This window comes from Manis javanica, chromosome 10 (genome assembly GCF_040802235.1).
Source record: "Manis javanica isolate MJ-LG chromosome 10, MJ_LKY, whole genome shotgun sequence".
Classification (NCBI taxonomy): domain Eukaryota; kingdom Metazoa; phylum Chordata; class Mammalia; order Pholidota; family Manidae; genus Manis; species Manis javanica.
The window spans coordinates 46,851,265-48,004,697 of NC_133165.1; the positions used below are offsets into that span (position 1 = coordinate 46,851,265).

General features: G+C 46.2%; 10 protein-coding genes, 3 long non-coding RNA genes and 1 pseudogene across 44 annotated transcripts in view; 8 read left to right on the forward strand and 6 right to left on the reverse strand.

Annotated features, from left to right (window-relative positions):
- The window catches only part of XPO6 (exportin 6), a 118,437-nt gene extending 96,505 nt beyond the window's left edge, over window positions 1-21,932 (forward strand). For both annotated transcript variants that reach the window (XM_036992127.2, XM_073215361.1), the window contains exons 15-24: window positions 2,379-2,523; window positions 7,233-7,379; window positions 8,304-8,493; window positions 12,718-12,873; window positions 13,939-14,053; window positions 14,227-14,398; window positions 15,764-15,925; window positions 18,347-18,445; window positions 18,615-18,845; window positions 21,220-21,932. In XM_036992127.2, the coding sequence (XP_036848022.1) occupies window positions 2,379-2,523; window positions 7,233-7,379; window positions 8,304-8,493; window positions 12,718-12,873; window positions 13,939-14,053; window positions 14,227-14,398; window positions 15,764-15,925; window positions 18,347-18,445; window positions 18,615-18,845; window positions 21,220-21,321 (1,519 nt within the window). In that variant the 3' untranslated portion in view covers window positions 21,322-21,932. The remainder of the gene's footprint in view (window positions 1-2,378; window positions 2,524-7,232; window positions 7,380-8,303; window positions 8,494-12,717; window positions 12,874-13,938; window positions 14,054-14,226; window positions 14,399-15,763; window positions 15,926-18,346; window positions 18,446-18,614; window positions 18,846-21,219) is intronic.
- A 130-nt stretch (window positions 21,933-22,062) lies between these two features.
- LOC140844076 (uncharacterized) lies at window positions 22,063-32,348 on the forward strand. 2 transcript variants are annotated; one of them, XM_073215363.1, is made up of 3 exons: window positions 22,063-25,256; window positions 28,480-28,617; window positions 29,367-29,437. In XM_073215363.1, the coding sequence occupies exons 1-3, from the start codon at window positions 24,185-24,187 to the stop codon at window positions 29,369-29,371; spliced, it is 1,215 nt and encodes a 404-aa protein (XP_073071464.1). In that variant the 5' UTR covers window positions 22,063-24,184; the 3' UTR covers window positions 29,372-29,437. The 2 variants fall into 2 exon arrangements, with proteins under 2 accessions (XP_073071464.1, XP_073071463.1); XM_073215362.1 differs by having other exon boundaries at window positions 28,480-32,348.
- Window positions 32,349-40,723: 8,375 nt separating this feature from the next.
- On the forward strand, window positions 40,724-47,516 carry LOC140844077 (uncharacterized). Of its 2 annotated transcripts, XR_012122252.1 has the most exons (3): window positions 42,279-43,178; window positions 45,684-45,880; window positions 46,740-47,516. It is a non-coding gene; the product is annotated as an uncharacterized lncRNA (long non-coding RNA). The 2 variants fall into 2 exon arrangements; XR_012122251.1 differs by having other exon boundaries at window positions 40,724-45,880.
- A 9,753-nt stretch (window positions 47,517-57,269) lies between these two features.
- Window positions 57,270-281,768, forward strand: GSG1L (GSG1 like). Of its 5 annotated transcripts, XM_073215365.1 has the most exons (9): window positions 57,281-58,510; window positions 142,383-142,430; window positions 143,264-143,517; window positions 200,319-200,394; window positions 200,683-200,835; window positions 242,536-242,647; window positions 255,401-255,568; window positions 268,975-269,045; window positions 281,196-281,768. In XM_073215365.1, exons 1-9 carry the CDS (start codon window positions 58,168-58,170, stop codon window positions 281,291-281,293), a joined length of 1,323 nt encoding a protein of 440 aa, XP_073071466.1. In that variant the 5' UTR covers window positions 57,281-58,167; the 3' UTR covers window positions 281,294-281,768. The 5 variants fall into 5 exon arrangements, with proteins under 5 accessions (XP_073071467.1, XP_073071465.1, XP_073071466.1 ...); XM_073215366.1 differs by lacking the exon at window positions 255,401-255,568 and having other exon boundaries at window positions 57,270-58,510; XM_073215364.1 differs by lacking the exon at window positions 268,975-269,045 and having other exon boundaries at window positions 57,276-58,510.
- Window positions 261,841-264,827, reverse strand: LOC108405264 (uncharacterized). Of its 2 annotated transcripts, XR_005054213.2 has the most exons (4): window positions 264,539-264,792; window positions 262,891-262,932; window positions 262,338-262,552; window positions 261,844-262,196 (listed from the first exon to the last, which is right to left on the reverse strand). It is a non-coding gene; the product is annotated as an uncharacterized lncRNA (long non-coding RNA). The 2 variants fall into 2 exon arrangements; XR_001855150.3 differs by having other exon boundaries at window positions 261,841-262,196; window positions 262,338-262,932; window positions 264,539-264,827.
- Window positions 281,769-289,746: 7,978 nt separating the features above from the next.
- On the reverse strand, window positions 289,747-512,846 carry KATNIP (katanin interacting protein). Of its 10 annotated transcripts, none has more exons than XM_036992476.2 (29): window positions 512,686-512,846; window positions 470,319-470,374; window positions 442,402-442,478; window positions 424,336-424,502; window positions 422,679-422,776; window positions 411,476-411,607; window positions 407,008-407,136; window positions 374,919-375,186; window positions 370,825-370,956; window positions 355,525-355,697; window positions 354,491-354,556; window positions 352,986-353,092; window positions 351,329-351,431; window positions 347,384-347,599; window positions 337,529-337,666; window positions 323,144-324,020; window positions 316,171-316,896; window positions 315,173-315,378; window positions 312,996-313,074; window positions 306,446-306,623; window positions 302,165-302,330; window positions 298,745-298,902; window positions 297,232-297,296; window positions 295,922-296,032; window positions 295,118-295,257; window positions 293,060-293,161; window positions 292,340-292,500; window positions 292,140-292,228; window positions 289,747-291,578 (listed from the first exon to the last, which is right to left on the reverse strand). In XM_036992476.2, exons 1-29 carry the CDS (start codon window positions 512,690-512,692, stop codon window positions 291,520-291,522), a joined length of 4,986 nt encoding a protein of 1,661 aa, XP_036848371.2. In that variant the 5' UTR covers window positions 512,693-512,846; the 3' UTR covers window positions 289,747-291,519. The 10 variants fall into 10 exon arrangements, with proteins under 10 accessions (XP_036848371.2, XP_073071468.1, XP_036848370.2 ...); XM_073215367.1 differs by having other exon boundaries at window positions 347,363-347,599; XM_036992475.2 differs by lacking the exon at window positions 470,319-470,374 and having other exon boundaries at window positions 347,363-347,599.
- Window positions 512,847-512,933: 87 nt separating this feature from the next.
- Window positions 512,934-585,413, forward strand: GTF3C1 (general transcription factor IIIC subunit 1). Its single transcript, XM_017673146.3, has 37 exons — window positions 512,934-513,199; window positions 515,571-515,780; window positions 520,392-520,568; window positions 521,186-521,329; window positions 523,420-523,516; window positions 527,419-527,542; window positions 540,584-540,751; window positions 542,294-542,409; window positions 543,488-543,797; window positions 544,349-544,566; window positions 546,698-546,834; window positions 547,955-548,108; window positions 550,591-550,694; window positions 551,695-551,879; window positions 553,340-553,618; window positions 553,851-553,996; window positions 555,166-555,263; window positions 555,740-555,836; window positions 555,954-556,131; window positions 558,824-558,962; window positions 559,336-559,471; window positions 559,947-560,028; window positions 560,152-560,343; window positions 562,091-562,248; window positions 564,079-564,221; window positions 566,334-566,415; window positions 568,093-568,205; window positions 569,874-569,936; window positions 570,692-570,785; window positions 574,455-574,627; window positions 576,539-576,826; window positions 577,576-577,835; window positions 578,948-579,225; window positions 580,552-581,107; window positions 581,651-581,702; window positions 583,074-583,266; window positions 584,297-585,413. Exons 1-37 carry the CDS (start codon window positions 512,979-512,981, stop codon window positions 584,507-584,509), a joined length of 6,378 nt encoding a protein of 2,125 aa, XP_017528635.3. The 5' UTR covers window positions 512,934-512,978; the 3' UTR covers window positions 584,510-585,413.
- Window positions 585,414-591,571: 6,158 nt separating this feature from the next.
- On the reverse strand, window positions 591,572-627,138 carry IL21R (interleukin 21 receptor). 3 transcript variants are annotated; one of them, XM_017673152.3, is made up of 10 exons: window positions 627,024-627,130; window positions 626,598-626,658; window positions 604,510-604,573; window positions 601,797-601,899; window positions 599,365-599,564; window positions 598,934-599,088; window positions 597,739-597,916; window positions 597,175-597,274; window positions 596,052-596,133; window positions 591,572-594,259 (listed from the first exon to the last, which is right to left on the reverse strand). In XM_017673152.3, the coding sequence occupies exons 3-10, from the start codon at window positions 604,556-604,558 to the stop codon at window positions 593,495-593,497; spliced, it is 1,632 nt and encodes a 543-aa protein (XP_017528641.1). In that variant the 5' UTR covers window positions 604,559-604,573; window positions 626,598-626,658; window positions 627,024-627,130; the 3' UTR covers window positions 591,572-593,494. The 3 variants fall into 3 exon arrangements, with proteins under 3 accessions (XP_017528641.1, XP_036848378.1, XP_036848380.1); XM_036992483.2 differs by lacking the exon at window positions 601,797-601,899 and having other exon boundaries at window positions 626,598-627,138; XM_036992485.2 differs by lacking the exons at window positions 604,510-604,573; window positions 626,598-626,658; window positions 627,024-627,130 and having other exon boundaries at window positions 599,365-599,649.
- Window positions 627,139-662,861: 35,723 nt separating this feature from the next.
- Window positions 662,862-708,381, reverse strand: IL4R (interleukin 4 receptor). Of its 7 annotated transcripts, none has more exons than XM_073215376.1 (10): window positions 708,252-708,381; window positions 682,019-682,109; window positions 680,398-680,536; window positions 678,627-678,778; window positions 677,363-677,511; window positions 671,482-671,638; window positions 668,886-668,982; window positions 666,918-666,996; window positions 666,250-666,299; window positions 662,862-665,410 (listed from the first exon to the last, which is right to left on the reverse strand). In XM_073215376.1, the coding sequence occupies exons 2-10, from the start codon at window positions 682,086-682,088 to the stop codon at window positions 663,847-663,849; spliced, it is 2,457 nt and encodes an 818-aa protein (XP_073071477.1). In that variant the 5' UTR covers window positions 682,089-682,109; window positions 708,252-708,381; the 3' UTR covers window positions 662,862-663,846. The 7 variants fall into 7 exon arrangements, with proteins under 7 accessions (XP_073071477.1, XP_073071478.1, XP_073071476.1 ...); XM_073215377.1 differs by having other exon boundaries at window positions 682,019-682,106; window positions 708,252-708,374; XM_073215375.1 differs by lacking the exon at window positions 708,252-708,381 and adding an exon at window positions 708,045-708,245 and having other exon boundaries at window positions 682,019-682,106.
- A 39,587-nt stretch (window positions 708,382-747,968) lies between these two features.
- Window positions 747,969-781,803, forward strand: NSMCE1 (NSE1 homolog, SMC5-SMC6 complex component). 3 transcript variants are annotated; one of them, XM_017656604.3, is made up of 8 exons: window positions 747,969-748,118; window positions 754,169-754,315; window positions 772,757-772,878; window positions 773,805-773,882; window positions 775,189-775,335; window positions 780,073-780,189; window positions 780,969-781,089; window positions 781,591-781,803. In XM_017656604.3, the coding sequence occupies exons 1-8, from the start codon at window positions 747,998-748,000 to the stop codon at window positions 781,668-781,670; spliced, it is 933 nt and encodes a 310-aa protein (XP_017512093.2). In that variant the 5' UTR covers window positions 747,969-747,997; the 3' UTR covers window positions 781,671-781,803. The 3 variants fall into 3 exon arrangements, with proteins under 3 accessions (XP_017512093.2, XP_017512095.2, XP_073071480.1); XM_017656606.3 differs by having other exon boundaries at window positions 780,076-780,189; XM_073215379.1 differs by lacking the exon at window positions 754,169-754,315 and having other exon boundaries at window positions 747,983-748,118.
- A 5,673-nt stretch (window positions 781,804-787,476) lies between these two features.
- KDM8 (lysine demethylase 8) lies at window positions 787,477-811,442 on the reverse strand. Of its 5 annotated transcripts, XM_073215381.1 has the most exons (8): window positions 811,289-811,440; window positions 804,006-804,532; window positions 801,918-802,084; window positions 800,644-800,776; window positions 797,767-797,811; window positions 792,569-792,718; window positions 791,525-791,617; window positions 787,477-791,438 (listed from the first exon to the last, which is right to left on the reverse strand). In XM_073215381.1, the coding sequence occupies exons 2-8, from the start codon at window positions 804,498-804,500 to the stop codon at window positions 791,274-791,276; spliced, it is 1,248 nt and encodes a 415-aa protein (XP_073071482.1). In that variant the 5' UTR covers window positions 804,501-804,532; window positions 811,289-811,440; the 3' UTR covers window positions 787,477-791,273. The 5 variants fall into 5 exon arrangements, with proteins under 5 accessions (XP_073071482.1, XP_073071483.1, XP_073071481.1 ...); XM_073215382.1 differs by lacking the exon at window positions 792,569-792,718; XM_073215380.1 differs by lacking the exons at window positions 787,477-791,438; window positions 791,525-791,617 and having other exon boundaries at window positions 791,642-792,718; window positions 811,289-811,442.
- Window positions 811,443-869,755: 58,313 nt separating this feature from the next.
- LOC108394805 (uncharacterized) lies at window positions 869,756-923,250 on the forward strand. Its single transcript, XR_001852515.3, has 5 exons — window positions 869,756-870,445; window positions 873,011-873,102; window positions 873,706-873,876; window positions 922,857-922,976; window positions 923,105-923,250. It is a non-coding gene; the product is annotated as an uncharacterized lncRNA (long non-coding RNA).
- On the forward strand, window positions 908,293-909,483 carry LOC108394808 (proliferating cell nuclear antigen pseudogene; annotated as a pseudogene).
- Window positions 918,151-920,429, reverse strand: C10H16orf82 (chromosome 10 C16orf82 homolog). The gene is made up of 2 exons (XM_073214137.1): window positions 920,421-920,429; window positions 918,151-920,368 (listed from the first exon to the last, which is right to left on the reverse strand). Exons 1-2 carry the CDS (start codon window positions 920,427-920,429, stop codon window positions 919,772-919,774), a joined length of 606 nt encoding a protein of 201 aa, XP_073070238.1. The 3' UTR covers window positions 918,151-919,771.
- Window positions 923,251-1,153,433: the final 230,183 nt, after the last annotated feature.

The following is a 1,153,433-nucleotide window of genomic DNA, read 5'->3' on the forward strand; positions in this document are numbered from 1 at the left end:
TCTGATTTTTGCAGAAAAGGCTGACCCCTGTTCTAGAGCATTCTTGAGCTATAAATTAGATAAACGATTATAGTTTTATATATTATGGTAGTTAAAAATTTTTTTTAATAATGCTTTCCATTTTTGAGAATTTAGAGAAAGCTATAATTCTTCTCCTGAGAAAGATGATAATTTGCTCATCAACACAAGACCCTGCACACAATTTCAGGAAGTTTTAGAGCCCTTCCCTTCAGCCTCAAGGTACTCTAGATTGACTGAAATTCTTAAATCCCAGGAGCAGACTTTAATGTCCTTCCTCCTTGCTTTTGGTATTCAGAACTTTAAATGGTAATTGATCAATGAATTCTAAATATAAAACACAAAATAACTGCTTGGTCACCATGAATTTCAAACTCCCAGTATCTGTATTTTCTTACTGTAAGGTACTTAGTACTTTTTCTTACCTAACTTCTTATTCTGAAAAAGTTCAAATGGACAGAAAAAGGGAAAAATAGAATTAACAACTTAATACTCTCACACTAGATTCACTGATTCTATTTTGCCACATTGACTTTCGTTTCTTGTGCTTTCTCTGGACATGTGCATACACATACTTTTTTCAATTTGAACTATTTGGAAGTAAATTGTAGACCGCATGTTAGTCATTTCACCTATAAATCCTTCAGCATGTATGTCCTAGGAACAAGGTCATTCTCCTAAGTAATAATACCATTATCAATACTCGAAAACTTCCATGCATACAGTAATATCGTCTAATGTTTTTAAGAGTGTGTGTGTGTATTTTTTTTCCCCTCCATGGTCATATTTCCCCAGTTGTCCCAGGAATGTTTATATCTCTCTTTGGATCCAAGGTCTAATTAATCATGAATCAAACATTTTATTTATCTCCTATAATCTTGACCACTTCCCTGTTGGGCAGGAATTGGGGGCGGAAGGGAGAAGAGAGACTGACTTTTTCAAGATCAAACTTCAACTTTTTTTTAAGGAGTATCTTAAAAATCTGAATTTGTCTAGGTGTTTCTCTGCTGTATTAGATTGAGGTTAAACTTTTTTAGTAAGAATATTACATAGGTGGTGGTGTTTCTGTCCTCTTGCATCTTATCTGGAGGCCCTAGAGGTCAGTCAGTTTGCCCTATGATCACTGATGCTAAGATTGATTTATAAAGTGGTATCTGCCTGTATCCTCTTTCTGTCCACTGAAAGGTCCTAGAGGCAGTGACATCCCAGTAGTAATGCTGCCCCTAATGCCCAGGCTCTTAGCTTCTGAAAGATATTGTCCACTAAAATGAATTAAAGCTCCTTGGAGAAGTGCTCCAAGCAGGGTGATCCTGGAGAATCTTGTGTGTCAGTAAGGAAGGAAGTGCTCAATGAACATTGGGAATATAAGAAAAGGACACAGTGGCTATGTCAAAGGGTTTTCAGTGGTCACACCTGACAATTTGATCACAGGAAAGAATAAGGTTGATAATAGCTTATAACAGGTTGGATTTGAAGAATCTGTACATCCATATGATTAAAAAAAAGATGGGGGAGGAAAAACTTTTGTACAGAAAGATGCCAGCTAGTAAACATAAAAGGAAAAATAAAATTAGAAAAATCATGAGTTTGTAGCTACCAATATAATAATGATTTAGGCAAGAATCCTCAGTGGGTGCCCAAACCATAGGTATTTGTTGGGGACCTGTATATTTACAGTATATTTAAAGAGAACAGTAAATTTATGTATTACCCCACAGATAACTAATTATATCAGAAAAGGGAGAAATTACATTTATTAGAAGATATAGTGTTTTTAAGCTCTGAGGTAACTGCTTTACTTTAAGATTTATTATTTAGCATCTTTGATGAATTGTGAACTTTTATGATGTATATTTTTTTGCTTGTATGATGCAGTATAAAATTGGCAGGAATCAAACAGAGTCTTTGACATTTCACGAGTTATGCTCTAGCCAGATATAATGTATGTTGTGATGGAAGCTTAGACTTGAGAATCTTATATCAGTTTATTTATGAAGTTACAATACCTGGTAGTTTTCCACATCCTTTTTCTAGTTCCGAAGTCAACCCATTATCACTTAAGTTCTTTGATACTGTTTTTTTGTTTACCACTCTCTCAGGTGAACTCATGTGTCACGGAAAGATTGAGTAAGAGCAGATAGACGCGTACTGTATTCTGTGTTCTAGGCATTTATGACAATATTTAGATGTGTTTTAATTTTTAGGACCTAACATGAGCAAGTAAATGATTTCCATGCTGTTGCACATGTCCTGGAACAGTAAATGTAATGGATGGAATTCTTACCTCCTATGGGAAACAAGTTTAATGCTAACATATTTGACCTTAACCTTGAAAATTGTGTCTTCTCTCCTTTTCGCAGGCATGCTCAGTCCCTGGCAGCTCTGCAGGCTTACTCTCACTGGCTAGCACAGTACTGCAGTGAGGCTCACCGGCAGAACACCCAGCAGTTTGTTACGCTCATCTCCACTACCATGGATGCAGTCACACCTCTAATCAGCACCAAGGTCTTGAAACAGTGAAGGCTACACCTTTCATCTGTCCTACAACTCTCTGTCCTTCTATCCATATAGCCACTGATTGTAAAATCAAAATAGTACATAGCATTAGACCCCCAATTCTTACCACTGTGATAGAGCTGTGGGTTATTTCATATTCCTTGTTAGTCCACATAATTTTTTTAGTTCTCTGTTCCACATGAATTTATGCTGATTATGAAAAAGTAAAATATTATTGAAATGCACAGACTAAGAAGTTACGGTACTCTTTAATTCCTTCCTCCAAACAGTTTCTTTTCCAAGGTAAGCACCATCAGCAGTTCGTTGTCTGTCTTTCAGGCATTTTTCTGTTTTCACATAAAGTAGCCCTTTGTAGCTAGCTGGAGGGGTATCTTCTTTTGCTTAACAGAATGGCTTGGAGACCTTGACATGTGTAGAGCAATTTTAGTTTTCCACACTGGCCAGTGCTGTTCTGTAGTGGAAATGTATTGTAATTTTCCTACTGATGAAAATTCAAGAAAGTACGTATGTCCTTGTAGAATGGGTACTTGAAAGTGGAATTGCTGGATTGAAGGTTGTATCCTTCTAAATTCTGATAGATTCCATTAAACTGTCCTTCAAGAAGACTACCAATTTGTATTACTGGGGCATATAAGTATTCCTCCTCCTTCCTTTTTTTTTTTTCTTTTTATAGTTTTCATCATTCATGGCATTTCTATACTGCTATTGATTGATTGATTGTCATTAATCTAAAATTACATAAAGAACATTATGTTTACTAGGGTCCCCCCTTTACCAAGTCCCCCCCACAAACCCCATTACAGTACTGTCCATCAGTGTAGTAAGATGCTGTAGACTCACTACTTGTCTTCTCTGTGTTGCACAGCGCTTCCCATGCCCCCCCCCCATTATACATGCTAATCCTAATACCCCCTTTCTTTTTTCCCACCCTTATCCCTCCTTCCCTCCCATTCTCCCCAGTCCCTTTCCTTTTGGTAACTGTTAGTCCATTCTTAGGTTCTGTGATTCTGCTGCTGTTTTGTTCCTTCAGTCTTTCTTTGTTCCTATACTCCACATATGAGTGAAATCATTTGGTGTTTGTCTTTCTCCGCCTGGCTTATGTATACCCTCGAGCTCCATCCATGTTATTGCAAATGGTAGGATTTGTTTTCTTCTTATGGCTGAATAATATTCCATTGTGTATGTGTACCACATCTTCTTTATCCATTCATCTACTGATGGACACTTAGGTTGCTTCCATTTCTTGGCTATTGTAAATAGTGGTTTTTGGATGTAGAGTTCTATAGATGTCTATTAGGTCCATCTGTTCTAGTGTGTTGTTCAGTGCCTCTGTGTCCTTACTTATTTTCTGTCTGGTGGATCTATCCTTTGAAGTGAATGGCATGGTGAAGTCTCCTAAAATGAATGCATTGCATTCTCTTTCCTCCTTTAGTTCTGTTAGTATTTGTTTCACATATGTTGATGCTCCTGTGTTGGGTGCATATATATTTATAATGGTTATATCCTCTTGTTGGACTGAGCCCTTTATCATTACGTAATGTCCTTCTTCATCTTTTGTTACTTTCTTTGTTTTGAGGTCTATTTTGTCTGATTCTACTGCAACACCTGCTTTTTTCTCCCTGTTGTTTGCATGAAATATCTTTTTCCATCCCTTGGCTTTTAGTCTGTGCATGTCTTTGGGTTTGAGGTGAGTCTCTTGTAAGCAGCATATAGATAGGTCTTGCTTTTTTATCCATTCTGTTACTCTGTGTCTTTTGATTGGTGCATTCAGTCCATTTACATTTAGGGTGATTATTGAAAGATATGTACTTATTGCCATTGCAGACTTTAGATTCATGGTTACCAAAGGTTCAAGGTTATCTTCTTTAGTATCTTACTGTCTAGCTTAACTCTCTTATTGAGCTATTTTAAACACTGTCTGATGATTCTTTATTTTTCTCCCTTCTTATTTCTCCTCCTCCATTCTTTATATGTGGGTTGTTTTATTCTGTGCTCTTTTGTGTTTCCTTTAACTGCTTTTGTGGGTAGTTGATTTTATTTTTTGTCTTTAGTTAGTATTTGGTTGGTCTGCTTTCTTTGCTGTGATTTTATTTTCTCTGGTGATATCTATTTAGTCTTAGGAGTGCTCCCATCTAGAGCAGTCCCTCTAAAATACCCTGTAGAGGTGGTTTGTGGGAGGCAAATTCCCTCAACTTTTGCTTGTCTGGGAATTGTTTAATCCCTCCTTCATATTTAAATGATAATCGTGCTGGATACAGTATTGTTGGTTCAAGGCCCTTCTGTTTCATTGCATTAAATATATCATGCCACTCTCTTCTGGCCTGTAAGGTTTCTGTTGAGAAGTCTAATGATAGCCTGATGGGTTTTCCTTTGTAGGTGACCTTTTTCCTCTCTCTAGCTGCCTTTAGAACTCTGTCCTTGTACTTGATCTTTGCCATTTTAATTATTATGTGTCTTGGTGTTGTCCTCTGTGGGTCCTTTCTGTTGGGGGTTCTGTGTATTTCCGTGGTCTGTTCAATTACTTCCTCCCCCAGTTTGGGGAAGTTTTCAGCAATTATTTCTTCAAAGACACTTTCTATCCCTTTTTCTCTCTCTTCTTCTTTGGTACCCCTATAATACAGATATTGTTCCTTTTGGATTGGTCACACAGTTCTCTTAATATTGTTTCATTCCTGGAGATCCTTTTATCTCTCTCTGCATCAGCTTCTATGAGTTCCTGTTCTCTGGTTTCTATTCCATCAATGGCCTCTTGCTCTTATCCATTCTGCTTATAAATCCTTCCAGAGATTGTTTCATTTCTGTAATGTCCTTCCAGACATCATCCCTTAGCTCTTGCATATTTCTCTGCAGCTCCATCAGCATGGTTATGAGCTTTATTTTTAGTTCTTTTTCAGAGAAATTGGTTAGGTCTATCTCCTTTTCAGGGTTTGCTTCTGTGATCTTGGTCTGTATCAAATTCTTCTGCCTTTTCATGGCGATAGAGGTATTTGTGGGGAGCTGGCGTGTGCGTTGGCTAAGAGAAAGTCCCTTCTTGCTGGTTTGTGGCCTTCCTCTCCTGGGAGGACAGCGACCCCTAGCGACTTGTACTGGGTAGCTGTGTGCAGGCAGGGTTTTTAATTCTTGGCCAGCCGCTGTGGAGCTCCGTGGTTGCTGTGGGCATGGCCAGCCTCAGGCTGCTTCTCCAATATGGTGTAGCCATGTCAGAGGGGGAATGGGTGGGAGGCTGTTTATCGCCATGAGGGGCCTCCCGAGGTGCGCTGCTGCCCAGGGGGTTAGGGCACCCAGAGTTCCCTGGGATTCTCAGCTGCTGGGCTAAGTGTCCTGGGACGCTTCCGTCCAGCTGTTGCGTCCCTGTCCCTTTAAGACTTTCAAAAAGCACTCACTTTTCTTTGTCCCGGGTGCGCCAGCTGTGGGGACCCACTCACAGGTCTTACTGTCCTGTTTACCTAGTATCCAGCACGTCACACACTGTGTGTCTGTGTTCTCAGTGTGGATGGCTAGGGCTGGGTGTTTAGCAGTCCTGGGCTCCCTTTCCCTCCTGGCTCTGACTCCTCTCCTCCTGCCAGGAGCTGGGGTGAGGGGCGCTTGGGTCCCGCCGGGCTGCAGCTTGTATCTTACCCCCTTTGTGATGTGCTGGGTTCTCGCAGGTGTGGATGTAGTCTGGCTGTTGTCCTGTATCTTCTGGTCCCTCATTTAGGAATAGTTGTATTTTCAAAAATATATATGGTTTTGGGAGGAGATTTCCGCTGCTCTACTCACGCCGCCATCTTGGTTCTCCCCTCTCTATACTGCTTTTAACAGAATAGTGTATTGTTTTTCTGTAAATTTTTGTTGTATTCAGAATTAGAACTTGTAATTGATTTATGATATCCCATGAGGTGGGTGTTTGATAATTTACCTAGCCATTGCTGAACTTTTAAGTTGCCAGCATTTGAAAAAAAAGTCATTATAGATAATTCTGAAATGCATGTACTCATGAATGTAGCTTTATACTTTTAGCTAATTTTCTTGGAGTAAGAGGGATTATAGGTTTAAAGGTTAGGGATATTTTGTGGTTCTAGTAAATCAGTTATATTTGTTTCCTAATAATTCTACATGCCCCTGACTCTTTGTTGTGCTATTTTCACCATGGTCTTACCAGCATGAGGTCCTGTACATGAAGAGTTATCTCCTTGCTGATTTGGAAAGCACAGATGGTACTTGAACCACATTTTTGATTGGCAGATTGAGGTGAAGGAAACAGGAGGCCCTGGCATGCTTGATGGAGTGCAGAAAGGCAGGGTGTAGAGAGCGATCTTGGCCTGGTTGGAGCCGAGGAGTGAGATGAACAATCCCAAATTGTTTGAATGCTATGCCCAGGAATTTGCCATGTAACTTAAGGGGTGATAGGGAGCCACTGGAGATTTTGGAGCTGAGAAGTGACTGAGTTCAAAGATGCCAATAACTAAGAACTGGATGTGGTGATTCTGGCTTGTTGGCAGTGGCTGTGGACTTAGCAAAGAAGAGGATGTCTTGTTGCTGGGCATCATCATAGGAAAACTTCTTTGTGATAAGAGTCTGAGTGGTCTAATTTAACATCCAAGAACCATATTTAACTTGTGGCTGGATCATCAAAATTCTTCTAATACCAGGCTCAATACCAAAAGTTTTCTAATACCAGGAGATACAGGAGCTGATGTGTCCTCTTCCCTTTCCAGGTCCAAGACAAGTTGCAGCTATCTGCGTGCCACTTACTGGTCTCACTGGCCACCACTGTGCGGCCTGTCTTTCTGATCAGCATCCCCGCGGTGCAGAAAGTGTTCAACAGAATCACTGATGCCTCTGCCCAGCGACTTGTTGATAAGGTAATGCCCTAGAGCCTACTTTGGGGTCCCGAGAGCCATGGGGCTCGGACTCTGGGAAACTGAGGAAGAAGAGTCCGGCCTGTCTTTTTGCACTCAGAGCTTACAGGACATACCAACATTGGCAAGTTTCTTCCTGGAAGGCAGTGACACAGCCTCAGTGCTCTTGTTACATACGCCCTTCCCCGTGTAGATGGCCAGTGTGCCAACACAGACACAAAACTTCTCCCAGTAGGCACAAAGGCTACTTTGAAAGCCGCTAGTTTGGCTGTTGTGAGAGTCCTCTTTTGCATTCTTTTTGGTTTAAAAGTCTGTTTTTGTTGGTGCTATATGTTTGTTTTCTCAGGATTGAAATTCTCCAGACAAGTGTATTCTCTTAAAATCCTCCAGGAGACTTAGGCTAGAAATTTAAAAACAAACAAAATGGGTGGGGCAGAGGGGAGTCAAAACAGTTAATTCCTTAAGAGCACCTGGGATTTGAGTGTCTTGCTTCTGACCTGGTGCGGAGAGCACATGGATTGTAAGAGATTCTCTTTAACAGCCCTGTGCCTGCTAGCTCCTTAGACCATGTCAGAAGGCAGTAGCTGAGGGACAAGTTAGATTTGGTGTCCTCAGTGTCTGTGTTCTCCCCCTCTATGATGCTACAGGCACCAGATTAGAGAGGGAGTGACAGCACCAGGAATGGCCACTGAGACTGGCCCTGGAGTGTGCTAGACCCAGACTTGGTGTTCTTGTTTCAGTTGCTCTTTCCTCCTGGGATTGCCCTAGAGATGGACAAAGCCCCAGGCCAAGGTTATAAGAAAGGAACCTGGAGGCCTGAGCTCAGCATTTGCTGTGGGAGCCAAAGGCTGTGTCTGACACCACTGCTCTGCTGTTCATTCATTGTCCTTAAACCTCTGATGGATGCCTTTGGGGGGTCTCTTCCAGGCACAGGTGTTGGTGTGCCGAGCACTCTCCAATGTCCTGCTGCTTCCATGGCCAAACCTCCCAGAGAATGAGCAGCAGTGGCCTGTGCGCTCCATCAACCATGCCAGTCTCATCTCCGCACTCTCCCAGGACTATCGCAACCTGAAACCCCATGCTGTCACCCCACAGAGGAAGATGCCGCTGGATGACAGTAAGTGTCCCCTGGGCAGGGACAGACTAGGGATGTAGGTGGGGCAGGCGTTGTTCTTCCTTTGCGGTAGGTGAGATACTCGTCTCTCCGTAGTCAGTCACACAGTTGTAAGAGGAAGAGTCAGACTCAGGTGGTAGAATCCTGCTTAGCTGTGGAATTCAGTGAACACCTCAGTTGGACTTATTTCCTGAATGCATGATTATTTAAAATGTCAAAAATAAGAAAAACATCTATTAAAGGCACTACTGATGGTGACTTCTGTGGATAAAAAGGTCCTATAGTGATTATTAATCCATTTCAGATAACTTCTTTAAGCAATCAAAGAAGTTCACTTCTATACACTTTCGGAAAAAGTGAACTTAAGAACTGTCTTTTGGAACCTTTTTTAACTTTTCTCCAAGTACAAATATTTCAGGAAGAACTTGGTATCTTCACAAATGGCCCTTTACGTTTGGTTGTTTATATTAAAGAAGGAGAAAAAAGATGAATCAATAGAATTCAGTAGTTCAGATAGAAGGCATCAGATTTCTCTTAATAATCTTCCTGGAATAGCAATTACTATAGAAATATTTTAAAAATACAGTCAGTTTTCACAATAAGAAAGTAATGGAACCTTATTGGATGATGTCATTTATGGAATGTCAACAAAAACACTGAATTGTTAGAAATAATAAATACTCAACAGCCTTTTTAAAATACTACTTTTATAATCAGGAACATTAACATATGCTAAATATATAGGAATATTAGAATAGTATAAAGAAGGAAAATCTCTTAAATCTGACCAGTTTTGGTGTTTTAGAAAGTAATCATCTTAACTAGTTATTTTACTGGCTTCCTATTTTATTTTTAACTATTTTCTAGTTAATAGTTGCCTGAGAATGGATGACTTATTGAGGACATACTGTGTGCTAGGCTTTTACCTTTGCCATTTTATATCCATCATGGAATCTTTGGCAATGCCAGCATCAAACTTCAGAGTCTGGTATTTGATCCAGATTCTAAGTGATTTATATTTGTCAGTTAATTTAATTCTCACATCAGCCTTATGAGTTAAGTACTGTTAATTATCCTGACTTATCCATGAGGAAACTAAGTTATGAGAAGATTGAGAACTTGCCCAGGCGTTATATACAGCTAGTGTGGAATCATGTTTTACAAAGTTTAACAATCTTCTTTTCCCACTTTATCTTATATGCACTTAATGTCAGTCGGCATAGGCTAGGTTGTGCTATGTGGTAATGGACATTCCAAAAGCTTAATGGCTTTATGCAGGGAAAAATTCATTTCTTACTCATACTACATGTTCACCTCAGGCCAAGGGGTTAGGGAGGTCCTGCTTATTCTGGTTACTCAAGGACCCAGGTGATGGTGGCCCCAGTGCAGTATGTACTCACATTGGGACACGAACATGGTGAATTCCTTGGTGGTTCCTAAAGCTCTTGCCTATAAGCGACACTTGTCACTTCCACTCATATTTCTATGGCCAGAGTATATGGCTGTGTGGCTGCGGCCTAACTTCAGAGGGGGTGAAAAGTGTGGTGCCACCACGTGCTTGAAATACTTGCTGAATGGTGTTCATGATTTCCACGGCAAACATAATTAAAAACAGTTTGTATATTTGTTGAGTATTTGCTGTGTGCCAGGCAGTGGGCTGAGAACTTTATATATATTATTTCATTTAGTATTCCCAATAGCCCTGTGAGGTTTGTTACTATCCTCATTCTACAAGTGATGAAGTGAAAGCCTGGAAAGTTCTTCCTGTCCTAGCTTTACACTTTACATTTTCAAACCTACAGAACAGTGCAAAGATTAGGAAAATGAACAGTTGTGTATTTTCACCAGTGGTTTATGTTTGCCACACTTGTGTTCTCCCCCACCCCACATGCACTTTTTCTTTTTAACAGAGCCATTTGAAGTAACTTGCAGACATCAACACTTTATTCTTAAATACTTAACCTTTGTATCTGAGAACAAGATAACTCTCTTGCATAACCCAAACACCATTAACACAACCAAGGTGTGTCACATTGTTACAGTAATGTCATTTAACATGTAGACCACATTCAAACTTTCGCCAGTTGTTACCAAAATGTCCTGTTTTGCTTTTTAAAAAGTCAGAATACAGTCAAGGATCTTGTATTTTATTTGTCACATCTCTAGTCTCTTTTAATATAGAATGGCACTCTTGTTTTTTTTTTGTTTTTCATGAGATTGACATTTTTGAAGAGTTTATGCCTATTTTCTTGTCATGTAATCTTGTTCTGATTGTTCCAGCCATTTTTGGCAGGAATTGCCACCTATATATTGATGTGTACTTGCATCTCATCGCTTCCATTTGTGTCATTATTGGCTTTGCTCAGTGTGATCACCTGTGTCAGGCAGTGTCTGCCAGTCTCTGTTGTAAAGGTACCTTCCCCTGCAAGGCTTGGCAGGTTTAAGTTGCTTGGGATTATAGAAAAAGTGGTGGGGTCAGAAGTCAGACTTGGATCTGGATGGTTCCAGATCCTGTGCCCCTTCTTGGAAGTATTGTTTTTATTGGTTTTATAGCATCCTATCCTGTGGGAGTACCACATTTTATATATGCATTCTCCTCTTAATACATACTAAATGTGCTTTCAGTACTCTGCTTGTACATTTTTGTGATTAAATGTTAGTTCTTGTTTCAGTTTCCTTACATATCAGAGGTTAGATTTTTGTCTCTTGACTCTGTTGGCTTTTCTCCCTAAACTGCTTTCCCTGTGCCTCATGTATTGGGGAAATGTCTGCCCCATGTGCAGTGGGGCTCAGTAAAAGTCCTTGTGCTTGTAGCATTGTGAGTGAGTGGTTCCTTCAGTGGTATGGGTATCCCACCTGTTACTCACATGCCAGTGTCCCTGTGGCCAGCCTTTAGTGGACCAGGCCTGTTGTGAGCCATTACCTCCTTTCATGCTCAATCCTGTTAGTAAGGTGGTGTTATCTCTTCACAGTTTCAGATAAGGAAACAGACTCGAATCTAGTGGAGTTGGGAGTCAGTTCTGATTCTGTCCACCTCCAGAGTATGGATTCTTTCTGCTGTACCCTTCCCTGGAAGCTGCTTCAGCCCCCACAGAGGCTGGTGAGCTCAGGAGATCAGGGTGCTCCAGAGAGCACTATCAGGTACAGGCTGCCTCTCAGCCCAGCTCTGGTTCTGCCTCTGCAGCTCTGCCAGGGTTGATTCTGCCAAGCTCAGACTGAGTCATGAGGGGCTTTCTAGGGCAGTGGTTAGAAGCTCCATGTCTAAGAGGAAGGGGAAGAGCAATTGACCAGTGCTGGGGAATGATGACAGCTTCCCTGTGCTGCACCTTCTGATGCAGAAGATCCTTTGATGATATACCAGGCACTTGGCTACAAACCTCCTGAACCTCAACTCTAATCCTTACAGCAGTCCTGCAAAGGCGGGGCTGTTTGCTGACCCCGGTATCCCGACAAGGATCATGCCCTGGATGTATAGCCATGTAGTGACCATCTGTGGTTCATATCCAGGCTCCTCTGATCCTGGCCTGTGCTGTGTCCTCTGAACTCCTGCCTGTTTGCCAGCCACCGCCTCTGTTTTCCCTGTGTGCTGTATGGTGTCATCACATGAGCTCTTACATTGTGCTAGAACTACATGTTGTCAATAATGTATAATATAATACTATGTAATAACAATAATTACACTTATTGTCAGACCACGGGTCCAATAGGCCAAGGATTGATTGGGTGGTTTATCCTGTAACACAGGAGGAGCAGCAGATGTACATGACAGGTGCTTATGTGGATTGCCAGGTTAGGATCGCATCTGCAGCTGAGAAGAGTATTTGACCTGCCTGTGTCCGTTCCTGCCTGTATCTGTTACCCTGTGACACTTGCTTTCTCACCAGGCTGTTCACTATCTTAGAGTCTTGATTAAGTCCAAGACATCTAACCTGAGGGTCCTTTTCATCTTTTCTTCCTTGTGGACTTGTTTCTGGTGGATAGAGGCAAACAGAGTAGGCAGGCAGCTGGGGTCCTGACAGTAAAGAGGGAAAAAAGAATGAAAGGATATAGAAAGAGAGATATAGAGATTGTTAATTTGATCAAGAGACACTACTTATTCCTTTAGCAAGGCTTCTGTGTGATTTTTCTCTCAATATCTTTGCAAATCTCTTCCCCTTCCCCTGTGTTCCCTCTTACTCTGCTTTATCCTCAACAAGTCATAACATGAAACATAATCTTGATTTGCAGCCAAAGTGATTATCCACCAGACACTTACTGTTTTAGAAGATATCGTGGAGAGTATCTCTGGGGAATCCACCAAGTCTCGGCAGATCTGCTACCAGTCGCTGCTGGAATCCGTTCAGGTCTCCCTGGCCCTCTTTCCAGCTTTTATCCAACAGTCAGGTAGGAGCTGGCTGCAGGCCTCACTGGTGGATGGTGCTGACAAGGACCAGAGTAACTGCTTAGCTCTGTAGAGCAGACAGTGGGCAGTGCAGGCAGAGGGCAGGGATGTGTGTTTGGAGGGTCTCTGGGAGGCCCTGTGAAGCCTCACATCTGTGTCATGTGGCACTGAGTCAGTTGGGGCCTCTTGCTTAGTTTCCATTTTTAAGTCTTGCCCTCTCTCAGCATGGAACGTACATGGATGAGAGTAATAGCGATGTTACGTAGGAGAGGAAAGAGGGTTTGTTCCGATAAGCACTGCATATTTACTTACACAGCAAGGTGGGCTTTGCTGAGGTGGTTTCCCTCACCCCACTCTGTCACTGCCACTGGTACAGGCGCTCTGTAGCTCTCTGGACGTACTTAGCTGGCTCTCATGGGAGCATCTGCAGTAGTCTTGTCAGTCTTATGAGAGAAATATCAGGGTTTCTCAGTCAGCAAATATTCACTGATTGTCTTTTGTGAGCAGAGTGTGTACAGTTAGAGCCAAAACATACTGTATAAGATCATTGTTTAGATCTGAAAGTGGAACCACACTAAATGTAACTGATATTTTCTGCTATTAATCCATTTAATGGACGAGGGCCATTCAACCTGAATACAACTTCATTAGCCACTTTTGACCACTTAACCCCTGACCCAGCTGCTGGGGTTAATGGTCATAGAGAGAAATGGCTAAAGTATTCAGTTAAGGACCCGCTTGAATAGTTCATCAGGGAGAGCACAAAATGGTCCATCCGCAGTGAGAACTCTGAACATTGCTGGATGCTGGGCAGTGAGGGAGGCTTTGAGATGACCTTCCTTTCCTATAGTGAGCCATCATCAGGCAGAGGTTCACTGCACCAGAGCTGTGTACTCAGCATACCCTTAATCATTTTCCATTTTGCGTCATTGGCTGATGGCACTGGGGATGCCTCCTCCAGAGAAAGCCTTAGGCAATAGTGCACACTGCAAAAGCACATCCCTCAAGCCAGCGCTTCGTTACCCCTGTGTGTATGCCTCTGATGTTTGCTTTGTCTTTCCATTTAGATGTGACTGATGAGATGCTGAGCTTCTTCCTCACTCTGTTTCGAGGCCTTAGAGTACAGATGGGTGTACCTTTCACGGAGCAGATCATACAGACTTTCCTCAATATGTTTACCAGGTAACTGCTGGCCTGTGTCCATGGTTTTTAGACTCCCAAGTAAGAAGTTGCGGGACCTGGCTACAAAGCATGGGATTTTTTGGTCCTTTTCTTCATTTGCTACAAGCACTGATTTTCATGCCAGTCCTCAGAGAACCATTTCCTTGGCTACTTGTGCTTTCTCCTATCTACAGAGAACAGCTAGCAGAAAGCATCCTCCATGAGGGCAGCACTGGCTGCCGGGTGGTTGAAAAGTTTCTGAAGATCCTGCAGGTGGTAGTCCAGGAGCCTGGCCAGGTGTTCAAGCCCTTCCTCCCTAGCATCATCACCCTGTGCATGGAGCAGGTGTATCCCATCATCGCTGAGGTATGAGAGCTGGTTGTCCCTCTGTGCTGCCTCCTGGCCACCATGGTGCAGGGAAAGAGATGAAATACCAGGAAAATACATTGCGTTCTAAAGCTGATTTGTTAGTTACTTGATTTTTCTTGTAAAATAATTCTTTTCCAAGAGAACATGCCTTAACTTGATCTTTTTATATTGGTTGAGTTAATTAGAACTAGTCTAGTGTAAGCATAGTAGGTTAATTGTCACAAGATGGGTTGGTAAGTAAGATCACTCTCCCATGGCAAACAGTTTATAACTTTAGGTAATACTTGGTTTTTGCACCAAACATTGTAACAAATGTATTTTCCTTATTAAGAACATTTATGATCTCAAGGATATAAGACAAGTTCTTGGAACCATTCAAAGCTTTTGTTAGTAAAAGAAAGCTTTTTGTCCTTAGAAAACAGACACTCAGCATGACAAGATCCAGAATAAGTACAGATTTAACCAAATTTTATGTAATATACAACCAACATGTAAATAAGAGCTAACCTTTTTAAGTGCCCAGACTAAGGCTTAAATAAGTTCAGTTGCTTGCATCATTTACACTTGGGCTTGTAAGGATTTCTGCCATGGAAACTCATGCTCTCTGCTCTCAGTTTATAATCAAGTCTGAATTAAATATATCTGGGCCTTAAAATTTTGAATTTTTCACTGGTCATGCTCTCCAGTGACTTGGGGGAGTTTTGGTTAAATTAGAAATATTACTGAGCTTCCTCCTTCTCTCCTCTCAGAATCTGTGCTGCTAGTGAAAGAAATGGGCCCAGAGAGCAATAAGCTGCTTCCACCTAGAGGTGCTGCCTCCACTTAGAGGTCCCCTAATGCTGCTTACTGAGGTTTCTAAGCACTCCTTAAATTCCTTTTCTATGGAGGGCAGAAGCACTTTTAAGGCTTCTTATTTGTCTTTATGCCTAGAGGTTGCATAAGATGTACAGGTTAGCTGGGACAGGGCTCTTTTATCCTGGGACAAGGAACAGCACAACCAAGAAGGTGTGATAGGTCAGAGCACTTGCTTTCTAGACAGGAAATCCATATTCCTAATTGTACTTCCATTTAGTAGCCTTTTTTCCTAGCTTAAAAAGCTGAGTGCTTCTATCAGAAAAGGCCCGTTGGCACTGACCCAGGTATTCTGTCTCAGATGTGGTTCTAGCTTTGCCAACACACTCCTGGTTTGAGCTGCTGGCCCAGGGAGGTTTGATAGGGCGGGAGTGTGGGTGGCAAGCTGATGCTCTGCTTGCTGTTACCAGGCATCTCTTAGGCCTCTTTGTTGCTCAGGGTCCAGGTTGAGAGTGGCTCTCTGAGCCATAGGAAGGGAAGTTTTGAGGGTGTGTGTGTGTGTATCCACAGCGCCCCTCCCCTGATGTGAAGGCTGAGCTGTTTGAGCTCCTTTTCCGGACACTCCATCACAACTGGAGGTACTTCTTCAAGTCCACTGTCCTGGCCAGTGTTCAGAGGGGGATTGCCGAGGAGCAGATGGAGAATGAGCCTCAGTTCAGTGCCATTATGCAGGTAACGTGGAAGAGCTGGTAAGGCTGCCATGTTATCCAAGAGCAGACAGGCTTCGTTCTGGATGCCACCTGGGTTCATTGGCTGGCTGTCCCTTGGTTTGCTTCTCTAGTGTATGGTCGCACTTCTGCTAGTCTGGCCACTGAAACATCTTGAAGGCCTACAAGTTTTGGTTCTGAAGCTCAGCTATGCTTCTTAGTACCTATGAAGTTAACTAACTTTGGAGACCCCTCTTCTCTGAAGTGGGGAGAATCCTGTCTGGTGAGGGTAAGTGAGGCTGCACAGCCCAAGTCCCTGGCACGTGGGGATTCTGGGTCTGTGCCAGCCAGCTCTGCTGCTGCAGCGGTATTTCCCGGTGCAGGGAGACCGCAGCAGGACCATCTGGGAGCCTCCATAACTGGGAGCTGACTGAGTGGCATCTCCTGGGAGGGGCCCAGGGACCTGCATTTTTAAACGATAATTCTGGCTCTTGCTGTGTTGGGAGGAGTTCTACCCTGGGAGTCCATGCTTCCTTTCAGATCTAGTGTAGCTCACACCTTAAGAGAGTGAGCTCTCTGTGGGGAGCTGACCACCCTGGCGCACAGGATGGGGCTGGGCCTCGTCCTGGGGGAGGATTGCCGGGTGGTTGGGCTGCCCTCAGGTGCTCTCCCTGTGTACTCAGTTGTGTGACTTTTTTACTCCAGGCCCATAAAGTAGAGGGTTCTTTTTGGTTTTCTCAGTGCATGCTTTTCTTCATGGAGAAGCCAGAGGGATTCTGCCCTTCCTCTCTCCAGTTTCCTGCCATCATACACACACATGCACACATGCTCCCTGTGTTGGAGTCTCTCTGGAAAAGCACATGCCCTGCCCTTGGTCTCCCCACAGTCACTTTGCTGCACTTCCATCTCCAGCACCCCACTGCGGCCTTGGGGTGGGGTGTTCAAGTGTCTCCCTGCCTCCTGCCATCTTAAAACTGTCCTAAGCCACTTTGGAAAACAGTGTTACAGTTTGGCAGTATCTTAAAAAATGAAACATACGGTTACTACACGACCTAGCAATTCCACTTTAAAGTAGTCTACCTAAGATAAATGAAAACATATTCACACAATCTGTGCGCAGTTGTTTATAGTGGCTTTCTTCATAATTGTCAAAGCTGGAAACAGTTCACACATGCATGTAATGGACTGCCTCTCAGCAATCAAAAGGAACGTACCATTAAACAGACAACTTCCAGCTCCATTACGCTAGATGACATTCTAGATGAGAGAAGCCAGGTCTGAGAGGTGTGTACAATGTTCCATTCCATTATATGACATTCTGGAAAAGGCAAAGCTAGACGGATAGAGAGCAGTGGTTCCCTGGAGGTTGAAGAGAAGACTGATGACAACCAAGAGGGCCAGGGAGCTTTTTGGGGAGATAGGAATGTTCTGTGTCTCAATTGTCACAGTGATTAAGTAACTCTGTATTGGTCAGAATTACACAACGGTATAAATTTTCAAAAGGGAGGATTTCGTACTGTGTAGAGATATACTTTAGTAATCCTGACTTAAACAGATAAACCCCTGGGCATCATGAAGATCCCTTCATTGCAGCAGTGATCACAAGACCCTCTTCTCGTAGCTTCAGGGCCCAGGGACAGAATGACAGGGCAGTCATCAGCTTGTTCTGGGAGGTAGCCTGCCCTCCCCGGGTTTGCACCTCATTGGCATCCCCTGCTGGCCCACAGTCATTTTCCTGTCTCCTTTCTTTAAGTTAAATTTTATTTTTCTTATTGGAATGTAGTTGGTATACAAGAGCATGCTGGTTTCAGGAGTGCAGCACAGTGGCTGATAATTACTTGCATATGGAATATGTAGTCAGCTCCAGTCACTTCTGTTGTAGTAGGGCTCTTTGGGTTTTGGGGGATGTTTCTTTTGGCCCTTGGACTAGTAACTTAACAGCCCCAAACTGCAAAGCAGTTAAAAAATCTGCTATTGCATAACTCCAGGGCAGGGGTAGCCAGTGGTGAAGTAGCCCTTAAGGATTTGTGGCTTCTGAGACCTGGGATGCTAAGGAGAGGGCAGCTTATGTGAGTATTGGCTCAAGGGGAGGCAGACAGGTTCCAGTGTCTGCTTCAACTGCTGAGATACTCGATTAGAAGTTTAGCTTCTTGCCTTAAGGACAGAACCGTGAAGGGGTGTGGAGATTTATTACAAAGGGTGCAAAATGAGACCCAAATAAGAAGTGAGGCCCAGTGGGGAGGACTTAGGAGCTAAGACTATACAAGTACCTTCCAAAAAGCTGATCAGAAAGGCCAGAAGAGTCAGTGCAGTGAGATACTCTCACCCAGCCATCATGGTGCCACTCCTGGGGTGCTAGTTCTTTGGGCATAGCATAGGTGCCTTAGAAGGGCTGGGTCTCAGGGTATTTAAATACTGCTTATAAGATGGTGGCCCTATTTCCTAGGCTTTTGGACAGTCCTTTCTCCAGCCTGACATTCACCTGTTTAAACAAAATCTCTTCTACTTGGAGACTCTCAACACCAAGCAGAAGCTATACCACAAGGTAAGTCCCCATCTCTTAGAAAAGTTCTTTCATCAGAGCTGATGTGGTTACAGGCAAAGTCCCACCCTTCTCAGGGCAGCAGCTGGGGAGAATGACAGGAAGCAGGCTGGGACCTGGACAGCCTTCTGGGCCATCACTCACCCTGTTATGTCTGTCTGTCTGTCTGCAGAAGATCTTCCGGACCACCATGCTGTTTCAGTTTGTAAACGTGCTGCTCCAGGTCCTGGTCCACAAATCCCATGACCTTCTGCAAGAGGAGATTGGCATTGCCATCTACAACATGGCCTCTGTGGACTTTGATGGCTTTTTTGCAGCCTTCCTCCCAGAGTTCCTGACCAGCTGTGATGGCGTGGATGCTAACCAGAAAAATGTGCTGGGGCGGAATTTCAAGATGGATCGGGTGAGAGAGAGAGGCCAGGCTGAAGGGAGGGCAAGTGCAGGTTTTCAAGCATGGGGCCTGTTCAGTGAGGAGGTGGCAGGTGACCTCCAAGTATGCTTTGTAACATCCTGTGGCTCTGCAGTAGCTTGTGCAGTTCCTGGATGACTTGTGCTGTGACTGGATTTGGGGGCACATGATTTCCCCATTTGGCTTCTGCAGCTTATACGTTCTTTGTCTCAGCTGTTGGTCCCCAAAGTTCTGGCCCAGCAGTCATGTTGAGCTTGCTGACTTGCAGATGGGCTGAGAAGACTGGGGCTCGGGAGCTGAATCTCTTGCTGCCCAGGGTTAGAGATGGGACCTGGGCTCTTGCTAGGCTGCCCAGCTCAGCGTGGGTGGACCTTCTGCCCGGTCCTGGGAGGAACCCTCATAGTGCTCATGCTCTTGTGTCCCCGCCCGACTCCCACGGTCCACCTGGGGGTGGTGCAGGTGGATGGCCCAGACTGTGCAGCACCTTAACTGGGAGCTGGGGTGGTGATGGCTATGGATGCATGTGAACCAATGTGGCTGGTGTGGCTGGGTCCCACAGTGCCTGGCTTCTCCTTTCCTTTTTGGAGCTTACCTGCCCTCCTCCTTCCTATTTCAACCTGGGTCTGCTGCTTGCACCAAAGGCATTTTGGAGGATTTTTCCTGTGGAATATCTAATTTTCATCTTTCACTTAAAATGAAACCTCCCACATCCTCTTGGTGTTCCTAACTTGGCTTCTGCACCGGAGCAGCCTGCCCACGGTTCTACTTCAGTGTTCAGATTTATGCATTGCTCTTGCTGAGCACACTACTTTTTCCTTGCTTGTCTCATCTGTGATAGGTGTCAGGGTGGACTTTTCTACGACTCAGCTCCTGTTTTCTTTTTTCTTGGAATCTTTCCCAGAAATCTTCCTTGTTTTCTCCTAAGTTTCTTGAAGTTCACCCCAGCCACTTGGATATGTTTTCTTATTTTCCCAGAGGCCAAATCCTAAACCAGTTTCTAGTGATGTCATTATCAGCCAACTTCTTGTTTGAAAGCAGTGGTTTCCAAATCTAGTTTACATCAAAGCACCTGGGCTGATTAGTAAAAATATAGAAACACACTCTTCTGTTGTAGCCAAGAAATTGAATTTGGCATTGGGGAACCACTGATTGAAAAGACATCCCTTGGTCTGTTTTCTTGAGGATGAAATGATGAATAAGGAATCAGTGCCTTCATTCATTCACTCATTCACCATGCATTTGAAGTTGGCTGCTGCTTAGGCCCTGTGCCCTGTGTTGGGGCACCAGTCCCTTTTTGCCTTCAAGGAGTCTTTCTGGGGAGACAGGCAACAGAGCCCTCTGTGGACCACACTGAACCAAGCACTTGACACATCCAGGCTCTCGTAAGCAGGGACCTTTACTGTAGGTCCTATTTGTTAACCCCATTTCACAGATAAACCTAGGCTCAGAAAGGTCAGCAGTGAGTTGGCTGTTAACAGAACTTGGGAATGGTAGAGCCAGGAAGCAGGGTTCGGACCTGGCTGTTCCAGCTCCAGAGCCTGCATGCACTGTCCAGAAGCAGGGTGAGCCGAGGGTGTTGACCTAGCTGGCTGGGGCCAGGAAACGAGGTATCTGAGCAGCCTTTTTGGAAATGGAGGCTTTGAGCTGAAGTTTGAAGACAAGTAGAGGTTAGCCAGGTAAAGTGTTTGTGGATTGAAGGAGAGCTGCAAGTGCCTTCAGCTGTTTTCTGAGCCTCACCCCATCACCTGGGGTTTCAGAAAAGATCGCCTTGGCGCCACCAGCTAGGAGGCGAGCCAACTCTGTGCCAGGCACCGTTGATGGTACTTCACATTTAGACCTGCAGTCTGGCATTCAGTAATCCCAGTCTAAAGATGAGGAGGTGGACCTTGGGCGATCTCGATAGAGTCTGGGCTTTCGGCTGCAAAGGCCCCTCTCCGTTTGTGGGCTGTGGCCCCACCGGCTGTGGTGAAGAGTGGTGTGCATTGGCAACCATGTCAGTATTCATGAGTGATTCAGTCTGCACCCCTTCCATTCCTGTCGGTGTAACTTGGGGCAAGTTTTTTAATCTCTGTGTTTCACTTTCTTCATCCTTGAAGTGGTGGTGTTAACAGAACCTGTCTTGTAGGCTTGTGCTGAGGATTTTGTGGGCCATTACCTGGATTGCCTGGGAGGGAGCCTGGTACTGGTGAGCACTGGGGAAGTATTGTCTGTAGTTTTTCCCCGAGGCGCCTTTGTTAACACAATGCAAGAATGAATGGAAGTTTCCAGTTCTTTATGTTTGCAGTGCTCAAAGGCACACTCTGGGTGGGGGCAGGGTGATTTGGGGTATCAGGTGGGGCTTGGCTGCAGCTGTGCCTCTGCCTTCCAGGACCTGCCCTCGTTCACCCAGAATGTGCACAGGCTGGTCAATGACCTGCGCTACTACAGGCTCTGCAACGACAGCCTGCCCCCTGGCACTGTGAAGCTCTAAGCGTGGCCTGCGAGTTCCAAGGGACAAGGACTCCTGCCTCCTGCCACTGCTGCCTGCACCACCTCCCTCCTGCCACTGGTGTCTCCCACATGAGTTTCAGCCACTCCTTGGATTCTCATACCCTGAGCAGTGCTGCCTGCCCCCTGCCCATCCTCCACGCTCCTCTCCTGCCACCCACCCAGCAGAACTGGCTTCAGGGTGTGTCTCAGCACTGGTTCGGGTGCCCGGGGTGTTTGGAGCAGGCAGAGGGCCATATGGCCAGGTACCAGGGAGGCACTGGGAAGTCCTGTGGGGTGGCCCCTGCAGATCATGCATGTATCAGTCATGAGACAGAAACGCCAATGACAGCTTATGACAGTGCTGCCTTCTCACCATTCCACCTCCCACCACTCCCAGCCCAGCAGGCCTGGGAGAGTCATGATGTTGGAACTACTTTGGCACTTGTCAGGCCTCTCCCTCCCTCCCCCAATTGCCTTGAGGTCTCTGCTCTTTGTCAGACAGAGATTTGCAGACTCATGATTTTTTTGTTCTTGTGTTCTCATCATTCCATTGTGATACTAAGAAACGAAGAAGCCTAATGAAAAAATAAAATGCTTATGTTGTTATATAAATGCTTGGTTAGGGAGCTTTTTTTCCCACTCGGAACCTGTTCAGGGCCAGCATCCAGGTGAGGAATGGGGCAGTGGGGTATGAGGCCCAGGCTATACCCTGGAGAGCTCATTGGAGGGGATGACTTCTGCAGGGCCTGACTGCATCCCACTCTTTTCTAGGTGACATCTCTAAAGAGCATGAGAAGACAAGGTCCCCATTTCTCCTATTCAGGGAGGGTGGGGACTTGCCCTTAGAGTGAGCCTAGTGGTGGAGGTGGGTGTGTAAAGGAGTGCAGAGAGCATTAAGAGTCAGGAAAAAGAACTAATAAAACTTAGCTAAACCTTAACAGCAGACCATTCCGGAATAGTAAGAGATTCAATGTCTAAACTTAGAGAGAGACCAGATCAAAGGAAGAGAGAGCGAGAGGCCAGCCAAGGGCTATTTGAATCCTAGTTTACTAAATCCCCATGGTTTACAACCCTGATATCCACCCTGGCAGGGCCCTTGCTTATTTTTATACTGCTTCTCACTTTAGGTCCCTGTATCTTAAACCGGCTAATAGCCTTTGTTAGGGAAAGAGTGAGTGCTGTTCAGGTGCTAATGCTGAGACCGCAGTATCATTCACTCACACAGCAGGAAGAAACACACATTCCATGATTGGAATGGTCAAAGGAAAGTGGGGAAATGTAGAATCTAAGCATTAGTAAGATTAGTAAATTAGCATAAGCATAGCCATCTTAGAAACCTAGAAACCATTTTCTGAGAGTGTGACTCAGAGGAAAAAAAAAAAAAGACAAAAAAAACAAACCCTGGGCCTGGGTAAGGCCTTGAAAAACAAGTTAATCATGAGCACCGGGTGGTGGGCAGCTGTGACCCTTGGTCAGCTAACCTTGGTCAGTAAATCTTACATACCAAGCTTATCGTGCAGAACCTCCCTAACCATTGAGGAGTAGTCTTACCCTGCCCTTGCTTAACCCCAGGATATATGTCTTGCAAGAATAATGTATAGTTATAGAAAATTGCTATGAGTTAAGTGCTTTGAAATTGCTATATAAACCCTTGGCTCTGAGTGCTCGGGGTCCTTGTTGAGACCTGCTGCATCGGGCTGACTTGGACCTCAGCTAGCTAGCTGAATAAAGACTTTGCTTGAATTTACATCTCTATGCCTGTGTAGTTTGTTCTCTGGGGAAGCCTCGGAAGCCTGGACCCTAACATTTGGGGACTCGTCCGGGATTCGAGCGGCTTCCCTGAGAACAAAGGACAGCTGGAGGCAAGGTCTAATTGTCCGGACGGGGCAGTGTAATTCGAGGGTCGCCCCCTCGTGTCTGCATAAATCCATTATAAAGCGGGAGTCGCCATCCCGTGTATGGTCTCGGGTTAGTGGTCCCGAGTGAGGAAGTCCGGGCTGGTAGTCTCGGCCCCCAGGTTAGTGACCCTGGGCAAAAGTCCAGGTAACCAATCCTGGCCCTAGGGTCCGAGTGACTCGGCCTTAGGAAGGCAAATCCAATCGGCAGAAAACTGGCACCCGAGGAGGAAAAGATCGAGCTCGTCACCCTGCGGCAGTCCGAGTGGACGCCCTTCGGGAGAATTACGAGAGTTTTTGAGGACCCTGAAAGTGGTGAGTGTGGTGCGCACCAGAGTGAGAGAAGGACCGGTCCGAACGAGTGCGATCAGATGTGGTGTGTATGTTTGGTGTTATCATTGATTGTTTTACTGTGTTTTGGTTTTGGTTTATATTTCTTTTTGCACTTCTCATTTTAAGTTTCCTTGTTCTAAGGTTCTCCTGCTCTCTCCGTTCCTCCTTTCTGCCACTACATCATTCCCCGCAGGCACGGGTCGGGCAATTAAGAGCCATTAGGGCGCCCGCCGCTAGAAGACTCCCGTGACAGTATAAGGGGGTCACAGCCGCGAATCCCAGATAAATTCGCGTCCCCCGCGGAAGAAAAACTGTGCAACGACAGGCACTCGTTCACAAGCACATACAACAGTCATTTTGTTTGTCTGTTCCTCCTTTCTGCCACTACATCATTCCCTGCGGGCACGGGTCGGGCAATTAAGAGCCATTAGGGCGCCTGCCGCTAGAAGACTCCCGTGACAGGATAAGGGGGTCACAGCAGCGAATCCCAGATAAATTCGCGTCCCCCGCGGAAGAAAAACTGTGCAACGACAGGCACTCGTTTATAAGCACAAACAACAGTCATTTTGTTTGAAGTGGCATCTTCATCCTTCGCCTTTGTCTCCCTCATATTCTTTTTCCTTCTTCTTTCTCACCATGGGTCAGACTCAGGCTACTCCTAAGAGTCTGATCCTCTCCCATTTCCCCAAGGTCAAGGAACAGGCCTTAAGTATGAGCCTTGGCATCAAGAAGGGTAAGCTCGACACCTTTTGCTCAGTCGAGTGGCCTTCCTTTGGAGTAGGTTGGCCGGCCCAGGGGTCTCTTTCTTTGGACCTTATTGGCAAGATCAAAGCCATTATCTCCCGGCCAGGTCCTGAGGGCCACCCTGACCAACTTCCCTATATTCTTGTCTGGGAAAATTTGGCCGAGAATCCCCCTTCCTGGTTGGAGCCCTTTTTGGTGGAGAAACCTCATACTGGCCCACAAAAGACCTCCGTCCTAGTTGCCCAGGAAAAATCAAAGCCCTCTGATCGCAGGGCCAGAAATCCTGTGCGCCCAAGTGCGCCACCTGTCCTCCCCGACAGTTCTCCTCTTTACCCCCTCCCGCCGATTGAGCAACCACCCCCGTATGCAGAGGAGAGGGGTGAAGCTGCCGGGGGGATAGAAAATGTGGCTAGGGAACCCAGCAGGAACCAGGCGGCTGCAGCATCCCCAGATTCTTCAGCAGAGGGAGGCGGGAGGCTGGAAAGAGCTTCCTCACACTCCCCCGCCCTGGCCCCACGCTGGGCGCCAGGTAGAACTGGAGGAATGCAGCTAAGGTCTCGAGGGGCCAGGGAACAAGAAGGGGAGGCTCCCTCCTCCACCTCAGAAGGAGCAGTGCCAGTTCTGCCTGTGCGTGCCATCGGTACCGGCATTGCTCAGCAATATCAATATTGGCCCTTTTCATCTAGTGACCTTTATAATTGGAGGACTCAGAATCCTCCCTTCTCAGAGGACCCCAAGTGTCTTATAGGTTTAGTGGAGTCCATTATGTTTACCCATCGTCCCACATGGGACGACTGCCAGCAATTACTCCGCACTCTCTTCACAACGGAAGAACGAGAGCGTATCCTCAATGAAGCCAGGAAAAATGTCCTCGGAGAAAATGGAAGACCCACTACCCTCCAGCCCATCATCGACGAGGCGTTCCCACTTACGCGCCCAGATTGGGACTTCGGAACTGCAGAAGGTAGGGAGCGTCTCCGGGTCTACCGCCAGACTCTGATGACCGGTCTCCGGGCGGCCGCCAGATGGCCCACTAACTTGGCTAAGGTAAAAACTATTGTTCAGGGGGAAATGGAAAGCCCAGCCGCGTATCTGGAAAGGCTGTTTGATGCTTACCGGCAGTACACCCCCATAAACCCAGAAGCAGAGGAACACAGGTCAGCTGTAGTCCTCTCATTCATCAACCAGGCAGCCCCCGATATCCGGAGAAAACTCCACAAGCGGGAGGACCTAGGGGAGATCTCTATTAGCTGCTGCAGCCGGCAGAGAAGGTCTTCAATGCTAGAGAAACTCCGGAAGATAGAGAAGAAAGGCTGAGGAAAGAGAAATGGGTAATGCAGGAGAAAAATAGGAAGGAAGACAGAGAATTTCAGAAAAGGGAGAACAAGAAGCAGAGGGAAGAGATGGCCAGGATATTCCTGGCCGGGGTGAAGGAGGGCCCTAGGCCACCTCAAGGAACAGGACCCCGTCAATCCCGACTAGGACAAGATCAGTGCGCCCTGTGTAAGAAATATGGACATTGGAAGAGGGAGTGCCTCCAAAGGAGGGAACAAGGGAGAGGGAACCCTGTTAAGACCCTGCACCTAGGAGAGGAGGATTGACGGGGACGGGGCTCGGCACCCCTCCCCGAGTCCTGGGTAACCCTGTGCGTGGAGGGGACTCCCATTGGGTTTATGGTAGATACTGGGGCACAGTATTCAGTTCTCAACCAGGCCCACGGCCCCCTAAACCCAGGACGCACAAGTATAGTCCAGGGAGCGACAGGGTCCAGGAAATGTGCCTGGACTACTAACAGAAAAGTGGACCTAGGAAGGCATCAGGTCTCTCACTCATTCCTGGTCGTACCCGAAAGCCCTGCACCGTTGCTGGGCAGAGACTTATTAACCAAGGTTGGGGCTCGCATTCATTTTGAACCCGAAGGGATAAAAATCATGGACAAAGAAGGGCAGCCCCTACAACCGGCGCATGTATTAACTCTTTCCCTGGCCGATGAACATCGTCTGTTTCAGACGGATCAAGAAAAGGGGGGCCAGGGAGAGATAGACTCTTGGGTACAGAAGTTCCCTTCCGCATGGGCCGAGACCGGAGGAATTGATCTCGCTAAACACCTATCCCCGGTTGTTGTTCAACTCAAAGCCGCAGCTCTACCCATACGGGTCCGGCAATATCCAATGCCAGAAGAGGCTAGGAAAGGGATAGCACCCCATATCCATAGACTGTTAGAGACAGGAATCCTTAAGACCTGCCAATCTGCATGGAATACGCCTCTGCTTCCAGTGAGGAAGCCTGGCAGTAAAGATTATAGGCCAGTGCAAGACTTGCGGAAAGTCAATGAGAGGGTAGAAGACATCCATCCTACAGTGCCTAACCCTTACACCTTACTCAGCCACCTGCCACCCACGCATGTGTGGTATACTACTCTGGACCTGAAAGATGCCTTCTTTAGTATTCCACTCTCTGAAGTTAGTCAGCCTTTGTTTGCCTTTGAGTGGCAAGAGCCAGGGGGAGGAAGAAAAGGGCAGCTTACCTGGACTAGACTGCCTCAGGGCTTCAAGAACTCTCCCACCTTATTCAATGAAGCCCTAAGCCAGGACTTGGAGCCCTTTCGCAGGAGCCACCCCCACGTGACCTGCAGTATGTAGATGACCTGTTGCTGGCCACAGAAACCCGTGAAGAGTGCGAAGAAGCCACGGGGAACTTGCTGGCTGAACTAGGTGAACTGGGATATCGAGCCAGCGCCAAGAAAGCCCACATCTGTCAAAGGTCAGTAGTCTACTTGGGGTACACAATATCTAATGGGGCCAGGTGGCTAACACAGGCCATGAAGCAAACTGTCCTGGCTATCCCCATCCCTTCCTCACCCCGGGGAGTGAGAGAATTTCTTGGCTCAGCCGGGTTTTGCAGGCTCTGGATTCCAGGGTACGCAGAAATAGCCCGACCACTATATGAAGCAACCAAAGAAGGGCCGGGCTGGCAATGGATGCAGGAAGAACAAGAGGCGTTTGACAGACTAAAAGAAGCTCTCCTCCGGGCCCCCGCCCTATCTCTGCCAGACCCAGAAAAACCCTTTATCCTGTTTGTAGATGAAAAGAAGGAAGTGGCTAAAGGAGTTCTGGCTCAGCAGCTGGGCCCGTGGAAGAGACCTGTGGCTTATTTGTCCAAGCGGCTAGACCCAGTGGCCTCCGGGTGGCCACCTTGTCTGCGTATCCTAGCAGCCATCGCTCTACTGGTAAAAGAGGCAGACAAGCTGACTTTTGGCCAAAATCTGAGAATAACAGCCCCACATACCGTGGAGGGGATCCTCAAGCATCCTCCAGGAAAATGGATGACGAACGCAAGACTCACCCACTATCAAGGGCTCCTACTAGATTCTCCCCGAATGGCCTTCTCTGACCCGGTAACCCTAAATCCTGCCACCCTTCTGCCGGACCCAGATCTGACGACCCCCATCCATGACTGTAGAGATATCCTTTCTGAAATTATCCAGGTGCGAGCAGACCTGAAAGACACACCGTTACTGAACTGTGAGCTAAATTGGTATACGGATGGGAGCAGCTTTGTGCAGGAGGGGGTCAGGAGAGCAGGGGCAGCAGTAGTAACCCACGATGGGGAAGTTGTCTGGAGCACAGCTCTGCCCCCTGGCACCTCAGCACAGAAGGCGGAACTTATTGCTCTCGCTGAGGCCCTGGAAAGAGCAGAAGGAAAGCGGGCCAACATTTACACAGATAGCAGATACGCCTTTGGCACTGTCGATGTCCATGGTGCCATCTACCGAGAAAGAGGATTCCATTCCGCGTAAGGGAAGGGACTGAGGAATCTGCAAGAAGTCCAAAGACTATTAGCTGCTGTTGAAAAACCTAAAGCGGTAGCAGTTATACATGTACCGGGCCACCAATCAAAGAAGACACCCGAGGCCATCAGCAACAGCCATGCAGATGCAGAAGCTAAAAGGGCAGCCCTCTCGGACTCTCTTGTGCTTGCAGCCCTCGAAATACCCATACCTGAACTGCCCGCACTGCCGCCCAAACCTGAGTATTCCCCTCAAGATCTTGAGTGGATTAGGAAACAAGTCCCGGGGGAAGTGTTTGGAGAGGGACATTGGGGTAGGGACCAGGAGGGTAGATTGATCTTGCCAAAAGCATTAGGACAGTACCTGCTTGCTAATCTGCATAAGTCCACCCACCTAGGTGGAAAAAAACTGCTCAGCCTTTTCCAGTCTGCGCAGTTGGTGTTTCCCCACCAGAATGAGGTGACTCGCCAGATCATGAAAGAATGCAGTAGCTGTGCAATGCTAAGACCGGCCCCAAGAGGGCTGCACCCAGCAGGTACCCGGGAAAGGGGGAGGGCTCCAGGGAGGAATTGGGAAATAGACTTCACCGAAATAAAACCAGGGAAGTATGGATACAGGTATTTGCTAGTTATGGTAGATACTTTCTCTGGGTGGGTGGAGGCCTTTCCAACCAAGCATGAGACTAGCCAAGTAGTAGCAAAAAGATTAATTGAAGAAATCATCCCCAGATATGGGGTCCCTGAAGCAATAGGTTCCGATAACGGCCCGGCTTTCATTAGCAAAGTCCTGCAAGGACTAGCCCTAGCTTTGGGAGTAGATTGGAAGTTACATTGTGCTTATAACCCACAAAGCTCTGGGCAGGTAGAGAGAATGAATCGGACCTTGAAAGAGACCCTTTCTAAATTGGTATTGGAGACTGGTGGGGACTGGGTGACTCTCCTTCCCTTAGCCATCTTCCGCGCTCGGAACTCCCCCTATGTACATGGTTTAACTCCATTTGAGATAATGTATGGGGCCCCTCCACCTATAACTCGACGAGTGCAGCTTCCCGATGCAGAGGACCCGGCCCCTGACTATCTGAATGTGTTGCAAGTTCTTGCTAAAGTGCAGCAAGAAATCTGGCCCCTGATCAGAGCATATTATGAGGGCGGGAAAATTCCGAGCCCGGAACATGGCATAGTCCCAGGGGATATAGTATGGGTCAAAAGACATCAAGTGAAGACTCTCGAGCCCAGGTGGAAAGGACCTTATGTTGTATTGTTTACCACCCCCACTGCTCTCAAGGTTGATGGTATTGCTCCCTGGGTACACCACACCCACGTTCGGAAGGTCCTGCCTCATAAAGACCCAGGGGCCTGTAAGGAAAAGTGGAAGGTGCAGCAGCATCCTGCCAATCCCTTAAAACTACACCTAAGCCGAAGATGAAAGGAGCCACATCTCGTCGAGGCAATGGGACCGGCTCCTAGAAGTTGTCCATCCAGGAAGCCTATCGCCCAGAGGACCTTTCGGTACCTCATCAGTTCCGGGTGAGAGACCCTGTTTACGTGAGACGACACAGAACGGGGACCCCCGCCGGGCCCGGATTGGTGGGTAACTCAGACTAATAACCCCCTCAAGCTTCGCTTGTATAAAAAGAACCATGCTATTGGTGATTCTGATGCTCCTGCTACCTCCAACCCACCAGAACCCTAACCCCCATGTCCCCTATCAGCTCACCTGGGAAATAGAGAACTGGGAAACTCATGAAATATACAACCGCACTTCCCACACGACTCCCTTAGGCACGTGGTTCCCTAACCTGTACTTTAACCTAGATAGAGTAGCGGACTTAGAAAAGAGAGGCGGAAAAGGCAAGAGTCAGCATTTAGGCCTCCCTCTTCCCTGCGCCCCTCAGTTCTGTCCTGTTGGAATGGGAGGAGGAGACTGGCGAGAAAAGCAGCGCAGAGTCTCTGTGAGTTGAAATGGGTTTTATGCGTGCCCAGGGTTTCGAACAGGGCCAGCGAAGCAGCAGTGTGGAGGGGCTGAGGCCCGATACTGTGCATGCTGGAGTTGTGTTACCACCAATGACGGGGAGTGGAAGTGGCAAGTAACTCCCCAGCTCATCACTCTCTCATTTGTTAAACCGTGCACCCGAACTAGGTACAGCCCAGACTGTAATCTGCTCAAGCTCCAGTTCACAGAACAAGGAAAAAAAAAAACACCCAATGGCAGACAGGGTTAACCTGGGGCCTATATCTTTATCAGACCCCTCCCTTTGGAACCCTTATCCGAGTCAAATTAAAAGTTGAGCCAATAGTCAAGAAAGCCTTAGGTCCCAACCCGGTCATAAATCCTCAGAAACTTTCAATCCAAGACAAGGGCCTGAGTAAAAAGGATGAAAAAATGCTGACCAGAACGCTTGCTCCAGAGCCCATGAGAGGACCGAGTCCATCGACCTCTGGGTTATGGGCCCAGCACACCCCCTCCGGGTTAGATAATCCCATGTGGGAAATGGTGCAGGCAGTTGTAGAGACTCTTAACCACACCACTTCCTCCCTCACCGATCCCTGTTGGCTATGCTACCCAGGTTCACCCCCCTTCTATGAGGCAATCGGGATAAATAGCTCCTACACTATCAACAACTCCCATCCCACTTCCTGGGACGGGAGACCGTGGGGACTTACAATCGCTCAAGTCTCAGTCGTTGGTACGTGTGTAGGCACAGTCCCGACGACCCAGAGCCAGTTATGCTCCTCCTATAATAACACTACGTGGGAGCAGGGAAAGTGGATTATACCCTCCTCGGGCTGGTGGCTCTGCTCAAAGACAGGCCTCACTCCGGCCCTATCCACCTCTGTGTTCAATGCTAACAGTGAGTTTTGTGTGCTGGTGGCCCTTCTACCTCGCCTAATATATCATTCTCATGAATCTCTCCTTTCTTATTGGGAAGAAAGGCTGAGCCCCCACCGGAGCAAGAGGGAGGTTGTTACCGCCCTGACCATTGGAACCCTCTTCACCCTAGGGATGGCAGGGGCAAGCACGGGGGTTGCAGCCCTTGTAACTCGAGAAAAGGGGCTCACAGCCCTGAGGCTGGCAATCGACAGAGACCTAGAACAACTCCGACAGACAATATCAGACCTAGAGCAATCCCTCACCTCCTTGTCCGAGGTGGTCCTACAGAACCGAAGAGGCCTGGACCTCTTGTTCTTAAAGGAAGGTGGGTTATGCGCCGCCTTAAGAGAAGAGTGCTGTTTCTATGTAGACAAAACAGGTGCAGTCAGAGATTCCTTGGCCAAACTGAAAAAAGATTTAGAGAAGAGGCGTAAAGAATATGAAAGTAGCGAAGGCTGGTTTGAGTCTTGGTTCAAATACAAGCCTTGGTTTGCTACCCTTCTCTCGGCCGTTGCGGGGCCGCTCGTCATCCTGCTGTTGCTGTTTACGATTGGCCCGTGCATAATTAACAAGCTTGTTAAGTTTGTGCAGGAAAGAATTGACACTGTCCAACTCTTAGTCCTTCGTCAAAGGTATCAGGACCCAGATGCCGCTGTGGAAGATTCCACAGTCTAATCAAGAAAAGGGGGGAAATGTAAAGGAGTGCAGAGAGCATTAAGAGTCAGGAAAAAGAACTAATAAAACTTAGCTAAACCTTAACAGCAGACCATTCCGGAATAGTAAGAGATTCAATGTCTAAACTTAGAGAGAGACCAGATCAAAGGAAGAGAGAGCGAGAGGCCAGCCAAGGGCTATTTGAATCCTAGTTTACTAAATCCCCATGGTTTACAACCCTGATATCCACCCTGGCAGGGCCCTTGCTTATTTTTATACTGCTTCTCACTTTAGGTCCCTGTATCTTAAACCGGCTAATAGCCTTTGTTAGGGAAAGAGTGAGTGCTGTTCAGGTGCTAATGCTGAGACCGCAGTATCATTCACTCACACAGCAGGAAGAAACACACATTCCATGATTGGAATGGTCAAAGGAAAGTGGGGAAATGTAGAATCTAAGCATTAGTAAGATTAGTAAATTAGCATAAGCATAGCCATCTTAGAAACCTAGAAACCATTTTCTGAGAGTGTGACTCAGAGGAAAAAAAAAAAAAAGACAAAAAAACAAACCCTGGGCCTGGGTAAGGCCTTGAAAAACAAGTTAATCATGAGCACCGGGTGGTGGGCAGCTGTGACCCTTGGTCAGCTAACCTTGGTCAGTAAATCTTACATACCAAGCTTATCGTGCAGAACCTCCCTAACCATTGAGGAGTAGTCTTACCCTGCCCTTGCTTAACCCCAGGATATATGTCTTGCAAGAATAATGTATAGTTATAGAAAATTGCTATGAGTTAAGTGCTTTGAAATTGCTATATAAACCCTTGGCTCTGAGTGCTCGGGGTCCTTGTTGAGACCTGCTGCATCGGGCTGACTTGGACCTCAGCTAACTAGCTGAATAAAGACTTTGCTTGAATTTACATCTCTATGCCTGTGTAGTTTGTTCTCTGGGGAAGCCTCGGAAGCCTGGACCCTAATAGGTGGAGGGTACCCGTGCTGTCTGCTGCCCCTGCTCCTCAGTGTGGGCCCCCCTCCTCCACTCCCACAGAATGGATTCCTTTCCAGAGTACTCAGCCTGGAACTGTCCCTCATGGAATGAAGTCTTGCCTGAGGGCAGGAGGTGGAGGTCTCTTGATGGATTGGCTGAGAACAGTGGTGGAGAGGGGAGGGGAGGGAGGAAGGGAAAGAGGGTGTAGCCTTGTGAGGGGTGGGGAATGGGTGGGGTACGGGGTCCTTGGTGTTTCTGAGAACAGGGGTCTTGTCCAGCCATTCACATGTGGAAATCATACTTGTCCTCCAAATTTCTGGGATAACGGATCAACATTTCCTGCTTTAGGCCTTGCGATGACTGCACAGACAAGACTCAGGTAGGTTCTGCTGTGGAATACCACACCTGGCAGGAAGAGACTGTTCACCTGGAAGTGAGGGTGGGGGTCTTCGTGATGGGAGGGGAGTGTGTTGGCTTGTGGGTAGAACTGGGTTGGGTGGGAGTTGGGGGCTGATAGCTGCTTCTGAGACTTCGGGGTCTTGTAATCACTTGGCGGGTGGAGTCCTAGGCTTGTGTGCATGCACATTTGTGTGTGTGTGGTGCAGCCCCATGCTTCGTGTCAGTCACAGACTCCCAACTGCAGCTAGCCCCACTTCAGAGTTCAAAGAAAAGGAAATTGAAACTCTAGTTGCTCTTTTGCAGAAAGGAATTAGCATCTGGTTATTCCTGGGCTATAGATACCACCTCACTGGCCTGCCAGGGAAGGCCAGGAGTGCTGTGAAAGGGTCTGAATGCCTGGAGATGGAGAGGAGAGGGAGGTGGGTTTGTTGCTGGTGAGCCCCACTCCTGGCCAGAACATGAGGCAGGACTTAGGGTGGTAGAGGAAGGGCTGTGGGGAGTAAGGTGGGCTGGATGGAGGATTTCTGTTCCACAACACATGGGCCTGGCCCCAGCTGTGTGTGTTGCGGTGAGCTCCCAGTCCTTGGAAGTAGGCAAGTAGAGTCTGGGTGACTTCCAGAAAGGGTCTCCTCCCCTGATCAGAGAGATGTGTGGTTTGATTCCTCTTGTCTGCAGTGCCCCCACATAGGGCTGGGCACAGAGCAGAACTTAAGTGTGGGTGAAATTGCAACAGTTCTCAGGCCCTTCACAAGTCCAGAAGCCTTTGCCTCAGAGGGAGGGATGGGAAAGGATAGAGATGGACGAGTGTGAACCTGTAGGTCAGTCTCACAAGACGGGTGATGGTAGGGGCTCTCTAGTGAGGTGGCTGCTTTCCCTGCTGCTTTCGAGTGCGGAGAGCGTCCAGCTCCATCCTGATGCCCGAGTCCTGCTTTTCCAATGGTTTGTCATTTACATCCACCAAAGCACAGCGACTGGCTTTGAGAAGAGATTTGATGAAACATTTATCTTCTTGGCAGTTTCCAGCACTTTCCTCCTCTGCCTGCTGCTGCCCTCATGCAATGGAGGGTTGACTTTTTTTTTAATAGCCCATTTTTGCTCCTCTCTATAAAATGTAGAAGAATATGTGAAAAATGAAGAAAGATAGAAAAAAGTCATCTAGAGAAAAAAACGCTGTTAATATTTTGATGAATTTTCTAATTTCCCTATATATGTGCAAATGCATGGTTTTGAGGGTTTTCTTGTAAAATTGAGCTGTTTAGTACAGTCTTACCTTTGAACATTTCCTCATGTAATTAAATATTCTAAAACATTTGTAATGGCAGATGGTATTCTATCATATGTATATGCCATGTTTGTTTACTTTTTTTTTTTTCAATCACAAATGATGCAAGAACAACATCCTTGTGCCTAAATCCTGGTGCTTGTCTGATTATTTCCATAGAGAATTTCTACACGTGAAATCACTGGGTCATGTTTTTGAGGCTTGTGATGGGTTTTGCTAGGGCCTGATTTCTATTCTGAAGAAGGATAAGTTTCAGACTTCAGGCAAAATGTCTGAGCTGTAAGGCTCCATTGAAACCCTTTGACCAAATCAACCCCTGGTTTTGTGGATTTGGGGCCTATGAGGCCCTGGGCCTCCTGGCTGGTTAGTGAATGGACTATGAGGCTTCCTGCCTACTTCTGAGCAGCAGCATTGTTCTGCAATGACATCTCTGCTGGGCGGCTGGGACCAGGGAGAGGAAAAGAGCTGATAGTTCTAGTTGACTCTGGGCCTCGATTGGAGCCACAGTTGATGGCAATTCATTAATTTAACAAGCTGTATGTATGGAATACCTCCAAAAGTCAGGTGCTGAGCTACAAGGGAAGGATTTGGGAGATGATGAGTAAGACACAGCCTATGCCAGTGAGGAATTCATAGACAGGCAAACAGGTTGTTGCAGAGTGGTGCGCTAATAACCATCATGGGGTTAGCCGTCCAGGAGGTGAGTGGGGAAAGGGTGAAGACTAGGTGTGACAGCATCTGAAGGCTGTAAGCAGGCTGGTGCTGACTGGTGACATTTGAAGATGCCATGAAGCTTTGATGGGGAAATGAGTAGGGTGACTGATTTTTTTTTTTGCCTGAACCAAGATGTGTTGAGTCAAACATCAGTGATGATTCTGGGACAACAGAGGTAACCCGGGAGTTCTGTTCTCCTGGTCTTGGACAAGAAAGTGTCTGGCTCTGTGAGGCTTGTTGGGTCATTGATGGTGGGAGAACACAGGTCCCACTGGTGGTCTTCCAACTTCAAATGTAGCACCTGGTTCATTGGGAGGAGTCGGCTCTGAGCTGATTCTGAGCACTGAGATGAGGAGGTGACGCTGTGCAGTGAGCATTTTGGTGAATGTGGTTTAACCACTTTGGGTCCTCTCTCGGAGCAGCTCCTGGGTGAAATGGTCTTCCCTGACCCTCTCAGGCCAAGCCGGCTGCCCTGCTCCAGCTCCTCCTCAGCCCTCTTGAACTCCTCTTGCTGGGGGCTTCCTTACTGCCTCCACAGCACCTGTGTCACCATCTGTGTCTGGGTGTCCTCCCTCCAAAATGCGAACTCCTTGAAGGCTGGGGCCACGTCTGTCCCCAGGGCTTGGCTGAGAGCAAGTGTCCAAACTGTTGAGTGTGTGAGCATTTTGCAGATTTATCCAAATGGGTTGTTTCTCACAGGAGGAAGCCTGGAGTCACACTGAGGTGCCTTCTGACTAATTTTTAACATATGAAGCCACATCCTTGTAGGCTGCTCAGAACGCATGACCTTACCTTTCCAGGCTCCTTAGGGAAAAGCACTCAAGTGAACAGCTCTTCAGTGAAGGAGTTCTTTAGCTCAAGGACACCCTTTTCTACTCTTCCCTGTCTGCATCATTGGAAACATCTTTAAAAAGCCGTGTTATTAGTTGGCCGCAGCCCTTGGAGTTGGGTATGGGGCAGGGTTGATGGCAGGCCTGGGTTATGTCACTTCCCAGGTCTGGGCCGAGAGCCTTGAGCAGTGCCAGCCAGAAACTGGCTATAAGCCCCAGGGACTCTGAAAGGTGTCAGAAGTGCTTACCTGGTCTGAGTTGGGGACCAACTAGGGGTGGTGGTAGTGGTAAATAATTTAAATGAAAATATCCAAGAGCTCCACAGGCTTGACATAGACGGCATTTTTGGCAACAGGTGTATTTTCTTTGTAAAAATAAGCTGTTTTTTTCCCCTTCTGTTATAAAAATGATACATGTTCCTTGCAGATAAACAGAAGAAAAAAATCCACAGAGTCAGTTAACATCCCAGTGAGCTGCCTTCCAGACCTTCCCTTGCTTTTACATACACGTACCCGTCTACACACCACTTTCTTTCAGTGGGAGTAAGATCGTGTTACATATGTGGATGTGGCAGAGTTCTGCCCCTTAGGCCTCTCTGCATGGGCCCTGGAGATGCCAGCTGTTGGGCTGTTTCAACCTAAGTAGTGACAGCCCAACTAGGTAGAAGTGGCCTCTAGAAAGAATACTGAGGGAAGTAACTCTGGACCTTGTTGCTGTGACCCATGTTGGTGCCTGGAGTTACCCTGGGAGCTGAGGCCAGAGACACACCTACAAGTGCAGCTCCTTCTTGGAAAGCCACACAGATACCATTGGCATTCTTGGAGCCTCTGAGGAAGACATAATCCCCATTTTGCAGAGCCACAGCCTGAGGCCCGGAGACTACAATCTGCCCACGCCCCCGCATCTTTCCTGCCCAATTCCTGTGTCACCACCAGGCTGGAGCTGATGCCTGACTCCCAGGAGTCGTGGTGACCTTGCTTCCAGCTTCTGAAGGGCACTTGAGGAGAAGTGATTCAGGTTCTGGAGGAGGTTGTGCAAAGCAGGTCAACCTCCTGCTGCCAAGCTTGCCTGGGGAGGGGCTGAGAGCCCCAAGAAAGCTCTGGGGTTTTTTATTACGTTAATGATCTGTATTGTGGTGTTTCCAGAAATGGTTCCCTCCTCCACTGCAGGAGAAGACAGGCATTCACTGATACAGCCTGGGTTTGCCTTTGGAGGCACCCATCCACCACACACCATCCCCTTAAGATTCCCCTGCCTTCAGAGCAAATGCTTGCAGATGAGGAAGTTGAAGCTCAGAGAGGGTAAGTGACTTGCTAAAGGCCGCACAGCAAATCACTGGCAAAGCTGGAGGCCACTTTTAGGTCTGAATGGCTCCAGCCTGAATTCTCCTGCACCAGGGCTCGCGAAGGCCTGTGCCTCCTCTCAGCCACCCTGGGGAAACCTCTGCATGCCACAGGGCCTGGGAAGCCCCTCTGTGCTCATGTCAGTTATTCCCAGACTCTAATGAGTCATGAAGACAGGACATTTGTCACTGTTCCCATTGAACCATAAGAACACTGAGGCCCAGAGGGGTACACGGTTTGCCCAAGGTCACACAGCTGGAAAGTGGCAGGGAGGGAATTCAAATTAGGTCCATAGGATTCCAGATTCTGCTCTGTTCCTGGCCAGAGGCACTGGGACTGCTTTACTCCATGTTTTGCCTCCTGACAGACCTGAGTGGAGGCGCTTTGTGGGTGAACCTGCTGGAGGGGTTCCAGAGCCTGTACCAGCAGTGGGAAGGGCAGGAAGTTGGGAGCTCAGAGTCAGGTCCCCGTGGTCCCAGAGTCACTGTGTGTTCTGGGCCCCTTCCCTTTCCCTTGCCAGTGCCTGTGAGGAGCTTCCAGGCACACAACAGGCTCCTTCCCAAATGGTTCTGCTTCCCTTGGGGGCACTGGGAGCAGTTTGCAGAATCCAGTCTGCAGATGACCCAGGTGGGGCTGCACTTAGGAGGCCCTGAGCACTTCAGCCCCACTGAATACAAGGTTCCTTGGGGTTTCTGTGTGGACAGGGGCTGTGGAATTAAAGGCCAGCTCTGCAGGTTTCCCTTAACATGGCAATGCATGTCTGACCCACCTTCAGCTCAAAGGTGTATCGTTTATGCACCTATTCAGTCTTTCAGTCCATCACCAGACATTTACTGAGGGTCTGCTCTGTGACAGGTACTGGGTCAAGGGCTGGGAGCATGGATAACATGACTCCTGCCCTCTAGAAAGGGAGGGGAGGATCCCATTGTGTGCTAGGTGCTTAATTCACGTGTGTGTGTGTGTGCAGATGTGCACATGTGTGTAGGGTAGTGGACAAAATGTGCTCTGTGTTCTGACCTGAGATGTACACAAAATATTTTTATGTTTCTATAACCTCATTTTGCTTGGGAAAATTGGTGGCAGGAAAAAAATATTTTTAAATAATTTGTTGGTTAAACAGAACTAATTCTCTCAGATTTAAAATGGCTATTCTGGATAAAATACGTGGTTAACGTTCTAAACTTCAGACAGGTTTGGTGCAAATTACAAAAGGCACCTCTTCCTCTAAATAAGTTCAGCTCTGCACTGGGAGGGTCGAGGCAAGATTTCAACCTGCACTTGCTCCTCTCACCCAAGCATTCTTGGACAGTGTACAGCCTGCACAGCTGTCCATGGTGGGCTTGTCAGATTCTCCATTGAAACTGTCTTGTCTCAAGGGGTCTCCCCCTCCTCCGCCTTCTTTCTAAGATGACTTCAGGGGAGGCAATTTATGTATCTTTATGGGGCTGGGGGAGGGATTTCTGGCCCTTGTTTTGGACTTGGGGTCCTTAGAGCAAAAGGCTTCTATTATTAGATGGGCATGGCTGCCTCAGGGTTGAATATCCAAAGCGGACTCAGTCCCATATCTGAAGTTAACCTGTAGGCCACACCCGAAGCCTGTAACACCTGGCCTTTGCCACCTTGACACGGTAGGTGAAATATTAATTATCGTTGCTGGTGCATGACGCCTCCACCTTCTGACAGCAGAATAGAAAATCCGAGTGACTGGGCTTGAGGCTTCTGTGTTGTTTGGTGCCAAAGCAGAGGAGTGGGTGGTGGAGTAGCCCTGCAGGTCTGGGGGTGGGTGCAGTAGCCACTTCCCCTCCCCCAGTGTGACCTTTTGCCTTGGGCAGCCTGGGTCCCCCAGCTCTTGAGACTTAGCTTTCCTCTCCGTGGGAACAGGGTCGTGCTCCTCCCGCCCTGGCTTGGGTGATAGTGGCCTCCTTCCAGTCTGCCTGCACCCTGTGGGTATAGCACTGTCCTACCTTCAGCCACCCTCCAGGGGTCCAGCTCCCACTGCTCTTCCAGATAACTCCAGACAGGCCCTGGCCACTGAAAAGGGAGTTAGCAACAAGAAGTGACCTCAGGGGCAGAGCCAGAGGATGGGCTCAGATGGGCAGCAGTCTTGCTGGGTGGTCACTGGCTGGGCACTGGCTGCTGCCCATTGGAAGTCCTCAGTGGATGCCAAGAAGAAGCTTGACCAGTGTGGTTCCCGAGGGGCTGGCTGCTCACTGGCCAGTCTGTCCAGCAGCTTGGGCGTGGTGGCCAGTGAAGGTCATGGCAGCTGTTGGTCGTCAGATGCCAACGGGATCTCTTCACGTGGACCCCTCATGTTTATCTCCTCCCTCTCCTTTGATCTGTCTTCTTTCTGCCCCTCTTCCCCTCCCACCCACCAATGCCCACCAGCCTCCTAAGGGCAGTTTTGGGGGCCGTCCTGGACTCACATCCTTGAGGGACAAAGCCTTCTGGCCAGCTGCAAGTCAGGGAGAACCATGGGAATTCATTCCCTTAGAGGGAGGGGTGATTCATTAGCATATCCAAACAGACTCTCCCCTTTAGTGCTGAACTGCAGGACTTGATTACAGCATCTCACTGCTCAGTGAATCCTTAATAGGGCTTGGAGCTATATCACTAGTAACTAAACCCAACCACACTTCAGTTCTATCACCTGCTGCTAAATCTGGATGTCCTCCACCATGTACACTCTGCCTGCTACTCCAGGAGGCAGTTCCCAAAGTGGAATCCTGGAGGCATCTGATGAGGAGAGGGAGGCTGAGACATGCCTTCCCAGCTGGGGAGCCAGTACTCAAGGCTGTTTAAAAGATGGCAGGCAGCCACGTGTGCGACCTGTACCCACCAGATGGCGACACTATTTCTGGATCCCTAGGATACCTACCGTAGACTCTGCCTCAGACCCTCCCCTCAGGTTAGGGTGGGCAGTGGTGGCAGGAGTTGGCCTGGGCTTCCTGGGGACCCTGCCCCTGTCTTCTCTGGAGGTGCCGGCAGCCTCAGAGGTGGGCATCTGGGAGCTTGTGGAACTTAGTCCTCTGTCCTTGCTGAGGAGGCCTGTGTCATGAGACTCAGGCTCAGGCAGGTCTGGGTTTTCAGTTCACAGATGATGCTTCCTAACTGCTGGGTCATACCCTAAACACTGGAATGACTATAGTGGCAACCCCCCACCTCACACCCAAATAAAAACAATACTAAGTCAATTATATCTCAATCAACTGGGAGGAAAAACTAACAAAAAATCAAAAAACAATATTAAGTCATAGATTTAAAAATGCAAAGTGATATTACAGTTGTATGTTTTCTCTCTTGTGCTTCTAGGCACTCATTTGTCTTAAAAAAATATTAAAAAAGAAAAGCATAGCTACAGCCTCAGAATCCTGACTACCTGAGGCCACATCCTGGTTCCTTGCCTCCTGCTGTGTGACCTTGGGCAAGTTTATGAACCTCTCTGCCTCAGTTTCCACATCTTTAAAATGGAGATAATGCTGTTATAAAATTTTGTTTAATAAAACAATGGTATTATAGGGTTGTCAGGAAGTTTAAAAGAATCACAAAATCTAAAGCACCAGGGCTGTGGCTGGGACATAGAAAGCAGTGTATGTTAGCTGCCACATTATCATTATTTTATTTTTTTAATTTTTATTTATTTTTATTATATTTATTATTTTTATTATTCATGTAATTGTCCATTGCTGCACTCCATTCCTCAGGAAGGAGATTTTTAGCCAAGGTCCTTGGCTGCCAAGGAGGGACAAAACACCAGTGGGTGGCCTGTTACCTGAATTTTATCTTAATCTCCCCCTCTTCAGTGAGACCACACCCCCTTTACTGATGAGGGGACCAAGGTCAGCAATGGTAAATGACCAGCCCAAAGTCATAAGTGATGAATCCAGAACCCCAACTCAGGTGGTCTGACGTCAGAGCCCACACTCTTAGTCACCACATCTCGCCATGTCCTGAGGAAAAGAACCTCCACTGGGCAGGCGGCATGCGAAGCCTTCCCTGGCCACCTCGTGGAGGCTGGGTAGAGAAGGGCCCAGGCTTCTGGGAGAAACTCTTCAAGTCATCTCTCCCACTTGCCTGCCCTACTCTCCTGGAACTGTGGCTGCTGTGTTTGCATCAGGTTACTGGGTGGGGATTGGGCTTCATTTTCCAGGGGCAGATCAAGTAAAGAGATGAGCAAGTGGCTGTGCCTGCCTGCCCCCACCTTCCTTCTTCATTTTTTTTTCTGACAACATTCAGTGAGAGTCTACTGTATCCCAGGCTCTGCTCTAGGTGCAGGGGACTCAACGATGAGTGTTCTTGTGTAGCTGGCATTCTAGTGGAGGAGACAACAGATTAAATGAGCAGCTGAATTACTAACGGACTGTTTCGGGTCACGCCAAGTGAGGAGGGGACAGGACACACACCAGTCACAGGAGTGGGCACCTTGGGATGAGTGGCAGGGGGCATCCCTGAGGAGATGACTTGGGGCTGAGACTGGATGCAATGTGGGTTCTTTAGGCAGGGCAAACGTCAGTGCAAAGGCCCTGAGGCAGAACAGAAGAGAGGTCCATGGGACTAGAATTTAGAGGGTGAGGGAAAGAATGATCAGATATTGATTATTTAAATATGTATGGGTATTATTTGGATGTGGCTTTTAAACAGTGATTGAAAACCAACAATAGTACACAGTACTGCCCAGTCCGCCAGTGCTGCCCAGGTTGTAGCTGGTGGCTTGTCCCAGCGCTCCCTTTAAGCAGCCCTTGCTGAGGCCACTGTGCCCCCCACCCCAAAACGGGCACCCTGCAAACTCCTAGGCAGCTCAGTCTGCTGGCGCTGGCCGGCCTGGCATGGGTCCCACACAACAGACCTGTTGATTGCTGCCGCTGCGCCCACGGTGAAGAGTGTTTTCTGGGATCATTGACCTTGAAAGTCAAAGCAGGACAACCAGCCAGTGCCCAGCTGAGCTCCTCCAAAGCCTCCTGCTGTTTGTTTTGCAGTCTGAGTGAGGCTTAGTTCTTGTAAACCCAACAACATTCTCCCTTTTCCTTCTTCTGTTTTAAGAACGCCTGTCCCGCTTCCGTCCTGTGGAAGTGCTGTGAGGAAGCCGTGGGGTTCAGGGTCTGGAAGTAACTCCGGGGTTGCAGTTCTGCCACCTACTGGCTAAGTGACATTCCACAAGCCACCTCAGTTTACTCCTCAGAATAGTGAGGGAGAGGAGGTTAATCCTAAAAGGCCCAGGTTAGGGCTGTGTGGGGATTGCCTGAGGCGGCGAACATCAAGCTCCGCTACATCGAAAGAACTGCAGTAGGAACTGGTCCTTATTACATGGTGAAGGGCCTGGAACAAGGTGCTCCTTACCTGAACATACCCAAGATCATAAACACCTTCTCTCCCCACCTTGCTCACTCTCAGCCACTCAGCAACTCGCGACGCCTCCTACGTGCCAAACTTCTTCCTTTTGGGGCCTCTGTGCTTGCTGTTTCCTCTGCCTGATGTCCGCATGGCTTCACTGCCCTTGTGTCTGTTCAAAGGCATATAAACAGCAGCCTCCTCGGGCCTCTCCACCCTCACCCTGCTTTAGTTTTCTTCACAGCTTTTATCAACAACTCACCTTTTTTTTCATTTTTTGAAATTTTTTTTGTGGGAGGGTTGTCATTTGTCTTGCTTCAAAAGAATGGATGCTTCTGGAAGGCCAGAAGCCACTTATAGTGAGTCAAATGGTGCCCCCACCCCTAAAAGGTATTTCTGTGTCCCAGAATCCATGAATGTAACCTTATTTGGGAAAAGGGTCTTTGCAGGTATAATTAAATAAGGGCTCTTGAGATGAGACAATCCTGGATTTTTCACTGGGCCCTTAATCCAATGACAAGTGTCCTTCTGTGAGACACACAGAGAAGGCAGGAAGGAGAGATCGCCGCAATGCAGCCATAAGGGATGTCGCAGCTGCCAGAAGCTGGTGGAGCGAGGAAGGATCCTCTCCTAGAACCCCTGGAGGGAGGGTGGCCCTGCCGCCACCTTCATTTCAGGCTTTCGGCTTCTAGAACTGTAAGTGAACATGTCTGTTGTTTAAAGCCTGCGGTTGGGGTAGTTTGTTACAGCGGCCCTAGGAAGCTGAAATACCTCTGTACCACTAATACCAAGAGCAGGGACAGCAGGAAATAGCCAGATAGCAAACATTGGAGGCTCTGTGGGCTGTATGTCTCTGATGCAACAACCTAGTTCTGCCACTGGAGTGTGAAGACAGACATGGACAATATGTAAACAAATGGGTGTGGCTGTGTTCCAACAAAACTTCATTTATGGACTCTGAAATTTGAATTTCATGTGATTTTCATGTGTCACAAAATGTGATTCTTATTCTGAATTTTTTTACCCAGCCATTAAAAAATGTAAAAATCATTCTTTGCTTGGGGGTTGACCACAAACAGGGTGGGCTGGATGTGGCCCATGGGCCGTAGGCTGTTGCTTTCTGTATTAGATGCTTGATGAGTATTTGTTGAAGGATTGAAGGAACATCAGAGGCAGCTGCTGGATGCTCCAGGCAAGCAGCCCACAGACTGCAATGAGCCATTTGCAAACCGCATTTTGCAGCCCTGCAAACTGCTTACGGCAGACAACTCCTACCCCAGGATCTTCAGCCACAGACAGGAGCAAGTACATTTTGGGGCTGACAGGTTACTCAGGTCCCTGGCTGGGGCTGTTCCCAGTGCTCGTCAATGCCATGGGGGCTGAAGTGATGGAGGAGACAGAGGGAAGCTTCAACCAGTTCCTGCAACCAGTCCCTTCAACCAGATCAGATGTTGAGCTATAAATTTAGTGAGGATGAGTTCTGGGATAAAGAACTGGGTCAAGCTCTGAGAACAGTGTAGCTGAAGCTCTGACCCAGGGTGGCAAACTCCAGTGCATGCCAGGATTAGCCAGGAATAAAAATTAACAAAGTGGGTCTTGTGTAGGACAACTGGGAGTGGTGGGGACTGTGACACAGTGGGGAGACCATCTCCTATCTTAAAGCAATTACCCAGCTCCAGCTAATTCTGCCAGCTGGGAATGCAGGCCCAGTGCCAGCAGATTTTCAGATTGTTCCTGAGAAGCTGGAGAATCCAATCATTTGTATGGAATCTCCTGATTAAAAAAAAAAGTCATGCCAGGACCACATGTTAAGTGGATATAATTATATCTGTCAGAGGGTTCAGAGGGGCTAAGTTGTTTGGCCAACAGCACACAGCTACGAAATGGCCAATCTGAATATGGGTGATCTGACAGTCTTCCAAGTGGGGGCCCTGTGTGGCCCTAATCACTGGGTGAGGATGAGCAGCTCAGAAGAGCTCTCTCCAGCTGGAAAGGCTGGGTTCCTGTCCTCTTTAGTCAGAACAAGCCGAAGGGTGGTGTTTAGGCTCCTGGAGGGACAAAGCCACATGTGACCCTCTTTCTGGGTTGATGGGGAAGTGGCTGGGCACATACACTGTGTCTCCTGGCAGCAGCTGTTATCCATGTTTGTGAGGGAGAAACCTTGAGAAAATGGGTGCAGCTGCTCTGCCTGCATTCTTAGGGGCCCAGGAAAGCACTTTGCGTGCACTTAGCAGACCAGACAGCCCCTTTTGCAAATCCCCCTCCTGTCTTCTCCCTCTCATTTCACAATCCCATCAGAATGGGTGACTGCGCAAGTAGAGAAGGATTTGCTCTTAATGAGTCTGCCCAGAATTGCCTTGTTTTCTTGTCGTTGACAAACTATATCCCTTAATAAAAGTTTCATGACTCAATTTATCGAGGGAGACATGTAATCCCAGCCCCTCCTGCCTGGTCTCAAAGATTATCTCTGGAACATTACTGTGTTTGACATGAGCCCTGTCTTCAGGGGCATTGCCAGGGCATCTGTGGGCAGAGAGAGCCACCCACTCTCTGGGAAGGCCTCTCTGCAATTGCCTGCTCTTTTCCTCTTGCGGTGGCCAGTGGTCATTTTGGCTGCCCAGAATCTACTCTCCCGCATCTGTCCTATTCACCTGTGGTGGATTGTTTGCAGGCCTTCCAGCCCTTTGCCAGATGCACCTCCCATCAAGAGGTGGGGTCTCTTTTCCCTCCCCTTAGGTCAAGGCCAAGGTGCTTTGACAGTGGAATTCCTAGAAGTGACTCCATGTGGGTGCCCAGGACAGAGCTCCAGGGGTCCTGCGGCTTCTGGCTTTGCCGTGTTGGGGGGCTGACATGGAGGAGAGCTGAAGCACGCCAACCAGCACAGTGCCAATTGCCAGGTGTGTGAGTGACATCATTGACCTCCCAGCCCTGGTCGAGCCATCAGAAAACTGCAGCCCAAGGATGATGCCAGGGAGAGGAGCATGGCTTCCAGATTCCAGCCCAGAGACTCCTGAGGAAGAAAACTGCCACTTTAAGCCACAGAGATTGGCAAGCCTGTTACGCAGCAATAGATGACTTTTGCAACCACCTCTTTCTGTCTCAGCTATGGCATCTGGGTGGGGACTGACCCTAGACAGAGCTCCAGGGGTGGGTCCTGACTGGTTTAAGCTAATTGGAGCATTCCGTCCTCCTCATTCTCAGTGACATATCAGGAACCATTTGCTGGAGCCGCGAGAAACTTCCCCACTGCCTGAGAAAAAGCTGCTGTGGTGTGCGAATGTGGGGACAGGAAGCCAGGAATCAAGGCAGCTGTTTATAGCCTGGGGAGCACCTGGAGCTTCTGGGGGACTTCCATGTGGAGCCAGAGGGTGGAGGCAATGAAGCCAAAGCCACAGGAGGTAAACCTGAAAAGGACTCAAGTCCTGGACGTCATTGAGCTGCCAGACTGAGCCATAGCTCAGCAAGTCCTCCCCCTGGGCTTTTTAATTATACAAGGAAATGCTTTGAGGGCTTTGATTATACAATGAAATATCAATGAGTACTTTGAATGGTTTGAGCCAGCTCTAAATGCCACACTTTCCTCCAAGGTGTGGCAGAAGGACATCCAGGGGATGTATTTATAGATTTTTTAAAAAAGAAGTTGGGGCCTTTGTAGACAAAAGAAGTATGTTAACAGATATGCATCAGAGCATTGATTCTATTGAAAAACTAGAAATAATGTAATTGCCAAACAGATTATTTAGGTGAATAATAATTTGTGGGGCACCCATACAATCTGTACCATACTCTGTAGCTATTAGAGTACAGTAGAAGCCATCGGATCTGAAGTCCTGAACAGTACCATTTATTTTCTGTGTGACACTATGTAGTTATGTAACTGTTCTGAGCCTCAATTTCTTGCTCTGTAAAACTGGTACAATAATAGTGCCTACTCATAGGATTTCTGTGAAATTTAGGTGAAATATGTGAAGAGCTCAATATAGTGCCTGGAACATCCCTAAATATTTAATTAGTGGTTATAAACATCTAATGACACTGAGAAGTGATCATGATATGATATGAAGTGTAAAAATCCTGATACAAAACTAAGCTTATAGTGTTATTAAAATTTCATAAAATGTACATAAAAGTTTGCATACAAATACTGAGTCAGTCACCAAAATGAAGATCAAATAATTGTGGAATTATGGGGGAGCTTCAACATTTTGTATAGTTCTTTGTATTCTCTGAATTTTCACAACACATTTTCTTCATCAGCAGAAGAAAAAGCTATTAAAGAAGCAGAAGGAAAGAAGGAAAGTTGGAAGAAAGAAAGATACTTTTCAGATGGTGAAACAATTCCAAGAAAATGAAGAAGAACGTTTTCTATGGACTGGTGTTGGGCAGTTGACCAGGTGGCAGGCAGCCTCTAAGACAGCAGCTAATGATCCCAGTCTTCTGTCAGTCACACCTTTGCATAGTCCTCTCCCACCTTGGATAGTACTGACCTGTGGAACCCATTGAATATTACAGAAATGGCAGTCTATTGGCTGGATCATAAAAGACATTGCAGCTTTCACCTTGCCTTCTCTAAGATGATGCACTCTTAGAGAAGGAAGCCAGCTGCCATGTTTTGATGACATTCAAGCAGCTCTACAGAGAGAGGCCAGCATGGCAGGGATCCAATGCTTTCTGCCAACAGCCAGCATGAACTTGCTGGCCAGCCATGTAGCAAGTGGATCCTTCAGCTTTAAGATTTTAGAGATGGCAGCCCTGGCCAACGTTTTAATAGCAACCTCATGAGAGATCCTGAGCCAGGACCACCCAGCTTAGTCAATCCTAAATTCCTGACTCAGAGAAACTGTGAGCTAAAAAAAGCTTCTTGCTGTTTTAAGTGGCTGTATTTGGGGTAATTTGTTACACAGCAACGGGTTAGTTGTATACCAAAAGAGAGGAGCCCATTTTTATTGAATACTTGCATTGTTCTATGAAGAGCCAAATGTTCTTTTGTGTAATCTTAACATGAACCCCTTAATAAACACTCATGTAACATTTCTTGTGAGTCAGTTTGGTTTGAAGCATTTTATATATTACTCTTGTAATTCTCAAAGTAACTCTATGAGGCTATTATTATCCCCATTTTATAGATGAAGAAACTGAGAAACAGAAAGATTAAATGGTCAAGTTTACATAGTAATTGGTGGGAGAACCAGGATAGGAACTCACATGGTCTGACTCCAGGGTTTACACTCTTGCCACTCACGCTATTTCCTGAGAAGACGCCAAGGCTCAGCAGTTAAAGCAACTGGAATGTCCTTGTGAGTTCCCTTTTTTTCTTCCCTCTTGCTCATTGCAAATGAGTGTTTTTATAAAGATATATTTTGTCAACATCACCGGGACATGTGTTGGCCATCCTAAATATTTGTTTTCAAAGAAGCTTTGTGGGTTCTAATTGGAAGATGCCCCCCATTCACCTCTTCCCATCTTCCTGGTGACCCAGCCTTGCTGAACTGGGTGTCTGGGGTCACTAGTAATTCCCACCTGGACCTTTCCTCTTTGAGGACCTAACATGCACAGGTCAGCAGTGAGAGGACTTTGGGCCGGAAATGTGAGAGAAATGACTGGGCACAAATGTCTATTGTATCAGTTAGCTTTTTTCCCAAAATGTTATGTAACAAATGACCGCTCATGTCAGTGTCTTAAAGCAACGCTCATCTATTTGCATGGACTTATGGGCTGGTTGGTTGGCTAATCCAGGCTGGACTTGGTGAGGGAGCTCTGTTGATCTTGGCTGGGTCTGGTCACATATCTGGGAGTCATCTGAGGTCCATCAATTAAGTTCTCCTGGGGACAGTGGCCTAGCTCAGTGTGTTCTTATCATGGACATGACAGAAGTGCAAGTGGGAATGTCTGAGATCTCTTGAGGCCTAGACTGTGAACTGACCTATCAACATTTCTACTTTACACTATTGGCAAAGCAAGTCACATGGCCATGTCCAAAGTCAAGAGGCTGGGAGGTAGGCCCCACTCACAGTGGGAGGGCACCCCAAAGTTACATTGCAGAGGGTGTGGCACAGATACAGAAATAAATACCAGAGCCAGAATAAGCAGCCCAGGCAGAAAGGCCACAATAGCTTTCAAGCCCCGCTATACTTCTCCAGAGCCACTGAGAGGCAGGCTCCACCTTCTTCCAGGGCTGAGGTCCCCCTGCCCACAGCCAGGTTACGAGATGTTCAGGATGGGCTGCACTTAATCACAACCACCTATTTTCCCTACCCCCATTGATTATGACCACTGTAGAGGGAGATAAACAGGCTCGTAGTACCACATTACTGAGCATGAAGACTTACTATCTTTGGTTCACCATGCAAACCCCAGCCAAGCCCTTTCCCAGGTCAGCATCCCCTCGAGGGTGCTGGTGGGGTGGTAGGTTTCCTCTTAATAATATCTTTAACCCATGATGGAGGGTGCATCCTTCCTAGTGGGTTGGGCCCAGTGCTTGGCTCATCTCGCTCCTGGGTGGGGCAGGAATGGAGTGTCCCCCGCTCCCTGCTTCACCGACTTGACCTATTTTAATAACACCCTCTTTTAATTCAATACATTTCTCTTCTGCTCAGACTCCCAACACAGAATGGAGTTGACCACTCAGAGGGCTCCTGGGAGGCCTTTTCCAGGTCAAGGCATTCTGGGCCACTGGAATTGGAGTCACAGATCCAGGGTTGAACCTTAGCTCTGCCATTGACCTTGGGAAGGTCACTTCTCTTTCATTCTGTTTCCTCATCTATAAAATGGGGATGTAAGGGTGTCTGCCTTCTAGGACTGTTGCAAGGAATAAACAAGGCCATGTGCATAAAGCTCTGGGCCCCCTGTATGGCACCTCATATGGCACTGTACAGCAGACTAAACCAATAAAAGGTTTGTCAGGCAGGAGTGTGTGTGTGTGTGTATGTGTGTGTGTGTGTGAACATCTACACTGGGTAACGGATTGTGTGGTAAAGACATGGGCTCCTGAAGATGTGTCTTGATCAGAAACCTGAGGAACAGGCCATGCTCAGCACAGGCAAGATTCACCCTTCTCCACTGAGCTCTGTGCCCCTCACCTTCCATCAGACAGTGGGACTTGTGCTTCCTTGTGGCCTGTGCGAAAACCACGGGCCTGAACTCAAGTTTTCTAGAAGCTCATGGTGGCTCCTGGGTGCTGGGGGGAAGCTCTGGTTCTCAAGTTTGAGGGTCCCCATGTCCATACTGGGGATCTCCCTTTGCCCCATCAATGGCCTCCTCTTTCATAGTCTCATGTCACAGTCACAAGAATGTCTAAAATGCTTTCTGGTTGACCTCTCCAGTTCTGTACCTCTGTGCTTCAATTTCCTCATCTGTCCAAGAACTGGAATGGGACCTGCCTCATAGGCTTGTTTGTGGATGTACTGAGTTTATAGGTGCGAACCTGCCTATGTAGCACCTGACACGGAATCAACGTTTTCCATTATTATATTTATTACTACTAAAAATAATAAAAACAAGACTCTCCAATGATGCTTTGTTAGGAGGGTGCCCTTCAACACCTGCTGAGCCTGAAGATGAGTCTTTTTTATTTTTAAGAAAAAGACAAGTGCCCACATTCACTGACCTCTTCAGGGGTGACATGTGATTGTCAGCTGTTCGCTCCCCACAAAACAAAGCACCTAATCTGCTCCTTCAAGGGGAAGGTGATTAAACAGTGGGTGAGACTATAATTGCTTTATGAGAGAAACTCACCTGTTGGAAAGAGCATTTTGAAAGCAGATGTTTGGAACTGTTTCAATTGTTATATTGTCATGTTTCCTTTAAAAACTCTCCTAGTCTGCACACTTTAAGACTTGAATAGGAAATTCCAATCAATTTCAAAATCTTTCCACAATAGAACTTTTAGGGAGTCTCAAATCCGTTTGTGAAAAATATACAAATGCCAATTTCCTGATGTGTTTGCAAGACTAAGTGATAGACATCAAGGAAAATCGATGTGTATTAGCTAAATTTCACCAAAAACCTTTCCCAATTTAAGAATGGGACTACAATACGAGTATTGATATTTAGGAAATGAAGCCCATGAGGCACCTCCTCCCTTTGGTTTTATAAATCTTTGTATAAGTATAAATTTCAACACCGTTTTCAACTCTAATAGCCACTCAAATCAAGTATGGAAATAACGGTACATAGAACCATATTCGAATTGCTGCAGGAAAAAAAAAAACAAGCATATGCAGTTGCATTCCTAGCGGTAAAAAAAAATTCAGGATGCTTAAATGAAAGCCAAAAGGTCTGTTATGCTGTTAATAAATAAAAACATTTAAACAAGTGTTTATTTAATATTTATGTCCTTTAAATTTTTCTAGTTTTTATATATGCTTTATACTGTTCATAACGTATGTGTGCATCATAGAATTTATAAATATTTATACTTTGTTGGAGACCTCTGCTCGTAATCACTTAATTGAGTCCCTCTCCTTCAGTTCTGTCTCCTGGAAGTTTGAGCTTCTTGGTGGTGGGTGGCAGCGGGTCGGGTTGGTTTCTCCCAGGTCCAGGGAAGCAAGGCTGGTGTCCCGCTCTTGGCCCCTAGGAGGCAGCAGAGGGAAGCAAACCAAAGCTTTGAACATCAACTCAGAAAAATACTCCAAGAACTGGTCTAGAGGACACCTTAAAACGTCTGTTTTCTCACTCTTCCTCTTCATCCCTCCTCAGGACTGGAGTAAAACAAACCAGCTAAACACCCCGGGGGCTGGGGAAATCCTCACTGAATGTTGGGAACAAGGAGGGGAGTCTGACCCTTGGGTTCCTTTTGAGCTGTAGGCTGACAATTCAGACCACAGAGATGTGCCCTAGACTCTGACCCCTGCCCTGCTACTTTCTGAGCATCAGTTTCTTCTGCTGATCTAATTGTATCCCTTTGGCCAAAGTGCCTAACATGCGGTTGGTGCAAATAAATGTTTGTAGGCTGTGACTTGACCAGTGACTGTCTCTCAGCATGACACATTAATGCTCTGTCACACTGAGGTCTTCCCTGGCCTGTGGGAGCCAAGGCTGTTTTACTGGCTACTGTATATATGTGGCTTCTGAGAACACTTTTGAGTGGATGTCTTGGAGGCCGGCGTTTTTTAACCTTGTTCTTGATGAAGGCAGCTGCGTAGCAAGTTTTGGGTTCTTTCTTATCACTCAGAGAGTGGCATGGGCCAGGATGAGTCTCCTGACACTCCTTCAAGATGCCTCACTTCCCATCCACCTGCCTACCAGCCTCCTGGGCAACCTTCCAGAAACATGGCTCTGGGTGTGTCATGCTCCTGCCCTGTAGTCATCACTGGGTGCCCATTGCTGAGGGAGATCAAAACTCCTGGGCCTGCAATCATGGCCAAGGGATAGGAGATCTCCCCAACTCCTGCACTCTGAGCCACTTCTCTGTGCCCTTCGCTTCCATCAGGCATGGTGCTGGGTCACTGCTGGACTTCTGTGAGCAGCTTCAGTTTCTGCAAAACGGGAGGCAACTAATCCTCCAAGGGTGGAGAGTGATGGGGTGGAAGATGATGTGGGAAACTCCTCCGAGGTGAGGATGTGCTGATGTCCCATCCCCACCCCTCTTTACAGATGAGAAGACTGAAGTCCAGATGGGGCAGAGCCAGACCTTTCACTTGCAGTCTGGGACCTCTTCCCAGCTCCCAGCTCCCTCTCCAGCAAGGCCCCTGGTTGTTCCCTCTGGCCTCCTGTTTCTGTTTTCCAATGCATATACCACCAACTGCAATATAGAGTTTATTAGCTATTTCCTTGTTTATTATTGCCTCTTTCTCAAGAACATAGGTTCCATGGAGTCATGGAGCTGGTTTGTCTTGTTTACCGAGTGCCTGGCACAGAGCTGGGGTCCAATAAATTCTTCCTGAATACTTGCTGGAAGAGCTAAGACAGCTTCAAAGAACATGCTGATCTAAGGAAGTTGGCTCCTGTCTTCTCTGGAGAACCCACCCCCCTCGGACCTTTCTGCCTGCAGAGAGCTCCCAGGTCCCTCCCCCACCAGAACACTGGCCCTGAGCAGTAAGCAGCCTCATAAACACACTAGCACTGCGAGGCCAGCTTTGACCAAAACCCTGGCGTGGAGCCTTAACCAGGGGAGTAGAGTGAGTGTTAGGCTTAGATACTTCGGGAGTCAATATTTAAAAGCTCACTGGTAATCAGAAACTGACCAATCCTTTGTTATAGTTAGGAGGAACAGGGATGCTCTGGTCTCCCAAGTTCTATTTTGAAGGTTTAGAAAACAGGAAGTGCCTTAGGCCCAGAAGCTAACGAATGTCTCTACAGCAGCCGAAGCCAAGGAAAAATTGAAAAAGCAAAAGGCATTTGGGTCATGTCCCTTTAAAGCATATTTATATTTCTTGAAAAGTATGAATTTCATTATTAACAGCAACAATTTTTCTGGGAAATTTTGTTGAATATAAAAAGTGTTCAATTCCCAACTGTATAGCTTGATGAATTTTTATCAACTGAACACACCTGTGTGGCCAGCTCCCAAAAGCCCTCCCACTTGGCCTCTCCCAGCCATTACTCCACCTCCCAAGGATAACCGTCATCCTGACTTTTAGCACTGTCGACTGGTTTTATCAAAAATGTTTTGGGCCTTGATTCCAGGTTCTCAGAGTCAAATATTCCCAGGGGTCCCGTTAATGGTAGAAAGGCCCAGAGAGACTGTGGCCTCTTGTGCCCCCAGGACAGGGACATTTGCCAAAGGTTGCCAGGCAAAAATACAGGCCCACTGTTGGCAGATAGTCTGATCTTGAAGAGAAACTAGATATTTAGATTTTTATGTGAAATCTCATGATTATTGCATGTTGGCAACTCATGAAAATCTAACACTCTGTGGAAGCCAACTCAATCCAGGCCAAACAAAACATGCTGTGGGCCAAACTTGACTTACAGGCTACCAGTAGGGGTGACCTTCAGGGGTGTCTGTCCCTGTGGAGGAGACAGGTATGAACACAGACTCACAGCTCAGAGGAGGGGTGGGCAGGGCAGGCTTAGTAGCGGAGTGACATTTAAGCTGCACTTTGAAGGACACATGGGTAAGGAGAGCAAAGACCCTCCAGACAGAGGGAGGGAGGTTGGGAGAAGGCCAGGAGGTCTGGTCTGAGCACAGGGTGGTCAGGAACTGCAAGGTGATTTGGTGTGTGGGTGACAGTGAGAGAGGCAGGCAAAAGGGCTGGAGATGTGAGCAGAAGCCTGTCTGGAGGGAACTGGAATGCATTTAGACTTTGTCTTGGGGCAGGCAATGGAGGTTTGGAGGAGGTGAAGGGGAGGCACTGGGCTGACCTCTGCCAGTAAGTGCAAGGCTGGGGCACTGGGTGGCAGGGGCAGGGGGTCAGTTGGCCTTGGCCTATGGCAGTGGCTTAAGAAAAGGGATTCAGAGGGTTGAGCCCAGCTTTCTGGTCTCCTAAACAAAGCCCACCCACCAATCCCTGAAAAAGACTCTTCTTGACCAAACCTGAATCAGGCCCCTCTGAACCCTTTTCTCAACCAGGTCCTGACCTTTGGCACTATCCTTGGTCAGTTTAGTCTAGTTTTAGCAAGAGTCCTACTGGGTTAGTGGGACGAAATTCCCTCACTCTTGAAACCAATCTGCCACTTTTTGTATCTTAGTTTCCTAATAATTCCTTTTAGTAAGTTTCTATCTCCTGATACCCCTCCCTACCCACCTGCTCCTTGGCTATAAATCCCCTCTTTTCCTTGTTTTATTTAGAGTTGAGCCTTATTAAAAACTCCCATTGCAGTGGTCTCTTGAATAAATTCGGCCTTTAACAAGTGTCATGAATAATTTTTCTTTAACACCTGTCCACACCCAAGATAATTCCAACTGCTACACCTTTTTGAAGATATTATCCAAGGGCTAATGTGTTTGCATTCGTTTCATGGAGGGTGTAGACACATGAAGTGGCTCCCTGCAGGGCCATAATCCCTGCCTCCTGTCCTCATCTTCAGGCAAGGCCCAGCCCCACTGCAGTCACGTTCTTCCCTGGGCTCCAGATCTGCTCCCAAGGCCTTCCCTCTTGGCAAACAGCAGCACCAACCTTGCAGGGCTCCTGCCCAACACCTCAAAGTCATCGTTCACACCTTGTGTTAGATCCTTTAACAAATCCTGCTGGGTCTTCCTTTAAAAGCCATCCAAAACCTCCACTGCTATTGTTACAGCCCTGGTCCGAGTGCTGGCATTCCTGGCCTGGATTCACTCACTGGCCCCTGGCTGGTCTCCACATTTCCACCCTTCCTGACTGAGCAGCCAGAATGGTCCTGTCATATCCCAAAGTCAGATCATGTCTCTGCTCTACTCTGAAGCTCCTGAGGCTCCCACCCCACTCAGAGTGAATGCCAGCATCCTCACAGTGGCCTATGCAGCCACGACCTGTCACCCTTCCGCATCACCTCTCCAACCTTGTTTTCTACTCTCCCGCTGCCCATTAGCCCCAGCCATACTGTCCTTCGTGTAATCCCACTACCTCAGGGTCTTTGCACTGGTTACTCCCTCTTCCTGGGACCTCCTTTCCTGGTGTCTTGCCTGAGGGTTTCAGCCTTGGACAAGTTCACTGTGGTTTCAGTGAGACTGAGAAATGACAATGGGACGTTCCTGGGGTAAAAGAGTTTATATCCAGCTTTATTCTCCCTGGGTAGATCAAGCTCTAGAATCACTTCTGCATCTAGCAGCCTGCAGGTCCATAATCCACCTGCGTCCCTGCTTCTGCCCAGAGCACTGGGCAGAGCCCTTTGTATAGCGACTCAGTAATAGCTTATTGCCTAGGGTATGGAAGCAGTAGCCTAGCAGTAGGCCAATTACCTCATCAAGTCGTTTAGTGTAGGGTGAGGATCCTGGCCTAGGAACTTCCATTTTCCCCACACCTGGGATAGCCCCATGGTTTGCTTCCACCCACCTACCAGTCTTTGCTCCTAAGTCACCTTCCCAGTGAGGTCTTCTCAAAGCCCTGATTTAAAATCACAGTCTGCTCCTCTTGGTTCCGATGCCCTCCCTGTTTAATTTTTCTAGCTGGCTCTGAACACCTGCATACCCTACATTATACTTATTAATGTTATCCATGTTCTTTTTTTCTCCTCAGTGCCCAGCATCTGGTGGGTGGGTGTTCAACAAGTGGAAAAGTGTCTTAGATGGAAATTTCAAACCCCTTTGTTTTTCCTCTGGGTATTTCTTAAGAGAGGGTGGTCTCTGAGGCATGTTTCTCTTGAGCTCTTCTGGCATTGAATGCTCAGGACAGGGTTCCAAGTTCCAAGTAGGTCACCAACTCCTGCCCATATGGACACCAACATTTTCAAATGTGTGCAGATACTCCTATGATGAATATTGCATGCCCATTTATTTCTTGCAGCTGCCTGGGCCATTATATATTTTCTGTCAACCAATACACTCAATGCCACCATTATTGCATGGAGGCTCTTCTCAAAATAGTTGGGACTCCTTGCCTAGGACCAGAAAAGGGATCTAGTAAACAAGTCTGGAAGACCCTTTGCCATCCTTCATACAGGTTCCTGCTGGGGACATTGCCCATAATTACTCTTAACCCTGGCAGAGTAGCAGCAGCTGACAGTGAGCACAGGTTCACCCACCAGAGTAAGGCAATTCATAGCCCGTGAACCTTGAATTCTGCAAACCCTGCTACTCCACAAGTGGGGGTTTGTTGGAACAGTTTTCAGCTTGGGCAGAATTCAAATAAGCTCTTACAATCAGCACTCAGTTAACTGTTGCATGCCCTGGGCACCATGTGCTGTGCAGTGTAAAGGGAGTTCAGGGAACACGGCCATCTTAGAGCAGAGGTGGGGAAGGGGTGCTCACAGCTGGGCAATCCCAGTTTGTACAAGTGTCTTGCCAATGGGTTTCAGTCCTGGGCAAGTTCGCTATGGATTCAGCGTGACCAAAGAAATTGACAGCAAACGTTCTTGGGGTGAAAGGGTTATACCCAAGTTTATTTCCAGGTGGCAGTTCAGTCACAAGAATCCCGTTCACTTGGAGCAAGTCTGCAGGCAGCAAGCAGAGCGAGTCTGCAGGCAGCAAGCCGGTCTCTGCCTCTGGGCCCCTCTGTCTGCACAGCTGTCCTCTGGGCCTCTCTGCACAGTTGTCCCGCAGAGCCATCCTCTGGGCCTCTGTCCTCAATGCTGCCACCACTCCAGCCTCTGCTCTCCTGCAGCCTTGCATCCCTGCCACCATGTTGCGCCCAGAGCAGTGGGCGGAGCTCTTTTTATAGAGTCAACAGCCATGTATTGCCCACAGGTGTGCAGTGAGCTAGTTAACCATGGCCTGGTGACAATCCTGGTCACAGAAACTCTAATTTTATCCACAACAAGAAATCCCGAAAAGGCTTGTGTGGATGTAGTCAACAGATCTTGGTTCAATGTTAATTGTGGCTAGCATTTGTTGAGTACCTACTATGTGCCAGTGATTTTTACAGGCATGATCTCATTACAACAGCCTAATATTCATCCCCTTTTTGTAGATACAGAATTGAGGCTCAGAGAGCTTAAGTGATCTGTTCAAAGCCCATAGCTCCTCAACCCCTGGATTTGCTTGATCCCAAGGTCAGTATCCTTGACTTTGTATTCTGCCCCCAGCCCAATCTTGAAGATTCTGGGTTGGCATTCTCTGTGAGGCATCCCTGCCTGGCAACCAGAACAGCTTTGTGTCTGGCATGGGATCTAGTTGGGTCACGCTGCTCAGAATCTCAGGTGGGGACAGTCTGCGCTGGGAAGCCCGGTTTGTCCTACCCAACATTTGGCATCCTGTGTGGGCCATTTCCTCTTCACCACCCTTCCTGCTGTTCGATGCCTCGAAAGGGAGCCCAGGTGACTGCAGCTTCATCCTGCCAGAACCGCCCTTCCTGTTGGTTTAACTCCCAGGGGAAGCACAAACCCAGCAGTCTCTACACCTTGCATTCCTCACGGGACACAGCTTCTGACTGGTCCTGCAATTCCAGGCCCTGCATGAGGCAACCCTTCCACAGGCCTGCAGCTCCCTGGCTGGGGGAAGCCCAGCAAACTGCAGCTACGACCGTTTGGGTCTCCTTCCTGGCGCTCCCTCCTGCGGGTGCCTGTTGGTCTACATCCAGAGCCTCTCTGGGTCTTGCGTAGGATGCCCCCTCCCGGCGGATTTTGTTGCCCCACGTCGTCAGTGGAAAGCCTCTTTCTCAGAGAGCGCCTTGTCAGGCAGGCGCCTTGCTTCTCAGGCCCTCGGCTTGGGCGGTCTCTTTCCCCGCAGAGCCGTCCTCTGGGCCTCTGTCCTCAGTGCTGCCACCACTTCTCTCCCGATCTCCCGCCCGCGCCCGGCGTGGGGCGCCCCCTCTCCCGGGGAGGTCGGGCGCCAGAACAGTGTCGCCGGCTGCCTGCAGGTGTCTCCCCACGGAGGGGCGCGCGTCCCTGCGCCGTGGCTGCTGTCAGGCGCCAGCGGCTCCTCGCCGAGGTGCACCCTCGCTCCGGGCTCCGGGCGCGCCGGAGCCGCTCCGCCGCCGCCGCCCGCCCCCCGTGCCTCCTGCGTGCCCCCAGCCCGGGGGGGGCCATGGGCCCGCGCCGCGTCCGCCGCCGCCGATCGCAGGCGCCAGAGCCCCGGGGCGCGGCGAGCAGCGACCGCTGACGCGGGGCGCCGGCTGCCAACTTCGCGCGCGGAGCTCTCCGGCGGCGTGGTCCCGGTGGCGCGGGCGGCATGAAGACGAGCCGCCGCGGCCGAGCGCTCCTGGCTGTGGCCCTGAACCTGCTGGCGCTGCTCTTCGCCACCACCTCCTTCCTCACCACGCACTGGTGCCAGGGCACGCAGAGGGTGCCCAAGCCCGGCTGCGGCCAGGGCGGGCGCGCCAACTGCCCCAACTCGGGAGCCAACGCCACGGCCAACGGCACCGCCGACCCCGCCGCCGCCGCCGCCGCCGCCGCCGGGAACAACCCCCCTGGCGGCGAGCTCTACAGCTGGGAGACGGGCGACGACCGCTTCCTCTTCAGGAATTTCCACACTGGCATCTGGTACTCGTGCGAGGAGGAGCTCGGCGGGCTCGGTGAGTGAGCCGCGGCGCCGGCGGGCTAGGCTCCGGCTCCCCTGGCTGCGCAGCCCCGAGTCCCGAACCCGCGCTCCCTGCTCCGGGCCGGACGAGGGGCCCGCGCTCCGCAGAGCTGGGCCGAACGTTTGGGGCCGGGGCGCGGTGGGCAAGTCCGGGGGGATCGTGTTGGGCGTTAGGGACGCTTCGCCGTTTCACGGTTCGAGGCAGAGCTCCTTCCCCTTTCGAGCGCCAGACACCTTGGGGACATTGCCGCGCCCTGGGGAGGCGCGTCTCCCGGGCCCCCAGTCTAGCTGCGGGTCCTTTTCGAGCCAGAACTCAGCTCCCGGCTCGCCCCCGCCCCCTCTTTCTTTTACGGGTCTGTCGATCACTCCCAGCCACGCCGTCCCGCCTGGGGTGGGGGTGCGGAGACTGTTCTGAGCGGTGCCTCCTATCGCATGTCCACAGAGCCAGGAGCCTGGGATCATTCGCCTGCCCCTTTCCCCAACCTGTATTAAACCGCTCCTGGACGGGGCCTGAGAAGCATCGGAGTGGGGCAGGGGGAGTCGGGTGGGCCCTCAGCAGGGAGCCCTAGGTGTCCTGGCACCCTCCTCTCAGGGAGAGAATGGGGCAGGAGGGAGACTAGCAGTCGGGAAAGCGGGACAGCTCAGAATTGCGGGGGATGAGGTGAGGGGTGACTTTAAAACGCAGATGGAACTGCTTTGCCTCACAAGCCTTTCTGTGGCCCCCGGGAGGCAGGCAGTGAGGCTGCGCAGGGCTCAGAGGACAGCAGCCTGCCTGTGGTTGTGCCAGATGCCAGGGATGCTGGTCCACACCACCGGTTACCTTCGAGACCATGCTGCTCCAAGTCCAGGTGTGGGGATCCTTTGAGTGAATTGACCTCTTTCCCCAAGGTTAAAACTCCATGCACGCATAGCTGTTCAGTGTAGTCATGGTGCATGTGTTTGCTCCAACGCTGGCTGGGAGTGGCCAGCAACTGATATTTGACCTGAATGAGCCACTGGCCTAACTGGTTGGCCTAAGAACAGAGGGAAGAAGGTTTAGTATAAACTCAGGGGGGCTGCCCCCTCTGCCTGGAATCCCCTTCCCCACACCTTCCCTGGCCGACTCTTCCACGGCTCCGGTGGTGCTTCTCCATCTGCCTTGCCAGGCAGCATCCTATGGAGAGAAGACCTTCGGATTCCGCTTTGGTGGCAGGGTTTCCCTGGCTTGTATCTCTTCATCTTTATCTCCCTCATCACACTTGGCACAGTGCGGAGTTTCCTGGGGCTTACCTTCAGTCACTAGCTGCTTGTCCCCCTATCCCCGCAGGTTGTCACTGTGAAGGCAGGGCTTGAGGCGCCTTGGTCACAGCCGCCCCAGCCTCTGGGTAGCGTCCAGTGCATAGCAGGTCTTCAATACCTATTTGCAGGGAAGGTGTTGGATGAGGCCTTGAACAAACCAAGAGGTTTCCTGGCGTGCAGCCTGATCTTTTTTACCTCTGGGGGGTGCCCCACAGAACTTTTCTGTGACCACCTGAGTGATGCTGGCTGTTTGCCAGAGACACTGGGTGTTTGAATAGGGTCCTGCCCTCACCAGCTTCATCCCTCAGACTTGCTTCTGGTGTGCACTCAGGGCTCTTATTTTTATTCTAGATGTAATTTAAATAATTAACCTCAAAAGGCATCTTAGCTAAAATTCCCTGCTTTCCACTCAGCCCAACCCTAACCTTGTCCATGGAGGTCTCATAATGCCTTATCCTAGGGAACATCTGTGCCCTTAGGCATAGAGGTCCCCACACATCATCTCCGCCTCTCACCAAGTTTCTTCTTGGGTAGAAAAGCAGGTGCCCTGTCCCTTCCTTTTCGCACACACTTGAATACAAGGCTGCATCTCTGGAGCAAAGTTCTCCTTGCCTCCATGGAGTGTCCTGGCCCTGGCTGTCCAGTTGAGCTTCTTAATTGCTGTCAGTCTCTCCTGGCCTCTCTCTGAAGGTCAAGGCCCCAACTCTTGCACTTATTTCCTTCTAGCTAGCTCATCTATGTGGCTCATCCAGGGCTTCACATAGGATGTTTGAGCCTGAGCATTTCAAAAAAATTATTAATTGAAAAACATTCAAAAACAATGTCAGCTTATTGAGCCCTTAATGTGCACCAGGCACGTTAGAACTTCTCACCTGCCAGATCTTGCCTGCTGGCCAACACCCTTGAGGCAGTTACTTGTTGGTGCCCACTTCTCAGATGGGGCTTGGAGGCTCAGTGAGGCTTTTGTCCAGGCCTCCCAGCTGTCAAGGGGCCCCAAATTGTCTCCTGGGGCAGGAAGGAATCAGGGTGAAGTGATTAGGGAAGAGACTGGTGCAGGTGGGGTCAGAGGAGGGGGCAACTTGGGGGACTCAGCGTAAGACCCCTACCCCTAGTCCTCCTGTTAGTACAAACATGGATGGTTAGTTTGTTGGGTAAATAAAAGAAACTCAGTTTTCCTTTTTGTCTTGATCACTGTTTCTGGGAGATTGCCCCTCCCAGAAAATCACAATTTTCTTCTGTGGGAGCTTGGAAAATAGTTATCAGCTTGTCAGTGGTGGTGAGAAATTTGGGAGGTCTGAGCCAGCTTGGATGGCTCCCCTGGCTGATCCACAGTGCCCAAATCCTGCCTGTCCAGGGCTGTGGTCCTGAAAGGGTGTCAGGAAGTACCTGGCCTCAAACTTTTGTTGCTATGACAACCTTTCTTCTGGGCTTTGTGACCATTTTTTAATTCATTTTTTACTTGAAGAGGAGAAAACATCCAACTCACCCCCCCAACACAATCCTGCTCTCCACGCTCCTCACTCATCTGGCATCAAGGACGAACTTCCCTCCCTCCCGCTTCAAGAGAGGGAGGGCTTTCTTTCCTGCAGTGCATTTTAGGTTTACCCCAATGAAAATACCAACCACAAAATCCTAACCTCCATGAGAAAAAGCTGCTAAATGTTCCTTCCTTTCAAATGCCTGTTCGGTCATTTCTTTCTGTGCTCAGAAAAACCTCTCTCCACTTTGGGCAGCCACAGGGATATCTAATAAGCCCTTTTCCCACACTAAAAATCTACAGCATTCACAAAGAAAACTGCAGACTTTCCTAAACAGGCACAATTTCACCAGCCCCGGCACAAAGAAACCTTTTCTCCTTCTTCCAGGAAGGAGCATCAACCTCCTTCAACAAACAGAAAGGGAAGCGGGGCCTTGACACAGAATTACCCCAGCCCTTCCTGCAACTTGGCTTTCTCTTCTTGATCAGAGACCCAGGGGGTCCGGTGGGGCAGAGTGAAGGCCTGGAGGAGGAAGGGGCAAGGGCTCTGGGTGGGGACATGGGTGGCAGGTGGGTACTTGTGCTAACTGGGGACACAGGTGATGTTGGACCTCATCCTGTGTGTGGGTGAGCCTGAGGAAACAGGTGACTGGAGAAGAAGGGTGGGGCAGCAGGGTCTAGGAGGTGAGGCTGGCTAGAGGAAAGTGGGACAGGTGGCCAGGAAGAAGCAGGAGACAAGTCCTGGGGGCAGCAGCAGGACATTTGATGTTCTGAAATCAGTCCACTCTCTCGCCTGGAATGGATGGGCAATGCCTATTCCTCTGATGGAGGATAGAAGCTTCTCAAGTTTCTTTTTAGCAGTGTGGTTTGGGCAAGAGCCTCAGTTTGCTGTCCTGCAGAATGGGGACTGGAGCAGCCAGCACCTGTCCCAGGTGCAAGGGTTCAGTGCAATAGTGCAGGGAAAGTGCCGGGCCCTGCTGAGTGCATCTCACCACCTCCATGCTGCTGCCCTGAGCTACCCACTCCCCTGGGTTTGTGCAGTGGCCTCCCTGCTTCTGCATCGCTCCCCTAGTCTGCTCTCTGCCCAGCATCAGAGTAATCTCAGATGTTGGCTCTCCTTTGCGCAGCCCCCTCAGAGGGCCCCCCCCTCACTCAGAGTCAAAGTCCACATGGCCTACAGTCCCCGGCTCATGCTGCCTCTCTGAGCTCCTCTCCTTCTCCTCCTGCTACCCTGGTCCTCCGCACCAGGCATACTTGGCCTCTGGACCTTTGCACTGCTCCTTCCCTCTGCCTGGAATGCTCCTCTCCAGACAGCCACAAGGCTATTTCCGGAAGCTTCTGTAAGTCAGTGTGGAGCTCTTTCTGAGCACCTGATTCAAAATTGATCTCCCCATGTTTCCTGCTTGATGTTCATCCAGCACTTGCCTCCATTGACACTGCCTCCATGTTACTTGTTTGTTTTGTGTATTACCCACCAGCTCCACAAATGTGGGGAATGTGTTTACCTGTGTTCATTGCTCGGCACACTGGCACATAGTAGGTGCTCAGCAAACATTTGTGGGATGAAGGTCAGTGGTATGACTGCTGTTCTTCCCCAGGCTCTAAGTGTCTTCTCACACTGAGGGGAGGCAGGAGGCCAACCTAGGACCCTGCCCTTTCCACTGAGGCCCCCTTTACAGACCAAATGAGTGTGGGGCAGGGCTGTCCTATGCAGGAGGAGAAAGCTCCCAGCTGCCCCCACTCCTTTCTTGCTTCCTCTTCTTTCCCACAGAAACCCCAGCTCTTCTGCCTGCTCCCTTGATTATGCTGTTATATTTTCATGAGTATGAAGATGCATGTGATGTCCCCAGCCAGGAAGCTCCTGAGCCTGGGGACTTTTGCTGTAATATTAGATAGACTGTTGTAGGAGCGTCTGATAGGTGGGCATTCAGACTTTGAAAGGTGTGACTCTGAGCCCTCAAGTGTTACTTCTTGCATTACCCTAACAGCCCTGTGAAGGAGGTGCCATGCTATGCCTGTTTTCCAGATGAAGAAGTTGAGACACAGAGCAGGGAAGTGACTTGCCCAAGGTCATTCAGTTACCACGTGGCAGATCAGGACTGTGCACCCAGGCAGAAGGCTCCAGAGCCTGGCTCTTGCCTGCTGTGCTGTGCTGCACCCCCACCAACCCAATTCATTCAGGCTCCCTGGACAGCACCAACAATCATGAGCCTGGGATTTGAATCCAGACTCTAACACCAACTTGCTAAGTGACTTAGGGGAGTCACACTCCCTCTCTGGCCTTTTCTTCCCTGTGTAAAATGAAGGATGTTTTTTCTTTTTGGTTTGGTCTGGGTGATGGCAGTGGAAGAGCACCCTATGGCCACAGGCTTTGGGGGAAGACCATCCAGGCTCCAGTTCCCACACCACCACTCAACTGCTGTGTGGCCTCACTTAGGGCCTGGCCCTCTCTGGGCCTCAGTTTCCTTGGCTGGGACACAGGGATGATATCTGCCTCACAATAGCATCGTCAGGGTTAAAGCAGATAATGCAGTGCTCAGCTGGTACACAGCAAGCACTCAATGACAGCACTTGCTGTGATCTGACCCTGTGTCAGAGGCTGCTGATCCAAGGCCTGCAGGTCAAATCTCAACTGTCCATATGTTTTGTTTGGCCCTACAGTGTTTATGGTCTTTGAATAAATCGCCAACATTTGAAAATTGAGACACTTCACAGAAATGTCTGGATTTATGGCTTTTCTCAAAAAGCTGGCAGATCTGTCAGTACTGGGCCCTGGCGCCTAGGGGAGTGGCAGCTGCCCCTCTGGGGAGTCCACAGTCCATTCCACACATCCTCACTGTTGACAGGACTTGCTCAGGCCCCAAGCCCCAGAGGCCTCAGCACATCTCCTTCTGACATCCCACTTCTCATCTGCTGGTGAATCCTGCCAGCTCTTCATTCAGATCCTGCCCCAGCCAACCTCATCCCACCAGCTCTGCCCCAGCACGCCTCCCTGGACTAGGGCAGTAGCTCCTCACTGGGCTCCCTGCTCCTGCCCTCGGCCCCAGGGGTCAGTTTTCCAGTCAGCAGTTAGAGGAGTCCTGTGAAATATGAGTCAGGTTACTCCCCTCCTCTGCTCAGGACCTTCTTGTGTCTTCCATCTCACTCAGAGTCTCAGCCAAACACCTGCGATGCCTACGGCCCATGGTGATGTACCTCTGCAACCTCCTCTGTCTCTACCCCCACATCCCCCACCCCCCAGCTTCCCTGCTGGTCCTTGAAGAGGCCATGACACCCTTGTCTCAGGGCCTTTGTATTTGCTGTTCCCTCTGTCTGGGAGCTCTTCTCCCTGACGTATGCTAGGCTCCATCCCCATCTTCTTGGGCAGGTGTCTGCTCAGATGTCCTCTTCCCAGTGAGGCCTTCCTGGACTGTGCTGCCCCCCAGCTCTTCCCCCTTGCATTTATTCCCTGGCCACTCTAATCGTGGTCTTACCCAGTACATACACACTTGTTTATCATCTTTACTTTCTCCTCTACTTAGATGGTAGCTCCATGGAGGCAGGACTTGGCTCATTTCACATAATGCCACATCCCGGAACCTCAACCAGCTGGCACTTAGAAAGGGCTCAGTAACTCTGTGTGGGATGTGCTTGGGCTTCTAGGAACTCCTCAGGACGTCTGTGTGCAGTGAGAGGCTCTGGCTCTGCAGTCTGTGCCTGTTATTCCCACGGACTTGTCCGACCTTCTTCCTCCCTCCTCCCTCCCCTGTTCTGCTCCTGAGAATAGGTGCCCAGTGGGACGCTGAGAAGAGCTGAAGGGATTCACTGTGGTCACCGCCTATTTAAATTCTGGGCTACAAGACCCAGAACCATCTTGTGGGGACACAGGGGTCTTGGGCCTCTGTGCTGCCTGTGGGACTGTGCTAGGTAAGCTCTTTTGGTCTCAAACAACAGAAGCTGACTCTAGCCCAAATAAGAATGAAGGAGATTTTATTAGAAGGAGGATGCTGCCCATTGAGTCTAGGCAAAGAAGAAATCACCAGGCTTTGCAGGTAAGATCCAGGACCACATGGGCTCCTGGAGGCCAGATCTGATGGGCGCTCCTTCAGGTCCAACCACCAACTAAAATCCTCCAGGGGCCAGAACTGTGAGAGTGGTGCAGACTGTGGGGAACTGGGAACAGCTGTCATGTCTGAAGGAGCAGCAGCTGCTCAGCTCCTGAAGACCATTATCATTGCTAGGTGTGGCCTTGTGAGGCCACGTTGTCCATTTTGTCAAAACTCTAGGTTTTTGTATGAAATCTCTAGATTGCTAAAACTTGGCAACTAATTCAATTAAAAATAAGAAGCCTACTCTACAGGCTAAAAGCAAACACTTATGAGGGGTAAGCATACCCTTGTCCTGCCAGTTTGCATTTCTAGGCCAAAGCTCTGCTGGTAACGCAGTTTGATTCCCAGCCCCTGATTTCCATGCCTATTGATTCAGGTCCTGAGAGAGACTCTGATTAGATGGCATGGTGCCGATGGCCATGGCTGGTCAGTCTGCTCGGTTCTGGGCATGAGAGTGTAGGTCACACCATCCAGTCCTGCAGGTAGTGTGGAGCAGAACTTGGAGCTGGGGGAAGGGACTGAAGCTTGTGTGGACATTGCCAAAGGAGTCAGCCTGGTGGCCAGGACTCCAGGATTCACCATCAGCAAGAGAAACTCAGATAAAATGGCCCTAAGCAAAAAAGGGATTTATGGACTCTCCTAGTAGAAAGTGTCATAGTAGAGCCTGGGGTTGTGGTGTGGCTGGGAATTTGTCCCTCCAGCTGTGGCTCTGCCTTCCTTGGGGTCAGCTTCCTTTTCAGAGAATCCACTGATTCTCTCTCCGTGGCTGTCCCTGATAGCTTTGAGCTTCCTTTTTGTCCTTCCTGTAACTTCAGTGGAAAAGAGAGAGCCTCTCCCCCGAGGTTCAAACAAAATTCCCAGAACTGGGTCTCAGAGGACCCACTTGGGTTATGTCCCCACCCCTGAACCAATCAGTGTGGCCAAAGGGGGTGGGATGTGCTGATTGGCCAGGCCTTGGTGACTGTGCCCCACTGAGACAGGAGATGAGGACAGCTCCATCTGAACCATGTGGCGGGATAGTGAAAGGGGAGCATACCAGTTAGTTTGTGCTGCAGGACTGCTGTGTAACAGCAATAGCAAAACCTCAGTGGCATAAAGCTGCACATATTTACTCAGTGCAACGTTCTGCGGGTCAACAGTTTAGGTTGGGCTGGGCTGGGCTCACTCAAATGTCAGTGGTCTCTGGCTCTTGGCTGGAGCGATGGAGGCAACTGATTAGCCCCAGGCATGTGCTTACAGTGATGTCAGAGAAGAAAAAGCCAGCGCAAGCCAAATTGTGCAAGTTCTTTTCAAGCCTCTGTTTATATCACATTTGCTTACATCCCATTGGCTAAAGCAAGTCACATGGCTGAGCCCAGAGCCAGGGTTGGGGGCACTGCAGAGTTATAATGGCCAAGGGCATGGATACAGGGAGGGGAGAAGAAGTGGGGCCATTAAAGCAATCACTGTATCAATGGGGTTCCTCAAAATCAGGGGTTGGTCCTAGTAAAAGGGGCAATAGATTCTGGTCAGGTAAGAACAGATGCTTCCTACTTACACAAAGATACATCTGGGAACCAGCGGAGTTTGCAGCCATGCCCTGCATCCCCAGCCTAGTTTCTTTTAGCCAGGATGCTACAGTTGTGTTTGAGTTCAGAGATTCTTAATTGTTTGGTATGATGGGACTCTATGATGCCGGGATGAAAACATGTGCCTCCATCCTAGAGAATGCCTCCCCCTAAACACAACTTAGCCTACAATTTCCTGAGACCAGTCAACTGGAGACCACACCAGGTTGACAGTCCTGACCCACCAGTGTTTCCCAAACTTGGCCATGCTCCAGAATCATCTAGAGAACCTGTTTCCCAGGGTCTTGCCCTTGAATCTTCTTCTTGGTGGGTCTGGGGTGAGGCCCAGGAATCCGTATTTCTAACGAGTCCTCTAAACCAGGGGCTTCCAAAGCACAGGGGAATGGACACCAGTGTTCTGGGAATGAGGCAGTGGCAGGCCAGGAGCTGGCTTCTGCAGAGTGTGGGGCAGAGTGGCCTGGCCAGGGCCGTAAACCACTAGCCCACTTCTGCCTGCTGCTTTCTCCTCTTCAGGGACCACCTTACATTCGCTCTGCCCTGCCTCGCTGGCCTCCCTGCACTTCTGGCCACACCAAGCTTATTTCCAGCTTCCACTGTCTGCTCCTCCTGGTGCCTCACCCAGAATTCCCTTCCTTTGTGTATGAAAAACTGATCTTCAGGTTTCTGCTCAGCTGTCTGCAGACCTTCCCCAACCCCCAGCCCTCACTGTTATTTCCTTCCAAGGTTTCTTGTCTTCACCACCTGCAGGGAAATGACCTTGATTGTATATTTCCATGTGCATTTATGATTTGTATCTCTCATCCTCAAGTGAGCACCTCAGAGCCAATCAAAGACTGTGCTCAGCTTCTCACTGTGGTATCCCAGGACCAGAGCATGGTGGCCCTTAGGAAGTGGCAGAGAGCTTGGATCAGAGAGCCAGTGCCCAGTGTCTCACTGTCCTGGGGTGTCTGGTCATTCTACAGAATGTGCGCATTACCTTAGAAATGCTCACAATAAAATTAACCATTGAGGGCTGCCAGGAGGGCCAGGTTGTGTGTGTGTGTGTGGGTGTGCGTGGGAGGGAGAAGGTGGTGGGGCAGGATCAGATGGCCTCCCCGCTCAGGGGAGTGCGCATGGCTCCCCAGGACCTGGTTTGAGCTTGGGGCCCCTCAGTAAACTCCAAATGGAGGCCTGGGGAGGCTCCATGGATCCTGAGGAAGATGTGTTCTGGGTGGGGATGCTGGTGGAGATGGTGGTTTAGAGCAGGCAGGAGGTTTTCCTCTTCTGAATCTGCAGAGGAAAGGTGGTTCTCAGTTGCCTCATCTGAACAGTGGGGTAATAGTGGTTCTGAGCTCTTGGACTGGCTCCTTCCTGTGTTCCTGGTTGACATCTACTTCAGCTGGAAGGCCAGAATCTCTGTCTCAAAACAGTCTATTGGGTCCAAAATGAATACAGCAGAGCTGAGCCCTGCCACTGGATTCTAGTTGGGTGGTGATGTCGGTGAGGAGTGGAAGGGCACCCGGCCTCCAACTGCCCGAGCTCTTCGGATCACTTGGTCACAGGGTGTGCAGTCCTCTCCCAGGGGTTGCCTCTTCCCTGCTGGTGGGGCCCAGAGTTCCAGAGACCTGGAGCCTGGAGTTGGGGGAGTGGCTGTGGGGCCTTGCCCTGTGTCCCAGCTTCCCAGGGGGTATGTCAGGGGTGACAACTACAATGGTGAGCAGAGAAAGAGGTACAGAGACATTGCAAAGGGTGAGACCCAGGAGGGAGAGATTCCCCCAGAATCTGAGAGGGACCCAGGGAAAGGGCAGAGATCAGTCAGAGAAGCCAGAAAGGGAGTTAGTGAGGAAGGGTGAGAGACAGAGGGACAGAGAGACCGAGGGACACAGAGGGAGAGAGACACAAACATAGGAACACACACAGAGATAGAGATACACAGAGACACAGAGACACCAAGAGAAAGGGAGAGATACAGAGGGACAGACACACAGGGAGAGACAGAGGAACAGACACACAGGAGAGATGGACCAAGGAGCTGGGAGGAGAGGTGGTGAGGGGACCTAGCCAGGGGGAGAAAGAAACGAGCATTTCTGGCCCTTTCTCTGCTCTTTTCTGGGAATGGCTTTTCTGCTCTGCAGGGTCAGGCTCCTCCAGGCCTTGGCCTATGGTGACAGGCAGGTGGGGTGGGCAGGACAGCCCACCAGACCCTCCCTCAGATCTCTGGGCTACCTCTTCCCACCCTCTTGGGTGTGGTTTTGGGGGGCTCATCGCAGCTCACAAGCCCCTCTCCAAACTGTCCCAAGTTATTTTTATTAGCCATTTGAATCCGGAAAACTCAGGATGTGGGAGGCAGCTCCTCAACAAGCCAACTGGGTAGGCGTCACTGTGGCCTCTGGGCACACTGAGCAACCTCTGCTCCTCTCTGTCCATGTCTGTTTGTATTTCATTTCTTTCTCTCTGGTCCTCTCTCCACCCTGATTTTTCTATGGAGGGGCCAGTTTTGGAAGGGAGTGGGGCTCTAATCCTCGTTCCTGTCTGTCTCCCTGACACTCTGTCCTGCCAGTCTTGTCCCAGGCCACCCCCTGTGCCTGATAGATCTGGGTGGCGGTTCTGGGGGAAGCACAGAGGGAGGGAGACCATCCCCAGGACGTGGTTGCATGGGGTCAACACATGTCTCTGCTCAGTTGACATGTCCACATGGAGGTCTAAAGGGAAGGAACCAGCCCCAAAGCAGCCACTGCTCTTCTGTCCTCACCAGCTGGGATGCCCTGCGGACTGCTGCCCTGTAGGTCGAGGAGGGTTCAGACAACCACAGGGCTCTGTTCCATGCTTTCTGCATTGGGAACCCAGGTGAAAGAGGCTCGTTTCTGGGCGTCCATGGCTGCTGAGACCGGAAAGGGGGATGAGCTTCTGCCTGAAAGTGGCACATGCATATGGACTGAATTTTGTTGGCCAAAGAAAATCCCGTGGTTACATCTAAACTCCTCAGGGACCGGGGAATTGCATTCTCACATTGTGTCCAGAACGCAGAGAGCTGGGCAGACTGGTGACTACACGAATGGCTGCCACACCCGCCTGCCCTCTCAGCCTGTCTCAACAAAGCACAAAGGACAAGGCCATCTTTCCAATTTCTTGGACAAAACCTTGGAGTTATTTTTAGCTCTTCTCTCTCTCTCTCACACACACACAAACACACCCAACATTCAATCCATGAGCAAATCCTATTTGCTCCCTTTAAGAACACATCCAGAGTCCAATCATTTCTCACCCTCTCCTCTGCCACCCTGTTCTGAGACAGTACCATCTCCTGCCTGGATGACTCCTGAACACCCCTCACTGGTCTTCCTGCATCCACATGTCCCTCCAGTCTGCTAAGGGATCCAGTCGCATATCAGATAACATCCCTGCAGTGGCTCCCATCTCACTTGGGTGAAGCCAAAGCCCTCCCCATGGCTACAAGACCTGCTATAACCTGGACAGTCAGCCATCTGCCTCACCTCCCACTACACTCTTCCTGTGCTTCAGCCCCACTGTCCTTTGGGCTTTGCACAAACACCTGGGCACATTCCTGCCTCAGGACCTTTGTACTTGCCATTTCCCCAGTCTGGACACTTTTTTCCTGACTTCCACTCCCTCACTTTAATAAAATGTCCCCTTTTGTGTGTGCTCTTCCCTGGTCACCCTATTTTTTTTAATTGAATTAGGATTATTGTTTTGTAGATAAAACCAAAATGAAATAAAATCCTTTTAATTCAGAATTTACAGTCATTTCAACTTTAACCCAAACACTTTCAGTATTTAGCAGTAAGATAGGTTTGGGGTATTCAGTGTTGAGTTTTAGTCCCTATCCCTGGTCACCCTATTTAAGATTTTGACCCCTGCCCTGGCATACTGTCTTCCACCACTCAGCTTAATTTTTTTTCATAACACTTTTGCCCCCTGATATTCTCTCAGCCACTGGATCCACCTCAGTGCCCTAGTGATGTGCAGCCCATGATCTGAGAGTCACTGTCTGCTTTGACTTTTGTTTTAGGGACAACGACATTCAGGCCTCTGCAGGGAAAGGACCTCTTTGAAACCATGATCTGTTCACTTGCAGAGCCAGCACTGGAACCTAGTCTGCACCTCCTCAGCCCTGGCTTCTAGGTGCTGGTTCTTGATTATCCCTTAAGGATCTGTAAGACCCTGAAATTCAGTTCCATGACTTTTGCTCTGTCAGAAGAACAGTTATTTAAAAATGGCACTTCCTTGCCTCCCACCTCCTGAAAAGCCACATTTCCTGGGACACTTCAACAGTTGGAATTACTCTAAAAGGAAGCTTTCAAATTCTCATCCATGCTTTCATTCCTTTTCATGAGTGCTTACTATATGCTGGGTTTTGTCTAGGTGTGGGGATTATAGCAGGAAACAAGACAGATGAAGTTTTTGATCTCATGGAGTTTATTTTCTAGAGCAGAAAGAGAGACAACAAGAGGTTGTTTATACATTTGTGCATTTAACCTGGACTTATTCAGCCCCTTCTAAGATCACTGTGAATCCAACAGTGGACAAAATAAGCAAAGGCTTTGTTTTCATGGAGCTGACATTTTAGAGAGGACAGAAAATGAGAGTGGGTTTCCTGGTGGTGGTCATGGTTCATGCAGCAAAAGATGCAGGCCAGAATGGCTTTGGGATTCAGGGATCAGGGAAGCAACTGGATTCCCTGAAGGGTGAAGGCCGCTTGCTGCTTCCACATTCATTCTTGATTGCATAAGCCAGTCATATCTCTGTGACTTTACAAGCCTGCTTTTCATTTCCCCTCTCACAGTGATGGAGTACAGTTTTTTGAGACCCATCTTTCCATACATGAATTTTCACCTTCCAACCACTTTGTTCTGGACCTTCAAGTATTTTTCAGGATAGTTATTTACATTTTGAAAGATTTATCCTCTTTGTATAAGAAATTATTTGGAGGGATTTTCTGGACGCTGTGTTGTCTTCTTTGGTCTTCATTCATTTGTTCATTCATTCACTCAACACATTTACTGAGCACTTACTCTGCTCAACACCAGGAATACTTGGTGAACTTGATGAATGTGGTCCCTGCTTGCAAGGAACTCATATTCCAGTGGAGAGAAAAAAATGTTTAAAAAAAATAGATAAATACAAAATTTCAGGTAGATATAAGTGCTATGACACAGGGTTAAGAGACAGCATGGTAGTGGAGTTTTTGACAGGGTGTCGAGAAACTTCTTGGAAGGAGTGACACTTGAACTGAGACCCAAATGACCAGATGGAGGCAGCCACACATTATTTTAGGGGCAGGGAAGATTCTAGGCAGAACACGTTGATCCTTGGTGAGAGTTCAGTTGAATTTTCTACTTCTTGAATTAATTTTTAGTGAGTTGTGCTTTCTCAGAAAATTATTTCTTCATCAAGAGTTTTGAACTTATTCATAAAATTTATTTTATGTATTTTCTTATGTATTTAATAGAAAAAGTCTTTAATTAGTTTCCTTTTAGCACTCCTAATCCTGTATATTTGTGTTTTTTTTCTCTTTCTTTGAGTCTACTTGCTCAGGTCTGCTGGGGGTGATATGGGCCCTGGTGAAAATTTTCAGGCCCATCAGAAAGAGCAGACTGGCTTGAAATCTTTACATGGGATTTTTACTGAAATGTCACATCTGTAGGTTGGATGACCTGATAATTTGTCCCAGTTTCCTCACTTTTTTTCAGTCGAGGTCTTGCCAGCTTTGTTGTTGTATTGCTATTCCACTCCCATCTTTTTTTTAAAGAATCAGTTATTTTGTATTTATCAATTCTGTTTATCAATATGGCCTTGCTTTCTTTTGGCTTACTTTTACTTGTTTTGTTATAGTTTTTAAGTATTTGAGTTGAAAAGTTTGTTTCTAGAGTTAAAAAAAAATGCACTTAATGCTATGAGTTTGCCTCTGAGCCCCACTTTGGCTATACTTTGTGAGTTTCAAAATGCAGTGCCTTCTTTGAAATGATTTTCTAAAAAATTCTGAAATTTTTGTTTCTAACAATTCTGAAATTTCAGTTTTGTTTTGTTATTGGTCTAAGATAATTTAACAGGGCATTAAAAATTTTCCCTACTGTTTTCTTATTTGCTTAAATTTGTGTCATTAATTTGTGTCATATAATTCAGTTTTACTGAATGATAAAGTGGCCTATGAAATTTCTGCTTCATAATTATTTTTGGCAAAACACAGGCATATTCCTGTGTGTAGGGTAAAGCAGCTCTATAGATGGTATTATTCAAGGACTATCTTGTTATTTACTTCTTTTTGCTTTCTTGATCTGCCGAAAGCTGGATGGGGTAGGTCAAAGTATTTCCCTTCAATAGAATTCTTTCCATTTTTTACTTGTGCTTCTGATAGTTTTGTTTTTATAAAGTTTTTTTCCTAAGTTGTTCATTACAAAAAGATTCATGACAGTTATATTTTCACTGTGTAACTGTGGATTTTATCTTTTGTCAAGATAAAATGACTATTTTCTCCATTTTACTTTGAATTCTACTTTTTAATATTTTAATATTGCTATCCAAGCTTTCTTTTTTTGTGTGTCCCTTTGACATATCTCATCCTTGCCTTTCTATGTCTTTTTGTTACATGCATATCTGGAAAGAACAATATAGTCAGAATCTGTCTGTTGGTACAGATTGAGTGTTTTAACCAAATAATGTTTGATCTCAGTTCCATTTTTTTTGTTGAATGCTTTCAATTCTTTATTCCTTTTTCTTTAAATATTTTGTTTGTTTTTGTCTTTTACTATATGGATTAGATTTTGTTTCTTTTTTCACTACTAATATTTAAAAAAGTATATACACTACTCTTAATTTTGTTTTTAAATCTAATTTTAATTCTTATTAGAGAAATAGAATTATTTCTGTTAGAAGTAATTAGAAATAGTTAAAATACTAGAAATAAAATTATTTCTCTAAAAGCTATACAGAGCAATACAACATGTAGTGTATTTTTAAAAATTCAGTTTTTTACTTATATTTGTAACAAGAATTGCAACTTGATCATTTGATTAGCTAGTTTCAGTGCTAATTGTAAGTCCCTTTGGTTCATGTTCCCTCCATTTTTGTTCATATCTTGGTTGGATTTGAATGCTAGATATGATGGTGCATGTGCTGGCCACCAGTTTTGTGCCAGATCCCATGCTAGATGCTGGGATGCAGTCATGAAGAGGACAACTAGGTGGGTTCCTGCTTTCATGGAGCTTCTAGCATGTGTGTGTGTACACACCCATGTGAACTCATGTGTGGATGTGTGTCTATGTGAATAATACACAAGGAAGCAAACCCATTCCCTTCTGAGGAGGGACATCTAAATGAGACTTGAAGAGAGAGGGAATGGGCCATGGGCAGGTAGAGAAACAGCACATACAAAGGCTCTGCGTAGGGACAGGGTTTGGTGAGTGGGAAGAGTGGGGAGAAGGTGGATGTGGCTAGAGTTTAGTGAGAGTGGTGTGAGATGAAGTGGGAGAGGGAGCAGAGATAAGATCAGGGCTTTGTAGATGTGGAGGGGTGGACTTTATCCTCAATGCACTTGATCTTATGTCTGAACTCTTGTTTACTTAAAAGTAGCTTTCCATGGCCTTTGGATATGAAAGACAGCAGGGCTGGGTATAGAATCCATGGGTTTTAAACCTTTCCCCTCCACATCCTTTGGGCATCACTCCATGTTTTCTGGCATCTAGTGTTGAGAAGAGATGTCTAAAAGTCAGCCTAATTTTTCATTTTAGCCAATTTTTTCCCCCTTGAGTTCTTGTATGATTCCCCCCACCCCCATTCATCCTTGATGCAAAGAATTTCATCATGGAATATATCAGTGTTGATTTTTAAATTGGCTGAGTACCTCTTGAGATCAGCTTAGAGAGGCTTAATTGTATTATAGTTTCAATTATTTGCAGTATTCCATTTGTTCCAAGCTTTTCTTCAAGAACATTGATTACTTAAAGGATTATTTTCTGTTCTCTGACCTCTATGTCTATTATTTTCTCTCATAGTTTTAATGTCCTTTTTGTCTTACTCTTTTGGAATTTATCCTGCTTGGTATTTTCTGAGCTTCCTGGATCTGTGGTTTGGTGTCTGACTTTAATTTGGGTTATTCTCAGTTATTGTTATTTCAAATATTTCTTCTGTTCCTCTCTTTCTTCTCCTGGTATCCCCAAGACACATATGTTACAACTTTATAGTTGTCCTAGAGTCCTTGATATTCTGTTCTGTCTGTTTTTCCCTATCTTTTTTCCTCTTTGCTTTTCAGTTTTAGAGATTTCTGGTATATGTGGAGGCTACCACATAAGCCAAAATATCCTTGAGATATACTAAAACTCAGAGATTTTTTTCCTCATCCATGTCTAGTATACTGATCAGCTCAGCAAAGGCATTCTTCATTTCTGTTACAGTGTTTTTGATCTCTAGCATTTCTTTTGTTTCTTTTTTCTTAGAATTACATTTCTTTCACATTGCCCATCTTTTCTTGCACACTGTCTACTTTATCCATTAGAGATCTTAGCATATTACATCATAGTTGTTTTCAATTCCTGGTCTGATAGTTCCAATGTCCCATCTGTTTCTGAGTCTTGTTCTGACACTTGCTCTGTGTCTTCAAACTGTATTTTTTATCTTTTAGTATGCCTTGTAATTTTTTTCTTGATAGCTGTACGTAAGGTACCGGGTCAAAGGAACTGCTGTAAACAGACATTTAGTGAGGTGGTGGTGAGGTATGGAAGGATACAAATCTTCTCTGGGCCTATGGTTAGGTCTCAGTCTTTTAGAGAGCCTGTGCCTCTGAGCTGTTGAACGTCTCCTATGTTAGATGGCACTGGATGCTAGAGGGGCCTGGAGTTGGGTATTTCCCTTCCTCTAGGTGAGTTAGGCTCTGATGATGCTCCAGCAGGTTAGGCTCTGGTTAACTAGTCCTCCCTTGAGGATAGCCTTGTTAAGAAGAACAAAATGCTTTGGTGTATTTAGAAATAGTTCCTTTTCCCCTCTTGCTGCTGGAATTGTGGGAGGATTTTTCTCTGATATGTACTCTGAGAACCTGGTAGAGCTTCTAGAGGTAAAACTCACCAAAGTGCAAGGACCCCAGTGACTGGCTTCCCTGGAGTTTTCACCCATCAGACCTCCACACTGAGCCTCCAGTAATTTGTCAGTTGCAGTTCAGGATTCCTACGCACTGGTTCCCAAAGTGCTTTCTCCTGTGGTACATTGTGATTCTCTGTATCCATACGTTTCTCCAATTTGGGGGGCAGCAGTTTGCCTTATGACCTCCCTTGTCTTGGGGACTGAAGAAGAGTTGTTGATATTTCAGTTTGTTCAGCTTCTTACTTGTTGTTAGCACAAATTGGTGACTTCCAAGCTTCTTATATGCTAGACTGGAAACTGGAAGTCCTGTCTTGTCTCATTCTTTTGCATTCCAAAATAGTTTAGAAAGTTTGTTCTCCAGTTTTTGGGATCTCTGAATGGTTAAGAGAGATTACTCCAACCACCTCCCACCCCCAACCCAATCCTTCATACTTTTCTACTGTAGTGATTAAGGCGAGACTGTGCTGGACTAGCTCTATGGGTGCCTTGCTGAGGCTGCGTGGTCTCCTCACTTTCTCTCCTCTGTGCCCCAGCCCAATTCTGCTTGGCCCTCAAAGGCTGAGAAATGTGGTGTCTTCATCAAAGCTCAAGAAAGCTCAAGGCCCTAGTTTCAGTTTCAGCTCAGAGGAGCAGGGACTCAAAAGAAAGAAAAACTCTTTGCCCCTTGAATTGTGCCTCATTATGCTCCTGACTTATGTCAAAGCGTCTCACCTTGGGCAGTGGCTTAAGTTTCTAGAGCTTAGTGTCACTAACACTCTGCACTGTGGATTCAATTTTCTGTAGGGTTGAATCTGCTTTTTACTGCCTCTGATGTGTATTTTAACTCTCTTTCATCATCTTCAGCTCCTTTACAGTCCTTCCTCTCCTTGCTTGGCTCCTTTTTCACCCAGACTCCCTTCCTGGCAGCTCTCTTTAACAAGATCTTATTTTTTAATCTGCCAAGTCTTGGTTATAGAGTTTATATACTCTCTTAGGGACACGTAAATGCTTTCATGAATTAGCTTATGCTTCCTTTAGTAAGTACATTTCAAAGAGGTTCTCCTATTCTGTACCTTGAGTATGTCTTTCCCCTTTTTAGGTTATAGACTTACCCTGAGTGCCCTATTTGTGCTTATGCTCCCTATGTTTCCTCATCTTTGGGTATGGAAAAGGCTCAGACCCAGTAGTTACTCATAAATAGGATGGGTGAGTGCTCCTCGGTCCTTCTCACTTTTCACCTGGCTGCTGTTAGATTGCTCCTCACATATCTTGAGTGGTCCTGATGGTTGGCATTTATACCATGAAGCTGGTTCCTGATATTTTAGGATGTATTTACATTTTGTAGCGCTGTTACATAGAGGTAGTGTCTTCTTTGCCCACCTCTTGGTGGTTGGAGTATGGAAAAGGAATTACTTCCATGTTGCAGGAAATACTCTGTAGTTCCCTTCTTATTAGAAATGGTTGCTGTAAAACTACAATTCCCAAGGTGTTCCATTCCTACATTTCCTTTCATCTTTGCCCAGTTTTACTTTGCAACTCGATGCAATGCACTGTTGCCCATCCACTTAGGCTGTTAGCCATGCGCCCTCACTGGGAATCACAGATGCTGGAGGGATGGAAGCCGGAGGGTGAACAGTCCTGGTCTCTGCAGAAGGAGGCTCACAAGCTGCAGAGGGTGGGCACTGCATCTATCAGACCCAGTGATGTCACTGACTGAGGGTGGTGAACCCCTTCAGCCTTCCTTCTTGATTGCAAAGTTAAGTTGATTAAGAAGGAAATTCCTTCTTGGTCTAACAGAGATCATTCACAGTGGGCCTAGTTTCTAGTTCCCATGTAGCATTACACTGCTTTGTGTTATTTTGATTGAAAGGTGGATGAGGGAAGCAAATCTCACATCCCTGGCCTTCCACCAGTCTTAACCCAGAACCCCAGTATCCTTTTTTTTTTGAGAGGGCATCTCTCATATTTATTGATCAAATGGTTGTTAACAAAAATAAAATTCTGTATAGGGGACTCAATGCACAATCATTAATCAACCCCAAGCCTAATTCTCAACAGTCTACAATCTTCTGAAGCATAATGAACAAGTTCTTTCATAGTGAATAAGTTCTTACATGGTGAACAGTGCAAGGGCATTCATATCACAGAAACTTTCAGTTTTGATCACGCATCATGAACTATAAATAATCAAGTCATATGATTATTCATTTGATTTTTACACTTGATTTATATGTGAATCCCACAGTTCTCCCTTATTATTATTATTATTATTTTTAATAAAATACTGAAGTGGTAGGTAGATGCAAGATAAAGGTAGAAAACATAATTTACTGCTGTAAGACGGCAAATGTAGATGATCAGGTGTGTGCCTATAGACTAAGTATTAATCCAAGCTAGACAAGGGCAACAAAACATACACGGATGCAGAAGATTTCTCTCAAAATAGGGGGGGTGAGGTTCTAAGCCTCACCTTTCTTGATCCCCAATTTCTTACCTGATGGTCCCCCTGCGACTGTGCCTGTCTTAGGTTGTTCCTCCCTTGAGGAATCTTACCTGTCTCTGGCTAACCAGTCATCTTCTGGGGCCATACAGGGAAATGTAAAGTTGGTAAGTGAGAGAGAAGCAATATTCTTTGAAAAGGTTAGCTTTTTACTTCTTTGCAGATTTATGCCCTGTGGCTTCTATGCCCAGTATTTGTCTTGAGGTATCTTTACCACTTGGAAGAATTATGATACTTGGTAATTTTCAATATGAGGCACCGTTTCTACTAAAGGGTTGTAATTAGGAAGGAAGAAGAAAAGCTATAGAAGTAGCAGATGGAATGAAACATGGGAAGATTGATTATTTCTTTGACATATCTTCTTGTAGAGTAACATAAGCATGTATAGGTTTTAACAAACTACTAATTAAATTGTGTACACACATTGACATAATAGGAATACAGCCACATAACAAAAGCAGACATACAATTACCAGCCATATCCAGTAAAACCAAGAAAACCAGTTAGGTACCCTAGACATTTGTGAAAACTTATCAATGATATGATGGATATTGTCTAATGGAATTTGAATAGTTTGAGAAAAATCAGACAAATTAAAACAACATATTCCTGGGAACTGTTCACATCTCTTATGTTCTTTTAACAGTAGATAGTCTATAGTAGCACGATTTTGGAGCACTGCAACTTGCACTTCTCCTAATTCTTGGTTGAGTTCCGACAGTATAGATCCAGTCAAATTTGTTACTATATGCACAGGCCAGCTTGGATATCTCCTTCTTCATTCCAATGGCAAGTCCAGGAACCGGTGGGATGAATGCAGCTACAACTGCAACAGCGCCAGGATCTTTGTTGAAGTTTTTTGATGATTATCTTCAGGAATGACTCTTCCAGAGGATGTTGAAGTTGGAAGTTCTTCTTCATATTGTATCTTAATTTGTTTTCTGGGTAGCCAAATTAGGCTTTGATCCACTGTATAAACACAAACAAACCCTTTGCCCACACTTTGATATGACCTTTATACTATTGTGAAGAACCTATTGGAGACCACCACACAGGAACTGCTTTTTTTTTTAAGAGAAAGGAATATTATCAGAAAAATGTACTTCCATAGCTGATCATCTGACACCCTTTAAAAAATCAAAATTAAGGGTATGTAAAGCATGCATTAATCATTGATTTGCGGTTACTTTTATCCTATCAGGGAGTAATCCCCCTTTTCTTTCTCTTTTTTTGTTATCATTAATCTACAGTTACATGAAGAATATTATGTTTACTAGGCTCTCCCCTACACCAAGTCCCCCCCACAAACCCCATTACAGTCACTGCCCATCAGCATAGCAAAATGTTATAGAATCACTACTTGTCTTCTCTGTGTTGCACAGCCCTCCCCTTTCTCCCACCCCCCACATTATGCATGCTAATCATAATACCCCCTTTTCTTCTCCCCCCATCCCTCCCTACCCACCCATCCTCCCCAGTCCCTTTCCCTTTGGTAACTGTTAGTCCATTCGTGGGTTCTGTGATTCTGCTTCTGTTTTGTTCGTACAGTTTTTCCTTTGTTCTTATACTCCACAGATGAGTGAAATCATTTGGTATTTGTCTTTCTCTGCTTGGCTTATTTCACTGAGCATAATACCCTCTAGCTCCACCCATGTTGTTGCGAATGGTAAGATTTGTTTTATTCTTATGGCTGAATAACATTCCATTGTGTATATGTACCACATCTTCTTTATCCATTCATCTACAGATAGACACTTAGGTTGCTTCCAATTCTTGGCTATTGTAAATAGTGCAGCGATAAACATAGGGGTGCATCTGTCTTTTTCAAACTGGAGTGCTGCATTCTTAGGGTAAATTCATAGGAGTGGAATTCTTGGGTCAAATGGTAAGTCTATTTTGAGCATTTTGAGGAACCTCCATACTGCTTTCCACAGTGGTTGAACTAATTTACATTCCCACCAGCAGTGTAGGAGGGTTCCCCTTTCTCCACAACCCTGCCAACATTTGTTGTTGTTTGTCTTTTGGATGGTAGCCATCCTTACTGGTGTGAGGTGATATCTCATTGTGGTTTTAATTTGCATTTCTCTGATAACTAGCGATGTGGAGCATCTTTTCATGTGTCTGTTGACCATCTGAATTTCTTTTATGGAGAACTGTCTGTTCAGTTTCTCTGCCCATTTTTTAATTGGATTATTTGTTTTTTGTTTGTTGAGGTGGGTGAGCTCTTTATATATTTTGGATGTCAAGCCTTTATAGGATCTGTCATTTACAAATATATTCTCCCATACTGTAGGGTTCCTTTTTGTTGTGTTGATGGTGTCTTTTGCTGTACAGAAGCTTTTCAGCTTACTATAGTCCCACTTGTTCATTTTTGCTTTTGTTTTCCTTGCTCGGGGAGATACATTCAAGGAGAGGTCACTCATGTTTATGTCTTAGAGATTTTTGGGTTAATGTCTGGAGTCTCTAATCTGTTCCACTGGTCTGTGGCTCTGTTCTTGTGCCAGTACCAAATTGTCTTGATTACTATGGCTTTGTAGTAGAGCTTGAAGTTGGGGAGTGAGATCCCCCCTACTTTATTCTTCTTTCTCAGGATTGCTTTGGCTATTCGGGGTCTTTGCAGTTTCCATATGAATTTTTGAACTATTTGTTCCAGTTCATTGAAGAATGTTGCTGGTAATTTGATAGGGATTGCATCAAATCTGTATATTGCTTTGGGCAGGATGGCCATTTTGACGATATTAATTCTTCCTAGCCAAGAGTATGGGATGAGTTTCCATTTGTTAGTGTCCCCTTTAATTTCTCTTAAGAGTGACTTATAGTTTTCAGGGTATAGGTCTTTCACTTCTTTGGTTAGGTTTATTCCTAGGTATTTTATTCTTTTTGATGCAACTGTGAATGGAATTGTTTTCATGATTTCTCTTTCTATTGGTTCATTGTTAGTGTATAGGAAAGCCACAGATTTCTGTATATTAATTTTGTATCCTGCCACTTTGCTGTATTCCAATATCAGTTCTAGTAGTTTGGAGTTGAGTCTTTAGGGTTTTTTATGTACAATATCATGTCATCTGCAAATAGTGACAGTTTAACTTCTTTTTTACCAATCTGGATTCCTTGTATTTCTTTGTTTTGTCTAATTGCCGTGGCCAGGACCTCCAGTACTATGTTAAATAACAGTGGGGAGAGTGGACATCCCTGTCTTGTTCCCTATCTCAGAGGAAAAGCTTTCAGCTTCTCGCTGTTCAGTATGATGTTGGCTGTGGGTTTATCATACATGGCCTTTATTATGTTGAGGTACTTGCCCTCTATACCCATTTTGCTGAGAGTTTTTATCATGAATGGATGTTGAATTTTGTCAAATGCTTTTTCAGCATCTATGGAGATGATCGTGTGGTTTTTGTCCTTTTTGTTGATGTGGTGGATGATGTTGATGGATTTTCGAATGTTGTACCATCCTTGCATCCCTGGGATGAATCCCACTTGGTCATGGTGTATGATCCTTTTGATATGCTGTTGAATTCTGTTTGCTAATATTTTATTGAGTATTTTTGCATCTACATTGATCAGGGATATTGGTCTGTAATTTTCTTTTTTGGTGGGATCTTTGCCTGGTTTTGGTATTAGGGTGATGTTGGCTTCATAGAATGAGTTTGGGAGTATTCCCTCCTCTTCTATTTTTTGGAAAACTTTAAGGAGAATGGGTATCAGGTGTTCTCTGTATGTCTGATAAAATTCCGAGGTAAATCCGTCTGGCCTGGGGGTTTTGTTCTTGGGTAGTTTTTTTGATTACCATTTCAATTTCTTTGCTCGTAATTAGTTTGTTTAACTTTTGTGTTTCTTCCTTGGTCAGTCTTGGGAGGTTGTATTTTTCTAGGAAGTTGTCCATTTCTTCTAGGTTTTCCAGCTTGTTGGCATATAGGTTTTCATAGTAGTCTTTAATAAATCTTTGTATTTCTGTGGAGTCTGTCATGATTTTTCCATTCTCATTTCTGATTCTGTTGATTTGTGTTGATTCTCTTTTTCTCTTAATAAGTCTGGCTAGAGGCTCATCTATTTTGTTTATTTTCTCAGAGAACCAGCTCTTGGTTTCACTGATTTTTGCTATTGTTTTATTCTTCTCAATTTTGTTTATTTATTCTCTGATATTTATTATGTCCCTCCTTCTGCTGACTTTAGGCCTCATTTGTTCTTCTTTTTCCAGTTTCGATAATTGTGATGTTAGACTATTCATTTGGGATTGTTCTTCCTTATTGAAGTGTGCCTGGGCCGCTATATACTTTCCTTTTAAGACTGCTTTTGCTGCGTCCCACAGAAGTTGGGGCTTTGTGTTGTTGTTGTCATTTGTTTCTGTATATTGCTTGATCTCTATTTTAATTTGTTTGTTGATCCATTGATTATTTAGGAGCATGTTGTTAAGCCTCCATGTGTTTGTGAGCCTTTTTGTTTTCTTTGTAGAATTTATTTCAAGTTTTATACCTTTGTGGTCTGAAAAATTGGTTGGTAGAATTTCAATATTTTGGAATTTACTGAGGCTCTTTTTGTGACCTAGTATGTGGTCTATTCTGGAGAATGTTCCATGTGCCCTTGAGAAGAATGTATATCCTGTTGCTTTTGGCTGTAGAGTTCTATAGATGTCTATTAGGTCCATCTGTTCTAGTGTGTTGTTCAGTGCCTCCATGTCCTTACTTATTTTCTGCCTGGTGGATCTATCCTTTGGGGTGAGTGTTGTGTTGAAGTCTCCTAAAATGAATGCATTGCAGTCTATTTCCCCCTTTAGTTCCGTTAGTATTTGTTTCACATATGCTGGTGCTCCTGTGTTGGGTGCATATATATTTAGAATGGTTATATCCTCTTGTTGGACTGAGCCCTTTATCATTATGTAATGTCCTTCTTTATCTCTTGTTACTTTCTTTGTTTTGAAGTCTTATTTTGTCTGATACTAGTACTGCAACCCCTGCTTTCTTCTCACTGTTGTTTCCCTGAAATATGTTTTTCCATCCCTTGACTTTTAGTCTTTGCATGTCTTTGGGTGTGAGGTGAGTTTCTTGTAAGCAGCATATAGATGAGTCTTGCTTTTTTAGCCATTCAGTGAGTCTGTGTCTTTTGATTGGTGCATTCAGTCCATTTACATTTAGGGTGAGTATTGAAAGATATGTACTTATTGCCATTGCAGGCTTTAGATTCGTGGTTACCAAAGGTTCAAGGTTAGCTTCTTTAGTATCTTACTGCCTAACTTAGCTCGCTTATTGAGCTGTTATATACACTGTCTGGAGATTCTTTTCTTCTTTCCCTTCTTATTCCTCCTCCTCCATTCTTTATATGTTGGTTGCTTTATTCTGTGCTCTTTTGTGTTTCCTTTAACTGCTTTTAGTGGGTAGTTGATTTTATTTTTTGCCTTTAATTAGTATTTGGTTAGTCTGCTTTCTTTGCTGTGATTTTGTTTTCTCTGGTGACATCTGTTTAGTCTTAGGAGTGCTCCCATCTAGAATAGTCCCTCTAGAATACCCTGTAGAGGTGGTTTTTGGGAGTCAAATTCCCTCACCTTTTGCTTGTCTGGGAATTGTTTAATCCCTCCTTCATATTTAAATGATAATCGTGCTGGATACAGTATCCTTGGTTCAAGGCCCTTCTGTTTCATTGCATTAAATATATCATGCCATTCTCTTCTGGCCTGTAAGGTTTCTGTTGAGAAGTCTGATGATAGCCTTATGTGTTTTCCTTTATAGGTGAGCTTTTTCTCTCTAGCTGTCTTTAGAACTCTGTCCTTGTACTTGATCTTTGCCATTTTAATTATTATGTGTCTTGGTGTTGTCCTCCGTGGGTCCTTTCTGTTGGGGTTTCTGTGTATTTCCGTGGTCTGTTCAATTATTTCCTCCCCCAGTTTGGGGAAGTTTTCAGCAATTATTTCTTCAAAGACACTTTCTATCCCTTTTCCTCCCTCTTCTTCTTCTGGTACCCCTATAACACAGATATTGTTCCTTTTGGGTTGGTCACATAGTTATCTTAGTATTGTTTCGTTCCTGGAGATCCTTTTATCTCTCTCTATGTCAGCTTCTATGCATTCCTCTTCTCTGGTTTCTATTCCATCAATGGCCTCTTGTATCTTATCCATTCTGCTTATAAATCCTTCCAGAGTTTGTTTCACTTCTGTAATCTCCCTCCGGACTTCATCCCTTAGCTCTTGTATATTTCTCTGCATCTCCATCAGCATGTTTATGATTTTTATTTTGAATTCATTTTCAGGAAGACTGGTTAGGTCTGTCTTCTTCTCAGGTGTTGTCTCTATAATCTTTGTCTGCCTCAAATTTTGCCTTTTCATGGTGATAGAGATAGTTTGCAGAGCTGGCACGAGTGACGGCTGGAAGAACTTCCCTTCTTGTTGGTTTGTGGCCTTCCTCTCCTGGGAGAAAAGCGACCTTTAGTGGCTTTTGCTGGGCAGCTGGTGTGCAGACAGGGCTTCTGATTCTTGCCCGGCCACTATGGAGTTTATCTCTGCTGTTGCTGTGGGCATGGCCTGCCTCGGGCTGCTGCTCCGATATGGTGGAGCCATGTTGGAGGGGGAACGGTTGGGAGGCTGTTTATCTCCGTGAAAGGCCTCTGAGCTGCCCTGCTATCCAGGGGTTTAGGGTGCCCTGAGTTCCCTGCAGCTGGACTAAGTGTCCCAGGATGCTTCCATCTGGTGGTGGGGTCCCTGTCCCTTTAAGACTTCCAAAAAGCACTCACTTTTCTTTGTCCCTGGGGCGCTGGCTGCAGGGACCCACTCACAGGTCTTACTGTCCTGTTTCCGTAGTATCCAGGACCCCACACATGCACTGTGTCTGCACTCTGGTGCGGATGGCTAGGGCTGGCTATTTAGCAGTCCTGGGCTCCCTGTCCCTCCCCACTCTGACTCCTCTCCTCCCACTGGGAGCTGGGGTGAGGGGCACTCAGGTCCCGCTGGGCTGTGGCTTGTATCTTACCCCCTTCATGAAGTGCTGGGTTCTCACAGGTGTGGATGTGGTCTGGATGTTGTCCTGTGTCTTCTTGTCTCTCTTTTAGGAAGTATTGTCTTTGTTGTATTTTCAAAAATATATGTGGTTTTGGGAGGAGATTTCCGCTGCTCTACTCATGCTGCCATTTTGGCTCCACCCCCCCGAACATCCTTTTATGAGCAGAGGTTTTGAAAAAGAGGAAGGGAAAGTATAGTAGACATCTCTACTGGATTTAGAATCAAAAGGATATGAGTTGGATTGTGGCCCTTTCATTTGTTCATTTCCTCACTCATTCACTCATTTGTTACATGACTGTTTATTAAGTTATACATTAATATTATATCAGGTGCTTGATCCTGATAGGTGCTAGAGATAAAACACAGCTAGCACTGGGTCTTTCTCTTGTGAGGAATTCTCCCAACAACAGTATGTGTGATCTTGAGTAAATGACTCAACCTTGTGGTGCTTCATTTTATCCATCAATAAAATGTCCTTGAGAAACTAAACACCTAGGGGTCGTTGTGAGGTTGAGAGGATGCAACACATAGGTGAGTCTCCACCACAGCACTTGGCACATGGATGCACATGCATGTTTGCTGCTTTTGAGTCTGAGTAAAGCGCTTGGAATGCAGAGAGATGGTTTGGGATGGGAACTCAGTGGGAAGTGAGAGTCTGCTTACATCTTACCCAGTTCTAAGAGATGCTCTGGTGGCCATTCAACACTGCTGTGCTGCAGTGGGAGACCGGGAACTGTGTGCATGTCCCCAGCCTGCCTGCATGTCCACAGAGCTAGAACTCAATGAAAGAATGTTCTCGGTTCTCCTTGGTCCCAACCAACTGAAAGAGGTCTCTTCTTCAGTTGCTGGAAAGGCATCTACCCTTGAAATTTTTTTTTCTTTCCATTTATGAGAATCACTTTCATTTTAATTAGGAGAGATGACAGCTAAGCACAGTGCAGGAATTCTGACCGCTAAATGTAAACTGAAATGAAGTAAGGCATTGCTCTCATTCACCAACATGGGAAACCACGATGCTAACAGTTACTTGATTAAATGTTAATGAGGTCTGCAAAATTGACCCAACTCTTATTTTTTTTTTTTGAGAGGGCATCTCTCATATTTATTGATCAAATGGTTGTTAACAAAAATAAAATTCTGTATAGGGGAGTCAATGCTCAATGCACAATCATTAATCCACCCCAAGCCTAATTCTCATCAGTCTCCAATCTTCTGAAGCATAACGAACAAGTTCTTACATGGTGAACAAATTCTTACATAGTGAATAAGTTCTTACATGGTGAACAGTACAAGGGCAGTCATCACAGAAGTTTTCGGTTTTGATCACACATTATGAACTATAAACAATAGGTCAAATATGAATATTCATTTGATTTTTATACTTAATTTATAGGTGGATCCCACATTTCTCCCTTTATTATTATTATTATTTTTATTTTTAATAAAATGCTGAAGTGGTAGGTAGATGCAAGATAAAGGTAGAAAACATAGTTTAGTATTGTAAGAGAGCAAATGTAGATGATCAGGTGTGTGCCTGTAGACTATGTGTTAATCCAAGCTAGACAAGGGCATTAAAACATCCATGGATGCAGAAGATTTCTCTCAAAACGGGGGGGGGGGGGTGAGGTTCTAAGCCTCACTACTGTTGATCCCCAATTTCTCACCTGATGGCCCCCCTGTGACTGTGCCTGTTTTAGGTTGTTCCTCCCTTGAAGAATCTTACCTGTCTCTGGCTAACCAGTCATCTTCTGGGCTATACAGGGAGATGTAAAGTTGATAAGTAAGAGAGAAGCCATATTGTTTGAAAAGGTTAGCTTTTTACTTCTTTGCAGATTTATGCCCTGTGGCTTCTATGCCCAGCATTTGTCTTGAGGTATCTTTACCACTTGGAGGAATTATGATACTCGGTAAATTCAATATGAGGCACGAATTCTGTTTAAGGTTGTAATTACGAAGGAAGAAGAAAAGCTATAGAGGTAGCAGACGGAAGAAAACATGGGAGGATTGATTATTTCTTTGACATATCTTCTTATAGAGTAACTTAAGCATGTATAGGTTTGAAACTACTAATTAAATTGTGCACACACATTAACATAATAGGAATACAGTTACATAACAAAAGCAGATCTATAATTACCAGCCATCTCCAGTGAAGCCAAGAAAACCAGTTAGGCACCCTAGGCATTTGTGAAAATTTGTCTATGATATAATGGATATTGTCCAACTGTACTTGAACAGTCTGAGAGAAATCAGACAAATTAAAACAACCCATTCCTGGGAACTGTTCACATCCCATATGTTCTTTTAACAGTAGATAGTCTGTAGTTGTAAGATTTTGGAGTGCTACAACTTGCGCTTCTCCTAATTCTTGGTTGAGTTCCAACAGTATAGATCCAGTCAAATTTGTTTTACTGAAAGCACAGGCCAGCTTAGATATCTCCTTCTTCATTCCAATGGCAAGTCCAGGGAACTGGTGGGATGGATGCAGCTACAACTGCAGCATTGCCTGGATCTTTGTTGAGGTTTTTTGATGATCATCTTCTGGTATGAGTCTTCCAGAGAGTGCTGCTGTTGGAAGTTCTTCTCATATCGTATCTTAGTTCATTTTCTGGATAGCCAAATTAGGCTTTGATCCTCTGTATAAACACAAACAGACCCTTTGCCCACACTTTGATATGCCCTTTATACCATTGTGTAGAACTCATTGGAGGTCACCACACAGGAACTGCTTTTTTTTTTAAGAGAAAGGAATATTATCAGAAAAGTGTACCTCCATAGGCAATCATCTGACACCCTTTAAGTGATCAAAATTAAGGATATTTAAAGCATGCATTAATCATTGATTTACAGTTAGTTTTATCCTATCAAGGAGTAATCCCCCTTTTCTTTCTTTCTTTCTTTTTTATATCTTTAATCTACACTTACATGAAGAATATTATGTTTCTAGGCTCTCCCCTATACCAGGTCCCCCCTATACACCACTTTACAGTCACTGTCCATCAGCATAGCAAAATGTTGTAAAATCACTACTTGTCTTCTCTGTGTTGTACAGCCCTCCCCTTTCTCCCCCCCATGCATGCTAATCTTAATACACCCTTTCTTCTTCCCCCCACTTATCCCTACCTACCCACCCATCCTCCCCAGTCCCTTTCCCTTTGGTACCTGTTAGTCCATTTTTGGGTTCTGTAATTCCACTGCTGTTTTGTTACTTCAGTTTTTCCTTTGTTCTTATACTCCACAGATGAATGAAATCATTTGGTATTTCTCTTTCTCCGCTTGGCTTATTTCACTGAGCATAATACCCTCCAGCTTCATCCATGTTGCTGCAAATGGTAGGATTTTCCCTCTTCTTACGGCTGAGTAGTATTCCGTTGTGTATATGTACCACTTCTTCTTTATCCATTCATCTACCGATGGACATTTAGGTTGCTTCCAATTCTTGGCTATTGTAAATAGTACTGCAATAAACATAGAGGTGCATCTGTCTTTCTCAAACTTTATCGCTGTGTTCTTAGGGTAAATTCCTAGGAGTGGAATTCTTGGGTCAAATGGTAGGTCTGTTTTGAGCATTTTGATGAACCTCCATACTGCTTACCACAATGGTTGAACTAAGTTACATTCCCACCAGCAGTATAGAAGGGTTCCCCTTTCTCCACAGCCTCACCAACATGTGTTGTTGTTTGTCTTTTGGATGGTAGCAATCCTTACTGGTGTGAGGTAATATCTCATTGTAGTTTTAATTTGCATTTCTCTGATGACAAGCGATGTGGAGCATCTTTTCATGTGTCTGTTGGCCATCTGTATTTCTTTTTTAGAGAACTGTCTGTTCAGTTCCTCTGCCCATATTTTAATTGAATTATTTGTTTTTTGTTTGTTGAGGTGGGTGAGCTCTTTATATATTTTGGACGTCAAGCCTTTATCGGATCTGTCATTTACAAATATATTCTCCCATACTGTAGGGTTCCTTTTTGTTGTATTGATGGTGTGTTTTGCTGAACAGAAGCTTTTCAGCTTAATATAGTCCCACTTGTTCATTTTTGCTGTTGTTTTCCTTGCCCAGGGAGATATGTTCAAGAAGAGGTCACTCATGTTTATGTCTAAAAGGTTTTTGCCTATGTTTTTTTCTAAGAGTTTTATGGTTTCATGACTTACATTCGGGTCTTTGATCCATTTTGAATTTACTTTTGTGTATGGGGTTAGGCAATGGTCCAGTTTCATTCTCCTACATGTAGCTGTCCAGTTTTGCCAGCACCATCTGTTGAAGAGACTGTCATTTCTCCATTGTATATCCATGGCTCCTTTATCAAATATTAATTGACCATGTATGTTTGGGTTAATGCCTGGAGTCTCTAATCTGTTCTACTGGTCTGTGGCTCTGTTCTTGTGCCAGTACCAAATTGTCTTGATTACTATGGCTTTGTAGTAGAGCTTGAAGTTGGGGAGTGAGATCCCCCCTACTTTATTCTTCTTTCTCAGGATTGCTTTGGCTATTCGGGGTCTTTTCTGTTTCCATATGAATTTTTGAACTATTTGTTCCAGTTCGTTGAAGAATGTTGCTGGTAATTTGATAGGGATTGCATCAAATCTGTATATTGCTTTGGGCAGGATGGCCATTTTGACGATATTAATTCTTCCTAGCCAAGAGTATGGGATGAGTTTCCATTTGTTAGTGTCCCCTTTAATTTCTCTTAAGAGTGACTTGTAGTTTTCAGGGTATAGGTCTTTCACTTCTTTGGTTAGGTTTATTCCTAGGTATTTTATTCTTTTTGATGCAACTGTGAATGGAATTGTTTTCGTGATTTCTCTTTCTATTGGTTCATTGTTAGTGTATACGAAAGGTACAGATTTCTGTGTATTAATTTTGTATCCTGCCACTTTGCTGTATTCCAGTATCAGTTCTAGTAGTTTGGAGTTGAGTCTTTAGGGTTTTTTATGTACAATATCATGTCATCTGCAAATAGTGACAGTTTAACTTCTTTTTTACCAATCTGGATTCCTTGTATTTCTTTGTTTTGTCTAATTGCCGTGGCCAGGACCTCCAGTACTATGTTAAATAACAGTGGGGAGAGTGGACATCCCTGTCTTGTTCCCTATCTCAGAGGAAAAGCTTTCAGCTTCTCGCTGTTCAGTATGATGTTGGCTGTGGGTTTATCATACATGGCCTTTATTATGTTGAGGTACTTGCCCTCTATACCCATTTTGCTGAGAGTTTTTATCATGAATGGATGTTGAATTTTGTCAAATGCTTTTTCAGCATCTATGGAGATGATCGTGTGGTTTTTGTCCTTCTTTTTGTTGATGTGGTGGATGATGTTGATGGATTTTCGAATGTTGTACCATCCTTGCATCCCTGGGATGAATCCCACTTGGTCATGGTGTATGATCCTTTTGATATGCTGTTGAATTCTGTTTGCTAATATTTTATTGAGTATTTTTGCATCTACATTCATCAGGGATATTGGTCTGTAATTTTCTTTTTTGGTGGGATCTTTGCCTGGTTTTGGTATTAGGGTGATGTTGGCTTCATAGAATGAGTTTGGGAGTATTCCCTCCTCTTCTATTTTTTGGAAAACTTTAAGGAGAATGGGTATCAGGTGTTCTCTGTATGTCTGATAAAATTCCGAGGTAAATCCGTCTGGCCTGGGGGTTTTGTTCTTGGGTAGTTTTTTTGATTACCATTTCAATTTCTTTGCTCGTAATTAGTTTGTTTAACTTTTGTGTTTCTTCCTTGGTCAGTCTTGGGAGGTTGTATTTTTCTAGGAAGTTGTCCATTTCTTCTAGGTTTTCCAGCTTGTTGGCATATAGGTTTTCATAGTAGTCTTTAATAAATCTTTGTATTTCTGTGGAGTCTGTCATGATTTTTCCATTCTCATTTCTGATTCTGTTGATTTGTGTTGATTCTCTTTTTCTCTTAATAAGTCTGGCTAGAGGCTCATCTATTTTGTTTATTTTCTCAGAGAACCAGCTCTTGGTTTCATTGATTTTTGCTATTGTTTTATTCTTCTCAATTTTGTTTATTTATTCTCTGATATTTATTATGTCCCTCCTTCTGCTGACTTTAGGCCTCATTTGTTCTTCTTTTTCCAGTTTCGATAATTGTGATGTTAGACTATTCATTTGGGATTGTTCTTCCTTATTGAAGTGTGCCTGGGCCGCTATATACTTTCCTTTTAAGACTGCTTTTGCTGCGTCCCACAGAAGTTGGGGCTTTGTGTTGTTGTTGTCATTTGTTTCTGTATATTGCTTGGTCTCTATTTTAATTTGTTTGTTGATCCATTGATTATTTAGGAGCATGTTGTTAAGCCTCCATGTGTTTGTGAGCCTTTTTGTTTTCTTTGTAGAATTTATTTCAAGTTTTATACCTTTGTGGTCTGAAAAATTGGTTGGTAGAATTTCAATATTTTGGAATTTACTGAGGCTCTTTTTGTGACCTAGTATGTGGTCTATTCTGGAGAATGTTCCATGTGCCCTTGAGAAGAATGTATATCCTGTTGCTTTTGGCTGTAGAGTTCTATAGATGTCTATTAGGTTCAGCTGTTCTAGTGTTTTGTTCAGTACCTCTGTGGCCTTACTTATTTTCTGCCTGGTGGATCTATCCTTTGGGGTGAGTGTTGTGTTGAAGTCTCCTAAAATGAATGCATTGCCGTCTATTTCCCTCTTTAGTTCTGTTAGTATTTGTTTCACATATGCTGGTGCTCCTGTGTTGGGTGCATATATATTTAGAATGGTTATATCCTCTTATTTGACTGAGCCCTTTATCATTATGTAGTGTCCTTCTTTATCTCTTGTTACTTTCTTTGTTTTGAAGTCTATTTGGTCTGATATTAGTACTGCGGTCCCTGCTTTCTTCTCGCTGTTGTTTCCCTGAAATGTTTTTCCATCCCTTGACTTTTAGTCTTTGCATGTCTTTGGGTTTGAGGTGAGTTTCTTGCAAGCAGTATATAGATGGGTCTTGCTTTTTTATCCATTCTATTACTCTGTGTCTTTTGATTGGTGCATTAAATCCATTTACATTTAGTGTGACTATTGAGAGATATGTACTTATTGCCATTGCAGGCTTTAGATTCGTGGTTACCAAAGGTTCAAGGTTAGCTTCTTTAGTATCTAACTGCCTAACTTAGCTCATTTATTGAGCTGTTATGTACAGTGTGTGGAGATTCTTTTCTTCTCTCCCTTCTTATTCCTCCTCCTCCATTCTTCATATATTGTGTGTTTTGTTCTGTGCTCTTTTTAGGAGTGCTCCAATCTAGAGCAGTCCCTGTAAGATGCCCTGTAGAGGTGGTTTGTCGGAAGCATATTCCCTCACCTTTTGCTTGTCTGGGAATTGTTTAATCCTGCCATCATATTTAAATGATAGTCGTGCTGGATACAGTATCCTTGGTTCAAAGCCCTTATGTTTCATTGCATTAAATATATCATGCCAGTCTCTTCTGGCCTGTAGGGTTTCTGTCGAGTACTCTGATGTTAGCTTGATGGGTTTTCCTTTAAGGTGACCTTTTTCTCTCTAGCTGCCTTTAAAACTCTTTCCTTGTCCTTGATCCTTGCCATTTTAATTATTATGTGTCTTGGTGTTGTCCTCCGTGGGTCCTTTCTATTGGGGGTTCTGTGTATTTCTGTGGTCTGTTTGATTATTTCCTCCCCCAGTTTGGGGAAGTTTTCAGCAATTATTTCTTCAAAGACACTTTCTATCCCTTTTCCTCCCTCTTTTTCTTCTGGTACCCCTATAACATGGATATTGTTCCTTTTGGGTTAGTCACATAGTTCTCTTAGTATTGTCTTGTTCCTGGAGATCCTTTTATCTCTCTCTATGTCAGCTTCTATACGTTCCTGTTCTATGGTTTCTATTCCTTCAATGGCCTCTTGTATCTTATCCATTCTGCTTATAAATCTTTCCAGTGTTTGTTTCACTTCTGTGATCTCCCTCCTGACATCTGTGATCTCCCTCTGGACTTCATCCCATTGCTCTTACATTGTTCTCTGCATCTCCGTCTGCATGTTCATGATTTTTATTTTGAATTCTTTTTCAGGAAGACTGGTTAGGTCTGTCTCCTTCTCAGGTGTTGACTCTGTGATCTTTGTCTGCCTGTAGTTTTGCCTTTTCATGGTGATAGATAGTTTGCAGAGCTTGTGCGAGTGATGGCTGGAAGAGCTTTCCTTCTTGTTGGTGTGTTGCCTTCCTCTCCTGGGAGAATAGCGACCTCTAGTGGCTTGTGCTGGGCAGCTGTGCACAGACAGTGCTTCTGCTTCCTGCCCAGCTGCTATGGAGTTTATCTCCACTTTTGCTGTGGGCAGGGCCTGGCTCCAGCTGCTCCTCCAAAATGGTGGAGCCCCGTTGGAGGGGGAGCGGCCAGGAGGTTATTTATCTATGTAAGGGGCCTCTGTGCTCCCTGCTGCCCAGGGGGTTAGAGTGCCCAGAGATCCCTGTACTAAGTGTCCTGCCCTGTCCCTTTAAGACTTCCTAAAAGCACTCTCCAATCCAAAACAACAACAGCAACAACAACAAAAAAATTAAATAAATAATTAAAAAAAAGAAAAATGCACGATTTTCTTTGTCCTCAGGCCAGTCTCAGGCACCCACTCACTGGTCTTGCTGCCCTGTTTCCCTAGTATTGGGGTCCCTGTCCCTTTACGACTTCCAAAATGCACCCCCCCACACAAAAAAAAGAGGAAAAAAAATGGCCCCTCCCATTTCTTTGTTCTCTGGCGTTGGCGTCAGGCACCCACTCAGCAGTCCTGTTGCCCTGTTTCCCTAGTATCCAGGACCCCATGCATGCACTGTGTCTGCGCTCTGGTCCGGGTGGCTGGGGCTGGGTGTTCAGCAGTCCTGCGCTTCTTCTCCCTCCCTGCTGACTCCTCTCCTCCCACCGGGAGCTGAGGGGAGGGGCGCTCGGGTCCCGCCAGGCCGGGGCTTGTATCTTATCCCCTTCGTGAGGCGCCCAGTTCTCGCAGGTGTGGATGTGGTCTGGATGTTGTCCTGTGTCCTCTGGTCTCTATTTTAGGAAGAGTTGTCTTTATTATATTTTCATAGATATATGTTTTGGGAGGAGATTTCTGCTGCTCTACTCATGCCGCCATCTTGGCTCCACCCTCTACCCTTGAAATTTTATTCATTCACTTACTAGAATAAATTTTTGAGTGCATCCTGTCTGCCAAGCATTATTTTCTGTTTGTTTCTTTGGTGGGTATTTTTTGGTAATGAGGATACAGTGGTGAAAAAGACAAGGTCTCTACTCTTATGAACTTTTAATTTTCTTTTGAGGGGGAGTGGTGAGGCAACAAATAAACAAACAAATAAAATGGTTCCAGAGAGTGAGAATTACAATAAAAGAAAGAAAAAAATCATGATGAGATTGAGAGGGACTGAGGAGCCACTTTAGTTTGGGTAGTAAGGGGAGGATGGACTCTCTGGGAAGGTGACATTTTTCTTGAGACTTGAATCTCAGAAAGGAGCTCCCCAGTGAAGATCTGGAGAAGGTGCATCAGGCAGATGGAACAGCAAAGGCAAAAGTCGTGAGGTTGGAGAAGGGAACTGACTAGAGGCAGGTATTGCTGGGGGTCAATATAAGAGGCGATTGCAGTGGTCACACAAGGTGGTAGATTGGGCTGGAGTGCGTGGGTGCAAGGGAAGGGGCAGGTGCCGGGGGTCAAGGGGTGTGGAGGACAGGTGGTGGGATCAGAGGAGGGGGGTAGTGGGAATTGTTTTGCAGGAAGAACCAGCAGGACTTGATGATGAGGCCAACAAAAGAAGGAGAGGGGTCAGGGTTTTTAACTTAATAAACTGGCAGCGGTATTATTTACTGACGTAGGGAAAAATGGGGAAGAAAGGGTTTAGGGAGAAAACCAGGAATTTTGCTTTTGGGCATATTAAGATGCAGATACTCGTGTTGACACCTGACCTGCTGAAGACCAAGGACAGAAGTTCAAAGTGTGTGTGTGTGTGTGTGTGTGTGTGTGTGTGTGTGTCTGTGTCCTGCTGAGGGCTTCTCAGCCTTGGCACTCTTGACATTTTGGACTGGATCATTATTTGTTGTTTGGGGCTGTTCTGTGCATGTAGATTGTTTAGAAACCTCCACAGCCTCTACCAACTAGATGCTAGTAGCACTCGCCTCAGTGGGTGACAATCAAAATGACTCCAGGCATTACCAGATGTCCCTGGGGGAGAAAACTGCTCCTGGGTGAAAACCCACAGGAAATCTTCACAAGGATATTTATTACTGACATAGGAAGAAATGGCAAATTCATAGCACCAGTGTCAGCATGACCCCCACCCTCTCTCATGGTTGACAGCCTTCATTAATCACATTATGTTTTCCTACAAATCTCAGATAGCACCTCAGAATCCTCCTTAACACAGCTTACCAGTAGCCATTATCGATGCCTGGGATTGGTAATGAGATAAAACCCATTTGTTCTCCTTGTTTTAGGGTTAGAAATAAAACATCCCAGAGTGCTTTCTGTGGCCCACACACTGATTTGCAGTAGGATTCTTGACCACAGTCTCTGCCCCTCTGTGCCTCAGTGTCCCTGCCTGTCGGGTGAAAGCATCCTCACTGCTTTCTATGAATCTGACAGAGCCTTAAATGGGAGGATCAATGAGGTAATCTTGGTAACTCAATTTGAGGATATTACAGAAATGTTCAGTTGGGATCATTATCTCATGGGATGCTATGAAGGTGAACCTGTAAATAATTAGAAACATTTAGCTGTTATAAAGTGCCAGGTTTAATAATGGGAATAATGAAAAAGGAAGGCTCTCAGAAGTTGGCAGGCAGGCTGGAAGGCCTAGCCGTCGGCTCTCTCCGGCTATTGTCGGGAGGATGGAGTGGTGATGCTCAAGGCTAGGGTAATCTGTGTATGATGTTTTGTTCAGGTTGTGCGTAACCATGGCAACAGACTTTCCCTCTTCTTTCCATGGAGCTGATTCTGCACTCCTGCACATATGTATACACCAGGCATGCACATCCCTCTTCCCTCTCTATCCTGACTTCTTCTGGCTCAGGCAGAAGCAAGGAGTCAGAGGAGACCCTAGGGAGAGGACATTGTGAGAATCTGGACACCAGGGTTGTGAGTTTAAGTCCCTGCCTCTGCCCCTTCCTGAGTGCATGATTGTGGATAAGTTGCTCAGCCTCTGGGAGTGTCCATCTCCTAATCTGTAAAATGAAGACCAAGTACATCCCCCCATTCCCACAAGATTATGGGGGATCAAATTCCATCTCCTGACCTGCTGTCAAACTCTCAAATGGGGAAGAGCTCTGTGAAGTCTCAAGAACTCTAGGATGTGACCTCATTTGCTATATTGTTAATATGGACTTCAGGATCCCAGAATTAGAGTAATCAAATCCTTGATTAAAAACAAGCCAATGAAACCAGCAAAGCAAAACTCGTGGTTCATGATGTCCTGTCACTGTAGGTCCATGTGTGGCCTCACTGGATTTTATTTATGTATTTAATAAGAGTCCTTGAGAACTAGACCGTCTAAGAGCTAGACTATGCCTCTGGCAGCTTGCAGCTTGGAGCTGTGCCGAGTGCCGGGTTGGGCAGACTGCCTGGACGTGTGTCTCAGCTCCAGCCTTACTGGATGCGTAACCACAAGTTATTTAACTTCTCTCTGCCTCAGCTCCTCATCTGTAAAGTGGGATAATAATAGTACCTACTGCAGAGTTGCTATTACAAAGACTGATGAAATGGATTGATATTTGTAAATCTTTTAATTCAGGACCATGTCTGGCCACTTAAGTGTTAAAAGTCAGTGACCTTTAACAAGCCTGATGCTTGACATGCAGTTTTGATAGGGCTTGTTCCAAAGTCCTGGGCACCACGGGGAGAAGTGGACTAGAGGTGAGTGCACGTGGCTGGGGGGCCAGGGGTCTAGAGGGCGAGGTGAGGAACTGTCCTTGGTGCTGATGGGGACACATTTTCTCCATGACCTGCCAGAGGGAGTGGAGTGCTCTGATCAAACACACAGATATCAGACAGTTGGGGGAAGGCTCAGGGTGCAGAGAGATGGGGAGAGGCTGGTGGCTGCATCCCACTAGGGGAATTATTAAATGGAAAACAACATGTGGCACTTGGGCCCAAAGGGCAAACAAACAGGAGGATCTAGTGGGCAAGTCCAGCCACCTGGAAGAAACTTTCAAGGCTTTGGTTAACTGACTTTGAAATTAGAACAGGGCCTGGCACATAATAAAGGAGTTTTATATTATTATTATTATTAATTTTTATATTATTATTTTATATTATTTATATATTATTAATATTGCTGCTGTTGTTATTTTTGTTATTGTTATTTTGTGCCACCAGTGAAAAATGGCTTTCCAAAACAAGCATGTGGCCTTGGGTTCCATCAGTAGAAACATATATAGCATGAGGGACGTGTGGTCTCTCTCTTCTCTGCCAGAGTAGAGGCACACTTCAAGCACTTGGGTTCAGTCATGGGTGGCCTTGATTAAGAAGGACATTAACAAGGTGTCATAGGTCTTCTGGAGAGGAACCAGGAGGGTGACTTATTCTCAGGGAAATGGAGGGCATGTCTTAATCATCCATTAAAGGCTCTGAGTTCTAAGAATTAAGAAAGATACAAAGAGAAATTCTGCCCTTGTGGAGTGCCCACTCTTCTAGGCAGTATAAACCAGTCATGTGACTGTCATATGCAGTGGGAAATGCAGTGTACAGTGTGAGGGGTTTCAGCTGTGAGAGAAGCATTCTAAGCCAAGGGGAGAAGAATGAGTGTCTGGAGGCACCTGCGATCTGTCCTGCAATGTTTCAAGGGCTTCTGTGGGGAAGTGCCCTGATTCGTCCTATGAGATCCCAGAGTTGCCAGTGCTCCGGAGGCTTAATAGAAGCGAGCTTAGTGCAAACCAGCCTGAGCGGCTCAGCTACTGCCTTCGTGTGTGCCTCAGAAGCCAGCTCTGAAACAAGGGGTTGAGGGTTTTGTGCTGGCAGTTTATTTGCAGGACTTATTCCAGAAGTCCTGGCGAAGAGAGGCCATGGGCAGGGCAGGAAGGCCGTGGGTGCAGTGTGCTTTCCTGAGCAGGTCACCTGTGGGCAATGCAGAACCCCACTGAGGCTCTGGGAGACACCCCTGACACATGAGGGAGCCTGGCATGTGCTCATCAGCTGCCATTGGCATTTGGCCAGGGTCACTGATTTCCCCCTGACCATGGGGCTGGAGAAAGTGCCAGGGAGCGATGAGGGCCAGGGGCACCCGGGCAGTGTGGGGAACTGGTGGTGCTCCCTGCACTAGGCAGATGAGTGGTGTCTACATGGTGGAGAGCTGGGCGGGGCTGCCTTGGGTGGTGGGGCATCTCAGGGCATTTTGTACATGTTTCCACTAGAGAGAGGCTGTCATCCAAGATCTTGTTATCCCACAGGTGACTTGGGGAGTTTGGAGGTGGGTGCACGTGGAGGAAGAATAACTTTTCAAGCTGTTTTTTTTTTTTTTTTCTAAAACACCCACTCCCTCTTTACTCTCAGGCTAATTCCTGAGAATCCCATTCAGGCTAACACAGAATCCCATTCAGATGCTTAGCTGGTGGTCAAAAGTGCCCAATTTGCTGACCCAACCAAATCCTACGCTGATTAATGGTGTTTTCCTAAGGGAGTGTGGCCTGGTGGTAATGAGGTAGCCCAGTGAACCAGGAGAAGGAGCTCTCACCCACCTTTCTTCTTTACAAGCTCAAAGCTTTCTGACAGGCCACTCTCCCTTGCAGGGAGGGAGCTTAGATGTCCCATCTGTAAAATGAGGGTCGGATGAGGAAATCTCTAATTCTAGAGGTGACATTTTCAGTCTCTGCAAAAGCTTGAATATGATGTGAAAACAATTTATTATTTGAACTGCCATTAAACTACAAAGACCCTGTGTGGAAATCAGGGCTGTTATCATGGAATGGCAAAGTGCTTCCTAATATTTTATGAATTAATTGTGGACCCATTAAAGCCCCTTGTGAGGGAACACTTGTGTGCTATAAAACCAGACCAGTATGTGTGAGGGGTAAGTAGATGGTAAATAATGACTGTCACGGAGGTGTGCCACTGAAAGACTAGCAAATAGGGTTCCCATGAGAGAGGAATCCTCACTTATTTTATTTTAATCTAAAAGGCACCATAAAAAGTCATTTAATATACATATTCTTTAAAAAATATAGCTGTCGTTAGTGTGTACATAGGTGAGGAGACAATTTATCTATGTGCTGGGCACCTCCCCATTTCAGTCAGGAAACTGGCTGTCGGAGAAGTTCAATAATTTGCTTAGTATATGGGTTCTCAACTGGGGGTGGCACTGCCCCCCAGGGGTATGTGGCAAAGCCTGGACACCTTTGTTTTTGTCATGATTTGGGTGGGGCCTGCTCTTGGCATCCAGTGGGTAGGGGCCAGGGATGCTGCAACGTATAACAGTGTTCAGGGCAACAAAGATTCACCCAGCTCCAAATGTCAGCTGTGCTGAGGCTGAGGACCGCTGGCCTCGGGCTGGCCTGTGAAGGCCTCCTGGATCCTAACCCTGGTGTGGCTGCCCCAGTGCTCGCAGGCTCCCCGTGAGCCTCAGTCTTTGATCTCGGAGATGGGCTAATGCTTACAGTGGAGCTACCAGTGTTTCTTGCGTGGTGGACTCCCTTGAGAAGATGGTGAAAGCTGTGGGTGGTCTATCTTTGACAGTTTTCCACTTTCCACTACACTCTTCTATAGTCTGCCTCTCATTAATTATTGTCATAAATGTTTCCCCACATTTCTTCAGTCTTAATGATCATTATTAAGGGCTTTATAGTGCTCCATCCTATTCACAAAGCACTATTTTCTGAACCATTCCTGCAATGCTGGGCGTTTATTTTATTTTTTGGTTCCTCATAGTTTAATACCACAGTGATTATTTTCTTGACTAGAACATTTTTGCTTGTGGAATTACTTCCTTAGAACATTTTCCCAAGAGCCAGTCTCTCTCTCTCTCTCCTCCTCCTCCTTGTCCTTTCACCTTCTCTCTTCCCTCTTTTCCCTCTTCCTTCTTCTCTCTCTTCTCTCCTTATTTGATTTGATATAAGAATTTTAAAATAATAATATATGCACATGATTTAAAGTTCAAAGACATAAAACCATGCACAGTGACAAGTCCCAGTTCCCAGCCATCCCCCTTCCTCTCCCAGAGGCAACCACTGGTAGCATTTTCCAAGTATTTGTCTATATCCATTTTGTGTAAATGGTGTCACTCTCAGCCCATCCTTGTACTTGTGGGTGTATGTGGGAGCAGACCTCCTTTAGATAGGGGTGGGTGGCTGGTGGAGAAGGCCTCCACAAGGAGGTAATGTTTGAGTGGAAAACTGGAGGATGGTAAGAGTGAAGGGAAGAGTGGAACAAGAAGAGGCAGCAAATGCAAAGGCCCTGGGGTAGGAGTCAAGGGGTGGATTTGAAGCACTCCAAGGAGATCAGTGGGGCTGTTGTACACGAGGGATGTCAAATTGCTTGGGAGGGACCTGGTCATGCAGAGCCTTGTTGGCTGTGGTATAAAATTTGGACCTTAAAAAAAAATCCTAAGTACACTGGGATGACATTGAGGGCTTAAGCAGGGAGGTGATAGGGTATGATTTGCATTTAACAAAAGAGTATTCTGGCTGATGAGTGGAGACTATTAGTCCAGATGAGATACTGGTGGCTTGGTCTTGTGGGGAGAGGGAGAGAACTGGATGGATTCAGGATATAGTTGCAAGGTAGAGTCAATGGGATCTGTTGGCAAATTGCATGTAGAATCAGGGAAGGAGGCACTGAGGACAACGCCTAGGTTTTGTCCTCAGCAAATGATTGTATCCATTACTGTGCTGGGGAAGATTGGTGTGAGAACAATCTTGTTTTTGTTCCATTATTTAGTGGGAGGGGATGGATCTAGAGTTTAGACCAGGCTGTGTTAAGTTTTTTATGCCTGTGTGACAGCCAGAGGCAATGTCTAATAGATGGGCTGGTGGAGAGTGGGGATGGGCGGAGTAGGATGGCGGGACATGGAAGGGAGGTGCGAGCCAGGCTAGATATGCAGATTTAGCAGTCATTGCCCGGGCGGGCTGAGGCCACGTAGGGAGCACTCCTGTAGACATCAGCCTGTGACTCTGTTAGCTCCATCCTAACTACACCAGCTCTGTGCATTATCATTCTTTTTTGTTATTTGTTTTGTCATTTTCTAATTTTCCAAAGTAACCATGGCCTATAGTGACTCTAAAGACATTGTGTGGCTGCTTGTATTTAGATTCTGGGAGCTTTCAGACTAGTTTTAGTGACTTTACCTGGTCTGGAGTGCTGGATACCTAAATTAAGTAAAAAAGGCCTTTCTGTTTTTTTCTGTTGAATTCATGCATCTCCAGCCATTTCTACCCTGAAAGTCAGGGGTGCTCACTGGAGAGGAACCTTCTGGTAAAGAGCCAGAGCTGTCTCTTCTCTTCCGTGCATCTCCTGAATACCCAAGAGATGCAGCTCCCTGCTGATCTTGCTATAATGGATTCTAGTTGCTTTTTCATTATAAGTCCTAATTTTCTCTACTTAAAGATTATTTTCCTTTCCAGTGGGGTTATAACTCCCATCAAAGCTCAAGATGCTCCAGCAGGCACTTTCCCTCTCTGATGTCAAGGCATGGAATCGGGAAATGCACACTCTCCTTGCAATGGCTGCTTTTTGGAAATCGGCAGAGTCTGCCTTTAGAATCAGCGCTGTGCACATCCAGAAAGTGGATCCTGTGTTTATGTCAGCACTTACCTAGGGCAGCACTGACTGACTCGTTGGGCAGCGATTCAAGGAGCACCATCTGTGTGCTGGGGTCAAAACTGAGCTTATCCCTCAGGGCACATCAGTTTTCCACAGAGAATCTGGGATCTTAAAGTAGCAGGAAATTAAGGTCAACCCTCTGGTCAAGCCTCTCATAAATGGACAAATGGACACACCCATTTATAACTTAGAGGGGCCTCATGCTCTTACAGACCCCACTTTGGGAAAGTTAATGGATTAGCTCAAGTAATAATGTTCATAGAGTCAGCATGGCATGAGTTCAGTTACCAGAGAGGGCCAGTCTGAATCCCTTCCATCCCATCCCATCCATTGCTCAAGTCCTGAGTTCCTGGTCTGGGAGTTGGGGTACAAATATTAACAAGGCAATTTGTGTGGCTGCAAATGACAGAATCCAACTCAAACTAACTTAAGCAGAAAGATGAATTTCTATTGGCTCATGCATGGTACAAGGTATGTGGCTTCAGGCTCAGCCAGATCAAGGTGCTTGTATGATGTCAGCAGGGCACAGTGTCTCTTTTCCTCTCTGCCTCCCTTTGTCTCTCATTCTGTTTCTGCTTTTTCTCCCTCTCTGTTTCTCAGCATTCTGGTTCCTTTTTTGGTCTCACTCTCTGGCAGCCCTCTTCACATGGCAGCTCCCAAAGGTGCATGTTTATACCCCCTGTACTAGCAAACCTCCCAGGGGGCTCATTAGCCAGGTGTGGGTCACTTGCCTTCTCTCAGAATGCCATTGTGAGGAACATGGCTCTGATGGGCTAGGCCTGGGTCCCCTGCTCACCTCTGGAGCTAGGGTGGGGTCAGTCTCAACAGAATCTCAAGGACCAAGAGTGTGAGACCCTAAAGGAAGAGTGAAGAATTGGGGAGCATGGGTGTGCAGTAGGCAGAATCGTGGATGGACACCCTGCTACCTCCTTCCTCAAAGAGCTTTTTCATGCCTCTGTGCCTTTAGAAGTTGTTTCCTTTGAAATGGTCCCTGCCTGGTTCTCCTGGAAAATTCCTTCTTCCTCTTCCTTCAAGGCTGCGTGAGGCTCCCTCCGTCTATGGCCTGGCAGGCTTTGCCACACCCTGTTCAGTCTGCATAGCTCACAGAGAAGTGTGACATCATCTCTCCACCCACACTCTGCCATAATTACCTGTTTACCAGAGAACATGCAGCATGCACGTGGGCAAGACCCCTGTATTGTGGATTGTGTGCTTGGCAAGCCACTCTGAGACTTCTGGAGGTCTCTTACACATCCTTTAAGCCTTCCCTTAGAGTCAACACTGTTTCCTTGATAAACCTTGGCCCCTGTAGACATGGTTAGCCACTCCTCCTTGAGCACTGTTAGAGAGGTTAGAAATTGACTGTAAATTGGTACACCTGATGGAGAGGTGCCTTCCCTGCCCCCACCTCTGACTCAAGGGAGCCCTGAGAGAACCACAGAGAGGCAGACAAACTCTGGGACTAACCCACCATAGGCAGGTTGTCTGAAGGATGGGCCACTCCAGGTAACTCAAAATTTTGGTGACAGAGTGCTTTCATTCCCAAGCAGTCTTGAAAATCCATCTGGGATAAATCCCTGCCCTTGGGACTGTGCTGTGCTGAATAGCACAATGGATGCCTTCTTGAGGTCTTTCACCCTGACCAGCCTCCCCAGCAATCTCCTAAACACAAGCCTTCATTGCATGGATCTGGGGGTGTAGATGGGGTAGGAGATTGGGGAGAATGCTGATGCACAGAAGACATACTCCAGAAACCGTTTTAAAAGTACAGTTTCTTAAAACTTTCTTTTTTTCACAACCCACATTCTCTGCCAAATTCTCCCTGAGGACGGCACAACCAATCACACCCACACATGCTGTCCTTGCAGTCTGAGAGCTTTGGGTAGTTGGGATCCAGGATCCAGTACCAGACAGAGTAAGAGTCTGACTTGCCAAGAATCACATCCTAAGATGCATTTGGGTTTTATCATCCATACATCCTCCATCCACTTGTCCATCTATAATCCATCTGTCGCCCACCAGTCCCTGTGCTTCCCTCCAACCATCATCCATCCATTCACAAATCATCCATCCATTCATCCATCCATCCATCCATCCATCCATCCATCCACCCACCCATCCATCCAGGCACCCGTCCATCCACACATCCAGTTGTCCATCAGTGTGTCATCCATAATCCATCCACGTAACAAATATTTTTGTCCCTTCTGCTGTGCCAGGCACTGCTTTAGACAGTGAGCTCCCAAATGAATAAGAAGATCCCTCCCCTGGAAGAACAAAATACAGTTAGGGAGACAGATACAAAAACAAAGATAATGAAAAATGAAACAGATGATTCCATCTCATTGTGGTGTCATTCATTTACTTTATGCTAACAATTCCCACATACAGAATACACTTCTATGCGAACAATGGAAATGGCCACAATTCATGCTTGCTCAGTTCTTTACACAGTGCTTTCTCATGCATGGCCTCATTTGTTTCTCAGGGCTGTTTTTTGGGGGTAGCTATTGTTATTTCTATTTCTCAGATGAGGAAACTGAGGCCCAGAGATGGCAGGGTACTTCCTGTGGCCCTCACCTTGGGTGTGGTGGAGAATGTACTCAGGTACAGTCCCTTGGCTCCTGACCCCATGCTGCGAGGCAAGGTGCTGTCTGCAGCCCCACTCACCCTCCTATGGGTTGAGAATCTGTCCATCAGCTGATGCAGGTGTCACAGAAGGCTGTTGGACCCCCAGTGCCCTGCCATCCTGAAACTTACCTGAGCTGGGAACGAGAGGCTGGCTAACTCACATTTTCAGGCTCTGAGACCCCCCTGAAATCAAGGCCTTGCCTCTCTAACCACTGCGTTCTGGGCTACTGGGAGCCATAGCTCCTCTAGAGAAAGGGAATTCCCGCCTCTGCCTGGAGCGTGTAGCATGGAAGGGCCTATTAAGTCTCTTCTAGATAGTATGGTCTGTTCTGAGCCTAAGGCTGGTTCTCTTTGTGCAAATGTTAGGGAGATATTAAAGACATACCGGCACTGAGCTGAGACTTTCTCCTTGTTATTAATAAAAGAACAGGAGAAGCATTAAAAAGGGTATAATTTTCTTTCTCTGAGAGTTAAAAGCTTGGGCTCTGGAGCAAAGCTGCACAGGATTTAAATTCTTGGGCATGCAAAGAGTGATAACTCTTGTTAATATTACTCTTATCATGACCAAGGACAGAGTAGGAAAGCCACACACAGAAAAATACGATGGTAAGGAGTTTACACTCTGGAATCACATAGGCCCATCTTCCAATCCTGTCTTTTTGTCCGATTACCTTTGCCACTTGCAAGGAACTTACTGTCTGTGAACCTCAGTTTACTTACCTGCTGGATCAGGATGAAAATAATAAAAAATAATCAGCAATGGGGAGTATTTGCCACATGTCTGGCACTGTTGTAGGCAATCCACATATATCAACTTGTCCTTCACAGCCCTGTGAGTGTGGGACTGTTGTCATCCCAACTGGATTGATAAGGAAACGGAGGCAGCAAGAAGCACAGTACTTTGTCCAAAATCTCTATGGCCAGTGATTGGTGAAGGTGGGATTCGAGCTCAGGCTGTCTGATTCCTGAATTCCCCAGGGGCTTATTTGGGATGATCAGTGAGGTGACATATGCATATCTGCTGAATGTGTGGCACACAGTAGAACAACATAAATGTTGCCACTGATGATGTTAGTTTAGACTCTTTCCACTTGTAATAATGGAAACCCTACTAGCTTGAGCAAATAAAAGAAATGTATTTGCTTTTATAAACAACAAAGTCTAAGTGGCATCAGGTTCAACTGGACACAGGGCCCAAAAATGTCACAAAAGACTCTTTCATATCTTAGATAGACTCTCTCTACATTGGTTACATCCACTAGCTACATACAGCTATTAGATTAAAATGTAGATGGATTAAAAGAAAATAAAACTTAAATTAAACCCCAAATAAAATTTAAACTTCAGTAACTCATTTGTATGAGTCACACTTCACATGTTACTGGGCAGCACAGAACATTTCCATCATTCCTACCATACTGGACTGTGCTGCTCTCTGTGGAGCTCAGTGTGCTGCTTGTAAGCCCTGCACTGACTCCCTACCTTCTTTGCAACCCTAGAGGGAAGAGCGCTTCTTTTCTGATAGCTCTGGCAGAAAGGTCTCAGGGAAGGCTCTCATTGGTCTATTTATACCACATGACCACTCCTGAACCAATCACCATGGCCTGGGGATGTGAGTGGAGTACTCCAGTTGGCTGGCCTGAATCAGGTGACTATCCAGTGGTGGGATGATTAGGTCTGCTCAAACCATGTAGAATATTTTTCCAGAATGGAGGAGAGGAGATGCTGGAGAGTGAAAAATAACATACTCTGATAGATGGTATTATTTATTCACAATTATTTGTTTTCTCCAGCTTTTGCCACATGTCCCTGGAGGCTGTGTGTACTCCCCTATCCCTGTTGACTTTGGATTTAGTCACATAACTTGCTTCGGTCATTGAAATATAAGCAAATATTGCTATATCTGAGTGTGATGAGCTTCTGCCCTCCTTTAGCTTCTGCCCTGTATCATGAGAACACAGTGCTCTAGATAGTGGCTGTTTCTTCTGCGTGGGCTCAGAGGGAGAAGACACATGGAGCCAAGTGCAGCCAAGACCAGCAGAGCCCAGCTGAGCTTGGCTGAGTTGCAGCCAATCTGCTGCCCTTACATAACAAGAATAAGAAATAAATGTTTGGTACTGAGATTTCAGGACTCTTTGTTGCTGCAGCAAAAGCTGACTCATATATACCCTGATCCTTTTTTCTCAGTCCTATCCCACTTTCTGTTCTGGTCAACATTGGGCTTCTGTTGGGGCCACACAATAGTGTGTGGCAGATCGGTGGCAGAATCAAACTCCAGTGAAAAGTAAATGGGCCAGAGTAGAAGGGGCTCCTCTCCCGATTTCTCCTAAGCTTGCTACCGTTCATTCAGTCAGTAACATTTTCTGAGTTCCTACAATATGCCAGGTGCCAGAATTATAAGCTCTTGTAAGATCCAGTCCCTGCCCTTGAGGTGCTCACACCTGGAGGGGAGGGTGATCCTTGAGCAGGTTTTGGAGGTGCAGCAGGACCAGGACTTGGGCAGACCCTGGCTGTGGATGACAGGGAGCTTGGCTTGGCTGAATACCAGGCTGGCCTTGGAGCCAGGCACCATGTTTGTCTTATTAGTTTATTTAAAAACAACCCTGGAAGAAAAGTGTGGTCCTACAGTGTGGGCCGTCCAGTGAGACTGAAGGGTTCTAAAGATTCTTCTTTTTTGTAGCAAGGAGCATTCTTCCCCAAGCTCATTATCCTCCATCTAGCGCCTGCCGTGACATTTCTCTTCTTTGACTGTGGGTCATGTTTTACTCCTGTTGCAGTCCCTGGGGCCATCAGAATGACAGGCGTGTCACACCCAACTGTCAGCCTTCTCTTGTCCTAACACACTGTTTTCTGACTTCAGACCTTACTGGTCCTAATTATAAAAGCTCAGGTGGGGATGGGGGCCCTTGCTCTTTCATAGGGTCCTAGGCAAAGGCCCAGCTTTCCCTGACTCATTCATTCATTGATGTATTAGACATATCAAAAGCTAATTATGTCCAGTTGCTGGGGGTGGGGGTGGTCCAGGGCTAGTTAAGATACAGGCAGCCCTTCTAGCCTGGGAGAGGGGTTCAAGGGCCTGGAGAATCTGGGAGGGTTTTCTGGAGAAGGTGGCATTTGAGCTGGGCCTGGGAGGTTGAGTGAGATTGACAAAGCAGAGGCATTTTAAAGAAAGAGCAGCACAAGCAAATGCAGGGAGGTTGTACCTGGAATGGCCCTTTGGAGGTGGGGCTTCTGTCCTCCTCCCACTGGCCCCTGCTCACAGTAAACGTGGTGAACCATCAGGAGTTCCCATATGGGGAGTGTCAGTCTTTCCCCTCAGAGCTCCCCACCTCCTCTCTTGTGGATGTGGCTCACTGCGCCACAGGGACAAGGCACGGGACAGCAATGTCTGGCTCATGCGCCCTTACGGAGGCCCCCGCCTTTCCTACAAGGACACGTTCTGCTCAGTCCTGTGGGGTTTGCTTTCAGGGCCCCTGTGGGGGACCTTCCCGTGGTTCTGTAGAGGAGCTCCTGGCATGGGTTTGGTCAGACGGCTTGAGTCCCCAGGTGGGAAGTCAGGCTGCCATGATCATAGCACTCGTGTTTATCAAGCACTGACTGTGTGCTCAGGGTCTGTGGCTGCACAGGAGGGGCTTTGGTCAGTCTGAGAAGGCCTCCTGCTCTGAACATGGAGGAGCCTCATTCACAAGCCTCGGGTGGCCTTGTTAATGCACAACCTGAGTAGCTGTGCTTGGCGGCCCCAGGCCCTGTCTAGTTAATATCTCATTTAATCCTCATAACAGCACTAGGAGGTTCAGATATCCTGTTTTTATTCCTTGAAAACCGAGTTTTCAAGAGCTGCAGAAATTTGCTTAGGGTCAGCTATCCACAAGGGTGGGGCCTCTCCACACCCGGGCATCTCTGCAGGTCCTGCCCTCTCCCTGCCAGGCTTCACTTTCTCCTGCCACCAGCTGCTCAGGCCTCCCTTATGATGAGCTCTTAGTTGATTTTCCAATAATTCTCCCCTGCTGCTCTGGGGCCTGTTATCATTCATTATTGCATTTTGTGGCTTCATAGATTGTTTTATTTTTCACTCCCAGTGGTGAGTTGCTGGGGAGCAGCTGGAAACCTGCTGTGCTCTCTCTCTAAATGCTTCCTGTCAGATGCAAGTTTACCTAATTTACTATCATCACAGTCAGCAGCAGCACCTTGTTGATTCCATTTTGAGCTCATTTCCTCCCTGATGGTTTCCATGTAGGTGATGGTCTGCCTGCTGGCTCCGAGCTGGGCTCCACATGCATCTCACCTGGTTGTGATCCTGGGGACATCGAGCTAGGATCCTGGGGACTATATGCTATATACTTATATACTATATATACTATACTTATATACTATATTGAGCCTTCAGCCCCTCAGTGGGGGGATTCTATGGCATATTCCAGGAGTACTTGTTCTTTATGGAGCAAAACCCCAAATCTGGGCAAAGGGTTTGGGTTTGAAGGCAAGAGATCCGAATCCAAGTCCTCTTGCTGCTGCTTGTCTGGCTGTGTGGTCTCAGACAAATCACTGGTGCTCTCTGAGCCTCTGGTTCTATGTCTATAAAATGGGTAGTATGGGGCACTGTTTTCCTTTCCCAAGATAGCAAAATAATTGAACGCTGATGATATCACGAGCTGGTAAGGATGTAGGAATGTGGAGGTCTTCACATAATGGTACAACCACAGTGGACAACATTTTGACAACATTTATTAAAATGATAATGTTCATACCCTTTGCTACTGCAGTTCCACCCACTGGGGACAGAGCTAGGGAAACACATGTACTCAAAGGTGTTCACAGCAGTCTTGTTCAAATTAAAAACAAGCAGAATGCTCATTAATTGGTGATGGCTAAGTAAACTGTGGAATATTCACTCTCTGGAATATACTGCAGCTGTTAAAAAGAATGAAGTAAATCTGTATGTGATCAGTGGGTAGACTTACTGGCAAATGAGCAAAAACAGCATTTTATAAAGAGTGATCAAATTTGATATAAAACCAAAATAGAGAACACGTATTCTCTTTAAAGAAGACTTGGTGAATTATGCCTATGGAAGGACACACAAAGCAAAGATGGTCGTGATTAATGATTTATCCCAGAGCCAACCTCATGTAACCACCTTGGAGGTCAAAATAGGACATCATCACCATCCCCAGAAATTCCCCTCATGCCTCTGCAATGTAGGTAAAGGGCTATGTTTACCCTGTGAAGTACCCACTCTCCTGGCATTTATGGTGGTTGCTGCCTCAATATACTTGATAATTTTGCCACCAAAGCCTACAACCCTAAACACCATAGTCTAATTTTGCCTGTGTTTTGTATTTACACTAACGGGAGTCACATACTAATGGAGTATTTACACTAATGGAGTCTTTTGTGACTGGTGTCCTGTTCAACATTATTTTGTGAGGCTTGGACCCATAGCTGCTCTGTTATGTAGTTTTTGGGAACATAAACATGAATGTAAATGACTAGGAAAGATAGAAAGGTGCCCATCAAACTGAAGATGCCAGTTTGGGAGAGAGGCCTGGACATAGGGATGGGAGTGTTCTCAGGAGTGTAGGGAATCTTATATACTATTTGAATTTTCCTAAAGGAGGAATGAATTGGTACATTACTTGGCTAATTAAATTTTACTAGAAAGAATGAAATGGAGGGAATATTACCTGTTGCCAGGGTTGTTCGGAGAGTGAAATGAGTTAATGTAGATAAAAGCCAGAGCACCGAGTAGGCACTCAGTAAAAAAGGGCAATGGATGTGGTAAACACAAACTGAATCTCTTTGTAAGTGACCAGAGAGGTTGTGGAGTAGTTAGGTGCCTGGGCTCCAGAACAGACACCCTGGGTTCAAATCCTGGTTCCACTACTTGTCAGTTGTGTGACCTTGGGCCCATTATTTAACTTCTGTCCTCCTCCCTGAATTTTACCACCTGTACTAGCTATTGTTGCTCCTTAACAAAGCACCCCAAAGCTCAGTGGCTTAAAACAACAGTAATGGTTGATTATGTGTCATGGTTTCTGTGGGTCAGGAATTTGGGAGCAGTTTGATAGGTGGTTCTGGGTTGGGGTCTCTCATGAGGCTGCAGGAGATGTGGGTTGGGGCTGGTGTCATCTGAAGCCTTACCTGGGCTGGAGAGTCAGCCTCCAAGTTGGTTCACTCACATGGCTGCTGAGCTGGGACTGACTGGTGGGTGCCTTTCCCCATGCACGCCACCATGGCATTGCTTGAGAGCCCTTACAACATGGCCACTGGCTTCCCCCAGAGCAAACAGTCCAGAGACCAAGCCAGAAGTTGTAATGCATTTTGTGACCTGGCCTTGCAAGTCACGCACTGTCACTCCTGTAGTATTCTGTTGGCCATATAGGTCATTGTTGACTTGCTGTGAGGGGGACTGCCCAAGGGCATGAAGAGCAGGAGGGGATGCTCCTTGGGAGTCTTGTCAAAGCCAGCTACTGCCTCCCATCTGAAGTAGGGATAATAGAGCCCACTTCTTGGGGGGCTTTCTGAGGGTTAAGTGAATTAATCTGTGTAAAAGTACTTAGAACAATGGCTGGCACACGGTCATCTTCATATGAGCACTAACTAGTTACCATTATTATTTCAGAAATGCTGCCAAATGCATCCTCTTCTTGCATTTCTCTGGGTTTTATTTTCCATCCTAATATTGTAATTGTAAATTGGTTCTCAAGTTTCCTAGAATGGCACACCATGTGACAATAATCATGAAGAGTTATGCTTTGGAGTAAACGCTAGAGCCACGTTTGAGCCACTACACAAAGATGGCACCCCACATAGCCATTTTTCATGTTTGCTTCACTGCATGGACTGAGTTGCCAATGCCCAGCAAGACAGTAGGGCTGATTTTAATCTCTTTGGGAATAGGCATTGAGTCTTTGACTTCAGTCACTTACCACATCAATGCTCCAAAGCAAGTGAAGGCATTGATATGGGAGTGGACATGTCACTCTCGCCATCGGACAGGAAGCTTGACTGTCTTCAGTGCTTTAGCTCAAGGATCCAAAACTCAGGAGCCCACCAGGTCAGATAGGTGACCCAAATTTGGGAAGTGGCCAAGGGTAAGAAGAACCATGTGAGTATGATGCTAAATAGCAGCTGACCCTTGGCCCTAGTGTTGGAGAAACAGTAGGGGGTGGTGAGGACTGTGGCAAAGAGGACAATAGATGTCCTGTTTCCAGGGCCACTGTCTTTTAAGTGCCAGGCAGCCATTGTCTGTAAGACTACTGGCCAGCACTTCCTGGATTTCTGCTCAATACCTTTCAGGGCTTTGCAGTTATGGCTGGCCCACTACCACATGATCCTTTGGGCTCTCCATGCTCAAGTTTTCCGGCTGATTTGCAACCATGTGTGAAGCAGGTGGTTTCCTCCTCCAACTAGCTCCTCCCTTATCTGTAGGATGCTAGCTCTGGGATTCCATCATACACCAGAGTTCAGCCTGGCCAGTGGGGAGAATTTGCTGACTTCCTTCATCTGATAGTGTCTATTGACTGACAAAATGATGTTTATCACTCTATGTCAGGCCATGAGCTGGGGGTTGGAGATCAAAGACAATTCAGAGCATCCATCAAGGATCTCATGGAGGAAACAGACACATCTCAAAAGTTCATTTTGGGGTTGTATGGTATGGACTCCAGTTTCCATGTGAGGTGGCATCTGGGTTACTTGACAGATTTGAAGGTATCAATAGTGGCACATATGTACTTAACTTGTCTAGATGGGGGGTGGGGTTGGGATAGACATTGTAGTTTCCTGCCCAGTGGGCATTCCCTCCTCCTCCTTGTCCATCTGACAAGGAGGCTAAGCAGGGCAGATACTTTCTTAGCCTTCCCTGTGGCTAGCAGTGCTTAAATGACTCAGTTCTGGCTAGTGAGATGTAAGTGGGACTCTGCTGAAGACTCTTGGTAGATTATTTTCCCCTTGATGAAAAGATGTGGGCAAATGAGTGAAGTCTTTCTCACTGTCCTGGATGCTTCTCTGCTTCCTATATTTACAAGTGGATTGATGAAGGTGTGATGTTTGGAGTTACAGCAGCCATACTGTGCCTCTAGGAGAATTTCAGAGAATTACATTGCTGAGGCACTAGATCAACCCTGAATCACCTACTTCCAATCTTCTTGATATGAGAGATAATTGAATACCTTTACTATTGAAGCCACTGCTGGTTGAGCTTTTTGTTTCAGCCAAAAGCCACATTCCTAATGTTATAGGGAGTGTTTGAGCATGTTATCTGAGAGTATGGAGAACTGGATGCCCCTTAAATATCCAGGGGCTTTAATTTGCTCTATCCTACCCCTAGGTCATATTCTATTTTTTAAAATCTCTTGGTCTAAAAAATTGAATTGTGAAATATATCACTTATGCAAAAGAGTGCTGAAGTGTTTGTGTAAAGGATAACGATAAATAATAATAAAATACCCATATACTCACCACCTTAGAGACTTCTTATGTGCCCCTCCATTGCCCCCTTTTCCCTAAAGCTAACTACTCTCCTTAATATTATGCTAATCATTTTCTGCTGTTCTTTAGAGTTTTACCTTTTATGTGTCCCCAGAGAGTATGTTTAGTTTTGCCTGTCCTTGAATTGTATATAAACAGGAGCATACCATACATATTCCACTGCAACTTGCTGCTTTTGTCCTACATGATATGTTTTTGAGTTTTATGCATGTCGATACATGTGGTAGTGGTTTTGTCATTTTCGCTGCTATATAGGTTTTTGGTCTGATTAGCTTGCAGGTTAGGTATTTATTCTATGATTGACAGCCACTTGGGGTGCTTGCTGTTCTTTCACTGTTGCCAGTAAGGCTGCTCTGGATGTTCTTGTCCATGTCTCAGAGTACAGGTGGGCAAGAGTCACTCTGGGGCACATGCCTTTGAGTGGAGTTGCTGGGTCATAGGGATGTGAATGCCACCTCCATAGGCACCGCCAAATGGCTTTCCAAAATGGCCGCACCAGTTTATACTCTCAGCAACAGTGGCTGAATGCTCATGTTGCCTACATCCTAACCAACATTTGGTCCTGGGCACATTCTGTTCTGAATTGCCCTGTGGCCTAGCAGAGTTGACTTCTGATCTTTGAAGATGCCCTGTCCCATTTGCCATTAAATACCATCATTCAGTCTTCTTTAAATGGTCTCCCCAAAGTGACTTTGAGGGTCCTGCAATAAGCCCATTGCCTCACTCATGGCCTTTATCTTTGGGTTCTACTGATTTTGGAGTTCCCAGTAAGGGGAAAAATCAATCTGACATTCTCAGTCATCAAAACTGCATGTGATTCGATTTGCCCACATGTCAGTGGGAACTTTTCTTGACTGTTAGCATCCAATTTATCTTCTTTGTCTCTCTCTGTGTCTTTTGAATAGTCAACTCTAAAGGTGGAGGCAAGTTGTGAGATTCTCAGCTGCCATGCCGCACAGAGATGAGGATGTTGGGGATGACATGGGGCGGGCAGGAAGATATGAAAGGTGAGCCTTCTTTGGGCTCTAATTACTGACTTGGACAAGTCTCTTAATCTGCCTGAGTCTCATTGTCCCCTTCTATTAAAATGGGATGATAATACAAGGCTATTGTGGGGAGGAGTGTGTGTAGGTCACTTAGCACAATGTCAGCATGCGGTTAGTACTCAATAAATGTTAGCGGCCACTATTGGTAGTAGTTCTTATCCGCAGAGTAGTGCAGTGGGGTTGAGAAAAGTTCCAGGCATTACTGCTATCATGCCATAAATGCGCCCCTTTAAAACCTTGGGATCTGTACAATTGTGCACCAAGAAGAACAGGGCCAATGAGAAAAAATTGAGTGGGAGTAGATGTCTCAGAATCTAGAGAAGCTTGGGCCCAGAGCACTAACACAGTCGTAACAATCCAAGCAAACACTTGAGCGATGCTGACTCCCCAAGGGCCTTTGCACCCAGCCACACAGTCAACCCACTGTTTGGCCTTAAACTTGAGGCTCTCGCTGACTCCTAAGATGTAGGTCCTGGAAGGCACTGGCTTCTAATTGGGACCATTTTCGTCAACACAAAAATATGATTCAAAGTATAGCCTTTGTCATTAATCCATTGTTTTAGGAAAGGTAGGAATGGCTTCATAGCTTCTTTGCCTCAATTTGCCGTGTCCCCAGATTGCTTAATCCTATGAGAGCACAGAGGTCCTTGAAGCCACTAATCCAGTGCTATTTGTAACAAGGCAAGGCAATTCTACCGACATCCAGCTTTTTTCTTAAGTTCTTCAAATCCTGCTAAGGAGATCAATTATGCTAGTTCCTGATTATTTAAAAGTATTAATGTGCTGCAGCAAATGATGCGTGGACACAATTTCCCTGTTATTTCAATATCCTTCCCCTATCAGGTCAGGGATGGGGTTGGGTAACCTGTGTCAAAGGAACCTGCTGCAAAGCAGAACAGATGGTGTTCTCTGAGGGTCTTTTTAGCTCTGGTGTTTTCGAACAAGGATTGGCATACAACAGCCCAGGGGCCCAATCTGGCCCACTGCCCATTTTTTTTTTTTTATTAAAATTAAGAATTGTATTTTTAATTGTGGTAAAAAAACCACATAACACAAAATTTACCATCTCAACCATTTTTATAGTTTTATAGTTCAGTAGTGTTAAGTATACTCACATTGTTGTACCCAATGCCTGTTTTTGTAAATAAAGTTTTATTGGAACACAGCCATGACCATTTGCTTATATGTTATCTATGGCTGTTTTTTTGCTGCAGTGTGAGTTGGGTAATTGGGACTGGGACCAAATAGCCCACAAAGCCTAAAAAGTTTTCTGACCTGTTCTAGAACGGTGAAAATGATCAATTTCCTATGTCCATGGCCTCTTCCTGCTTGGAGTTCCCAGAGCCCAGTCTCTTTCCCAGAGCCAATATCAGTCATGGTAAAGCTCTGCTGCTGTACAAAAGAGGCTGTACAATACAGTGGGTATAAGTTCACCATGGCCACTGAGCTGCCTTCATTTCTCCTTTGTGACTGAGGACAGATCAGATCTGCAGGGCCACTGACTAAAGCAGCTGTAATTCATTGGCCACCTTTTGTGTGGCTGAGTTTCCATTTCTGAGTTACCATCCATCTCTGGTTCCACCAGAGACAAGGGACCCACCCCATGTCTGGACAGGATGCTGCCCAGGTTGCCAGTGGCTGGTCGTGTCCAGGCCCTGTGAGGTCACATTCCCTTGCTCCTGGTCCATGCAGAGATGGCAAACTTTTGTCTTTGAGAACCCACTACCCTCAGACCTAACTAACTGGACATTGATTCCCCACCATGTCCCTGCCCCACTGTTGTCTGCAGTGGTCTCTGTCCCAGATCCCTGCACTCTGAGGACTGGTAGTTAACCAAGGTCTCCTCCCAGAGCTCCTGGCTAGGCTGGGCTGGGTGGGGCCAGGCCGTGTCCGGTGAGGGCTCAGTGTGCTTCCTTTCCTGAGAGGGGAGGACAAGCATATTTCTAATGTGTTCAGAAATACAGAAAAATCTTATCATAACATGCAGGCATACCTGGTTTTATTGTGTTCTACTTTACAGTGCTTTGCAAGACACAGCGTTTTTTTGCAAATCAAAGGTTGGCAGCTACCCTGTGTTAAGCACGTCTATTGGCGCCATTCTTCCAGCAGCGTATGCTCACTTTGTGTCTCTGTGTCACGTTTTGGTAATTCTTGCAATGTTTCCAACTTTTTCATTGTTGTTGTATTTGTCATGGTGATATGTGATCAGTGGTTACGATTTGCTGAAAGCTTAGATGGTGGTTAGCATTTTTTAGCAATAAGGTATTTTTTAATTAATATGTGTACATTGTTATTTTAGACATGCCATTTCACACTTACTGAATTAGAGTACAGTGTTCCCATAACTTTTATATGCACTGGGAAACCAAAACCTTCGTGTGACTTGTTTATTGCCGTATTTGTTTATTGTGGTGGTCTGGAGCGGAACCTGTGGCATCCCCGAGGTGTTCCTACAATAGCTATTCATTGTCAAAAGATAAAATAGACCAGTAGGACAAAAAAAAAAATTAAGAAAATCTCTTTCCTTTCTCTTGTGCTCTGGCCTCACTTCTCAGTTTAGTTTCTATTTTTCCTGTTTTTTTTCCCTCCATATACAGCCAGATACTTACATAAAGCAGTGGAAGCAAGGATATATGATTTTACACTTTCTTCCCATGATGATAAAACTCAGGCATTTTCCCATGTCTGTAATATGGATCTGCCTCATTCTCTTTAATAGCTGTTTTGTAATCCTCTAATGGGGACACCTTTATTTATTCAGAATATAGACTCCCTTAGAGACTAGTGCAAATGCCATCTTCTTCCAGGGCATCTTCCTTGATTCCTGGAGCACAAAACGGCCACTTCTTCCTCCAAACTCCTAGATCCCTGTCCTTTCTCAGGTACTGTATTAGGGTGAGGTTATGCTGTTGTAACAAAGAGACCCCTCAATAAAAAGGCTTAAAGGTCAGAGAAGCAAATCCTCTCTTAGGTAACAGTCCTGGTTCTTGGGCAGATCTGTCCCTGCCAGTCACTTCAGGACCTCAGTCCTATCCAAGTCATTGCTCTGCAATCCCCTGGGACATTCCATTGTCTGCATGGTTGAAACTGCACCACCCAGAAGGCTGGAAGAGAGTGTGGAGAAGGCCTGCCTGCTATCTTCATCCTCGACCTGGAGTTTCTGCTCATGAACCATTGGCAGGAGCTTTGCATGGCTGTGCCTACTGTCCAGAGGCATGGGTGGCCTCAGTGTCATGGAAGAAGGGAAACATGTTTTGGTGGGCGATGGCTAGTCTTTGCCACAAGCTGTGATCCCTTAGCCTTGTGTTTGGCATCCACAGGTCTGTGTTTCCAAATTTGCGCTGAGAGAGTAGGATCCAGGACTGGTCTGTCTTTACATCTTGGTGCAGTACTGACATATGGTCAGTGTTTGGCAAATGCCCAGCCAGTGTGTGGTAATGTAGTTAGTCACCGATGTAGAGGGTGGTGAACTCTGAATATAATCATTCATTCACTTGGCAGATATCTATTAACATTTACTATGTGCCAAGGGCTGTTCTGGGCCCGGAGACCCAAGGACACAATTGCTCTGCCCACAAACATCATTGTCATTATCCTTTTTTGGGTTCCTGGAGAAGGAAGTTCTCTTCCTGCTTCGAGACCTTTGCACATGCTATTCCTTCTCCCCGCGGGTCTTCTCCTCACTTGCCTACCTGGCCCCTAATTTATGTCTCCTCATAAACGTCACCTCTATAGGGAAATGGTCCCTGAACCCCTTACCCAGGCTAGGTTGAATCCCCCCATGATCCACACACTGTACTTTTCCTTTGTAATTTTGTTACAACTGCTTTGAAGTAACTTTTTTGTCTAAGATTTTATTTCAAGTCAATCCCTACAGTGAGTCAGTAAGTGTCACAATGACAGGTGCATTTCTCTATGCTCAGCGCCTGGCATAAAACTCAGCATAACATTCTATCTATACTTGTTAAATGTTTAATCATATTATCACCAGTTCATGGATGAGGACATCAAGGCTCAGAGAACTTGAGATACCACCTTATGATCACACAGCTAGTGGCTCTGGACACTGAGATTTCAGCCTGTCTGCCTCTAGAGCCCTTGCTTTCACAGCTAGATGCAATCAGAATACCACATGATGTGTGCTGTCATAGGGTATTAATAGGGTGTGTTTAAGGGATTGTGGGAGGGCAGAGGAGGGTATGACTGACTCAACCTTGGGGGTGCATATGGCTGCCTGGAGGAGGCCGTGACCTTGAAGACAGAAACTGTGGGTAGTTTGGACTAGCTATAGCAACTGTGTGGGAGTGTGAAAGATGGGACCAAGTGCTGGCTGCTGTGCAGGCCCTGCCTGGGGCCATCAGGGTCGACTGGGTCGAGCTGATGGGAGCTCTCAGAGGTTCATCGCAGGCGAGTGACATGATCCAGTAGGTTCTGCTTAGAACATCACCTTAGGTCAGGGCTGCAAACTGGGGCCTGCTGGCTCAAGCAGAGCCCCCTCCTCAGCCCTGACCACAGAGGCTCGTGGCCCTGCTGTGCTGTCCCAGGAAGGGCTGAGGCTAACGCAGAGGGAGCCATCCCAGCTGGGATGCTGTCAGACGTCCTGTCACAGGCAGTTGTGGGCAGTGGGGCTGCAGATGGATCTTATAGTTGGGGCCCTGTGGAAGCTCTAGATGATGTTCTCCCCATTCCTGCTGGAGGCCAGGTACCCAGGAATGATTTCCTGTGTGGTATATTTGCCACTGTCCTTGTCCACTATTCCCAACACCAGGCCTGTGCGGCTGGGACTCTGTCATGCAGGAGGGGGATGGGTGGCTCTGCTTTCAGGGGCAGATGCGATGCATGTGCTGGAGCTGGAGCTGGTGAGCAGGGAGGCTTGCTTCCCTGGGGCTGCAGAGCCCCTGGAGACTGGAGGCCCCCGTGGGCAGGAAATGGCCTTGGACGGTGGCCCCTCCAGTCCAATAGCGCTAAAGAGTGCAAAGGCTCTCCTGCACAAGGACAAGTCTGCTCTAATTTGTTCTTCCTGAGCTTCAACTGGCTGCTTCCATGGCCCATTGAGAACCATGTACATTTGGCACAATTTCCCACAGAGCACATGGTCCCTGAGGTCCCAGCCCCATCCCTCTGACTGTTTCCAGGTTTCCCAGCAACCCCCTGTGCGTTTGGGGTTGGGGTTTCTCACAGCCAACTCTCTGCCTGGATGGGGTGAGCTCCAAGAAGAGATGCTGTTCATCCTTTGGTTTCCATGGCAGCAAACTCTCTCAAAGAGGGTGGGGGATTTGCTGACTTCACTGAAGGTCAGAGGGAGGCTACATCGCACAATGCATGGAGTCCCGCATCTGGCTGGGCCCCCTTTTTGTGCCTGGGTTTCCAAGGAGCTCCCAATGCCGCCTCTCTTCTCATACCAAGGCCCTTCACCCCGCCTGAGGCCCTCCCCGCTGCAGCCGACACAACCTCACGTGTACACCCGTGATGAGGCACTCACCTTCTGCTCAAGTGCTCATCAAAACTTCTTTCTCAACAAAGTCGTTTCTGCCCCCTGAGGAATTCCGGAACTGGCCGCTGGATGAAAGCCTCTTCAGCAGGTGATGCTGCTCACCACTGTGAAATGGGCTGAAGGAGGGCGCCTTCCCCAGTGTGCAGATGAGGAAACAGACACAGAGAGGTGGAGTGACTCATGCAGGGCCACCCAGTTGGGTGAGGTGTCCCTGGGACTCCAGTCCAGGGCCCTTTCTGTGGGACCTCTGCCTTTTAAAGCCTCCATGCTGGGGCATAGTGCTGAATTTGCCTCCCTCCTGAGCCTTCCTGGTATGACCAGAGATCAAGGGTGGGAGCAGAGCATTAGTTTACTCAGTCAGCAAATACAGAATGAGCTGGCACTCAGTGCCAGGCATGGTCCTGGGAAGTCAGTGGTGAATACGCTTCAGGGAAGCCCCTGCCCTCACAGAGCTGGGAGTCTAGTAGAAACATATGATGAGCGGGTACACAAATGTGTCTTTCCCAAGTCACATAGGAGTGCTGCTGAGGCAAACGGCAAGGTCAAGGGGCACGGGGTGCAGGGGTGGTGGGGTGCTGTCTCACAATGGGAGGCCAGGAAGGCCTCTGAGAGTGTGAGCCCCTCTGGACATCCAGGGAAAGAGGGCGAGCATGTGCAAAGGTATGAGCCTGGGGGACTGTGGGGAGCAGCATGGAAGCCACGGGATCTGGAGTACAGTGGACTAGGGGAGGGGTGGGTGGGGAGTAGGAAGGGGAATCCCACACAGGGCCCCTGTGGGCTAGGGGAGGGGTGAGTGGGGAGTAGGAAGGGGAATCCCACACAGGGCCTAGGGGCTATGTCCTGGCCACCCGTTGGAACCACCTGGAGAGTTAAACCTATTGACGCCCGGGCCCACCTCCTGGGCATACAAGTGACTCATTGTGTGCAGCAAAGGTTGCAGACCATGGGGCTAGGGCCCTGCAGGCCACTGGGAGGACTTGGGTTTTATTCTAAGTGTGATGAGAAGTCCTTGGAGGGCAGGCAGGGAAGTGATGCAATGTGATTTACTTTCCTAGACAATCTCCCTGGTGGCTGGGTTGCAACAGATGGAAGAGACTGAGATTGGAGGAAGGGAGGCCACAAGGAGACTGGTAGTCCAGGTGAGGGATGGTGCCGGGCGGTAATGAAATGGGTCTTGGCCAGGGTTTTCAAATGACTACAAACTTAGTGGCTTAAAACAATGCAAATTTGTTCTTTTATAGTTCTGGAGGTCAGAAGCCTAAAGTCAAGGTGTCCACAGGCTATGTTCCTCCCGGAGGCTTCAAGGGAGAATCCACATCCTTGCCTTTTCCAGCTTCTCTAGGCCACTTCCATCCCTTGGCTCATCCCTTCCTCCATCTTCAAAGCACATCACCTGGCCTCTGGTTCTCTCATCACATCTTTTTTTTCCCTGACTCTGAGCTCCCAGTCTCCATTTTATAAAGACCCTTGTGATTATATTGGACCCACTAGATAATTCACGCATGGTCCGCAACCTTTGCTGCACACAATGAATCACCTGTATGCCCAATACAAGATCCTTAGTTGTGTCTACAAAGTCCCTTTGTAACATTCACAGAGTCTGGAGACAAGGCGTGGACATCTTTGGGGTCTGCTGGTGGTGTGTGGGTCCCACCAGGTGGGCAGAGGGATACCCTGTGGTTGCCAGAGCTGCTCACTGGAGCTTGGGGCACTGATGTTATCCTGTTCTCCAACCTGAGGGCTTGGCTGACCAGATGACCCATTCCTATTTTATTGGTATTTTCAGAATATATTAGTTTCCTATGGCTGCTGTAATAAATCACCACAATTTTAGTGGCCTAAAACCACACAGATTTATTCTTTTACAGTTCTGGAGGTTAGAAGCACTATACAATCTCACCACCTAAAATCAAGGGGATGGGCTGTGTTCTTTTCTGGAGGCTCAAGTGGGGAACCTGTTTCTGCTTATTGTTCCTTGAGGTGGTAGAAATGAGGTCTCTTTTTCTTGACTACTGTAAACTGATGGCTGTTCTCAGCTTCCTGAGGCTGCCTTACCCCTTGGCCTATGACCCCTTCCTCCATCTTCAAGGCCAGCAGTGGTGGTGACGTCTTTTTCTGAGCATGTCCTGACACTTCTTCTGTAGGTGCACCTGTCTCTGACCACAGCTGGAAAAAGTTCCCTGCTTTTAAGAACTCAGTGTGATTATACTGGGTCCGCTTAGATAGTCTCACACAATCTCCCCTTCTCAAGATTTCCAACTATAATTATACTTGCAAAGTCCCTTTTTTCATAGAAAGGAGCTATTTACAGGCAGTGAGGATGAAGGCGAGGACATCTTTGGGGGCCATTATTTTGCCTCCACACCAAACAGCGTAAAGATTGTGGCATAGCTAATGCTTGCCCAGATTTCACCGCATGACAGGCTCTATATTTAGTGGCTCACTAAATCCTCGGAATGATCCTCTGAGGAAGGTTACTATGCCCATTTTATAGATGGGGAAACTGAGGCATGGGGAGGTTAAGTAATGGTATGGGTTGAATTATGCCCCTCACGTGTGAATTCCTATGTTGAAGTGCTACCCCTTGTATCTCAGAATATAACCTTATTTGGAGACAGGCTTTCAGAGAGGTCATCAAGTGGAAATAAGGTTGTCAGGGTGGGCACTGACCCAGTCTGACTGTTGTTATACAATGGGATTTGGAGACATGCACCACACAGGGAGAATGCCATTGTGAATATGCAGGCAGCTGCCTACAGCCAAGGAGTGAGGCCAAAACAGATTTCTTCCTCACAGCCCTGTGAAGGAACAACCCTGCCAAGACCTTGATCTTGGGTTGACAGCATCCAGAACTGTGAGGCAACAGGTTTCCGCTGTGTAAGCTGCCCAGTGAGTGGTCCTGGCTAAGTGCTGCAGGTAACTTGTATTAGCTGTGATGCCTGGCTTTGAAGTCAGGCAGTTCGCCCTCTTGGGTCATCCAACTGTCTTCCTCCTTGCTTCTGTCCCCATCTCTCTCTTTTTGGTTTCTTTGACTCTGCCTTACTCTGTCCTGAACTTTCTTTTCTTCTCACTGTCCTCCTCTACCCTCAGTCTGTCTCTCCCAGCCCCCTCCTTCCCTCCTTGCCTCCTCCTGGCCCTGCAGACTAGAGGGGACCCCTCCCCTGCTCCTGCCTCCTAGTGCCCCCATCTCCTGAAAGCCACCGTTTCTTCCAGAGCACCCCTCTGTAACTGCACCCTGGCAGATGGAGCCCAGACATGTGAGGCCGGGGCGCTGGCACCAGCTGCACTTCAGGGTTGCAGCTGCAGTGGCTCTCAGCTGGGTGCAGAGGCTTCCCTATCTGGCAGAGGAGGCCCCTGAGCTGCAAGAGGAGCCCAGCTGAGCCCTGCACCCTGCATGCTCCCGGTGTTCCTCATGGGCTCTGTTTCCTTCTGACTCTGCTGTGAGCCCGGGAGCTGGAGACCCAGCTGGGGTTCTGGCAGTCACCCTGGCCCTGCCTCACTGAGTCTTGTTTTCTGCCCCTGGTTCCTGGTTCCAGGGTCTGCATAGCAGTCTCCCTCCCCACCATATCCCAGGCCTTTAGGATTTGGCCTACCCTTTCTGGTGCCCCTGATTCTGGGGTTCCCTGTGCTCTGAGTGGGCAGTTCCCCACTTCCTAAGCTCTAGGGAATTCTGGTGATCTGGCCAGCCTGAGCTCTCCTGTAGAGTTGGGTGTGGAGATGGAGATGGAGACAGAAAGGGGGAAGTCCAAGGAAGGTGGCCAAAGGGGATTCTGGGGAATGGCTGAGCAGAGGTGCTTTGGAGGTGTCTGCCCAGGGCTGTCCTCCTCCTTGGAGAATTTCCTCACTACAGTCATGGCCGCTGCTGGTGGTCATATTTCCCTGGGTGGCCTTGCCCTTCCCTGGGCATGCTGACTGGTGACTTTGCTGGGCACCTGGCCTGAGCCGGGCCAGTCAGCTTCTCTGTCCTGGGAATTTGGAGGACTCTGGGAGACAGGTCAGGCTCTACAGGACTGGATGCAGGGCGAGGGCCAGAGTACTTGCATCGGGCCTGTTTCGAGAAGGAAAGGGGGGCTGAGAAGAGGGACTGTGGAGCCAAGACAGCCAGAGAGGGAGGATGCCCTGGCTGGGATGGCTCCCTCACCTGGGAGTTCCCCCTGGGCTCAGCGAGACACTTCAGTATCCTTCCATGTTAACAAGCTTCCATGCTTAAGCTTATGAGTGGGCTTTGTCTTTTTACAACACATCCTCCAGATAGACCTTTTAAAAATGCAAATCAGATCACAGTGCTCTTCTGCTTGGATCCTCCATTGGCTTCCCAGAGCCCCAGCACAGCTCCTCATGCCTGCCCTGCCCACGAGCCTGCCCATCCACTCCTCCAGCATCCCCTCCTTCTATTAACCCAGCACCCACTTCATCTTGGGCCCTTTTGCCTCTCTGCTGCTCCTCCAGCACTCCAGGCAAATTCCTGCCCCAAGGCCTTTGCACTTGCTATGCTTCTCCTGGCATGCTCTCCCCCTGGATTCTTACATGGCTGGCTTGTCCTCATCAGATTGTAGCTGGAATGTTCTCCTACCAGAGAGAAGGCCCTGTTACCCTGTCAAAGAAGCCTTGCCCACCCTAGTCACTCCTTGAAAGCACCCTGTTTTATCTTATTCAGAGTGCACGTCAACATTTGTTCTTTACTTGTTTGGTTGTTTATAGTCTATTTCCTCTGTGGGAACTTTATGTCTTGTTCACCACTGAATTTTCAGTGCTTTGAACAGTGCCTGACACATAGTAGGTGCTTAATGAAGACCTGTTCGTTGAATGCAAAAAATGGTAAAAGGGCTATCACTTGGTGCTCAGCTGGAACCCAGTTCATTCCCCTGCACAGGACCTCTCCTCTTGCTCATTAGCTGCTCTGGCCCCGCAGATGACAGTTCTACAGTTCTGGGAAGCAGGTGGAGACCAGGCCGCTGGTCTGCACAGAGGTGGTGAGTGCAGTGCACGGGCTCAGTTCCTCCTAGCTGACAAAAGACCTCTGCTGGGCTTCTGTGCACTCTGTCCACTGGACCAGTGTCTATTCTTTCTCCTGTGGACTCTGGAGGGTTCCCTGTTTTTCTGAGTCCTTCAGGAAGGGTGCATGGTTCAGATTCTCCAAGACTGGGGGCTTTGGCCTGGGGAACAAGCCCTTTCTTGGGTAAGCTGGCCAAGGAGAAGCATGTCAAATGAACATGAGTTGCCTTCTGCCTGTCTCTCTTTACTTCGCTTTTTAAAATTCATGGTATTTATTAGATATGCCATTACACAGTGATGCCTTGACATGTTTCATGCTGTAAAGAGTCAGGTCTGTGATTAAGCTGAGACACCTCAGGTTGGTGGGAGCAGCCTTGAGGATGGAAGATCCAGGCTAGTGCTGGCCGTGGCTCTCCTCTGCATTCTGGAAAAATGTTGGTAAACCCTCAATTCTCTATGCAAATGGAGGAGAGGCAGCAGGAGCAGATGAGCCCAGAGTCCCAGTTGCCTTCCTGCTGAACAGAAGTGGTGGACCAGCAACTGGTCTTGATGGACGGGAGGAGCAACCTTCCTTTTGCTTCCTTGCCTGCTGATGGAGATGCCACTGAGCAATGCCACTGAGAGCAGAGGAGGCAAGGGGCCCGAATAATCAGCCCTGAATAGTGGAGAACTGACTCATAATTGCAGTTGTCTCAGCCTGAAGACGCTGGTGCTGGAAGACAAGGAATAGGCAGACAAGAATGACAGGGTCTGGAGAGAGGGTGCAGGATCTGGGACTGATGCTGGGCAGAGCAACAAGGGGTTAGGGGAAATTTTTTTATTACAATTTTAAACTGCAAGGGCAAAGGGCTAACTCCATGAGGGCAGGTTTTGGAGAGGAGAGAGAAACATGTACAAGAAGGAGCAATCTTTCTTCTCAGACAGTAAACAACTGCCAAATAAACCCCAAGAATGACACTCCGAGAGCATCTGTGGGAAGCTTAGCGAGCTGCTCGTCCTGAAAGAGTTATTGGTTTTGTTCAAGCTTCATCTGATGCTCGCTTAAAAAAAATAGATTTTGTTTCCCCTCTTGCAACAGTCTGGAGGGGAAAATCAAGCACATAACAGCTGCCTCATGTCATCATTTAGATTCTTATGAATAAACTGACACTGGCAGAGGTAAGCAAATAGATGGTGGAATGCCACCCAGCCAACTCCCGATTATCCGCTGTGGGGATCGTCTGGAGAAAATGTCCCATCCCAGGGTGAGGTCCTTCCTGCCACCTAGTAATTCCCAGGCTTTTACCTTGTGCAGTGGTCTAATTTTAAGCACACAGGGTGTATAAATGTGAATAGGCAATGATTAGGAGCATGGTCTGTGCAGGCAGATAGACCCTGGGGTTGAATTGGTCTACACTAGCTGCAAGCAAGATCTTGGGGCCATGTCTCAATTCCTCAGGATCTCTGTTGCTTCAACTGTAAGATGAGGAAGGTAATAATTGTGGCAGTGACCGCTATGCTTATCAATACCCATGAGCTCCCTGCATTTCCAAGCTACCTTTGTAGTTGGATTAGCCATGTGACTGGTGTGGCCAATAGGGTATGAGTGGGAGTGATGAATGTCCATCTGGGTGGAGGTAAGTAAATATACAGCATTCCCTCCACTTACCTTTTCTCCCTCGTCTGTGGTGCAGCGAAAGCATGGAAAGATCCTGGGTCCCTGAGTCACCACATGGATGGGAGTCATGCAGGAGAGGCAGCTGAGAAAGAAGAATAAGATTTTGAGGTGTTTGTAACAGCAGCTATTATTAACTATCCAAGTGAATATGGTAGTACTCCTTTGAGAGTTACTGTGGAAAAATTGAATGAGTTAATAAGAGTTTAGCAAAGCTCCTGGCATATAGAAAATGTTCAATAAATATTTAGTATGTGTATTAATTTATTTACTCAGCAAATATTTATTCAGCTCCTATCATGTTCCAAGCATGTGGAATAATCATAACAATAGGAACTTAAAATCGTTTTTGGATTACATATTGTGTAGTGCATTGCACAGTAAAATAAAAAGGACTTGGTTGTTTATTCCTTCGGTGTTTGCTAACCCTACTATGTGTCAGGCATCATGCTGAATGGGGGGTATGTGTGGTTGAAAAAGTCAGTTTCACTGTTAAGATGCTTGCAGGCTGCTAAGATATGCACATGTAGGCTAATAATTCAAATGCCAAGTGACAAGTGTCATACAGAGTGGTCTTTTCAAAGTGCTAAGAGTGTCCCTCATTCTGTCTGGAGGAATCTGGGAGGCCTTCACAGAGGAGGGGATTTATTAGTTCAGCCTTGAAAATTTGAGTAGAAATCGGACAAAGGTAAAAACATTTTTGGCAGGGGGCAGGTATATCGTCATGAGGTCTGTGATGAGATGTGATGAGTGCCTGCCTTCGGGTGGCTGGACCCCAAGCCCAGGGTGTCCATGGCAGGCAGAACAATGTCCCCTCCCCCAAATGTTCACATCACAATCCCCATAACCTGTGACTATACTATCTTAAATGGTGAAAGGGGTTTTTCAGCTGTGGCTCAATTACAGATTTTGAGTTGGAGAGATTATCCTGGTTTTCCCCGAGGGGCCCAAGTTAATCACATTAGTCCTTAAAAGTGGGGAATGTTTCCAAGTTGTGCTCAGAGAGGGAGGAATGTCTATGAGAGAAGAGAGAGTCCACTTGGCTGACTTTGCAGATGAGGAAGGGGACTTGAGGCAAGGGACGTGGGTGGCCGCGAGAAGCCAGAAAAGGCAAGGAAAAGGAGTCTCTGCTGGAGTCACCGCGGGGGCGTTGCCCTGCCCACACCTTCCTTTCAGACCAGGGGGCCACACATTGGACTTCTGGTCTACAGAATTATAAGACAGAAATTTCATATTGGGTTATCTAGTAAGTCTGTGGTATTTGTTAGAGCAGCAATAGGAAACTAATACAGTGTCTTCTGGAGAATGTCAGGAGACCACATTGGATAGAAGAAGGGGCAGGAGGAGTTTAGATTTATTCTATGTTAGCAGAGGGTCTCAAACTTCAGTGGGGTACCCACTTCTTCATGTAACATTGATATTCTGTATTGATATTAGTTCATATTAACAGACTGTGTTAATATTCTTAGAGAGAGAAAGGGAGAGCTGACTTGTTTGTTTTAATGGGTGTGAGTTTTCCATAATCTGAATGTATATTTCTTATTGAATTAATGGAGACAGGTTATTTTTAGCCCTTGTTGTTAGAATAATTCTATAGTAAGTTATCTTGACCTTGTGTTATTTTGTACAGTGTAAGTATGTTTGTAAGATGAATTCCAAGAAATGAAACTGTTGGGTCACAGAGAATATGCATTTTTAGGAGTCTGCATTTCTAATAAATGTCTGAGGGCATGGTGATTCTGCTGAGAACTGAAATTAAGTGGAGGTTCCTGAACAGAATTCAGATCTGGGTGCCATAAGCGTCCCTGTGGCTGAGAGTGTGGAGGCAGGGAGGCCATGGTGTGTGTGTGTGTGTGTGTGTGTGTGTGTGTGTGTGTGTGTGTAAGAAGAGAGAGAGAGAGAGAGAGAGAGAGAGAGCAAGAGAGAGAGAGAGGGGGAAATGGCCTCGCATGGTGAGTGATTTTTTTGTTGTTGTTTTTTCAGCTTGGGAAATTCCTAGGACGAGAGGCTCTTTCTCTCTCAATGGCCCTGGGTCAGAGAGCCATGTTGGGGCTGGCATCCCTGAGGCCCACTTGTGTGTTCAAATATCAGGCTGAATTCTAATGTCCCTTCCCTTCTGTGTGGTCATTTTAACCCTGCAAAGGTAATTACCTTTGTGATTTGGGAGGGAGGGGTAATGTGTCATTTCAGCCTTTATACAAGGTGTTTCCAATATTAGACCCCCTCTGAGAAACCCGAGAGCTCTAATGTCCTCACTGCTGCTGACCTCTAGAGTTTTGAGGTTCATAGGATTTATATAGTATCAGCATTGCAACCATGCTATCTCTAATCGTTTCATTTTGGCCATGGATTTATGTAGATTTATTGCTTACTTTGGTGTTTTTACTGTGAATTCTCCATTCTGGGGTTAACTTTGATTCTTCCCTGGGTAGGCCGGTGCTCAGTGTCACCTCGTTTTTGCAAGAATGACTCATGGACACTCTATTCTCCAAGTGTTTTCATGTCTGAAAACGTCTTCAATGTGCAGCTCCCTTGCTATTTATCTTCCTGAAGACTTCCCCCAAGAGAGCAGTGTCTTTCTTCCATTCTTGCTCCTGAGGATGGGCTGGGTGTAGCTCTGCTTGCGTGGCCTGGTGCCCCCGAGCCTGGGTTACTGTAGGAGGACCAGAAAGTGCCATAATTTGGAATGAGGAAGTTTGGCTGCCAATTTCAGGGCAGCTGAACAGAAGATTATTCCCCTTCCCTCCTGTGTTTGGGATATTTGTTACTCTAAAAATATCCATGGCTGCTGGGTATAGCCATGTAGGCCTTGTGCCCTGCACGACTCCAAGGAATGTCATTCTCACAAACCATGATGTGAACCGTGCCCCCCGGGGTTGTGTTGGGTGGTGGCCCTGTAAGTCTTGGCCTGGCGGGGGCCTAGAAGTGTGGAATTCTTATATCTGAGCGCTCCCCAGACTGGTCATCCACATATCAGCTTTATGGATTTGTTCTTAGGCTCATTCCCCTGATCTACTATGATTTTCTTGTGTGTGCTCTAAATTGGCTCACATTTTCCTTACATAAATGAATTTAAAAGGGCAGCTTTATATTACAATTGGAAAGAGAAAACCAGCATAAGTGGCCAGAAATAGAAAAAATATGTGTGTGAGTGTGAGTGCATAAAACAAAACAACGCTATCAAATTCTAGCTGGATGCTTTTGCCTTGTCTCTCTTTTTTAAAATAGAAGATTAGCAAGTATTAGAGCAATGTTAAGGACAAGCAAGCACAACACTGAAATTTCCTCCTGGCAGTGATCTGGAGGGGTGGAAGGGGCTGGGAAGGGTGATTGTTCCTCATGACGTGATTCAGCATGTTTTAGCATTACCTTCTGCCACGATGGACCCACCGTGGGACATGTGAGGACACACTGGCCCTGTCTGATGCTCTACCCACCCCAGGCCTCCTGAATCTCTTGTCAACACCTCCACGTGGTGGCCCAAGCCTTTCTTATATCCTTTCACCACTGGGAAGTTTCATGCCCCCTCGGAGGGGCCTTTTTTGCAGCTAATCCTTCTTTGGTGTGTCAGACAGACTCCTGCTCCTTGGGCCCCTTGGGTTTAGCTCTGCCCCCTGGCATCAAGTGCAAAAAAAAGCAAATCCTTCCTACAAGATTCATCCCTCCAAACGCATTTAAAAGTGGGTCCTCTGGAGTTGGCATGCTCTGGGTGGAATCCTGGATCCACCACGTACTATCTCTATGCCTCTGGGTAAGGTATTTAACCTCACTGGGCCTCAATGTCTTCATCTGATAAGTGGGAACAATAGTAGCACCTCTTTCATATGACAAGTTAGTGCATGTGGAGATTGAGAGCAGTGTCTGGCCCATAGGAAGTGCTCCCAAGTGTCAGCTCTTGTTATTCCCTGTAGCCAGGGTCTGCAGGGCCCTTGTCCTTGCATACCTTCTTCTGGGTTGGAAGGCAGAGGACTTGAGTTCCAGCTTCAGCTCACTATCTGACTGATGTTGACAACTTAAGTGGCTCATAACTGGGTCTTGGTTTCCACATCCAGGAACTGAGGGGTTGGGGGGGTGGGATCCCTGGTTCCCAAGTCCCTGCCCCCATCTCTAGCCAAGTTGGATGATTCTGTGCCAAGGAAGGAGAGAGGGAATCCCAGGACACAGATGACTGTGGGCCACAGTCTCCTGGGTTAGCCCCAGTGGGCCACAGACACCTGCCCAGGCTCCCTCTCTCTTTTGTAATTTCTCTTTCAAAACATGATTTGGGGGGTGAGACAGGACAACTCATGAAGGATTCCTGATAGTATTGAAAAAAAGGGCAGACGTAAGACCAAGGCATTGGGAAAAGCAGATTTGCCTTGCTTTAACCAAATGCAACATATGGGATGGCACCAAAAGAAAAAGAAAAAAAATCACAATATCCTCTATTTGTCAAGCTCCCTTGAAAACTATGATAATTATAATTGTGAACACTTACTGAGTCCTTGTCTGCCCCAGGTGTCTCACATATGTGGTCGTATTTGATCCCCAACTATGTATAAGGCAGCACCAGCTGCTGTAACAAATAAACCCCAGAATGTCAGTGGATTAGCACTGTAGCTGTTTATTTCTTGCTTGTTACCCTAGAGTACAGGTCACCCTGGCGGGGGCTGGTCTCTACAAGTGATCTAGGGAGCAGGGAACTTCCTCTGCATCTAGGTGGAAGAGCAAAGAGAAAGCATGCCATTCCTTCCTCAGGACATGCCCCACATAACTCACAATCACATTCTGTAGGGGAGAACCAGTCATGTGACCCCACTAAGATGCAGGGGGTTCTGGGAAATATTGTGCCTGGGTGGGCGGCACTTCCTCGCAATAACTCCACACTACAGAAGGAGAAGCACATTTATTTGGTGGGTAGCCAGCAGTTTTTGTCACACCGTATGTGGTAGAGATGACAATTATACACATTTTACAGTTGAGGAAACTAAGACTCAGAGAGTCTGGCCTAGGTCACAGAACCTGTAAGTGGCAGAGCTGGAACTTCAGCTCAAGACTCCGAGTTCTGAGCTGTTACACTGAACCACTATAATGTTAACTTTCAGTAGGCATTTAGGTTCTTCTAGTTGTAAAATTCTTTAGAACAAATTCTTTTCTTCCATTTCCCCATAGTGGCTAAAAGGCCTGAGCAAGGTGCGTCTGGAGGCCATGGTGACACAGTCACAATGCCAGGCAGGATTTTAGTCTTCACTATTTCATCCACTTGGAGAAATGATTATCCCCAGAAAGTTTACTCACATTTTGGACTCCTGCCAGAAATCAAGGCCTGGTACCATCTGTAAGAGATAAATAAATCAAAATATCATCAGCAGATAAGTGTGTGCCATCTGCTGCCCTGTCAGTTGAACTGGCAGAGGCCTCCGGAGGATTCCGAGGAAGCTCTTTGCCAAGGCTCTGTCGCCAGCCTGGATGGCGAGAGGAGGAGCTGCATGCAAGATCTGCTGGTGTTTTTCTTTACTCCCCCCTCTTGGTGCTGGATTCCTTGAATCCAGCCTGCAAAGGTGTGTGCACTTTTGCCAGATAGAACCCTTTCTTGTCGGCCACATTTGATAGGGTCTGGGACCAATTCTCTGCCTTCCCAGCAAACTACAAGTACCCACTGCAGAGAAAACCACCCAGGTGCTTGCCCAGAGGTTAGTCTCCATGGATTTGAGATCTCAGAACCAGAGTTGACTCAGAAGTAGCCATGTTTGGGACCCCTTGGCTGGGCATCTTGAAATGTAACCGCATCCTGATAGCTGCTAATTTCTCCTGCCACATGTGGAGTCCTCTTTGGAGGGCATCTGGGACTGAGAAATAATGGATTTTTCTAGAACCTACTTACTCTTAAGAGGCTGTACAGAATAGTGACCAAAGGCAAAGGTTCTGTGTTGGGCTGTCTCAGTGTGAATCTTGGCTTGGCTCCCTCACTGGCTGTGTGACCTCAGACAAGTTATTCAGTCTTCCTGTGCCTCAGTTTCTTAATCTGTAAAATGGTGGTGGTAGTTAGTAAAGCACTTTGGGTCTGGCACACAATGCATAAAACATGCATAATATATGATAGCAAATATTATTTGTCAGCTGGCTTTCTTAGATCAGTGGTACTGCCTCTGTGTTGTCCCTACCTTCCCCAGCCCCTCACCACGGGTCTCCTGATACCCTCTCTCTGCCCCACACTCCACAAAAATCTCAACTACCATCTGGTGGGGTATAAAATTAAGTCATGATCCTCATACCCAGGATCTGGGGACACAGCCAAGGATGCTAGGCTCCCCAGGGCCCCTCCCTCTTGCTGCCCATCTTCCCACTGCCAGCCAGACCTGGGCTTCTGTTCATGCCAAGGGCAACTTGGCCAACCATCAATGCTTCGCACACCTTCTGCCAGCCTTCAGCATCTGCCTCTGGCCACCTCCCTGGATTCTGCCTTGGCCCTGCCAGGTTCCCTCCATCTGCTCAGGCTGGGCTGCACAGTTCCAGCCTCCTGCTTCTGGCTGGGGAAGACTTCCTGGCTCTCCGTGAGAGGAGGGCAAATGTGCCTCTGACCAAGGATCCAGGGAAGGAATCAAAAATAGCTCGTATTATGGAGACAAGCATGGATAGGCGTTTTCATGCACTTTCTTCTGTTTCTGCCCTTTTTGCCATCCTGGGAGGCAGGTGCTCCATGACTTCCGTTTGGCAGGTAAGGGAAAGCTCAGACCGGTGAAGCACTCTCTGAGGTCGCGTAGCGAGAATGAGCAGAGGAGGGATTTGAACTCATGTTTTGTGGCTTCTGAGCCCAGACACCTCCATGTGCCTTGAGAGTACACCCTTTTAAGGAAGGGAGCCTTGAGAACTGTGATAAGTGACAGTGGGGGTGTGGGTGTCAGCACATCAAACGGATCCCTTTGCACATGCTGCCTGATCTAATTCCAACTGAAGAAGACTTGTTTTATACCCATTACCTCATTTAGCTCCCAGCTACCCCATGAGGCTGGGATGATCATACCTTATTGGCAAAAATACCCCAAGCAAACAAATGGGAACAGTTGCTCTCGCATGGTCCCACAGCCAGCAGATGGCAGAGCTGGGATTTGAACTCAGGTCCGTGTGAGCCCAGGCTTTTCACCAGGAAGCACACTCTGCCTGGCCTCCACTGACCCTGGAGCACCCTCTTCCCCTTGATACTTTCACACATAAGCATCTTTCTCAAGTAGATGGGAGATGGGACCTGGAGGAGGGGCCTCAAGGTAAGATCCCTGGAATCGGGTATGAGTGGTGATCCAGAGTGGTGGCAGCTGTGACCCAGCTGGTCGCATCTGGGGTAGATTCCTGGAAGCATTCCTGCTGAGGGCCTGTGCTAGGCATTCCCTTTGGTGGCAGAATAAATGTGTCTGCTGACAAGCTCAAGCCGCTGCCTTGAGGGCAGTTTCCAAGGGCTCCCCACCTCTGCCCTTAGCCCAGCCAGGTCCCTGCACACAGTGGGTCAGAAGGGGTCAGTGGCAAGAGCAGGTCAGAGTCTCTGGGTTGTGTATTCTATAAACAACAGTGCAAACAGTCAACAGCCCCATAAGGTGATGCCATGTGGTCTAGGAAGAAAGGACCTTCCATTTGTCTTTCCTGAGCAAGGGAGCAAACCCTTTAAAAAGAGCTTTGGATACAATTTCTGGGGCTGAATTCAAGATAACCCCATGGTGGTGGTGGCAGCTGGTGTAGGCAAGACTGGCCGTGGGGTGACAGTTATGGAAGCTGGGACTGGGGCCACAAAACTCTTTGTACTAGTCTCTCTCTCTGCTTTTGCAAAGGATGGAAATTTCTCATAATAAAATGTTTGAGAAAGATATTTCAGAGACATGGTTGATTTGCCTGAGGCCAAACCAGCTGTTCTGGCCATGGAATCTCCTGGGTCTCTGCCCTACTTCTGGACAAAGCAGTTACTTGCATGATGGGAAAAACTTTGGAAAAACACAGCTCTGGGTCCACATCCTGATTCTACCACTTCCTGGCTGTGTAACTTTGAGTAGGTCACTTTGCCTGTGAGCCTCAGTTTCCTTGTCTATGAAATGGGGATGGACACTGACCTCATACAGTTGTGATATGTCAAGTTCTTAGCAAGGAGCTTGCCCTGGGCTTTCCTTGGGTCTCTGGATTCTGGATCTCAGGCAACATGACAAACTCTAGCTTCCACCTGCTGGTGGGCAAATGTGCCATTTACAGCCCAAAGGGGTCCAAGCCAGAGGGCCCAAGCCATGGCCAAGGTAAAATGTGACAATATAATGACATATATCTTGATAAAATGCTGGAAATTCAGAGTAGGGAGACATATCTTTGGAGAGGGGTAGGTAGTTGGTAAACAAGGCAGGCTTTTCGAGGACTAGGGTAAGCATTTGAGCTGGGTCTTAAAGGCTGGGGATAGTTCAGACATGGAGAAATGGGAAGGAGAGATGTCAGGACTGAGAGGGGGGAAAAGGTAGGGATGTAAATCTGAACCAGTGGCACAAAGCAGCAGAAAAGGAGGGCCTGGGCTGAAAGACAGTGTTCAAAAAATCATGTCCAAGGGGATCTCTAGGTCTCCATGACCTCCTTATCATGGCAGGCGTGGGGCTTGGTATGGCTGCCCACTAGGGCCACCTCCTCTTCCCGTAGTGAGGACACCCTGTTTCAGTTTGCCTCCTTCCTCCCAAATAGGCCCTGAGACACTCTGGTGCTCAGTTGAGTCTTACAGGTGTGGTGGCCATACCCTTATGATTCTACAGGGTAGAATCCCACCTTTGGTGTAATTCCTGGTAAAGGCAGTTTTTTAAATGTTCTTCATTTATTTGCACCACTGTCATGTCTAGAGCACCTGTTACTGTCCCAGGTTTGAGGACGCAGCAGCAAATGAGACACATGGTCATGGAGCTTCTGTTTGCTGCAGAGACACATTGGGCATTATTTAGAAGAGCAGGGGAATGTCCTCCTTTGGTGCAAGGATTTCGAGTGGCTGGTACATAGACTAGAATATTAGAATGGAAGCTCCACAGTGGCAGGGACTTATCCATTGGTTCACTGCTGTACCCCTAGCACCCGGCAGATAGTAGGTGCTCAGTAGATGGTTGAATACAATTGCATCAATACTGAACTCTGATATTGGGAACCTAAGAGAAGTATATTTTTAAGGATCAAAACTAATTCAAACACACCCCAAAATCACTGCTTGATGTTGTGATTTGGATTCCTAGGAAAGAGAGACAGAGAGAGGCAGAGAGACAGAGAGAGGCAGAGAAAGAGAGGCAGAGAGAGAGAATTTAGTACTGTTGCATTATTTCAGGGCATGTAGCTTCCAGCCTGGTTTGGAATGTGGTCAAGCTCACAGTCCACACATATCTACATGTAAATAGAACTCACAGTGGAGAAAAAGTCCATGACCTATCCCATAGAGGCCACAGATTATAGATGAGTAAATAAACGCACACGCAAGATCATGTCAGACAGAGATTGTGGTAAGTACCATGGAAGAGACATGAATGCTGGTGAGGGGCTGAGAGTGATGGGTGAGGAAGGGGGAGGGCACTGTGGGTGGGGCAGAGGCTGCTCGTTGGAGTTCACCCTCCACGTCTGTCCTCCGTCCCCTCTGTGCCATGGGTGTCTGCCCTGTGCAGATGGAGTGGCCCCAACTCCTGTGTTGATGGGAGGCACCAGTAGGAAATCAGAGAGTGGAAGGAGCAGCATGAGCAGCCTCTGGGAACTTGTTAAAAATGCAGAGCCTTGGGCCCCAACCCAGAATTTCTCATTCTGATGCTTGCTTCAGTGTGATGAAGTTCCTAGTAGCAGTTCCTCCTCTGTGGCTTCACCTCTCACATGCTCCTTTCCCTCCCCTGCCCCTTTGGGCCGGGGGAGGTGAGGGCTCCCCACTGTTGCTAGCCCCTCACCCCCTGTCCACACTTCTGTCAATAGCCCCTCTGCTCGGCAGTCTTCAGAGAGCTTCCTCTAGGGTGCCATTTGCTTCCTGCCGGGACCCTGACAGCCCAGATGGCCAGGATATCAGTTCCTATTCCTCGGGACAGGGCACGACCTCATGAGTCAGCCACCCTTGTGCTAGGGCTAGGTATCAAGTCCCATCTGTTGGCCACTGGCCGCAGGGCATGTGCAACGATGAGGACTCCCACACAGAATGTGTGAATCTTCGAGGTTGTGGTGGGTATGAATATGGATGCTCACTTCTTACAGGCAAGGAATGTTCCATGACTCTACTTCCCTAGTCTAATGGGACTGAGCTTCCATTCTCCAGGGTAATGAGAAATTCAGACCTCATATAACCGAGGTTCCTTCCCAGCCCCTGGGTCCTGTGAAGTTTTCAGAACTTTTGGGAGAGACCTCTGGTCTTCTCCTGCCCCTCTTCTCCCTACTGCTGGTGGTTTCATGGTCTCACAGGGGTGATAGAACCCTCATTAGGGTGCAGGAATTTCACTAAGCCTGTGACATCTAACCCCATATTCCTGGAAGATCCTGACATTTCCTTAGGGGGCTGTGGAGGTCCTGCAGCTCATGGATCCCCTAAACTCTTCTCCAGCTCCACTCTCCTCCTGTACATCCCCCTCCTCCATCCCCTTCCTGAATTGGGGCAGCATTACCCTCCACTAAGTCTCTCGGGACATAGTGGGTCCTTAGGAAAACTCCTTGATCACAGTGGGTCAGAGGGAAGCAGAGCAGGAGTGAGTGATGGGACAAAGGGCAATGTCCACGGATTTGGGGGAGACAATGGAAGGTACAGGGCCACGCCCCAGGCATGGGTCCATAGGGAGCCTATGCATTTCCTGCAGCTGCCCCTTGGCAGTTTGGATTCCTGCCCACTGAGCTGGCCCAGCTGCACCAACTGGTAGTTATGCCAAGCCCTACTGACACACCCTATTATAAGCACCATAGAAACACTGGAGTTGGTGATTTTCACTTTTTATAGGTAGAGAAACTGAGGCACCCGAAGGCTAATGCTCGTGTCACACATCTAGCAAGTGATGGAGCCAGGCTGAACCCAGGCAGGTCGGTCTCTACAGCCGCTGCTCTGAACCCCACATCACCTCACCCCCCGTGATGGAGGTCTGTGCCTCATTCCTGTCTCCCATCCATTGGACTGCAGAGGACCATGCCCTGTGTTTCCTCTGCCTGTGTGTGGGAGATAATGATGACAATGAGAGCCACCATCTCCTAAGCACCCATTCTGTTCCAGGCATTGTGTCCAAGCTCTTTGCCTATGTTGAGTCTCATGGAACCCCTGCAGGTACTGTACCCATTTTACAGTCAGGGGAATCAAGGAACAGAAAGACTGGGGTTTCATGAGGCAAAGTGATAGGATTTGAACCCAGTTCTCCTGATTCCAGAGCTCAGGCCCTTGCCCACTCTGCTATCCTGCCCCACAAGTACTGTCACTTGAAGGAGTGTCTACTGAGATAGCATGAGACATCACTAAAATGACTTACTATTGTTTTTCCCCAATACTGAAAAAAGATTTTTTTTTAACAAGTCAGATTGGAGTGTGAATCTCACCCAGGTGCATGTTGGAATCACCTGGGGAGCTTGGCAAACCCCACTGATGTTTAAGCTCCATACTGACCAATTAAATTGGGGTTTCAGTAGGTGGGACCTGGGCTCACCAGAGCTGAGAACCACCTAAATAAGATGACCGTTAGGATCCTTCCTAGCTGTCAAGTTCCAAGGTTCACTGAAGGTATGCTGGCATCAGGTGGCATAACATGCCACATCTTCATGATCTAAGTGACCAGTCTCCGTCTGAAGAGATAAGTGCACTTAACTTTAGTTTTAACAATCCCTTAGTTAAACATAAACTTAATAATAATTAACAAAGATGTTAACATTTTAAGGACCACTTCTAAAACCAATAATCCAATAAGGAACAATTTGGTATCTTACTCACAAGTTAGTTTATCTGTATCATGGAAACCAAGGATTTGAGATAAAAATCCCTTCTGTGTTTGGATTTCAGTTATTTTTCTTGTTGACAGACAATGACCAGTGTTGACAATAATATGGAGATACTGGAACCCTCATACATTGCTGGCAGGAATGTAAAATGGTACAACTTCTTTGGAAAATAGTCTAGTAGATCCCAAAAAGTTGAACATAGAGTTACCATATAACCCAGAATTTCCACTCCTAGGTGTGTACCCAAGACAGATGAAAACTTCTACACACAAAAACTTGTATGTGAATATTCACAATAGTCAAAAAGTGGAAACAAACCCAAATGCCCATCAACTAATGAATGGATGAATAAAAGGTGGTATATGCATACAATGGGATATTATTCTGCAATAAAAAGGAATGAAGTACTGACACATGCTACAACATTGATGAACCTTAAAAACACCATGTTAAGTGAAGTCAGTCACAAAAGGCCATATATTGTATGATTTCATTTATGCAAAATGTCCAGAACAGGCAAATCTGCAGAGAAGGAAAATAGATTAGTGGCTGCCTAGTGGTGGGAGAATTGGAGGAAATGGGGCTGACTGCTCCTTTGGAGGTCTGATGTTTCTTTTTGGGTGATGAAAATATTCTAAAGTTGATTGTGATGAATGATCACACAACCTTGTGAATATATTAAGAATACACTAAAAACTTTTGCATTGTATAAATATGTGAATTGCATGGCATGGGAGTTATATCTCAATAAAATAAACTAGCAACAATCACATGAGGCCAGCAAGTGCTTTCCCCTTTAGACAGGCACGTGCTTGCTGATCTGCCACAGTCCCCACTACTCCCCACTGCTTTACTACTTGCCTCACTTAAACCAACCAGCTGGCCCCTTAGACACTAGATTGGATGACTTTAGGGTGAAGAAAGAAAAAGGGAAGGCAAAATGCTTAGCATATAAACCTTAAATATTATTTAGGAGCCCAGCTGGTGGGGGCAAGACATTGATGTGGTATCTTGGGGCCAGCTTCTCCCTTGGGCCCTGGGGACACAGAGCCAAGGGCCCATAATGCTTTCATGGGTCCACAAAAATGTTTAACTTTTTTTAAAATCAGAAGAAAAAAATGAACTTTTTTTTAGGTGATGAACATTTTAATATATTATGTAAATATATTCACCTATAACCAATGCAGTTGTAAATATAATTAAAAAAAAATTTTTTAGGAAGGGATCTAAAAGGCAAAAGTGCCTGGAGTCCACAAAATTTGATGTGACTCTAGGTGCTGGTCCCAATTTGACTGTTAAAGTTTACCTCTCCAGATTTTGATAAAACAATATAACATTAAAGAAAGTTTAAAACAACTCATCAAAATCCATTCATTCCAGCACATCACCTATTCTCATTTTTTAAACTTTCCTTCTAGTTCTTGGCTGTCAGCAAACACCTCTCTCAGTGAGCTATAATCTTGGCACCAGTAATGTGCTCTGTGGCTCCTACTGGTAACTTGGTGGCCCTGGGCCTTATTTGCTTCATCTGTAAAGGGAGGTGAGGGTCTGACATTTTAGTATAGAGCCTGGGGAGGAAGCGAGATGACGGAACTATAGGAGCAGCATCTAGCCACTTGGGGCCTCATGATTCTTTGGAAGGGATGACATAAATAAGAGAGGAGTCCACTCCTTAGCTTGGCACTTAAGACCTTTTGTGATCTGGCCCCTGCCTTCCTCCTCAGCCCCATTTCCTTCCCCCAACTTCCTTTTGCCTTTGCATTTATATGGTGCTGGGAGGAAGTTCAGGATCCCAAAGGGGCTTAAACAGAACTTAGAGAAGAATTTAAGAAGCTTCAAACAGACACAAGAATTGAAATTGCTGGAAGCTTCCAGGTTTTTCTACCTCCCAACTCACATTGGTTCCATTTTGACCCCAAATCTATCTCCTTGCTGAGATCAGCATAAAATTCTTAGACCAGGAGTTGCATGCTCACCCTAAAGTCATCCAATCTCGTGTCTAAGGGGCCAGCTGGGTGGTTTAAGTGAGGCTAGTGGTAAAGCAGTGGGGAGTAGTGGGGACTGTGGCAGATCAGCAAGCATGTGCCTGTCTGAAGAGGGCAGCACTTGCTGGCCTCATGTGATTGTTGCTGTGGGACTTGGAGTTGTGAGCCCAGCATGTGGCCAGATCTTCTGATTCTTCGGGGAAAATCAGAAATCTGATTTGTAGGCAACATTTTCCCTATTTTTAGGATCTTGTGTGTTTGTGAGCAGGGTTCCTGCAGGAGCTCCCTTTATGAGAAAGGGTCTGGAGCCTGGGGCATATCTTGCTCATTGCTGCATCCTTGGTGGTCAGCTTAGCACCTGGTGTCAATGAGACCCTGGAAGAAAGACCAGCAAGTTGAATTTCTTAGGGGCATGAAGTTTGGGTAGAAGGCATTAATTAATTAATTAATTAATCAATCAATTAATTAATTCATTCATTCATTCATATACTCCTTCAATAAATATTTATTGAGTATTCACTATGAATCAGACACTGTTCTAGGTGCTAGGGAACAGGCAGGAAGAGAGATGGGCAGTGTCAAAGGAGGGACCTTTGGAATGTTAAATAGGCAAGTTAGAGAAGCCTCCCTCAGAAGGTAACATTCGAGAAAAGTGATAGAGGAAGGGTACACCATTCAGCTAGCAGAAGGAAGAATGCTCCAGGCAGAAGTAGCAGCATGTGCAAAGGCCAAGGGAGGAGAAGGCCCTGAGGAGGCACATTTATGGATCAGCAAAGAGTCTAATGTGGCTGGGTGGAGCGAGTGAGGGGGAAGCTAGTAGGAGATGAGCTCAGGAGGTGATGGGGGACCTCGTAGGCCATGCATGGTGAGGACTTGGGTTCTGACCTCATTGAATTGGGAACCATGGGAGGGTTTTGAGCAGAGAGCACCTAATCCATCTCCGGCTGTGCCAGGACCCTTTGGTCACCATGTGGCTGAGGGAAGAAGCGGGGGCGCCCATGCAGCGGCTGCCACAGTAATTCTGGTGGAGGTGATGGTGGCTGGACAAGCGGCGGTTCAGAAGTGGTGGGTTCTAGATACACCGCAAAGCTTGAGCCACAGATCAGTGGCCTGAGCACCCAGAGGCTGGAATTGCCATTTACTGAGCTGGGGGTGCATTGAGGTTGGGGTTTAGGGCCACCAAGTTACCAGTGGGGCTCACAGCCTGTGGCTATCTGTCTAAGAATCACACACAAAAGGTAGAATTATAAGGTGGCTGGGTGCCCTGTAGAGGCCAAGAGGCCATGAGGGTTTGTAGTCAGGGGAAGCATGTTCCTGGCAGGGAACAGCACCTGTGAAGACCTTGTGGTGGGAGGGAACACCAGGAACATAGGAGCAGAGAGGAGCGGACAGGAGGTGCAGCTGGTTGTGGGTGGAGGGGCTCGGGGAGGCCAGTCCTGGGTCCACGTGCAAGAATTTGGGCTTTGCCCTTTCAGAGGTCATCTGAGGTTTTGAGCAGGCGTGTGTACCTGTGTGTGCTTGTTCACATGCATGCATGTGTGTGTGTGTGTGCACACATGCACATGTGTGTGTTTGATGTGAACAGAGCCGTGTGTTTTGAAAATACTCCTCTGGCTGCAGTGTGGAGAATGTATTGGAAGGAGGCCTGGCGGCCCTGTGCTGGTGGGCCTGGATGGGGAGCTGTGGAAAGGGGCTGAGGGCTGTGAGGAGGTGACAGTGGCAGGCCTAGATCAGATCGGGTGGTGAAAACATTGTGGTGCTGCTCAGCTGATTTGGCAGGCTCACCATCCGCATTCCTCAGGGACACTGGCTTTCTGGAAATAAGGGTTAGAGAAAGATGTCACTTGGTTGGAGATGCTCAGGCCTTGGGCCCCATGCTCCACTTGGGGTCAGGGCTCTTGGAAGGGGGAGATACGAAAGGCTGACATTCTCATGCCCTTTCACATTCTGAAAATCTTTCTTTTCCTTTCAAAGGTGAAAAGTGTCGCAGCTTCATTGACCTGGCACCGGCATCGGAGAAGGGTAAGGTGTGCAAGCCTCACCCTCTTGAGAGACACTGCCCTCATCCCCGTGGGAGCCTGTTCTTCAGCAGCCCTGGGCCACGGTGCCCTAGGAGCCAGAATCCTGGTGCAAAGCTCCAATTCTGGAGCAGCCAATGAAGTGGGGGAGGTGGTTGGAGGAAGAGCATCCTGTCCTCTCCCCCAAGTGGGGGCAGTCCTGAGAATCATTACACTTTGTTACTGGCAGTGCACGCTGGGACTCTAAGGGAGATAGGATGAATGTGCGAAGTTGGGGTCAGGCAAGACCAGTGTTGGAAGCATTGCCTCCAGCTGTAGGATTTGACCTTGGGGGAGGGAAGCCACATGTCCTGTCTCTGTCATCTTGAAGGTGTATGTTGGGGGGGTCCAGCCTGCTGGGATGCTGCTATGCAGAGAGGGCTTATGATGCCCAGGGCCAGTAACAGAGATTCTGACCCACAGTGATGCTTGGACAGAGTGATTAGGAGCAGGCTGAGCTTGCATGGGGGGCACAACACTCAGGATTAGGTTTAGCTGCAAGAAATGGTGACCCCAAATAACTGGCTTCAATGGATAAACTAATTTATTGCTTTTATAAAAGTTTAAAAGTAGGCAATCCAGGGTGGCTCTGCACCATGAAGTCCTCAGGATCCAGGCCCCTGCTGCCTCTCTCTGTCATTCCTATGGCCTTTGTCTTCATGGTCTAAGATGGTGGCTAGAGCTCTAGCTGTCACATCTGCATTCCTGGCACAGGATGGAGGAAGGGCAAAGCTTGTATGTTGACTCTAAGGTTTCCAGAAGTTGCCCCACAACACCTGCTCTTTTCTCCTTGGCCAGAACTTGATCACAGAGCCAACTTGATCACTCAGCTGCAAGGAAGCTGGAAAATGAGGTCTTCATCCTGGCAGCTATATGCTCAACTAGAAGTCCAGGGTTTTATCATGGAAAAACAGGAGGAAACTGTTGGGTACTCGAGGATACACTGCTACAGGAGCATAGGGTGTGGCTGCCTCCCTGCCTGCCTATCCCCTGCCACCAAGAACAGCAACCGAGAGAGAACAGATGTTCAGGACTCTTCAAACAGCCTGGAGGTCAGGAGAGGGTTTTGGTCCTGGGAATTCAGGTGGGGAAACTGAGGCAGAAGTCCAGTTCTATAAACTGTCCCAACATGGGGGGCTTTGGCATGTGTGGCTCTGGAAAATCTGCAGTCCAGGACATGTGGCCACCCATGCCCCCGGCTGGTGGGGCTGAGCTTGTGGTTTCCCAGCAGTGTCGGGAGGCCCAGGGATCTGGAGAGTCACCTCTCTGACCTGGGAGGTATTGGCAGAGGGGGGAGGGCAAGGAAGCCATGGTCATGGAGACTGGTGACATTCCTGTCTCACAGACACTGTCTCCTTGGAGAGTTCTAGCCAAGTGGTGGCTGGTGGGACCGAGGGGCATGTGACAGGGAACCCCCAGGGTCCTCAGGCCCAAGAGGAGGCCAGGCTGTCCTGTGACAGAACTCTAGGCAGTGCGATGGCCGTTCCAATGACTGTGCTCTGGTTAGTTGCTACATGTGGCCACCCCTGAGGTTTTGGGCTGAGCAACTCAGGCCACAGCTTCCAAACTGAGGTGTTCAGGGAACAGTACGCAAAGGACTGATGGTACCAGCCACTGCTGACTAAGCTCTTACTGTGTGCCAGACACTGTGTCAGCTCCCTCTGTGTATTAGGTGAGAAGCTTCCCCTCAAGCTTGGGAGGAGGGGATTGATGGTCTCACCTTACTTGACAGATGAGGAAGCTGAGGCTTAGTGGCATTAAGTCACTGAGACTCACATTTCATAAGGGATAGAGGTCAGAGGTCACATACCAGGTCCTCTGTTGTCCTGCATCTTAGCAGCTGATACCTGGAGGCAGCCCTCTGGGACCCATATTCCCCAAGGCCTTGGAGTTCCTGGGTCAGCTCTGTTTCAAATCTGGCTGCCAGGAAGCAGGCCTATGTGCGCAAATGTGATGTGTATGCATGTCTGGTTGAGGGTTAGTGTATGCGTGCATGAGCAGGTGTTCCTGTGAGAGTGTGTGCACACTGGTGGGTGTGGAGGTATGCACATGTGTGTACATGTGTGAGAGTGCACATGCATGTGTATCTATGGGAGCAAGCACAAAATGTGTGTCCAAGTGTGAACACACATGGGGTATGTGTGCACCTGTGAGCATGTGTGGATGTGTGTACACATGTGTGTTTCCATGTACAGGGGCAGGCAGGTTGCTCATGCCTCCTCTTGGGAGGCATCAGACCTTTAGTCTTGCTTCTTTTATGAGGACTGAGGGTCCCAGAGAGGTTGTATCTTTGTGCTTTACTGGCTGCATGATTTTACTCTCAGGGCTTGGCGACCACGCTGAGGACCTTCTGGCTGTGTATATAAAAATGTTTATAAGGAGGCTGAGTGGGCTGGCTTTGCCGCCAAGCTGCAGAGCAGTTTGCATGTACTTGCTGCCTCTCAAACCCTTCAGCCCTCCCCTGGGGTCTGCAGGGTTTGATCCTGGCAGTACTGGTAGCCTCTCCCCTCCCAGGGTCCCAGACTGCCCTCCCAGAGGCGCCTGCGGGAAGGTGGCAGTCATAGGTCCTTCCATTTGCTCTTCGTGCCCTGTCCACGCTGCCTGTGCATTTCATAGACGAGGATCCCAAGTTGTAGAGATGGGGTGTCTTGTTCAGGGCCACACAGGGACTCTACAGCTGATGTTGAGCTGAGGTGTCTTCTCTTCCAAAGAACACTCTTCTCCCAGATTTTTGCTCCTGCACCTTCTCCCTCTGTACTTCCCTTCAGTTTGGCAAAATATGATAAAAATCATGACCCTCACACTAACTGGCTTTCATGTAGTGCTTTGAATGTGCAATGTTCTGAGAACTTTATGCACATTGGCTCATTTAATCCCCATTTTGCAGATGAGGAAACTGAGGCATAGTTAATTGACTTGCCCAAGGTTATCTAGTTAAAACCCTAAGATTTGAACCTGAGCAGTCTGACTCTTAATTGCCTGGTTCTTCTGCTGGAAAGCTAGGCCTTCTGAGACTGTGTGTATGTGTGTGTATATTGGTGTGGTGTAGTTGAGGGTTGGTGCATGTATGTGGGAGCAGGTGCTACTGTGAGTGTGTGCATGCGTATCTCATGTGTACATGCTTGCATGCTGGTGGGCAAGTGCATGTGAGCGTGGGGGTGCACACATGTGAGTGTGCATGCATGTGCATACATGTGTGGCCAAGTGTGAGCATGCATGCATGTGAGTGTGTATGTGGGCATGCATGTGCTCTGGGTGACACTCTTCCTTCCTTCTTCACCAGGACCTCTGAGCTGAGGCCAGGTGGTTCTCAGGCTCATGTTCCCCGCCTTCCTCCACCCCCATCCACTTGGCAAACCACAGTCATGCTTTCAAGGCCCTTCTCAAACGGCACCCCCTCTTTGCCATTTTCTCCGATATCCTCCTGCCCCTTGCTCCCCCCATCCTCCCTGGCAAAATATTCATCTGTCCTCAGTGGTTTTGCCATAGCACACATTTTTCTTAGTTTGCCTGACCATTCTTATTTTGCGTTTCGCATGGGAAATTCTTTCCACTTTCCACTAGTGTAAGCCACAGCCATTTTTCATCTGGAATCCTGTCATAAACTCTTAACTGGTTACTTCCTTCCATTTTGCCCCCTGATTCATTTGTAGCCAGAATGATCTTTTTAAGGCATAAATCATCTCATGTATCTCCCTCTTTAAAACCATCCCTGGGCTCCTGTCTCACTCAGAGTAAAACTCAGTGCCCTCATCTTGGCCTCAAAGGTCTGTGGCATCTGGTCCTGTACCTCATTTCCTGCAATACCACCTCCCTTGCCACACTCCACCTCCCCCAAATCCTTACTGTCCTTGGGTCAGCCAAGCTAGTGTGTGCCCCAGGACCTTTGCATTCGCTGTTCCCTGCTCCTGGAACACTGTTCTCTCGGCTCTCTGCACAGCTGGTCATTTCGGTTCAGATGTCACATCTTCAGGGAAGGCTTTGTGTAATCTTTGCTCCTCTCCACTCCTTCTCTGTGTAGTTGTCCTCATATCACTTATTATCACCTGAAATGTATTCAGTATTTGATTAACGGTGGTCTCCCCGAGTTGACCTTCAGTTCCAAGAGGGGATTTTGTCTTGTTTGGGACTCACTGTATCCCCAGTGTCCAGAGCAATGCCTAGCACTGATAGGTACCCCAAAAAACTGGAATGAATGAAAAATGAACATTGATTTTAAACAGCATATAATTTTGCTATAAAAATTAAAGCAATTCTTAAATGTGTAAATGAGAAATGAGTCTCTTATCAGCCCACCCTTAGTGGTAGTTTGTAGTATTAGTTCTTGAAGATAGATGGATAGATAGATAAACAGATAGATAGATAGATAGATAGATAGATAGATAGATAGATAGATAGAGACACATACACATGTATATATAAAATCATGGATTGCTTTTCATATCAATATGTACAACTCACCCTTATCTTTTGAAACAACTGTATAATAATTCATCACATCGAGACAGTTTATTTAACCAAGCCGTATTGTTGGCCACTCTGAGCATCCTGTATCATAGTTGAATAATAGTTACTTGTACACATATCTTTCTCTCTTACAAGACTGGGACCCTCTGAGGGTGGCAATGGTTTCTTATTTACCTCCGGGCCTCCAGGGTGCAGCCTAGCACTGCAGTGCCACTGACAGAGCAGCATAGAAAGTGCTCTAACAAAGATCTGCCCAGGGCCCAGGGGAGGCAGAGGAGCTGGAAGGAATTAAAGATGCCCAGGCAGTTTATGAAGATGAGATGTGCAAATGCAGGTGAACAGCAATGTCTGTGTGCAGTGAACTTGATACTAAAAATGCAGAGGGAAAGCTCCTTATACTTCCTTGACTTCTTCTAGGCTATCTACTCTCCAAATCCCAGTCTCTAAGTCACTGGGATGAGATTCTCCTACCAAATACTTGTGATCAACTGGGTAATCTTCAAACCTAGTGTAGTGGTCAGCAATATATACAATAACGCTGTCTAATAAGCCATCCCCAAATGCAGTGGCATTTGGGATTGTTTTTTGCATGACCCCCACCTCAGGTCCCTGTGAGGCATCCATGAAGATGTTTAGATTTCCCTCCCCTTGTTGTAGTAATAGGACTCCCTAATAAAGACTGCTCCCGAGTCATTTGTCAAGGTGTGCAGTGAGCAAGGTTCCCTGTTCCTAAATCTTGGGTTGGAGCTCACCCTCACAGGTAAGAGGGTCCTCACTGTGAATGAATGAATGAATGAATGAATGAATGAAAGAGTGAGTGAGTGAACGGAGCCTCTCATGATTCATGTTTGCCATCACAGCTGTACCAGCAACTCCTAACTGCTCTTCCTCAGCACCCATCCGCACACACAGTGGGCTACTCCACAGCATTGAGAGGGAACAGCCTCCAGCTGCCCACAGCAGCATGGACTATTGAACAAAGGAAGCCAGGTTGAAAAGAATTCATACCATGATTCCATTTATATAAAACTGAAAAACAGGCAAAACAAATCTGAGCTGTTGGAAGTCAGGACAGTGGCTGCCCTTGAAGACTGGAAGGGAGCATGTAGAGGGCTCTGCAGCAGGTGATGTTCCATTTCTTAATCTGGGTGCTAATTACACAGTTGTGTAATGAACTTATCAAGCTGTACACTGGTGATATACACACTTTCTGTATGTAAACAGAGGTCCTTCAATAAAAAATAAGACAAAAATTTCCCCCACTGAATTCTAAATTATCTTTCCAAAGTAAGAATCTACCTGTATCAGGCGCCTGTTTAAAACCCTCTCCCGGCTCCCAAACTCACACAGCTCATGTTAGCATGGCAGCCATGGTTCTCCATGATCTGGTGCTTGCTTGCCCTTCCCACTGCACCCAGTACAATCCCTGACATGGGCCCGTGCTCCAGCCCTGCCTCCCTGCTTGAGTACCTTTCCCCCAAACTCTCATCTTTCATGCTTCCATGTCTTTGCATATGCTCTTCCCTCTGCCTGACCTGCCTTTACCACCTCTTATTTGCCTTGAAAACGTCTATTTTATCCTTCAAAACCCAGCTTTGACATGACTTCTGAAAAGCAACTCTGAACCCCAGATATACCTGTGGAAACTGGTCCTCTTAGCATCTGTCATACTGAGTTATGTCCATCTCCTCCACCAGACTGGGCACTCCGTGAGGACAGGCCCCGGATCTTGTCCTTCTTGATCTCCTGTGTCCCATGTGCAGTTGGCACATAGCTAGAATTTGGTGAATTCTGACCCACTTGGGCTGAGTCATCACTGCTCCCTGCCCTGTTTCCCAGGGGGTGGGGTTTCTGGCAGCCACCAGCAGGCAATTTTTGTGAAACAATCTCCAAAGCTTGTAGGTTTCATTTGTTTAATATTTCAGGGATGCGTAGCAATGTGGTAGCTCTATGGCCACAGTTCTGAGCCTTGTGAGAGTCATTCCTCATTTCAGTTCCTATAATAGTCTCTTGTTGGTTCCCTCAACCTCTCTGTTCTCAGTCTGAAATAGATTTACAATTCTGTTGCTCACTTAATTTATTTAGTGCATTTTATTGATTTATGTCATAGAGCTGAAATGTGCACAGATCAGAACATGCTGGGCAGGGGAAGGAGAGGGGAACCAACTTCCACAGCTGCCCAAACCCTGATATCAGAACTACACACAGGCCAGCCTGTTGGCTGCAGCCTGAGCACGCTGGGTGGCCAGGGCCTGCCTGTGCCTGTGTATTAATCCTGAGTGATCTTGTCATCCCGCCTCCCTGGGGAGCTCTCTATCAACCCTCACGAGCTAACCCAAGGGTCCTGCCTCTACGAAGTCCTTCCCCAGACTGAGTCAGTTACTCCTGCTCTGTGCTTCCACATCACTAAGTGCATACCTGTGGTCCAGGGCCTGGCAAAATGGGAGCTCTGAGTCTTTTATTCCAATGCAGACACATTAGGACACAAAGAGGCAGGAGACTGGCTGCAGCGGTCCACATGTTCATTATTCCCTCTCACCTGCCATTCTTGAACAATAGAGAGGTAATTCTGGTAGCCCTCTGGCCAAGGGTGGGCATCCTCAATTATCTGTGTGGCCTTGTCCTGTCTGGGGAGGCAGCAGGGCTCCGGGGTCCTTCTGCTGAAGGAGATCATTTCCTGGCCATTCTCAATAAACTCACAACACAGGCCACCTCGCCTGGTGCTGCTGAGTCCTTGGCGGCAGAGCAGACTACAGCCTTGCTTCCAGGAGTAGGCTCTAGTGACCTTTGTCCACCTGGCCTCAGGCCAGGGGTCAGCATCCCTTGGCACCAGGCATTGTGTCAGAAGCTGGGTCAGTGAGGAGAATCGCACCCAGCTCCTGCTCTTGAAAAGCCTGAGACAGACAAGGAGGAAAAGAGTCACAGCTGTGGATCGGGGGTCCGGTTGGGGTGCACAGAGGGCTGCAGAATGGATGTGACAGTCCAGGAAGGCTGCATGGAGGGGTACCATGGGAGAGGGTCCTGGAGGATGAATGCCATTCCTTCTAGTTCATAAAGTGTATCAGGGGAGCTCATTCCTGGTTGAATGAATGGCATGTGCAAAAGAGTGAGACCAAGTGCCCTTGGTGCCATGCACATGGTAGATTCTTAATAGATGTTTGCTGAATGACTAAAGACTAGAAGGGAAGTAGAGTCCAGGGAGGTTAAGTGCCTTGCTCAAGGTCAAACAGCAAATTTAGGTCTGAGTCAGGCTCACCCTCCTGGCTCCTGCAGCACCGTGCCCACCCTGCCACCCCCTTCCCATCTCATCCCATCCTTCCTTCCCACCCATCCCCCTGGCCCATGCTCTTTGGCGTGCACATGGTCCTCCCACCCCCACTCATCCTCAAGTGCTGGTTCTGTTACTTTTTGTTCTGAAATTCTGGATTCCTCTAATTACATGCTCTTATTAAAGGTGATTAAATCCCTGTGCCTGGTGGAGGACTGCTCCCGGAGATCACAACATCTAATAATTGCTTTAGTTGCTCTAATTCCAATTATTCAAGATTATCTTTCCAGGCAATTAGGTGTCTGGGTAGTCTCCTGCTCACTTTCTCAGAGAGCATCATATTAACCTCAAACGGTGACCAGCTTTCATGTTTCATAATTGGAAACACTTTCTCCATGGTGAGAAGATTCTGTTAAGTGTAAACAGTGGTAATTTAAATTTCTAAATGACTCCCAGGCCTTACCTTACTCTGGTGTGAGAAATCACCTCGCATGGTTTAATCCAGCCCTTGGCACATGTGAGCAGAGGTAGGTGTTAGTAGTGTTGGGGAACAGGGCTTGCTGAGCTGTATAGGGTCTGAGGAATTTAAAGGATGGCCACTTTCCGCATTCCAGGAAAGTCTTTCCATGGGCTGGCTCCTCCTGGATCTCTCCCTGGAATGCAATTTCTAACAAGACCGTACCATTTGGCCCCGGCCTTGCATTCACAAAGAGCCTCCACTTTATACACAGGATGATTCCCTCCAGTGAAGTTAGACGTACAGCTAGAAATCAGGGCCACCAGTCCAGTTGTGCAGGTCATATATTGTGCAATGCTGGGGGTCATGATTCATATTGTGTTCTCTGTGGATGGCATAGGGTTGGACAGTGCACATCTTGTACAACTGTATGCAGGGGCCAGGAATACACAGAATTAAAAGCATTCATTATATAAGTTGATGTAGGCACCTCACTGCTGGACCTGGGAATTTGTAACCTTATTTATTTTGTTACACTTCTTTGTTTAAATTGATACAATTTCATTGGTGCAATTTACAAACAAAATGCACAGGTTTTAAAAATACAATTCAATGAGTTTCAAGAAACACATACATCTGTATAACCATTCCTGTAGAAACAGGGCCCATTTTGTGGGCATGTAACCTGTAGAGTCACCTAGAATCTGTACACAGAAAGACCCAATGTTCGCTTAATGCTCTACCATAATCATCTTGAAATTCTTAATAATTTTTTAAACAAGGGGCCCTGCATTTTCATTTTGTAGTGCCTTCTCAGTTTGGGCTGTGTACTGCATCCCCTCCCATATCGTTATTCACTTACTGTTTCCCTTTATGTTGATTCACTTAGAAAGTCTAAGTATTTTAGACTCATCCTGAGCAATGACACCTGTCAACTCATATTTTTAGTGTGTCAGGCTCTTTTTTCCAAGATACTTTTATAAATAAGTTAATAATAATAATAATAATATCAAAAACTTATCTCTGTCTGGCCAACATGCCAGGTCCAGCTGATCCCACAATAACCTGATGAGGTTTGTGCTGTTGTCACACCATGTTATGGGTGGGGAAACTGAGGCCCAGAGGGGCTAAGTCATCTTGCCCAAGACCACCTGGGTTGTGATGGCAGAACTGGGTTGGCACCTGGGCAGGAAGGCTGCAGAGTCCTTGTGCTTCACCATTCCACTTTCTACCTTGAAATGAGCTATTAAACTAGAAAAGAATCCCAAAGCTAGCTGCACCTGGGAAAGAACTGAAATCTAGTGAAAGGAAAGGAAAAGGAGAATGTTGGCTGGGGTGGGGGAGGGGCCTGGGAGGAAGAAAGGGCCACCACACCACATGGGGTGACACTTGCGGTTCTCCAGGGCTCTTGCACCTCACACACCTTCTTCTGCTTCCTTCTTATAATGCCTCCACTTCCAGGAAAGGCGTCTGACTCCCATGCACAGACTCTCCATGTTGGGAGGACTCAGACTACCGACCTCACCTGCCCCATTGTGCAGACAAGGAAACTGAGGTCCCAGGAAAAATACTCTTTGTGGCTGCCATGGGCTGAGTATAGTGAGTATGATTACCAGCCCCTACGAAATGGGGTCCCCACTCTGGGGTAACCTTCCCTAGCCCTGGTGATACAGCAAGCACTCATTGAGCACCTGCGGCATATCAGTCCCATTCAGACATGTTATCCCATTAAACCTCTCAAGAGTTCACAAAGTAGAAATTATTATTACCCCTCTTTTTTTTTTGTTTACATTTATTGGTTTATTCTAAAGGATATAACTCAGGAACGGCCAAATGGAAGAGTTGCATGGGGCAGGGTATGGGGTGGGGGGATGCAGGGCTTCCAATGCCCAGTCTGGGTGCGCCACCCTCCAAGCACCTCAGTGTGTTCACTAACTGGAAGCTCTCTGAGTCCCATGACATAGGCATGACTGATTAAATCATTGGCCATTGGTGATTAGCTCAATCTCCAGCTCCTCTTCCTGGGAGTTGGAGGCAGAGGTGGGACTGAACATTGCTAACCCTGTAACTGCTTGGTCTTTCTAGTATCTAGTCCCCACCACCTAGCTCTCTAGGGCCGCTGGCACCAGTCAGAGCATACAAAAGACACTCTTAACACTGGAGTTTGCAAGGGTTTTAGGACTTGTGTGCCAGGAACTAGGAATAAAGATCAAATGTATATTTCTTATTGCATCACAGTCGGTGACTTACCAGGGTCACACAGGGAGTCAATAGTAAACTGGGGGAAGAACCTGCTTTTATGACTCCTACATGTCTTTCTACTTCCTCAGAGCCCTTGCCAGTCATTGTACTACCCCTCATTTTTAAGGTCAGGAAGGTGAAGCTCAGACAGGTTAAGAGACTTGCTCCAAGTAGTGGCAGAGCTGGGATTTTAACCCAGAGCTTCTGAATGCAGTGTTCACACAGAGCATGGGCTCTGGATTCAAATCCTACTCTGCCTTCCTAGCTGTGGGGCCTTGAGCATGCTACCCATCTCTTTTATGGACCACTTTCTTCATCTGTAAAATGGGAATAATACCATGTACTTTGTGAAAGTCTCCTGAGGATCAAGAGAAGAATCCATGTGAGGAGTCAGGCTCGAGCATCGCCAGCTTGACTATTCCACTGTATTTCCCCCATCTCCTCAGTTTGGCTCAGGCAACCAGAAAGTTAACTTGGGAAATAACTCAGTTTGCAGTTATTTTTACTCAACATTCAACTAACCTTTATTGAATAATGCACAGAATTCCATTCACTGCTAGGTATTTTCACACCCCTTGTTTCATATAATTCTTTTAATAACCCTTTGAAGGAGGCATTACTATCTCTGGTTTGCATCCAAGGAAACAGACTCAAGAAGTTGAGCAACTTGCCTGGGGTCGTAGAGCAAAGGAATGAATCCCTTCAATCCTGTGCACCTCACAGATCTTTCCACCCTGCCTGGTACCTCCTGGCCCCTCTTGTGCTCCTCACAACCAAAGGTTCTTAGCTCTGCTTTGCTGTGTGTTCTGACCTGGTAGGGCGAACCCCCCTGGCTCACAGCTGTCAAAGGCTGTGTGGAGCAGGGGGAGGTGGGGGACTCTGGGCTGCTTCTGCTCCCAGCATCCTCTGCTCCTAACCCATTCCATCTGCCCGGGCTCTCTGGAGGCCCTGTGAAGGTTTGGGATGTAACATAGGAACCCCCATACATGCTGGCTTTACCTGTATGAGGAGCAGAGGGGTTCAAGCCCCTGAGAAGCCACCAGGAACTACAAACCCAAGAAAGAGGCCCTTTCAGAAGCAATGTTCCTAGAGTGTGAAAGACCCTGCCCCAGTTTGCTCCCCAGGAATTGGCTCCTGCAGGGTGGTGCAGGTTCCTGGAGACAGTCTGACTCCCAAAGCCTTTGCTTCCCTTAGGCTTTCACCTGAAATTTCATCTTCAGTTTAAAAAGTCCTGCATCTCTTGGTGGGCACGCCCTGGCCCCTGTTTGTCCACAGCATCTCTGGCCTCCTGACCTTCTGGTTTTCAGCACATGTTTTGTAAAAAGAAGAGAAAGGCCTGATGTGGAGGACAGTGATGGTGGGGCTTCTGGAGCCAGAAGGAAGGACAGATGGTTTCTCCAAAGCAGGAGCCAATCTGGTTGGTTTTACCGTGCATGTCCCTTTCCTGGCCCATCCCTGGTGGCGATGTCACTGATTTTATTTGTTAGCTTAAATTTTTGTTGTATTTTTTTGATAACAGCTTTACTGAGATACAACTACTTGTCATATAATTTGCTTGCATAGAGTGTACAGTTCAGTGGGCTTTGATATATTCATAGAGTTGTGCAACTATCACCACAATTATAGGACATTTGCATCACCACATAAAGAACCTCTATTTCTTTCAGCCATCAACCCTCAACCCTCCATCCCCCACAGCCCTAACCAACCACCCATCTCCTTTCTGCCTGTGTAAATTCTCCAATTCTGGACACATATAAATGGAATCATATAATATGAGGACTTAGTGACTGGTTTCGTCCACTTAACATAATTTCTCAAGATCCATCCATCTTGCAGCATGTGTCGATACTGTTTGTTGTTATTGTCAAATAATATTTCATGGTGTGGATATACCATATTTTGTTCACTTGCTCATCATTTATTTACTTATTAAACCTCTTAAAAATTTGGGAAGTACAGTATAATTTAAAAAGTACATAAAAATATAAATATGTAGCTTAACAAATTATTGTAAAGCAGAACTTTATGACCACTGAGGTCAAGAAAGAAATCATCGCTGGCCCCCCATGTGCCACTTCCCGAGCACTACCAACTCCCCTTCCCAGAGGAGAGTAATCACTGCCTTGCTTAAGTGTACAGAGGGGCCAGCAAAGCAAGGCCTGCTGCTTGTTTTTGTAAATAAAGTTTTATTGGAATCCAGCCATGCCCATTCCCTTATGTATGTCCATGTCTGCTTTTGTGCTACGATGGCAGAGTTGAGTGGTTGTGACAGAGACCATATGGCCTCTGGTTCATAGAAGCCCTCTTCTCACTGTTTCCTCACCTGGCGGAAGAGGTGAGGGAGCTCTCTGAGGCCCCTTTTACAAGAGTACTAATCCCATTCATGAGGATTATACTGTCACGTCCTCATCACGTCCCAAAGGCCTCTCCTCCAGATACCAAATTGGGAGTTAGAATTTCAACATATAAATTTGGAGGGGAACACAAACAGTCTATAGCAATCATGTAGCTGTGGTTTGTTCATTTTTCATTGCTGTGTAATATTCTGTTGTAAGATGCTACCACCTTTTGTTTGTTCATTCTACTCTTAATGGATATTTGGGTTATTTTCAGTTTTTATTATGAATAATGCTATTGGTTCTTTAAGTGTGGTTCCTGGGCAGCAGAAGCCTCACCTGGGAGCTTGTTAAAAATGTAAATTCTCAGGCCCTGCCACAGACCTCCTGAACAAGAAATTTTGGGTTTGGCGCCAGCAATCTGTGCTTGACAAGCCCTCTGGGTGACTCAGAAGCACATTCCAGTGTGAGAATCACTTTCTAGGTTTACCTAGACACAGAATTGCTAGGTCAGTTTTGTGTATCTTCAGTTTTTCTAAGTAAAGCCATCCTGCTTTCCAAAGGAGTGTATCAGTTTACATCCCCACTAACGGAGTATGAGAATTCCCATCTCTCTATCCTTGACAATACTTAGGTTTATCAGATTTTTAAATTTTGCCAAGCTTATGGATGATAAATAGTATCTTATTGTGGTTTTCAATTCACATTCCTCTGGTTGCTAATGGGGTTGAGCATCTTCTCATGTTAAGGCTAATTGGATTTTCTTTTGCACAAAGTGCCCATTCACCTCATTGCCTATGTTTCTATTAGATTGTCTTTTGGTTACTGATTTGTATGAGTTTTAAAAAACATATTTTAATTCTTTGTTACTTATAGGTATTACAAATTCTTTTTCTCACTTTGTGCCTTACCTTTTCACAGGTGTCTTTTGATGAACAGAAGTTCTTAAATTTTTTATTGTGGTAAAATATACATAACATAAAATTTGCCATTTTAACTGTTTCTAAGTATACCGTTCAGTGGCATTAAGTACATTTGTATTGTTAATGCAGCCATCACCACCGCCTATCTCCAGGGCTTTTTCATCTTTCCAAACTGAAACTCTATACCCATTTAAGCACTAACTCCTCACTCCTCCTCCCCTGGCCCCTGGTAACCACCATTCCCTTTGTGTGAATTTGACTGCTTTAGGGACCTCCCAAAGTGGGATCATGCAATATTGGTCCTTTTGTGTCTGTCTTATTTCGCTTAGCATAGTGTCTTCAAAGTCCATGTAGCATGGGTACAGCAAAGCATGTACCTGCTGCCTGTTTTTGTAAATAAAGAAACAAAATGTTTTATATGGTCTGGTATGTATACACATTTTATTTATCCACCTGCTGGGGGACATTTGGGTTGTTTCTACCTTTCGGCTAATGTGAATAATACTGCTGTGATCATGTGTATACAAATTTCTGTTCAAGTTCCTGCTTTCAGTTCTTTTGGGTAGATCCCCAAACATGAAAGTGCTGGATCATATGATAATTATATAATTAAATAATTTAATTTTTTGAGGAACTGCCATACTGTTTTCTAAAGCAACTACACCATTTTACACTCACAGTGCACAAGTATTCCCGTCTCTCTACATCTTTGACAACATTTGTTATTTTTTGTTTTGATAATAGTCATCCTAATGGGTGTGATATGGTATTTCACTGTGGTTTTTATTTGCTTTTCCCTAACGACATGATGTTGAGCACCTTGTCATGTGCTTTTTGGCCACTTGTATATCTTCTTTGGAAAATGTCTATTCAAATCCTTTGTCCATTTTTTAATTGTTTTTTTAATTGTTGAGTTGTAGGCATTCTTAATATGTTCTAGATATCGTTCTTTACCAGATATAGGATATGCATACATTTTCTCCCATTTTATGGGTTGCCTTTTCACTCTGTTGATTATGTCCTTTGATGCACAGAAGCTTTTAATTTTGATGAATCCAATTTTTTTGGTTTTTCTTTTATTGGCTGTGCTTTTGGTGTCATATCTAAGAGATCATTGCCAAATCTGGTGTCATGAAGTTTCACCCATATTTTCTTCTAAGAGCACGAACATGCCAGAACTTATTCACCCATCCATCCATCCACCCACCCACCCACCCATCCAACCATCCATCCAGTAAACACTTGTTGATCTTCTAACATGTGCAGCCATTGGGGATCTATGTGTTGAACTGTGCAGGTTCTACTTGGTCCTTCTTGGTCTGACCTCAAAGGCCTGTTAGTTCTGCTGATTCTCCAGCTGTGTCCATAACACTTTTGGTTTCATGAAAAACCCTCCAAGGCTGTTCCAGGTCCACCTGTCTAGAAACTCCCTGCAAGCATTCATTTGCTCCTGCCCTGTGCTGGATGCAGGATACTCCTGAATCTTGTTAGTCTCCTTGGGAGGTGGTGTAATTTTCTCTGCTTTAAGATTTTGAAAGTCTGTTATTCTCTACATTACAGGATGGCGCACACGTGCGTGTGTGTGTGTGAAAGAGAGAGGGTGTGAGGGTGTGTGTGTGATGGGGGAAGGTACAGGGGCCCACTTTTGTGGTCCATTCCAGCATCTATGCTTTCCTTGCATCCCTAGTATTAGTCACGCTAGCTGCTGTAACAAAGAAACCCCAAATTCTGGGTTGCTTTCCATGATAAAACTTGGTTTTCTGCTCCCATGTGCAGGGGTTTCTGTGGCAGGTGTCTTCCACACGTTTACCCTGAGGTCCAGGCTTGCAGGGCTTTGGAGCTTTCTCCGTTTAGCCAGAGGTTGGGGGAAAGAGAGAGAGAAGATGATGGGGGAGGTGCCAGTGGGCCGGGCTTGGAAGTGCTCACTCCATTTCTGCCCACATTCCTTGGGCCACAACTCAGTTACATGGCTGCCCTCAACTACAAGTGATATAGGGCAATTTAGTTCAACTGTGTGCCCATGAGGAAGAGGAAATGGGCTTTAGTGACACCCTCTGTCATACCCTCTGGCTTCCCTCCTCTCTCCTCCAAACCACGGAAGCTTTTTAAGCATGGGATGTGGGGGAGAGGGGACAGGAGAGGGGAGGTAGCTCACACCTTCTTCTCTTCTTCTAAATATATTATTTACAGTACAAACTGTGACTTTGGAATGCAAAAGTCCAGAATTTTGCAGCTCAACAGCCTTATTCTTGTGGCCTAGGAGCTGGCCCTGCTTCTCTCTGTACCACTTTCCCCTGCAGTACTGAATGTAGATGGGGAAGGACACGAGGTTCAGGAGGGCTTTGGAAAACCTCATGTGATGCCTCAAAATGTTATCCCACCATGCTTAACCCAAGAAGCTGGCTCAATGTCTACCACCCTATAGTTTGCAGATTCTGGTTTTCTAGCTCTTTTTGAAATCAGGATGCTTTGCGGGGACCAATTCCTCACTGGTTCCCCAGGATACCCCACTGCACATCAACAAAGGACATGCCAACCCCATGTGCAGGGGCCTGGTGCTGCGGGCTCTGTTTGTGCGCGTTGGGAGGCTGGGACAAATTCGGAAAGCTCAGGACATCTCATCCATTTGGACTTGTATCCTGCCTTGCCAGCACTCACTCTACCTTTTTTCACTGTAAACGATCTTCTTTCTTGCCAGAGAAATCAGAGACAAAGCAGAATTTGGGGGAGTTTGGCTCACTTGCTGTTATGATTTGACATTGCTTCATACCTTTGGCTCAAGCAACCTGTTCATCTCTGCCTTGTTTTTCTTACTCTGAACAGGACCGAAGAGCCCTTTTTAGTTCTTGCCAACATCTTTCGCCTGCTCAACCCCTGGTGGTGGGTGCTTGCCCATCCCGACAGGATCCTGAGTGCGTTTGCGTCTCTAGCACCCATCCTCAAGGCATGCCTGCACAGCCTTTGAGAGCTCCGTCCTCCGTAGGGCTTCTGCTCCCAGCCCTGCCAGGACTCCAATGGTGTGTGGAGGCACACTGCCTCATGGGAGCCTGTGGGGATTAGAATTTTGGACTCTTGGAAAGTCAGTGGTCACCCTGTGGACCCCTCTGCCTTCCCACGAACCCGTCTCCCTTGTTGACAGGGAGTCAGCAAAAGGGCAATCATTCACCTCCAGATCATTCTCCCAGTGAGACATACTGGGGTGTGACTCAGTGCCTCCTAAGTCCTTGGCACCACTGTTGGATTGGGGACTGGTGGGGTTTTTCAAGAAGAAAGATTGGCTGCAAGGGCCAGAAGGCTGCTCAGACTACCAAGGGTCTGTAGAGGACGCCCACAGGGCCAGTTGAGGAGGAGCAGAAGCCCAGAATTTAGAGCAGGAAAAGGGGACTGACCAGGGTTCTTACCTCTATTCCTGCTTTCTTTTCTTGTGGCAACCCCTGTATGATGATCACAGCCCCATAGTAGCCTATTGACCTTCTCATACTTACCCAAACCTCTGGGTCCCAACAGCTCAGGTCCACTCTGCTGAGGCAGGGGGTGGAATCACAGCACAGCTCCAGGGCTAAGTCAGTTTCAGGAAGAAGGGGGTGTGGTCAGGCAGGTGATGATTGGCAGGGCCACTATGCCTGGGGGATGCAGAGCGGACCATTTTTTGGCTTAGTAGAAAGATGACTTTGAGACTTTAGATGACTTTGGGCCAGAGCAACCTAAATCTGGGTTCAGATCCCAACTCTGATTGCAAGTTGGGTGACCTTACCTGCTCTGAGCCCCAGTTCCCTTTTTTCTAAAGCAAGCAGGCTCATATCCCAGTAGAGGTTCTCTGAATATTAGCACCTCCTATTCCCTTACCTGGGCTGCTATGTGAAATCCTTAGTGTCCTGGGCGAGCTGTGATAAGGTCGGGGAGGTCCTGAGGGAGTGGGGTTGATTCCCTGGGTTCTGGGATTGAGGGGTTTTAGATTATGGTGCAGTTGCTTTGGGGTCCCAGAGCTGTACCTGACCACCACTGGGGTAAAGATCAGGTTATCAGGCAGGGGTCACTGACTGGTATCATCTCAATGCATCTCTCAGGCTGAGCGGTCAAGGTAGGGAAAGGCATTCTAAGTGGGAGGAATAGCACATGCAAATTTGAGAAGAATGGGTGCCAGCGGCCTGTCCCATCTGCAGCAGCTAATGGCTCTAGCTGGACACTGAGGGGCAGGGAGTAGTGAGGAGCCAGTCTGGAGGCGTCAGCAGGGATAGTCTGCAACAAGCCTCAGAGGTCAAGAGCCTTGGTCTGTATCCTGGAGGCCACCCAGAGAAGTGGTGGGATCAGCAGTGGCATGATCTGATCTGCACTCTGCTGCCCCCAGGCATATGGGCAGCATCGCTGCAGAGGAGCAGCCCTCAGAACTTGGAGGGAGCATGTGGAGGGCCTGAGAGGCAGTCCTCCTTGTGTTTGTAGCTGAGAGCCTGGCGCTGGGTAAGTGCTCTGCTGAGATTTGATTACATGTCCCACAAACTCAGGGTGTAAGGAGCCCAAGTCAGAGCCTGTGTCATAGACTCCAGTTGGCACTGGCAATAAAAACCCAAGTAGAGGCCCAGTTGGTGACTCCGAAGCTCTTCTTTTCCCCCATCAGAGTGTGACAAGGAGCTGAGAAGGGGGGCCAAGGATGCTCTCAGAGGCCTGGGGACCTTTCTCAGCAGGCATCCTGGCTTCCCCCTCAGCTGTCTGCTGGTGGATGTGGGGGCTCTTCCTGCAGCTCATTTGCATCAACCCTTCCCATAAAGGGCCCTTCTCAGCTTCAGGTCCCACCTCAAGTCACCTCCTGGAGAAGACTTTCTTCTCATCCTGTCTAAAATAGACAATCTCATTTCCCTGCTTTACCCTTCTGCAAATCCCAGAAATGACCTTATATTCATTTCTTTGTTTTTTGTCTTCTTTTCACAAGACTGTGAGCTCCATGAAGGCACTGCCTTGCCTACTTAATTCAGTGTTGATCCCAGCACAACACTAGGCACCCAGTAGGTGCTCAGCAAACATCTGAGTTATGTTATGGAGCCTCCTCTCTGAATCAGGCGCTGGTCATAGACCATCTCATTGGATTCTACCAACAGCCCATCAAATAGGGGCTATTTTTGTCCCCATTATACACAAGGAAAACTGAGGCTCAGAGAAGCTAAGCACCTTACTTGCTCTCACCCAGCTGCAAAGTGATGGAGTCTGGACTCCAGCCAGGGCTCTGTGGTGGGACTGGTGCTGTTTGCTCTAGGTTTTGTCCATTTATGTTTCTCTTCCACATCCTAGTTTCCTTGGAGATGAAATCCATAGCTCACTTTTTAAGCCTTTCTTCCTTCCTGGACCTCAATGGCTTTCCTCCCCTGGAGGTTTGTTTAGAATTCAGTGAGCTGGAGGGCAGTGTGAGAGGAGGAGTGGGGCTCACAAAGGGGAGGGGGCCCGCTGTGCTCTGGGACAGCTGCCTGCCTTTTGGCTGGGCACACCTAGCCCTGTGTTGTCATGTTATTTCCTGTGGAGTTCTCATCGGTGTCCCTTTAGGACTGAAGGTGACAAATAAACTGGCTGAGATGGTGAAGAGGATTTAATTTAGTTCAACTGCGTGCCCTTGGTCTTCCTGCACTGCAGCCATTGGAGGGAGCATGGTGGCCCTTGTTCAAAATAGGGGCTTGTGTCCAGCAGATCTGGAGGGGTCACAGGCCCCAGCACCTAGCATCTGGGGGGTCTCTGAGACCTTGTGAGGTAAAGATGACCAAGACACCCTCTAGGCAATTGGGGTTTGTATTCTGACAATACAATGTAAAACTGCCTTCCAGGAGGGAGGTTCTGGTTTCTGAGAGTTCAAAGGCGGCTTCGGATTTTTGACATTAAGTCATTGGTTCAACAAGTACTTATTAAGCACCAATGATGAACTTCCCAGGACTATTCTAGTCCCCTGCCCTTATGGACATATTTTTGGTGAGGCAGGAGCTCAGGGAGAGAGAGTGAACTGATATTAATGCTCATAGCAGGCAGGTATCATTAGTTATCCACACAGGTCTTCAAATGATTGATTTATTGGAGGCTTTATCCCCCATTCCATCTTCCCACCCCCTTTTCTTTTATGTTTGTATGTGTTCTTATAGATGTGTCACATTTTGTGCATTTAAAATTTATATCAATGCTTCGTGTATTAGTCAGCTATTTCTGCAATAAGGTTGTGTAACAAATCACTCCCAAACTCAGTGGCTTAAAAAAGCAAGCATTATTTGTCTTGCTCCTGGCTCTGGGGGTTGGGTGGGGTTATTGCTGGGAATGTGGGCTGACTGGGCTGGGTTCCAGGCTGTGGGTTGGGCTCAGGTCTGTCCTGTGCATCTCCCATCCTTTCGGAGCCTGCACTTACCTGGAGAATATTCTTCTGTCAATGGCAGATATGTAAGAGGGGTGAGGGAAACCTGTGATGCCTCTGAAGCCTCAGCTGGGGAACAGAACACCATCAATTCTGCCCGTATTCCAGGGGGCAAAGCAAGTCACACAGCCAAAGCTAGGAGGAAGGTGACATATAGTTCACCCAAAGAGAGAGGGGTGTGAGTGTTTGCTGAGCGATAATCTGGTCGATTGCAGCATGTGTTACAGAAGTCACTCTGCTTCTTGAGTTTCCTTGGAGCATTACATTTTTCAGATGCATCCTGGTGGCTGTGCCCACCTATCCACCCCCTGCCTGAGGCTCCATGGGGAACGTCTCCTCCATGTGCTGTCTGCTCTCCTAGAGATGGACACCAAGGTTGTTCCCCACTCTTTGCCACCCACAGATGCTGCTGCAAAGGACACCCTCAGGCCTAAACTCCTGACTTGTGTGGGATTGTCACCTCAGGAGCAGAATTTTGGGGTCCCAGGGTAGGACATACTTATTTCCAAAATCAGCATGAACACGGCCCCACACCCCCATGTCTGGGCCAACGCTGGGCCTTGTCCGGCTTGCCCGTAGCTGCCTGTCTAGTCAGCATAAAGCATAGAGGGGTGTCTCCTGCCTTACTTTGCATTTCTCTGATGAGGGGTGCATTTAAGTGTCTCTTCACATGCCCCCCAGGTTTGGGTGTCTGCTTCTGGACACTGCCTGTTCACATCCTTCACACTGTGGGCTGCCACGAGGCTACAGGCCTGGAGGGTGGGCCTGAGGGCTGGGCTGGGTTCCGCAGAATGGAGGCTATCTGCTTGGCATGTTGGGCTGAGGTCAGAGCAGGGCACTCACGTGCCTGTGTCTTCGGTGGGCACAGGCAGGGGATTGCAGGCTCATCGGCTCTGTCCTGGCAGTAATTAAATAACCTTCACCAGCAGCTCTGAGGTGGGAAGCTTGTCCCTTGGTTGGCCCCATGAAGAACCCAGATGAAGCAGCAGATGTTAAAGTGTTTCTTGCATTCTGAGCGACCTGAGATGGCGACCTGATGAGGAGCCCTGGAGCCTTCCTTTCTCAGGTTGCTGTGAAAATCAAGAAGAGAACATTTCTGAACCACATTAGTCAAGGACCTATACTGTGCTAGGGGCCTCCTACATGGTGTGTTCTCAGGGATAATGGTATCACCTCGGGGATATGAGGGCCTGCCTCACTGGGCACTTGTGAGGACTGGCTCATTCGTTTAGTCAACAAAATTTACTTGAACACCTACTGTGTGCTGGGCCCTGGGACACAGCAGTGAATACAAGGAACACAGTCTTGCTTCTGGAGCTCACATTTCAGTGTGGGGACTAAGACTAGAAATGCATATGTGATACACACGGCACTTAGATGGTGCCAGGTACTAAGGAGGAAGATGGGGCAGGGTGGTGGCAATTGTAAATAGGGCATTGGAGGGGTTCCTCTCTGGGAAGGTGTCATTTGAATGAAGACCCAAAGAAGGTGAGGGGGCCAGTCCTGTGGCATCAGCGAAGCATTACAGAGAAGCAATTAGAGCAGCTCCTGACACCTAGTAGGCACTCTGTAAAACTATTATAGTTTATACATGAGGATGGGGAGGCTCAGAGGGATCAAATTGCAGGCTGGGACTAGAATGAGGGACATAGAGTGTGCAAATTTAGGAGACCCTCATTCTCAGAGGCATGTGTGTCCCGGCCCTGGTGAAGAGGTGCGGCTGGGCTCAACCCCAGATTTCTCACACACACAGAGTGAGGCACCCAGTAAGTGCCGTATGTGTGAGGCATGCAGCCGGCTGTACAGTGGCTTGGCTACTGCTTCCTCACAGAGGGTCTTCTCTGGGGTATAATCTGAGCTGTATGAGACCCATAAGAGCAGGAAAGAAAGCAGGTGTGGTGGAGGAGAGCAAAGAGCTGGGATGCAGCTCACCCACTGTTCTACTGGGGGCCCTGGGGCAGGTGGCGTGGAATCTGGCCCACAGCCTCACCTCATCAAGCTCCCCATGGAGCAGATGTACCAATCACAAATGCAGCAGTCAGCACTTTAAAAAGCCACACATAACAGACACACAACTCAGGCTGGAAAGCAAAAGGGAATTTATGGGCCCAAGTGACTGAAACCATCATCAGGCATGGCTGGATCCAGGACTCACATGACTACACTGGAATCTGTGTCTCCAGCTGTTGGCTTTGCAGTTCCTCTATCTGGCTTCATTCTTTAACTGGTTCTTTCCAGGAGGTGGCAGATGACTGCTGGAGTGTCCATACATAGCAATTTCAGAGGGAAGAGAGCTTTTCTTCCTCAGCAGCACCCACAAAAGCCCCAGGCTGATTCTCACTGGGATGACTTGGGTTACTGGCCCTGCCTGGGTCAGTCACTGCCATTAGGGAGATACAAAGCTCTGACTGGCTGGGCCTAGGTCATGTGACCACCCTGGGCTAGGAGTTGGATCTCCCAAAGCACAGGCCTGAGGGCAGAGAGGGGTGATTCCCTAAGGGAAATGAGGCAGCTATTACAGAAGGGAGGATGGACTGTGTGATTCTATCCCCACACTATGATCTCACTCTCCGTCACCTCTAAGGAGCCATTTATCCTCTAGGGCTGTGCTTCTCGCGTCTGGCTGTACATTAGAACAACCTTGGGGAGATGGGGAAGAAAGACAGGTGCTTAGGCCCCATCTCAACAGATTCAGATGCAATAGATCTGGGGTAGGACCCCGGCACCATTACTTTTCAAATGTTCCTCCCACAGTCAGGTCTGAGGGCCACTGCTCTCCTGGGTCCCCACCCCTAATTCACTCCATGTGTTATCATTTTATGATAAGGAAAGATTTTTCAGCCTTTTGCTTCATAAGGAGGAAAGCTAAGGGGGACAGAAATCCATAATGAGACTCCAAACCCCTTAGCCAGCCTCTGGCTTGTGTTAAAATGAGCTCTGAGCTGGTGTCGGGTCTCCTGGGATGAAGGTCAGGACTGCCCTCGGCATCATGCCTGCTAAGGGGCAGCAAAGCTGCTGGGGTTCAACTCCCACTACCAGGGCTGTGGGCCACTTCAAGCACCCTTGGACCCAGCCCTTCGCTGTGCCCTGCTCCACCAGCCCAGTGTCAGCAGGAAGCTTGCAGTCTGCTGAACAGAATCCAATTAGAGGCCTCTCCCTGGTGCGAGGTGGGCCTGAGACACACTGAGCCCTGGTTTTTATTTTGTTTTCTCTCAGCTCACCAGGGTTTTGTTTTCTTTAGAACTGGGCTCAGGGCAGAAGACAGGGAAGGATCAGGTCAAACACATAATGGGAGACTCCCTCAGAGGAGGCAGCTTCAAAGATGATACTTTTTACCGTGTCTTGAGGAGATGGGCAGAGTTGGGCAGGGAGAAAGTTCTAGAGTCAGATGGACCAGAGCTGAAATCTACTTCTGGGACTTGCTTCCCTTTATCATGTTGATCCTGACTTTCTGAACTTCCATGTCCCCATCTGCCAAATGGGGCTAATAAGAATTACTACTGATAGGGCTTTGTGAGAATGAGTAAGTGCACATAAAGGCCACAGGCCTCGCACATGCTGGCTGTGACAGTTATCCTAATTTTCCGAAGACGTGTTTATTGTGTGCCTCTTTTTGAGAACTGTGGGAAGTACTAGGGGAAGCTCTCTGCCCTCATAGAGCTTAGTCTAGGGGAGGAGACAGACATGAAAAGAATAATCCTAGGAATGGTTTATGATAAGACACAGATTCTTCACTGTGGCTGCACCCTGGAGTCACCTGGAGGAGGTCTTAAGAAATATGGGTATCCAGCGCCTCCACTCCTTAGAGATTCTCATTCCCTGGACCTGAGCTGGGGTCTGGGCATCAGTGTTCATAAACTCTCCCTAGGTGATTCTAATGTGTGGCTAGGGTGGAGAATCACAGTCCAATGGAAGGATGATTGATAACTGAACAACAAAGGAAACTTTCCTACACTGGACAGTCAGGGAGGGTGTCCTGGGAGAGATACCTATCAGGCTGAGAACTGAGGGATGAGTGTGAGCCAAGTAGGGTAGTGTTTAGTGTGGAACAAAGGTGGGGAAAATAGTTCCAGTTAGGGAAAAGCATGTGCAAAGGCCCTGTGGTATGAAGGAGGATGGCATTGAGGAAGGGTCTGAGTGAAGGCCAGTGTGGCTGGAGCACAGAGAGCATGTGTGGAGACTTGGGAGGGACCAGACAGCACAAGGCCGTGAGGTCCACAGTGAGTTGTCTTTCCTCCATCAGAACAGTTAGGGGAGCCACTGAAGGATTCTGGCAGGAGGTTATAAGGTAAGATTCACATTTTTCAAATGATCCACTGGCTGCTATGTGCATGGTAGATTGAGATGGGATCTGAGCGGACATGGACACCCAGCAAGAAGCTACATAGATGAGCAAAGATAAGGAGCTGGACGACGCAGGTGGCTTGGTATAGAGATCAAGAGCTTGGGTTTGGCACCAGTCTGAACATGTTCCTTAACTCTTCTGGACCTGTTTCCTCATCTGAAAAGGGACAACAGTAGTAATACCAAACTTGCAGTGTTGTTGTGATAATTAAACGGGAGATAATTAACTGCCTACATCCCAGTATGCACTTCCTCACTGATGTCAACCTTCTGTGCTACTTCGGCCTAGGCAACTCTTAACCTTTGTTCCTCATCCTGGATGTCACATCTTCCATCTCATTGCTTCTCTGCTGGGATTCCTTGTCAAAGCATTTTATCAGCCATATTGCACTGTGTCACATCCTCCAGTGGACTGGCCATATGCTCTGCAAGGGCAGGGGCTGTAACTATTTTGATCATTGCTCTGTTTCTAGCTCAGTGCCTGACACATAGCAGACACTTAATAAGTGGGGACAGGTGAATGAATACATGAAAAAATAAATAAATGGGTAACTTCTCCTGCATTTGATAAAGCCAGGACTGAGTCCAGACTGACTAGTGGTCAGGTAGTTGTGGAATCCTTCAGTGAAGGCTTCCTGCATGTACAATCCAATTCCCACTGTCTTTCCTTGAACAAGATGGGACAGTAACAGTAGTGAGGCTTTGTCACTCCTTTTCTCTGTCTCGTATTCATGAAGCCTGTTACTGAAGTCCAGTTAGAAGACTCAATTCAATTAATGTACAAAAGCTTTTAGAAGCATGCCTCCCAAACTAACAACATTTTGTTCAGCTAATTTTTCTCTTCCCCTCTGATGTTGATATAAATGCATTTTTGGTTTGGACCTTCTGGGCTGCTCTCTGCTGTCACCATCCAGGGTGCTGGCACCTTGCCTGAAAACCCAGAATTCTACACATGATGCAGGTGGGGCCGTATTCCTGGTACATCCTTTGTCTCTGCTTCTTTGCTGGCATGATTAATGACTCCATCATTCACCTTGTCACCCCCTGCCCCATGGCCCCTGTCCTAACATGAAAGCACTGCTGGTCCTGTGCATCCCAATGCCCCGGATAGGTGGGCTCTCTCACCTCCTTCCCAGGAGCACTGCCATGGGGTACTCTGTGGTATTGCCCTCAACAATTGTGATCTGTTCCTAACTGGTCTACCTTTGCCCACCTCTCACCTACTAGGCATCCTCTATTCACACCCAGGTTTTTTTTCCCCCAAAGTTCAGATTTTCTGTGTCTCTTTTCTCTGAAATCTTTAGTGGCTTCCCACGGTCCCCAAATTCTCAGTCCAGCTTCCTTCAATCAGCATTTAAACATTTCCCCCAATCTAGCCTTACATTCCACCCCTCCTGACTCCCACCACTCAATACCCCATCTTCCCAGGGACACTCATTCTTCCTGGAAAATGTTCTACAATTGACTGCTCCTCTGGCTCTACTCATGCTGGAACTTCAGCCTGAAATGTTGGTCCCTCCTGTTGGCATTTACAATCTTTCAAAGTCCAGATCAAATGCCATCTCCCTTAAGAATTTTAATCCTTCTCCTCAGACTTAATTGCTCCTGCAAGTTGGGTGTAAGTGGAATGTCCAGATGAGGAACAAGACAGATAGTGTCAGGTGTTTCCCCAGTACCTGTCCACCCCACCCTCCTCCTTCCAAAATGAATTTGTTTTTGTTCAACTATTCACACGTATCCACTCTTGGGAAATGTAACCCTATATCCATAGCCCAGGACTGCATCCTGATTGGTCTACATCAACAAGGTTATCCTGTCCCCTTGACAGTGATTGACTTAGGGATGTGACCCAGTTTTGCTGGGAGGCTGTGGGAATCTTTGCTTACTCTTAGGAGGAGATGTAAGAGTCAGTCTCTTCTTACATTTCAGCATGGATTGCTGACGGCATATTATGATTTTAAGGGTCAAAATTAGGACAGTCCAAAATCCATCATCTTCAGGAAGGTAGAGAACAAATATGGAAAGGGTTTTGTGATGACATTAAGCTGCTAAATTAACCAGCGCCAGAGATGCTTTTCTTCCAAATTTGCTTTTATATGGGATAAGAAAATTCCTTATTGTTTAAGGTAGTTGAATAAGGGCTTCCTGTCACTTAAATCCTAAAGCACCCCAGCGGATACAAGGGCAATAGGTAATTTGATTCAGGCCTATCTGCTCATTGGGATATTATACAGCCATTAAGAAAGGACTCTCAGGATGTATAATCACATGAAACAACATTTATGATGTCATTTATGCAAGACATTCAAGGCACAAAACTGTTGGTCTAGCATGATGGAAAAATGTATGCAAATGAAAAAAGATCAGAAGAAAATAATTCAAAAAATGATAATAGCTATGTTAGGGCAATAAATTTGTTAATTTCTTCTGTCCCTTTTTGTAACCTTTAGTAATGTGTGTTCAAACACACACACATATATACATATATATATACATATTCAATATACTAAATATTCTGTATGTAGTATATAGTATACTATAATGATATATAATATTTACTACATAGTTCAGTAAGTATATATATATTACATACTAAATATATACTATGTATAATGATACATGTTTTTATAGTTGTGTGTATTTATAATTATATGTCTATTTATATATGGATTTATATATGCTTGTATATAAGAAATTTTGCTTTTAGTGATTTAAGCACTTTGTAAATATGAATATTAAATATTCATACATATTAAACTGAGTTGATCCTCATAAAACTTCTGAGGAAGGTACTATTATTCCCATTTTATTTTAAGGCAACTGAGGGCCAGAGAGGTTAGATAACTTGTGCAAGGTCACAGAGCTGGTATGTGGGGAGCCAACATTCAAACATAGGCAATTGGGCTCCAGAGCTTGTTTTGCTCTTAATCACCATGATACACTCTCCCTCTGTCCCTAAAAAAGTGGCTCCCACAGTACTATTTGGAACTGCTCCTCTGCATGCTGTGCACCATGGATTTCCTTCATGGTGAAGTCTCTCCCTTTGTTATAGGGAAGGGGATTGGCAGAATGTGTCCCATGGGTGTGGGAGTGGGAGGAATTCCTCATCCTGGCTGGAAGGAGGAGGTCTAGAGCTTCCTGGGAGGACAGGCACAGAGGCACCAACACAGCAACAGGTACCCAGAGAGCTGTGGTGTGCTGAGGGCCACATGAAGGCTGGACCCTGGTCAGGGAAACAGAGCAAAGCTTGATGATCATGTCCAGCCCATTGTATCAGGCTTTGCTCAGCCAGTAAAAACTGGTTCAATTTGTCAAATCTGTATATGTAAATAGTATGTTTAAATGATATGTTAAAGCAGTTGAGGAGGCTGAAGGGGATGAGGAGGTTAATGAGCACCAGCATGGATGCCTCTAACTGTTTATGTTTGGGGAAAAAGCTGTTCTGTAGGATTGAGTGCCATCCCCAGTTGGACTGGAACACTGGGCAAATGGTACTGGGGAGCTGTCCAGCAGCAGTGCTGAAAGTTTGGGTCATGAAAGAAAGCAGACTGCAGAGTTAACTAACGGAAAGGAGATGGGGAGGGAGTCACAGGGACTTTGAATCCAGGTCAGCATCTGCATTAGAGAATCTCATCTTCCCCTAGAGGTGATTGGTATTATCGATCAGGGGGCCAATCTACTGTAATTGAGTAGGGAAACTTATTAGGTTAAGTAATAAGCATAAAAGATATATTTGGTTATAGGTATGTGACAGAAGAAGTATAATTATTTGGCCATGCATGTTGGGAGAAATAGAATATATTGGATCAATGGAATTAGACAAACATCTTGTGCAGCAAGGTACTTGGAGACACAGGCTTGATAAAGAGGAGAAAACTGCAGTTTTGACATTTGTGTGGTCACAAGAGAATTGGAGGAACCAGAGCAGTACATAGAAGAGCTAAATTAGTCATTTTCAGGGTGGAAAGGATGGGTAATGGATAAAGGACATGCATGCAGGCATGGTCACTACAAGGGTAAATAAATGGATGTTGATGGATGAATATGTTCATTATGTTCTGATTAGAGGACATAGTGGACTGGGGGAAGACAGGAGATACTCTTTTTGTGGGCTGGCTTGAGTTAGTAGATATTTTGCCTCAGTTTCCCTCCCTGTCTCTCACTGCTGTCAAAAGGGGCAAGTGACAGGTACAGTCAAGGCAGAGACTTCATCTTAGGAGGGGGCTACAATCTGAGACACATCACTAAGACAGGAACTTGGAAAAGAAACCCAGACAAAGATCTGGTTATAGAGAGGGCAGTGTCCAAGCTGTCAAACCAGGACTCCCACTGGGAAGGAAGTCCACTTACATAAACTGGGGCACAAATGAAAAAGCTTTTGAAGGATGAATAGGAGTTTTGGAGGAAAGAGGAGGAAGAAGGAAATCCAGGTAGGGAGAATGTGCCTTGTATAGGGGAATTCATGGAGCTGGGGTTCTTAGTGGTTGTATTGTGGGAGGTGAAGCTGGAATAGTTAATAGAGGCAAGAATTAGAAAGGATATGCAAGATGAAATGCAGAAGGACTTTAAATAGTGTTAAGAGTGATATTCAAAATCTTTTAACAACTGACAGGCACCAATAGTAAGGTCAGATGCTAGCCATGGTGCTGGAGAAAGTCTTGGAATGGAAACCTAAGGGTCTTGGACATGGATGGGAGCAGTGTGTGTGGGTGGGGGAAAGTGGGGCTCAACATAGCAACTATTTATTGGTATGAACTGATATGATAGTATTTCAATATCTGAATGATCAGAGTGGCTGTGCTGGTGCATATCAGCTGACCATCAAGCTTGTGTTAGTAGCAGGGGAGTGATACAATTGGATTTATGCTTTGAAAAGTGGCTCTGGTCACAGCAAATGTTTGTTCACCAGGTAGATTGATGGGTAATAGAATTTTAGAATGGGTAGAGACCTGAGCTAATTTCTTCCCATCTGACAGCATGTAAAAGTTTCCAGTCCTTCTCAGCCTGGGCCTGGTCAGAAAGCACCTGCTTCCATCTGGCCCCTCATTCCCTGCGACTAAACATATCCCTAGCTCCCCATGTTGTCTGCTCTTGGCCACTGCAGCCTGAACTGCCTCTCCCTGGCTGGTTGTCTCTACTCAGCCCTGTCTGGACACGCCTGCTGTGCCTTGCTCTTTTCTCCCCTTGCCAGCAGGAGAATTGGCAATCTTCTGAGATTTAATTACAGGTTCCCTGAGGGCCTTTCAGCCCATCACAGGGCTCCTGCAGGCTGCCGCTGGGAGGGTGACAGGAGTGTGCAGTGATGAACAGCGGCTTCCCAGCATGGTGGCTGTACCCAGTGGCCGGCCCACGCTCCTTGGGCTGCTGTGCATTTTCCTGAGCAAAACATGTCTCATTCCCATTTTGCAAGATCAGATAGCAAATGGGGAAAACACTTGCAGCAGGAGAGATGATAAAAGAGAAAGGGCCATGCAGCCAGGGTAGGGGACAGAAAGCACAGCAGTTCCCCTGGAGGTGGTGCCTGCTTCCAACAACTCCTGGACACTCTTCAAATCAGTTAAATAATGACTTGGTAATTCTGCTTATTTTAATTAAGTCAGCCTGGTGTGCTGACAACTCAGGTGCAGGTGGGGATTTTTTTGGCCTTAGGCAGCCACAGTAGAGTCCAAGAAAGTCCTTAGACTAGGATCAGCAAATACATAGCACATACCACTGTTGCCCACTCTTCCACTTAATGCAGACATTGCTAATTGAGCATGGCATCACTAAGCCTGAGTGTTATAAGACCCTGGATGTGAGAACTGGCTGTGCAGGGATTGCATGTAGCTTAAAATAAGACAATGACAGATCTTTTTTTGCCTCTTGAAGTACAAGGCAATGTGGGGCTTCAAGTATGCCTCAAAGGAGGACATTCTGACCATGTCATAAGAGGTTCCTTCCCCCCAGTCAAAATTTCTCAATATTTCCCCAGTTCAGCTCCATTTGAAATGCCTTTTCATGCAGAATAGAATGGACACTCCTCAAGAAAAATGGGATAAATCAACTCACCTCTATACCCTTTGTTCTTGACCCTGGGACATAAATAAGCATCTAAATGCCCTGTCTCACATGTCCCTCCTTCCAAGTAAAACCCAAATGCTATAGACTCTATGTTATCAACTAGAGTGTAATGTGGAACCTGTTCCCCTTTCCCTTGCTAATATATTGTAATTTCTCCATGGGGAACCACCTGTCCATCACTTTTGGTCTGTGTAGTCGGGATGAGGCTGACTCTGTTCTCTGGGGGTGGGCATGAGATCCAGCCTGCCAGTTAGAGTTTCCATCTTCTTGGCTGCCATGATGGGTCCTGGATTCTAGTAGGCTAATGGGACCAGGCCTGGAGGTTTTGTGGCACTCGCTGAGAAAGTGAAGCTTTCCTGCTGGGCTTGCAGGCTAAACTGGAGGAGATTAGCTGGGAGCTGCTGGCGAATGTCTTAGTCACCCCTTGGAGAAACCTGCAGAAACCCTGGTGGGACTGCGCTAAACTTGTTTTGAGGAGCAAAGACAGACTGGTGAGGGGTGAGTGGCAGGAGATGAAGTCAGAGAGGAAGGCAGGGGCCAGATTATGGAAAGCCTTGAAGGCCATAGTAGTGAATCTGTAGTTTATCCTCACAGCAGCTGGAAGCATCCCCCTCACCCTTGTACCTTTTTTGCTCCCGACTCATCCCTCTATTGAGTTGTCTTGGATATTACTAGGTTTTATTGAGAGGTGGGAGATTTGGGGCATCGCCCAGCTCTGTTGATATCTTGCTCAGTGAAATGGGCCAATTGTGCCCCTTTCTGGGCCTGTTTCTGTTCTGGCTTATGATGGAATTGGACTAGTTCAAGGATGACAAAATAGCTCATCTTCATCCCTTTTCTGTTCACTTAGTAGTACCTGCCTAGACAGCTGTATGGAGAAGGATTGTGAGCAATTCCACAGCTGCATGGGAGAGGGCCGTGATCAATTAGCAATGTCTGCTGTGGGTAAAGAGAAGGGAGTTGTGAATCACTAATCTCAAGACCACATGCTCTGGAGGCATTTCTTGTAGCATTTTATGGGACTTTATGTCAGATATATCAGTAGCTTGGAGCATTAACCAGGAATAAAAATGTCCAGCAAGTTAGGGAACAGAGGTTCCCACTTTTCTCATCCCATTTTTTATTTACTTCCCATTTCTTCATCCAACCCTAACAATCTGTTGTGTTTGCTACCTGTCCAGCATTCCTTTTCCTGGTAACCATACCAGCTTTTTTTCTTGGGCATCAACCCCTTCCTACACTCAGGCCATATGCTTTGGGGCCCAGGATGGAGCATGCAGCCTAGGCCCACACCGTCGTAGCCCTCTGGTCATGAGATGTGTTGAGAGCTGGATCCATGACCATACAGAGGTCATGAGATGCAGTGAAATGTTTGCTGCAACCTTTGGGAAGGCGATTGTGCCCCGTGGATTTGAAGGTAGTAGGATATAGGCCTTGGGGAATTGGAGCTCTTTCCTCTGGCCTTAAAGGCTGATTTTGCACATGTCTTCTCAAACTTGACATTCAGTGACCTCACATTGGTAGCTCAAAATCAGCATAATAGAAGTATTTGCTATAAATCAGGGATTTTTTTCCCCTGAGAGCTGGCTTGTCAGCACTCATGGCCCAGGGGCTTCCAGCAGCCTTCTCGTCACTGCAAGGAACCTGAGATCCAAGCCACAAAGTTGAGGGTAGGGCCAACAGGCAGAGGACTGAGTCCTGAATCCAGCTATGCCTGAAGCTAGACCTGCCTTTACACTTTTCAGCTGATAAAATCATTCTTCTGTTTAAGCCTGTTTGGGTCAAATTTTCTCTCCCTTACAACTAAAAGATGACTGATATAAATTTTATATTCAATATGCAACAAGCAGATGGCTTAAGACTCATTATAAACTTTGCGAATGGTTCTCCACTGCCTTGGGAGGAATGTTCAGTTTCTTACCTGGAACTCAAGATTCCCACAATCTGGCTCCACCTTCTCTCTCCGGCCTTAGATTAAGACATCCTGTGCTGTAGGTTAATTGACTACTACTACTAATGGCCTTTGCCCATTCCATTCCCTCTTCCTGGAACACTCCCTCTCTCTTCACATCTACATTCCTGTCATTGTGAAAGGTCTAGTACATCTCTACCCACCTAGGCTCCTGCAGGTTGCACTTGACTGTCTTTACTTCCTAGATTGTACAGTATTGATACCAGGCTCAAGTTCTCTTCTGAATTTGAGCCCCTTGAGGTCGGATACATCTTTGAATCTTTCAAAATATTTGACATCCTGCCATGCATAAAACAGGTCATGAGGAAATAGTTGTTAAGCCAATAAATCCATTCTTTATTTTTTAAATTTTTATTAAGCTATTATTGCCAATGAATTCATTCTTAATCCATCAGCCAGAGTGAGCTGCATATGTAAGTCAAAATAGTCTATACCCTTACTAAAACCCTCGGAGCTTCCAGCCACACTGGCCTTTCTGTATATAGGAACAAAGTGCAAAGCAAAATGTTCCTACCTCTGGGCCTTTGCACTTGCTGTGCATGGATTTCTTTTTATCCAGCTCTTCACTTAGCTGACTCCTTCCCATCACTCAGAATTTAACCCAAATGTCACTTCCTTATAGATTCCTTTATTTGGACTCTCTTAAATAATGTATCCCCTTAGAAACATTTTGGCATTAAACAGTTTTATTTTTTCATTAATAATTATGAATACTTAAATAGTATTTATAATGTGCTGTTCAAAGCATGTATAAAAATGTGTTAATCTTTTCATGGTAATCACTTCACAATATATACATATATCAGATCATCGTGTTGTACACCTTAAACTTATACAATGTGATACGTCAATTGTATCTTAATAAAGCTGGGGGAAAAAGAAAAATATATTAGCTCATTTAATCTTCAACGACAATCCCATGAGAGATGTTATTATTGTCCCCATTTAACCGAATGAAGAACGAGTGCCTTAAGCTGAGCTTCCCAGAAACGGTGTGTCAGATGAAGATTCTGGTGCCTGTGACTTTTGGGGAGTTGCTCTCAGGAGAAGGGTGGTGGAGGAAGCCAGATGCAGCAGGGAAGGTCCAAGCAGGCTCATGGTTTCTTCTGCTTGCTCTGGAGCATCTGAGTTGCACCATAGAACTGATCCTGCCTTCAGCCAAAGGGGTGGGCCTTTTCTTCTCATTGGCTGCTTCAGGGGTTAGAGGGAACGAACTTCATCCTCCAGGTGAGGTGGCTCTTGTTCAGCCAAGGGCAGTTTTCTGTAGAAGGGGGCCGCATAGTGGCCCACAGTCAGGGAACCACTGCAAAGGGATCTGGGCAGGGCACCAGCAGCATTCACTACAAAGATGTTAAGTGACTTGGGCATGATCCCACCCAGGAAGTGTCAGGGCTGGGATTTGAAATCAGGCTGTTTGGCTTTAGAGTCTGTGCCCTCAACCACTCTCAAAGGATCTCATTCACTTCTTAGTTTATTTCCAATCTCTGCAAGGGATCAGAGTCTTGATTTCATTCAGAGCTATGTCCTCAGCATCTTGAACAGTGCGAGGCCGTGCTCAGTCAGTGTTTGCGGAGTGAGTGAGGACTGGTTGGGCCTGTGAGCCCAGGAAGCTGGGCTGCCTCTCCACTGTGGCTTGCTCACTCCCCTGCCTGGATGCCCAATCCTTATTTATGGCCCCACAAGGCCTTCTGCTGTTCATGGATTTCTTTGCTTTCAAATATTTCTTCTATAACTAAAATAGAAGCCTGGCAAACTCCCCCTAAATCACCACACTTCCTTGGCAGCATGCCATGTGGTCAGACCCCACCTTGCCCCTCTCTCTCTACTTTGTTTTTAAAACCAACTTTGTGTGTGACCATGTTCATGTGTGTGCATGTGAGCATGCAGTTGTGTACATGTATACATACACACACTCATCCTCTGTCCCCATCAATAGTTGGACTTGCCTCAGCTCTGATCAATATCTGTGTGTAGTGGCTTAGATATGTATGCGATCAGGAGCCATTTGCTCTTTTCTTGGTTGCAGGGAGATTCTCATCAAAGCCCACTAGAGATCACAACCAGATGACATGGGAACAACAATAACAGAGCTGCAAAGTTGAGCCAGAAGAGTGCCGCCTGCCACCTGCCACTTTGCTGGGGCCCCTTCGTGATACTTGTTATTTTTCTTTAGAAAAGTTACTTTTCTTTAGGTGGTTATAGTCAGGGGCGAGCTTCAAATTATTTAGCAGCTGGTAAGATGCCCAACTGACCTCTCAGCCTGGTTGTATCCTTGTTCCTCCATTTACATATTATTATTATTTAAAATAATACAGAAGATACAACATAGAGGATACAACCTACAGTCAGGTTGATTGGCACTGGATGCTTTAATAACATCATCTTCTTTAATCCTCCCCAAAAACCTCTTTGAGACACTACCCCCATTTTGCAGGTCAGGAAACTGAGGCTTGGGAAGATAGCCATTTTTCCATTCTTCATGATCATCACACTTAAGAGCTACAGAATATTGCATCTAATGATGTACCAAGTTCATATAATGATTCTCCTACTGCCAGGCCATTCATATTGTTCCTAGTCTTTTTGCTGGTATAAATAATGCAGCCATGACAGTCTCTGCATCATTAGAATTCCTTGAAGAATTCATTTTGGATGACTATATAATATTTCATATTGTCACCAAAAATGTGTGTACGAGGATACTAATTGCATCATTACTTATAATAGTAAAAATTGAATGTAATTAAGCCACACAGAAAAATGCTCCTGAGATGAAATTAAGTGAAAACAGTAGGGTACAGAATTGCATAATCAGCGTGCTCCTGGTTATTGAGGGGGGAAATTATAGCTGCATAAAACAAAAGGAAGGGAATATCCCCAGATCTTACCAGTGATTATTGCTGGGTGGTGATCTTATATGGAAAATTATTATTTTTCATATTTCTCTATTGTATAAATTCTTCATGATGAGCATTTACTACTTTTAAATTTAAAAAATTACTTAAAAGCAGTAAGTTCAGTCTGTGAGTTTGGCTCATTGCTCTAGCCTAGGGTTCAGCAAGCTTTTTATAAAAAGGACCAGACAGCAAATGACTGGATAGTAAATGTTGGCTTTGTAGGCCATGTGGTCTCTGTTGCTATCACTCAACTCTGCCATTGTAGCATGAAGGCAGCCAGAGATGATTCATAGACAAATGGATGTGGCTGTGTTTCAATAAAACTTTATCTACAAAAGTAAGGGGTGGGCCAGATTTGGCCCATGGGCCATAGTTTGCCAACCCCTATTATAGCCTACCCTAATTATTGTTTTCTTTAAAAATCTAACTTTATTAAGTATTACAATAGATACATTTCATTATTTGAGAACACGGAAAAATATTTATAAGAATAAGTTCAAAATACCAATAATAAAAATACAGCAAACATCCATGTACCGATAACCAATTTAAGCAGCATTGCTATTGGTGCTGAAGCCCTGGGCTCCCCAACCCCAGATCCTAGCCCCTTTTTTCAAAGGGAACCTCTTTTCTGACTTCTGTATTTAATATTCCCTTGCATTTGTTCATAGTTTTACCACAAGTTTGTACCTCTAAATACATTGTATGGTTTTGCTTATTTTTGAACTTCACATCAGTTACTTCATGGCAAATGTATTATCCTATAATTTGTTTGCATTTTGTTCTTAAAATTCATTCATGTTGATGTATATAGCCATAATCCATTTCTTTGTACTGCTGCATAATATTCCACAGTGTGAACACACCACAATTTGCTTATCCACTCTACTGTTGATGATCATTTGGTAGTTTCCAATTTTTTTCCTTAATTTCAAATTGTGCTGTTATGAACATTCTTGAACCTGTGTTATGGTACAAGAATTTCTTTAAGGTGCCCAACAAGATGGGTTGCTAAGTCATAGGGTAGGAAAGCTAAACTGTTCTGCAAAGTGGTTGTATCAATCCATACTCCCTTCACCAGGGGGAAGTCCCCATTGCTCCACATTCTCACCAACACTTGCTATCTTTATACTCTAATAATTTTAAATCTTAACATTGTTATTGAGTGTATTACCTTACACACCAAAGCTTTGTGAAGTCTGAAAACATGACAACTAGACCTTTAGGCTTAATGTTAATTGTCTTACCTTGGGTGGGCCTAGACCTCAGGCATGCTGGGAGCTTGGGTGCACAGATGGGGGAAAATGGTGGAAGACATGCCTTCCTAGAGTTTGTGGGAACTGACCAAGTCCCGTCCTGACTTCCCAAGCAGTAGTTAGTGGTCTTATAGTACCACTTAATACGTAATACAGCTTAAATTCAAAGCTGATATGCTAATCATTTAGTTATTTGACAAATATTGAATGCTTACCATGTTCAAGGCATGGGTCAAAATGCTAGGCTACAGCAGTGTATAAATGGGACAAAAATCCCACTCTTAAAGAGAGAAACAAACATTAAAAAAAAAAGATTGTTCATTAAAAGGTGTTATTAGATGGCAGTAAGTGTGGAAGAAAGTAAAGGGACAGGGGGGTGCAGAGAGTGGGTATTGGCATTTGAGGCAGAATGGCCGGAGCAGACCTCACCAACGTGACATCTGAGCAAAGATCTGAAGGAGCTGGAGGAACAAGGCATGAAGATAGCTGAGGGAAGAATGTCCTCAGCAGCAGGAACCACAGGTGCAAAGGCCCTGAGGCAGGAGAATGCTCAGTCTGTTCAAAGAACAGCCAAGCAGCAAAGAGGCTAGTATGCCTGAAGTTAAGGGAGAAAGGAGGAGAGAAAGAGGAGATGAGGCTGGAAGGAAGTGGCCAGACTGTGCTGGTGACACAAACGGTGGGCTTGATCCTGGCTGCCAAGAAGCTCAGAGAGAGCGCCTCCAGCTGGTGGGGGTGGCAGAGTCTGGGCAGTACCTAGACAGAGTGGCAGGGCCCTAGTCCTTGTGTGGAGCTCTGTGCAGGGAACTGGGGTGTTTGAGGGGGCAGAGGTAGGCTCTCACTGTGTAGAGTAGGTTGACAAGGCATGTGTACCTGTACAATATGTGTGTTTGGGCATCTCTGATGGGAAGACTGGAGATCGTTAGTATGCATTCCATAATCTGGGGCCACAAGACTACTGCTAGAACTCACAGGCTGGTGGGGCTCAGGCAGGGGGTGGTTGAGCCTGGAGTGAGAGCTAGGGTGGCCAGGCTGAGCTTAGAACAGGGCACGAGCCACAGGCTGACATGGTACTCAGATACTCTGCCAACCCCCTGGATCCTATCCTCCATGAAAGCCCTTCAGCCTCAAGGCCCAGAAATCGCCATGGCACCAGGCACCTTGTTCAAATTCCAGCTCTGACATTCACCAGCTGTGTGACTTTGATCAAGTCAATGAATCTTCTGTGCTTTGGTTTCCTAGACTACAAAAAGGGGATAATCATAGTACACACCTCATAGAGGTTTTTGTAAAGATTAAATTAACTGAAATAAGTCAACTGATTAGAGCAGCACCAGTAATATAGTAAATGCTTTATAATATTAGTTATTGTTATTTTTTTTTCCCTGAAGAGTCATAGTTCTCTTGGCTATCACCGTGTTTATCCTTGTCCCAAATATGGGCCAGAGCAGGAGGGGCATGGCAGGTGTGCAGCACTTAATTGCTCTGTGATCCTGTGCAATTTACATTCCTTCTATGAACCTTGGTTTTCTTAGCAATGAAGTGGGACTATCAAAGGCCTCTTGAGAGAACCAGCAGAGCCAGGGCATGCAGAGCTGGGTGCAGTGCGGGGTTGTGGTGGGTATGGGTCAGCCCCTTTACTTCTCCATTGTTCCACAAAATTGGCCTTTCTGGGTGGGGCCACAAACATACAGTGGGGAGCAGGGTGTGGGTCCTGACTTCTAGGGCCCCAAGTCTCATGAGTGAGGCAGATAACTGCACTGTGGTAGGTGAGTGGCACATCAGCTAGATGCATGGCACACTCACCGTGTGCGAGATGCTGTGCTCAGTCATTTCCATGGAGTATCTGTGAAGTAGGTGCTATTACCATCATCCCCATTTCCAGGGAGGAAACTGAGGCTTAGAAAGATGAAACGAGGGGCCCAATGCCTCCAAACCTAGTGAGTGATGGCCCCAGGACTTTATGCGCACTGTCTGACTCCAGCCTGTTCAAATGGAGCTTGGCTGCACAGCCACAGAGAAGTGAGCTATGGACCACTGGGGTGGGGCAGGAGGAGGAGGTTGCCAAAGGCTCCCATTGGATGAGACACTGGAATTGGATATTGAAGGATGTGTAGGAGTTGGCCAGCCAGGCCAGAATGGAGACGGCAAGGGCCTGTCAGGCAGATGGGCTCATACTTACAAAGGTGTGAGGTGTGTGGGGAAATGAATGTGGCGGTTTTCTTGCCACAGTAACAGCGCACACACACTACAGCCCTCGGGGGCATGCAGGAGTGTGGGCAGCCTAGGCATGGGGGAGGTTGACCAGGTGTCCTGCTGATCCCGGCTGGCTTGCTCGCATGTGTCGGCTGACCTGAGCTGGCCTCAGTGGGGATGATTAGGACTCAGCCCTGCTCTGCGGGTTCCCATCCTCCAGCAGACTAGCCTGGGCATGACCTTGTGGCAACAATGGAGGGGCAGGCCAGAGGCACGGGCAGGTGTGCCATGGGCTTGTGTCCCATCTGCCAGCCCCCTGTTGGCTTCAGTAAGTCACATGGCTGAGCCCAAAGTCTGAGTGGGGGCTAGTGCAGAGGGGCAAGGCACAAGGAAGGGTGCAGAACTGGGGCCACGTCTGCATCTCCCACGCAAGGAGTTTGGGGGCTGAGGGGCTGGGTGTGGTCGAGTAGCAGGTGAGGTAGCAGAGGTCACTGGGGATGAGTTTGGGGAGAATGGCCTGCAGGGTCCACCGGAAGTGGGGAGGAGGTAGGAGCCTGTTGCCACCACAGGAAAGGACACAGGCCTGGACCAGGGCACCAGTAGTGGGGACGGAGAGATTGATCATGTCACTTTTGTCCTATAAAAACCAAGGCAGTCAGGCTGAGGCACTTGGTCTGTTACACAGATGTCACATATGGCCTCTGGGATATAACTGGCCTTGGCCTCTGTAGAAAGGTTAATTGCTCAGATCGCATAGCCTGAAGCTTCTAGAAGTGACAGAATAGCTCCCAATTAAGGACATGGAGCTGCTGACCTTCCTGGCTGCTGTGGTCACTTGGCCAGCGCTGTGGGGGGCAGTGCAGGGGGGCGGGAGGCCTGACTCCCTGGGGCCTTGGGGAGTTCATAGCCCAGGCAGGACATGACCTATAAGCAAACATTCGGGGGCCTGTGACAGGCAGCCAATCAAGGCTGAAGGCTGGTTTGCCAGCAAGAGACAGAAAACTCATTCCAACAGCAAAAGGAGGAATTGAGCCAGAGGAGGAATCTGTGGGCTCAGGTAACTCAGCAGTTCAGGGATAGAGCTCAGTCCTGCACAGCTGAACTGACATGCTCTTCAGAGGTGGCCTCTGTCTCAGCACGACGTTCCTGTGTCAGCCTCATTTTCAGGGGGGCTCAGGGGACAGAGATGCCTGCAAAGGCTCCAGGTTTCCATCCTCCCAGTTCAGCAACCCCCAGGGGAAAGAGAACACAGAAGCTGGCTCTGATGGGCTCAGCCTGAGTTGCCTGTGCATTGCTGAACCAATCACTATGGCCTGGCTCACAGCCTTGCTGGAACTGGGAGGAGGTCTGCCCCACCGCACCTCAAAGGCTGAGCAAGAGAATGGGAGTGGTGGTCCCTGGAAGGAAAAGCAGGTTTGATTCCCAAAAGGGATACTGGGTAGGTACAGCACATAGGAGTGGGCATGGTGGCAGATATGAGGTGTCAGGACCTACAGCATCATGTCAGAGAGGGAAGGACTCTCAGGAATTGTTGAGTCCAACTGCCCATTTCACAGATGAGGAGACTGAACCAAAAATATGATCATTTCAAAATGGGAAATCTACTAGGAAGACAAACAAGATGAGAGAGTGGGGTGGGTCTGGGGGAGGAAGGTTGGATTGACTGATGGATTGGGACCTTTCTGGATCCTGTCTGAGAAGTTGACATTTCAGTTGAGAGCTAAATGGAGAAAAGGAGTTAACCATGTGATGACAGAAGGAAAAAACATTCCAGAGGGAGCAGCTAGGTGCAGAGGACCAGAGATGGAAGCAAACTTGGTCTCTTAATGACCTAGGCTGATGGATACACCAACAGCTCAAAATGTGGCCTTCCTGGAGTCCCACTAGCAGGGGAGAGAGCTGCAGAGGCCACATGCCACCTTTTCTCTGCATTTACTCAAAAGTGATGCATATTTCTGCTCAGTGCCAGATGGCCATGACAAGTCACACTGCCCTTCCTATCTGCAAAAAAGCTTAGGAAAGGCAGGGAATGGCATGGCTATGGAGGGAGAAGTAATTGTATTTGCAGGGAAACCTACTTTCCCTTCACCATCTTCTACTAGGAACTCCTATTTGAAAAATCTTTGCTCAGTAATGCTATCTCATGAATGTTATAATTTAAACTTTATTGCTAGTGAGGCTGAATCTATTTTTCCAAATGATTTTAACACTTTTTTTTGGTGAATTATCTGGAAACATAACCTCTTGGGCCTCCTTAAAAAAAAACCTTTTTTCAACATAGGCAAAAATCTATTAGACATAAACATGAGTGACCACTTCTTGAACATATTTCCCCATGCAAGGGAAACAAATGCAAAAATGAACAAATGGGACTATATCAAGCTGAAAAGCTTCTGTACAGCAAAGGACACCATTAATAGAACAAAAAGGTATCCTACAGTATGAGAGAATATATTCATAAATGACAGATCCAATAAAGGGTTGACATCCAAAATATATAAAGAGCTCACACACCTCAACAAACAAAAAGCAAATAGTCCAATTAAAAAATGGGCAGAGGAGCTGAATAGACAGTTCTCTAAAGAAGAAATTCAGATGGCCAACAGACACATGAAAAGATGCTCCACATCGCTTGTCATCAGAGAAATGCAAATTAAAACCACAATGAGACATCATCTCACACCAGTAAGGATGGCTACCATCCAAAAGACAAACAACAACAAATGTTGACGAGGTTGTGGAGAAAGGGGAACCCTCCTACACTGCTGGTGGGAATGTAAATTAGTTCAACCACTGTGGAAAGCAATATGGAGGTTCCTCAAAAAGCTCAAAATAGAAATACCATTTGACCCAGGAATTCTACTTCTAGGAATTTACCCCAAGAATGCAGCACTCCAGTTTGAAAAAGACAGATGCACCCTTATGTTTATCGCTGCACTATTTACAATAGCCAAGATATGGAAGCAACCTTAATGTCCATCAGTAGATGAATGGATAAAGAAGATGTGGTACATATATACAGTGGAATATTACTCAGCCATAAGAAAAAAACAGATCCTACCATTCGCAACAACATGGAAGGAGCTAGAGGGTGTTATGCTCAGTGAAATAAGCCAGGCGAAGAAGGACAAGTACCAAATGATTTCACTCATATGTGGAGTATAAGAACAAAAGAAAACTGAAGGAACAAAACAGGAGCAGAAGCACAGAACCCAAGAATGGACTAATAGTTACCAAAGGGAAAGGGACTGGGGAGGACGGGTGGGAAGGGAGGGATAAGGGTGGGAAAAAAAGAAAGGGGGCATTACAATTAGCATGTATAGTGTGGGTGGGTGGCACAGGGAGGGCTGTGCAACACAGAGAAGACAAGTAGTGATTTTACAGCATCTTACTATGCAGATGGACAGTGACTGTGAACGGGGATGTGAGGGGGACTTGGTGAAGGGGGGAGCCTAGTAAACATAATGTCCTTCATGTAATTGTAGATTAATGATACCAAAATAAAATTTAAAAAAAAAACCTTTTTTCTTAATGTGAAACATAAGGCATTTGGGAGCTGTGATCTCAAAGGCTTCGTCCAGCTTGCATATTCTCTTGGATTCTCTGATCTTTAAAAATACCAAAGGAAATGCCATTTATATTGGCAAAAGCTCTGTGGGTGCCTCCCTGATGAGAGAAGAGACTCTTGTAGTTGGTGAGTCTAGATATTTTTAGACTCTCTGGCTAGACTGATAAAACCAGGATCCTTTTGACTGAGGTAGTAGGGGGGAAGAGGGAGGGCAAAAGAAAAGATGCTGTCTGGCTTCAGGGCTCTAAAACAGAGATTTGGAGTACAAGGGAGGCTCTGGGCAGAAGTCATTACTTTTTCCCCTGCCAAGGTGAATGCTGTGCTCAGTGAGAAGAAGTCTATCCTTCATGCACCCTTGTAGATAGCCCTAAAAGATTTCTGCCCACAAACATTTTTGTCCTTACCTGGTCCATGACTTAAAGATGCTGACATGAACGTGAATGGCGTTTTCCCCTTTGTGTGGTCTAGCCTGGTACATAATAGGGGTTAAGGAAATGTCTGTTGTTAAGAACCAGAAGTCCTGGGTTGGAACCTAATGTGCTGCTAGAAGCTGCGTGACCTTGTTCAATTCTTATTCCCATTCTGGGGTGAATTTTTGCCCTCTGAAAAATGTGGTGGGGTGGACTCAGTTACATTAGGTTTCTGAGTTCTGCCTAAGGTTGTACATTGGTGTCCCAGGGCCCCACCACCACTCGGCTGTGTTTATTGGCTCATGTGGTGTTCAAAACATTAGAATTCGTTGCTGATGTTTTAACATGGTGAGATTTCACATAGAAATCAGAATTTCTGGCTTCTTTTGAAAAGTTGGGCGATCTGACAACCCTGGTTGTGCACTGCTGCCAGCCAGCCAGAGTCCAGCTTCAGCCTCTCCCTTCATCCTGGGTGGGGGCCCTCTGGAAGGGGTGGTGGCCACCACATACTGTTGTCTTCCTGACATGGGAGCAGAGTGTCAGTTCCCATTTCTTATTGGGCCTGTGCTTTTCCTTAGGAGGAAAGTAAGAGATTTCTTGTGCTTGTTTTTTCTTTCAAAGGTAGAGGAAAGTATGTGCAAAGGTCCTGATGTAGGAGTGAGTTTTGCACATTTATGGATGGAAAAGAGGCTCAAAGAGGAAGGGAGATAAGGCTGGACAGGTGGGTGTTGGGGGACAGATCACTTGGGGTCCTGAAAGGAACTTGGACTTTATTTTGAACGTGATGGGAAACACTGGAGCATTGAAGAGCTTAAAGGAGGGAGATTTTATACACATTCTAGAAAAATACTTTAAGCTGTTGAATGGTGATAAATGTTAGGAAAAAAATGAAAAGGGAAGGGGGCTGGGGAGTACTGGGGAGGAGCATTGGCAACTTTAAATAGTGGGATGGGGAAGATACTTATGCAAAACTTAGAGGAGTGGAGGGAGAACCAGCGGAAGAGCATTTCAGGCAGGGGGAATGGTAAGTGGTCCTGAGGTGAGAGTGTGCCAGGCACATTTCAGGTCAGCAGGCAGGCCACTTTGACTAGAAGGAAGTGAGCAAGGTGCAGGAGGGTAGGAGGTGAGGAGATCAGGAGGTGAGAAGGAGTTAAAGCCATTTTATGGGTAGCTGCTGACTGTCAGGTGAGTGAGTGCTGAGCCAGCTGGAAGGCACACTTAGAGGGGCTTTGTGGGGACCTCAGAAGGTCCCTGTCCTTCTGGGGGACAGCCTTCCTGGGGCTGGGGCTCCCAAACGTGGGAGTAGGGGGAGAAGGGTCTGTGCTGTGGTCTGTCCACTGAGCCTTGAACTCCTGCCTGCTCTGTAGGAGCTGGTCCCCTGTGGCTCATTCTGGCTGTGAGGCTCCTCTCCCTCCACAGCTGGCAAGGGATGTGGTCAGCAGCTGAAGTCCCCTCCCCTACTCACTGTGAATAGGCTCCACCTGACCATCAGTATGATGGAGGGGCAGGAAAAAGGGCTGACGGAGTCGGGCGGCAGTTTGGCAGCCACCTTAGGTACTTGTCCTTGGGGAACTTGTGTCAGACCAACCTGACCTTGGAGTCCTCCAGGGCTGAGCTCTCTGCCCCTGCCTCCGCCATGGTTCCCACCCGTGCCCCCTGGGCCCCTGCAATAGTCTCCCCATGGGTCAGCATTGACTCCAGGCCCGCCCCTTCCTCCTCTCTCTGCAGGGCAGCCAGCATGAACTTTCAGGTGCCCCGGTTTGATCACTTTCCTGGCTGGAGGCCCCCACAACTCCCATTGCCCTGGGATAAGTAACCTTGTCTGCCCAGGTCCAGCCCAGCACCACAGGGTCTCTGTGGTCCAGCCATGCCTGCAGTCCTAACTCCTGTTCCTTGGTTTGGCTGGTCTTTCCTGGACCCCTCTCATCCTTCAAGACCTATTGGAGGCAGCACATCTCCCAGAAGCTCTGGACACTCCCCACCCTGGCCCAGGCTGGTCCCTTCTTGGTACCCCCAGCCCTGAGCAAGCTCATGAATGGGCCTCACTGCGTTGCTCATCTGTCTCTTTGGCTCCCAGGTATACACTGCAGGGCCTTGCAGGTCAGTCCTCCAGCTCCAGCATGCAACTAGGAAATACAGGTTTATACCTGCTGGGCGCTCACTGGGTACCAGACCCTGTTTCCACATGGCTCACTGAATCCTCACTGCGATCCTCAGTGTGGGCATTGTTGGCATTCTGTTTTACAGATGAGGAAACTGAGGCCCAGCAAGATTTAAATGACTTGCCCCCTACCACACAGCTGGTAGACAGTGGAGGTAGGATCTGAACCCACTCTGCCGGGCTCCAGCATTTGGCTCTTGTGCCCCCTTGTCCCTCTCCACTGAAATGAATAATGAGTGAGTCATTGATGCATACAGATGATCAAGTTCCCAAACCAGCTGCCTGCCCCTCTTTGTGCCTCCTCTGCACTGAACTGGTTCTCATTATCAGTACCCATGAGGTCTACAGCACCAGCCTCACCACCCCACTCCGGAAGTCAGATTCCCCATGGCATCTGCCCCTCTGAAGAATCTGCCTCCCTCCCCTGAAATGTCACCAGAGGATCCAAATCTCCAAAGCCTATGGCTTTTTCTCAGGGCTCTCCCCGCACTCCCCTTGACCTTTGGGTGGCATTTACAGCAGCGACTCCTTCCTCCTTGGAGCAGTTTCCTCCCTTCTTTGCTGCTGAAGGAGTCTGGCTGTCTCCTCCTCCTCTTGGCTTGTATCATTTCTTCATTCATTCATTCAACAAATATTTGCTGAGCAACTCCTATGCCAGCGCCAGACACTGTGCTCAGAGAAAGTGCTGAAGCAGCCAGGTGCAGGCCCTGCCTGTGCAGAGCACTCTTTATGGAGGTGAGCAGAGTACACACAAGGAAAGCGGTGGTGACATCGTTTCAAAACATGATAAGACCGGATGATGCTAGAAAGTGACTATGTGTGTTGGGGGTAGTGGCTACTTTAGATGGAGTAGGAAGCAGTCAACCAAGCTGGGGAAGAAGCCCTCTGGACAGAGGGCACAGCAAGTGCAAAGGCCCTGAGGAGGCTGGAGTGTGGTGGGGGGAGTGGGAAACAAAGGTATAACAGTGGCTTGGACACCCTAATGGGGCCTCAAAAACCAAGTGGAGAGTTGGGGTTTATTCCCAGTGCAGTAGGAAACCTCCTGAAACTTGCAATGAGGGAGAGACTTGATGGTACTTACATTTGTTGATGTAAGTACCTCTTTCTCAAAATATGGCCCATGCATGTGAACAATCTGGGTGCTTTATTCAAAATGCAGTTCCCAGCCTTTTCCCCCATCTATGGCATCAGCTTCCCTGGGAGCCAGCACAGGAAGATACATTTTAACAAGCTCTTATGAATTTGAGAACCACTATCTCAGACAAATTCTTAACCTGGAAATTCCCAAGGCGTCAATGGACAGATTCAGGATTCCAAGAACTTGGGTGGCAAAATGTTACCTCACTAGCCTCTAACTGGCAGTTAGCATTTCCCTCCATGATGCATCGAGTCCTAGCCCCACTTGGCACTTGGCTGCCAATCAGAATCACAGAATTTTCATAACACATTACAGTGTTTGCAGAGATCTTGAAAATAACACTTCCTTCCTCTCTCCTTGGAAGTTATGGAAATTAATAGACTTGCACTTGATCCTGTTATTTCACGCATTAATAAAGAAGCATGTAAGTTAATGTTATATATCTGGTTTTTAAAAACTGTCTTGACAGCTCCATTTCAATACAATTAGCTTCCTTTGCAATCCTGTGTATGTTTGTTTTAAGCATTTAGAAACATTATTCAGAAAAAGGGTCCTTAGGCTTCATCAGATGCCATGGGTGGCCATGGCCCAGAAGGGGTGCAGAACCCTTGCAGAGAGCTGGAGGGAGACTCAGATCTGGGCTCCTGACTCCCTTGCCAATGCTGTGGGACCTTGGAAAAATCGCTTTCCCCCTCTGTCTCAGTGTCCTCACCTGTAACATGAAAGCTGTAGTGCCAGTCTCAAGAGCTTGCTGGAAGGAACCCACCAGGCCCCCCAAGAGCAGCGGGCAGTTGCTTTCCTTCCATTACAACGTGGTGACTTGATGCCAGTCATGCAGGGGAAGTTGGGCTGGCTGGCCTTTGAATCCCAGCTCTGCCACTTACTATCTATGACCCTGGTCTGGGTAATTAACCTCTCTGTGCCTCAGTTTTCTCTCATTCATAACTTGGAGAAACTAACAGCACGAAAGTTGTAGGGTGGTATGGAGATGACATGAGTTTCTATTTGCCGAGGCCCCGTGTGGTGCTTAGCACTTCTTGGGTGATGCATACGTGGTCGTCATTATGGGGTGTGTGTCTCACCCCTCAGGTTTAATTTTGGGTTCCTGGATGGCTAGATCCAAGTTCTGTTCTCCTCTGCATCCCTCTCAATACTTGACACAGAGTCTGGGCTTGGGAAATTTGTTTGGTGCAGTGACCACTACTTTTCAGGTGAGGTTAGGGGAGGAGGGACACTTACTTTAGAGGTCAGGATCCAGAAGGGCAAGTCAGGATGTCATCAGGGCCACAGTGGACCCTGAGTTCAGCAGGGGACCACAAGGAGGCATAGGGCGGAAGGCTGGAGTGCACCTCGTCTGGCAGTCCTGAGGACATGTTGAATCCAGATCACCCACTTGACTGTATCTTCTCACCACCCACCAGCCAGGCTCTGTTGTGCTGGAGATGATGAGTTCTTTCTTCGGCTTCTTTCCAAGCCTCCATGTTCCCATCTGTTAAATGGGCACAACTAGTATGTGTTGAGGTTTATCATGAGCTTGAGCCTGGGTTATGCCTCTGTCATGTTTCATTTAATTCTCATAACCACCCTCTGAGGAAACTGAGGCTCAGAGAGTAAAGTAATTTGTTCAGCCACACAGCAGGTCAGTAGCAGAGCTGGGGTGTGCCTGGGTCTGGCTCCCAGGCTGTGCCTGTAACTGCTGGGCACACTACTACCTCACACAGCAGGTAAGGTTTTCCTTTCCTTTGTTCTGCAGCGACCAGCTGCATTTTATGTTTGCAGATATGTTTTTGAGGGTACCACCTGTCCACTGTGGCAGCTGGAGTAGGAACTAGCAGGTGTCTGGGAGATTCTCTGGCAGTGTGCCCTTCCCAGCATCCCATGCCGCCTCTACCCCAAGACCTGCCCTTCTCTGTCCACTGACTGCACACTGCCTGGCTTTTTCTTCCCTCTTACCTCCTCCCTCTTATTGTACAGAACCTGCCCACATTCCTTGGGTTGTAGCGCAGCCTCCATGGCAGGAAATTGCGGGAGTGGGGGAAGCGGGGACTGTGGCAAACTGGGGAGCACCACCTGCCCACACTTGCAGGGAGCGGCTGCTGCCAGCTCCAGCCATGGTCTTCAAGTGGGAATGTGGCCCTGGTCTGCTATATTTCCAAGAGAGTCTCAATTTTCTTGTGATTTTTCTAATTCAAGAATTTTAAAGTACCATAGATACCAAGAGAGAGAGACAGAGAGGCGGAGAGCAAGAGAAAGAGAGAGAACAAGGAAACAGAAAACATCTCAGAAATGTGTCTCCAGGCCAGTTTGCAAGTTCTGACCCACTTTGTCCTACCTGTCAGGGGTCACAGTGGCCCCAATACCCCATTTTAGAGATGGGAGAAGGGGAGGCCCAGAGATGTGAGCGGACTTGCCCCAGATGGTGGGGGCCGGTATGGGGCTGGGGCCAGGACTCAACTTTGGATGTCTAAGTTCTTCCCACTGTGCTCCTCATACAGCCTCCTCCTGAGGTGCCAGCCTGTGTGAGCCAGAGCTTATTTTCAAGGCCAACTTCTGGATCCTAAAGAGAAAGAAAAATCATGTTGCCTGATGCTAAAGGCCAACGTCACCATGACATATCTCAAATGCTCACTGACTGTCCTCAGATTCCAACAGAGCCACTTCTAAAGGGCATGTCTGCCAGACTCATTTGGAAATTGACAAGGACTGGAAGCTTGTGGAACTCTGGGGGCAATAAGGCATTGTCAAAATCCATTCCAATGATAAACTAGTTTGTCCATTTGTGAGCTTGGAGGAGAGGCACTCATTTCTCTGGGCCCAGCTTGTCAGTTTGATACCCCACCATTTAATGAGGTCCTACAATGTGCCAGGATCTAGACTGGGGGATTTTACAGCTATGATCTTGTTTAACTTGCCCAGAAAGCATGTGAGATTGGTGGTATTGACTCCATTTTATAGCCACGGAGACTGAGGCTCAGAGGTTAGGAAGGGTGAAGGTCAAATCCAGATTGTCTTGACCCCCAAGTCCAGGTTCTTTCCACTTCAGTGAGGCATCTACTTGGAAGGGTGGAGAAGCTTTCTTTGCTGAAGTCTGTCTGGGGTCCACAGCAGGGGTTGGGGTGGTCAAAAAAGGTTTCTTGGAGGAGGTGATCTTGAATGAAGAAATAAGGCATATTGGTTTCTTATCGCTGCTGTAACGAATTAGCACAAACTCAATGGCTTAAAGCAATGTGGATTTATTATCTTACAGTTCTGGGGATCAGAATCCTGACATGAGCCTTATGGGGCTAAAATCAAAGTGTTGGCAGGAATGTGTTCTTTTCTGGAAGCTCCCAGGGAGAACCTGTTTCCTTGCCTTTTCTAGCTTCTAGAGGCTGCCTGCATTCCTTGGCTTATGGCCCCATATCTGACCTCTGCTTCCATTGTCACATCTCCTATTCCTGACTCTGACCCTCCTGCCTCCTTCTAATAAGGACCTTTGTGATTACATTGGGACCATCCAAATAGTCCAGGATAGTGTCTTCATCTGAAGATCACAATCACACCTGCTAGGTCCCTCTGCCATATCAGGTAATACGTTGATAGGGTCTGGAGGTTAGGACATGGCTATTTTCTCAGAGGCTGTTATTCAGCTGCCCCCAGAAGAGGACACACAATATGCCAAGGGCTGGGGCCTTGCTGAGGACGCACGCAGCCGGGGCTGAGGGTGGAGTGTGCAGGGCTGCATGGGACCCACTTGTCAAGGGCACCAAATGCCGCCCAAAGGCATTTGAACTTCATCCTCTCCAGCAGTGCTACTCCTACTTGGACATGCATCCAGACCAACTGGGGACCTGGGTAAAATACAGATCAGTGGGCCTGAGATTCTGCATTTCCCATAGGCTCCCAAGGGCTGTGACTGCTGGCTTGTGGACCCTGCTTTGAATAGTGAGGCTCTTAGAAAAGGATAGCTCTAGAAAAGATGTTGACATAGGAAAGAGGCCCATCCAGGACCTGGGTTTCCGGAGCAGCACACTGATTGGCATTTGAGTGGCATTCTCTTCCCAAGCCCTCTGTTACCCAACAGTTTGGCACATCCCACAAAAGTGGCCACTGATGGCATCCACCTTGAAACCCAGTCAAAGCATAAATGGTTCTGTCTGGCTCATTAAAAGAACAATCCCAGTGTCATGACCTTGGGCAACACAATGGCCCTTTCAGGTCTCTCAGAAAGGATGTGGGGCTTGGGTGGACAAGACGACTCTTGGGAATAGCTCTCAGATCCATGCTCTTGGCTTAGTTAAATCAATCTGAGCATATTTTTAGAGCTGAATGCCATTCTTTTTCATCTAACTCTGAAAATTGGCACCCCCATGTGAGGGGTAATGTGGTGTTTGCTAGAACCTTCCTAGCTCCCCTGTCCCTGAGAAAGCTGCGTAACAGTGTGCTGGATATTCTACTCCTACATGTAGGTACCAGGGAGCACCCCACAGGGTCTTAAAATGCTGCATCGCTGCCTAGTGTCAGGGATAGAAATGACATCAGACATCATCATATGGAGGGCTGCACAGCAGAGCTAGGCAGGAACCACGAAGGGGTGAAGGGGAACAGGTGGGGTCTGCACTGACCCAGAAGTACATGCCCTGTTTGAACGGAGCAGTTCCAGCTCAGCCCCACACTCATTGTGTGGGGATGTGGGTCCAGTACTGTTACATTCACTCGTTTTGCCAACGAATCCAGAAATTTGGATTTTTATGTAAAGTCTCCTATTTTTAAATGTTGATAATGAATTCAGATATTTTTAAAATACTGTGTGGGCCAAACAAGACATTTTTGTGGGTTGGATTTGGCCTGTTGGCAGCTTTTTTGAGAACCCACTTGTTTTACCAGGAGGGAAACTGAGGCCGACAGAGGCACAAGGGCCTTCCAGAGGTCCCAGAGTGTCAGGGCTGGAACTCAGGGCTGGGCTGCTGGCATGCAGTACAGCCAGAACCTGTCCATTTTACTGCAGCTCCTCTTCAAGGCAGCCCCTGTACCCAAAACCTCAGTGCCTGTGCCTTGGATAGAACCACCCCACTTACCAGGAATGCGACAACAGGCAACCTGCTAGTAGAAGGCCCGGCCCCTGCCCTCCACCTGCTTTGTGACATAGCACATCTTAATTCCTCTCCAGGCTAACTTCTCCTCTGCAGATGAAGGGCTGGGGGCTCAGTGAGCCCTGAGTTCCCTCCCTATGGTTCTCTGAGGTCTCTGGCCTTCTCCTCCCAGATCCACTGCATCGCTGCTGCTGAGTTTCCAGTATTGACATTTTGCAAACAGCAGCTGTCACAGAATCTTCCAGCCTCAGAGGTCCCTGCCCGCGTCATTTACATGATTTAACATACTGGGTTTCAGGGGACCTGTCACCAATTGCATATCTGGTGGCCACTACACCATGACTTATTGATTTGACATATCAAACTGACGGATGTGTGGGGGGGAATGTTTTCTTTTGAAATATTTCATCTTGGGATTTCATGTGATTTTGCAACAATTCCCCTCTGCTCCCCATAAGGGTTTTATTTGTCCAGTGGCTGCGATATACTTGTTACAGGCTGCCTACTCCTTGGCTACATCCCCTGGGAATAACAATGACAAGAATAATAGTAACAGCTAAAGCTTATGTAACATTTGCTATGTGCCAGGCAGTGCCCTGAGCACTTTACTCATCAGTAACTCACTTTCTCCTCATTACAATCTGTGAAGCAGGTTCTGTGTCTATCCCTGACGCACAAGCAAGAAAACAGGTGCAAAAGGAGCATATTGCTGACAGAGTTTCCTAGCTACTACCTGGCAGAGCTAAGTGTCAGCCTAGGTGGCCTGGCCCAGGTCTGTACTTGTCACCCATACTCCTCACCACCTTTTATAATTATTCTAATTGCTCATAATTATTCTTATTAGGAAATAATAATAATACTTAGCTGTCTTGACTACTTTGTGTCAGGCTTGCGTGACATCTAGATATTGTCCCATTTAATGTTCATGACAAGTCTATTATGTCCATTTTTCAAGTGAGGGAACCAGGGAATGGAAGGGTGAGGCCCCCAGACAAGGTCACATATTCAAGACAGTTCCCACCCATGGTTTTCCACCCAGCCAGGATGGTGGCCCTGGAAACTGTCTTTGCAAGGGAGGGATCTAGGGTGAAAGGGAAATCATTCTTGCAAACCCAACAATTCCATCGATGGAGGGTCAGAGTTGGCATCACGAACTGTTCTTAAAAAAAAGGCAAAAAATACAGCTAACAGGATTAGCTGTCACCCTACAGGCCCCTCACCTGATGAGAAATCATTTCATTTCTTCTGCCCCAGGAGGTCACCAGTTCTCCACTGCAAATCTAGCCATTAGTGGCAAGTTTCAGAGACTCGGAACAATCATCTCCATGATTGTCTTCTTTCCTGGAGGTACCAAGGCAAGACTCTTCTGTCCTCCCTGCACCACCCCCACCCCGAGGCTGCCAGCCCACTGTCCTTTCCAATTTCCTTTATGCGCACATGTGTGTATTCCATAACACTAATAATAATAATGACACTGATGGTAGGCGGACATTATGCAATGATTCCTAATTGTGTCATTATTCCCATTCCACCTTCTCTCTATTTGCCACATGGCAACATCTGCCAACTAGCGTGGACACAGTTTTTGCTGAAGTCAACTCTCTTTTTTTAAACATACATTTAAAAAGGAACTTTAGATCAGCATTGCTCACATTTGAGTGTGCATCAGTGTCACCTGGAGGGCCCGTTAAGACATAGGTGGGTCCCACTCTTGGAGTTTCTGACTCAGTAAGTCTGGGGTGAGGTCCAAGTGGGAAGCAGAGGTTCCCAAGTGCTGACACTGGTCAGGGGCTGCACGGAGACCACTGGCTTAAGTCACAACTCTAATTGGATCCTTGCCATAAAAAGTGATGTGTTGGGGTTTCCTGTAGGATACAGAATCCCCCAAATGTTTCCAGTGAGGGCACTTTAATGAACTCCTTACCAAGGCATAGGAAGGGCTGAGAAAATCTGAGGTCCTCAAAGGCTGGTAGCAGAGGGGAGCTGTTACCAGCTTTGAGTGGGAAGACGAAAGGGTGGGAATAGTGTTCTGGAGCATGTAAGAGCTGCCTCTGTGGCAATGAACTTCAGGAGCTGTAGTCATGAGCAAGAAGATGAAGCTGCTGCCAGAGAAGTGGCTCAAGACAAAGGGAGGAGGGAATTTAGCGCCTCCCCCCCCCACCCGTTTCCAGCTGGTGTTCCCCATTGCTGACCTGGAGGGCCATGGAGACAGTGATGCGGTTCTAAGGAGCCAGGCCCCTGGGGCACAGGACAGGGCAGAGCAGGACAGAGAGCAATGGCCTGGGAAGGGGAGGGGTTGGGGCAACAGCGAATCACCAGCACAGAAGGTGACTTAAAATGTTCTTCAAGTCCGCCTAGATCTGTTGAAGTTTCTGAGCCCTCTCACTGTTTTAAACAATTAACACATGTTAGAAAGGTGTTAAGGATACATTAGCACCAAACAGAGACTCTTTTGATTGATGGGTAAGAATTTTAAAAATAATGGAAAAGTGAATAGCTTTTTCACTCTTTGATTCAGACAATTTAATGTTGTGGTTTGACACACGTAGCATGATGTGGAGATAGTATCCACCAGTGTTACCCCAGTACTTACTCCTCACCAGCTCACATCAGGCACTGGTTGAGGGCTGCTGCAGGGCTCAAGGGCAGGGTGGTGTCAATCCCCAGCAGTCCAATGGCAGCAGAAGTGAGTGAAGGTCAGGGGTGGGCTCTGGTGGCAAGGCCTAGCACCAGGGCAGACAGGAGCAGGTGCTGGCAGGTGGCAGTGTGCACAAAGTGCTGTGGGCAGGGTGGGTGAGATATGCAGTCACTCCACCTTCACAGCTCCTCCCCTTCCATCTCCCACCCTTTTCTCTTTAGTTCCACATGCTTTTTACACCATCTCATCTGCTTCCATGCCTCCGGCTACCATCTCTTGGACAATCATAGCAAGTATTTGGTGAGTGCCTATGCCTTGCCAGTGCCCACATCTGTGTCTGAGCTCTAGCTGCTGCCTGGGTATCCCCACTGGAGGCCCTGCATCTAGGGGAGACTCCTCAAGTGCAGGAGTGGCCTCGCCACCTTCCTGCCTTGGCATCAGCCCATTCTCACTGAAGAGCGTCACCATCTGCTCAGTTGCTCAAGCTGGAAATGGCCTCACTCTGGACTCCTCCCTCTCCTCTGCCACCACACTCATGGGTCAGCAGTCCACTGAGCCCACCCCTCAGGAGTTATCCAGTTCCCCACTGGTCCTCACCCCCACCATTGCCACAGCTCAGGCCACCGTCATCTCTTGCACGGAGTGCAGCGAAAGCCTCAGGCAGGCCCCCATCCACGTGTGCTCTCAGCGCGGGCCTCCTGGCACACTGCTTTCCCCCGCTAAGACCTTCAGGACCACACTCACGTCCGCAGCCCAGGTCAAGCCCACCTTATCCAGTCTGGTTTTCAGCATCCTCAAGACCCATCTGCTCTTCCCTGTGACCTCCTTCCCACGGCACCTGGGGGCCAGCTGGCCTCGGGGATGCTGAGAACCAAAGGCTCCCCATCCCTCTTGTGGCCATCCTCTTGGAGGGATTCTCATTCAGGAATTGTTTAGGGTGTTGGAGAATGTGTCGATCAGAGCCGTGGTCAGGGAAACCTACGCCTCCACATGCAGAGGGGCTCCTATGACCAGCCCATGAGGGGCGCATGATATGATTTCAGAGTGGCCACTCTATCCTGCCAGCTTACAACTTCCCTGCCCATGATGGTTCCTACAGTCAGAGAGGTCTGGGTTCCAACCCAGAATATACCACTGTTTAGCTGTATAGACCAATTGCTTAATCCCTCCAAACCTACATTTGCTCATGTGTAAAATGCATGTGACATTGCTACCTTGCAAAGTTATTAGGAGAAATTAGGGAGATAATGTGAAACTAGTGTCTGAGGTCAGATTCCCTACAAGTAGACCCTGATATGAGGATTCACGTGCAAGTCTTATATAATGGAAATGTGCCAGGAGAGAGTGGAGGGGGAACTGGGGGAAGCTGGGTGGGAAGGGAAGAAGGTGAACTGGGAAAAATGTCAGGCCAGGGCCAGCTTCAGCCATGAACCTGCAGGGGCTTTGCAGGTGGATCACATCCCAGGGTTGTCTCAGCCAGAGCCATAAGGCAGGACCACTGCCACTGGTTGAGGACAGTGCAGAGAGGGAAATGGAAGTTCCCGGGCACTTTCTGAATGAAGACGGGTAGAACAGAGTCCATTTGCCCAAGGACAATCCTACAAAGACAGAGTGGCTAACAAGAGATGCCAGGAGAGTGGGTGGAGCATCAACTTGGCCAGCGTGGCTGGGCTCACGATGAGCACCTAATAATGGTTGGCCCTTGTTGTGACAGTTTGTCATTTACTATTATGTAACAACACCAACAATTCCTTTTCTCCTTACTGTTCTTAATTTCCATGGCTTGGGTGGGCTGAGACTTTCAGACAGATGCTTTGGGCTTAGAGGGAATACAGGGAAATAAATCTGGCAAGAAGAAGAAGCCTAAGTCACCCCAGTTAGGTGGCAGAGATACCAGAGACTTGTTTCTCCATGGCTAGCTTACTTCTGGAGCGTCCTGACTCCCCATGCCCTATCCCCTCTCCCATCTGAAGGGGCACATCTAGGTCCTCCTCAGGGTGGGGGCTGGTGGGTGGAAACCTGGCCCTGAGCCCACGTGGACAGGGATAAGAGCATCCCCAGAGGAGTGGGGGTGGTGCCGGGGGCGGGGGAGCAGCTGAGTCAGTAAGCCTCACATGGTGAGGGGCAGCCTCCGCCTACCAGCAGGGCAACAGCAGCTGGAGGTGAAGGCTGCTGGGAGGGAGGCCAGGCCTCCCTGGGGGCAGCCACCCTGCTAGCATGGCCCAGCTTACCCCTCCTCCCTGCTGCCTGGTGGGCCTTGGGCCAGTGGAAGGCCTTGGAGGCTACGAGTATGTGGTGCCAGGGGATGTTTTAACAACATGCAGCCTGCCAAGAGCACATTATTCTCTTATAGAAATCCATGGGGATTGCCCAGGAGATGTTATATTTTTGTACCAAAAAAGAAAAAATTCTTTACAGCTCTAAAAGCCCATTGTGCTATGAATGATAGTGGGTGTTTCAGAATATGGATACTTTGTCAGGAAGCAGATAGGTACTCAAAGTTTATGTTGGATGTCCTTAGGACATTCCAGGTGGATGGAACAATTTGTGTAAAGGCAGAGAAGTAGGAAGGGCACGTCTGACAGCTTCAGAGAACAGAACGCTAACGGTTGTAAGTGATAGAAATTACACCACAAATTGGTCTAGGCAAACACAAGGAATTAATTGGTTCATGTGATTGAAAGAACGAGTAACTTTCAGCTTCGGGCATGGCTGGATCTAGGGGCTCAAACAATGTCTCTACCTTCCTGGCATTGGCTCTGCTCTTGGAAGGCCCTTGGTACTTGGTGACTTAGTCAGTTCCATTCTCCCATCCTCTCAACCTCAGACCCTAATTATTCCAGCAAAAGTCCCGTGGCTGACTTGGGTCATACATCTATCTCTGGCTGGCCAGGCCTGGTCCAGAGTCCCTTCTCTAAATTGTGGGCCTTTCTCAAACCCTATGGTTAATGTGGTTTGGGAGGTAAATCTCATGGATGTGTTACATGTTTTACTCTCCATCCTTTTTTTCAGAAATCTTACCTGCTTCCACAATTTCATTTCTCACCCCTGAGTGTCTCTAGCCTTGCTCTCTCTCAAGGGCCCCTGGGCTCCATTTCCAGTGCCCACAATGTTCTCCCCAATGAAAATAATGCAGATGAATTGAGTTCTTACTAAATGCTAAGCACAAGCTCTTTACATTGCTGTGTAATTGAATCCTCACCAGGGCAACAATACTACAAGATAGGCATTATTATTATCTCCATTGTATAGGTGAAGAAACTGAGGCATAGAGTTTATAGGTCGGACTCTAATCCTGACCAAATGACTAGACTCAAGGGCACATGGGATGGAACACTGATTGGCCAGATATGAGTCATGTTTCCGATATGGAGCCAGGCTGTGGGTCAGCTGCAATTGAACTGCATAGGTTGAGAGAGGGAAGGGGCTCTCCAAATAAAAGGCATCTAAGAAGAAGGGGGAATAATAAGAGGGGAGAAACAGAAGATGCCACCTAAATTAGGTGGCAACTGTTGGCAACCCACTTTGGACACATTTGGGGTAAAAGGGAGCTGTGCTATCCCAGGGAATACAAAGAAGATTTGAACAGTCAAAACACTGGAAGGGCAGGCTGCAGGGGGCCTTCAGGAACAACTGGAACCAGGTGCTCACACTGCCAGAATGCTCGGACCTTCATCTGAGCCTCTCTTCCTGTCTGCTTAAGTGGTTCCAAACACAGCTTCCTAAGAAGGGCTTGGATTGGCCAATTCTAGGTCACATGATCATATTTGCCCAATCAGCTGTGCCCTGGAGGAGAGGCCCACACCAGAACAAGGCAGCTCCTGGGAGTACCATGAGGTTGAAGTTGTGGTGGTTTCTAGTAGAAGTAGAGTAGGGTATAGGGCAGATAAAAATGTAGGTGTCCCTTGAGAGCCCGCAGGATATGTGTATGAACTGGGAAGCTCATAGCTGCAGGAAACAGAGAATGTCACACTGACCAGCTTAACCATAGGAAATTTATCTCATCTAAAAAGTCCAGAATAGGCTACCTCAGGGACCTAATGATGTCACCTTTCCGTTGCTTTGTTCAGCAGCTACGGCGTCAGCTCCATCCAAAGCAGGTGTCCCCCAGCCATAAAGTGGCCCCCAGTAGCAGCCGCCACAAGGGTGAGAAAAAGCCTCCTATCCAGCCATAAGATAGAAGTTCTTCCCTCTCATCTGAATGGGCCCACCTAGCAGTTGCCTAGACCAGTAACTGCCCCCTGGAGTGGCTCACTGTTTCCTGAGCCAGTCCTAGGTGGCCATGATCACCTCACTTAGTCAGGACCCACCCCAGAACTGAGATCTTCTCTAAAACCACTTGACCCCTCAACCAAAGGGTAGGGGGTAGAGTGCACACAGGGGGTCTACCCTGCTGCTCCCTTGTCTCACGGCCTCTCTGCCTCTGTCACGCAGGGGTCCTATGGCTGTCAGTGGTCTCCGAGGTGCTCTATATCCTGCTGCTGGTGGTTGGCTTCAGCCTCATGTGTCTCGAGCTCTTCCATTCCAGCAATGTCATCGACGGGCTCAAGCTCAACGCATTTGCAGCCATCTTCACGGTGCTTTCCGGTAAGGCAGAGGGCCTCAGGCGGTGAGGCAAGATGCACCATTACCAACCCTGCTTAGAGCAGAGGGAATGTGGGTGCCGGAGCCACCCAGGGGCTAAGTCCCGGCTGGGTGACCTTGGTAAATCACTTCTCTGAGCCTCAGTGTTACAATTTGTAAAGTGGAATCTGTCCGTTTACTCATTGACTCATTCATCATGTGTTTCTTTCACATGCTGGGCGCTGTGCTAATAAGTACTGGGGCGTTGTAGTGAACAGAAGCAGCCGGTTCCAGCCCTCATGGAGCTTTGCAGTGTGGGAGAGTGGTGGATTAGCTTGGGGTGGATTCCAGAGATGGACTCCCTACAGCTGGTGGATTGGATTTGCAGCACCAGGGAGAGGGAAGTGGTTATAAGAATGGGTGGACAGTGTGTCTCTCACAAGGATACCAAAGGGGAGACTATTTGTGATGGCGACATCACTCATCTGCTTTGAGACATCCATGTGGAGAGACCCAGCAAGAAACTGGATGAACAAAGACATCTGGAAGCTTGGGGGCGAGTGTGGGGTGGATAGAGATTGTGGGCAAAGGTCACGGAGCCAAGGATTTTGAGTGTTTTATGAAGAATGGGATGGCCAGCCGCATCATATGACTCAGGGAGGTGGACACAGAGGACTCCAAGACAAGGCCATCAGAGTACATGGCCAGGTGCCCAGAGTAGTTCCAACAGATGTGGGTCTTACAGGGTTAGGCAGGGAGTGTGCCAAAAGGGAGGAAAGGGAGCCCGTAAACTATAACTTCAGGCAGCCTGACAGATAGAGTGGTGGCTTGGCTGCGTAAGACATCTGTTCCTAAAAAGCCAAATGTAAATTGAATTTCTATAAATCTAATCCCATTCTTCACACATTGGAAGAACTCTCTATTTAATGAAACCGAGGCAAGGAGCCTTTTGGTAAAGGAAATAATCACCCCCTAATTGAGGTATGTATATATAACGGGGAATCCCTCAAAGACTAGAGAGCTGAATTCAAAAAATTACAGCACGCTCCGTTAACCACAATAGGCATGACTTATCATTCCCAGGAAGTGGGAAATCTAACCTTAGTAGTAAAGGAAAGAATAGAAACAGATGGTGATCGTCATAGCACAGTGTCAGTTTTGGCTCCCACTGACCCCATTCCCAGCTATTCTGGACCAAGAGCCTATTTTATTCTTTTTCTTTTTCTTTCATCTTTTATGCATTTACTTAACCAACATCCATTGAAGGCCCGCAGGCATCAGGCACTGATGGTTTGCGTAAGACACAGACAAAACAACTTGGTCTTTGCCTTTCTGAGGTTCGCAGTTATGTGAGAGACAGACTCATCAAATAATATAAAATGGTGAGTTGGCCTCTGTGTACCTAGTACAGTGAGAGTCCTGCAGGCGGAGCACCCACGTTTGACCAGGGATGGGGGTGCATAGGGCAGAGCATGGGGAAGGAATCATTTGAGCTGAGACTTGGCAAAAAAATGAGTTTGCTTGATGGACAATTTGGCGAGGGCATTCTGAGTGGAAGGAACAGCCTGGGCAAAGGTCTAGAGGGGTGGCATATTCTTCTGGAATACTCTTTTGGAAACTTCAAGGGTGGGAAGGTGGAGAGTTAAGGAGATTCGAAGTACTGAGAGATGAGGTGGAGCTGGATGAGGGTTTAGTGCTTTTCAGTGGTCTTGAGATTTTACCATACAGGAAATAGGGAGTCATTAAATTCAGAGCAAAGGGTGATATGGTCAGGTTTGCATTTTGGGATGAGGGTTCAGGGTGTAGTACAGAGGAAATGAAGCAAGATTGGAGATGAAGAGGTGGCCAGGAAGTGAGAAAGGATGGGGCTCCACCCCAGTGCAGGGCAGTGGGAATGAGGGATGCAGGGAACACGCCCTCAACTAGAAGTGAAGTCAACAGGGCTCGTGGACCAACTAGATGAGGTGGCTGCTAGGGGGTAGGCATGGAAACCAGAGAATCTAGGTCAAGGATTCCTGGTTTGGAGTCCACAAAATTTAAGGGGCCCATGAACCCATGTGGGAAAGTCACATCTTTATTTCTCCAACTTGTAACTGACATTTAGCATGACCTTCAAATATGAATGGGGGCAACAAGCAAGGTAGCGAGTGGGGCAAGGAGCCTGTGGCATCGTCACCAGCAGCAAACCTCAGTTTTCATATCATGCTACAGTGGTTGCAGAAATCTTGAAATGCACTCCTTCAACAGTGCAATATTTAGGGGGGCTTCCATTGAATCTTGTTATGTAATGTGGTGATGAAGGACCACATATATTCTGTACAACCAAATTGTTTGGATATTTTGGTGTGTTTCAGTATAACTGGTTTCCTCTGTGATCCTATGTGTTTTATTTTGTGCAGCTGAACACATTATTCTGAGGAGGGACCTGTAGGTCCAGATGCCAGATCCCCCCAGTCTGGGTGTCCCCCTTGGCTGGCATTTGTTGGGGGATGCGATGAGAGGGGTTACACCCAAATGGGGAAGTTGGGCAAAGGGCTGGCAGGTGAGGTGATGGGGCAGCAGGGGCAGGGGGGCTGTGATGGGCTGTGGGGCACCCAGGCTCCTCTCCCCTGTCTGTGGCTTCTTCCCGCCTGCTTTTCCTGCCACCAAGCTCTGGAGAACTCCCCCACCCCCTTACCATGAGCCTTCAACCTGCTTGTTCCACTCACAGAGCAGAAGGTGGTGGTCAGTTCATGGCAGCTGTCTCCAGTTCTTCACACAGCCTCTCGTGGGGCAGGGGTGGGACTGTGTTGCCTCACCTCAAAGGGTTTATCAAAATTTTTACCCTTCAATAGAACCCCCAGTTTCCTTCCTAAAGAAATAAGACTGTCTCGGTAATTTCAGGCAGATTAACAATGCAGGGCTCAGGGAGGTTAATTGACTTGCCCAAGGTCACATAGCTGGTCAATTGTGGAGATGGGATTAAACCCAACAGCTGCTGGCTTCAAAGTCCTGTGCTCTTTTCACAGGATGGAGCTGCAGGAGTGATGGGCAGGAGGGAGAAGACTTTTAAGTCCTCAGAAAACAGTAACTGAGAATAATGTAGCAGCCAGATGATGTAATAAGTAGCAGGTGGTGGAAAGGATTTTTATATTCATGCCTGGGAGAAGGTAAACCCCGGGACACACTGGACCAGGAGAGAGCCTGTGTGGCCCAGCCCAGAGGACTGGGAGGTGAGCCCCTTGAGAGAAGGGCAAGGGGTGGTGAGAGGCTTGGAGGAGTGGGGTGGGCTTCTGGTTTGCTCTTATGGAAGGGAAGCTGTGGCAGGCAGTGTCTGGGAGAGCCCATCAGCTGAGTCCGTGGCAGGGGGAGGCTTGGGCTCTGATGTTGCCCTACCAGCTCACACTGAGGGGTCCTCAGCCCAAGGTCAACTCCCTGTAGGGTAGAGAAGAAAGCAGAGTTGGGGCAGCCCCTACTTGATCCAATTATTATAATCAGTTGTTATGATGAACCAATTGATTAATTAATCATAATAACCAACACTGAGATGCCACCATGGGCGGGTGCTGGGCTAATGTGCCACATGTGTTAATATCTTTATTCCTCATGGTGTCCTTGTGAGGGAGGCACTAAAGTCCATTCTGCAGATGGGAAAACTGACTTACCGGCAATGACATAGCTAGTAAGTTGTTGAACTGCAGAGACTGCCACCCAAAGTGCTCTGAGCGGAGCTTACATACCTGGACTTCAGGCCGTCATTGTGTTGTTATGATTCCTAGCTGTTCTTGAATAAACTGAGGGGCAGATCCTGGCCCCAGGACCGGCCCTGTCACATGGTGAGGCAGTGGCTGAGGTGTTCCGACTCTTCAGCAAAGGGAGTGGGGGTCGGGGCCTGGCCAGGAGGCCTGCCTGCTGGGTTGGACAGGGGTTGTACAGATGGGGTCAGCCGGGGCTGAGTCAGGGGCTGTGATTGTTGGCCTCTGGCCCAGGGCCTAGAGCTCACAGTACTTCCAGGGAGCCAAGAAATGTTTTTAGATTGACTGCTTTTAAAATCAGAAGAAAAAAAAGAATATAGACATAAGAATACCACTGCAGTCATAAAATGTGATTTTTAATATTGTTTTTAAGGAAGAACAGGCACATGGGTCAGCAGTGCCTGGGGCCCATGGAAGTCACAGTGTGGCCCTGCCCTGGGCCACAGCTTTCCTCAGGCTCTCAGAACTGAGCGGGACCGATTCCAGACCGGGGTGGCTCCTGCTGCCAGTGGCCACCCACCCCCACCCCGGTGGCTTCAGCCAACAGGTGCTGGAGAAGGTGGTGCCCCCAGGGCCACCGTCTCTTCCCCCAGGGACCAGAGTCTTCTATGCTTGGAGGGATGTGAGGGCAGGCTGGAGGACATCTGTTCTTCCTGGGTTCCTCTGAAAAATGAGGCTGGTCTACTTAGGATGAAAAAGGAAGTTATTTGGAGAATTCCTGTGTGGTTGAGCCAACTGTGGGCTTTTAGTAAAAACTGCGCTGGCATGAGGAGAAACGTGACCATCTCTGTGAAATAATCAGACTTTGTGGAGAAGTCAACAGGAGTACTTCATTAAGCAATAAGAAAAGGAAATTTTGCTAAAAAAAAAAAACAAAAAAGACCAGGGCTGAGGTGGCTCTTTGGAACCTGGGTTTTGGGAGCTGTTTTCAGTGCAAAGTGTGAGCTGAAGAGTAAGCCTGTGAGGTGGACACCATCCATGTATTTAGGACAGACGTCTGGGGACCTGGAGGCCTGCTGCCCGAGGAACAAAGCATACAGATCCTTCTGCGTTGCAGACGCCAGTGAGCCTCTGATACAGCCAGGATCCGAGCTGTGAGGCGTGCAGAGTGCCACTCCTCTGGGCCACCTGCAACTCCAAGAGCCGTGAGGCATGTGATGTGTGTGCCAGGAAGGCATGTTTGCGGAGCCACTTGCCTCACAGTCTGGCCTGATGCTGCCTTCTGAGAGTGATGTGAGCTGGGGAACCCATTTGGCTGATTTGCCTTTTTGCTGGCTGCCAGGAAGCTTGGATCTCTGTTTTGCATTCAGTCACAGTCGCTTCCCCCAGGGGAGGTTTCCTGTGGTCTTGAATTCCTCCCAGTCCACCCCTTCACTTAATTCCTTGGCTTTTTCTTGGAGCTTCTCTTAGTGTGGTGACTTGAACCTTCTTTCTGTAAATGGTCACATATTATCTTAGGATGAGTTTCCTAAGACCTTAATTCTACTTGAGCCCTGCTATCTGGGGCCTGTGCTGAAAGAATCCCACATTAAGAGCCCCCTGTTCAGTCCCCCTGCCCTGGCCAGACTGGGTCTCTTACCCATAACTTAGACAGCAAGTATTTTTGTGTCTAAAAATGCAGGTGGGCTAAGTCAGAGAGATGAGTATTTCCATATTATTAAAGGCTCTTTTGATTATGAATAACAAGAACCCAAATTAGCTAAAGAAAGAAAGAAAGAGGATAGTGGTAGAAATCTATTGATTCATGTAGTTGGAAAGTACAAGGTGGTTAGGCTTCAGGCATGGCTGCATCCAGGTGATCATGTCACAAGGAATCTTTTTCTCCAAACTCTGCCTTCTTCTAACTTCATTCTCAGTCAGGCTCTGTCCACATGGAGAGAGGATGGTCAGAAGCTTACATAAGATTCCAGGGGTAGAGAGAACTCCTTTCCAATAGCTCCTGTAAAACTCAAAAGGGACTATAATTGGCCCAGCAAGGTTTATAGACTCATCCCTCAACTAACTGCCATGTCAGAGAATGAAATACTCTGGTTAGCCAGGCCTGAGTCCCTAGGCACACCCATGATTTGGGCTTGGCTGTGGACCAAGCAAGATTATTATATAATGGTAGAAAAGTGATCGCCCAAAGGAACAGGTTGACTGCAAGTCCAAATGGCTTATCAAGATGGGAGATTATCAGGAGGTCAGTTGTGGAGCTAAAGGACTCAGAGCCCCAGGAATGGCAGAGGCCTTAATTTGGTTTCTTCCAAAGCAGTTCTTAAGATGAGGATTTGGGCACAAGTAGTTTATCTGGGAGGTGACCCCAGGGAGAATGGAGAAGTAAGACAGGAGAAGTAAGATAGGAAAGCCAATGAAGGGAGTGATGATCAGCAGGCGACCACTGTGGGCACCTGGGATCCAGTCCTGCCAGGACGTCTGAGAGACTGTGTAGAGCATGCCTCAGCGCGGCTCACCCAGGGGGTGAGATGGCTGTGGCATTCATTCATCAGCACCCACCCATCGCTGGTTTCTGGTCACTCTTGAGCACGAACACCCCCCAGAAGGTCCAGCCTTTTCCACCTGTGAAAGCAAGTATTTGAGGAAAGAAACCACCAACATGTGCTGCGTAACTAAAGTTTCAGGTAATGTCTGGCATAGCTCAGGGGGATACGGGTTGGGGACTGACAGTGTCTGCCGCAGGAAGTCAAATCAAGGCAAAGAGTGGGTGTTCTGATACCACCTGGTGCACTGCAGTACAGTTCTGGTGCTGTCCACCCAGAGCTGGCATCAACACCATGGTCCCCAGCAAGACTGCCCCCACTATGCTAGCTCCCCAGACTAGCCTCACTTCTGACCTGCTGGCTACAGATTCAGGGTTCCTATGACCCTTTCATGTTTGATAATTCACTAGCACTACTTGCAGAACTCAGGAAAATGCTATAATTGAGGATTGTAGTATTATTGTAAAGGATACAATCAGGACCAGCCAAAGGAAGAGGCACCAAGGGCAAGGTTTGGGAGGGTCTTGAACGCAGAGTTTCTATGCCCGCCTGATTCTGTGGAATAAAGGCCCTCCTGGCACATAAAGGTGATCATTAACCAGGAAACTCACTTGAGCCTGGTGACCAGAGTTTTTTGCTAGAGGTTCATTGTGTAGGCATGATTGATCAAATCATTAGCCAGGTGCTTGAACTCAATCTCCAACAACCCCTCCCTGCTTCCCTTCCTGGAGTTGATGGGCTGGGCCCTTAATCACATGGTGAATCTTTCTGGTGACCAGCTCCCATCCTGAGTCATCTCAATCATTAGCATAAACTCAGGTATGATAACGGGCTCATGAATAATAAAGACACCCATATTACTCAGGAAATTCCAAGGATGTTGTCTCTCTCCCAGGAACCAAGGAAAAAGGAAAAATTCTTTATTATACAACAAAGGGTCTGGATGGGCAAACAGGAGCTGTACCTGCAGCTGGGCTGTCACCCTCCTGCAGCTGTGTTTTGCTTGGGCAGATGGGAATCCTCGATAAGCTCTGAGGGAGGGAGGGGCCTGGACAGTCTTCTCAGATTTGGGACAAATGTTTTAGCATTTGGAGTGCTGGGCCCACTTGGCCTGTGGGCCTGTGGGGCATCCCTGGCAGGTTTTGATGCCTCTCTCCAGCTTGTGGCAACCCCTGCCCAGGAGATAGGGGCCCAGGCCAAGGCTCCCAGATCCAGTCTGCTAAGGCTGCCCTGGCTGGTGGGATTCTCATCCCTTGAGTCCAGGTGTGCAGGGAGCAAGCACTGCAGCTCTTTTGTTTCTGGAGAGGAACTTAGTCTCGCTTGTACACTCCCATCCTTCTGGCCTGGCGGAGGACTGATCTTCCAAGAATGTCAGGGCTTTCTCCCACTGTGTGTGCCTGGTGCTGTGCTTGCAATTGCATGGCCTTACGCAGTGTCAGACAGACAGGCTGGGGCTTCGTCTCTGTCACCATGGTCTTTGCCATGCAGGTCTCAGTCCAGTCCCTTGGGCCAGAAGTGCTCCAGAATTCAGAACTTTTCAGAATTTCAAATGTAACATAGATCATCTATTACATAGCAGCCAAGCAGAGGCTGGGGCAGCACAATGTAAGCAAACACATTCACATTTCTGCAGTAAAAACCATGAATATTCATGCTAGGGGAGATAAATAAAGACAGTCAATAGCCTCACCTCCATTCAGGTCAGGCTTTGCTGTTAAATGAGTTCAGGCCAAGTTAGGTTTTGTGGTCAAAATGAGTTATTAAGAAACTTTTAGATTTCAGGACTTCTGGGAATTTGAAATTGCAGACAAGAAATTATGGGCTCAGTAGCTCCTATTTATTGAGTACCTACTATGTGTTCAGCACCATCTAAACACATCACCTCTGTAGAACCCTCTGATGGTGAATGCTGTATTTTCCCCACTTTACAGTTGAGAAAACTGAGGCCCAGGGCTAGTAAGTGGCAGTTCTGGCTTCAAAGCCCATGCGCTTTACTGTTACATGGGTCCATGCAGGTTGTAGCTGAGCCTCTACTGCCCCGTCCACAGCATCCCTTCTGGTTCTCAGGACTCTTTGCTGCTAGAGCCCGATGGAGATGGAAGAATGAGGCTGGGAATTTCAGTACCTGTGCTCTCCTCACTCTAGATCAGAAGCTCAGAGGCCTCAAGCCCAATGCCCACAGGGATCATGTGGGTGACCTAAATGGGTAGATGACATGAAACAGTGAATGTGAGGACTGTGGCAAACTTGGGGGTGTGCACCCTATCAGCAGCCCACTGTTGCCATGGAGAACTATGTTCAGCATTAAGGAAAATCTGGGTTTTTATGGTGAAATCTCTTGATTTTTAATTCAAAATATTTAAAAATTTGTTTTATTAAGATACAATTTACATATCATAAAGTTCACCCATATAAAGTATACAATTTAATAGATTTTAATAACCATCACCATAATCTAATTTTAAAACCTTTTTATCACCCCAAAAAGAAACCCTCTAGCCACTAGCAGTTTCTATTTTCCACCAAAACTCTCAGCCCTAGGCAACCACTGATCTGCTTTCTGTCTCCACAGCTTTGCCTATTCTAGACATTTTGAATAAACGAAATCATACACTATGTGTCTTTTATGACTTGCTTCTTTCACATAGCATGAGGTTTTCAAGGTTCATCCATGTAGTATGTATCAGCACTTCATTCCTTTTTATTGCCAAGTAGTATTCCAGTGTATGGATATACCACATGGTGTTTCTCCATTTATTAGTGGATGGACATGTGTGTGATTTCCATTCTTTGGCTACTATTCAAAATGCTGCTGTGAACATTTGTGTATAAGTGTTTATGTGGACATTGTTTCTCTAGGAAAGAAATGGTTGGGTCACACAGTAATCTTGTTTAACTTTTTAAGCCAAAAATGTTTTAAACCATTGTGCCAGCGAACAAAACATCACTTAGACCCTCTTGTTCCAGTCCTGTCCCCACCAGGAAAATTCAACCCTTTTTTGTCCTGAGGACTGAAACACAGCTCTCTCTCTCTGCACTCAGCGGCCCCTGACTTGATCTGCTCAATAAATTAAGGCTTCTGAATTGAAAACCAGGAAGGGAAGGATTTTCAGGTGTGTTTTACTTCCCCCTCTTCTGCAAAATGTTCTGGAACAAGGAAGTTCAGAGCCTCTGATGAAGGGAAAGGAAAAGGGGAAAATACAGGGGAAAGAACATGAATTAGTATCTTGAATATTACCCAGCCATACCCATTTACCTCAGGATCAGTTTACATACTCATGATGGATCTAAAGCTAGTATTCATCAAATGTATAGCTCTGATAAAGCCCCAGCCGCTTTACAGATCTAAAAATACATAGAAATCTTCCTCACATAGCCTAATTTGACCATTTTAAGGATTTTTTGAATGAAGTCTGTTTTTGTCATTTCTAGTATTTATCAAATGTTACATTTGTAGAATAAAATCCAGACTCCTTCCCAGACTACAAAATGTGGCTTTTGCCTTCCTCTCTTGCTTCATTTCCCACAGCTTAGCCCCCTTGACTGTTCCTCCCCCTGCTCCTCGCTCCTGTCCAAGACCTTGGTCCTTCCATGGGGCCCCCAGCTCCCACACTTCGGCTCACTTGCGGGCTCAGTCAGGTGTCCACTCAAATGCCATCTCCCGGGATGCCTTCCCTTTCCCCAGCCACCTGCCATGCCCTCCTGCTTTGATTGGCTTAATGGTGCTTCTCGCTTTCCAAGTAGTGCCTAAAACGTGGTAGGCACGCAGTAAGTAATTGTGGAGTGTATAAAAGAACTTACTTATATACCGCTTTGTTTACTCATCTGTGCTGCTCCTCTCCCGACCCGGCCAGGGTTTCTCAACCTCGGCACAACATTTTGTGCTGAATCATTCTTTGTTGTGGGAGAGAGGGGCTGTACTGGCCCTTGTCAGAGGCTCAATGGCATCCTTGGCCTCTACGGACCAGATGCTAAGAGCACCCCCCCGCACATTAAGACAACCAAAAATGTCTCCAGACACAGCCAAATGTCCCCTGGAAAGCAAAAATCACACCTGGCTGAGAACCAGTGTCCTGGGCCATTGACTCCATGACAGCAGGGGCCTTGTCTTTCGGCTTCTCTGCTGCATGCCCAGGACCTGGCCCTCAGGAATACAAGAGAATTGCAGAGGCAGCACACTGGGGCTTAGACCCTCAGAGTGCGTTCTGGCGTTTGTGCTTCTGGGTTTGCACCTGCCCTATAGAACACACATGTGCTCCGGAACGGGGCAGGCTGGATCAAAGTCCGGGGGTGCCACTTTCAAACTGTGTGGCCTGGGCAAGGTACATATAGTCTCTGAGCTCCTGTGTCCTCATATGAAAAAGCAACAGAAGGTTGGGTTTGAACAATACAATGAAATCACCCAAGTGAAGAGACACGCAGTGTGTTTTCAGTACTTGGTTGTGGAACAGGGTCGGGCTGAGGGGGAACAGTGACCCCAGAGTGGGGGTCGGGTGCCCCGGGAAGGACAGTGACTCGGAGGCGGGAGACGGGTGCAGGGCTCTATGCCTGAGGGTGGTGACCCTGCGTCTGCTTTGCTTAGGACAGTCCCAGCATCATTGCTAAGAGGCACCCTGGTTCAGATGATGAGCTGTCTGTTCACTGTTTATGGGCCACTTTGCATGTGTATTATTCCACGAATATGTCCTCAGTTTCTTCTTACAAGGGTCCGTGTCTTTCCCTCGTCTTTCCTAAGGTGCTATGGCCCACCCCAGCACCAGCCCCGTCTGGCTGTCAGCTCTTTGAATTGTTTAGTTTCGCCTATGTCCAATGCTTGCTTCATTTCCCCTCAGCTTCTCTCCGCTTGCTGGAACCACAGGACTTTTATTTTTTAAATGTATTTTTGACTCTGCATTGCTGACTGGGTGGGCTGGGTTGGGGTGGTTTGGGAGCTGGGAGGGATGGCTGTGGCAGCCAGCCTCTCCCCTAGGTGTAAGTGCTCATTCCAGCACGGGGCTGACAAAACTGAGACAGAGTCCACATCAAATTAAACCTCAAAGGATGAGTGGAAAGGTGGGAGAGGCCTTGCTGCAGAGGGAGCGGGATGAGGTGTGCAGGGCAGAGGGGCAGGCTCTGCGCCCCAGGGAGCTTGTGTCTGGTGGGGAGGCAGTGAGTCACTGAGTGGTCGGGACTGTGATATGAAGAGAAGTCCCAAGGCTGTGTACCGTGGTGGTCAGGGCATGCCCCCTGGGGGCTCACCAGCCTTCCTTCTGAGGCCTGAAGGCAGGGAGGAGGCAGCTGGGTGAGGAGGCAGGGCCAAGGGAGTTAGGGAGAGTGCCCCAGGCCAGGAGGCGGCTAATGCAAAGGCCTGGTCAGGCAGGGTGTTCCCAGGTTCAAGGAACTTGAATGTGGCCAAGGGAAGAGCCTAGAGAGCAAGGGTTGGCTGGTGACATGCGGAGGGGATGGCGCAGGGCTGCTGTTTTCTTCCCAGGACAAGAGGGACTGAAGCCAGAGGCCAGTCATTAAGAGTTCTGGGCAGGGAAGGTTCAGGGAAGGTGGCTCATCTGCAGTGGCCGCAGGGACAGTGCTGGGTGGGGGTGGGGGAGTGGGCAGTTGGGTGGGATGGTGGCGAGGCTAGGAAACTGGGCCTTGCCCAGGGCCGGGGTGCAGTGGAGAACCACTGAGAAGGGATTTAAGCAAAGAAGCAGCAAGGTGAGGGGTGAGTTCTAGAAAGATGATTCTTGGGGTAGAGGAAGGGGCTGCCACAGATCCCGGAGCTATGCTGGGAGCTATGCCAGCTGCAAGGAGATGGCAGCAGTGGGAACCCAGGGATGTGGGTGCATTTGAGAGAAGCAGGATTGGCAGGACCTGATGATCAGAGCACAAGGGTGGGAGCTGTCGAGGAGGACAAGGACACACAGGCTGTGACTGCTACGGAGCAGTGGGCATCCCCTGAAGTCAGGGCACTGGCTGAACAGTGGGGTGCATTCTGGATGTGTGAGGCTTGAGATGAGACCTCCATAGGAAACACTTCCTTATAGCTCAGTCCGTCCAGGGCTAGGAGGGAGGGGGCAGCAAAGAGAGGAGAGTGAAATGTCTCTGATAAGAAGGAGAAGGAACAGGAGGCTGGGGAGGCACAGCAAGGTGAACAGGCTCACTAGGATAGAGGGAGACACATGCACGGGTAGGAAGAGAGACAGACAGGGAGGAAGGAAAGGAGGGGAAGACACAGAGAGAAAACAGTAGCAAAGACACCAATATTTATTGAGCCCATACTGTGTACCAGACCCAATCCTATGATTAACTTCCTTGACCCTTGGGGACCCTCTGCAGTTGAATAAAGTCTGGAATGCAGTTCTGTGTATGTGTTATTTTTAATGAATTACAATAGTAGAATTCTGAGAACAGCAATATCACTGGTTCATTCATTCATTCAACCAATATTTATTGAGTTCCTCTGCACAAGCCATTGTTCTAGAACAGAGGGTCAGCAAACTTTTTCTATGAAAGAGACAGATAATAAAATATTTTATGCTTTGCAGGCCATGAAGTCTCTGTTACAGTTACTCAACTCTGCTGTTGAAAGCAGCTATAGGCAACATGCAAATGATTGACAGTCTTGCTCCAGTAAAAGTTTAAATATGGAGTTTCCTCAAAAACTAAAAAATAAAGCTGTTATATGATCTAGTAATCCCACTTCTGGGTATTTATCAAAAGGAAATGAAACTACTATCTTGAAAATATATATGTACCCTTATATTCATTCCAGCATTATTACAATAACAAAGACATGGAAACAACCTTAAGTGTCCATCAACAAATGAATGGAGAAATAACACCTAACACACACACACACACAGTGGAATAGTATTTGGCCATAAAAAGGAAGGAAATTCTGCTATTTGTGACAACACAGATGGACCTTGAAGGCATTATTGCTAAATTAATAAAAGAGAAAACAAATACTGTAATGATCTCACTTATATGTGGAATCTAAAAAAACTGAACTCATAGACACAGAGATCAGACTGGTGTTTGCCAGAGGCAGAGGGCAGGAGGTAGGGTGAGTGAAATTGGTGAAGGTGATCAAAAGGTACAAAAGTCCAGTTATAACTGGATGTAAGGCACAGCATGATGACTATAGTTAATAATACTGTACTGTATATTTGAAAGTTGCTAAGAGAATAAATCTTAAAAGTTCTCATCATGGAAAAAAGTTTGTGACTATGTGAGATGATGGATGTTAACTAGACTTATTGTGATCATTTCTCAATATATACATATATCAAATCATCATGTTGTGTACCTAAAACCAATATAATGTTATATGTTGATTATATGTCAATAAAACTAGAAAAACAACTTCATTTACAAAAATAGGCTATTGGCCCCAGCTGGCTCATGGGCCATAGTTTGTCAACCCCTGTTCTAGACCTGGGAGATACAGCAGTGACCAGAACACACAACATTCCTGTTCTTGTGGCATGCACAATCTAGTAGGGGAGATGGACAAATAACTAGATAAACAAAGATAGTAGCATGATATAATGTCGAATGGTAATAAATGTTTTGACAAAAATAAAGTAAGTGACTATGAAATGATGGAAGACAGAGGAGTCAGGCAAGGCCTCTCTGCAGAGGTGACATTTCAGTAGAGACTTGAAGGAAGAGAGGGAATTCTATGATTATCTGGGGAAGATCATTTCAGAGAGAGGGAACAGTAAGTGCAAAGGCCCTGGGGTGGGAGTGTGTCTGGGGTTTCCTTGAGGAATGGAAGCTATGTGCCTGGGGTGGGATGAGTAAGGCAGTAGTAGATGGTCAGGAGGGAATTAGATTGTGGAAGCCTTACTGACTATGGTGAGGAGTTTGTCTTTGACCACAGGAGATGGAGAGCCATTGGCGAGTTCTGACCAGAGAAGCAGAATCTTACCTATTCTTAAAGGATCATGGTGGTAACTGTGTTGAGAAGGGCAGAAGCAGGGAGACAGTGAGGAGGCTAGTACAACTGTCCAAGTGAGAGATGCGGATGGCTTAGACCAGGATGGCAACAATGGAGGTGTGAGAGGTAGTTGACTTCTAGATAAGTTCCAAAGGTAGGACCAACAGGAGGTGCTTCTGGATCAGATATGGAGAGATGGAGATACAGTGATAGAGAGATGGGGAGAAGGAGGAGTCACAGTTGATTCTGGGATTTGTGCCTGAGCCACTGGCAGGATGGAGTCCCCTTTACTAAGGTGGGGCAGGTGGGGTGGGTGGAGCCATTGGGGGGATCAGGAGTTCAGATCTGGGACATGTTAATGTGAGATGCCCATTAGATGCTGCAGGTGAATAAGATGCAGCCCCCATCTGCAAGGACCTCAGAGTCCAGCTGGAGAAACCTTTAGGATGTTCCTTAGTGACAATGTGATGTGTCAAGGCTGCCAAGAAGCTGGGACAGTGCTGCAGGCATCTGGAGCACCTGGGAAAGTGGAAGAGCTTTCCCAGAGGTGACAAGTCCACTGTTCCTTGAACAAATATTGGTGAAGGACGGGGGAAAGGCATTTCAGGCAGAAGGAACAGCTGGTGCGAAGGCAAAGAGGCACCACAGGGCCTGGAGAAAGCCGGAGAGTCCATAGTTCACCTGCAGCAGCAACCTGAGCTTTGTGGGGTGGGAGGCCACGGGGGGATGCAGCTGGAGAGGTGACCATGCTGGGCTGTTCAGACTTCCCTGTGGAGGCAGTGGGAACTGGTTACAGTTCTAGACCAGGGGAGTGAGAGGGTTAGGAGGGGTGCCTTTTTGGAAGGTCCTGCCCTGCCCTCCCAAACTTGTTTTCATTATTATTCAGCAAAAGAGATTTTTTAGTCTTTTTTCTCCTTAATCACCCTTCCATCCATGATATTTTAACTCCACAGGTACACTGTATATCTGTTTGTGTACTATATGTACATCTGTGCTTTCTACATATAAAGAGTTAGATTTTACCACAGGATTAAAGATGGTGGCATGAGAGGTGAGGCAGAAGCCTCCTCCCAAAATCACATATAATATGAAAATATAGTTAATATAACTAAACCTGAAAGAGCAACAGGAAAGAAGGCTGCACCAGACTGCATATACCTAGAGAAAAGACCAGACCTCATAAACAGGGTAACGTACCAAAGCTGTGATCTGGTGGGACCCAAGCCCTTCCCTGAGCCTAGCTCACCAGTGAGACGAAGAGAAATGGAGCAGGGAAGGGGTGGAGGCCTAGGACTGCTGAACCCCCAGCCCTGGTGATCTGTTCTGGGAGCATGAACCTCCACTGCATGGTGCTCTGGAGATTAGTAGGGTTGGAAAGCTAAGACAGGCAGAATACTTGGAGAGACTGAGATTCCAGCTGTTTGTAGAAAACAGGGATCCACATCTGGCTGCTCTGGGACAAAAGAAAGGTGGGAAGTCTGAGAGACCTCCTAACAGCAAGAGGACTGCTAAAGGGGCAACCATTGCATAAAGCTTGCTGCTCAGGAGAAAGGACAGGTTGACAAAATTGCCTAGGCACACTCTGCCAAGCAGGTTGGGAACTTTCAGGAACTTTAGGTGCTCCATTCCCCTGGCTGGCTACACAGCTCCAAGGCCCCCCACTATGATACACAGCCTGCTGCACCTTCCTCCTGGTCAGCTGGCACTGGCTCACAAAACAGCAGCCCCTTCCCTGGCATCAAGACATCCAGAGGGAGGCCCTGCCTATGGCAGCTACTAACACAAACCATAGGGGTCTACACCTATGCACTTGGCCCACTGGTTCTGGCAGTGGAGACAGGTACAGCAGCCGGGAAGCAGGAAACAGCACTTTCCTCCCCCCAGGGACCAGCACCACTCCCCTGTGACCCCTGTTATCACTCCAGGAGCTGAGCAGCTCCAGACAGTAGAATTCTTGGCACTAGAGGGCACCACATACAAATATGAAACATCAAAGGAACCTGGTTCAAACCCAAAAGGGGCATCATCAATCTTCCTGAAATATTTCAAAATAAAAATCATAAACATGCTCATGGAGGTTCAGAAAAATATTCAAGAACTCGGGGATGAATTCAGGACTGAGATTCAATCATTAAGAAATTCCATATCTGAAATGAAACATACAATGAAGGGATTTAAAAGCAGATTAGATGTAGTAGAGAAGATGGTAAGTGGAATAGAAATTAGAGAAGAGGAATACAAAGAAGCTGAGACACCGAGAGAAAAAAGGATCTCTAGGAATGAAAGAATATTGAGAGAACTGTGTGACCAGTCCAAAAGGAACAATATTCTCATTATAGGGGTACCAGAAGAAGGAGAGAGAGAAAAGGGGATAGAAAGTGTCTTTGAGGAGGTAATTACTGAAAACTTCCCCAATCTTGAGAAGGAGACAGTCTCTCAGGCCATGGAGGTACACAGATCTCCCAACACAAGGTATCCAAGGAAGACAACACCAAGACATATAATAATTAAAATGGCAAAGATCAAGGATAAGGACAGACTTTTAAAAGCAGCCAGAAAGAGATAAAAGATCACATACAAAGGAAAACCCATCAGGCTATCATCACACTTCTCAACAGAAACCTTACAGGACAGAAGGGAGCGGCATGATATATTTAATGCAACAAAGCAGAAGGGCCTCAAACCAAGAATACTCTATCTGGCAAGATTAACATTTAAATTTGAAGGGGGGATTAAACAATTTCTAGATAAGCAAAATCCGAGAGAATTTACCTCCCACAAACCATCTCAACACTGTATTTTGGAAGGACTGCTAGAGATGGAAGTGTTCCTAAGGTTAAATAGCTGTCACCAGAGGAAACAAAACCACACTAAAGAAAGTAGAACAATTAATTACTAAGCAGATGCAAAATCAAATCAACTACCCCTGAAGTCAGTCAAGGGATAGAAAGAGTACAGAATATGATACCTAACATATAAAGAATGGAGGAGGAAGAAAAAGAAGGGAAAAAAAAGAACCTTTAGATTGTGTTTGTAATGGCATATTAAGTGAGTTAAATTAGACTGTTAGATAGTAAGGAGTTCCCTTGAAACTTTGGTGATCATGAATCGAAAGCCTGCAATGGCAATAAGGACATACCTATCGATAATCACCCTAAATGTAAATGGTCTGAATGCACCAATCAAAAGACATAGAGTCATTGAATGGATAAATAAAACAAGTCTATATGCTTCCTACAAGAGATTCACTTCAAAACCAAAGACTTACACAGACTAAAAGTGATGGGATGGAAAAAGAGATTTCATGCAACTAATAGGGAGAAAAAAGCAGGAGTTGCAGGACTTGTATCAGACAAAATAGACTTCAAAATAAAGAAAGTAATGAGCCACCAAGAAGGATATTACATAATGATAAAGAGGTCAGTCCAACAAGAGGATATAACCACTATAAATATCTATGCACCCAGCATTTGTTGTTCCTAGTCTTTTCGATGTTGGCCATCCTAACCAGTGTGAGGTGATACCTCACTGTGGTTTCAATTTGCATTTCCCTGATAATTAGCGATGTGGAGCATCTTTTCATGTGCCTGTTGGCTATCTGAATTTCTTCTTTGGAGAAGTGTCTGTTCATACCCTCCTATACTGATAGTGGGAATGTAAGCTAGTTCAACCATTCTGGAAAGCAATATGGAGATTTCTCAAAAAACTCAAAATAGAAATACCATTTGACCATGGAATTCCATTCCTAGGAATTTACCCAAAGAAAACAAGTCTCTGATTCAAAAAGACATATGCACCTCTATGTTTATTGCAGCACTATTTGCAATAGTGAAGATATGGAAGCAACCTAAGTGTCCATCAGTAGATGAATGGATAAAGAAGATATGGTACATATACACAATGGAATACTATTCAGCCATAAGAAAGAAACAAATTCTACAATTTGCAACAACATGGATGGAGCTGGAGGGTATTATGCTCAGTGAAATAAGTCACGCAGAGAAAGACAAATACCAAATGATTTCCCTCATTTGTGGAGTATAACAACAAAGCAAAACTGATGGAGCAAAACAGTGGCGGACTCACAGATCCCAAGAAGGGACTAGGGGTTACCAAAGGAAAGGGGTGTGGTGGGTGGGTGGGGAGGGAGGGAGAAGGGGACTGAGGGGTATTATGATTAGTGCACGTGGTGTGTGTGGGGATCATGGGGAAGACAGTGTAGCACAGAGAAGACAAATAGTGACCCTGTGGCATCTTACTACACTGATGAACAGTGACTGCAGTGGGGTATGGGTGGGGACTTGATAATATGGGTGAATGTAGTAACTACATTGTTTTTCATGTGAAACCTTCATAAGAGTGTATATCAATGATACCTTAATTGAAAAATGTTTTTTTCATGTGCTAGTGTGATGGCAGCCTTTTGCTGAGCATTTTCACATACAATCTGTCTCTGGATCAGTTAAGCCATACCCTGGGTACTTGGGGGCTGGTTTATGAACCCCCATCCCCCCACTAGCTCGCTGTGGGTCTTTGCTGACTTGCTTAGTCGTCCTGTGCAATTTAGTTTGCCTTCACAGAGCACCTCCTATGCTTCAGGTCTGTGCTGGACCCAGGGCTGCAGATCTGGGTGGCAGGAGTGGGAGATAGGTTGACAGTAATAGAGGTGGGGTGTCAAAATCCTGCAGTTGCTCAGGAAGGTTGAGATTGGGAAGGACTGGGCCCTGATGGTTTTTGTTTTTAAATAAAATTCTAGATATCAACAAACTTGATCACCCATACCTTGCTGGTGGGAATGTGAAATGGTACAGCTACTCTGGAAAACAGTTCAGCAGTTCCTTTCAAAAGTTAAAATGGACTTCCCATAAGACCCAGAGTTACATTCTCCAGCATTTATTCCAGAGCAGGGGAGACATTTTCACACAGGAACTTGTATGTGAATATTCATACCAGCTGTATTTGTGAAGGCCCCCAACTGGCAATTAACCAAATGCCCTTCGGTGGGTTAAATGAATAAACAAATGGCAGTACATTGGCACCATGGAATACACCTCAGCCCAAAAGGAACCAACTATTGACACACGTTAACAACCCAGATGGACCTCAGGGAAATGAAGCTAAGTGGAAAGCTGATTTCAAAGGATAGTCCATTTATGTAACATTTGTGCAATAATATAATCATAGAGATGGAGGACAGATGAGTGGTTGCCAGGGGTTATGGGTGGCTGGTGGATGGCTGTGGCTATAAAGGGGGTCTTGTGATGGTGCAGTGGAGTTATCTTGCTTGTGGTGGTAGTTACTCAAGGCTACACATGTACTAAAATTGCACACAGCTACACACGCACGTGCACATACTCACTGGTGCATGAATAACTGGTCAAACTTGAATCAACTCTATGGATTGTACCAAGGTCAATTTATTGGCTTTGATATTGTACCCTAGGGCCCTCCAAGTTGTGTGATATAACACTAGGGAAAGGGTGCACCACACTTCCTTGTACATTTCTTTGCAACCTCCTGTGAATCAATAATTGTTTCAGAATAAGATGTTTTTAAAAAACATTCCAGCTTTCTGAGTTAGAAGGTGCCTTAGGGATGATCTGGTTGGAAACCTCTCCTTTTTAGGTCCCCTGTGCCCTGTGGCCTGCGCTCACCTGTAGCCTCACTCTCACCTGTCCATGGCAGGTCCCAGAGATCAGAAATAGAACTCTGACAGTCCTGAGTCAGGAATCCCACAAGGGCAGATGAAGCCAAGCTCAGTGGGAGGCCCAGAACCAGCAGTTTTATTCCTCTGGTTTTTTTTGGAGGCTTTAACTGACTTTATTATGTGATTCATGAATTCAGCAGCATCCCATCTAGCAGGTGGAGAGATGCTCCTGTCTGATTCCTCCTGTGCTTCGGCTGATCCGCCGCCTGGCCTGCCTGTCTCCTTTCTCCCCCTCTCCCCTCCTCCTGTCCGTGAATGGTGCTGATATTTCCAGCTGCGAGCTCACCTTCTCTTTCAAGCTCTTCCCAAGCCCAGCTAAAAGTAACTTCTTCTCTCCCTCAGCTCTTTTTCAGGGGTCAAAAAGGTAAATGCCTCCAGTGGCCTGGGAGGAAACGTGAATGGCTGGGTGAGTGGGAATGTTGTGGTAAAGACAGTGGACAGGGAGGCTCAGGCACATGGGGTCTTCAAGGCATGGTGACTGCAGGCCCTAACTAAGTGGCGCAGCTCCGATCAGGTATGGCTGATGGTCCCCGAGGGGAAATGTGGACCCATTGTGGCCAGAGTTTCTGATTTTTACAACAGAAGCCCAAATTCCCAAAATATTTTAAAATGTTGGGAAAAATTAAAAAATCATTTTCTACAGCTCTTACCAACATCTGCAGGTTGGATTCCGCCCATGGGCTGCCAGTTTTACATCATGGCTGTATATCTTTCTATTTTAGTGCTGTAATAATTGATTTTACCTCACTATTTATGTCAATCTCCTCATTGGCCCGAGGAGGAGTGCCCATGCCGTGTGCACAGCCGTGCCCTCTGTGGCCGGTCCAGTGCTTTGCATATAGAGGACACTTAATAATTGTTAGTTGGATGAATGAGTCGGAGTGTTAGAAACAAGTTAGGGCCTGCAGAGGGGTCTGATGTTTCTAGATGGGGACCAGGATCTGCCATCTGGGAGGCAGCCAGTGTGTCTTTAGCAGGTGGGGCTCAGGGCACAGGCTGTGTCCTGTCCTTGGCCTAAATGTGATTGAAATTCTGCGACACCTTTTCCATGCTCTTGGAAGCAAGGATTGAAGGAATATTCAGGGCACTGGGCCTTTCATACAAATGAGCCTGGCCCTAGATACAGGTCCAGGCAGAAGTTGGGCTTTGATGGGGATAGGAGAATGCAAGAATTTTAATAGGTTTAATAAATTGGAAGTAAAATCTGTAGTCCTGGAACTTGTCCATTTTAGTGGTTTTAACCTACTTAGTGGAATGGATATATCAAGAGATGCAGTGCTCAGGGGCCTGGTGTTTGGGGAAACAGGAGGAGGCCAAGGGAAGGGGGACCCTAAGGGCCATGTCCAGGAAGGCACAGGTCCTGGGGACCTGGCCTTCAGTGTGAACCAGCGTGGTGGGCACCACAGCTGGAAATTCTCAGGAGGAGCCTGCTGTCCCACTCACTCTCTTCCGGTGGCCAGGACTCCAGCCAGCTGATATCCAGCCCCTGGGAAGTGGGTTGGGTAGGGAACAGAGCCAGGAAACTGAGGTCGAAGCCCTGTTATAGGGAAAAAGGCTGCATTCTGGAGTCTCTTACATGTGCTGGGTAAGGGCTTAGCGAAGAGATGAATTTTCCACTAACTGGAGTGAATGAGACTCTGAGGGACTTTTGGGACAACTCATGGGGTGGGGTCCTCTGGTCGCAGTGTTCCTGACCCATCTGGGCATGAGCCAGGCCAGTGGTTCTCACCTCATCCCTGATGTGCCAGGTGCTCTCCTTGCTAGAGTGTGAGCTTTAGGGCTGGACTGGCTCTGTCTTGTCATTCCTGTATCTTTAGTATCTGGCACAAAATTGGCTTCCATTAATGCTGTGGACAAGAGGAGTGTAGCAGAACCTGCTTTACCATGACCCATGGGGGCATATATGCAGTGGGGGTGTGTGGGAGGGACATAGAAACCTTCCTGTCACCCAATAGGCAGCTGTCTCGTTGCCCCTGGGCCAGGTAGGCCACTGATAGGGAATAGGGGGTGGGGCGGGCATGAGCCACATTCATCAGCCTGAGCTTATTCTTGGGTTGGAGGCTGGAGACTCTCCAACAAATGTTCCATCACAGGTTGGGAAAAGTGAAGGTAAGAAGCCTCACAGACTGCCTAGGTGTGGACATGGGCCTTGCCACCAGCTGTGTGCTTCTGGTCAAGTTCTCTATCTTCCTTGGACCTCAGTTGCTCCTTCCTTCAGATAAGATAGTAGTTACACCCACCTTGTGGGGGGATTGTGAGGATTTAAGGAGAGAGCATGCATTAAGTGTGCAGCACAGTGCCTGGTATGTGAATGCCTCTCAGAATGATGACTGTAACAGAACTGATAAAATGGCAGCTCAGGGATTTTCATGCTAGCAGTCACTTTGCATTATGTGGCAATGTATGCAGTTTCTGTAAGGAGAGAGAGGGTCACAGACCAGTAAGAAGCAGAAAGAGAAGGGTGTGTATGAGATACCTAGAAACAGGTAATCATAGAGATACATAGAGACAGAGAATAAAAGAAAGGCAGAGAGGGACATACAAAGAAAATAAGGGAAAAGGAATAGAGAGAGACACAGAGGGGTAGAACTAGAAAGAGCTATAGAGAGAAAGAGAGACTTTGAAAGTATGGTTGCTACCTGTGGTTAGAGCACAAGCAGAAATAGAGACGGAGAGGTATAGAGGGAGAGAGAGAGAGGCTTCTAAGCCCTGATGTTCACATTTCTCCACTCCCCACCATGTGGCAGTTGTCTGAATCCCCCCAGGGACTGAGAAGGCCTGTAGGGCTCCAAGTGAAGCCAACAGAACATCCAGGGATTGGATCACTTGTGGTGCTAGGGCTGGGAACGCTTCCCAGGGTGACTAGGAGGGTATAAAGCCAAATGTAACTGTGGATGGTTCTGTCTTGATGAATCCAGTCCAGGAAAACATACTCTAAGGTCCAGGTCAGGAGGATGAAGACAAAGGGTCAGGTGCCAGGTGGACCTGGAGCAGAGTGGGATGGAAGTAGGAAGGAGGTGGGGTGGGGGTGGAGGGAGCTTCCCAGGAGGCTGCAGGACTGGATCCCACTGTGTGTGTGGGGGCCGGGCTGGCTCACAGAGCAGTGCGTGGGGCTGGTATCACTTATGTCTCCACAGGAGACACTCGCTGTTCCTTCTGCCTAAAACACTATTCCTCTTTTTGCCTGGCTTCCCCTCCAGCCTCAGGTCAGGTAACACCTTTGCGAAACCTTCCTCAACCTCTTGTTACCAGCTTCTTGTCTGTCCTTCCAGAATTGTTCTAAATTGAAAAAATATATATGGGAGCATGGTGCACTCACTTTTTTGTGCTTAGCTTAGCTTTTTCACTAAATATTTCTTGGTCAGCATATTTTAATCTAATTCTTTTTCACTTACTGATTATTAACTTAGTTAAATTTAATGAGCACCTACTATATGCCAGGCACTATTCTAGAGACACAGCAATGAGCAAAGCAGAACCATTTCTGCTCCACGCAGCTGATGTGCTAGTAAGGGAGCTATTTAATAGATAAACATGACGAATGACATATCAGGTGGTGATGAGTGCTATAAAGATGGGAGAGGGGTGTCTTTTATACTGTAATAAAGGAAGGCCATTATGGGAAAGACATCTGAACAGAAACCTCAAGGAAGTTGAATTGGTTAGTTATTGTTGTATAATAAATTACCCCCAAAATTAGCAGTTAAAATGACATATATGATCTAACAGTTTCTGTGGGTCAGAGATCTGGGCACAGCTTAGTTTGAAACTCTGGCTCTGAGTCTGTCATGAGGTCACAGTCAGGCTGTCTGCTAAATACTCACTTGGGGCTAAAGTGGCCCCTTTCAAGCTGACGCTCATGGCTGCAGGCAGTTCCGGTCCCCACAGGCATCCACATGGGCCTCTCCCAAGGGCTACTCACAACATGCAGCTTGCTTCCCCCCATACATGTGATCCAAGAAAGAGAAAGAGAGAGAATGCATGCAGAGAGAGAGAGAGAGAGAGAGCCCAAGAAGGAAGCTGTGCTTTTTTTAAAACCTTGCAAACATTCCATTATATCTGCTTATTCTGTTGGTCAGTAAACCCAGCCCACACTGGACGGCAGGGGGTTCCACAAGAGTGTGAAGCCAAGAAGCAGGGATCATTCGTGGCCATCTTGGACTGTCTGCCACGGAAGTGAAGTAACAAGATGCATGGAGCAAGTACAAAGGTCCTGAGGCGGGAACATGCCTGCCATACTGAAGGGACAACAAGGAGGCCAGAGGGGCTGGAAAGGAACAACAGCCAGGGGAAGAGGAGCAGGAGATATGATCAGGGATATAGATTTCTGTTATCATGACTTAATCCATTAGTCTCCTGTGGGTGAAATTTAGGGTATTTCCAACCCTCTGCTGCAATGAGTATCCTTGTCCCAATATGTTTGCCTACATGTGCAAATACATTTGAGGGTAAATTTCTAGAAGTGAAACTACTGGTTCAAAAAGAAGGCTCATAATCAGTTTTGACAGTCATTGCCAAATTCCCCTCCAAAGAGCTGACCCTCCTGCTGGCCTCCCCTGAGGGTCTTTGATGCCCTTGAGTTCCCCTGCCCTTGCCTGGGCCTAGTGCCCCATCCTGGCTGTGTCACACTGAAGGACTGTGCTGTCTTCCCGGGGCTCCCATCTTTCCCCCATCCTGGTCCCTCCCTCCAGAAGACTGTCCTGCTGCTGCAGATGGCTGGGGAGTCTAACAGCTTTCTGTATGCTTTTCCCAAGAGTTGGAAACTCCCTGATGACTATTTTGAGACAATGAGTTGAGCTTGTGCTTGTCTACCATTTGTCTCTGGAAAGGTGGCTGGCTGGCAGAATCTGACAAAGGACAGAGTACAGAGACCGCCTTGCCTGGAAGGAGAGGCTGCCGCCGCCTAACGCTTACCCTCTGGATAAAGCCAAGCCACACACTGCCCACGTGATATTACCAAGGCCTGGCTAGGCCTAGGGGTGCTGACACTCACTGGAATGGAGACCACCTAAGAGCCAACCGATTTATCAAGCATTTAGTGTGTGCCCTGTGTTTTATGTATAATGCAACTATGAATGGGAGACGTGTCATCTGCCTGCTTAAAGGCCTCCAATGGCTTTCTGCTCTGTTCTGAATAAAATCTCAACCCTTCCCCACCTACCTGTACCCCTCTGTTCTTGCTGCCCAGGTTCCAGCCACACTGACCCCTCCTCCACATCTTGGGGCCTTGGCAGTTGCTGTTCCCTCTGCCTGGGACTGTTCCCAGGCCTTTTCATGGGCCTCCTCCTCATCCTTCAGGTTCCAGCTTTAAGCCCCTTCCCAGAGAGGCCTTCCCTGATGATCTCATTTGCAGTAGCCTCCACAGCCGCTCTCTGTCTTCTCAGTCTGCTGCTTCTTCGAAATTACAAGTTTATTGTCTTTTTCCTCCACTTGAGTTTCAGCTCCATGCAGACAGGGATTCTGTCTTGCTCTACTAAGACACAATCTTAGGATTGTGTCTCTAAGACTTAGGCAAATATCTGGCACAAAAGAGGTGCTCAGAGAATATTGGTTGTATGAGTGGATATAACTAGGTATTATCCCCACTTTTCATATGAGGAAACAGGGGTTCAGAGATGTTAAGTGACTTGTTCACAGACACACAGCTGGGAAGTTGCAGAGCTGAGATTCAGCCTCAGGTGTGTCTAACTACAATCCAGTGGTCTCTTTCCTCCTGGGTGGCCAGATGGATATTGCTGGCTGTCAAGAGAAAATGGGTGGGTGTCACGCTAGTGTCTGAAACTTTAAAGCTAGTGGTGTCTGGGCAGGTGTGCCAAAGGGTCCACGGAGGCTGAAATGGCTGCTGCCTCCTCATTTGCATCCCTCTAGACAGAGCCAAGTCACACACTGCCTACATGACAAGTCTTGATGAGGCCTCTGTGCTCTGAGACTCACTGGGGTGGAGACCATATGAGATGATCTATGCCAGAATAGCCAAGATTTGGGTCACCACCCACAGCCACCCCTGGGCTCCATATTTGGCCTGATCCTCCTGATCTTAGCTTTCTTGGGGTTCTGTCTCTGGTAGCCTGAGGCTGCCTCTGATGGCTCTCAGTCCCTCCTCCTCCCCCAGCCAAGTTTCAATTGTTCTTGTCATCATGCTTAGTCATATTTCTTCCCCTCAAGTTCAGGTTGCATCAGAAGGCAGTGATAGTGACCTTTGTCTGGAGCACCTGGCCCTTCAAGGGATAGCAGAGAAATATTCAAGGGTACCCAGTCCAGAGCTAGCCCACCCATCCCTCCACATATGTCTTTAACCTTTCTGAGCCTCAGTCTCCTTTTCTATTAAAGAGAAACAATAATGCCTCCTCCCTTATAAAGTTCTCATGCAGAATCAATGAAATGATGCACGTGTAATTCCTACGTGGCATGCGCAGTCAAGTTCTCCATGGTGGTAGCTTCGTTTGAGTCACCGTGTAGCCCATCTGTCACCTTACAAGGCCTTCCTCCTTCCCTCAAGTCGGCCTGGGGTTCCCCACTCTGCCTCCTCTCAAAGCTCCCTCTGTGTCTTCTCTCAGATAGCTCACAACACTTCCTGGCTACTTGCTCTTCCCCTTTCTCCTCCATGAGGACACACATCATTCCTGAATCACCTTTACAAGATAAGTCATGGCCAAGCGGAAATGTCAGTAAATGTATTTTACATTGACCTGTGACACAAAGGGCCCTTCGCTTGTTGGTCTGGTCGGGGAGAAGAGTGAGCTGAAAGTGGCAGGTGGGCTTGGAGGTGTTGGGGGAGGAGAGTGGGACAGCATTGTCCATAGGCATGGGGAGAGCTCAGACTCTGTCCAGGGAAGTGTCAGCATCTGACACTTCCTGTCTGACCTGGCAGGCAGAGCACTGCAACAGGAGTCTTGGAGCCAGGTCGGGTGAGGGCATTGACCGTGACCAGAATAGCCTCAACATTTGTAGAGCAGTGCCTATGCTCCAGGCAGTGTTCTACATACTCATGACTCATTCCCATAACTAGGTGGAGAAACTGAGGTCCAGAGCATTTAAAAGAATTGCCTGGGTCACCCAGCCAGTAAGTGTTGGAGGCAGGATTTGGATCCAGGCCAGTCTGCACTGTCCTGCCTCCCATGACACTATCTGAGTGGTCTGCTGGTTGGAAGAGGCCCAGCCAGCAAATGCGGATGGGAGAGATGGTCTAGTCTGGGATGTGGGATGAGGTGATAGGGAAGGTATATTCTCAGAGGCCCTCGAGGACAGTCAACAGTTGGGAGGGAACTCGGCAGTTTGTTTGGGGATGACCTGGATGGGGTGGGGTGCAGAGGGCCACCCCTGGATCAGGCCTAGGGAGGGAGGCTCACCCAGACCCTGCCTTGGGATCCCTAGTCGGGAACAGGCCATCAGAGCCCGTGGCCAGCAGTCTGCTGCCGCGCAGTTGGTTGATTATCACTGGGGCAGGCAGGGTGGCCTGTGGGGAGCCCCAGCTCCAGGCTGCCCCCAGGGCCTGCCTAGAGCCACCACTCCCCTGTCTCTCCTCAGCAGCTTGTGAACCCAGCTGAGCCTTGATTCTTTGAGGTCTGAGGGCTTCGCAGCCCTAATGCCTGCTCCCAGCACCAGGAGCCCTGGTGGGAGCTCCCTGCTTGAGCCATAGGCCTTCCTCAGAAGAGAGGCAGGAAAACCCTGCCTCCATGGAAAGAACAGATGGGAAAAGTGGAAGGTCTTCAGCAAGGACGCCAGGGCTGAAGGCACAAAGGCAGTGCTGTGCAGGCCACACCCTGGGCTCCTGGGGACCCTGCCCAGCCATCCTCCACAAGCACCCACCGCCCCATGATTTGCTCAGACCCAGGCAGTCTGAGCTGCTCCTGAAGGAGCTCTTAGCACTGGCTGCAGGGTGACCGGGAAGAGCATCTCCACACCCACTCCAAGCTTCGCTGCACCACCTCATTCCAGCTTTGTCCTGTCACCTGGCCCAAATCTTGAAGGCTTCCACCTCCGTTCCTATTTCAGAAGAGTGGTGGGCCATGGGGTGTCTGCAATCCACTGACATCTGGGCCCCTCCATGGGTTCATCCGAGTCAGGTCAGGAAAAGATGGCTTGTGGAGACTCACAGAGCCAGCAGGCGCTTCTCAAGGAGGCGAGGCTGACAGCTGCCCCCGACCCCCACCGCCCAAGGCCCTGCAACAGCTCCCATCCTGCCTCCCACAGCAGGCCTCTGAGGCCCTGCACTCAGCCTCCACCTCTTTCCTTCCCCAAAACAGAACGTGTGGCTCCTTTCCCACCTCGCGGCCTCTGCACTTGCCCTTTCCTCTGCCTCTGCCTCTCTCCTCCCAGAAGGTCACAATTTTCAGGTCTCAGCTTAAACGTCATCTTCCCAGAGGCTGGCCCCAGCTTCCTTGGCCAAATTTCCTCATCATTTTTTCCTCGTTCCTCTTCTCTCCTTCAGGGCATTTATTAAACTCTAAATTTTTAATTTGTGTGTTTATTTTCTATCTTCCTTCATAAGAATATCAACTCCAATGGCAGGGAGCTTGTTTGTCTTATATACCCTTTTATATCCTGAACCATGAGGAGCCTGTCATACAGTAAGTGCTTAATCAATCTTTGTCAAATGAATGAATGACTGAATGGAAAAGGCTGTGATGGAATGGTAAAATATCTGGACTTGGAGTCAGGTGGGCCTGGACTCAAACATGCTGTGTTACCCTGGGAGTATTGCTTTACCTTTCTGAGCTTCAGTCTCTCACTTGTCAAATAGTGTATAACCAAACCTAGCCTTCCTGGAGTTAGGCATTACATATTGTGAGATAGTTGAGTACTTTACAAACTGTAAAGGGCCCAGGGAAGGGGCTAAAGTCTGAAGGTTCTGTTCTCCGGAGGCTGTTCATCTCATTTTCTTGGTGCGCAGGCATCTTCCTGGGAAGTAAAACTAATGGGATGGAATCACAGCTTCGTTGCAGGCAGGTGTGGGGGTTCAGAGCACTGAAAATCTAACTAACCAGAAGAGTAGGATTTGCATTTCAGTCAATGAGATGGGAGGGATTGAAGGACAGTTCTGGGAGGAATGTTCTTAGGGCTGCCTCTACAGGTCTCAGCTCTGTAAGGAGGCAGAGGAGCTGGCCACAGGGGGTGGGGTGGGGGACTGGAACTTCAGCTCCAAACCCATCACAGGCTTCTCTGTGCAGGCCAAGGTCCCTCATGGGCCAAACGGGAGGCAGGGAGCAGCTCACTGTGAGCCCGAACACAGTGAATATTCCTGCCTATGACTTGGGCACATATAACTCAATATTCCTGGGCGAGACCGAGAGAGAAAGAAACAGAGACAGGGAGAGAGAGCAACACAGAGAGAGGGGCAGGGAGAGACACAAAAACCAGACAGGGAGTGAGAGTCAAAGGCAGAGGCAGAAGGAAACAAAGAGGAAGGCAGAGGCAGAGGCGAAAGGGAAAGAAGCCAAAGGGAGGGTCTGCCCAGTGGCCCCTCTGAGCTCACGGCCTGGGAAGGATGGTGACGTGGGATTGTCTAGTGCGCCGCCCACCCCGACTGATTTAGAGCCCCCAGTGCCTTCTGTAATGTGAGCACGCTGCCTCAAAGAGCATGCTTCTAGTGCTTAAAGATTCTACCATTCATGCCACATAGGCCCCAAAAGTAAAGCCAGTTCCTTCCTTGGGGCCCAACGCAAGAGAGACAGTCTGTTGGCAGGTGAGAAAAGCTGGCCTTGCACTTCCGAGGGAAAGTGTGCTCTCCAAGATTCCCCCACCAGCAGGTTCCCAAGCATGTGGCATGCTTTGTGCGGCACGAGGATCCCCACGTGCTGACGGGATGCACCGCAGCCTCCAGCGCCCCGGCCACAGGTGCCTCACACACCACTCTTTCCGGACTCAGGTTTCTCACACATGAGTGTGTGCATTCTCCCTCCATGACAACTGCCACATACACGTGCTATTATTTACTTGGCATTTTTCTCTAAATCATTCATTTTTGGGGAAACTTAAATTTATTCAGAAAGGAGGTCTCAGATCACTACCAGACATGAAAAGCCAGTGTCACTTGTGATAAATAGACAGGAACTGAAAAACCGTTAACATGAAAACACTGCCATTGTAGAAACATTTGTGTAGCACCTAAAACAGTGGTCTCACCCCTGGGGGATTTGGCCTTTCAGCCCCACTGTCCCTGGGAGGACACTTGGTAATATGCCTGGAGACGGGTTTTGGCTGTCTTAACTTGGGGAGTGGGGAGGTGAATGTTTCTGGCATCGAGTGAGTAGAGGCGGGGGATGCTGTTAAACATCCTGCAGAACCCAGGACAGACCCCCCACCCCCTCAACAAAGGGTGATCTGGCCCCGGCTAGCAGTCATGCTGAGACTCCTGGTCTAAAATAAGCTTGAGCACCCCAGGGAGGTGTGCCCAATTTGGGCAGCTCTGACCTGGTTAGTGCCTCTTTGTTCAGGCTCGGTTGGAACTCCCTCCCCAGAGGCACCTTCCCTGGCCCCCAGAGAGGAGTCCAGATGACTGCCCCTCCCATTGCCTAACATCCTGACCCTCGGTGGTGGTTTCCTGCTTGTGTCCATTCTCTCCCACTAGAGCTTCAAGCAGCCAGGGCCACACCTGTCTTATTCATTTCTTTCTTCAGGTCTTAGCATGGTGCCTGGCTCCTAGCAGAAGCTCAAAAGCTACATGTGGAATGAATGACATGAAAGTTGAGTGAAAAGAGACATGGATTCTGCTCCTGGAGTCCCACTTTTATTAGGCATTTAACCTCTCCTCAGCCTGCTTTTTTTCTCACCTGTGAAATGGGCCCCACTGGTAGGACTGCTGTGCCCACCAAAGAAACAGTGGGTGTGAAATTCTGGGCAGAGGTTAGGGGCCATCTGCAGGTGGAAGGGGTCCCTTGGGAGATGGGGGGCTTGTTCGCTCATTCATTTGTTCTGCCATCATTATTGAGTGCCCATACTCCTGTTCTTCCAGAGCAATTTTTAATTGTGCCCTCTTTCATCTCAAAAGATATTGGCTAGGGCAATAAATTATACAGTCCCCCTTGTTCTCGGGCTGTTGCATCTAGTGGGGCAAGTGGAAAGCTGAGCAGCAATTAAGGCTTGAGAAAGCTGTGTGCACTGCTGTCCACCCTGGCCTGCAATCTGCCTGTTGCCCCATGGCTCCCAGACTCTGCTCTTGCTAAGTGCTCAGGAACTCTGCTGAGTACAGGGCCTAGAGGCTGGGGCTGGGGCTGGCTAGGGGCTTCTCAGAAGCGGCCCACGTGGCAGACAGGGCTTGGAGTATCCTGCTCAGGGTCAAGGCCTTTCCCCACAGAGGAACCCAAGTCCATGGCTTGGATAGAACATCAAGACCATGCTCCTGAGGTGTGTGAATTTCTGGAGGAGAGATGTGGGAGAGCACAGTGGGAGAGGGGCAGAACCGTGAGCCTGTGGGGAGGGCATACATCCAGGGGTTCCCTCTGTTCTGGAGACCTTCAGCTGGCTTGTCTCGTTCCCACTACCCACGGGCCAAGGGACGTTCTCCTTTTCTCCCTACTGTCGTCCTGTAGGTGAGAGGGCCCACCCTCCATCTTGGGGGCTTGGAGCATTTTCAAGGCCATGGGAATGGGGGTTGTGCACATGCAGAGCCATGGCGGCATTAGGGACCTTGGTGGATGCCACTTTCTCTGAGCAGCCCAGAGGAGATCCTGTCTGTGTGTCTGACCACATGGCTAACTCCCAAAGTATCTGCTGCCCATTCAGCTGGGAAAGGACCCTTCGTGGAGCCTGACTTTACCCCCATGTGTTCCTGGGGATGTATTGGAAGGGGCTTGGAGTGGAGGCTTTGGGGTTGCCCTGCTCATATCTAGTTAGTTGGTTTTATTCTTTTCCTGAGACTCACTGTTCTCTCCTCCTCATCACCCCCAGGCAGGTAACTACCTGGTCTGCAGGTGGAAGAGGATTCTTCCAGACCATTTCAACCTGCGTGTAGGCTCTTGAAGACCCCAAAACCAGGACTTTGGCTCTTGTCTTCTCGGTCTCCTGTGGCATCTGTACCCCAAGGCCATAGGGGTCTTATATGTAGTAACGCAAATGAAGGGGGGTAACAGGGAACAAGAAACGAAGGGCCCTTTGTGTCACAGGTCAATGTAAAATACATTTACTGACATTTCCGCTTGGCCATGACTTATCTTGTAAAGGTGATTCAGGAATGATGTGTGTCCTCATGGAGGAGAAAGGGGAAGAGCAAGTAGCCAGGAAGTGTTGTGAGCTATCTGAGAGAAGACACAGAGGGAGCTTTGAGAGGAGGCAGAGTGGGGAACCCCAGGCCGACTTGAGGGAAGGAGGAAGGCCTTGTAAGGTGACAGATGGGCTACACGGTGACTCAAACGAAGCTACCACCATGGAGAACTTGACTGTGCATGCCACGTAGGATTTCTGCATGCACCATCTCATTGATTCTGCATGAGAACTTTATAAGGGAGGAGGCATTATTGTTTCTCTTTAATAGAAAATGAGACTGAGGCTCAAAAAGGGTAAAGACATATGTGGAAGGCCAGGCAGGCTAGCTCTGGACTGGGTACCCTTCAATACTTCTCTGCTGTCCCTTGAAGGGGCCGGAAATGCTAGAGGTAGAGGGACATGTCCATTAATATAAACAAGCCATCCTGCTACCGAATTGCCCTGGGCTATCCCAAGGCTCACCAGGAACTTGGGTCATGGCCTCTGGGCTCATTCTAGACCCCTACCTAGTGGGGAAGGTCTGAGCCTATTTATTGCCTCAGGGCTAGATGGAGAGGGCTGGGCTGGTGGCCGTTCAGTAAACCTATTACTTGAAATGAGGAGGTCCTCTCTTAAAATGCCTCCTCTGATTTGGGCCACTTCACTTTAAAAGGCAAATAGAGAAATGGTCAGAATCCAAACAGGTGTGATGTTAATGAGTCAAGTGGTCCAAAAGGAGACCTTTGGAGAAAGGTGGAGTAATTGGGATGATCCAGTGCTGAGAAGACAAGGTTGAGGGATGTTGTAGTAACTGCCGAGCTCCCAAAAGGTTCCTCTGAAGCAGATGCCAACCGGCTCACCCCTCCTTGTCCTTTGAGGGCAGAGCAAGAAATTAGCTTAAATTGGAGTTGGAAAGATTTAGGTTATGTGTAAACCAAGAGAGGCTGCAGGTTCTCGGGAGAGTGTCTAAAAATAGCCTGTTCTTTAAAAATAGACCTGGGCAAGCTTTAAACATAGCATCAGCTCAGCTTCTTGGGGATGGTTTTAAGTGTAGCTGTACCACTGCATGGGGGCCTCCCCAGGCAAAGGACAGCAGTGAGATTCAGACTTTGTTCTCTGTCAAGACAGACATCTGGATGTTTTAGAGACGTACACTTAAAGGGTTTATTTTTCTATCTGCCCCCAGCTGATTGGTGCCACCAAACACCAGCCTTTTGGATCTCAAAGTTTTCTTTCTGTTGGAGGATGCTCCAGGGCCCATGTTAACTGGGTCAGTCCCACCAGTCCCACCCAGTCCTCCCCTGCCCTGAGTCAGGGTTTCTCAGTGCTGGTGGGTTTGCAGAAATTCATCCATATCCATTTTTCCCCCCCGATCCTCCACCACCCTGCAACCTGCCTTCCCAACCCCTAGGCACAGCACCCTTGGGCTGGCAGTGTCCTCTTTCACTTGGATGGCTGCAGCTGCCCCTCCCCACACTCCCTGCTTCCCACCTTTGCCTTCTCGTTGCCCCGGCCGCAGCCAGAGTCTCCCTGCCTTCCTTACAGTTATGCAGTCCCTGCCCATTACCCTTGGGATAAAGCCCAAATTCATTAAATGGCTTTAGAACTTTTCAGGCAGTGTCCTATTTATCCCTCCAGCCCCAGCTCCACCACCTACATGCCCTTCCTAATGGACCTTCCTCTGTGCCCTTAGGCTCTGCTGGGCTGGTTCCTCTGCCAGCTCCACCTGCCTCCTCTTTCTGGCCTTCAGCTCTCCGCTTGGATGTCACCTTCTCAGGAGCCTTCTCTGACCTCCCCACCCCAGCATGGCCTAGGAGCCCATGGAGGGTTCCCGTGGGCCCAGGGCTCCCCCACTGGCTGCCCTGTCTGTCTCTCTTACCCCTGATGCATTGGGAGGCCAGATCACCTGTTGCAAATGTAACCCCCACCCAGCTAGAAAGAAGGCCTAGCACAGAGCAGGTGCTCAGTATATGCTCAGTGACTAACTGACTATCAGGCCACCCTAGCAGGGGTCCCCCTTTGCTACCATCGTACCCTGTCTACTCTGGTTTTGGCTTCCTCCAGGTCCCCACCAGCCCATCTGTCTTATATCCCTGACATAACAGACATCAGTGCCCACATATACAAGAATATTTATTTAGACATGAATGCTCTCTGAGTTTTCTGAGTAATAACTTAGACAGCATCTTTAATAATACAGTCTATTATAAATTAATTAATCAGCTGTCTCCCTGATATCTCAATTAAATGGAGCATACCATTAGTATAATACATCCAAACCTTGCAACAGGGAGGCGGGCTGGGTGCAGAAGTCCTGGAATCCAGCTGGGCATCACTGCTGTATATCCTTACCCAGGCGCATCTCTGGACTGGAGGGAGCTTCCTCCGGAGGGGTCACAGGCAGGGTCCACCATGCCCCAAGCATGCTGTACAACCAGTGCCCACCCCTACCCATGCAGGGAGACCCTCCTGTGGGTCCTCTTTCAGCGCCCAAATCCCAGGGGCTCTCTGCTTGACCTCACTTGAAACTCTTGAACAGGGACCACACGCACACGCACACATGCACACACGGCACTGCCCCTCGGGCCACATGCACTTCCACACCCCGGCCAGTTTGCCCACTCTCCAAAAGACTGTTTCACACCTTCGCTTCACTTTCGGACGCCCACCCTCCACCCCGCCACATCCACGTCCATCTCCACAGCTGGGGCCCTTCCTTGCTTGGTGGCGAGCAACAAGCCAAGGCACCTCGGTCCTGGAATGTGCGCCATGCGCCTTCCCAGCTCCTGTGGAAACCCACCCCTCTGCTTTGTAGAACTTCCGCCCCTTCTTGACTTCCCTCTCCCTCCCTCCTCTTGCTTCTGGCTCCTGGGCACCATCCCTTCGGTCCCCCTCTGGGTAAGCCCCAAAACATTCTGTGTCCCCCTCCTGGAGATCCCTCCCGAGCCCCAGGGCCTCTCCAGCAACCAGCTTTGACACCTTTTCTGTGACAGTATGGCTGTTTCCTTCTCAGCCTGCTGCAGTGGGCATGTGTCCCCAGTGGCCTGCATGTTGGCAGCTCCAGGGTCACTTCTCTGTGTCTTGGACCCACTGCCCCCCCTCCCCTTGGCATGCGTCCTCTCCTGGCCTTGGTGATGTCACAGCCCCAGCTCCAACCCCCTGCTGCCCCTCCACTCTACTCTGCCCTAGACGAGGGCTGCGCCCTTCTCCCCTCTCCATCCCATCTCTCTCCTGGTCCTCTCTTCTAGGCCCACATCTGTATGCCAAGGACTCATTGAATATGTCTTCAGAATGATCTTAAAACATAAATTAGTTGACAGATAGTAACTGCACTAGTGGGGATTAGGATTTAATAAGATGGGTAACTGTTTAACCACTGTGTCATAAACATGAACCATTATAAGATTGCATACAATGATACTTCAATTAAAAAGTATATATATAAATAATAAAATATAGTAACTGCAACCTAAAAACAAACAAACAAGCATAAATTAGGCCCTGCTTCTACCCTCTGCTGGCTTCCCATGGCACTCAGAATGAAAGCCAGACTCCTCACTGTGACCTGTAAGGTCCTGGGTGGCCTGCCCTGCCTGCCATCCTGACCCATCTCCAAATACCCTTTCCTTTTCCTGCTCTGCCACAACCTTATCTGCCAACAGGGCAGGCTCTGTTACCTTTAAGGCCTTTGCCCTGGCCATTCCCTCTTCTCGACTGTTCTTCCCCAGCCCTCCATGTAGCTGTCTCCAGTTCCCCATAAAGGCCCCTGTTTAACATGTCACCTCCTCAGAGAGGCCCTCCCTGACCACCCAGTCTGAATATCCCCCAGATACTTTCTGTCACTTTTCCCTACCTGACATTTTCTGGTTAATCTATGTGCTCACTGTCTGGACTCCCTGGAACTTGAGGCCCTGGAAAGCAGGACGTCTGTCTGCCTGTTTCAGTTTCCCCACATCCCCTGGAACAAAGCCTGGTGTGTGAAAAGCATTTCAATAAATAATTGTCAGCTGATGGATTTACTGAATGATAAATAAATGAATGATGCCTCTGGCATTTGCTCACGTAGAGAATTTGTTCCCCTGAGTTTTCAAATCCGTCTCTCTCCTAGCTCATGCCCATATCCCAGATCTTGGGCCTTTATGCCAGCCAGCCTATTATCTCAGGCACCTTGCAGTTATCTATTCATTCAACAAACATGTACCTAACACTTACTGTGTGCTGGGGATTCAGTGGAGAGCAGAACAGACCCAGTCCCTGGTCTAGAGTGCAGTCTAGAGGGCCTATACAGTGAGTCTCAGGCATGTATGACTTCATACACTCAAAAAACACTTTATAGGACTTATTATATGCCAAGCACTATTGTAAGTACTTTGTAGGTATATACCATTTACCCTCATACCAACCTCTGGGGCAGGTCCTATTATTATCCCCATATTAGAGTTGAGACAACTGAGGCACAGAAGGATGAGGTGAACTGCCCAACATCACACAGCTGGAGCTGGGCTTCATCCCTCCCTCTGCCTCACTCCTGCTTTAGCCTGGGCTCAATGGCTGACCTTCCTGACCTTGTCTCTTAATTCTGGCTCCATGCTAGCCCCTCTGGACTTGACAAAGGAATTCTGCCTTGTCAGTCTGACCAGCTCTTCCTGTTTTGGGTTCTGAGTGGCACCACACCCAGCCCAGCTCTGACTCCCTTGGCCAACATCCCCCCACCCCCAGTGCTCTTCAAGGTCCCCCAGGGTCAGGGAGGAGCCATGCCTGCCTCACCACATGGGCTGGAATTCCACTGATGGTGTCAGCGCTGGGACATTCCGGAAACCATGAGATTTACAGCTCTGAGTTTCCTGGTGTGGGTCCATGCCAGGAAGCAGCGATATGATGCACAGGAAAACCTCATTCATTTAGTTGGTGCTAATTTAGGAGGTGCAGTAACTCAGCAGAAAGTCACTTTTTAATTCAGATGAATTGGAAACAGTTCCTTCTGCTGAGGATTCATATGATAGATGCTACTAGCGGACCTCACTTTACAAAACAAACATGGGCGAGGGTCAGACTTTTGAAGCAGAATCTTTAAAATGCAATCAGAGAATCTCACCAATTGTCTGTGAGTGGACTGTAATTTTCATTTATTGAATGTTCTTAAAGCATGAGCTTTCATATTTGGGAAAAATGGAATTCAATTGAGAAATCAATGCTTTCCTCAACTAACAATTTGGAAAATTCTGCCAACAGGCTGGGCTTGGCTTCTGGGTCTAGCTGGGAGCTTTTGTATTGAAATGCTGTTATATGCCCACTGTCATGGTCATTCTTGTGAATGTTTTCCTTCTTCAGTGGATGCTCATTGAAACTGCCTCTGTCTACTACTATCCCCATTTTATAGATGAGAAAAGCAAGGCACTCAGGGATCACATCTGGACTGGTACAGTGAGGAAAGAATTGAAGAAGTTACAATAGCTGAGGGTTTTGGAGAGCAAGGTCCCCCCTCAGAAAGGGACTGGTGGGGGCTAAGGAAGGGCTTGGGGTCCCACCCAAGAGCTAAGACTCCTGGTAGGGCAGCATTTCCAGAGGGAATGACTACTGGGTAGTAAAGAGGGGAGACTTGTCTTCCAGCACAGACTCTACTGTAAGTTAGTGTGGCACTGACAAGAACAGAGAGGTTTGTGGAACAGAATTTGGAAATAGAGTCACTTATATGTGGAGCTTAGAACATGATATTAAAGTGTCATTTAAATCAGTGGGGACAGAACACACTGTTCTATAAGCATTCCAAGCAACTAGCTACTCATTAAAAAGTTCACTTAGATCCTTACCCATCACCATTCTCCAAGATGAATTCCAGGTGAATTAACATAAAAATATAGGCAAATGGGTGTATAATATTGGTTTTCTTAAACTAGATATAGGAAGTGAAAACAAGAAAAGACTGATAAATTTGACTATATCAAATACCAAAATGTATATAAAATACCAAAATGTATGACAAAAACACCATTATATATAATTGTCAAAACTCAGTATCACCCAAGATGTCCTTCACTAGGTGAGTAGACCATAGGTGAATGATCTGTGGTACATCTGACAATGGACTATTATTCAGCAATGAAAAGAAATGAACTATGAGCCATGAAAAGACATGTAGGAACCATAAATCCATATTACTAAGTAAAAGAAGCCAGTCTGAAAAGGCTATACGTATGATTCCAACTATATATATGACATGCTGGAAAAGGCAAACCTATGGAGACAGTAAAAATATCAGTGGTTGCCAGGGATTTGGGGTGGGGGTGGGGAAGGAGGGATGAATAGGTGCAGCACAGGGGATCTTTAGGGCTATGAAACTATTTGATGCAGTAATGGTGAATACAGGTCATCATACATTGGTCAAAATCCACAGAATGTACAACTCAAAGAGTTAGTCTAATGTAAACTGTGGATTTAGTTAACAGTAATGTATCGATACTGGTTCATCAGTTGTAACAAGTGTAACACACTAATGCAAAAGGGGAAGCTGTGGGGGCAGAGAAAGGGGGCATATAGGAACTCTCTGTCATTTCCACTCAGTATTTCTGAAAACCTAAAACTGCTCCAAAAAATAGTCCATTAACAAAAAAAACATGTTCTATACATGGGAAAAGACAAGCAGTAAACTATTTGTAGTCTATGCAGCAGACAGGATTAGCAGACAGGATTAGCCATGTGGTCTGTGTTGCAACTGCTCAACTCTTTCTTTTTTTGCTTCAGAAGGTTGTTATGAAAATTAGAGTCTGTCAGAGTACGTATCACACAGTAGGGGCACAAGGATTAGTATCCAGGATACATAAAGAATTCCTACCAATTCATAAGAGATTTTTAAAAAAAGAAAAATTGAGAAAGGATACAGGCAGGCACATTCATAGAAGAAATAGAAATGGTTAGTAAACATGTGAAAAATGTCCAAGCTCACTGATAATGAGAAAAAATATAGAACCTAAAACAACGTTGAAGAGTCATTTTTCACCATGCAATGGGCAACATTTTTAATACTTTATAACATCAAGTTTTGGTGAGGATTTGGGTGCATACTCTCATTCAGCTGGCAGAACTACAAAATGATTCTGCCACTCAGGACAGCAATTCAGCAACATACTCAAATTTAAAATGCATATACTTCTTGTTATTCGTTCTGGAGAAATACTTCCTTGTATGTACAAGAAGACTTGTAGAAGAGTGTTCATTGCAGCATTGCTTATAGAGCCAAAAATTGGAAATAACTTAAATGCCATCAATTGGTTGGATAAATAAAACATGGTACTTCATTATCAAAGAATTCTATGCATTAGTTCCAATGAATAAGGTATATCCATTCTGTGCCTCTTAGCAAGTTCACCAGAATTTTGTCAAGTAAAGAGAAATAAGGTATCCATATGGCTCAGCCCTCTTCTCTTCCTTCCAACAGACTGAGCCAAGGCAGAGAAGACTGGAAAGGCTACCATTGGTGGGTGTGAGAGAACCCAGGACTGTCTGGCATCACCTGCCAGGGTGTAGCTAAGGAGCACATCTAGGTTGTGCTCTGGCCTGGCAGAGAGCCTGGGGGAGGCTGGCCCTTGAGGAGGCTCCTGAGGGAGCCTTGGCACTTGTCATGGTCACCCTCCTCTGGATTTCCTGACTCAAGTGCTCCCCACCAGTCTTCATCCTGAGGTCAGAAAGCCATGAAAAATGTTCATGAGAGAGTGACTCCAGCCCAGGGACACACCACCACCTCTGAGTCTTTGGTTTCCACTGGGCATGGAGTCAAGGGCCCGGAAGGAGACACGGGTGTGTTCCTGCCTGCTCGCACCAGCTCACCAGTGCCGACTGTGCACACCTCTTCTCTGCTCTACTTGTAGTGACGTCGCGTTGGTAGCTTGAAATTGGCTATGTTGGAAATTGGCAAATACTACAAATCAGGGCTTTTTTCTTCAGGAGAACCACTTAAACATTTACCTTCACTCCATGGGAACACAGGATGCCCTCCCCCCCCACCCCCTTACTGCACACAGCTGGGTTCAGGACACAGAGCCTCACTCCCTCTTTACTTCTGCCTTTTCTTATCTCTAGCTCTCCCTTCCTTATCTCCCTATTCTCTGTCTCCTCATCAGGAACAGGGGAAAGGGTAACTGGGGCAACAGGGGGAGGACTATAGGTATCATGGAAAGGGCATTTGGATTTAAGAGCATTTGGATCTGGGCCCCAGTCACAACTATGCTATCTACTCCCTTTGTAACCTTGGACAGACTTCACCACTCTGAGCTTCTATTTTCTCAACTGTGAAATGGGAATAATCAAATTCAGGGCTACCATACACAGCCTTGCAGGTGTGGTTCTGCTTCAACTCCAGGGAGTCACTTGCACATAGACTCTGATGTGAACGAGCCCTATGGAGACGTGCAGTGGGCAACATGAGCAACAGGACATGGCCCTTACTTCAGAAGGTTGTTCTGTTAAGGACCAGATAGGTAAATATTTTAGGCTTTGTGGGCCATGTGATCTGTGTTGCAACTGCTCAACTCTTTCTTTTTTTGCTTCAGAAGGTTGTTATGAAAATTAGAGTCTGACAGAGTACGTATCACATAGTAGGGGCACAAGCATTAGTGGTTTCCTTTCTTCTTGTCATCTCTATCCTTTTCCTTCTCATAGATACTGTATCCCTCCATCCTAAGGTTAGGTCCTGCCAGTAAGCCACACACTGTGGCCCCCCTTGAGGCCTCCAGATGCCACAGTCCACACAGAGAAATGTCTCCAGGTTCATAATAATCCTGGTAGCTGTAATGATCGCCACCAGGCACCAGACACTGGGTTGCCTTGCCGCATGTCATTCCCTTGTCACCTTGCCTGTCATGATTCTCACCTTAGAGTTTAAAGAACTGAGGCTCAGACAGGCAAGCCTTGTCCAGGGCTACATAGTGAAAATGTGGTGGAAGAGGCTTTCGACTCAGGTTCCTTAGAATCAAAGTTCTCTCAGCTAGTGGGCTCACAGATTTTTGACCATGAGCCACAGGAAAACATTTTATGTTACAATCACTACACACATAAATACATGTATAGAACCGAAATGTTTCATAAAACAGTATTTATTCCTACTACATTTGATGGTATCAGACATTTCTATTCCATTCCATTCCATTCTTGTTAATTTTTTAGCTAGTTGCAAAATCCATGAAATTGGTTTCAGGACCCACTAGTGTAGTGAGTCAAGTGAAGAAATGACCTTCTAACACAGGAATTAGCAAACTATAGCCCATGGGCTAAATCTGGCCCACCACCAGCTTTTGTAAATAAAGTTTTATTAGCACACAGCCATGCTATCCATTTATGTATTGTCTTTGGCTCCTTTGTGCTACAACAGTAGAGTCGAGCAGTTGCAACACAGACCACATGGCCCACAAAGCCTAAAATATTTACCTATCTGGTCCTTAACAGAAAAGGATTGCCTATCCATACACAGATCTGACTCTGTGTCTTCCTTGCTTGAATTTCTCCAGGGCTGCCCTTTGCCCTCTGGCTAAAACTCAAACTCCTTGGCTGGCTTAGAAAACCACCACCCTCCGGCCTCCTGTGCATTGGTCCTACTGAGCACCCTTCCCCCGGAGGTCCATGCTTTCCCCTAACACTAACGGGCCCCTAGGGGGTGGGCAAAGCCCTGCCTTGCTTCCTGATGCCTTGTTCTGCCCCCCCACCCCACAGGCCTCCTGGGAATGGTAGCCCACATGATGTACACGCAGGTGTTCCAGGTCACCGTGAGCCTTGGCCCTGAAGACTGGAGACCCCATTCCTGGGACTACGGGTGGTCCTTCTGGTAAGTAGCTTTTGACCTTCAGACCCAGAGCCCCCAGACATGCTGGGACTTCAGCAGCTCGGCCCATTTCAAGGGATGGAGACGTGGAGGTAGCCCAGATTCTCAGGCACTTTGAAACCCTAGATCTGGGTCTGTGGACCAAATCTGGCCTACCACCTGTTTTTATTCAGCCCTCAAGCTAAGGACAGTTTTACACTTTTAAATGCATGAAAATAAGTCAAAATAAGAATAGTATGTTGTAGCATGTGAAATTATGTGAAATTCCAATTTCAGTGTCCATAAATAAAGTTTTATTGGGATACAGCTATGCTTATCATTTACATGACTTCAGCTGCTTCATGCTACAGTGGTAGAGCTGAGTGGTTGCCCCAGAGACTGGATGGCCCACAAAGCCAGAACATTTACCACCTGGCCCTTTACAGAGAAAGTTTGCAGCCTTAGAGGCTGCTCTGGAAGGTAGAGAGGGATGTTGGTCACACCTGAAGGCAGGCAAGCTGTGGAGGGTTCTGGGAGGTCCAACAGGTTAGCAGGACCCCAGTGAGGGACCCCGAATATAGGAATAGAGGCTGCTCTGGAAGGTGGAGAGGGATGTTGGTCACACCTGAAGGCAGCTTACCAGCTTACCAGCTGTAGAATCCCAAGCTTAAGTAAGCAAGGGGTGTGTGGTCAAGTAGTCAGCTAGGGTGCCTTGGGTTGGAATAGGAAAATCCATCACATCAGCCTAAGCAGCTGGGCCGTGGGCTTCAGGGTACATTTGATCCAGAGCCACTGAAGTCACCAAGCCTGAGTCCTCTCCTCTGTAATCATCTGAGCATTGCCTCCTCTACATGTTAACCTTGCCCCGGGGAGATGTCCCTTCCTGGTGGTGAGAAAGCCCTTCTGACACTGATTCTTTGTCCTTCATACACAGGAGAAGAAAAGGCTTCTCTTTCCCCAATGTTGACTGTAGTCCCAAGCCTCCCTTTGATGGGCCTGACTTCGGTCATTTTCTCTTTCCTGAATCATCACCAGGGCTGGGGGAATGTTAAGAGTTTGTTGGCTCAGTTTGACTAGGCCTATCTCTGGAGCAAGGTGTGAGTCAGAAACTCTTAAATGGTGAGTGGGTGAAATGGATGCTGGGTGAGCTACCACAGTGTTTGCTTCAGGCACACCTGGATCCAGGTAATCCTGTGACTCATCAGGAACCGGTCATTTTCCCCCTTTACTGTCTCTGTCCCTTCTGTGTTGGCTCCATTCACAAGCAGACTTTCCCCAAGTGGGAGCAAAGGTGGTCACCATGCTCAGCTCTAGGCTTACATCTTATAAATGTAGCAGTACCAGCAGAGAGATAGGGCTTTTTCCCAATATTTCCAGCTAAAGTTCTTGAATAGCTTAATTAGCTGAAGTCATGTGAGCATCCCTCAACCCGTGATTCAGACTCTGAGGAGACTGGATGCTCTAATTGGTCTGGCCTGAGTCACAGGATCCAGAGCCCACAGTTGGCTCCACCCCAGGCCCTTGGACAGAGGAAAGAGGAGGAGCAGACCCCACTGGCAAACTGACATGGGGTGGGAGTGGAGTGGGCTGGCAACACAATGACTTCATTGGCCCAGTACTCGTCCAGTATGCAGGTCTGGTCCTGTGGCTGGGAACCCTTTACCCCCTCAGCCATTTTACATGTATTTACTGAGCACTTGCTGGGAGCACCTGCTCTCCTGATGCTGCGGGTATAGAAGTGGCCAAGACAGTGGTGTAACAGGAGCCTGAGACAAGCATACAAGCTATGACGTGGGTGTGGGGACTCACAGACAACTGAGGGAGGGCAGAGGAGGGCTCATGGACCCGGCTTTCCAAGGGAGGGTCCTCTGGAATACTTTGGGCAGGCAAACAGGCAGGGCAGGGAATAAGACAGTGTGCTAGCAGGGAAAAACACGGGCAGAGACTTGGTGGGGAGATCGCATTTTTTGAAAAAGATGGTGAGAATGGAGCAGAAAAGGTTGTGACTAAGTAAGACCCCATTTCTGACCAGCGGGGACTCCTGCTACATTTCTGCCCCTACTGTCTGCTTGGCTCTGCCCCCTAAAGGTGTGTACCTTAAAGGGACCTTGACTGAGCAACCCTGTCTCTGACCCCCATAAGTAGACAGATGGCAGGGAAACCAGCTGAGGCTCTGACCCCCTTTTACCCACCCTACTCCCCAGTAGTTCCTGCCTGAGATCTTGACCTTGGAAGGTAGCCACTCTGAGCTAGAGAAGGGGACTAGGGAAGTGAATGAACATTTCTGAGTGTTGTGTGTAATGATGTCTTACATGTATTGAGCGCTGATATGTCATCCTCACAACAGGGCTATGAAGTGGGTACTTTGTGGGGGAAACTGAGGTACAGAGAATATAAGTAACCTGCCCAAGGTAATCCAGCCTGTAAGTAACAGAGCTGGGATTTGAACCCAGGAAGTCTGGCTCTGGAGCCCATGCTCTCAACCTCTATATTCTGCCTCTCTGAGAATGAATTCATGGGTGTGCTCAGCACACTCTGATGCATGGGAAGTGCTCAGTAAACAGCTGCTTTTCTGATATTACTGTTATGGATGTGAAATTTAATATGTACCATAACCCCACATTACATCTGCAGAAACTGAGGCTCAGAAAGTTTGGGTCATTTGCCCAGAGCCCCACAGTCTTAAGTGGCAATAAGATCCCCTCTTCCCACAGGCCTGTCTTTCCAGAAGCCCCTGACTCTGCACCCTGGCACTTGCGCTGAGGACTGAGCACACTGGGTCAGCCACGGGAACATTTCTTTCCCTGGAAGCCCGGCCTCCCACCCTGCTCCTCTGCTGCCTTGGGGCTGGCCTTCCAAGGAACACCGAATTCCCATTTGACTTACTTAAGGTGGCCGCCCCACGTGAGGCCCCTGTTAGGGCTGATCCATTTCTTCTTGTCACGGAGTCCTGCAAGATGGATCAGCCCCATTTTTCATCCCTCGCATTTGGGGCTTCGCCAGGGCTGCGCAGTGCCATCTATCTTGTTTAATATGTGTGAGGCCATTTGTCAAAATTCTGGCCCCAAAGCCTCCCCAGCCCCCACCCCAGGCAGGAGGCAAGACAGTGCCAGCTTCTGTGTCCTGGCCAGCAGGGAGGTACAGGCTGCGGGGGCTCAGGAGGTCGGGGTGTCTGAGCAGCGCAGCTGAGGCTGGGCACCAACTTGTCGGGGGGACACCCCCACAGGAAGGTGGTCTCTGTGGTTAGGAGTCAGACAGCCAGGTAGGGGTCACGGTCTGACAGACAGCCCTGTTCAAGCCTTCTCCTGGTGCATCCTGCTGGATCTCTGTGGGCAGTATTGGGGTGGCTGAGGGGCGGCCTTTGGAATCAGGCAGCTTGGGAGCAGATGCCGACTTGGACCCTCTCTAGCCACAGACTCTGGCCAGTTCACTTCCCTCTCTGGGCCTCAGTGTCCTCAGCTGTAAAGCAGGGATAGCCCGAGTTTCTACTTCATGGGCTCTTGTGAGTAATGTTCCAGTTCTCTGTTGATTTATAAGACATCACCCCCAAATTTAGTGGCTTAAAATAAAAACTTGTTATTACATCTTATTGCTTCGTGGGTCAGCTGGGTTTGGCCGGGCAGTCCTTGCTTGGTGCCTTCCATGATGCTTCGGTGTGGTGCCAGCTGGGGCTGGGGCTGCCTGGGGTCCAGCCGGGCGGCGCGCCCAGGATGGCCCCACACAGCGCTGGCAGTCGGTGTAGCCGGTGGCCGGGAACTCAGCTGGGGCTGTCAGAGCGCGGCTTCTCAAGCACGGTTCCTGGTCCCTGCAGGGGGCAAGCATTCCAAGAGATTCAAGCAGAACCTGAAGGTTTATTTAATGACTTTGCCTTGGAGGTCTTATGTTGTCCCTTCTGCTGCTTTCTGTTGGTCAAGAGCAAGTGATGGGAGGAGAAGGGGCTGCACAAAGCATGAACCCTAGGAGGTGTGGCTCACGGGGGGACTTTAGAGATGAGCTGCCATAAGGACTCTGTGAATGATGAATGAATGAATGAATGAATGAATGGGAGACATTTAACACAGAGAATGTGTTAGATGAATGTTACTGTTAAAGGTAAAAAATCCAGCCTCTCAGCTTCATCTCTAGAACAGAGATAATAGTATCGTATGTTTAATAGGGTTGTCCTAAGGAATATGTGAACCAAGCTCCTAAAGTGCTTGGTATATAGCAAGTGCTCGATAAGTGGCAGATTAGCAATGGTGATAATGACATTGAGTCGTTGAGAAGGCTGCTGAGAGGTATGTGCCCCAAATGTCCAAGAGGATGGCATCCAGTGGGTATGCAAGTAGCCCCTGGCTTTCTCCTCTCCCTAGTCTTCCCTGCTCTGGACTTGCCACTCAACGACTGTTCCCAGGATGCTAGTGTTACCTTATAATGCAGAGCTGGCCAGTCCCTCTCTTCACTCCATAAGTCCCCGCTTGGGGTTAAGCAGCAGAACCCCACCCCCACCCCAAGCCTGGGCTCTTCGGCCATCCTGCCTGCTCCTCTTTTCAGCCCTGTGTCTTAGCTCTCACCAGATTCACCTGTGATTGTGCCAAGGCAAGCCCTGGAAGTGGCAGGGGTGGGGCAGGTGGTGAAGATAAGACTAAAGCTTGCCACCTACTTTGTGCCAGGCATAGTGGGAAGCAGTAGATGAGCTCTGGACTGTCTAGACCTGCCATGTTAACTCCCACAGTGGATTGCCATGCCCAATTCAGGGACTATATAGCCTCAGAGAGGGCAAAGGCCTGACTCACACAGCCTCAGCCTGCAAATTGCGTGTAGCCCAGGGCTGAACCCAGCCTGGAGATGTTTTGTCTGGTCCACCACATTTAAAGTTTGTATTTGTTTTGAACATTTAAAAAGATAAACATTTTTCAAAAATATCCAGGTTTCTGGCTTCTTTTGACCATTAGATGATAGATCTATTTTTAACTCACTTTGCCACATGGCAGCTGGCAACTAAAGCTGAGTATTGGCTACCCCCTTTAGAAATTCACCCCAATCCCTACCACTCCCTATTGCCTTACACTTACCCACAGTTTCATTCACCTGACCCTATAGGAATTTGAGTTTGTGACCCCTGCCTGGAATGTCAGTCTGTCAGTTTCCTGTTGATGGTGGGAGAGAGGAAACCTAATCACTCTTTATTTCCAGTTTGCATTTGGTCAAAATGGAGAGGGATGGGGAAAAAAAACCTTCTGGTGCTGCACACACAGTAAAACTCCAATCCTGAGCATTCACTGTGTGCACTGAGGGTAGTAGAGTACCATGGAGTTGTGGCTTGTAAGAGATGAAAGCTCAGAGAGGCTAAGCAATTTGACCCAGGTCACACAAGACCAGAGTGGCAAGTTGGGCCTGGTCCAAGGGAGGGGGAGCCTCTGTCTACTTCTGGGTCCCCACCTGTGTGGAGTGCAGTGGCCTCACTGCTACCCACCTCTCTTGCCCTCCCTCCTTTCCAGTCTCCAAGACCTTGTGGAAACAGCAGGCTATCCTCTTCCCAGTCTGGGGCCCAGGCCACCCTGCCCTCTCTGCAGGGCTTAGATGGCATTTTGGCAGATTGATCTCATGTGTGTGTAGTGGGGGCAGGGGGTCTGGCTGCTGTGACTTTAGAAGAGCCTTGGCCCTAAAGAGCCACTAGAGAGGATGTGTTTGCTGGTCTCACTACTGAGAGGCTGTGTGGTCAGCAGAAAGTCTTGCTCTTTCTCCTTTCCCTAGAGGCAGGAGGCTCTGGCCTCTTTTTCTTTAAGACCAGGGCAGAGAAGGAGAGATGTGACTGACAAGAGTGGCCTTCTGCCCATGGATGGACATGCTGGGCCCCCATCATCAGCACCTGGTGCCATCAGCTCTTGGGCAGTAAGGGTGGCTCAGACTGAGCATGTGTTCTCCTACCCTGCACAGTAACTCTGTGCCAGTCTTTTTGCCTGAAGGTAGATTAGGGCTGCCTCCCTCAATGATCAGTTACAGTCTTCCAACTGAGCAGGGCCTGGGATAGATTTCAAGATGGCATCCATACATCTCTGCATCTGCTCCTTCAGTATCCACTTGCCTTACCCTGAAGCTCCCAGAGGATGGAGAGTGATTGACAGCCACCCCCATCCCACCCCTTTCTTCCCCAGTGTCCACTCTGCTCTTGGCTCCAAAAAACAGGCCAACCACCTGCATCCCTTGCTGCACCAGCTCATACATGCAAGCTACTAACACAAGCCTGTATTCCAGCCCCAAGGTTTTCAAACAGTGCCCTGCATGGGGGCCTGAGTGGGGAGGTTTGAGGATGAGGGGCCCAGGGAGGATGAAGACTCAGGGATGCAGCCATAAACCCCTCACTACACCAAAACCAGAACAGTGTTTTTTTTTTAAGAACAATGTTTTTATATCTGTTTTTATTTTATCTGTATTACTCATTTTAAAAACATTTATTGAGCACTTACTATGTGCCAGGTACTGTTCTAGGCACTAAAGATATAGCAATGAACCAAACAAAGCTATTTACATGAAACTGACTCTAGTACGTGTGGGAAGACAATCAAAAAACAATAAGGACTACCATTTCTGGGAAGATGGAGTAAGTATACTTCTCCTTATTGCTCCTGCTAAGTACAACTGGATATTTGGGGTGGAAAGGTTGTCCCTGGACATTATACATAAAAATAATAAGAAGATGCTAAAGGTGGAGAGAAGACAATATGCTGGCTAGTGACTGAGGATGAATACATTGGTGAATGCTTTTAGTCCCATATGTCCCAGATTTGGAGATGAAGAAGTCAGCAGTTCAGAAATGCCAAAAGGCACAGACCAAAAAAAGAAAAAGAAAAGAAAAGAAAAAAATGCCCCACCAAAAGTCTGCTTTCTCTACCAAAAGACCAGGAAAGGAGCAACCTACCAAAAGAGAAAGCTTTTAGCAATACCTGCTCTATACAGTTATACACCACAGAAAAAACCCTGTGGTTTGACCCCACCCATGCCAACCTTATATTTCACCTCACCAGACTGCTCTGAGGCACCCAACTACACACTGCTCCCCACCAACCTGCTGGGATGGTGCCAGAGTAGGGAGAGGCAACTTTCATCCTGCTGGACAGTAATAAGCCCCATCCATCCCTGAATATCAGTGGGGATCACATGGGAGTCCGGACCATCCCACCATCCAGCAGACAGTAACAAAGTGGCCCTCCTTCTCCCTGCTGGTGTGGTGTCAGAGAAGAAGTGGTAGACAGTCAGGATTTTCACCACTGCCCAGTGGTAATGAGGCAGTGGAGACAACTTAGGGAGCAGCAATGAGGCACTCCTGTCCCTCCCAGTCAGGATACTATTTGCAGAAGCCCAAGGGGGACTCCCACCCCTGCCCAGAATTAACCAGGAATATTTCCATCTTAAATGTCAGTGGTGGTCCAGCGAGAAATGCAGACTTGTACTCCTATTGACAGTAACAAGCCACCTTCCTGCTTTTCTTGCCAGAATGGTGTCAAAGAAAACCAGCAAAAGCAGAAGGTTTAAATAAGAACCAGAGTCTCATAAAAAATATCCAAAATGTCAAGATTCCAACTGAAAATCACTCATCATACCAAGAACCATGGAGATCTTAACTTGAATGAAAAGATCCCAGTACTGAGACGACAAAGATGTTAAAATTTTCTGATAGGTTCTAAAAAGCAATAATCATAAAAATGCTTCAATGGCAGTTACACACACCCTTGAAACAAATGAAAAAATAGTCTTAGGAAAGAGTTAGAAGATATAAAGAAGAAGTAAGTGGACATTTGAGAAATAAAAGATACAATAACTAAAATAAAAATATTTATAGACAGGATCAAAAGCAGAATGGAGGGGATGGGGGAAAGAATCTGTAAGCTTGAAGATAGGACAACAGAAATGACCTAATCTGAACAACAGAGAGAAAATAGACTTTAAGGAAAATGAACAAAGCCTCAAGGACCTTTGGGACTATAACAAAAGATCAAACATTAGATTTCAAAGAGACAAAGAAAAAGGTGGGATGGAAAAAGTGCTTAAATAAAAAATGGCTGAAAACTTCCCATATTTTGTAAAAGACATAAACCTACAGAGTTAAGAAGCTGAATGAACCTCCAAACAGGATAAACCCAAAGAAATCCACATCATGACACACAATAGTCAAATTTTAAAAACTGAAGTCAAAGGAAAAATATTGAAGGCAGCAAGAGAGAAACAGTACCTTAACTATATAGGGAAACCAATTAAAAAAACAGTGGGTTTTACATCAGAAACCACAGAGGTTAGAAGGAAGTGGTATAACATGTCTCAAGTGCTCAAAGCAAAGAGCTGTCAATTCAGATTCCTGTTTCTAGCAAAAGTATCCTTCAGGAAAGGGATGGGGAAATCAAGATATTCTCAGATGAAGGAAAATGAAAGAAACTGTTGCCAGCAAACCTACTCTAAAAGATGGCTAAAGAAAGTTCTCTAAACAGAAAAAAAAATGTTCTTTAAGAAGAGATTTTGAAACATCAAGAAGGAAGAAAGGAAAATTTTACTTTTCCTCCTTAGTTTTCTAAATCATGCTTGATGATTGAAGCAAAAATTATAACAGTCTGATGTGGTTCTAAATATACACAGAGGAAATATGTAAAGCAATTATTATTAATGGGGAAAGATAAAGGGATATAAAGGGACACTCACATGATCATATCAATCAGTGTAGAAAAGTATCTGATAAAATTCAACATTCATTTATGATTTCTTTAAAACCTCAGAAAACTAGGAATAGAGGGGAATTTCCTTAACTTGATAAAAAGCACCTACAAAACACCTGCAGCTAACATTATACTTAATAGTAAAGATAGCTAAGAATGTAATATATCATTTATACTTGAAAAAGTGTAACATTTAGTCATAAATCCAACAAATATCTACAGGACGTGTGCTGAAAACCACAAAATGACAGTGAAAGAAAATCAAAGAAACTCTAAATAAATGGAAAGATATACGTATACCATGTTTGTGGTGAAGATGTCAGTTCTCCTCCAGTTAGTATACAGGTTTAATGCAATTCCTATTAAAATTTCAGCAAGACTCTTGTAGGTATAGACGAGATCATTTTAAGACTTATTAGGAAAGGCATATGAACTGGAATAGCTAAAAACTTTTTTGAAATAGAAGAATAAAGTGCAAGGAATCAGTTTTAAGACTTATTATATAGCTATAGCAATCCAGACTATGTGGTGTTGGTGGAGGGATAGACACACAGATCAATGGAACAAAATAAAGTACCCAGAAGTAGCACACAAATATGCCCAACTGATTTTTGACAAAGATATAAATTCATTCAGTGGAAGGATGAACAACCTTTTCCAACAAATGGTGTTGGAGCTATGGACATTCATAGGAAAAATAAATAAATCTTGATCTAAAATCCATGCTTCATATAAGATTAACTCAAGGTGGATCATGGACCTATACATAAAATGTAAAACTGTAAATAAAACTTTTAGGAAAAAATAGGAGAAAATATTTGGGATCTAGATCTAGGCAGAGTTCTTAGACTTGACATCAAAGCATCGAAGGAATAATTGAAAAATTGGATTTCATCAAAATTAAACACTTTTGTTCTGTGAAAGATCTTGTTAAGAGGTTGAAAAGACAAGGCAAAGACTGGAAGAAAATATTTGTAAACTAAGTATCTGACAAAGGACTAGAATCTAGAATTTATAAAAGCACTCAAAACTCAACAGTAAACAACAGCAAAAGAATCCAGTGAGAAAGCAGGTGAGAAATGGACATTTTGTCCAAGAGGATATGCAGATGGCATATTAGCAAATGAAAAGAGGTTCAACATCATCAGCCATTAGGGAAATGCAAATGAAAGCCACAATGAGCTTTTACTACACTTCTATCCAAATAGCTAAAATAAAAAATAGTGACAACCCCAAATGCTGGTGAGGATGTGGATAAACTCATACACTGCTGGTAGGAATTCTATTCAGCAATATAAAGGAACAAATTGTTGATACACACAACCTGGATGACTCTCCAGAGAATTATGCTGAGTGAAGAAAGCCAATCCCAAATGTATATACAATGTGATTCCATTTATATAATATTCTTGAAATGACAAAATTATAGAAATGAAGAACTAATTAGTGTTTGCCAAAGATTGGGAGGGAGGGAAGTGGATGTGGCTATAGAATGTCAACAAGAGATCACTGTGCTGATGGATGGAAATGTTCTGTGTCTTGACTGTATCACTGTCAATATCCATGTCCTGGTTTTGTCCAATATTTGCAAGATGTTACCATTGGGGAAACTAGGGTAAAAGGCATGCAGGATCTCTCTGTAGTATTGCTTACAACTGCACGTGAGTCTATACCTATCTCAAAATAGAAATTTTAATTTAAAAACAAACAATGAATAATAAATAACAGGAAAAAAGCTACAATTGCAGGGTGTGATGAAATTAAATAGGGGCGTGTGATAGAGAGTGAAACACCTCCTCTGGTTGGGTCATCAGAGTTGGGAGTTGGACTTGGTCATAGATAACGTCCCTGGTTGTAATGACTTTAAATTCACTTTAAAACTAGCTTATGCAAAAGAAGGAGCTTTTTATAAGGTAATTGTATAAGAACTTTGGCTTCCAATAACAGAAACCCAATTCAAATTGGCTTAAGGAAAAAAATGTGAAAAAGCACTTTGGGCTCCTCCAGCTGAAGTCTGGGGATAAGGCTGTAGCACAGAGATCAGCTCCTTGTGTGGCTCTGCTTTCTTTTGAGTCGTGTTGCAGGGTAGCAAGACAATCCCCAGCAGCTCCTGACTAAAATCCCACCATCTTGGCACCCCTGAAGATGATCCCTGTCTCCTAAAAGTTTCAGCAAAAGTCTGGGATTGAATCTTATTAGCCTGATTTGGGTGTTGCATGCCCAGCCCTGAGCCAATTACTGTGGCCAGTGGGAAGCAACACTCTCATTGGCCGGGACTAGGCCATATGTTCACCCCGAAAGTTTGGCCTGCGACGAAGGGAGGAGTGGTCCCTTAATAGAATGGATGCTGGTCAAGCAAAACCAAGATATGTACACTCATGAATCCCAGAAAAAGCTTGCTTCTTCATTCTCCATTTTCAGGTTCTGAATTTCTAACACTCTAGTTCAAATGGACATCCCAGATTGAACTAGAATCTTCAACTTCATTGACCAGAGGGGGGACTGTCTCATTGGACCAGCTTAGTCAGATGTCAGCCCTCATCCAATCATCTGTGAACAGGGGCATGGGTTCCTACCTACTGGGCCTGTCGGTGGACAGGACAGTACTTACAGGGGTCAAGCCGACAACCCACAGCTGTCTATTATAGAAACTCACTTCTGGAAGATCTGAATTCGCTCCTTATCATGAGAAAACAAGGGAGTCCATTAATGGGTTTGGCAAAAGGAGATAGAAGATGATTAGAGAGGAAGGCTGAATCCCCAGATTTCCCCTTGCTTTCCTTGCTGGTGCTCCGAGGTTGACAAAGAGAAGAGCAGTGGGTGTGGAAGGTGGGCTGCCTCACCCTGAGGAATGCAGGGCAGTGATGGTGAGAGACCCACAGATGGCAGAAGGCGAGACTGGAACTCCTAAGACAGTGTAGATCGGCAACAATAAAACTAAGCCCTCCATTTGGAGGAAACCAGTCATCAAGGCAGAGACTGGCGGACAGAGACCTGGCAACCAGACCAGGTGTGACTGGAGCAAAGCCGGTACCCCACTCCTGGTTCTAAGTATGATTGCACAGCCTTCGTCAGGGGAACCAGGGAGGAGGCATTTCTAGAACAGGCACTGGGTCAGAGAAAACCAGCAGCCCTGCCAGCCAAGGCTCCTAGCCCCACACCACCCTTCCCTTCTTCCCAGATGTGGTCAGGACAGATTCTCCCGCTTCTGGCTGCTCAGCACATACATGTCAGGTGAACAGCCGTGTGTGGAGTAAGTGTGGCGCAGAGAGTCACATAGGTCATTGTAACTTAATCTGTCAGAGGAAGAGCTTGGAAACCAAATCAGATAAGAAGTGGGTAGTAAGGACAGTAGATAATAGCAGTGACAGGAAATGATAGCAACTCTTTGTGAGAGCCTACTATGTGCCAGGCATTGATCTAAGATGTTTTAAATGGGTCATCTGCTTTAATCCTTGTAACAACCCCGTGAGGTGGTATTATTATGTCCATTAAAATGGATTTGAGGAACATGAAGCAGACGTTAATCATCTTGCCCAAGGTCACATATGAGCAAAGGTAATCAAACCATGGAAAATCAACTTTAAGTTTTCTGGCCCCCACTACTTCTCCATCATCAATTCCCACCTCATCTCCTCATGCTCCCTCACTCCAGCTTCCCAAACCTCCTACAGTTTGTGGAGCACTCCCTACCGCCTCATGTGTCCATGCCTTTGCCTACACTGTTCCTGCCTCCTGGAAAGCCCTTTTCCCTGGCCATCTCTCATTCATCTTCCAAGACCCGAAGCAAGCACAGTTGTATTCTGGTAACCTTCCCTGAGACTTGACCCCGTGGATGGAATGGCTCGCTCTTGTCCTGCCTCCCAGTGATGAGCTCTGTCATGTCGGCATCACAGCATTACAGATAATGCTGAACCCCACACCAGCCTGTGAGTGGGGTAGGGGCCATGCCTTATGCTTCTCTATGGCAGCACCTGATCAGGTCTGGCCTAGAGGAGGCAGCCATGCAGGGTGAATGAATGTTTGGCGGATGGAGTTCCTGTCCCCTGCCCACCCTCACCATGGCACCTCTCTCCTCATCTCTTGGCAGCCTGGCGTGGGGCTCCTTTACATGCTGCATGGCAGCCTCTGTCACCACGCTCAACTCCTACACCAAGACGGTCATTGAGTTCCGGCACAAGCGCAAGGTCTTCGAGCAGGGCTACCGGGAGGAGCCGACCTTCATAGACTCTGAGGCCATCAAGTACTTCCGGGAGAGGTCAGTGCACATGGGGTCACCTCTGGCCACCACTGGGAATCTGAAGCTCAGGGCCTAGCCTCAGTGGCCTTAGGGGTCCAGTCAAAAACTGGAGCGAATGGTCCAACAGAAGTTTTCTGGGGGTTGTAGGGTGGAAGGGGCAGGCTGGGTGAAGCAGAGCTGAGACCCCACTGTATTGGAATTTCTGGGATATTTTAATGTTTTATGGGGCATCCATTTGCCTTGGACTTAACTGAGAAACCAAGAAGAAGGGAACAGACTTTGACCCTATGCTTCTTAGAACCAAGATAGGGGTGCACAGAGGCTCAACCAAGGTGTTCTTCTTGGGCTCTGTCACAATACTGAGTGAAAAGAGGGCCCAGCAATGAGACTGGTGAGGATGAAGAGGGCGCCTCAGGATGAGGAATCGCATCTGATCACCTGAGTTCTCAGAGCCCAGCTGGGAATAGAGGAGGTAGCAATAAGTGGTGAGTGTATGTATGTATGTGTATGTATGGATGGATCGTTGGGTGGATGGATGAATCACTGAGCAGAAGGAAGGATGGGTGATGGATGGATGGACACATGGATGGATGAATGGATGATGGACAGATGGATGGATGATGAATGAGTGGAAGAACAGACAGGCAGATGATTAACATGGTCCCAGGGACCACCTCCTAAATAATCTACCTGTACCCAAATCCTTATCACAGGGTCTGCTGGTGAGCAAGCTGATTGGACATACTAATGCCTTTCAGTGGCAAGGAAATGAATGGTTCTCAGAACCAATAACAGAGTTTAAGGAGGAAAAGGGGAAGGAGGCTGAATAGCTGGACTGAGGAGTTGGACTCCCTGGGGTATGTGGAAAGGTTTTACGCCAAAGAGTCACATAGTGGGGGCCATACAGAAATGGCTGTCCAACTGTTACGGACCCCGTTGTCTCCCCTCTGCCATGTGGACCTCCTTTCTGTCTCTTGAACACTGCAAGTTTATCCCTACCTGGGGGCCTTTGTACTTGCTGTGCCCCTGCCTGGAATACTCACTGATGGCTCATGAGGTCTCAGATCAGATGTCAGCTGCTCAGAGAGACCTTCCTTAAGCATTTGGTCTACATGTGAACAATGCCATATACCCTGTCCAATCACTCTTTATCCCATTGCTGCTTTTTCATAGCACCTGCACAACCGGACACTGTCCTATTCGTTTATCTGTTTGAGAGCTTGTAGACTCTGGGCTCCATGATAGAAGCGTGTTGCCATCTTGTTCCCTACTGTATTCTAAACATCTAGAACTGGGCCAGGCTCCTAGCAGGTGCTCATCAACTGTGTGTGTGTGTGTGTGTGTGTGTGTGTGTGTGTGTGTGTGTGTGTGTGTGTGTGTGTGTGTGTGTGTATGAGAGAGAGAGAATGAATTCTTCTCTTTGGAGACTTCAACCTTGATTGCCTCAAGCCCTTTCAGCACAAGCCCCACCATCAATGGGCAGATTCAGCATCCCAGCCAAAGTCCCAGGTCATGTGTCCAATCCCAGGCCATTCAGCTGTGGTCAGGGAGGTCAAGCTAACCTCACACACAGGCCTGCCTTTCCCACAGCTGTGGGCAGTGTACACTCACTAGGAGGGTGGCAATGATCGGCATAGCTTGGGACCCATAGTAGGTGCTCAGGAATATTTATAGCAGCCATATAAGCAGCCTGATGTCTAAGACGGCCCCATTAACATTGCACCAGTTGTCAGCTCAGCTGTGGGAGAGCCTGGGGCATCAGTGGGCAGCCTTGTTTTGCTGAGGCAGAAGGCAGGAACTCTTTGGACCCCATCAGCAATAAGCTGCTGTTTGCTAGCCCCTAACAGCTCAGGTCCCAACAATGTGGAAGAAGATGAATGCTTCCTAGCATATGTGCAGAATATCACTTTATACATCCATAGTGAACATTATGCAGAGGTTCATCAAATTTTATTTCCCTTCCTCTCCAAGGAGAGCATTTCAGCCTAGCTGGGCTGTTCTGATTTTTTTGTGTGTGTCTGGTGTCTTCCCTGTAAGGAGCTCAGAGCACATGGCAGATGTCTACACAGGTTTGTGGGTGACCCAGCAGCAGGCTGAAATCTTGCAGTGGCCTGCATCCTCAATGCCAGGGACACAAGGGAACATGGCTCCATCCACCCACATCTCTTCCTACCTGGGAATCAGGGGGTGCCATGGAAAGAGATCCGGTGCATTGGAGGCTCCTGACCTGAGAGAGTTTTCCAGTTCCATTGCTTTGCTGCTGTGTGACTGAACAGAGGCAAGTCACTGAGCCCCTCTGAGCAGGTTTCCTCTGAAACCTGAGGTTGGAGACTCTTGGAGTCCCGGGAAGGTTCAAATTTGATAATCCAGGTAATGCAGTGAACACATGCCTGGCACACAGAGGGCGTTTATGTCTGTGAGTTCCTGTGCCTTTTTCTACCAATACGAAATATAAAGCTTGGTAATGATTACTTTATGGAGATGGAGATGGCCTTTTAGATATTAGGAACCTAATAATCATATTAATAACCACAGCAGACACTCACATGGTGCTTGCCCTGTGCCAGGCACTCCTCTAATGCTTTAGATGTGAGTCAGTTAATTCTACAACACCTCTGTGAGGTAGTAGATTTTATCATTTTATAGATGCAAAATTGCATCTATAAAAAGCAGAGAGGTGAAGGGACTTCCCAAGATCACACAGCTGGCAAGTGCCAGAGCTGGCATTTGAACCAGAGTGTGGTCTGTCACCGTGATGTGCAGGCCCTTGGGGCTGGTCAATGGCCTGTGCCTAGCACTGAGGAAGAACCTGGGCATGCGCCAGGGGAGTCTGCTGAGGCTCACGGGGTGAGGGTGGCTGAGGTGTGAGACCAGCCATGAATGCAGGACTGGGTGATGTGGTGCCTGACACCCTCCCTGTCAGCGGGAGAGGCATTCATAGGTCCCACCTCCAGGATCCAGGCCTCTCCTGCTGTCCTTGTGACTGAGGACAAGATGATGCCCTGTGTGGCTGATGGAGCAGGAAGGGCCTGAACTGCTTGCACCCCCATCCCCACCCCATTCTGGTCCTGCTGAATTTTTCTCTGCAGGAGCTTATTGTAGGTCTGTGGAGGGGGTGGGGTCAGCAGGACAGACTCTGAATGGTTTTCAGGGGGGTTGCAGTGTTGTGGTATGTGGGAGAAGAGCATGTGTGTGCGTGTATGTGTGCACGGGCTGGTTCCCAGCGTGCACATGGGATGGTTTGCTTGGGCACAGCGAGGGAGCCTATCACCCTGGCTTGGAGCAGCATCGCCTGCTTGGAGAATCATCTAGAATCAAGCTCTCCTAGTGTCATGCCTGTCATCCCCAAGGAGGGCATCTTAATGGGGCCTCCCGGGGGAGGGTTGGAAGCTGTGACTGAAAGGTAAATATTTGCAGTTGGGACTTTCTTGAATGCTTAATGTTCAGACCTGGTTTAACAACTGTGCAAGAAAATGAGACCTGTTGGATTGGACTCTAGGGGGTATTTAGCACCGCTGAACAAACATCCTGCTGCCTAGAGGACAGGACAGCCATGGGGGTGGGGGAGAAACAGGCCAGGAGCCCCTGCCCTTCCAGCTTCCCCCACCGCAGTCAGATCACCCCTTGCTGCTGCACGTTGCTCTGTGGCATGTACTCCTCTCTGAACTCACTTGTTAATTCATTTTCTTTCTTGTTTGTATTGGCCTCCTTCCCATGTGCACACACAAGAGAGATTGGGGAGCTGGGCTTCCTTGGTTTCCATTCGGTTGCCAGCATAGGCGCTCAGTAAGTCATATTAACTATCCTCAATGATTATATTGTCAATGGGAGCAGAAAGTCATATAGTGCTCCTGTTGCCTTCATAAATTCATCTAACCTGGCGGAAGACATGAAGACATAGATCAAGGTTGAAATGAACTCTGTAGGCTACCAGCTGTGGGTGCCCAGGTGATCACTTCACCTATTCGAGCTTCAGTTTTCCTGGCTGGAAAATGGGCCGACACCTTCCTTGCAGTTTTCTTTATAGGAATGCATAAGATGATGTCATTACATTTCTGGCACAAAGCTGGGGATCCCCCTCCCCCCTCCCCATCCAGTAACAAGTAAGGGTTAGTAAGACACACTCCCTGCCTGAGAAAGGAGCACAGTGCACGCGGCAAGCTGGTGGTCCTTGGGGAATCCTGCCTGGAGACGTGCTTTGGCCCCCATGGTGGTTTTCAAATTCTTAAATTTTGGCTGAGTTTTAAAAATCAGATTTCATGTTAAAAAATCAAGGTTTTGGCTTTTTATGAGAAAGTGAAGGGTCTGGCCATGCTGGGCCCCTGTTCCTACATGGTGACAGTGGGCTGGGGCCCCTCCGAGCCCTCCCCTCTCTTCCATGACCTGCCTAGACCCCTGGCTCTGGGTCTTGTGAGCTCAGCAAATTTCCATGTTGGGGTCTTCTGCAAACGACTGCAGGCAGAGGGCTTAGGCCTACCCTGGGGGAGGTAGAGGATAGAAAAGCCTTCACCAATGAGACCCCGAAGCCAGGTTTTTAAAGACCCACCCAGCGCTCATCAGCCAGATGGGTAGTGGGTGGGAGAATGTGTTCTCAGGCACAGCAATGGCATGAACAAAGGCCAGGGTGGGGGATGCACCCCGTCCTTAGGAAGACCTCAGCAGTTCAGTGTGCTGTGGGAGTCGGGTACAGGTGGAGCTGGGCCTGGGTCTCATCTCTCATCCTCCCACAGCATGGAATGGGGGTGGCCGCAGCAGCTGATTATTACTAGGATAAGAGGTAGAGTAAGAAGCCTCCCCAGCCTCCTTCTTGGGCACCTGGCCTCTCCGGGCTCTGAGGCAGACATAGGGAGGTGGGTGTGGGCAAACATCACTGCCCTACAGTGGAAGGGCTGAGCCCCTTTACCCAGCCCCATGACCAGTGCAGAGGGGCAAGGGAGCCACTCCCCACCAGCTCTGCTGCCTTGCTCCTGTCTGTTGTAGGGAAACTTTGGGGTGGGCCTGCCTCCATTTCCTGGCCTCCCTCTCCAGCATAGCCCAGTGCTGTCTGCCCTCCACCACCCCTCGCTGGATCTGCTCCCCGCATCCCTGCCTGGGCTCACAGCCCTCCTCTGTTCTGTTAGATGGAGATGCTGCCAGAGTCGGTCTAGGCCCTCTTTTCTTCTCATTTGACATTAACCTCGGCAGCCACACATGAACCAAAACTCCCACCTTCCCCTCCTGACCGCCTGACTATATACCCAGTTGCCTCCTTGGCCTTCCCTCTTTGGAGTTTCAAAGGCCAGGCCCCTCTCCTGATAGTCTCCCTCAGCCCCAGTCTTCTTCCGCGCCCCTCTCCCTGGGTGGTCCTGCCTGAGCAACCGAAAGTCAACAGGTCCTTACCCCCAGGTCCAGGTCACAGCAAATCCACAGTGCCTTCCCCCACAGCAGGCTGCCTTCTCTCTGTCCCTGCTGCCGCCCTCCTCATCCAAGCTCTACCTCCTGCCCCGTCTTCCCACATCCCATTTGCCCCCTCATATGTCTCTTGCCCAGCAACCAGAGTGCCTCTGCCCCCATCTTTCTGCCCAAAACACTGCAGGGACTTCCCACAGCCCCGGACGGAGGGTCAGCTCCTCACTGTGACTGAGCAGGTGCTGCCTCTGCTGAATGTCGCCATCGACTCTGGACCCCTTGCCCTGCACACAGCACTCCTCTGACCCCACAGTTCCCCAGGCAGGTCATTCTCCTGCCTCTGTGGACAAGCTGCGTTTCCTCCCCCAGCCCTTAGTTCTTACTCTGCCATTACCCTGCAAGCTGCACAGGGACAGGGACGCTTATGGATCACCTTTTTGACTCCCAAATAGAGCAGAAAGAAAGGAGCCTCTTGGGCATGTCATGGGCCAGGTGACCTGTGCCCTCTGGGAGCTGCCATTGGTCTTGCTTGCATGACCCTTCCCCCTATTTCCGAAGCTGAGCTGAACCTCAGGTTTGCCCAGTACTGCTCACCTATTCTCTCTCCTTGTAGCCAAGACCCGGCTGAGTAAGGGCTTTTAAGATAAACCAAGACTAGAGGGTTTCATGTTGTCTTAGGATGCTTGGAGCCCCCTGAGAGGCTGCTGAAGAAGATGGGTGGGGGTTGGAGTAGGGGCTTCACTAATGCTGGTGATTATGTCTTTTTCTAAGTAATCATTTCTAACCCATGCAGTTTGGAAACTACATGGTTTCGGTTCTTGAACAACACAGGTTCAAACTCTATGGGTACACTTATACATGGATTTTTTTTCAATAAATATATTGGAAAACTTTTGAAGATTTGTGACAATTTGAAAACCACTTTTTTTTTCTCAGCTTACTTTATTGTAAGAATACAGTATTTAATACACAGAACAAAAAATGCATTAATTGACAGTTTTATCAGTGAGGCTTCTGGTCCCTAGTAGGCTAATAGTTAAGTTTTGGGGGAATCAAAAGTTATATGCTGATTTTCGACTGCTTGGTGGTTGGCACCTGTAACCCCCTCATTGTTCAGGGGTCAGTTATAATTGCAAGGTGCTAATATCCAGAGGTCTTGTTTTAAAACCCAGTATTGGAGAAATGGGAGACAAAACACGAAGATCACGGAGGCCGTGGACACTGGGGATAGCTTTATCTTCTCTGTGTTTTGCAGATGCTTTGTGTCATGATGATATTATTCATAAATGGGAAAAGAAAAATAAAGACTCTTTAAAAACCCATTTATTTCCCCCTGTGTTGGAATGGCACTTCTGATGTGATGTCATGGGATCTTAATTTCATTTATTTGCCAACATACCTTTTAATTCCATCCTTTGTTCTGCTGCCAGTGGATCTTTAAACATCCCTGTGTTCTTTGTCTTCTGTGACGGCTTCTGAGATAGTCAGCCTCTGAGACGTGTCCACCCACAGCTCCTCTTTCCCACTTCCACTTTCACGGCTTGGATATTACTTCTCAGCAATGCCTCGTACTTCACCACTCTTTGTTGGGGTCCTTTGAAATCGCTGTTTATCCTCGAGAGGAGTGTGGGGCCCAGAAATTAGAGACGGCACTGTGGAGACTGCAGGGCCCTTGCCTGGCTCCCATTTTTAGATCGCTGACCAAAAACCATGTGAAGGGAAAGCAAAAAGCCCAGAACCATCCTTGAGGCAGAAAACAATCTGGGGGAGTGGGAAGAATATCTGGAAGGAAAGGCCGCTCCCTGGAACACCGTGCTCTCCCCTCAGTACCAGCCAGCCAGCGGGGAGGTGGAAGGCGCGTGAGAGCTGAGCGTGCAAATGTCTGCCCTGTGTCTCCATGTTCAGGGATGTCACACGGGCACCTTTAAATCAGCCACACCGGGAGTACTCACCCACGGAAGTCCGCAAACACTGAAGAGCAGGGCTCCTTCCTGCTATTAGAGAGCCCATTGTTAGTATTTGCCAGCACACCACTGAACTTGGGGCAAGTTGTAAGTCTGTCTTGGCTTCAATTCTCACATCTATAAAATGGGGATGATGGTCACAATGATGGTGGTGGTGGTACCTCTGTGGTTGGGACACAGGTTTGAATGGGTATAAACAGACCCCAGCTGAGGATTTAAACACCTTGTAAGTTTGTCTGCCACTTAAAAGTCTGAGCAGCTCCCTCTGTTACTGTCCCCTTCCCCTGGGGCTCATTCACCTTCATAGGCACCGTAGCATCACTCACTCTCAGCTTCTGCACTGACTCTCCCTGCCCCCAGTCCCAGCAGACTCTGTCTCTTCTGGGGCAGAAGGCTGTGCTGTGACCCCCTGTGGTCCGCTCTGCCCTGAGTCCAGATGTATTTGATGCTTTGAGGCCTTTTCTCTGTTTCTCCCAAACATTCCTTTCCTGAGGCAACAAGTGGCTCAGGTCTACAGGAAGGAATGGAAGGAATGGGTGTGGGGCAACTTTGCGGGGAGTTTTGGTTAATGTGTTAAAATAATACCCTTCCCCCTCTGGACCTATGAGGTGGGGCTGCAGAGTGACAGACCACACAGGCCCCCAGAGATGAAGAAGAGGATGCAACAGTAATGAGGACAGTGATTAGCAGTGCCAAGCGGGGGGCTCTACATTTATTAATCCACTTAACCCTTACAACCCTGCTGAGGTCAGTGCGTGATCGTGTCCATTTGTCAGGAGAGCAGGTCAAGACTCGGAGGTGACAGAGACGCGCTCTGACTTCAGTAGCTCACAGAGGAGACCCTGAGACTGGAGGGAGAGGGAAGCACACGGCTCTGAGCCCTCTTTCACCCCATGCCCACCCCACTGACCCTGTGAGGCACTGGGTGAGACCTGTGGTACTTTCTTAAAAAAAAAAAAAAAGCCTATCTTTAGAAAGCACATATTTCCTACAGGAAATCACAGTTCCAATCAAAGGCAGTTGTCACCTAGGGGCACTGGCCGCCATTCCTTTCCTTTCCTTTCCACCCAGAGCTGCATCCCTGCAGGATGGCTGGCCGCCTCCCTATAGGGGCTGCTCTTAGGCTCAGGCTGCTTTCCTCCTTCCCCCCCTCCCTTCCTTCCCATCTGGCATTCCTGGTATATTTGTGCCAAGCACAGTGCTCTGCCCCGAGGCCGCAAGTAGAGAATGAGACAAACTGCATCCTCTTCTCTTGGAGCTGCAAATGTAGTGGGGAAGATGGAGAGTAAACGAGTTCAACATAGTTGTGGCTGACTTGTTCTGAACCCTCACTCTGTGCCAGGTGCTGGGCTCCAGTCCTCCCTGTGAGCAGGTGCCAGTACTGTCATGCTTACCACCGCCACTATGCCCATTGCCACACAGAAAACCGAATCGCAGAGAGTTGCCAGGGGAGCTGCACAGACCACACTGCCGTCAGTAGCAGAGCTGTGCTCAGCCAGGATCCCTCCTCACTGCAAGGGCCCAAGGCCTCGGTCATGGCGAGGGCGTCCCCTCGTCCTTGTGGGGAGGAAGCACCAGGGGCTGCACAGAGGTCCTCAGCCCTTGCCGTAACTGCTGCCAGCCCTTAGCTACTCACCAGCCAGCTGCTGCGAGCCTGCAGAGTGTCACTTTCATTGGCGGATCTGGTAGAGAGGTCTGTGTCTGTGCAAGGAAACCAGCTCTTTCCAGAATGGCAACACAGCCCAACAGAAAGACAAGTGGGTGGGGCGCGTTGGTCCCAGCTCCCTCCCTGAGAGGTGAGCACGTCATCATGGCGCCTTCAGGATACAGCTCAGCCACCATTAACCCTGTGAAGCCTCTGCTGGTCCCGACACAAGTGGTTCTCTGCCCTGGCTGCACATTATAATTGCTGGATAATTGAAAGCTCCCCCGGTGATGCCTGTAGGCTTCCAGCTGGAGAACCACTGGCTGGCTCCATCAGAAGTTAGCACGCTGTCTCCCGCCAGCCAAATCTAGGCCACCACCTGCTGTAATTACCAGTCTACTAAACAACACCCATTTGTTTACTTACTGTCTGGGGCTGCTTGCGAACTACAAGGGCAGTTGAGTAGTTCTGACAGAGACCATATGGCCCACAAAGCCTCACATATTTACTACCAAAAACCTTTATAGAAAAGTTTGCCAACCCCTGGACTAGATAGTTATTCATGCTGCCAACCTTTTTAAGCATCCTATAGCTTAAAACTTAGCGTGTTAAGTTGTGATTATTTGTTTATGTACAACAGGCATGAGCTTCTCGAGGGCAGGGGCCTCTCTGAGTTGTGCCAGCGGCCCCCAAGAGCACAAGGCCTGGCCTACTAATGCTCGCTCATTGGCAGGTGTTCATTGATAGGTAACTCCTGAACCTTGAGCTTCTTAGAAGGAAGGTTTGGGTGATGAGGGAGGGGCGGGCTGCTTCTGTCCTTAAACATCAGTTCCTTTGTTTAAGGGGCCCCTCTCCTCTGGAGAGAGGCTTCCAGCAGAGCCAAGGCCTGGAGGAAGTTGGTCTCCTGATAAGTAGCCACAAGAACTGGGGGCCTGGGGTAGATCATGGAATCCGTTCAAGGTTAAGGCTGTTCATGCAGGATGATTTGGGAAGGAGGCCCACTACAAGCATACTCGGGACCCTGCCGTTTCAGTTACAGACCACCTCAATAAAGTGAATATCACAATAAATAAGTCAAAAGAACTGTTTGGTTTCCTAGTGCATACATACAAAAGTTATGTTTACGCTGCACTGTAGTCTGTGAAGTGTGCAATAGTGTTATGTCTAAGAAAACAATATACATACCTTAATGTCAAAATACTTTATTGGTAAAAAATGCTGACCATCAGCCAAGCTTTTGGCGAGTTGTAACCACTGGTCACAGATCACTGTAGCAAGTACAATAATAATGCAAAGGAAAGAAATAGGGCAATAATTACCAAAATGTGACACAGAGACATGAAGTGAGCAAACGTTGTTGGAGAAATGGTGCTTGGCACAGGGTTGCCACCAACTTTCAGTTTGTGAAAAATGCCATATCTGTGAAATACAATGAGCTAAGTGCCATCAAACAAGGTGTGCTGTACACAGCAGGGCTGGCATCTGTTGACCCAGGGACACTGCACATGGTCAGGCAGGTGGTGCCTCCAGGTGAGGAAGGGTTCAGTTACCTGGGCAGGCCTCCCATTCAGTGTTCGAATTCAGCAACAGCTTCATGACTAGTGATCCTCCCACCTGGAGCACCTCTGGGAATGCGGAATTCAACACCTTGCCAGATATACATGCAACGTTACTTGGAAGAATGAAAAAACTGGAAAACACCCAAATACCTATCAATAGGATATTGAATATTAATTATCCTTTCATGCACCTGTTGGGGAGATGAGTTTGTTCCCCTCGGTTCCTATCTCTGCCGCAGCAAAGAACTGAAGGGCAGAGACACAGGAGTGAAGCAAAATGAAAGTTTTATTTGCATACACTCCAAGGGAGGAGCAGGCCAGAGTCAAGACAGACAAAGGCAGGTTTACTTGTTTATCTGGAATAGGACAGAGAGAGTGAAGACTTATGGTTAAAGTCTGGAAGATGGAATGGAATAGCAAAGTGCAAAACACACCACTGGAAGAGCACAGAGACAAAGTGTAATAACTTGAACAGTAAAAAGTCTTTTGAAAATACATACTCCAAGAAAGGGGAGTGCGGGCCCAACCTCAGAGAGGAGGAGGTGTGCTTAAGGGATTAGGATTCTGTCTTTTAAGGCTATCAAGACTGGGATAAAGGTTCAGGTGGTGTCATGAAGTTTATCTCCGGTGGGAGACAGTATGTCATTGTCTATAGCCAGTTCTCTCGGTGATTCTGTTGGACAAACCTTTGGTTCCTCTCTAAAATAGTGGCCTCTCCCAAGTATTGGGAACACATCAGTTAAGACTGCTTGCCTTGCCTTAAGATAAGTCACTGGCTGAGTAGCAAGAATCTAACTTCCCAATTCTCTCTCAAAAGTGGAATCTTAGCCTTACATCTCTCTTGTTCTTATTATGCTAATCTTGGTGTTTTTCAGGAAACTTAATCATGAGGCTTGTCCCATGTCTCTGCCCCTTCTCACCTGTGTTAGCTGGAGCAAGCCTCAAGGTCAGCCTGGATTCCGATCTCGTGGAATGAACTCACATTGGAAAGGGCGGGAGTCCTCTCTAGAGCTCTGGCTTAATCTGATTAACTCCCCGAGTTCTTGGTGGGCCCACCCTCTTTTTGTCCTGCTCATATCTATCTTTCTGCCTAACACAACTATGAGGATAAAGAGAATGAGATTATAGGTACTGATAAAGAAAGATGTCAGAAATTCATGCATAAGAAAAGATCAGGTTACAAAAGTATGTTTAATTTGAGGCTCTTTATATTTAAAAAGATTTTAATTATGAAAAGATGAACACTAAACTACTAACAGCGGTGATTGAACTACATGGAGGTGTAATTACAGGAGGACTTTGCTGTCTCTCTGGGGTTGGAATTTTTTTTGAAATAAGCCTCTACTACTAGGAAAATAACAAACATGTTTTCACTGAAAGATAAAAACAAACAAACCAAAACACATCTTCCTGATCCTGAACCTTCCCATGGTATCAATTATCTGTAGGATATCTGCCTTCCCATAGCACCAGCACTCAGGCCTTCGTTCCTACTGTCTAGGGCCACTGAGGCTACAGAAGACGTTTGTAAACAAAGCAAACTGTGTTCAGAGTTTACTCCCTGGGGAGCACAGGCCTCGCCCCTTGGCAGGGACAGTGTGGACAGGGTGGCATTATTCAATGCCTGTCATTTTCTAACCTGTGTGCAATCTTGTCTTCCCACTGGCCTGTAAGCTCTCCAAGGGCAGAGGCTATGAAGCAGACAATTCTGCCCTCCATACAGCAGCTGGTGCAAACTTCACAGATGATGTCCTCAGGAGACTCCTGTCTAGTGAATAAATGAGCAATCTCCCTTCTCCTGGGGCCACTTCTGGCATCGCTTGCTTGTCATTCACCACCTTCCCCATGTCCCCTTCTCCTGCTCCAAGCTTCTGGACATGGCTGTGCAACCAGGAATGAGAGGTGATGGGAAGAATCAAAAACGGGGGTGGGGCATTTGCTTTGGAGAGGACTGAGCCTTCCTTGCGTAAGGGAAAAGTGGATAGAGGTGGAAAGAAACTGAGGGTAGAGAAAAGGGAAGATGCCAGGCTGGGGACACTGGAGAGAGTTTTGGGGAAGCATTGAAAGTGACACATGGGGTGAGAGAGGTTTCAGGACAGCTGCTGGGCAAGTAAAAGGCAAAGAGAATGTAGGGAAGGTGTACGGCCACAGACAGGAATCAGGAGTACTTTCAGTGTTCTTTAGGAGATACACTGATGATCGGAATTGTTTCAACTTTCAAGGGACTAGATTGTGTTTCTCTAAATGTGATGCACAACTGGACCATGTGAGCCCTGGAATTTATCTGGGTTTCAAATGGATGTAGGGATGTCTTTAGGAAGTGTTTTAATTTAGTTAAGAAACGTGACACAGCCAGTGAAAACCCATTGCCCCAAAATCAGAAAATAGAGGTAAGCAAAAAGAAGGCTGCAGATTTAATCCTCTATATTCTCATTATCTAGGGTGAGTCACCATTAGCCTTTTGGCATATATTCTGCCAAATAATCTTGTATATAAGTGTATAAATTTTTTTTATCAGTGTATAATTTTTAAAACAAATCTAATTGTGCACATTCTTTTGTAATACACCATTTGTACAAAGTCGAACATTTGTTATGAGAGCATATAGGTTTGCTCTTCCTCTAATTTATTAGCTGCACGGCACCTGATTGGTCACATCACGTTCTGGTGCCTCAGTTTCTTCATCAATAAAATGGAGATAATGACACCCACTTCACAGGGCTGTGGTGAAGACCCATGGCGCTGTGGTGCAAAGGTGCTTTGCAAAATGTTCTCCAAAGGGAAAGGACTACACTTTTTCAGGTCCTGGGACTTTGCCAGCTCAGCCTGCTCTGTCTTACACAGGCTTTTGGGTTCTTTTCTTTCTAGGATCGAGAAGGGAGATGGGACTGAGGAAGAGGACCTTCGCTTAGCTTGCCGCCATGAGAGATACCCTGCCCGTAAGTGGCCTCATTGGTAGGACCCTGTGCTACAGCTCTGTGGGCTATCCAAGGAGAAAGAACCCTGGAGAGCCAGGCCAGCCTCTCCCTGCACTCCTGTTTGCTCCCACAGACACACACAACAGATGGGGAAACTGAGGCTAACATCTTAGCATAGAAAGTCATCTGCATGCAGCAGCCACAACCTGCACAGTGGGGATGGAATGCTGAGCAAGCAGGAGGAACAGTGTGGTGCCTAGCAGGCCAGCAAGCTGCAGCTCAAGCCCAGGCTGGGGCTTGCCAGTGTCCTGAAGGGAGGATAGCTCTGGGGCTGAACTGACCAAGTCAGGGAGGTGACAGTGGACAAGATTTGTTTGTGCTGTGCCTGCTCCTGGCAACTGGGATTGCTTCGACTTCACATGCCTCACTGTGGGGGATGCTATGGACAGAATCTAGGGCACCTAGTAGGAAAACAAATGTCTGGACTAGAAAGCAAGGGGGAGGTAAAAGGAGAGAAAGGGCCTTGCTCCAGATAGAAGAGGAAAAAGCTGATATAAGACTAAAATTAAAATGGCAGAATCTCAGCTGAGCCTGCTGAAGCCTACCATGTGCTCCCTGCTCACCCCAGCTGGTACTAAGGGCCTTTCATGCCCAATCTTGTAGTCTTCTTGACCCCCAACTCTGACAGCAGGGATTACTCCACTTTGCAGTTTTCAGATATGGAATTTAAGACTCAGAGAGGCGAAGTAACTTGCCCAAGGTCACACAGCTTAGCTACAGGGTGGCAGAGCAGTTACAGCCCACCCTGTCACTGCCTTGCCCACATCTCTCAGACCTTTTAGAAAGCTCCAGTGCCTTCCAGCTGCCACTAGCCACATCTCTGTACCTGGGGGCTTCCCCCACCCACAGCCACGGAAAGTGATTAGTGGGGAAGCTCCCCCTGCCCCTTGAGGGGTGTGTTTTGCACAGTCCATGACAGGATCCAAGGTGTTCCCGGCTCAGCAGCCCTCTCTGGGCTGGCCACCTTTCCTCCTCTGTCCCCCTTCCCTGCTCTCCACCCAGTGGCCCTGCACCTTATCTCTCCTATACTCCAATCCTTGCCTCAGGGTCTGCCTCTGAGGACACCTACACTAAGACAGCAAAATTTAAACTCAGATCTGTCTGACTCAAAATCCTGCAATCTTGTTAACTGAGAAATGGCTCAGCGCAGAGGGAGAACATGGGTGTGGTGAGTAGCGTGGGAGGAGGCCCAGCTGGGGAAAAGGAGGGATCTGGTCTTCACTCCAAGGGGAGAGGCCCCTGTAGACGGCAGCAGCCCGGAAGCTAGCCAGAGCACTGAGGGCTGCCCAAGGAATGAGGGGGGCACTGGCATGGGGTCTGGGCTCACATGCCATGGTTCCATGCCAGGGCTCTGTGCTAGAGTAGGGGGCTTCCTGGAGGACCAGATCAGGAGCCGGGCATGGAGCACCTGGGGGATGCTCCCCTCAGGAACAACAGAGGGGAGCAGAAATCCACCAGAGGGGCTCGGGAAGCACAAGGCAGGGGTAAAGGCCGAGGGCTTTGGCAGGAGAGCACCCCTGAACCCCTGCTCAGGCCTGTGCTCCCCAGGCTCCCTGCAGAGGGGGCAGGACATCCCAGCTGGAGAGAGGCCAGGGGGCTTGTCCAGGGGCAGCTGGGCAGCTTGGGAGAGGAAAGGCCAAACCCAGAGGCCTGAGGATGGAAAAAGAATTGAGGGGAGCCGGTGTGGCCCTAAGAGCAAGCCCTGGAGTTAAGAATTGGGATCTCAAGGGTCAGTGGAGCTGCAGAAGCCCTCCACCACAACCGAGTGTCCCAGGCCTTCCCTCTGCCTGGTACCCTGTTGGTCCCTGGCAGGTGCATTTCCCAGGCCAGTGGCCTACAGAGAGGTCCAGCTCTCGTTCCCTCAGCAAATATTTATTGAGCATCTATTCAGAGCTGGCCCTGTGCAGGGTGCTGGAGACTAAGCGGTGAGCAAGAGACAAAGGCCCTGCCTGTGGGACTCTAAGTCTAAGGAGAGAGAGAATCATGTACGAAGTGAGCTCGGAAGCAGACAGGACGGTCTCAGGTACAGACAAGTGCAACAACAAAGGAGAAACAGGGCAAAAGGGATCTCCTTGAGTAGCTGCAGGGAGCCGGGCCTAGAGAATGACAAGCCAGCCAGATAAACAGCCTCCCAGGCAGGGGGTCTGCAAGCACGAGGCCCCCAGAGCAGGACCAGCCAGGCCTGGAGGCCAGCGTGGCTCAGCAGGGAGTGGAATGCCGAGGGTGAGGGGAGGCGTGCGGAGGGGAGCAGGGCAGGACCAGGCTGGAGGGCAGGAGAGCTGGCTGTGCAGTGGGGAGCCAGGCGCATTTTGAGCATGGACGAGACATACCCAGATTACTTACCTGTGTCTGTATCTGTGTCTATATCTATGTATTAATTTATATCTCTGTGTTCATCCATCCACCCATCCACCTGCAGTGTGGGAAAAGGATCCGGGGGGAGCAAAATGAGTGGCCAGCGGTCCAGCTTAGAAGCTGCGCATCATTCCCGGGAGAGACAACGGTGGCCTGACCTGTGACCATGGAGATAAAAGAGGGCAGATCCAAGAACTCTTTTCTTGAAGAATTACCAGAGAGTCTTAGTTTGGGTTCCTCCAGAAGCAGAGGCCTAGATAAGGATTCAACAGCAAGTACCTTATTTAGGTACTTATTTGGGTCCAGAAAACATAAATAGGAGCAGAGGAGGAAACTAAGCAGGGAAAGGCAGGCGGCAGTAAAAAGGCACATTATGGAGCCAGCTACCATCCCAGGTCCTGCTCCAGAACTGGGACAGCCAGCGCAGAGCAGTACGTGTGAGTTATCGCCCCGGGACAGGACGGTAACTCCCCGGGGTCATTGTTTGCAGGCCCCGTGGAGTGGGGTGGGTGTAGGAACTCTCTTGCGGGGGGCAGAGAAAGCCCTAGCTGGAAGTCGGAAGTGTGCTCCATCCCAGGGGTGCCCACAGCACCAGCCTGTGGGATTCGAGGTGAGGGAAGGGGCAGGGAGGAGCATAGGATGTGCCCAGAAGCTTTGCTCCAGCAGCCACGGGTCTCGTGTCACCAATTAGAGCATAAGAAGAAGAGATGTTTGTGGGGTGCAATGGTGCTCTGCTGTGTTGAGTTTGCGGGGTGGGTAGGGTTGGGATGGAGATAATTGAAGCCCTGGGACTGTCAGGTCATCTAGGAAGAGAGGGGGGTGGGGAGAGCTGGGGATGAGGTCCCAACACCCTGGGGTTCACAGAAAGGCCATGGAAGGTGGTGAGGAAAGGACTTTGAAAAGCTGTCAGTGGCCCTAGAGGTTTTACAAATCCCAGTTTCTCTAGGAAGAAAGGAACGTCAGACTTCAGAGTGCCTGTGCCTGGTGCGCCTTCTATCCGGTAGCCAAGGTAGCGGGGCTGGCTGTCATTCTCCAGGACCAGCAGCCGCACCAGGGACCGAGGTGAAATGAGGAAGAAGCAGCTCCCGTCTGCTGTCAGAATGGAGGGAGGCATCTGCTGAATGTAGGCCAGGACACCCACACCGGAGCTCTGGTCACTTACTCATCCTTGGTGGGCTGCTACAGGGGCCATGTGAAAGGCATTTATTAATTCATTTATTTGATAACTTTTTACTAAAGAGGCTTCCCTGGGCTGGACCCCATACTGGGCTCTGGAACATGGAGATGAATAAGGCATGTTCCCAGACTGTCATGTGGCCCGAGCTAAACTGGGGTCAATGCAGGCTCTGTGACAGCAGAGGCATGGACCCTCAGTCAGCTCTGGGTGAGGATGGGGTCCCGGAGAGGGTGGGGACACTAGGCCAGAGGCAATCCAACTTGCTTGGATTCTATAGCTGTAATGACAATACCTGGTCTTGATTATGAAAATAGCCTACAAGAAGGACTCACCCACCAGATCTGATGATAATAGCTCACCCCTGTGTGTATTCTCAGGGCTTTCCATTTGTCAACTCATTTCACCCTAAATACAGCCCCATTTTACAGACAGGGAAAGCCCAGGGAGGGTATGTCTGTGCCAGGAAGTGGCAGAGCTGGGATTTGCTCCCAGTGTGGCTCCAGAGCCCAAACCCCAAGCCACCAGGGTGAGCTGTCGAATGTCAGCCAGGGGCTTCATGTGCTGGGCACACCCCATCTTCCAAGACACCCAGACAGAATATGGGGATTCGGGACCCAGCCGTACGTGGACTTGGTCCTCACAAAGCTTATGGGCTAGAAAAGCAGCCTGCTCAGACTGTCTAGGGAAGTACCACCATCTCCAGAATGCAGCCTCTTAGCTGCTAGTGGGGTTTTGGCCAAGAAAATATTTTGGAAATGCCTGGCTGAGTTTTGCAATATTTCTGCACCCAGCAGCTGCTCAGATTTTGTGGTGGGCTGACTTGCGGGCAGGAGGAACAGGGGAGGAGGAATGTCAGGGAGCCCATGTTATTAAAGGATGACTGTTAGCACGTCTCTGCGAAGCACTTCGCAGCCATCTCATCTGATGCCTGGCACAGCCCTGGGAGGGAGAGATGGTTATTCTGATTGTATCATTGGGAAAAACTAAGGAGCTGACTTTGCTGAGATCTCTGGTCTCCTGGGGCATACAACTCAGCTGGTTGTACATCTTTCCCCCCTGAGGCCATTCCTGTTCTGGCTCCCTAAAACCCCAAACTCCTCTTCTCTCAGTCTCCTCTCCTTCAGTCTGCTTCAGCCACGCTGGCCTGTGTCTTTCTTGAACATGGAAAACATTCCCTTCACAGGGCCTTTGCACTTGCTGCTCTCTTTGTCTGGAATGTTCTCCCTCCAAATCTTTGCATGGCTGGCTTTGTCTCATCTGAAGTCTCAGTCTCAGCCAAAAAACCACTTCCTCAAGGAAGCTTTCCCTGACCTGCACCAGCATCCCTAGTGGTCCCCATATCATTTTCTCTCCTTCATAGCATCTGCCCTTCTGAAATTATCTTTTATATTTACATACTTGGCTTTGTTCATTCCCTCTCCTGATAATTTCCAGGGAATAAGCACCCTTTTATCCACATCTGTATTCCAAGAGCCTAGAGCACTGTGTAGTGCAAAGGAAGTGCTCAGTGGCTGGCTCTAGACCTCCATGTTTCTCCATTTCCCTCCCGAGCAGCCACTTTTCATAAAGTTGCACGAACTTGTGGTTGTCTCAACTGCTCCAAAAGTTGCTATTCTTTTCTTGGGCTACCATGGTACAGATTCTGCCACAGTTTTCTTTTCCTGAGGAGAGAGTTTGCTTTTGAAAACTGCCTTCAGGGCTTTGCAGTGCCAGCAGCTAGCTCAGGAGCACATTAGATGTGACATTTGAGGGAGGCGGTGCTGCCATATGGTCCAGGTGTCTGCATCTTCCTTTCAGGGGCAACTGGGGGTTACAGCTGATTGCAGCTGTCAAGTTCAATGCCAGAGACAAGCTTTTGATTTTGCCAGGTGTGCCTGTAAAGCTGGGCTGGGCAAGATGCTGTCACTTGCTGGGTGCAGAGGAGAGCTCTGTCTAGATGGGTCTCTGTGGCTGCTGCCCTCAAAATAGCAAAGGGAATTTTAAGGAAGACTTTTCTGGTCCCAGAGCAACTTGACATTTTTATTAGGTCAAATCCAAATCCAGTACAGTACTGCTTGGCTTCCTTTATTAAAATGGAAACAGACAGTATTTCTGAAATAAATATCAATGCCAACTTGCTGGGCACACAGACAGGCATGCAGCTTGGGGATATCTGAGAACCTGGAGCTGGTGGTTGAGAAATCCAAGCCAACATTAACATCAGGATTGCCTGGAGGGCTCTTTAAAATGTTGGTTGCCAAGCCCATCTGAGTTTCTGGCTCAGGAGGGCTGGGTGGGGCCTGAGAGTCTGCATTCCTAACAAGTTCCCAGTGGGGCTGCTTCTGCTGTTCCACAGATCACATTCTGAGCAGCCCTCCACTGGGCCAATACCTGTTCTCTGGAGCTGCTGCAGGTATGAGCCTGCCTTCTGTCGCTTACTTAACTATTCAGCAGCTTCTGGATGGAAATGATTGCTTCTAAGGCCAATTTCCCTGCACTCCAGTCTCCTAAAACACAAACTTGATCCTGTCCCCAACCCCTCCTGGCTCCAAACTTCCTGTGATGGCATCCCCGGGGTGTCAGGCGCTGTGCCAACCCCTCTCTCACATTCCCATAGAGGCCTGCTTTTGTCAGCTCGTTTCTGTGTCATTTTTCTCTCAACTTCTCATCCCTCTCAGAGTCCTTTGCTAATTCTCCCTTGATAGAATGGAAATGTCATGAATTGCGGGCCAGCTCTGGTGCCTCGCATGTAGCTGGTTATCAGTATATTTCTGGGGAATGATTTAGCTCACTTAGCCCTCATTCCGGTATTTCCATTTTACGGCTGAGATACATGGGTTACCAGAAACAAAGTCATTTGTCCTGGGTCACAGGTCTGGGAGACTCCAAGCTAAAGCTATGCCATTATTATTCATTTTTATGCCCGGTTTTGCCCAAAGCAGTGCTCCTCCAATCAGACCTGATCCTCTGAAACACTTGTGGGCAGTTGTTAACATACAGATTTCCCTGGAGATTCCATTTCCTGGGTTTGGGCAGGGCCCAGGAATCTGCATCAGGTAAATTGTTGATAAGGCAGAAACTCCAAGTATAGGATGAGTCCTGTACCTCTGAGGGGGGCTGCTGGACCTTTGAGCCCTGGCACCCAGCAGCTTTTGCAACCACAGCCCTCCCCTCCTTGCCTCTAGCTCCGTGTGTCCTGCTCTTCAGCCACCAACATGGAAGGTTTTTCACACCTCCTGAAAACCTCATTTACCTGCCAAGAACCTATTTCACACCATGTTCCTTCTGCCTGAAATGATCTGGATCTTCCTCCACTTGGTGAAAAAACAAACCCTACTAGTGGAATTGTGAGCATTGCAGCACTTTCAAAGTCCATGTCAATTGTCTGGGAAGGAAAACCAGTCCCTTCCTCACCCCCTGCAGAGATGGTCATGTTCAGCTCCACATTTTCCTGTCCTGGTGCTCATGTCTATAAGGCAGAATTTTATGGTGGTTACAAGCCCAGCCTTTGGTTTGAGGTGGGGCCCAGGAACTAAAATCCCAGCAGTCAGACCTTGGACCAGAGACTTAACCTATTTGGACTTCAGTTGCCTCTTCTGTAAAATGGGCATAGTAACAGCACCTAACTCATATTTCTGGGGATTAAATGAGCCAGTGGGCGTGGGGCACAGTGAATGGCCCTGGCACGCCTCTTCATATGCGTGTCTAACTCCCTCATTAGACGTGAGCCACCCAGAGGGCAGGTCTGCCTCGCATTTGTGTCTGCAGATCCAGCACCCAGTACAGAGGCTGACACATAGTAGGTGCTCAACAAATGTTTAACAAGGAAATGAAGGGATCAATGGCTCTAGGGAGGGTGGCAGGTTACTTGGACAGCCCGATCCCAAGTGTGGGGGAGAGGCAAAGAGAGTGTTATGGTCCAGAACACTGAGCTCACAGAAGACAGACAAAAAGAGAAGGGAAGGGTCCTCATCCCATCTCCTGAGAGGCCCTCCCCCAGGGTAGCCGAGCAAACCATCTTTCCCCTCCACATGGATCCCACGCAAACATGCTCTTCTTCCTGAATCTTCACTGTTTATTCATTAACAGAGCTACACTGTCAGCTTTGTGCCTGGAAGTGTCCTAGGTGCTGGGGACACCCCATGAGTAAAAGCAGAGCCAGTCCTCACATTACATAAGCCTTTAGCAGAAATGGGATGTTACCAACTATGATGGAGTTCTTGAAGCACCTTGGGGCATAGATTTACAGGGCAGGTGACTTGGACAGGCTGTCAGGATGCCTTTGCTGAAGTTGTGATATTTTAGGCAATAGAAGAGGGATTTGATGGTGTCACGAGCTGAGGGTCTCCAAAGCCAGCCTCAGTGCCAACCTTGGTTCATTTCTTCATCACTCTCCACATCCCACCTCTTTCTAGAGGTAAGGGCTCAAAGCTGGGTAGCCAGACAGTAGGGTCTGAATGGGTCCACAAGCCCTGAAGGCAGGCCTTCCGCACTTTGGACAGCAGGTGGTGGGGTCCAGCTGGCTCTTCCGTCCCAGGCTGGGCTGCTGTGGGTCAGGAATGCCACTGCCAGCCAGCCAGCCACCCCAAGGCCTCACCAGCCCACTAACTCCATTATCAGCTCAGACAAGTCCTTCCCCTCCAAGTGCCTCCAGTCCCCATCTGCACATCTTTGGGCATTGGCATTCTTGGTCTTTCATGAAGGGCCCTTCCAGCCCAGTGAATCCATTGTGGATCCACGGGTGTGATTTCGTACAATTCAGCAGCGCCGAGAGCTGATCTCTGCAGAGCCTGGTGACTTGGAGATTAATTCCTCACTGAAGGATTGAGAAATTAGAGCTGGAGGAGACTGAATATTAAATATGTTTATGTTTTGCCATTTGGATTAAAAAGGGAAGAGAGATCTCATGAGAATCTCCTATGGGGCCACATATTTTGTAAGCCTGGGAGGTTCCAAGGGAATTTGAAACATAGTGCTTGCTGCCAACCCGGTGAGAGGGACCTTGGGCAGATCTCTTCCCACACATGGGCCTCAGCTTCCCCATCTGTAAAAAGAGGTTGCTGAATTTAGCTGCCCTCTGGATTTGTCATTTTCCCATCTATCTGAGGTCTGATAATGAAGAACTTGCAGCAGGTGGTTTGCTGGGCCTGCTGGGCCTTTTGTAACTTGCTTCCACTTGCAGGCTCAGAGAGGTGAAGTCACTTGTCAAAAGCCAAACCACTTTGAAAAAGTTCATGCAGGTTGTAAGTGGTAGAGACTGGATGTGAACCCCTGATAGCCTCTAAGTACAGTTTTTTCCCCTGGCCCCAAAGAGGGAGAGGCTGAGCGAAGAGCCTCCCATAATGGACAGGATGTCAGAGCAGGAGGGGTGGGTGGAGTTCACCCTCCAAGCTTAGGGATCAGTCCATGCACTTCCTCTGTGGTCTCTTCATTTGTTATAAGAAGTCAGTTCAGGACATGCTCTGTGCCTGGCCAGGTGCCGGGGGCTGAGGGCTCCAGGATGAAGCAGACCCGGTCCCCAGTCCCTCCCGGCACCGAATCCCCAGCCTAGTTGCGGAGGTCAGCCCAACACGCAGGAAACGACAAGCATGGCGTGGGGCAGAGGGGGGCACGCAGGGCGCTGCAGGGTCACAGGGTGGGGGGAGCAGGGCCTCGGCTTGGGAGGCCTCGAATGCTCACCAGAGGAGGGAGCATTTAAAGGAGAAGTGAGGGGCTCAACAGCCAGAGAACAGTGGGGAAGGGCCCCCAGTGAAGGCACCAGAATGTGCAAATCCATGAGGCAGAGCCGCACAACAAACATCAGGCTGGGAAAGAGTCAGAGGTCAGAAATGGTCTCCTGTGGGAGGAGTCCAGCCTGAGAGATGCTTCTAGGCTACAGATTGCTTAAAATGTTTTAGAAGTCTTAGTTGTCATCATTTAAAAACCAGGAGATTTTATTTTGAAATCCTAATTTTCAGATCTCTGAACTTTTTGGAAGAACTGAGCCCACATTTCCTTTGGCAATAATTGGCCAGAGCTGAGGAATGGCTGCTTCTGGCCACTTCAGCCATTTATGTCATTTCCTTGGGCCCAATAGACATTTTGAGGTGGGACTCCCCAATCTATATAGTATAAGGTGCTGTTTTTTTTTTTCCTCTGGCTGGTCACTGACCCCATAGTAAAGGGACCAGGAAAAGGGATGTGAGCAGGGAGTCATGGTGATGGGTGGGGCGCTCCTCAGGGATGGGGAGGACAGAGCCCCCACACCCACTGTAATCGGCTCTGGGGCCCAAGCCCCTTGTGGGAGGCTGGTGAGGAAAGGAGGGCCCCAAGGCCTCAACTTGTCCTCCACATCCAGGAGACAAGGAGCCTGAGTTTAACTCAAGGAAGGACAGGGGTTGTGGCCTTTTCCCTTAAAAGTACACGATCTCTTTCTCTCTGTTCTAATAAACTCTCCATGGTTCTCTGCCTGTTGGCAATGGTAAGAACAGCTACAATCACTTCTAAATATTCATTCAGAAAAACAATCAGACCTTTCTGTGCACCAAATATTTGCTTCTAGATTAAAAGAAAAAAAAATCCCAAACACCTATATCTTGGCAGCAAGCATTTCCAAGGAATGCAACTGTTTCAGTGACTGGGGCCCAAACAAATGTTTTTTCTGAGGCCAAACAATTCCAGAATGTTTGCCAAATGTTTTCCAACCATTTTAAGAATACTAGTAAAATTAGCAAAGTGCCAACTTTAAAGAATATTAAAAACAGGAAAAAAAAAGCCAAAGGAAAAAAAAAATGTGCCTCCCCACTACTGTTGGCACAACCATCTCCATCTTGCCAGTTGCTTTCCAGCCTCTGTCATTAGAAAGACTCTCCCAACAATCAAAGCTGCTTTGGGGCTGAAAGAAGAGTAATGAACTGCCTGTCCTTGGTGATGGGCAAGCAGGAGCTTGGCTTCAGTGGGAATTTGCACCTCAAGGGGCCTGTGGTAAAAAGCCTGTCTGACCTTCCATTAGAGTTCAGAGTAGGGAAACAAAACAGCATGGAACAAATTTAATGTAGAAGTTTGGAATCAGGGAGAAATTGATTTGATTCAGCTCCGTCATAGCTGTGAACCCTAAGGTGGCTGCTCATCCTTTCTGAGTCTTGTTTCCTCATCTGTAAAATGGGTGGTAGCTGCCTCGCAGGTTTGTGAAACTGGAATCTAGTAGGGCATAGGGAATATAAAAGGTCAGTCACTGCGTTTTCTCCTTTGCCCTCCAGCCCTTCCACCACGCCAGCTCACTGCCCTGCTTTCCACTAAGGAACATCTGCCAGGAGCTGAGCCATCACTCTCCTGGGCTCTCAGTCTAATAGGGGCACAGCTGGGGCATGCCATACGGACTGGGTGCTCCAAATGAGGAAGACCCAGAGGGCAGGGGAGAAGATGCCAGTGGGTTTCTTGCAGGAGGGGTGATGTGGGCTGGTCCCTGAGGGTTCAGTTCACAGTGGGTACATGGTCCTGACGTGTCAGAAAGACTTTCAGGAGACGCTCACACCAAGGCAGGGAGCGAGCTTCCGAGGCTGTCAGGAGATGTGGCAGTGGCAGGAGGGGGACAGTCCCTGCCCCTGTCTGGGTCTGGGCACTGCCCAGAGTTGGCTGTGGGTGCACCAACGCTCTCATTGTCCCTGGGGTCCAGGAAGCACCGGCTGCGGCCATCTACACTTGCTCTCCTTCTGACCCTCCCGCAGCTCCTCGAGCCCATGGTGGTGCCGAGGCACAGGGAAGCCTAACTTGGCAGGTGGATGGGCAGTGGGGAGGTGGCTACATGACGGCTGGCCTGGGTGGGTGAGTAGATGGGTGGGCAGGTGAGAGACGGGATGGCGGACTGAGGGTATGAGTAGGCAAACGGAGAAGGAAGGTGGACAGGGGGTGGGGAGACTGCCTGACTGGGCAGATGGCTCCATGTGGTGGGTGAGTGAGGGCGGCGGGTGAGCAGGGCCCAGGTGGGTTGCTGGGAGGGTGTGTTGGTGTGTTAGGGGGCAGGCAGGAGGGTTGGGGGGCAGATGCATGGGGGCTGGACGCTTGGTGAGTTAGTGGGTATGAGCAGGTTGGGAAGCAGGTGAGTAGGCGGTGGACTGGTGGGTAGATGAGTGGATGGCTTGGGTTATGGGGAGATGCATGTGTAAGAAGCTGTGTTAATGGAGTGGCAGGAGGGCAGAGACACAATGTGGGTGTGCTGGCGTGCTGGGCTGGGAGGTGCATGAGCGGCTTTGGGGGTTGTGGGAGAGCTGTGGGTAGGAAGAGTGTGTGAGTGGAGCAGTGGGTGTCCTGGTGGGGTGGTGAGTGGATGGCAGTGGATACGGGCACATGTTTCTCTAGGTACTGGTGGACTGGTGGGGAGATGGGTGGATGAGGGGTACATGGGATGAGGTAGAGAGCTAGGTGTACAGGAGATGGAGGGAAAGCTGGGACCAGGTGGTGAGCTGGGTGTGGGTTGCTAGGTGGGTGGGTAGGAGTATTTGAGGGCAGGTGACAGGCCTGGAAGCTAGAGGTGGGTAATGCCTGTGCAGGTGGGGCTGTGGGCCGCTAGGGTGAGGTGGAGAAATGCAGCTGTCAGTGCTGACCACTGTGTCTCTTGGCAGGACACCAGCCACGCATGGGAGATTCCTGGCCCCGGAGCTCTGCCCAGGAGGTGCCAGAGCTGAACCGCCAGTGCTGGGTCCTGGGGCACTGGGTGTGACTGAGGCCCGGCCTGACCCCCAGACCTCAGGCCATCGTTGGCCCCAGCCCCTGCGACAGGACCACTGGTTGGCACCCCCAGAAGCCTGGCCTGTGTGCTGTGAACTCAGCTGACCTGTGTGGGACACAACAGGCCTGTAGCCTGGGTCTCAGGCTCCTGGAACAGGGACCAGGGTGGCCCGAGGGAATACACAGGGCTGCACAAAGGGACTTTGGGACAGCACCTTCTAGTTCTCACCACCATCACATGCAGAGCCCTTCTGGGGGCAGTGGGGATGCCAGGAAAGACAGACATCAGCCACCGAAAGCCTGGGGACCCACGAGCCAGCCAGGAGGTTCAGGAGGTGCCCAGTGGCGCAGGGCCCTGCTCGGGGCAGGGAGTGGGGGCCCTGAAGAAGGGACAAGGCCCCAGCACTGTGGTGGGGGACACACAGTGGGCACACAGCAAGGGCTCAATAAATCCTTGTTGAACCTAACCTGCTCTTGTGCTGTGTGTGGAGGCCAGTGGCTCTCCAGGCTGGGGCTGCTCCCTCGGGGCCCCGCCCTATTGGGTCCTCAAGGATCCTGCAGGTGATACAGCCCTGGGGGTGGTGCTGGTGCCAGGGCCAGGCACTGAGGTGTGTAGAGGGGGAGCCTAGAGCCGAGGCTGGGTCTTGGGGGGCAGGGTTAGGATGGAGCTGGGCTGGCAGGCTGCTTTGGTTGCAGAGAGACAGGCCCTCACACCTGGGCCCTAAGGCACCATGACCCCCATGGGGACCCTTTACCCTGTGTCTAGAGCCACCTTTACATTAAATCCTAGGGTTTAGATGCCTGGGGAAACAGATCCCTACCATAAACATGGGGTTCACAGAGATGAAGTAATGTGCCCAAGATCACACAGCAAGTCAATGGCAGAGCTGGGGTTTGAATCTGGACTCCTGACTCCAAGAGGCCTCATCCCTTCCCAGAAAGGTTTCTAGTTTTCCCTCAAGTAGAGAATACTCTTTTTAATTCTTCCATAAATCCATCATCCACTCATCCATCATCCATCCATCCCTCCATCATCCATCCATCCCTCCATCGTCCATCCATCCATCCATCCATCCATCCATCATCCATCATCCATTCATCATCCACCCATCCATCCATCCATTCATCCATTCATCCAGCCACCATCCACCCTTCAGTTGTCATCCTTCCTTGTATCAGACATCCATCCATCATCCTTTCATGCATTACCCATCCTCATTATTCAAGCATCCATGTGTGTATCCATCTATCCAATGATATAATGCATTGTGTCCCTATTGTGTGCCAAGCACTGTGGTAGGCACTTGAGATGGGATATTAAACCATCCTGCGAGGGCAGGACAGATAACTGGACAGATGACTATAGTACAATGTGGGAAATGCTGTGGTGCCTGACTCTGGGGCCAGGCAGCCTGGGTTCAGATTCCAGCTCCTGCTCTTGAGACCTTGGGCAAGTTACCTGACCTCTCTGTGCCTCATCCCCATGGGCACATGGGGATAATCATTATACCTACCTCTTACAGCTAATCTGAGGGTTAAATGGGCTATTGTACGTGAAGCATTTAGAACAGAGCCTGGCACATAGTAAATGCTCTGTTGATGTTCGCTGTTATCTCAATGAGGGCAATTTGGGGGCTGTGGGGGCCCAAAGGCAGCACCTGCTGGGGGGTTAGTGGTGGTCAGGGGAGGCTTCTTTGGAAAAATGACATTCAAGCCAAGACATGAAGGTTGTTGAGATGTCAGGCAGGCAGGGTTGTAGATGGGAAGAAAGCTGGGAACATTATAGGCACTCTAATAGTCCAGATGGCAGGTGTGAAGAGCAGGGAGGGCAGCCAAGTGTGGTGAGAGATCAGGCTCCAGAGGTCAGTGGGGCCAGGCTGGAGGGACTGGAAGCCTCCTTGGGGAACTCAGACTTTATCCCAGGGCCAGTGGCAGCAGGGGTGCACGAGAACAGGAAACACCCAGCTGTGAATTCTGGGAGGACTACGGTGCTATGAGCTGAAACTAGGGTTGGCTATCTCTCTCACCTTCCCGCACTCCAAGGGAGAGAAGAGAGTGGCTGGGTTCAGCAAAGTAGCCCTGGGAGGGACACTGAGGGCAGATTCAGGTGCTAGTCTGGAGGCGAACTCGACAGGCTTGGGGTGCACTGGTGTGGGAGGAAGGGAAGGATATGATGACTCCCGAGTTACTGTAACCTCGGGTGCCAGAGGACACCAGGTGAAGATGTGTGCTCATTCATCCATTTATGCATTGATTAATCAAGTGCATGATTCATTAATCCATTTTCCCTTCATTCAGTAAAACTCACAAACCTGATGTATAGAGCAGGTGGAATGGATCTGGCAGAGAGATTGGGCCCATTACAAAGGCCTCAGGTGTCAGGACAAGGGGTTTGGGCTTTGGCCCCTGGGAAGGAAGAAAGCCGGCAGAGGCGCTACGCAGGGAGCTGTCCAACCGGAGTCTGGCCCAGGGCACCAGGCACCTTGAAGCTCTTAATTTCCACCCAGGTTCCTCTAAAGCTGGCAAGTGGGCCATAGAGGTTCAGGTGATGATTCTAGTTGATATATGGGCAAAATTTTAATCTATTTTAATAGTTGTGTTTATGTAAATGTGTATTAGGACAAAATGTATAACAGGCACATCAGTGCCATGATTTCACAGATGTTATCACTTAGGATGAAACCAAAATAGGCATATAAGTAAAAAAGAGTTGGCGTAAAGAAAAATGTTAAATAAATGATTGTGCAAGTGGTACGTGATCATGCTATGTGGATGCCTCAAGGAAGAGCCATTCTTACCCTCTGCACAGGCCAGGGAAGGATGGGAAGGAGGTGGAGGCCCACAGGGCCACTCAGGCTTCAAGTACTGCTGTCCCCTACTTGGCACCAGCTGGGCAGGGGCTGAGAACTAACTGTCTTTCAGTCTCAGTGAGCCTGTAGCAAGAAGGCTGCTGGTTAGATAAAAGGAAGCACTTCCAGGCAGGCCAGGTGATTGATGCCAATGAGTCCCAACTGAGAATCAATGGGAGGGGTCATCATGCAGGGAGCAAATGTCACCATCTGCCCCAATCTGGGAGGAGGGAGGACCACCTGGTTTGAAGGCCGGGGTGCCTGGGTGAGCACATACACCGAGATGAGGAAGCTAAGGCCCCTCCTCCCACCCCTGCAGACATCTGCATGGAGTGGGCATGTTCTGTGAGCCTTTCAGTCTTGACCCCCTTAGGCTGGCCTCACCCACAGCCTGGAGTAGTTCTTACACAGACATTTCTGCCCTGGGCACTGGCACCCAGTGTCTCTGTGTCCACATGCTGACCTGAACACTGTACAGGCACGAGTTGGTGCTTTGTATGCACACACATGCTACCCATGTCAACTCAGCGCTCATCCGTCCCCGTGTGCTCCTGTTGGCCCTGGACACACACTCAGGGTGCACATGCCAGCCCTGGACACATACATCTCTATGCCTGCGCCTGCCCATGGTTGGTGCCCTGAAGTGGAGCTCTGCCCTCTTGTTTTCCCAGGCCACCCCCTACCCCCAGGTGTAGAGGGCCCTTGGGGCCATGGTGCTTCCCTGGCTGAGTGCTCATGGGCCGGCCCAGGCCTCAGGAAGTCACCCACGGGCTGACTTCCCTCTTTGGCTGGTGGCTGTGATAAGTAGTCATGCCTGCCTCCCCCACCAAAGCCAACCCATCTGAGCTACACACTTGTCTCCCTCAGGTAATGGAAATGTCAACTTGATTCATGGGCATTCATCTGCAGCAGCCAGGCCTGAGGACAAGGCATGCTGGGGGGGCCCCATCCCACCGGAGGAGCCATGCCACCAGGGTGCCGACCCCTTGCTTGGAGGAAGTGAGGATGGAGAAAAGCAGCAAGGGCTGCTGACTTAGTTCACATCCCAAGGCCACCACTGAGCTGTCTGGGTCTCATTCATTCTAGAACTATTTACTGAGGGGCTTCTGCATGCCAGGTACTCAGTGTGAACTGATGCTGCCACAGGAACCAGAAAGGTGCCATCCTCTCCTTCATGGAGCATGTGTTCCAGGGAGGAGACAGCAATTACTCCAATAATTCTAACAAGAAAATACTACTTCAGACTGTAAGAAGAGCCATGCAGTTGAACCAAGGTAAGACCCGATTTAGACTGGAGAGGTGAGGGCAGGTCCTCAGAGGAAGGGCCATTGCAGCAGGGACGGAGGGGAGCAGGTGGGTGAGGCAGTGTGGGCTGAAGCTGCAGCACATGCAAGGGCCCTGGGGCCGAGATGATTACTGGGTGGTTGTGTGTGGCACTAGGACAGGGCAGAGCTTAGCATTTGGGTTGAGGGCATGAGGCCTGCTGCCAAGTGGTCACCTGGGGTCAGTGTGTGGGGTCTTGTGGGTATGGCAAGGAGTTTGACTTTTACCAGGAAGGCCCCCTGGGAGGGTTTTAAGAGGTGGACATATCAGCTATACATTTAGAAAGTTCCTCCTGGATGGGTGGATGGGAGGCCTGGAAGACTGGGCGCGGGGCAGAGGCAGGGTGACTAGAGAGGGGCTGCAGCAGGTCCTGGCGGGCAATGGTGGGGCTTTGGCTGCCATGGCTCTGGGATGAGAGAAGCGGTGCCGGTGGGGTGTGGGGAACGCGAGGGCCACCAGGGGCACTGCAGGTCATACAGGGCTCAGGAAAAGTGGAAGAGTTAGAAAAGCTCCTGCCCCCAGCCAGGGAGCAGTGGCCCAGGGGCATGCAGCCTGGGGGCTGGAGCTGGGCTCCCTCACACCTCAGCCAAGGGCAGCAAACAATGGCCCTGTGGCACCCCAGACAGTCCTGCAGTTGGGACTGCGGACAAACCCAGCCTGGCCGGGGACCGTGAGTCATGAGGAGAGACCAGTCTCATCTGCGAGGGGATTTACTGCATGGACAGACAGGATATCATGGCAAGGACTTCTGCCCTGACCCCAGCACGGCCCAGCCCATGATACCCTGGTAATTGCTTCTTGGGCCACATTTCATCCTGGACAGACACTGTCTGAGCCTCTGCCTCAAGGGAAGCCAGTGGCTGGGCTGATGGCCAGAGGCCTGGCAGGAACAGGGCAGCTGCCAGGACTGGCCAGGATGTTGGGGGCCACTGGGACTCCTGGGGAGTGGGAAGGGGCCTTTGCATGGGAGAAGTTCCATGGCACAAGGCCAGGCTGGTGAGTAGGGACACCAAAGCCCCCTTTCCTGGGACCCTTCTGAGCCTCCCTCAGAACTTCCAGGCTGAGTGTGAGTGTGGGAGGTACAGGCAGGGCGGGCTAGGGAAAGGAGGCCGGTGATGGAGAGAGTCACAGAGCAGGGGCAGGAGGTGGCAGAGGAAGCTGAGGCATCCATCGGTGCTATAAGGCCGGTGCCCTGTGTGGACCAGCCAGCTGAGGCTGAAGGCTGAGCAAGTCAGGGAGGGCCAGGTGGGAGGTAGTCCTGTTGCTCTGTGAGAAGCCCGGCCTGGAGCTGGCAGGCCAGGAGTCACATCTCAGCCCAGGGGCACTTTCTCTGTGAAAGCCTCAGTATGCACACCTGGAAAATGAGGGCAGTCTTGGAACCTGGTGTGTCTTACCCTCATAAGCTGCTCATGAGGCAGGTGCTATGGGTGTAAAGGGAGGCACTGGGTGCAAAGTCACTCACCCGGACTTGAACCCCAGCCACACCCCAGGCCATTGCTCCCCATCAGCTGTGGGAGGAGGGCACTCCAGTGTAGGGTCTTAGTGTCTAACCCCAATACGCACCTTCAGTGATGAAACACACAGAGCGCTCAGCCCCATGAGAGTTAAGCATGTACCAGCTGTTTTTAGTTTTGTCGTCGTCACAAAATATGGCCACCAAAGGCTGCCCTGGGGCTTGAGTGGAGCACCTCTCCACAGGCTGGAAACCTGGGAAGTGGTGTCATCAATGCCACATGTCACACAGAGGTCCAAGGACAATCCTGCACAGTACAGCACATGGGGACACATGACCCCTTGGGCAGAGGTCCTGCCTGCTTCGCCGGTGCCCCTGCCTGGGCCTACTACCTGACTGGATGCCAGAGGCTTGAGTCCCAGGGCCCCCAGAGAGTTCTTTACATGCCCAGGCAGCTGGGATCTGAATATCTCAGGGGTGCAGCCCTACCCCCACTGGGTCCCACAGCACTGTTACCCCATCCCCTGCTGCTCCTCCACATGCGTTACCTGCCTCTATCTCAGGGGTGCAAACTTAAGGTGTCTGCAGGGCCACAAAGCAGGCTGTGTGGGAGACAAAAGGGGCTGGTGGGGACTGCAGTGATCTGGAGAGTACCTGCAGGCTCCAGGGACCATCATGTAAGGTGGGAACAGAGCTGCCAGGTCTCCCAGTTTCCCCAGAGCAGGGAGTTGTCCAGACCAGCACAGCCAGCCAAACCTGAGTAGGCTGAACCATCAGATTTCTACCTGCCATTTCATTCAGACGCCGGGGCCTGGACACTCAGAAAGGGACTGTCTTCACTCCAGGTGGGGTGGAAGGAGGCTGGGGGAGGACCCAGGACATCTCAGTAAACCTGGCCTGGGGCAGCTGCATAGCTGCCCGGACAACCTTGGCAGCCTCTGGGCTGTGCCAGGGCCAGAACTGTCTGGAGAAAACCAGCCAACCACTCACAGAAGCAGAGGCAGGTCCTTCCCACCAATGAACAGAGAGGGCAGGGCTCCAGGGGCACAGGCCTGAGAGGGGCTTCCTCTGGGGGCCTGGGCCTGCTCTTTATTAACCCTCTGCTTAGCAGCAGCCAAGATTCATGGAGGGAATCTGTCCTTCTCCATGCCTGGGGCACTGACAGCTGCAGCTTTGGGCTCATTTACACTCTGTGCTTCTGGGATGGGCATGGGATGCATGGAGTGGGGCAGATGTGGACGGAGAGGAAGGTCTCTGTTCTCTCACGGGGGCTGAGGATGGGGACGCCAGCATGCAAAGGTCACCAGATTGACCCCTGGCTTTCTGCTCATGGGGGCTGGGGGTGGGCCCGAGGGTCCAGAATGATTCCCTCCCTGCTTTGTACCTCCCAGGAGAGGCAAGGAGGGCCAGAAGGGAAGGAGGAAGGAGCGGGGAGTGTGGGGGAAAGCAGCCCTGGGGCATTATGGGGGTTATAGGCTCCAGGGGCCAGGAAGGGAGAGGGGAGCTAGTGTTTGTGCTGAGGCCAGGTGGGAGTGGGGGTGGAAGCCAGCTATGCAGGACTTGTAACTAGTTTTATTTGGCTCACTTGGTGTTTGTGTGCTCCTTTAGAGTGAACCAAAATTTAAAAGTTAGATTTCACATTAAAAATAAATAAAACACCTGGATTTCTGGCTTCTTGTAAAAACCATGAAGATCTGACCCTGCTGGAGCACTGGAGCTGAGCTGCACTGGAGCTGAACTCTGTGCCACCATTGCCCAAGTCCTTGCAGGCCAGCTTTGCTCCCTAGTGTCACCTGCTTGGCCCCTGAGTGGCAGGGACGCAGGTCCAGGGCTCTGGCTGGTGGTTGAGAGGCTTCTCACAGCGGAGAAGTTGGGATGCCTGCCCAGCCTCCCACTCGCACAGATGGAGCACTGACAGGGCCTGCCCGCCCTCGAACATCTCCAGGGCGAGTCCAGAGATACAGCCTGCAGGGAGCTGGCAGGCAGCTCTCCATCAGGGTGGCTGGTCAGAGCAGGGCCCCTCTGTTTTGGTAGGAACTTAGAGGGAAGCAGGTGGCAGCGGCAGGTGGCCAGAGGCCCTGGACTCTGCCCATCCCTGGTATAGTGGAGGGGGGAGGTTTTCAAAGGGCCCTCTTACCCAGAGCCAGTATAACTGCCCAACCTGAGCTGCAGTCCTGACCCTCCCTCCTCCTTCAACTGAACTTTCTCCCACTCAAGGACTGCTTTACCCAAATGCCAAGAGTCACTACTGTCCAGCCCTGAAGGAAGCTGGGGAGTTGGGAACCGAAGGGGGAGGCTCAGGAATCAGACATCTGGGGGCCAGGCTACCAGGATCCATATATACTGAACCCCAGGGCTGAAGACCTAGGGGATTCATCCCCGTCTCCGTTCTCCTGTGGTTTTCTCAGGATTTGTGCATTGACTAATGGCTTCCAAAGCTGTGTGTCTTGGGTAAGTTACTCAGCCTCTGTGCCTCAGTTTCCTTATCTGTAAAAGGAAGATCATAATAGTGCCTACCCCATAGGGTTGTTCCATGGATTAAATGAGTTAGTGCCACGCAGGGAACAGCTACTGTGTATGTGTCTGTTCTGGTATCTGGCCAGGATCACAACCCTGTTTTCAGGTAGGGAAAGGGAATATCAGAGAGAGGACTTGTCCTGTGTCCCTCAGCCAGCCACCTGCCCCTGCCACCTGCTTCCCTCTAAGTTCCTACCAAAACAGGGTGGACTCTCACTCAGTTCTTGGAGGTAGCATAAGTTTCTTCTGTATAACCCCAAATCCAGTGAGCAAGACTATATTCTTAATAACATCTTGTATTGATTTTACAAGAGAAAAAAATAGCAATTTATTTTGGAGTTAATGCCTGTACAGCTTTTTTGTCCTCCTAAATTGCATGGTACATACAATGATAAACATTAGCTAAGGTTCCGGGAGAGGTGTGTGTGTGATCTCCCCGACAAATCTGACCTGAGCCCGGGCCTCTCACCTCAAGCGGCAGTGGAACACCCAGCTCCCCTTGAAGCCTCGGCACTGGGTTTGGTCACTAAGCACTGGTGTGATCCATCCCTGGGCTGCAGGTCTCCTGGGAGCCCAGAGGTACACAGGTGCTTGCCACATCTGAGAGATGAACAGAGAAGCTGGGGCTTGGAACCTGCAGAAATGATGGATCTTCTCTGGGAGAAGCAATTCCTTATCTTCACACCGGCCCCACGCTCCAAATGAAAAGTGCATTTGCATAGCTGCTCGCGCCGAGCTGCAAAGCTCATAAAGTATTTGCTGGGGCTCTCGGTTGCATAGGAACGTACTTCGTTCAGTACAGTACTGCAGTGGGGCTGGGCTGGGTGCCAGGAAAACAATGGATTAATATTTGGAACGAGAAATTACCCACCACTGGGAAACCAATTAGGTCCCTGATCTGAGCTTGTTACATAGATGGAAATAGATGCGTTCTGAGTTTCACTCAGCTGGGGGTGCAAGGCACACTTCCAGCATGCTGGGAAGCTGCTGAAAGAGGGAAAAGGAGTGGAGGCCTGGGCAGCAAGAACCTAACTCCTGACTCCAAGGGCACAGGGGATGGACCAAAAAGAAGAAAGCAAGCAAGAAAAGCCTTGATGGGGCCACAGGGACACTGGGGAGGGCAGGGGGGCTGCCTTCCTCCAGACACAGTTCATGTGGAAGAGGGTAGCCTTCAGGCCCCAAAGGTGGGGTTGTAGCCCTGGCCCACTGGCTCCCCAGCCCACGTTCAGAGGGCATGTGGACAGGCCTCACTGGCCCTCTGGTGTATGATGCTGCTTGTATACCTGTCCTGTCGGCCTGGAAGCACCACAGAGACCAGCACCCGTGGGTGCTAGGGTGGACCTGGCTCTGGAACGCAGGTGGGTGCAGCCCCTTCCTTTCCTCAGCAGGACACACACCACTGGCCAATCCCTTCTCAGGCTTTCTAAGAGGACAGAGGCCTCCACACGACCAGCTTCTCTGAGGGGACTTTTCCTTCTCAACTGAGCCTGGGTGGGACTTGGGATGAGTGAGGGGTTGTATAAGTCCTGGCTAGACATCTGGGGCTCTAGAGAATAATCCTGCCCTTTCAGCCACTCCAGCCCCCAAATGAGGTGTGTGTCAGGGGAAGGGGAGCTGCTGGTGCCTCAGCTTGGGCCTCTGAAGGCACAGCCTCCCTGTCACATCCCACCCGTGCTGGTGTTGGTGTGTGAGGCCTGGTTCCCTGCTCTGTGTGCCCATGAGTGGGGCTGGAGGGTTGCCTCCTCAGTCCCCCTCACTATTCCTGGCCCGACTCAGACCCGGCCCGGGGTCTCTGCAACAGGGCTGAATGAATGCGGGCCCTGCTTTGATGATCTTACAGGAGATGCACAAGCCAGGTGTCCTGGGCTCCCTGCAGCCAGCCCCAGGGAAGGGTGGAAGGCCATCCCATACAAGTCTCCCTCCTCAGAGAGCTCCCCTCTACACTGCAGATTTCTTGCAGCCTCTGGAGTCCAGGCTGGCCCATGCACGGCAATGAGGGTGGGGAACGTGGATGCTGAGTGGGGGCCAAGGACAGAACCCTGTGCTGGCTGAGAGGAGCAGCTCCCCCTTCTTCGGTCAGCAGTGCCAGCGTCGTGCTGTCTCCTTGTCGCTTATGCAGGTTTTGGGGCGTAAGGCTGTTAAGGGAGAGCACAGAAGATCAGCATCACCCAGCCTCAATCCCATGCTTTCAGGGAGACCTGGCCACCTCCTGCAGCTCCCAGCAGCCTCTGGGCTCAGCGTGCCAGGCACACTGAGCCACTCACTGACTCTGGCAGGAGCAGGCTCTGGCACGCCAATCCCTCTAGGCCTCTGCTCACGCTATTCCCGCTGCCTGGGCAGCCTTGTATCTTTTAGGATGCAGCTCAAACACCATCTCCTCTAGGAAGCCTTCACCCTGTGCATCCTTTACTGGATTCCATGGCCACGGCAACCTCTTCGATACAGCACTTTTGCCCTGCACAGCTTTTTCCCTCTGTAGCCGCATGGCCTGGCCACACCACGTTATGGGGTGCCTGCAGGAAGGTAGCACATGGCTCCTGGGATTCTGCCCCCACCAGCCCCTCCTCAGCCTCCAGGATGGAGACATGGGGACTGAGGGACAGGCAGGGGCCAGAAAAGGTATGTGATGCTGCAGCTGCTTTTCTAGCAGCCTGAACTCCTGAGGGGGGCATTCTGGGCTGAGAACTGAAACTGACCTGGGTCAACTGCACTCTGCTTCCTTTTTGAGTTGGTAATGATTTGGTTTTCATTCATCATCTGGATGTCCTGATCCTCTACCTGATTACTGTGGGGAGGGAGAAGATGGGGGATTTGATCAGGCTCCAGGCTGTGTGTCTCTGCCATCTGTCCATGTTAGGGCTGCCGGGGGAGGTTGTGGGACAGGCTGGGGGCGCACCTGATGGTGGTGTATTTTTCCTGCTGGCAGATGTCTGTGTCCTCGGTGAAGAGGATGGTGTGGTATGGCACTGTGGGCTCGCACGTGGGCAGGATGCCCCCAACCAGGTGGCTCACCATGGCCAGGATCCCGTTGTACACAAGCAAGTCGTCCACCAGGAGCTGGACAGACAGAGAGGGGCTGTGCCATGCAGCCAATGGGTCTCCTTCTTCCTTCCCACCTCAGGCAAAGTGTGAGATTCTCAGAGCCTCACCTGCTATGTGCCCAGCCTGCGTTACAATTTCAGAGCTTCACCACCCTCAGGGAAGGCGCGTGCGATTAGCCCCATGTTGCAGATGAGGATGCGAAGGCTCAGAGGACTTAAATACTTTGAGCTCATGTGGCAGAGCCGGGAGGCAAACTTGGTCTCTGGCCCCCAAGCTTCCCACTCTCCTGACCCCAGAGTAGCCTCCCAGCAAAACTCCCTAAACCAATATGATATGAGAAGAAAAGATTAAAGAAAAGCCACTTTCTGTTTTTTCAGGGTGATGATTCAAATCACTCAGAGGAGGTTCTGAATTCATGGTTGGATGGCAAATTTCTCTGCATTTGAGCACCAGACATTTGAGTCTAAGGTTGCAACAGAGAGAAGTGAATCAAACTTCGACAAACGATAATTGCTGGCAGCCTAATTACCAATGAGCATAATTATCTAAGAAAACCCAGCTAATAAGGACTTACGCCAAACTCCTTCACCCCTCGATGGGGTGTTTTCGCGTAATTCCACAGTTTGATCATTGACACCGTAGTAGGCAGATCAAAAATCACATAAACCCGGTTTACCTGTAAGAGAGAACTAATTAAAACAGGCATGTTTGGAAACAGAGGCGCTGGGCTGGGCCAAGGGTGTCAGGCATGGGCAGGGAGCAAGGCTGGTGGGTGTCTGAGGCAGCGCCTGCTCACGAGCCAGCCTGGCCTGCTAAGGGCCATGGCGTGTGCGGCTCCTGCTGTCTTTCATCTCCTCGAAGCCCATCTTGAGTCAGGTCACGTGTGGCTGTGTTTGCAACAAACCGCTGAGCTGGCTCTTGGAGGGTTGGTTTCCTTGGGCCTGGCGTGGCCCTCATTTAAATACCCGCAGAGAATTGGGTGTGCCCTTCCCTTTCTCAGGTCAGACTAGAAATGCAGTCTGGGGCTCCACCGTGGGCCACAGGGACAGGCCCTGACTCCAGAGTGGAGGAGAGCTGTCCCCATGCAATCAGCATAGCTCTGACCCGGTTTGTCCTTTCCCTGAATCATAACTGAATGCCCAGCAGACAGGCCCTAGAGGCACTGACGGGTAAGTGTCAGCATGTGTCTTTGACTCTCTGCTGGGGAGACAGGAAGGGGGTTGTCCAGATCAGTGGCAGAATGGGTTAGTAAAGTGAGATCCAGTAGCCTCAAACAGATACCCCCTCCCCAAACAAAGACTCCCAAATATTACAGGGCACCTGCAAGACAGAACAAAGAAAGCAGTAAGCATTCAATGTGGGCCAGAGGCTGCAGGCTTAGTTTTGCCCCAGGCCCTGGGTCTCAGCCTATGGCCATCCTTAGTGTGTCCTAAGAGGGTTAGGGGGTTGTGGGGAGGTGGGGGCTGCTGGGCGAGGGTTAGCCTTCTGACTGTACTGTGGAAATAACAGAAGTCTAGATAAGGGTCCTCAAATGCAGTTGGCCACAGAGTTGAAGCTGATACAGATGTTTGAGTCCAGTTGGGAGAGTGACAGCTGGAGAAAATGCCCTGGACCGAAAGGCCTTCAGGGGACAGATGATGGTGAACACCTGGTGGCTAAGCTCAGGATGGCAGTGGGCTGGACTGGCCTGGGGAGCCATGAGTTTGAGACCCCTGGTCCAAAGGCTGGTAGATCCATGTACTTCCCCTTTGCAATGGTGGGGCTGGGGCTAGGGGTTGGCCTCTGCTCAAGGGAAACTGATGAACACTCAAGGTGGGGCCCACTTTGAGGGGCCTTTGGTAAACCTCCATTACAGACTGCTGATGTGTCCTTTTCTGTAAGTGTTTTGAGAGGAAAACATATCCCCTTGTCCTCCCGTGAATCATATGGAAAAGGGGACATGTAAGTGGTCATACGGATGCCCTGGACCCTGCTACGTATCTCTAACAAGATATTCAGCCCTGTGGCTGACAGGCTGGTGGGGTGCTAGACCCACCTGTTCCCATCTCCTGGCCTCTCTCTTTCCTCTCTACTACCATGACCCGGGCCAGGAGGGTGAAGGCCACCCCTAGGATCCCCATCATGCCTTGGAGCAAAAGGTTAAGTAGACCAATGGCAAGGCCTGCAAGCTGGAAAACTGAGTCAGCTGGTTGGACGAACTGACCTGGCAGGTTTGGGGCTAGAGGGCAGGGTTGGGGCCAAGTGCCTGGTGACATGAAGAAGGAGCAGGCACAGTGAGCATGGGGAGGACAGGGCTGGGAGGAAGAGGACAGAGAGGGCTGCAAAGAGAAGCAGAGGCAGGAAAGAGAAACAGAGGAGGGTGCTCACAGGGACTGATGGGTGCCCAAGCCCCAGGCCTGGGGCTCCTGGCATCAGAGTCCCATGGGGCCCTTTATCTCCCCAGCATCCTCTCTGATAACTACCCCTAGAGCAAGGAGAAAGAACTGCTGGCCCAGAAGATGTGTTAATGAAGATGTGAACTTTCCTGACAGCCCTTGGGCATTTTGAATTGTTCAAGATTAATTGGATCTGGAAGAAAGATGTGTCAGTGAGCCGGGGGCAGAAAGCCCCCCTACCTGCCCCAGGAACCCACCAGGCCCGGCAGGATGGGGGCCAGCCACATGTGCCTGCCGTCACTGGTGCCATTCACTTGGTCGATGAGCTTGTCGGGGGTCCGGACGTCCCCACACACGCCTTCGAGGGAGTTCACGCTGTCCGGGAAGGCAGCGATATCTGAGGAGGCCACTAAGCTCCATAACCCAAAGCAGTAGCTCAGCCCACGTGCCACTCATGTGCTTTTATCCCACTGACAGCATGGCTCAGGGGACGCCAGGGCTAGCAGGCCTGGCAAGCAGAGTGACCGTCTGCTGCTCTGGGCAGCCAAGTGACAGCCAAATCAGACCTGTTCTGGGGAAAAAGAGAGCACAGAGGCTGAGGGGAGTCGGAGTGTGTGTGGAGAGGTGGCCAGTTTCAAGGAAAGGGGAGGAAGCCATGAAGAGAGCTGGCTGACAAAGAGTTTCACAGAACTGCTGGAGGCAGGAACAAAAATTGTTGCTGCCAGTTTGGAGAGTAGAGGGCAACCTGTGGAAGTTTTCTTTTGCAAGGGGATGAGGTGATGGCTGGTTGGACACTGCCTGGCATGTAAGGAAGGATAGGGGGAGCCTGACCCACCTATGGTCACTCAACTGATGGGCATTACGAGGACCTAGAGAACCTGGTCCAGCTCTAGTTCTGCCATTCTGACCTGTGAGATCTTGGGCAAGTCATGGAATACCTCAGTTTCCTCATCTGTAAAATGGGTATAAAATCTCTTATGTCCCAGCATTGGTGTGAGCCTCTCAGAGGAAACTGGGGAACCATCAATTGGAGTGGAGCCCCCTTCCGCATAGAAGGATACTGTTTTCCGACAGAGGAATTTTTTCTCCCCACTCATCATACAGCTCCAGGCCAGTAAGACCGATGTAATATGGGTCGCCCCAGCTAGTCAGGAGCTGAAACTGGAAAATGACTGGGATATGTTATTAAGGAAAATAGGCTTAAATTTCTGGAGAAGAAAATGGAACAATGACAAAGATACCATAGGGATATATATTTGGTTTATATAGATGATCGAGAGAAAAAAATGATTTTTTTGAGACTGAAGCCTGTCAATATACATGTGGCATCAAATTTTCCTTCAGCTGTATATGTGCATGTGTGTGCTTTAAGAATTCAAAACCTTTCTCTAGACCCCAGGAGCCACGAGGACAGGAGGGGCGGTGCTCTCCAGCGATCTGGCAGGACAGGGATACACTATGGCCCAATTTCATTGCATGGTGCTGAAAAAAGTGACCAAAATGTCTCATGCCTCAGTTTCTCTGGCTGTAAAATGATAAAAACAGAGCAGCTGTCCCCTTGTCCCTCCATTTTAAGTGCTCAGGGGCTTAAGAGGCTAAGACATAAACTTTCAGAGGGCTGGGCCGTGGCAGAGCGACCCGCAGCTGCCGACTGAGCCCCTGCAGTGCAGAAGCAGCTTGAGGCCCTTCCCGAACCCTGTGCCCTTGCACTCCCAGCACTCCCAGCACTCCCAGAACTCCCAGTAGCAGGCAGGGCAAGAAACCCGAGAAGTGGTGGGTGACTTCCAGACAGTATCAGAGCCAGAGGTAGGTAGTTCTAGAAGAGGCTAGGGAGAGAGCCAGGCTGCTGTTCATAAACTTGGCCCTGCCCACCCCAGCTAGGTGGCCTTAGGCAAGTTACTCAGCCTCTCTGTGCCTCAGTCCTCTCGGCTGTGGAATAGGGATGTTAGCAGTCCCACCTTGCAGGGCTGTGGCAAGGGCTGAGTTCAAACAGGCACTCATGGTAACAGTACCGGGATGCTGTTTTGTAAGGGTCCAGTAAATCTGCACTATTATTGCTTCTATCTTCACCTCCTCCCTGCCTGGTTCTAGGAGCAGCCCCCACTCTTAGGGGTCAGCTCCAGCTTCTCTGCTCCCACCCCAGTGGGAGTCCTTGGTGCGGCCTCCCGAAACCTCAGCCCGGCAACACACAGTGTGCCTGAGGACCCAGGAGCCCTCTCATCCTCCCCTTGGTGTCCCTGCCTGGAGCCCTATCTGCCTTGGCTGGGGCCTGCCTGAAACCCCAAGGCAGCCGTAAGGGCCTTGCCCTCTCCCTAGGTTCTAGGTGTGGCCTGGGGGGGCCTGGGATGTGCAAGTGGGTGGAGAAGGATACAGCCGCAGGGCATCAGGGGCGCCTCGTAGTCCATGCTCGCCCGCTCCAGGCTTTTCCCATCGAGCCTGAAAACACAAAACAGCACCAGGAAGCAGAGGAATCACCTGATCAGTTACTCCCCAGGCAACACACTCAAAAGATCTACAGCAGAGCAGCGGTTCACTGGAAGGTGGAGGAAAGGCAGATGAAGCCTCTTCTTGCATGGAGTTCCCCTTCCGCGGGGGAGATGCCGTCATCTTGGCCTGACTATATGGATTCTTCTCTTCCTCAAAACCACCCCAAGAGGTGGGTACTTTTATATCCCTGTGTTGTGAGTGAGGAAACTGGAGCACAGAGAAGCGAAGTCACTCAAGGTCACAGGACTGGGATGTGACCAAAGGTTGTCTGGTTCTATTTGTGGCCACCCAATTCTACTGCCCCTTTACAAACAAGGAAAGCCCCCTTGTGCTGTGAGATGAGCGAGATCCTTGGTGGGGGTGATGGAGTAGAGTGCTAGGTGGGCACAGGCTACCTTAGGGGTTATGTCAGGGAGGTAGCATCTGAGCTAAAAAGGGGGCAGCCGTGTAAAGAGTAGAGCCAAGACCTCTCAGCAGAAGAACAGCCAGAGCAAAGGCCCTGAGGCAGGAAGGGGCTGGGCAGTTGTTGTTTGCCCCAGAAAGCAACCAGAGGGGCTGAAGTTGGGGAGAGCCCTGAAAGTTTTAGCTTTATGATCCTGAGCAAGTGTCTTGACTAGCTGGGGCCTCAGTTCCCACATCTGTAAAATGAGCATAATCCCAACATCAAGGGGAGGTTGGAAGGAGTTTCTGAAGGATGAAAGCATCTGGCACTGAGCAAGCATGTGGATGGGAAAGCTCTCTCCCTCCACACTCCTCCCCATGGGGCTTCTCTCCGTGGTCCATGGACAGTGCCCTCCAGCCTTGGCCTGTGTTTCTTCAACTTCAAGGCCAATGTTATAATTAAGTGACTGTTCGCAGTGACCAGCCCAAGAAGTGATTCCAGCTACAGTGGAGGGAAACTCATTTTGTTTCAGGAGCTTGGCTTCTGGCGTTTGGACATCAGGGGGTTTAAATAAGTAAACTTACCATGGCATTTACAGATTGTTATGAACTTAATGTAGCTGAGACTGGGGCCAAGAAATACCAGTGGAATTCATGAAATGTGAGGCTCTATTTTTCTCTTTGAATCTTTCTAAATCAGGAACACAGAAACAAGAGGAGGAAGTCCCATCCCTCAATTGGCCAGCGGGCATTTCTGGAATCAGGCAGGCTGGAGCCTCTTTTCCCAGCAGGAAGTGCAATGAAGCATTTAAAATCTCAAGCACTCCAGACTGTGAGAAACCCAAATATCCCCAGACAAGGCGGGTACATCCCACAGGCTTCCAGAGAGGCTTGGCTGAGCTTTAGAAAACGACCAAGTTGAAAAGCAACACGTTTGATCATCATTTCAAAACCCTTATGTGTGTACTTCAGAGCAATGTGCCAGGAGGGGAGGTTCCCCGCGGGCCCCCACTCACCTCCGGGCTGGCTGGGGCATTAGGCGAGCCTGCAGGTAGTCCACAAAGAGGATTTCTTGAGCAAAATCAAAGTGACAGTTGCCTGGCCCCTTCCTGATGAGGAAGCCCTCTGGAGGGGAGACACACAAGCCATCCAGGGAGACATGGACGATTTTGGCCTAGCAAACAGAAGAAAAACCATGCCTGAGGAAAAGAGGCCGGCGTGTAGGAAAGCAGTATGTGCTGACATGGCTGGTACTGCAGGTAGATGACAGTTCTGGTGGAGAGCCTTCACAGAGACCTGGCTTGAGAAATAGCTTGGTCTGGCCTTTCTCCCAGACCAGAACCACCAGGCCACGGGCCACTGCCCAGGGCCATGCGCACTCCATGCCCAGCAGTGTGCTGGGCAGAGGGCAGATAGCAGGGACAAGGCAGGTGGAGCCCCTGCCATGGTGGAAATGTATAGATATTCTCTTGCCCACAGTTTCAGGGGTGACACCTAACTTGGCCAAGGTCCCACCCACCTCATCAGCTGCAGTGGCCTGAGGTGGTATGACGTGGTGGTCAAGGGCATGGACTCTGGTGCTCTGACATCTACCATTAGTAGTTTTGTAAGTTATTTAAACTCCCTATGCCTTAACTTTTTCATCTGCTAAATGGGATCAATAGTAAGTTAACTTACGTAAAGTAGGCAGGACAGTGCATGGCACAAAATACACACTCAGGGAGTGCTAGCCTATACTAATCCTTCTTCAAACCCTGGCTCCCACCTCACCACTTTTCCTCGGATTGGACTCTGGCCCCTTCCTCATCTTCCTTCTTATAGCCCATAGCTCGTCCTTTTAGGGCATGTGCTCCCTAGCGGTGTCCTCAGTGGTTTCTGGCTCTCCCTTAATGGCAGAGACCCCAGCTGGACCATCTAGATTTGCCTCAGGGCCTAGCACACAGTAGGTGCTTATTAAGAGCTTACTGAATCAATTAGATTTGGGCCAGTATGTCCCCCTTATTCTAGGTCAGAGTTCGCCAGTCAGATGGCCAGGATCTATTATTAAATCTCAAAGCCTTAATGGCAGGATCTGAGGTGTCTCAGCCCTGTTTCCCTTGGGCCAGAGGGTGGAGGGGTGAGCAGAGGGGGGCAATAAGGCAGCACCTTATCTCTCATCTCTGATGACACATTATGGAATCAGGGCTCGTTGGCACCCACCCCACCTACATGGGTGGCAACAGGGCCCAAGTGCCAGCCAGACTGGTAGAATTTCACATCTGGGAGATGCAGGGGGGCTCCTCCATACAGAAAGAAAGGATATCTCATGGGAAACTAATGTGCCCCTCTGGGCTTTTATTCCTTCAGCATTTAGGGAGCCTTGGCTGTGGCAGTCACAGGAACATTAGTCTGAAAAGTATAGGGTGACTGCCTTCATGCATGCCTGGATATGGGGACCAAAAAGCTGTCACTACATCTCTCCCCTCTGCTTTCCTCAAGGCTAATTCCTACCCTAGCCCTAGGGTTGGACCTGTGACTCAAGGCCAGCCCAGAGAACTAGAACCTACTGGTCAAGTGATTGGTTTGGGTTCATGGAACTGAACCAGAACAATCAGCATGACTCCCAGAGGTTTGCGGGTTTGCCTCAAAATAAATGTTCTTTCTTCGGCTGAACTTGGAGTTAGCAGGATGTAAGCCTGGAGCTGCCAGGGTTTGGTCTGTGGAGAAAGCCACTCAAATGAAGCTGGCAACAGAGCAAAAGCAGAAGTCCAGGAAGCCTCTGTCCTCCTCCAGGGCCACCACCTCTTCCAGGAAGTGTTCCTGACTTCACTGGGCTTCTGTTCATTCCCTCAGAGGGGGCTTCTATTGTCTTATCTATCCATCTTAGAGCTAAGACTTCAGAGTTAAACAGAGTTAAGCTAGAGATCAGAGAGGCTAAGCAATTTGCCCAAGGACACACGGGGGGCATCTGAAGCCCCATCTCCAGGAGTGCAAGGCTTGGCTCCAACCATTTGCCAGGGGCCTACAACCAGGGTGCCCAGAAGAGCCTTGTAGCAGGGTGGGTGGGGGTGGTAGGGGTGTTTAGGCACTTGATGCCTTATCCTGGAGAGGAACCAGTTTCCATCACATTGCACTCTGGGACCTGCCCTCTCTTTATCCCACTGTGACCACTTGTCATTAGCATCCAAGCTAGTGGGGGCCAGACCTGGGAGGCAGGGGTTCTGAGCCTAACGTTTCTAGGCAGTGAATCCAGGTGGTGGAAGCTCAACTGGAAAGGACTGATTTGCTCAAGGGAATGTAAAGGCCCAGAGGCACAAATTGAGGCAGAAGAATGTTTTTTTAAATGCCAATATATCTGACTTCTCAAAGTGCTAATCTGCTAATCCTCAGAGTATGGTGGCCTGAAAGGATTTGTCAGCTGCGCACTTTGAGGAGCCACTGCGCCTGTAGGAGAGCACCTGGGGGTTGGGGGCTGCTGGCTGCACCGTGGTAGCCCCCCACCATCCAGGTCCCACAGGCCCTGAAGAAGAAACCCTGGGGCATGGTATGTGGTGGGGAGTCCAGCCTTGGGGCTCACAGGACCCAAGGCTGAGTCCTGGCTTTGTCAGCTTCCATGTGGCCACCCTTCTGAGGCAGGTATCATCTTCCTCCTCATTTTACAGACAAGTAAACTGAGGCCCAGGGAAAGCAGACCACTTACCAAAGACCACACAGTTGCTTAGGGTCAGAGCTGGGATTCAGACTCAGGACCTTGACTGCACTGCTTTATTCTAGGTGACCATATCATCATCACTTCTATGAGGGGAGAGGACAAATATTTCACAGTTCATAGTCCCACAGGGACAGAAAAGCCCAAGAAAATGGGCACTTATGATGCTCTTCTTCACATTCTAACAGAGAGCCCTCTTTTTTCACATCCAGCAGAAGTAGAGCATAGTATGGAAGTTAAAGTTTTGGGCTCTGAGTCTGGCAGATATGGACAGGGGCTCTGGCTGTGTAACCTTGGCTGAGTGACTGGACCTTGCTGAACTTGTTTTTAACTCTTTGAAAGATGAAGGAAATAACACCTGCCTCCGAGAGGCTAGGACCAGAGTCTAGTGAAATGATGAATGCGTGTGAGGTCTCAGCCCAGGGCCTGGCTCTGGAAGCACTCAGTGAACATCAGAGCAGGGCTGCAAGCTACCACTAGGAGTTGGGGGCTGAACCTGCCAAGGACCCCTGGCCCCCCCCAAAAAACAGTGCAGCAAGCTGCTGAGTCTGCCCTGGGCTCTTCAGCCTCCATTTGCTGTTTGCAGCAAAAGGAAACAGCAGTGCACTCTCTCCCTGACTGTAACCCCCCAGCTCCATTTGGAAAGTTCTGGAGGATTTATGCTCCTTTCCGGCAGCCATGCCAGCCATTCATCAAGGAGCCATTTCTCTGATGGTGGACTGAGCACGGCCACTGTTCCCTGGCTTACCCCTCGATATGTGTCCTCGGGAGATTTATTGTAGTTCCAGAAGCGCAGGCCTGCAATGTTTTCGGCTCTTTCGAAGTGGATCGTGACCACGTGGTCCAACCCCGGTGAGAAGGGGATCAGCCACATATGCTCATCCTCCATTGTGATGTTGGCCCCATCAATTAACCTGTGAGCAGTGGGGAGGGGGCAGTGAGATGGGGTGGCCCAGCCTGCTAGGAGAAATCACAGTGCAGGGTCTAAACCCACTCATGTCCCCACTGTGGCCCCTGCCTGGCTGGATCAGGCTCATTAATGGAAGATGAGACTAATTAAAGCAACAGTGAGGGGCCATCTCTCATCTATGAGAAAATAGGGAAAGGAAGAAAAACAAAGTAAGAAAACAGGGAAATAAATAACAGTCTATGCTGTTAAAGGCATGGTGAAGCAATCATGAAGGTGAAGCAATCATGCAGGTTTAAAAAGTGGGAGGGAAATGTGTCATTTTTCAGGACCCTTAAATGCAGTGATCCATTGCCTCAATTTTTTTTCCCTGAGGAAAATGTATTCAATATATTGGAAAGGCTGTGTGCACAAAGACATTTGTTATAGTGTTGTTTATTTATATTAGAAAAAAAGATAACCTAACAGGTCTCCCACTAGGGAAAGGGTTAAGTAAATCTTTATAGAATGAAAATGATAATTATGAGCATAATGCAGGAACATGGCAAAGGCAGGCCTGGGTGCTGAGTTTAATGCTGGAATATCACAGGACAAGGACCAGGACAGAGGGAAAGTGAAAGTACATACATTTGTGTCAGAGGGGATGGGATTTCAATATTTTTCTCTAGTTTCCAGACTTTCTATAAAATGCTGAAGTGACTCCACGGTACCTTTTAGAAGAATTATCCCTTGTTTATTGTGCTGAGGGAAAGAGACTCTGAAGTTCCAGGGTGAACCTGGCATGAGACAAGTACAAGGGGTGGGAGTCTGTGGGGAGCTGGTCTGGTTTGTAACCATGCAGACTGGGTATCCCAGGGCAGCCCCCACCATTATGGGAGCCCCCAGCACCCTCGGGTTCTTCTCAGCTGCTGTTCTAAATGCACTCACCACCTTGCCCACATTGTACTCCCATCTTGTCCAGTTTCTGGTTCTCCTGCTCAGGACGCCTGGCCTCATCTTCCACAAGTCTGCCCATGTTTGTTCCAAAGACTGTTCCGCCACCGACCACCCTGGACTGCCCAGCACGTCTCAGTCCAGACCCAAGACCCTTATTCTTATGGCTGTGGCCCATGTGCCTGGCATTCCATGGAGAGAGCTGGCCCCAGGGAAAGGGGCCCGATTCTCAGCCTCTTGGGAAACCTCCCACCCCTCCTATTTTCCTGGTATATTGAGGCTGCTGCACTGGGAGAAACAGGCCATTGCAATTTCTAGATTTTAAAATAAATTTTATTTTTTCTTTTTAAATCTTAAAGTTCTGGGTTTGGGATAAATCTTATAATCTAAGTGTTGATACAAGGAAGTAATGTTTCTTTTTTTTTCCAAAAGTGTGTTTTAAATTGATGGATGGTGAGTCTTACAACTCTTGGCATCTTAAAACTGAGGAAATTCAGCAATTTAACACTGGGGTGTATATGGAATTAATCTGAGGACTACCACTAGAGAACCTTCTATTTCCTTACAAAAGCAATTACTTCACTGTTCTAGAAATGGGGCTGCCTCCATAGCAAAGTCACTGCCCAATTATAAGAGTAGAGAGAATTACTGAAGCATATATAGCTGGTGGTGAAGGGAGGTCCCTACAGATACCCTCAAGAATATCTAAATGATACTTCCTAGATCTGTCCACAGAAAAGCCTAGAAACAGTGACCAACCCAGTAGCAATAAGCATCCCTAGTAGCTAGATTATGGTCTCTAAACATCATTCCTGCCAGAAGAAATGGCTGATTCCATGTCTTGGACAAGAGGTATACAAGAGGAGCCTGGAGTATCCTGTCAATATCAGAAAGCTGAAATGCTGTCACAGACTACCATATAAAAAAAGGATTCAGGAGCTCCCTGTGTCCAAGAGGATCAGTTTGAGCATTGATAGGATAAAAACTACAATTGATTAAAACCCTTCAAACAGTATGCTTAATCCATGGTTTATGACAGTCAAATACAAACAAATGTTTTAAAGGATGCTAGAGCAACAATTTATTATTTTGAAAACTGAAAAATAAAGGGAAAGAATCACACATTTAGATTACCTTTTCTGTTTGAATTGTACCTCAGAGTCACCAAATAATAGAGGGAAATTCTCTCTTTATTGTGAAAAAAAAGAATGTTAGGATCAGCATATCACCATTTTGCAGTTTTGCAACCCCTAATGAATTAAATCTAGCCACTGAGCACTGGCCGCCAACGTCACAAAAAGCCTGACAACTAGACATTCTATACATATCCTGAAGTGAATATTCAGTGACATCCAAGCTCCAATGGTCAAGTCTCAATCTTATCAGGCCTCCAGATCTAATGAGCAATTTATAAGAAGTACAAGGGCCCAAGGAACAGGTTAAGCAATACCATAGAGATTCAACCAGTAAAGTTCAGGCTATGAGGGAAAAACTTGGTCTTTTCAACATAATTCATAGGAAAAAAGGAAAAAAGATGGAAGGGAACCTACAGACAAGAGGCTTGAGAGACATCTCAATCAATCACAATCACAATTTAAGGAACAAACTTTTAAAAAGAAGTTGGGAAGATTGTCAGGGATATAGGAACATGCTGGATATCTAATAACTTAAGGAATCGGTAATTTTGGGGGGTATAATAATGGTACTGAGATTATGTCTTCTTTTTAAACTCCTATTGTTTAGAGATACTGAAATATTTAGAGATGAAATGCTATCAGCCTTGGGATTTGCTGCAGCATAACCCTGTTGGCTGTGAGCTCATCACTCTTCTAGCTGGGGGCTGGATTCATGGGCTCCAAGTCTGTGCAGGAGTGTGGCTTGCCAAGATGCAGGGCACAAAGTAGCCCATGAGCAGGCAGTGAGAGCAGGACATGATGGCCATGGTTATGAGGCACCTTAGAGAAGAGCAGGGAGGAGTCTAGCACTGACCCTGAATGTTGACCCCAAATGTAATCTGGGCCAGGCAGGGGGCACAGCTGTGATGTGGTAATCTCCTTTCCTCCCTCCAGCCATGGGATCTATTGACACATTCTACTGATAAAGAAACTGAGTCAGGAGAAGTTACTATGACTTAGTGGTTAAGGGCATGGCTGGTCTCCTATGGACCTGATTTCAGATCATGACTCTAGCATTCAACTAGTCTGTGTTGCATTCTCAGCTGCTGTTCTAAATGCACTCACCACCTTGCCCACATTGTACTCCCATCCTGGCCAGTTTCTGGTTCTCCTGCTCAGGACGCCTGGCCTCTTCTTTTTAAAAGATGTGACCAGTTTTTAAATTCTCTGTACCTCAGTTTCCTCATGTATAGAGTGGGGGCCTCTTAGGGATGTTTGAGGCCTAAATGGGTGAACACCTATAACCTGCTTAGCATAGCCTAGCATCAGGCAATAAATGGGCTAAAAATATGGCAGCTATAATCCAGTTATTACTATTATTATTGGAGGAATTAAGAAATTTACTTACTAGCTGTTAAGGGGCAGAATCAGGATTTGAACTCTCATCCCTCTGACTCCCCTACCCAGTTCACACCCTCAGGCAGACCCAGGCCCTAACAGCTGTCCTGAGCTGGGGGTGCTGAGCACCAGTCTGCAGGTCATAGGGCCCCATGGATCGAAGCAGTGTATCTCAGGTTTGTTGTCTTACTGACTTGACCCAACCTGGGCTTATGAAATCTGACATACGTAGAGGAAAGGGCAGCCTCAGATGCCTGCTGAGACTTCCTCAGCAATCACCTCCAACCATAAGGGATAAAAAGCTTTTAGGCTAAGAGGTGAAGTCACACATGCTTAAATGCAGAGCCGTCACTGCAAAGGCTTACTAAGCAGCTGCTGTGTTTGAGGCTCTATGCTGAGCATGGTGGAGAAAACACAAAACACAACTGTGTCTTGAAGTAGGAGAAACTGGCTTCAAATCTTGCCTACTGCTTCCAGCTGTGTGGAAGGGTCACCTCTCTTTCCTGAGCCTTGTTTACTCTTGACTATAAAATGAGAAGCCCACAGACTTCACAGGGTGGCTGGTGGTTAGGTGGCAAAGGAAATGCTATTTGATGTCTGAATCTGAAGTCTAAGATGTGGAACAGGTCCCCAGGCTCCTGCTGTCATGAGAGTTAAGCTTCTAAGAGACACTTACTTGTCCAGAGTCCGCGAGTCATCAGTGTACTCAGGGAGATCATTTAAGTCTCTGGGGGAGGCAGAGATCTGGTACAAGTTGATGGGCAGTGCCTGGCCATCCTTGCCCACCACTTCCAGGCCTGTGAGCCCCAAGTAGTGTAAGTCCCCCCAGGAGGCAGTGAAATTCAGCTGAAGACCTGCAACAGGAAGAAAAGTGGCTTGTGGACATCAGAGGTTCCAGAAGAGGTATCTAAGATGGAGATGGGAAGAGACATGATCTTCAGCCTCTGCATTCTACCAGCTTAAAAACCCAGACTCAAATGCAAGTGCCTTTAGGATGGCCTCTGCATGTTTCCTCTTGGTGGAAACATGTCTCTCAGGCCTAAGACACTGATGATGTTCAGGAAATGTCTGCAGAATGAATGGACCAGTGTTGTTTAAAACTGCACATGGCCCTGGATCCTTTCTTCACTTACTGATCATGCCCCCCAACCCCACGCTTGACACCCTAGCATTTCCAATGCTGGTTGCCCAACAGGCCTTGCCCATCTGACTTCCATTTTTCTAACCTCATTGGACACCAAGGATCCTTGGCTCCACACAGACTGTCAGTCACTCATATTTATTTTCATTCTTCTCTCCTGTCACAAGGCCATTGCACATGTAGTCCTCTCTCTCTGGAACTCACATAGCCTAGTTAACTTATACTCATCCTTTAGATCTCAGCTCACTTCTTCACGGAAGCCCTGCTGACTCCTTTGACATCAAACGTCCATTCATAGCCTGACCTGTCACTGTGAATTTCCCCTTCCATGCTCTGATTACCACTGCGGTCTTGTGATCATTTGGTAAATATCCATATGTCCTGCCAGATGGGTTTACAGACCATTATGTCCCCAAAGCCTGGCACAGTGCATAGCACATAGTAGGAGCTTGGTACAGATGGAGGCAGCTACATCAGTAAGCCACAACATCAGAAATGGACATTTTATGCAAATTGGCCACTATCATGAGGATTCATGTGAATTCAGGGTGAAGGAAGTGACCTATGGTGACACCTCCATCTTTTGGTCCCTACCCCACCCCTGCTCCATCAGTGACCATTTAGAAATGACCTGTGGTCATGGGGCAAAAGAGCCCAAGTGAGTCATCTATTTGCCCAGAAAACTCAGTGAATGAATCCCTTGGTTAGGCCTTGTCAGAATTTGGCTGGAAATTCCCCTTCCTTAATGGCTTCCAATTAGAGCAAGACTGAGCCCAGCAATGGACAATTCTACCCTTGGAGACTTTGGAGCCTATTTTAGCACCCTTTTGTGTGGCTGTGCTTAAAAGATTTATACTCTGCAACTTTCAGGGAATGCCAGCACTGGGGCACTGGAAGAAGGAAGCCTGATGTCACATGGTCCCAACCATTTCAGCTCAGATGAGGAGGCAGAAGCCCACGAGGTCACAGGGAATCCTTGTGGCTGGGAAGTGAGGCCAAGCCACACAATCTCTTTGGAGCTCGGCCTCCTCTCCTACACCTCTGTCATTTCCAACAGTTTGTAACTTAGCCTCAGATCCTTCTGCCCTTCATGGTGCCAAAGTAACTGAGCATTTTGAGGGCAGTTGAAAAAGACATGTGGCCAGCATGGTACCAGGCACATCAGAGCTTCTCACAGCACAGGTAGCATGCAGAATGGCCACAAATTCCTCCCATGGAGTCCTTGCCTCTTAGCAATGTGACACTGCCTGCTGCTCCACTCCTTGCATCTGGGCCATTTGATTTGCTCTGGCCAGTGGGGTGGAGGCAAAGGTGAGGCAAGCAAAGGATGTGAAGCACAGTGTGCTGGGGTTTGTCCTCTCCTCCCGCACTTGGAGGCCTCCCATGTGAAGGAGCCAGATGAGCCCAGTCACCCCATCTGCCTGATCAACACTTCCCAACTGCCAGACATGTGGGCGAAGACCTCCTAGATCATTCTGCTGGCAGCCCAGCTGCCGGCCAACCAGACCCATGAGCGGGCCCAGCCAAGGCCAGCCAGGACAGCTCAAATTGGAAGGCCTGCCTAGCCAAGCCAGTCATGAGTACTTAACGGTGGTTGTGTTAAGGCCCTAAAGTTTGGGTTGGTTTGTCCAGCGGCAAAGCTAACTGATACACTCCTTCCTATTGTGTGTCTGTGTTCCAATGTCTTCTCCTTAGAGAGGCTTTCCAGAACCACCTGAGCTCAAAGAGCACTGCTCCTCAACCATACCACTCTCCAGTCCTTTCCTGGCTTTACTGTTTGTCACAGGCTTACTACCACCTGACAACATAGCCTGCATTCATTCATTTGTTCTCCAGTCTTCCCCACTAAGAAAGAAGTCCCCTGAGGGTGGGGACTCTGTTGCTTTGGTTCACTCTTGTGTCCCTAGAGCCTAGGACAGTGTCTGTAAAATAGATGGTCACTAAAGGTTTTTTTTCCTTTTTATGTACATGATTGATTGAAAAGTAGGTATTTAGTAAATAACTGCAGGTAAATGAATCAAAATCATGGAGTTTCACCAAATTCATAACGGTAAATACCACATAGCAAAATTTCCCTAGGAGCTTCTACTGCAGTGAAGACACACAATAAACACATAAACACAAATATGACAGCTCCAGAGGGATGAATAGCATGAGAGTAAAGAAAGAGATGGGATAGGTGGTGATGGTGTAGGAGTGGAGTGATCAGGGAGGGCCTCTGTGAGGAGGTGACATTTGCACTGGGACCTGGGTGATGGATGAGAAGGAGGCCACAGTTCTTCAGCATTTCTAGAAAAACATCCCAGGCTAGGACAGCAAGGACAAGGGCTCTGGGATGGGAACAAATTTGACTTGTGGTTAGAACCAAGTGACCAAGGCAGAGGGTGGAGGAGAATGCAGTCAGGTCAGGCAGAGGCTAGATCATGCCATGGAGTTTGGATTCTTTTGTCTGCAACAGGGAGCTACTGGAGGGTTAGATTTTGATGCAAGGGAAAGACATGATGTGATTAGCATCTTGGAAAATGCACTGGGGTTGGATTCTAGGGAGACCAGGAGGAGGCTGATGCAATGCCAACAGCTGGGACAAGGCTGGTAGTGTTGGAAATGGGGGAGAAGTGGACAGATCCTGGGTCTGTTTGGGGGTCAGCACTGCCAGGGTCCTCAGTGACCTGTGTGGAAGTGAGGGAAAGAAGACCTTTTTGACCCCAGTGAGACTGACTGTGGGCACCGTTCCTGAGACTAGGAAGCCTGGAGGTGGAGGAGGGAGAGGATTTGCATGAGAGGGATCAGTGTGAGGGGGAAATGCCATCTCCCACTCCACCTCATGAAAGCAAAGAGACAGCGCCCAGATGTCCCAAGCCTGCCATCCCCTCGCTTGCCTGGCAAGATGCACTGTGATGCCACCTAATTTGAGGCTGCTCCGGAAGCAACTGTTCTCCTGTTTAAACTAATATCCAAGTTCCATATTCATTTTCCTCTGGTGTATCAATTAGTATTTATATAAATGGAAATTAATTTTGTTATTTCTCTTCCATGTTTCAACTCTCTAAGCTCCTTTCCTGTTCATCACTGCTGATATTTGCAAAACATCCAAAATAAGTGTCATCTGAAAATTAGGAAGTCATATATCCCCTTCCACAACATTAATAGGATTGGCCATATTCACTAACCTCAACATGTCCCCCAGGGTTACTTTATCAAAGTGCTCTCCATTTACACGGGCTGATTTAGGATTTTGGTTATAGTGAAGAAAAAGCCAAGGGTTCAGAGAAGAGAGATTCAGAAATCACAAGCTCAAAAAGTACACAGGATGCTCGGTCAGGAGGTTCCTCTGCCCTCCTACCTAACAGAGAAGCAGAGCAACACACTTCCTTTGCAGCAAAAAGGTCTCTGAGCTCTACTCTGGGGCAAAACTCCCAAAGGCACTGAAATAACATTTATGAGAAAGGTCGAGGCCAGTTCAGCAAGAAAGACATTTACAAACCACCTTTGGGGAAATCCTCAGATGAAGGGGACAGTGGCTCCTCCCTCTCTTCTTTCCCTTCTTTCCTACCTTCCTTTCTGCCTCCCTCCCTCCTTTCCTTCTTCTGGTTACAGCACTCTGACCTCCTCTGGCGCATGGCTTGGGTGGCTGACCCCCTACCCCTGGCTCCCGGAACAGCTTCAGACACCTCAGACACTTCCCATCTCACACCTCCCTCCCTCCCCACCAAGGGAAGCTGCAGTGACTGGTTTACGGATGGGTATGTGACCCAAGCCAGGCTGAGACATGATTCTGGGATGACTGTTGGACTCATTGGGAAATGGAAGTTCTCTTTTATCTAGGACACAGGGCCGAAAGGTGATATAAGCCCAGCACTTTCAGGAGCTCACGTGGACGGCTTCTGAATGAGAGAAGGGCAAGAGACAGCAGAGAGACAGAGGGGATACCACGGCTTGGTGACATTATTTGCACACCTGGATCCAGCTGTATGAGAAACTAGTAATCTCTGACCTTTTTAGTTGCTAAGCCAATAAATTCCTTTTTCTACTTAACTCAGTTTGAATTCAGTTTCCATTGTTTACACATGCACAAACACAATCCTGACCAGTGTAGGGGAAATCAGACTGAACAAGAGATGACTGCTGTAGTCCAGCACCATCCATGGGGGATGCTGACTTGTCACAAAGACCACGGATGTGAGGCAGCCTCTCAGCAAGAGCTCAAAGGCAGTGTGGCAGAGGGGTGAGAACGTGGGCTTCGAATTCAGACATGCTTGGTTCCCTTCTCAGCTTCCATACTGTGTGACCTTGGGCAGGTTACTCAATCTCTCTGAGCCTTAGTGTCCTAGTCTAATCTGGAAAATGGAGAGAATAAGAGCTGAGTGTTCAGTGAGATAAGGCAGGGAAACAGTGCCTGAATGGGAGAGGAAAAGAAGCTTCAAATCAGGCTTTTGATTAAACTAAACTGGTTTTTAAAATTCTCTGTCATACTAAAATAATTGAGAGAGTGTCCTAGAATGTAAGGGGCTGTGAGGGTTCAAAGTAAGGTACTTTTTCTGAGAGGGAATTCATCTTTGCGCAGTGAGGGAGGAGAGATGAAGGCTTGTGGGGGCCATGGGGAAACTTCCTGGGGAGGAGTGGTGTTACAGCAAGGCGGTCCCTAGGAAGGGCGTGTGGAGGACGCTGTGGGCACTGCCCAGATCCCACCTCCACCCCAGGGGGAAGGACTCATTCCTAGTGGCTGGAGGTGGTGATGGCTGACAGCTCACAGCAAGTTCTTCCACTGGTGACTGCCCTTGACCTTGCCCCTCCCCAGACTTGTTGATTCAGGCATATAAGGGCCTGGTTCCTAAGTCAACTCAGGACAACTCCCCGGGGCCTTTGCACCTCAAAAACTCTCTGTGTTGCTGGCAGAGGCCTTGATGTGACTGCGCTGACCCACCTTCTCCTCTGGCTGCACCCCGCTTCCTGGCCCCACCCAAGAGATGCCCCAATCTCCAGCTCCCTCTCAGAGTCTGTTTCTTGGGAACCCACTCAGTGACAGTGGAAATCCTTCAACAGGCAGGACTGGAGAGGGAGGACATGCTAGGCTGAGGACAAGGCTTGCACAAAAGCCTGCGGTGGGCTCAGGAGGTGGGTGTAGGGGGCGAGCACAGCCAGGAGGCGGCTAACCCTGATGTGTCTGGCTTCATTCTGGGGATGACAGTGGGGAAGCGGGACAAGGGAGCATGACAATGATGTGGGCCATCACTTACTTTTAGAAGGTAACTAGAAGCAAATGGCATGCACAGCAGGTAAGAAAGAGCAGGAGGTGAAGCTGCAGGGAGCCTTGTTAACAGAGATGACAGGGACAGGAGGAAGGAGACCACAGCCAGCCATGACTCTGGGCGTGAAGAGACCGTGGGAGGCAGCAGAGGTGAGGAATGGACATACGTGGAGTAGGGTAGGACCCGGCTGGAAGGGTGAATGGGAAAACCACGAACATACCCAGTGAAACCTGGATGGGATTTTTGCAGAGGCCACACTGGTAGTCAGCTGGCCAAATACACAATATATGGCTCATGTGATATTTTAAAGTATTATTAAATTAGTCACTAACATTTAGAAATTTTACAGAAAAATTCAGAGTCCTGGTTTCTCAGAAGACCTGGCTCCCTGGGCTGGTATTTATGGCCTCTGCCCTCGTGGACCAGGGAGGATACAGGTGTTCTTTGCGTGTGCATCTGCTCTGCAGCTGAGTTTGTAGGCACAGCTCAAACCACTGCACTGACAGCTGCTTTGGGTCTCTTCTGTTCTGTCTTCTTGTCCCAGGTGGTCTGGGCTCCAAGTGCCATAGCTAAGACATAAGGTGTCTGCATACAAAATACAAAAGTGCCCCTCTGGGAGGGCAAACTGCAGATAAGTACCCCTCTTCTGAAGTGAGGCAGCTCTGCCAGGGCCAGTGGCACTCATCCCTGCCACTCATCCCATGGCTTGGAGTCTCTGTGCAATGTACAGCCTGCTCAACCGTCCAAGGAAACCCTGTCCCAAGTGGCCATGAGGCCTCCCTCACCCACCAAAAGTCTTCCTCCCACCTGACACTGTCCCAGGAGAGGGTACTCACAGATCCCATGGTAGATGCCTGGCTCTGGTGTGGTGACTTCAGGGATAGGAGGACTGGGTGGCAGCTCTAGTTCTGGGACCTGCACATGAGTTGGGGGAGAAGCAGAGGGTAAGAGGGTGGCTTTAGTGATGCCTGCACAGCCGGCAGGCCATTTCTCCAGGTACTTCTCCCCACTCCATGCCCCAGGTAAGCCTCGCATCTTCCCTGTTTTCTGACTTTGTGGAAGCTCCGTGACCGGTCACATGGGCAGGCCCAGAAACCCATGTGTGTCCAAGTCCTTGCCAGAGGCTCTTATTGGTAGGGGGTGAGTTCGACACTAACAGCTAAGGTGATCATATTCTTCTGGAACAGGGAAGGACCCAATAAACATTTATTTAGTGAGCTAGAGGAAGGAAGGAGGGATAGAGGGAAGAAGGAGGAAGAATTCAAACCATAGAGAGGGGCTCTCAGCCCTGGGACCTGGGCATCTGCATTTTAAAAATTCCTCAGGCAGTTATCCCATGGGTAGCCAGGATAAAGAACCCTTGGTCTATAGACAGTAGAAAAGGGTGTCCACAGCCTAATTCTGGGGTCTTATGTGTATGCTTTGCTCACAGATCTCTACACCATCAATTGGGTCAAAAGTACTTTTCCTACCTCACAGACAGGAAAGCTGAGATGCAAAAAGAAGTGAAGTCAAGTTCCAGTGACAACCTGAGAAACCCCTCAGCCCAGGCCCCTCCTTGGCTAAGGGAGCAGGGTGAGGGGGCAGCCCACCAGAAGCACCCTGGGCCATCAGGGAGGCAGCTGCTCTGGTGCCCACATGCTTTCTCTTGCCTTCCAGTCACCCTGCCCTCCTGAAGCCTCCTGAGATGCTCCCTGGGGATGTACTGACCTGGACACCCAGATCGGTAGCGTGGGGGAGGGGTTGCAGCACCAGCCCTGCCACTCACTGGGGGTGTGACCCTGGCGACACTGGTCCTGAGCTCAGTTTCTCCGTCCCTAAAATGGAGAAAGCAATGCCTCCCTGCCCTTCATGGGTTGGATCCAATCACAGTCCCTTTGAAGGGATGCCATCACTAGAAAGATGCTGGGCAAATGAAAAGCCTCAAAGTCAACTCCTAACTGGAGACCCATGGGTCAAATCCAGACCACAGACATATTTTGAGGCCCATAGAAGGTATGAAAACTTGGAATTACATGCCAACATTTTTTAATTGGGAGAGTTTATATAAACATCCAGATTTCTGGCTTCCTTTGAAAAAATTAGGGCAGTCATCAACAATGGGCTAGCAACTCTTGTCTGGGCAGAGTGGCAGCGGCCTTCCTTAGAAGCAGGGGTCTTACCATTCCTCCGTCTCTGCCTGGCCCCCCGTGAGTGGCACCTGCTGTGAGCACTGGGACCCACACGCCGTGTCACCACACTACATCTGTGGTGATCTTCCAGGCCCAGCCTTCTGTCCTCTGGTTTCCAGTTCTTCCCAATCCTTCCTCCCACGCACCTTAAACTACCTCCCCTTCCTCCTTATGGCCCCAAAAACATCCCTGGGGACTCTGGGGTCACTTCATCTTGATTACTGGTTTTTGACTGGGACCAACCCTTGCCCTAGAGGTCATCTTTCTCATTTAAAAAAAATGTGTTTAGTCAATTAAAAGCACAGATTTCAGTCACCCATTAGAGTTCTAGCCTTGTTACTCTCCCACTGTGTGCCCTTGGGCAAGTTACTTAACCTGTTTGAGCCTGTCTTTCCTAAATGGGGACATTAAGTCTCTATTCCAGGAGTGCCTAGGAGGGTTAAACAGGATAGGATGGTCTCAAGAAGCTATCCTTGGGATTATCATTTTAATTCTACCTCTGCCTATTAAAAGTGTTTCTAGTTCTTCCAGCAAAAACAACAGTGGTTGATCAAAACCCAACCCAAAGCTAAAAGTCCTGAGACAGCCAACTTCTATGGTACAGAGATGACACAGAACTGATTTCTCTGAGCTTTGATTAAAATTTGAATACTTTCTTTACTTTGGTTAAAAAAAAAATTAGAGAATAAAATATGACATACAGGACAAAAAATGAAGTAGAAATATGGGAAATGTTAAAACAGTAGCGCCAGCAGCTTAAAGGGCATCCATCTTCATTCTTCCTGTTCTCCTCTGAGTCAGGAGAAGAAATCCCTCCAGAGCCTCCCACCGCAGAGTCCTACCTGGTCATCGGCCCTCAGGCCAGCCTGGGTGTAGGGCCTCTCCTCCCCGTCACCGTCGGCAGTGCTGGGCCTCCTCAGCCTTTCCTCGCATTGCAGGCTGCAGAGGCTCTCCACGTCCACATCAAATGTTTCGTCAGAACAGAATATGGCCTCGAGAATGTCGTCATCAGTTGTGAATAAGATCGTGTCACCAAAGTGCTCTGGGGCTGAAGGGTTACCAGGAAGATAGAAGAGTCAGCTCCCCCGCAAATCCTAGGGACCTGTAGGCCAGGAACCTAAACCCACCACCATTTGTGCTATAAAGTCCCAAACCACTAACAGTTCTTGGTTTGCATAAGCAAGCCTTGTTATTATTCACACATTTGCAAATGGAACTCACATACCAAGAACTGCATAGATCTAAGAAGTGACATAATCTAAAGAGAATCATTGTGGTCGACAAGAAGTAAGTGACATTTCTCAGGCGTAGGTGAGGCCCTGTAGCAGATGCTGTTGGTGTCCCATCCAGATCCCTGCTGATCCTCTGCAAGGTGGGTGGGGTTGCCCGGAAGGGGGTGGGGAGCCTGAGGGTTTCTAAGGCTCTGCTGCCTTGTCTCGAGGCAGGACAGACCTTGCAATTTATGTTCCAAAGCTCCCCTGGGATTAGGCTGAGGCTGGGCTTCCCCTGAAACCATATCCATGTCCAGCCTCTCTCCCTTCCATATCCTGCCCCCTCCCTGCACTACAGGCTCTACTGAGAGCACTCCCCCAATAAATCATTTGGTGGAGAAGAGTTCCCCTTCTCAGACTCAGGCCCCAGGGAAGCTCAGTAAGGCCAGTATCCAGGGGAGCAGTTTAATGAGGTCAGCTCTTGACCCATGCTGGCAGAAGGTGTGGAAGAGCATGTCTGTGAGGGGAGACCCACCAGTCACTGGCTAGCCAGCAGACTTGGCTTTTCTTCAGAGCCTCAGTTAGGAGCAGGTAGGGGCTTTGAGAACATTCTTATACACATATTGTACCTCCAGTCAGGGTTCCTGAGGCCTTGGCGATTTCTCCTTTAAAGATGCACTGCGAGTCTAACAGCATTGTGATATCCTTCACACCACGGAAGGAATGTATCCTAGATTTATTATAATTCCAAATCCTGATCAGGGCAACTTGGCAAGGGTGCATGAAATCGATGGAGATGGAGTGGGCCTTGCCCAGTGTGAAGGGGGCCAACCAGACATGCATGTCGTCCTGGGTCCTATTCACCCCATCAGTGAGGTTGGTGACCACCCGGGGGTCTTTCCCATAGGATGGTAAAATATTGATGTCTGGGGGGTCTGCTTGAATGTTTGCAATTTGCACCGGCTGTCCCTTAGAACTGAATATTTCTATTCCGTTAAGGCCAACATAGTGCCTGTCCCCCCATGTGGATGTGATGTCAATGACCAAGTGCTGGCCATAAGGCAAGACAGGGATTTTAAAGTCACTCCTGTCATCTGTCCCTGTGGAGCTGTTGTCCTCCTCTTCCGTGGGCTCTGGCTTCTGCTCCTTCCAGGGGGGCGGCTGGTCACTGTGCCGGCTGCTCCTCTGCTGCTGCAGGAACTCATCCAGGATGTCCCCCTGGAAGTCCATGTTGGAGATGCGTCCCCGGTGGGAGCGGTCAAAGGCACTGAGCGAGTTCCATGACTCATGCAGCATGTGCTCCTGCTCACTGTGCCACCGGGGCCATGGCGGGGTCCTCGTGGACCTGGTGTCTCCTGGAAGAAAGGACACAGGGCGGGGGGAAACCCATCAGTGGCACATGTGATGATGGGGACCATTAGAGACCATCTCGTCCATCTGGTGGCTCTCAGCCTGGTGTGGCGGCCCTCAGGGGGACATGTTAGAAATCAGTGTGGTTGCTCTTGGCTGTCTCAATGCCCAGAGGCCCTGCTGACATTCGATGGGTGGGGCCAGGGCTGTTAGTATCCTGCCCTGCATGAGATGGATGGTCTGGGTTCCTGTGACCCATCACATTCAGGTTGGTAAAAAATTGTTAACTGTTACTCAAATCTAGAACCTGGTGGTTTTACAATAAGCAAAGTGTTTTTCAACATATTTAAAAGTTTCTAGGAATGTAACTACCAGGCAAATGGAGGGAAGACTATTTTGTTGTGTTAGAACATTTGCCAGAAGTCCTTCTCCACTTCAAAAACTCACAGGATGGAGGCAGCAACACTGCCACCCGTGGGGTCTGAGTCAGCAGCCCAAGGGGGCTGCTCTTGAGGCTACCAGTCATGTGACTCAAATAGCAGTGCTTTCAAAGATTGCCTAATGGCAGGTGGAAAGTTTGTAAAAGCATGTAAAATGGAAAAAAGCCAGCTAGTATAGTTTAGATGTGGCACATCCTACTATTGGGTGGTGAGCACCAGTGTGGCGAATCTGATCGTTTGTGGGTGGTGAGTAGAAAGGATTTCTTTCTTCTTTGCCACCTTATATTCTAAGTTCCTTACATGTATTATCCTTATAATCAGGAAAAAATGCTATTAAAAAAGTCAAGCAACCCATGCATATTACAAGGTAAAGAATTTCCTTATACACATGGGTAAGTTGGCTCCAAAAGCTGAAGCCTGTGACGCAGCATGTGGAGACCCCAGGCCTGGCCCTCAGAAGACAGTTCTGAAGGCACCACACTCCTTCTGGGACACAAGAACCCCAGTGTGGTGCCAAGTAGTGGCCTGCCACACAGCCACACCATGGCTAACTGCCATCTCAGGGTGCCATTCTGGAAAAACAGCAGCTGACGACACTGACATTCTGTTTTTTCTCCTTTCATATCATACCGGGCCCTGCACTCCATTTACTGCTTGTCTTCTAGGGGGCCTGGCTCCATCAGTCATCTCCTTTCCCCAGAATCTTCCATCACTCCTTCCCCCTGGCACCTTCCCAGTGTCCGTCTCTGCCTGCAGAGATGCATAAATCTCTCCCACCTGGAAGGGAAAGGAAGCCAGTCTGCTCCTGCGGCTGCCCCCCACTGCCACCTTACCTTCTCCGTCCTTTCACTGCAGACACTGCGTCCCCAGCCCCGCTGCCTCCATCACCTTCTCTCAAGCCCTGTACCTCTTCGCAGAGTTATTGTGTGGTTCACCCAACCTCCCTTTTCCCTTCTCCTTGGAGCAGAACTGATTTTCCTTTCGGGGTCCCCCACCTTCAGGCCATCCAGACCAAGCAAACACTAGCAGCACCCTTCAAGTCTGGGCTCAGGAGAGGAAATGTGAGGAGTGAGGATCTCTCTCTAATCCGGCACTGCTAAGCTTGCAGTAGGTGTGGAGTGCTCATGGCCATTTTGCCACACTGTTCTGGGAGCTTGCCTGAGAATGAAGCCAACGTGAGGAATGTGAGCCAGAAGATGGAAAGTCCTGATGACATCATTTGAGCCCCTGGATCCAGCAGTGCCCGAAGTCACCCCCCCGTGACATCCTGTCCCCTGCATTCATAGAAGTCCTACAATTCCCACAAATTTCCACTGAAATGACTTTCTCCAAGTTTGCCATGACTCTAAGTACTCAATCTTTTCTCAGACCTCCTGCTTGACAGCCCAGGCAAAGCTCTTCCACTCGTTAGTCCCTCCTCTATGGCTTTGGAGACCTAAGACCTTCCTCATTCTCCACTTCCCCTGCTGACAGTACTTCCCTTTGTATCATGCTACCCTCCTCTCCTCTGCACACCCTAAGCCTGGGAGCACCCCAAGGCCTCTGTCCCACCCAGTCCCCTCCCAACAACGCCATTGCTCTCTGCCCTCCTCCTGCTCCTGGCTCCCATGCAGGCACTGCCCAGTTTCATATGTCAGGTTCTGGCTTCTCTCTTCCAGGCATCAGCTTCCAATTCCAAGGACCCCTTGGAAGGTCCACACAGGTCCACTCTGTCACATCAAACTCTGTGTGCTTTAAAAGGACTTTGTCATTAACTGCTCTAAATGGCATCTCTACTGTGCTGAGAATAGAGAATATCTAACTCCTCCCCATACCCCCAGGTCCTGAGTGTGGCCCCACTGACTTCTCCAACCTCACTTCATACCCTTCTCTCCCATGATCCTCCTGCTCCAGCCATGCCAGCTTTTCTGTTCCAGGGACACACCAAGTCTCTTCTTGCTTTTGTCCTTGCTGTGCCCTCTGCCAGAAATGTTCTTCCCCCAGCTCCCCACACAGCTGGCTCTTATTGTCTCCCTCTCCTTTGGAGTGGGCTTCTCTGCCCTGTTCTCTGGTGTGTCCCAGTGCCTAGCACAGAGCCTGGTGCATGGAGGTGCTCAGTAAATGTTTGCCAGCAAAGGGACGGATGGTTGACATCATCATTATGTGCCCCTTTGGGCTCAGGCCCAGAAGCTAAGGGACTCCCCTGCCTACCTGTCAGTTCTGCACCTGTCCTTTCCCCTACCCTCATCTGCCATTAGAAAACAACCCAGGAGTTTCTTCCATCCTTTCCTCCAGGCATGAAGCTTAACATCTGGCAGAAGGAACTTCCCATACAGATCATCACGACTTCAGTTCATTGTGATTTGATTTCCACTGACTGAAATGAATGGCCTGGGCTGGTCTGCAAGTGCACAGAGGAGAGCACAAAATGTCACGTGTCAGGGACTCAGCCTCGGTGTCCGCCTGGGTGTGCAAGGCAGAACTTTGCAGTCATTCTCTCTCTGTTTTCTGACTTCTCCCCAAGACACACACTTGGGTTTTAACAGCATAGAGGTATAGACTTTCTCTTGGATCTCTCAGATATGACACGCTGGGGACCCATACTGCCCTTTTCCTGCAGTAGAACACACTACTCATTAGTCCTTGGGAGTTGGGGAGCTGCTGGCATCAGTGTTTTGTCCTGTCTTTGTTAATATTTCCTATCTACAAATCTGAATGGACAACAGAAAACTGCTGCTTTAATGTGCAGTCAACAGTCTGGGAGGGACCACTGATACGACATGACAGATGAAAGATTCAAAACTACTCCTTTGGGGAGAGTAACACGAACTACAAAGTTCTGAATTTAAGTTTATAAAAATCAATGGCACCACCATGAGGCATATGCTAATTGCTACTAAAATGGGAAATGGAAAAAATATCCTAGTGAGCTAGAACACAGCCACATTTATTACAGGTGAACAGCCCATCAGCCATAGCTGATTGGACAAAGAGTGGTCATCTGACCCACATTGGCCAATCAGCTTTTTCCCTGAGATTTGGGATTGGCTATTGGATCTAGATCTGGGAAACTATGTCAGTCTTGGGCTGCATGGCCATTTCCTGCTGTGTGTACAGAGCAGAGAGACCTGATCTCATGAGGAAGAGGGAGGAAAAGTGGACCTGCAGAGAATCAGAGGCAAGGCGCAGCAGCCCTGCGGATAGGGGGAAGCTTCCTTTGTGCCTGATGGCTTTCTGGTTCCTCTTTCCAAAACCATGTGATTAGCAGCTGTACTTTCTGCCTTTGGGGGTCCAGGAGCTCCTCAAGCATTCTCCAAATAACATCCCCTTTACTGCTCAAACTAGGCTGATGAGATTTCATTCCTCTGTGGCCAACTAACCCCTGATGGAGACATTTCCAAAATGCAGATGTCATTACAATGAAATTTTGCTGGACAAAGGGATTTCCAAGCTCTGTCTATGGTGACAACACAATTCCAGTCCCAAGGAAGAACTTTGGCAGTCATTCATTCTACAAGCATCACTGGAGGGCTCAGCCTGCACCTTTCCTGAAGGGCATGGCTATGGAATTTGGCTCTGTTTAATGGGTAATTTAAAATTTCTAAGAAACTTTCTTTTTTAGCATGACTGGCTTAACAAGCATTAAACCTCAAGGGCTTGGTTCTTAATGTGTCATTGAGCCAAGCAGTGAAATGCCTGGAAAGAAATTAAAGTGAGACAAAGTCTTCTGAATGTGGACAAGTTAGAACACCAGTCACCTCGGAACTCCCAGAGGTTCTGTGGGTCTGTTTACTAGAAAGGCTTAGAATTGCCTGGCACTCCTGGGGCAGGTGGTCAAGGACAGCTGCAGAAACAGAGCACCACATGGTAGTGGTTTGAAGCATGGATGCTGGAGCAGGACCACCTGAGTTCAAATCTTGCTCTAGCCCTAACTGCCTGTATGACCCAAGGAAAGTTATTTAAACCTCACATTTTCTTCATCTGTAAAATGGGGCTGGCATGAGGATTAAACGAATTTATTTGGGTAGTGTGCCTGGACGAGAGCCTGGCTTGGTGCACACGTGCCATGCATCCAGCTGCTTTTTCCCACTGTTCCTCCTCCACTGCAGAGGACCTGCCATGGGTCTGGGGTCTGGGGACCGCAGCACAGGGAACATTCAGTCCCTACCCTCGAAGACCTTCTCAGTTCTTTTCCACTCTGCTCTCCTCTCTGATACCCAGCCTCAGGGCTGAGTCTTGGTGGGGGTGGGAAGCAGCAATCTGTGAGCCTGTGGAGCCAGAAGGGAAGCTCTGCCTGGGAGAAGGGAGCCAGTCGCTCCTCTGGGAAGGCATTCAGAGCCTGAGGGATTCACTCTGGTGCCCTAACCACATTTCTAAGTGTAGACTTGGGCTGGGCGCAGATCTTCCGGGTCTACTAGACAACACTAGTGTAATGCTGATCTGATTCACTAAAACTAGAGGCACTGGCTTTGTATACAGATACACCAAGAGGCAGAGTCATAGTGTGGGGGTATGATGATGATAGTGATGATGGTAATAATAATAAACAGCAACAGCTAAACATCTGTTGGGTGCTCTTGTGTGTCAGGCACTGTGCTGGCATGTGTATGAGCTCACTGGATACTCCAGCACCCAGTGGGATGGGTATTATTTGCGTCATTTTACAGATGAGGAAACAGGCTCAGAGGGGTTTCAGAACTTGCCCACAGTGTAGGTTGGCAGTGGGAAGCCAGGATATGCGCCCAGGTAGTTTGACTCTAGGGCTTGTGCTCCTGTGCAGTACAGCATGAGGTTAAATTCAGAGGATCTGGGGTAAGCCCTGCGTTGGCAGGTCTGAGAGCTTTGTAGATGATAAAGGACATCAAGCTAGTGTTGAAATAAGGCTGCCATTTGCAGAGCACTTTCTACATGCCAGGCTCTGCTCACTATTTTGAAGTCATCGTCTTACTCATTCCTCACAACCCTGGGTTTGGGGGTGGGGATCCATTTCCATTTTACAGATGATGCTGAGGATCAGAAAGTTGAAGTGCCTGGTTCTGTAGGTCCTAGCCAGATCTACAAGTATCAAAGTATGGATTCAGATGGTTTGACTCCTAGTTGCTATGCTACATTCCTTCCTGGTAGTCAAATCTAACTGTAAATAATCAGAAACCCAGATAATTCTACAGGATTATCTCCCTCAGAGATAATCTACTGCAAAGTTCACAAAGCAGGTGAGTCCTGCCAGCAGATGTATTTTTTTTTTTGACCCACAGAGTGTATTGCTAGTGTTGAAGAAAAGAATATCCTCCATTTCTGATTTCCCTTGATAGAAGGAAAGGGGAGATGTGGAACATTGGTCTTGTTTTCCTGAATGCTAAAAAACACCTTGAGTGGAGTGGCAGCTGCCCCATTTAGCTGGGCTTGTGCTCCCCAGTTTGCCATAGTCCTCACCATCCCTAGTTGTGTTTCTGACACCCAGGAAGGGTCAACTGCTATTTATTATCACATGTGTTATTTTTCAAACAGTACTGTTAAGAATAAAGTGAAGTAATTAAGAGACCAATTTCTCTATCAGAAGTGGAATAACAAAGTCTAGATTGGAAAAGCATTGCCAGAAAAACGGGTAAAGAAAGATGTCTTGGTGGCCAATGACAAGCACAGCTATGAGTTTAACATACAAACTATCTTGCCCATTTTACTCATTGCCGCTGAGATAGTGAACGCATGCCCCCGTCATTGAGAAGAAGCCCTTTGCTTTGAGATGAAGAGACTGAGGTCCAGGGAGCAAATGGCTTCATGCCAACCAGCAGCCCTTGCTTGGGGATAACAGCACCTGAGTTCTTGGGCCTACCTCTGCTGGCTGGCTGGCCATCCCCAGGACCGCTGCCGAGGACATCCTTCCTTGGGCCTCTCCTCCCACTAGCAGGATGCTCCCTGTTGGAGGACCAGGTAAAGGTATCGAAGTCATCACTGCAGACTTTGGGGGTCATCTTCTGGGCTCTCTCCCGGACAAAGACATTCCAGCTGCTCACTCGCCCTTGCTCACACCTGGAAACTTTATCCCCAGCCTCCGTCTCTCCAGGACCCTCGCCAATGATGTCTTCTGATGGAAGCCTGTCTTTCCAGTCCAGTGGCTTCTCAGGACTCAGCCAAAGGGGTTTTGGCTTTCCGCCTCTCTGCTTCCTTCCTTTCCCTGTGGGGGAAGGTTGTAACCAGGATGGGGTTTTCCCTGGTGGCTCAGAGACTTTTCTGCCAGTGAGGTTTTCCAGCTGTTGAATCAGAGAGAGTTCCTGCTCAAGAGGAAAGCATTCCACAGGTGGAGAGGGGAGAGGGGCACCGGGCATGCCATCCATCGAAGCTGGGGCCACTAACAAGCTGAAATCTTCCTCTAACTTGGATAAATTGGCTTTCATGCAATCAGGAGTATTCATCCTTTCACTAAATAAGTTTCCTTGTGAAGAATCGTTCATTACTATTGCTCCAGCTGGCTGTGAGTACATGAGTCTGTGCTCCCTGTCCCCATCTGTGCCAGCCACCTTGTAGGCACCTCTGCTTTCCTCCTGGTGGGCATCAGTGGCATTCTCCATTCTCTCATTCTTCTCATTATTCAGGCACACCAAGATGCTCTGGTCAGGAGGGGCCTCTCCATCTCCTTTGTCTAACTTGCCATCAAAGATGAGGTTTTCGTTGACATAAAGCTTCACATTCTTGGCACCAATGTCAAGATTCTGAAAACACAAAATTTAACAAAATGAAGACATGTGGCATTGGACTGACATATCAACTTTTGGAAGTAGAAGATATGAGAGAACAATGTGGAATGCCAGAAAGGCAAGCTTTAAACCTACAACACCAGGGATGTTAAATAAGGCTTAGTTTCATTTCTGTGTGAACTGTTACATACTCTACAAATCAAAGGACTCTCACAAAAAGACAGCCTCAGTTGCTGTCTTGGTCATCATTACCTCCTGCTGGAACATTTGTAATAGCCTGCTAATTGGTTTCCATGCTTGCTGTCTCTTGTTACTTCAACCTCAACTTCACATTGCCACCAGAGTTAATTTTCTACAAAAGCAGATCTGGCCTGTCACTCCCCTTTGTGAAATCTTCCATGTTACTGCCTATATTGGCATTCTTCAACATATGGTTCCTCAGAAAAGCCTGACATGCACATAAAATGCAGACCCCCTGGGTTCTGTGGGTGTCATATTTTCATTGTCCTGAATGCAGAGCCTGAGACAAGAACTGAGTGCAGTAGCTTATCTGGGAGTTGCTCCCAAGAGGGAATGGGGAGAGTAAGATAGGGCAGGGGAACCCTCCAAAAGGTTTTTGAGCTGATCAATCCTGTAGCCAAGTGGGGCTCTACCTGCTGGAGTACTCTGAGGAACCAGTAGAATGCACCTCAGAAGCATCCCTCCGAAGGTGGGGGACTAGACTCCCTTGCTGTTGGAAGTGGCCTCTGGGGGCACTGACTCCCCACACAATGTGCACAAGCTGAGGCTCCGATGGCTTTGGGAAGAGGCCCTGAGCAGAAAGTCAAAGAGCATAGAATCACTGGAGGTGGTGCCCTGTCAGCTCACTAGGGACTGTCCCACCTCAGCTGAGGCTGCAATCAGAGGGGAGCCGAGGGCATGTGGTGTGGGTGCTGCACTTGTAACAGGTTCTCCAGATTATTCCTTTGCACATGGAAGGTGGAGAACCTCAGGTTGATAGAATGCTAAACCTGTCAGCATGACATAGCAATCTTCACAAAAGGGTCCCTGGCTGGCCTTTCTCTCTTCTCTTTCTCCCCTGGCACACACGTCCCTCTATCAGGTGGGTATTCAACACTTCCCCTCTCATGCTTAGAAACAAAATCATGCCTCCTCTTGATACTGCTGTATTTGTCCACTCCTCTTCTTAGCAAAACTTGTTTTTTTTAAGGTGTCATTGATATACACTCTTACGAAGGTTTCACATGAAAAACCAATGTGGTTACTACATTCACCCATATTATTGAGTCCCTCCCATACCCCATTGCAGTCACTGTCCATCAGTGTAGTAAGATGCCACAGTCACTACTTGTCTTCTCTGTGCTACACTGTCTTCCCCATGATCCCCCAACACCATGTGTACTAATCATAATACCCCTCAATCCCCTTCTCCCTCTCTCCCCTTTGTTAACCGCTAGTCCCTTCTTGGAGTTTGTGAGTCTTACAGCAAAACTTGTTTTTAAGAACAGCTGTATTGAGGAATAAGATGCCTACTTCATATAGTAAACTGTATGTATTTAAAGCATACAATTTGGTAAGTTTTAACACATGCATAGAGCCATGAAATCATCTCCACAATCAAGATAATGAACACATCCATCACCCTGAAAGTTTCCTTGTACTCCTTTGGAATCCTGTCCTCCCCCTTTCTCCATCTCCAGCATCTCCAGGCAACCACCCATCAGCTTTTGGTCACTACAGGTTAGTCTGCATTTCCTGGAAATTTTACATGAAAGGAATCAGCACTATCTCTGTACTCTTTTTGGCCTGGCTTCTTTCACTTGGCATTACTACTCTGAGATTCACCCATGTTGTGGGAATTAAGCTTTATTTCTTAAAGGAAAGGAGCAGTCCATAGCAGAGGTGCCTCCCCATTTGTCCCTCCATCTCCACAGCAGACTGTCTGAAAGTCACTGTCACCACTGCCCCCCCCTTCTCTCCGGGCCCTGCTCCGGTCAGGCCTTTGCCACCACCTCTACATCTCTACATGGAAGCCACCTTGCCAAGGGCACCAGTGCTGGAGTGACAACGTCCTCACTTGTTTCGGACAGTTCTGACTCCTGTTGCCCTGGTGTAATCATGGAGCCCTCTTCTCACTCCCCAAGCTGTCCTGGCTTAGACAGTAGATTTCAGGGTCCAGGGGGTTGCCAGACCTTCTGGGAAACTCTCAGTCCTCAGGTAGGGCAGCCCCTCAGCAGCAACTGTGTGCTGTTGGCCAGTCCTCCTCCATCGTGGATTTCCTTCCTCAGCTTCCGGGTCTCCCACTCCCCTCTGCAGTCATTCCCCTCAGCTGTGCCTTGCAAATTGGGCTGCCTGAGGGCTCAGCCTGGGCCTCCTGATTTCCCTGCCCTCTCACTCGCTGGTCTCATCCAAGCCTTGCTGGTGATACAATACAACCCTGTGTCGGTGACTGCTGATTATTTTGATCTCTGATCCTGAGCCCTCCACCAAGCCAAGGTACCCATTCTCTCTTTTCTGGATCTCTAACAGGCGCCTCAATCTAACATGCTCCAAACAGAATTCTTAGCTCACTTTTCCCATATCTAGTCTTTTCTCATCTGAAAAATAGTTCCACCATTCAACCAGCTGCCAAACCCTCAGAGTCCTCCTTGACTCCTCTTGTGCTCTCACTCCCGTATCCAGTCTGTCAGAAGTCCTGAGGATCCACCTCCAAAACCCCTCCCGAATCTGCCCTCTTCTCCCTGACTGAGCCGCTGCCGCCTAGCCCCAGCCATCATCATCTGACCCCAGACACCACCACAGCCTCCCAGTCGGTCTCTGCTGCCTCTCAGCACTATCATTGCACCCCCACCCAGAGCATACATGCATTTTCTACAAAGCAGCTGGTCTTTGTTTCTCTTAAAAAACAACTCATCAGATTATGGACAGCCCCTGTTCAAAGCTGCCCAGTGATTTCCTACTATACTGAGAATAAATGCCAGCTTCCTCCAGTGGCCCACTGGTTTACACCATCTGGTTTCTGCTGGCCCCTCTGGCGGCGGCTCCAATCACAGGTCCCCTCCCCCATCTGCTCCCGACTCACTGGTCTGAGGCTGCTCTGTGAATTCGCCAGGCTCATGCCCCCCTTGCGACCTGTGTGCACTTGCCTGGAGTGCTCTCCTCTAATTGCCTGTGAGGGTGGCTCCTTCTTGTCTTCAGGGTGATCTAGCTCCCTGGCCCTCTCTCCAGCACTGCCCAGTCCAGTCCTCTCTTTATCCTCTTGCCCAGTTTTATTTCCTTCCTGTCTCTGAAATGGGTCTTATTTACCAGCTGTTTGGCTTGGTTACTCTCTCCCCAACTTAAAGGTAAACTCCAAGACAGTAGAGGCCAATCTTGTCTAAGGGTCAGAAAGTACCTGACACATAGTAGGTACTCAAGAACGACTTTGGAATTAGTCATGAATAAACACAAGTATTTTCCTCCCAGGGTACCACACTGTTCTGTAATGATGTTCCAACAACAAACCAGATCAGACAGTGGTAGCCTGTTGGTTTCACCCCAGATCATATTCCATCTTGCTCTGGCTTCTGATCTGCTCTTGGGATATGGACCCTGAGACCCCAGAGGTGTCCTTCTATACTTATTTCCCCCGCTTAGCCTTCCTGAAGCTAGGTGAGTAAGCTCTAACTAAACTTCTAGTTCACCAAGTTATTGCCATGGAGGTTTCTGTAGCAGTTTAGAATGAGAATCGTCAAACCTGTGTTACACCACAGGAACTTGGCTTCAATCATCCAATTGCAGGATGGCAGGCTACTATTTGCCGACTGACAGAAAAGTCGATTCTCAAAGCACTCTTTCACATGTTTATATGGATGCGTTCTCTGTTCAGCAGAGGCACAGACCAAGTGCGTGCTGTGAATTAATCAGGAAATAGCTATTTGAGAAGGACAGCATGGGCAGCTTCAACAACTAGTTCCGCAAAATTACCACCATGGAAACATCTGGTGAGACAGAAACACTCTCATTTAAAAAGGTGGTGGTGTGGTGGGGAGGCCTTCTAGTGCAGCACAGTCAGGAGTTGGCCCCCTGGCTTACATAGTGAGATGTCTGGTTTCCAAAATGTGTTTGTCTCTGTTCTGTGAACAGTCTAAAGGACCATTTGACCACTGCCCCGCTCTCTCCAAGAAGTCTGACTGAGAGAGAACAGAAGGAGAGAAGTAGGCTGAGGCAGGGGTATCCACAGGAGCCAGGCTAGAGTAGAAACCACAGCGGGGGTTGAGGGTCTTGGGCAGCTGGGAGGCTCAAGCCCTGCCCAACGGTGCTTAAATCTGCAAAGTTTCTATACTCACAGGCCAAACAAGCCTTATCTGTGGGTGGATTTGGCCTGAGGATCACCACAGTGGGATCCTTGGTGGGGAACAAGCACTAGTAATTTTTGTAGGGGATCCAAGGGTAAAAATAAGAGGTGGCATTGTTCCCTGAAATACTTGGAGCAAAGTCCACAAGGTGGACACCAGGGCCTGTCTTATAGATGAAGAAACTGAGGCTCAGCCTTCCCTGAGGTCAGGCAGCCAGTGCGCAGTGAGCCACTCTGTCTGGCATGCCCGAGGTCTCATGCTGTCTCGCTTACAGTCACACTGGGCCCTGAAAGGACCTCAGCCTGGCCACTGGCAGAATCACCCACACCAGGTCTGAGCCCATGTCTATTTTTTACTGTTTCTGGGGACTAACCCTCTCATACCCCATCCCGGCTCCTTCCCCACTCCCCAGAGCACTCACTGGAGTGCAGGCTCCTGTCCTTCCAGACATTTTCTACGTATTTATGCACAATACTGATGTAACCGACATCACACCTCAAGGACGCAGTTAGAAGCTGTGTGAGATGCACGTGTGCACTGGGGCGAAAACAAGGGTGAGGATTTTGCAGGACCACATTCCCTGGTGTCTTCTCTGAAAGCTCTGTATAAGGGGTGTTTTGGGGAATGGATCCAGAGAGACAATGTCTCATTCGGAAAGAGCCAGCCTGCTTCCTCTTTTCCAATAGTCCTGGTTCCTCCTTTGTTCCGGCTTCCAAGAAGTCCTAGCTGAAATTCTCCCTTAACCTCTGTGTGCATGTGCATGTGTGTGTACTCGTTTCTTTCATGCTAATACTTTCTTCCTTGTTTAACTGTCTTTATTGTTGTGCTTTTTGTTGATGCTGCCTCCAACCTCTCCTGCAATGGAATTTCAAAAGTACACTTTGAGACGCTGTGGCCGGCATGTGGTTAACGGGAGCTTATTTCCTAGTCTACATCCTGACTTTATTGTCTTCCTTTACAGTTGACAAGAACCAGCCATGTTGAGGCTGTAATGCATTTTAATACAATATTAATATTATTTTGATATAAGTAATTTAATTGACTGGCAAGGCCACTTTCCTCCCTAACCTGGCATTGAATGACATGTTTCTTCCAATGAGCACATAAACTGTCCAGCAAAGATTAATGGTGGTGCAGTCCCATTACGACAGCAGCCCGTGCAGAGGTGTGGGCATCTGTACTCCCCCAGTACTGCCCCAGAGACAAACACCTGCTCTGAGCACAGCTGACATAACCCAGAGAGGAACATGTGTTGCCCAACATTGGCTAGGCCTAATGCCGAATGCCAGGGAGGGTCCATTAAAGCACATGCTTCCTTGGACTGGACTCACACCTGCAGTCATACCAGATGAACTCATCATGCACAGTCCATACTGAAGGCACACCACACTCCAGGGGTTTGTCATGAACTAAGCGCTATGGGTTGACTGGGACGGGGCTTACCCTGACTGTAGGTTTATCAGAATGGGGACCTTTGTGGAGTAAGCTGCTAGTGCCCGAAAACCCAGCATGCGGGCTTCAGGACCCGGCTCAGAGTTGACTCCTCCAGGGAGCCCCTGGTGCTCCCTCTCTGCCCCTACTCCCCTCCTCCAGTTGAGTTCAGGGTCCTCCTCCAGGCTCCCAGAGCTGGGCTTGCAATCTGGACCCTCACCTACTACTTGGTGAGTATCCGCATGTGCACACTTGTCCTCACTGGGATGCCAGACTTTCAAGGGTGAGAAATGGACCTATTTCTATCTATCTTGAGGCCTATAGCTCTGGGAACTAAACTTGCTCCTTCCTGGAATACCTGCACTTGAATATTTTATGGGGAGGAGACCTCAATGGCCCTTTACATGTCCCTCGGGAGTAAGACCAGTGAAAAACCATTCTTTATAATGTGGAAACTTGAAGAAGATGGTGGGACAGTATAAAATTTAACAAGCACCTATGACATGCTGGGCTCTGGACCAGCCACTCCCACCCTCCCAACATCACAGGCTCAGAGGATGACGGAGATGGATGGAACCTGAAGACTGTGTCACTAACTGGCAGCTCTCTGGCCAAATCTATGCTGGCCTGGCCCAAAGAGCAGTTAAAATATTCAGAACCAGTTGATAATATCTAAAAATTTAGAGCTTTTGCATTACCAACATGTATTTCTGGCCTCTCTTAAAAATGTAGGCCATCTGGCATTATGGGGCTGGTGCTGAAGTACATAGTGATGGCTGCCCTAGGCAGGGTGTGGCTCTCCAATGACCCTGTGATGGGTCTACCATGTGAACGACTGGTAGTTATGTGACCACTAGTAACTTGCTCTGCTTTTCTGCACTTCAGTTTCCCCATCTGTAGAATGGAGCTGCTCGTTGTAGTACCAATCTCATAGGACTGCTGTGAGGAATAAATGAGCTGATGTATATAAAGTCCTTTAACTACCTCCTGGCACATAATACGTGCTCCAGAAATGTCTTGTACCCAGTCTACTGCCTGGATGTATGTATCTGCCAAGGCTGGCTGCTCAGAGCTAGTGTGGCCTGGAGACTTCCTGCTTCCCTAAGGCCCAGTGCAGCAATCCCCCCTGTTCCTAGCAGAGGCTGGCAGCAGGCACAAGAGGAACCCCCTCTACTCTAGGGTGGGGCACAGAATTACTCTTGCTGCTTTAGGTCAGGATTTCCTTAGATATGGGCTAAGGCCCCAACATGCAGTTCTTGTAATTTTATTCAATCAAATACATACCATATGCAGGCCTTTCAGGGTCTTGGCCTGTGTGGGATGCAGAAGATGCAAGCAATGTTACTCTCCGTAAGGAGTTCAGGACAGTCTGTATATTAAGTGTTCACAGACTCAAATGCTTGCAGCACCACAGCCACGGGGGGTGCAGGGACTATGGTGAACTGCCAAACACACATCTGCAAGTCCCAAGGGGGCAGGAGCCCCTCGGCTCCAGCCAGTGGACACCATGTAGGGAACGTTGCCACATGATTCACAAGCTGTATAACACTGTGTGGGCCAAATAGAGCACACCTGCAAGATAGGTTTGGCTGGAAGGCACCAGTTTGGGACATCAGAGACTCAGGAAACTGAGGAACACCCTAGGGAAGCATGTACTTGGTGACTGGAAGGGTGCGGCTGGATACCACCAGAAGGGGCCCGGTAGGCGAGGGGTATGCAGAGGACTTGTGCATGAAGAGAGACAAGCAGAACCTTGACACTTCCAGAGGTAGGGTTTGTAATAAGATGGGCTAGGTGGTCCAGGTGCTGGGAATGGCAGGGGCAGAGGCACAAGGGAGAGAAGAGCTGTACAGGGATTAGGAGGAAATACAAGTTGCATAATAGAAAAGCCAGAGAGCTTGTTTTGGCTTGTTTGGCATTAGGACCAACACTCATGCATGCAGGAGAGCATCACAAATGGGAGAGGTGATGTGTTCCTCACACATGTGCCACTGTGCTGGGGAGATGAGTGGGAGTGGCAAGGACACGGTGCTGTGATTCAGCTCTGTCAAAGCTCCTGGGCATGGATGTGGCCTGGCGTTGCCAGAAATTCATTTCTCAATAAAAGTTAAAAATCCTTATTTTCATGTAAAATCTTCCATATTTTAAATGTTGACAATTAATTCAAAGGATTTGAACCATGTGAACCAGTCGCAGTCTGTCTGTGAGCTGCCTTGGGGTGCTGGGGCCCAGCCTCTGAGTGACATCACAGCCTTCTTCCCAGAATGCACAGGGAAGCACGTGGTGGCAAAGCACTGTGGCCGCACCCCTGAGGCATTCTGCAGCTGTGAGGCCCTCAGCTCATCCTGCCTCACTGTGCTGGGCCCAGTGAGCTGGGGTTTGCTGTTTGAGTCCCCAGGGCCTTCCTGACCGGGTCTGAGTTCACAGGGGCAGACACTGTGTGTGATTCCCGGCCCTGGCACAAGCCCAAGTGTGGAGTGATTGATAAGCCTCTGCTGATGAGATGAAGGGACTGAGAGGGTGAGTGAGTGGAGGGGGAGATGGGTGAGGCCAGTGCCTGTGGTGATGAGTCTTGCACTGGTGCAGCAGGTGGAAGTGGGAAAGGAGAAGCCGGCTGTGGAAGGAGACAGTTTTGGCAATGGAAATGGTAGGACTTGGAGATAACCAGCAGTGAGGGGCACGTGGAGGAGAGGGGCCAAAGGTGGGAGGCAGGGCTGCGGTAGACAGCAAAACTAAGTCAGCTGGACCTGGGCTTGGGTATGCCGGGTTGGAGTGTCAGTGTACTGTTGGGCAGAAATGCCAAAGAAAAGTACCTGGTGGCCAGGAGAGAAGCTTGGTTTAGAAGTTAAGACTTGGGGATGGTTTAGATTTGGGAGCTGATAAGTAAATTCAACAACATGTGACTTCTGTATTCTCAGATAAAAAGAAAAAGGACTGGATTTGGGTACCATTTTCTATTTTCCCTGGTGTTTTCCCCTTCTTTTGGAGACAGCACCTCAACTTTCCATTGGAAATCCACCCTCTTTCCATCCACCTCACTTCATGTGGATAATGCAGGGCCCACCCCAGGTTGCAACCCAGCCCTGGCTAGAGTTTGCATGGGACACTCTCCTTTTTGCAAGGGCTGCTGAAATAGCAAGCCTGAGTCCATCAGGGACCACCACTTGGGACCCAAGGATGAAGCAAGCCCACCCAGAGAAGAGCATATACTATGCTATATATTTGAAAGTTGCTAAGAGAACAGATCTTAAAAAGTCTCATCACAAGAAGAAACTTTTTTTTAACTATGGTGATGGGTGTTTACTATACTTTTATTTATAGGAAACATTTTATAATATACACATATCAGATCATTATGTTGTACATCTGAAATGAATGCACTGTTATATGCCAATTATATCTCAATTAAAAATAAAATAAACCACAGTTTCTTAGTTGCACTAGCCACATTTCAAGCTCTCAACAGCCACCTGTGGCTAGTGACTACTTACTGGACAGGGCAGAGAGAGCACATTAGTATCACTACAGAAAGTTCTACTGGGCAGTGCTGGCCTAGGCATGTCACAGAAATATACCACTGGGGAAATCTAACATTCATTCATAATGAGCACCATTTCTGTGTATAAATATACCCCTGGGTGCCTGTCCTACCTCCCTCACTGCTGTGACCAGACTGGAGGTGTCATCTGAACAGTCATGTTATGGTTGATATGGTGGTGATAATGTGCTGTTTCTACTGAAAGGTGGGACCACGTAACAGGTAACTAATATGCTTGTTGTGAAGGAAAACAGATGGCCTGTGGGGAGCTGCTAGAAGCCCACCTTTTGGGTGGGTTTTACATACTATAGAAGGGAGACTGTTGGTTCCTTCCTCCCAACAGATGTCACTCTGCAGGGGAAATGGCGCTGAAAAAAAACAGAGAAAAACAGACTTCACGTTCCCTCCCCAGCTCTGTCCCTTACAACTCACTATCTGAAGAACATCAAAAAATGTGACAAATGTGTTACCATATCCTCCTCCTGAGCCCAAGGCAGACATCACTAATCAACCACACCCTCTCCTTGATGAACCAGAAGGAAGGTTCCAGATTCTTCTCAAGATAGCATTCCAGGCAGCGATTTCCTAGCAGAGCTGGCAAAAGAGATAGTCTCTCTGCCCCGTGGGATCTCCAAGGTGGGGACTGAGAACACCCACCTTGCAGGATTGTCAGGGGTTAAGAGAGATGATTCATTTGTTCAGTTATTTGCTCATGCATCAAATATTTATTGAATGCCTACTGGGTGCCTCACGCCTGCCTGATGCACACAACACTGGATAAATGGCAGTTGTGACAAGGACAGACAGATGTGTGCTGCCTTACATGGGTCTGCATGGATGGATTCCAGTTTCTGTGCCCTTACCTTCCCCTGAAGTGCCCCGCTCTGGGCCAGCTCACAGTCATAGCATCACCTAATGAGGGGGAAAGGAGTCCATAAAGTGAGCCTGAGGATTTAACAGGCAGCACATTTTCCAACGAAAGAGACTCTGTTTTCTAGCACCTTCCTTTCCTCTGTTCTAAATAAGTCTTCACTGGGTTAGCTACTCACATTTAACTTTTCTTCCTTGGATGCCCATACACAAAACACTGTATTAACAAGCTGTGTCTACCAAGCTCAGCTATATTTCCTATAAACTCTCATTTTATCTCCTCTAAAACACACAGTAATAGCATTCTCTGGAGAATATTAAATCAAGCCAACCTGCAGCTGCATTTGTTTGTGCTTTCTGCCCCTGGTAAATTCTGGCAGCAGATGGGTGTGCATTACATAAGCAGTGGCCCTGCCAGGGACTGCAGTCCTCCACACTCTGCTCTGTGTGCTGGAAATTCCTCAGGTCCCTAATCCTGGCAGCCAGTGGACTGGTTCCCCGAGGTACCCGCCACGATACCCTGACGTCCTGCCCCTTTGTTACTCTTAGGGCACAGGGGAGGCTGAGGAATGGTGAAGAAAGGCAGGCCTCAGCCAAAAGGACGAAGATTATCTTCTCAGTAATCCAGCACAGAAAATCCACTTTTCTTGGCCTGAGATCTATATTCAATAACAGGGCCAAGCTACAGGGCCTGGGCTTGAACACCCAGCACTGTTCCATACCCATTCCGGGAGACGCTGATGACCACCTGTCAGGAAGTGCCTAGTGGACTCGGGAAGGAGGACTTGGCCCAGATGCTGGGGGTGCCCAGCCCTGAGGCGCACAAGGGCCCAGGGCCTGCTGCCCTGGGGAAGGGCAGGCTGACACACCCACAGAAACCTCCTCTCTTATTCCAATGCTTTGGACTTTCTTTCAAATTTCAACCTTCTTTGCTTGTTGCTCTTTTAGCAACTTTCAAATATACAGTATAGTATATGCTCTTCTCTGTGTGGGCTTGCCTGTCATTTCTCTGAGGCAGTGTCATGCATGAACAGAGCCAACCGGGACTGTGTCTGTCGTGTTAGCCTCCAGGTCCCCAGAGCCTAGCAGATGTTTATGTGGGAGCCAGACAGCTGGGTGGGTGGGTGGGAGAATAATCAGGAGGAAGTACAGAAAGGGAGGACGGGCCGGAGGCGGCGGCAGGGGCTCTCCTGGACCTGACTCCCAGCTCTGCCCTTAATCTACAGCATGGCCTGCACATATGCCCTAAGTGCCCTTAACCTCAGTCTCCTCTGGGTCCAAAGGGTAAGATGCTACTTATGGGTTCTTTGAACTCAGTCATTCACTTGACAACCATGTATTTCTACACTGAGCAGAGCAGTGGTGGAGACGACTTAGGCCCTGCTCCCATGATGCCCACATGCTGTGGGGGAGGCAGGTGTCCGCCTGGGTACAGGGGGGATGGGACATGTTCACGAGGCTCAGAAATAGCACAAGGGCCAGGGGGTCCAGGCCAGCTTCCTGGAGGAAGCAATGCCTGGTTTTCCTGGAATTCAAGGCAGAGGTGGGCATTTGGAGTAGAGTGAGATGGGAGGGGCTGGGGCTAAAGGTGCAGCTCCCATGGAGGGTGGTGGACAGCCACAGCAGCTTGCATTCGAGTGGGACATGAGAAGAGGTGGGTGCTGAGGGCACATGGGGATTATGGAGCTCTGATGTCACACTCAGGGCCAAGACCTGGATGCCCTGGGTCAAGGGGGCGCCTCTCCAGGTTTGAAGCAGCAGAGAATCATGATCAGACCTCCCAGTGGCTGCTAGAGACAGACGAGAGGCCTGGGCCCAGAGACACGGAGAGCAAGGAAGAGGCTGTACTGGTCCGTGCCTCTGTCAGCACATACAGTTTCCTCCAGCTGGTACACCCTTTCTCTTTTTCTGCCTCGGCTCAGTGCTGCTATCTCTTTCTACTACAGCTCAGGTGTGCAGCCCTTCCAAGTGCCTTCCCTCACCTCTTCCAGCCTGAGGCAGGCTCCCTCCTCCATGCTTGCAGTCTGGGCAGGCCAACTCCAGCCCAAAGATGAGTTTGCTTTGAACTGTATGGTGCTTTCAAAAGAATTTAAATTAACTATTGACATGAACAAATCTGACAGGCTCATATCAAAATCCAGATTCCCAGATTCCTAGGAATGTTCAGAAGATCTAGCAGCCCTGGTTCCTATGCAGCAACCATTAGCTAATGCTGAAAAGTGGCCTTCCCTTTATCCGGGGGTATGTGCTTGCCAGTCTGCCATACTTCCCACCATGCCCTAGTGTCTCTCTAACAAGACAGAGGCTGAGGAGCAGTTCCCATTTGTCATCTCACCTGTACTTTTGCTTCCCTGATAGCCGATTCTCAGATAGAGCAAAGTACAACGATCGCTGTCCCCATGTCTGCGGGGCCCCTGTCCTCCTCACCCATTGAGTTCCCTGTTGAGTCCCAGTGGCTTGTTTGAAACATTGCTGCTCTGGGGTCACCTTTATAAGGCTTTCAGCACACTGCATTACATGTCTACATTTACTTGTCTGCCAGCTTTTAGACAGAGAGCACCTCCAGGGCATGGGCTGTGTCTTTTACATCGGCGTCCTCAGAATTGATCAGGAAGCCTGATGGCACCTAGTATGTGCTCAATAACCAATGCTGAAGGAAGGAGTAAATGCAAATGAATATATGAAAAAGCAGTTCAGTGGAGAATGAAAGGATGAGGGCCCGGGTGTAGGCTAGAAGTGGTGTGAGGGTAGAAGGTGGGGGGAAGGGATCTGAAACCAGAGCGGCAGAGGTGCAGAGAGGTTAAGAGCCTGGCTGTTCAGAGTAGGTCACCCACCAGGAGCACTGGCACACCCGGTAGCTGGTCAGACACTCAGAGTCTTGAGCCCTGCCATAGACCTGCTGAGTTAGACCTATATTTTCGCTGGATTCCAGGTGAGTCATTGTGGATTAAAGTTTGAGAAGTACTGGCTGAGTGAATGGGCCTGGAGCCCAACTGCATAGGTTCAAATTCTCACTCTGACACTTGCTGGCTATGTGGCTTGGGGCATGTTACACAACCTCTCTGTGTGTCTGTTCCCTTATCCATTAAATTGAGCCTCAGTTCCATGTTTTTCCCTTTCCCCCAAAGGGTGGCCTGATTTCACTTCCCAAACCTTCCACTTGAGACTCTGCCCTGGTGGCTCTAACAGTGCAGTGTGGAATCCCCCAGCACGTACTTGCTACACCTGGGAGGAAGGGCAGCAGGGACCCCTTGTACCCATTCTGCAACTTCAGAAATCAGGCTCTTGGATAGTGCCAAGTGCTTCCATCAGTCAGATGCCCAGCGAGGAATCAGCCTGTTACTCACCCCATCAGCTGCCCAGTAATTCCAAACCTTGATCTTGGACAGACCAAAGTCATGCAGCTGTCTTGTGTTGCGGATCACAAAGAAGAGCTGGAGTGGTGGGTGGAAGGTGCACGTCCACAGAGAGAGGTCTTCCTTGCTCTGAAACACCAGCAGGAAAGCCAAGTCGTTAGCACATTTCTGCCTCTCCCCAAAGTAAATGGGCAGTGAGGGAAAACCAGGAAAGGGGAGGGACGAGGCAGGAAGCCAGGCCACCATCTGGGTCTAATCCAGGGTGGGGTCCCAGACCTTATCCAGGCTGGACTGCACTTTTGGCAGGTTCTGACCCTTGCCCCTGGCACCAAGTTGCCACATGGGCCCCTCTGCTCTGCCATGCAGACTGAATTTATATGCAGTGGGCTTAATTTCAATCATCTTAATCTGCTTTGGGGAGAACACTGGGGATGGGGAGAGAGACTAGAAGGAGGGCCACTGGAAGGAAAAGAGGCACCATTTGCACTATGTGATGAAGATGGCTGACAAAGCCTTTGTTTTCCCTTTTAAAACCCTACGGAATTAAAAAATTTTTAAATAGAAAAGAAAGAAACAGGCTCAGGCATTTGTTGAGTCAGAGCCATGGCACTGGGTCTTGGGATTCAGTCTGCTCCCTTTCAGGGTTTCCAAGCCATAGGACCTCCCCGTGCAGCTTTAGCCTGCCAACGAGGCTGCCAAAGCTGCTCTCAAGGCCAGAGGGGCGAGAGGAGGGAGGCATGTATCATTTGATTTTGCACCAATGCAACTGCACGTCATGGGTACTTTGGATGCAGATGGAAAAAGCCCAATCGGGGGACTTCTCTCAACTCCAGGGCCTCCTCTTTCATCTCTTCGGATACCTCTTGGACTCTGGACAAAACTCACAGCTTTTTCTCAAACACCTGCATGCCAGCTTGGCCTCTGGGCCTTTGCATAGGCTGGGCCTCTCCATGCAATGCTATAGCCCTTCTCACCCTGAGGGATGGAGCTCAAATAAATCTGCTGTCACCCAACTGTCACCTCTTCCCTGGACATCATCACTCTCTCCTTCAGGTGCCCACAGTCACCTGTGATGCCTGAGGTTAGCATTTACTCAGGGTCCCATGATTACCTGTTTTCATGTCCATAATACCTCCATCACTGAGCTGTGAGCTCTTAAAGGGAAGTGGCCAAGCCCAGTTCATTCCAGAGCCCTTAGCATTCAGCACAGTTCCTGGGCACACAGTTAAACACCCACCAAAAGTCTTTGTTGAATGAATAAATGAATGGATAAATGAGACTTACCTCCTAATATCTGTCCTCTCATTGAAACTTTATAGAGAAGGGCTTGTAAACTGATCTGATCTGCAGAAATATTTTGTTTGGCTCATGAAGTGTCAAATTTGCTGCCAGCACTTAAAGATGGGGTAGCTCTGGGGGAGGAGCACTTCCCCTCCTCCCATAGAGCCATATTTCTGACTTGTCTGTAGCCTGGGAAAGTAAAGGAACATGGGGCCCCCATGCCAGGGTAGGTGCTCTCCTGTGCCCCAGTCCCCACCACTCCTTACTGTTTTACAACCACGTCACTTCCCTGGCTACACCTCTGCCTGGCTCCTGCAGGCATTTTGCTTTAAGATTCCAGCTCCTGGCAAGTTTCATCTGCCCGTGCTACCACATCTCTGACACTGGCTGCACTTGTCCATTTTATCTAAAAGGAGCAGTGCCCTGTATTTGACATCTCCACAGACTCCTGTCACCAGAACTGTGCCTGCTACTTGACAGAGCCAGGGAAGGAGGAGAGTGGCTGACTCTGGGGTTTTGCTGTCCCCTAGGAGAGACCCAGGCTCCAGCTGCGGGAGAAAACAAAGGAGGCTTGTTCCAGTGACAATGGTGCCTTTCAGGAGGGAGGAGGTGGCTTTTGTTAAGGGGGAGAGATGAGTTCAAGGGGTTCTCACTTGTTTTGGCAAGTTTCTCAAGCTCTGTAAGAACTTTCAGTGCTCTGGGCAGCTGTGAGGGGTCCAGATACCACATCTCAAAATCCAGTGGGTGACACTCATTACTTCCCCAAAATAGGGCCTAAAATGGGTCACTGTGGCTGCTTGACAAAGGAAGAGACTGAAGGCTGCCCCTTAACATGGGTGAGGAGACTGGACTTGATTTCCTCTCACATTCCTGTCAGCAGGAGGGATAACAGGAGAGCTAAGTGGGATCATTGTATTCAAGGTCAAAGAACATTAACCTGCAGGTAACTTGGGGCAGCATGAGCAACCGAGCCTTCCAATGTGCTCCTCACATAGGCAGTGGCTCCAAGTGGAAGCCTGACGGGAAGGTGCTGGGGGCCGACCTGAGGCACGCTGGGTAAACCCCCAGGTGCCAGGCCAGCAGGAGAGCATCTGCGGCGCCTGCCCACCCTGCCCATCGCAGGTGGTAACAGAGATGGCAGCTTTGCTCTGCCAGCTTTTACCACGCTTGGGTCTCTCAAAGTGACTATTGCTCTAGTGCCTGCGTCCCTGGAGGAAGACCAGCACTCAGTAAGGGGGGTGGTTTGTCCAAGTGGTGGAGTGAGGACTGAAACCTCATGAATTAATCTGTCTTAGTTTGGATTCTCCCAGAATCAGACCCTGAGGCAAAGATTCCAGTGTAAGGAGTTTATTTAGGCAGTGAAGGAAACACCAGCTGGAGCATGGGGAAGTGAGGGAAGAAAAGGTACTCCATAGAGTCAGTTACCAAGCTAGCCCCTCCTGTGGACATCTGCAGCTCAATGCCACCAGGAAACCCAGGAGCTAGTGTGGAACAGGCTTGACAGTGACCATCTGCAGGACAAGGGAGCTGGGGTATTTGCACCCTCGTTCCCATCAGTGTAGGTTGATGGCTGCTCCGGGGCTCAATTTCCCCCCAGTTGGGGCCTGCTACCCAGGTGGCAAAGTAGGCCCTGGAGCCAGAGAAAAAATCCTCCATTGGAGAATTATTGGTGCTGGCAGTGGGAAGGGCAGCCAGCATGCACCCATGTGAGAAGGGCAAGGGGCTGGGAGGTACTGGCTGTACCTGCTACCTACTTGCCCAAGTGTAGGGCAGGCGCTGAGCTAGATGCAGAAGTGGGCGGGGGAGGCTGGTCTCAGGTCCTAGCAGGGCGGGCAAACAAGTAAAACTGCCAAGAGAAAAATCAGGCAGGGATAAATCCAATGAAGACAATGAGAGAGAATTATTAATGGCTAATGGAAGGACACTTTTAGAATGGATGGTCTGGGAAGGCCTCTCTCAGGAGGTAACTTTCTAACTCCTAACAGAGGTGCTTTTTTCTTCCAGCATTAATTCAACACATCCTCCCCAGCCCCCACCTCAGGGAGCTGCAGGACTGCCCTCAACTTAATAAATTATCACAATCAAAAGGAACAAACTACTAATATACACAACGATTTGGGTGTATGTCAAGGGCATTATACTGGGTGAAAAGAGTCAGTTTCAGAAAGGTTATATACAGTGTGAGTCCATTTATATAGCAGTCCTGAAATGACAAAAAGTAGAGAACAGTTCAATGGTTGCCAGTGTTAGGGTCCGTTGTGGGGAGGTGTGGCTGTAAAGGGTGCACAAGGGAATTCCTTTGTGGTGATGGAGCTGCTCTGTATCTTGATATGGAGATGGTTACATGAATCTACACATGCGACACAACTGCACTGATCTTACACACACACACAAATGTACAAAGGTACGAAGGTCTGCATGTTATACCAATGTCAATTTCCTGGTTTTGATAATGTACTATGGTTACATAGGATGTTACCACTGGGGGGAGATGGCCAAAGGCACATAGGACCTCTATACTTTTTAAGAAGTTGAGATACAATTCACACATATAAAATCACCACTTAAAGCATACATTTTGGTGGCTTTTTGTGTATTCACATTGTTGTGCAACCATCACCCCAAAACGGAACCCCATATCCTTTAGCAGTTGCTCCCCATTCCTACCTTTCTCTAACCTTTGGCAACCACGAATCTACTTACTGTCTCTATGGATTTGCCTATTCTGGATGTTTCATAATAAATGGAATCATACAATATGTGGCCTTCTGTGTCTGGCTTCTTTCATTTAGCATATTTTCACTGTTCATCCATCAGGACTTTGTTCTTTTTATGGCCATTATATGGATATACCTCATTTTCTCTATTCATTTATCAGTTGATCGACATTTGGGTTGTTTCCACCTTTTGGCTATTGTGAATAATACTGCTATGAGCATTCATGTACAAATTTTTGTGTGAAGATGTTTTCAATTCTCTTGGGTATATACCTAGGAGTGGAATTGCTGGTCATGTGGGAACTTGACATTTCATTTTTTGAGTAACTGCCAAACGGTTTTCTACAATGGCTATACCATTTTACCTTTACATTCCCATCAGCAAGGTGTGAGGGTTCCAATTTTCCCATATACTCAACAATACTTATTTTCCGTTTCTTTTTTCTGAAAAATTATGACATCCTAGGGCATGAACTGATGTATCTTTGGGGTTTCATTTACATTTCCCTAATGACTAATGATGTTGAGCATCTTTTCATGTGCTTATTGGCCATTTATATACCTTCTCTGGAGAAATGGCTATTCAAAGTACTTTGGCCATATTTTCATCGAGTTGTCTTTTTGTTGTTGCGTTTAAGAGTTCTTTATATTTTCTGGATACTAGACCTTATCAGATATATGACTTGCAAGTATTTTCTCCCATTTTGTAGACTGTCTTTTCACTTTCTTGATAACGTCAGGCAAAATGAAGCAAAAATGTTTTTAATTTGCAGTCTGATTTATCTATTTTTTTTATTTGGTTGCTTATGCTTTGGGTGTTACATCTAAGACTCAACCGAAAAATTCCAGATTATGGAGACTTATACCAATGCTTTCTTCCCAGGGTTTTATAGCCTTAAAACTATAAAAGTATTAAGATCTTCATTCCATTGAGTTAGTTTTTGTATACGGTGTGAGATAGGAATCCAACTCTTCAATCTTTTGCATGGAAAACCAGTTGCCCCAATACCATTTGCTGAAAAACCTATTTTTTCCCATTGAATGGTACTGCCATCCTTTTGCAAATAAGTTGACAATAGAATTTTCGGTCTATTTCTGGACTCTCAATTCTATCCCATTGACCTATATGTCTATCTCTATGCCAGTAATGATTACTGTAGCTCAGCAGTAAGTTTTAAAATTGGGAAGTGTGAGGCCTCCAACTTTGTTCTCCTTTTCCAACATTGTTTTGGCTATTCTGGGTCCCTTGAACCTCCATATACATTTTAGGACCACCTTGTCAATGTCCACAAAAAGGCCGTTGGATTTTTGATAGCACTGCCCTGACTGTGACAATTTTGGGAGCATGCCATAGTAACAGCGTGAAGCCTTTCCATCCATAAACGTGGATACCTTTTCATTTATTTAGGTCTTAAATTTCTGTCAACACTACTTTACACTTTTAATGTACAAGTCTTTCACTTCTTTGGTGAACTTTATTCTTACATATTTTATTCTTTTTGAGGCTATTATAAATAAAATTATTTTCTTAATTCCTTTTTCAAATTGTTCATTATAGTGCACATAAATACAACTTCTGGATATACAAAATATGGTTTCTGTATATTGATCTCTATCTGTCAACTTGCTAACTCAACCAGTCATTTTACACTGGAGGAGGAAGAGATGTGGTGTGGGCTGAGTTTTCTCTATAAAAGATCATATCCCGGCACAATAGTTTTACTTCTTCCTTTCTAACCTCTTATTTCATTTTCTTGCTTACTGCCTTGGGTAGGATCTCTAGTACAATGTTGAATACTTGATCTTAGGGAAAAGCTCTCAGTCTTTTACCATTAAGTATGATGTCAACTGTGGGTTTCAGTGATTGCACTTTATCCTTCTATTCTTGGTTTTTTGATTGTTTTTTGTCATGAACGGGTGCTGGATTTTGTCAAGTGCTTTTTCTGTGCCTATTAAGATGTCATGAGGTTATTTTCCCATTTATTCTACTAAAATGTTATAGTAAACTGGTTGAATTTTGCATGTTGAACAAACCTTGCAATCCAGGGATAAACTCCACTAGGTCTTAATGTACAAATCTTTTTATAAACTGCTGGATTTGATTTGTTAATGTTTTGTTGAGGATTTTCACATTTATATTCATAAGAAATATTGATGTATAGTTTTCTTGTGGTGTCTTTGGTTTTGCTGTTAGGCTTCAAAGAATAATTTGAGAAGTGTCCTCTCCTCTTCTATCTTTTGGAAGAGTGTTAAGGATTGGTGTTATTTTAAATATTTAGTAGGATTCACCAATGAAGCAATCTGGTCCTGGAATTTCTTTGTGGGAAGTGTTTATGATTATCAGTGCAAGCTCTCCTCTTACACCCCCTTTTTTTTTAATGATTTCCTTTAAGTCTATAAGTATTTCCAAATAAAAAATTCAAAAAATGTTTTGTGCACTTGTACGTGTTGGGGATATAGTATAAATAGACAAGAATTGTGGATCAAAGGGGGAGACAGATAATAAACAAATGAACAAAGTCATTCCTTATAGTGAGAGGCGCTCCAGAGAAACTAGACAAGGCAACGCAACAGAGCCTGGGGCGGGGAGGGCACAGGGCTCTTCCAGGTCCGGAGTCAGGGGGACTCTAGCTGAGAAAGCGATATTCAGGTTGAAATCTCAGTGAGCTAAAAAGGAGGTGGCTGCCTGAAAAAAAAAGAGGAGGGATGTTCCCCCCTGCAGCAGAGAGATGATGTGGATGGGCCAGGAATGGAAGGAAGGACTGAGCTAGGAGGGGTTTAGTAGTGTCGGTGAGGGGGAACTGCTGACCAGACCCGGGAGGCAGTGGGGGAGAAACAGAGAGAAGGTGCTAGATCCAGGCCCCATGTGGAAGGTAAGATCAGCAGGACTTGCTGGTGTGTGGGAAGGCAGTGGAGAGTGGGCAGGGCGATCAAGGATAACTCTTTAAGTGGTGGACTTGGCAGCTGAGCAGACAGCAATGCCATTTACTGAGCAAAGGAGTATTGGAGGAGGAAGAGATATGGGCGTGGGCTGGGGAACCAAAACCTTCAAAACCTCTGAAGTCTGAGATGTCCAGTAGACATCCAAGAAAAAATATTAAGTGGGAAGTTGATCTGCAAGTCAGGAACTTAGAGAAGTAGGGCTTGGTGTATAAATTTGGAGTCATCTTGAAGCCACGGGCCTGGGGGAGGCTGGTGAGAGAGAGAGTGTGGACACAGAAGCAAGGGGGGTTGGCACTGAGCCTGGGGCACTCACACAGCTTCTACTATGCCCCAATTCACCCCCAGTGAAGCAGCTTCTCTTCTGAACCCAGGTACCACTTGCAGTTACCTCCTGCTCAGCTTTCAATCAAGCTCCACTACTCCACAGCAGTGTGGCCCAGGGCAGGTCACTTATCTTCCCTGAGACCTGGTTTTCTCGCATATCAAACGTGAAGAGTAATCCCAGAGTTCATGTGAGGATTAAATGAGGGACGTCTGATGCCCTGGCTGGCACACTGTGGATCTTTGATAAACTCCAGTAAAACTGGCTGCTTCTGAGAGGCAGTGTGTTCTGGTAGCCCCAGGCCTCGCATGGAGGGCAACTCTTAGTGAGACCCCATACCAGGGCAGCAGGGGGAATCCAGCCTGCCCATAGCTGGGCCCAGAGATCCAGCAGCCCAGGGGGGTGAGCTGCCTTATGTCCCAACCTCAGGGCCAAAAAACAAAAGAACTGCAAGCCCACCAAAGCCATGGGCCAAAGTCACCACTGCCATCACACAGCGACACGCATCAGCCTCTGCTAGACAGAGAAGGGAGAGTAATCATCAGATTTGGTCCCCATCAAATCCAGTGATGCTTTTTATTGCCCTTGGGATGCTCTGTGCTGTGTAGCAGGCTTCCCAAATGCCACTGCTTTGTGCACAGGGGGATGACGGAGGAGCAGCAAGGGCTGGTCCAAGTCGCAGCAGCAGCACACATGGGCACCTACAGGCTCCAAGCAGGAAGCAGAGCATGGGATACAAGGCCAGAGAATCCTAGTGGCCGTGACCCAGGGGAGCTGCTTCTTTCACGAATGCAGAGCTGCTGATCTTTAAGAGGGCTCAGACACCAGCTGGTCCAACTCTGTGGACAGGCAGCACTTTTGCCTAGCACCTATCCTTTCTTTTAGTAATGAGCCTGAATTTCTTCAGGGAAAATTCCCTTGCTGCCCCATTGGGGCATCTTGGTGGAACTGGCACCAAGGTCCCAGCCCTCCTAGCTGGGCTGGTTCAGCAGCCTGCCTTTATGGGACTGTGTGCCTCCAGTACAGCAACAGGATGACCAACTGGCCAATCAACACTGCCCACCCACCCCCAAAAGAACCAAACCCTGGTGCTCATGCTGGGTTACACCTAGAACCCCAACATGGGGCTGCCTTCTGGTCTGGATGACAGTGAGTACTCCACAGATTTGCAATAAATTTCTTTTTAAAAACTTTTCTGAAGTGAGCCAGACTCAGTTTCTTTTGCTGGTAAAATAAACAGCATATGGATTATGCACACCCTCCATTCCCATGTTGCAGGGGGCAGACAAACTCTCAAAGAGGGCAGGTAAGTCGCCCAAGGCTGCAGGGTCAAGGCCAGAGCCTGGGTCTCAAGAACCTGGGATTTCAAAGCCCTTTCTTGTTCCCTCTTACATGGAAATAATGCCTACTTCTTAGGAGTTTTAATATTGTCAATAATAACAGTAAAAACAATAATAGATGATGTCTTGGAGCCCTTAGGAAAAGCCAGGCATGGTGGTAGGCTCTTCAAACTTAAACAACATTTGATTTTTACAGAATATATCAAGGGAAGTGCTGTTATTACTCCATTTTACAGATGAGAAAACTAAAGTGGAGGTTAAGGGAATTGCTGGTGGGCACAATGCTATAAGTGGTAAGCTTTGAACCCAGGCCTTTCTGCTTCTTAAGCCTGTGCACTCTTCAGTATAAATAAGATTACATGTATGATGTGCTTAGAACTGTGCCTGGCACAAGGCAAAAGCTGAACATGTGGTAGCTGTTTCCATTTTCAATACTTCAAAAAAAGTTAATAACTTGTTCTTTGGAATAGATAATACAAGGAAATTTAGAAGGTGTAAAAGAGCACCCAGCAGAAAATCTTCCTGGTGTCCCCCATCCCTTGGCCACCCAGTTCTGTGGCCCAGAGATGACCTCTGTCCACAGTTTCTCAGGCCCCTCCTGGAGGTAACTGGGAGTGATGCTGGAGCACAGCAGAGTCCAGATGACACTGCTGTGCAGTCTCTCACAGGTTAGCTCATGTTCTCTCGTGTCCAACTTGCAAGTGGCAAAAAAGAAAATGCCACTGCCCTTTTTTTTTTTTTTTACTGGTAGATATTAAAATTAAGGGACACTCCACCTTTTGGGTGTGCACTCCCTGCCCCAGCAAAGCTGGACCCTGAGGATCAGGCTGCAGGATGTGAACTTGGTCCTACCGTCTTCCAGCTGTGTGACCTTGGACAAGTCCATACCCTTCTTCAAGCCTTAGTTTCTTCATCTACAAAACGAGGGCATTGACCTCAATGACCCCGTGGTCCCCTGTTTGGCAGTGACCACGGTGATCTGGCTCCTCCTCGTTCCCTCTCCCAAGAAAATCTACAGAACAGGGATCTGGGAAAGACCTGGGGGGACTCTTTAGGGGCTTCTACCTGCACCTTTTCCCCAGGCTCCTCCCCACTTGTCCCAGTTGAATGGCTCTGGAGGGAGGATTGTATTACCCTCCTGGCCCCACACCCACCCTTATCATGGACTTGCAGTGCACAGAGAAAAGACATGAAAATATGAAAATACAAGACCAAGACTCACCCCAGAGCTACCTCCACTTACAGCTAAGTTCCTATTGACCAGGTGGCCCAGATCCCCAGGTGTGTCCGTGTTCTGGATATCCACATCATGCGGCGATACATAAAGCTTTCTGTTGTTCAGGTCAAAGAACTCAACTTCCGTGAGACCCACCCATGAGGTGTTGCCCCAATTGGATAGGATTTCCATGGTCACGTAGATGGCATCTCTGATTTCTTCTGCTTTCATTCTTGACTTGTCCTTAAGGAAGAGGAAAATAGTGTTCAAGGATTGAAACGTGACAAGGTGAATTCAGCTCTACCACTGGCTAATGCATTATTTTAACCTCTTAGTGCCTCAGTTTCCCTATCTGTACAGAAAGGATGAGAAGAGCACCATTACATATGGTCATTATGCAGATTAAATGAGCTTGTGTTTGTAAAGCACTTAAAGCACTGTCACTGTGTTCTTGGCACTTGGTGTCTCCTGTGAAAGCTTGTGAATGACAAATATGTTTAAAAAGCCATCAGATTCTGCCTGAATGTGCACTTTCCTGCCCTACTACCAAGTGTTCATGTCCTGTAGGCATGTTGCAACTTCTGCTGAATGGGAAGGCATTACGGGCTGAATTGTGGTAGCTGTTTCCATTTTCAATACTTCAAAAAAAGTTAATAACTTGTTCTTTGGAATAGATAATACAAGGAAATTTAGAAGGTGTAAAAGAGCACCCAGCAGAAAATCCCCCACAAATTCAGATGCTGAAGCCCTAACCTCAGAATGTGCCTATTTGGAGGGAAGGCCAGTACAGAGTTAACTGAGTTATACTGAGAGTGTGAGGGCAGGCCCTACACAGTAAGAGGAAACCTAGACACCCAGAGGGACACCAGGAATGGGCATGGAGAAGAGGCCATGTGAGGACACGGTGAGGAAGTGGCCATGTGCAAGTCCAGGGAACAGAGACCAGACTGCAATACCTTCATCTTGGACTCCAGCCTCCAGAACTGTGAGCAAAGCAATCTACTGTTTAGGGCCCTGCCTGTGGTACTTTGCTATGGCAGCCTGATCAAACCCCTTCAGTAGGTAACAGAGGACCTCGGACAAGTCTCTTGACACCCCTCAGCCTGGCTGGGGAACACGAGATGACACCTTCTGACAATCCTGTCGCGGTGCTTAAGCGAGATGCGAACAGGAGAGAAGACCTGGTCACGGTGCCGGCCTGGGTGTACTCCCTAAATGTCCATGTCCTCCCTTCTCTCCTTCATTGATTTTAATGCCTGCCTCCTTTGCAGCCAGGCTGTCTGGTCTGACTGTCTGCGTGAATGCCATCAATAAAGGCCACACTGCAGGATGGCTTCCGGAGGCCCCTTTAGGCCTCGACTGCAGCGCTGGTCGCCATGGATCAGTCACTCATAAAATGGTGCATTCCCCATGTGCACATGCCCTCTGTTAATTAGCACTGGTAATCTGCAATGGTTCTGTGAGCAGGGAGCTGAGCAAATGAACAGCAACTGTTCCCTACCTATTTTTTAAATTAATAGCCAGTAGACGTGCTATCACTCTCAGCGGTGTCTGGACGAGCCTTGATTGCCATGTGATGGGAATGGGGATAGAGATGGGGACACAGAGAGAGGGAGGTCAGCTCATAGCTCCCAGAAGGATCATGCACAGGGCCTGTTTTTATTAGCAGACCCCTTAGCATCCTCCTGCTCTGTGGTGGGGCCATTCAGGGCCCTGGCCAAGCCCTCCACTGCCCTGGGCCCGAGTCCCAGGTTTGCAGGATGGTGATAAACTTAAACTGGCCTGGCTCAAGTGGAGGGGTTGGGAGGTCAATGAACTTGAGCTTGTGAGCAGCATCTGCTGCCAGGTGAGCAGCGTGGGAGGTGGGAAAAATCGGCACTGTTCACCTTGACTGTTGGCAGTAAGGAGGAGCACCAGATGGGAGGCGAGCTGCCTTCCCGAGGGCTGCTGGATCCCACATCACAGGCAAATTCCTGCAGCGCTGTTTCTAAAGGAAGCAGCTCAGGAGTCTATTCATTAAGGAGGTAACACAACTTGTTAGAGCTGCAACTCAATGGCTACTACTGCCTCTCAACTGCTAGATTTAGGATGCCTTGAGAAGGTGTGGGGCAAACACTGGTTGGGAAGCTCTTTGCCCCTGGCATTCACTCCTGTCTCTCACCAAGGCCACCTGACTTTCCCCTAGGGCAGTCACCCTTACCTTTTCTCAGCCATGAAGTATAGGGGGACGGCCCCTTTCGCACCCAAAGAGGAGCCTGGCTGGCCCAGTGAGTCAGGGCGTGGGAGGGAGTGGCTCAGTGTCGGGCATGTGATCCAATCTCAGCTCTGTGTGTGGAAGAACTGCTCTTCTCTCCTTACTGGGGTCTGACAGTGAGAGGTGGGAGCCACTCTAGTTACTGAAGGTTCCCAGGGAGAGAGCAGAGTTGGGCTGAGGCTCAAGGATGCAGCTGACACTGTGGAGACACAGTGAAATTGCTGGATAAAGCCCTAGCTGGTTTTGGCATTTATTACAAGAATCTGTCATTTTCTTCTCTCTGTTGTGTAAGTCAGTTTGCCCTGAGTGTTCTGTCTCCTATAATATAAGGAGACTTGATCAACCCAGGCTCTTTTGAATGTGGCTGGAGTTTCACCACAGTTAGAACCTTCAGAGCTAAGAAAGCAACATTCCATACAGGCGGAACAAAGTTTTGAGTTTTCTGGATTTTTCTAGACGGCAAACTTTGAGCTGATATTTACAGGTTCCTCCTTGCCTCATGCCAGGTATTGAGCTGCCCACCCATGCAGACCATCCCTGTTCCCTCCCCATGGTGGCCGGTAGCTGTGGATTAGTTACCCAGTTTGACAGCCACAGACTCCTGGATCAGAGAGTTTAAGAGGCTTGTCTAAGGTCACATGACTCTAAGTGGTGGTACAGACTCATAGCCAGGCTGAAACAGGGCTCTTTCTGCTGTCACCTGAGTTTTACATGTGGCTTTGGGAGGGGGCTTCATGTTAAGTTCTCGTCGGCCCATCATAACATCTGTGATCACCATAGCAAACAATTATAAGGAAGGCTTGGGTAAAAGATGGGGTGAGATGGCTGTGCCTTTTGACACAAAAGAAAAAGGACTCCCCTGTAACCCTCCCACCCTGATGCCACCTCCTCCTCTTGTGCTTTTGTGTCTCAGCTCCATCCATATGCTCACACAACTGTTGCAATCACACTGGACCCAGTGAAGATTAATGTCACCTTTTGTGGTTTACTTTATATCTTTAACGTTTTCTATCTGCATCATCTCCATAGTGATAATTTCCAGCCTTGTATGCAGTAGCACAATGCTGATATCATATTTTCCTGATTAACTCCATTATCATGAGACATTTATGTTATTTCTGGGTGCTTATTTCCCCTTATTTTTCTCTACTTCCTATAATTCTGCAACAGACACCTTTGTGCCCATAGCTTTCTATTTTTGTTGAGTGATTTCCTCAGAGTAAGGCAGTGGGACTGGGCCGGAAGACCTCAGTATTGCTATGGCTCTTCCTAAGCCTGGCCTTCCTGCTGTTCAAGAATGCTCCAGCCATTTACATTGCTGCTGGCAGAGTACAACAGCCAGTTTTACTGCAACCTTGACAGTGCTGAAGGTTATCATCCAAAATAATTTGTTAACTCAGATATCAAATGGGACATTAAGGTTGCTCAGAGCAATTTGCATTTCTTGATTACCAGCAACATTGGACATTTTTCTGTGGGTTTATATATGCTATTTATATTTCCTTTGGTGTAGCCAGGTTTCTCTCTACTGCAATTTCTTGCTCCTTCATATGTGTGTCTATGTGGAAATGGAGACCTGGGCAAAAAGATGCTAAGTTTACTGCTGTCTGAGCAGTCCTTACCAAACAGAACTGATTGTACTGAAGGACTCTTCCTTCCTCAGCTTCGAGGTGAGACCCTGAATGCATTTGAAAATCCATGTAAGTTGAGGTTCTTACCTCTGGGTCCAGCACTTGCTCCTCAGTTGGTGAAACAACCCAGCGGAGATGGGCAGAGTCACATTCGATGGCCTGGAGGACTTTCAGGAGTTTCTGCTGTTGTCTGAAATATGATTTTGTTTTAGCAAACAGGTGATAACAAATGATACACAGTAGAGAACATGCCCATCAAGGGTACCACACTTACTTACGTATTTCAGAGAGAAGCAACAGTCTGAGAAGACAGTACCCACCCTGCACGCAGGCAGGTTTTCTCCCTTTATAAATAACAGTACAATTAGTGATGAGAGAAGACCCAAGTAGGAGAAACTGCTTGGGGCAGGATGGCCAGCTAACCTCCTCAAGTTGAAAGAATACTTGTTAGAATCTAGAGCAGGGTCAGCAAAGCACAGCCTGTGGGTCAAATGTAGCCGGCACCCTGCTTTTACATGGCCTACAAGCTCAGACTGGTTTTTATATTTTTAAAGCATTTTTCAAACAAACAAACAAACAAAAAGTGAAGAGTTTAAAGTATTTGTCATCTGGCCCTTTACTGAAAAGGTTTGCCGATTACTGATGTGTTATTTATGAGGATGCAGGCATTTCAAACCCAGCAGAGTGTCACTGGCAAATGTACCCCACATGTGCTATTTAAGGCTGAACACCCCCCAGAGCCTGAAACACCAAGGATCTTCATGATGAAGAAAGAAACATTTCATGATGTGTATGCTGCCTGTAAATAAAACTATATCAGATGTAAAATATCTTCACTGCCCAGCCCTTTCATGACCAGAGGAAACCTCAGGTTCTTATGCATGGCCACAGTAGTGTGTAGCTTCCCATCTGGGGTCTGCAGACTCTTAGAGGAGGGGCTAGCAGTGCATTTAGCCTATTCAGAATTGTTTTAGAAATTATAAAAATGAAGCTCCCTCTGAGTGGACACAGAGTGTTCCACGTGGCCAGGACATTCTCCTTTGTGCTAACAAAAAGCTTCCCCACCCACTACCCCCACCACCTGGGCTGATGCAGCCCCAGCCAGGGCCTCTGCTTAGTGACCAGCATGTGGGCTGGATTTCAGCCCCTCCTGCCCCTCAGCCAGGCATGGGCACAATGCACACAGCCCTGCATGGTGACCTGGGGAGAGTGACTGCGTGCCAGTGCACGAGTGAAACTGTAGGTTCCACCTAGGACATCTGTCTGAAGATCTAGTTTGCATGAAGAACAGAGAAAAGCCTTTATTTTGATAATAAAAATTTGACAGTTTCAATAACTGATGCTACATTTAATGGAACAGAATAATGCATTTGAATGAACTTTCATCAGAGAAAAGGAGGTTCAAAGGACACTGCTTTGTGTCACTTTCATCTACCCCGAAGCCGGCTGGGACCAAGTTCACCAGTGTCTGCTGCATGGGGTACATCAGCGGAAACCTTTGAATAGGTAGAAGTTTTACACAGGTTGGACCAAACTGAATGAACAACAAGACATCTGCCTAAAAGAAATCAAGCCAATTTTCACTTCAGGGCTAGGAGGGAGAGGGAGGGCACAGTCTACGGGAGCAGTTTTAAGTGGTGTGGAACAACAAAGGGACCCCAAAGAGAAACCCAGTTAGTAAGACCCTCATGGCTGCCCTGGCATGGGCTGCTTCTCTTTACTTTGCAGTCGCCTTCGTAAGTACCTGCTCCCCAAAAGGCCGATTCTGTCAATGGCTTCGCTGATGGCTCTGGCTCCCCCTGCTGCCCTGGACGGATCCTGCTTGCTGGTCACCAGGGCGATGGGACCTAGCTGGGGATGGAAATGCTTATTAAACAGATGAAGAGGCAACACTCCTAGCCAAGATACAGCAGAGCCATGGTCAAAGGGACACATTTCCCAGGCCATCAGTCCCCCCTGAGGGAAAAGGGACAGGAATGACAGAGACAGCATCTGCCTGGGGTTGATTAGATCTAGAATCGCCTCACAAGATCTTTGCAAAAAGATAAGGATCTCAATTTCTTACGCTCTAGGGGGTCCCAGGAAACGTCTGCTTCGATGAGCTATTGAAAATTCCTCTCACCCAAACCTCTCCCCATCTCATCTGGACCCCTGTTCTGTTTGTACAAAGTACCAGGACTCCATAGAGAATTCCAGTAATGTTATTAGGCCTTTTCATTTTTAATCCTCCAAGCCTTTCACTTTCTTTTTCCTTTATCATCTAAACTAGAAATGTGCTCTTCTCTCTGTTTGCAGATGATTTTAGTCATTGAAGCTCTGTGGGTGAGGGCCAGGTCATCCAGGAATCCCAGAGCAGGGGATGGGCACTGCTGCAGACCTGTTGGAACTATCAGCTGGAGATGATGCGGAAATACCCGAACAATTAGGAAGGATACAAAAAACCCTACTATGGTGCTCAGGGGCGCTGCCTGCCCATCACTCTACCCCCGGGCATGCTCCAGCCCTCCTTTCCTCCCTCCCGCTCTCTCTGCACATCCCAATCAAGCCGGCTGGTTCTTACCTCAAGGCTTCACCCCCGTTCCTTCCACTGGGAACACTGTTCCCTGTTGCTGGCTGGATCCTTAACAGACAGGGCTCAGCTCAAATGGGACATCCTCTAAGAGGCCTCCTTGGACCAGCCTGTTGGAGGTCGTCACCATCCCACACCTGGTCACTTTCTTGCCCACTAGCAGCTTTGATTGTTATCTCTTTCTGAAGCCACGTTGTTTATTTATGGCTTCATCTGCTTGCTGTCTGCAAGCTCCATGAGGCCAGTGCTGATCTGAGCTGACTGAACCTCCTCTTTATTCTGAGCACACTGCATAGACCTGTGCACTATCTCACAGAGACATTCCTGGGCATTTTATTAATTCATGGCTGTATTTGCTGAAGCCATCTTTTGCCTAAATGGCCTAGGTAGATAAAGATATCATTTATTTACTCAGGATACTGAGATCTATTTTTGTGTTCCCTTGTCATCAGGAAATAGAAACATAACAAGACATTGTAGTTCACGGGCCTGAGTGAGCCTGGCTTCCACCTGTAGCCTTGGGCAGGTCATGCTGGGACTGCACATCTGGGAGGGGGGCAGAATGACACTGTACTCAGGGACTGCGGGAGGCCCCGCTGACACTACATGTGGAAAGCTCTCTGGAGCCTGTCAGGTGCAATGGGCAAGTGGCTTTGTGGTCCCTCTCAGGCCTCACTGACCTCAGGGGTCTCTTTCTTCTCCTTTAGTAGATTGGTCCATGATTTTGCTGGTGGTGTCTCCGTGTCCTGGAATGATGTAATCACATGATCTGAGGTCAGAATGAAGCCATCTACTGCATACTCTTCACAAAGGTGTGGGGACTGTCTCAAGATCCCATAGGCACAAACATCAGGGGCAAAGAACCAGCTCCAGGAAAACAGTCAACAGATGCTGCTCAATGGACACCCTAAAGAGCAGCCTGCAAGGGAGCCTGAGGAGCAACTGGCAGTGTGGATGGGCCCCGGGCTTGCAGGCAGTAGACCATGGCCACTTCCAAAGACACGGCCCACGGAAGCCACCTTACTCTCTGGGCATCACCAGCTGTGTCTATACAATGGTGATGAGACTGGCCCACCTGGTTCAGGGTTACTGTGAGCATCAAGTGGGACAAGCTAAGACAAAGGCTCTCGACAGGTGAGTCAGGGACCATGCTTCTGAGAAAGGATGGACATGCCATGGTATATGTAAAGCCTCCAGCGCCTCAAGGGCTTCTCCTCTACCCCACCATTAAACCTGCTGCTTGTTGCTCAAAGTCAAAGGCAGCAGGCATAGGCTCAAACACCTGTAGGGCCAGGGGCATCAGTACAGAGTAGTGAGGGCTGTGGAGGCCTGAAAGGCTCATGCTCTGGGGAATAAGATCTTTCCAGAGAAGCCAGAGCTTGTTTGCTCCATTTCTTCTCTGACCCACCAGTTTGCAACCATGGTCTAAGGTATCCAGCATTTGCAGGGAAATCATCAAGGATTGGAAGCATATTATCATCCAACTTAGGCTTTCTGAAGTAAACAAAAAATGCAAAGAAGCTGTGGAAGCGGGAATTTTGGCAGGACAGGGAACAACTGTGCATCAGGCAGTGGACTCCGATCAGTCTGAGGCCAGGGTTGCCTACAATGTCTCTCTCCTCACCACATGCTCTCTGCCAGCACTGCTCAGGTGCCGCATGGTCCCTGAGTACCCTGGTCCTCCTCATTTCTTCCCCTCTGCTCACCAAAGTACCTGCAGTGTGCTGGCAGATGGCTCGGCTTTTCTGTTGAGGATCACCCTCTGCAAGGCTTCATTCTCCACCTGGATGGCCCTGAGCACAGCTGAGGCATCTTCCTCTCGGTCCTCAGCCTCATGCACGGGTTTTCGGGTTGCTGATAGAGGTCTCTCTCGTCGGCTTCCAGGTCCTGGGGGCAGAAAACACAGGGTGTTCCTTTAGACTGCATTCTTGGAGTGCAGTCCAAAATATATTAGGCCCAAATTGAGGAACCGTCTATAAAACAGCTTGCCTATGCTCTCCAAAAATGTCAAGGTCATGAAAGACAAAGAAAGCCTGGAGCGCTATTCCAAATTAAAGGAGACCAGGCAGCCATGAATGCAGTGGCCATCTTGGGACTGCATTCTGGTTGGGAAAATATTGCTTTGTAAAGAACATTATTGTAGCAAGTGGAGAAATCAGAATATAGTCCATGGCCTAGATAACAACACTGTATTAATGCTAACTATCCTGAATTTCATAACATAAACATACTGTGGTCATGTAACATGAATGCCCTTGTCTTAAGAGATATGTACTGCAGTGTTCAGGTGTAAAGGGAAATGGTGTCTGCATCTTAATCTCAAATTATTAAAAAATACACATATACACACAGAACACAAGTAAAAAGCAATTGGGACAGAATGTTAACTGTGACTTGGAGTGAGGGTATAGGAAAATGTCATTTGCATTATTCTTGCAATGTTTAACTTTGAAATTATATATAATTAACAAATTATAAAAAATTAACCCTCTAACAAACTACCTACAAGGAATAATATATGATACCATGGAGAAAGATAGGTATTTTGGAATATTTTTCACTTTATCTTATTTTATTTTTATATGAGTGAAAAGAATTACAAAGAATTTACATAGGAATTTAAGAAAAGAAGTATTGCAAAGCTATGGTTGATTCTGGAAGTTCCAATGAATGGAAAACTGGTTTTATAAAGTTATAAAGTGATAGGCAAAAAGCAGCCAATAAGACTGGTTGAATAAAATAAATTGTGATATATCCACCCACTGGAGTACTATGCAGCTGTAGAAAGAAAAACATACCTAAATATCTACAGTTAAAGTGATATGATAACTTGAGTTTGCTTCATAATCATCTGGGAAGTCGGTGGGATGTTGATTGAATGAAACCAGCCATCAGATGACTATTGCCAAGGCCAGGCAGTGGACACATGAAGGTCACTGTAATATCCTCTTAATTACTTATATTTGGATTCATCCAATATTCTTTAAAAATCTCCATTTAAAAATAGGACTGCTCAAAATGTTCCCATTGGGATGTTTAAAGAGACTTTTGCCTACTGAATTTCATCTTCTCAGCAAGTATTTATTGAGTGCCATTCTGCCAGGCTCTGTTCTCAGCACTGGGGACATAGCAGTGACCAGACTATGATCCAAATCCCTGCCCTGTGGAGAATAAGCTGGAGAAATAATAAATAGTGTAGAGTGTCAGGTGGCAGAAAATGATTTGGAGAAACAAGAAAAGCAGAGCAGGGTGAGGGAGATAGGGAGTGCAGGGCTGTAAGGCAGGCTTCATGGCGCACCAGGGAAGCATGGTCCAGGTACCAGTGCAAAGTGGGAAGAGGCCTGATTGGAGATGGAAGGACCAGGTTACCAGGGCCTTAGAGGTCACTGTAAGGCCATTACTCTGAGTGAACTGGGGAGCCACTGCAGGGCTTAGAGCAGGGAGGACTTGATCTGACTGAGGTGTTGAGTGGAGGTGGCAGTGTAGGCAGAGGCCAGGTAGGGACCTCTGACTACGGCAGGTGAGAGTCATGGCAGCACAGAGGAAGGACACAGACTGAGGTCAGATTCTGTATATAGATCGAAGGCAGAGCCGACAGTATTTCCAGGCAAGTCAGATCTGGGTAGGAGATAAAGAAAGGAGCTAAGGATGACACCAAGGTTTTGGCCTGAGGAAGTGGACAATGGCGTTGCTCTCAACTGAGCTGTAGAGGGCAGAGGAGGGGAGCAGGTTTGGAAGTAAAGAGCAGGGGTTCAGGTTTGGACAGGTTGGACCCAAGATGTGATTCTGGCCTCAGAGTGGAGCTGCCGAGTTGGCTCATACACAGCTGAGTCTGGACTTTGGGACAGAGGTCTGGGCTGGAGATGTGAATTCAACATAGGCAACTGGATGGCATCATTTGGCAACAGTATCAAAGACTGACATTAATGTTGGCCTGTAACAAACTAGCTAGGAATTTACAGGTATGACCTCTGGTGCAAGGCTTATTGAGAAACAGGATACTTCCATCCTTATGACCTCAGAAAATCATCAACATTGATTATTAGGGATTCATGTTGGAGTACTTGACTCTCCTGCTATGTTTGGTTAGAATGCTATGCCTGAATGAGAGTTCTAGTAGCAAAACCAAGAACAGTACTGGCAGGACAGGACATACGTAGCTCTACTGGGCTGGCTTCTGGTATGACCAGGCACGGGGTTGTTGGAGATCATGGGCTTTCATGGGAAAGCTAAGCTGAAATGAGAGAATATAAATTTCTACCAGGCACCCACAGTGGGGTTGTGAATGTGAGCGCCCCAGGGCAGGCACTCTGAGTGAACTTGCCCAAATGCAGGGAGCCATTGCCCCGCTCCAGCTGACACTTGCCATATAAGGCTGGGTTCTTAGTGATAACAATTTTGTTTTTCAAGAAAAGGTAGAATCTGAAATTTATGTGAAATCCCCTGAATTTTATTTGTTCATTACATATTCCAGGTTTTACGAAATGTCATGAAGGCCAACAGAACCCAAGGGCTGGGCTAGTACAGGCCTCAGTGAGTCCAAGCCACTCCCCTAGGATGGTCAAGGGCACCTAAAGGAACATCATATGCCCATGGAAGGCCAGCATGGGTGATAAACAAGTGGGTTACTTTCTGACTTTGATGTCCCATTTCTTGTCATTGCCCCAGAGCTGCTCCTGGGGACAGAAAAGCAAGAAGCTGCTGGAAATGCAGCCCAGGGATTCCACTCACTCCAGGGAAGCCTGCTCTGGCCTCCCTGTTTGCTTTTCTTACCAGTTATCTGACTTGTGCTGCAACGGGAGGGATGAGAAGGTAAAGCCAACAGCCCAATACCAAGCAGAGAAGGTGAGAGCTGGAAGGAGCCTGGTTTAATATGTCACTGGTGGTAGCTGAGGTAGGGAGGGCATGGAAATGAGGGTTAGGGAGGGGGTGCTGAGGGTCACATTAGGATCTTCCTCACTTGGTGAAAGAGGGACTGGGTCCCTGAAGTGGCTGGGAAGACAGGAGAAAGCAGTGAAAAGAAGCTAGAGGACATGGTCTTGGGCTGCACTGAAGTGGGAACTGAGAGATCCTGAAGCACAAAGGCAGCCTGGCCCAAGGGTAGTGGAAGCAGAAAGGGGCTCCTGGCAAGCACAGACATTAATTACACAGGCTCTCAACCATCACTGCACTCCAGAGGGCAACACTGCCCCAGGTGGGGTATAGAGATGGGTGGAGCAGGCACACCCCGTCCTCACAGACCTCACCGTCAGGGGACAGAGACAGACACAAATCAGACAGGTGCTCACAGGACATAAAGACAAAGCAGGGTAAGGGCTAGAGATGGCGGAGGGGAAGGACAGTATTCAGTCAGGGAAGATGACATCTGAGCAGAGACCTGGGGGCAGTGAGCCTTGTAAATACCCATATGCGGAGGCTGTTCCAGGCCAAGGGAACAGCAGGTAGCAGGTTCCAAGGCCTTGAGGTGGGCGGAGCTTGGCACACTGAGGGATGGCAAGGGGGCTGGAGTGGGGGTGCAAGCGGAAGCCTGGTGGGCAGCAAGGGTGGGGAGGGCTCGGGCTCAGTTCTCTTGGGGCCCCAAGGTCACAGAAGCCTGACAGGCCTCATGCTGCTGTAGGAGACCATGCCTACCTTGTTTACCATTCCATCCTTGGCACCTGGCATTATGATTTTTGTCAAATGAATGGATGGAAAGAGATTTTAGCTCCCAAACTTGTCAGTCTCACTATTTGTGAATATCACTAACACAGACTGTTTCCTCTACCAGTAAAGCAGAGCTGAAAGATTCAAACTCCCTCCAGACTCTATAGTTGATTCTGTAAAGAAGGCACTAAGATCATGTGTAAAGCCCAACAAACACACAGCATGCTGACAGTGGGGTTGCAAACCTGGGTGTTGCAGGCTCAGGCAGCACCAGGACAAGGAGAACCTGAAATTCATGAGCTCCTTCCTCATTTCCCACACAAAGCACTTGTAAGTAATTCTAGGAAGAGCTGGGTGACGACCCCTGCCTTTTTGCTGCCACTCTGTGGGCAAGAGGCCTGTCGTCTTGTTTCTCAGTGGTCTGGGGCTGGGGTGGCACAGTGTGCCTGAGCGAGCTCGCTGTCCTTAGCCTCTGCAACCCTATGCTCACCTCTTCTTGGAAAAGGATACCAAGGAAGGCATTTTCTCCTATCAGTGTCCAGTTTTGTCTGTACAAGCCCTCCTGCCCCCAGTGTCTTTCACTTGAGAGGGAATGCTCCTTCAGCAGCAGGGCCATCGGGTGCTGCCTATGCCCTTTCAGTCAGATTATGCTAAGAAGATGCTTTTAAAAATTAAACCACCCTGTCTCCCAGTGAAGGTCAACTCTGCAGATTTACCACCAGAGCTCTCCCTGCCTGTGGCTTCCAGAAATGTCTCTTCGCAGTGCCCACATCGTCCTGAATCACATTCTACGGGTGGGCTGTGTTTACTGTGCACTGCCTCACAACAGCGAAGGGCCCACCTTTCAACTCTGTCTGATGTTCTCACCACTCACTCGGGTGAGCCATTTCTGTACTGGCCTGAATGCCACATGGGGGTGGCTTTATTCTCATCTTAGACCCAGAGAATGGTGGGCTTATTTGCACAATAAATTTGTGCTACCAGCAAAAGCCAAACTGCACATTTTAATTTATCCCAAACTACTCTTTTCTGGTTGAAAGCCACCCCTCTTCCAGTAAGTTCACTTTTCCTTCGCTTCACCAGAACTTGGCCTTTCTCTTGCTCAGAGTAACAAAGAACATATCAGTTCAAGAGATTTACCATGAATGCAACACATGTCACAATGCAGACATGAGGAAGTGGGGCTGGCAGTTGGCTCACCAGTGAAGTGACTTGTTCCCACCTGCCAGCCGCGACTTGAAAAGCTCAAATTCAGAGGCTTAGAAAAACTGCCCCTTACCACACACACGGGACCTTTGGGGTCACATGGGAATCCCTGGAATGGCAAGCAGTAAATCTGAGAATCACAAGGGTCTACCAGAGAGATCATACACCAGCAGTCCGCAGTACAAAACCAGCCTGCAGAGGTATGCTGTATGGCTTTCGCTTTTCAAAAAAAAAAAAAAAGATGCTAAGTTTTAAAATAAAGTTTAAATCCACCTGAAACTGGGATTCCTGGGGTCTCTTGAAAAATCACATGACCTAGTGACCTTCAACTGGCATTCCATGTGGTGATGGTAGGCTGGATCTAGGCAGTGGTGCCCCCTCTAGAGTGGCATAAGCCCTACAGTTTTCTGCTGCTGGAAGAAAATATCTTCCTCAGCATCCTCTTCCAAGAAGAGGCAAGTTTAAGTGCAGTCCACACTCCTTGTTACCCAGTGCCTGTCAGCCTGGAAACTGTGTAGGACTTTATGGGGAAAAAGGTCCAGGGAAACAGCTGACTTAACCTTGCTGTGACTTGAGATGCCTACATGCACTTCTAAAACACAACTAGGAGGTGGGAAGGGACAGTGGTCTATGCCTGAGTACTCCAAAGCCTCTGTGCCTTTCAGATGGCTCAGCCTCATCAAGCCACATGCTTCTCATGGTGTGGGAGACCATGACGAGTGGCCACAAATTCCTTCCACCCCTAGAGGTGTGCCACTTTGACTGTGACATTGCAAGCATCTCCCACCAAGACGTAGAGTCTATTTCTCTAGCTAGGTTTGGCCTGGTGACTTCCTTTGGCCAATAGGCTGTTGGCAATTGTGACCAAGCAGTCTTAAAAAAGCTCTTGCACACTGGGGCATGCCTTCTCTTGCTGCCCCAGGCCGCCACATGCTGGACAGAGAGGCCACGTGGATCACAGATGAGTCATCCCTGTTGAGATCCTCAGGCCAACTGGCCTGGCAAATATATGAGTGAGGCTGCCTGAGACCACCCAGCCTAGCTGTCCACTAGCTCACTTCAGAACCTGCCAACCCACCTGCAAATGCCTAAGCAATAATAAAAGGGCTGACATTTTAAGCCACTACATTTTAGGCAGCAATTCTCAGCTGATACACATGGTCTGTCAAGGCCTGTGTTCTTCTCACCTCTCAATCTTCTTTGTGGGCCTCTCGCACAGGCACTGTCTGTACTCTTAATACTAATCCTTCTACTGCTGTTTCTTCTTCAGCCCAGGAATACACGTGATTTTCAAGCAGGGCCCCCTGACTACATTATTTCCACTCTTTCCTCTTGGATATTACAGTCCTTTCCTCCATACCCTGCCTTTGAAGAATCTGTAGCAAAATGTCCTGTGTGGTAAGTTTTTATATGAGATGAACAGCAGTTGCTTTCACCTTCCAACAACTGTGAGTGCCCTTCAGGCACCTGTGTTTTCCTTTGGGGACTAACCTTTGCCTATTCTTCTCAGTCTCCATGGTTTGGATGGATCAGACCCCTCTCCTGGCCCAGTCTAGGCCAATGAGGGAAATGGTTCTCCCTGACCACGGAGACTGGAGATTGGTTCATGGAGAGCTGGTTCTTGGACTCTGCTGGAACTATTAGGAAGGGAGTTTTCCCCTGAGGTTGCTATGCCAGTAAAAGGGAGTCTGGAGCCACTGTGGGCCATTCCTAGACCATGTCTGAGACTAGAGATATGCTCCTCAAAGTGGTTCCTATACCAGTTAACATCAGTATCACTTGGGTACTTGTTAGGAAATAAAATAGCTAGGATCCACCTTAGGTGCACTGAATTAGAAACTAGAGCTGGGGTCCAACAATCTATGTTTTAATTTGCTTTGCACATAATTCTCACACACATTCAAGTTTGAAACCCACTAGACTAAAGTGGAGCCAAGTGATGAAGAAACAGTTCCTGGTGGTATCATCTGAGCACCTGGATCCCACCATGCCTGAGGCCAATATATAGTCCTGGACTTCCCAGGTCTGTGAGTAATACATTTTTCCTGGTTGCTTCAGCCAATTTGATCTTGCTATTAATGATGAACACTGACTAATATGTTATGAGATTATATACTTTGGCAGAATGGTCTTTCTGCTGCAGGTTTTCCTGACAGAAGCCCTCTATTTCACTTATGCTGAAGGGTGTTACTTTATTTCTGTGGTTGGCAGTTTTTCTGGGAAAAGTGGTTCAGATATATCACTGCCCTAGAGCACTATGACAACTTGGACAATAAACTTTCTGCATTAAAGACTAATGTCCTTTCACCCTTAAGAAGACAATAGGTTTCTGGAAGTTTCTTGGAAGGCCAGATAGAGACCAGAGGATAGAGAGCAGAGTTACAAAACACATAAAGCCGCTTCATTAAAACTAGGGACAATTACAGTGATAGAGAGGAATTATCTCTCATGGAATTGTATCATTTGCACATTTAAATGACACAAATTTAATTTTATGACCTTGGCCAAACAAAAAGGGGCAAGGGGAGAAATAATGCTTTTAAAGGTGCAGGCAGTAGGTTACACTTCTGGTAATGGTAGACTAGCTATTTGGACCAACCTTTCCTTGAAGGACAACTGGAAAACCTGGACCAAATATTATAAAAATCTGTTTTTAAAAAAGAAATCTGTTTGAAGGCATGGAAAGTGAACAGGCCTGTGAAGGATTACAGAGCCAAGAGCAAGCAGGAGAAGGAAACACAGCACCTGGGAAGCATTTCCCCTCACCATGCTGCTGATTCTGATAAGAGGTGCTACATGGCTAGGAAGCTGAGCAGAGCTGGTGACAGACTCAGGGCTATAGTCTGAGAGTTGGGGTGACCTGGAAAGAGCCAGGAGTGAAGTGCACAGAAAGGCTAACAATGTGAGCAAATTCAAATTACAACTGACTGTGGAAAAAAGAAATAATGGTGATGATGTCATCATTGAGTGAGGTTTAAACCCTAAAGAGAATTAAAACACATGACAATAATAGCATTTAAGTTGGGAGTAAATGGAGTTACAGAGTTGTAAGGTCCTTCCATTGAATGAGAAGTGGTAAACTTGCTAATTTAAAGAAGACCCTAATAAGTCAAGAAGGCATGTTGCAATCTCTGGTAATCACTAAGAGAATTATAAAAGAATGTATAACTAACAAACTAATAGGAAAAAAGAGGAATAATATAAAGTAATCAATTTAAAAGAGGGCAAGAAAGGAAAGAGGAACATAAAACAGGCAGAACAAATAAAAAGCAAACAATAAGACAGTAGAGTTAAACTGAAATATATCCGCAATTACATTAAATGTAAATGGACTAAATGTGCCCATTAAAACACATAGATTGTTAGAGGATAAAAATAAAAACCAATTACTCGCTGCTTACAGGGGACAAACATCAATGTAAGGATGGAGAAACTTTGAAAATGAAAGGATGAAGGAAGTTATTAAACACTAACTGAAAGGAAGTTGGTAGACTTTAAGGCAAAAAGCATTACTAGAGCAAACAGAAACAACACAGTTGATAAAAGGTTCAATTCACCAGGATGACATACAAAGGCTGATTTTTTTATGTTTCCCCAAAAGATAGCCCCCTGCCCCCATAAATATAGACTAAAGCATGTAAGCAGTCCAGATTTTGCCTAGAAAAGGGTGAACTGATTTGATTCTGTTATCCTCTCAAGTAGTCTCAAGTTCCTTGTGCCTCTGGAGATGTGAGTATACAGGACCCTCAGCATAGCATTTAAAAAACATACTTTCCCTACAGCCCAGATGCTAAACAAAGCCAACTCCTCTATTTGAGGCCCGGTCAAGAAGCTGTGATCATTCCCACCCTGGAGGAGAGATGACTCCCAGAGCTTACCAAGAGATGACATGTCTGTCTGGGGATTATTTATACACAGCCATATTTGCTGCACCTCACCATTGGTGTGGGGTATTTTCAAGGCTATCTTTGGCCACATTCACTTTAGAGCCAAATCCCTGTGTGACATGTGTCTCCACTGTAATCCCATTTCAGTGTGAAGGTGTGACAATGCTGTGATTTTTCAACCTTCCTTTCTTTAAATTTTGCTTAGTTAGGAGCCAGGTATATTCAATAGACAAAGGTTGAGTAGCAAACCTGTTCAAAATAAAGATTCCACTACCTCAAATAATGTCCTCCTAAGGGAACTGATGGGCCAAATTGCTCTAAGAACCAAGTACCAGAGAAAGCTGCTAATCTGATTTTTATCAGATGGACACATGCAGTGTTTTATATGAATGCATGCTTCTTTGCCACGGAAGCTCAGAGTAACAACTCTGGCCCCCGCAGGCATTTGACTGTTCATCCCCCAGCTTCATCCTATTTTTTCTACTCCTGTTTTCTCTTCACCCTCATCTCCTCACATATTTGCTAAGGTTTTGCACCTCATACTAACTGTAATTTGTTAGAACATGCCAGAGCATTTTGGAGAGAGGCAGATTATAAATTAATTAATTAGGCTTTACTTCGCAAAATGTTATGTATGAAGATTTTGTGTCCCCACAAAAGATGTTGAAACCCTGATCCCTAGTACCTGTGCATGTGACCTTAGTTAGAAGTAGGGTACTTGCAGATGATCGAGTTGGGATGAGGTCATTAGGATAGGTCTTCATACAACAGGACTGGTGTCCTGATGAAAAGGGGAAACTGGGACCCAAAGACAGATGCACACTCAGGAGAGTGCCATGTAAAAGTTGCAATCATGTGGCCACAAGTCAAGGAACTACCAGAAACTAGGGAGAGGGGTAGAACAGATTCTTCCCTAGCACCTTCACAGGTAACATGGCCCTACTGACATCCTTACTTTGGACATCTAGCCTCCAGAACTGAGACAATAAATTTCTGTTGTTTTAAGTCACCCAGATTGGTACTTTGTTACAGCAGCCCTAGGAAATGAATACAGTATTCAAAATGTTTTAGTTGATACATGGTTTAACTCTAGAAATCTTAACAGGCTGTATATTTATTTTAAAGAGCATATAGAAAAAATACAACAAGTGACTCAAACCTGTGATTCTTAGACATGTTATTGCTTAGGACAAAGCTGATGTGGGTATGTAGTAAGAAAATAACATTTTAGTTGGCATTTGAAGGGTCATGTAGTGAAGTTAAGAGCAAAGACATAGCAGCCAGGTTTTCAAACACTGGCTTCATCACTTACTGGCTGTGTGACCTTTGACAGATTCCTTAACCTCTCTGTGCCTTAGTTTCCTCCATACAATGGTATGGATAATAGCAGTACCTACAGAGTTGTCTGGATGATTAAATCCAAAATTACATATGAGGTATAAAACACAGCTTGGGAGGTAGTTCAGTGCTTTTTAAGGCTGGCTCTTCACGTTACTCAGATGTGGAAAATCTAGTGACTGTGACCTGTACAAGCAGAAGGGAAGTCCCAGTTAGCCCACTGGATGGCAGCAAGGGGTGCCTGACCACCACTGCACAGTACCACTCTGCCAGGAGCTCTGGAAGGTCTCCTGCACAGTGGCACATGACCTTAGGTTTCATTTCTTTTAAAACTTGTTTTGGAGGAACTTCTGAACAGCCATTTTTTCCTTTCCACATAGAGTGAGCACCAGCAGTGCAGCCTGGGGTCTTGTCAACTGGAGCAGAGGTCAGTGGAGCCTGTCCAAGTGCAGGAAAACATCACACAGGACAGCGCCCCACACTCCCCACGTGCTGTCCGAGCTCTGAGGGCTGAGCAGGGCCTTGCCCCATGGCCCCTCTTCTTGCTCTCTTCTTCCCAGCTTCCCAGTTCTTCTTTTCCCCTGACCAGAGCTGACAGATCCAAAATTCACCAGGTTTTTCTGACATCTTACACATTACATCTTACTCTTCACCCCATAGACTATATCTCCATTATTGATCTATAAACATGACATGTCTTTAATCCTCTGGACAGCAGTGACCTTGATATGACCTTGTCAGGTCACTTGGACAGTGATTCCTTTCCCACCTCTACTTTCCTCAGGCCCCATGCAGGCCTCTTCTAGGTTCTGGCTTTTACCAAGAAGTCTCCAGGAACCAGTTCGGTCCTAACTCTGCCCACACTGCGTTCTGGCTCTTCATGGTGATAAGATGCAGACAACTCCCACACCTGCAGGCTCTGTCTGGCTGCAGTTCCCAGGTCACTCCTAGCTGAGGCAGGATGCAGATCAAAGGCCTCAGCCCTCCTGCAGGGGACTTAGTACTGCATGGCTTCTCCAGACACAGACTCCCTCTCTGGGGACCTGGGTTGCCTGAGTCTCCTTTGCTAGTGGAGCAGATTCAAAACTTAACCCAGCCAAATGACAAGCCAGAGGTCTACCCATCACTGCTGCATCTCGGCTCTCTTGCCCTATCATGGCAGGCTCCCTGATTCATGCCCAGGTTCTTGCCCCTGCTGCTCAGAATAAAAAGTCACAACTAGTCTCATGCCTACAAGGGACTCCTCAGCAAGTCCAACTACTGTCTGGAATCTAGCCACTGGTGACACTCAGAGACCAGGCCAGTACTCCTTCCATCCTGCAGTGGCCTCTTCCCTGGCTACTCCACATCCTCCCTTTGCTCCCAATAGGCCACACTCCATGTGGCAGCCAGAGGGATCTTGTTCATCTTGTTAAAATGTAAGCCAGGTCATGGCGGCCCCTGCTGTAAAGCTGAAGAGGTCTTCCCAGCACCAACTCTCTTGCCAGTCTAACTGTGTGCTCTAGCCCTGCCCACTTCTGTGACCTCATCTCAGCTGCTGTCCCCTCATTCTCTATGCTCCAGCCTCCTTTCTGATTCTTGAGACACTGAGCAGCTCTTTCCTACCTCAGGGACTTTGCACAGACTTTCCCTTCTACAAAGGGCTATTCCTTGATGTCATCCAGTTCTCAGCTCAAGTTCCCCCTCCTCAGAGAGGCCTCCTCTAACCACACTGCCCAGCCATCACTAAGTTGCTATTGTGGTAGTAGCTGTCACCTGTGTTTATTATCTATTCTTTTTCACTAAAACATCAACACCGTGAGAGCAGAGACAATGGTCCTTGAATTACCAGGGCCTGGACCAGGGTTCAATACACAGATTTCTGGTGAGGCCAAAGAAGACAATAACCTGTGGCCTTACCTGGAACCCCATTCAGGACTGGACTGCCTGGATAGGAACATGCTCTGACCTGCAGCCCTAGGCCTGGAGCCTATGGTCCAACTTCCTCTGGTTGCTCTGCCCATGGACCAGGGCTCATTCCCAGGATGCTCGTTGCCACTGCTGCCTCGATTCCCCAACCTAGGGGTCCACGTACTGGACTAGAATTGCAGCTGGAACATAGCCTGAGTCACAGTCAGGCTTGCTAGGACATATACCCAGGCACTTCCAAAGCCACTTCTGTGGCCAGACAGCTCCAGAGAGCAGCCTGGCAAAGCAATGCAGGGCACAGGCATTGGAGCCTGGGTGTGAATCCTAGCTTTGCTGTGACCTCCATGTTCTCAGCCTGAGTTACCTCATCTGTGAAATGGAAGAAGGAGGTCACATTATCTATACGGGAGTTCTTGGATTCTGTTGCCTAGCACCCACTCCCTCTGCCTGTGGTGACAGCAATAGTGTCCCCTTCACAGAACTACCCCTGACCTAAGCTGGGCAGTGAGGAGCAGCTACGAGGCTTTGCTGGCAGTTGTGGAACCAGTACCAGCTGACCCTGACCAAGCTCTTGATCTGAGCCGGATGCCCCTCTACTATCTACCCAGCAGACTATCTACCTAGACTATCTACGCAGACTATCTACCCAGCCCTTTGCTCCTTACAGTACACCTTGGAGGAGGGTATGGCAGATGGGAGAATAAAGCCCAGAAAGTTAAGTAACCTGCCCAAGGTCACAGAGCTAGTAGGTGTTAGAGCCAGATTTGTACCAGGTGGTCTGGTTGCAAAGTCTGCCACACTTGTTTTCTGCCAGGGTTGCTGGGCTGGTGAGCTGTAAGCCCAAAGCTGCCAGTGGCTGCCTCAGCACCCATGAGCACTGCTCTGGGAGTAAAGGGCACAAAGAATGCTGAGCTGAGAGGTGGAAAGAGGCAGGCTGCTAATGTATTTTAGTCACCTGGATCCAGCTGTGATAAACATCACACCCCTTTGGACTTTATAATTGCATGGGTTGATGTACACTCTTTAACTTAAAGCCATTCTTTTTATCATTTGCTATCTAAAATGCCTTGTCTTCTTTTAGTACAGTCTTTCCCCCCAGTTGGGTTCTGGGTTGTGATAAGAGTTAATCAGATAATGCCTGGGTGCTGCACAGCCTGCAGCCCTCAGGCCAACCTCTGTTCAGGGCTCCGCTGGCACTCAGGCCTGCTGAGCCAGAGCGCTGGAGAGTCAATACCCCCAACAACAGCCTGTGACCCAGCATGGAAGGGAGGAGCATGTGAAGGCCCAGCTCTCTCACCTGGGCTGGGGAAGCAGCGGTAAAATGCAAAACTGAGGAGCCTCGTGCTCAGCACTGCCCCCTGGAGCTCCCCAGCCAGGTGGCGCTCCACTGGCCCAGTGAACTTGGTGGAGGAAGCCATCCTGGCTACTTCCCTGCCCATTTCTGGGAAGACAGTCCTATCAGGGACACCTCCCAGATAAATTACTTGTTCTTGAATCCTCTGCTGAGAGTCTGCTTCTTGGGGGGAAATTCAAACCAAGGCAGTATGTGCTCAGTAATGGTAGTTATTGTTATTTCCTCCTCCTCCTCCTTCCAACTGCCCTGAGAGGCTGGGAAAAGAGCTTCAAGCCTCAGGCCTCAGGGTTGGAGTGCACTAGGCCAGATCTTTAGACGATGACTGTGTGGGAGAGGCTGGTTCCCACCATCAGGTCCCCTCAGCCTGTCCCTGCAGGAAACAGACCTTCCAGCTTCCCTGTAAACGTGGATGGATGCCATGGCCACAGAGGTCAGGGCCCCTGGCTCAGACTAATTGCCTGTGTAACAAGGCTGGCTGGGTGGGCCTAGATTTTGCCCAGGGCATGCCAGGGTTCCAAATTCTTGGGACACCGGATGCCTTGAGCTCTTTGAGGTCCTTTGGGTCACAGAAACCAGAAGCAAGTGGCCCCCACAGAGCCACTCCAGACACTGGATTCAACCTAGGGTGTCAGGCTGAGGTGATTCATCTACGGCCTCCACTGTGTGCAGCCACGGTTTGGGCCACAGCAGTGGAGTCACTCCACTGGGGTTGGAGGCCTACATCTACTGCTTTCCAGCTGTGTGAATCACCTGCTCTGTGCCTCGGTCCTTTATCAGTGAAATGGGGATAGTCACAGGACCCAACTCAAAGGCTAGTTATAAGGATTCTCATTTACTTGCATCTATTTAATTATATAATATACATCTAATTATTATGATATTAACAAAAAGCTTACAGTGGTGGTGGGTTCATAGGAAGTACTTGGGGCAGACGGACTCTTCACCATAAACTCTTTTGTACCGTTAGAATTTAGTACCATTTGCATGTATTATTACCCCCATAAATGAATTAATTTAAAAGTAAAAACAAAAATAAAATAAAGTTTCAATTAATCACATCTTGGTTGTAGAATAAGAAAGTAGCTATAATGGTTAATTATGTATTCACTTGCCTGGGCCATGGGGAACCCAGATATTTGGTCAAACATTATTCTGGTTGTTTCTGAGAGGGTATTTTTGGATGAGATTCACATTTTAATTGGTAGAGAAAAGCAGATTGCCCTCTATAATGTGAGTGGGCCTCAACCAATCCTTTAGGCCTGAATAGAACAAAAGGACTGACCCTTCCCTGAGTAAGAGAATTCTCTAGCAGACTGCCTTTGGACTTGATCTGCAATGCTGGCCCTTCCTGTGTGATGGCCTTTGAACTGGAATGTTGGCTCTTCCTGCATCTCCAGCAGGCAGATCCATCCTGCAGATTGGACTTGCCAGCCTCCATAACTGTATGAGTCAATTCTTATGATAAATCTCTCTCTCATTCTGTTTCTCATTCCCTTTCTCTCTGCCTACACACACACATGACCCAGTTGGTTCTGTTTCTTTGGAGACCTTGACTAATAATACATTTGCAAAAGGTCAGCTCAGGTCTTGGCAGAGAGGGTAATGAAGCAAGGACTTCTCCATCATAGCACCCCACTGAGAGTGACCAGCCCTGCTTGGGGGCCCCCAGAACTCTTACTTGAGCATGCCTTCTCCTGGTCTGAGTACATGGTGAGGGCCTGGGCATTCAGGTTTGGCGCAGGCTTGCTGGGAATGAAGACCTCAGCATTGTCCTTCCGCTTAGCAGACAGATTCCTTTCCTTTTTATTACCTGTCAGAAAACAATTGTTTATGCCAAACACTGAAAGCAAGCAGAGCTGGCATATTCTGCTCAGGCATCTGTTTGTTTGTTCATTCACTAATTCATTCAACAAATATTTACTGAACTCTACTTTGTGCCAGGTACCATGCTAGTCTGGGATTAGAGATGGAAATAATGCAGACAACATAGCAAATTTGCTGAGAGCCACTGGCATGCCAAGCACCACATTTTGGCAGATAAATGAAATATTCTAGGACACACACAGGTTTTCAAGTTTTAACATTTCTGAATAGGGAGAGTGTTACAATCAGGGAGGTGTTGGGTCTAACTGGAGTCAAAAGAGTATAGTAAAACACATTTGTGGCCCTTGAGGCACTCACAGCCTAGCTGAGGAAAAGGAATGCTGAATGGATAAGACAGCAGGGCTGGGATAGAAGAAGGGTCCCATACCAGGGCCATGAGGGACATGTGGCACATGGAAGAGGTGGCTGGCAGGTATGCAGCAGACACCGAGGAGGACCCTCACGGATGACTCGGATGTTCCCAGGGGCAGAGCTGGGGGCATTCCAGACACAGGGGCTGGCATTAATGAAGGCTAGACAGCTGGAAGGTATGTGGCAGACGACCAGCTGGGGCCTGGGCTGGGGAGTGGGGCCAGACTGTGAGAGGCCCACAGGCCATGCTTTAGAATCAATGTTTCCCAAAGTGGGGCACCTGGATCACTGGTGGAACAGTAGATGATTCCAGAGGTCACATGGACAAATGTTTTTTTAAGCAATTACATGTCTTAATGTCTGGAAAAAACATGTAACCAGCATATTGAACCCTTGATTTCATGAATACCATTGCTTAGAACCACCCCAGAAGTTTTATGAAAGAAAAGAAAGGAAGAGAAAGGAAGGGAGGGAGGAAGAAGAGGGGAGAGAAGGAGAGGGAAAGAGGGAAGGAGAGAAAGGGAGAGAGGGAGAAAAGAAAGGTGCTGGATCTGGGAGAGGGAGTCTGTCTACTACCAAGGGGCAGGCATGAGTAGCCACCAATCCACTCTTATCAGCTGGAAAGGTGATAATTTGCTCTTCTTCTATCAGAGTCCCATACCCATCTCTCATCTGTTTCACTTAGAAGGGAAAACAGATGGGTGGGATTTATTTATTGACTCTTTGAAGCCCAACTATCATCTTGTGACTTTATCTGGCTTACTTATTTAGCACACTGATTAAGAGCTCAGGCTCTGGGCTCAGACTCCTGGAGATTCAGTCCCACTCTGCCTGTTTCTAGCTGTGTTATCTTGGGCAAGCTCTGACCTCTCTGTGCTTTAGTTTCCCTATCTGTAAAGCAAGTACAATGACAGGACTTTCCTTGGGGTTGTGACAAGGATTAAATGAGGGATGAGATGTAAAGCCTTTGCAGTAGTGTTTGACATGTTAGTAAGAACTTAATAAATGCTGGCAATTGTTACTATTTATGCGTTTATGTGCTTATTCCCTGTTTTCCTTGTTAGGATGAAGTGCCGTCCAAGGGACTAGGCCCATCTTGTCCCAGCACAGTGGCTGGGGCATAATATTGCCCAGTGAATGAATGAACAGCCCAGAATCAAGTGCATCCTTTCAGGTTACAGCTGAAAATAATGCCCAGGATTAGTTGAGAACTCCAATTCCAGGCTGGGATATGGGGAGAAATTACAAAGGCCTCTGGCTTCTGCCTACTCCTCTCAGTGGGAGTTTGCTTCCTGCTGGGGCTAAAGAAGCCACCAGAGGCTGCAGATGAAAGGGGAAGTAAGAGGCATGTGAGCCACCCCACTGTCCACTGCCCCTGCCCATGGCTGCTAAAATGTCAAGAGTGTGGAGTTTGATGTTTTTGTTTTATACACCAGTGTCATTCACAAATTGTGCCTGGGAGCCAGTTGCTCTCCTTCTGTGGCCTGGTCTTTCATGCCTGGAAGCAGTTGTTATGCCCCCATTCCCAGGGCAGGGGCGCCATCACACTCCTCACAGCCTTCCTCCCTCCCCACCTCTTGGAGAAAACACAATCCATGCAACAATGTCCTAGAGCCCCAGTGGTCTCACAAAGAAGCGCATTAACAGTGCCTTGACCAACAGATACTTTAGCAGATGGTGTAACAGCTTCATTTGTTTGACAAAGATTTTCTGAGTGGCTGGAATGTGCCAGATGAGTGCTGCATGCTGGGAGCCCATGGAGGGTGGGAGCTGACCTGTGTTCCTGCAGAGCTCACAGGCCAGAGGGGGAGAAAGAAAACTGGGGTCAGCAAAACCAGCCATGATGATGCTCTGGGGGTAGAGGAGGCATCCTCCTGACCCAGCCATGCTGGGGACGCAAAGAGGGCTTCTTGGAGAAACCATCCTCTGAGATTAATCTTGAGGGGGAAGCAGAGAGCCAGCTTTCAGGGTTTAGAGTGGAGGGGAGAGGAAATGTGGTGATCTGGGCAGGGGAAACAGCCCCAGAAGGGGCTTGTTGGTGAGAGAGAACATGGTAAAAGTGTGTCCAGGGCACACATGTTCTCTTCTCTGGAGACCTGAACCCCTGGGAGTGGGTTTTCCAGGGCTGCCCTATTATTACATCTTGCCCAAACTCCTATGTTCAAGTCCTGACCTGCAGTACCTCAGAAGGTGACTGTATTAGGAGACACGGTCTCTAAAGAGGCAATTAAGGTAAAATGAGTCTGCTAGAGTGGACACTAATCCAATTTGAATGACATCCTTGTAAGAAGAGGAAAGCAGTACACACAGACACACAGAGGGAAGACCACGTGACAACACAGGGAGAGGACAGCCAAGCTCAAGCTGGGGTGGGGGAAGGCCTTGGAAGAAACCAGCTCCACCAGCGCACTGATCTTGGACTTGCAGCCTCCAGAACTGTGACAAGGTAAACGTCGGTTGCTGGTTAGGCCAACCCTGGTCTTTGTTGCGCAGCCTGAGCAGATGCATAAACTCACTGCCTGCTTTCTGCAACTCGTTTCTCTACCTTAGGTTCACTTAGTCTCACCCCCAGCTGGTTGGTCTTGGTCTTTGGTTCGGAAAACATGGCACATGCAGCTTTGAGAAGTCTCGGAATGAGGAGGAAGGAGCGAGCTGAGGCCAAGCCAGCTCAGGATCAGGATGAGGACTTTGGTGGGTAGGCCCCTCCCTGTTCCCCACTAAGTGTTTTGTTTACTCAGCTTCCCAGAGTCTTTTCTGAAAAGGCTTCTCCAGTGGACAGCTGCTGTTTCTGACTGCCCAGCATGCTTTCCTCCTCCTTCACATTCACCCTGCTTTTCCTCTGGAAACTCCTGTTGGTCCATGTGGTTTGGAGGGCCATAATCACACCTGCAGTCCTATTGGCTGGACCTGGCCAGTCAGACACACCGTGACTAGCTCAGAGAAGTGACCCAGTGTGGGTTCAAGGGCCAGGCCTGGGACCTTTGTGGGAGCTTTTAGGAAGAGAAATCTACTTTCTGATGGAGTTTGCAAAACCAGTGTCTTAATTCTGTGTCTGCATGTAAAGAGCCTATCTGAGAATGGTACCGAGAAAAAGAAGGCAGAGAGGAGAGGCAGAGAGAACAGAAGGGGAGGGGAGGGGAGGAGAAGAGGGGAGGAGAGAGGAAAGCTGAGAAATGAGTCCTGCTGCAGTCCTGGACTCCTCAGTTATCCAAGCCAAGAAACAGTCCCTTTTGCTTAAGCCAATTTGCATTAGCTGGTTGGCATGCAGATACTGTTAACCGTCCTACAATACACATGATAGCCCCTGCTCTCCCCACAACTGTCCACCAGACATTTACCATCTGGAATTTCAAGGTTATTTGCAGGCCTTTGGGAGTCTTTGCCTCTTGTGATCAGCAGAGACCTGATTGCTAATACCTCCCTGGCCTGTAAGATGTTCTACCCAAAGCTAATTTAAACTACCACTGGAAATTTCAGTCCTACTATTAGATATACAGACACCAAAGGCAAAGAAATGCCACATAAGGCAGAGCTCACTTTTAGAAGCTGGATTAAATTCTAGCACCACAAGGGTGTCTGGGCCTTGGGGAGGGCGCCCTTCTGTCTCCTGGTCCTCAGCAACATCCCTCTGCACTGAGATAGCACTGGAAAGAGGGGGGTCATCTCTGGGATGGTCCACCAGCACCCGGTCCTCGGGCTCAGGCTCAGAGACCATATCTTCTTCAATAGAGTCATACTCATCACTGGAACAATCCTTTTGGCTCCTTTGCAGATTTACACTGAGTTCCAGGCTTTTTCTTAGCTCCTGCCAAAAGTCAAGAAGCAAAAATGAAATTTGTTACTTTGAGAATACCTCATTTGAAAATAGATCATTAGAACCAAAGAACCATTCCCACTAAACTAACATTTAGCAAAATCATCTCAGCCCATGTGTTGTCACTACTTTGAAGATGAAACAACAAAAGGCAGAGACAAAAAGCAACTCTCCTGACAGAGCAGTATTTAAGTATTAACTGGGGCGGCCACATGCCTGGGATGCCACGGAGAGAGAGAGTTTGTGTGTGTGCATGCATGTGTACACATGTGTAAAACAGATTGCGAGGTCCTACCCTTTGAGTTTCCAATTCAGTGGGTCCTGGATGGGGCCCATTTGCATTACTGACAAGGTGATACTGCTAGTCCAGGGACCACAGATAGAATCTGAAATCCCAAATGATTCTGAAAATCCAGATGGCAAAATGTCTGGCAGATAGTTGTAGGGGTCTGTCCTGTATATTGAAGGGTGTTTGGATGTATCTAAATATCGTGACATTCAGCACTTAACTATAACTGCTTGATAATTTTTTTATGTTTCATTTCCATTAGATTATAGATTTTATAATCTTAAAGTATAGATTTAAGATCAAAGATCTATACTTAGAATGACCAGAAAATTTATTACTGAAGCCAGGGTCTTTTTGAAAAGGGAAAAGGGCAGTACTACAAGTACACTGGGACAAAAGTGTGAACTGGTCTGCATGGGCACACCAGTTAGGCCTGCCAGCCCACTACCACAACCCTGCAGCCCTCATTAAGTATCTAACGTGGTTCTGAGAAGTGAGAAGCAAATGAGTAAGGCTTTGTGCTTGACCAGTACACTCAATCGCTGTGGTCTGCTGGATAATGCCTCCCCAAGGATGTCCAGACCCTACTCACTGTGAGTCCGTGAGGGCTCGTGAAGGTGTAAGAAGCACTGTAGAGAAAACTTTGACCACAGAGAAATCATCCTAAGGGGCCAATGATAGAAATATGGACATTAAAGGTGCTACTGGTGAAAGAAATCAGGAACATGTTATTAGGAACTAGTGGAGAGGATCCTTTTATGTAATGGTATACTCTGAACTGAACAGGGTCCTACAGTTACGTGGTAAGTGGAAGGTGTAAATGATGAATTTGGATATTTAGCTGACAAGCTTCCCAAGCCAAAAGTTGAAGATGCAGTCTCGTTTCTTCTTGCTGCTTAGAGTAAAATGTGCGAGGAAAGAGACAGAATGAGAGAAGAACTGTTAGGTAAAAAGGAACTGGGATTTGATGATATGGGACTCTTGGCCTATCCAGGTTGAAAAAGATGCTAAAATTAGCAGATTCACTGTCAGAAAAGTATGTTCTAGAGAGAAAAATAATGGTGTGTCTGGACAACATTTTGCTAGCACCTCAGATGGATCCAAAGTTTAGAGAATTCAATCACAATGAAGTCTCTTTAAAGAGATCAGACATGTGACCCATAGATCCCCTTGGACATGTCAGCAGAAGCCAGGAAAAGAGATAGAGTTATTCAGGAAAGATTTGTGGAGGAGACTCTTGTCTAATGAGTGAGGCCTAGCAACAAAGAGAGGAGACAAACATAGCTTTTTGAGAATGTTATACCAGCAGAAACACTGCCAGCTTAGACTGAATGGGAGAGAGAAAGGACAAAATAAAAGAAAGCTGTCAGACTCCCAAAGTTCTACAGGCAGGAAAAAGATAGATAAAACTACTTAGCTGCAAACACATGCTACCCTTCATGAAAGGGTGGAGCCAATGTCTAAGAGGGTAGAGCCCTGAGCCATAGAAATTATTCCTAGGTCTTAAAACCTAATGGAGTTTGTCCAGCTGGATTTCAAAATCACTTGGGTCTGGTGACTCCTCTTTTCCATTCATTTTCTCTCTATTATAATGGGATGGTCTATAACTGTTACCCTGTGCCTAACCTACCATTGTATTTGGGAGCAGTTAACTTGTTTCCTAGTTTTACAAGTCCACAGATAGAGAGGAATTTGCCTTAAGATGGGCTGTACCCAGAGTCTCACTAATTTAGATGATCTAGATGATGAGATTTGGGAGTTTTGGGCAGATAAGACTTCGATGACATTTTAGACTCAGTTGACACTGTAATGGGTTGAGATTTTTGGGAAACTTGGGATGGGATAGATGTATTTTGCATGTGGGATGGTCATGAATCTTTGAGGTCCAGAGGGAAAACTGCTGTCTGCTCAATAAATGGCCCCCAAAGATGTCCACATTCTAATCCCTGTGAATGTCACCTTATGTGGCAAAGGGACTTTGCAGATAAGTGATTAAGTTAAGGATCTTGAGAAAGCGGATATTATCCTGGATTATCGAGGTTGGCCTAATGTAATCACTGAGATCCTTATAAGAGGGGGACAGGAAGATCAGGGGTAGGAAGAGAAGACATAAGGATGGAAACAGAGGTCAGGGAGATGAGAAGATGCTACACTGTTTGCTTTGCAGGAGGAAGAAAAGGCCACAAGTCAAGGAATGTAGGTGGCCTCTAGAAGCTAGAAAAAGGCAAGGAAATGGATTTCCTCTAAGTCTCCAGAAGGAACATAGGTCTGTAGACATCTTAATTTTACACCAGTGAAAGTAAATTTGGATTTCTGACCTCCGGAACTATTAGATAGGCTACTAGGTTTGTGGCAAGGTGTTATAGCAGCAAACAGGAAATGAATATAGCTGTCTATCTTTTGGAGCTCTTTTCTTCTCACCATCTAATACCAAGTATCAGGGATATTTGCTGAACAAATAGAACACTGCCTGGCACACGGTAGATGCTTGACAAATATTTGCTGAGTAACTAAGTTATGTCAGTGACTGGGTAGTAGCTGTAAGCAGAGGTAGGGAGCACCCACACACCTTGGAAATGGCATTAGTGTGATCCTTAGCAAGTCACTGAACTCCTCTGATCTGCATTGTGACAGCCATAAGATGGTCGAACAAATTCCTGACTCACAGCATTGTTTCACCAAAGTTGTGGTCTGACTTGGGAATAATTTTACCTGCAAGGAATATTTGGAATGACTGTAGATGTTTTTGGTCACAAATGGGTTGTGTGTGTGTGTGTGTGTGTGCTAATGGCACCTAGTGGGTAGAGGCCAAGATTGCTGCTAAACATCCTAGAACGTACAGGACAGGCCCCCATAAGGTCAACAGTGGTGAGGCTGAAAAACTTTACATTAAAGTGAGCACATATTTACCAATGGCATTTGAAAAGATAATAACAAGGTCTTGTACTTCAGTGTATTGAGGTGGCCCATAACACCTTCATGGAAGCCAGACTGAGGTCATGGCTCATGTGCTCACAGTCTGACTGTAGTGGGCAGCTGGAAGGTCGGCAGATTTACTACTATTCCTCCATAGGGAAACATGAGTTCCCAGGTGGCCTGTTGTTTAACAGAAATTTCAGTAATTGTGTGAAACTAGCAATCCTTTATAATGGAATAATGCTCTGTGCTCTACAAAACATTTTCAGCTCCTTCTCTCATTTGATCCTCACAATAACCCTGCAAGATAGGTAAGTAGATAAAACCCTGTGACAACATCAACTCCCAGGAAAACAGGATAAGTATATGGCTCCTGTTCATGGCTCAACCCCCAATATCCAATAGGGTCAGCTTCAGTTCTGTGTTCTGGAGGGGTAGAGGCGAGGCTAGGTGAGAATAGAGTGGGCAAATCCTTCTCTCTGCATCCCTAGTCATTGTGGATCAAAGTGATAAAATGGGTGCCAGCTAGCTGGCAGATTCTAAGCTGGGAGACTGCTGTCATTCTCCGGGAAATCCCAGTCAGTCTCAGGTCCCAGAAGCATCCCCACTGATGTCCAAGGCAGAGTGGAGCCACCAACCACAGCCAGTTTCAGGAAGGATTTAGATGGGGCATTAGGATTCTCGAACTAATGGTCAGCTGAGCAGGCTTCCTCCAGCCTCTTCATTTATTTCACAATACTGCAACCCTCAATTTAAGTGATTGAATTTTTGGAGTCCTCCAAAACTGTAAAACTGAGGCTTAGAGTCTTTAAGCTGGTCCAATTTGTCATAGTGATTAAGTGGCAGAGCTGAGACCTGTACCCTCAGCTACTGCTCCGTGCTCCTTCTAGATTATCCAAGTGTAAAACAGATTCTTGTATTCTGTCATGGTCCAACCAATGGGGAGGATGATGTGGCAACTACTATCATTAATTTATTCAGGCATGCAGGCACGCTAAGAGCACTGTGCTAAATAAGGGCTGATATAAGTGGAGGAATAAGACAGCAAAGCCTCAGACAATCAACACATAAAGAAAAAGAAACAGGCATTTCAGCTGTGGCCAGTACTGTGAATGAAAGACCTTGCTTGGGTGATGGGTCAGAGAGGGAGTGGGCTGAGGGAGTACCTGATAAGAGTTGGTCAGGGAAGGAAGGCTGGGTGATGAAGAACAGCCCAGCCACTGTCATGGGTACAAGCATATCAGGCAGGAGGAACATCAGAGGCAAAGGCCAAGAGGTGGCAATGGTTGGAAGGTGGTGTACACCAAATGAGGGGGGCAGGAAGGGGTCACATAAGGCAGGGCTTCGCAAGTTTTGGGGTAAGTCTGCACACATTTTATGTACAACAGAAGGCCACTGGAGGGTGCAAAGCAGAGATGCACTATTATCTGACTTCCATTTTTAAAGATCACTATGGCCCTTGGGTACCAAATGGATTTTGAGAGGCGGGGCCAGGGTAGAATTAGGCAAACAGTTGCATCTACAGCAGCAGGGGAACAAAAAAGGTGGCAGCAGAGTTGGGGACTGGAAGTGCATTTTGAATTTATTTTGGAAGCAGAGATGACAGAGATGACTCATTAGAAATTAACAATGCATCTATCCTTTGACCAAGTCCCTCTGGGAATTTATCCTTCAGCCTTAAGCATACAAAGATCATGAAGGCATCATTTATAATAGACAATGATCCAAATGTCCATCAATAAGAGACAGGTTAAATACTAACAGGCCAGGTGTTGATGGAGCCTCAGGCAGCCCTTACAGTACACTTACTAGGAAAGTTAGCAAGGCTGTTGAAAATATACATACAGTGTAAACTCAATTTTAAACTTAATTATGTTTCCATGCATGTATGTATACATTATGCATATAAAAAGTATAGAAAGTAATCCTCAAACTATTAACAATATTCTTTCTGGAAGTGGTATTATGGGGACTTTCCTTTCTGCTTTTACTTTTTTTTTATTATAAGCATGTTTCTAATTTTGTAATGAGGAAAAAATGGTGTATTTATGTTTAAGTCCTGTCCCTCACTCCTACAAATAAATAAATTCCCCACAGCAGTGGTAGGAACAGTGGTGCCGAAGACCCCAGCCAGCCAGCTGTCTGAAACATCTTGTCCCCAGAAGAGTGACTCAGAAAGCAGTGAGCGGCAGCACTCGATGTAGGAAGATGATGGAGCAATGTCTGTCTAACAGTATCTAGTCAAGTGGTCTGGATTTAAAAACAAGCTACCAATCTCAACAGGAAAAAAGTCAGGGAATATAGCATTTGTGAGTCCTTCTCGGAAAAAACCTCCCAGAGCAAAACCCAAACAATGAGCGGTTGAAATCCAAATAAGAAGCACACATCTGGAGAAGCTGTAATAAAAGGTCTAATGGTGAACACTGAAGGCTCTTACAGCCTGAGTAAACACTAGACAATTGTGCATATTCTGGTCACATACCAGAATGCAATATTCTAAACCTGAACCCTTAGCTTAGCTAAAAAAAAACAGAAGAGGACAGGCAGGGGCAGGGGGCCCGTGGCCTCATTTTTTGTAGTAGCTAGTCAATTCAAATCCATCTTAAATGGAAACAGAGTTTTAAAAAATGGTGACTCTGACCTCTTAATATTTTTTATGAGATATTTTAAGAAATAGCTCTTGTGATGAAGAAATTTGAATTACAATAATTCCTTCTATTTCAATTTGGTTTTGCTTCTGTTAAATTGCTGCAAATTTAAATGTCATAATTGTATTTACAAAATATACATAAAAAGGAAGCCTAGATTCTGCATGGCTGGTATCTTCACAAAGGAAAATAATACTTTGACTCACACTGGATGAGCAAACTTTAGGAACCTATGCCCTTAAAATGCCCATGTGATCTAAAACCATCTGTTTCAGGGGCAAAGGGGAGATGACTAAGTAGCAACACTCCCTTGAGGAAGCCATTCAAACCCTTCCCATCTGGAAAGATGAGGACCCTGGGTGGGCTGCTCTGAAAGCCAGCTTGCCAATACTTCAAAGGGACACCATGCTAGGGCATCTATCTACCTGTCGCTTTGAAGCTTTTGTCTAGAAATTGCTCTGTGAAAACCAACTTTATAGCTTTGTTTTACAACCTATTATATGCCATTTCAATATTCAGTGTTTAAAATGTTAAGTTCGAGCCCTTTCAACAACAGAAAGCCCTCTGCATGGAGGCCAGGCTGCAAACACTGTGGGCCTGTACACAAACTGTCCTCCCTGCTGGACATCTGGGGAAGAGGTGGAGAGAGGGGTAGATGCCGCACCCCTGACTGAAGTGAAGCAGGGGTCTGATGGTGAGTGGATTAGTATCTTACATGCCTATCTGCCTCTTTCTGCTGGGCTGGGAAAAGAGCAAAACCAGGGACCACAAAACATGAAATGTTTACAATAATAATAATACCACCACCAGTAGCAGCAACAGCTGCCAATTAAGAAGCTTTTGCTGTGTATTGGCACCCAACTAACCAGTCTGTGTACCTCAGCTCATTGCAGCCTCCCAGAATTCTGGTGGGTAGCCCATCTTACAAGTTTAGGGCATCTAAGTACCAGCCCAAGGCCACACACTAGCAGAGGCGGAGCCCATGTGGATGACCGCCTGCCTGCCTCCAAAGTCCAGGCTCTGCACAATGCGCCCACCTTATTCCCTGCCTGGCACCAACACACTGGGAGCAAGTGGTCTCTAGAGTGGGATGAAAGTCCAGTGTCCTGTGATCGTCCACTGGCTCATGCAGAATCGGTGAGACCTACCCATGAGAGCTTTCTACACAAACCTGCCTTGAGACCATTAAACATGTTAAAGTGTGTGTTAGTGGAAGTGTTAAACCTCCAGCTACATTTAGAAAGGAGAACGGTTAGGTCTAAGTTCTGGGCCGGAGTTCTGGCCCAACTGCAATACTCTATGTCCCCAGGCAAATCTCCGAGCCTCAAGCCCTACTTCTCATGTGAGAAAATGTGCCATGATAACCTGAGGAGGTTGGATAGGATGGCAGGATTCCTTCACAGCTATGAATCAGTGTTTTGTGACTGCTTTAACAGGTCTAGTTTTTATAGAAAATTAAAACTGAGATGGCAGCACATTCTTTGTTATTTCTCAGACCCTACTGATTTTGCCTATAAGAAGCTCAGATGTTTAGACAGGAGTCCACAAATGATACTTTATGACAGTCCTCATGAGGAAGCGGTGACCTCTGGGGTATAGACCTGCAGCCAATCCCTTCCTCCCTACCAACCCCCCAGAATGTCTCATATAGTTGGCAGTTCTATAAAACTGATATTTGGATGCCTTTAGTCCTCTTGCCTTATATGAACCATTTTACACATTTATATTAACCTGCTTGGCCCAGAAAGGATTTTTACCCTTCTTTACATTTAATCACTTATTTAACAAATATATTTGTCCTCATAAGCAATTCTGACTGCTAAGTACTAGGAAGAGAAAAATGAACCAGACCGAGTCTCTCTTCTTAAGAAATTTATAATCTGGCAACAAACGGCCATTCTAGAAGAAACTGCAAGCATAATAAGTGTCAAGAATTGAAACCTGGGGCTTGCCAGCCTATGCCTCAAGCCTGGTGACTCCTAAATCACACTTTCCAGAAGGAAGGCACTTGAGCCCTAACTTTAGGGTCCACAATTGTGTGCTTTTAAAATCACCTTCCCCTATACCAATTCCAATGGAACTTTGACTAGGAAAATTTGAGTTTTATGTGTGTTTTGAATACCTGTGTAATGTTTCTAGCTTTCTGATAGTTTCTTACTGCCCCCCTTCAGTCTTGGATTTTCTTTTACTAATTTTCATTCAGAGCTAAATTTACTTATGGAGTACCCTGGAGTTTAGACTCTAATGTCCATCATTATGAAGAAAAATACCACCCTGGTCTCAGGGAATGCAGTGAGGTAAGAGAAAGAGCATGGGCTCAGGAAACAGAGGGCACTGGAGGCTGCCTGTTTCCTGGCTGGAGGCCCTGGGCAAACCTCTCAGCATCAGCAGCCACAGGTGCCTCACCAAGGCCTGCCCAGAGCAGGGCCTGGTTGTAGGAATTGGATAGGACAGCAGGAGACAGAACAACAAAGAATGATGCTGGCTGACTAGAAATTTTGAGGATTTCCTGAAAGACAGAGAGCAGAGATTATATTTCTGAATAATTAGAAGCACAGGAAATTATCTACCAAAACATGGACAGATAAAATTCTCCATAGAAGGAGATAGTGTGTGTGTATGTGTAGCTGAGTCCAGAGTGAAGATGGAGTGAGAGGAAGCCCTGGAGTTTTCATTGGGAGGCTGCTTTTAGGGCTGCCAGGCTGGCCCTGGCTCTATTACATACAGAGGTATATATCCATAGGCTGAAGCTCAGAATGTGGGCACTGGTACAAGAAGGCAGGGCAATGCTCCATGAGGTCACTGTCCCCAAGAAAGGCTAGGAAGTGCCACACCTGGAAGAGAAGCTAAGGTGCACAGCTTTCAGGAGCATGCTGTGCCCCAACCCAACAGTCATCAGGGTCAGGTCATGTCCAAAAGAACAGACAGGGGTAGTGGGATTCTCAAATATAATAGGCAGACAACCAGGAATGAGCACACATTTGGGGAAAATCAACACCCAGAAAGAAAGGCACCGAATTTAATTAACAAAAGAAGTAATATCCAGTAAAAGAGAATTAATAGAATAAATTGAAGAAGACTTTAGAATACAGAAAATTAATATCCTTGGAGAGACTGAAGAAGACATTTCATCCATGAAAAAGAAACAACTAGAGATCTTAAAAGTTTTAATTTTATTAACATTATTAAAAAATATAGCAGGAGAGAGAGATAAACGATGACTAAATATACTAGAAAATCAAGCCAAACCATTTTACAAGAACATAGTACAAAAAGAAAAAAAGCATGAAAGAAAAATTAAGACACTTGAAAGCATAGATCTGGGCCAACATTTATCTAACAGAAGCTCCAGAGGATGGAAGAGAAACAATGGATGAGAATAATAATAATAAATGAAAAATTTCTAGTGCTAAAGAAAGGTACCACCTTTCAGACAGAAAAGGCCTATCTATTGCTTTAGATGAGACAAAGATACTGATACTTAATATATTCATGTGGATAAAAGGCACAATCTATCAGAAAACATATGACTCTATATGTACACAAAGATGGAGATTTGAAATATATAAAGCAAAAACAAAGAAATAGAAGGGGAAATCAACAAGTTCACAGAAATCATATTAAATAGATAAAAATTAAGTAGGATCTATTGCAGAGGTTTGCTAATGAGCATAAAAATTTCCTGCAAGTCTTATTAACAATGCAGATTCCAAGGACTTCATCTCCCCTCCAGATCCAATTCTGTATCTTTGAGTGGAGTATAAGAATTTACATTTCTGATTCTGGAAAAGATGGCAGCATGAGAAGTGAGGGCGAAATCTCCTCCCAAAACTACATGTAATACGAAAATGCAGCAAATACAATTATTCCTAAAAGAGTGACCAGAAATAAGATTTCACCAGCCAGTCTACATCTGGGAAAAGGGTAAAATAATAAAGCCACGACCTGGTGGGGCCCGAACACTCCCCCTACCCCAGCTCACTGGTGAGAGGAAAAGAATCAGAGCAGGGAGAGAGTAGAAGCCCAGGACTGCTAAATATCCAGCCCTAGAAGTCTACTCTGGGAGCACAAGCCCAAACTGCATGGTGCTCTGGAGATTAGAGGGGTTGAAAACCAAACTCAGAGACAGAGACTGGGAACAGGTTCCCACAGCTGGATGCCCTGGGACAAAAGAAAGGCAGGTACTTTGAAAGACTTCCCAACAGTGAGAGGGCTGCTAAAGGGGCAAGGATTCAGGAGAAGGAACATGTGGACAAAATAATCTCAACACACTCAGCCCAAAAGGTTGGGAACTTTCAGGAGCTTCAGGTGCTCCATACCCATGGCTGGCAATGCAGCCCTGAGGCCCCCCACCATGATAAGCAGCCTGCCTCTTCTTCCTCTTCACCAGCACCAGTGCAAAAACCTGCTGCCCCTGCCATTGTGCCAGACCAGCCAGAGGGAAGCCCCACCTACAGCAACTACATGGCTTGATGCAGAGGCTGCTCCCTGTATGTGGCTCACTGGCCCTGACAGTGGAGGTGGGGAAACAGGAAAGAGCTCACTCTTTAGGGTTGGCACTGATACCACTCACCTGCGATCACTGCCATTGCTCCAGGTACAGGGCAGCTCCGAAGAGCAGAGCTTCTGGACACTAGGGGGTGCTGCCTACACAAACCTAATATTTCTCACTATCTAATAGGATTATGAAAAGGCAGAAGAACCTTGTTCAATCAAAAATCCCTCAAACACCAGAAAGAGGGTTTAGTGAAACTGAAATCACCAATATTCCTGAAAAAGAATTCAAAATAAAAGTCATAAGCAAGTTGATGGAGCTACAGAAAAATATTCAAGAACTAAGGAATGAATTCAGTAGGGAGACAGACACCTAAAAATATACAGTAGCTGAAATGAAATATACAATGGAGGGATTTAAAAGGAGATTAGTGAAAGACCTATACCCTGAAAACTACAAGACACTCTTAAGAGAAATTAAAGAGGTCACTAACAAATGGAAACTCATCCCATGCTCCTGGCTAGGAAGAATTAATACCATCAAAATGGCCATCCTGCCAAAAGCAATATACAGATTCAATGCAACCCCTATCAAATTACCAACAGCATTCTTCAATGAACTGGAACAAATAGTTCAAAAATTCATATGGAACCGTCAAAGAGCCCGAATAGCCAACGCAATCCTGAGAAGGAAGAATAAAGTAGGGGGGATCTCGCTCCCCAACTTCAAGCTCTACTACAAAGCCACAGTAATCAAGACAATTTGGTAATGGCACAAGAACAGAGCCACAGACCAGTGGAACATATTAGAGACTCCAGACATTAACCCAAACATATATGGCCAATTAATATTTGATAAAGGAGCCATGGATATACAATGGGGAAATGACAGTCTCTTCAACAGATGATGCTGGCAAAACTGGACAGCTACATGTAAGAGAATGAAACTGGATCACTGTCTAACCCCATACACAAAAGTAAACTCCAAATGGATCAAAGACCTGAATGTAAGTCATGAAACCACAAAACTCTTAGAAAAAAACATAGGCAAAAATCTCATGGACATAAACATGAGTGACTTCTTCATGAACATATCTCCCTGGGCAAGGGAAACAAAGGCAAAAATGACAAGTGGGACTATATCAAGCTAAAAAGCTTCTGTACAGCAAAGGACACCATCAATAGAACAAAAAGGTATCCTACAGTATAGGAGAACATATTCATAAATGACAGATCCGATAAAGGATTGACACCCAAAATATATAAAGAGCTCACATGCCTCAACAAACAAAAAGCAAATAATCCAATTTAAAAATGGGCAGAGAAGCTGAATAGACAGTTCTCTAAAGAAGAAATCCAGATGGCCAACAGACACATGAAAAGATGCTCCACATCGCTTATCATCAGAGAAATGCAAATTAAAACCACAATGAGATATCACCTCACACCAGTAAGGATGGCTACCATCCAAAAGACAAACAACAACAAATGTTGGCGAGGTTGTGGAGAAAGGAGAACCCTCCTACACGGCTGGTGGGAATGTAAACTAGTTCAATCATTGTGAAAGGAGTATGGAGATTCCTCAGAATGCTCAAAATAGAAATACCATTTGACCCAGGAATTCGACTTCTAGGAATTTACCCTAAGAATGCAGCACTCCAGTTTTAAAAAGACAGATGCACCCCTATGTTTATCGCTGCACTGTTTACAATAGCCAAGATATGGAAGCAACATAAGTGTCCATCAGTAGATGAATGGATAAAGAAGATGTGGTACCTATACACAATGGAATATTACTCAGCCACAAGAAAAAAACAGATCCTACCATTCACAACAACATGGATGGAGCTAGAGGGTATTATGCTCAGTGACATAAGCCAAGCAGAGAAGGACAAGTACCAAATGATTTCACTCATATGTGGAGTATAAGAAAAAAGGAAAACTGAAGGAACAAAACAGCAGCAGAATCACAGAACCCAAGAATGGACTAATAGTTAGCAAAGGGAAAGGGAATGGGGACGATGGGTGGGAAGGGAGGGATAAGGGCAGGGAAAAAGAAAGAGGGCATTACAATTAGCATGTATAGTGCATGGGGGGCACAGGGAGGGCTGCGCAACACAGAGAGGACAAGTAGTGATTTTACAGCATCTTACTAAGCAGATGGACAATGACTGTGAAGAGGTATGTGGGGGGGACGTGGTGAAGGGGGGAACCTAGTAAACATAATGTTCTTTCTGTAATTGTAGATTAATGATACCAAAATAAAAAAAATAAAATAAAATAAAAGGAGATTGGATGAGGTGGAGGAGATGGTAAACACAATAGAAATTAGAGAACAGGAATACAGAGATACTGAGGCAGAGAGAGAAAAAAGGATCTCTAGGAATGAAAGAATATTTAGAGAACTGTGTGACCAATCCATAATGGAACAATATTTGCATTATAGGGATACCAGAAGAAAAAGAAGAGAGAAAAAGGAATAGCAAGTGTTTTTGAAGAAATAATTGTTGAAAACTCCCCAATCTGGGGAATAAATAGTCCCTCAGGCCATCTCCCAACACAAGGGACCCAAAAAAGACAATACCAAGACATATAATAATTAAAACAGCAAAGAGGGGGAGGCGGAGCCAGGATGGTGGCGTGAGTAGAGCAGTGGAAATCTCCTCCCAAAAACACATAGATCTATGAAAATATAACAAAGAAAACTCTTCCTAAAATAGAGACCAGAGGACACAGGACAATATCCAGACCACATCCACACCTGCAAGAACCCAGCGCCTTGCAAAGGGGGTAAGATACAAGCCCCGGCCCGGCGGGACTCAAGCATCCCTCCCCCGGCTCCCGGAGGGTGGAAAGAAACCGGAGCAGTTTTTTTTTTTGGGTGAGTGCTTTCTGGAAGCCTTAAAGGGACAGGGCCCCTGGTGCTAGGGAGGCAGGGCAGCAGGACCGGTGAGCGGGTGCCTGGGACCGGTGCCTGAGGACAAAGAACATTGTGCGTTTTTCCCTTTTTTTTTTTTTTTCTTGTTGAGTGCTTTTTGGAAGCCTTAAAGGGACGGGGACCCGGATGCCAGGGAGGCAGGGCGGTGGGACCAGTGGGCAGGTGCCTGAGACCAGTGTCTGAGGACGGAAAAAATCGGGCGTTTCCCCCCCCCTTTTTTTTTTGGCGAGTGCTTTTTGGAAGCCTTAAAGGGACAGAGACCCCAATACCAGCGAAACAGGGCAGCAAGACTGGTGAGCAGGTGCCTGAGACCGGCGCCTGGGGACAAAGAAAATCACGCATTTTTCCCTTTTTTTTTTGGCGAGTGCTTTTTGGAGCCTTGGAGGGACGGGGATCCCAATACCAGGGAGGCAGGGCAGCAAGACCGGTGGGCGGGTGCCTGGGACCGGTGCCTGAGGACAAAGAAACTTGCACGTTTCTCCCGTTTTTTCCTTTTTGGCGAGTGCTTTTTGGAGGCCTTAGAGGGACAGGGACCCCAGTGCCAGGGAGGCAGGGCGGCAGGGCCGGTGAGCGGGTGCCTGGGATTGGCGCCTGGGGATGGAGAGGGTCGCGCGTTTTTCCCTTTTTTTTTTTTGGTGAGTGCTTTTTGGAGGCCTTGGAGGGACGGGGACCCCAGTGCTAGGGAGGCAGGGCGGCAGGACCGGTGAGTGGGTGCCTGGGACCGGCGCCTGAGGACAAACAATATCGCGCGTTTTTCCCTTTTTTTTTGGTGGGTGCTTTTTGGAAGCCTTGAAGGGACAGGGACCCTGGTGCTAGGGAGGCAAGGCAGCAGGACTGGTGAGCAGGTGCCTGGGACCGGCACCTGAGGACAAAGAAAATCGCGTGTTTTTTTCCTTTTTTTTTTTTCTTTTTCCTCTTAAGTTGTTGCTGTTGTTGTTTTGGTTTGGAGAGTGCTTTTTGGAAGTCTTAAAGGGGCAGGACAGGACACTTAGACAAGAGGCAGGGAATCAGAGGATCTCTGGGCACTCTAACCCCCTGGGCAACAGGGAGCACAGAGGCCCCTTACAGAGATAAATAGCATCCTGGCCGCTACCCCTCCAACGGGGCTCCACCATTTTGGAGGAGCAGCCCCAGCCAGGCCATGCCCACAGCAACAGTGGAGATAAACTCCATAGCAAATGGGCAGGTAGCAGAAGCCCTGTCTCTGCACAGCTGACAAGCATAAGCCACCAGAGGTCGCTATTCTCCCAGGAGAGGAAGGCCACAAACCAACAAGAAGGGAAGCTCTTCCAGCGGTCACTCGTATCAGCTCTGCAAACTATCTCTATCACCATGAAAAGGCAAAACTACAGGCAGACAAAGATCACAGAGACAACACCTGAGAACGAGACAGACCTAACCAGTCCTCCTGAAAAAGAATTCAAAATAAAAATCATGAACATGCAGACAGAGATGGAGAGAAAAATGCAAGAGCAATGGGATGAGAGGCAGAGAAAAATGCAAGAGCAATGGGATGAAGTACGGAGGGAGATCCCAGATGTCAGGAAGGAGATCACAGAAGTGAAACAATCCCTGGAAGGATTTATAAGCACAATGGATAAGATACAAGAGACCATTGAAGGAATAGAAACTAGAGAACAGGAACGTATAGAAGCTGACATAGAGAGAGACAAAAGGATCTCCAGGAATGAAACAACACTAAGAGAACTATGTGACCAAACCAAAAGGAATAATATTCGTATTAGGGGTACCAGAAGAAGAAGAAAGAGCAAAAGGGATAGAAAGTCTCTTTGAAGAAATAATTGTTGAAAACTTCCCCAAACTGGGGGAGGAAATAATCGAACAGACCACGGAATTACACAGAACCCCCAACAGAAAGGATCCAAGGAGGACAACACCAAGACACATAATAATTAAAATGGCAAGGACCAAGGAAAAGGAAAGAATTTTAAAGGCAGCTAGAGAGAAAAAGGTCACCTATAAAGGAAAACCCATCAGGCTAACATCAGACTTCTCGACAGAAACCCTACAGGCCAGGAGGGAATGGCATGACATATTTAATGCAATGAAACAGAAGGGCCTTGAACCAAGGATACTGTATCCAGCATGACTATCATTTAAATATGATGGCGGGATTAAACAATTCCCAGACAAGCAAAAGCTGAGGGAATTTACTTCCCACAAACCACCTCTACAGGGCATCCTACAGGGACTGCTCTAGATGGGAGCACTCCTAAAAAGAGCACAGAACAAAACACACAACATATGAACAATGGAGGAGGAGGAATAAGAAGGGAGAGAAGAAAAGAATCTCCAGACAGTGTATATAACAGCTCAATAAGCGAGCTAAGTTAGGCAGTAAGATACTAGAGAAGCTAACCTTGAATCTTTGGTAACCAGGAATCTAAAGCCTACAATGGCAATAAGTACATATCTCTCAATAGTCACCCTAAATGTAAACGGACTAAATGCACCAATCAAAAGACACAGAGTAATAGAATGGATAAAAAAGCAAGACCCATCTACATGCTGCTTACAAGAAACTCACCTTAAACCCAAAGACAAGCACAGACTAAAAGTCAAGGAATGGAAAAACATATTTCAGGGAAACAACAGTGAGAAGAGAGCAGGGGTTGCAGTACTAACATCAGACAAAATAGACTTCAAAACAAAGAAAGTAACAAGAGATAAAGAAGGACACTACATAATGATAAAGGGCTCAGTCCAACAAGAGGATATAACCATTCTAAATATATATGCAACCAATAGAGCAGCACCAGCATATGTGAAACAAATACTAACAGAACTAAAGAGGGAAATAGACTGCAATGCATTCATTTTAGGAGACTTCAACACACCACTCATCCCAAAGGATAGATCTGCTGGGCAGAAAATAAGTAAGGACACACAGGCACTGAACAACACCCTAGAACAGATGGACCTAATAGACATCTATAGAACTCTACATCCAAAAGCAACAGGATATACATTCTTCTCAAGGGCACATGGAACATTCTCCAGAATAGACCACATACTAGGTCACAAAAAGAGCCTCAGTAAATTCCAAAATATTGAAATTCTACCAACCAATTTTTCAGACCACAAAGGTATAAAAGTAGAAATAAATTCTACAAAGAAAACAAAAAGGCTCACAACACATGGAGGCTTAACAACATGCCACTAAATAATCAATGGATCAATGAACAAATCAAAATAGAGATCAAGGAATATATAGAAACAAATGACAACAATAACACAAAGCCCCAACTTCTGTGGGACGCAGCAAAAGCAGTCTTAAGAGGAAAGTATATAGAAATCCAGGCACACTTGAAGAAGGAAGAACAATCCCAAATGAGTAGTCTAACATCACAATTATCAAAACTGAAAAAGAAGAACAAATGAGGCCTAAAGTCAGCAGAAGGAGGGACATAATAAAGATCAGAGAAGAAATAAACAAAATTGAGAAGAATGAAACAATAGCAAAAATCAACGAAACCAAGAGCTGGTTCTTTGAGAAAATAAACAAAATAGATAAGCCTCTAGCCAAACTTATTAAGAGAAAAAGAGAATCAACACACATCAACATAATCAGAAATGAGAATGGAAAAATCATGACAGACTCCATAGAAATACAAAGAATCATTAAAGACTACTATGAAAACCTATATGCCAACAAGCTAGAAAACCTAGAAGAAATGGACAACTTCCTAGAAAAATACAACCTCCCAAGACTGACCAAGGAAGAAACACAAAAGTTACACAAACCAATTATGAGCAAAGAAATTGAAATGGAAATAAAAAACTACCCAAGAACAAAACCCTGGGGCTGGAAGGATTTACCTCGGAATTTTATCAGATACACAGAGAAGACATAATACCCATTCTCCTTAAAGTGTTCCAAAAAATAGAAGAAGAGGGAATACTCCCAAACTCATTCTATGAAGCCAACATCACCCTAATACCAAAACCAGGCAAAGACCCCACCAAAAAAGAAAATTACAGACCAATATCCCTGATGAATGTAGATGCAAAAATACTCAATAAAATAGTAGCAAACCGAATTCAAAAATATATCAAACGGATCATACACCATGACCAAGTGGGATTCATCCCAGGGATGCAAGGATGGTACAACATTAGAAAATCCATCAATATCATCCACCACATCAACAAAAAGAAAGACAAAAACCACATGATCATCTCCATAGATGCTGAAAAAGCATTTGACAAAATTCAACATCCATTCATGATAAAAACTCTCAGCAAAATGGGAATAGAGGGCAAGTACCTCAACATAATAAAGGCCATATATGATAAACCCACAGCCAGCATTATACTGAACAGCGAGAAGCTGAAAGCATTTCCTCTGAGATCGGGAACAAGACAGGGATGCCCACTCTCCCCACTGTTATTTAACATAGTACTGGAGGTCCTAGCCATGGCAATCAGACAAAACAAAGAAATACAAGGAATCCAGATTGGTATAGAAGAAGTTAAACTGTCACTATTTGCAGATGATATGATACTGTACATAAAAAACCCTAAAGACTCCACTCCAAAACTACTAGAACTGATATCGGAATACAGCAAAGTTGCAGGATACAAAATTAACACACAGAAATCTGTAGCTTTCCTATACACTAACAATGAACCAATAGAAAGAGAAATCAGGAAAACAATTCCATTCACCATTGCATCAAAAAGAATAAAATACCTAGGAATAAACCTAACCAAAGAAGTGAAAGACTTATACTCTGAAAACTACAAGTCACTCTTAAGAGAAATTAAAGGGGACACTAATAAATGCAAACTCATCCCATGATCATGGCTAGGAAGAATTAATATTGTCAAAATGGCCATCCTGCCCAAAGCAATATACAGATTTCATGCAATCCCTCTCAAATTACCAGCAACATTCTTCAATGAACTGGAACAAATAATTCAAAAATTCATATGGAAACACCAAAGATCCCGAATAGCCAAAGCAATCCTGAAAAAGAAGAATAAAGTAGGGGGGATCTCACTCCCCAACTTCAAGCTCTACTACAAAGCCATAGTAATCAAGACAATTTAGTACTGGCACAAGAACAGAGCCACAGACCAGTGGAACAGATTAGAGACTCCAGAAATTAACCCAAACATATATGGTCAATTCATATTTGATAAAGGAGCCATGGACATACAATGGCAAAATGACAGTCTCTTCAACAGATGGTGCTGGCAAAACTGGACAGCTACATGTAGGAGAATGAAACTGGACCATTGTCTAACCCCATATACAAAGGTAAACTCAAAATGGATCAAAGACCTGAATGTAAGTCATGAAACCATTAAACTCTTGGAAAAAAACATAGGCAAAAACCTCTTAGACATAAACATGAGTGACCTCTTCTTGAACATATCTCCCCGGGCAAGGAAAACAACAGCAAAAATGAGCAAGCGGGACTACATTAAGCTGAAAAGGTTCTGTACAGCGAAAGATACCATCAATAGAACAAAAAGGAACCCTACAGTATGGGAGAATATATTTGAAAATGACACATCCGATAAAGGCTTGACATCCAGAATATATAAAGAGCTCACACACCTCAACAAACAAAAAACAAATAACCCAATTAAAAAATGGGCAGAGGAACTGAACAGACAGTTCTCTAAAAAAGAAATACAGACGGCCAACAGACACATGAAAAGATGCTGCACATCGCTAATTATCAGAGAAATACAAATTAAAACTACAATGAGGTATCACCTTACACCAGTAAGGATAGCTGTCATCCAAAAGACAAACAACAACAAATGTTGGCGAGGCTGTGGAGAAAGGGGAACCCTCCTACACTGCTGGTGGGAATGTAACTTAGTTCAACCATTGTGGGAAGCAGTATGGAGGTTCATCAAAATGCTCAAAACAGTCCTACCAATTGACCCAGGAATTCCACTCCTAGGAATTTACCCTAGGAACGCAGCAATCAAGTTTGAGAAAGACAGATGCACCCCTATGTTTATCGCAGCACTATTTACAATAGCCAAGAATTGGAATCAACCTAAATGTCCATCGGTAGATGAATGGATAAAGAAGATGTGGTACATATACACAATGGAATACTACTCAGCCATAAGAAGTGGAAAAATCCAACCATTTGCAGCAACATGGATGGAGCTGGAGAGTATTATGCTCAGTGAAATAAGTCAAGCGGAGAAAGAGAAATACCACATGATTTCACTCATCTGAGGAGTATAAGAACAAAGGTAAAACTGAAGGAACAAAACAGCAGCGGAATTACAGAACCCAAAAATGGACTAACAGGTACCAAAGGGAAAGGAACTGGGGAGGATGGGTGGGCAGGGAGGGATAAGGGGGGGGAAGAAGAAGGGAGGTATTAAGATTAGCATGCATGGGGGGGGAGGGAGAAAAGGGAGGGTGGGCTGTACAACACAGAGAAGACAAGTAGTGATTCTACAACATTTTGCTAAGCTGATGGACAGTAACCGTAATGTGGTTTTTAGGGGGGACCTGATATAGGGGAGAGCATAGTAAACATAGTATTCTTCATGTAAGTGTAGATTAAAGATTAAAAAAAAAAGAAAGAAAGAAAGAAAGAAAACGGGGATTACTCCTTGATAGGATAAAACTATTGGTAAATCAAAGATCAACGCATGCTTTAAACATCCTTAATGTTGATCACTTAAAGGGTGTCAGATGATCAGCTAAGGAGGTACTCTTTTCTGATAATATTCCTTTCTCTTAATAAAAAAAAAAAAAGCAGTTCCTGTGTGCTGACCTCCAATGAGTTCCACACAGTGGTATAGAGGGCATGTCAAAGTGTGGGCAAAGGGTCTGTTTGTTTCTATGCAGAAGATCAAGGTCTAGCTTGGATACTCAGAAAATGAACTAAGATACGATATGAGGAGAAGCATCCGGCATCAGCACTCTCTGGAGGACTCGTTCCAGGGGATGATCATCAAAAAGCCTCCACAGGGATCCGGACGATGCTGTGGTTGTGGCTGCATCCACCCCACCATTTCCTGGACTTGTCATTGGAATTAGGAGGGAGATGTCTAGGCTGGCATGTGCATACAGTGAGACAACGAATTTGACCGGATCTGTACTGTTGGAACTCAACCAGGAGTTGGGAGGGGTGCAAGTTGTAGCACTCCAAAATCTTATGACTATAGACTATCTATGGTCAAAAGAACATATGGGATGTGTACAGATCCCAGAAATGGGTTGCTTTAACTTGTCTGATTTCTCTCAGACTGTTCAAGTACAGTTGGACAATATCCATCATATCATAGACAAATTTTCACAAATGCCTAACTGGTTTTCTTGGCTCCACTGGAGATGGCTGGTAATTATAGATTTGCACTGTTTATGTCACCATATTCCTATTATGTTAATATGTGTGCACAAGTTAGTTTTCTTCTTCCTTCCTAATTACAACCCTTAAGTAGAATTCGTACCTTATCTCTAATTTACCGAGTATCATAATTCCTCCAGGTGGTAAAGATACCTCGAGACAAGTGCTGGGCATAGAAGCCACAGGGCATAAATCTGCAAATAAGTAAAAAGCTAACCTTTTCAAACAATATGGCTTCTCTCTCACTTACCAACTTTACATTTCCCTGTATGGCCCCGGAAGATGAATGGTTAGCCAGAGATGGGTAAGATTCCTCGAGGGAGGAACAACCTAAGACAGGCACAGTCACAGGGGGGCCATTAGGTGAGAAATTGGGGATCAACAGAGGTGAGGCTCAGAACCTCATCCCCCCTGCTTTGAGAGAAATCTTCTGCATCCGTGGATGTTTTGTTGCCCTTGTCTAGCTTGGATTAATACTTAGTCCATAGGCACACACCTGATCATCTACATTTGCCCTCGTACAGCACTGAACTATGTTTTCTACCTTTATCTTGCATCTACCTACCACTTCAGCATTTTATTAAAAATAAAAATAATAATAATAATAAAGGGAGAAATGTGGGATCCACATATAAATCAAGTATAAAAATCAAACGAATATTCATATTTGACCTGATTGTTTATAGTTCATAATGCGTGATCAAAACCGAAAGTTTCTGTGATGAATGCCCTTGTACTGTTCACCATCTAAGAATTTATTCACTATGTAAGAATTCGTTCACCGTGTAAGAACTTGTTCATTATGCTTCAGAAGATTGGAGACTGACGAGAATTAGGCTTGAGATGGATTAATGATTGTACATTGAGCATTGACCGCCCTATACTGAATTTTATTGCGGTTAACAACCATTTGATCAATAAATATGAGAGATGCCCTCTCAAAACAAAACAAAACAAAACAAAACAAAAAACAGCAAAGATCCAGGACACGGACAGAGTATTAAAAGCAGCCAGAGAGAAAAAAGACCACCTACAAGGAAAACCCATCAGGCTATCATCAGACTTCTCAACAGAAACCTTACAGGCCAGATGGGAATGGCATGATATATTCAATGCAATGAAACAGAAGAGCCTAGACACAAGAATACTCTACCCAGCAAGATTTTCACTTAAATTCGAAGGAGGGATTAAACAATTCCCAGGTAAGCAGCAAAAGCTGAGGGTATTAACGTCCCACAAACCATCTCTACGGTATATTTTAAAGGGACTGCTCTAAATGGAAGGGCTCCTAAGGCTAAATAGCTGTCACCAGAGAAAATAAAGCCACAGTAAAGGAAGAAGACTAATTAATTACTAACCAAATATAAAATTAAAATCAGCTACCCACGAAGTCAGTCAAGGGATACATAAAGAGTACAGAATATGACACCTAACATATAAAGAGCGGAGTAGGAAGAAAAAGAAGGGAGGAAAAAAAATCTTCAGACTGTTTATAATAGTATAATAAGTGAGTTAAATTAGACTGTTAGATAATAAAGAAGCTGCTCTTGAACCTTTGGTAACCATGAATCCAAAGCCTGTAATGGCAATAAATACATATCTATAGATAATCACCCTAAATGTCAATGGACTGAATACACCAATCAAAAGACATAGAGTTACAAAATGGATAAAAAAGCAAGACCCATCTATAGGCTGCCTACAAGAGACTCACTTCAACCCAGACATACACAGACTAAAAGTGAAGGGATGGAAAATGATATTTCATGCAAACAACAGGGAGAAAAAAGCAGGAGTTGCAATACTTGTATCAGATAAAATAGACTTCAAAACACAGAAAGTAATAAGAGATAAAGAAGGACATTACATAATGATAAAGGGGTCAGTCTAACAAGAGGATATAACCATTATAAATATCTATGCAACCAACTTAGGAGGACTCAAATATGTACAAAAATACTAACAGAATTAAAGGGGGAATAGAATGAAATGCATTCATTTAAGGAGACTTCAACACACCTCTTACTCCAAAGGACAGATCAACCAGATGGAAAATAAGTAAGGAGACAGAGGCAACCAGATGGAAAATAAGTAAGGAGACAGAGGCACTGAACAACACATTAGAACAGATGGACCTATCAGATATCTACAGAACACTCCAGCCAAAAGCAGCAGGATACACATTCTTCTTAAGTGCACATGGAACATTTTCAAGAATAGATCATATATTAGGCCACAAAAAGAGCCTCAGCAAATTAAAAAATATTAACTTGTACCAACCACCTGCTCACATCACAAAGGTATGAAACTAGAAATAAATTGTACAAAGAAAACAAAAAGGCTCAGAAATACATGGCGGCTTCATAACATGGTCCTAAATAATCAATGGACCAATGACCAAATTAAAACAGAGATCAAGCAATATATGGAGACAAATGAAGACACCTCAACAACTGCAGCAAAGGCAGTTCTAAGAGAAAAGTATATAGCAATTCAGGCTTATCTCAAGAAGGAAGAACAATCCCAAATGAACAGTCTAAATTCACAATTAATGAAACTGGAAAAAGAAGAACAGATGAGGTCCAAAGTCAGTAGAAAGAGGGACATAATAAAGATCAGAGAAGAAATAAATAAAGTTGAGAGGAATAAAACAATAGAAAGAATTAATGAAACCAAGAGCTGGTTCTTTGAGAATATAAACAAAATAGATAAACCCCTACCCAGACTTATCATGAAAAAAAAAAGAGATTCTACACACATAAACAGAATCAGAAATGAGAAAGGAAAAAATCATCACAGACACCACAGAAATACAAAGAATTATTAGAGAATACTATGAAAAATTATATGCTAACAAATTGGGTAACCTAGAAGAAGAGTGTACTTTTCTAGAATAATACAACCTGTGAAGACTGACCCAGGAAGAAACAGAAAATCTAAACAGACCAATTACTAGCAATGAAATTGAATCGCACATCAAAAAACTACCCAAGAACAAAACCCCGGACCAGATGGCTTCACCATAGAATTTTATCAGACATTTAGAGAATACCTAATACCCATCCTCCTTAAAGTTTTCCAAAAAGTAGAAGAGGAGAGAATACTTCCAAACTCATTCTATGAAGCCAGCATAACTCTAATACCAAAACCACACAAAGAGAACACAAAAAAAGAAAATGACAGACCAATATCCCTGATGTATATTCTATAGATGCAAACATACTCAACAAAATATTAGCAAACCGAATTAAAAAATACATCAAAGAGATCGCACATCATGATCAAGTGGAATTCATTCCAGGGATGCAAGGATGGTACAATATTAGAAAATCCATCAATATCATGCACCACATCAATAAAAAGGTCAAAAATCATATGATCATCTTCGTAGATGCTGAAAAAGCATTTGACAAAATACAACACCCATTCATGATAAAAATCTCTCAACAAAATGGGTATACAGGGCAAGTACCTCAACATAATAAGGGCCATATATGACAAAACCACAGCCAACATAATACTTAACAGCAAGAAGCTGATAGCCTTTCCTGTAAGATAGGGCACAAGACAAGGATGCCCACTCTTCCCACTTTTATTCAACATAGTACTGGAGGTCCTAGTCACAACAATCAGACAACACAAAGAAATAAAAGGTATCCAGATTGGTAAGGAAGAAGTTAAACTGTCACTGTTTGCAGATAACATGATATTGTATATGAAAACCCCTAAATAATCCACTCCAAAAGTACTAGAACTAATATCTGAATTCTGCAAAGTTGCAGGATACAAAATTAATACACAGTAATATGTTGCATTCCTATATACTAATGATGAACTAGCAGAGAAAGAAATCAGGAAAACAACTCCATTCACAATTGCATCAAAAAGAAATAAAATACCTAGGAATAAACCTAACCAAGGAAGTGAAAGACCTATACCTGAAAACTACAAGACACTTGAGAGAAATTAAAGAGGACACATATAAATGGAAATACATCCCATGCTCTTGGGTAGGAAGAATTAATATTGTCAAAATGGCCATCATGCCTAAAGCAATCTATAGATTCAGTGCAACCCCTATTAAAATACCAAGGGCATTCTTCAATGAACTAGAATAGTTATAAAATTCACATGGAATCATAAAAAACCCTGAGTAGCCAAAACAATCCTTAGAAGGAACAATAAAGCGGGGGCCAGGGGAATTATGCTCCCCAACTTCAAGCTCTACTACAAAGCCACAATAATCAAGACAATTTGGTACTGGCACAAGAACAGAGCCATAGATCAATGGAATAGAATAGACAGCCCTGATATAAACCCACACACATATGACAAATTAACATACAATAAAGGAGCCAAGGATATACAATCGAAAATGATAGCCTCTTCATCAACTGGTGTTGGCAAAAGTGGACAGCTACATGTAAGAGAATGAAACTGAATTACTGTCTACCTCCATACACAAAAGTAAACTCGAAATGAATCAAGGACCTGAATGTAAGTCATGAAACCATAAAACTCTCAGAAGAAAACATAGGCAAAAATCTCTTGAATATAAACATGAGCAATTTGTTCTTGAAAGCATCTCCTCGAGCAAGGGAAACAAAAGCAAAAATGAAGACGTGGGACTATATCAAACTAAAAACCTTCTGTACAGCAAAGGACACTATCAGTAGAACAAAAAGGCATCCTACAGTATGGGAGAATATATTCATAAATGACATATCTGATAAGGGGTTAACATCTAAAATATATAAAGAGTTCATATGCCTCAACATCCAAAAAGAAAATAACCCGATTAAAAAATGGGCAGAGGATCTGAACAGACACATCTCCAAAGAAGAAATTCAGATGGCCAACAGCACATGAAAAGATGCTCCACATCACTAGTCATCAGAGAAATGCAAATTAAAACCACAATGAGATATCACCTCACACCAGTTAGGATTGCCAACATTCAAAAGACAAGCAACAATAAATGCTGGCAAGGATGCAGAGAAAGGGGAACCCTCCTACACTGCTGGTGGGAATATAAATTAGTTCAACCATTGTGGAAAGCAATATGGAGGTTCCTCCAAAAACTCAAAGTAGAAATACCATTTGACCCGGGAATTCCACTTCTAGGAATTTACCCTAAGAAAAAGGATCACAGATTCAAAAAGACATATGCATCCCTATGTTTATCGCAGCACTATTTACAATAGCCAAGACATGGAAGCAACCTAAGAGTCCAGCAGTAGATGAATGGATAAAGAAGATGTGGTATATATATACAATGGAATATTACTCAGTCATAAGAAGAAAATAAATCCTACTATTTGCAACAACATAGATGGAGCTATAGGGTATTATGCTCAGTGAAATAAGCCAGGTGGTGAAAAACAAGTACCAAATTATTTCACTCATCTGTGGAGTATAACAACAAAGCAAAAACTGAAGGAACAAAACAACAGCAGACTCATAGAACCCAAGAATGGACTAGTGGTTACCAAAGGGAAAGGGGCTAGGGAGGGTAGATGGAAAGGAAGGGATAAGGGGATTGAGGGGTATTATGATTAGCGCACATAATATAGGGGGGACATGGGGAAGGAAGTATAGTACAGAGAAGACAAGTAGTCAATTTACAGCATCTTCCTATGCTGATGGACAGTGGCTGTAATGGAGTATGTGGGGTGTACAGGGGGGAATGTAGTGAGCACAATGTTGTTCATGTGAAACCTTAGCATAAGATTGTGTATCAATGATTCCTTAATAAAAAAAAAGAGTAAAGAGTAAACCAAGTGCACAGGAAAAAAAAAAAAGAATTCAGATTTCTAATAAGCAGCCTAGGTGATTCTGATAGAGGTGGTCTGGGACCACAGTCTAAGACTCACCAGGTTAAATAACTCAACTAATAGCTTGATTTAATAGATATATTGAGAAACTTGTACCAAAAAGAGAATGATAATTTTTTTGAAATACCATGGACAGTCATAAAAATGACCTGGTAGACCACAAATAAAACCTCAAAAACTTCCAAAAAACAGTAACCAAACAAGTCAGTTTCTGATCATAATATAGTCAAATTAGAAATTAACAAAAAAGGGTAGCAAGAAAACAAAAACAAAAATAGACAAGCAAAAAGAACTTTTTTACTTAGAACATCTATAAAAACTCTTCTAAATAAAGAAAGAAAAAGTCCTAAAACCACAAATATTGGAAACAAATGACAGTGAAAACACTACATACTTAGTAAAATTTGTGGGATAAAGACAAAGCTGTGTTCAAAGGAAAATTCATACCCTTAAAACTGCTATATTCGAAATCAAGACTGAAAATATAAGAACACTCTACTGGGTAGAAGGATCACTATATCTCTTGCTTCTGGACCTGTATTTCATAGACAGTTAATACTTGTGCAGCATCGCTCCACATGAATTATTCATGTTTGTCTCTGAATTAGTCCTACTCAAAAGGCCTTGTGCTGTGTGACCCACATGCCCAGGACCTGATTAATGCCATCAGCTAGGCTGTCTTTGGGTGAGCTGTCCAGTTGGGCATTTCTGGGTGCATTCTGGGCACCATGCCCCTGATGGTTCTGGGTACCAGGGGCTAACTCATGTTCCACTGGGAAAGAGAAAGACCTTTCCTCCTCTCTTGTCAGACACCAACCAAGCTTCATTGTCTAAACCAGATGTTGCAAGCTGGTGGTCTGAAGGCCAAATCAGGCCAGGAATATCTTTTATTTGGTTCACAGAAAATTGTGAATTAGTTACCAATATTAAAATATTGAGAGAAACTAAACACAAAAAAACTCAGGCACCTGGCTTCTCTTTAAACTAGAAAGCCTGAGACCACTGGACCCCGGTTTCCATGCAATGACAGTCAGCTGAGCTGTGTCTAGACTGTTCTCTACATCCTCATCACTGCCTGCCATGCCTTGATACCCAGGCCCAGGGCTGTGCTTGTTAACCTGACTGCCTCACTCATGTCATTTAATTTATTTGTTATAACTCATACTATGTGACAGGAATTACAGTATTTCAGGATTCAAACTCCATCAGTCAGAGTGGGGTATGAGAATTCCCACTATACCCCAAGCAGCACAAAATTTATTTGTCAGATTACATGTCCTGATTCATAGTTTGGAAAATACTTTGGAAAATTGTGTTCAGTAGTGATGTGATGACTGAACTCAGCTTGTGTAGGCTGGCCAGAGTGCCTAATCAGCATTTATACACTCCCTTGTTCATTGATTCAATCAATCATTCAATTCAAAAAAGATTTATTTGCAAACAAATTCTGTGCCAGGCACAGAATTTCTAAGGACCAGAGATACAGAAAGGCAAAGAGAGTGCACACCTCTGCTATCATGAGGTTTACATCTGGGGTTGAGGAAGGGTGTTTCAAACCCTACATATGTAACTTGCAAATATACTACAGAGAGTCCTTAGATGAGTAGGTGCTCCATGAACTATTATGTATCCTATACTCCAACGGACTTGGTAATCAGAAACAAGGTTTCCTATAAACTCTACCTAGGATTCACAATTTCAGAGTTGATAGGTCCAGGAAATACATAATCTATTCTTTGTCAGAGGAGAAGAATGGGGACTCCAAAAGAGTGTGACTTAGCCAAGACCCCATAGAATTTATGGAAAAGCCCAAACTACCCTCTCTAGGCTTGCTAAGTCTCAGTCATTTGTTCCTTTTACTGTCTAAAATAGGAGCGACAAGTTCCAACATCTTCGGACGATGTAATGTAGCATAAAATGGCAATGTGAGTCTCAGTATTACACAATAGGGAGTGGTGAGGATCAAGGCAAACAAGAGATACGTGCTCAGAATAAAAGTTTTCTAACAAAATAGGACAGCAACAATCATAGCCTTAGCACATCAGGCTGGCCAATGAAACACCCATGAGCTGAAGCTGGCCCTTACAGTCACAGTTCCAGGCCCTCCTCTTTGGTCACACCCTCTTCCATGCATCACTATATTTCTACCCTTATCTTGAATTCGAGCATAATTTTTTCAACTTATAAGTAACAAGAAGTCCTCTTCTGTATGCCCCTATTATCTCTGGATTGCTTTTTTTCAAATTCAAAACGTATTTTGATTATGGCCAAAGTGAGGAAAACCAAATTATGAAGGGTTCATATTCATTTTCTCAATATAATAATGCCTTAATTTATAGTTGAGCCTTCAATAATGTGGGATTTAAGGGCACCAACCATGCCCCAACCCATGCAGTTGAAAATTTACGTGTAACTTTTGACTTCCCCAAAACTTAATTACTAATAACCCTACTGTTTACTAGAAGCCTTACTGATCCATAGTCAATTAACACATATTTTATATCCTGTACATATTATACACTATATTCTTGCAAGAAAGCAAGTTAGAGAAAAGAAATTTTTTTCAAATTGTTATAAATCTCCAAAAATTTTTCTTCATATTTACTGAAAAAAACTTGCTTAGAGCAGACTCACATACTTCAAACCTGTGTTGCTCAAGGGTTGACTATAGTAACACAAAATTAATTTTCTATTTATTTAAAATTCACCTCTTTCAATAGGTAAAAACCTAAATGAAATAATTTCCTATGAAAACATTTCTAATAAAGAAGCAAATCCTACCATTTGCAACAACATAGATGGAGCTAGAGGGTACTATGCTCAGTGAAATAAGCCAGGCAGAGAAAAACAAGTACCAAATGATTTCCCTCATTTGTGGAGTATAACAATGAAGCAAAACTGAAGGAACAAAACAACAGCAGACTCACAGACTCCAAGAAGGGACTAGTGGTTACCAAAGGGGAGTGATGGTGGAGGGTGCGTGGGAAGGGAGGGAGAAGGGGATTGAGGAGTCTTATGATGCGTGTGTGGGGTCACAAGGAAGACAGTGTAGCATAAAGAAGGCAAATAGTGACTGTGGCATCTTACTAAACTGATGGACAGTGACTGCAAAGGGGTGTGGAGAGGACTTGATAATATGGGTGAATGTAGTAAGCACATTGTGAAACCTTCACAAGAGTATATGTCAATGATACTTTAATAAAAATAAAAAGAAAATATTTCTAATAAATACTCCTTTTTTTCATTAGAAGAGTGTGTTGAACATTAATTTAGTCTTTTCTTGATATTAATGGTCAATATTCTGGACAAAAATTGATCTGTAATACAGGAGGTGTTGTCAGGAGCTATGACAGGTTTGTATCTTTCATTTATTATTTTAAGTGATATTCTTTCCTACCTGAGTTTCCAGAAGTGCAGGATATGGTTTTAAAGATAAGAGCTCAGCCTCTTCCCATCCCTTTCTGTCTTTTGTGAACCTCTGTGAATTTTTGTTGCTGTTTCATTTTGTTTCTTACTTTATAGTTATCTTAATTTTGTATAATGTAGTAGTGATTTTAGCTTTGAATTTTAAATTTCTTTTATTAGCCCCCAAATCCAAGCCACAAGGTCTAAATTATCTCCAAAACTTTCCTTCTGTTTGAAGTAGACTCTAATTTTCAGGCCTTCTGATTCAGAATCGCTGGAAATTCTGTTAAAAACTGTTACCTCCAATATACAAATTCTGTTAGATTAAAAATTAGACCTAAAATATACATTTTCAGCAAATATCCTTAGAGATTCTTGTGCGTATCAAAAATTGAGATCCACAGTTCTGTCTTTTCCTTTTAACTGTGGTTCTCAAACATTGCTTCAAATTATGTAGGGTTGGGGGGCAGGCACTTAAAAAAAGGAACTGTGCCTGAGCCCAAACCCAGCCGAACCAGAACCTCTGAGTGGTGGGACCGGGACATTTTATTTTTTTGATTTAGTTTTTCAGTTTTTATTTTGAGGTAACTGTAGATTTCACATGCAATTTGTAAGAAACAATACAGAGAGATCCCATGTACCCTTCAACCAGTTTCACCCATGGAAAATCTCACCTAACTATAGTCCACTAGCACACCAGGAAATTGACATCAATACAATCCTACTGAGCTTTTTAAACAAGGTCTGTTTTTCCACTTTCTCACTTTCTTCTTTGCTGATGTTTAGTTCTATTGAAGCAACTTACCTCCTTCATGTGCTAGCTTTTAAAAAACTTATTTTGAAAAAATGTAAAACTCATGGAAAATTTACCACAATAGCATAATAGGATGGTAAAATGATGACCCAAATGCCTTTCACCTACATTCACCAATTCTTTGAAGATCTGAGAACAAGGACCTTCTCTTATATAGCCACAAAATAATTACTGAATTCAGAAAATTTAATGTCAGTTTAATATTGTTATTTAATACAATTAATTTTCAAATGTTAATTTCTCAAAACCATCCTTAAATTTCTAGCAACCTCCCTCCCCTTCCACCCCAAGGATCTCACATGGCATAATTGTGGTATTTCCTTATTCTTCTTTAACCTGGAACAGCCTTTCTCTATCTCTCATGCCACTGACATTTTCAAAGATTCCAGGGCAGTTGTTTGGGAGACTGTCCCTCAGTTTGGTTTTGTTTGGCTGTTTCCTCATTGGATTTCATTTTTAAAAAATATTTTTCATCAGTGTTCCCAGCTATGGGCTCACTGGGGAGATATTTGGCAGAGGAGAGGTCTTCCTGATCATTGTTTCAAACAGCGAAGCATAACTGATGGATGGCCACCCCTGAACACCTTGCTCCTGGACAGAGCATCAATAATATTCACAACATACCATGCCCCCATGGAGAGCTGGACACTTTTGGAAGCGAAACAGGTCAGTGCAATTCTCTGGTTGTTAATTCCGAGGAATAAGAAGTCATGGGTCTGGGTTTCAGTCTGGGCTTCTCTGAGGCCTGGGTAAGCAACATCATTTCTCTATTCCTTAGTTTCCTCAAGCTACAAAACGAGAATGAACGTACCTAGTACTCAACTCACAGGGTTTGCAGGGATGGGTGCTACATACCGAACAGAATGCTCGGTACCTGGTAAGTGCTCATTTAGTGTGAGCCTTTATAGTCATTATAAAAATGTTAAGTCAAATTCCTTGTGTATTGTTTTAAATCTAGTGAGTGGGCCAGCGGTTTTTGTTAAAGTCAAATCCTGTTGTTATCTGTGTCATTTCCCAGGTGTAAATGGATCTCTCATGGGGCCTATCCTGTGGCCCAGCTGCTTGGCTATGGAAAAGACCCTGGCCCTTCACGGTTAGGATGCTGAAAGTTGATCTTACCATTACATCCTGAATAGTTAAGAGGATCCTTTCTTTGTCCATACTGCTTGGAAGGTCAGGGTGTCCATGTGCATTCAAAAGGGAGAAATTAAAATCACAGGGTGTGGTGCTGGTGGGAGATTTGGTATCCTAGAAACAAACAGAGAGAACTGGACATGGTAAAAGCAATATACATCCCTGAAGAGGGGCTGGGTCCTCATTCTCTCTATTGGTGTCCATGCCTCCCACCTCACTCCTTACTAAGTCATTCTCTGCTCACTCTCCCAAAGCTGATCCGATCAAACTCATTCTGGCTTTACCAATGCCATTGCAGGAACACAGCTAGGAAGTGGGCAAGGATTCCAAGTCAGGCCACCAACCACCTAAACAGTGCTCTGAGCCACTGGGCTCAGATGATTGAGTGAGTATGAGTGTAAAGACATGGTCATGGCATGCTGAGGAAAAAAAGGTGGAATTAGCAAACTGTGTATGGCATAATCCCATTTATGTGAAAATAATAAAAAATAAAGAGAAAAAAGGCACTCACTCAAAGGTTATTACATGGTAATTCTAAACAGCACAAATGCCCAAGCAATGGAACTGGCCTGAAAATGATCCCTTATTTCTTAAGTCTCACCACTGCAATTAATGAAGGGTTGAAGGGATTTGCTGCAGAGCCCTGCTGGGGATGAGGTGGGTGGGCTGTTCCACTGGGGATGCTTGGCCAACAACGGCATGCCTACCTACCCACACAGTGCCCACAGATGAGCAAGTCACTGTGACTACAGCAAAGTCCTCATGTGGGAGACCTGCTGGCGGCACACATGTTATGACAGGTCTTTAGTTGTTCATTTGGGTCAGCGAGTAACAATGACTTTAAAACACTGAATCATAATTGTGGGCAGCTCTCCAACTCGCTCTGCTCGAGGATCCACACCATGGAAAGAAAAACTCAGAGAATGCATTCCAGAAATGTCAGGGTGGTCAAGTCTCATCACTTGTCATGCTCTCAGGGATGGATAAGGTGACTAAACTCAGAAAATGCCACTTTTTGGGAACAGGCCAGGACCAGAGTAGTCCAGATCAACTATCTCCTCTTGGATATAATTAATATATATACATATAATGAATATAATGAGTATAACGAATACATGTGCCTTTTAGTCTGGGTGGTTATGTACCTACCTAGTCACAGTAATGATCTCTGGGGCAGTGGGATTATGAAAGCACTTTTATTTTCTTTGTATCAGTTGAATTCTTTATATTGATTGTTCATTATCAGGGGAAAAAGATACCTTATAATAGAAAAAAATGTGCACTGTTTCACTCCTGATACTTAAATGGAGTTGACAGCATTTAAATGAAGCCTTATCGTCCATTGGACACATAGCCCAGGGAAAGCCAGCATGGCCAAGAGCTGGCACTTTGGCAGAACTCTCTGGCAGGAGGGATTCTCCTTTCGCTGAAGTTGCTAAGCTGCTCAAAACCCCCCAATGGCTTCCCCTCCAACTCAGAGTTACAATCCTACTCCATCTGAACCTTGCCTACTTCTCTGGCTTCACCTCCTCTTCTCGGCCCCTTTGCTCACTCAGATCCTGCCACACTGGCCTCCCTGCTGTCCTCCCGCCTCAGGGCCTCTGTACCTGCTGCTCCCTGTGCCTGGAATGTTCTTCTCCACATGGCTCATTGCCTCTCTTCCTTGAGAACTCTGTTTTAGCATCTCATCAAAGGGAAGCCCATGCCCTTCCAGGTAACATGGCAGTTTCTGCCTGGCTTCCTCCCACCCCTTTCTCTGCTCTTTTGCTCTGTTAAATCCTAACACCTGCTGGCATATTACACACTTGTTTATTGTCTGTTTTACCTCAGTGTCTAGAACAGGGCCTGGGACCTGTGGTGCAGACTGTGACATGGTGGGACACACACCTGTTTAAGGGGATGGCTGCTCCTAAGCTTCAGCCATTGATGTTATGTAAGAATGCGGAAGTGGAACCAAACCTTCTATATTTTTAAGAGAAGCCCCAAATTCAGATTTTCATATGGACTCTCCTGACTCTAAAATGTCAGCTAGTAATTCACATCTTTCAAAAGCACCATGCAAGTCATCGGGCTGGAGGCCAACAGAACACGTCTGTAGCGTGCAGGTCTGTGAACTCAGAGCTGCCAAGAAATTGAAGTTCACTAAGGATATGATTGAAGGCGGAAAGGCAGTGTGTTCCAACAGCGAAGGTCAGACGAAAAGTACACATGCGGACACGCATTTCCTTTCGCTCCATTTCAGCACTGCACTTGCAAACAGCGTGAGGTGGCTGAGTGTATTTAGCCACACACTTTTTTCTTTCCCTGTTCAGATGCATCTCTTAAGGCTTCTGCCTTTGCTGAAAACTTGTGTTGCCATTTCACTCTCACTTTGCAGGAGAATAACTTCAAGGGGAAATTGACTGTGAAGCCTACGGAGTGTCCCTCAAGATGGGGAGGAAAAGGAAAGAAACACAATCAAGCACTCACAGTGGAGAAAATTAAGCGCTGGCGGAGCAGAGCAATGCTCAGAGCACGCACATACAGGAATGCTAATGTAGCTTAATAGCTTGTGAGGGACAGGCTGCCAGCATTGCCAGAAGCTTGCAAAGGAAGGAATGTGTGTTCATTTAAGAAGAGGTACCAAACGGCCAAAGGAGAAGAGGGAACTGCCACACCTCTTGCTTGGAGGGCACGCAAGCATTCTGGGACATGGGGCAGGGCTGGGACTGTAACAGACTGAACTTGGCTACAAACCAGCCTCCCAAACTAACAGAAACTGATGGCTGTTTGCACAGACTGATCCTGAGTAAGGGTCTCCTTGGTTGGTTCAAAAGTGGGTATGTCAGTGTGTGGGGGGGTGGGGGAGGGGAAGTGGGTGTTAAAGGTAAAAGGTTCCACAATTTTGCCTACTGTAAAATCCCATTTCTGTGGACAACATCCATAGGAAGGCAAAATCATTGAGTCATTCTACAGAAAAGGACTTTTTTTTCCCCAGGAAGACAAAATTCCCAATATTCAGACTTGTGTAGTCAGGACAGAAAACACAGTGATCCCTTGCTCTTTACCTGTCCTTTTTGGAGCAAAGAAGGAAACACAAACAGGCAATGACAACCAGAGGACTATTTCCTGGACAACATTCCCCCGCCTTTATGAGGCATTTTCATGGCCTAAAAGCAGGTTTCCAGTACAGAGGAGGCACACAGAAATAAGAGTCAGTCCTTCTGGTAAGGCTATGGAATCTGCAGCTTGGGCAAACAGGGCAGGGACTGGTTGAGGAACTTGACTTTGACCTGCTGCCTCTCAATAATTTTGCTCATATGTAACTATGGAGATGATACATGCACCCATTCTAATTATAAAAGTGATGCCTTTGGAATAAAATCCAATTCTCCACCCTGCCCTCTCCCTGACCCCCACACTAGCTCACTGTGCCTTGCCTGGTCTGCCTCGCAGCCCCTCCAGCCTTACCTTGTTCTCTGCTCCCCCTGCTCGTGCCCTGCCTGCATTGAGCTCCTTGAGCAAGCCCAGCCTCATGTAATCTGTGCTTGCTGTTCCCTCTGGCCGGAATGCTTTTCCCATATCCTGCTGCTAAGCGAGCTCCTTCTTAACCATCAGGTTTCAGCTGAACTGTCCTATCTGCAAGAAGCTTTCCTTCCCTCTCTACCTGTCTAACGTTGCTCTCTCTCCCACACTGTCCCGTCTCCACAGTGCCCTATCTCCCCTGTCTGTTTTTGTCACAGGACATATCAATACCTAAAATTACTGCAGGCTCCTCATCAGTTTTGTGCATTTCTGTGTCTCTGGTGCCTAGGACAGGGCCTGATGCTCAAAAGTAGATGCCAAACCATTGCTTGCTGCCTGGAGGACTGGGGTGTACTACTGCAGGCCCAAGGACTAGAAAGGATATGACAGTTCCAGGATGGGGACTGAAATGCCCTATCATCTATCTCATCAGCGGCTGCATGGCCATGGACCCTGAGCTACAGCTACACAAGGCCTCTGGGTGTTTCCATGTGTGGTTTCTGTTGCACCAGGGGAAATACTTAACAATAGGTGCACGCACACAGGTGTGGACAGGCTGAGTGTCAGCTCTACCTGCCTACCCATCCTTGCTCCTCACATACTTATTCAACTTTTAGGACCTAGACAAATGTCACTCCCTCTTGGAAGCCTTCCTAGACACTCTCCCTACTGGTCCTGCCATGTCTTGCCCCACCTCTCAGCTCCCTCTCAAGGTACAGGGATTGTGTGCTGTTACCCATTTCAGGTCAGATACCAGACTTTCTGACCTCTAGACCTAGGGTACCTAGCAGAGTGCCTAGCACATGGTTTGCATGCTAATTAAAGTGTGAGAAATGAATGCAGCATGAGGGAATGCAGGCACATGAATGAGTGAAGGACAAAAGGATGTAATCGCTATTACAAAATGCCCCCAAGAGCTGCTCTGGCACTGAGCTGAGGCCATTCCTACCTGTGGATGATCTCTAGAAGGATCCTTTGCCTTGACAGTCACATCCCCACGTGGCTCAAAATCTTCGGAATAGTCCAGAGGAGGCTCAATGTGCAGCCGTGGGCCAGCTTCCGTTCTGATCTGCACAGATTTCTACACACAAAAATTCAGACCATTTCAGATATAGTGCAATGAACATCTTGATTCCTCAGAGGGACTCATACTTCAGGGTTGACTACAAGGTAGTATGTCTATTACAACAGCAGTCACGGCCTGATGTAAACCAGCCTAGCATCAGCTTGTACAGGCCAACCTCTGTTCAAGTCTTTACGAGTTCCTACTGCCCAAGGTGTTTTCAGCAAAAATTTTAGCAACTCTTTGGTTTGACATAACATACCAGTAGAATTTTTGTAATGGTTTAATGTCCCAGATCAGGCTTTGTGATCAAATCAGTTTAGGAAACCAGGGTTTTTTCCTTAGGCCTTCACAGGACCTTTAATATACTCTTCCTCCTGCCCCCAAACTATGGATACCCTAAAACAAAATATAGCATGGAACATTTCTCAGACTTTTGGGGCTTGGGAGGCTGTGTGTGGTAGGGCCTCTCTTTCTCCTAGCATTTCTAGGATCACTCTTTGGGAAACCTACTCTTTGGCCTGGTATGGCAGACTACAGCTTACCCCCCAGTGTTCATTTCCCCATCTTTTGCACTGAGATTCCAGATGTGTGCGTGGTGCTCCCAGCTTCCTCTGCAGCTAGCATGGAGCACATGAACATGTTCTTGCCACTGAGGAGTGGGTGGGAGGGAGAGTTATGTGCATCTTCAAGATTGTGCCCATAAAGGGAAGGCACTAGCCCTGTCTTGCCTACTGGGATGTGGAGGTGATGATAAGCCACCAAGGACTATGGGAAGGGGGCAACATCTGAACATCTGGAGGAAGGTGGAACAATGAAGAGCTAGTGCCTGGGTTCCTCCATGAGCTCTCCGAGCAGGGTGACTCACCACCACTGACTGCTGTGTTGGAGAGACATCAATTGCCATGTTGTTCTAGCTGCTGTTATTTGGGTGTCCCTGCTTTAGCAGCCAAACCTATACTCCCAACAGTATACTGGTATGCAAAGTTCCCTACAATTTGGCCCCAAGCTACCTTTCCTCCACATAGTCACACACCCCACAAAACTGTGCCCTGTGTCCCGAGTAGCTGCAGTTTGTCAGTCCAGCATCCATTCCCATCCTTCTGAAAACACCTCCCTCATTTTCCTCCCTCCCTTAAGCTCAGTCCACGTGTGGCCCAGAGGTAGAGATGTGACTTGGGCCTGGCTAGTCAGACCATTTCACACACCCTGGTCAGCTGGTTCAGGGGTGGGAATGGCCTAAGACAGCCAATGAGAGTAGCCCAGGATTCCTGCTAGAGCTGCGGGGAGAAGGTATGCTCTTCCTGCAGGGGTACAAAGCTAAAGGGAGTTATGCCAGGAGCTTCTGGGAACCATCCTGCCCCAAGACAAAATAAAGAGAGCTGAGAGACTCAGGCAGAGTCCTGAGGGGCTTGTTCAGAACCCCTGGAGCCAGCCATGCCTGAAGCAAGACCCACTGAAACCTTCTTTTTCACTTAAGCCAATGTGAATAGGATTTCTGTGATTTGTGACAGAGTCCTGACCCTTCTTGTGCCCTAAACTCTCCCACCTCTCTGCCTTTGCTCGTGCTGTTCTTCCAACATTAAGGCAATTCTCCCAAATCTTCTCCATCTATCCAAATCCTACTTAGCTTTGGAGATACTCTCTGCCTACCCAAAAGCTATCTGCTGCCCCCTCCATCCTTACTAAGACAACCCTGACTCTGCTGAAGCAGCAACATGCCCCTTTAAGACAGTCACATCGCTAGGAGCCCTTGCAGCTCAGAATGGCTGTGTGAACCACATGTGAGTGGCTGAAAGTCTGTGGAAGTTGCTGCTGAGGAAGCTGCTATTTTCCTGCTAAGCAAGACTCACTCAGTGACACAGAATTTTTGCCCTTTATCCATCTACCCTTCTTCTTGATGAAATGTGGATATGATATTTGTTTCAGAGCAGCTATCCTGCAATAAGGAAGAAAGCCATATTTTAAGACTGGAAAAACAGAAGGAACCTGAGTCCTGGGGGGCATGAGCTATGTGTCCCACCAGCCTGGCTACCTCCAAATGCCTCGTTTATGTGACAGGAAAACAACAAGTCTGTAGCCCCCATGGTCCAGTGTCTGTTATATGAGGCCAAGCAGAATCCTAGTTGCTAACTCTCCTTTGGGCACCAGTCATCTTTTGTGGTTGTATTAGAGCTGCCATGAATGGTGAAGGGCCTGGGTTCTAAACTCAGGTAGACTGGTTCAATTTGATTCCTAGAACTCTTTTGCTTATTCCCTGTACAACTGTGAGCAAGTCACATAAGCCCCCTGAGCACCAGTTTCCATATCTATTAATGTAGCACTAACAACACCTTTGTCAGGAACAGCCATGAGAATGACTCACAGTGATATAAGCTGAGCTCTTGGCATGATACACAGTGCAATGGGACTGTGCCATGCACCTCACATGGCACCAACTTTACACAGGGGGCAACTGGCCCACAGGTGTATGTTTCATCCACCGTGGCCCCTAGAAGCAAGCCCACTGCATCAGTCAAGCAAAGAAACTGCCACCTGTTCCAGTGCTGGAGTCAGAGTTGGCTGGGACCAGGGTGGCACAAGCCAGGTGCCCAGGCAGCAACATTTAAAGAGCCCTGTGCATGCACAAATCTGAGAGAGATGGCCCCATTAAATGTTTCGCTCTGCACTGTGCCCTACTGCGGCCCTGTTACTACTATGAGAAGAAAGAGGCCCACGAAGCCAAGTACATGGCACCTATTATCCAGCTGAGGGATAACGCCTCAAACCACACATTTCCCCTCATCCCTCAGCCCTAGAAGCCTTTATCCTGTAGGACTCAGCTTCCCCAGAAGCTGAGTGGGCTTAGGTATTATTCTGACAATGAAAATAGGATGCCATCACCTACTGTCCCGTGGGTCTCCCAGTAGTGAGGCCAGAACTCACCACCCCCACCCCCACCCCCACCTCCACACCATGAGCCGTGTCACTGAATGCAGACCGACCCATGGAGAAACTGAGGCATGAGGCTGCGAGCCACATGCCTAAGGTCACACAGCTAGGAAGCCGCAAAGCTTAGATTCGAACCCCAGCAGGGTGGCTCCAGGGGCCTTGTTCTAAACCAGAGATGGGCCAACATTCCCTGTATGGAGTAAACATTTTAGGCTTTGTCAGCCATATGGTTTCCATCACAATTTTAACTGTCTCACTGCAGTCGGAAAGCAGCCATGGATAATGCCTAAAAAAAGGGCGTGGCTAGGACCCAAATACACTTTATTTACAAAAACAGGCTGTCGCAAAACAGATTTGGCCAAGAGCTATAGTTTGCTGACGGACCCCAGTTCTAAACCACCAGGCCTTACTGCCCTCAGCAGGCCTGTGAAGAATAAATGTGTCCAGCCCAGGCTACAATGGCCTCTGGGGAGAACAGAAGGAAATTAAAGAATTTCTTGAGGATATCTAACATTCAAAAAGGGCAGGGACTCAGCTATAGATCATTTTACAGGCAGAGACCTTGGAGAGAGAGTGTAAGGAGCAGGCAGGGAACTCCTGTCAGAAAACAGGGAAGAAGCAGGGGTACAAAAGGGAGCAGCTCCAGGAGACTTCTCCTTCTGCAGGAGGTCCTGTCACCCAGTGCTGCCCCCCAGACTCAGAGTAGGCTTTGCGGTTTCTGGAGCCATGCATTTCACTCCACCTCCCTTTTGACCATTGGTCTCGCTGCCCCAGGCTCCCACTCCAAGTGCGCTCACTGCCTCCCAGGTTGTCAGCTTGCTCTCAGAACATTCTTAGTGTCAACAGCAGGTCCGTGGAGGGTAAGTGCTATGCAGGGCAAAGAAAACCTGGGGCTTTCAGGCCAGGAGACTCATGGAGGCTTTCCTGTCTCAGGCCAGGATGAAGCTTGTAAAGGCTTTGAGGTTCCTCTGAGATGGACTTCCCATGTTACTCCCAGGGAAGAGTGAATTCCTTTTTCCTCCCCAGAAACCATTCAGTGCATCTAAATGCTGCAACAGTACAAGAGAGGAGGAGGGAGGGAGGACCACTAGGCATGGGGTCCATGCCTGGGATGCAGTCTGGCCCCTAGTCAGTTTCTGTTCCTTTATTTGCAAAGGAAGGGCTTGGCCTAGGGCCTTGCTACTCCATGTGTGATCCAAGGAGCAGCAGCACTGGCTTCTCCTGGGAATTTGTAAGAAATGTAGAATTTCAAGCCCCATTTCAGACCTAGGAATCAGAACCTACATTTTGACAAGACCCCAGGTGATCTATGCACACATTAAAGTTGGAGTAGTGTGAGATATCTGAGGTATTGTGGTGGGTGCTATGGTTTCTGCCTGCCCAGCACATATTCCCATGTCTTCTGATATAAGCACCCTGTTTTCTTTTAGGAAATCCTTCCCCTCTCTGACCCCAATTCAAGTGTTCATGTGGAACTGAGTCCATGGGTAGGTGGGGCATATGACCCAGGTCTTCCCATCTGAGCATTAGATGACTGGTGATTAGTGATTGATTGGTTCAGGGGAACCAGAGATGCAATAGCAGGGTGAAAGAATCTAAGCTGGGAGATGCTGGTGGCCATTTTGTATCATGCAGGGCAACATGAGGAAACAGAGTTGACAGATAGACAACAAGCCCTACTACACTGCCTGAGCACCAGGATCCAGCCATGCCTGAATCCCATTTGGGGAACTTCCCACTAGCAAGTAAGAGAGTTGAGATTAATGTAGCTCTGTTAGTCTGATCTGAATTATGAGTAAGAGAAAGAGTTCCAGTGTCAAGGAGGAAAGCCCAGGTGTGTCTCTCTTCTGCAGCTTTCCCATTCTCCCTTTCCCCCGAAATATCACCCTTCCTTCCCAAGAGCTTTGCACAACTGCTCACCTTGGTCAATATATCAGGAGACAGGTTTGTGGTGGGGATGCATTAAGAGACTTAATTTGGAAGTCCTTGCCAAGTACTGACTGCATACAAAGTTTAGGTAACATGTCAAGATAAAAAAAATATTTTAAAAAACAGTGCTCTAGCCTCAAGGAGTTCACACAGCACACCTAACAGAACATGTATATGAAGCAATATGTGACAAAATTAACATGGCCCAGAGTTCCTAAATGCTGAGTGGGTGCCAGAGAGGGGAATAAATAGTCCCTCCACCTGGCCTGCTCTCCCGCCCCAGCCCCAGGGGAGTGCCTCTGCCACAGCTGGGACAAGGTGGAGCAGCCCCACCCATATGAGGACACCCACCTCCTAAAGAGGAGCACAAGGCTGGCAGGTTCTAGCCCCCAGAAAAAGCCTGCTCTCTGCTTCCTACCTTCATGCCCTTGCAAGGATGATGCTTGAGCTCTTGGCTGGCTCCCCAGTTGGCACACTCCTTTATCCAGAGTGGGCGTTTCTAAGTGGCTGCTGTCTTCTGCCTACTTGCAGCAGCCAGATCTGGGTAGACTCTTGCAGTATCAAGCATACACCAGGACAAGAGTTAAACACCCAAACACCCACATTCCAGTTTGCCAGCCCAAGTCTAGCTTGTTTTGTACTCAGCCCAGTGTCATGCCCAGAGCTATTTGTGTGTATCTGCCACCCCTCTTAGCCAAGTGTTCTGCGGGGTGTGCATTAATGCTGATTGTCAATTGGAACAAAAAGAACAAGGCTGGGGGGCTGCCCTGTGTGGTTGCGCAGGCTGTGCAGTATGTAACTCACTCCCTCCAAAGGTGGGAGAATTCCAAAGATACTGACAAAGACAGGTTTGAGGTGGGGAGTAAATCTACCTTATTTGATGTGTTCTTCCCGGATTTGTCTGATCTCTTACAAAATAACCGCACTGGACACTCTGACAGTCTGTGTGGTGCAAGGTCACTGCAAAGGCCAGTGCTTTATGGGTCGTTTCATTTATTGTCCTACCTGCAGAGCTTTTCAAAACTCAGAAAGAGGAAAACAAAGAGAAAGGCTCCCCATGCTTCACATTTTCACTTGTGAGCTTCCCAGGAGGAGCTCATGCTACCTCATCCACAACAGGAAACCCTGGACACGGCTGTAGAAGGAAAGCAAAGCCTTTGCTTTAGTAACTGCAAGGAACTTGCTTTCCAAGCCTTTAAGGAAAGCGCCCCCCTCCACAGTAAATTGCTGGAAGGCCAATCCCTTCACTACCAATTTAATGCTAAGAGCCACTGACGTTCATCAAATCTGACAGCATTTTGGTAAACGACGGCTCTGTTGATTAGGCCGCTGTCCACCCAAGTATTACAAGGCTGAGGAAGCCATAAATCTTAATCCACTGAGAGCAGCAGAAAGATCTAAGGCTGAGAAGTAGTGGGGGGGGAAGGACAGTACCAGCAAGAGCCCATTTATCACCCCAGCCCGCTCCACAGTGAAGGTGGCAGCTTGGAGGCCCTAAACGGCATTGCCATTCACCTCCCTGGTTCCCCCCAAAATGGAGAGTCCTGGGAAGGCTCTTACAGGTGGAGCTGGTCAGCCTCTCTGCCTGCATTTGGATGACTCTGTGACTTTCTGGCCCAGGGATCCTCTGGTCTGTGGACCTGAGGCAGCCTCTTCCGTCAGCAGCAGCTTACCCCAAAGTACATCCTAGCTGCTGGGCAAGACCCTAAGAAAGGAAATTACTTTTCTTCTAAGAGAGAAAGAGGCAAAGGCTTGGTCAGTGGAAAGGGGATGGGTGACTCAAGAGAGGTTAGGGGGACACTCAGAAAAACTGGCAAGATAAGCTGAAGAATGTAGGGAGGTGACAGGGAGGATGCGGTGCAGGCTGGGAGCAGGCTGTAACCGCAGGGCTGGCTCACTGTGCATTGTGACTGCTGTGACCCTGTTCACCTGTAAATATACCCAGTGACAGTGGCCCTGCCTGTCCCTCCTGCTGTGCACAGCTGTGCAAGAGAAACCCCAGGACTGGCACAGGACTGTGGTTCCTCTTCTGATACGGTGGCTTTTGAGAATTGGCCACCACTGGCCACTGCAGATCTGCTTCTTTGACCACTCTGCCTGCCCCTGGCTGCCTCCAAGGATAGTGGAGCCCATCCAAAAGGGTGAGGATAGCGAGACTATCTTCCTCCCTATTCTATGCACCCCAAATCTGTTCACATACTTTCTACCACGGAGAAATTTTCTATTTAACTCCACTTCTCGGGGCCAAAGGAAGCCAGTCCAGTTCCTCTTCCTTCTGACAATAATAGCGCAGTTGGCACATGAGTCTATGTCCTGTCCTCTTGCAGCCTCCTTGAGATGAGAGGCTAGGGGACCCAGTCCCTGCTCAAGGTGCAGCTCTTCAGCAGGCAGGATTAGACTTGTCTGACCTGGCCTCCACCTGCAGTCAGAGCCTAGCAGGGCAGAAGTGGGCGTCCCGTCCAGGCTGATAAGCAGACCAGGCTGGGAGAAAGATTTCCTGGAAAAGAAAATTTCAATGAACAAATACTGAGGGAGTGAAACACTGTGACATGGAAGAAGCTGAGGTGGACAGGGGAAGTTGCAGGCAGGAAACAGCTGTGAGCCCGGGGGCTGGGGAAGGTTGCTAGAAAGAAAAAGGCAGAGGTAGGCAGGCTCACAGGGAGCTCTGCCTCGAAGCCTCCCCTGGTCCCCCCACAGTACTTGGCAGTGGGAAGTCTTTCCTAGACATGAGCCCAACATGTAACTCTCCTGCTGAAAATGTTCTGCGGTTTCCTCACATTTAAAATGAAATCTAGCTTCTTCCCCGGGCCTTCCAGGCCCTGTGTGATCCCTGAGCCCTGCACCAGCCCTCTGTACACTGGGGGCAGTGTTCTTTGCTCTGCGTAGCCCTTACCTTCCACGGACCTGCTGTTGACACTAAGAATGTTCTGAGAGCAAGCTGACAAAACCGGGGAGGCAGTGAGCACACTTGGAGTGGGAGCCTGGGGCAGTGAGACCAATGGTCACCCAAGCCTCTTTTTGCCCTGACCCCACTTCCCATTGCCTCCACATGCCCTCCACTGGGAGGCTCCTGCCAGACCCACCCAGGGCTGCTCTGTTTCATCTTCAGGTGTCAGTTCAGATGTGGTTCCCAGGAAACTTTACCTCTCTAGGGTAACTCTCTGCCCAGACACTGTCCATCTCACCCCCTTCTTCTCTCCCCTGCACAGGGCTTGTTTATCTGCTTGCTGGCTTTGGGTCCTTTGCCTCCCCACCCACCTCCCATGAACATGAACTCCAGGAGTGCAGGGGCTATCTGCTTTGACCCCAGCACCTGCAAGTATCCAAAACTGTGAAGGTGCTCAGGAAGTGGTCACAGAATGAACGAAGGACTAAGAGAAGGGACACGTTAGAGGGAAGAGCCACCCTTGGCATGTGCCCTCTACTGATTATAATAGTGGCTACCATTTACCGGCTGCTTCCTCCATGCCGGGCACTGCCAGCAGCACTCTACAGACTGGCCCCTTCAATCCCCATTAACTACCCCACTGAGGCAGGCACAGTTGTCAGCCCCACTTACAGAGAAGAAAGCAGGCACCTCAGTAAGTCTAAGTAGCTTATAAAGGATGGGACATAAGTGGTGGAGCCACAGCTGTGAGCCCAGGCCGCTGGGTTCCTGAATCTGTACTCTCAACCATTCTTTTGGACTTGTCTGTCACCTGCCACCAGGTGCTACTACATGAAGCAGCAGATAGACCCCCCTGAAGGACCACCTGTGATGCACGCTGTGCGCACATTCTTCCCAGCCGCCTTGGGAGGTTTTACTGATGATGAGCGCAAAGCTGAGAGAGGTCACACTGCCAGCTCCAGGCACACAGGTAGTGAGTAGTTTGTCTAACTTCAAAGCCCATTTCCTTCTTCCCTCTAGGGGCCCCTGGTTCAAATGCCCCAATGAGCCACGTGGGAAATGGAAAGGTGGGAAGCCTTCTGGGTGTAAGAGAAGCTGTAGCCAGAAGATGATAACAAACCCCAACTAACACTTGGCCTCAGCACTGGGGCTGTAAAGGTGGGGACTGTGGTAAACAGGAGGGCTTGTGCTCTGTCTATAGGAGGCAACCACTACTTGGCTCACACTACTGGATGCCTTACCAGAGGGCAGCCCAATGTGGGGTCCAGGAAAGTAGGAATCTAGCTTTTAGAAAACATAAAAAATCTTTTGCATTTAAATGTTAGCAAGCGACAAAGTTTTTTTTTAAAACTGTGTGAATACAAAAAACATTATCTGGGGGCAAGTTTGGCCCTCGGCTTCAAGCTGTTAACTTTTGGAATCTACCAGGCCTGTCCTCTGCATTGGAAAATGGTGGTTGTGCCTTCTCCAGGTTAGGCAGTTCCTATGTCTTCACAGGAGGAACCGAGCCTGACTGGACTTTCTGCTTTTATCTCCAGAGCCTTGCTCTGCGCCTGGCCCATGGTAATAAATATCTGTTAAATTAGAGGGTGATTTCTTTCATGATGTGGCTTCTAGTTCACTCACCACTTCTGAATACTCTAGTCTATATGGTTTGTCTATCTCTGAGGGGTGATCCCCAAAGGGCTTCATGTGGATGGAGCAGTCGATGTGATAGTGGCAGGGGATGGGCTGAACCCCAGGCCCCACTCTGCTCTCTTTCTAGGGTGCCTTTCTGTTCAGTAAGAGGTGGGAAAGACAGACACTGTGTACTCCAGGCCCCCTTTCAGCCGGGGTTCTGGATGCGACTTAGGTGTGGGTGAGCAGAGGGCCTCATATGAGGGAGGGGAAGCAGAAATGAGGTGGATGGGAGGGGACAAATGCCAGCTGTTTCTGCTCTAAGCCAGTGGTGGCACTGGAGGGTTTTTAACATCCCACTGTGGTTGGACAGGCTATGGGCAGGGTGTCCCTCTGCAGTGTTGCTATAGCACGCACAGGACAGTGAGGCCAATGCTTGTGGCGGTGGTTTGCTGATCCCTGAGTCACAGCGAAGGTGACACAGTCCTGATGCTGATCCCTCCCCTCCCCACAGTGCACAAGGAGCAGCTTTCTTGGCAGGCCATGCTAGGATGCGGGGTGCCATTCCTGGACGCCCAGCTCAGAGCCCATCCTTTCGCCAGTCCAAGGATTTTGTAAGTACCTGATTTCCTGTTTTACATTAATTTCTAATTAAAATAGCTTTAGTGGTCTCTATTGTTAGGCACTGACAGACCCATGACTGATACAGGGCAGAAGGACAATTACAGCCTTCATGGCATCAGGAAGCCAGAAAATTAGCCATGATTAGGCCCTGTGAAGTGTGGGACCACAGGGAGAGACTGGGGAGGGATGCTAATTAATCTTAGGCCAAGTTTTTTAAATTGAGACTCTGGGGCCAGCCATTAAGTCACAGTCTAAGATGCAAATATGGCTCCTGATAATAGAATGCACTCAAAACAACTAGAAGGACCATCTAAAATGGGAAGTGGAGAAAGGCCTCATTAATGAGAAATTAACATTCATTGCTGGGGACAAAGGAGGCCTCTAGGCTGTGTGCCCTATAGGACTTGCTCCTCTGCAAAGATAAGGCTTTGGGAGTCAGCAGGCAGGAACACCCTCCCCCTTTAGTCACAGACCCTCAAATGCTCCTGCAGAGAGCTAGATCTCTGGGTTTAGAGTCACAGGCCCAGGGTTCAAACTGCAGCCTACCCTCCTCCCTTAATAGCTGTGTGACTCTGAGCAAGTCACCTTACTTCTCTGGGGCTCAGTTTCTTCAGTGGCACAGTGAGGATACTTGTGGACCTACAGGGTTATTACAGAGATGGGCTAACAAAGTATATGAAAGTATTTACTATAGACCCATGCATAATGTACACTGCAAAACATTATAGGGGAGTACTGCCCATTCTTGGTGAATACAGGATTAAAAGTATATATACACACATACCATTGCTTAAGCCTCACCTCAGAATGAATCAGCATGACAGGGCTATGAGAGTGACCTATGACACTCTCGAGAGGGCCTGGGGTGGCCCCATCCTGAAGGGAGCACACTGCAGAGTGGGCTGGGGGGTCCCAAGGGCCCTTCACTCTCCAGAGGCCAGTGCTACGAGCAGAGAGGGCACCACGGCAGTGCCTGGCCAGACCCACCCACTGCCCATGGGGATTCTGAACGCTCTCATACTGTTTCCACAAACACTAACCCTGCTTGTTCTTAAGTGTGAGCTGGGGCCATCGTCTTGATGCTGCCCAGTGTTTACAGACCTGGTGCCATCCTCGGCGCTGGGCTTTGCTGGGGGCTGTCCATGAATTGCGTCTTAAAGCTTCTTCAGCTTCTCGAGACAGGGCTCTTCGTCCACTATCTGTACCAGAGATGAAGGCAGGACACTTGGTAAGGCACCAATAACAAACTCACATGACAGTAGATGCATGACTTCCAGCTAAAATGTGTATCAGTGAACCCAAAGTTTTGTATGTGGGGCTAGTCACTCTAGTACCATTTGTAGTGTCAAAGCATTAGGAAACAAGCTAAGTGCCCAGTGTAAAGGGAATGGGTAGTAAGTCACAGCACCTCTGTGTTACGGAATAATAGGTATATACTGTAGAGCTGAATTGGGCAGGTCTACTATATACAAAAGGGACAATCCCTGTGATAACAGAAGCAGGGTATGGGGCAGTGTGCACCACAGCCTAGCATTTGTATAAAAGAGAGAGAGATCTGTTGAATGAGTAAATGTATAGCTGGTGTTGCCAGAGGCTCCTGTTACTTGTACCTCCCTGAAACCTGACCAGGAAAGGCTGGATTCTCCTAACTAGCAGAGGGTCTGCCCAGATCATCCTCCATGAAAGCTAGAAAAGTCACCCCATTTCCCTCTTTGCCCTGAGGGTGAGGAACCTCATGCTAAACTCCATGGTGAATTGCAGTGGCTCCCAGAGGGGAAGTCTTTGGGACATCACTTTCTCCTTTTATCTCCTTGTTGTTTTGACTGTAACTGTCTATTAACGTCTTGGGATCTTACCAAAGCTGTGAGGCCATCAAGATTACTGTGTGCTAGACCTTTTACAATTCTTATATCATTTAATCTTCCTGGCAAGCCTGCAAGGTGGTCATAATTACTCCCATTTTACAGAAGAGGAAACTGAGGGTCAGAGAGGACCCAATTACCAGATGTCTCAAAGCCAGAAAGTTGCAGAACAGGGCTCAAACCTAGCTCTGCCTCATTCTAAATCCTCTTCTTGTAACTTGGTAGCACACTAGCCTCAACAAAGCAGCCTGCCTTCAAGGGCACTCTGGCACCCTAGGGATAGGCACCCTTATTAGTCCCATTTTAAATGGCTTCCTCAAAGTAACATGACCAAACTGGGACCTGACTCCATGTGCTGTGCCATTTCATTCACTGGGCCACCAAATCACTTTTGTATTGGGCCAGCCACTGGGTTGTATGCTTTCTATTCTATTTTCTATGCTTCACAGACTTTCTATGCTTTTATTACAGGACACATGAAATCCATTTAAAGTATGCAGAGTATGGATTAAATTCAGAAATGAACAAACAGCAAAATTAAATATCACACAGGGGTTAGGTACTGAAGTTAATATATATCAAGAGAAAGTGAGGCAGAATTAAAATTACCCTAGACATTTCCTTAAATTCCTGGCAAATGGGAAATGTAAAAGCCAGGAATTTACTGCTCTGGCCACCTCTGCCCTGGGGAAATGGAGGCCAGGACTACTTTAAAAAAGGAATAAAAAAGGATTTTTATTTTTCTCCCTTTCATTCTCTCTTTCTGGACAAGTGTGTGGTTAACCTGTGTAGGTTAACCAGGTCTGTGCTGGTAACTTCATGCGCATAGGAGGTGGCTCCACTGTCCCTAATTAGTTACCAGAGCTGTTGCTTGGCCTGGCTGGGCCTGCACTCACCGTGTGTCCCCTCAGTGAGCGAGACACTTCTGAAGTCAGCATGGATGGCTTTCCGTGGTGCTGTCTTCAGTTCAGAATTGGCCCCGTTGACATAGACAGAGAACCCTTGCTCCAAGTGCTCCAGTCTCAATTGCATGGGGTCCTTAGTTTTCAAATGCTTTAATATCCTGGAAGAGAGACAATCGCTTGCTCCACTCCTCATTACAGGAGCCCTGACCGCTGCCCACTCCCACACAGGGAGGAAACTGCTGCTCTGATGGGCGAAGCATCTCTAATCAGAGGCCAGGTGGCGGGTGCCTAGCTGTTCACCTATTAACAGCCTCTGAGAGGCTCATAACACACACAGAGAACAGCGAGGGGGAGACTGTTTTTGTCCCTGCAGGGGTGTATCTGCTTTTGTTCTGAGGCTCAAAATAGAAGGCACACATAGGTGCTACTACCCCACAGCCTGGATTTCCTGGGATGATCCCAATTTATGCATTTCTACTTCAGGTGGATAGCAGCACTTTGTTCGATGTGTAACAAAATGTGGTTTAGGGTCTAAGCCTTTGTGAGAGATATTTCATGTATAACACATCTACAAATCAGAAAACAACCTCTGTCAGACCAGGGGAACTAGTTTTTTGCTTCAATAGATAAATGTGTTCTCACCCCTGATATCTCAAGTCATTTTATATTCTTATGTAGCTAAAATATATCAATGCAGGCTTTAGTTCAAGATTAATGATATTTTCACATCCTTTGGCGTGAATACGGCCAGGTCTAAGTTCAGCTTTCTCTAAAGCCCAATCTCACACGTTGGCTTGTTCCTGTCCCCAATGCTGATATTACATTACCATAAAGAGTGCACTGTCATTGTATACAAAAAACCCTAAATAATCCACTCCCAAACTACTAGATCTAATATCTGAATTCAGCAAAGTTGCAGGATACAAAATTAATATGCAGAAATCTGTGGTATTCCTATACACTAACAATGAACTAGCAGAGAGAGAAATCAGGAAAACAATTCCATTCACAGTTGCATCAGAAAGAATAAAATACCTAAGAATAAACCTAACCAAGGAAGTGAAAGACCTTCTGACTCTGAAAAATACAAGACACTCATGAGAGAAATTAAAGAAGATACCAATAAATGGAAACACATCCCATGCTCATGGATAGGAAGAATTAATATTGTCAAAATGAACATCCTGCCTAAAGCAATCTACAGATTCAATGCAATTCCTATCAAAATACCAACAGCATTCTTCAACAAACTAGCGAAAATCGTTCTAAAATTCATATGGAACCACAAAAGACCCCAAATAGCCAAAGTAATCCTGAGAAGAAAGAATTAAACTGGGGAGATTATGCTCCCCAACTTCAAGCTCTAATACAAAGCCACAGTAATCAAGACATTTGGTACTGGCACAAGAGCAGACCCATAGACCAATGGAACAGACTAGAGAGCCCTGATATAAACCCAACCATATATGGTCAATTAATATATGATAAAGGAGCCATGGACATACAATGGGGAAATGACAGCCTCTTCAACAGCTGGTGTTGGCAAAACTGGACAGCTACATGCAAGAGAATGAAATTGGATTATTGTTTAACCCCATACAAAAAAGTAAACTCGAAATGGATCAAAGACCTGAATGTAAGTCATGAAACCATAAAACTCTTAGACGACAACATAGGCAAAAATCTCCTGAATAGAAGGATGAGCAACTTCTTCTTGAATGTATCTCCTTGAGCAATGGAAACAAAAGCAAAAATGAACTCATGGGACTACATCAAACTAAAAAGTTTCTGTACAGCAAAGGACACCAGCAATAGAACAAAAAAGCATCTTACAGTATGGGAGAATATATTTGTTAATGACATATCTGACAAGGGGTTAACACCCAAAATATATAAAGAACACAAATGCCTCAACACCCAAAAAGCAAATAACCTGAGTAAAAAATGGGCAGAGGATATGAAGAGACAGTTCTCCAAAGAAATTCAGATGGCCAACAGACACATGAAAAGATGCTCCACATCACTAATCATCAGGGAAATGCAAATTAAAACCACAATGAGATATCACCTCACACCAGAAGGATGGCCAGCATTGAAAAGACTAAGAACAACAAATGCTGGCGAGGAGGCAGAGAAAGGGGAACCCTCCTACACTGTTGGTGGGAATGTAAGCTAGTTCAACCATTGTGGAAAGCAATCTGGAGGTTCCTCAAAAAACTAAAAATAGAAATACCATTTGACCCAGGAATCCCACTCCTTGGAATTTACCCAAAGAATAAAACTTCTCAGATTCAAAAAGACATAAGCACCCCTATGTTTATCGCAGCACTTTTTACAATAGCCAAGATATGGAAGCAACCTAAGTGTCCATCAGTAAATGAATGGATAAAGAAGATGTGCTACATATACACAATGGAATACTATTCAACCATAAGAAAGAAACAAATCCTACCATTTGCAACAACATGGATGGAGCTGGAGGACATTATGCTCAGTGAAATAAGCCAGGAGAGAAAGACAAGTTCCTAATGATTTCCCTCATTTGTGGAGTATAACAATGAAGCAAAACTGAAGGAACAAAATAGCAGCTGGCTCAGAGACTCCAAGAAGGAACTAGTGGTTACCAAAGGGGAGAGGTGAGAGAGGGTGGGTGGGGAGGGAGGGAGAAGGGGACTGAGGGGTATTATGTTTAGTACACATGGTGTGGGGGACCATGGGGAAAACAGTGTAGCAAAGAGAAGGCAAATAGTGAATCTGTGGCATCTTACTACACTGATGGACAGTGACTACATTGGGGTATGGGTGGGGACTTGATAATATAGGTAAATGTAGTAACCACATTGTTTTTTCATGTGAAACCTTCATAAGAGGGTATATCAATGATACCTTAATACTAATAAATTAAAAAGTGCAGTGTCCTCTTCAGCCCCTCAAGAAGTACTCCCAACCGAAGCCAGACCCTTCAGTGTCTTCAAAAACACCTTTACACATCCCTGCATCAATCAGATTTATTTCGCTCAAGAAATACAACCAACAAGAGAGGTGGAGCCAAGACGGCGGCGTGAGTAGAGCAGCGGAAATCTCCTCCCAAAACCACATATATTTATGAAAATATAACAAAGACACCTCTTCCTAGAATAGAGACCAGAGGACACAGAACAACATCCAGAACACATCCACACCTGTGAGAACCCAGCGCCGCATGAAGGGGTGCTGTTTGGAAGTCTTAAAGGGACAGGGACCCCAAAACCGGACGGAAGAGTCCCGGGACACATAGTCCAGCAGCACGGAATGTTGGGATCTCTGGGCACTCTAACCCCCTGGGTAGCAAGGACCAGGGAGGCCCCTCATGGAGATAAATAGCCTCCCGGTGATCCCCCTCCAACGCGGCTCCACCACATCAGAGCAGCAGCCCGAGGCAAGACACACCCACAGCAAAAGCGGAGATAAACTCCATAGCAGCCAGGCAGGAATCAGAAGCCCTGTCTGCACGAAGATGCCCAGGACAAGCCACTAGAGGTCGCTGTTCTCCCAGGAGAGGAAGGCCACAAACCAACAAGAAGGGAAGTTCTTCCACCCATCACTCGGGCCGGCTCTGCAAACTATCTCTATCACCATGAAAAGGCTAAATTATAGGCAGACAAAGATAACAGAGACAACACCAGAGAAGGAGACAGACCTAACCAGTCTTCCTGAAAAAGAATTCAAAATAAAAATCATAAACATGCTGACAGAGCTGCAGAGAAATATGCAAGAGCTAAGGGATGAAGTCCGGAGAGAGATTACAGATGCCCAGAAAGAGATTACAGAAGTGAAACAAACTCTGGAAGGATTTATGAGCAGAATGGATAAGATGCAAGAGGCCATGGATGGAATAGAAACCAGAGAACAGGAATGCATAGAAGCTGACACAGAGAGACATAAAAGGATCTCCAGGAATGAAACACTATTAAGAGAACTGTGTGACCAATCCAAAAGGAACAATATCCGTGTTATAGGGGTACCAGAAGAAGAAGAGAGAGGAAAAGGGATTGAAAGTGTCTTTAAAGAAATAATTGCTGAAAACTTCCCCAAACTGGGGGAGGAAATAATTGAACAGACCATTGAAATACACAGAAGTTGCAAAAGAAAGGACCCAAGGAGGACAACACCAAGACACATAATAATTAAAATGGCAAAGATCAAGAACAAGGAAAGTTTTAAAGGCAGCTAGAGAGAAAAAGGTCACCTAAAGAGGAAAACCCATCAGGCTATCATCAGAATTCTCGACAGAAACCTTACAGGGCAGAAGAGAACGGCATGGTATATTTAATGCAATGCAACAGAAGGGCCTTGAACCAAGGACACTGTATCCAGCACGATTATCATTTAAATATGAAGGAGGGATTAAACAATTCCCAGACAAGCAAAAGTGGATGGAATTTGACTCCCACAAACCACCTCTACAGGGCATCTTACAGGGACTGCTCTAGATGGGAGCACTCCTAAAAAGAACACAGAACAAAACACCCAACATATGAAGAATGGAGGAGGATGAATAATAAGGGAGAGAAGAATCTCCAGACAATGTATATAACAGCTCAATAAGCAAGCTAAGTTAGGCAGTAAGATACTAAAGAGGCTAACCTTGAACCTTTGGTAACCACGAATCTAAAGCCTGCAATGGCAATAAGTACATATCTTTCAATACTCACCCTAAATGTAAATGTATTGAATGCACCAATCAAAAGACACAGAGTAACAGAATGGATAAAAAAGCAAGACCCATCTATATGCTGCTTACAAGAAACTCAACTCAAACCCAAAGACATGCAAAGACTAAAAGTCAAGGGATTGAAAAACATATTTCAGGCAAACAACAGAGAGAAGAAAGCAGGGGTTGCAGTACTAGTATCAGACAAAATAGACTTTAAAACAAAGAAAGTAACAAGAGATAAAGAAGGACACTACATAATGATAAACGGCTCAGTCCAACAAGAGGATATAACCATTATAAACATATATGCACCCAACACAGGAGCACCAGCATATGTGCAACAAATACTAACAGAACTAAAGGGGAAAATAGACTGCAATGTAGGAGACTTCAACACGCCACTCACCCCAAAGGATAGATCCACCGGGCAGAAAATAAGTAAGGACATGGAAGCACTGAACAACACAGTAGAACAGATGGACCTAATAGACATCTATAGAACTCTACATCCAAAAGCAACAGGATACACATTCTTCTCAAGTGCACATGGAACATTCTCCAGAATTGACCACATACTAGGTCACAAAAAGAGCCTCAGTAAATTCCAAAATATTGAAATTCTACCAACCAACTTTTCAGACCACAAAGGTATAAAAGTAGAAATAAATTTTACAAAGAAAACAAAAAGGCTCACAAACACATGGAGGCTTAACAACATGCTCCTAAATAATCAATGGATCAACGAACAAATTAAAATAGAGATCAAGGAATATATGGAAACAAATGACAACAATAACACAAAGCCCCAACTTCTGTGGGACGCAGCAAAAGCAGTCTTAAGAGGAAAGTATATAGCAATCCAGGCACACTTGAAGAAGGAAGAACAATCCCAAATGAGTAGTCTAACATCACAATTATCGAAACTGAAAAAGAAGAACAAATGAGGCCTAAAGTCAGCAGAAGGAGGGACATAATAAAGATCAGAGAAGAAATAAGCAAAATTGAGAAGAATAAAACAATAGCAAAAATCAACGAAACCAAGAGCTGGTTCTTTGAGAAAATAAACAAAATAGATAAGCCTCTAGCCAAACTTATTAAGAGAAAAAGAGAATCAACACACATCAACATAATCAGAAATGAGAATGGAAAAATCATGACAGACTCCATAGAAATACAAAGAATTATTAAAGACTACTATGAAAACCTATATGCCAACAAGCTGGAAAACCTAGAAAAAATGGACAACTTCCTAGAAAAATACAATCTTCCAAGACTGACTAAGAAAGGAACACAAAAGTTAAACAAACCAATCACGAGCAAAGAAATTGAAACGGTAATCAAAAAACTACCCAAGAACAAAACCCTGGGGCCGGACGGATTTTCCTCAGAATTTTATCAGACACACAGAGAAGACATAATACCCATTCTCCTTAAAGTTTTCCAAAAAATAGAAGAGGAGGGAATACTCCCAAACTCATTCTATGAAGCCAACATCACCCTAATACCAAAACCAGGCAAAGACCCCACCAAAAAAAAAATTACAGACCAATATCCCTGATGAATGTAGATGCAAAAATACTCAATAAAATATTAGCAAAGCGAATTCAAAAATATATCAAACAGATCATACACCATGACCAAGTGGGATTCATCCCAGGGATGCAAGGATGGTATAACATTCGAAAATTCATCAACATCACCCACCACATTAACAAAAAGAAAGACAAAAACCACATGATCATCTCCATAGATGCTGAAAAAGCATTTGACAAAATTCAACATCCATTCATGATAAAAACTCTCAGCAAAATGGGTATAGAGGGCAAGTACCTCAACATAATAAAGGCCATATATGATAAACCCACAGCCAACATCATACTGAACAGCGAGAAGCTGAAAGCTTTTCCTCTGAGATCGGCAACAAGACAGGGATGCCCACTCTCCCCAGTGTTATTTAACATAGTACTGCAGGTCCTAGCCACGGCAATCAGACAAAACAAAGAAATACAAGGAATCCATATTGGTAAAGAAGAAGTTAAACTGTCACTATTTAAGGATGACATGATATTGTACATAAAAAACCCTAAAGACTCCACTCCAAAACTACTAGAACTGATATCAGAATACAGCAAAGTTGCAGGATACAAAATTAACACACAGAAATCTGTGGCTTTCCTATACAATAACAATGAACCAATAGAAAGAGAAATCAGGAAAACAACTCCATTCACAATTGCATCAAAAAGAATAAAATACCTAGGAATAAACCTAACCAAAGAAGTGAAAGACCTATATCCTGAAAACTACAAATCACTCTTAAGAGAAATTAAAGCGGACACTAACAAATGGAAACTCATCACATGCTCGTGGCTAGGAAGAATTAATATCATCAAAACAGCCATCCTGCCCAAAGCAATATATCCTGCCAAAGATTTGATGAAATCCTTATCATATTACCAGCAACATTCTTCAACGAACTGGAAGAAATAGTTAAAAAATTCATATGGAAACACCATAGACCCCAAATAGCCAAAGCAATCCTGAAAAAGAAGAATAAAGTAGGGGGGATCTCACTCCCCAACTTCAAGCTCTACTACAAAGCCATAGTAATCAAGACAATTTGGTACTGGCACAAGAACAGACCAGTGGAACAGATTAGAGACTCCAGACATTAACCCAAACATATATGGTCAATTAATATTTGATAAAAGAGCCATGGACCTACAATCCATGGACTGCGAAACGACAGTCTCTTCAACAGATGGTGCTCGCAAAACTGGACAGCTACATGTAGGAGAATGAAACTGGACCATTGTCTAACCCCATACACAAAAGTAAATTCAAAATGGTTCAAAGACCTGAATGTAAGTTATGAAACCATAAAACTCTTAGAAAAAAAACATAGGCAAAAACCTCTTAGACATAAACATGAGTGACCTCTTCTTGAACATATCTCCCCGGGCAAGGAAAACAATAGCAAAAATGAACAAGTGGGACTATATTAAGCTGAAAAGCTTCTGTACAGCAAAAACACCATCAATAGAACAAAAAGGAACCCTACAGTATGGGAGAATATATTTGTAAATGACAGATCCGATAAAGGTTTGACGTCCAAAATATATAAAGAGCTTACCCACCTCAACAAACAAAAAACAAATAATCCAATTAAAAAATGGGCAGACGAACCGGACAGTTCTCCAAAAAAGAAATACAGGTGGCCAACAGACACATGAAAAGATGCTCCACATCGCTAATTATCAGAGAAATGCAAATTAAAACCACAATGAGGTATCACCTCACACCAGTAAGGATGGCTACCATCCAAAAGACAAACAATAACAAATGTTGGCGAGGTTGTGGAGAAAGGGGATCCCTCCTACACTGCTGGTGGGAATGTAAATTAGTTCAACCATTGTGGAAAGCAGTATGGAGGTTCCTCAAAACGCTCAAAATAGACTTACCATTTGATCCAGGAATTCCACTCCTAGGAATTTACCCTAAGAATGCATCACTCAAGTTTGAAAAATACAGATGCACCCCTATGTTTATCGCAGCACTATTTACAATAGCCAAGAATTGGAAGCAACCTAAGTGTCCATCAGTAGATGAATGGATAAAGAAGATGTGGTACATATACACAATGGAATATTATTCAGCCATAAGAATAAAACAAATCCTATCATTTGCAAGAACATGGATGGAGCTAGAGGGTATTATGCTCAGTGAAATAAGCCAAGCAGAGAAAGAGAAATATCAAATGATTTCACTCATCTGAGGAGTATAATAACAAAGGAAAAACTGAAGGAACAAAACAGCAGCAGAATCACAAAACCCAAGAATGGACTAACAGGTGCCAAAGGGAAAGGGACTGGGGAGGATGGGTGGGTAGGGAGGGATAAGGGGGGGTGGAGAAGAAAGGGGGCATTATGATTAGCATGCATAATGGGGGGTGGGAGAAAGGGGAGGGCTGTACAACACAGAGAAGACAAGTAGTGAGTATACAACATTTTGCTATGCTGATGGACAGTGACTGTAAGGGGGTTTGTGGGGGGGACCCAGTATAGGGGAGAGCCTAGTAAAAAAAAAAAGAAAGAAAGAAAAGGGGGATTACTCCCTGATAGGATAAAACTAACTGCAAATCACCGATTAATGCATGCTTTAAATATTCTTAATTTTGGTCATTTAAAGGGTGTCAGATGGTCAGCTATGGAAGTACATTTTTCTGATAATATTCCTTTCTCTTGAAAAAAAAAGCAGTTCCTGTGTGGTGATCTCCAATACATTCTTCACGATGATATAAAGGGCATATCAAAGGGTGAGCAAAGGGTTTGTTTGTGTTTATACAGAGGATCAAAGCCTAATTTGGCTACCCAGAAAATGAATTAAGATACGATATGAAGAAGAGCTTCCAACATCAACATTCTCTGGAAGAGTCATTCCAGAAGATGATCATCAAAAAACTTCAACAAAGATCCTGGCGCTGTTGCAGTTGCAGCTGCATTCATCCCACCAGTTCCTGGACTTGCCATTGGGATGAAGAAGGAGATATCTAAGCTGGCCTGTGCATACAATAAAACAACAAATTTGACTGGATCTATACTGTCGGAACTCAACCAAGAATTAGGAGAAGTGCAAGTTGCAGTGCTCCAAAATCTTGCGACTACAGACCATCTACTGTTAAAAGAACATATGGGATGTGAACAGTTCCCAGGAATGTGTTGTTTTAATTTGTCTGATTTTTCTCAAAATATTCAAATTCAGTTAGACAATATCCATCATATCATTGATAAGTTTTCACAAATGCCTAGGGTGCCTAACTGGTTTTCTTGGTTTCACTGGAGATGGCTGGTAATTGTAGGTCTGCTTTGGTTATGTAGCTGTATTCCTATTATGTTAATGTGTGTATGCAATTTAATTAATAATTTAAAACCTATACACGCTTATGTTACACTACAAGAAGATATGTCAAAGAAATAATCAATCTTCCCATGTTTTCTTGTGTCTTCTACTTCTATAGCTTCTCTTCTTCCTTCATAATTACAACCCCTAAGTAGAATTCATTCCTCATATCGAAATTACCGAGTATCATAGTTCTTCCAAGTGGTAAAGATACCTCAAGACAAATGCTGGGCATAGAAGCCACAGAGCATAAATCTGTGAAAAAGTAAAAAGCTAACCTTTTTCAAACAATATTGCTTCTCTCTCACTTGCCAACTTTACATTTCCCTGTGTGGCCCCAAAAGATGACTGGTTAGCCAGAGATGGGTAAGATTCCTCAAGGGAGGAACAACCTAAGACAGGCACAGTTGTAGGGGGGCCATCAGGTGAGAAATTGGGGATCAACAGAGGTGAGGCTTAGAACTTCACTCCCCCAGTTTTGAGAGAAATCTTCTGCATCCGTGGATGTTTTGTTGCCCTTGTCTAGCTTGGATTAATACTTAGTCTACAGGCACACACCTGATCATCTACATTTGCCCTCTTACAGCACTAAACTATGTTTTCTACCTTTATCTTGCATCTACCTACCACTTCAGCATTTTATTTAAAATAATAATAATAATAATAATAATAATAATAATAATAATAAGGGAGAAATGTGGGATTCACATATAAATCAAGTATAAAAATCAAACGAATATTCGTATTTGACCTGATTGTTTATAGTTCATGATGCGTGATCAAAACCGAAAGTTTCTGTGATGACTGCCCTTGCACTATTCACCATGTAAGAACTTATTCACTATGTAAGAACTTGTTCACCATGTAAAAACTTGTTCGTTATGCTTCAGAAGATTGGAGACTGTTGAGAATTAGGCTTGGAGTTGATTAATGATTGTGCATTGAGTCCCCTATACAGAATTTTATTGTTGTTAACAACTGTATGATCAATACATATGAGAGATGCCCTCTCAAAAAAAAAATTACCTTTAATAAGTTACTTTTTAACCAACCCAAATTGGAGGATACTCTAAAAATGGCTGACCTGTGGTCTTAAAAAATGCCAAAGTCATGAAAAGAAAGGAGCCATTAAGTTAAGCTTAGGAATAACAGGACAACTGATAGCCAGGTGCTATCTTGACTGAAAACTTTGTATTAAAGGACACGCCTCAGACTCCTGGGGAACCTTAACCTTGCAACGATTCCATAAAGAGTTTGGAATGGCTAAATTAATTAACAAGAGGTCATTAGACTGAGGTGGCTTTAATGCCAGGTGGCCTATGTAAGTGGACCAAACTATAAGGCTTTAAATGTCTTAGGGTTACAAAATTGAAACCTAGGTCAAGGAATCACAGCCGCCAGCATCAAGTTATAGCCAATCCAGTAATTTCCTGGCTTTGCTTCCAGTCTTTTCTCTAGAAAAGTGTCCCTGGTCCCAGTTTGGCACTGACTGATTCTGATTGCTGCTCAAGTAAACTCTTAAAATGTTTAATATGCCTCTGTTTATCTTGTAAGAGAATGGCTTCAAAATAAATATGTGTTTTGTGTTTGTGTGAGCAATATAAAAAAAAAAAGAAATACAACCAACAAGTATGGTAACATGTGTGCTTCCTTGTCAGTGACTAAGTTCCTTCCAAATTAGCAAAATGTACATTTTTAAAAACAATAGTAATAGTGATCACATAAAAAGTGTGTGCTGTGTGCCATTACATATAGTTGATTCTCATTATTTGCAGTAGTTATATAAAGTTATATAAAGTTCTATAAAGTCACTGCAAACACTGAGGTGGTGAATACTGAGCCAATGTTCCTAGGGGAAAATACAGCATCTGGCTCTTATGAGCCTCTGGTCGCAACATTTTTATCAACTGATCCATAGATAACCTTACTTTATGTGTGGTTATGTTTAAAAGCACCTTCTTTAATATATAGTTAATACCTTACCATTGAACTAGTGGCCAGCAGCACTCCAACTCACACCTGACCGAAGCTTATCTAACACATGTATTTTCTCCATAAGGGACATCAAAGCCTTCTTGCTCTTAGGAACACCACACAGCATTTCACTGCTATGCCTGGGGGCCAGTTTAAACAGCAAAATCACCAACAAAAAGCGCAAAAATGTGGAAAACATGGCACTAAGTATACCACAAAAAGGACACTTCTTTACAGTGTAAAAGCTAAGACAAGAAGACAGAGTGTTTCTGGGTTCTGCCTCAGTAGGGAACACGTATATTAGGCACCTAAAACATTCTGCCACTCTGCACATGTCTTTGAATGACTGCAAAAGCAATACAAGTCCTGATTTGGGAGTTACAAATCAATCTTAGTGAGTAGGTGAATTTGCAAATATGGAATTTGTGAATTGTAAGGATTGACTACATTAAGACATTAATCTTTACAAGAATCCTATGGTGTAATTACTTTTACTGTCCCATTAATAAATAAGGAAACTGAGGCACTGAGAGGTTAAGTAACTTGCCCAAGGTCACACAGCTACGATAGTGGCTAGGTTGTAAATTATGCAGTTTGGCTGCAGTCACAACAAAGACAACTTCTAAAGCTGGCCAGATATGTTGACAATGGCAAACTTAAACACTGCTGGTAACACAGAACCTTCTCAAAAGTAATATGTAGAAAATGCATGGCATTGGTCTTTGCCTATTAAGCACATTCCAATAGGCTTAGTCTTTGCCTATTAAGCACATTCCAGGAAATTACCCTGATCAGGAACAATGGTCAATGTTTAGTCATAACAAAACCCTGAAAGCAACCCAAATGTACAACCCTAGGGATGTGGAACCTGGGATCACACACAGCTGCTATTAATATGAGGAGTCTACCACAACCTGGGGGATTGTTTGTGATCTGTGCAGTGGGGGGTGAAAAGGGCAGAATAAAAATGATACATTTGTGGTAAGAGCAAAGTTGGAAAAAAGTGTGCATGTGGACCCAGAGCAGAAGGTGATAAATGTGAAAATTAAATCAGTTGTTGAGGTAGGATGGTGGTATTGTGGGTGATATATCCATCTTTTCAACAACCATGGCAGGAGCGTTTATTACTGACTGCTTTTCTCTTGCCAGCCTTGGAAGCCTGGGCAATGCCTGATTGTTGGGCAATAGCATAAAACAGAAGGAAAACACAAGTAACTAAGAGACAATTTCCAAACATGGCAATAGCTGCACCTGCTGGAGCAAACAATCCAAAGGTGAATTGGGCACCAGCAGTCTCCGGGGAGAGAGGGCAGGGAGCCCAAGCCCTGGGAGGCCGCAAGAGTGGAAAATCTGACCACAGAGGCAGAGAGTGCCTGCCTCAACTTCCCTCTAGAGACTGCCCTGTCTCCTGATGCTACCTTAATGGTAATAGTGCATCTGCGGCACATTTACATGTGCCTCTCTCAAGCAGAATGATTTACGAAAATGTGGATTTATGAAACTGATAAATGAGGAGATAATTATTCAGACTGTGAAAGGAATCACCAAAAGGAACTCCCCTACTACAGCTGAGCTATCAGTAATATTCATGGAGCATCACAGAAAAGTGTTTTTTTAAAACTTGATAGCGTACTTTGCATAAGGAGCCGACCACGGTGTAGGAGATTCAGAAAAAGCAGATTTGGTCTCTGCCTCATCAAAGATGGTGCTCCTGTCCCCCAGGCCCATGCCTCACTCTGTTTTCTCATGGGCTCTGTTTGTTTCACAGCACACATTTCATGGCCTGACACTACTGTACAGTATCTGTGTGCTATTTGTTCTCCCTTCCTACCCACTGGACTCTGAGCCCCGGGCACGACAGGGTCTGTGTGCAGTATGAGAAACAGTGAGGAGCAATCTCAATACCTTTTTCTGGAACATGTGACCCCAAGAAACTCAAGGCCTAACAGGGAGAGAAGACGTGGATGTGCCCCCTAATACAGCTACCGGGTATCTGATGCATATCGCAGGCATTATTTCTATTTTATCCAGTATTGACCTGTGGGGTCACTTGTACAGAGAGCTTTTTTGTACACAAGAGAAATTGGAGGAACCATGAGTTAGAGCACAGGGTGTCATGAGAGGGCATGATGAAGGATACAACATGCTTAATGGCTGGGTGGCCAGGACACAAACAGGGAACCTAGGTGGTGAGAGGACTTAGCTGAGCTCAAAGGGCGGATGGCACGTTGCTCACAGGCCTGTGACTGGGTTTATGACTGAACTAGCCTGTCTCTGAACGCTGTGGCTGCTGTGTGTTACCCCAAGGGTCAACTGAGGGCTTCTCTTAGGATCTAGGATTCAAGGGTTACCTGGAGGTCAGTGCAGGGAGGAGCGATGTTTAACACTAAAGTGATGATGATGATGATGGTGACAGTGATGGTGAAGAAAGGGCACTTGGGTGATAGGCTCACTATGGACCTTCCAGTCTCTCATTCCCCATAATCCTTCACTGGCCCTGGGATGCAGGCCATACCGTTGGCCTGTTTTATAGTTGAACTTGCCCAAGGTCAGAGAGCCAAGGTTTAAAACCTACAGCCAGGAGTTAAATTCTGGTCCATGAGGCTCCAGAGCCTGTCTGTCAGTGGTACCACTCTTGTCTCCTCACCAGGTATCAGCCACAGCAGCTCTGAGTGAGGAGAGCTCAGAGGAGGAGCAGTGGCTCCCAGCTGCGGGCTTCTTAGGAGGTTGGAATTTGAGTCCAGCCTTGAAGGATGGACAGGTGGAAGGCAGTGGTGCAAAAAGCCTGACATTCCTCCCCAAACCTGGGTGCCCACAGGCTCTCGTATTTGTCCTTTAGGATGTCACCACCCCATCCATGTGGGTGGTGGTGGCAGAGTGTGGAGAACAAAGCTCCATACTGGAGGCTCTGCCATCTCCCTGGCTTGGTGCCCCTGGACCAGCACCTATACTCCCGGGGCCTGTTTCCTCTTCCAGGGATGCCTATACCTCTTTGGGTTGTCGTGAGGACAGAGGAGAATACCAGGGTGAGGCTCCAGCTCAGAGACTGGCCTATGAGAGGGCCCCCTGGAGGTTGGTTCTCCCTTTCTTCTTTCTGCCTCCATCTCCTCCTGGGGCACCTATAAGCTTCCCAAATGACCTTTTTCAAAATACAAACAATGCCTTGCTGGATTCTTGGATGTGGTCCACCTGCTACAACCTAGAGGGTATATTACAGCCACTCTTGGCTGTTAGCTCTTCAGCCAGTCCTCATATCTCAGCCCTTGAGTCACTCTGTTGCTCCTTCATGAGTCCTGTCAGGCATGATTACGTCTCTCATGAAGCTGAGTAACCAGAATCACTAAGCGTCCTCTGGGAGTTTGTGCAGGGGTGACCTGGGCTTGCCAGAGCCTCCCCACCCTCCCCCATCCTCTCCTGGGGTACATAAGCATTTTCTGCTTCTTCTGGCATAGTCATAGAAGGCTTTCTGCTCACCTGCCACCATCCGGGGAATTCTTCAAAGGCAAAGGCTGTGTGGTGAACACCTGTTCTATTTGCCTGCCCACAACTCTCCTGCATCTTCCAAACACAGCGCCTCAGATGGCCTTTGGGAGCGGCTCCATTCCTGCTCTTACTCCCTGTGGTTTAGGTGACACTCCCTCCACTGCCCAGCTTACTGGGGTGGCCAAGGAATGGTGAGTCACCAGGCGTCCTCACCAGACACAGAGGGCAACTGGCTCAGCAATGGGAATGGGGCCCCAGACAAGCCAATGGGAACCCTCCTCAGCACTTTTGCTGGAACTGCTAGGAAAGCAGTGCTCTCCCTTTCGCAGAGGTAGGGTGTAAGTGCATAGTTCCTGTTGCTAGCTTGGCCTCCATGGGAGTACCTGCCTGAGATGACTCCAACATGGTAAAACAGAGCTGAGGGATGAAGAATGATGGATTTCCATGACATACTTTGAGTATCTGGATCCAACTATCTTCTAAAGCAAGAGTATCATCCTGGATTTCTTAATTTCATGAACCAGTAAGTTTCTTTGTTGGTTAAAGTCCTTGGGTTTCTGTCCCCTCCATGAAAGAATCCCTAACTAATACAGTGTGTGTCTTCCACATCACAATATTCTCTTTCTCACAGTGGTATGCTAGGCACTGAGAAGGCAGTTGGTGACATCCTACTGAATGACTGAAAGGATAAAATCACCCCACATCTTCTAGGCAGCTGTGCTCTGGGCACATCTCTCCTAATCTCACCCCAGTGATTGCACACCCCTGCTCAGGTTGCAAGCCAACCCAGAGAAACAACCTGGGTCTTCACCTCCCACTATGCCCAGTGTGAAGCTCAGAGGCTGGTTTTCTACTTGGTAGTATATTAGATTTCCAAGCAAATTGCAGTTTATTCCCACAAAACCACTCTGTAGTGAACTTGGAGCCACTGGCATCCCTAGCAGGTTTCTCTCGACTATTTATGAGGATGTCAAACAAAACATAAATAAAGAAGTATGGCTGAGCTCCACTATTTCCTGGCTGCATGACCTTGGGCAAATTGCTCACTGTTCTGGATCTCTGCTTCTTGTCTGTAAATTGGGTGCAATAACTGTATCTGTCTCATTAGGAAGGAAGTGTGTAGGTGACATGAAATGATAGTGGTAAGGTGACTGGCAGGTGGCTGGCATTCCAGAAAAGGAACCTTTAAAGCGATACCCGATGATGGCTCAGGGTCTCTCCCACCCTTCATGCAACTCCATCTGGAGGTATTTCTTTCCAGCTCTACCTTCTAATGTCCTGTTACCAAGCATGCTCCCTCTTGATGACAACACGTCCCCAAACTTTAATGGCAACTCAGTTTTGGCATATTTTTAAATTGCCTTTGTGCTGCGACCTTGTCTCTGGAGATTCTCATAATGCTACTGGCTGGTATCTCTTTGATCAAGCACCTATTGATCCCCTCATTAATGAGAAGCAATTTGCTCATAAGGAACTATTGCACTATCCTCCCAGACAAGTCACAAGTGCATGATTAAATGATCACCCAGGTGTTCGGTGGTACCATGTAACCTGCCAGAAACTGAATAAAACCATCTTGCTCTGAGGCATTAATGATGGTAAAAACCCATGTTGAGCTAATCAGCACAAGCTTTCCACTATTCTAGTTTGAGGTCACCCCTGGGATGGAAAGAGATGAGCACACAGCAGCTGGGCACAGAGGACATTGCTTGGTGTTCCTGGCTGGTCCTGGAGACTATCTATTTAGAGGTTCTTCACTGGGGGTGGTACCGCCTCACTGTGAGGGGCCATTGGGAAATGTGGTTGGATGTTGTCAGAGATACTGGGGTTCTTAGTGGAACTGAGTAAAGGGGTCAGTGGGCAGGAATACTAAACTCCTACAGCACGTGGGACTATGCTGCACCATGAGAACTTGTCCCATGGAACACGGCATGAGGGCTCCAGTTAACAAGCACCAGGAGTTCAGCCAGTTATGGAAGGGCTGAATCCACATTCAGGATGACCCAGACTCTCTTGCCTGCAGGACCCAGGCTCATTCCCACAACACAAAGGCCCAAATCCGTAGCCCCATCAGTCTCCATCCTGCAGATCTGTTTTAGGGGCTTGCAATGTTCTTCCATTTGTTTTGTGGTTTAATTTGAATTCATTACCAACATTTTAAAACTCAGGAGATTTCACAATACAAATCCAGATTACCAGCTTCTCTGGCAGTCTTGGAGGATATGGGCCCCTGGGCCTGTTCTCCCACAAAAAACAATGGCTTGAGCTGAGCAACTTGGATGGCAGAATTCCAATTCCAGGTGCTCACTGTCCCCACTGAGCTGGCTTCATTCACTGCCTGACCTCTTCTAGCAGTTGACATTGCAAACCCAGATTACTGCAAGGTTCCAGGGCATGAAGACAAACCACAGTGAACTGAAAATGAACTTTCGCAGCCCAGCAAGGGCAGTGAGGAGACAATGCCTCTTTCAGACCAGACCACACTGCTTTGCCCTCACTCACTACACACTGCATCTACTGCAGGTTTTTTCAAGTACCACAACTCCAGAGTCAAAAATCAGTACTAAATTAACTTCCAATGACATATGAACAATTTCAAACACAAATGTAAAATGACTCCATCTTTACATAACAAGGAATGATTACAGGCTCAGATTTCAAGGACCCATCAAAGCCTGTAAGATCACAGAATGGGCCATTCAGGGGTCTAATGAACAAGTCCTGCTACATTCTAGCATTTCATGACAAATCCCCTTCTCCCAGAGCAGTAGCAGGGAGGCAAGAGGTGGTACATACATGTCGAATAGTTTGTTACAATGAAAAGATGCAATTAAATCAGTGAATGGAGAAATAAGAGCTGGATTGAGGTAATATTCCAAGCCTCTGAGTGGAGGGTGACTGCATCCCACTCCTATGTGAAACAAAGCCTGCATGCTGTTAATAAATCTAAATAGGATTTTTATTTTGCTAGTATTAAGGGCTGCCATCAAGCAGCTTCATCTTACCGGTTCCTCTGCTGAAGCAATATTAAATACTCATCATGTTTCTCATCAAAGTCTGTCACCATGTCCTTAGTGTAACCCTGAAATGAAGAAACAGAGCAGTGTGATATCGGAATGCAGGGAAGCATTTACTGAGGCCCAGGCCCAGCACACACCTCGCAGGAGATTGAGAGGCAGAGGCTGGCCTTGACGAAGGCCCAGCTCCCTGGGTGCATCACTCTAGCGACCCAGAGCCCCAGAGATTGTCTGATGCTCCAGTGGGTCTTGAATAGATGCAACTAACAATCTACGGAAAGGAGATCAATTCCCCAGTCCTGCCACTGTTTGTTCCTCCCATGCCTTAGAAAATCAGGGGCTCTGACAGGATTTGGGCTTCGCTCTTTCACCACACTCATTATTTAGTTACCTGAATTATCATAACCAGATGTAACCTAAATAAGTTGTTCAAGAGGGCATCTCACTTTTCTCTTGCAATTGCAAGAGAAATGTATGCTTATTACAAACAACCCAGTCATTACAAAGTCATTACGAAATTGTCTGACCCAGAGAGCAAAGGCTCCCTTACAGCAGACATTTGTGGCTTTGTGTCTCCTTTCCTGGCAACAAAGCTTTGGATTTCCTTTGGAGAACCATTCAACCCCTTCTTTCAGTTCACTGGTTTCAGATGCCCTTGAAAGTTCCTTTGTTCTCCTCTGGAGTCACATGACTTTGGCCTTGGCCTTGCCAATCAACAGTGGCTCCCCCAGGCCACAATAATTCACAGGTCATGGCACTTTGCTGAAACACTCTGGAAAAAACTGCTGTCTTTCCACTGGGGCACCAAGCTGATGAGATGCAGGTATGGAACTGCCTGAGATGAAGTCAATAAAAAAGAAGAAACTGGAGACATGGAGAGAGAGAGAGAGATTCCTAATGACGTAATTTGAGCCCCTGGGTTCACCCATGTCTGAAGAAGTACCTGGACAACTTAGTTATTGCTTTAGAAGTTTCAACTGAGTTTCTGTCATTTGCTGCCAAAAGAATTATATCATATACAATAATCTATTAGAGATAATTCCTATTATAATTTTTTACAGCTTTATGGAGGGATAATTAATGTATAACAAACTACACATATATAAAGTAACATATAATAAAACTTCCATTATAATGTGGTATATAAAGTAACATACAGTAAAACCCCCATTATAATGTACATATCCTTTTAGATGTTTTTCTTTATGGTATACACAAATACATATTTATAAATACACACACAAACAAAAATAGGATCACACTATAAATAAGCTTTGTAATTTTCTATGTTTCTAGAATCACTTTTTTGCCAAGGAATGCATTAGAGAGACAATATCAAGTTGGTTCTAGTCATAAATTACAGGGATTAGATTTTAAATGGCAAGGAAGACATTTGTAATAGAAATGCAATTTGTGTGAAAATCCTAGCTATTATCATGGGGAGAAAGGAAAAATATCTCCATTATTCTCTTTTTGACTTCTCACAATCTGGCTTTAACCCCATTATTCTAGCAGAACCCTATCTAAGGGTGACCCATAATCTCCTTAACCAAATACAATAGCTTTCTTATTCATCTTTTTCGATTGCTCCAGGCCAGGGAACTGCTGACCACCCATCCTTCCCCAAATGCTCCCCCTTAACTTCTGACATTCTGAATGTTCCTCTCTTCCCTACTGTGCCTTCTCCTCCTGCCCTTCCTCCTCGGTCTCAGCCTTGGGTGGTCATTGTCTCTGTCCATCTCATTTCTGTGGGTCACCTCCCTGTCTTGACATCTCTTTCTGATTACAAGGGAACAGGCCTACTGGATGGGGAACCCAGAGTCACTCCTGGTCCGGGGCTGACAGCCCAGTCCCTCCCACTCGTCCCTCTTCCCGTAGGACTCCAGGTTGCTGCCATCTGCTTACATCTTTCCCTGTCATCCCCACTTTTCCTTCTGGATCCTCCCACCTCTAGGCCCACTTGGGGACAGGGTGCAGTAATCCCACCTTCTCTCCTTTCCTGATGTCTCCAAAACCTGAGTTTTACTGGGGTTCTCCTGCAAGAGCTAATCTAGCCAAACCATCAGGAAGTGGGGAATCATAAGAGAAAGAGTGACATTATGAAATTATAAGGAATTAAAACAAACAAGCCAACTAGCAATAGCTGTCCCTATTCTGTTATTTCCCTGGCTTCCTGAGATGCCCAGAGTTTACTTTGTCCCCCATGGGCCTGACCTTGCCTCACCCTGGATGTGAGAAAGGTACATCCTTGGGACAGCTGGTTGCAGGAAACCGGGTCTGGGGAGGTTTCTTAGTCCCTTCCAGAATCACAGCATAGATATGATGCAGAGAGTTTACGCAGCATTTCCACATACATGATTCTTCTTTGATCTTCACAGCAGCCCTTGAAATGGTTATTATTACTTCATTTAAGATACAAGGAAACCCATCCCATGCACATTCCTGGAACACAAATCCTACTCTGCGGCAATTTACATAGTCATTTTGAAATATTAAAATGACCACTGATATAGTACGCTAGGGAATGAAACATTCAATGACATTTTTAGATGAAATATTAGACTTCAAAGAGATCTCAGCCTGTGGTGGCTGCCTGGGGCTTTCACCTTGAACCCTCCCAGAATGCATTTATTTGCCTCTGCCAGGAGAGAGATGTCATCAGGACTTGAAGAACACAGGCATATATCCAGCCAAGCTTCTTTCCAGCCCCATGCTTCTCAAATGCTAATGTGCATACAGATCACCAGGGGATCATGTTGAAATGCAGGTTCTGATGCAGGAGGACTGGAAAGGGTCTGCATTTCTAACAAGCTCCCAGGCAATGCCATGGGCCACAGTTCAAGTAGTAAGGACTTAGACTAGTCCATCTTGTTCCCCACTTGTCACAATATGCCCTTCTCTAGTCAGATGGTCTCTGAACCTGAGCTGGGAAGAACATGAGCTTTGGAGTCTGAGCCTGGCTTCTAGTCACAACACTGCCATGAGTTTCCTTATCTCTAAAATGGAGGTAAAAATGGTACCCGTCTGGTTGGATTTTTTTCCCCTCATGTGGTTAAACGTGGATTGGACTTAGCATGCTAGCTGACATAGAAAGTTCTCGTGAACATCAGTTACGTATACATTTATAGAGTCCCTTATTTAAATAGCACCATCCTGGCCCCCATCCCCACCCTACCTATGCTCATTCTCATCCCTGAGGTCTTAATCTTTCTATTCCTTTTTCAAAAAATCCACCCCATTCCCCTCCAGCCTGCTTCTGAATCCTCTCCAAGTCCCAGCTGGGTTCTCAAAAGTCTCCATGAAGCCTTCCTTTGCCATTCTCACCCCCACTCACTTCAGATCATTCTGAAACCCTGCAATTAGTATTAAATTATATACAATACAGTGTGAAATAGTATATAATTATGTGCTAAGTTATTAGCATATAAGTATATATTGCTTACTAATTATCTGGGGATTTGGCAACTTGGGGGTGAGCCCTGGACCCTGAACTTACTTATCTGAGCCTCAGTTGCCTCATCTGTAAAAGGGGATATTAATGAAGTATACCTCACAGGGCTGTTCTAAGGATTAACTAGGAGAAAAGTGTAAGTAACTTAGGATCCTTTTCTTTCTTATTTTTTTATTGATTCCCCAGATGGATTATAAATTCCTGGAAAGCAGAACCATGGGAAGCAGGGGTACATCACAGGTGGAGTCTGGAGTCCTGGGCTCTAGTCTTAACCTCGCCACTGTCTAGCACCAGGATGACAATTGCTAAGGTTGCTAAGTAACAACTCAGTTAACCCAACCCTGCCCAGAGCCCAGACATTGCCTCTCCCTAGTCGCAGACTTCATTAAGTTACCAAAGGCGTCTGAAACCCAAAAAAGGAGACACATGATTAAAATAAAACATAAAATGTGATGTCAAGGATTTAAATGAGAGAACGGAGGGGCCCTGGAGGGCATGGCCAGCCACCAATCCTTGAACGTCACCTTCAAAGCCTTGCTCGCAGCCAATCCGCCAGCTCCATGTGGAAACCGCTGTATGTGTAGACTCTGACCACTTCTCCCCACCTCCTGCTACCACCCTTTGCTGGTCTCCTGCTCCTGTCTGTGCCCCCGAAGTCTGTTCTCCCTGCTACTGACAGAAATCCTGATAGACGTTTAAATCCAATCACATCACTCCTCTGCTTTGGACTCTGCATGGGTCCCAGCAACCCTGCGGCCCTGTGCGCTGGGCCTCTACTCACCTCTCTGACCCACCTCCACACTCCACTCCTCCTCCTCACTCCAGAATCCTCCACACCCTGCATCCACCTCAGGGCCACTGACTCACCATTCCTTCTGCCTGGAGTGCTCTTCTCTCAGCTAAATGCCTAGATTCCTCACCTCCTTCAAGGCTTGATGTGGAACTTATCTTCTTGGGGAGGTCCTCCTTGGGTACCCTATTTAACACTGCAAGCTACACCCCACCCTCAGTCCTCCAGGAACATAGTATCTACTTGATCTCATTCATTATGCCCTCTACTTTTTGGCTGTCCCTGCACTGGAATGAAAACTCCATGAAGGCAGGGACTGTTTTGATCCCTTGTGTATTTCAAGCCTCTGGGGCAGTGTCAAGCACACAGTGGTCCTTTACTAAATACTGGTTGAGTGAATGAATAAATAAGGAGACATCTGAGCTGGGATTTTTAAAGTTGAAACGTTTTCTGGGTAACAAGAAAAGAGAAAGGCATTCCAGGCAGCAGAATTAGCATGGGCAAAATGCGGAGCCTAAAAAAGCTTCACACATTCACGGACTGGCCAGAAATTGGGTTTGACTAGTGATGGGTGCTCAGAAGGTGTGAGTTAAGTATGGCAAAGGGTCTAAGGAGTTTGGATGTGACACAGAAGCAAAGTCTTACTGCCATTAGTGTTATCTTCATCCCTACTGCTGGCTCCAGAGATGGTGTAGAGTTTTATCAATGCCATATTATTAATTCTCTTTGGGGGGAAAAATGGAATTGGAAAGAAATGCCAAGAATCAGTGCACTGGGCAGAGTCTGTATTTCAGGGATCACATACTCCTCTGAGGCCAGAATATTGGAATTCTCCTAAACAGAGCTGATTTCGTGAGTGCCTGAGCCTGAGTTGCATTAATGAGCAGCTGAGCTGTGGTGGGAATGCTAGGGCCCTAACCTTGCAGGTGTCAGGTCCCAGCAGAGAAGAACAATAACTTCAAATGCTTTAATAATGAAGCTGTGAAAACACCATGTCTGGGGCACTGCAAGGTTCACAGAGCACTTCCACACACCTGAGTTACTCCTTCCCCCAAGCTCACATCTTAACTGAGGGACAATTTATGAGTGACAAGTGAACGCCCCAGGTTACTGGGGCCGTTATTCAGGCTGCCTCAACTGCAAATTGTTATGCTCTCTGCAAGTGTGTTTAATTCCCACAGTAATGCTATGCTCCCAGGATCCTTATCCCCATTTTACAGAGGAAGAAACTGAGGTTTTGGAAGCTGAAGCAAATTGCCTATAGGCCACAATGCATGTGAGTGGAAATACTGGACATTTGTTGTTTCCATTGGCTCACTATCTATTCATTTTCTTCTGGCTACATCATCTTGATTTTCCTTTGGGAAACCACCTCTCTTCCACTCTCAGTCCATGTGGTATGGGTAGAAATAACACTGCTGCCTTACAAGGGGAAACACAAGACCTAAGCCTGGCCTATCAGGGTATTCTGCCTCCCTGCCATCCGACTGGTTTAGGGCTGGGCATGCCGCCCAAGCCAGGTCAACAGACTCAGCTGGAATTAGCTGAATCCGCTAGAAAAGTCCCCATCCTTCTACCCCTGGAATTATTGCTGATACAAGCCAAGAGCTACTAGGCCACCACAAAGTTAGAGCTCATTTTTATCAACAGATTAGGTTTGGCATTATGAACATCCTTATATGTTCCATGGTGACACCAACACAGATGCAGCAGAATTAAGGACAGAGGGAGCCAGAACAGACAGTAACTAGATCCTCTAAACTGTGTTTTAAATAGCCTCTCTTGTGCCCCCCATCCCAGCCACACCTGAAGCCAGCACTTCTTGGATATTTCAGTCACAAGAGCTAGTATATTCTTTTCTTTACTGAAGCCACTTTGAATTGTGTGTGGTTGTGTGTGTGTGTGTGTGTGTGTGTGTGTGATTCACACCTGAATGAGTCCTCTGTGGTAGTAGACTGAGAGAGCTAATACTCTGGGGTCTCAATCCAAAGTCTATGCCATGTCCTATGGCTCAGAGATGCAATCAGCAGAGGAATAAAATGATACTTTCATGAACGTTCTCAGTGACAGCCCTAAGCCCACAGTAAGAGATGACCCAAATGTATTTTATAATACAAAACTAACCCTTCCTTCAAAACCCACCCCAAGTGCCAACTCCTCTGTTCTTCCAGTGATTCTTTTGTATCCCAGTGCTGTGTAGTAAGTCCTTAACATGCATTAGTTGAATGAAGAAGTGTAGTTCTGAGCTTGCTTTTAACTGCTCTTGCTGACATACCAAAGTGCTCCCTTCCTCTGTGTTCAATATGCCTCCATTGCAAACAGGCCAAGTAGCCAAGGCCTAAAGCAGTGGCTGATACCACCTCCTAGAGGTAGAATGAAACAGCACTGGTTCGAGTTTCTCATGCCCTGGGTAGATGTGCTAACAAAATCACATGCTATGTACACACCACAAGGATAATCAAAGAAAGAGTCTGGGTTTTTCTCAAATATTTTAGACTTACATTTATCACTCCATTATCCTGCTATGTACCATTATTTACTGCTAACAATACATACCTTGAGATTTTACATTTAGTTTCTGGGTTTGTAGAAAATTGACGCAGACCTAGAATCTAAGATTTCCTCCTGGACTCCAGGACACAGTAGGCTATATTTATAGGAATATGTTTTTCTTACATAGCTAACTAAAAAATCATTTTCTATATATAACTGCTAGAAAATAATTAACATTTCTTTTTCCTTTTGGAAAAGTTTTCTTGTAAGATTGCAATGTGTATTATAAGCTATCTTTTAGGCTGACAAAAATAGATTTTCTCATTTTTTAAAATATTGAATGAGTTTACTGGAAAAAGGAAACTGTATTAATGCCATAAATGGAAGATCACTATTGCTTGCCATAAATAGAAGGCAGACATAAATATAGACCTACTAAAATAACATGTTTATGTGCCGCCTACATGCTGTGAAGTAGGAAACACAGTGCAGGAATGTCAATGTCCACACAACTAAGTGAGATGTGTGGCACTGACTTCTCTCATTTTACAAATTCATATGTTCACTCACACAGTGAGCACATCAAAATCTCTGCTATTACAGAGCTCAGATTCTAGAGAGAAGAGACAGGCAATGAAAGAAATAAGCGAATATGTAGTATGTCAGATGGTGCTGCCTGCCCTGGAGACCAGAAGGTCAAGAAGAGCAGCGAGGGAGGGAGTGTGGGAGCAAGGGAGGTGCTTTTTAACTAGGGCTCAGAGAAGGCCCCTGGTGAAGTGACAGACAGCTGATTCGAGGAAGGAGCAACAAGTGCAAAGGCCGTGCGGTGGGAATGAGCTGGCATGTCTGAGGAACTGCACAGAGGCCAGTGTGGCTGGAGCACTGGCAGCAAATGGGGAGTGGGTAGGAGGGTGCGGGGCTGTGGGGAGGACTCTGGTTTGACTGTGGGGTGCCAGGAAGCTGTTGGAGGGTTTTGAGCAGAATGACATCATCTCAGCTCAGTTCGAATGAAGTCAAGTAGGGTTGTGGCTACTGCCACCCCCCTTATCCGGCTGCCTTCCTCAGAGAGCTCAGCAGGGGACTAGGCCAGCAAGGGACCCTGGAAGCACCATCTGCAGCACAAACAGCCTTTGATTGTGGAGGAAAGAGGCAGGCCCATTGTCGTGCTCTCAGGCTGGTGCCAAACTGATTTAGGGTGGATGTTACCTGTCAGAGCCTACCAGTCCTGCAGGACCTGACACTTGGCCTGACGGGAGGAGAGCCGGCTAGGTGGAATTTTCCTTCCTACTATCTGTCTCCAGCACTGAGAACTTTCTTCCTAAGAGAATGAACCTCCACAGAGCACATCTAACCTGGATCTAACCTATCACCACTGGCCCTGTCAGCTGGATGCCTGAATATAAGCTCACCAGGGTCTGCCCCCAGGGGCCCCTTCTGATTTATTTAACAAGTACTCCATGAGCTTATCCTATGGGTTGGACATAGGAGAAGTCTTGGCAAAAGGCCAGAGACTGACAGAGATGAACTAATCTGGTTCCTCCTCTTCCCTCCCCACCCCCAGCCAACAGCTCTTCTGGCTGTTTCTCAGAGAAGCCAAGCCCCTTCCTCCTCGGGCCATGGCACTTGCCTAGAAGGTTTCCACCTTGCTCGTAGGCCTGTGTGGGCCTTCCTAGACCTCTCCTGACTACCCCAGGCCTTCTCCATGGGGCAGCACTTTCACTCCCTGAAAGCATCTCTGTTGGTTTGTTTGTGGTTCCCTGTTTGGGATGACAGACCCCCAAGGGCCGGGCTAGTGCTGGCTCACTGCTGTATCTCCCAGCCTCTGACCCTTGTCTGACACACACAAGGCACTTACTAAGTATTTGAGGGAAGGAAGGAACAAAGAGCGAAAGAAGGAAAGGAAGGAAGGAAGACAAGATCCCTGCCCTCAAAGAACTTAGCAAGGTGGCCACTGAAAGACAATGGCTCTGACACCATGGGGTAGGTGCTGCCAAGAGGAAGCACCCTTGCCAGGGGCAGTATGTCGAGTGAGTGGGTCTCTGGCATTGCTCGGGGGCTGGGCAGGCTCTATAGAGAGGACATGGCACTGAGTACAGAGGAGCTCACCAGGTGATGGGGGAGGGTGGGAGAGGTACGGGAAGGGCATCCAGGCAGGGAACAGTGTGTAAAAAAGCGCAATGCAAGGAGACCCCAAAAGCTTGTCTTAGGGATGGGATGGAGAGTTGTCAGAGCACAGTGGCTGGTCCCAGGGGATAGCCAGAGGCACCTCGCTTCTTACATCCCAGGCCTGTTTTAAGCCTGAAGAGAAACAAAGTCTGTTTGTGCCAATGATGGGGCTGGGTGGCAGGGAATCCGAGGTAGGGAGTGAAACCTCACGTTCAAGTCTAGGGCAGTGCAGTGGGGCTTGGGGGTCTGGTCCCAAACTCCACGTTCCCTACACACTGTCACATGAGGTCACACAGATAAAGGAATATAAAGTAGTTCCTACTGTCCCTTTTTCCCCCATCACCTCCCCCACCCTGTGGAACAATCAGTCTAGTGAGGGAGGCTGATTTGAAACAAAATCACCACCAAACATACATCAACCATTTCAAGTGCTCTGGAAGTAGGTGTGTGGTGCTTGAGCAGCTTTAACAGATAAACAGATCTATGGCAGGGAGGTCAGATGAAACTCGCTGGGGGAGTGACAACAGACCGAATTCTGAAGGATAAACAAGTTATTAGGGAAGAGAGGGGAGTGCTAAGCCAAGTGGCTGCATATGTGAAGTTCACGTGGTGAGAGAAAGCAGAGAGTAAGAGGAACAAGGAAAGACTGAGGGGCTAAAGCCAGGGGGCAAGGGGAAAACAGGGTGACATGGGACTGAGCAGGCCAGACCACCAAAGCCACGTGGACCACAGCAGGGAGTTGTGCCCTTCACCCAGACCAACGTGGAGCCATTCTGGGTTATTGCATGTTGGAATAAGAGGTGGCCCAGAGTGGGTGCTGGAGAGCAGGCAGGAGGCTTTGGAGGCTGTTCGGATGAGAGATGTCAGCAATGTGGAGGAGACAGGGATGTTCTCCAGGTAAAGGTGCAGGACCCGGGGATGGGCTGCAGAAGAAGCTGAGGGAGGAGGAGGTACCGAGGACAACACCACAGTCTCTGGCCTGTGTAACTGGAGGGATGGTGGTACCATCTCAGAGAAGTGAAGGCTGGAGAAGCAGGGCTGAGGGTGGCCTTGGCGGTCGTGTTGAGACTCTGTGGCACCCTAAAGACGCAGTTTGCGGCCGACAGGTGGATGTGCAGGTTTGGGGGTTAAGGCTGCATGACACAGGGAAGATGCCCTTCCTGCTCACCCCCACCCAGGCTGCCTCTGCCCTCCCTCAGCTCTGTCCCTGAAGCTTCTCACAGATCACTCTCTGTTGGAGCACGTATCAGAGCCTCCATGAACATGGGCCTGGGCATGTGCAGTGGACACTGGGCTGCAGGCCCAGATCATCACTCACACCCCAGCTGCAGCTGCCAGGAGTGGTGATGTATAGTGGCTCACAGCTGTGTCCCTTCCCAGGAAGAAGCCTGTCTTGCCCCAGGTGGTGCCCACTTTCTTATCAACAGCTTGATGTCATGGGTACAAGAACAAAGGCACCTTGCCTCACCTGGGAGCATCTGTGAAGGGTCACACATTCCCAGAGCTCCCTGTGGGATCACCAAAGCTGGCGTCATGGTTCAACCCTCCCTCTGCCTGACCCTGCTTCCCTCAGCCCCTCACAGGTGGTGTTCCCAAGAGCCCTCCCCAGCCAACCTCCATCCCAGAGTCTGCTTCCTGGGGACCCAAGACAGCCCTTCTTTCCTCCTTGAGCTCCCAAAGCAGGGCTGAGTCTTGTTACATCAAAGGCCATTGATAAATGCATTTTGAACTGAATGGACAATCTTAACTCAGCCAGGACTTCCCACAATGGTCCTCAATCCAACAGGACAGACCCAAGTCCCAGAAGTGCAATGAATTCCTCTGTCCACAGGGCCCAATGATTAATTCTGAAATATGGTTGCCATGGAGGCATATGCCATGACATATGCCCTCAATTCCTGGGTCTTCAAGTGACAGCTGGACAGCCAAATGGGGTGCTCAGGACTCAGCTGTGGAGCCAGACATCTTACTAAGTAAGAATCTCATCCTGCTTGTATGAGTGGGAAATGGAATTTGTGTCTGAGTTTCCTCAGCGGTCAAACTGGGAAAATATCCTAGTGGCATTGTTCACAATAGCCAGAGGGGAAGCAATCCAACTTGCCCATTGACTGATGAATGGGTACACAGGGTATGGCATAGCCATACAATGGAATACTGTTTGGCTGTAGAGAGGAATGATGCACTGACATATGCTATAACGTGGATGCCCATTGAAAACATTATGCTAAGTGAAAGAAGCCAGACACAAAAGGCTACATACTGTATTCTTCTTTTTATATGAAATGTCCAGAATAGGCAAATCCAAAGGGACAGAAAGTAGGTTAGTGGGTGCCAGGGAATGGGGGAAGGGAGGAATTGGGAATGGCTGCTAACAGGGACAGGGTTTCTCTCTGGGGTGATGTAAATGTTTGGGAATTAGATAGCGGTGATGGTTGCAAAGTATTGTCAATACACGGAACACCACTGAACTGTGACCTCTGTTATGCAAAGTGGATCGCAATAAAAAATACATAAAGAATTGGGATGATGATAAAAGCATTCATCTTACAATGTGCCTAGAACACTGTCTGGTGTATAATACATGCTCGATAAATGTTAGCAACTAAAATGATGCAGATTAGAAACATTTAGAAGTTTCTAATTACGAATGCACAAAATCTGAACTTATAGCTGACCTGATGCCCAGCTCCCTCAGCTAACTCTGAAGGCACTTTATATGACATAGTTAATACCTTGAAATTCATGCATAGAAAAGATGACATAACTTTTTAAAATATGCAATTTTCCTTCTCCCATGAAGGAAGTGGCTGAGCTTAACTCTTTCTGGGGAGAGCAGCTGGGTGTAGGATTTGGTCTGCTTTCAGAGAGGGGCTGCTGTCACACCCTGGGAACAGGCACCAGGCTAGTGACAATCAAGGTTGTGCACCAACCCTTGAATGCATCATCGAGGGTGGCAGGCAAAGAATGTTATCAGGCTGGGAGCAGAGTAAGGGACTCGGTGATGGAGGAGTTGTTCTGCTCTAATAAAAATAGCATTTTTATAATGTCTTGACTGGTGTATTTGTCAAAAGGGGATGACTTCAAGCTGGTGAGGAGGTCTAGGAATAGAAACTGGCTGACAGGGAAAAAGCCAGGCATGCAGGCTGCAGGAGAGGTGGTATTTTGTTTGTGCTCTTCCATTTTCAAGAGGAAAGGAAGGCAGTGGGAGAGTCTCCTGCAGCCCCTAACATAGTCTGTGTCCTTTCCTAATGTGAGTTCTTAAGAGTAGAACAGCAGCCCACAGATTCCCTGGTCTCCCAGCCTCTTGGTCACTCCTTCCAAGGAGTGCTTTGCTCTAAAACACAGATCTCTGTGCCTTCTCTGATTAAAAACCTGCAACAATTGGCGAGGTGATGGAAACACTCTGGGGAGCAGTGTGGCAGTATCCACTAAAACATGACAAAACAAAACCCCACAGAGCTTCAATCTACTCAGACCCATTTCATTCCTTGGAATCCATAGGAAAGACTCACATAAGTGCCTGAGGAGGAATGGACAAACTGCTAATGTTCTCCAGCTGGAAAACAGCTAAACTGCTCCAAGTCTGTCCATACTATACTATAACAAGTCAAAAAAAAAAAGAGGTTTATTTGTAACATCAAAGATGGATCTGCAAGATATGGTTCAAGGAGGATTAGCGAATTACAAGTTACAAAAGCACGTTGCAGAACAACACATTCGTTATGACACCGTTTTGTTAAAATACATACACTCCAAAAATACCACATATATTTTATGGATACACTTGGGCATATAGATGCACAGAGAAAGATCTGGAAGGATGCATGCCAAGCTCGTGACAACAGTCACTCCAGGAGGGGAAACTGGGCTTAGGGAGGGGTGGGAATTGGCAAAAGGGATTTTTGCCTTGTCTAGAAGGATAAAAATCATTTTCTTAAGGAAGCTGTTTTCATATATCACTTGCATAAATAATGACCTCCACCTACCTAACCTCCTTTCTCGAAAAAGAAAAAAATAACATGGTCCCATGCTCCAGACAGGATGAAGCTTGACATAGCTTTCCCCCCAAATTCCAGATTCCCATATCTAGCTGTCCACTCAAGGTCTTGACAGGTTTTAAGCTGAATTCCTGATCTTCCTAAACTCGCTTTCCTGTCTCAGGAGATAACCAATCTCTTTTTCTGGTTGCTCAGACCATAACTTAAAGCCCTTCTTGATTCTTCTCTCTTCTTTCCCACCATATCAAATTCAACAACCAATCCAAGTGGCCTCCCTTCGCAAGGGTCAGGATCTAGCACTGTCTCTGCACCTCTGCTCCTACCCCCATCACCTCCACAGGGATTCTGCAATGGCCCCGACTGGCCCCCTGCTGCTGTCTGTGTCCCACAGTCTAGTCCCCACAACCAGCTGAGATGCCCCCTGCTAAAGTCTATTAGGTGCTGGCCCTCTTTGGCTCAAAATGCTGCTGCAGCTCCCACCTCACTCAGACAAAAGCTTACAAATGGCCATGAGGCCTCATATGACCTGGCCTTTACCCATCTTTGCCTCCCACCATGCTGCCCCTTGTTTCCCTAAATCAGGCACTTGAGCCTTTTGTCCCTGCAGCCCAGATGCTCTCTTCCCTCCCACCTCCTTTAGACTCTACTCACCCTCTCAGTGAGGCCTCCCTGAGGGTGCTATTTAAGGTAACAACCTTCCCAACACTCCCCAACCCCCTCCCTGCTTTATGTTTTTCTCTGATACCCTTTATATTTTACTTATTTATGTATTTAGTGTCTGTCTCTAACCACTGGAACATAAGCTCCACAAGGGCATATATTTGTGTTTGTTTTGTTCAGTGCAGAATCTACAGAACCCAGACCAGTGCCCAGCACATGGTAGGTATGTGATAAACATTTGCTAGGCAAATGTATGAATGAGCAGTTTCCTCTCTTGGGCCCCAATCTACACTACCAGCCACAGTGACACCATTTGCTCCCAATATATATTCTTCACTTCTATCACAGCAAACTAGTTGCTGGTTCCTCAGACTCTTGTACGTGCTCCTGTGTCTGCACCTGCTCTTCTGTGCCTAGCCCTTATCCCAATCCTCCTATCTGTTATTCAAACTTCAATATCATGATCTCCTTGAAACCCTGGCCTGTCTACTGCTTCTCTATGCTGTTGATGAAAGCTTTTCTCCCCTGGACTCCTGTATTTTCCCCATTGTTCAGACTTAATAAACTGCTGCCATTCGTAGAACTGATTACTCTATGCTGGCCATGTGTGCCTTATATGTATTAATTACCTTACTGAACCATTACAACAACTGATAAAATAGGTATTTTTATTATTTTATTTTACAGTTACAAAAACTGAGGCACAGAGAGTCACCAGTGGACAAGTGACAGAGCTGGAATTTGAACTTAGTTTTATTGGACCCCACCCTCTGTGTTCTTACTCTTAAGTATGAGGTCCTTCCAGGAAGTTGTGAGTTATGTGATGGCCAGGCTGTGGCATCTGACAAGTCACCAAAGAAACCAGGAAACCAAGCAACCAGGGACCTCAGAGCCCTTGTCTGGGACTGGACTATGGTGATGATGGCACAAGGTGGGTCTCTGAGCAACCCGGCCTGAGACACTGGCAAGTGCCCAGCATAAGTGGCAGAGCATTAACAACATGAGCTTTAGCAACAGACCGAACCGGTCTCAAGTCCTGGTTCCTTGACTTACTAGATGTGTGACTTTGGGCCTCCCTTTCACTTATACACACAGCTGGACTCTGGACATCACCTGTCCCATGGCCACAAGGTTACAGCACTGAGGCTCCTGGAGGCCATGTCCAGACAATGTGACTCCACGACTGCCCACAGGTGACTGGACCAGGAGGAGACACCTGACCCAAGCAGGGCCAATAGCCCAGATGAAGGTGGCCAAGAAAGTGAAAACTCTAACAAGAAGTCACTCTGAGACTGAATCAAGTTGGAAAGCCCAAGATCAAGTATACCTATTAGCCTCTTCTACCCAAGTTCATAGAAGTGACACCATTTAAAATCCATAATTTGAACTCAAATGTTTGGGAAAGATCTGGCTGCTCTCTTGAAAGGGGTAAAGTGAACATAGGAGTTACTGGTGGGATGATTTTCTGTCAGGTTAACAGAGAAACAAAAAGCTGGTTTGTACCAAGGCAGAAGAATGGCACATATGCTGACAGATAAAGACAAGAGTCACAGAGAGTATATTCTGGGATCTCAGAGAGCCCCAGGCACTGGTTCACCATTCTTGACACCTTTCTTGACATCCTGATGCCATGATACATCCCTGTCCTTAACTTCTGTGAAGCACCCACTCTTTAGAGCCTTGGAATGAAGTGATAATAGACCCCCTTCTGCTAAAGATAGATCAAGTTCACTTTTTTAACTAAGTCCTAAGTTATACAAATAGTTACCTTGCAGAATTGTAAGAAATAAAAATAATATATAAAAAACAATTATCTCAGTGCCTGGACCATGGAAAATAACACCCAATATATGGTTGCTAATTATTGTAATCAAGCCACAAGGACATACTATTACAGGAACCGGACAAATTAATCATCTTGCCCAGTCATTTAAATTACTTTTCCTCTGAAGGGTGGCATACTGTAGGGTTTGTCCTTGGTCCTTTCCCAGGCTGCAATTTTATCAATGGCTGAATCTGGCTATTGAAGCTGTTTATTAAGTCTGCAGGTGACATTCAGATGGGATGCATGTGGAGTAAGTTGGATGATGGAATCTGGGTTCAGATCAATTTCTACAGACCATGGATGGATCAGGAACAACTTGATAAAATGCATCAGAGCCAAGGTAAAAGTCCTATTCAAGGAGAAGCACTGGGAGAAAAGTCTGGCTTGAGAGAAGTTCCTGAGACAGACAGGGCTTTTGGCTAATGTGTTCAGTATGAGCTAACAGTGTGGTGTGGCTGCCAAAAACTAACCCTATCGCAGCACACAGAATGAGTAATTAGAAATTTTGTTAGAATAAGATAATGGAAAGGAACTAACATGTTTTAGCATCTACTGTGAGCCAAGCCCATGTTAAATGCTTGACAAACTATCTCTCTCATGAGGGGATACTCTCATGGACCTCAGAGGTAGGTATTACAATCACTATTCCTGCTTGAGAGGTGAGGAAGCTGAGGCTTAGAGAAGTGAAGGGACTTGACCAGTTTAGTAGGAGACAGTGTTAGTACTTGGACCCAGTTCTTCTCAGAAAGTACACTCCATCTCTATAAATTCCACACTGGTCAGTTCACAGTTGGAAAATTCAGTTTGATTGTGACAGTGTATTTTTAGAGAAAGAGGAGCTTGCCCAGATGAAGTGACCAGGAAGGTGAAAACTAACAAGAAGTCACTTTGAGATTGAATCAAGTTGGAAAAACCAAGAGCAAGTACACACATTGGCCTCTCCTACCCAAGTTCACAGAAATGACACCATATAAAATCCATAAGAGCATGGGAAAATAAGGAGGGGTACTAGCTGCAGGTTAAAATTGTTGAGAAATCCCTGAGAAATGGGACAGCAGACAGCAAGTGGATTAATGAAATGAAAAGAAGCACAAGCCAAATCAGAAGCAGGAAGAACTGCTGCAAAAGAGGAAGGTAGTCTTGGGCTGCTCCAAATTGAGAGGCAACACACTCTCCAGGGAGAGGAGTGGCTCTGAGGTCAAAGGTCAAAGGGATGGACTGAGAATTCCTGTCAGGACACCACGAGGTGGACCTTCAATCCACCAAGCTAGCAGGAGCTGTGACTATGGGGTCTCTGGGATGGAACGACAGGGCATATCCAGAAGGAAAGGCAGATCCTGTGCTCAAAAGACAAAGTGTTAGCACCACACTTCTTACAGCAAGTTCCACCCCTCTGCCCACAATCACTGGCAGCAAATTAGAGTAAAATGAAACAGAATCCACAGACAAGGAAACAGGAGATCACAATACAAAGAAGAGTACAGGAGATCACAATACAAAAAATAGCTGAATCACCATTCAGAAAAATTCACACCATGAAAGAAAGGGGTCAACACAACAAACAGAAGAACATCCAATTGATAACCAAAGAAACAGATAACAATGTAAGCAGAGACACTTAAAATATATTTAATATTCTCAGAGGGATAAGAGAGGACAAGAACAACATACTATGGAAAAGAATTAATTATAAATCATGAATAAAATACTTAATTATCAATGTAAAAAGATCAAAAGACAATAGAGCAGAATAGATAAAGATATAGAGAAAATTACTGAGTTGGAAGATCAGGCAGAGGCATTTACTCAAAACACAGGAAAAAGGACAAAGAATTCTGGCAAAAATATGAAAGGCTGTTACTGTTAATATACACTATTGGCAAGATTTTAGGGAGTCAGGTATTCTCAAATATTTTTGGGAGGAGTATAAATTATTAGGTTTTTCTTATGAAGCTATTTCCAGATTTTTTTCCACCTGAGCTAAACAAATCCCTGTTGTCAGCAAATCATAGCCCATAAGTCAAATATGGCCCACTGCCTGTTTTTTCCAATAAGGTTTTATTTACACAGACACACTTATTTATTTACATATTGATTATGAATGCTTTCATGTTACAATGAAAAGTTAAGTGGTTGTGATTAAGACAGTGTAGCCCACCAAGCCTAAAATATATATTGTCTGGCCTTTTACAGAAAACAGTTACTGATTTCTGGTTAAGGACACTGGGTTTTCTGTTTTTTTGCAGCCAAATGCACTCCCAACTGAAACAATGAATAGAACTGTACAAATAGAAAAAAAGTTTAGAAAGATGAACATCCAATTGATAACATTATTTCTAGGGTGGGGAAGGAGACTGGAGTAAATTTGAAGGGGAATTTTTATTTAATGTTTTATTTAACAGCTTGGAATTTTTAAAATTACAACAACGAATTCAGATTATTTTAATTTTTCTAATGAAAGAATACTTGAAGGTCTATATGTCACAGTGATAAAGAATGAGCTGCTGATATACTTAAAAGCACAGATGTTTCTCAGAAATAATGATTTTTTTAATACTCAAAAAGAGACAAAAAGTACTTATTCTGTGATTCTATTTATATGAAATTATATAGAAATTAAAACTAATCTGTGCTCTTAGAGCCAAGAGAGTGGTTTCCCTTGGAGAGGTATACTAACTGGGAGTGGACAGGAAGATACCCCCTGGGTGCAAGCAATGTTCTGTATTTTGATGTGAGTAGTGGTAACACAGGTGTATTCATTTATAAAAATTCCTAAAACTATACACTTAAGATCATTATTTTATTGTATGTAAATTATACCTCAATAAAAAAAACTAAAAAGAATAGTGGAAGGTAGGCATTTTTCATTGTTTCTTAGTATGATCCTAATTCTGAAATACATGCAGTCCCATAGAAAAAAGCTAGAAGGAAATATAAAAACAAGTAATAGTGATTAAGTGGTGGGATACCGAATAATTTTTATGCCTTTCATTTTCTGATTTCTTTACAGTGGGCATGCATTAGTTCTGGAATCAGAAAGATTTAAAATGTCTAATCTAGGCCCAACTGAGGTGGGTGCCTATAAGTATGAACTATAGCACACCAGCCTCCCTCAGGACCACAGCTGACAGAACATGGATAGCACAGGACTCATGGCAAAAACATGATGAAAAATAACAGCACACACTTAGATGGCACTTACGGGTATGGTTCTAAATACTTCACATACATATGCTTTAATTATTTCAATGACCCCATGAGGAAGTACTATATTTTTAGTTCCATTTTGTAGAGGAGAAAATTGAAGTACAGAAAGGTTATATAATGTGACAAACACCACACAGCTATTAAGTGGTAGAGCCAGGATGCAAACCCAGACAATCAGATCCAGAACCCTGCCTTGCCCTTGACCACTCTATCCATTTCATCTCTTATGTGCCAAGCCATCTTTCAGGGCATCAATGAAGCATGAGTAGCCCAAAGAATACTTTTTGAAAGAATTTAGCTTTCTATGTCAAAAAAAAAAAAAATCAAAGTAGTCATCTAGGGAAAAGAAATTAAGAACTTTGATGGACTTTTTGTTTCATTCTGAATAACACAGTAAGGGAAATGAGTATCAGACTATCTCAACTGTTAGGAGAGTAAACAGGCTTCTGTTGGTCTGGCATTCATTACTCTGCCTTCGTATTCCCCTGCCAATTCCTGTGGTCCCAGGAGTACAGGTCATGTGGCCTAGCTGTGAACCAGTAGCACGGCCAGTGGGGAGAAGAGGGTAAGTGCCTGCATGAGAGCCAGTTGGTGCCTGGAGGGTGGCTGGGCTTCACCATCTCTGTCAGCCTGAGTCCTCAGACCAGGGATGAAAGACTGATGATGCCCATTTTGTAGATAAAGAAACTGTGCCTTGGAATGGTTAAGGAATTTGCCTGGTTCGCAGCTGCCTCTAAAAGTAACCCATGCCCTGGCCACTGGGCCACAGGGCACAAAACATGGACCATCAGCTGGGTCCTGTACTTGCTGGGTTAACTGAGACAGGTCGCCTCACTGTTCTGGGTGGGGTTTCCTTACTTGCAAGTTCAGGAAAATACTGCTTACCTCACAGGGTACTTTGCAGATGGATGGGAAAGCGCCCTTTAGCAATTGAGCTATTTGTCTGTTTTACCACTCCCACTACAAAGTGGCCAGATGGCGGCCAGCTGTTGTTTGCCTGCCCAATACCCTTCCCCCTTCTTCTGGTGACAGGATCCTGACGTGGCCTTGGGAAAGCAACCCTCTCTTACCTTACACTTAACATGGGGTCCACCACACCCCACCCCTAAAACCAGGGTGAGTGCACACAACCCTGGGGGGATGGGGTGTGAGCTATCATCTGGGCACTTGGCTGAACTGTAGTAAAGGAGCTGCCCTCTTTGGTGGAATTTCTAGGCTCCAGCACCTGAGCTTCCCCACATGCACCATCTGGCCTCTGCAGCTAGCCTGGACTGCTGGCATCAGCTGGCATGGAGAGGGAACAGCTGCTGGAAAGGCCCCATTCCAGGAGGAGGCAGAGTCAAGAGAACTGAGTCAGAACACCTGGATCGAGCCATGCCTGGTGCGGTCCACCCCTGAACTTTGCAGCTAAGTGAGGCAACAAATTCCCTTTTGTGTGGAGGCTGGTTTGAGGAGGGCTTCTGTCATTTGAGCAGAGTCTAAGAGGCATGGCTTGTGGACCCTAATAAAGTTGAAACCCAGAACCACTGGCTTTTGTCAGACCTGGGGGACCATAGAGAAAATGGAGGCTCAGTGAGGGAGGAGGAGTACCCACAGTTAGCGGCAGTGGCTCCGGCCTGGGGCCACATGGCCAGGCACTCTTGTGGCCCTTGCCCTGCTCCTCCAGGGGTGTCCATAGACTGAGGGACAGTTCTCACAGGCCATGTGGATAAAATGAGAGCTCCTGTGGCCAGGATTCTCACCTGGCTGTGATTGACTAGCTCACTGCACACCTGTGGGCAATGCATGGCTGTTGACTCTATAAAAAGAGCTCTGCCCAGTGATCTGGGCACGACACGGTGGCGGGGCTGCAAGGCTGCGGGAGAGCAGAGCAGAGGCTGGAGTGGTGGCAGTGCTGGGGACAGAGGCCCAGAGGATTGCTGTGTGGGATGATGACTGTGCGGGACGACTGTACAGAGAAGCCCGGAGGATGGCTGTGTGGGACACCTGTGCAGGCAGAGAGACCCAGAGGATGACTGTGCAGGACAGCTGTGCAGGCAAAGAGGCCCAGAGGACAGATGTGCGGGACGGCTGTGTGGACAGAGGGGCCCAGAGGCAGAGACAGGCTTGCTGCATGCAGACTCGCTCTGAGTGAATGGGATTTCAGTGACTGACGTGCCACCTGGAAATAAAGTTGAGTATAACCCTTTCACCCCAAGAACATTTTGCTATCATTTTCTTTGGTCACACTGAATCCATAGCAAACTTGCCCGGGGCTGAAACCCATTGGCAAGACAGGCCAGTTTTCTCCCAGAGCCATCCTCTCATGAGTAATTTGCAGGTACCTCTTTCTCTTAGATAGAATCATTCTTTTTTCTAATCATATTCTGTGTTTTATAAAGTTATTTTGGGGGTGGAGAGGGAAAGAGAGACACTTGCAGGGTGATTTCATGATGAAGATCTGAGGATATAAAAAACTTTGATGATTCTCTATTGAAGGGCATACTGCTTATCCAAAACAGACTCGGGGATGGGGAAGCTGTCAACATTGTCTCTTTCTGGTCACAAATAGCAGTTCTAGGATGGTTTTTTTCTAGAGTTTAATCTTGTGCTGGAAGCTAAGCTGATACCAGGAAGGTTTCAGACATGTCAATCTTCTCCCTGGCATTTTATCAGAAATTGATTTTCCTTGCTTTTTGAGGCTAGAGTCTTGGCTTTGCTGTTGTTAAGCTTGGGTTACAGGCACTGTGTCTGATACACATTTCCTGCTTGATTACAGGGGTCTCAGGGTAGGCTAGTGATTCAAGTGCAAGGTAATCCTGATAGGAGGGATTAAGTGCCATTCCACTGCATCAAAGGGATGAGGAACACTGGCCCATCCATGTCCTGCTTGCTTTTCTGTGGCAAGATTTCTCTTCTACCTCTGACTCTGAAGGGATTAGTTTTTTAACAGGCTATTTTGCCCCACTAGTCCTGAATATAACACTCAACACTTACTAAGCTACTACTATGTGTCAGGCACCATTCTAAGCACTTGCATTAATTCATGGAATAATAACATATTAACTCATGGAATCTTTACTACAACTCTATGATGCAGGTTCTATATTATCTCTCTTCTTTAGGAGAGGAAGTCACATCATAGACCAGAGAGGTAACTTCTAAGTAATGTGCCAGCCTAGTGATCCAAGTTGTTTGGTGCCAGGGTTCACAAGCTCAAATATGCTAAGCTGCTTCTAGCCCTGCCATGTGACTTACCTACACTACAGAAGTCAGAAGGTGACAGGGTATGGAAGGCCCCACTCTCCAAGTTCTCAAAGTACAGACACCAAGACCACAAGAAGCAGAAAGACTGACAACAATAACCTCACAACTGGGAATGCATTTGGCAGTTGGATACAAAATGGATTTAGTTTCTCTGCCCAGAAATGTGAACTAAAAGGTTTCATTCCGGGAAAAGTACAGATTTGGAGTGTCAGCTGTCATATCAGACAGGCTCTTGTAATGCAGCACCATCAGTTCGCATTGTTTCTTTTCTCTCTCTCTTCCTTATTTTGTTATTAAAAAAATTGTTAAAGCAATTGGGAGCTGTAACTATGGAAGAGGGAGCTCCTGATTCCCCAGAAAGCTGAAGTTGCAAGAACACAGAGAACTGAAACAAGGGAAGGGAAGGGTGTGCTGACTGCATGACAGGGGAGTCTGAAATGTGCAGTGAGTCATCAGCCCCACTGGCCTCCTGCAATTAGCCAAAACAGGTACTCAGAGCTGAGGGCCCACAGCTTCAGAAGGGCCCACGTGCTGGACATGACCCCGAGTGCTTCTCAGCACGACTGCTTTGTTCCCACTCCTTGCTCAGAAAGGTGGTCTAGGGAACATACAAGAGGTGGCCACTAAGTGGCTCTGGTATGGGTACCCCAGCCAAGGGCAGCTACACTTGAATCTGGCAGGCATTCTACAAGGTGGCTTGGAGCTAAAGCTCTGCCCCTCTCATGCACTGTTAAGAGATACACTGAAACATCGACTCTGAAAAAGTACATACCCACTGAGCCATTAATTCCACTTTAAAGAATTAAACCATTGGCTATTCCTACATATGCGCACAACAATGTCTGCTCTAGGATATTCTTCAAAGTACTCTTACAGTAGCTAAGGACAGTAACCTAGATAATCATCAACCAGGAACTAGAGATATACTTATGGACCAGACTACAGTCCCTTATATACAATCATTAGTAGGAAAATATGCTCTGAACTGACACAAAATTTGTAATCTTTATTTATCTCACTTAGTACAAATATTCATATTTTACTACAGAGATATTAATATATTTGATTATAGGGTGCTGTCCCAGGCCATACTGGGATGGTATTACTTCCAGAAGTCTAAAAAAATTAAATACATTTGGCCCCAAAGATTTCAAATAAAGGACTATATCCCTGTGCATTCACTGTGGAGTATTATACAGCCATAAAAAAGAATGAATGAGGTCTTTGCACCCATCCTGCTATGGAATGCTCTCTAAGACATGTTATTAAGTGAGAAAAATATCCAGAAATAAAACAGTGTTTCATGTTATCACTGTGTTAAAAAAGGGGAGGGGAAGTGGGGGCAGAGAAGAACAGATATGTACTGCACAGCTGTAGACTATTTCTGGAAGGATATACAAGAGAATGATTACTGCAGGTGCTTCTTTGGAGGACAATTGGGGGGTTAATGTTAGGAGCACTGTATCCCATAAATGTCCTTTAGTATTGATTAGCCAGGTCAATTAGACTCTCTCTTTGGCTTCTGAACTGGGAGATGGAACAGCTGGTAGAGAGGGTCATCAAGACAACAAGGTGCAGAGACCAGAGGGGAGCAGTGGCATGTCTATGGTGGCAAACAGAGAAGGTTGTCTAGGTATCCCTGTGAATTCACCCCAGTGAATCCCAGACTCCCTCCTTTGCTGTGTTCCCCTAAAATCCAGTCTCCTCCTTTGCTTGGCAATGGTAGAAGGACTCTCTCTTTCTAGTCCTTGTACCAAAAGACCTGTTTAATAAAGTAGGAAGTGTTTGCATGTACATGTGTGTATGTAAGCACATGTGTGCCATAGGTGCATGCAAAACTGACGGCTTAACATTTTCTAGATTGTTGAGTTAAATGACTTGTGCAGTCCTTTACAAAGTGAGCACAGCAGATGAATGTGCTGGGAAGAGCATTTTTCAGAATCTCCACAATCATCAGCAAAAGAAGGCAGTCCATTATCACAGGAGGCTCTCAGAGTGGTTCAGAGTAAAAGCTGGACTGTCCAGGGCCCACTTGCCTGGGGCACACAGCCAGGAGGCTGGAATCAGCCTAAAGTCCAACTGGAGCAAGGGAGACCCCTTCAGTAAGAAATGTAACTGTGCTGCCTTCTCTGTTCAAGGGCATGAATCTCTCTCTGCTAAATACTAGACACTTTAAGGAATGATTAAAATATGTAACAACTACCACATATGGAATGCTTACTACACACTACACATGGGTCAGGCACTGTGCTAGATACTGTAATACATTCCTGCCTTTACCGAGTCTCCAAAGTGGGTATTACCAAACAAGGTGAGAGAGGTCCAGAGACTCACCAAAGGTCACCTGACTGGGATTTGAGGCAGAGGCACCTTGTGGTACTAATTCACAGTCACCTGAGGCTTTTGTGCCTCTGTGCAGTAGGAGGACATGTCCCCAGTGCCATGCCTGTGAGCCCCACAGTGCTGCGGGCAGCAGCGTGGACGCTGACGGTGGGTGGCAAATAAAGATTTCTTCTTCCTCTGTAGTGTTCTTTAAAAAAGAAAAAAATGCTATATGATAAATTTACTTCCTAATGATTTTTGAGTAAACTACAATGATCACAATTTCAAAATCATTAATAATTCATGACCGATGGCCATAAACACTATATAATCTCCACAGGCAGGAATCATGAATACTTGTTAGAGATGAGGCTGAGAATATTTTTACCAGCTAAACCGGAAGTATCTACTGACTTCAAGCCAGCCATCAAAGACACATTTTCCAGAAATGATTATAACCCTTCCAAAGCCTAGATTCAAGTTGCCTCTTTCAGGAAGTCTTCTCTGGCTCCACCAGTGCCCCTGGGGCTTTATCTGAATCTCCTTTATGAGGTTTGTCATTCTCTTCTTTGATTTGTGCCCATCTGTGTCTGGGAGAGGGCTTGAGAACTGAGGTGTCCTAGGGCCAGGCTGTCGTGGGAGTGCACAGGGAGGCACCTGGGCTGAGAGCTAGGTGGAACTTCATGTAAAGGACTGGCTCTCATCTGTGGCTGCACATGGGAACCACTTGGGGGGATTACAAAATTCTGATGTCTGGGTTGCGCCTCTCTTACTTAACTGGTTTGGAAAGATGCCTGGACTTCAAGGTATCTAAAAGCTCCCAGGTGATGCTAATGTGCAGCAATATTTGTGAACCACCAACATAAAGCACTCAGCACAGGGCCTGGCACAACACGGTTGCTGATACCTATTTTCTGTTAAGCAGGTTGTGGGGGGAGCAGGAATGGCAGACTGGAGGGGTGCATGGAGAGGGGGCAGCCATCCTCAACAACAGCCCTCTAGGAATAAGGAAGGACTCAGTGTTGTCATTCTCCATTTTTCCAAAGAAGCCAGAAGTCTGTATTTTTATGTGAAAATTTAAAATGTGGACACCTAATTTGAAAAAATTGTAATAGGGCATGGGCCAAATAAAACACATCATTGGGCTAAATTTTTCCTGGCAAGCTCCTTGAGAGCAGCCTCCCACCCTCTTTTCACTGCGTTGGCCCAGGACCATGCAGAGGAGTACCCAATACCAAGGCAAGACAGAAACCACATGTTCACCTGTGAAGGTGAGAGTTGGCCCTCGCAACCTCACCACCAAAGGAACATGACATGTGTTCTAACCAGCTTATCTCTTCCTTGCCTTTCATGGTGACACAGCTTGATCTATACCTGGCGTCCTGTGTGAGGCACACAGTGTCATGAAGTACAGATTTCATAGGCGAGAGGGGGAGGGATGCAGAAAGAGGAGGTGGGTGGAAAAGGCATGTTATAATATATCAAGGTGAGCATGCTGGCTTCTTGCTATTAGTTTTTTTCTCTTGTTTTTCCGAAAAACCTGTTAAGAGAGTCAGCACCTTCTTTTTCAGAGGGCCTGACACCACCTTAAATATCTTTCAGGGTTAAACTTGGACTCTGTGATAAACAACCCCACTCTGTTTTCTCCCACATCAAGCACTTGCAGAAGAAGAGTGATCTGAAATGCTCTTAGGTGACTGGCATCATGGGAGTGGCTGGGGAGGAGGTAGTTAGGGGAGTCCTTTTGCCAAGGAGAGAGGAGGAAAAGAGTATCTTCACTGGTCCTACCACTGCCCTGCTTTGTTGATTCCCAGCAAACTTCTTCATGTGGATAAATGAGATGTGCTATTCCATGACCAAAAGCCTCAGTGAGGTTTAAATGATTCATTCCTGGCTTAGGAGGGCTGCTCCCTGCCCTTAGCCTCTTAACTGGGTGGGGACCAGGAGGAGCCTGCAGGTCTGTGCTTGCTCCTCTTCTGGCTCCTGCATCCCCAGGTCTCTGGAAGGACTTAGTAGAAGACAGGCATGCCTGCTTCTGCTTCCAGAAAAATGTCCCTACCAGAAAGGAGTGGGACCACTCATTGCCTACTGGGGCTGACATTTAGATTCCTTCAGCTGCATCAAAGTTCCTAAACTATCTCCCAGTCCTTATCCCAGTAGGCTGATTGAACAAAGAGAAAACTCACTCTGGCTGTTCCAGCTGCAGTTGAGAAAGGGGACAACAAGAGAGAGGATGGAAGTCACGGCAAGCACACAAAGCCCTTGGCAGTCCAATCTCGGCTTGCCTCCTCAGAGCTGGCAGAGGGTGAAGCCAACACAGAGGAAGCAGAGATAGAGAGAGAGAGAGACTAAGAGAGGGAAGAAAGACCTCATCTTATGGCCATTTGTGAGAAACTGGACCCAGCTGAATATGAGAAATTTCCTGTCACATTACAATCATGAGTGTTAACATGTAAGTGGTGATGAATTTCAGGATTGGTTGGTATTTATGATGAACCACCGCTTTCACACCCCTGCACCCATCTGCCACTAAATAAGACTTTCAGGATTGGTTGGTATTTATGAATTTCAGGATTGGTTGGTATTTATGATGAGCCACCGCTTTCACACCCCTGCACCCCTGCACCCATCTGCCACTAAATAAGACTCAAATTTAAAGAACTTGAGACCTAATCAGAGGGCCTTGTGGCAGTCCATGGATCCCTGCTACCCCTTCCTGCCCTCAGGATTAATGATCTTGCCACCTTCCTTATTCATGTCTCTCTGACTTTGACCATGCTGTTACTTAGCCTGGAAAACTACTCATCCTTCAAGACACAGCCTGCACATCAGCTTTTCTGTAAAGCCCTTTTTGATACCACTGGCAGAGTGAGGCAACCCTTTTCTGTACTGAGATTCCACTTTCTTTGTCTTTCTCTCACTATATTGTCACTTCTCACACTGTCGTGTGGTCTGGTTGCACATCCCTTTCAACTACATTGTGTACACCTTGACTGGGCCTCACTCACCCCTTAGTCCCAGCCCTGGTGCATGGGTGGGATGGGTTTCAAGAATGGCTGCAGATGGGTTTAAAGATGGGTTTCAAGAATGGCAGAGCAGATGGGTTTCAAGAATGGCTGCAGTATTTGTAGACTTCCCATCAAGAGGTGAGGCTTATTTCTCCACCCCCTGAATCTGGGCTGATCTTGTGACTTGCTTTAAAGAATAAATAATGGCAGAACAGACACCCCACTAGTTTTGAGCCTAGGGCTCAAGAGGTCCTACAACTGCTACTCCCATATTCTTGAACCCCTGGACTGCCATGTGAACAATCCTGCTGGGCTTGCTGGTGGATGAGAGAACACTGGAGGAGAATCAAACACACTAACTCATGCTCAGCCAGCCCCTCAGCAAAACAGTGGTTAACTATAAATGCATAATGAGTCCAGTTGAGATCAGGAGAGCCTAGCCCATCAGCAGAACTGCCCAGCAAAGTCTAGCCCAAATTGTGGACCCACAGAATCGTGAACTAAATGCATGGTTGTTTTAAGTCACTAACATTTGGAGTGATTTGTTACACAGATAAAGCTGACTGATACACTTACTAAGAGATCATTACTACAAGTGACAATGGTTTGATAACTCTAGTTCTCAAGTATCATTTGGTCAGGGATTCAATTTGGGACTCAGGAAAGGGCAGGAATCCAGAAATTCACCAGCCTGTTTCCCCAGGTTCCTCCCACCAGCCCTCATCAGTGACACATTTACCTCCTTTTTCTCCCGTGAGCAGGACCGGCTTCTCTCAGCCTTTCGCAGAGTCTGACCTGCAGCAGTTCAAAAGCAGAACCAGAGCTTAAGGCTATTTTAAAGCAGCTAGTTTATCACTGCAAAAGCTTTTTATTTGCAAACTGAATAGACAAGACCAATCATAATCAAATGATTTTAAGAAAATGTAGCTTATTATTATAGTGGGAAAATGGCATACTCTTGAAATAGACCAATGGCAAGGAAATGGTAATTCACATACTCACGTCATTTGACTATAATGAACAAACCCTCAGCTCTTTAATCTGGAACATTATCTGCACTCTGCAAGGGCCGACTGTTGTTTTTGCAGTCAAATTAAATTTTTATTAAATTGTTTGGAATTATATAAAATACCTTCCATTGTAGGCACATACACATGACCTTTGATGAGTGCATACCAGTTCGCTGCGCCAACCCCTCAAACTCACCACATAGGTGATGGCACAGATGTGAACTGGCAGTAATCACCTGCATTTCACATATAATGGGTAATTTGAGAGAGAATGTTGCTTTTCTTAGAAAATTAGAAGACTAACATTTGAAGGTATGCATAAATGCAACAAATCGACATCATAATGTTTAAATATGCTGTTTCAAATGCAGTTTTCACTTTTATTGAAGTGTCCATTATAAAAGCATTCTTTGATGGAAGATTAATGGATTGCCTTGGTTTTACACATTGTCAGTGTGTCTCCCAAACTGTCCAACTCCTCTCTTGGTGATTATTTGTGAGAATGCCACAACCACGTGTTCCATTAGCCAAGAGTACTCCAAAGGCAGGAGCAAAAAGGCTTTAAGGGGCCAGAGATGGGGATCAAGCCTCAGAGGAAAGACACACATGAATGGGATGCAGGGGGTGGTGCTTACAACTCATCATAAAACTAAGTCAAGGGGTGATACCCTTTCTCAGAAAGTGAGAATATGGGGAAGAGGAAAGGTACCAAGAGGAACCTCTAGTAATGGATAAACTTTGGCCCAATATATAAAAGTATTTAGAAAGGAAGCAGCTGGAGACTTTGTAGGAGACTGGATTGTATAGTATCATGGTAGGGTAGACGTCTTTTGGGTTATCTGCTCAGCTCATAATGACACCCTAAATGGTCCCCTTCTCTCTTACTCTCCTCCCTGTCCCTGGGTTCTCAGGTTGGAGGCCCTGGCAGCCATGACTGTACATGACCCCGACCCCAGTATGTTACACTAGGGATGGCACCCTGAACCAACTGGAGCCAATGAGAGTCCCAGTTCCAGAATTGGGAATAGTTTTGAGAGACAGAGAGGATAGAGAGCCAGGGCAAGGCCATCCTTGTGTGTGAGCTTTGCTGCTATAAGCAGCCACCTGCCTTGGGGACAGACTAACAGAGAATGCCAAGACAGAATGAACTGATCTGGAAATGACTGTATGCCTATCTTTGTGTTCCACAGATGACTCCCACTTAGACTATTCTGTGTGAGTGTGTGTTTTCTTTCTTTCTTCTTTTTTTTTTTTTTTTTTTTTTTGGCCTTAAACAAAGACTCTAGGATTTAGGGATGAAAAAGAGGCCAAGAAAATGTACTACTGCGGTGCAGGATGTTGTACATGTGTAGGGATGGGGGTATATGAGAACTCTCTGTACTTCCTACTCTCTTTTACTATGAACCCAAACCAGTTCTAAAAAATAAAGTTATTAATAATAAGAAAAAAAAAAAAAGAGCCCAGGACTTAGGCCAGGTGATCTGAGCCAGTTTTATCCTGACCTCCTGACTCCTGAGGCTCTAGGGCAGGAGCTAGGGTGGACAGCTCCCAGGAAATTCTATCCACACTTGCTCTAGTTGTCAATCCAGGGACTCAGTGTAGGCCTTAAGGGCAGCCAGAAAGGATGACATGCCAGGTAATAGACCATGCAATAAAGAGCCAGAAGCTGGGAGACAGACCCTGGAGCTGGAAGGGAACACAATGGGTTGGAGGCCAAGGTACCGACCAGAGTGATCTAGAGGCAAGTAAGATGCAAGCATGGCAAACCAGGGCCCAGAGTAAGGGCAGGGAGCAGGACAGAAACAGAGCTGGTCCAGGCGTGAACACGGCAGACCCCAGCATCTGGGTGAGGCCCTTTCTGTGCTGTTCAGACACACATGCCTGGGGAACCCATCTGATGGGACCTTGGATAAGTCATAGGATACAAGATCTCTCCGAACGATATTTTCTTCCTGTTTTATTTTTTAAATGAGAGGCCAAATCACCTCTGGGTTTGCTTTTCATCTCTGAAATTCCATTACACCAATACATAAGGTGGACTGTAAAAACAAAATACTAATACAAAGTACACAGGGCTTAACTATTGAAATTTGGAAGCAAATCTCTCTACTGGAGTTAATTAAAAGCTTCTTTATTCATTAAATTGGAAAATAATTTGCTTATTTTCCAATGAAGATAATTCGCTCTAATTATGACATTTGTTGTTCAATGCCCCTCTCCTCCCAACAGGGAGCCCCTCTCTCCTTCAGGGAGCTCAATGTGGAGACACCTCCTCTAGCCAAGGACAGAAGGAACCAGAGCACCAGTCTGCTGTTCTTAGCCTCTCTAAGTATCTTCCTACCTCTACCTCATTGTATTCTTCCAACAACTCAGAGAGAGAAGCAAAAGGTGACATTAATGTCAATATATACTGCTTGGAAAATTAAAGGGGTATTCTTCTGCATTTTGCAAGGTGACCTGTCAGCTTCAGCCATGAAACAGTAAATACACCCAAATGTAAATGACACATGTATACCTCACTTTATGAAGCAGATGTGTGCCCAGGGAAAAGAAAAAGAAAAAAGAAATGAATGCACTGAATTTCCGCAAATATAATACTATTCTCCCACATAGACTTCAGAGTGATTTTACCTCCACTTAGGATTTCTCAGTGCTTAGAAGATTCTGGCATTTTAGTTTCACTTTACTCTAGATGCCAATAGTAATTTTCACTGCTACCACTTAGAAGGGAGTCTTATCTTCCTTGGATGTGGGTTTCTGAAGTCATCAGGCAACAGAAAATCAGTGGCAAAATTACCCCTGAAAAAAACCTTTAACGTTCCGGAATGTGCAGTCTATAGGGCATTGCATAGCCTTTTATATCCATTGCTATAGATGAAAATGCATGTACATTTGGTGCATATGAAATGATGGTACAAGGTAAAAATACATATGCAAAATATCATTTTATAGTATTTTTTTTGAGAGGGCATCTCTCATATTTATTGATGAAATGGTTGTTAACAACAATAAAATTCTGTATAGGGGACTCAATGCACAATCATTAATCAACTCCAAGCCTAGTTCTCAACAGTCTCCAATCTTCCGAAGCATAACAAACAAGTTCTTACATGGTGAACAAATTCTTACATAGTGAATAAGTTCTTACATGGTGAACAGTGCAAGGGCAGTCATTACAGAAACTTTCGGTTTTGATCACGCATTATGAACTATAAACAATCAGGTCAAATACGAATATTCATTTGATTTTTATACTTGATTTATATGTGAATCCCACATTTCTCCCTTATCGTTATTATTATTATTATTATTATTATTATTATTATTATTATTATTATGTTTAATAATAATAGGTAGATGCAAGAAAATAATAATAGTAGGTAGATGCAAGAAAAAAGGTAGAAAACATAGTTTAGTGCTGTAAGAGGGCAAGTGTAGATGATCAGGTGTATGCCTATAGACTATTAATCCAAGCTAGACAAGGGCAACAAACATCCACGGATGCAGAAGATTTCTCTCAAAACAGGGGGGGTGGGGGTGAGGTTCTAAGTGAGGTTCTAAGCCTCACCTCTGTTGATCCCCAATTTCTCACCTGATGGCCCCCCTACAACTGTGCCTGTCTTAGGTTGTTCCTCCCTTGAGGAATCTTACCCATCTCTGGCTAACCAGTCATCTTCCGGGGCCATACAGGGAAATGTAAAGTTGGTAAGTGAGAGAGAAGCAATATTGTTTGAAAAGGTTAGCTTTTTACTTTGCAGATTTATGCTCTGTGGCTTTTATGCCCAGCATGTGTCTTGAGGTATCTTTACCACTTGGAAGAATTATGATACTCGGTAATTTCTATATGAGGCACGAATTCTACTTAAGGGTTATAATTAGGAAAGAAGAAGAAAAGCTATAGAAGTAGCAGACAGAAGAAAACATGGGAAGATTGATTATTTCTTTGACATATCTTCTTGTAGAGTAACATAAGTGTGTATAGGTTTTAAACTACTAATTAAATTGCACACACACATTAACATAATAGGAATACAGCTACATAACAAAAGTAGACCTACAATTACCAGCCATCTCCAGTGAAACCAAGAAAACCAGTTAGGCACCCTAGGCATTTGTGAAAACTCATCAATGATATGATGGATATTGTCTAACTGAATTTGAATACTTTGAGAAAAATCAGACAAATTAAAACAACACATTCCTGGGAACTGTTCACATCCCATATGTTCTTTTAACAGTAGATGGTCTGTAGTCGCAAGATTTTGGAGCACTGCAACTTGCACTTCTCCTAATTCTTGGTTAGTTCCAACAGTATAGATCCAGTCAAATTTGTTGTTTTACTGTATGCACAGGCCAGCTTAGATATCTCCTTCTTCATTCCAATGGCAAGTCCAGGAACTGGTGGGATGAATGCAGCTGCAACTGCAACAGCGCCAGGATCTTTGTTGAAGTTTTTTGATGATCATCTTCTGGAATGCCTCTTCCACAGAATGTTGATGTTGGAAGTTCTTCTTCATATCATATCTCAATTCATTTTCTGGGTAGCCAAATTAGGCTTTGATCCTCTGTATAAACACAAACAAACCCTTTGCCCACCCTTTGATATGCCCTTTATATCATCGTGAAGAACTTATTGGAGATCACCACACAGGAACTGCTTTTTTATTTTTTTTAAGAGAAAGAAATATTATCAGAGAAATGTACTTCCATAGCTGATCATCTGACACCCTTTAAATGATCAAAATTAAGGATATTTAAAGCATGCATTAATTAGTGATTTGCAGTTAGTTTTATCCTATCAGGGAGTAATCCCCCTTTTCTTTCTTTCTTTTTTTTTTTTTTTGTTATCAATAATCTACAATTACAAGAAGAACATTATGTTTACTAGGCTCTCCCCAATACTGGGTCCCTCCCACAAAACCCCTTACAGTCACTGTCCATCAGCATAGCAAATTGTTGTATACTCACTGCTTGTCTTCTCTGTGTTGTACAGCCCTCCCCTTTCTTCCACCCCCCCATTCTGCATGCTAATCATAATACCCCCTTTCTTCTTCCCCCCCTTATCCCTCCCTACCCACCCATCCTCCCCAGTCCCTTTCCCTTTGGCACCTGTTAGTCCATTCTTGGGTTCTGTGATTCTGCTGCTGTTTTGTTCCTTCAGTTTTTTCTTTGTTCTTATACTCCACAGATGAGTGAAATCATTTGGTATTTCTCTTTCTCCACTTGGCTTATTTCACTGAGCATAATACCCTCTAGCTCCATCCATGTTCTTGCAAATGGTAGGATTTGTTTTCTTCTTATGGCTGAATAATATTCCATTGTGTATATGTACCACATCTTCTTTATCCATTCATCTACTGATGGACACTTAGGTTGCTTCCAATTCTTGGCTATTGTAAATAGTGCTGCAATAAACATAGGGGTGCATCTGTCTTTTTCAAACTTGAGTGCTGCATTCTTAGGGTAAATTCCTAGGAGTGGAATTCCTGGGTCAGATGGTAAGTCTATTTTGAGCGTTTTGAGGAACCTCCATACTGCTTTCCACAATGGTTGAACTAATTTACATTCCCACCAGCAGTGTAGAAGGGTTCCCCTTTCTCCACAACTTCGCCAACATTTGTTGTTGTTTGTCTTTTGGATGGTAGCCATCCTTACTGGTGTGAGGTGATACCTCATTGTGGTTTTAATTTGCATTTCTCTGATAATTAGCGATGTGGAGCATCTTTTCATGTGTCTGTTGGCCACCTGTATTTCTTTTTTGGAGAACTGTCTGTTCAGTTCCTCTGCCCATTTTTAATTGGATTATTTGTTTTTTGTTTGTTGAGGTGGGTGAGCTCTTTATATATTTTGGACGTCAAGCCTTTATCAGATCTGTCATTTACAAATATATTCTCCCATACTGTAGGGTACCTTTTTGTTCTATTGATGGTGTCTTTTGCTGTACAGAAGCTTTTCAGCTTGATATAGTCCCACTTGTTCATTTTTGCTGTTGTTTTCCTTGCCTGGGGAGATATGTTCAAGAAGAGGTCACTCATGTTTATGTCTAAGAGGTTTTTGCCTATGTTTTTTTCTAAGAGTTTTATGGTTTCATGACTTACATTCAGGTCTTTGATCCATTTTGAATTTACTTTTGTGTATGGTCCAGTTTCATTCTCCTACATGTAGCTATCCAGTTTTGCCAGCACCATCTGTTGAAGGGACTGTCATTTCGCCATTGTAGGTCCATGGCTCCTTTATCAAATATTAATTGACCATATATGTTTGGGTTAATGTCTGGAGTCTCTAATCTGTTCCACTGGTCTGTGGCTCTGTTCTTGTGCCAGTACCAAATTGTCTTGATTACTATGGCTTTGTAGTAGAGCTTGAAGTTGGGGAGTGAGATCCCCCCTACTGTATTCTTCTTTCTCAGGATTGCTTTGGCTATTTGGGGTCTTTGGTGTTTCCATATGAATTTTTGAATTATTTGTTCCAGTTTGTTGAAGAACATTTTATAGTACTTTTAATTCAATTATTCACATTATAATCACTCTATCTTTCTTGTTGCCGTGGAAGGACAGTGGTGGGGGTCAGAGCAAGAGCTGGGCACTGAGCTCATGAAAGTGAAATGTCTGCTTGATACAGCCACACAGTCCTGGGCACCTTCTATGTGCCAGGTCCCGTGCACAGGCTTAATTTCCTGCATCCTCAGAACCACTCCTTTAGATCAGGGCTCAGTAAACTTTTTCTATAAAGACCCAGACAGTAAATATTTTTTAGTCTCTAGGCCATAAGGTCATACCGAGACAGGGACCATGGGATTAGACAGAGTAATGTGAGGGCATCCAGAGAAAAAGCAGAGCAAGATAATTGCAGTCAGAACAATGTAGCAATGTGCAAAGAAGTCCCTACTGAAACTCTGTGATAAGCATTATGCAAAGTCAGAATCACACTAATTCTCTAGGGTAAAGATTTGTATACATGACTAGGAATATAGACATTCTTCAGTGAAATTGCTTAAAGCTCAAAAGGCCAGGAGCAACTTGGCCTGGAATGTTTGACTGTTCTGCAGATAAAGAAAAGTATCTCAGCATAAACCATCACTTTATTGTATCAATTACATCATGATAACGTAAAATTTACCTTATCCTGCTAAGAGGCCCAGTTTATTTTAATTGTAGTTATGTGCTATTTTCCCTTCTCTAACTGTAATCTGCAACCTAGGCAAAAGACTACTTTGGTAAGCAATCTCAACTATAAACAACCCAAGCAAACAGACAACAACCCAGCCCAACTTGGGGGCAGGGCAGGCAGTCTTACAAGTCTGCACTCCTAACCCTGAACCCTCATTCCTGAAAATCCTCAAGCGCGCATAAAACCCCTAGACAATGAGCCAACCACGAACTCTCTTGTCCCCTCCTGGTGTGAGCTGGGAGCTCTGTCCTCTCACTTTATCTCTAAATAAAAGCTTATACCTTGCTCTCCTACCTTGAGTGTTTGTGAAGCTTACTTATTCTTCGGCTTCGTGAACAAGAACCCCGGCATCAATACGACCTTAAGGTCTGTAGTACAACTACTCAACTCTGCCACTGACGCAAAAAAGTAGCCACAGACAATTTATAAGCAAGTGAGTGTGGCTGTATTCCAATAAAACTTTATTCACAAAAATAGGCAGCAGGCCAGATTTGGCATACAGACTGTGCTTCACTGACTCTTGCTTTAGATGGGCAGTACTATTTCCAATGGTTGCAGATTACGATTAGAGAAGGGAAAATAGCACATAATTACATCACAGAAGAAATGAGAAACAAATCGAGGGTGAGTGATTAAGCTGCTGCTCAAGGCCACAAAAATGCAGCTTGTAAGTGGCAGGGCTCAGTGCGCTCCTTATCACCATCACCACTGTCATCACCATCACCATCACCACCATCTCCACCACTATCATGAGCATCGTCACTGTGAGCATATCAGCTCACCTTAATCAGGGTTTACTATTTGCGAGGCACTGAGCTCCAGGCTAAGTACATGAGTCAACTCATTCACTCCTCACAAGCTACCTAAGAAAAAGGTGCTGTTATTATTCCACTTATCAGATGAGGTCACTGAGATCCAAAGAGGCTAGAAAACTTGCCCACTATCACAGAGCTAGTGAGCAGTGGGGCCTTGATTTGAATCTGGGCAGAGTGACTCCGGAGCTGGCATCCCTAAACACTAGGCCACTCCACTCCTCAGTCCAGACATTCAAGACAAGTAAGTACAAGAACACCAGAATGTGCTGGAGAGAGAGTGATTCAAAAAATTCTTTCTATGATGCAACTTTTAATATACTTTGGACTCCTAGAGCAATTAGTAAGTGGATTAGACAAAAATGATTCCCCAATGATCAAAGAAGATAGAGCTCCTGACTTGTCAGGTAAATGCTGTAAAATGTCAAATGTAGAAAGGCAGGCTTGACATTAGATACTCACTCCCATCTACTCAAGTAACATGCTCAGCCTTGGAAGGAAGGGGTGGGGTTTGGAGAATAAAGGGGACTCAAGAGAAATCCTTCAGGCAAAGAGGGCCCATGCTGGCACCTCACCATCACAAAGGAGGTTAACAAAGAACTTGTTTTTCTCCACTTGGGTGATGGTGTTTCCAGTAGGTTACTAAAATGAGCTTATTTCTCCTGTTGTACAAATGTGAGGACTCACATTGCTCTCATTATATATATATGTAATTTAATTTAAATTATAAATATCCCACTGAGATACCACTAAATCTCATCTATCAGATTGGCAAAAATTCAGAGGCTCTGACAATATACTGTTGGCAAGAGCTGGGAAGCAGGCATTCCTGAGCATTGCTGGGAAGAGTACAAAATGACATAGCCTCTTTGGAGGACATTTTGGCAGGTATTTCAGAGGGTATTTTGGCAATATCCCCAAAGTACAAATGCATTTTCCCTCTCAGCCAGCAATATCACTTCTAGGAATCTACTGTGAAGAATGACCTCCACAAACAGGAAACAAATGTATGCACAAGGTATTCACAGTTTCATCATTTGCAATAGCAAATATTAGAAGTAACCCATAAATCTATGAGTAGGGACAGGCTGAATAAATATGGTAAACCCACACAGTGGAATGGAATACCACAAAGCTAGAACAAAGAATGGGCAAGCTCTTTATGTATTTTATAAGATGGCCATCAAGGAGCAGAAAGTAATGCAGTATGCAATCTTTTCTCTAAGAAAGAGGGAAAAAAGAATAAGCACTCATCTTGGTTCTACTTGTATACAGAACCACCCAGGGGCACATGCACAAGAGTGACTTACTACTGTTACTTTTTATATTGCTTTTACTTTTGAATGACTTACTTGTATTTGTTTCCTATTTAAAAAAAAATTAAAATAACCAGAAAATATTAAATGTCCAAAAGACAGATTCAAATTAAAAAAATATACAAGAAATGCTGTAGATTTTCCCACATAGGGCCCAAGAAGGGGCAGTTTTCAGGAGGGAGATGGAATAACCTCTGTGAATGTTGGAACCCTGAAGCTTGTGGGAAAGAGAACACAATATTACTGAAGGACAAAATGCCTTCTTTGAAGAGATCAATCTGTAATGAATGAGAGATAAGAATGAAATGATGACAAAATAAGGGTTCTGTAATTTGGAACAACAGTTTCTTAGCTCAGCCAATAGGCTATCAGTGACCTGCTCATTTATTTGAGGGCAGAGTTTTTATGTCATGGACAGACAAAATGAGAAAGGAAAAAGAAAAGGAAAATCAAGGCCTGTCCAAATGGGCTGCCTGGATGCATGGCTTCCCAGTGCTCATGAGCACCTACCATTGTCAGGTTCTTCACCAGGTAAAAGCTCTTGGAATTCCCTATCTTGCACAACAACAAAGCCTCTTGACTCAGACAAGCAAAGTAACTTGGCTAAGGTCACGAGCAAGGAAGGGGAAGAACTTGGGTTGACAACCGGTTGGTCTGGTTGCAAATCCAGTGTTCACTACACCTGCTGTGTGCTTGTGTGGCTTGTGCCCTTTGGGGAATGGGAACACCCAATCCCTCCTGGCATTACTGCTCTACTCCCGAGCACCGTCAGCCCCATCCCAGCTTCTTGACCCTTGATCCTGGCTTCCACCAACAGCCTTAGCAAAGGCACATGTGGCAGAGTAAGGTGGCAGGGTAGGAAGAGGGCAGCCTGGAGAGCACCTGCCCAGCCTAATGGGGAATCACTATTTGGCTCTGGCAGCTGGTTTCTGAGTAGGAATGTGGGCTGTTTTATTGGATTAGATTCTTCCAGAGAAGTCTGGTTTTATGAGAAAGCTTCTCATTTTTAAATGCTGACAAGTAATTTAAAAATATTTTAATGCTCTGTACAGTCCCAATGTGGGGGAAATAGAAGTTCCTATGGCCAGGATCCTCACCTGAACCTAAACTACTGGATGATGTAACTGGCATGCTGCTAGGCTACTGCTTCCACACCTGTAAACAACAAGCTATTATTGACTGAGTCACTATATAGAGCTCTGCCCAGTCCTCTGGGCAGATGCAGGGACCAAGGAGGATTACAGACCTGCAGACTGTTGGATGCAGACCTAATTCTACTGCTTGACCTATCCTGGGAGAACAAGCTGGGTAATAAACCCTTTTATTGCAAGAATGTTTCATTGTTATTCCTCTGTCTCACAGAATCCATAGTGAACTTGCCCGGGGCTGAAACCCATTAGCAAGACAACCAAAACAGAATTCAAAATTTTAACCTAGTTTGTAGGTAACTAGGCAGAAGACTGGAAGCTCTCCCAACCCTCCCATTATTTATCTTCATGCCATTGGCCATTTAAGGGGGTAAGGTGACATCTTTAAGGAAATCTCATCAAAATAACAGAAATCTTTAAGACCAAGAGCAGGACTGGAAGCCAGGTAAACATGTGCTCTGTGACACACTCTCCCTTTCAAGTTCCCCATGTGCCCTCCAGGCTGCTCCTGGGACTTTCAGTTACATCCTGTCTTCTGAAAAACTGAAACAATATCTCTGTCACTCTTCCTTTGCCTTTTCTGTATAACTCAAATTCCCAGGGCCCAGTTTACTGCCAAATTACCTGAGATAAACAAGTCATGCTAGGATTCTCTTTTCCCTTCCAAACGCAAACAGCAGCTGGCAGCTAGAAATGGTTATTTATAACCTGCACACTGTTACACGCATCTACTTGGTTTAGAAACGCTTAGCCATGCACTCTTTGGCGGGCTCATAATTAGATGAAAGCCTAGGGACAATGCTGTTGCAGTGACTGGGAGGGTAGTCTCTGGGACAGCCTGTGTAATTCAGCCACTCATTACCTGTTGGGGATCCTAATGGTCCCCATTCCATTTCAGTCTATTGTCAGGGTTAAGAGGGTACAAGTAGAACACTCAGAATGGTGCCTTGCATGGAGTATGTACTTAACAGTTAGTGGTTCACTCTGCCATAATGGCTGACTATTCATGATCTCAGCAAGTTCTGCTGAATTCTGATTTCCAAACGTATCCTGAACCTGTCCCTTCCTCTCCATCATCCCTCCCAATCTTTTCAATTGCCACTTGGCAGGTCTCCTACCTCTACCGCTGCTTGGCTTTCCTGTGGCAGCCATCTAAAACCAAGACCGTACCACTTGACTGCTTTCCCTCTGCATGCCTCCCTCACTAATGATCACACTGCAGCCCCACCAGTCTTTTCTCTGCTTCTTGCACTCCTTCCTGCCTCTAGGCCTTTGCTCTCGGGGCGAGAGTCTTTACCTGCTGGCTCTTTCTTATCAATCAGATCTCAGCTTATGGGGACCTCCCTCCTCAGAGCACCAAGCCTGCAGTCCTTCCTGCTTGAATCTTCTGCATAGCACTTAACCGATCTGTTTCTTCTAATGTGCTTATGGTCTGCCTCCCCACCAACAATCAGCTTCATGAAATCAGAGACCACTTTTTGGCTTTTTTAGCCTGGCATTTCCCAAACCTGGAACAATGTCTGGAATGGAATAGGCACCAGTAGACATTTCTGGAGTCTATGAATGAGTGAATGACCAAATTTCTGAATGGACAATGTGGTGTCAGGAGGCACTGAGTATGAGTACTATAAAGACTTCATCTTTTCTCACAATATATTTTCCTGACCTTTTCCCCCACTCTTTCTGGGATGGTGAAATGAAATATGACAAAGTAAGTTTAATACACCATTGGAGATCATTGGAAAATACTGATTTTTTTCCCATTTGAAACTGTAAGATAAGTAAATGCCACACTTCTGTGATTAATCAGTGGTTTTATGTGACAGCATACATCCCAGGCTAAAATGCACTTTGGTCTTTCTCTGAATCCATCATACAAGCTCCCAAGCCCATTCCCACCCCATACTCCAACCCAGCTTCATCCTCCCATTCCAGGTCCTCATGGAATACAAGTGGGGACAAAGCTTTTGTGAAAGTATATGAGCATGTGCATGTGTCCAAACTGTCTTCTAAGTATATGCATACCCCCAAGAATGATTTGCCAGCCTTGGAAAACATGGGAAGTGATGCATGAGACCCCACGGATCCCTAATAAAAGATGCAACCCTTCTTCTGATAGCTCATTTTTACTGAGAGCTTATCACATACTGGGTACCATTCTAAGGGCTTTAGATGAATGAATTAATTTGCTTCTCACAGCAGCCCTATGGGGAAGTCCTACTATTAATCTCCATCTTACAATTTAAAAGTCTAGGCACTGAGAAATGAAGTAACTAATCCCTTGGAGTTACACCGCTGGTAAGAGGAGTCTTCAGAATTCCAGCCCTTCAGTCTGACTCCACAAGCTTTGCTCCTGCCTCTCCTCTCCCGAATGAGGAAGGCTCAGGATAGTGAGCACTAGGGCCAAGAAAGGGAGAGAATGAGAGGCTAATCCTCTGCTTCAGCTTTTCACTGTTCACAGTTCCCTTCTGCAGGCTTAAATGAAATCTCCATCTCAAAGAGGCAAGAAGCAGAACGTCCCCTGAGCCAGCTCATTAGGAAGAAAGCTTCGATGGGGCGGGGATAGGGTGGGGGATATAACTGGACTAAAATGGATCTGGGCCCTGTTCTCCCACTTGTGGGCACATAACTCCCCGTGTCTCAGCCTTGCATCTGATAAATGATGGTGATCAGACTAGATCTGAAGTCCCTTACTGGCTGAATACAGCCCACAGACATTTGTCTCCATAAAAAAAATTTTTTTTCAGCCAACAAGCTTTTCGAAAAGCTTGTGAGATTCCACATTTTAAAGCCATGAGTTCTGGATACTTTTGAAAAACTGAAAGATCTGGTAAGACAGCTGTATTCCTGTCTGGCAACAGTCATCAGGAGCCAAGGGCAGTGCCTGGCAGATGGCATGGTGCCCTTTGGTTCCCCGTCCCCCAGCTGTATCCCAGACACTAAGGTCAAGTCCAGGTTGCCATTTATCAGCAGGTCTGAGAGGTTTTTCCCTACAGTAAAGGTGAAAATGAAGGTTCATGTGCTATGTCTCCAGCAAAAGTGGGAACCATCATCAACAACGTCACTGCATTAACATATTTGTTGTACACAGTGTGTGCCAGGTCCTGATCTAAAGCCTTTGCATCTGTTAATGCATTTAATTCCCCAGGGGGTGGATATAATTATTATCTCTATTTTATAGATGACAGAGAGGTGGAAGAAGCCATGTGCTTCAAGAAATGAGTAGACAACGATTTATGAAATTGAAGAATATTCCCAGGTAGGAAAAGTGTATATAGGGTGTTGAAAGAATTCAACATAAAGCAGCACAATGAAATAAACCCCAGCCACTGCAATCATTTCTATTACCTATTTGGTCCCTGTAGGCTTCCAAACTTGTGACCCCTACATGGGGTCCTCAGGGTTGTGAAATGTATCAGGGACCCTGGACTTCATCTGTTCGTTGAGTCCCTTCCAGATCTAACCTGACTTTAAGTGGGTTCATAAAATCTATCTAGATAGTTTGGGACCATTTGGAGAGCAAAACATAAACACATACCACACACACACACACGTATACACACATATACAATACACTGCAAATTCACTTAGAGTGTATTTACTTAGAATGTAGAAAGGCACGGTGGTCCCTTCAGGGTTCTGAGGTTGGTTATTAGACATCTGTGGCACTCCAACTTCCTGCCACGTGTTGCACCCACCCATGACTTTCCTGTTTCCAAGGGACAATGTTAAGTTAGGGGCTATCTCCAGAAAAATCCATCAGCTGAGGGTGATCCAGGCAGCATGGACCTCAAAAATGTGACAGGAGGTGGAGTGAGAGTTACTTCACTAGCACAAGAAATAGGGGGAGGACAGGAGTGCTAACTGAAAAATGGAGGGAGAACAGAATAAACAGAGGCTGTGAGATTAGTAAAGGAAGGTGGAGCAGGGCATGTTATTAGGACTGGGTTGAACCACTCCAAAGGACAATATCTGGGGGAACCGTAATTGTCCACTAGAGGAAAAGAAACCAGGTCTCTGGAGGCATGGACTGTAGGCTTGGCTGCAGGGACATTTCCTGTCTGCTTTATGGGGGCCGGCCAGCAATTCACAAGGGAAACATCAGTTCATCTTTTTTCCTGGTTACAATGTCAACCAGGAAACATTCACGGGCATCTCCCTGTACCAGTCCCTGGGCTAAGTGATGGGCATACAAAAGAAAAGAGGACGAAAAGTCATGGAGCCTAATATCTGTCATACAGCATGATACAGGAGGGGCCATGGGATCCTGCCATGTGGGAGGAGTTACTCTGCAGATAATGTGTCTATAACTGTAATTTGGAGGTGACTTGAAAGAAGGGAGGTGGGAAAAAGTATGGTGTGCTCAAGCTCAAGAGATGGCCAGCTTTTCCAGGTGGCTTGGGCAGGAGTTGCCATCTGATGCTGACAAGGTCAGGCCCATATTCTCAGGGCAAGAAGTGAGCCACTGACTCACTAACTCTACTAACACCACCAGTCAGTAGAGGTCGAACTGTCAGCACATGTCCAAAAAGGGAGTGGCAACTCCTCAGTGCTGGGGGATCAGGGCTGTGTGGGGAGGCAGGCCCAGCAGGGCCACAGCACCCTTTTATCTAGAGGCTGAAAAACCTGGGTTTTCATGGGAAATCGCTATTTTTAAATACAGGGAAAAAAAAAAATATATATATATATATATGTATATGTATAGGGACCCAGCTTAGTCCACTGTAAAACCTCTGAGCATGAAAGTGGGTGGCTGAGTGTCTAAAGATGAGGCTGACGAGCAGCAGACCAGGAGCGAAGCCAGGTCGGTAGGTGCTGTGGCAAATTGGAAAGCGCACCACCTCTTCTAAAGGGGGTGGTCTCCATTTATCTCCAGCTGTGATGGAACTGTTGCCATGCAGAATTCTGATTCAGTGTTAACAGACTTCATTGATTTTTTTTAAAGGAAATATCATAATCAGATATTTTGAGAAATCTCCCAATTTTTCAATTTTGAAAACTCATTCAAAAATTTTAAAAACAGATGAAGAGGAACAATCCTGAGGCATGATGCATGATGATTGTAAGGGAGGTCTTAGGACTTGGTACTGGCAGAAACTTCTTCGGTGATGAGTAGAAGTGGAGATGAGCACTACAAAATGCAGAGAGAGGATCACAGGAAGATGGTGGCATGAGTAGGTCAGAGGAAATCTCCTCCCAAAACATATTTATTTATGAAAATACAATAAATACAACTATTCCTAAAAGAGACACCAGTGGATGTAGTACAACAGCCAGGATACATCTACATCTGTGGGCACACAAAGGGGGTAAGATACAAGCCACGGCCAGGTGGGACCCGAACACTCCTCCACCCCAGAACCCGGCAGGAAGACAGGAGTCGGAACGGGGAGGGAGTGAACGCACAGGACTGCTAAACAACCAGCTCTAGAAATCTGCACCCAGAGCACAGACACAAGGTGCATGGGGTGCTGGATATTGGAGAAATGGAAAAGCAAAACCTGTGGGCAGGTCCCCGCAACTGGTGCCCCTGAGACAAAAGAAAAGCGAATGCTTTCTGCAAGTCTTAAAGAGACAGGGACCACAAAGCTGGATAAAGTCATCCCAGCACACTTACCCAGCAGCTGGGAATCCCGGGGAACCTTAGGCACCCTAAACCCTGGGGAGGCAGTGCAGCTCTGAAGTCCCTCAAGGCACTAAGCAGCCTGCCAGTCGTTCTTCCAACTGGCACAGACCCTGACACACCGGCCCAGTAGCGGGAGAGTGGCAGTGTGTGCCAGGGGCGGTGGCACTGGAAGGGATGGGGAGCAGATCGCGTGCGCCAATGGCACCAGAGGGAACCAGGAGAGGCTTGTGTGAGCCCGCAGCGGCAGCGACCAAACAGCCCAGGTGCGGCTCGGGTGCACTGGCAGCAGTGGAGCCAGAGGAGCCCAGTAGAGGCCCACACGGGAGAGCCCCGTGCACACCTGCAGCAGAGCCAGAGGGAGCAGGCGCGCTCGCAGCAGCCCACAGGAATCCCAGCCCAATGCACAGCCGCCCGGGCCAGACCCAAAGGCTGCTGCTGGTACACAGCTGCCTGGCAAGGGCGCCGCTATCATGGAGGAGCGCACCTGGCATGCCTGCCACTCCCTGCAGGGCTCTGTGTGGCTCTGACGGAGACCCCGCCCACAGCAGCTTAGGGGACTAACCTGGTGGCTGCCCCAGGAGTGCGGGTAAACGACACACACAGCAGAGAAGGGCAAGGCATCCAGCAAGCAGGAAAGGACTTTCTTCTCCCAGCTGACACACCCACAACCTGCCTACAGCCACCGCTATCACCATGAAAAGGCAAAAAAATTTAGTCCAGTACAAGACAGTGCAGACAACACCTGAGAGAGGATCTACAGAGACAGACCTAACCAGTCTCCTTGAAAAAGAATTCAAAATAAAAATCATAAACATGCTGACAGAGCTGCAGAGAAATATGCAAGAGCTAAGGAATGAAGTCTGGAGGGAGATTACAGACGTCCGGAGGGAGATTACAGAAGTGAAACAAACTCTGGAAGGATTTATAAGCAGAATGGATAAGATGCAAGAGGCCATTGATGGAATAGAAACCAGAGAACAGGAATGCATAGAAGCTGATGCAGAGAAAGATAAAAGGATCGCCAGGAATGAAACAATGTTAAGAGAACTGTGTGACCAATCCAAAAGGAACAATATCCATGTTATAGGGGTACCAGAAGAAGAAGAGAGAGGAAAAGGGACTGAAAGTGTCTTTAAAGAAATAATAGCTGAAAACTTCCCCAAACTGGGGGAGGAAATAGTTGCTCAGACTATGGAGGCACACAGAACTCCCGAAAGATGGGACCCAAAGAGGACAACACCAAAACACATAATAATTAAAATGGCAAAGATCAAGGACAAGGACAGAGTATTAAAGGCAGCCAGAGAGAGAAAAAAGGTCACCTACAAAGGAAAACCCATCAGGCTATCATCAGACTTCTCAACAGAAACCATACAGGCCAGAAGAGAATGGCATGATATATTTAATGCAATGAAACAGAAGGGCCTTGAACCAAGGATACTTTATCCAGCACAATTATCATTTAAATATAAAGGAGGGATTAACCAATTCCCAGACAAGCAAAAGTTGAGGGAATTTGCCTCCCACAAACCACCTCTACAGGGTATCTTAGTGGGACTGCTCTAGATGGGAGCACTCCTAAAAAGAGAACAGAAAAAAATACCCAATATATGAAGAATGGAGGAGGAGGAATAAGAAGGGAGAGAAATAATAATCAGAATGTGTTTATAATAGCTCAATAAGCGAGTTAAGTTAGACAGTAAGGTAGTAAAGAAGCTAACCTTGAACCTTTGGTAACCACGTATCTAAAGATACGTACGGCAATAAGTACGTATCTTTCAATAATCACCATAAATGTAAATAGACCAATCAAAAGATACAGAGTAACAAAATGGATAAAAAATCAAGACCCATCTATATGCTGCTTACAAGAGACTCACCTCAAATCCAAAGACATACACAGATTAAAAGTAAAGGGATGGAAAAAGATATTTCATGCAAACAACAGAGAGAAAAAAGCAGGTGTTGCAATACTAGTACCAGACAAAATAGACTTCAAAATAAAGACAGTAACAAGAGATAAAGAAGGACATTACATAATGATAAAGGGCTAAGTCCAACAAGAGGGTATAACCATTATAAATATATATGCACCCAACACAGGAGCACCAGCATATGTGAAACAAATACTAACAGAATTAAAGGAGGAAATAGAATGTAATGCATTCATTTTGGGAGACTCTAACACACCACTCACTCCAAAGGACAGATCCACTAGACAGAAAATAAGTAAGGACACAGCGGCACTGAACAACACACTAGAACACATGGACCTAATAGACATCTATAGAACTCTATATCCAAAAGGAACAGGATACACATTCTTCCCAAGTGCACATGGAACATTCTCCATAATAGACCACATACTAGGCCACAAAAAGAGCCTCAGTAAATTCCAATAGATTGAAATCCTACCAACCAACTTTTCAGACCACAAAGGTATAAAACTAGAAATAAATTGTACAAAGAAAGTAAAAAGACTCACAAACACATGGAGGCTTAACAACATGCTCCGAAATAATCAATGGATCAATGACCAAATTAAAATGGAGATTCAGCATTATATGGAAACAAATGGCAACAACAACACAAAGCCCCAACTTCTGTGGGACGCAGCAAAAGCAGTCTTAAGAGGAGAGTATATAGCAATCCAGGCATATTTAGAGAAGAAAAACAATCCCAAATGAATAGTCTAATGTCACAATTATCGAAATTGGAAAAAGAAGAACAAATGAGGCCTAAGGTCAGCAGACGGAGGGACATAATAAAGATCAGAGAAAATATAAATAAAATTGAGATGAATAAAACAATAGAAAAAAATCAATGAAACCAAGAACTGGTTCTTCGAGAAAATAAACAAAATAGATGAGCCTCTAGCCAGACTTATTAAGAGAAAAACAGAGTCAACACATCAACAGAATCAGAAATGAGAAATGAAAAATCATGACAGACCCTACAGAAATACAAAGAATTATTAGAGAATACTATGCAAACCTATATGCTAAAAAGCTGGAAAACCTAGGAGAAATGGACAATATCCTAGAAAAATACAACCTTCCAAGACTGACACAGAAAGAAACAGAAAATCTAAACAGACCAATTACCACCAACGAAATTAAATCAGTAATCAAAAAACTACCCAAGAACAAAACCACCGGGCCAGATGGATTTACCTCGGAATTTTATCAGACATACAGAGAAGACATAATACCCACCCTCCTTAAAGTTTTCCAAAAAATAGAAGACGAGGGAATACTCCCAAGCTCATTCTATGAAGCCAACATTACCCTAATACCAAAACCAGGCAAAGACACCACCAAAAAAGAAAACTATGGACCAATATCCCTGATGAACATAGATGCAAAACTACTCAACAAAATATTAGCAAACCAAATTCAAAATTACATCAAGAGGATCATACATCATGACCAAGTGAGATTCATCCCAGGGATGCAAGGATGGTACAACATTCAAAAATCCATCAACATCATCCACCACATCAACAAAAGGAAAGACAAAAACCACATGATGATCTCCATAGATGCTGAAAAAGCATTTGACAAAATTCAACATCCATTCATGATAAAAACTCTCAACAAAATGGGCATAGAGGGCAAGTACCTCAACATAATAAAGGTCACATATGACAAACCCACAGCTAACATCATACTGAACAGGCAGAGGCTGAAAGCTTTTCCTCTGAGATCAGGAACAAGACAGGGATGCCCACTCTCCCCACTGTTATTTAACATAGTACTGGAGGTCCTAGCCACAGCAATAAGACAAAACAAAGAAATACAAGGAATCCATATTGGTAAAGAAGAAGTCAAACTGTCACTATTTGCAGATGACATGATATTGTACATAAAAAACCATAAAGACTCCACTCCAAAACTACTAGAACGAATATCGGAATTCAGCAAAGTTGCAGGATACAAAATTAACACACAAAAATCTGTAGCTTTCCTATACACTAACAATGAACTATAGAAAGAGAAATCAGGAAAACAATTCCATTCACAATTGCATCAAAAAGAATAAAATACCTAGGAATAAACCTAACCAAGGAAGTGAAAGACTTATACCCTGAAAACTACAAGACACTCTTAAGAGAAATTAAAGAGGTCACTAACAAATGGAAACTCATCCCATGCTTGTGGCTAGGAAGAATTAATATCATCAAAATGGCCATCCTGCCCAAAGCCATATACAGATTCGATGCAATCCCTATCAAATTACCAACATCACTCTTCAATGAACTGGAAAAATAGTTCAAAAATTCATATAGAACCGCCAAAGACCCTGAATAGCCAAAGCAATCCTGAGAAGGAAGAATAAAGTAGGGGGGATCTCGCTCTCCAACTTCAAGCTCTACTACAAAGCCACAGTAATCAAGACAGCTTGGTATTGGCACAAGAACAGAGCCACAGACCAGTGGAACAGAATAGAGACTCCAGACATTAACCCAAACATATATGGTCAATTAATATACGATCAAGGAGTCATGGTCATACAATGGGGAAATGACAGTCTCTTCAACAGATGGTGGTGGCAAAACTGGACAGTTACATGTAAGAGAATGAAACTGGATCACTGTCTAACCCCATACAAAAAAGTAAACTCCAAATGGATCAAAGACCTGAATGTAAGTCATGAAACCATAAAACTCTTAGAAAAAAACATAGGCAAAAATCTCATGGACATAAACATGAGTGACTTCTTCATGAACATATCTCCCTGGGCAAGGGAAACAAAGGCAAAAATGAACAAGTGGGACTATATCAAGCTAAAAAGCTTCTGTACAGCAAAGGACAGCATCAATAGAACAAAAAGGTATCCTACAGTATGGGAGAATATATTCATAAATGACAGATCTGATAAAGGGTTGATGTCCAAAATATATAAAGAGCTCACACACCTCAACAAACAAAAAGCAAATAATCCAATTAAAAAATGGGCAGAGGAGCTGAATAGACAGTTCTCTAAACATCATCAGAGAAACGCAAATTAAAACCACAATGAGATATCACCTCACACCAGTAAGGATCGCCATCATTGAAAAGGCAAACAACAACAAGTGTTGGCGAGGTTGTGGAGAAAGGGGAACCCTCCTACACTGCTGGTGGGAATGTAAATTAGTTCAACCATTGTGGAAAGCAGTATGGAGGTTCCTCAAAAAACTCAAATAGAAATACCATTTGACCCAGTAATTCGACTTCTAGGAATTTAGCCTAAGAATGCAGCACTCCAGTTTTAAAAAGACAGATGCACCCCTATGTTTATCACTGCACTGTTTACAATAGACAAGATATGGAAGCAACCTAAATGTCCATCAGTAGATGAATGGATAAAGAAGATGTGGTACATATACACAATGGAATATTACTCAGCCATAAGAAAAAAACAGATCCTACCATTCGCAACAACATGGATGGAGCTAGAGGGTATTATGCTCAGTGAAATAAGCCAGGCAGAGAAAGACAAGTACCAAATGATTTCACTCATATGTGGAGTATAAAAACAAAGGAAAACTGAAGGAACAAAACAGCAGCAGAATAACAGAACCCAAGAATTGACTAACAGTTACCAAACAGAAAGGGACTGGGGAGGATGGGTGGGAAGGGAGGTATAAGGGTGGGGAAAAAGAAAGAGGGCATTATGATTAGCATGCATAGTGTGTGTGGGGGGGACACGGGGAGGGCTGTGCAACACAGAGAAGACAAGTAGTGATTTTACAGCATCTTACTATGCAGATGGACAGTGACTGTGAAGGGGTATGTCAGGGGGAATTGGTGAATGGGGGAGCCTAGTAAACATAATGTTCTTCATGTAATTGTAGATTAATAACACCAAAATAAAAAATAAAAAATAAAAATAAAACAGATGGAGAGGAAATGATTGCGGCATGAGTAGGGTGGTGGAAATCTCCTCCCAAAACCATGTGTATTTTGAAAATACAGCAAATACAACAAGTGACCAGAAGATACAGTATATCAGCCAGGCTACATCTGCGAGAACCCAACATCTCATGGAAAGGGGTAAGAAACAGAGCCGCAAGCTGGCGGGACCTTAGCACTCCCCCCTCTCCAGCTCATCAGCAGTAGGAAAAGAATCAGAATGGGGAGGGAGTGGAAGCACAAGACTGCTAAATAACCAGCCCTAGTAATCTTCCCTGGGAGCACAGACACACATTGCCTGGTCTACTGGATATCAGAGGAAAAGAAAAGCAAAATCCAAGACTAAGACTGCGAACAGGTTTCCACAGCCGGCTGTCTCAAACAAAAGAAAAGCAGGCACTTTAAAAGTCTTAAAGGGAGAAGAGTTTAACAGGTGGACAAAATAGTCCTGGCACACTCAGCCCAGCAGGCTGGGAACTTTAAAGAACTTCAGGCACCCTAACCCCTTGGTTGGCAATGCAGATTCAAACACCCTCACAGCAAAAAGCAGCCTGCCGTTCCTTCCTCCCTGACGGCACTGAAAGCAAACCGGCTGACCCACCATTGTAGGAGAATAGCCAGGGGGCAGCCCCGCCTACAGCAACCACACAACTTAACACAGAGGCTTCTCCTGCATGTGGCTACCTGACCCAGACCCAGAGGTTGCTCCCTGTAAGCGGCTGACTGGCAGACACAGTGAACATGGGTGCAGAGTCCAGAAGGCACGAAGGGGCTTTGTTATTGCAGCAAAACAGGTGCCACTTGCCTGTAACCCCTGTCAGTGCCCTGGGCCATCCTGAGGGCCACACAGCCCACAGCAGCCCAGGGGATTAACCCAGAGGCTTCTCCCTGCATGCAGTTGACTGGCACAGACAGAGGAGGTGGACACAGACTCCAGGAGGCACGAAGGGGCTTTGTTCTTGCAGCAGAACACACATCAATCGCCTGCGACCCTTGCCAGCACCCCAGGACATCCCAAGTGCCATCCCACAAACGGCAGCTCAGGGGATTAACCCAGAGGCTGTTCCCTGCACGTGGTTGACAGGCACAGATATAGGAGAAATGCATGGAGACCGGAAGGCACAAAGAGGCTTTGATCTGCACATGTGCTGCTGGCCTGTGACCCCTGCCATTGCCCTAGGCCATCTTAAAGACTGCCTGCCATGGCAGTTTAGGGGATTAACCCAAAGGCTAATTCATGTGCACGGTTCACCGGCACAGAGAGAAGAGATGGGCGTGTAGACCCAGAGACAGGAGGGCCCTTGTCCTTGTGGCAGACACACACATTGCTGGCCTGTTGACACCTGCCAGCACCTTAGGCCATCCCAAGGCCATGGCACCCACAGCAGTTCAGGGGATTAACTCAGAGGCTGCTCTCTGTGTGTGGTTAACTGGCACAGACAGCAGAGAAAGGCAAGGTGACTGGCATGCAGGAAGGAACTTTGTTCTCCCAGCTGACACACGTGCCACTTGCCGGCAATCACGTAATCATCATGAAAAGGCAGAAAAACCTTGTTCAGTCCAAAATCTCTCAAACACCAGAGAGAGGGCTTGGTGAGACTGAATCACTAATCTTTCTGAAAAAGAATTCAAAATAAAAGTCATAAGCATGCTGATGGAGCTACAGAGAAATATTCAAGAGCTAAGGGATGAATTCAGGAGGGAGATAACAGAAATGAAACAAATAATGGAAGGCTTAAGAGCAGACTGGATGAGGTAGAAGAGACTGTTAATGGAACAGAAATCAGAAAACAGGAATACAGAGAAGCTGAGGCAGAGAGAGATAAAAGGTTTTCTAGGAATGAAAGAATATTAAGAGAACGGTGTGATCAATCCAAATGGAACAATATTCACATTATAGGGGTATCAGAAGAAGAAGAGAGAGAAAAAAGAGTTAGAAAGTGTCTTTGAAGAAATAATTGCTGAAAACATCCCCAAAATGGGAAAGAAAATAGTGTCTCAGACCATGGAAGTCCACAGATCTCCCAATACCAGGGACCCAAGGAGAACAACACCAAGATGCATAATAATTTAAATGGCAAAGATCAAAGACAAGGACAGAGTACTAAAAGGAGCCACAGAGAGAAAAAAGATCATCTACAAAGGAAAACCCATCAGGCTTTCATCAGATTTCTCAGCAGAAACCTCACAGGCCAGAAGGGAATGGCATGATATATTCAATGCAATGAAACAGAAGGGCCTAAAACTAAGAATACTGTATTCAGCAAGATTATCATTTAAATTGGAAGGAGGGATTAAACAATTCCCAGATGAGCAAAAGTTGAGGGAATTCACCTCCCAGAAACCATCTCTACAATGTATTTTTAAGGGACTGCTTAAATGGAAGTATTCCTAAGGCTAAATAGCTGTCACCAGAGAAAATAAAACCACAGCAAAGAAAGTAGACCAACTAAATGCAAAATAAAATTAGCTATCCACAAAAATCAGTAAAGGGAAACACAAAAAGTACAGAATAAAACACCTAACATATAAAGAGTGGAGGAGGAAGAAAAAGAAGGGAGAGTAATAAAGAATTATCAGACTGTGTTTATAATAGCTTAGTAAGTGAGTTAAGTTAGACGGTTAGAAAGTAAAGAAGCTACCCTTGAACCTTTGGTAAACCTGAATACAAAGCCTGCAATGGTAATAAGTACATATCTATCAATAATCACTCTAAATATAAATGGACTGAATGCACCAATCAAAAGACACAGAGTAATGGAATGGATAAAGATGCAAGACCTATCTATATGTTGCCTACAAGAGACTCACTTCAAACACAAAGACATACACAGACTAAAAGTGAAGGGATGGAAAAAGATATTTCATGCATCAATAGAGAGAAAAAAGCAGGAGTTGCAATACTTGTATCAGACAAAATACACTTCAAAACAAAGAAAGTAACAAACAAGAGACAAAGAAGGACATTACATAATGATAAAGGGCTCAGTCCAACAAGAGGATATAACCATTATAAATATCTATGCACCCAATACAGGAGCACCTACATATGTGAAACAAATACTAACAGAATTAAATGAAGATATAGAATGCAATGCATTCATTTTAGGAAAATTCAACACACCACTCATTCCAAAGGACAGATCCACCAGACAGAAAATAAGGACACAGAAACACTGAACAACACATTAGAACATATGGGCCTAACAAACATCTAAAGAACTCTACACCCAAAAGGAGCAGGATAAACACTCTTCTCAAATGCACATGTAACATTTTCCAGAATAGATCACATACTAGGTCACAAGAAATTCAAAAAGGTTGAAACTGTACCAACCAGCTTCTCAGATCACAAAGGCATAAAACTAGAAATAAATTGTTCAAAGAAAACAAAAAGGCTCACAAACACATGGAAGGTAAAAACATGCTCCTAAAATATCAGTGGATCAATGACCAAATTAAAACAGAGATCAAGTAATTAATGGAGACAAATGAGAACAACAGCATAATGCCCCAACTTCTATGGGACACAGTGAAGGCAGTTCTAAGAGGAAAGTATATAGCAATCCAGGCCTACTTAAAGAAGGAAGAACAATCCCAAATGAATAGTCTAAATTCATGATTATTGAAACTGGAAAAAGAAGAACAAATGAGGCCCAAAGTCAGCAGAAGGAGGGACATAATAAAGATCAGAGAAAAAACAAATAAAATTGAGAATAAAACAATAGAAAAAATTAATGAAACCAAGAACTGGTTCTATGAGAAAATAAACAAAATAGACAAACCCCTAGCCAGACTTATTAAGAACAAAAGAGAATCTACACACATAAACAGAATCAGAAATGAGAAAGGAAAAATCATTACAGACACCACAGAAATACAAATAATTATTAGAGAATACTATGAAAAACTATATGAAAACAAACTGGATAACCTAGAAGAAATGGACAACTTTCTGGAAAAATACAACCTTCCAAGACTGACCCAGGAAGAAACAGAAAATCTAAACAGAACAATTACCAGCAATGAAATTGAATCAGAAATAAAAAAAACTAGCCAGGAACAAAACCCCATACCAGATGGATTCACTAATGAATTTTATCAGACATTTAGAGAAGACATAATATCCATCCGCCTTAAAGATTTCCAAAAAATAGAAAAGGAGGGAATACTTCCAAACTCATTCTATGAAGCCAGCATCACTCTAATACCAAAACCATGCAAAGACAACACAAAAAAAGAAAACTACAGACCAATATCCCTGCTGAACATAGATGTAAAAATACTCAACAAAATATTAGCAAACTGAATTCAAAAATACATCAAGAGGATCATATACCATGATCAAGTGGGATTCATCCCAGGGGTGCAAGGACGTACAACATTTGAAAATCCATCAACATCATCCACCACATCAACAAAAAGGAAAAAAACCACATGATCATCTCCATAGATGCTGAAAAAGCATTCGACAAAATTCAACATCCATTTATGATAAAAACTCAACAAAATGGGTATAGAGGGCAAGTACCTCAACATAATAAAGGTCACACATGATGAACCCACAGACAACGTCATACCTAACAATGAGAAGCTGAAAGCTTTTCCTCTAAGAGCAGGAACAAGACAAGGATGCCCACTCTCCCCACTTTTACTCAACATAGTACTGGAGGTCCTAGCCACGGCAATCAGACAACACAAAGAAATAAAATGCATCCAGATTGGTAAGGAAGAAGTCAAACTGTCACTATTTGCAGATGACATGATATTGTACATAAAAAACCTTAAAGAATGCACTCCAAAACTATTAGAACTAATATGTGAATTCAGCACATTTGCAGGATACAAAATTAATACACATAAATCTGTTGTATTCTTATACACTAATGATGAACTAGCAGAAAGAGAAATCAGGAAAACAATTCCATTCACAATTACCTCAAAAAGAATAAAAGACCTAGGAATAAACCTAACCAAGGAAGTGAAAGACCTATACCCTGAAAACTATAAAACACTCTTAAGAGAAATTAAAGAGGACACTAATAAATGGAAATACATCCCATGCTCTTGGGTAGGAAGAATTAGTATTGTCAAAATGGCCATCCTGCGTAAAGCAATCTACAGATTCAATGTAATCCCTATCAAAATACCAATAGCAATCTTCAACAAACTGAAACAAGTAGTTCTAAAATTCATATGGAACCACAAAATACCCCTAAGAGCCAAAGCAATCCTGAGAAGGAAGAATAAAGTAGGGGGGATCTCACTTCCCAAACTCAAGCTCTACTACAAAGCCACAGTAATCAAGACAATTTGGTACTGGCACAAGAACAGACCCATAGACCAGTGGAACAGAATATAGATTCCAGATATTAACCCAAGCATATATGGTCAATTGATATATGATAAAGGAGCCATGGATATACAATGGGGAAATGACAGCCTCTTCAACAGCTGGGGTTGGCAAAACTGAACAGCTATATGTAAGAGAATGAAACTGTATTATTATTTAACTCCATACACAAAAGTAAACTTGAAATGGATCAAAGACCTGAATGTAAGTCATGAAACCATAAAACTCTTAGAAAAAAACATAGGCAAAAATCTCATGGACATAAACATGAGTGACTTCTTCATGAACATATCTCCCTGGGCAAGGGAAACGAAGGCAAAAATGAACAAGTGGGACTATATCAAGGTAAAAAGCTTCTGTACAGCAAAGGACAGCATCAATAGAACAAAAAGGTATCCTACAGTATGGGAGAATATATTCATAAATGACAGATCCGATAAAGGGTCGATGTCCAAAATATATAAAGAGCTCACACACCTCAACAAACAAAAAGCAATGAAGCCAATTAAAAAATGGGCAGAGGAGCTGAACAGACACCAAAGAAGAAATTCAGATGGCCAACAGGTACATGAAAAGCTGCTCCACATTGCCAATCATCAGGGAAATGCAAATTAAAACCACAATGATATATCCCTCACACCAGTTAGGATGGCCACCATCCAAAAGACAAACAACAACAAATGTTGGTGAGGATGTGGAGAAAGGGGAACCCTCCTACACTGCTGATGGGAATGTAAATTAGTTCAACCATTGTGGAAAGCAGTATGGAGGTTCCTCAAAAAACTAAAAATAGAAATACAATTTGACCTGGGGATTCCCCTCCTAAGAATTTATACTAAGAACATAGGAGCTCAGTTTGAAAAAGACATATGCACCCCTATGTTTATCGCTGCACTATTTACAATAGCCAAGAAATGGAAGCAACCTAAGCGTCCATCAGTAGATGAATGGATAAAGAAGATGTAGTACAAATACACAATGGAATATTATTCATCCATAAGAAGAAAACTCTTCTTGAAAATCCTACTGTTTGCAACATGGATGGAGCTAGAGGGTATTATGCCCAGTGAAATAAGCCAGGCAGAGAAAGACAAGTATCAAATGATTTCACTCATCTGTGGAGTATAAGAACAAAGCAAAAACTGAAGGAACAAAACAGCAGCAGACTCAGAGAATCCAAGAATGGACTAATAGTTACCAAAGGGAAAGGGACTGGGGAGGATGGGTGGAAAGGGAGGGATAAGGGGCATTATGATTAGCACACATAATGTGGGGTGGGGGGGCCATGGGGAAGGCAGTATAGCACAGAGAAGACAAGTAATGATTCTATAGCATCTTACTATGCTAATGGGCAGTGACTGTAACTGCGTATGTGCTGGGGACTTGATAATGGAGGAAATCTAGTAACCACAATGTTGCTCATGTAATTGTATATTAATGACACCAAAATAAAAATAATAAAGAAATAAAAAATTAAAAAACAAAGCACATGAGCCAAATAAACATAACTGTAGGCTGCGTCTGCCAGACTCCCACTTTGTAACCTCTGATATAAAGCATTCATTTTCAAATTTGCTACATCTCTAGTTTTTGAAGTTAAAACACTTTTAATCTATATGTTTTAAAAAAAATCAACTTTACTGAAAAGTTCTCAGAATAGTACAATGAACTCCTATTTGCCCTTCACCTGTATTTAATCTTACTCATCTTGATTATGTCTGGATTTCAGTGTGCAGAAGACACTGAAATGTTGTAAAGTCCCTGAATGAATGCCCTCAGGAAAAATAAGCAAGGTAGAGTGTGCTGAGTTTCTGTAAACTAAGATGACAGGTTGGAATGAATGTTGAAAAATATCAAGAGAAAAGAAATGAATCAGGTTCAAAGACGGGAGCAAAGAAGGAAGGAAAGCAGAACAGACACAAAGAGCTTATTGATCATACATTTATTATGCCCGCTGAATGCTTGCTTTGTTTTTATTGTTATGTTTTTGCTTGGTTTAAGTAGCAAGAGAAACAGACCAATCACCAGGAGCCCAGGTAAATATCACACAAGAATAGAAGAGTCCAGACATGCTGACAATGTACTTTTAGCAAAATCTAATTCAACTGTCACCTGTTTTGCAGTTTGGGATTATTTAGATAAGTCAGGCTAAATTTCATCTTACATTATTAATTCTTTGAGAAAGTTTGCTAAGCAAATGAACAGTATAAATGGGAAATGTTGAATATTTGCTCTGGGGAAAGCAAAAGCAAATGAACAGCTTTAAAATCCTTTCTACTTATACTGATTTGCTGAACTTTTGGTCTTATTATTATGTTCCTCAAAGACTGAGTAGAAAAATTTTTTTCTAAACCATCTCATATTTTAAAAGCACTAGAGGAAATTTGACTTTAACATAAAGGTGGACATTTCATAGGCAGAAGACTCTCATTGCCAATTTACCTTTATTAAATAAAAAATGTCAAACATTGGTTTTTTCTTTTAAACAAAGAGTGAGCTAATTACAAAGATTGTTATTTCGCAGAGAGCTTCACCAGATTCCCTCCTACCTCTTTTGTCAGCATTGTGGAGGAAGTCTGCCCATTGGCAGATAATGAGAGCATTAGCTGCCATGCAGGAATGTTTTTTATATGCCAAACTTGATGTTAAGTGTGTTCATGCACAGTCTCACTGAATCCAAAATGATGGATTCACCAATGGATTACCAAACAAAACAAGGTAAAAGCTTTATCATCATCTCCATTTATTGACAGGAAAACTGAGGCTCTGAGAGGTCAGAATATATAGCTGAGATTCAAATCCAAGGCTGTATGCCCCCCCCCAAATAGATCAGCATTACACCATACTACATTACCTGCCCAAAGTCAACACACATGGGCCACGAAAAATGTGAAAAACTATGGTGATTTGGACATGCAGAATAAACCAAACATGGAGATACTTAGTAGACATTTAAGCTCCTGTGAGTTCAGGAAGTTAACATCTTTCTAAGAAGGCTGGGCTTGGCTTATCCAGTTGGCCAGAATCAATTCATCAAGGTATGCTTCACTTTACCCAGTAGATATGTGCCTATAAGACTAAATTTAAAGACTTACAAGGGAAAAAGGGACTCCGTGAATGCTAAATGTTAGGGCAAATGTTTTCTTAAAGGGAACAAATTTTCCCTTTTCATAACCAATCTGAAAGTAAACAAATTCCTCAATTGGGCCATAACAATGCTCTAGGAGTGCTGAGGTGATAACTGAAGGGCCCCCACCAGTAAGATGGCGAACTTCCGGCTTCTATTGGGGGGGGTCCTCGGTTCCCGCCAGCGCCACCTGAAGCCCAATCACCTCTTGCCCCCCTCCCAATCCCAGCATCTAGCCAATAGCCACCAGTCCCATAGAAGTAACACCACAATCACCCTATGCCCCTTCCTATATAACCCAGCACCTTTCCCTAACAAAGCGGATTTCTCCGGTGAATTGCTGCTGTGTGTCGCTCCTTTCCTTTCATTGGTGCTCAAACCCAGGAGACAGGACACCTCAACTGGGCCCCGTCTTCCCCCCGACACCAGCAGCAGCTTGCCCTCGTCCTCTTTTTCCGGCACTGGCTCATCACACTCACCACTCCTCTCTGGCCTTTAGGTAAGTTTTCCCCCCCAGAGTGGGCCACTCTTCCCCGAGCTATTGCAGTGCAATTGACCGTGATCATCCGGCAAGGCCCTGACACTTGGGGATGAGGAGGGAACTCTCCCAGCCTCAGGCCTTCACGGCTGTGGCGGACCCTCAGGCCCCTCCTCCAACAGCCATAAATCTCCACCTCAGGCCTTCACGGCTGCAGCGGACCCTCAGGCCCCTCCTCTGACAGTCATAAGCGCACTCACCGTCCCTTCCATCAGTGTGGAAACTTTTTAAGCAAAATTTCCCCGGAGTGGGCCACTCTCCCCCAAGCTATCGCAGTGCCATTGACCGTGATCGTCTGGCAAGGCCTTGACGCTTGGGGATGAGGAGGGAACTCTCCCCGCCTCAGGCCTTCACGGCTGCGGCGGACCCTCAGGCCCCTCCTCCGACAGCCATAATTCTCTGCCTCAGGCCTTTACGGCTGTGGCGGACCCTCAAGCCCCTCCTCCAACAGCAATAAACGAGGTGACTCCTTTGCGGATGAGAACGCTCCCTTTTTCCCCCCTCCTCCTTCTGTTCCATCTGCCGAAATCTGTTCTGTCTGCTGAAAATTCCTAGTACTAGGTACCTCGTGACTCCAGCACTCTGCCTTCTTAGGGAAGTCTGGGTGATGACCCACACTTCCTAAGAAACTCCGACTCGTATACGAGTTTCCGCAGACCACCAAGGATCATCGGGGACGCCCTTTGTCTCCTTACGGTCTGCTTCCAGTCCGAGGATCTCCGTTCATCTTCCCCTGTTTGTCTCCTTCTCTGTCCTTTAGCCATGGGAGCCTCCTCATCCCTCCCTGAATGCACCTCTTGAATGCCTGCTTAAGCATCTGGCTACCCTCTCCCTGATGCCTGATATAAAACCAAAACTTCTCCGTAAATATTGCTCCCAAGATTGGCCGACATACCCCCTAGACAATAACAACCAATGGCCCGCAGGGGGAACTCTTGATCCTAACATCACTCGCGATCTTTTTAACTACTGCCAGCACCTGAAAAAATGGAAGGAGATTCCCTATATCGAAGCTTTTCACCTCCTAGCTCAAAATCCCAGCCTCTGCACCACCTGCTCCCTGCCCCAAGTTCTCCTAGCCTGCAAGCCCTCCCCCTCCCTTCCCCACACTCCCAGTCCTTCTTCAATTACCTTTGACCCAGCTGACGAGCCTCCACCATACAGGTTTCCCCCTTTGGCCCCTACCCCTCCTACAACCCCTCCACCCTCCACCGCCACCACTGCCTCCACCCCCACAGAAGCCTCCTGTCCTCTCCCTTCCCCCTCTTCTCCTACAACAGCCCCTCCCCCTTCCTCTATCACCACTGCCACCGCTGCTGCTGCCTCCACCCTCACAGAAGCCTCCTATCCTCTCCCTTCCCCCTCCTCCCCTCCCTCCACCACCATCTCCTCCCACACCTCCCCCCCTCCTCCTCCATCCCCCTCACCTCCCCCCCTCCTGCAGATTGAGCCTGAGCCTTTCAGCCCCCCTTTAACTAAGTTCCAGGAGCCTCCTCTGTCTTTGCCCCCTCAGACTCGGTCCTGAGGGCCTCCCAAAATTATCGCGTCTTTGCCCCCATCACCTGTTTCCCCCCCACAGACTGAGTCAGAACCCTTCAGTCCCCCTCAGACTCAGTCCCGAGGGCCTCCCAAAATTATCAACCCCCTCTGGGAGGTAGCAGGATCCGAAGGCATCATGCGCATTCACGTCCCTTTCTCCTTAGGAGATTTAGCCCAACTAGAGAAATGCCTAGGTTCCTTTTCCACTGATCCCACGACATACATCAGGGAGTTTCAATGGACCCTCCAGTCTTACAGCCTCACACATCATGACATTTTCATGCTCCTGGCCAATACTCTCCTCCCTGAAGAGCGTAGATGAGTTTGGGACTTTGCCCAAACTCACACTACCGAAACCCACAGGACTGACCCCACCTATCCCCCTGGCCCCACTGCTGTCCCCGAACAAGACCCACACTGGGATTATAACACTGCTGTGGGTTTCCGCTCTCGAGATATTTTTGCCTCCTGCTTAATAGCAGGTCTGAAAAAGGCAGCTCGTAAAGTAGTCAATTTTCAAAAGCTCCAAGACATAATTCAAAAGAGAGACGAAACCCCCTCCGAGTTCTTAGACAGACTCACTCAAGCCCTATTACAGTATACCAGCCTGGACCCAGAAACACCTGAAGGAAGACATGTCCTTATGACATACTTCCTAGCTCAAAGCTACCCCGACATTAAAGCTAAACTCAAAAAGTTAGAACAGGGCCCCGCTACCCCACATACTAAGATCCTAACAGTGGCCTTTAAAGTCTTCCATAACCGGGAGGAGGATAAAGAACGCTGTAAACAAAAGGCTGATCAGGCCAATTTCCAAATGTTGGCCCAGCTGATAAAACCACAACCTGGGCGCCCCTCTACAAACAAGCCCCCCCGAGGAGCTTGTTTCAAGTGCAGAAAAGAGGGACATTGGTCAAGGGCATGCCCCTCCCCCAGATCTCCTACCACCCCATGCCCCAGATGCCACAAAATGGCCACTGGGGGTCTGATTGCCCAACCACCCGAAGGGGAGGCTGGATGAACAACCCCCATCCTAAGTCCGCAGTAGTGGGGCTGGCAGAAGATTGACGGGGCCCGGGGGCTTCTCACCCGACCATTTCCATCACCAAACAGGAGCTCAGGGTTACTTTAACAGTAGACTGTCGCCCCATCTCCTTCCTCCTAGATACAGGAGCCACCTTCTCAGTCTTGCGAGAATACTGGGGCCCTACCACGCCAGCCATTACTCCTATAGCCGGGGTAAGAGGTAAACAGATTTTCCCATTAAACCCCCACCCTTTTATGTACAATCCAAGACAATCCCATACCTTTCTCCCACTCCTTCCTAGTTATGCCCCAGTGCCGCATCCCTTTACTAGGACGGGACATCCTTTCTCTCCTCCATGTTTCCATAGCTATATCCACTCCCAAAGCCCCTAGTACTCCCTTTCTGATGGCCCTCATAGCCGACGACCCCCCTCTACCCAATGAAAGCTCCGGTTCCACCCTCATACACCCTGTAAATCCCAAAGTTTGGGACATTACAAGCCCCTCCGTGGCCCTATGTCCCCCTGCCTCTATCAAATTACATGACCCCTCTCAGTATATCTGTCAGGCCCAATATCCACTAACCACTTCAGCCCTCATAGGCCTCCAACCCATCATTCAAGATCTCTTGAACAAAAATTATCTCAGACCTACTCACTCCCCATTTAATACCCCCATATTAGCTGTTAAAAAAACCAACGGATCTTTCCGCCTTGTCCAAGACCTTTGCCTCATCAACATGGCCGTTGTCCCTATCCATCCCTTAGTTCCAAATCCATACAGCCTTTTATCGCAAATCCCTGCCTCGGCATCCCACTTCTCAGTCCTAGATCTCAAGGATGCATTTTTTTCTATCCCTTTGGACCCCTCTTCCCAAGATTTTTTCACCTTCACCTGGAAGGACCCATGCACAAGACATTCTGAACAACTTACTTGGACAGTTTTGCCACAAGGCTTCCGAGATAGTCCCCGTATTTTTGGACAAGTCCTAGCTCAGGACCTCAAACAGTTTCATCATGCTCACTCCGAGTCCACTTTATTACAATATGTAGATGATCTTCTACTCTGCAGTCCCTTGTGGGAACAGTCTCAACTTGACACTGCCTCTCTACTTAACCTTCTAGCTTCCAGAAGTTACTGGGTATCCCCCATCAAAGCTCAAATCTCTTCCCCTTCTGTCACTTACCTTGGATTCCTTCTGTCTCAACAAAGAAAGTCCATTACCTTAGACAGAAAACGACTCCTCTCTGACCTGCCCGTTCCCAAAACCAAGACAGAAATCCTTTCCTTTCTAGGCCTGGCTGGGTATTTTAGAGCATGGATCCCTAACTTCTCCCTGTTGGCAAGACCCCTATACGACCTCAGCAAGGGCCCCCCTGAAGAACCATTATCATCCTCACCCCGACACTCCTTCATTAAGCTCCGTCAAGCCCTTGTGGAAGCTCCAGCTCCCCATCTCCCTGATTTGTTGAAACCCTTCTCATTATACATTCTTGAGAGGTCCAGTCAAGCTCTAGGACTCCTAGGCCAATATTATGGCCCATCCTTTGCCCCAGTAGCTTATCTCTCCAAGCAATTAGACCCCACAGTTTGGGGATGGGCCCCCTGCCTACGGGCATTAGCCACTGGGCAGCTCTTGCAGAAAGAAGCTCATAAACTAACATTCGGGGCGTCCCTTACCATTCTGTCCCCACATCACCTAAAAGATCTCTTAACCTACAAAAGTTTACAGACTCCCTCCCTCCAGACTCCTGACCTTACTGTCCTCTTTCCTCCAAAATCCAGACATTTCTTTCCTCCCCTGCCAGCCCCTGAATCCGGCCACTCTTCTTCCTCTACCCTACTCTCCTCATACTCCCTCGCATGATTGCCTAGAAGCCCTTCACAGCTTCCTTCCGTGCCACTCCACGATCTCCGAAGGAGCCATCTCACACTCCGACCTCATCTGGTTTACTGATGGGTCCTCCTTTAAACATGAGGGTACCCACTACACAGGATACGCAGTAGTCTCCCTCAAAGATGTCACTGAGGCACGAGCCCTACCCCCTGGTACAACCAATCAACAGGCCGAACTCATTGCAGCCACCAGAGCTTGCACTCTGGCCCGGGACACGTCTCTCACATTGTACACTGACTCCAAGTACGTATTCCACATTCTCTTGTCTCACGCGGCAGTATGGAAAGAACGAGACCTCCTCACCACAAAAGGAAATTCCATAACTAATTCAGCCTTAATTACTAAACTTCTAGAGGCTTCACAACTCCCACACCGACTAGGCATAGTCCACTGCAAATCACATCAAAAGGATGACTCCCCCATTGCAAGAGGTAACAACAAAGCTGACAGAGTAGCCTGGTCAGTTGCCCTATCAGAAGACACACCAGACAACAATCCATCTGCCCTTGCGGTTTTAGCCTTATCACAAGACACCCTCTGTTCCCAGGACAAAGAGTCTGTCTTCCGCCTCTTACATGATCTGTTCCATCCCAGCCCCCAATCCTTGATCCATTTTTTACAATCTTTTTTTTCTCTCTCTCCTGAAGACAAAACCCTACTTAACCAAATCACCTGCAGGTGCACCATCTGCCAACACACTAACCCCAATACCCGCCTCAAGGCCCGACCCTTCCCAGCTCATCAAGCAAGGGGTAATGTCCCCGCCGCAGATTGGCAAATAGACTTCACTAACATGCCCCCTGTACGGTGTACCAGATACCTACTCGTGTTAGTAGATACATTTTCAGGATGGGTCGAAGCTTTCCCCACCACTAACAAACGAGCATCCGCGGTTGCCTCTATCCTCCTCACCCAGATCTTTTCTAGGTTCGGGATGCCCACTTCCCTTCAATCAGATAATGGCCCTGAGTTCACTGCCCAAATTATCCAGAACCTCTCCAAGTCGCTCTCGCTCCCCTGGCATTTACATTGTCCTTATTGACCACAAGCTTCGGGAAAAGTAGAAAGAGCCAATAGGACTCTAAAGGATATCCTGACCAAACTATCTCTACAACTACACCTTGACTGGGTTCGCTTACTTCCCTTAGCTCTACTCCACATTCGGGCCCTCCCAAAGAAACCTTCCTTCTTGTCGCCCTTTGAGATCATGTACGGCTGCCCAATTCTACCCCCGGGGCTCCCTTCCCACAAAGGACCAATTCCTCCCAATATGGCCCTTCTGCTACTCTCTCTCCTCCGCACTGAATTGTGGAAATATCAGGATTGGCTCCTTCCTGATCCATCCGCCTCCCAAAATCCTTCTGTCTTACAGCCCGGCCAACTAGTGTTTTATAAGCTGCCAGAGGATCGGCCCTCTCTCACCCCAAAATGGGAAGGTCCACACCCAGTTATTCTCTGCACCCCCTCAGCCGCCAAGCTCTCACTACCTGATAACTCTGTCACCCCTTGGATTCATATCTCCAGGTTGAAACCAAATACCCAGGACCCACCTTCTCTGGACACCCAAGACACATCAGTCACAATCCAGAGTCCTTCGGATACAGCCCAAGACGCTGTCTACTCTACCACGCCTCATCCCTCTGATCCCTTGAAGCTCTGCATCTCCCATGCACCCCCTTTGCCATCCATACCCAAATCATGACTTTTTCCTCCTTTACCACTCTCTCGCTTTTTTTCCTAATTCCTATTGTCTTCCCTGCCACCCCAGCCTCCTTTGTATGGCGACTCAAAGTCAGACAGACTTACACACAGCATCAAACAAAAGTTACTGCCCTCATTGCCACATCAGACTGCCCTCTGAAAGGCTGCTCTGAGCCTTTATACCTCTACTTTCCTCCCTCCACCGAAGTGTTCACTAGCAGCTACCCTTATTCTCCCTACCTCTGCTTCCTCTATGACCAAAGACAAGCCTATTGCAGGCGATGGCAAGACACCTACGGGAGATGTCCCTACTGGTCTTGCACCATTCACTACATGGGTAACTCCCAGTACCCACAGTATTACTCCTCCAACCGTTTCATGAAATATCCCAACGGCTCATTCTCCTTATCAATCCCAGATCCCTGGGACTCTCGATGGGCCACCAGAGTCACAGCCTCAGTGTACTACGGGGGGTCCTCGACCCCCAACGGTACCCTTCATATCTCTCGAGAGTATGTTCCCTCTCACTCCCAGATCTCTTAAGTTGCATCAGATATCAGACATTCCGAAAAAGTCATTATCCAAACTCTTGACGGCGCCTCTTCATCTTCTTATTCCTCCTACTCTTGGTTACAGCTCATTCAGGACACCACCATCTTTCTCAACCACACCCTCAACACCGCCAATTGTTTCTTGTGTGCATCACTACAGTGCCCACTGCTGGCCACCGTGCCCCTTAATATTTCCAACTACTCCTTCCATGCAGAAGGACAACCCCTCTGCCCCCTGGCAGACATACCCCTATGGGAACCAGAATACGCAGATAATCTCACCACCCACCACTGTGTAGGCCCAACTCCACCCCCCTCCAGCGCACTTCACTGCCTCTCTATCTACACCCCTACCTCCGGCTCTAAGACTTTTACGCAACCAGGACACTTCTTTTGGTGTAATGGCAGTCTTTTCAACTCACTGCCTCCCAACTCCAATACACCCTGCATTCTCGTCACCCTAATCCCACAGCTTACACTTTACAGCATGGCAGAATTTCTTGAGCTCCAACCTCCCTTGCCCTCACGCACAAAAAGGGCTGCTTTCCTTCCCATCATGGTCAGTATCTCTTTGACCACCTCAACCATTGGGGCAGGGTTTTCAGGAGGAGCCTTGGGTCACTCTCTATGGGCAGTTAGAGATCTCAATGCCAAACTTGAGGGAGCCCTGACATCCACTGCCGATTCCCTAGCCTCTCTCCAAAGACAGGTCACTTCGCTAGCTAAGGTCACCCTTCAAAACCAGCGGGCCTTAGATCTGCTTATAGCTGGAAGGGCGGCACCTGCGTCTTCCTCCGGGAAGAGTGCTGCTATTACATCAACGAATCCGGCATTGTAGAAACTGACATTAACAAACTCACCGACCTTGCCTCCAGTCTCCACTCTGCTTCCAATTCCAACCCATTCTCTTCAATACTAACAAACCCCCTCCTTACCTGGGTCTGGCCCATTGCAGGCCCCATAATAATCATTCTTCTCGCCTGTCTCTTCTTACCCTGTATAATAAAGTTCATCAAATCTGAAGTCGGAAAAATCTCTGATCAAGCTTTCAACCAGCTTTTACTCAGGAACTACCAGCTTCTGGCCACAGAAGATCCCTCACCCTCACGTGACCTCCTCACCACACGTTGAGATGGACCCCTCTCTCCGCTGGAAACAGTTCCTGGAAACAATGGCCACAGACGCCTGGCTCCTGACACCCATATCCTCTTGGCACCATTGGAATCAACAAGTCCTCGACCTATGGTTACAGGGAACCTTCATTGATTTCCAACCTGAAGAAGTCCACATCTACTCGTCCTTACTGCGGGGAGTCCTATCAACCCTTTCCTCCCAATCCTCAAGCCCTCACTCCCTTCTCCACCCCCGTTCAGCAGGAAGCAGTCAGAGAGAAAACAACATCCACAACCCCACAGAGGAGAAAGGGGGGAATGAAGGGCCCCCACCAGTAAGATGGTGAACTTCCGGCTTCTCTTTGCAGGGGCGGGGGGCGTCCTCGGTTCCCTCTGGCGCCACCTGAAGCCCAATCACCTCTCGCCCCCTCTCCCAATCCCAGCACCTAGCCAATAGCCACCAGTCCCGTAGAAGTAACACCACAATCACCCCATGCCCCTTCCTATATAACCCAGCACCTTTCCCTAATAAAGCGGATTTCTCCGGTGAATTGCTGCTGTGTGTTGCTCCTTTCCTTTCAATAACAAGTAGAAGTGAGTAAGCAGACTTATTGAAAATAGTCTACAAGCAATGTTTCTAAAAGTATATTACACAGATCCTTGGAAGAGGAAGGGTCCACAAGGACAAAACTATTTTCTTCACAATTCTAAGGCTTCGTCACTGTGCTGATAGTTGCACTGTTATAAAAGCAATAGTGGGTGAAACTGCTTGTGGTCTGAGTAGCTACAAGACAGTGGCACCAAACTGTACTAGTAGTCATTATATTCTTTACTGCCATGTACTCACAATAAAACAATCATTTTCACTTAAGAATGTCTTGATGAAATAGTAAAAATTAATTTTATTAAATTTCAACTGAGTACAAATCTTTTTCATATTGTGTGAAAAAATGGGAAGTACACATAAAGCACTTCTGATATAAGCCAAAGTACAACAACAGAGCCCAACAAATTCTTGTGTGATTGAGGTGCCAGCTGAACTAGCCACTTATTATCTAAAATGCCATTTTTACTTGAGTGAACAGCTAATAGAAAAACTACAGTCATTCAGACTGGGGAGTTTTACATTTTTTTAAATACAAAAGAAGTGAGCTTATCCCTTTAAGGAAACAACTGGCAGTATTTGTTGCCAATGATGAAATTCAAGCTTTCAAGTGAAAACAAGCAGAAAGTGTGTTTCAACTATCTTGAGTTTACTAGCTTAAGCTTTTTTTTTAGATGAGATAGGTGGTAACATTACATTTGATATTATGTAATGAAATTTCAAATATCAACATTTGGCAGATTTGCATAACTCAGTGAACCAACGTTTTTCAAATGACCAATGCCTAATGTTATAAAATCATACATGGGTAAAATATCCAATTAAAGGTCAAGAGAGATCAATGGATTTTAATGTAACAGAGTACAAAAATTCACCAATATGGTTTCAAATGCCACATCACAACTAAATTTCAAGAAACTACCATGTGCTAAGTTTGGGTGTAGTATCAAAGAAGAAATTGAAAAGTTTGAAAAAGCAATTAAAACACTCCCTGTTCCAACTATATATCTATGTGAGGCCAGATTTCCTTCATATACATCAGCCAAAATAACAAGTTTGGTTGCTGAAGCAGAAATGAATCTAGTTATTTTCTATCAAAGCAGACATTGAACAGATTTGGGAAAGTGTAAAACAATGCCCTCTTTTCCTACTAATTTTTTGGGGGAAATATAGCTGTTTTTCATTAAAAGTAATTTTTATGTTTAGAAGTTAAATTATTTATTAAGGTATGATTGAGATACACTTTTATGAAGGTTTCACATGAAAAACAATGTGGTTACTACATTTACCCATATTTGTTATTTTTAAATGAATTGATAAATGGATGCTTTAGACTTTCTCAGCTTTATATCATAAATGCCATAGATAAAGTACATATAAACAAAGCTCTTTCAAGATTAACAGCATGAAGTGTTTTGAGACCAAAGATTTGAGAACTGTTGTTCTACACCAATGTTACACTGACCTTTCCACATAACAAACTGGCAAGTGACATTTTATAGTACCTCTGAAGTGCATGGGCAAAGGTGTCATTTAAGAACATAACAGACTGTTCAATTTTTTAAAAGTTTTTTCTTTCCATACTGCATTAAATGGATATCACAAAGAACAGATTCCCCAGAAGTGAGGGACAGTGGTGAAATAAGAAAAATGATCTAGATTCTAGTACGGACCCTCCCAGTCTCACTAGACATTAGTCTTCCCACCTACAAAATGAGATATCAGAGTAACCTATTTTTACATTGCTTCCAAATGTCAATTCCATGATTCTAACCAGGGACCCCTAAATGGTGGCCCACAGGCTGTGTCTGGCCTTTAGACAGATTGGCCATGATGATATTTTGAGAAGTGCCCTAGGAAAATAATTGGTTGGAGCTAAAGTGAGAAGCTTCCTTTTCAAAAGGAGAATTGACTTTCAGTCACAGCCCAATCTAGCCCACCAGACATGCCCTTGTAGGTATCCGCATTTGCACCCTCTGGGATCTGCACCTCTAAAACCCCTTCAAAATAGCCAACTCCATAATTCAACTCAAAAGACAGAGTGTCTGGCTCCTTACTCACTTCGTCATATGCTGGCTGTTTGCTTTGTGGCAAGTTACTTAAATTCTTTGAGCCTCAGTTTCCTCATTTGTAAAATGGGAAAACAACACTGACTTCAAAAGGCTGTTATGAAGCTTAGGGAGGTGTTGCTTGACAGCGCTTACAGAGTTCCTGGCACTGAACAGTACCAATTATTAACATGAAAAGACGGAAAGAGAGTATTCCTTAGTCTCCCTGCACCCACCTTACCAGCTCCCTGTTCGCATTAGCTGACGACCCCACTCCTCACAATGACGCATTACCCCCATGCCAACTCCCAGATCCCACAGTTCCACATCCCAGGGCACACAAGACCCCACTCAGACATCTACTTCTTTCGATCTTTCACTAAGCCCCCGGCCCGTAGCGGGTTCCTACACCGTAACTCGGCACGGTCACCAAACCGCTGACCAATCACCCCCCTCAGACTCTACTCCCCATCCCAGACCACTGAAGTTCTCTTTCCCTCAAGACTGGAGACCACTTTGAGTCTGGCAGTGGTAGTACAGGGTTCTGTGGTCTAGAATTCTGTTTGGGGAGACCTCAGGAGTGATAAGAGTATAACCGCCCGACCTCCCAGAGGGGCCCACTGACACTCACCGTCCATCCCTAAAGGCGGCGGTTCCGGGTACTAGAACCGGAAGCGGCCGCTACACTGTTTGCAGTTCCCCTGGTTACTGCGGGGTTCTGGACAAATGGCAGCGGAGTTTCACTGACTAAGCCCGCCTCCAAGAGGACTGACGGCAGTCTGTCTCCGGCTCGCTGGAACTTCTACGATCTCCAGGTCCGACCCACCTCTCCGAGCTGTCGAGTGTTGTGCGCAAGCGCGCTGGCCGGGGAATAGTCGGCGGCGTGGTGCGCAGGCGCAGAGAGCGCTGCTAGTCGAAGTAGGAATGGACGCGCTGGAATCGTTGTTGGACGAGGTGGCCCTGGAGGGCCTTGATGGCCTGTGTCTGCCCGCGCTGTGGAGCCGTCTGGAGACGCGAGTGCCGCCCTTCCCGCTGCCTTTGGAGCCTTACACGCAGGAATTTCTGTGGCAGGCCCTTGCTACGCACCCGGGCATCAGCTTCTATGAGGAGCCTCGAGAACGACCCGACCTCCAGCTCCAGGACCGGTCAGCGGCCTGGCCGTACGGGCGGCGCAGAGCTGGGGTCTGATGGGGGTGGGAGCCAGGAGTGGAGCCGAGGGAGGAACGGCACTATGTAAGGCTGGTTTGGGGTCGGTCCCAGGCCTGCTTGGGCCCAGGCGGCTGGTGGAGTTGGGGGTCATCTGGTGATGGCCCATAACATCCATGTGTGTTTGGGGTGATGGTGAGCAGGACTGGGGGGATATCCTTCGGGCTTCAAAGAGTATTATTGCCTTTAAAGTGGAGGATAGGATTGGAGCAAGAAGGCAGTTCAGATCAAGACTGGAAACAGTTGAGTTCATCATATCTTTCTGGGGCATTCATTCAATGCTGAACTAGAGAGCTTAAGGCAGCCAGAGATCTGCATAACAGTGATCTTAGCAATAATAATATTAGGTAGCATTTGTTAAGTGCTCACTATTGGCCTGGTACTATTCCAAGATTCTGTTCTGGGAGCTTCAGGAGTCTGAACTCACTTGGTCATTACAGTGACTCTATGAAGTGGGTGCTGCCCTCTTCCCCTTTTGCAGAGGAGGAAACTGAGCCATAGAGAGAGACTACTTAACCTGTCCAAAGTTATGGTGATTTTAAGTAACTGAGTGTTGATTTGAACCCAGGCAATCTGTCTCCAGAGCCTGAACTCTTAAGCCATATTGTGAGGGAGAGGAGAGGTCCCCAGAGGTAATACTGTCCAAAACAAGACTTAAAGGTTGGGTTTAGGTGACCAGTTGTCATAGTATTCTGGACAGAGAACAGTAAATGAGAAAGACTAAAGAAAGAGATATAAGTTTGACTGAAGTGTAGAATTGGAGGTAGTGAATGAGGAATAATAGTTGACCCTTACATATATGCTTATTGTAAGATGGGACTGTTCTAAGATCCTGACATATAAGCAAGTTAATTAATTTTTACAACTACCGTAGGAGGTGGATATTATCCCCATTTTTCTGGAGAGAAAATTGAGGCACAGGGAGGTTGGGTGACTTTTTCAAGGTCACCAACTAGCAAGGGCAGAGCCCAGAATTTGAATCCAGTATGTCTGGGTACAGAATCCACTCTGCCCTTAACCAAATTGGAGTGGAGAGGTAATCAATGTTCTTTTCATCCACTTAAAGAGTTTTGCCTTTACCAGAAGGACAGTTGGAAGAGAGGATCAGACTAAGGGCAAAGAGTGAAGTTAAGAGACTTGTAATCCAGTCGGGAACAACTGATCATGGTTTGGGTTACCATAGTTTAGGGGAGAATGAAGAGAGAAGCAGATGGAATGAAGATGTAGGAGGCAGAAGAATCAAGAGGATTTGGGGACTGGATGTGGGGTGTAAGGAAAGCTAGGAATGAAGGATGATGCCATCGAGTTCCTGACATTTGGGTAGCTGAGGCAATACCGAGCCCATCGCTCTGGCTGGGAACCCAGAGGAGCAGCACAGTGGTTGAGTCTGAGGGGAGGGGGGGAAGGTGTTGAATGTATTTTGAGACACTTTGAGTTTGAGGGTCCTTTGGGTTATTAAGTGGACATTCTGTGTTCATCTGGCTTCACAGGAGTGACAGTGGGCCACAGGGAGTGCCTGAGCTAGTTAGACATGTAGAGTCATCGCATATGGTTGGTAATTAAAGCAGTTGGCTAGAACCATTCTTAGGAGAGAGTGTGCTGTGACTGGAGGCCTTAAGTAATGCCCTTAGGTGAGCCTACATTTAAAGCATGTGTGGAGGACCAGGAGCTTTGAAAAGAAGGTATGGCTGGAAAGGTAGAGGGCAGCAGTCCAGGATGGTGTCCTGGAAGCTGGAGGAAGATGAGATTTGAGAATGGAGGGTTAAGCCATGCAAAGGTCACAGAGAGGGCAAGGAAGAAAAGGCCTGAAAAGTATACGTGGGTTTTAGCCTCAACTAGGCAAGTGCAGGATGTGAGCAAGATCCTAAGGAAATCTTGACAAACTTGGCTGCTGGATAAAAGAAGAGATGCAAGTCAGAGATGTCCATGGTGTTGATATGAGGCAACTGGGAGAATGTGGTACCAAGGAGGGAAAAAGACAGGACTGAGGATTCAAAAGATGAGAGCTGGTAACATGCAGGCACCAGATTAGGAGGGAAACCAAAAGGCCTTGACTTAGGCCAGTAAAGTGGTTCTGGTTCCAGCATTTGGCTTTTGGGGTAGAGCTGGGGATCTTGGAGAGGTCTGTATTCTCTGGGCTAGAGAGGCAGGACTCTGCTTGTCAAGATGATCTGTGTTTCTAAGATGGGAAGACTGGAGTGATGTCACTCCCTCTCTCTGATTTCTGCTAGAAAGTGTCAGAAGAACACACCAAGCATATGTTATTTCTGAAGCTGAGCCGTGGTTTGATATTTGTGCTTTCCCCCTTAGGTATGAAGAAATTGACTTGGAAACAGGAATTTTGGAGTCAAGGAGGGACCCAGTCCCTTTGGAGGATGTCTACCCCATTCATATGATCTTAGAGAATAAGGATGGCATCCAGGGCTCATGCCGGTATTTTAAGGAGAGGAAAAACATTACCAGTGACATCAGGACCAAGTCTTTACAGCCCTGCTGTACAATGGCGGAAGCCTTTGGCAGGTAACTGATTTGCACCATCAGAAACTCATGGGACTCTTCCTGCTTTGAAGTCAGGGATGTGGTCAGAACGCTGAGATGGCTGCAGCCTCAGTGTCTGGTGGAGTGAGCCAGCCCTGCACTAGGCCAGTCTGCTGCCTTCTTCACTCTGATCCTGTTGGGGCTGATTTTGCTCAGGGGGCAGAGGAGCCTGCCTTTCTCTTTCCTTTGTGTCCACAGCCCTAGCACAGTTGGGCAGAACAGGCAGCTACCAATTGGATTGGTGCCTTTCATTCTCTTATTTAAGCCAGGCCCTGTGCTGCCCCATGATCCTTCTGTGAAACTTCAGTCTGGGTCCCTACTCCCCAGGATGGCTAATCCAAATTGTCATTTTCTCAGTTCTCTCCCTACCCACATTCCCACTTAACTTCCCCACTTTACCGAACAGGGAGAAGCTACCAGTATAAACTCTCCTAATTTCCATCTTCTTTAACTTGCAGACTTCCCCACATTCTTTTCCCTCTCCTTCATCTCAGAGGAGACATCTCAGAGGATTGGTGCTGGAAGGGGCTGTGACCTGCTCCCCAGCCCAGCGCCCTGTACCTCGTGCACTTCCTGCCTCTCTCCGCTCTCTTTCTCCTTGACTTTCAGTGTTTACCTGTCTACTCGTGTGTTCTCCTCAGTACACCGATGTGACTTGCCCATCCCTCAACAGACCCTTCTCTTGAGCTCAGATGCCCTGTAACTATGTTCTTGTTCTGTCGCTTCCGCCATGCCTCTTGGAAGGAACAGCTGCACCCACTCTTCCTCCCTCTTCACCTCCCGTCAACTCCTTTGCCCACTGCAGGCCTGATTCTGCGCTTTATCAGTTCACAGGAAGCTCATCCTCTCAGACCCCTTTTAACACACCTGTGGACACTGTTAGGCCCTAACCACTCAACCTCTCACCCCATTAAGGACTTTTGAAGCTTTTGCCCCATGACTTCCCATTTTGTTTTTCTGTTTTCCTAGCTGATCCTCACCAGCTCCTTTGTGGGCTTTCTGACTGCCCACCCCTTGTTGGCTACTTCCAAAGGCTCAGTTACACTTCCTTGCAAGTGCCCTGTGGGACCCTTCATTAACCTGCCCCCCGACTCAGCATGCCAGGAAGTTAGAACATTGCTCCCCTTCACTCCAAACCTGCCTTCTCTTCCTTTTCTTTACTTTCTTGTTTCTTTACTCTGCTTGGGAATCTTCCCATGCACTTGGCTATATAAGCTGTGAATTTGGGACTCTTCCTAGACCCCTTCTTTCCTAACTTCTACATTCAGTTGGCCACCAAGTCCTATGGACTTGACCTTCTAGTTTTCTCAAACCCCTTTTGGCCTCAAAATTATGCAGCAGTCTCCTGACTGTCTCCCTTCATGCTGTCTCTTCTCTTTTTAACTTTCTATGCTGTATTTTTTTCTCAGATAGAAGTGTGATGGGTAGTGACCTGTTCACTCAGGACAGAGGTTTCAGACCAGCCAAATCTCCCCTCAGACATGCTTTATTTATTCAGCATGGTGTTTTGTTGTTTTTTTATTTTATTTCATTGTTAATATTTAAAATCGGGATTTCTGGCTTCTCTTGAAAAATCAAAGATGTAATTGCACTGGGACTGAATTTTTACCTGGTGACGTAGGGGACATAGCCACCCCAGATCCCCCATGCCCTGCAGCTGCTGTCTGCCCTGCTGACTGGGCCCCTTCAGGCTCTGTCCCACCCATATTTCTGACCTCAGCCCTTTCAACTTGCCTGACCCTTCACTATGCTTCAGCCTGACCTTGCTGGGCTCCTTTCTGTCGCTGGGCTTTGGCACATGTGGTTCCTTCTGCCTAGAATGTTCTGCCTTAACAGCTCCACCTCCTTCTTTTCATTCATCCTTCAACTCACCTCATCAAAAAGTGTTCCCTGTTGCCCAGGCACCATCATAGTACTCTTTTTGGTACCAAAGTGGTCTTAATTGTTCATGTTACTCTGTTCTCACCAGGCTATAAATTCTTGAGGGCAGGAACTCTGTCTCACACAGCTGTAGCTTTAGGATCTAGAATATGCCTAGCACAAAGCCAGCTCCTAAAAATGCATGTTAACTGATTGACTAATGTATTGAGTTTGAAGTTGTAACCCCTGACCTATGTCATAGAATCTAAATTCCCCAGCATGGCATCCCAAGGCCTTTCAGGATGTAAACTCCCACCAGCCTCTTCAGCTTTCCTTCCTTCCACTTTCTAGCGTGCTGCCATGCACCAGACTTTGCAGCCATGCCGCACCACTCGCCCCCCAGCCACCCCCACAGGCATGCCCCTTCCTGCACATTCTGCCTCCTCACTCTGCACCCATCCAGTGTACTGCTAACTCAGGAATCCCTCCTTTGAGAGCTTTCCCTCATTACTATACACATGCTCCATTCACACACCTTAGCTTGAACTGGGGCTCCTCATAAATGTCGCTTCATAGCCTCAACCACTATGCTGTCTGTCAGAGCAGTTATTGAGTCATAGCAGAATTATTCATTTTCCTGTCTTTCTCCTTCAGTAGACTGAACTCCTTGAAGGAAGATACCATTTTCATTTACCTTGGTATCTCTGGTTTGCATTGTGCTTAATCAGTAGTTGGTATGTATGATAGTACAGAGTAGTAAACGATTCTGAGTACATTTAAAAAGCAGCAAACCAGTTTGCATTTCAAACATTCTTTCCTCAACTAATCTTCTCTTATTAACTTAATGAGCCTGTCTTGAGATGAGAGAGCATAGATTCTAAGTGTATGACATGCAGACCCAGAAAGTAAACTCTGTCCTTCACATGTATTTACAACCTAACACTTCTTTTGGAAAAACTATAGAGAATTCCGTGACTCTGCAAAAGATTAATTATTGGTCATGAGCAGTGTGAAGGAAGCTATAGTTAAGTTAAAATGAAGACAGCCTCTTTTTTCTTTTTCGTCAACTTGGTGGTAGCAGTGAAGTCATCTGGTATGGGGCCCAAGGAAGAACTGTCCGAGTGTGATGGGACTGAACACAGCCCTTGTGGTCAGGGGTCTGTAAACGACAGAGCTAGGAAGGGGAGATGCTGCTCCAGATGAGAGGGTTGGCGGCCCGTGGGCTCCTCTTTGTGGACCCTTGGTGACATTGATCTTGGAAAGGGAGCTTTTCCAAGTGGGTGTATCTCGATGCCAGCAGTGCTGAGTGATGGGTTCTCTGCCAGCACAGCCTGTGGGCTGTCTGCCGCAGGGCCTGAACCCTGAGGGTGTGTGAGTGCAGCGGGCCAAGCTGCGCATGATGGCCACAGAAATGAGTAGGTAGGACAGGCAGTGGGGCCTCCATGGGGGAGACTGCTAGGCCTCAGCAGAGAAATCGGTGTTTGTCAGCTCCCACCTGCCTCTGACCCGCAGATTTGGAGGGAACGCGTTGGAGTGCTGGAGATCTGAAAGGCCAGCTAGGGGACTTAAGGCTTTGCAGCACAAGAGTAATGCCAAAAAGGCACTCCTCATGTTTACCAAGAAAATGAACTTAAATATCTAAAGAATTCTGAGTAGGGGGTTCCACACATGATCAACACACAATCATCATCTAACCTTGAGTCTAGCCCTAGGGCGTGATGCTCCTCAAGGACACTGAAACCATGTGAGGGCGGTCACGTGTTGTAGGAACTGTTTTGGCTCTAATCATTCTGTTTTTGATCACGCATCAAGAGTTGTAGGAAAAACAATCAAGTCATATGTATTTGTACATTTGATTTCTCTGTTACCTGATTTATGTATTAATCCCATTAATCTCACAGGTGTTCTGTCGGGAAGTATTCTTGGCCTATTTTTCAGGTATAGTTTTTCACAAACCTAGGCAATAGGAGGAATTAATGATTTGTCCCAGTTCTGGTCTTTAACAGACTACAGGTTCACTGATTACATAGTTCAGTGTCCTTGACTCAGGTTTATCTTCCCAGTTCAGTGGGCTAGTTCACGTACTTAAATTATTTACAAAATCCCTAATATGCACCCAATCATTCTAGGCACAAGTCAACAATGTGTCTGCATTTACAGCTCTTATATTTGAAAGGGGAGAACAGACAGGAATGTCTCCAAAGTGTGTGTGTGTGTGTGTGTGTATGTATGTATGTCTATATCTATATCTATATAAGCATTTTCAAGAGTGCTGGGTGCTGTGAGGAATATGGAAATGGGTAGAGGTGGGCGTGGACTCTGGTTGGCACTTCACTGAAGGCCTGAGTAGCTGATGTCTGAAGCAATGACCTGGAGACCTGAAGACTGGGAGAAGAGCAGCCAGTCAGAGGAAGGCACTTATTTCAAGACCAGCAGGATTTTGTGAGGAGGGGCAGAGTGGTGGAAGGTATGTAGGACATCCCAGGCCCTCGTGGGAAGTTGGGGTTTTGGTGTGAGTGTACTGGTAAGGCCTGGGAGGGAATTACACAAGGAAATGACCAAATTGGCTCTTCATCCTGAACACTGTGTGGTTCCAAGACTGAAACCTCCTTAATAGGGGGTTGTGAACCTCTAAGAAGCAGCAGAAAACAGTGGTTCTTTAAACTGCTTTTTTATATTTCGATTTTCTCAAAATCAAAGTTATTTCTTCATGTGGTTGTTTCTGATTTGCAGATGGGGGAAGAAACTGATCATCGTTGCCTCCCAGGACATGCGTTACAGGGCCTTGATAGGCTTGGAGGGCGACCCCGACCTGAAGCTCCCTGACTTCTCCTACTGCATTTTGGAGCGCTTAGGCCGATCCCGGTGGCAAGGGGAGCTCCAGCGAGACCTCCACAGCACTGCTTTCAAGTGAGGGGCTAACTTGCTTCTTTGCTTTGAAGGCTGTGCTGACCATCGTGCCCTGACCCCTAGCAGGGGCCTGCTGACTTTCTTCCCCACTCCTTTCATCCCTGCTGCCTAGGCAGTCCACAGTCCATGGGTATTGGGAGCACTGTGCTTGCTTTTTGAAGAGACCCTGGGGTGACTATAATTTATTGCCCGAACTAGACATTGTGAGAATGGAAGCTGAGCTGACCAGAAGGGACAGCAAAGCAGTTGGCATAAATTGGGACATATGGCAAATCAGGATGTATAATCACCCTGGTTATTGGCCACTATAGGATTAGAGACCCATATTTGATCCTTGTTAAACCTTATTGCCTCCCACCCCAGCCATCCCTTCCCACTCCATTTCTCCTGGCCTGTTCCCCCACCTCCCCGTCTGCCTCTCCTGAGGGCCTGGGGTGTGCTCTTTGGCGGGGGCATGGCTGTCCTTCCCAAGGCCATTGCCTCATAGCAACTATTCTTTTAGACTGTGAATAGAAGGTGTGTATCTGTGGTATTCAGGTCCAGATGTGACCTCTCTGCACTGTGTGCTGAAAGCAGCCCACAAGGCGAACCAACAGCACATTCTCCCTCCCCTGCAGGGTGGATGCTGGGAAGCTCCACTATCATAGGAAAATTCTGAACAAGAACGGGCTCATTACGATGCAGTCACATGTGATCCGATTACCCACTGGAGCCCAGCAGCACTCGATCCTCCTCCTCCTGAACCGGTTTCATGTGGACAGGTACATTGTATAGGGACCAGAACACTTTGTCACATCTGTTGTTTAGCCATGTGTGTTACCTCTTTAAAAATCATAGAGCAGAATTAGAATATGATTATGGCTTTGAAAAAATATTTACTATTTCTGATGATGAAAATAAGTCCTACTTACGTAGCAAATCTGGAAATTATACAGAAAGGAAGGAATAAGTACCTATAACCCCATAGCCCAGCAATAGGAAGTATAAACATTTTGGTGAAATTCTTTCAGAGTATAAAAATAATAAAAGTAAATGAGTCAAATTTGATTTGTTACAGTGACAGAGTTGAGACTGAATTGTATTAATTTAAAATTGGCATGTTTTCCAGCATGCAACCATCATAATCAACCTACATGGATGGGATAGTAACACTATGCGTGATGTTGTTGTTTAGCTGTGTATCCTAATCCAGACAATACAGCAAGGTGCTAAAATGTGCACTTTCCCTTCAGAGGACCAGAGAGTCTCTGGGAGTGCATCCCTGAGTCTTTAATCCCCTTTCGGCGGTGACTAATTAGCTGGCATAGGAATGAGGGGAAGAAATATTCTACCACCCTATAGAGAGGTCTCTGCCTGCCCTCTACCACCCAACACACTCCTTCTTAGGAGGGGAAAAGACTAGGGTGGGGAAGGGGCAAGCTGGTGCAGGGCCCAGAATAAGTCATCCTTGAGTGAGTGAGCTGGGAGGGAGCCCCCAGTGTCTGGCCACCAGTGCTCCATGGTAGAGGTGGGGATTATCCATGGACAGTTGGAAGGCAGTGGGCAGATCCTTTTCCTGGGCCACAGGGAGTGACTGCACTTTTCCTGTCAGATAACAGATATCTTGCCCTTTACCCAGTGGTTGACACACCCTCCAAAAGGGAGGTGTGGTAAACACCAGGATTATGTGTAAGTGTCAAAGTTTCTAGTGTCCACTACATAGCACAGGGCTGGGTCCGAAGAAGGTGCTTGGTATATGTGTGTGGACTGACAATTGACTAAAGATTTCTGGAATGAAGATGTCACTGTCCTCCCGTTAAAACTCCAAATTTGTCTTCAAACCTACATTTTGGAAATAGTGCATTAGAGAGAATCATACTTCAATAATTTGCATTTTAATCATGTAGTCATACTATCCATTGGCTAAATGCCTTTATCACCTAATTTATAACTGGTATATAGCCTGTGATCTTCAAAGAATATGGGATAGCACCTGTGAGTAGATGTAGGAACAATGGACTAAGTCAAGACCTATATTTGAATCCTTTTCCCTTACTTGACCTCTCTAAGCCACTGTTTCCTCTTCTGTGAAATAGCCATGACACAGTACTTATGCAGTAAGTTTCTGAACCCTCATTTATTTCATTCGTTGAGAGGCAGTAAAAATGGAGAAGGAGGTGTAGTCTCTGAGTGCCACACATATGCCCTCTGTGCCCCTGGACCTGTGGGCAGTTAAGCCAAGTTCACCTTTCCCAGCCTTGCTGGCACGAAGGCCCCTCCCTGCCCACCTTCCCCAAGCTCCCCCAGGCACACACAGTCAAGGGGCCCTTTGTTCTCTTCACTGGCTTCCATGGGTGGCCCTTAGCTTGGAATCATTTACTATGATATCCTCTTCACAGTAAAAATGAGATGGAAGGTGGGATCAGTCACACCGGTGAAGTCAGTGAAAATCAGGGCTTCAGACTCAGAGGCACCAGGATGCAGGGAAGAGAGGCCTGGATTTGGAAGGCCTAGGTTGGCATTTTGGGCCTGAATTTTTGAAAGCCTGTGAACTTCCTTATGTCCTTCCTCATCAAGTGACTTACAAGGAAATGTATAAGGTACTTCCTAAACTTGAAAGCATGGTAAGAATGTAAGGCATCTTAAAGAATCATTAAAGTTTTAGCCATAGCATCTGGGTCTTAGGTGCCTATGGCTGTGTGACCGAACCACTCAGAGCCACAGTCTTCAGCTGGAAAGTGTTGGAGATGATTGCCAAGACCTAACACTGCAGTTCAGTAGTTTAATGTGTTGTCATTTCAGTCTTGCTTTGACATCTGTTAAAAGTTTGGCAATAAGTTTGAACAAATGATCTGTTTCGGGTTTCTCACAGGAGGAGCAAATATGACATCCTTATGGAGAAGCTTTCGCTTGTGCTGAGCACACGAAGTAACCAGATAGAAACACTGGGAAAGCTGAGGGAGGAACTGGTGAGCTGCCTGGGGCTTCCCGTGTGCGGGGCTGCATTGGTCTGTATGGCAGTGGGGAGGTCTCTGTCAAGTGTAGAGTAAATGAATTACAGTCGAAGCCCAGTTCAGAGCCCAACTATCCCTAACCGTGAAACAGGTGGGATCTTCCTATGTTTTACAGAATGAAAAAGTGCTCAGTCCTTAATGTAAATCCTTCTTGCTTTTGATTGGCTTCCATTTCCCTGGGTTTGCTTTAGAACCTGCTCAAAAAGTTCATATGGAATGGTAAATCTGGGCAATCAGGTTGCCTTTTGTTACCAAGCTTGTGGTTGTGTTCCTGCTAGTTTTATACTGAAGTAACAGAGTGATTGCACAGAGAAGGAGGTGAGATGCTCAGGAGTAAAGCAGCTATTGACCTGCTTTGTCTTTGGGCCCAGGAGTCAAGGCAGTGGTAAGTGAAGAGAGGAAGAGAGCACAGAAGTGGCACTCATTCTAGTCGGATTTGAACAATCTTCAGTGGAAGTTTGAAAAGAGCCAGTATTGGAAATGGGAGAAAAATTAATTGCTCTGTCAGTTAATAGTAGAACTTAAACAAAAAATTTAAATAGTAGTATTTAGTCCATAAAGAAAAATGGTTTAGAGTCTGATTGTAGACACCAAGATAATCCTTTTTACTCCTGGCCTTGTGCTGTATTGGTGAAGCTCTAGTCTCCGAGTTCATGGAACAGAGGGAAAGGGGTCTCTTTCCTATTGCTAGATTCACTGCATGCCTTAAGTCACTTTAAAGCACAGGTTACAAACTGAGGCTTGTGGGTCAGATTTGGCCTGTACATTCTTAAAAATAAATTTAGCCTAGAAAAATTGGGATTCCACATGAAATTCTAGGTTTCTAGCTTCCCTTGAAATATCAGAAGCTGTGGCAAGCCTGGGCCTGCAGTCTTTCATGACGACAGTTAGCCAAAGATAGCTGTGCACTAGCCAGCCACCCTAGGCCTCTTGCTTCCTGTCACCTTCTCAGATACCAAGGAGTGCCATTTGTAACACATGCACAGAGAAAAATACTGTGATCAGAGAAAAATATTTCTGGGTATCCGAGTCTCTATCAAAAGTAGAAAATAAAAGGTGGGCTGACAAGGCATATTCTTGAGAGACCTTAGTAGAAATGAAGAAAACTCCTATATACTTAATAAATACCTGCCCGCTTTGTTGTTTCTATTTCTCATCCAGCCCATGCAGACATTGGAGATTGAAACCCTCTGTCCTACTCACTGTGGACTAGTCCACAGACAAGCCTGGCCTCCCTTCCCTTGAATGACTGAGTAGGACAGAGGGTTTCACTTATTCATTCAACAAATACTTTAATGAGTGCTTAATCTGAGCCAGAAATGTTGGGCAGTATAATGACCAAAATTCATGAGGACGGCATGTCTCACACAGTTGTGGAGCAGTCCAGCTGGAGAGGCCGACATGTGAACATGCACTTAGGCTGGAGTGCTACTTAGAAGGGTGTATCTGAGCTCCAGAAGAGGAGAGGTGAGCTTTGTTCAGAGAGTTCGGGGGAGCTTTAGAAAGCAAGTTACAGTTGAGCTGGGCTTTGAACATTAAGTGTTCCCAAAATAGATGGAGGAGAAATGGCATTTCAAAGGAAAACAGCTTGAGCAAAGGCATGTACTTACTTATGGGAGGCTGTGGGATGTTTTTGACCTTGGCAACAATCCAGCGGGTAGCCAGGAGGCAGTGTGCTTGGGTGGGACCAGTAAGAGATGTGGCTGGAAAGGAAAATCAGGATAAGATACAGTCTTGAGTACCAACCAGGCTGAGGAATTGGGTTTTAGCCTTTAGCCTTACAAACTGCTGGTGGCAGTTAATAAGTGGAGAAGTTACAAGAAGAGAAGAGTGTTTAGGAAATGAACTGGTGGATAGAAGAGTGATCGGAGGCAAGGCGGCAAGGCGGTTGCTGTGGCCTGAGGCTGGGTGGGTGACCGGCTTGAATTGTTGAGATGCTTTGGAAGTGACACTAATGGGACTTGGTGGGCGACTGAAGCCAGGACGCAAAGTGAGCAGAGGAGGCATCTTGATGTCTGGCTGAGTGATTGCCCCTCACTAGACTGGAGCTGGAGACCATGTCTAGTTTGTTCACTGCTAAGCCCCCACCATGAGGACAGTGTCTGGCGCTCAGTAAATATTTGTTGAATGACTGTGTGAATGAAGTAGAGAGTACAGAATGAGGAACAAATCTGATTAAGGATGAGGCAAATGGTAAATTTGATTTGGGGATTTATTGAGTATGAAAATCTTCTGGAACTTTTGCTTGGCATTGTCTAGTCAGCAGCTGGAAATAGGGGACAGAGAGAGCTGAACAGGATTTAGTGAATAATTAGTCTAGGTGAGGTCGATGCCATGATTATGGATGCTATCTTTTTGGGGGAGTGGGTGAGGCCCCTATTGCTTCTTTGTTTTTTTCTGGGCTGATCATACAAGTTCTTGATGGTGGTCCCCCAGAAGGCAGGACTCCACTGTTCTCCCTCACTTAGGATGGTCCAGGGCTTACAACCATATGTTGAGGGCTGGGACTTGATGGGTGAGCTTCCATAGGGTCTTTCTATGATGATGGGGGCATGGCTAGATTAACGTTAGATGCCATTTACAAGCCAGTGGGTTTGAATGGGCCATGTGTGAGTCATCTGTATCTGTGATAGTCGTATGTTCTGCTGCCCAGTGGCTAGAGTGCTGGCTAGTTTGGGAGTTGATCACACATGTGGGGGTGGCAGCCCACAGACATTTGTTTATTCCCACTCCCCCCCCACCCCACAATGCAAGAGGAAACCTGTAACACTCAGCTAACAACTGCTAGTTGGGAGTGCCTCCTGTTGTTAGTCCACAACTTAGAGCAGTAGAATTTGCCTCACTAATCCAGAGGCTGCAACATCAAATGCTAGCAGTGGCCAGGAGGGCTATAGGAATGACTGGAATAGGCCAAGTATAAACAATTTTTGGTTATCAGTATGGATTCAAGAAATATTTAACTTTCCTCTTACCTACCATGAGAAAAACACAGTACAAAAGTGGTGATAAATGGCATCTGATCTTCAGCCTCATTGTGCAAGGGTCAATTGGGAGCCCAGGGCCATGGCACCCAGGACAAGTGTGCTTGTCCGGAGGGAGCAGCTGATCCTCACTCCCACTGATGGCTGTGGTGAGGAACCACACTCCTAGGATTCATTGCAGATCTTGTTTTTCAAGAGAAGCCAGAATCTGCTTCTTTATTTAAAAGCCCTCACCTTTCAATGTGGGCAAGTAAATTGCTTTTTTGAAAAAAGTGTAGATTTCAAAACATGGCCTGCACTGGAGGCTGCTGATTGGTGGCCCTTGCAGCTAGGAGCACCTGTGAGCATTTTGGTTGTTTCCACTTTGCAGAAATGTGAGCGCTGGGGTCTATGCACTCACCATCATTTTGTTGAAACTTCACAGACTAAATGAATTTTTTTTTTAATTTCATTTTTTTCCATTCCACTGCTGTGGGAGAGGGGTGTGTATGTGTGTGTGTATTAATAATTAATACACTTCCTTGGTCAAAAAATCAAAACAACATGAAACAGTATACAGTGAAAAGTCTCCTAGCTCTATCCCTCTGCCTCAGTCTCACTCTTTATATCCCTTTAGGATCTCTTTGGGCAAATCTTTTTCCTCTCTTTCATAATCAAAAGACAGAATCATTGAATCATTTACATATTGCACTGGACCTTGTTTTGTTCCCTTGACAACATAGTTTAAGAGTCATTTCTCATTAGTACCTCCAGTGTTTCCACATTCAAGATAATTGATTAACTCAGGTCCTGAATTTATATGCACTCATAAAACTCTTGAATAGTTTCAAATGCCTTGTTTGTACCTAACAGTAGCTCTTAAATTTTGTTCTGCAGGGACTATGCGAGAGGACATTTAAGCGTTTATACCAGTACATGCTGAATGCTGGCCTAGCGAAGGTGGTGTCTCTTCCCTTACAAGAGATTCACCCTGAATGTGGACCTTGTAAGACAAAGAAAGGTAAAGACAGCCTCAGCCTCTATTCCCTTGGCTGCATGGACAGCTTTCACTTCTCTTTTCTATGCTCCAGCCTTACTCTGTTTGGCCTTAGTAGTGGGATGATTTCACCTATTTATTCAACTCTTTATTCCTCAGTGCCTGACTTAGGATCTTCTATAAAAAAAGGGCTCGGGAAATGTTTGCTGAATGAAAACAGTTCTAACTAACAGCAAAAATCTCTATATGGATGTCCCCCGAATCTCAAATTTGTGGTGTCCAAAAACAAGCTCATCTTTTCCTTCTTGCACATTCTTCAGCTAGCATTTTTGAAGTACCTAAACTATGTTGCGTGATCTCATTATCCAGCCCTATAAGGTAGGTGGTGGTAACACCATTTTACATATAAGAAAACTAAACTTAAGAGATGCTAAGTAACTTGCATAAGGTTAAACAATCAGTAAGCACCAGAGATGGGATTTGAACCTTTTAAGAAAACTAAACTAAGGACAATAAACTATAAAACTTAAAATACCTTCCTTAGTTCCTATTTTTCTCTATTTTTTATTTTTATCCCATACTGTTTACCCCTTCCTGATTAAGCATGGTCATTTAAAAAGCTAGGGTCAGAGTTTTCAGTAAAAGATGATAGATGGAATATATGTATTTATCTGCACTCTTCTCAAACTCCTCCAATGCAAAAAACGTTGTCAACAGTATTTTGATGCTGAAGGGCTGATGGACAAATGATAACTGACTGAGTGGACTGGGAATGCTAAAGGCCCATGAAGGGCAGTAGCCAAGAATCACCCCTCAGACCCAAATAAACTAAAAATTTGGAGAGTCCAGGTACTTTTAAAAGCACAAGATTGGATGGGACCAGAGAGTTTGGTTGGTCATCTGTAGTAAAAAACCACTGTCCTCCAGGTCCCCTCCCCTACATCACATAGCCAGGTAAGAAGCCCTTTTCCGCAAAGGCAAACATCTGGATACACTGGGTTTCTAGACTCACAAACATGATACCCAGCTGGGGACAGGGTGCTGTGCTTTAAATGAGAGTGATGTGGCAATCCCCACACACCGGAAGGTGAAAGTCCCCTCACTGCTTTTTCCAGTTTGGCTCCTAGAACACTGGCAGCCAGACTTACAGTCCCCTAGGCCAGAAGGCTTCTTTTCTATAGAAACTGATTAGTTCAAGAGAAAGAAGTCTTCTGGATACTGAAATTAGGGGTTTCCCAACAAAAGAGCTGGCCCCTGCCTGCTCGCCATCATGAAAGCCCACACAACGGCAACCTCTGCCTTGCTCCTCCCAGACCTGCAAAACAGCCAAAGCACGGGGTTTGGGGCAGCATTTCAGTGCTTCACTGAACATCCGAGAACTCTAATGTGAATGTAAGAGAAGCGCACATGATCGGAAAATAGAAACAAAGTAACGAGCAGAAGGAGACTTAAAAGAATCCTCAGAGAATGATGAGAACATACATCCATGAAACCAGAGCAAGAGGCTATAAAGGACAGACATGCAGAAAATAAAAAAGAACTCTTGGAAAAAGAAGAAATATGATTATTGCAATAAAATATTTAGTGGAAGAAAAGATGGTAAGATAAAGTTGAGAACATCCCCCAGAAAGAACGGAAACTCCTAAGAGGTGGGAAATGGAGCTAAGATGAAAATAGAAGGCTAAGCCTGGAAGGTCTAACATCCACACAATAGGGGCTCCCAAGGGGACAGAAAGGGAATGTGTGCAAAGGATAAAAAGGAGATGATGAGAAATGACACAAGGAATGACACTAGATATCCAGAGCTAAAGAGCCTCCAGAGAGGAGGCACCAGACTTCCCAATAGTAATTGAAGCAGGAACATGGGAGCAAAGCCGTCAGCATTCTAAAGGGAATGACTTTCAATCTGGATTTCTTTACTCAGCTTTAGCATCAGTCAGGTGTGAAATACGGTATTGCATATGTGCAGATCTGGCACAGTTCATTTCCCATCTCCTGTGTTCCCTTTTAGGAAGCTATGTACCATCAGGTGACAAGAGGCAGGAAATCATATGGTCCAGGAAGGAGGGAGAAGTGAGAAAACCCTGGAGAGATGGTAGAGGGAAATCACCATGACAGGCTCCAAGGGTAACTGGTCTGCATAGGAGCAGGGGCCACAGACTGGTCATGGTCATATCTACCAATGTATTCTTTTTGGCTCACATTGTTTTCATCAAATTTAAAAACCAGAAATTCACCTAAAAAGCCAGCCTTTCAACTTCTTTAGAAAAACAAAGTCAGGCAACACTGAACTATATTTAATAGCAATTGGCTAGGCAAAGACATGCTGACCCCTTTCAACTTGCCAAAGACACCCTGCTTCCTGTTGTATAGCCCACAGCTGGCTTCACACTGATAGGTCATCTACCTGACCCCTGAAGTTGTGTCCATGCTACATAGTGAGTTGTCCTGGTTTTCTTGAGGCCTGTTGCTGGGAAGAGAATACCCCCAGGAATAGCCAGCATTACTCAGCGGACACTGGGTACCAAAGGTAGTGGTGGCTTTGGCTCCTTATGCAGCATTAAGAGGGCAGGTTCCCCAGACAATAACTACCAGAGTTCTCAGACTGTCACATGCATGCACAGGGAGCCCATTCTGACTGTTCAGGAGGCTCATCCCATTCCCATGGTGGTCTTGTCACCCACCTCTGCTGCTTAGGCTCGCTGACAGGCTTCTTCTCACTGCCCGTGTCACATGGGTCCCACTTATCTGTGTGACTTTTTTCCAACTAGGTTGTGAGCTTCTCGAATGTGGTGTCCACACCCCTCACATACTTTCAAACCTTACTGCCTGTGAGGTGTCTGCTTGGAACTGAGTAGGTGCTAAGTAAATGTTTAGCATATTTAATTTAATTAGGTGCCACTTGAGTTACTTTCCTCATGCAGGAGACAAGGGATGAATGCACAGTTTTAGTCTTTTTTGCCTTGAACTTTGTAATCCCAGTTTGTAAAATTAACATAAAATCTTCCCTCTAAGGCATTATGGAGTAGGCAAGACTTAAGTAATAAATAAAGATGATGTAATACTTCATGTAAATTTACAGGTGTGCCTGGATAAATATGAGTTGTTTCTAAAAGCCCATAAACAAAGAGTTGGATTCAGGCTTATTTCAAATGCATTACAGAAAGCTGTGGTGCTCTGTTTTGCAAAAAGCAGAAAAACTTTGGTAATGAGAACAGTCACCCTGAACTCATCTGTTTTTCAAATTGGGACTATTTTCTTCAAGTGTTTACTAGTCATTCTGTGCTCATTAAATCGTGCTGAGAACAGAAGGAAAGCCAAGTAGAAGTTAACTTTGGAATCAGTCGGAAGATGCTCACAGCTGGAAGCAGTTGACAGAGACTTGCTCCCTGGGACTAATGATTAAGCCCATCATGTAACAGGTTTCCCAGGTTCAGTAACCAGGCCAGCGTAGCAGTGGAGAGGATACTGTGTCTTGGCATCTGTGCCGCCCTGTTTATGATACAGGCTCTTCCTTTAGCCATTGCTCATGACTCTTAAAAAATAAAAAGCAAGTATAACAAGGTTGCAGGACACAAGATCAGTTTATTTCTACACTTGGAATGAACACTCTGAAAGTGAAATTAGGAAAACAATTTTGCTCACAATAGCATCAAAAAGAATAAAATAACTTAGGAATACATTTAACAAAACATATACAAAATGTATACTCTGAAAACTACATTGCTGACAGAAATTTAAGGTAAAAGTAAATGAGAAGACATCCCCTGTTCATAGATCCTTATTAAGATAGCAGTTCTCCCTAAGCTGGTCTTCAGATTCAGTGTAATTCCTCTCAGAATCCCAGCTGACTTCTTTGTAGAAATTGACAAGCTAATTCTAAAGTTCACATGGAATTGCAAGATACCCAGATAGCTAAAGTAGTCCTGAAAAAGAAGTATCGAGTAGGAGGGCTCACACTCCCCAGTTTCATCCCTTAACTACAGAGCAACAATAATCAAGACAGCCTGGCACCAACACGAGACTAGACATAGAGATCAATGGAATAGAACCGGTAGTCCAGAAATTAATCCAGACATCCGTGGTCAACCAGTTTTTCACAGGGGTGCCAAGACGATTCCATGGAGAAAGAACCTAATCACAAAAGACCATTACTGTATGATTCCATGTAGAGGAAAGTCCAAAACGGAATCTACAAGTAGCTTAGTGAGTGTTCAGGGCTAGGGAGGGGCACAGAGGAGTTAGAGCTGATGAAAATGTTCTCAGATGGACTGGTGGTATGTCTATCTATGAAAATGCTGGAACACCATTGACTTGTACACTGTAAATAGGGGGATGATATGGTGTGAATTGTATCTCAATAAAGCTGTTAAAAATTAAACAAGCACTTATAACAGGGAACAGCAAACCAAATTAAGATCATTATAATGGCAAAAGGGGACATTTTAAAAGTTACAGTAGGATTAAAGGGTACAAGCTGAAAAAAAAATGAGCCATATTAAGAAAGATTAAAATGCAAAAAAAAAAATAGATACAAAAGTTTAAAAGAGCTTTGAAACCAGAAGAGAGGAAGTAAAAAGAATGAAGATCAGAAATATGAAAAGGATAAAGGGTGAGCATAAATTTAAAAAGAGTAGAAAAAGATTGTCAGAAAAGTTCAAAACCTGGAAAAGTAATGGTGCTAGGGGAAAACAGTTAAAACAATTAAAAATAGCAAGACTTCTTCAAGTTAAAAGTGACAAAGTTGATAAAAGACACTAACTTAAAAACGGAGAGTAATTACTATCAATAATAAAGATAAACACATTTTAATATGGCAAAAACTATTGAAGGCAAGAACTTAAAAGAATAAGAGAAAGGGGTAAAATCACCAACAGCTTAAATTCCAGGCCTGAGGAACTTCACACCAGGGCTGAGGAGCTCTCCTGGGGGGCTCTGGCACCTGGGGACAGCATCCTTGTGGGAAAGCAGTCCTTTCCTTGGACTCCTCCACAGCTGCCCTTCGAGGGAAAGCTGCCCAGGCCACACCTGGGAAGGGCAGGCTGGTTGCAGGTAGGAGGTGAATGGAGCTGGGGAGGAATTCTGGAATCAGCCTAGGGCAGGTGACAGGCTGGTGAGACTGTCCCTCTGGACTTTCCTGTGGTGCAGATGGCTAATAGCTCTGTAGGATGGGAAGGGGACACTCTCCCTGTGCTTGGAAGAGCCTTAAGGCCAGTGCAGGGACTTGGGAGCACATGACTAGCAGCTGTACAGTGACCATCCTCACAACAGTTTTGCAGGAGAGCCAGTAAAGTGACTCAGATATGCCTCTGTGAGTGACATTACATTCTTAATCAGGGCCTGGCTCGGAGCCATAGAGAGAGGGTTGCTGATGCCCTTGTGCTCCTCATTTGAGTGGCTCCCACCAGCCCTTTCCATCCATTGGTCACACGCTGAGAACTTTGGGGACCTAAACAAATCAGTCACTAAACTCAGCCCATGGGCTTGGAGGTGGTACTTGCACTGGGTGTTTCATGATGACTTTGCAACTCTGCCTTCTAAACCCTTGGAAGCCCTTGTGGGTCATTGGTAACCTTGTTGCCCTGTGCAATTGGCAAGAGAACCCTTAAACTCTATGGGTTTGTCTTAGGGTGTAGAAAAGAGGAAGGAACTGGGGGAGAGTCTGACATTTTTTTATCCTATATTGTGGTCAGTCTTAGGGTGGGAGAGAGGCAGATGAACTAAATAGGTGGCATACCGGGCACTGTGCCCGGTGTTAGTTTTAGTCTGATCCCTTTATCCACCCCATCTTCTCCATACTATTCTTTTTCTTCATTTCTCTCATAAGAACCCAATGCTCTCATCACTTGGCTGTGGTCATAGAGCTAGGAAGCACCAGTGCGGGGATTTGGCACAGAAAGCTGCTGCGTAAACCTGTGTACTAATCGGGCCCTCTGCTTCTGCCTGGACAGACTGGGCTGAACTAGTAGGAAAGGGAAGCAGGGCAGCCAGTGCCTGGGGCCTGGGGAGCAGCAGGGGCTGTGGGGGCAGCTAGCCTAGGACAGCTTCTGGGGCAGGAGGGTCAAAGACTGGGCTACCTCTTCCAGTCCTTTAATCCCCCACGCCACCTTCCATGCCCACCAAACAACAACTTGAGTCATGCCTATGGAGTAAAGGTGAACACGCCTACAAAGGAAAGAGGGAAATAAGCTTTGCTTGGCATACAGACCCTCTGTAACCCTCTTTCCTGTTGTCCCGTTACCACCACTCCCCAAACAGGCATGCCCTTTCCCACGTCTGTGCCTCGCTGGTGCCCTTCCTTCTGCCTGGAACACCTGGCCTCGTCCGCCTGGGCAGGTCTTACAGATCCTCCAGTATCCCACCCGAATGTCCCCTCTGCCTTCCCCTGCCTCACCCTTATTTCCCAGCTCTGTACGTGCTGGAAGTAGCCACTAAGCACACTTTAGCTTATTTCTTAGTGGTCAGCCAGCCAGATAGCAGGCCCTGAGAGTGCCTTCCTTGTCCTCATCCATTTCGTCTGCATGTGCTAGTAGAACTGTCTCCATTTCATAGATGAGGAGCCTGAGGCTCAGAGAGGCTGGCAGCCCACCCATGGTGGAGCCAGAACTCAAACCCAGGCTTGCATGAAGCCCGAGCACACTGCCTTCCTAGCTCCCTGGCCTCCCTCAGACATGACCCTTTTACAGGGGCAGGAACCCTTTCTTACTCATCTTGGTGTGCTCTGGGCCCAAGGCAATGACATTTTCAGCCCAGTTGACAAAGTATGACACTTGATCCTCGAAAGCTGTGTTTTTCCAAGGGAATAATAATGGCAGGGAGAAAAGCGGTAGCCAGCCCTATGTACTGAGCATTATGTGTATGCCAGGCACCATCTGAGCACTCTGAGGAACATGCTATTCTCACTCCCTTTTTATAGCTGAGCAGCCCGAGGCACAGAGCGGTCATACCAGTGAGCCATCCATGGTCATACAGCCGGTGAGTGGCAGAGGCAGGCTTGTGCCATGGTCCATATTCTAACCTGTTCCATGGCCTTGGGGTGTGGGCTCAGCAGCCGCCCTGGTCATCCTGGCTGCTGCCCTGAATTGTGCTTCCAGCCTCTGGTGGCCCCTGCAGTTTCCGAAGACAGCTGCCCCCTTAGATTGCCTGTCAGCTTGCTTATCATTTCAATTTCCCAAACTCTCGAGTGACTCCCAGCACTGACCAGCCCAGCCCTGTTCAAGGGTACATGCATGTATGTGTGCCTGTGTGTTTGTGTAGGTGTGTTGTGGGCCAGGGATAACACTGCAATTACATAGCATCTGCCTGGCTCACCAGTGGCACTGTCCCTCCCTTTCTGACTCTTCAAGAGGAAGTCTGTCCTGTGCTCATTTGTTCCCATCCTGCTTTTGTTCTTTTCCACATTAATCACAGTTGAGAGTACAGTTCTGCTAGGAAGCCAGATGAGATTTTTCACTGAGAATGTGAGAAACACAGGCTGTTCATTCCACTTCACAGCTGCTCTGGATTTTCCTTTACAGTGAGCAGTGCTGTCCATTAGAATTCTAGCCTAGCCAGGTGGCCTGATGTGGAAGAAATGCCACTTTCTAGGTCCAAGACATCAGTTAAAACACTTGACCTCTCTGAACCTCAGCTTCCTTTTTCTTAAAATGGCAAAAATAACTTGCTGAATGGATATGGTGATTAAATAAAATAGCTTCTGAAAACACCTAACAGTGCTGGGCTCATCCTAGGTCTTCAGTAAGGATTCACTCCTCCCCTTCTTCTTTTCTGGGTCTCAGAATGTCTGTATTAAGCTATTCTGTCTTCATGTTAAGGTGAGCCTGTCCTGGAATTTGACACAAAAGAATTGCATGATTCTTTGTGTGAACTGCTGACATGAGCACACACCTTATCTTTAAAAGACCCAAAGCTTCTTGCGCTTGAGAGCATGTGCAGTGATCTGCCTGTCATCTCTCTCCTGCCTTTTGTTTCTGGAAAGAAAGCCCCGCACCCACTGGTCAGTGGTTGCCTTAACAGGCTGGTGATTCCTCCAAGAGGGATTATGGGTCCCTGAGGTGCAGCTCAGAGGGAATTCTGAGCCTGGGCGTCTGGCAGGGGCCTCATTCAGGTGCCTTCTGCTTTGGCTTTACCTGACTTGGGGTCTAGAACAGTCTCCTTAAAAAAGGCAAATATGAGCTGAAGGGATTTTTAAAATAGAAATTAAAATTCTGTGACTGGTAAAACTCTAGAACTATGGGAAAAATGAAAAGGGCCAATGAAACTCACCCCAGCAGTCCCTTGTCCCTTGGATTACAGTGTGTCCCATCCTTTACTGCCTTCTCTCTTACAATTCTCCCAACAACTCCAGACTCTGGGCATTCTCATTAACCTTAGTTTACAGGCAAGCCAGTTGAGCCAGGGAGGTCAGCCAGCTTGCCCAGGTTCACAGACCACCTCTTGTGGGAGAGACCAGATTCTTAACCACTGTGTATGCTACCTCCCTAACACAAGGATTTCCAGAATAAAGATGTGTGTGTCATGGCATGGAGGAAGGGTGAGGTTTCTGTTGTCAGCATGTTGAGGAAGTCCCAGAGACATACACAGCTTGGGTAGAGGACCAGGGCTTGCTTTTCTGACAGATACAGAAAAAAGTCAGTGCAGTTGGGATTCATGGCAGAGAAATCAGCTACGCTGTCGGGGAGGGGCCAGATGTAGGCCCCATGGCCCGAAGCCTCACCAATACCCACTTGATGTGTCATGCCTGGCCTTCTGGAAGCAAGGCACCCTCATGCTAGGCCCATGGTTAGATGCTTGAGCCCACCCCCACTCGAGGTGTGCTGGGGAGATTCTCCTCTGGGTCACACTCCTGGTCAGTCCTGGGCCTCATGAAACCCAGGATCATGACAGGGGTCAGCTCAGTCCTCGTGCATCAACCTCCCCCGGCGACAGCCTTCCTGTCCAGTTGCCTTCCTGAATCCCATGCTCAGAACCAGAGCAAGGCCAGGTTCCCACACCTCTCCAGAAGCCAGGCCGCCATGACCTGAGGCCAGCTGTGGGGCTTTTCTACCTGGCAAGAAGGGACCAGTCTTTTAATCCAACTAATGTTTGTCATGCCACTGCACTGTGCTGGGTGCTGGCCATGCTATTAAGAGTAGCTGCTATGGTGATTGAGAGCTTCAGACAGCCTGGGCTCAGATCCTAGCTCTGCCACTTCATAGCTCCATCATTTAGAGTTAGGCACTTAATCTCTCTGTGCCTCAGCTTCCTCATCTGCACATTGGGGCTCATAGGGGCCTGCCAGCCTTGTATTGTGAGGTTTGATGGATTAATTCAGGTAGCATCCACACACAGTGCCTAGCCCACTGTGAGAGCTGGGCATCAGGGTCAGTGACAGTTATGTGCTGACCTCTGTACAGCCATACCATCAGGTCATCCCACCACTGACGTGAGGAAGAGAACACTCATCTCATTTACTGGGCAGAAAACCAAGAGCTATACCAAGTCATTAACCCCAGAGTCACAGAAATGGGAGGTTGTGGAGCTGAGGTTGCCCCAACCCTGTCTGACCCTGGAGCTGAAGTTTACACCGACCCGCCTGTGATGGCTGTCCATCCTGGCTGTCAGCAAAGGAGGTGGCTGGGCTGTTTGGAGAAGCTCTGATGAGAGAGGCGGTCAGTGCTGTGGAAGCAGAGTGGTGAGGCTGTCAGGTGCTGAGGGTTCTTTTTCTGCCCTCTGAGTCCATCAGTGTGCCTGTAACATTTCTCCACTTCCACTTGTGCTTCAAGGGTTATTCTTATTTCTTTCACTGGCTAATTCGCCTCTGAGGGCATTTAAAAAGGAGTGGGGGAAGGAGCGCTGGGCTATTGCCGAGAGCATGTTGGTCTGCCTCCACTGAGTGCTGATGGCGCCACCTTGCACACAGAGGCCAGCGTCCAAGGCCCCAGGTCCCTCACTGTTCAGTCACAAATGTCTTTGAATTAGGGGCCATGTGTCATCAAAGGCTTAAGGCCTAGGCTCTGAAGCCAGCTGCCCGGTAAATCCCAGCTCCTCACTTGCTGAGGGGTGAGAGTTTGGGAAATGTCTTAGCTCCTGATATTCTCAGGTGTGAAATGCCATGGTAGCATTGTCACCTGAGACCGTGGTGAGGACTGGCTTGAACAGCACAAATGGAGAGCTCAGGCTGGCATCCATGCGTTGGAGGAATGATGGCAGCTCTATTACGAGCAGTGGGCTGCTCTATGAGCACCATCTGCGGAGGGGGTTGGCAGGGGTTGAGTAGAGTACAGAGGGGAAGAGCCAGGTCAGTGTTCTGTCCGCATGCTGGGTATGCTGGCCACCAGGGTGCCTCCCTCTGTGGCTGCTAGATTGAAATCCTAATTGAGGGCCCAATTCTCATCACCTGAGCCTTGAAATAGTTTTCACCCATGCTGTTGGGCCCACAAGTCCATTTGTCCCCATGTCTTCTCTCTGGTTGCTTTAGGTTCCCATCCTGGGCAGGAGAAATAGAGGGAGGGACAGGGCAAGTGACTAGAGCAAAGGGAAGAGCCGTGGAAAGCAGGGGAACCTGGGAGGACCTGGCTGGCTGGAAGGGAGCCAAGACTTGAGGAAGCCTACGCCTGACTCGATGTCCTGTTTCTTCATCTCATGAACTGTGGGGTTTCTGTCAGTGTGAGGAGTGGAGGGGAGTCATCACCAGACGGGCCCGAGGGTTCCTGAGGCTGCCTGCCCCGAGGGGTCAGTGGGTCAGCCTCGGCCGGGCCCTACTCTGAGGTGAGTCTCCAGTAAGTTCAGGGCCCTCAGATGCTTTGCTGTTTGTTCTCTGTCCCCATGAGAATCCCCTGCCTGGATAAGAGAGCTGGCCCTGACCTGCTCAGTGTGGGTGTTCACACCCACAGGAAGTGAGGATGGCCTTCCGTGGCCACAGCTGCTGCACAAGACACTGGGTTTCAGAGACCAGCTTTTTGCTACCCTCCTTGCATGGGTTCCTGAGGGTTATGCACCTTTAGCATCTTCCAGTCTCCCACTCTGATCCTGCTGCCTCCCTCTCTTTTTTTTAAATTTTTTTATATTAAGTTATCATTGATATACACTCTTATGAAGGTTTCACAAGAAAATCAAGGTAGTATTACATTCACCCTTATTATCAAGTCCCCCCCCATGCCCCATTGCAGTCACTGTCCATCACTGTAGTAAGATGCCACAGAGTCCCTACTTGTCTTCTCTGAGCTATACTGTCTTCCATGTGACCCCACACACACCACGTGCACCAATCATAATACCCCTGAATCCCCTTCTCCCCCCCATACCCCTCCCCTTTGGTAACTGCTAGGCCCTTGGAGTCTGTGAGTCTGCTGCTATTTTGTTCCTTCAGTTTTGCTTTGCTGTTATACTCCACAAATGAGAGAAATCATTTGGTGCTTGTCTTTCTCTGCCTGACTTATTTCACTAAGCATAATACCCTGCAGCTCCATCCATGTTGTTAAAAATGGTAGGATTTGATCTTTCTTATGGCTGAATAGTATTCCATTGTGTATATGTATCATGTCTTCTTTATCCATTCATCTACTGATGGACACTTAGGTTGCTTCCATATCTTGGCTATTGTAAATAGTGCTGCAATAAACATAGGGGTGCATATGTCCTTCTGAATCTGAGAACTTGTTTTCTTTGGGTAAATTGCTAGGAGTGGAATTCCCGGGTCAAATGGTATTTCTATTTTTAGTGTTTTGAGGAACCTCCATATTGCTTTCCACAATGGTTGAACTAGCTTACATTCCCACCAGCAGTGTAGGACAGTTCCCCTTTCTCCACATCCTCACCAGCATTTCTTGTTCCTACTCTTTTCTGTGTTGGCCATCCTAACTGGTGTGAGGTGATATCTCATTGTGGTTTTAATTTGCGTTTCCCTGATGATTAGCAATGTGGAGCATCTTTTCATGTGCCTGTGGGCTGCTGCCTCCCTCTTGTAAGGACTTGGTGATACTACATTGGGCCCGCCTGGACAATCCAGGCTAATCTAAAACCTTCATGACCACCACAGAAAGCCAAAGCTTAATCACACCTGCAAGTCTCCTTTGCCCCAGAAGGTAATGTAGTCACAGGTTCCAGGGGTTGGGGCATGGATGTTACCCTGCCTCCATGCTGCCATATATCACAGGACATCATAGTGCAGAGTCATTTCCTCCATCCTGGAGACCTGTGATCCTCCTGAGTACCTTCACCTCTGTCACTCACAAGCTGTTGGGAGCTTGGGCAAGTTACCCCCTCAGTGCCTGTTTTTTCATCTATAAAATGCCCCTTAGAGTTACCAGGATCAAATGAGTTAGCACATGTAAAGTGTCAGAACGCTGTTGTTTTTCCTTGTACCTTTCTCTTGTCAGAGCCACAGGCAAAGTTTATTATTTTCCCACCTTGTGCTTTTGGTGGTGGAGCTTATGGGCGCTGTGTGATTGTCTGGAGGCAGGTCCTGGCCTGCAAAGTTCCTCATCACTGTGCCTTTTATGAAAGCTAGTGCTCAAAAGAGTGCTGTGTGGACCTCTTATTACTGGCAGCTTTTGCCTCTTTTTATTTTCTTGGAGTAAATTCCCATTCTTGGAATCACTGGGTTAAGGCCTCCTGCAGTGCCCTAGAAGGGTTACACATCTTGTTTTCACTGCTTCCCCACCTTGGCAATGGTCATCCGCCTCAGAGGAAAAAGGTTTTCATTCTTTCAGCAATACTGCTTGCATGCCTCCTGTGTGCTGAGCACTGGTCTGGGTGCTGGGGAGACACTCGGGAAAAACAGGCACGTTTCCTGTTGTCATGGAGCTTGTCTTGAGCAGGGCAAGGCTGCTCATGACTTCCTGGGTCCAACACTGCACCTCATTCCTTTCATTTGCATTTCATTGTTCACTGATTAAAAACAGTAGTTTTATGGAGTAAATTTTCAGTGTAAGTGGAGTAAATTTTGTGTCCTGAGATGTGCAGTTAAATGTCCCAAACTCGATGCTGCATCTGATCTTTCTTGGGGTCTCTGTCCTGCTGAAGTCACCACCCCCCACACTCTGTCATTTTACTCCTTGCTGGAAAACATGTTTGTGTTCCTAGGGACTGATGTCATGGTGCGCTGCCTCAAGCTGCTGAAGGAATTTAAACGGAAGGTCGAAGAGGACCACGACCAGGACGATGACGAGGATGAGGAGGTCATCTCCAGGGCAGTGCCTCCGGTGGATGTTGTGTATGAGCGGGATATGCTCACTCAGACCTACGAACTCAGTAGGTCCTGTTCTCATGCCTGCTTGCTCATGTCCAAGCAGGGCTGTGCTGTTGAGAATGTAACCAGCAGAAAGCACTGTGTTTCCCTTGACGGGTTTAGGCTTTGGGTCAGATTTGAGTTTGAATCCTTGCTCTGCCACTTGTGACTGGATCACGTTAGCAATGCCTCAGAGCCTTGGGTCCAGTATCTGTAAAATGGGGATGTCATCCACCCTAGCCTGTGAGGACTAAGTGAGGACTAGGATTAAAACATCTGGTGTAGTGCCTGGTACACAGAAAGCACTCAGGAAAATGAGCTATTAAATTATACTCAAGGATTTGAGAGCTACTTACCATCTTGTAAACATTGTCTGGAGCCACTGCAGATTGAGACGTCTGCTGTAGAGGGAGGAACAACTGTCTCCCCATTCCTTGTCCTTCCTCAGATCCCCGAAATCCACATAGGATAGCAGTGACCCAGTGCCATTGGTGGTGTGGCTGCAGGTCTCTGTGGGGAGGGGGACAGAGCAGGAGGTGAGGCGGCCTCAGACCTGATTCAGCCGGCAGGTACAGAGCCATGCTGGCAACTCGGAGGGCTGTTTGGCAGTTTTCACCAGCTCTTTACATCTCTCAGAATGAGTTCCTCAGAGCTCAGCTTGGGGAGAGCTGTCTGTGACCCTTTCATCCCCACTTTTAGCATGTGTTCACTGTGGGGAACTATCCTGTTATTTATGCATGTGCAGTATAGCAAATCCTCCTTTATCCAGATTGGTTTTATGTGGCAGCCTCAAGTGTGGGACACATCAGGAAACAAAGGGAAACTATTTCTGAACAGCCCAAGAGCTTGGCCACAAAATCTGCCCTGCAGCTCGTGTCCTTTACTGGGTATCTCCCTGCCACTACAACCCCCCCTCTACCAGGCTCCGTCCTGCTGTGCCCTGTCCCAGAGTAATCCAGTAAACTTAAAAGGGCTTCCTAGAAGCAGATACAGTGATGGCACTGAGCAGTGACAGTGTGTGGCAGGGCAGGAGCTGACAAACTTGGCAGAGCCAGTAACAGAGCACAGTCGTCTGCTGGTTATTTAATACAGGGCCGAATAGTGTTATTTCTTCCCACAGGCCCTGTTGGCTGATGGCCGTGATGGGACAGTGCAGTAACCAGTGTTCCTAATAATGCCTTTGAGTCTACCGAGAAACACAGGGATATAAAGAAAGGTTTTCATTAAAAATTATTTTGAGGCTTTTTAAGAGGGTTGATTTCATTCATGTGAAAGAGCTAAATTCCTGCTGGAGAGTAAAAAATGACATCACTGGACTTAGACAAGCAGTTGGTAGCCTGACATTTATGCTTCTAATGGAGGAGCCAGATAGTGAGCACTTGAACGTTAACTATTAGGAGTGTCCAGAGAGTCTGTGGAGGGGCAGGAGGGTAAGGCACATATTTTATCCTGTCTGTTGGTTCCACTGCCCTGAAATGTGTCCTTACAAAAGGTGGGAATTGACTTGACCTGTGCAGAATGGCTCCTTTGCAGAGGATGCGGTTCAAGTATGTTGTTTCACACAGTTGAACGCAGAGGCACAAAAGGGATTTCCCAAGCTGAAATCCGAGGGGCTATGAACGTGGGGAAACTGGAAGCAAGAATGCTGTGTCGTCTTCTTCAAAGATTCAAAGTTGTCAAGGTAACATCAAGAGTCATCCCGCACAATTCATTCTCTTGGGATGAGGACCCAGTGGGATTGTGGAGGCATGTCTCAGATGGGCAGGAAACGAGGCTGGCCTGCTGTCTTCCTCAAGGAGGCAAATGACTGCCCGGGGGCTGAACGTAGCCCACCTGTGTGCCATGTCTCTCCTCACTGTGGATTTTATTGGTTTTCATTTTTTAAAAAAAGGAATGAGTTGTCAGCATTGAAAAGTCAGCAGGAGATGGGGTGGGGGGTACGCTCCTGTGTGTGGGTCAGCTGGTGCTGGCCAGCATCTCACCACCCTTCAGACAAAGTGGGTGCCCTCCTGGGCCCCCCAGTCTGGCTTCCCCTCTTTTATGTCCTTTGCCACACTCCCGGGGACGGTGCTTTGGCCAACTACACATCTGGGGCTCACCTTTCAGAATTCAAACCTGCTATTTTGACCCTTTATGCCTCATTCTGTTCTTGCCAACTTTTTAGCTGTTTTGCCAGAAGGCAGTATCACAGTTGAGCTAATGCTGCAAAGCACGGAGCAGCCTTGGCATGTGGGTGGCATATAGATGTTATTCTTTCTGCTATAAGAGCCCTAGGAGAGCCCTTCCCTGTTCTAGAAGATAGAATGAGTGTGGATTGGTGATGACCTTGCTGTCAGTCTGTACAACTGGGGCTGCATGGAGCTGGTGACCTCCAGGCCCTGACTCATTGGTCTGCAGCAACAGTGCTGAACCATGGAATCTGTGCGGCAGACATTGCTGACTGACTGAGGGTGTTGGGGATATGTGGAAGGCCAACTTAGAGCCTGTCCTTGGGGAGCTCCCATCTCATAGAGCAGACACACATTCAGGGTTACAGTTTAGAAGACTGTCTCCCGCAGGCCTGTTCAAGTATATTGGGAGACAGGACCCGTGAGGGAGCATCGTGGGGCCGACCTGGGGCCCAGGCAGTGAGATGGAGGAAGTGTAGGCAAATGCAGGCCTGATGAGGACATAGACACCACAGACCTGCGGCCACAGGAGAGCCTGTGTGGTACGGCACCCTCTCCTGAGTGTGATTAAATACATGTTACTCCCTCCAGGGATTCATGGAAGACGAAGGGCGGCAGAGGACCACCAAGTACATCTCCTGTGTGTTTGCAGAAGAAAGTGACCTAAGCCGGCAGTATGAGCGGGAGAAAGCCCGGAGCGAGCTCCTGACCACAGTGAGCCTAGCCTCTGTGCAGGAGGAGTCCCTCCTGCCGGAAGGAGAGGACACGTGCCCCTCTGAGTCAGACAGTGAGGAGGAGGGCAGCAGCCACAAGAGGAGAGGCAAGGGGTCGCAGGGGGACGTGAAATCCTCCTCAAATGGCAGTCTCGGGACTCAGCCTCAACACTCCACCCCAACGAAGGGTACGGGGTACTCGGAGTTTGGGGGGAGTGGGCTCTCAACCCAAGCTGCCGCCAATCTGACCTTACCCTGGGCATCTTCAGAAAACAACCCGTTCAGTGTAGCAGACACCCGAGGACACCATTGGTGCTGGCCTAATGTGGACTATTGTATCACATGTATCACGTGATCAGAAGCCTGGAGGAGAGGGTCATGTGGTCTGTATCTTGGCTGCTAGGAAGTCAGTGCCCCTTGGCTAATGTTTTGTTTTGTTGTATTTTTACTGCTAAATGGATTCAATTCCATAAACTTCCCCTATCGTCTTCCCTTCAACAATCTACAAATCTCTTGAGATTTTAGTTTGGTTATAGAATACTTTTTTCGAAACGCGAAGGGTGGTACCAATGACAGATTTGCAAATCTGGTACCTTGCTAGGAGGGGGGCACCACACTGCTTGCTTGGTCCACTACCCCAGTTCTTAAACTGACTGGACGGGATCCTTGGCGTGCATGCATCTGGTCTGGCCACCAAGCATGAGTGCCCTGCGCTTTCCTCCTGCTGTACCCCATGCAGGTGGATGGAAGGTCATGAACCTGCACCCGCTGAAGAAGCAGCTGTCTCCCTTGCCGGGGGCCACTGAAGAGAGAGCCTGCCAGACCTCCGTCGGCGGGGACAGCCTCCTGGATTCCAACAGCTCCTCGGACCCCAGCATGTCCTTTGGCTCTCACTGTGCAGAGAGTAACAGTGGTGACATAGCCATGATCGAAGAGGTCAGGCTTGAAAATCCAAAGGTGAGAGTCCCTCAGTAAGGAGCCTGTGGCAGGTAGACCTCGGCCTTATCAGTTCTGCGCTTAGGAATCACAGCAACACGGTCAGGAACAGTAATAGTACAAGAGCCGCACACCCAGGGCTTACTCTTTGCTGAACGAGGGCCAGTGCTCTCTGGGTGTGGTACTCACGTACACACCTTCCTGCCCACTCAGAAATCACCCACACAGGTATTTACACAGCATTGTAACTCCCAGCAATTCACTCTTCTTACTTACACTTATTTGGAGAGAGAGTTGTATGGCTAGTTTAGATTGGTGGTTCTTACCCTGGGCTGGTTTGTGCCCCATGCCCCTCGGGGGACCCCGGGCAGCACCTGAGACAGGCTTGTTGGGTGGCTTTGGGCTCTCTTGCTGCCGTTTTGTTTGGGCTGCACAGCAACCCCGGAAGATAAATGTCAGCTGTGGTCTTGGCTGTGGAAGGACGCCTCTAGGACCCGAGAGCCTTGCTTGCTCAGTTAATGACAAAGTGAGGATTAGAACCTGTGAGCATGGTGCTCCCACCCCGCTTGCTTCTCCCTTTCTGGTGTGGAGGCCTGTGCTCTGCTACTGTCCCCACAGCAGAAGTGATGGGGTGCAGGATGGGGAAGGTTTTCTGTGGATTTTTCTAGAACCTTTTAATCCTATTCTTTGGGTGCTATCACTCGCTATCAAGTCATGATTGGTATTGTGTTTTCCACTGAAGAACATGGGCTTACCAGCAGGTGGCTCCAGCAGGTTCCCATGGGTTTTACCTGCCATCCGCAACACCACCCCTCTGCACCTCTAATCAGGTCCATGTGTCTCCAGGAGCACACCCCTCCAGGTCCTAGAATTCCTTTGCTTGCTGCCTAGCTCAGTTCTTTCTCTTCCTCTTAGAAATCCATTCCCACAGTAATGGCAGAGCCTTATTTTTCTCTTGGCACACTTGCTGTGAAGAGGGGCATGAAGTCTACATTTAGAGGGCCCTCAGCAAAGCATGTTTTCACTCTGCTCTATGGCAGTCCCACGGCAAGTGGCCATTGTGATTTTCCTCCAAAATATTTGCTCTGAAATGTAAGAGAGGACAGAGATCATTTTGCCACTCTTAGGCCCCTTTTTGAATCTTTGCATTTTTGCCCCCTTGAGCCCTTTCATCTCCTTGAGAGAACTGCTTTCCCAGAGTTCGAACGGTAGCCAGCAGGGAAGTGATCTGTTCTGGCAGCACCAAATCTTCTCCTGAGCACATCCTCACCCTCCTGAAAGCACCCCTCCAAGTAGGAGACCATCCAGCGGCAGGGCTGGGCTGCTGGGTGGAGCTGACTTGTGCGGAGTGATTTACAAGGCCTCTGTTAGAGGTGGGATTTCCTTTCCTTTTCATGGTGCACATTTGGGCTTTGACATTGGATCTCAGGGCAGGTGAAACAAGTTCATTTTAGCTCCTGGAATACACGGGAGCCATGAAAAGAGAAGTGGGCATGTTGGTGGGGGTGAGAGAGAGCACTCATCTTTCTGATCCCTTCATTGTTGCCTCACCACTCACCCAGGTTTACCGTGGGACAACCTGTCTGAACTCAGAAGCCTCTGCTTCTGTCTTACATTCCCAGAGAGACCTCCCGTGGCTTCCTCAGCCTGGAGTCGGAAGCCCGGCCCGGCCCGCATCCACGCTCTGGGATCCTAGAGAGTTACTTGGCTTCACTGAGCCCTGGTTTCCTCTTCTGTAAAAGAACGATATTACTAAGGTGGTTGAGAGTTATTGATGAAAATGCCCATAGAGTGACTGGTGTGGATTTGACCCTCAGAGTTTTGGCTTCTTCCCCTCCTTTCTACTGCAGGAGAATGAAGAGAAAATTGAGTGAATGCTTTCTGCTTCAAAAGGTGCTGTAGCAGATGCTTCTAATTTCTGTTCTGAACCCAGCTGATGCCATGGTCCTCTGCTGGCAGATGTCTTTGCTGTTTCATAGCATTGCAATAGTGGGGTGGTGGAATCCTGTGGGGGAAACAGTCCCCTTGACTTCTCTTCTTGAAACATGAGCACAGAGATTCAATAAAGAGGGACAGTGTACCCGCAGGAGTGGTGTCTGTCCCCTAAACCTTGCTAAGCCTGTTGTATTCGTGTGCTTTTGGTCTGTTCCAGGAGAGTGGCAGTTCCCAGAAGCCTGGGAAGCATGGCCCAGGCCAAGACAAACCCCATGAGACTTACCGGCTGCTGAAACGCAGGAATCTGATCATAGAAGCCGTCACCAACCTCCGCTTAATCGAGAGCTTATTCACGTAAGGGGTAGTCTGTCTGTCTTACAGTAACAATAACTCTCATGTCAGTTAGTTATCATAAGGCCCGGAAATGACCAAGAGTCATTTGAATCTCTCTTCCTCTGTATAGATTCTCACAGTATCCCTTTGTGGTGGAAAGGATTTAGAGTTTGTTCTTATGATTTGCCAAGTGTAGCTGTTGAGGAATACCAGTACACTAGACAAGGAGAGAAGGACTGAGCAAGAGGTAGAAGCCCAAGAGGAGGGAAATCCATTGCCTTTCTCCTTCTTTGGAAATTTGGTGTTAAGGAAGGGCTGAGAAGAAACTTAGGCAGTTAAGAGCATCAGCTTATAAACTGTTTTTAGTTCTCCATGGAGCCTTCTCTTCAAACAGAATCTTACATGAAAGTGAAAACAAAAGAGATACAAGTAGAACTTCTGTGTCTGGGGTGGCTCTGTTCATATAGAGGCTCTCCTCTGGTCTGGTCCTTCTAACCCGTGGTCGCCACCACTGCTGGGTGGCAGTTTCAGGCTTCTGAGATGCCCAGTGTGCACGCTCCCCAGTTAAAAGGAGTGATGGGTGTGAATTCTCTAACCAGGGATGAGATTTGGCCATCTGCAGATACTGCCTGGGTCCCCTCTTCTGTGCAGTGAGGGCTTGTCTGGGTATCCCATTGTCCCTTCTGGCCCTGCCACTGTATGATCAGTGATCTAGAACCATCACCATAGTGACTCAGGAAGATCTAGAAAGTAAGATGTATGAGGAGAGGAATCAAAGAAAGCTTCAGATCTGAGAGTGTCAACAGTGCTAAACTTAGCCAGGTGCCAAACTGAGCCTAACGACTTAGTGAAGACAGAGTTCCGTCATGGCACTTGGTTTTCTGCCATCATAATCTCTAGTTCCTGGTAAAAAGCTTGGAATGTGAAGCCACTGTGTGTGGGGGCCCATCCTCAGCTAACTCATCTACCACAGAAAGATGATCCTTAATTTCTCAAGAAGTCAGCCTTTCAATGATGAAACCCCTCTGCTTCTTCCCTAGTTTCTGCGGAATACCATATATGCAGGTCTCAGTTACCAGGGTGGAGAAAGGCCTTGCGTGTTGAGACTGGGAATAATAACTTCTTATTTTGTGATACCCAGGATTCAGAAAATGATCATGGATCAGGAGAAGCAAGAAGGCGTGTCCACCAAGTGTTGTAAGAAGTCCATTGTCCGCTTGGTGCGCAACCTGTCTGAGGAAGGTCTCCTGAGACTCTATCGGACTACAGTTATTCAAGATGGCATCAAGAAGAAGGTAACCGTGGCTCTCTTGGTGCCCGCAAAGCCAGCCTCACACTGTTGGAAGTTTTCTTGCTGGGCTTCTCTTGTCCTTGTCAAATCTCATTTGTCCTTTTGCCGATAACTCAGAATTTCCCATTTTGCCACCTAATTTGGGAAATGGATCATCCCCACTTTCTGTGGAGGATGGAAATGGAGAAGAGAAATAACTTGCTTGGGTCTCCAAGCTGCATGAGTAGCCCAATGCAGGTGTCTAGCCCCCTGGCCAGCTTTGAAAGAGGAAGGAATGTGAGGCATTTTAAAGTTCAGCAGAGTAGCATTGGGGAGAAATTAAGTGACGTTTAGAAGGTGGAAAATTTAGACTAAGCAGCAAGAACATTTTCCACAGAGATCTAAGGAAACGTCCCAGAGGAAATGACAGTGACTCAGTTAGGATGCTCTGCTGGGGTTATCAGATGAGGAATTGTACTATCTTCTTTCTCAATTTATCTGTTTCTGTAAAATTTAAAGTTTGGGTCCATTCCCATAGCAACTGTAGCTCAGCAGCTTTGCACATGTTCTGTGGCATAAATTTCTCAGGGTCGGAGAATCTGAGATGGCCCAGCTGGATGCGGGGACCAAAGGGAACAGTGCTGTGGGTACAGCCAGCCTTCTTTTCTGGCTCCATTTTAAATCTCTGCCTTAAGAAAGTTCTGCTTTGATATTTTGTTTTCTTAATAAGCTGGCATGGTCATTTCTGTTTATTTTTTTTTTGAGACATTTGAAATTTGGAAAATACAAGAATGTAGTGTCAGAACATAGTTTCTACTGTGGCAAGTTGGTGCTCTTCATCAGTCTTTATATCTTCTGTGAGTCCCCTTGACCTTGATCCTCTCCTGTCCCCAGCCAGCCTGACACTTGTCTCCTTAAGCAGTGGGAGGACATCCTTGTGCTGACCGCTTCCTTTGAAGGACAAAAGCCTCCACCCATCGGCAGCACCTCTGGTTTCTGTGATCTTCACAGAGCTGGTCTTTGGACAGGTAGCCTTCTTAAGGCAGTAATTGAGGGCACAGAAATCCCCCCAAGTCCAGGAACGGATGGGGAAGTCTTGAAGAGGTATGCAGTGTGTCTCCTGCTCCTGTTTGATCTCATATCCTCCAAAGGGAGTGGGGATAGGAAGCAAGTCCCATGGGTAAACACTGAGGATCACGCAACCTCAAAAATACAGGTGCCCAGTGTTGGGGTTCCCTTGCCACAGGGCACCACTATAGCGGCACCACTCTTGGGGTCTGTTTCTCCAGCTGGAGGGGGCTGCCGTATTGTACATCTGCCTCCAGAATCAGCCTAAGTCTCTGAACAGCATTTTCTCTTGCAGTGGGAGCACATGGTGCCAACAGGCAGCCTTCTCTCCTGAAGCCATGGTGACTGGGGTTGCTGCCTCCTGGCCTTAGCCTGTGCCTCTGCTCCTGTGTCATGCCCTGGCCATGGGCCTTGGGAAGTAGGCTGTGCCCTTTGGCTGTGGCAAGTGGGAAAATGGGAATGCTTTGCATTCATACCATGCTTTTAAATTCTCTGAGCTTAACTCTATCTCATTTGAGCCTCATAAAACCACAAAAAAGTTGTCAGGGCAGCGGGGAGGGGTCCCCATTTCACAGCTGAGAAGCAGAGACACTAAGCCAATTGTGGCCTTTTGGAGTGCCCACCCAGGCATTGCTGCCTGTTCCCTGTGACCAGCCCTCTCTTGGGCCATTTTTGGCGCAAAGCCACCTGACCAGAGGTACATATTTAGAAAGCCTTATCTTGCTCTCTCCTGCCAATGGCAAAGACAAAAAAGGAGCCTGGCTCTGGGGCCCAGGCCACCATGCCTTTCACCTCTTTACTGCACAGCCATCACCCTGAAACCCTCTGCTCAGCCCCCCAGGCTCCTTCATTGTCATCCTAGGTGTTGCCCGTGAGGTGGTAACCACCCTAACCATCCAGCTTCAGTTCCCCGGAAAAGCTAACACAACAGAAGCAGCTGTAAATCCCCTACCAGTTTATTAGAAGCACACCTGGCAGGAATCCCACCATGGCACTCCTGGCGAGGGGAGATTAATGAAAGCCGCTTACCTTTTCCAGATGGAAGCCTTAGGATTTCTGAGCAACCATGGGACGTTCTCAGATAGCAGGAGTGGGGCATCAGGAGCAACCCAGCAGGTGGCTGCGGAGATCAGGGGGCCATGAGAGCCTAGCAAGGGGGCTGTAGGGCAGACCATGCTCTCTCCAGGCCAGAATTCCTCACCTGAGCAAAGCATGGTGTGACGGATGGCAGAGCTTTATCGCTCAGTCACTTGAGGGATTTTGATGCCAGAAATTATAATGGCAAACTGTCCAGCAACACATTTTACTTCAGTCTCTTAACCATCTTTTGGAAATGTGATAAAAATAGATATAACCAGTGTTCCATGAGCCCAGTTGTGGAGCTAAATCTCCCTCAGCCCGTTCCCAGCCCCTGGGGACACTCTGACCTCTCTCTGCAGGTGGATCTGGTAGTGCACCCATCCATGGACCAGAATGACCCTCTTGTGAGAAGTGCCATTGAGCAGGTTCGTTTCCGGATCTCCAATTCAAGCACAGCAAACAGGCAAGTGGCAGCGCCCACACGAATTCACAGCGGAGCTGCCTGCATCTCAGCTCCCTCCTGAAGCAGTTTGCACCAAAGTCTGTGATTTATATTTGTGTGAGGTTAATGAATCCACTGTCTTAGGGTTTGTGGTTCATGATCCCCTAGTCTAAACAAGGGTCAATTTGATTCTTGATCAAATGGTTGTTAACAACAATAAAATTCTGTATAGGGGAGTCAATGCTCAATGCGCAATCATTAATCCACCCCAAGCCTAATTTTCGTCAGTCTCCAATCTTCTGAAGCATAACGAAAAAGTTCTTACATGGTGAACAAATTCTTACATAGTGAATAAGTTCTTACATGGTATTTCTGGATTCTTTAAGAAAAAAAAATGCTAATGTTCTTAATTTTATTCATTTATCTGATAATGTAGACAGAGCATTCCAAACCACAGTACCGGTGATGTATGAAACTCGCTCAATCTCACAGTGGCTCAAAATGATTCTAGTTGCCTTTCTGAAGTCTTCTCTAATTTTGTTCAAAAAGCATCTAATGGACCAAGTAAAACTCAGGGGTAGGAGAAAATTCTCAGCTATGTTTAAGCCAGAGATGGCCCATGACGGGCAGAAGGCTGGATCTGGCTTATAGATGTTTTGTATGTGGCCTGCTGTGCATTGGCCACACGTACTTTCAATCAGCTGCCGATTGAGTTCACATCATATTCCTGATCTCTGGCATTTATGAAAGTGTCAATGGACGTAACACATTGGGCTGCCTTTCTCATAAGGTAGCAGCTGCCCTGTCGGTGGGAGTGCACTCTCTGTCACCAAAGTCCCCATCACCCCCAAATGTCTCATGACCTGACACATTTTATTCATTGACATCATCTGCCTGGCCCCTACTTGAGTTAGAAACCCTAGGGCCAAATGGCTTCATCTGATTCCTGAGGACAGACCCTGCCCTTTCTCTTAGCCCTTGATTTTCCCAGCAGAATATTGATCTTGTATTTGAACTACAGGGTGAAAGTGCCCCAGCCTCCAGGGCCTCAAGGGGAGGCCGAGGAAGAAAGTCAAGGAAAAGAGGGCCCAAGTGGATCAGGAGAGTCTGAGCCGAATGCTTCCTCTAAGCCAGAAAGTGGACGAGTGAAAAAAACTGATGAGAAAATGGGCATAACACAGTTGAAAAATTATAACCCTGTTGTAGGTAAAAAGCAGCTTTTTGTCAATGTCTGATTGTATCTCATTTGTTCTTTGCATGGTGATGTTTGAGCCACTTGGTATTCTGCATTCTGGCAGTGGGCGGCAGTCAGAAGAATCCGGCCCGAATTACTAGCCGGGTCACCCGAGGCTGGTCACATGACCTCTGTCAGCATCAGTTGCCCAGCCTGCAAAGTGGGGATGGTTCTTGCCTGGCATACTTCACGAGGCTGTTATGAGGCTGAGATGAAATTATGCTAGATCCTAACATGAGGAATTATTCACAAAGATTAATTCCTGCAGTTGACTATCCTTGGGTGGGAACATGGTATAAACCACAGAAAACCTCTACCTCTCCTGACCCCATAAACCTCCTTGTAGTTACAGTCACTGATGAGTTTGAGCATTCATTTAATTTCCCAGAGTTGGGCCACGACAGGGTTGCCTCCAGCCTCCAGCCCACCACTTAACTCTAATGCAAATGTGTGGGGCAAGTGTGGATTCCCGGGCTTTATCACTGGGGTTCCTTCACTGGCTAGAAACGGGCATATTGATGGAGGAGGTCACAGACCTCTATCAAGCAGGAAATGTCCTGGTAGGAGCCACCACACAGCAGACCCAGCGATTCCAAGCAGAAGAAGGCATTTGTATGACTTCTCTTTATGAGTGCTCCAGCCACACAGGTATGGCCTTGAAACTCTCAAGGTCTCATGTTAAAAAGTATAGACTGAGGGAGAGATACCTCACATGCCCTTGAGTAGCCACAGGGCACTGAGTGTGCCCCTCAAATGGGCCAGGTGAGATGGGGGAGAAGAGCCTTCTAGCCGCCTGTCCTTGCTGCCCTGTTTCGATGTCTCCCTGGTCTCTCACCTGCCCTTCCCCACCAGGGAAAGCCAAGAAGTACTTTATTTGTATCAAAAAAGAAATAAGCGACTTTAAAAGAACCCAGATCATGGAATATTTTGCACAGTCCCCATCAAGCCAGGAGCCCTGGTGCCAAGGTCTGTCGGCGCTCTGTGGTGGTTCCCTCCATCACGCTGTGGCTCAGTGCTCCCTCCTTCCTTGCTCTCCTAGACATTCCAGCCTCCTGGCCCCTCTTTAAATGTGCCAGCACACCCCTTGCATTTACTGTGGGCTGCACTCCCCAGGTGTGTGCATGGCCTGCTCCCTTGAGGACTTCGCTCCAGGCCTCTCCCCAGTGAGCCTTTCCCTGGCCTCTAGGTAGAATGACAGCCCTTGTGCCCATTACTTGCTTTATTTCCTGTACCAGCTACTTCCATCTGTCGTATTATTTTAGTTGTTTTGTTATTGTCTGCCTTTTACCACTAGAAAGTAAGTTCCAGCAGAGTAAGATCATTTGCTGTCTCCCTGGCACCTGGGATGTAGTGGCACTTGGTAGTTTTTGATTAATTGAACTGAATTGAATCTGTGATTTTGCAAACATCACCTCCCCCTTTCTTGCCTCAGTTCCAGGACTTGGGCGTTCTCTAGGGTTTCTGCCCAAAATGCCTCGCTTGCGGGTGGTACACATGTTTCTGTGGTACCTGATCTATGGGCACCCTGTCAGCAATGCGGTGGAGAAGCTGGGCTTCAGCAGTGACAGAAGACCAGGAAAGCAGGAGCCGGGAAGGGCTGGAGTTTCATCCTCCACTGGAAGTGACCGGGAGGCCCCCTCCGATGCCCCACCCAAGGACAACCAGGAAGGAGCCACCTGGGAGGCTGAAGTGGAACTCGCCACCGAGACAGGTATGATGCTCCTGGGCAGGTAAGCCACAGCCGAATCCTGAGGGGAATCACAGTGGGTCCTTGTCCTTATTATCCCAACTGGCTGAATCCCCACACGGCCCTGATCACAAGAAAGACATAATCCAAACTTCCTGCCCAAGCCTCTGGTGAGTGGGAACCAAGACTTACTGGGAGGTGATACCACCATTAGACTGGGACCCTGTCTATGGGAGTGACTCTTGTTTCCTCCAAGTATACGTGGATGAAGCCTCATGGACACGCTACGTTCCTCCCATCCCAGTCCACCGGGACTTTGGCTTTGGCTGGGCACTCGTCAGCGACATTCTCCTCAGCCTGCCTCTCTCCATCTTTGTCCAGATTGTACAAGTCAGCTACAAGGTACTGGTGACTCCTGGGGCTGTCATGGTGCTGATCCCTTAGCTCCAAGCCAGAGAACCTACACTCACCTGGTCCAGGGGAAATACTTTTAAGAGTTGCAGCTGCCTAGATGGATGATAGATTGGGTGGATGAATAGATAGGTAGGTAGATGGATAGATAGATGATTGAATGGGTGGGTGGGTGGATGGGTGGATGGATAGATAGACAGGAAGAAGGATGGATAGGTGGATGGGTGGTTGGTCAAGGGAAATATTTTAAAGACTTATTCTAGATAGATTATTCAGTAGACAAACAGAAAGATAATTATGGTATAACAATAAAATGTGTGTTTAGGACTTGATAAATAGAACTTGGAAAAAGGAGAAATAAAAAGTACCCAGAATTTCATCACTCAAATATTGCTGTTAGTGTTTTTGGTACATTTTCTTCTAGTCTTTTTTTCCTATGCCATGTTTATGTTTACATGTGTGTGTGTGTGTGTGTGTGTGTGTGTGTGTGTGTGTGTGTGTGTGTGTGTGAGATCTAGCTCCCTTTAAAAAAAAAAATGAATTGAGACTATATATACTATATTTACTCTTGTTATCTGTTCTTTCCATCAAACCATATAGTGTACTTTTCACATCATTAAGTTTTAACTTATTAGGTAAATTTGTAGTATTCCTTCTTATATATTATTCTTTCATATCCTAATTTATTTAATGAATACCTATTTTTGGATGTTTAACATACAAATTTTCTTGATATTATAAGTGACATGTCAATGAAAACCATTTGAAAGACATTTGTGGGCTGCTCCAAAATTTATTCTTTGGGCTAATGATAGAAGTAGAATCACTGGGTTCAAAGGGAATGAGCATTTTTCATCTTTTTCTTAAAATATAAATATATTTCTATATTGTCCCCCAGAAATGTTTTAGCAATTTGCATGCCCCCAGCAGTAGAGGAGGGCACCTGTTTATTGCATCCAGCACTGTGGCAGATGGGCTGAAGGGAAGGGGTGGCAAAATGGATATCAGAGAAGTTGGGAGGTCAGGTGGGGAGCACTGTCACTATGGGGCCAACGGGCATGTTCAGACTGCAGCACAGAAAGTAGTGATGACTGCTTTTCATGATTCTTGGAATTTGCCCTGACCTTGAGAGTGAGCTGAACCTGAAAATCACCTCCTAGGTGGACAACCTTGAGGACTTCCTGAACGACCCTTTGAAGAAGCACACGCTGATCCGCTTTCTCCCCAGGCCTGTTCGGCAGCAGCTTCTGTACAAGAGGTAAGTTCTCTGAAACAGATGTACAGTGGCTGAGGGTCCCAGCAGGCCCCTTCAAGTTAGGGTTCTGATAATTATTCACCAGGTTTCTGCTTGTCAGGTTATAAAGACAAAGTTTTCATTAATTTAGCCACCTGTGAGCCTTCTAGGTAAAGCACAGGGCAAATGCAATGTGGGCTGGTAGATTTTATTACTTGATTTCAAGGTTCTTTCAAGGTGAAATCTGCTGATTAAGGCTGCAAGTATTGGTTTTTCCCTTTTGCTACTTTTCTTTCTAAATCCAACCCCCAGTGTAAGATCAATGCTCCAATACCCTCAAGGGGTATTAGAAAGGGGGTCCTGGATCTCATGCAGTGCAGGCCCAAGGCCAGGCCTCCAGGACTACCAGGTAAAACAGGAGAGAATAAGCGAGTTGCATCCTTATGCCAGATACAGACCCCTGATGACCGCTGAGTGTGATTGGAACCCCTGTTTTCCAGACGCTACATTTTTTCCGTAGTGGAGAACCTTCAGAGGCTGTGCTACATGGGGCTGCTACAGTTTGGTCCCACGGAAAAGTTTCAGGATAAAGATCAGGTAAAATTCTTTAAGCCCAAATGAAGGGTGTCCTGACTGTTAAGCGCAGTTTCCAGATAGCTAACCTGACGTTGATCTGAGGTTCTCTTCTCACCCTGTCCAATGTCTCTCTTACAGGTCTTTATTTTCTTGAAGAAGAATGCAGTCATCGTTGACACCACCATCTGTGACCCACATTACAACCTCGCCCACAGCAGCCGGCCCTTCGAAAGGCGTCTTTATGTCCTGAACTCAATGCAGGATGTGGAAAACTATTGGTTTGATCTGCAGTGTGTCTGCCTCAATACGCCTTTAGGTACTGTCTTGCCTGGACCTCATCTTCTTCCCTCCTTTCTGTGGGATAACTGGCATTTAGAGCCAGAATAGACTAGAGATCTGGAAGTTTTCAGACTGCTCCCCAGAGGCCTAGTGTCTTTGGAACACCAATCTCCATGCCTCAGTTAACCAAGCAGCTCCACTTTGTCTTCAGTCATTTGTTCATTCAGTGGTGTTTATTGGACACTTTGTGTATGCCATTTCCTGTGCCCGGCCACGAGTGATGACACACACCCTACCCTGCCTTCATGAGATTCACATTCTCATGAAGTCACACATACACACACCCAGACAGGTGTGGTGAGGGAAAACACGATGTGCTGAGGGTATTATAATGGCGTGGTCAGGAGCAGCCATTCTGAGGAGACATGTGAGCTGGGCTCTAGCAGCTGAGGTGGAGCCAGCTGTGCCCAGGTCCACGGAAAAGCATTCCAGGCAGTGCCAACAGCAAGTGCAAAGGCCCCAAGTAGGGTGGGAGAAACAGAAGAGGAGGCCAAGACTAGAGACATAGGGAAGAGGCAGACTGGGAGCCTTACAGGACATGGTAAAGATTTGGGGTTTGTTCTAAGAGTAGCAGGAAGCCATTGGGTGGTTGTGAGCAAGGAGTAGCAAGGTGTCTTAGGGTTTCCAAAGCTTGCCCAGGCTGCGTGTGTGGAGAGTGGCCCGAAGGGCCCAAGAGGAGAAGCAGGGAGGCAGATAGGGGCTGTGACCCATGCCCAGGGGAGCTGTCTGCTGGCCATAGTGGAGAAGGGAGTGGGTGGGGAGGCATAGAAGAACTGACTAGACTGGCTGATGGGTTGGATGATCTGGGCCTCTGCTCAAATCGTTTTCTGTCCCTGGAATGTCCCCTGGCCCACATTCACCTTGCAGATGGCCACTCCTGCTTCCAGTGTCAACTCTTTTTGAGAAAGCCATTCCAGAATCTTTATTGTCATCTGATTTCATTCTGTCAATTCCTTGAGCACAGGAAATTTGGCTTCTATCCCCAAAGTGCCTGATATACCATAGATATCCCATAAACATTTATTGAATGGATGAAGGGTTTGTGGAATGCTGTAGACTAGCATACTGCCCCCTAAGTCAATTTCCATCTGGTCTTTTCTCGTCACATCTACCGGGAGAAAAAGGATGCTACATTCAGTTTGCACCTGGGAGAGGAATCCTGTTCTCTTCCTACGTCAGAGAGCTGGAAGATCATGTTACACTTGGATTTTTGCAAAGCAAGAGTCGTACGTTTATTCAGTAGAATTGTTTAATGCCAGCAGAATAATGAGCACTTGTATTTAGAACCTTTAATGGGTCCAGACAAATTTTAGAGCAATGTGTTTCACAGAAGCCTCTGGCATTCAGCAGTGAGCTAGGCTTTTACCATTTTAGATTTTTAAAGTGCCCTAATTCCCCTGCATTTTATGCCTAGATAAAAATTTGTGAGCCAGTATGTTATTTGCACCAGAGTTTTCAGACTTGACAGTCAGTGAATTTCCATCCCTTTTAGTGTTCATGAGCAGAAAAGGGGGAGGCTTAGAGTCTGTTAATTAGGCGTTGATTGTCTCTTCATCCAGCAAACAATTGTGGGGGTTGGGGGTTCTGCCCCAGGGATTGAGGGAGAAGCACCATATAACAAGAGATGAGCATCATTCTAAGCAGGGGCTCTTTGGACTGGAGTATGTCCAGTAAGCACTGGGGAGCCTGTTGAAAGGCAGTCACTAGGGATGGCCCCAATCTGCCTTTCCAACAAGCAGCATGGTGTGAAGCATTCATTGCCTTAAGTTCTCTTAAGTTCAGCTGTCCATTCAAATGCATGACCATGGGTAAGCTCCTTGTAAGCTCCCTGAGCCTTAGTTTCTTCATTTCTAAACTGGGAGCACCGCCACCACCACCTTGTGGGGCTGAGGTGGAGCTTGAAGGAGATTCCTCATGTAAAGCTCCCACTAAGAGGTGCTGGGTGTGGGCTCCCCACTGCACCTCGCCCCCGTCCAAGCCAAGATCTGAGGTTGAGCATATTATGAGAGGGCCTGCAAGTTACCATAACCATCCTTTGCCTTACTGAAGCAACAGTTTTAATTTTTTCATATTTTATATATTTGTATATTTTTGTAAGAAATGAAATTTTCTTTTTTGTAGAACATGATGCCTGTAACTTCTTTATTATATTGTCATACCTCTCGGGCACTCAGGAAACATTAGGCTGCTCCTGGAGCCCAGTGGGCCCAGGGAACTGTGACATTGCCTTGAGCACTCTGTTGGAATCCCTGCTCACCCAGACCCCTGTAGCCACAACCAAATGCAGACCCTTTCCCTTACTGCTTCCTCTGGGCTGGTGCCTAAGAAATGCATGGGCTCCCCCCAGGAAGGAAGGCACAAGGTTCCTCTGCTGTCCACTCCCTGAGCCTCTTTCATTCTGTGGTTTCAGCTTGCCTCCCCTCCTTAGTAGGTAGAGCTTAGCCTGAGTATAGGCCCTTTTCTCAGGGTCACCCCCAGGATTTACCTCTGACACCTATTATAAGGCTTTTGTTATGAAAGCTTCTTCCTGTCTCAGACCCTCTCCTCTGGTTGGGGGATCCTGGTCATAGAAAGGGAACCCACCCCTCTCTCACCACCTTGCAGCACCCAAGGCCTGCCCATACCACAGCAGGAGGGGGCATCAGTGGACCCGTTGTTTGGTCTTCTAGGAGTGGTGCGCTACCCACGTGTCAGGAAGAGCAACAGCCCAGATCGGAGTGATGAGGAGGGCAGTCTGCAGAAGGAGCAGGAGAGCGCCATCGACAAGCACAACCTGGAGCGCAAGTGTGCCATGATGGAGTATACCACGTGCGTCTCCACCCTGCACCATGCTGGACCCACACACAGGGCCCTAGCATCCTCGTCCTGTAGGCCCCAGCTCCTCTCTGTCAGGCCATAAAGGCCCAAGTCCCTGTGCAAAGCCTGCAAATTGATGGCAGTGGGGCACATCTGGCCCCAGCTATACCTTAGTTAGCCAATATATTGTTAAAAAAGTCAGTTGCTAAAATTCAAAAATGGGGAATTTTACATGAAAATCTGGGGTTTTGACATGTTATTCACTTTTGCTTGTCAGATTTTTTCCAGGAAGGTAAAGGTTAGTTACAAAGAATGCCCTCATCCACTCCAGGGCTCTCTGCAGTTCCCGAGGAGAGCTCTTTTTCTGTTTATTTCCCTTTCTCAGGGGGAGCCGTGAGGTGGTGGATGAAGGCTTGATTCCTGGAGATGGGCTGGGAGCTGCTGGGCTTGACTCTAGCTTCTATGGACACCTGAAGCGCAACTGGATCTGGACCAGCTATATCATCAACAAGGCCAGAAAGGTGTTTCCCAGGGCTGGGCTGGCACACCTGGCTGGCCACCCCGGGGCTGCTGCCACTACTCGGCCTCCTCTCCCTTCCCCAGCTCACAGTTTCTGAACTGGTAAAACCAAAACTCAACAGAGTCACACATATTTGCCTCCACAGGTATTGAAGCCATGTCAGGCCCCTTAAATATCTGGCCTATTCGTCTTTCAGTGGATTCTAATTTATGCTGTGCCACAGACAGGTATTCCTTTTCAAAGAAGGAAAAAAAGTCTGCTAGACAAAGGTCAAGCAGAAGGCGTGCACATGCCATCAGAAAGGGGCAGGGCAGAGGCCCCACCCTCTCAAGCAGCCCAGCTGTCTTCTCAGCTGTAGGAGCATACCGTCCTCGGCCCCTTTCTCAGAGTCATGCACACCTCCCTGCACCCATTGCTCTGGGCTCCTGGGGATTCATGGAGTTCATCCTTCTTCTGGTGACATACTTGTCTTTCAGGAGAACACTTCTTCAGAGAATGGGCTCATGGTGAGGCTGCAGACATTCCTGTCCAAGCGCCCACTGCCTCTCAGTGCTGGAGGTACGTGTGCTGGGGCTTCACCTCAGAAACAGATGTGGGCCAGCAGGACCATGGCGCATGTAATTGACTTCTAGCCTTTGCTGAGTTTATCATGAAACATTTACCTCCTGTGATTATTTCTAGGCAGCAGCAGGTTGACTCTCTGGGGAGGGGAAGCCCGAGCAGGATCCGAGCTCTGTGCTGACAGGGAAGAGCAGTTTGAGCTTGACCGAGAGCCCACGCTGGACAGGAACCAGAGAGTGAGGGGTGGGAAAAACCAGAAGCGGAAGCGGCTGAAGAGGGACCCTGGAAAGAAGATGAAGAAGAAGAGAAAAGGTTTCGTGCTGGTCGTTTCGTTTGCTGGGCCTTGTCTCTGCCCGAGCCTGCTCGGGGATGCGCAGCGTTCTCGCAGCAGCCAGCCTGCTCTCAGGCGCGGCCTCCGCTCTCTCTCCGCTTGTGTGCTCCCTCTGTGTGGTTGTTGTTTTATTTTCCAAATCCAGCTGGCAGACTGAGAGATCCTTGAACTTCCTAAATGGTTTCCCTCTGCTTTCTCTGTCTTTGTAGTTTAGAGAGCCTTTTAGCTGAAAAGCTTAATTTAAAACTCAAATTTCTCTCAGTTCAGTCTCAACTGAAAAAAACCTTAGCAAAATCATTAGCAAAACTCCACATCACAACTAGCCCAAATCCTATTATTCTTTTGGTTTGGCTTTTAATACCAGCATTTATGTTAATCAGGCCAGGGTGCAAAGTTAGGTTGTATGTTTAAATTACAGGTAAGGTGAGTCATTTAAGTGTGCAGAATCCCTTCAGATCCCATGAGCCCCTGGAGCGCGAGCCTTTGAGATTGCCAACTTGGGTTCTTCATCTGGGCTGTATTTATGGAGAAGGAGAAGGAGGACAGTGAGGAGGCCAGTGTCTATTCTATAGACCACTTTTGTACCATCTAAGTGGTCTATTTGTTTTGACAACAGTCAGATAGCTATAGCTCTTTGAGGTGAAAACAATGTTTAAACAGGAGCCTGTTTCTCCGGTGATTCAGTTGGCCGATGTTTGTAACAGATAGCCTTGCATCAGTTGAAATGGCCACTCAGTTTAGCCTCCCCAGGTATATGTAAGACTGATTTGGCTCACAAAGACCTGAATTCATTACAAGGCAAAATACGGTGGTGGTGTGGCTTTGAGTCCAGATATTCTTGTCCCACTTCTCCTTTGGCCTTTATTTGGAATAGACTCACTAAACAGTCTTTTGGAATTGGCAGTAGCATTTGCTGTTTACCAGGCGAGACTGTCATCATTATCTCACTAGTGGGAGGAGATTTTGAAAACCCTCATGGTGAGGAGTTTGTGGTTCATATTCTCTCTCTGCTACTACTAGGCTGTGTAACTTTGGGCAGGTTGCTGTATCTTGCTGTGTTTCAGCTTCAGTTACAAGATGGAGATAATAACTGTATCCTTCTCACAGGGTTGTTGCAAAATGTTATTTTAATTTTAAGTTAATATATGTGAAAAGCTTAAAGCAGTGCCTGGCACATAGTAAATATTTCATAATGTTAGCAACTATTGTTATTTTGGTAGTAGCTACTTTGTGCTAGCTGCTGCACTAAGTGTTTTATACTTAAGTGTTGTTCAGCCCTCAAAGCAGCCCTGCAGGATGGGCCTTGTCCCCACCGTGCACCTGAGTTTGCACAACATCTCCACAGTCACAGAGCAGTGGAATGGTAGGGGCCCGCTCCTTCAGTGAGCGTGCTGCCTAAGCGTCTCCCTGAGCCGGCCCCCTAAGCTTCTGTGCGAGGCAGCTTCACGGGGCTTGATGCCACAGTGGAAAGGACTGGAGATGGGCAGAGCCCTGCTCGTCACCATGAAATGTGACCAAAGAGAAGTGATGGAAGGGATAAAAAAGAAATCTGTCAGGCAGGGCTGAGTCTTTGGTGGTTAGTTTATATGGCTTCTGACACAATAAGATGTTGATAACTGATAGCCTGGTGTCACATCTTACTGGCAGGGTAGGGACCCTTCCTCTCTGCAGAGACAGCTCCAAACCAGTTGTTAGAGGCTCCCTCCCTTCTCCCCGTGGTGTTCCTAGAAGAGCTCCCAGAAGAAAAAAGCAAACGGCTGCGTTACCACGATGAAGCTGACCAGAGCGCCCTGCAGAGGATGACCCGGCTGCGTGTCACATGGTCCATGCAGGAAGACGGGCTGCTCATGCTCTGCCGAATTGCCAGCAATGTCCTCAACACCAAGGTATTCAGCCCTGCTCCCCTTCTCCTTCCCAGCCCGTGGCCAGCTGGTTTGCTGGGCCCTCTTGTTGGAAGCTTCCTTTCCTGTCTGACCTGCCCAGAGCCTCATCTCATCTATTCTGCTTGGCCACTGGGAAAGGCATTTCCCAGAATCCTACAAATTAATACCACTCCCTTTTTGCACGTTCTTTGCAGCCTTCATCAAACACACATAAACCTCTACCTAGCTGCAGACAGAACAGCTCGGAGCTTGTTCTCTCCTCACCAGGAATCTAACCCTTTGCTGCTGCCCTCCTCCCACTCTCATCTGCCTGAAAAACTCCTATTTATTTTTCATCAACTGCTTAGCATCTCAGGAAGGACTTCATTAATCCTGCCAAATGGAAGAAATTACTGTTCTCGCTGTGTCCCTTGCACATACACTTTTCACGCTGTGTCTGTTGCTTCTGGCACCACTTGGCCCACTGGAGTGGCTGCTCCTAGAGGCAAAGAGCCTTATTCATTTTCTAGCTGCAGCCCCTAGCATGGAGCCTACTTACCCAGCAGTCAGTCAGTCAGTCAGTGTTTGCTGAGTGAGTGTGGAGGGGGCTGGTGGCTCTGGCCTGGCTCTCCACCTACCCTGTGGTTCACTCCCAACCTTCCGTGTCACAGTTCCCCACACTTGCATGGCCTCCTGGCCTGTGTCCCTGAATCCCTGGCAAGTGGGGAGATACTTGCTTGCTGTTAAGCAAACTCTTCCTCTTTCCTCTGATATCACTGCCTCCTGGAAGGTTCCATAGCCTGAGGCAGAGTTCATACTCCCCCACATTCCCTAGAACAGCCACACTGACTCCTAGTCTGTCAATTCTGCCCAATTTGTACTGTTCTGATCTTCTGAGTTTGCAACAGGCATGCGGAGAGCGGTCCAGGGCAGATGCCCACTCAAGCTGGCTCACAGAAGCCAGCAGATGAGCTCTGCCATCATCTAGTCCAGGGCCCCTTCCGGACAGTAAGACCACCAGGGCACGAGCCCCATTCATGCATCCTGCTCTCAACCATGCCAGCCAACAGGTCCTGTGCCCAGAATGCTCTTTGCCTGCAGACTCAGATCCCTTTTCTTGACCAGTTTTCCCAGATTCTCTCAACCCTTAGTTGCCTCCTAATTTCCAACCCAGTTCCCCTCCAAGGGGGACTCGTGTTGCTGCCCCTAATAGTGCTTTTGCTTCTGCAGTGACTTTTGCATCGCAACTCTGGTGCTCAGTGCAGCTGATGGGGCAGGAGAGGCCTGCACATTCCAGGTTGGTGGGCTTTCAGCCCACTTGGTGGCACTTCGCCACATCCCTGGAGGCCCAAAGGAAATAACCTTGTCATCAAGTCCCTTCCTTATCTCGGCTCTGCCCTCCTGCCTGTACTGACTAAGACGGCCTCCTGATCTGCTAATCCGGTGTGTTCTCTGTCCCTTAATGCAACATACAAGCCTAACACACAGAATGCTCCTGAGCATACATGTGTCCTTGAACCTTTAAACCGTCTAACATATTTATGTCCTCATAACCTCCCCTACAACATACTACCTTCCAGACAGTATTACTCAACACCCTCCAAGCCTCTCTATCACTTGCCAAAAGACATCCTTTTTCCACTAGGCATTGAGGATTTGTTGTCTTCTCTGCCAAGCACCTCGCTCAGTGCCCAGTAAATATGACTGAGTAAATGTGTTAGGTGACAGACCACAGAGCAAAGAGGCAGCACAGAACTTACCACCCCCTCACCCCAACTCCATCCTTTATGCTAATGACCCATAGCATGGGCTCTGATGATACTGATTTTCTGTCTTGCCTTGTGTTTGATCCAGGTGAAGGGCCCATTTGTCCCCTGGCAGGTTGTGCGGGACATTTTGCACGCTACATTTGAAGAGTCTTTGGATAAAACATCTCATTCAGTTGGACGAAGAGCTCGCTACATAGTCAAAAATCCACAAGCCTATCTGAACTATAAGTAAGCCTTGTTTGACCTTTCGTATCTCCGGGACTAGAGTATTCCAAGGCTTTGTGTTCATTCTTTATTCTTCCATCCCATTTGCTTAAGAGTCTGGTGAAAAGTCCAGATAGAGCTCCTGAGTTGTCCGCTAGCACAACAATACTCTGTCCAGCTGCTGGAGCTTGTTAGTGAGGTCACCTTGGGTGTTTTGAGAGCTGGGTATGATTCTGGGCACTTTCATATGTAAGGTGTTATTCAGACTTCAGGACAGCCTTGTGAAGTAGCTGTTATTCTTTCTAATGAAGAAACGGAGACTAAATAACATCAGCAGCATGTGTGAGAGCAGGGGCCTGTGCTGAGTTTCACTACTGTTTTTAGCACTCCAGGGCAGCTGTTGATGTTTCTGCACTGGTGACCCAGCATGTAGCTCCCTCCAGAAAGAAGCTAGACAAGACCAGGCATCCTTGCACCAAATGTGCCCAGCCAGTTTCTCAGCAGAGTCACATGTTCCATCAGTGTTGCCTCTGTGGCCTGGTATGTGTAGGGGTGGCAGCAGGCTGGGAGCCCCACAGATTCCTCTGTGTGGGTGGCTGTCGTCAGTGCAGCTCCCCCTCATCTCCTCCTCGCAGGGCCCTGGCATAAAGCCATCACTTGCCTCATCAGGCTCCTCCTTCAACTCCCTCCTCAGGAAGGGGCTTGAGTGGGGAGACTGGGCACACCCAGTGGTGCGGGAGATGTCCGGGTGCTGTAGCCAGCACAGGAGTGGGGCCAGGTGGAGACCTGTAGCAGGGCTGGGAAGAGCCGCTTCTACCAACCGGTTACTCGGGCCATGGGTCAGCAGGAGAGGTTGGCTTTGGGTTGATTCTGAGCCATGGGCTGCCTGCAGTCAGCCCGACTGTGGAGAGAAATGAGCCCTGCTCTGGACTGTGGAGGAAGTGCAACTCTAGTCAGGGCTTCTCATCCTCTGTGCTACAGACATTTAAGGCCAGATAATTCTTTGTTTGGGGCTTTAGGATGTTTAGCAGCTTCCCTGGCCTCTTATGCAGTAGATGCCAGTAGCACACCACCCCCCACCACGTGACAACTAAAAATGTCTCCGGATGTCCTCATGGGGCCAAATCGCCCCTATTGAGAATCAGTGGGTTGACAAACCAAGAGCCCTTTCCTGTGTAAAGCCATTTGCCCCTGTGCATAGAATCTTAGACTTTTCTATCTGAAAGAGCTCTGATCACCTGGTCCAAACTCTTTTCTTCAGAGTAGAAACAGGCCCAGCGAGAGGATGCATGTTAGCCAGGGTGACAGTGAGCTGGCAGCGAAGTGAGATCTGGAACTTGGGCTTCCTGGCCCCTGCCCGGCACCCTTCCTCTTTGCCTCGTTGCAGCCTATGGAAGGGAACATGAGGGGCTGCAGGCTTAGTGGGCTCCTTGCAGCTCAGAGCCGTGGGACCTGGGACAGGACATTTTTCCACTTGGAGGCTCTTTCTCTACTTGTGAACATGATGATACCAGCAGTAACCATACCTGCCCCAGGGGCCCTGGCCCTTGGCCTGTGTGTGACTGTAGGGGCGCCTTCACCTCTGTGAGCCATAAAATTGAATGACCATCTCTACCTTGTGAGCCATTTACAAAGGTTGAAGTGCCTGGCTTATAGGAACCGAGCAAACACTGGTTGTCTTTCCCTCTGTTTCCTTTTGGGCAAGTCAAGCCTTCCTTTTGGCCCCAAGAGATGAACATTTGTTAGGTGGATGATCAGGGATTTGGAGCAGATTAGAGCTCTTAATAGTGCCTATATAATATTTTGAAATTTACAATATACTTTCACATAGACCATCTCATCTGGCCCTGCCCAAAACCCTGTGAGGGGCAGGCAGGTGGGGGTTAGTCCTCAGTTTACATGTGGCAGACAGGAGCTTAAGCTAAGGTGTAAAGTGTGAGCAATAACTGGCCAGACTTGAATCAGGTTTGGCTGAACCCAAATCCCTCGTTTTTAAAAGTAGTAACCACCCAAAATGTATATAAATAAATTGCACTTCATGGTTAGCCAAGGCCAGAAATGGTAGAACAGAAACCTAATGGTTCTACGTGTAGACATTATAGTTCCAGGCTTCATTTTTGTCTTCTCTTTCTGCAGGGTTTGCCTAGCTGAAGTCTACCAAGATAAGGCACTTGTTGGAGATTTCATGCATCGGAAATGTGACTATGAAGACCCAAAGGTAGGCCCCGTGCCTTTTTGAGCACAGCTTGCCCTGACAGGAGTTTCTAGGCTCTGGTCTGGGTCCCACAGGGCCTCTGCCAGCCTTATAAAGGTGGACTTTTTTCCTCCTCATTTGGGAATCAACTTTTCAGTTCTTTGGCTTTGAACCCCCTTTCATATGCTCCAGCATCAGGGCTAAAGACGATTAGGATTTGATGTGCCACTTTGCACGGCTGCTATGTCTTGGGCCTGTTCTGTCAAGAAAATAGGGCAGCTCTTCAGAAATTAGAAAGAGTGAGGCTTCCTAAGCTTGTGGATGGGGTACGAATTCTCTTTGAGTTTTCTGTGGGTGGGGCTGGGACGGTGACTGACAAGGAAGGAAGCTGTCACCCCAGACCTAGACTCTGCTGCAGCTCAGAATCTGCTCATCCCTCGCTCGTTGCACTAATGCTGGACTTTACTGCCTATGTGTCAGGCCTTGCACCAGGCGAGGCCAGTCAAATGGAGACCCAGCCCTCCTCTGGGAGCCACAGGGCAGTGGGCAGGCAGAGCAGTAAATGGGCACCACAGAACTATGCAGTCACCCTGAGAGAGGAGAGCATACCTGCCGAGGCTGAGGAGCATCAGCAGGGCTTTCCATGTAAGAGACAGAGGCTTTGCTGTTCCCATATGCTAGGTAACCGGAGATAGGCAGTCCTATCAAAGCAGAGATGTCACCAAGGCCCAGGCACATTCTGTCACTTTACTCCCAGGCCCTAGTGGTCCATCCTGATGCTGGTTCCCTCATGGTTGCCACTTATCTGCTGGAGTTCAGTGCTCACACCAGGATCCCAGGACAGGAAGAAGTGGAGAGAAGGGCTGCACTGGGCCCTCGTATCAGGGAAGGGGCTTTTCCCAGAAGCCCCCGAGGTTGCTGTCATTGGCTTAGATCCAGCCTGATTCACAGGGGTGCCGGGCAGGCTACCTCCCTAAACCAAGGCAGGCTGGCTCCACTCCTTGGAAAGAATAGGAGACAGGAGTGGGCTGCCAGCGGCACCTACTGCAGAGGCTTCTAGAGGTGCCAGCACAGAACCGGGCTCCAGAGAGCCGGCCAGCCAGGCAAAGGCAGGCCCCGTGGGATCAGCAGTGAGGTACCTCAGGAAAGGGTAATTCATCCTGTGGTGGATGAAGGTATGACACTGGAGGGAGTAAAGCAGTGAGCAGACTGTGCTGTGACTGGGTCTGGACTGGGATAGTAGCAGTTCAGGTATAGAGGAGGGGACCGATTTGGGGTCCATTGATGAGCGTGGGAGAGGAGAAAGGAGACTGAGGCACACAGAGCAGCAGGAGGGTGGTGATGAGGGGGCACAGGCCTGCTGATGGTGGAGGCACTCTGTGGGCTTGAGGGACAGTGCAGGACCTGGTTGGGTCTTTCTGCTGGGCCTTGAGGGAGAGAACTGGGGATGCGGCAGGAGTGAGGGTGTCAGCATGCTCAGTGGCACTGGGTGCTCCAAATCCAGAGCATGGTGGTGAGCATCTGTCACCTTCCCAGGTGGGCTCAGTGGGCCATGGAGGCAGGAGGCAGAGGAGGCCCTACTCAGTCACCATTTCTGGGAGGTCACTGCATGGGAGTTGGTTACAGATCTTCCTTGATTTCTTAGCAGAACCTCCCTTTAGAGAGAGAAGGGCTTAATGTCTCATTCTCTCCTGTTGAAAGGTTTGTGCCAACGAGTTTAAAGAATTTGTGGAGAAGCTTAAAGAGAAGTTCAGTTCAGCCCTAAAGAACCCTAACCTTGAAATACCAGACACTCTCCAGGAGCTCTTTGCCAGGTGAGGTTCTGGGAAGGTTCTGTGTGATCCTCGTGAGGTAAGGGGAAGAAATCACAGTCCAGGACTGCCACAGGCATCTGCCTGGTGAGCAGTTCCACTTGGCCTTGCAGCTAATCCTGCTTTCCTGCCGGGACCCCCTTGCCTCCTCTCACGGGAGACAAAAACCGGGGGGCTGCTGCCACCCTCAGACCCATCAGGCACTCGGTTTTGTTCTCCTGTGGAGGCCCTGCTGCTGACTGAATTCAGGCTTTCTCAGGTGGTGGCTGCTTTTGCTGAGGTTGTTCACATATGAGGAAACAGATATAAGTAACTTGCCCAAGGTCGCAAGGTCACAGTACTTGTGAAGCAGAGGGCCGGGATTTGAACTCGGGTGGCCTGACTCCAGAGTTCCCGCCCTTTTCCTAACTTAGCCGCTGGGTGTCTGGAGAAGAACATCCTTGGGTCTGAGCACAGAACCTGTGAAATTTTTAAATCTTGAGTTCTGTGAACCAGGCCTGTTTCCACCGCTGAATCCAGATGTGAGCCCCTTCTCTTCACCATCCTGACCAGACCGTCCCTCCAGTCACTATATCTGCGATTTCCTTACCATGGAGAAGATGCCCATCAGTCGGTTCCTGCCTGGGAGCTGCACGGTGCCTCTGCGGGCAGCCTTGTAGTGCAGGCGGCACTCTCATTCTTCTCTAGGCCTGGGGAGTTACTGGTGTCATTTTCAGAGTAGACACTAGCTATTTTCTGTATTTTGGTTTTGTTTTTGCAGCAGAATGTTCCCAGAACTTCCAAATGGCATAGTTTGTGCTCAGTTTTAAAGATGTTTCAAATGGCCTGTTTACCTATCTGTAATCTATATCCCCACATATTTTCAGTAAATTTATGGGACAACTTTGAGTTATAAAGAAGACAGTTAAAAACTGTTAAATGAGAGTTCACAAACTATCTAGGGGAAGGAAAAAGTTCGAGTTGTAGCAATTCAATGTAAAATTTGATTAGCTGTCTGGCAGGCCAGGCCAAAAAGAAAATAGCTTCCAAATATCTCCTTGCTTGATGTTCACATGTTTTCCTGAAAAGGTACTTTTTCTCACTACTAAATTTTTGAAAGAATTTACTATTGCATAGATGAATTTTGACTTTAGTTTTGTAGAAACCAAAGAAATGACTTACAAGTAAATGACCATGTTTTTCAAAAAGTGAGTTCTTTGGTTTGTTTTTATATTAAATTGCTTGATATGAAAACAATAAAATAACGTTACATGAAGCTTTAAAAATAGACAGGGAAATAATATGTAATTCCAGCACCTAAAACAGCTATTCCTTCTTGGAGTATTTTCTTCCACTCTTCTTTCTTAGGTTTGTTTTTAATCATAATGAGCCCACAGTTTCATACCCTCCTCCCTTAGCATTAGCTCTTTGCCAGTTCATGTTCCCATGTTGCTATGTAACTGTCAGTAAATGAACAGTCCTCATTTTCTCAGCTCTCATTTTTACAACATGCTCATCTGATGGACAAAACATATTTTCTCATTTTAATTTACATGTATGTTTGAATTTTAATGAGTTTAATATTTTCCCCAACATTTTAGCCACCAAATGGCCATCCTGAGCAAGTATCTGCTCGGTTAGTGAAGTCCTGCTGTGTTTGTTCCAATGATAGGCTCTTTGCTTCTTACACAGATACCGAGTTCTGGCAATTGGAGATGAAAAAGATCAAATCAGGAAAGAGGATGAACTTAACAGGTAAGTACTGAAATAATAAGTGCCTTTTCCTCAGCTGCTTGATTGGGTTGCCTACAGCCCAGCACCCAGCACAGGGGTCATCAAGACCAAATAGAGCCTGCCACCTGTTTTGGGGAATGAAATTTTAATGGAACACAGCCATGCCCATTCTCTGCATTGCCTAACCAGCTCTCATGCTATAACATCAGAGCTGAGTGATTGCACAGAGACCATATAGCCCATGAAGACCAAAGTATTTATTATCTGGCCCTTTACAGGAAGTTAGCTGGCCCCTGACCTCACATATTGGCCTTGACTTGAGATGGGTTGGGGAAAGGGTTTGAAGTGTCAGCCCATGAGCTTTCGAAGTAAAACTCTGATAAAAAGTTTAGCTTTTTTCTTTCCATCTTGGATAACTGATATTCAGTTTGATTTTAGCTTTGTATCTCTTGAGAAGGCTATTCTCTTTGGAGAAAAACTTGTTTGAAATTGAATGGAAAGAAAACACAAGCACTAACTTTATTTGTTAGTTGTCATGTGAACCCATTTCCAGGTTATGTTAACGCTTACCTACCAGGCTGAAACATGTTTCCTGCAAAACCAACCAGTTAGTAAGGCTTAAAAACCATTGTTTGTCTTGGTTATGATTAGTCTTGGTGTTCATGTCACTTTTATGAGATTGAGAACTTTCTTTTAATGAGAACCAAATCCAGCCCAGGATGGGCAGTGCCTATGGCCCACAGCCACATGTACTCTGCTGTCCTCCTTTCTTTCAGTGTGGATGACATCCACTTTCTGGTGCTCCAGAACCTGATCCAGAGCACACTGGCCCTCTCAGACAGTCAGATGAAGTCCTGCCAGTCATTTCAGGTGAGTGTTGGAGACCTCGCTGCAGCTCACAGCAGGTCTCGTGTGTCGCCTGAGTGCTTACTGGAACGTAGTGATGCTTGACTGGGCTGAGCGAGGATGACAGACAGGAAGGCAGGTCTCACTAAGCCCCATGCTGAGCCTGGCAAGGTGGTCGGAGTGCACCCTTTTACAAGTATGGAAACTTGAGTTTCAGAGAAGGTAGAAAGCATGTGCCCAAGGTCACATAGCCCATCATCAAACCTGAGTGTTGGCTCCAAGCTCCAACAGAGAGATCCTAAGAGCCCGAGCTAGGGCTTCCCTTGTTTTTAATGATCACACAAGTGTATTCCAAGTAGAAACTATTTACTTTCTGTATTTAATCTCTAAACCTAAAACTCAGCTCCTCTGGCTTACATTACCAAATCAGCCCAGTTTGGAACATGAACAAAGAAAATAAGAAAACAAAGGGCTGGTATGATTTCTAATCCCACTGGTGAATTTAGACGGTGACCCAAACCCTGGGTGCCTTAGAGTCCACTGGAGAGCTCTTTCAGTACACAGGCCCCCAGGTGCTGCCCCCATAGATGGCAGTTAGGAGTAGAGGGGGTGGGTCCCTGACACAGTGTGCTGCCGGCTCCATGGAGCACCATGGGGACACACTGGCACAGACCCAGCTTGGGCATTGCAGGGGTGTCCCAGGCCTGTTACTTGGCCTAAGGGCGGGCAGAAGGGCTGGCTAAGATGGAGCTATTTGAGGAAAATATGTGACCATGTTTGACCAGTGCTTCACAGAGTACCACCCTAGCATGAGTCCTTTTACAGCAATGGCCAGGCCTCTGAAACCCAAGACTGAGTGTGCTAATTCCATCTCTCTTGTTTTAATTTATCACCTTGAGGTGCATGTGCTTCCCACAGTGACATCTGGGACCACCCAGGTGGAGAGGCCCCAGGCACCCCACTCTTGCCACACTTGGTGCCACATCATACTCTAAGCCTGCTTACTGCAGGAAACATGTGCATCTCAGTGTGGGAGGCTGGTAGTGCTGTCACGCCCCCACTGCCACCCCAGTGTTTGCAGATGAAGAGGGTGAAGCCTTGTCTGAGCAAGAAAATACAGAGAACAAGAGTGGAGCAGGTTGGAGTGGGGCAGAAGCCCCAGCTAGACTGCCCCCAGTCTGGCCTCCAGGTTATTTTGTTGGGCCCATATTTGTTTAAAAAGAAAAATTTCAAATTTATTGCCAACATGGTACATAAAATTCCCCATTTCCAACACTGCCTGTGGCCATGGAATGGATCCTTCAGCTCCCCTGCCAGCAGGGGTTAGGGCTGGACAGGACCTCAGGTATCAGTCTAGCCACATGACTCACAGGAAAACCCAGTCCCAGCATTAATGGCAATAGCTGGGGCCCTTGCCGAGGCAGGGCTTGTCCCTGCTTCATACTGCCAAATTTCCTTCCTCCAGTTCCATTTTCAGGGGTGGGATGGTGCTGAAGGGCTAGTCACTGCCCCTGGCCTTCCCAGGGATGTGGAAATTGTGCTAGGAAGAGCAACTTGGCTACAGCAGGGAACGGGTGCTTCTTAGTGACTCCCTTCCACCCAGCCGTGAGGACCAAGGCCATTAGGGATGAGGCCAGAGGCCACAGAGGATCCCACCAGGCATCCCTGCAGCCCCAAGTGTCTGGGAAGTGCCCTGCAGGGAAGTGGGGCTGGAAGTCCTGAGCAGCCCAGGTGGCTGTGGTGGACTCTGTCTGTGACAGCCCAAATCTGTCCCTGCTCCCCCACTTGTGGTACAGGGCTGGGTGCTTCTGCCCCAGTCCACTCTAGCCAGTAGGTGTGGGGAATATGCCCATCCATTCAAACAGGAAAAAGCAAAGTCACAGAAGGTTTCTCACAAGAAGCCGGATTCCAGCTTCCATGTCTCCTTGGGAGAAGGCATATGACATAACAGCCACCCGGCTTCTTTCCCTCTGCCCCGTGCAGTGTCTCCCCATCAGCCTGGTGATCTCTGCTCCCAGCACAGATGTAGAAGTGCTGCTTAGAGAAATCAGGGATGGTGTGCAGGCCTCAGAATGACAAGACCCAGTGTGTGTCCAGACCCCACGCTCCAGCTCTGGGAGACCTCCCCCATGCTGCCCCAGCACCTCGACTGACCACACTTTGGCTCCTGATCCCCATCCCTCGACAGTGGTGTAGCGGCCACTGGATTTGAGGACAAGGCCTTGTTCTCTTCTTGCTCCCACACCTGCCTACCAGTGTGGCCTCAGAAGGTCACCTGTAGGTCCATGGGCCTCAGTCTCCTCTGTCACTTGTGGGCCTGGGAGCCACTATAGCAAAGAATCTTCCAAACCTGAAATTCTTAGACCACAGTTTTTCTTGGCCAGTGCTTTTGAGGAGACGGTCTAGTGGGAACTTCCCTGGAGGTTAGTGTATTCTAAGTGTTTGCTGTCAATTGGCTGAGCCAGTGTTTTTCAGAAAACTGGAGGAACAGAGGCCCTGCTAGCCCTGCAGTCCTCTTCTGAGCTGCTCTTCCTCTGGGCAGAGTCCATATCCGTGAGCCATGGAGCCATGATGGTGTGGCGGGCAGAAGCCTCTGATGGGGGCCCAGACATCACCTCCTGTGCTTGCTCCACGCTGGGAGCCAGGAGCTGCCGAGGCAGCAGTCAGAGAGTTGCATCTGTGTTCTTGTTGGGCTTCTATTCTGGTGGGAGAGACAGTGAATAAATGAGTGAGGTCATTTCAGGTAGATAGTCGAAACAGAGAAAATAAAACACTTTAATACAATTGACTGCAGAGGAGCAAGGTGGAGAAGGAGCTAGTTTTTCAGGGCAAATATTTGAGTTAAGAGCTAATGTTGAGAAGGTGTCAGCTGTGCAGAGATTTGTGGCAAGTGCCTCCCAAGAAATGGGAGTTGCAGATGCAGAAGACCCAAGGTGGGAGTGCTGTGGCTTTTTCAAGAAGAGGAAGAAGTCCAGTGAGGCTGAAGGGTGGTGAGCAAGAGGTGGAGGTATAGGAGGTAAGGCCAGGTGGTAGGCAGGGTCCTGCTCACAGGGTTCGTGTCAAGCATAGAAAGGACTGACTGTCCTACCTGCAGAGAGAAGCTATTGGGGTTTTGAAGTAGGAAAGAAACATGTGGTCTGATTGAGGCACAAAAGGATTACTTTGACTGCTTTGGCAAACAGCATTTGGGGGCAGGTAACATGTATAGAAGCAGGGAGAAGAGTTAGCTGGAAGCTATGGTGAGAAGCAGTGGTGTGGACTAGATTGTGGCAGTATAGACAGCATGCACCAGGTGTGTTTGGGAACGTATTTAGAGGTAGAGCCAACCAGATGTACTGAGGGGTTGGGCGAGGGGTAAGAGAAAGAGTGGTGTCAGAGAGGGTTCTGCACTGACTCCCAGCGTCTTTGCGTCTGCAGAAATAGGCATGGGCACAGAACCTTCCTTTCTCTCCAGTTGCCTGTCTCCCTTTATGGTTTCTGAGGTGTAACAGGGTGGGGGTGAAGGCTGCTGGCTTCCTCCAGGCTGTCCCCCACCTTGCCCCCAGGTATCCACTCTGACCTCCCGGCCCCTTGTTCCCATGTTTGTTACTTCCTCCATAGATGACCAGCTGTAGCTTCTGTGCATCCCCACATTCTGACTCTGACCCCTCTGCTGGCTAAAGAGCCTTGCTAACCACAAGTGCTGTGTTGCAGACTTTCCGCCTATACCGAGAGTACAAGGACCAGGTTCTTGTGAAGGCCTTCATGGAGTGCCAGAAAAGGAGCTTGGTCAACCGGCGCCGGGTCAACCACACTCTGGGCCCTAAGAAAAACCGGGCTTTGCCCTTCGTGCCAATGTCCTACCAGTTGTCCCAGACCTACTACAGGTGAGCACCCGCTCAGGAGCCCTCAGCCTGGGCTGGGGAAAGGTGGGCTGAGCCACACCATCTCTGCACAGAGTAGCACAGGGGAGTGGAAGTTAACAGGTCACCCGACTTCATCAGAGACCTGCATATGCAAGGAGCAGCTTTTGGGAACAAGGTTCCTCATCAACGCCTGTCCTTCCTTGTATGGAAATAAGGTTAATGCTCATAGTATTTTGTGTTGCATCACTTACCATTTCTGCAGGTAGTTTGTTTCCTTTTGTCATATCAAATTGGGTGAAATAAGTTTCTAATTTAATAATGAAATGGGCTGAAAGGACACCCTCCTGGGTAGGCATACCCTCAGTCCTTAATCCTTACGGCTTAGAGCTGCACCCAGCCACCGGTCTTGGAGGCTCATACACCTCATTTTGAAGCTGTCACCAGTATTTTAGACTCACTTTGTGGTACACCCACAATGGAGTGGTGGTTTGGTGTTGAGAGTCACCTCCAGAGCCTTTCCTGAAGGAGCGCTCCCCACAGCCAGGCCTCAGGGCAGCAGCAGGCATGGCTGGTCTCCGTTACATGCTTGGCACTGTGTGCTCGCAGCCTCCGAACCACATGCAGAGGAAGTCTGCTAAAATATTCCCAGGGGTTTCTCCCTGGCAGCCCTTTGCCTCGGCTGGCTTTCCCCTCTGCAGGCTCTTGTTGGTCCTTGGATCTATGCTGAGGCTGTGTTCACAGAAAGACAAGTGTAGGGGTGGTTTGTTTATTTCTTTTATCCATCCCTTTGCTGGTGACTCCAGACACTTGCTCCTTTCCTAAAGACCGAGCAACCCTCAGTCTCCTTCATCTTTCTGGGAAGTGGCCTTTTGTAATAAAATAAAAAAGCTGTGGCCTGGGAAGCAGGGGGTGTAGGGCCAAGTGCAGTCAGGCCATTTGCCCTTGAGCCATCATCCTCGTTTGTCAGCTGAGGGGCAGTGGTCAGCAGATCAGCAAGACCTACTAGGACCCTCCAACTGCCAAGGACCTTCTCTCTGTTGTCACAGAGTCATGGGGAGTCATACTTTTGACCACGACTTAACTCTGCAGTCACTTTGTGGAGACAGTGAGATAGATCACACCCATGTCCCCTCATCTCTGTAAGGGTTCAGTGCTCATGTAACAGTTATTGGAACAGACAGCACATTCATCTCCCCCAGTTTAGCGTCAGTTTACAGGCACACCATAGATGCTGCAGGTTTGGTTCCAGCCCACCACAGGGAAGCAGATATGACAGTAAAGCCACTCAGGTGAACTTTCTGGTTTCCTAGTACGTGCATGTAAAAGATAGGTTTACTAAGTGTGAAATAGCATCATGCCTAAAATAACAATGTATATACCTTAATTAAAAAATAATTTATTGCTAAACAGCGCTAGCCTCTAAGCTTTCAGTGAGTCATAATCACTGATCACAGATCACCATAATAAACATAATAAAATGAATAAGTTGGAAATATCAGGAGAATTATTAAAACGTGACACAGAGACATGAAGTGGGCAAACACGTTTGGAGGAATGGCACCGACAGACGTGCCCATCACAGGGTTGCCACCAACCTTCAATTTGTAAAAAATGCCGAATCTGTGAAACGCAGTAAGGCAAAGCACAGTAAAGCGAGGTATGCCTGCAGAGGGAACGCCCATGAGGCAGGGAGTACTGGGTTAGATGGAAAGACCCAGCCCTACCTTGAAGGTGCACAGGGGAGTGGGGAGGATACACATGCAGATTTCAATGCAGTGCTTTCATTAGGGATGGAACAGATTTCTGGGGAGAAGCTGGTGTGTTGCGCTTTGACTAAAGATTTGAAGTGCCAGTAGCCCATTCACATGAAGGTCTCCAACATCCTGTTCTCACTGTGGCCCTTACCTTCTTTTTACCCTTACCTTCTTTTAGGATTTTTACATGGCGATTTCCCAGCACCATCTGCACAGAATCATTCCAGTTCTTTGACAGAATCCGGGCTGCTGGCAAGGCTGACCAGCCTGATAATTTTTCCTTCAAAGACCAGGATAACAACAACTCCCCAAGTGACCTGGTGGCATTTTCTTTGGATGGCCCTGGAGGACACTGTGTGGCTGCCCTGACCCTTTTCTCTTTGGGCCTCATTTCTGTGGATGTCAGGATCCCAGAGCAGATTGTAGTGGTGGACAGTTCAATGGTGGAGAATGAGGTCATTAAGAGGTAAGAACTGAGGGGTCAGCAGCCCAGCTGCTGGGCACCACGCACTGCTGTGAGCACAGTTAGGGGTTAGGTATCGTCATGTCTTCTCGTGGCCCTTGCATCTGCAATTTATTTGCTCAGTCATCTGGTCTTTATTCATTCAGCAAACACGTGCTGAGCTTCTCTGCATTATGTGTAGCCCTGTGTGGGCGTTTGCTGTACAAGGACAGCAGGGCATAGCCAGAGCCTTGAGGGAACTCCTGGTGACAGGACCGCACAGGCCTGTGAACGAGGGATTCCAGTATAATGTCCAGTCCAGTGCCTTCTGCTGCTCCCTTGGGCCTGGTGGAGCCAGAGGAGGGAGTGACTTGGCTGTGCCAGAGAAGTGCCCAGTACAGTGTGGCAAGGGGGAAAGCAGAGAAGGTGGGATTGGCAAAGATTCCTTGAGGGCATAATAGCCAAACTGGGATTTAATGGAAAACTAGGCATTTTTTGGATAGAGACTAGGAAGGGTTTCTAAGCAGAAGGAACAGCCCTTGTTAAGACACAGGTATGTGAACAGGGGTGAGCGCATGGTGGATGAAGGAGGTGAATCTGGAGCTGCAGTTCATGCTGGCTGACCTGCAGAGCCAAGTGCCGAGCAGGAGGTGTCTGGAGTGACTGTAGAGGCTGGGGTCACAGGGCGCTGCCTGAGGGAGACGGTGTGCCCTGGAAGGGGTGGCTGGGCCGGCAGACGAGCTTGGCCATCTAGGCCTGTTTTCTTCTCCTAGCCTGGGGAAGGATGGGGGCTTGGAAGAGGACGAGGATGAAGAGGAAGACTTGGACGAAGGCTCGGGGGGCAAGCGGCGGAGCATTGAGGTGAAAGCCCGCCAGGCCTCCCACACCAACTACCTGCTGATGAGGGGCTACTGTGCCCCTGGCATCGTCAGCACCCGCAACCTCAACCCCAACGACAGCATTGTGGTCAACTCCTGCCAGGTCAGGTTCCGGCTCCGCTGCTGCCCCACGCCCACCCAGCTGGGGCCCACTGGTGAGTGGCCCAGCCCGGGATGCTGTCCTCAGGCGCTGAGGGCCAAGTGCAGAAGCCAGAGCTGACTGGTTGAAAGTGAAAGGAGTGCCCCTCCCATCTTCGGCAGCCCCCCGAGGCCCCCGAGCTGTGCTCACACGCAGTGTTAGAGCAGGCTGCATCCCTTTTCCTTTTATCCCACATGCCAAGGTAGCAGTCAGGCACACGGGCGCATAAGCAGCAGCAGCAGCTGCACGCCCTCCTCTCTGGCAACCTTTTCACTGTTTCTGGTTCCCTCCAAAACTAAATTTTGCGCTTCCATTGAAAGTTTTAGGTATTGTCTTTTGGCCTTTTGCTATGAAAGTTGAGCTTCCTTTTAGCCTCTTTTCATTATCTCTCACCCCCTTTACTTCAGTTTTTGTACTTTTTAAGCTCTTCTCTTGATTAACTTGGGGATGCTTCATTGCCTATATAAGCCTCCATTTCTCGCACCTGAATTTTAGGTAGTGTCTCCCCTCTACATAAAATGAGCATATGAGGGCGCCTTCCCTTCCTTCCCTATACTTCTCCTCCTACCCACCCCAATCTGTCTCTGTCCGACTTCACCTTTATTTTCATCTGTTGAGGTGGATGGTGTTTACTTTAGGTTTTGTAACCACTGTTAGTAGTTCTCTGTGCTGTATCAGGAGCATGGCCCTAGGAGAAAATGTAGTGACAAAAATGTGATAGACTGTGGTCTTAGCAGAGCCGCCCTTTACATGAAGGAGCAGAAAGCAGCCCTGGACAGTGGAGCAGAAGCAGGAATGTGTGGAAGGTCCGGGGAAGCCCTCAGCGCCTGGGGGGCAGTGAACACATGAGCTCTGGGGCTACAGTCCTCGGGCTGTAGCCGCACCTTTCTGCTCTTGGGTTTGAGTGCTGAGCAGGGGAATCATTGGGCCCTGGGGGAATCCCGCCCTTTTGGCTGCCTTAAAGGGCCCAGGGGCACCTGAGTGCCAGGGGCCCACCTGTGCCTACCCCAGAGGTGGCCCCGTGCTGCTTGGAGAGGGCACTGGTGTTAGACCTGCCTCAGCATCCCCTGTGCACTGGGGCGGGGCCGGGCCTCCTGTCAGGGCTGACTCTGGTCCTCTTCCTCGCAGCCACCTCACTGGAAGAGCTGGCAGTGGGCATCTCCTGCCTCCCGGGCACTTTCACCAGGCTGATACACAGCCAGGATGCGTGCAGCCTGGAAGAGTTTGTCCGGCAGGGGAAGCTGTCTGGGTATACACCTGGAGATGTGTCTGCCGCCTTGGAGGTCCAGGGGGCCATTTCAGCTGCCGGGTGCTTTGGGGTGGACAGGGTGGAGCTGAGCAGACGGTTCTCTGCCTTTGAGAAGACAGACGGCAAGCGCACCCGGACCTTCACAGATTATGTCCAGGTGAGCTGTGTGCAGGTAGCCTGGGGTAGCTGCAGCTTCCAGCCAGAAGCAAACTGCATGCACTTGGTTGAGCATATAATAGAATTTTTTCAAAAATTAAATTAGTTGTTAACATTAAAAAGAGGAATGTTGCCAGCTCCTTCTGAAGATTAGAAGGGCTGGCACGCACTGGGCTGTGATTCTTCAGCACAGTTGACAAGCCAAGTAGGGCTGCCCACCCCCCCAGCTGGGTCTGCTTCTCCCCAGCTGTCCACTGTACCCATGCCTCCCAGTGTCCCAGATGGCCCACAGTACTCACGACTTAACCTGAAATGTCAGGGCCCATTTTCATCAGTGACCCATGAACCTAGAGAGTGTAGTCCCTTAAAATTAAGTGTCCTGGTGCCTGGCTTGCCCTCTGCACATCCTCAGTAGTAAAGGTGGCAGATGTGTGTCTGTTGTTAGCAATGTAGAGACACCTGCCTTGAGTGTTTGCTGGGGAGGAGGATGGAAGCCAGTGTTGGCTGTCATCAAATGAGTTCTTATGAGTGCAGGAAATAAAGGAGGGTGATGCCTACTGTTCTCATGGTGTTTGAGCATGAAACTCTTGGTGCCTCTGCAGCCCTGGGAGGTGAGCCAAGCCTCAGAGGGATGCAGTCGTCCCAGTGCCCCTGGTGACTGAGCCCAGGTGGCAGATCCCATTGACTATAGAGCAGCAACAGGCCAGGCAGCTCCCTCTGTTCCTTGGTGCCCAGCCCAGGACCCCACATAGCGAGTGCCCACAGCAACCCCTCCCCAGACCTGCATGACCTGGTCCAAGTCCTGGCTCTAGGCTGTGACTGGACAAGTTCCTTGAACCCTGACTTATGGGGATTTTAATGTAAAAGTAAAGAGAACAATGATGGTGAACCCCCACCTCCCACCCCGAGTTGGTGCAGCTCCTACATACAAAAAAGGACACTGGAAGCAGGGCATGGTATAAATATAAGTCATTGTCATTCATGTGGGGAAAATAATGGCTTTTGCAGAAGAATTTGATAGCATTCAGGGTGCTGAGTCCTGTGGGAGGACACTGGCCAGGCAGGAGACTTATAAAGTCACATCAGCTTCAAGATACAGCTGCAATTCCAGTAGGCTCGCGCATCTGACATGTTACCAGGCTCGGAGAGAGCATCGCCAGCTGGTGGCCCACCAGGGTTGGAAGCCAGGCCATATCCTCAGGCCATCTCTCCTGATGGAGCTGTGCTTGTCACTTGCTCAGGATGCTTAAAAGCATCAGGCAGGGGGAGCAAGCCATGATGATCCTGGTGCCCTCACAGACCCGGTGTGTCTCCTACTTCTCCTCAGGACCTCCTGGAGCAACACCAGATACTGGAAGTGGGTGGCAACACTGCTCGCCTGGTGACCGTGGCCGCTGCCCAGCCCTGGCTTCTGCACTCACTGCAGCTGAAAGGCCGAGAGGAGGGTGCCAACACTCCAAGGGAAGATCCCCAGGCCAGAACCCCAGAGGGGCTGTGCAGTGAGGATGGCCCCTCTGAGAGGCAGGCACCACCATCTCAGGGCCCCCGGAGTGCCAAGAGGCGTGCTAGCTGGGCCAGCACTGATGTGGCCCGTCAGGGTGGGGAGACTGACCCTGACAGTACCCAGAAGCCCCCCACCAAAAGGCCCACGCTCCAGGATGTGCACTTGGCCCCCAGCCCCAGGCCCAGAGCAGAAGAGGAGCCAGAAACCCAGGTGCCCGCTCTGCTGGCAGCTCCTGAAGACGCAGGTGTCAGGGAGTCTCTCCCAGGCGCATCAGAGGCTGGGCAGGAGGACCAAGAGGAAGCTGGGGTACCCAGTCCCCCAGGCCAAGAGCAGCTGAGCTGTCAGGCCCAGTTTCTGGAGGGCCCTGAAGACCCCAGAGGTACTGAACCTTGTTCCCAGTCCCCCATTGTCTGTCCTTCAGCCTGATTGGCCCCCCACCTTCCTCTCTGAGACTGGGATCTGCCATCAGCCACCTGAGGGTCCTGTACTTCAGCTTTTCATACTCTCAGCTTTCACAGGGAAAAGATCTTGCCTGTTCACAGTTAGTATTTCCACTAGAGGGCCTCAGAAACTCCTAAATAGCTCTGCGAATTACACGTGCAGGAACTAGAGATGGTTCTAGAATGCAGTGTTTGCTCTAGTATCCCATGTAAGGAAGCAGGGGCAGAAATGAGAGAGGTCTCGCCTTCCTCTGGGGCCCCGGGCACAAGCGCCCCACACTCACACACTGCCAGCAGTTTTGCTCTGTGTGTACTGGCTTTGCCCTCCAGGGCCTGCGCCCCAAGGACAGGGCTCTGTGAGGAATGGCTTCCTATCCCTCGTTGCCCACTTTATCCCCAGGGCCCAGAAGTACTTTGCATGAGTGGGAGGAAGAGATGGGCTCCCACTTTTTAAGTCTCACCCCATGCTTGTCCTCTCTCAGATTTTGCAGACAGTTCTGTGGCCAGCAGCCTCTCCCAAGCAGTGCGGGAAAGGTGAGTGTGTGATTGGGTCCAGGCGGCCCGGGGCTGGAGGCAGCGAAAGCGCCGGGTCTGTCCTCAGGGTCCTGGGTGGGTTACATATGAAGACCTTCCACAGAGGCAGTACTGGGCACTCCTCCATCGCAGGGCTTCAGCCTGGGGACCTGGGAATGGGTGGGACTGGTGTCTGCTCACTGCGGGGATGAGGCCAGCGCTCCAGAAGTGCTAGGCTTCTGCAGTGCCTGCCTCCGTTTGGAAGAGTGCATCTCCCAGAAGCCTTTCTGGGGTGGAGGCGCCTCCCGCGTTTGTGCACTGCTTTCCGTGTGATGCGGCCCCTACACTCGCGGCTGGGGAGAAGCCCTCCCAGGGCTGTCATGGCAGAGAGCCCAGTGTACAGGTCATCCAAGGCCTGTGCCACACCTGGACACTCTGTGGCAGACCAGTCACTGGTGTAGTTTTTAGCAGAGCCTTTGTTCTAAGGGAAGCGTGCCTGGAGCCCCTGTCCAGCAGTGCCCCTCATCTACCGCTCTGCTCTCTGCGGTTTCAGTGACCCACAGCCGCCCCCGTCTGGGAGCAGGTGGTCCTCCTTCTGGTGGATCATCAGGTCATGGGTCGCCCAACGCCATGTCACAATTCATGTCAGTCATCTCACTCCCTGATGTCACTAGGCACATTACATTGTCATCTCACATCACCACAAGGAGGGTGAGTGCAGTGAAATGAGATACGCTGAGAGACAGAGTCAGTATTCACATAACTGTATCACAGCATTTATCACAGTTGTTCTTTTTGATTGAATTGTTGTTAGTCTCTTACTGTGCCTAATTGATAAATTAAACTTTATCATAGGTATGTGTATATAGGAAAAATGTAGTATATTTAGAGTTTGATACCATCCACGGATTCAGGCATCCACTGGGGGTCTTGGAACGTATCCCCCTATGGGCGGGGGGGGCTACTGTATGTGACACAGAAGTGGAGCTTCTGCGTAAAGACACCTGAGAGCTTAGCCAAAGTGGAGGTAGCCATTGGCCCAAGGGTCCCAGATGGAGCTGGTAAATCCAGAAGTCACATCTCTTCTTCCTGTGTCAGTGTGGGGTGAAATGGGGGGTGTTGGCTTATCATGGCCTTGGTCACACCTAGTCTGAGCAGGTCCCCATGTCACAGCTCCCCTCAGCTGATGCTCATGGGCCCTGGAATGGGGGCCCTTCCATCAGGTTGGGAGGGAAGGGGAAGATGGAAGAGCAGAAGGTAGATGGTCCCCAGCCCGCTGACCTGGGCTAGGCCTCCCTGAGCCACAGTGTGCCCTCTGTGGAGCGGGAGCTGTGTGGGGGCAGCTGTCCCCACTTCCTGCCCAGCCTGATGCCCATCTGCCCGCCCCTGCAGGGACTGTGAGAGCGTCTGCTTCGTCGGCCGCCCTTGGCGCATCGTAGATGGCCACCTGAACACGCCAGTGTGCAAGGGCATGATGGAGGCCGTGCTTTACCACGTCATGACCAGGCCCGGTGTCCCCGAGAGTTGCCTGCTGCAGCACTACCAGGGCGTCCTGCAGCCTATTGCTGTGCTCGAGCTGCTCCAGGTGCGGGCAGGGGCCTGAGCTCGGGTGGCTCAGCCCTGTCTTCCCGGCTCCCCACCCATCAGGCCCTCTTTTTGGGCCCTGGGCTTGAGTCTCTGAGGGCTGGGGTTGGCGGGTGCCTTAGGTGCATCCTGGGGTATAGCTGCTGCACACAGGCTGTGCCCATGAGGGAGCTACAGATGCACAGGTTGGCCCACAGGCCTCCACACAGAGAGACAGGCTGCTCAGAAGTCCTCTGATGCAGGGCCTGCCTTATTACACCTCACCTCCCTTGTCAGCCCTCACAGAGGGTCTGCCCACAGCCCTCAGAGGGAGTTAGGCCTGGCCTATGAGTCCCGTGCCTGTTTTCTGCCCTCCTGCATCTGACCTCTGCCCTTTAGCACTGCTGGCGCCCAGCCCCAGTTCTCAGCACTCTTTTCTCAGCTGCCTGCAGCCTCAGCCCCTGCCCTGGGCTTCTGCCTCTGGTTGTCCCTCATGGCATCCTTCACCAGCCCCATGCTGCTCTCTGGGCTTAAATACAGGTGTTCCTGCTGTCTTGTCCCTGGCACTTTCTCTAGACCAGAGGTTATGAGCCCACAAGCCCACAGGGACAGGCTGGTAAATGTGTGATGAGTCCTTGTGAGTGGCAGGGAGAGCTGGAGACGTGCCCGTGGCTCCTGAGGGCAGCTGTGTCCCAGAGCACAGCCTGACTGTTCCTGTGGCCATGTGTGCCTGGGGGCTCCGGCCTGGAAACTTGAAGTTCAGTGTGGAACTTCCCTAACTGTAAAGCATGTACAGGCCAAACAAAACCCCAGCTGGAAGATAGTTTTGGCCCATGGGAAGCATTTGTGACCCCCATTTGACTCTGTATCACCCTGCAAATGCTGGTCACACTGTCCTCTTGCCGTGGGCTTTTGCCTAAACCCCCCTGGTAAATCCCTACTCATCTCTCAAGGCCAAGTTCAGGTATCCCCTGTTCTGGGAAGCAGCTCCTAGGACAGAGGACAGGTCCCATAAATGCATCTGCAAACCTGTGTATTTGTGCTGTCTCCAGGGCCTGGAATTCCTTGGCTGCATTAAAAAGCGCCTGCTGAGAAAGCCCAATGCTGTCTCCCTCTTCTCTAAGCCTGTGGTTGAAGAGGCAGAGGCGCCTTCCAGCCTGAGTGAGAGCCCAGTGGTGTTCTACGAGCCCACACTGGACTGTACCCTCCGGCTGGGCCGCGTGTTTCCCCACGAGGTCAACTGGAACAAGTGGGCCCACTTATAAAGCCTGTGTCGCCATCACGACTGACCCATCGCTGCTGCTGGCTCCTGGGGAAGCAGCCAGCCCTCCAGGGGGCAGCCTCGCCCAGGCCTGTGGTGCGTCCCGGCGAGGTCTAGGTCTAGGCATGCACAGGGACAGGACTGTGCCCAGCCTCGGCCCTACCGTGATGTCCTGACCTGGAGCTCTGGGAAGAGAGCCACCCACCTGCCTGCTCCATGGCTATTCCCAGGCTGGCCCTGAGGACCTTGCCTCGTGACACATGGAGTTGTGGGGGAGCAGTTATGAGGAGACTCTGGTCCCCCCCACTTTCGTTCCCAGGGCCTCTCGGTTGGCTCCTGCCTCAGGCACATACCCTGTTCTCAGAGAGCTGCCTGTGTTCTCTGAAACCTGGGTTGCGGTGAACTTGAACCCTAATGGCTTCCAACGTGTGGCTGCCATTTGGGAATGGAGCTGCCAGCCCAGGCCCCCAAGCCTTTTGTCTGGGCCTCATCTGTTGGCTGGTGAGGGGTGGGAGCTGTCACACAGGTTTGCCCTGTCCCCACATACCTCGCATTCCAGATTCCAGCTGCCGTGGCAGACTCTCCCCGGCTACCCTGAAAGTCCAAGTGCCCTGAGCGGCAGGGCCTTGTGAGGATCATGTCACAGAACGGGGGCACCAGCAGAAACTTCTGCTCTCCAGGCAGGGTGTCCAAGCCCTGAAGCAGGACTGAGCCACCGGGAGAGGCGCCCTCGAGTCCAGCAGCCTGGCAACCCTCCTGCTGGGGCAGACGCACTCTCTCCTGCTGGCTGGAAACGCGGAGTCACTGCGGGCCTTGGGTTTGTTTTGTTCTTTCAACCTTTTTCCTCATTTAAGAAAATCCCCTGGCATGTATTTATTTATTTTTTAATTAAAATGAAGTAAAATGCATTTAGATTGGTGTGTTTCCTAACGAATCTTTGATCCCTTGGGAGACTCCTTGTTCTCAGCTGCTGAACAACTAGACTAGATGTTCCCAGGAAACTGAAGGAGGAGGAAGCACTGTGGCTGAGTGGTCCGCCCTGGGCCCATCTGCCTCTGCCTCAGAGGCCTCCTGCCTCGTCAACTGGGCCCACACCTGGCCCTGGACAGCGGAGCTCTGCAGGCGCATCAGACGACACCCAGCCCAGTGCCAGGCCCATGGCCACGCAATATGGCCCACGCTGGTCATGGAGGTCAGAGACCTGTGGTGGGGATTTGGCCCATGGGAGTCCTCTTTAGCCCACAACATGGTTTTTTTTTCCCAGTTACTTGCCAACATTTTTTAAAAAATGGAGGTTTCACATTTAAATATGAATTATTTCACATTTTAAATAATTCCAGATTTCTATCTTCTCTTGAAAAATGGAGAGAGCCAGCCACACTGCTTGTGACAGTCCAAAGTGTAGGATGTGCCCCCTGCACCCCAGTCACCAGCGCCCCACCCCTGGGTGCGGTCTCACTATGGCTTTCCACTGGCAAAACCAGCCTGTCCGGAGTGTGTCTGACCTGGTCCAGTGGGCAGCCCTGTGTTGCATCTGCCAGGGACCTGGCCACTGTCTCTTAGAGCAGTGCACAGGGACATGGGGGGTGGGGTCTTGAGGGTGAGCCCCAGCACAGCCAAGATCTTTGCATCATTTTGTTCTTCTTTCACTTTTACTTGTGTAAAATACAAGTTGACCCTTGAACAACGCTGGGGGTGGGGGTGCCAATCCCTGCACAGTTGAAAATCTACATGTAACTTTTGACTCCCCCAGAACATCTGTGCTAACGGCCTATTGTTGACCAGAAGCTTTACAGTAACAAACAGTTGATTACCTCATTTTGTATATTATATGTGTTACATACTATATCCTAAAGGTAGGGAAAATGTATTTTCAAACTGTTGCAAAAATCCAAAAAATTTCCCCATATAAAAACCCATGTATAAGTGGACCCACACAGGTTAGGCCCATATCATTCAAGGGTTACTGTAATGTTGGGGCAGGAGGAGCTGGTTGAGATCAAGTAGAATAATGTATGTGACCTACTTTATAAACAGCATCCTTGTAAATGCTAGTCATTTGGAAATGCATTGTGGGATGGAAGGAAGGTGGGTTGGGGAGGCCAGTCTTGACAGTCACATCTCAGACCCCTCATTTTCTCATGAAAAATAGGGAGAGAATATCTCCCTCCCAGGGGGACCAGATGAGCTGAAGAACACCAAGTGCAAGCACTTAGTAGGGCTCAATAAAGTTTATTCCTTTTCCTGGGCCCCCCACTGAAGGATAGTGTGGGCACATGTTTGGGAGCTGGGACATGGGGATGAAGGGCACAACTCTCAAGTGGAGAGATGGGGCCCCTGTGACCACTGCTCCACATTCCCTTGGCTGGCCATTCTACATAGGGACCACCTGTTCCCTCCCTCCCCACCCCACACGCCCAGCAATCCATCCATCTGTCCATGCACCCTCCCCCTATGTCCACCCAGCCAGCCACCCATCCAAGGGAGCTCTGCTCTCCCAAGCGCCACACAAATGGCTGCAGGGATCACAGCATAGACCAGAAGCCATGAGCTCAGGCATCTTCAGGAGCCAGGCAGGAAACTAAAAGAGGGGGGCCTGGGGCTAATACTAGGGAGTGGTAGGGACTATGGAAACTGAAATGTGCATGTTCAGGGGCTGAAGGCATTCACATTTAGAAGAAAAAAGATTTCACACACAGGCAGGACAGATAGGAGGGGCCCGGAGCTCAGAGGGGCACCGGCTTGAGGGGCCCCACCTGGAGGACCATGCACCCTTGTCTCTGTGCCCTCGGTGTCCCTGCCCTCCGTACTCTCAGCTCTCCCTCCTTTGTGCTTCCATAAGCAGCACGTTTGTCCATTCTCTTTCAAACACTTAAAACATTACAGATATGACTTAAGTCTCCAGGTTCCTTTCTTCCTCAGACCTTTTTCTTTGCATTTGCACAAATTTCGTGCATCCCCCTGAAAACACAGACCAGTGATGCCATTTTACATGAAATGTGCCATCAGCACAGCTCACGCTTTCCCCAGTGGAGCCCCTGGCCTGTCTGCATCTGACACGGCAGTCCCCGGCACTGATGTCCAGATCTAGTCCCTCTTTGCCCTAAGGGTGAGCCCAGAGCTTGCTTCCTGGCTCCCACCGCTGAGCGGCTGCCTTCTGACTCTGCCTCCCCCCTTCCTTGAGTCCTCTCAGGTCTTGTTCAGCCTGGGCTGCCCCCTTCTCCGAGGCCCCTTCCTTCTCCTCCTGCCTCCTTTCTCACCCTGGTGAGAGTGGTCTCAGTCCTCTGACTTGCCCTGACAACCCATACTGCCCTTGGGCCCTCAATGCACTTAGGCCGGGGGTTTTCCTGATGCATTGTGCACGTGTGTGTTATGTATGTGTATGTCTATGTGCATATATATGGATCTGTTTGTATACGTTTATGTGTATGTATATGCACACATGTGTGATCTCCTGCCTTAGAGTGGTCTCACTACACCCACCACCCAGTACCCACTGCAGGTTCACCCATCCAAGGAGTGGAAGTCAGCCCTTATTGAATTAAAAAAAGAACCTGCCACTTCCCCTGTGTCCTCATCACCACATTCCCACCACAGAGTGTTGCTGTGACGATTGCATAGGGCCATCTGTGTAAGCCACCTGGCACAGCACCTGACAGTTGCAGGTGGAGTCCCCTGACCGCAGGAAGGGCATCGAGTTCCCAGAGTGACCAGCAGGAGGCAGCAGCAGCCAACATCTGTTTCCTGCTGGCTCATCTTGGTCTCCAGAAGCCTGTAGCGTCTTGTTCCCCCACATTTAAGGCTGAGATCAGTAAAAGCTGGCTAGGTTGAGGAGGGACTTGTGCACAGAAATGGTAATACAATGATAACATTTTCTGAGCACTTGCAATCTGCCAGACACTGTTTCTGGCCCTTTACGCATACTCTACACAAAATTTCTGGTCTCTCCACAGCCCCCAGGAGTGTGTTCCCTCAGTCTACCCATTTCATGTATGTGGAAACTGAGGCACAAGGAGGTAATTTCCGCAGGTTGGAAGCTAGTGAGTGGGTTTGCTGGCATTCCGGCTCAGTCTGCCCAGCCTCAAAGCCTCCCCTTGACACCACCTTTGGTAGGGGGTGGGGGGCCTCACTTTTTGGGGGAAGCCAATGCTAGGCTGGGAGACCTCCTAAATGGCAGAATACAGAGCTTTCTTCCCAGGGCCATCAGTTTTTGAAAGGAAATTTGTTGCCACAAGGAAGAGGGCAGATCCCCAGCTGCCCGTGGTCTGAACAGCAGGGGAGGGTTTTTTGATCCACTTACACACTCCCAAGGAGGCTCCTGTCTTCATCTTCACGCCTCATTCTGTGGCCTTTACAGGTCCAGGGACACATGGCTCCCTCCTGGGCTCTGTCCCCTCTCTCCTCTCTGCCCACTGCTTTGTCCATCACTCTGCCATTAATTGATTGACCAATTCATTGTTTCATTTAATATTTTTATGTGTTAGGTTCTTTTTTAGACTCTGAGACAAAGCAGGGAAAAAACAATATCTCTGTGCTACTGGGAGACACAGTAAATATGATAATAAGTAATAGGTGTATATTAGAGTGTAATAAATGCTACAGGAAAAAAATAAAACTAGGGCAGTGGGGTGCTGCAGTTCTGAGAAGCAAGTAGGTTCCACCAAGAAGGTGGCATTTGAGTAAAGGTTTGACTCCCCCATTCATGTATTGATGGTTCTTGACTGCAGATCATCCCTCCCCCAATCCCCTCACTGTTGAGAATTTATACTCCTTGCTCCTTCACTCTTGGTGTGATGGGCCCCTAAGAGTGGAAGTGCACATGCTCAGTCTTCCATATTCCATGGGAAGGCCTGGTCCTGGCCTTCTGTTGGCATATCTGGGGCAACAACAGTTAGGCTGGGCTGCACATGGTGCCAGGGGACCCCCCCAGGCAAACCAAGTTCCCAGACAGGAAGGGGAAGAGCCTTCCTTCCAACAGGAGGCCCAAAGGAGCCCAGGATTGAGAGGGAGCATGCAGACTCGGGGTGGCACTGAGTAAGTCAGCTTCCCTGGCAGTAGAAGGAAGGGTTGGGGTCCAGACTGCACTCTCTCTTTCCCAAAGCAGGTCTGGGTGCCCCAGACATCACCCCGGGCTGCGACCTTGCAGTAACTGATGGGGAATGGTCAGGAAGCTGCAGTTCTCTGGTTCTTGACACCCTAGTAGAGGGCGATGGGAGCGTCAGGGTGTCCTGGAGGGACACACTTGTGAACTCTCAGGAAGGAGATTGGGGAAAAGTGGGGCTGCAACCCTCCCCTCATCTGACCCACAGGCAGGCTCAAGGTGATGACGGAGAGAAAGCAAACACACAGCTCATGTCACTGCCCTGATCCTCTTCATCCCCAGAGTGAGCTGAGAGGCTGATTGATTCCAAAAGAGGAAACTGAGGCCCGAGACAGCGAGTGACTCACCCAAGGTCTTTCATGAGACATGATGGAGCCTGGTTGACCTCTCTGAATGTGGCCCATCCTTAGGATGGGAGGACAGTACTCATTGCAGAGGTGAGATGAGGGTAATGCAGGATCACTTGTACTGCAAGTGATGGAATGCCTCTCAAACCCACCATAATTCCACTGAAATTATTGATTCCATCAGGAGAGGCTGGCTTACACTGTGGTGACAAACAGTCCCAAATCTTAGCAGCTGAGAACAAGGGATTAATTTCTTGCTCCCAATAGAAGTCCATCACAGGGGAACTGGGAGCTCTGCTCCACATCACCTCACTCAAGGACCCAGGCTGATGGAGCAGACACCACCCCAAACACCACCGCTCATTGTGGCAGCAAGAAACAACACTCCAGAGGGCATCACAGCAGTCAGTGACATGCTCGTCCAGACATGAGACTCACCACTTCTGCTCCCAGCTCATTGGCCAGCCCTGGTCATGTGGCACCATCTGACCTTCAGGGGGCCAGAGGTCAAAAGATGGAACTGTTTGATGAACAGCACAATGGCTTCCTTACTCATGTACCTCAAAATCCAGGGGGAGTGTAGTTTCAGACATGATCCAGGAGCTCAAGAGCTATTAACAGAAAGATGTCTCCCCGTCCCAGCCCTGCTTTTCTGTGTGTGGCCTCATCTCAGGTGAGCCCTCCCCTCCTGGTGCCCCCCGCAGCTCCAGGCTGACTTAGTCTGTCCCCGCAGCTCAGCAATCCCAGCATAAAAGGCACACAGACCTGCTCGGTGGCATGTGTGTCCCTCAGCCAGTCCTGCAGCCAGGTTGGATGGAAGGCTCTGGTGGCCAGGCCGGGGTCGCATAGCTGCTCCCAGTGCTGGCGTCTGCCCCTTGATAAGAATGCTATGTGGGCAGAAGCAACAGGGCACCCGAGGGCTTTGCTGAAAGGGTGTGACCTCTTGACTCTTGACTCAGGTCCCGACCCACAGAGCAAGCTGAGGAAGAGCTGGGCTTGGGATCAGGAGGCCAGAGTTCACATTCTGACTCCAACCTTTAATTCAGAGTGAGACCTCAGGTGAGTCCCCGGCCCGTTCTGTGCAGTCACTTCATTTGTACATCTCTGCCGGCTCAGAGCCTGCGGGTGGAAGAGGGCTGGGCCAGCAGCCGAACATGGCATGTGTGGGAGGGGTGCTGCTGTCAATCCTCCTGCCTCTTAGGAGAGGGTCATTAGCATTTTGGGCCTGGACTTTGGGTGACAAGGAACCACCTTCCCCACCTCCAGAGTCTCAGGCCTTGGTCACACCTCTGAGCCTTTGCTCAAGCTCCTCCTTCTGCCTCAATAGCCAGAGCACCTAACAACTCCTATTTATTTTGCCAAGTTCAACAAACGCCACCTCCTCCCTGAGGTCCCCAACCCGCACCCCTCTGATGCCCCCTCTTGCTCCCATGTATTGGCCTTATCTCAGGTGAGGTCTTCCCTCCCGGTGCCCCCCCGCAGCTCCAGGCTAACTTGCTGGGCTGGTTCAGACCAGCTCGGACAGTCGACTACATGCACCTCTTCCTAATTCTGTGCTTAGAGTCTCTAAGTTGGTACTTTGAAATTGGCCTCAGTGGAAGTATTCGCACCATGGAAATGCAGCTGCTAAAATCAGGCTTTATTGAGTATCTCCCACATGCCAGGCTGGGGATAAAGCAGTGAACACAACAGACAGAGTTGTTGCCCGCATGGAGCTGATGTTTGATTTATCATGTTTATCTCCATCCATCCATCCAACTGTTCATTCTTCCTTCAAACCTCTTCCCATCCTTTTACACAGCCACCCACCCACCCACCTCCTATAAATCCATGCTCCCAGGTGGGCCAGCTCTTGCCTCCATTTTGCACCCATGTTTTTGAGCTGAGTTGCCCTTGAAGATTGAGCTGGAAAGACTGTGTCTGGCCCAGGCTGGAGCTCCCATATGGCCACCGGGCCTGGCATCCCAGGTGCACTCTGCCCCACACCCCAGCCCAGCTCTGCACACTGGAGAGCTGAGCTGCTTCCTTGGGGAGCCAGTGGCTCAGGCAGCACCTGGAACCTGTTAACCCTGAGAGGGTGTGGCCCTAATGTGTCCTAGTGCAGGTGACGGTGGGAGGGCTGCTCACAGGTGCAGAGCTGTGGATTCACATTCACACCCTCTTCCAGGTTAGTAGTCCCACTGTTAAAACCATCCAATGTTCCAGGACTTGGCACCAAGGACACCCCGGGGTCCTCAGCAACTTCTCCCAGCCACCCCATGTTACAGATGAGTCACAGAGAGGCCCTCAGCTCTCCAACTTCTGCTGACTTCTGGCTCAGATTCACCCCAAAGGAGAGACAAGCCAGGGCTTTCTGCTTCAGGCATCACCCTGCAGCCTGGCCTCTGCTTCAGAACTGACATTTAGTGAGGTGCCTTCGAAATGTTGCCAAGAAATATTTTCTCAGCTTCTTAATTCACATTTCCGTGGGCTCTCTGACTGTCAAGAACTTGACTTCCCTCTGATTCTCCAGGAGGAGACAGTAAGATGCCCAGGGACGTTTCTGCCCGCACCCCTGCCTCACATGAGTGCTGAAGGGAAGGTGTACTCTGTGCACCCCACAGGTAGTTGTGCTCAAGAAATATTTCTTAGGTCATAAAGGGAATCACAAAACGGGCAACAGGAACCAGAAAAAGAAATCTTGTTTGGTGGGAGGCTGTTTCCAGAAGGGCTGCCTCTAGGCTTGGAAGCCCCAGGTGCCCCTCTGCATGGGGGCGGCCGACAGGCCTCTGGGCTCTGGCTGTCTTCTCAGCCCCACCCCCTCCAGCACAAGCTTGGGTTCTGGCCCCAGAAGGAAGGAAGTTGATGTTTATTGAGGGTCTGCTTGGGGCTGTATGCTGTACATGGGTGACCTCACTGATTTCTCCACAAAGTAAGTCATGCCACCCCCACTGTCTGGACAGGAAACTCCAACTCAGAGAGGAGAAGTTACTGGCCCAAGGTGGCACAGCCAGGAGGTACCAGAGTCAAGATTTAGACCTAGGTCCATAGGCACCCCCCAAACCTTCCCACACCCAGGGTCCCTGTGGGCTTGCTCCATCTCCTTCCCCTCCCCCTGAAAGGGGAAAAGGAATAGTATGGACTTATTGCAGCTCCTGGAGGCAGAACCTGGAGGGCGTGGCAGGCAGGGCCCTGGTCCCAGAAGGACCCATGGGCATCGACTGGACCAGCCTGTCAGCACGTGACACCCTCCTGGAAGGGAGGGAAGCTGTCACCATGTGCACACAAGCATGCATGCTGCACACATTTGTGCATATGGGGAGCTTAAGTAGGCACAGCTTAAGTAACCAAGGGTTTGCTCCATGACTACAGGCCCAGGTGCTGTTCACACTCATGGACATGTCGGTGTGCACCTCACCCACACACGCATTGTAAATACCAGGCTCAGGGGCCCGATGGGGAGGCCAAAGGCTGCAGGCCTCTTCACAGCATAGCCCAGGTGGCTACATCTCTGGCTCCCAGCACAGTAGCACAGCCAGCTCTGAATGACCCCTCAACCTCACTAGCTGGCTTGGGGCTCAGGTCCCACAGGGGGAGGGGCCATGACCACCCACTGGCGGAGGTAGCTCCGGGGGGGCCCTTCCTCCCTGGGGCTGGTGAAGTCACACTCCACGGGGCTGTCACAGTCAGAGCCCGCAAAGCCACTGTCAAACGTGTCCATGTCCAGGCGGGCTGGGGGTGAGCCTGCTTCACTATCAGACACCCCTTGGGGCAGCCCACCACCCCAGAGTGGCCCTGGGGCCCAACCCACTTCATCTTCAAGGGGCAGTGTCAGCCTGTCTAGGAGGCTACCCAGGGGACCTCCCAGCCCAGCAAGGCCACTGGCTGAGACACAGCCACAGGACAGAACCGTGGCCCCCATGCCCAAGAGCGGGTCCTCAGTGCCTGGGCCAGCCTCCAGGCTGGTGTTCAGGTTCAGGGCTGGATAGCCATCATCCCCACAGGTACAGGGCCAGACACATGGCCCCTCTGCATCTACCACGGTCACTGTGTCGATGGATACCAGGCCGTACGGGCGGTCCCTCTCCTGGCTGTACGCTGAGCTGCCCACACTGCCTGTAGTGGAGGGGGCTGCATCCCAGGAGCCCGGCTCAGGCACGCCGTCAGCCTCCACCAGCTCTGCAGGCTCTGACAGCCCCACAGGCCCCAGTGCCTTGGCTGCACTCCACGGGGGGCAGCAACTGTACACCTCCAGGGCTGAGGGCACCTCTGGGCTCCTGGGTCTCAGCTCCAGGCTGGAGGCAGTGAAGGGAGTGCCCACCCATTTCTGTGAGAAAGAAAAGGGAAGGGGAGTCATGGGTGGGACCTGGGGCAGGTGGGTATAAGCAGACACAGAGAAAAAGACAGAGACAGCAAGACAGTCACATAGAGACAAAGACACCAGAAGATAAAGGGAGAGACAGGGAGGGATCAGGACCATGGTGCACCCCTGTAGAGACAGTCCCTGCCACTGTTCCTTCCCCTCTGGGCCTCAGTGTCCCCATCTGCAGCAGGGCCCCTGATGGCCATAGCCAGCCAGCTCATTCAGCTGCTCAGTGGACTGGGGTCTGTGTGGGTGCGGGGACCAAGATTCCTGAGGTGTGGGGACGTGGGGGCAGAAGAGCCTGAGGCCTGAGGGACAGAGCCCACATCTGGTCCCCCATTTCATTCCCTCCAGGACATTTCTTGAAACGTACCATTCTGCTGTTGGTGTCCCCACTAGAGAGGACACCCAGCCAGAGCAGAACTGCCAACTCCTCTGGCCACATCTGCATCCCCAGAGGCTCATACAGTGCCTGGCACACAGTAGGTGCCCAATAAATATTTATTAACTAAACAAATGAATGGGTGGAGTATATCAATGTCAAGCCAGTTGGAAAGGCCTCTGTGTGCTTGGTGGATAAGGGATACGGGGCAATGATGGACTGAGGCAGCAGCTACTAAGCTTTGAGGATCCTTGCTGGAGGGGTCCCTCTCATGACCATCTAAACGGCAGAGAAAATCCCTGAGAACTGGGATCTCCAAGTTTTGAGCCTACTTCCTGGGAAAACTCATCCCAGAACCCTGATGAGGCTGCCACCACCAACCTGAAGTCACTTCTTAGCTGTGTGGCCTTATACCAGTTATTTACCCTCTCTGTGCCTCAACTTCCTATCTGTAAAATGGGCCTGTTAATAGTTCCCACTCTAGGGGTGTTTTGAGGATTAAATAAGTTAGAGTCTGAAAAGCTCCTAGCAGAGAGCTGGGCACACAGCAAGTGCCATATGAACATTGGCACAATGAATACAAAATAGATGTGATATGTGATATTTAGCTTCAGGGAAGGTGAAGAGGAAAGAGGAAAAGGTCTGTTGCTTGTGAACTGGAGTCCAGACTCCTGCCCTGCCCCTCTAAAGCCACTACCCAACTCTGAGCTTCCGTCTCCTCATGGGCCCCCTGGGGATGATGGAGCACCCACCCTGCAGAGGCTGCTAAGCGGGTGGAAGGGGCAAAGGGTGCACAATGCAGCGCCACACAGACAGCAGGAGCTCAATCAATGCCCTAGGCCATATTTCCTGACTGCCAGGCTCAGCTGGGGCAGGCAGGCTGCCCTTCTGTCACCACATCCTCTCTGCAGCAGCCCCTCCCACTGCAGGGTGGGTGTTATGTGATAAATGGGCACAGCGACCCCGCGGGTGCTGGCGGAGGCCACGTGGTTGGGACCTGGCAGGGCCTTGGTGTATTTTGCAGGCTGGGTCATACCCTTCCCAGAACCTGTTCTCTCTCCACCTCCATATCAAGGCTTCTAAGGACCAGGAGGCCCATCTGTGGCTCAAGGGACTGTCCGGCTGACCCCCTGCCCCATCTTGGCTCCCTGGGCTGGGAAATGCTGCATGGTCTTGTTTAATTCTTATGTCAATTCCACCCCACTGGAATCATTTCCTGCACTTGGCTAATGCAGTCTGAGGCCTGGGTCCAGGCCTGGCTGGGCCTGGGAGCTCTGGGCCTGCAGGGGATGCTGGCATCCTGATGCCAGGGTGGAGGTAAGCTCTCAGCTGGAAAAGGCCCCGATGGGCTCATCACAGGGTGGGAGACCTCACCTTGAAGTCTCCACTGTGTCTCACGTAGAGGGACTGGAAGAACTGTTCTGGGCTGGGCACCTGCACCACCTTCTTCCACAGCCTGGGGAGGCAGAGATGAGGTGAGCCCCAAAATCTCTCAGAGAGCAGCTTGGACCCCCTCGCTCAGATGCTCCCCCAACTTTGTCCTGCAGGAGACTCAGTGCCTCCCAGGACACACCCAAGCACCTCTGCTCCACCCCTCTGCCCCAGGCCTCAATTTCCACATCTACAGAATGCAGACAGCACAGAATTTAAGGGGTTGGCTGCCTACTCCATGCTGAGCAAATGCTGCTTCTTTGGAGCCTTGACATTCTCCTCCACAACCCCATGCAAGCCAGGAGCCAGTTCCTGGGGGTCTGGCAGGAGGATTCAGAGTGTGGGCGCAGCACCCAGACCCCCGGCACCTAGGGAGTGCTCGGTGGTGGCCTTGTTATTTGCCTTGTTACCCCTCCCATGGAGCTTCTCTGCCTCAGGCTCAATGAGCCAGGCATGCAGAGGCCCCTGCCTTGTGCCCGGCACCTGGCACCTGCCACCTTGGGAAGGCTCTGCCTCGAGCCACTGGATCTCACCAAGCCAGAGGGTTAGATTGTGTATTTTCAACCACAGCACCCTTTCTCTCATGGCAATGTTCAGCAGAAATTCAATATATAAACATATTAAAGCAAAACATCTGGCTGAAGCAGAAGAGATGCCATCTGGGCCATCACACTCACCCTCTCCCCTCCCACCCTCCATGGCCCCTCACACCCCTCAGGACTCAAAGCTTAAAATTCATCGGACATGATCACAGCTGAAGTCACCGTTATGAGCACAGGTTCAAATTCCACCTCCTCCACTTCATAGCTGTGCAACTTTGGGCAAGGACCCCAACGACTCTGTGCCTCAGTTTCCCCATTTGTCCAGTGGAGGCCATTGTTGTGTATGGGGCTCACAGGGCTGCTGTGGAGGTTCTCTGCACAGCACGCAGCCCCAGGAGCTGTTTCTTATCACCATCACTGTCATCATCAGTGTGGCCCCCGGCCCTGGCTGGGTCACAGAGAGGCTGTGGCCCAGGCTACACCCACCTCCCATGGCCCCCACCTTCCTGAATCCCTGGCCTCACCTCCAAGGCAGGTGGATCTTCAGGCCTAAGAAGACAAGGACTGGGGGAAGGATGAGCAGAAGGAGGTACAGCAGGTAAGCACGCCGGTCTCCCTTCATCTCTGGGAAAGAAGCAAACAATGGGTGATATTGAGCCAACCCCTACTGGAGGCTGCACGGAGTGGTGGGTGATGGGTCTGGGCTGGAGTGGAAGCGGGTTTGAAGGCTGCTGGTGCCTCAAAGTGAGATGGATCTGAGTTCAAATCCTGATCCCACTCTTACCCCCACCCAGGCAATTGACTCCATTTCTCTGAGTTTTGTGTTTTTTTTCAACTGCAAAATGGAGATAATAATTCCCACTTCACAGAGCTCTTAGGGGGATCGGGTGCCCTGCCAGAGAAGCCCCTAGTGCCCAATGCAGGGCCTGGCCAATGGGCAATCCAGAAAATATGGAGCAGCTACCACAAGGGATACACAACTGAATGGATGCCTTCCAGCCATGAGAGACATCTCAGGGCCCGGGGCCGCTGAACTAGGGCCAGATTTGGTACCAGGAGAGAGGTGTCCACCTCATCCTCACCCTTACCATCCAGCTGGATGCGAAAGATGACTGGGTTACTCCACTCACTCCAGGTGCCCTGGAAGGAGGAGCCGGGCTGAGGCCCTGCTCTCACCCGCAGCTCATAGCTTGAGCCCTGGCTGAACTCCAAGGCGAGGAGAGAGACGCTTCTGGAGTCCTCAGAGATCAGCTTTCTTCCTGGACTCTGGCAGCACGGGGAAAGGATGCACTGGGTCGGGATGCACCAGGCCAGCACCTGCCTCCTGCAGAACCACCCTTGCCCAGCCCCCTCAAAAGGGGCTGAGTTTCTCCTGCAAATTGTTGGCTCCCTGCACAACAATCAGGTCTAGGACTGAGTTCCACCCACTCCGGTGTGGGCAGCTCAGAGCCGCAGGCACGGCCTAGGCTTTGCCTGTGGTACAATGCTTTGCTCTCTTTCTCTGTGAACCCAGCTCACTCGGTCACAGTCCTGCAAAAGTACCTCCCTGCTAGGACTAGGAATGTCCTAGAAGAATCAATGACAGTTCCTGGGAATCTTAAACTGGAAGTGTTCCAGACAGTGGACATGTTCGGAATTCTTCAACAGTGAGTATTGTCAATAGCATCTTAGCTATTATGCCTATAGTTAGATCCCCATTTGTCCAGTGGAGGCCATCTTAGCAATGGATCTCTCTGGGAGTCTTCCACTGGGGACATTCCAAAGGATGGATGATTCTAGAACCTTTCAGCCATGACTGTTCTCAACAGTGGGCCATTCTGGAACTCTCCAACATTCTAAACAAAGGACACCTCTAGAAGGCTCCACATTGGAAGCAATGGTCCCCCTACCACTGACCTCCTGGGTTATTGATATCCCCAAACTCCTCAGCTAGGGCTGTTCTAAAGTGGGAAGGTTCCAGATGGCCCCATTTCTGAGACTTCATCTACTGTGACTCTGCTAGACTCCAGGTGGAGCCTGGAAAGTGCCAATCCCTTCCTTTTTGGCATCTGGTAGGGGAGGAAATGGGGACAGGAAGGAAAGGATTTTAAGGGGTCCTCTACCCCAGGGAACAATGAGAGGAGGACAGGGAGGCAGTGCGAGGAGAGCTTCCAGGCTTGCTGTGTCCTTGGCTTCCTTTCTTGGCTGTGAATTACGAGCTCACCTGTCTCTCGGACCCCCACCCCGACCTGGATGCTCTGCGCTGCCCCTCCCCCAATTCTCCCCAATCTTCCAGAGCCTCACCAGAGCCCAAGGGTCTCCCAGCTTCCTGTACTGCAGCTCATACTGAAGCTTGCCCTTCAGCGCGTAGAAATTGTAGGAATCATAATCGGAGCTCCAGGAGATGTTATAACTTCCTGAGAAGGTCACAGTTACGTTGCAAGGGGGAGATGGCTTGACTTAAAGGAAAAAGCCAGAAAGACAAAATGGGATGAGATTTTGCAGCAGCTGTGAAGGACGTAGCAGCAGGAAGAGGTTCTCCCATGCCTAAGCCAGCGCTGATGAGATCAGGCTTCATAACCCCAATGACTTTGGGTGAAGCAGCCCATCTTTGGGCCTTAGTTTATTCATCTAAGAAACGAGAGATTTGGACAAGATTGGGGTTGCAAACTCAGGGAGCATGCAACCTGCCACCCACCTGGGCTCTCCTCTGCTCTAAGGTCTGAGATACTCACTGCTCTCAGCCAGGATAAAGCTGTTGCATTCCTGGGAGTTATTGCCAGACCGGTCCGTCATATTGACGTTGAAAATGTCGTCAGCCATGAAGGGGAACACATCCATGTGGCACATGTACTTTGTATGCGTGGTGTTGTGCGTGGACTGGTGGAGGTGGCAGGATGTGACCTCGTCCTCCAGTTCTCCATAAGGGTCTTGCCTTCAAGGACAGAGCAGCTGGTCATGGCTGGTGGCTGGTGGGGACTCCGTGCACAGGGCCAGGGCAGAAGTCCACAATCTTGGGGCTGGGAGGGATTTTGGAGGGGAGTCCTTGGCCCAACCAGCCCTTTCCCAGGGAAGGTGTCCCTTCCCCTAAAGCGTCTCTGATGGATCCTGCCCAGGCTCAGCTTGCATGCCTTCAAGGGACTGGGAACTCAGCTTTGGAGGTTTAGTCCATTCTTGTCTGGACTGCGCCTACCTTTGTCCCTGTCATTTCTATCAACTGGAATACTCTCCTACACGAAGGACACTAAGCATTTTTTCCTGCCCTCCTTCTATCTAACATCCATTAAATATGAAATGAGTGCTGAGGGCCAAGACAAGAGCCAAAGAACCTCATTCCCTGCTCTTGACAAACTTCCAGGGAGGCAGTTGGTAGAGGGTTGGGTGGGGGGAATGCTCTGACTTTTTAACTCCCACCAAGCAGAAACAATGGGTTTTAAAATATGTATAGGAGCTCACCAAATATTTATTTCCCTCCCTACATCTTCAGGCTCTGAACTTGATTGCACTCGAGGACCAATACGGATTTGTAGACATAGTTCTCAGCTACATATTTGCTGAAATAAAACTTCTGCTGAATAAATGCTCTTCAGGCCTCTTGCACAGCAGCCATGGGGACTTTTAAATTAAAACTCTCTGTCACCCCCATGTCTAAAAGCCTCCAGGGACTTCTCATCACCATACAGTAAAATCTGGCCCCTGCCTACCTCTCCCTTCTCTGCTTGATATCCCTCCTCCTCACACTGGCTCGCTTCACCCTGCCGCACAGACCTTCTCACTATTCCTTAAACCCACCAGCTCTTCCCCCTCCAGGGCCTTTGCACGTGCAATGCCCGCTTCCTGGAATGCCCTTTCCCCAGCTCACTGGCCACCTCCTTCTCATCCTACCTCTCTCCCCATCTCGCTGTTCTCCATTCTGGGTTCCAGGTTCCTATTCTTGATAGCACTCATTGTGAGCAGAAAGCATCCTGCTGGGTGTTTACTTGCTCACTGTCCATCTGCCCAGCCACTCCCCGCTGCCCTGTGTCAGTTCCAGGACATCTGGGGCCTTGTTGGTCTTGGTCTGCTGAACTACTGGTGCCTACAACTGTCTGGCAAGAGCTCAATAAATGTGTTCTGAATGGATGAGTGAATTGATGATGACAGAATGAAAGCCAGTGATTTTATACTGAGCAGCACTTTGGCAAAAGATTCTCTCCTTGACCAAACTCTACTCAGGTTCCTCTGAACTCTCCCCTCCACAAGGCCCCAACCTGTGGGCTTCCATGTTTGTCTCTGCATTGTCTAGTTTTAGCAAGACCCCTACTAAGTCATTTTAGCTAGAATCCCCCATCCTCGATATCTGACCAGGTCCCTCATCCTCTCCCACTGACAGATGCTGTCTGATCAGCCTGGGCTGTGTCAGCAAGAATCCAGAAACCCCCTCGGTCCGATGTTTCTTCTTAATAACTGTCCATCCTCTGACCCTGCTCCCCCTGCGCCTTGACTGTATATTCCCACTTGTCCTTGTTATGCTCAGAGTTGAGCTCAGTCTCTCTCCCTCATGCAGTGCTCTCTGCACTTATCATGATGGTTCTGAATAAAATCTGCCTCATGATCTGTAACAACTGTCCTGAATAATTTTTTTTCTTTAACAATACAGACTAATAGGGACCCATGGATTTTGGAGTCAGACTGCCTGTCTTTAAATTCTACCTCCACCATTCACTGGCTGTGTGACCTTAAGCAAGTTGCATAACCTCTCTGAACTTTAGAGCCTTCATTTGTAAAATGGCAGGATCGGAAGTCATCATTCATATGCAGCACATAGCAAGGTGACTGGCATATAGTTAAAAAAGTATGATGCTCAAAAAAAATCATATAGGAGTCTGTTGATCTGGGGCCCCCAAACCCTGCGTGGGTGGAAGAGTACAGACAGAGCTGCCCTGCAGCCTCTCAATGGCATGCTCTGGACAAGTCCCATGAGTCCTGGTGGTCGTCTGTAAGGTGGGCATGGTGATTCCCAGCTCACCATCTTTCTTGGTGAAACTAAATGCAGTGGGTAAAATCACTGAGCTGTTATTTTTACTGCTAAACTCCCTGCCTGCACACAGTAGGTCCAGCTCAGTCTGCAGCATCCTGCAGGCTGCCCTGAATAGCATCCCCAGGATGGGTGAGGCCTGGCACTTACCAGGTGAGGGTGAGCGTGCCAGGGTGGACGGCCCATGTCTGCAGGATGCAGGTGATGGTCTGAAAGTAATCAGTGTAGCAGGCGAGGTCTAAGCAACCCCAGGCTGGAAAGTTAGGGTTAAGAGAGGCCTTGATCGGGGGGCTGGCCAGAGGCTTCCTGGCTCCTCACTCCCGCACTCCCTCAAGGCTGGGGAATGAGTGGAAGCAGCGGCTTCAGAGCCAGGATGAATATGGTGACCCAGGGGCCACTACGATGTAGGCCTTGGGCAAGGGGTCCTGGCCACCTGACAATTCCTTGTTTGAGCCCTTGGAGTTTCAGGGTGGCCATAGAGACAAGACACTCCTAATATGAGACACGACAAGCCAAGTGGGTGACCACCCCAGCACTTTCCCCATAAGGCCCATGTCCAGCCACTGGGTAAGCGTCCCTCCCAGCTGGGCTCTCTCTCCAGATGGCACATCTAGAGCTCCCGACAAGAGGGATTCACAGAATCAATGGGGGCACTGCTGAGCATGCCCGATGAGGAGCCCGCTCCTTCACAGCACTGGGGCAAGACAGACATGGGCCTCAGCGATGCCAGCGGTGCATTAAGAAGGCATGGAAACTTCAGGAAACTGGGAAACTCTCAAATACTTCTGCCAAGATGTCTTTGTTACCTGACTGCCCAGATGAACTGCACCACCAAGGGACATGTGTATGCAATTTGGTTGGAAGATGTAATACTCTCTCATCCCAACATTAATTGCTTCTCTTGCTCCTGAAAATGACGCTGAAGTCATAATTGCAAATAATACTTGCAAATTTTGTTAAATGTTTGACAAAGTACAGTTAAGTAAGGTTCAGTTTTGCATTGTAAGATCAAGTGCCAACACTGTTTTTTCCATCACTGCACACTGTTTACCAGAAATTTGTTCCCCTTTTTAAGTGGATTTCATTTTTGGTGGGTTTTTCCTATTTTTCCTGGACCTCACTCTGGGTCAGAAGCTGGATTCAGAGTCAAGAGCACTGTTGCTGGAAATATCCTTTAGTCCACCCCCACTGCCATTTTATAGATAACACTCAGGCTCAGAGACTGGACGTTGTCTCGTCTCTCGTGGTTTGGGCTGCAGAGATTATCACCCAGGAAAGGCAAAAGCTAATCCAGTTCTTCATGTCCGCATATGTGACAGACATTGCTAATCGATCACAGCACTCTCTCCCTTGGGTATGGCCTCAGGATCCTTCTCAACACAGTTCTCCCCACAGACACTACCAAAGGGTCTCAGTTGTGGAAACGAATTCTGCTTTAACAGAGGAGAGGAACAAAGGGTGAGGACACAGAGGCCTACTTCAGACACTTTGTAAAGAAAATGGGGTTGACTTTGGCAGGACCTAAAGCCAGGGCTGCAGGAGCCACCACGTGGCTGCATCTCCCATGAGCCCATATCCTGGTTGTTCTTTCTCAAGGTTCCATAGTTCGGAGAGGAGGAGAGGAGCTGCAATTCCAAGCTAGGCTTAAGGCCACTAAGACAGGGTTGGTCTCACACTTGGAATGGAACGCTAGCAGGGACAGCAGCCCCTGCCCTAGCACAGAGAGGGCATCAGGGACAGAGGGAGTAAAAGCCCAGTCACCTGGTCAGTGCCCCGAGTCCTGGGCACAGAGCCCTTGGGCCACCCCTCGCCCAGCGTTATCAAAGCCTGCAGGAGGCAGTGAGAAGCATGAAGAAGGGACACATGCTCTGAGCCCCCATCTGTAAGCTGGGGACACCGGCCCTCCAAGGCTGTGGCGGCCCTTAGATGACACCACGTCGGTGAGGCCCACGCTGCCTGCTCTCTGCACACACTCAGTCAAAGCAGCCGTTTAGACCAGGGGTATCAGGTAGATTTGGGAACTGATCCCAGCTCTGCCACTGCCTGGCTGTGTGGCCGTGGCCCTGTCCCTTATCCTCTCTGAGGCTCAGCGTCCTCAGAGGAGAACTGGCCACGATTGCAGCATGGACCTCACAGGGCTGCTGGCAGCGGTTTCCTGAAGGAACTATTTGAGGCTCTGAGTCTTCTGGTAAAAACCAGAGAGAAATGCCGATGAGTCAGCAAAGAGGTGGCCAAGGGCCCCCTGCCCTCAGTCCAGCTCACACTCGTGCCTGTGTGCCGCAGGCACCTCCTGGGCCTCTGGCCTGGCTGCGCCCCCAGGCTAACTCCTGGCTTTTCCCACTTCAGGGGTCTAACGCTTCTCCCTGTGGCCGCAGCATCCTCTGGTTCTCGGGGCTGCCTTCCAAGGCTTCGGCTACTTTCGTCCCCACCTCCCTGCCTCCCTGCCAGGGAACATCAGTGCCTGCTGGGGACCCAGCGATCGTCGAGAAACACTGGGAGAGTCATTACGTGAGGTGAAACCGAGGTTAGACCCCAGGCAGGACTTCCTCACTGAGGGCTTAGGAGCCAGGCAAGGCCGAGAGCCATGGAAGTGAAGGATGGAGTCTCCCATCCCCCTGGTGAGACATACGGCGCAAGCCCCAGGACTGGGCTGCCTGGGACTCACAAACCACTCCTGGCTAATGGAGCCCTCCGGTCAGATGAGTTCCGGTTAATGGAGAGCTGGCTGCTCCACTCAATCTGTGCCCCTCGAAGGGACAAACGCCAGATGCTTCGGCCCTGTGGCCTCCAGCCATGCCCTGGGCCCACCGGCCAGTCTCTCCCCATCCCACATTAACCTGCAGACCTTGGGGCAGCTACTCACCGCCCTGGAGCGCCAGCAGGACCACAGGGGCAGCACAGACACGCAGCATGCTGATCCCGCGAGCCTGGAAGAGACGCACAGTGAGTGGCTGGGCCCAGCGGGGGGACCGAGGGACCCTGAGCCGCCCCCTCTGACCGCCATCCCTCCCTTGAAGATTCGCCTCAGATTCTTGGACTTGTCTCAGAAACGCAAAGCCCGTGGATGCTCCTAGGATTCTGCCCCTTAGAAGTGGCTGACTGGCCCCTTGGTCCTTCCCTACTTGCCCACTTTCTTCCTGTCCCCGCAACACAGGCACGAAGGGAAGGGAATTTAGAGAGGGCGGAGCTTGCTGCTCCTCTCCCCCTGCTGAGCCTGTTGATGCAGCGTTGTGTGTGGGATTCCACGTGGGCATTTACTGAACTGAAAAAGAGACAGGGAAGGAGGCAGGGAGGCGGTGAGGCAGGAAGTAGACTGGTTCGGAAAGTGATATTTGAAAAACAGCAATCAGGAGGCCTTTCCACAGAACACCCATGGTGACATCAGCCCAATAAATTGGCTTCTTACCAAATAAAACCAGGATTAGCCCACAAAGGAAGTCCCTCCTGAATACCTAAAGTAAAGGTAAGGTTGGCCCAACAATGAGCATTCTTGATCCCAAAGCCCAGGTTGACCCACTGCGGAGCCAGGGAGAGGGCAGGCTGACCACACAGGTGCCTAGACACCCTGCTCTGGGTGAGATGGACAAGAGACCTCTTGGAGAACAGAATAAGCCCATCCAGCAAGAGGGGACTTCGGTGCCTTGGCCACAGGTATGACCCACCAGGCTGACAACGCCAAGCTCTTGTTGGCCCTTTGCCTGTTGCTCCCCCAGCTCTGTGTCTGCTTGGAGAGGTGCCAGCCAGAGGCCAGTGGGGCCACCCACCGAAGCCCAGAAGCCCTACGCACACGCCTCCCATGTACAGGGGTATAGCTGGCATGCAGCTGGCACTGGAGCCCAGAGGGCTGACCCCTGCCCTGGTTCCCCCAGATCCCACTCTGGCCCCACTGAGAGCTCCCTCTGATCTCCCCAACAAGGCACAAGCAGGTAGTGGGGAAAGGCACAAAGAGGCCTCCTACCAGCTGCATGGCTCTGATTGATCATGTCCCCTCTCTCAGTCTTGTAAAATAGACATAGTAAAGCCCACTTCCAGAATCCTTTTGAGAATTTAAGGAAGCATTTTGCAGAAAACTCTGAGCTTGGCTGGCCTCTGACACATAAACACACACTAAACAGCCAAGACTGATACAGAATTCAGAGCATCAGAAATGGAGGGACCCCAGAATGACCTAGCTAACAGGTCCAACATTTCTCACTTTCAAAATGTTGACCATACATGTAGATCGTGTATATTGTCATTTATTTTCTACAAATGAACTCAGTTAAAAGTTTAAATATAACCTCATCCTAAGCAATAACATCCATAGTTGTGTATTTTTTTCCCAACACCCTTTTAAATGAATAGCATCACTATTAAAATAAAATAATGTTGGGGCAAATCCCATTTAAATCTGCTTAAGAGACTGAGCTCACCTGGCCCCAGGCCCTGCAGGAGCCCACTTCTCACAGTTTGAGGATCCCACCTCCCATGCAGGAGGTGGAGTCCATTCTGCCCCTAATTAGCATGCCCACACCTATGACCCCAGCCCCAGCACAGGGCTCCGCACAGCTCTGTCCCTGGCCCAGATTCAAGGCTCCTCAAGCCTCCAAATTCCTCTGAGCTGCACAAAGGATGCGCAGGTCCCTGGGGTTGAGGGAAAGAGTCTGCTGCTTCTGTCTGCCTGGCATCTCTTCTCTTCTTTGGAAGAGCTCCTCTAACTGGAGCTGACTTGAACCCCTGCTCCACAGGATGGGCACCAGAAATGGCCAAGAAAGCACCCCAAGCTGCCTGGCCACACTGAATAGATCAGGGATGGACACAAACCAGGCAATGTCAATGGGAGCAGTGTGGGATTTTTTTGGGGGGCGGATTATTTTTATAGAACTCCACTTAAGAGGGAACTTTTGGTGGCCTGTTAGAAGTTGGTAGTCATCTTTGTCACCTCTTAGAGAAAGCCTGCCTAAAATTGGTGTCAATTCCGAGAAATACAGATCCAGAGTCCCTATGGCATTATTTCAGGACTTAGATCCAGCCATATCTGATGTCCACATCTGGACTTTTCACTTACCTAAACCAAAAAACATGTATTTTGCTCAACCATGTTAAATGTTTCCTTTTTCTTGCCAAAGATACCTGATAGAGTGGAATAGAGCATGGACTTTGAGGCCAGAGGATCTTGGAGGAAATAGTAGCCCCTCTCTGGCTTTTCTACTCTCTGACCTCCACTGTCATCTCTAAAATGGGGCAGTAATGGCCCACTGCACCTGGCAGTTAAGAAGAGTCAGTGAGAAAGCAGATACGATGGTGCTCTGTGAACCATTCAAAGATGCTGGATTTTCACTATTGCTGGCCAGAGGCTCTGACTTACGCACCATCCCCCTAACATCCCAGGCCCGGTCATGCTGCTGCCTTTGCATGAGACAATTCTTGTGCTGAGTCTTCTTGAACACCTTTCTCCCTCCCATCACTCTAAACTTGGCCTTCAGGCCCACCTGCTCCATCTCTGCATCCATGAAACCACACTGGAATGTTCCAGAACTTACCACCTTCCACTTACCACCTTCAAGATTTTCATCACTGCTATTATTGACTTGTTATTTATCTTTTCCGTGCCTCATTTTTTGCTCTAACAAACGTGTCTCAAACAAAAATACAATATCATTATCAATAGGTAGCTAGCATGAAATGAGGCCGTTAAAACACAGACTTGGGGTCAACCTTCATCAGTTCAAATCCCAGCACTGCTTGCTGTTTATGGGCTGTGTGATCTTGGGAAATTTACTTAACTTTTCTGGCCCTCAGTATCCTCATTTGTAAAAATGAGATACTAATAGTAGTACCTACTTCATAGGGTCCCTGGGAAAATTAAAATAGTATTTGTAAAGCATCTGGAGCAGTGCCTGGCATATAGTAGATGTTATGTGTTTCTTATACGAAACTGTCAACCTAGCATAAAACTTAAGACAATGAAATGTCAAAAGGAAATACAATGAAAACAGAAGATATTAATTGAGTCTTAGTGAGATACTACCCCTTCCTCGAGATTCTTAGGAGTTGGAGATCTAGCTTGCCTGTTTAAAAAGGGGAATTAAGGAATGTCAAAGTGTTTAAGACATACTTTGCCGAACTGAGATTCTCACCCACCCCATCAGCAGAGGAATGGAAGAAGGTTGAAAAGAGTCTAACCGTCTCACTAGGAGTACAGGGACATTTAACCCTGCCTGAAATAAGCCACTCAATTCTGGGAAATATCAGCCTTGAATGACAGAGTCCTTTCTGCAGCACCAAGCGGGAATGCCTCCCCATCCCACTACCACCCCCGCCCTGAATCCATCCCTCATGGGTCTTCTGCTCAACCTGACGCCTAAGGGCTGCCGCACCCTTCTGTGCACTTGTACACCGACCACCGGGTGTTCTCCCGAGTGAAGGTCAGAGGTGCCCTCACTGCCCTCCTGCTAAGGAGCCCCCGCCGCAGCACTCTACCTCTGCAGTCTCCAGCAGACCAGTGGAGAGCACCCAGCTTGGAGTCTGCCAGGCCCCAGATGGCAGTCCTTGGGCAAACTGCCAACCCCTGATTCTCTGTTTTCTCATCTATAAAATTGGCATCCTGACTCTTTGCTGCAGGTTTAGCACATCCCTGGATGGAATGGAGCCCTGGAAAGATGTTTGTCCACCATGCTCCAGTACCGAGAAATGATCTCTGGGGTTGCGGTAATTCAGAGTAAAACTTGGCTAAATTTCAGTAGATTCTGGGGAAGCTGAGAAGCTTGGGGGTAGGAAGTTAGATTGAAGTAGGTGCTCTGGAGAATATAAAGTGCTTAACTTCACAGACACCAGAGAAATGCAAATCAAAACCACAATGACATACCATTTTAATTTTATCAGATTGACAAAAACTAAAAGTCTGACACATCACATGTTGCAAAGGACTGGTATAAATGGGCATTCTCATTCACAACTAGTGGAAATGTAAATTAATACAACTGGCCAGGAAAATAGTTTGGCATAGCCTAATAAACTTGAGGAAGTCCTTGGGCTAAGATCACTGCCAGGTGTACTACTAACGAAACTCTGGCACATGTATACAAGGAGCATATGCAGAAATGTTTATAGCAGCATTGACTTTAATAGTGAAAAGTTGGAAACAACCTAAATATCCATGAGCAAGAAAATTGAAAGATAAATTGTGGTGTAGTCACTCAATGTGAAAATGAATCACAGCTTCTCACAACAAAGCAAATGACTCACAAACAAAATCCAGAGTGAAAAAAAATTAGAAAAGAACACATGCATAGTAACTACATCTGTGTCACACTTAACACCATTTGAGATAGCTTTATATATTATTTAGGTGAAATACATGTGTTCTAGAAGTGTAGAGAAATTCAGGTTAAACATCAAACTTTGAATAGTGTAAAAAAGGAGCAGATGTGATGACCTGAGTGTCTCAATAGTTTGGTAACAATGAAGTTACTATGGGTGTTGATTATATTATTCTTTGTACCTTTTTGTATGTCTATTTCACAACATTTTAAATGTAAGTGAATCTGAGGTTTGTAAAATAAAATGTGAAGGGGGACTTTTACTTTTTATGATGGAATAGTTGGTATCAGACTAACTTCCACCTGAGAACAATTACTAAGCAGGAAAAAAAAATGTGAGAAGGCATGAGAGAGCAAACAAATTAGAAAGTACTTGAGAGGCTAGGATGCCAGAGAAGGGAAAATGCAAGGAAATTCTGCATGCAATTTCCCCTCAAATAATGTTAAGTCATTGCAAATGAGATGCATACCAAAACACCTAGCAGGTAACATCTAGTAATAGGCTAAAGGGTAAGAAGAGATTTTGGCAGTTTCAGAGTGCTAAAGGAGTAATTGGAGTTCAGGGCCTAGCAAGAAGATGGGCCTTGGTAAATACCCAGTTATTCAGGAAAGGCTATGCATTGGGAATAAGGAAAAATCAGAAATAGTTTAACCTTGACTGTATCAAAGTGATCGGCCTATATACTATATGTCTGCTAGTAGAATATTAAACCCTTTCTGGAAGGATCTAACCTTATCCAAAGCCACTGTATTTCTCACACACAATGTCCAGCAGTCAATTAAATTGTGATGGCAAGCCAGGAAATAGCACTCAATGACCAAAATCCAAGAGGAAAAAAGGCAATAGAAACAGACATATAGGTGATTCAGAAAATGACATTATCAGACATGATTTAAAATACTATGATTAGTATGTTCAAGAAGTCCACCAAATATATGAAATCTATTTAAAAATAGAAATCATATAATGATTGTGCATTGAGCATTGACCCCCCTATACAGAATTTTATTGTTGTTAACAACCATTTGATCAATAAATATGAGAGATGCCCTCTCAAAAAAAAAAAAAAAAAAGAAATCGTAGCATGGAAAAATACAGTAATTGAAATTCATAGGAACTGAATACATGGATTCAGCAACAGATTAGAAACATTAGAGGAGAGGATTGGTAAACTGGAAGATTGGTCAATTGAAAATACCCAGATTGAAGCAGAGAAAAAATGTTTAAAAACACAGAAAAGAGCAAAAAAGACATAGGACACATTGTGAAATACATGTATTTTGGACTAAGAAAGAGAGGAGAGAAAACAACTAAGAAGTAATCATAGAGATAATGGTTAAGAATTTTTCAAAACTAGCAAAATACATTAAGCCACAGATGCAAGAAGTTCTACAAATCCCAAAAAGGACATATGAAGAAAACCACACTGTCCATGTAAATGAAATGTCCAGAATAGGCAAATCCATAGAGACAGAAGGTAGATTAGTGGTTGCTAGGTGCTGTGGCTTTGGATGGAGAGAGAATGGAGAGTGACTGCTAATGGGTATGGGTTTATTTTGGAGTGATGAAATCATTCTGCAGTTAGATAGTCGTGATTGCTGCACAACTTTATGAACATACTGAAAAGCACTTAATTGTGTAGCTTAAAAGAGTGAATTTTATGGTATGTAAATTAGATCTTAATTACAAGTGTTTTTAAGTGAAGGCAAAACAAAGATATTTTTCAGAAAAAAAAGCTGAGACAATTTGTCAGTGGTAGGCCCATATCAAAAGGTATATTGAAGTGAGCTTTGGGGGCAAAGGAAATAATCCCACAGGGAAGGCAAGTTACTGTAGGAAGGAATGAAGAGCAATAGAAAGAAATATGAATATAAATGAATATTAATTGATAAAAATAATAATAATGATAATGTCTTATGAAGTTTAAACTATATGCAGAATTAAAATATATGGCCTGATGTCCCAAATATAAGAAGAGTGAATAAAGTCAAAGGTCACCGTATTGTCTGGAAAGTACTAATATAAGGTAGACAAAAAAATATCAAGTATGTATGTTGTAATCCCTAAAATAGGCACTAAAAGAATTATAGATGAAAGTACAACTAACAAAAAATAGGAAATATAGAATAATAACTTTGTAAGAACTTTATTCTTCTGAAAAATGGGTCAAAAAAGAAGAAAAAATTAAAAAGAATAGATGGATAAAAAGAAAACAAATAGCATGATGGTAGACTCAATTCCAAACATATCGGTACTTTTTATTAAATGTAAATGAACTTTCCAAAAAACAGAAGAGGAGGGAATATTCCCAAACTCATTCTATGAAGCCAACATCACCCTAATTCCAAAACCAGGCAAAGACACCACCAAAAAAGAAAATTACAGACCAATATCCCTGATGAACGTAGATGCAAAAATACTCAATAAAATATTAGCAAACCGAATTCAAAAATATATCATAAGGATCATACACCATGACCAAGTGGGATTCATACCACGGATGCAAGGATGGTACAACATTCGAAAATCCATCAACATCATCCATCACATAAACAAAAAGAAAGACAAAAACTACATGATCATCTCCATAGATGCTGAAAAAGCATTCAACAAAATTCAACATCCATTCATGATAAAAACTCTCAACAAAATGGGTATAGAGGGCAAGTACCTCAACATAATAAAGGCCATATATGATAAACCCACAGCCAACATCATACTGAACAGCGAGAGGCTGAAAGCTTTTCCTCTGATATTGGGAACAAGACAGGGATGCCCACTCTCCCCACTGTTATTTAACATAGTACTGGAGGTCCTGGCCATGGCAATTAGACAAAACAAAGAAATACAAGGAATCCAGATTGGTAAAGAAGAAGTTAAACTGTCACTATTTGCAGATGACATGATATTGTACATAAAAAACCCTAAAGACTCCACTTCAAAACTACTAGAACTGATATCGGGATACAGCATAGTTGCAGGATACAAAATTAACACACAGAAATGTGTGGCTTTCCTATACACTAACAATGAACCAATAGAAAGAGAAATCAGGAAAACAATTCCATTCACAATTGCATCAAAAAGAATAAAATACCTAGGAATAAACTTACCCAAACAAGTGAAAGACCTCTACCCTGAAAACTATAAGATGCTCTTAAGAGAAATTAAAGAGGACACTAACAAATGGAAACTCATCCCATGCTCTTGGCTAGCAAGAATTAATATCATCAAAATGGCCATCCTACCCAAAGCAATATACAGATTTGATGCAATCCCTATCAAATTACTAACAACATTCTTCAACGAACTGGAACAAATAGTTCAAAAATTCATATGGAAACATCAAAGACCCAGGATAGCCAAAGCAATCCTGAGAAAGAAGAATAAAGTGGGGGGGGATCTCACTCCCCAACTTCAAGCTCTACTACAAAGCCATAGTAATCAAGACAATTTGGTACTGGCACAAGAACAGAGCCACAGACCAGTGGAACAGAACAGAGACTCCAGACATTAACCCAAACATATATGGTCAATTAATATTTGATAAAGGAGCCATGGAACATGTAAGAGATAAAGAAACATGTAAGAGAATGAAAGTGGATCACTGTCTAACACCATACACAAAAGTAAATTCAAAATGGATCAAAGACCTGAATGTAAGTCATGAAACCATAAAACTCTTAGAAAAAAATATAGGCAAAAATCTCTTGGACATAAATATTAGTGACTTCTTCATGAACATATCTCCCCAGGCAAGGAAAACAAAAACAAAAATGAACAAGTGGGACTATATCAAGCTGAAAAGCTTCTGTACAGCAAAGGACACCATCAATAGAACAAAAAGATATCCTACAGTATGGGAGAATATATTCATAAATGACAGATCCGATAAAGGGTTGACATCCAAAATATACAAAGAGCTCATGCACCTCAACAAACAAAAAGCAAATAATCCAATTAAAAAATGGGCAGAGGAGCTGAATAGACAGTTTTCTAAAGAAGAAATTCAGATGGCCAACAGACACATGAAAAGATGCTCCACATCGCTTGTCATCAGAGAAATGCAAATTAAAACCACAATGAGGTATCACCTCACACCAGTAAGGATGGCTACCATCTAAAAGACAAACAACAACAAATGTTGGCGAGGTTGTGGAGAAAGGGGAACCCTCCTACACTGCTGGTGGGAATGTAAATTAGTTCAACCATTGTGGAAAGCAGTATGGAGGTTCCTCAAAATTCTCAAAATAGAAATACCATTTGATCCAGGAATTCCACTTCTAGGAATTTACCCTAAGAATGCATCACTCAAGTTTGAAAAAGACAGATGCACCCCTATGTTTATCGCTGCACTATTTACAATAGCCAAGATATGGAAGCAACCTAAGTGTCCATCAGTAGATGAATGGATAAAGAAGATGTGGTACATATACACAATGGAATATTACTCAGCCATAAGGAAAAAATAGATCCTACCATTTGCAACAACATGGATGGAGCTAGAGGGTATTATGCTCAGTGAAATAAGCCAGGCGGAGAAAGACAAGTATCAAATGATTTCACTCATATGTGCAGTATAAGAAAAAGGAAAACTGAAGGAACAAAACAGCAGCAGAATCACAGAACCCAAGAATGGACTAACAGTTACCAAAGGGAAAGGGACTGGGGAGGATGGGTGGGAAGGGAGGGATAAGGGCAGGGAAAAAGAAAGGGGCCATTATGATTAGCATATATAGTGTGTAGTGTCGGGGGGGGCACTGGGAGGGCTGTGCAACACAGAGAAGACAAGTAGTGATTTTACAGCATCTTACTATGCTGATGGACAGTGACTGTGAAGGGGTATGTGGGGGGGACTTGGTGAAGGGGGGATCCTAGTAAACATAATGTCTTTCATGTAATTGTAGATTAATGATACCAAAATAAAAATTTTTTAAAAAATGGGCAGAGGAACTGAACAGACAGTTCTCCAAAGAAGAAATTCAGATGGCCAACAGACACATGAAAAGATGCTCCACATCACTAGTTATCAGAGAAATGCAAATTAAAACCACAATGAGGTATCACCTCTCACCAGTAAGGATGGCTACCATCCAAAAGACAAACAACAACAAATGTTGGCAAGGTTGTGGATAAAGGGGAACCCTCCTACACTGCTGGTGGGAATGTAAATTAGTTCAACCATTGTGGAAAGCAATATGGAGGTTCCTCAAAATGCTCAAAATAGACTTACCATTTGACCCAGGAATTCCACTTTTAGGAATTTACCCTAAGGATGCAGCACTCCAGTTTGAAAAAGACAGATGCACCCCTATGTCATCGCAGCACTATTTACAATAGCCAAGAAATGGAAGCAACCTAAGTGTCCATCAGTAGATGAACAGATAAAGAAGATGTGGCACATATACACAATGGAATATTATTCAGCCATAAGAAGAAAACAAATCCTACCATTTGCAACAACATGAATGGAGCTAGAGGGTATTATGCTCAGTGAAATAAGCCAAGTGGAAAATGACAATAACCAAATGATTTCACTCATCTGTGGAGTGTAAGACAAAAGAAAAACTGAAGGAACAAAACAGCAGCAGAATCACAGAACCCAAGAATGGACTAACAGTTACCAAAGGGAAAGAGACTGGGTAGAATGGGAGGGTAGGGAGTGATAAGGGCAGGGAAGAAGAAAGGGGGTATTATGATTAGCATGTATAATGTGGAGGGTGGGTGAAAGGGGAGGGCTATGCAACACAGAGAAGACAAGTAGTGATTCTACAACATCTTACTAAGCTGATGGACAGTGACTGTAATGGGGTTTGTGGGGGGGACTTGGGGTAGGGGAAAGCCTAGTAAATATAATGCTCTTCATGTAATTGTAGATTAATGATAACAAAATAAAATTAAAAAAGAAATTACCTCAATAATGGGTCAAGGAATATATCTAATATTGTCTTAAAAAAGTACTAATAATGTACTATAGGTGTACAATTATTAATAAGTGTATACTTAAACATAATCATGAATACTGTCACAATAACAGCTATTATTATATTATCAAAAGCCTATTGACCTTAACAAATAAATGGTCTCTATAATCTATAAAAAAAATGTCAATGAACTAAAGCTGGAATTAAAGATTTAACTTTGATATCAAAATTGACATTAAAAGACAGTAAAGTTATAGGTCAATCTCTCTTGTATATTCAAAAATTCTAAACAAATATTAACAAATCAGATGTAATGATATATACAAAAGCAAACAATGCATCATTATCACATAAGGTTTATTTCAGGAATGCAAGTTTAATTTGACATTTGAAAATCAGTAATCTATTTCACCACATTAACAGAATAAATAAGAAAATGTATATAATAATTTAATAGGTTCAGAAAACACATTTAATAAATCACAACATCTATTCATCATTTTAAAAACATTCTCAGAGAACCAGCAATAAAAGGAATCTTCTTTAAACTGATAAAGAGTATGCACACATGCACACACACACTATACACAGCCAACATTATCCAAAAATGGCCAAATGGTGAACATTATATCCCTGAGGACAGAAAAAAGACAAGAATATCTTGTACTTGAGGTTCTATTCGATGCAATAAGGCAAGAAAAGTAAATGTATAAATATTAGAAAACTATAAAGATTGGAATGATACGAAGATTGAGTACCTATAAGAGTCCAGATACATGACAGATAAACTATTAGAATAATAACTGCTAAACAAGGACACAGAATATGTTATCAATATAAAAAAATCTATTGTATTTGTAAAGATCAACAAAACTGACAAACCTCTAGCTAGACTAAAAAAACCGAAGAGGACTCAAATAACTAAAATCAGAAAGAAAGAGGAGACATTATAACTGATGCCACAGAAATAAAATGGAGTATAAGAGACTACTTGAATAATTATATACCAACCAACTTAATAATGTAGAAGAAATGGATAAATTCCTAGAAACATACAACTTACCAAAACTGAATTATTAAGAAAAAGAAAATCTGAATAGGCCTATAACTAGTAATAAGATTGAATCAGTAACTTTAAAAAATATAACAGAGGAATATCAGTACCAGATGACTTCACTGGGGAATTCTAGCAAACATTTAGAGAAGAATTCATGCAAATCCTTCTCAAACTCTTCCAAAATAAATGAAGATAAAAAAACATTTCCAAACACATTTTATGAGGCCAGTATTACCCTAAAAGCAAATCCAGACAAATAAAACTCCAGCTCATTAAACCTGATGAATATTGATGCAAAAATATTCTACAAAATACCATCAAACCAAATTCAACAGTATGTTAGAGTATTATAGACTCTGACCAAGTGGGATTTATAGTTGGGATTCAAGAATGGTTCAACATACAAAAATACACCACATTAACAAAATAAAAGACAAAAATCACATGATCATTTCAATCGATGCAGAAAAATTCATTTGACAAAATTCAACACCTTTTGATAGAGCATTCAGCAAACTAGGAATAGAAGGAAATAACTGCAAGATAATAAAGCTTATATATGAGAGCTCATAGCTAACCTCATACTCTGTAAAAAACTGAAAGTTTTTCCTTTAAGATGAGGAACAGGACAAGAATGCTCACTCTTGCCATTTCTATTTAATTATTACTGGAAGTCCTAATCAAAGCAATTAGGCAAGAAAAAGATATAAAAGACAGTCAATCGAAAAGGAAGAAGTAAAAGTATCTTTGTTCACAGATGACATGATCTTATATATAGAAAACCCTAAATATTACTCACACACACAAGAAAAATTAGATTAATTAACAAATTCATCAATATAGCAGGATACAAAATCAACACTCAAGAATCAGTTCCATTTCTATACACTAACAATGAACAAACCAAAAAGTAAATTAAGAAAACAATACCACATATAATAGCATCATAAAAAATAAAATATTCAGGAATAAACTTAACCAAGGAGGCAAGTGATATGTACCACTGAAAACTACAAAACATTGCTGAAAGAAATTAAAGAAAACACAAGTAAATGGAAAGACAGTCCATGTTCATTGATTGGAAGACTTAATATTGTTAAAATGTCCAAAGCAATCTGCATATTTAATGCAATCTCTATCAAAATCCCAATAGCACTTTTTGAAGAAATAGAGAAAAATATCCTAAAAGTCATATGGAATCTCAAACGACCCTGAATAACCAGAACAATCTTGACAAAGAAGAACAAAGGTAGAGGTTTCACACTTTCTGATTTCAGAACATCTTACCAGGCTGTAATCAAAGTAGGTATTGGCATAAAGATAGACACATAGATATTGACATAAAAACAGGCATAGAAACCAGTAGAACAGAAGAGAAACCCAGAAAGAAATGTTTATGTACATAGCCAAATGATCTTCGACAAGGGTGCCAAGGCCATGCAATGGGGAAAGGATAATGTATTCAACAAATAGTGTTGGAAATATGGATATCCATATGCAAAAAAAAAAGGGAGATGGGCTATTATATTACATCATATACAAAAATTAACTCTAAGTTAAAGACCTAAGTGTAAGACCTGAAACCATGAGACTCCTAGAAGAAAACGGGAGAAACTTCATGACATCGGACCTGGGGCTTATTTATTGGATATGACAAAGCAAAAGCAACAAAGCAAGCATAGATAAATAGAACTTCATCAGACTTAAAAACTTCTGCACAGCAGAGGAAACAATCAATAGAGTGAAAAGGTAACAAGAGAATGATAGAAATTTGCAAATCATATATTGGATATATTCAGAATATGTAAACAAACTTACAACTAGTAAAAAAAACAAATAGCACAACTGAAAATTGGGCAAAGGACTTGTGTAGATAGTTCTCTGAAGAAGATAAACAAATGGCCAATAGGTGTATGAAAAGATGCTCGACATCACTAATCACCAGGGAAATGTAAATCAAAACCACAATAAGTTATCACTTCACATCTGTTAGGATCACAATTATGTTAGCAAGAATGTGGAAAAATTTGATTCCTTGTGTACTGTTGTTGGGATTGTAAAATGGTGAAGATGCTCCAGAAAACAGTATGGAGGTTCCTCAAAATACTAACAATTGAACTATTATGTAATTTAGCAATCTTACTTTTGGGTAGATCTCCAGAGGAACTGAAAAGAGTACCTCAAAGATATATTTGCACATCCATGTTCATTGCAGCATTATTCACAATGGTCAAGATGTGGAGGCAATGTAAATTAATCCATTTTTTCCCGATAAAGATAATGTGGTTTATACATACAATAGAATATTATTTAACCTTTAAAAAGAAGGAATGCTACAAAATGAATGAAATTCAAGTACATTGTGTTAAGTGGACTAAGCCAATCACTAAAAAGGCAAATACTGCATGATTTCATTTATATGACATATCTAAAGTAATCAGACTCAGAAACGGCAAGTAGAATAGTGGTTTCCAGGGGCTGGAGGGAGGAGATAATGGAGAGTGGTTGTTCAATGGATGTAGAGTTCCAGCCATACAAGATAAAAAAGTTTTAGAGATTTGTTGTATAACAACATGCATTAGTTAACAACACTGTACTGTTATGTATCATGCAGTTAAAAATCGTTAAGAAGATAAAAACTATCTACTGGTTTATGAAGTTCATGACTGGGATGTTCTGCTTTATACCCTTTCTCATGGGATTAGCGGAAGAAGAGGTCTACAAATGTTACAAAAGCAAAGATAGGAAGTCCCCAACTGGTGGTCAGTTGAAGTAGGCTTGGTTTGGCAGCTGTATCTTCCTATGTCTGGAACTCCAGCTTGAAGAATGTGCCAACAAAGTTAGTAAACTGTGAAAAAAAATCTACTATATTTCTATACACTAAGAACAAACATGAAATTTTAAGAATTATACAAATTACATTAGCATAGAAAAATTAAACACCCAAGGTTAACTCTAATGAGAGATACAGACCTCTACACAGAAATGTATAACATATTAATAAGAAATTTTTTAAAAACTATAAATAAAATAGAGGGACATACTATGTTCATAGACTGAGCATTTTAGTATCTCAAAGATGTTAGTTCTCCCCAAATTGAACTAAAGTTTCAATGAAATTCCAAGTTTCAAAAAAATTCCCCTGCAGGATTTTCCTCGATGGAAATTGACAAGTTAATTCTAAAATTTATATAGAAATGCAAAGAGCTGAGAATAGTTTAGACAATCTTAAAGAATAACATGACGTTGTTGCAAGGAAAAATAAACTGGCCAATGGAAAGAAATAGAGCCCAGAAGACTCACATATATAGCCACCTGATTTTCAACAAAGGCATCACTGCAAAGCCATGGGGAGAGCCTAATTGGATAATCATATGAAAAAAAATAAACCTGAGCTGGACCTACATCTATATCTATCTATCTATAAGGTTTATTCTATATAATTATATGTAATATGATATGTATGTTCCATATCTAATTATCTTTATAACATTATAATATAACTATATAACAAAACTATATTAAAAATATATACATATAGCATAAATTATAAAATATAAAAACTTAGAATATCATACATTCTCTCTATATAATTTATATATATATTCCATATACATAATTATATATATTCATATATAACATATATATGTAACATCTCCAACACCAAATGAGATGGTGTTTTTTTTCCTTACATGTATGTATAGTAATAACAATATTATACAGAGCAGTAATAGTAGTGTAACTTCACTCAGATTCCCGGACCTGATTCCAATGTGTGTAAGTATGTGGGAGGGGTCTTCACAGACATATTTACACCAAGCAATTCTTGAACACGAGGAGGGTGTTGGAGAACTCAACTCAATTCTGATGCTATCTGCCCAGAGACAGCACCTAATTCCCAGGTTAAGGGCTCTGTCCTACACGACTGCCCTCCATCCCCCACTCCAGATGCAGATCACAAGCCACAGGCAGAGTTACCTGAGCTTCTGACCTAATGGCTACAGATTGGAGGTGCCCACGACCTCCCATTTGGTTCGGTTAACTTGCTAGAGTGGTTCGCAGGACTCAGACAAACACTTATATTTACCAGTTTAGTAAAGGATGCCATAAAGGATACAAGTTAACAGCCAGATGGACAGAGACACTGGGCAAGGTCCCAAATGAAGGAGCATCTATCCTCGTGGAGCTTGGGGCCTGGCTTCGTGGCATGGGGAGGTGTTTTGGTTCCCCAAGCATAGAAGTTCTCTCCGACCAAGAAGCAGGAGCCAACCAGCAGAGCAGGCAAAGCAGAGAGAGCAAAAAGCTCTTCTCCAGGGTGTTTGTGAGGGCTCCATTGCATAGTCATGTTTGACTAAATCGTTGGGCATTGTCTGATTCAGCCTCCAGTCCCTGACCTCGGGTGGAGTCCAAAAGTCTCTCATTAATATGACACACCTGTTTCATCTTTAAGACTGCAGTGTTTTCAGGAACTGTGGATGAAGACTAAATGTACCTGGGAAATAGATATTTGGTCATATGAATGACCAAATATGTATATCTTACAACTCATTATATAACTATATATATATATATATATATATATATATATATTCTCTATATATATTTGTACCCAGAATATACAAAAAATTATAAAACAATAATAAAGAAATAACACAGAATTCAATTTTTTAAAAAAGGACAAAAAGCTTAAAGAGACGCTTCACAAAAGAAGACATTCAAATGGTCAGTAAGCATATTAAAAGGTGCTTGAAATCATTGCTCCTCAAGGAAATGCAAATTTACATCTCAGTATGATGCCACTACACAGCAACCCAGAATGACTAAAATGAAAAAGATGTAGAATTTCAAGTGCTATAAAGCATGCAGAGTAACCCAAACTCTCAGTCTCTACTGTTTTCTCCTAGGAGTGTAAATTGTTACAACTGCTTTGGAAAATTCCACTGAACAGGAGACCCAACAATTCCATTTCCAGGTGATGCCTCAAAGAGAAACACGTACTTATGTATCTAAGCAGAGATGGGCCAGTGTTTGTAGCAGCATTATTTACAACCTCGCCAAACTGGAAAGAACCCAGCTCCTTGGTTTCCCTGGTGATTTTTCCGTACTGACGATTCAGGAATGGGGTTTGCTTAGTTCCTTAAGTGGACCATCATCCCCAGTGTGACCTTGGTGGGGACTGAGTGTGGAAAGTGAAAGGTGAGAGGTGTGGTAAAAGTAAAATGGTTCATTTCCCATGGTGACCAAGAAGAAATGAGGTGGGTGAAGAGGGACTCCCCAGAAGTGCCAGAAACAAGAGCCAACAGGTCACCAGAAGGGGAAGTGTGGAGACTGAGGGGCTTCCCAAAAGGGAACACAGAGAGGGCGTCCAGCTTATCCCTGGTCTTCAAGGACCTCTGCACACCTGCCCTCCTCCTGGCCTCCTCCCTGATCTCCCTGCCTCCAGCTGTGGCCCTCCAGCCTAGCCCACATTCCCACTGTGTCATGCTGTCATTCCCCATTGCTCTTCAGAGAAGAGCTTAGTAAATTCCTTAGCCCCAGCATTCAAGACATTTGGGCATCTGCCCCCAGTATTTCCTGTGCCCAGTGTTCATCCCATGCTCCAGGTCCACCAGATTCCTGACACCTTCACCAACATCCCCATTCATCTCACTTCCACGCCTTTGCACGTGCTGTTTCAGCCACTGAAACTCCCCACCCTTCTTAGCTATCAGCCTCCTCCTCACTTTTCAAAATTCAGTTCAAATGTCATCTCCTTTGTATATCTGTGACCTCTCCAAAGAGCTGTGAGTCACTCCTTCCTCTGGGGTCCACCTCTCCATCAGAGCACACTGCTTACGGTGTTTTTAGTGACTTTCTGAGCAACCGTCATGCAGGGACCATGTGTATGTTGGTTTCCGCTGAATCGCCAGGAGCTGCCAGTGCCCAACTCACGGTAGGTGCTCAAAGCATTTGCTACATGAGTGATTAAATGAAAGAATGCTTTCTGTCATAATGGATTTGAAGCTTACTCTCAATGTTAAAACCTGTGTAGACATACACTCCAGTGTTAAATCTTCTGCTCTTTGACCCTTATTTCTTAAATTCAGTGCACTGAAGATCTTTATGTACTTGATAAAGATAAAAGCTACAATCCTTCAATATTTTTTCCCCACCTCAGGTCCTTTGCATGTGCCATTACCCCTGCCTAGAACACTTTTCCTTCTGCTTCCTTGTAGCTTCATTCTCAAGTTTCATTCCAGCATTGCCTCGTCACAGAAGCTTTTACTCTGTCTGAAATGGGTCTCTTCTCCTGTGCCACACATCTCTTTGTCTGCTTCATTGCAATTGTAACACCAGGATTTGTTTAGTAAGTGTTCCTGATTTTGTGTCTATGACCTACCTGCATTGTGGATAATAAGCTCCAGAGCTTGGGATATTTACCTGTTTTGGTCACCACAGGATCCCTACCTAGTGCATAGAATAGGGGCCTGGAATATAATAGGTGCTCATCAAGTAGCTGGAGAACGGTGAATGAATAAATGGGGCTGAGAGTTTGTGTCCAGTCATAAAAGGAGCAGGCCCTGAGGCAGCCCCCAAGATGTCTCTGTTTCTCCATCAACTTTGTCACAGTCTCCAGGAGTTTCCCCGCACCCCCTTCAAGCAACACCTTCAGCTCCCAGGGTCTGAGTGGCAGTGACTGCTGACATCAGACCAGTAATAGGGAACTTTCAGAGACGGATGGGGGTTGCCTGGGGTCACACAGCAAGTTCTTACCTAAGTGGAAATCTCAGGCTGGGGAAGAATCAGCCTGGCAGCCCTGAAGCAGAAAAGAGGCACTGCCACTAACAGTGGGCACTTGGGCACAAGTCTTCCTTTCTCCAAGTGTCAGTTTCTTCATCTGTAGAATGGGGGCAGTGCCTTGGTCTGGCTAAGAGAGTGTGAGGCAGGTGCTGGGCACACCATAGACATGTGGGTAACACTAGGTGCCTTTGTTTTTTGGCCAATGGCAAGGGGTGGGTTGTAGGTGTCTGAGGACAGGTGTGCCAGGACCTGGGGTTATACTTAGGAGGGGCTGAACGTGAGGGCAATGACCTGTCCATTCTCATCCTGTGCAACCTCTCAGTCTATCTCACTCCCAGCTAGGCTGTGAGCCCTTGTCCATGAAGCCTCTCCTAGCTTGAAAAATCTTCTTGCTGGAACTTCTCCCAGCCCGTGCAACCTCTCCTAGCTGAGGAGCATCCCACCCCTAGCCTGTGCAACTTCCATCTATCCAGCAGTCTCCATAGTGCTGGGAACCTTGCCCAGACTCTGCACCCTCTCTCAGCCCCTGCAGCCACACCTCACCCTAGCCCCATTTGCGCCAGACCAGGAGAGGCTGGTTATAAGACAAAGAAAGGGTGCTTTGATCTGAGAGTACCTGAGACACAAGGTTGGGTGCTGGGCAGGGCCTGCTATCCACTCCACTCCTGCCCAGCAGGCCCCACCAGGCTTCCCCAGCCCTGGCTGAAGTGAACTAAGTAGTTCTGATTCATATTAGAGACAGTTTGAAAGCAGGCCCTTGTACCAATCTACATCATCAAGTCCTCTTGGCAGATGAGAAAATAGAGGCCCAGAGAGGCCCAGAGCCTTGCCTGTGGTCACACAGCAAGTAGGGGCCAGGACTTGAGCAGAGAGCCAGGCTGGTGCACTTGCCCACCTCCCTGGGGACCACTGGGTGGCCTGCTCCTTCCTGGGGGCTGCAGTGGCCAGCAGGCTAGGGCCCTGCTGCAGGTGTTCTGACCAGTTAGGGGCTTCAAGGGGCCCTGCCCCCATCCCAGGGAATATTCTCAGGGTGTCTCAGAAGTTCCAAATTTACTCAGAGCTCTCATTTGAGCTGTCATAAAAAGTCCCTTCGGCTGGGTGCCAGGGCGAGGAGTGGGGGGTGGTGGCACCTGTGAGCCGTGGGGTGGGGGTGGGCTCCTCTCAGCTTCCCCTCTCAGGTTTGGGGGATACTGGAGGGCATGGAAGGAACAGCATGTGAGGAAGGGGCTGTGAGGGGAAAGCCATTTTTGAGGCAGTGTGTGTTCCCCCTATTCACAGCTTTCCTCCCTCTGATTGTAAATGATTCACTGGGTGGCCCTAGGAAACCCCCACAGTTCTGAGCCTCAGTTTCCTCATCTGTGAAAGGGGAGAGTTGACTCACCCTAAGAGCTATCATTTATTGAGGGCTTAATATATGCCAGAAGCCTTACCAGGTGTTCTAGCTGATAACAAGACATTTACTACCAATAATATTGCAAGTAAAACATAATAGCTGCCATTGCTTGTGGCCACTGCTGAGCCTCTCCCCATCTCATTACAGTGGCTTCTGTCTGTGCTGCTGAATCCCTAGGGCCTAGAACAATGCCTGACCACAGCCAATCCTCAATACATGTTGAATAAAACTTTACAACAAACCTGAGATAGAGATTGTAGATGAGGAAATTGAGGTTCAGAGAGGTTAACTCAGTGTCTTACTCAAGGGCACACAGTGCTTAGTGATGGAGTCAAGACTCAAAACCCGGGTCTGGCTGATTGCAAAGCCCCAAATCACACTGGAGTGTTGGTAAAGCAGGTCCAGGGCCCCCACCTGAGCCCAGGGACCCCCCAGCTATGTGGAGGAGGGACGAGCCATCATTTCTGTATGCAGGGATTCTGAAGGCTCCACTCCCCTCCCTGGAAGGAAGAACGCCCTGCCTTCCATTCATTGATCAGGCACCAGGGAGGTCCTGAAGGTGCAGAAGAGCTGGCGCCTCCCTAAGGTTCTAGTGGCCTCCTCTCCTCTTTCTGTCTCCTCTTCCCCTCCATATTATGCCCCCATTCAATGCCCACAAACCTTTTATGGGTGCCAACCCCCACCTCCCATCTCCTGCCTTTTCTTCCTTGCTGCGCAGATGGGAGCCTGCAGTGCCTATAGTTTAGCCTTTGTCTTGTTCGCCCCACCTCTCCCCATCCTAGATTTTGACCCCCTCCTAATATAAGCGTTCGTAGTTTCCTCCATTATGGGCTTGTAAGGATCCAGACACCTTGCCTGGTATGGGACCAGCGCTTCTGCTCAACCTATCATGGGAAATGGCAGACCAGGGACCCTGCTGTGGCCTGCCTTTGATCTAAGGTTCCCCCCTCAGAAGGCGTCCTAGGACTAGGAGTCTTGTTTTTATATTATCCAGCCCAGCAGGTTGGGGCCTTGTGTTCAAGCAGACTGAGGGGCCTAACCAGCTCTGCATCTTAGGGTCACAGTTGACCTGGGGCAAAGTTCTCCCCACCAAGCCTCAGTCTCCTCATCTGTGAAATGGTGAGTGAGGCCACCAGCCTCACCTGGTCCATGAGGATTATGGGAGACTGTCCAAGGCCTACCTCGTGCTGAGCACTGGTGCTGGGAAGCCCAGAACCCTGGGGGCTGAGAGGGCCAAGGCCGTGGGTTCCTGAGTGTGTCCCCACACCTTCTGCCCTCTTGGAGACTCATTCGTCTCCTCCACAGGCTCCAGGTTCCTCACAGTGTAAACTCCCCTCCTGGGTGGGCCTCCTGTTGACAGCTGTCATATTTTTATATCCTCAAATCCTCACACCCACACCAGGGAGATGGAACTGCCCTCATCCCCATTTTACAGATGAGAAAACCAAGGCTTAGTGAGGCTGAAGGGAGCACAGAGACTTGTCTGGGTTCACCCAACTAGGAAGTCTCATGGCTAGACCTTGACCCCTCCAGGTTTTCCCCACTCCACCATGTGCTTCTAAAACCCCCGTGTTTTCCCCCAGGGGAACACAGATGTCCTCCTGAGAGTCGCTCCTGGCTTTTTCATGCCCCCTACCCTGGGTCCTTCCTCTGTCCCTATGAGCAGCAACTGGCCAGTCCTTCCAATGAGTCCAAAGCTCCACTCCAGGAACGTACTCACCTGGCTCTTCTTCCAGGAAAGCATCTGCGTGTCCCTTCCTACCCCCTTTGTCATATGTTCAACCCACCCTTCAGGGTGCAGCTTCCCCAGGTCTCCCCACTCCCTTCCCGTCCTCACGTCCTCTGTTTGCCTCTCACCATCAGCCCATCCCCTGTGCCTTCATGACAAAGATGAGTGGCATGCGTGGAGGGCAGGACCAGCCTCCAAGTCACCTGCCCACCTTGCTACACCCTGGCTGAGTTACCCCTTGGGAAAATCTCTACCTCTCAGGGCACCAGTTCTTTATCTGTGAAATGAGCATAGCAATCTATTTGGAAAGATTGGATGAAATGAAGTGGTAAAGCACAGAACCTGCCACAAAGGCAATGCCACCGCCCCACAGCAGGCCCCCTAGGAACACCACACCATCACGCCTACGCCCACACCTGCCCAGCCCAGCTCCCTAGGACAATGAGTGTGGCATCTTGTTGGGTCAGAAACCAGCTTTCCTCTCCCAGCCCCCCACCCTTTGGAGGCTGTTTTTCACAGATAGCTGGTGGGGTCATCTCAGCCATGCCCCTGTCCCCCTGCCCCTGAGGCATCCTGCAGACCCACAGAAAGTCCCTCAGTCAACTGGAGCTGAGCTGAACCAGAGACTCCAGCCCCAGCTTTGCCAGCCGCCTTGACCCCAGCCATGAGGAGGACCCAGGGCCCCCTCTGTGACCATCTACCTTGGGCTCTCCGGGGCAGGGAAGGTGTCCCAGGCCCTGCAGAGCAGGATGTGTAGTCAAGTTACCTGCTGTTCCAGCTTCTTCCTCAGAAATCCATTCTGTGTGCTCGGGCAATCCAGCGGGCTCCTGGAGGTGACAGCTGGGCTCAGCACAGGGTGGGAGAGGAGGTGGGAGAGAACAGGCAGGGGTCTGGGGTGGGAATCCACAATCTGCCCCAAGTCATCAGCCAATCACACAACCTGTCACTTGGATAGACAGCAGGCAGGCGGGCCACGCAGAAGGAACCATTTGGGTGCACAAAGATCAGTCCTGTCCCAAAGAGGTCACACAAGGACAAAAGACAGAGACTATGGGGCAGGGACCATTTGTCAGCACCAGGGACAGACAGACAGCAGGCAAGGGTTGGCCAGGCAGGTAGACAGACAGACAGGCAGATAGATAGCCATGTGGCTGTCAGTCACACTCAGGCAGAAGCAAGCAGACAACCAGACCCTGAGCACAACAGGCCCTTGGCAGAGAGACTCCCGCAGGTCTGGCAGAGGCAGAGGCTGCCATCCTCGGCCCAGCCGCGTGTGCAGGGCGGAGAGCAGGAGGAGGATGTGGTGAGCAGCTCCCTGCCGGCCCAGCCCACAGAGCAGCTCAGCTCCTCCCCGGGGAGTGAGACAGAGGTGGGAGGGGGCTTGGCCCCACAGCAGGGCTCACTGCTCGCCAAAGGTCACCTGCTGGGAAGACATCTGGAGCCATCCGGTGACATCTGCCTCTTGCGGATGGCTGACATCATCCGCAGTCTCACAGTCATGACAGAGGAGGCAGGCAGGACAGCCATGAGCCACCACTTCTCACAGATGTGGAAACAGAGGCTCAGAAGGGTGCAGAAGTGGTATAACAGGATCCAGGAGGCCCCTGTGGTCCTGAGAGTCCAACTCTCAGTTCAGGGACCTGCCTAAAGTCCCATGGGCTCAGCGACCCCACCAGACCCCCTCTTCCAGAGTTTGCAAACTGGCCTGCTTCACTCATGCACACTGCCTGCCAGCCCAACAGGGGTCTGAGTTTGGGACCCCTTCCTAGACAACTCTTCCCGGTTTCCTTTGAATCCAATTTCCTGCTGCATGGCTGCAGGGAGCAGGACCCTGTCTCCAAGCCCGGAGAAGACAATCCCTAGTGCATACCCCATGACCTCTCTGAATGCTTCACTCTGCCCATCTGTCAAGTGGGGATACCTAGCCAGGAGGGGGAGGGCAGACTTTGACACATGAGAACTCAGGAAGAAAATAGAGAAAAGGAATTCTCAAGAGAGTTTTCATTTTGCCAACAAGCAGGGGCCCATGAGAGAGTCACATTTCTCTGGCAGACGTTTAAGAAACGAGGGGACAAAAGACAACAAACGCAAGCCCAGAAGTCTTAAAAGAAGAAGAAAACTGTAACTACTACTATTATTACTGTCTTACACTTTTTAGGCACCTACATGATCTCATGTAATGTCACAAACCCTGTGAGGCAAACAAGATGATTCCCATTTTACAGATGGAGAAACCAAGGCGAAGAAGTGTTGTAGTTGGCATTTGAACCTGGGTGTATCTGATTCCTCAGCCTGCAGCAGGCTATGGAATGGGCCCACCAGGCTGAAATGTTACCAGCAGGGATGACACACGTCAGCTCAACTGCACATGCCACCTCTCCCAGCTGACTCATTTTTGGGAAACAGTTTGCAGCTAACCCACATGACCACTCCAGAGAAAAAGAGCTATTTATTTCTTCTATTTTTTTTCTTTTTCTAGCTGTTTTAGAGGAACTTGGTACAAATTCCCCTGTGGCCTATTTGAAGGATGTTTGCTGTGCAGAAATTCTCTTCCCCACTTCCAAAGCATCTTGTGTTCTCTGGAAAACAAATGTGGGGAGAAAGCCAGCTTTTCTTCCTCTTTCTCTTGATATTCAGGGTGTTGTCTAATACCATGCATAAGAAATTGGCAGTGGTTGGAGGATCAAGAGAATAAACAGTAAATTAGAGCTAATACTTGCTGAGAGCTTACTCTGTGCCAGGGTTTTAAGAACTAAAGATGCACCATCTCACTTAAACTTCAGAAAAGCTCAAGAAGAGAGTTGTTATCATTATCATTGCCATCCCTATTTTAAAGATAAGGATGCTGAGGCTCACGGAGTTTAAATAACCTGTCCAAAGTCACACAGCTGATGAGTGACAGAGAGTTTTGAGTTCAGTCATTTGGGCTCCTGAGCTTACATTCTTGGTCACTCACTGCACTGCTTTGGGACGTATGTTAACGCAAGGATACTGAACCCCTTCTTCCCTCCTTCCCTCCCATGTGCTGCCTGCCTGCCTTCCTCCCGCCCCTTCGTCTTTCCACTCACTTAATCACTTATTCTTTTATCTACTTACCCACCCTTTTATCCATTCTCTTCTTCCTGCCTTCCACCCACCAATACTGAGCAGACCCGTGGCTGTGTGCTGGGGACACCCACACAAAGATGCACAAGTGACAGCCCAGGTGGAGGCTGTTTTCTTGTGGGCAAAGACAGACAGAAAGAAGGAACAGATGAATGCAAGTTGTACTGAGTGTCACAGAAAAACAATGAGAAGTCAAAGTTGTGACATTTTGGGACATACTGGACCCAGTCATAAGGGAAACATTTTAGGCAGAAGGAAGTGTAAGTGCTAAGGCACTGAAGTGGGCAGGAATGTAGCTTGCTCCTGGAACATGAGAACAGTGTGGTGGAATAGAGTGAGTGAGCAAAGGAATACTAGGAGGCAGAGCCGCAGAAGTCACACATCGTCGCACATCATGTAGGACCTTGCAGGGCGGGGCAAGGAAGGCAGGATTGGTTCCAAGAGAACTGAAAGTTATCCTGGAGATCTTCATCAGAAGAGTGGCTTGACTCAATTTACAGTTTCAACGGAGTGCTCAGGCTGTGACTTCAGGAGTGACTGGGATGTAGCAGGAGCCACTTAACCCCTTGTGTTTAAAAAGTAGGTGGAAATTTAAAAGCTGCCATGTCCACTGGGGTGAGCATGACTTCCCAAAATGTTTCCCTTATGGCTGGGTCCAGTGTGTCCCAAAATGTCACAACTTTAACTTCTCATCGTTTTTCTGTGACACTCAGTACAACTTGCATTTAGTTCATCTGTTCCTTCTGTCTGTCTTTGCCCACAAGAAAACAGCCTCCACCTGGGCTGTCACTTGTGTATGTTTGTGTGGGTGTCCCCAGCACACAGCCACGCGTCTGCTCAGTAAGAGTCCCCTCAGAAACAGATCTGTGTTGACGGGAGGGCCCCTGAGGGGGCCCCTTTGGGCCTGTGCCTGTCTCAGGAGTGTGGCCCCCAGGGTCTCAGAAAGATTATGTGATAGGATCTCTCAACACCCTCCCAACACCCTGTAGTATTCAGAGCTGGTCAATGGGGAGGAAGTGGTTAAATTTGCATTTCAGCCCTGGACCTACTGGGAAAAAACTAATTGAGACAAACCCACCTCAACCCATTTCCTCTTTTTTATTTTTATTTTAACAGTTTTATTGAGGTATAATTTACATAGCATAAAATTCAGCCATTGTAAGTGCACAGTTTAATGATTTTTAGTAAGTTTCCTAAGTTGTACAACCATCACCATGATCTAATTTTAGAACATTTCCAGAAAGATCCCTTAGTGCTTGTTTGCAGTCAATCCCATTCTCACTCCCAGACCCACTAATCTCTTTTCTGTCTCTACTGATTCTCTTTTTTTTTTTTCTGGACATTTCATATAAATTGAGTCATACACATAGTGTTTGTGTCTGGTTTCTTCTACTTAGCACAATGCATCTCAGGTTCATCCACATTATAGCATGTACTTCATTCATTTTTATGGCTGAATAATATTCCATTTCATGGATATGCCACCTTCTGTTCATCCATTCACCAGCTGATGGACATTTGGATTGTGCTCACTTTGTCTTTATTACAAATAATACTACTATGAACATCTCCATGCAAATATTTGTGCAGAGATACATGTTCAAATATTTTGAGTGTATACCCAGGAGTGGATGCTGGGTCATTTGGTAATCCTGTATTTAACTTATTGAAGAGCAGCTGTACCATTTTACATTACCATCAGCAATATAAGTGAATCACAGTTTCTCTACGTACTTGTTAACAATTGTTATTTTATTTTCCTTTTTTTTTTTAACAATAGCCATCCTAGCTTGGAAAGTGGTGTCTCATTGCTGTTTTGCTTTGCATTTCCTCAGTGGCTAATGATATTGAACATCTTTTCACGTTCTTTGTAGTCATTTATATATCTTCTTTGGAGAAATGTCTATTCAAGTCCTTCGCATTTTAAAGTGGGCTGTGCTGTAGACCAAATACTTGTATCCCACCCAAAAATCATATGTTGAAATCCTAACCCCTAATGTTATGGCATTAGGGGACTTTGAGAAGTGATTAGGTCATGAGGGCAGAGGCCTCATGAGTGGGATTAGTGCTCTTACAAAAGAAATCCCAGAGAGGTAATTACCTCTTTTACCATGTAAGGTCACAGCAGTCTATGAACCAGGAAGTGGGCTCTCACCAGACTTCACATCTGCTGGCACATTGATCTTGGACTTGCCAGTCTCCAGAACTGTGAGAAATAAATTTCTGTTGTTTATAAGCCACCTTGTCTACTTTTTTTAATTATAGGAGCCGGAACAGATTAAGACAGGTTGTTTATCATTTTGCTGTTAAGATGTAAGAACTCTTTATATATTCTGGATATGAGATCCTTATCAGATACATGATATATAAATATTTTCTCTCCTTCTGTGGATCATCTTTTCACTTCCTTGATAGTGTCCTTTGATGCACAGGTTTTAATTTTTATGAAATATAATTTCTCTTTTTTCTTCTGTTGTTCATAGTATTGGTACCACATATAAGAATCCATCACCACATGTAAGGTCATGAAGGTTAACTCCATGTCTTCTTCTAAGAATTTTGTTGTGTTAGCTCTTATATTTAGGTCTCTTATCCACTTTATATTAATTTTTGTATATGATGTGAGATAAGAATGTAACTTCATTCATTTGTGTGTAGACATCCAGCTGTCCCAGCAACATTTGTTGAAGGAACTATTCTTTCCCCCACTGAATTTTCTTGGCATCCTTGTTGAAAATCATTGACTACACGTGCATGGATTTATTTTTGGACTCTCATTTAGATTCCATTGATATTGATCTCTATTTCTATCCTTATGCCAGTACCACACTGTTTGGATTGCTATAGATTTGTTATAAGTTTGAAATTGGGAGTTTGAGTCCTCAAACTCAGTTGTTCTTTCTTGTTCTTTTTTGTTTTTTTTGGTATCATTAATCTACAATTACATGAAAGACATTATGTTTACTAGGATCCCCCCTTCACCAAGTCCCCGCCACATACCCCTTCACAGTCACTGTCCATCAGCATAGTAAGATGCTGTAAAATCACTACTTGTCTTCTCTGTGTTGCACAGCCCTCCCAGTGCCCCCCCACACTACACACTATATATGCTAATCATAATGGCCCCTTTCTTTTTCCCTTATCCCTCCCTTCCCACGCATCCTCCCCAGTCCCTTTCCCTTTGGTAACTATTAGTCCATTCTTGGGTTCTGTGATTCTGCTGCTGTTTTGTTCCTTCAGTTTTCCTTTGTTCTTATACTCCACAGATGAGTGAAATCATTTGCTACCTGTCTTTCTCTGCCTGGCTTATTTCACTGAGCATAATACCCTCTAGCTCCATCCATGTTGTTGCAAATGGTAGGATCTATTTTTTCCTTATGGCTGAGTAATATTCCATTGTGTATATGTACCACATCTTCTTTATCCATTCATCTACTGATGGACATTTAGGTTGCTTCCATATCTTGGCCATTGTAAATATGCAGCAATAAACATAGGGGTGCATCTATCTTTTTCAAACTGGAGTACTGCGTTGTAGGGTAAATTCCTAGAAGTGGGATTCCTGGGTCAAATGGTATTTCTATTCTGAGCTTTTTGAGGAACCTCCATACTGCTTTCCACAATGGTTGAACTAATTTACATTCCCACCAATGGTGTAGGAGGGTTCCCCTTTCTCCACAGCCTCGCCAACATTTGTTGTTGTTTGTCTTTTGGATGGTAGCCATCCTTACTGGTGTGAGATGATGTCTCATTGTGGTTTTAATTTGCATTTCTCTGATGACAAGCGATGTGGAGCATCTTTTCATGTGTCTGTTGGCCATCTGAATTTCTTCTTTAGAAAACTGTCTATTCAGCTCCTCTGCCCATTTTTTAATTGGATTATTTGCTTTTTGTTTGTTGAGGTGCATGAGCTCTTTGTATATTTTGGATGTCAACCCTTTATCGGATCTGTCATTTATGAATATATTCTCCCATACTGTAGGATATCTTTTTGTTCTATTGATGGTGTCCTTTGCTGTACAGAAGCTTTTTAGCTTGATATAGTCCCACTTGTTCATTTTTGCTTTTGTTTCCCTTGCCCAGGGAGATTTGTTCATGAAGAAGTCACTCATGTTTATGTCCATGAGATTTTTACCTATGTTTTTTTCTAAGAGTTTCATGGTTTCATGACTTACATTCAGGTGTCTGATCCATTTCGAATTTACTTTTGTGTATGGTGTTAGACAGTGATCCAGTTTCATTCTCTTACATGCAGCTGTCCAGCAACATCTGTTGAAGAGACAGTCATTTCCCCATTGTATGTCCATGGCTCCTTTATCATATATTAATTGGCCATATATGTTTGGGTTAATGTTTGGATTCTCTATTCTGTTCCACTGGTCTGTGGGTCTGTTCTTGTGACAGTACCAAATTGTCTTGATTACTGTGGCTTTGTAGTAGAGCTTGAAGTTAGGGAGCAAGATACCCCCCACTTTATTCTTCTTTCTCAGGATTGCTTTGGCTATTCAGGGTCTTTGGTGGTTCCATATGAATTTTGAACTATTTGTTCCAGTTCATTGAAGAATGCTGCTGGTAATTCGATAGGGATTGCATCAAATCTGTATATTGCTTTGGGTAGGATGGCCATTTTGACAATACTAATTCTTGCTAGCCAAGAGCATGGGATGAGTTTCCATTTGTTAGTGTCCTCTTTAATTTCTCTTAAGAGTGTCTTGTAGTTTTCAGGGTATAAGTCTTTCACTTCCTTGGTTAGGTTTATTCCTAGGAATTTTATTCTTTTTGATGCTATTGTGAATGGAATTGTTTTCCTGATTTCTCTTTCTATTAGTTCATTGTTAGTGTATAGGAAAGCCACAGATTTCTGTGTGTTAATTTTGTATCCTGCAACTTTGCTGAATTCTGATATTAGTTCTAGTAGTTTTGGAGTGGAATCTTTAGGGTTTTTTTATGTACAATATCATGTCATCTGCAGATAGTGACAGTTTGACTTCTTCTTTACCAGTCTGGATGCCTTGTACTTCTTTGTTTTGTCTAATTGCCATGGCTAGGACCTCCAGTACTATGTTGAATAACAGTGGGTGGGGAGAGTGGGCATCCCTGTCTTGTTCCCAGTCTCAGAGGAAAAGCTTTCAGACTCTAGCTGTTCAGTATGATGTTAGCTGTGAGTTTGTCACATATGGCCTTTATTATGTTGAGGTATTTGCCCTCTATGCCCATTTTGTTGAGAGTTTTTATCATGAACTGATGTTGAATTTTGTCAAATGCTTTTTCAGCATCTATGGAGATGATCATGTGGTTTTTGTCCTTCTTTTTGTTGATGTGGTGAATGATGTTGATGGATTTTTGAATGTTGTACCATCCTTGCATCCCCGGGATGAATCCCACTTGGTCATGGTGTATGATCATTTTGATGTATTTTTGAATTCAGTTTCCTAATATTTTGTTGAGTATTTTTGCATCTACGTTCATCAGGGATATTGGTCTGCAGTTTTCTTTTTTTGGTGGGGTCTTTGCCTGGTTTTGGTATTAAGGTGATGTTGGCTTCATAGAATGAGTTTGGGAGTATTCCCTCCTCTTCTATTTTTTGGAAAACCTTAAGGAGAATGGGTATTATGCCTTCTCTGTATGTCTGATAAAATTCCGAGGTGAATCCATCTGGCCCAGGGGTTTTGTTCTTGGGTAGTTTTTTGATTACCGCTTCAATTTCGTTGCTGGTAATTGGTCTGTTTAGATTTTCTGTTTCTTTCTGGGTCAGTTTTGGAAGGTTGTATTTTTCTAGGAAGATGTCCATTTCTCCTAGGTTTTCCAGCTTGTTGGCATATAGGTTTTCTTAGTATTCTCTAATAATTCTTTGTATTTCTGTGGGGTCCATCGTGATTTTTCCTTTCTCTTTTCTGATTCTCTTGATATGTGTTGACTCCCTTTTTCTCTTAATAAGTCTGGCTAGAGGCTTATCTATTTTGCTCATTTTCTCAAAGAACCAGCTCTTGGTTTCATTGATTTTTTCCTATTGCTTTATTCTTCTCAATTTTATTTATTTCTTCTCTGATCTTTATTATGTCCCTCTGTCTGCTGACCTTAGGCCTCATTTGTTCTTCTTTTTCCAATTTCGATAATTGTGACATTAGACTATTCATTTGGGATTGTTCTTCCTTCTTTAAATATGCCTGGATTGCTATATACTTTCCTCTTAAGACTGCTTTTGTTGTGTCCCACAGAAGTTGGGGCTTTGTGTTGTTGTTGTCATTTGTTTCCATATACTGCTGGATCTCCATTTTAATTTGGTTGTTGATCCATTGATTATTGAGGAGCATGTTGTTAAGCCTCCATGTGTTTGTGAGCCTTTTTGCTTTCTTTGTATAATTTATTTCTAGTTTTATACCTTTGTGGTCTGAAAAGTTAGTTGGTAGGATTTCAATCTTTTTGAATCTACTGAGGCTCTTTTTGTGGCCTAGTATGTGGTCTATTCTGGAGAATGTTCCATGTGCAATTGAGAAGAATGTGTGTCCTGTTGCTTTTGGATATAGAGTTCTATAGATGTCTATTTGGTCCATCTGTTCTAGTGTGTTGTTCAGTGCCTCTGTGTCCTTACTTATTTTCTGTCTGGTGGATCTGTCCTTTGGAGTGAGTGGTGTGTTAAAGTCTCCCAAAATGAATACATTGCATTCTATTTCCTCGTTTAATTCTGTTAGTATTTGTTTCACATATATTGGTGCTCCTGTATTGGGTGCATATATGTTTATAATGGTTATATCCTCTTGTTGGACTGAGCCCTTTATCATTATGTAGTGTCCTTCTTTATCTCTTGTTAGTTTCTTTGTTTTGAAGTCTATTTTGTCTGATACTAGTATTGCAACACCTGCTTTTTTCTCCCTGTTGTTTGCATGAAATATCTTTTTCCATCCCTTGACTTTTAATCTGTGCATGTCTTTGGGTTTGAGGTGAGTCTCTTGTAAGCAGCACATAGATGGGTTTTGCTTTTTTATCCATTCTATTACTCTGTGTCTTTTGATTGGTGCATTCATTCCATTTACATTTAGGGTGATTATTGAAAAATATGTATTATTGCCATTGCAGGTTTTAGATTCGTGGTTACCAAAGGTTCAAGGTTAGCTTCTTTACTACCTTACTGTCTAACTTAACTCACTTATTGAGCTATTATAAACACAGTCTGATGATTATTTCTCTCCCTTCTTATTCCTCCTCCTGCATTCTTTATATGTTGGGTGTTTTGTTCTGTGCTCTTTTTAGGAGTGCTCCCATCTAGAGCAGTCCCTCTAAAATACCCTGTAGGGGTGGTTTCTGGGAGGCAAATTCCCTCAACTTCTGCTTGTCTGGGAATTGTTTAATCCCTCCTTCATATTTAAATGATAATCATGCTGGATACAGTATCCTTGGTTCAAGGCCCTTCTGTTTCATTGCATTAAATATATCATGCCATTCTCTTCTGGCCTGTATGGTTTCTGTTGAGAAGTCTGATGATAGCCTGGTGGGTTTTCCTTTGTAGGTGACCTTTTTTCTCTCTCTGGCTGCCTTTAATATTCTGTCCTTGTCCTTAATCTTTGCCATTTTAATTATTATGTGTCTTGGTGTTGTCCTCTTTGGGTCCCTTCTGTTGGGAGTTCTGTGTGCTTCCGTAGTCTGAACAACTATTTCCTCCCCAAGTTTGGGGAAGTTCTCAGCAATTATTTCTTCAAAGACACTTTCTATTCCCTTTTTCTCTCTCTTCTTCTTCTGGTACCCCTATAATGCAGGTATTGTTCCTTTTTGATTGGTCACACAGTTCTCTTAATATTGTTTCATTCCTGGAGATCCTTTTATCTCTCTCTGCATCAGCTTCTATGCGTTCCTGTTCTCTGGTTTCTATTCCATCAATGGCCTCTTGCATTTTATCCATTCTGCTTATAAATCCTTCCAGAGATTATTTCATTTCTGTAATCTCCCTCCGGACATCATCCCTTAGCTCTTGTATATTTCTCTGCAGCTCCGTCAGCATGGTTACAACCTTTATTTTGGATTCTTTTTCAGGAAGACTGGTTAGGTCTATCTCCTTCTCAGGGGTTGTGATTTTGGTCTGTATCAAATTCTGCCTTTTCATAGTGATAGAGATAGTTTGTGGAGCTGGTGCAAGTGACAGCTGGGAGAATGTCCCTTCTTGTTGGTTTGTGGCCTTCCTCTCCTGGGAGAACAGCGACCTGTAGCAGCTTGTGCTGGGCAGCTGCGCACAGACGGGGCTTCTGATTATTGCCCGGCTGCTATGGAATTTAGCTCCTTGGTTGCTGTGGGGGTGGCCTGCCTTGCGCTGCTGCTCCTATATGGTGGAGCCGTGTCAGAGGGGAAATGGCCAGGAGGGTGTTTGTCTCTGTGAGGGTCCTCTGAGCTGTCCTGCTGCTCAGGGGATTAGTGTGCCCGGAATTCCCTGGGATTCCCAGCTGTTGGGTTAAGTGTCCCGGGACGCTTCCATCCAGCTGTGGGGTCCCTGTCCCTTTAAGACTTTCAAAAAGCACTCACTTTTCTTTGTCCCAGGGGTGCCAGCTGTGGGGACCTGCTCACAAGTCTTACTGTCCTGTTTCCCTAGTTTCCAGCACGCCACACTTGCACTGTGTCAGCGCTCTGGTGCGGATGGCTAGGGCTGCTATTTAGTAGTCCTGGGCTCCCTCTCCCTCCTGCTCTGACTCCTCTCCTCCTTCTGGGAGCTGGGGTGAGGGGCGCTTGGGTCCCGCCGGGCCACGGCTTGTATCTTACCCCCTTTGCAAGGTGCTGGGTCTCACAGGTGTAGATGTAGTCTGGCTGTTGTCCTGTGCCTTCTGGTCTCTCTTTTAGGAAGAGTTGTATTTGTTGTATTTTCAAAAATATATGTGGTTTTGGGAGGAGATTTCCGCTGCTCTACTCATGCTGCCATCTTGGCTCTGTCTCTTAGTTGTTCTTTTTAAAGATTATTTTGGCTATGCTGAGTCCCTTGCAATTCCATATGAACTTTAGGATCAACTTTTTCATTTATGAAAAAAACCAAAGGTTATTGGGATTTTAATAGGGGCCACGTTGAATTTGTAGGTCACTTTGAGGAATAGTGCCATTTTAACAATGTTAATTCTTCTATTACATGAACATGGGATGTTTTTTCATTTATTTAGATTCTTATTTTCTTTCAGCAATGTTTTGTAGTTTTCAGTGTATAAGTCTTTTACCTCCTTGGTTAAATCTACTCTTAAGTATTTTATTCTTTTTCATGCTATTGCTTGTGGAATTGTTTTCTTAATTTCATTTTTGGATTGCTGATTTCTAATGCACAGAACACAACTAATTTTTGTATGTTGAGCTTGTACCTTTTGCTAAATTTGTTTATTAGCTCTAATAACTTCTTTGTGTACGTTGATACACAAAGATACTCATTTCCATTTCTGATTTGAGTTTGTTGTAGTTTATCCATTTTTTGTTTTGTCCAGCTAAAGGCTTGTCAATTTATTGATCTTTTCAAAGAAACAACTCTTGGTTTTGTTGATTAACTCTATTGTTTCCTATTCTTTATTTCATTTGTATAATATTTATTATTTCCATACTTCTGCTCTTCTTTTTCTAGTTTCTTAAGATGTACAGTTAAGTTACTGATTTGTGATCTTTCTTCTTTTTTAATGAAGGCATTTATAGCAAAAAATTTCCATCTTAGCTTTGTTTTCACTGCATCCCACACATCTTGGTGCATTGTGTTTTGATTTCTATTTGTCCCTAATTATTTTCTAATTTCCTTTGTTATTTCTTCTTTTACTCATTGGTTGTTTAAGAATGCATTGCTTAATTTCCACATATTTATGAATTTCCCAGTTTTCTTTCTGTTACTGATATCAAGCTTCATTTCATTAAACTCAGATAAGACACTTAGTGTAATTTCAATCTTTTAAAATGTATTGAGGCTTGTTTTGTAGCCTAATATATGGTCCATTATGGAGAATGTTCTATGTACACTTGGAGGTCACTGCTATTGTTGGATGGTATGTTCTAAATATGTCTATTAGGTCTAGTTGGTTTATAACATTGTTTAAATCCTCTATTTCCTTATTAGCCATTTATTAAAATGTTCTATCCAGTATTGAAATTGGAGTCTTAATGTCTCCAACTATAAAGCTATCTATTTCTCCATTCAGTCTGTCAATATTTAGTTCATGTATCTTAGGACCCTGTTGTTTGGTGCATGTGTTTATAATTATTATATATTCTTGATCAGTTGAAACTTGTTTCAACATATAATGGCTTTCTTTGTCTCTTATAGGAATTTTGATTTAAAGCCTTTTTCACTGTTATTATTATATCCACTCTGGTTCTCTTCTAGTTACTATTTGCATATAATATCTTTCCCCATCTTTTCACTTTCAACCTATATGTGTCTTTGGATGTAAATCAATAACTCTGGAAATCAGATGTCCCCCCCAATCCTCTGCCCCAAAAGGAATTGCTTTTGTTGTTGGGCTGCAGCCATCCATTTCTTCAGTGACTTTTCCTATCTGTTTTTGCAAATACTCTATTCTTTATTGTTTATGTTCAGTGAAGTCTCAGCAGTCAGCCAGTGAGCTGATATTTTCTTAAACACCTGGAACCAAAATGAAAAAACAAAACAGAGAGTATCTTCTTAGTCTTTATAGATTGTCTCTGAACTTGGATACTTTAATGCTTAGCCAGGCTGACAACAACTCTGTCTTACCTTTCTCCCTATTTCCTTACCCTCTTGTGAGGAGCCCAAATATCAGCCAGAGGTACAGGAGTAGGGTCCTCTCAGATCTTTTCTATGCATGCATTCAGTCCTGGGCATATGCATTGCTCTCCAGGTTCCCTGGTATATATGGAATCCCTTCAAAGTTCTTGTTTCTTCCTTTACAACCTCCTCCTTCCTATGCATTTTGGTCTCTCTGCTGCTGACTTTGCCCAACATCTCTTGGCTCAGTTGTGTAGTATGTCTTTTAAATTATTTCAGTGGACACTGCATAGGAGGCAGCTCCACTTCTGAGAGAGTTTCAAGGTGGGGAAACAAAGGCAAATGCCAAAGTGATCCCTCATGAAGCTATGAGGCAGATCGAAAAGCACAACCACAACTCTTTGAGAACAAGGTTTGTATTGCCCTTTCTGGTACCAGGAAGTCACACTAAGAATGCAAACTTTTCTTCCCCAGGCCACCACTGAGCTGGGTCTGGGATGTGGTAGTCAGGTAAACAAAAATGCCAAAATACTTTCTTGACAGAGATTAGCAGACTTTTTCTTCATTAAGTACTCCCCTGGTTGCTGCACAGTTTTCATTTGATTCCAGTTCCAAAAATGTTGATTCTGACAGTTTTTGATGCCAGCTTAATGGTTGCTTCAGAGGAAAGGCCAATCCTTAGAGTTCCCTACATTTTAAGTTTTACTGAAGTCCAACTTACTAGTTGTTTTCTTGTGTGGGTTGCACTTTTGGTGCCCTATCTAAGAACACTGTGGCTACCCCAAGGCAGCAAAGATTTTCTTTATGTTTACTTCAAAAAGTTCTATTGTTTTGGTTCTTATGTTTAGAACAATGATTCATTTTCAGTTGATTTTTGTATGTGGCATGAGATAATGATCTAAATGTATTTTTTTGCATGTGGATATCCAATTGTATCAGCACAATATGTTTAAAAGATTTTCCTTTCCCCATTGAATAACCTTGACACCTATTTTGAAAATATACTCACTATAAATGTATGGGTTTATTTCTAGGCTCTCTATTCCACCCCATTGCTTTATGTCTATCCATATGCCAGTACCACACTGTCTTGATTAAAGTAGTAGTAGCTTTGTACTAAGTTTTGAAATTGGGAACTGAAAGTTATCTAGCTTTATTATGCTTTTTTGGAATTGTCTTGGCTATCTGGTCCCTCTATATTTCCATATAAATTTTAGGGTTAACTTGCTAATTTCTGCCAAAATACCTGCTGGGATCTAGGGGATGAATTTGGCAGAGTTGTTATCCTAGAAATATTGTGTCTTCCAATCCATGCACATGGACTAGCTCTTCATTTATTTAGATCTTTAAAAATTCTCTCAGACATCTCCTTCCTCATCCATTCCCTTTTGAGGTCCAACATGGTTCAGCAACTCTGATGGACCAAATGGTCTGCTGAGGGCCATAGCCAAGGAAGGGCAGGAGTTATTACACTGAGAACTCACCACACAGGAAAGCAACATCAACAGGGACATGGCAGGAGGGCTGGGTCGTACATACACGTGGCTGAGACTGGCAACCCTCTTTTCAGTCAGTTTCCATGAGGCAGTGGGTTTATTTCAAGAGCAATGGCTGAATATATGGGAAAAACTAATAAATGGTACCCTTAGTTATGAGTGACACAGAAGGGATGTGATTATCCTGCTAAAAAGACTCACTGTACTTTGTATCAGACTCTGAACCAAGAGGGGTTATCACTAAGCAGATGATAAGGATGTCTTAAAATTTTGTAAATCTCTTTGCCATATTAGACTTCCTGGCAGGCTAAAAAGATCCCATAGGCATTTCTCACATTACTTACCATTTGAGGCATGAGGGGTGTCTTGGTTGGGTTCTTCCAAAAGTAATTTCTAAGTCAAGGACTCAAGCACAAGTAGTGGATCTGGGAGGTAATCCCAGAAAGCACTTGCAGGGGAGTGGGGAAATGAGGCAGGGCATGGAAGGAAGCTGATAGGAGTGCTCTAAAGAACAGGTTACTGAGATGGACAGCTAGAGCTTAATCCTACTGAGGACCTCTGGGAGACAGTGTAGAACATTCCTCCAAATTGCCCCACATGAGGAGCAAGGAAATGAGGGTTTTTGTTCACTAAGACCCCATCTGTCATTAGTGGGGACTGCTTTCAGAGGCATAACTCTCTGGCACTTTCAGATGGTCACCTGTGTACACCTACAGTTAAAAACAAGCCCTCAGGCAGAGAGCTGCAGGTATCTGAAATAGGGGTGCCTCTGCTTGTAGATCTCCAATATCTGCTCCAGAGCAAATGGCAGTAACCACTAGATGCCTCCCAGGTTCCGTCCTGCCTGTCTTCCTCCTATAAGAACTGAACTGTAATTTTAGATAGCCGCAGCCCCAGCTAACAGATCACAGATCACTTCCCAGCCTCCTTTGCAGCTAGTGACAGGAGTGTTCAGATGGAGCTGCTGAGAGCTCCCTTTGGAGCGTCTGCTCCTCCCCTTCCTCCTTTCTCCTGCCTAAAGTGTACATGTGATGTCTGGAACTTAAGCATCCATTTGGAGCCAAGGGGAAAGACCAAGAGAATCACAGAGAACTTGGCCCTGATATTAGAGGCCAGGAGTCAGTGTCAGCAGCTACTTGCCTCAAGGCTTCACACTATAAAGGAGAATCAGCCCTTCAGTGCTTCAGTCACTGTGAGTGGCCTCTGTTATAGCACCTGAAGGCAGTCTCTAACCACACAAGGGGATTCGATGACTATGAAAAAGACTAAGGGGCTTATTTGTCTACCCAAACTGATGAAGCCAGTAACTGTGCCAGGTACATATAAAAATACTGACAAAGGGAAGTGAACCGGAGGAGAGGGTTGAGTTAATAATTTATAAAGCATCCATAAAATGGAATACTCTGCAGATATCACAAAGGGATAATTAATTTGTATATAAACATTGGTGGCATAGAAATAGATATCCCATATTATTTAAAATCAAAAGATGTAAATTATCAAGTGAGAATATCAGGTTATATGAATGTAAGTGTCATGTGTAAACTCAGGCTCATGCCTTTATACAGAAGAGCCTCAGACCTTAACATTTTTTGAAGTTTTTAAAAATATGAAGACTGGAGCACTTCTGTTGGGAGTCCTGATCGGCTGTCCTTGTCTCTGAGTCAAACTTTCTCTGTGCAGCTTCTGGAGAACTTACACTCCCGAGTCACCAGCTCTGCAGTCAGAGCAAAAGAATTGTTCCTATGGACTCTGGCCAGAAAAATCCCAGGGGATAATTTGCATCGGCTTGAACTGAATCACTTTCTGGGGTTCCTAGTGGCTCAGCCTGAGTAACCTGGCAATCCCTGCACCAGTTACTGTGACCAGAGGGAGGGAGGCTCTGCTCAGGTAACTGCCAACCCATCTCTGTGGTATCAAAAAAAGAAGGGGATGTGGGTACAGGATCATGCTGGCCAAGACAATAGCTACTACCTATGCTAATATTAGTAGTATGTTACTAGTATGGACTGAATTGTGTCCCCTGCCAGATTCCTACGTGGAAGCTCTAACCCCTAATGTGATGCTATCTGGAGATGGGGCCGTTGTGAGGTAATTAAAGCTAAATAAGTTCATATGGGTGGAGTCCTGATCCAACAGGACTAGGACAAGAGAGTCCTGTCTCTCCACCTCGAGAGGACACATCAGGAAGGTGGGCATCTGCAAGCCAGGAAGAGAGCTTTTCAGAAAATGAGCATGCTGACACCTTGACCCCTGACCTGCAAGCTCCAGAACTGTGAGAAAATAAATTTCTGCTGTGCGAGCCCCTCAGTCTATGGTATTTTATTGTGGCAGCCTGGCTGACTAAGACAGATTTATCTGTATTAGTCAGGATTCTCCATAGAAACAGAACCCTGACTAGTACAATAATGAATAACAAAAATAACAAAATTGTTTACACTTTTAAGGAATTCATCATCTAGCAGACGCTGCACTAAGATATTGCAACCACCTTTTAGTATCCCCAGGTTAGACATGAACATACTAAACCACCTTTTAGTATCCCCAAGGGTGTAGGAGATTATGGTGCAACTCGCCCATGGCCACAGAGCTAGTAAGTGGTGGAGACAAGATTTGCATCTGCACCATGTAGCTCCAAGTGCTAAGAGAGTTATTTCTGGGTGTGGAGATTTTTATTTTTCAATTTTTTGTATTTTTTCATGTTGTTTTGTAGGTGATATATGACTTGTAGAATCTGAGGAAAATAAAAAAGCTGTTTCCATTTTGGAAACTTAAAAAAGGATGGTCACAAAGCACCTGCATGGGTACCACAAAGTCCCTCCAGAGATACTGACCAAGGATGAGCGCAGTGCCCTTCACTTCAGGTCAGATAGTCAATTTCCCATGTATGAAGATTAGAACCACTGAAGCAACATGTACTTGGGGGCTGTTCCCAAAGTAAGAGTGTGTCATGCCAAGAGGAACTTGAAGCTCCTCAAGGCTGCATTAACAGAGGTGTGGTGCCCAGAACAAGGGAGGTAGCCTCACTCTATAGTTTGCATTGGCCATAACTGCAGCGATGAACTTAAGAACTCTGCAAACCAGAGTATATTCAGAAGAGGCAACCAAGAAGCTCGGGGGAGGGTGAGTGAAGAGGGTTTGAAAACCATGAGACAGTGGAGGTATTTAGCTTGAGGAAGAGAAGATTCAAGATAGGGGGACGTGAGTGCTGACCTTTGGGTCATGGCCAGTGCAGTCACAGCTGCCTAACAGGGGTTAGTGGTGAGCTTCCTGCCTGGTGGTATGCAAAGCACGGCTCGGCCACCTGTTGATGTGGGTGTATGGTTGGACTGATGAGTGTGTGGTTGGACCACAAGGCCATGAAGGCTCCTTTCATGCTGTCTACGTGGCTATGATTTTTGGAAAAATGTGGGAGGACTTACCCTGGAAGGAGGGTGTTAGGGACTAAATGTTCATGTCCCCCCAGATTTATTCACTGAAACCCCAAACCCACCCAGTGTGGCTGCATGTGGAGGTAAGGCCCCTAAGGCTGTCATTAAGGTTTAGATTAGTGTCCTTACCAGAAGAGGCACTGGGGGAGGCACTGGAGGTGTGCTCTCTCTCCATACACCCAGGGAAGGCTATGTGAGAGCACAGAGAGAAAAGAGCCTTCTGCCAGCAAGGAAGCAGGTTCTTACCAGGAACCAAATGAACCGGCACCTTGATTTGGACTTTACTACTTGCAGAACTGTGAGAAATAAATTTCCGTTGTTTAAATCACCATGTCTCTGGTGTTTTGTTACAGCAGCCCTGGCTGACTAAGACAGAAAGTTCCTGCAGCAGCTGCATTAATTAGGCACCTCTGCTTAGCTTCCTCTAGGGGGTCCTGGGGCTTCAGCTCAGGCCTCTGGGTGCCAGTCTCCAAGGCCCAAGGGAAGGTCCCAAGGCCAGTGGGGAAGGAATACACAGAACTAAAAATGCAGCCCTTGGACTAATGGCACATGGTGACTGAAGTGTGACTGACAGCTGTTGTTGGTAGTCGTAGTAAGAGCAGTAGTATTGCACTTTTTGGCTTTCCAGTACTGATTTACTCTTCTTCTGGTAAGAGTATCCTGTTTTTTTTCTGTGATGTTACCCCTCCACCATATTCAGTCTCTCTCCCCATGGGAGCACATGTCCTAAGCCAATTCACTATATTGAGCCAGCCATATTAATCGATCCAATCAGAGTATGTGACCAGTCAGAACCAATGAGAGCCCATACAACTTTGGATGGGACAACTGGGGCAAAGACTCCATACTCAGAGCAGAGAGGATGTGCTATCTGGAACTACTACAGATATCTCATGGCCACAGTGGCAGAACTTACCTTAGAAAGGAATGGAGTCAACATATGGGGAGTGACTCAAGACATGAATTCAGCCATCAGGAATCAGGACCTCCTGATCCAGTTGTGCCTGCAAGCCAGACTTTCTAGTAAAATGAGACAATAGGTTCTCTCGCTCTAGTTTCAGCCAGTTTGGATCAGTTTTTACTTTTCACTTGAAAGTGAAAAAATCTTAACAGATACATTACTATGTGCCCTAGAAATGCTACAATGATGGTCTGTACAAAGGACCATAGGAACAGACAGGAGGCAACTACTAATTATGTGCCTGGAGTGGTGGGAGGGAGTATCCAGGGAAGGCTTCAGAGAGGAGCAGTCACTTGTCCTGGACTTGGGAGGATGAGAGCAATTTATCACATTGAAAGATATGGAGGCCTTTCCAAAACTTCAAAAATGGGGACAGGGAAACCAAGAATTATACATCTTAATAACCTAAGGGACCATGAGAAAAATCACAATGAAAAAATAAAAAAAACATTTTGAAGTGAATGAATGTAAAAAGTTGTGAGTTGCAGCTAAAACAGTACTTAGAGGGAAAATTATAGCCATAAAACTCAGAAAAGAAAACTAAAAATGAATATTCTGAACATCCCTCTCACAAAGTTAGAAAAAGAGCAGCAAGGTAATACAGAAGAAGGTAAAAGAAGGGAAATAATTAAGGTAAGAAAAGATGGAAAGATGAAGGAAGTGCACCCCAGAGAGGAAAGAAAGAGCCCCATGTTAAAAAGTCAGAGACGTGGGGGTGTGGCCACACAGCCGCTGTGGGGAATGAGGGCCCTGGCATGGGTGGGACTGGGCAGAAGAGGCCATAAGAGTAAGAGGGAAGTGGTGAGGCTGTGGACTTCAGAGGCCAGAGGAGCTTCCCTGCAGAGAGGCGGGACCAGCACCCAGCCCCATGTGTACTGGGAGCCATGGGAGGGTAGTGGGCTGGGCACAGGTCAGGCCCTTGTAGACCCTCTGCAGGTGTGGGGCTTGGGCTGATTGCAAAGGGGAAGAAAAGTCATAAAGATGCTAAGGTCAGTTCCCTGGGAACCAGCCTGTGTCATGGGAAAAACTGCCACCCCAGCCGCCCTCTGCCCTCTGCTTTGTTGGCACAGGCTCACTTCCATTTTGGGGGGCTACCAATCCCCTTGGGTGGTTTCTGCAAAGGCCCTGGGACCACTTATTCCTCGGAGGGAGCTCCTTACCCATTGTCTCATCTCTGCCTTCCCAGAGCCTCATGAGCTGGTCTGGCAAAGACTGACCTCTGCAGACTAGGAGGATGGAGTCAGAAGACCAAGGAGAGACCTCAGTGAGCCTGGTCCTCCCTGGTGGCCGGGCAGAAAGGACGGCAGAGGAGAAGGGGCCACAATACATGTAGTTGACATAGTTTCCCATGGGCCTTTCCTCCACCCCTAGCCCCTCCAGCCATCCTAGGCTGGGAGCCTGCTTATTTCCCCATAACCCACATGCGAATCTTGGTGCCCAGAAGAAAAGGGTCCTTATCTCTAAGCCTGGGGTGGGGGACATCTAGGTGACACAAGCTCTTACAGACACGCGCAACACGAATAAAAGCCACAACAGGTGGCATGACTGAGTGTTCATTATGTGCCAGATGCTGGTGTCCTAAACAGTCCCCCAGACAGCTCTAGGATGCAGATGCTACTGTTATCCCCACTTTGCAGATAAAGGAACTAAGGCACAAAGAGTTTATGTAACTTGTCCATGGTTGTACGGGCAGGAAGAAATGAACCCAGGATTCAAGCCTGGTCAGCTTGGCTCCAGAGCCTGAGATGTTAACCACAATATCCACATGAGACCCTAGGGGGTACATGAAATCACACCTTTATGCATGCAGCCACGTGCACATATAATCCACGCCCGTAGGCATAGATTCTCATATAGCATGAGACCCATCATGTGTGGTCACAAAGGCCAGTGAGGACTTACCTTGTCTGCTCAGGCACGCTCTTCAAGCACCTTCACGCACAGACACTCATCCCTGTTCACATGCCTGCCAAGAAAGCAGGCAACACCCCAAAATCCCAAAATCGCACATGTGCAAGTAGACATACATTGTCATGTAAGCACAGGCATATATATGGGTACACTCACACACACTTGCACATCAGCAAATATTAATTGAGAATCACTGTGTGCCAGGCACTGTACTGGGGACACAGCAGTAAAGAGACAGAGTTCCTACCCTTCCAGTGTGTGTAGTCTAGTGGGGCACATGCATGCATACACATGACACATACAATGGTCAGATCAGACTGACATCCTGGTTATCAAGTGTTTACTACATGTCAGATGCAGAGCTGAACCCTCCTCTGCATGGGGAGGCCCTGAGAGCACTGTCCCCAGGATGTGCACATGCACACATATGAGTATACACCTCCCTCTCTGCAGGAGCCACAGGGCACAACCTGAGTCTTGGCAGGGGGTGGATGGGGTGCAGGGGGCAGAGAACAGTGTTATTTGCAGTACTCCCTGTGGTCTGAGGATCCCAAAGTCTCCATCAATCCCCCTGAAATCACACCATGATTCAAGAGCAAGTGCCACATGCATTTGCAGACATATGGACACCCCCATGTGTGCCTGTGTGTGCACATGTGTGTGCAAGCCCCCCCCCACCTCTCCCCAGCCCTCCTAGAGCCTCCTGCCTAATCAGCAGTCCCTGACCTGAAGTCCCCAACCTCCTCCTCTTCCCCTATCTTGCACCTGAGGGAGCTATGGCCCAGAGACACCTGGGTCTTCCAAGAGGCTGCACACAAAGGGAGGAAGGGCTGCAATGACTTGGCTTCCAGGCAGCTGTGGTGAGTTTCTGCAAAGACTCCCTTCCTCAAAGAGGCTCCTCTTTACTGAAAGTTCAGGCTGCCGTGGTTTCCCTGCATTCACAGGGGGAAAGGTCAAACTCACAAATATTTACCAAAAACTGTCTGTCAGTCAATCAACAAGCATTTACTGAAAACTGTAGTTTGCACAGTGGGCTGCATGCAGTGGGGAAAAGAGAGGGAGGAAAAAGCACCAGTCTTTTTCTACAAAAGGTCAGGGGCCATGAGCAAATGGTTAGCTGGGGAGAGGAGGGTGGTGGTCCAGGCAGAGGTTGCTCAGTGCACAAACCTGCCAGGGGGGAAGCATGCCCCAGTTAGACCAGAACAAACATTCTTGTGCCACTCCCACTCCTCCCAAATCACAACTGGTGGTGTGCTGGAAGCCAACAATCAAGAGACAGAAAAACAAAAATCTGTTATGTGGTGTTTGCTGTTTTCTGTGGTGTGAACACTCCCAGCCTGGCCAGTTTCAAGCTACCAGCTCAATGTCAGTGAATACAGAGCTGAGAAAGGACACAATTGGCTCTGAGGAGCTGGTGCAGGCTGGCCTCAGCACACCTCTGAGCCACAGCCTTCTCCTCTTAGGGACACAGCGAGCACAGAGCCAGAGCTTTGGTGTCCAGCACAGGGCCAGCAAAGAGAACAAAACTGCTTGCTCACCCTTTGATGTAGGCTGTCATTCATGCTTTAATTAAGTCAGCACCTGCCCTGGGCTGGACACCAGGCACCTGAAGGCATCTCAGACCACCCCTAACTGCACTGATGGGGAAGCACAGGTGCTGAGGAGCCCAGGGGAGAGTCATGTAAACCAAGGCCTGTGGAGCCAGAGGACTTCCTGGAGGAGGTGGTATCTAAGCTGAAACATAATGGAGTGAGGCAATGGGTAAGGGGTAGAAAATAGTTATTTCCAAGCAGGGGAAATAGCATGTGCAATGGTTTAGCGATCTCATGAACTTCTTGGTTAGCCCAGCAAAACTGTCCTGTTTAGCAGACTTCTTAAATGAGCTAGCACTGTCAAAATGCTGTGTACATCTTCACTCATTTAGTCCTCAGCTGTCTCTGTGAGGTCTTACTGTTTTTAGCCCCATTGTGCATATGGGACAATTGAGACCAAGAAAAGGGAAGCCAATGTGCCCACAATCATTGGTTCTCTCTGCCTCCCCACTAGGTGACCTCTAAGCAACTGAAGAGGGTGAGGCTTGGGAAATTTTATGGGGTACCCAGGTGCCACAACAAGCTGTAAGTTTAGTTTGGGGTTTAATTAAATGTCAGCGTGTGGGAAGTGATCTGTTCAGCTACAGCACACTCACACCACCACCACCCCCCATTTCACACACAGAAAAGGCAAGAGTATTGTCTGTTATGGAGGTGTTTACCGAGGATGTCCGACACATATTTGCTGGAAAGTTCATGTCTTGGCCCAGCCAGGGATTGAGAGGTTTGCAGTGAGCCCTTGTTCACTTTTTGTTTTGTTTTGTCTTATTTTGTTTTTTTTCTTTCATTGAGCACTTTGTCTGCTAGGTCCTGGGCTGGGGGCTGAACGACACAGGAAATAGATTATAGTCCCTGCCCTCAAGAAGTCTAGTAGGAGAGATACACAAATAGTTCTATATATTCAAAATATTCTATTATTAAAACCAACAAAAAGAAAACTGGCAATTAGAATATGTGATAATAAAGAGATGTGCATAAAAGAGAAAAATTCCACCCTGTGTTTAGGGAAATGTTCACAGGAAAATGCCCATAGTAACTGGGCCTTAAAAGGTGGAATTTCATTAGTGGTTACCAGGGAATGGAGGGAAGGGAAATTGGGAGTGACTACTAGTGGGTTAAGGGTTTTTGGTCGGGAGTGGGGGTGAAAGGTGATAGAATTAGATAGCATGATAGGTGTAAAACATTGTGAATATACTAAAACCCCACAAATTGTATATTTTTTAATGATTGAAATAGAGAATTTAACAAATTCAAGTTCAATAAAAAAATTAAGCTGTTTTGACCAAGTCTTGGGGTTACAAGGGACAGAACTAGCTTTTTAAAATGGGTCTACTGCTCATAAAAATATATGAAAGTTTAAGAATGTTATTGAATCTAATAAACATGGTCTGCTCACCTGACACTTGCAGCAGAGCCAAACACTGACAAGGGGAGGTAGTGAAAGAAAGCAGGCATTTACCACACAAGGAGAATGGGCGGCTAATGCTTAAGGTCCAGAACTCCCCATTGGCTTACAAGCAAAGGTTTTTAAAGGCAAAATAATGGTGTGGTTACAAGACTCTAGCTTCAGGCATGGATGGATCAAGATGTTCAAATGATTTCTTCAGATTGGAAGGCTCCACGTCTGGAATCTGCTTTCTACTATGTTGGCTTCATTCTCAAACAGACTAAGTGAGAGTCCACAGTGGTAGGGGGAGGCTTTCAGAAGTCCAGGCTGAAAACCTACTAGTTTAAGAAAAAAATATATTTTTTCTAAAGGTTCCAATGCTCATACCAGAAAAGGCTCTCATGGATCAGTTTTAATCACTTGCTTGTTCTTGAACCAACCACTATAGAGATTGGGGAAAGACTGCTCTGACTGGCCAAGCCAGAGTCATGTGCCCTATTGGAAAACTGGGAATAAGGTCAGTCCCATAGAAACATGAACTAAGAGAAGGGAGAGACCGGTTCCAATGAAGACCAGTGGCTATGATCAGGAGTAGATGCTGCGCATTCAGAAACAGAGTGGGATGGAGTTGCCTGATGAAGTGCAGCTTTGCAAATGGGGACAGAGGTCTGGGCACAGTGGCCGGGTTGTGGTGTCCAGTGGTGTTTAGGTTGTGGTGTCTAGGTGATTACAGATCAAAATTTCTAGTGAATGGCCAGGTCGTGGTATTTAGGGGTGACGGGTCACGGTGTCTAAGGGAGCCCAGGAACGAGTCTGCTCCCAGTTCCAAAGCAGTGTGTTCTCCATACCCCCAAGCAGTTAAGTCCATTCTGACACTACCTGCCTGGAACCACAGGTTGAGGACTCAGTCCTACAAGACTGCCTCCACACCACCTCATCTCAGACACCAACCACAAGTCTAGGTTGTCACCTGTGCTTCTGACCAACCAGCTATAGACTGGAGGTTCCCATCATGCCCTTGTCAGTTTCAATGAACTTGAACTCACAGAACTCAAACATTTTACTTCCTAGGTTACCACTTCATTATAAAAGGATGTAACATCCAGACAGAAGAGAGGCACAGGGCAAGCGATGGAGAAAGGGCAAGGAGCTTCCATGCTCTATGCAGAGCTTGCCACCCTCCCAGCACCTCCATGTGCTCACTGACCTGGAAACTCCCAACCCCATTCCTCTAGGGTTTTTACGGAAAATTCATTACATAGGCATGGTTGATTAAATCATTAGCCACTGGCAACCGACTCAAACTTCCAGCCCCTCTCCCCTCCCTGTAGGTTAAGGGGTAGGACTGGCAGATCCCCTCTGATCACATGGTTAGTGCCCTAAGGAACCAGCTCCCACTGTTAGGTGACCTAGGGGCTTCCCAAAGGTCACCTCATCAACATAACAAGACACTTATCACTCTAATCATTTAGGAAAACCCTAGGGATTTAGGAGCTCCGTGCCAGGAACAGGGACAAAGACCAAATACATATTTCTTATTATAAATCCCAATATCACACCAGGTCATGGTGTCTTTGGGTGACAGGTCACAGTGTTTAGGGGTGACAACTCATGGTGTCCAGGGGTGACAAGTCATAGTGTGTAGGTGTAAGTCCAGGGAGAGGAAATCCCTGGGCAAAATACCTCTAAAAACCAAAATCAGTCAAAGGGAGAAATAAAGTTTAAAATTCATTTATTGCTCTCAAGCTGCAGTCCGTCCATCTCTCTCTCCTGCTCCAATAGAAGCAAAACTGGCCCTCCCGCTCACCTCTCAGGTACAGATGAGCTGTCCTTGCCCAGGTAATTACCCACTGATACGGAGATGAACTTCTCTCCACCCCTGAGGAATGATGCAAGTGTACTGAAGCTGTACTTCTTTCCACCTCTGAACACCTGTTGATATGCAGATGTACGAAAGCTAGGAGAGATATTTTGGAAATGTTACAATTTTACCCACAGTAGGGGTGACAAGTTAAGGTATCCAGGGGTGACAGGTCACAGTGTTTAGCGGTGGCAGGTCACGGTGTCCAGGTGTAAGTCTGGGGAGAGGAAATTCTGGGGCAAAATGCCTGAAAACCGAAATCAGTCAAAGGGAGAAATAAAGTTTAAAACCCATTTATTGCTTACAAACTGCAGTCCAGCCCATGTCTCTCTCCTGCTCCAGCAGCAGCAAAACTGACAAACAAACCAGCCCCTCCCCTTAATCTCTCAGGTTCAGGCATGCCCTCAGTTGCCCAGGTAGTTATCCATTGATATGGAGATGAACTTCTCTCCACCCCTGAGGAATGATGCAAACACACTAAAGCCATACTTCTTTTCACTGCTGAATGCCTATTGATATGCAGATATACTAAAGCCAGGCGAGATATTCTGGAAATATCACAATTTTACCCACACCAGGGAATAGTATGTACTGAAGCCACAAGAAGGGAGGGAGCCAGGTTGCAAAGGGGTTTGTTCTGTGAAAAAACAAAGTTCAGCCTAGTCAACTTGAAGATCTAATTGGCTTTATTAAGCGATTCATGAGTCAGACAGCATCCCCTCTAGCAAGCAGGGAAGCTTGGAGGGGTTGTACAAAATGGAAGGTTTTTACAGGAAGGAGAGTGGGGCAAGAAAATTAGCAGAAGAAAAGAAACGATTGTTTCAGGCGTGGTCACCCTCCTTTAGGGGAAAGGAGTGGGTCTTATCTTACAGGCTCCCTTATCTCCTTTTGCAGGGATGGAAAGAGCTCATTTGATAGGTGATGTCACTGGGGCTGACCAGAAAATTCCTGACTTCAAAGGTCATGTTCCTGGAGAAAGTTGAAACTAATTGTGTCTTGATTTGAGAGGCCAATGACTCCATTCTTTAAAATACAGTTGTGGCATGCAGACCAGTGTCTTCCAAACTTTCATCCCTCACACACATTGGCACAAGTTATTTTTGCCACATTTACATTTTGCTCTCTCATTATTTAGGTAATCCTTTTCTTCAGATTGACTTACTTGTTTTATTTAAACATCTTTTTTTTTCATCAGTTAACAACTCTATTTTAAAGAAACAATGTCATTGTCACTAATGGAAAATCTATGTCCTTTATCATAAATAGAAGGAAACTGTAAAAACAAAAACAATGAAACCAAAACTGAGTTATTAAATTCTAGCTAGATACTGTGGCCTGAGAAAGGGTAGTCAGAGGAAGAGAAAGAATTGAAAAAGGAATCGCTTTCTCGGTTTGATGCCCTCTTACACCACACCCATGTGCCACCTAGAGTCATCTTAGAGAGCCTAGGGTTGTGTGTCTCACACTTTTGGAGAATGGGAGCCCGGAGGCACTGTGAGCAGGGAAGGGACATGGTCAGAAAAATAGCTCTGATCATGATGGGGAGAGTGTTTGAGAAGAAAGATGCTATTTGCATAATTCCAGGTGATAAAAATGAGGAGGCTGACTTGGCCAAACAGAGTTGCTGGAAAGAAAGGGTCCTGGCGAGAGGCTGCCCACACTGAGATCTTGGTAGAGAGGGAAGGGGGAGGAATCAGGCAGCTTGGGCTGATCGCCACACAACTGAGACCAGGGCCCAGAGAAGTCTGAGATGTGGGGACATTCATGGAAAGACCCATTCATTTATTCACAGAGTATTTATTGAGCACCTACTGTGTACCCATCATTGTTTGGAATATAGCAGAGAACCAACCACACAAAAATCTCTTGTCTCCATGGGGTCTACCTTCTAGTGGGGGAGCTGTGGGAGGCCTGATAAGAAATAAAGGAGTTAATAATATTTATAATATATCATAGCATATGTCACAATAGATAAATGTGGAATTCCTAGCATAAGCTAGGAATAAAATGTCGGGGGGGTGGGCAGGGGAGATGTGCAAACTGAGATATATATGGGTCTGGAGTTCAGGCAAGAGATCTGGACTGGGGAGATGTATTTAGAAGACATCATTCATTCAACAAATATGCTGGCCACTATGTTGGGTGCTGGGTGACACAGCCCCTGCCTTATGAAACTCAGGTCTAGATTTAGTAAAGGTGTAGTTAACTCTATAGAAACAGATGAGATTGTCCATGGAGTGTGTTTGGAGGGGGTGGGGAGTGCCCAGGATGGTCCCTGTGGCATCCCAGTGTTAGAGGGAGGGCAGGGGAGGAGACCCTAGGAAAGGGGCCTGAGCAGGAACAAGCAGGCAATAGCAGGAGAACCAAGAGAGGCAGAGGTTCCAGAATGAGGAAGAGGCTAGTGCTGCAAAAAGACGTGGATTGAAACAGAGCTGGCCTTGGCGACTGTGTCAATGAAAGCAGTTTCATGGCAGAAGGGCAGGCAGCTTCTGCAGGGAGAGGGCCGAGGAGTGGGTGTGCAGGGAGGAAGTGGGGACAGAGGAGAGAGCTTTCGAGAACTGGCTGGGGAATTAAAAAAAGAAAGAAAGAGGAAAAAGTAGGAGGCCGTGTGGAGGAACCTTTGGTTGTGTGCAGAGGGAAGGGGCTTGAACATGTATATGATGATGGGAAGAAGCTGAAAGCACAGGAGTACCCACAGGGTTTTGGGGTCCAGAGGGAGTCGTGGGTCCAATCTCAGCAAGAATGACCCTTTGTCAGGAATGGCTACATAATTTGAGGGGCTCAGTGCAGAATGAAAATGTGGGCCTTCTTGTTCAAAAAGTACTGAGAATTCCAGATGGCAACTCTTGGTAAACAGATCAGGAGTAGACAAGAGGCTTGCCATGCTGACTCAGCTGAGCTGTGGCCTCTGGCCACCCCGCAGACACAGCTGGGGCCCTCCAGGGCAGGAAAGCAGCAAGGTTGCCAGGTGGGGATGGGAAGGAGGGGGGCTGAGCGGGGTCCAGAGTGGTCGGGGGTGGAGGAGCAGGTGGCCAAGAACCTGTCCCAGGAAAGTGGGCAGGAGGTAGGCTGCATGTGAGCTGAGGCTCCAAGCCCCCCAGTGCATGCTCTGTTGTCCCACTGGACTTCCCTTAAAAAGCACAAATTCAAAGATAAAATTATTAAGCATTTCAAGATGGGGACTTCAGAGATTTAAAGTCCCAGCTCTACTGCATTGTGTTAACTCTACTGGCAGCATGTCCATGAAGCTGACCCTGCTCCACGTTCGCTTTGATAAGGGACAATGGATCCAATGAAGGTAGGGAGTAGGCAGATGTTTGATGGAGTCCTTGGGAGGTGGAGACGGAGTGCCAGTAATGAGGGGAGGATAGAAATGTGGGGATGGGGCTTGAAGAAAAGGCTGGCATGTGCCCAGAACCCAAAATCTAGTGGCTTGAAACAAAAATGTATTAATTTATAGTGCTGGAGGTCAGAAGCCAGAAATTGGTCTTGCTCAGCTAAAAATCAAATTTTCAGCAGAATTGCATCCCTTCTGGAGATTCTAGGGGAGGATCTATTCCTCGACTATCCCAGCTTCTAGTCACCTGCATTCCTTAGCCCATGGCCCCTCTTCCATCTTCAAAGCCAGCAGCACAGTATCTTCAAATCTCTTTCTGACTCTAACTCTTCTACAAACTTCATTCACTTATGAGGACCTTTGGGATTATGTTGGGCCCATCTGGATAATCCAGGAAAATCTCTCCATTGCAAAGTCAGTTGAGTAGCAATCTTGATTCCACCTGCAACCTTGAAATTCCCCCTTGCAATGTAATGTAAGATGTTTATAGTTTCCAGGGAGTAGGATGTGAATATCTTTGGAAGCCCATTATTCTACCCACTACAATTTTTAAGGCTGCTTTATGGCTGCAAAAGAAACTCCACAGAGGCTTAAACAAAGTAGGTTTATGGTTTATTTAAGAATCCAGAGGTTAATTTGATCACTTGATGATATAATTAAGGATCCAGCCTCTTTTCTTCTCTCACTCTACCATATCTAGAACACTATCTTTCATCTTTATGCTTATTCCCTCATGACCACATGATGGCTGCCAGACTGCCAGGCATCACATTCAAAGCAGAATGGAAGGTGGCAGGGAGGCCTTCTCTTAATGCTGCTCTCTTTGACTAGAAAGAACTGTCAGCTTTCTCTGCAGTTCCATGGCAGAAGGGAAGGACAAAACATATTGGCCAACTCAAGCTGAATGCATGAGCTGGAAATCAGGAAATGCGAGTTCCTAAATGGGGTGGGGCATCAGTGTATAGGAGTGAAGGGTCCAGGCAGCCAGAATCAGAAATCAGTGAATGTCTGGAGTCAAGGATTTGTCTCTGGCCAGGAGTAGGGTCAGCATGTGGCTGGGGTCAGTGTGCAGCCAGGATCATGAAGAGGTCCATAGCATGGCTCAGGAATCAGTTTATGGCTTGAGTAAGAAGTCAGTCCACTATGGCTGGAGTCAGGGGTCAAACTGGAGTTGGGATCAGAAGTTCGGTTTAGTGCTTCTCCCTGTCCAGCTCTGGCTCTTGTTTCCTTCTCTTTCTTTGGAAAGACCTGCTGGAGCTTGGCGACTTGGGTCTATAGGGAGGAGAGAAGCAGGAATTGTGCAAGATCCACTAAGCTAGAGTATGAAAGAATGTAAGTGGAAAAGAAGAAAAGGAATAAAATGGTGGGGCCAGGAGGGAGAAAAGTTACATAATTTATATGGAGCCATGGTGAGAAATGCATGGCTTTAACCTCTGTAGATACCCCAACACTGACTCTGCATGTCTGCAGTGATGCGGACAGACACAAACATGAGTATGCCCGTGGGACCATGCTGCTTTAGTTTTCTATTGTTGCAGTCTGTTCCTTTTGCAATAAAGGCTCATTAAATTTAGAATGTCATTAACAGACCCATTCAGTATGAGAAGAACAATGCCAGCCAACACTTGGACAGCATTAACTATGTGTAGGCACCGTTCTAAGCATGACAGGTATTAACATATTTGATTCTAACAACAGCCCCATGAGGTCAATACTATGATTCCCATTTTACAGATGAGGAAGCAAACAGAAGTTACATTACTGGCCCCGAGCCATACAGCTGGTCCATGCAGCACCCTGAGTTCCTAATATATATCAGGCTCTTTTGCCAGGTGCTGGAGAGGATGGGGAAGAAATGCAGAGATGAAACAGAGGTGGGGCGGTGTGGGTGAGGATCTCCCAGGCCCAGTTTCCTGGGCGTGGCATCGCCCTGGTCCTGTACCTAGACCTAGACCTGGAGCCACTGAAAAGGCGGCAGGCACTGGGGCCAGAGTGAGCCACTAGGGGGCAGCAGGGACCAAGGAGCCGACCTCTGGCCAATCGGATGCAGCCAGCCAGGTGCCCTCTGCGTGTCAGTAAGCTCTGTGGAAAGGGGCGGAATTCGGAAGAACTGGCCCTGTCGTGCTCTCAGATATCTTAGGCAAATTAATCACAAGAGCAGCTGGGCACTGCCTGGCTTCACTCATGGTGACATCGGCTCCACACCCCACTATCATGGGCTGCAGGATACTTCCCTTATACGTCTTTGACTGGGGCAGGGGGTTGTGGGGGAGGAGCAGAAACTGAAGCCCAGAGTGGTCAAGTGTCTTGCCCACAGTCACACAGCTCCAAACTGACAAAGGCAAGTTCAAACCCAGACTGGATGAATGAAGAGTCCTTGCTTATCTCAGCCTCAGTGTTCTCACCTGGACAAGGGGTATATGAATACGGGCAAATACTGGACAAGAGCATTGGGAATCAGGGCACATCATGGGCAATTCCACACATGGTTGTCCAGCTGCTGTGGGGATCCAGTGAGCTTAAGGCTCCCTTGAAGTATGGGCTCAGAATCTTCTTGCTATTTTTCTTCTTTTTAATTAGTAACTTGTGGGAAAATAATGTCAGAAAGGTTATTCAACAGGAGATACACCTTCAAAAACAAACATTCATTTTATGATCACCCACATGGTGCCAAGAGCTGAGGTGGGGGATGGGATTTCCGGTGGTTTTCACTTTCCTCTTTACAGCTTCAAGTTTTCTCTGAATTGAAGGCTGGCATGTGCCAACTTAGTAACCAGAAAAAAACAATATGCAGGTTTTTTGTAATAATATCACCAAAAAAATAAAAAATAAAAAAAACTAAAGCAGGGACAGTCACCACCCTGACCTGGGGGAAATCTAAATTGAGGCTGGAGCTGTGCAGGGTTGGGCCAGATGGACCCTGAAATCAGCGCCGCCAGAGGCCTCCCGGGGTCTGCAGGCCCAGTTCCTCTGGCACTGCTTCCCCCAGTGTCCCCCCTGCTCCCTGCACCTCTGGTCCAGCCCTGCAGGGAACACTGGGAAACTCCGCCAGCATTTTGCTGTCTTGGGGCAAGTCCCCTTGTCTTCTCACCTCTTTCAAATTTCCAGATTTTTTCCTCTTCCTTTCCACACTGAGGCAGCTGATAAAGGTACGTTGGACTAAAATCATCTACTAGTTCTGTCCAATACTGCCCTGTCTAATACTGTAATCACTAGTCACCTGTGGCTATTTAAACTTAAATGTTAATTAAATCGATAAAATTTAACAATCAGTTCCTCAGTCATACTAGCTATATTTCACATGCTAGTATGGCCACTGTATTGGACAGTGGGAAAACTGTCCATGATAGCAAAAAGTTCTGGTGGACAATGGTCTAGACATTCATTTGTCTTGCTATAAAATCCCTTCTTCAAACTGTCCTTTGAACCAATGTTCTCTCTTTCCCTTTTTTCTGAGTCCCTTTCTGCAAATCTAAAATAAAAACTTTGATCCATGCTCATAATTTGAGTTTGTTTTGTTTTGTTTGTTCTAACAGCTGCCTCTCAGGGACTAGTTCGTAAATATTTGAATGAAGAGTGAATCACCAGGCCAACATCCAAAAGACAAACAAAAACAAATGTTGGTGAGGTTGCAGAGAAAGGGGAACCCTCCTACACTGTTGGTGGGAATGTAAATTAGTTCAACCATTGTGGAAGGCAGTATGGAGGTTCCTCAAAAAACTAAAAATAGAAATACTATTTGACCCAGGAATTCCTCTCCTAGGAATTTACCCTAAGAATGCAGAAGCCCAGATTCAAAAAGACATATGCACCCCTATGTTTATCACAGCACTATTTACAATAGCCAAGAAATGGAAGCAACCTAAGTGTCCATCAGCAGATGAATGGATAAAGAAGATGTGGTACATATACACAATGGAATATTATTCAGACATAAGAAGAAAACAGATCCTACCATTTGCTACAACATGGATGGAGCTAAAAGGTATTATGCTCAGTGAAATAAGCCAGGCGGAGAAAGACAAGTAGCAAATGATTTCACTCATCTGTGGAGTATAAGAATAAAGCAAAAACTGAAGGGACAAAACAGCAGGAGACTCACAGAACCCAAGAATGGACTAGCCAATAACAAAGGGAAAGGGACTGGGGAGGGTGGGTGGAGAGAGAGGGAGGGAGAAGGGGCATAAAGGGCATTACGATTAGCATACATAATGTGGGGCAGGGGCATGGGGAAGGCAGTATAGCACAGAGAAGACAAGTAGTGGCTCTATTGCATCTTAGTACGCTGATGGACAGTGACTGTAATGGGATATGTGGTGGGGACTTGATAATGGGAGAGTCTAGTAATCACAATGTTGCTGATGTGATTGTATATTGATGATACCATAAAAAATAAAAGAGTGAATCACCAGGCCTAGTGCAGGGAAGTCCCAACCGACAAAAGAGCAGGCATAAGTCAGACAGCTGGAGGTCCCAGCAAGGGCACAGGCTGGGGAGCTCCAGAGTCACAGTGAACTGAGGCTGTGCAGCTACAGCCATCAGGGACTTACCAAGGAGCTTTGGGAAGAAGCCCGAAGCAGTGACTGGGCTGAGAATCCTCGATTTCTAAGCTCTTTGTACCTTTCCATTGTCACCTGTATCCTGCCCAGGTTGAAGGAGACCCAAGACATGATGACGAATATAATGGAGACTGTCTTCAGGACAACCCTATGACATAGATTTTTTTTTGTGTGTGTGAAACAGATCCTGTTTTACAACTGAGAAAGTTAAGGCACGGGCCAGATAAAGGGGATGTAGCAGAGAAGGGAGCTGGGGCTTCATGCCCCAAAGAGCCTTGGGATTCCTTGCCTAATTTGGAGACTAGTTCCTGGGAGGCCAAAGATCAGATTTTATGGGGATTTTTTTAAAAGTCCTCTGTCACAGATACTCCAAGAAGAGCCCTAGCAGCCAGCCCTTCTTGGGTTTGAATCAGCTCATTCCTGGTGGGAGTCTCCTGGCTCCTGCGGGAGGGTATCAGCAGGGAGGGTTGTAACCACTCGGGTCAATGCTGTCAGGAGGAATCTTGATCCTCCACTTCTGCGATGTGGAAGGGGTCCTACTGGAGGAAGATGTCCAGGGACTCCACTTTCTCTCATTGGCTCCTGCTTATGGGAAGCTTGTATTTTAGGGTTGGGGAGATTGAAGACTGGTTTCTAGAGGACCATTTTTCTCAGTGCATGTGGCTAATGTGCACTAAGCCAAAATGTAAATTCCTCACTTGTATCTCTCACCATGGTCCCTGGCTCACAGCCTGAAAGTGAATATTTCTCAACTATGAACATGCCAAACTCCTTATACCTCAGGGGCCTTGCATTTGCTCTACCCTCTGCCCAGAATCTACAGTCTATCCAGCCCATCCTGACTTCTTCCAGGTACTGAGGGCTCAGTTCAAATGTCCCTCAAATGTAATCTCCTTAAAAGCCTCCCTGTTAGCTCCTCTTATCTCAGACCCCTATTTTCTTCATAGCAAGTGTTTGTAATTTTTCTTTCGTCTTTTATTGTCTGTCTACCCACTGAATTGTAAGGTCCAGACAGGAAGGGACTTTTTCTCAGCACCCAGCATAATGCCTGGCACATGGCAAATGCTCACTAAATTTTAGGACGTGCAGTCTCTGCTTTTCTGCCTCTCAGCTTCCTCCTTCCTGGGTTAAACTGTAGAAGGGGTGTGGGGAAGCAAGAACAATGGCCTTTCTCCAGCTTCCCTGAACTGGGGAGGGTGGGTTTAAATCTGGCTAAGAGATGAGAGGTGTCTCTGTCCAGTTCTCCAGCTGTTAGCTGGAGCTTCCCAAAGCCCAGTCAGTTCTGTAAGATGAGCCTCAGCTGGCAGCTCAGGTCTCTTTCTCAAAAGATGGTGGGGGGAAATGAGTCTGGCCTCAATTCTGTGTTGGACTTCCAACCCAACTGCCTCTCCACCACTCACACAAATATATTTTCTCTGTTTGCTACTTAATTTTAAAATTTGGTATTCTGAGACAATGCTCGGGCCAAGTGGATCAGTGCTGACAGTCACGGAGGTGCCATCCTGTACATGAGAAGGCATACCATGCTGGCTAGGAGCCCTGCCCACCGTCAGACCTGGGTTCAAATCCTGCCTCCAGCACTTCCTAGCTGAGTGGCCCTGAGCCTCAGCCTCTTCTTCCTTTTTTAAAATGGGGATATTGATTGAATCTGCCAACTAGGGCTGTGACATAATCAAGGTAGTGCACTCAGCATATTGCCTGGCTCCAAATACTTCTTTTTAAATTATTACATTTTGTGCAGAGCTAGTTCAGGCTCTGCTGTTCACTGTGGGGCCTTAGATAGACTCTCTTCTTCTCTAGTGCTGCTTCCCCATCTGTAAATTGTGGTGTCGGGATTCAGGGTGGTGACCTAAATAGCTAAAGGGATAGATTTGGGCTCAGCACGAAGGAGGCTCCTAAAAAACATTAGGCTGCAGGGAGACAGTGAGCTCGCCATCTCATCTAGTGCGTTGTGCAGAATGCCGGAGCAGGAAGGAACCTCACACAACTAAGCCCCTCATTTTGCAAGTGTGGCAGTTAGGCAGCTGCTCAGAGACTAAATTGATCACAGGCACACGAGCTTAAGATCCTCTGCCTGCCAGCCTCAGGCCCACTCCAGCCTACCGTCTGCCCAGATGTCAAACACGGGTCATGTACAGACAGCCTGGACCATGGAGACACAGGCTGGGCTCAGCTATGGGCACTATGTGCCCACTAATATCTATGTGATCTCGGCAAAGTGTGGCAACCGCTGCCAGTGTCCTGACTGCAGCTCGTTGGGGCGCCAACGACTACTCACACATCTTCAGCTCAGTCTCAGGACTTATTTCCTGGAGCAGCTGCAGGTGCTGGGGAATCAATGCCCTCAGAAGCAGCCCTCAACCAGACAGACAGGAGTTGGTGGACAAACACCCCAGCTGCCCGCCTTTGCAGGGACTCTCCAGGCAGGCACTGTGTGTGGTTTTCTGCATCTCCCCAGTGGGGTTGACCACACGCTGTCCACACTGGCTCTCTGACAGCACAGCCTTCACTGCCTCCTGCCCCTCCCCACCACACTGCCCCAGCCCCACACAGGGTTTCCTGGGATCACCTCTTAAATCAACTAATTGCACCTGTATCCCCATCTCAGGGAACCCAAAGAAACAAAGTCACTTAACCTTTTGGGCCCTGGTTCTTCTAGGGGGAGAATTCAATAAGTCAGTAGAGAGAAAGTGCTGACAATAATGCCGTGCAGTATGTTTGTTTAATAAATGAAAACAAAAAGATCAAGACCATTACAGAAAACCCCACCCCTTACTGTTCCACCCTCCTCAACAAACACAAGTACCAGGTGGTAAAACAATCTTTGAGACCCACACAAAAATGTGCCGCTCAGCCTGAGTCCTGGGCCAACTCGCAGGCTCCACATGCTGGCCGTCTGGAAGGCCCAGCTCAGTCGGATCAGGGAGCACAAGCCACTCCCTTCGGGCTCTCAGAGGCTGCCAGCGATGGTGTCCATGGGGCAGACTATTCACAAGGTCAATGGGTATCTCCAGGGGACCCCCAGCCTTGCAGCTGCATGGGGATCTGACAGCAGACATTCACTGCTTGGCAATCCCAACTTTCATGTCTTTCTGTTACTGCCACCTAACTCAGCACCCCTCCAAAGTCCAGATCTCCCCTCCACATCAACCTAATGAAGTTTGGTTGAATAAATGGGCAAATGACCTCTCCTGGACGTCAATCTCTCATCAGTTTCCCAAAGCCTCCCAAGTCATTCCCCTGTTGGCTTGGTTAGTTTCTAAGCTCAGCATCCAATCCAGTGACATGGTGACAGCTAATCCCAGGACTGGGCAAGACATAGGTAACAGAGTGGTTAGGTGGACAAAACATGCCTTGGGTGGGCATGACAAGGCCAGCATGCTGGAGAAGCTGTGGGCCCACAAAGTGGGCAATGGCTTGTCGCAAGCTGATCCCTGCCTGCACCTGCTGCAGGCATAGCTGCCTAGTGCCTCCACTCCCGTTGCATGTGGCAAGCCGAGGCCCAGCTTGGGAGCAGGAAGGGTCCAGTCTCGGTGGCCCCCGTGTCAGACCATCTTACAAACTTTGTGCCAGGGTTCCCCTAGTCTTTTGGAAATCTGCCAGCCTGGCTGCCCTCCTGGGGAAGGCATTTAATAGGAAGGGTAGGGCCGTCTTCCCCTGTAGTCCTCAGCAACAAGAGGGCATGCACTTAGGAAGTGCTCGTGCCTGTGGGCCCTGTGGAGAGCATAACCATTTTGGGAGTGTGGCTTAAACTTGGAGTATTGCTGGGGTCAGGCGGGAAGAACAGGGGTGATTTACCCTCCTCTGACGTGCCCAGGGGTTCCAAGGGGGCTGGAGGGAGGCTGGCCCCCAGTGGAACCCCACCTGGCAGAGGGTCTAGGGCCCTCAAGGGGCTCACTGAGGGTGAGGACCTGTCTCCACAGCAGCAGCCACAGCAGCGGCTGGCTAGGATGGCCTTGCCATGCTCTTCCTGCCCATGACACTGCTTCAGGTGGCCACAGAGGTGGCAGGTAAGGGCTGAGTACACAATGCCGCTCCCCAGGTCATCCCTGAGGGGCTCTGTGGCTGGCTCTGGGCAGAGCAGGGCCTTCTGGCTATCCTCACCCTTTACCACTGGCTCCAGGCCAAAGTGCTCTGGGTTGCTGCTTGGGAAGAATGAGTTCTGAGGGCTGTGAGGTGGCTCCATGTCCAGTCCAAAGGTGAACAGAGGGCCAGGGACTGGGGCAGAAGCTGCAGGACAGCCAGGAGTGAGGCTCTGGAAGGGCCTGTAGCCCCCTTCCCCATTACTGGCCTCAATCCGAGATGTCCCTGGGCAGATGGCACTGTTAGTGATCACACTGGAGAAGGCCTTGTACCCAGCTTCTCCCGAAGAGCCAAAGCCCGCCACCCCACTGTCCTGCAGTCTGCGCGGCCCCACCATGTGCACAAGCTCCCGGTAGGCACTCGTGGGGGCTGAAGCGGGGGCTGGGGCTGCCCTGTGCTGGAGCACACTCTGGCGGAGAATCTGCTCCCAGGTTTCCAGCTGTGGCTGGGGTGCTGTGGGTGGCTCAGAGGGCTGCACGGCAGAGAGGACACTGGAGTCCGCTTCCTTCAGGCACTCGGCCAGCTGTGGGTCTGAGTTGAGCTCTCCAGAACCTGACGACTGGCTCAGAAAGTCGCTGAAGCGGCGGTAAGCGGGATTGTCTGTGACTACAGAAGGCGTCTCTGTGAAAGCCAGGCTGGCTGGGCTTTGTGTCAGAGTAGCCAGTGGATTTGACTCCGGGTTAAAAGTCTGCTCCTTGCCCAGGGACGGTGCCTCCTGGGGCTCCTCACTTGGGAACTCAGCCCAGGGCATCTGGGTACTTCCTGACGGTGGGGGAAGGCACAACTCCCCCAAGCCCTGTGGGCAGAAGCCCCCATTCTCACCCTCAAGAATGTCCAGGAACAGGTGCTCCGTTAGCCGGGCCGCGATGCCTTCCCTGCCCTCCTGGAAGCTGCTCCCACTGTTCTCAGGCGATGGGCAGAAGCTCTCTTTATCTTCTTCCACCTCCTCCTCTTCATTCCCTACCTGGGCCTCAAAGATCTCCACGCACCGCACCACACTGATGTCTTCCGGCCAGAGGACCATCTTGCTGACCTCTACAGGGTGCCATGCAGGTTTTCCAGGACCCTGAAAAGGCCCATTTTTGGCAGCCTTGGAGGAATCCTCGTCCTTTTCCATTCCATGCTCCAGTAAACAGGGCAGGAGCTTGGTAAGACAAGTCTTCCAGTGTCTGCAAAAGCAAAGAAAAGCTTGCTCAGCATTGTTTCACCACTTGAAAAATTTCTAGTCATCCTTCAAAGCCCAGCTTCAAATCGCCTTGGACTGATGTCTATTAAAGACATGTTTGCTGACTTTATAAGTAATAATCTATCAGTCTATCTTCACTACTAGACTGAGAACTCCTTGAAAGTAGGGCTTGTGCCTTACTTTGGGATTTCTGGAGGCTGGCATGTAACCTGGCATCCAATACAAACTCAGTCTATTGAATAAAGAAAAGTCTTTGTCTGGGATCATGGCATTTAAAACACCTAGCAACATCCCAGGATAAGTAATGACCAATTAGAAGAGCTGTGAAGCCCTAGGGCTGGAGAAGAATCCTGGAGTCCCTTGGTATACCAGGTATAAACCCTTTAGTTAATGAATTGTGGGTAGTCCAGGAGGCCCTGAGGTGATGGTGAGACACTCAAGGCTTCAAGATAGTGGCTATTTGCCAACCAGTGTGTGATTATGTCAACATTTTCACAACTGGCACAGCTGTCCAGGTTGTTGACTCTATCACCCAGGACAGACTGTACTCCCAGGGGGTTCACCACGTGCCGGACACCATGTGCTGGATTCCCTCAGTGAAACCCAGGGGGCTCAGTCAGGAGCCCGCCTATTCAGATGACCCCTCCTTCTGCTACTGCTCAAAGCCCAATGTCACAGGGCAAGCGCTGAATGTCAAGGAAGAGAAGGCAGGCATCTGGGTATTTCCTGAAGGCGGGGAAACACCCTCAAGCTGGGGCCCACTGCTCCAGTTCCATCACCTTCCAAATCCACAGAGGTTATGGCCTAAATTCATATACGTACAGGCACTTGGCTGGTTCCTGGCCTCGGGACTGTTTTCCCCACAGTGGCACCTAAAATAGAGACACAGCCAATGAAACAGAGCAGACAGACCTCCCAGCACAGCCTGGCACACAGCAGTGCTCAGGAAGTGTTGCTGTGGAAAGACTGTAAGCCTTGACTTCGTGCAGGTCTGAGATCTGCTGGGTCACCTCAGCTCTCTGAGTCTCAGGGCCCTTACAGGTAAATGGGCTGGGAAAGGGCATGTGATGCAGTTCTGGCAGTGAGAACTGGGGCTCTGCCGGTGCTTCGGGCACAGTTTCCTACCCTTCAGAGGAAGACACAGGAAGCCTGCCTGCCTCTCCCATTCTTTCGGCCTCCTGCTCTGGTACAGGCATGTCTCCAGGAGATGATATGGAAATGACATGAGGGGTCACTCCTCCCAAGGAAGGGGGAAGAAACCAAGAGGCCAGAGGAAGCTGCCCCGGCTGAAAGAAGAGCCATGGGGCTGTGGGGAGGGGGTCAAGGCCTCTGGGTGCTTAAGGACTACATACAGGTGCTGAATCCATCCACCTGAACGCTTCCTGGATTCCCATGTGCAATTCCAAAAGCCAGTGAAGAACCTCAACATCCCAGACATTGTGAATCACACTTCCTGACACACGCAGCCCAAGCATCCTAGCCAAGCCTACCTGGGAGTCCTGGATGACAATGGCCACGAGTGCACTGTGGGCTGGGTTAGGGATCTGGTCCCACCATTCCTTCTTAATCCTGAAAAAGAAAAAGAAAAGGTATTGGTCCCTGAATCACTGACAGGTTGATGCTCCTCCCATAAAAATGATCCTAGTGGCCAATATTCACTGGGGGTCAGAGACCATGTTGGCTGATTTTTTAATGTTTTACTGTAACTTCATGAAAGGTTCTACTGTTTACCCCATTCTACAGGTGAAGACACCGAGACCCAGACAGGTGAAGGGACAGCCAGCAGGCAGAAGCCAGGTCCGTGCTCCAGCACCCTGCTACCCAGAATGCAGTTCCTGACGTGGCCTGTTCTGTCCTCAGTGGGAGCAAGCCCCAGAGTGTTAGGAGAGGCTCAAGCTGCAGAGAGAGAATTCTGGGTTTCCTCATCACAAGCCCCTTTGGCATAGCATAGGAGAGCCTCAGATGGCCTGAGAAGCTGCAGGAAATCCAGGGAAGAGACAGATTCCTTCTCTTTCCCTGGGGCCACCTGGAGTCACACAGTGTTGGGGCTGGGAGGGAGGGATCTTGGATCGTCTCTGGATTAGCCTGTACTCACTCTACTCAGTCAATATGCACCCATTGAGCACTTACTTACATACCACTCTCTGTGCCAGGCCTGGGGGAATGCAACAGTAGCCAAGACAGACAAAAACCCTACCCTCACAGAACTGACCTTTTAGAAGAGGGAGACAGGCAAACAGATGCAGAAATAATTACATGGCATCACTCATTCATGGGGTAAGTGTCATGCACAAAAATAAAGATAAGGGAACACAGAGGAACAGAGAGTGATCCAGGAAAGCCTCTCTGAAGAGATGACTCTCGAGTGGCAACTGAAGGTGGAGGAGGAGCCACATGGTGCCTAGGAAAGGGGCTTTTTAGGCAGGGAGCAGAGCAAATGCAAAGACTCGGAGGGAAGGACTCGCTTGGTATGTTTAAAGAACAGCAGAAGTTGGAGTGCTGCAATATAGCGAATGGTGGGGGAAACAGGAATAAGCGATGGGGAAACTGAAGCTTGAAGGGGAAAAGGCCAGCCCAGGGGCACTCAGAGGCACCAGCAACAAGACGTGGAGAGAGGAATCTGCATTCCCTGCATATCTACTTGCAAAGTGTGAGACACTTTCACTCATGTCAGTCCTGAACCACTGCCAGGCCTTACAGGCTGAGCAAGGGCTCCCCAGTCCCATTTCAGAGGTGGGAAGACTGAGGCTCTAAGACCATGATTCCAAGAGCTCGAGCTCACTGGAAACAAGGGTCCTTCTACCACCCACCCACTGTAACCCAGGGCTCTCTCAGAACTTCTAGGACCAAAGAAAACTCTCAACTGCAAAGGAGGGACCCAGGTTTGACAGGTTCCATGACGTGTCAGCCACGTGGCCACCGAGCTCCAAGGCCAGGATGTGATCCCAGGTCCCTGCCTCCATCAGAGGAGTTATCTAGAGTTCCTCTGTCCACTGCCACATGTCCCCAGGTGCCTGTGCCATACCCTGGGCACCTATCGTGACTCACCTCCCTCCTGCCAAAGGGCAGTCGTCCCCCACCTCTTTGGCAGCTCATTGCCCCTAGACTGGTCTCAGCTCAAGTCTCACCTCTTTGGAGGGGCCTGCCCTGGCCTCCCCATCCAAAGTAGCACCCTGGAAACATTTCTCCCCTTTGCTCTGGTATACTTCCTTGAGAGTCTGGCCCACATTGGAACATGGTTGCAGTTGTTGTTGACCTGACACCTTCTGTTCCCCAACAAGGACACCGGGTCCTTGTTGGTCTTGTTCTCACCTGCTGCCCTGGTACCTGGTGCATAGGAGCTGTTCAATAAATACTTATGGTTGAACAAAAGGACTGAAAGCTGAGGGGGAGTTCCCAACCCCTCCCACCCCAGAGGGCTGGCTCCGTGGCACCCTGTGCCCACGTGCGGGACTCACTTGATAATGCTGATATAGCAGACTGGGCAGACAGCCAGGATGATGACGCAGGCAATGCTGATGCCAAGTGAGAGGCGCTGCTCCCAGGGCTTGTAGTCTGAAAGCGGGAGGGAAGCCATGAGCCTGCATCACGCCGGGCAGAGCCTGGTCTCTGGGTCCCAGAGCTGGTGACTGAGGCCTCAGGAAAGTGTCCTCCGAGCCCTGGGCCATCTGTCTGCCACCACACTGTCCCTCCTTCCCTCTCCTGTCCCCTCCTGCACATTGAGCCCTTGCCACACTGGCTGCCTCGCTGTCCCCTCCTCCAAAGCTCAGTGCCACCTTGGGATCTTGAACTTGCTGTTCTTTCCTGAAGCACAGAGTCAAGTGCAGGGACTCTGGAGCCAGGCTCTGTCATATCCTTGCTGGTGGCCCAGGACAATTCCCTCACCCTCTCTGTGCCTCGGTTTCCTCATTGCATGATGGGGTTGATAATAGTACTTATGTCCCAGATTGTAAGGATTACAGGATTTAATATATAAGGTACTTGGGACAGTACTCATGTGTCCATAGCCTTGCTAGTACCATCTTCACACAGCTGGCACCTTCCCACTTCACTGACACCTGCTCCAAAGAGATGTCCTCCACACCCTCTCCTGTTGCCCCTCCCATCACTCCATCCTCTTACCCTGCTTTATGTTGGTCTCAGACTTGCTGCCATCTGGGTGTAGGTCCGATTTTTTTTTTGTTTACCTGTTTATTTTCTGTCTTCCCCCATAAGAATGTCAGAGCCATAACAGCAGCAATTTTTGTCTGTTTTATTCACCACTGATTCCCCAGAATCCAGGACAGGGCCCAGCATGTAGTAGAAGCTCAATAAATATGTGTGGAAATAAAACTGTGTGTCCAGCACATTGGTAAGTTCCATACAAGCTATTTCTCTTCCTTTCCTTTCCTCCCCCCAAAGGTAGGGTTAAATCAATTTGACAAAATTTCCCTAAGCACAACTGTGTGTCTGGCCCTATGCTGGGTGCTGGAGTTACTACCCATGGAGACCAGAGTGGAGACAGATGGGTCAGGAGAGAGCCACAGAACATGATGACCAATGCTGAGAGGTATGGTGGGTGAGCCGGGTCCCTGCCAACCGCCCGCGCCCAGTGCTGTGAAGGGCCAGTGAATGTTCACAAAATCCCTTACTCCTCCCCCTTGTACAGATGTGCCTGAGCCAGCCTCCCCCTCCCAAGAGCTCTCACCCCTTCTTTGCCAGGTAGCAATGTGGCTCCCGTGGGGCTTGGGCTAATCATGATTATCTTATTCCCCTTTCCAGACCTTTGAGTGTCCAGCCTCCCTTGCAGTTGGGAGAGGCTGTGTGACACTTGTGGTCAATGAGATGTAAGGGGAGGTCTGGTAGGAAGCTTCTGGAAAGACTTTTGCTTCCTGATAAAAAAGAGAGATACATGAGGTGCTTTCATTTCCTTTGGGACTTGGACCATGAGGGTATGTGCAAAAGATAAGTTGGACCCATGAGGTGACAAATCAAAGATAAAATGCTACTAGGCTGATGGAGGAAGGAAAGACAAGACTCTGGGGTGACATCCCTGAGCTGTTGTATAGAGCTGGGAAGGTCTGCTTGTAAAACTGCATTTTATGTGAGATAAGTCAATATTCCTATTGCAAAAGCCATGTGCGACAGAACTGAAAGAGTTGTTTTGGGTATGCGGCTGCCAAGCCAGGGACTACATTTCCCAGAACCCCTTGTGGCTATATGTGGCCATGTGATCGGTCTCACCAATACTGCTTGAGAGGAAGTGATGTGTGTCAGTTCTGTGCTCAGGTTTTTAAGAGGCAGGTGCAGACTCTCCTATTGTTGGCCAGATACAGATGATAGCAGGGCCTTAGAGCAGAGATTCTTGACTTGGGGTTCACAGACCTCAATAAGGTTACAGATAGAATTCAGGGGTCTGGGAAGTTGGCTAGGAAAGAAATAACATCTTATTTTCACTAATTTCTAACACTTAGCATTTTCTCCCTTTAGAAAACGAGGAAGCTGTAAGATAAATTCTAACCGAAATAAGCAGGCGACGAGAGGCAACAAAGGGCCAGGCAGTTTATTTGGGCGCAGTCCCGGGCGAGGTTCACCAGTCTGAAACACAGGCTGGAGAAGTTGCCCCTACCTAGATAGGCGGGGAGTATTTTTATAAGCACAGGGAGGGGAGGGGGAAGTGGGCCAAGCCAGGGGTATGTGGGGAATTTTTTATTGGCTCAGGGTTGGGTGATGGACAGCCAGAGGTCTCCTTCTGAATGGAGGGGTTCTGCATCCGGGGTTTGCATCCGGGGTTTGTCTGTACATCATGGGACTGGAATCCCAGAAGAGCTGTTCCGTTCCTTCCTTATATGGCACAGAGCTATTTGGTGCTCTTTGTTCCGTTTGCACCATCTTCACTTTCCTCCCTCCAGTGCTACCAGCCTTACATATACCATGTTAGGTGGTAATTCTGTCACCTGCAGTTAGAGGAATTCTACAATATGGAAACGCAGATGCTTGGCCAGGGGAAGTATCTGGCCACAGAATAAAAGTGGGGAACAGAGCTTCTAACTGCTCAGGACTCCCAGTACTCACAGTTAGTCCAGTTGGTGCTGGGGCTCCACTCACTCCAAGTGCTATTGTAGATCTGGGCCCAGGCCCTTACTCGTGCACTGTAGGAAGCCCCAGACTTTAGGGTGCTGGCCACCAAGCGGAGGGTGGGCTCCATGTAGGTCACATTATAGATTCTGAACTGGTAGAGGAAGGGGAGACATTAGTGCACCAGAAGTTGGGCAAGGAGTACCAGCTCCCTGGCTGCTGTCCATCACTGATCCCACAGTGTTAAAGGCCCCAGTCTGGGTATTTGGTTTTTCCTCCAATTCAGGCCTTTGTTTGCCACTTCCACGACTGACCAGAATTGAGCAGATGGGACAGGGAACTGGTCCTCAGCCTGCCTCCCCACCACCATTAGTCATGTGACACTACTGGGCATGTTGATGAGCCTGACTTTTAGTTTCCTCATCTGTAAAATGAGGGTAAAGGTCACTACTGTCACTTTCTGGCTGTGTGACCTGAGGTAGATGACATAACCTCTTTGGATCCCAATGTCCTTCTGCAAAATGGTCATAATAATAGTGCCTACCTCCCAGGGTTTTTGTGAGGTTTAAAAGGTAAACACTTAGGACAGGGCCTGGCATGCAGGGAGCACGAGAGTGATCTTCTGAAGCACAGATAGGGCCACTGCATCCCTCTCACTCTGTCATGGGCTTTCCAGAGCCTCCACAGTCAAGCCCAAACTCACTAGCCTGGAATCTCAGCCCTGCCCAACCTAGCTCCCACTGTGAAGGGACTTCTAGGATCTGTTGTTCAGTGACAAAGGTAAGGTGAAGGTTGGTATGTGCTGTCTGCTGCCTTTTATGCTTAAAAGATGTTGGGAGGGGAGGTGTGAGGCCCCGTGGTGGCACAGCCTCTGAGACTGCCCCCACAGTCTCCACCGTGAATCACAGCCTGTGTGATCCCCGCTTTTGGAGTGTGGCCAGGGCCTGTGACTTCTTCCTAACCAACAGAATAAAGCAAAGGTAGTGGGTGCACAGGGACGACACATACGTGATCACATTGACTGAGAGTGTGATGCCAACTTGCTAGGAGGCTCTCTTGCTTGCTAGCTTCGAGCAGGCCACACAGGGAGGAACTGAGGGCAGCCTGTACCAGACACCAGGTGAACCTGGGGCCCTCAGTCCAACAGCCAACAAGAGACAGTGCCAGCATCACAGGGCCTTGGCAGTTATCCTTCCCCAGCAGGGCCTCAGGTGAGACCCCAGGCCTGACCAGCCCTGTGATTATAGCCCTGTGAGACCTTTGGTGGAGGACCCAGCTAAGCCCCCGCCAAACTTCTAAGCCCCAGAAACTACTGGACAATAAATGTGTGCTGTTTAAAGCAGCTACATTTGTAGTAATGGAGAACAAACATGGTGATGTACAAACATAGATGTTTGCTTGTATAGGCAGAAACCCTCTCTGGAAGGACACACATGCCTCAAGACCTCTGCCTGCTCTAACCTGGCCTTCCTTCCCCTTCTGGCAAAAGACGGGAAGAGCGGTCAACCTCTGGAAAGGGGAACTGGAAGCTGGGGTCAGGAGAGAAACATTTCCGTTCTCAGTCCTTTCATACCACCTGAATTTTTTACTTCATGCATTTATTTTTTAAATAAAAAAGTCCTTTAAAAATAAAAAAGGATTTCAAACAATATGGCTTCTCTCTCACTTACCAACTTTACATCTCCCTGTATGGCCCCGGAAGATGACTGGTTAGCCAGAGACGGGTAAGATTCCTCAAGGGAGGAACAACCTAAGACAGGCACAGTCGCAGGGGGGCCATCAGGTGAGAAATTGGGGATCAACAGTGGTGAGGCTTAGAACCTCACCCCCGCTGTTTTGAGAGAAATCTTCTGCATCCGTGGATGTTTTATTGCCCTTGTCTAGCTTGGATTAACAAATAGTCTACAGGCACACACCTGATCATCTACAATTGCTCTCTTACAACACTAAACTATGTTTTCTACCTTTATCTTGCATCTACCTACCACTTCAGCATTTTATTAAACATAATAATAATAATAATAATAAAGGGAGAAATGTGGGATCCACATATAAATCAAGTATAAAAATCAAATGTATATTCATATTTGACCTGATTGTTTATAGTTCATAATGCGTGATCAAAACCGAAAGTTTCTGTGATGACTGCCCTTGTATTGTTCACCATGTAAGAACTTATTCACTATGTAAGAATTTGTTCTCCATGTAAGAACTTGTTCGTTATGCTTCAGAAGATTGGAGACTGACGAGAATTAGGCTTGGGGAGGATTAATGATTCTGCATTGAGCGTTGACTCCCCTATACAGAATTTCATTGTTGTTAACCATTTGATCAATAAATATGAGAGATGCCCTCTCAATAAAAATAAAATAAAAATAAAAATAAATAAAAAAGGAAATAAAATCTATTCTCAAGATCAACTCTGAAGACAAGGGAGAGGCCCCGATCCTCTGCCCAGAGTCCCTCTCCAGGAAGGGTCCACCCCTTTGATGCTCTCCCTCCTCCTTGGTCCTGCAGCCCCTTCGCAGCAGCTGGTGGCTCTGCTTCCGTTTGTAGGTTGGAAGCACATTTGGGGAAATAGTCTGGGGCAACGTGAGCCGAGACATGGCTTTGCACGAGGAAGCAAAGCCCCAGTGGGTTGCTGGAGAAGCTGGAGGCCAGCTGGAGCTCCCAAGGGGGCTGAGATTGGGGTAGGAGGGCAGGAGAGGACACTCACTCTCGGCCTTCCTTCCTTTCCAAACATAAGCAAGCAGGAGGCCACAGCTGGGCCTAATTTGCCAAAGGAATCACACACCCTGGAGAAGATGAGGAGATTGGGAAATGTTTTGCTAAGAAATAAAAAAAGAAATCAGAGCTTCAGAGAACTGCTTGTGGTTGGTTTGTTTTTAACAAAAGGCCAGGTGTTCAGGGGACCCCCTAAGAGAAAGATCCAGGAGAGGAAAAACAGCATAGTCTCCAAAGTTCAAATCCCAGTTTTTCCATTTCTAGTATGGGGCCCTGGGTGAGTCATTCCACTTCTCCAAGCCCCAGTTTCCATGTCACTGAAATGAAGAGACCATCATGGTCCCATATGTAGGACTTTGCCAACCATTGGTAATAACAAAGGTGGCTGGCACAGAGTAGGCTCACAAGAAATGATAATCATGATCATAAGCATGACACTCATGACTCTGAACAGACTTGTGGCCTCATTTTCTGCTTTTTCACTATACACACTCCCACATCCCCATATTCCTCAGATAAGTCATGAATTTTCAGACCTCCAAGCCTTTGCTCATGTCCCTCTGCCTGGCCTACTCTTCCCTTCCTTCCCGATGTAGAAAATTCCTCTACGTCCTTAAATGCCCAGGACAAACTCTACCTCCACTATGGAGCCTTGTCCAGAAACCATCCAGGACAATGAGAAGTTCTATCTCCAAAATCCCACAGCAAGTTTCTATTATCTTTTCTTAGAATTGATCTCATCCATGTAATGTACAGCACAGAGAATATAGTCAATAATATTGTACTAACTTCATATGGTGACAGATGATGAGTAGACTTATTGTGGTGTTCATTTTACCATGTGTACAAATGTCAGATTACTGTGTTGTACACCTGAAGCAAGGTAATATATGTCAATTGCATCTCAATAAAAAAGGAAAAACAAACAAACAAAAAATTGATCCTATCAGTCTGAGCCACAGCTGGTGTCTGCAATACTACAGCAAACACAGCTGGACACCCACACATCTAGCCACTGGGGTCAGGAACCCAAAGCTCAGGGCCTCTGTCTCCAGCTCCAGGGTTAATGCTCACTGGCTTAAACCACTCATGGCCATCCCCTCCCAGCCTGTGATTGGTTAGCATAGAGCATCTATCTAACTAGCTCTGGCCAATGAATAATGAGGGGCTTTTCAGGTTGGGCTCTGTCCTTGGGAAGGAAAACATGGTAAAGGGTGTCTCAGTAGCCTCTGACCCACCAACAAGAGAAGCTGGCCTGGGACACCCCTGAGCACAGCATGGCCACTGAGCCATTCTGTCTCCTGGCTAGTGCCTGGCCCTAGGTCCGACATGCAGCTGCGTTTCTGCCAGTCCCTGGCTCCCTTCCCCAGTTTCCTTTGGGGAGCCACCCTTCCGCATTCTCAGCCCATCTGGTCTGGGTGGTGTGGACCCCTTCTGCAGCTCCAGAGGTGGGCTTGAGCACCCCCGCCCCTGGCCCGTCTGAGCGCAGCACCAGTCCCCTCTCTCCTGCCTGCAGCCTGTAACAGGTTCAGAGACTGGCCCATGATCCGACCAGGCAACTGAACCTCAGCCTCAGGACTTTCACTAGGAAAGTCCTGTGAAAGAAAAACATGGAAAGAAAAACTTCCCACTGCAGCCTTGGCATGTAGGCCTGGAGCTGCCGGTGGGCACACTGGTCACTACATAAGGGAAGAGACTGCCTAAAAATGAGGCAACACAGACTAAAGCACGGCCAGGAAATGGACAGATTCCTGGAACCTGGAGCAAGCCATGATGAGCAAATAAATAACATTTCTTTGGACTCTCTGGGTCACAGCCTTCTCTCCCTCCAGCCTATATGCTGAACTAAGCCTTGTACGGGCTCAGGACATGGGAAAGAGATTTACTGACCGAGTAGAACCTGCCTCTCTCCTTGGCATCTGTGCGGCCCCCTCCCCCTGCTCTCTGAGCCTCCGTTGTGTGAGCACAGCTGTTTTATTCTTGCTCCTACTGCACAGCCTGGCCCAGCGCCAAGGGGGAAACCACACCTGAGAGATATAAATCAACAACCAACACCTCCCTGGCTTGGCCAGGAAGACAGGAAACAGTGGCAGAAGCTTACTGGGATCTTGAGGCGTTTGGGGCCTGCTCCCTGGCAGCTGAGGCCAGGCTAGCCTCAATCCTGGAACACAACTGTGGCACAGAGCAGACCCTCAATCACTCTGTCAGAGGGAGTCAAAGGCCAGGACAAGGCAGGGAGGCCGATGGGGATCTCCAAGGCCTGCAGCACTCGGAACAGGAGGATGCTCACCAGGTACTTTGTGCCAGGCAGGGGAGCTGGTCTGTATCACACACTCTGTGCTCTCAACAGACCTTGGGGTAGGTACCCTTGTTATCCCATGTTACAGATGAGCACATTGAGGCACAAGGCGGTCAGGCAACATGCTCAAGTTCACACAGCTGGCAAGTGGCATGGCAAGTGCTAGGACCCAGCTCTGTGGGACCCCAGCGACATGAGGGGAAAACACAGGCGGCATGAAGCAGTCTCCACCCCACCGCAACTACAATGGAGGGGAGCAAGACATCTCCTTTGCACGGCCCTGCCCTTATTTAATGGCTTCCTGTACATCAGCTCTCCTTTTTTAAAAATGTCAACACATTCATTTAGAAGTGAACCCCGCTATGAATGCATGACTGGAAAGCAAGCACCAGATGCCATGAGAGGCTGGTGACGACGCTGCTGAGGGCAGAAAGGGTTTCCTGAGAGAAGGCTCTGAGCCTGCAGCCTCTTCTCTCTGCTTAAAAGGATTAATAAACCTATCAGCTCAGCTGAGGCACCTTCCTTGGCCAGTCATGGTTGGGAGGGAGCCAATGTACAGCAACTGTCTCACTGTGGGACTTGGTCACTTCAGGGTGCAGCCAAGGACCCACCTAAAATCTCAAGTGTCCCATCCCCCAGGATATAGACTGGACCCCAGAGCTTTCCTTTACACATGAGCGCAGTGCCCAGAAATAACTTCCCTTCTCTGCCCCTGGGGATTGAGGCCTGGAGGCAGGGAGGGTCTGGCCTGAGCACAAGTCTAGGTCCCTGAGTTTGCTGTCCGGCCCCAGAGCCTGAGTCTCCTCCTGCCCAAGTCCCAGGAGGTGGCGGAGAAACCCCACAGTGCCCACTCACATCCGCAGGGTCATGTTCATTTGAAACGTTGACCAGGTAGGTGAGCTCCCGATGCAGGTAATTCTCATCAGGGTACGGGTTGCTCCACGTCAGCACCCAGGTCTGGGAGGTGGGGTGGATCGTGAGGTTTCCCGGGGCCCTGGGTTTCACTGCAGAGAAGTGGTACCTGGTGAGTGGCTTGCTGAGGTGCCAGAAGGGGACATATCCCGCAGCCAAGGGGTCATTTAGGTTTGCTGTCAGCAGTGCTTCCGTAGTACATTTGTGGGAAACCATACAGGTTTAGTGGTTATTAACTACCTTCCTACAGTGAATGCAAAGTGTATACGCACAGTAACCCAAACTCTTCTTTTCCCTTTCTTCTCTCACACATCTGTGTATTATATTATTAGTTATTAATAAGTATTTCTCTTTATTTTGAGTCATGTGTTTTACAACTTAGTCCCTTTTTAAGCAATCATATCCATTCACAGGTACACAGTAGGCATTAAAACCAACATACACCTGTAAAAATTACTTTAACGCATAGATTGGTTCATGGGTCAACTGAAACCACCCCCTGGCCCCCCACACCACGAACAGGCCCTTCAGGAACTACTGATGGAGTGGAGAAGACTGGGAGCTCTGTGAACCCTGCAAGAGTACTGCCATGGCTGCTCAGTAGCTGTGTGATCTCAGGCAGGTGACCTGCCTTCTCTGTACTCTCGTTTACTCCACTGCAAAATGGGCATAATCATTTTCTTCTGGAAATCGAGGCTCAGAGAGGTATTGTGACTTACCCAAGGTCACACAGAAAAATGGTGTTTTAAACTCCTGTCACTACACCCCAGCAAGCTCGTGGGGGAATTCCTGCAGGGACTCTGGGTACCAGAATAAGGTCAGCCTTCCACGGTCTAGACTGCCTGATGAAGCAGCAACTGACCAACTGACAGAGGGTGGAAGTCCCCAGTTCAGTTTTGGATTGGCAGCAAGCGTCCCTTCATCCCAGAGTTAATCCAGCATGTATCAAACATGCTTCATCCCAAACCCCAGTCTGGGCACTTAAATTCAGGGAGCTGAGATATCAGAGCTGAAGGGGACCTGATACACTAGTCCAATTCCATTTCAAAGGTGGGAGGAACGAGGCCCAGAAAGGGGCCAGGACTGCATTAGGTTTGGGAACATGCAGGAGGCTGCTTGGACCCCCTCCCCGAAATGGAGCCTGCACCCCTGCCCTCGAGCCCAGCTGCAGGAGCACCTGCAGCCCCGCCCTCCCCAGCCTGCTCACCATGGGAGCTGGGCTTGAAGCTGTCGCTCCACAGCTGCTGCCTCCCAGCCCACAGGTCTAGCTGATAGACGTCCGCTATGACCGGCTCAGCAATCAGCATAGTGCACACGCAAACCGTGCTTTCTCTGTTCTCAGGGACACACGTGTGGTTTCTGCAGACACAGAAAATGTGTTAGGCCAGTTGTGTTTAGGCTGGCTATGACCCACGGGAGTCCCGGGGACATGCCTCAAGGAGCCACAAGAGCTTCCAGCTTCCTGATAATTCTGTCTCCAAGATCTGGGGACTAGGGAGTGGACAGGCCAGGGTGCTGTGGGGACAGCAGACTAGGACTGTCTTCCTTGCTGGTCCCAGCCCCTCCCAGTACCCACCATGGATCTTATACACCCCTTGCCATGCATGGTCTTGGTCCCAGAACTTGGTTCATCCCTGAAAGCCAGTCAAAGGGAAGAACCTGAGACATTAAAGAATTTGTAAGACCGTGTATGTATCACAGCGTAACTCTGTATAACAGAGTTTATTCCAGTGTAGAGTGGACTGTGGCATGCCCTGGTAAGTTGTCCACAGACATGTGCCCCATGCACCCCAACATAATCCTACGTGCCACGTAAAACAGCCAACTCACATCTCGTGAGCTAGGCCAGGGATCAACCAACGTTCTCCATAAAGGGTCAGATAGTAAATATTTTGGGCTTTGAGGGCTGTACCATTTCTACCACAACTACTCAACTCTGCTGGTTGTAGCTCAAAAGCAGACACAGATAAAACATAAACGAATGGGCATGGCTGTATTCCAGGGCAACTACTTACAAAAACAGATGGTGGGCCGATACAGCCCATGGGCCATAGTGTGCAGATCCCTGGTCTGGGCCAATGTACCACAAACAGAATCACAGCCTGTCTACCTCAGTATATTGTGGAAAACCAAATGTGTCAGTGTACCCTACATTCCAGGGTGCTGTACCTCCCAGTGTGCCCCGTTGCAGGCCTGTGTACCCAGTCACGTCCTGGATGGGTACCAGGACCTGTAGTGGTACCCCATGTACATGGATTAGCCCAGTGAAGCCCCATGTTCTATGGTTCACCGAACATCACAGTGAACTCCACTGTTTACACTGTACCTCCAAACAATAGTCTAGTCCAGCAGTTCTCAAGTGTGGTCTGAGATCCACTAAGGTCAAGCTATTTTCATAATACTAAAACATAATTTGCCATTTTCACTTTCTCACAGGTGTACAGTGGACTTTTCCAGAGGCTGCATGACATGGAACCTCTGCTCCGATGGCTCACTGAGTGCAGGCTTATGTGTTGTGATTTAAAATCTTGGTTTTAATTTCTAATAGGGTAAATATTGATAGATTTAAACTACCTAGACAAAAGCATTTTTGAGCTCACTAATTAAAAATTTAAACTAAACTAACTTTAAATTTAAAAAAGTTTTCTATTAGCTCACTAATTTTTAAGCAAGCCAAAGCATCCTGAGATCAAAAAGTTTGAGAACCACCGGTCTAGTCCAGTATTCTACCCTCTGAATACCCAGTGTTCCAGTCCAGTATTCTCTGGGGACAGTGTGCTTGGAGCTGTGGTGCACTTGCTCCATCTCACACACGCTGTGCCCTAGGGCACCTCACCCCCAACACCATGCCCAGCAGGTCGCAGTGAACCCCATCTAGCACCATGCCTTCCAGGGCACACCGCCCAGACCTGGTGAGATCCCGGGGCAAACCCTCTGGGCACGGCCTCCCCACCTCCCAGCTCCCAGCACAGGCTTACTCAAACCCTTCAAAATTCAGCTGGTAGGACAGGCGGAGGTTGTTGCTGCAGTTGGTGGGACCATCCATCTTCCACTCACAGGTGGAGGTGAAGATGTAGTCTGAGAAGCAAGTGGGCGCATTCAGGACCTTAACACTCCCTGGGGAGACACAGGAGAGCGCTGAGCAGCTGGACTGAACAGCCAGTGCAAGAGCCTGTCAAAACCAAGGAAACTATGGTCCTAGACATGGTGGTGTGCTAATCCTCATAGAGCTGGGTCCAGGGCAGCTGACTGGGCCAACTGGCATGGGGCGATTGCTGAAGGTGAAGAAATACCCTCGGAGGCAGGGTCCTATTTTCTTCTGCAGACTCAACTACTTACCCTCGGCCAAATTAAGGGAAAAATACCTAACAGTCTGAGGAGCTCTCTTCCACCATACCACACATCTGCCCTAGAGCTGTTACCCATTTGCCCGCTCCCTGCCCCCATCTATTCTCCTCCCTCTCTGTGCTCAGGAGGCTGACCCCCAAGGTCTTGTCTCTCAAGTGCCCTTGTCTTCTGGATGCCAACATCAAAGGCAAGATGAGAGGCTATGGTACTTCCTTCAGCTAATCAGTGGCAGAGCTGGGATTTGAACCCTGCAGTATGTATACGGCATTTGCCGAATCATCTGAGAGCCCCTGCCCAAGCTCCAGACTACGCACACCTGCCCGGCAGGTGCCTTATGCCGGTGCCCCATCACAACTGACATCAGTTGGCATCTGCTTGCTGAATAAAAGAGCTTATCATGTTAAGGAGAGTCTTAGATTATCTAATAAATATCTCAAACTCACCTCATGTCCAAAACTGACTCCTGATTCTCAGTCCCCCAAACACATGCTCCTCTGTATCTCAGAAATGATAACCTCATCCTTGCCACTTGCTCAGGTCAGAAGCCTAGGGGCATCCTTGACACGTCTCTCTTTCACCTCGAAGCCAATCAGTCTTCACATGTAAGTTCCAGATGGATCCAGAAGCCAATTTCCTCTTATCTCCACTGCTGATCCAAGCCACCTGGCTTACTGCAGGGCCTCCTCTCTGGCCTCCCAGCCTCCACCCTTGTACTTACAGCCAGAGGATCTTTTTTAATGCAGCAGATCATGTGGCTTCTCTGCTCAAACCCTGCAAGGACCTTCCTGAATTGGCCACCCTGTTACTTGGCTGACTTCCTCTCTTCCCTCCTGGCCACTGCCTCCACCACACTGGCCTCTTTCAGATCCTCACACTCAGGGCCTTCACTGAGAACACTCCTCCCTGAGGCACATGTATAGCCCCCACCTTCCTTCAAGTCCTGTTCAACTATCACTCAATGAGGACGTTCCTGAGCACAGATGCTCAAATGCAACCCTCCCACTCCACCCAGCTTCCCCAATCCTCCCTATTCTGTTCTATATTATCCTTTTTTATCACCTTCTAACAATCTTTAGAATTTACTTTTAATTAGGACCCTTTGCCATTGGCTGTCCCTTCTTACTACAATGTAATCTCCTCAAGGCCAGGGATCTTTACTTTGTTCACTGATTATCTCAGGAGCCTGACATGTAAACAGTCAATAAACATTTGCTGAATGAATGAGTGAATGAATGAGAGGTGGTGACTTACCAGAGCCTGCCACCCACACCAGGATCAGCCAGCTCACAGGGAACATGAGCCTAGAGCGAAGCCACCCCATTGGGAGATCCTGAGGCACCTGCTGAGAGGAAGCAAGCCGTGTTAGTGCTGACTCGTGGCTCCCATCATCGCCAACATCACAGCTACTGCTTTCAGGACTCACCTTACTCCAGATACAACACCCTCACCCCCAGCCAGTGTGTCCCGGCCTACTAGCCCTCCATGTTCACCAGAGCCCTGTTTACATATCAGGCAACACAGCCTCATTTTGTATTAGGCATCGGGCAGCTGCCCTCTAGTCATGTGAGAGTGAGCCCAGTAAGGTCGGTGGAGCTGGGCAGCCGACCTGAGGCTTGCCTCCGATGCATGAGTAGGCCTGGCGAATCAGCCGTGCCCAGGTAAGCTGGCCCCTGCAAACTCAGGCTAACTGTCTCTTACACAGCCTTGAGGTTTTGTGCTTTTGTTAAACAGCCCTGGTATTGCCCCCTCAGGTCATTACCCCACCACCTGGACTTCTAATCCCACAGATCACTTTCACTGTTTTGTAGTTTATATAAATGGAATCATGCACTACTGTGTTAATGACACCTCACGGTATATGATTGGGGAATACAAATTAGATGGTACAGCCACCCTCAAAGAAAACACAATTCCAATCCCCCCCAAATCCGAAGTCCTGGCAATAACTCCATTTACATATTAATATCAATTATTCCAGATCTGTTTCTATTAAAACAGGGAGATAAATATGAATTCTATTAACCAAAACAGCAATGCCCTCTATATACTAAAACTTGAATTTTAAACTTATGTTATTAAATATTCCATGCCACTAAATTTAGATCCTAAACATCATATCAGTAGTATTTAGTTATGTGTCCACCATTGGATTTTAGCCTTTATTTATTATTTTTATTCTTTTGTTATTATTGTCAACAAATTTTCCTGGAAGATGAGAAATCTGATCAGAGAGATCTTCACTGCAAAAAGGAGAACAGTTTGCCAACTGGGGACACAGCCTTTGGAACAAAATGAAGGTGTGCTCTGCAGAAGGTGAGGCAGAGAGGTTTTCAGTAGGCATAGCATAAACTGCAACTCTGGGATTTACATTTGATTGGCTATTTTGTCAAGCCCAGCCACAAGCCTGAGTTGACTGACTACATCCAGATGGTTTGGGACTTCACAACTTATGGTCTATTGTGATATCTCAGCAGGAACTGAAGAATATCAAAAGTCCTGTCTGGGTGCTACATTTGTCCGCTTTATCTGAGCATCTGGGGATAGGTTTGGAGTAGCTGTCTACACCAAGTACACGTGTACAGGTTGTTCTTTAATCTGAGGAGTCATTGCAGGGCATTATGCTTGTTTTTTAATTAAAATCTTTGGAAAAGATTGGCAGGGCAGCAAACAGCAAGGAGCATGACTGGCACAACAGTAGGTAGGGAGTAAGGAGGACACAATGGAGCAGGGAGCTGGGGCACTGTCTGTGGTGACTGGATCTTGTATGTTGTTGGGGCTGGTGGTGGCGGTTACATATGGGTCCCAAGCTCAGTGCGATGACAACAAACCAGTGGTTTAAGATCAGCAGCCGAGGCTAAACACTGGGACAAGTGTATAAAGAGAGAGCCAGGGTGGAGAAAGAAATTAATAGGATTAAAGTTTTCCTTGGTTAAGTACAAAGGGCTTCCTAATTTTCTAAGTGTTATCAAGAAGAGAATCGAATTTGAATTTTAAAAATGGGGCCAACAGAAGACTCTGGGTGACTCAGTCAGGGGTGAGGATAAAGTCTCCAGGCCTCATGGGATTTCCTAACAGGAGTAATGGGATGAGGAGAATCAGAGCAACAACAAATATAAGGAACTTCAGAATTTTCCACCAGCGATGAAGACGAAACTGTGAAACTATGAAGAGATAACAGTCCAGAGACTTCGGCAAGCTCAGGAGCTCCCACTGCACCTGAGTAGTCATAAGGATCATTGTACTTGGGTCAGCTGTCTGTCCCAGACCCCTGTGACATCTGCTTCTCATCCTTGTCCTGAGGTCTGGGCCAGCTCACTCTGGGTGTCTGGCCTTGGCGTGGATTCCTGGTCGTCGAGGGTCAGGAGCCTCTTGTAAATGGGAAACAGGAACCCATGAGTCAGTGCCCCTGAGCCTGGCTGCTCATGAGTTAGTTAACACTATCTGGTGGGGTCCCTCCCAGCAGGGCAGGAGGGAGTCCTCAGGCTGAAGCCTTTCTCAGGAGACAGGCTCCCAGCTGCAGAGTATGCTATGATCCTTCATCTCCCACCAGCGTTCTGCGGAAGGAGTCTTTCACAAGTTCAGCATCACCCTGAAGGATGCTAATAAGCTTTTTACAATAATGCAGAGGGTCTCCTTTTAACCAGACAGGCTGGTGAAGTCCTTCCTCAAGGCGCATGGGCACCCAGTGATAATTTCCAAAGGGCATGATTGGTTGTCCTGTGGGGGAGGAACGCAGGCTGAGAAATACCAAAGGCAGAGCCTCTGTCCATGGAATGCTAAGGGACACACAGATTTTTGCCAATTGTTCTTTTATAATGTTTTCAGAAGTTTTTACAAGTCCTAGGGTTTGTGGGGGTAGGGGCATAGCAAAAATGCTCATAGATGGGCCAAATTTTGCAGACATTTTGAATAATCTGTCCAGTGAAGTGGGTCCCTTGTTCACCATGTAGCGCTCTTGGAATTCCCCAGGTGGGGATTATCTTTTTGAACAAGGCCTTAGCTACTGCCCTGGTTCTACTCAGTGGGAAAATGGACACACCAGGACTAACACTCATAAGCAGAATCCCAGGGAATCACAAAGTGGGCGCTTCTCCCCCAACACTCATGGCACATGTACCAAATGTCCCCTAAAAAGAATGCACTGGGGTATATTTGCCAGCAGAGCAGAGGAACCTTCTGATGCCACTTGGGTCTCTATCTTGGGGTCATATTCAGAAAAGCAGCTTCCAGGACTCCTTTTGCTACTTAGTAGCTCTGTGCTTTTAAGACAGTTACTCTACCTTTCAGAGCTTCCACTTCTTTATCTGCAATGAGGAAATGATGCCAAGGAAAGCCTCCCAGGTTTACTGCAAAGAGCAAGTGAGATGTGTACCCAAAGCACTCGGCACAGTGTCTGGAGCACGGCAAGGGCTCAATGCCACATCAGAACCCCTGTTGGAAGCTTTCAGTGATGTCCCACTTGAAGGACCTACCTGGCAGGGCCCCACCTCCCTCTGCATCTGCTCCCACCCCAAACACCTGTGCCTGGCCAGCCTGCCACATGTACATCTCCGTTTCTTGCTACTTTTCAAGCACACAGGACCCATGTCCACCTGTGTACCTTTCCTCTCACTGTCTTCTTCATTCATATTCCCTCCTGCTCAGTCTCTCTTTCTCTCTCTCATTTATTCATTTTATTTATTCATAATGAGTAAATTACCCCTTAACACTCCAGAGCATATTTCAGAAAAACAAGGACATTCTCCTATATAACCATAATACAACCATCAGAATCAGGAAATTAACACTGATGCATTACTGCCCTCTCATCCACAGATCCTATTTCCATTTTGCTAATTGCCTCAAAAATGCCCTTTATAAGTCCAAAGATACAGTCCACGGTCATACACTGAATCTGATTATCATGCCATCCCTGTGCCCAGGTCTTGGTTTCTAAATATTATTCTGTACTGAAAGGAACCACGGCTCCCTGGGGAAATGGCTGACTCTGGGAGTAGAGAAAGTACAAGATAAGCCTGGAATTCTTGTGCCAGAGATTAAAGAAGTGCTCCAAGAATGGTGAGGATGTGTCACATAGACATAGATGCCAGCCTGAATGGGAGTCTACTGTGCAAAATGGGTACAACAGAAGCATCATAATAAATATTATATTAATCAATTATAGCCCTGGGAGTTAAAATAGGGGTGTAGGAGTCTGTAGTGTTATATCGATAAGAGGGGAGAAAGAACAGCTCTATTTCACCACTGCAGCCTTGAAGTATCTCCCCAAAAAACTTCTATTATTTATTAATTAAGGAGTCAAAGTACTAACCAATTTCATATTACATATATTACATATCATCTCTATATATAATGAATATGACTTTTTATACAGAAACCTGGCAGACACCATCTTAACCAAGTGGTCAAAGTTAACCTCTCCAGGAAGGATACAATCAAGGTCATGAGCTTTCTGAAACAATGCCCCCAGAAGAACACAACGCTTTTCTGATGTTCTTGCCCCAAGTGCACAAATCACAGGGCAACACTAGACAAACCTAACCTTGGGGCAGTCTGTAACGGAGCTGGCCTGTGCTCCTCCAGAAGTGCCATGGGGGCAGAAGGTATGGAGAACGGGGGAGAGCTGTTCTTTTTCAATTGTCTGTCATTCCGAGAGCTGCCGAGCTCCTGGCACCTGCAACAGTGCAGGGCACATGGCATGTGCTCAGTAAACGTTTGTTGAACACTGGAACACTCCCCCGAGGGGAGACAATAGCCACTCAAAGACCCAACCTGCCTTCCTTGCAGAGTCCTATTGAAGATCAAGGAAGGAGGGGTAGGAGTTGGTGGTGGATCCATGATGTGTCCCAGGAACTTTCCCTCTCCTAAGTTCACACATGCCTACAGCATCCTGTGGCAGAGATGGCAAAGGTGTCATTTTGGCCCCAATTTAGAATAAAGAGGAACAGAGAGGCCAAGATGTGTGGGCAAGGTCACACAGCAGAAGGGTTACTGTGGTGAAGTTCTCCAAAAGGGTGTGGGAGAATCAAACTATGCAGTCAAGGTGAACTAAAGCATCACATCACATCAGCAGAACATTAAGGTTGCTATCTTTGATCTGTTCTGGAAGATATGTGGGCACACGCACAACCACACACACCCGCTGGCTCCACAGTGATGTGTAGGCACTGCATTTCAGCACAGATGCACTGAGAAAAGGGCTCCCTTATACTGACGTGTTGCGGTCCAGAGTCTACCTGCACTCCTCAGCTGGGAGGAGCTCATCCCCGGTGTAAACAAAATCCTGCCTGTCAAGGCATCCCATTGTGCTTAATGTTTTTCTAAGTGCATTAGAAGCATTACCTTACTGAATCAGCCACAGAACCCCTCCAGCTGCATTGTTATTTGCACTTCCCATCTGAGGGAACTGAGGCCAGTGAGGCAAAATAACTTGCCCATCAGGTCCCACAGCAGGTGAGAAGGCAGAGCTGGAGTCAGAACCCAGGTCTGTTGGCTGCTAAGCCCAAGGTACATTCCAATATATCAATAGGCTGAACCCAAAAAGATGACTGAAATGAACCACTAAGTGCTGGCCATCCTGCTTGTCAATTTCAAATATCAGTTGCTGTAGCGTAGGAGCACAAAGCCTAAGTGAGCAGCAGAAGAGGCCAGGACTTTTATTGTCTATGAACTTTCTATGAACCAGAAGTCAAACAGCAGCTTTAAAAAAGCTATATTACAGGGAGAAGCCAAGATGGTGGTGTGAGTAGGGCAGCAGAAATCTCCTGCCAAAACCATATATATTTTTGAAAATACAACAAATACAACTATTCCTAAAAGAGAGACTGGTGGATACAGTACAACAGCCAGGCTACACCTACATCTGCGAGAACTCAGAACCTCACAAAGGGGTTAAGATACAAGCCGCTGCCCGGCAGGACCCGAGCGCACCTCCAACCCCAGCCCACCGGTGGGAAGAGAGGAGTCGGAGTGGGGAGGGAGTGGAAGCCCAGGACTGCTAAAGAATTAGCCCTAGTAATTCGCACTGGGAGCGCAGACACACATTGCATGGTGTGCTGGATATTAGAGAAACGGAAAAGTAAAATCTGTGAGCAGGTCCCCACAGCCAGCTCCCCTGGGACAGAAGAAAAGTGAGTGCTATTTGAAAGTCTTAAAGGGACAGGGGCCTCACAGCTGGATGGAATCATCCCAGCACACTCAGCACAGCAGGCTGGGAATTCTGAGGAACTTCAAGCACCCCAGCCTACTGCGTGGCAATGCACCCCTGAAGCCCCTCATGGTGATAAGCCTGCAAGTCGTTCCCCCAGCCAGTGCAGCCCTGACACAGTGGCTGAGCAGCCGGAGAGCGGCCGCGCACGGCCACAGCCAGAGAGTGGTTGTGCCCACAGCAACTGCCCAGAATCTCCTCCGGGTGCACAGCTGCCTGGGCCAGACCCAGAGGCCACTGCCGGTGTGCAGTTGCCCAGTGCAGGCAGAGGAAACCGGGGCAAGGCACGAAGGGGCGCTGTTCTTGCAGGAGAGCACACCCAGCACACCTGCCACTCCCTGCAGGGTTCTGGGCTACCCTGATGGTGACCCTGCCCATGGCAATTCAGGGGATTAATCCAGAGGCTGCTCCAGGTGTGCAGGTAAGCGACACAGGCATCAGAGAAGGGCAAGGCAACCAACAAGAAGGAAAGGACTTTGTTCTCTGAGCTGACACACATGCTACCTGCCTGCAGCTACCTCTATTGCCATGAAAAGGCAGAAGAATTTGGTCCAGTCCAGAATTACCCAGACAACCCCAAAAGAGGGCCTGGGGGGATAGATTTAAGCAATCTTCCTGAAAAAGTACTCAAAATAAAAGTCATAACCATGCTGATGGACTTGCAGAGAAATACGCAAGAGCTAAAGAATCGAGTTGGGAGGAAGAATACAGAAATAAAACAATCTCAGGAAGGACTTAAGTGCAGACTGGATGAGGTGCAAGAGGCCGTTAATGGAATGGCAATCAGAGAACAGGAACACAGAGAAGCTGAGGCGGAGAGAGATAAAAGGATCTCCAGGAATGAAAGAATATTAAGAGAACTGTGTGACCAATCCAAACAGAACAATATTTGCATTATAGGAGTACCAGAAGAAGAAGAAGAGAGAGAAAAAGGGATAGAAAGTGTCTTTGAAGAAATAATTGCTGAAAACGTCCCCAAACTGGGGGAGGAAATAGTCTCTCAGACCATGGAAGCCAACAGAACTCCCAACACAAGGGACCCAAGGAGGACAACATCAAGACATACAATAATTAAAACAGCAATGATCAAAGACAAGGACAGAGTACTAAAGGCAGCCAGAGAGAGAAAAAAGGTCACCTACTAAGGAAAACCCATCAGGCTATCATCAGATTTCTCAACAGAAACCTTACAGGCCAGAAGAGAATGGCATGATATATTTAATGCAATGAAACAGAAGGGCCTTGAACCAAGAATACTGTATCCAGAACAATTATCATTCAAATATGAAGGAGGGATAAACAATTCCCAGACAAGCAAAAGTTGAGGGAATATGCCTCCTACAAACCACCTCTACAGGATATTTTAAAGGGACTCCTCTACATGGAAGCACTCCTAAGGCTAAACAGATGTTGACAGAGAAAATAAAATCACAACAAAGAAAGCAGACCAACCACATACTAACTAAAGGCAAAAAATAAAATCAACTACTCAAAAAAGCAGTCAAAAGAAACACAAAAGAGTACAGAATAAAATACCTCACATATAAAGAATGGAGGAGGAGGAATAAGAAGGGAGTGAAATAAAGAATTATCAGACTGTGTTTATAATAGCTTAATAAGAGAGTTAAGTTAGACTGTTAGATAGTAAAGAAGTTACCCTTGAACCTTTGGTAACCACGAATCTAAAGCCTGCAATGGCAATAAGTACATATCTTTCAATAATCACACTAAATAAAAATAGACTGAATGCACCAATCAAAACACACAGAGTAACAGAATGGATAAAAAAGCAAGACCCATCTATATGCTGCTTACAAGAGACACACCTCAAACTGAAAGACATATATAGACTAAAAGTCAAGGGATGGAAAAAGATACTTCATGCAAACAACAGGAAGAAAAAAGCAGGTGTTACAGTACTGGTATCAGACAAAATAGACTTTAAAACAAAGAAAGTAACAAGAGATAAAGAAGGACATTACATAATGATAAAGGGGTCAGTCCAACAAGAGGATATAACCATTATAAATATATATGCACCCAAAACAAGAGCACCAACATATGTGAAACAAATACTAACAGAATTAAAGGAGGAAATACAAGCAATGCATTCATTTTGGGAGACTTCAACACACCACTCATTCCAAAGGACAGATCCACCAGACAGAAAATAAGTAAGGACACAGAGGTACTGAACAACAACACACTAGAATAGATGGACTTAACAGACATCTACAGAACTCTACACCCAAAAGCAGCAGGATACACATTCTTCTCAAGTGCACATGGAACATTTTCCAGAATAGACCACATACTAGGCCATAAAAAGAACCTCAGTAAATTAAAAACGACTGAAATTCTACCAACCAACTTCTCAGACCACAAAGGCATAAAACTAGAAATAAATTGTACAAAGAAAACAAAAAGTCTCACAAACACATGGAGGTTTAACAACATGCTCCTAAATAATCAATGGATCAATGACCAAATTAAAATAGAGATCAAGCAATATATGGAGACAAATGACAACAACAGCACAAAGCCCCAACTTCTGTGGGATGCAGTGAAGGCAGTTCTAAGAGGAAAATATATAGCAATCCAGGCCTATTTAAAGAAGGAAGAACAATCTCAAATGAATAGTCTAAAGTCACAATTATTGAAACTGGAAAAAGAAGAACAAATGAGGCCCAAAGTCAGCAGAAGGAGGGACATAATAAAGATCAGAGAAGAAATAAATAACATTGAGAAGAAGAAAACGATAGAAAAAAATCAATGAAACCAAGAGCTGGTTCTTTGAGAAAATAAACAAAACAGATAAGCCCCTAGCCAGACTTATTAAGAGAGAAAAAGAATCAACACACATCAACAGAATCAGAAATGAGAAAGGAACAATCATGACAGACCCCACAGAAATACAAAAATTATTAGAGAATACTATGAAAATCTATATGCTAACAACCTGGAAAACCAAGAAGAAATGGACAACTTCTTAGAAAAATACAACATTCCAAGACTGACCAAGGGAGAAACAGGAAATCTGAACAGACCAATTACAAGCAACGAAATAGAATCGGCAATCGAAAAACTACCCAAGAACAAAACCCCTGGGCCAGATGGATTCACCTCGGAATTTTATCAGACATACAGAGAAGACATAATACCCATTCTCCTTAAAGTTTTCCAAAAAATAGAAGAGGAGGGAATACTTCCAAACTCATTCTATGAAGCCAGCATCACTCTAATACCAAAACCAGGCAAAGAGCCCACACAAAAAAAGAAAATTACAGACCAATATCCCTGATGAACATAGATGCAAAAATACTCAACCAAATACTAGGAAACCAAATTCAAAAGTACACCAAGAAGATATTACACCATGATCAAGTGGGATTCATCCCAGGGATGCAAGGATGGTACAACATTCGAAAATTCATCAACACCATCCACCTCATCAACAAAAAGGACAAAAATCACATGATCATCTACATATACACTGAAAGAGCATTTGACTAAATTCAACATCCATTCATGATAAAAACTCTAAACAAAATGGGTGTAGAGGGCAAGTACCTCAACATAATAAAGGCCATATATGATAAACCCACAGCCAACATCATACTTAACAGCGAGAAGCTGAAAACTTTTCCTCTAAGATCGGGAACAAGACAGGGATGCCCACTCTCCCCACTGTTATTCAGCATAGTACTGGAGGTCCTGGCCATGGCAATCAGACAAAACAAAGAAATACAAGGAATCCAGATTGGTAAAGAAGTGAAACTGTCACTATTTGTACATAAAAAACCCTGAAGACTCCACTCCAAAACTACTAGAACTAATATTGGAATTCAGCAAAGTTGCAGGATACAAAATTAATACACAGAAATCTGTTGCTTTCCTATACACTAACGATGAACTAGCAGAAAGAGAAATCAGGAAAAGAATTACATTCACAATTGCATCAAAAAGAATAAAATACCTAGGAATAAACCTAACCAAGGAAGTGAAAGACCTATAACCTGAAAACTATAAGACACTCTTAAGAGAAATTAAAGAGGACACTAACAAATGGAAACTCATCCCATACTCTTGGCTAGGAAGAATTAATATAGTCAAAATGGCCATCGTGCCTAAAGCAATCTACAGATTCAATGCAATGCCTATCAAACTACCAACAGCATTCTTCAATGAACTGGAACAAATAGTTTTAAAATTTATATGGAACCACGAAAGACCCCGAATGCCAAAGCAATCTTGAGAAGGAAGAATAAAGCAAGGGGGATCTCGCTCCCCAACTTCAAGCTCTACAAAGCCACAGTAAACAAGACAATTTGGTATTGGCACAAGAACAGACCCACAGACCAGTAGAACAGAATAGAGCATCCAGATATTAACCCAAACATATATGGTCAATTAATATATGATAAAGGAGCTATGGACATACAATGGGGAAATGACAGCCTCTTCAACAGCTGGTGTTGGCAAAACTGGACAGCTACATGTAAGAGAATGAAACTGGATCATTGTCTAACACCATACACAAAAGTAAATTCAAAATGGATCAAAGACCTGAATGTAAGTCATGAAACCATAAAACTCTTAGAAAAAAACATAGGCAAAAATCTCTTGGACATAAACATGAGCAACTTCTTCATGAACATATCTCCCTGGGCAAGGGAAACAAAAGCAAAAATGAACAAGTGGGACTACACTAAACTGAAAAGCTTCTGTGCAGCAAAGGACACCATGAATAGAACAAAAAGGCATCCTACAGTATGGGAGAATATATTCATAAATGACAGAATCCAATAAAGGGTTGCCATCCAAAATATATAAAGAGCTCATGTACCTCAACAAAAAGCAAATAATCCAATCAAAAAATGGTCAGAGGAGCTGAACAGACAGTTCTCCAAAGATGAAACTCAGATGGCTAACAGACACATGAAAAGATGCTCCATATCACTAGTCATCAGAGAAATGGAAATTAAAACCACAATGAGATGTCACCTCACACCAGTAAGGATCACCACTATCCAAAAGACAAACAACAACAAATGTTGGTGAGGTTGTGGAGAAAGGGGAACCTTCCTACACTGCTGGTGGGAATGTAAATTAGTTCAACCATTGTGAAAAGCAGTATGGAGGTTCCAAAAAGCTCAAAATAGAAATACCATTTGACCCAGGAATTCCACTCCTAAGAATTTACCCTAAGAATGCAGCAGCCCAGTTTGAAAAATACATATGCACTCCTATGTTTATCACAGCACTATTTACAATAGCCAATAAATGGAAACAACCTAAGTGTCCATCAGTAGACGAATGGATAAAGAAGAGGTGGTACATATACACAATGGAATATTATTCAGCCATAAGAAGTAAACAAATCCTACCATTTGCAACGACATGGATGGAGCTAGAGGGTATTATGCTCAGTGAAATAAGCCAGGCAGAGAAAGACAAGTATCAAATGATTTCACTCATCTGTGGAGTATAAGGATAAAGAAAAAACTGAAGGAGCAAAACAGCAGAAGACTCACAGAACCCAAGAATGGACTAACAGTTACCAAAGGGAAAGGGACTGGGGAGGAGGGGTGGGAAGGGAGGGATGGGGGGGAGAAAGGGGGCATTATGATTAGCATGTATAATGTGGCGGGGGCACACAGGGAAGGCTGTACAATACAGATAAGACAAGTAGTGATTCTACAACATCTTACTACGCTGAAGACAGTGACTGTAATGGGTTATGTGGGGGGATCTTGGTGATGGGGGGAGTCTAGTAAACATAATGTTCCTCATGTAATTGTAGATTAATGATGCCAAAATTAAAAAAAGCTTTATTAACAGAGATATGAAAGCCAGAACAAAGGAGGTGACAGAGCTCAATTATACCTGTTCATTCCTTTGAAAGAAATCCTGAGATTTGAAACTTGTTGGGAGGATGACAAGGGACACAGAGAGGACCCCCAAATCCTAGAGGGCCTAGAAGGTCTTTGCCTAAAAGGCTCTGGCTTCCTACATCCTGCAGCTTCATCATTCACTTGACAATATTTATCACATGCCAAGTTTCCTTCTAAACATTTCACTTATGTTAATCAACTCAATACTCAGAGCAACCCTAAGAAGTAAGTACTATTATTTCTTCCATTTTCAGAAGAGGAAACCAAGGCACAGAAAGGTTAAGTGACTTCCTTGAAGTTGCAGAGATGGGACAGTGTTGGGGTTTGAAAAGGGAGTCAGGCTCCAGAGCCTTGACTCTTAACCACTGTCTCTGTCTAGAAGCCAAAAGTCTTAATGTTTTGGAGACAAAAGTCTTAATGTACCATCTGAACATCTGGTGCAAACTCTAAACGCTTTTTCTAGAAAAATGCACACATTTAATTTTTCATTCCATTTCAGGGGTTCACAGATCCCAAAGACCAAGTAAGACCAAGGTGTCATACACTTAACACCATCTCTAATCACATGAACAGTCTTTAAGGATCTTTGAATAAGGTTGTGGCAAGACTTTAAAAAAATTCAGTCTGAGGCTGAGAAAATGATGAGATTGGGGTGAGGGAGTGGGGGCAGTTAGCAGATACTGTGGATATGAGTCACCCCACTGCATTTCCACATTGCAGGCAGAGTCATTTTTAAACCAGTAGCCAGGCCATGAACTGCCTGCTCATGCCCTTCATTGACCTCTGGCTCTTGAAGGGTGTCTTCCCCCAGGGGCCACAGATCTTCAGGGGCTCATGGCCCACCCAGGAGGAGCATTCCTAACTCAGTAAAACCCAGCCCAGGAGTGATAACAGCCAATCCAAAGGGTACACACTGTGTGATTCCATTTATGTAACATTCTTGAAATGACAAAATTATGGAAGTGGAGAACAGATTAGTGGTTGCCCAGGGTTAAGGGGGTGAGGGGGGAGGGAGGGCAGGAAGGCAGGTCAGCATGGCTATAAAAGGGCAACAAAGGGATCCTCGTGATGATGGAGCTGTTCTGTATCTTGTCTGCGATGGTACAGACACAGACTTGTGCATGTGACCAAACCACGCAGGACTATATACGTGCACACACACACACACACACACACACACACACACACACACACACACACACGAGTACAAGGAGAATGGGGACAAACTGAACAAGATCAATGGTTTATACCAATGTCAATATCCTAGCTGTGATACCGTACTATAGTTTTATAAGATGTTACCCTTAGGGAAAACTGAGGGATCTCTATTTCTTACAACTGTTTATGAGTCCATAATTATCTTAAAATAAAAAGCCTAAGAAACTAGAAAACAAAACCAGAAAATCGCCTCAAGCCTCCTGATGATCTGGTCCCTGCTACCTGTCTACTGATAATCTGGTCCCTACTACTTGTCCACTACTTCCTCCTACCCAGTCTTCTTCCCCCATAAGCCTTCAGTCCTACTGTCCTCAACTCCTGACCCTTTCTACCCTCACAGCCTTTACACCCAGAAACAATACCTAATGAGAGCTCCCATGTTTCTTCTTATCACAGCGCTCTGCTTATTTCTGTCATACACTTAACACCATCTCTAATCACATCACTGAGGTTACATGTGTGAATGCTTATTTCAGGATGTAGATGGCGAGGAAAGATCTGTCTGCAAAAATGTTTTCAACTTCCCACAGGTCAAAACATGCCATAAAAAAACAAATAAAAAAACACTTCAAACAACTAGAAAAACGTAGCAATCTACATTACAGAAGGTTAATGGCCTTCATATATAAAGAGGTCTTATAAATCAATGACAAACATCCCTTTAAGAAAAACAGGCAATGGACATAAATAGTTCACCTAAGAATTATTCCATGTTGGCAAAATATGAACTAGACTCTCTTGTTCTGCTGCTAGTTCATTAAGTTGAGAGTGTCAAAGATAACCTATGACATTTAAATTATTTCTTTGCCTAAATGTATAATTTGTCTCCCCCTATAAGAATGCAAACCCCATAAAGACAGAGCTTTATGTTTGCTGTGGTCATTGCTTTGTCTTCAGTGCCTAAACAGTGCCTGACACATACATAGTATATACTCAATAAACACCTATTAAATGAGCAATTGGTTAAAATTCAACAATAATAAATTCAATAATCTATTTTTAAACATGGAGTATGTACCAAGTTTTTGCCTGCATATAGAATTTATCATGTGCCTATCACTGTTCTAAGTATTTACTACATATTAATCAGTTTAGTTCTCACAGCACCTCTATGAGGGAGGTGCCATTAAAATCCCCATTTTATAGATGACGAGACTAAGGCACAGAAAGGGTAGAGCCCTTGCTTGTGGTCACAGAGCAATTTGAACCCAGGCAGTCTTACTCCAGAATCCAAGCTAACTGCTGTGATTTTCTGCCTCTTGAAATGTGGTCCTTGCAACCCTGGGATATAGTCTTATTGGCCAAAGAGGAAAAGTGAGGCCTAGAGAGGCAAGTGACAAGGCCAAGGCCTCAGAGCCAGGAAGGAGCAGAGTCTGGGAAAGCACGAGCCAGGAAAAGAGGAAAAGCACCCGGGGTGCAAAACACTCCTGCCGGCAGGGAGACTTGCTTAACTCACTCTTTTCATCTGGGGGGAGGTGAGTTGCGAGTCCTGAAGTGTCAGAAGCCAGCAGCAGTCGGGAAGCGGCCGAGGAGGGCTCCTCCTGAGCCCAACAGGCTTCCTGCTCCTTTTCCCTCCCTTAGGCACTGAATTGGCTTGCGGGGGGTACTGGAATGGGCAGACAGGATACAGCCAGTCCTGTGATGAAAGGCACATAGAGAGGAAGCCGGGGGCAGCAGGGGCTGCGGGTGGCCTCCCTAGGGAGCTGCTGACCTTTGAAACCACAAACTTAAGCCAGCCTGGAGCTTCCTCTGGCCTCCAGGACAGCTGGTCAGGTCTGGCAGGAGGCCAGGGATACACTTCTCCACAGGCAGCAGCCTTCCCAGAACCACTGCCTAGCTAGGGTTCCCAGAACCAGCAGTCACGTCAGCAGCCCCACCCCAGAGGGTGAGACAGGCCAGACCAGGACCCCAAAATGGCCTGGGCTCTGCCTGCTGCCCCACCCCCAGCCCAGTGAGTGCAGGGTGGTGGTGGCAGTGGGCTTCTACTACCACCATGGGCTGCAATTTGCAATCTTGGCAGGAGCCCACCAGGCTCCCTGTGTACCTACTGTGTGCTCTCAGTCCTCACCCACTGGCTCATGCCCTTGTGCATTACCCATGCAGGTGTATTCTGAGCATTTACTATATGCCAGCTACTACAGAAGCAAAAAAGGCCATTCATCCATTCACTCATTTATTCATTTCTTCAACAAATACTGAGTGAGAAGTTAAGGTCCTAGGGATTATAAGCAGAGATGTGATGTGAGATATTTCAAGCCATCCCTCTGACTGTGTGCTGTGAAAGGCCTGTAGGGGGCAAGGGTAGAAGCAGGGACCAGGGAGGAGGCTACAGGTCTGGTCCTGGCAGCAGGTGCTGGGCTTGCCCAGGGTTGTAGGGAAGGACTGGTAAGAACAAGCGGGATTCTAGATCTTTTTGAGGGTGGAGCCAATGGGATTTTCAACAGGATGGATTTTGCAGGGTGGATGAGAGATAAAGACAAGTAATCAGGGACAAGAATGACCCTGGGGCTTTTGACCTGAGCCACTGAATGGATGGAGCTGCCATTTACCAGATGGAGTAGAGTGGGAGGGACCAGCGTGGGAATCAGGCATGCAGAGGGGCACGCAAGGAAGCTATCATAAGGGAGCTGTCGGGGCACTCCTAAGGGTCAAGTGTCCCCAGAGGGATGAGCAAGAATTACCCAAGGGAAGTGGGGGGATGTGGAGGGAGGAAGAATGTCCCAAAGAAGGCACTTTGGGCTCCATGAGGGCAGGGAATGTGTCTTATCCTCTGTAACCAGAACACTGAGCCCAGGGCCCGGCACAGAGCATGTACTCAATAAATGACCATGTGTAAGCTACTTTGTTCTTATCTTTACACTTACAGAGTGCTTTCTTAGTGCTATGCACTCTTCTGCATGCTTTAAGGCCTCCATATGAGGTCACTACAATTTTTAAGTCCATTTTAGTTTCTGAAGGGTCTTGAGAGAGGTGGGAAGAGGGAAGGGACTGTGCAGAATGAGAGAATAGCCAGGAGGACGGGGTTGTGGCCCATTTCCTACCCTACAAGGCAGTCCTTTGGCTGCAGGGATGGGCAGAAGGAAAGAGGTCAGGGATGACAGCAGAGAGGTGGGCAGGGCCAGAAGAAAACAGTCTACTAGGCATGTTAAGTGATTCAGACCCATCCCCAGGGCAGTGGGGAGCCACTGAAAGCTATTAAGCAGGAGAGGAGTAGATGCAGACCAGCTTCCAGAAAGTCCACTCCATCCAGTGTGTGGAGAATGGCTACAGGTGAGGTGGAGGTGGGGGTTAGGAGGAGGGGTGCTGCTGGGGCTGAGAAGAAGGGGCCTCTCCAGTCCTGTTTGGGAGGTGGAGGCTGCTGGTGGGGGGGTGGCCTCAGGCTGGGCAGTGGGTTACAGTGGCACCTGAAAGAGGTGCAGGCTTGCTGAAGGATGATCACACTCTCTGCAGCAAAGCAGACCCAGTGAGTCCAGACTGGCGGTACCCCCAGGCGGCATCTAGGAGGCAGCACATTCTAGCAGCCTGGAGCTCAGAAGGAAGGCTCAGGCTGGAGGCAGGCTTGAGGGTCATAAGCTGTGGCTGAAGCCCAGGGGACTTGTGCAGGGTGAGACAAGGCCTTGCCTGAGGGACAGGAGAGGGCTGGAGTCCATGAACCACCTTCACAGGATGTGGGTGGGCCAGAGCCCCTGGAGAGGAGGCACCATCTTGGGGACAGGCTGACGTCTTGTGCCAATGCCACTTTACGGCAATGGCAATGTAGACACTCCTGTTGGATGTGCACGTATGGAGTCCACAAGGCCAATGGGACCCACTGGAAGGCATCCAAGTGGTTCCATATAGGACCCTGGAAGCCATGCCCATCTTCAGAAGGTCCTGGAGGCCTCAGGGATCTGTGCCCAGGTGCCACCTGGGCAGGAGCAGCAGTTGACCTCCATCACTCTGCACAGCACTTACTCCTTGCAGCACATCACACATGCACACGTGTCTTGTTCATCATCCAAATACACACCAGCACACCAGCTCCCATCAGGCCAGAGGCTGTGCCTGTTGTGTTCAGGTGTAGCCCAAAATCCAGCACAGTGGCTGGCACACAGCGGAGGGTCCAAGATTCCATGGCTCTTTGCTGAATGGAGGAATGAACAATTTTCCCCTGGCTGTGTACAGGAGGCCTGGCCAGCCATCGCTGATGGAGGCAGGGATGCAGTTCCAAGACCTAGAATATTTCTGCCTCACAGCTAGATAAACACTGACAATTATGGCTCGGAGTCTCCTTAAATATCCTAATGCAGGCATGCACCTTGGCCACTACAGGGTCGCTGACATGCAGAGATCTGGCAATTTGGGCATCACCATAATTATCACTCACAGTCCTGAGGAGCAGACCAGAGCAGACTCTGGGCCCAGGACACTAATTAGATTTTGGCTGTCTTAGTGATGGTCATGGCTCCCGGTGGCCCTACTACTCCCTGAGGTCTGCAAAAGTCACAATGATTGACCCTGCATGTCCCCAGGTCCTCGAGCCATGAGAGACCATGCCCTGGGGCCCTTCTGCCCGTAGGTTCCACACCCTCCTCCCGCAAACTGACTGGCTTCGGTCTCAATTGTATCAAACTCCACTTTGCACTTAAACCTCATTGACTCATTTAACTCTGACAGCAACCAAAGAACAGACAAGGGGAAATTGAGGCCTAGAGAGCTTCAGGAACCTGCCTAAGGATGCACAGTTAGGGATCTGAAACTGGACCTTCTGACTCTGGAGTCCGTCTTCTGCAGTACAGCACCTGGCATAGAGGAAGCAGCCATAAACACACTCCTTTTATACACAATACACATCTCTGTTCATTCCTCATCAGGTGGGGAAGATGTGGCCAAACATTCCCCCTGCATGGAGGGGGACACCGAGGCTCAGAGGAGTTCAGATTTGCCCAAGGTAATGAGACAGGAAGTGACTGAGCTAGAACTTGGCCTCCATTACTGTTTGCTCAGCTCTTACCGGTAAACTTGTCTCAAGAGCGGCCAGGACTCTGCCCCCTGGACAAAAACAAAGCCAGCACCACGTCAGCACAGGAGAGCTCTCTGATCACTTTCTGCCTGCAGACAAGCAGGGGTGGGGGGTGCTCTCCCTCAAGTTCTTCCTGTTGTCTCACCTCATTCCTGGCACAGTTGGGGACACATAGATGTGTGTAGCCACTTACAAGGGCAGGGGCTCCACAGTAGCAAAGACACGGAAGCCTAACTCTGGGCCCAAATGCACAGGTTATGCCGAGTGGCTGAGAGATCTTGGCAAGGTGGGGTCCTCTCAGGGCCTCAGTCTCTTCATCCATGAAGTGAGGGCAGGAACATTTGCCTCACAGATGGTTGTGGGGAGGCAAAGAGACTGTGTCCAGACCGAAGAGGCCTGGGACAATATTGATGTAGCAAGCGGCAAAAGCTCATCTCCAAGCACCAAGTAAATGCTGTGAGACCCTGGAAACAGAACTGTGGCCATGATAGCATGGACAGGACTCACAGGTACAAGCTGAGCAAAGGAAGCTGGGCCCCAAAGGGCAATGCTGATCCCATTCATATGTAGGTCAAAAAACAAATGGGTCTTGGGGTTAAAAATCAGGCGAGTGTCCTTGTAGAGGCAGAAGGGAACCTTCTTGGGGCCTGGGCATGCTTTGCTTCTGGACTGGGCTATACACAAGTGTTTTGTGAAGCTGTACACTTGTCTGCATGTATGGTGTAATAAAAAGGAAAATAAGAAAGATGGATGGGCAGGAAGGAAGAGAGTGGGAAGTGCAACCTAGGCCATTAGGGTAGTCAGCAAAGATCTCAGACCATCTATCCCCAGGGCTTGTAGGATCCTCAAAGACCCTGTAGTCCACTCCCAATGACACTTTAGGTACCCCCATCCCTTACAAGGGGCTATCCACACTCTACTTACCTGCCTCTCACAATGGGACACTCACTGCCTCTGAGGGTAGCTACAGCTCCCAGCCATTTCTCGCATGACCATGGAGAGATACTTCTCCCAGTAAACTAAAATGTCAGACACATGACCTCAATGACTGGGAGAGGACAGTGGCGGCAAGCGTATGCCCAGTCCGAACAAGCAGCCACCACTCTGCTTCAGCTGCCTCTTGCCATGTAAATGAAGACCTGGGCATTATTAGGTCTTCCCATTTTTTTCAAAAGAAGCTCAAAATCCAGATTTTTATGCATATTATCCTGATTTTTAAATGTTGGAAAATAGTTCAACTTTTTAAAACAACACTTCACATGTTGATGCAAAGCATTTTTTTTTCTTTTGAATTCCTGTGGCTGCCAGACTTGAGTCAAAGAGAAGTCCTAGAATATACAGTTGAAGAAAAGAAAACAGATTGAGAAAATTAGTCCAGAAAAACATAAAGATAAGTATAGGACTATTAATACTGAATAAAATAGAATTCAAGGCATCAAAGTATTAAAAGAGAGAAAGGTACATGTTTTATACTGATAAAAGGAGCAATTCACCAAGAAAGTATGATAAACATGAACCCATTTTCTATTCATATATTTTACTTATATGCACCTAACAACATAGCTTCAAATATAAAGCAAAAAAAAAACAATAGAAGGCAAAGAGAAATAAATGAACAGATCCTCTATCCTAGTGGGAGGTAAATCAGGTAGAGAAAAACACAAAAAAACAGAAAATATGAATGATATAATTAGTAAGTGTGACCCAATAGATAAATTTCTAGAGCTTTACACCAAACAGAAAATATACAACCTTTCATATACAAGAGAAACATACAGAAAAACTGACCAATCTTACAAAGACCTCAACAAATTCTCCATCACTGATATCATACAAGGCACAAATATTGACCATAATAAAATAAATTTAGAAATCAGCAATAAAGATAACTTTAAAATACTTCAACTTAAAAAATTTAAAAAGCACATGACATTTTTAATTGAAAGAGAATTATAAACTATTTTAGCAGTAAATGACACTGTGTAATAAGACCTGTGGAATGAAGCCAAAGCAGTATTCAGAGAAGAGGATTATGGCCACTTGACTTGGAGTAGATTTATTCAAAAATAAGAAAGACTGAAAACAATTACTAGTTTCAAATAAGGGGTCTCAGAATGGAAGAAACATTGATTGACAGCAACTCATATAAAAGAGAGATCTGGAAGTTTCAACTGGCAAGCCCAATATGAGTCCCCAAGTGGGGGGCTACAGCTGCTATAAAGTATGACTGCAGGTCACATTAACAGAGATAAGGGCTCCAAATCCAAGGAGGTGATAGTCTCCCTTCTCTCTGACTGGGCAGGCTTTGGGAGAGGCATGGGTTTTATGTGGATTTTGATTGGATCATATCCAAAGCCAGACTGAATTCTTTATAATTCCCTAAGTAAGGAAGAAAGAACTATGGCCGCATAGTTTGAATAGAGTAATACTGGGCTGGGGTGGAATGGAGAATGGTTACTACCTCCAAGGGGCACAATCAGAGCCAGAAAGTAAAAGCTCCTGGAAAGTTAATTTGGCTAAATATCTGGAAGATTTTTCTCCCAGTTAGAGCAGTCCAGCTGTGGAAGTCTGGCTACTTGAAGGTCTATGCTCCATCTCCAGAGACAAGACTGTACTGAAGGCTGTGGCTCTGAAGGCTTGGAGGGCTTCCAGCCCAGAGATCTGTCCTCTCCTCTCCAGAAAAGTTCCATTTCCTCTTTTGAAAAGGCAGAACACTTCACTGGCTGCTTCAGGAAAATCTCAGGCCCTTCCCAGTTCTTCAAAATGGCTCTTGGTGATGACTACACTCCCTTATTTCTGACCATGAATTTAGTTCTTTTAAACTCTGTTCTTTGCATGGCTCAAACAGTGGTTAAATGCACAGGCTTCTGGTTGAGCAGCCCTGGGTTTGAATCTAGACTCTGCTACTTCTGAGCTATGTCACCCGGTAAGTAGTACCCTGAGCCTCAGTGTCCTCTTCAGGGAAAGCCGAGGCACCCACTCACCCCCTCTCCCCTGCACAGTGCCTGATGGGGAATCAGTCCTCCACTTGTCCTCATTCTCCTCCACACCCACTCTGCTGTGGTGTGTCCTCACTGTCTGCATTGCTGGGAAAGTGCTCACTGGTAAAATGATTTGTACAATGACTGCATTATCCGTAACACCAATCCTGGCCTGTCCATATCCACAGGGTTGCTGGGTAGATTGGTAGCAGGTAAGCATACCAACAGTGGTCTAAGTAGTCAATGGGTCTTTACCATTTGAGCACAGTTTCCATTATGTGTTTAAACACAGCAGTGAAGACTGAGACTCTAGAGCTGCTGGGTTCACAGCCCTTCTCTGCCACCTTCCAGTTTGAAACCCTAAGACAGGTTACCAAACTACTCTATGACCACTCCGTTGTCTGTAAAATCTGGATGAACAGTTCCTACCTCATAGGGTTATTCTACAAGTTGAATGAGATAATACGGGTATCTGGCTCCTGTTTCCCCTCTGATCTATGCTCCTGCACCTCCTTGCCTTGCTCAATTCCACCCAACCACATCAACTTCCTTGTGGGTCAAACATACCAAGCTTGTTCCCACCTCAGGGCCTTTGCGTGTGCTGTTCCCTCTACTGGGATCACACTTTTCCCAGACAGCTATGCCTTTCTGCCTCAGGTCTTGGCTCAAAAGTCACCTCCTTGGAGTCACCTCTCCCCAAGACTGGTCAGCTCTAGAAGGGCCCTCACTCCTGTGTCATTTGCTGCTCTGTCCCCAGCCCCTGACACATTTTCTGAGTGTGTGTAAGCCCAGTGCTGGCACTCAAGACATGTGCACACCCGACACTGGGCAGTTTAATTCTGTAAACAAGCCCTGCTCGTTGAAGGCTGTTAGTCCCTTTACACACCCTCCTGATGCTCAGAACTACACCTGATCCCCTTCAGGAAATCTGCCCCATGAAACCCTTGAAGGCCAAGTTCTCTTCCCTCCCTCAAGGGAGGATAAGGCGTGACTCAGAAGCCAGCCTGGGGGGTGATCATCCCCAGTGAGTTGTTGCAGCACCCCAGCCTGCTGGTGCAAAGACCCTGGATTTCTTGAGCAACCCTGAGGAGGTATGGAGACCCAGGGGGCCTCTGTGAGTGAGAATGAGTCATTTGAGGCTATGCTTGAAACCTGAGGCATCACCATTTCTTGGAAAAGCAAAGGCGCATGCATTTAGAACTGCACACAGAGCACAGGCAGGCAGCGGGCCCAGAAGTAGGGTCAGTGGGGTGACTAGACCCTTCCCGTTATTCCTGCCACCTGACCCCTTCTTCCCCAGGCCTGTGCCCCATGTCTTTCTAACTGTCCTTTCTCAGAGAGACTCTCCAGCTCTGCCCTGTCCATTTCACCCTTCTACCTGACACAATACTGCAGTTCCACACTCACTTGTATGAAATCCTGTGGGCCAGGTATGTTTCAGAATTCAGAACTACTCAGATCACAGAAAGGTCAGGTACAAAATACCACCCAACAAAACCACCCCTGTCTCCAGGGATTGAGAGCAGTCTCCTGTGATCAACCATTAATATCTCTGTAATGAGACATACAAGTGTTCATACCAAGGAGGATAAAGACTCCCAAAAGCCTCATTTTAGTTCATGTTAGGTCTTGCCTCCAACTGAGTTGTGAACAACTGGTTTTCAGAGCTTGTGGATTTCAGATAGGTAAGGGGTGTAGATCTGCATGTATGTGTTTGTTTGGGTATTGCCTGTCTTCTCAATTAGAATTTAAACTCCAGGAGAATGGACTTTGTCCAGTGCTCTATCAGCAGCACCTGGCATTAAGTGCCTAGTAATATTTGAAGAAAATATGAGTGAGGAAGATAGGTACTGTGCATGGAGAGTGACTGTCCTAAATGGGGAGAGAAACAGCCATCACTGAACCATGTGTGAGGTGCCTATAAAAATTATCTTATCAATACCCCCCAAATATCATTTTACTGACAAGCAAACTGAGGCTCAGAGTTAAGCAACTTCCTCCAGATCACACAGATAGGAAACATCAAGCTTAACTTCGACCTAGAGTCCCTGTCTGCAAGCCTGTGCCTTTGTCTCTGCTTCAAGCTTGGAGAAGCAGAATGACTTGCTGGAAGTTGCACAACAGAGCAACAGGGACAACCACCAGTCTCCACTGCGTTTCTCCAGTCCATGTTTTTGCAAAGGCAAGTTCATACAACATCCAGGCAAGACACTGGCCTCTCTTCTAGCCTAGCCAAAGGAAGGCTGGCCAAATGTGTCTAGGCATGTCTCTGGCCATGAGGAATGCTCAGGAAGACATCTCTCTTGGTCACCCCAGTGAACTGGCACATGGGAAAGAACATGGGCCGGGAAGGAAGGCAGGTTTGAATCCCTCTCTCTGTCCCTCCTAGATGTGTGACTTTGCACAAAGCCACAACACGCATCTCAGGATCTCAGTGTCCTCACCTGGGAAATGGATGGACTAAATCCCATCCAGTGGGGCTCATTTATTTACTTAACAAATACACAGTGCTTACTCAATGCGAGGCACTGTTCTGTATGCTTGACATGTATTAATTCATTTAGCCATCAGTACAATGGTTTAATCACTATAATCTCACAAATGGTCAAATTGAGATCCTGAGAAGTTAACTACATAGTAAGTTCAAAGGCCAGCATTTGAACCTGAGCAGGCTGGTTCCAGAGTCCATGCACTTACTTACAAGGCATACTTCTTGTACAGGTACAGTAATCATGAACATTTATTATAGTGGGCATACTATGGGTTGGAAATTGTGTTAAGTATCTTATGCAACACGATGTTCTTAACACTCATGAAGGTCCAATTTTATAAATGTGAAGCACTTCACAACTGTGAAGTACCTTCTATCCCTGCCCCACTCCCAGGGGCCATCAAGGGCAGCTGAGGACAGTAGGCCATTTGATCCCAAACTCTCTCCCCATCCTGGGGGTAAGAGGAGAGGAGTCAGCGAGAGGAGGGAAACTTCTCTCCTCACTTCACAGACACTTCATTTCAGCTCCTATTCTAATCTGAGCCTCAGGAAACTGTGAATGCCTTAGGGACCTCTTCCCTGCCCCTGCCTGGGCTTTCGGCAACCCTGGGATTGTTATACCAAACACAGCACTTACTGAGTTCCTACCCAGAATTTGGAAATCCTCAGGTCATCCCAGACCTGCTGTTGACTGGGTGTTATAATCAGGGCAACTCACTCAACTCACTCCTCGGTTTCCCTCCCTCCAGATTTGGCTCCAGAGGTCCAGTGTGGAACTCAGGAGTCTGCACTGTGATGTTTATGGCTCAGGTAAAGGGGAGGTACACTGGCCTAAGCTCCTCAGCGGCAGCATTCAAGTCTTTTCACAGCATAGCCAGGCCCACCTTTCCATCCACCCCTGGCCTCTCCCCTTCTCTGGGTGCCATGCTCTTCCACACCTCCCAGCCTTTATCCACGCTGTTCCTGCTGCTCAGCATGCCTTTCCCTCCTGTTCTCTACCTGCCAAGCTCCTCTACCCCTCTTCCGAGCTGGCTCAGAGGTCTCCACTGCAGGAATCCTGTCCCACTGCCCCGTGAAGGGTGATTCCCCCCTACTTGTTTCCTCCCTGCTCATAGCTCCCCTCCTCCAGAGGGAGCACTCCTTGAAGAGCAAATAGCAGTGCCCTAAACAACACGTAAGCAATGCCCAATGAATAGGCCAGTGGGTGTTAATGAATGAATGAATGGCTGGGGCTCCCTGCCTCCCATTCCACACTTCAGCATCCTCATCTGATATCACAGGGTGAGCAAGTTAAGTTCAGGGGCCCTTGCAGGGCTCTGGAATCTCCTGACTGTGGGGACACCCTGGACAAAGGTACACCTAAGCCTCCGTTTCCCCACTGGACTTTAGGATTTTTATAAAGGCACTGCTGTCGCAGCAAACGATCCAAGCTCCTAAACAGACCAGCCACAGGGGGTGAGAAGCAAGGCTCACAGCTCATCAAGGGCTGGGGAAGGGCAGAGGCTAGGATTCAAGCAGGATTAGTGCCAGCCTGGGAGCCATCTGAGAAGCTGAGCAGCGGGCACTTCTGAGTTTGCTCATCCTCACTCTCTCCTGGTTATAGAAATCCAGATTTTGTTTTTGAAGAAAAGGATCCAGATTTATTCCTTGGAGTTACTGAATCTGAATCTCACTGAAGGGGGCCTGGGAATCTGCGTTTTAACCAAATCCCCTGGAGAACTCGTTTTTGGGTTAGTCTGACAAATACTGTTGATGGGTGAAAACTAGCCGGCTCTGGCATCAGACTGCCTGGGTTTGAATCCTGCTCCACACTTGGCAGGTGGGCTGTTACCTCGGGCACGTTAAGTTGCCTGTGCCTCAGCGTCCTCATCAGAAAAATAGCCACAATACATACATACCTAGCAACCGGGAAGGTAATTTAGAGAATTAACTCAATACTTTCAGCGTTCAAGACAGAGCCCACACAAAATATGTCTCAGGAAATGATCGCTATTGTCGGTCCATCTAATATTCCAGTGAGACCACAGGGCTAAAGGGCCTTGCTTCCCTCGGTCAGATTCCTTGACCTAGTATCCAACCTCACAGTGTTCAGAACTTTCCCTACACTTTTTTCTCACCCCGCAATCCTCACCAACTTCCTGTGCTCCGGGCAGGGGATGACTGTCCAGGGAAGCGGTGCGTGGGCCAGACCTGCCTTATCCCACGCTCAGCATGTCCCCAGACGCCCTAGAGGCCAGCACGAGTCGTGAGGGCGCGCGGGCCGGCTGCCTGGGCACCAGGGTCAGCCTGCCCAGCTCCGCGCTCCTGCCGCCCCTGAGCGCAATGGGCAGAGCCAGCGCTGCCCGGAGCGGGCTCCGGGTTCCGCGTCCCGAGCGGCGGGCGGTCCCCGCGCGTGGCCGGCTTTGTCCCAGGAGCCCCGCCGCCTGGAGCCCCGCCAGCGGCCGAACCCCCGCCCCCGACCTGCGCGCAGACCCCGGGTCCTACCTGTGCGCGCCGGCCCCATCCGCCGTGCCAGCGCCCGAGCGGGAAGTGGGGACTCCTGGGCGGCCCGGGCCCGCCTGCGCCGCACGGGGCTTTCCTGGGCGCCGGCCCGGGCCCGCCCCGGCTTCCTGCGCCCCGCCTCCACGTCCCGGGCGCCGGGCGCCGCGTCCCGGCCACTGTCCTCCGCCCCCTTCAGCCTGGGCCTCCTACCTCCCCCGGGGGCGACCCAGCTCCGGGCCCGCGGCTTGTTGGCGTCCTCGCGGCGGCCCGAGGCCACGCCCTCCGGCGAACCCGCAGGGGTTCCTCTCGGCCACGGTAAAGTCCCAGCCACCCCGCTGGGCTCAGGCCGGCGCTCCGCCTCCTCCCCCGCCCTTCCCGCCAAGGCCCCCTCCCTCTGTAGAGGGGCAGGTGCCTTTCGGGCTGGGGCTGGTCAACTTCAGTCCTCCCCTTTCCAACAACCCAATGTTTGCTACGTACCAGTTGCCTGTTCATTCCTTCAACTACAGTCACTCAACAAATACACTCAGCAGTTACTATGTGCTAGGCTCCAGAAGAATGCAGCTGGTGAAACAACCCTTCATCAACAGCTAGTACAATCTGACAGGCTCTGTTGGAAGACATTTGCATATATTGACTCATTCAAGTCTCACAAGTACACCATGCGGGAGCTATATTACTAACACCCATTTTACAAATGGGGAAACTGAGGCACAGAGCCTCTGAGGGGAAACTTGCTGAGAATCATGCCGCAGGTGTGGGATGTGAGCCCATGCTCCATACACTAACCATTGGACACCAAAAGAGCCCAGAAGGAACCCAATGGAAGGGAAAAATACCAAGTGAACAAAAGGTCCCAAGGAGAAAGTAAAACCGAGAGGGACCTGTTAAGGCCAGTGGGGCAGGTGGTTGAAAGGTATCCTGGACGAGAAGACATTTGAGTGGAGAACCTGAAGAGGAAATGGAGGAAAACTAGTTTAGAGAGAGAAAATAGCAAGTGCAAAGGCCCTGGGGTGGGAACCAACTTAACACTGTGAAATAAAATGAAATGTTATAGTCCCCACAGTGGTCCCACAGGAAAGAAGAACTTGCTTTGGGAGCTGCAGAAGCCCTGAGTCAGCCAGGACAAGTCTTACCTTGCTGTGAAGACGCCCTGCAGCCATTCTCACCTCTGTCAGCAGGATTGCTGCAGCCCCTCACCCAGGACGGAGAAGAAAAGGGTCTTGAAGACCAAAGAGAACAAAACTGATCAGGAGTCAGGTGCTCATGACCTTGACAGAATTCTTCAGGGGCAAATGATCAGTCCCAACCCGCACCAACTCTCCCACACAGAGAGCATCAGAATGTGCAGAGTCTGTACTTTTCAGGACACTAAATGAAATGTATCCTTGACACAGTGCTTGTCATACTAGTTACTGTCAAGTTTTCTCTGCTGTAAACTACGTATAAACTGTCTCCATACAAAAAGGAACGGAGCAGTCTGATCAGAGCTTTCTCATCAACTGTCATCCCGGCTCACAGCCCTTAATAAAACTGAATAAATCTTTCTTCATAAATCTTAAAGGCTGTGTGGATTTCAGCCGACATGTTGTGAGGAATTGTCTGAAGGCCAGGTTGGCTGGAGAGGCTGGGCAGTGCTGGGGACCCAGAGAGAAATCTTGCCCTCAAGCTGATCCTGATCTGAGGGTGGAGGGAAAGTCCTCAGAGCCAAGGACAGCCCAGTGGGGTTGCCAGGGTAGAGGGCAAGCCAGGGAAGCAGTGAAACCTCCAGTGAGAAAGGGCTGGCTTCCGAGGGGAGGGGACACAGTCCTTCAATTCTCATTATTCTTCATGCACTCGCTCTTTCTTGGCCCTACTGTGTGCCTAGCCCTGTGGCAAGTGCTGAGGATGCAGACGTGAAGATATGAAATAGACCCAGGCCCTGCCTTCTGAGAACTTACAACTCAAGTATGTGACCTTACGGTGGACTCAGTCTTGGAGACAAGGATGGCTTCCTGGAGTGGGTGGCCTCTGAGGGTGTCTCCAAGGGTCAGCGGGGAAAAGGGAAAGGCACTCAGGATGGCATGAGCAACTACCTGGAGGTGAGCCATGACATGTGGGGTGGAAAAACCACAGCTATTCAGCGTCTATTTATTCATGCCTCTATGTGCCAGGCCCACAGCTAGGGGCTGAGGAGAGTGAGTAATACATGGACCCAGCCCCTGCCTTCCTGGCCCTGGGGGGTTTGGTTGGGGCCCTGACAGGTAAATGGACACAAGCAATTAAGGGTAATGAACATGTGATGGGGAACAGGTGGACATGAGAGGAGTAGAGATGGGGCCTTGGGAAGGATCAGTAAAGGTTGGAATTGGCCAGACAAGGTATGAATTCCAACAGGTCAGATGATAATTTTACATTTAACGTGAGTTCCTCAGAAATGGTACCTGAGCAACTACAGCAGGTACTTCACTGAGTAAAGTCTGTTCTGCCTAGAAAAGCTCACACACATTCACACTCATCCCCTTGCCCACTCACACACCCACACATGCACACTCACACACTCACATTTACACTCATCTGTCCACACACATTCACTCATACACATACACTCATTGACCAGTATATTCACATTCATTCATGCTTGTGTGCTCACATGTGCACTGTACTCACACTCATCCCCACACCCACACATCCACACCATTCACACCCACACACACAGACTCAAACTCAAATACTGGCCCACTCACACTCCCTCACACACACAGTCCCTCACACACTCTCACCACCACACTCCCTATGTTCATTACACACCCACATAATCCCATGCTGCTGGTGTTAGAACCCAGCTGCCTTAGAATTAACTTCCCCTTGTAAAGATGACTCTTAAGCATTGTCTAGGTGTCTCTGAGTTTGCGTTCAGTCTCATCTGGAGGTGACATCCCACTTTGGGGATGTGTGGCCTGGGCTCTTTGCCCCGCTAGCCTCCCAGAGTGGGCTCCCACCCTGTTTTCTGCATGTCTAGATCATCGTTGCTCTTTCCTCACTTAGCACCAGACAACCTCTGTCTGAAGCAGTTCCACTACTTACTGACTATGGGACTTTGGGGACAATGGGTCATTCCTCTATGCCTCAGCTCCCACATCTGCCAAGTGGGGACAGTGACAGGCCCCAATGGCCACGTAAGCATGGGATGATGGAATATTTGCAAATGCTTGGAATGACGCCTGCACATTGTAGGTGCTCAATAAATGTTAATTGTTATGTTCAAAGGGAACCTTTCCCTTGGCCTGTTTGCTTGGTTGTAAAACGTGGGTGAAAAGACAGGAAAGGAGATAGCAGATGTGGTCCCATGGGAAAACTGGGGAAATCTGGCAGCAGGGAATACAGGAATTCTTTGGACTAATCTTGCCTCTTTCCTGTCTGAAATTATGTCACAAAAAAGAATTAAAGAAAACAGAGCCTTTTCCCAAGGCCCCAGAGAAAGAATAGATGTGAAATTTGTCTCTTGCCTACAGTCCCGCTATCCCAATTTCACCCAAGCTGTCCAGGCTGTTAGGGGCAGCTCTATGTCAGGCCTTGCAGAGGAGCCCAGAGGCCCCCAAATAATGAAAACTCCACTTCTCAACCCAGGAGCTCTCAAACATTGTCTAAGTATAAGCTCAGCTCATGTTCAATATCATAACACACTTATTTGCTTTCAAGCCTATGTTTCAGTTTTTAAAAATTTTAGAACAGTTGTAGATTTATAGAAAAATTTATAGTGGAGCACTCCCAACAGCAGTGCAGGAGAGAGTTCCTGTTGTTCTGTTTTCTAGCCAGCATTTGGTGTTGTCAGTGTTCTGATTAATGTGAATTGGCATCTATTGTTATTTTAATCTGCATTTCCCTTAAAGGCATTACCTTGAGCAGGTTTTCAAGTGCTTATTTGCCATCTGTATATCTTTTTTGCTTTTGAGATCCTTGTCCACTTTTAAATGAGTTGTTTGTTTTCTTATTGCTGAGTTTAAAATTCTTTGTATGTTTTGGATACAAGTCCTTTATTGGATATGTGTTTTGTGAAGACTTTCTCCAAGTCTGTGGCTTATCATTTCATTCTCTTAATAGCGTTCTTTTGCAAAGCAGAAATTCTAATCTTAATAAAGTCCAAGTTATCAACATTTTTCTTCTATGATCATGCTTTCGGTGTTGTATCTAAAAACTCACTGCCCCACCTAGATCCTAGATTTTCTCTTACTGTACCTGCTAGAAGTTTTATAGTTCTGCATTGTACATGTAGATCTATGATCCATTTTTAGTGAAAGATTGAAAGTCTGTGTTTAGACTTTTTTTTTGCATATAAATGTACAGTTGTTTCAGCACTATTTGTTGAAAAGACTATCCTTTCTCCATTGAGAGCCTTAGCTCTTTTGTCACAGATAACTTGGCCATATTTGTGTGGGTCTTTTTCTGGGCTCTGTATTCTGTTCCCCTGATCTATTTGTCTATTCCTTCACCAATACCATACAATATTGAATACTGTAGTTTTATAATAAATTTTGAGGCTGGATGCTGCTGCTTCTAACTTTCTTCTTCTTCAGTGTTGTGTTAGCTATTTTGGATCTTTCATCTCTCCATATAAACTTCAGAATCACTTTGTTGGTATTCACAAAATAACTTGCTGGAGTTTTTCATTGGAATTGTGTTAGATCTATAGATCAAGTTGAGGAAAATTGGCAGCTTGACAATACTGAGTCTATCTACCCAGAAACATAGAATATCTCTTCATTTATTTTGATCTTTTGTTTCTTTCAACAGACTATGACAGTTTTCTTTATACTGCAAAGAAATCCTATATATATATTGTTAGATTTATATCTGTGTGTGTGTTGAGGGGGCTGGTGCTAATGTAAATGCTCTTGTATTTTTAATTCCAGATTCCAACTGTTCATTGCTGGTATATAAGAAAGCAATTGATTCATATATTAACCTTGTATCCTTGCTGCAAACACTTAGTGCCAGGAGAATTTCTTGTTGTTGTTCACTCCTTGGGATTTTCTACATAGACAATAATGTCATTTGTAAAGAAAACAGTTTTATTTCTTCCTTCCTGGTTTGAATACCCTTTATTTTATTTTCTTTGTCTTACTGCATTATCTAGGACTTCTGGTTCCATGTTGAATAAGAGTGACGAGAGGGAACATCCTTGCCTTGTCCTTGACCTTTAGAGAGAAAGCATCCAATTTTTCACCACTAAGTATTTTGTTAGCTGTAGATTTTTTGTAACCGTTCTTTATCAAGTTGGGGAAACCCCTTTTATTCCTAGTTTGCTGAGAGTTTTGGACTTCTGTTAATGCTTTTTATGCATCTATTGATATGATTATTTGATTTTTCTGCTGTAGCCTGTTGATGTGCTGAGATACGTTAATTGATTTTTGAATGTCGAACCAGCCATATACAGCCAGAATAAATTCTGCTTGGTTGTAGTGCATAATTCTTTCTATACATGATTGGACTTGATCTGCTAATGTGTTATTGAGGACTTTTTGCATCTATGTTCATGAGAGATCCTGGTCTTCAGTTTTCCTTTCTTATAATATCTTTATTTAGTTTTGGTATTAGGCTAATGCTGGCCTCATGCAATGATTAAGATGTATTCCTTCTGCTTCTGTTTTCTGGAAGAGATTGTAGAAAATTGGCATAATTCCTTCCTTAAATGTTTGGTAGACTTCAGCATTGAAACCATATAGATGTGGTGCTTTCTTTTTTGACAGGTTGTTAATGATTGATTCAATTTATTTAATAGATAGAGGCATATTCATATTATCTGTTTCTCCTTTGTGAGTGTTGATAGGTGTGAGTTTCGAGGAATTGGTCTATTTCATCTAACTCATCCAGTTTGCGAGCATAGAGTTGTTCATAATAGTCCTTTAATATCCTACTTCTGTCCATGGGATCAATAGTAATCACCTTTGCTTCATTTCTGCTATTACTAATTTGTGCCTCCTTTCTTTTTTTCTGGCTTTTTTTCTTGGTTACTCTGGATAGAAGTATATCAATCTCATTGATCTTTTCAAAGAACTAACTTTGGGTTTCACTGATTTCTGTTTTCAATTTCATTGCTTTCTGTTCTACTTTTTAATTCTTTTCTTCTGCTTGGTTTAGGTTTATATTGCTTTTCTCTTTCTAGTCCCCTAGGTAGAGAGTTATTGATTTTAGAACTTTCTTCATTTCTAATATCTGCATTCAATGCTATAAATTTCCCTCTCAGCACTTCTTTCACCACAACCTCACAAATTTTGATATGATAGTATTTTGATAACATAATAAAAATTATATTTTTATTTTCATTTCATTACAAGTATTTTTAAAAATTTCTTTTGTGATTTCTTCTTTGATCTGTGGGTCATTTGGAAGTGTGTTTTTTAATCTCTAAATATTTTGGGATTTTCCAGTTCTCTTTCTATTATAGATTTTTGGTTTAATTCTATTGTGTACTAAGTTTATACTTTGTATGATTTCTAATCTTTTGAATATGTTAACCCTGAATGTGATCTATCTTGGTGAATGTTAGACATGAGCTTGAGAAGGATATAACCTGCTGTTGTTGTATGAAGTGTTCTATGAATGTCTATTAATTAGATAGTTAACTGATGGTGCTGTTTAGTTTAACTATATCCTCACTGATTTTCTGCTCTACGATCTGTCAGTTACTGAAAGAGGTCTTGAAGACTACCTTCCATTATTGTTATTATCCGGTAATATTATTCCCTCTAAAATAGTGGATTTATCTATCTGTCTTTGCAGTTCTATCAGTTTCTGCCTCACATATTTTGACACTTTATTGTTAGGCACGTATACATTAAAGATAATATCTTCTTGGAGAATGGTCCCCTTTATTATTATGTAATTCCCCTTTTTAATGCCTGCTTAACATTCTTTGTTCTGAAGTCTTCTTTGTCTGAAATTAATATACTCTGGCTTTTTCCTGATTAATGCTAGTATTAATGCTTAGTATATCTTTCTCTATACCATTCATTTTCATTTGTATTTAAAGTGTGTTTCTTGTAGATAAAACATAGTTGGATCTTGTTCTTTAGTTGGTGTATTTAGACAATTCATGTTTAAAATGACTCCTGATATAACTGGGCTAATATCTAGACTGTTGGTAACTGTTTTCTATTCATTGCCCTTTTTGTGGGGTTGTTATTTTTTTTCTGCCCTCTCTGTTCTTAATTAAACATTTTATATGATTCATCTTCTCTCCTCTCTTAGTGTATCAATCTTCTTATTTTTTTTAAAAGAAACATTGTCATAGAATTTGCTATATACATTTACAACCTAACCTAAATCTACTTTCAAATAACACTATATTGTGTCACAGGTAGTGCAAATATAACAAAATATTTCCAGTCCCTCCTTCCCATCCCCTATAACACAGCTGCTGTCCATCTCACTTATCCATGTTATAGTGACCCAATCAAAACCATATCAATATTACTTTGAACAGTTATCTATTTGGTCAATTAACTTATTACAATTGGATTTTCTTTACTCTAATTTATTCCTCCTCCGACACTCTTCTTTATGTAGACCTGAGTTTCTGATGATATTTTCCTTCTCTTTGAAGAACTTCTTTTAACATATCATAGAAAGCAGGTCTATTGGCAACAAATTCCCTTGGTTTTTGTCTGAGAAAGTCATTATTTCTCCTTCACTTTTGAAGGATAATTTCACCATATACAGAATTCTAGATTGATGTTTTTTCTTCCAACACTTTAAATATTTCACTCTACTTTCCTCCTCCTTGCATGAAGAGACATGAAGTCTCTTTTTCTATAGATATTTCTTCTTGCCACTTCAGGCTCCTTTCAAGATTTTCTCTTTGTGTTTGGTTTTCTGCAGTTTGAATATGATATGCCTAGGTGTATATTCTTTGGGATTCTTCCTGCTTGGTATTCTTTAAGCTTCCTGGATCTGTTATTTATTAAGCATTATTGCTTCAAGTATTTCTTCTGTTCCTTTCTCATTTTATTCTTCTTCTGGTTTCCCATTGTACATATGTAGCTCCTTTTGTAATCATCCACAATTGTTGGATATTTTGTTCCTTTTTTTTCCCACTCTTTTTCTCTTTGCATTTCAGTTTGGGAAGTTTTAGTGAAATATTTTCAAGCTCACTTGGCTGCATCCAGTCAAGTAATGTACCCACCAAAGGCATTCTTTATATCTGCTACAATGTATATTTTTCCTAGTGTTGCCTTCTGATTTTTTCTGTAGTTTCAGTTTTGCCACTTGCATGTTGTCTACTTTTTCCATGAGGTCCCTTAATATACTAATTTGTAGTTATTTTTAATTCCTTTTCTAATAATTCCCAAATCCATGTTATATCTGAGTCTGGTTCTGATGGTTGCTTTGTCTCTTCAGATTGTCCTTTTCCTTGTCTTGTTTAGCATGTCTTGAAATTTTTTGTTCAAAGCCAGGCATGCAATATTGCATAATAGGAACTTAGATAATTAGGTTTCTGGTGGGAGGTTTTATGCAAATCTGGTTAGGAGTTGGCTGTGTTTAATATTTGCTGTAGCTGTAGGTGTTGGGGCTTCAGTGTTCTCTAGTATCCTTTTTCTTCACCTTTGCTGTCTTTGGGTTTCCCTAAGAATACCTTCTTAAATAAAGTCAGAGTCTTGCAGCTGTCTCAGGTGTAGTCCACTGTTATCCTGGAGTCCTGTTGATGTTGTGGTAAGGTATTGGAGAGAAGAAGCAGTCTATAGTAATATGATTAAATCACAGTGTTTTAGTGGGTCTGTGACCTTCAGAAACGTTTCTTAGACTTTTTTTTTTTTGCCTTATTTAAGACAGGAAGGCTAGATGGGTCTGGAGTTGTCTTAATTTCCTTTTGCCCAAGTGAGAAAAGGCTCTGGTAAGGTAGTCTGGCTTAGAAGGCAGTTCTTTGTTACTGAGAACGTTTTGGACATTTCAAAATGATAACTTTTCTCCTTTCCATGCCCAAAACATGTATTTTTTTTTCTCTGATCTTAACTGTGAGAATGTGGTATGCTCCCAGAGGTATAATACATGAAAGTATGGGACCCTCCTAAGACTGGGCCTGTAGGGGTTTTTAGTTCTCAAACTAGTTCACACTCAGCTTCTGCAATTCATCAAAATTACCATTTAAGTGTTCTTATCTGTTCCTACCAATCACTAGCTCCACAGGTTTCCAGTGATTTCTGCTTCCAGTAAGCTGATCTTGGCTATGAATGTCTGTATTTATCTGTCTCTAGACTTTGGGGTGTCAGTATGCCTTGAAAAAATCCTTGGTGGAACTAGGAAAAATCCTTGATTTTATTTAGTTGTTCCTTTGTTGTGAGTATTAGAGTGATGACTTCCAAGCTCTTTCCATGTTGTAGCTGAAACTGGAAGCTCTATCTTCCAAATTTTAAACCCAGTCTTAGTTTGGTTTCCCCCAGAAGCAGAGTCTGAGACTAGGATTATAATGCAAGCAGTGCATTTGGTCAGTGATGCCAGGAAACCCAGGAGAGTTAAGGGGAAGTAAGACTGGAAGGGAAAATGTTAATATAGGTTGCCTATCCAGCAGGTGATTACTGTGGTCAACTGGGGCCCAACTCTGTTGGAAATGCTGGGTGACAGTGGACAGTATGGAAAAGAGCTGGGGCATTTATACACTTACTCTTCTCAGTTATTGACTCAAACCTGTTGAGGTGGAAGTGGTTATTTTACAAACATTTCAAGAAAGGCCACATGAGACAGGAACCAGGATGGGGAGCAGAGCAGCCACCAACAACCAGGAGACGGGCTCTTAGGCAAAGAGCTGTTTGTGCTGGAAGTTAGGCTATGTGCATGGAGATGGTAAGGCTGAGGGACGCAGGCAGGGAACTAGCTGCAACAGAGTTGCTCTGCCTCTGTAATGAGGAATTACTTCCTTTTCTGAGCAAAACACACTCTGATTCTTCTAAAAGCAAAGAGATGTAACTTTTAGGATCTGAAGAAAGAAAAGTATTTCAAAGAATTTTTCAAGCATTCTTAATTCTCCATCCAACAAAATGTTTTACAATTTATTATATTTCTAGGTCTCTGTCAAGGGTAAGTAGATGTGGCAGACACAGTGAACTGTTAAAACATGTCCAATTCTTTACCATTCCTCCCACAAAAAGATGGAGTCTAATTCCCCTCTCCTCCATTATGGCCTGGCCCCAGTGGGTCTCTTCTAATGAATAGAATGTGGTGGAAATGATTCAGTAACTGCAAAAGGGGATTCAGCTTCCACTTGGAATTCTCTCTCTTGCTCTCTCAACACACACCTTGGGATCCCTGAGCTAACACGTAAGAAGTCCAGCTACTCTGAAACCAATATGCTAAAGGTAACACATGGGAAGACCACAGAGAGAGAAGCCCGAGGAGCCCCAGCTGCCTGGGACTTGCCAGGCCAGGACCAGATGTGAGCGAGTGAGCATTCAGTTGTTCCCTGCCCACAGCTCCAGAGCAACCTTGTCCGACACCAAGGGGAACAGGGATGAGCCTTGCAATGTCCACATTGCAAAATCATGAGCAAAACAAACGCTATTGTTGTTTCCAGCTGTCACCAAGTAGAGCAGAAACAGCTGTCCCCATGGATCCCTGTCACATTGCAGATTCATAGGCAAAATAAATGCCACTAAATTTAGGGAGAGTTTGTTATGCAGCCATAGTAGCTTGAATTGCTGCATACTCATGGTACTCACCTCAAATACTCTCCCTTGCTAATAGAACCTGGACTTTATCTGGGGGCAGCAATGTACCCTACCTGAGGCAATGGATCATGATTTGTTTCACCAAGCATGACAGTCCTATTGCAGCTTTCTCAGACTCCCTTGTCCTAGGGGTGGTTAGGTAACACACTTCTGCCAATGAAACACAAATGGAAGTCTGTGTACGTGGGTGCTTCTGGAGAAATGTTAGCATTCCTGACAGAAGGGGTCATCCTGCTGTAAATACAGACCATCTTGCCCCCATGAAGACAGGCCAAGTCAACTGCAGTGTGGGAGCCTTGACATCTATAAACAACTAAACTCCAGCAACACTAGACATGTGGAGTTCTTATCATATGAGAAGAATTTTCCAGGCCTGGGAATCCTAACATCTTTGAGCAACTAAACTTTACCAGTTGTAGCCAACTTCCAGACTCCATAAAATAGGAGAAGTCCTAACCTCTGTTTACATTTCTGTTGCTCAGCTTTTTTTATTTTTTAGTGTGACAGAACAGACCCAGTGGGCTTATTTTGAGAGTTGGGGTCATCAGGGACCTCTAAGCCGATGTGACTCACTTGGTTTTGGCCAGTGTGGACAGAAGGATTGCCAACAGCCCTGAGCGAAGCTCTCCGGACATAGCCAGGAGATCGTGTCAAAGAGGCTGAGGATGGGATCCTTTACTACCACCCTTGAGGAAGGATGACATTCACTCATACCTCAGGCAAGGCATATTGTAAGCAGGCTTTCTCTAAAAGAAGATGATGATGATGATTCTGATGATGGTGTTGATGCTGATGCTGATGATGGTGGGGAGGATGCTGATGGTGGTGATGGGGAGGATGATGATGATGGGGTGGGGAGGATGCAGATGATGGTGGTGGTGGTGAGGATGCTGATGGTGGTGGAGGGGAGGATGATGATGGTGGTGGAGGGGAGGATGATGATGGTGGGGGAGGATGATGATGATGGTTGTGGGGAGGATGCTGATGGTGGTGAGTATGATGAAGGTGGTGGTGGGGAGGATGTTGATGGTGGTGGTGGGGAGGATGTTGATGTTGTGGTGGGGAGGATCATCATGGTGGTGGTGGGGAGAATGATGAGGATGGTGGTCAGGAGGATAATGATGGTGGAGGGAGGATTATGGTGGTGCTGGGGAGCATGCTGTTGGTGGTAGGGGGAGGGATGATCGTGGTGGTGGGGTGGATAATGATGGTGTTGGAGAGGATAATGGTGGTGGTGGAGAGGATGAGAATGGTGGTGTTGGGAGGATAATGATGGTGGTGTTGGGGAGTATGACTATGAGGGGCGCCAGGATGCTGCTGCTGATGGTCGTGGGGAGGATAATGATTGGTGGGAAGGATGATGGTTGGGGGGGAGGATAATGATGGTAGTGGGAAGATGATGGTGGTGTTTGGCATGATAATGACAGTGGTGGGGAGGATAAAGATGGTGGTGTTGGGAGGATGATCATGGTGGTGGTGGGCAAGATGATAGGGTTGTTGGGGTGGATAAAGTTGGTCGTCAGGAAGATGATGGTGGTGATGGCAGGGAGGATGCTGATGATGGGGGGGGGGAGGGGGAGGAGGGTGGTGGTGGGGAGGATGAGGATGGTGGGGGGGAGGAGGATGGTGGTGGTGGTGGGGAGGATGATGAGGGAGGTGGTCGGGAGGATGCTGATGATGGTGGTGGGGAGGATGATGGTGGTGATGGTGGGGAGGATGATGATGATAGTAGGTAGGACAAGATGGTGGTGGTGAGAGGAGGATGATGATTGTGCTGGTGGGGAGGATAATGGGGTGGGGAGGATAATGATGCTGGTTGTTGGGGGAATGATGGTGGTGTTTGGCATTATAATGATGGTTGTCGGGGGGATGATTATGGTGGTGTTGGGGAGGATGGTGGTGGTGGGGTAGGTGCTGATGATAGTGCTGTGGAGTTTAATGATGGCCTGCTTGGGGAGGATGTTGATGATGGTGGTGGGGAGGATGATTGTGGTGGTGGGAAGGATAATGATAGTGGTGGTCGGGAGTATGATCATGGTCGGGTGGGGAGGATGCTGATGATTGTGGCGTTGGGATGGATGTTGAATATGGTGGTGAGAAGGATGATGAAGGTAGTGTTGGGTAGAATGCTGATGATGGTGGTGGTGAGGATGTTGATGGTGGTAGATAGGATAATTGTGGTGGGGAGGATGATAGTGGGGGGGGATGATAATGATTGTTTTGGGGAGAATGATATTATTGGTGGTTGGGGAGGATGGTGGTGGTGGTGGGGAGGATGATGATGGTGGGGGGAGGATGGTGGTGGTGGGGAGGATGATGATGGTGGGGGGAGGAGGATGGTGGTGGTGGTGGGGAGGATGAGGATGGTGGGGGGAGGATGGTGGTGGTGGGGAAGATGGTGGTGGTGGTGGGGAGGATGATGATGGTGGGGGGAGGATGATGATGGTGGGGGGGAGGATGATGGTGGTGGTGGGGAGGATGGTGGGGGTGAGGATGGTGGTGGTGGTGGGGAGGATGATGATGGTGGGGGGAGGATGGTGGTGCTGGGGAGGATAATGATGGTGGGGAAGATGTTGATGATAGTGGTGGGATGGATGATGATGGTGCTGGGGAGGGTAATGATCTTGGTGTTGGGGAAGATGATGGTGGTGGTGGGGAGGATAATGATGGTTTTGGTGGGGAGGATGCTGATGGTGGTGGGGGGATGGATGGTGCTGCTGCCAATGACGGGGGGGATGTTGCTGATGGTTGTGGGGAGGATGCTATTAATGGTGGTGGGGAGGAGGAGGAGGAGGATGGCAACATTTTGAAGGTGATCGTGGTAATGATGGAATGATAAGGGATAACACTCACATTGCAGTGTGACACTATGTGCCAGACGCTTTTGTAGGCTGTTGTCATGTATTAATTAATCCTTACAAAAACTCTAGGAATAGGCACTATTATTAGTTCCTCTTTTATAGATCAGGAAACAGACACAGATCAGGTAAGTAACTTGCTCAAGATCCCATAAAACCAGTGAGTGCTGAAAAAGTGTACACATTTTATGGAGAAAAAGAAACTTCTCCCAGGAACCTAACAGACGCTACATGCTCACTTTGTTACAATATGTATGATTTGCCATCTGGCAGGAATGTACACAGGGCTTAGTGTTTCTGAAGAACAAGAGACTCACTGATTTCCTGGGAGAAAGGGAACGAAAGACCTGAATTACACCAGTCTCCAGGGCTGCCTCACTGCAGGCTACCACTGACTTGGATGTCAGTTTACAAAGTTGAGCATTTTATTAAAAATAAAAATAATAATAATAATAGGAGAAATGTGGGATCAACATATAAATCAAGTACAAAAATCAAACGAATATTCATATTTGACCTGATTGTTTATAGGTCATATTGCATGATCAAAACCGAAAGTTTCTGTGATGACTGCCCTTGTACTGTTCACCATGTAAGAATTTATTCACTATGTAAGAATTCGTTCACCATGTAAGAACTTGTTCGTTATGCTTCAGAAGATTGGAGACTGACGAGAATTAGGCTTGAGATGGATTAATGATTGTACATTGAGCGTTGACCCCCCTATACTGAATTTTATTGTTGTTAAAAACCATTTGATCAATAAATATGAGAGATGCCCTCTCAAAAACAAACAAACAAACAAACAAACAAGAAATCTTCAATGTGTATCAAAGCATTTAAAAACACTTGACTTGTAATGATATAGAATATGTCATTGGAAAATACATCAGCATGTATAAATCTAGAAATGTTTAGTGAAAATTAAAATAAATTGAAGAAGGATACATAATCCCATTTATATCAAGTTTTAAGGATAACAAAATAATATAATTCTGTTGATACATAAACACTGGCAAATGTTGAAGCTACATAAGCATATGAAACATTAAATTCATAACAGAGTTGTATGCAGGCGATGTGGAGCAGATCGGAATCTGGCAGTTTACAAAGTTGAATCGCTTTCTCATGGTTAAGAATCCCTCCATAGTTTCCCAGTGCTTAAAGGTTAAGCCAGTTTCTCAACCTCGGCATGATGGCTGACATTTTGAGCTGGATGAAACTTAGCTTTGAGGCTGTCCTGTATATTTTAGAATAGTTAGCAACATCCTTGGCCTCTACATACTAGATTGCAGAAGCATCCTCCCAGCTGTGACTGTCACAATGTCTGCAGCCATGCCAAATGCTCCCTTGCTCAGGGAGGTGAAATGACCCCTGTGCTAGAACTATGGCATTACAGGAAACGAGCTTCTGACCCATAATATGTGGCTTGACCATAGGTCTCTCCCCAGAGGTGGAGTCCCCAGAGTTATGCATGTCATTTCTCTTTCCCTGAGGCTGATCTGTAGCTCAGAGGCATGTGGGCTCAAGAAATGGTGGTCAAATTGAACACTGATGGAGGATAAAATTATACAAACAGAAAGCGTGGGGCGTCCCAAGGAGGAAGGCCTCTGAAAGGGGTACTGAGGGCATCTCTGAAAAAGGAGGATTGCAGTTGAAGATAGAGTGGCATCCGGATGGATGCAGAAGGGAAGACAGGAATCAGGGCCAACAGAGCGATGCGAGCAGGAGTTGAAGGTGTACAAGGATATCTCAGGGAGGGCCGGGGTGGAGCAAGCAGTGCGGCTTGGGCTGTACTACAAAAGATCTTGAACACTAGCCCAGGAGATGGGACCAGTGCAGAATTCTAAACCAATGCCTGAGGGGTCTCAGAACAGTGCCTCTGGGAAACTGTGGATGGCGAGCCTGAGGGATCACAGCTGGTGCCTGGCTGAGGGGTATCACACCAATCCAGGTGAGAGCTGATGCCCAGGGGAGGCGCGACCAAGAGGCAGAAGGGTCCTCGCCTTGTCCAGGGACAGCGTCCTTCTGGTTCACTGTGGATAAATTCTAATCCTGTCCAAGAGTATAAAATTTCCGACCCCTAGAAAGTGATTACTAATATGAGTTTCCTCTCCTCCAGCTCTGTGCGGTTGTTGACATTGCTCCCAGGCGCCACTTTTCCTCAGGCTTCAGAACCACCCTCTTCCAGGAAGACCTGGCACCTCCTCAACAGAGAATTTGTGGACTTCCCAGCAGAGGCCCCCTCCCCAGTGTGCCACGGGCACATGGTGACAATGACAATTTTTTCTTTATTAGCGAACAATTTGAGGGCTGTAAGTCTGTCTTATTCCTTAGTTTATTCCTTAAACTAATATTTATAGAGTACCTACTGTGTTCCAGGCACTGTGTGAGGCCCTGGAATACAGCCATGAACAACTGTCGTGTGTCCCTAGCACCCACGGAGAGCCTGGCCAGTGGGTGTCAAGGGGGCTGAGACCAAGAGAAGTTGAGGGAGTCACCTGCCACTGCCCAGCAGGAAGTGCCAGGGAGTTGCTTAGCCCTCAGGCAGCAATGGAGCATGGGAGCCATCCCTCAGCCTCGTGGGGCTCCACACTGGACGTTTTTCATGAGGTTTTCTGTGTTTCCAGAGCAGCCTCACATGTTGGCAGGACTGCTACCTGTCAGCTGACAGGTCTCTGTCTCTTCAGCTTGTTCGTTGAAGATGCTGAAACTCTGAATACGTTTGTAGTGGATGTGGGTGGCTTGTTTCCCACACTCGTTTGCCCTGTGATCGGGCAACAGCCTCATTTTGCCTCTGGGGATCTGCCCCCACTCTCCTCCTGCCAGCTCTCCATCCACATTCATACACGGGACTCCCTGCCCAGCCTGGGACTGGAGTGTGTGGCTCAGGCCTGTCATTCTGCACTCAGTCCAAGGGCCACGGGGCCACAGAGCTCAGTCAGGGGCAAGCATGAGGCCAGTGCCCTAAGCCAGTCCCATCAGGGTGAACCTCAAGACTCTTTGTGGGACTGCTGGGATGACGCTGGATTTGAGCGTGGAAGGTGTAGGATTTTAACTTCGTTGCTGTGGAGTGGTGTCTTATGACCACCAGGAGAGGGCCTTTCTGTAATGGAAACACGCAGGAAGGAGTCAAGAGATGGGGAAAGACAGAATGAAACTAGGTCCCAATGTCACTGTCTGAGCTCCTGGATCCAGCCAAGTATGAAGCCAACCAGGTCTTATCCTGGACGTTTTAGTTATTTCCTCAAGCCAGTTTGCTGGATTTTCAGTCTTAACTCTCGTAGTGCTGAGCTAGGTGCTCACCCTGTGGTGAGGAAATATTTGTACTGCTTAGTCTCTAGCGGACAGGAGTCGGAATACGCTGTGGCCAAGTTGTCAGCAGGGCGGCACCCCACTCCTGCCCTTTGGCTGCTGTGCAAGGAGGCAGTATAGTCCCGGATTCTGAGAACAAGGACAAGCCAATATGTGCCCTGCATTCCTAGAGGTGCTGTTTCCTAAATGGCATGGCCTCTTGGTTCTGGGCTTGATTCTTGGGTCTTTTCATAGCATTGGACACAGTCAGTGCCGTTTGTCTTTGCTGGTCCTTTAGTGCCATCATGTCTTCAGTCTGTAACTCAGCTTACCTCTGGCTGGGTCTTCTCTCTTCTCCTTGTCTGAAGACACTCAGACAAACCTCTTGGGAAATGGCATTCCTCCAAGCTGGACTTAGCCCGGTTGCTCTCATTTCTTAGAAACTTACCATGTTCCCAGTGCCATATAATCAAGTGTATCATTTAATCTTCAAACAGCCCTGTATATTCCCATTTTACAGATGGGGAAATTGAGGTTCAAAGAGAGATTAAGTAACTTTCCCAAAGTTCCATAGCTAGCAAGTTGTAAAATCCCCTTGCTAGGCAAATTTACCCCACCCACCTCCACTACTCCACAGCCTGGTACCCTTAACCATTCTGCTATACTTGTTTTCTGGGATTCTGTCTGGAGGCTGCACCTATAGGCTTCTTTGCCTGCGGGCAGAACCCAGACCAAAATGAGCCAATGTCCTAACAGTTGTTTTTAGCATTGTGACCTGCTCTTCCCCACTATAGTAGATACTGTCGAAGCCCCACCCATATTCCCTCACACTTACCAGTCCCAATTTAGAGCTGCAATCACCGATGATTCTGGCTGAGGGCATTCTCTGGCCACAGAAGCCAATTTAACCTGTGCAGAGGACAGACAGAGGTGCCAGAGAGTCAGTGCCTACAAGGGCAGGGCTCAGCCAATGATGATTGGAATTGGCAGACAAATTCCCCAGTTTCCTCTCTCTCTTTAAGGCACATTATTCACAGTCTCCCAGGGGTCCCGGGAGATTGAGTCCTGGGCTCCCAGTGGTAATCTGCTCATGGATGCTCTTGTACTGGCTCCCTTCCCCCCAACCACTTCCCCACTCTCACAACACCTTCTGGGCTCTCCTCTCCAGCAAAGAAGCTCTGCTCCGGTCCTTGTCTCAGGGACTTGTAATCCATCTAATCTAAACCAGCCGCCTCCTAAAGGATCTCTGATATTCCTCTGATGAACCACCTTCTCCAGCTCTCAGTCCATAAAAATCAGGTAGAATTGATCAAAAATCTACCCAGCTTGAAAATACGTAGGTGATTCAGAAGTAGCCAGTGAGAACACTGTGGTCCCTCAGCCTTAGTGGTTTAGTCGAGATGGGCATGTAACCCAGCAAAACCAATGAGACTCAGATTTTTCTGGGGCTGCTAAAATAGAGCCACCTATCCTTTCCACAGGTGTCTCACTCATACCATCCGGAGAATGTAGGTCTGGAGTTCTGGCAGCCACTTTGCTTGAAACCAACTTTACTGCTTTTTCTGAATATAGAGATGGAATATGATTGTAGGAGATTGCAATGATGGCCCCAATTCTTTACCCCTCTCTCTATCCACACTCCTTGCTGTGTAACTTAAAAGTGTCTCTAAGACTCAGCAACTCCACCTCTAGGAATTTACCTGAAGAAAACAAAATCTCTGATTCAAAAAGATATATTCACCCCTATGTTTATTGCACCATTATTTACAATAGCTAAGATATGGAAGCAACCTAAGTGTCCATCAGTAGATGAATGGATAAAGATGTGGTACTTATACACAATGGAATATTATGCTAAGTGAAATAAGCCAGGCAGAGAAAGACAAATGATTTCACTTATATGTGCAATCTGAAAAAGAAAATAAAATGAACAAAACAGCAGTAGACTCACAGACACTGAGAAGTGACTGGTGGTTACTGTCGGGGAGGGATTGAGATGGGGGGTTAAATAGGTGAAGGGGATAAAGAGGCACAAAATCTTAATTGTAATATAGTCATGAGGATGAAGGTACAGCATAGAAAATATAGTCAATAGTTCTAGAACATCTTTCTATGTTGACAGCTAGTAACTACACTAGTTGGGGTGAGAATTTAATAATAATATATATAACTGTTAAATCACTATGTTGCATACTTGAAACCAATATAATATTATATATCAACTATACTTCAATACAAAAAATTTTAAAAAGTCTCTAACTGGGAACCTGAGCTCAACCACGTGACTTGTTTTGGCCAATGGGTTAGCAGATGTGATGAGACAGAACCTTGAAATTCACTTCCATGAATGAACTTATTTGCATATCTGCCATTGCTGTAAGAATATCTCCAGGCCAGGCTCACTCACAGGGTAGGAGATGACGTGGAGCAGAGTCACCTAAGCTGTCCCAGCTGAGGCCAGCCTAGATCAGCTAACAGCCAGCTTATTCCAGACATGAAAGAACCTAAACAAGATCAGCAGAGCCACCTGTCCGCCCTCTGCAATGTACGCAATAAATGCAGGCCACTGAGGGCTTTGGGCAGCAACCAAAGCAGTAGGTAACTGATGCAATTACCACTTAGAAAGTTGAAACCATACCAAAAATATAAAAAATTACATGAAAATCACATGAAATCTCAGTGGCAGTCACTGGTGACACTGTGAGACATATTTCCATGTACATGTGCACACATGCCACACACACTTTCTCCCATATCCATGGTCACAGAATTAATATCACCTTGAAAAGACAGGGGAGGGTTTTAGGACAAAAGTCATGAAGACGATATAATGTCTTCCTCATAATGACAGCTGCTTGCCTCAACACATCTAGGAGCACATAACAGTGATGAGGTGGTTGGTTTATTGGATGTGGAGAGAGGACAGTTTGAAAGGCTAAGGTCTCAGGGCAATTAAAGGGGGTTATAAAACATGGTGGCTAAGAAATCACAGATATGTAGGACAATAAAATGAGCAGGATTGGGACCATGGGAAAGAACCAGGATGGTTTATTTAAAACCTTGTCACCCAGAACTCTGGGTTTCATTCATTCATTCAATGAGTATTTATTGATACCTATTATGTGTCATCACATTCCAGCATCCAGGGACTGCAAAGATGAATAAGACATGGTCCCTAAGGAGTCTGTGGTCATTTGGAGCAAAGAGTGACCAAATAATTAGGGTACAACATGGTACCAGTTCTGAGAGAGAAGCATGGGAACAAAGTTTTCCAGAGAAAGGGTCAACCAAGTGAGCATCTGATGGATGAGTAGGAGTTTTCCAGTTTGAGGGTGAGTGGGAAAAGGTGGGGTGAGTGACCCAAGGAAAGGAAAAGAATTTGCAAAAATACAAAGGTGAGACCAACCACTGGGGTAACTGATATGAGATCAGGGAAGCTGAAGGGGCAGGTAGAGTGACAAGATAAGCTGAAAGAAGAGAAATGCAGTGTTCTGATCCAGGACCATTGCCTGAATCAAAAATCAACAAAGCAATATTTCAATCTGTAGCATGCCATTCATCCTGATATTTTCTATTCTGTTCTATTTTGTTTTTACAGTGTTGATCAGGGGTGAAACAAGCTGATCACAAGACAGTACACATTATATGAGTTCACTGATACGAAATTCTATAACAGGCAAAACTATTCTCTCATATAAATGAGACCAGTAGCTGCTGGGGGTGTGGATGGGGTGGCATGAGACTAACTGCAAAGAAGTAAAGGAGAACTTTCTTAGGATATGGGAAATGTTCTGTGTCTTAACTTAGGGTAGTGGTTACATGGGCACATGCATTTGTCAAAAACAAATACATAAAAATAAATGTGTGTGAGGGAACTTTCTGGGGTGGTGTTGATGTTCTCTATCTTGATAAGGGATTTGCATTGCACAGATGAATGCATTTGTGCATTGCGTTGTATGTAAATTTTGCATGAAAAAGAAAAAAACATGGACAAATATTGAACTATAGTTGATGATATGCATGCTGAAGTGCTAGGAGGGGGTATTCTGGTGTCTGCAACTCACCTTTTGAAATGAATGAAATAGTAAGATAGATTGATGGCTATATAGAGGGATGAAAGATTGACAGATATGTGATAAAACAAATGTAATAAAATGACAATGCATGTCAAGACAGTTCAATGAGGAAGGACTAGCCTTTCAGTAAGCCGTGCTGGGATAACTAGGTACCCACATACAAAAGAATGAAGCTGGATCCTTACTTCACATACATCACATACAAAAATTAACTCAAAATGGATCAAGGACCTAAACATCAGGGTTAAACTCTAAAACTCTTAGAAGAAAACATAGATGCAAATCTTCCTGACCTTGGATTAGAAAATCGTTTCCTAGCTATGACACAAAAAAGCACAATCAACAAAAGAAAAAAATAAGTAAATCTGACATTTAAAAGATGTTGTGTTTTAAAGGACACTATCAAGAAAGTGAAAAACAATCCACAGAATTGAAGAAACTTTTGCCAACCATATATCTGATGAAAGACTTGTATATAGAATATATCAATAATGATTACAATTCAATAATAATAATACAAACGACCCAATTTAAAAAATGGGTGAAAGACCTGAATAGACATTTTTCTAAAGAAGATACTGAGTGTCAAAGAGCACATGAAAAGATGCTCATCAGGGACATGCAAATCAAAACTACAATTATATACCACTGCATACTCACTAGGATGGCTGTTATCAAAAAGAAAGACAATAGCAAGTGTAGGTGAGTATATAGAGAAATTAGAACCCTTATACACTGCTGGTGGGGATGTAAAATGGTGTGGCTTACTTTGGAAAACAGTCTGGCAGTTTTTCATCCAGCAATTCCACTCCTAGGTGTACGGCCAAGAAAAATGACAACATGTGTTCAGATAAAAGGTTGTACACAAATGTTCAAAGGAGCATTATTCGTATTTATTCATAATAGCCAAAAGGTGGAATTGACCCAAATATCCATCAACTGATAGTGGATAAATAAAACACAGCATATCCATTCAAGGGAATATAATTTGGAAATAAAAAGAAATGAAGTACTGATACATGCTACAACATGGATGAAACTTGAAAACATTAAGTGAAAGAAGCCAGTTGCAAATGATTACAATGGTGTGTCATTCTATTTATAGGAAATGCCCAAAATAGGCAGATCTATAGAGACAGAAAGTAGATTAGTGTTTGCTCAGGACTGGAGGTGGTAACAAGAGAGTAGGAGACTGGTGGTAAGGGGTGATGAAAACGTTTTAAAGTTGATTGTGGTGAAAGTTGCACAAATCTGTGAATATACTACAGCAACTGAAGTGTACACTTTAAATAGGTGAATTGATGGTTTATGGATTATATTTCAATAAAGCTGCCTAAAATGTTAAAATAAATGTATATAATAGATTATAATGGAATACAGTAGATTAATAGAACATCTATAGATTATAACAGACAGAAATGAAAAAATTGATCAATTGCACTTCACCAAAACTAAACACTTCTGCTCTTTAAAAGACACTACTAAGAGAATAAGAAGACAAGTCACATACTGGGAGAAAATATGTGAAAACTACATATCCAACAAAGAATTTACATCCATAATATATAAAGAACTCTCAGAACTCAATAAGAAAATAGCTCAATTTTTAAAAATGGGCAAAAGACTTGAACGGATATTTCACCAATAAATATAAACATATAGTAGATAAGCACATGAAAAGATGTTCAACATTATTAGTCATTAGGGAAATACAAATTAAAACCACAGTGAAATACCTCAACACGTATACTAGAATGGGTCAAATTTTTAAAACGAAATGACAATAACAAGTGAAGGTGAAAATTGAAACGACTGGAGTACTCCTACATTGCTGTTGGGAATGCAAATGATAGAGTCATTTGGAAAATAGTTTGGCAGTTTCTTAGATATAAAACATGCTTTCCTGTACAACCCACTTTCCTACTCCTAGGTATATACCCTAGAGAAATGAAAACGTAGGTTCACACAAAAACCCCCCAGCAAAATGTTTGAAGTGACATTTGTATTTGCCAAAACATGGAAACAACACAGATGCACCTCAGCTGGTGAATGTGTAAACAAACCTTAGTACAGCCACACCGTGGGAATACTATTTGGCAATAAAAAGGAACAATCTTCTGATACACATAAAATTATGGAAAAGCCTCTTATGCATTAGGCATTATGAAAGAAGCCAGACTCGGAGTGCTGCATAATGTATGACTCTGTTTATATGATAAACTATAAAGAAAGAAAACAGACCAGGGGTGGGGAGAAGGTCACTGCAAAGGGGCAGGGGAGAATTTTTGGGTTAAAGGAACTATATTGTCTCATGACTGTGGTGGTGGCTACTCAACTGTATTTATCAAAACTCATAGAATTGTATACTGAAATGGGTGAATTTACTGTATGTAAATTATGTCTTAATCTAAAAAAATTTTTTAATATACAGTAATGGTAGAATCTAGATGGTGGAAATGTGGATACTCACCATATAATTCTTTCAGCATTTTGGTATGCTTGAACATGTTCATAACCAGATGTCTGACAAAAACATTTAAAAGATGTTAGGTGGTTGATAAAAATAAATGAATGTATTAACAATCTAAACAATTAAGTAAAAAATAATGTGTCATTTTACCCTTCAAATCTTAAATAATATTAAATAATACATATAATAATTAAATTGATCTTACAACTTATGGATGGGCCATGACCTTCAGTTTGGAGAACACTGCTTTACAACAGGTTAAGGCATTTGACTTTAACCTGAGAGAGCCTGGGGAGTTTGAGGCCTCCAAAAGTGGGCTAAGCTGGAAAGATTCCTCACTCTGGGTCCAGGGCTGGAGGGTTCTGGGCATAGCTGGGGCCTGTGCCCACTTTATGGGGGAATGGCTGTCTCGTGTCTCCAGGGAAGCTGGAGGAACAAATCCTGTGTCCTTTAGCAGGGAGCCAGCTTGGGGCAATAGCAGAAGGCAGTGAACTTTCTGGAAGTCATCTGTGTGGAAGAAAACTGAGAGCTCTCAGCCATCTGGACTGGATCAGACCTTTGATCACTCGACTCTGGATGGGAGAGGGTTCTCCCATTAAGGCAGAAGTTAGCCTTCCTCCGAGCTTTGCCACGGGACACACAGGGTCAGGCTTAATTTAATTTATTACTAAAATCATGTTTCTAGCATTCAAGACAATTGCGGTCAAGGAAAAATTTATCCCTATTATATCTGATTTATACATTGAAGGTACAGTTAATTTCAACTTATAAAAGTGTTCATGAACAAGAAGATGTTCTGTTGTTTTAAAGTCCAAGTTTGGAAACCTCTCATTCAGATTCACTGCTGCACTTTTAAGAGCTGGTCTTACCTACCTGTGGTCTTGGAGCTCGAGACAAGCCCTACTGACTTCTTTATTAGCTTCATCTCCTGACCTCTGTGCCATTTATCCAATGCTCAGAACACTCAGGGTTCTGAGAAGAAGCAATATATTTCATACCTTTTTGCCTTTGCAGAGACTTTTATCCTCTCTTGTCCCCTGGTGAACTCCTATTCATCCTTCAGTACCTGTTTAAGCTGCACCTCATCTATGGAGACTTCCCTGGATTCCTTCTCCTTATGGCAGAGGCAGTAATTTGTTTTCTGCATTTCCACCTATCTTTGCATGCAGCTATAAAGCCAGGCTAGCTTTCTCTCTGGATGTATGAAATGCTGTAACAATTTGTTGTTCCAAATAAAATTAAGTGTGATGCCAAGACTTCATGCCCCAGAGTACAATAAATTACAAAAATACTGTGCTTGCCAGAGTCTCTCTCTGCCTCCAGAGTGAGTCTTTGGGTGGAGGTATTGTATGCAATGCAGCTACTTACTGTGAATGCTCTGGGCTCTGATCTGCAAAAAGCGCCACCGAGAAGCTCTTGTTCAATTCTGCCTGCCCCTGGAAGGCGGGTGTCCTTGTTGCGCCTTGACAGTTATAGGTGGGCCATGACCTTCAGTTTGGTCCTTGCCAGCAGTCCTGGCAGTGCTTGGGGGCAGCATCCCTTCAGAGCATCATGCAGTCATTCCCACTGGGGGCCATCACCTCCCTGGCCACTGCAAGATGACACAACATTGTCTCACAACCCTCAGATGCCCCCACTGCCTCTCCTGGTTTGGGGAACTCTCCCTGTCCTAAGGGCCCTGCTTTTGCCATCTCACCCAAGCCCTTCTCTCTGTCCCCTTCTTCCCTGGGAGGTTTCCCTGGCAATGGAGGCTGGTCTTGTTTGTCTAGGAAAAGGCAAAGGATTTTGATGCCAGGCAATTTCTGACTAACTCACACCCTGTTACACACCAATTAGCACTTATCTCACCATGTTGCCGTGACTTATTTCCCAGCCTGGGTGCTCCTCTGAACTGTGAGGCTTTTGAGGTCCAGGACTGTTTCACTGACCCCGGTCTTCGAAAGGACAAGAGTAGGTTTTCTAATTATGTGACTGTGGCAAGTTTTTTAATTTCTCTGAGCCTCAGTTTTCTTGCCTATGAAATGGGGACAGCCATTTTATACCAGTCTTAAAGTAGTGTAGTTGAGATGAATACAACAGTGTGGTTGAAATACCAGTCTCACAGTTTTGTGGTTGATATGAATCAAGATAATGCATGTTAATCCCTTAGAACAGTGCCTGATGATGTACTAATTGCTTAATTAATAATAGCCGCTATTATTACTTTTTATTCTCATTATTGTTAGTTTCAGTAGATGTTTGATTGCTTATCCAACAGTCATTGCCAGCTTCTTTTTCCACTATAGAGGCTGAAAATGTAAAGTACTCACCTTCCCAGCCCTCCTTACAGCTGGGGCATGGGCGTGTGACCCAATCTTGGGCAACAGGACTTGAATGGAAGTGTGAAAGAGACTTCTGGGAAGGATTTTGCTTTCTGATGAGAAAAAACAAACAAACAAACAGAGCGAGAGAGACTTTGGGCATTGTCATGGAGAGAAGGGATGCTTGGAGTTGTAGCAGCCATCTTATAACCAAGATGTGGGCGGAGCTGAGGATAAAAGTCCCCATGTTGAAGATGTCACAGCAGAAAGATGGAAGAAGGATCAGGGGCCTTTATGACATTGTTGACAGTTGCCGTCCCAACTCTGGAACCTTGACCTTAGAAACTTTGTTAAATCACATCTAAAATATCCTTATTATGAAGGCCACTTTCAGTTGGGTGTTTGGTATTAGCAGCTGAAAGTATTCCACTGACTATATTATTACAGAAATTTATACTCAGGACAGTTGAAAGAAAGTGGCAGTACCAGGATGGAAATCCTGAACTCCTGGGGCTTTCCATGAGCACCCCCTCCCTGGCCTGTACTCTCCCCCGAGATTCACATTAGCATAAACTGGCTGCCAGTGGAGGTCACAGGTGGGTAATGCCTCTTGGTCCCCATGTATGTGCACTGGCCTCATGGCCATTTTGCAGTGTGTCTGTGGGACAGTGAATGATCACGTTGCCAAAGAGAGGAGGGAAAGTGGTATCACAAGTGAATAAACCGGATTCCTTAGGCTTTGGTTTTGCTCAGTCTTATCACACAGCCTTGCTCATTTAATCTGGGGCATCCCATAATCTAAACTGTAACATTGGGTTCAGTCTGCTGTTTGCTGGTAAAGAAACTATTACATATCATCTAACCTTGTTTCGCTGGTATTTCAAGCTTAGTTTTAGTACGTTATTCATTCTCTTATATCAGAGACTTTGTCTCTTCTGTTGCTGAGAAAGGAGGCAGGGGTTATGCTTCTCTTGTTTCTGGTGAATTTTGTGGCTAGAAAAAATTTCGTGGGAAAGACATATGCACAACATATTTTTACCACAACAACTACCGGTCCCATGGTGATGCAGGATGTTGCAGGAATAACTGGCCTGCACCTTGTACACATTCATGTGATCTGAACACCTCTTGCTGTGGTGCTCCTATGGCAGGGTCTAAAATAAGCTAAAAAGTGAGGAGTAATAGGATAATATATTTTAAGGATACCATTGGTCTCCTGTAAGCCAAGAAATAACAGTTCTCTCCCCCAAGGCTTTCTCGAGTTGCCCTATTCTCTCCTGATGTCCCTAAATTCTGTGTGTAGGGGAGGAAAAACTTTCCCCTTCTTCTTTTGTGGGTTCATTAGCCAGCCTAGCAGTTAGTTCATACAGACGCCTTTAGGCTATGCAACCTAGTCCCCAGTGTATCTTTCCTCCCACATAACCCACTTCTGAATTCCGCCTGTCCGGCGATAAGTGTGCCTTCCTTCTACTCTCCATTTGCAGGGAGGGACCGAGGAGGGTCGGAGTGTCCTTCTTGCACTGGCTGTTTCTTAAGTAATTTTAATTAAAAAGACAAAAATGCCGAAGTGGCATATTCTGGAGCAACCTGCCCTGAACTCCATCATATACATACGGCCATATTTCATCTCGCTGCAGTTTCTCAGGCTAACAATGATGGCTTCGCTAAACACAAAGTCCTCCTTTTTCAAATTCTCCTCCAGTCTATGCCTCGGCAGCCACTCGTCCTTCACAAAATGTTCCCTTGTGTGGTTGGACAGGATTTGGCACCAATTCTCTGATCACCTCTTTTCTCTTGTCATTCTCCTCTAAATGGAATTGAATGATGTCATTCCATGCCTTCTTCTTTTCCCTTTGGCATTCTCATTCTTATTCAGCTCACTTATAGACTTCCTTTTCACTTATTGGGTGCATGCCCCTTAGCAAAGCTTCAATAAGGCATAATTACAGACAGACAGTGAACATTTCCCCTGAAACTACTCCCCCCTGCCCAGTCCCTCTTGCCAGAAAGAACCTCTATGAGTATTCAGGTGTTCATTCTTTCAGTCTTTGTACATAATTTGATAGCATGGTTTTGACTATGGTAGCTGCCCCCCCTTATACATGGGGGGTGGGCGGGGGTATATTCCAAGATCTCCAGTGTATCTGAAATTGCAGGTAGTACCAAACCCTGTATCTACTATATTTTTCCTATGTATACATACCTGTGGTAAAGTTTAATTTATGAATTAGGTACATTAAGAGGTTAATAACAATAACTAATTAATAAAACAGAACAATTATAACAATGTACTGAAAAAGAAGTTATGTGAATGTGGTCTCTCTCTCAAAATATCTTACTGTATTATACTCACTCTTCCTCTTGAGATGATGTGAGATGCTAAAGTGCCTAGATGATGAGAGAAAGTGAGGTGAATGATGTAGTGATTGTGACATAGCATTAGGCTACTTGACCGTCTGCTAATCCATCAGAAAGATGATCATCTGCTTCCGGACCTCAGGTGACCATGGGTAACTGAAACCACAGCAAGAGAAACCATCCTCCCATGTCCTAGTGTTTGACGACCCACATCTCCAGTGCAAACCCCCCTAGCTAGGAGTCTGTCTGTCAGACCCCTCAAGCCCCCAATGACTAAGATCAAAGTTGTTCTTTCTCCATTCTTCTCCTTCCGCATTCTCAGCCTCAGTTAATGATGTTGCCATCCAATTAAGCAAACTGGAAATGATGTCATCATCTTTGACTTCCTTCCCTCTATCTCTCTCTCTGTCTCTGTCTCTCTTTCCCCTTTGCGTTCATGAAAGGCAGACATGATCTGTTCACTCCACTTCCGTGTTCGTGCCTGGCTTGTTTCCCTCTCTGCGCTGCCTCTGCCCTGGCCCAGACCCTAACTCCCTCACATCTAAAATACAGTGACATCTTTCTGCTTTTTATTGCTGGTGGCAGCCTCTGAATGTAGCCCACCCAGTACTACTATACCCCTTCCTCCCTTCCACCTCATTCAGGCTGCAATGGCCCATGCCTAGAAGGCAAATCATGATCGACAGAAGCCAGCAATCCTGTCTGCCCTAAAAGATTCTCACTTTCCCAGGCTCCTTTGCAGCAGGGGATTCAGTTCTGGCCAATAAGATATATGCAGTTATGTCTGATAACTGATGTGATTCAGTTATGGCCAATAAGACATATGCGAGAAATTTGGAAAGAGGCCCATGAAGAGAAAGACCTCCACCCCTGACCCCACTACCATAATTTTCATTTATGTTTGGGAAGTTTAAACTCTTTAGGCCAAGCAGTCTAGCCCGCAACATATCTTTCCTCCAACAATACCCACTTCCCACCACATACCTCATGCAGGAACTCGGGGCAGGAAGCCTGAGTGCAGGCCCACCTTCTGTGGCAGCTGGTCTCCCCAGATGCCCCAAATAACCCTGTTTCTAAGGATTCACGATCTTGGGCAGCCCCCTTCCACTCTGAATGTGCACTGGCCCTGTGAAAAAGTTTAATTCCTTGAATGGAAAGGACTTGATGCTGTTCAAGTGTGGGCCAAGATGACCTAACAGATCCCACTCCTGCTCCCTCAGGAGCTCCGAGCCCCTGAGTAAGTGATCCATCTGCATGAGACCCCTGGCCACGAGGAAGTGTAAGCTAGCCACAGGGGAGACCACATTCAGGAGAACGACAACTGCAGCCAGCACAGAAGTCCAAGGCCCCAGTGGAGGCTGAGCCATTCCAATTAGCCCCCACCAGGTCATGCCCCCTGAGCTAATGCCAGGTGGAGCAAAGACAAGCCAGGTAAGTTGGGTGAAAAAGTAACTTGCAAATCACTTCTAGTCAAACTCAACTAGTCTGCTCTTCATGCAGGTGACCTCTTTGTGCTGCTCTTCTGTACCCACACTTGCTTATATTGCCCTCTCGGCCACATTAGCATTCCTCCTTGTCAAAGTTATCCCAGCCTTCAAAGCCCATCTTGAATGCTACCTCTTCTATAATGCCTTCTTGATATGTCAACTCTGAATTCTTGGGTATTTTGGCCAGCTTTGGGCCAGGTATGTGGTTGTGCCCACCTGCATTCACCCTCTCTTCCTGTTGTAACAACACATCAAATAGGTTGGGATGCATAATCCTGCCTCCCTTTTGGTGGAATTGTCAATCAAGTTGTCTACTTCCTGCCATTCTGGGTGGGTGGAAAACCTAACTGGGGCAATCAGTTGCTTTCTCCCTCCAGTGCAAATTCTGAGACAGGTGACAGAGAACTGCCAGTGGGTGACAGCCTGACTGTACCTGCATTAGCTCCTGCTGGCCAGGTGACAGCTCTGTGGCTGCTCTGATCCCTGTTCAGGGCAAGAGCTGATTCTTCCACTTTCCTTTGAGTCTCTGAATTCCCTTGTAATAGAGCCATTATTTCATTTGTCCTCTTACAATTCTCAGCCTTCTGCAGTTAGGGCAGACCACGAGACTCGTTCTGACTGATGACAACAGAGTAGAAACAACACATGTCACTTTCAGGCTGAGGCAGTAAAAAGCCCCTGTGCAGATCTCCAGTCTAGAAACCCCTGCAAGGCCACTGAGGAGGCTTCGTGTTTCAGGTGACATGGTTACAAGATTGTGGGGCCTCTGTTGGTCTGCACACTGAGTAAGTTCAGAGCAAAGCTTCTGCTGACCCACATGCATAAGTAGAATGACCTAGAAATCACAATTCGGCGGATGTTTTTTCAGAGCACCATAACCTAGCCTGTCCTGATAATATCCTTCCAATAAACCTTTTTTTTGCTTATATTATCCAGTCAGTTTCTTGCACCTGAAATAGCTTAACTGATAAACTCTTACAGCACATAGCAATTTCTTCTTTGATTATATTTCCATACATCTATTATTTTCTAATCAGCTTTTTTTTAACCAATCTGATTCTAGGAACTATTAAGATTCATCTTTGCAACCTATCACACTGCCTTACACTTTTAAAGCTCTTGATAATTATTTGTTAGCATGAATGCAAAAATTGAATGAAAATGAAAAACTTGATTAGTCACCTAGATACTTTCTTTTCAACCTTGGTTTCCAAATCCATTTTCAAGTGAGTTTTAAGTAAGAGATTAAAAAGTATGATTACACCTCTATTCTTATGATGATGGTGGCACATATATGCATGTTTTTAATCATATTATAATTGGTTATCATAACTTCAAAAAACTTTATTAAATGCCAAAGAGTAATATGCTTTTAAGACATCAGAATGACAGTAGTCACCAAGTTCTCAATTGGTGACAGACACTATACAAGGTTTTGAGTTTTTCATCTCCCTATCTCACCTACCCCTAATCTCTATGCATAACATCATACATATTGTAATCAAAGGGAGAAGCAGCAATTTGGAACTATCAGCTTTTGTTTCCAAAGGAATTAATAAATTTCAGATCTGAAACAAGTGCCTCAGGAAGCTGCTGAACCAGTGAAGAACAACCATGGAGAAGAGGGAATTCTCCACTTTTGTTCATTTTAAAAGGAGCGTGATTTCCATGAAAATGATTTACAACCTGCTCCCAGTGAGAGACAGAGAGAGAAATGTTTCTGCGGGAATAACCTTTAAGAGCACGGGACTGGGGTATATGAATAAATTGAAGTGTGCTGTTCATCAGTATTTCTCAAACTTTCATATGCACGAAATTCACCTGGGGGGCTTGTAAAGAACAGCTTCTGCTCTAAGAGGTCAGGGTGGGGCCTCAGACTCATCTTGTTAGAGGTCTTCCAAGCACCCAGCTGATGCCAGTGCTGCTAGTCTGCTGACCACCCTTGGAAGAGCAAGTGTAGAATGTTGTTCCTTGTGTGATAAGAATAGTTACCACAGTTTGAGAGCTCTTGAAAGGTCTACTTGGGGCCACACTGAATTTGGGCTTTTGATTAGTTTGTCCTAAATTCAATCTTTGATAAATTTTCTTCTTAAGCAGTTTAGGAAATCATTATGACTGCATCCTATCTAGAAATCACTTCTCTGTTAGCTTCACTATCTCTTTAGAAAGTAGTTGAGAACCCAGAAGCTGGTAAAACAGAGACCAGAGACGGAAAAATAGGTGTAACATAGTCTACACAATAAAACATGTGCTCTTTGCTGATATATTTAGCTTTCCTCCCCCCCACTTTTCCAACAAGGCCATTTGTTTGCTCAGACCAGGGAACATTAAAAGAAGGCAATTACAAGAAGAGATTAGGACTGCTGGTAGCTTGACAGAAGGAAGGAGTTGGAAATACTATGAAAAACTGATGCTAAAATTAAAAACTTGGATTAGTCTTGGGGTATTCCATGTGTGGATAAAGTGAAGGTTCCTATGGCCAGGATCCTCACCTGAACCTAAACTACTTGATGATGTAACTGGCCTGCTTCTAGGCTACTGTTTCCATACTCATAGGTAATGAGCTATTATTGATCAAGTCATTATATAAAGAGCTCTGTCCAGTGCTCTGGGTAGAGGCAGAGACAAAGGAGGATTACAGATCTGCAGACTGTTAGATGCAGATGTGATTCCAGCGCTCTAGTGCTGGGACAGCAAACTGGATAATAAACCCTTTCACCCCAGTAACATTCCATTGTCATTCCTTGGTTTCAGTGAATCCATAGTGAACTTGCCCAGGGCTAAAACCCATTGGCAAGACACATGTAAAGGCAAAACGTCCTTAGGTGTAGTGATAGTGATTGTCCTCAAAGACAACCTTATACTCATCAAGAAAAGTCATTGCTTAAAATGTCAAATAAGTAGCATTCTTCAACAAACTGGAACAAATATTCTAAAATTCATATGGAGTCACAAAAGACCCTGAATAGCCAAAGAAATCCTGTGAAGGAAGAATAAAGCAGGGGGTATCTTGCTTCCCAACTTCAAGCTCCACTACAAAGCCATAGTAATCAAGACAATTTGGTACTGGCACAAGAACAGACCCACAGACCAGTGAAACAGAATAGAGAGTCTAGATATTAACCCAAACATACATGGTCATTAATATATGATAAAGGAGCCATGGATATACAATGGGGAAATGACAGCCTCTTCAACAGCTGGTGTTGGCAAAACTGGACAGCTACATGTAAGAGAATGAAACTGGATCATTGTGTAACCCTATACACAAAAGTAAACTCGAAATGGATCAAAGGCCTGAATGTAAGTCATGAAACCATAAAACTCTTAGGAAATACATAGGCAAAGATCTCTTGGACATAAACATGAACAACCTCTTCATGGACATATCTCCCCGGGCAAGGGAAACAAAAGCAAAAATGAACAAGTGGGACTATATCAAGCTGTAAAACTTCTGTACAGCAAAGGATACCATCAATAGAACAAAAAGGCATCCTGCAGTATGGGAGAATATATTCATAAATGACATATCCCATAAGGGGTTGACATCCAAAATATAAAGAGCTCATGCACCTCAACAACCAAAAGGCAAAGAACCTGATTAAAAAATGGGCAGAGGATCTGAACAGACAGTTCTCCAAAGAAGAAATTCAGATGGCCAACAGACACATGAAAAGATGCTCCACATCGCTTATCATCAGAGAAATGCAAATTAAAACCACAATGAGATATCACCTCACACCAGTTAGGATGGCCACCATCCAAAAGACAAACAACAACACATGCTGGTGAGGATGTGGAGAAATAGGAACCCTCCTAACACTGCTGGAGGAAATGTAAATTAGTTCTACCATTGTGGAAAGCAGTATGGAGGTTCCTCAAAAAAGTCAAAATAGAAATACCACTTGACCCAGGAATTCTACTCTTAGGAACTTATCCTAAGAAAACAGAATAGGAGACTAAAAAAGACATATGTACCCCTATGTTTATTGCAGCACTATTTACAATAGCCAAGATATGGAAGCCAAGGAGGATGGAGCTAAGTGTCCATCAGTAGATGAATGGATAAAGAAGATGTGCTACATATATACAATGGAATATTATTCAGCCATAAGAAGAAAACAAATCCTACCATTTGCAACAACATGGATGGAGCTAGAGGGTATTATGCTTAGTAAAATAAGCCAGGCAGAGAAAGACAAGATTCAAGTGATTTCACTCATATGTGGAGTACAAGAACAAAGAAAAAACTGAATCACACAACCCAAGAATGGAATAGCAGTTACCAAAGGGAAAGGGACTGGGGAGGATGGGTGGGAAGCAAGGGATAAGGGAAAAAAGGGGCATTATGATTAGCACACATAATGTAGGGGGTTATGGGGGCGGGCATGGGGAAGGCAGTATAGCACAGCAAAGACAAGTAGTGATTCTATAGCATCTTGCTATGCTGATGGACAGTGACTGTAATGGGTATGTGGTAGGGACTTGATAATGGGGGGAATCTAGCAACCACAATGTTGCTCATATAAGTGTATATTAATGATACCAAAAGAAAAATACATAAATAAATAAAATACTTTTCAGAAAAAAAAAACTGGAGTTGGGTCATACTGTTGAGACAAGGCCAAGCACAGCCTTACTCCCATGCAAACCTGAACTTTTCAGCTGTGTGCTAAACTGCAGTATCTCAAGGACCAACCAACATGCTGCTGGCTGTGACCTTGTGGTTTTTCAAAATACCAGCTGCAAACTCTAACTTTGTAGTTCTAAGATTTCCTCTTATCAATCCTTACTTAAAAAACACCCTCACCTCTGTACAGCGCCAATCATAATTTTTAACACTTCATGTGATTTTCTTTAACCTTACCGTTTTTGCCTACAAGCAACCTCCACTTTGTAGTCTGGTGGAATGCAGTTCAAGTGCCCCTTGAATCTGTGTCACCTGGGCTGCAGTCTTAACAGACACTGAATAAAATGTTGCCTGTTTAACCTGAAAAAAAAAATATCAGATAAGTATATATTTTAGAATTATTAATACAGAAAATATAAAAACTTTTTAAAATGTGCTTTAAATGGATACTCTAGTTACAGGGAAAATAGGCTTGTGTAAAACAGTTCTCTGATGATGTTGGATAAATATGGCTGTATGTCCCAATTTTATATAGTATCACTTCATTATATTAAAAAATTTATGATCATATAGACTCTACTTTGAAAAAGATTTATATGAAGGGAGAAAAGTTGGAAAATATAAGAAAGTGACAAGAAAAATTTTTTATCATAATCTCCCCCATTAGGGATATCCACCAAAAATATTTTAATATATATTCTTCTAGTTTTCTTTCTCTCTTAAAATATTTTGCATTGTGTTGTTTTTTTCTGACCTCAGTATTCTTTGAGAACATGATTCTTAGGCCATGTAATATTCTTCAGAATTTTTATTTATTCCAACCATTCTTCTTGTTAGCTATTTGGAGACATTTAAGTTGTTGCCAGTTTTCCTGATAGAATTAAGGCTATGATGCACTTCTTTGAACATTAGCCTTGTGTGCATCTCTGATTATTTCCTCAGATAGATTCCCAGAAATAGAATTATGAGGTCAAAGAACATAGTATGTCTAGGTGCCTGATGAGCACAGCCAAATTGCCCTTTAGGAAGATTGAACAGTCTTTCACTGCCTCCAGCAGTGTGCATATTTCTCAATCCAGTGTCCAAGGCTTCCCCAGACTTTAAACAGGACTCGTTTTTATGGTTAACCCTCTAAGATGAGGGGAGTCACTTTCCCATCCTGCTCTGCCAACTTATACCCATCACCTCCACTAGATCATACATAGAATGCAAAACCTGATCTCCAATTCCCCCCCTTTCTGTTCTCTTCACTAATTGCCATGCACTTGAAGAAAGTAAAAAGTATGCTTTTCATTCTTTTTTGTATTTGTACTCTTTTATTAGAAACTTAAAAAATTACAGAAAGGTGAAAGTGAAAGAAATGACAGTCATGCATTTTCCCACAACCCAACATTAACCACTGTTAACATTTGGGCATACTTGTCTCTCTCCCATTTTTAAAGTTAATATTTGGAAAATTAGACAAACACTAATGGATATAGAGTTTTATTATTTTAACTTAAAAGGAAAACATTACAGATAAATCTTAAGAGTTTTCTATGCCCTACCCCCATCCCAACCCTCCTTCTATTTCTTAGAAGTCTTGTTTCAGTTTTGTGACAATACTCCTAATTCTTATAAACAAAATGCTTTTATATACATGCACTTATCTATTGGAAATATTAAATATTGCCATTTTGCATTTCACAAATTTTGCATAATCTTTGCATCACTTTGTAGCTTGCTTTTTCCCCCAACTCTAGTCTGTGCTTTGCTTGTAAGATTTATCCATGTACATAGATACTTGTGAGTTAATTCATCCCTTTTAATGTGAATTTAACTGGAGAAAACCTCCCTTGTACTCTTGAGGCCCTCCCCTTGGCAACATTTTGTCATACTTATTGGGAAAAATTGGCATCTTTTTGTTGTTTTTATTTCCGACTAATAATTAGCTTGGTAATTTTTCCAAAGTTTTTTAGCCATTTGAATTTTGTCTTCTGGAAAAGAGTCTTTTGATATACTGGGAGACTCAAGTTTTATATTGGTTTGTAATACTCATGGACCTGACATTGTCTTTAATTCTGCTCTTCTTGCTTTGGTATCAAGATTAGATTAGCCACATAGAATGTGTTGGCCAGACTTCTCTTCTTGTTCATATTTTGGTGCTGTTTACATAATACAGTTTTGTTTTGTTAATTTCAAAACTATCTTGACTTAGGCATTTTATGAGTTGGAGCAGATCTACTAACTTTTCAATTTCATTGATGATAATTGATCTACTTCTCTTCTAGGGCCAAGTTTTGGTTTTCAAATGTGATGGCATAAAGTTACTCATAGTGTGCTATTATGCTTTCTAAAGTTGTTACTCTATCTGGCATGTCCCCTTTGCCATTTATAATATTGCTTATTTGCACCCTTTTCTTGATCAATCTTACAAGAAGTCTGTCTATTAGTCTTTGAACACCAGTTTTTGGCTTCCATAATCAACTTCAGTTTCTGTTATTTTACTCATTTCTCCTTTTGGCATTATTATTTCCTTTCTTCTGTTTTCTCTGGGTTTATTTGGTTGTTGTTTTTCTCCCTCTTAAATGAGCACTTCAATTAAATTTTGTTTTCTTGTTTTGTGATAAGTACCTTTAAGGCTATAAATTCCTCTCTAAGTATTGTTTTTGTTGGATCCCACAAGTTTTATTATGTCAGGGTTTTATTGACATTCATTTGCAAATATTTGGAATTTCCACATTGGTTTTCTTTTTGATCCATGTTTTTTTCAGTTTCTAAATATAAGTTCTTTTTCTTTAAAAAATGTATAAAATCTTTCAATGTATGCAGACATAAAAATTGATATAACACCCAGCTTAAGAAATAAAAGTCGAATGTATGCTTATAAATTTTCACTTTATTTTTCATAAGTGATCAACATACATGGTAAAGAACAAATCTTCCTGTCTCCCTGGCCTCACCTCAGAAGCAACTGCAGATACTAATTTAAGGTGTACTCTATGAATTTAATTATAATTTAAGGTGTATGGGTTTCTTTTTGGCTCTTGTTTTGTTGTTGACTTTTAGTTTTACTTCACTGTGATTTGTGAATGTTGTCTGTAGATCCTCTGGAATTTACTGAGGCTTCCTTTATGGCCAGTACCTAGTTAATTTCTGTAAATTTTCCAAGTATGTTTGAAAAGAACAGATGTGCTCATGTCCTTTTTCTCAAATAGAAACCTGATCTCATGACTTCTCTGATAGCTTCTACAGTCTTCAGGTGAACGACTTACCACCTTAGCCTATGATTTGGCCCCAACATTCCTTTTTAGGCAAGGCCTTGGCCACCTCCCTTATGTACAACAAATTTACATTTATGTAGCTCTTGTACCTTTTAGGGTCAACTTTCAGAAGAACATTTGAACTGCTAGAGTTGTCCTGTAGCAGAGTCTAATGTCTGGAGATCAAAAGTCCTAGTAGATACTCACTGGATCAACTAGAGAATGTGGGCTCTTCTGGGGATGGAGTCCCGCTGAGGCAGGAGAGTCACCCTGTGGTGAGTCACTCACTCATCACCAACTCCAATCCTTACTCACTGCCTGCTCTTCCAGAAGCCAGTTCACCTCATAGAGACCTCTGGTTGCTCTGCCCCTCCTTCCTGTCTCTGCTTGCCTATGCTAGGGTGGACCACTTCAAAGACTCTCCTTCAGGGATCTCCAGTTGCTTTGCCTTCTAGTCACCTGCATATGCCCAACCAAGAGCCACCCAGGATGAACCCACACTGAGCATCTGCTCTGAGGCCCTGTGGCATGAGTATGGGAGGTTGAGGGGCTGGGGGCAAGTAAATGGCTGTCCTCTTTATGCATTTATGGCTTCAGCTATAGCTGGAGTCTCCCTTTTGCTTCCGTTTGGCATCTGTTCCAGACCTTTTGACACCCCTCAAATCCCCTAGCATCTTCCCAGTCCTTTCATTCAATAGAATGATGGTTTGCCACTTTATGGAGGAAATGGAAAACGTCAGGGGTGAGGCTTTATCCAGCCATTTTACCTTTTCTCCCTTCTGTTTCAGAATTGTCTCTCTTCCTCTTTAGGGTAAGAGTAACCCTGTCTCCATATACCATTGACCCCATTCTCTCCTGTCTCCCATCTTTATTCCATTGATTATTCCCTCTGCTCCCAAGTCATCACGTCTCCCCTCCCAAAACCATCCTTCCTAGAAGTAGTCAGTACTCCTTCAGCTTCTGTGTATTCACTCCTCTCGGAGGCAGATCTAGCTGCCCCTCTGCCTCTATGGGCTCTTATTGGCCATCTTATTCTAAAGTAGTGGCACATCTTTCTTCTTGTCTCCAGAGACCTGACACTTAAGACGACACCCTGCTTGTCAATACTCTCTCCCACCTATTTGCCTCTGGTACCACTCAGTCCAAAATCACTTTCTTCTCTTCCTACCTTCTTTCTTGGCCCTTTGATCCTGAAAAGTCAGTGTTTCCAGCATTTTCTATTGGTGGTCCTCAGTTTTCATTTCTCTACACTCCAGGAGAGCACATCTTTCATTACAAAGGAGCATAGTCTCTACCAAGCTCTAAACAAGTGCCGCCATGGGAGAATGCAAGCCTATTGTTGATAGATTGTCTCATTTCTCAACAGCTGTCAGATAACCTAGCAGTTTATGTAAAATGCCTTGACTTTAAATATTGACAATTCAAAATTTTATGAAACTGGGCAGGGCAAACAAAACATGGGTGGTTCTCTTTAGGGCTGTTTTCTTAAAATGTGACTGCCCTTAAAACATTTTTAAAGTACTTTATTAGGAATGGGTAGTTCACACTTAATTGAGAGCTTCCTATGTTCCAGACACTCTTTTAAGTGGTTTGCATGTATGAACTCATTTAATCTTCACAACAGTCCTGTCAACAATATGCTACTATTATCCCCGCTTTATAGATGAGCAAGCTGAGATGGAGAGCTTCAGTAATCTGTCCTGGGTCTAGGAGATACTGAGTTTAAGAGCCAGAATTCAAATTCAGGCAGTCCAGCTTGCTCCCAAGCTCAAGCTTTTAACCACTACACTCTGCTTTCCCCACTGAGCAAGAGGAGGAAACTGACGTCCAGAAAATGTTGCCCAAGGTCACAGAGTGGTAACCGACTAAGTGGAGATTTAAAGCTATCACCACAGATATCAGTACTTGCACTTTCTATTGTTCTGATAATTAGTTACCTGTTTCCTTTGCTAGACTGCGTTCCTAGGCCTCAGACTAAGGACTGGAATACAAACGTTTGTAAAATGAGTGCTCGGGGGGACTCAAAACAGTTCATTCACGTCTATTAATAACTTCATTTACTTCCCACAAGTCCTTACGTAAGATGGCAGCTGACATTTCATCAGCGGTTGCCTGTGAGTTCTCCCTTTCACACCTCTTTCATTATTATCCCCATTTAACAGAATAAGAGACCGAGGCTCAGCACAGCTCAGTGACTTGCTCAAAATTCAGCAACTAGTAAGCGGCAGAGTCAGTGTTCTAGCTCAGGCTACATGCCAACTCTCATTCTTGACCAGAGGCCACACTGGCAGTTCTATAGATGGGGAAACTGAGGCTCGGAACAGGACTTGGGTGGGGAGGAGGCGCTGCACTACTGCTCTTCCTCCTCTTGGGCCGCGCGGTGCCATTGCGGGGCGGGAGGCGGAGGGCGACAAGGGGCAGTCCTCCTTAGGGTACCAAGAACCGCTTGGGAAGCACTTAACTACCGACAGAACCGGATGCTCCCGCGGCATCAAGGCCACGGCGTGGGCGTGAGCACGGGAAGTGCGTCATCCAGTGGGCGGGATGAATCGGCGACATCCACCAGTGGGAGCGTCGGGTCCGCGTTCGCCCCGCCCCGAAGGAGGAGCGAAGTGTGCCATTCTGCCTTTGCCGCCGGCTGGGTGGGCTTCGCTCTGGTACCGCGGTGGGTAATCCGGGCGCGGGGGCGTGGGGCTCAGGGGGAAGGCAGCAGGCCGTCCCGAAAGGCGACGGGAGAACGGAAGATGGGGGTCAGGCCCCGGAGTCGACCCGCGTGCTGTGCAGGAGTGTGGCGCTCGGGACCCGGGGGCTGCGGGCTTCTCGTTTTCTGATGAGGAAACAGGCCTAGAGAGGGCCAGAGGGGGCGAGTAGGCTGGACCTTAGCCCCTCTCTCACACACAGACATTTCTCGGTCGTGGTATTATGTGAAAAAATAGTTTCAGTCGTAATATTAGGTGAAAAAAGCAAAAAACAATTTTGTCTAAACTGAATACGTAAGATACGGACTTCGCTGACCAGCCTCAGCTACTCTTGCTGTCTTCTGTCTACCCTCTGTTTTGTGTACAGAACTTATCATTTTGTGCAAGTCCACAGCCCCTTATTTTAAGGCCCTAAGACTAGATGTGTTCAGAATCCCGAATTCTCAGATATCCGACAGGTTAAACGTGCATAGATTGTGTGTTATGTCATACCTTCATCGGGGTCTGGAGCAGCGTCTTGTAATCAAATACATTAATATTTACACAGCCAAATATGTGCATTTTACAGTAAAGTGGATAAAGAACAACCATAAATAGCTTCACCTAAGGTGACATCATGTTTTCAAACTTAAAAGATCTGTTTTTCAGACGTTTTTAGATTTGAGAATTGCACATGAAGGACCTGGATGGTAATTTAATTGTTCACTCATATTTCTCACTTACCTGGACTGGGGTGCCACAGTTCCTGAACTCTGCATTTATGTCACCACCCCCATCTTCATCACTGACTCTGCATGTCACCTTGTGCCATCTCAACCTCAGTTTCCTCATCTGTAATATGGGATTAGTAGTACTCCCCTCCTAAGGTCTAGGAGGGTTACATGGAGCTGTGCATATGGAGCACTAACACTATTTGTTAGCCTGTGGCTCAAATGCATTATGATGGAGGTTTGCTTACTCCACAAACATATCTCTGTTAAAATTGTTAGGGTAGGTAATGTCCATGGTTAACCTCCCTACCCAGAGACAACTGATTTCTGTGCATGAACAAGCCTATCTTTATCTTTCACTCCCATTTTCCTCCCTTTTCTCCCAATTTATAGTCTTCTGTACCATTCTCTACCTCTTCTTAACATGTATTTTAGCTGTCAACATATTTACATAATTTTGTATTAAGATATGTATTAAGACACCCATAACAATGTGTGAAAATACAAGGTTAAAGAATAAAGATGAACACCCATACACTCACCACCAAGTTAAAGAGAACATTATCATATCCTTAAAGGCTCCCATTGAATCCTTTTTTCCTCTTGCCAAAGATAACCAATATGCCCTGAATATCGTGTTATTCATTGCCTTGTTTTTCTTTGGAGTATTTGCTGTACGTGTATCGAATGAATACAAGGGATAGTTTTGCTAGGTTTTGAATTTTATACAAATGGGATCCTATTATATGTGTGACTTTAGTTTTGCACTTAACATTATATATATGACATACTTAGATGTTGATGTTAGTAGCTTTACTTTATCTTCATTGCTGTTTTGAATTCCATGGTATGGTTGTAAATGCTTTATATAGATATTTGTCCATTGACTGCCATTTGTACTGTTGCCAGGTTTTTGCTATTATGTGGTGCTTTTATAAACATTTCTTGGGGCAAATGTGGAAGAACTTCTGTAAGTTACATACCTAACAGTGGGTTTCTGGGGCTATCCAAATTTATTAGTAATAGCAAGTTGTTGTCTGAAGTGGTTACAATACAAGTTTCTTAAGAATTTTTGCCTATCTGGTGATAGGTAAGACATTAATCACTGAAGTTTTAATACTCATTTGCCTGGTGACATTGATTTTGAGTATCTTTTCATGTGTTTATTAATCATTTGTACATCTTCTTTGTAATGTTTCTCTTGCTTATTTTTCTCTTATGGTTGTCTTCCCCTTATTGATTTGTAGGTGTTCTTTTTATATTCTGAATATGAATTTTTGTGGCTTATGTGTGTTTCATATACCTTCCAGAAGACGTATACCATACGTCTTTTCTCTCTCTCTCCTACTCTGGTGTTTTTGGTGAGCAGAGGTTCTTAATTGTAACAGTCTAATTTATCCCATATTCCTTTATGGTTTGTACTGTTTCTATCTTGTGAAGAAGTCCTTCCCTACCTTTGAGTCATAAAGATACTCCCCTATATTGTTGTCCAAAAGCTTTATAGTCTTTCCTTTCTTATGACCTTAATCCTCAAGAATAGATTTTTGTGCATAGTGTGAGCTAAAGGTCTAGTTGTATTTTTTTCACTTATGGATAATCAATTGCTCTGGCACCTTTTATTGAATAGTTTGCTTTGATCTGAAGTTCCATTTCTCTAGTGTTAAGTATCCATATATGTATGCATTTCTGAATTCTCTATTCTGTCCCACTTGTCTTATTTGTCCATTTCTATATCATTATCACACTTTTTCATTGCTCTAGCTTTATAGTAAGTTCGTACCTGGTACCTACTTTCATTTACTCCAAGAATGTTTTTTGCTGTTTTACTTACACATTTTCCATATAAATTTTAGAATCATCTTGTTAAATCATACACAGACACACAAAATATGTTGGGGTTTTGAGTGGAATTGCATTGATTCAGTTTCATTGGATCTATTTGGATTTTAAAGTGATTGCTTTCAGTGTTTCATTCTTAAGTGATATGTTTGCTGTAGGTTTTGTGGACGTCATTTAGTAGATAAAGGAAGTTTCCTTCTCTTCCAAGTTGGTTAAGAGTTTTTAGGTATGAGTAAGTCGAATTTTATCAATTGTATTTCTGTATCTGTTAAGATAATCATGTGCTTTTTCTCCTTTATTATGTTAATATGATGACATGTTGATTTTCTTTTCTTCCCCAGCTTCATTGCCATATTATTGACATAACATTGGATTTATTTTCAAGTTGATTTCAAAATGTTAAACTGTTACTGGGATAAACTCAGATTGGTCATGGTGTATCATCCTTTTTTACATTGCTAGATTCTGTTTTAACATTTTGCTTTGGACTATTGCAGCTATGTTTGTGAAAGATACTGGCTTTTCATTTTCCTTTCTTTTGAAGTCTTTGTTAGGTTTTAGTGCCCAACTTTTGTCAGCCTTATCAGATGATTTGGGGAGGGCTTGCTCTTCTTTTGGCTTTGAGATAGTTTGTGTAACATTTGAAATTAGTTGTTCCTAGAATGTTTGATAGAACTCCCCCATAAATCTGTTGGGACCTGATGCTTTTTTTGTGGGAAGATGGATTTTCCATAGAACGTCTTCAGTGGTTATAAAACTTAATAGGTTTTCGACTCATTCTTTAGTTGCTTTTGAATGAATTTGCTGAGTTTGCACATATTTAAAACTTAGGATTGTTATAAGTTGTTTATAATATCCTTTCTATATGTTTGCATCTGCAATTAGTTTCCCTTTTTGAGTCCAAACTTGTTTATTTTTAAGTTTTTTCTCTTGGAAAATCTCTTCAGAGTATTATCACTTTCATTACATTTTTTTCAAAGAATAATTTTGGTTTTTTTGATCTCAGGTGTATGTTTATTTTCTATTTCATTAATTTCCACTCTTCATTTATTTTCTTTGGGTTCAATTTGTTGTTCTTACAGCTTAAGATGGATGCCTAGCTGATTAATTTTCATGCTTCCCTTTTTTAAAAAAGATAAACATTTAAGGCTATTAATTTCCCTCTTGTGCTTTAATTGCCTCCTGCCAGTATTTATGTATAATATTTTGTTGTTTTCAGTTCAAAATATTTTCTGATTTCCATTAATAATTCTTTTGATAATGGATTATTTAGAGGTGTGTTTCTTAAATCCTAAGCAGGATTTTGTAGTTATCTTTTTGTTTCTGGTTTCCAAATTTATTGTGGTCTGAAGGACTACAAGCACGCCCAGCACAGTTGTGCAATTGTGCAAATCTTTTCTCACCTTATTGATTTTTTTGTTCATTTCATCAGTTACTGAGAGGGATATGTTAAAATGTCCCACTATGGTTATGGATTGGTATGTTTATAGTTCTGATAATTTTTGCTTTACTTGGTTTTGAGATTCTGTTATTAGGTGCCTAAATATTTTAAATTGTTCTCTCTTCTTGGGAATTGAACCTTTTTTATTAGTTTGTGGTGACTGTCTTTATCTCTAGTAATACTTTCTGCCTGAGCATCTATTTTGTGTCCTATTAATGTAGCCACACCAACTTTTTATTGGTTAGCTCATAGAGTACATATTTTTCTGTCCTTTTAATTTTTTGACATTCTTATGCTTTCAAAGTAACTTTTATAATAATATAGCTAGATTTTATTGACTACTCAACTTGATAAGTTTTTTATCTTTTTGGTCTAACAGCCTGGCTATGTCATCTGCTTAAAGACCGTTTCTTTGGGTAGCCCAAGTATCCAAAATTTCTAGGATGAAAGTCTGAATTTCTTAGCCCTGCACATTCTGTTGTGCCTAGAACAACCAATGGCAAATAAGGTACATAAAATGCAGTGGATGAGCAAAATGGTCCTAGTGATAGGAAGTAAACTTGGCAGGACTTGAGGGTTGGCCGCATCTGAGGCTAAGAGAGAGGAGGATCAGAGGTGGGTGCTCAGGTCTGCAGTATTTGTATGACTGTGTGGATGGTACCACCCAAACCGATGATTCGTGAAAGACTCAGGAGGAAAAGGGTTGAGGATTGTGGAAGGAGAAGATGAGTCCAATTTAGGATTTGTTGAAGTTGAGGTGCTAGTGAGATATTCTCACAGATACCTAATAGGCAGTCAGAGAAACTGGTCATGAGATAGTGCATCTTCTCAGCTCTGAGGTCCAGTTTATTATGCGGATTAAAAAGAACAATAACTAGCGTTCTTGTGTGTCTCCTATGTGCCAGGTCCTTGGCAAACCTTGGCTAGTCATATCTCATTTAAACTCCATTTTATGCCTTAAAGATCGTTATTACTATTATCCCTATTGATAGATGAAACGACTGAGGCTTTTAAGCATGTTAGCTAAAAGTGTTTCTGTGCTGTATTTGCCTAAGGTAACAGTGAATTTCTTGTCATATCATGGCATCACCTGAAGTGACTATTAAAACCTCACAGTTCCAGGCCCCTCTGCAGTCAGAACCTCCAGGAAAGGAGCCTGGGGATCTGTGCTTTTCATATGCAAGTTAGATGATTCTTAAGATCAGGCAGGCCTGACAAGCACTGTTCTTAACACCACCTGTCTAGTTATAAGCCCACGCTCTTAGCCCCCACACTGCAAACCTTCTCTGTGGTAGGAGCAGGCTTTTTGATCAGGGCTTGTGTAATGGTTTTTCAACTCTGATCTTTGTGGTTTGTGGAAAGACAGCATTTTAGTAGAAAGCAGGAGATTTAAAAAATACCCTGCAATTCTGCCATAACAGTTGTTTTGTTAGTGGTTTGGAAAATGAGAAGAAAACTAGAATTTATTAAATATTTACGAGCAGTTCTCTAAGCAATGAACACTATTCTAATTTTACAGCAAGAAAGTGGGGCCTCAGCTAAATTTATCCAAGGCCGTAGATCTGGTAAATGGCTGAGCCAAGTTTCAGACCCAGAATTGTCTAGCAATAAAAATAGCTAACACTTTTTTAGTGCTTAGTCTGTTCCCAGGTTTTTCTGTGTATTAATTCATTTAGTGCATAATTTAGTAATTCTGTGGAGGATGTTTCTGTCATTATTCTCACTTTACAGATCAGAAACTGAAGCACGTAGAGATCAGGTTTCCCCATTTCCCACACCTAAGATGGGGAGCAGGCTGTGAATACAGGCATTGTTGGGCTTCAGCATCCACACCTCTCACCACTGCCCATACTAATTTGCCTAGACCCTAACTTTTGTCCTTTTCATTTTTGTACTATTCACCATGCTTAAATTGATTTTTAAAACTATAATAAACTTCCATTTGTTAATGTAAATTAGTACAAAACCTAGAGCATTGCTTTTGGTGTGCTTCAAGGTGACTAGATTTCATTTGCTTCTCTTTTAGCTCCTTCATACATGCAGGGCAGTACAAGAAGAATGGGCATCATGACTGATGTCCACCGGCGATTCCTCCAGTTGTTGATGACTCATGGAGTGCTGGAGGAATGGGACGTTAGGCGCTTGCAGAAGCACTGCTATAAAGTCCATGACCGTGAGTTCCATTTTCCTTTCCCAGGATGCTCTGGTACTGTATGATCAGGGACTGGTGGCAGTGGTATAATACCACGGACCCAGTCAACCTGCACTCCTGACGTGGGCATTCAAGTCTCTCACAATCTCATGCCAGCCCATCTGTCTCATCTCATCTTCGACTCTTTAGTTTTTTAAAGTAAGTCTGACATTTAGCCCAGTGGATAAGAACTTGGACTCTGAAGCTATGTAGTTGTGGTTTACACTAAGGCTCCAGCACCCTCTCCAGCCTGAGTTTATTCTTCTCAAAAATGAGGATGATTAATTGTACTTGATACATAGGGTGGTTCAGAGGCTTAAGAAACATTATACATATAAAACACCTAGCACAGGGAAACTGCTCAGTTGGCTGTTGGTAGTAAGAGGTCCACTTAGCACAGCCTTGGACTTGGGCATACTTGGAGAAGTGCCATCCCTGCCCTGTGCCAGCTGTGGGCATTTGGAGCATCTTCTCAGTGGGTTCTTGGTAGGGATACATAAGATAATGCACAGGAAGCATTCAGACATAGGACCCAGGTGCATGCTAAATTTTCAGTAACTGGCGGTGGCAGTAGAAGCAAGAGGAGCAATGTTAATAGGTTGGTGTAGTTAGTGTTAGGTCTTCCTGAGTTGAGTGTCAGTATGAGTAGGTCTTGTTGAGTGAGAAAGGAAGTTGACAAATTAAACTTATTGTATGATGTCATTATGTTTTTTGTAAAATAACAGTTTTTGTGGTTCATGAGTACATATATCTGCATGTAAAAATGCAGAAGCATACTGGAAGGATATGCAACACACTCATGAGGTGCTTACCTTTGGGAAGAGGAGGAGTGGGATCGGTTTGTCACTACAAATCAGAAGACGCTTCATCTTTATCCTACAGTTGGCTCTTGAACAACATGATTTTGAACTGCGTGAATCCACTTACACGTGGATTTTTTTCAGTAAATATACAGTATCTGTAACTAGATGTGAGGCAGCAGATTTCATGGGTGGTGTGGAAAAGGAAAAATGTTGTACACGCATAGTGGCCTGTATGGGGATTGAACCTGCAAGCTGGTGTTACTTACACTATTCTCTAATCAACTGAGCTGACCAGTGGCTATCTGGATCAGAGAGAAACACAAAGGCCTGAGAGGAGCAGAGGAACTGAAGCCTGGGTTAGGCAACTCAGAGGAAGGAGGTGGGTAACCTTTGCCTTTTCCAAGTACGCTCCTCCCATCCAGGGCTTGATCCACATGCAGGCAGGTGTCAATCCTTGCAGGGGCCAGTAGAGCAATTAGTTCACCCTCTACTTGCTCTGTGTTGGACTCTACAACCCTATTTCTTTTCTTCTTTTCTGCTCTTTGTTGCATCTGAAGTTAGTTGACCCATTTTATATACAATAGGCTATTAGTAGGTAAGTTTTTGGAAGAGTTAAAAATTATATGCAGATTTTCAGCGGCACAGGATATGGTTGCCCCTACTCCTTGCATTGTTCAAGAGTCAACTGTATTTTCTTTTACTAAAAAAAATAAAGACTTGAAACAAGCATGGCATTATTAGGGTAGTCTAATAGTTGTCACTTCTGATTAATGGGAATATCTATCTCTGTATTTTTAATTTTCAAAGGAATAGTGGAGAAACAAGTGAGCCAAGCCAAGAGAGGTGAGGGAAGGTATGGGAGAGGCACAGAGTGAAGGGAAATGAGAAACGATGATGTTTAGAGAACTGCAGATAGAGCCAAAACCAGATCCAAGAGTGTTCAGGGGTGTATGGGAGTTAAGATGGGGGATACACAGTGAATATAGAAAGAAATTCTTTCATGATGTGCAGAAGAGGGAAGATCAAAGAGGGTGGCATGTTCAGGAAGAGGCAGGGTTTGAAGTGACTGGTCCATTGAGGTGTTCCATGGGAAATTCTGGGAGCTTGATAATGCGCACTAACAAATTACGTGCTTGGAGGGGTTCTATAGTAAGGAAACCTGTTTAGCTTTGTTCAGTCCTGTGTGTCTAAACTTAATTAACTTATAAATAACATACCTTGGGAAACCCTAAAAAAGAATGTATGATGTGTGGGAAGAGAATAAGCTCTTTTCATATGTAGGTTTACAGATTGTGAAGAGCCTATGTACACCATAGTAATTTTTTTTTTTTAAGTTTAGTTCCATGGTTAGTATGGACCTTTAGAAGGATTTGAAGCAGGGAAGTGACGTAATTAGTGCTATGTTTGAGAACTGTCCCTCAGCAAAAACATATCTGCTCTTATTGCCTGCACTGTGGTAGATAGGAGGTGAGAGCCTCTTTATGGAAAAGCAGTGAACTGTCAAGCTACTTCTCTTGCTGTTTCAATGTACAACAGGACTTTAAACCTATCTTTCAATAATGATGCTTTTTAAATCTTTATTTATATGACAATTCATTCCTTTTCCCTTTTAGTTTTGTAAGTCCTGAATGTGAGGTTTAATGTTGATGGGGAAGTTTCATAGCTTACTGCAAGGAGCCATATGATGCTTTAGTACCACGAATGAAAGTGTTTTTGCCTTTATTTGACCTTTAACGTTGTTGTGACCTAATTTAGGAAAGTCCTGTAGAATGTGTCTAGGAATTGATTTATTTTTCACACTTTATATGCCATTTCTGTGTATCAAGATATGGTTACAGCAAGGGCAGTGAGGATAGAACTATAGTTTGTTTTTTTCATTGAAAAAGAAAAAGCTTGTTCTCAAATGTTACTGTTATTTGAGAGATTTTAAAACAAGGAATGATGGAAAAAAGTGCTCTCAAATGAAGTAGATACTTACAAGCCCTAATATTATTAATCTCCTTATCTTTTGAAGAGATGCCCAGGAAAGTCCCCTTTTACCAACTAGAAAAATATTGTTCCTAAGACAGTTATGAAACAAAGGAATAATTGAAACTGCCAGTTATTCTTATTGTAGTTTCTCTCTGTGTTCATCCAGTTTATCAAAGCACTTCCCATGTTTGGCTTTGGTTTGATCTCTCTTCTTATTGTCATTAGGGTGAAAATAAACTCCCCCATTGTCCTGGCTAGTGAAAAGTTTGTATTTTGTGCTGATGTCCTGGTGTAAAGCCTTGCATCTGGCTTTTCTGAATGGTATTTGGGGAACTGTGTTCCCAGAGCACCTTAGATTTGAGCCAGAGCTTGCAGAAATGCATGTCATTATCCAACACAACTTCCTGAAAATCTTTTGTGAGCCAGGCCTCTCTTCTACGGCCTGGTAACACAGAGATAAAGCTTAACTTTGCCTTGGGTCTTGTGAATCATACAGACACTGAATCAGATGATTCTAGTATAAACCCCCTTGATGGAAGTAGGTGCAGGAGGCCTAGGGAGTGATAGTTAAGAAGACTTGGATTTGAGGATTTCCACTTCTGAACAAGATAGACTAATGGAGCAATTTGCCCTTCTGTCTGAAACAATTAAAAATGGGCAACATATACGAAACGTTGGACATTAGTCAGTGAATGACATCATCTCTTATGAGATAAGCAATGAGGGTTTTTTCCCCCTCTTGACACCAAATTTGTGTTGTCTTTTCCAACATGACCTCTCCAGTTCTCTGGATACCACCCGGGTGTTCAGTAACTCAATTTATTCTGATACTACCTGGAGTCAGTGTCAGATCCCACAATTAAAGGGGCTCATGTCCGACAAGACTGATTCCATTTCAGGTGCCAGTCACAAGTCCTACTTCTGACCTAATGACTATAAATCAGGGGTCTCTGAGAACCCCCCTCCCAAGGCTCAGTAATCTGCTAGATTGGCTCCAGAACTTATAAAAACACTTTACTTACATTTGCTGGCTTACTGTAAAGGATACAGCTCAGGAACAGCCACATGGAAGAGATGCATAGGGTAGGATATATGTGGAACTTCCATTCCCTGCCAGCACCTTGATATGTTCACCATCCTGGAAGCTCTCTATGTCCCATCATTTGGGTGATATTTGGGAGATTTCATTACATATGCCCAATTGATTAAATCACTGGTCATTGTTGATTAGCTCAATCTCTAGCCCCTTTCCTCTCCCCAGAGTTGGGGGATGGGACTGAAAGTTACAAGCTTCTAATCAAGGCTTGGTCTTTCTGGCAATCACCCCCCATCCTGAAGTTATTTAGGGACCTGCCAAGAGTTGCCTTATTAGAACAAAAAACACTTCTATCACACTATCATTCAGATTTAGGAAATTCCAAGGGTTTTAGGAGCTCTGTGGCAGGAACTGGTGTAAAGACCAAGTATCGTTCTTGTACCACCAGTAGAAATGTGGTGAGCACTAAAAACTGATCACCAAAGGAACTATCTGAGAAGCTAGGGAACGGACCAGTCGAGAGGATTAGAGAGAAACAATGCGGAATGTTCACACAGGGCTGTCAATAGTGCCTGTCCCAGGGCCAGATGGCTTTATTGGTGAATTCTACCAAACATATAAGGAGAAAGTAATACCATTCCCATCCAAATTCTTCCAGAAAATTGAAGAGAAGGGATCAGTTCCCAACTCATTTTGTGACTAGAATCTAATTTTTCTTGATACCAAAACCAAAGATAGAGCAAGGAGAGAAAACTAAAGACCAAGATCTTACATGAATATAGGTGCTAAAATTCTAAACATAGTTTCAGCAAATCTAATCTAGCAATATATAAAAGATTGATACAGTATGACCAAGTGGGGTTCATCCCAAGAATGCAGGGTGGTTTATGGTTGAAAATCAATTGGTATAATTCACTGTATTAACAAACTAAAACAGAAAAACCATGCGATCATCTTAATTGGTTCAGAAAACACTCTTGATGAACTACAATATTTACCCTGGCATGATGCAGCAGAAGTTTCCCACAGAAAATTAAAGGGATCCTAAAGAGCAGGGTATAAGCAAGATAAACAAGACCTCAGGACTTAGAGCAGGAGAGAGGACTATCTGCAGAGTTAAAGAATCCAACATCTGTTCCTTACAGAAGTCCTCAGCAAAGTTGGAAAATAAGGGAACTTCCTTAACCCAATAAAGGGGATTGATGTAAAACAAACAGCTAGTGTCATACTTAACTGAAAGACCGAATACTTTTCTCCTAATGTCAGGAGTGAGACAAGAATGTCCATTTTAATTATTTCTGGTCCAGCCAGTGCACTCAGGCAAGAGGGAAAAAAAAGCCATCCAGATTGGAAGGAAGAAGTAAGATTGTCTGTTCACAGACATGATTATCAAACAGAAAATCTTCAAAATCTTCAAAAATCTATTAGAATTAAAGAATGGGTTTGGTAAAGTTGCAGAATCTAAAAATCAGTTGTATTTCTACATGCTAGCAGTCAACCTTCATAAATTAGATTTGAATAAAGCACCATTTATAATAGCATCAAAACATTTAAATACTTAGGAACAAATCTGACAAAAATCTGTAAGCCCTGTACACTGAAAAATACAAAACATTGCTGAGAGAAATCAAAGACGATCCACATGAATAGGGAGATGTACTGTGTTCATGGGCTGGAAAACTCAATATTGCTAAAATAACAGTTCTCTCAAATTCATCTATAGATTCAACTCAGTTCCAATCAAATCCCCTCAGGGGTTTTTGTAGAAATTGACATGATTCTAGAGTTGACATGGGAATGTAAAGGACCTAGAAGAGCCAAAAACTACTTTGAAAAAAAAACAAAACACCAAACTTGGAGGATTAACACTGATTAAAGTTAATTATGATTATCTATCTGATTTTAAGATTTACATAGTTACTTTATCAAGATACTGTGATATTGGTATAAAGATAAACATACATATCAATGGAATAGAATAGAACCTAGAAGCAGACCCATACATAGACTGATAGCTGCTTTTTGAAGAAATGTAAAGGCAATTCAGTGGACATAGTCTTTTCAGAAAGTGATGCTGGAGTAATTGGATATCTGTATTAAAAAAAGTGAACCTTGAGCCATCCTTTGCACCATATACAAAAATTAACCCCAAATGAATCGTAGACCTAAACATAAGACCTATAGCTATAAAACTTCTAGAAGAGGATATAGGAGAAAACCTTTGTGACCTTAGGTTAGGCAAAGATTTCTTAGCTATAAAATCAAAAGTATGATCTGAGAACAAATTGATAAACTGGACTTCAAAATTGAAAACTTCTCTTTAAAATATACTGTCTAGAGAATGAAAAGACAAGCCAAATTCCGGGAAAAAATATCTGAAAATCATACATCTGATAAAGGACTTGTTTCAAGAATATAAAGAGAACTCTCAAAACTCAACAATTAGAGAACATACAACCAAAAAAAAAATGAGCAAAAGACTTGAACAGACACTTCACGAAAGAAGTTATATGGATGGCAAATAAGCACATGAAAAGATGCTCAATATTATGAGGCATTAGGGAAATGCAAACTAAAACCACAGTGAGGTGACACTATATACCTATTAGAATGGCTAAAATGTAAAAGACTGCATACCTAGTATTGGGAGAAAATGGAGGAACTGGAACTCTCATTACTGTTGGGAATGTAAAATGGTGTAGCCATTTTGAAAAACACTGTGGCAGTTTCATGACAGACATTTCTCTTTCATGTATTTGTTTTTAGACTACAGAGAAGTGAAGCTAGTTGTCCACACACAGGCTTGTACATAAATATTCAGAGTAGGTTTACTTGTAATGGCTCCCAAGTTGGAAACACCTGATTGTCTGTCAGTAGGTGAATCGATAAATGGATTTTGGTATTATCTATCATCTAATTGACTACTACTTAGCAATAAAAAGGAATGAACTGTTGCTACATGCTACAGTGTGAATGACTCTCAAAATGATTTTGCTGAGTGGAAGAAGCCAGGCAAAACAGAGTATATACTCTGTGAATCCATTTACTTACAATTCTAGACAATGTGTTCTTGGCTATAGTGACACAAAGTTTAGTGGTTGTCTGGGTATGGCATAAGGGAAGGTTGTGAGTGTGAGGTAGAGAGAGATTACAAAGAGGTATGAGGAAACTTTTGGAGGGTGATAGATATGTTTATTATCTTGATTATGGTGTTGGTTTCAAGGGCGTATGCATATGTCAAAACTTATTAAATTGTGCACTTCAGGTGTGTATAGTTCATTGTATTTCAGTTATATCTCAAAAAAACTGTTTTTAAAAAATATCTGAACTTAAACCCACTTTGCTATTTGGTAGCTGTATAATCTTGATCAAGTCACTAAACCTCAGAGCTCTCATTTTCTTAGCTGTAAAGTAGGGCTGGAGATACCTGTCAGATTTATTTGTAAAGATTACAAATATAATGTGTGGCATGTGCTGAAAGTCTGTAAGTGCCCAGTAAACAGTGAAATGTAAGGGTCTAATCAGATTTTAAAAATATATAGCTTATTCTCTTGGTCCGGTGAGGCCCTGTGTCATCTTTGTGGGACTCTGAGAAAATAGATGCCACATCCAGGAAATGTATTCCTCCTATCCTGTATGCAGGGCTTACTTGGAGAGGCACCTTTCTTGATGTCTGACTCACAAGGAAGTTGGTAAGTAGTTATGGAAAGTCTCTTTAGTTAATTTCCTAAAAACAACAAACATGGAAGCCTGAAGTGTCCAAGTGCCTCAAGGCTCCATGGGGAGTAGGTGCCTAAGCCTGGTGAGTCTGTCATGGAATGCTGTTGCCTAGCAGAGGGCTTGAGGGTACCCCAAATCTGAGCCTGACTCTTGCTCAGAACTGCTATTTGATTTATCCTGTGGCATTACTGAACAGAAGCAGAAAATTTCCACAGCCCGCAGTTGCATGGCAGTAATTTCCTCAAAGTTATTTGCCTTGTTAAAATGTTTTGGGGCTAGTCTTTCAGTTTTTTGGTTAAACAAGCTGGGTTTTTAGAGACTCATTGGGCCCAGCCTCCTCTTCTTACAAACCAAGAAGCAGAGACCCATAGGAGTTTGCCCAGCCACTTCTCACACTGGCTCCAGCCCCATTACTGCCAAATGTACATTCCAAATTAGTGCCAGATTCATTGAGGGACTTCCTTGCCTGAAGGGTTGCTTTTTAAATTTACTTTTTGTTTGGAAATAATTCCAAACTCACAGGAAAGTTGTAAGAATACAAGCTTTTCCCCTCTGAATCATTTGAGAGAGTAAGTCACCAATTTGAAGCTCCGTCACCCCTAAATAGCATGTTTCTTCTTAGTAAGGACATTCTCCTAAATAACTACAGGATAATCATTAAAATCAGGACATTAACATTGATACATCACTACCATCTAGTCCACACACCCCATGGAGTTTCTCTAGTTGTTCCAATATTATCTTTTTTTAGCAAAGGATCAACCCCAGGGTCATGTGTTGCATTTAGTTGTTACATACATCTTTCTAGGCTCCTTCAATCAGGAATAATTCCTCAGTCTTTCCTTGACTTTTATGACCTTGATATTTTTGAAGATTACAGACTTATTATTACAGGACATTGTTGATAGATATATAATGTGAGCCATATCTGTAATTAAAGTTTTTTCTTAGGACATTTAAAAAGGTAGAAATAGGTAGAATTAATACCTCAAATACCATCTTTTCAACATGTAATCAATATAAAAAGTTACTAATAAGATATTTTTTACATTTTCTATGTTACGTCTTTGAAATCCAGAATGTATTTTATTCTTGAAATGTATCTTAATTTGGACTAGCCCCACTCTAAGTGCTCAGCTGTTGTGTGTGTTAATTGCTGTATCAGACAGCAGGATTATGAAATGTCACTCAGCATAGGTTTGTCTGATGCTTCCTCCTAATTAGATTTAGGTTATACTTTTTGCTTTTGCAGAAATAATATAGAAATGGTGTGTGTTCTGGCATATGATGTTGATTAAGATGGTGTCTTTTAGGTTTCTCCACTGTACAGTTACTCTGTTTCCTGTGTGATTAATAAGTATTTTGCTGGACATACTGGACATACTTTAAGACAAGGTAAATATCCCACTTTTATCCACTTAGACATAGCATCCATTATTGTTTCTTCCCTCAATTCATTCATTCTTTAATAGTTGCCAAATTGTGCTGTGGGATGGTGTTCTGCACTCTCAAGCACTAACATTTTGTATTTAATTTGCTTTATTGTTGTTTGTGTTAATCTTAGTGGGTTTTAAAATTACCTTTTGTCCTAAAGACAAATTAGGTAAAAAAAGTTTTAGATTAAAAAATTAAGATCTGACATTATTTCAGTAAGCAGAATAAGTAATACAATGTTCAGGCAAAAAGCCAGTTAACTGAAATGCATTTACCAAAAATAGATTAGTGAACCCAGTACCAGAGGAACATTGGGGTTTGATGGATATTTTCCATTTCTGTCTAACCTTTTGTCTGCCTTCATCCTGGTGTGTTTTTCTCATGCTGATTTACATGACTATGTTTGCTTTGTTGCCGGGAGTGCATATCTGCGGGCCCGTGCACGTCACTAGGTGGTGTGCCTCAGTGAGGAGTCACCATGATGGAGCTGACATTGTGACTCAGGATTCCATCTTGCATCAGCAGTCATATTTGTAAGCACCTTCTCTTTCCAAGAAGGACTTGGTGATAATTAGAAGCTGGATTCAAATAAAGTTTCTTCCTATTTTTATGATTTCCTTATACATCTCTCCCCTTTTGTTGTGATGAACAGTTAATAAGCTTACAACTGTCAGAACCCACTTGCCTTTCCACTTAAGGGGAATTAGGTCTGTGATCATAACTGAAGGTTGGAGTAAAATTAGCATGGAAAGTACCATCTAAAATGTGACGTGAGATTCTTTCTACATACAGAATTTTGTAACAGGCAGTTGTTATGAACTTAGACAAGAGTCTTTGGGTTCAGGAAGATCTGTAACCACAAGAAAACTAATGTTGCTTTCACGTCTCTGGGTCTTAAGGACTAGGTGTTGTTGTGCAGTGCAGGCAGCCAGGGTGGGACGGATCAGAGTCCTTTCAGGCCAGTATGAATTTGTTGAGATGGGACTTGTGTGTGTTTCACTCTCCCCAAACGGACATCATCTGATTTGGAATTCATTTTGTCCTGGATCCCAGGCAGGAGAGAGGTGATGTGTAGGTAGGGAGAGAACTGGGAATGGATTCTTCAACAGGATTACCACAAACACTGCTGGCAGGAACAGTGAAACTATTTTTTGAAGACACAGTTTCAAATCAAGAACTTGGGGTAGTTCTTTTACTTTCTGAGTGTCAGCTTTCTGTTTTCTAAAGGAAATCTTGTCTACCTCATGGAAATGTTGTAAGGATTAAACAAGGGAACTTCAGTGCTTGGCACAGAGTCCTTCCTAGAACATGTCTAGGACGTGCTACTTGCCGACCCTTCCTTCCTTCTGCGTTGTCTCTGTGTCATCTAACCCCAGATCGCAGGGATGTGGTGGGAGATAGTGACTGTCTGGAGATTCATAATGTTGGCAAATCATGTGCTAGGAATTATTATGTAGACTATAGGGCTAAATTTCTGATGCTGGTATTTTCTCAGAAAATCCAGAAATTGGGGTCACCATTTCCTGTTGGAAGTGCAGATGCTGAGATGGGGAGGAGCTATGTGTGTGAGTAACAGAAAGAAGGTCAGCGTGATTGGAGTGTGTAGCAAGGGGAATGCTTAGCAGGAACCACACAGGAGTGTGGCTGAGGGTGATGGGAGCCACCACGGCCCTGGGTGGGGAGTGCAGGGATCTGGCCCCGTTCTGGCTGCATGTGGAGGACTGGTGTTGGGGGCTAGAGTAGAGTCTGGGAGAGCACCACCCTCCAGGGATGAGGTGGTGGGGGTTCAAGAGAGTACAGTGGTGAACTGGAGCGAAGTGGCCAGAGTCACCTCTCTCAGCACCACAGGCCCATGCACACCATTCAGCAGCCTTCCTAATCCCTATTGGGACTGGCGCTGAGCAAAGTCCTGCACATGGAAATAAGCAAAACCAACCAAATGAGAACAAAGTCTATTTATTCAGAACTTGCTCCAGCCAGGGAGTCAGCCACCGTCCCTTGTGGTTTGTCAGAGACCCAGTGGCAGGGAGAGGAGTGGGGAAGATGGAAGGCTTCAGGTGTGCCCTGCCTGGAGTACGACTTGGTGAAACTGGAGGCGGGCTGACTGGCAGCAGGCATCTTGTGATTGGTTAGGGGAGTGTATTTGGCTTTCTCTGGTTGGTCCTAAATTTGAAGCTTGAATGAAAATTAGAAAAGCTATCAGTTATTAATCAAGTCTGGGTCCTTTTGAGCAGATTATCACAGGGGTTATTGTTTGGCTTCCTGGACCAGTTGCTAGAGGCTGACTTCCTACAAGGCTGACTTACAGGTAGCAGGCTGGCTCCCCAAGCTGCTTACTGTGGATAATGGGGTGCTTCCCTGTGCTCATTGCTGCAGATTATCAGCTGTGTGAGGTACCCATTGTCTGTTTGCATATTCGTCTCTCAGAAGAAGAGTGTGTCAGTCTGTTCTTCCGAGTTGTTCACATTCCAGCCTGTGTGGGAAACCACAACTTCTTATCTGGCAGGTCAGGGAAGAGTGACCTAATTAGTCACTGTGTGGGTTCCAGCCCACATCAGAACTTGAAACTGGTAGAATGTCAGTGGTATCTGGCTTACTGGCACAGTGTGCTCTGCACTCTTTTCTAACTTTTTAAAATGAATTGCCATGTTAAAAAAGACCAGTTAGGAGATTTCTCATAAAAACCTGAAGATTGAGCACATGGCTGGAGCAGAAAAGCCATAGTTCTTTTGATGGGACATGTGCTCTCCACTAGAATTACTGTGCCCACTCTTGTCTGTGTCTGTGCTTCTGCCTGGCCTCTGTGGTCTCTGTCTTGTCAGGGGCAGTGAGCTTTGCCTGAAATCTGAGGAGGAGGAGTTTACATGCACAGACAAAGCAGAGCTGCTCTGGTGTCAGCAGGCCGGGTGGCCATTCCCTGCAGAGCTCCTTCATACCTCCCTGAGGTTCCCTGGGGTCAGTGGGAGTGGGGGCTACCACTTATCTCAGCCATAGATGGACCACCTGTTTTCAAGGGGTGAGAGGAGAATGAAATGCACATTAATAGTATCAACAGTAGAGTTCTGCTGAAAGTGGTTTAGTTTTCTGTGATGACTCACACTGTGATTCAGGACTTTGCCCTCCCTCAGTACCATCAGGATGAAGAGTGTGCGCTGCTCTGAGGCTTATTGGAATTACTGATCAATAGACCTCTTGTGAGGGGAACGGCCGATAGGTGGGCTTATCACACATATAGGGACAGTAGGCCTATGTTTCTGTCACCACTCCAGCAGTGATGTCATGGGTTTCAGTGAATTAATGCACATGGCCAAGAGGCGGGAACTGTGCCAAGTTCTGTAACATAAGTTTATGCACTCTCATTTGAAGTAAGGCCAAAGAGTAGACTTTCTAACTGAAATAAACTCTTGATTAAAAAATAAAAAATCTCTGGATACTTAGATCTCTTTCTAAATAATAGATTTAAAAACAGTCTACTATTAAAAGCCTATTCCCCCTGTAGCATCAGAGGCCTGAGCTAATCTGCCATGTCACAGGAGTTTGTCATTTTTGTCTTTTTTGATTCAAACTCCTCAGAGTTAAGGTGTCAAGTTATATTGTATTTTAGCATAGAATATTTTTTTAACCTTGTATTATGGAAAAAATGTCAGAAAAGTAGAATAATACAGTGAAACCTCATGTACCTATTTGCCCAGTTAAAATGGCAACTCATTTAGTATTATCTTGTTTTGTCTATACTCTTACCTCCTTACCCCTGTATTATTTTGAAGTAATTCTCATCTAAGTAAGAATTTTTTTTCTTTCAATGGCTGCTCAAGCCCTTCTGTCACCACACCAAACTAAAGGCCAAATGTCTGATTTCTGGTCTGCATTTTGTCACTTACTGGCTCTGTGATCTTGGGAAAGTTCTTAGGCTCTGTGATCCCTGGTGTCCTTTTTTAGAAAAACAGACTGAACTGCATCCTGGCTCACTCACCTCAGTGGTGGTTCACAAGGCTCTGATGGGATCCTGAGGGAGCAAAACTATAGTATATTGACATGCAGATGTAGAGAATTATTTGTCTAATATATTTGCTGAATAAAAGACAACTCTTTCTGTCCCTGCTCTTCCCAACACTGCTCACTAGCATGGTTTGGATGTGCCATTGTCTGTTGCCATCTTCACTCAAATAGCTGAGTGTTGAGAGAATTTATTTTCCCCAGGCAATTGGTGTGCAGACTGAAGGCTGAGATGTGATTCCCCCCAGCCCCTTGCCTCTGGTCCAGTGCTCCTGCCTGGCAGCCTTTCCTGGGCCAGAGGCCTGCTCCCTCGGCCAATGTGCCCAACTGCCTGCTTGGATCCAGGACCTGGGCTTCCCATCCCCAGCACGGCATTCAGGAGGACCAGCCAGCCCTGTTAGTTGACAGGACTGTCACAGGGCAAGTTAGCTCACAAGTGGTTTGGTCCCCTGGGCTCTTATTTTTTGCTGTTATTTCCTCTGCCTAAAAATAGCACTTTCTCTCTGTAGTTCCTAGTTTGGAACAAAACTATTTGTTATTCAGAAGTTAGGGCTGCAGACTTCCTGACTGCCTGTTGCCCAAGTGTGCAGTGAGCTGTAGGTTCTAGTAGCCTGCTGGGAAGCAGGAACCCTGATTAGCAAGAAGAGGTTTGTTGGTTAAACTTTAATTTTAAAGAATTTACCTTTAAGTTTGATTTCACATTTTAAACATGTACCTAGGTGGCCAGAAAAAATCATCTCTCAGAATGAATTGAACCAACCACTGTACTTAGAAAGTATCCCATTCTGTTCAGTGCTGGCCCAGCCTGCTGACTTCCCTAAATCTCAGTTTTTAATTGCCCCAATGGAAAGGCATTTCCCACTAAAGAAAGAGCTGTCCTGTCTTCTCCTGGGTCTTTGGCTTGTAGTTCAGCTTCTCCTGCAGCAGTGTGTGCTGACCTCTGTGACTTGGCCAACTGATCAGGGCTGGACATCCTTCGCCAAGGGCTGGTGGGTACTGGCTGGGCCCAGCTACCCAGATGTGTCCTCTGAGCACAGCTCTATCTTCAGCACACACTGGCATCTTTACTGGGCACTACCCAGACAGTTCTCAGCTTCCCGGATTGGCTGAGTCCCTCTTTGTGACCTTGAAGTCACAGTGCCAGGTTCAGGAGGGATGTAGATGTGACTTTGGTGGCATCTAGTATAGGGGAATTTTCTCAGAGAATATGCACTCCAGTCTACAGAAGCTATGTAGCTTGGTGCCTGGGAGCTCGGGATCTGGAGTCAGGCAGGCCTGGCCTCCATATCCAGGCTGTGGGAATCCTGGGCAAGTTATTACTGCTCCAGTCCACTTGTTATATAAAGGTGATATTAATTACTCACCTTAGGGAGTTGTTCTTGCAGTCATAAAGTGAACCAAGCTAATGAATGGTGAATTGGCACATACAAAGGTAAATTACAGCCACGTATCTACAGGCCCATTGTTTGAAGCCTAACAATAGCAGCTTTACCACAGCTCACATGAAATGCACAGGTACACCCTACTTACAAGTAGGGAGAACACAGGTGTCACCTATGATCTGGGGACGCTTGTTTGGTTCAGACTTGGTGCCAAGTATTCTGGTCAGGGTATCTTCTTGCTCTCTGAGAAGAGGCAGCTGTGGGATGTCCCGAGCCTTGTTCCTCACTTCTTGCAGCCGGTCATCCCATGGTGTTGACTGCAGGTCAGTGGTGTGAGGGCCTAGCCTCTGATCCAGCTTTGTTCGCAAAAACACCAATATTTTGACACTTACCTGAAGTCTTGTTTTTTTTTTTTCTCAGTTGGTTTAGGAGGAATGATGTTAAGAGTTCTCTCAAGCCCCTCAAAGTGGTGGAATCAAGACTGGAAACAGTTGCCTCAGAATCCTATTACAGTCTTTTATGTCATGCACCTTATCATGACCATGGACTGAGGCTATTAGGGCCAGAAAGATCCTCAGTCACTCCTTTGGCCCAGTGTGTTCCCACATGTTTGCAAACTGTAGCTTCTTTACCATGGACTTCAGAAACGGGAGGAAGTAGGGGCGAAGCAGTGATCTCAAGACTTGAGATTGGGTAGCACCAATCTAATGTAACCTTGACACTTTATGGGCATGCCAAGGATCATGGTAGCAAGCAAAATATCCCAGTTCTGGCCAACTTAAAAAGGAACATGACGAGAGTCTCTTGGGAAAGGGACACACAGGACTGATTGATAAGTAGAGGCCAGAACCAGGGGGCACGAGGATGAAGGAGGCATAACAGCACCTCCTGGCCAAAGCCACCATCCCTCGGTAGCAGCTGGGCTAGAACCACATCCAGCCATCCCATCCCTTCCTCGGATTGAGAGAGAGCATGAGGCTGAGCACAGGGTTCTGGGCCCACTCTTCGTGACCTAAGGTCTGGCCCCCTCAGCGTCCTGCCCTCTGGTTCTCTGGATGTGGGTACATATAATTATTCTCCTACTAAAGTCACACATATAGAAGAAAGACCAACAAAAAAGCTAGTGTCTGGTTAGGGCTAGAAATGGCTGCTAGGCAGCCAGACATTTCCCAGATAACTCCAGTAGTGGGGTGGCCAGAGTTGGTAACTGGAATGAAATGTGGTGGGGAAGGCAATGCTTGAGAACCGTGGGACGACAGAGCTTGGAAACTTTGTCTAGGCTGGTCAGGGAAGGCCTGTATGGGAGGGGGTCATGTCCAGGATGCCAGAGGCTCAGTGGCTGGTAGTTGGAGCGAGGGTGTTGGTAGAGGGAAGCTCATAGCGGAGTGTTCTAGACACCTGTGAGGTTGGGGGTGAGGCACTGGGTGGCCTTCCAAGATGAGATGGGGTCCTACCGAGAGGGGGGCAGGAGCAGGCTGGCCTCCTGGCACTATGCTGCCTCAGTTGCCCCCAAAGAAGTCAAGTGGGGGGTGTTACTGAACATGAGAAGTTTATTCTCAGGTAACGATTAAGAAAGAGATAATATAGCAGAGGGTGTCTGTAGGAAGCATGTACAGTATCAGCATCGGAGAGGGCATGCGTGTGCCTGACCTTGGAAGCTGGTACAGGGGAGGGTAAAAACAGAGACTGAGAGAGCTGAGCAGATGGCTGGTGTCTGCAGCAAGGACAGCGGAAGTGGTTTTTTTTTTTCCTTAAGCGATAATGCAGTGAAGACATTTATGTTTCTGAAAAATGAGGCTGGACAACAACCCAGAGGTGGTGGGAGAGGGGACAGCACAGAGCAGCTCTTAGCTCATCTCCATGCAGATGAGGGAAGTGGAAAGTCCAGTGTCTTAGACTGCTTTTGATCTGCCTACAGAGTTTTCTGAATGGCACTCAGGAGAGGCCTTTTCAGTGGAAAATGTGAATTACCACTTTCAGAGAGGTGGGACTTGCCCCTGTGTCATACTGTGTGGATAGGGGTAGTTCCTGCCTACAAAGAATCCTGTCACTCACTCACTCAGAGATGGTTCTTGAGTGCCTGATTACCAGGTGGCCAGGTTTCCCAGGCTGGTCGCTTTGCAGGTAGAGAAGGGATTCTGGTAAGCTGAGGGCATACACTTGTACAGAAGAGCCAGTGACTGGAAAGAGACATTTTGCATGGTGTGGAGGAGGAAGAAAACGCAAAATCACTTTATATGGGGGCAGCAGAGAACATTTCATGGAAAAAAGTGCCATTTTAATTTTCAGAAGTGGAAGTGAGGAGGAAAGGCATTTCAGAAAGGAAGGGTGGGTGAGCAGAGGCCTGGAGGCAGGAAATGCCTCTCACTCCCCTCAGATTTTCAGCAGCTGTAGCCATTGTCATGCTAACGTCACAGGTTTTGACATATCCGTTATTATTTTTTTTTAAATGGATTTTTTTTTTTTAACTTAAACGACCTTGCTTAAAAAGGAAGCTTAGATCCCTGTGTGATTCACATGTTAGTATTACTGTCCTGGTCTTTGTCATTAACTTTTCTGGGCCCCATGCCTGTAACTCTTCACAAGGCCTACATGGCCGGGACTTCCACTGCCACCATGTTTTTTTAACTTTAATAATCTTGAAGTATACAAGGAGCTTGAGGAATACCCTTCTCGGTAAGAAGACAAACACAGATAAGGCTCATGTGTCCTGGGATGGCGCCCTCTTGTCAGTCCCCTGCCCAGCTGTGGCCTTGGTCATCAGCTTGGTGGGTTTTTCCTGTAGTGTTGTTTCATTGGTTTTATTATTGTTTTTAACATAAATGGTACCATATTATCTGTTTTCCTGCCGTCTTTTTTTTTTCAGAGTGATTTTCTAAGGTATAGATCATGCGATAAATAAAAATAAAAATTATTTTAACAAATGAAGTTATTTTGAAATTATTTTAGTAAGTGAAAACAGTAATACATACTCCTATTTTAAAAAAGTATCGGTGTACAAAAGGGCAATCCCAAGACACAAAGTTGACCATGTCCCTCCTCTGTTTGCAACTCTGAAAGGCTCCCCATTGCTCACAGGAGAAAGGCCTGCAGGACCCTGTGTGTTCTGGCTCCTGCTTCCTGCTGCAGCTTCATTGGTCCTCCCGGCCCTGCTTGCCTCCTTGCCGAGTGTGCCGTGCATGGGTTGTGCAGTGTGGGTTGTGTGGCCCCACCTTGGGTTCTGTACACACCTAGCCTCTGATGGATTGGTGGCAGCTGGCCTCCTTGTGCTTCTCTGGGCAGCGTGCCTCCTGTCATAGGGCAGCTGAAGGTGGGTAGGGTACAAGTGAGAGTGCAGGTGCTCCCGCCCTGCTGTCAGGGCTCACTGTGCCTCATGGTGTAATGCTGGGCCAGTCAGACCTGGTCTCTGCACTTCAGCCTACTTACTGAGCTAGGAGGAGGATGCTAGTTGCCTGCCTTGGAGGGTCGTTGGCATGACTGATCAATTCCTGCATGAGAAGGGTTCAGGACAGGACTTCCCATGGTGAGTGCTCAGTGTGAGCTGCTCTGCTTACCCTGGTGGTTGTTATATGCACTGTTACAGCCCTAAGCCCAGCACACAGGGCCTGGCATGTGAGTATTCAGGATGTCTAATAAAGGAAGGAGGGAATAAAGACAGACCTGATAGATGTGTGAGGATGTGCAGGGACAGAGGCTCCCATGGGGAAGGGTGAGGAGTTGGGCTGAGAAAGTTCGTGGCAGGTTCTGAGCACATGCAGTGCACGCAAGGTGCGGAGTTGGGCACAGGGGATGGTAATTGGTGGCAGGGAGCTGTGAAGGGAGAAGCCCAGGCTGGGGGCTGCCAGCAAGGACAGGAAGGCCACAGCAGGTTCAGATACCATTTTCTACGACTTTCTCCCTCACAGCACCCTCTGTCTCTTTGAATTCTCCAGGAGGAAAGAAGTTACACAGTATTGGCATCTACCTAAGAGGGCCATTGCCCATTTCTGGCTTTGGTGCCCCACATTCAGGTCAATGGAATGATTGTAACAGCTATGCTTTTTTGCTGAAGCCCCATCTCTCTGTTTTTGCCTATTTCCAGGCAATGCTACTGTAGAAAAGTTGGAGGACTTCATCAACAACATAAACAGTGTCTTAGAGTCCTTGTATATTGAGATAAAGAAAGGAGTCACAGAGGATGATGGGAGGCCCATTTATGCGCTGGTACGTGCACAACAGAGCCCTCTCATGGTGTTTGTGAGGAGCTGGGACAGAGAGCATTTGCCTAGGACCCTGTTTGTAAAGAGTGAAGGTGCATCCTGCCTCTACTGGCTCTGAGGTGGAAGACACACAGCTTGGCCCTGCCTCCCCAATCCAGCCACATGGTCTGTAACTTTGCCAGGGCCAGGGGCTCTCACCTTGGTGCTGGCCTCACTGCCCCACACTGAGCCCTGCCCAAGGCATGGCAGCATGCACTTGGCTTATTTTGTTTGTTGACTGTTCTCTGCAAGAAGTTACCCCAAATGTGTGAACTCTTAGGATTCAAGGGAGAAAATGGTCCTTCATTTGGAACACAGAAACTGTGAAAAGAAAAACTGTGAGGCCGCTAAGGATTGAGCCCTATTTGGAGCCTCCTGTTATTTCCAGATTTCCCCTCCTCACTAGGAAATGAGGTGACATGTGAGGAGAAGCTGACAGGCTCTCAGTCCTTGACTCGGAAACCATCTTAGGCAGATCTAAGGAGATCAAGCTCCTACCAACTAGGCTTACACAGAGAGGGGCTTTAGCCCAAGGTTTCCCAAACTGTGTTCCAGGGAGAAAAGAGTTGTAGAGTCAAATAACTGGAAATTCAGATTCCTTCTGCCAGACTGCTCAGTCCTGCTGCATCTGAAGCTCTATTAGCATACACTCACATTTCCCAAATTTATCTGAGTTTGGAGAATACTGCACAGCTTTTGGAGTTCTAAAACCTCTGAGAATCAGACATGTTGACCAAGCTAAGGTTTCAGACTGTAGTATATGACAGGTTACAAAATCATGCCTGTGGCCAGGTGCTCCCTGACTGGTGGGCGGTGGGAGGGAGAGTCAACAAGTGAACTGACTGACTAGTGGAGGGCACGGCCTGACCATCATATTGACTTAATTTTTAGGTGAATCTTGCAACAACTTCCATTTCCAAAATGGCCTCAGATTTTGCAGAGAATGAACTGGATCTGTTTAGAAAGGCTGTAAGTATAGTAACTCCCATCACACATTGTCTCGGCTTCTTATAGGACACAATGGGAACTGCAGTCTTACAGGGTCACCATTGCTGCCTGAGAAAGCCCTTTGCAGGGGATGTCACTGAGAGCCTTCCCTGGAATTCACAGCTGCCAGGTGATTGCTGGGGAGGTTGCCACGGCTACCTATGAAAGAAGGGCCTGTCCTGGTTGAAGCCCAAATGGTTAATCAGTGGGCCTCATAGGCGTACAGTGTGGGTGAGGAAGTGTTACTGCGTGGTGCTCACAGTGCAGTCTGGACCGGCAACAGCACTGCCTGCACGCTTGCTAGAAAGGCCAAATGCCAGGCCCCTCCCAGCTATTAAATGTGGGTCTGATTCTGTATCCTAACAGGGTGTCTCAGAACTGTTCACGTTCACATTTGAGAGGCATTTTGCTGCCTACCCGGCTTGAGCTATTCACTTATCTCTCTTGTCACTCACCTGGATGAGCACCTGCCTACGACAGAGGTTCTCAAACTTGGATCTCCGTTACAATAAATGTGGAAGGAAAAATAATTCAGATAGTTCAGCCTCACTCCAGGTCTGTCAAATCCAAGCCTCTGATGAAGTTCTAGAAATCATTCCTTTCTAAGCCTCCTCTGGAGACCATTAGCAGCCAAGGTTGAGAACCAGGCTTTAAGATGCCGGACACACCTGTGTGCGTAGGAAGCCTGTCTTCCCCGTGGAAGAACTTCTGTGGGAGGAAGTTTTAGGGGAGTTTGCCTTTCAGCCTCTCCTGTCCCTGGGTGCCCAATGCTTCTGTGGCTTCCAAGCTTACTTACTTTGTTTTTTGCATGGGAGACATCTACACCAAGTAATAGGGCTTCTCCAAAAGGCCTGTGGCTCAGGGGGTACTAGGAGGCCCCATGTGGCCCAACCCAGCTTTGCTCTCTTGCCCTTTCTGGCTCCAGTTTGCCACTTAGGCCACCCGTGATGTCCTGCCCACCTTTGAGTAGGAGGGTGCTTCCTCATTTATGCATTTATACATTTCTCAGGTGTTCTGCCTTCAAGGAGGCAGTGACGAGAGAGGATTCTTGCTTTTAGGGCATTAAATCATTCATTGGGGATACTACGGAAGTGACCCTGAGTCAAAAGGACTGAACATGTTTCTGTCTTTTGATGCTTATTATTATATTGTTTCCTGGGAGATGGAACCAGGGTTCAGTGCTGCCTGTGATATGAGTAGTTTTACTGTACCCCTGCCAGGACTGATATTATTGCTTAAAAGTTTTTGCTGATTTAATAAATGAATTGAAACCTTCTATTTCTTCTAGTTGGAACTGATTATTGACTCAGAAAGTGGCTTTGCATCTTCCACAAATATTTTGAACCTGGTTGATCAACTTAAAGGCAAGAAGATGAGGAAGAAAGAAGCTGAGCAAGTGCTGCAGAAGTTTGTACAAAACAAATGGCTGATTGAGGTACTTTGGGATGAGGTTACAAAGGGTTTTTTTCCCTCCAAAACCATATTGTATCCAATTGTCCTTTGAACCAGGCCCTGTCAGGTTCCTTATCTGCTTTTTAATGTCCACAGTGATCCTTTGAGGAGGATTTGGAACCTCCAGTTCACTCTCATGAATGGTCCAGGGGGCCACAGCAGGAGGTGGCAGAGCCAGGGATTCCAGCCACTGGTCCCTGGACTGGGAGGCGGTGTAGTACAGTGGTTCACGGTGTGGTTCTAGCACCTGACCTGAATCCTGGTCCCACTGGCCTTGAGTTCCTTGTCTGTAAAAGGGGAGTACCTAGGGGGTAGGCGGAGTGGAAATGAGGTGGTGTATGCCAGGGGCCTGGGGCTGGCTCCCAGAGGAATTGCTGTTATTATTGTGGTTATTATTTTCAACATTATGTTATTCAAGGCCAGTGCCTTTGGCTTCTTTCACTTGATGGTCGCTCTTAAGGAGGACATGTGAACACACTTGGAGAGGAGCTGTGGAAATCTGTGAAAGGACCAGACTTCAGGTTCATGTTTCTAGACATCCTGTGTCTAGTTCTGCTGACTGGGGCAGGACAGATGTTTCGGTTCATTTTCCACAAAAGGGCACCACTGTTTCCAAGAAACCCAAGGCAGCAGACTCAGCTCTTGCCCAATTTACCACCCTCTCCCCTCCAAGTGCCTGTATCTGTGCAGGATGTGATCAAATTGACCCTTAACTTCTGCACTTGGTGGTCAGCCTTCCAGGCCTGGTGGCTGACATGACTTGACTCTTCACTTGCTCTTCAGAGAGAGCTTCCGTCTGGTGGTCAGAGTTACAGTGTTTGAGTTAGCGAAATCTAAGGAGATGGGCCATCCCTGGCAACCTGACCAAAACTGTTTAGTTCTGGTGTACTTCCTGGCCAGGAGGAAAGGAGCTGGAGAGGTCACAGGGGGAGGGCAGGGGTGGTGGGGAGCACCTAGGGAGTGCCAGGATCTCTGGGCACTTCTGTGCACATTGTGTCCTTGGGTCTTCCCATCCACCCCTCGACAGGGAGCCCCTTAGCTCTGGTCTCAGCTGAACAAACTGCAGCTCCACCGCCTGGGTGGTGCCCACGCCCAGCAAGTGGCCAAGTCGTGTTCAGCCCGGTTTGGGTGACCGCAGCACCCTGTCAGTTGCTGTGTTGCAGTGTTTCTTCCTCTCTGGGGTGGATTGGGCAATCGGGAACATTCTTGGGCGGTTTGGTTCTTGAACCGCTGCACTCTCTCCTCAGGCCAAGGCTTTTTAAGGGCAGGGGCTACAAAGTCTTCATTGTTGTACCTCAGCACTCAGTAAGGGCTTGGGCTTGCTGCGTGGATGACAGGGAAGGTGAGGTGATGACCAAGCAGGCTAACAGAATTTATTTAAAATGTATGAAAAATGATGTAAGAAATACTTGTTCCTCATAAGAAGATTAGAAAATGTCAGTCTTCATAAACACACTGAGGTCAGCTGTTACTCTACCCACAGAGCCAGCTACTCTGCCATTGCCGTATCCCCTGTGCACCTCCTCTCTGCCCACGGTTTAAACATGCCTGGTATGTGCTGCTATAATGTGTTCAGGCTGTGGGGCTGCAGGGATGTGTATCTGCCTTTATCATCCCTTTGCCCCAGCCTTTTGCTGCCCTGAAGGGTGGGGGCGATAGAGGGGAAGGGACACGCCTCTGGAGTCTGTAGTACTTGGTCCAGGCTTCTGTCCTCTGCTTCTTCCTCACTAAAATGGAGATGCTAGTGACACTTTCTTCAGGGGTGGGCTCTGAGCTCCAGTGAGAGGGCAGATCGGAGATTCTGTGAGCTGTCAAGGGCATGCGTGCTTCAGGAAGGAGCGGGCTGCCTTCTGTGGCCTCGGAGCCCTTGTGGGAGTCCTCTTGTGGACCGATCCTCTCCAGCCTCTCAGGGACCAAAGAACAAACCTGGGGTGCGGCGGGGCACGGCATGGCAGTGAGACACCTACAGAGGCCTCCTCTGGCCTTACTGCGTGCCTCCACCTCTGGCAAGTAGCTTCTGGTCTCGGGGTCTGTTTCCCACCTGGGGAATGAGAATACTGATTGCTCTAAGGGACTGTTTCATGAGGGCTGAATGCTTTCTGAGCCGCCCAGTGTGGTGAGGGCTGCTGTGAGTTCTGTGGCACTTTGGAGGAACAGCTGAGAGACTGTGGGGTGGGTGGTGGCTGGTCCTCCGACCTGTCTTCCTGAGAGCAGCACCTTGGTGGAGGGGATCTTACCTGATCCTCGGCCCCTAGAAATGGGACTTTCCTCAGAAGTCGTACTGTGTAGGTGCTCTGCCCCAGCGGTACTTCTTTCATTATGAAGGGAGACTCTCCAGTGCCTGGGGAGCCCTGCTCCTGTGCAGAGCCATCCTGGCATGGAGGTGCTGGGGTAGCTGCGTGGTCCCACAGAAGGCCTTGGAGAGGTGGGAAGTCAGGGTCCGTGGGGGAGCCCCAAGAAGGCCTCAGAGAAAGCAGAGGTCCTCAGGGCTTGGGTGTTTGTTGACTGCCATGTCTGCACACCACACACCCTGATGCCAGGTTGAGCTCAAAGTATTGTTGCAAGGCCTGGGAGGTCACTTGAGTCTTGGTCTTCCTTGGAAGGCCAGGGCACTCTACACACCCCTTCCTGGGACACGGCCCTCAGAGGACTGAGTAGTAGAATCATAAACAGTAAGCATCGGGCACAGTGTCAGGTCTGTAGATGTTTAATAAATGCAGCTCAAGCCTGACTGTGAATTTGAATTTATTCACTGGGGCTTAGGCATTCCTCCATGGGATCATTGCAGGGTCTACTGAATCTTCCCTCAGATGTTTGTCGTGGGACTGCCAGGTGCTGGGCCCCACAGGTGCTGCAGACATAAGAATGAGCAAACCAGAGTCAAGTCAGTATCCTTTACTGAAGTAAAGGATAGAAAGGGAAACATGATTTTATGACAGCTTTAGCAAAGGAACCTGACCTCTACTGAGGAAGTGACACTTGAACTGAAGGCTGTGGAGACAATGGAGTTGTGGATGAGGAAGATTATTCAAGACAGGAGCAGCAGCCTGTGCAAAGGGCTTGTGCCCAGAGGGGGCATGGTGTGCTCAAGGAGCTGAGGCCAGGGCCTTCTGAGCATAGGACTTGTGGGGAGAGTGGGACAGGGTGAGCTGGGAGATGGCACTTCAGTGTGGTTCCTCTGCCCCAAAATGGTGGGAAGCCCTGATGGGTTTAGGCAGAGGACCAGGCTGGCTTGCCTTGGAAAGATCAGGTTGCTTGGAGAGGGTTACAGAGGGGAAAGAGGGCTCAGAGTACTGGTATGAGGTGAAGGTGGATTAGGGTGGCTGCCATGGAGATGGAGCGCCATCATGGATTTGGGGGCTACTGAGAAGGTAACAGCCACGGACCGAGGGCTCTGCCTACAGCATCTGAGGGGCGCCAAGCCCGTCCCTTTCCTGGTGGCACAACAGCCCTGGTGCAGGACACTAGTGTCTCATTCACCAGCTTCCCTATGCTTCTGAGATTCCTCAGCTGCCTTCCACCTGCCCTCTGCTCCCTGCAGTCAGCTCTCCAGGCCTCTCTGCACCCAATGGCCCCATCTGTCCCTCCGCTGGTCCTCTGTCCCAACCATTGGTGGCCCAGAGTGAACACATTTCCTTGCCTTGGTTACACAAGCACACAAACTGCCTCAACACTCCCCATGGTGATAGAGGCAGGAACATGGGGAGATGCGGGATGTGCCTGTCAGAAAGCAACAAACAGCTCTTGCTTGTTGTAAAAACTAGGAGATTGCAGAGAAATGAAGAGGCCTTGGAGGTCACTCAGCAGGCTCAATCTGTGAGGCCTCCAGGATCTTGGTGCTGCCCTGCTGAGGACCCCCACTGCCACCTCCCCCTCCCCACAATGGGAGAAGATCAGACGGAACAAAGATGGTTCACAGGGTCAATCCCAATTCTTGAGTTGATGATGAAAGAGAATAAACATTTACCTCCCTCCAGGTTTCTCTTAGCCTGCCTTTGTACTGGCCCGCAGCGTAGGCCGCTGCAGCCCAGTTACTTGTAGTGTTTACATGCTTCTTGGCTCTGCTGTGGTTCTCTGGTCAAAGGGCATGTGGACTGTGACTGGTGGCGGGAACCAGGAGTCCTGGCTTCTCTTGGAGGCCCTCCCACCCACACCACCTGAGGTGTGAGCTGGGGATGGTCCCTGCCTTCTCTGGACCATTTCCAGCTTTATCTGTGAAGTGACCTGGCTGAGAGTGATCTGGGATGGAGCCCACAGAGGCTCTGGGCGGCAGTGCTGGGCGACATGTGATAAGCTGATTTCCTGGGGGCGGGGGGCAGGGCTGGTGGAAGGAGGCAGTACTTGGGTTGAGAAGGTAGGGGTTGTCTGGAGTTCACCCCCATCTCAGGGTCCTCAAGTAGGAGCGCTGCCATGCAGATACCAGATTTACATTTGTGAGGGCATGAGAAAAGTGCTAAGGGCATGTGGGGGCAGGTGGACCTCGCCTTGAGTTCCTTTTAGGTCTTTGCCTAAGTTTTCCCTGCTTGAGGCTCTGCCAAGGGGCCAGCGTGGTTGCCCAGTGGCTGGGTTGGTGAAAACTGGCAGTGTGTGGGGCGTCCACCTTTGTGCCTTCCTAGGCCTTGGACTGCAGGACTGCAGAGGGCACTTGCTGAGCCGGGAAAGGATCTGGTGTGCCAGCAGCTTGAGAGAGAGATGGCCACCTCCTGTTCTGTCCCTGCAGAAGGAAGGGGAGTTCACCCTGCACAGCCGGGCCATCCTGGAGATGGAGCAGTACATCCGGGAGACGTACCCTGATGCCGTGAAGGTGTGCGACATCTGCCACAGCCTCCTAATCCAGGTACTGCTCCCCTGCTGGGCCTGGGCCTCTGGCACCGCCACTCCTTCCTCCAGTGTGCAGACAACAGGGCATCTCCTCTGAAGTGTCTGGGGATGGCCACACAAATGCCCACCTATCTTTTCCCCAGTCCCTCTGTTTTAGTCCAGGAAAGCTCTTTTTCTCCAGGAAGTTCTCAGAAGCCCTTGTATAGCCCCCATTATCTGGACACTTATTTGATGAGAACCTTCCTGTGTTGACCATTGTTCCTCATGTTTTACATGCACACTTTGCAAGGCTTTACAGCGGTTGGGCCAGTGCTAAACTTTTATGTTTTCTTTTTAACCTTTCTTTTTTGGCAGTTGTCAGCTAAGCTCTGATGAGCCTCTTTGTAGATATATCCTCGATCACTTGGTAAATTGTTTCCTTGGGTTGAATTCCTGGAAGTGACATGTCTGGAACAGAGTGTATGTTTTTTCTTTTTAAAGCTTTTGATCCACATGCCTACCTGCAAGATCTGAGGGCCCACATGTTCTGGGTGCCCAAGTTTCAGGCTGCTCTGGTTGGCCTGGACTGTTGCCACCACACTGGCCTTTAGAGTTTGGAGCTTCTTCCACCTACATTCATTTGTCAAATCCTTTAATAAAACCCACTGTACTGAGGACTTTGGGATTGTTGTTACTAATCTGGAACATAGAAGACAAAAGTATTAGAGCCTGCTGGACATTTTCTTCTCAGTTTCCTGAAGGTTTGTGAATACAGAAGTATACAAGACTCCCGGGCCATCGCCTTTCTTGTTTCAGGGTCAAAGCTGCGAGACCTGTGGGATCAGGATGCATTTACCTTGCGTAGCCAAGTACTTCCAGTCAAATTCGGAGCCACGCTGTCCCCACTGCAATGACTACTGGCCCCATGAGATACCAGGTTTGTGGGCCCGAGGCACTTGAGGGCTTTCCTGCTGGCCTCTGGGAGCAGCTGGGCTGGCAGGACTGAACACACATAGCGGTGGCTGGCCCTGAGGGGACGTGGAGATGGGCAAGTGCCTCAGACGAGGGCTCCACGCATGCAGGTCCACACTGGCAGCACCGGTTGCATCTGTAGTAAGTGGAGGCAGGCTTGTGTGTACTTCCTCATGGCCCCCTGGAACCCACTAGAGATTCCAGGGCATGTGAGGGTCTGGTCTCGCCTTTCTCCCTGGTAGCTGTCTCAGGAGGGGAGAGTGAAAGCAGTGACCACAGCTCCCTAGGTTCCTTTGTCTGTAAAAGGGCTCATTCTACCTTCCAGGCATGGTGGGGACAAAGATGGTGATGTTACTGACATAGGCCAGAGTCCTTGGCACATGACACGTAGCTGTGCATGAACTATTGTAGGGGTGCACTCAGTCCCTGCCATTCACAGTATCTTCCTGACCTTTTCTGTGTACAGAGGTCTTCGACCCTGAGAAGGAGATGGAGCCTGGTATCTCCAGTGCGAACAAGAAGTCCTCGCGGTCCAGGCAGCACTAGCTGGCGCACTGCTGCGGGGCTTGCCGCCTCCAGGGGGACGGGCGACGCAGCCCTGTTTGGAGAGAGACACCAGCATTTCACATGACTCTCCATTTTATGCTTTATGTTTGGAATAAACCTTACTAAGGAGTCACTACAGCCTCAGAGCATCATTGTATGCCCTTCTTGGGAGGTTTCCTGCTGGGGCCTCTCCTTTTCCCCTCGAGCTTGCCACCCAGGGACCCCCTGGTTTGAGTTCCAGCAGGTGAAGTTGATGGACCTCCTTCTCCATAGCATGGGCCCTGGGCAGCTTTGCCTTCAATCCCCAGCTTTAGTCACTTGTCCCATCAACACTGGCCAGCCTGCCCTGGACTTGTGGGTTCTTGGCCTCAGTTTGGGCCCTCCTGTAGCCTAAGATGCAGTTAGCCTGAATGGGCGTGAGGCCGGCAGGCTGGGCTGGAAGTGTGCTTTCCTCACTGCGCCCTTCTGCACCCCTTTGGTGACTGGCAGCCCTGCCATCAGCTGCTTCAGCCAGGACCCAGGAGACAGCCTAGATACTTCCTCCTCCCTGGCCCTCCTGCATCAAACCAGTCACCAAATCCTGTCCAGCCCACCCACCAGCTGGCCCTCATCTCCTCAGCTGCTGCCCTAGGCAAGTCCCTCCACTCCCCTACCCCCGCCACATCTCCCCACTGCTTCTGGCTCTGACTGCCTACGTGCTCGTTTTTTCCACTGGAGTGATCTTCCCACAATGCCAGTCAGCATGGGCGCCCCTGCTGGAGCTCCTGATAGCTCCCATCACCCAAGTGCTGGGTTTAGACTCACCAGGCTGGATGCCGAGGCCCTTCTCATCTCACCACCTCTCCCTTCCCCACTTCTTAGCAGCACAGCATTTCCTACAGTTTCTGAACAAGATGTCCTGTTCCTCACCTGAGCTTCTGCATGCACTGTGTCCTCTGCCCACATACTCTTTCCCATTCTCTACCTCTGCCGTTAACACCTGGCCACCCTTGGACCCGTGTTAGGCACTGTCTGCCTCTCCCCCTGCCACCCCAATGTCAGGACCCTTTCAGTTGTGAGGAAAACCTAACTTAAGCTAGCTTGAACAATACCTGGTCAGAAGGGGTCATTCGGGAGAGGTTTAACCTGGTGGTTTAAATGATGTCACCAAGCATCCATATTTGTCTTTGCTTTATTTTCACTGATCTGGCCTCATGCTCAAGGCCTATAAGATGGTCTGCCAGAATATCCAGCTACCTTTTTTGGTAGCAAAACAGCTACCATGCTTCCAGGCCTCACACACCAATGCCCCTGTGTCAGGAGGAAGAGGGCAGGCCTTGTTTAGTGGCTCCGCCAACCCAGCAAACGTCCTGATAGCTTAAGCTCCAATTTGGAAACTCGAGGTGGAGATGGGATGAGGAGGGGATCTCAAGGAGGTCCAGCTGGCATTGGCAAATCAGGACTTCTGAGCTGTGGGCAGGTCGGCCCCTCCCAAGCTGCTTGGCTGAGTGAGGAGGGGCTTCCTCCTAAGCAAGTGGAAGACAGTGTTACCACGCAGCAGTGGTGTGGGCTGTGGGCACCACCCGGGCAGGTTGCAGGCAGGGATGCTGTGCCAAGGTCACCTCCAAAAATGAACAAATGACAAACTGCTGGGGAGAAGTTCCCCCTCCTGGCATCAGTTTCTGTCTCCTGAAGGCAGGGAGGAGGCTTTTAACTGGAGTCCTCCAAAGGCAAGTACCTGCCCAATCATAGAGCCCTGTGGGTGTCCTGAACTGAGGAGTTCAGGAGTGCGTCAGAGCAGGCAACAGCAGCCCTCCCCATCTGGCTGAACCGGACAAGGGAGTCCTGGAAGTGCATGAGGAGGCTTGCAGAGATGACAGGGAGGCAGAGAACCAGTCTAGAGAGGAGGACCAGGGTTCTGGACGTCAAGACCCACTGCTCAGTCACAGGCACTGCTGCCTCCTCCATCAGCTGCAGCCTTTTGACTCGCCCTCCTAATGGCCCAAGATGCAGTTCTAGGGCATGGCCGAGATTTATGTGCCCTGCCAGACTGCATTCCCTGGGGAAAGGTCATTCTCCAAGATGTTCTGGAAGAAGGGAGCATGGATGCCAAGGGGCTAAAAGCAAACATACTGCCATGGGGAGGGCAGGGCAGTTCCTGACAGTTGGCTTCCTGCTTGCCTGGCTGAGTAGTTTTGGTGGTCAAGGAAAGGCAGGGTCATACCATGCAGGCAAGGCCCAGTTGAGATGCAGTGAGCACTGAGCACCTTGCCCCTGGGGACACCAGCCCTCTTGCTGCCAGTCTCCCTGTACTGATAGCAATGTGAGCTTCCTGAGGATGCTTCGGCATGGCCCAACCAAAATCCCTACACAGAATTCCAAAGACCCTATCTGGCACTCCAGGTCCTTGTGATCTGGCCCAGGCCAACCAGTTCCCACTGCTCTGCTCTCCCACTTAAGTAACTCCGGAAACTAGTCAGGGCCAGTGATGCTCCTGGCTCCCTTGGTTTCCAGTCTTCCCCCATCTGGGTCCTTGTCACACAGCAGCAGAGAGTGTCTCTCCCACCGCCCAGCCCACCTGCCCCTCCCCATTCTCCCAGCACCCTCTACTCCAGCCACACTGGCTCCTTCCTCTCTCCCGAGGCCAACACTCTCCTTCCCCAGGGCGGTGGCACCTGCTTCTAGGAGCTACTTTGTGAAGCTTGCGGCCAATGCTGGATTCCTGGCCATTCAGGCTTCTTGTTCAAATGCTATATATCAATACATGTCTTCCCCAACCCATTCCATTGCTGTATTCTAACCTGTTACTACTTTGTTCTGTTGCCTTCACACTTACCATTATCTGCACCACCTTATTTTATTGTTGGTCTCTGCTCATGAGGGCAGTCCTCCGGCCTGATGTCTTGCTGTCATTATCTGACACAGGTCACTGTATACTGCACAGGCTGCTCTACATCCCCGACCAGTGGGTGGCCAGGGTCCTGGTGTTTGCACCTCTCCTTGGCTCTTAACAGCTGGTTGGTACTTTTATTCTAGCTGAATTCAGTCCAAATTTCTTAGAGCCAAAGCCAGCCTCTAGCTGGCCAGGATTACCAGCAACATTGGCACCTTGCCTTAAGGGGCATATAGAGATTTCACCTTTTGCTATCTTCCTGTCTGACAAGGGATGTTTACTTGAGGTGGCCAGGCCTTGATACCACATTTCAATGAATGTTTTCTTTAGTCCCTAACTATAGAATCACTGCATTACAATAAATTGCTTCTCTTTAACCACAGCTCACAGCAGAAGGTGGGACCTGACATCTGGGACAGATGTGATTGTACAGGCTGGGCCGCTGGTGGAAGCTGGAGTGACACAGCCGTTCCTGGGCTGGGGAAGGGGTGTGAGTTATGCAGGCAGGCCTCTTGAGTTACGGCTCCTGGCAGCCAGGCAGTCGCCATTCCTCATCAATGGCGGCTGTGCAAGGCACAGTGGCATTCCTATTTTATGCCTCACTACCTTCAGTGGCATTGATATTTGGTAGTTTCTTCATCTGAAAAATTAGGTAAATTAACTATTAATAATGTTAGATTGGGGAATAAATAATCTCACAGAGCCGTGGATTCCATTTTCTTAAATAGTTCTCATATTTGCCCGTTCTCCATGCCCACTGCCCCACCCAAGGTCACCCGTGGGATCAATTCCACCACTTTCCTGCAGGTGTCACGGTCGGCTGTCTTCTTGCCTGCTAACAGTCAGCCTGCACTGATCCATACTCTGATGGTCTCCTGGCTCAAAACTCTGAAGCCCAAAGAGCTACTTGATGAAGTTTCAAATTCCTTGGCCTGGTACTACTGCTTTCACATCCCCTTTCTCCTCATTACTGGGGGTGGAGGTGTGGGAGAGCCACGCCTGGTCAACCAGAGCTGCCATTCCCAGGCTACAGAATAGTCCCTGGTTGTGCTTAGGTGCCAGGGCTGCCAGAATCTTCCCTGGGGTTTTTAAGTCTATGGGTCATGGTGCTGGAGGGATACGTAGTTGACCTTCCAGGGCATCTCCCCTGGGAACAAGGCTATCTGCAAAGGGGAAAGGCCAGAGTCCCCAGACAGTAGAGACCCCTGTGTGGTGGAGGCTGCAGGGGAAGGAGGGGTCTTCTGGGCACTGGTGCTGGTTCTTGATTCAGGAACCAGCTACTGGGAGGGTGCCCAGTTGGAAATTCATCTAGAACACCCTCACACCTCTGAAGGAAGCTTGTTTATTTCAGTAACAACAGAAACCTCCTCCAACCTCCCATTGCCTGCTCTGAGCTCAACAAGCTCATGAGGACCCTTCCTTGTGTCCAGGGCCACCTCTCTCCAGACTCTGCAGACCCAGTCATGACAAAAAGGCATGTGACAATCATAATACTTATTAAGATTAGAGACAACAGCTAACGTTCATGGACCAGCAGGGGGGCTCCACACACACCACCTCTTGAACCCTCTATGGTGAGGCCTAGCACTGCCCTGTTTTCCAGATGGACACACACACACACTGAAGTAACTTGCCCCAAATCACATGGCAGTTAAGCTGTAGGTGTTGGAGACAGTTGAAACCCAAAGGGAACTGAGAGAGGACAGCTGAGAGACTGGGGTGAAAGAACGGGCAGGGATAAGGGAGTTCACTAAGAATAATAACAAGTCCTAGATGTTGAGTCTGAGTGTGCTGAGATAGGATCTATCCTGAGGACAGAGTATACTTGTTTTGTAAAAAAGTATGTCAATACTCAAGCACATGTTTCTTGATCCCTGGTTAACCTGCCCTTCCTGAGTGTGTATAAAAAGAGAATAAAGGCTATATGTTATGGTCTGGCTTGACTGGGTGTCCTCTCAGAGTGAGTTGTATTTAGCTTCACGCCTCCCCTTCGGAACTGTTCGACTTCGACAGCAGGCGCCGCCAAGTGGCGCCTGAACAGGGACCCGAAGTACGGAGGAGAACGTGAGAGCCGCCGCGAGATAACAGTGCGCACGAAGCAGGTAAGGGGCGGCGAATCATTTAACCTCTGAGAGTATCTTGGGGGCAGGAAACAGCCGAGTCCTATTTGTACAGATACTTAAGCATATGCTGTGAACGCGCGCAAAGGTAGGACAACAGTTAACAAAATTTTTAGAATTTATAGAACAAGTATGTCCATGGTTCCCCGAAGAAGGTATCTCATTTAAAAGATGCTGTTTTTCGCAGCTTAGGAGATAGTCCTGTAGCTAACACGATGTAAATAGAACCTGCAAAATAATCAAGCTACACCCTCAAACCAACATGTAAATAACTGTTCTATTGACTCCTTTCCTTAGAGGCAGTTGTCCTGGAGCTAGGCATTTTCTTTTCTACAGCCACAGGAAAGCAAAACAAGCTTGTGACTCAGATTAAGACTCTAGCAGTGGAAAGTCACACAGTCCCTGCACTTAACAGACAGGCAGGGGCCTCTCAAGAAATGATTAAAGTTCAGGCAGAAAAAACTAGGAAAACTAACTGGAAGTAATTCAGTCCCTAAACTCTAAAAAAGAAGTGTCTTGTCTTCTGCACACAAAGCTAACCTCAATACAAACTCTCTGATTAGAGAGGCTTAGCCCCTGAAAGAGATATGCAACACAATGTTATGCAACTAAATATATTTGCCACAAGAAAAATAGTCAAAAGTCCTGTGAACTACTACAATACAGAACTAGTTTTCTAAATTCTTTTAGTGAAAATCTATTCTACTTACTAGGTTCATCATTATCTTTGAAAATTGGGAAGTTTTAAACTAGAGTCCCTGAGATAGAAGAAATTTACCTTTTGCAATACAGCCTGGCTTTAAATAACTCGTGCTAGAATTGTACATGCATTTTATTTCCAGCCCCCTGGACTGGGGCTGTCTAAACCTTAACCCAGTAATGTAAACTGCTTGCCCTTAGAGTATATTCTTGAAAACTGAAGTACTTTTAATCAAATAAAATAAGAAAGAGGGCAATTAAATATTAGTAACTCAAATCTTTATGTCAGTTTGTCTGTGTATGTTTTTATATGAAAAGTGTTGCTAACTGTAGTCATTATGTCTCAGTCTGTATGTTTGTGTGTCTAAGTGTGTAACTAAAAAATATTTTCTACCTCTGGATGGTATTAATAAAAATTGATTTAAAAACAAGTGCTTGTGAAAATTGAGCATTCTAAAACTTCCAGAAAATCTAATAAAACATATTAAGCATTAATGCTAATTTAAGCTTAACTGAAATGGACATGTCCTTATAGTTATCAGCTGTCAAAGTTTACTTAAAGTCATTTAAGTTGATGTTACCTATTAAATATTTCAAGAAAATGCTTAAAGAAAAGCTTGACTTTTATGTGTGGTGAAAGTTTTATAAGTAATTTAGCATGGTTGCTAAAAATAAGTAAACAAGTGTAGCAAATAAACTTTTTAATAATAATACCGTATTAATGTATAAGTGTATATATCTGCAAACAGCCTGAGAATTTTTGTGGTAACCAAAATTCTTAAAGTTTTGCTAAGTTATATAGATATATTTTGTACTTAATGGGAAAGTGTGCTGTAAGGCACATTTCCAAAAATGATAAAACATGTTCATAAATGTTATCAATCTGAAGACTGCAGACGTAACAGTTTACAAGTCTATTTTTCAGTGTTCACTGAAGGTTAAGGTACCAAATGGTTTTAAGTTCTAATTAAAACTACTTAATAAGGAAAACACTTCTGTATGCTAAAGAATGTATGTTTTAATAAGAGAAGGTATAAGGAATAAAAATGCACTGTGTTGAAAGTAAAAGAAGATAACTATTCAAAAGTACAGCTGTTTGTTCAAGGAAAGAAAATGCTGAGTGTAAGAGGAAAATTGTGGGAAGTTTGTGAAGGATTGATATGGTCTTGCTGTGCAAAATTGAAAGCAAATGGATCTTGTTATCAAGTACACAGCAGGACTAGAATTTTTGCTTGTTAAAAGACCAAAAGTTTATTGCTCTACCTTTAATGTTGAAAAATTGTAAAAAATTGATTGTTTATTAAAGCAGTTTCTTATGCTTGAGGTCTCAGTGAGTTGTCTGTGTTTGGGAAGGTGAGATCTTAATATTGGAAGGACTAGGCTAGGTGTTGTTGGCTATGTAACCTTCTGCATTTGCTTTTGGACTTTCTTGTTGTCATTCTGGTTAAATAATGTGTTGTTCAGTAACTATAATTCTATTTAGGCAAGTGCCTTAAAAACTTCTGACAACTTCCTAAGACCAAATTTAAAAAAGTATTTTTACCTCTTATTAACTCTGATATTTTCCAGAGGGCCCCTGGAACATGTCAGAGGAATTTTTTCTCATCAAGAAAAATATTTGACTAATTTGGCTTATTTACCCAATGTATATTTACCTGGAAAGCGCTGTCAAAAGGAATAATGCTAAACTTTATTACTGAATCTTTTATGTCACAGAAATATCACTCTTCCCCCTAAGATGCTTACTCCTGATGCCCAATTAAATTTATCTGTTAGTACTACTATAATTACTATGTATTAATTGTACTCATGTACCATCTATTGTAATTCTACAATCAATGTAAAATGGTCTTCTGGATATAGACTTCCTAATGGTTCCGTATTTTTATGTAATAACAAAACATATCAAGCCCTTTCTTCACACTATCGAGGTGTTTGTGGGGTGGGACGCATTCTTCCTGCCCTAATAGATCATCCTGGATATAAGTGCAGGAGACTTCTCCGAGCTCTGCCATCTGTGATGAAAACTTGAAACTTTCAGATTCTGCCGCTGTTGCAGTTGCAGCTGCGTTCCTCCTGCTGGTTCCTGGACTTGTCATTGGAATGCAGAGATATCTAAGCTGGCCTGTGCATATAGCAAAACAACAAATTTGACTGCTTCTGTATTATCTGAACTCAACCAAAAACTGGGAGAAGTGCGAGATGCAGTGCTTCAGAATCGCTCTGCTATAGACTATCTGCTGTTAAAAGAACATGTAGGATGTGAACAATTTCCAAGAATATGCTGTTTCAATTTCAATTTGTCTGATTTTTCTGAAACTACCCAAAATCAATTAGATGATATCCATCATATTGTCAATGTTTCTACAAATGCTTAAGCTAGTTTTCTTAATTTCATTAGATATAACTAGTAATTAAGTCTGCCTTTGTTATGTATCTGTATTCCTATTCTGTTAATGTGTGTATGCAATTTAACTAGTAGTTTGTTAAAACCTATATATATATTCAAGTTATGTCTGTCTTTTGATATGTTCGATCTCAGCCATGTAATGCATATTTCACACAAATCTGGGATACCATATAATCCACAAGGCCAAGGCATTGTGGAACGTGCCCATGGCACCCTTAAAGCTCAATTGGAAAAAAACAAAAAAGGGGGAGTTATATCCCCGGCCACCACAGAACCATTTAAATCATATCTTATTTGCAGCCAAAACTGCATCTGATATATTAAATCAGATAAAAGACATGTTCAAAGAACCCCTGAATAGTCTCTGGCACGCTGTCACACCTCTCTTAACCCTAGGCATTTTATGTCTTCTATTGCTGTTACTAGGGCCTTGCATCCTTCACAGCATGTGGAAACTCATCCAGCAAGCTTTAAGAGACCTGCATTATTTGAAATTGCAGACGGCCTCCCCCACTTGTAAATCATAAGTTCTAAAGTCAAGTATGGTAGCCAATGACGGGTAAGATATGGTTGAATTGTAAATACCAACCTAAGACAGGGAGTGCTCCACAGAGGACTATAGCCCCAAGACGGGTGAGGATTTACTGCAACCATACAACCTAAGACAGGCACATACCTTGACCCAGTCTGAGTTGGGCTGGTTGTTTTATTAAAGAAAAAAGGGAGAGATGTTGGAGATGGTTGAAACCCAAAGGGAACCGAGAGAGGACAGCTGAGAGACTGGGGTGAAAGAACGGTCAGGGATAAGGGAGTTCACTAAGAATAATAACAAGTCCTAGATGTTGAGTCTGAGTGTGCTGAGATAGGATCTATCCTGAGGACAGAGTATGCTTGTTTTGTTAAAAAGTATGTCAGTCCTCAAGCACATGTTTCTTGATCCCTGGTTAACCTGCCCTTCCTGAGTGTGTATAAAAAGAGGAGAATAAAGGCTATATGTTATGTTCCGGCTTGACTGGGCGTCCTCTCAGAGTGAGTTGTACATTTATTCAGCTCCACGCCTCCCCTTCAGACTGTTCGACTTCGATGGCAGGCACCGTCATGTAGGGCTGCATTTGAATCCAGGCCCAACCTCATGTTGAAGCCAACCTCAGCATTCACGCTCTAACACTGCAAACTGCTTGCCCATTTCCTAAATACTCTGGGCTTCATGAAGCCCACCCATGAGTCCCCATGTGGGCAGTCAGCCTGGAAGGTCCTTCTGGGGTCTTGCTGGCTGGCTTCTGCCATGTACACCAGGCCTGGTGCAGGCCCCTGCCTGGTTACTTTTCACCCTTTGTCTGCCCAGTGCCCCAGATCAGCCCCCAGCAAAGGCTTCTTGAGGGCACAGGCTCGGGTTAGCTGATTTCCAATTTCAGGCCCCAGTACCCGGTTGGCACAGGGCAGTGCCGAGGGAATCCACAAGTGTTATTGTCATTTCAGGCCTTTCCTTCCTCTAATCCTGGCTATGACCACCAGAAGCTGATGGAGAAGCTCAAGTCCAGAGCCTGCACATAATGCCAGTATTTAACGGGGATAAACAGGATCTCTCCAGGACACAGGACGCAGGACAAGAACGGAGCCTTGGCAAACCTGGGGAACTTCTCCAAGTCAGGATTCTCCACATCAACCTGCAGACAACACAAGAAGTCATCTGCCTGGTCTGAGACTGGGTCAGGGAGAATCTGCAATGTCACACCGACCCCCAAGCACCCACCTGGCTTGTGTTATGAAGAAGGTGTGTATCATGAGGATATAAAGCCTCTGACTCCTGTGGGGAATATAGCCGGATGTATTTCCTCCCGATCACCTGGAAAGAAAGCGACCCTGTCAGTGGTGTCTCCACCTCACTGCTGCCTACACCCTACCGCAGGGCTCTGTACCCAACATCTTCTTGTCCCTCTGTTCCACATGCTGTTCCCTACACCTGTCTCCACCACACATACTTAGAGTTCTGAGCACACGTTTTTCCTCCAACTATATTATGAATCAATAGCTTCATGACTGTAGCCAACAACTAAACTCTTGATTGTGCCACCCACTCTCAGGTGCTTCATGTATATTAATTTGTTTCATCCTCACAACCCTGAGATGGCTCATCACCACTCCATTTCACAGATGAGGAAACGGCATAGAGGGGTGAGTTGCCCAAGTTCACAAAGCTAATAGGTGACACAGCTGGTGTTCATGCCAAGCAGTCTGTCTCCTGAGCCCCTGCTTGCAGCTTGTCTATTGCTTCTGTAGGCCAGTCAACTTGGTTGGAAGAATGTTCTCATTTGTTAAACCTCTCTATGAAAAATAAGGTGGTTTTACAACAGATGACACTCCCCTTTCAACAAACACATACACTTTTCTGTCTGGGTTTCAGGAAAAACCATCCAAGGGCTGAGAAGCCATTTCTTACTGGAGAGGAGGTTCTGGCAGGGAGAAGCTAGCCTGGTTCTGGTGGATGGCAGGCAGTGGAAGGACAGAGAAAGAAGCGGCCTTGAGGGCACTCACTCCATCCAGAAAAGTGCCAGACATGCTCGGCCCAAATGAGGCGGCCAGGATCCCAAAGGACGAGCCGGGTCTGGGAACTGCTCCTGGAAGCAGCCCTGATCAGACAGAGGGCCTCACTCCAAGGCCTGGTCCCACTTCTCCATTTTCGTTGTTGTCCTGTCCCTCCTGTCAGTGGTTCATTTTGAACATGGATAATATGGCCAGGCCACACATGGCTGGGCCAGGAAGGGGGAAAAGGCTCATTTTCTGGAGCAACTCTAACCTGGGTGAGGAAGTTTTGCTGGGGATCCTGATGAAGGGGGGAGACAGTTCCCTGGGGACCAAACCAGGCATTAATAGTGATCTCATCTTCTTCCCCGTCACCCAGGCAGCAGTAATCGGGGATGCTAATGTCCTGCTTCAGCTCTGGGATCTGTAGGGATCAGAGCAGACATGGAAGGTTGAGGCCTGGCCTATGGGACACAGCAGCCAAGTCTACTGACTACCTTACAGAAGGGCCAAATATGCACTGTCTTCTTTGGCGATAACATAATTGTATTCATATTTTACTGTACAGGAATTTAAACATCAGTCAAAAAATATATACTCACTAGGGAAGAGTTATGCCTTTATTTTCAGATTTGTTTCCACGTCATGTATACTTTATATTTATTTTCTTTTTTAAAAACCTGACACCACTGCTTTGAACTTAAAAAATAAACCAACTTGTAATATTCTAAAGAGTTCAATATTTGAGAAAATCAAATTAAAGAAAAACAAAAAGGGATTGAATATTTATCAAATCTCTAGTGGGAAAAATTTTCCAAAATGTACTAATAGTAAAGCAATCACAATTAGTACACTTTAAATAAGTTAATAATAAAGACCAATAAAGTAGGAAATTTACCTGAACTATGGTAAATGAGGGATAATGAAGAGTTTATACAAAATGATAGGGAAAAACAATAAGGACCCCAATACATAAATTATACAAATAACCTAAGGACAAAACCCAGGTAATATATAAAAATGAATTAGATATAAGGAAGGGTTTCCATTCCATTGGCAAAGGAATCCACATGACATGTCACCATTTCCCGCTAAGCAAATCAGCAGAGATGAAAACGGATGACACCCGGTGGTGGGGAGGCACCCTCAGGCAGGCTAGGGATGGCATCAGGGGTAAAACTGTGTATGATGTAATTGTAGAAGGCGTAAAACCGTTCACAGTCCTTGATCCAGTTGAGAGTGAGCTCATGTTGGGCTCCTCCAGGGGGAGGTGTCGGAGATACACAGGAGGCTGTGACGTAGGGCTCACAGGCACGGCACAGACAAGGGCTGCCCAAGACGCAGGTGCTGTCACTCACCTACCCCTGGCACCACTGGTGAGTGTCTGACAAGATGAACTTTAAAACCACAAGCATCATGCCCCCGTAGTGTCCCTATGCCCCTCAGTCTCCCCACTTCCTTACCAGGCCTTCAGAAGGTAGCTCCAGGGCTGAAACCAGGACAGTGGGCCTTGCGCCCCCTCTTGGGGCTTATGAGGATGCGAGGCACCCTGAGAGAGCGGGCTGGAGGCCTACCCTGGGGGTTTCAGCCCTGGAGTCACCTTCTGATGGTCTGCTCAGGAAGTGGTTTCAGTCAGGGTGAGTGGCTTCTTCACTGGGAGACGCTGGCTCTTTCCCTCCACCACAGCCAGACCACACCGCAGCCTCACCCAGCCCCCTACCCCCAAGATTGCCTGCTGTGCTGGCAAATGGCTCAGAGGCTTTGGGAAGTTAAATGGAACCCTAAGTCTGGTCCCTGAAAGGTCGCAAGGGGGACCCACTCTGTTCTTCTCCGCAGGTATTTTCAGAGTAAGCGCTCCCTGGCCTAACAGGGTGCCTCAGGGAGACTCTGCCAATCCTCGGGTAGAAGCTACTCTAAGTTCATGTTGCTGATTAAGAAACCAATGATTGCAGAAAGCAGCTGGCATGTTCTCCCTGCAGGGAGCTTGGGGAGTCTCTGCTGCTTTGGGCTAACACAGACATTCACATCTCTCCCAGTCCCACCTGTGGGGGTCCTCAAGCTGTGTGCAATATTCTGAAGGCCTGTGGAAAGGCTGTCACACCCCACCGTTGCTTCCAGCTGGGATGATACAAGATGCTGGCCCTGTGGAATGCTGAGAAGCTGACTGGTTCCTGATGACATCATCAGGATTCTGAAAGGTGACTGGTTGACCAGATGGTGTAATCAGAGCCACTGGCCAAGAACTCAGAGACCCTGACAAGAAATTCTCCTATGATGCGACTGAAGGCAGGCCTAGCATGGTAGACAAAATCTAAAGCACAGGGCCTCTGGGAGGAAAGTCAGTCAGGGGTTTTTGGGCAAGAGGTTTTAGGCACTGAGCTTCATATAGGTAGAGAAGACAGTGCAGAGGCCTGCCTGGTGTCCCTCTGTGTCCTGCATGATGGCCCCAGGGCTCAGGGGTGCTCAGACTTTCCCCGAGGCACTCCGAACAGCAGAGGTGAAAACACACCTCTGGAGGCTTGAGATAAAGACCCAGGTGGCCATTCACCAGACAACACATCTTGGGAATCTTTGGCTGCATCCTGCCCTTTGCCTTCTATTCCTAAAACTGCTTCTTTCTCTTGTTCTAGGGAAATGGAAAAATGGCTGCTCTTGTTCTAGGGACATGGAACCAAGTTTACCTGCAGCTTTACGGGTTCCCTGTGGAGGCTGGGTCCCAGTATGATAGGTCAGAGCATAGGCAGCTCTTTTGGGATCATACAGTGGGAGCCTAATCACTTAGAGCCCCCCTTTTCTTCACTCAGCAAGAGAAGACAGGAGGCAGGATCTACAAGTCTCAATACACACAGGCCTGCAAAAGAGACCACAGCTTACCCAACCCCCATCTGCCCCGGGCCCTTCAACTCTGGGCAACCAGGCTCCAGGGGGCGCCTGTCACAGGTGGTGAGGGGGCCCCAGCCTCGGCAGTAGGTAAGTAAGCAGACTTGGCAGACACTGGGGCCCCAGATCCCCCTGGCTACAGTCCTGACACTGGTCTTCCCCATTCAGGGCATGACTCAGCCGCTGTCCTTGCCTCCCGGTGAGTGCTGCCCTAGCTGGGCACCCACAATGAGTGTCTGTGGCCTGGCCAAGGCTACACCAGCAAAGCCCCTACTGGATTCCTCAGCTCCATCCAGCCAGTTGTTCAGGTCCCAATTTAGGAGCCTTCCTTGACTGCAAACTTTCCCTCTACCACCGCCCAGCTGCCCATGTGCAGGTGCCAGCAGTGCACACAGATCTTAAGCCTCTCCACTTCCAGGGCACAGCTCTCCCAGGGCCACTGTAATAGCCTCCCAGTGTTCTCCCTGCTTCCACACCTTCAATTCCTCTCCAGAAAGTGGCCACAGCTATCCCGGGAACACTTAGAACCCTCTTGTTTTGTCATCACATTAAGAAAACCATCCTTCCTCACCCAGTCCTGACCCCCTCAGGTCCCACTTGCTCTGTCCCACCCTGTCATGCACTTGACTCTGGCCATGCTGAACTTCCCTGCCCCGTGAAGGTCAAAGTTCTCTCCTGTTGTTCTCCTGGCTGGCATGCCCCTTCTCATCTCCTTTGAGACAAGAGAAGAAAACAAAATGGAAACTTAATAACTGGGATAAAATTCTCTCTAGTTAGCTTGTATCCAGAACATATATAAAGAACTCCTAAGATGACAGACAACCCAACAAAAAATGGGCAACATATCTGCCACATGGCTGGTACTGCTCCTCTTCCCGACCACCAAACGCTGCCTCCTGGAGACACCTTCCTGGAGCAGCGGATGTAAAGAGACATCTTTCCTGCCTGGCCACCTTCAGCAGGCTGCCTCTTTCTGTCCTTGGATGTGTTTGGTCTTCAGTCTGGGAAAGGAGCAACTCCTGCATTATCCCTGTTCCCCAGGACAAGCCCATATGGGGGCGGTGGGGCTGGTGGTGGCAGTCACGCTGTGCACTGCGGTTAGGGCCCCAGCCGTCTCCACTGTCCCAAGGACAGAGTGAGGGGTGGGGGACAGGGAAAGGGGTGGGCAAAAAGCCAAACCATTCGGGTATCTCCCCAGGGTGAGCCCTGCTTGAACTGTTTCAGTGTCCTAGCCAGACAGCTGAGAAGGCCAAATGCAATCTGATTCCTGCCACAGTTCTTTGTTCTCATTTTGTTTGCATTTTAAAAACAAAGTCTATTTTTTCTCATGATGATGATTGTACATACTCACCATAGATAATCTGGAAACTGCAGAAAAGAGAAGGAAAAACCACTTGCCACCTCACCACCCACAGTTGCAGTCATCTTTTCTGGCATTTCTTTCTGTCCTTTTCCAACAGAGCTAAGATCACTCCTGCTATAATCACCACATGCCCTGATTTCCCATTCCCATTGGCCAGGCAGTCCCCGTGGCCCCCACTGCTCTGTGAGCCTGGCCCCCCTGTGAAAAGCTCCTGGCGATGCCCCTGTGGCCAGGCCGTGCTTGAAGGCCTCTTCTGGGCGGCTGGCTCCTGAGGGAGAAAGGGCTGGCACGGCCGATGCGCAGTGCTGTCCTTCTGCCTGTCCCCAGCACCCTCCCTCAGAGCTCCCCTGGCTCTCCTGCTGGATTCTCTTGGACCACCACCTCTTACTGGGGACTCTCTTGCGCACAAATCTCCCGGGGCTCCCCACTTCCTTCCAGATGAATCTGAGTTCTTGGCCTGGCCTTCAAGGCCCCAGCCTCCCCCGTGGCCTTCTCTTTGCTCTACTCTTCTGAGCAAACCCTCCCCGAAAGGTCCATGTCCCCAGCATGGGGCCCGTTCCCCTGTGCCCTGCTGCCCCTTGGTTCATGAGGCACCTCTCCCTGGGAATGTCCCCTCTGCCTTCGGCCTCGCTGAGCTCTGCTCTTCTCAGCCTGAGTTCCCTCCTGTTTCAGGCTTCAACCAGTCTGTCCTGAGGGTCTTCAATCTGACCAACCAGGGCTAGGGACCCTGATGAATTGAACCTGATCCTTGCAGGAGCACACAGGCCCAGGCACTGGGGAAATAGCTTCCTAGGCAGACACTTGAGATGTGGTGAGGATGGCACCTGGGCCCACCCAGGGAACTCCTGAGTCAAGAAAGGCAACAGCTCGCTCTTCCTGAGTGAGTCCAGAGCCTGCTGCCCTCACCTGGCTCCCCAGGACCTGTTTGCTTCTCAGTTCTGGCCACACCTGGAATTCTGGCTCTACCTCCAGGGACATCCTGGAGCTTATGGCCTTCTCGGTGCCCCGCTTCCCGTCCTGAGGCCAGGGTGGCCTCGCCTGCTGTCCTGCTGGTGAGGAGAGAACAGGGCAACACAAAGGGTGCCTCCCTGCAGGAAGCAGGGCCAGTGGCTAGTCAACAAGGCTGCTCTGCCCCTTCCTGCAATTAAGAAAACCATCCTTCCTCACCCAATGGGGCAATGGGGGAAGGTGAGAGGGTGAAGGACAGAGGAGTGAGGTTTTAGACTTACCTGGTCAAAGAGCTGGTGCTGAGCAAGGTATCCAATGTCCCTTGGCTAATCCACAGGAGAAAAAGCAGAGGCGACAGAGAAAACCAGTCAGTCGGGACAGACACCCTCTGGTACTATTGTTCAGCTGACTCTCAGCCCCTGGGGTCCTCCTGTCCTAAACCTAGAAGCCACCCAGGCCTTCCACCACATCCTGCTTGGTCCCCCTCCTCCAACCAGGGCCCTGTGTGACAGGCTCCCTCCTGAGCAGCCCCGTGATGGGCAAGACTTGGGATGCAGTGCTGCCTCTACTGAGGCTCCCTGAGTAAGTCACCCTGTGCCCAGGGCTCAATCTCCTCAATGGTAAATGAAGGGACTGCACACATGTGAGGACTTTAAAACATAAAAATGGAATCATGCAAATCTATTACTTTGAAATCTGCTTCTTTCGTTTAATGACACATCACGAATGTTTCTTCAGGCACACACATACATATCTGACTCATTCTTTTGATGGGCGTTTTACAGACAGGATCTATCATCATGAATTCAACCATCCCACTACTGGTGGACATTCAGGTGGTTTAGCCAGTGTTTCAACAGACAGCCTGATGTTCTGCTCCTTGTATTTATGTGCTTCCAAAAGTAGAACAACTGAATGAAGAAGTATGTGCATTTTAAATTCTAATAGCTTCGGTGAGGTTATTTTCCCCAAAGTTAAATCATTTACACTCTTCCCAGCAATTACTATGACTGCTGTTTTGGGGCATCCTTGCCTGCACTGGAGGTGATTATTTTGTGAAAATTCCTGCCAATTGTTAAAGGCACAGTGCTTTACAGACTGGGCTCCACAGTGCTGGAAGGGTTCTCTGAAGATGCCTGAGGGCCTCTGTAAGGGTCAGATGGCACAGGTCAGGCAGGATGCTGGCCACTCATCCCAACAGTAGCCAGAGTGGCGCTGGCTCTGGTCTAAGGTGGAAGCAGATGAAGGCTCCTCCCTTGGGTTCCTCAAGAATGTGTCTTTCCATCCCTCTCCTTCATTCCCTTTTCTTTCTGCCTAATGTTAAGAAGCGTTTACAATATGCCAGACTCAGTGCTAAGTGGTGGTCATCACTGGATCTGATGTGATCTCTGCCGTCACATGTATTCTGGCTTGGAGGTCACTGTATACCTTAACTGAGCCCTGATTATGCTGGTCTGGGACTTTTAAGTGTTCTCGTTAGTAACCTCTGACTAACTAACCTTAATTAACCCTAACTAATCCAAAGTCAGGGCACTGAGGATCCGACAGGTTAAGGAACCACAAGGCCACACAGCCAGCAAGGGACAGAGCTGGATTCAAGGCTGTTCTGTCTGAATCTGAAGCCCACCCTCTTGCTCACTCTGAGAACTGCCCCTGGGTTATGCCTCTGCTCTAGGAACCAGCTTCTTCTCAGCAGAGGGGGAGACATGCCTCTCCAGCCGGGTTTATTCCTATAAGCACAGGTGGACATGGCAACATGGTACGTCTCTGGTCCACGCTCCCTTTTCCATGCCTCTATGTGACAGTGAGCTGGATGAAGTGGGGGTGGGGGAGGAGTGCAGGAGGAGCAGGTACCAAAAGTCACTGTGAGCCCAGAGGCCTGCATCCAGTGCCTGTGCAGAAGGCTGCAAGTTTAGGAGTGAATTTGGTGGGGCCGGGGCACGGGTCTGGGTGGTCCCTTAGGAGCTCAGGTACAAGGTAGAGAAAGCCAAGGGAAAACACCGTCTGCCTGCATGGTCACCAACCTGGCCCTCTGACTGCAGTAATCTGTGATTGAATCCAATCAGAACTGTACAGCGGGGCCTGTTGCTGCCTAGGGGTGTGGGGTCTTGGGACGGTGTGAGAATAAATGATGCTAAATTCTCACACCTTGTGAAGGGACTGGTTTCTGGGCTAGGAAAGGTGCTGGGGACCACAGATGCTGGGGGGACATCCCCTTGCTTTAAGGGGAACTGTACCCAGTTACAGGCTCAGGCTTCCCTTGTTCTCAGCCCACAGCAAAGGTTCAAGCATTCTAAGGCAGACAATCTACATTTTCTGCCAGGTCTGTGGAAGAGGAAGCCACCACTGCCTCACTGTTATGTTTCTGAATTGATAAAATAGTGTGGCTGCTTTGGAAACATTCTGGCAGGTCCTTAAAAGGTTCAGCACAGAGCTACCATATGACCCAGCAATTCCATCCCTGATATATATATTTATATTTACTATAGTATATACCTAAGAGAAATAAAAACTTATTTACACAAAAATTTATATATGAATGTCCACAGTAGTATTTTTCATACCAGCGAAGAAGTGGATACAACTCAAATGGCCATCAACTGGTGGATAAAAAATGTGGCATCTCCACACCACAGACTATCATTTTGCCATACAAGGAATGGAGTTTGGTACTGATAACGTGCCACAGCATGGATGCACGTTGAAAACATCGTGCTAAGTCAAAGAAGCCAGACATAGAGGGGCACGTATTGTATGATTTCATTTACATGAAATGTCCAGAACTGGCAAATCCACAGACAGAGAATGCAGATTAGAGGTTGATTGGTGCTGGGGTCTAGGGGAGTACTGGGAGTGGCTTCTAGTGAATTCGGGGTTTCTTGGGGTGATGAGAATGTTCTGGAATTAGCAGTGATGGCCACACAATCTTCTGAATCCACTAAAAAACTACTGAATTGTACTGAAAACAAAGTGGGGGGAGAGGGGAACCTAAAATGAGTACTTCAAGTTCTGCCTGCCCACCAGCCTGCGCTCCTTACTCTGGCCAGGTCACTGACCAGAGGCTGGTAAACACATTGCAGCACAGGGAGGTTATCTGCCCAAATGTAATGCGTTCTCTCCCTTGTGAGTATTCAGGGAAAGCAGTCAAAATGACCTACCTCATTCACGATGTATCTGCTGATGAACTCACTGACGGTCATGAGGGTCTGGGACCATTCCTCATCAGTGTACCTGGAGCCCACTTCCACTGGGACAGTTCGGCAGCCAGCAATTTCTTGGATATACTCCAAACTATTAGGAAAATGTCTCGTCATTATCACCATTTTTGCTGAGACTTGCTGGGCACTCTGTTTAATGTGCTTTACATGGGCCTCCTGTTGTCTCCACAGAACCTCATGAGGCAGGGACCACCCACCCCCGCTTCCCTGTGGAGAGCAGTCAGGCACAAGGGCAGGCTGCCGGCCTGCACAGCCCTGCGGCTTCACAGACAGATGCCCTGGAGCTGGTTTGCCGACCATCCTGCTGGGAGGCTCCATTCCCCTTTGCCGAGGGCCTTCTATCTTCTCTTTGCTCACCTTGTCACTAAGTGGAGAAACCTCTGGGTGCAGGGATGGTGGAGTGCTGGGGTTCTGAACTCCGGTGACCTGGCACGGACTCCCTGGGTACAGAGCAGAGGTCCTCTGGCAAGTTACTTAACCTCTCTGCACCCTTGTGCCCCACTTGTAAAATGGGGGTTATGAGAGAGCCTGTCTCATGGAACCAGGGAGGATGAAGGAAGAGAAACCAGGGCTGGTGCCTGTCTTGGCACCTGGTATGCAGTAAAACACATGAATGTCTGTGGGATGAAGGCTCTGGCAAGCAGAGTCCTCTTCACACAAGTGTCAGTGGGAACTGCTTCCTCCACAAAGACAAGCTGATGGATCAATCTTCCCTACAGACAACCCCTCACTTCCACAGCTGTGGCATTATAGCCACTAGCCACTTGCCTGAGCTGATTTCTCCACCCCACCTCTGAGGATGGACCAGCAGACAAGGGAGGGAATGAACACAAGAGACCCGGAGCCCACTGAGGTGAGCAGCTGTCTCCTGGGGTCTTATTTCTACTCTTAGGCCTAAAGGGCCCCTGAGAAGGTCCACGAATTCCTGAGATCTTACAAAACTTCCTAACAGACTTAACACTGGAGCCACTTCAGCACTCACTAAAAAACTGCTTAGGGCAGGTAAACTGGAGAAGGTAAGGGGCTTACAAGCTCAGACATCAATCCAGAGCATGGTACTTTTCTTGTTTAACCCCTTGCAGTCCAGCCCAGGGGCTGCTAGTGAAGTGTCTGTGAGGCTCTAGTTACTTGAGGATGATGGGAGGAATAACTGAGGGAGTCTGTGGGGATGCTGACACAGAAGAGGAACCTCACTGCCCTCAGCAGTGACCCACCTCCACTTCTTCATGCAGGGCCAATGGTCAGCTACGCCTTCCAAGATCACAGGCCTCTGGGGAACCAAAAAATGCTTCCTGAAATACTGGAGGGATGGACAGTAGAGCCGGGGGACTGTTCCTTCTGACTTCACATCTGGAATCGAAACATGGTCATTCCTTGCTTTCTGTTTAAAATCAAAACAAAAGAAAACAGCTGCAGAAAGTAAACATTTGTGGCATTTTACTGTGAATTTGCATCAATGGTAGGACAGCTTAGGTGTCAGTAACTACAGTGATAAGAGTTAACATTAATCATCATTATCACTGCTGCTACTACTAGGGACTTCATGTATCAGGATGTTTTTCTCTTTATCAGTTCATTTACAATGTTTGTTCCACTATGAAAGTTATATATTGCTTTTGCAGAAATTTTGCAATCCAGGAAAACCTGCCATCCCAAACGTGACCATCTAACAGAAAAGTGCCCTTTTCATTCCTGGGTGTTCTCTCTCCTCTGTTCACATGTGCACATCTCTCATTCACTGGCAGCAATATTCATGATGAATAAACAACTCTGCCTCTTCTTCCCAATAGTTCACCTAAAGCAGTCTCCATGTTGTCACTGAGCCCTGCGATGTCCCATCACATACTCAACCACCTCCCAGCTGGGGCACCGACACAAGTCACTAGCTCTGGGCCTGTTTTCTAAGCTGTTAAACCACTGGGGACAAACCTCATATGAGGAGTGTCAGCTCCCTCTGCTCCTCACTGCTGGACCCCAGCCCAGCTCTCCCCACTGGTGGCTAACATTCCCCGCCAGAGCCTGTGCTTGCCTTTTTGTTGTCACAGCCTCTATGGGAGTTTTCACTTTCACACATTTCCTCATCAGAGGCCCTCCCTGACTGCCCTACATGAAGTTACCTCCCCTACTTTGCTCACCACCAGAGAGAAGACACCGTTTTACAGCCTCACTGGGATGTGAATTCCAGAGGACAGGGCCAGGCCCTTCTGTACCATCACCTCAGCATCCAGCACATCTGGACCATGGCTGGTACTCAGTAAGGCCGTAGAGCAAACCCCTTATAGGCAAGTAAGGGGGACGGAGGGGGCACTTGTCCGCCTCACAGCAGTGGGCGATGGCGTGGGAATCTGAGCCCAGGCAGGCTGACACCAGTACCCGAGGTCTCCCCTTTAGCACTACACTGCCCAACACCACCCACAGCATAAGCACTGCCTTGGCATGAAGCCACCTCTGTATTCCTTGGGACAGACTTGGGGTGGGAAAGGGCAGTGCAACCCCTGGGTCAAAAGGGACAGGTATTTGTCCCTTGAACTGCATGTGTGCCCTGCCCTCTGAGGGGTCAATCAACATACCATGTCCTTAGCCCCATGGCACCCTTGGCAATGCTGGGCATTGCATAAAACCTGGAGTGGTAACTGCACAGCCAAAAATGGGTGCCTGTTTTTGCGTTTTGTTTTTTTTAAGCAGAGGTGAGGCTGAACTTTTTCCCATATGCTAGTTTGATAGATCTACTTCCTCCTTGTGAACAGACTTGTCCAGAGCTACTGTCGGTGAGGGCCGCAGGTCAGCACTGGGCTCGGAAGTCTTCTCAGTGACCATCTCGGTGTCTGTGGTATTTTTGGGACAGGCATTGTGATTCCAGTAATAACACAAGGGTCTAAAGGACAGGAATGACCACACATGTGAACTGAAGGTAGCCAGTTGCAGATTCTTGCCCAAACTCAGCAGCACAGGCACAGAGGCAGCCGAATGGGGAGTGATTCTTCAGCCAGCTGACCAGAACAAGCTGGAGGAGCTGGGCCACGGCTCTCACCCACACCATCCCAGTGAGCTGCTTCTCGAGGAATCAGAGCTTCCCCCTAACCTCGCCAGAAAGGGCACTGCTTTTACAAAAACTGGGGGAAAAAAAAACCACTTGAGAAAATAGACCACGCTCTTCCATTTCCAAATCGGTGGAGATACTATTTTCAGCCTGAGCAGTCAGTGTGCCATGAAGCCTCACCCCAGGGGAGAGCTCTTGCTACTCTAGGAACAGGGCATTTGGATTATGTTAGGTGTGGTCAGTAACAACCTCGCCCACACACCTTTATGTTGGGCTGCTCCTGGGTTGGGCCTTGGGCAGGCCTTTTTCCAGAAAGAAGGTGCCTCTGGAAGACGGCAGCGACTTTAATGAGGATGTCCCCAAGGATGGCGGCCCCCATCAGCAGGCCCATGTCGCAGACTTTCAGGGCTGCGGCCACAGCGGTCCTGTTGCTGGAGGCCTCACACAGACACACGGCTTTCAGAAGGCAGCCGAAGGCATAAACCCGACGCCAGTCTTTGTCCACATCCTGCCATGCCCCTGTGTTGAGTTTCTCCCAGGAGTAGTCGAGGATCACCTCACTGGTCTGCAGACACTCATGCCCTCTGCCCCCGTACAAGAGGTCGGAGGCTCGCTGCAGGAGCATCACCATGCTCCTCTCCACTCTCTCACTGAGCCCCAGCGTCAGGTCATCTTTACTGGGGGGCAGGAGTGCCCAGAGAGCCTCCCAGAGAGTGCCTCTCCCTGCCAGGGGGTCTCGGTTGATGTCTTCTGCCATCAGGCCCACTGCCAGCTCAGTCTGGTAAGTGCCTGTGGGAGAAGAAATCAAAGTTACTGCCACACAATATATTTTACACCAACATTTATCTACAGTAAAATCGAACTGGGGGAAAAAAATGTTAGATCTGTGATGACATCCAGTGGCCAAAATGTCAACCACCGAGATTTAAAATATATTAAGTATTTTCCTAAAAAATGAGAGCATGCCCAGACTTGGTCCCCTATAGGTTCCCAAAGCTTCCCATACGTGTCCTTCATAACACATACCTCACCTGTGATGATTCTTCAACAATGGTCATCTCTGCTAGGCATAAGCTCTATGATGGCAGGGCCCCCAGATTTGTGGGGTCATCACTTTATCTCCAGGGCCCGGCACAATCCCACGCATGTGGTGGGTATCAGATAAATATTTGTTTGAAAAGGGACATGTATTGACATATCTAGAATGCCTCTAACACCCTTCCTCTCTGGCAAACTTCTATCCAACCTTTAAGGTCCACTTTAAATGATCCCCTAGGTGAAGCCTGCCAAGACTGTCTGACAGCACTTGTATTCAGACAGCCCTTGAGCTTCTTTTATATCACTTGTCACAAGTATTACAAATACCTGCTTACATGTCTGTCCTCCAATACTAGCTTGTGAACTGCTCCAGGGCAAGGACTCACATCACCTATAAGCAGAGTCTGGCTCATGACAGGCACTCAATTAAGGCTACTGAAGAGTGAGACCATAACTTCTCAAGAAGAAAACTAGAAACATATAAAACCTATACAGAAAGGAAAAACATGGTGCCTTTGGTGCCATTAGCCTGGGCATTAAATATGGATGGCAGGCTAATTCTTAGGCCTAAGTACTCATTTGTGAATAGGTTCTATTGCTCACAATTACACCTTCTCATTTGTGCTACAATGTTAGGTAGTACAGCAACAGTTGTTATATACACTAACCTCATTTGATAGGAAATAGGGGCCATTATACTTGTTAGAGACTGTTCTCTGCTAGGGGTCAATATACTTTTTCGACAAAGGGCCAGATAGTAAATAAGGCTTTGCAGACCACACAGTCACTGCCATTATAGGGTGAAGGCAGCCTTATGGAGTATATAAACAAATGAGCATGACTGAGTTCCTATAAAACTATTTGCAAAACAAACTACTGCTTTAAGCTCACCAAAACCTATTTCATCCTCTTCCTGTGCACAAAGACTATATTTCTTGGTCTTGCTTGCAATTAGATGTCATGCCACTGAGTTCTAGCTAATGTGAATAAGAATGGAAATGATTGTCACTTACAGGCCTAGCCCATAAACACCTCCTGTATAATTCTCCACCATTTCCTTATCTGCTGGTAGGAAGTGAGGGACTCTTGAGGCTCTAGTGGATTGCAGAGCCACAAGACAGCCACCCAATCAGGAATATCCAAGCTGGAATGCTTCATGAGCAAAAAATAAACTTGTATTGTTTAGCCACTAATGTGTTGATGATGCTCAGCACAAGTCAGCTTGCCCTAATATAGTAACTTCTGTTGTTACAGAAACAGGCGCAGAGTGTGTAGAAGGTATTTGAGTTCCAGTGGCTCAGAATCCTTTTCTCTTTCTTAACATACCTCCACTTCCTTGTAAGGAATTCTGTCTTACCACTGAGATCAGTCTGGTGAAATACTGTGGGTGCGTACGTGACCCAAGCCAGACAAGCCTAAGTTGCCTCCCTTGAATTTGAACTTTAAGTAGATCATCTGACCTGGAGATAGTTAACACTTCATTCTGACCTACTGGCAGTTTCTGGACCAGACTGTTCTTGCTCAGGTCCTGCAATTATTGTCCCCAATCCTAGGTTACAGAGTCACTTTGGTGCTTGTTCTTTTGCAAGTCCATTTCTCCAGCTTTCCACTGATTCTGCAGGTCCCGGTGGCCTTCCTAGAAATTTCTTTTTATTTATTCAGCCGGAGTTGGTTTCTGTGGCTAATAGTACCTAATACAGTAATTGACACTCAAGTTCCACTGGTAGATGGTGAAGGCACGAATGAAGACCTGCCTTGGCAAAGCCACATCAGATGCCTCACTTCCTGCAAGGGGATGGAAGCCACAGTTCCCTATGGTGAACTGGACAGCCAGTGTTCCCTGCTTCCTGTTACACCCTCACCTAATCCCTTCGAGTACGGGCAGGACCGATGACTTGAGTGGTTGGCAGAATGATGGTTTCCAAAGACACACGTTCTAATCTGTGAATGTTACTTAACACAGCAAAAAGGACTTTGCAGATGTGATGAAGAGTGAGGACCTTGAGATGGAAAGATTATCCCGGAGTATCTGGGTGGGCCTGACCTAATACATGGGTCCTTGAAAGCATCGTTACTGGCTGAAGTCAGAATCAGAGCGAGTTGTGTTTACAGAAGAATGGTCAGAGAAATGCAGTACTGCTGGCTTTGGAGGAGGAAGGGAGCCAAGGAATGTGGGCAGCCTCTAGAAGCTGGAAAAGGCAAACAAATGGATTCTCCCCTAGCGCTCCCAGGAATAAATGCAGCCCTGTTGAGACATCCATCACCATTATTTCTGAAGTGCTCTTTCTGGGCGTATCCTGAAGTGACAGCAGTAGTTATTGTTGTTCTCTGCTCTGTAGTCTGTATCATGGTTCCCAGCCAGGCCTCACCCTTTATTTATTTCTCACAATACTGTGGTGGATAGGCATGTATGTGGTGATTTTCCCTACAATCCCACTCTATTTTGCTGATAAAGAAGCCAAAGTCCAGAAAAGATTAAGTGAGTTGCTTAAGTCCTATGGTCAACCATTTATGCAGAAACAGGACTTAAATTCTGACCCTTAGTGCCCTTTCCTACATGCCATATTTTATGTACCTTAACATATCCCTCACAGTCCTATGATGAGAGGTTTTACAGATTAATAAAGATTGTAGAGATTAAGTAATTTGCCCCAAACTACACAGTAAGGGTCTACCCAGAACACACTTAGGCTTCAGGAGTGAGGACTGCATCAGTTTTTGGATTTTGTATCCTAGGTCAGTCCTCAGTTCAGAGAGGGTAAGCTTCTCAGTGGGCTCAGTGAATGATGGGACTCAGAGAGCCTGAGTGGCCTGGCGTTAGTCCGCCAGTAGGGATTCTATCATTAGCCTCTTAGAAGATTAGTAAATGTCTTGTGTTGGCCTCACCAATAGTCTTCTTGGAGAGCCTCACAGTCCAACTGCTTCACCTGAGGGTTTTGGTCCTGGGAAAGTTCACTCTGGATTCGGCCAAGACCAAAATATGACAATGAACAGTGGGGGTGAGAGGATTATACTCAGCTTTATTCTCATAGAGGCAGGCCAGCACTAGAATCCAGTCCTCAGGGCAAGTCTGTATGCAACAAGCCTCCAGGCCTCTCAGCCCCAAACACTATGTGGAACTCTTTTATGTAGAGTCAAAAACAACTTATTGCCCACAGTGCAAGCCTGTGCCTGTGAGCACTGCACATATGCAGTGGGCAAGCAGACCGGGGCCAGGTGAGAAGCCTGGCCATGGAACTTCCATTTTCTCTACACTGACCTTCTCACTCACTAACCACACACAAAGTAGCATGTGTACCCACCACCAGGCCTCCCTAAGTGGCTTCTAGCTCATGCCCTCAAGTGTCTCACATATCTTATAAAGCAAACCCAAGAAGTTTCATCTTGAGCAACCCAAGACCTCAGAGGCCTTGCATACCAGCTTCTCATGAAGGTCTGTAAGAAGGCCACCCAGAAGACCACTTGCTTTACTATAAAAATGGCTTCCACTGGGGCTTTATGTACCAGCTTTATAAACTGGTCTCTTGGTGGACTTATAAAACAGCTTTCCAGAGGGTTTTAAACAGGCTATAAACTAGCTTCCTGGAATGGAGACTATGGACTTTGTAAACTGGCCTCTTCAAAATAACCCCTCGCATGACTCCCAAAGGCCTTACAAAGCCAGCCTCCAAAGGTGGCCTCATGCGCTGTTTTGCAACTTGGCCTTGCAGATTGCCTCATGTAGACGGCAACATGAACCAGCCTTCTGGGAAAGAGGGCCTCCAGTTGACTGTATAATGCAGTCTCCTCTTGGCCACATAAAATAGCCTTGACTATTTTTGTTTCAGGGTTCCTCAGTCAATGGCCTTATAAAAAGGCCTCAGAGATACTTGTTAACACTGTATCACATAGTCTTCTAAAGGCAGGAGCTTCAGGATAGCTGTGAGTTCATTTTAAAAACGGTTTTTCAGATCAACTCTAGACTAGCTACTTGAAATGACCTCTCAAAGGGATACATGACTGACCTTAAAATATTAGCCTCCTAGAGGGCCTTATATTGGCAGCATGAAGAGATTTTCCTTGGTAAGGAGGCATGCTAGCCATTATCCAGCTGAATAATCTTATGGCCTCATTCCAAAGGCTTCCCAGAACCATTCATGAGTTGGCCTTTTAAACAGTTGCCTTATCAATCAGCCTTTGGGGGATGTGGGGAAAGTTGAGGTGGCTATGGCCAGGATCCTCACCTGAACCTAAACTACTAGATGATGTAACTGGCCTACTGCTAGGCTACTGCTTCCACACCCATAGGCAATAAGCTATTATTGACTAAATCACTACATAAAGAGCTCTGTCCAGTGCTCTGGGTGGAGGCAGAGATGCAGGAGGATTATAGACCTGAAGACTGTTGGATGCAGATGTAATTCTAGTGCTTGACCTATCGCCGGGAAAACAAGACAGGTAATAAACCCTTTTACCCAAGAACATTCCATTCTCATTCCTTGGTTTCACTGAATCTGCAGTAAACTTGCTCGGGATTGAGACCCACTGGCAAGACGGGGGAGAAGCCACATCCTACTATATGAAATAGTCTTCCATTGTGACCTTATGACCTGTTTCAAAAAGGGATTTCCTTACATGTTGGGCCTCTGCCTGAGGGCCAGTTAAAGTCCAGACTTTGTCCTAGTTTAACATGCCAATCTTCCATGGTTTCTTTATAGTGCCAGCAAAATGTTCTGTGTGTTGTGTCAACCAACTCTTCAGGGAGCAGCTCATTTGTTCCTGTTAGCTATGTGAAATGGCCATATAGGAGAAAGGGCCTTTGCTGGCAGGATGAAACACCTTGTTGGCTGTTTGAAACAATATTCCAGAAAAGCTGGCCTCATGTGCTGTAAGCAGTTTTCACACACCAACCATTTGATTTGGTTATCCAGTAAAGGTCAAGTACAGGGTATGTGAAACTGCTTTTCTAAATAGCCTCATGTCCTGGCTTTACAAATCAGTCTTCCAGGATTCTCATGTACTAGTTTGATAAAAACTATCAAGTGGTTTTTTTCAGAGAAGGCATCAGTCATAGCTTTGTGTCTTGGTGTTATTGGTTGGCTTCCAAAAGTTCTTCACTAAACCGCCTTTTAGAAAAGGCTGTATTAAACAAACAGCCTTCCAGAGGGAGTCAAGAATAAACTGTGTTAAACTACCTTTCAGAGTAGTACTATAGTCTGGTCTTTAAATTGGCCTCCCAGAGTTCCACACAGAAGGGCACAGGCAGATTACATAAACAGCCTTCTGGTGGTCGGGACAAGGCAGATTAACTATAGAATTTAACAAACAAACCGTGGGGGTATATAGTTTTTTTTTCCTTTTTGCTTGGTTGAGTATATTTAATATTGTAAAATTTTTTATTCTTGTCAGTTTCTCCAACGTTGTTTTTCATTGTTTGGAACTTTCATTTCTGCTAGCAGGAATTTCACCACCATTGTCAGAGGGTCTCAGGTTGGTCTAATGCAATGTCCATCCAGAGAGCCCCACAGAGGTCTCTGGCTGACCTCCTGAAACATCCATTCTGACAGCAGCACGCTGGTCATGAGCAGCTCTCCACAGTGCCTTCCAGGATAAACAGTCTGAATCTGGCTTTCTGGAAACAGGCTTCCCTGTTAGTTTTGCAACTTCGTTAATTTTATTGTGGCAGTATTCCACAAAAACAAGAGCTTTCTAGAAGAGCTCTGTGAAACTTTCCAGAGATGTTTGGAAAAGTTCCCTGATACCTTTATTCACCGGCACTCGGGTTCGGGTTGCGGGCAAGGACCAAACACCTGCTTCCTGACCTTGGGCTTCCCATAACCCGCTGAGCACGCTGGCTTACCTTTGCTGGGTCCTGAGGGTTACAACGAGATACCGAAGCTCAGAGCTAACTCCTACCGAGTTAGAAAACCCTTTCTTTCAGGCAGCCAACGCACAGGCCCCTCCGGGTCCTGAAAACGTGGGGGCCTGGGGGACTCCCCGTACCCGACCCGAGCCCTCACACCCTTCCCGTTCGGCGCCTCCGCTGGGGCTTCATTTCTCGCGGTCCATATTTGGGTTCTGATGGCTCAAGGGTTTCCAGTCGGCCTTAGCTCCTGGCCAACGACAAAGCCGACGGGCCCAAGAACTGCACCCAGCAGCGACCTGCAGGCGCAATCAAAGCGGAATCAAGCGCTGCGGTCGCGCAGAGGCTGCAGCAAGAACTGCGCAGGCACAAAGGAAATTAGGGGCGTAGAAGAGCAGTACGCGTGCGCGGGGCTCTCATGCTACCCGCCGCAGCGCTGGAGAGTCGGAGTGCCCAAGAGCGCATGCCTGGCTCTCCTCTCGCTCCCTCGCTCCTCCGACCCCAAGTTTTGCTTCTTTGAAGCACCGCCGCTGTGCTTTGCTTGCCGAGGAGCACGCGTGAGGCGGTCCTGTCTCGCGTTCGCTTTTAACACAAAGGCTGTGCAGTTCTCCTCTCCGCCTCTCAGGAGCCGGAGGTACCTACCCTCTGAAGCAGCTCAAACTAACCTGTCTCGACTGGACGGTGTCAAGTTGCTCGCGGGTGGCGACGACTTGTTCCTGTCGGTCCCAACACTACGGCTCTCTCCGTTTCCTGGTAGCCACGTTTGCGCGGGGATGATCGGTCACTCAGCGCTCGTCTGATCAACAGAGTGCCTAGCGGAGCGCCGAGTGATCGATCCGCGGCCCAGTCCAGCCATAGCATTTGAAAGGCGGGAGGAGGAGGCGCCGCGGGAGGGCCGAGCTTACCCCCTCCTCCCCGGCTTCCCCCTCCACGTGGTAGCGCCGGCGATTTGCTCTGCAACGGTACTGCGTGTACAAGGCGGCTGCTCATCCACCGTTTTGTCTAATCCATCCCGGGTTATTAGTCCTCCTCTTTTACAGAGAGGTAAACCGGCGCTCAGTGAACTAAAGTGGCCAAATATGTGTGTTTTGGGGAAGGCATAGATCCTAAGTTGGAGCCCCCAAGTGCAGCATCCGTGGCCTGAGGAAGTTAAAAGGACCAGGGTTTTAATGCAAAGCCCAGAGGCCTCACTCCTGCCAGATGTTAAGTGGTGTGGGCGCCTCTGGGAGTTTTGGCCACCAAGGCCGCAGGCCTTTTGAAACAATGAACAGAGGCCACAGGGGCAGTTCTGCTCATACTGGGTTTGGCGTCCCAAGTAGGAAAGAGGAGGGAATTCATTTACTGGTGTTAAAGAAAAAATTATTCATAACACTTGCTGAAGACGGTAAGGCAGACTCTTCAGGGGTCTACTGCAATGGAGGTTGTGATGGGAGAGACAGGTGGTGTTAACCTCTGAATACAAGGACCAGTGGGCTGGGAATGGAAAATTATCAAGAGAAAACGTGGGAGCAAGGGGAATTCTAAGCCGACTTAATTTTTGAGGAAGGCAGGCTGGGGTGGTAAGATAATCAAGGGTGAGGGATGAGGAATTTGGTAGGATATCAACGATGGGGAATTTTTTTTTTTTCCGCTTAATTGGCTCAGAAGGATTCTTGCTAAAACTGGGCTAAGCAGGCCAAGGGCAGAGCCTGGGCAAGGTTTAGGCAGAAAGAGGGCTTAGGAGATCCTGACTAGAGTTTGGTCAAGGAGAGAATCTTTGTCACAGGTCACAGGGCATGTGTCAAGCATTGTCTGGAGCCCTTAGACTCCTCAGTATTTAATTCTCTCAACAACCCTGTGAGGTGGATATTATTATGTCTTATTTTACAGATGAGGAGGCTGAGACTTGCTCAAGGCCAATTCAGCACATCAGTGGATTCTAGGTAATAACACCAAAGAAAGCACGCTAAACTCAACCCCTGCCCTCAAGGATCTCACATGTAAGTTAGATTGACAAATATTTTTTGAGCATTTAGTACACATCTGGCACTTTCAAAGTACTTTAAAAATATTAAAATTATAAATAACTATTATAATAATTGTCATCCCCTGTTGAGTGGTGACAAGGTTGAATTTTACCCGAGTCCTGTGCTCCTGGGAAACAGCGAAGGTTAAACAAATTTCCTTCACCCTTTCGTGTTACAGAAAACAGCTTGCTGCAAACAACCATCCTTCCCTGTATGATTTAGGGAAGACACATAGATACCTGCCTTGTTTACCTATGACAGGGCCAGACACAGACCTTCCAAATTCCCATTCTTTGCCTCATAAGTGATTAGGTGAACTGCTTGTCTCTATTGACAAATAGGAGCAAAATGGTTGTTCACCAAACTTTAGTTAAATTCTGTCCTTCCAAGCCCCTGAACTTTGGCCCACCCTCAGCTTGAGTCAGCAGACAGATCCTCCTGAGAACTGGCTGGCCTCAGGAAAAGCATTCTCTAACCAACTGTCCTATCATGCCACCCTTTCATTCCATGTTCCAATTCTTTCTAACCTTGCTTTCTCCTGCATATAATAATAAAAAAATCCTTTTGCCTAACCCTTGACACTTGCAGACTTAGAGTCAAAGCATTTAACTACAGTAGTTCCTTTCCCTGGTAATCATCCTAATAAATAAAAATTTCTCCTAAGTGTAGTTTTATTTTTTATTTGACTGTGGATGAGCAGAGACTATAGTAGGATGGGCACTCAGCCTTTAGGAGCCTAGACTGGCACAGTGAGGGCCAAAGGAAATTCAAATGTCAGACCCCCTGATTCTCTTCCACAGTGATCGGAACAGGGCTCTGGCCCTTAGTGAGTAGGGAGTGCTGCCAGCTAGGCAGAGACAAACACGTCTTTTGCCAGCTTGTTTGTGTTCTCAGAACTGGCTTGTTGAGATGAATTACAGGTGCAGATGAAATGTTTTCATAAAAGAAAAGACCCACAATCTTTCACCATGGGATTTCGTTTCCTAGTCTCATTGCCAACCTCCCACCCCACCTCCCGTCATTCTCGGCAGCCTAGGAATTGGCCATCAAGCTGACAGATCCATTTGAGTGCTGTGGAAAGGCTCTGAACAAACTAAAGACATCATTTATATACATGTTGGTGAATTTTCTCTGTTTGATCAGCAGCCTGTAATTTAAATACATCCAAGTGTGCTGGGAACATTTGTGGCTTCATTATCAAATTTATTTAAAATATATGCATACAAACAAAACTCTAAACTGGAAAACAACATTTTGCTTGGCCATGGAAGAGATGTTTAATTGACAATTGCTTAAATATGGTGTGAAAATGTATATACTGGCTCTTCCACTGATTCACTGGGGGATCTCGGACTGGTCACTTATCTGTTTTTTGCTTTCATTCCATTTCAGCATGTGATTTTCACCACCTGAGCAAGGAGCTGTTGAGCCTAAAATGACTTTTAAAGGCTGTGAAGATAAAAAAATGAACTATTTAGTTGAGTGGATTCCACTGGGGTGGAAGCAAAAAGTGCTGGAGTTGAAGTCAGCCTGGGATGCTTACTTCCCTCTCTGAGCCTTAGTGTTCCTTTTGTGAAATGGGTATGAGAACTTATGTTCCAAGATGGTGGTGAAAATGGATAAGAAAGCTATACATTTCCACTATACCTACTATTCTCCTGTCTGTTCCAGAATCCGTATATTCCAAACTGTTGGCACAGGGTCCCCTTCCTGTTATGTGTCTGAGGGACCTTATTAATACAGTGGGGGAACTTCTTGAAATAGAGGTGCTCGGCCTCTACCTCTGGAAATTTCCACCCAGTAGTACTGGAGTCAGGCCCAGGATTCTGCATTTTCATTAGCTTTTCAGAAAACTGGAGGCAGATGGTAAATACATTTTGAGAAAGGCAACCTTGTGGCCTACAGCTGTGTGGGCAGAGGGTTCTGGAAGCTGCATAAAGCTGACCTGAGATTCAGGCCCAGAGCCTTATGTCTGGGCTGGGTCCTCTCTCCTACTATTGCACAGACTCTCCTCTAGCAGGATTTCCTTGTATTCTCACACTGAGCCACTGCCCAGACCACAGTCAACCCAAAGATCCTGGTCAAGACAGGCTGGAGCAGTAGCTCCTTTACAAACTAAATGCTACTTACTATCCTCCCTCCCTCCCTGTGCCCCAGGAAGCTTTTCTTTTAAGCCCTTGAAAGACAAGGGTCTTGTTTGGTTGCTCTGCTTCATAAAAGGATCTGTCACCCTTCACTCATTCATTTAATGGTGCTTGGTGTTCAAGTAATACTGACCAATAAGTCAAACATTTTCCTTTTTTCATTTGTTGATTCATTTGCACTGCAAATACTTATTAAGCACATATTTCATGTATGCATTAGGCTAAGTGCTTGTATCAGTTATCTGTTGCCACAAAAACCTGTGTCACAAACTTCATCCCCAAACTCAATAGCTTAAAACAATAAGACTGCAGATCAGCTGGGTGATTTGCCCATCTGGGTCTGACGCAGTTGATCTTGGTGGAGCTCGCTCATGTGAAGATGGCCTCACTCACATGTCTGGTGGTCAGCTGGTTGTTCACCAGGGCACTGGAGGCAGCTAGCCTAGTAGTCTTGTCACCCAGCAGGCTAGCCTGGGCTTGTTCACATGATTCCTGCAGAGGAAATGGGAGCTGCAATCCTCCTGAGGCCTATAGTCCTAAGCGGCATGCATCACTTCAGTTGACTAGCTCATCTCATTCTGTTGGCAAAGTGAGTCGTAAGGCTGGTCACAAGGTAGGTAAGGAAAGAGAATCCACCACCTGGTGAGAGGAACTCTTTAAGTTGTCCTGCAAGAGGCTTGTGTGCGTGTGTATAATTTATAAACACAGCAGAGGAGGGGGAGCTAGGAGAACCATGGTGCCAGATGTGTGTGGGAAGGGAGTTACTGTTTTACACAGTGAACCCTTCTCTGACAAGGTGACATCTGAGCAGATGCTGGAGGGAGATGAGAGACTAAGTCATGTGGTCATAGCAGGAAGAGAGCTCCAAGGTGGAAGGAACAGCACAGAGGCTGGTGTGGCTGGCGTGGGGGAGTGAAGTGGGGAGTGGGAATAGAAACAGGCAGAGAGATGAGTGGGGGCCAAGTTGTGTGGGGCTTGCTGGCTGCCATTTAACCTAGATTTTTACTGTGAGTGAAATGGGAGTCCTTTAAGGGTTTTGGGCAGAGGACTGACATGATCTGAGTGAGGTTTTAGTTGATCACAGTCTAGAGGAGAAGCCAGACAAATAAAGGAGTAATGAAGAGTAGTAACTGAGGAGTGGTAGGTGAAGCATAATGCCATGGTTCAGATAAAAGATGAGGATTGTGACAGTTTTAAAAAATAGCCTTAGATCCTTGGCACTCTTTCCATTGAGAGGTGCCAAGTGTGCCCCTCCCCTTGAGTCTGGCAGGCTTGTGACTTTCCTGGCTGATTGAATATGGCAGGAGTGATGCTAGGAACTTCTGGGGCTGGGTCATAGAAAGAGATGCCTGGGGGAACTCACAGTTGCATGGGTTAGGGGAGGGCTTGTGGCAAGAGGCCAGGACAGTGTCTGGATGGCTTTCTGGTCATCCTTGCAAACAGCTAGAAAGCACTAGAACCAGGGCTTACTGACTCTGTGCCCAGCCCTGTGCTTTTTCACATCTCCAGAATGCCCCAGGCTCCTTCTGAAAACCTGAACAGGCCTGGGATCTTACAGCCTCCGCTGCTGTGTCTTCTTCCAGAATTTTAGGCCAAACTGAAAGCAGGGCGGGAAGGAAGCTCGAGACTCTGGGCTGTCTGAGAAGGAAGAGCAGGGGCTGCTCCTCAGCGTGTGCCAGTCCCCCATCACAAAGACATGTCTGCCTGTCAGCCCGGGGTCCCCCAGCTGCAGGGGGCTTCTGGGAGCTGCACCTGGCTTGGTGTGTTAATGCCTTAGGATGAAGCAGGAGGAAGAGTGGAATGGTGTGTCCTGTCCTTGCCCTGTGTCCATCAGGAGAGGCTGTCGTCAGTGAGGGGCGAATATAGATAAAACGTTTAGCTGATTTTCTGTGGAGACTGTAAGGGACCTTTACCACCATCACTGTCATTAGGATTAGGATTAGGATATTTTCCAACAAATTAAAATAGGTGCCATTTCTCGAGGATTAACCAGGAGCTGGATGCTTTATATATACATTGTCACATTTTACTTTGTGTGTGGCCTTGGGGATGTTGATACTAAAACTCCATTTTAAAGATAAGACAGAAACTTCAGCAGTAACCTGACTGTGATCACACAGCTGGTGAGATATGGGAAGAGACAGGGCCCCAGATAAGTCCGATTTCAAAACCCATGCGCTCAAACTATTGCATCCACGTGCTGTCATCTCCAAGCCCCAATCCTCTAGCCCTGGCTGGTTGAAGAAACTAAAGGGAGCTAGTTCTATTGCTGTGAGTCTAATGTTCCTTAATAATCAGACCAGAGCTCAGGTATCTCTGACCTTCAGAGGGCTTGCATCTAGAGAAGGGGCCAGAGGAGCTTGGAGTGAAAGTGGTCACTGATGCCCTTCAGTGCAGTTCCCCCAATGTTTTCCTGGCTGTCCTATGTGCCTGGCACTGTTACAGTCTGGTGGGGATGGGGTGAAGCTATAAAGGTGAAAAAGGCACATTTTATATCTTTGGGGGAACTTACGATTAATAGAGTAAAAATAAGGATACAAACCCTGACACATATCATCATTGAATTGTATTAGACATCTTTTAGTTAGAACTACAGAAATCCAACTCAGAGGAGCACCTTTACCGAGTCCTATGACTGAAAATCCTAGGGGCTGGCATTCAGAAGGCTGGACCTAGGTGCTCAAATGATGTTGTATCATATCTTGGCCTTCCTTTTTCTCTGAACTGGTTTTATTTCTGTGCCCTGGCAGCTTATGGTTGCCCCTGGCAGCTACATGTTTACTTCCTAGGCCTAGCAATCCAGGGGAAATAGAGTGGCTAGCAAATTGAGTTTCAGCAAAAGTGCCAGAGAAGACTCCGGGACTGGCTTGAGTCCCAAGTGGGCCTCCCCCAGTCACTGTGCAGGGTGCTGTGATAACTGTGCCTCACTAAAACTACATATGGGTTCCTCCTTAATTGAGAGTGGAGGTTGGGCGGTTCGGCTCACAAAAATTGGGGTGATGTTACTGGAAGAAGGGGAGCAGAGGCTGGGCAGGCAAAACTCACACATAACACAAATCTCAGAAGCAGAAAGAGTCTTGTCATGCATTTTATCCAATCCCCTCATTTTATACGTGGTAAAACTGAGAACCTTCAAACCCCATCTGTGCCACTTGGAAGACCTGGAGCAATCTCTTCCCGTCTCTGTACCTTGCTTTCCTCGCCTCTGAAATGGTTGTAACGAAGACAGCACAGGGTTCATTGGAAGGATTAATTCCCAAAAGTGTGGTAACACATTAAGAGCAGTGTCACATGTTAGGTGCTCAATGAATGCTTGTTCTTTCTTTCTCTTCTTTTCTCACATCCCCAGAGTCCCCCAAAGTCATCCACTCTGTTCCTTGTGTCTCTAAAATGCTGCTTTTATTGCTTTGCTCAAATCCGGTATTGCCTTCATTTGTTTTTACCCTTTTGGGGCTCAATTTTTTCCACCCAAATAAGAGTTCCTCAAGAGCAGGGTCCATGTCTTGCCAATCTCTGGTTTCTACTGCCAGCACTTAGCAGAGGTCAACAGATGTGCAGCAAAAATCAACCTCTCAGTCAATTACCAAGGCTATTTTTGCAGATCAGTTGTTCCATTTAGCTCATGCTGCATAACAGACCACCATGGTATTTAATAACTTAAAACAATAGCATCTATTTTGTTCAAGAGTCTCCAGTTTGTGTGGCGCTTCGTGGTGACAGCTCATCTATGTTCCACTTGGTGTCACTTGAGGCAGCTAGAAGACCAGGGGCTGGAGCCATCTGGAAGGCTCCCTCACACATGCCTGACCCCCGGGCTGTGACAGCTGGGGCTCTTCGCGCATCTCTGTCTCTTCATGGGTTCTTCAACAGGACCTGTACTTTGTTATGTTAGCACAGGGCACCTAAGATGTACGCCTCAAGAAGGAGAGTACCAGGAGGAAGCTGTATCATTTTTTTAAAAATATGAACTTGATTTTAGAATGGTTTTACGGAGAATTTGCCAAGATGATATAGAGAGTTCCCAGGTCGGCCACATCCAGTTTCCCCTATCATCCTAGGTTAGTGTGTCCATTTGTCACAATGAATAAACCAGTATTGATCATTTTTATAATGAAAGCCCATACTTTATTTCGATTTCCTTAGTTTTTCTCTAATGTCCTTTTTCTGTCCTAGGTTTGCATCGGGATACTACATTTGATCCATTTGATCATTATGTCGCCTTAAGTGCCTCTTGGCTCTGACAGTTTCTTATAGTTCCCTTGTTTTTGGTGATCTTGACAATTTCGAGGAGTGCTAGTGAGGCTTTTGTAGACTGTCCCTCAGCTGGGATCTTTCTGATGTTTTTCTCACATTTAGGCTGGGGTTATGGGTTGACGGGAGGAATACCACAAAGCTGAAGTGTCTTTTCATCACATCCTGTGAGGGATACATACCATCAGCTGGTGACTGCTGATGTAACTCCTGGTCATGTAGCTGAGGTGGTGTTTGTTAGGCTTCTCCACTGTAAAATCATCGTTTCCTCTCTCTTTCATATTGTGGTTTTTGGAAGGAAGTCACTAACACCTAAGGAGTGGAGAGTTATGTACCACCTCCTTGAGAGCAGAGTTATCTACATAAATTATTTGGAACTCTTCTGCATGGGAGATTGTCTCTTCTCCCCATTTATTTATTTATGCAGTCATTGATTTATATTAGTATTGACTCATAGTTTATTTTATTTTTGAGTTATAAAGCAAAAGTGTGTTACTTATTTTGTTGGTTGGAATTGTCCCTGCTTTGCTCATTGAGAGCTCTTTCAGGTTGGCTTTGTGCTCTTTGTATGTGTGTGCACGTGAGCACTTCCTTGCCTTTTGACATGATACTCCAGGCTCATCATGTATATTTCCTTCCCCAGTCTAGAATCAGCCATTTCTCCAAAGAGCCCTGGATCCTTTTATTGGAGAATGGTATTAGCAACCAAGGTCTGGGGGGTAGTTGTGCTCATTGCTGCTGTAATCTATCACCTTTTTTACCTGCCACTGGAAATCATGGAGTCCACTTCTGCTATAGTCACAGGCCCCCTCAGTCAAGGGGGGAGAACATACACTTTTCTACCTCATGGTGGCTGTCTGTCATTGTCACGTTGTAAGAGCTTAGGAGATGGGATATATTGGTGTCATCATCTTTGGAAAACACCACCTGTCACATCAGTAATGCTGTTGCACCCTCATGGATTCTTGTTTTACTTAAAACATCTTTCATCCCTGTCTGGTTTCTATTTTGCTTCAGAGAAACTCATTCCATGGTTTGGTTCTTCTTGAAGATGGTTTCAGTTGATAGAGGAACACACATTAAATCACCTTGAGTCACATTGTGAGACAATCATTGCCTTCACAATTCTCTCCTAGTTCTTTTGTTGGAGTCAAGGGGAATATCTCAGTTTGGTGCTATAAATGTCTTTAAACACATTTATAAACCTTGCTAATTTCTTTTTTAATGTTCTGGCCCATGGCATTCTTACAGCACAGTCTTCTAGGTAGAATTTTATTGTACTGTTTTATTTACTTTGTCAGTTACCCTCCACAGCAGAGACATTTCCTGCTTACCAGTATGCATGTGCCCCCCCACTTTCCCAGTCCTTGCAGTTAGGCAGAACCATGTGACTCTGTGGCTGGTGGGCAGTGCGTGAAAGATTTAAAAGCCCACAAGCAACCCTCAAGCTTTCTCATCTCCTGTTTTAAGATGGCATTGCCTCCCTCTGCCAGAGACTCATAGGGCCTAAGCAAGCCCTCTGTCAGCCCACACTGGGTATGCAACATCTGTCATATTAAACCTTTGAACTCTTGGGATCAGCTGTTAATGCTGCTTTGCCTAACCTTTGCTGACTGATACCCCTTTTAAGTAAGGCAGGTGATACTGGATTTTCATTTACGTAATGATGCAGAATTTACAAGAAAATGTGAGTTGGTTCGAAGAAAAATAGGTGAATAATTTGCTAGGTGATATTCAGACATGGTACAGAGCCTTAGAGCAAAGACTCAGGTGAGCAGCATTTGGGAAATTACTGCCACTGTGTTCTTATCTTGCCCTCAGCTTGGAAACTCTGACTTTTATTGGAATTGGCCAGCAAGTAAATCTCTGTTAAGTCCCATTTGTTCCCTGTATGTCCTATGGCTTAAACAACAATCACCAAAATCTCTTCATTAAAGTTGATTAGTCAGAGATTACATGAAAAGATCTGAATTTTCTATTTGATTTTAGAGCCAGATAGCTTGCTTTTGCCTACAGTGTTCCCCAGACACTAATCAGTGGTATAAACGTGCTGAGAGGGAGCTCTTCAGGTCTTCCTGTTCGTGGGGTGCTGCTTAAAGGCAGAAGCAGATGATAACTGACTTGAAATGAAAGACCACCCAAACCCTGTAGCCAGGAGGGAAAGGGTAGAGGGTTGTTCCAACCCAACTCACCAAAAGCCGGGCATGTGCAGATTAGCGACTAATTGGGTCTTGGCACGGTGATTTGCATGTTGGAAACTGCTAAAATATTCATGTACTTTACTGTGTCTCTCCCAATTAGATGTAATAAATGCAGATTTGGGTGACCATATGTTTTATTTTAATGTAATGGTTTTAACCTTTATGGTTGTGTGTGTAGCTCTCCATTTCTCTGGGACTGAGCTGATTTGATGTAAGCTGGTATTTAAAGATGCAATGCGATTACCTTATTGTTAGGAACTCCTTACCGAGATTGAAAAAACAGGCAGTATCAGCTTTCTGGATTGAACCCTACTGCTTTCATTTATTCCTTCCTTCCTTTTTCCTTCCCTCATTTCACTCTCTTTCCTTCTGTTGAGTGAGTTGGTTAATCTCTTAACCTCAGTTTCCTCATCTGTAAAATAGGGATAATAACAATACCTACCTCATAAAAATTTTTATGAGAGATATAGAGATTCTGCATGTGGGCTGTATAGCTCATATTTGCACATGGTAAATGTGCAGTAAGTGGTGGCTATTATTATTATCAGCTGTGGGTCTTTCAGCAGATTACTAATCTTTCTGAACCTCAGTTTCTCTGTCTGAAAAATCAGCTTATGCCATTCCTTGTACCAGACTTTCGTGATGTCTGAAGGAGATAGATCTTACTTTTACTATGTGCTCAGTGAATGGTGCATGAGTGAATGAATGAATTCTGGAATTATTATGTCATAGCTAGGGTAAGATCCCTACAGTAACAAACTATCCCCAAATTTTGACCTGACATACGAGGTTTACTCCTCCCTCTCATCACATGACAGTGTAGATGGGTGAGAGGTTCTGTTCCATGCAGTCATTCAGGGACCCACACTCCCTCCTGCCAAGGCCCCCACCCTCTGCAGGGGCCTCAAAGTCTTTCCTTCAGCCATGGATGGGGAAGATGGTGGCTTATCTCATGGGGGAGATTTTTGATAATGGCCACTTCTGTTCTTGATCCTGTGGCCTCTCAGTACAAACCTGACCACAAGGAAGGCTGGGGAATGGTCTAGCTATGCACCTAGCAGAGAGTTAGATACCTCACCCTGGATTGAGGGTCCTAGAAACCACAGAGTGAGGGTCACCAACTGCTTCTGAGGCTCACAAAATAGTAATGAATGAGTCTGACTTGATGCCATAACCAGTTAAAGAGGCAGGGGAAGATTGGAAGAAGGACAAGGAGAAGTAGGTATGGCACAGTGTGGAGCGGAGCCCTGCGTCTCTTCTCTGGCTCTGGGTCCTGGGTGCTGAAGCCACAGAGTGGGTCCACACCCCATCTTTACTCCCTCTGTCCTTGGCCATTTGCTTCTGTGGAATCTGTTAGTGAGCTCCACCATTGTTTTTCTGATTTCATTAAAAATGCCACCAAGACACATGCTCTGCAGTATGCCACTTCAGTCCTAAGTGGGGCATTTTTGCTAGATGGATCGAGTTTTTAAATGACAGCATCTGTTTGCTTGTACACATTTATTTATAATTCTTCCCTTGGCAATTAGAGCAGGGGAGTTGGTGAGCGGTAACCAGCTGTTTGATAGCAGGGAAGGGAGGGAGTGATTTGATCTGTGAAGGAGTACCAAAGCCCTGGCCAGAAGCAATAAAAATGGAACAGATGCCCCCAAACACACAGTTCTGGGGAGGAACTTGTAAATCACATGCACTGCAGGACCAGAGAGAGGCAGCTGAGCTGGGTGAGCTGGAAAAGCCCTTGACCATGGGTGGCTGTGTCCGGCCTTCCCTGGATTGTGTGTGGGAGAGCATGGGAGTAGCTACGGAGAGTGGACCTTGGTGAGGAGGACCCTCTGGTGATTCCCCATTTCACCCAGGGTGAAACCCAAAGTCATCCCCATAGCCCACAAGGCCCTGTGGATAGAATGTGGGTCCGTTACTCCTCCGCCCTCCCTGCCTTCTGCCTCTCTTGTCTGCTCCAGCCACCCTGGCTCCTTGCTGCTCCTAGAACATGATGGGTGCCCCCTTTTTCTCAGGCTTCTGAGACTCTGGCTTTCCCTGCCTGGAGCTCTCCTTCTCCCATCTCTCTGCAGGGCTTGCTCTTCACCTCTTCCAAAAGCTGTGCTGTGCACCACATCTCAGAACCTGCTAGTTAACGTTGTTACTCCAGCATTCCTTAACTCTTGTCTGATTTTCTCCCGAACACTGGCAACCTTTCTGACATTTAAAAAAAATGTTTGTTTTGTGTCTGCTCCATAGAAGCTTCATGATGGTAGGGGCCTTGTCTGTCTTGCTCACTGCTGAACTGTGCTTGGCACATAGTAGGTGCCAGAAAACGTTTGCTGACTCAGTAAAAGGGTTTTTCATTTGCAGACACATTGCCCCTTTTACTTTCCCTCTCTGCAAAGTGGGCTGGCAGGGGAGGGTGGGTCACAGAAATTCCAGGTCACTTAGGGTGACTTCCTGGGTACACCAACCCTGGGTTCTTGATCTCTGTAGCTCCCCAGGTCCTAGCCCATAGGCACATAGTAGGTGTTCAATAAATAGTTGTTGAATAAAGGGATGATTTAATTGTTGACACTCAACACTGCTCAAGGCAAAAAGCAAGTCATCATCCAGATTCTTTCATTTCCTTGCTTAACACCAGTGAGTCTGACCAGCAGCCACTCTGAGACACACCTTGCCTGCAAGCACGCCCCCTCAAGTTCTGCCATGAGTATCTGGGTCTGAGGTCCACCACCTCCCACCCAAACTACAGTAGCGACCAGCCCTTCTGGACTGCTACTTTTGCACCCCCTACGGTTCTCAGCATTGCAGCCAAAAGTGACCTTATGAAACTGTCAATCAGATCATGCCCTTCTCCTGTTCACCACCCGCCAGAACCCTGTGCTCATCTGCCCTCCCTCACCTGCCGTCCTCCACTGAGCCTGGCTGAACTGGCCTCCTAGCTCTCTTTGCATGTCCCTTGGAACTGTTGTACTTGCTATTCCCTCTTCCACAGATGCCCTCTCCTGGTAGGATCCAGTCTGGGTCCTTTATCCTTGAGGCCTCAGCTCAAATGTCACCTCTTCCAAGAGGCCGTCCCTGACCGTGCCAGCTAGAGAGTCACCCCCAGTTCATCCTTCCCACCTCACAGAGAGGAATAGCTTGAATCCCACGTGGATCCTGGGGACCTCACTCCGCTCTGTCCCACCCCTTCCCCTGTCTGCGCTCATCTGGTTTTGCACACGAAGCAGGATCATATTTTGATATATTACTTTATCTTGTTTGTTGTTCCTCCTTTCTCCAGTTCCTCCCTTTCCTTCTCATCAAAGCAGCTGTTGCCTCTGGGGGGAACATAGCAGAAGGGGAGGAAGAAATAGCCTGTCAATCTTCTGGGCTCTTCCTTTCTTTTAGGAGAATTTAGAGGCTGCAGGGGATTTGAGTTACCACTAAAGGTCTTGGAGGTGAGACAGGGACCATAGGTTTAGACAGAGGAGGGTGAGGGCCTCCGGAAGGAGCACAACAGGTAATTACGGTCAGAACAATGTAACAACATGCAGAGAAACTCCTACGGAAATTCTGTGTTAAACATTAAGCAAAGTCAGAGTCATACAAATTCTTTAGGATAGAAATACCAAATTGAAGGAATATAGGCAGTTTTCAGTGGGATTAGCTAAAACAAGAAGGCAGCATTCAGGCTGGGACAATAATAACTAAACACCGCAGTTAAACCTAAAGATATAAACCCCTAGACAACGCCCAGCCACGGACTCTCTTGTCCCCTCCTGCCTTGCACCAGGAGTTTTCTCCTCTCGCTTTCTCTCTAAATAAAGCCTCTCCCTTGCTTGCCTATCTTGGGTGTTTGCAAAGTTCATTCTTCAACTCCACGAATGAGAACCCTGGCATCAGAACCAAGATGGGGAGAATGGGACCCCTGCCCCAGGCTGCAGAGAGACTTCCCAGTGTGGGGCTGGGGTCTGAGTGGTAGGACCTGGGCTCTACTTCCTGCACCTTCGTGTGAGGCAGTAAGACCCCAAAGAGGAGGCTGCCTCTAAGGCTAGAGACCCCCAATTCAGCCCCCCTTGGGCTGCATCCTGCCCACAGCTCTGCTTTGTTTGGCCCATGCATTGTTATAATTTTTTTAAAAATCCATTGCCAACATTTAAGAGAATGGATATTTCAGATTTCTCTTGAAAATTCAGATCCGACTTGCAGTTTGTATTGGAAGAGATCTGGCTGCCCTGGCTCCACTCTCCTGTGAGGCGGCCCCACGGTCCCGGCATGAGCTGGCTGCTTCCGCACGGCTTGCTCCTCTTGCTGCTAGTCACAGGCAGCCCATTTTCCCTGACTCACCAGGTCCCCATGGGCATTTGAGTTCTCAAACTCTGGATGATAGTGCCAGGGGCAGCTTCGGTGAAGTTTCTGGGGTTCCAAGCATGTTCTGAAAGCTTCTGAAAGCAACAAACAGCTTCTGCTTCTGGGGGCCCATGGGTCATGTGCACAGGAAGGATGGGCAGTTCAGTGTAGCCCACAGGGACAGATGCCCTCGGAGACTGACTGCCACAGGGCAGCACTGGTGAAACCTGGGAACCGAGGCCCAGCCCCAGCGAGGAGGGAGGTCCAGAAGGACGGTTTACCGAAGTCAGCTTTTGTTCTGTCTCAGCAGAGGCAGAGAGTCGGTGGATTACAGAAAATTTCTAAAAACAAATATTCCTTGAGCAGCCCAGTTTGTGGGTGAGATGCAAGGCTGCTGCTACCCATTACTCATTCTTCAGGGTCCTGTTCATCCCCCCAAGACAGAAATGTCCTTTCTTAGGAGGGCTTTGTCACAGGACAGGCAGAGTAGTGAGCCCTTTGTATCCTTAACTTGAGCTGCTCAGAATCACCTGGAAGGCCTGTTAAAACACAGACTGCTGGGCCCAGCCTCAGAGTGTCTGATTCAGCAGGCATGGAGGGGGCCCTACACTCTGTCTGACAGGTTCCCAGGGGTTGCTGGGGTTGCTGGTCTGGGACCCTTCTGTGGGAAGCAGTCACTTACAGAACCACCGTGATTAGTTCTCACGCTCTTGCTAGGCAGAGTCTATCATCTTTTTAAAGGAGAAAAAGAAAAGAGGTTAACTTGCTTATGGCATAGAGCCCTGAGGGTCAGAGCTGGAGTTTGGGCCTAGGTCTGCTGGCCTGAGCCCCTAACCACTGCCCATTCCCTTTGCCTTTCCCAGGAAGCTGGCTGGGCCACAGCACAAGCATTCCTGGCCCTGCAGAGGAGACATATTCGAGGGGGATGGGGTGAGTGAGGTGAAGGTGGGAGTCCTACCCCAATTCCTCCCTTGGGTGGAGAGAATAACATTACAGCAGTCCCCCCAGTCCACACTTTCACCTTCTGTGGTTTCAGTGACCTGCGGTCACTTAGGAGGCAGATGATCCTCCTCCTGATGGATCCTCAGAAGTTCAGTCCTGTGTCCCAGTGCCTGCATTGCTCACCTCACTTCATCTCACCGCATTCTGTCATCTCACGTCATCACAAGAAGGGTGAGTGCAGAATAATGTGATATATTTTGAGAGAGACCACAACCGCATTCATGTAACTTTTATTACAGTATATTATTATAATTATTCTGTTTTTATTTTTAAAATCTCTTACTATGCATAATTTATAAATTAAACTTCATCATAGGTAGGTGTGTATAAGAAGAAACATAGTATATAAAGAGTTTGGTACCATCTCCTGTTTCAGGTACCCATTGGGGGTCTTGGGACGTATCCTCTGAAGATAAGGGGGAGCTACTGTAATAGCTGCAGTTGTATAGTGCTCCCCACGTGCCGTGCATTGTCCTAAGCACTTACATATATCAACTGCTCCAGTCCTCACAGTAGCCTGTTGAAGTATGTGCTGTGATCCTCATCATCCACATTGTACAGATGAGGAAACTGGATCCACTCCTTTTCAGCAGTCTGGGGAAAAGCGTGTGCTCACCTGGGAGGCTTTACTGGACGGGATCTGGAAGAGATGACATCGCTTCTGCTCTTGTTCCCTGGCCAAAGCTCAGTCGCATGATCACACCTAGCTGCAAGAGGACCTGGGAGATGTAGTCTCTCTCTCTGCACAGGGGAACCAGAAATGGAATTTGTTGATTTTGAGGCAGGCTCTTTCAGGTCCTTCATGCGTTAGGACCCATTTAAACCCCAGAAGGAGACATTATTAACATAGTCACACAGCAGCTGGCCTGTGTTCAGTCCTGGGTCTCTGGGCTCCTAAGCACCGTGGTACCTGGACTCCCGTGGAAGGAGGAAGAAAAGCAGGATGTGGAAGCCTAAGAACAGGGAGGTAAATGTTGTCAACCGGGCCCTGTAATTCAGGAATGGGAAGCTGCATTGGAGGGACTGAGTGGAAGGAGGGCTTGGAGCCCTTAGATGGTACTTTAAGAACTTTGTTGCCATTTTTGGCTCTGTGGTATTGAGCAACTTACTTCTCTCTGAGCCTTATTAGTTTATTGTCATACCAGATTGATGACACTTACTTGCCAGATTATTTGTGAGGGTAACATAAGGTAACACAGCCATCCTGGACGGGCCCTCAATTTGAGCTAATTCTCTCTGAATTAAAACCAGAACCTCTGGGGTTCTCACCCATGACTGCACATTTGAATTACCTAGGGAACTGGTTTAAATGCCCATTGCCAGGTTTGTACCCTAAGAGGTTCTGATTTGTTTGTATGGGGTGAGATCAGTGCATATATATTTTCTAGAATCTCCCAGGTCATTTTAATGTGCAGTGGTGCTTGAGAACCACCTTCTATGACACAGACTTTCAGTAAGATTGGACCAATTAGTATCTCCTCCTTACTTAAGAAGTCAAGGGATCCATGGTCTCTAATGGGCAGAAGCCTTAGGGTTTGGCTGGGGTCAACCTTGAGACCCTCAGCAGAGTGGGCAGGCAAGCCTGGAGCAGGGAAAGCCTGCTGCGTTTCATTGACATCTTGGTTGAGGAGCAGCCCTGAAAAGTCCCTGTGGGACAGAGGCTCTTCACCAGCCTGCTTCTGGCCCTGGGTTTTTTCTCCACCATCTGCTCGGGTGCAAACAGCAGGTGCCAAAACTTACAAATAGCCCAGGCCTACATTTCCATGTAGAAGAGCAAAATGTCATAATTTCTGGGCTATTACCAGGTAGAACAACTTTTCTCCCACGAAGGTGACATGCTGCAATTGGCATTTGAAAGGTCGCTATGCAGGACTGGCAAGAGACAGTAAGTGCCACCTTGGGGCCATTACTCTCAGAGAGAGAGGAATAGCTATGCACTCATGACTTTGGTTATTCATTTGGTGTTTCCCTCGAGATGAAGGGAGAGGTTGGGGCCTGCAGCATCAGGTTTTTTATTCAACAGAACCTTTACTGTGTGCCAAGCACATTGTACTTTTCATGTTGCTTCACATAAGGTTTTGCAGTATTAACTCAGTGAACCCCCACTGCAATCCTATGAGGTTGGTACTATTATTATCTTCATTTTACAAGTGGGGAACCTGTACCAAGTCAGAGCTGGGATGCAGTTGGTGCAGTGGCCTGGCTTCAGCCTTTGTGCTTTTAACCACTGCCCTGTGCTCAGGGTGACCAGCTGTCTTGGCTTTCCTGGGCCTGAGGTCTGTCCCAGGGTGAACACAGGACTTTGGGTTAAAACTGGGTCCATCCTGGGGCAGTTGGTTATTCCAGCTGGGATGCTTCTTGAAGTGCTGTTGGAGATGGAAGATGTTATTGATGGTGATGGAAGCCCCCTACTCACCTCCTTCCTGCACCTGCTATTTGTAGGTTTTCTCAACTCTATAAATGAAATATTCAGGGGCCGTGTTGGAGGATAAAAGGACAAATATGGCCCCTGCATTCTTGGGGCTGATGTGTCCTTGAGGGGAGAATGACAATAAGCAACTAGACAAGTAAATACACTGGGTCCTTTCAGGTTGTGACAGTGCTTTGAAGAGAATGAGGTGACAGACATCTTCAGATAGCAGAGTTAGGGTGGGCATCCTTGGGCAGGTGGCATTTGAAGTAATAGGATGTGGACGTCCAGGGGAAGAATCGTCCAGCAGCATGGATGGCAAGTGCAAAGGCCCTGAAGTAGGAACAGGCTTGGCTGCTGAAGGGGCAGCGGCAGCTTGAGGAGTAGCAGGGAATAAGCAGGAGATGGACCAGAGTGGTGGCTGTGACTCTGGATGATATATCAAGTACAGTGGGCCACCGCTGGAGGAGACTAAGCAGAAGAATAACTGGATTTGAGCTGTGTTTTGCAGTAATGGCCTGGCTTCTGTGTGGAGAAAGCACAGTGAAGGGTTGGAGGGGAAGTGGAGGCCCGTCAGGACGTTCACCGCCTCAGTCCAGGCAGAGGCAAAGCTGATGCGGACCGGGGCGGGAGCCTTGGAGTTGGAGTGAAGTTTGGGGAGTATTTTAGGCATAGAGCTATGGAATTTGCCACGGCTAAGAAGTGGGTGTGCAAGTAGTGAGGACAGGTCCCCCTGCTGTTGGCAGGGTGGGGCAGGAGCTCAAATGGACACCCACATACCATGTCTAATATTTAGAAGTCAAGCTAACACCACCGCAAAATGTGACATTCTTCCCTCCTGATCTGGGGAACATTTCTTTGTAGGGACCTGGGAGAGCAGGCTTGCTTCAGAACTTCTGTGACTCCTTAGGGTGCTATGCTCAGTGGCCGGGGGAGACTGGGGCAGTGTCCTCTAAGGTGTGAGGCCCCTCTTGCCTGGATCTGGGAACTGTAGTTGCTTAGGGAAAGGGAGAAATCAGGATGGCACCTAGAGTTTTGGCTTAAGCAATATAGCCCAAACTCATTCTTTTTGTGACACCTTTTTTTTAATGCTTCCCTCCCCTGAGGCTGAGTTCCTTGCCCCTTTCCCTCCTCCCTCAAGACTCTGCTTTTGGAGGTTTATGAACACAGGCCTTTGCCACTGACTCTGACATCAACCAGTTTCTAGCCCTCTTTGAGCCTCAGTATACCCAGCTGTATGTTGGGACCGCTGATACCTTCTTATTACCTACCCGCCACATAGCATGTAAAGTGCAAGTGGCAGAGTCAGCTGTACATACACCCAAATCCCTTTCTTTTTTCCTCTGGGTACATAGCCTGCATTTTCCAGTCCCACTGCTATTGAAGGTGGCCATGTGACTGAGTTGTGGCTGGTGGAATGTAGGCATGAGCCATGTTGTCACTTCCAAACCAGACCTGTTCTCACCCGCCCAGCCAAGACTTTCTCACTCTTTCCCAGTGTGCTGTTTCCCATTCTCCATATTTTTACCCTCTCCAGATACTGTTACGTTTGGAATAGCTGAAAAATTATTTGGTCTCTGCACAAAGCTGTTCCTAACTGTTCTGCCAAGAACATTCATTCTGCATTTCTTCACTGTCTCCTACTAATCTTTTAGGCCTCAAGGCAGCTATCACTGCTTTCAGGCAACCTTGCCTCCCTCCTCTGTTCTGTGCCTGTGTTAATGTGCTCCTAAACAGTCTTAGAGAGACAGTATAGTAGAGTGGTTAAGAGATGAACTCGGGTTAGGATGCTTGGCTTCAAGTCCTGGCCTGCCTCTTATAAGCCATTAAGCTGAACGAGTAGCTGAACCTGTCTGTGTCTCAATTTCCTCATCTGTAAAGTGGAAGTAATAGTATCTGTCTCTTACTGTTGTTGGGAATTCAGTGAATTAAAGTGTTTAGAAACGCATCTGCTGCCTGGCAAGAGCTGAATGAATGAACAGTAGATGAATGTTAGATGATAGTATTGCCATCATTTTCATCACTGCTCCCATGCCAGCATGGGTCCCATGCTTACCCGGTGATGACACAGTGGACTGAGGTATGTGATGCATAATAGGCTCTTGATAAACTGTGTTGGGTGAATGTGTGAAATTATGGCTGGTGCCCAGTATTCTGGGGCTTAGGGTGCAGGCTTTCCAGGCCTGGCAGTGCCCCAAAGAGGGTTGGGGACTAAGGCAGAGCTGTGTAGCCTGAGCAAGGGCAGTGTCAGAGGAGATCGGCTGTAAGCCATGGGGCTCAATTGTATCTAGCCAGCCTCTCTGTTGCAAACCACAGAAGCCACTTCAGCAGTTTTGGGTAGAAGAGGAATAAAAAATGTTTCAATAGATCACAGAATTTCCAGAGGGCTACCATCAGACTTGGAAGCTATACATGCAGGAGGAAAACTTAAATGATACCAGCAGACTGCTCTAGTGGAGACCCTGTCCCTGCCATCCCCAGCCAGAGGCATCTCTGTGGGGTTCCCTTCATAACCTCTGCAGCAGCTGCTCAGAAATTGGGGTGCCTCTCCTGTCCTGTTGGGTGTGTTCCACAGACAGCCGGCACTGGAGAGATGCCAACCCCTATCGCACAGAATCCTGGGAACCAGACCCTTTTTGCAGCCCCTTTTATTTGTCTAATAACAGTGGTAGATAGTAATGATGTTAACTAACATCATTAAATCCCCATGGGTCACTGAGCCCCAGGACATGTGGTTTATAGCATCATCCTCCCATCACCTTAACAACAACCCTGGGAGGTAGGTGCTGTTATGAGCTTCATTTTACATATGAAGGAACTGAGTTTCAAAGAGGTTAAATAAGTTATCCAAGGTCACACAGCACAACTGAGGATTCAAATCCAAGTGAATTTCAGAGCCCAGATTCTTAACTGCCACGTCATCCTGCTGTCTTTACTCTCCTGAGAACCTGCTTGGTGATGTAAGCAATGGGAGTGGGGAGGGCATCTGCGTTCATGAAACCCTGTCCAGGCCAATCTTCTCCCTGGGCACATGTCATGGTTATACATTCCAGCCAAAGCGGTGGGGGTGCAGGTTCCCTAGCCTGGGGACAATGAACTCCAGTGACTCCTATGCCAAAGGGTAGGAAATGGAACTAAGCTCCAGTCAACAAGGCTGATGCCGGCAGTGCTCTAGGATTCTTCGTCCCTCCCTTCAGTCCTCCATGCACCTTTGTCTTCTTTGTTTACTGTTGTCACAGCCTCCATTACCACCACCACCCTATCATAGCCACCATAATCAACAACAGCCCGCTGTCCTTGGTGTTATGACCGTGGTGATAACCATCAGCTGTCGTGCTCCCTCTGTAACCATGCACTGCCACCACCACCACTGCCATTACTACCACCATAATCCTCCACCATGACTGCCATGTACCACTGCCACCATTACTACCATTACTACCATTACCACCACCATACCTCCACCACAACCACCACGCACCACTGCCATCATTACTACCATTGCCATGACCATATCCAACACCAAGACCACCACCACCACTACCATTACCACCACCATAATCCTCCACCATGACCACCACACGCCACTGCCACCATTACTACCATTGCCACCACCAAATCCTACACCACGACGGCCACGTACCACCACCACCACTACCATTGCCACCACCAAATCCTACACCACGACCACCATGCACCACCACTACTATTACCACCATATCCTCCACCATGACCACCACGCACCACCACCATGATTAGTACCGTTACCATCATATTCTCCACCACACCACCACCACCACTACCATTACCACCACATCTTCCACCACGACCACCACGCACCACCACCACTACTACAATTACCACCATATCCTCCACCATAACCACCATGCATTGCCACTACCACTACCATTACCACCACCATATCCTCTACCACGACCACTATGCAGTGCTACCACCACTACTACTGTTACCACCACCATATTCACCACGACCACCATGCACCACCACTACCACTATTACCAACACCATATCCTCCACCATGACCATCACCACCACTACCATTACCACCACCATATCCTCCACCAAGACCACCACCACCACTACCATTACCACCACCATACCTTCCACCAAGACCACCACCACCACAATTACCACCACCATATCTTCCACCACAACCACCATGCACTGCCACCACCACTACCATTAACACAACCATATCCTCAACCACGCACCGCCACCACTACTATTAACATAACCATATCCTCCACCACGACCACTACCACTACCATTACCACCACCATATCCTCCACCATGACCACCATGCAACACCACCACCACTACTACCATTACCACCACCATATCCTCCACCATGACCACCACCACCACTACCATTACCACCACCAAATCCTCCACCATGACCACCACGCACTGCCACCACCACTACCATTACTACCACCATATCCTCCACCATGGCCACCATGCACCACCACCACCACTAGTACCATTACCACGACCATATCCTCCACCACGACTACCATGCACCGCCACCACCAAGCCATTGCCTCCGTCATCAAACTATCAGGCCTACCTTATCTGTCTTTATGACATGGTCATCACTACCATCACCATTATCAATCCCACAAACACTGCCCTCACCATCACCTGTATTTGGTGAGCCTCTTCACCATTATTATTCACCACACTCCACTGCTGTCATCACCACTCAAACATCCTTGTCACGACCACGACCACCACCACCACCATTACCACCACTAATGGCATACAAATCGCTCTCCCTGCCTAAACAATTGCTTTGAACAGAATAACATGTAAAATTTCTGAGCTCATCCAATACCAGAATGTGTCTCAGAGCCCGGCTTCTGCTCACCCTCCCATCATCCCCCAGCCTGGTCCAACACTCAGATTTCTTGTTGGCTTTGCCTGGGGGTCACCAGAGGGAATCTCTCCCTCATCTCCTATCCTTTGCCAGGCCTCTTCATGCTTGTGACCAACTTGACACTGAACTTTAATGCTTCCCAGCCCCAATATGGTGACATAATTATTATCACATGTTATGTGGGTTTTACAAGCTTTAATTAAATGTCACTTGGCAGGAAGCATAAGATGGGAGAAATCTGCATCCCATCGCCAAGATTGTGCAGACCTCTGGAAGGCTGTTGTTTTTTGGGGACTGCGTAGGGCTTCTGAGGAAAATGATCCTTCCTTTGAATCGGGTCACAGAGAGGGAAGAGGTACCAAAATGACTGGTCTGGCTAAATGACCTGTCAGAGGGGACAGATTGCAATCCATTTCAAGAGCCTGTGGTTGGTGGACCAGACAGGCTTGGTGCATTTACCCAGCCCCTATGATGCCACCCTTACCATACTCTGGCGTCCCTGCTGGTTTCTTGCTGTGCACTTGTGGGCAACTTACTTGACTTTTTAGTGCCTTGATTTCCCCACCTGTAAAGTAGGAATAACACCACTTCTGCTTGTACTTCTGCTTTCCTAGAGGGCACAGGGATCACCCACCAAGGCTGGTGCCGAGCCATAGCTCTGTAGTCATGGTCATGGAAATAGTAAGCGTTAGCACTGACACGAATGCTGCTAATTATGCTAATAACTACTGAGTTCAGGGGCTGACCATTCAATATCCCCTTGGCCATACTAACACACCAGGAGCCAGTTGAAAATGGTCACTCCCACTGTTCCTGTGGCTCTCCCAGTCAAGCTGCTTTCCTTAAAGAGGGTGTGACAGAGGCGCTGGGGAGGTTTGGGTCAAAATACTGACTCTGCTACTTACTACCTGTGTGACCTTCAGAAGTTCCTTAACTACTCTGTGTCTCAACAGTTGTAAAACATGGTGCTGATTAACCACTAAGGTGCTTGGTACAAGGTCAGTATGCAGTGTATTCTGTTACGGTTACTAATAAGTCAGTCAACCAAACAAATGAATCAGGGTTTCCAGCGGGTTCTAAGTGTACTCAGACATGTTGAGCTGTGCCAGGAGCTCCAGTGGCAGTGCGTCACCTGTCTGTGTTTGCATGACTGAGAAACATCTGGAGAGCAAACCCCTCAGGAGCAGCAAAGACTCGGGTCCTGGAGAGAGTGAGGCAGTGGACACACTCAGGACACACCCTTTAAGGAGCCCTCACCCTCAGGTGCCCCCATGAGCCTGAAAGCGGGCACTTCCTTAGGTTTTGCTTCCAGAGCACTGAGCACCTGGCTTGCCTGACCTGTCCCAACCCTGGTAAGAAGCCAGACTTGTCCACCTGCTCCAGTGGTCAGAGTAGGGTGAGACTGCTGAGCACAGAGTTTCATCATAAGACCATGTAGCAGCTAACAATGGGAGAGAAGAGAAAGACAATACCACGGTGATGGAGCCGTCATTTGTCTTACTCTCTGGTTTCTTTTGAACATCTTGGGAAATAGTCTTCCTTAGAAGCCCTGCCTTGCCAAGACAGAGGCCAGGAGTGCTTTTTTGACAGTCTCCCCGGCAGCTGGGGTGCACATCATGCTCTCAGGACAGTGGGAGGGAGGTCCTGGCAGGAGTGCCGTGGGCCCAGCCCTGGTGGTAACAGTGGTGACCATAAGGTTAGGGTCTTTCTGTTATATTCTTGCATTGTCATTGGGACTATTGGCTTTGTGGCCTCCAAGCTTGACTCTGGCTCTTCTGAAGACATTGTGAACATCACCTGGTAAACACCTGTGTTACTGCACCGGCTGTCATGGAGCCTGTTGTGCACAACTAAGAACCCTGACTAGCGTGGGTGATGCGGAGGCATGTCATGGACGGAACAGTTGGACAGGCCTGGAGCTGGGGTGTGGAAAGGCATCAGTGTGCTCTTTCCTCCTACCTCTCACTTCTGTTTCTCTCTGTCCACATGCACAGATAAGGTTTCTCAGTATTTTTGTTCATGTGGGAGCCATGGTTACAGGTCCAAGCCCTTCCAGAAGTAGACCCATGTTTGGGTGCCAGCACCAAATTCTTGTGCCAAGTACATCTGATGGGCTCAGCTGTCCTTTTGTCGTGTCCAGGGAGTGGAGTTACATGGCACAAACATGTCTTTTGCTGGGTTCCCCCCCCCCTTTGGCAATTCTCAGGAAGGAGACTTCACTGTGAGCTGGGCAGCTATCCCCAAGGATCTACCATAATCAAGAAAATTTCTATGGCTAAAGCTCAAGAGGTCACTCAGACCTTTTTGGTCACCCCACCCTTCTGTGGGTGCCTGTCTTAGTCCAGGGTTGGAGATGACTAAAAGTCAGAGCAGAAAGAGCTGTTTCTTTCTGGAACACACTGGGCCCAAGTGGCTCTGATGTGAAGCTGTTGTAACAGTAACTTAAAACAAATTTATGTGTCCTCCCTTGCACCTCCCTCCCCTCCAAAGAGCACACAGCAGTGACATCTGGAGGCCTGGGGCAGTGGGGACCTGGGTGCCTGGTGTAGCTACTCACAGTGGGCTCAGATGTATTTGTGAGTATACATGAGCATCCTTTGGGTGATCCCATAAATACTGCTGATGGAAAGATAGGAGTGTTGAGACCAAAAGTTCCTGTAAAACAGGTAAATATGAGTCACTGTTGCTAATCAGCCAAGTGGGTTTGGGGAACCACAGGCTACAGGATCTTTTATTCAGCACCTGCCCTGTGCCAGGCCAGAAAGGAAATGCCCCACTGTCCTGTGCACCAGGATCTCAGTGTGACTTGCTGTCTTTCTCTAGCCACAGTATTGTACTGAGTTCTAAATATATGCAGAATTCAGAATGAGAAGAACAAGAAAGCCTTTCAGTCTGCTGTACAGAAGCAAAGTGAAATGTAACATCTCATAGACTCTAGAATTCTGAGGGAGAAAATTTCATGCCCTTATGAGTAACAGGCTTAAACTCACAGGTCGCTCAAAACACACCCACATGGGGACGCCCACCCATGTGCTAAGTCTGTACCTCTGTGAAGAGAAGCACAGGTCCCTCTCCCTCCCGTAGGGGGTCCTGCCTGCTGAGAATGGCAGAATCAGGAGCATTTTCCTCGTGGCAGCTGCCCACAGCTGTATCCACTGTCCTGTTCTCTGCCCCTGGTTCCCCCAGTTCCGTCTGGGTCTCCAAAGACAACAGGTGCCTTCTCCTTCTCTGAATGCCTAACTGTGCCGAGCCTTTCCCTCTCTCCAGCCCATGTCCAACGTGAACAGCCCTGTCATTCTTTCAGACCCCTCCCCAGGCTTCCTCTCTGTGGCAGACACAGTGGTGTCCCTACCCAATGTCTTCTTCCTTCTGGTGTCAGAACTCTAGTATATATATATTTGGGGGGAGTCAACAAGGTGCTCACTGAATGAATGCCTTCCGCACCTCCCTTCCAGCGAGGTGGTCCGGGGACCTAGGCATCTCTCCTCCGGCCAGGGCTCCCAGCATATTCTAGTTGAGATGAGATGGTACTTGGCCAGGATCTGGGATTCCCAAATATCCTCCTCCTCAACCAAACAGGCGAAAAAATTATTTTGGAATCAGATAAACTGCGTTCAGATGTGGCTTCTGTATAACTTATGTGACCTCTGGCTGAGCCTCAGTTTCCTCATCTTGAAACAGGAACAGCAGTAGTCCTAGCCTCTCAGGCTGCTGGGAGGGCTGGTTCACAGGGAAGAATAAACTGCATGAGGGTGGGAGTCTTACCGTCTTGCTCACTGTGATGCATCCACGTGACAGGATGGCACATAATAGGTGCTTCACACATTTTCATTGGGTGATGAGTGTGCAGGTCTCAGAGAGTGACTCATTCAGGAAATCTTAGCTAAAAAGCTAAGAGAACACCTGAGCAGTACCCAGTCCACAAGTTCCTTTGGGGAGGAAGTGGGAGGGGAAGAAAGGGTTAAAGGTGGGATTTTACCCCCTTCTCTCCCCTCACCCATCAGAGCAGATCAGCTATTACCAGATTTATGCAAGGGATTCATTTCTGAAGCTATGCATTATTCAAGAGTAAGTTTCCCAGAGGGATAAATGTAAAGCAAGATCTGCATTATTTCAAAATCTGAGCGTACGGCAAGTCTGTATTAATATTTTTAAATCACCAAATTTCCAAGTCACCTAATGCAGATTTGCATAAGATGTGATGTACTGTTTCAGGGTTCTGGACAAGATTTGGTGGGCAGAAAGCTTTTTGAGGGTTAAAAAGTTCATAATCCTGCTACTGGCCTTCCAGATTTGTAGTGGGGTGCTGTAATCAGAGGTGAGGTTTGGTCATAATCGCCTGATATTAAATGTCATTAAAATACTGATGTCGAGGCATGATTTACTTTAACAAACTTAGAACTGATTCAGAGTTATTCCTAGGGAGCAGTGTGAGTTATTGAAAAATTAATTGGTGTCTTTTCCCCTCTTTTCTCACAGCTTTAGGCTCATCAGAGGGAATGGGAGACTCTTCTCCCATTTCCCCAGGACCTTGCTATAAATGTAGAGGTGTTCACATCCCAGAGCACAGAAGGGCAGAGTGCAGGATGCTGGCTGAAAATACAGACTCCTGCATCCTTCACCTCAGTTCAGAGGTGGACCCAGGACTCTACATTTTTACCAGGCACTTCAGGAGACTCCGATGTGGGTGGTAAGAACGTTGGGGATTTGAGGTCTCTGGAGGGGAACTTAGCTGGCTCATCTGGGAGACAGAGGTGAAGGGAGTTAGTGTTGGAAGAGGAAGGGGGTATTTAGGCCTCTGGGACTAGCAGGAAGATGTTACAGGTTCTGAAGGTGGTGTGGTGTGGGTGGGCCCCTTGCAGGGGCCCTTGAAGTTCAGGTCCTTGGTGAGGGTGACTCTGTAAGGACTGTGAATGCTGGACTCAGTCCTGCAGGCTTGGGCCTGTTGTCTGTGGTGCCTGAAACAGGACTGCGGCAGTGGAGCTGACACTGCCTCCCATCCTAAAGGGCAGTTGTTGGCAGGGCTGTTGTGCATGACTGACAATGTCAGTGGCAAACATTTATTAATCATTCATTACAGGCACTGGTTTCACTGTTTAAATACACTAAGCCATAGGTCTTATCATTACCCTCATGTTACGGATGAGGACACAAGGCACAGAGAGGTTTAGCAACTTGCCCAAGCTCACCTAGCCCGTGAAAGGCAGAGCCGGTCTGTAAATGCAGGTAGTAAGCTGTAGAGTCTATTCTTGGTCCCTGTGCTCTGCAGCCACAGGCAGCAACTGTGAGGATGGTGAACACACAAAGTGAAAACTGAATCCTTTCTAATTATTTTGGACCAACCCTGAGATGCTTCTAAGATCCACTGTTCTATATCTTGCTTTTTTCCACTTACTAGTATATTTTGGAGCTCTTTGCATATTAGTATGCAGAGAGCTTCCTAATTATTACTAATATATTTTTTTTACTACTGCTTAGTAGGGAATACTGAAATCAGCTTGCACTGGCTCTGAAGAACTGATTGTTAAACTGTAAGAAATTTGTGAGCTGGTTGCCAGTCATGTTGGTAGCTTGAAATTGGCACAGTGGAAACATTTGCAAAACAGAAATGGGCCAACTCTATAAATCAGGACTTCCCTTCTCAGGGAGCTGATTGTTAAGCACTTATAGTACTCCATCCCTTGTATAACTATACTCAGGTTTAGTTAACCAGTCTCCTAACCATGGATACTTGAGTTGTTTCAAATATTCTGTTTTTATAAATGGTGCTTCAGTGAATCTCTGCTGTCTGCCCTGAAAAGGAGAGAAAAGGGGGAATGGTGGCAGCCATTAGGGTGGAGACTGCACACAAGCCCACCCTTCCACTCTGTGGTCTTGGACCAGCTGACTCAGCATGTCCAGGAGCTCATTAGAAATGCTGACCCTCAGGTACCATCCCAGAATGACTAAGTCTAGCATGTCTGCGTGGTAACAAGATTCCCAGGTGGTTTATGTGCACCAAAGCATTTGATATGCTTCTTCTAACAATCTTCCCTATGCCACAGCCTAAGGCAGAGGACCAGAGCACAGTGAAGTCTTCACCTGGCCCATTTCCAATCTTAAAGGTAGGAAGCACATGCTTCTCTCTGTTTAAGTTCTTGTCGCTCAGGTGAGGAAAGACCAGTACGCAGTGCAGTAGTGGGAAAAGAAAGCATTTTCCCCAGTGCTGAGGTAGAATTGATGGAATGTCCTTAAAAAGCAAGAGCAGACCCCAGGTTGCCTCTTACTATACCAGTCCCAGGACAAGGACTTTCAATAGTGAGAATTGATAGAGGCTTGGTCTGATACTTTGATGGAAGGAGGGAGGGAAAGGGGGACATTGTGTGCCCTCTTGTGGCCAACTTGAGTAGTCAATGAAAGGGGTGCCCAGGCTGGGGGTAACAATGGACAAAGGAGTAAACAATTTTAATAGTGCAGGTGGACTACAGAGTTGGAGGGAAGAGACCTTGCTTGTGTGCACATGTATGTGCACATGCGCATGCACACCTTTCTGTGAGTTCTTCAGCCGGAGGCTGCACCAGGTGGGTCCCCAGAACAGGGGCACATTCTCTTTATTTGTTATGTGCTCCCTGTCCCCCATCCCGTTTCCTCCATGGGGACCACTTCCTGGGCCCTTCTCTGTGCAGCTACTGTCCTTCAAGAGCAGAGAGGACAGTGGAGTTCTTGCTGCGACACAGACCGTACATGCCTGTACTGACAGCCAGGAAGAAATGCCCCGCGCCACATGGGCACTCCACTCCGATAAAGGGCAGTTTACACCTTCAGATTCCAGTGGTGTTGGAACCAGCCTCACTAACAGTGAGGCTCCATCCTCACCCTGGGGAGAAAGTCTCCCCCAGGCTCTCCTGAACAGAGTCTCCACCCCACCCTTCCCAGGATGCGGGGGCCCACCTCTCTGCCGTGGGAGTAGTTAGCATTTATGGAGAACTTCATGCACCAGGAACCGCCTGCACTTTATCTGATGTTATCTTCACAGCAACCCTTCTGTCTAATGTGTGTGTTAAACCGTCAGTAAATACTGGTTGAATGAATGAATTAGCCCTTTGAATGGGATCTTACTCCCATTAGCTCTGAATTCATCTCCTTCCACTCTCGCAGCTCACTCTGCTCCAGGCACACTGGCCTCCTTGCTGTTCCGACCACTCCAGGCACACACACTTTTGCCTGAGGGCTTTTGCGTGTATGTTCCCTGTGCCTGGACATTCCTCACTCAGTATCCATGTGGCTGGCTCCCTCATCTCTTTCAGGCCTTTTCTTCAATTGCTCCCTCTTAGCAGGACCTCTCCAAAACACCTTATTTAAAATTACAACACCTCCTGCCTCCTTCCCCTATTTAATTTTCCCTAAAATACAAACTATATTCCCACTCTATACCTATGCTTCCTGATTGTGTTCATTATCTCACCCACTAGGATATGTGCTCCTTGAGGCAGGGATTTCTGTCCCCTGACTCACTGCTGACTCAGGTACCTGTGAGGGGGCCTGGCTCAGACTAGGTGCTTAGTACATATTAATTGATTGTATGAAGGAGTGAAGAGAAAATTGAGGTTCCACAAAATGAGCCAATCACTATCCAAGGCCATATGGCAGATGCAGGTACCGGCTGACCCCAAAGCTGGGAATGTAGGCCTTGGTCTGGGGGAAGTGCTGGATGGGTCTTTTTAGGTGGGTCACAAGGTAAGTTGCCTTTCAGGTGTAGGGGCAGAAAAACGTTCTTTTTCCCTCTTTCCATCTTAGATTCACTGAATGGGTTCCTGTGAATTAGCCTGACAAAGGCCAGATTAAGAGAAAAACAAGTTTATTAACATTTGCAGTCTTGAGCAACTCAAAGGTTGGTTAGAACTTGGACTTATATAGCATCTTAACAGAAGAACGATACATTGCTGGAGGTGTGACCAGCAAGGGAAAAGGACTTTTGAGTTTCCAGAGCAGCAAACTGTGGGAAGGTAACTATATGGGGAACTAATGGAAGATAAAGGCTAGTTAGTAGGTTTGTTATATTGAGTCCTCTGGTACCACTTCTGGGCTGATAAGAGTCTAGAGTTGTCCAGGGCAATTAACTTCTTTCCTGGCAGAGAGGGGTAGGGGGACACCTTTACAAATGTATGCCCTACTTTTATGCAGATAGGAGGAGGGCAGAAAGCTTCCTCTGTACCTATTTTTTCTCAGTGGGCTTTAGCTCAAAATACTTCTTATGCCAAAGTGACATATTTTTGGATGGCATATGTCTTGCTACCCTTCAGAGACGAAGGGTTTCAGTGACTGAATTTTGCAACCTGTATACAATCAACTGCAAAGTTGCTCCAGCCATCGTACCAGGTAATGACAGGTAGCTCCAGGTAGCTGCGGCTAACAGAAAGGTCCATGTTGGGATGGAGGCTGCCTTGGACATCATCTTCGTTGTTGTTTTGCTTCAAGGGTTTGGGCCCTTTCCTGAGCCTGTTGGTGGCAGTGTCAACACACATAAGCCACCTATCTGATAAGCCCTTCTGGTGCGGACCCTGTGGACTCCACAGCAGAGCCTCAGGAGTGAGTGCGGGCTTTGTCCACACCAGGGCAATTATGTAGTTAATTGCTCCAGTGTGCCCATTAGCTAACATAATCAGGGAGTGATTAACTTCTGCTTTTCTGGCTGTATTTTAAAGGCATTTTTTGAAATGCTTTATTTTGTTTTTGAGCCTATGCACTCTTCAGAAATAAAATTTCAACTGTGATTTTATTACCCTTTTTATTTAATTTATCCTAACGGTTGCACTCAAGCTGTGAACCAGCTGTTGACTTTGAAGAAACATTGTTCAATTTGAAGGGAGCATTTTAAAACTTAATGTAATGGCTGTAAGTAATCACTACAGCAATTACATTGCCTAGCGCCGTGTGTCACAAGGGGCTCGGAGGGGATTTGGAAGAATGCTCAGGTGGGCAGAGGGATGGCTGGAGCAAGAGGCAGGCATGCAGATTTGGGGAAGGGTGATAAGATGGGGCACAGAGACCTGCCAACCCCACCAGTGTGTCTGTCCTCCTTGAGGCTGGCTGAGGGGAGGGGAGTTAACTAGAGGCCCAGGTTCAGCTGAGCACATGGACCTGCTCAGCTCCTAGCTCCTGCTATCTTCTTCCCAGTCACTTAATCTCATCTGAGGGCTTCACTACAACCCCTGCTCCTTGCCATGAACACAGGCACATAGGAGTTCTGAGGTTGGACAGTGTTCAGAGACTCAGTCAGACATAACCTTTTTAATAGTCCCTTTCTGCCTTTGTATTTATCCATCTCTTCATTTACTCAATCACTGTGGTAGACTGTAAGAGAAATAGGCACACATTCGTCCTGCCTCTGTTGGGGTCTCTTTGTAATGTGCTTCTCCCATTAGGGAATGAAGTCTAGGTCTCCAAATCTCAGATTTCAGCTTGGCTGTGTGATGGCCTTTGGCTAAGGGCACATTAGCACACTCGATGCCAGCAGCACTTGCAAATTACATTAGTCCCCTCTTGCTGCACTGAGACATCCACGTGAAGAAGCCTGGGCCAGTCTGTTGGATGACAAGAGGCCTGGCCCAGCAGGTGCTCCCAGAACCAGCTGGCTGGCATGTGAGGAACCCCTTGGCCATCCAGCCCAGTGAGCCAGCCCAGCAAATCTGCTGAATCATGAGGTAAATAAAGTGACTTGTTTCGAACTCTTTGAGGATGTTTTTTTTTTTTTTCCAGTAGTGCTTTTCTCATACACATACTGGCATTTATTAGCAGGGAGCCCCCTGGTATCCTGTGACTATGCTGGGACATCTGCCTCACCTCAGTTGTCAGCCCAGCATCACCCCTAGATTGTAGCCCTCTTTTTTTTTTTTTTGAGAGGGCATCTCTCATATTTATTGATCAAATGGTTGTTAACAACAATAAAATTCAGTATAGGGGGGTCAATGCTCAATGTACAATCATTAATCCATCTCAAGCCTAATTCTCATCAGTCTCCAATCTTCTGAAGCATAACGAACAAGTTCTTACATGGTGAACGAATTCTTACATAGTGAATAAGTTCTTACATGGTGAACAGTACAAGGGCAGTCATCACAGAAACTTTCGGTTTTGATCACGCATTATGAACTATAAACAATCAGGTCAAATATGAATATTCGTTTGATTTTTATACTTGATTTATATGTTGATCCCACATTTCTCCCTTTATTATTATTATTATTTTTATTTTTAATAAAATGCTGAAGTGGTAGGTAGATGCAGGATAAAGGTAGAAAACATAGTTTAGTGCTGTAAGAGGGCAAATGTAGATGATCAGGTGTGTGCCTATGGACTAAGTATTAATCCAAGCTAGACAAGGGCAGTGAAACATCCACGGATGCAGAAGATTTCTCTCAAAGCAGGGGGGATGAGCTTCTGAGCCTCACCTCTGTTGATCCCCAATTTCTCACCTGATGGCCCCCCCTGTGACTGTGCCTGTCTTAGGTTGTTCCTCCCTTGAGGAATCTTACCCGTCTCTGGCTAACCAGTCATCTTCCGGGGCCATACAGGGAAATGTAAAGTTGGTAAGTGAGAGAGAAGCCATATTGTTTGAAAAGGTTAGCTTTTTACTTCTTTGCAGATTTATGCCCTGTGGCTTCTATGCCCAGCACTTGTCTCGAGGTATCTTTACCACCTGGAGGAATTATGATACTCGGTAAATTCGATATGAGGCATGAATTCTATTTAAGGGTTGTAATTAGGAAGGAAGAAGAAAAGCTATAGAGATAGCATATGGAAGAAAACATGGGAGGATTGATTATTTCTTTGACATATCTTCTTGCAGAGTACCTTAAGTATGTATAGGTTTTAAACTACTAACTAATTTGCACACACATATTAACATAATAGGAATACGGTGACATAAACAAAGCAAACCTATAATTACCATCCATCTCCAGTGAAGCCAAGAAAACCATTTAGGCACCCTAGGCATTTGTGAAAATTTGTCTATGATATGATGGATATTGTCCAACTGTACATGAAAAATCAGACAAATTAAAGCAGCCCATTTCTGGGATCTGTTCACATCCCATATGTTCTTTTAACCATAGATAGTCTATAGTCATGAGATTTTGGAGTGCTACAACTTGCATCCCTCCCAACTCCTGGTTGAGTTCTAACAGTACAGATCCGGTCAAATTCATTGTCTCACTGTATGCACATGCCAGCCTAGACATCTCCCTCCTCATTCCAATGGCAAGTCCAGGAAACGGTGGGGTGGACGCAGCCACAACCGCAGCATCGCCTGGATCCCTGTGGAGGCTTTTTGATGATCACCCCCGGCATGAGTCCTCCAGAGAGTGCTGATGCCGGAAGCTCCTCCTCATATCATATCTTAGTTCATTTTCTGGGTATCCAAGCTGGGCCTTGATTTTATGCCTAGAAACAAACAGACCCTTTGCCCACACTTTGACATGCCCTCTGTACCACTGTACAGAACTCATTGGAGGTCAGCACACAGGGACTGCTTTTTTTTTTTTTATTAAGAGAAAGGAATATTATCAGAAAAGAGTACCTCCATAGCTGATCATCTGACACCCTTTAAGTGATCAACATTAAGGATATTTAAAGCATGCGTTGATCTTTGATTTACCAATAGTTTTATCCTATCAAGGAGTAATCCCCCTTTTCTTTCTTTCTTTCCTTCCTTCCTTCCTTCCTTCCTTCCTTCCTTCCTTCCTTCCTTCCTTCCTTCCTTCCTTCCTTCCTTCCTTCCTTCCTTCCTTCTTTCTTTCTTTCTTTCTTTCTTTCTCTTTAATCTACACTTACATGAAGAGTACTATGTTTACTATGCTCTCCCCTATATCAGGTCCCCCATAACAACCACATTACGGTTACTGTCCATCAGCTTAGCAAAATGTTGTAGAATCCCTACTTGTCCTCTCTGTGTTGTGCAGCCCACCCTCCCTTTTCTCCCTCCCCCCATGCATGCTAATCTTAATACCCCCCTTCTTCTTCCCCCCCCTTATCCCTCCCTGCCCACCCATCCTCCCCAGTTCCTTTCCCTTTGGTACCTGTTAGTCCATTTTTGGGTTCTGTAATTCCACTGCTGTTTTGTTCCTTCAGTTTTTCCATTGTTCTTATACTCCTCAGATGAGTGAAATCATTTGGTATTTCTCTTTCTCCACTTGACTTATTTCACTGAGCATAATACTCTCCAGCTCCATTCATGTTGCTGCAAATGGTTGGATTTTTCCACTTCTTATGGCTGAGTAGTATTCCATTGTGTATATGTACCACATCTTCTTTATCCATTCATCTACTGATGGACATTTAGGTTGCTTCCAATTCTTGGCTATTGTAAATAGTGCTGCGATAAACATAGGGGTGCATCTGTCTTTCTCAAACTTGATTGCTGCGTTCTTAGGGTAAATTCCTAGGAGTGGAATTCCTGGGTCAAATGGTAAGTCTGTTTTGAGCATTTTGATGAACCTCCAAACTGCTTTCCACAATGGTTGAACTAATTTACATTCCCACCAGCAGTGTAGGAGGGTTCCCCTTTCTCCACAGCCTCGCCAACATTTGTTGTTGTTTGTCTTTTGGATGGCAGCTATCCTTACTGGTGTGAGGTGATAACTCATTGTAGTTTTAATTTGCATTTCTCTGATAATTAGCGATGTGGAGCATCTTTTCATGTGTCTGTTGGCCATCTGTATTTCTTTTTTAGAGAACTGTCTGTTCAGTTCCTCTGCCCATTTTTTAATTGGGTTATATGTTTTTTGTTTGTTGAGGCGTGTGAGCTCTTTATATATTCTGGATGTCAAGCCTTTATCGGATCTGTCATTTTCAAATATATTCTCCCATACTGTAGGGTTCCTTTTTCTTCTATTGATGGTGTCTTTCGCTGTACAGAAGCTTTTCAGCTTAATGTAGTCCCACTTGCTCAATTTTGCTGTTGTTTTCCTTGCCCGGGGAGATATGTTCAAGAAGAGGTCACTCATGTTTATGTCTAAGAGGTTTTTGCCTATGTTTTTTCCAAGAGTTTAATGGTTTCATGACTTACATTCAGGTCTTTGATCCATTTTGAGTTTACCTTTGTATATGGGGTTAGGCAATGGTCCAGTTTCATTCTCTACATGTAGCTGTCCAGTTTTGCCACACCATCTGTTGAAGAGACTGTCATTTTGCCATTGTATGTCCATAGCTCCTTTATCAAATATTAATTGACCTTATTTGTTTGAGTTAATTTCTGGAGTCTCTAATCTGTTCTGCTGGTCTGTGGCTCTGTTCTTGTGCCAGTACCAAATTGTCTTGATTACTATGGCTTTGTAGTAGAGCTTGAAGTTGGGGAGTGAGATCCCCTCTACTTTATTCTTCTTTTTCAGGATTGCTTTGGCTATTCGGGGTCTTTGGTGTTTCCATATGAATTTTTGAATTATTTGTTCCAATTCATTGAAGAATGTTGCTGGTAATTTGATAGGGATTGCATCAAATCTGTATATTGCTTTGGGCAGGATGGCCATTTTGATGATATTAATTCTTCCTAGCCATGAGCATGGGATGAGTTTGCATTTATTAGTGTCCCCTTTAATTTCTCTTAAGAGTGACTTGTAGTTTTCAGAGTATAAGTCTTTCACTTCTTTGGTTAGGTTTATTCCTAGGTATTTTATTCTTTTTGATGCAATGGTGAATGGAATTGTTTTCCTGATTTCTCTTTCTATTGGTTCATTGTTAGTGTATAGGAAAGCTACCGATTTCTGTGTGTTAATTTTGTATCCTGCAACTTTGCTGTATTCCAATATCAGTTCTAGTAGTTTTGGAGTGGAGTCTTTAGGGTTTTTTATGTACAGTATCATATCATCTGCAAATAGTGACAGTTTAACTTCTTCTATACCAATCTGGATTCCTTGTATTTCTTTGTTTTGTCTGATTTCCGTGGCTAGGACCTCCAGTACTATGTTAAATAACAGTGGGGAGAGTGGGCATCCCTGTCTGGTTCCCGATCTCAGAGGAAATGCTTTCAGCTTCTCGCTGCTCAGTATAATGCTGGCTGTGGGTTTATCATATATGGCCTTTATTATGTTGAGGTACTTACCCTCTATTCCCATTTTCCTGAGAGTTTATATCATGAATGGATGTTGAATTCTGTCAAATGCTTTTTCAGCATCTATGGAGATGATCATGTGGTTTTTGTCTTTCTTTTTGTTGATGTGGTGGATGATGTTGATGGATTTTCGAATGTTGTACCATCCTTGCATCCCTGGGATGAATCCCACTTGGTCATGGTGTATGATCCGTTTGATATATTTTTGAATTCGGTTTGCTACTATTTTATTGAGTATTTTTGCATCTACATTCATCAGGGATATTGGACTGTAATTTTCTTTTTTGGTGGGGTCTTTGCCTGGTTTTGGTATTAGGGTGATGTTGGCTTTATAGAATGAGTTTGGGAGTATTCCCTCTTCTTCTATTTTTGGAACATTTTAAGGAGAATGGGTATTATGTCTTCTCTGTGTGTCTGATAAAATTCCGAGGTAAATCCGTCTGGCCCCGGGGTTTTGTTCTCCAGTAGTTTTTTGATTACCATTTCAATTTCTTTGCTCGTAATTGGTTTGTTTAACTTTTGTGTTTCTTCCTTGGTCAGTCTAGGAAGTTGTCCATTTCTTCTAGGTTTTCCAGCTTGTTGGCATATAGGTTTTCATAGTAGTCTTTAATAATTCTTTGTATTTCTGTGGAGTCTGTCGTGATTTTTCCATTCTCATTTCTGATTATGTTGATTTGTGTTGATTCTCTTTTTCTCTTAATAAGTTTGGCTAGAGGCTTATCTATTTTGTTTATTTTCTCAAAGAACCAGCTCTTGGTTTCGTTGATTTTTGCTGTTTTATTCTTCCCAATTTTGTTTATTTCTTCTCTGATCTTTATTATGTCCCTCCTTCTGCTGACTTTAGGCCTCCTTTGTTCTTCTTTTTCCAGTTTTGATAATTGTGATGTTAGACTATTCATTTGGGATTGTTCTTCCTTCTTCAAGTGTGCCTGGATTGCTATATACTTTCCTCTTAAGACTGCTTTCGCTGCGTCCCACAGAAGTTGGGGCTTAGTGTTGTTGTTGTCATTTGTTTCTATATACTCCTTGATCTCTATTTTGATTTGTTCATTGATCCATTGATTATTTAGTAGCATGTTGTTAAACCTCCATGTGTTTGTGAGCCTTTTTGTTTTCTTTGTAGAATTTATTTCTACTTTTATACCTTTGTGGTCTGAAAAGTTGGTTGGTAGAATTTCAATATTTTGGAATTTACTGAGGCTCTTTTTGTGAGCTAGTATGTGGTCTATTCTGGAGAATGTTCCATGTGCACTTGAGAAGAATGTATATCCTGTTGCTTTTGGATGTAGAGTTCTATAGATGTCTATTAGGTCCATCTGTTCTAGTGTGTTGTTCAGTGCCTCCGTGTCCTTACTTATTTTCTGCCCGGTGGATCTATCCTTTGGGGTGAGTGGTGTGTTGAAGTCTCCTAAAATGAATGCATTGCAGTCTATTTCCCTCTTTAGTTCTGTTAGTATTTGCTTCACATATGCTGGTGCTCCTGTATTGGGTGCATATATATTTAGAATGTTTATATCCTCTTGTTGGACTGAGCCCTTTATCATTATGTAGTATCCTTGTTTATCTCTTGTTACTTTCTTTGTTTTGAAGTCTATTTTGTCTGATATTAGTACTGCAACCCCTGCTTTCTTCTCACTGTTGTTTGCCTGAAATATGTTTTTCCATCCCTTGACTTTTAGTCTATGCTTGTCTTTGGGTTTAAGGTGAGTTTCTTGTAAGCAGCATATAGATGGGTCTTGCTTTTTTATCCATTCTATTACTCTGTGTCTTTTGATTGGTGCATTAAGTTCATTTACATTTAGGGTGACTATTGAGAGATATGTACTTATTGCCATTGCAGGCTTTAGATTCATGGTTACCAAAGGTTCAAGGCTAGCTTCTTTAGTATCTTACTGCCTAACTTAGCTCGCTTATTGAGCTGTTATATACACTGTCTGGAGATTCTTTTCTTCTCTCCCTTCTTATTCCTCCTCCTCCATTGTTCATATGTTGTGTGTTTTGTTCTGTGCTCTTTTTAGGAGTGCTCCCATCTAGAGCAGTCCCTGTAGGATGCCCTGTAGAGGTAGTTTGTGGGAAGCAAAATCCCTCAGCTTTTGCTTGTCTGGGAATTGTTTAATCCCGCCATCATATTTAAATGATAGTCGTGCTGGATACAGTATCCTTGGTTCAAGGCCCTTCTGTTTCATTGCATTAAATATATCATGCCATTCTCTTCTGGCCTGTAGGGTTTCTGTCGAGAAGTCTGATGTTAGCCTGATGGGTTTTCCTTTATAGGTGACCTTTTTCTCTCTAGCTGCCTTTAAAACTCTTTCCTTGTCCTTGATCCTTGCCATTTTAGTTACTATGTGTCTTGGTGTTGTCCTCCTTGGATCCTTTCTGTTGGGGGTTCTGTATAATTCCATGGTCTGTTGGATTATTTCCTCCCCCAGTTTGGGGAAGTTTTCAGCAATTATTTCTTCAAAGAGACTTTCTATCCCTTTTCCTCTTTCTTCTTCTTCTGGTACCCCTATAATACGAATATTAGTCCTTTTGGTTTGGTCACATCATTCTCTTAGTGTTGTTTCATTCCTGGAGATCCTTTTATCTCTCTCTATGTCAGCTTCTATACGTTCCTGTTCTCTGGCTTCTATTCCTTCAATGACCTCTTGCATCTTATCCATTCTGCTTATAAATCCTTCCAGGGATTGTTTCACTTCTGTGATCTCCTTCCTGACATCTGTGATCTCCCTCCAGACTTCATCCCATTGCTTTTGCATTTTTCTCTGCATCTCATCCCATTGCTCTTGCATTTTTCTCTGCATCTCTGTCAGCATGTTCATGATTTTTATTTTGAATTCTTTTTCAGGAGGACTGGTTAGGTCTGTCTCCTTCTCAGGTGTTGTCTCTGTGATCTTTGTCTGCCTGTAGTTTTGCTTTTTCATGGTGATAGAGATAGTTTGCAGAGCTGGTACAAGTGATCGCTGGAAGAGTTTCCCTTCTTGTTGGTTTGTGGCCTTCCTCTCCTGGGAGAATAGCGACCTCTAGTGGCTTATGCTTGTCAGCTGTGCGCAGACAGGACTTCTGCTACCTGCCCGTTTGCTATGGAGTTTATCTCCGCTGTTGCCGTGGGCGTGGCCTGGCTGGGGCTGCTCCTCCAAAGTGGTGGAGCCCCGTTGGAGGGGGAGCAGCTGGGAGGCTATTTATCTCCGTAAGGGGCCTCTGTGCTCCCTGTTGCCCAGGGGGTTAGAGTGCCCAGAGATCCCCAGATTTCCTGCCTCTGATCTAAGTGTCCTGTCCTGCCCCTTTAAGACTTCCAAAAAGCACTCCCGTTTGCAAGGCGCTGGGTTCTTGCAGGTGTGGATGTGGTCTGGATGTTGTCCTGTGTCCTCTGGTCTCTATTTTAGGAAGAGTTTTCTTTGTTATATTTTCATAGTTCTATGTGTTTTTGGGAGAAGATTTCCACTGCTCTACTCACGCCGCCATCCTGGCTCCGCCCCTGTTGAGGATGTTTTGCTATGCATTAAAAGTGAACTGAAACAATCACTTGAGAAGTTTTTCATGTGCCTTATCTATGCCAGGCATTGCACTTGGCCAAGGGGATGTATAGCCCCACTGATCATGCTTTCTGCTGGCCGGCCACCTCTTGCCTGGGGTGGGCCACCCTATTCTCTTTCCCTGCCCTTTTTTGCAGATGTCATGGACTCTGCATCCCAGACCCAGCTCCAAGTCTTTCCTCAGCACCATCCTGAGATGAACAGTGGACACTGCCAGGAAAGCTTAGTGGTTGAGGGTATCAGGCTTACTGGGGGTTTAAATCCTAACTTTTCTGTTTACCACCATTTACTATCATGAACATGGATGATGTCATAAGCAAAATACCTGGATTCTTCTTCCACTTCTGTGACCTTAGGCCAGTGCACACAATCTACACCCCAAGTCTCATCTATAAATTAAGGTGATACTATCCCATTCAAAGGACTGTCATGAAGATCAAAAGAGCTAGGCCCTGCTACATAATCAGCACTCACTCAATCAGAGACTTAGTGTCTTTGCTCTCTGATTCTCAGTTTCTCGGCCTTTGATGTAGACAGACACCATGCCACCTGTTGCTAACAACCACCTCAAGATGGTATAAGGATGAGAAATGATAAATGTATTTTAAGGACTTGACATGGGGCCTCACACATGGAATGTGCCCTAGAACTGGCAAATTCAGTGTTTGCTATTAGTGTTATAAACCAATCAAGGTGGATTACTAAGAAAGCTCTGGACTGAGGCTCGCTTTCTGCCTCCTCACAGTGAGCACTCTGGGTGGTTTTGGCAGATGGGCCTCTGTCTTCCCTGAACATACGTCCTTGCTTCAGTGTCAGTGTGGCCAAACTGATGTAGCAGGTATGCAGCTTGTGAACTTCTCTTCTCTGGCCCCGGTGTCCTTTATGGATGGTTTCAGTGGCACATAGTTTTAAATGACACATTTCATGTGATTGCTTGGTAATGTTTGTCTGGAGTCATGAGTGGAGATCTTGTCACATCCAGGCTCATCAGGAAGAACTGTCATGATGAATTAGTGATGTCTGCAATGTATGTGAGATAGAGGGATGGAGTATGTTTGCTGACCCAGACTTGTGGTCTTTTAGGTTTCTCCTGGGAATATTAAGATTCTGTGAGCATGAGGATTTCTGACCAGATAACCTATGTACTAGCTTTAGTGTGGGTGCTTTGGAATGGAGCTCAGGGTGGGGAATGAATATTATTCATCTTCATATTCTCAGGACCTATCAGGGAATCTCAATCCTCAAAGGGCCTGGAGGAAAGAGGGCAGACTCCATGGTCAGAGGGACCTGGAGTGCCATCCCAGAGCTGCTGTGCCCCAGCTGCATGACTCTGCAGTGGTGATCACTAGTGCTGTTTGCCCAGTATTCTTGGTATCCTGGTTTTGGGGAGCTAGATGGGCTCATGTGACTAGCTCTGCAGAATTGAGACCCTTCAGAGAACCTCTCTTTCCTTTTGCCATGATGACCACCAAAAATGTTCCTGAAGGTGTTACTCCGCCAACCTGGATGCCAGAGCAAAGGCTGGGTTCCCTGGGGAGCAGACTCTGGGTTGGAGATCAGCACACATGGAGTTTACCAGGCAGTGCTCTGAGGATCTTCTCTCAGGGGGAAGGGAAAGAAGAGGGTTGGTGGATGGAGCAGTTGGGCTTCACAGAGAGCTCTGAGGCTAAGTTGGCCCTTCAGAGTTGCCCCAAGTTGGGGCAGTGGTCTGACCCCCATGTCAACCACTCATTGGATGTGAGTTTCCCCTTGGGAAGGGGATGTGATCTCAGGTGAGATGGAGCTAATTCAGCTGAGAGCAATTCCTGGAGAGGGCTGACAAGTAAGGGCTGAGGGTAGACCTCCCAGCAGCTGGGAAGTAGCAGTGATATGCTGGAGCTGGCTTCTGTCAGTTGGCAAGAGCAAATTATTAAATGTTCAAGAATGTTGTGAGCTAGTTATTAAATACAGTCATTAAAAGTTAAATTATATAGATGTAGAGTGAAATACATTTTATTAAAAAACAAAGGTAACAAGTACTCAAAATGCATTACTTCCTAATTGTCTTACTACATTTTACTTTTACCTACATTCTTGGTCTTATTTATATCTGTTGTGTCTGTACGGTGGAAATACAACACAGTGGTGTTTATCACGCATCTCTAGCTCTGCATTCAGTGATCTTGGTAGCTTGAATCAGCCACAGTATATGTGTTCATGCCACAGAAATTGGCAAATGCTACCAATCAGGGCTTTTTTCATTCTTTGTTGATAGTCTAGACTTGAGAAATTGATGGGAAAAAAGCAGATTAAACTAAAAAATGTCATATTGGTAGTTGCTACATTATGAATAGCAAAAAGAATTATTAAATCATAGTTGAATGGCAACTGTAGGGGGCTGTGGATATAAGAGTTGAGTAAAAACCAACAAAGCATTCTGTAAGAATTATTTGGCTATGTGAATTTATGATAGTGTATTATATGTTTTGTTATTATATATAATTGTGTACTACCCACCCTTTATATCAGCAAAATTTTTTAATTCTTAAAATTTATTTGCCCTGGAGAACTGTTACTAAATATTTACTGGCACATTCCTGGGCAATAGGTCCTTCACCCTTGATGGAGCTATCTTGCTGATGGAGTATGGTGTCCATGAAAGAAGGTGATGTGGAGCACAGTCTTTGCTGACCCTTTATGGACATGTAGCTTGAGCAAGAGTTGATCTTCTGCTCTCTATTGTTTTACGCCAAGAGGATTTGGGAGATTGTTTATTATCACAGCATAACCTAGCTGATACTGACTGATACACTTGGGCAAAAATCACTCAATTCTCTGGGCTCCAGTTTTTTCACACTAATATCTCTTTGTAGCATTTCAGAGAGAGCCAGAGATGATGCTTCCATTACCTTTGGCATCCAGTAAGCACTCAGTAATAGTAACTCTTTTTATTGAAGCAGTGTCTGTCCTAATAAATGATTGATTTATTATCAGATTGAAAATGCTCTTGAGCCAATTCATACAAGTCATATTTGTATAGTTGAGGATGAGGACACAGCTCTCTGCCTCTCTTCATGTCTTTGTCTTTGCCTTTGTGTCTGGCCCCAAGTCCCAATCTAGGGCTTTGAACCAAAGGTTACCAGTCTCAACTGGGAAGGGAAGCCCTTTGGGGTATTAACTGCCTGGTTACTGTCACTGCAGCTGCTATGTTGTTCCCAGGTATCCTGAGTGGAGTCAAAAGCCACCCTGAGGAACAGTGACACAGGAGGGTCATAAAAGTTGATATCCTGACAAGTAGCCTGGAGGCAGCAGCATCAGGTAGGAAGAGCAACTGTAGTACAAAATAAAAATGGGTGGATTGATCACTGCAAAGCCTGGTCAGGTCTTACATAGGCTCTAGCAGCTGAGGCTAGAGAGGGGGTGGGGAGGGGCCCCTTAGACTAGAACTTCTGGGGGTCAGCTCCCCAGGTAATTATACAGGGTGGCCAGGAGTGAGGATTTACAATTCAGGCACCAGTTGCAATGTATGGGTTTTTCCCCTATGCCAAGCAATCCTCCAACACCAGCTGGGTTTCCTGCAATTCAACTCAATACTTGGAGACAGCTTCAGAGCCCACAGGTTAAGGGCTCAGTCCCATACGAACTGTCCCCACTGCAGAGACCAATTGCAAGTCCAGGTTGTCACCTGTGCTTCTGACCAGCTGGCTATAAGTTGGAGGTTCCCACCAAGCCATCCTTGGGTTTAATTTGCTAGAGCAGCTCACAGAACTAAGACAAACATTTTACTCCCCAGATCACTGGCTTATTATAAAAGTATGTAAACAGCCAATTGGAAGAGATGCATAGTATGGGGAAAGAGTGCAGCCCTCACCAGGCATCAGTTTTCTGCATCTTCCAAGCTCTCACCAGGCACCAGTCTCTCTGCATCTCCCCAGCCTGCAAGCTCTCCGAAACGTCTCCTTTGGGGCTTTTATGGAGGCTTTGTTACATAAGCATCATTGATGAAATCATTGGCCAGTGGCGATTGATTCAACCTCAGCCCCTTTTGGGGTGGGACTGAAACTTCCAACCCTCCAATCTCATGTTTGGTTCCCCGGGCAGCCAGCCCCATCCTCCGGTGCTTTCCAAAAGTCACCTCACTGACATAAACTCAGGTTTGTGTGAAAGGGGTTTGTTCCCAATATCAAGACATTGCTATTGCTCTTACCACTTAGGAAATTCCAAGGGTTTTAGGAACTCTGTGCCAGAAAGGGGGGGGGGTGAAGAACAAATATTTATTCCTTACTATAAATCACAATATCACAGGACTCCTATTCTAATAATTTTAGGAGGCACAAGGATTTGGCCTTTGAATTGCATTGAACTGTCAATAGGAATGACACGTGTGGCTCGGAGTGGTTGTGAGAAGTAAATGCTACACATTTAATAACTTATTAAAGACCCATCAGGAAGGGGCCCATTAAATAAATTATGGTTAGCCATAACTGTTCAAAATTATGAGACAGATTTACAGGTATTGTTATGGAATATTCTCCAATAAATATTAAGTGTAAAAAGCAAGATGCTGAAAGTATTTATGGTGTGTGTCCATTTGAAGGAGGGAGAAATGGGGGAAATACCCATGATGCTTGTGTTCAGATGACTCTCTAGAAAGGACACACCCCTAAAATTGTCACAGCAGTCACCTGTAGGGTTTGGAAATGGGGGCAGGGCGACTGGGTTAGGTGGGAAAATTACCTTTTGACCCTGTGTCCTCTGATACTTCTTCAACTTACATATGTCCTAATCACAGAGAAAAAATATCCCCAGGTCATTTGGATGCCCCACCAGGTTTTGGAACTGCCGCCATCATCCATGACACGATTCCAATTAGCACAGTGGCAACACTGAACTTGTGATGACCCCAGGTTTCCTAAAAGTTATTTATGAGGCACTGGGGCTGGGTTCCCATAGGAGGACCACCCCATGGACCAGAATTATTAGGGAACAGCAGAGGGAGAGTCTTTCACAGAGATTGGTTGCACATCAAAAGGACAAAAGGAACGTGACAGCAGGTCCAGGACTACTAGGGCTCATTCTGCATGGAGAGGGCGTCAGGGAGTGGTTTAGACACAAAGTTGATTTGGGAGCATTCCTGCTGTTGTTCTGCCTTGTTTCTTCTGGTTCTGTAGTGATCAGGGCTCCCTGTGGTTATTAGGCCACAGCAACCTTAGCCCGTTTACCCCCTTCCCAGACCCTGTGGCCATTTGGATGCTGTCCCCGTGGGTTCCGTGGCACCTGGTGTCTGCTGTGTCCTGGTGTCCGGATGCCCTGGTCTTCAGGCCTGCTGGGGTCTGAGCTGAGTTGGGCTTGCTTGCAGCTCCAGGCCTCAGGGATGGTGAGGTTTCCATGAGCCCTTTCTGGGCTGGCTCTGCCCTCCCTGACTCCTTTACCCCAACCTTGCCAGGTCTTCCTGTGTCTCCCTTCTGATCCTGCCTGAGGCTCCTTTCCCTCAGGAAGGTCCCTCTCCCGTCATTCTTCTGGGGAGTTGCATCTCCGGGTTGCCTCAGTCAGAAGTCTCACAGGCCTCCGGGAGAAATGGTGCAGAGTATTCAAGGATTAGCCATCAGGTGCCAGGCTGCCCTCAGTAATTTAGGAAGTATTCTGAGAGTGGTCTTTAGGTGTGCAATCCAGGGTCTTGCTGACCTCATGAAAACCCTGTAAGGCATACGGAAGCTCCCTAGGGGCATACGGAAAGCCCTGGAAGGGAGTTGGTGTCCCTTGAGCTAGTCTTGCTGTTTCCTCACTCAGAGTTAGAAGTAACTAAAAGATAGATGATTTTTTCCCTAGTTCCTTCAAGCTCCATGACCTGTGGCCCCTTCAGCACTCTTGGATGTTAGTTAATTCCCAGATAGGGAAATCGGCATCCAAATTTACCTCTGTAATTGGGTAGACCTGACCTAGAAGGAAGGATGACCCTGGAGGAGCTCAGGGGAGAACTATATTTGAGATGGACTTTATAGTTCTAGTTTTCCTGAAATCTCTGGAGTAGGGGAGATGATTTGAGCCACTTCCCTCCAGTTGTCTCCTCCAGCAGCTGAGAGACAGTGAAGCCTATCTCACCCAGCAGGAGCCACCTCATTTGCATGCATCAGAAACAATTTTTGTGAATTTAATTAATCACAGTTTACATGCTAATAACCCTTGAAATATTTTTATGGGTAAACAGTGGTTGTTCCCTGCTGTGGGGGGAATCCCTTGGTTTCAGTGTTCACTTATATTTTATTTCCCCTCGAATGCTTAGAGAGTAAGAGTGATACCTACTGTCATGTTAGGAGGAGAGAGGTGTGATTTTCGTTCCATGGATGAGGCCTGCAGAAGATAGCATCTCCCCCAGTGCTTGGTGTCAAGGTGGGGCAGCTGGAGGGCCAATCTCCAATGCAACCATTTTTACTTCTAGGCCTCCTGTTATAACATCATAATTACAGTTCTACTGTAGTAATCATCATCACCACCACCACCACCACCACCACCATCACCGTCATTATGACTTGAGCCAATTTTACCCATCATGCTGTCACCCCAGCTACCCTCACCTCTGCCATCACCACTTCCATCATCTCCATCTCCCCCATTGTCACCACACCATCACTGCAGCCTTCAGGATCACTGTTGCTGTCACCGTCATTAGGCCACAGCCATGCCGCCTCAGCCTTCCTCACCGTCCTGCATCTTGGGGATGCTGCTCCACCCCATCCATAGCCCCACCGTCACCCATGGGCCCGCCTCCCTTTCTCTCCCTTCCCATATCCCCACCCTTAACACACCTATCGCTCGCTGACCCTGGTGATTGCACCTCCTATGTTTCTCTTCATGCTACATCCTCATTTCCCTTTGTTTCCTTGGTTTAGGTCCTCCTATTTTCTCAGCTGATCTACTTCAAAACCGGGCATTACATTTCTATCCGATGTAGTGCTGGAGTATCTTTATAACTTGGAGATCTGAGTTCTGTGATTAGAACTTTTTCTCATCATCCTCAGTGATACTCTAATTTGAGTACTGTATAAATTGCTTTTATAGAAAGCAGTCTATGGACCTCATATTGACTTAAACTTTTTTTTATTTTAATGTTACTCAGTTTCTTACAAACAAAAGTAGGTATCAGCTCATTCTGCATATGCTACATTCATCAAATCTGGAATGCTATCAGTTGTAAGATGCATTATTATTTTACACAGCATTAAGAGGGGAAAATGCTGATCATCGTAAGAGGCTATAGATTTTAAGATGCATCGCAATTAGAGTGAAAATGTGACAAAAATGATGTTGTAGAATCAATGACAAAAGAAGTTCATAAATAAAACTAAAACAAATGAGAAACTAAGTACAAATGAAAGTGATAAAATTCAAATTAATGTTAATTACTTAACATGATAGATGATGTTTTACTGAAATTAAACTGCCACTTATTAAAAATTAATTGCTGTTCTAGCACAAGTTCTTTTGAATTTGACTATGTTTATTACTTTGGGTGGTGTAAACACTCAATTCTCCTACCCTTTTCTCCAGGGGAACTTGATTGTCGCAGCAAGCCATCAGTTGGCCTTTATCTGGCACAAGCAATCATATATGTATTGAATCTTCCTCTTTTCTCTTCTCTTTGTCCTGGGACAATGAAAACATTATTACTAGACCCCAAAGTGATCGTGGACAAAACCATCTCATGATCACGGGCATTCCATGCTAGCTGTCAACAAGATGACCCAGAATGTGCTAGTACTTGGTGAATATGCCAAGAGCTTCTAAACTGGTCTCACTGAATGCTCGTAACCCCTAAGTGTAAATCAGAAAACTCTCAGGAATCCTTTAATGACTGTTTTAGACACTGGTCTTTGAGATGCGTTTCCATGTCTAGTGTGACTGAGCCCTGCTGCATCTCTGGCTCTGGCCCATCCTCTGCTTCAGCCTTAACCAGCTCTGTGACAGTCCAAGACTCCATGCACTCTTTACGTGCCTGGGGCTTTGCAGATGCTGTTCCCTTTGTCTGAAAGGCCTTTCCTCCCTTGTCCACAGTGAAAATTGTTCTGTGCTCTTGGCACCCCGCCTGCAGCTCAGGGAAGACTTATCTGAGTTCAGGGAATCTCGTTCCTCCATGTCAATACACTGCTGATGCCTCACTTTATAATTGTTCTCTACACACTTGAGAATGAGGGCCTTATCTTTGCAATGCTTAATCCAGAAATGGGTACAATTAGGAACTGAATATATCAAACAAAGGACTTTAATTTTTCCTTAATTACAAAAGTTGTGTATGCTTACACCCAAACTCCTCCCCATTCCCTCCCCCTCTGCTACTGTCTTTGCCATTCTGTGCTCTTCAGTCGTCTTAGCCTATCTCCATGTCTTTTCTCTTCTGTCTCTTTCTCTCTTGTCCTTCCAGGGTCTTTCTGAGTTCTCTCAGGCTCTGTCGCTTTGTCTCGCTTTACCTCGGAATCCCCCGCATCACAAGGTTAGTCCATTAGCATACTAGCAGAGCAGCAGTCCCTCCGAGGGCCCTGGAGTGTGCATAGGCTTACTTTCCCGGGAAGCACAGGGCAGCCCAGTGATGTCCTGGTGAGGAAGGGATGGGGGGAGTGTCTGCCAGCCCTGGTGAGCAGGGTCTTCCTCTCTGGAGAATGTCTGGGTTTCTTCTTATAGATACTGAAGCCCTTCAGAGATGTAACTGGTAAAATGATGCCGAAAAAGGTACTTCACCTCTTGGAGCCTGCAATTTCCATTAGTAAAATAGGGCAAAAATACCAGTGGCCTTGCAGGACTGTGGGGAAAGACGAAATACACTAACATGTGAAGTGCTGAGCACCATGCCACCAGAGTGCCCAGCAACCATGAACTCCCATCTCCTTTCGCCCACTGCCTTCAAAAGCAAAAAGCCTTTTGTTAGTGAAAACGCTAGAGGGGAAAGTAAGGAATCTGGGTTTGAGTCCTTGTTCCACCATGAAGTGACCTTGGGCAGATTATCTCCTTTCTCTGAACCTCCATTTTCTTATCTGTAATGCAAGGATGAATAATAATAATAAAGCTTTCTGCCTCACAGAATTTCTGTGGATTGAATGGAAAAGTTAGTATTTATGTGAAGGTTGATCAGGGTACCTGGCAAGCAACAATAGTAGCATTTACTCTGTACCAGGAAGGGTAACTTAGATCTAGTCTCTCACTGACTCTTGTGTCCTCACTAAGAACCTCTCCCCCAGCCTGGGGTGTACAGAAGGTCGAGTATGCTCACTTTTCCAGTCAGATGCTTCACACTCTCCCCTGTCTTATTAGTAGGCTGTTCATCACCTCTATCTTAAGGTTCTTTCCCTGCCTGCCCCTCACCCCCAAATAATCTCTGAAACCCAGAGGAATTTTTAGTTCAAAAGGGAGTCTGTCTGCCTCCAGTGTAGATGTGGCAAGAATAGGAGTCTGGTCTGTCCACAGGTACAGCTGCTTTTTGTGGCCACAGCAGCTGTTGAAGCCAAGTTCTGCACAGCCATGCAGGTACCTGGTTCTGCAGCTCTGCTAGATCCTGTTTGTGACTAGCTTTTGAGACAGGATGACCCACGCCCTCGGTGCTCAGCCAAGAGTTACACAGATTTGGCCCCTGGGTTACATCCCTGTGGTCACCTGTCAGTTCACATACACAGTCACTCCCTGGGTATAAACTGAACCCAGAAGTGCTTGAAATGTTAACTGTTACATCCTGCCTCCCCTGTGCCAGAAGTGTTGGACAGTTAGATGGCAGTTGTTTGACTCAGTCGAACCTCAGAGCTTTTGTTACAACCATCTGGAGGGAAACTCACTTGAAGGGCCACTTGCTTCGTACTTGTCCATATAATACAGGCTACCCTCAGTGATTGTGGAGTCATCTGTCCCTCATCATGCTGTGCTGTAATTGATGGCTTTTTAAAGTAAATTTTAGGGAGAAATCCACAAGTTTGATATTCTATAGGAGAAGCCCACTGTACAGCAAGGGAGCGTGGAGTACCCTGCAGTACTCCCAAGTCTGAAAATGAAGTCTAGAGATAATGTAAAGGAGAGCACAGGTATTAGAAACAGAAATCTTTCATATCTGTGGTGGAAATCAGTTTTGTTTGCCTGTCTCATGTCCCATTGCTCCTTCAGCTCTCATAGAACATCAGTTTTCCATTTGGGAAACACCCCTTCTGCACTCTCAGTCCCAGGGTTTGGCAAGAACTGGTCCTACCTCTGTTCTAAGAGGTGGGTTCTGACCCAGGCCTGGCCCATCAAAGGACTGAATTTTCCTGGCTACAGTGACTGGTTCAATGAGCAGCACATGACCCAGGCAGGGCCCGTTAAAGCCCAACCTGAGATTTTAGCTAGAACTGTGAAAAGAGAACTACTTTCTTTCCACTGGGAATGCTAAGCTCTTAAGGTGTAAACTTGAAGCTGCTTTTGTCTTAACCACCAGGTAGAGAAAGCCTAACTGAGAATGACGTCAACTGTGCAGAGAACAGAGGGACAGATTCTTGAAGAGTCTGAGCACCTGGATCCAACTGTGCCTGAAGCTAACACTGCTGATGGCCTTTCATGAGCCATAACATACCCATTTTCTCTTTAAGTCAGTTTGAGTTGGGTTGAATTTTGGTTACTTGTCACTATGCAGTATACTAATTTATCACCTGAGAACCAATGTGAGAGGGTTCTCACTAAAGATTAAGAGATTAAAGGAAAGACAGACAGGCAAACAGGCAGACCAATGATGTCTGATAATTACTAACTTCTTTCCATCTCTTTACAAGGCAGAGCTACCCCATCCTTCCCTGCTGGTTGCCTCACTTGTGTCTGATGTAGCCAGGGCAGGGTGCCAGAACAAGGCAGGCTGCAAATACTGCAAAATGTCTGGGGAAAACGGCATCGTTCCCAGTTTATGTTTTTGCTTCCCCTCCCGTCTCCTGCATTTTCATTTTTATTTAAAGCTGTGTTCAATGTTGTAATTACTTTTCTAATTGGGAATGTCTGTGTCTGGTGTGTGTGGCTTCCCACCGTTGCTGGGCTTGGCACTGCAAACAAACCCTGCCACTTTGGCTGGGAGGCTCCTGCTGAATTATTGCCCTAAATAAATAAAAGGCAAATTAGATATTGGAAAATAACTTTAAATTACATTTGAATTCTTGGGGAATTACATCTTACATCTGTGTTTGGGACAAATGAGTTCACCACAAATAATACATCAGGAGTGAGCGCCAAGAGAGGACAGTAGTGTTGAGTATTGGGAGGAGGGGAGGCAGGAATAGGTCTTTCCCAGGATAGTGAGGCATGAAATAGAGGAAATTCTTAAGGGACGGTCATGAAAATAGGGAGGGTGGAGTATGTAAATCCTAAAAATCCATGGGGTGTACCTGCTGGATCTTCCAGAGAAATGGGGGCTTCTTGGAAGGAGAGCCACCAGGTCAATAAACCAGGTAATGCCCCTGAGGATGGAAGGGGGTGCCGGCCTTATCATGTTCTTACTGTGTGCTGGGTGTCTCACAGATGTGGAGGCAGTGTAGGTGCCAACTGTGGTGACAAGGACCTGGCACCAGTTGTGGTTTCATCACTACCACCGCTAATTGGCAGGTAGACCCTGAAGTCTCCTGAAGCTGCTCCTGAAGAGCTTCAGGATAGGAAGGGCTTCATGCCTTAGCTCCTGGGCTTCAGCACCAGTCTGCATGGGTTCCGTTCCCTGTTCCGTGACTTCCCAGTGTGTGCCTTTGGCCAAAGTCAATTACCTCACCAGGCCTCAGTTTCTTCATCTGTTAACTGGGGATCATAACCATAATGACTTGTCTCTAAGATCTGCTGTAATAAAATGTGACAATGAATGTTAGTGGCTTAGCATAATTAGGCTCATGGTATGGTAATGAATATTATTCAGTCTTGTTATTTGCACAACAGTCTTGTGTAACAGGATGTTAAAACAGGTTTCAATTAGGCGCCAAGATGAGACAGTTGTGTAATTTCAAAGTGAAGTGCCAATTCACTGTACGTAGACTTTCAGGTGAAGTGGTTGGGAACATGTATGGCCACTCTTCAATCCTCATTCTCTAGGCCAGTGGCTCTCAGCAAGCAGCACTGTCACTCAGGACCTTGTGAAACTCTGATGCCCAGGCCACCTTCCAGTCCAGTTAAAGCTGATGCTCCTGGAGCAGGGCCTAGACCTCAGCATTTTCCTTCTTCCCTTCCTTCCTTCCCTCCCTCTATCCTTTTCTCTCTTTTAACAATTCAGTGCCTTTTAGTAAGAGCTGTGCTCCATCACTGTCAATAATTTTTTCTTTGTTTTATTGAAATGTAATTGACAAACAGCACTATATAAGTTTAAGGTGTATGGCATAATGATTTGGCTTATATATGTTGTGAAATGATAATAAATTTAGTTAACATTCATCACTTTATATAGATAAAAAGAAAAGAAAAAAGGTTTACCACCATCAATTTAAAAGCATTTTCATTACCCCAAGATATGCCCCCCTCAGCTGTCACTTTTCAATCCCCCTCATCTTCCCATAACCCCCTCCCTGCCCATAGGCAACCAGTAATGTACTTTTTCTCTCTATAAATTTGCCTCTTCTGAACTTTTCACATGAATGGAATCATACAATATGTGGTTTTTTGTGCTTGGCTTCTTTCACTGAGCATGTTTCAAGGTTCATCCTTATTTTAGGATGTATCAGTACTTTGTTTCTTTTCATTGCTGAATAATATTCCATTATATGTCTGTGTCACATTTTATTTATGCATTCATCAGCTGATGGAAATTTGGGTTGTTTTGACTTCTTGGCTATTATGAATAGTGTCACTATATATCAACATTCCTGTATAAGCCTTTGTGTAGACGTATGTTGTCATGCCTCTTGGGTATATATCTATGAGGGAAATTGCTGGGTCACATGGTAACTCTATGTTTAACATTTTGAGGACCTGCCAGACTGTTTTCCAAAGTGACTGCACCAATTTGCCTTCCCACCAGCAGTGTAAGGGGGGTCCTATTTTCCCATGTCCTCAGCAACCTTTGCTATTACCTACCTTTTTGATCATAGTGTTCCTGGTAGGTGTGAAGTGGTATCTCATTGTGCTTTTCATTTGCATTTCCCTGATGGGTAGTGTTGTTGAGTATCTTCTCACATGCTTATTGGCCATTTGTGTATCTTCTTTGGGGAAATGTCTATCTGAATAGATATTCTTTGCCCATTTTAAAATAGAGTTATTTATGTTTTTATTACTGACTTGTAGCAGTTTTTTGTATATTCTCATTACAAGTCAGATACATACATAATTGGCAAAAATTTTCTTCCAGCTACTTCTCAGGAAACACAGCTGGAAATGTTACTGAACTTTGAAAGTTCTAGGCCCTGAGAGGCTCTGTGAAAAGGTTTGGGGCAACAAAGCCATGCTGGGAAAGATACTCTGCCTTCAAGGCTCCAGAGCACGTGTCCTCAGTCTATCCTTCTAAGTGAACACAGAGCCCTTGTGTTAATTCTATTAATATTTACTGAGTCCCTCCTGTGTTCCAGGCATGGAATGAGGCACTGGAGCTGCAGCAGTGAACAAAAAGACTGCCCTTGTGAAACTCACATTTTTACAGGTGGGGACAGACAGAAACTCAGACCAACAAATAAATGAAGGGACTGATTTTGGACAGGTACAAAGTCAGTGAAAAAAATGGTTGTGATACTGTGATATTAATAAGAAATATACTTATAAACATATAATATATATAAATATATAATATATAAATATATATACATATTTGGTCTTAAGAGCTCTTAAAACTTTTTTAATTTACTGGGTGTTGCGGGTGATAGGAGCCCCTTTTGTTACAACAGTGGTGCCGGAGCCTCTAAGACCCTTGGGATATGTAGAGTGATGGGTGTCTTTTTTATGCTAATGAATGATTGGAGCTGGGTTCCTAGCCAGCCTCAGGATGGGGACCATGATTGCAGGGTTAGCACTTTTAGGCCTCCTTTTCCCCGCCACTCCCATTCTCAGGTAAACCTTGGGAGAGTGACTTAATCACCAATGACTAATGATGGAACTGCCATAAAAACCTTAAACCACAGGGTTTGGAGAGCTTCCAGGTTGGTGAACATGTCAAGGTGCTGGGACGGGGTGCCTGGAGAGGCCAGGGAGCTCCATGTACCCCTTTCCCACAAACACACAGCCCTATGCATCTGTTTCATTTGGCTGCTCCTGAGTTGTATCCTTTACAGTAAAAGTAATTGAACTGTTTTCCTGAGTTCCATGAGTCATTCTAGCAAATGTCAAACCTGAGGAGGGGCTGGTGGGAACCCCTTATTTATAGCCCATCTCTCAGAAGTACAAGAGGCCTGGAACTTGGGACTGGCATCTGAAGTGGGGTGGTCTTGTTGGACTGGCCCCTGAACCTGCAGGGTCTGTGCTAAACCCGGGTGGTTAGTGTCAGAACTGAATTGAATTGTAGGACACCTGGGTGGTGTGTGGAGAGCTAGAGACTCAGTCACTGATGTGGAAGAAACCCCACACGTCAGGATGGGGATCATGATTGCAGGGTTAGGACTTTTAGGCCTCCTTTTCCCCACCACCCCCATCCCCAGGCAAACCTCAGGAGAGTGACTTAATCACCAATGACCAATAATGGAACTGCCACTATGCTGGTGTCCAGAGTGGTTGGAGTGAAAAACAGTTTAGAGCATGTGTGGCAGGTGGTTAAGGGAAAGCCTCCCTGAAGAGTGACATCTGGACTGAGACCAGCTGTGGAAAAAGCTGGGAACAGTGTCTCAGGCTGGATGGAAGAGCAAGTGCAGTGGCCCCGAGGAAGCCACAAGCTTCGTGTGTTGGAGGCAGGGGCTAGATTAGGAGGGTCTTAGCACCAGTTGCCCTCCAGGCAGGAGACAGTTGGCTCACTCAGGGGGATGACTTGAGAATTTAATGAAGGGACTATTTATGGAGGTGTGGGTGGGGTTGAGAGAGATGAAGCATCTTGGGATCATGGGCAGTGGGGTCCTGGCTGCCACCCCTTATTCTGATGGGGCCAGGGAGGGGCAGTTAGAATCCAGAAAGAGCTGTGGCTGTAGAAGAACCCCTTCAGCTTTCCTCAGAGGGACCTGGCAGTGCCAGCCCAGGGCAAGCAGAGAGGACACTGGGGAGAATGTCCCCACCTCTCTCCCCTCCCACCCCCTGACCGCCTGGCACCTGCTAGTGGCCAAACCCATCTGAAGAAGGGAGCAGTGGGGGATGGGGAGAAGAGCGTGGGCTTGGAGTTATATTTTGAGGTGGAACTGACAGGAATTGCTGGTGGATTGAAAGTGGGGAGGGGGAAGGCCACATGAGAAAGGATCGTGGGGGAGAGAATAATGGACTACCTGGTCTCAGAAGTACACAGCTCAGTGCGTGTGGAACCTTTGCCCTCTGCATTTGTCCTCTTTACAGAGGAAAGTGATTTGGACATCCTTAGGACACCACTATGTGCAGTTGTCTTCTTAGCAAGTGAAGAATTCAGACATTAAGAGAGGTTAAGAACCAGTCACCCAGCAAGTAGGTGCAGATGGGGATTTGAACCCTGGTGTTTGATTCAAGAACCCCCTATGCAGCACTCAGATGGGGTCTCTCACCTTACACTTTGGCACAAACTGGAGATTGTGTTGCCCCTGAGATCTGCTCTAGAGACAGGCTGTAAGCACACCAGCAATGCGTGCACATTGTTGGGGCTTCCTGAGGGGAATACAGCGATGGCTGTGGCATGCAGGAATTTGGGCAGAGCAGCAGCCCTGGCAGAGGTTATTTAGGTGTTTTTTTTTATTACTACAGAGTTGGGGAACAAGGAAGGAAACTAACATTTATAAGGCTCCTTCCTTCTCTCCTTCCTTCCTTCATTCTTTAATTCAAAAACCTGTGCCTGAATTCTGGCATCTGCTGGGTGGGTTACTTGTATTACCTCATTTAATCCCCCAAATGAACAACCCAGCCAAGGTGGGCACCCTGTTTCACCACTGTTTTGCAGACCTGCAGAAATGAAGGCTCAGAGAGGGGAAGTGACTTGCTCAAGGTAACACACCATCCCCTCTGTCTTCTGTAGTGCATCGCCCATTGAGTGTAAGGCCTGTGGGATGGCAGGCTGTACAGTGCAGGGGTTGGAAGCATGGTGCTAAAACCAGGCTGTCTTCCTTTAGATCTTGGCTTTCCTCCAATAGAGGTGTGACCTTGTGTGGGGAAAATGGAAGTTCCTATGGCCAGGATCCTCACCTGACCCTAAACCAGTTGATGATGTAACTGGCCTACTGCTAAGCTACTGCTTTCACACCCATAGGCAATGAGCTATTATTGACTGAGTCACTATATAAGAAGCTCTGCCCAGTGCTCTGGGTGGATGCAGAGACAGAGGTGGATTACAGGCCTGCAGACTGTTGGATGCAGACATGATTCTAGCGCTCAACCTATTGCAGGTAAATAAAGCTGGGTATAAACCCTCTCACCCCAAGAACATTCCATTGTCATTCCTTGGTCTCACTGAATCCATAGTGAACTTGCCTGGGGATGAAACCCTCAGGCAAGACACCTTGGTTTCCACATCTGTAAAATGGGGTATCTCTCTAAAAGGCTGTTGCAAGGATTGATGGAGATGAGGCACACAAATGACAGAGCAGAACAAGGGCTCTGAGCACCTTGACCATCACTGTGATGTCCTTTCTCCAAACCAACATCAAGCTCCAGTACCCTGGGGGAGGCTACTCAGCCGTCTCTGGGCTCCCTTGCTGAGCAAGTACCAGGTCAGCTCTGTTTCCTTCCCTGAGATGCTGCTCAGTGTGGGGGCAGGAACACAGGGATGGGAGGGCAGGTTCTGCCTTTGAGCTGTCACACCTGGTGGGGGAGAAGGTGTAGAGGCAGGCACGCAAATCAGAATGCAGCTGGTGCAGTTGTAAAGGTGGGTTTGGGTGAGAGCAATGGTAACAGTGGACCTGCCTGAACCCTTTTTACTGAATCATGTTGTTTCATTTACTTCTCAGCACTGATTAGTATCCCAAATCATCTGTGCATTCGTTGGTTGACTTGTTTGTTGCCTGTCTTCACCACTAAGTATCCTGTCTACCGCTGTCCTCTTACTGTCCGGCACAGTGCCTCTCAGTAGACACTCAGTAAATGCTGTTTGAATTTCTGAATGAGTTGTTGGCTGAAATGAAGCCCCATGTGTCAGTGCTGAGCCTCTGCACACAGAGGAGGGAGGGAGGGAGGAAACAGGTGGGGTGATTGTGGGGGTTCAGCCCCTGAGCACCCCAACCTCCTGCACATAGCCTGTGTCATCAAGGATGCTGGCAGGCACTACAGCTTTTGGCCAGTTTGGAGACTGCCACCCCAGTAGCTCTGTAAACATTTGAAGTCAGTTCCTGGAGTTGAAGGGAGAATTTCAGGTGTGAGGGTGGGATGCAGGGTCTGGGCAGCAGACTGTAGATAAGGGGCCTTGAAAGATCCTCTGGAGGCCTGTGTCTTTATTTGTAGGATAGGAATGCTCAGAGCATGCACCTTCACAGTCTGGCAGGGCCTTTTAGTCTGTGAGCTCTGAATGGGCCTTCCTGACTCAAAACCCGGGCGTTGCCACTGCCTGGCTCTGAGTCCCTAACTCCTCCGGGCCTCAGTTTCCTAGCCGGAAAGCGGGGATGGATATTACAGACCTCATGGCTTCCGGCAGATGAAATGGACTCACATATGAAACGGGCCTGGCGAAGAGAAAGAAGCCCTCAGTCAATATTAGCCACGCGGGCCAAGTCCAGTGACCTCTCCAGGGCCAGGCCTGGGTCCTGCTTCTTGATAGGACCCTCTCTGAGCGGCGCCACCTCGACCTTCCAAGGTCTAGCAGTGGCCGCTGGGCTGCAGCAAAGAGCTTCCCTCAAGCTTCAAACGTGACTTTCCAAAACGGAAAATGCTTTCCTGGATTGTTGCCTGCGGCAGACAGTTTAAATTAACTTAAACCATTTCCTTTTCCCATCCCCAACTCGTTATCCTTTTTCACGGTGAAGAGAAGAGAAAAACCTTTTCAGGAAAAAGTCACGAGAAACGCTTCTCTCCCTCCAGCGGATGCCAGACGAGATGCTAAAGTTTACAGCGGGCGCGCGGCCGCGGCGCGAGGGACGTGGCTTTCGCGCCGGTTGCTAAGGAACACACAGCGGCGGGGACTGGGCGGGGGCGCGCTCGCGGCCCCGGGAGGGGGAGGAGGAGGGTGCGGGGCTCGCGCCGGTCCCGCCGCGTCCTGCGCTGCAGTGCCGCACGCCGCCGCTAGGGGACAGCAAGGCCCCGCGGAAGCGGCAGCCAGTTCAGCGTCGTAGGCGGACCACTCCCCCGCCCGGCCCCCACCCCCCGGCTGCGGGCTGCGAGAGCGGGTGCCAGGGCGGCTCCCCGGGCGCGGCACGGCGTCGGGGGGCCGGGAGGCTTCGGCCTGAAACCCGCCTCCGCTGACCCTGCGCTCGCCTGGTGCCGGCGCCCTGGGACCCGAGCTCGCCCGAGGCGGCGGCTCAAACCTGCTTCGTCCCCTTCCATCTCTCGAGTAGTTCCTGAATCCTCCCGCCCTGTCCTCCTATTCTGTCACCCGCCGCGCACTCCCTTTCTTCCTCCCCTGCCTTCTCTTCTACCTTCCCCCCTTCCTTCCTCCTTTCCTTCCTCTTCCCTCTTTTTCTTCCCAGCCGCTCGCCCACCGCCCATCCATTCTGTGCACCCGTCCATCAGCTGTCCATTCCCCACAGCCAGGCATCCATCATTGTCTCCAAAGCCCTCCCTCTCCCCCTTCCTTCCGGATTCTTGAGCGAACTAACTTTAAAGTCCTCCCACAGCCAACTGTCTTTGGGCAAGTTTTGAACTTTCTGCCTCGCCCCTTGGCATCTGGGCAATGAGGACACCGATCAGCCTCAGAGGCTGCTGTGAAGATGGAGTATGACCCATGGGGAATCTTGCACAAGACTTGGCATGGAGTGTGCGTGCAGTGAGCACTGGTAATTTCTGAAAGCTCTGTGGGTGAGTCTAACGGGCAACAGGAGGGAGGACTGCCCCCAAGAAGACGGATGCCAACTAGCGCCGACTCTGTGCCAGACAAACCTTAGGACCCGGGTCTGGGGACTTAGCTCCCCCAAGCGCCCCTCCCCCCCCCGGAGCACCCCCACCTCCCTGCAGTGCTTGCTCATCCTTCCCTCAAGGAACCGCGCACACTCACAACTCCAGGCTTTGCTTGCACAGCCCTGCCTGCTTGGGGGTGTTTCACAGGTGCCTGGACAATACCTCAGCACCTGGGCTGATGCCCTTTTCTAGGCAGCATTTCCTGGCCACACCCCCTGGGCAGGAGCCATCTGCTCCCCTGCACCCCGCGTCAGCTGTTGAGTGGCCTGATTTCTGTTTGTCTGGTGTGGGAGAGCTTCCCTAGGGCAAGGCTTGGACCTGATTCCTGTGTGTGTCCCAAGCCGGGCCTGATGCTGACCCTGATAGAGGTTTATTCGCTGATGTTGAGTCGTTTTTGATCAAACTAGCTGACAAGCTCACCACCAAGTCCAGCTCCCCCCACTGCTCCCCGCCAGGATCAGCCACTCCAGCTGTCCAGGGGCCCTCCGGGAGAGACTGCTTCCAGGGTGTAGCATCTCCTCTCCTGAGACGGCAAATAGCATGGTCTTTGGGCCCAGGAACATTTATTAAAAGGGAAAATATCCTACCTCTAGCTTCTCACAGACCCAAGGTAGAGTTAGAGCTTGTGAATTTGCCAAACCGCCTCCATGGACGAGTTTTGTTTGGGAGGCATAGAATTAATTTTTTCTCTAAGTAGTTGTCAATGTTAAAAAGCTGGCAGATTTCACACAAAAATGCGATTTTTTACCTTTTCTTGAAAAACAGAGAGCTCTGGCAATATCCTCCCCTTCCCCTCTCCCCTCCCCAACCCCATGCCTGGTACCAGAGGGCTGGAGTGAGAAGTGATCCTCCTAGGGTGTGTGCCCCCCACATTCTCAGACTCTTTCTGGTCCAGGTCCCTCACTGGTGTTACCTCCTGGCTTATGGTACATTCAAGGTGGGGAACTCGGCTGTGGCTATTTTATGGATGAAGAAGCCAAGGCCCAGAGAGGGCTGTGCCCTTGGCAGAGGTCACACAGCAAGTGTTTGGAGGTGTTGGGATCAGGACTCAGGGCTGTCAGGTAGCAGAGACATGGAGGAGGATTGATTAGTTCTTATGAGGGTCTCTTCTGGGGAGAGACCTGAATGGAGAGGGGCCTGAAGGTCATGAGAAGGAGAAGGGGGTGTTAGACTCCTCCCCCGAGAGAAGTATGAGGGGGCAAGAATAGTCATTTCCAGAGAGGAGGGGTGTCCGGTATGATTTTGGGAGGCTGTGATGCATCACAGCCAAATTCACTGAGCACTTGCCGTGTGCCAGGCACAGTGCAGAGTGTGTCCTATGTGTCATCCTTCCCAGCAGCCCAAAGAAACAGGCACCTTCATAACCCTCCTTTGAATCGGAAAGGAAGGCTCAGAGAGGTTTAGTAAACTGCCTAGGGCCACTGTGCTGACTGTAGAATCGGCATGAATACTTTGTTTCTTTCTCCTTCCTGAGTACAGGGAAAAACCCATTTCCCAGCTCCTTGGAGTTAGGCGGGGTCACACGACTAGTACCAGCCAAGGAAATGTAGGTGGAAAAGATGGGTGTCACTTCCAAGAAGGTGGAAGTCCTGCCATAATTACAGAGTCTCTCTGTGCCCCCACCCCCTGATCCAGGTGGGGGTGCAGAGGCCTTGCTGAGGTGGGGGACCCACAAGTTCTTAACAGTCAGCACATGAAAGACAGCTGTCCTGCCCTGTCATCCTGACCTTGAGTAGATTTGCAGCAAACAGACTTTTATTGTGTTAAGCCACTGAGATTTGGGGATTGTTTGTTACTGCAGCAGACCCCAGCCTACCTTGATTAACATCAGACAATAGGAGGTGGAGTGGTGTGATTTGAACCAACACCTTTCTGACCAAAGGTGGCTCTTATCTGTTATATTGGAAACAGAATCAGGGAAGGCAGGTGCAGATTCCACTGATTGAAAGACACATATTTCCCCCTCCACACTTTTAACATTTCTGAAATCAGGTTTTATCTTATAATCAGTGGCATCTCACATTCTTTGTTGCCTGGTGGCACTGTGACATGGTTGTCATTACCTGATACCTTCTGGAAAGATTAAAAAAAAAGAAGTGCCAGCATCAAAACTTGAAGAATGAATGCTGAAATAAAATCTCTGGGACAGGATGGAATGGTCTTTCAAGAAATGTTACATCACCTACACTTTTGATGTCCCAGAAGATGATACTGTGTGAAAACCCAAAAATCAATGACTCTGAATCAAAAAGAGATTCACAGGAGTCAAACTCTGGATGTGAAGATGTTTTAGTATAACCTGACCAATTTATTTTGCTGATTGTTTTCTTTTTATAAGTGCACAATAGTGATATATGATAAAAATCTATGTCTAAATAAGTCCTTTCAATACATATAAAATAAAAATTCTAAGTGATAATAAAGCCTCATGTCCTGATTTAATTGGCAATGTTTTTTCTTTCTTAGTGGTACATAAACATGTATTGTACAATCGATGGCATCTTAGATTTGCTGAAAAATAGTCCCTGTGGATCCCAGGAGGCAGAATTACCAATGCTGTGAGTTAACTGCAGGGGGCCTGGATCCCCTGCACAGCCTGCTGATTTGGGGGATGCCATCCTGGGGGCTCCATTCCCAGAGACCCCTTCTGTACCCAAGGAACCTAACTTTGACTTTCTTCTCTGCAGAGTCTCTTTCTGACAGCTCCTGGCTTATGTGTGCTCAGTAGAGCTGATAGAGTTCAGGATAAATGCAACTCCTTGGAGGGGATGAGGAATCATCCAAATGTAATAAAGAAAATGAGAGAGCTCTCCTCAGGCCCCTACCAGGGAAATCGAGTGAAATTCCTGGAATGGAGATGAAAAGAGCTGGTGTCTTTTCTGTCTGTCTGCTTTAGTGTCAGGGGCCTGGACTATGGCTGTGGCTCAGGCAGCAACACTGTGGGGCTAGACTTGGAGGGGTGGAAAGAAGAGGGGCAGGACCTGGGAAGGATGATCCCAGTCCTTCCCTTTCTCATCCATGATCCATGCGGTCCCCACCCTCAGTGTTCTCCCTGACTGTATGAGTCAGGGCATTCTGTGTGACGCTGCAGTAACCAACTCCCCCACATCTCAGTCTTGGGCTCATAACCACAAAGGTTTCTTTCTCTACGTCCTTCACAGGTTCCTCCTTACTCAGGATCCCTGGTGCACAGAGGCCCCACCATCTGGAACATCCCAAGATGCCCGCTCAGAAGTGACATTTGTCACTTCTGTCCACACATCATGGCTAATGCAAGTCAAAAGGCCACAGCTAATATGAAAGGAAATGCAATCCTACCACATGACCAGAAGGTAGAGAAATGGAGTATTTCTGCAAAATACTGATGACGTCCACATTGACCCCCATTCCCATCCTTGACCACATCCTATTTCTAGCCATGCCCTTGTCTGTAACTATTCTCCTTGCTGGCCACTCTTGGTCCCTCTCAGTCTCCACAGTCTCCACAGTCTCCACATCCCTGATCGTGTCTCCATGAGCGATGCTCTAGTTAGGAGGCCAGGAGTCCTGGCGCTGCTTCTGAAAATGTAGACCTGTGTCTGTTCTTCTCTTCTGGCACCTACCATATCACATGATGCTGCTTATTTTCCTAGCTACTTGCTCTGCTAGGCTGTGAGTTCTCATTCCATGGATGGTGGGCATTCATTCTGTGCCCCCTATGCGTGGCAAAAAGAGGAGATGTGCATTTGGAAGAAGAATGGGTAATTAAATGAGCAATAGCATGATCCTGTGGTGTCCAGATGGCCTGAGTTGGGACCCCAGGCTCTGCCCCTAGATTGGTGTTGTCAGAAATGCCCAGGGGTCTTGGGAGTGTGTGTGTGTGTGTGTGTGTGTGTGTGTGTGTGTGTGTGTGTGTGTGTGTGTGTGTGTGTGTATAGACCCCAGTACTTCAGACACACCCTTAAGGGCTGGCTGGACTGGGGCCTGGCTGAGAGGAGGCAGATTTGGGTTGGTGAACCTAATGTCATCTCATTCCTGGGAGAGGTGTCACCGGGTCAGTGTAGACCAGAGGTTCTCAGTCTCCCTGCCTGCACCATGATCCACAAGGCAAATGGCACGCACATGAATACCTTGTTAGGGACATACCCAGCCTATGATCATAGCACAGACAAGACAGACTCTGGGTTATGTGTAATCCCGTGACTGACTGCGCATCCATGGCTTGCTTTCTCTTCAAGGAAGATGATCTGAAAGCAAGTGAGTGAGAGTAACGTTTTTACAGTGTTTTTAATCAGGACACTTTCTGGCTGTAAGTGAAATGGAACCAATTCAAACAGGCTTGTGCAAACACAAGGGAGTTTATTTGTTTATTTATCTAAAAAGGCCAGGGTAAATGACTTCAGGAACTCCTGCATCCAGGTGCTCAAAAGTTGTGGCCAGGTGTCTGTTGATGAGGTTTCTCCATCTGAAGAACAAACTGACGTTTATTAAGTATTTACTTTGTTCTGGGTACTTTGTTAACGCTACATCATCTCCCATCACATTTAATCCTCACAATTCTATGAGGTAGGTTCTGTGATTGATTACATTGAGGAAATTAAGCTCAGAGATATTAGTTACTTGCTCAAGGACACACAGTAAGTGGCAGAGCCGGGGATTGACTGCTGTCTGCCTTGGTTCTATAGCCTTACTCTCAGTTCTTGTCCCCTTCCTTCTTCTAGCTTGAGATTTGTGTTCTAAATGACACTCATGCCAACCACATTTCCAACCCTCTTGCTCAGATCCTAGAAGGCAGGTTCCCTGAGACAGAACATTTCATTCTTCAGGGATCCTAGTTTAAAGGAGTGGAGATGTTAATTATCACCTGCCATTCAATCCTTTTCTGCAGGCAACTTTGCTCTGCACAGCCCCTGTCACCGTAAACTATCATCATCTGTAGTAGATGACCCCGCCTCTTCTCTTCCCTGCCATGAATGATTGGACTAAAAGTGGCCATGTGACCCAGGGACAGCCAATGTATAGTCTGGCCCACCACCTATCACTTGTGTGGCTTGGATGGGTTTGGACAATTAGCTTCGCTTGTGGAATTTGAGCTGAGAGTCAGAAAAATTCCCAGTTGGTGGTGGCGGTTGAACTTGAATGTCACATAGATTCAGGGTTGGAGCAGCCATTTTGGACACTGAGGAAGCCAGGCAGTAGAGAGAGGAGGTCTGGGCAGCTGCGTAAGAGTAAAGATGTCACAAAGGAGTGACTTTCTAAAGGTGAGCAGCTTCCAGATGGGCTGTGGCTGCCTGCCAGCTGCTTCCCTATTTCATCCTCAGCAACAGCACTTTCTGGAACTCTGGAATACTTTCCACACATACTGTGGATTTAAGCATTTCTTTTTCTCCTTCTTCAGTTTAAAGGCAGAGAGAGTTTGTTGAAATAAGTTAGATGGCATAAAAATTAACTCAGTGAGTATTTATTGAGCCTCAACTCTGTGTGTCAGGAGCTTGTTCTGTGAACAAGACTGACTTCTGTCAGGAGTGGGTTCTTGTCCCATTGCTGACCTTTAATCTTTCCTGTAGGGGTTGCACATAACCCACAGTCTGTCTTGTATGTGCTGCTCTGACCATAGACTATATGTGTCCATATCAAGATGCTCATGTGGATGTCATTTGCTGTGTGGGTCATGGTGGGGCAGGAAGGTTGAGAACCATTGGTCTAGACTAGCCAGCTGTATTGACACATTCTCTCAGGTCTCTATGAGGCAAAGAGGTTGGATCACATATGTGTGAAGGCCTTTCTAGAGCCTTGTGGTGAAGAGAATGGGCTTCCTTCTTCACTGTGAAACCACAACAGCCGAGGTCTTAGAGGAGGAGACCAGAGGAGGCTCCCTGGAGGCCTGTCCTCTGCTCGCTCCTGCCACCATCATCACACTGACTCCCGGAATAGTTGGCTGACCTGAGGGCCTCTCTGTAGGATCCTTAGGTGAGTCGGAAAACCCCATGACCTCTCCTGGGTGCAGAGAAGCATATGGTACCACTGGACTGAGGATTCTCTCTTCTTTTTCTTCCTTCATCATTTTTTCTTATTTTTAATCACACAAATTAAACTAGTATATAGAGCGCATGCACAGAACTTAAAAAAATAATAAACACCCAGGTTCTTCAGAACCTCCTAGGTTCTCCTCCCCAATTACAATTTTCTTCCTTTTCCAAAATTGGCACCATCCTGAATTTTGTGATAATGTTCTGTTAATTTTACTGCTGTCTGGTGTAGTATTGTACGAACTGGCTAGATTATTTATCCATTCTGTTGGGGGTGGGTTTCTAGACTTTGGGGGACTATGAACATTCTTATTTATTTCTCCCAGAACACTTGTTCAAGGATTTATCTAGGGATGTGCTTGGGAGTATGACTGCTGGCTCATGGGATTTTCTTATATAAAACTTGAGAGATAAATACAGCTTGTTTTCAAAAGTGGTTGTACCAATTTATACCCCACCAACAGTGTATGAGAACTCCTGTTATACATTCTTGCTAGCCTTTGCTAATGTTTTCCTTTAAAATTTTGGTCCATCTGGTGGGAATTGATATCTCACTGTGATTTTAATTTGCATTTTTATGATTACAAATGAAGTTGAGCATCTTTTATATGTTTATTTGTTGTTCGAATTTTCTCCTGTGAAATTCTTGTTCATGTTTTCCATCATTTTTTTTTCTAGAGGGCTTTGTCTTTTTATCAGCTCAGAGGAAATCTTAATATAATTTGAATAAAAATCCTGTTATTTATTTTATATACTGTCTCTTCTCTTACATGACTAATAATAAAGTTCCACTTGAAATCCCTCTCAATCCATTCCTTTTTCTCTCCAGATGTAACAATTATTATCAATAAACATGTTTTCTTTCAATCATTCTCTATGTATTTGCACACACACATGCACATGTATATGAGCACATGCATGCATATACATTCACACATTCTTGTAGAAATACTTGTTTTATTTTGTTTGCTCCAATACAAATGGGATCATACTGTGCATATTGTTTTACAATATTCTTATTTCACTTAATATGATGTCTCAGACATCTTCTGTTTATGATCATTCATCTAGATCTAGCTCATTCTTTTTATCTGCTCCATAGTATTCCATAATAGATTATGTTATTTTAATTTAGTCATTCCTGTAACTATAGACATTTAGGTTGTTTCCATATTTTCTCTATTATAAATGATGCTTTCAGTGACTATACCTATTTATGCCTCGTTGGCCCTGCATTAAAGTATTTCTCTAGGATACTCAGCTGTGGCAAAAATAATATCCTCATTTCAAATTTTAATAGATGCTGTCAAATTGCCCTTCCTAAAGCTACCATTTTTAATTTCCAGAGACAGTATATGTACGTACCTATTTCTCCACACTCTGCCTCACCCTGGATACTTTGAATCTGAAAGGGTTTCTCATTGCTTTAAATTCTGGTCTCATGATGGTTGCTGGGTTTTCCTGTTAGCTGCTCCTTACTCTTTCTTGTGTATGAGTTGCCTTTTATAGACTGCCCATTTCACAACTGAGCTGTTTCACTTTTTCTTATTGATTGATGTGAATTTTTTTCAAGTTAAATATGTCAGAACCATTTCTTGCCCACTGGGATTTCAGTCAAAAACTTTTACCTCATTTAGTTCAATCCAGTAATTTTCCAGGAGGTCTATTTCCTGGACCACAGGAGTCTGAGTGTGATAAGTGAACTGAGCTACCCCAACCCAGATAGGCAGTGGCTGCCTGATGAGCATTAGCTGTTGGAAGCTGCAAACCCGACCCACATATACCCATGTGGCTTCCCAGTCTCTCCCCAGAGAAGGTAGTTGAGTGTCAGATGCCTGGAGCTCAGTTATCTGGGATGGATGTTGCCATCTTGAGAACCATTATGTGTCGTGGACCTACACTGCCTGAGTCACCATACAGATGACTCCTGATTCCTACAGCAGCTCTGTGAGATACATTGTTACACAGCTGTATGGATGAGGAAACTGAGGTTTGCAGAACTGAGTTCAGTTCCTTTACAGAAACCATGTAGCTGGGCCAGGTGTCAAGTGTGGCTCTGCCTGATATTTCATGTTCTTTCCATTGCAACATAGCACCCCTGCTGAGAGGGTCAGCAGTGTCAGGAGTTGCTGATATTCCTACTCCTATTACTACTTCTGCTACTATTCTTACTCCTATGACTAATACTATTAACCAATATTACTCTCATTACTACTACTATTACCATTACTATTGTAAATGAATTTAATAAGCTCTTTTATTATGATAAGAACATTTACCATGAGATCTATCCTCTTAACAGATTTAAGTATACAATATATTTTTGTTGACTATAGGTATGATACCTGATAAAACTGTCCTTCAGAAATGAATGAGGGATACTTTACCGGCAACATGATAGCATAAGAAGACATGAAATTCATTAATTTAGTCAACTCTGTATGTGCCAGGCACAATTCTGGCAAACAGCACAGATCTGCTTCTTACTATGAAGGAGCTTATGTTTTAGTGGCTGATGATAAAGTTGGTATTTTTTGAGCTCTGCCTATATGCCAGGCACTGTGGTTGGTGCTTTATGGACATTATTTTATTTAATTCTCACAAACACACTGGGAGTTATTCATCTTTTGATCTTGGCTTAAATGTGACCTCCACAGAGAAGCTTTCCCTGGTACCCTGTGAATACGGGCCTCCACCCCTACCCTGTTCTCTCCATCCTGTGTGTTTCCATCATTGTTCTGATCACATGTTATCATTATCTGTTAGTGTCCTTTCTTGCTGGACTGAAAGTGGCTCATTTCTGTTGGGTTAACTACTGTATTATGGGCATCTAGCACAGCACCTGCCACACAAAAGGCAGCTTAATATTTGTGGAATGAATTCCCATTTTGTAGATGGGGAGACTGAGACTTAGCAAGGTAGGCAACTTTCCCGAGGTCACACTGCCAGAAGAGGCAGAAGCAGGACTCAGATCTTGGTATTTCTGCCTCCAGTGTCCCTGTTTTTATTCATTGTACTATATATGTATGAAAACATATATCTATGATTTGGGACCTGTGTCCTGGAGTTCTGGGATGCCACTGAAGGTGTGGTCAGGCCACTGTAACTGCCTTTATAAGAGCCAATCACCTGACCACACCTGGCCTTTCAAAGCAGGTGTTTTGAGAGTCACTGTGGGCTTCAAGATGCCACCTCCCCAGGTTCCAGCTAGCAAGGTCCTGTCTGGGAAGATTCTGCCGACCTCCCAGAGACTAAGACTCTAGTTGTCTTAGCCTTTCAGGGCCTGAGAGTATTTTAGAAAGTAAAGCCTGAATCTTGGCTAATGAAAATATCAGTAACATCTAGCGCCCGACCTATGGGGCAGGTGCCTGTGATGCCCTGCTGCTGCTGTGGGCTGGGAAGAAAGGGGTTTGCTCCAGACACACTGACCTTTCTGTTTTTATGTGCCTTGCTCCTTGTCTCAAGGTCTTTGCACAGACTTTTGTCCCCACAGCTGGGAACACCTCTTTACTGCCACCCACACTGCCTTAGTCTGGGAAAATGATTATCATTTGCTGAGTCTCAGCTTAAATGCTTCTTCCTCAGAGAAGCCTTCTGGGGTTCTTCAGGTCAGGACTGGAAATGCTGCGGTGTGTTCTCATGGTGTCCTGCCCTTTCTCGCGGACATTCTTGACTCCAAGAGAAGGAAGCACCTCTTGCTCACCACATTAGCTGCAGCACCTAGCTCAGATTCTGGGATATGATAGATGCTTAATAAACATTGGTTGTATGAGCACAGGATGTCTGACCACCATGTCCATAGGGTATCATCCTTTTAAGCTGAGGTGACCAAGATCCCTTTTGCTCTTTTGCTTGTTCCAGTTGGGGACATCTCTGAACCATTTATCTTCAGCCACTGTGTGAGGGACTGAATTGTGTACCTCTCAAATTCGTGTGTTGAAACTCTTAACACCCAATGTGACTGTATTTGAGGATGGGGCCTTTAAGGAGATAATTAAAGTTAAGTGACATCAGGGCCTCATCAGATAGGACTGATGTTCTTACGAGAAGAGGAAGAGACACTGGAGCCCGTTCTCTTTCCATGCGCCACAGAGAAGGGCCCTGTGCGAGTGCAGTGAGAAGGTGGCCATCTACAGGACAAGGTGAACGCTCCCACCAGAAACCCAATTTTCAACACTTCAATCTTGGATTTCTAGCTGTAGGAACTGTGAGAAAGTACATTTCTTGGTATTTTCTGTGTTTAGGCCACCCAGTCTGTGGAATCCCGTTACAGCAGCTGGAGCAGGTAATTCCCCTTGGGCAGCCTGAGGCCAACACCCAACTCCTTGCTGTGGCTCTGGCATCTTGGACTGTCAAGAGGCCCTCCCTCAGGGATGGCTGGCCTAGGGCCGGTGGCTGTGGCCAAGGAGAACCCAGCCACCAGCAAGTCCCACCTTTGGGTCCCTTGTGGCCCGGGAAATGCACTTCCTATAAATCTCATTAAGGCCAAATACACAGCCATGTGCCACTAATATATTTAGCTAACTATCTAATTGGACTATTGGCAGCAGTTTCAGAGGTTGTTATTCGGAGTTGAGTAACAGCAGAGTACATCTAACTACCAAGAAAAAATTATGATGTGTCAGGATGTAGGCACTGCGGAAGTAGTGCCTAGTCTATCATCATTGGGGCCTACCCAAGTCACTTTCTTTGGGTGGGGACCTTGTTCTTTTCTTTTCTGAAAGAAATGATGCTTTTAATTATGTTCATGTTTAGAGATCCATGAAATTAATGAAAGACCCAAAAGACACTAATATTTCTCCCCTTACTGCCTCCTACAGAATTGATTGCTCTGCCTTTCATATGGGAGGCTTGGTCTTACTTGGAAGAGCAGGGAGGGGACCATTTATTGCTTTTCTGCACTCTTCCTAACATAGACATATGGGCCCAATGTACCCGGTAGCTCTGGTCAGCTCAGTCCCTGGGAGCATCATCTGTATAACCTTAGGCCATCTCTAACACATCCTACTTGGAGCTGCTCAGTCCCATATCTAGTTAAAAACCAAGTCCTGTTGAGTCTCCCTCTGCTACACTCGGCTCACCTGACTCAGCACAGACACACAGCAGTGGCCAGTTCTCTGCTCCTGCCATCACCCACGTAGTAAGAGCGCTGTGAGGTCTCTGCTTTGCTTTCTCCCACACACTGCTGTGCAATATGACAGCCACTGCCAACATATAACTATATAATCTTGAGATCATTAAAATTAAGCAGAATCAGAAATTCAATTCCTCAGCCACACTGCCACATGTCAAGTGCTGAGTAGTCATGTGTGACAAGTGACTACCCTATTGGACACCGCAAATGCAGAGTATCTCTATCATCAGAGAAAGTTCTATTAGACGGTATTGCTCCAAAGCCCCAAAGCTCACTCAGCTGTCTGTCGATACTATGCAGGTGGATGGGGGAGCTAACAGCCCAGGCCTCCCTCCTGCCAAGGGGGGTGGGAGTTCTCAGACTCCCTGTCCTCCAGTGGGCCGGTTCTGTCTCCAGGGGGCGGTAATACCAGGTTCCTCACATGGTCCCCAGTTGAACCTGAGCTCCAAGTGCTCACAAGGGTCATTTGCTCCTTGGCATATACTTAATTGGTTCACCTCCCTTTCCTGTCTCCCTTTCCCCATGTTCACATGGGTCTTCCTGGGATCACCTCCCCAACAAATTTCCTATATCCAGGTCCTTACCTCATGATCTTGCTTTTAAGGAGGCCCTGACTTAGACACCAGGAAAGAATCTGTAAATTTCTCTCTCTCTAGGTTGCTTCTACTTCAGTGCGGACCCCCATCTTCTTTTATCTGGATGACAATGGCAGCCTCCTAACCTGCCTCTCCTCTTACCTCTGGCCAGTTTTCCACATTGAAGCCAGAGGACAATACAAACAGCACAAATATGAACCACCTCAGCAGCCCCATGCTTCAGTCCTCTAATAACTTCTTGTTATGGCTGACTTGTGTCCCCTCCTCTAAAGGCATATATTGAAGTCCTAACCTCCAGTACCTCAGAATGTGACTATATTTGGAGATATAGTCTTTAAAGAAGTAATTAAGTTAAAATAAGGTCATAGGGGTGGATCCTAACCCAATATGGCTGCTGTCCTTTAAGAGTAGATCAGGACACAGATTTGCAGAGGGAAGAACACGTGAGGATGGGAGAAGGGAGGAAGAAGATGGCCCTCTATAAGCCAAAGAGAAAGCCCCAGAAGAAACCAGCCCTGCTGATACCTTGATCTTGGACTCTAGCCTCCAGAACTGTAAGAAAATGAATTTCTGTTGTTTAAACTGCCCAATCTGTGGCACTTCGTTATGGCAGCTCAAGCTAATACACTCCTCCTTGCCTCAAGGACACTGCTCAGATTCCTTAAAATGGTGTCTGAAGCCTGCTAATATCCAGGCCTAACTTGCATCCCCAGCCTCTACCTCCTACCCCGAGCAACTCGAGGGTGGGTCAGCTCATCCAGAGCCAAGTCATCAAAAACAATTCACCAAAAATAGGTCATCCATCTAATGGTCAGTTTGCCAAAATCATGAAGAAAAGATATTAAACTGAGTTTATAGGACAGTTCACCACAGGGCCAGAACTAGGCTGTGTGTGGGAGTTTAGAGGTTTTTTAAAAAAATTTAATTAACCTGTTATTTTGAGATAATTGTAGATTCACATGAAGCTGTTTAAAGAAATATAACATCCCATGCATACCCTTATTCAGGTTCCTCCAAAGGTAATATCTCCCTTGACTGTAGTGTGAGTCACAACCAGAGTATTGACATTAATATGGTCAAGATATGAAACATTTCCACCACCACAAGGATCTTTTGTATTGCCTACTGGCTTGGCTACCACTAATCTGTTCTCCATTTCTATAATCCTTGATTTCAAGCATGTTATATAAATGGAACCATACATAATGTAACCTTTTGGGATTTTTTTTTCACTCAACATAATTCTCTGGAGAGTCATTCCAGTTGCTATGTCTATCAACAATACTTTTCTTTTTTGTTGCCGAGTAGTGTTCCATGGTATGGATGTGCCACCGTTTGTTAACCATTACCTTTTAAAAGTCATCTAAGCTGTTTGGCTATTTATTATGAATAAAGCTGCTATGAGCATTTGTGTGCAGGCTTTTGTAGGAGTATGAGTTTTCACTTCTCTAGGATAAATGCCCAGGAGTACAATTGCTGGGTCATCTGGTAGTTGCATGTCTATTTTTGTAAGCAACTGTGGAACTGTGTACCAGGGTGGCTATTCTATTTTACAATCCCACCAGCAACATGTGAGTGATCCAGTTTCTCCATATCCTAACCAGCATTTGGTCTTGTCACTAATTTTTATTTTAGCTTTTCAGATAAGAATATAGTCTTGCAGGTTTAATTTGCATTTTCCTAATGGCTAATGGTGTTGAATTTCTTTTCATGTGCTCATTTGCCATCTGTATATCCTGTTTGGTGGAATATCTGTTCAAGTCTTTTGCCCATTTTCTAATTGGATTGTTTGTTATTTTATTGTTGAGTTTGATAATCCTTTATATATTCTAGATACTAGTCCCTTGTTACTTATGTGGTTTGCAGTTATTTTCTCACAATCTGTAGCTTGTCTTTTCATCCTCTGACAGCATCTTTCACAAATAAAAATATGTAAATTTTTATGAAGTCCAATTTATCCTTGTTTCCTTTTCATGGTTGTGCTTTTGGTGTAAATTCTAAGAACTCTTTGCCTCGACTTAGATCCTGAAGATTTTGTCCTATATTATCCTCTAAAATTTTAATAGTTATATGTTTTACATTTAAGTCTGTGATCTACTTTGGGTTAATTTTTGTAGAACGTGTGAGGTTCACATCAGAGTTATTTTAAAATTTATTTTTGCCTATGAATGTCTAATGGTTCCAGCACCATTTGGTGAAAAGGCCACCTTTCCTCCATCAATACCATATCGCCTTGATTTCTGTAGCTGTATAATAAGGCTTGAAATCAGGTAGACTTATTCCTTCCATTCTATTATTCTTTTTCAAAATTAGAACTATTTTAGTTCTTTTGCCTTTCCATATAAATTTTGGAATAATCTTGCTTATATCTACAAAAAATATATTCTAGGATATTGATAAGAACTATGTTAAACCTGTTTATGAAATTGGTAAGCATGATGTCATTTCTACACTGAGTTTCTCCAACCTGTGGAAATCTCTCCATTTCCTTAGATTCTCTTTGGTTTATTTCACCAGCATTTTGTAGTTTTCCGCATAGAAATCCTATATGTATTTTGTTAGGTTTACACCTAAGTGTATTTCATTTTTGGGTGCAGAGGCAGTTGTAAATATTATTATACCTTTAATGTCTGTGTCCATGTATATGGAAATGCAGTTGATTTTTGTGTTTATCTTGTGGCTGGTAAGCTACCTAAACTTAGTTATTAGTTCTAGGATGTTTTTGGTAGATTCCTTGGGATTTTCTATGTAGATAGTCAATTCATCTGAAAATAAGGACTGTTTTATTCCTTCCTTTCTGATCTTTATGCCTTTTATTTCCTTTTATTGAATAACTGCATTTGTTACCAATTTTAGTAGGAGGTTGAACAAAAGTCATGAAAGTGGACATTCCTGGCTTTTTGCAGATCTTAGGGAGAAGGTATCAGGTCTTACACCATTAAGTATAATAGTCACTGTATGGTTTTAGAAGATGCCCTTTATCAAGTTGATGAAGTTCTCTATTCCTAGTTTTCTGAGAGGTTTTTAAAAAATTACATTGAATGTTGGATTTTGTCAAATGCTTTTTCCTTATCATCTGATATGATCATATGATTTTTCTTTGTTAGCATGTTAATATGGTGAGTTATACTGATAGATTTTTAAATGTTGAATCAGGCTTGCATCTCTGGAATAAACCATACTTGGTCAGGTTGTGTCCCTTTTGTATATATCACTGAATTCTGTTTGCTAATATTTTATTAAGAATTTTTGTCTCTGTTTTCATGAGGAATACTGACCTATAGTTTTCTTTTGGTTGTAGTGTCTTCTTCTGATGCTGGTACCAGTGAAATACTACCTTTCAAAACTGAATTGGAAGCACCTTCCTCTTCTTTTTTTATTTTTTATTTCTATTGTTATTTTTTTTTATTTTGGTGTCATTAGTATTTGGTTCCATGAGCAACATTGTGGTTACTAGATTCCTCCCATTATCAAGTTCCCACCACATACCCTATTGCAGTCACTGTCCATTAATTAGCAGAGAAAGATGCTATAGAATCACTACTTGTCTTCTCTGTGTTATATACTGCCTTTCCCATGCCCCACCCCCTACATTATGTGTGCTGATCATAATGCCCCTTACTCCCCTTCTCCCTTCCTTCCCACCCACCATCCTCAGTCCCTTTTGCTTTGGTAACTGTTAGTCCATTCTTGGGTTCTGTGAGTCTGCCACTGTATTGCTCCTTCAGTTTTTTTCTTTGTTCTTATACTCCACAGAAGAGTGAAATCATTTGGTACTTGTCTTCCTCCACCTGGCTTATTTCACTGAGCGTAATACCCTCTAGCTCCATCCATGTTGTTGCAAACGGTAGGATTTGTTTTCTTCTTATGGCTGAATAATATTCCATTGTGTATATGTACCACATCTTCTTTATCCATTCATCTACTGATGGACACTTAGGTTGCTTCCATTTATTGGTTATTGTAAATAGTACTGTGATAAACATAGGGGTGCATATGTCTTTTTCAAACTGGGCTCCTGCATTCTTAGGGTAAATTCCTAGGACTGGAATTCCTGGGTCAAATGGTATTTCTATTTTTAGTTTTTTGAGGAACTTCCATACTGCTTTCCACAATGGTTGAACTAATTTACATTCCCACCAGCAGTATAGAAGGGTTCCCCTTTCTCCACATCCTTGCCAACATTTGTTGTTGTTTGTCTTTTGGTGTGAGGTGATATATCATTGTAGTTTTCATTTGCATTTCTCTGATGATTAGCGATGTCGAGCATCTTTTCATGTGCCTGTTGGCCATCTAAATTTCTTCTTTAGAGACGTGTCTGTTCAGATCCTCTGCCCATTTTTTAATTGGATTATTTGCTTTTTGTTTCTTGAGGTGCGTGAGCTCTTTGTATATTTTGGGTGTCAATCTCTTATTGGATATGGTATTTATGAATATATTCTCCCATACTGTAGGATGTCTTTTGTTCTACTGATGAAGTCCTTTGCTGTACAGAAACTTTTTAGTTTGATATAGTCCCACTTGTTCATTTTTGCTTTTGTTTCCCTTGCTTGGGGAGATATATTCATGAAGAAGTTGTTCATGTTTATATTCAAGAGAGTTTTGCCTGTTTTCTTATAAGAGTTTTATGATTTCATGACTTACATTCATGTCTTTGATCCATTTCGAGTTTACTTTTGTGTATGGAGTTAGACGGTAATCCAGTTTCATTCTCTTACATGTAGCTGTCTAGTTTGGCCAACACCAGCTGTTGAAGAGGCTGTCGTTTCCCCATTGAATGTCCATGGCTCCTTTATCATATATTAATTGACCATATATGTTTGGATTAATATCTGGACTCTATATCCTGTTCCACTAGTCTATGGGTCTGTTCTTGTGCCAGTACCAAATTGTCTTGATTACTGTGGCTTTGTAGTGGAGTTTGAAGTTGGGAAGCAAGATCCCCCCTGCTTTATTCTTCCTTCTCAGGATTGCTTTGGCTACTTGGGGTCTTTTGTGGTTCCATATGAACTTTAAAACTATTTGTTCCAGTTCATTGAAGAAATGCTGTCTGTATTTTGATAGGGATTGCACTGAATCTGTAGATTGCTTTAGGAAGGATGGCCATTTTGACAATATTAATTCTTCCTACCCAAGAGCTTAGAATGAATTTCCATTTATTAGTGTCCCCTTTAATTTCTCTTAAGAGTGTCTTGTAGTTTTTAGGGTATAGATCTTTCACTTCCTTGGTTTGGTTTATTCCTAGGTATTTTATTCTTTTTGATGCAATTGTGAATGTAATTATTGTCCTGATTTCTCTTTCTGGTACTTCATCATTAGTGTATAGGAATACAACAGATTTCTGTGTGTTAATTTTGTATCCTTCAACTTTGCTGAATTCAGGTATTAGTTCTAGTAGTTTTGGAGTGGAGTTTTTAGGGTTTTTTATGTACAATATCATGTCTTCCGGAAACAGGGACAGTTTAACTTCTTCTTTACCAATCTGGATGTCTTTCATTTCTTTGTATTATCTGATTGCTGTGGCTAGGACCTCCAGCACTATGTTGAATGAAAGTGGAGAGAGTGGGCATCTTTGTCTTGTTCCTGATCTTAGAGGAAAAGCATTCAGCTTCTTGCTATTAAGTATGATGTTGGCTGTGGGGTTGTCATACGGGGCCTTTATTATATTGAGATACTTGCCCTCTATAATTATTTTGTTGAGAGTTTTTATCATGAATGGATGTTGAATTTTGTCAAATGCTTTTTCAGTATCTATGGAGATGATCATATGATTTTTGTCCTTCTTTTGTTGATGTGGTGGATGATGCTGATGGATTTTCGAATGTTGTACCATCCTTGCATCCCTGGGATGAATCCCACTTGATCATGGTGTATGATCCTCTAGATGTATTTTTGAATTCGGTTTGCTAATATTTTGTTGAGTATTTTTGCATCTATGTTAATCAGGGATATTGGCCTGTAGTTTTCTTTTTTTGTGATATCTTTGCCTGGTTTTGGTATTACAGTGATGCTGGCTACATACAATGAGTTTTGAAGTATTCCCTCCTATTTTTTGGAAAACTTTAAGGAGAATAGGTATTATGTCTTCTCTAAATGTCTGATAAAATTCCGTGGTAAATCCATCTGGCCCAGGGGTTTTGCTCTTGGGTAGTTTTTGATTACCAATTCAATTTCATTGCTAGTAATTGGTCTGTTTCGCTTTTCCATTTCTTCCTTGGTCAGTCTTGGAAGGTTATATTTTTCTAGAAAGTTGTCCATTTTTTTCTAGGTTATCCAGTTTGTTAGCATATAGATTTTCACAATATTATCTAATAATGCTTTGTATTTCTGTGGTGTCCATCATGATTTTTCCTTTTCATTTCTGATTCTGTTTATGTGTGTAAATTCTCTTTTTCTCTTAATAAGTCTGGCTAGGGTTTACCTATTTTGTTTATTTTCTCAAAGAATCAGCTCTTGGTTTCATTGATTTTTTTCTATTGTTTTATTCTTCTCAATTTTATTTATTTCTTCTCTGATCTTTATTATGTCCCTCCTTCTAGTGACTTTGGGTGTCATTTGTTCTTCTTTTTCCAGTTTCAATACTTGTGAATTTAAACTATTCATTTGGGATTGTTCCTCCTTCTTTAAATAGTCCTGAATTGCTATATACTTCCCTCTTAGAACTGCCTTCTCTACATCCCACAGAAGTTGGGGCATTGTGCTGTTGTTTTCATTGTCTCCATATATTGCTTTATCTCTATTTTGATTTGGTCATTGATCCAGTGATTATTTAGGAGCCTGTTGTTAAGCCTTCATGTGTTTGTGAGCCTTTTTGTTCTCTTTGTACAATTTATTTCTAGTTTTATACCTTTGTGATCTGAGAAATTGGTTGGTAGAATTTCAATCTTTTTGAATTTACTGAGGCTTTTTTTGTGGCCTAGTAGGTGGTCTATTCTGGAAAATGTTCTATGTGCACTTGAGAAGAATGTGTATCCTGCTGCTTTTGGGTATAGAGTTCTGTAGATGTCTATTAGATCCATCTGTTCTAGTGTGTTGTTCAGTTCCTCTGTGTCCTTACTTATTTTCTGTCTTGATCTATCCTTTGGAGTGAGTGGTGTGTTGAAGTCTCCTAAAATGAATGCATTGCATTCTATTTCCTCTTTTAATTCTTTTAGTATTTCTTTCACATATGTAGGTGCTCCTGTGTTGGGTGCATAGATATTTAGAATGGTTATATCCTATTGTTGGACTGACCCCTTTATCTTTATGTAATGTCCTTCTTTATCTCTTGTTGCTTTGTTTTGAAGTCTACTGTCTGATACAAGCACTGCAACACCTGCTTTTTTCTCCCTGTTTGCATGAAATATCTTTTTCCATTCCTTCACTTTTAGTCTGTATATGTCTTTGGGTTTGAATTGAGTCTCTTGTAGGCAACATATAGATGGGTCTTGCTTTTTTTTTTTTTTGAGAGGGCATCTCTCATATTTATTGATCGAATGGTTGTTAACAACAATAAATTCTGTATTAGGGACTCAATGCTCAATGCACAATCATTAATCCACCCCAAGCCTAATTCTCATCAGTCTCCAATCTTCTGAAGCATAATGAACAAGTTCTTACATGGTGAACAAATTCTTACATAGTGTATAAGTTCTTACATGGTGAACAGTACAAGGGCAGTCATCACAGAAACTTTCGGTTTTGATCACGCATTATGAACTATAAAAAAATCAGGTCAAATATGAATATTCATTTGATTTTTATACTTGATTTACATGTGAATCCCACATTTCTCCCTTATTATTATTATTACTATTATTATTATTATTTTTAATAAAATGCTGAAGTGGTAGGTAGATGCAGGATAAAGGTAGAAAACATAGTTTAGTGCTGTAAGAGGGCAAATGTAGATGATCAGGTGTGTGCCTGTAGACTAAGTGTTAATCCAAGCTAGACAAGGGCAATAAAACATCCACGAATGCAGAAGATTTCTCTCAAAACAGGGGGGGTGAGGTTCTGGGCCTCACCTCTGTTGATCCCCAATTTCTCACCTGATGGCCCCCCCTGTGACTGTGCCTGTCTTAGGTTGTTCCTCCCTTGAGGAATCTTACCCGTCTCTGGCTAACCAGTCATCTTCCGGGGCCATACAGGGAAATGTAAAGTTGGTAAGTGAGAGAGAAGCAATACTGTTTGAAAAGGTTAGCTTTTTATGTCTTTGCAGATTTATGCCCTGTGGCTTCTATGCCCAGCATTTGTCTTGAGGTATCTTTACCACTTGGAAGAATTATGATACTCGGTAATTTCTATATGAGGCACGAATTCTATTTAAGGGTTGTAATTAGGAAGGAAGAAGAAAAGCTATAGAAGTAGCAGTCAGAAGAAAACATGGGAAGATTGATTATTTCTTTGACATATCTTCTTGTAGAGTAACTTAAGCATGTATAGGTTTTAAACTACTAATTAAATTGTGCATACACATTAACATAATAGGAATACAGTTACATAACCAAAGCAGACCTATAATTACCAGCCATCTCCAGTGAAACCAAGAAAACCAGTTAGGCATCCTATGCATTTGTGAAAATTTATCTATGATATTATGGATATTGTCCAACTGAACTTGAACAGTCTGAGAGAAATCAGACAAGTTAAAACAACCCATTCCTGGAAACTGTTCACATCCCATATGTTCTTTTAACAGTAGATAGTCTGTAGTTGTAAGATTTTGGAGCACTACAACTTGCACTTCTCCTAATTCTTGGTTGAGTTCCGACAGTAGATCCAGTCAAATTTGTTGTCTTACTGTATGTACAGGTCAGCTTAGATATCTCCTTCTTCATTCCCATGGCAAGTCCAGGAACCAGTGGGATGAATGCAGCTACAACTGTAGCAGCACCTGGATCTTTGTTGAGGTTTTTTGATGATCATCTTCTGGTATGACTCTTCCAGAGAGTGCTGATGTTGGGAGTTCTTCTTCATATTGTATCTTAGTTCATTTTCTGGGTAGCCCATTAGGCTTTGATCCTCTGTATAAACACAAACAGACCCTTTGCCTACACTTTGATATGCCCTTTATACCATTGTGTAGAACTCATTGAAGGTCACCACACAGGAACTGCTTTTTTTTTTAAGAGAAAGGAATATTATCAGAAAAATGTACCTTCATAGCCGATCATCTGACACCCTTTAAGTGATCAAAATTAAGGATATTTAAAGCATGCATTAATCATTGATTTACAGTTAGTTTTATCCTATCAGGGAGTAGTCCCCTTTTTCTTTCCTTCTTTTTTTTTTGTTATTACATTAATTATGTGATGTTATTACATTAATCTACACTTACATGAAGAATATTATGTTTACTAGGCTTTCCGCTATACCAGGTCCCCCCTATAAACCTTTTTACAGTCACTGTCCATCAGCATAGCAAAATGTTGTAGAATCACTACTTGTCTTCTCTGTGTTGTACAGCCCTCCCCTTTCTCCCCCCCATTATGCATGCTAATCTTAATACCCCCCTTCTTCTTTTCCCCCCTTATCCCTCCCTACCCACCCATCCTCCCCAGTCCCTTTCCCTTTGGTACCTGTTAGTCCATTCTTGGGTTCTGTGATTCCGCTGCTGTTTTGTTCCTTCAGTTTTTCCTTTGTTCTTATAGTCTGCAGATGAGTGAAATCATTTGGTATTTCTCTTTCTCCACTTGGCTTATTTCACTGAGTATAATACCCTCCAGCTCCATCCATGTTGCTGCAAGTGGTAGGATTTGCCCTCTTCTTATAGCTGAGTAATATTCCATTGTTTATGTGTACCACATATTCTTTATCTATTCATCTACCAATGGACATTTAGGTTGCTTCCAATTCTTGGCTATTGTAAATAGTGCTGCGATAAACAAAGGGGTGCATCTGTCTTTTTCAAACTTGATTGCTGCGTTCTTAGCTTAAATTCCTAGGCGTGGAATTCCTGGGTCAAATGGTAAGTCTGTTTTGAGCATTTTGAGGAACCTTCATACTGCTTTCCACAATGGTTGAACTAATTTACATTCCCACCAGCAGTGTAGGGGGGTTCCCCTTTCTCCACAGCCTCGCCAACATTTGTTGCTGTTTGTCTTTTGGATGGTAGCCATCCTTACTGGTGTGAGGTGATACCTCATTGTAGTTTTAATTTGCATTTCTCTGATAATTAGTGATGTGGAGCATCATTTCATGTGTCTGTTGGCCATCTGTATTTCTTTTTTGGAGAACTGTCTGTTCAGTTTCTCTGCCCATTTTTTAATTGGATTATTTGTTTTTTGTTTGTTGAGGTGTGTGAGCTCTTTATATATTTTGGATGTCAAGCCTTTATCGGATCTATCATTTTCAAATATATTCTCCCATACTGTAGGGTTCCTTTTTGTTCTATTGATGGTGTCTTTTGCAGTACAGAACTTTTCAGCTTAATATAGTCCCACTTGTTCATTTTGGCTGTTGTTTTCCTTGCCCGGGGAGATATGTTCAAGAAGAGGTCACTCATGTTTATGTCTAAGAGGTTTTTGCCTGTGTTGTTTTCCAAGAGTTTAATGGTTTCATGACTTACATTCAGGTCTTTGATCCATTTTGAATTTACTTTTGAATATGGGGTTAGACAATGGTCCAGTTTCATTCTCCTACATGTAGCTGTCCAGTTTTTCCAGCACCATCTGTTGAAGAGACTGTCATTTCACCATTGTATGTCCATGGATCCTTTATCAAATATTAATTGACCATATATGTTTGGGTTAATGTCTGGAGTCTCTAGTCTGTTCCACTGGTCTGTGGCTCTGTTCTTGTGCCAGTACCAAATTGTCTTGATTACTATGGCCTTATAGTAAAGCTTGAAGTTGGGGAGTGAGATCCCCCCTACTTTATTCTTCTTTCTCAGGATTTCTTTGGCTATTCGGGGTCTTTGATGTTTCCATATGAATTTTTGAATTATTTGTTCCAGTTCATTGAAGAATGTTGCTGTTAATTTGATAGGGATTGCATCAAATCTGTATATTGCTTTGGGCAGGATGGCCATTTTGATGATATAATTCTTCCTAGCCACGAGCATGGGATGAGTTTCCATTTGTTAGTGTCCCCTTTAATTTCTCTTAAGAGTGACTTGTAGTTTTCAGAGTATAGGTCTTTCAACCCATTTTGCTGAGAGTTTTTATCATGAATGGATGTTGAATTTTGTGAAATGCTTTTTCAGCATCTATGGAGATGATCATGTGGTTTTTGTCTTTCTTTTTGTTGATGTGATGGATGATGTTGATGGATTTTCGAATGTTGTACTATACTTGCATCCCTGGGATGAATCCCACTTGGTCATGGTGTACGATCCTTTTGGTGTATTTTTGAATTCGGTCGCTAATATTTTATTGAGTATTTTTGCATCTACATTCATCAGGGATATTGGTCTGTAGTTTTCTTTTATGGTGGGGTCTTTGCTTGGTTTTGGTATTAGGGTGATGTTGGCTTCATAGAATGAGTTTGGGAGTATTCCCTCCTCTTCTGTTTTTTGGAAAACTTTAAGGATATTATGTCTTCCCTGTATGTCTGATAAAATCCCGAGGTAAATCCATCTGGCCCAGGAGTTTTGTTCTTTGGTAGTTTTTAAAATTACTGCTTCAATTTCATTGCTGGTAATTGGTCTGTTTAGATTTTCTGTTTCTTTCTGGGTCAGTCTTGGAAGGTTGTATTTTTCTAGGAAGTTGTCCATTTATCTTAGGTTTTCCAGCTTGTTGGCATATAGGTTTTCATAGTACTCTCTAATAATTCTTCGTATTTCTGTGGGGTCCGTCGTGATTTTTCCTTTCTTGTTTCTGATTCTGTTGATTTGTGTTGACTCTGTTTTCCTCTGAATAAGTCTGGCTAGAGGCTTATCTATTTTGTTTATTTTCTCGAAGAACTAGCTCTTGGTTTCATTGATTTTTGCTATTGTTTTATTCTTCTCAATTTTGTTTATTTCTTCTCTGACCTTTATTATGTCCCTCCTTTTGCTGACCTTAGGCCTCATTTGTTCTTCTTTTTCCAATTTCGATAATTGTGACATTAGACTATTCATTTGGGATTGTTCTTCCTTCTTTAAATATGCCTGGATTGCTATATACTTTCCTCTTAAGACTGCTTTTGCTTTTTCCCACAGTAGTTGGGGCTTTGTGTTGTTGTCATTTGTTTCCATATATTGCTGGATCTCCATTTTGATTTGGTCATTGATCCATTGATTATTTAGGAGTGTGTTGTTAAGCCTCCATGTCTTTGAGAGCCTTTTTGCTTTCTTTGTACAGTTTCTTTCTAGTTTTATGCCCTTATGGTCTGAAAAGTTGGTTGGTAGGATTTCAATCTTTTGGAATTTACTGAGGCTCTTTTTGTGGCCTAGTATGTAGTCTATTCTGGAGAATGTTCCATGTGCACTTGAGAAGAATATGTATCCTGTTGCTTTTGTATGTAGAGTTCTGTAGATGTCTATTAGGTCCATCTGTTCTAGTGTGTTGTTCAGTGCCTCTGTGTCCTTACTTATTTTCTGTCTGGTGGATCTGTCCTTTGGAGTGAGTGGTGTGTTGAAGTCTCCCAGAATGAATGCATTGCATCCTATTTCCTCCTTTAGTTCTGTTAGTATTTGTTTCAGATATGTTGGTGCTCCTGTATTGGGTGCATATATATTTATAATGGTTATATCCTCTTGTTGGACTGAGCCCTTTATCATTATGTAATGTCCTTCTTTATCTTTTGTTACTTTATTTATTTTGAAGTCTGTTTTGTCTGATACTAGTATTGCAACACCTACTTTTTTCTCTCTGTTGTTTGCATGAAATATCTTTTTCCATCCCTTGACTTCAAGTCTGTGCATGTCTTTGGGTTTGAGGTGAGTCTCTTGTAAGCAGCATATGGTTGGATCTTGCTTTTTTATCCATTCTATTACTCTGTGTCTTTTGATTGGTGCATTCAGTCCATTTACATTTAGGGTGATTATTGAAAGGTATGTACTTATTGCCATTGCAGGCTTTAAGTTTGTGGTTACCAAAGGTTCAGGGTTAGCTTCTTTACTATCTTACTGTCTAACTTAACTCGCTTGTTGAGCTATTATAAACATGGTCTGATGATTCTTTATTTCTCTCCCTTCTTATTCCTCCTCCTCCCTTCTTCATATGTTGGGTATTTTGTTCTGTGCTCTTTTTAGGAGTGCTCCCATCTAGAGCAGTCCCTGTAAGATGCCCTGTAGAGGTGGTTTTTGGGAGGCAAATTCCCTCAACTTTTGCTTGTCTGGGAATTGTTTAATTCCTCCTTCATATTTAAATGATAATCGTGCTGGATACAGTATTCTTGGTTCGAGGCCCTTCTGTTTCATTGCATTAAGTATATCATGCCATTCTCTTCTGGCCTGTAAGGTTTCTGTTGAGAAGTCAGATGATAGCCTGATGGGTTTTACTTTGTAGGTGACCTTTTTTTTCTCTGTGGCTGCCTTTAATACTTTGTCCTTGTCTTTGATCTTTGCCATTTTAATTATTATGTGTCTTGGTGTTGCCCTCCTTGGATCCCTTGTCATGGGAGTTCTGTGTACCTCTGTGGTCTGAGAGGCCATTTCCTCCCCTAGTTTGGGGAAGTTTTCAGCAATTATTTTTTCGAAGACACTTTCTACCCGTTTTTCTCTGTTCTTCTTCTTCTGGTACCCCTATAATGTGGATATTGTTCCGTTTTGCTTGGTCACACAGTTCTCTTAAAATTCTTTCATTCCTGGAGATCCTTTTATCTCTCTCTGCATCAGATTCTCTGCATTCTTGTTCTCTGTTTTTTAGTCCATTAATGGTCTTTTGCATCTCATCCATTCTGCTTTGAAGTCCTTCCAGAGATTGTTTTATTTCTGTATCTCCTTCCTTAGTTCTTGCATATTTCTCTGCAAGTCCATCAGTTTGGTTATGACCTTTGTTTTGAATTCTTTTTCAGGAAGACTGATTAAATCTATCTCCCCAGGCTCCTTCTCAGGGGAAGATGTAGCAGATGCTGAAGTTGTCTGGGTTAGTCTTGTCTGGATCAAATCTTTTTGCCTTTTCATGTTGGTAGGTGCTATTGACTTTCAGCTGGGAGAGCCAAACTTTCCACTTGCTCCTGGCCTTTCTTTACTGGGACAACTGCGACCCCTAGTGGTTTGTGTTGGGCAATTGCGTGTACACTGGGTCTTTGTGTCTTGCCTGGTTGGTATGGAGGAAGCCCCTTTGCTGAGGGTGTGGCCAGCCACAGGCTGCTTCTCTGCTATGGCAGTGCCCCGGAGGGGCAATGGATGGGATGCTGTTTGGCTGTTTACCTCCGTGAGGGGTCTCAGAGCTGTTGCCCAGGGGGTTAGTGCGCCTGGGTTTCCCTGAAATTTCTAGCTTCTGGACTGTGACCTGGGTTGTTTCCGTCCAGCTGTTGCGTCCCTGTCCCTTTAAGACTTTCAAAAAGCACTCACTTTTCTTTGTCACAGGGGCATCAGCTTCGGGACCCGCTCAGAGATCTTGCTGCCCTGTTTCCCTAGTTTCCAGCCCTCCATGCATGCACTGTGTCTGCACTCTGGTGCGGATGGCTAGGGCTGGGTGTTTAGCAGTCCTGGGCTCCCTCTCCCTCCCTGCTCCAACTCCTCTCCTCCCGCTGGGAGCTGTGGTGAGGGGCGCTCGGGTCCCGCTGGTCTTGGGCTTGTATCTTACCCCTTTCACCAGACTCTGGGCTCTTGCACGTGTGGATGTAGTCTGGCTGTTGTCCTGTGTCTTATGGTCTCTCTTTTAGGATTAGTTGTATTTGTTGTAGTTTCAAAAATATATATTTTTTTGGGAGGAGGTTCCCACTGTACTACTCATGCTGCCATCTTGGCTCTGCCGGGTCTTGCTTTTTTATCCATTCTATTACTCTGTCATGGGAGTTCTGTGTACCTCTGTGGTCTGAGAGGCCATTTCCTCCCCTAGTCTGTGTCTTTTGATTTGTGCATTCAGTCCATTTACATTTAGGGTGATTATCGATAGATGTGTACTTATTGCCATTGCAGGCTTTGTGTACAAATATAAAGGTTACCAAAGGTTCAAGGGCATCTTCTTTACTAACTGTCTAACTTAAGTGACTTATTATGCTATTATAAACAGTTTGATGATTTTTTCTCTCCCTTGTTTTTGTTTCTCCTTCACCTATGTTAGGTGTTTTATTCTATAGTCTTTGTGTTTCCCTTGACTGATTTTGTGGATAGCTGATTTTATTTTGCATTTAGTTAGTATTTGGTTGGTCTACTTTCTTTGCTGTGGTTTTATTTTCTCTGGTGGCAGCTATTTAGCCTTACGCATACTTCCATCTAGAGCAGTCCCTTTAAAATACATTGTAGAGATGGTTTGTGGGAGGGAAAGTCCCTCAACTTTTGCTTATCTTGTAATTGTTTAAACCGTCTTTCAAATTTAAATGATAATCTTGCTGGATACAGTATTCTTGGTTTGAGATCCTTCTGTTTCATTGCATTGAATATATCATGCCATTCCCTCTGGCCTGTAGGGTTTCTGCTGAGAAGTCTGATGATATCCTGATGGGTATTCCTTTGTAGGTGATCTTTTTTCTCTCTCTGGCTGCTTTTAATACTCTGTCCTTGCCTTTGATCTTTGCCATTTTAATTATCATATGTCTTGGTGTTGTCCTCCTTGGGTCCCGTGTGTTGGGTTATCTGTGGCCTTCTATGGTATGAGAGACTATCTCCTTCCCCAGATTGGGGAAGTTTTTGAGAATTATTTCTTCAAAGATATTTTCTGTCCCTTTTTCTTTCTCTTCTTCTTCTGCTACCCCTCTAATGTGAATATTGTTCCATTTGGGTTGATCACACAGTTCTCTTAATAATCTTTCATTCCTAGAGATCCTTTTATCTCTCTCTGCCTCAGCTTCTCTGTATTCCTGTTCTCTGATTTCTGTTCTATTAACAGTCTCTTCCAACTCATCCATTCTGCTCCTAAATCCTTCCATTGTTTGTTTCATTTCTGTCATCTCCCTCCTGAATTCATCCCTTAGCTCTTGAATATTTCTCGGTAGCTCCATTAGCATGCTTATGACTTTAATTTTGAATTCTTTTTCAGGAAGATTGGTGATTTAAGTCTCACCAAGCCCTCTCTCTGGTGTTTGGGGGATTTTTGGACTGAACAAGGTTCTTCTGCCTTTTCATGGCAATGAGTGTGGTCACCAGCAAGTGGCACATGTATCAGCTGGGAGAACAATGTCCCTTCCTGCTTGCCAGTTACCTTGCCTGTCTTCGCTGTCTGTGCTGGTTAACTGCACACAGGGAGCAGTCTCTTGATTAATCTGCTGAGCTTCTGTGGGTGGGTTGGCCCTCAGAATGGCCTGGGGGCACTGGCGGGGGTTGCAGCCCAGCAACACATGTCTGCCACAAGGACAAGGCCCCTTCATGCCTCTCAGTCTCCTTGTCCATCTCCTCTGTCTGTGCCTGTCAACCACAGGCACGGAGCAGCCTCTGGGTTAATTTTCTAGGCTACTGTGGGTAGGGATGCCCTCAGGATGGTATGGGGCACTGGTGGGGGTCACAAGCCAGCAACCCATGTGTCTGCCACAAGGACAAGGCCCCTTCATGCCTCCTGGTCTCCTCGTCTGTCTCCTCTGTCTGTGCTTTTCAACTGCATCCAGGGAGCAGCCTCTGGGTTAATCCCCTAATCTGTTTTGGGTGGGGTGGCCTCCAGGATGGCCTGGGGCTCTGGCAAGGGTCACAGGCCAGCAATGTATGTGTCTGCTTCAAGGACAAGGCCCCTTCATGCCTCCTGGTCTCTTTGTCCATCTACTCTCTCTGTGCCTGTCAACTGCACACAGGGAACGGACTCTGGGTTAATCTCCTAAACTGTTATGGGTGGGATGGCCCTCAGGATGGCCTACAGCACTAGTGGGGTTTGCAGGTGAGCAGCATGTGTTCTGCTGTGAGAACAAGCCCCTTCTTACCTTCTGGCCTCTGCACCCATCTCCACTGTCTGTGCCGGTCAACCATGCACAGGGAGCAGCCTCTGGGTCTGGGCTAGTTAGCCATGTGCTGGCAGAAGCCTATGTGTTAAGCTGTGTGGTTGCTGTAGGTGGGGCTGCTTCCCAGCTGTTCTGCAGCAATGGTGGGTCAGTCGGTTTGCTTGCAGTGCTGGCCAGGGGGAAGGAATGGCAGGGTGCTTATTACCATGTGGGGCCTTGGAGTACATTGCCAACCAAGGGGTTAGGGCACCTGAAGTTCCTTAAATTTTCCAGCCTGCTGGGCTGAGTGTGCCAGGACAGTTTTGTCCACCTGTTAAACCCTTTTCCCTTTAAGACTTTTAAAGCACCTGCTTTTCTTTTGTCCAATGGCAGCTGGCTGTGGGAACCTGTTTTCAGTCTTAGTCTTGGATTTTGCTTTTCTGTTCCTCTAATATCCAGAGCACCATGCAATATGTGTCTGTGCTCCTGGGACAGATTACTAGGGCTGGTTATGTAGCAGTCCTATGCTTCCATTCCTTCCCCACTCTGATTCTTTTCCTCCTGCCATGAGCTAGGGTGGGAGGAGTGCTCAGGTCCCGCTGGGTCATGGCTTTGTATCTTACCCTTTTCTGTGAGATATTGGGTTCTTGCAGATGTAGGCTGGCTGGTGTACTGTATCTTCTTGTCACTCTTTTAGGCATATTTGTATCTGCTGTATTTCAAAATATATATGGTTTTGGGAGGAGAATTCTGCCACCCTACTCATGCTGCCATCTTTTCCTCCTCCACCTTCCTCTTTTTTCTGGAAAAGATTGTATAGAATTGTTATTATTTTTTTCTTTAAATGTTTGACAGAATTCTCCAGTGAAACTATCTGTGTCTGGAAACTTTTTTGGGGAAATTTAAAATTACTTATTCACTTTTTAAAAAATAGTTACACAGCTATTCAAATTACCTATTCCAGTTTGGGTGAGTTTTGGTTGTTTGTGCTTTTCAAGGAATTATTCATTTCATTTATCAAATTTGTGATGTAGACTGTGTGTGTTGTTTGTAGTATTCCTTTATTATTATCCTTTTGATGTTTGCAGGCTCTCTTAATACTTCTGTTTTATTCCTGATATTGGGAATCTATTTCTTTCCTGTTCTTGTTTTTTCAGTCTTCCTAGATGTTTGTCAGTTTCATTGATATTTTTCAGAGGTTTTATGTTTCATTGATTTTTTCTGTTTTTCTGTTTTCAGTTTTCTTGATTTCTGTTTTTATCTTTCTTCTGCTTTGTGCTTTTCTTCCAGCACTTGCTCTTTTTATCTAAGTTCTTGTGATGGTAGCTAAGATTATTGCTTGAGAGTTTTCCTTTTTTCACATAAACATTTAGTGCTATAAATTCTCTTTCAACATTTACTGATTGGTGTCCAAGTTTTGTTGTATTGTACTTTCATTGTAATTAAATGTATTTTTAAAATTTCCCTTGAGACTTCTCCTTTGGCACAAGGATTATTTAGAATTGTGTTATTTGGTCTCCAAATGTTTGGAGATTTTACTGTTTTCTTTCTGTTACTGATTTCTGGTTTGATTCCACTACAGTCATAGGACACATTCGGTATGATTTAAGTTCTTTTAAAATTTGTGTTATAGACTGTGTGTTGTTTGTAGAATTCCTTTATTATTATCCTTTTGATGTTTGTTTTATAGCCTAGGATATGGTTTATTTGGGTGTATGTTCTGTGGGCCCTTGAAAACATTATGCTAATGTTGGCTTGAATGTTCTATAAATGTCAACTACAATCTACTGGTTGATGATATTGTTGTTTTTTTAAATTTATTTGCTGATTATCTGACTAGTTTTGTCATCAGTTGTTAAGATGGGGTGTTGAAGTCTCCAGCTGTGATTTTGTATTTGTTTCTCCTTTCAGTCAGTTTTTGGGGCACGTATTTTTTAGCTCTTGGTACGTGTACATTCAGGATTGCTGTCTTCTTGGTAGATGGACTCTGATCTTGGTATAAGTGTTCCTTTCTGTCTCTGGTAATTATTTTTGCTCTGAAGGGTCTACTTTATCTGATATTAATATATCTTGATTTTTTGGATAAGGCTCTCAGGAGGATACATGTATTTGTATTTTTTTACTTTTAGCCTTCCTATGTTGTTATATCTGAAGGTAATTTCTTGTAGATAGTATGTAATTAAGTCACTCAGCTGATCTCTGTTTTCTAATTGATGTATTTAGCCTACCTATATTTATATAATTACTGATATATTAGGACGTAAGTTGCCTTTTTATTTTTTTAATTTTTATTTTATTTATTTTTTTTGAGAAGGCATCTCTCATATTTATTGATCAAATGGTTGTTCACAACAATAAAATTCTGTATAGGGGACTCAATGCACAATCATTAATCAACCCCAAGCCTAATTCTCAACAGTCTCCAATCTTTTGAAGCATAATGAACAAATTCTTACATGGTGAACAAGTTCTTACATAGTGAATAAGTTCTTACATGGTGAACAGTGCAAGGGCAGTCATCACAGAAACTTTCGGTTTTGATCATGCATCATGAACTATAAACAGTCGGGTCAGATATGAGTATACATTTGATTTTTATACTTGATTTATATGTGAATCCCACATTTCTCCCTTATTTTATTATTTATTTTTTTAAATAAAATGCTGAAGTGGTGGGTAGATGCAAGATAAAGGTAGAAAACATAATTTAGTGCTGTTAAGAGGGAGTTGCGTTTTTATTTTTATTGTTTTATTTTTCATTTCCCAGTTTTCTTTTTCCTGACATCCTGTGGATTATATGAATAATTTTTAGAATTCCATTTTGATCATTCTATAGCATTTGTGAGTGTATATCTTTGAATGCCTTTTTAATTGCTTTCTCTGGAAGTATTACATACACACACACACATCATTTTTAATAGTCTACTAGGTGTCAATATTTTACAAGTTCAAGTGAAATGTAGAAAACTTTCATCCCTTTATTTCCTTTTACCCACTCTCTTTATTTATTTATTTATTTATTTATTTATTTATATTTTTTGCATGCAGCTTTTAATTGATAGTATTTTGCACATTTTTAGGACATTAGAAAATCAAAAATTGTTAATTCATTTCAGATTTACAAGGTAGTTATCTAAGCAAGAAGCTGTCAAGTAACTCCTTTTTTCATCTCAATTCGACCTTGATATTTATTTATTTTTTTAAAGGGCATCTCTCATATTTATTGATCAAATGGTTGTTCACAACAATAAAATTCTGTATAGGGGACTCAATGCACAATCATTAATCAACCCCAAGCCTAATTCTCAACAGTCTCCAATCTTCTGAAGCATAACGCACAAGTTCTTATATGGTGAACAAGTTCTTACATAGTGAGTAAGTTATTACATGGTGAACAGTGCAAGGGCAGTCATATCACAGAAACTTTCTTACCCACCCTCTTTATAACTGTCTTAAATATTTCTTCTACATACATTTAGAAACTCATTAGATAGTGTTGTCATTTTGAATCAACCATCAAATATGATGTAGAAAATTAAAGAGGAAAATAAAACATTCCATTTGCATGTATTTTACTCTTTTATTGCTCTTTTTCCATCTTGATGTTTCAAGTTTCCTACTTTTATCATTTCCTTTCTGTTTAGAGAATTTTCTTTAGCCATTCTTTTAAAGTAGGTCTGCAGTAACAATTTATTTAATTTTCCTTTATCTCAGAATGTCTTGATTTTTTTTGTTCCTGAAGGATATTTTTGCTGGGCATAGAATTTTGGGTTGACCGTTCTTTTCTTACAGCACTTGAAAAAATGTATTACTTCCTTCTAGACTTTGTAGCTTCTGATGAGAAATTACAGTCATTTGAATTATTTTTCCCCAAAGGTAAACTATTGTTTTTCTCACTGCTTTCAATATTTTTTTTCATTTTCTTTAGTTTTCAGAGTTGAATATGATATATTTTGATATGGATTTCTTTGGCTGGTTTTAGTCTGTTTGGGATTTGAGCTTCTTGAACCTGTATGTTTACATCTTTTGCCAACTTTGGGAAGTTTTCTGCCTTTATATCTCCAATTACTTTTTCAGCCCCACCGTCTCTCTCCTCTTCTGGGACTCCAGTGTTAGACCTTTTGTTATAGCCCCAGAGGTCCTGGAGGCTCTGCTTTTTTAAAGTCTGTTTTCTCTCCATTTATTCAGATTGGGTAATTTCTATTGTCCTATCTTCATGTTCACTGATTCTTCTCTCTGTTTCCTCTTTTCTGCAGTTGAGCCTATCCATTGAGTTCTTTTATTTCATTTACTGTAATTTTTCAATTCTATACTTTCCAGTTTGTTCCCCATATCTTCTGTATCTTTGCTAAGATGTTTTATTTCTTTGTTGACACTTTGTATGTATTCATTTGTTTTAAGTGACTCCACTTAAAATAATTGCTCTTGCAAGCATTTCTATGATTGCTGCTCTAAAATCTTTGTTAGATAATTATAATATCTCTGTGATATCATTGTAGGCATCTGTTGATTATCTTTTTTCATTCAAGTTGATATATTCATGGTTGTTGGTATGATGAGTGATTTTCAATTGAAACTTGGATATTTTCGTATTATGAGACTCTGAATTTTATTTGAACCTTTTGTTTCAGTTGGCTTCCTCTGACTCCCCAAAAGGGGATCGGAGGGTCCTAGACTCATTACTGCCATGTGGGGATAGAAGCCCAGGCTCCCCACTTGACCTCTGTTGACACCTAAGTGGGGAGGCTCCTTCTTACTGCTGGGTATTGCTAGGAGTCCACTTCTTCATTAGGCCTCCACTGATATCTCCATGGATGGAGAAGCCTAGAACTCTTACTTTTGATGCCCACTTGACCTTCACTGAAACCATGAAGTCATTATCAGTGGACAGTGGTGAAACTTCTAGCTTGGGGAAAGTGAAAGGAGCTCCATTAGTGTTTGATGGAAGTTCAGTTTATCCATGTGGTCTTCATTGATTTTGTGTATGATGGGAGCTCTTTACTACCCCTTGGGGATAAAGTTCTTTACTTGACCCTGGGAGAGATTGGGTGACCTGTTTCAGCCTGAGGAGGGTGATAATATAGGCTACCCACTCAGCCTTGCTGGCATGGGTGTGGGCAGGGCTGAGTGATGGTGTTTGGCTGGAGTAGAGTGGTTATTATCTAAACACTTTCTGCCTTGTTTTTCTTTCCTGTTTCTTTGGCTAGAAAGAACCAACTTTGTTGGGGCTTTTGTCTGTGCCTGATGGTATTTCTGGATTGCTTGCTGGCTTCTTTATCTCTAAGTCTGGGATATATGAGGCAAAAATAAAACCCAGGGAACTCACTCTCATGTTGTGCCTTGGGTCCTAGTGTCCTTAGTTATTTTGCCTATTCTCTACCTTTCAGAGCCTCATGATTGTTTTATATATAATGACCAGATTTTTTAGTGGTGCTAAGTAGGGAGATTAGGGAAAAGAGCACCTGATTTATCTTCCAGGAAGCATATGTCAATATGTAATATTTCAGTGCAATATTTTTAAAAATCAAAGTTGATGCAAAAAATATCCAGGATGAACAAAGTTCAAAACATTTTTAAAAAAGACAGGATCAGTATTATTGACTTTTCCTTTTGCGTTATGCTCCAGTATGGCTTGCCACAGCACTGTTACCTGCCTTGTCTTAATTTAAAATGTTTTTATTTTGTTTCTCATAGAATGTTTGCATTAATTTTGATTTTTAGAAATACTGCATTAAAATGTTTATCTGTGTTTTGGAGTTTTTGTGAGCCCTCTAATTATATACAAAGCAGATGCCTCAGTTGCCTCACCCTAGCCCTGGTTCTGATTCGCACAGACTGGCATGGCAGTGGCCCTTTGGCTGGGGAGCATGTGTTTGTGATGAGTCCAGTTGCCTGAGAGCTGGTCAGGGGGCCAGTCCCTTCCACTGCCCTGTCCCAGGGCTGTGGCCATAGCAGCTGTAGGAAAGGAGGCCTCAGCAGCACATTCTCAGTTGTTTTGAGGGCAAAGTCACCAGTGGGCTGGTGTAGGGATATCCTCTCCCTCTGGCTACAATAGGACTTTTTGGTGAATTGGTTACTTGGCAAATTGATTTTCTATGCATTTGTGATCATCCCTTTAGAAGTCATTGTTACTTTGAGGCTGAAGTCATTTCCAGGGACTTCCCTGACTCTCAAACAGCAGCCTTCCTGAACCGCCATCATTTTGCCTGCATCTGGACAGGTGGGCAGGAGGTAACTTTAGAATGTTCCATGGGTTACAAAGGAAATGAAGGGAACAGGGTAATAGTAACTGAGAAGCAGGAGGTGTCTGTTATAGGGAGGGAGGTCAGGGAAGCCCCCTTTGAGGAGGAGACAATGGAGATAGAGATGGGGCTGGCCATGGAAGAGCGCTCCCAGCAGAGGAAGCAGCAGGTACAGGTGAATGGTGCAGGGTGCAGGGAAGCCAAACCTGGTTTGAATTCTTTCTCTGCCTCTTCTGGGCTATGTGCCTTTGACCCAGTCATATGGCTTCTTGGAGCCTCAGTTTTCCTACCTATAAAGTGGGGATGATAATACCCACCTCTGAGGACTGATATGAGGAGTAAAGAGATTAGAGCTGCTATGGGCTGAACTGCATCCCCTTAAAATTCATATGTTGAAGCCCTAACACCTAGTGTGACTATAATTGGAGATAGGGCTTTTGGGAGATAAAATGAGGTCATAAAATTGATAGGTCAATCTTACCAAATCTGAAGAAGAGGCCGAGGAGCATGAGCATGCACCAAGAAAAGGCCAGATGAGCACCAGTGAGAAGGTGGCCATCTGCAAGCCGGGAGAGAGCTCGCAGCAGGACTTGATCATGTCGGCACTCTGACCTTGGACTGCTAGCCTCCAGGACCATGAGAAAGTAAATTTCTGCTGTTTAATTCCCTTCAAGGCTATGGTTATTATGTTACGATAGCCTGAACTGAGTAAGGGCTGAGCATGACCTGTTATTCATTTCTTAATTCCCATAATCAACAAATATTGAACTCTCTTATTAAGCACAAGGTAGCATTCTATTCACTGAACAAAAAGGTCACAAATCTCCATCCCTTGGGGTTGTTGGGGAAGACAACAATGGTTCCTAAAATACAGTTCAGATTTCTTCTCTTTCTCTCTTTTTTCATGTAAATATAAGTATATAATATACATGCATGTATATAATACGTAAATATATATATATGTATGTAAGTATATATATCTTAGGCTTAACTCCTTTCATTCTTATCTGTTTCAAACAGGTGATTGTATGTTGTATAGTTGATTCTATATTTCTATGTATTATGGCAATACACTTTTTTTAAATTGAGGTATTACATATGGTAAAGGGCACAAATCTTAAGGGTTCAGCTGATGATTTTTTGTACAACCACCACCAAGAATAAAGATGGAGAACATTTACAATACCCAAGAAGGCTCCCTTGTGCCCTTTCCCAGTCGATACTCCTCAAAGATAACCTATGTTATGGTCTCTATCACCACTGATAAATTTTGGAAATCATGGCTTCTTCTGCTGAATTCATCTGTGTTGTGTGTGGCATTGGTTCATCCTTTTCCTGATACTGTGAGAAATTCCATTGTATAAATAACCAACTTATCCACTTAAGTGTTGGTGAATATCTGGGTTGTTTCAAGTTTGGGGTTGCCATGGACAGTGGTGGACATAAGCAATCATTTCTCTTGGGTATATATCCAGGAGTGGAATTGGTAGGGGTGTATTTAGCTTTGGCAGATTCTGCCAAACAAATATTCCAAGGTGGACGTACTGTTTCACACTCCCACTCACAGGGTTTGGGCATCCCCATTGCCATATGGGCTTGCCACTATGTGGTCTTTGTTGGGCCTTGAATTGCAGCCCTTCTACTCGGCAGGGGTGTGGGAAGAGTGGATTCTTAGTGTGGTTTTACATTGTATTTCCTCAATGACAAAGGCTCCAGAAGCAATGTTTATACGGAGTAACCCCCTCTACCCCATCTGATTGGCCCTGGATGTATACCTGACAGTAAGCTGGGCCAATCAAACTTTGGAAATGAGGCTTAAAAGATGTGGCTCAGGCTGCTGAGCACTTCAAAGAAGGCTCAAAAACCAGGGAGCCATGAGGTGCCCCCCTTCCCTCTGCAGAGAGGCTGGGAAAGTTTGCAGAGGGAGGAGAGGGAAGCAGGCACAGGTAGGGGCTGGAAAACAAGAAACTGGAGTTCCCAAGAGAGAACAGTCCTCTTCTGGGGTGGGCTCCCTCACCTGTGAGGCTCTGCAGGACCCTACTGTGTCCCATGTCCTGTGGAGGATGGCTCTGTCCTCACGAAGCTGTTCCTTTTCTCCATCACCTCTTCCTTTTGCTTCACATCTTTCGAGTGGATTTTTTTCCCTTGCAACTTAAGGGCCTTGAAAAATAAGTTACATTTTCTGTTTGTTTCCTTTCTGCCCTCCCCCTCTTTTTTTAAGCAAGTCTTTTTGAAAATGTCAGCCTTGCTTATCTGAGGGGAAGGGAAAGAGAGGCTGGCACTGGTTGCTCTCTCACTGGGTGGCAGGGTTTTAATAGGCATTATCTCAGATGCCCCTGTGAGGGAGGCTGGTATTACTGCAATTTGCGGATGTGGCAAAGTGAGGCATGGATAGGTGGTTTAGCTGGGGACACCCTCCTAGGCTGGTCTGACTCTGAAACCTGGGTCCTCTATTCTGCTAGGCTCCAGTCTCACCACCATGCTCTGTTCCCATGACTGAGTTTGAGTGTTAAAGTTGGCACGCAGATACCTTTTGCAACTGCTTAGGGAGATTGTCGCATACCCTCCTTCCACTGACAAGACCAAGCTGGTCTGGGTTGTGTTAGAATTTAGGAGAGCAGCCCCTTCCAGGGACTTGCAAGATCGCCGCCTCCAGCCTTTCCTCTCATTCATATCTCCCTTCCAGCAATGGCTTGTTCAAAATGTTTTTTGAGGGGAATATAATATGCTTCCAGAAAGTTCTTCCTCATATGTGACTGAAATGCCAGGTGGCACTATTGTGTCAAGGTTGAGAATGTACTGGCCATGGGGCCATATAGATTTGTGTCCAAATCCCATTCTCTTCATTGATTTGCTGTGGAATTGAGAGCAAAGATTGGGCCTCCCTTAGTCTGTATCCTCATCTGTAAAACGGGAATAATAAATCTTACCCACGGAGGTTTTATAAAGGTTAAATAAGTAGGTTGTGACTTTGGTCTCAGGCTCTACCTCTGCATTCACCTGCCTGCCCTCATCCTGTGGTGTCTAAGCCAGTGATACCTTCCTTCTTCCTCTGCCTTAAGCCACATTGTTGTGGGTCCGCCACCATGTTGGGGCACACCTGGTCAAGTCCTCCTTCCTGAAGAAGGTGCTGGACGTGCTTAAGAACCTCATCCGTGTGGCCTGCTGGGACATCAGCTTGAGTTCAGTGACCCTGCAGAGCATGCAGGTGTCCCACGTCTCCCTGATGTGGCTCACCCTGAACTCTGAAGGCTTTGACATGTACCACTGTGACTGATACTTGGCCACGGGCGTGAATCCCACCAGCACATCCAAAGTACTAAAATGAGCTGGCAGTGAAGACATCATTGCACTAAGGGCTAGAGAAAATGTGGATACCTTGGCACTAGTATTCCAAGCATCTAATCAAGAAAAGGTTTCATACTATGAAATGAAGTTAAAGGATTTAGATGGTGAACCACTCAGAATTCCAGAACAGTAGGTTGTGCAGTGAAGTAGCTTCTGGTGGGTTTGCAGGGGCACACCAAGATCTGTCATATTGAAGATGGCTCTCATAATTTCCTGTGCAAAAGACCGTGTAAAATTTTCTGCAAATGAAGAACTTGGAAATGGAAATATTAAGGTGCTGCAAACAAGTAATGCCGATAAAGAAAAAGCAGCTGTTACCCTGAAGATGAACGAGCCAGTTTGGCTAACTTGCACTGTGGTCCCTGAATTTCTTTACAAAAGCCACTCTGTCCTCTCCTGCAGTAACATTCAATGTGTTTCCAGACGTCCTCCTTTGTGTAGAGTATAAAATTACTTATATGGGACATTTAACATAATATCTGGCTCCCAAGATGGAGGATGAAGAAGGATCTTAGACATTCTTAAAATCCAAGAAAATAAAACTAGCTCTTTGAGAACTGCTTCTGAGATACCAGTGTATATTTAAGTCTTTTCTTCAACCAAATTTGTCCCTCTGAATACATATGCAGATAGATTGTTTTCTATAAATAACGTATTTTTCTCCATTCTCTACAAATTTGTTTAAAGAAACAAATCCAAAGTCAAATCTTGTCTTAATAAATTTAAGATACTTCTGCCCTACCTATAAATACTCCTGTGTGATTTTTATAAAACATAGGTGTTGACTCTAAATGTAGTTTTAAGAATTGTTTTCAATTTAAATAAAAGTCATTTGAATTAAAAAAAAAGTTAAGTAAAAGTAAAGTGTTTAGCCCTATGCTCAGCACCTAAGAGACTAATACGTGGTAATTTTTTTTTGCTATTATTATAGTTTCTTTTGTCTAGGGAGTTCCTGATTGCAGGGACCCCTATAAGTACCTGTCTCTGCATGGGCTTAATGGTCTCAGACTGGCCACTGGTGCAGCTTCACATACCCCTGACCCCTTTGAAGTGCTTCATCAGCAAGTCAGGAGTCTCCCTGGGAATTTCAGGGCAGGATCACTAGCTCTGATGCTTTGGCTTGTTGCTAGATGCAGAGAAAACAAATATTGTTTTAGAAACATTAATAATTGAGAGGTTTTTGGCAGAAAATTGGCCAGCATTAGGGGAATTGAAAATTAAGACTAAGACACTACCTCAAGCAGATTTCCTGATGAATAATTGATGGGGGCAATGCCCACGAAAGCATAGAAGCGCAAATACCTTCTGTGTCTGTCTGCTCCACCGCCAGCAGCAGCCCTGTCCCCTTGGCTTCTCCTGACCCCTTGGCGGGGCAGAGTGCTGATGTGCATTTCCATCAGGATTTCGTCTGCATGTTGCTGTGTAACCATTGATAAATTCTGTCCTTCTCTGAGTAGCAGTCCTACCATCTTTGAAATGACTGTGATTCTTTGAGGTCCAAGTAATGGAAGGGACTTTGAGCCCCACTGAGGCCTCTATTTTCAGGGCACTGTATACCCCACAGCGTTTGTAGGATGGGGGTTTATTCCATTTCTCGCCTCCTTTCCTGAGCACACATTTACCTAATGCCTACTCTGTGTTAAGCACTGGGAATATTGTCCTGCTAGAGGAGAAAACTGTCACGGAAATGGACGGTTACAGTCCAAGTGACTTAGACAAAGATGGAGCCAAGCAGAAGGTAGTGAGAGTCCAGAGAATGGATACCTAAGTTCATCCTGAGGTGTGATCAGGTAAGACTTCCTCGTGGAGGGGACACCTGAATTGAGTTTTACGGTGAAACTGGGGTAGGAGAAGAAGGGAAGAGGGAGGATGTTCCAGGTAGAGAGGAAATTTGTAAAAAGCCCCAGAAAAGAGAGAAGGAAAAGTACTATTGTGGGTATTGTAAGGAGATTGGGACATGTGTGGTATCGATAAGATAAGAGGCTGGATCCTGGAAGGCATTGAATTCCTTATTCCTTAAGGCATTTACATCTGGACTTTACCCTGAGGGCAATGGGGAGCCACTGAAGGTATAAGTTGGGTGCTGGGAACACACTGGATTTGTTTTAGAAAAATCCAGGGACTGTTGTAGTTTATGTTTTCTGGTACAAACCCTCAGGGTGTTGGTTTAAACCCTTCTCAGTCTGGTCAAACTGGCTGCCTGCCATCCTTTAAAAAAAAATCATTCTTCGTGTTTCTAAAGCCCACCCAATCTCAAACTGCCTACTTGTTTCAGCTTATACATTACATCTACTCTCTACAGGGGGCAGGAAGGACTTTGTATGGGATTCCCAAGAAGGACATCCCATCCCTCTCTTTTGCTGAGTTGTCAGCTCAAACGTGATCCTGCCAAATCTGGAAGGCAGCCCGTTTTCAAGGAAAGCCAGCTTCATAGGCCAGACTTAGAGAAAAAGTCTCAAACTGGGGGCTCCTGGCATAAATCTGGATCTATGGATATGTTTTGTTGGAATAGTGTTTGATCTAGAAAAAAATTAGAAATAATATTTTAAAATCAGGAGAATTTTCATAAAAAGTCTGGGTTTCTGATTTTCTGGAAATAGCAAGGCAACTATTGGTTGGTGCTTAGTGGTAGCTGCGCTTTAGACGGCCTACATGCTGCAGCTCACCACAGTCCCCACTATTCCCTGTCACCTCCCTGTCCTTGTGGCAGCAGCTTCCGTCTGTCATCATCTTTGCAATACCATTTTTCTTCAATGAAGTAAGAAAGAAAGTGACTATTTCTTGATATCCACATCTCTATCAAAAGCAGGAAAGTGAAAGACCAAGAGGGCCACATATTTCAAGACAAATGGGAGAGCACATATTTCTTGATGGGAATAAAAAAAATCATTACTTGATATGTGACCCAAATGCATCTGGGTTGAAAGCGTGTGGTCTAAGAGGCTTTGGCTGGTCAGTCTGGTTCACATGGGCACTCATTCTTTTTACCTGCCTGGGCTTGGCACTTATGGGTTTGCAGCCCCTGGGTTTGAACCTCAGAGGACTGATGAGATGGAGTTTCAGAGTCTCAAGTGTCAGAACCATTAATTCTACTGTTCTTCCCAGATCCTTGTGGCTGGGGCTCCGTGAAGGGGACAGGTGTGGGGATGGGGTCTGATGGGCTCAGTCCCTGGCCTGCTCCTGGGTCTTCTCCCAGGCGAGCTCTACTTCTGTCTTCATGTGTCTACATTCATTTGGGGTGGGGTGAGGGGAGAATGGTTTCAAGTGCCTTGAAAAGATGCATATAAACCACTGATCTGCTAGAGCCTTTTCATGTATCTCTGGGGTAAACAAAAACCAGGGAAGGGGCCATGTATCCATTGTCACCTGCATGACCCCATGTGGGAACAGAGCCTGTGTCCCCTCCCCTTCCTCCTTCCTGCCAGCACACCCTGCCCAGTGCCTGGCTCCATCATCTCCTTTGCTGCTCTGTTTACCTGTCTATCTGTCCCTCTGGCCCAGGTTTGCAAACTCAATGGCCTATAGGCCAAACAAAAAAAATGAATTTGGAGCAGAAGGAATCCAGCTTCCACTGCCTGTTGCCGGGCAGGAGCAGGGCCCCGAGTTGCCAGAATTCAGGTAGCTGGCAGTTTGGATGTTTGAATGAAATTCCCTAAGGATTGATGCTTTCCAGCTTCTGGCCCAGGTTACGAGCAACTTGAAGGCAGACATGGTGTCTTTTTCTGATTTGCTTCTCTGCCATCTAGGGTCAAGCATGGGCTTAGCACCCAGTGAATGTGGAATGAGTGAATGAGTTTAATTCATTCATTCCTCTTCAGGTCCTCATTTCTTCACACACCTCCATCCACATTGTGGGAGGCCCTGAGCTTAGGACCTGGGCTGGGTTGGGCTGGGCTGGCCCTGGGGGCAGAAAGACAAGCACACTAGTGAGGGCATGACCTGAATCGTGTGCTGCCTCTGAGGAGTCAGGCCAGCTGCAGGGGCTGTTGGGACCACATCTATGACTCACTGTGGGCCTACCATGCACACTGAGTCAAATGTGCTTTATACAGTGACCCTGTTTATGCCTCATAACATGAGGAGGTGCTGTTTTCATCCCCACTGTACAGATGGTGGCATGGGATTAGACAGGATGAGGCACGTGTCCCAGGGCACGTGGCTAGTGCGTGGTGGAGCTGAGACCTGTGCCCAGGGCTCTGAACCATGTTCATCCTGCATCACTGTGAATTCTAAGATTGGGATGACATTGTTCTCTGCTTGCACTGGTCAATGTGATATGTAAATGAAGGATTTTTCTCAGAAACAAAGGGATTTTAGGCAAGTTTTCACAAACTACAAACTGACAGTACCTTGAGGAGAGTGGGTGGCCCTCAAGACTCATATAAGTCCAAGAGAGAAGTCCATCAATACTCACTTCTATCCTTGGCAAACTTGGTGAGTGTGTGTATGTGTGCACATGTGTGTGAGAGTGTGTGGTCTGTGTGTGTGTGGCACTTTCAACCTCTGTAGGCTCTCATTTTGTTACCTTTCATATTTTAATAACTAACATTACAGTTGAAGCTTGACTAGTTTCCACTGCATTGCCTTTAAAACACTGAGATTCAACTCACTCATTCAAAAGTAGGGAATGAGCACCTACTGTGTGCAAGGCATGGTTCTAGATGCTAGGGCACAGTGGTACACCTACTGTGTTCTAGGCTCTGGGGACACAGCAACGAGTAAAATAGACCCAGTCCCTGCCCTTGGAGAGTTAGACTCGTGCGGCAGATTCTAATCTAAGAATCACCCAAGAAGCATAGAGTCACAGCCAGCATTAAGTGCTGTGCAAGAGAGGGCATGGTGGCCTGAGCATAGGGCCCCGGGCACCGGACCTGGTAAGCAGGCCAGGGCAGCCTTCCTTGGGGAAGTGATGCCAGCTGAGCTCTGGAGGAGGAGTAGGCAGCAACCAGTGAAGGGGCGCTGCACGTGCTCAGTAAGGGGACCGTGGGCCCAAGTCTCTGGGTGAGTGGGTCTCCCGGAGCGAAGGCATCCCAGGGAGGAGCAAGGTTTGTGAGGAGGCCACAGTGGTCAGCCAAGTCAGGCCCTTGGCAGCCATGGTGAGGGTTTTTTTCTTTATCCTGAGAGCAAGGGAAAGGCATCGGAGCTTTTCTCCGGTGCTGGTGAGGCCCCGCTGATGTCAGCTGGCTTGTTCCTGTGCCTGTGGGCAGGTGGTTAGTCGTGGGGGGGAGGGGGCTGACTGGCTTATGATGGCTTGACAGGCACGGTTGGGGGCGCCTGGGGGCTCTCAGCAGGTGGAACGAGTTAGCCCAGTCTCATTCTGTGGTGGCTGCAGGGTGAGGAGTGTGTGAAGCCGCAAGCCCCTTAAGGCCTAGGCTCCGAACCACAGAGCATCACCTTCTCAGCTCAAAGTGAATCACAAGACGGCCCAGGCTCCTGGTGCGGAGAAACCGACTCTTCCTCTTATGGAGAAGAGCTGCTAAGTAATGCGGCCGTTTTCACCAACTATTGAAAAGGGTTTAAGTAAAAGAGTGATTTTATCAGAGGGTTGAAAGGTTTCTTTAGCTTCTGAGGGGAGAATGGTCTGGACAGTATCCATTCCTTCCTCCTTTATTAGCATCAGAAGGCTGATTTTTATTCCTGCACATTGCTTCCTAGAATGAAGACTAGGTTTCTTTACCTTCCTTATAACTGTATGTAGCTATGTTGTGTAGGACTTAATTATACAGCCTCCTTACAAAAGAAGGGTCAAACCTTTCTTCTCTCCTTCCTCCCCCTGCTCTGATGTGTTGGATGGAGATGTGTTGGATGGAGCCTGAGCAGTTACCTTGGACCATGAAGATGGGCCCTTCTCCTAAGGACTGCAGAGTGGAGGTATGGAAGGAGCTAGGTTCTTGCTAATTCTGTGGACCCACCATCCCAGCCTAGACTACCTGTCCAGTGTTGCCACTAATGACTCACTTGGATAGGAGTTATTCTACCCAGGAGGTTATGTTTACCCAGGGTGTGGGGCACAAAGGACCTGCCCCTTCTGAAAGATGGTGGGACTGGGTCTGAGTGGCAGTTAACATTTCAGAGCTCCCCATGGGATCAGCCTGAGGCTAGTGTCCAGCCCCTTCCCTAACCTCGGACACCCTAGACCCCTCCCTGCCCATGAAGAGCCACAAACCAGAAGTCTGGTTTACCCAGCAAGCTCCTGGCTCAGAAAGAACTGTAATTGTCAGACTCAATCCATTTTGTCCACTGGTTTCTGAGTGGGCAGAAGAGGAGAGGTCAGTTGCCTGAATCCAACTGAACAGGCACTATGGTGTGAAGAAGGCACGAAAGATGGCTTCCTCCTGGGCTGGCGGAGGGAGGCCGAGGGAGTGCCTGGGAGCAGAAGCCTCGGATTTGGTCACACAGGCCTCCCTGCTCCAGGCCTGTTTGAAGTCTGTGGGCCGCCACGGTCTGCTGGACGCACAGCATTTGTAAGCAACTCTCTCTCCAGCCCAGTTAATAATTCAGGAACTGGTGCCTGCAGCCAGCCCGTCCTTCCAAACCCCTGCACCTTGAATGCCAAGCTAGTGGACAGAAGAGAAGAAATCACTGTGCCTGCTTGAAAACTGGTCCTCACTTCAGGTGCTTGCTGTGTCCCCAGAGCTGGGGTGGGAGAGAACCTGGGCCAAGACATATCTGCTGGGCAGATGGAGGGAGGAGGGTGGAGCTGTCCTGGGGGCTCCAGCATGCGCAGTAAGTACTATTTAACTTTTGGATCCTTAGCCACATTTGTTTTTGGACAGTGGTTTGTAGTCCCTGGAGTGCGGGCCTTGGGGGACCCAGCTCTCTTATTCTGGTTCAGCTATTCATCCTTCACTCACTTGCATGGTCATTCATTCATTCGTTCATGCACTCACTTGTCAGTCACTGATGCCACTGACATGGGAGTGGGCATCACCAAGGATGCAGAAGGAGTGGGGAGAGGCACCAACCTCGGGGAGATAGATGCACACAGTGGGGGACAGTACACTTGAGGGCTCAAGATGCCAAAAACAGTGGCTGGCAGCTTTGTGTGTGGGCACGGCCTGTTGCGTGCACATGCCAGGGACCCTGAGTGTCTGAAGCAGAGATGGGACGGTACAGGGACTAAAGGCGAAGATCATGGACTCTGGGGCCAGACTGCCTGGGCTCAAATCCCAGCACTGTCACTAATTTTTGTGGAGTTATCCTTGTTGTGCCTCAGTTTTCTCATATGTAAAATGGAGTTAATAGTGGGAGATTGATACAAACTCCCTCATGTTGTTGAGATAATGAACAGGGAGTTCATTAAAACAAAAACCCCAGAGTATGACAAACAGGGAGTACTGGCAGCTGTAAAGCTACCTTTAGAAAGTGACTTGGCAGTTTCCTACAGAGTAAACACACTTACGTACCATGCAACAAACTCACTCCTAGGTGTTTATCCAAGCTAAATGAAAAACTTATATTCATACAAAAACCTGTGCATAAATGTTTATTAATGGCTTCATAATCTCCCCAAGCCTAAAACAAACCCAAAGTCCTCTCAAGGAAAGAAGAGATAAACTGTAGAACATACTTAGCAGTGACATGAACAGCATGCATGCAGCACAGATGCTTTCTGCTGAGTGGAAGCAGCTCTCCTCAAAGGCTTCACGTACTGTGTGAGGCCTTGGCATTCTGGGAAACCATAGGGAGAGCCAAGTACTCGGTGGTGTGGGGTTGAGGGGCTGACTACCAAGGGGCATGAGGGGATTTTGGGTTGCAGGCAACTATTTGGTATTCTGGGTGTGGTGGTGGGTACATGACTATTTATGTTTATATATGTACATCAAACTAGGTCTGTACACTGGAAAGGGTGCATGTGAATTTCGCCAGGTGGAAGGAACAGCACATGCAAAGGCCCAGAGGCTTGAAACCAGGTTTGAGATGGTATAAAGAGGTTTAGGAGGAAGTAGTAGATGCTCAGGTAGGGAAAACACATTTAGGTCAGTTTGTGAGGAGCCTTGAATGCCATGTCAAATCCTTTGGACAAAATTCAAAAGATCTTAAAAGCAAAGAATATAAGCAGTTTTGTACCAGAAAGATCACTCTGTTCTCCATTTAGAAGCAGAAGCCACTGAGTATATGGGCCTGAACCTGCCTTCAGAACTATTTTCATTGACTTCTACACCCTATTTTTCAAAAAAAGGAATTTGAATTTATGGTCAACATTTAAAACTCAGATTTTACATAGAACCCTGGATTTGTGGCTCCTCCATAGATGGCGATCCACCTTCTCCTCCATACCGTCACCTGACCTTACCAGCCCCTGCAGCTGAGCCAGGTTGAAAGTGGGTTAGAGGAGGGAGAGATCAAGGGCAGTGGCCTTTCCCAGTTTTGGCTGAACAGGACCACCTGGAGAACTTTAAACACTATGGATGCCCAGTGCAAGTCCCCAGGGATGGCCTGGGCATCTCTATGTTTGGGATGTCCCCCAGGTGATTCTGATATGCAGCCAGGGCCAGGAACCACTGTCTGGGTGGGGTGGGGGGTATGACGGCCAGGGTTAGGGGGTCAGTAGTGGCGGGTGGGGAGATGTTTAGGGACCAATGGGACGTGGAGCTAAGGCAGAGGCAGATTCCAATGTGATGTGAAAGGTCTGGGCTTGGACAGCAGGGTGAGATGATGCCAGCTGCTGAGAAGGCACGTGGGAGGAGGTGGTCAGGGGAAGGTGGCGAGCTGTGTCCGAGGAGTTTGTGGCTGAGGATTCCAGCGTGTTGTCTAACTTTGCTAAGCCTACAACCTGGCCTCTGTGCGCCCTCCGTTCTCCTCTGAGATAGGAAAGCAGGGAGACATCCTAAGGGGAGAGCACTGCAGTGATGGGGGTTGGGATGAGGCTTCCCCAGAGCCCACTGGCAGACAGGGGCTCAGTCGGGCAGGGATGGGGGCTCAGACCCTGCTGAGCGACTTTGCTCGGTGGAAAGTGGGGGAGAATGTACTCAGGGCACTCACGCTGGAGAAGAGGGTTCACCAATCCAGACACCAGTCCATCTCAAAACTGCTCACCCCTCCCCAAACCCATCAAAAACATCTGCTGAACCTTCTTGACCCCTAAACAGATGCTACAGCCCCATCCTGTTTCTTTTGTCAAGAATGCTTTTCTCTGTATTAGCAGCCACTATCCTTTCCGTGCCTGTGAGTGGAGCAAAGCAGAAACCACTGTGCCTATTTTCCAGAGATGTAAGGAGAGGGGAGGAGACAAACATTTAGTACCTTTTACCTGCCAGGTACTTAACAACACATTTTCATGTAATCCACATAACCATCCTATCTATGTATGAAATAGAGGTATTCCCATTTTCCAGGCGAGGAAACTGAGTTGAAAGTATTTTGCCCCAGGTCACCAGCTTAGAGGTAGCAGAGCTGGTGCTAACTTCTTCTCTCAACGTGGTTCTTCGGTGTGTTCGTGGCCCACTGTCACTGTCCCCTTGACCGGGAATGCACACAGACTCACACCCTTCTAGCCTCTCCAGACACCTTTTATTGTTTTTGCTGGCCCCTCAGCTTTCCTTCTAGTCCCTAGTGGATGTCTTCACGACTATTCTGATCTCTGCCACTCAGTGGACACACTGACCCCCCAAGTCTGCGTGGTCAGCCCAGGGAAGGGCTTTATTGTCCTGACAAGGGACAGGCAGAGACCTCAGCCCTCCCACCCACCTGAAGGACATTCACTGAGTGGCCCAGAGCTGTCTCATCCCCACCATCCTCGGCCGGGCTGCTCTCGGTCACCATTAAGCATTTAGCATGGCACTGTCCTGCCATCGGAGGCTCTGCCCCAACCATCTCAACAGAAGATGATTTCCAGCCTCCTTTCCTGTCTCTGCCTCCTCTGCAATCTCCAGAGTGATTCAAGCGGGGCATCCCAGGGCATTTGCTCCTGGGAAGATTCTGGGCTGAAGCGACTGGGAAGCAGTGCTCAAAATGGAAGTGTAAAGGTCCCTTGCGCGATGCCTTCAGGGATGGGGCTCCCCTGACACAGCTGTCATGAGTGTCCCCCAGACGCTGCTGGCTCCCGTGGGCAGCATGTTTCAGAGCCTGGTCCGGACTGAGCTCCCCACGGCCCTGGCTCCGCACGGCCGCCGTTCACTCCGGCGCGCTCTCGCTGTGGGCAGACCCAGCCACGGGCCGCCTGCTCCTGAGCTCCTCATGGTTGCAGTTGATACTTTGGACCATTTCTTTACAGATGGTGCTAAGTGCAGATGGTTCTCAGTAGAGTTGGAGCTTGCCACTGGTAAGCTGCCCCCACTGATGAGTTTGGGCACAGATAATCCCGCCATGATGGTTCTCAGTACAGACCGCCTGGCCATTGATGGATCCCGTTAGGGCTGGCTTGTTGCTGGGGTTCACAGGGCTGATGTTACTGCCACTGGCGGTTTTGTCAGAAGTGGCCGCAGCATGGATGGAGCTTGATACAGCTGTCCATCCCAACTGTGCTGCTTCATGTACGTGGCCTCATCATTGATTGCTGAAGCTCAGTGCAGATGTTGCTCATCATCAATAATTTTTGCTACGTTACCTCCTGTGCTTGCTATTACAGATGGAGCTAGTCATTGATAGTATGACACTGTGTACTTCTAAAATCAAGGCCTTTCCTACTTGTCTTGGCAATAAGCATTCTGGGTAAAGTCTGCGTTTGCTGGGTCCTCACAGCTGAAATTTCTGATAGCTTGGCAGCCTGCGAATCTTCTCATAAAGGTGTGCACACCTGGGCAGGCTGTTCAGCCTTGGCAACCTGGTCACTAGCTTCCACACTGCCCCCGGCCTTGTTCTCCTGAAGGCTGGTGCTGCTCGTCAGCCCGCTTTGCACATTGTCATCCGCCCTGAGGCTCTGGCAGCTGCTGGCCTGGCTGTAGAGAAGGCTGCTCACCTGGTAGTTGATGGCACTGCTGTCCAGGCTGACGAAACTGATGCTGGTCAGGCTGCTGGCATTGCTGCCTGGCAGGCTGGGTTCACTTTTCTTCTCCAGTCTGCTTGGTGGTGTCAGCTTGGCTGCTCGGCTGGCTCCTTAACTGGCTGGGAGAGTACCTGACACACAGCTGGCTGCTTCCGGAGCTGCTTGCCTTGGTGAGGAGCCTTTTACTCAACCTCACGATTCTGCTGCTGCCCAGCAAGCTGACCTTGCTGTTTTCATCTCCCGCATACCCGCTGCTCAGCCTGCTGAGGCCACTGCACTTGCCCAGGCTGGACTGCCGCGTGCTCTTAACATCGCTCTTGCTGCTCCAGGTGTTGCCCAGGTTACCACTGGGAACTCTCAGGGGTTCCTGGGTTGCCCCTGTGTCATGGGGCACCCACGAGGATGACTGGGGCTCTAAACTGGGTGGCTCTAGGCTTGTATCTTGGCCCTGAGCATTCCAGGCAGAAGGGTCTCCTTTTCTATCCTGGAGGGAAATAGGGGGCAACTGAATTGGTTTATCCAGGTGGAGGGGGCCCTGGGAGGCCTCTAAATGTTGGTGTGGCTTGTCTGGAGAGAGGAGGCTCAATTTATAAGGCTCCTTTTTAAAGCGGAGTGTTCTGATCGGCTGGCCCGGTTCCCATGGTGATAGGGTCTGTGTGGTCAGTGGGGTGAGGGTGGGTGGGAGAACAGTGCTGTCCTGGCACCAGGTACATCAGCGTCCCTCCCAAACTGAGTTGGGCAGAGATGGGGATTCGGGCCAGTTCGGAACCACTTTCCGAGGGGCCTGTGGCCTCTGCTGTGCCTCATCAGGAGACCTGGCTGTCCAGCCCAGCCTCGGGAGCTGCGTTTCCTCAGGGTATCACTCCGTGGGGGCAGGCGTGAGGATGGAGGGAATGTCACAGGAGTACTGGTAAGTACTCGCCAGATTGCTGAGGCTGCCTGGTCTGGCTCCTCTCTCTCAGCCTGGCCCCAGGTCACACCTCACCTGGAGGCCGAGTCACACTGGCCACTTTCTCACTTATACTCAAGCTCTCTGTGCTGGCTGTTCCCACCACCTGGAATGCTCTTCCCTGGGCCCTGCGGCCTTCAGGCTTCAGCTCCAGTGTCCTCCAGAAGCCTTCCCTGGCCTCCCCAAGAAGGTCCCTTTATTCTTCTCTGTGTCACTTCCTAATTTATGTGCCTTGTGGAATTAAGTTCAATTTACAGTTTATTTTTATATATTGGTTACCTATTGCTGACTCCCTCTGCTGGAACGTCAAACCTGGTGAGGGCAGAGATTCTGATTCCTTATTCTCTGCTATGTCCCCAGTGCCCAGCTTTCTGCCCAGTACATAGTAGATGCTCATTAGACATTTACTGAGAGTGAATAATAAATGAACTGCTCCGGGTGTGCATCTCAGCCATCTAGGGAGTTTTTAAAACCATGTTTAGCTTTTCTAGGACAGTGGCTGTCTCCCTTGGCTGCACAGCAGAATTGCCTGGGAAAGCCTAAGCCTGGGTCCACTTCCAGAGGTTCTGAATTAATTGGTCTGGGATAAGGCTTTGGCATCAGAATTTTAAAAAGCTCTCCAGGTGATTCCAATGTGCAGCTAGCACTGGGAGTTGCCGTGCTAGCAGGGGAAGCCCAGCTCGGTGGGCTTCCTTGAACATGGTTCTGTGCGCAGCTCTGACGAAGGAGTACTGTAGATGAAAACTCCTGGCATGACACGTATTAGTCCACACTACACAGATGTCCACTGAATGGCTGAATGAATGAAAAACGTCACTGACCTCTAAAGAGTTCATAGGTAGGATTTAAAGGCTTTGAGAAGCCATCAAAGTTGTAAGCCAAATTTGCAGTGAGCTACAATACGTGATTTTTTCCCTCTAGAGAAGGAGTCATAGTAGGGCTTTCATCAAATGCTTAAGGGTATTCATGGTCCTCAAAAGATCAAGAAGCATAAAGATTCAAGTCAACTCTTACCTTAATATTTGGGAGACGGATGGCCCCTCATTTAGCCTGAATGTAATAGGTACAGAGAGGGTTGGCTGACTCTGCTTGGGATGTAGGGGGCGGGGAGAGGGAAGGCACGGCTTGGAGAGTGAGTCACTGAGCCCTTGGCAGCCCTCAGCAGTGTCAGTGCTAATTATCACTGTCATCTTTATTGTGAATTTCTTTCCCAGAGCCCGGGGTCATTTAGCTTCCCTCTGCTGTACACGGAGGCATCTCCTTTGCTGTAGAAATTCTAATCCTTCTGGGGTGTAGAGGGGCATCTCATAGCTGCCTGACCCCTCTCTCTTCCCTACATTCCACTCTAGGGAGTTGAAGGGAAGGGACGGATATAATGGCTTTGTGGTGATGCCAGAGGGAGGGGTGTGTCAGGGCCCACCTATTGGGGGAAGCAGGGACAAAGCCTAGCCTTAGGGGACTGGTGGGAGAGAGGCAGGGTCAGCACAAGGCAGGTAGGCTGGGCATCAGGACTGGCTGACAGGTGCCCCATTGCTGGAGATGAAAGGTGAACCTATTGGACACATTTCCCTCCACTCCCCATCCCACCTGCCCCAGGCACAGTGCACTGTGAGGACTGGGACAAACACCTGGGGCTCGTCCAGAATAAATGGTAGAGCGCACAGTGACCAGAGGCCCCTTCCTCCCCAGCCCACGTAACACCAGGATCAGCAGCCTGTGTGTGAATCCAGTGAAGCCACATGAATAGGTGTGGCTCAGTTCAGCACCCTCCCTCTGAAAGTCTCTCTTGTTCACTCTAGAGGTCTCCGTGTCCCATGTGAGCTCCTGTTCTTTGGGCCCAGCCTCCTCATTCCTGAGAAGCCCCCTGAGAGCGGTGCCCTTGCCAGGTCCCTGTCACCCTGGGGGTCAGCCCACAGTGGCCCTGCCCAGGTGCTGCTTTCTGGCACCCTCCAGGGATGCATGTGCTCAGGGCCAAATGGAGCAGGACCCTTCTGAGTTCACAGTCCCAGCACCAAGGGTGTTTTCTCCCTGCGGCTCCTTTCTCATGCTGGCAGCTGTGTGCCAGACTGCCTTCTAAGTTTCCAGTCTCTGTTGCTGTTTGCCCCTTGGGACACCTCTCCATCTGAAACATGCATTCCAGCTTCTATCTCCAGATTCCCTTTCTCTCATGTATTTCGATTTCTTCATACAGGTGACTGGTACTCACAGGACCTCAACCTAACTGCCTGCATCCCAGCCAAGACTTGGATAGGAAACCTGGTTACAGTCACATTATCTGTGTGTCCTGAAGGCTGGTGTCCACCCTTCCCTGGTATGACAGAAACCACGCTGCATGTTCACTGAACCATCTCATTTCTCTCCTGGGCCTAGGAAAAGTACATTTCCAATCCCCTTACAGATAAAATCTCCAATGCATTCTTCTCTCTCCCTTTTCTGCAGGGACCTTTGGGAGCCTTGTGCTGAAAATGTATCAGAGTCCCACAAGAGGATAGAGCGTGGGTCCCTGAATGACCAGGTGGATGCAGAAATCCCTCCCTCCACCAAATGCATTTGTGATGTCAGTGAGCAATAAACTATTTTTGTGCTCAGCCACCAAGATTGGGGGGTTTAATTGTTAACATGGCAGAGTCTGCTTTATACAGAGCTGTGAGCCTAGACATTACCCACATGTTTCATTAGATTGAGCTTTCTCTCTGAAGGTTTCTGCAGTGGGTTCTGGGGCTGCTTTCCTGTCTCAGCATCTAACCGTATCATTCAATCCCCTGATGGGGAATCTATACATTTTTCTCTATTTTGAAGATGGGAAAGATTATTATCAGAGGGGCTTCACCAGCTCAGAAATGACCCAGCAGTCCACACCTCCAACCTAATATTTATCCTTAATATTCCAGCAGAAAACCCTGGCTAAGTTAAGTGTCAGTTCTCTGGATTTACACACTGTAATCCCTCCTAACTCAGTGAGGTGCTTTTCTGGTTTCCATCATTCAGTCAACAAATACTTCCTGAACTCAGATCTGTCTTTCCTTTCACTAGTGCTTACTGAGTACCTGCTCTGTGTCAGGCAGTGGGTAGCCCCTGACCTCAGAGATGTGAAACAAATAAGAAAGATGCAAGCACATATCTGTTGTGTCATAATAAATGTGAAGAGGACAATGAAGCAGGGCAGGGGTACCTCACAGAATGAGGGTGCGTGTGTGCCCATGTGCCGTGTGTGTACATGAGCACGAACACCGGGCCACTGTCGGTCAGTCCAAGTGAGCTAGCTCCAGGAGAAAAGGTCATAGAGGGGGCACAGAGAGCTGGCACCTTGGGAGCCCTGGTCAGCGCTTTGGATTTTATGGAGTGATTTGGGAACCACCGGGGCCTTTACAGCAGAGGAGAGACATCGTGAGTGGACGAGGGTGTGAACAGGCCGGCATGGAGAGCAGTCAGGAGGGGGCAGGGATGGAGCAGGGAGCTAGCTGGAGTCAGCACGATAGTGTGGGGGACAAGGGGGATGCCTGAACTGGGGTGGCAATGGACCTGGAGAGCAGTGGTCGGATTCCGGCTCTGTTCTGAAGGCAGAGCTCAGGGTTTGCTGAAGACACAGCAGAGCCAGCTGTGGGGCTCAGGAGCCAAGGGTCAGAGGCTACATGGCCTCCTAGAGACGGCGCACTTCCCCTTCAAGCACGTGCGGGGTGAGAGGAGGGCAGGGCTTAGTGGTCAGGCAGTCAGACCAATGTGCATTCGAGCCTCAGCTTCCCCACTCTGGAACCATGCTTACTGACACACAAGTGGGTGGGGAGGACTAAATGCTCCACAAATGCTGAGAATGAGTAAGTGTGAGAGGTGATCTTCTAGACATTAGAAGACAGACAAGTCCTCCTTTGTGGATATCACAGTTGAGAGTGGAGAGACGCAGACACATTTCAGTCAGTGAGAAGGGCTTCAGGGAAAAGAAAATGGGTTGGGGAATAAGGGGAGGGCGACAGCACAACTGCCCCTCTACATCCTGGTGCTCTGGCGGAGAAAGGGCTTCAGACTCTGGTGTGCTGCAGTTCAAATCCCGTGTCTGCCATCCCGGTGACATTGTGTGACCACCTTAACCTCCCAGTGCCTTGACTCCCTGCCCTGGGAGAAGGAGCAGCACTGGCAGCAGCATTTCCCGCATGGGCTGCGGACTGACAGGAGCCCACTTGGGGTGGTGTTGCCCTACCCTCATGGGACCTTCCATCTTAAGACAAAATAAATGTATATGTATGAAAAAATACATTAAATAATACTTGAGTACATATGTATATATACATGAATACATACATAAATATGTGAATATGAAAGTGTATGTGTGTGTGCATACTCATCTAAGAATAGATACCTATATGCATATAGTAAACACATATGTACATCTACATGAAAACAGATGTAAGTGTATATACACATATACACACTTTTTTTTTTTGGAACCACAAAACCCTCTGGCCCTTAGCATCCCCTTCTGGGGCATTCACTCTCCCCCAAGGTTCTCCATGCAGAGCACGCTTACCCGGGAGTCTTCCCTGCGAGCCTCTGATGGTGCCTTTATGTCTTTCCAGGAGGCCCCATCACTAGGCCCCACCTGAGCAAGGACTGGCATTCTTGACTTTAGTGTGTCCCTGAGCACCTACTGTGTGCTCACTGGGCAGTCAGTGAGTGCTCCACTAAGAGACAGAGCCCCGCACACACCAGGGGAGCACCTGGCGCCCCCTGCACAGGTGCTGGAGTCACACAGGGATGTAAAGAAAGGGCCCGCTGCCTGTCAGGTCTGTGCCGGGCCCTAGTTTGCAATATCCCACTTAACCTCATTTCATCCTCTGCCTGCCCCAAAGGCCAGCTCCTGACTGCTGGGTCATGGGGGTGGTGTGAGGTGTTCCTGTGGGCCACACCTGAGAACCATCTGGTTAGACCAAAGGTCATGGAAGGCTGCTCCCGGATGCCCTTAGCATGCCAGTCCTTAGGCTCTAAACTGTTGGCAAGTTCTCTGTGGTGGCTCCTGGGTGAGGCCTTAGCCAGGCTCTGTGGTACAGACTCCGGGGTCAGACAGACATGGGTTATACCCAGGCCCTGCCTCCCACCAGCTGTGCCACCTGGCCAAGTTAGCCAAACCCTCTCAGCTCAGCTTCCTCCTCTAAGAAACAGAGCTAGTAAAACACTTATTCTGAGCTCCTTGAGGTCAGGGAGTGTGTTCTGCCACTGCTGAATCCCCAGTGCCTAGAAGAGGCTCTAGTGTTCCGTAAGGTTTTGCTTTACACGTAGAGCAATGATTGATGCTTGGAAAGTCCCATAGGTTTAATTACTATTATTATTAATTACTGTTTTGATATAAAACCTCTTTATCGTCAATATAAGGCCTTGCAAGTAGATGTGTTCATTTTGGGGGTGGATTAAATGAGAGTAATTTCTAACTCAAGTGCTGAGTCCTAAAGCTAGAAGGATGTTAAATGCACGTTGGATGGGATTGGGGTGTTGGGGCAGGGTGTCAGGGCAGAGGAACCTTTGGAGAACAACCCTTCTTAAGTCCCAGGTTACAGATGAGGAAACTGAGGCTCAGTAAGCAGACAGATTTCCCAAAGTTGCATGGCTTGCAAGCAGCAGAGCTAGGATTCAACCTGGGCCTCCTTACCCTCAGGCTAATCCTACTCTGAGAGGCACCTGGGAATTACAGGTTTGCAGGTGGGGACAGAGATTCTCAGAGAGGGGAAGCCCTGCCTGGGCCACCAAGCAAGTGGGTGGCAGAGCTTGAGGAAGAGGCCACTGTGTCATGGAAGGGCAGGGTAGAAAGTGTGTAGGAGCAGGGTGCTCAGAGAGACAGGGCATGGGAGCAAGGCAGAAGGAGGACTGCAGGGGCCCCAGTGGCCCTCACACCGAGGCATGCAGGACGCATGGTCCCAAGTGCCCTGGAGCTGCCTCAGTTTCCCTGTTTGTAAAGGGATACGGTTCTGTCAACTGCCTCCCTCCCTGGACTTTTGGGCTGTGTGTGGGAGATCTCTGAAGTCCTGGAGGAGAAACCATTGCCAGGGGGTACTTAACCATCACCCAGTCCGCAGGCCAGCCCTGGTTGCCTGCCCTGTGGCTGCCTGGTGATTCTCAACTACACCCCCTCCCTCCTCCCCTCCTCATCCCCTCCTGGCTGTCTGCATGAGCCACGGCAGTGACCAGCAAGGGCTCGGGTGGCCCTGAGTTAGCAAAGCTGGGACCACCCATGAAAAGGGGCCACCATTGAAGGGCCAGTGGCCTTTTCATCAAATTATTCCTCCATGTTCACAGAGAGGAGGAATTATTGGCAGAAAATGAGAATATAAAACTCCGCTGGAGCCGAGAACCTTTGCGGGGTGCTGAGTGCAAGCACTTGGAAGCTGTCCAGCAGACTGGTTCATTTTTAATGGTCTAGGACTATAGTTCATCTGTTTAATTCAAACGAGGTGACATAATATCTTTCATTTGGGCTTATTACCGACATGGCAGTGGCTCCGCTCCCGGCATTCTCTGGGCAGGACATTCTGTCATTACTGCGCATTTTCTCTTTCTGGCCAAATTGAACTTCCATGGGAAGGGCTGTAGCCTTGGAAGGACAGATCAACAGAGAATAGGTCACACTGGGTATTAAGGAATGAAAATGAATTCATTCTTTCCTCTGTTGAATAAGCAGCTGTACTTGGGTCTCTGTGATCCATGAAATAAGCTGTCAGGAAAATAGGAAATGGGCTGTGTTTGAACTTCACCCGTTGGTTTGTCCTGTTGCCGTGGAGACTGGTACTGTGGCCCAGGGCACAGCAGAGGGAGGAGGGGCACTCACACTTACAGGGCCCCACCATATGCCATACGCCTAGCTCCATTGGTCCGGCAAGGGGGAGCCTTGTTACTATCCCCATTTTGCAAATGAGGACAACAAGACTCAGAAAGATCCGGAGGCTCGCTCAAGGTCACTTAGACACAGAACCCTGCTTTGGTTGGAGGTGCTGAGCATACAGCCAGGGACTTGGCCTGAAGAACCTCAAAGCCTCAGTCTCCCTTGGGCAGGCTGCTCAAACTCAGGTGGCAGTTTCCAATGTGGTAGAAGTATGCAGGGTCACTGCACGGTGGTAAGGGTCAATGAGGGAGTGAGCGTAATGGTCCGAGCCCAGGGCTCCACGTGTCACTATGAACTTCGTGTTCCATTCCTCAGATAGAGTGTGAGACTGAAACCGGAAAGCCAGTCACCTGCCCTGAGACCAAGTGCAAGTGGGCGGTGGGGCGGGGTTCTGTCCTGTGGACTGACCTGAGTCCCTGTTCTTTCTGCTACACTCAGACAGTATTGGCTGGGGAGGGATTTTGAGATGTTTATTATGGAATTACATCCTTCCCTTTTTTATTTCTCCCTGTAACACTCTTCACCAGCCCCGTATATTTGATTTGACTCAGTGATTTTGTTCATAGTCTTCCACCCGCCCTAGGATTATGGATGGAGGGGCTTTGACTAGGTCACTGCTGAATCCCCAGGCCCTGGAGCCAGGGCTGGGCCTGAGTGAGGCTTAGGTCCTGTCTGTAATTAAAATTTTGATATTTTGTTCAACATAGATATTTGCACATTACTTTTTTTAATAATAAGGTATAAAAATACATTGTCTGGATTCCTGAGTTATCACTCCCTTAAAGTTTGCCCTTGAAATGAGTGCCTCACTTGCCTCACCATAGTCCCAGCTCTGCACAGAATGGTGCCTGTCACTTACTTCCATTCAGTAAAAATTTGTAGAGTGAGTGATGCACTATTCTGTATCAGGACTCATTTCCTGAGTCCAGGAGAAGTCTTCCACTGGGGATTTCAGGCTCCTTGTATTTGAAGATAAGGTATAATCCCAAGCTGCACTTCCTTTACTTGGCTTCAGAATTTGGGGACAGCTGAGTATTTCTGAGAGTGGTGAGCTAAAGAATAAGGGCGTGCTCCTTCTGGGGTCTGATTATGGAACCAATTAGAACTCAGATCTCTGAAAGTGCCTAATGGGAGAATGGAATGCAAGAAATCCACAGAGCTCTGAAAACCCACATGGCATTTCATTCCATCATTAGAGATGGCTGCCCCTTTCCCTCTCTGGATGCTTCTTGCAATTAGAGGCCACACTGAGTTGTACTGACAATCGTTAGTGTAATGAGATCTGGCTGTGCAGTGCCGCTAAACCCCTTCTCCCATATCGAGCACACCTGGGCTGAGCCAGTTCAAGTTCCGCTGTGGCATCTCAGGTGCTGCATTTCAATGAGACATCAGATCTGACCTCTACCTTTGGCTTTGTTTCCCTCCGAAGCTGAGGTTTCATTGAGATGCATTCTTAAAATTAAGGTGGGAGAAATAACCTCCTATTATAACTTAAAATGGTAAAATCATTGATACCTTTTCTAGCCTGAGCTTTAAATCTTAGTCACCAACGACTCCCCTATTAACAGGCCTAATTAAATCCATTTTTCAGAATGTCTTTGGCAAATTCCATTTTAGCAAAACTGTAGAAAGTGCAATTTGATTTTGTGTCTGCTCTCCAGAGCTCTCCCATAAAAGTGAGGACAGGGCAGATGCTCATCTTTTATATCATGTATTTATTAATTTACTCAACAAAAATATTTATTGAGTACCTACTATGTGCACTGGCATCAGACTAGTGGGGGAGGAGGGAGCAGTGAAGGGACAAAAAGTTTCCTATCCTGATGGCCAGAAGGGAATGGGGACTGACCATTCATTCATTCACTCACTCAACAAACATGTATTGCTTTGACTAATGAGGGAGCCACTGGGCTAAGCCCTGGGAGAGATGCCTCCCCAGGATGGTCACCACATATTTGGGGTGGTACAGACAGTTAGAAAGAGTTTCAGAAAAAGAGAGTGAGCCACAGTGCAGAATACTGCTGAGAGATCAGGTAGAAGGAGTAACATTTTTATGATTCTCTTATTTTTCTGAGGAACTTGGAGACCAGCCAGAGCAAACATTCCTGTTAGTCATGTGGCATGTTGGTGGTACAGCCTCCTGTGTCAGTTATCTGTTGCTGTGTAAGGAAGAACTCCAAAATGAAGTGACTCAAAATGCAAAGACTTATTTCTTGTGAGTCTACAGTTTGGTTGTGTTGTTCTGCTGATCTGGAACAAGTGTGGCTGACCCTGACTGGACTCCTTCATGGTCAGCTGGCAGACTGGCCAGGGGCTCGTCTAGGATGGCCTCACCGGGCACAGTTTGTCTGTGTTCCATGTGGTCTTCTCTTCCAGCAGGCTAGCCCAGCAGTATGGTCCAGGCAGAGGGAACAGCAGGTGCAAAGACCCTGGGGTATGCAAGGCTGGATGTTTGAAAAGAGCAAGGAGGCCAGTATGGCCAAGAGCAGCATGCGTGGGGAGGGGTGGCAGGAGATGAGGTCAGTGAAGCAAGGCTCAGGGACAGAATATCATGAGCACCTTGTAGACCACTGTCAGGATTTTGCCTTTTACTTTTATTATCATTAGACTTACTTTCTGCCATGTTTTTCTGGCTTATTCCAGTTTGGTTTCCACTCCATGAAAGAGGTTTTGCCTCAGTCTGGCCATGTTGACATGGACTTTGCTTCTCCCCTACTGGTGCCAAAACTCCCTACATCTCAGCCCCACTGAGTGGTGCAGGACAGGTCTGTGTCACTGGTCCAGAAATCACAAACAGTTGTTCCTAAAGCCGCATCCTTCAGAACAGGAGGTTATGGCCTGTAGGCCAACTCTGGTCCCCTGCCGTTTTTTGTAAATAAAATTTTATTGAGCTGCAGCAATACCCATCCATCTATCTATCATCCATGGCTGTTTCTGTGCTACAATGGCAGAGTTGTGACAGAGTATGTATGGTTCACAAAGCCTTAAATATTTATTATCTGCTCCTTTAGAAATAAAGTTAAACCTTCTGGAGCTTAAGACAAAATACATCCAATTCTCTCCTGCTTTGAAGGGTGGGGAATTTCAGGTTTGTGGAACTGTCAGTGGGCAGAGGAGGTGTAAATGCATGCCAGTCCACAGTGCACTCTGGGTTCCAGGATCTGCTCACCCCTGCCTCCCTGGGCTGACCTGCAACCCTGCTCCAGGACATGGTGATGCTTGTGATGTCTTAGTCTGCCTAGACTGCCCCAACAGAATGCCACAGACTGGGTGGCTTAAACAACAGGTATTGGTTTTTCATAGTTTTGGAAGCTCGATAGTCAAAAATCAGAGTGCCAGCATGGTCAGGTTCCTGGTGAGGCTCTTTCCCTGGCTTGCAGACCGACACCTTCTCATGGTGTCCTCACATGGTGCAGACATGCATGCTCTGGTCTCTGCCTCTTCTTAAAAGAAAACTTTCTCATCATGGGGCCCCATCTTCATGACCTCATCTAAGCCTGATATCCCCCAAAAGCCCCATCTCCCAATACCATCACATTAGGGGTTAGAGCTTTAACATACAAGGGTTGAGGGGACATTCCATCCATAGCACCTAACATCTGTTTTCTTTCTAACTGTGTCCTCTCTTGGAGCTAATGGGTAGTGGCAAGGTAGGTGTTGGTCAAGAGCACGGTGTCTGGAGTTAGTTAGGCACACCTGAGTTCAAGTTCCCTGTAATCTTTCAAGTTCCCTGTAATCTGGGGAAAATCTCAGAACATCAGTTTCCTAATAGTAATTCCCACCTGCCTGGGTTGCTGGGAGGTCACAATGAGCATGGTTGTACAATGCTTAACAGTGGTCAGCATATAGTAAGAGCTCTGTTGTAGACTGTAACTACAAAATGCATGTGAGTAAACCACCTTTCTCCTCTTCCTAGGAAAACAAGAAAACCCTCTGGCAAACGGAGTGGGAGGAACCAGCAAGTCCACATTCAGTGTCCATCTCCATAATTTCTGCAACTCTGGGAGGGATACCAGACTTTAGAAAAGTGAGAAAATCAGTATCTCCAAGGTTGCAGCCAACGAAATCTCAGAAGTGGCAATTTCACCTTTACCGTGTCCGCCAGATCACTACCAGTGCACTCAACATGAGGGTGGTGAGGAGTTCGGGATAAGGGAGGCTCATAAAAAATGACTGATGCAGATATTAATGATTTAATCTGCCAATGTGGTGTGGCTGCCTCAGCGAATCCTACCCATCAGCGTCCAGGAACCCATTAGGAGGAGCCTCGGTGAGGAGCACCGGGGATAGTGTGCAGATGTGGTGGGAATGAAGATGAATTGCACAATATTGATTTGTCTTGCCTGAAACAGCCACTTTCTGTTTGGAAATATGGAAAACAAATTAATGAATAAATGAGCTGGCTCGGTGAGCTGTGCCCTGCTGGGAGCCCTAGTGTTTAAGCCACATGCGCCAACAGGTTCTGAGCAGATGCAGGGAAAGGCGGGAGCTTGGTGAGAGGGGCAGCGTGGCTCGGTGAAGCAGTCTGGGAACCCGCAGGGAGTGTGGCTTTGGAGAGCCGTGGCATACAGATCCTGGGCTCAGACAGATGCTCGATTGAATCTGGCTTTCTCACCTGCTGGCTGTGGGGTCTCGCAAATTCATGCAGTCTCTCTGAACTTGAGTTTCTTTATCCTGCAGAAAGAGGGCAGAAATTGATCAATGAGAGGATTCAATTAGATCTGTATTCCTATATTGGCTCTGCCTCTTATATGCTGTGAGATACTGGGCAAATCTTCTGACCTCCTTGTGCTTCAAATTTCCCTTTTATCCATCAGGGATAATGATAACACTGTGTTAAAATAAAAAGTAGTTTTTATAACTACTCGACATTCAACAGATACTAAGCACTTAGGTGCCAGTTAATGTTGTAGGTGCCTGGGGTAGAGCAATGAATGAAACAGAGTCACATCACTTCTCTCATGCCATTTTCTGAAAAGACTACTCTTCCTCCATTGAACTGTTTTTACAGCTTTGTGTGTGGCTATTTATGGGTTTTCTATTTTGTCCTGTTGATCTATGTGTCTGCCCCTCTGTCTTGATTACCATAGCTCTAGAATAAGTCTTCGGAGTGGGTAGTGTGATTTCTCTCCCTTTATTCTTCTTTTTCAAATTCTAGTTTCTTTGGTTTTCTATATATATTCTAGAATAAGCTTGCTGTATCTATTAGAAAAAAAAGTCTTGCTGGGATTTTGATAGGAATTGCACTAAACCTGTATATCAATTTGGAGAGAATTGGTATCTTTACTATGTTGAATTTTCCAATCCGTGAACATGGTATATTTCTCCATTTATTTAGATCATCTTTGATTTCTTTCATCAATATTTTGCAATTTTCAGCATAGGATCCCTGTAATTTTTTGCTGAATTTATTCCTAAGTATTTCATTTTTCTGAGCAATTGTAAATGGTATTTAATTTCGGTTTTTACTTGTTCATTGCCAGTATATAGAAATAACGTTGCTGAATTCACTTATTAGTTCTAGGAGTTTGTGTGTGTATATAGATTCCTTGGAATTTTCTACATAGATAATCATGTAATCTGTAAGTAGGGAGAGGTTGATTTCTTTCTTTCTAATCTGTATGCTGGGATGTATTATTAATATGTGGGAAGTCCTATACCCAAATGCCTGAAGTGGCTGGGCTGGTGGAGACTGTGGAAAATAGGAGCCCATGCCAGTCAAAAGGGGCTGCTATTATCTGGTCACATGAATCCAGATCTTCAAATTGCTAAGCGAATGTGATGTGAGATTTTCTGATTTTTAAATGTTGGTAATTTATTCAAGTATTTAAACACCCTTGAATGGGGCAGAACATTACCTGGCTTGTACCATCTATAAAGTAGCACGAGCATCAGCAGGAAGATGACCTGGGACCCAAATCCTTATCTAACCCCTCCACAAAGACACAGGTGGAATCAGGCAGTGTCCTAGGGCTTGACTGCATTCTCATTCATGGTGTTATCGGTAGTGTAGAAGGCCTGGGTATACGGCTTTGTCCCAGAACCTGGATAGGATATTTAACTCCAAGACCCACCAGACGGCTGGGCAGAGCTTCTGGGTCATGATGCACCTCAGGCAGGCTTGGCTCTGATGGAGGAGGTTGAAGCTTGCAGAGAGCTGGTGGTGTTTGGGACCTGGCACTCCCCTCATCATCTGACTTCAATCTGCTTCCTCATGGGTGACTGAGCAATGGGTAGGAACTGATGGGAGGAAAATGGCTTGACGGAGAGTCTATTAATCAGGACTCTCTGGATTATAAGTGACAGAAACTCTGACTTTAATTTACGTGAAAAAAGGGTACGTATTGCCTTGCCTAACTGAAAGTCCCAGGGGATAGAGTATGCTTTCAGGCACAGCTGGATCCAGACACCCAAATAATATCTTCAGAACTTGTTTCCATCTGTCATCGCTGCTTCCCTCTATGTTGGCTTCTTCCTTAGGCTCTGTCCTGGCATTCAGCAACTCTGGGGGGACATCAGCTCAAATTGCAACAGTCCTGTGGAAAGAGATAGTCTTTTTCCCAGAGGTTGAACAAAGGCCCTAGAAATCCAGTCTTATTGGCCTGACTTTTCTCATATGCCTGTCTCCGAACCAGTCACTAGCCAGGAGAGGCATGGAACAAGCTGATCGGCCAGGCCTGGGTCATGTGCCCTCACTCTGAATTTGGTAGGGAGGAGTGGGGTCAGCCTCAGTGAACCACATGAACTGGAAGAAGAGAAAGTGGTTCCACAAAGGGAAATGGGTATGTTGGTCCCTGAAGAAAACACATGCTGATGAAGACACAATCTCTTCCCTCCTGGAGTTAACGAGAATGTCATCAGAGTCTGGCCTCAGAAGGGACTGGAAGTTGAGGCTATTCAGGGATCTGGGAAAGTCCTTGCTGTTTGTCTCTTTGTGCATTCTATTTCATTTTTCATGCTCTTTGCAGATAGGCTTTCCCTGCCTCTCTGCATACATCATTGCCTTGCAGATTCCAATCCCATATTTCTGTCCACGAGTCCACGTTGATAAGTGTAGAGTCCTGATTCCTAAGAGACTTGCAGAATGTCTTGTGGGGTCTGTCCAGCACCTATCCACCTTCTTCTAATAGCAGCTTCTTGGTCTTCTTTTGGGTAATGCCATCCCTGCTCCCTGCTACTGAATCCATGTGAGTGAGGCAGGAGTCTGCCCCCCGCCCCCACACCAGCCCCCAGCTCCAGGAATGAACCTATGATTCAGCTGGGGCCAGTCAGCATATTTCAGCCCTTGGACCTGTGATTTTCTCAAGGATGGCCACATGAGCTTAGTAAGGTCCTCTCTTTGGGGCTTTTTCCTGCTGCTTTTGGGAGAGAGGTACTATCTCTGCGCTGAGTTGTAAAGGTGGTAGGATGTTAGCCTAGAACTGTTGGAGGTGTGTGTGCCACTGAAGAGTAAAGCCAACAGAGATGGAAGCAGAGTCAGGATAGAGTCTCAATAAGGTGCTTTTTGTTTTTTTTGTTAACATCTGGATCCAGCTAACCTGGGAACTCTTCCTCTTACAATTTTCATTGGTAAGAGCTTATACATTCCCATTTTTCTTCAGCCAGTTTGAATAGGAGGTCTATCTTTTTTGCAGTCAGGAGCCCATATGAGTGCACAGACCCACCTGGGTTGGATGGTGGGTGTGCATATCAGGGTCACGTGGTACAATGTGGCCATGGGCAGAGAGGTGGTTTTCAGAGGGGAGGTTTGCCAGCTGGGCTAGGCTTGTTGATTTGGGGGACCATTAGCAGCTCAGGGTACAGCAATGTTGAGAGTTTCGAGGTCAGAGAATAGTCAGGGATGCGACAAAAGGAAAGCCAAGGCAGCTACTCAGAGAGAAGCATGGCTGGGTGGACCAGGCTAGGGTCTGCAGGGGCAGGGGCCCTGTGGAAATAAACCATCAAGGCCTCCTGCAGGCATATGTGATACTCGGCCTGGGACAGCAAGACTCATTCTAGATCTGTCCACTACTGAGATGACACTGCCAGTGTGGTCAGGCCTAGCTTAAGGCCTCAACTGGGTGTTTGCCTGCAGTTTGAAGACCTGAGACTTGGAGGGGCACGCCATACCCCTGGGGTCCAACACCTCCCCACAGATGCAGCAAGAGGCTCAGAAAACACTTATCAGGTAAGCCACTGCCTCCCGCCACACCACAGTGGACATACCCAACCATCTGAGAGGCCTGGGCAACTTCCTCAGCTTGAGTGGCACCTTGGTGGACCCCAGTCTGTCTTCTAGTGCAGTGGCCAGACAGCTTTTAGTACACCATTAGAACACCCCATCACTGGCACAGAAGTGCCATTAATTGCCTTTCATTCTGTCCCTTACTCCTTCTGCCTGGGTGTCCATATGGACAATTAGGAAAAGACAATTTAATGTTGCAGAAATTAATTGCATTTGCCAAATGGGCTTGAAACACTCTACAGGCTGTTTTTCTGTCAACATAACGGATGACAGTATTCAGAAAATGAACACTGTTGACTGTGGACACAATCATCTCTGGCTGTGGATCAACAGTGTTTTTTTGGAGAGGTGGGCCATGGAGAGCAGGGTGTGGGGCTGACATGCGTGGCCGCCCTGGAGAGAGGGCATCCTCCTTACTGCATCCTCCCTGTGGGTCGCTGTCTGTCCTTAGTGAAACCAGCTGCTCACTGTTGAGAGCATACCACACGCCAGATGTGTGGTCTGCATTATGTCTGATCTTCACAGTGTTTGTGTAAGGAAAGGGTTAGCATCTGTTTCACAGATGAGGAAACTGAGGCACAGAGAAGAGAAGTAATTTGCCTAAACTTGCCCAGCTGAAGCCTATGCTTTTCCCTAGCTTCACTCTGGAGTGTAGAGGATCAGAATCCTTAGGGGAGCATGCTATGCCCCAAACCATGCATTAGGTCTGGGGAAGCTCGTTACAATTCCACACTCTAGAATTGTCCCTTCAGGGTTCAAATCCCGACTCTGATGCTACCTGGATGATCTTGGATACACTGTGTCACCTCTCTGAACCAGTTTTCTCATCTACAAAATGGAGAAAAGTAACATGCTTTCCTCCCAGAATTGTTGTGAGGATTAAAGGAGATAATGTATATAAAGCACTTAACAGGTGGTAATCGCTTACCAAGTGTTAAGTTTTCATACCCTGAACAGGAGGGACTTGTTGGCTCAGGAAGGGACCACTGGGCAGGAGAAAGGTGAGGAGCAGGACAGAGGTAAGCATCCAGGGACTGTGGTGTGTTCAGTTGTTCAGATAATATTCACATCCCATCCTTTGATGTCAGACTTGGTCATGAACTTGTTTTGGCCAATAGAATGTAAGCTGAAGGCACGTGGGAGTTCTGAGCCTGTATTTCTGCTGGATGCTCTGGGAGCATCTAACTATGCCACAGGAAAGTCTTTCCCCAAATGTTACTGACCCTTAAGTCTGGGCCCCAACATGAGACTCATGGAGCAGAGCCACCCCAGCCAGCTTGCAGCCCTGTGAATGGAGAAGTGGTTGTTGTTTTAAGCCTCTGATTAATGGATACATGAAGACAAGGCTAGTGGATATGTGATCTGGTCTCTCAGCGTCTTTTGGGTGGGCTACCCCCTGGCGTTCTTGGTTCCTGTGGGTTGCTGCAAAGGCCTTCTAACGAATCTCCCTGGTACCACCTGTGCCCATCCAGCCTATATGCTATCCAACAGAAAGTGAGCCTTTTAAAACATAAGTCAAATCAGCATACTCCTTGGTGGATATTCCTCTGATGGCTTGCCACAGTGCTTAGAGTAAAATCCAAACTCCTTACCGTGGGACAAGACCCCATATGATTTGGCCTGTGACTGACTCCAAGACCTCATTTCCTTCTACTGCTCTGCAACACTGCTGCTTATGAATAGTGGCTGACCAAGGAGGAGTGGCCCCAGGACGGGGAAGGTCCTGGTGGTAGTTTTCTGAGCAGGATCAGCTGGTCACTTAAGAGGTTAAGGCTGACAGTTTGTGATCAACTCATCCTCCTTCCCTGAGCTGGTTTCTTCACATTATGCGGAAGGCAGGCTGCACCCAGGGGTCCCCACTCCCTTTATTTCAGTACTCAGGCAACTCTTAAGTCCTGCCCCTGACTCCCTCCCCCTGGGGATTCTCCAGTGGGAGGAGCCTAGGGGTTCTGTCCTGATGGTCATGGGCTGTGTAGGGAGGGACTCAGCTTTGGATAATGGTGTTCTGGGCACCTATCAGCGCAGGATGGTAAGCTTGGCCCAGGAGGTCGCCTCCCCTCCTCTGGGGATCTCAGGGGGAGGGGCATTTGCTCATTCAGGAGGTAGTCCTGGGCAGAGCCAGGAGTGCCAAGGCTCATCTGCTGAGTGATCTTTGGCCAGGCATTATCTCTTTGGAGGTCAGTTTCTTCTTCAATCAAATGGGTATGAGGAGGAGTGAGCTGCACCAAATCGGTCTGTGACTTTTCTTTGAGCAACAAACCCATAAGAGAATCTGATTCAAGGTATGGGCTATAGCGTGGGTATGACATACTGTGGGTCACTGCAACTTTATATATAACTGTGAGAGGTGTGGACCTCTTGAAAGCTTTTCATGGACTGTGGGTTAAGAAGTTCTGCTCTTCATGAGGAATAGAATTATGACTCTAAGCAAGGTGTTTGGAGCCAATCTGCCTAAGATTCAGCTTCTATCCACCACTTACTAGCTGTGTGACCTTGGCTAAGTTACTTAGCATCTCTGTGCCTCCATTTCCTTATCTGTAAATGGGCAATGCTAAGAATGCTACCTCCCGCATAGGGTTGCTGAAGAAGATTTGATATGTATGGCACATTGCACAGTACCCACACAGGGTAAGTGCTCACAAATCACTTGGTCATTCAGAATTGACAATCTAGGGCCCAGGAAACGTCTCTCTTCCAGCTTTTCTCTTCCTGTGTCAAGCCCAGCTGGGGATCTGTTTGCCCTTACTGGCTGTATGATGGGGTCTTGCAAGAACTGCTCTCTCCCTGACTCTTCCTCCAGGTAGGCACCTTTGAATGCTGAGGTTGAATGGATCTGAGATGTAAGGTGAGCTGGTCCCCACCTCTGTCCCTCTGCTTCTCTTCCTGGATTGCTGTTGCCACCTGTCTCTATATCCAGCCTCAGCAGCTCTCTGACTGTCTCCCCATCTCCCCGACAACAGCTGATAGGTGGAAGGCTCACTCGGGGTCGGACCATGCACTATATAATCTTTAAGCCCTCATCATGGCCTTATGAAGCAGGTACTGATTTTATTCCTTTGGTGAATCTTTGCTAGGCCTCTGGCCTCAGTCAGCCCCTTGCAGGTGCTGGTTGTGAAGTGGTGAGCAACAGACAAAACGCAGAGCCTGTGGAGGCTGGTAGTCTAGCCTCTGGATGAGCCAGCTGAGGTTTGGAAAGGTGACATGTCATTTGGAAGAGGCAGTGTCAAGCCTTGGGTGCAGATGTCTCTCAAACCCGACTCTGGGCAGGACCTCTGAGCCACTGCATAGATGGCCTCCTCGAGCTCACAGCCTGCTCAGAAACAGAGGTAATCAAGAACATCAAGTACAGCCAGTGGGAAGTAAATGCTAGAAGACTGGTGTGGGAGATGGACTCGTGGCTCCCCAGGACATCTATGTTCCAGTCCCTGGAACCTGGGCATATGTCCTTGCACGGTAAGAAGGCAGGTATGATTCAGCAAAGGACCTTGAGATGTGGGGGTGGATTATCCAGGTGGGCCCAAAGCAATCAATCACAAGGGTCTCCATAGGAGGGATGCAAGAGGGTCAGAGGCAGAGTTAAGGAGGAGCTATGATGACAGAAGCAGGGGTCAGTGAGAGATGCTGGAAGTGGCTACGTGGCTGTCTTTGAAGATGGAGGGTGGGCCACGAGGCAGGGAATGCAGACGGCCTGTAACAGCTGAAAAAGGCTGGGCCCTGGATTCTGCGTCTGGGCCTCTCAGAGAATGCAGGCCGGCTGATACCTTGATATTAGCCCAGTCAGGCTCTGACCTCCAGAACTGAAGAAAATATCTTTGCATTGATTTAAGCCACTTAGTTTGTGGTACATTGTTACAGCAATTGGACACTAAAATAACCATAGGTCCCTTGTGCTGGGAAACACAAAGAGGGCACTGGAAGGGCCTCTGCCATTTTCCTAGGAGCAGCAAGAGGAAGCCAGGAGATACCTTGCAGCACTTGCCCACTGCCCAGTTGGTAGCGCATGTGTTACTTTCCGTGTTCCAGGAGGCGAGAATGTTGCCAAACTTTCTGTCACCACATAACAAGAATCCCCCTTCTCGAAAACATGTGCATTTCCTTTGGAACCCCTGTGCCGGCATCCTCACAGACCAGACTTCAGCAGCAGTCTGTGGAAGGCAATTTAGGCATTCTCCCCACCAGCACACCCCTTCATGTGCTTCCAGAGCCTCTCCCACATTTCCATGCAGTTGTTGCAGCAGTAACCCACTTCCAGGCACCAGAGTCGGCTTCAGGGATTGAGAGCTATATGACAAATTGCCCCAAACACGGAGGCTTAAAACAATACATGCTATTGTGGTTTGCAGGTCAGGAATCAGGCTGCAGCTGAGCTGGGTCCTCTGGCTACACCCCAAGAATCCTCTTGTGAGCCACTCTGGGGGCTGTTGGCTGGAGGCCTCAGTTCTTTGCCACTTGGACCTCTCCTTAGGACAGCCCATGGCGGCATGACAACTTTCTCTCCTCAGCCAAGCTCCAGAGATGGAAACAGAGCTAGCAAACGCATAGCCTAATCTGAGAAATGACATGCCATCATGTTTGCCATATCCCATTTGTCAGAAACTGGTCGTTAGGCCTGGCCTACACTCAGGGTGTCGTGTGAGGGCATGGACACCAGGTGGTGGGGGTCACTGAGAGCCAGAAGGGGCTTCTTGTTCCCAGAGGCATGCCAAGGTGCTAGGAGCCACAGATGAGTGGCTGGGTGTGTTGTAGATAGGGAAACTGAGGCACAGAAAGGCCAAGCAACATGCCCGAGGTCACTCAGCTCCTGGCAAGTGACAGGAGCAGGCCATCCAGCTCCCGGGTTCCCACTTGGAACCCCCAGACTTCCCCACTCCGTCTGCAGACTTCCCGTGCCTGCAAGCTGATTTGGCCTCATCTCTCTCCTCTCTTCCTCCTGCTCCTCCGGGATGTTCTGCCCACTTCTGCCTCTGCTCATCTCCCCACTGTGTTCTCTCTTTGCCCCTGATGTTGGCTCTGGCCTGTGTACTGTCCTCAGTGTGTCTGCCCCTCCTGGTCACTCTCCTGGGCTGCTCTCACCTCCTCTCCCTCTGTCTCTCCAATGGTCTAATCTGCTCTTTGTTTCAATGTCTGCCCGTGTCTCTGGATCGGTGTGTGTTTGTGACTCTCTCTGTCTCTGGGTGTTGGCCTTAAGCTTTGGCTCTGGGTCTCTCTCTCTGTCTCCTTATTCCTGCTGCTGCTTGTCTGTCACATGAGTCTGTGTCCCTGTCATTTTGAGCCTATTGCTCCATTCCATCCCCTCCCCAAGCTTACACCCCTCTGTATCTCCCATGTGTATCTGTGTTTTTCTATCTGTATCACCCTACCTCTTCTCAGGCCACAATGAGCTGCTTCTGGTTTTATCAGATCTGGGAGGCAGTTTTGATTATTTATGATGCTATCACTTATTAATCATTATCTTTATAATAACATAAAAACAATGGGCTCTGAGCCCCTACCTGCCAGCAGACAGTGGCCCACCAGCCTCATCTGCCTGCCATGCAGATGGATGGAAGCTCCCTGTTTCTATTCATCAGGCTCTGATACTCATCTCCTTTGGAGACTGTCAGCTCCAATGTTACAATCACAGCAATATTAGAATAACAACTTAAAACCAATCATTTTTATGGGGACACACACAGTATAAAAAGACCTGCCTATCTGAGGACACATATAACATCAGCAGCTATTGCCCCATAAAGCTGTCAGTTAGAGAACCATCTTGGGGAGTCCTTGAACACCATCACCCAAGTTTAACCGGAGAGAGGGAGAATGGGAAAGACAGAGACAGGACTTTGCAAATAATTTTTCAGGGAGGTCTGTGAAAAAAATGTGAATTATCCATTCCATAGGGAGCCAGTGGATTGCGTTAAATGGCTCAGGCTGGCCTCACATGGCACTTGGCATATGTCTTCTGAAATTATGGAGGAGACTGTGAAGGGGCAGTGGCAGGAGGATACACACAGCATGCATGGACTGGCCCATTTGCTTTAGTTCTCATTCTAGCTTCAGTCTCCCTGAATGAGGGCCTTAGACAAAGTTTTGTGTGTAGAGATTTTTATTGGGAAGCAGTCCCAGGGAAAGTTGCTAGGGAAGTAAAGAAGTGAGATGGCAGGGAAGAGAGCCAGGCAAGAGTGACTTCAGGCAAGGGGCCATGGAGTGAACCTTGGGCTCAGTTCTACAGGGGAATCCTGGAGACACTGCAGGTGACAGCTCCTCACTGGACCAGGCCGGGGGACAGGCAGAGGAGTATTTATTTCCCTGCACCATCATCAGATCAGTTAAGAGATTCCAAGGGGTGGGGATTTAGATCCCCAGGCCACCTCCGGCTCTTCCTGGGCACAGGCGAAGTGGGTCCTAGCAGCCTGCAGGCAGTCCTGGAGCAAAGAAGTGTGGGAGCTGTCTTGTTGGGATGAAAGTACATTGGCAGCTGGTGAATTTTCAAGGGGACTGAGGGAACATGCTGTAGGGGGAGGGTGACAGAGTCTGCACGGGTCCCTGGGTGATGCTTGCATCCAGTGTCAACACCGGGTCTCTGCACTTCAACTCTACTTAGAATTGAGGTGGAGGCAGACAAAACTGGGATTCCCTGGGTTGAAGGATGCTTGACTCTAGTCCTTGGGGAGGAGTTTCTTACCTCCATAGAATCTGGTGTCCTGGTTCCCCCTGAGGCTCCTGGCTGAGTGATTTGTATCTTAGTATGCAAACCATCATGAAGAAGAGCTCGACAACCAGCACTCTGCAAGAGGACCAGCTCTTTGGAGAAGAAATGCAGCAGGCATAAGTCCTGGGCTCAAGTCAGAAACACTTGACTTGACAGACAATAGAACCAAGAGGCATAGTTTCGTAGCAGCTCTTCTGGAAACCAAGCAACCAACAGCTGAAACCTTGACTGTAAGATAGGAGTGGGAGCGAGAGCAGCTTTTACAGAGTCACGATTATTCTATATGGTGACTTGGTGTCAATTAGAGCAAGTACACCCGCTGGGTGGGTGCAGACTGCTAGCACATGGCTTGGTGTGTCAAAGACAACTCTCCTATAGAAAAGATGTCTTGGACAGATTCAGCTAACTGCCAGAACAGAGGATCTGATGATGGGAGGGAGAGCTGGGGTTCAGCCCTCACTCTCCCCATCTGTTAGGTGCCATTGTGCAGTGTGCACACCATACAACTGTACATGACAGCCCTGAGCTTTTAGCTGTCTGTGTGCTCAGCACTCCTAGCAAGGAAATGCAGATTGTGCACTTCATGAAGGTGGGGGCTATGTCAGGACTATTCATCCCTGTGTCCTCTGGCACCAAATACAATATTTGTTACAGAGTAGGCATTCAAAAATACTTGTTGAAGAAATGAATGAATGAATTTTTTTTGAAGATAAATATATTTTTATTTTTATTTATTTTAAATTTTATTTTGGTATCATTAATCTACAATTACATGAAGGACATTATGTTTACTAGGCTCCCCCTTTCACCAAGTCCCCCCAACATGCCTGTTCACAGTCACTGTCCATCAACATAGTAAGATGCTGTAAAATCACTACTTGTCTTCTCTGTGTTGCACAGCCCTCCCTGTACCCCCCCACACTATACATGCTAATAGTAATGCCCCCTTTCTTTTTTTCCCGCCCTTATCCCTCCCTTCCCACCTGTCCTCCCCAGTCCCTTTCCCTTTGGTAACTATTAGTCCATTCTTGGGTTCTGTGCTTCTGCTGCTGTTCTGTTCCTTCAGTTTTCTTTTGTTTTTATACTCCACATATGAGTGAAATCATTTGGTACTTGTCTTTCTCTGCCTGGCTTATTTCACTGAGCATAATACCCTCTAGCTCCATCCATGTTGTTGTGAATGGTAGGATTTTTTTTTCTTATGGCTGAGTAATATTCCATTGTGTATATGTACCACATCTTCTTTATCCATTCATCTACTGATGGACACTTAGGTTGCTTCCTTATCTTGGCTATTGTAAATAGTGCAGCGATAAACGTAAGGGTGCATCTGTCTTTTTAAAACTGGAGTGTTGCATTCTTGGGATAAATTCCTAGAAGAGGAATTCCTGGATCAAATGGTATTTCTATTTTGAGCATTTTGAGAAACATTTACTGCTTTCCACAATGGTTGAACTAATTTACATTCCCACCAGCAGTGTAGAAGGGTTCCCCTTTCTCCACAACCTCGCCAACATTTGTTGTTGTTTGTCTTTTGGATGGTAGCCATCCTTACTGGTGTGAGATGATATCTCATTGTGGTTTTAATTTGCATTTCTCTGATGACAAGCGATGTGGAGCATCTTTTCATGTGTCTGTTGGCCATCTGAATTTCTTTTTTAGAGAACTGTCTATTCAGCTCCTCTGCCCATTTTTTAATTGGATTATTTGCTTTTAGTTTGTTGAGGTGTGTGAGCTCTTTATATATTTTGGATGTCAACCCTTTGTCGGATCTGTCATTTACGAATATATTCTCCAATACTGTAGGATACCTTTTTGTTCTATTGATGGTGTCCTTTGCTGTACAGAAGCTTTTCAGCTTGATAAAGTTCCATTTGTTCATTTTTGCATTTGTCTCCCTTGCCCAGGGAGGTATGTTCAAGAAGAGGTCACTCATGTTTATGTCTAAGAGAGATTTTTGCCTATGTTTTTTTCTAAGAGTTTTATGGTTTCATGACTTACATTCAAGTCTTTGATCCATTTTGAATTTACTTTTGTGTATGGGGTTAGACAGTGATCCAGTTTCATTCTCTTTCATATAGCTGTCCAGTTTTGCCAGCACCATCTGTTGAAGAGACTGTCATTTCCCCATTGTATGTCCATGGCTCCTTTATCGAATATTAGTTGACCATATATGTTTGGGTTAATGTCTGGAGTCTCTATTCTGTTCCATTGGTCTGTGGCTCTGTTCTTGTGCCAGTACCAAATTGTCTTGATTACTGTGGCTTTGTAGTAGAGCTTGAAGTTGGGGAGTGAGATCCCCCCACTTTATTCTTCCTTCTCAGGATTGCTTTAGCTATTTGGGGTCTTTGGTGTTTCCATATGAATTTTTGAACTATTTGTTCCAGTTCATTGAAGAATGCTGTTGGTAGTTTGATAGGGATTGCATCGAATCTGTATATTGCTTTGGGCAGGATGGCCATTTTGACGATATTAATTCTTCCTAGCCAGGAGCATGGGATGAGTTTCCATTTGTTAGTGACTTATTTAATTTCTCTTAAGAGTGTCTTATAGTTTTCAGGGTATAGGTCTTTCACTTCCTTGGTTAGGTTTATTCCTAGGTATTTTATTCTTTTTGATGCTATTGTGAATGGAATTGTCTTCCTGATTTCTCTTTCTATTAGTTTATTGTTAGTGTATAGGAAAGCCACAGATTTCTGTGTGTTAATTTTGTATTCTGCAACTTGCTGAATTCCGATATTAGTTCTAGTAGTTTTGGAGTAGAGTCTTTAGGGTTTTTTATGTACAATATCATGTCATCTGCAAATAGTGACAGTTTGACTTCTTCTTTACCAATCTGGATTCCTTGTATTTCTTTGTTTTGTCTGATTGCCATGGCTAGGACCTCCAGTACTACGTTGAATAACAGTGGGGAGAGTGGGCATCCCTGTCTTGTTCCCCATCTCAGAGGAAAAGCTTTCAGCTTCTCACTGTTCAGTATGATGTTAGCTGTGGGTTTATCATATATGGCCTTTATTATGTTGAGGTACTTGCCCTCTATACCCATTTTGTTGAGAGTTTTTATCATGAATGGATGTTGAATTTTGTCGAATGCTTTTTCAGCATCTATGGAGATGATGTGGTTTTTGTCTTTCTTTTTGTTGATGTGGTGGATGATGTTGATGGATTTTCGAATGTTGTACCATCCTTACATCCCTGGGATGAATCCCACTTGGTCATGGTGTGTGATCCTTTTGATGTATTTTCGAATTTGGTTTGCTAATATTTTGTTGAGGATTTTTGCATCTAAATTCATCAGGGATATTGGTCTGTAGTTTTCTCTTTTGGTTAGGTCTTTGCCTTGGTATTAAGGTGATGTTGGCTTCATAGAATGAGTTTGGGAATATTCCCTCCTCTTCTATTTTTTGGAAAACTTTAAGGAGAATTGGTACCATGTCTTGTCTGTATGTCTGATAAAATCCCGAGGTAAATCCATCTGGCCTGGGGGTTTTGTTCTTTGATAGTTTTTTGATTACCACTTCAATTTCGTTGCGGGTAATTGGTCTGTTTAGATTTTCTGTTTCTTTCTGGGTCAGTCTTGGAAGGTTGTATTTTTCTAGGAAGTTGTCCATTTCTCCTAGGTTTCCCAGCTTGTTAGCATATAGGTTTTCATAGTATTCTCTAATAATTCTTTATATTTCTGTGGGGTCCGTCGTGATTTTTCCTTTCTCATTTTTGATTGTGCTGATGTGTGTTGACTCTGTTTTCCTCTTAAAAAGTCTGGCTAGAGGCTTATCTATTTTGTTTATTTTCTCAAAGAACCAGCTCTTGGTTTCATTGATTTTTGCTATTGTTTTATTCTTCTCAATTTTATTTATTTCTTCTCTGATCTTTATTATGTCCCTCCTTCTGCTGACCTTAGGCCTCAATTGTTCTTCTTTTTCCAATTTCGATAATTGTGACATTAGACAATTCATTTGGGATTGTTCTTCCTTCTTTAAATATGCCTGGATGCTATATACTTTCCTCTTAAGACTGCTTTTGCTGTATCCCACAGTAGTTGGGGCTTTGTGTTGTTGTTGTCATTTGTTTCCATATATTGTTGGATCTCCATTTTGATTTGGTCATTGTTTCATTGATTATTTAGGAGCGTGTTGTTAAGCCTCCATGTCTTTGAGAGCCTTTTTGCTTTCTTTGTACAGTTTATTTCTAGTTTTATGCCTTTGTGGTCTGAAAGTTGGTTGGTAGGATTTCAGTCTTTTGGAATTTACTGAGGCTCTTTTTGTGGCCTAGTATGTGGTCTATTCTGGAGAATGTTCCATGTGCACTTGAGAAGAATGTGTATCCTGTTGCTTTTGGATGTAGAGTTCTGTAGATGTCTATTAGGTCCATCTGTTCTAGTGTGTTGTTCAGTGCCTCTGTGTCCTTACTTATTTTCTGTCTGGGGAATCTGTCCTTTGGAGTGAGTGGTGTGTTGAAGTCTCCCAGAATGAATGCATTGCATCCTATTTCCTCCTTTAGTTCTGTTAGTATTTGTTTCAGATATGTTGGTGCTCCTGTATTGGGTGCATATATATTTATAATGGTTATATCCTCTTGTTGGACTGAGCCCTTTATCATTATGTAATGTCCTTCTTTATCTTTTGTTACTTTATTTATTTTGAAGTCTGTTTTGTCTGATACTAGTATTGCAACACCTATTTTTTTCTCTCTGTTGTTTGCATGAAATATCTTTTTCCATCCCTTGACTTCAAGTCTGTGCATTTCTTTGGGTTTGAGGTGAGTCTCTTGTAAGCAGCATATGGTTGGATCTTGCTTTTTTATCCATTCTATTACTCTGTGTCTTTTGATTGGTGCATTCAGTCCATTTACATTTAGGGTGATTATTGAAAGGTATGTACTTATTGCCATTGCAGGCTTTAAGTTTGTGGTTACCAAAGGTTCAGGGTTAGCTTCTTTACTATCTTACTGTCTAACTTAACTCGCTTGTTGAGCTATTATAAACATGGTCTGATGATTCTTTATTTCTCTCCCTTCTTATTCCTCCTCCTCCCTTCTTCATATGTTGGGTATTTTGTTCTGTGCTCTTTTTAGGAGTGCTCCCATCTAGAGCAGTCCCTGTAAGATGCCCTGTAGCGGTGGTTTGTGGAAGGCAAATTCCCTCAACTTTTGCTTGTGTGGGAATTGTTTAATTCCTCCTTCATATTTAAATGATAGTCGTGCTGGATACAGTATCCTTGGTTCAAGGCCCTTCTGTTTCATTGCATTAAGTATATCATGCCATTCTCTTCTGGCCTGTAGGGTTTCTGTTGAGAATTCTGTTGAAAGCCTGATGGGTTTTACTTTGTAGGTGACCTTTTTTTTCTCTCTGGCTGCCTTTAATACTTTGTCCTTGTCTTTGATCTTTGCCATTTTAATTATTATGTGTCTTGGTGTTGCCCTCCTTGGATCCCTTGTCATGGGATTTCTGTGTACCTCTGTGGTCTGAGAGGCCATTTCCTCCCCTAGTTTGGGGAAGTTTTCAGCAATTATTTTTTCAAAGACACTTTCTACCCGTTTTTCTCTGTTCTTCTTCTTCTGGTACCCCTATAATGTGGATATTGTTCCGTTTTGCTTGGTCACACAGTTCTCTTAAAATTCTTTCATTCCTGGAGATCCTTTTATCTCTCTCTGCATCAGATTCTCTGCATTCTTGTTCTCTGTTTTTTAGTCCATTAATGGTCTCTTGCATCTCATCCATTCTGCTTTGAAGTCCTTCCAGAGATTGTTTTATTTCTGTATTCTCCCTCCTTAGTTCTTGCATATTTCTCTGCAAGTCCATCAGCATGGTTATGACATTTGTTTTGAATTCTTTTTCAGGAAGACTGGTTAAATCTATCTCCCCAGGTTCCTTCTCAGGGAAGATGTAGAAGATGTCGAAGCTGTCTGGGTTAGTCTCGTCTGGATGAAATTTTTTTGCCTTTTCATGTTGATTGGTACAATGGTGAGCTATTGACTCTTCAGTCAGCTGGGAGAGCCAAACTTTCCACTTGCTCCTGGCCTTTCTTTACTGGGACAACTGCGACCCCTAGTGGCTTATGTTGGGCAATTGCGTGTAGACTGGGTCTCTGTATCTTGCCCGGCCGGTATGGAGGAAGCTCCCTTGCTGTGGGCGTGGCCAGCCTCAGGCTGCTGGTATGCTATGGTGGAGCCCCGGAGGGCTAATGGATGGGGGGCTGTTTGGCTGTTTACCTCCGTGAGGGGTCTCAGAGCTGTTGCCCAGGGGGTTAGTGTGCCCGGAGTTCCCTGGAATTTCCAGCTGCTGGACTGTGACCCGGGAAGCTTCTGTCCAGCTGTGGGGTCCCTGTCCCTTTAAGACTTACAAAAAGCACTTGCTTTTCTTTGTCACAGGGGTGCCGGCTTCAGGACTTGCTCAAAGGTCTTACTGTCCTGCTTCCCTAGTTTTCAGCACCCCATGCATGCACTGTGTCTGTGCTCTGGTGTGGGTGGCTAAGGCTGGCTATTTAGCAGTCCTGGGCTGCCTCTCCCTCCCAGCTCTGACTCCTCTCCTCCCGCTGGGAGCTGGGGTGAGGGGCCTCCTGTCCTGCTGGGCTGCGGCTTGTATCTTACCCCTTTCAGCAGGCGCTGGGTTCTCGCAGGTGTGAATGTAGTCTGGCTGTTGTCCTGTGTCTTCTGGTCTCTCGTTTAGGATTAGTTGTATTTGTTGTATTTTCAAAAATAAATAAAATTTTTTGGGAGGACATTCCCACTGTCCTACTCACGCCGCCATCTTGACTCCGCCCCCAAAGGTAAAATTGAATGAATGAATTTTAAATGTCTCATAGATTGTCTGGCATATCACAGTCAATACTTGTTTGCCTAGTGAATGACCACTCCTATCAAAAGTCTCCTGTGAACTTCCATGGCACCACAGAAGGGGAAGCAGTAGAGCACAGAAGCTTGAGAAAGCCTGCCTGGCTTCAAAGGCAGTCTTCCACTGGTGAACTGTGTGATCTTGGGCAAGTCACTTATAATCTCTGTGCCTCTGTTTCATCATCTGTAATATGGGATAATAACAGGACTTACTTTCAGAGCAGCCTTATGAGGATTAAAAGTGTTAATTCATGAAATGCTTGGCAGACCGTAACTCCTCAGTACATGTTAGTTACTATCATCAGCAGCATGGGGGTGACCACCTCCTGATGCTCCGTGTTGGCAGATCTCCTTGAGAGCTGTTTTGCCTTCTGGGTGCCATGTTCTAAGAGAGATCCTGACAGCTGCCTGGATCATGCAAGCACCACAAGAGCTTATCAAAAAATAATTATTGAATAAATAAAGTGTATTCCACAAAAATTGCTCAGAGAAGGGGTAATTTCATAAGACTATATAATTTTTAGTAAGCTCCTCACTTAATCTCTTTCCAGCCCAACTGTGGCATGAGAATTTTGCCTTGAATATTAATCAGCTCCCTTTTACTGCCAGTAGCCCCTCAGTGATTGGAGGGGAGAGACCTGCTGCCCCCAGGAAGAGCTCTGGTGGGATTTGCCCAATTTGCACAACCCTTCCTCCAGTGACTGGTCCTGAGAGGAGCATGGGACTCATTTTGGGCCAGTGAGAGGAGAGATGATGTTAGCTGGAGGTTTCTGGGAGGTGGTACCTGAAGACACATGCCCGCCTCCCGCTTCTAAGAGGAAGCCCCGGGGAGCATCCCGCAACCATCCTGTGTCCACCAACGAATCCAGCCTTGGTTTGGAGCAGCCTGTGTTGTAGGCAGGGAGGGCAGGTGGACTCCCTGGGGTGACACTGTTGAGCTCCTGGGTCAAACCCCTCTGGAATTGCTCTCCCTCTGGCCCTGTCAATCACATGAACCAATGAGGTCCAATTCCCAGTTCAGCTTGTCTGAGTCAGGTTTTCTGTTGCCTGCTGGCTGTGGTTCCTAGCCTCATACACAGGCTCTGTCTTCTGTTCTGTCACCAGTCTATTCCTTATGTGTGAATTTTTTGCCTTGAACTCTTCAGGGCACAGTGTTTTGAAGCTTTAGAGCATCCTTCATTGCAGCTCATGGCTTCCTCTGCATCCCCTGTCTCTTTGGTGGATAAGAGCATGACTAAATAGCAGTGCTGGGAGTTTGGGAGGGGAAACAAAGGGTTCCAGGAAATTGAAGGGAAAAACATGGGTTAAGATCTCAAAATATTAGCTACCACACTATGCATGTGCCAGGCACAGTCCTAACAGCTTTATTTGCATTGTTTGAATTTAATTTTCCCAACCTTGCGACAAGTTACTATGATTATTCCCATTTACGGATGAGGAGAATGAGGTTGGTCACCCACTCAATGTCACACACCTGGCAAGTAGCCTCATTTTGTGTTGAACCCAGCAGACTGTAGGGCTGATGGTACGCAGTCAGGAGCTGTGCCCCAGCCTGAGAGAAAGCACCGCTAAGAAGCTTGCGAGGCACTAAGATCCATATGGGAATTGCACACAGAGTAATTTTATAGACAATTAAATCTGTAAAGATTGGCCAATATGTGTACTTAAAGCTGTGTGCAGAGCTAACTGCCAAGTTTCCTTCCATCTACTGAAGAGATTTTAAACAAAGAGGGATGGTCCAGCAGGTTGAACACTAAGCAGGCCAATTAGGGCAAGGAGGAATGGGGTTGGGCCCCAGGCAGTGGCATGGAGAGGGGACAAGGTTGGGGCAACCTGCTGCATGGACCCTCGCTCTCAGGAACCTGTGTGGTGGAAGCAGCTGGGTCTTTGCCACGAGACTGACCTGGGCAGACCAATGCCTGCCCTCCCACACCAGCTGTGCAACCTCAGGCAAGCACTATATTCGTATGAGCCTCTGTTTTCTCTTCTGTGCAATGAGGATAAAACGTCCACCTCCTGGGGTCCCTGCCTGACTTAGAAGAGATGGTGTTCAAACTCTCCCCAAGTGTCACATTCTCCAGGCTTCACTATTTGCTCTCCTGCCAGCCAAATACCTGGGGGCTTGTGGATAAAACTTGGGGAAAGCTCCCAGAACTGAAGTGAATATTCACATTTCCACCAGCTGAGAACACTTGGGGCCGACTTTTCTGAGTGATGTGGTAGAAAGAAAACTACTTATAGCCAGCCACTCACTTGCCAATAGCCTCTGTTACTTCATGTCCTTGTCCTTATGTTGTATAATAAACCATTATCTATGGTCATTACAGTGCTGCACAAGCCAGCCCACAGTTGGTGACATGAAACAAGCCTTTATGATTTCTCATGAATCCGTGGGTCAGCTGGGTGGCTTGGCTGCTTGTGCATCTGCAGTGAGCTGGTGGATCAGCTCGGGGCTGGCTGGTCTAGGGTGGCTTTAGTGTTTAGGATGCCTGGGCGTGTTCTTGTGGCAGAAGCAGAGAAGCAAAAGAGGAACTAGAAACGTACAAGCACTTTAACAGCCTCAGCTTGTGTCAAGTTTGCTGCAATCCGTTGGCCAAAGTGAGCCCAATGGCCAACCCCAGTCAGGTGGGAGGTCACTGCCAAAGGGAGGCCGGGGTAACGGGAGCCGTTACAGCTGTTAGTTGCCCACGTGGCCTCCTGGGAACCCCAGGCATGGGCCTCCAGCTTTCCCTCCTGTTGGCCATCATACAGGCAGGCAGAAAGGGATCCCAGCGGAGCTCCTGGAATGGCGCTGCTGCAACTTCACGGCCTCCCAGTGTTTCCTCATTTGCATTCTCAGTGTTTCCTGTAGAAACCTCATCAGCCCTTTACTCTCCCATTCCCCCTAACAGGTCTCACCGCCCCCCTTAACTCTCACCCCACTATTTCCTCCCTCATTCTTAGCAAATGATCTTTATCTGTTAGTTCATAGATAATATAAATTACCTTCTCTACCCTTTTATGCCAAATAATTTTATTATTTAATTAATTAGACTATCAACTACCTATCTCCTTTCATTCATTTGTACTTCTTTGTTTATTTATCAGTGGGCTGTAGTAAGAACTTAGGGTTTTCTCAAAGGGCAGTGGGAAGCCACTGGGAGGTTTTGAGCAGGAAAGTCAATGATCTAAATCATACTTGTTACAAGGGCACTCTGGCTGCTGTGTGGAGAATGAGTTACCTATACCTACTCTTTCATCCTTTCTCCCTCTTGTGATAGAACAGGTGTCCTTTGACCTGTCCCATGCCTGCTGATGGGGCTCTGGTTGTATCCCCACCTGCCTCCACAGGACGCTGCCTCTGGCTGATCTCTTCTTGGCTGTTCACAGTCTCTCCCACCTCTCTATTGGTTCCTCTTCATTAGTTATCAGAGTGTGTATGTATGTGCACCATTTGCCTATTTATTTACATTTGTTTACATTTAAATAACGTGGTTTTAGGCAGATAGCATATTCCTGGATTACCTCTGGTGGGTTGAATAATTGCCCCTATTCTTCAGATCTTCCTACATCCATGCCCTTTTCCAGATGCCATAGACACTCCTCGTGGGAATGGATGGTGCGCCTCTGCCCTTTGACTTTGGGACTTTCTTTGGCAGAAGTGACAGCATGCCAGCTCTGAGGACAGGTCTCCAGAGTATCTGCATGTTCTACCTGTTCCTTTTGCTCTTTGGCTATTGCCATGCCCCAGGGAGCCAAGGAGACAGAAGCACATGGGGCAGACCCTGCTGCCCACCCAGATCCAACTTGTAGCCTGCAGCAAGCTCGGCTAAGTCTGGCTGGGGATTTTGCGGTCTTTAGCTTTACAGCAATAGTTGACTGAAATAGTGATATAATCAGAAGATTCAAAACTGTGAGCCTCTCTCTTACCCTGTCATTGCAACCCAGTTTCTCTCCAGGCAACTGCAAAGTTGCTGGTTCCTGTGTGTGTGTGGCTCCAGGAAATCTTATGCACACAAGGAATTTCATATGTATGTGGTCACATTACACACTGTTGGGTACCTTTCTTTTCTTCCTCCTGGGTATCTTGGACATCATTTTACATCAACACTCAAATATCTTCTTTACCATTTTATGGCTATATGGCATGGCATTGGGTGGATTTATCATGGTTGATGTGACCAGTCCCCTACTGAGGGACATTTGGGTTGTCCAATCTTTTACAAATTCAGAGGCCCCTGGGCACACACATCATTTCTCACAAGTGTAAGTACATCTGTGGCATAAATTCCCAGAAGAAGAATTGCTTGGCTGCTGGGCACGTGCACTTATAGTGTTTCTGATAGAGCCACACCAGTCTCCACAGGGATTGTTCAGTCGCCTCTCAGACATGCTCCACTCTCTCCATCTTGAAAACCTCCCACAAAAACTTAAACAGCAGTAACAAAAGACCTCAAACTACTCCATCTCCTCTCCTCCCGACACCTTTGCTGTCACCTCCACTTCTGGAGAGGTCTCTCCATTCTCTCCTTTTTGTTTCCACTCTGGCTTCTCTTTCTCTTGCCTCCACCATCCTGTTTCTCTTTCAAAGATCATAAGTGACTCTCTGTTGAAATTTCCAGTGGTGAAACAGGTAAAGGGGATCAAGGGGTACAAATCTCCAGTTATAGCATAAACAAGTCATGGGATGAAAAGCACAGCGTGGGGTATATAGTCAATTATGCTTTAATAAGTTGGTATGGTGACAGAGGGCAACTACACTTAACTGTGGTGAGCATTTTGTAAATGTATATAAATGTTGAATCACTATATTGTATGCCTGAAACTATCATAATATTAAGTCAACTATACTTCAATTAAAAAAAAATCCAGTGGGCATTGTTCAGCATTCACTGGTGCTTTGTTTCAAAGTAGTGAAAGCCACTCCCTTGTTCTGAAGTCTTTTCCTGGAGAATATAGGGAGTCCTTTGGTGCCCCCGATAGGAAATATAGAACTGCTGAACTACTCCAAGGGAGGGTGTAGAGAGGCCATTAGTGGCCTTGATTATTGTAAAATACTTTGTTTGCAATTCAGCCAAGTAATTTGAATGGTGTATTGGAGAAATAGTTTGAATATTCAAGTGTAATGAGGTTAATGGATAATAAGACGGGATCTCTCTTTGAATGGTGTCAAACCCCTGGGTGGGTCCTGAGGTCTAAATTGTGGCCTAGGCCAGTACTTCTCAACCTCTGATGCACAACCCTGTTGAAAATGCAAATTCTGCTTGAGTAGGTGTGGGGTGGGGCCTGAGGTTCTGCATTTCTAATAAGATCTGGGGACCATACTTTGAATGAGTGTTGATATGAGTGGTGTTGGTTGGAGAAAGCAGTGCTGGAAATAAATAAAAGTGATGGCTTCTGTCTGCAACTTTTGACCACAATTTTAGTCTCAGGAAAGTAGGTTAGCTCCTTGGAGCTTCCCCAAGGACTTAAGTGTGTTAATCCCAAAGATCTTCCTTGCCCCGACCAGAACCAGCCATCACCTTAAGCAGATCAGATTTTGGGTTCCGATCTCCCCTGTGGCTATCTGTATCCCGGCCACATCAAGGTCAATTGCAGATCTCCTGGGCCCTGGGAGTTCTCAGACATTTTGCAGGAGCAGAGAAAACAAGAAATGGCAGTTCCTGTCAGCCTGCCTTCCTTTCTCTTTGTCCTTAACCTGAGTTGGGTAGGTGGGAATCCAGACTTGGCGAAGCAAAAGTTCTCCAGGTGTAGCTTCATCCATGGCCATGTGGCACAGCAGCTAAGTAGGCAGGCTCTGCAGTGGCAGCCCTTAGAAGCTCTGTGACCATGGACAGTTATTCAGCCTCATCCACCTTAGTTTTCTCATCTGTATATTGGCATAACAATGGTATGTGCCTTGCAACTTACTGTGAGCAGATAAACTGAGGAAATGAATTAACCCAGAACAACACGTGACATAGAGTAAGCATATATTTGCTAATAAAATTGATAATGCCAACTCAAATTTCCCCCTCTCCATTTTTACCACATACATATCCCCCTACATATGCAATCTATCTCCAAATCCCATCAAGTCTGTCTGTGAAATTGTCACTCCACATATTTCCAATTCTTCAAACACCTTCTGTCGGATTCTCTCAGAGGAGGACGCCGCCCCAGATCACTCACGGAAGGCGTCTCTTGATGCAACAAGCAAGAGGAATTTATTCAGGAACCAGCTAGCTGGGGTCCAAGTGTCAGCCCGACGCAGCGGGTCTCAACAAGGACCCCGAGCACTCAGAGCCAAGGGTTTATATAGCATTTTCAAAGCACTTAACTCATAGTAATTTTCCACAATTATACATTATTCTTGCAAGACATACATCCTGGGGTTAAGCAAGGGCAGGATAAGACTACTCCTCAATGGTTGGGGAGGTTCTGCACGATAAGCTTGGTATGTAAGATTAACTGACCAAGGTTAGCTGACCAAGGGACACAGCTGCCCACCACCCAGTGCTCATGATTAACTTGTTTTTCAAGGCCTTACCCAGGCCCAGTTTTTTTTTTTCTTCCTGAGTCACACCCTCAGAAAATGGTTTCTAGGTTTCTAAGATTGCTATGCTTATGCTAATTTACTAATCTTATTAATGCTTAGATTCTACATTTCCCCACTTTTCTTTTTAGACATTCCAATCATGGAATGCTCGTTTCTTCTTGCTGTGTAAGAGAGTGATACTGTTGTCTCCGCATTAGTACCTGAACAGTACTCACCCTTTCTCTAACCAAGGATATTAGCCGGTTTAAAACACAGGGACTAAAAGTGAGAAGTATTACAAAAATAAGCAAGGGTCCCGCCAGGGTGGATATCAGGATTGTAAGCTATGGGGATCGAGTAAACCAAGATTCAAATAGCCCTTGGCTAGCCTCTCGTTTTCTCTTCCTTTGATCTAGTCTTTCTCTAAGTTTAGACATTGAATCTCTTACTATTCCGGAATGGTCTGCATAGAAGCAGCATTCTTCTTTTAGGGCTGCACACAATCCTCCTTCTTTTAAGAACAGTAGATCTAGTCCTCATCTATTCTGCAGCACTACTTCAGAAAGGGAAGTTAGGGACTCTTCAAGTTTAGTGATAGATTGCTCTATAGTTTTCAAATCTTCATCAATAGCTGCCCTCAGTCCCTCATAGTGTTGGTTCTCTTGGATGATGGCAGCTGTCCCCGTTCCTACTCCAGCTGCAACTCCTACTCCCAACAACACGGCTAAAGTCAGCGAGACTGGTTCTCTTCTAAATCTCTGTCTGGGTTCAAATTCTGTTACAAATGAGAGATCATCATGATACATCAGCCTAGGCACTAGCTGGACCATAATACAGAAGTCACGGGAGGAATTGAAGGCAGAGGTGGAGACACACGGGGTCAGTCCAGTATTACAAGCCCACCACCCCTGGGGAGGAGGGACTAGATATCTTTTTTCACCTGAGGAAGCTACGGGTATGGTCTCATTCTCCCCTCTACAGATAGAGACTCTAGCTGCTGCTAGGGAAAAGGGGTGATGACCGCTCTGGCTGCTTCGTGCTGAGAAGGGGGCACAGTAAAGGGTGCAGCTAGGTCTCCATCACTGGTCAGTTGAGAGGGCCTCAGAAGGCTGGCGCTTCTATTCTGGGTTTCATTTCTATTACTATTTGCAGTTTTGTGGCTTCTAGGCAAGATAAAACAAATTGTGTTATTAGGTTATGTAGCAACATCTGGAGTTGAATTTTCCATTCTGGAAGGAGGCTGCATTATTGAAACAATACTTTTCTCTAAAATCACTCTCATTTTTATTAGAAGTAACCAGGTTAAGAAAATAATTAACAGCTGGCTTGATTATTTGCACAAGTGCAGCAAGAAGAGCAATTGATTACACAGGCTCTTTTAAATATGCTTTGCTGGAACTTTTTGTAAGGAATTTCAGATTGAACTTTTAAAGGCCTCTTGAGGCCAGACAGCCAAGCCAGACTTGCCATCAGGCTTTGCCTGCAGTACCTGTAGATTTGGATGAATTTCTCTCTTCTCGAGGTCTCTGCACCTGCCAGGAAGTGACCTTCTTTACTCACCTGGTAAGGCTGCTGGGAACTCTGTAATGTAAGCAAGGTACCAGGCCAGTTCTTCTAAGGGGCTTTGTTGGCTTATAAAGTCAATCTTAGTTCTTTAAAGTTGTTCACATCTGAGTCCATGCACATGTCTCTCAGGTATGACATTCCAGTCAAAGTCCTGGCAGTATAACCAGTGTTCTTAAGTAGTCTTCTCACAAGGAAAGCAGATTCTTATTGAACTCGTGCAAATAAACATACTGCCATGGAATACAAAAACAGTCACTGAAAGTTTTTAAACTCTGGAGGGATCAGGTAGAGAGAAGGATGTTTCAATTCTGAGTCATTTACTAAACTGTTGTCAGTTTAAGAGAACAAGGTTAAAACACTTTATCAGCAACATTTGAAACAAAAAGACACAAAATCATTTTCTTTAGTTTATGTAAACTTATGTAACTAATACCTGCTCTGCTCAAATCTAGTTCTTTACTAGTTTAGGAATAATAAAACTGACTATAAATGACAAAAGACTTACAAATGACAATGGTTAAAGATCTGATGAGAGCTTACTGTAAGACAGTTGACATAAGGAAATTCTGATATTTCTGTAATACAAAACATTCACTAACAAAATTTAGCATCATTCTCTTTGACAGTGCTTTCCTTATATATATAACCAGTCAAATATTTTCTCCAATGAGAAAAAAAATCCTCTGACATGTTCCAGGGGCCCTCTGGAAAATATCAGAGTTAACTAGAGGTAAAAGCACTTTTTTTCCATTTAATTCTATTAGAACTGTCTATCATTACACATTTATTATCTATATACCCAGCACAGTAAGCGAGATACCTTAAAAAGGTGGGGCAGCAGGGGAGACTGCTGCTGTCAGTTTAAAAGACAATATATAGAAAGTCAAAATAATTCTAGGTTACCAAGCATTCTTGAGAGAATGGTAGCAGATGGTAGATTCCTCTGCTTTCATCTTCAGGAAGGGAAAAAAAAGCTACAATAAGAATTCACATTTAGCTGAAAGAACTGTCTAAACTCAAGGCAGAGTATAATATCACCAGGCATGAAAGGAAAGGAGCGACACATAGCAGCAATTCACCGGAGAGTTCCACTTTATTAGGGAAAGGTGCTGGGTTATATAGGAAGGGGCATGAATTGATTGAGGTGTCACTTCTATGGGGCTGGTGGCTGTTGGCTAGGTGCTGGGATTGGGAGGGGGGCGAGAGGTGATTGGGTTTCAGGTGGCACCGGCGGGAACCGAGGACCCCGAAGAGAAGCCGGAAGTTTGCCATCTTACTGGTGGGGACCCTTCATTCCCCCCTTTCTCCTCTATGGGTTTGTGGAGGTTACTTTCTCTCTGGCTGCTTCTTGCTGAACAGGGGCGGAGAAGGGAGTGAGGGCTTGAGGATTGGGAGGAAAGGGTTGATAGGACTCCCCGCAGTAAGGACGAGTAGATGTGGACTTCTTCACGTTTGGAAATCAATGAAGGTTCCCTGTAACTATAGGTTGAGGACCTGTTGATGCCAATGGTGCCAAGAGGATATGGGTGTCAGGAGCCAGGCGTCTGAGGCCATTGTTTCTAGGAACAGTTTCCAGTGGAGAGAGGGGGTCCATCTCAGCGTGTGGTGAGGAGGTCACATGAGGGTGAGGGATCTTCTGTGGCCAGAAGCTGGTAGTTCCTGAGTAAAAGCTGGTTGAAAGCTTGATTAGAGATTTTTCCGACTTGGGATTTGATGAACTTTATTATACAGGGTAAGAAGAGACAGGCAAGAAGAATGATTATTATGGGGCCTGCAATGGGCCAGAGCCAGGTGAGGAGGGGGTTTGTTAGTATTGAAGAGAATGGGTTGGAATTGGAAGCAGAGTGGAGACTGGAGGCAAGGTCGGTGAGTTTGGTGATGTCAGTTTCTACAATGCTGGATTCGTTGATGTAATAGCAGCACTCTTCCCAGAGGAAGACGCAGGTGCCGCCTTTCTTGGCTGTAAGCAGATCTAGGGCCCGCTGGTTTTGAAGGGTGACTTTAGCTAGCGAAGTGACCTGTTTTTGGAGAGAGGCTAGGGAATTGGCAGTGGATGTCAGGGCTCCCTCAAGTTTGGCGTCGAGATCTCTAACTGCCCATAGAGAGTGACTCAAGGCTTCTCCCGAAAACCCTGCCCCAATGGCTGAGGTGATCAAAGAGCTACTGACCATGATGGGAAGGAAAGCAGCTCTTTTTGTGCACGAGGGCAAGGGAGGTTGGAGGTCAAGAAATTCTGCCATGCTGTTAAGTGTAAGCTGTGGGATTAGGGTGACGAGAATGCAGGGTGTATTAGAGTTGAGAGGCACTGAGTTGAAAAGACTGCCATTACACCAAAAGAAGTGTCCTGGTTGCGTAAAAGTCTTAGAGCCAGAGGTAGGGGTGTAGATAGAGAGGCAGTGAAGTGCGCTGGAGGGGGGTGGAGTTGGGCCTACACAGTGGTGGGTGGTGAGATTATCTGCGTATTCTGGTTCCCATAGGGGTATGTCTGCCAGGGGGCAGAGGAGTTGTCTTTCTGCATGGAAGGAGTAGTTGGAAATATTAAGGGGCACGGCGGCTAGCAGTGGGCGCTGTAGTGATGCGCACAAGAAACAATTGGCTGTGTTAAGGTGTGGTTGAGAAAGATGGTGGTGTCCTGAATGAGCTGTAATGAAGAGTAGGAGAAATGGGAAGAGGGGCGGGGATAAGAAGATGAAGAGGCGCCGTCAAGAGTTTGGATAATGACTTTTTCGGAATGTCTGCTATCTGATGCAACTTGAGAGATCAGGGAATGAGAGGGAACATACTTTCAAGAGATATGAAGGGTACCGTGGGGGGTCGAGGACCCCCCCCCATAGTAAACTGAGGCTGTGACTCTGGCAGCCCATTGAGAGTCCCAGGGATCTGGGATTGATTAGGAGAATGAGCCATTGGGATATTTCATGAAACAGTTGGAGGAGTAATACTGTGGGTACTGAAAGTTACCCATGTAGTGAATGGCACAAGACCAGTAGGGACATCTCCTGTAGGTGTCTGGCCATCACCTGCAATAGGCTTGTTTTTGGTCATAGAGGAAGCAGAGGTAGGGAGAATAAGGGTAGCTGCTAGTGAACACTTCAGTGGAGGGAGGAAAGTGGAGGTATAAAGGCTCAGAGCAGCTTTTCAGAGGGCAGTCTGGTGTGGCAATGAGGGCAGTAACTTTTGTTTGATGCTGTGTGTAAGTCTGTCTGACTTTGAATCGCCATACAAAGGAGGCTGGGGTGGTGGGGAAGACAATAGGAATGAGGAAAAAAAGAGAGAGAGCAGTAAAGGAGGAAAAAGTCATGATTCGGGTATGGATGGCAAAGGGGGTGAATGGGATTTTGGAGGAAAGAGGACAGTAAGGTGAGGAGTCTGGAGGGAGGGAGAGTCTGTAAACTTTTGTAGGTTAAGAGATCTTTTAGGTGATGTGGGGACAGAATGGTAAGGGGCGCCCTGAATGTCAGTTTATGAGCTTCTTTCTGCAAGAGCTGTCTAGTGGCTAATGCTCATAGGCAGGGGGCCCATCCCCGAACTGTGGGGTCTAATTGCTTGGAGAGATAAGCTACTGGGGCAAAGGATGGGCCATAATATTGGCTTAGGACTCCTAGAGCTTGACTGGACCTCTCATGAATGTATAATGAGAAGGGCTTCGACAAATCAGGAAGATGGAGAGCTGGGGCTTCTACAAGGGCTTGACAGAGCTTAATGAAGGAGTGTCGGGGTGAGGAGGATAATGGTTCTTTAGGGGGGCCCTTGCTGAGGTTGTATAGGGGTCTTGCCAACAGGGAGCAGGGAGAAGTTAGGGATCTATGCTCTAAAATATCTAGCTAGGCTTAGAAAGGAAAGGATTTCTGTCTTGGTTTTGGGAATGGGCAGGTCAGAGAGGAGCTATTTTCTGTCTAAGGTAATGGACTTTCTTTGTTGAGATAGAAGGAATCTGAGGTAAGTGACAGAAGGGGAAGAGATTTGAGCTTTGACGGGGGATACTCTGTAACTTCTGGAAGCTAGAAGGTTAAGTAGGGAGGCAGTGTCAAGTTGAGACTGTTCCCACGAGAGACTGCAGAGTAGAAGATTGTCTATGTATTATAAGGTGGACTTGGAGTGATCATGATGAAACTGTTTGAGGTCCTGAGCTAGGACCTGTCTAAAAATATGGGGACTATCTCGGAAGCTTTGTGGCAAAACTGTCCAAGTGAGTTGTTTAGAATGTCTTGTGTATGGGTCCGTACAGGTGAAGATGAAAAAAATCATGGGAGCAGGGGTCTAGAGGGATAGAAAAATGGGTCTTTGAGATCTAGGACTGAGAAGTGGGATGCTGAGGCAGGGATCTGCGATAAAAGGCTGTATGGATTTGGAACTAAGGGATGGATAGGGACAACGGCCATGTTGATGAGGTGAAGGTCTTGGACAAGGCGGAAAGATCCGTTGGTTTTTTTAACAGCTAATATGTGGGTATTAAATGGGGAGTGAGTGGGTCAGAGGTAATTTATGTTTAAGAGATCTTGAATGATGGGTTGGAGGCCTATGAGGGCTGAAGTGGTTAGGGGGTATTGGGCCTGACAGATATACTGAGAGGGGTCATGTAATTTGATAGAGGCAGGGGGACATAGGGCCACGGAGGGGCTTGTAATGTCCCAAACTTTGGGATTTACAGGGTGTATCAGGGCGGAACCGGAGCTTTCATTGGGTAGAGTGGGGTTGTCGGCTATGAGGGCCATCAGAAAGGGAGTACTGGGGGCTGTGGGAGTGGATATAGTTATGGAAACGTGGAAGAGGGAAAGGTTGTCTTGTCTTAGTGAAGGGATGGGACACTGGGGCATAACTAGGAAGGAGTGGGAGAAAGTATGGGACTGTCTAGGATTGTGCATAAAGGGGGGGGGGTTTAATGGGAAAATCTGTTTACCTCTTACCCCGACTATAGGAGTAATGGCTGGCATGGTAGGGCCCCGGTATTCTTGCAAGACTGAGAAGGTGGCTCCTGTATCTAGGAGGAAGGAGATGGGGCGACCGTCTACTGTTAGAGTAACCCTGGGCTCCTGTTTGGTGATGGAAATGGTCGGGCGAGAAGCCCCCGGGCCCCATCAATCTTCTTCTGCCAGCCCCACTACAGCGGGCTTAGGAGGGAGGTTGTTCGTCCAGCCTCCCCTTCGGGTGGTTGGGCAATCAGACCCCCAGTGGCCCTTTTTGTGGCATCTGGGGCATGGGGTGGTAGGAGATCTGGGAGAGGGGCACGCCCTTGACCAATGTCCCTCTTTTCCACACTTGAAACAAGCTCCTGGGGGGGGGGGGCTTGTCTGTAGAGGGGCGCCCAGGTTGTGGTTTTATCAGCTGGGCCAACATCTGGAAATTGGCCTGATCAGCCTTTTGTTTACCGCGTTCTTTCTCCTCCTTCCGGTTATGGAAGACTTTAAAGGCTACTGTTAGGATCTCAGTCTGTGGGGTAGCGGGGCCCTGTTCTAACTTTTTGAGTTTAGCTTTAATGTCGGGGTAGCTTTGAGCTAGGAAGTATGTCATAAGGACATGTCTTCCTTTAGGTGTTTCTGGGTCTAGGCTGGTATACTGTAATAGGGTTTGAGCGAGTCTGTCGAAGAACTCGGAGGGGGTTTCATCTCTCTTTTGAATTATGTCTTGGAGTTTTGAAAATTGACTACTTTATGAGCTGCCTTTTTCAGACCTGCTATTAAGCAGGAGGCAAAAATATCTCGAGAGCTGAGACTCATGGTGGTGTTATAGTCTCAGTGTGGGTCTTGTTCCGGGACAGCAGTGGGGCCAGGGGGATAGGTGGGGTCAGTCCTGTGGGTTTCGGTAGCGTGCGTTTGGGCGAAGTCCCAAACTTGTCTACGCTCTTCAGGGAGGAGGGTATTGGCCAGGAGCATGAAAATGTCATGATGTGTGAGGCTGTAAGACTGGAGGGTCCATTGAAACTCCCTGATGTATATCGTGGGATCAGTGGAAAAGGAACTTAGGCGTTTCTCTAGTTGGGCTAAATCTCCTAAGGAGAAAGGGACGTGAACGCGCACGATGCCTTCGGATCTTGCTACTTCCCAGAGGGGGGTGATAATTTTGGGAGGCCCTCAGGACCGAGTATGAGCGGGACTGAAGGGTTCTGGCTCAGTCTGTGGGGGAGTGACGTGGTCTAGCCATGCCTAGTCGAGCAGGTCCTGAAGGGCAGAAGGGGGGCAAAGAAAATAAAGAAAGAATCGGAAGCAGCCCAGCTGCTTGCCTCTGCTGCTTTAGTTGGGCTTGAACTCATGACTCTGAGGTTAAGAGTCTCATGTTCTACTAACTGAACTACAGCAGGGCTCCAGTTAATTGCTTATGGAATGCATAAACAGAATGTTTTTTGTTCTCCATTCCTGCCACATCGGCAAGTGGGGGAAGGGCATAGCTAGAAGCAGGGGCAGTGTTTCTACACATCTTTAAGGTCTCCCTATTTTCAGAGTGAGGAGTCTTGGCAAGATATGTTTTTGTGGACAGATAAACTTCTAAGGACTACACATGTTTTTGTGGACAGATAACTTCTAAGGACTGCACCGGTTTTTGTTTAGCTTGTGCTTTCCCATGCTGCCTTCAGACATGGGGGGAGGTGCTTTCCCATTCTCTCTACAAACATGTGAGAAGACAAAGGCGGTCCCTAACAGGGGAGAAACAGGTGATGAGGGCAAAGAAGGAGGAGGCCCTTTGGGACCTAGTTAAAGGGGGCGCTGAAAGGCTCAGGCTTAATCTGCAGGGGCGAAGGAGGAGGAGGTGAGATGGGGGAGGAGATGGTGGGGGAGGAAGGGAGAAGGGCTGTTGTAGGAGAAGAAGGGGAAGGAAGTGAATGGGAGGCTTCTGCGGGGGTGGCGGCTTGCAGGCTAGGAGAACTTGGGAGGGGGCGGGGAGAGGAGGAGGCAGAAAGCTTCCATATAGGGAAACTCTTTCCATTTTTTCAGGCGCTGGCAGTAGTTAAAAAGATTGCGAGTGATGTTAGGATCAAGAGTTCCCCCTGCGGGCCATTGGTTGTTATTGTCTAGGGGGTATGCCGGCCAATCTTGGGAGCAATATTTACGGAGAAGTTTTGGTTTTATATCAGGTGTCAGGGAGAGGGTAGCCCGATGCTTAAGCAGGCATTCAAGAGGTGAACCTTCAGGGAGGGATGAGGAGGCTCCCATGGCTAAAGGACAGAGAAGGAGACAAACAGGGGAAGACAAACAGAGATCCTTGGACTGGAAGCAGACCACAAGGAGACAAAGGGCATCCCTGATGATCCTTGGTGGTCTGCGGAAACTCGTATATGAGTTGGAATTTCTTAGGAAGTGTGGGTCGTCACCCAGACTTCCCTAAGAAGGCAGAGTGCCGGAGTCACGAGGTACCTAGCGCTAGGCGTTTTCGGCGGATGGAGCAGAAGGAGGGGGGAGGGAAAGGGAGCGTTCTCATCCACAAAGGAGTCACCTCGTTTATGGCTGTTGGAGGGGGGGTGCCTGAGAGTCGGCCGCAGCCGTGAAGGCCTGAGGCAGGGAGAGTTCCCTCCTCATCCCCGAGTGTCAGGGCCTTGCCGGACGATCACGGTCAATGGCACTGCGATAGCTCGGGGAAGAGTGGCCCACTCCAGGGGGAAAACTTACCTAAAGGCCAGAGAGGAGTGGTGAGTGTGAGGAGCCAGCGCCGGAAAAAGAGGACGAGGGCTGCTGGTGTCGGGGGGAAGACGGGGCCCAGTTGGGGTGTCCCGTCTCCCGGGTTTCGGCACCAATGAAAGGAAAGGAGCGACACATAGCAGCAATTCACCGGAGAGTTCCGCTTTATTAGGGAAAGGTGCTGGGTTATATAGGAAGGGGCATGAATTGATTGAGATGTCACTTCTATGGGGCTGGTGGCTGTTGGCTAGGTGCTGGGATTGGGAGGGGGGCGAGAGGTGATTGGGCTTCAGGTGGCGCCGGCGGGAACTGAGGACCCTGAAGAGAAGCCGGAAGTTTGCCATCTTACTGGTGGGGATCCTTCAATTTTCAATAACAAAATATTTCAAAGGCAAATAGAGGTTACACAGTTGTTAACAAACTTCAGCTTTTAGTCTTTTTAATATTACGATTTCATTTTTTTAAAAATATTCTGGCAACTCACTGAGACCTCAAGCATGAGAAACTGCCCTGATCTTCCAACATTAAGAGCAGACCAACAGTCAAAGAAAACTGTTTAACTGGAAATGAGATTCTAATTGTGCTGTGCACTTGATATCAAGACTCACCTGCCTTGATTTCACTAGGCATGACTATATCTGTAAGAATATAGTAATTTATTCTTCATTTGCCCCATGGTCCCAAGCACATAAGCTGGTGAGAATTATGCCTGTGCTTGCCTGCGGCTTGACTGGGTTTATCTCACCTTATCTCTAAACATCCTGACCCTCCCCCCAAAGCAACAGGCTGAGCCGGATCTTCCACAACAAAAGGCACCACGCTGTTTTCTCTCTTTGTCTCTCTTTAAATAAACAGCCGTACTCCAGAACAAAGTCACTCTCCTTCATCAAAACACATTCTTTAGCATGCAGAAGAGTTTCCACTCTTTACACTTTCTCTTATTAAAACATACATCTTTTAGCATAGAGAAATGCCCTCCTTATCACTTTAAGTAGTTCCAACTAGAACTTAAAACCATTAGAAACTTCAACTTCCAGTGAACACTGAGAAGTAAGACACTGCAAATTGTCAAACCAACATTCTTTAGATTGACAAACCCACGAACACATTCTACAATTTCTGCAACCATGAGCCTCACAGCACAATCTCCCAGCAAACACAGAGCACATCCTCCCAACCCAGCAAAACTCCAAGGCCTTAAGTTACCACAAAGATTCTCAGGCTGCAGGTAGGCATACACACTGCAACACACAATTAAAAAGGTGTTCGCCTGCCACACCCATCCAGCTCACCCACCCGCAACAACCACGCCAGACCACTCACAAGACCCCCACTGAACACCAGACAAAGCCAAGCCTCCAAGCATTCCATTCCCAAAAGATTTAGCAGATAACATGACGCAAATGACCCTAGGTAAACCCAGGCAGCCGACAACCACCAGGACATGCCCGCCTCAGGCAAACTCAAATCAGCATCAATGCTCAACACCTTCCCATCAGGTTTTCCGGAAGTTCCAGAATACTCAACTCTCCCAAGCGCTTGTCTTTAAATCAATCCTATCAATACCATCCGGAGGTAGAAAGATATATTCATTTACACACTTAGGGGGTTGTCTGAGTCTGTCCCATTGTCAGTATAACAATTATTAGGCACGTGAAAGACACAAAAAACAGAGACACACACAGATTAGACACACAGCGGCTGCTCTTTGTTTTCTTCAGATTTCTGACCAAAAACCGAAAAGAATCGGTGGGTTGATACTCTTGGTGCCCGAAAATCAACCCTATCTCATCAGATTCACCTTGCCGGAAAAACAGGTGAGAGGCCACCAGGCTTCTCTGGCCCTCTAATCTCCCCGAGGCATCCCCCAGGGTTGCAGCCTGCGGTGCTCCAAGAACGTCTACCGACCGCAGTCGCAACCCCTTTACGGGATCGGGACGACTGCCAGACAGAGGGTACCCCTTTCAGAATTCCGACCGGTCTCACTGAAAAACAGAACACAGAACACAGACAACTCAAGGCACCACTAATCTTACCTCTTCCTCCAAGAGCGACTTCGGGAGTGAAGCGGGGTGAGCGCACGATCCCGGACGAGCCCCCAAATGTTGGATTCTCTCAGAGGAGGACGTCACCCCAAATCACTCACGGAAGGCGTCTCTTGATGCAACAAGCAAGAGGAATTTATTCAGGAACCAGCTAGCTGGGGTCCAAGTGTCAGCCCGACGCAGCGGGTCTCAACAAGGACCTCGAGCACTCAAAGCCAAGGGTTTATATAGCATTTTCAAAGCACTTAACTCATAGTAATTTTCCACAGCTATACATTATTCTTGCAAGACATACATCCTGGGGTTAAGCAAGGGCAGGATAAGACTACTCCTCAATGGTTGGGGAGGTTCTGCACAATAAGCTTGGTATGTAAGATTAACTGACCAAGGTTAGCTGACCAAGGGTCACAGCTGCCCACCACCCAGTGCTCATGATTAGCTTGTTTTTCAAGGCCTTACCCAGGCCCAGTTTTTTTTTTTCTTCCTGAGTCACACCCTCAGAAAATGGTTTCTAAGTTTCTAAGATTGCTATGCTTATGCTAATTTACTAATCTTACTAATGCTTAGATTCTATACTCCCTCATTTCAGACCACAGAGAAATACTCTTTGTTCAGTATTTTGTTCTCTGAGCCCAACACAAAGCCTGGCTCAGTGACTAATAGAAGAATGAATGATTGAACGAGTGAATGAATGAAGAGTTCAAATGAGGAAGATCTGCTTTCCTATCCTGCACCTGCTTCCTGCTTGCTGTGTGACCTCTGGCAAGTGAACATACCTCTCTGGTCCTTCACAACAGAGTTGTGACGATTAAACGAGATAACAAACATGAAAGCCCTTGCTTTGTGGTAGCTGACGTTTGCTTAATGCTGATGACAAGATGTGTATGTCCACAGGCTTCTGTCCTGGTCACGTCTGGTTGCTCAATACACAAATATTTATTGAGTGCTCTTCATGTTTCCAGGCACCTTGCAAGGCATTGGGGGACATGGCAACTGAGATCCTGCCTCCTTGGTGCCCACTATTTAGGATGTGGGCCCTAATTGAGCCCATGGTAACAGTCTCCAATAACTGCACATGGGTTCTCTTTAGAACTGGACCATGGCTTTCATGAAAACCTTTCTCTAAACACCTCCAGCTTTATCTGCTTTCCCTTCCTTACCTATTCCCTTTGTTTTTATTTTCTGAAATGACAAAGCAGTCTGCCTTTTATTTGTTTATCCTGCCAAATCCCCCCATTGGTACTAGCAGGCCAGCCTTTGAAGGAGAGGTGGGCAGGTTGGAGGCGGCTTGATTAATTTTCCCAGCTAAGCTCAAGTTTGGTGGGCGTGTCCTCACAAGGGATGCAGGGGACTTCCTGAGGAAACCTGGGTATGGGCCTGAGTTGGAAAGGAAGATTTAAAGGGGAAAAACCAGCCAGGATAGAAAATGAGGTTTGCCTTCAGAAGCTGGGGGTTCCATGGACCCCAGGGTGGGTGGGTGCAGGCGGGTGCCCCTGGGGAAGGTCCAGGAGAGCAGGGAGGAGAGTCAGGCTAGAGTTAGTTGACAGTGAGTTGAAGCTGTTGCTGGTGCCTCTGTATGGGGAAGGCTGCTGAGTGTGTGCATGTCTGGGCATATTTGATGTGTGTTTCCATGTCTTTCGTGTATTGTGAGGCATGGCTCTATGCTTTCTGAGTGTATGTGTGGTTTCATCTGTGCAATATGAGCCTGCATGACCACCATGTGCATGTGTGCATGTGGCTCTGATGACCTGGTTTCTCATGAATGTCTGCCCTCATTCATCCACACAGCCAGCAATCTGCAGAGTGCCAAATGCTGCTTCAGGTGTTGGCCGTAAGGGAGGGAGGTTGAGGGGGAGAGGGACAGAAGGGGAAATGCATTTGCTGTCCTCCCAGCACCAGAGTAGAGTGGAACAGACCAGACACTGACCAAGAAGTGATAGGAACAAATGTGAAATTGCACTTGGGGTGGGAGTGATGGAGCAGAGGTACTCAGCACTGACAGAGGGGCACGTTGTATCTGGGTCAGGGAGGTCATGCACTGGAATATGAAGAGTGGGTGGGAGTTGTTTGGGTGAAGAGAAGATGGATTTGAATTATTATTATTCTTTATTTTCATTTTTGGACCTTAGCTGTGCAGACTTGAATGAACTACACTCCTCAGACTGTGGCTTGCTGACATCAATGGTCTGGGTGGTTGGGGTACTACATATATTCTCTCTTTATTTCCTACCCCAGGGGCAGCCACTCTTATATATTTAAAATGTGTTCTTAAATAAATATGCATTTTGGAGAAATGTATAATGTTGATGCTTAAGTGTGTGTGTTTTCTTTCTTAATTACAAAAACAACATTGTGGTATATTTCCTCTCAACACTATGTACCAGAAATCTTTCCATGCTTCTTTTTGCTCATTTATTTTACTACACCAGCCTCCTTCTTCATGTTCCTCCACTGTTGGGCACCTAAATTAGCTCCCACCTCATATCACCATGAGCAAAGCTGTAATGAGATTTTCACATATGTCCTTGCCTGGATCTGGGTAAGGGTGTGTCTTAATTTATGTTCCCTCAAAAGCAGCACCTGAGTCAAAGATTTAGACACAGTTGTCTCATATAGGGGGTAATTCCAGGAAACATAAATAAGGGAGCAGGAAAATGAGAGAGGGAATGGAGATATATCAGTAAAGTGTGCTTTAGTGGTCCCTACGTGGTCACCTGAGGCTTACTGCCACCAGGGACCTATGAACTGCTGCAGGTTGCTTTGTGGGTCCCAGTGGGGATAGAAAGGCCTCAGTGGATGACAGTTCCTAGATCTAGCTCTTGGCATCTGTCCCTTGTTTCTGTTTCCCTCCATTTTTGTTTACTTTTTCTTTCTTCCACAAGGTACTATTCTGCCCTCCAAGGATATAACAGTAAACACAATAGCTACATTCTATTGGGGAGATATAATTGACAAGTGAAACTTAATGGCATTTCACACTGTAAAATGCTAGGAAGAATATAAGACAGAGTAATGGACTAGAGAGTGCCTAGATGAGGTCAGGTGGGCAGTTCAGATGTGACAGTCAGGGACAACTTAGCTCTTTGAGGTGGTGGGTTGAGGTGAGAAGGGACCAGCTATGGAAAGCTCTGGGGAGAGAGCATTTCAGGCAGAGGAAATATAAGTGCAAAGTCCCTGAGGCTAGTTCTATCTAAGGAATGAACAGGAGAAGAAGGAGTGTGGGGGAGAGTGGGATGAGGTGAGATCAGAGATGTGAACAGCCACCAGGTCATACTGGACTCTGCAGTCCACAATAAATAGCTGCTGGACAGGACCTCACCTGCTTACATAAAGCAGTGAGCATTGGACTAACTGATCCCCCTGAGAAATTCTGGCATTATTCCTGACCATGTAGCAGATAGTCCTAAAACCTCACCGAGAAGGTCATGGAAGGTTATCCCTAAGAACTAGAAAATACCTTAGAGGGAATCTGTTGTCCAAGCTCCCAGACAGCTGTTCCCCTCTGCTTGCACCTGCTGTATGCAGAGAACTCATACAACACTCATTTATGTCATTTAGGACTCTTGCTAGCAAAGGCAGAAAACAAACCAAAGAAGCTTAAATGTGAAGGGGTTTTGTCAGCTCATGTAACAGGAGAGAGACAAGGAGTAGCTTCAGGCATGGCTTGATCCAGACCCTATGTGATTGTGTTCAGATTCAGTGTCTCTCAGTCACTGAGTTCGACTTTTAGGGCATTGGCTCCAGCTTTAGGCATTCTTTTCTTAGAGAATAAAACAGCTCTTGCCCAACAGGTAGAGTGGAAGTCTTGGGCCTGTTGGAAGTCTTGGGACGGCACATCCTGGACCCAATCCCCCTTGGCCACTTGACTGGTCAAGATCCCTGAGGTCTTTTACTCTCTTACTATCTGCTGTTCGGTAACAGATTTCTTTTTTCAGGCAGAGGTACCTTCCTTATATTGCAGCAGTTTTCATTTAGGCACAAGTGTTATGCTTGATGAGAGTGCTGACTTTCACGGTGAGACTAAGTAGCCTCTGCTCACTTGTCTGCTGTCACCCCAGTGTGGGGCTGCAGGTAGCTTGTTATGACTTCACAGGGCTGCAGATATAGGCTCTCCACGTGGTATTTGTTGGCGTGGCTCGGGGTGGGTTGTGTCACAGGTTTCTTTTTTTGGTGGTGTCTGGCTGCAGTAGCATAGTTACTGTCTTAAAGTTTTCTGACTGGGTTTTAGTGTAGGCTGTTCTGGAAAAATGATAAACAGGAATTAGGCTGGTAGTATTGATGAGATTTTTGATACAACTTATTTGTATACAAACTATATGTATTTGAGTATTCATACAAATTTTTTATCCAGCATTTATTGAATGCCTACTATATGCCAAGCACTGACTTAACAATTCATATTCATTATCTTTTTGACTAAGCAGTGCAAACCTGTGTGAAGCTACTGACCTGAAATCAGACCTTAGCTTTGCCATTTCTGACCACAGAGGCAAGTCACTGGACTTCTCTGTGCCTCATTTTCTTCACTTAAAAAATGACAAGATGTAATAACATTTGCCTCCTAATTGAGTGAGTTATTATTATTATTTTTCATTTTATATATGGGGGGATAGAGACTCAGAGGGAGTAAATAATTTCCTGAGATTCCAGGCACAGGTTTCAATCCCTCATCTGCTTGACCTGTCAGTTCTCATCCAGTCCATGCATTATTCCATGGAAACACACCTCACCCCTAATCTATTGCTCTAATATTTATAACAATGCATCTACAATTCATTTTTCTGCTGTACCAATGAATCACCTACTGATACTTTTGATTTCTCAGAGCAAAATGCCACCTAGATTTCTATTATCTGCCTGAGCCCAAGGAGCAATCCCTAGGCCTCCTCTCTGCCTGGGTATTTTTTCCCTATGCCTTATGGCCCATGGTGGCTGATATACAGCAAAATGAGTTTGTGATTTAGCGGCAGAAAAGGTTAACTCTAAATAATGATCAGAAAGTTAAAATATAGAGCCAGAATGTTGCTTTAGTTTTTATAGGTTTTAAATAATTTCACCTCCTTCCCTGAAGGATTCAGCATAATTCAATGAGAAAATTGCATTCAGATCCTGTGGGCTGCTTTGACGTGACTGAATTGCAATGAGCAGAGGAGATGCAAAGTGTCTTTCTGGCAATGAACCTGACTGAGCCATGTGCTCAGGGAGGAATGACTCTGTGGAGTGTCCTGGCTTCCCCAGACTCTTGGGTCTTGTCCTGGGGGTCGGCCAGCTGGCACAATTAGAACAAGAGATGGCAATGACAAGTGTTTGTGCTGGCCAAGGAGGAGAGCAGAGATTTGGGGACAGTGGGAGAATGCACTGGACCAATGCAGCCCAGAGAAAAGTCTTCATTTCCTACATCTCCTTCCACACATTTGGCTCTTCGCTGCCACATTTGCAGGGATGGTTAGACCCCATACTTGCCATTTACAAACTGTATGAATTAGGATTGTATAGGGCTGCAAAGAACAGAAAACTTCAGTAACACTGGCTGAAAGAAATTCAGGTTTATTTGTTTGTTAATGAATTTATTTGTAAATAAGAAAAAAGTATAGGCATTCCTGGCCTAGTACATAGCTGAAAACTGCCATCAGGGATCCACACTCTGCTTTTCACTTTCATGGCATTATTGTGTGTGGCTTCTGAGTCATGGGGTTAGTGTGAGGATTAAATTCAGTTAATATACGTGAAGTCCTTGGTATAGCTGTTGATACATGGTAAATGCCTATATATGTGTTTTCTTATTCAAGAAGCTTATTTCAGTTTGATTTTCCACTGAATGCTGAGTCAGGAATGTTCTTCCATATCATTAACTAGAAATCTACATCATCATTTTTAATGGTGACATAGTGCTATGGGCTTCCCATTATTAATGGATCCAGTGCCATGTCTCACAAGCATCCCTGAAATGTGTAAGCCAGTGGAGATTGAGGTCTTTGTTCCAGCCTGAACTTTGGAGGGTCACCTGACACAGCAGCCAGAGGACATAGGGGTTAAGAAGCCAAGTTCTGAGTTCCCAGCTGAGTTCCCTTGAGCACATTACAGTGTTGGATATATAGGTTGTCTCTAGTTTTCTATCACGGTAACTCTCCCTGTTCATAAATATTTGTACACCAATTCAGTGATTTCCAGTGCAAAAATTCCCAGAATTTGAACTGCAGTAATAGTGCTCACAGTGTGTATGTGTCTGTGCATCTGCACACTTGTGTGTGTGGTCAGAAGAAGCTGCGTAAGTTATGCCTGAGGTGCATATGTAACTCATGGTTCCTCTCCTGTTTGACCTATTGGCTCAGTGTTTAGTTTGGGGTCCTGAAAGGCATTGTCCCTGCCCTGTCCTTACACAAAGGCTGCTTCTGACCTCATTGCACTCAGAATTCCCACTCTCTATAGCTAGGTATTTGGACTCAGAGTAGTTCAGCCAGCCCCCTCTGCTCCTTGGCCTTTCATATTCCAAGACCTCAAAGTGAGTTTCCCAGTGATCCCCAAGGCTGCATCCTTTAACAGGCTCTGAAGCAACATGTTCTGAAGCTGGCCAGTATAAACCAGTAGACATGACTTTTTCATAAGGTGAACCCTTAATAATAATAACAGCAAATATTTACTGAATGCTTGCTATGTGCCAGGCACTGTGCTAAGTCCTTTAAAGGTATTGGATAATCATAACACTCTCAGGAGGTAGGTAATATTATTATTCTAATTTTTCAGATGAAGAACCTGAAGCTTAGCAAGGTTAAGTAAGGCGCTTAAGGTCCTGGACTGAGTAAGAGGGAGATCTGGGAACTCAGAACTTGACTTCTTAACCTGTGTCCTCCTGCTGCTCTGCCAGGTGACCACCCAAAGCTTGGCCAGAACATGCCTCAATTTCCACTGCCTTACACATTTCAGATGCTTGTGAGACACGGCGCTGTGTGATCACTGCATGTGGACGTGCTCTTGCATCTGCCCCAGAGTCTAGTCCCTATATATTATACACTCAAAGTGCCACTTTTTACTACACTTTCTAAGGAGGAGACTGGATTTGGGGGGTTTTAATCTCAATTTGAGAGGGATACTTTAGAAATTCATGTCTGTCAAATGAAGCCTCTGTGTGCCATGTAAAGTATAAGTCCCTGGTGACCCAGCTTCACTGCAAGAATCCTTTTCTGTGGATATGCCTCCGGATCCAACCACTCAGAACCCCAGGGAGTCAACCAGTTGGAACTTGGCAATGCTCTGGTTTGCTGCAGGCCACAAACAGTTGGTTAACATAGTGATCATAACCGAAACTGAAAGGTAGACGTTAATACATGGAGACTGCACAGCATAAATCAGTTTAAAAAGCAATTTACCTGTGGTTAGTGACTAATGATAAAATGATAAGATAGCCTGTTTTCAGAAATGTGTGTCCCTTTTGCATTTGCATAGTGGGGAATTGTCACTGGGAAGCAGCCGCTTCTTTTCCCAGTCTCCCTTGTGCCCAGGTATGGCCATGTGACTAGATTCATCAAGGGAATGTGTTCCTGATAAAGGTCACCTTGGGGTTGGCACCTATAAGAAGGAGGCTGAGCTCTGTCTTTTACCTTTCTCCATGTCTAGTGGGCTGTGGAAGACTCTGAGGACCTAGGGGATGGTAGAGCCACAAAATGGGTGGAGCCACAAGGTGGAAGGAGTCAGGGTTGCTGACCCCCTGAGTACCATGTCACCAATGGCCTGGAACACCCACACCAGGCTGTTAAATGTGGAAGAAATAAAGTTCTGTTATAGTGAGCCACTGAAGTTTTGTGGTTTATTCATTACATCAGCTAGCATTACTCTAATGAATACATAAGCCTATCAGAAAACATTTCTGTAACTGGGTGAAGATCTTTCAAGTGGCAAATGGAAAACGTCAAAGTAATGACTTGGAGTTCGCTCTGCAGGGCTGCTTCTGGTGCCCCATCCAAAACTAATTTTGGTCACCAGGGGCCAAATAGGTTCTGAACACCTAATTTCAATGTGGAGTGGGGGGGTTCCCCATATCTCTAACAAGCAATTCTGGGGGCATCAGCTGGGTGTCTTACAATTCAATTGACATGGTCTATCGAGAGATAGCACCAGATAGAGTTGCAAGGTTAACAATTCAGTCCTTTAACTCTCCCCTCTCCAACTCTTCTGTTAGAAAAAGCATAAAACCTAAATGTGATTTATTCCCACCAGGAGGTTTAAACATTTTAACAATGCATTAACAAAGGGCCACGTGGTGAGAAATATGCCAGAAAACTGCTCAGGTTGAGAGTGGGGGTTGGGGGGTAATTGATAAGGACGGGGCTGTACCTGTTTGGGAAAAGAAGTTTTAAACCTACCAATAAAATTGGGACAAATGTAAGGGAAAGCCTAATACAGATAAAACTTGCTTAGGCGACATTGGGGGTGGGGAGATGTAAACCCTATAGTATTTAGCCAGTGAGGAACCAGGGGAGGGACTTGAGTGCTAGGGAATAAATTACTTGTGCCAACTGCCTCAGGGGTGTCTGCTCACCAGACACTGGATCTTGCAAGACCATTATTAAAGCCTTGCTCCACTGTTCTCTTTGTCTCCGCGTCCACTTATTGAGTCTGGACCAGTGAATGTGTTTCTCACACTTCCAATTTCAGACACCAGTCATAAGCCCAGGTAATTGTCTCCTGTACTTCTAACCAACTCACTATAAATCAAAGCTTCCCAGGACCCCCTCCTCAGGTTTGGTTAACATTTTACTTACTAGACCACCAGTTTGTTATAAAAGCTTATAACTTGGAAACAGCCAGATGGAAGCATTGGGCAAGGTGTGTGGGAAGGGACTTGGAGCTTCTGGGCTCTCTCTGAGCAAACCACCCTCCCAACGCCTTCATGTGTTGGTAAACCCCAAACCTGTCCTTTTGGGTTTTCCTGGGGGCTTCATTATACAGACAGGATTGATTAAATTATTGGCAGGGGGTGGGACTGAAGTTCCAACCCTCCAATCACAGGGTTGGGTCCCCTGGCAACCAGTCCCCATCCTCAGTGGTGGCCAATTAACATAACAAAGGACACCTTATCACCTTTATTAATGTTCTAGGAGCTCAGTGCCAGAACCCTGGGGCAGAGACCAATATTTGTGTTTTCTGTTATCTGGGGAGGGGGCAGGGAGAGAGGGGAGGGAGGGCAGGCAATCCTTCTTCGGGGGCAGGTCCCATAGACCTGTGGTCTCAGGGCATGTCTGGGAGAAATGATTTCCCTAGTGGCCAGGAAATGCCACAAGGGGTGAGTCCAGGTCATGATTCAGAGAATGCTGAGGTCGAACATCAACATCGAACATCCTCAAATCAGAGGAACCAGCAGGAGTCTGCAGTGGAAGAGTGTGGGTAGAATTGCAGTATTTCTGGAATTGCTCACCTGGCTTTAGGGCATCTCCGTATCAACAGGTGTTTCCAAGGGGTGGAGAGAAGTTGCCATCTCCATATCCATGGGTAATTACTTGGGCCATGGATGGCTTATCTGGATCAGAGAGGTTGGGGGCAGGTTTCCCTCCCCTTCTGCTGCAGCAGGGGAGAGAGACATGGGGTGACTCCTTGTAAGCAAAAAGCGGGTTTTAAACTTTGTTTCTTCCTTTGACTGATTTCAGTTTCAAAGACCTTTTGCCCTGGGATTTCCCCTCCCTGGGGTTACAAGGAGAAAGGCAAAGAAGAGCTTTGGGGAAGTCACCCATGGCTGGGCGGGGGAGGCTGGAGGGCCCAAGGTGACTGTTGGGGACAGGGTGACAATGGGTTAGTGTATGAAGTCAAAATTCTGGCGCGCTACGATCACCACCGACCAGATGGTCGCCCACCCCTTAAGACCCAATCACCAACGCAGAACACACCCTACCCCTACTCCTTAAAATCGCGCTTCCTCATCTGCGAGCTGCTGCTCCCCCTCTGTGGGGGCAGCCACTTTCTCTTTCAGATAATAAAATCTCTTGCGTGGGCCCGTGTCTCCTGAGTCGTTCTGGGTAAGGAGGGTCGTGGCGAGATACCCTTTCAGTGTATGCTGACCACCAGCTCGTGGGGCAATGGGGAGCTTGTGTTCAAGGAGCAGATTGGAAGGTTGGTCAGATCTCCACACGTGGACGGGAAATGGGGGCGGGCTTGGATCCCCGGGTCAGAATCTGGTGCTGCATGGGGCTGGGGAATGAAAGGAAAGCAGGCAGTGGTGGGGCTGAGTCTGGGCCAAGCAAACCTCCGCACTGCCGCTGGGGCTGCAGAGGCTTCTGGGACGCCACTGCCATCGCTGCCCGCCGATCTGTAGCAGCACCCTGATTGTCCTGTGAGGAACCGCCGCCAGGGTGGGGGGGGTGGGGGTGGGGGGGATCAGGAGGTCATTCCCACCCCCGGGGCTCTAAGTCCCTGCTGCTTCCAGAGCCGGAGTTCTCACAGTGAGGAAGAGAGCTGGGGGCGTCACGCATGATTCCCCACCAGTCTCTCAGGCTTTCAGGATTGTCCTCTTTAAAAGAAGCCAATTTATTTTTTATTCAAAATCCATATGAAACAATTGAACAATAAAACTGTCAGCTTCACTGTCTCTTTCAGTGGAAAACATGATCGCCTCTGAAATGAAGCCTCCGTCCTCCCTCCCACTCCCCTTCCCCTCCTCCCCACTTACACCTACCTTCCAGAGACATTTTTTTGAGTACCTACTATGTGCTGGGACTTGGGCTTAGTTCAGATTTTCCCTTCACATAGAATTGCCTCCTGAGATTTATTTAAAAGGCATTTTCTGATTACCAAACTTGACTCTCATCTGTTACACGGGTTTCAAGTCAGTGACCTTTAAAAGAAAAAGATGCTTGGAAAAAGGCACACTGGGCTAACTTGGTTTTGAACTCTGTGATTCATAAACTGTGTGACCTTGGACAGGGATACCCATCTCTGCCCCTAAATGTCCTCATCTAGAAAATGGCATGCAGATCTTTGTGGTGTGTATCTTGTCTCTGGAATGTTATCAAAGAGAAGGTCTTTGTCTTGATTACCATTCCTCACCAGTGCCTAGAGCAGGGTCTAGCACCAAGCAGGTGCCCAGTGCATTTCTGTTGCGTGAATGAATACAGGTAGGCCTGGGTTAAGACCCTCATTCTGAAAGGCCAGGGGTTTTAGTGCTAGCCCCTGCAGGGATCCCCAAATACAGAGCTACAGAGCTATGGGGCTCTGTCCCAGAAGCTAAAGCCTATCAGCAAGAAGGTAGGACCCAGAATGGGAAACTGACAGGAGATGAGTAGGTTTTGGGTAGGAAGGGGAAGTGGGGGAATGCTGCTTACATGTCACTGTGGCACTCCTGGCCGCATCAGCTGGGGTGGGGGGGCTCTCTCTGGAGAGAAATGTGACCTTTGCAGGTCACATCTTTATGCTGGCCCCAGGCAAGGCAGGAACTGCCTTCATCCAAGCTGGGAAACATAAAATCCCCTTGCACCGTTGATGAGCTTCTGCCAGCAGCATTTACCGATGCGCTTTATCTCGCGGATGTCATACATTATTGACGCTGTCTTCCCCGCCCCTGGACCACTGCTGAAGGGCAAAGCGGGCTCTGTGGAGGGAGGTGGATGACTTGGCAGACTGGCCAGTTGCAGGGGGCTGTGGTCGTAACAGCCTGGATTCAGTTTTATTCCCAGGGTTCAATTTTATCTTTATGGCTTATTTTGGCCCTCTGGTCCTCCTCTGTTATCTCATTACGCCAAAGCAAGGGAGTTGCAGCATCAGGACTGTGGGGTAGATAAGTGGGACAGCACAACACACAGAGGATTTAGCACGGCCCCACAGCACAGCACGTGGTGACCTCTGAATAAATGGAAGCTGAGTTATGTGAAGAAAGGCTTCATAAAAATAAATGTTTTATCTAGGTGAGGGTTGATACTTGTGTGCGGGTCCAGCTCCAAAGCAGAGTGGTTAAGACTCTGGGCCTGGGTTCCAATCCCAACCCCACCATTACAGCTCAGTTGGCTGAGCTCCTTGGTTGCTTTGTACCTCAGTTTCCTCATCTGTAAAATGGGATAATAACAGTACCTATCTGACAGAGTTGTTTTGACAGTTCACTATGGAGAGAGCTTAGAACAGCACCTTGTACGCTGCATGCACTGTGTAAGGGCCACTGTTGTTATTTGGGTTCCTCCCTAGCTTCCATGTTAATACTTCAGCTGATCCACTTTGGCATTAATAATTTTTCTGAAATTGTGTGACCAATATTTACCCTCATGTCTTGCCTCCCCTCTGTGATGGGGATCAGGGTGATAGATGTAAGATAAATTCCAATAAATTTCGACTGAAGTAAGCAGGCGAAGAGAGGCAACAAAGGGCCAGGTAGTTTATTTGAATGCCACCCCTGGGTGATGTTCCTCGGTCCGAAACACAAGCCAGGGAAGTCACACCCAGCAGGGCAGGCAGCAAATTTTTAAAGAAGGTAGGGGGAGGGAGAGCAAAGGTGTACAGTGGCATGAGGATTGGCTCATCAAGGGTATGTGGGGGTCTCTCACTGGCCTTTAGCCAGGTACTGGAAAGTTGCCACTAATCCTTTAGCTTGGGGGAAGGGCTCTAGTTGGGAGGGTTATCCAATCAGGCTCTGGAATGTTGTCAGACCGGAACCTGTTGGTCTCTTTGCCTGGTTTGGTGAGGCCTGAGCTTGTCCATCAGGATCACCCCTTCCCCTGATGCCTGCAGCCTAACAATAGATGTTCAAAGTCGTTTTGGAGACAGGATGTGCACATCGGTTATCCTGGGCACCTGTGAATATGTTACCTTAAGGGCAAAAAGGACTTTGTGGATGAGATTGAGTTAAGGATCTCGAAATGGGAGATCATCTGGTGGGCCTGACATAATCACAGGGACTTGTAAGAGGGACACAGGAGAGTCAGATTTAGAGAAGGAGGTGTGACAACAAAAGCAGAAAGAGAGACTGAGACTCAAAGTTACATTGCTGCCCTTGAAGGTGAAGGCAGAGGCCACGAGCCGGGGGACCAAGGGAGGCAGGCAGCCTACGGAAGCTGAAAAAGGCATGAAACTGATTCTCTCCCAGAACCTCCTATGAAAATGCAGGCACCTTCATTTTAGAACCTCGGACCTCCAGAACTATGAACTATCAAAATTATGTCATTTTAAGCCGTGATGTTTGTGGTAAGCATTACAGTATTACAGTGGGGATAGAAATGAACACAGTCCTGTAGCAGGAAGGGTGCTCTACCCTCTGTTCCTACAGTGTCAGTGTGGTGACGTTTGGGGACACCAGGGGGCCCTGAGTCCCCACCTCATTTGCTGTGTGCAGTGGATGAATCATGGGTTCAGTGGAGACTATAATTGTTATGAGATGAATACCCAAGATATCAAAGGCACAGACCTCAAAACCAGAGCCTGGCACACAGTGGGTGTTCAGGGGAGAGAAGGCCCTTCCTCCACCTCCTTGCAAGCCAGCATAAATGCAGCTCATGCCTTCCGTCTGCTCTTTGGTGACCTCTAGCAGCCGGGTATGTGTGCAGAAGTCTAGCCTGGGCCAGCCTGAGGTGACATGTGTGGGGAGGCCAGGAGACCAGGGCCTAGGCTATAATTTGGTGGGAAGGAAGCAAACTGCATGGTTTATTCTGTTTGACTTCTTTCTCATGGTCTGACCACTTGTAGTTCAGTCCTGTGTTAAACAGACCCACTCTTGTTTCCATGTGGATTTCTCTAAGATCTTTTCACCACAGTCTTAATAACTGTAGCAATGTAGTAACTTAAAACTTGTTGGAAACGTGACTTTTTTGGACAATGAATTTATAGAACCACCATCCCTCCTTTTTGCCAGAAATATCACTGATGCTGGAAACTCAGCATTCATTCATTCAACAAATATTTATTGAGTACCTACTATGTACCAGCCTCTAGGTGCTAGGGGATGCGGCTTTTTGGGGGACAGGGGGTGGGACTTAAATTCTGATGGACAGAGACAGACAATGAATATACAAACAGCTAATTAAATGATTGGGGAATTTTAGATTTCCAATAAGTGTTATAAAGAAAATAAAATAGGGTTATATGATGATCGTGACCAGGATAGAAAGTGCCCTCTGGGAGGATATTTGAGCTAGGTATTTGAAGGATGCAGTGGAGGCCAGGGGTGACCCTCTGGATGGGCCCTAAGCTGGGGACTGTCATAGCTCTAATTAGTTCTTATCAGTGTTAATGTCAAAGGGTCCATCACTGGGTGAAAAGGAAGGTCCAGCTTGACTCAGCAATAGCCAGGAGCTCTTAGGAGGGTGGGGCAGCCTGACAATGAGCTCCCCTGGGAGCAGCTAGAGATGTGCTCCCCCAAGGGCTGGGGATTGGACAGTGCTCAGCCTGGAAGGCAAGGGGCTATTTCAGGATGGAGATGCCAAAATGATGCAGCCATTCTTGGTAGGAGTTATGTGTTATTTGTGACATAAGGGCCTGCAGGGCCTATGTCTTATTATTGGTGGAATGGGGAGATGAGGAGGTCCGTGTGGCCCAGACCTTATCTTCCCAGAAGACTTAAAGATGCACCCATCATGGCAGTTACAAACTCACACTGTATCACCAGATGCTCTGAGTTCAAATCCCAGCTCTGCCATTCAGTGGCTGTGTGACCTTGGGTGAGTCATTTAGTCCCCTTCTCCCTTGGCTATCTCATCTGGAAATGGGGATGATGACCATACCTACTCATAAGATTGTTATGAGATTTAAATGCATCACGGTTAACAAGCTCTATTGGGTGCTCTACCTGAAGATGCTAAGTGCACAGACCTCTAACCAGAGTGTGGTGTGTATAATAAATGCTGATATGTATGTGGATAGACACACACATATGTTCATACACACATTCTTGTTAAAGAAATACAATGTAAGTTTCTGACATCACATCCAAGTCAGATTTATACACCATTATGTAGAGAGATCCACCAATGGGTTTGAAAGAAGTCATTTATTTTCAAACTTTAAATTTATGCTCCATACCTGGACCTCGCTGCCCATAGGGAACACAGAATTTATAATATTTTAGACTTTCCATAATTATCTTATGAAAAGTGTAATTATACTCCTTTGCCTTTTTTTCCTGAAGGTGTTAGGATGTGAATATGCTCACCAGAGCTGTGCCATGGCTCCTGTGAGAATTTTTGGGCATCCCTTCATTTTTTTAATGTGTCGAGAGCCTCAAAAAATGGCAGGGGCTCAGGCCCCCAAGCTTTAGGTGGTACCAGTGAGATGAGGAGGAGGAGGGGTGGGAAGCCACTGGGGCCTCTCTGGGTTCCTGGCACGTGGGCGTGACTTCTCTCACTACTCCCAAGGGGGACAGTAATCACTCGCCTCACTGCTGCCCCCTCCACCCGGCCTTTCGATCTTAATTTCCCAACTTGTCATGCCATCTGCAGCCCTGTTCGTCACGTCGAGGCCCAGAACACGGTGTGGCGGAAGCAATTACTGTCGACATTGTCACAATGTCATGGCATTTGTTACCCCACTTGTCACCAGGGCCCAACACTCCACACGGGGTCACCTGCTCTTTCTCCCTTGCCCCTTCCCCTCACTCCCTACCACCTGGTCTCAGGAGCTTGGAAAAGTGGACATCCAGCCTCAAGTTGCCAGGACAGACATCAGGGACATCAGCTCTACCTTGCCGGGCCCTGCCCAGCTATTTGCCAGGCCAACCACACCCTGAATCAGACTAGCTCCAGCTAGGGAAGATCTTAGGATTTTATGGGGCAGCTTGGGTTTAGGAGTCAGACAGGCATGGGTTTCCAGTTTGGCTCCTCCAAGTGACCTTTATTGTTTTTGTTTTAGATGGTAGCTAAACATTTATTGAGCATAAACTTTACTTGGATTGCACCATTTATTCCATTTGGCCTTGGAAAAGTTACTCTTTACCCTATGTCTCCAATTTTCTGCATCTGTAAAATGGGCTTCCATTTACAGCTCTGGCAAGAACCAGCTGAGATGGGTTTGTTATGTGTAAATACAGAGCAGCTGGCACGGCACCTAATAGGTGTGTTGTGGTCATGAGGAACAGCTGGCCTGGATGCACACCCCGAGGAGCTGGGGAGCTCCGGCTGCCCTCTACCCAACATCCTATGTTTGCATTCTCTCCATCTGCTTCTCCAACCTTGGATACTGTCTCTGGTTTTCTGGCCGGCATTTCTAATTCTGGCTTGACCTAAGACCCCCAGATTCATCTCTGTGACTCAGGGCTAGTCCCCATGAGATCATCAGGCCTTTGTGGTGAGCCTCGCTGGAGCTGAGGTCCCTAGACTTTGTGGGCAGTGCGTGGGGTCAGTGGATATGCCCTTGGGGGTCCAGGCATGCTGCAGGGCTGCTTCAGCAAGCCAAGGGACCACTTCCTTCCCCCAGCTCCTCCTGGCTGTACTAGTGTGACCATTAGTACCTCAGCAGCCAGGAGGCACAGCCTGGCTGTCACCATCTGCAATAGCTCCCTGGTAACCTCAACTGTGACCAACCACCACAGCATTAATGCTGACAGAAGGCCCAAGGGGTGGGACCCCTGGGACCCTTAATGGAGGCCTGCCCCCTTGTAAGATCTCTAAACACTCAGCACTCCAGGATTCTACAGATGAGGACACGGGGGAGCAGGAAGTAAGGCCACCTCAGGGAGCAGGAAGTAAGGCCACCTCAGGCTGCACAGGGAATCAGGGATCAGGGCTGAGGCTCAGACCAGGTGAGAGCCCCAACATAAGTGGAGCAGACATCCCTGCCCTATCAGGACAATGACGGCTGGAAGGCTGGGGCAGGGTCTGGAGCCCCTTGGGCTGGAGGGACCTGGGAGGTCTCAGGCTGGGACAGCCTGGCTGGGGGCCACTCTGGCGAGTTGGGGCAGCTGTTTGCCAACTCTTAGGGAAGGTTGTCAATACTCTAACACCCTGTACAGCTAGTCTTGGGTGGACACAGACTCAAGTCTCATCTCCCTTTTCTTCTGGAACCTTCTATTTCATTACCCTCATGTCCTGCTCTGCTTTTCCCATCCTTCCTCTTCCTCCTCTCTTTCTCTTCTTTTTCTCCTCCTTCTACAGGCAGAAGTATTTCCAGGGAGTGCTATTCATCTGCCTGGACTGCCAGAACATGGTACCACAGACAGTGGCTTAAACAACAGAGATTTATTCTTTCACAGTCCTGGAGCTGGAATCCAAAATCAAGGTGCAGGTTTGGTTTCTCCTGAGGCCTCTCTCCTTGGCTTGAAGACAGCTGCCCTCTGGTTGTGCCTTCATCCAGCTCTTCTCTGTTGTGCACATCTGTGATGTCTCTCCCTGTACCCTATTCTCCCCTTAGAAGGATGCTAGTCAGATTGGATTGGATTAGGGGCCACCCTAACAGCCTCAGTTTAACTGAATTACCTCTTTGAAGGCCTTATCTCCAAATACTGTCTCTTGGATTAGGGCCCACCCATATGGCCTCATTTTATTTTAATTACCTCTCTCTTTAAAGGGCCTATCCCCAAATCCAGTCACATTCTAAGGTACCGGAAGTTGGGACTTCAGCAAATAAATTTTTCAGTGGTGGTGGTGGTGGTGGGGACACAACAGCCCATAAAGAAGGCCACCCCCTTCCCTAGCCGTGGTCCCCAGCTTGTCTTCCAGAATGCCATTTCAGAGCAGCTGCTGGAAGTCCACACAGGTGGGGAATGCTGGATGCTCCAGATAAATCCCAGAAAAGCAGGGTCTTTGGGCTTCCCCAGTGCCTTCCTCACACGAGGTGATGGACTGCTCCCAACCTGAAGCAGAGCTGTGCGTGTCTTGGTGTGAGACTCCTTCTGTCTCTCCTGGGTGTGTCATAGCGGTGGGAGAGCTTTGTGTCTGGAAAGACTTGATCCAGGTTAGCGTGAATTCTGGGGATGTCCTACAAAGGGATAGGTCTGGAATGCCAGGGTGTCTACTTATTTGTTTATTAAACTTATACAGGAGAGTTGCAAAAATAGTGCAGAGAGCTTCATCCCACTTGTTCTGAGGTTACTGTCTTGCCTAAGCATGGTGCATTTATCAAAACTAAGACATTAACATTGGGACAGCACCATGAACTAAACTACATATTTTATTTAGATTTCACCAGTTTCCCCATTGTTTTTTTTCTGTAATTCTGTAATCCACTTTGCACTATTCTTTTACTTGCTGGATTTCAAAACCAAGGTGCAGAGGCGGAAGAGCCTGGCTTAGGTTCCCATGCAAAGGCAGATCTAAAACCCTGTCTCTTTGTTGTCCTCCCAGGGCTGCACATGAGAAGCCCCTGGGAGCTTTTGGGATGCCATGTTCCTTCACTGAAGCCACTAGCCACCTGGATGGTGGCCACCGCGTGACTCGTGCACAGATGCCATGATGTGGCACCACCTCGGTGGTGTGCTGGGACTGTTCAGGGCATCAGTTTCCTTGTTTCCAGGATGGGGATGATGGTAACTAACCCTACCACTTACATCCCTCGCTGCTTTGTGTCTTAATTTCCTCCTAGAATAAATGGGGGAAATTCACATCTATCTCTAAAATTAGTTGGAGGGTTTGATGAGCCACATATGCAAATAAGCCAGCCTGAAACAGTGCTTTCTGAGCAATTCCCAGCTGTGCACTGGAGCACCTCAGGGATTCAGACTCAGAGGTTTGGGTCCCACTTTCAGAGGTTTTGATTTTACTGGCTGGGGCTGCAGCCGGGTATTTAAAAAGCACTCTGGGTAATACCAGTGTGCCATCAGGGTTGAAAATCAGTGGTTTGAATAAGTATCTCCTCCCAACTCCACCTTCACAGCCTGCTAACCAACAGTTTCAGTGAAGGAACAAGGACCAGAATTCCACTGATGTGGTAGGATGGGGACTGGGTGTTAGAGCCTCAGTACTCCTCTAAACACCACCAGCAGAGGCAGCAATGACTAGTGTTAACAGGCTCAGTGCCAGGTGCTTTCTGCACATCATTCTCCCAGCAAGCTGTGGACCCTTGGTCCTATTGTCATTGCCATTCCACTGATGAGGAGACTAAAGCTCAGAGAGTCTGAAGCACTTGCCTAAGGTTGCACAGCTGTTCACTGTCAGAGCTGGGCTATCACCCGGGTTTGTTGGATGCTAGAGTCCCTGTTCCTACCAGAGTGCCATCCTTCTCAGCAGTGAGATGGCCTTAGGATGTAAACCTGAGGCTCAGTGGCTTTAAGTATGATAAATAAGAAGAGATACCACTCATCATTCTCCTACCATATGTGAGGCACTGGACTAAGTCTTACTCTTTCCAATGGCCTTGAGAAGTAGTTTCTTAATGGCAGGTGAGAAACAGGCCCCTAGAGGGGTGAAATGACTCACCTAAGGCCAGGCAGCTCTTAAGTGGTGGAGCTGGGTCCTGAAATCGGAGCTGCCTGACCCCCAGCCCCCCTGGGGACACTGCTGACTGGGAGGGAAGGGCACACTCTCACCGGGAATCACTCTGACCCACCGCAAGAAGCAGTAGACGATTAAGTGAGCTTTGAGTACATAGAACTGTCTCCCCAATTTCTTCCATGTCAGAGTGTCCACTTGGTTTCATTTTTAAAGACAGTATTTAACAATAACTGGGAATTGCTTATCTTAATTGTTCTACAGCTCAGGAGGCCTGGCCGTGGAAACCCCATAAACACAGCATCTGCGTGGGGTCCTGGTGGGGGCTTGCTGAGCTCATCAGCGGGGGTCAGTGGAGGCCTTACCCTCGGCGCCATCCTTTCTGTTCCTCGTCAGTGTGTCTGTGGTGGGAGAATGGACCGTCTGGGTCACCTACCATCTCCTTGTCAGTCCCATCTAAGGCTTTGAACTCTCCCCAGCCCCTGGCCTTAGCCCTTTTCTGGAGCTGAATCAATATTACTGGGGAAGGAGAGAAAAAAGGGAAAGCAGCAACAGTTATGCAGAGGTAGATATCTGACCACCAAAGAATTAAGTTCCCTTCCCTGCACAGTGCAAGATTATTGCTGAAAAGAGGCCACAGGCTCAATTTCCCCTCCTCCTGTGCATCTAAGGGGTCCATGGGTGAGTCCTGGCCAGTGGAATGTGAGCAGAAGTGAGGCATGTCACTTCAGGATCATAGTATGTGCTATCTCCAGTCTTTCCATGACTCCTATAGTATGGAGGCATTCTAGAGGAGGGAAGACCCAAAGGAGCCCAGGTCCCAGCATGACCCTGTGGAAGTCTGCCTGACCAGGAGCACTACACTGGGCGGCCGGTGAGAGAGAGAAACTGCTGTGCTACTTCTCTGAGAGTTTGTGGTGTCTCTGTTATAGTATCTAGCTTTGCCTTGACTGACACCACGGCATTTGCAGCAGTCATTTCACTTACTGTGAGCCCGTCGTTGTGCCAGGAACTCAACATTTGTCATCTCATTTAACCGTCTCAACATTTCTGTGGGATTTATATTTATGGGGAGCAGGATAAGAGAGAGGTTAAGTGACATATTCAAGGTCACAGTGCAAGTAAGCATTGGGGCCAGAATGTGAACCCACAACTCCAAGACTCCCACAGTGCCTAGGACTTGTCAAGTCGGGCGATGGCTGCTTGGAGCTTGTCTCCCCCTCTGCCTGTCTTTACTGTCCTTCCAGGCCTTGGCTCCTTGATCCGTAGTCACGCCTGAGGCCCTGCCACTCACAGGCAGCTTTAGGCAGAGCTGACCTCCTGTTTCTCCTGACCTCAGACCTTGATGACACCTTCACAGTGGAGAGGAGGCAGTGTTTTCATCCAGGTTCCAAGGTCAGGTCCCTGTTTCAAGCAGATAGAGCCAGGATGGGAATGCAGGCAAGGGCACAGCAACATTAGAAGCTGGGAGCCGGCAGAGGTTAGTCCATGAAGCTAAAGAACAGTTGGGATGTGCACAAAGAGGATGGCCACTAACTCAGGAGGAGGGCTATGCGGGGCATGTGTGAGTGTGGTGGGAGGGGAGTGCCAGTTGACACCTGTCAGCCAGGTCCCAAGGAGCAGGACTCCTGAGCAGTTCCTCTGAACCCTCTAAATTCATATCTGGCTATAAAGTACACCTGTGGTTTTTATTCCTGCAGAACTGTCCTTTGAGGGACCTAGATTATGATTTGACTCTAATGGGCTGCCACTCTGAATGTCCTGCCTCCATCCCCACAGGGGCAGTCACTTGACCTGGCTCAGCCAATTATAATTCCTCTCTATTTTGGTTTTAGGGATTGGCTGAAGAATCAGCATCTGACCTAAGATTGACCAATTATAGCCCTTCTTTGGAAATTTTCGTATGTTTGTAGCAGGAGGAGGTGGAGGTGGTGCCTTGCCTTGTGAGTCTTGGAGTTGAGGGGATGTATTAGCGCTCTCTCTTCCAAATGATGGAAACTCTACATAGTAGGAGATGATAAATCCAGAATAAATCAACACCAGGCATAAAGAAGGAGTCCAAAGGATAGAGATGGGGCTAAGAGAGGGAACAATTTCATCTGAAGCCCTGGATTCAGCTATGCCTGAAGACAGTACTGTGCTGAACTTTCTAGTTGCACAAACCCAAAATTTTCCCCTTTTGGTTTAAACTAGTTCAGGTACAGTGACCATCACTTGAATCCAGGGGTCTGGAAAGGCTATTTGCAATCTCACCCTGCAGCTCAACTGACTTTCAGATTTCCAGACAGACCATATGCTCTCACCAACTAGGGTCACCTGTGCCTTCCCTCCACTGGGAACTTTTCCTTTTTTTATTTCCCCAGTCAACTCCAGTTTGTCCTTCAGCTCTCACCCAGCAGACAAGTTCCCTAGGAACTTTTTCCTACTTCCAGAGTTGTCTTCCCATACATCCCCTGGTTTTTGGTTCCTCAACTGTCTCCCTCTCAGACAAGGAGCTCTCTGTGGTTTGCTTTATTTATGGTTAGGTCCCAGCAGTCCGGCTATGTGGAATGGCTCAGGAAAAATTTGTTGGAAGAATGTCTTACTCCAAGTTTGATCATCCTGTATTCTTGTGCCAAGAATTCACAGGTGTTAAAGGCACAGCCCAATATTATTCAGAGTTTTGGCAAAAATCACATCGGACACTGCAAAGGACGTGTGAGGGCAGTGTATTGCTGGGACTGTGGACAGGGGCCTGGGCAAGGTTAGGGGCACCCAGCAAGAGATGGTGATGTTCTCCAGGAGTAGCAATAATGGGGAGCTATTACCACCCCTAGACCTGAAAGGGAGGGGAAGAGAAGGGTTACCAGAATCCAAAGGGGGCTGTAGGCAAGGGAGGGACCATGCCATAGGACCTGTGGTTTGCATTAGGAGAAGGGCAGCCACTCCAACCCACGGCCCAACAAGGAGAATAAATACTCTGACCTCTCTCTCCTGCTCTGTGATCCTTCGTTGGCACCTCTCACAACCCAAACTAAACCTGAAGCTAGAGTTCAAGGGGATTAAGTGATGCAAACTCCAGAAGTTAGCCTCTGGGCCATGGAGAAGGTGGAGTGAACCTGGAAGGACAGAGAACGTTGGGCATAACCCCTGTGACAGTGAGCTGCTGCACCCAGGTGGGCTTATGCTCCAAGTGCTGACTTGAGCACAGCCCTGGAAGATGTCACTTCAGAGAGGAGTACACTGGAAAAGCAGTCTGCACCTCGGAGATGCTGGGCCCAGGAGCAGCACCACCATCAGTAATACACGCACAGGCACTGGTGACCCCTACTCACATCCCAGGTCCCAGTGACCTGACCCCAGCTGGCTGCCCCTCGCAGGGTGTGGAAAATGATCAGACATACTTTATCACTTGCCACTAGTCTAACCTTCCTGACACTGACTTCCCAGGGACAAAGGAACAGCATTTATAACACAGTGAATAATTATTCTTCAAACGAATCAAGCTATCAGGGGGCACCCTGGCTGAATAAATCAAAGCAGATGGGGGCAGATTTCACAGAGCCCAGCAGCTATGGCTGCTCTTTGTGATAGATTTGTGTAAGAGGTTTCTTGTGGCACCACCCAACATTTATAAGCGATGCCTTCCCTCTATGTCTTTCAGCCATTTCCCATGCCAAATGAAGATAAATGTCAGATGAGCAAACAGCCTTCAAATTGCTATTGAAAATATTTTGAAAAAGCCACAAAATGCCAGGCCTTTCTGCCTTCCATAGAGATTCTATTCATCTTCTGAGAAATGTTTTTCCTTCTAGAAGCTAAACACTGCTCAGTGAGGTGGGAAGTTAGCACCAAAGTGCTATTTCTAAGGTGTTGGCTATGCCTAAGTGATTCTCCCTCTAGCTGGGTGTACTTCCATCCAATTGATGTAGGCTAACCAGGCTCACAAGAAGATGACATCACATTCAATGTTTATTGAGCACCTATTATGTGCCAGCCATTGTGTCAAGCACTAGGAGCACAGCAGTGGACCCATTCAACAATGTTCTTATTCTCATAGAGATTACTTTTTTTGTGTGGGGCACATAGGGAAGCAGATAATAAAGAACAGATATTTTGCCAGACAGTGATAAGTGCCACAAAACAAAGTACAGCAGAGCAGGGGAAAGCAAGGATTAGGGTTGGAGGCTTTAGACAGGATGATCAGCAAAGCCCTCCTTGTAACTTTTGAGCAAAGGCAGAAAGGGAACGAGGGAAGGAGCCAAGCAGGTATTTGAGGAAGAGGGTTACAGGCAGAGGGAGCAGCATGTGCAAAGGCCCCAAGCATGAGTAGTTCTGGGTATTTGAATGGCAGCAGGAGAGCCAGTTGTGGCCATTTCAGAGGGAAGGCGGGAGAGGAGGTCAGAGAGGTAGTGGGGGCTCATTGCGCAGGGATGCTAGCCTGGGGTGGGACTTCAGTTTTTAATTGAGTGAGATTGGGAGCCTGTGGGAAAATAGAAGTTCCTATGGCCAGGATATTCACCTGACCCTAAACTACTTGATGATGTGACTGGCCTGCTGCTAGGCTATTGCTTCCACAACTGTAAGCTATTATTGACTAAGTCCCTATATAAAGAGCTCTCTCCAGTGCTCAGGGTGGAAGCAGAGATGGAGGCGGGTTACAGACCTGCAGATTGTTGGGTGCAGACATGATTCTAGTGCTCGACCTATCGCAAAGAGGATAAAGCCAGGTATAAACCGTTTTACCCCAAGAACATTCCATTGTTATTCCTTGGTCTCACTGAATCCACAGTGAACTAGCCTGGGGTTGAAACTCTCAGGGAAGACAAAGACACTGGAGAATTTTGAGCAGAGGGATTACCAGGTCTTATTTGTGCTGTGTAGCAGGGTTGTTCTGGCTGCCACGCTGTCATGGACTGTTGGAGGAGAGAGTGGAGACAGGAATGTGGCCCTTTTGGATGAGAGAGAACATTGGCTAGGGCCGCAGCTTAGGGTGGAGGTGGTACAGTTGGGTCCAGGTACTGCATGTAGGCAGATGGATGTGATTTGCTCATGGATCGGATGTAGGATATGTGAGAACAAGAGTTCGGGATAACTCCAAGATTTTTGGTTTGAGAAACTGATCAAGTGGAGGTGCCAGTTAATTGGGATAGGCAGACTGAGGGGAAGTCAGGGTTGGAGAAGGAAACACAGAGTTTGGTTTGGGACATGCTCGTTTTGAGATACCACTGAGCAGCCACATGGCAGTGCTGGGCAGGCAGCAGGTACTGGGGTCAGAGTTCACTGGAAGGGCTGGGGATGTCAGGTGTGCGGACAGTGTAGACAGACACTGGACTGGCTGAAATAAGCAAGGGAGTCAGGGGATTTGTTCAGCCAAACTTACTAAGAATTATTCTATGCCCAGCCTGGTTGCATGTGTTGGGACACAACTCATGGTCTAGTGTGGAAGACAGACAAGATTGACAAAAATTGTCTAAGATTGAGGCCAGAAAATCCCAGTCCAGTGTGATGATGTGGTTATGGAGGAAGCACAGGAGAGGTGCTCAGCTTGGTTCTGGCTCTCAGGCAAGACCTCCTGCAGGAAAGGAAATGCATGTTGTTGCCTGGAATATACAAGTAGCTGATGTTCGCCTCATGCTTTCCAAGTGCCAGGTACTGTGTCAGGCAATCCATATTAGTGGGTCTCAAGCTTTGCTGCACATTAGTATCACCTGGAGAGAGTTTAAAAATCCCAGTGGCTGGATGTGGCCCCAGACCAACTAAATCAGGATCTCTGGGCATGGGATTCAGGCATTGGTCTTCATAAAAAGCTTCCCAATGTTTCCAACATGTGGCCAAGTGTGAGGACCAGTGCTATACCTGTATTTATTCATGGAATTCTCTGAACCACAGCCTTATGGGGAAGGCACTGCTATTGGTATTATCAACCCCATTTTACTGATGGAGAAACTAAGGCATAGTGAAGTCATACATGTGGCCAAGGGCATGGAACTAGTAAGTGGCAGAACTGGATAAGAAGTCTGGATCAAGAGTCCACATTTTTAACTGCTGTTCTGTGAAGCTTCCTAGAGGGGCTCGAGTGGGTATTAGTGAGGAAAAGGTCATGGTAGGAAGGAGTGTGTTCCAGGACTTTGGTGGAACTGAAAGTAGATTAATGCAGTGAGTGTAGAATCTGCATATTAATTAATTGATTAATTAAACAAGTACTCATTAAGCACCTGCCAGGAACTCAGCCAGATGCAGAGGAGGCTGCCGGTGAGCAAAGATTCAAACTCTGCAATCCAGTGGGGGAGGCAGAGGTTAAATAAATAATCATATACAGAAATATAAAATTGCAATCATTTTTGGAATGTGGTAGCTGGCGCTCTGAGGGAATTTACTTATTATAGACAGAGAAGTCACGGAGGAGTTACCAGGATGTGGATGTGATCCTCATATACAGATGAAGGAAGTGGGGCTCAGGAGGTTAAGCCGTGTGCCTGAAGTCTCACAGCTGATAATAATTGAACCCAGGCCAGGGTCCAGTTCCAAAGTGCTACTTTTACAGCAACAGTTCTCAAACTTCAGCCTGTTTGAAAACCTCCTGGAAGCTTGATCAAATACAGATCTCTGGACTGCACCCCCAGGGTTTCTGATTTATGTCAGGTGGGGTCTGAGAATTTGCATTCCTGTCATCCCTGGGCCATGCTGTTGCTGGTCTGGGGACCACACTTGGGAACCACTTTGGACCTCATGGAAGCTTTGGCTCTACCCCAGAGGAGGCAGCCCTGTGCTGGGTCAGGAAGTTATAGGTAGAAGTTCTTCAGGTGAAGATGAGAAAAAAGGAGTCAGGGCTGAAGTATCAGTGAATTTGAAGGGCTTTCAGCCCTCTACCACTGCAGAATTCTGCTGCCAAATAAGAGTGGGATTCAAGACAGATTTCTAGGCTGGAGCTGTCTGTTCTTACCTGTCCCTAGCTGCTGGTGAGGTCCTGACTCCTCCTCTGTTCCGCCAGCCAGCTAATAGTGCATCAGCCCATTGAAGCAAGACGCTCTCGCTGGCCCCCAAGTCCAGGTGAGCTTATCTGAGCAGTCCTGGACAATACCCTGATTTTAGCCTGAAAAAGGGGAATTTTGTTCCTTCTTGGGATCAGCAAGAATACATTATCTGACCCTACATGGGTGCTCTGGGACCTGTCACATTTATTTGTTCAACAAACATTTGTTGATGGTAATGGACAAGGCCCAAATATTCCTGCTTTCATAGATCCACCATCTGAGTTTGGAGGTCAGAAGGTAGGCAACGAACAAGACTATTTTAGAGAGCAATCAGTATTTTGAAGACATGAACACAGGGTGCAATGAGGCCTTGTATGTGGAGCTCCTTTAAATTGTGTGATCAGGGAACGCCTTTCTGAGGAGGTGACATTTCAGCTAGCACCAATGGAATGAGGAGTAAGGCAGGAGAGACTTGTGGGCATAGTATTCTGGGCACAAGGAACTGCAAATGCAGAGGCCTACAGACATGGTCTTGCTCAGACTGTGCTTCAGTTAAACCAAGTAGTTAAAAACAATAATAGTTTATTACTCCTCATGTTTCTGTGGGTCATTGATTTGGGCAGGACTCAGTTGGGCTACTCTTTTACTCCATGTGGTGCTGTCTGAGGCTACTCACAAAGTTACATTCACCTGGGAACCTGGGCAGGGCTGGACCATCCAAGAGGGTTTTGGCCACATGTTGGAGGTGGAGGCAGGCTGTTGGCATCTCTTCTCTTACTCGTGTCATCTTTTCCTCCAGTGGTCTGCACTGGCTTCTTACTGACATGGCGAACAGTTTCCAAGAGGAAATGTTCCATGAGCTCAAGCTCCGCGTGCAGTCATTAAACTTTAGATTTGTCAAAATCCCATTGTCCCACTGGCCAAAACAAGTTGCATGGCTGAGCTCAGCAGCAGGGTAAGGAGGGGATACCACACCAAAGGGCCTGGATACTGGGAGGTGTGGTTCGTGGGGAGCCGCCCACATGGTAGTCTGTCACAGCTGTTCAGACAGCAAAGTCAGTGGTGCTGGAGCTTGGAGAATTCCTGGGGACAGGGAACAAGGTGAGGGCAGAAGGGTGGGTGGGGACCAGCTCATATACGGTGGTCCATAGTAAGAGATTTAAATTTTATTCTGAGTATAATTCCCTGGAGGATTTTAAATGGAGATGGCCTGATCTGGGTAAGATCATTCTGGATGCTGTGAGGAAAACTGATAGTAGGAAGAGAAGTAAGAGAGAAGCCAGGAGACCAGTTAGGAGAGATGACAAAGGCTTGACTCAGGGTGGTGGTAGCAGAGAGGGAGCAAAGTGGGAGGCTTCAGGGTATGCTGGGACGCAGGCCTGAGAGGGTTTGCTGTTGGGCCGTGAGGGCTTGAAGGTTTTGGACTGAACATCTTGGTGTAAGATGGATACCTTTGCTAATATGTGGTAGGAGTAATTTTGGCAGAGATTTTGTGAATATGAACTTCATTTTGGACATATTGCAGATGCCTCTGAGAAATCCAAGAAATTCAAATAGGTAACTGGACATTCAAATCTAGAGCCTGGACCCGTCTATGCCAAATACAGCCATGGGGCTAATGGTGATGTTCCCTGTCCTCATGTCCCCCCTGTACACATGTGGCTCCTATTTCAGGGAAGTGTTGCCCCAACCTGGTCCCATTTTTCTGTTTTGTTGGAAGTAACATTAAGCATACATAATAGTATAAATATCTGGCCCTTTCCCTAAATTTTAAGTTCTACCCACCTCATTTTATAGATGGGGAAACTGAGACTCATAGAGGAAGGAACTTGCTCAGAATCACACAGGATGTTAGTGACAGAACCCTCACCTCCTTTCTCTATGCTTAGATTGTCCGGCTGTGGGAGGATGCACCAGATACAGGGCATGGAGATGGCTCTATCGGTCAGGCTTTGCTACTTAAAATGGGCCCTTAGTTTGCTGTTTCTCTGCTTCTCCTTTATCCCACTCTTGAGTTTCACAAGCTCCTATGTTTTGGGAAAAGGAAACTCCTTGAAGGTTAACTTGACCAAGGGTGGCATAGCCTAGCACCTGTTCTTCCATGGCCCGTGGCAGACCCTGCTAGTTGATCTCAGAGCTCCTCCTCACTGAGTCACTGAGTTGACCTCAGAGCTGCTCACCTTAAATCGCCCTTCACCTCATGTTCCAGGTAGTTGACATACCAGAGCTGGCAGGGGAGGAAAACCTGGACAGTTGTTTTCCATGTGGAGATGAGGTTCCAAAGCAGCATGTAAGGAGAAAATTGAATTGCTTATGGAGTACAGTGCCTATTACTGTGTGTACAGTGTGCTTTTCCTCAGTGAGTACAACAGAGCCAGTTTTTCGCCTAACTTTGGTAACAGATGACTATTTCTTTGTTGAGTACTGGAGGAAGGAAATAGTCTGCAAGTTGGAGCCATTCTATGATATCCACAGATATAAAATGCACAGGGATGGTCTTCCACGGTGCTGGCCATCTCTCTTGGAGAATCTTTACCTCCTTTTTGTTTTTAGTAACGTTGGCTAATGCTTATTGAGTACTTGCTATGCATCTGACACTCTTACAAAAGCTTTCCATGTGCTGATTTATTTAACCTTATAAACAATTGCATGAAATGATCACTATTATTAACCCCACTTTTCAGACAAAGAAACTTAAAATCAGAGAGATTAAGTAATTTTCCCAATGTTATATTGTAGGTAAGAGGTACAGTGGGGATTTGAACCTAGAACTTTGGGTCCAGAGCCTGAACTCTTTATGCTGTCAGAAGCACAGCTCCCTGTATGGAGGATTAGTGGTGGCCTCAGACTGGAAACCAGGCCTTGTTTCTCCCAGTCCAAGGTCCTTTGTGCCCTTTCAGCTGCTCCCTCTTGGCCTGGCTTCCCTGCCTTCTTGCCGGGGGCTGCCATATTTGCTGACTCTGGCATTTATCTATCACCTGTTATTCACTGCGGTCTCCAGTGCTTTGGCTAAGCATGTACTCTAAGGCTCAAACCTCATTTCTCCAGTGCATTCAGAGCTTTATTGATCTTGCCTGACATTTGCTTCTCTCAGATTCTCCACCCCATGCAGCCAATGAATAGCCTCTGTACCTCTGAGTTTTGCAGGAACTGCAGCTGGTTAACTCACTCAGGGCTCTGGGTTAATGGAGGAGGCATGTGGTGCAGAAGGAGACTGCCATGGTGGATGGAAAGAGGCACGGAGCTCCTGGGGACCCCAGAACACTCTCCCCAGGGGCTCCTAAAAAGCATCAATCTCAGCACTTGATATTGTTAAGGCCATTTTCTTGGAGGTCCTGGAACACCCTTGAAGTCTGTCTGCTATTTAAGGGCTGCTGCAGAAGGGCTCAGAACTGGACGTTTTTGCCTGTTGGAATGAAGACAGGAAGCGGATTCCTGGAGGCCAGTAAGACTAAGATGTTTGTTCAGACTACCTAGGAGTTGGCACTTGGGGGCTGGTACATCACTGTTTATTTCTGTTCTCTCTGATGGCTATCCTTGGCTTCTCAAAGCAGGGCATGGGGCAGAAGCTGAAGCATTTTAAGGCACTGGGTGTGCAAATAGTGTCTCACTGCCAAACAGAAAGAAATGGTTGTTCTCCTTGAGGCTTTCTGATGTCAGATCTTTGATAAGGCTTCCTGAATGTTGGGATTCAGGAAATGGATTGGTTTCTGAGAAATAACACTAGGTGACGTGCCTGGTGTAAAACAGTCACTCAATAATACTAGGAGAAAAACACTTCTGCAGAACTTTTTCTGTGCCAGGTTCCATTCCAAACATTTAACTCACATTTAATATTGACTCAATACTTGCCACAGAGGAAATGGAAAAATGGAGTGTAACTTGCTCTTATTTTGGATTCACACTTAAGCATTCGGTTCCTGAATTTGCAGTCTTACGCAAACCAACTGAAAATGCTCTTCTGCCCTGTCATTGTCTGTTCTTTAATTGTCAGAGCTGCTGGCCTGTCACTCGTGCCAATCCAATTTGATGGATTCATTAGAACTCTTAACAGAGTGCCAATGGAGTAAAGGTGTTCTAGAAACAGATTGTTGGGGCCAACAAGGCTTATCTGGCACTGGAGACACATGCAGCCTAGCTCCAGAGCCAGTTTACAGAGGAGAAAAGGTAGATTATGGATTCTATATACTAGCCATTTGTTCCTTTATTCATTTATTTACTACTTTTTTCCCCAAGTTTACTGAGCACTTACTGTGTGCTTGGCTAACAAGTCTATTGGCTTAGCTACTAAAAAGTAATTGTCCACTGAAGGAGAGAATAGAGTAGAGAATAGAGTAGAGAGACAGGACCTTCCCAGAAGGGGTGCTGTAGCCCCCTGACAGCACCTCCCAGGGCCCTGATCTCCTGGGCTGAGACAGTTTTTAATATACTCACAGCTGAAACTTTTGCACATGGTCTTTGGCATGTTCCTCTGATTAAAACCCTTGTCCAAATTTTGTTATTTCTCAAGTCTTTGGTAAATTGTTACTTGTGTCCGTGGCTGGAAAGCTTGAGGGCAAACAGGACATTTCCTTGCCCTGGGGTAGGGATGCCCCGGGCTCCTGATACACATCCATTTGGGAGACCACTGGGTGTCCCTGTCATGTGTGGCTGGCCGAGCTGGTCGCCCGGTCCAAACCAGACCTCCCTAGTACCTGATCCCAGTCTGGCGATTATAGGTAGGAGCTCTGGGCCAGGCTGTTTGGGTTGGTCCCAGCTCGGCCACTTACTGGCTTTTTCACTTTGAATAAGTTACTTTGCCCACATCAGACTGTGATAGGAGGGAGAAACAGACATTTGGTTGTGTTAACTCCCTGATATTTTAGCAGTATTTATTATTTAGGGCAGTGCACGAGTATTTCTGTGATTAGCGCAGGAAAAGTGGAACTTTGAGGGTTTGAGAGATGCTGTGACAGGGGTGTGGTATGGGGTGGGGGCAAGGCGCTTTGTGACTACCGGGTCTGGAGAGGGCTTGTGCCTCCTGAGGTCTTGCTGTGGCTTCAGTCTGGCTGGCAGCATAATGCTTCCCACCCGCCCCTCTGAGGTGGAGGGCCTATTTGCTGCCCTCCCAGCAGAGGACAGCGGTTCCTCACCTGAGCCCAGGGGGCAGCAGCCTTCACTGTCCCTCTCCCCCTGCCTTTGTGATTTTGCTCCAAGCGAGAGGAGGGCTGAACTCCCGGTGGTGGGGGCTGTGGGGATGGGCTGCTAGCCTTTCTTGTGGAGCAGTGGGTGCCCTCCCCAGGCCTGCGCTGCCCAGGGTGGGACCGCATTCTCTGGTTTCCACCTTGGCTGCTGTCCTTCCTGCGAACTTGTGGGGAAAGCTCTCCCAGATCAGGGCCCCTGGGGAGTCCTGAGGGCCAGGGGCCCACATGTGGCTCTGGCGGTTCTTTACACTTAGCTGAATCTTTCTGTCTCCCTGGGATTGGGGCTACCCCTCGAGCCAGGTCTCCTGTTCTGACTTCCTGCCCCGACTCTCCTTGGAGTGGCCTCTCTTCCCTCAGATTTCAAGCTGCTCGGATGCCAGGCAACCTTCACTCTCTGATGGGTTCAAGCAAAATTATAATTTTGTAGATTATTTGGAGTTTTCTCTTTTTTAGGGTTTGAGACTCCCTATTTTTGGCTGACTACACTGAAGCAGAATCCTAAAAGGTATATTTTAATATGGAGTTTTCCAATTTTTAAGAAGTTGACTAATTGAAAAGATAAAGATTTAAAAAATGCTGTGCAGCCTGGAAAAGCATGTCGGTTGGCCACATCTGCCTTGTGGCTGACCAGTGACCTACTTCTTTGCTTGTATTGTTGCTCCATTTCTCTGAGTGGATGGCTGGCCTCTCCAGTTGATCTCATTTCCCTGGGGGCCACTGTCCGCGTACTGAGCTGGGAGAGAGGCAGTGCTGTGATTGAACTGCTGCCCTTGGGCAAATCCTGGTCCCAGCACACCCGCCCAACATCACTCTTGCCTCTAACTGAAGATGGAGGCCCAAGAAATGTTGAGAAGGGGTTGTCAACAGTTTTGCAGTGGTGTGGAGCAGTGGGGAAAAAAGAACCGAATGATGGGCCTAGAAGGGAAATTCATCAACTATCAAGGGTCAGAGACAGACAATGGAAGTGGGCTTCGATTTGCACGTGGTCATGCTAATGAATGCTTGAGACCATTGGAGTCTGAGAAATGTGGGCAGAAACCCAGGCAATAGTTGAAATTGACAGTTGGTGTCCTTTTGGGGGAGGTTCATGATTTGACCTATGTATGCCTCAGTGTCCCACAGGTACCATGGACACTGTTTATTGGTGGCTGGCCTAGGCTGAGCAAAGTTGCTGAGAAGGAGACACGTGGTTTTGATGTGAACAGAGCTAGAGGGGTCTCTCAGCCTGCAGCCCCTTTCCTCCAGCCCAGCCCTGACTCAGGGCCCCTGTGTGCTCAGGTCTGTGCCCTCTTGTCCTGTAATTCCTCATCCCTAGCTGCTAAGACCCAATAAGGCAGGTCTCTTCCTACAGAGAGCAGCAGAGGAATTTATAGCCCTTCTGCAGAAAAATAAAATACTGCCTTCTGTTCGGGCTTCTCATCCTGCTGGGCTCCTCCCATTCCACCCAGAAGTGGGATTTTGAGTGATGAGGGTGGAAGGATAGAGCATGGGTGGGGGTAGGGCAGAGATCTAGTGAGACGTGCAGACATGGAGATAGGACTGAGGAAGGACACCTGGGGTGGGGCGGGGTGGGGGAGTCCCACAGGGAGGAGGACAGAGTTGGAAGGATTTTGGAAAGATAAGAGCTAGGGAGAGACAGATGGAGACAAAGACAGAGAGGTAGAGAGACTGAGAGACAGAGATACAGAGAGAGAGGAAGACAGATAGATGCAGAGACTCTTTTCTAGGGGTCAAGACAAAACTAGAGAGAAAGAAAATTATCTGGCAAGCTGAGAAGACAAGGAGGTAACATGGAAATGAAAGAATGATCCAGAGACAAGTAGAAGGTGGCTCAGGGCAGAGAGGGACAGCAGAGAGGCATGGAAATGGGAACAGATGCAGAGACAGACTCTGGGGAGAATGCCCATGGAGAGGGATGGAGTCGGGAGCTGATATTTATTGAGAACCTCTGATGTCAAGGTGGTTTAGATATGTATTTGCTGATTGCAAATATTTATTTCCTTGTGTGGTCCTTGTGACAACCTGTGGGCTAGAGACATCATTGTCTTTAAAGGTGGGGAAATTGATGTGTCATTTAGCCAGGAAGTCTCCAAGCTGGGCTCCCTGACCCTGTCTGGCTTTGGCGGCTCTGCCCTTTCCATACATCAGACACAGAGGGCAAGAGACACTGGCTGCCACAGGCCAGGCCAGGTCTTAGGGGCCTCGGGTTTCTGGCCCCTCCTGATCCCTCCTGGGCCCCGAAAATGGGGGCTGGAGGAGATGGGAGACACAGGATGGGTCTGGTAGAGCTTGGGGTTCACTTCCTTTGGGAGGCAAGGTCTGGAGGGATCTTTTCATCAGGACAAGAGGATGGTGTGACACCTTCAAAGAGTCCTGAGCATCTCCGGAAAAGAAAGGCCCAACTTTTCATTCGTGAGGTCGGAGCCCCCAGCCGGCTAGAGCATGCCTCCTTCTAGAGCCAAATCTCCGCTCATGTGACTAGCTGGGCCGGGCCCCACTGCTCTTCACAGGGCCCCCTTCTTTCTCTGCTCGGGTCTCAACTTCTTCTTTGACAGCCCTTCTTGCTTGCAGATGGCCCAAAGCTCTGTCCCTCCCGAAGACCAGGGCAGTCAAAGGGAAACCAAGCCCCTTTGGTGTTTTGCCCCTTGGGTTAACTTCTGAGTCCAGGGTCTCTACAAATACAAAGGCATTCTTTGAGAAAGCTTCACTCGAAAAATCTCTACAGTCCCATTCAACAAATTCTTTTAGAAAAGGAAATCTTCTGAGGCCTGATTTTTCAGGGATATCGGAGACTTGGGTCCCAGGGATACGGCTAGGTGAATAGGGTAATTCTCCCATCCTGGAGATGGCCTTCCATCTGCTGGCTCCTGGGCTCCATTCTAGGCTGTTCCAAGAGGGCGTCCCACTAAGGGTGGCTCTCGGGGAAAGCTTGGTGTCACCAGATTTAAAGAAATCTCAGGGAAGCAGCCAGTCAAACTTTTATGTGCACTCTTTTTAAATGCTAGCCATGAATCACCTCAAACCTACTCAACAGTACTGTGGCTGAAAAAGACATCTGTAGGAGGACTGTTTTCCAAGGGCTGGGCCCTCTGCCCTGCTGAGAAGTCAAGGCTGGTGCCAGCACTGGGCTGGGTCCCTCTCTGGATGCAAGAGGGGCCCGGCTGGCACAGTGACACCCTTCAGGGTGTGCAGGAAAATATATCTGAGGGTTAAATAAACACCCGCTAATTACCCTGAGAATATTTATTGAGGTTTCCCCATGTTATAATAAGAAATTATTGAAACATATATCAACTACTGAGCTGTTAGTCATTGGTAAATATATTTTAAATACAGCAGTCCATTAATATTTTAATTTAGCCTGTCTCCTGGAGAATATGTGCTGGATCAGACAAATGTCCCAAGCTTCAGAGCCAAGGGAATAATTTCCTCACCTAGTTAATCTTTATGTTCTCCTCTCAGGGAGGAAATCCCGGCTGCAGCACAAGAGAAACGTTCCCTTGGGCCCAGGACTGATGGGGAGCATCCTTGAGAAGCCGGTGGGCGAGGCCGGGAGCTGGCAGCTCTGGGAGGAGGGGGGCAGGGACCAGGGCAGGGCAGAGAGTTAGGATTGCTGAAGTTTGGACACTCTACTGCCAGTTCCTTGAAATGCAAAATTGCACAGATGGAAAAAAAAGAAAACAACAAGGGGCGTATTTCACATCAATGATTCCAAAGACTTTTTCACAATGACTTGGATGCTCTGCCCAGAATGGTTTCCTTCCAGTCTCTGCAGCCTTCTTTCCCGTCCAGGGGGTTGGTTCAGACTCCGACTTGGTGCTTACTGAGCACAAACAATGCACCAGGTGCCATTCCAGCACGGGGTGAACCAGGCTGAGGGTGGCCATGGAAAAGCCTGGTTCAGACCCCAAATCTCTATTTTGATCTGATTGGTGAGGGAGAGGGAGAAATGGATGATACCTCTGACATCTCACAGCTGGAGTGGATGGAGAGCCAGTCATCCATGAATTTGGGGGAAAGAGCAGGATGCGAGGGAGGGGATGATGACATAGCTTGGGACATGTTGAACCAGGGGGGCACATGTCACTCAGGAAAAGGCCTCCACTGAAAACACCCCTCCCCGCCCCACCCCGGCCCGGCTTGTAGCAGACACACATGACACCCTGAAAGCATCCCCTGGCACATGTGCTTTCAGCACTCGGGGTGGACATGTGCCATGCCTGGGTCCCACACTAAGCCTGTGCTGCTGTATCTCTTTGCAGCGTCAGTGGGAGGCCCCTCAGTTTGGGGCGGGTGCAACCAGGAGAGGTGGGGTGAATATCGCTGCAGAGACCCTCAACCCAAGGGGCAGGGGAGGTGGTGGGTAGCTCTCAGCCTCACCATTCTCTGGTGGGACAGTTCCAAGGGACATTCTGCAGGGTCCCTCAGAGGCAGGGGTCCCTGTGGCAGTCTCCTGCTCTCCAGTGCACATTCACCCGGCCTTCCTCTCCACTCTCCCCTCGCTCCTGCTTCTCAGATAAACCTCTCAAGCTCCCTGCACTTGAGTCCTTGCCTCAGGCCCTACCTGCAGGGACCCAAGTCAGGACAGACACCTGTCATCTCCAAAAGGGTCACACATGCTCTGACCAGGGCAGCAGCTGGTCGCCCAGAAAGAATGGGGAGCATGAGAACTAGGAGGCCACACTCATGTGTAAAGGGCAGGCAGAGGAGGAAAGGGGAGTTTTCCTAAAAACCCACAAATTAATAAATCACCTAAGAGCAAACACCACCAACCAGGTTCTTAGGAAATAAAAGCCTCATCCATCTTCTCCTCTTCCTTCTTTCTGGCCCCTTATCCTCTAAGGGCTGTGAGGTCATAAGCAGTTTTGAGAGGCATGTTCACATCCCTGGCATAGCCTTTTCTGGGATATTTTCTCCTCAGACCCTATTAGTTTGCAACCTGGTAAGACTGCTGGGCACACGGTATGTGTGGTGTGAAATGTACCTGCAGTGTCTCCCCCAGTTAGGAAATATCCTTCATTGATTTCCATCAAAGTCACCTCTTCTTCCTGTCAGTTTCTATCTCAGTCAGCACTCACCACAGTAATGCCACTTAACAAACAACCCTCAAACTCAGCAGCATATAAAAACAACCATTTGTTGCTTGCCCAGGTATCTGCTGGTTAGTGGGAGCAGTTCTGCTCCTCCTGTACAAGGCTGGAAGGGCAGTGGATAGCTGAGACATGCTCCTCTCGAGAAAGAAGTTGGATGCTCCCAGAAGGAGAGCAGAGGTGTACAGCGTTTCTGAAGGCCTTCACTCTGAATTCATACACTTAGTTCCACTCATGTTTTATTGGACAAAGCAAGTCACACGTCTAAGCCCCTCATATCAGTATGCAAGGAAACATATTCTTCTCATGTGGAATGTGCATGAGTGTGTGTAAATGACTATTTGCTGACCATTAATCTAATGAGTCACAGGTTCCATAGCACATGATCTATGCTTCCCTTGTGCAGTTTACATTTTCCCATTCTCTATTAGGTGCGTGTCAATTGCACTCATGCTGTATCTCCCAACCACACCATGCATTTCCTCAGGGCAGAATCCATGTGCAACCACTCAGTGCCTCCCCACCAATCAACTTAGAAAAGGGATATTGCCCATAGTAATAGGCAGACGGATTCTGAGTATATTCTGAAGGTGGTGTGATGGGATTTGCTGACAGATTGGATATGTACTGTGTAAAAGAATAAGGGAGACAATGATGTTGTTTTTGACCTGAGCAGCTGAGAAAATTGAGTTGTCCTGTGTAGAGATGGGGGAAACTGTGGGAGGAACTGATGCTCAGAAAACCGGAGGTCATTAATATCTATTTCATTGCTTCCAGAAGTGTGGGCTGCTCAATATTTATGGGTGGTAGAGGAGATGATACACAGACCTAAGACAAGTTAACATTGAATCAAAGAGTTAGAAAGCTATTTATCTTTCAATTCTTTATTGACTCTTTTGATTAGTTAAAAAAAAACAGTCTCAGTTTGGTGCTGGTATGTCTTTAAACACTTGCTGATCTTTCTTAGAAAAGAGAGATTAAACCTCAGGCTTAGAGACTTGAGCTGTTAATAATAACCAGCTAGATATAATAGCATTATTATTTTCATTGTATTTCTTTTTCTGGATAATTTCTCTATATGACTGTTGATGTGTGTTCCTTTGTAGTCTAGATACACATTTCTTTTAAAAATGAATTTACTTATGTTAAACAGGAATCAGTTTACCAAGAAATGTTTGAGTTCATTCATTTATTTAGGAAATATTTATTGAGTGTTGACTGTTCTCTAGGCACTGTTGTGGGTGCTGGGGACACAGCAGTGAACATAGTAGGCGGAGGTCCAGGTCTTCATGGAGCTTGCAGTGTAATCGGGAAGGCAGAAAACAAAGTAAATAGTAAATTAGAAAGTATTTGAGGTGATGACAAGTCCTATAGAATAAGTAACAGCAGAAAAGGATTGGAAGTGGGGTGGGGGGCACACTGTAGGGTGGGCAGTAATGCCTCATGAAGGTGGCATGGGGGAAGACCAAGAGAACTAGCCACACTAGTCTCTGAGAAACAGTGTTCCTGGCACAGGGAATGGCAAGGACAGAAGCTCAGAAGCTAGACCATGCCTGGCATGGTCAAGGAAGAGCATGGAGCCCACTGTATTTGGAGTGGCGGGTGCAAGGCAGAGAGCAGTAGAAGACAGGATTAGAGAGGAAATGAGGGGACAAGATGATGCACGGTGCTGGGGGACATGGTTAGGAGTTTAGCTTTTACTCTGAATGAGATGGGGAGCCACTGAAGGACTTTGGGCAGAGGAGTGACATGATCTGACTTAGAGTTTAAAGCATCCCTGTGGCCGTTGTGTTGGGAAGACTCAAGGGAGCAGGGGCAGGTGCAGGCAGACCTGAGGGGAGGCTGTTGCAGAAATCCCGGCGAGAAGTCCAAAGCAGGGCTTAAGCACAGGAGTCACCAGCATAGAGATGGTGCTAGGTGGACATGAGGCAGTGTAGGGCAAAGCTTCTCTTCTTGCCTGCCTACGTCTGGCCCTGCATTTGCAGCTATTTGCTTGCTAAAGTCTCCGCCCCAGACAGGATAGGGGCAGATAACACAAGGCTCTTTTCCTAGGGAATCTGGGAGAACACCCCAGTTTCCTTAAGCCCCAGAAGGGTGAGGAAAATTTGCTTTGAAAAACCATCGTTTCTACATAATCTCTCTGCATACCAAGCTTTACATGTTAAGCTTTTCAAGTTGATGTGTCATGTCATTTTGATTTCCTAAGCCTTGCCTTTTTAAAAATTTTTACACAGTTCCTATTTCCACTGGGAAGCAGTTGTCTGAAACCTGAACTATATATGTCAAAACATCCTGTTAGAGTTTTTGGAAGTTTCTTATGTTGGACAATTCAGGGCATTTGGTGTCCACATCAGAGGAGGGAAATTTTCTTCCTGTCATTGTGTTATCACTTCAGACCCAGTCTCTACTGCTTCAGGTCATGGGTCCAAAAATGGACACCTAAGATGTATAATGGCTTTTGCTATGGGACAAGAAACTGGCTCAGTTTGAAAAATGTGAGGACAATTTAAAAAACTGTGATAACTATCATCAAATGAATACTAATGTTTGCCAAGCTCTATTTTGTAATGGATGCTCTGGTGCTTTGCCAAGAATCCCTCCACTGTCTGCACACCTACCTACCACCTGCTGTAGGTGCTGACTGCTCACAGCTCACAGCCACCCCTTGGCTGAATAACACCCACCTTCCTGGCTGAAGGGGAGCCATCTCACCTTCCCCTGCCAAGCAGCCACAGACTGACTGACCCAGGGTGGGCCCCTTGTCTCCATTTGGGACTAATTTGGGACTAGAGCTCACTGTGGACCAGGCTTGACGGCAGTCTTGGGTTGAGACCACATCCTTGGTTTCTTTCTGCCCTCTTCCTATCCTGCTTCTCTCTTCCTCTGTAGAGCTCTCCCATCTCAGAAGACCATCTCAGGCTCTATTTCTGGGGAACTCAGCCTAAGACAAGTGTCTGATATATTTTATATCGTCAAATCCTCTCAACAACCTTCTGACATAATAGTAGTATTTCTTTTTTACAGATGTAGAAGTGAAGGCTCAGAGAGGTTAGTAACTAGCCCAGGGTCACAGAGCTAGTCAGGTACAAGAGCCAGGAGTTAAATCCAACATTTGTCCCAAAGCTCATGTCCTTAACAATTATGGTATATCACCTTTCCTTAGAGTTGATCTCCAATGTTTTGAAGCTCAAATATTTGTTCTCTTCTTTTCCCTCTTTGGGGTTAAATGCTGATTTCTTTAAGCAACATCGACTGGAGGGACAAGAACCAGCTCTCTGGTGTGTAGTAGGCAAAGGGATGTAGATAACTGGGCCCTTGGGGAGGCAGAGTGTGGTGATCGACTAGTGAACATAGCTATGTTGTACTTACTTTGGCCAGAATGAGAAGGTTTCCTTGGACAACCCAAGAACTAGTCCCATTTGGTTTTGGAATGTAGTCAGAGATTCCCAGCCATTTGTAAGTCACTCCCATACTCACTAGACTGGCCTCAGATGTTCTGTGCACAGGTGCAATGTAGTCAAGAGAGCCCCTGATGCTCAGGAGACACAGATACCCATCTAAACCCTGCCACTAATCAGCAGTGCATCTTTTTGCAAATGTTCTTTGCGTGTTAAGTGAAATAGTTTTCTCATCTGTAAAATGAGGGGAATGAATGACTTCTCCCCTGGCCTTTATGAAATCATTGTAAGTGCTCAAACAACTACAAGCAGCTCACTGAAAGAAAGGAATTGTGACCGCTGGGTTTGGTGGGTGAGCGGAGGGGCCAGGTTCCTGAGTGTAACTCCCGAAGTGCACACTGAGGTCTCCTGCCACCTGGCGGGCCAGCCCGTGCTTTAGAATGGAATGTGGCACTAAAACCTTATGGTGAGATTAGACAAGTATAAACACAAGGGTGAACATTTAGGTTCAAAACATTTGTGACTTGACTGGTGGGTGTGAGGGGGCTGGTGGAATAACAATCCAAGCTGGAAAGGATTTAGAGTATTTGAGCACAAGGCCACTACTAACCAGTAACGATGATGGCACTGTGCTTGTAAGAACATTAGCAGATTCTCATTTGCCTTATGAGAAGCAGAGCATACACAGTCTTGTTCTATTCCCGATTGGTGAGATTACAGTTGGAGAATAAAATGATAATGAGAGCTTATGCATTTTCTATTGATGCATAATTGACATAATATATTAGTTTCAGGTGTACAGCATAATGATTCTCTCTTCATATATATTACAAAATAATTAGCATTGTAAGTCCAATTAACATCCATCATCACACAGAATTCATTTCTTGGGATGAGAACTTTTAAGATCTACTTCCTTGGCAACTTTCAAACAGGCAATACCTTATTATTAACTATAGTCAGCCATGCTGTTCAGTATTTATTTATTTTCTGATTGGAAGTTTGTACCTTTTGACCACCTTCATCCATTTTGCACCCCCTCAATCCCCACCAATCCCTGCTTTTAGAAACCAACAATCTGTTCTATGAGCTAGTTTTTTTGTTTTCTTTTGATTTTTTAAGATTCCATATATTAGGGAGATCATGCAATGTTTGACTTATTTCACTAAGCATAATGCCTTCTAGGTCTATCCATGTTGTTGCAGATGGCAAGATCTCACCCTTTTTAATGGCTAAATAATATTCCATTGTGTGTAGTGACCACATTTTCTTTATCCATTCATCTGTTGATGAATATTTAGGTTGTTTCCATAACTTGGCTATTGTAAATAATGCTACAGTATACATGGGGGTACACATATCTTTTCAGAACTCTTACTGCTTGAAGTGGACTAAGTAAAGTTTCTATTACAGTAATGCCTGTGTTGTAGGTATGTATGTGCACACATTTGTATGTATTGGGTTGTAATGCAAAATGAGTTTTCTATTGTACATTATAGTTTAAAGCATTTGACTACCAGGCTTACACTATAATTCTTGTTTTGGGTTTCTCACTTTAAGAGGGACAGGAACAACACAAAGCATGTCTGGAGTAGGGTGACTAGGATGATAGGGGCATGAGAATACATGGCTAGCCAATGTCCCCAGTCCCACTGTAGTACCAGAACCTGCCCTTAAGTTCCATTTCCTAGACCTGAAGACCATCTTCAGAACTCATTTTTTTTTTCTTTCAAGTCTTACTTATTTTTGGTTGTTTTCCTGCCGGGAAAGCTGCAGTTACAACCTTCAAAGGAGTCGACAGTGACTCTAGTTTAATGCTCCGCCAAGGGACGTAGGACAGACAGGGGTGCAGTGGAGAGTGAGGCTCTGGGCCCCGGCTCTGGGGCAGGCAGCCTGGACTGTCATTTGACAGGTTAGGCAGTGATCAATGCAGTGTTGGCCGTGATCCACCAGGACACGATTTAGGTTGGGGAGCAGTATGAGCAGGGGGAGGCTGAAGGTCCAGCTAGCTGGAGGTTAAGCACTGGGCCGGGGTGTGTTACGATGGGTAGCTCCCACGGGGTAGCCTTGCTTTGGCGTCTGAGGGACTTTATTTTTATTGCTCTGAGCCCCACCATATTTGAAACCTAGTTTCCCTTTATATTTGCCAGGAATTCATCCTCAACTTGCCAAGAGCCTTTGCCTTGTAGGCCTATGTTTTCTGACCTTGTGTATATGACACTGTACTGTTCTTCCGGGGACTACTTCCGTGTGAGAGAGGAGATCACCTCCCTCAGCGTGCCGGGAAGCAAGTCTCTAGGACTTGGTGGTCATCTCTGTCTTTTGCATCATAAACTCTAACCAGGTGGTGCTTTGGGATACAGTTTGACTTTGGAGTGAGAGAGAATGTGAGTTCTACACTGGCAGGGCCCTTCTCTTTTGTATTCCTGACACACTGAAGGACCTCAGTAAATATTTGTTGAATGAATAGATTTCAGTATCTACTCTCTTTCATCCTACTGAAGTGCCCTTTGGCAAATTGCCTCACCTTTCTGAGCATCAACTTCCTCACGTGAAAAATGGAGATATCAATATCTATTCTATAGTGTTTTTGGAGAGATCAGATGTGATGGCAGGCCCCCCAGGGCTTATGCATGCAGATGAGGAGTGGCCTTTACAAAGCATTCTCCCAGGAATATCTGCACTTCCAAACAAGCCTGTGCTGCTACCTGGGAGGCTTTGCCAGAGGTTGTTTCCAGCTTTGTGTCACTTTCTTTTAAAAATGTCTCTTTATTTTTAAAACATAAAATAAGTATTCTTAATGCAAAATAACCCAGCAATTTATTAAAGGAAAACATTAATGAATCTCCCAATCCTGTGCGCTAGGAAGGAAAATACCACCTAATATTCTGGCACCTATACTGTCAAGCATTTTTCTGTGAGTACACCTGCATTTCATATGTTTTTTGGTACATAATTTTAAACATGAGCATTCTCCTTTGTACTGGAACATGCTGTTTTCATTCAACGTTCTCTCATGTCAGAGTGTGTGTCATACTTTTTTTTAACATCTGCATAGTATTCCATTATAACCCATGTTCTTAATTTGATTAAGCAGTTGTTCTCTTGACAGTCATTTGGCTTATTTCCAATTATTTTACTAATGATGAACTTTGATACATGCTTTGAATTGCCCACGTGATGCGTGTGTTTATCCCTTGAGTAATATTTGGATTTTGTCAACAGCAGAGAGTGATTTGTTATTAGGTTTGTCATGGTTCTTGCAAGAAACATTTATTCAGTACTGAATGTTCCAGAAACCCTGCTGGATTCTGTGATTATAGAGGGCTCAGGTTCATCCATGTTGTAATGCACATTTCCTGTGATGGCCATAAGGGAGGGGTGAAATCCCTGATCTGAGTGTCTGGGGAAGAGTTGGAGAAGGCTTTATGGAGGACATTTGACCTGAGCTTTAAATACTCAGGAGTTGTGCAGGTGAGAAAGAAAGAGAAGGACATTTCAAACATAAGAAACAGAACTTAAAATGCCCAAGAGAGATGAGGGGGCATGTCGTGTTTTAGAATTGGCAAATTAGCTTGGGTCTGAAACAGAAAAGAAGATTCTATACCTGGATCAGGGAGGATCCAGGCAAGAAGCTGCCCAGGGCAGCCAGGACCAGGTTGCAGACTTCGTGCTGAGAAGTCTGAGTTTTGAGGGAGGAAGAGGAGTGAAATCGTAGTCAAGGTCATGGGCTTTGGAATCCAGCTGGGCGCTGATCCTCGCTCCACCATTGCACCCCCTTCACAGTGGTGCCCTTGGTCCTGGTAAAGAGGATGGTAAACGGCCTTCCCTGGCCCTACCCTGGCCATGCCTATGTAAGTGGTGATGCGTCAGTGGGGTAGAGGACATATGCATGGCCAGAACTCAAGCTACCTTCTTCTAGACCACACAACCTGTGATTCCTGTCCAAACATGCCCTAACCTATTTCAAGAGGCTGCATAGACCTTTTTGCCACATCCATCCCCTGAGGATGCATCATGCTATGGGTGTCCACATGCCTGCTTCTGAGCAGTGCCCAAGGCCTGGCCATTTTCAGGAGATAAGGACGAAGCTTTGACGTCTGGGCTGGGATGTCCACACACATGTGTGATGAGGCCCCTTGACGTATGAGCTGCAGCAGCATGGAAAGAGCAGGGTGTGGGTTGTGGGCTCAAGGCCTCCTCTTGCTTGGGGCCCCATAAATGTCAAGGGAAGCCCTGTTACTTAAACTGCCTGCTTCTTGGTGTCCTTTTCTCCAAGGTGGGACTGACAATAGGCCTCACATCACAGGGACTTTGTGGAGATTAAATATGATGTCAGATATAAAGTGCTCAGCATAATGTCTGCTTAGCATTCAGTATGTGCTCAATAAAGGCTTCTGGCAGGCATGTGGGGTCTCAGGGAAGCTGGGATGCATGTTGCCTGTGATGATGTGATGATGTGATATGGAGAAGGACTGGGGAGGGGACACTCAGGGCAGGGAGGCCAGTTAGGAGCCTCTATGGTGGCAACCCAGAGAATGTGGAGGTCTGGGCCTGTCTCACAGTGAGGCCCAGGAGACTCAGTGGGTGATTTTAGGCCCTCAACAATCACTGGAGATGGGGATGCATAACACCTTCCCTAAGGAGTATTAAAACCAGCATTTCCTCTGTCTGATCCACTGAGTACCAGCACCAGAGTGACCTGGGGGTGGTGGTATTAAAATGCAGACTCCTAGGCGCTAGCTCAGACATAATGAGTCAGAACCCTTGGGGGTGGGACCCAGGGGTGCTTGTAAAGTACTTAAGTTTTGTGAACCATTGATGCAGAGCGAAATAAAGCTGAGTTGGTGAATAAGGATTACAGGTGAAAAATCTGGAACAGCTTTGAGAAAAGGTGATATTACCTGGCTGGAAAAAAGAAACTATTACTTCATATATACCAATTGTTGTGGAGAAAATGTCTTTCCAAACATGAGTCCAAAGGAGAAAAAGAATAAGAAGGTGTTGATGACAAAGAGGTAAGAGGCCACTGCTTTAGGGAGGCTGTGTGTGTGTGTGTATGTGTATCTAAGAGATTGCAAATCGATATCCCATTTCCCTTGGAGTTTACACAGCTGCCCACAGGGCGATTCCTGACTCAAGGATAAATAGGGCCATATCATCCGGCTGGAGAATAATGAATTTTCCAGATGGGCCACACATCTTCACGATGGGCTTTTCAGCAAACTGCATTTGCAGGAGAACTTGTTCTTCACAGAGAAGCATGCTCACATATTCATTTCCCCTCCAGCCAGTTTCCCATGGGGATAGGAGAGCATAGTGACTGATACAGATTCTCTGAAGTCAGACCTGGGCCACTGTTATTTGTGTACTGATTTCTCTGCCCACTGGGCTGTGATTACCTTGAGGGCAGGCCGTCTGGAATTTCTCTCATCACACGCATGTATCCATCAGGATAGGCTGGTTGTGCTGTAGTTAACAGCCACCTTAAGTCTTCAGTGGTTTGCAATGACAAGGGTTGATTTCTTGCTTGCACTGCCTGTCCATGACGGGTCACGCTGGGGCTGTTCCCCTGTCCCTCTCATCCTGGGATCCGGGCTGGCTGATGGGGCTTTCTGTACTTGGCTGTTGCCAGTCACCAGGGAAGGGGCAGGAAAGGTGGCAGATGCTACACTGGTTCTTCAAGGCTTCTGCCTGCAAATCATAAGTCACTTCTGCTCACCTTTCATCGGACCAAGAAAATCACATGGCCCATTTAAGTTGAGGGAGTTGGGGAAATTCAATGTATGTAGTCCTCTGAAGGAAGAAAGCAGAAATACTGGTTAATGGTGTGAGTAACTGCCACATCACTGTGACAAATTAACTAGGACTTGGATTTGTATAGGTACATGAATGAAAAGGGCTCGTCATGACTCCAGAACTAATACTGCTGGGGGAGCGGTGTGTATTTTCCTCCGTCCTTGTTCCCGCTGCAACAGAGAATTGAAGGGCAGAGACACAGTAGTGAAGCAGAGTAAAAGTTTTATTTAAACTTACTTAAAGAGAGAAAAAGTACAGGCCACCTCATCAAGGAGACATGCCCTGAAAGTTTGGAGAGAAAGTTTAAGATTAAAAGGTTATACACTCAAGAAGTGTGGGCAACCTCAGAGAGAGGAGCTCCCCGAAAGGTTGGGGGTTCCCCCTTTTAAGGATTCTTCAAGAATGTGACTACGGGCTGAGGGTGCAGATTTGTTAAGTGGTCTCTGAATACATAGAATTAACTTAACACAAGGAACTTCCTGCTCTGATTTCTCCAAGATAAGTGGCGTCTTGGTCCGGGAGCCTATCAAACAAGAGTGCCTGCCCAGCCCCTGTGGTGGGTTGAGTTATTATCTGTTTGTTAAAGAGTAAGTTAAGAATCTTCTTAACCTGCTGGATATTAGAATGCAATCTTATCTTTAAGATGGAATCCTTCCTGCCTTTTACTATGTTGTTTACGGCTGGGCCTGCATGCTAAATTAGTTGCCTAGGTTGCAAACTACTTGATGAGGTATGCAAGGAGAAAAAAACAGCGTATAGGTAAAGTTAAAAAATAAGCTGGGCCTGTATGATTAACATAATAAAGACATGGGCTATGCTGAGGTACCCTCTTTTATCTGAGGAATATTCAAACATTCCAGGTCAAGTTGCTCCTGGCTTTTTTTAGCTTTTAATTGATTAACTCTGGGTCTTTTTAGTGGACTTTCCTGGCCTTTTCCTCTTTCCACCCCACTCATATCTATTTGCCTACCTAAAAATACCAATGAGGAGCATAAGGAGACTTCATGGGCCTGGGGCAGGCAGAGCAAATCCTGACATTGTCTGGGTGTCAGTTTCCATATTTGAAATATAGGACACATTGGCCCTTCAACTTTAAATCTTATCATTGCCTGCAAGCTGGGCAGGCATTTACCCACTGAGCTGGCACTTTCAGTTCCATGATTTAAATTCTGAACACTTCTCAGGGTCTTCCAGGGCGGTGCCTGGTGCCCTGAGCCAACCTTTTGCCTTCAGGATAAGAACCAAGATGTGCAGTATGGTGCACAAACCCCTGCATAATCCAGCCCCTGCAGGACCTCTGGACTCTTCTCTCCTCACTCCCCTCAGGAAGCTCTGTATGCTCTGCCAGGCTGCACTCTGTAAGTCAAGTTGGTGTCTAGATTAGTCAGGGCTCTCCAGAGAAACAGGACCAAGAGGAGATACATGTCTCAGGTATATAGCATATGTGTATATTTATTATGAGAAATTGGCACATGTGATTATTGAGGCTGAGAAGTCCCATGATTTGTTTGCAGCTGGAGACCCAGGAAAGCACATGGTGTAATTCAGTTCAAGTCAGGGCTTCTTGGAAATATAGATGATCAAGAGTTAGAGTTAGAAAGAGGGCTATCTGCTGACCACTGTCCTAGCTTCAGTGCCCTGAGGGCTCAGGTTGACTACCAGTGGCACTGCAATGCCTGAAAGAGGACCTGGCCGAATAGTATTGTTATAGAAAAGGCTGTCATTGTCCAGGGACCTCCCCTGAGCACTTCTGGGTAGGTGACCCTTTTCTAGAAAACTGGAGAACCTGGCAGGCTTGTGGCACCACTACCATGCTGATAGCTCTCTAAATGACCAGAGCAAACATTCTGCAGGGTCTGCTTGTTCTAGGGGCACTAGATGGCTTGTGGCTAACTTTACCTAGATGTTGCTGCTATTCATGGCTCTCCCTGGGGAAAATGATGTTCTGTGTGAGTGGGGGGTAGGGGATGAGGAGCAGAGGAAGAGGGAGAGAATTTCTCTATTAAAAGCAGAATTTGGTGCTCCTAATTTGGTTAATTGTCTGCACACCCCACCCATTTGATCCCACTCCCACTGCTCCACCAACTGTATTTGGTGGTAGGGAGAGGTCTCTCCTAAATCTGTACATCCATCCTCACTTGGAAGAATTTATGTAAATTGCACAAAAGTCAGATATTCCAGGGAGTTTAGTTGGAATGGTCCATTGATGAAGAGGCTGCTGGGGCTTAACTGTGAGGCTTCGGTTCTGGCATTACTGGCAAATGATGGCAGGTTTCCTTCTCCATCCTGTTGGATTCTTGAGACACCAAAGCAAGCCAGAGCCTTCATAGGCTGTCACAGGGTCAGAAGTTGCAAAAACTAGGTCCCAGGACTTATGCAGTTCCTGCTTCATTAGCAGGTAGAGACTGGGAACAGGACAGCTGTGTGGGCAAGTGTCAGAATCTTTGGAATTCAAAGACAGCTGGGAAGGAGGGATCAGGGGGAAAACCAAGTTCACTAGATAAGCAGGTGAGGGCTGAAACACCAAGAGTTAGAGGAACATAGGTTCTCTGGGTGACACAACTGGTGCATGTGGGCCAATGCTGAGAGAAGTAGAGTGAGAGAAGTCCACCCTTTGAGCTGCCCGTTCTCTTGGATTCCAGCTGCCATTAGAGTGAGCTGCCTGAAAGGCCCCATCTAAAACAGGCAACAGGTCTGCCATGAAGGTGACAATTCGAGGTCTAGTGAATGTTTCCCCTTTCATCCTTTGGCATTAACTTACTCAGAAAAGAGGCTTTAATTGGCTCTGGATGCCTCCAGGTATCATGAAATGACTCTTGGACAGAATTTGTCTCAAGCCCCTGTTAGGGTCCAGGAACTCAGGGTTTTCCCGAGAGAACAAAACACACAGGCATGGAGATGTAAGTACAGGCAAAGTCTTTATTCAGCCAGCAAGCTGGGGTCGACAGCACCTCCCCTGACACGCAGGCCGAGTCCGAGCTGCCGACCCCCAGGCAACTTTAGGTATTGCTTATATAGCATTTTCACAGCCGTTACACCGAAGCCCGCGCATTTCTACAACCAGTAATTTTAAAACACATTCTATATTGTAACCTTTTAGGGAACACTCCAGTTGCCTGGCCGCTTCAATTATCTCTTGCTTACCCAAGCATGTCTATGTGACTTATCACGGATCACGCCCCCAGGCTGTTGCCCACTTCTAGTTATCTAACTTAAAGCAGGCGCATTTCTAAGCTTAGCCTCGGGTTGTTTATTCAAAACTGGGTGGCCCATGCTTTAGGCAGTTAGGGTAAATGTTATTAGTCCTTTTTCCTGACTCTTGATGCCCTCTGCCCTCCTTTACATTTCCCCCCTTTTCTTGATCAGACTCAGGAATCTTCCGCAGCGGTATCTAGGGCCTGATATTTTTGGCGAAGGACCAGGAGTTGGACGGTGTCAAACTTCTCTTGCACAAACTTAAGCAGCCTATTTATTATACATGGGCCGATGGTAAGCAAAAGCAGCAGGATGACCAGTGGCCCTGCAACGGCCGAGAGGAGGGTAGCAAACCATGGCTTGTGCTTAAACCAAGATTCAAACCAGCCTTCGTTGCTGCTGCTTTCATATTCTTTACGCCGCCTGTCAAGATCTTTTTTTAGTTTGGCTAAGGAATCTCTAACTGCACCTGTCTTATCTACATAGAAACAGCATTCTTCTTTTAGGGCTGCGCATAGCCCACCTTCTTTTAAGAACAAGAGGTCCAGGCCTCTTCGGTTCTGTAGGACCACCTCTGCCAAGGAGGTGAGGGATTGCTCTAGGTTTGATACTGACTGTCGGAGCTATTCTAGGTCCCTGTTGACTGCCAGCCTCAGGGTTGTGAGCCCTTTTTCCCGTGTCACAAGGGCTGCGACCCCAGTGCCTGCCCCTGCTATCCCTAGGGAGACGAGGATCCCAATGGTCAGGGCAGTAACAGCCTCCCTCTTGCTCCGGTGGGGACTCGGCCTTTCTTCCCAATAGGAAAGGAAAGAGTCATGAGAATGATATATTAGGTGAGGTAGAATGGCCACCAGCACACAAAACTCATTATTAGTATTGAACACAGAGGTGGATAGGGCCGGGGTGAGGCCTGTCTTTGAACAGAGCCACCAACCCGAGGAGGGTATAATCCACTTTCCCTGCTCCCACGGGGTGCTATTATAGGAGGAGCATAACTGGCTCTGGGCCGTCGGGACTGTGCCTACACATGTACCAGCGATAGAGACTTGAGCGATTGTAAGTCTCCATGGTCTCCCGTCCCAGTAAGTGGGATGGGAGTTGTTGATAGTGTAGGAGCCATTTATCCCGATTGCCTCATAGAAGGGGGGTGAACCTGGGTAGCATAGCCAACAGGGATCGGTGAGGGAGGAAGTGGTGTGGTTAAGAGTCTCTACTACTGCCTGCACCATTTCCCACATGGGATTATCTAACCTGGAGGGGGTGTGCTGGGCCCATAACCCAGAGGTCGATGGACCCGGTCCTCTCGTGGGTTCTGGAGCAAGCGTCCTGGTCGGCATTTTCTCATCCTTTTTGCTCAGGCCCTTATCTTGGATTGAAGGTTTCTGGGGATTTATAACCGAGTTGGGACCTACGCGGTGGTGGGAGCTGACACGGTTCATTTAATGGTGAGGGTTGAGCCTTCTTCCTCATGTCCCCAAGATTTATAGTACTTTATTCCCCATGTTAGCCCTCTTATCCAACGTGATACCTCAGTCTTTTTGCCCATCTCAGTGAATTGAATTCGTACCCAATCCCGGTCCCGGTCACAAGCCCTGTCCCTTTGCACGTGACGTGGAAGGCCCTGGTTGACATAAGAAAATTTGACAGCATCCCCTTTTGTAACCGGCCATTTCTGACCCCCATCGTTCGAGGTTACACAGGTCAATTTGGCACACCAGAAGGGCCCCCACCCACATGACTCTCCTTTACCTGCTTTTGGGCAGGCATAAAATCCCTGGGCCTGGGTGCCAGCCGAAGGGGTGATCCCCCAAAGGGTCCGGTAACCTTGGTTGATCCGTCGAAGGCAGAAAAACAGGTCAGGCCACCAGGTTCCGAGTGGCGCACTGTGTTCTGTGGTACTGATGACTTCCCCATTTGCGCCGTTGACCAGCACCCAGGTCAGGCCCCATGGCTGGGGGGTGCTGGTCACAGATGTGGTTCCCTTTAAGGTCCATACTAAGGCACTTATCAGCAGGATCCCCTTCATCTTCGGCTTAGGTGTAGTTTCAGGGGATTCGCAGGATGCTGCTGCACCTTCCACTCCTCCTTGCGGGCCCCTGGATCCTGATGAGGCAGGATCTTCCGAACGTGGGTGTGGTGCACCCAAGGAGTGATACCGTCAACCTTGAGAGCAGTGGGGGTGGTAAACAATACAACATAAGGTCCTTTCCACCTGGGCTCGAGAGTCTTCACTTGGTGTCTCTTGACCCACACCATATCCCCTGGGACTATGCCATGTTCCGGGCTCGGAATTTTCCCGCCCTCGTAATACGCTCTGATCAGGGGCCAGATTTCCTGCTGCACTTTAGCAAGAGCTTGCAACACCTTCAGATAGTCAGGGGACGGGTCCTCTACACTGGGAAGCTGCACTCGCCAGATTATGGGTGGAGAAGGCCCCGTACATTATCTCAAATGGAGTTAAACTATGTATATAGGGGGAGTTCTGAGCACGGAAGATGGCTAAGGGAAGGAGGGTCACCCAGTCCCCGCCAGTCTCCAATACCAAATTTAGAAAGGGTCTCCTTCAGGGTCCGATTCATTCTTTCTACCTGCCCAGAGCTTTGTGGGTTATAAGCACAATGTAACTTCCAATCTACTCCCAAAGCTAGGGCTAGTCCTTGCAGGACTTTGCTAATGAAAGCCGGGCCGTTATCGGAACCTATTGCTTCAGGGACCCCATATCTGGGGATGATTTCCTCAATTAATCTTTTTGCTACTACCTGGCTAGTCTCATGCTTGGTTGGAAAGGCCTCCACCCACCCAGAGAAAGTATCTACCATAACCAGCAAATACTTGTATCCATACTTCCCTGGTTTTATTTCAGTGAAGTCTATTTCCCAATTCCTCCCTGGAGCCCTCCCCCTTTCCTGGGTACCTGCCGGGTGCAGCCCTCTTGGGGCTGGTCTTAGCCTTGCACAGCTACTGCATTCATTCGTGATCTGACGAGCTGCCTCATTCTGGTGGGGAAACACCAACTGCGCAGACTGGAAAAGGCTGAGCAGCTTTTTCCAGCCTAGATGGGTGGACTTGTGCAGATTAGCAAGCATGTACTGCCCCAATGCTTCAGGCAGGATCAACCTACCTTCTTGGTCCCTACTCCAATTTCCCTCCCTAAACACTTTCCCCGAGACTTGTTTCTTAATCCACTCAAGATCCTGGGGGGAATACTCAGGTTTGGGTGGCAAGGCGGGCAGTTCAGGGTTGGGTATTTCGAGGGCTGCAAGTACAAGGGAGTCTGAGAGGGCTGCCCTTTTAGCTGCCGCATCAGCATGGCTGTTGCTGACGGCCTCAGGTGTCTTCTTTGATTGGTGGCCTGGTACATGTATAACTGCTACTGCTTTGAGTTTTTCGACAGCAGCTAGTAGTCTTTGGACTTCTTGCAGATTCCTCAGTCCCTTCCCTTCTGCGGAATGGAATCCTCTTTCTCGGTGGATGGCACTGTGGACATGGACAGTGCCAAAGGCATATCTGCTATCTGTGTATATGTTGGCCCTCTTGCCTTCTGCTCTGTCCAGGGCCTCAGCAAGAGCAATAAGTTCCGCCTTCTGTGCTGAGGTGCCAGGGGGCAGAGCTGCGCTCCAGACAACTTCCCCTTCGTTGGTTACTACAGCTGCCCCTGCTCTCCTGACCCCCTCCTGCACAAAACTGCTCCCATTCGTATACCAATTCAGCTCACAGCTTGGTAACAGTGTGTCTTTCAGGTCTGCTCACATCTGGATAATTTCGGAAAGGATGTCTCCACAGTCATGGATGGGGGTCGTCGGATCTGGGTCCGGCAGAAGGGTGGCATGATTTAGGGTTACCGGGTCAGAGAAGGCAATTCGTGGAGAGTCTAGTAGGAGCCCTTGGTAGTGGGTGAGTCTTGCGTTTGTCATCCATTTTCCTGGAGGATACCTGAGGATCCCCTCTACGGTATGTGGGGCTGTTATTCTTAGGTTCTGGCCAAAAGTCAGCTTGTCTGCCTCCTTTACTAGTAGAGCGATGGCTGCTAGGATACGCAGACAAGGTGGCCACCCGGAGGCCACTGGGTCTAGCCGCTTGGACAAATAGGTCACAGGTCTCTTCCATGGGCCCAGCTGCTGAGCCAGGACTCCTTTGGCCACTCCCTTCTTTTCATCTATAAACAGGATAAAGGGTTTTTCTGGGTGTGGCAGAGATAGGGCGGGGGCCCGGAGGAGAGCTTCTTTTAGTCTGTCAAAAGCCTCTTGTCGTTCCTGAGTCCATTGCCAGCCCGGCCCTTCTTTGGTCGCTTCATATAGCGGTCGGGCTATTTCTGCATACCCTGGAATCCAAAGCCTGCAAAACCCCGCTGAGCCAAGAAATTCTCTCACTCCCCGGGGTGAGGAGGAGACAGGGATAGTCAGGATAGTTTGTTTCATAGCCTGCGTTAGCCACCTGGCCCCATTAGATATTTCGTACCCCAGGTAGACTACTGACATCTGACAGATGTGGGCTTTCTTGGCGCTGGCTCGATATCCCAGTTCGCCTAGTTCAGCCAGCAAGTTCCCTGTGGCTTCTTCACACTCCTCACGGGTTTCTGTAGCCAGCAACAGGTCATCCACATACTGCAGCAGTGTCACGCGGGGGTGGCTCCTGCAAAAGGGCTCCAGGTCCTGGCTTAGGGCTTCATTGAATAAGGTGGGAGAGTTCTTGAAGCCCTGTGGCAGTCTAGTCCAGGTAAGCTGCCCTTTTCTTCCTCCCCCTGGTTCTTGCCACTCAAAGGCAAACAAAGGCTGACTAACTTCAGAGAGTGAGATACTGAAGAAGGTGTCTTTCAGGTCCAGAGTAGTATACCACACATGTGCGGGTGGCAGGTAGCTGAGTAGTGTGTAAGGGTTGGGCACTGTAGGATGGATGTCTTCTATCCTCTCATTGACCTTTCGCAAGTCCTGCACTGGTCTGTAATCTCCACTGCCAGGCTTCCTTACTGGAAGCAGGGGCGTATTCCATGCAGATTGGCAGGTTTTAAGGATTCCTGTCTCCAATAGTCTATGGATATGGGGTGCTATTCCTTTCCTAGCCTCTTCCGGCATTGGATATTGCTGGACCCGGATGGGTAGAGCCATGGCTTTGAGTTGAACAACGACCGGGGATAGGTGTTTAGTGAGACCAATTCCTCCGGTCTCGGCCCATGCAGAAGGGAACCTCTGTAACCAAGAGTCCATTTCTCCCTGGCCCCCCTTTTCTTGATCCGCCTGAAACAGACGATGTTCATCGGCCAGGGACAGAAACACATGCGCCGGTTGTAGGGGCTGCCCTTCTTTGTCCATGATTTTTATCCCTTCTGGTTCAAAATGAATGCGCGCCCCAACCTTGGTTAGTAAGTCTCTACCTAACAGTGGTGCGGGGCTCTCAGGTACGACCAGAAATGAGTGAGAGACCTGATGCCTTCCTAGGTCCACTTTTCTGCTAGTGGTCCAGGCATATTTCTTGGACCCTGTTGCTCCCTGGACTATACTTGTGTGTCCTGGGTTCAGGGGACCGTGGGCCTGGCTGAGAACTGAATACTGTGCCCCAGTGTCTACCATGAACCCAATGGGAGTCCCCTCCACGCACAGGGTTACCCAGGACTCGGGGAGGGGTGCCGAGCCCTGTCCCCGTCAATCCTCCTCTCCTAGATGCAGGGTTTTAATGGGGTTCCCTCCTTTGGGGGCACTCCCTCTTCCAATGTCCATATCTCTTGCACAGGGCGCATTGATCTTGTCCTAGTCGGGATTGGCGGGGTCCTGTTTCTCGAGGTGGCCTAGGGCCCTCCTTCACCCCAGCCAGGAATATCCTGGCCATCTCCTCCCTCTGCTTCTTGTTTTCCCTCTTCTGAAATTCTCTGTCTTCCTTCCTATTTTTCTCCTGCATTACCCATTTCTCTTTCCTCAGCCTTTCTTCTCTATCTTCCGGAGTTTCCCTAGCATTGAAGACTTTCTCTGCCTGCTGCAGCAGCTCTCTAATAGAGATCTCCCCCAGGTCCTCCCGCTTGTGGAGTTTTCTCTGGATATCGGGGGCTGTCTGGTTGATGAATGAGAGGACTACAGCTGATCTGTGTTCCTCTGCTTCTGGGTTTATGGGGGTGTACTGCCTGTAAGCATCAAACAGCCTTTCCGGATACACGGCTGGGCTTTCCATTTCCCCCTGAACAATAGTTTTTACCTTAGCCAGGTTAGTGGGCCATCTGGCGGCCGCCCGGAGACCGGTCATCAGAGTCTGGCGGTAGACCTGGAGACGCTCCCTAACTTCTGCAGTCCCAAAGTCCCAATCCGGGCGCGTAAGTGGGAACGCCTCATCGATGATGGGCTGGAGGGTAGTGGGTCTTCCATTCTCTCCGAGGACATTTTTCCTGGCCTCATTGAGGATACGCTCTCGCTCTTCCGTCGTGAAGAGAGTGCGGAGCAATTGCTGGCAGTCGTCCCATGTGGGATGATGGGTAAACATAATGGACTCCACTAAACCTATAAAACACTTGGGGTCCTCTGAGAAGGGAGGGTTCTGAGTCCTCCAATTATAGAGGTCACTAGATGAAAAGGGCCAGTATTGATATTGTTGAGTGATGCCTGTACCGATGGCGCGCACAGGCAGAACCGGCACTGCTCCTTCTGAGGTGGAGGAGGGAGCCTCCCTTCTTGTTCCCTGGCCCCCCGAGGCCTTAATTGCAATCCTCCTGTTCTACCTGGCGCCCAGCATGGGGCCAGGGCGGGGGAGTGTGGGGAAGCTCTTTCCGGCCTCCTGCCTCCCTCTGCTGAAGAGTCTGGGGAAGCTGCGGCCGCCTGGTTCCCACTGGGTTCCCCAGCCTCGTTTTCTATCCTCCCGGCAGCTTCACCCCCCTCCTCCGCATATGGGGGTGGCTGCTCAATTGGCAGAAGGGGGTAGAGAGGAGAACTGTCGGAGAGGACAGGCGGCGCACTCAGGCGCACAGGATTTCTGGCCCTGCGATCAGAGGGCTCTAATTTTTCCTGAGCAACTAGGACAGAGGTCTTTAGGGGGTCAGTATGAGGTTTCCCCACCAAAAAGGGCCTCAGCCAGAATGGAGGATTCTCGGCTAGATTTTCCCAGACCAAGATATAGGGGAGTTGGTCAGGGTGGCCCTCAGGGCCTGGTCGGGAGATAATGGTTTTGACTTTGCCGATAAGGTCCAGGGAAAGAGATCCCTGGGTCGGACAGCCTACTCCAAAGGAAGGCCACTCGACTGAGCAAAAGGTGTCAAGCTTACCCTTCTTGATGCCAAGGCTCATATTTAAGGCCTGTTTCTTGACCTCTGGGAAATGGGAAAGGATCAGACTCTTAGGAGTAGCCTGAGCCTGACCCATAGTGAAAAAGAAGAAGAAAAAGGATATGAGGGAGACAAAGGCAAAGGATGAAGATGCCACTTCAAACAAGATGACTGTTATATGTGCTTGTGAACGGGTGCCTGTCATTGCACAGTTTTCCTTCTGCGGGGGATGCAAATTTATCTGGGATTCGTGGCTGTGACCCCCTTATCCTATTACGGGAGTCTTCTAGCGGCGGGCGCCCTAATGGCTCTTAATTGCCCGACCCGTGCCCGCGGGGAATGATGTAGTGGCAGAAAGGAGGAACGGAGAGAGCAGGAGAGCCTTAGAACAAGGAACTTAAAATAAGAAGCGCATAAAAAATATAAACCGAAACCAAAATACAGTAAAATAAACACCAAGCACACACACCACATCTGATCACACTTGTTCGGACCGGTCCTTCTCTCACTCTGGTGCGCACCACACTCACCACTTTCAGGATCCTCAAAAACTCTCGTTATTGTCCCAAAAGGCGTCCACTCGGACCGCCGCAGGGTGACGAGCTCAATCTTTTCCTCCTCAGGTGCCAGTTTTCTGCTGATCGAACTTGCCTTCCTAAGGCCGAGTCACTCAGACCTTAGGGCCAGGATTGGTTACCTGTGCTTCACCCAGGGTCGCTAACCTGAGAGCCAGGACTACCAACCTGGACTCTCTCACTCGGGGTCACTAACCCTAGACCATACACGGGATGGCGATTCCCGCTTTATAATGGATTTATGCAGACATGAGGGGGCGACCCTCGAATTGCACTGCCCTGTCCAGACAATTAGACCTTACCTCCAGCCGTCCTTTGTTCTCAGGGAAGCCGCACGGATTCCGGATGAGCCCCCAAATGTTAGGGTCCAGGAACTCAGGGTTTTCCCAAGAGAACAAAGCACACAGGCATGGAGATGTAAGTACAGGCAAAGTCTTTATTCAGCCAGCAAGCTGGGGTCGACAGCACCTCCCCTGACACGCAGGCCGAGTCCGAGCTGCCGACCCCCAGGCAACTTTAGGTATTGCTTATATAGGATTTTCACAGCCGTTACACCGAAGCCCGCGCATTTCTACAACCAATAATTTTAAAACACATTCTATATTGTAACCTTTTAGGGAACATTCCAGTTGCCTGACCGCTTCAATTGTTATCTCTTGCTTACCCAAGCATGTCTATGTGACTTATCACGGATCACGCCCCCAGGCTGTTGCCCACTTCTAGTTATCTAACTTAAAGCAGGTGCATTTCTAAGCTTAGCCTCGGGATTTTTATTCAAAACTGGGTGGCCCATGCTTTAGGCAGTTAGGTTAAATGTTATTAGTCCTTTTTCCTGACTCTTGATGCCCTCTGCCCTCCTTTACACCCCCTGCCATCGCCTGCGCATGAGTCCTTGGTCCAGCTGGGAAGAGCCATAATACTGGGTCTCCCTGGGCAGCACAAGATCCAGAGAAGCTCATGTAAGAACAAACTTACTGGGATATTTGGAAAAGAAGGTGAAGGTGGCTAAGTAAGTGATGGGTGATTACAGCTTTGTCTGCTCCAAGTTAATCTACTGAAATTTTGCCCAAGAATCCTATACATGGCTTCATGGTGGATTTATATCTGAAACGTGAGTTTCTTCATGTTCTTGCTCCTGAAACTGAGGACTAGCATGACATAAAGGTGACAATAAAACCCTGTGGCCTCATGTAATGCAGTCATTAGTTGAATCTATTGGAAGGATGCAAGTGAGACCTCTGGCCATAAGACATTAAGATCACTTGGAGACAGCTGGGGACTTCAGTTTCCTGTATGGTTACAAGGTACTGCATGGATGACACAGGACACTGAGATTCTGTAAGAAGGTGGTAAACGTAAGGCTGGAGGCACCAGGGGAAGGGGTAAGCCTGCTGGACAAGCTCAGGCCTCACCAAACGAGGCAAAGAGACCAACAGGTTCTGGTCTGACAACATTCCAGAGCCTGATCGGATAACACTCCTAGCTAGAGCCCTTCCCCCAAGCTAGAAGATTAGTGGTAACTTTCCAGTACTTGGCTAAAGGTCAATGAGAGACCCCCACGTACCCCAGGCAAGCCAATCCTTGTGCCGCTGTATACCTTTGCTCTCCCTCCCCCTGCCTTCTTTAAAAACTTGCTGCCTGCCCTGCTGGGTGTGACTTCCCTGGCCTGTGTTTCAGACTGAGGAACATTACCCTGGAATTGCGTTCAAATAAACTGCCTGGCCCTTTGTTGCCTCTTGTCGCCTGCTTATTTCAGTTGGAATTTATCTCACATTGGAATTTATCTTACATTTGGTGCCGAAATCCTGGGAATGAGCGTGAGCGTGGGGCCCTGACTGGCCACCGGCGGCCCTGTCCCCTCCTTCCCCGACCCGGGACCTCAGCCTGCTCTCTGCTGCATGGACTATTTTCTGGTGAGTTCCTCAGTTCCCCCCAGTCTGTTTCCTTTCCTAACTCCATTTCACCTGATCCGTTCAAAATCATAGCTATGTCCAGGGCGGGCCATCTGGCCTGTTGGGAATCCAGCCCACTCTCTGCAGGCATCTGCTCCTGGCCCTGCAGTGTGGGAGACGTCCCTACCGCAGGCCCCAGGACGTCTGTGGGCATCCGGCCCACCCCTGGCTCTGCGGTGTGGGAGACGTCCCTACCCAGGCTCCCAGGCCGTCTCCCCTGACTTGGCATGCTTGGGACACTGGGCGCTCCTCTCAACAGGATTAGTTGGGGAGTGGCACAGACATGGGGAACCAGCCCTTGAACGCAGAGGCCCAGGCCCCGTTGCAGTGTCTCATTTCTAATTTGGCTACTCTATATTTGTCCCGGGAAGTTCACAAATGGAAGCTGATCTCCCTTTGCTCTCAGGCCTGGCCTCAGTATCCCTTGGACAACCGGTCTCTCTGGCCCCCTGAGGGAACTTTCAATTTTGGCCTCCTCACTGACTTGACTAATTATTGCCATCGGAGCGGAAAGTGGAGTGAAATCCCATATGTGCAAGCTTTTTGGACTCTGCGTACCCACCCAGATTTGTGTGTTAAGTGTAATCCTTCCCAAGTTTTGTTAGCCCAGGCTTCCGCCAAGGACCGCCGATCTCTACTACTCCTATTACCTGGAGGCTCTTCTCTGACAGACTCAGCGGAGGATCTCAGCTACCCCCCTTCCCGCTCCTCCAGGCCCACCGTGGGGGCCAGCTCCCTTCCTCACTGTTTCTCTCGGTCATCTTGTTCTCCTTCTTTTCCAGTTTCTCCACCATCTTGTTCCCCTTCTTTTCCAGTTGCACTGCCAACTTGCTCCACAGGTGCCAACTACACTTCAGATAAAGCAGATAAAACTCCCCCATACCCCAGTCCCCTGCCTTCAAGCTCTGCATCGATTCCCAAGTTGTATCCCCCACTGCCAAGTTCACCCCCTCCATCTCCTCCTTCAAACCTGCCACCATCTTACTCACCGTAGCTGGTGCCCAAATAGTCTAGCCTTCCTGTAACTCGCTCTAAGTCACAGTGGTCTCAAGCTCATGTGATGGCTCCTCTGAGGGAGGTAGTGGGGGCTGAAGGGGTAGTGCAGGTTCATGTTCCTTTTTCCCTGGCAGGCTTGTCCCAAGTAGAACAATGATTGGGGTCCTATTCCACCAACCCCATAATGTTCACTAAGCAGTTTAAATATCTCACTCGAGCTTACAAGCTCACCTGGCAGATTGTACATATAGTCCTCCAATCCACTCTAACCCTGGAAGAATATGACCATGTCACAGTGGTGGCACAGCACTGTGCCAATGAAGCCCATGCCACAGATGAGTGGGAACCTATGGGCAGAACCTCTACAAGAACCCCTATGGGATTATAATTCTCCCAAGGGTGAGGCATGCCAGGATTGCATGGTTTGCTACTTATTGGCAGGTATGAACTCAACCCCCAGAAGGCTATCAATTATGATAAGCTTAGAGAAATTACCCAGAAACCTGATGAAAACCCATCAGAATTCCTCAAACGCCTAAAAGAAACTCTAGGAGCTTTACTAAAATTGACCTGGCCTCAGCGTTAGGTTCCTCTCTCCTGGCCATGCATTTTATAACTCAGTCAGCTCCTGAAATCAGGCGCAAGCTTAAAAAGGCTGAAGATGGTCCCCAGACCCCTCTAGGAGACCTGGTAGATATGGCATTTAAAGTTTTTCATGCCCAAGAGGACGAGAGTGAGAGGAAGTCAGCTGCCTGAATGGCAGAACAGACTCGCGCCATAACAGCTGCTCTGCGGCTGGCTCGTGGGGATCGTCGGGGTGTCCCTGAAGATCAACTCGAACTTCCAGGCCCTTGTTTTTGGTGTGGCGAAGAAGGGCACTGGGTACAGAAGTGCCACAACCAACCACGCAGACCGACCAGACTGTGCCCAGCTGTGGTAAACGAGGTCATTGGAAAGTAGACTGCCCACTCAAGGGTGGTCCTCCTCCGGTGGCAGAGTCCCATGGGGGGCAGACGCCCTCGAAGGACTACCCTTCAGACATGCTGGGCATCCTTGAAGACTGAAGACGCCTGGACTCGGACACCCCGATCACCCTTGCCAAGCCCAGGGCCAAGCTGAGGGTAGTGGGTAAGCCCATCTCCTTCTTGGTAGATATGGGAGCTGCCTACTCTGTTCTCCCCTCCTTTAAAGGGTCTTTGAACCCTGCCAAGATTTCCATAGTTGGGGTCATGGGAACCCTCTCCAAGCCTTTAGAGATGGCCTGCACCTTCCAAGGCATCCCATTTACCCATTCCTTTCTATTCATGCCTTCCTGTCTTACCCCTCTGTTAGGACGGGATTTGCTCTATAAGTTGGGAGCCTCTATTTCCCTCCCACCTCTTAAATGCTTACAGGACGCCAGAGACTCCCTCATTGCTTTGGTTGGTGAAGGGGAGTTGGACGACAGGGACCTGAGTCTCCCGACTTCCTGGACTGCTGTCAATCCGGTCGTGTGGGACATCTTCACCCCCGTGGTGACAACCCACCACACCCTGGCTTTAATACGCCTTAAAGACCCATCCCGCTTCCCCTCTCGGCCTCAATTTCCTATTTTGCAGGCTCACTGAAGGGGACTACAGCCTATTGTTAATCGTCTGCTCTCGTAGGGGCTTTTAGTACCAACTAACTCTAAATGCAATACTCCCATCTTGCTGGTAAAAAAGCCTTCTGGAGCGTATCGCCTCATTCAGGACCTCTGAATAATTAACGAGGCTGTTATTCCCTTACACCCAGTAGTGCCTAACCCATACACTCTTCTGTTTCAGGTCCCTTCCGGTAGCTCTCATTTTACTGTACTGGACCTTAAAGATGCTTTTTTCACTATATCTCTCCACTCAGACTAACAGCCACTATTTGCCTTTATGTGGGAAGACCCTGACACAGGTCAATCTAGACAATTGACCTGGACAGTTCTACCTCAAGGTTTTAGAGACACATCTTTTTGGACAGGCCCTGGTGGAGGACCTCTCATGACATTCAACAGATGAGAGTACTCTCCTCCAATATGTAGATGATCTTTTACTTTGCAGTCCCTCAAAGGAGGCCTCAATCCTGGACACCACATCCCTTCTTAATTTTCTGGCAGGCATGGGATACAGGGTATCCCCTGCCAAAGCACAGCTGTCTCTACCCCAGGTTACATACCTCGGGCTGACTCTAACTCCCACCACTAAAGCTCTGATGGCGGACTGAGTGGCTGCGATTAAAGCTCTCCTGCCACCTACTTCAGGAGCCGAGATACTATCCTTTCTAGGATTGGTGGGGTTTTTCAGACACTGGGTGCCTAACTTTGCCCTTCTGGCCAGATGGCTCTATGTGGCTGCCACAGAGACTCCTACTGGGCAGCTAACTGCACCTGCTGAGGTAGTTTCTGCCTTCAATCAATTGCGAGATGCATTGCTTTCATCCCCCCTGTTGATGCTCCCTGACTTAACTAAGCCCTTTACCCTATATACAGCAGAGAGGGCAGGGGTGACCACCGGAGTGCTGGCACAGCCAGTGGGGCTGGGGTACCGCCTCATTGCCTTTCTCTCCAAACAGTTGGATACCACTGCCAGAGGGTGGCAGCCTTGCCTCCGAGCCCTGGCAGCTGTGGGAAGTCTGGCCCAAGAAGCCCTGAAACTAACTCTCCAACAGCCCATCACTGTATTCCCCACACCGGTTACAAGATCTTTTGAGTCATAAATCCCTGGCCTCCTTGAGTCCTTCAGGGGTACAGGAATTCCACCTCCTGTTTATTGAACATCCACAGGTTACCCTACAAGTCTCTCCACCCCTTACCCTAGCCTCCTTGCTTCCCATCAGCGATCAGGCAGATCAGCCCACTCATTCCTGTGTAGAGATTGTAGAGGCTCTTAGAAAACCTAGAAAGGGCCTACAAGACGTGCCCCTTAAGGACCCTGACTTGACCTTTTTTGTAGATGGAAGCTCGGTGAAGGGGAGTGATAGGGTGCGAAGGGTGGCCTATGCAGTGGTGAGTCTGTCGCAGGTGATAGAAGCAAACTTACTCCCATCTGGGACCACCTCCCAGAAAGCCGAATTAGTGGCTCTTACCCGGGCGTTACAGCTGGCAGCCGGAAAGAGGGCCACAATTTATACTGACTCTAAATGTGCCTTCCTAATTACACACACTCATGCTGCGATTTGGAAGGAAAGAGGCTTCCTTACCATTAAGGGAACTCCGATCATCAATGGCAGGGCTATCAGCTGCCTGCTACAGGCCCTACAGGACCCCAAGGAGGTGGCCATAATGCATTGTAAAGGACATCAGACTGGAAATGATCCAGCAACCAGGGGTAATGCGTTGGCAGAAGCCACGGCCTGACAGTTAACATCCGGGTCTAGCCAACTCTCTGTGCTGTTTCTTTCCTCCTCTCTATTGCCCCAATAACCCAATGATGAATGGCGACTGCTTCTACATCAAGGGGGGACGTTGGGAGATCAGGGATGGATATATCTCCGGGGACAAATTGCCCTCCCACAAGCCCAAGGCAGAGATGTCATATCCAAAATTCATCAGTTTCTACACATTGGGCCGGAAGCCATGCACTGGTTTCTCTCCCCCATATTTGCTCCTTATGGTCTCTGCAAGGTCATAGATCAGGTGCACCAAGCCTGCACTACTTGTCATCGCATCTTGTCTCAAGGTACTCTGAAGATCCAGATGGCCCTCCACCAGATGAGAGGAACAATCCCCGGGCAGGACTGGCAGGTCGATTTCACTCACATGCCTAAGCATAAAAAGCCCCAGTATTTACTAGTTCTGGTTGATACCTTTTCAGGGTGGGTTGAAGCCTTCCCTACCAGCCAGGAAACAGCTTTGGTAGTGGCACAGACATTGGTGATGCATATCATCCCCTGCTTTGCCCTGCCTTCCTAGCTACAGCAGACAATGGGCCTGCTTTCGTCTCTCGGGTCACTCAGCTAACAGCTGAGGCTCTCAATATCACCTGGAACCTCCATATACCCTACCACCCCCAATCGTTGGGTAAGGTCAAAAGGGCTAACTGTCTCTTAAAGGACCAACTAACTAAGCTGTCTCTAGAGGTAAAGCTCTCATGGCCCGGTCTTCTCCCCATCGCTCTCACTCGGCTGTGTGCTGCCCCCTGGAGACCGGCTGGACTAAGCGCATTTGAGCTGATGGATGGCAGGCCCTTCTTACTAAACAGCCTGCCCGCTACCTCTCCTCCTGTGGCGTCCTACCTTCCTTACTTTACACTGTTGAGACATCTTCTTAGGGAATACGCAGACCAGCTCCTACCCCAACCTACGTCATCCAACCACCCAGGAGACGCAGTGATCCTTCAGCCAGGAGATGAGGTACTCCTAAGAGAACTCCAGCCAAAATCTCTCCAACCCCACTGGACAGGGCCTTATACAGTAATCCTCACTAGGCCCTCAGCAGTCAAACTACACGGGCATTCCTTCTGGTATCACCCTTCTAGGCTCAAATGGGTACCCAGACATGATGACTGGGTGTCTTGTGAAGTGGGTCCTCTTAAGCTGCGGGTTAGTTATGTCAAGTACAACCAGCCAGATGAATAGCCTGGTGGTCTCCAGGCAGAGTTATTATGCGTGGAAGTTTAAGCTCCAACTAACTCTTTATGGAATCAACCAAGAAGTAGGCACCCAAAGTTGCCCTCATGTAGGTTGTCAGGCACCAATTCAAATACACACAGACATCTTAAACACTTTCTCAAACCCTACACTGTGCTTTCTGTATGTGCTTCTCATACATGTATTTTCCAGTCCGACATGTATGGGGGATGTCATCCTGAATTAGACACATGTAGAGTTCATGCAGTAGAAGAAACAGCAAGAGGAGTTGACAACATGTTCTTCAGAATACAAGATAAGCTATACCTTACCATTAGTGACCCATGGGATCCACGCTGGGAAAAAGGAGTACAGGGCAAGCTGTACGATAGTTACCAATGGTCCCCACAGGGCACAGTATACATCAAGAGGGAATGGACCACTGTAAATCCCACTCTCACGGAAGTTCTCAACACTCAGGCACAGGTATCAAGTAATATTCTAAAAACAGAACAGGCACTAAAACAGAAGATTCAGTTGGACCCCTACCCCCACTCTCTACGACCGGCAGGAGCACCACTTTCCTGGGCCAGAGTCATTAGAGAAATAGTGCGGTTTCTTAATGCTTCACGTATCCTCAGCAATGTGTCCGATTGTTTCCTCTGTGCCTTCCTCCAACACTCCCTGGTGGCAGCAGTTCCTGTTAGTTTTTTCCAGGCTCAACCAGTAAACTGAAAAAGACTGCGGCCTCCCTTTAAGCGAGGTACCGATGTGGAAAATGAGCCTTAAGCCCAAAGCTCAACATAGGTCTGGGGCCACCAGAAAATGGCATGAAGAATCATCATCCCCACTGACCTGCTACCTGACCCAGCGTTCCACCATCTCAGAATTATCAATGGGAAGCCAATGTCGATGATGGGTAACTGTAGACACTCCAATCTCCCTTCAAGGAGGCGGGTTCTTCTGGTGCAATAATATGCTTACCCAATGCATCAACAGCATCACGGTAGGACCCTGCTTTTCGGTGATGCTGGTGCCCCAACTAACATTGTACAGCAAACCTGAGGTAAGACAGGCACTAGAGGAATGGTCTATATATCAAAACACTAGACCGAAGAGGGCAGTTTTTCTACCTGTACTAGTGGGAGTGAGCCTAGTTACTTCAGTGGCCGTGGCTGCCACAGGGGCAGGAGTGTTAGGCCATAGCTTGGTCAGCTCTCAGGGTCTAGCAAGTCAATTGATGGCATTAGACAATAGAGTGAGCCTAACCTGGGGAGAAACCTCGACCTCCCTTATCTCCCTCCAGCGACAACTTACTTCCCTTGCCCAGGTCACCCTTCAAAATCAGCAGGCCTTAGATCTGCTTACCACAGAAAAGGGTGAAACCTATATTTTCTTGCAGGAAGAATGCTGCTACTATATCAATGAGTCTGGGGTCATAGAACAAAGCATTAAAAACTACAAGAACTACAAAAAGACCTCCACAAAACACGAATACCTGAAGGCAGCCCTTATGGGTGCCTTCAGTCTCCCATAATGGCCTGGCTAATGCTTCTGCTAGGCCCCTTAATAACAGTTTGTGGTCTACTCTTAATTGCCCCATGTGTTTTCAAGTTCCTTCAACAGCACATGGCAGAAATTTCACACATAAAAGTTAATCAACTGTTGCTGCACAAGTACTTGCCCCTCCTGACTGAGCCTCCTCAGGCAGTCAACCAGCCTTAAACCCCGCCCCCCCACGATGCCCCTTGTCAGCTGGAAGTAGCCAGATCAAGTCATCACCCATTATGACCAAAAGGCTGGAATGTAAGGCTGGAGGCACCAGGGGAAGGGGTGAGCCTGCTGGACAAGCTCAGGCCTCACCAAACTAGGCAAAGAGACCAACAAGTTCCATTCTGACAACATTCCAGAGCCTGATCGGATAACACTCCCAGCTAGAGCTCTTCCCCCAAACTAGAAGAGTAGTGGTAACTTTCCAGTACCTGGCTAAAGGCCAATGAGAAACGCCCATGTACCCCAGGCAAGCCAATCCTTGTGCCACTGTACACCTTTGCTCTCCCTCCCCCTGCCTTCTTTAAAAACTTGCTGCCTGCCCTGCTGGGTGTGACTTCCCTGGCCTGTGTTTCAGACCGAGGAACATCACCTGGGAATTGCACTCAAATAAACTGCCTGGCCCTTTTCTCAGCAACTGCTTATTTTGGTTGGAATTTATCTTACATTGGAATCTATCTTACAGTAAGATTTCTGGAGGTGAGTGGGGAAATGGCACCTATGAATTGAGGGGTGAAAATCACAATGAGAGCTTCAATCCTTCCATCTCCCCAGAAAACTTGTTTAGTCCCCTGGTCCCTGTAGCAAGCACGCAGGTGCTCAAAGTCTCATGAATAGAGTTCCTTCCCAGGGTTATCCCAGCAGTTCAAAAACCAGTCCATAAGATGGGGGCTGTTAGGGTGACAGGGGAGGCTGAAATTGGGAGGGGATTATAAGATGTTGTGATGAAAATAAAACACAGGGACACCTTCTATTTTATTGTTTAGTGTTATTGTTGTTTCAGCTAGGCTGAAGACATTGGCTGTCCTGGTACCATAAAGCCAGAAGTTGTCATAAGGACTATGCACTCCAAGACAGAGTCACCACAATCTTCTCTGAGCTGGAACAACGTAGTCACAGCTACTGAGGGGAGGAGATCTTGGAAGTGGTGACAATCCAATGACATGGGGTGTGTCATCAAATCATTCCAGTGCTTACAGGGGCCAGACAGCAAAATTAATGAATTGGACCAGGCAGCAACTGAGGCTCATTCCAGGGTACTTGCCCTTTGCTATCTAATGTGGGGTGCTCCTCAGTCCCCGCCCTTTGGGGCCCTGTAGAGATGTAGCTGTGATCTGGCCAGATCTGTTATTTCAAGGAAAGCCAGAATGTGGATGTGAAATTTACCAATTCTTATTTTCTAAAAACATTGGGCATTCTCAAAACAGAATGCATTTGTGGGCCGAAAGTGACCTGTGATTACTGGTTTTTGATATCTGATGTTTGTGAATGTTCCCAGTTCAGTGCTTGGCATGCTGCAGTAATCCTTCAGCATCCTTGAGCTCTCTGCCTTTCTTCCCTGACCAGGAAGACTTTGTATTATCAGGAAGATTAAGCCGCAGATGGGTGGAGGTTGTCCTTTGTTGTCTTAATGGGTTAAGTTTCATCATTAAATTTTCTTGAGCTGATGGCTTTCTGTGGAAGAAATACCAGCCAAGCCCAAACACCCTGAAAGCTCTATTAATCTTTCTGTAACCCCATTAACACTCAATGCATATTTCCTGTGAAGAAGGATTTGAAATGACCAGAGCCCAAAGCATGGAAATATCTGTCATGTACCCAGTAGCTGGGGACAGACCGCGTGGCGCAGTGGTGGAATGTGCTTCCTTTGGAATTGTTAAAGGAGGGGGCTGCCGAGAGGGTGCCACTTGACCCTAGGCATCTTACAACTTGACAAACATTACAATAGAGTCACCTGTACTTTGCCATCTAGAAATATCTATTACCCTGAACCTGGGGTTAGATGCCTGCTCCCCAGGGTAACTCTGGAAACAGATTTATTTGTGCAGCAATAATTGAAGAGTTCATTTGTTCCAGTGTGGATCTTTCAACCACAATCAATTGCATGCCCCGTCATAAATAATAGAGTTCATCAAGGCAGCCAGGCAGGGTGGGGGATCTGGCTGTACTGTTGACAGAGTTCAGATAGCATCAACAGAGAGAGGGAAAGAGCCCCGGGACAGTGTGTTTGGAGAGAGGTTGAGTGTCAGGGTGTGTGTGTGTGTGTGTTGACAGAACACTTTTCTCCCCCTTAAATGGGAAAGACATTCAGACATTGCATTATTAACTGCTGGGGAAGCAGCAGGACCACATGGGTGGACTCCACTCTCTGCAGTGCCCAGAGTGTATCCGGGAGGGGAGGGTGTGCCACAACAGTGTGGCTTCCCCTTCAGTCCTCTTAGGCTTCTTAGGAAGGCCCTGTGGGTAGAAGGATTAGTAAGAAGACTGCTGTCATGGGCAGTTTCAAGGATGCTCCAGGTTAGGTGCCCTGAGGCAGTGTGGGGAATGGCTGTTTGAAGTCTGAATTGTATGAGAATAGGGGAGATAATAAAAAAAAAATCAATCAGTATTGGCTTCTTTACAGAGATTTCCCATTTCTAATAAAATGAGATGTAGAAAATTTAAAACTTCCCATTTCTGAAACATCTTGACTTAAGTATACCTCCCAGCCTGGTTCTCTTCCCCTCGCTCACAGGGAATTGACTCTCTATCAGTTCCTTGCAACCTCAGGGCCTTTGCACATGATACTTCTTTTGCTTCCGTCCTTTTCCCTCTCTTTACCTGGCTAAGCCTTACTCGACCCTATGGTTCCAGCTTAAATATAATTTCTAAAGACATCTTCCAGACCAAGTTGTAGATTCACATAGCAAACTGTACCATTCTTTTCTTGTATTGGTTACATAGTTGAAATTAAATAATCATTTGCATAGTTGTATTTGGTAAATATCCACTTCCCTTTTTAGCCTGAAATTTTGGGTGAGCAGAGGCAAAGATAGGCTTGTTCAATGAATTCCTGGCTCTTAGCACAACTGTAAGCACACAGGAGGCACTCAAGCCCTGTTGTTGAATGAATGTGTGCCAAGGAAAACTGAAGGATTTCCCACTTGATCTGTAGGTATATTGTCTTCTTGTATATTCTTGTACCATAGTGGCTCAGCAGGTTGATTTGGTACAAATGAATTCCCTTTTGACTGGTTTTCAGGGTAGTGGTCACCACTCAGTAACCGATATCCAAAGGTCAGCTGGGCTGTGCATTGGGGTAAATCCAGAAAGTGATACCCAAATCAGTTGGTGGCAGTGCTGTCATTCTAGGTGATTGGACAGAGAGTTACTGGGACATGGGAGATCAGATTAAGCTACTGTTGGATGGGGGTAGCAAGGAAGTTGGCCTGAAACTCCTGGTTTGGTTTCAGAGTAGTATTTAAAAACTGCAGATATGTGGAGGAGGGTGTAGGGGTCAATCAGAAAATCCTAAGATAACTCATGCATATGTGGGATATAGATTTGGAGCAAAATGGTTAATTCTTGAACTGTTGATGGGAATAGGGTTTCTATTATCCACATCCTGGCTAGGTAGAGCTCAGGGACCAGAGTAAGGGAGAAGAAACTTGGAGGTCTACATAGTACCTTCTTCCTGCACCAACAGATTCTGATTTTTGTTCAAGGAGCTATATATCACTCTGTTGGTGGCTCTACCCTCCATGTTTTGGGGAATCACATGACCCAGGACTCTGCCTGTTGTATGTCCCTGGCCTCAGCAATTGATTCAGGGATGGGCAGAGCCAAATTAGGCCAATCAGACCTAATGAGAGCTAATGGGAAGGTGAATCATAGTCCCCCACTGATTTAAACAAGTGAGGGCATGAAACCAGAGCCTGGGCTGCCATCTGGCCCCCAACAAAGGGAGAACCTGATTAAGAATTTAAGTAACACCCAAAAGTGAGCTAAGAGATGCGAAGTTCAGGGTCCTAGACTTGTCATTTGAGTCCCTGCATTAAGTTCTGCCCTAAACTAGCCCAGAAGTCATGGACTTTCAGGTTCCATGAGTCAGTAAGTCCCCATTTTGGTAAGGGTCTGGTTTGAAAGAGTTAAGCATGAATATTATCCCCTTCCTCTCCCACCTGACTCACCAAAGCTAATAAAAGTCTATTTTGAACCTGTTAATGGCTGTATCAACCAAATACTAATTCATGGGGTCACAGGATGTCTGAGATGCTATTATCTAGTCAGCTTTGCTAGATTAACAAATGGGGATATTGAGGCACACACAGAGATGTCATTTGCTTTATTCATTTATTCCTTCATCAAACATTTACCAAGATTGTATTTGAGGTTGGGCCCTATGCTGGCCACTGGGGGTACAAGAATGAAAGAAATAGTATTCCTGCAAAACATTAACAGAATGCTCTAGATGGCTAAGTAAGTCAACTGCAGTGGACTCTGGTATATGATTACACAATGGTGTTAATGTTGTAGGAACATCAGGTAGTGGATCTTAGTTCATCTTGGGACATGTCTGAGCTGATTTTCAGAAGTGAGGAATTCTCAGGGTGGCCTCAGTGTATAAGAACATTCCAGGCCAAGGAAAGAACACAAAAGCATGGAGTTGGGAGAAAGAGTATGGTGTGAACCTCTAGGGAATACAAGTAGGTTAGTATGGCTGGCAGGTATTTTGGCTGTTGAAGTACTGAGATGAGGCTGGGAGGGAAAAGAAGGCAGACAATTGAGGGACTTCTTTGGATGACTAAGAGGTTTGATGTTCTGGGGCAATGGGTAGGCATAGGACTGATCTAATCATGCATTTAAATCCACAAACTTAAATATGCAAGAAATCTAACTTCCGTTTTATGTAACTCAATTTAATTTCTGAATTTGAGCCCTCCTATTTCAACATTAATCCCAGCCATTTTGGGGGGTTCTCTAAAGGAGGTCCCTGGGCTTGTCTCATATTCTGGGGTCTTACATATTGTCAAGGAATTTGGAAAAGCCCACTGGTGTTCAAGAAGCCTGTCTGCTGCTTGACCATTCATGAGGATGGCTGGTGATGAGGTGTCCACCGTTTCTGCCTGCGTGCCCCCATGAGGTCTGGCAGCTCTCAGTGGCCAAGCTAGGCATGGGGAACTTCTGCAAGCTATAAATTCTGGCTTTCTCCACACATACCATGTAGACCTGTCTACTTGGGTTTGCTGTCACTCTCTCAAGTGTCTTCAGGAAGGTCACACTTAACCCAAGATCTACCAATCTTTCTGCTTTCGCTATGTCTCTTCTTATCTGGGAGGAATCCTTTCCTTCATATTTGCCACCTTGATCTTGTCAATGAATCCATTTTTCCTAGAGGTTTGGGCTTCTTGAACACAGAAGGCAGAGGGTTGCAGGAAAGTTTTGGCATTGGTCCTGTCACTTCCTGCTTGAATAGTATTTGGGGAGAGAAAGGAGGAAATTTTAAGAGCCCAAAACAATGTCTCAAAGTATCTTTTTCCAGATACAATCATAGACAGACATTAAATAGTTGGAGAGTGTGCTGGTGGGAAGAGTGGGGAGGTAGGGAGGCCACCGCAATCTACACAGGGGGTCTGACAAAGGGGGTTCTTCCTGTGGCCATGGGTAGCTGTGAGACCAGGCTTCCTGAACCTTCACTTGTATCATCTCATGAAATCCTCACAGCAACCTTACAAGGCTGGTATCTTAGTTCTCCATTTTATGGTTGAGTAAACTGAGATTAAGGCTGAGTAAACTGAGATAACATCATCAGCTAGTAGGTGGCTAGATTCAAACACGGTCTTATTCAATAATACACCTTTCATTGCCCCTTTGGGGGTGACCCAAATCTTGCTCCAGTTCCTTCTGAGTAGCATTGCCCAGGTTGGTGAAGAGGAGGGGTGGAGACCAGGTCTGTGCTTGTGCGTACTGGTACGTGCATCTGCTCAGGTCAGTCCCACATCCCTGACCTCCTCTTCTCCTATAGTTGCTTACACTGGATTTGGCCACAGCCCACATCCTGCCTCCTTCCTGGACATTCCCTGGTGGCCCATCTTTTGAGCAGAGGCATCTTCAGGAGTGGGCTTGGTGGAGTCCATCACAAGACATCAGTTTCTGTAATGATAAATTGCTCTAATGCCTAGATGACCTGAAATAGAACAGTCTCTGGAATGTTTGCATCAGCCCATGTTTCCTTTTCATTCATCATTTTTCAACATGTTAAGGATATTGTAAACCAATATCTATGAATGCCTCTCTGCTGAGTATCAATTTTTCTATATTTTTATGAAAGGTAGGATTATTTTGAATCCTTGTGGGTATCTTTTCTCCCTCCCCTCCTACTTTATCTACTTTTGAATACCTTTATTTGTATTTGTAGAATGGTTGAATGGGTACAGAAACACTCTAAGGGGGCTAGATTTTTAAAATTGTGGTCAAATATACATAAGATAAAATTGGCCATTGAAACCATTTTTAAGTGTACAGTTCTGTGACATTAATTACATTAACATTGTTTGCAATTACCACCTCCATCAATATCCAGAACTTTTTTTATCTTCCTCAACTCAAATTGTGTCCATTAAATATTAACACCACCTTCACTCCCTCTGGTCCTTGGAAATCCTCATTCTACTTTTTGTCTCTATGAATTTCATTATTCCAGGAACCTCATAAAAGAGGAAACAGAATACTTTTCCTCCTGTGACTTCCATATTTCATTCAGCATAATGTCTTCAAAATTCACCATATTGTAGCATTTGTCAGAATTTCCTTCCTTTTTAAGTCTGAATATATCCCATTGTGTGTATATACCACACATGTTGTTCATGCATTCATCTATTGAAGGATGCTTGTGTTACTTCCACCTTTTCTGTTGTGAATAATGTTGCTGTGATCATGCGTGTACAAATATCTGTTCAAATTCCTGCTTTCAGTTCTTTTGAGTACAAGCTCAGAAGTGGAATTACTGGGCCATCTGGCTGATGTTTAATTTTTTGAGGAATCACCATACTATTTTCCATAGTAGGGCACCATTTTACATTTCCGTCAGCAATGCACAAGGGTTTCAGTTTCTCCACATCCTCACCAACTTGTTATTTTCTGTTTCTTTGATAGTAGCCATGCTAATGAATGTGAGGTGGTATCTTAGTGTGGTTTTGATTTAAATTTTCCTAGTGATTAATGATGTTGGGCATCTTTTCATGTGTTTATTGACCACTTGTATATCTTCTTTGGAGAAAGTCTGTTTAAGTCCTTTTCCCACTTTTTAATATGGTTGTTTTGTTGTTGTTAAGTTGTAAAAGTTCTTTATATATTCTGAAAATCAATTCCTTATCAGGTACGTAATTTGCAAATATTTTCTCCCATTCTAATGGGTTACCTTTTCACTCTTTAGTGTCCTTTGATGCAAAAAAGTTCTCAATTTTGATAAAATCTAACTTACCTATTTTTTTCTTTTTTACCTATGCTTTTGGTGTCAGATCCAAAATCATTGCCAAATCTAATGTCATGAAGCTTTCCCCCTGTTTTCTTCTAAGAGTTCTGTAGTTTCAGCCCTTACATATAGGTCTTTGATCTATTTCTAGTTAATTTTTGTGTATGTACACAAGGGTGTAACAATAACTTGTCCTCCTCCTCCTCCTTCATGTGGATACCCAGTCTCACTTTCCCATTTGCTGAAAAGACTATCCTTTACCCTCTTAAATGATCTTGGCACCCTTGTTGAAATTCATTCGAGTATATATGGGAGTGTTTATTTCTGGACTCAATGTTCTAGTCCATTGGTCTGTATATCTGTCTTTGTGCCAAAACCACACTGTTTTAATTACTGTGGCTTTATAGTAAGTTTGAAACCAGAGAGTGTGAGACTTCCAACTGTGTTCTTATTTTTCAGGATTGTTTTGGCTGTTTGGGATATCTTGACATTCCATATGAACTTTAGGATGGGTTTTTCTATGTTTGCAAAAGATGCTGGGATTTTGATGAGAATTGCATTAAATATGTAGGTTACTTTGCATATAATTGACAACTTAACAAAATTAAATCTTCCAATCCATAAATATGAGATGTCTTTCCATTTATTTATGTCTTCTTTAATTTCCTTCAGCATTAAAGAAAATTAAAAATTTACTTTGTATTTTTTAGTGTACCAGTATTTGGCCTCGTTGGTTAAGTTCATTCCTAACTATTTGTACTTTCTGATGATATTATAAGTAAAATTGTTCTCTCAATTTCACTTTCAGATTGTTCATTAATAGTGTATAAAAATCCATCTGATTTTTGTGTGTTGGTTTTGTATACTGTAACTTTGCTGAACTCATTTATTAGTTTCTAACAGTTTTGTTTTTTGATGTGTAACTTTTAGGGTTTTCTATATATAGAAATCATATTGTCATGCTTTTACTTCTTCCATTCCAGTTTGGATTATTTTATTTCTTTTTTTGCCTAATTTCTCTGGCTAGAGTTTCCACTAATATGTTGAATAGAAGTGGTGAAAATCCTTGTATGCTCTTGATCTTAGAAGAAAAGTTTTCAGTCTTTCATCACTGAGTATATAATGTTGGCTCTGGGTTTTTCATATACGGTCTTTATTATGTTGACATAGTTTCCTTCTATTCCTAGTTTTCAGAATGTTTTTATAGTGAAAAGGTATTAAATCTTGTCAAGTGTTTTTCTACATCTATTGAGATGATCATGTAGTTCCCTCCATATGTTAATGCGGTTATTACATTGATTAATTTTCACATGTTGAACCATCCTTGCATTAAGCAAATAAATTTCACTTGACTGTGGTGTATGAGCATATTTAAGAAAATTGTTTAAAAGTCTACTGTGCCTGAGACATGTGTTTCTTTAGAGACTGTTTCTGGAGATTTATTAATTCTTTCCCTTTCAGCAGGGCATATTTCCATATTTCTTTGTAAGCTTTGTTATCTTTTGTTGAAATTTGGGCATTTGAGGGAAGTTACCTCTTCAAGTCTATGCACTGTGGCATGGAAGATACTAACAAATTAATAGTTCCCTAAGCCTTGAGATCAGCCTGTGGTGAGGGCTTTAGTAGTCCTTAGGTCTTTTTTGGGCATGTGTTCTGTCCGAATCTGTGTGTGTGCTTCCTCAATCCCAGCTTCTCTTGTCTGCTTTTAAGTGCTTTTCCTCAGGGCCTTGGATGTTCTATTGAATTCCTCTGTCCATTATTTCATGCCCCCAAGTGTGCATGGATCTACAATTTCCCTGCAGTTTTCATGCACAGTGGCACCCACCACTGCCTTCCACAGCTTCTAGCTTGAGATCCAAAGTATGCCACCATTTCTGCCTGAGCTCTGAGTCAAGTGAGACAGAAACCATCCCTTGGGCAGCCCACAGAAAGGCCAGAATGTTGCAAACAGTTTCTGCTGAGGATTGTGTTTTTGTTTCGGCTGGAGTGAGGGAAACTGGAATTGGGCCCCTTCCTTTATATTGTAGTTTGCTGTACTGGGGAGGGTATGGGCCAAAGGTGAACAAAAATTCCATGAAGTTTCTTACTATTTTACATGTGGCTTTTTCTTCAGTGGGCATTTGCTTGGTTGCTATAGATCTTTGCTATAGATCTAGAGTATCTATAAAGTTATTTTAGTCAGCCTGTAGTTGTTTATTTGGTATTTGCATGGTAGAAGGGGAGATGCCTCATCTTCCATCCTGTTGATGTCTGCCTTCAAGAGCTAGTTTTTCAGTGAGTGGATCTTTAGGCAAATAAATAAGTTTAGGATTAAGTGACCTATCCCCATCTTCTCTAATTCTGTCTCTGCATAGCACTGGATGCTTTTCAGAGAGTCGCTAGGAATGGGCTTTGCTTCCTCTGGGAGGAAGACAGGTAAGGTGGGGGTTGTTTGTGGTGGGAAAGGCCAGAATTAATTGTATTTTTTCTATGTCAAGTGTTTTTTGTTTTTTTTTTTAACTCCATAACAACAGCTATGTTTATGGCACATGAAGCCAAGAGAAGATCTTTTTCTGGTCCTGCCCCCTGACTATAACTTTGTCCAAGGCATTTAATCTCTTTGGATTCCAGTTTCTTCATCGCAGAATGTGAATAATAATGAATGGTTGTGAGGATGAAAGTGGGGAAAGATAAGCAGAAGTTTTTATAAATGATGAAGGCCTATGTAAAATGTTATTAAAGTAGACAATATTGGTTGCCTTCTGTTGTTTATTTCCCTCTTCCTCCTTCCCTAAAACCTGGAAACTGTTCACCAGGGGAGGGGAAGTTGACCTGATCTCTTGTTCCACTTGGGGGGATTTGCTAGGACTATCCAGCAGAACTTCTGAGATGATGGGTATGTTCTGTGCTTTCCAGTATGGTAGCCAGTAGTCACATGTGGCCGTTAAGTAGATGAGTAGCACAACTGAGGAACTGAGTTTTAAATTTCTTTTATTTTTAATTAACAAAATTTAAAATTGAACAGTTATATGTTGTCTATAATAAAAAAATACGATCAAGTGTTGGCAAGGATATGGAGAAATTGAAGCCATCATATATCGCTGGTATGATTGTAAATTGGTACAGCCACTTTGGAAAACGGTTCCTCCAAGAGCTAAACATAAAGTTACCATATGATCCAGCAATCCTACTCCTAGGTATATACCCAAGAGAACTGAAAACATACATTTATACAAAAACTTATATACAGATGTTCATAGTAACATTATTCATAAAGCCAAAAAGTGGAAACAACTCAAATGTTGGTCAACTGATAAATGTGGTGTATTGAAAACACACCATTCTGTATGATGGAATATTGATTACCCATAAAAAGAACTGAGATACTTATACATGCTACAGTGTGGATGAACTTTGAAAACATTATGCTAAGAAGCCAGACTTAAAACACTGCATATTGTATGATTTCATTTGTATGAAATAGTCAAAACTAGGCAAACCCATAGGGATGGAATGCAGTTGCTGGAAGCTAAGGGGAGGGGGAAATGGGTGTAGGGTTTCTTTTGGGATGAAGGCCTTTTGGACTTAGATTATGGTGATGGTTGCACAGCCTTGTGAATATATGAAAATCCACTGAACTACACATTTTTAAGAGGTGAATGTGACGGTATGTGGATTATATTTCAATTCAGAAGGTGGCCGCCTGTGACTGGCAGCCACTGTAGCGGCTGGCCTGCGTCTAGATCTAGGGACTGCTCATCCTCTTGCGGGTGGGCAGGGATCCCTTCCCAGGAGGGAGAGTTTTGGAGTACTTGGCAAAGTCTTCCTCACTAGTAAGGGGACAGGAAGAGGTGGCTCCTTTTTATTTTTCTACATTGTTTCCTACATTTCCTTCATTTTTGCCCCCTGCAAAGCACCAGGTTGAAGATTAGAACCACTGACGCCCTCTTGAACCAAGGAGGGGAGCAGGCAGCACAAATCCCATAGGGGCATTGAGGATGGCAGAGTGGGAAGATGGAAAAACGTGTGGGAAACGTGTAGTGTTTTGATGGTATTGTTCAGTGCTGGATTATATTCTACCTGGGACCCACCCTCTTCCTCCACTAGACACACAATCTCTTGAACTTATAAATGGTTATTTTGTTTAGGCCATTTTGAGTCAATTACTTGCTCCTGAAAACATCTTAACTGATGACTGATGTAGTTATGTTCCCTCACCTGTTATTCACTACCATCCTCCTCTTTGTCATTGTCATATTTCTTCCCTAAAATTTCCCCAAGTCCTACTTTATATTGGGTGGGTACTTCAGCACAACTACAGAGATTTTCAAGACTGTGCTTGGCTGCTTGGTGGAGAGGAGCTTTCCTTAATGAGCTTTTCTCTCCTCTTTAAGTAACTGTCAGAGAGAACAGACAAGCTATTCGTAAACAGCATCTCATAGTACTTTATACCCCACAAAGGTTTTGCACACCACTTATTCTCATTTGCTCTTCATTGCAACCTGGTAAAATGGTCTGAGCTGGGATCCTTACCCCATTTCAAGCACAAAGAAGGTGCGGTTTGGGTGGAAGTGAGTTGCCCCAGGTTATCCAGGAGGTCATGGAGAGGAGGACATTCAGACATCTGTTTTAGTACCTCCAGTTTCAGTGGCCTCTTTTGAGCAGACACTGGGTGGTGGTGCTAGATATCCATTCATTCTTTGCTCCTTTCCTGTAGGGGAGGGCCGCCATGGAATCTGCAGTCATGATTTAGAAGCACTGGCTTCCCCACATTCCTTCCTACCCTTTAACAGTCCCAATGACCAGTGGGACTTGCTTTAGGGCTTAGTCAGACAGAGCACACCTGGGTGTTCACATGCCAGAGGGCAGACTTAGAAACCTGAATATTCATCTTGAATTGTAGAAATCTTGCCGTGTGGCCTCTAAACTGAAGACAATAGAGTGGCTGGGACATTGCTAGGTGGAAGCCACCACAAGGTGGATTTCAGCACCACCATAAATGTTTGTAGCACTTGAAAGGCAGAGGACTGGGTCTAATTAGGCTGGGCCAGGGTAGGTCATTAATCTTTGCCAGGAGCAGATATAAGGAACAATCCCAAGGGAGTGATAATTTGAGTCTGGTTCCCACAGTAAGTCTGGCTCTCAAATAAAACCAGGAAAGGAAACTAGTGCCTGCTCAGCCCCCTACCCTGTCCCAATTCAACTGTCTTCAAGCCCTATCCATACCCCTAGTGCTCCCACTAACCAGAGCTGGCTTTATTGTCTGTCTTCTAGGAAAATGCAAAACACCAGATGCCAGGCATCTTCTCAGCTGAAGCCCTTCCTCTGCGAATGTGGTACGAGATGTCTGGAGGACATCAATGCCAATGTCATCTACATCATTTTCATCATCAATATCACCTACAGCATCATCTTCAACAACTAGAATATCTAGAGCTGATATTTATGGAGCACCATACATGCCAGTGCTTTACACACTATCTCACTGATGTTTCACAAAAGCACCATGACAGACTGTGATGTTATTTCCAATGCACAGAGGAGGAAGCTGAGCACGGAACATTAGGTTCCCACAGTAAGTCTGGCTGGAGTCACATGCTCATTTATGCAAAACCAGGCATGGGAGCCTGAGTTTTATGCTTCCACTCCAGATGGAGGCAGAAGTGGTCACTAATTGGTCAATTGATCAGTCGATCAATAGAATCGAATTCCAACCCATGTGCAGTTACATCTCACATCCCTAATGCTGGTGATCAAGAATGGAGTAAGAAAGAAAAACAGGCTTTATCTGTAGGACAGCATTGAAAACAGGGTCTGGTGTTGCCAAGCAGGCAGACTGTCTTGGGGGTTAAATGAGGTCATTGAGAATCCAAGGAGGATTTTTCAAACTGAAGGTTGGACAGGAGTTAATGAGGACCAGGAGCTCTCTCTCTTCTCCTACAGGGAGGGGCTGGGGGCAGGCTCACTTTCTCATGGAATGTGTGGCTTCCTCCTCCCAGCAGGAGGCGCTGTGCCAAATCCAACTTTCCATGGGCCTTTCTCAGGTTCTCCAGAATTCCTGACGCCCATTTCTATTTCCCTGCCTTCAAAGTTGCTTTCACACTTACTCTACAAGAAGGGAGAGTAATAGTGGGGTGGGGCCTCTCCCCAAAGCATATACCCACAGAAGGTCCCGCAGAGCACCCTAGTCGTGGACCTCTCTGGCAATGGGAACAAGAGGACAGAGTATTGTTCCCTCTTACCCTCATTTCAAAGTCTCCAATAAAGCCATTCTGGGTGATGCTGTGGAATTATCCCAAACCCTGGCACCTGAAAGATGGTGATTCAAATGGACCTGCCTTACTGACAATGATGTGGCTGTGTGCCTGCCCAGCACACAGTGAGCCCTCAATTTACAAAGCATTCCAGTTGTCAAGGTGTCATTGTGATCATGACTGTCATCTCCATTGTGAACACAGAAAGACATCACCTCCCTTCTCATCCAAGCATCACACCTGCCCTTCCCTTTGGCCCTCGGCCTCAGGGACCCCTGAGCCCAGAAAGGGGCAAGGGCACTTTAAGAACTCCGTGCTTGAGTGCTGCATCAAATAAATGTCAGAGGCTGAGTCTGCTTCTAAGGCAATGTGTCCTGTCAATCAACCCTCAGACCGCAGACCTGCAAGGCCCATTGACAGAGGCCCAGAAAGATTTATTTTGGCTCACTTAATTGCCCTTTTTGCTTTGTAAACATAAAGGTTGCGGCTTATGGTCTGACAGCTAGAGTAGCCTTTTTCTAATCAGAGAAAAGATGACATTTGGGCTCTTAGGGAATCTTTCCCTTACTCCTCTCTAATACCTGCCCCCAACCCTTGCTTCTTGCAAGGATTCAGAGTTTCTTCAGATGGACCCCCATGAACTTAGGCAAGTGGCTACTCCTCTTTGGCCTCAGTTTCTTCTATGAAATGGAGATGGTAATGAGACTTACCTTAAAGGGGTGCTGAGAAAATTCATTGGGGCAGTGCAGTGGAATGATTGAGAGCCAGGGCTAGGACCCAGAGCTCTTGGGTTCAAATCCCAGCTCTGCCACTTGCTAGTACCCTTTCTCTGCCTCAGTTTCCTGCTGTATTAAAAAGGGAAATCCAATAACAGTGCTATTGTACAATGTTTTGGGGGGATTGGATGAGTTAATGCATGTAAAGCACTTCAGAGAGTGCCTGGCACACAGGAAGGGTCATACAATGGGAGTTATTTCTCTTAGCATGTATTGTGTGCTTAACTCATGGCTGGCTCATAGTAGGGGGATATTATTACTTTCTTTTAGATCAAAGGTTGTGAAGAGACTCCTCAAAGAGTACTGTATTTGCTAGCATTTAGTAACTTGGAAATTTCATATAAAATGCAAATTCCTGGCTTGTCTTGAGATACTGGAGGTATCTAGCATTGCAGGAACCACATTTCTGTGTGGGGACCACATTTCTGCATGGCCACAGTTGCTGGGCTGAGTTGTAGCTCCTGCTCTTACCATTAGACTCTGAAGGCATTTGGGTTGCCCATCTTCCAGCCACAGACCCCTGGGAGATGTTTTTACTCTTGGAGGCTGTGGCCACAGAGACCTTCTTTTCTCTCCAGGTGCTCATGTAGCATCAAGCTCAAGAAATTCATCTTGCCATGAAGTGAGGTCTTGCCATGAAGTGAGGTTTCAGCCTTGACTGAGAGACAGCGATGCCATGGCTGTGGTTCCCTGACCAGCCCCACACTCCTTGGGTCATGTTGGGCCTGCTGATTTCCTGGAAGGACTCAAGTGTCCGTTTCCAGAGTGGAAGGTTATAAAGCATTCCCATGTTGCTGCTTTTCAGATGTGCCCAAATGTTGGTCATTTTAACTTCAGTTTAATCACTAATGATCTAAGTCTGAGAATATCTACACATCAGCATACGATTTAATAATATGCTTTTCATTTTGAATACAGGAAAAATTATTACCTATATATACATATATTCCACATAAATTGATCCTCTCTGGACCTCAAAAAGTTACTCACCACTACTCTGCCTTTCTGGTTTGTATTAACTGGCTTGTGGGAAACACTGGCCCGATCAGGTCATAGAACAATCTGCAAGCAAATGTCCAACAACATGAACCTACAGAAATAATTTCTAAGACTCACCTCCTCCCTGGGAAAAAAAAAAAATTTCCTTAGCAAAAAATCCAAAAATTTGAGCAGGTCTTGGGTCAGTAATATAAATGACAGCTGGGTGTGTGGTAACAGGGAGTGATGGGGAGTGTAGCAAACTGGGACATAGGTACACCAACTGGAAGAGGCAGCTATAGTCAAACAGGTATGAGAACTCAGAGTCACCTGATAATTCAATTTTTAAAGAAAGATGGGGACTTTTGATTTTTTAAGTAATTTTACACTTTTTAAATATTGGCAATTAATGAACAATTAAAAAAACACACACCGTGAGCCAAATCTAACACATCTATGGGAATCAATTTGGCCTCAGATGTGCAATCTCTGCAGTGCAGAATGTTAGTAATGTGCTTGGAATGTGGAGTCAAAAGGCCTAGGGCTCAACTCCCTATTTTGTCTCTTACTAGCTGATTGGCCCTGATTGCCAGCATCATTTAAACCCTCTGAACTCCAGGTTCTTTATTAATGAAATGGAGACATGATTATTTGCCTGAAAGAGTTATTGTTGAGGGTTAAATGAGAAAATTCTTGTGCACTGCCAGCAAAGAGTAAATGCCCAGAAAATAAAGGTGACTGTTGACATCTTTCTATGTGAAAGGCATATGCTTTTTTTACTGGTGACTGTCAAACAGGTGCCATGGCCACCATACTGTACTGTGGCCAATCAGAGCACGGACATGATTTGATCTCAGTCACTTCCAGGTATTATTCCGGTACCACCTCCTTTTTCCCCTCTTAAAATTGGTTTCTCCTGGGCTGACCCCACAGGGTGTAGCTCCAATTTCCCTTGTTCCATCACCCACTTAGCAAGAAATGCAAATACTGTTGTTGGCTGTGCACTCAACTTGGCTTCACATTTATTCCGGGAAGACCAATGGGGGTGGGGGGCTGTGTGGCATCACACACTGCATCACAGAGGCCCCAGGCAGGGACTTCTGATTGCCAAGTTCTTCCTTGGCACAAAATGAGCAGTGAGCAGAAAGTGTTTTATACAATGCCCTGAATCCCTGTGAATTACCCTGCTATTAGTATGAAAAATATTAGGCAATAAACAGTTGCGATATTTAACACTCTCTTCAGAGACTCTTTGCTGAAGGCGTAACCAATGTAGACTGCATTGATGAGCAATAGGGAGCCACACAGCAAGAAGGCAGGGGCTGGCTCTGGCCTAGGCAGGCCCTAGGCATCTCACGAACAAAATGTGCCAGGTTAAAGTTGTGCATACCACATATGGAGACTGGCATGCCTCCACATGGGCACAGGCAGACATATATGCACATGTCCACATGCAAACGTGTACATACTAAACATGTGCACAAGCACACATGCATTCAAAAGTGCAGCACACCCTGGTAAATGCATATATGTGCAAATTCACATGCATATGCACTCAGACATCCCCAGCCCATCCTTGGACTCACACAAAGACACAAACACACAGCCACATGCATACCTAAATGCATACACACATAAGCACACACTTGTCCCCCAGTGCTAAGTCTCATGGTTTGGTCTGCTCTAATAGCAGAACCTATTTCTTGTCTATTTGGAATAGAGAGTTGGCCAAGTGGATTTTTTCCCATCGTGGATTTTTAAGGATGCAGGATTTAGCACCACCAGAACAGTGCCTATGTAGAACTAGGGGTACAGATATTTAGGCTAAAAGAATATGAGCGAACAGAGCCATTTATGAGTGGAGACTGGTACAGACTCAAATGGTCTTGCTTCCCTGGGCTCCTGCCCACTGGTAGAGTTCAAAAACTTGCCCTGGCTCCCTTTTGCCTTAAGATTCAGCCCAGACTCAAACTCATTCCTTCACTATTGTTTCTAACCCATTCTGGCTGCTCTTCAGTATGCATGTGATTCTCTAGGTATTCTCTGTGCAATTCTCTCTTTCCTGAAAACACTGTTCTTTTATTTCCCCCCTCTCTGCATACACTCTGACATCTGCCTGGCAGGCTCTTTTCCTCCTTTCTCATTTTTCAAAGCTCAGATGAAATGTCACTTCTGGAATCAGGCAAAATCCTTTCATTTACTATGAGTCTCCTGTATGTTAGGTATGTGCTGGGGATTTCAAGGTGATGTGCTAGAGCTCAGGTCCATGCGGAGTCCCTAGAATCAGCCAGAGAAGCACCTTAACCATTGTACCGGGAGTATCTGCATGTCTGTGTCTTTCTCAAACAATGAATTCTCAAGATCTTGATCTGTGCCTTTTATTACCATGTTTCCAGTGTCCAGAACAAGGCCTAGCTAATATAATTGGTAGGTCATCCTCAAGCAGAGGAGGAATCTATCAGAATAACTGATGACAATAACCTGCAATGGACTCTTAAGCAGACTCACTGGTGTTGAGTCTTGTAATGGGCGAGGGAGGAGGCGACCATGTAGATGCTACCTTGTGGACCATTTTATGTGCCATGATGCGATTGCCCTGGTTAGTGAAGTAAAAGAGAGCAATCTGCAGGTATGTACATTCCTGTGGCCAGGAACCCATTTGGGGCCACCCTGGGGGGATGGGCAGTGGAAGCAAGGGTTGAGAATAGTGGACGAAAACTGACAGTGGTCAGGACCAGGGGACCTGCCGGATAGATTTAGCTGGAGAAGAAGGGTAGGATGGGTCTGGGTCTCTGCTTGCATCACTGAATGTGCAGAGGTTTCATCTTGAGATCAGAGACAGGAGGCGCAGGTTTTGGAAGCAGAGGCTTCTTCTGAGCAGGATTCATACAGTGCTTTGTTAGAAAGTGATCCCAGGAAAAACTGGTAGACAAGTGAGAGCATAGGGTAGGAAAGAGAAGGAGGCCAAGCAACCATGTGGTAAGTAGCGGAGTCCAGGGCAGTGGTGGCTCAGACCTGCAGGAGAGGCCCGAGGGCAGTGTAGGTCACACCTCAGAGGGGTCCCTATTGTGAGTGTGGGACCTGGAGTATTTATACTCCTGCATCTGTCAGTTAGTGGTTAATGAAGCCCCCGATTGGGGATTTAAATCCCTAGGCACTTCTGGCCCTGTGCACATGCAGGAAAGTGGCTTCCATAGCCTTTGTACAGCCCTCTGACCAAGCAATACAGGAGCTGATGTTGGGAATGGAGACCACAGGAGGAGGGCATATGCAAAACCAGCAGAGGGACCTGGGGGTGTGAGTGGGGCGCTGCCATGGCCAGCTGGAGAGTTTAGTTTGGGACATACTGAGTTTGGGTTACATGTGAGACAGGTCATCTAATTGGAGGTTCTTATTAGTAAATTGGATAGTCATTCATTCCATCAGTATTATAGAGTGAGTACCATATGCCTAGCTCTGCTGTAGGTAACAAGGCTCCTGACAGATGAAGTCTCTGCCTCGTAGAACTCCCACTCTAGCAGCAGAGATGGAGAGAAAATCCAAGCGAATTACAGCACAACTTCAGGTGGTAGTAAGTGCTGGGAAAGAAACTAAGGTAGAGTAAGGGGTTGGTGAATGAGGGGTGGCTGGAGTGGCTAAGTTGTCTTTAAGGAGGTGACATTTGAGTTGACTCTTGCCTGAAGGGAGGGAGATAGTCCCACCCACATCTGAGGAATGAACGTTCCAGACAGAGGAAACTGAGATGGAAACAAGCTTGGAATGACTTCAGGAGGTGACATCAGGAAGGTCCGCATGGAGTTGTCGGGATGGGCAGAGACCAGGACACGGAGCAAATGCATTGGCATGGATTTTATTCTGAGTGTGATGCATAGTCATTGATGGCTTTGAATAAAGAGGTGATAAGATCAGTATTTTTTTCCTTCTTTTTTTAACCTCTTTAGAAGGTTATTCTGGCTGCTGGCTGGACAACTCTTGGTAGGGGAGAAGAATGGGAGCAGAGATTCTGATTGGGAGGCTATGGCTGGCGACTTGGAAGCAGCAGTGGAGGCGGTGGGAAGCAGGCAGATTGAGAAGAGAACTTACCTGCAGTACCAGCAGGACTTGCCGTTGGGTTGCAGGTGGGGTTTGAAGAAGAGAGAGGAGTTCATGATGAGTCTTGGTTTTTTTGTTGAACAACAGGGTGAAGAGGCTATTTGTGAGATGGTGTATCTGTCAGAGAAGAAGGTTTGGGGTATTGAATCAGGCTCTCTTGGTTAAGTGTGAGGCATCCAGATGGTGATAAGCAGGCAAATGTATATAGAAGTCTGGACTTCCTTATGGAATTTGGGAATCATCAGCTTGTAGATAATATTTAGAGACATAGGGCTTGGTGAGATCACCTTGGCCATGCAGGCAGCTAGAGAAGAGGTCTGAGAAGCAAATCCTGGGACTTTCTGGTATGTAACGTTAGGAAACAGGAGGCAAATCCAGCAGAGAAGACAAGGATGGGGAGGCTTTGGACAAGATTAAAAACAGGAGAATGATGTTCTAGGTGCATAATGGAAGAAGTGTTTTAAGAAAGAGATAGTGACCACCTGAGTCAAATCTTGCTAAGCAGTGGAATTGGAAGATGTGGTGAGATGGAGCTGGTGGTTGGTAGTGGGAGAGGCTTGAGATAATCGATTGGAGAGGAAGTAGAAAAGGATGAATTTGGAAGTAGAGATGAGGAGTACAGATGGTACTTTCAAGGAGTTTTCCTGTGGGAGGCTGAGAACTGCAGTCTAGGTAGTTTCTATTAACACAAGAGTTATTCCAACATGTTTGATGCTGGTAGGAAATAACCCAATATGGAGAGTCTGGGATTGGGGGACAGTTCTGAGATGGAGATAGAAATTTTAGAAGTATCAGTAAGGTGCTTGCAGCTACAAGTAACAGGAAAATAATCCAAATTGGCACAAATGATAGGGACACTTACATATGAAACAGTAATTTCAGTAGTAGCATAGGTTCTAGGATTGATTGATTCCTCAGTTCAATGATCTCATCAAAGACCCAAATTCCTACTGTATTTATTCTCTGCTTTCCACTGTTCAGGCTTCATCTTAGGGTTGCCTGTGGTCATACGGGCCCTGCACTTCCCTATTCATATCCAGCAGAAAAGAGCAAAGCCCCTCTCCCAGTTGCCACTACAACCATTCCCTTTGATTGCTCAGCTTAAATCATGTGTCCACAGTCACCATGGGAAAGTGTAAAATGATTTGCTCAAAGTGAGTTAGACTCCACTCCTGGAGCTGGGGATGAGGCGAGCTCCCCAGGGATCCTGGATTCAAGTGGAAGAGGTGGGCTTTTGAACAACCTTTTAGGAAGAGGAGAGAACAGGATATGTTGTGTGGATATTGGACAGACCAACACAATGGTCATCTGCAGGTTTCATCAGGGTATAAGGAGCTAATCAATGCTATTGGAGAGCAGATGAGACCTCAGGAAATTTTGTGGACTGGGGAGGGAAGTAGACGTAGTTAGATGAAATTTCCTTATATGGAACCCTATTTTATAGGTACTTGAAATGGGGTGCTGATCACTCCCCTACTTCCCTTGTGAAGGACACGTGGGTGAATATGGGAAAGTTACATCTTCTATCCTCACTTAAGAGGCTTAGAGAAGGGAAGTGTCAGGTCTTTCCACTGATAAGGGGCAGAGCTGGTACTTGACTTCAAGGAGGATGAGACTAGGTCCTTTCCACTCCATGGCTTTCCTTGGTGGGGTAGTAGGAGCAGAAGCCACCCCCTGGGTACCAGATCAGATCAGTGTATCAGTAGGACAATTGGTGTATAAACAGGTGTGATCTATGCCACATCACTTAGATGGTTTTGAGACAAGATATCCAGGTTAGCCCAATGCCTCTGGGTGAGGCTAGCCCTCCTGTTGATCTTTCTCATTTGGTCATAGGGCAGGACATGTGAAGATGAGAGCAGTGGATGCAAGGGAAGTGCCAGCCCTCATCTGTGAGAATTATTTTGGATAAGGACTCATATCTAATATGGGATCCTCTCTGTAGAAGTCTTTGTGTCTAAGAGGGGCAAAAATGGATGGGGAATCTATGACTTGATTAAACATCACAGCCAAATAAATGGTGGCAACCAGCAAGGTAAAGCATAGGGCTCTGGCTGAGCATATGGTTAGTCCAGAAAATTTAGGTTAGGCCTATAGAGGCAGGGCCCTTTTAGAAATGTGGACATGCATCTTTCAGTCTCAATGAACAGCTCTCTGAACCTAACACCTGGCAAAAACAGTGGCTAGGAAGATTGCTCCTCTAGGTCATGCTTAAGGCATGAGAGGAAGGCCACTTATAACCCATGTAGTTTAGTGGAAAGAACCTAAGTTTTTAAGATAAACCTGGGTTGGATTCTTGGTCCACCACTTACAAACTACGTAGCTATGCATAACTGACATGGCATTTCTCAACAAGTTTCCTCATCTATAAAGTAGGTAACTTGTCAAAGGGTTGTTGGGAGGATTAAATGTGATAAAGCTTTTAGCAAGTGCCAAGCATACAGTAAGCACTCAATAGACTGTAGCTGCTATTATGCTATTTCAGCTCAGTTCTTAAAGCCCTAAACACACTTGCCAATCTATTCAACAAGACTGCAGGCACCTGTTGGATGTAACAAGCAAGATGGCACTGTTTCATGGCACTGCTAATACTTCCTGACAGATCCCTGTGCCTGGGTAGATGTTGAGGTGGATATTGGCTCTTTCAAACACAAGGGCAATCATTTCCTTTATGTACAAGAGGGACTGAGACTACATCAAGAGCCACACCTTTGCAAAACCTCCACACTGTGAGGCTCATGAAAATAAAACACAAAAAAGGAAATCCACCTTCTTTGTTCACCTTGTCAGAGGCAATGAACAGCAGCCATCATACCCAGTTCTCCTGACTTCATTACTATTCCAGATGCTATGCTCATGGCCTAATCATGCCAGACCCCTCAACTGTTCACCATTGCAAGCAGGAGCCAGTCCACATTCCTTGGACATTAAATTGCTTCATGACCCATCATTCTACTTACATTTCCAGTGCCTTCTCTCTACACTTAGGCTTTGCTCACTTTGCCCTTGCTGTGTTGGTATTCTCTCCTTTAGTCTATTGAGCCATGCCCCTTCATGCCTCTGGACCTTTGCACTTGCATTTCTTCAGCCTGATCCTTGGGAAGCTCTTACCTGATTTCTTAGACTACTATTTTATGTCCTCCTTGAAGTTCCTCTGAGCCCACATCCAGTTGAAATTAATTATTTATTGGGGTAATTATTTATTTAGTGTCTCTCTCTCTTGCTGGCCTGTAAATTCCATTAGGGTAGACAGTGTATTTCTTGAAACAAAAAAGGATGCAAAATGCCAGAGATCTTAAAGAACCAATGGCTATGGGTTGCCTTTCACCTATCCATATGCCACCTACCCATTTATTTTTCCATCAAACTACTCACCCGTCCATCCATCCACTCTATCCACTAGGTCATTCAAGATGACATTCTGAATAATTACTATGTATCAGGACCTTGGTAAGCATCATGGAGGTTCATTTGCCTATTCATTGATTCTGCTTCTTTAAAAATTTATAGGAGGTACGTTTATTTATCATCACAGGACAAATCGGCATATATCTAAATCCTCTCTGAAGGAGAATGTTGAAGTGTCAAAAATATGAGTTTAAAATGTGTTTTCAGTTGAGCGGCAGGGAGAAGGGTGGGACACAAAGCTAAATGGGTTGTTATGATAATCTGAGGTTTCATGAGGGAGAAGAAGCTGCTGGAAAAGGGTAGGATGCCTAGTCAACATTAAAGTGAGTGTATGTTGGGTTCCTGGGGGCTCTCATAATGCACTGCGGTGGTCAAGACAGGGGTCTGGGCCAGGGAATTGGCACATAGCCTTACCCACAGCAATGTGTTGTTGGCAGTGGCTAAGATCGTATGTTAGTCCCAGCCCCTTGACTACATTTCTGCCTTTGTGCCCTTAACTAGGACTTAAACCCAAACCATTTTGGCTGGATCCCTGATATTCTCCATGGACCCTCTTCCCTATACTCCAAAACTCCTTGTGGGAGGTCCTGTCCCAAAAAAGTGACTCCTAAGTCTCTAGTAATAGTGTGAGTCTCTGATCACCTGAACCACAGCATCACCTGAGGTCTCGTCCTACCTGGGTGAGACCCAGAACATCCTGATTGAACTTAAATTCACCTCTAGCCCTCATCCCAGCTTGCTCTTTCAGATGATGAGATAAAATGGGAATTTTCCCCAATTCCTTACTTCTCTGGATAATTTCTATCTTACAGAGTAGTTCAAAGGATTAAGTGAGTTACTTTCTGTAAAGGGCATATAGCAGTGCCTGGCTTGTGGTATTAGGTATTATTATTATTGTTGTTACCAATCTTCCGGGACACCATGGTGTGCACCAAAGAACATTTATCCTAGGGTCACAAGACCTCATTCTTTTCAGGCCTTGCAACTAACTTTTATGTAATTTGGGGTAAGTGCCATAACACCTCTGAGTCCCAGTTACCCCATCTGAAGTCATCCTAAAGGCCCTCTTTAACTATATCTTGCCTTATTTTCCACAGGCTTAAATCCCTTATATACGCCATAATACTGGAATGGTGTATCAGTTCATTAATATTCTTACTGCAATAAGTAATTAAAAAGCAATGATCCAAATTGATTGAGGCAAAATAATTTTTTTGGTTCACAAAATTATGTCACTAGGGTTACCTTTCTGTCCCCCTGTTGGTTTTACTTTTCTCTGAATTGGCTTCCTTCTCAAGCAGGCTCTCCCCAGGTGCTGTCAAGATTTGGGTTTTCAATCTACCAGCCTACTAGTAAACACAGTTGGAAGGGTGCTTTTTTTCCTTTGTTTATTTTTAATTTTAAATTTTTTTCTCAGTTTTGTTGAGCTATTATTGACATAGAAACAGTGACTCTTATTAAAAATCCCAGAATTCACACCATGAGATTGTATATCAATGATAATTAAAAAATAACTCCACTACCACAAGCATTACACACTTAAAAAAAATCCCAGAATTCACTTCTCTGGGACTGAACTGGGCCATCCTGAAACAATCACGGCAACCAGGGTGAGGGGGGTGTATGTTGCCTATCAACCCCTAAAGGTGATGAGAGTGGGTGCCATCAGCCCCATCGGGTAGGGAGATGGAAGGGTGGAGCCCCCAGGCAAACTGGAGTACTGTACTAGGAGGAGGGATGTTTGCCGGGTAGGTGAAACAACAGATGTCTGTAAAAAGGGCACATGCATGAAGCCTGCCCTGCCTTGGCCCTGGCCTACCGTTCTAGAACCTTCCCTCACCCTATTCCTTGAATGTGATATTCTTGTTCTCAGCTTCCCTTCTTTTGCCAGAACATCTCCTTACCCTTATCTGTTTGCCAAGCAATTCCTCACCTTTAACAACTGTGCAGAACGGGCCCTTGTGACAGTGGAGTTCATTGTTCTTCCTCTGCACTCCCACAATGCTGTGTGCTGGTCTGCAGCTCAGCTTCTGATGGCGTAGTGTGACGACTCATTTCTGTGCCTGTCCCCTCCACTAAATTGTGAGTCCTGGAGGGCAGTGACTCCTAGATTTATCTTTGTAGCTCTAGTGTCTGGAGCAGTTGTGGTGCATAGTAGGCACTTAATAAATGTTCCTTGCATTAACAGGATTCAATCAAGCTGCAATTTATCTAAGCCTTGCCAGTGTCCCCATTCGCACATCATTTCCCTGTGTCCTAGAGGATGCTGGAAAGATCAATGCAACGGTATTACAAGGTCCCGGGAGAGGAAGGCAGCCAGTGAATACCAGGCTTTGTTATTAGTGGTGTATTGCTTATTAAGAGACCCTGGCACATTGCTTCTGCTGGGGACTGGACAAGAGAATTGGAAAGTTGCGATCAGAATGCCAAAGTGGGAAAAGTTAGGTTGGCAATGACGAAGACATCAGCTAAAAAGCCCATAATTTACATTGGATTAGCAGGTGAAAGATTATGTGACCATTGCAACAATCCCTTCTCAGCGTATGAACACCTCATTTATAAAAATATTGATTTCACTTCTTTGGACATAATTGATTAATTTATATTTTGGGAGAGAAAAATCGTTTCCAGGTCTCTGCAGGGTTTGCCTTGCCTCATCTCACAAGGTCCCATTCCTCCGACTGCTGAATAGCCTTATTTGTCAAGACTGCAACTTACACCTCTGCGAAAGTGGGGAGACACGCAGTCTACAAGAAAATGGGAGGAATCTGTCTGTAAGAACTTAGGTGGGTTGTAAAAAGAAATAGTCTAAGGATAGAATATGAGACTCATAGTCTTCGGAATGGAAAGCTTTTTAGAAATTATCTAACTCAGAAGTCCTTGACTTTCAAATCTCACAACACATCCGCCATTGCATGTTAGTGGAGGATGGACCGGGAAAGTGGTAAAGAGAAAACACATTAAAAGTCTACTTTCCCATCATTAAAAGCCCAGTATGTGTTGTCTATGGAAAATTAGAGCAATATGGCACAAGGAAGAAAATAAAAATGATTTTCCATTACCCTGTCACATTAAGAAAGTCACTGTTCATATTTTAAAGCATGTATCAGTAATTCCTTTATAATATAAAGATTATTCTCTCCATATTACCTGACAGCTGGTATTTCATTTATTATGAGACACTGTGGGGATGTCTCTGTGCTGTTGTGTTTTACAATACGATTTTCAGTATTTTTTCATATATTTGTATAATAATGTCTTTATTTCCCCATTGTTGGATAGTTAGGATGCATCTAGTCTTGTTTTGCTGTTAAAAATAGCATTGCAATTAGCACTACACTAAATAAAGCTTTGCCTGTATCTTTGCATACCTCCTCAGGTTATATTTCCTAGAGGGGGAATCGCTGTACTGCAAGCTGTTCATATTTTCAGGATTTTGATGTATGTTTAACACTGTCTTTGAGAAAATATGCTCGATTTACACTTCCACTAGTACTTATTGTCTTGCACCCTTGCCAAAGCATGATACTAGTATTCTTTGTAAAAAAAAGGTGCCAACTTGACAGCCAAAAAAGCATCGCATTTTGCTTCCTTTTATAAATAGCTTTACTGAGATACAATTCACATGCCATATAATTCACCCTTTAATGTACACAACTCCATGTTTTTAGTATATTTACAAGGTTGTGTAACCATCACTGTAATCTAATTTTGGAACATTTTCATCCCTTCAAAAAGAAGCCCTGTGTCCATGAGAGTCACTCCTCATCTGTCTCCTCTCTACTCATTCTTCTATATCTCTGCACATTCTCTATTCTGAACATTTCATATAAATTCCATTTCATATGTATTCTGGAATCACACAATATATGATCTTTTCTAATTGTACTCTTCACTTCACAGTCTTTTCAAGGATCCTCCATGTTTTGTAGCATGTATCAGTACTTCATTCCTTTTTTAAAGGCTGAATCATTTGTTTGGATATACCATATTTTATATATCCATTCAGTAGTTGATGGACATTTGGGTTGTTTCCACTTCTTGGCTATTACAAATAATGCCATTATGAACATTCATATACAGAATTTTCTGTGGATACTTGTTTTCATTTCTCTTGGATATATACTGAGGAGTGGAATTGCTGGGTCATTTGGTAACTCAAGAGCTTTAGCTTTTCAAAGACCTGCTAGACTATTTTTTTCAAAACAACTGCATTATTTTACAATTCCTACCAGCAATAAGTGAGGATTCCCATTTCTTTACTTTACTTCCTTGCCAACACTTGTCTGTCTTTGATTACAATGATCCAGTGAGTGTGATCGCCTTGTGGTTTTAATTTGCATTTACGTGATGGTTAATGACACTGAGCATCTTTTCATGTGTTTGTTGGCCATTTGTATATCTTCTTTGGAGAATGTCTACTCAAATTCTTTGCTCATTTTTAAGTTGGGTTATTTGTCTTTGTATTTTTGAGTTGTAAAATTCTTTACATGTTCTAGATACACATTTCTTATCAGATGTATGATTTGTAAATATTTTCTCTCAAATTGTGAACTGTCTTTTCACTTTGTTGATGATATTCTTTGTAGCACAAAGTTTCAAACTTTTATGAAATCCAATTTATCTATTTTTTTTCTCTTATATTTTTGGTGCCATAGCCAAAAAACCATTGCCTAACTCAAAGTTGGGAAAATTTACTCCCATGTTTTCTTCTAGGAGTTTGATATATTTAGACCTTACATTTAGGTCTATTCCATTAAAGGAAAATTAGTACCAAGGCTTTCTGTTCATGCTTTTTTCTTTTGTGGATTTTCTGCTTATCTGTTTTGTTCATTTTCCCATCAGGCTGGCTTTTATCTTATTGATTTTTATGAGTAATTGATATATTGAAGGTTAGTACTGTCTTAATTGTTGCAATTTTACTTTTGTTTTCTATTTTTCCTCTTAATTCTACTTGTGCAAAATTACCCCTATTAAAAATTATTTTTTAGCCAGTAAAAGGGCTAGGAGACCAAATTCCTTGGTAGAGATTAAAAAAAAAAGGATCTCCCTCTTAGGCCACATCTATGATTGGGCCTGTAAGTACATCACAAAATTGTGGAAGGGCCTCAGAATCGGAAGGGCCTTCCACAGTTTCCTGGTAAATGGGTAGAGAATGGGTGATCTTTGATTAGAAGCAACTCATGAAGGATGGAAATTTGGAGTTGTAATGAGCACAGACCTTGGCTCCCGGCATACTTTGGTTCAAACCCGGTTCTGGTATTTACTAGCTGCACCACCTTGGGCAAAGTATTGGCTTCTTTGAGTTTATTTTCCTCATCTGTGAATTTAGGATGATTTGTGGTACTGACAATGTGATTAGAAACCTAGAAACATTCCCACTGGAAACATCTAGAAATGCTGGGAATAGTTTCTTAAGATTTTAAATGCATAGATGAGTTTGCAAAGAAGAAAAGAGGTCCTTAATCGATTCAAAATTAGAAGAGTAAGCACGTGAGCAGGCATTGTGCCCGTCCTGGGTGGGGTATCAGTCTTAGCAACCTGGGAAAGTGGGTCTAAGACCCACTGAGGATGAGAGACAAGGACTTTAGCCTCACAGTGTGAGGTATTGGAGCTGAGAGTCACCCGCAAAAACAGAACCCTTGAGAAGGCTACACCTCTGAGAAAGAGTAGATCGAAGAAAATACAACCTGCCAGTGAAGGGATGAGACAGGAAGCTTGTCTATTTCTGCCTGATATCTGGCCAGGAAGTGTCCCTGTATGTCTTCAAAACCGCAGGCCTCTTCCTGTTCCTCACAGACGCTTGAGATCCAAATTTATACTGAGAATATTCAAGCTGAGAAAATTAAATACCTGTCACAGATTTTTTTTTCTGGCAATTTTTACTGACTATAGGAGAAGAGGGAACATTCTCCACTTGTTTTATGGGACAAAACATTCCAAAAGCTAACAAAGACAGTGTAAGAAATTAAGATTTCAGCCAGTCCCATTTATGAACATGGATGGAAAAAGCCCAAATGAAATTTTACCAAAAAAGAATCCGGCAATACATTAAACAGATAACACACAATGTCCAGTTTGGATTTATTTTGGGGATGAGTTTGGATCACATTAGAAAGTCAATGAATATAGTCCACTCCATTAACAGATTAGGGTAGAAATAGCTTATAATAATTTCAATGTTTGTAGGAAAAAGCTGATAAAATTCCATAGCAAAAGAAGAATAAGGAGAATTTCCCTTGGACTGATGTAAAAAAAATCCTCTATCAAATATGGCATTTGACTGAAAATTGAAGAAAGCATTCCTTTTAAGATCAGAACAAGAAAGTGGTTCTATTATCACTACTTTTATTCAACACTGTATTGGAAGTCCTAGCCACCACAGTGTGAGAAAAAAAGTAAAAGCTATAGGAATGAAGAAGAAAACTTGATATTTACAGATGATCTGATTATTTAAACAGAAAACTCAAAAGAACCTATGATAAATTATTAGAATTTTAAGGGAATTTAGTACAACTCTTGCACAGAAATTTAATAGACAAAAATAAATTTCATTTATAGTCATCAGCCATCATTAATAGAAAGTATAATAAAATATATACTATGTATAATAGTACATATAAAGAAATCCAAATCTAAAGATTTGTAAGAAACCTTTAAGGAAAAACATTATAAAATGTTATTGACAGAAGTTAATGGAAGCATAAAGGGATATTTTATGTTCATGGATAAGGAGACTCAGTTTCATAAAGCTGTCAGTTCTTCCCATGTTGATCTAAAGAGTCAATGGTATTCTCATTAAGAGTCCAACAGAATTATATTTTTCTTTGCAGAATTTGATGCTAATACTAAATTTTATGGAAGAGTAAAGAGCTAAGAATGAGATACTCATAAAGAAGAAAAATGAGGGGAAACTTACCTCCTATCAAGAACTAATATAAAGCTATATTAGTTAAAATTATCATTAAGCTACCCTAGCTAAGATCTCTAACATAGATATGACCAAGTAGTTGTATCTTTACCTCACACTATACACAAGAGTCAGTTCCAGGTGGATTAAAGATTTATGTGGAAGGCACACATAAAATCTTTTAGAAGACAATATTGGAGTATATAGTTATGACTATGCATCCGGGAACAATATTTTAAAAATCACACACAGCAATTGCAAATCATAGAGGGAAAGATGAATAAATTTGACTACATAAAAAAATCCTGTTAAAAAATAACAATAACCAAAAAAGAGTTAAGATATAAGCCACAAAGTGGGAGAAGATATTTGCAACAAGAAAACTGGCAAGAGGTTAATATCAAGCAAAATGAAGAACTTCTACAAGTCAATATGGATACCATAAACAATCAAATTGATAAATGGACAAGCAACTTGTAAAGGCTATCACAGAAGTGGAAATGTAAACCTTATTAATATTATGAGAAATAAAAATTATAACAACCATAAGATATAATATTACCTAATTAACCAAAAAAAGACAGTTACAATTATTAGTGAGGGTATGGCATGATGGCAAATCCTACACAATGCTGGTGGGAGGATAAATTTAACCATATTGGAAAACAATTTGGCTTTTTCTGGTAAAGGTGAAGAAGATCATACCCATGGCCAGGCAATTCTTCAGGACAGGTCTATCCTGGAGAAATACTTGCCCATGTGCAGCATTAGACACATACAGGAATGTACATAACAACACTTTTTAATAATAGCAGAAGGACTGGGAATATTTATCCGCTTTGTGATGGGAAAATACACTTTGTTACACACAGTGAATTCTAAACAACAGTGAAAACGAACATGGCTACATGTTACAGAAGGATGAATCTCAAAAACATAATAAATTGAGAAAAGCAAATTATCAATGAATAATACACTATGATTTTATTGATTTAGGGTTCAACACCCATGAAAAATTAAACTATATTATTTATTGATATAAGACACGATAAAATTATAAAGAAAAACAATGGAGTGATCAGCAAAATGATAAGCAAGAGGGGGATGAACCTGAGGGAGAGGGACCGGACTCAGATCGGGGAGAAACCTACGGATAGCTTCAAAGATGCTGGCAACTTTGTATTTCTTAAACTGAGTGTTAGGTACACAGTGGTCCATGGTATTGTATCTTGTCTCACCCATATGTTATAGATATTCAATAATGGTCAAGAAATTTTTTCTATATAGAGCCATATAATAAACATATTTTATTGCCAGCCATAAAGTCTCTGTTGCAGGTACCCCACTTGCTGTTGTAGCCTGAAAACAGCCATAGATAATATGTTAATGAATGAGCAATATGAGAATAGTTTGCCAATAAAAATCTAGTTAATACAGTTCACTATATTAAGAGAATAAAGACTGAAAACCATATGATCTTTCTAATAAATGCAGCAAAACATATCTAATAAAATTCAGTAAATATTCATGATTAAAAAAATTAGCAAGAACAATTTGATGAAATTTCTTTAAGTTGATCAATACGTGCTATTACTTTAATGAGACAAGACAAGACTCTCAAATCCTTATGTTGAATGAGGAAATCCACAATCATGGTTATTTGTTATACTTCCAATGCTTATATGCATAAAATGGGAATTTCCAAAGCCTTTGCTTTGTTTCACACAGAGATGTCCTAAGAGTTGCACCTTTCAGTAAACAGAGATGTCAGTTTAAATTTAGGGTTATAGGTTGTATTTCATAGGCATGACAGCAATATCTGGTGACTAGGTGACTTAATAGATTCCTTTATGTGACTATTCCCAAATGCACCTATATAGGAACAGGAACAGTATTATTTATTTACACAGTATTCTCACTCAATAGGAGAGTAAGACTGATGAGTTTGTTGATATTCTCACCATCTTACTTTGGAAGTCGCTTTAGGACTCAGGCATACTGTCTGTTTTTGTCTGCAGCTCTTTGGGGAGTAGGGACACATTTCCTTCTTCTTCCTAAAATTTCTTTCAATAGTGGTTAAAAGGGTTTTTGGTTTCAGGGTTAAACACAGGAAATCCCTTAGTTTGCACTGAGAGACAGGAGTGAACCTATACTTAAAATACCCTCTAAGAAACAATGGGGAGCAGAAAGAATTTTAACAAGAAGAATATGGCTTATCCATCACTCCCAAAGTTTCCTCCTGCCCCTTTATTATTATTATTTTTATTATTAGTGGTAAGAACAGCTAACATAAGATTTACTCTCTCAGCGCATTTTAAATATACAACACAGTATTGTTAGCTAGGTGATGGGTTCAAAGGTGAATACTTCTCGAACTCACTGAGCTGTATACATTAAATCTGTACAGCTTTTTACATGTTAATCATATCTCAATAAATTATACCTCAAACAAAAGAAGAGTGTGAGATGTAATATTTTTCATCCTAAAACATCATCTACCCAAATCAAAGAGCAAACATACATCATGGTGAAATTTAAGCAGTATTTTCTATAGAGTTGACAATAGACATAGCTGTATTTCTGCTTCTATCCCATGTTTTTGCTACTTTAAGAAACAGCTTCATTGAAGCATCTGAATTTCAGTAACTTGAACATATTGAGTGTGTGCAATTTGATGTTCTGACATATGTATACACCCATGAAACTACCATCACAATCAAATAATGAGCAAGTCCATTGTCCTTCAGAGAGTTCCCCATTCTCTGCAATTCTTCCTCCTGCCCTCCTTGCCTGCCATAGCCTCCCATTTCCAGGCTGTCACTGAGCCGCTTGCTGTTGCTATAGGTTGCTGTTCATTTTTAAACAATGTAATACTAATGAAATAATACAGTATGTGTCTTTTACATTTGTTTTCTTTTACTCAAGTAACTACCTTAAGATTTATCCATGTTGTGTCATATACTTGTTCCTCACTCCTTTTTTATTGCTGAGAAGTTGTCCATTGTACAGGTACACCAATTTGTTTCTTCTTTCATCTATTGATGAACATCTGGATTATTTCCAGTTTTTAACTATTTCAAATGAAGCTGCTGCTTGCATTACAGTCCTCGTATAGACATGGAGGACTTTGCATGTCTCTTGCTTGAATACCTGGGAGTGGAATGGCAGGATCCTAAATTAAGATATGTTTAACTCTGTAGGAACTGCCAGACTCTTTTCGTAAGTGCTTCTGACATTTCACAGTCCTTTATCCCCAGCAGAGCATGAGATTTCCACATCCTTGTGGAGAAATATGCCACATCCTTGTCAACACTTAGTGTGTTCAGTTTTTAAATTTTAGACATTCTAATAGGAGTATACTGTTATTTCATTGGGGTTTCACTTTGCATTTCCCAAATGACTAATGATGGTGAGCTTCTTTTCATGTGTTTATGTGCATCTATGGATCTTGTTTGGTAAAGTATCTGTTCAAATGTTTGGTCTACTATTGCTTTTCTTGGGTTTGTTTTCTTATATATTCTGAGTGCAAGTCTTTAAAAAAATCAGGTATGTGATTTGCAAGTATTTTCTCAGTATTTTTTCTTTTCATTCTTTTAACAGTCTCTCTTTTAACAGCCTTTATTGAGGTATAATTGACATATATCATAAAATATACCTATTCTAATCAAGAACTGGATTATGTTTAGTAAGTTTACGGAGTATATGATAATAACCACAATCCGGTTTGAGAATATTTCGTCCCCAATAAAGATCCCTTGTGCTTATTTGCAGGCACTTCCTGTTCCACTTCTAGCCATTAGGCAATCATTAATCTGCTTTCTGACTCTGTGGATTTGCCTTTTGTGGAAATTTCATATAAATGAAATCACTGGTGTTTGGGTATGACTTCCTTCCTTTACCTAATGTGCTTGCAGCTCACTCTTGTTGCTTCATGTTTAGTACTTCATTCCTTTTTATTTCTGAATGATACCCACTCATCAGCTGATGAATATTTGAGTTGTTTCAAGCTTTTGGTTATTATGAATAATGCTGCTATGAACATTTATGTACGAGTCTTTATCCAGATATATTCTTTTCTTTCTCTTGGGTATATACCTAGAGTGGCATTGTGGTATCTTACGTTAAATTTGTGTTTGCATTCTTGAGGATCTGTCTAACTTTCTTGGGAATCATTTTACATTCCCACCAACAATATTTCCAGGGTTGTAATCTCTTCACAACCTTTCCAATACTTGTTATTATCTGTGTTTTTTATTATTCCCATTATAGTGAGTGGGAAATAGTATCTCATCATGGTTTGAATTTTATTTCCTTATTTGTTAATGGTGTTAACATCTTTTCATGTGTTTATTGGTCACTGGTATATCTACCTTCTTTGGTAAAATTTCTCTTCAAATGTTTGTGTATATTAAAATTTCAGCCATTCTTTAAAACATTTTAATATCTCATTCCTCCCCTTCAGGTATTCCAATTTTACGTACATCAGGTAACTTAAAGTTGTCCTACAGCTCACTGAAGGGCATTTTTTTGAATCTTTGTGCTTCCTTTTGGATTGTTTCTATTGCCATGTCTGCAATTTCACAACTTTGTTCTTCTGCCATGTCTTACTGTTATTACTTCATCCCATTAAATATATTTTTCACGTTAGACATTTTAGTTCTCATCTCAGAAGTGGATTTAAGTGTTGTTGTTTCACATGTCTAATTAACATCTTCAATACTTTCTCTTGCTTCTGTTAACAAATTCTATCAGGTGGGTCTATTCTGTATTTTTTTTATTAAATGATGGTTTTCCTCATTATGGGTTATAATTTCTTGCATATTTGTAGGTTGGTAATTTTCAGTTGAATGCCAAGTTTCTTTTGAATTTCACTTTGTTGTATGCTGGATAATTTTTATTCCTCTGACGGTCTTGAGCCTTGTTCTTGCCTGTGATTATGTTACTTGAAACCTATTTGATTCTTTTGGGTCTTACACTGAAGCTTTGTTAGATGGGACCCAAGGAGCATTTAGCTTGGGGCTAACCTTGCCCCACTACTGAGGCAAAACCCTTTTAGTACTCAACCCAATGCTCTGTGAATGATGAGGTTTTCCACAATGACTGGTGGGAACAGGCTTTATTTCCTGGCCTTGTGTGATTTCAGGAGGGCGTATTGAACCCATTAATCCTTTAATCCTTTATGGTGGTTCTTTACCTCACCTCGGGGAGTTTTCTCACATTTATGATTTGATCAGGATTCAGCTGAGGACTCAATGGGAACCTTCTGCATATCTCTGAAGATCTCTCTTTCTCTGAATTGCTTTGTCCTCTCTGGCATTCTTTCTCACAGACTCTAGCCACTTTTCTGGAATCTCAGATTCATTTTCTTACCTCAAGTGGACCTCACATTGCCAGGGGCCACCCTCCCTGTGCAGGAAGTTGGGGTAATCACAGAGCTTACCTGGTTGTTTTTTCTCTCCCAGAGCTCACTGACCCTTTTTGGCTAATATTCAATGTCTTGAGAACCACTGTTTCATAATTTTTCAAATGTTTCTGGTGAGAAGTTAAATTCAGTTCCTGTAACTCCATCTTGGCCACAAAAAGGAAGTGCATCTATTCAGTATTGAGCTGGAGGTGCAATGACAGTGTAATAAGACACATACACGCATACCAGCACACATACACATCAAGAAATAAAAGGTATAACGATTGTAAAGAAAGGATCAAGGCTGTCATTATTCACATTTAATATGTTTCCATAGAAAAATTTTGCAAAATATATAGTCATATTAACAACAAATACAAGAGTTCATCAAGTGGCTGGATACAAGATCAATATACAGGAAAAAATCAATTGTGTTCTTAAACACTAGCCAGAAACAATTAAAACCAGTAATTAAAAAGAGTCAATGTACCATAACAACAAAACCTCTAAATTAATTAGAAATATATCTAGCAGAGGACACATGTAAACTCTATGGAGAAAAATATGATAATCCTATTGAAAAACATGAGAAGACCTAAGGAAATGGGAAAATCATGCTCTGTTCCTGGATCAGAAAATCAGTTTAAGTGTCAATTCATCACACATTTAGCTATCAGTTTATGCAATTGCTATATAAATATCCAAATGCTTAATATCATTATTTTGGTGGAATCACCAAGAAAGTCTGTAAGACTCCTGTAAGGAAGGGTGTAAGGGCCAAGAAGATTCAAGACAATTTTGGAGAAGCAAAATAAAGAGTGGGCATTTCCTTCCTCAGTGTCAAGATTTACTGTAAAGTTGCTTAATCAACAAAGGTCTAGTCAAGAGACAGAAACCACACCAGTTGTTTTAACAGAGAGTTTAATTTGAAGAACTGTAAACTGGGTATAAAATTGATCAGGTAAATAAAAGGCTATAAAGGACAGAAAGATACCACAAAGGCAGTAGCTACGGGAATTAACTACTAACTCTGGAACCAAGAGACAAAGGAAAGTGGTTGGAGTTATTGAAAATTAATGCCTAGAGGAAGACCTGGCACTGATGCATCTTGGAGTTCTGAGGCGGGAACATGCTCAGTTGGTGCTGGGCAAGTCTTGCTACAGGAAAGAACCGCTCTGCCTGGGCTGAGGAAGTGAGGGGGTGTGGCGCACAGGAAGTAGCAGACAGGAAGGAGTGAGCCCTTGATTCCTCATCCAGCCTCTAGGTGTCTTTTGCCAGTTCGCTATTGGCAGAGCCTAACAGTAGCAAATGGCAAAGCAGACCTGAGTTTTGCAGAGCCCTGGCCCCAGCATCACCAAGGAGAGTGTGGAAAGATGGGTTTGGAGACTGTAACCAGGAATGCCCCACAATTGAAACAGTGTGGTATTGGCACAGGAGTGAACTGCACAGAGCAATGTTACAAAACCATCAAAGCACAGACCTCCATGTAATTATGGAGTCTGGAGTATGACATTATAAATTAGTGAACTATTGGTGCTGAGACAATTTGCTATCCATATGGAAACAGATTAAAATTAGAATGCCTAACTTTATGCTTGATAAAAAAAATTCTAGATGCATTAAAATTATACATGTGAAAAGCAATAATGCAAAACCTTTAGAAGAAAGCCTGGGAGAATCTTTTTATGATATTGCAGTCGGGGAAAATTTCTTAAATAGAACAGGAAAAATTCAAGTCATAAAGGAGGATATTGATAGACATTACTATATTAAATTAAAACTTCTGTATGACAAAATACATCTTAAACCTCGGGAACAGATAGTCTGAGAGAAGGTACTAGCAGACCATACAGTCAATAAGAGATTAGTGTCTTGGATGTATTAAGAACCCTCACAGATCATTAAGAAACAAAGAACTCAATAATAATAAGCTATGTGCAAAAGTAATTCAAAGAAAAAGAGAACCTGATCTCCAATAAACTATAAAAAATGTTCTCAATGTCACTATTGGGCCTATTCAAAATGTAAGAGTGAAATACCAGCTGTGCTTGTCAGATTGACAAAATCAATAAATCTGGCAACACAACTGTTGGTGAGGATGTGGGAAAGTGGATGTTCATGTTTCTGGTAGGGGTGTAAATTGGTAAAGACATTGTTGGATGGCAATTTGGCATATTACCTAGTGAAACTGAAGACACACTCATCACCTACCAATTCTGTTTCTGGATATTTGGGCTGGAGATACTCTCCCATTACATGCCCAAGGAAAACTATACAGATACTTATCATAGTAGGTGGTCATTGCAGGAATATAAAAACAACCAATATTCTCTCAGTTGGGGAATGTAAATTGTAGTTTATTCACAATAGGGTATGATACTGCAGTTTATATGAACAAATGAGGTCCACATTTATCAATATAAATAAATTAAGAAAAATAAGTTTGAGGGCAGGGGAAATTGTAAAAAGATAATGCATGCAAAATTTTAAAACACATTCAAAAATACATATCTACACATAGATGATATAGTTGATGCATATATACAAAAATAGAATGAATATAAACATATTTGTGATTTATTCATACAAACTCAATATTGAAGTTACTCTGGGGAAGGATGGAAATAGAAGAAAGAACGTGGAATATTGATGAAGGGGAGTTTACTAGTGTATGTGACATTTTGTTTCTTTAAAAAGAGTGTTAAAGCAATATGGGGAAATGTTAACATCTGTCTGATCTTGGAAAAGATTACATGTGACTGACACATTTTGCTCTATGTTTGCAATGTTACGTAACTAGGAAAAGGAAAAGATTAAATGAAAAAATTTGCCAAAGGCACTGAGGCCACATTGAGTTATTATCATTTTGGTTATTAAACTGTCATTGATGGGCAAGCATGGCCATTGCATCCAGAGGAAGCTGCATGTTACATTTGGGGTTGAATGAGACAATTTCCCATATGCTTTCTGAAAATTCTGTCACCCCTTAGACCCCTCTGCTACCTGTGAACACGACTGATTCAGGACAATGTTGTCATTTTATAGCTGCAGAAACTAAAGCTCAGAGAAGAATAGAAATCTGTGCAAGGGGAACCCAACCAAATAGTTTCTTCTGGAGCTGGGATATTTTTTGAAATTTGATTTTCTATTTTTTTTCTGGCCCAGGACACAGCGTGGAAGATGGAACACAGTTGTGTTGGAATCAGTCATATGTGAATTGGAACCTGAGCTCATGTTGCGTAGATCTAACTATTCTCCCTCTTGTAGCTTCATTTTCCTCAACAACAGCAAAGATACTGAGAAGATAAAAGCTTCTGGGTATGCTGTGGAGCTTCATGGGTCAGCTTACTGCATGACTCCTGACGTGAAGAGAAACTTCTGGTTCTCCACTTGGCCCTGCTCAGCAGAGCAGACTACCTGAGGAAGCCCAGTTTTCTTACTCACTAGTCATCCAGTCTAGCAAACCTCACTCTGGCTTCAGAACTCAACCCAAAATCTAGAGTAGAGACCCAGAGCTCTGAATTGCACCAATGCTGGTCCTGGGACTGTTGCAGGAGCTATTGGAAAAGAGGAATGTGCTTTCCATCAGTGTTGCCGAGCTGGTAAGATATGAATCAGGTCTTTTGTTAGCTGCCTTGCCATTCTGAGAGAAGAGACCACTAGAGAGTGAAGGTAACACAGGGAAGCTGGAAGAGACAGGGAAATGCAGTTCTGAGGACATTGTTAAAACTCCTGCATCCTGCCACACCTGAAATCTGTGGAACTTTCAGTAACATGAGCTAGTGAGGACCCTTACTTCCCCTCTTGCTTCCTTTCTTCCTATTTCTGTTTTGGCCTCTTTGAGTTCGATTTCAACAACTTACAGTAGAAAGTTAAAATCCTTGGTCTTTCAAGGTTTCAGTCATATCATTGAAATTAAAATAATGTGGGCACATGAACAATTCTGAAACCTGGTTCACTTTCTTCCAGGTCAACATCACCACCTGTCCAGAACTTTCTTCAAGTTCTCTCTGAAGAAAATGGAATCTGTATAGTCTGCTCTGAGGGCCAGTGCCTGACTCTCCAGCTTTGACATAAGTCACGTAAGTATTTAGGGAGACAGCGAATCTGTAACTCTTTAAGCACACGAAAACCAGGTGGTGATGCAGCTGCATTAACACCGACCCAGGCGCGCATCTGCAGAGTCCTGCAGCTGCCTGGATGGAGAACGGGATTCCTGGCGTTCTGTTAGACGTTTCAGCAGCTGGAACATACAGGTAGAGAGGAGTCAGTTGCCAGACACGACTGTTCTCAGATCCTTTCAGCCGTAGGTGCAGATTCCTACAGTCTTCAGGGCCAGCTTTATTCTGTCCCAGCACCTGGTTCATCTAGGAAAGAGGCAGTAGAATCATTTTGCTGTCACAGCCAGTTGACTTGTGTTTCTGAGCTAAGCTCCAGATAACGGCACACACAGCCTTTCTATGGTGTATAGTGGTTAAGGTGTGGGCTTTGGAGTCTGAAGTGCTGCATCTCTGTAATAGTCTTCACCACATATGAGCCATGCCATCTTGCCTCTCAGAACCTCAGTCTCTTTATCTATGAAATGTGGCCAGTAAGAGTCTCTACCTCTTGGAGTTGTCATGGGGGTGAAGCAGACCACGTGGGTAAAGCACTTAGCACGTGGCCCAGACACGGAAATGTCCGCCATCATTAGAGGGCTGATGATAAGGACATCTCTTCTGCTCCACGGGGACAGCAGCCCTCCCTGTCTGTCCATCCCCCAGCAGCACTCACAGGGCCCCTTACATGGGGGAAGGGCCAGGGGGCTTGTGTTGGGAGCGCATGGGGGGGAGGGCTGACGGAGACAGGTCCCACCTGGAGCCCAGCTGAGGGTGGCCCTGGGAGATGCGGCACATGCCCGGGTGAGCCCCGGTGAAGGTGTGGCCGGGGCCTGTGGAGGAGGAGGGAGGGGTCCCAGGGTCCCAGCCAGAGGCGGGGCAGAAGTGATTGGCGCTGCCTCCGTTCATCGATGTCACAGCAGGCCTCGGGGGCCAGGGGCAGCTCTTCTGGGAAAGCGTCCCTGCCAGGACGTTCGGAGCCCTCCCCCGCCCCCACCTGCTCTGACAGGGCCATTTGTTACCGTCGCCGCAGACAAATGACCCTGGCAGCTGGAGGCAGTAAGAGGGGGGCTCCAGGGTCAAGTTCCCCAGAAATCCAGTCCCTGCTCAGCCCTAGCTTCGCTTGGTAGGGCTGGGGGTGGTGGAGCTGGGCCCTGAGGAAGGGGCCAGAAAGGGCAGAAAGGGAGGTCTGGGTTATGTGGTAATTACAGACCTCATCTTACCATCTCTGGCATGTAAGAAGTAGACTTTAACAGCTTGACTCAGAGGGTAGAAACAGCATCAGTCACACGGACATTCTCCCTTCTCTAAGGGTCTCGTCTAAGCTTGGAGGTGTCCGGACCTCGGCTCCGTCTGTGGAGGCGGGGAGAAGGGCGCTCTTGGTCCTGGGGTTGCCGTCTGTCTGAGGGTTTCCCCTGTGCGATGTTGCACCCATCTGGACATGTCTTTGGCCTCACAGGTCGCTACCGTGTCGTCCTTCATGCCCAGCCACGACACCCCTTCGCCTTCACCACAGGAGCTCACACCGTCCCGTGCCACCCTCGTCTCCATCTGGCGCGCAAGCTCCAAACACTCTGTGGCTCTAATTCCATGCAGGGTCTCGGACCTCCCTCACAGACCGCAGGCAGATAGTTTCTCTGGCCCCCTCTTGGCTGGGTGCAGGCAGCTCTGGGGTCCTGCTGTATTTGGGGGCTTGCTTCTGGGATGGAGAGCACAGTTGCCTCTTCTTTGGAGCCTCCACTGATACCCTGGGGCTCTGAAATCCTCTTTCCTCCGAACTTGGCCTTGGTGGGAAGGCACATGGCTCTTCCCATTCACTCACCACATCAGACTCTCTTATCTTCCAATTCTCTCCTTCCTCCCAGCCTGATAAATGTTGATCTGCTCTGGGAGTGTGTCTTTTTATATTTTTGAGGTGCTTACCTTGCAATACAGTCACCCTAGGGTCCTTTGTTCTGGTCTCTGTGTTCTGGGCCGTCAGAGCTGTGCCCTCCTTGGAGGCAGGATATCGGCTATCCGAGAGGTTCTGTGAATGGAGGAAGCATCACAGGGCAACAGGCATTTCTAGGAATGAAAAAAAAGGTGCACATTGATTAACATATTCAAGTATTATTCCCCCAGAGCCTGAAAAAGGCTTGGTGCGGCACAGAAGGAACTTCTTACTTTAGCTCCAGGCAGATGGTTTCCTTTGGAGAGCAGTTCCTGGACTGCCACTTGGAATTGTGGGAAAGGAGGGTGGGACATTTTATCTTAACATGATGTAATTGTAAGTTCCATCCCTAAACCCCCTAAGTCATGTCATGCTCTATCAGGGTGATGGGTAGCACGTGTTTGTAACAGTTACGGCTGAAAGTTCACTGACGTAGGATGAAAGACGCCCACGTTCAAAATGTGCCACCAGCCAGTCAGGTACCTTCGGTCCGTCACTCACTGTCTCTGGGCTTTACCTTTAGCAGGTACAAGGAAAAGAAGATTATAACAATCACCACTAGGGCTATAGTTTGGATTAGGCGAGAAGAGTTGTGAAGCACACCATTGAAAATGTGAGAGCACAACAAACAGTGACAGAATCTCAGAGGGCAAACGTCAAAGCTGACAGGAAGACGCTACCAGGCAGGCGAGAAAGGAAAGCATGCATCGCTCCCAGTGATTTTCCTGGATAAGGCAAAGACACATGTTAGGAAGTTAGACTGTCTGGTTTTGAATGCCAAACACCACATTTGTGTGACCTTGGGCAGGTACTTTAGCCACTTTTTATATCTCATTTCTCCCACCTATAAAATGGCATTTATCATAACGTGTTTTCTGGAGATGTGTAAAATTCAATGAGCTAATGCATGTAAGTGCTTAGATCCATGTCTGGAACATAGGAAATGCTAAATAAGTGCTAATAATTACATGTAGGCAATGCCTTTTGGTCATAAAGGTTCCAGCCCTGTGAGTACAATTTTCTACATTAAAAACTTTTACCTTTTCAGTAAAGTTCTAGATACTTGCTGGCCTTTGATCCTCAGCCTGGTTTTGCTCTTCAGAATCTGTTTTTCCAGCTCCCTATTAGCTCATTTGACTCCCCACCCTTCTTGGACCTGGCACATGTGGGCCACCTCCGGTCTGTATCTCTCCTCTGAGCAATGGCCCCAGGTTGTGCCTCTGTGTCCCACCCTGCACCTTGGGTTGCAACCCCCTCCCCTCCCCCCTTCCTGAAGGCTGCTTGCTACTTTCCTCAAGTGAGACTGCTAGGGAAGCAGCTGCATCTCCGATTTCCTGGGCATCTGACTCTGAATTTTCTTCTTTGAAAAGGCCACATATGTCTGCTGGGAATCGCCAGCCCTGGATAGACAACTACCCTGCCTTCAGTAGTTTTTAAAAACATCATCTAGTCTAGTCCTTTCTATTTAGTACTTGTGGAAGAGACTGGAAAACTTGACTAAACTCATTTCCCTTTCTTCCTGGGAACATAGCTGGATTCCATTTCTCCACTTCCCTTCCTTGTGGCCCGATGGAATGTGAGCAGAAGCGGGGTGAGCCGCTTCCGGACCAGGCCCACTCAGGGGTCACTCTTCCTAGCTAAACCTCTCCAGCCGCCCACCCCTAAGGCAGGGGAGCCCTCATCCTCTAATTTCAAGCCCTTTGTGCAAGCTGTCCAGTTAGAACACTGCATGTAGCTATCTGGTTGTGTTACTGTTTCTCTCACTAGGCATTGACCTAGGACGAGAGTGCTGGTGTCCACACAGAAGGGTACTTCTCATGTATGGATTGACTCAGTAAGTAGGGGAAGGAGGGAGTCTGTCCAGAAGCAGTTCAGCCAAAGTATTGGCCCCAAGGCCAGTACTGAAGTCACGTCGCCTGTCCCTCCCGCCGAGGAAGACAATGGATGGCGTGGAAGAGAAAGAAAATTCATCCCTGTTGGCCCCAGAGATCAGAACTTGGATCAGAAGCTGAATATGGGGCCTAATATCAGCTCAGTTAAAGATAAAATTTTCCCCTGTTCACTACTAAACTTATTTCAAAAATTAAGACCTTTCAAATATCAGAGAGATTCAGAAAAAAAAAAATTGTATTAGGTACCTATCCCACTTTGCCATGTTTGCTTTAGGCATGTTAGAGAGAAGGCTCAAGTTCCCCCTTACACCTCCTCCTTCCCTCCTCAGAGGCCACCACTACTCAGGTTTCTATACCCAATATACAATATTTAAAAATTAATAGTTACATATATGAAATACATGTAAATTATCTTTGTACATATAATATCAAATTTTTCAATATTATGTTTTTTGAGGTGTCCATTTAGCTGTATTAAATCTAATGTGTTTATTTAAATCACTGAAAACTACCACTCCTGTATGGGTAAACCACTTTGCCTCCTTAGAGGTATTTATTTTCTTTTTTCACTATTATAACCAGTTCTGAGAAGAGTATCTTTGCTTATGCACCATTGTATACACAAAATAATGCTTTCTAACCACAGAACAGGCTGTTTCCAGAAGTCAAGGGCTTCCAGTCCCTGGACCTGATCATGGAGAAGCTTATCAAGGAATGCTGTAAAGCGCTTTCTTTCACTGTGTTTTAAGTTGAATCTGATGATGTATGAATTCCCTTCCAACTTTGGTGCTCAAGGCTTTTCATGAGTTTGGAAATGAAGTGTTAAATAAGCACCTCATGGAGTTTTCTCTCAGTTCTGGGATCACAGGGCAAGTGCAACAGAAACTAATCATGGGGCAATGATTAGAAGGGCCTTTAGGGAGGATCTCTCCTGGCCCACCTGTTGGGGGGTGTCTTCCTGCTGGAACTAGGGTATGTTGGAACTGTCATTACAGGAAGCACGGTTCATTAAGTCATTCAACAAATGTTTATCGAGCACCTATTACGTGCCAGGCACTGTTTTAAGTGCTAGTTATATGTGGTGAAGAAAAATGATCTCTTGTGGAGTTTATGATTATAGATAAATATCTAATATAATGTCAGTGCTGTTACAGGCTGAATTGGGGTCCCCCATTCAAATGTTGAAGATCTAACCCCCTGTACCTCACAATGTGATTATTTGGATATGGGGCCTTAAAGGAGGTGGTTAAGTAAAAATGAGGCCATTAGGGTGGGCCCTAATCCCAGCTGACTGTGGCCTCATAAGAAGAGGACACGAGGGGGACATGTGCACAGAGGAAAGGCCACATGAGGACACTGTACAGAGGGTATAAAGGAGGCCGTCTGCCAGCCAAGGAGGGAGGCCTCAGGAGAAGCAAGCTTGCCAACACCTTGATCTTGGGCTTCTAGCCTCCAGAACTGTGACAAATAAATCTCTGTTGAGGCCACTCAGTCTGTAGTCTTTTGTTCTGATAGCTTGAGCAAATGAATATAAGTGCTATGGAGAAAAATAAAGCGGAATAATGGGGGTGGAGAGTGAGGGGTTTGTTATTTTATGAGGGTGGTCAGGAAAACACTGCTGTCTGGAATATTCATTAGCTCTGTAATTATCTCTACTTTACAAAGGAGATGACTTGAACTCAAAGAGGTTAAATGACTTCTACAAAGCCATCCAGCTGGGAAGTAACAGATTCAAACTTAGGTCTTTTGATGCCAAATTAGTCTTGTGTTCCACATGCTGTACTGTTCCTATTTTTTATTTAAAGAGAACTCGCATAAAGATGATGCTTTGCAGTTTGTAAGTTATTTTCATAGATATTCCCATGTTTGATCCTCGCAGCAAATGATGTATGGAGATACTCTCCTGCCCCTCCTCCTCCACCTCCCCCCTCTTTTTTCTCAAGAGCTTTGTTCATTGAAGCTCAGAGAAGTTAAATGATTGGCTCAGTCTCACAGCGGTCTAGTGAAAGAGCTGGGGCTAGAATGCAATTCTACTCCATTGATCTTTCCACTCTGCAGGAAAATGTTTCCTTTTCAGGCAAAGCCTTGATCAGCTCCTGAAATTTACTTAGAGCTGCGAGCCTTGTATTTATTCTCGGGAGAGAAATTCCACCCAGACTCCGCAGTGCTCTGCTGGGCCATCAGAGCCAGTACGTTAAGCCCATTTCTCAGAGCTCCCTGCTGCTCCAGCCCCCTCCACCACCACCACCCTCTTCCCAGCTGAGGACAAGACCCTGCACAGCCCATCAAGCCTCTGCCACTGGATAAATCAGCCTAACTGTGGAAAGTTAATTTGTCTGACCATAAAGTGCATTCAATAAGTGTAAAACAAAACTAATTGGTTCTCTTCCATACAAATTTAATCATACCATAAAACGTGATCAATGCAAATAAAAACCATTGAGTAGGTTAAGTGTCGAGGATCCATAAAGGGGAAAAAATGGTCTATGCTATTATCGCAGGAATCAAAATCTGGACGTACAGTCACTTGTGCATTCATCATCTCGCATGCCAGAGTTGACAATAGCCGAGATGTGTTGGAGGGATACTGAAAATTTCCTTCTTTTGTGCCAATTGCATGGAGAAGATAATTTCCTCATTGATTTTGGGGCCCATGAGTTATCAGCTAATACATTCTGGAAAATATTCATTGATGCATATTTTGCACATTTGCAGCCCACACATTGCCCTCAGGCCCTTCCTGAACTTCCTCTGTGCTAAGACTGAATGTTCTCATTGTGAATAAAGAGTCTGGGGTTTGTGGAATGACTTCAGATATACTTCCCAAAGGGTTAAATGATGCAGGGGTAGCGGAGTGTACTGAATGTTCTCATTGTGAATAAAGAGTCTGGGGTTTGTGGAATGACTTCAGATATACTTCCCAAAGGGTTAAATGATGCAGGGGTAGCGGAGCATTGAGGCTGCTTTTGTGCAAAATTTGGTTGGGGAAGAAAAAGCTGGCTAGAATCTGGTGACTTCTAAAGCATCAGATCCAGTCTTTTGTTTTATTATTAATCCTTATCAGAGGGGCAAATTGAGGCATTTACACCATCCACCTTTATTCGTCTATCAGGTGTTCCCGGTTCCTCTATATCTGCACTGGAATCTCCAGGGCCTCACCTGAAAGCTCAGACTGTGAGCAGGACTGATCAGGACAGATCCATGGGGAGGCAAAGCCTTGCAGCCTGTCTAGCTGCCATCGAGTATGTGCCTGGGGGAGCCTCCCTCTCCAGACTCCTGCCTGGGGAGATGGCTGTGCTTCTATTTTGCATTCTGACCTAGGCCCATGCCAAACTCATGCCAAAGCAGGCATTCCACAGGAACAAGGTATTAAAAAGGAAAAAATAAGTCCAGCATGGAGATATCTGCCCTTCATGACAGCAAACCAAGACTTAATTGTGGTTTCCACCTATCCCAGGAATATGACCTTTTCATAGGCAATATGGAATTGCCTGATTATCTCTAGCAGGTTAATCTATATGATAAAAACCCTGCCATTTCCTTCCCCAGCAGAAGAAGACTTCTTAGCTGGAAATAATTCTTCCTTTTCTTATGCTAACTTCCTCAGCCTACCCTCTTACAAAACCTTCCACTTTGGGCAGCTTCTCAGAGCTCCCCTTTACTTGCTAGGTGGGTTACTACTTCACTCATGAATTGCTTAATGAAGCCAATCAGATCTTCAAATGTATTGGTAGAATTTTTCTTAACAGGACATTGCTACCTGTAAACTCTGAGCATTACTATAGCCTGGAATGAACCGAGGCCACATCTCATGTATCTGGACCTCTTTGATGTAGACTTTATATTAACAAATTGTTATGCTTGTCTGCTAAAGTCAATCTCCTCCCCACCTCTCTCTTTCCTGCTTCTACTCCCCACTCCCCAGTGTGGCATAAACTGAATTGCCACTAAAATCCATTCTTTTCTTTTTCCACAGCAGTAGAATTACAGATGGATATATGGATGCCCAGCCAAGGACTGTGATTCCAAGCCCCCCGTGCAATCAGGTATCGCTGTGACTAAGTTCTTTTCCAGGGGAATATAAACAGGTAGGATGGGAGCAATTTTCAGTACTGACTCACGAAACTTCCAATGGGCATGCCTCCATGCGCCTTCTCACTTCCTGAGGTAAGGAATAATAATAGAGAGACCTTGAAAGTATTTTAGAATGTTAGGCTGGAGCAGAGCCCATGCCAGTATGAGATACTTTCCCTAGACTGGCAATGTGCAGGAGAAACTTCTATTGTGGTTGAGTTATTGTATTTTTGGGTCTATTTGTTACAGTACATTAACCTTTCCTAACCAATACTTTCCATCATGTCTTGTCTCTGTAGACACGCCCAGTTTATATCTTCAGGCCCTACACACAGGGACTAGGCCTACTACCCATCAAAGTTCTAGTTCTTTGATCTTAGCCATTCTGCATTTTCCCACATCCAATAGATTTTCTCCTTTCTTCCTCCCTCCCTCCCTCCCTCCCTCCCTCCCTCCCTCCCTCCCTCCCTCCCTTCCTTCCTTCCTTCCTTCCTTCCTTCCTTCCTTCCTTCCTTCCTTCCTTCCTTCCTTCCTTCCTTCCTTCCCTGACTACAAAATACCTGCTTATTGCAAAAACAGACAATAAAGACATGCACAAAGAATAAAGTTTAAATCACTATTAACTACACCATCCAGAGATAGCTACCCCAAACCTTTTTCTTGAAATACAGACATTGGCAAAAAATATTTTTACAGAACTATAAGATACATAAAGTTCACATGTCATAGACAGGTTGATGAATTTTCATAAGGTGAATACACCTGTATAACTAGCAAGCATATCAAGAAACAGAACACTCCTGTATTGAAGAAAACTTCCTTTTTCCCATTCCAGTTGTTACTGCCATTTAAATTCTTTTAGCAATTTAAATGTTTTATTATTATTGTTATTATTATTTTTATTAAGGTATAACTGACACCTAACATTATTTTAGTTTCAGATGTACAACATAATGATATGATATTTATGTATCTTGCAAAATGATCACAGTAAGTCTTGTTAACATCTATCAGCTTAGATGGTTACAAAATTATTTTTTCTTGTGGGAATAAACACTTTTGAAGACAAAATTTGACTAAACATTCTTTGTACACTGATTTTTAAAAATTACTAACATCACAAACTTCTCTCCATGTTACTGTGTATAGGCATCCATCATGATCATTAAAAATTAATAATATGCCATTTAATTAGTATACCATAACTTATTTAATGTTTTATTTAATGTATGTTTTGGTTACTTCTTTGGTGTTATTGACAACGATACTATGAGAATACACATATCTTTCTCCATTTTTTTCCTCCTAAAAATGCAATAATAAAAGTCATAGAAGTTGGCTTCTTGGATCAAAAGTATAAACACTTTAGGGATTTTGAAAACACATTTTTAATTTTCTCAGTAGAAAGATTGTAGTAATCAATATTCCTATTTTTCTATGCCCTCAAACTCATACTACACTTGGGTATCTGCCTCATCATGTAGCAACATTTGTTAGGTGGGGCATTTATAGTTTTTGGTTTTCCAGAACATTTCCCCCTAATTTCCCTTCTTTTCATAGTCCCTTACCCTCCTGGCAATTACGGTGGTCATGTGATGCACACCTCACCATCATAGTAACCTTTAGAATGGGCATGTGATCCAAGAAGAGCCAATCAGAGTTCTTCCCTGGGATTTATGTAGAAATAATAGAAGAGACTTCTCTCTGCTAATTTTGGAAGATGTGAATTTAGGCTGTCTCTGGCCATCTTTCCCACGATATGGAGAGCTTTTTTGTTTGTTTTTAGAGTGAAACTAGAAACAAGCAGAGGGAAGTCATAGGATTTGGGAAGTCAGAAGAGGGAATTTGGGTAAAGCTAAATTCCTGAGGCTGGGTTTGCGGGTCTTTAATACCTGGGTATCCTTCTATTTTGTGAGGCAATGAATTACTTTTTTGGTTAAGCTAGTTTAGATTGTGTTTCTGTTACTTGCAACTGAAAGAGCTGTTGCTATTACACACTTCTGTAGAAAGATTAGATTCAAAACGGGGAGAAGTTTCTGACATGGGGTTCATATTACTACACAGAAGCCACGCTGGAAAGAAAGATTAATTTAGTCACATCCAGTCTTAAAAACCAAGGTGAGTCATTAACTAGCCTGAAGTTGAGGAGGAGGGTCTTTGCCAATATCATCCTGGTGATGATTTTTGAAAAGTTCTGTGTAATTGTTACCCAAATGTGAGGGTCTGTAAAGTATTTAGAACTGTGTCAGTTGGCAGGATGTGTCCAAACTATGCGAGTTTTATAAGAGAGAACACTGTGGCTCCAAGCAGTATTACTGACTTCTTCAAATGACTTTGAGAATGGATGTACAAGAACCCAGGTCGTTTCTGCATTTCTCCAGCAGAATGTTTTTGGCATGCTCATCCCAACCAAATAAGGGCCCCCATCGGGGTTCACCTTCTTGCCACCTCAGGGAATAAAGATGCGGAAGCAGATGCAAATGCAGGGGTTAACATCAGGTGTACAAGAGGGAGGGGAAGGCTCAGGATATGTGAGGGCTAAGTGGAAATCGAGGCATATGGTCTGTGATGTGTATGTGTGTGTGTGTGTGTGTGTGTGTGTGTGTGTGTGTGTGTGTGTGTGTGTGGAGTTGCAGTTTGACATCCAGGCAGCCATTAGAGAGGAATCCTGTGATTGGGAAGAACCTGCTCACCTAGGACCTCAGTAGAATTCTGGTCCCCAGCTGGAAATCTGACAGGACAGGGAAACATTCTTTCCTTGTTCTTTAGGGATGTTCATTAGACTGGGGCTGAAGAACAGGGGGCGATAAGAGCACAATGGAGTGTTAGGGAATAGATTTGAAAGCAGAAGCACAATCTATGACCATATAGACGACAACCAGCTCCCAACAGTTCTGGGACTCAGTGTCTTCATCTCCAAAATGGGCACCAGAAAACCTACCTCAGTAAATAGCAACTGATCAGTAATGGACTCAGAAAATGAAGTCAGAACCTCCTCCTGTGTGGAGGGTACAAAGAGGGTGGAAGTTGCCACATATTAGCATCAGTGTGGGAGCTAAGGTCTCAGTATTTTTCTCAAACAAAACTCCTATACCTCAGGGTCTTTGCACTTGCTCTTCCTATTGCTTGGAACATGCTACCCCCCAATCCTATTTTTCTTTCAGATTTTTTTTGCTTAAGTGCTATGTTTCCCCTCCCCACACTTGCCCCAGACCAGATTAAGTTTATAGGAACTCCCAAAGCTTCTATTTTCAGCATGTACTATTGTTTGTTTAATGACCTGCTCCCACAACCACCCCTGGTTAGACTGACAGCTTCTTGAGCATTATTCATGGCACATAGTTGGCACTTAATGTTTGTTGAACGCGTGAATGAATAAATGAATGAATGAAGAGTTTAGGATACCTTTCTGAAGTCCATCAGGGATGGTGACCCTGGTCAAGTTCAGGAGATGGAACGCTAGAATAATTTGAATTCTTCCAGCCTGAGGAGTGGAATTGGAGCTGGGTGAACTTATAAATGAGGTGTGAGATCTGGAGTCTTGACTCCTGTCTCCACAAGCTGGGTAGACAAAGACAGACAGTGAGGTAGACTAATGTATTCCCTACACTCTCTTTCTTCCAGAATAGTTGACAAAGGTCATACAGTGAGTATTTAATGGTCCTAAAGAGAAGTCCATTTCATACGTCTCTTGGCTCCCCTACCACTCAGTTACCACCAGTGCTTTCTGGTCCATGCCTGCCTCGAACTGTCTTCCCTTCCTGGAATCTGCTTTACCCTGAGTGGCTGGGCCCCTATCTTCTCTGTGATTTATCATTACAATACCTCTTGCTGTTCTACTCTTTCACTTGTCTGCTTTCAATAATTATTTAAGCTTTATTAGGTATGTATCACGTAAACTGTCAGCTTCTGAAGTTTGCTTATTGAGCCAAGGGTTTAGAAGGGCAATTTGTATGCATCTCAGAGCTCACATGGCAAATCCTCTCTCTGGATTGAAATTATGATATGAACATGATGTTTTATGAGATAATAGAAGGAAGGTTCCAAATTCTAGGGTTGGATTTTTTTGTTTTTTGAGCTTTTGTGAGAAAGAAATATGTAAGCAACTCAGATGGCTGGGCATTGGAAAGGAGGGTGTGGAAATGTACTCACTGTGGGAAGTCAAGAACGAACAGATGAATGGTCCAGCTCAGATGGCCTTTAAATTCATGAAGTTGAATGCAAGCCAAGTTAAACACCGCTGGACTCCGTGGCTCCCTGGCTCCCTGAACTCTGCTGAAATAGAAGATTAATTTGGCTGTAGGGCATTGTAGGGGTTCCACTGGCCAGAAGAGAGCTAGGAAGGCAGACAGCCCAGTTAAGGTGCAGTTCCAACAGTGTAGGTCCTGAACCAGAACAGAGGCAGTGGAATGGATTCAGAAGGCAGAGGGTGAAAACTACAGGGCTATAAGAGCATAATAGGAGTTGTACAACCCTTTTTATTTTCTGTTTGAAACAACACCCAGGGGTAGATTTTTTTAATGCCCTAGTTTTCATGTGCAGAAACCAAAGACCCTGAAGAGGACATCCATTGTGTTTTCTTGTCTGGTATCCATTCTGCCCCTTTCTGGGTAAAGTCAGTCAGATACTCTTTTGGGGGAATCAACCATCCTCCACTTTCAGCTCATAAATTTGGGATAGATAGAATTGGTTATGCCTCCAGCTGCAGAGGTGGTCATAAGGACTCAGATCTGATTTTGGGGAGTCATTAGATCTGAAAGTCTTCTCTGCTCCCACCAATTATATTGTGAGGGAAAGCATGTAGAAAAAGATACAGCCATGAACCATGGTCTGATTACCTGGAAGTCACCTGGAAACCAGGGCTCACAGCAAGTGACCTAAGATCATATTCTGGCTCAGCAGCTCATCTCTGAGTGACTCTGGGCAAGTCCTCAACCTGTCTGGGCCTTAGAACTACATCCTTTCTTGGGACAAATAAATTTATGGTTCTAATATTTTTGGTGAGGATCAGAAATTAAAACCATGCTTTGTAAATGAAAAGTCTATAAACACGCTGCACTAACATACTGTTAGGACTTTTGTTGTGATTCCCCATGTTGGAGTATCCCAGAGAAGTTGCATGGCCATCTACCCCAGGTATCAATCCAAGCAACAGATAGATTTCTAGATTAAATGGTCTTCAGGAATCTGAATGAAGGGAATGTATACCTCTGAAGCAATGACTGAGCCTGGAGTTTGGTACACAAATATATCTCACCCCTCTGGCTCTTGCTGCAGCCTTGAGGGGTTGATTTACTACATGCAGTTAGCACCTGGGAGCTGCAGCCTCATTCTTCAAGACCACATGGGGCCAGTGGCAGACCTGTGTCAATAATCAGTTCTGTTGCACTCCACAGATCTTGTCTTTCCACTAAGGCGTCTTAACTCAGGATTCAAAGTGGTGGTGGGAGAAATTTAGTAAGTTAATAGAAGGACAAGATCTGGATAAGAGATTCTCTTAAATCTGGCCTTCCAGGGAGAAGACAAGAGTACCCTCAGGAGCTACCAAAGGCACAGCTATGAGATCCTCCAGTATGTAGAAGGCCTGGTTTGATCAACTGGCTTGACCTCCTAGAGTCTTGACTTTGTTAAAGACCATTCATTCATGGAATGTTTATTGAACACCTACCTAGGTACCTAGTGAATGCTTTCTTGTTAGGGATTATTTTTATTGCGCTATGGAAAGAACATCCTTATGGTTGCATCACATCAACTACCTTAAGGCCATGGAGTTTAGTTTATTATATCAGGTCCCTCTTCCTAGTAAGGCATGTGTATGAGGTTATGGTGAATGTATCAATATAAGGAATCACATGGGAAGTGCTTAGCATAGTGGCTGACACATAGTAAGTACTCACTCAATTTTTAAAAATCTGGGAAATGAAAGGCCCTGAAGCCCACGGTTGTGAATATGCTGAGAGGAGCAAGATGGATCAGTTTCCTCAGGAGGGGCAAAGGGCAGCCTGCTGCTCTCCAGCTCCCATACTTGTGGCAGAAATCAATAGTCTGTCATTGTCATCTTTCTGAGGCCTCGGTGGGGCCACAGCATGCCACTTACGGAAAATTCTGGGATTTACCCTACCTTCTTATTACCTTGTTTCTCCCTGTCCTCCTTCCTTCATTCTTTCCTTCCTTGCCTTTCTCGCATCCATGCATCAAAGCTTACTCCACGCTACTTGGCCTTAAGGATGCCAGGCGCAGCTTGCCTTTTAAAGAAGCCCTCTGAGTTTCCTGGCCCAGTGACAGAGCAGGTTACTGTAGCTTTCCCAGCACCAGGACAGGGTTTCCCCTGCTTCTCAGAGCTGGAGTCCTTGAAAGGCTCAGCAGATCCCAGGTGTGTCCAGGGCAGGAGCTCTTTGGAAGTCTACCTGGTGATCCCACTGCCTTAGGACTGCAGTCTCTATCACATCCCGGGGGAACCCCCTCCCCATGGCCTCCTCCCATTAAAGCTATCCCCAGTCTTCCTAACACATTGACTCTATTTCCATGGCTAGCCTCATTCCCTGTTCAGTACAACTCTTCTCCCCATGGGGCAGGCGGGCCTAATTTCCTACCTTGCTGCTCAACCATGTGCTTAGAAGCTTTGGAACCTAGAACCATAGCAGGGCTGTTGCCTGGCTTCAGAGGCCATTATTGTCTGGACCCTCCTGAGTGATCGATCTCCTGCCTCATCTAAGCAGATCCTCTTGACAACATCATGTGCCCAAACTCTACGTTGCCTCTTGTCCTGCTGTCCTCAGGTAAATCAGTGACCCTGCCTGGACCCTGTTCCCTTCTCTGCTGGGTCTTCCCCAAGTCTCCAAGACCAGTGGAGGCCTTGCTGCGAGACTGGGGGGTGAGCTGAGGGTCTCTGGGTCTGGTGGGAGGCTGGGGACAGGGGGAAGAGCAGACTGAGGAGAAATCAGGAACTCCTGGCCCAAAAGAGACATAAAAATCGCCTGGCTGCTGTGAAGCCGTTTAAATGTTTTGACAATCCCCAATCCATCACAGCCTTTAATTGGGTTTTGACTGAGTTGTTCTATATGTAAATACCAGTTACTGGTGAGGTTGTTTATAGCCAAACTGTCTGTTTATGCAAATTGTGTTCCAAGATCACAGCGTTTTCATTGCAGGATAAAAACATTCCTTTTATTTAATGCCAAAATCACTTCCTCCTTGGGCTGGGGTTTATTTTCCTCTTTGGCTTTTAAATAAAGCATGGCAATTTGGTGAGCCCGATGAGAGGCGGTTCCCTTCCAGCTGAGGCCGCAGGGCCTCTCGAGGAGGCCCGGGGAGGGCATCTGTTTGGGCCCCACAGACCCATGGGGTGTGCTTTCCGTATCTCAGCCCAGTGTTCCCCAAATAGATGGGGCACCCGTTTCCCCTCAGAGAGCCTGTCTCACAGTCAGGCAGGTCTTCCTATTATAAAGCTGGGCCCTGGAACGATTTAGAACTTGCCTTTTGAATCTGACCCACCTGGAGTGCCCCAGAGTCTCTGCCTCCACTGCTCACCTAGATGATCCTGACCACCTCTCACTCCCCCAGATGAACTCCTCAAAGCCGAGAGTGGACTGTGGCAATTAAAGTCTGTTCCTGAGTCTGTCCTGTCTCTCGACCTTTTGCCTGCACACGAAACCCGCTGTGTGACACTCCACGGGCAGGACCCTCTTCCGTACCTTACCAGCTTACTCTTGACCCTTGACCCCAGCTTTACCGAATTGCTTTGAGGCTCTTATTCCTGGCCTCGCAAAGGGTGCTGAGGAAATAAAATGTGGCAGATTGCTGCCACAGCTCATTCATTCATCTCGGTATTTATCAACTGTACCCAACTTAACCCTGGTGATACAACAGTGACCGACACAGAGAAAAGCTCTGCCCTCATGGAGCTTGTATACGTCTTCCTGGACCCCCTTCTCAGGGGACGAGTGCCTTCTGTGGGCACAGAGAAGGTCAAGCCTATCTTCCTATCCAGCTGCCTGCCACCATTGTCCCTCCCTCTTGGCAAACTAACCGTCCTCTGCTTTACAAAGAAAATTATAGACAGCAGGAGAAAGTCCCGTATCTTCCTTTTCCTATCCACCTGAGTCCCATACCTTTTCCCCCCTCTCTTCCTCTTCCTCATTTCAGAGGAAAATCCCATAAGGTAAATCTATCTGCATCCTCCTGATCAACCCCTCCTTCTTACTCAGGGATTCTGGGATGGCACCCGTTGCCCATTTCTCCTTTGTGTTTATCTCTGCCTCTTTACTGTTTGCCATCACCATTTCAGCAGGCTCAAGAATCCCTCCCACCTTGGAACACTCGCTCACCGCCACACATTGCTCCTGCTTGGAGGTTCTCAAACTCAAACAGCAGGAGATTTTCAAGGCAGCTGCCTGGGCCACATCACATGGCAATTAACACAGTTTGTGGGGCCCAGCCCAGGAATCAATACATTTTCAAATTTCCCCAGATGATTCTGTAATCAGCCAGGGTTGAAAATCACTCCTATTGTCTTATCACTTCCCTTCCCACCACAGAAAATCTATTTAAAATTAGTCCAAGATATTGTCTGCATTTCCCACCTTTTCTCCTTAAAACCCACCTTTCAAAGACTCTCTGTAACATAAACATTAAACCCTCTGTTTACGAGTGTGGTGGTTAAATAGGGTAGTAATAAGGCTTGCAGAAAAATGCCAATAGATAAAGGTCCAGGATGAGTGGCCCTTTAATGTGGGCAAAGACAAGATTTTCTACACATGGCTTGATAACCAGATCAGGAGACAGCATTGCTCCTTGGTGGGTGGGTCAACTTCACTGACCTTCAAGTCCCAGGACTTGACCTTCAAGTTTCATAAAGGCACTCCACTGCTCCAACAGGTCCTTGAGAAGATCCCCTTTGCAGTTTTTGTTTGTTTTTATTCCCTTCCAAGCAAAGTAGAGATGCTGGCTCTGTGCATGCTTGCTCACCACACTGGGTGTTGAAAATGGAAAACGACCTGAACATATTCTTGGATATTTCCTTCAAGGGTGGCTGAATCTCAAGTGTTTCCCAGATGTCACCTCCCCACCCCTTCTGAGCAGGTACAGTCTTAATGTCCAAAGTCTACTGAAGCCTGGCTTCTGAGCCCGCCTTTTTCCCAGATTCATTTCCTGCCATCCGCTGTTGCACACCTTAAACTTGCAGCTACACTGAAGACTGCAGGTACATGAATGTGTCATGATAACTTTTGTGTCATTGCCTCTGCCCATATGGCTCCTCAGGCCTGGAGGGTTTTCCCTCCTTCAAGAGTCACTCAGCCTATATCCAAATTAATGGCATTAATTTAAGTATGGCAGATGATGTTGAATTGCTGAAATACTGTTTTGTTGGCAATGTGACTATGGTATTGACTGTTTCAGGGAAAGATCCTTTGAGTATGTGCCTTGCCAATGGGTTTCAGCCCCAGGCAAGTTCACTACAAATTCAATGTGACCAAAGAAAATTGACAGCAGAACGCTTTTTGGGGTGAAAGGGTTATACCCAACTTTATTTCCAGGTGGCAGGTCAGTCACTGGAATCCCATTCACTCAGAGCAAGTCTGTATGCTGCAAGCCAGTCTCTGCCTCTGGGCCACTCTGTCTGCACAGCTCCTCTGGGCCTCTCTGCACAGTCGTCCCACACAGCCATCCTCTGTCTCTGTCATCACTCCAGCCTCTGCTCTGCTCTCCTTGCAGCCCTGCCACCATGTCATGCCCAGAGCACTGGGTGGAGCTCTTTTTATAGAGTCAAAAGCCATGTAGTGCCCACAGGTGTGCAGTGAGCTAGTCAACCACAGCCAGGTGAGAATCCTGGCCGCAAGAACTCTCATTTTATCCACAGTATGTTATGTCCATTTTATGATGGAATATCTTCTTAAGTTGTGACAACTGCAAAATTTTCTTATCTGCAGCATGAATGGACATTAGAAGCCAAAATGTATCAGTTGAAATCTTGTTTCTACCTGTCTTGCCAATGGGTTTCATCCCCGGGCAAGTTCACTATGGATTCAGTGAGACTGAGGAATGACAATGGAGTGTTCTTGGGGTAAAAGGGTTTATTACTTGGCTTATTCTCCTGGCAATGGGTCGAGTACTAGAATTACATCTGCATCCAACAGCCTGCAGGTCTGTAATCTTCATCTCTGCCTCCACCCAGAGCACTGGGCAGAGCTCTTTATATAGTGACTCAGTCAATAATAGCTCATTGCCTAGGGTGTGGAAGGAGTAGCCCAACAGCAGGTCAGTTACATCATCAAGTAGTTTAGGTCCAGGTGAGGATCCTGGCCATTGAAACTTCAATGCCCCCCACCTCCCCGCCCTGCTACTGTTTACTAGCTATGAACCCAGGCAAGTTAGGAATATCTCTGTGTCCTAGCTTCCTAATTTATAAGGTGGGATGATTATAGGTGCATCACAGTATTGCTGTTATGATTAAATGAGCTTATAGAAGTAGGGTGTTTGATGTTATTATTACCATTATACATAGCAGGAAACATCACTTGGCATTTTAAAAATTATGTTAATCTCTGTATGTGTCATTAGCCAGGATCAGTTAAGAAAACACAACTTTGAGCCATAGTGATCCTTCACAAGCATAAACTCAGACATTAAAATTTTATTACAGTACCTGTAGATAAGGTGGGCTTGCCTTGCAGGGGACCTTGTGTCTGCAGTTTTGCCTTACCTTCACTGGGTGGAACTAATGTTAGTTGAACCTGGTGGACTTGAAGAGTCACGATGTTGAGAAAGCTAAGGTTAACTGAATTTCTCCAAGAATAATAACCTACAGGCAAGTTTGCTTTTTATAAAATGCAATAAACTCTTAAAACTTCATTAAAAAAATTCATTCAGACTTTACTTGTCTGTTAACACACCTTCATTCATAGAGTGCAAGTCCTCTGAACGTCTTTTCATTTCTGTATCCTACTGCTTAGGGGAAGGCCTAGAAAATCTTTGGCCTCATTAGACACATGTGGAATGAATGATTGAATCAATCATGAATGAGTGTCACATGAGCTCCTGGCTAAAGCATTCAGGGCTTCAGCCTTCAGTCAAGACCAGTGAACCGCAAACATCATGCCTAGAGGTAGAGCAGGACCACAGCATCTGAAGTAGGCAGCCCTGTTTTGGTCTCTTCACCTCGGTGGAATTTACTGCTTTCTGACCCTAAAATAACTGTCATTGTTTATATTCATTTGCTGTCCTTGTCTTGTTGATTTATTTTGCTTATTTATTTCTCTATTTGTTTTGTTTATTTATGTGTCCATGTGCTGGTAGCCATCCCCTCTACTAGAATTAAAGCTGCACAGGGTCAGGGCTCTTGTTCACAGCTTTATCTACCTAAGTGCCTAACACTCTGTTGATGCTAAATACCTGTTTATTGAATGAAGAAGTGACCTGGCTTTGATAAATGGGCAGCCTGCAGATGGCCTTGAACACTGAGCCACTTCTACAAAACATAGTACTAGAGAAGAAGGCATGTTTAGCACAGACAGAGTGGCTGGGGCTGGGACAGGGCAGCCTGAGACATCTTGACTTGAGAGGAGAAGCCTTGTAAAAAGAAACACTCCACAGATCTTTGTGTGCCCATTCCTTGTTTGAAAATTTTGCAGGAGTAGATGAGCTGGTGAAGCCCACTGTAAAAAGTCCAGAGTGTGGGTTGGCATCCAGCAGGTGCTCAAGACACGTGTGGTACTAATGAAAGAAGGAGGCAACTAATACCAATCACAGTAAAGTCACTGAGTACTCACTTTGGCCAGTGTTGCTCACTCCTTCTTTGTAGTGACCTTCTGAGGTGCATACCATCATTAGCTCCATTTTGCAGAGAAGGAAACCGAGTCACATAGCATGAAATAATGTATTTAAGGTCACAGAGATAGACTCTAGTCCCTATGCTTTCAGTCACCATGTTCACCAACAAATGCCACATTGTTCGGCTCCCTCCTTTCAGCAGCCAGCCCCCCTTCTAGTTTGTCCCCATTACTCATCATACTTCAGCCACCAGATCCTTCCTTTGTGTCTTGAACTGATAAAGCTCATTCTTGCTTTAGGGCTGTTGAACTCACTATTACATCGGGCTTTAAAATGTGTTATGTGTGACCTGATGTTTTTATTATTAAGAGATTTCACCTAGAAATCTAAATATCCAGGTTAACTTAAAAAAAAATTTCAGAAGTGTGGCAACACAGACCCTTGCATTTCCATACAGGAAAGCTGACTGATGCTCAGTAGTAGCTGGGACACTTAAGATGAAACACTTTTCACTTAACCACAATCCCTACCCTTCCCTATTGTATCACATTCAGGCTCCTTTGCTAGATGTTACTTGCCTGACCTTTGATGTCATTATATGTTGTGAGTCCCAGTTTACATCCAGCTTATGTGCTGTGGCCAGAAAGGCCTGAAGACACAGAGAAGACCCTTTTCCAAAGCTGCCAGTTTTACATAAGACTCCTGGGGCATTTTTATGTCCCTTGGAGGCTCAGGGCAAAGAAATTATCTTAGGATCTTGTTAAAATTCAGATTCTAATTCAGTATGTCTGGGAGGGGACCTGTGAGTTTGCATATCTAACCTGCTCCCAGGTGGTGCCAATGCTGTTGGAATAACAAGGATTAGAAGTGTGGTATTTCTTCTTTTTTTTAAAAATCCATTTTTGAAGTTAAAAAAAAAATCTTTGCTGCTGATTTTCCCTTCTTTTATTGTGAAATATATTTTAACAAATAATTATAACTGCAGACACACAGAAGTCTGAAGCTGAATGATACAAAAAGGCCTTAGAGATTACACCATGCAGCAGAGAAGGGCCCAGAGTCCCAGAGAGGGGACATGATGTGCTCAAGGCCATACAGAAAGTCAGCAGCAGAGTTGGGCTTCAGACCAGGTTCTTTGATTCTCTCTCTACACATCTCTGTACAGCATGCCACACAGTGCACGATCAGAGAGAACACTGTGAACAGTGAGTCTGTCCCTATAATGGGTACTAAGCCCTAGGACAGCTTCATTACTATTGCGCAGCAATTCCTGTACAGCAACCCTCATATTCATCAGGAGAGCCATAGTGATCTCTGTACTCGGGCTGGGGGTAAACTGTCCATGTAGGCTTGCTGAGAAGTTACGTTTAAAAGCTGGGCTAAAGGTTTAGCTCATTTATAATCTACTAAATATTTAAGAGCATGTGTCTTAAGGCATCGGAAAATTACAGGGATATTTCATGGTCTCATTTTAGGACATTTATCTGGTTGGCTAGGCACAGTCCTGGCTATGGGAGGATCTGTGTTGCTTAGGAAAAGCCAGGAATAAATAAAAGGCTGGAAAATCCAATAATTTAAATGCTGAGTGGTGGAGGGTGGTGTTGGGTGGAAAAGTATCTGATACTTAAGAACTGGTGGTCCTGTTAAAAAAACAAGCTGATATAGAAGGTGGGGCTGAGGTCAGATCTGAGGATGGACACCATGCACACAAAAATGGTGAGGGTGGTTATTACAGGAGCTGCCAGGACAGACCCAGGGTCTGTGGGGCACAGGAACAGAAAGGGCCTGAGTCAAGTGCCAGGGAAAATGGATTGGTCCCACAGTGTTGGTCTTTTCCTTTGCTTTTAAAAAATTTATTGATTTACATGATACTCATATGGTTATAGAAAGAACAACTCAGACAATAAAAGAAGTAATACAGTGAAAATAATTCTCCCCCAATGTTTAACCACCAGTGTCCTGGTCTGCCAGCCCCTGTTCCCAGAGGCAACAGCCGTGTCCAGTTTTTTATGTACCTTTCAAGATATATTGCACATGCACATTAATTTTACACTGATGGAAGGGTATTATAAAGTCTTTTCTACACCTTTTTCTTCTGTGTATCAGTATATAATATATCTTGAATATCACTTCATGTGAGTACATAGCAGTCTACCTTATTATTTTAACAGCTGCATTGTATTCTATTAAAGTGTAGCACTGTAATTTACTTAAGTTGCCCTTTATGGATGGATTGCTATGTTATTTCCAGTCTTTTGCTACTGCAAACAATTTTGCAAAGAATATCTTTCCATGACTGTTTCTGCAGCATGCACGAATATATCTGTAGGATGACTTTGAAGTGAAATGACTGGGGCAAGTGTGTATCTATATCATTCTTTCTGATAGGAATTGTAAAAATGGTCAAAAAAAGAGATTGCACCCCATTTACTCTCACCAGGAATGCATGCTGGTGAATTTTCTCATATCATCACAGTCTATTGCCAAACATTGTGAGGGCTTTTTAATAAATTGAGGTGTAGTTCACAAAGAGTAATTTGCACAGACCTGAACTGGATAGTTCATTGGGTTTGACAGACACATAAACCCATGTAACTCATACCCCAATCAAGATTGAGAATAATTCCATCACTTCAGAGGGGTTTCTCATGCCCCTTTCTAGGTAAAATTTTGGCTCTAATTCCAAGAAGCACTGCTCTGACTTTTTATCAGCATAGATTGTGTTCTTGAACTCCTTATGAATGGAATCACATAGTATGTACTTTCTTGTATCTGATTTCTTTAGACTGACATAAGAGATTCCTGCTATATCAGGCTTTATCCTTTTCCACTGCTAAATACTATTCCATTGTGTGGCTTTATCAAGATTTGTTTATCCATTCTCTTCTTGATGGACATTGGGTTGTTCTCAGTTTGGGGCTATTATAAGTAAAGCTATCAATAACATTCTTTTTTTTTCAATTTCTTCCTAGCTATGCTTATTGCAAATGTGAGATTATGCAGCATTAACAAATTGGTTGTCCTACTTTTTCACTTAACAATCTTTTTTTCTTTTTTTATTAAGGTATCTTGATACACAACCTTATGCTCAGGTTTCACATGAGCAACATTGTGGTTACTACATTCCCCCTATTATCAAGTCCCCATAACACACCCCATTACAGTCACTGTCCATCAGCGTAGTAAGATACTATTGAGTCACTACTTGTCTTCTCTGTGCTATACTTCCTTCCCCATGCCTCCCCTATATTATGTGCACAAATCATAATACCTCTTAATCCCCTTATCCCTCCCTTCCAACCCATCCTCCCCAGTTTCTTTTCCTTCGGTGACCACTAGTCCATTCTTGGTTCTGTGGGTCTGCTGCTGTTTTGTTCCTTCAGTTTTTGCTTTGTTCTTATATTGCACAGATGAGTGAAATCATTTGGTACTTGTCTTTCTCCACCTGGCTTATTTCACTGAGCATAATACCCTCTAGCTCCATCCATGTTATTGTAAATGGTAGGATCTATTTTCTTCTTATGGCTAAATAATATTCCACTGTATATATATACCACATCTTCTTTATCCATTCATCTACTGATTGACACTTATGTTGCTTCCATGTCTTGGCTATTGTAAATAGTGCTGTGATAAACATAGGGGTGTATGTGTCTTTTGAATCTGTGATCCTGTTTTCTTAGAGTAAATTCCTATGAGTGGAATTCCTGGGTCAAATCGTATTTCTATTTTTAGTTTTTTGAGGAACCTCCATATTGCTTTCCACATTGGTTGAACTAATTTATATTCTTACCAGCAGTGTAGAAGGGTTCCCCTTTCTCCATATCCTTGCCAGCATTTATTGTTGCTTGTCTTTTGGATGTTGGCCATCCTAACTGGTGTGAGGTGATATCTCATTGTGGTTTTAATTTGCATTTCTCTGATGATTAGTAATGTGGAGTATCTTTTCGTGTGCCTGTTGGTCATCTGAAGTTCTTTGGAGAAGTGTCTGTTCAAATCCTCTGCCCATTTTTTAATCAGGTAATTTGCTTTTTGGGTGTTGAGGCATGTGAGCTCTTTATATATTTTGGGTGTCAACCCCTTATCAGATATGTCATTTACAAATATATTCTCCCATACTATAGGATGCCTTTTTGTTCTACTGATGGTGTCCTTTGCTGTACAGAAGCTTTTAAGTTTAATGTAGTCCCACTTGTTTTTTGCTTTTGTTTCCCTTGCCCGAGGAGATGAGTTTATGAAAAAGGTGCTCATGTTTATATTCAAGAGAATTTTGACTATGTTTTCTTCTAAGACTTTTATGGTTTCATGACTTACATTCAGATATTTGATCCATTTTGAGTTTACTTTTGTGTATGGAGTTAGACAGTAATCCAGTTTCATTCTCTTACATATAGCTGTCCAGTTTTGCCAACACCAGTTGTTGAACAGGCTGTCATTTCCCCATTGTATGTCCATGGCTCCTTTATCATATATTAATTGTCCATATATGTGTGGGTTTATATTTGGTGTCTCTATTCTGTTCCACTGATCTATGGCGCTATTCTTGTGCCAGTACCAAATTGTCTTGATTACTGTGGCTTTGTAGTAGAGCTTGAAGTTGGGGAGTATAATCCTCCCTGCTTTATTCTTCCTTCTAAGGATTGTTTTGGCTATTTGGGGTCTTTTGTGGTTCCATATGAATTTTAGAACTATTTACTTTACTTCATGGAAGAATGCTGTTGGTATTTTGGTAGGGATTGCATTGAATCTGTATATTGCTTTAGGCAGGATGGCCATTTTGACAATATTAATTCTTCCTACCCAAGATCATGGGATGTATTTCAGTTTATTAGTGTCCTCTTTAATTTCTCTCAAGAGTGTCTTGTCGTTTTCAGGATATAGGTCTTTCACCTTTTTGGTTAGGTTTATTCCTAGGTATTTTATTCTTTTTGATGCAATTGTGATTGGAATTGTTTTCCTGATTTTTCTTTCTGCTAGTTCATCATTAGTATATAGGATTGCAACAGATTTCTGTGTATTAGTTTTGTATCCTGCAACTTTGCTGAATTCAGATATTAGTTCTAGTAGTTTTGGAGTGGATTCTTTAGGTTTTTTAAATGTACAATATCATGTGATCTGCAGAAAGTGACAGTTTGACTTCTTCATTACCAATCTGGATGCCTTGTATTTCTTTGTTTTGTCTGATTGCCATGGCTAGGACCTCCAGTACTACGTTGAATAACAGTGGGGAGAGTGGACATCATCCTTGTCTTGTTCCCGATCTTAGAGGAAAAGTTTTCAGCTTTTCCCTGTTAAGTATGATGTTGGCTGTGGGTTTGTTATCTATTTCCTTTATTATGTTGAGGTACTTGCCCTCTATACATATTTTGTTGAGAGTTTTTATCATGAATGGATGTTGAATTTTGTCAAATGCTTGTTCTGTATCTATGGAGATGATCATGTGATTTTTGTCCTTTTTATTGATGTGGTGGATGATGTTGATGGATTTTCGAATGTTGTACCATCTGTGCATTACTGGAATGAATTCCATTTAATCACAATGTATGATCTTTTTGATGTATTTTTGAATTTGGTTTTCTAATATTTTGTTGAGTATTTTTACATCTATGTTCATCAGGGATATTGGTCTGTAATTTTCTTTTTTTTGTGGAATCTTTGCTTGGTTTTGGTATTAGAGTGATGCTGGCTTCATAGAATGAGTTTGGAAGTATTCTGTCCTCTTCTACTTTTTGGAAAACTTTAAGGAGGACTGATATTAGGTCTTCTTTAAATGTCTGATACAATTCAGAAGTGATGCCATCTGATCTGCTAATTTTGTTCTTGGATAATTTTTTTATTACTGATTCAATTTCATTGCTGGCAATTGGTATCTTCATATTTTCTTTTTCTTCCTGGATCAGTTTTGGAGGGTTCTATTTTTCTAGAAAGTTGTCCATTTCTACTAAGTTTTCCAATTTGTTAGCATATAATTTATCATGGTATTCTCTAATAATTTTTTGTATTTCTGTGGTGTCCACAGTGATTTTTCCTTTATCATTTTGATTCTTTTTATGTATGTAGACTCTATTTTTTTCTTGTTTATTCTGTCTAGGGGTTTATCTATTTTGTTTATTTTCTCAAAGAACTGGCTCTTGGTTTCATTAATTCTTTCTATTGTTTTATTCTTCTCAATTTTATATATTTCTTCTCTGATCTTTATTATGTCCCTCCTTCTACTGACTTTGGGCCTCATTTGTTCTTCTTTATCCAGTTTCATTAATGGTGAATTTAAACTGTTCATTTGGGATTGTTCTTCCTTCTTTAAATAGACCTGAATTGCTATACACTTTCCTCTTAGTATTGTTTTCGCTGCATCCCACAGAAGTTGGGGCTTTGAGCTGTTGTCTTCATTTGTCTCCATATATTGCTTTATCTCTGTATTAATTTGGTCATTGGTCCATTGATTATTTAGGAGCATGTTTTTGTGTTTGTGGGATTTTTTGTTTTCTTTGTACAGTTTATTTCTAGTTTCACACCTTTGTGATCTGAGAAGTTGGTTGCACAATTTTAATCTTTTTGAATTTGCTGAGGCTCTTTTTAAGATCTAGTATGTGATCTATTCTGGAAAATGTTCCATGTGCACTTGAGAAGAATGTGTATCCTGCTCCTTTTGAGTGGAGTGTTCTGTAGATGACTGTTAGGTCCATCTGTCCTAATGTGTTGTTCAGTGCCTTTGTATCCTTAGTTGTTTGCTGTCTGGTTGATCTGTCCTTTGGAGAGAGTGGTGTGTTGAAGTCTCCTAAAATGAATGCATTGCATTCTATTTTCCCCTTTAACTCTGTTAGTATTTGTTTCATATACTTGGTGCTCCTCTGTTGGGTGCATAGATATTTATAATGGTTATATCTTCTTGTTGGACTGACTCCTTTATCATTATAATAGAATGTCCTTCTTTGTCTCTTGTTACTTTCTTTGTTCTGAAGTCTATTTTATCTGATACAAGTATTGCAACTCCTGTTTTTCCTCCCTATTGTTTGCATGAAATATCTTTTTCCATCCCTTCACTTTTAGTTTGTGTATGTCTTTGGGTTTGAGGTGAGTCTCTTGTAAGCAGCATATAGATGGGTCTTGCTTTTTCATCCATTCTGTAACTTTATGTCTTTTGATTGGTGCATTCAGTCCATTTACATTTAGGGTGATTATTGATAGATATATACTTATTGCCATTGCAGGGTTTGGATTTATGGTTACCAAAGGTTCCAGTGAAGCTTCATTACTATCTAACAGTCTAATTTAACTCAGTTATTATGCTATTATAAACATACTCTGAAGATTCTTTTCTCTCTCCCTTCTTTTTCTTCCTCCTCCACTCTTTATATGTTAAGTGTCATATTCTGTACTCTTTGTGTATCCCTTGACTGACTTTGTGGGTAGCTGATTTATTTTTGCATTTGGTTAGTAATTAATTGGTCTACTTCCTTTACTGTGGTTTTGTTTTCTCTGGTGACAACAATTTAGCCTTGGGAATGCTTCTGTCTAGAGCAGTCCCTTTAAAACACACTGTAGAAATGTTTAGTTGGAGGTAAATTCCCTCAAGTTTTGCTTATTTGGGAATTGTTTAATCCCTCCTTCAAATTTAAATGATAATCTTTCTGGGCAGAGTATTCTTGGTTGGAGGCCCTTCTGCTTCATTGCATTGAATATATCATGCCACTCCCTTCTGGCCTGTAAGGTTTCTGCTGAGAAGTATGATGATAGCCTGACGGTTATTCCTTTGTAAGTGATCTTTCTTCTCTTTCTGGATGCTTTTATTGCTTTGTTCTTGTCCTTGATCTTTGCCATTTTAATTATTATATGTCTTGGTGTTGTCTTCCTTGGGTCCCTTTTGTTGGGAGATCTGTGGACTTCCATGGCCTGAGAGACTATTTCCTTTTCCAGATTGGGGAAGTTTTCAGCAATTATTTCTTCAAAGACACTTTCTATCCCCTTTCCTCTCTCTTCTTCTTCTGGTACCCCTGTAATGTAAATATTGTTCTGTTTTGATTGGTCACACAGTTCTCTTAATATTCTTTCATTCCTAGAGAACCTTTTTTCTCTCTCTGCCTCAGCTTCTTTATATTCCTGTTTTCTAATTTCTATTCCATTTGCCATCTCCTCTACCTCATTTAGTCTGGTTTTAAATCCCTCCATTGTATGTTTCATTTCAGCTACTGTATTTTTTAGGGTGTGTATCTCCCTCCTGAATTCATCCCTTAGCTCTTGAATACTTTTCTGAAGCTCCGTTAGCATGCTTATGACTTTTATTTTAAATTATTTTTCAGGAAGATTGGTGACTTCAGTCTCTCTGAGCCCTCATTCTGGTGTTTGAGGAATTTTGGATTGAATAAATTCTTCTGCCTTTTTATAATCCTGGAGCAATGGTAGTTGTTGCAGGTGAGCTGTGCCAGTGCCTACCCTAAATTGCAAGCCCTTTCCTGCTTCCTGACCACAGTGCCTGCCTCCACTGTTACAGCCAGTGACCTGCATGCAGGGAGCAGGCTCTGTGTTAAAACCTAAGCTGCCATGGACAGGGCTGCCCTCCAGCTGGCCTGGAGCTATGGCAGGGTCACAGATGAGCAGTGCTGGTGTCTGCTGGGTGAACAAAGCTCTTTCATACTTCCTGGCCCCAGAGCCTGTCTCTGCTGTCAGGTCCAGTGAGCCACGTGCAGGGTCAGTCTCTGCATTAAGTAGTGTAGTTGCTGTAGGCAGGATTGCTCTCAGGCTGGTCTGGAGCCATGGAGGGGGCAGAGGGTTTGCAAGCAGGTGCCCATGTGGAGAAAGATGGCAGGCTGCTTATTGCAGTGGGGGGCCTTGGAGCTGTGTTGACAGCCACGGGGATGGAGCGCCTGAAGCTCCTGAAAGTTCCAAACCTGCTGAGCTGAGTGTGTCGGGACAATTTTGTCCACTTGTTCCTTGTACCGAATCCTTGCCACTTTAGCAGTCCTCTCACTGTTGGGAAATATTTCAAAGCAACCACCTTTCTTTTGTCCCAGGGCAGCTGGTTGTGGGTACCTGTTTGCAGTCTTAGTCTCTGACTTCGGTTTTCAACTCCTCTAATATCCAGAGGACCATGCAATGTGGCTTTGTGCTCCTCGAGTAGATTTCTAGGGTTTGGTAATTAACATTCTTGGGCTTCTACTCCCTCCCTGCTCTGATTCTCTTCCTCCTGCCAGTGAGGGTGGGGTAAGGGGAGTGCTCAGGTCTTGCCGGGTCATGGTTTTATTACTTTACCCTTTTCCATAAGGTCTTTCTTGTTGTAGATGTGACTGGCTGGTGCAATCTTATTTCTGGTCACTGTTTTAGGAATAGTTGTATTTGCTGTATTTTCATATTCTATGTGGTTTTGGAAGATTTCTGCCTCACTTCTCATGCTGCCATCCTTTTTCCTCCACCTCAATAACATTCTTGAACAGCTCTTTTTGTGTTTTTATTTCTCTTGGATACATGTCCAAGAGTAGAAATGCTGGATCATAGGGTATGTGTATGTTTAACTATATAAATGATTACAAAACTGTTTTCCAAAATTCCATCTTTCACCCCCAACAGGAATGTATGAGAGTTCCAGTTGCTGTGTGTCAAACTGTAGGCTCTATTTTGGGGGTGCCAGAGATAAATAAGGCATAGTTATGTCTTCATGGAGATCCCAGCCTGATAGCGGTGACAATGGGGTAAGAAATAAAGGCAAAACAAAAGTTATTCACACCCTACTGTTAGCCTTTGCTACGGCAGCTGCAAGAAAGGGCCACAAAAGAAAGAAAAGGCCTCAGGCATTTCCTATGATGGAATTGAGGTGTGCTCCCCCTCAACCCTCCAGAGCACTGCTAGTGCAATTATTTGCCTAGGATTCTCTCTTCCCCCCAAAACTGGAAGGCCATCACTGTATCTCCAGGGTATAAATTAATATGTAATTGGCAGAAATATGTTTGTTGAATGATTGAATGAACAAAATGAGATTAAGCAATGTTACATTTGGAAGGCACCTTCTCATCTAGTCCAGTCTTTTCAAATGAGAAATTGATTTTCAAAGAGCTTATTCAACTTGCCCTCTGGACGATTGGATTACAGAAAGCCTACCTTCTCAGAGCAGATACAGACTCATCTCAAGGCACACGGCTTGGTGGGCAGACCTCAGGCTATAATTTCAGCCCCTGCTCACTCCCCTTCAACTAAGGAACTTGTGCAGTCCACAACCTATACAACTTTATGGCGCAGCCCCAACTTGTCCACTTGCTCTTCCACCAGTATCTGCCTATCTATATCCATAAGCCTCTATTCTCAGTTCCTCTACGTTTTGCAAAACATCTCCCTGGGGACCAGTCAGGGGAGATGATAAATTTACAGCTTGGTGTTTGAGAAGGATCCAGTGGTGAAAGGGATCCTAAATCTTTCTGCAATTGGGCTGCACACTAATCACTTCCTGTTCCTGGGGCTGGTGGCTGGCATTGCTCTAAGTAGCCGGCTGTCACAGCCTTGCATACATATTCCTGTTGTCAGCATTAATAAGGTACAATTGCCTAGGGCCTTGTTACCCACCAATTAAACTTTGGATTTTATTGTGCAACCTCAAGGATTCTTTATGGTATCAGAAGCATTTGGCAGTTAAATACAACGAATATTCATTGCTCCCACACGGGTGCTTCACATCTTGCTCTATTCACAGTATGATTAAGGAATTAATTGATCTGGATGAGATTGGCACATGCTCTTGACAATAAAATGATGACTCCTTTATTCAGCCGCAGATATAGAGGGCTTGCTGTTGCACTCAAGGCTGGTTAATGGTAGCATTTGGGACCAGCCCTGATCACAGTGACACTTGTCTCTGGCCAGAGAAATCTGCAGATCCTCGAAGAGCTTCAGAGCCCACCTCCCCTTCCTTCCTGTTCTCTCCCTCCCTTACATCCTTCCTCCCTCCTTTCTACCTTATTTCTTCCCCTTTTCCAACTTCCTGCCTGCATCATGGAGTTGTAAGGAGACCAGAATCTCATAATTCTAGAATAGAGCCTGTAACAGGAGCAGGCCTCACAGATACAGGCCCTGGATAGGATAGAAGTTCTGGATTCCAATGCCTGCAGTTTGTGACAAAAATATTAGATACCATTTGAGTGTTTCTTAAGCACCGGGAGCCATGCAAAGTGCCTTCTGCATTAGATTCCCTCACTGAATCTCATGAGGGAAACAGAGGCACAAAGAGGTCGCATAACTTGCCCTAGGGAACTCATCCAGGAAGCGACCAAGTGGAAATTCAAACTCAGGCAGGCTTCCTTCTGACTGAAAGGGCAAGTTCCCAGATTCTATTTTAGCCAACTGGGACCCGGATCCTATTTCACCCAATCGGAGCTTGGTCTCTCTCCCCTCCAGTCAGCAAGAAGTACACCCACCACCCCTAGACCCTGCCAATTGACCAAAGCCACGACTCATCACCCCCCCAACTACCCCCAGGCACAGCCAATCAGCCAGAGCCACGGCCATCACCCCCCCAAACTGCCCTGGAAACCCATAAAACCTTTGTTCTGGGGAAAACGCACTCTCTTTCTCTGGCACCTGGCCACTGTGTTGGCACGGGTGTGAGACTGAGCTCGGGCTAGCTCGAATAAACGCTCTTTTGCTTTTGCATCGGTGTTGGCCCCTTGGTGGTCTCCTTGGGATTTGCGACTTTGGGCACAACACTGACCCACCTGGTATTCCATGTTCTATTGAGTATGTCAACTTAACATAATTCATATAGGCTCAGCCTACACATGGTAGTCAGGGCACCATTAGCCTTGGTTCAACCTCATTACCTTTCAGGTCATCTTCCAGTGTCAGCTGGCAGCCGCTCCCAACCGCTCATCTCCATGTGGGATGATATGACTAGCTTTCCCCCGTGGAATGTAAATGGAAGTGATCGTGTGGATTCCAGGCAGAGGTGGCTCAAAGTAGGTGTGCCTTTCTTCTTTCCCTTTCCCCTTCTCCCTGGATACAGGGAAACTTAGATTATCTAGGGGGTTGTAGAGGTGCAATATGCATGAAGTTTGGGTCCTTATATCACTGTATGGAGAATTTCCCACCATCCAGGATCATCTACACTGAAACAGCACATGAGCAAAACAATTACCTTCCATTTCATTAAGCCACTGAAATTTTGGATTCATTTGTTACAGCCCCTGGAGTTACCCAAGCAAACTCCCATAGAAAGATAGGCTCCTAGGCAAGGAGTCCCAAGAAATGCCTTTTTCATGACAGAAGGCCTCTTGCAGGTCAGACAACAGAGACACTGGCAATGACCATGATGTAATTCGGTTAGAGGAGGGCCTGCACTTTCTGGTCTTCAGACACTCTGCTCTTATTCAGGAATGACTTTCCACAAAAGAGGAGACACAGAAATGACTGAGATGGGATTTCCCTCCTGTGAGAGGAGTCCAGTTCGGTTGCCTTAAGGGAAATGAAGGGATATTCCTTTTCTTTTTGAGTTTGTGGACTGAGATTGATACCTGTTGCATTAAAACAACAAGCCATGGAGTATTGCTCCTCTGCTCAAAGCCAGTGGCTTCTCAGCTGACTCTTACTACAAGCCAGCATCTGGCTGCGAAGTGCATAATCTGCTCCCCCCACCCCCGGCTCACCTCTCCTATTACTCTCCATGCTCTGACTTGTACACATTCCCACCTCATGGATTCTGCGCATTTCTTCTGCTTGGAGAACACCTCCCATAGCCTTCCCATGGCTTCCTCTCACTTCTTTAAGTCTTAAGAATCATCTTCTAAAATGATCCCTGCCACTCTGTTTGAAATTATCTCTTACTCCACCCTACTAGTCACCTTCTAGTGTGTTATCAAACTTGTTTGTTTCTTTACCAGACTGTGAATTTCATAAGGCAAATATTTTTTATTTTTGTCTGCTATTGTATCCTCAATCCAGGAACAGTGTCTGGACTACCTAAGGCACCTCATAAGTATTTGTTGTTTACTTATACTTATACCGTGCCCTATATTGAGATGATGTTCATCAATGTTGCTGTTGCCCATGTTAATGAATAAAGAAATGAATTAATGGATGGAGGAATGCGTGGATTGTTGGACCTGTTTCCCCATTAACCATCTCCTAATAAAATTTGGGCTTGTCCCATGTCACCCTTGCACATAACATTCAGTAGACCAAAACGGTGGGGTGGAATACAGTTCTTTTTGTTTTTAAGTTAATAAGCTTTGTTTTTTAGAGGAATTTTAGGTTCATAGAAAAATTGAGTAGGACATACAGAAGAGTCCCTATAGAGCACCTGTCTTCATACACCCACAACCTGCTCCAGTATAGACACTCTGGAGCACATAGGTCCAGTTGGTATAATCAGTGAACCTACACCAACACACCATTATCACCCAAAGTCAACAGTTTACATGAGGATTCATTCTTGGTCAACATTCGTACATTCTGTGGGTTTGGACAAATGTATAATGACATATGTCTACTATTGTAGCATCATGCAAAAGAGCTTCACTGTCCTAAAATGTATTTGCTTACTTATCTCTCCCTGTCCATCCCACCCCCCATACCCCACCAACCCCTGTCAACCACTGATGCTTTACTGTCTCCATAGTTTTATCTTTTTCCAGAATGTTGTATGATTGGAATCATGCAGCATGTAACCTTTTCAGATTGGCTTCATTTACTAGTAATAAACATTTAAGTTTCCTCAATGTCTTTTTATGGCTTGATAGCTCATGTCCTTTTAGCACTGAATAATACTTATTTTCTGGATGTTCCACAGTTTATTTATCATTCCCTTATTGAAGGACATTTTTGTTATTTCCAAGTTTTAGCAACAACAAATAAAGCTGCTACAAACATCTTTGTACAGGTTTTTGCATCCATATAATTATAAGCATGATTGTTGGATTGCATGGAAAGAGTAATGCTTGCTTTGTAAGAAACTGCCAACTGTCTTCCAAAGGGGCTGTACTCTTTTGCATTCCCACCAGCAACGAGAGAGCATTCCTGTCGTTCCACGGACTCACCAGCATTTATTGTTGCCAGTGTTTTGGATTTTGCTCATTCTAAGAGGTGTGTAAGTGATATCTCATTTCCATTTGCAATTCCCTAATGGCATGTGGCATTGAACTTCTTTTCATATGCTCATTTGCCATCTGTGTATCTTTTTGATGAGGTATCTGTTACTTTTTAATTAAAAACCCATTTTTTAATCAGATTGTTTTCTTATTGTTGAGTTTTAAGTGTTCTTTGTATATTTTGGATAATAATAATTTATCAGATATGTATTTTGCAAATATTCTCTCCCAGTCTGTGCCTTGTTTTCTCATTCTCTTGACATTGTCTTTCACAGAGCAGAAGTTTTTACTTTTGCAATGAAGACACAGTCATGGAACATGTCAGGTTATAGGTACTGCAGTTTTAATGAAGTCCAGCTTAATTATTTCTTTCATGACTATGCCTTTGGTGTTGTATGTAAAAAGTCATCTCTTTACCCAAGGTCAACTAGGTTCTCTCCTATTTGTCTTCTAGTTTTACAGTTTTACATTTTACATGTAGGTCTAGGAATCATTTTGAGTTCAGTTTTGTGAAGGGTGTAAAGTCTATGTAGGTTCACTCTGTTGCATGTGGGTGTCCAGTTTCAGCACCATTTGTTGAAAATACCATCGTTGCTCCACTGTACTACATTTGCTCCTTTGTCAAAGATTAGTCGACTGCATTTGTGTGGGTGTATTTCAGGGCTCTCTATTCTGTCCCATTGAGCTATTTGTCTGTTCCTTCACCAGTACATATTGTCGTGATTACTCTAGCCCTCTATTAAGTCTTGAAGTTGGGCAATTTCCATCTTCTAACTTTGTTGTTCTCCTTTATTATTTTTTTTGCTACTCTGGGTTTTTTGCCACTTCACATAAATTTTAGAATCCCTTTGTCCCAATCCAAAAAATAATTTGCTGGGTGTTTTATTAGGATTGTATTGAATCCATAGATCAAGTTGTGAAAAGCTGCCATTTTAACAATACCAAGTCTTCCAACTCATGAACATGAAATATTTCTCTATGTAATTCTCATTTGATATCTCTCATCAGAGTCTTCTTCCTAATATAGATCTTGTACATTTTTTTAAGGATCATACCTAAGTATTTTATTTTAGGGGGTGCTAATGTAAATAGTATTGTGTTTTTAATTTCATAGGGAAGTGGTGGACTTTATATATTAACCTTGTATCCTACAACCTTGCTATAATTGCTTATTAGTTCCAGGAGATTTTTGTCAATTCTTTTAGATTTTCCACATAGACAATCATGTCATCTGTAAACAAAGATAGTTTTATTTTTCCCTTCCCAATCTATATACCTTATTTCCTTTACTTCTCTTACTGTATTAGCTAGGGCTTTCAGTATAATGTTGAAAGCAGTGGTGAGGGGAGACATCCATGCCTTGGTCCTGATCTTGGAGGGAAAGCTTTGAGCTTCTCAGCACTAAGTATGATGTCAGCTGTAGATTTTTCGTATGTGTTCTTTATCAAAAAGGGAAAGTTTCCCTCTATTCCTAATTTAATGAGAGTTTTCATTATGAATGGGCATTGGATTTTGTCAAATGTTTCTCTGCAGAATGTAATCTTTCTTCTTTAGCCTGTTGTGATGGATTACATTAATTGATTTTGGAATGTTGAACAGCCTTGGGTACCTGGGATAAATCTCACTTGTGGGATAAAATTTGTTTTGTACGTTGTTGAATTTGATTTGCCCACACCGAGCCTCCAGCAGTTTGTCAGTTGCTGCTCAGATTTCCCTGCCCCAGTGCTGGCTCCCAGGGGCCTCGTGGAGGTTGCCGCTCCTGGGTTTCTGCTCTAGCAAGTTGTGCTTCTTTGTACCTGCCTCTCTGTCTCTCCAGTTTTGGAGGCAGCTGTTCACTTTGTGACACCAGTTCTCTGAGGGATCTGATTTTTCAGTTCATTCAGCTCTTTACTTGTTAGGCTTGAGTGGCAAGTTCTAAACTCCTTACATGCCCAACCAGATACCAAAAGTCTATGTTGTTTTTGAAAAAGAAAGAAAAAATAATGGAATCACTGGCTATTAATTAAAAATTAAATGATTCCACTTATTAAAAAGTGCTACAGATTTCACACTTCTCCAGAACAATGAGACAACATCGCCCTTCACTTCCAGCTAGTTTGAGCTGAATAGCAGGTGCTTATCTTGATGGGACGTAAGTTCTCTGACTCTCCATGATGTATTCACAGCACGGCTCACCCAGATACTTTTTTCTTGCTTTAGCCCTGGAGCCATCTGAGTTCACGATTCTGACTTTAGACTCCGGTACTCTCCTTGCTCTCTCCTCCCTGACCCTGCCTGGGTTTATCGTTTTGTGTTTGGACTCCCACTTTCAAACCACGTTAGGACAGATGCAGCATGCCATCTATCTCTAGTCCACATCTGGTGTCTTGGATCTCACTTGCTAAGCTAGAAACAGACCAGCCTGTGCATCTCCAGGCTCATCCCAACTCGGCTGGGTGACTGAGCATATCGGAAGGTTTTCACATCAGGCTATTTATATGATCCTGGCCTTTTTACTCTCTTCCTGCCTCTCTCCCAAGTGGGGTCTTGGGGTGTCGGTTAGAGTACCAATGACACATCCAGCATCCCTATTACTCTAATGATCACTGGCTCCCTGTCCCTTGCAAACCTCTGACCTGCACAGCTGCTGTTGCTTAGCTGCTAGCAGTGGCCTCTGCCCAACAGTGATTCAGAGCTCAAAGTAGTTCAGAGCTCAGAGCTCGGCGAGTTATTAGGAGCTCTTGGCAAGAAGCTCTGGCCCTACACGGATAATCCCAGTGGGACTGCATTATAGTACAGGGACTGTGGGTTACTCTCAAATCAGTGCCTTCTCTTGGATGTATTTGTGAGGAATAATCGGAGCATCTTGCTGGCAACTGATGAATAGCAAAGCAAATATAACAGGGACTGATAAACTGGTGGGTGGTTCATCTCTCACTGGAGGAAAGGAACATGAGACCCCACTGCATGCAGACAGAAAGGGACTGAAAGAGCTGGACAGCTTCTTCCCTCCTTTCCCATCACATAAGGCAGAAATGACAGTTTCTGGCTGAATAATGGCGGCTAAACAGGATAATCCTGTGCGAGGGCTGGGAAGGGAATCAGTGCCTGCTAGTGCCCGCATTTGAATAAGAAGGACAGTCACTGCTCACTACCTCCTCCACTCTGCTGCACTCCTTTCCTCAGGAATATTTTCTATAGAGGTGGAGAAACTCTAGGCCAGGCTGGGAAGGGAATGGTAAAGGAACTTGTTACTGAAATCCAGGGTATTTGCTGGTTTCAGGTTTGGCTTGATTCAGGTGCTCATGTAATGTCACAGGATCACTCCTTTCTTTTTCTGGGTTGGATCCCATCTTCAGAGTCTCTCCCTGCATGATGGCTACATGGCTCACTCTGCACACCCTTCCAAGTTCAAGTCCAGTGTAAAGAAAGTGTCTGCAATACAAGGCTGGTGCATGGAGTGCTAATCAGTCATAGAATGACAATATTTCAGCATAACAGAGTGGCTGTTTGTGCTTTATCTCTTACTACATTTTTATGAGGAGCAATATATTTTCTTACTTTCCTCCCCTGATACTGTAACAATCTTTCATAAATTAAGAAGTAACAAATTATATATAGAGAGAGTAGTTCTTCCTGTCACTTCACACAAAGCCCAGATTCCACTTTGATTAGCACAACTTGGGTTCTAGTTAGGGGATTCGATTGGGCTAAATGACCAGCTCTGGGTCACATGCCTCATCCCTGGTGTCATGCATGAAGTCGAACCCTAAAGGGAGGAGGGGGTAAATGTACTTGATGCTCCCCAAGTGTCTGCTCTACTCCTCATTCCCTGTGCTCTTTCATTCTATTTCTCTCCCTCTCCCAAAACTTATTCTCATTAAGGACATTTGTGGTTGGTCTTAGTTGTGGTTTGCTATAGCAGAATACCACAGACTAGGTGGCTTATAGGCAACAGAGATTCATTTCTCAGAATTCTGGAGGCTGGGAATTCTGAGATTAAGGTGCCAGCAAATTTGGGGTCTGTTGAGAGTCTACTTCCTGATTCATAGAAGGTTGCATCCTCACATGCATGCCTCACAAGGGCAGGGGAGCTCTTGGGAGTCTCTTTTATTAGGGCACTAATCCCTCTCATGAGGGCTCCACCTTCATGACCTAATTACCTTCCAAAGACCCCACTTCCTGGTAGCATTACTATGGGGGTTAGGATTAGAACATACAAATTTTAGCAGGGATACAAACTTTCAGTTTGTAGGACTGGCCTTTGCTTGTGAAATTCAGTGGATACCCTTCATGTATTATCATAATGAAATTCCCTATGGAATTGGCCTCTGATTACATTTTGATATTTTCTCTGTGTTTCAAGATGTCTGTCTCCTTTTATTTTGTGAATCCTCCTCTTTGGCTTACCCGTTAAATATATGTTATTTCCCCAGCGATAGTTCATAGCCCTTGTATCAATAAGGAGCACATTCAGCTGTGAATGACAGATTGCTTGAGTGACAGTGGCTTATGCTATAAGGATACTCATTGTTTCCCTGAAATAATCTCTGGGGGTTTTGGGTTGCCCAGTGATATCATTAAGGACCTAGGCTCTTTCACACTTTTCCCTCAATATTTTTAGTCTGTTAGCTTTTCTTCTTGATGCTTGTCAATCTCATAGTAACAAAATGCTATAGTGATGGGCATCCTTTTGTGCTTAAGGCAGAGATGAGGGATAAGGAAGAACAGCAGCTCGTCTCTCCCTGTATCTGTTGTTTTATCAGTAGAGCAAAAACCTTTCAAAAGCCCTCCTGGGACCCCTTGCCTCCATCTTATTAGCTGGAACTGGGTCACCCTTAGCTGCAAAGAAGGCAGGGAAGGGGTTGGCCAGTCAATGGTGCCTGCCACCCCACACCCACACTTTGCACAACCCTCTTCATTACCCCCAAAATCTTCAGTTGTCGTCTTTACCCTGATGCTCCTAAATGTCATCTCAGACCTTTCCTTTGATACACAGACCGGTGGCGGCCAGGCCTTTCCACTTGGGGGTGCCTGGGCACTATATACACTCAACATGCTCAAAACAGAGCTCAGCACACCTGCCCTGTGTGCCCTCCCTTCCTCGATGTCTGCCTCAGAGAACAGCACATATCTTGGCCACTTGCACGTATAAGAACCTAGACACCGTCTGTGGGTCCTCCTCCTCCCTCATCCCACTCTTGCTGTGCCGGGTGGAGTCACTTTTGCAGTTGGCCACAGCCTCCCAGTATCAAACTCTGTACCCTTGCTCTTTGCTGTGTGATTCTGCTCTTCTGCCCAGTAGAGGCAGAGCACGTTTCCCCTTCACTTCAGTCTGGGGCTTGGCCTGGGATGGCGATGGGGGTGTCCGTGTGCCCACTTCAGGCCAAGGCTGTAAGGGGCCCTGGTGACCCTCCGTGAGAAGGGTGCACCCCAGGTGACTGCAGCCCCTTCAGTCTGGGCCCAGAACAAACACACAGGAGCTAACCCAGAGCCAGGAGCCAACTGCATGTGGCTGCAGAGCTGCCAGCCGAGCCCAGCCAAGATCAGCTGGCCATGGGCCTGAGGACAAATGCTTTCTGCCTTAAGTCGCTGAACGTGAGGTGGTTTGTTATATGGCATGACACTGGGGCAGTAGCTCCTAATACTCGTGGTGATTCGACCCCCAAAGGATCTCTGGTGTTTATCCTTCACCTGCTTCCCCTCTCCCACTGGCCTGACCGAAGCGTCACCATCTCCATGACGTCTTCCCTGCCCTCAGGATGCTTATTGCCAGTCAGGTAAGACAGACGTTTTTGCTGAGCCACTACTTACTTGGTGTGTGAGTATTTCACAGAGGAACCTAGCTGGGGGTATGTAGCTTGACCCAGTAGCAAGGGACTTGCACCTGCTTTTGGGTGGATGTAATGAAGGCTTCCTGGGAAGGTGGCATTTAAGCAGAGGTATGCAAGATAAGTAGCATGAAGTGGGGAGCCAGGAATATTAGAAGGAGAAGGGCGGTTGGTGAGGCTCCTCAGTGCAGGGAGTGAGGGAGGACCTGGGAAAGGAGAAGGCGGTCAAAAGGGGCCTGGTGGGGCAGGGCCCAGGGATGCAGCCTGTGTGCTCAGGGCAGTGGGAGGGTCTAGGCAGGCGGTGACATGATGGAGATTGGGTGCCTAGGGGCAGGGTGTTTCTGCCCTGCGTTCCACGGTGGCTTCTGTGCTATTATCACGTGTGCCTCTGCATCACAGCTATGTGCCTAAGTGTGGTACTTTTTCCTAGACTATGAACAACTCCAAGAGAAGAATGGGGTGGCCAGTGCCCTCTGTGGTCCCAGAGACCTGGCATGGCAGAAGGAAGAAACAAAAGCAAAGAATTAATATTTAATAACACAAGCTTGGTGCCAGGCACTGGGCTGGGTGTTTGACCAGCTTTGGGGGCAGGAGGGTGGAACTTTGGGGGAGAGGGAGGCAGGAAGGAGGGAGGAGGGCGCATCACCCATTGTCATATGTGCCGCACAATCCAGCCTGCAGCCCGGAGGATTCAGATTAGATTTGAGCAAGAACCTCTCCTCAGAGAATGAGGGATGCTAGAAGCTTTTCATTTTCACGGCTAGGGGGGAATTTGCTCTTCTGGTGCTGCGAGCTCAATTCTCTTGGGCACAGAGTGTTTCAGTATAATTGCACCGGGAGGCAGGGCTCAGCAGGTGGTCCTACAGGGATCTTTCTTGTCCCTTTCTAGGTGTAATTCAGATCCCCTGGAAATAATTTGTCCACAACCGCTAGGGAGAATCACTGGGCTATTTTGGGAAGGAGATCTTGCTGAGTCCCAGGTAAATGATGTGCATCAGGAGCCACTTGAAGCCCACAGGTGAACTTGGGGGAAATTATTTAACCTTATTTGCAAAGTGGGGCTTAAGCACAGTGACTTTGTAGGGCTGCTTGAGGAAGTGAAACGTAATGTCCCTCACGTTCAGTCACAATGGATAGGGATCTTTTCTGTGTTGCAGACCTCCTCTGAATGAGGGATACCCTTGACCTCTTGATAGTCTCTCCCTCATATACTTGCTTTCAGAGAAGAGAGAGAGATAGATGGAGGGAGGGAGGGAGAGAGAGAGAGATTACGTGCACTCTGAGATAATTTTAATTTTTCCCCTTTCCAGAGGGAGAGAGGAAACAGACTTCTTTTTTCACCTCTACGCTGCTGCACTGTGATATAGACTTTCAGAGATATTCACGTTGTGATTTATTCAATTCTTTTTCTCCATTGATTTTAATTAAGTTTCTGAGCTGTCTCCAAGCCCGGGGAGTGGGAACAAAACATGAAACATGGAAAGCCAAATGCTTTTCTTTTGCAATTGAGTTTTACCCAGTTCTTGAAGTGCTTCACGGGAGAGAATGCAAGTGGAATCCAGAGCTGGGGCATTTCCTTTGCTCCATCAGTCCCCAAATAATAAATAGAAAAATTAAAATCCAGTTAAGAAAAATCACAGAAGTCATTACAGCTTGGCAGCTGATGGGGACTTTGATCAAATCTTTTATGCGATTTCACAGTTTCTTGGGGAATTCACCGAACCAGCATTGATCATGTTCACACCAGGCAGATTGTTTTTTCCCAGCAGACACCTTAGAGACATAGGCCTGCCCCTCCCAAACCAATTTCATCTTTTGATCTAAGTTTGAGTCATGGTTTTTAAGAGAAATATTACTGTGACGTAGGGACCTGTTACTTGGACTCCCAGCAGGCTCAGCCCTCCCTGGGCCCTGAGCAAGCCCTCCCAGATTCCTAGAAGGCCCTCAAGCTCCCAGAGCCAGTCTCTGGCTCTTGGGCCAGGGGAAGGTCACTCGGCAGTATCTAACAGCCAGATGACTGAGCACCCACCTTCAGGGCCCCTCGTGGAAATGGTAAGAAATGGCCTGTGGGGCAGCCTATGAGCTAATAAGAGAAGTGCCCAGTGCAGACTTTGGCTAAATGGTGAACCCAAGACAGGTCTAAAGTGGCAACCCTGGACAATAGCTACCTCGTGGGAATTGTGGGCTTGGCAATGTCAGATGTTCTGAATATTCCAGAAGCCAGAATGAGGATACTTTTAGTAATATAGGGTAAGAAGAAGAAAAACCTGACCAGATCCTCTGTTTAAATATTGGCTACCAATTCAAAGATTTAAAGCTTTTGTGGGTCAAACAAAATACATCTGCAGGCTGAATTTTAGCACCAGGCACTGGTTTGCAACATCTGACATGATGGCGAGGAGTGAACATTCTGGATTAATGTCCAGGCACTTCCTCCTCCCAGCTGTGCGACGCTGGCAAGTACTTTAACTTCTGAGGTGTTTCATGGTGTACACACAGTGCCTAGAGCCTGGTGTACAACATGTAGCTGATAAATGTTATCCCTCCTGATGTCATTGTTACCAGCTTCTATATCGTGATCATTATGGTGATACTGTGATTTTATAACAAGAAATACACATTTGGTTTTGGTCCTGTTCCTGGCACAGAGTTCCTACAACCCTTGGAATTTGCTATGATGAGAACCATAAAAGATCCTTTGCATTAGTGAGGTGATTTTAGAAAGCATCTAAGGATGGGGGTTGGGGCCAACCTTGTGATCAGAGGGTGGGAACTTTCAGCCCCACCCCCAGACCTCCAGCGAGGGGAGAGGTGCTGGAGATTGAGTTCCGTCAGCAATGGCCAATAATTTAATTGATCAGGCCTATGTAATGAATCCTCCATAAAAACCTGAAAGGACAGGGCTTGGGGTGGAGGTGCTGGGAGAGTGGTTTGCTCAGAGAGGGCACAGGAGCTCCGCACCCCTTCCCACACATCTTGCCCAGTGCATCCATCTGGTTGTTTCCAAGTTACAAGCTTTAATAATAAAAGGGTGATTTAGTTTTTAAACTGTTTCTCTTGAGTTCTATGAGCCCCTTTAGCAAATTAACCAAACCTAGGAGGGGGTGGTAGGAACCTCTGACCTAGAGCCACTGGGTCAGAAGCCCAGGTAAGGACCTGGACTTGCCGTTGGTGTCTGAAGTGGGTGGGGCGGTCTTGGAGGACTGAACCCTTAACCTTTGGGATCTGACGCTACCTCTGGGTGGATGGTGTCAGAGCTGAGCTGAAATGTAGGACACCTGTTAGCCCTGGTGAATTGCCTGGGCTGGAGAAATAACCCACACTTTGAATTGGGTGCAGAATCTTAATCATCAGCATTAAGTCCTAATTTTCCCATGATTTCCAACAGGCTATAGGGGGTCCCATTTCATCCATTTTGTATCTTTTCTCCTTCACTTCAGGGAGAGATGAAGCTACCACATTACCACCCTTACTTTGATTAAGATATTTGCCATCTACTGCATCTACAGGCAAATTTTGCTAAATGTCGCCAAGGGGAAATAGGGCTGGCCCAGTGCCCGGGAGCTGCTCTAGGTTCCCTGTAATCGTGCACAGCCTGCATGGCTTGGTTGGTGACAGATTCTGAGAACCCTGAAGCCGTCTCTCTCCAAAGTTCAATAAGCTTGACTCGGTGTGTGAGATATTTCACAGCACAAGGAGTACAAATGGCCCAATGGAGGCCATCGCACAAGGGATGGAGGAGCCGGTGGACTCTGGGCAAAGGTCTCGGTGTCCTTCAAAGGGCTGGGAAGTGAGAGCCCAGGAGTCTTTCCCAAAGCTGTCAGGTGGCCCTGCTGTCCATAGGCCTTGGATGTGGATGGCAGGGGACCTGTGCTGGCAGGGGAGAGATGGGGATGGGCAGTTGGAGAGAGGAGAGGGAACCCAGGCAGAGCAGAACTACATGAAAATTTGCTCCCCAAACCACCCTCCAGCTGTTTTCTTTTTAGGCTGTCTTCCTCCCTTGTCCACAGGGAAACAGGTGAGAATAACAAAGTGACAAAGTGAGGATGTGATCAGAATGTTGGAATGTTCCTGAGCTCTCAGCCCACATCCCTGCTCTGCCCTCCCTCACTTCAGCTTTGCGGTGCTCCTGGATGGAGATGCACCCTCCCTGGTTCCTGTTCCAGGTCAAGGACACCGTGGTTTGCCCTCTCGCCCCAGGTTTTTCTCCCCTTCATCCGGGGAACAAGGCCACCTGTCTACTGATGGCATTTCCCAGACTCCCTTGCAACGAGGTTGTGCTGTGGCTGACCCAGGGGAATATGAGTGGGAAGATGAGGGCAGCTTCCTCTTCACCTGCTTCTAAGGAAATTGCTTGTCCTGGAATTCCTCTCCTCCTCTTCCCTCCGTGTTGGAAGGTGGACGTGGCAGCAACCAGATGAGGGGATGCTGAGGCCACAGATGCAAGAACCCAGATACTTGCAGGCATGTATGGAGTTAGTTGATCTTCCTACCAACATCAGGATTTTGTGTTTACCTTGGGATTGTCACGTGAACACAGTTCTGTCTTCTTTAAGCTTCTTTGGGGCCTCTATGATGTGGCAGTTTAAACTTTACCCTAACTCAGTGGTTCTCAGAGTCTGGTTCTCTGACCAGCATCGTCATTGGCACCACCTGGGAATGTGTTAGAAATGCAAGCTTTCATGGAGAGATGAATGGGTAGAGAAAATGTGGTATGAATAAAGAACAGCAGGGTTAAAAGTTGGTCAAAGAAAATATATACACACAATGGAATATCATTCAGTCTTAAAACTCCCGCCATTTGTGACAGCATGGGTGGAACTCGAGTACATTATACTAAATGAACTAAGTCAGGCAAAGAGAGACAAACACTGTACAATCTCACTTATATGTGGAACCTAAAAAAGAAAAACACCTCATAGAAACAGACAATAGATTGGTGGTTGCCAGGGGCTGGAGGGTGGGGGAACTGGGAATGATGGTCAAATAGTACAAACTTTGAGTTGTAGGGTGAATAAGTTCTGGGGAGTCTATGGCAGAGTGTGACTCGAGCTAGCAGTAAGTACTGCACTGTATACCTGAGAGTTACTAAGAGAGTGGATCTCAAATGCTCTACCCACATGTGCAGAATGACTCTATGAGGTGATGGATGTAGTAGCTAACCTTACTGCAACCATTTCACAATATAAAAGCACATCAGATCATCACACTGAGTACTATAAACTTACACAGCAGTTATACATCAAATATATTTCAGTAAAGCTGGCAAGAAAGGAATCTGATTTAAAAAAAGAAATGTATGCTCTACTACATTAGACCTACCAAACCAGAAAGTCTGTGGGTAGGGCCCAGCAATCTTTTTTTTTGTTTCAAGATAGTAATTCTAAATTCACATACAGTTGTAAGAAATAATACAGAGAAACCCTTTGTATGCTTTTCCTGGTTTTCCCCAATGGAAATCTTTGGGAGAACTGTAGGATCACCTGGTAACAAGAGCATTAGCACTGGTACGGTCCTCTGACCTTAATGGATGCTTCAGTTTTACATTTGAGGGGTGGGAGGTATGTATTTAGTTCTGTACGATTTTATCACATGTGTAGGGTTGTGCATCCATCACCAGGATTAAGATTGGGAGCAGTTCCTTTACCAGAGGATTCCTGTTGTTACCTTTTTAGAACCACACCCACATCCCTCCCCCCATTAATCTATTTCCCCCCCAGCTTTACTGGGATATAATGAACATAGAACATTGTGCAGTTGAAGGTGTTGATTTTTTTTTGACATTGAAGAAATCTTTATTTTATTTATTTTTTATTAAGGTATCATTGATATACATTCTTATAAAGGTTTCACATGAAAAACATTGTGGTTACAACATTCACCCATATTATCAAGTCCTCCCCAAACCCCATTGAAGTCACTGTCCATCAGTGTAGTAAGGTGCCACAGAGTCACTATTTTTTCTTCTCTGTGCTACACTGTCTTCTCCCTGACGCCCCTCCCACCCCCCACACACCATGTGTACCAATCATATTGAGGGGTATTATGAAGGTGTTAATTCGATACATTTATATGTTACAAAATGATTACCACCATAGCATTAGCTACCACTTCATCCTGACATGTAATTACTATTTCTTTTTCATGGTGAGAACATTATCAGCAACCTATTTTTAACAAGACCTCCAGTTGTTTCCCACCTGCTAGTATTTGAAATACAGGGAGGCCTTGCTCTATAAAAACAATACAGGTTTTTGCACCAGCATTGCTCCAGGCACTGAGCTAAATCACTATTCACATGTGCCATCTAAATGACCTTTAGCATGCCCCATGGGGTAGGTACCTTTATCATCCTCTGTCATGGGAACAGTGTCCACAACAGGGCAGGGATGTAAGAGCAAATAAGATAGAAATAACTGTTGTAGAATTAATAATAGGTGAAGTCATGATTTGAATCCGGGTCTCTCTGACTCCAGGAACCAAGCTCTCATCCACTAGCCTGCACTGAATTTCCGGTCCCAGAACAGAAGCCTAAGTAAGAGTCTACGCGGAGCCCCAGCCTTGAGCAAGTAGTTTGCATAGCTGAGGCCTGCCTGGTGTCAGCCATTGCAGGGGCTCTCTGCCCCACAGCGATTTCTGATCAAGTGTGAATCCCATGAAGGTGTGATACCTCAGTAATCTGGGAAATGGCCAGCCACATAGAAGGAACTCAACAAAGACATAAGGCATAGTGGTTTAGAGCTCAAATACCATTTTAGAAATCCTTCCAGCCGAGCAGCTGTTTTTACAGCAGGGGAAAGGCCAGCCCTGTGAGGGGACCTTTGGCCTGCTAGGTGGGCTGAAGCTCAGAGGGACATCCTGGGCTGACAGGGGCCCGTGAGGGCGGGCTCTTGGGGATCGTGGGTTCAGTGGTGTGACTCTGGCCCTGGGAGCTTCCATAAGCCCGGCGTTGAGCTGAGTGACTGATGTTCTCAGTTCTCCAATTTGCCCATTACCACAAGCCTCTGAGACAGAAGTGCTTATCACTCCAGTTCACATCTGGGGACATGAAAAGGAGGTCACAGAGCCTGAGCCAAACCCCTGGTTTGTGGGCTGGGACCCGTGTCCTACCCGCTGTGCCATGGGACCCTGAGAAGCCTCTCCCAAGCTGAAGAGTATTCCACAGTTCATTTTAGAAGTGAAATCACTGAGTTCCCAGATCCCCTGAATGGGGTCTCCATCTGCAAACAAACGCCGTTCGTCCATTCGTCAGGTACTTGGCGATCCACAGGGAGCAGGGCTGTCCTGCCCTCCCACCCCGCCTCGCCTCTGCCCTGAAAGGATGTCCTTTCCAAACATCTTATCGTACCGCGACCCCTGTCTCTGCACCCATTTAACAGATGAGGTAACCGGGGCCCAGAGAGGGCAGGACGCGTGCTGGAGCTCCGCGGCCAGGAGCACCTTAGTCAGGATTTGAACCTGGGGTGGCAGAACTCTGGAGCAGCACCCTCCCACTACCACAGCGCTCTGCTTCTTATTAGAAACACAATGTAATTAAGTGCTCTGGGCTCACCATCATTCAAAATACATTTGACACCACAATCTACCCAAACCACCATCCATAATGGAGCAATGACAGGGAAACTGCCCTCGTGGCAGGGATGAGATCCTATCGGTCTGACTCCATCATCACCATTATACACTCTGTATCTTGATTATCTTCTCCATAAGACATATTTACAGCAGTATTAAAAGGGAGATGAAGGGATATATTATCTTACCTATGTACAACATATATTTCACACCCATGCCTGTCACAGCGCAGATGATCAGATGATGCCAGATGAGAGAGACCGTGACATGGTGACAGAAGGAAAGCCATTCTATCAGTTTCAAAGGGGTCGGCTACAACCCCGCTCATCAGCACAGTCCTCAGCAGTTTATAGAACACTTCATCATACGTTTGCTCATCTGACTGGAGAACGCCCCGTGTGCTGTGAGAGAGATCATTAGCAGTACTCCCACTTCGCAGGTGAGGAGACTAAGGCTCTGGGGGATGAAGCAGTTGGCTCTAGGTGACCCTCTAAGACTGGTCAACCCAGGTTTTCTGATTTAATATCTCCTGCGTTCCTCATAATACAGATGCTAAGGTGCCAGGCACCACCCTATAACCTCAGTGTACATTCATTCATTCACTCATTCAATGATTCGTTTACATATATTTAATGCGCACCTACCTTAGGTCTGGTAACGTGCCCGGTGCCAGGAAGAAATAATGAGGAAGATCGCCTATGCTCCTAGCTGTCATAGAGACCGCAGCACCCGTCTCCCCTAGGGTGCTTTTGCCCCAGGGAAGGGATTGGGCAGGATCTGGAGACATGTGGTTGTCACAATTGGAAGGAAGCAGATGGCATCTAATAAGCAGAGGCTGGGGCTGCTGCTAAGCACCCTGCCATGGACAGGAAGGCACCCTGCAAAAAGTTACCCATCCCCAAATGTCAGGAGTGCTGAGGTGGAGAAACCCTGGCCGAGGGCATACTGAAGAAGACAGAATTCATCAAGTCATTCCGCTAATGAGGATATGGTCACAGAGCACTAAGACACACAGAAAGCAACAGCTCATGCCTGTGTAGTTCTCATGTGCTGAGGCTCTGCTCTGAATGTTTTCTACCTCTATGAATTCATTAAGTCCTTACAGCAACCCTGTGGCATTGGCATTATTATCCTCTCCATTTATAGAAGAGGAAACAGGCTCAGAGGGGTTAAGTTCCTTGCCCAGAGTCGCACACACAGGGGATGGACAGGGACTTGAACCGAGGCCGTTTTATGCCAGCTTCCCTGCCTTTGGCCTCTGCACTGCACTGCCTCCGTGGGGACAGGAACTCACTGTGGCCTGGGGGTTGAGGGAAGCTTCATGAGGAAGGCACACATGACAGGAGATCTAAGGAAGTGATGCATGGTGGGGGAAGGGAGAGCATTCCAATCTGTCCCTCATGTGCAGAACCCTGTGGTAAGAGGCAGAGGATTCAGTCAGGAAACTAAAGGTGAGTGTGATGAGGTAGTAGAGAGCAGGGTAGAGAGGAAGCTGGAGGGTCCAGCAGGACCACATGCTGTGTTTGCAGGGATGATGGATTTTGAACAGAAGGGTGGTGGGGTCCGACTTGGACTTTGAAAGGCCCACTGTGGCTGCTGTGCATACAGAAGGTTGAGAGAGTGGATAGGGGGAAAGTGCAGTGCTGAGAGACCAGGCTGGCCTTGGGAATGCAGGAAAGTGGACAGATGTGAGGACTGTTTAGGAGGTGAAATGGTCAGGATGTGGTGATGGCTGGGCATGGGGGCATGGTGATGGGTGTGCATTGCTCACCATGGATGCCTGACTATCTTGTGAATTAACCATCTTGTGAACACCATGGAGACTGCTGGGAAGGGCTGTGGGCCTCGTCCACCCCTTCTTGAACCTGAAAAGCCGTGTCTCTGCTCATGGTCCCAGCTGCAAAGCACAAGAGCGGTAATGACACCGCTTTGCTCTGCTGACAGCCCGCTGTACTCTTGGATGCCTCTAACTCACAGATAATTATATGTCAGCTGGCTGTCACCACACCCTGGCTAATCACAGTGTGTGGGGTAGGCACACTGGTCGATGAGCAGTCCAGGATCTGTCAGACTCAGGAAAGGGCATGTCACTTGCCCAGTTGCTGGGAAGTGCAGTGGATTTTAACATAGGCCTGTCTGCTTTGGAGGCACTGAGAGTGTCCATCCCATGGGAGGCAGAGGCTCAAGGTTATGTCTGCAGGTCCAGGGACCCAGGCTGGACAGGAGAGGGAACAGGAGAGGCTTTTGACTCCAGCAGGTGTGGGCACATCCTTCCTCTTTCCCATGTGCAAGCCACAGCTGCCGTGGGTCCCATTTCAGACTCAAAACTGTGCTCACAATTCAGATAATGAAGGCATTTGCCCAAGAGCAAAGTGCTTTCTGCAGCTATGCTGAAACACTCGTAGGTCCCCAGGAATTTTGGCATTTGCCCTCTGTGCTTTATCTTTGTGCTTCCTTCTGCTCATCTCTTCCCACACCCACTGGCCCACCATCCAGGTGGTTAAACTAATTGTTTAACATCTCCTTTTCCAAGGAGCTGTCCTCAGCTCTTTATGTTCCAACAACACACTGTATCAGCCTCTAAGACATCGGTTCATTCGTTCATTCATTCATCTGCCAGATCAGCATGAAGGTCCCATTGTAGCACATCTGTATAAGGGAAAATAGTGATGAACAAGGCAGACCTGGTCTGTCCCGGAGCACACTGTCTGCAGGGAAGGTGGCACTAAGTGAAGAAGGATGCACAGTCTTGGTTAAGTACTGTGTGATCAGTTCTCCTTTCCACACTGCCTGTTCGCTGTGTGCTTCTGTTTCTATGAGTCTGATTCCATGGGGGTCCCTCTGAGGTCAGGGACTGCCTAATACATGTCTAGGTTTCCAGTGCCCAGCATGGTATAGTCACAGTAAATATTTAGTGAAAGAAAGAGTGAATGAAGTAAATGAGAACTGGATTCACACATCCAGGGTGATAAATGCTTCTTCATCCAGAGGGCTGCCCTCCCAGCCACCAAGGGAAGTTGTGAAGGCACTGTCATGGTTGCGTTTGAAGGAGTGTTCAGTTGTGTCAGATACAGCCTGAGCTGAGGTGGGGGTCCCTCCTTCAGAGGTCTGGCTACCCAGGCAAAAACACAGAGAACTGTGTTAAGCATCTGTTATGGGCCCTGTACTGTGCCAGGATGTGAGGGGTTGGGGTTTTGCTCTGAAGGTGGATGCCAGGCTGAGTTCTGGCATGGGAGCCAGGGTGGGGACAGCAGTGTCCAGTGGCCCTCTGACTGACCTGGGAAGCTCCAAGGAGCAGCAGCTTGCCCACTGGTGTAGTGGAAGGAAATTCAAGGGGAAGAGGCAGTGAGGGAGTGAGCCTCCATCTGGAGAGTTATTCAAAGAAGTTATGGGAGATCCTTGCCTGGGATGCTGCACTCTCAGTTGGAACAAGCAACTGGAAGAGCTGTCAGGATAGAATAGGTGTACTAGTCAGCGAGCCAGTACACCTAGTAGGGAAGGCAACCTGGGCTGTACCTAGGAGCCCTTGCCTTAGAGTCAGACAGACATATGATTTAGTCCTGGCTTTGGCCTCTCAATATCTGTGCAATAGTGAGGAATTCATTGAGCATCTTTTGTTCTTAGTTTTCCTCTTTGTAAAATGGGGGAAACAACACATACGTTTTAACAACTGCAAAATGCTGGCTAAGGCTCAAAAAACAGGAGCTACACATGTTGTCTGTAAAAGATAAGAGCATGGTGCAGCTGAACCCGGATGGTGGCAGAAGAGTGGGGAGCAGGAGGGCGTGAGGCTGCGTGTGCCGGGACCGGGGCAGGCTGGTCTGGGGGAAAACCACACCGGAAGAGGGCTGCTGGCTCAGGGATCCTGGTGAGCAGGGCACCAGCCTACAGAGGAAGTGAGTGGGCCAGGGCGGCTGAGCAGGGCACCTTCTGGAGGATGGTCAGGCTCTGGCCACAGCTCTCAGCTCACTCTGAATCCCGCACAGTGGTGGGTAGGGGAGCGGGGTATTGCTGCAGGGCTGAGGTCTGGCTTCTGGTCTCTTCCAGCTCTGGGGTACTTTACATTGCTGGGGTCCCAGTCATCAGCAAGAATGACCACCTGCCCATTTGTTTCACCTGCTCTTTCCTCTGTGGCCGAAGTCTCCCCATTCATTTGTTCCCCCTTTAAATCAGTCAACAAACCTTCTGAGAACGAGACAGAAATATGGCAGGTGATTTTCACACTGTGGCAACTGCCACCACAAATAGAATCAAAACAGTATAGCTAACAATGCCTGCTCATTACACGTGAGTCGCCTTATTGAGTCCTTGTCACGTTCCCTTGGGGGAGGAGTTGGATCTCAGAGAGGCCTCTTCACATTTCCAAAGTCACAAAGTCCCTGTCAGTGAGATCTGCCTGACACTTAACATTCTCTTATGAGCTCCTCATTCATTCATTCAACAAATATTTACTATGTGTTGGGCACTGTGCTATGGCCTGGTGCTACACAGAGAGCGAGACATCTACAGTCCTGCCCGCGGGAGTTTACTCTCTGACCAAGGTGGTTTGGAGCAAAGAGAAACGCTCCTTGGGTGATGTACTCATGGGGGGTGGGTGGCATGTGAATTAGGTTCTGAAGCATCCACAGGAGTTTTCCTGGCAAAATATGGAAGGATGAATGTGGGTGTGAGGTGGAGCAAGTGCAAAGGCCTGGCAGTGCATTCTTGGAATAATGAGAATTCCTTTCTCCCTCCTTCCTTCCCTCCTGCCTTTGCTTTCCTTTCTGAATGGGTGATACATTCACAAAATTCAAAAATCTGAAGGTGAAGAAAGGTGCATAGTGAATATCTAGATCCCTCTTTCCCTATTCCGTTTCCCCTGGCACTTCCCACCCTCTTCCCTGTCCCCCCTCCATGTGGCCACTTTCTTTTGTCTCCCAAGCAACCTTCCACATTTGCTTTATGCAAATGCTAACTGAATGTTGCTCATCTCCTCCCTTTTATTTCAGAGAGAACATCTTCCTAAGAAAGATGAGAATTTACTGCAGCTGAAGCATAAGTTTGGGAGATGTGGACAGCAGAGATTGGTGGGCTAAGCTTAGGTCATGAAGGGCCTTGAATGCCACCCCAAAGACCTTTTTGAGTGTGGGCAGATTCTGGGCATTTCGAATTTTTCTCCAAGTTATGACACTTTCAAGGAAACCATAAACTCAGCCAGAGTTCTCAGGAAATGTCTGATTGACTTCATTAAAAACAAAACAGCAACCACAACCCACTCCTGTCCCTCACTGAAAATTAAGAAAAATGAAACTCTAGGCAAAGGTAAGCACGATGAATTTGTATCACATTGGGAGCCAGCTGCCTTTCTTGTTTTCACCTTAATTTATTTTCTGGAAAACATTCATTGGCTCACAGAACATGTCCCTTCCGTTTGTCAGCAAGCAGCCCTTGAAACCAAATTGCTGGCTAAAAAGAATGTATTTTTATTAAAAATCACGTTAAGTTGGTGCATATTTCTAAGGCAGATTCGCATATGGATAACCATCCAGTATTGCTTGCTATAGATAAGTGATGAATTATTTTAATCAGAAATGGATTTAACAGCACTGCAAAAATAAATTTGAGAGATTTTTCACAATATGGTTGTCTTTTCTAATTCTTCATATTTATATTTAGCATTCAATGAAGACTAATAGTGACTATTGGACATTCATTCAAACTTCCCCAAAGCAGATTCATCCCACCCATAATAGAGGCAGTCACTCTCTCCCATCATTCTGGGAAATGTTTCCAGTCTTGAGGTGCAGAATTAAAGGGGAAAATACACACACACAGACTTTCTCCCCTAACCCCAGCAGGCATCTTTCGCCATGCGGTAGAGGAGAGCACTGCGGTATTTAGTCCATCATCATGCAGTACCTGTGGATTTGATGCCTACTGTGTGCGAGGCGTCTGTGTGCATCTGGGGAACAGTACCCAATGAGTCAGAAAGGACTCAGTCCTGCCCTGGCTCCCTGGCCAATTTGACCTGAAGCAAGAAAGACCTTAGCTGCCTCTTAACTGTTCACTGGCCATGCTGAGAACTGAGACTTGTTTCATTTCATGACCCCAAATGCAGCTTCTCTGTGGAATTTAAAAGCTGAAGTGGTAGGCTCAGGGGCTGGGGAGGCTGATAATCAAAAAACTGTATGTCTATTGGCTAGGGGTCTTTGGCTGTAAGCAACAGAAACAAACTCAGGATGACTTCAGGCATCTTTACATCATGGTGAAGAGACATGACATTAAATATCACTGAATAGCTGGTAGTGTGACATGGATGCCATTAACCCTTCCTTACCTTTTGCTTATCTGTCTCACTAATAATGACAGGGTGAATCTCAGGCTCACAACTTCTCTCTGGCAATGATATTTAGCCATGATAACCATGTTTATTTTTCATTATATTTGTCTTTATGGCTACTTTTTGCTGGGGGAAAGTAATTACACTAGTGATTTAAAGTGTCTTTTAAAAATATATTTATTTAAGATAATGATAGAGTCAAATTAAAGACCATATATTAAGTTGATAATAGAAGAGGGAATAAAAGAATAGCAAAAACTATAAAGATGGTATTCATTGAGTGAATAGATCTTATTCACACTGGTTTCTGGGGCAAGGAGGAGATGAAAGGGTTAGACAAGAAAGCAAACATTTGATAGACATTTATCTTGCCCTAAGTATTACATAACTTATATAAGTTAATTGAACTCAAGCTTTAGCTTACCAACAACTGAAGTCAGTGTGCCCCCTTATACCCTCCCAAGTCGCTAATGAACAGATTGCCTGGGACAGACACAGGGCAGGACACTGTGATGCTCCATTCAGACCTCCCAGCTGACTCCAGCCAGTTATTAGCACCTTTGATCATGAGACTGAAGCTGTTCTGGCTTCCTCTCCTTCTAGGGGTTCACGAGAAGGGTGGGTCTTTTTTCCAGGAGCCTGGATGCCTCCAGAGTCCAGAGAACTCCACCTTCTTTTCCCAGTAAACCAGTATCATCAGCTTTTGTGGATCAAGGCATCGTTCTGGGTTGATGGGGCTGACATTAGCGGCTGGGATTAATATGTTTTTTTCCCCCTTCCATTTATTTGGAGAATCTCATTAAGGCAGGTTTCCTTCAGGAAATTGATGCTTTAATATTCTGCGTTGTCAGCTGAGGACCTGAATTTTATTTCTTGAATAACATTTAATTAAACGTGCAGGCTCCCTTTCCCTGATGCATCAGTGATCACAGTGCTGGGCCCACCTCCACCGCTTTTTGGAAAGTCAGCAGAAAGCCAGTTTGGAGGCCAAAGTTCTGTTGAACAATAAAGCTGATGGCCGGTGCCTCTGTTGTAACTAGTGTAACTGGGTCCTGCTGATGGAGGCCAGTTCAGTTGCCTTGACCGGGGTGCAACTACTCAGCAAATGCTGGTTCCTGCATTTTGCCTAAGAGGTATCCCAGAGGAGCCTCCTTGACCAGGAGTTCACAAACTAGGACTTGCCGGCCAAATCTGGCCTGCAGCCTGTTTGTGTAAATGAAGCTTTATTGTAACACAACCACACCCATCTGTTTATGTGTTGTCTATGACTACACTCATGATGTAATGGTAGAGTCTCAGACCCTGTGGCAGGGCAGTAAGGAAGGACCTGAACATCCTGTGGCTCGCCCAAGTAGTCTTAGGCTGAGTGCTTGCTCTATGTCAAGCACTCATCTATACTTTATCCCATTTCAGCATTCTCCCAAAAATATTTATTGAGCATCTTCTATGAGTTAGGCATAGTTCTAGGTGCTGAGGCCCGGGCTTTATGTGTCAAAGGAGAAAGAAAGATAATAACCAATGGCCCATATAAATATAGTTGCAAGAGAGTTTCAGGTAGCAACATAGATCATGGAGAAAATAAATCAGCGTGATAAAGCACTATGTGTGGGAGTGATCGATAAGGTGGTCAGAGAGGGCTTCTCTGAGGAGGTGACATTTCACCTGATGTGGGAATGATGAGTAGGAGCCAGACAAAGATGTGCAAGGGGAGCAATCCCAGGTGGGGGGCTAGCTAGTGCAAGGTGCTGGAGGGGAGTGAGGGTCGCCTGGTGGCAAGTGGGGTCAAGAGGCAGGGGCCCCTGGTGTGGGGCCACGGGGGGCTATGCTGTGGTGTCTGAACTTCATTTCAGACTGGCAAGCCTGGGACTACTGACCTGATTTACTTTTAAAAATTCACTTTACCATCTACAAAACAGTAGTGAGATTGGTATTTTTAGTATAACACACTTCCTATGGCTATTTTTTTACAGTTAAAAGAAGCTTCCTCTCAGACAAACGTGCTCTGAGTTGTTGGAAATGTCAGGGCCCTTGCCCAGGGTCAGCCTGTTAGCAAGAGGCAGGGCTGGTGTTTGGACGCAGCTCTGTCTGGCAGGAAGACCACAGCTCTGCGTCCCCGGGCCACAGCGGGAGAGGCCAGGGGACGGGCGGTGCTGGTTTCTGGAGGGGTTTCTATAATCAAAAGCTGAAAAGTATGTATGATATGGTACCACATTTACAAATAAACACTGTCCCCTTAGACCCTCATGTCTGTATGTATGTGCACGCACACCTGTGGGGACACAACACACACAAGGCCACTGACAGGAGGGACTGTCAGAACATCAAGCAACCATTTGGCATCCTGGCATCCTGGCTCTGGAGGTGGCTGGGGGAATCTGGAAATCTTGAGGAAGTGGCTTTTTACCAACTGCATGAACCTATTTCAATCTTCAGTGGCCAGTACAGCCTGTGGGTGGCAGTGGCAGAATGCTGACCTTGCTAGACGCGTGGATAGGCTTTTATGAGCATGAAGAGCAGTAGGCAGAGATACGTGTTAGGCTGTTACCATGGGTTGTCTAGTGGTGGGGGTGTGATGTGGGGAAGGAAAAAGAGACTATAAATAAAAATATGCACAGAATCCTGTTTAGGCATTTATGGAACATAAGGTAAAATAGATTTATGTATAAGGAAACAAATACAAAGACTTTAATGAGAAGCATCTGCCGCTGCCTCCAGCTATTCCCCCATTTGGAACTCGAAAGAATGGCCCCCTCATGCCTCTGCTTGCTCCTCCCAAACCTCTGGCCCACCTTCCATGGAAGGTGCATTTCACAAGGTCACCCGTGGCCCCTCCCTGACACGTGGCTGAATCCAGCAGGTGCTTTGTGCCTCTGTCCTGCTTGAGTGCAAGGCTGGCATTTGGCATCACCTCATTGCTTCCAGGCTCTGACCGGGATCTGCTGAGCAGTGGCCAATCAAGGCCTTTCCACGCTGGCCCCAGTTCCTCCCTGCCATGATGACTGGGTTGGATGACATGCTCTCCCTTGATTTCCAAATGGAGGTGCTGTCTAGTCACCCCCTCATCTGGTTATTCCTGCCCAGTGTTTTCTCCAGCCAGTCTCCAAAATTGGTCTTCCACATGGTTCCTCTGATCGCTGGGGACTTCCTGATGTACAGGTTTCCACTTTGCAGCATTCTGGCTTGAACTTTCACTGGTACCTTCATAGGCCCCACATCTCTTTCTTCAGCCCAGAAAACTCTCTAAACACCTCGTTCTTGAGTGTTTCTTCCCACCTGAGGTTACACAGATATTGTTACCTTCAATTCACCCACAATGAAATTCACAGTCTCTCCCACAATGTGGTCCCCCCACCTGTGTCAGTCTTAAAGAGAGCAGCCTCCACCCGCACCCAGGAACTAAACAGGGTGTCATTGTAGACCCTGTCCTGTAGCTCTGGACCACTGGGCCCTGAGTCCTAATCCTGCATCCTTTGCCCATCTGCTGCAGCAGCCTCCTCCCTGGGTGCCCTGCTGCTAGTATTATTTCCTTCCAGGGCACTTCCCTCACTGCTGGAGAGGAAGTTTTTCAAAGTGCAAATCTGACCATGTCCCTCTTCTCTCTAGAACCTTCACTGGCTCCCCATTGTCTTCTCTGGAAGTCCATTTATCATCTGGTCATGCCTCCCTGTCCAGGGTTTCCTTGTGATTACCTGTGCAAACGTGACACCCCCATTGCCTGAACCATGAGCAGAATGTGGACTGTTCTTTCTCCCTGCCATACCTCTGCTCACATTGTCTCCATCTCAGCTTGTCCTGCCTCTTAGGCATCCACTCACTCTTCTAGACCTAGCTGGAATATTCCCCCCTCTAGGAAGTCCTCCCAGTGTGCCTGGTGTGCCTCCACTGGCCTGGGCATCTCAGCCTCCCCAGTGCATTCACATCACCTGGCCAAGGGGGACTGTGGGAAAACCCTACTGCTGCCTAACATCACCTGCTTCTCAGGACAGAGGGTCCCTGGGAGTGTGTGCAGATGGGACTGGAATTAGAGGGACATGCTTCCAGATCACAGCACTGCTTCTGTGGGGACCCCCTGTTCTAGGACAAACACAAAGACAACCCAGGAGTCTAGAATATGTGCAACTTGTGAGCAAGGAGACAGCCCCATCTGTTTTTGCTATGTGACCTCAGGCCAATTACTTAATTCCGCTGGCCCATGTCCACATACAGTGAGGGAGGTTGGACAGCCTAAGCTCAGAAGTCCCTTGCACGTTTCAGGCATTATGCTCTAGGTTGGTGGCAGCAGGTTAGCCTAATGGTTAGCCACATGGCCTGTAGGCGAATGGGAGTCCGGCTCCTATGTGATGGACAGGAGAGGTGCTGCCTCAAGAAAGGGCTGTGTAGCTGTGAGCAGTGGTCAGCTCTCAGGTCCTTCAGGATTAGCCTTGACTTTCAGTGCAGGTCCACGTTCTTCTAGGGCAGCTCCCAGCAAGGCTGTGGGGGCAGGTCTGACAACTGCCCCAGATGAGGGACTCCCCTGATGGGCAGCCTATGCTCTGGAGCTGGCGCAGGCTGGCAGACAGCTGTGAGGCTTGCAAAGCCTTCTCAAGGCCCCACCTGCTCTGCCGTCTTCCCTTCACAGGTGTTACTCCCTCAAAACTGCTCAAACACCTCTGCCTCACATCTGCTTTTTGGGGAGCCTGGTCAGCCTCATTCTGTTGATTCTCAGGTTCTTGGCCTGCATCTTCCCTGGCCTCAGTGTACCCATCTAGCTGGGCTAATGAGGATCCTCTCATAGCGTGGAATGGGGGCTAGAGGATAAGATGAATGTACATTATTTAGCACAGTCTCTGGCCTGGGGAAAGCCCAATGTGCATGGTCTATATAGTGTTTCATTAGCCCCAGCTGCTGACAGCCCAGCAGAGCCCAGAGTCCTGGAGCAGAGGAGGAGAGTGGGGGTGGCCAGGCAATGGGTGGCAGGTGTCTGGGCTGATGAGCATGTTTGGGTTGATCTATGAGGCTGTTCCCAGGAAGGATGAATTCAATTCTGCCCTGCGAGTGTGGCCTGAGCTGTATTGCCGATCCATCTCCAGGGCTGTCAAACATTTCATGGGCACCTGCCTGAGTTGGGAGACAGTTTATAAGCTGCCTCACTGCCTTGTTGCTCTGGCGTTTTAGTCGTGTGGCACCTACTCAGGAGCTGGCAGTGTGTCTGTCTGCGTCTGCAGGAGTGAGCGTGGGGGATGGGGAAGGAGGAAGAGCAAGCAGATGAAGTGAACCTGGAGAAAATGGGGTGTCATGGAAAGAGCATTGTGCCCCGAGGTTTTCAGTTCTGGAGTTTGCTGTGTGACATGGGCATACCCCTGGGAATAAAGATAAACTTGGGGTGTGGTTCTTAGCGTTTGTGGGGATCAAGATTTAATTTGAAAATCTAACAAAGACTATGGCTCCTTTCCTGAGAAGTGCAGACCTAATCCAAATTCCTTCCTGCCTCAGGACCTTATCCTGCTGCTGCACTGTCTGGAAGGTTCCCCGTTCACTCCTGACCTGGCTTGCTTCTTGTTGCATCTCAGGTGCCCATTCACCTGTCCCTCTGCAAGGCTGCCTGGACCGCTCTATGTATTCTCCACACGGCATCCTGCTTTTTTCTTGAAAGCATTTGTTGCCATTTGTAATAATATATCCGCTTGGGTGTTTACGTATCATCTGTTTCCCTGTGAACTTGTCTGCTCTGCTGGAAAAGGGGCTGTTTCTTTCCACAGTATAGCCACTTGGGAGTCTAGCATGGTACAGGGATTGGCAAGAAGGGGGATGCCAGCACATATTCATTGAGTGACTGGATGGACAGATGGGTAGATGGATGATCAAGTGGCTGGTCTTGAATAAACGTGAGAGTGAACCTGTGGCCCGGAACCACTGTGCAGACCCCTCCTCCAGCCCTGCATGCAGCCCTGGCCTTTAGGGGAGCTCATGTTGGCTCTGTGGTCTGTGGCCCTGGTTCCCCAGCTTTTCCAAGAACTTGACCCTTCTCGGGCCTCCTCAGCCCAACTTGGCCTGATACAGACCTTGGTACATAGAAGCCTTTTAAAGGATTTGCTTCTTTTTTCCATGAGATTCTCCAGGAGTCTGGTCAAACTGTGGGAGGAGAGCTTCAATAACACTGAGATTGAATTTTCTTCCATCCTGGGGAGATGGGGGGATTAAAGTCAGATTTAATTTGATTTTAGACAAATAAAGTACTGTGACATTTATTGCACACCTGAATCACTGCAAAAAATCCTGCCCTGTTGTGTGATGTTTGCAGGGCTGCCAAGCAACAGTTGGGCAGGCTCTGTCTTGCATAGGACACCCAGCCAAGGGGCACCCTGCCTCCACTCAGAGGGAGGATGAACTTATGCCAGTTTATACAATGCTAGTATTTGTCCACCAAGTCCCACGCTGTGGGTGTTCTTTTCTAATTCATAAAATGCTGTCCTTCTGATGCCAGCCTCTGATGGGGAAAGGATTGGAAGGAGCAGGCTAGAACGGACGATGGATGCATGCCAGGGGGCTCTGCAGTGGTTCAGGGATGGGACAAGGGGGCTGAGCCAGGGTTGGGCCAATGGGAGAAGGGACTGGGGCTGTGGTTAGATGACTCTTAGTCTCCAAAATATTCAGCTGGTGGAGAATGAAGTGAACTTTTTGCCTTGCTCTTTGTGATCCCTTTAGTCCTTTGGCTTCAAAAGCACTGAGGTATTTTATATTTTAGTTTTTTCAGCAAAGCACATGTATAGCATTGTTATCAAATCTGCTGGAGTGGTCCTCAGGAGAGGATACACCATCCATGTGCTCATTCATTGATTCCTTTAACAAATACTTCCAAGTACCTACTATATGCCAGCTTCTATTTTAGGAGCTGAGGATCCTACAGTGTAAGTCAGACAGAAATGCCTGCTCTTGTGGAGCTTATATTCCATTGGGGGAAATAAGCAATAGACATAAAATGTAGGAACATTGTTAAAATGATAAAAAGTGATGAGCACCATGGAAGAAATAGGGCTGAGTGAGGAGATTTATGTGTGTGGCCGAGAAGGGACAGGAGCAATTGTGGTGGGGTGCTTCTGAAGAGCAGCACTGAGATGATGCTCATGTGAGAACTTGAAGGAGGAGAGATGAGCCCTGAAGGAATCTGGGCTAAGGTTTTTCCAGACAGAGGGAACAAGCAGTGCAAGGGTCCTGTGGCAGAAGAGTATCCAGCACACACAGTTTTCACAATACCTACTTCTTTGTCATTTTCTGTTTTACATATACTTCTCAAAGTGGGATCCATATACTCAGGGCTCACCTCCACATAGCAGGAGAATACAGGAAGTTCAGGATAAATGAGGTTTGCTTTGCTAGGGTTTCAATTTTATGAAACTTTAAAAAAGTATTAAGTAGTAGAAGGCAAGACTTACACTAATTTTTAAGTGAAAATGTGAGGCTTGCAAGAAATATGCTCATGTCTGTAGCTGACTTCAAACTTCTGCCCAGAACTCTTATCTCAGGAACATGAGATAGTTGTATTGTGTCATTTGGGCACATAGGTGGGACAGAATGAGATGCTGGGTTCACACATCTCTCTCCCTCACCAGGTTGTGAGCAGAGACTCTGTATTTTTCCGGTCATTTTTGCCTCCATTGAGTACCTTGCCTAGCATGTGGGGCATACGGGGTAGAGGGCAGTCCTTCTGACTTGTTCCTTCTACATGAACAGCCCCTAGCCCTCTGGGCCTGGGCTCAAATCGCTCACCATGAGGCTCTCATGGGCTCAAGTTCATGCAAGTGCCAGGAAGATGAGAATAGTAAGTGAAGTGGGCTGGGGTATGATGCAGCAGGGTATGGTGAGGGGAGTGGCAAACTGGAGAGCACCTGGCCTGATTAAAAGGCACAGCTGCTCCTTCCCTTTATAAAGACTTCGGGAACCACGTTTTCCAGTTCTTTTGATTAAGAAATTCAGATATCTGGATTATCATGTGAAAACTTTTGATTTTTCATTTTTTTGAGTCAGTAGGGAGATGCAAATTCTTTTTTAAATTTTCTTTTTTTCCATGTAATAACAAAATTTATTTATTTTATTGTGGCATATTCAATACAATGCAGACTTTAGTGTGTAGCTCAGTGCCTTTTGACATGTGTATACACTCATATAACCATCTCCCAGGTCAAGCTATCAAACATTCTCACATATATATATATACATATTTTTTGGTATTATTAATCTACAATTACATGAGGAATATTATGTTATGTTTACTGGACTCCCCCCTTCACCAAATCCCCCCCACATACCCCATTAGTCACTGTCAATCAGCTTAGTAAGATGCTGTAAAATCACTACTTGTTTTCTCTGTGTCGCACAGTTCTCCCTGTGCCCCCCCACTATACATGCTAATCATAATGCCCCCTTTCTTCTTACCCCCTTCTCCCTTCCTTCCCACCCATCTTCCCCAGTCCCTTTCCCTTTGGTAACTGTTAGTCCATTCTTGGGTTCTGTGATTCTGCTGCTGTTTTGTTCCTTCAGTTTTTCCTTTGTTCTTATACTCCACATATGAGTGAAATCATTTGGTACTTGTCTTTCTCTGCCTGGCTTATTTCAGTGAGCATAATATTCTCTAGCTCCATCCATGTTGTTGCAAATGGTAGGATTTGTTTTCTTCTTATGGCTGAATAATATTCCATTGTGTATATGTACCACATCTTCTTTATCCATTCATCTACTGATGTACACTGAGGTTGCTTCCATATCTTGGCTATTGTAAATAGTGCTGTGATAAACATAGAGGTACACCTGTCTTTTTCAAACTGGGCTGTTGCATTCTTAGGGTAAATTCCTAGAAGTGGGATTCCTGGGTCAAATGGTATCTCTATGTTGAGCTTTTTGAGGAACCTCCATATTGCTTTCCACAATGGTTGAACTAATTTACATTCCCACTAGCACTGTAGTAGGGTTCCCCTTTCCCCACAACCTCACCAACATTTGTTGTTGTTTGTCTTTTGGATGGTGGTGATCTTTACTCGTGTGAGGTGATATCTCATTGTGGTTTTAATTTGCATTTATCTGATGACTAGTGATGTGGAGCATCTTTTCATGTGTCTGTTGGCCATCTGAATTTCTTCTTTGGGGAACTGTCTGTTCAGCTCCTCTGCCTATTTTTTAATTGGATTGTTCACTTTTTGTTTGTTGAGGTGTGTGAGCTCTTTATATATTTTGGATGTCAACCCTTTATCGGATCTGTCATTTATGAATATATTCTCCCATACTGTAGGATGCCTTTTTGTTCTATTGATGGTGTCCTTTGCTGTACAGAAGCTCTTCAGCTTGATATAGTCCCACTTGTTCATTTTTGCTTTTGTTTCCCTTTCCTGGGGAGATATGTTCATGAGGAAGTCACTCATGTTTATGTCCAAGAGATTTTTGCCTATGTTTTTTTTCTAGGAGTTTTATGGTTTCATGGCTTACATTCAGGCCTTTGATCCATTTCAAATTTACTTTTGTGTATGGGGTTAGACAATGATCCAGTTTCATTCTTTTACAGGTAGCTGTCCAGTTTTGCCAACACCAGCTGTTGAAGAGGCTGTCTTTCCCCATTGTATGTCTATGGCTCCTTTATCATATATTAATTGACCATATATGTTTGGGTTAATGTCTGGAGACTCTATTCTGTTCCACTGGTCTGTGGCTCTGTTCTTGTGCCAATACCAGATTGTCTTGATTACCATGGCTTTGCAGTAGAGCTTGAAGTTGGGGAGCGAGATCCCTCCCACTTTATTCTTCCTTCTCAGGATTGCTTTGGCTATCCGGGGTCTTTGGTGTTTCCGTATGAATTTTTGAACTATTTGTTCCAGTTTGTTGAAGAATGTTGTTGGTAATTTGATAGGGATTGCATCAAATCTGTATACTGCTTTGGGCAGGATGGCCATTTTGACGATATTAATTCTTCCTAGCCAGGAGCATGGGATGAGTTTCCATTTGTTATTGTCCCCTTTAGTTTCTCTTAAGAGTGTCTTGTAGTTTTCAGGGTATAGGTCTTTCACTTCTTTGGTTAGGTTTATTCCTAGGTATTTTATTCTTTTTGATGCAATTGTGAATGGAATTGTTTTCCTGGTTCATTGTTTTCTATTGGTTCATTGTTAGTGTATAGGAAAGCCACAGATTTCTGTGTGTTAATTTTGTATCCTGCAACTTTGCTGTGTTCTGATATCATTTCTAGTACTTTTGGAGTGGAGTCCTTAGGGTTTTTTATGTACAATATCATGTCATCTGCAAATAGTGACAGTTCAACTTCTTTTTTACCAATCTGGATTCCTTGTATTTCTTTGTTTTGTCTAATTGCTGTGGCTAGGACCTCCAGTACTATGTTAAATAACAGTGGGGAGAGTGGGCATCCCTGTCTTGTTCCTGATCTCAGAGGAAAAACTTTCAGCTTCTCTCTGTTCAGTATGATGTTGGCTGTGGGTTTATCATATATGGCCTTTATTATGTTGAGGTACTTGCCCTCTATTCCCATTTTGCTGAGAGTTTTTATAATGAATGGATGTTGAATTTTGTCGAATGCTTTTTTAGCATCTATGGAGATGATCATGTGGTTTTTGTCTTTCTTTTTGTTTATGTGGTGGATGATGTTGATGGAGTTTCAAATGTCGTACCATCCTTGCATCCCTGGGATGAATCCCACTTGGTCATGGTGTATGATCCTTTTGATATATTTTTGAATTCAGTTTTCTAACATTTTGTTGAGTATTTTTGCATCTACGTTCATCAGGGATATTGGTCTGTAATTTTCTTTTTTTGGTGGTGTCTTTGCCTGGTTTTGGTATTAGGGTGATGTTGGCTTCATAGAATGAGTTTGGGAGTATTCCCTCCTCTTCTATTTTTTGAAAAACTTTAAGGAGAATGGGTATTATATCTTCTCTGTATGTCTGATAAAATTCTGTGGTAATACATCTGGCCCACGGGTTTTGTTCTTGGGTAGTTTTCTGATTACCACTTCAATTTCTTTACTGGTAATTGGTTTGTTTAGATTTCGTGTTTTTTCCTTGGTCAGTCTTGGAAGATTGTATTTTTCTAGGAAGTTGTCCATTACTTCTAGGTTTTTCAGCTTCCTAGCATATAAGTTTTCATAGTAGTCTCTAATAATTCTTTGTATTTCTGTTGGGTCCTTCGTGATGTTTCCTTTCTCATTTCTGATTCTGTTGATGTGTGTTGATTCTCTTTTACTCTTAATAAGTTTGGCTGGAGGTTTATCTATTTTGTTTATTTTTGCAAAGAACCAGCTTTTGGTTTCATTGATTTTTTTTCTATTGTTTTATTCTTCTCAATTTTGTTTATTTCTTCTCTGATCTTTATTATGACCCTCCTGCTGACTTTAGGCCTCATTTGTTCTTCTTTTTCCAATTTTGATAATTGTGATGTTAGACTATTCATTTGGGTTTGTTCTTCCTTCTTTAAGTATGCCTGGGTTGCTATATATTTTCCTCTTGAGACTGCTTTCGCTGCGTCCCACAGAAGTTGGGGCTTTGTGTTGTTGTTGTCATTTATTTCCATATATTACTGGATCTTCATTTTAATTTGGTCGTTGATCCATTGACTATTTAGAAGCGTGTTGTTAAGCCTCCATGTGTGTGTGAGCCTTTTTGCTTTCTTTGTAGAATTATTTCTAGTTTTATACCTTTGTGGTCTGAAAAGTTGGTTGGTAGGATTTCAATCTTTTTGAATTTACTGAGGCTCTTTTTGTGGCCTGGTATGTGGTCTATTCTGGAGAATGTTCCATGTGCACTTGAGAAGAATGTGTATCCTGTTGCTTTTGGGTGTAGAGTTCTATAGATGTCTATTAGGTCCATCTGTTCTAGTGTGTTGTTCAGTGCCTCTGTGTCCTTACTTATTTTCTGTCTGGTGGATCTGTCCTTTGGAGTGAGTGGTGTGTTGATGTCTCCTAAAATGAATGCATGTCAGTCTATTTCCTCCTGTAGTTCTGTTAGTATTTGTTTCACATATGTTGGTGCTCCTGTATTGGGTGCATATATATTTATAATGGTTATATCCTCTTGTTGGATTGACCCCTTTATCATTATATAATGTCCTTCTTTATCTTTTGTTACTTTCTTTGTTTTGAAGTCTATTTTTTCTGATACTAGTACTGCAACACCTGCTTTTTTCTCCTCGTTGTTTGCGTGAAATATCTTTTTCCATCCCTTGACTTTTAGTTTGTGCATGTCTTTGGGTTTGAAGTGAGTCTCTTGTAAGCAGCATATAGATGGGTATTTCTTTTTTATCCATTCTATTACTCTGTGTCTTTTGACTGGTGCATTCAGTCCATTTACATTTAGAGTGATTATTGAAAGATATGTACTTATTGCCATTGCAGGCTTTAGGTTCGTGGTTACCAAAGGTTTAAGGTTAGCTTCTTTATTATCTTACTGTCTAACTCAACTTGCTTATTGAGCTATTATAAACACAGTCTGATGATTCTTTATTTCTCTGCCTTATTATTCCTCCTCCTCCATTCTTTGTATGTTAGGTGTTTTTTTTTCTTGTGCTCTTTTGTGTTTCCTTTGACTGCTTTAGTGTGTAGTTTTATTTTTTGCCTTTAGTGTTTGATTGTTCTACTTTCTTTGCTGTAATTTAATTTTCTCTGGTGACATCTGTTTAGCCTTAGGAGTGCTTCCGTCTAGAGCAGTCCCTCTAAAATGCCCTGTAGAGGTGGTTTGTTTGAGGCAAATTCCCTCAACTTTTGCTTGTCTGGAAATTGTTTAATCCCTCCTTCATATTTAAATGATAATCATGCTGGATATCGTATTCTTGGTTCAAGGCCCTTCTGTTTCTGTGCATTAAATATATCATGCCATTCTCTTCTGGCCTGTAAGGTTTCTGTTGAGAAGTCTGATGATAACCTGATGGGTTTTCCTTTGTAGGTAACCTTTTTGGTGTCTCTGGCTGCCTTCAATTCTCTGTCCTTGTCCTTGATCTTTGCCATTTTAATCATTATGTGTCTTGGTGTTATCCTCCTTGGGTCCCTTGTGTTGGAGTTCTGTGTGCTTCTTTGGTCTGAGAGGCTATTTCCTCCCCCAGTTTGGGGAAGTTTTCAGCAATTATTTCTTCAAAGTCACTTTCTATCCCTTTTTCTCTCTCCTCTTCTTCTGGCACCCCTATAATGCAGATATTGTTCCATTTCAATTGGTCACACAGTTTTCTTAGTATTCTTTCATTCCTGAAGTTCCTTTTATCACTCTGTGGATCAGCCTCTATGCGTTCCTGTTCTCTGATTTCTGTTCCATCAGTGGCCTCTTGCATCTAGTCCATTCTGCTTTTAAGTCCTTCCAGAGATTGTTTTATTTCTGTATTACCCTCCTTAGCTCTTGCATATTTCTCTGCAAGTCCATCAGCAATGGTTATGACCTTTATTTTGAATTATTTTTCAGGAAGATTGGTTAGGTCTGTCTCCCCAGGTTCCCTCTCAGGGGAGGATGTCTGTGTGATTCTGGTCTGAATCAAATTCTTCTGCCTTTTCATGGTGATGGGCAGATGGCAAGTGTGTCAGCTGGGAGAACAAAATCCCTTCCTGCCTGCTGTTCATGTTCCTCTCCTCGTAGAATGACAACCCCTACTGGCTTGTCCTGGGCAGCTGCGCACAGACAGGGTCTCTGGTTCTTGCTTGGCCTCTGTGGAGCTCCCCGTGGCCAGCCTCAGGCTGATGCTCTGCTATGGTGGGGCCGTGCTGGACGGGGAACGGGCGGGAGGCTGTTTATCGCTGTGAGGGGCCTCAGACCTGCCCTGCTGCCCAGGGGGTTAGTCCAGCCAGAGTTCCCTGGGATTCCCAGCTGCTGGGTTGAGTGCACCGGGATGCTTCCATCCAGCTGTGAGGCCCTTGTCCCTTTAAGACTTTCAAAAAGCACTCGCTTTTCTTTTGTCCCAGGGGCGCTGGCTGTGGGAACCTGCTCACAGGTTTTCCTGTTCCGTTTCCCTAGTATCCAGCACACCATGCACTGTGTGTCTGTGCTCCCAATGCAGATGGCTAGGGCTGGGTATTTAGCAGTCCTGGGATCCCTCTCCCTCCCCTCTCCAACTCCTCTCCTCCCACTGGGGAGCTGGGGTCAGGGGGTGCACTTGGGTTCCACCAGGCCATGGCTTGTATCTTACCCCCTTCGTGAGGCGCTGGTTCTCGTAGGTGTAGATGTAGCTGGTTCTCGTAGGTGTAGAGAGGGAACCTGGGGAGACAGACCTAACCAATCTTCCTGAAAAATAATTCAAAATAAAGGTCATAACCATTGCTGATGGACTTGCAGAGAAATATGCAAGAGCTAAGGAGGGTAATACAGAAATAAAACAATCTCTGGAAGGACTTAAAAGCAGAATGGACTAGATGCAAGAGGCCACTGATGGAACAGAAATCAGAGAACAGAGAACAACTCATATTTGTTGACTCACATCTGACCATGGCATGCTGAGTTTTTATTCTTTCTACCTCCTCTCTAGACCCATAATTTCTTAATGCTCTAGTGAAGCTTTGAGAAAGGCGAACATTCTGCTACCTCCCAGATGCTTCCTGTCCTATCTGTGGGATGGCAGACCTTGCTCAAAGCTTATAGGGTAAGATACAGTTGTCCTGTATCTTCTGGTCTCTCTTTTAGGAATAGTTGTATTTGTTATATTTTCAAATATATGTATGTTTTTGGAAGGAGATTTCTGCTGTCCTACTCACACTGCCATCTTGGCTCCTCCCCAATATTTTTTTTTGTATGAAAACTTCCAATTTTTAATTATCAACAACTACACTTAAAATATCTGTAGGCAAAATTTGGGGAAATGGGACTTGCAGATACATCCAGAGACCCAGAGCAATGGAAACAGTATTCTAGGGGTCCTGAGTGAGTCGCTGACCAAGGCCCGTGACGCTTGCTGTGTTGAGTCCTCAGGCTGGCCCTGCTTAACCAGGTTATATGCCTTGGCCTGGTTGGCTGCCTCCAAGGGTGAGTTCATCCTGGATAGTCTTGGAAGGGAACAAGGGAAGTGTCCAGATGAAAAATCTCAGTTCCTTACTCAAGGATTGAGTCTGGGTGGGGATACATTTTTAGAATTATATCTATGCCAGTCTCTACTTGTAAGAGTAAGACATATTTAATAAAACATCTAAAAGTTCTAGATTCAAGTATGACTGGCTCTAGATGTTCAAAAATGTCCTCAGGAATCTGTCCTGTCCTTTCCTTTGCCTTCCTTTGTGTTGACTTCAATATTGGGGAAGCTTCCACCACAGAGTGACAAGCTGTTTACCTGTAGGGACCAACTTTAAATCCTACAATTTAGCAACTTCTGTAGAAACAGAATGCATATTTTCTTGTAGCTCTAGTGAGAGTGCCTGTTTGACTCTAATGGAGCTTGAGTTGCATGCACACATTTAAATCCTATGCAGATGAGGGTGGTGGACGGGACCCCCAAAGGAAAATCAAGATCATATTTCCAGAAGTTGGGAATGGATGGATGTTGGGCAGGGAAATCCTATAGGGCTCTTGCTGGGCTGAAACATCAGGTAAGAATTCTTAATTTTCCAGCCAGCATATGCCTCTCCCTCTTTCTCCACTCTTCTGTTTCCTCTGGCCATCCATCCCTGTGGCCTTTACAAGGAGTCACTGCTGCTCTCATCTCGGCAGGAGTATTGATTGCCTGTCAGAGCCCTTCAGAGCTTTGACACTTGTATTTCATTTCACATGGTGTGTTGGAGCCTCCTGGACCCCAACCTCCACCCTCATGCTTCCACCTCTGCCCATCTCCCTCTGCCTCTGGGCAACTGTTCTCCTGTTCTCTTTTCTGCAAGAAATAAGCTGTCTCATATTTGTTGACTCACATCTGACCATGGCATGCTGAGTTTTTATTCTTTCTACCTCCTCTCTAGACCCATAATTTCTTAATGCTCTAGTGAAGCTTTGAGAAAGGCGAACATTCTGCTACCTCCCAGATGCTTCCTGTCCTATCTGTGGGATGGCAGACCTTGCTCAAAGCTTATAGGGTAAGATCAGGGTGTACACACATAGGCAAGGACCCCTTGAAGCCACACTGGCTGACTTGGTCAGACAGGACTGGGCAGTAGAGCAGAGGTTATTGCCTACACGTAGATTCTGTGTCACAGCACTGGGAGGAGAACCTGGGCAGAGCCCAGTGGACCCTTTGAGTTGAACAGATGGATATAGAAGACTGGAGAGGGTGGAGCAGGTAAAGTTTGCAGGTCCGAATGCTGGAGAAGAAAGTGATTTATAGAAAAATGGAGAGAGAGAAAGCTGGAGATTTGGACCCTTGCTCCCTCCAAATCTTCAGCTGATTAATGATCAGCACATGTATGTCAGAAACCCTAAGAACAAGGAAGAACCCCTTGAGATGGTTAGAGGGGAAATCACTGGAGTTCCCACAAGGCTAGGGATAGTTCCTGTCCCCACCAGCTAGAGTGGAGATCCTCATAATAATATTGAAGCACTGGGTATAGCACTCAGGAGTTGCACAATACTTCTCCTTTAAAGCATAGAAAAGCATAGCTTACAAGGATCAAACTGTTTTCAAGTAAGTGTATAGCATCCAAGAGAAAAGATCAAGAATATTTATGGGAACACAAAAATACCCAGCCCCCAAGAAGGTAAAATTCACAATTGTCTGATGTTCAACAAAAAATTACCCAGAAAGCAAAGAGGTAGGAAAATATAACCCATAATACAGAGAAGTATCAATCAATTAAAATTTACTGAGAAATAACACATGTGGCAGGATTAGTAGGCAACCATATTAAAAGAGTTATAACTATATTCCATATATTCAAAAATCTAGGAGAAAAACAATCTACATTAAGTAGACATATATATCATATAGAAAGACTCAGTTACTAGGTGAAATACAAGATATTCAGTTAGCTCAGAATTTCAGGTAAATAATGAATTTTTTTAGTATAAGTAGGCCTAAAAAGTTATTTAGTTTGTCTGAAATTTAAGTGTAACTGTGCATCTTATATTTTTATTTAGTAAATCTAACAACCCCAAAAATACCCAAATTGAACTTTTAGAGATAAAATCTACAGTGACTGATTTTTAAAAATGCACAAACACACACACATATACATCCACACTGGATGGAAGTAAGAGCAGATTGGACATTGTAGAAGAAAAGGTAAATGAACTTGAAGACATAGCAATATCCAAAATGAAACAGAGTGAAAAAGAAATAATAAATGGAGATCAGTAGCATACTACACATTTAATTGAATCTCGGGGGCCAAAGGACAAAGGGAGTGGAATGCAAAAATACATGCAAAAATAATGGTCTAATACTTCCAAATATGATGAAAACTATGAACCCATACACAGAGTGGGAGAAGATATATATTTCTAGTATCAAGAATGAAGAAGGTAAAGATATAGAATTATTTTGGATTCTACAGCTATTGAAAGGATAGTAAGGTATATTATGAATTATATTATGTTAAGAATTCAATAATGTAGATGAAATGGGAAATTTTCTTGAAAGATATAAGGTATGAAAGCTAACCTAAGAAAAAACAGCCAGAATAATCTTATATCTCTTAAAGGAATTAAATATGTATTTAAAACAAAATTGTAGACCCAGATGGCTTCTTTGGTAAATTCTACCAAACATCTAATGAAGAAATAATACTAATTCTAACCAATATTTTCCAGAAAATGGAAGATGATGAAACACTTATGGCTACATTCTGTGAAGCCATAGCTACCCTGACACCAAAACCAGACAAGTCATTCTTTGAAAAAAGAAATTCAGAACAATGTATCTCATGAACTCTCATGCAAAACTCTTAACAAAAAATACAGCAAACAAAAAATTAAAATATATAAAAAAGTAATACATGGTGAACTACTGGGTTATCCCAGGAATGTAAGATTGGTTTAATTCAAAATTCTCTTAATGAAGTTGGTCATATTAACAGTGTATATGCAAAATCATAAGTTTATCTAAACAGATGCAAAAGCAAGAGCATATATGATAAAATCCAGCATCCATTCCTTAGTAAACCTCCCAGGAATAGGAGGGGACTTCCCCATTCTGATAAAGAGTATCAATGAAAAGCCTACAGCTAACATCAGACTTACTAATGAGAGACTGAATGATTTCCCCTTAATATAAGAAAAAATGTAAGGATATACACTTCCACCATTTCTATTCAACATTATATTGGGAGTTCTAGTCAGTGCAATAGGGCAAAGAAAATAAGTAAAAGACATGCATGCTCAAAAAGAAGATGTAAAACTCTCTTCCAAGTGACATGAAAATCTATGATGAAAATCCTATGGCATATACAAGAAAGCTATGAGAACTAATGAATGGTAGGATACAAGATGAATGCACAAAAACCAATTGTATTTCTATGTACTCACAATAAAATGATTGGAAAGAGAAATTTTACAGCTCCCATAAAAAACAGCATAAAATATGAAATGTTTGGGGATAAATATGACCAAAATTTTGAAGGATCTGTACAGTGAAAAATGTAAAACATTACTGAGAAAAATTAAAGATCTGAATACATGGATAGCTACAACTGTATCTTCAGATCCTAAGACTCAATATTTCTAAAATGTCAATTCTCTGCAAATAGACTTATAGATTCAATACAATCCCAGTCAAATCCCAGAAAACTGAGTTTTGTTGTTTTCATAGAAATATTTAAGATGATCCTAAAATTCATGTTGAAATACCAATGACCTCTACTAGTCAAAATAATTTTGTAAAAGAACAAAGAGGACTTACACCATTGGATTCTAAGTCCTATTATAAAGCTATAATAATCAGGACAGTATGATATTGACATGAAGATATACAAACAGATCAGTGAAACAGAGTTCAGAAATACCTGAGCACATGTATAGTTAATTGAATTTCAAACAGCAGTTAAGTAGAAAAATATTTTTTCAACAAATGGTGATGGACACCATAGTACAAAATGAATTTTAATACATAACATAGACCTCATACAAAAGGTAACTCAAAATGGAGCAACCCTTAAATATAAAACCTAAAAGTATAAAACTTCTTAAGAAAATGTACAAGAAAATTTGTGATCTTGGGTTAAGTAGTATTTCTTAGACATGATCTCAAAAGCACTATCCCTAAAAGAAAATAATCAATAATGAGACTTCATAACAATTTGAATATTGCTCTTTGAAAGGCATTGTTAAGAGAATGAGAAGAGAAGCCATATATGGGGAGGAAATATTCGAAAACCCCACATATCAAAAGAATTACATCTAGAATAAGCATGGAACCCATAAAATTCAAAAATAAGAAAAAAAATCCAGTAATAATGAACACACGTTAGCAAAGAAATCAGATGGCAAATAAGCTTGTAAAAAGATGCACATCATTTGTCATTGGGAATAAATCAAATCACTAAATTTAAAAAGACTTATCAAGCCAAATATTGGCAAAAGATATAGAGCAAATGGAATGCTCATACACTGCTGGTGGGAATGTTAAATGGTACAACCACTTTGGAAAATAGTTTGGCAATTTCTTCAAAAGTTAAACATATCTTACTACCCAGCCTTTACATTCTTATTTACTTCCTAACAAGCATATGCCCATATGAAGAATTTTAAACAAACATTCATAACATCTTTGTTACAGTCATAAGTGGGAAACAATCCAAATGTACATCATCAGGTGAATGGCTAAACAAATAGTGGTATGTCCATACAATAGAATACTATTCAGCAATAAAAAGGAATGAGCTATTAATACATGCAACAGTGAAGATAAATATGAAAATAATTGTGTTGGTGAAAGAGATCAGGCTAAAAAGAGTATATACTACATGATTTCATTCATAAAATTATTGAAAATACATATTAATCTGTAGTGACAGAAAGCAAATCAATGGTTGGGAATGGATGTAAGGAAGGGATTACCAAGGAACATGAGCAACCTTTTAGAAGTACTGGGTATGTTCATTATCTTCATTTTGGTCTTTGTTTCACAAATGTCAAGCATTTCAATTTGTCAATATTTCAAAGTTATCAACCTGTACACTTTAAATATGTAAGGTTCATTGTATGCCAGTTACATCCAAATACAAATATTAAATTAAACAATACAAAAAATTGATACTCCTAAGATTTGACTCAGAAATTTCTTGAAAGGACTTGTGTCAATAAGCTAGCTAAATGTCACAATATAAATACCCATTAATAGGAAAAAATTTAAAATAATGAACAGTATATCCATATAATGGACTATAAAGTACATTTGTTTAAAAGTTCTTTACTGAAGTATAATGATCTCTAAAATGTATGGTTAAGTGAATTAAATAAGAATATATACAATCTAATATATATATATTAGACAAAGAAGATGGGAGAACTGAAATGTATATATATTTTAGTGTGTGGTTGTTTCTGGGAAGGAAAACTGAAGAACTGGGGCTAGGGATAGAAAGGAAAGTCAGTGTTTACTACACATGGACTTGCAATTCTGATATTTTTATTTTTTGCAAGTATTACCAATGTTTTTAAGTACCAAAAATATCAATACCATATTAAAAAAAATTCTTCAAATTAAAATTTTCCTGTACATGTTCATGTTTTCAGCTATTTCAGTGCAGGCTTTGGGATATGAGTTAATTAGGGTAGATTGGGTTGTAGTGCAGACAGACCCAAAACATGTAACAGATCAACACACTACATGTGTATTTTTCATATATGTAACAGTCCTAACTGAGTGTTCAGATCAGCAGCTTTTCTGCACAGAATCATTCAGAGCCTCAGAATGTTTCTATCTTGTGGCTCTTCCTTCTCTTAGGGTCTTATAACATGTCTAAGCATCCATCAGAAAGAAAAAAAAGATGGAGCAGCAAGCATGGGAGGCTTTATGAGTTTACACCTCACATCACATCTGCTTTCATTCTACTGGCTCTGGCTAATCATATGGCCCACCAGCTTCAAGGGAGTCTGGGAATTGTAGTGTACCTTGTTCGTAGAGGGAAGGAAAATGAGTTTTGTGGATAGTCACTATCTCTAATAGCCATGGTGTATAATCAACACTCAGAAATACACACTGAGTCCAGGGGTTATAGGATCCCACAGAAATGGAGCCCAGTGAATGATTTCAGGTCCTCATGGCATTCCTGGAGCCAGGAATCTGCCCCTTCCTGGCATCTGCCCCATGAGTCCAGCTTTCTGACCTCTCAGTGGAGAGACTGTAAATGGAAACAGCACCATGAAGGAGAAAGAGCATGAAGCTGGAAGGCAGAAGGCCTGGGTTCTACTTCCCATTGTAATTATCTGAGTCTTGTTTCTTTGTCTGTAAAATGGGGTGAGAACATTTTTACTTTTAAAAGAGTTTGAGCTCTACCTTAGTAGTTCAGTCTTTAGTAGGTGGTGAAGGGAGAAATCAGAAAGGGAGGAAAAAGCTAATGGAAAGAATGAGTGGAGAAGGAATCTTATATTTTTTTGAGAAACAATTAGTGCCAGAGATTCAGCAACTTACTTTATATGCATTAGTTTTTTTAATTCTCAAGACAACACTGAAATGTCACTATGCAAGCTCCATTTTACAGATGAGGAAACAATCTAGAGTGGTGAAGGGATAGGGTCACTTCACTCCCAGGGCCACACAACTAGCAGACGATGGAGCTGGGAAGAGAACCCAGATATTTATGGCTCCGAACTCTGTGTTATATACCAGTAAAATGCAGGCCTCAGGCTTTCTAGTAAATCCACTTTCTTTGCCAGAGCTCTGGATCATAATCCCCTCTCTGCTCATAAACACATGGCCCAGAGAGGTGGAGGGTCCTCCTGCTGTTGATTTAATATTTTGGAGGAAATAGGTTTATGACCTAAATATATTTCTCCTTGTTAAATGTTACAGCTTCTTTGAGTTTCGCATTTGGCTTAACATTGCTTTATAGTTGGTTTACAGTTTATGCAGTGGGTTTGGCTGGGGCCCTCCAGAGGCACGGCTACCCAATTCCCCCTAAGTCTTGTTAGCTCTTCTGTCTGGATTAACTAGGGTTGAATTTTAAAGCATGTAGCAGAAAACCCAATGACAATAACCAAACAAGAAGGAGGTGCTTTCCTCAAGGAAAAAGATCTGGAGGGAGTCATCCCATGGATTATCCAGCAGCCCTGTGATGTCATCAGTGTCTCAGGCTCTTTCTACCCTTCCTCTCTACCATTCCTAGCATATGGAATTTGGCCTTATGCCTATTACCTCATGGCCCCAAGATGACTGTCACATCTCCTGGCAAAGCACCTAGATTCGAGGGAAAATGAGGGGCAAGGCAAGTAGGGAAAATGCCACAAATGAAGCTAGTCAAATCTGTTTCTTTCTCCAAAGCCCAGAAACCTCACCCAGGGTCATCTTACATGTTTTGGCCATGACTGAGTTATATGGTCACCCTTATCTCCAAGGAAAACTCAGAAGTGAATATTTTAAAAACACACTTGGCCAATACTATCTTTGGGATTTTATTAGTAATATGAGAGTGGGTTCCAGAATATGCAAATAGTGGTAGCTGCCACAATCTTCTAAACAGCCTTTCAGTGTGTCTGTTTCCCTTTATTTGCACTGACATGCCAGGCCATCATTATTTCTCTGAAAGAGCTTCCTATTTGGTATTTCCGCATTCCTTCTTGACAACCCTTCCCACCACCACCTCCCATAATCTGTTTTCTACACTGTAGCTGGAGAAACCTTTATAGGGTGTAAATTTGACCATGTCACTGCTCAGCAGGATAAAGTATTGAATTAGTATATGTGCTTTATGTTTTGCTGCTGTGAAAGAAAAAATGAGAAGTATTTGCCTCCTTCATCCTCAAATTGATGTGCAAGCAGAGTCTTAATTGAGCCTTAGCACCCCACGGCGTCTTTTACCTAGGGGAAGTTAGATGCTGCAGGAATGCTTGGCTTGTGGAGAAGGAGGGGACTGAGTTGGGAAGGCATTCTGCAAAGATTGGGCTGAATTCAAGTTTTGGGGTACTGCTACATCAGAACCCTGAGCCTTGATTCCTTTCAGTTCCCTTGGGAAGTAGCTGACTTAGGAGGAGAATGGCCACGTGGGATATCCAAGGGCACTGAACTCAGATACTGGGGCACCAGCCTTGGTGAAGACCTAGACCAGAGCTTAGGGAAGCAGCATGGATATACAGCTCCAAGGGAGCATAAAGAATTACAGAAGTAATATATATTAGGCAGGGCCAACCTTGTGGGCATGGGACCTGTGCATTCACCTGGGCCCCTCACTAAAAAGGACCCTGTGCTTGGTTTACTGCTTTTCTGTCACCATCTTAAAATTCTTTATAATCTTTGAACAAGGACCCCCACATTTTCATTTTACACACATTTTGCACATTTTGTAGCTGGTCCTGATGTCAGGTGACAAGTGTGATTGAAAAACCTGACTGTGTAAGCCTCCTGGGACCTTTGCACTGTCCTTCAGAAGTCAGGCAGGATGTCCCAGTGGTAAGAGATTGAATTTCCTTCCAGGTGAGGGGTCAAAGTCATTTCATTTGATTATTGGGACAAAGGTGAAATAAGATGAGATTTCTTGTGCCTGAGTATGGTGGCAGAATGGAATTCACACCTGTTATACCATCAGAGGGTCCTCACTATGCTCAGGATGCTCTCCACTTCCCCAGGGTCTACACAAAGTCAACACAAATACAAAGTTTATACAAAGTCTATACAAAGTCAGCACAAAAACAAAGCTGTGTGAAGTTGACATCCTGTGACTGCCAGAAGAGGAAACTTTGGTATGAGAGTGTTATCTTCCCAGAAGGAGAGGTCCTGACAGGTGAAAGGAGGGAAATATGTCCTCGAGACAAAACTTACATTCTTTTCTCTAAAGGAAACCCAGTAGGAGATAGCAAGTGTCTTTAGCCAGATTCTGAGGAACAGGTGCATTCCAAAGAATTCTCTGGGCCATGCATGCATTTCTGAATCAGTCTCTGTGGCCAAGGGAATAAGATACACGGATTGGTTACTTAAAGCCAACTCCACCCCTGGGTTGTTCTGGGTCTATGGGCCAATCAATCATTCTTTTGCTTATGCTGGTTTGTATTGGGTTTTCTATTTGTAACCAGTGGGGTTGCTTCATCTGGAATCTAGGTCTCAGGAGTCCTTGTTCTCCCTGAAGCCTGTAAAAATGGCAATCTCTTCCCCACTATTCAATGGTTCTGCAAAAGATTGACCAAGCAAAGAGGTCAAGGCCAGGATGAACTTTCGTCCCCTGCAGCCCCCACTCAAGGATCCTGAAGGACAGGAGGCATGATTTCCTCTCTTCTATGTTCTTAACAGTCTATTCTAATGAACATTATTTCCCTGTCATGTTGCCATTTAATAGGAAATATTTTAAAAGATTTAAAACATTTAAGTAGGTTAATTATTTTCAGAATGAACAGTGAGGTTTTCAAAACTGCTTCTGTCAGTAAATTTAAAATACAATAAATAATTTAGGGCCCAATTTTCCCTCTACAATGATGAATTAAGAAGTTTCAGTCTCTCAAATATTCTTTTTTTAAAAAGCTACAAATTCTTCCTGTCCTTTCTCTGGTCTCAAAACTTGGCAGGACAGTAACCAGCTAAGAGTTGGGGTTGGGCTGATTATCATGTTTTGGCAGCTGAAATTCTTTTACAGTAAGAAACGTTTCCTTTTAATTGGGGGCGTTTTCAGTGATATTTGAATGTTGATTTAGTGAGAAAAAGATATACTTATGTCCATTTTTCAGATGTAAAAACTGAGATTCAGTGGGTTAAGTGAGTGTACAATAACCTGAATAAGTTTACTTCTTCTAACAATCAGATTTCTTTTCTCTGAAGGAGAGGTCTCTATCTTTATTCTAAAGAGCCAGATAAGTCAGGGTTGAGCAAGAAACATAGTTCATTTGGGGGAAATGCAGAGTTGTGAATGAAGGGATTTTAAAAGCAGGTGCAAGCAGGGTTGAGAGCCTGAAGGAGGCGTTGAGGTAACTAGGATTTTGCTACAGTGAGAAGCTCTTAGTCTCCTACTGAGGAAATGGAGCCCAGAAAGATCTGGAGTCCAAGAGGCGCCACCTAGTAGGAAATGTAGCAAATGGGTCAGAGAGGAAGAAGAGAAGGAACACAGGAGCCTCCACTTGCTCTCCTCCTGCCTTCCAGAGGCCTGCATTGCCAAAACCAATTAGAAGGCATAGGGCAAAGGAGCGGGGTGAGGCAGTCTGCAGGCAGCCTCCCCGAGCTGGGCAAAGACGTGAAAAGAAACCATCAGATTGGGTGGGATGGGTGGGATGGGGGCAGATGGCTAACACACTGTTAATTATTCTTTCATCCTTAGAAAATGTCACTGTCCTTCAGACTCAACTTTTGTTTCTCACTTACACAAACATAATTTTACTTGTGTTCATATATTCTTAGCCAATGGTTCTTTCTCAAACCAGATCTTCTATAAACCCATAAAGTAGAGTTATTCTGGTTGTGATTAAACTTTGTCCATTTTGGAGCCCTCAAGTTCTGCAGAACACCAACACCTTGACTTCTGTGACCCACAGAACAACCCAGGGTAATATATACTCATTGTACAGATGGGGAAACCCAGTCTTGAGAGTTTAAGAGAATTTCTCCAAGTTATACAGACACTAAATGGCCAAGGAAGGGGTTGAAACAGGTCCCATGTTGACTAGAGGTAATTAGTACCTCTCCGTAAGGGAAAAGATGGGGCGAGATGAACCAGCCTTTGCTGCTCATGGGAGATGGCAACCCTCACAGCCCTTCTCACTGGTGATGTTCTGCCTGTGCTCTGAGGAGCACTGAGGTACCTCGGGGTCCTCGCCCTTCTACCAGAGTAGCTCAAATACACAATATAGCATTATTAACTATAGTTGCTATTACATCCCCATAGCTTATTTATCTTATAACTGGAAGATTTTTACCTTTTGACCAACTTTATTCATTTCCCCTACCCCCTGCCTCTGGCATCCACCAATCTGTTCTCTGTTTCTGAGTTTGTTTTTTCCAGATTCCACATAAAAGTGAGTTCATACAGGACTTATCTTTCTCTGTCCAACTTATTTTGCTTCACATAGTGCTGTCAAGTTCTATCCATGTTGTTGCAACAGCAAGATCTCTTTTTCATGGCTGAATAATATTCCATTGCATGTGTGTGTGTACACACACACACACACACATACATATATTCATACCACATTTAAAAATATCCATTCATCTGTTGTTGGACAGTTTGGTTGTTTCTCTGTTTCTCTGTCTTGGCTATTGTAAATAAGGTTGCAGTGAACATAGGGTGGAGGCATCTTTTTGAGATAATTTCCTTTGGATATATATTTTGTTTCCTGTGGATATATACCCAGAAGTAGAATTGCTATATCATATGGAAACTTTATTTTTAATTTTTTGAGGAACGTCCTACTGTTTTTCATAGTAGCTGCACCCATTTACATTACTGGGCACATAATCTTGATGGTTCTAATGTCTGCTGACTTCTGCGTATGGTGCATTGTTTCCTTTTCATATTGTGATTGTTGGATTGAGAACTTATCTTCAGCAGAGCTTTATCTGTGGGAGCCCTGTGTGGTGTGTGGTGGTGTGTCTTCCCATGACAGTATTATTTCTACTTCTTTCAGATTATCCAGGGCTGGTTTTCATGTTAATTGATCAGCATGGGAGTCCAGGGTAAATTCAAACCCCAAATCTCTGTGAGGGACAAAACATGAAAGTTTCCATGTCATCTTCCTGTAAAAGTGGATAGTATCACTCTGGCTCATGTTTTTCTCTGGGATAGGGATCTTTGAATTCTCCTGTTACAGGCATACATTGTGGTCCAATTCCCTTCCTTCCCATGCCCAAAGCCTCATGTCTAGTCTTGCTGCATGCATCAATCCCATCTTGCATGATTATCACACAGGCCACATGACCCAGGGACAAATGCAGTATCAGCTCAAGTTATTCTCCCTCCTAACTCTTATTGCCCCTGGGGGACTCCTTATGTTTCCTGTGAGCTTGGACATGCATTAAAAAAAATGTTTATCATGTTTATTCTTAATACCTAGGTCTCTTGTTCCAGGAAATTTTTTCAAGTTATCATCTCTTAAATTTTGCTGGAAATGGTAAGCCTCTGATTTGGTTTGAAGAAAAGATTCCATGCCTAAGAGAGTGTTTGATACCAAGCTATCTAGTTGAACACCACCATTTTACAAAGGAGGAAATCTCAGTGTTCAAGGCTAGAAACATATTATGTTGATATATTACTCGTATTTGACCATTTTGCCTACAAAAAGCAATTTCACATGGTTTAACTGAATACAAAACAACACAGTGAGTCAACTCATGAGATATCCAGATTGGAAGGAAATTTAGGAATCACCTAAAGGGAGTGATTTCCAGATTCTGGTCCAAAACCGAGCTACATTAGAATTACTTAGTGAGCATAAAATAATAGAGACTCTGAGGTTCCACTCCTAGAGCTTCTGAAAAGAAGCCTGGAAATATCAAACCTTCTTAGAGATTCTGGTGTATGGACCTTTGTGAGAACCCCTGATCTGGAATGATGCCGCATCCAAAAGTGGGCTTGGCAGGGAGTTGTTCTGACTCTACTCACGCAATCCCAGAGACAAGCAGCTTACTGCTTTGCATGATCCCACTCCCATCTGCCTGCCTCTAGTTCCTTTCTTGTGTTGCTCTGGACTGTCTGCTCTCAATGCCTACAGTGCTTCCTCTGGCTCTCTCCTGTCCCCAGCACAATTCCTGCAGGCCATCAAAATCAGCTCAGTTTCTGCTACTCTTGGGCCACGCAGATGCCAAAAACTCTGGCCCTTCCTACCCACACTGACCATG

Coding starts and splice junctions, on each gene's coding strand:
- LOC140844076 (XM_073215362.1), top strand. CDS start 24,185: ATGGGTCAGACTCAGGCTACTCCTAAGAGTCTGATCCTCTCCCATTTC. Junction 25,257..28,479: donor GGACTTCGGAACTGCAGAAG/GTAGGGAGCGTC, acceptor CCACCCACCTAG/GTGGAAAAAAACTGCTCAGC.
- GSG1L (XM_073215364.1), top strand. CDS start 58,168: ATGAAGACGAGCCGCCGCGGCCGAGCGCTCCTGGCTGTGGCCCTGAAC. Junction 200,836..242,535: donor CATCTTCACGGTGCTTTCCG/GTAAGGCAGAGG, acceptor CCCACCCCACAG/GCCTCCTGGGAATGGTAGCC. Junction 242,648..255,400: donor GACTACGGGTGGTCCTTCTG/GTAAGTAGCTTT, acceptor ATCTCTTGGCAG/CCTGGCGTGGGGCTCCTTTA.
- KATNIP (XM_073215367.1), bottom strand. Junction 424,503..442,401: donor TTGCTTCAGCAGAGGAACCG/GTAAGATGAAGC, acceptor TCTCTCTTCCAG/GATATTAAAGCATTTGAAAA. Junction 293,162..295,117: donor CCCCCATCCTGCCGGGCCTG/GTGGGTTCCTGG, acceptor TCTCTCTTACAG/GTAAACCGGGTTTATGTGAT.
- GTF3C1 (XM_017673146.3), top strand. CDS start 512,979: ATGGACGCGCTGGAATCGTTGTTGGACGAGGTGGCCCTGGAGGGCCTT. Junction 556,132..558,823: donor CTGCCTCAATACGCCTTTAG/GTACTGTCTTGC, acceptor TTGGTCTTCTAG/GAGTGGTGCGCTACCCACGT. Junction 579,226..580,551: donor CCTTCACAGATTATGTCCAG/GTGAGCTGTGTG, acceptor ACTTCTCCTCAG/GACCTCCTGGAGCAACACCA.
- IL21R (XM_017673152.3), bottom strand. CDS start 604,558: ATGCTGCGTGTCTGTGCTGCCCCTGTGGTCCTGCTGGCGCTCCAGGGC. Junction 599,565..601,796: donor GGCACGCTCACCCTCACCTG/GTAAGTGCCAGG, acceptor CTGTCCTTGAAG/GCAAGACCCTTATGGAGAAC. Junction 596,134..597,174: donor AAGATCCACCTGCCTTGGAG/GTGAGGCCAGGG, acceptor CTGCCTCCCCAG/GCTGTGGAAGAAGGTGGTGC.
- IL4R (XM_073215372.1), bottom strand. CDS start 696,740: ATGTGCCTTTCATCACAGGACTGGCTGTATCCTGTCTGCCCATTCCAG. Junction 680,537..682,018: donor GGTGTGGGTGGCAGGCTCTG/GTAAGTCACCAC, acceptor GTGTCTCCCCAG/GGAGTGTTAAGGTCCTGAAT. Junction 678,779..680,397: donor CTGAATTTTGAAGGGTTTGA/GTAAGCCTGTGC, acceptor CTGTGTCTGCAG/AAACCACACGTGTGTCCCTG.
- NSMCE1 (XM_017656604.3), top strand. CDS start 747,998: ATGAATCGGCGACATCCACCAGTGGGAGCGTCGGGTCCGCGTTCGCCC. Junction 775,336..780,072: donor AAAACAAATGGCTGATTGAG/GTACTTTGGGAT, acceptor CTGTCCCTGCAG/AAGGAAGGGGAGTTCACCCT. Junction 781,090..781,590: donor CTGGCCCCATGAGATACCAG/GTTTGTGGGCCC, acceptor TTCTGTGTACAG/AGGTCTTCGACCCTGAGAAG.
- KDM8 (XM_073215380.1), bottom strand. CDS start 804,500: ATGGCAGAAGACATCAACCGAGACCCCCTGGCAGGGAGAGGCACTCTC. Junction 802,085..804,005: donor AGGAGCAGCCCAACATAAAG/GTGTGTGGGCGA, acceptor GATTTTAAACAG/AAAGCAAGGAATGACCATGT. Junction 797,812..800,643: donor GCAGATACATCGTGAATGAG/GTAGGTCATTTT, acceptor CCTGTGGATTAG/CCAAGGGACATTGGATACCT.